The sequence below is a fragment of the Schistocerca nitens genome, chromosome 2 (genome assembly GCF_023898315.1).
Source record: "Schistocerca nitens isolate TAMUIC-IGC-003100 chromosome 2, iqSchNite1.1, whole genome shotgun sequence".
Classification (NCBI taxonomy): Eukaryota; Metazoa; Arthropoda; class Insecta; order Orthoptera; family Acrididae; genus Schistocerca; species Schistocerca nitens.
This window is the reverse complement of record NC_064615.1, coordinates 559,035,185-560,188,617: the sequence shown is the minus strand read 5'-3', so window position 1 is coordinate 560,188,617 and position 1,153,433 is coordinate 559,035,185. Positions and strand designations below refer to the sequence as shown.

Sequence of the window (1,153,433 nt, the reverse complement as noted above, 5' to 3'; positions counted from 1 at the left end):
ATGAAAACATTCTCAGAAGCTTCTTTTTGTGCGATAGTGAGAATTTTCACCACCAGTTTCGCACATACTTTTCTTATGTTACATTGGTTATGTAAAATTTGCCTTCCACATTCTTGATCATTTCCTACTGTTTCATCAACCGTTCTAATTTTCAACCGACGGTCAAATATAAGCAGATTATCTACTTTTCCGGTATTTTCATCCGATATTAATGTTGAAAAGCGTCCCGAGAAGACTACGGCCACACTTATTTGTGCGGAGTTAGCATAATCAGATGCACTGATGTGCCACACAAGGAATATTCCATTCTTTTCACAAATCTGATAATCCGTACAGACTGTCTGGCGATAGTGGTACATCTGCTTATTGCTTAATCTTTGCCTGATGAAAGGCACCGTATAACAAAGAAGCTAATGACACAATATCACTTCTGAACAAATTACCATATCTGTCCTAATCTTTGCCTTTTTTATACTCAATAATCTGAAAGAATTTTATCAGTTGTCTCTTTTCAGGACATATTCCGATCTGTTATCTGCTAGACCGCTACTATGTCCTCTGTATTTGCTTACACGAATTAATTTTAATGTTGAGATTTAGCACCTGTGTAATAGACTGGAGCTTGCACGGTGTGTAGAACAAACACAAAGAACACGAGTCTTTGCGCTGCAGCTCTTTCTTCTGATCTCTATTCTGGTTAGGGCCAGGGTGCGGGGAACATCTCCCAAGGTGTAGGTAGAAACGGTATCGTCAATGCGTTGCTAGGTAACACAACAAACATAAAGTGTTGTAACAGTAGATAAAAAGCCAGCTTCTTGTACGAAGAAATAAATTTCGAATTCTTCTGTATCTCTAAATGAGTAGCCGGGTGCGGATTTGAACCCAAGCCCTCGTGAATACAGATCCACTGTCCTTACACAGTGCCACATCCCATTGAGAGGATCGTGGAAGATGACTATTTTCTGAAACATGCCCTAAAGCCATTCACATCATTTACTCTGAAGCATTGGTGATGGCTACAGCATTACACTACCTGGCTTGCACCCGAAATTCTCTGAACTATATCAATACTAAATCTAGAGCCACTTTTGAAAGTTAATCGCAAAACATTCGCAGATCAGAATTATGCAGATGCCGATTAAGATAACGGTTTCTTACTTCCGCAGCTGCTTTTTCTTATCACCGGACATCGAAGCGCCCATTTTTGTCTGAATACGTTTTGATGAAGTGCTACAGTATACACTGAAGAGCCAAAAAACTGGTACACCTGTCTAATGTCGTCCAGGGCCCCCGCGAGCATGCAGAAGTGCCGCAACACGACGTGGCATGGACTCGACTAATGTCTGAAGTAGAGCCGGAGGGAACTGACATAATGACTCCTGCAGGGCTGTCCATAAATCCGTAATAGTACGAGGCAGTGGAGATCTCTTCTGAACAGCACGTTGCAAACTATCCCAATAACGTTCATGTCTGGGGAGTTTGGTGGCCAGCGGAAGTGTTTAAACTCATAAGAGTGTTCCTGGAGCCACTCTGTAACGATTTTGGACGTGTGGGCTGTCCCATTGTCCTTCTGTAATTGCCCAAGTCCGACGGAATGCAAAATGGTCATGAATGGATGCTAGTGATCAGATAAGATACTTACGTACGTGTCACCTGTCAGAGTCATATCTAGACGTATCACTGGTCCCATGTCACTCCAACCTCACACGCCCCACACCATTACAGATCATCCGCCAGCTTGAATAGTCCCCTTCTGACACGCAGGGTCCATGGATTCAAGAGGTTGTCTCCATTCCCGTACACGTTCACCCGCTCGATACAATTTGAGCCCAGCATTGAAATCCTTAGCAATTTTCGAAAGGGTTGCATTTCTGTCACATTCAACGATTCTTTTCAGTCGTAGTTGGTCCCTTTCTTGCAGGGTCTTTTTCCGGCCGCAGTGATGTCGGAAATTTGATGTTTTGCCGGATTCCTGATATTCACAATACACTCGTGAAATGGTCGTACGGGAAAATCCGCACTTCATCGCTACCTCGGAGATGCTGTGTTCCATCGCTCGTGCGCCGACTATAACACAACGTTCAAACTCACTTAAATCTTGAGAATCTGCCATTGTAGCAGCAGTAACCGATCTAACAACTGCGCCAGATACTTGTGTTATATAGGCGTTATCGACCGCAGCGCCGTATTCTGCCTGTTTAAATATCTCTGTATTTGAATATGACTATCCTGGCGCTTCAGTGTATCACAAGTATATGAATATGGCTTCGGATCTGGCAGAGTCGGCTTAGCTAGTCACTGTCTGATTTTCAACAAGTGTCTCTTTATAAACACTATTCATATTCTTGATTACACGGAGAAAGTTCAGTAGGTTTGCTTCTCCATATATTTCTAATATCATATAGTGAAATTTATGATTAGTTTTTTGCTCTAAACTTTACTGAATGTGTTCCAAAATTATATTTTCTGTTAGTTTAGCGGTTGGAATAGATTATATTCAGGGAGACAGCTATCTTATAATGTAAATTTGCTAAAAATTTTCGGTTTGAGTCCTTTGCTATTTGCTCAACTATTTTCCCTAGCATACCATGGGTTGTATGATAATTGTTTCACTAATAATGGTTTTTCTCCTAAATGACGGTGGAATTTCCTTCGACTTCGCTGAATAGTTTTACTTCGACTAGTTTCCTGACCGCATAAATTTCTCTGAGATTCTAAAATCGTCCATTGCACTTAGTGTTCGCACTACCTCTGACTTTCAATTGCTAAGATTTTCATTTAGATCTATATTTTTCTGGATTTCTTGAAGTTCTGTACTAACTTGTTTTACATTCACGAGAAAAATGATGTGTGCATTTTCTGATTTTCATTCATGTTGTTCCTTCATTTGCTCTCTCAGTTCACGAATTTCTATTGTGTTCTGCAGGAGACAAACTTTTCGTCGGTCAAGAAACATATTTTAAAAAGGTTTTGTAAATTATTGCGTATTTTATCTTTTTGCGTTTCCTCTGGTTTCTTACGCATTCATACAAGGCAGACATAAAAGCATTTCACGTCAGCATCCCGCTGGATATTACGTCTCTACTGTGTTACAATTAGTCTGTTGGAAATTCATATCGCTAATTCTTACGCAAAGAGGGTAATATGAAAAATTTTTGGTTAGAGCCACTCTTTTTTCCAATAATATTCTGTTTCCTTTTAAGCAAGAACAGAAAGATGGTGAACTTTATCGCCATCTTATAGCCCGTTGATCTCTTGCCACACTTGTAGAAAAGCTATGAAGCGTAAAGACGCTGTTTGTAACAAAATAGGATAGTTGTTAGTTATTATAAGTAATGACAGAAAAAGGATTATTGGAAAGACTTGCAAATATCAGAAATTAATTTAGTATGTAGCATTGATTTGTATGCAGGAGAGGAGGGGTCAGCGTACGTAAACCAGGGCCAGTGGACGGTCGAGAGTTGTTGGTGCAGAATGGTGCAACCGACGGGACAATGTCCAGTACTGAACGTATAACCTTAGGCCGGGACATTTTCCTCTTAAAACTTCTGCTTCACAATCGACGTTTCCATCCGTTTGCTGTCTGTTTTTGTGGCTATTTTTTCGTCGCCGGGTAGAAGAATGCTGCGAAGAGGATATTTGAAGAGGAACATGATGTGGTCTGACCACATAGATTTTTACCTTAAAGGAGAACGGCCACGAATGCCTGCAGACATACATAACGTCAGTTACGTTTAGTGACTCGTTTAGTACAGCGATTATTTTGAATTGTGTACATTGTAGATGGGAGCTTTCTTTTTCTTCAATAGTTTCACGGATCTTTTCACGAATACCCATTGTCAGTCACTCACCTACCGCCGACGGCAGGGACGCGAGAGGGTGCTCTATCACAGTGTGTTTGAGGCCGCAATCAGAGGAGTGGAGCGTCCACTCGGCGACAAGCCGAGAGCCTTCGAAGCAAGGCCAGGTCCTTTGTTTAATCCTCGGACACAGACGCGAATCTTATCTAACTCTGGAGAGAAAGGTGGAACAGGAACAAGAACAACGCAAACCAAATATAATATTTATCTCCTTGTAGGCAACAGGTTCTATGCTTACGCACAAGCCACTCGCTAGGTAAGGTATGCCACTCAAGAGTCAAGCGTTTACTATATGTATATTTGGGATCTGTTCTGTTGGATATGTCATCGACAGAAGAGACAATTAGTCACTGAAATAAATTCGTGTGTGACAAGTAAAAATTGTACTCGACCGCGACTCGAACAGGGTTTCTCGCTTTACGCGAGCGGTTGCCCTAACAGCCCCGGCTACCCAGACACTTCCCGCCCAACCCAAATTCTCAACTTCTCACAAGCTTATAGCGTCCAGTGTCCATTAACCCCTTTGTTCGCAGCTTTTGACTGAATCCCCCAAGAGTTCGGACGTAGTGTGCATCCGCACTGAAGCACCATGCTCACATGGGTGTTGTCTGTTTTGTCTGAAATTACAATGTCAAACCACGCTTGGGGCGCTGCGACATCTGCAACAATCCGACGCATTGGGTTCACTGTTATCGATCATCATCCATGCAGTACCGACTTGGCCCAATCCGATTCCCACCTTTTACCAAAACTTGAAGACCACCTTCGGGGAATTCACTTTGATAGTGATGAAGCGGTAAAAGGAGAGGTGAGGTTGTGACTCGGTCAACAAAATCAAACATTCTACAGTGGCTTTATCAATAAACTGGTCTCTTGTTGGGAGAAATGTATTCGTCGCCAATGTGACTATGTTCAAAAATACACTCCTGGAAATTGAAATAAGAACACCGTGAATTCATTGTCCCAGGAAGGGGAAACTTTGTTGACACATTCCTGGGGTCAGATACATCACATGATCACACTGACAGAACCACAGGCACATAGACACAGGCAACAGAGCATGCACAATGTCGGCACTAGTACAGTGTATATCCACCTTTCGCAGCAATGCAGGCTGCTATTCTCCCATGGAGACGATCGTAGAGATGCTGGATGTAGTCCTGTGGAACGGCTTGCCATGCCATTTCTACCTGGCGCCTCAGTTGGACCAGTGTTCGTGCTGGACGTGCAGACCGCGTGAGACGACGCTTCATCCAGTCCCAAACATGCTCAATGGGGGACAGATCCAGAGATCTTGCTGGCCAGGGTAGTTGACTTACACCTTCTAGAGCACGTTGGGTGGCACGGGATACATGCGGACGTGCATTGTCCTGTTGGAACAGCAAGTTCCCTTGCCGGTCTAGGAATGGTAGAACGATGGGTTCGATGACGGTTTGGATGTACCGTGCACTATTCAGTGTCCCCTCGACGATCACCAGTGGTGTACGGCCAGTGTAGGAGATCGCTCCCCACACCATGATGCCGGGTGTTGGCCCTGTGTGCCTCGGTCGTATGCAGTCCTGATTGTGGCGCTCACCTGCACGGCGCCAAACACGCATACGACCATCATTGGCACCAAGGCAGAAACGACTCTCATCGCTGAAGGCGACACGTCTCCATTCGTCCCTCCATTCACGCCTGTCGCGACACCACTGGAGGCGGGCTGCACGATGTTGGGGCGTGAGCGGAAGACGGCCTAACGGTGTGCGGGACCGTAGCCCAGCTTCATGGAGACGGTTGCGAATGGTCCTCGCCGATACCCCAGGAGCAACAGTGTCCCTAATTTGCTGGGAAGTGGCGGTGCGGTTCCCTACGGCACTGCGTAGGATCCTACGGTCTTGGCGTGCATCCGTGCGTCGCTGCGGTCCGGTCCCAGGTCGACGGGCACGTGCACCTTCCGCCGACCACTGGCGACAACATCGATGTACTGTGGAGACCTCACGCCCCACGTGTTGAGCAATTCGGCGGTACGTCCACCCGGCCTCCCGCATGCCCACTATACGCCCTCGCTCAAAGTCCGTCAACTGCACATATGGTTCACGTCCACGCTGTCGCGGCACGCTACCAGTGTTAAAGACTGCGATGGAGCTCCGTATGCCACGGCAAACTGGCTGACACTGACGGCGGCGGTGCACAAATGCTGCGCAGCTAGCGCCATTCGACGGCCAACACCGCGGTTCCTGGTGTGTCCGCTGTGCCGTGCGTGTGATCATTGCTTGTACAGCCCTCTCGCAGTGTCCGGAGCAAGTATGGTGGGTCTGACACACCGGTGTCAATGTGTTCTTTTTTCCATTTCCAGGAGTGTAAATATGTAGACTAGAATAAGTATGTAGAATGTTAATAACATTTGTTTCATTTAAAAAGCTTTAAGACTTTTCACAGAAAAGTATAAGAGACATTACTTCTCAGCGCGCCCTCGTATAAAGTAGTAAAAGGAAATGCAGAATGTTAAGTGTAAAGGCTTAAGGGAGGAGTAAAGGGTGTAATAGTTGGGAAGAAGTTGGATAACATTTTCACCAATCCCAAACGGAAATAGGACTTTGGAAAGCAAGATCGAGCTCTCGCATCTTCAGCTGGCAGCCCCTTGTTCTGATTTAGCGTTCCTCCGCAGTGATTCTGATTTTCCACATGGCAGTGAGTGTAATTTATGTGCTATGTCCAGTTACTCGTGTGGATGTAATTCCGTACGAATAATGGGTTCTAGAACTTTTCAGAGGAACCGGACACACGGCAGGGGTGTCACTGTTTCGGTGGCGGCCGACGCCTCTCCGCACTATCACGCCGCCCTTGGGTCCTCCTGACACTTTCTACGCAGTGCAGTTCGTAATCTGTTAGCTGCGACCCCACAGTAACGGTCTAAAATAAAGAAATACATCAGGAGATGGTATGCTTATAATGGGGCGTGCGAAAACCATGTCCCAATTACGAGTTGGTTCTGGAGAGGTGGGTTACCTCGAACGCCTTCCGCGGGTGAAACTGTGATACAGCGAAGCTCGGCGGGCCGCATGTTTGTAGGCGCGTTGATGGATGTCCACAACGAGTGAATACGCTGCTGGCCGAAAAAACTGCGACACGAGGAAGGATAACAGATAACGAATTAATACTTGCTATACTCATGCAGTACAGTAGGAAAAATACACTATAAAATTCGTAGGTTAAATTTCCTTTTCTATACGTCTACGGTTACAATTTTTTTGTTGTCAGACTACCGATTTCGGTCTATAATGACCATATTCAGATGTGCTGCAAAATGCAGGAAAGCCACAAATACACTAGAGATTTCTGCGGCTTAAAACAATAAAATAGATCATAATGAAAAGTATTACTGACATACATTTGCGCTTGTGCCTTGAAGTTTTATAAAAACATGTCCTAATATACTGGAACCTTAGGGGCATCGTCAAGCCGGCCGGAGTGGCCGAGCGGTTCTAGGCGCTACAGTCTGGAACCGCGCTACCGCTACGGTCGCAGGTTCGAATCCGGCCTCGGGCATGGATGTGTGTGATGTCCTTAGGTTAGTTAGGTTTAAGTAGTTCTAAGTTCTAGGGGACTGATGACCTCATTCGGGAGGACGACGGTTCAATCCCGCGTCCGCCCAACCTGATTTAGGTTTTCCGTGATTTCCCTAAATCGCTCCAGGCAAATGCTGGGATGGTTCCTTTGAAAGAGCACGGCCGACTTCCTTCCCCATCTTTCCCTAATCCGATGAGACCGATGACCTCGCTGTTTGGTCTCTTCCCCAAAAAACAATCCAATCCAAACTGATGACCTCAGGAATTAAGTCCCATAGTGCTCAAAGCCATTTGGCATCGTCAGATTGTAAACATCAGCAATATTGCGCAGTAATTCCGGGCATGCCATATTTTACCCGTTTTGTAAACAGAAGTGGCCTATGCTCTTTTCCAGCTACAAGAGACTGATTCGCTCCACAAGACATTCTCGATAAGTATGACATAGGAAAGGTATTGTTCCGCGGGATCTGCTATGTAAAATCTGGCTGGGCTGATACCTTACTCGCTTGTGTAGCCTTCATCGTTTTTCAATACTGCGGGTACTAATACCAGTATCGATCATATGCAACTGTCAAACGTTGACACGGTAGCACCCTCTTGTGAGAAGTCAAAATTTCTGCTTTCTGTCTGCTTTCTTCACATTCAACAGCAGTCTTTTGCACGAGAGGAGGAATGGAACGTTTTGACCTGTTCTTTGGCTTTATGAATGACGAGAACTTAACTAAGATTATTTGATTTCTCTTCCGGTAGGATATAACTGAAAATTAATGTAGGCGTCACTTATGGTCCGTCTTACGGATGCACAAGTTACTATTAACTTTTCTCTATAGCGTCCCTGCAGTCTCTTTTGTAGCGAGGGTGTATTAGTTTCTGTTCTCGCAACCTCTCCGAATGGCGCAATTGAACCAGGGTGGTTCTTTGTTTTCTTTTATTACCTTTTCTGGAACGTACTTCTCCAGAGAGTGATTTATTAAGTCCTTCAGCTTCAACCACAATTGCTCTTCGTTTGCCAAATCTTAAATAAATCTTGTTCTTTGATCCTTAGAATAAGTTGATAGTGCCAATAAGACCAATCACAAATACTCTCCTAGATTTCTCCCTTTGGTGGCGATTGTTCCTGTATAACAATAAGGATATTAGTCTCTCCCGTGCTGGTGACGCCCTTGCAGATGATGGGTGTGTTTGTAACTAGTAAGTGTAAAATATTTTTAAAAAAATGGTTCAAATGGCTCTGAGCACTATGGGACTTAACATCTGAGGTCATCAGTCCCCTAGAACTTAGAACTACTTAAACCTAACTAACCTAAGGACATCACACACATCCATGCCCGAGGCAGGATTCGAACCTGCGACCGTAGCGATCGTGCGGTTCCAGACTGAAGCGCCTAGAACAGCTAGGCCACACCGGCCGGCTAAAATATTTCTTTCGTGTGTGGGATGTCGGCAGTTTTTTCAGTATTACTTCGCAAAACTGTTTGCCCTCACCGCCAAGCGTAGGTTTCCCAGTTGATACTGAATAGGGAAAGTGACAAAATATCGATGTATCGACATTTTCCAAAATACATCGATATATATATATATATATATATATATATATATATATAGGTGATATTCTTTCCCCCGACACATCGATGTCAATATGGCAATATCGAGTGCCGATATTTTTATTTTATAACATTTTTTTCACAATTTTGGTAATATTTGAAGTCGATGTTTTGAAATTGTAGCAGAACAATATTTTACTTTCACTGTGTTAAAGAGTCTTACTGCTCTTTGAGCTTTCATCACGTCCAATCTTTCTCTTTGAATGTGCCAATCAAGTATAGGTCCTAACTCCGACTGTACTGGGGGAGGAGGGAGGGGGTGTGGCGGTGTGAATGGAATAAGATTTCCGATGTGAAGAAACAGCACACCAGTTGAATTAAAAAAAAAAAAAAAACCAATTTCAACGCTACTAGTGTGCTATTTCTTCATATCGTCATTCTTCACAAACAGTTGCTGAAAATGATGAGCAAAAATGTAAATGACAAGATTTTTCTTCGCGGTGGACGGAGAAGCGAGGGGAAATGCTGACGTAATCGGCGCTAGGTGCTACCAACAGAAACTGCAACTTTTAGCTTCACCATGCAATTTTGACGCTACAACTGACAGGTCGCTGGCGTTGGCAGAAATGAAAAAAAAGGGGAAGTCGACATGAAGTGTTTCGGACAAATCCCATATGTGACGAATCCGAACAACGGACCCATCGCACACTTTTTATTGTGCCATTTATATGTTATTACCGTTATTAGCAAAGTGGCTGTCGCAAAGCGTGAACTTGTATCGTTTTCCTTTCAATTCTTGCTCTAACGGGGATAAGAAGGCTGCTAGCTTGTTGATGTACAGTATATCTAGTAATAAATCAATATTTAAATATTCAGTTCTAAAACCGGCAGTATGTTTACAATGTGCAGCCGATATTTTTATAGGTCGGTGTGTCGATATTCTTTCCGTAGATATTTCCCTAGTTCCTCTTTATATGTCGAAAGCCGATTATAATATTTTTAAATATCGATATATCGGATTCCCGTATTTTTTAAAAAATCAACAGTCCTAGTACTGGGAACGTTAGTCACCATCTACTAATATAATACACCCGGGATATTTCTGTGCTGTCGGTTTTGATACTATCTCTGCATTATTCAACGACTGATGTGGCTAAAGCTAGTGATCGCTGGAAACGACCTTGAATATAGAACACAGCCGCTAACCTAAACTGGTCAGAAATGTGACGGCTGCTGTCCAAGTTACTAGTTATGCGAACCAAAAGTGTACTTAGTGGTACATCACACCAACGCACCAGGTGTTGGATCCGTGTGATAACAATTCACTTTGGAAACGGTGGTTCTCCACGGAGCCTCCACACGCGAATACACCCATCGCAGTGCTGTACGCAGAACCAGCACTTATTTGAAAAGATGACGCGATGCAACTCCTGTGTCCAGGGATGTCGTTGCGCGCTTGACTGATGAGGCACCTTTCACTGCTGCCGCGTCGAGAGAAGCCACAACAGTGGTCGTCATGCTGTAAGTCCGTGGTGCTCCACGTGTCGTCCAACTGTTAGTGTGGACACTTGTCTTCCTGAGAACAAGCGAACTTTCTCACCGACGGTACGTGACTTGGCTTTACGATCTTGATCGGTCGAGCGAACGATGCTTTCAGGCGTTAGTCGCAAGAGGTCGTTGGGATCCTGCAAGGTGTTGAGTGTGGTTCTCCTGACCCCGTGTATTCTATATTCGTGTGCCAGTCACGGGATCCCAGACAATGCGAGCAGCATTAGTGCGAAACGATAAACCGCTGTGTCGATAGGCCACGATCCTGCCTCTGTTCTCCTCCTTACGATAGGCATAACACGATCTTCTCACAAATGATCAACAATGAACTGTGATTTCTGAATAAGAAACCTACTGCTTAGTATGTAGTATATGTAGGGCTCACCCCTGCGTATTTCCGCCACCACACTAACTTGTATTCTTCGAAAGCCAGGTATGGCCCCTGTCTGTGAATAGAGTCATGGTACTGTGTACAGGCAAGCCACCAGCATCCGCCACAGCTTCGTCCTGGGATGCTCCCCTTGCTAGCAGCGTTTTCAGTCCCCGTGTACAGTCAGCTGGACGTTACTTCTCTAGTTTTCTATAAGTGCAATTACAGTTTCATCTATATTAAAACCATATGTCCAGTACGCTGGTCATTTTAGCTATCTCTGGAATTTTTTTTTTTTTTTTAGTGATATTTGGTTCCTGCTGTTGGCTGCACTGAGATGTTCCGTTCACTGCGTCATGGCGGCACAAAGAAGTCGTCTGTAAAAGTCTTCTTCCATCTCATTGACGCTGGTATCCTTCCGCAGGAGACTATTTAGCCCACTGCCAGACCATGCTGGAGCAGTTATGTCCCAACATAACCTTGGTCCCAACCCTTCACGAGGGCCACATCAGCGGCTCACCGTACGGAGTCATCGCCCTCGACGTGATTTATCGCAGACATTACGCACGACCACTGTCTGCTGCTCCCAGGTGCTACGCAATGTTGCAAGTCGTCCGAGCGATCGCTTCCGACATCTACTCACGCCTGAAGTCCAAGTACTGTCGTTCCTTCGGCAGCTATCTACGCTCGAGCCATTGTCTTCGACAACTGCCAATGCCCGGCATTCCGGAAGTACCGTCGCCTCAAGCCTCAGAGTGCCTGGTTGGATCCTAAAGTCGACCATCCTTGGCTCCTCGTGTTCCGCCGTGGGCTTCACGGTGTAGGCGCATCTCAGGCAACGTCTAGTAGAGACAGTTCTGGTTGTACTTTATTTGTGTGGACATTCACCCACAGACATTCTATTAGACTTCAGTTTTCTGTGTCGACAATAAGCAGTTGTTATTACAAAGTGTCCTTCATCACTGACGAGGATACTTTCTTTATACACAGAATGTAACTGATGTTACTCCTACCTAAATTGTACGGAATTGCTGTAATGCTAATTACCTACGATTGTACTGCACTTCATACAACATTACAAAGCTACAGTATGAAGAAGCGAACAGGAACTGGAAATCGCATTTTGCATTACTGACAAGATATGTATATATAGATTACTTTTATTTGTGAGCTTTATAATTTGTATGACATTAACTAGCAATAAATTCCTACGATACTTTGTTAAACATGTGAAATCGATGTTTAATTTCAAACAGGGTATGGGAAACGCAAATCTTCAACAGTTATTATGAAATTATTAGTATATGTTTTTACATATAATTTTTTCAGACTGAGACTATGAGAAAATAAATTATCCATAGCTGATATCAAATTACTGACTTTTTGCGCACGCAGGTAGATACTTGAGCGTTTCCAATTTTTTTTCTGAACAGCCAGGAAGTTTCAGATCCATACCTGCCGAGCGAGGTGGTGCAGTGTTGAGATACTGACTCGAATTCGGGAGAACAGCGATTCCAGTCCTCTCCTAACGACCATGGTGTAGGTTCCGAGCGGCTTCCTAAATTACTTACCTAAATGATTCTAACATTTGTGTTTTTCTATGACATTCATTATTTTAAAAATAGACTTCGCTGTCGTTCAGCGGATTCCTCTACTGTTAAGGACTAAAGCGGATGAACGATTATTAGACAATGCACCAAACCTAGAATTGTTTATTATATATTATAAATTAAGGTAACAGAAATGATATGACAACATTATTTCCTGAGTTACCCTACAAGCAGCTTAGTCATGACACGCTCAGCCACGCAGAGGTGGAAGAATAGGCTCAGGAGAATGGACCTGAGCTAATGACAGGCCTCTGATACAGAATGCCTGCGACGCTATTGGAAATCAAGTAGCTGCTTACAGCTCTACCCAAAAACCCTTACCGTGTTGAGAGCAGTTGTTCAGGCACAATGGCATACACATCCTATGGAGCTCATAGATACCACTAATAAAAGCATACTCATTGCCGTAGATTTCTGTTGCACTTTATTTCGACGTTACTTGTGATGTTCTGTCTGATATTTCCATTTCCTACATGGGCGTCTATGTAGCACTATGCTTTTGTGCTTCTCTATGCGACTTGGTGTACATCATAAACAGAAAATAATTCCAGTTAAACAGTGGTATTAGGGTTCTTCACTCATGGATACCACCAAGTGCAGTGTAGGCCAGTGCTGATGACGTACGTGCGCGGAGTTTCTAGGCAGACCAGAAGAATCTAGAATAGATCTTTCTAAGCAGATACACTACTGGCCATTAAAATTGATACACCACGAAGATGACGTGCTAAAGACGCGAAATTTAACCGACAGGCGCTACGGTCGCAGGTTCGAATCCTGCCTCGGGCATGGATGTGTGTGATGTCCTTAGCTTAGTTAGGTTTAAGTAGTTCTAAGTTCTACGGGACTGATGACCTCAGCAGTTAAGTCCCATAGTGCTCAGAGCCATTTGAACCCATTTAACCGACAGGAAGAAGATGCTGTGATATGCAAATGATTAGCTTTTCAGAACATTCACGCAATGTTGGTGCCGGTAGCGACACCTACAACGTGCTGACATGAGGAAAGTTTCCACAGCAGTTGACCGGTGTTGCCTGGTGAACCGTTGTTGTGATGCCTCGTGTAAGGAGGAGAAATACGTACCATCACGTTTCCGACTTTGATAAAGGTTGGATTGTAGCCTATCGCGATTGCGGTTTATCGTATCGCGACATTTCTGCTCGAGTTGGTCGAGATCCAATGACTGTTAGCAGAATATGGAATCGGTGGGTTCAGGAGGGTAATACGGAACGCCGTGCTGGATCCCAACGGCTTCGTATCACTAGCAGTCGAGATGACAGGCATCTAATCCGCATGGCTGTAACGGATCGTGCAGCCACGTCTCGATCCGTGAGTCAACAGATGGGGACGTTTGCAAGACAGCAGCCATCTGCACGAACAGTTCGACGACGTTTGCAGCAGCATGGACGATCAGGTCGGAGACCATGGCTGCGGTTAGCCTTGACGCTGCATCACAGACAGGGGCTCCTGAGATGGTGTACTCAACGACGAACCTGGGTGCATGAATGGCAAAACGTCATTTTTTCGGATGAATCCAGGTTCTGTTTACAGCATCATGATGGTCGCATCCGTGTTTGGCGACATCGGCGTGAACCCACATTGGAAGCGTGTATTCGTCATCGCCATACTGGCGTATCACCCGGCGTGATGGTATGGGATGCCGTTGGTTACACGTCTCGGTCACCTCTTGTTCGCATTGACGGCACTTTGAACAGTGGACGTTACATTTCAGATGTGTTACGACCCGTGACTCTACCCTTCACTAAATCCCTGCGAAACCCTACATTTCAGCAAGATAATGCACGACCGTATGTTGCAGGTCCTGTACGGGCCTCCTGGATACAGAAAATGTTCGACCGCTGCCCTGGCCAGCACATTCTCCAGATCTCTCACCAATTGAAAACGTCTGGTCAATGGTGGTCGAGCAACTGGCTCATCACAATATGCCAGTCTCTACTGTTGATGAACTGTGGTATCGTGTTGAAGCTGCATGGGCAGCTGTACCTGTACACGCCATCCAAACTCTGTTTGACTCAATGCCCAGAGGTATAAAGGCCGTTATTACGGCCAGAGGTTGTTGTTCTGGGTACTGATTTCTCAGGATCTATGCACCCAAATTGCGTGAAAATGTAATCACATGTCAGTTCTAGTGTAATATATTTGTCCAATGAATACCCGTTTATCATCTTCATTTCTTCTTGGTGTAGCAATTTTAATGGCCAGTAGTGCACTTAATTGTTGGTCTCTATGAATGTGTTCCGGCGCAAAGTCAGCGCCAGCACGCCAGTCGAGAACGACAGAGAAGAGAAGACTGTGAGAAGAGGTCAGCCGAATGCACACTGACCGACCTCATTCCAGGACGACAACGCGTCAGCAGCAGCCCCTAAGTGAAAATGACATAAGCGCTGCGCCCGACCGGTAGCAGTCACTTCGATAGCAACTTCAATTTTAGCTGCTTCATTAGCTGATGCGTCGCAGCCTCTTCATTAGCAATCTCTACGTAGCTCAGTTAGAGATCAGCGGTCACTGCAGTTCAGTTGGCAGACTGTTGTTAGTAGCTGTTGCTAGGACCAGAAGCGTTACTTGTGTTTGTCTATTCTGAGGAAGGCTGGTTATTTTGTATGTCGCCTTTGTTTGCGGCACATCTGTGTTACTGGACTTCTAGTTGATCATGTATACAGGATTACAAGAATTCTCAGATCGAAGTTAAGTATTTATACTTCTCTTGTTGTAATAAAACTCATTAATACGAGTTGTTTGATTGTTTGTCTAGCTAGCCGAGTGTGCCAAGTATGGCAACGAGATGTACGAATAACATCGCGACAACGTGTTAACGATTCGAACCCAGAGCCATCAGCTGCCACAGATTATCTCTGTTTTGTTTCGTAGTGAACTTCTGTGTTTTGCTGGTGTCTCAATTTCACCTTGTCTTTTCTTTGCATGGATGTGTTAACAAGTTTTGACAGTGTCTCTTATAGTGTTTTTTTTTTCTATTCAGTGTTTTCTTTGCTTGTGTGCTTATTTTTATTGCTTGCATTGTCTGTTTATTTCATTTGCCTATTCCAAAATGAACAACCCACCCAGCAGCTTGCAACCCTTCTAAACGTGGTACAGCAATTATTGGCTAACCAAGCAACAAACACAATACGACCACACGACCAACATGCAACAATTGTAACTCCAAGTGCCGTACTGCCTTTTCGCCAGTTTAACGAAAAAGAAGAGGAATGGCTCGAGCGGCTGCAACAGTACAAAGCCGGCATCTCCGCTCACAAATTATCAGGAACTGTGAAACTACGTTACTTTTTGTCAATGGTAGGAAGTGCAGTTTATCGCCTCATTCAGAAATTGTTCCCTAACGCCACTCAAAGTGGTCTTTCCTATGATCAGGTTGTAGGTTTTCTAACCAAGTATTATGACCAACAAGTGAATGTGGTGGCAGCTAGGTACCAATTCTTTCGTTACAAGAAAAGATCAGAACAAACTTATCATTAGTGGATAACAGATTTGCAGGGTATGATGTGGAAATACAAATTCAAGTGTGCTTGTGGTGTTTTATATTCAGATGTTATGTTGCGTGATGTGATCATGTACACTGTAACTGATTTCAACTTTAGAGAACAGATTGTCAAACAGTCAGATCCATCACTTCATCACACAGTGCAAATTCTACATCAATATGATTCAGGTGCCGTAGCGGCTGACAAATTTGAGCAGCCACCAATTTGTCAGGTTGAGTCTTCCCGTACTCACGACCAGCCCAGTAGCCAGCAACAGCAAGCGCACGCCAAGTCACATAAACAGTTCTCTAAACAGCCGGCTACATCAGTGAATAGAATTAAGTCATCCTCTCAGTGGTATTTACTGCACAAACGCCAAGATTGGCCGTTCAGACAAGAACAGTGTTATGCTTGTGGCAAGAAAGGTCACATACAGTCCGTATGTTTGCAACAAAACAAATATAAGAATTCTGTCCACTCATGAAAATCTAGTCCCAAGACCCACGAAATCAATGGAGTGTATTCAAAGCCTGCTGCAGGCATTACCGAAACTAGCAGGCAAACGCATTCTTCAGTGCTACGCTAATCCAACAAACTTTTTGTTCATTTGCATCTTGGTGGAAAACATGTGAAAGTTCAATTGGACACGGATGCCTCTGTTACATTGCTGAATCGTAACACATATGAATTGTTAGGCTCCTATCGCCTGTCTACAGCTAACTCGCACCTGACGGTTTATAATGGAGAAGACATTCCCGTTCTCGCATGCACGAACTGTGAATTTCACTGTGCTACAATCAGGTGAGTGTGAGAATACATTTGGCCTTGATTCGTTTGATTTGTTTTGCTTTCAAATTCAGGACAATGTGCTGTCAGTGACTGCATTCAGTGCCAAAGACAGTGCAGCTAGCTTGCTGAAAGAAATCCCTGAACTTTTTCCGAAGGTGTAGGCAAGGCTAACAATTTTGTTGTACATATTTCTATGAAAGACAATGTTCAGCCCAAATTTCGCGAAACCAGAACTGTTTCCATCGCATTGCGGGACAATTTTGCTGCTGAACTTGAAGAATTGCAAGATAGCGGACTATTGCGCCCATACAAGCTAGTCAATGGGCATGTCCACTAGTTTTGTTCCCCAAACCTTCAGGTCGTATTCGCCTCTCCGTTGACCTTAAGTCTACAGTCAACACATAAACTTTGATTGATACTTATACGTTGCCACGCCCAGAGGATCTCACGGACAGATTAGGTGTTGGTCGTAACTTATCAAAAATTGATTTGCGTGACGCATACCTTCAAATACCACTAGATGAAGAACATAAAACCGTATGTGTTGTGAACACTCATTTGGGCTTGTTTAAATATTTGCGTTTGCCTTTTGGCAGTGCTTCCGCATCCACCATTTGCCAACAGTATTTGGGACAGCTGACTCTCAAGTGCCAAACTGTTCATCTACATCTACATCCATACTCCGCAAGCCACCTGACCGTGTCTGGCGGAGGGTACCTTGAGTACCTCTATCGGTTCTCCCTTCTATTCCAGTCTCGTATTGTTCGTGGAAAGAAGGATTGCCGGTATGCTTCTGTGTGGGCTATAATCTCTCTGATTTTATCCTCATGGTCTCTTCGCGAGATATACGTAGGTGGGAGCAATATACTACTTGACTCCTCGGTGAAGGTATGTTCTCGAAACTTCAACAAAAGCCCGTCCCGAGCTACTGAGCGTCTCTCCTGCAGAGTCTTCCACTGGAGTTTATCTATCATCTCCGTAACGCTTTCGCGACTACTAAATGACCCTGTAACGAAGCGCGCTGCTCTCCGTTGGATCTTCTCTATCTCTTCTATCAACCCTATCTGGTTTGGATCCCACACTGCTGAGCAGTATTCAAGCAGTGGGCGAACAAGCGTACTGTAACCTACTTCCTTTGTTTTCGGATTGCATTTCCTTAGGATTCTTCCAATGAATCTGTCTGGCATCTGCTTTACCGACGATCAACTTTATATGATCATTCCATTTTAAATCACTCCTAATGCGTACTCCCAGATAATTTATGGAATTAACTGCTTCCAGTTGCTGACCTGCTATTTTGTAGCTAAATGATAAGGGATCTATCTTTCTATGTATTCGCAGCACATTACACTTGTCTACATTGAGATAGCCCGCATCTCGTGGTCGTGCGGTAGCGTTCTCGCTTCCCACGCCCGGGTTCCCGGGTTCGATTCCCGGCGGGGTCAGGGATTTTCTCTGCCTCGTGATGGCTGGGTGTTGTGTGATGTCCTTAGGTTAGTTAGGTTTAAGTAGTTCTAAGTTCTAGGGGACTGATGACCATAGTTGTTAAGTCCCATAGTGCTCAGAGCCATTTGCCATACATTGAGATACAATTGCTATTCCCTGCACCATGCGTCAATTCGCTGCAGATCCTCCTGCATTTCAGTACAATTGTCCATTGTTACAACCTCTCGATACACCACAGCATCATCTGCAAACGGCCTCAGTGAACTTCCGATGTCATCCACAAGGTCATTTATGTATATTGTGAATAGCAACGGTCCTATGAAACTCCCCTGCGGCACACCTGCATTGACTCTTACTTCGGAAGACTTCTCTCCATTGAGAATGACATGCTGCGTTCTGTTATCTAGGAACTCTTCAATCCAATCACACAATTGGTCTGATAGTCCATATGCTCTTACTTTGTTCATTAAACGACTGTGGGGAACTGTATCGAACGCCTTGCGGAAGTCAAGAAACACGGCATCTACCTGGGAACCCGTGTCTATGGCCCTCTGAGTCTCGTGGACGAATAGCACGAGCTGGGTTTCACAGGATCGTCTTTTTCGAAACCCATGCTGATTCCTACAGAGTAGATTTATAGTCTCCAGAAAAGACATTATACTCGAACATAATACGTGTTCCAAAATTCTATAACTGATCGACGTTAGAGATATAGGTCTATAGTTCTGCACATCTGTTCGACGTCCCTTCTTGAAAACGGGGATGACCTGTGCCCTTTTCCAATCCTTTGGAACGCTACGCTCTTCTAGAGACCTACGGTACATCGCTGGAAGAAGGATGGCAAGTTCTTTCGCGTACTCTGTGTAAAATCGAACTGGTATCCCATCAGGTCCAGCGGCCTTTCCTCTTTTGAGCGATTTTAATTGTTTCTCTATCCCTCTGTCGTCTATTTCGATATCTACCGTTTTGTCATCTGTGCGACAATCTAGAGAAGGAACTACAATGCAGTCTTCCTCTGCGAAACAGCTTTGGAAAAAGACATTTAGTATTTCGGCCTTTAGTCTGTCATCCTCTGTTTCAGTACCATTTTGGTCACAGAGTGTCTGGACATTTTGTTTTGATCCACCTACCGCTTTGACATAAGACCAGAATTTCTTAGGATTTTCTGCCAAGTCAGTACATAGAACTTTACTTTCGAATTCATTGAACGCCTCTCGCATAGCCCTCCTCACACTACATTTGGCTTCGCGTAATTTTTGTTTGTCTGCAGACTTTGGCTATGTTTATGTTTGCTGTGAAGTTCCCTTTGCTTCCGCAGCAGTATTCTAGCTCGGTTGTTGTACCACGGTGGCTCTTTTCCATCTCTTACGATCTTGCTTGGCACATACTCATCTAACGCATATTGTACGATGGTTTTGAACTTTGTCCACTGATCCTCAACACTATCTGTACTTGAGACGAAACTTTTGTGTTGAGCCGTCAGGTGCTCTGAAATCTGCTTTTTGTCACTTTTGCTAAACAGAAAAATCTTCCTACCTTTTTTAATATTTCTATTTACGGTTGAAATCATCGATGCAGTAACCGCTTTATGATCGCTGATTCCCTGTTCTGCGTTAAGTGTTTCAAATAGTTCGGGTCTGTTTGTCACCAGAAGGTCTAATATGTTATCGCCACGAGTCGGTTCTCTGTTTAACTGCTCAAGGTAGTTTTCAGATAATGCACTTAAAAAAATTTCACTGCATTCTTTGTCCCTGCCACCCGTTATAAACGTTTGCGTCTCCCAGTCTATATCCGGTAAATTAAAATCTCCACCCAGAACTATAACATGGTGGGGAAATCTACTCGAAATATTTTCCAAATTATCCTTCAGGAGCTAAGCCACAACAGCTGCTGAGCCAGGGGGCCTATAGAGACATCCAATTACCATGTCTGATCCTGCTTTAACCGTGACCTTCACCCAAATTATTTCACATTTCGGATCTCCGTCAATTTCCTTCGATACTATTGCACTTCTTATCGCTATGAACACGCCTCCCCCTTCACTGTACAGCCTGTGTCTGCGGTATACATTCCAGTCTGAGTTTAGAATTTCATTACTGTTTACATCTCTTTTCAGCCAACTTTCTGTCCCTAGTACTATGTGGGCATTGTGACCGTTTATTAATGAGAGCAGTTTTGGGACCTTTCTACAGACGCTCCTGCAGTTTACTATTAGCACATTAATATTGTTATTCCCTGTTGCATTTTGCCTGCTCCTACCTTGCCGCGTCTCGGGAGGCGTCTTGTCGGGTCTAGGGAGGGAATTCTCTAACCCATGGCTTCCCAACCTTTTCAGCTGGTGGACCCCTTCTTCAGTCGAAAATCCATAGCGGACCCCTAGTCAGTCAAGAGCGCAGTAACTTTTAATTACAGAGCGAAACCCATGGGAACTGAAAGTTTCTTAATGCAAGTGCCATTTTCCCAATGACCCTCCCCCCCCCCCCCCCGCCCTCAAACCCCCCCCCCCCCGAAGTATCAATAGTTTAGAGATGAATGAAAACAACTTGAAATTAACGATCCAAACTATAGCCTGATTAAAATTACTTGGTAATTGACATTTCACACGTTGGAGCTGCCTGCCTTCCTCCAAGAGCAATCAACGTCATGTCCAAACTGTTTGCTCTTGACAAGCTGCCGCTTTTGGTCTGTTCACTTCCACTGTTTGGCTACTGTTGTGTAAGGAGCATGCATATTTCGTAACACTCGTGTGTGTGTGTGTGTGTGTGTGTGTGTGTGTGTGTTTTTTTTCGTGAAATCCGAAGAAAAATGTTCAAATGTATGTAAAGTCTATGGGACTTAACTGCTGAGGTCATCAGTCCCTAGTCTTACACACTATTAACTAAAGTTTAACTTCCGCTACGGACAACACACACACACACACACACACACACACATGCCCGAGGGAGGACTCGAACCTCCCTCGGGAGCGGCCGCGCAATCCACGACGACATGGCGCCTTAGAATGCGCGGCCATTCAAACACATCACGAAAGAAAAGAGGGCAAGCAATTGCTTTTAAAGGACTATTACGACACCTGTTGTGCAATGTGTGGAAATATATTCACCCAGTTTACATGCGTTTCCAAAACCAGATTTCATAAGCCGATGTCCCAGTTCCGCTTTTGGTTGGTCAGGTAAACACTTCAAAATCGATTATGGAAATCTGCTTTTATAAAGCCGTTTTCCAGTTCCACAACCGATTTTCGTGCCCATGTAAACAGCTCAGAAAGTCTAGTTATGTTTACGTCTTTGCGTATCTACTGAACGGCAGCTGTCAGTCCACAGCCGGCAGCTAGCAGGCGGCGTCGCAACAGTGTACTGTCAGTTGGTAGCTGGCAACTGGCAGGCGGCGTGGCAACAGTTTAGCCACGACTGACAACTTCAACTACTACTTGGACACTGTATCGTGGCAGTCAGCCTCGACTGTAAACAAATCAAGAAAACAAACAAAGAGACTCTCTTATTTCTATATAAGGAGGCAAAGCATTTCACAGAACGTAAGACTTTTTTCTGAAAGGAAACAATTCTGGCAGAGGAGGTTTACCTTTCACAAGGCGGCACGTATAAAGTCCTCATTTTTTTACGCTCCCAGCCAGTTGCGACAATATAGTGTCAGAGTAATAGCAAGTAATTGTAATTGAAGTATAGGCAGGCCATATTTTTAACTGAGAGGACGGAATATATTATAAAGAAAAGAAATTTTTTGTAACAAAAATATCAATGCCAACAGAATTCAATTAATAATTATTTTGTAAATGATAGAAGACAGAAACAGAATTGCTACAGAGATATAGTTCAGGTACGGTCACTGAGCATCTACGAAGAAAAATGCTTTCTTCTTTACTATAGATGAGTCTGTAGGAATAATAATGGAATCCTAATGTGATGGTTGAGGGTGCTTCTGCTGACACAATTTTGAAAAGTTGGGTTCAGTTCTTGACAACTGGAGACGGATGTCTGGTTCCGCATCTAGACAGCTTCGGTACTTAGTTTCGTGGGCAGCATAGATCGAGAATCCAGATTCACACATGTGTGTTGTGGCAAACGGAAGAAGTACACGTTTTGTCTTTTCAATAACGGGGTAATATTTCTTGTTATCCAAAAGGATCCAAAAGTGTGAGTAACCGTCAATGTCAAAACTTGATTTCAAGGTAGGGTCTGTGGCAATTTCTATCAACAACTCATATTCATTTGATGATAGAATGTTCGGCTTTTTGGGTACAGTGAATGGGTTGACCACCCATTCGTATTTCTGCAGCTTCTCATCTTCAGCTGTTGGGAACACTGTTCCAACAATGACATCAAGCTTCAGAGATCTTCCAGGATTTGATGAAAAAAAAAATTCTTGCCAAGCGCCAGTGTTTTCTTTTTCAAAAACTCCTTGAGAAGAGGAAAACACTCGACCTCCCCCTCCTCGACACTCTCTGCCCAAAAATTGATTTTCCTCTTGAATGCTCGAACTTTGTCGATAGCGGTGACCTTTGTTTCACTTTGCCCTTGGAGTGACATATTAATTTCGTACATTTTGGAGAAAATATCTGACAAATAGGCAAGTGTACACTGCCAATTTTCGTCTTTAATAAGGTCTGATAATTTGATGTTATGCTCCAAAAGGAAAGCTAAGACTTCCAATCTTAATTCGTACAACCGAGAGAGTGCATTCCCACGTGAGAGCCACCTCACTTCTGCGTGGAGAAGCAGGGAACGATGAAGGCTTCCCATATCTTCACACAGTATTGTGAAAAGTTTTGGCTTCAACGGCCTTGCTTATATGTAGTTAATGATTTGAATGCATTCGTCTAAAACTTTCTTGAACGGAACAGGCATTTGTTTCGTAGCTAAAGCATATCTGTGGAGAGCACAATGCCTACTGCTGCAAATCGTGGCGTTCTCTTTTATTTTCGTTATTGCTCCGACTGTAAGACCCGTCATAGCTTTTGCACCATCTGTGCACACATCTATGCAATTAGACCATGAAACTTCTTTAGTCCTTAAAAAATCATCCAATAGACGGAATATTTCAGCACCTGTTGTGTTGGCAGGCAGTGGTCTGCACAATAAGAGGTCCTCCTCAAAAAGTCCAGAATATTCATAACTGACAAAATCCAATAAAATCGCTAATCTTGCAATATCAATGGACTCATCTATCTGCAGAGAAAATGAATTGTGTTGCATGCGAGAAACAAGTGTCGTTTACATCATTTGACATGACAACAATGCTTCTCTTGACAGTATTGTTTGATAATGGCACCGAAGATACAAGCTTCACTGCCTTTTCGTCTAGCATGCAACAAAAAATATTATTAACACACGGCTTTGTGAGAAGCCGCATTCTCCGGCGCTAAACTGTGTATGCGTTCTCACTTAGGAACCGCAAAGGCTGCTTGGGAATACGACCTGAAGTAAAAGTACACATGTTTTTCATACGAAAAAAAATAGTGATGAATTTGATTTTCACATTTTATTCAATAATTTTATTCATTATTTTACACGATTTGGTGAAAGATGGCCACGGACCCCCTAGAAAGAGCCGGCGGATCCCTAAGGGGTCCGCGGACCACACGTTGGGAAGCCCTGCTCTAACCCAAAAAACCCACATGTGCACTCTACACGTACTCCGCTACCCTTGTAGCCGCTTCCTGCGTGTAGTGCACGCCTGACCTATTCAGGGGGACCCTACATTTCTCCAACTGATAGCGAAGGTCGAGAAATTTGCACTCCAGATCTCCGCAGAATCGTCTGAGCCTTCCACTCGGCTCCAAACCAGAGAACCGCGATCGGTTCTGGGAACGATACTACAAATAGTTAGCTGAGATTCCACCCCGCTAGCGAGGCTTTCCGCCTTCTCCAACTCCGCCAACCGCCTGTATGAACTGAGGATGACCTCTGAACCCAGACGGCAGGAGTCATTGGTGCCGACATGAGCAACAATTTGCAGTCGGGTGCACCCAGTGCTCTCTATCGCCGCCGAGAGGGCCTCCTCCACATCTCGGATGAGACCCCCCGGCAAGCAGACAGAGTGAACACTGGCCTTCTTCCCCGACCTGTCCGCTATTTCCCTAAGGGGCTCCATCACCCGCCTAACGTTGGAGCTCCCAATCACTAATAAACCCCTCCCCCCGTGTGCCTGCTCGGACCTTGCTGAAGGAGCGCCCACATGTCCACTCACAGGCAGAGCGGGCGATGCCACACGGCCAGCCTCCACATTGACCCTCCGCCTCGTGCGCCGCGAACGCCGCTGAACCCGTCACTCCCCCTGGGGAGAGGGTGGCCCAACCGCGCCCGGTACCCGCGAAGATGTCTCGACAGCAGGGACAGTGGGTGAAGCATGTAACACTTGGGGTGTACCATGCGACGCACCAGACTCCTCCCCACTGCCGCTACACTCCGAGGCAGCAGCCTGAAGACGGCTGACCGCGGCCATCAACACGTTCAGCTGTTCGCGAACAGTGGACAGCTCCTCCTGCGTCCGTACACAGCAGTCACACATCCTGTCCATCCTAAGAAATCAATTTACTGTAGAGAGTTAATCAACTTTTAACTAGACTGTTAATTCACTAAAGGCGGCTGATAGTTGACTAAACTGTGGTTACTAGACACTTCTTGTAGAAAACAATGAAAATAGCACTACCTGTCTCTGGACTGTATTCAAAACAAACACTAGCACTACTGGCACTATGGCTGACTAAAGGGACTCACAAAACACGAAACTCAACACAAACACGAAATCTATGGAACACTATTACTAGTACTCGACAGTTAAAGCTTCCAAAAAGCAAAAACACACGGAAGAAGAAGTGACAAGTAAGAAAAATACAGTTAATACTTAAATTAACGTAGCTCGCTGCACAGCAGACGTGAAGCAGACGGCAGTTACGACGAGACTGTTCAAACTATTTGGACGATAGTGTCGTAGCAGGTCGTACACGTGAAGAACACATTGGAAATTTGTGTGCTTTGTTTCATGTGTTATCTGATGCGGGAGTAAAGTGTAGACGGGACAAGTGTGATTTTTTTAAAACCTGAGCCGGCCGGAGTGGCCGTGCGGTTCTAGGCGCTACAGTCTGGAACCGCGTGACCGCTACGGTCGCAGGTTCGAATCCTGTCTCGGGCATGGATGTGTGTGATGTCCTTAGGTTAGTTAGGTTTAAGTAGTTCTAAGTTCTAGGGGACTGATGACCGCAGCAGTTAAGTCCCATAGTGCTCAGAGCCATTTGGACCATTGTTTAAACCTGAGTTGCAGTAGCTTGGTCATGTCATAAACAGTCAAGGTGTACATCCTCTTCAGTCATATTTGTCGGCCTTACGTGTCCTGCCAGTTCCTCGCAATGTCACAGAATTGCAGTCAGTCTCAGGGAAAATGAACTATTATATTCGGTTCATACCGAATGCTGCACAAATCGCAGCTCCATTGCATCCCTTCCGTCGCTAGAACGTGGACAGATAAGTGCCAAGACGATTTTCAAAAACTTAAAGATGCATTGCTCAGTGATCGATGCTTGGTTCACTTTTATTCCGACAAACCAGTTCAGTTGTAATTTGACGCTTTCTCTATGGAATCGGTGCAGTGCTTTCGCACAGATTTGGTGATAAAGATAGACCTACTGCTTTATCTAAAGTGTTGTCCAAATCTCAATGTAACTATTCACAAATAGAGAAAGAGGCATTCGCTATTGTGTATGGTGTCACCAAATTCCACCACTATTTCTATGCCAGAAAATTCTACTTAGTAACGGATCACAAGTTATTGCAGTCCCTGTTTCATCCGAAGATGCCGGTTCCTGTGGAACTGTCCAAAAATTGCAAAGATGGGCTTTGTTGTTATCTCAATACCAGTACGACATTGTGTATCGTCCGACAGCTCAACATGATAAAGCGGATGCATTTTCGCGTCTTCCAATTGGCCCCGATACAGACTTGGACACTTCTGCTGCATTTTGTTGTCAAATCGACACTCAGGATTCTGAATTGCTTCAATCCTTTCCTCTGAACTACAGATAAACTGCACAGGCCACGAAAGCTGCTTTAGATTTGAACATTTTGCTAAAATACATTCACACATCTTGGCCTCGCTCGCTGCGTAGCGTAAAGAACGCTGTAATGCGCCGATGCTTTGCACGTCGGCATGGCCTCGCTGTACAGCAAGGTGTGATTCTTGCTCAAAATGACAGTGGACAGTCACGTGCGCTTATCCCCAAAGCTCTGCAAAAAGAAGTGTTGCAGTTACTTCGGCAAGGACACTGGGGGATTGTTCGTACGAGACAGGTAGTGCGTCGACACTGTACTTGGCAGGGTATGGACACCCAAATAGAACAGATGACGTCACAGTGTCACGCATGTGCGGGAAATCAGTCCGCCCCGCGAAAAACATTCTCTGTTTGGCCTAAGTCGCAATCACTATGGCAACGTGTGCACATAGGCTTTGCGGGACCTTTTTGGAACATTCGTTGGTTGATTGTGGTAGCCTCTTATAGCAAATTTCCTTTTGCTGTGCGAATGAACTCGACAACGTCACGTAACACAGTTCAGGCTCGAAAGTTTGTCTGAAGTCAGTGTCAGACAACGGCCCTCAGTACACGTCAAATGAATCTGAAACATTCTGTGAACGCAATGGCATACAGTATATAACTGGTGTACCATCCCATTCACAGTCTTACGTCGAAGCGGAACGTTTTGTCAGAACCTTATCATCAATATGAGCTATAAAAAGCAAAGGAAGAGCGTTATTTTCAAATTTTAACAATTCATCGTTGTATGTTATGGCCGTCCATTGGTTATGCAGAGGCTAACTTCGATGCCATCACCGTTCATTAACAACCATGGCGCATATTCCAGCAGTTATGAATCAGACGAGTTGGGAACTCTTTCTTCGCACATAAACTTCTGTAAACTTATAATAAAATTCACATTAATTGGCAGTATATAAAAAATCATAATTCGCATCATTTAGACAACAGAATTTTCATTAGTATTCAATATAACGTGTCTATACTTAAGGTAGTGCGACGTCTGGAGTGTATGACGCATTGTTCTCATTTTGGTCCGTCACAACGTACAGTACAAGGATAAACAGAATATTATAAATAAGTTAAAAACCATGCTCATTACGGTAACGTCAATGAAGAAGTAACAAGTGTTCGACCCCGCGACCAATGGGTTTGTGAGAAGTCGTGTAACTGTGTTGCTGCTAACGTTAATTATTGTTGTGTGTCATCTGCCTCCCTAATAAATAACGTTATACTACATTTTAAATTTTATGCTGTTTGTCCCAGAGTAACTATCCTCCTCCCGATTGCTCGTCTGTTTGTAACATAAACCAACCAACGCAAATATCAGTTCAGTTCATTGCTTTTGAATTTCATTTCCATGAATCATTGTATTGCCACTACATTATATCTACCCAGCTAATATAAAATTGAGTAAGATTTTTTAACGAACGGAGAAACGCGGGAACAACACGTTTCCAGCATTACTATGTTTTACGCAAAATTTTCCTGTTAAAACCTATTTTTGCTATCGAGTATCTGGGAATATGATAAGAGTTTTTCGTGAGGAATGCGAGTAAGGATGTGTTTTATTCCATTTTGTGATTTCTCTTGCTACAAGATCGAGTCAGCATTCTTAAAAGCATTGTCGTAAAACTGTGTTGTTATAACAAAATAAATCTCGGGCGAACAGCCTGGTATGAGTGTGCATAGGATACAATATTTCGGGAATCGACCACGTTGTCATCATCAGGTTCACTGATGTTATATCTACCATATTTAAATATTGGTTACAACGCTACTTTCATTCGTATAAAATGATGTTAAAATTTGTGATGATATATGTGGGAATGTTGTAGTACGTCTAATGTTTTACACATTTTCAGTATGTACAAACGGAGCGTACTGTTAAGCGATTCCTTCGTCTACCGTACCCACACTTATTTCAGATGGGAAACCAGTGTATTATTTTTGTCTCATTATTTCTACAGAAACATGGTCTGATTAAAAAGTGTAAAAGCAAGGAATGCCGACATTTTCCCTTTATCCAAAACTGTACAATGGAGACGCAATGACGGAAGTGAAAGAAATATTCATGGGCTGGAATCAAACTGAAGATGTAAAGATATCAATGGGGAAAACTCGGTAATGACATTGTTATCCTCAGTGATAATCAGGAAAAATTGCAAGATCTGTTAAACGAAATGAACAGTGTAATAAGTAGCAGAAATGAGATTAGCGATTAACTTAACATCAGAATTGGCGTCCACAAAGTGGACGAACTGGAGGAACTCTGCTACCTTGTGAGCAAAGTGATTTAAGAAGATGAAGCCAGCACAAGCAGATGAGACATTCCCGGTCAGAAGTAGTCTACTAACATCAAACATCGGCCTTAATTTGATGAAGAAGTCTCTGTGAATGCATGTTTGGAATACAGCATTCATCTACATCTACATCTACATGTTTACTCTGCAGTTCACAATAAAGTGCCTGGCAAAGGGTTCAATGAACCACCTTCATGTTGTCTCTCCACCGTTCCACTCTCGAACGGCACGCGGGAAAAACGAGCACTTAAATTTTTCTGTGCGAGCCCTCATTTCTCTTATTTTATCGTGATGATCATTTCTCCCTATGTAGGTGGGTGCCAACACTATGTTTTCGCAATCGGAGGAGAAAACTGGTGATTGAAATTTCATGCGAAGATCCCGTCGCAACGAAAAACGCCTTTGTTTTAATGATTACCACTCCAATATACGGATCATGTAGGTGACACTATCTCCCCTATTTCGCGATGATACAAAACGAGGTGCCCTTCTTTGTCCTTCTTCGATGTCATCCGTCAGTCCCACTTAATGCCGAACCCACACCGCACAACAATACTCCAGAATAGGGCGGACAAGCGTAGTGAAAGCGGTCTCTTTGGTAGACCTGTTGCACCTTCTAAGTGTTCTGCTACTGAATCACAGTCTTTGGTTTGCTCCACCCAAAATATTATCTATGTGATCGTTCCAATTTAGGTTGTTTGTAATTGTGTGGAAGAGAATGATGGACTCTGGGAAAACTGCAAACTAAGATAAAGTAAGGGTCTGATATGTTGGGCTACAGGAGCATATTGAAAATTAGGTGGACTGATAAGATGAGGAATGAGGAACTTCTCCGTAGAATCGGCGAGGAATGAAATATGTGGACAGGATTAAACGAAATACGTTTAGACATCGAGGAATAAGTTACGAGGTACTAGAAGGAATTATAGAGGCAAAAGCAGTAGGGGAAGACATAGACTTGAATACATTTAACAAATAATTGAGGACGCTGAGAATACGTGCTACTCTAAGATGAAAAGGTTGGCACAGCAGAGGAAGGTGAATCGGGCCACATGAAAACGGTTAGGTGACTGATGACCCAACAAAAAGGTATTTGTTCTTTCAGAAGCTCAAGTGCGTGCCTACATATAAGGACGCACATAAACGCTAGAGATGAGGACGGCTCCCGACAAACCTCCTTTATTACGAGACGCTCAGTAGCTCGGTACGGGCTTTTGTTGAAGTTTAGAGAACATACCTTCACCGAGGAGTCAAGCAGTATATTGCTCCCTCCTACGTAATCTCGCGAAGAGACCATGAGGATAAAATCAGAGAGATTAGAGCCCACACAGAGGCATACCGACAATCTTTCTCTCCACGAACAATACGAGACTGGAATAGAAGGGAGAACCGACAGAGGTACTCAAGGTACCCACCGCCACACACCGTCAGGTGGCTTGCGGAGTATGGATGTAGATGTAGATGTAGATAACGGTATATGACGCCTCCTTAGTTATTTAATTTTGCATTCGCAACTTATATTTAAGGCTTTAGCAATAATTTTTATGACTCATAACAGAGCCATTGCGTTACAGACGTTCGAGTAGTTTTTGAGACGGCTTCTGTGGTATTCTTCGTGCCGTTACGTGATACTACGAACCGCCTTACTAACTTGCAAAGAAGCTGAAACAAAAACAGCGGCTCGCTAGATATGTTGCCATGAGAAAGACGTTACCGGAGATGACGGCGTCGTATCCGAAGTACTGAAACCGCATAGTGTACACAGTGCGGTTCCCGGGAACTTGCCATTTGTTTACGTCGCGGCCAGTCACGTCAGAAAACCCCTGGAGCGGTTTACGGAGAGCTGCGGCGGGATTTACACAGCGGATAGGTCGCCTGCTGTGCAGAGCGAAGAGGAACTTCCACGTCGCCGTACTCTGCTGGCCCCGTAAACTGATGAAGTACATTCACGTCTTACTGTCTGGACCCTGCATCATCCTATCCAGGATCGTATGATGAATACCTGCTAACTGCTCAAAAGAACTCTACTGATATCAAACACTGGCCTTAATTTGCCACAAACGTGACCGAAAAGCCAGTAGATGCATGCACAGTGCCCTAGTGCTGGTTTACAAGAGATTGTGCACTAACTTGAACTGTACGGAAGGAAGTTCAAAGTTTTACTTCCTAAGATGCCATTATCATTGTAAAATGAATAGTTACTCAAATGGGCGACAACGGGGTAGACTCTCGTCATTCAAAGGAGCTACCCAGCATTCACCTGTGGTGATTTTGGGAATAAAAATTTGGAAATTTATGGTAAGTTCCTGTGGGACCAAAGTGCTGAGGTCATTGGTCCCTAGGCTTACACACTACTTAATCTAACTTAAAATAACTTACGTTAAGGACAACACATACACCCACGCCCTAGGGAGGGCTCGAACCTCTGACGGGGGAAGCCGCCCAAACCGTGGCTACCCCGCGCGGCTTGGGAATAAAATTTAGCTCATGCGTTAAAGTTCTTGCATCACAAATTCTTCTGAAATTTGAATTTCATTGTTGTGTCTTCCGGCTTTGCGATTCATTATCGTAGTATGGACCAAAGATTTTCCAACAAAATTTGCTCTGAAATAATTGTAACTGATGTTCTCTCATTTTAGTTAAACTTCACGTTTCTGCTCCACAGGTTAAGACTGATCTGCTGGTCGTGCTATATAGCTTCATTTTAGCTTTCCTTGTCAGTAGTTTACACCTTAGTAGTTACTGTATGGGGCAGTGGACTCTATTAGCATTCTGTAGTCTCATTTTCACTTCTAGCTGTCTCTGGTTTTGTTCGTGCATCACTGCGCTCAGAAATCTGTTAAACGCATTCGAATTTATTTTTTGCGACTATTAGATGCGACTAGTTATCCTGTTCATCTCTCCATCTTTGAATTGTAATTTATTTTGTTCTCTGATAGTTTACTCTTAGGGAAAGTTTGGATGCTGCTTCTACGAGCTCCTCAAATAACTGTCTAATCTCTGTTTCACTTTTTCCACTGAGAACTGTATCACCTGCGTACTTAAGAACGTAATTTTATTTCTTTGGAGGATCTCAGCGGGTATTAATCTGGGTTTCCTCCCAACTCTCTCCAAGGCTATATTAAAGAGAAGAGGGGCTAAAGTATCTCCCTGTCATAATCTCGTTTTATTTTTAAAATTGTCAAATTTTATTCCGTTTACCAAAACCCTGCTTACGTTATCATCCATGCACATTTTACAAAGATTTATAAGTTTAAATGGAAAGCCTAAGTCCTTTATTACACACCACAGGCATTGCCTGTGAATGGAGTCATAAGCTATCATAAAATCGATGAACAAGTAACGTATTTTTTGTTTACATTTCCGTACTGTTTCGTTTATTTTTCTGATTACAAATATATAGTCTGTAGTGGCTCTATGTCTGCAAAAGCCATTTTGATAATCTACGATTATATTTTCTGTATTTGCTTTCAAGTGGTTTGGAAGTACCCAAGACAAAATCTTATACGTTGCGTTAACTAGTGATGTTCCCCTATAGTTTCTGAAGTCTTCTATATCTAATTTTTTATGTATCGGGACTGTTACTGATTCTTTCTACGCTGTTGGCATGGCCTCAGATATGCAGATTATCTATATCTGGTGATACAAATATTTATTCAGTGCTTCCCCTCTATTTTTTAATATCTCAGCTGCAATTCCTCGTCCCGGCACCTATTCAGATGCCGATTCTGGAACTTGGTCTTTATTACGGTTGCCGCATAAATTTGAAGTTGATGAGTCTGGATTAGAACAGTTAAGTAGATTGTCAAAATAGTCCTTGCTTATTAATAAAATTTTGTACGCTTCAATAAACATATTGCCATCCTTGTCCTTCATCACCTTAGATTTGTAATTAAAACCTCTTTTAATTTTGTTGATTGCGCCATGAATTTTTCGAATATTATTATTTTGATTGTATTCATGAATAGATTCAGTCCGTTGTTTAACGTATTGTTACTCTTTATTGTGATTTATTTTATTAACCTGCTTTTGTGCCTGCCGATAACTAAGTTCTATCTCAGGATAGTATTTGTTTGTAAAAGAAAGGAAATATAAAGATATAATTGGAAAATGGAGTACACATAAATTTACAAACAAAAACGGTCAAAGACTTGTAGAGCACTGCAGAGAACACAATCTTATATCTAAATCAACATACTTTAAGAGGAAGCCAAGTAAACTTAAAACATGGAAACACCCAGACTGGAGGAAGGTCGAGTGGCAGCTAGACCATGTCTGTATGGACAAAAATTTTCATAAGGAGATCCACAATGTTTAAGTACTGAGAGGAGTAGACACAGGCTCAGACCATTATATGGTTAACATTAAAATGAAATTCACTCTGTTAAAGATGGGGACCGGAAAAACTAATAAAATAAAAATGAGGTTTGACCCACATCAGCTAATTAAAAATAATAAGTACCAACAAATAACACAAACCATCAAATTAATAGATGATCTAGAACAACTAGTGCCTAATCTTAAAAAAGAAGCAGAAAATCTAGCTCCCTTGAACCCACGAAGGAAACATGCATGGTGGACATCAGAATGTGACAAATTCCATGAAGATGGACACCAAGCATGGTTAAAGTTTCAAACACATAAAACTGAAGAAAATGCCATCAACCTAAAAAATTAAATAAAAAAATTCACTCAAAATATTAGAAGAATCAAGAGAGGATTTCATAAAGATATTATAAACTCTATAGAAGGTAATTATCATAAAACCAACTCCAGGAACTACTACAAAATCTTTGGGAAACAACTACAACAGTATGACGCCCCTACACTAATACTGAAAGATGAAGATGGAAGAATGACACACAGTAACAAGGAAAATGCAGAAATCATGGCAAAAGCATTTAACAAACTTCTGAAATGCGAGGAACACAAAGAACCCTTACAAATCAACATAAATACCCCAATAAAAACCAAACCTAACAAACTAGACCCTCCAACTTTCCAAGAAGTAGAAAAAGTTCTTAAAGAACCAAAAAATTATAAGGCATGTGGAGAAGATCAGGTTTTTGTTGAAATGTGGAAATATGCAAGTGACACAGTCAAGACCTCCTTACACATGGCTCTAACAAAAATTTGGGTAACAGAACGATTTCCCGAACATTGGACCACAGCTATCATCCACCCACTACACAAAAAGGGAGATAAGAGCAACCCACACAACTACAGAGGAATCTGTCTCCTAGATTACACATACAAAATTCTATCCAAGATCCTATATGAAAGAATCAAGGAGCAATTAGAACAGGAGTTGGGGGAATATCAGGGAGGTTTCAGACTATGGAGAAGCTGTGCAGAGCAGATAATTAGTTTAAAATTGATCATGGCATACTACAAGAAACGGAACAAACCTCTGGCACTAACATTTGTAGATTTTAAGAAGGCATATGACTGTCTCCACAGACCTTCAGTATAAAAATTTAAAAAAAATCTAGGACACCATCCAAAACCAATTAAAATAATACAACTCACTCTAACCAACACCAAATCTAAAGTGAAGTTTAGAGGAGAAATTTCGGAACCATTCCTCATAAAAACAGGCTTAAGACAAGGTGACTGCCTATCACCATTACTGTTCAACTGTGCACTGGAATACATAATGAGAGAATGGTACAAGGACAATCCAAAGAGGATAAGAATTGGAAGTGCAAAAGATGATATTAGCTTAAACTGCTTGGGATTCGCTGATGACCTTCCTCTCCTAGCCAACACCGTTCAAGAAGCCAGGCAACAAGTGAAATCACTGCAAGAAATAGCAGAGAAAGTAGGCCTTAGAATATCATTTAAAAAAACGGAGATTATGCTAACTGATCCACCACTTGCAAACAAAATTACAATAGAACAGGAAATCAAAATTGTTGATAAATTTAAATATTTAGGCGAAATAATAACATACAATCTAAATGAGAAGCTATCATGGCAGAATAGAATAAAAAACTGAACTATGCAAATTACATTACCAAAACTACATACAACAAAATAAGCCTATCTATAGATGCAAAATTGAAACACTATAAAACAGTTACACAACCAGAAATAACATATGCAGCTGAAACTATCTTCAAAACAACTAATACAGCAGAAATTGACAGAATACTAAAAATAGAAAGAAGAATAATTAGGACATGTATAAATAAACAGTATAAAATAAATGGACATTGGAGAATAGCATCAAATGAAACAGTATATAAGAAAATAGAACCAGTCATGAGCACAATCAGGAAGAAACGCATCTCATTCTTTGGACATCTGATGATAACTCCAGAAAACAGTATTAGTAAAAAAATAATACAAAAATCGTGGAATAGCAAGAGCGACATTAAATGGATCACAGAAATTAAGGAAGATATAAAAGAACTTCAAATTACAGTAGATGACCTAAAAAACAAGACAGAGAAAACCAGAATACTGCAAGACCCGCAAACCAGACTACAAATGAAAATCAATAAAAGGAGTACAGGAAGAGTTGTCTCAGATGAAGAAAGAAAGAAAATATCTGAAAGAATGAAGAAATATTGGGCAGACAGAAGAGCAAAACACCTTTCATATAAGAATAGACTCTAATTATTATTTTACCTAAATATCATATTAAGTTATTGTTGAACCAAATTGTGTCCCTATGTAACAACTTGTTTAGAACTTTGTATTTTTGACGAGAGTGGTCCAATGAAGGCCATAAAATAAATAAATAATAATAATAATAATAATGTTTGTACCCATCTGCTGCGTAATTTCATAACATTGTCTTCAGCTTCATCGCATTCTTGATCAAACCACTTCTTTCTGGCTTTCTTTACTCTCTGTAGGCTATTATTTGCAGCTGTGAGGATGATTTGGTATATTCAGCTCTCAAGCTACTTGAAACATATAATCGGTTCGAAACTACAACTTTGTATTTTAGTGTTTGTTCAGTTCCTATTAAATTTTTCAGATCAAAATGGCCACATTTGCAGGTTTGATTTTCATTTTGGATGTTGCCTTCGAACCTGATTCTCGTTGTACGAGTGCTTATTATTGCCTGACCCCATTACCGCTACAAGGAAGATTCATACATCACTAATTGCCTGTCTATGGTTCAAATGGCTCTGAGCACTATGGGACTTAACATCTGTCGTCATCAGTCCCCTAGAACATAGAACTACTGAAACCTAACTAACCTAAGGACATCACACACATCCATGCCCGAGGCATGATTCGAACCTGCGACCGTAGCGGTCGCGCGGGCCAGACTGAGGCGCCTAGAACCGCTCGGCCGCCTGTCTACGTTCGTTATCTATAAGAACATGTTCAGATTAGAATTACTTTTTCTTAACATTTGAAATCCAGGTTTCTTCATTGAAGGAGTTATATCAGGGAAGATTTTGCTACATATATACACAAATGGCCATTAAAATTGCTACACCACGAAGATGACGTGCTACAGACGCGAAATTTAACCGACAGGAAGATGATGCTGTGATATGCAAATCACTAGCTTTTCAGAGCATTCACACAAGGTTGGCGCCGGTGGCGACACCTACAACGTGCTGAGATGAGGAAAGTTTCCAACCTATTTCTCATACACAAACAGCAGTTGACCGGCGTTGCCTGGTGAAACGTTCTTATGATGCCTCGTGTAAGGAGGAGAAAAGCGTACTATCACGTTTCCGACATTGATAAAGGTCGGATTGTAGCCTATCGCGATTGCGGTTTATCGTATCGCGACATTGCTGCTCGCGTTGGTCGAGGTCCAGTGACTGTTGGCAGAATATGGAAACGGTGGGTTTAGGAGGGTAATACGGAACGCCGTGCTGGATCCCAACGGCCTCGTATCACTAGCAGTCGAGATGACAGGCAGCTTATCCGCACGGCTGTAGCGAATCGTGCAGCCACTTCTCGATTCCTTAGTCAACAGATGGGGACGTTTGCAAGACAACAACCATCTGCACGAACAGTTCGACGAGTTTGCAGCAGCATGGACTATCAACTCGGAGACCATGGCTGCGGTTACCGTTGACGCTGCATCACAGACAGGAGCGCCTGCGATGGTGTACTCAACGACGAACCTGGGTGCACGAATGGCAAAACGTCATTTTTTCGGATGAATCCAGGTTCTGTTTACAGCATCATCATGGTCGGATCCATGTTTGGCGACATCGTGGTGAACGCACATTGGAAGCGTCTATTCGTCATCGACATACTGGTGTATCACCCGGCGTGATGGTATGGGGCGCCATTGGTTACACGTTTTAACATTTTAAATGTTCGGATAATAAGTTGCCGTCTCTTTAATCTAAGAATAGATGATGAATGCAGCTATCCGCTATCTCTGTGTAATGTCTTGTCTGTATAGACGTGTATCTGTTGCCTTTAAGATCCCTTCACCTTCACACATAAATCCATACAGTAAAGTAAGGCCCTCCCCATTCTTGGCTGATCCGTGATAAGACAGGCGAAAAATTAGACTAATGGGGGATTATTAGTATGATCTCTATTTTCATTCGCTCTCTCTCTTTCTCTCCTGTATCTACGTATAGTTTTTAATATAAGATTTCATTACGTGATAAAAAGAATCAACCAAATAGAATCTTTGGTGGAGTCCTTCGTCTTGGTAATCGGCGGCTGGCTTGCTGTAAGAGATTTTTACATTTATTATTACTGTTAAACACTGCAGTCAGTCGGGAGAATCAATCGTTTGGACAATTTGTTCCTTTTACGAAAGACTGCGAACTCCAGATGTGTACCAAGCCTTTTTGGACGATTTAACACAGACTCAGTGATTGCAGGCTCTCTTCGACACAGCTGAAACTTCCCCACTAATTACAGGGCCAACGTGATCAACAAATGATTCAGAAAAAAACTCATTCGTTCATTCACTCCAGAACAAAAAAGTCACAAACCTTATTCATGGAGGAAATCGTGTATTAAATCCATCTCCATTACATGTCCAGATCTCCGGTGATTCTACGCCTTAATTATTTTCCTTTTACAACCGCCAACGGCACAAATGTTAATTGGCTCGCCTTAACGAGAAGAAAAGCAGAATATGTATTTCTCAGAAACACGTCCATCCCTCAACAGATACTCCAGAAGCTCTCCTAGTTATCACTCTAACAACCATGGAGAATGCATATCTGCATCTCTGTTATTTCAAAGAATAAACGCACTAGAAAATACTTTGGCCTCGACGAGCTGTCGCCGCATATATTACGAGAAAATCAGATCAGATGACTTTTCCAAAGTAAATGAATGTCGATGGTTTGATTGAAAAAGATTAATTGGCGCGTGGTAGAGGGTATTTGCTATGGGGACATTACAACATCTCGGTCACCTCTTGTTCGCATTGACGGCACTTTGAACAGTGGACGTTACATTTCAGATGCGTTACGACCCGTGCTTCTACACTTCATTCGATCCCTGCGAAACCCTACACTTCAGCAGGATAATGCACGACCGCATATTGCAGGTCTGGTGCGGGCCTTTCTGGATACAGAAAATGTTCGACTGCTGCCCTGGCCAGCACATTCTCCAGGTCTCTCACCAATTGAAAACGTCTGGTCAATGGTGGCCTAGCAACTGGCTCGTCACAATACGCCAGTCACTACTCTTGATGAACTGTGGTATCGTGTTGAAGCTGCATGGGCAGCTGTACCTGTACACGCCATCCAAGCTCTGTTTGACTCAATACCCAGGCGTATCAAGGCCGTTATTACGGCCAGAAGTGGTTGTTCTGGGTACTGATTTCTCAGGATCTATGCACCCAAATCTTGGTGTAGCAATTATAATGGCCAGTAGTGTATATGCCGTTTACGAGATATTTGTCTCAAGTTAAAACAACACGCTCTTTATATATACACTCCTGGAAATTGAAATAAGAACACCGTGAATTCATTGTCCCAGGAAGGGGAAACTTTATTGACACATTCCTGGGGTCAGATACATCACATGATCACACTGACAGAACCACAGGCACATAGACACAGGCAACAGAGCATGCACAATGTCGGCACTAGTACAGTGTATATCCACCTTTCGCAGCAATGCAGGCTGCTATTCTCCCATGGAGACGATCGTAGAGATGCTGGATGTAGTCCTGTGGAACGGCTTGCCATGCCATTTCCACCTGGCGCCTCAGTTGGACCAGCGTTCGTGCTGGACGTGCAGACCGCGTGAGACGACGCTTCATCCAGTCCCAAACATGCTCAATGGGGGACAGATCCGGAGATCTTGCTGGCCAGGGTAGTTGACTCACACCTTCTAGAGCACGTTGGGTGGCACGGGATACATGCGGACGTGCATTGTCCTGTTGGAACAGCAAGTTCCCTTGCCGGTCTAGGAATGGTAGAACGATGGGTTCGATGACGGTTTGGATGTACCGTGCACTATTCAGTGTCCCCTCGACGATCACCAGTGGTGTACGGCCAGTGTAGGAGATCGCTCCCCACACCATGATGCCGGGTGTTGGCCCTGTGTGCCTCGGTCGTATGCAGTCCTGATTGTGGCGCTCACCTGCACGGCGCCAAACACGCATACGACCATCATTGGCACCAAGGCAGAAGCGACTCTCATCGCTGAAGACGACACGTCTCCATTCGTCCCTCCATTCACGCCTGTCGCGACACCACTGGAGGCGGGCTGCACGATGTTGCGGCGTGAGCGGAAGACGGCCTAACGGTGTGCGGGACCGTAGCCCAGCTTCATGGAGACGGTTGCGAATGGTCCTCGCCGATACCCCAGGAGCAACAGTGTCCCTAATTTGCTGGGAAGTGGCGGTGCGGTCCCCTACGGCACTGCGTAGGATCCTACGGTCTTGGCGTGCATCCGTGCGTCGCTGCGGTCCGGTCCCAGGTCGACGGGCACGTGCACCTTCCGCCGACCACTGGCGACAACATCGATGTACTGTGGAGACCTCACGCCCCACGTGTTGAGCAATTCGGCGGTACGTCCACCCGGCCTCCCGCATGCCCACTATACGCCCTCGCTCAAAGTCCGTCAACTGCACATACGGTTCACGTCCGCGCTGTCGCGGCATGCTACCAGTGTTAAAGACTGCGATGGAGCTCCGTATGCCACGGCAAACTGGCTTACACTGACGGCGGCGGTGCACAAATGCTGCGCAGCTAGCGCCATTCGACGGCCAACACCGCGGGTCCTGGTGTGTCCGCTGTGCCGTGCGTGTGATCATTGCTTGTACAGCCCTCTCGCAGTGTCCGGAGCAAGTATGGTGGGTCTGACACACCGGTGTCAATGTGTTCTTTTTTCCATTTCCAGGAGTATATATATATATATATATATATATATATATATATATATATATATATAAGATGTTTATTTTTAATATAAATGTTCTAGGCGCGCAGTCTGGAACCGCGTGACTGCTACGGTCGCAGGTTCGAATCCTGCCTCGGGCATGGATGTGTGTGATGTCCTTAGGTTAGTTAGGTTTAAGTAGTTCTAAGTTCTAGGGGACTGATGACCACAGAAGTTAAGTCCCATAGTGCTCAGAGCCATTTGAACCATTTTTTTAATATAAGTAAATTTCTCGAAAACGACGCATCGCACTAAAAAAATGTTCTAGGTGAAAAGTTAACATCAGTTAAGGAGTGATCTGTCTGTGCCACAATTGGCCACCGTCTCCTAACCACCGGTTCTGCGTGAGAGGGGTCAACTTTGTATTTTGAAAGGGGAACCCCATCAGTTTTACAGCATATTCGGATTCTACGCCAAAAGCTACCTATAGTTTACTCAGACCATTGTTTCCATTCGTAGTATACGGTACTGTAATCGAAACATATCAAGTGTGACTATTTTTGAAATTAAGAACCGACTCATTTGATTCTACATTTCATTTACAATGTGCTGTAAGGTTTAATATTTCTGTTCGAAATTTACTGTAGTGTTGCGTATTTTATTGAACAGTACAATATGGCTAGCCTTTTCAGTGTCTGATTAGAAACTACAACTACATTACGTGGACGTAATAGTTTTCTGTTTCGATCGGGATGCTCGATGTTGGTGAGCACCTTGCCTGGTTTCGGCGGGTCCTCTTGCTTGTCACGGTCAGGGTGCTCGATTCCAGTGAGTATCCATGCCGGGTGCGCCTGTCACTATCACTTCATGGATATTTTTCCTCATTACAAAGGTTGTAGTTTGCATTTCGCCGGTAGCCGCGAAGCGGCCAGCTCTAAAGTTACGGCGGTTGGATAAAAACACGCACCGAAATCAGTCAACCTGATGGCGGAATTCGAGGGCGGCCACCGAAATCAAGCATTCCGATGGTTTGGCGACTCACCACAGTCAACCTCGTAGGTAACAGAAAACTACTTTACCGTACAAGTAGCTTATTTGCCAGAATCGTCCATGTGTGGCCATATAATTTGTACTGTACAATCACATTTGCAACACTCAAGTAATGTTTGAACATCGTTATCAACTGTTAGACCACAAAAGTTTATATTTACGTCGTAAATGAAATGTAGAATCCAATGCATCGGTTCTTAATTGTAAAAATTGGCACACTCGACATTCGTCGATTGCAGCGCCATGTACCATGAATAAAAGACAATGGTTTGAGTAAACCGTACGTATTTTTCGATGTAGAATCCGAATATTGAATATAAATGAGGGGGGGCGGGGGGTTCTATTTGAGAATACAAAGTTGACCCCAATGCGGCAAGTGTTTTTAGGAGGTGGCCAGTTGTACCACAGACAGTGTCCCCTTTACTACTATTAACTTTTCATGTAGAATATTTTTTTCGTACCATGCGTCCTTTTTTAGATATTTAGTTGCCTGAAGATAAAATAAACACCGTGTATATGTATACATACACCATTAGCTCTGGCTTCCGGAGAAAATATCGAAAAATTAAAAACTCGTGGAAAATCCCTTTATACGTCACACAGATGGGGTTTAAATACACATTCGAACTGAGATACTGTAATAATAGCAAGGTGATTCTTAGCTATGTGTGGATCCGTGTTCCACTTTGAGTGATCTGAGTTAAAGATTTTTCATAGGCTGGGCTGTTCACCTGTAAAGACAAAAAGCCCGCGGTATTATACAAAATTGCCGGCCGTAGTGGCCGAGCGGTTCTAGGCGCTACAGTCTGGAACCGCGCGACCGCAACGGTCGCAGGTTCGAATCCTGCCTCGGGCATGGATGTGTGTGATGTCCTTAGGTTAGTTAGGTTTCAGTAGTTCTAAGTTCTAGGGGACTGATGACCACAGATGTTAAGTCCCATAGTGCTCAGAGCCATATTATACAAGATTGAGTCTGGATTTTAATATTGTGCATGCATTTCAGTACCACACTGAATCCAGTAACCGAATGCGTGGCACTTGCCCATAAAAGCGAGGACAAAACTGCCTGGATCAGTAACACAGCTTGTGTTCAAAATCGGTTCCATATTTCGATGTCACGCTGAACGTCAAGTTCACACGTAACCACAATTCTAGCTGTATTCATTTGGGACATAGCGTGGACGTTCTTGACATTTAATTACTGAATACAAGAGTGCTATTCTACACGGACGTCTCTTTCGTGGCCAGTTTTTTACTGCTATTTAAAGGTTTGCCACTAACCGGGTACGTCTCGTTCTCGTGTAGTGCGGTTATAGCCTGCTCAGAAGTTGAAGTTCAGCAGATTGAGAGATTTGGTTACCGAGAATCAGCGTGACGCCTTTGCCCTCCAGCTCGGAGGCATGTCCGGCTTAGTAACGCCGCAACAGACTCCACCGGCAAGAATTTCCGTCGTCGAGAGGTAAGGTCACCTATAAAAGCAAAACTATTCGGAAGACCAAAGGTTACGACGATCTGTGTGATCTACATGCTAATTCAGACGCAAAAATACTTAACGTTTCGACTTTAATTTAAAAGTCAATGGATACATAAGCAGACGAACAAACAAAGCTGAAATTTTAGTATACTGAAACGGAGTACAATTTCACATCTCAGCAGAGTATCTTAAGCGGAACTATTTCATTGCTTCACCTTGCAAAAAATAGTTAACTTACTCCATTTTAGACGTACGAGCAGTTGCTTCTTAATCTAGTATGTTTATCCCTCGTGACTGTTTATATATGGGTATTAGGCCGTGTTCTAAGACATGTTTCTGTGTCTAACGTTCCGTGTACTAATGCTAGAGAAATCGTCACTGGCTGTACTCAGATAGTAGTTTGAAACTCAGGAAAACGAACTGTTAGTACGTATCCACGCAGGAAAGAGTTGGTGCTGTTTACTTCATTTAGAACTAATGCCCACAATTCTTCATCCTTATTGTATTCTTTTAAATTTATTTTTCTGTTTTTTAATTTCTGTGGCCTCTCTGTACATACTAGCATAGAATCGATTGGACCTTGATAAAATTATAGTTTCGGAGAATCGAATTTGGTAATGCGGTTATGGGGAATCCACTCAGTTGTACCGAATTTCTATACGACAAAAATTTGAAGAAACCGTGTTCACAAAGACAAGAAGAAACTCACTAGTTGGTTTCGGCACAACGATGACACTTTCGTTGTTTGGATCCGTAGAGAAAACGAAACCTCACAATTTTTTAATGTTGTGAACGATATTAACTCTAACGAAAAATTCGTAACGGAAAAAGAGAAAGAACATCAAATTTTATTTCTGGATGTATAAGTAATTAAAACCCTGACGCAACTTTCGGGCGCAAAGTCTACAGAAAGTCCACTCATACTGATAGATATCCTGACAAAAATTCCAGTGACAGTCCCAAACGGATAAGAAGAGCGATTAAAACATTACTGAACCGTGTTCAAATAATCTGTGAGCCACAGTACTTGGAAGAAGGGTTTAATCATTTAAGAATTACTTTAAGAAAAAGTTAGGTATCCCTGACACAGAGATGAATAGGAAATACGGCACAACATTCTAAGAGATCTGCAGCTTATAGAGAATACGATCCAGTTAAAAGAAAAATTTTCCTCTTATTCGTAAAATAGCCACAAATCAAAACAGTAGGGTGCTAAGAAGACACGACAGTGACACAGTCTTTAAGCTGACGGGAAGGATGCGCGAATATTTCTACGCTGAAAAGGACCTACACCCACCCATTGCCACAGCAGCAGTATACAAAATTCTTTGCACATCTGGTCGAGTGTACCTTTCTTTTTTTGTTATTTTGTTTCTGAGTAGTTTGATATGGCCCGCCACAAATTCCACCCATCATCTTCCTATCAGAACAGCACTTGCACCCAACGTCCTCAAATTATTTATTACGCGTATTCCAATCTCTGTCTTCCCCTAATGTATTTGTCCACCATAGCTCCATCAAGTACTATGGAAGTTGTTCCTTGACGTCTCAGGGCATGTCCTATTATCCATCCCTTCTTCTAGCCATTATTATCCTCTCCTCGCAAATTCTGTTCAGAACCACCTCTTTTCTTACCTTATCAGTCCACCTAATTTTCAGCATGCTACACAGGGTGAACAGTAATAAAAGTGACAAACAGCAGGTACGGATTCCTGACTGGAAATGAAAGAAAAAAAAGGACCTATGAACATGTTTACGGAAATGTGTGCAAGGACAACAGTTCGTCCCGGAATGCAATACAGAGCTGCTTCGCATCCACGTCACAACACATGTTCCAAGTGGCCTCTATGGGATGCAATACACATGTTAGCATGTCGCATCATGGATTGCCGCACTCTTTCGCACGTTCCAGTGCAAAAACTATTGACAAAATCCCTACCATAGAGGGAAATCCGCTGCTGACAATCCTTGCAGTCGTAGCATGTGACAGGGATAGTAGCGTTTGTCAAGCAGGATATATGTAACCGTACTTTGGCTTACACCATGTTGGCGGGCCACTTGCCTGGAGCTTGTACTAGAGTTAGTCTCAATATCCTGTGGAACTCGGTCCTGGTGTACGCATAATCGCCGGCTCCCTGCACGTTCGTCTGTCTGAAATGACCCATTGTCACACAAACGGCCAAATGGTTCAAATGGCTCTGAGCACTATTGGACTTAACATCTGAGGTCATCAGTCCCCTACAACTTAGAACTACTTAAACCTAACTAACCTAAGGACATCACACACATCAATGCCCGAGGCAGGATTCGAACCTGCGACCGTAGCTGTCGCGCGGTTCCAGACTGAATCGCCTAGAACCGCTCGGCCAGACCGGCCGGCAAAAGGTCAAAAAAGGCTTGAAATGTTGCGTAGTATCGGTAAGGGTACTTGTTTCGGTATAGCCGTTCGTTTCCATCTGCTTGGCTGTGCACAACACCATCTTGGCTTGTTCCCGACATGAATACCGGACCATTCTGCTGCTTATAGTTCGCTGCGCCAATCACACCGCCTGTAACACACAAGGAACACCCGGCACGTGGTGAGAGGAACTTTCGTTCGTCAAAGGTATCTACCGTGCTAACGATGCATTTCCGGACACAAGTTCAAAGAACCTTTTTTCCTCTATATATAGTCAGGAATCCGTCCCTACAGTTTGTCGCTTTTATTAATGTTCACCCTGTGTAGTGTCGGACCTCCTTTTGCCTGGTGATATGCGGCGTCTCGTCGTGGCATCGATTCAACAAGTCGTTGGAAGTCCCCTGGAGAAATATTGAGACATGCTGTCTCTATAGCCGTCCATAATAGCGAAAGTGTTACCGGTGCAGGATTTTGTGCACGAAATGACCTCTCCATTGAAAACTAAACTAAATTCCACCCTAACAGGCCATGAAGGCCCAGCGGAGCCAACCGGCCGCCATGTCATCCTCAGTCCACAGGTGTCACTCGATGCGGGTGCAGAGGTGCATGTGTTCAGCCCACCGCTCTCCCAGCTGTATGTCAGTTTACGAGACCGGAGTCGCTACTTCTCAATCAAGTAGCTCCTCAGTTTGCCTCGCAAGGGCGGAGTGCAACCCAGTTGCTAGCGGAACTCGGCAGACCGGATAGTCACCCATCCAAGTGCTAGCCCAGCCCGAGAGTGCTTATGCCCGATTAATGTTCGCTGGGATTCATGTAGGGGGATCTGTGTGGCCAAATCATCCGCTCGAATTGTCCAGAATGTTCTTCAAATCAATCGCAAAAAATTGTCCTGGTTTATTATTTAATCGTATGGCTTGAGCCCTCCGTCGGGCAGACCGTTCGCCGAGTGCCGGTCTTTCAATTTGACGCCACTTCGGCGACCTGCAGTCGATGAGGATGATAGGATGATGATGAGGACAGCACAACACCCAGTCCCTGGGCGGAGAAAAATCCTCGACTCAGCCTGGAATCGAACCTGGGCCGACAGGATTGACAATCCGACACCCTGACCATTCAGCTACCGGGGGCGCACAATTTTCCTGCTGATATGGCGCATTGTCATCCAAAAAAATCCCATTCTTATTAGGGAACAAGAAGTCCATAAATGGCTGCAAATGGTCTACTCCAGACAATGATAGGTTAAGTAAACCTGAGGTCCCCGTTCGTTCCATGTAAACACAGCCCACACCGTGATGGAGCCACCATCAGCTTGCATAGTGCCTTGTTCGCAAATTGGATACCTGGCTTCGTAGAGTCTGTGTGACACTCGAACCATACCATCAGCTCTTACCAACTGAAATCGGGATTTATCTGACGAAGCCTCGGTTTTCCCGTCGTCAAGGTTCGAATCGATGTGGTCACGAGATCAGGAGAGACGCTATTAGCAGATGCACTGGCGTCAGTCGTCTGTCGCCAGAGCACATTACCGCCAAATTGCGCCGCACTGTTCTGACGGATACGTTCTTCGTACGTTCCACATCGATTTCTGCGGTTACTTCACCTAGTGTTGCTTGTCACTGAACTTGGTCGTTAAGTGAAGGCCGACGGCCACCGCGTTGTCCATGATGAGAGGTAGTGCCTAAAATTTGGTATTCTCGGCTCACTCTTAACATTGTAGATCTCGGAATATCGAATTCCCTAACAACTTCCGAAAGGTCCCATGTGTCCAGCTCCAACTACCGTACCGCTTCAGTATATTAATTCGCGTAGTGCGCCCATAACCAAGTCGGAACTTTTCATATGAATCACCTGAGTACAAATGACAGCTCCGCCAATGCACTGCTCCTTTATACCTTGTGTACTCGATATTACCGCAATCTGTATGTGTTCATATCGCCAGCCCATGACTTTTGTCACCTGAGCGCATAACAACATATCACAAACCCCTCGATTCTCTTCTTCTCCGATTTTCCCAAAGCCGACGATTCATTACCTTACAGTGCAGTGCTCCAAACTTACATTCTCAGAAAGTTCTTCCTCAGATATCGAAGTTTAATACTACTGGACTTCTTTTATTCATGAACCTCCGCTTTTCCCTTGTACGTCTGCTTTTTATGTCCTCCTACCTTTGCTTCAAAGATTTCAGAATGTTTTGAATCGTCTGGTTCGCGACCCCCTTTTAGATCTGAAATTTGTCGATAATTTCATTTCTGCTACTCCTGATTACTGTCGCCTTTCTTCAATCTACTCTAATTTAGACTGCTCTTTCCATTTAATAGGTCCTACAATTCTGCCTCACTTTCACTGAAAATATCAATGTCATCAGCGATTCTTATCATTGATATTCTATCACCTCTAAGTTTGAACCCAATCCTAATCATTGGTTTCATTTCCGTTGTAGCTTCTTCGTTACACTGACTGAATAGTTGGGTCGAGAGATTACATCCCTGTCGTACATCTTTTTAATCCGAGCACTGCGTTCTTTGCCTTTCATTCTTATGGGTTTCCTCTTGATTTTTGTATGTAGCGCATATTACACGTCTTTCTCTATAACTTATATCTATTTTCCTGACAATTTCGGAAATCTTCCTCCATTTTATGTTGTTGAACGGTTTTTCTATGTCGCCACATCCATTGTCCATTAAAGGAGTCTTCATTTTTCTTGAGTCCTGCTTCCATCACCAAGTGCAACGTCAGAACTGTCTCTCTGGTGTCGTTTCCTTTACGAAATCCAAAGGAACCGTCATCTAACAAACCTTAAATTTTCTTTTCTGTTCTTCTGTATATTATTCTTGAACTGAATCCTTGAGCTGTTAAGCTGATTGTGCGACAGTTCTTGCACCATATAATGATCTTATCGCAAGGTCACTGTGAACCCGATACCCTGCCCATGCTTCTGGGACAATTGCATGTGGTAATTTCAGGGTCGGGATGTAAACTGATACTTGTCTCTCCCCCATCTCAAGGTCACCCATCCACTGTGAGAGTTCTAAGACCAAATTCAAGGTCCCCCCCCCCCCCAGCCCCCCTTGCCCTACGCCAATCTTGCGTGAAATTAAACCCATCACATCCCCCCTCCCCTCTCCTCTCTCTAGGCCAATAGGGCAACTTAAGTAAAGCCACCCTTCCCATATAGCCCTTTTATTGTTATTCCAGTTGAGTGAGTTTCGTCATTCGCGGTCTGTGCACTTAGTGAAAGGATCATAACCTCCGGTCAGAATAAAAAGAATAAGAAGTCTGCCACATTCGAAAGTAAGTATCAGTCCATCCATCTCTCTCATTATTAATTTATTAATATCTTCTGTGTGTTTTTAATTACGATTTTTGTCTTCTTTCCAACAATGCAACAGGCCTCTGATGCAGTGCCTTGGGAATCAGCAGCAATAGCAGAAATGTTGGATTAGGACATGAAAGTGTTCGAGATTCTGTTGTCTGCACCAGGACATCAGCAGTAACACGTAGTTGGCCCACACGATTTATCAGATCAACCGTTCGAGTATCCAGCTCCACAGCAGCAGCAACCATCGGAGTTTCCTCAACCCACTGAACCACAGTTTAGTGATTAGTCCTTTGCTAATAGTTATAACGTGACTGCCAGCGGATAGAAAAACCTGTGAATGTAGGCTTAGCAGCCGTTGGTGCTAAAGTGCAATATACATTGTATGAGTGGGACTATCTATTTAGCAGAGTGTAGTACGTTGGGAGGAAGATAACGACCGATTATGACCAATCTCATACTCCTACTGATGCCCATAAATTTGGCAGAAAGGTGCCCTTATTCAGTGTGTATGGAGAAGCAATACTGGAATTAACTCCTGGAGACTTGTGCATTTACATAAAGCATTGAAGTGTTGTCAACTTGCGCGACCTATTCAGTCCATTGGCAAGCACGTTAAGTCACTGGCAGACGTATGTAAGAACCCTATTTGGTATAATGCATGAGCATATTGTACATATGAGTGAGTTATGACAGTGTATACATTCCTGTGTCCATGTACCATCGTAGTCTGCAACTGTTGCTCCCATAAGTATAAAATCCATTAGATTTTTATTAGAGCTGGAATATCTACGTATTTTGTTCATCATATAAGGTTGAGTACAATACAGGGTGAATGTACAGCATACAGAAAACAATTATTTGTGAAAAAGTCCTAAAAACCAGAGTGACTGTAATTTTGTGATGATTGGCTTTTGTAATGAATCTGGACCTATCGAAGTTCTTCTCAAACAATAAATTGTTCAAACCATCTGAGTTTTAACCACACTTGAGATGATTTTCTAACGTAAAGTATATAGTTCTTATTTGTGAATACTCATAGTTTTTTTCTATTTCTCAAATACAATTTTCCAGTAATATATTTTTCCGTTTGTATTACGATATATTACCATGTATCGATCTTACACCATGAAAATTAGTTGGCTAAAAATATGTGACGTGTAAAGAAGTATACAACAGAACATTTCTAATTTTACTGTTATCAAAATTTATAATCTTTGTTACTGACGGTTAGGCCTGTAAACCTTCAGTTAAGTGATTCTTTTTAGAAAGCAATATGCAAAATTAAAACTGATAAACAGTTTCAATAACGGTAACTATCTTAATGTTAATTTGGTTTCCTGGCTGTTCTTGAAGCTTCTTTACCATACGTCCATAATATATTATATACTATTTTTTGGCGCAAAGCGCGTCAGAGCCGTGTTGGAGTTCAATATAATGGGATAAGCATTCGTAAAAATTGTCAAAGATTATGAATGTGTTTAGATTGTGTGGGAAAGATACATTTTCTAAGGTTTGTAATTGAAACAGTGTATGCAGTAATAGCGAAAGTTTGTGTGTTCGAATGAGAAGATAAAAGTAAACGTCTATTGTGAACTGAACTTCTTAATTCTTCAGAAAATGTCTGTGGCAACACCCAAAACCTCTCTGTATAGAGTACGACACAGCAGGAACAGAGATCTAGACGCTGAAGTTATCTTGAAAAGATAAGTACAATTTCTCAAGTTAATGTAACGCATCCCACCTTTAACCTAGGAAATCATCGCTAAAACATCAGCGGCATTACGTAGCGCTGTTATTATGAAGAAATAATATACCATATTTATTGTGGAACGTCTAAGGGGAGAACATTATATGTGAGAGCTGCTGCCAGTATTCGAGACGATATTGCTTGAAGAATTATTAGTTTTTTCTGTGTCAGATAAAAACTAGAAAGAAAAATCGGTTATGTCAATCAATATCCATAAAATTCTGTGAAGAAAAATTATATTTGGACGCTGAAGAAATATTGAATAGTATTTCGATGTGGAAAATAAACCTTACGTACTGCAAAGACCACAATGGAAATTAACAAAAAGAACATTAAAGATAATCACAAGAAATAACGGAAGTTTGGATAAACATTTTTTGGGGACAAGTGCATTTAAATAAAACAAAAATACAGCAAACAGAAAGTGAAGCAGTGGGTTGGGTTGCAGACACAAGCCAAGATATCTCTGAAAATCAGGTGATACATCAGTGGAGAAAAAGCCAGATGAGAGTGGTATTTTATGAAAACTGGGATATTTGCAAACAGAAAACAAAAGTAATATTGAAGTTCCAAACTGGAAAATCAAATTTTAGATTTGAAAAAAAGAGATAGATTATATCCTACAGCGTGTGAATGATAAATCAGATACTGTTGAAAACAGAGTTACTTTAACGAATAATGTTAAAAGTGAACCAAGTTCAGTTGTTAAAGAACATTCGGTTGTGCAGTGCGACCAGGATACCAAATTGTTTTCATTAGACATTACAAACCTATATACTAACGTACCTATTCGAACAACCATTGACATTGTTGAAAAAAAAACTAACATACTTTTAAAAAAGATATTTTTTATGAGCAATTCACTGACCTAATTAGTTTGATAAGGGTAGCAGTAAAACACGACCGTCTTATTTTCAATGGAAATCTACCCGTCAGGCTGGCGGCCTGGCAATGTGTAACCCACTGGCAGCCATCTTGGCCGATATTTTCGTTAATTCGCTGGAAGAGAAATTCTTCAATAATTTTTCAGCTGCTGATCGTGGTATTTTGTCTTACGCTCGGTACACACATGACATTTTGATCATTGGGTCCCTGGAAGGAATTCAGCATTTGTTTGAAATTTTTAACAGTCTACATGAAAAAATTAGCTTCACCTGTCAGTTAGAAAATAGCGAACATCAACTTAATTACTTGAACCAAACAGTTGCTATTGACAGAGCAGACTTCCTTTCACTATTTTTCGAAAAGCCACTAGTATAGATCAAATTGTGCCCGCTAGTTCAATGCAACCTCATTCCCATACGAAAGCATTGTTCCATTCAGCCATTCATCGTGCGGTCTCCGTACCTTTGTCACCCGACAAGCTTAATGAAGAGATGGAAATAATAAAAACTATTGCAGTTATAACGGATATGATCCCACGTTAGTTGACAAGATCTTAAAAGTTAAAAATAACGCTGAAGTGACCACTTTAGGCAGCAGTGCTATTCCTGACAATAATTAGTACAAAAATATTTTCTCGATTCCATTTTTAGGCCCTATTTTGTATAAAATACGTCGTCTTGTGATGAAAAATATGGATTCAAAATTATCTTTTCACAAACAATAACTTACAAAATAATCTCATACACAGTCTAAAGTCCACTGTTGCTCCGATACATAGTTCAGAGTGTATAAAAATCATTTGAGACACTGGTCCAGTTTATTGTATAGGAAAAACTGGAAAGTCTTTTAGTGTCAGGCACAAAGAACATTTATTGGGAAAAAGAGGCACTAATGAACACGATTCCACTTTTGCTGATCATCTGCTAATTTGCGGACACAAACCGAACCGCGTTGAAGAAATTTCCATTTTACATAGAGAAAGGAAAGATCATAGGCTCGATGTACTCGAAGAGCTAGGGTTTTTCAAGCATATTGCTAAATACGATGGCCTCATCCTCAATCAACAGTTACGATTACGTAACAAAAATTATTTCAATGGTGTCAATGCACTGCTCGCGGTTTTTTATTCCTCTATTTTTTAGTATATTTTTCCTGCTTCTGGTTTCGAAACACTGTTTTCTTCTAATCTCATAGAATTACCTTCACGAAAACATTTTCTGGACTGCACAGCTGTTTGTAAAAATTTTTCTGTGTCGTTCTGTCCTTTACGCAATTGTAATTTCTGTAAAGCCTAACAGGTGGTTCTAATACACTTCGTTAATGAATTGTCGTTTCTTTTTCAATTACTTTTGTTATAATGTTTCAAATAGGCGCATGTTACTGTCCGCGCCTGATAGACGGCGCAACTCGTATCGTTTTCGTGGTAGCGATGTAAGCCACTGGGCCAATCAGTCTGATGTTGTTCCCAGCTGGGTGCACGTGGGAAAAGCTACAACGTTTTGTTTTACTTATGACTTGAGCATAGCTGCTCAAAATTCTGGCTATTACTTTTTAGCAATGCAATTTTACGTAAGTAATCTCTCTGCGTCATGAAAATTGTCATCTTGGTTAACGTGCTTTTTATCATACCTGATTTTCTGTGTATTATTTTATAGTATTTAGCAACTGTTAGTTCTGATGAAGACGTCCCTAGTAGGTGTAGAAACCTAGGTCAATGTACCTAACGTTTATGTGCAACTGGTTGGCTGTTTAATCTTATATTGAAGCTAATATACGGTTGCTGAATAACAACCATGTTCAAAACTGTAAAACTATCTGATTACTGGAACTGATAACTCAAGACGGTTAATGATTTTGTAGCTTTCAAATATTTCATATCCTTCTGTTTTATTTCACTATACTGTGTAATTTTCAAATGAATTCGTTTGGTGATATGCACATAAAAGTTGATTATCTTCAAGTAAATTTCAGAAATATTTTCCTTATTGGAAAGACAGGGAATTCATAATTTTGATATATACTGGTATGGTGTGGTGGCAAGAGTAATAAATGAAAGAACTTGTAAGTTATTAAAAGTAATATGAGAAGCAGAAACCTGTATAGAAATGTTTATCATAAGTATTAGCTATTTTCAGTCATTCCACATGTAATGCATAGTTTTTGTCATTCATTGAGCAACTGTTATGTACAAAACGAATAGACTTTGTCCTGATCCATGAGAAGTAAGTTATATTGAGTGTGCTAATGATGTTACTGGAATTGGTATCTCTAACACTGTGACGAAGAAATTAATGTTATGCTACTGTAATGATTTGCCCAATGTATAAGTTGGGCACTTCTTGCGCTCTACAGTTTTGCTTCAATTATTGTACAACGTTGACCTACATACAAATGGTCATAATTGGACATATGTCTAGCAAGTAAATGGTTTTCTTATACCTGAGGATGGTCTATTGTTTCACTGACATTGATAGTTTTAATAAAGTGCTTTACAGCTATTGCACCAAAACAAGACTTCTGAAAAATAGTTAAAAGCGGTAAATCGTCACCTTCTTTACCAAAATTAACTGTTTAGTTGTGCAACAGAGCATCGTCAGGTATAGAAAACCACATTAATTGCAGGGCATGCGTCCAATCGTGTTTTTTTGTATCGAGAACAACGTTATCCATTAAATGTATCAAAGTTATAAAAGGCAACAAAGTACCCGATTTATGTATCATTTGCATCACGGAAAAAGCATAGTAACGATTCGGGGTGTTGTAGGTAGAGAGGGGGCCTTTGTACAACGTTCTTTCTTCCTACGTGAAAAAATTTGCCCTGGTTGTGAAACTATGTCTGTTTCCTTAATCATTCATAATTAAAATGAAGATTAGAGTTTAACGTCCCACCAACGGATAGACATAGACGGAGCCAGAACTCGGGTTAGGGAAGGATTGGGCAGGAAATCGGCCGTGTCCCTTCAAAGGAGCCACCGCACCATTCGCCTTAAGTTATTTAGAGGAATTACAGGGGACGTCAATCAGGATGACTGGAGGGGATTTGAATCGCCATCCTCCGGAATAAGAGTCCAGCGTCTTAGTAGTGCGTCACTTCGCTCTGACATGTTTTCGTAATAAAAAAAATTCCAGTGTGACTTTCCGCTCTGCATCGCAGTGTACCGTTATCTGAAACTTTCTGCCAATTTCAAACTGGTTACCGGAGTGCGGCTCGAACCTGGAACTTTCGTCTATTGCTGGCAGATATCTTACCGGTTGAGCTATCCACCCTCTGTCACAGCCCTACTCCGCAGATACTTCTGTCTTGTCTTCTAAACTTCACAGACTTTATCCAGCACACAGCATATTCTCCGATACAGAGTAAAATTTAAATCTGGAAACAATCCCCTCGGCCATCACTACGCCAGTTCTCCGCAGTACCATTTCTTTCAGGAGTGCTAGAACCGCAAGGCATGCAGGAGAATTTCTGAGAAGGAACTAGATAAGGTAATCGCGGGAGTGATTTCATTTGATTTATTGCTCATTTAGAGCCCTGTTGTCTTACGTTTTATAAAACATTCATTTTACAGCTTTTCATGTAGATTGCAAAACGTATTCCATATAACAAACAGCAATTACTCTTTTCAGCAATTACAATGGAAGTAATAATAAATTAAAAAGACGCCAGAAACTGAAAGAAAAACATAAAAAATATTCATATTTTAAGAAGATATGACGATAGATGATAGGAAAGACTCGGATAGTAAGAGACAGAGAGAGAGAGAGAGAGAGAGAGAGAGAGAGAAATGTTACGCTATCTGAGCCAGCCTGGTGTGAAAGCCTAGGAACAAATGCGAGCCTTACCGAGCGAGGTGGCGAAGTGGTGAGACACTGGACTCGCATTCGGGAGGACGACGGTTCAATCCCGCGTCCGGCCATCCTGATTTAGATTTTCCGTGATTTCCCTAAATCGCTCCACGCAAATGCCGGGATGGTTCCTTTGAAAGGGCGCGGCCGACTTCCTTCCCCATCCTTCCCTAATCCGATGAGACCGATGACCTCTCCGTCTGGTCTCCTTCCCCCAAACAACCCAACCCAAATGCGAGCCTTGTGGCCCCGATTCGCAGCAGTTTAATTTACGAATTAATATTTCTAAACACTATTTACAAAAACACTATAACTCTTATGTACATTGTGGAAAGCGCAGTGGTGTGTGAATGTAAAGATTGTTATTTCTTGAGGATATTAATTAATCTACAGTTCCTATATTGTGTGTCTTGAATTTTACCTGTTATGTTGCGTATATACTAAATGTTCAGTTGCAAATGTTACATCCCAAGAGCGGTATAGTGACCGCGGGATGGATATACCTGCTGTCTATAGGTTTACAGGGTTGATTGCGTTACACTGTTTATCCTGACATAGTTTAATTATGTTAGATGTTGTGTAAGGTTGTCTGTGGTATGTATTGGTGAAAGTTTTTGTTGTATGAGTGAGTGTGTGTGTTTCGGTGCTGCTGTCTGCGTTGGTGCACGAATTAGAACTGCTGTCTTACGTGCTTCGTGAATGTTGCAGTGTTCTGTTATACGGCCGTGTCCTTGAGACATCATCAAGGATTTTATTTACTATATCCCACTCGTATTTGTCTCTTATTGCCCGTAACTGCGTTTTATTGACAGAACACTTAGAAAATGCAACAGATGTACTAAGGAGACTGCCTACACTATGCTTGTCCGTCCTCTTTTAGAATACTGCTGCGCGGTGTGGGATCCTTACTAGATAAGACTGACGGAGTACATCGAAAAAGTTCAAAGAAGGGCTGCACGTTTTGTATTATCGCGAAATATGGGAGAGAGTGTCACTGAAATGATACAGGATTTGGGTTGGAAATCATTAAAAGAAAGGCGTTTATCGCGACGGAATCTTCCCACGAAATTCCGATCACCAGCCTTCTCCTCCAAATGCGAAAATATTTTGTTGACACCGACCTACATAGGGAGAAACGGGCACCACGATAAAAGACGGGAAATCAGAGCTCGTACGGAAAGATAAATGGTGTTCGTTCTTTCCGCGCGCTATACGACATTGGAATAATAGAGAATTGTGTAGGTGGTTCGATGAACCCTCTGCTAGTCACTTAAATGTGATTTGCAGAGGATCGATGTAGATGTATCATGTCATCGTTGTGCTGCTTTGGTGCCTGGTGTGTTGCTTTTTATCGGTGACAGTGAAAAAAGTATGTGTTCTGGGGATCCATGTTCCCCATTTCCCACATGTACAAATAGCACTCAGGCTGCGGTCTACGCAGTGTAAATGCGCAGGGTATGGGCCGTGACCTGTCAGAAAGTCAACCACACCCCGGCTGGGGATGATATGGCTCAGTCTCAGACGTTCCCTCATATCCGGGAAGAAATGATATACCCTACGGACCTTATCGCTCCCATTCCCTTTCCCAAGTATCCACCCACCATTTAACGAGTTGGCACTTCTCGGTAATGTCCTGTCCGGTAATCTCGATGACCCTCTCCTGTGTCGCCCTGCCGGCCGCGGTGGTCTCGCGGTTCTAGGAGCGCAGTCCGGAGCCGTGCGACTGCTACGGTCGCAGGTTCGAATCCTGCCTCGGGCATGGATGTGTGTGATGTCCTTAGGTTAGTTAGGTTTAAGTAGTTCCAAGTTCTAGGGGACTAATGACCACAGCAGTTGAGTCCCATAGTGCTCAGAGCCATTTGAACCATTTTTTGTGTCGCCCTCCTCAGCCAGTACACTGCAGCCCGAAACCGAATGGTTATGTCGATAGGGAAGGTTCCAAGCACCACGCAGAGTGATTCCACTGACGTGGTGTTGAAACCTCCTGATAGCATTACAAGTACACTTCTCTGCCCTCGGCGCACGATGTTCCGATTCGTTGCCAGAAGTACTCGGTGGGCCCATGCGATGGCTGCAAAACGGACCACAGACTCAAAGAGCGCACAATGGTAAATTTTCAGTGTGTGTAATGGTACCCTGAAGTGTGTTATGTTGAGTCTGGCCAACTTGTGCGTGATCCTGGCAGCAATGTCAGTCGTTGTTCTGATGTGTTCTCCAAAGGACAGTCGTTCGTCGAATTGCACACCAAGATATCGCGTTTTCCGTTGTCTGAGTATGCTAAAGTCGTGTTGTTTTATGGTTCTTCCTTTGAGTAGTATATAAACTGTTTTGTGTAGAGTCCTCTGAAGTTTATTATCTTTGCACCACTGACTGATTCTTGTGAGTAGCTGTGTTGAACGGTGTTTGAGTTGCGCTCTTGAGTCCGCGGAGACCACCACCGGAGGTCATCTGCGTATGCTATCGCCCCGTTCGCACGGTTATCCCCACCCAGTCGATGTAGAAGGGGTTCAAAAGCGATATCCCAAAAGACGGGGTCGCAGATTGATCCTTGCGGGAATCTTTTGGTGATCTGTTAATCACTTACTGATTTCCCGCCCACCATTCAACCACCCTCTTTCTACAGTAGACTATCGTAGATGGCCTTAGGTACCTGCATCTCTCTGAGTCTTGCAAACATTGCTGGCCACCAGAGATTATCAAAGGTGCCCGAAATGTCTATAAGAATAGCAACTGAGTATTTGTTTTTTATTTCTATGTTATTAACAGTGGTTAATCTACAGATGACGCGCTAAATAAGATACTACCCTATTTAGTGCGTCATCTACGAGGGTTGGAGCTTAAATACTGGCAACTATTTATTCACAATTGATACAAAAGAGTTACATGTTTGCGCCTTTTACTGCCCGTCAAAGTAGTCACCACCGTTGTGTAGAACCCGTTGCCACCGATGTGGAAGGAGCAGTATGCCGTTAGCAGAGCGTGTCCTGTTGACGGTGCGAATGGAGCGGTCTAAACTTATGGTGATTCTCGTGTACGACTGTGATGGCGTTATCCTAACGCATTACGTTCCTCCACGGCAGACCGTCAATGCACGGTATTACTGTTCGTTTTTGCAGCATCACCAGCGACCAGCTTTGCGAAAGAAGCGGCGCACTTTCTGCGCAACCCACCCATCATTTTGCAGGACAATACGTGGGCGCATACAGCGCAAGCCGCGGCTGCTCTGTTCGGTCGATGGCACTGGGAAGAACTGTACCATCCACCGTACTACCCCGACTTAAGTCCTTGTGACTTTAATTTGATTCCGACAGGCAGTAGACGGCTCCATTCGCACCATCAACAGAACGGGCTATGGTAGCGGTATAATACGCCTTCCACATCGTTGGCAACGGGTTCTACACAATGCTGGTGGGTACTTTGACGGACAGTAACAGGTGCAAACATATAACTCTTTTATATCGGTTGTGAATAAATAGTAGCCACTATTTTAAGTTCCAACCTTCGTATATATTTCCCGCCCTGAAACCGAACTGGTGCGGACTAAGGCCAAGGAGCTCCCTGTGCGTTCCTGGAACTTGGCCAACGTGTCAATTAAGAATATAGGTCTATACGTTTTTTGATCTCAAGTATCCTTGTCCTCCGATTTTTTAAATTATGGCGGCATCTGCTGTTTTCCGGACCACAGGTACTCGTCCCAGCCGTAACGCTTCGTTGAGTAGATCCGTCAGGTATGGGAACAGTGTGTAGAACGACAATTTTCACTGTCTCGGAATGGATACCGTCTGGTCCAAGGGCTTTTTAGTTCTTCTGTTTGGCAAAAACAAGCGCGATCTCCTCACATGCAAAAGGAATAATGACGGTACCATTTTCATAGCAAGAGTTCATTAAGGTTCGTTGTCCAGTATGAACTGTTCATCCGACTGTTGCTCGTCATCGAGGAGGAGTTTGTTTAGCAGGAATTCTGCACGACTTCTCCATCCCTCGGTTACGGTGCCGTCATCTCGTCTCAGCGTTGCTAAGACTAGGGGCGTCTTCAGACGTTCCGTTTGTATTTTGAAGAGTTCCCCCCAAAAGTTGATTTGGAGCTGTTTCTGCATGTGTGTGTTGCAGTGTTCCTCTCGTGTTTTCTGTTACTCTTGTTTGTAGCGTTGTTTTGCTTCCCTGATCTGTATGAGTCTGAAATCTCTGTCCCCTGCCGTTGTTGCTCTTTGATACCATTTCCGTTTCTTTCTTGCTTCTTTGTGCAACCTTGTTAGTCTTCTAGTCCACGGCATGTTTAGTTTTCGTCCTGTGTCAGCGGTCGGAATTGCAGCCCTTTAAGCCTTTTGTAGTAAGACAGTCAAAATATGTGCTTTATAATCCACTGATCCCTCAACTACATGTAGGGGGGAAGGCCTGAATCATCTGTCTTAGTTTTGCCCAGTCCGCATATGAAATAACATTCGCTGATGTTTTACCTGTGTGGGTGTGTACATTTGTGTGTCTATGTTCATAATGATAGCGTTGTGATCGCTGTGGGTAGCGCCATCCATGACCTCCCATACCGTTGTAAGTGTAAGTGCATTTGTATTTGCAGTTGTTATGTCAATCCTGCTGCTGGTTCCTGATGGTCCTATGCTGGTGGATGGCTGATTCGGACTGTTGACGATGTACAGGTTGTGTTCAGTTAGCAGCTCATGGACTTGGTGGCCCCGATCGTCCGTTGTGTCAGAACGCCATGTAGCCGACCTATGTCTGCAGTGATTAGTAAGTTTCTCTTGTTGGCATATTCGACAACGTCTCTGATGTAACTAAGACATGGTTCAACGTCGTGCGAGTACTCCGCGTATAACGACGCAATATCCATTTCTTACCTTCGTGCACTATTTCCCCAGTTGCGAGGTGCTAAAGTTTCGATTTGTGACAACGATCGCAGCATTCGTATTGGATGTGCCTGTTACGATTATTTGTTTGTGATCAAAACCTACTAGTTTGTCGTTGTTGGTGTAGGGTTCCAGCAATCATCCACTAGTTTAGGTGGCTCCACTGTAACTAGTGTCTGGTTGTTTCCATTCAGGTGTAAGAGTTTCATGGAAGTCGCGTATATACAGAACATTTAAATCCCTCTTCATTGTAATCGAAGTATACTCGTCCGTGGACACTCGCAAGGTCTTTGTATACATTGTCTAGAATGAGCTTTTCGTCCCTTCTTGTGCAGGCTTTGCGTAGAAGTGCAGTTAGTTCGTCAATGCCGTCGGTATATTAGTTGATTTCAGCAAAAGTCTATCTGCTCGGTCGTCGGACAGCAGATTGTGGCATATCTGAGTTGCCAATTCTAGTCACATGTCTCAGTGCTGTTTGGAAGGTGTCTCTGTTTTCCAGCCTCTAAAGGCATATATTTGCTTCCAGCTTTAAAATGTCTGTTCCTCAAGTTCTGAGATCTTCGTCTGTATCTGATCGTTTTCTCGCTGTCTTGTTTAAGTTCAAGCTTATATGGTTGAAATTGTGTTGAGTTGTCTGTTTGTATTCTTTTGGAATCCTCAAGTTTTTACTTCTAGTCCATCCATGGAGCTCACCATCATGCGTTGTGATATTATGTGCTGTGTTATTAGTGTTTCTGGCACCCCTGAGATTAACGTCACTGTTTGATGTAGGTTTCGCACTTTTCGGTGTTGTATACCTTGTTGTGTTTCAGTGTATCATGTTTGTGTTGTGTCTCGGTGCTTTCTCCCATGTCTGTGTTTTGGGTGTATCTTTGGGTGTCTGTGCAAGTTTCGTGAGCTGCCTAATTTTCGGTGCACATTTCATCATTAATTTCGTGTTATTCATGTTTATGGTTTCTACGCTTTCCACAATCATAACTAACTAATTCCATTTCTAATTCTTCTGTTCTTAACAATACGCATGTCTGCATGGTAGTCCATTGATACATTTCATGTTTTAGGTGCCTGGCTACCTCATAGTCCATAGCACCTTACATGCGCAGTAGATCGATGTGTTCCGTTGTCTGTAAGTAATGACGCTGAACCGCGTCGCTGGCAGTCAATGACGGGAGGATTTCCGTATCATCGAACGTCTCCGGGAGGAAGCCCAATTGTTGCTGCCATGCAATTGCGCGGCGCCATGACCTTGCCCTGGTAGCTCGAGACGCGTTTCCGAGGGTGAATGTCTTGGTATGCGCTGTCGACATACGTGGAGTGAAGGTCCTCCTGACATGTCGTGGTTTTAGCAGACATAATTTTGATAATTGTAGTCTGTGTTAGCAATCAGGTTTTCAAGTAACTGTTTATATGTGGGACATTCCGGACCGGCTGCTTTGTTGCAAGTACGGTTTCTGTACATGCGTGATGTGCAACCAACCGCCTTTTCAATACAATCGGTCTGGCGCATTTTTAGCAGAGTGCTGCGACTCGCCTACAACGCTTAACTGCGTGTCCTAAGGCATGGCAAGTGTAGCATTTCTGCGCTCTTATGAAGTTTTTTTTATTCTAAGTGCTTCGATATCTATGTATACCCGTTCTCTTTGCATAATGACTTACCACATTATACCACATTAGAGGGCTAAACTCAATAATGTTGTTCACCGTACGCTTGTTTTTCCTTCCTGTCTTAAACTTAAGCTTCACTTCTTCGTCAAACATTTCTCTGGTGACGTCCTCACTGAGGTTAATCTCGTACAGTTTCTCCATGAAATACTTGTCCGAAATGGACTTAGGAACGTTGTATATGGCCATTAGAGGTCTGTTTTTTCTGGCCTCTTTGTATTTGATGTCCTTTAGCTGCGATGTTTTCTCTACGATTTTCACGGTATCCGTCTTCGTCTCGGTTTCCACAATCATTGTGTTTATTGTTGATCTGATCCCCTTTATTTTGATTTTGTTCTGACGTGGATTAATCGTTTTAGTCAATGTATCTCGTACCGCAATTGTGTCCTGATTGTTCGTTAGCTTAAAAAACATATCACTTGTTCAGTTTGTCTTTACTTTCTTAATTTTAATAACCATTTCGTTTTTCGATTTCGTGACACTGGGAGCAGAAGCTACAGCAGCACACGTTGGGACGCTTGGCATTTCCGTTCGGAGTTTGTAATTCTCTTCCTTGAGTGACCTGATTTCCGCTTCTACTTCGGCAACTCCGAATGATGCATCAGGAGCATTGGCGACCGCAGGTTCCTTTTTAGTCTTTCGTTTTCCAATCTTAATTCCTTGTTGTTACCTGCGACCTTGGCCTGACCAAGAGCAAGTGACCAACTTTTCGTCTAACAGGTGTCGTGATTGTTGAGGACACCCTTTTTTGTTTTAATTCAGCTGGAAGTCTGCGAGAATATCAACAGTTTCTGTTAGTTTCGTCGCGGCATATTCTACCCCCTCGACCTAGTTGCTCCGGTCTGTGTGTTGTTTCCGCCATCAGATGTTTGTGCTTTGTTCATATCCGCCATCACTATTTTGCAGCGGTTGCCGCCAGCTTATACCAAGTTTATGGCTCCAGTGTCTGCGTATTAATGCGGACGTGGAGATAAACTTAGTGAAGAGTCTAATGTTTGTGTCCCTAGTACCTCACTGTGTGACCTAAGGACAGCTCACACCAGACAGAAATTGCTGAGCAGCAACCACATCATGACACCTGGTGCCGTAGTGCACAAACACAGTGTTTAAACAGTCACTCGCTGGGTGAGAATAACTGCATGCGGCTTTTCGTAGGCTACGCATCAACGGGAGTACAAAGGACGTTCATTAGGTAATGAAAGAGTTTCTTTCTGAAATCAGGCTGGTTTTATTCGAGTTTCCAATACACCGTATTATTCCCGACTTGCTTGGCTACAAAACCGTTTTTTACAACATGATCTCCGTCCATCGACAGCCCTACGCCACCTTACTGTGAGGGCCTACATGTTCACATGGCACCGCTCTACTGGTCACCAGAGCCAACGCCTTGCTGTATCATTAACCTCTCTATCATTCATGTACTGCTTCCCGCGGAGTGCGTCCACCATTGGGCCGAACAGATGAAAGTCGGAAGTTGTGAGATCCACGCTACAAGGCGGATGAAGAAGAACAGTCAACGAAGTTTTGTGAGCTCCTCTCGGGTGAGCAGACTTGTTAGAGGGCTTGTGTTTTCATGGACCTGGGGACGTTCATTTGTATTTTTGTGGCGACGAACACGCTGAAGTCATTTCTTCAGTTTGCTGAGGGCAGCACATGCTTCAAAATTGATCGTTGCTCCACGAAGGAGAACATCAAACAGAATAACCCCTTAAAAGACCCAGAAGCCCGTCGCCATGACTTTACTGGCTGAGGGTGCAGCTTTGAACTTTTTCTTTGGCAGAGAGATGGTGTGTCGCCACTCATGTATTGCCGTTTTCTTTCCGGTTCGAAGTGATGAACTCGTGTTTCGTCACCTGTGACAATGTTTGACAAAAAATTGTCACAATCAGCCTCGTTGCTCGGAAGCAATCCCTCACAGATGGTCAGGCGTTGATCTTCATGGTCTTCTGTTAGGCGGCGAGGAATCCAGCCGACGCACACATTTGAGTACCCCAACTGGTGGACGAGTGTGACGGCACTACCACCCAACCCGCCGAAAAGCATGCAATCGCAGGGAAACCGCACTGTACACAGAACACAAACCAGCCACACACACACCCTACACTGTGAGCTGATCTATGACCGATCGCCCACTAATGTATGACGACCTTGAACTGTTACAGGGACGCAGCCGCTGCAGCAAGCCCCACAACGAGCTTCCGGAACGACAAAGGTAACGATGCACGATACCTCGCACTAACATAACCACACCTTGCATGCACTGTCGCAGCTAGCAAACCGCTACTGCCCTTATTACCCGTCCTACTGTCGCAGAGGTTTTTTTTCCCTTGGCGTTTGCCATGGCACTTTTTTCCCTCTGCCCTTACAAACCACTACCCTTCAATCGCTTTCGTCCACTTTCTGTCTCCTGATGCACCATGTCAATGAGAAATCCTACCCATACGCATGGACAACATCACAGCCCGCATCCTGTGACTCACGATTTGAAACCTTTTGGATTGTTTTGGGGGAGGAGACCAGACAGCGAGGTCATCGGTCTCATCGGATTAGGGAAGGACGGGGAAGGAAGCCGGCCGTGCCCTTTCAAAGGAACCATCCCGGCATTTGCCTGGAGCGATTTAGGGAAATCACGGAAAACCTAAATCAAGACGGCCAGACGCGGGATTGAACCCCCGTCCTCCCGAATGCGAGTCCAGTGTGCTAGCCACTGCGGATCTGGAAACTAACATGTTATACGGAGGTGACAGTAGAACTTTTGGTTCGGTCACCACGTTGGTGTGGGCGTGGAGGGCCCCCATCCTTTAAATTACCGACAGAGACGTCCAGCTACGCAGCGAGGCGTTCGTTTCTGAGCCACTAATCACTTCGAATGAAAGTATTTGCACGTTTCAACATTGCAGGACTAACAGCTTTTTGCTGTAGGCCAGCATGTTGGAGATGGAACAGGTTTGTGCGACCTTGTTGCGCTGATGACAGACGCGTCAAATCTGTGTAATCATTCTGCTAGTGCCTGACAGTACCTGCGATGCTCTGGTTTTCCGTCAAAAGAAACTCAATGCTGTGCTTGCAACACATCTACATATGGCGCCACCACTTTTGGGAACTTCATGAAACTACAAAAGCTGATGCGGGAGTATTCCACGATGTCCCATTCGGCATTTTTTCAACCGATACTGGCCGAGAAAAAAAGTGTTGCATTACTTACTGAACGCCTCTCGTAACATAGGCAGTCGCGGCTCTTGGCTCGATAACTGAGAGTGTTTATCAGCGAAAGAGGAAGGTTTCAGTTTGCAGTCACGATCCAGTATGCAGTTTTAACTTACCGGGAAGTTACAACACAGCAAAATGTTTCCGCTGGCGTGGAAACAGTCGGGCAGCGTCACGTCAGCGAGGGGATGGGATGACGCGAGCTGCCTCGGAACGCGCACGTTCCAGCGTTCGGCGTCCGACCGCTCCTATCACAGGAGGTCCAGGAAAGCGCCCCCCGGCGCAGCGGAGCCCACAAAGGCGGTAATGAGCGTCGTCCCCGGTCGTCCACCGTGGCGCGGCCGGCCAGAAATTCAATTACCGGCCGCTGACTGTGACTAATGACGCGCCACCTGTTGCACGGACGCTTAGCGCCGAGATTAATAGTCCTCAATGAGCTGCCAATGCATTCAGCGCGCCTTCTGGGAACGCGGCCTTCAGGGAAGCGGCGCGGGGGACGCCGCGGCGGCGTCGTCTTGTTGTGGTCCGCTGCCCTCCCCGTCCAAATTGATAACGAGCGCCAGGAATACCACCGGACTACAAAAAACCTTCCTCTGCTTAGGCGCCTTTAGACTTGGTCAGTACTCCCAAACATTGAAAATGTCATTTCCTGCTGAATTTATTTTAAGTCGGCGTGACATTCTTCTGTGGCCGTCGTGCTACAGCACTAGGCTCCGGCCCTGGAGGTCGTGAGTTCATTCCCCGGTGGCAGCGGGGATTTATCCTCGTTCCATTCCCTTTAGATGATCCCAGGACCCCTCAAGCTGCTGCCAAAATGAGTACCAGGCATCTTTCCCATGGATAAAAGACGGTCAGGGCTAGGAACTAAAGATGGGGAAAATTGTTCTTTTCAGAGATTGGATCAGAGCTGGTCAGTCACTGGAATGAACAAGTTCTTTATCATAACTTATCACTCACTCAAAATAAGTAAAAGGAAGACACATTGCCTTTTTAATTCAGGTCACTAAACCTATATTTTTATCTGGTTTGGTCCTATTTTGAAAGAACAAATAAAGAGAAGTAATAATTCGGTGTTATGTCCCTATTAAATTTGACATTAAAAAGTTTTAAATATCGTCTGCTGTAAAAAATATTACAACAAAATCCTAAATATACGAGGGCTATTCCGAAAGTAAGGTCCGATCGGTCACGAAATGGAAACGACTATGAAAATCCGATAAAGCTTTGCACAGATGTGTTGGGTAGTGTCTCTAGTATAACCCCAGTTAGCATCACGTCGCTCTTCTCATTTCTGAGCTCGCAGTGAGTGCGTAAAGATGTCTAGAAAATAGTGTCTGCCGCCAAGTACGGGGGCCTGGTGAGAAATTTCCCCTGAAGCTATGCAGCTAACATTACATAACTGTCGTGCTGTTTCGTCTTCAAGACAATTCTCAGCCGCATTCTGCAGGGGCAATGAAGATGCTCCTGCATCGTTTTCAAATGGAAATGTGAGATTACCCACAATACAGCCCGTAATTGTCTCCCTCTGAGTTTCAGCTCAGGTCACATGAACCGCTGGTTATGAAGACAACATTTCGGCACAAGACAACGAGCCGTAGGCCAGCGTAGAGAATTGGCGGAGAGCACTGGCGGCTGCCTTCTATAGCGAGGGTATGGGAAAGTTGGTACAACGCTACGATACACGTCTAAGTCGGGTCGGCGACTATGGAGATAAGTAGCTGCAAGGTGTATCTAACTGTTGCAAATAAAACATTTTTGATTTTTACCGTGGTTTCCATTTCGCGACCTATCGGACCTTACTTTCGGAATAGCCCTCGTATTTTATCAAATGGAAAAATTTTAAGAACGAAGGCTGGTTCTTGTTATATTTCGATATTTTTATTGCAAAAATATAGTATAAAAATTATAACAGAACTGTAATTAAAGTGTATCTGCAGTCATCATTTACAGTCTGTATTACCATATACGTACCCCAAAATGAAAACTTAACCAACATTGTCATTTATAAATAAAAATCTGACCCATTTTAGTCGACGTGAGTCTGTTTCTATTCTCAGTGCATATTTGTCCTGCTATTGAAAACATTCGTTCACAGGGCACTGATGTTGTTGTGATATATGACTTCTAGAATCAACTGATACAGCGTTTGTCACAGCAGTTCTCTTGTTTCCCACCAGTTCAAGGTATCGCTGTTTCGAGGCAAATATCCTTCCGCTAAATATTTGCCCAAGTCGACAACTGCCGCACTTTCCGCGTCGTGACTTGCTTGAAACCGACCCAATAGTTTCTCCAAACTCCTCCCAGGTTGAAGTCTCAGGCATTACGGTGGTAAATGGTTGAGAAATGAGCAGTTTTTTTTTTTTTAACATCCAACGCTTTCATTTCTACAATGGCCTTCATATAGTAATCCTGAAATGTTTCGTCTGCTGAAACTCCTTGCCGTTTGAATCGGAGGTCCAGTAATTTTGCCTGACCAATCAATTCGTTACTCGAGATAACCCCAAACCACTGTGACAACCCTTTAAGGAAATTATAAACCAATGACTATTTCTAGAGGACATTCTCTATTTTTGTCTTTAAAAAATTTCAGTTGCTATTCCATTAATCTTGGGCAGATTTTCTTTTTTGAATGTGACTGTTTTCTCTGAGGACACCTTTTTGGTTACCTCACCGAAAACTTTCAAAATCTATAAAGCCCATTGCTTTATCTTTTAAGTTTAAGGTGATCGATGTTCCATCTAAAACAGCGAGGCAACAAATTATGGGATCTTTATTTAAAGTAAATCTTTGCAACATTTCATAAATAGAGTTCCATCTGTTTCGGACACATTGTTTCAGTTTCAATCGGTCATTTTCTAAAATTTTCTTACATTTCAACAAGTTTGGTTAAAGCAAAGGGTCTCTCCTTAAAAACAAAATTCTTTTGACCTCATTGGTTTTCTGTATGGACTTCTGAATTGCGTGTTGCACAGGGAGATTTAAAGTATATGCAAAGCATGGGATATGTGGAAGTTTGAGAAGCTTATTATGTAGATGATTTTAAGATCGATATTGTATTTAGCAATAGCAGACTTTATCCAGTTTGAGATGTTTTCTGTCGTGCGTCTAATTGTGAGCACTGTAAAAGTTATGACTTTAGTTCCCTCTTCTTATGAATGAAATGTGCAGTGAGAACATAGAAACTAATGCTATTTACACTCGTCCACGCATCGACGTAAGTCAGACTGCCTTTGCCGAGGTCAAATCATTTTTTTTTTATTTTATCGAAGTACTTATGATATCAACTAGGAACTAGGGAGTTTGACAACGTTTTTCGACTTGGTAAATTGAAATTTGGGCAAAGTATATATAATTTTTCTTAAATTCTGTGTCTTCAACTAGAGAGAAAGGATAGCATTCTCCACAAAACGGTTCAAATGACTCTGAGCACTATGGGACTTAACATCGGAGGTCATCAGACCCCTATAACTTAGAACTACTTAAACCTAACTAACCTAAGGACATCACACGCATCCATGCCCGAGGCAGGATTCGAATCTGCGACTGAAGCGCCTAGAACTGCTCGGCAAATGTAATGCGTGCGACTTTATAGTATTAAAATATTTACATATTGGTTGTTGTAAATTAAAAGCTGTTGGGGATGAGGGCATCACAAAAGGAAATAAATTAGTACTTATTCCAGAGCCTGACGAGACTGATGGACTGGATCAGGTTAAGGCACAATTTGCCATTCTGCGATGATACCTTCACCCTAGGTGGAAGCAGACGTCATTGAGGACGGTTCACGAGAAATGATGTCTCGATTTTCTGCATCGATTGACGCCGATCTTGACCGGCTTCCTGACTCACATCGTTTCAGAGGTACTGTAGGATGCTTCGATTTTGGATGTCCCTTCAGGTCTGATGAAGAGCCAGAAGCCATGCAAATTATCTGCTGGCAGTAGCGGCATTTTAGCTTTTCTCCCATTTTGGTAATATGGTACCGCACAACTCTCGTAATTCTTTTAGTCGAAGGCAATGTGGTTGACATATTTTTATGCAGCACTGAAAAGTACATTGGAAGAATTGAAATATTTACTGTTAACATAGACATTATAAATTGTAAAAGCTTAAAGTGAAAACAAATATACATGCAGCACATTCTATAATCAGAAGTTATAGAGTAGGATGTAGGACGTTATGATGTGAAGAACCTAGACCCACAGTTGTGAAGTTTGTATCAAATACGAAAAGATCTGAAACAGTCGTACTGATTAATGAACTCGCAAAGACAAGTTTAACAATATGCGAGGACTCACTGCTGAAAATGGTTCAAAATTTGGAATAATGTGATATCCGAACTTGGGTTACATGGCGTGTGAACAAGAGATTTCAGGATAATGGTGCGGATAAAGGCTGAAAAAAAGCAGTGCAAATGAACTATAAAGCCTGTAATTTAAGAGCTGCGAACTTGTCTACCAATGCAGCCACAGGTTCTACCAGTGTGACTGTATTGTTACTGTAGAATATAGCTGGCCATCACTTTCAACTCATTTCTACGAACTCTGTCATATATTTCAGAATATCGACATCCGTGTCTTTCTTTTAACGAACGCGGACACCTGGCTCAAGTCAAGCATGCTCTCCAGTTCCGTAAACATAGACTCCACTGCCCTAAGATACAAAAAAAGTAACAGATAAGAAGCTGAAGTAGCGGCCTAGAAACGCTTTGACTTATTACCGGCCGTGCTACTGACATCAAACCAGTAATGGAGACAAACAAGTTGGATATACCTTCGTAAATATCAAATCCCTTAACAAAATTTGCCTATCTACGTCTTCTACAAACCTCCGAAAGTAGGCGGGATAGCTTGCTTCAAAACTGACCTTCCAAAATTCGATTCGACTTAGTAGCATACAAATAATGTTAGTAACAAGTAGATATTCTGCCCATTCACTTTGAAATTCACGTGTGTAGTTTCTTCTTCAAATGTAACAGAATTTCAGCTTGCACCTAACCTTAATACAGTCTATAGTCACATTCTCATACATAAATTTGCCGCGAAATCCATAAGCAAAGAAATTCGTACCTGGAATCAGCTCAAAACATCATATTCATGAGTTACTATCTAAAATATCCAAGGAATAAACTGTAAATGACAACATACAGAGAATTTAAGTGTATCAATGTACTTGAACTTGCATTGGAGGTGCAAGAGATAATTTGGAGGACGACTTCCATTCCATTCCTGGATTTGAAAGACAAGCTGTATGGACTTACTACCAAACTAACTCGACTACGCAATAAATATGTACCCCCAGACACTGGAAACCTGAAGGGAAAATCTGCACCTCGGTGAACAGAAGAGCTAAAACGGTTCATGAATCTCGGAGACACTGCACATCGGACTTGCAGACGATCTCCTACCAGTGAAAATGAAATTGATTACATGCAAAAAGTAGAGTCACTCAATCTGAGAGAAATAACTAAGGCATGCCAATACATTAATCTAAAACACAAAGACCAGATGCTCTTGGAAAATCTTGTGTGATTTAAAGCATGTAGGCAAAGTAGAAGCTGCAGCTGATCCCTTTGAGCCATCCAAGGAACTAGACCAGTACTTGAATTTAGTGATTACCGTCACTGAACCGCAAACAAAACATAGTCTTACTGATTATTTCACAGAGGTAAATGACGGTAGTCGCGAAAAATTCTGTCTTGAGGTGACAACGCCGTCGAAAAATCCTTCAGATCGGCATTCACTGTACAGGGCGGCGTCATAGTCCAAATAATCAAGCTTACTGTTGACCTTCTACTGCTCACAATAACGACTGCTCCTTAGACCCTGAAGCTCTTGCCTGGACAACACAGCAGAAACACTCGTTCCCATCAGAATAGAAGCACTAGAGATCCGATTGCTAAGAAGAGTAGCTCGGTACTTTCTTGATGATATTGTTACCCAGTCGGCAAAAGACATAATAGAAAGACCGAGGAAAATCAACAGTTTCAACCAAGAGGGCGTAACAACCAAATGCCATATACATGCGGAGAGAAGAATAGGAGATATCATATTAAAAATTCTATGGTTTTCTTAAGTAACTGTGATTTTAATAAGTTTTGTGGTTGCATATAAAACTCTGGTCTGATGTAGGAGGGGTCCTGAAGGCACTAATCTGTCCAGAGAAAACGAATAATTAAAAAATTGAACATAACATACAGATTGTCTCAGGACGAATGATCAATATTCGGAGATGACAGGAACGATAATTTGAAAGATAAAACTTCATGTGGATAAATGCTCTATTCTGAATGGTTTCCTAGACAGAACGTATTTAAGGCACATTGTTATTTATTCTCTTTATTATTCATTACCCATTCATAGTATACAATGTGCCATAATACTGTAGATGAAATCGAGACGAATTATTTGATATAGGACATGTGGGCTATCAATTCGGAAAACTACCTCAAACTGGTTTACAACACATCTCAGTGCATACGCGTCACATAAGATTTTTATTATTTTCTCGCTCTCTTTGCGCAAACTGTAAGTCCTAGAGAAAGAATGAATAATATTTCTTTATACGAAATGTAATGTAGTTTAATTTTGCACTGCAACACGGTTTCGCTACAGGCTGCAAGTTTCGAGTTATTCACAAAAAAACTGTACATAAGTAACTTTAAATGTGTTCCATCTCGGAAACACTGTGGAATAGCGCATATGCTCATATTTAGTTTTTTGCTTCAGATGATCGTTCCTGTCATATACCTAAGTATTGACCATTTTTCCTGAGACAACCTGTGTGCATGGACTATCATAAACAGTACGTTAAAATAATTATGTGTTACACATACCGTTATTTTTATAAAAAAACTGAACTCAGATGGAGAGGTGTTCACTCAGGAAGGCAAGTTGCAGGCTGTATCACTGTACCAAGAGGGCAGGGAAAAAAGTGACGCCTCAAATCGCCATTTGATCTGCTCCGTGTGATCCTATCCATGAGAATCGCGCAGAGCAGCGAGCTACCTTCAGTTCGGTCTGTAGGAGCAGTGGAGACAAGTGAGCTGGTGAGCTACCTTGTGTTCTGATCCTTGAGAATGGTGGGGAGAGAGAGCTAGTGAGGTACCTAATGATGTGATTGCTGAAAGCAGTGGGGAATAGTGGGCTAGCGGACTGCTTATGGTCTGACTGGTGAGTGTGGTGGCAACACCTAGCTATTAGGAGGGGAATGCTGCCTGGGTCGTCTTTCGATACACTCCTATGACGCGATGGCTGAAGACCGGAGCTTATACTGCAGCGGACAACACATTCTGAGTGCAATGCTAAGTCAAAACATAAGAAGTAACAACTCACTCAAAAGTACGTAAACGCTTATTGAGCTTTTGAAATCTGAGGTTTTCTTTTCAAATGTAGTGCACACACATGGTACTGGAAATTTTTTCTTCGTTAATGTACCGCTGTAAAGAACGACTATCTCGTTCACCTTAGTAGCTGTGCGGTCAGCGCAGCAGCTTGGGAAGTGAAGGGACATGGATTCAACTCATGGCTGGTTCGAATTTTTTTTTCCACTGCAAGATTGGGTGTTGGATTGTGCTTACGTTCGTACTGTCATAATGGCATTACTATTGATAGCTGGATGGGTACGGCCTGACAACCAATAAATGAAAAAAACCAGAGCTTTTTTATTTTCTGTTGTTTTTATGGATAAGAAAAACATTACGTACTAACAAGCTATGCAAATCCGCATGTGCACATGGTCTATAACACATTTTTGGTAGCTTGACAAACGTTCTCTTAAGGATGTGAAGGAGGGCGCCGTTGCAGCAGCGTATTGGAGAATTTTCATTCTGTTCATTACAGCCACCAGAGACGCATTTTGAAATCAGATGAGCTACCATTCATTTTTTCTGAATCACCCATCACCCACTCCTTAGAAGGATTTGACTCTTTGAATCAGTTCAGAAGCGGATTGCCTATCTCTGCTAGGAACCCAACATCACTACGCCTCCTAGTGCCATGCCAAACACCAGGTGGTTGTAATTAGTGCAGCTGCTAATGGAGATCCAGTGTGGGCTGTAATTTTCGTAGGGCAGGGAAATTTGGTAGATATGCCAATGCGCTGATATGGAACTGATGTAGCTGGAAAAAAAGTAATTCTACATTTGGCCACTAGGTGCAATTCTGGCGCTGTACAGCATGTTGTCTACATCTCCATTGATCTTATCGAACAAATTGTGTAAATAGTGGTTAATAATAAAGTCTACAGCCTACCTTTCTCACTTGTTTGACCTTTTCTGTCCACGTCCCAATTCTAATCCACTGCATATGGAAACATTTTTATGCATCTTTGTTGCATATTGGAGTACGTCACAGCATATAAACAACTCACTGGAAAAATATTAGTCACACACTTAAAAGAGCACACTCGTATTTTGGAGAGCTGTAGACGGTACAGCACTTATACCAGGTGGTTATATAACCAACCATTGCTGAAGTCAGTCAAGACAGTGAATGAATGTGCACCTGCAAGTCACAGCTCAAGATGATGTGTCGATGTGGAATGTGACATAATGGCAGAAAGGAACGTCATAAAAAGAACCAAACCAACAGGGGCTGCGTACAAATTGCATGCCTTTGTGAGGTTACAGCTGAGAAATCTACATACGCCTGTGGATGTCAGACTAACCTGTGCCGGGTGATCTTATCGATAAACAAGTCGTGTCCTACAGGACCACGAGAAATTAAATACAGGTCTGGCACATGAGATAACTTAATGAACTGAAATTATTAAATGGGATGACTAGCATACATGAAACATGGGTGCTATAACTCAGAGGATGAAAAAATGGGGTGTTAAACAAACTGCTGAATGAAAGAATTTATTACAAGTCTCTGTAGACTTCTGATTAAACACAATTGCCCAACGACAGGAAAATGTTATGTGCGTTAAGTATTACCACAGATTACAAAGGAATTAAAATATCAATATTTTGGCAAAGATCAGATAATGAGCCTGAGATGAATACTTTAAACACAACATTTGGTAAAACAAGTTCATGGAAGTCGCCCAGTGATTCCCAACAGTTAATCAAGAAGGAAGGAAGGAACTACAGATAGAATCATGCATGCACCCATTATCTTGATTGAGCACATGCTGAGCTCGTGATTGCTAATAAACGTAAATGAATTAAAAAGTGAAAGTGTTAATGCCAACCCGAAGTCTTCGTGTTTCTCCTACAACTCCGTCTGTGAACGCTGCCATTGCTCACCGTCCTTAGCGTTACTGGTTCCTGCAAGTGGCTGCCGTGGCGGCTGCAAAATTCTGTCATGTGACTGCAACAAAGGCTGCTCTGCCAAAGAGCCCAGAATCAAAGTCCCATTCTTGCTGAAGCGTCATCTGTCGAGTCTGAGATGGAAGAGCGTTCCCAGAATAAGCAAAATTTTTCCTCTTTCTTTGCGAGAATGAACCATATGCATGATTTTGAACAACAATGACAGTCCTTCTTCTGCGAGCCGACTAATCAGATCCATTCTAATAAGACAGCAGTATCCCTTCCATACTCAGTTGTAATATAATTAACCACTCGGTGGGGTTCCTAGTGCTGGCGTTCAGAAACAGGCAACCTCTCATTCCCACTTTCTCTCCTATTTCGCATTTTAACAAATAATGCCCGAGACAATCGTAGTTGCACTTAAGTTTGTTAGTAGTGTCAACAAAAATTGAATTAATCTAACACAAACCTAACAGCTGTGGGTGCCAAGCTCTCAAGTACAAAAGAGCCTGATGGTCTCAATTCACCTTACAGATTTTATCTCTGAAGCCTCCCATACCCAGCGTTTCCCAGAGTACGATGTTCCTGCTCGGTGCACTGCATTACGATACTGCATGACCTGGCACTGCTATCACGCGACACGCCTGCATGGCACAGAGGATACACTACATTAAAAAAAGTCTTGCATTACACACAGATGGTGGTTGTCAGACAAAGCTCAGCCCACACGCATTAGACCGGCCCCTGTGCTTTTAACTGGCCTACCCTCCTCCCCACGTAGTGAAATGAAATGTCGTGTGGCTAGGGCCTCCCGTCGGGAGACCGTTCGCCGTGTGCAGGTCTTTCGATTTGACGCCACTTCGGCGACCTGCGCGTCGATGAGGATGAAATGATGATGATTAGGACAACACAACACCCAGCCGGAAATCGAACCCGGGCCCTTAGGATTGAGCCGGCCGAAGTGGCCGTGCGGTTAAAGGCGCTGCAGTCTGGAACCGCAAGACCGCTACGGTCGCAGGTTCGAATCCTGCCTCGGGCATGGATGTTTGTGATGTCCTTAGGTTAGTTAGGTTTAACTAGTTCTAAGTTCTAGGGGACTAATGACCTCAGCAGTTGAGTCCCATAGTGCTCAGAGCCATTTGAACCTTAGGATTGACAGTCTGTCACGCTGACCACTCAGCTATCGGGGGCGGACTCCCCTCGTAGTGCCAGCTTGTGTTTATTGAGTAGAGTGTGGTTCCTTAATGGCCCAAAACTGGGTCTCTACCCCGTCCCCCCCCCCCTTTTATGCTGGCACATCTGTTCAACATGCTTTCACTAGGATTACCAACTACTCATATAAGCAATCATTGAGAATAAGAAGTAAATGTGGAATTTTAGTAGTTAGATATGGCATGAAATGCGTCAGTTTAAACTAAACACTAAAAAGGGAGAGAAAGAAGCAGCACACATGGCTGTGGAGTGGAGGGCTGAGTGCGGTAAATGTACAAAGGCAATAGCATCCATAGTCACACACACAGTCCTTCATAGTCTAAATAACACTGAGCCGTGCGCGCTCGTATTCGTGCCGTTTATTACTTGACATCTTGTCTTTGCGGTACTGCTGTCCCATTTCTTATTCGATTTACTGGCGTCGCTAAGTTGCTGGCCTGCCTGCCCTGAGTGGCAGCAGCAGCGCTATCGATAAGAGCAGTGTTGTACTATCTTTGGAGCGACCGCTGGTATTTCTAGGTCATGGTGAGCAGTGAGTTCAGTCGGGCTGGACCTCCAGTGAGGTCTGCACAGCGAGTACTCGCCCTACTGCTGGCGACACACATGCACTGTCCGACAGAAGGAGACTTGAGCAGGGACGACCGTTGGTTGGTCGTTCGGTCGATCGTCTCATTGGGCAATGTATATTTGGTCTGCTGACCACTTCTGGGCCCCTTCATCTTGTGGGACGTGGGCTGGTTCCTTCCTTGTGCAGAGATGTCGGGTGGCCCTCTGCATTGTTCGGTCCGAGCCAGTGCCTCCAGGTTGTCGTGCGTCTGAAGAGGGTCGGGACTGAGCAGCAGTGAGGTCCAGACAGCCATGAATCGCCCAGCCGTTGCCGACACACGTGACTTGAGTGGGGACGATCTTGGTGGGTCGTTCGGTTGGTCGTCTCACTGGACGACGTGTAGTTGATCGCCGACCGCTTCTGGGTTCTCTGTTTGTGTCTACTTGTGATTCGTCCTTGTTGTTCCACAGTCACTGGTTTTAGTATTGTTCGAGTTGTTTGTTGAAGTGTTTTGCGGAACCGTGTGTAGCTTGTGTCATTTGGACTAAGCAGTTATTTTAATGCTGTCTGCATGCTGGATTGAGTCAGTCAGTTGGGACAGAGCAGCAAGAAAGTCTCCGCAGCGTGAGGTCAGGTCAGGGCCGCTGGCTGCGTGCACGTGGGGTCGGACTTGTGAGGCGCTAGCTGCGAGAGCTACAAAGTTCATCGCCCATCGAACCTGGACACTGAAGTTGAGTGATCAGTTAACCTGTTATGAAACCTCAACTGCTATAAAATCTCTTCGTTCATTGCCGGTTGTTGCTTTCCTGGCCATTCCCACAAGCAGCAACGTATGTTGTGTTGGAGTCGGCGAAATTTTTCAGCCGTCTTCCTGTATGGTGTTTAACTATTGAATTGGTTGATACTTCTTAGTGAAGTGCACCAGCGGTATCTTCTGCCTTGTGGCCGTTAACGTTCCAGTTACCTGCCTTGGTCGTTAGCGTAGTTTTCCGGCAGTGTGTTTTTCCCGCCGTGTTGATGCTGTCCGGCACAGCCTGTAGTTCGACAGCCTTTGGTGTCGTTCATATTTTGAGTGGTTATTGGGTCTTGACTGTATTTAGATGCCAATTTTCAAGATGTAGTGCTGCTGGTATCTTCGTCGTCGCTGATTTTTCCGTGGTCGTGCTGGAGGTCGGGCGGAAGGGAATTGATTAGGTTGTTGGGCGGCCCTTCAGCTGTCCCTGGGTCGGGTTGTCATCCGATTACTTAGTATTACGCTTGGCTGCTTGTCTCACTTAAACTTATGTTAGAGTTACCTCCTCAAGCCGACCCTTGGAGCACTTCTGAGCACCACTGCTCTGTTGTTTTAGATTGTGATTTTCTTTTAGTCTCAAGTACTGTGCGAGGCCTTCAGCCGTCTATTAATTTAGTTTGTTTTAATGTTAAGATAAGGCCTTCAGCCATCTTAAATTAAAACTTTGAAGATTATTGCTTAAACTATTTTTTTTTAAAAAAAAAGGGGATTTTTTCCATCGGAAATCCTTATTATTATCCAGGCCTTATGCCTCGAGTTGTTCTATATTCAGTATGTGGCCTTCAGCCCAGAAAGCATCGCAAGTTTTCTTTAATTAGCCCTTCAGCTGTATTGTTTAGTTGTGATCTTTTAAGCCAATGTGTAAATAAGTGGTTATTAGAAAAATAAAGTTGTGTGTTTGATTGTCCAACTTACAGTAACTGTTTACAGTCCCATCCACAACCTTAACCTTATCCTGTGCGCTCTCTGACTACCTACCAAGCAGGTTTCAAACGCGTCTACTATAATTGCGTAGGCTTCCGCGACCAGAGTCAGTCGACATAAAAGTTTTCTGGGTATGGTACCGCCTCATAATGTTTAAAACTACTGCTGCTGGAGAAAAACAAGCGTCTTCTTCTGAGTCTGCTGGTGCGTGTCCCTTATATTTTGTTGTTACTGTACACTGCGTCTGCCATTGCGTCATAATTTTAAAAAGATAGTTCGTTTCATTGGTCAGTTTAGGAAGAAGGAGATAGAACTTTATTTTAATAGGTTATTGCGGTGGAGGGAGAGCGTAACCTCTGTTGTCTATTGACTCTTGTGCTATGCACCATGATTGGTGGTCACCGTCGAATGAGAAGTTTGCTGCTGTTTACCAAATGTTGGACGTCGGCCGCGCGGCGGCAGTTACTCGCCGATAGTGTTCGTGCCTCGTCTTGACATTGCGGTCTGTTGGGCTCTGATTGCTGGCAGCCAAGATGGGGCAGGCCTGAGTCCATCCTCTCCATTCATGTTATTAAGGTGTTTAAGTGTTTCGACGGCCCCTCTGATTTTGCGGTTCGTCATAAGTGGCTGCTTGGTCAACACACAGGCTTCCCTGAATTTTATTTCTTTTCCGCAATCTTGCTGATGTTCTGCCACGGCAGATCTGTTGTGTGGCCCTAGACGAATATAGCACTCGTGTTCCCGAATGCGCGTTGCTATCGGCCTTCCAGTCTCGCCGATGTATGCCTCTTCACATTCGCATTACACCTTGTACTCGCCTCCAGGTGTAATGCATTCACCTTGTCCTTAGTGGAGCCTAGCACGTTCTGGATCCTGCGACCACTACAAAATACAGGCTGCACCCCAACCCGACGAAGGCGTTTGCCTATTTGGTCAGTAACATTTTTCACATAAGGTAAGCGCACTGTTGGCTGCAGTTTGTCTATTTCTTGCTTATCTTGCTTACTTGTATTCGTCGACAACGCTGTATGGATCCACTTATGACTGTAGCCACTGGCTAGAAACGTTTTGCGTAGCCTTTTAAGCTCAGGTGTTATGTTTTCAGCGTCACTTAGCCGCTGTGCACGGATTGCCAAAGAACGGATGACCGAGTTCTTCTGTGCTGGGTGGTGATAGGATTTGGATTGCAGATACCTGCCTGTATGTGTAGGCTTGCGATATACTCTGTGCTCCAGTGCGCCATCTGTTGTCCTGTACACTTCGACGTCTAGAAATGGAATTGCACCATTCTTCTCTACTTGATGAAGGGCCTTGTCAAATGGCCTTGTCAAAGAGGGCGGAGGAGCGGGCAGAGGTTTCTAGGGCCTCTCTTTTCTTTGGGCTGCGAAACTGCCCCTAAAGGAGGAAGAATCAGCAATGATCAACGGCATGAGAATGCAGAGTAAAATGGTACCATTGCGTTAAAGGTACATAATGTGTATCCACAGGATATCTGACCTGTAACTGCAAAATTGTCCTGATGATCTCTCCATTAACAAAAGATTACGGAATAGTCCCCCATTCGTGCTTCCGCGAGGGGACTGCCAAGGGGGAGGTGACCATGAGAAAAGAATGAGTAACCAACGAAAGGATAGCATTCTAAAAGGCAGGACGTGGAATGACAGAGCCTAAACGTGCTAGGGAAGCTAGAAAATCTGAAAAGGAAAATGTTAAGACTCAATTTAGATATAGTGGGGGGTCAGTGAAGTGAAATGACAGGAAAACAAGGGTTTCTGGTCAGTTGTGTAAAGGATAATATCAGCGGCAGCATAAAATGGTATAACGGTAGTAGGATTCGTTATGAATAGGAACGCAGGGCAGAGAGTGTGTTATTGTGAACAGTTCAGTAATAAGGTTGTTCTCATCGGAATCGGCAGCAAACCCAACCAGCAGAAATAAAAAGGAACAACAATAATGGCTCTGAGCATTATGCGACTTAACATCTGAGGTCATCAGTCGCCTAGAACTTAGAACTAATTAAACCTAACTAACCGAAGGACATCACACACATCCATGCCCGAGGCAGGATTCGAACCTGCGACCGTAGCGGTCGCTCGGTTCCAGACTGTAGCGCCTAGAACCGCACGGCCACTCCGGCCGGCCATCAGTACGTAAAGGGAGATGAAAATCTAACAGTCATGGAGGACTGGAACGCGGTTGTAGGGAAAGGAGTAGAATAAAAGATTACGAGAGAATATGGGCTTGGTACTAGGAATGGGAGAGGAGAAATATTAATTGAGTTCTGAAATAAATTTCAGCTAATAATAGCCGCAATGTTCAAGAATCGCAAAATGAGGAGGTACATTTGGAAAAGCCTAGGAGATACGGGAAGGTTTCAGTTAGATTATATCATGGTCAGTTAGAGATTCCGGAATCAGATATTAGATTTAAGATGTACCTAGGAGGAGGTATAAACTCAGGTCACAACGCAGTAGTGATGAAGAGTAGGCTGAAGGGGATACAGAAGTACTAAGGAATGAAGAGATACTCTTAAAGTTCTCTGTGGTTTAGATACTGCAATAAGGAATAACTCGATGGGCAGCACAGTTGGAAAGGAATGGACATCTCTAAAAATGACAGAAGTTGAAAAGAAAGATGTAGGTACTAAGGAGGTTACTGCGAAGAAACCATGGGTAACATAAGAAATACTTCAGTTGATCGATGAAAGAAGGAAGTACAAACATTTGAAGGAAAATTCAGGAAAACAGAAATACAAGTAGAAGAAGAATAAAACAAATAGGAAGTGCAAGGAAGCTAAGGCGAAATGGCTGCATGAAAAATGTGAAGAAATTGAGAAAGACATTATTGTCGGAAGGACTGACTCAGCATATATGAATGTCAAAATACCCTCCGGTGAAATTAAAAGCAAGGGCGGCAACAGTAAGGATGCAGATAGGTGGAAAGAGTACTCTGAATGCCTCTGTGAGGGGGATTACTTGTGCTATGACGCCATAAAAGAAGAAAAAGGAGTTCAAATGGCTCTGAGCACTATGGGACTCAACTGCTGAGGTCATTAGTCCCCTAGAACTTAGAACTAGTTAAACCTAACTAACCTAAGGACATCACAAACATCCATGCCAGAGGCAGGATTCGAACCTGCGACCGTAGCGGTCTCGCGGTTCCAGACTGCAGCGCCTTTAACCGCACGGCCACTTCGGCCGGCAGAAAAAGGAGTCTACAGGGAAGAGATAAGTAATCCAGTATTAGAGTCTGAATTTAAAACAGCCCTGGGTGACTTAAGGTCAAATAAGGCAGAGGGGATAGATAACAATCCACATGAACTTCTAAAAACATTGGGGAAGTGATAACAAAACGATTACTGAATTGGTGTGTAGAGTTTAGCGTTATACCACCTGACTTCCGGAAAAATATTGTCCACACAATCTCGAAGACTGCAAGAGCTGACAAGAGTGAGAATTATGACACGATCAGCTTAACAGCTCACGCATCCGAGGTGCTGAGAAGAGGAATGTACAGAAGAATGTAAAATAAAATTGAGGGTGTTTGAGATGACGATCAGTTTGGCTGTAGGAAAGGTAATGGAACTAGGGAGGCAATTCTGACGTTGCAGTTGATAATGGAAGCAAGATAAAGAAAAATCAAGACACGTTCGTAGGATTCATCGACCTGCAAAAACTGTTTGACGATGTCAAATGGTGCAAGATGTTCGATGTCTTGAGAAAATACGTGTAAGCTCTAGGGAGGGAAGGGTAACATACAACTTGTACAGGAGCCAAGTGGGAATAATAAAAGTGGTAGACTAAGAACGAAGCGCTCGTGTTAAAAAGGGTGTAAGAGAGTGATGTCGTTTTTTTCCCTATTGTTCAACCTATACATCGAAGGAGCAACCATGGAAATAAGAGAAAGATCCAGGAGTGGAATTAAAATTCAAGGTGAAAGGATATGAATGATACGATTCTCTGATGACTTAGCTACCCTCATTGAAAGTGAAGAAGATTTATACTGTCTACTGAATGGAATGAATAGTTTAATGAGTGCAAAATGTGAATTGAGAGTAAATCGAAGAAAGACGAAAGTAATAAGAAGTAGCTGAAATGAGAACAGCGAAAAACTTAACGCCAGGGCTGATGAGCACGAAGTAGATGAAGTTATGGAATTCTACAACCTAGGCAGCAAAATAACCAATGACAGACGGAGTAAGGAGGACATCAAAAACAGACTAGCACTGGCAGAAAGGGCATTCCTGACTAAAAGGAGTCTATTAGTATCAAACATAGGTCTTATTTTTAAGAAGAAATTTCTGAGAATGTACGTTTGGAGCACAGCATTGTATATTAATGAAACATGGACTCTGGGAAAAGTGGAACAGAAGAAAATTGGAAGTTTGTGGTAAGTTCCTATGCGACCAAACTGCTGAGGTCATCGGTCCCTAACCTTTCACACTACTTAATCTAACTTTAACTAACTTACGCTAAGGACAACACACACAAACATACATACACACACACACACACACACACACACACACACACACACACACTCGTCCGAGTGAGGACTCGAACCTCCGCGCGAACCGTCAAAGGAGCCCAAGACCGAGTGGCTACCCCGCGTGGCTGGGATCAGAAAAGTATGGAAGCACTTGAGGTGTGCTGCTACTGAATGTTGAAAATTAGGTGGACTGATAAGATAATGAACGATGAGGCTGTGCGTAGAATTCAAGAGGTAAGGAATATGTGAAATACATTGACAAGAAGAAGAGAGAGAATGACATCAGTTAAGATATCAGGAATAAGTTTCATGGCACTAGAGGGGACTGTAGAGGGGTAAAAAACTGTAGAGAAAGACAGAGATTGGAATACATCCAACAAATGATTGAGGATGTAGGTTGCCAGTGCCACTCTGAATGTAGAGGTTGCCACAGGAGAGGAATTCGCCGCGGCCCTCATGAAACCAGTAAGATGACTGCTGACTAACAAAAAAAAAAAAAGGATACTAGATGGTGCTGCAAATTACTAATTTATTACTGCATATCAATGTTACAATTTTCAGAGTATATTTGATCATGTGAAGCACTAAATTACAGTGATGGGTGAATGAATTTCTTTTATGTAAACGCTAGATAATCCGAAGTTAGGGGGCGACAGGCTTGTCATCTTTTGATAGTACATTAAACTTGCAAGGCAGCAACTCCTTCGAACGGAGGCCTTTTAAAGAATGAGGCAGAACGTGGCATTGCAGTTAGATGTGCTCGGACTTCTTTAGACGGAGCTCGGGGCAGGAGCTGGAGATCTGCAAAACATTCACCACTGCCGCCAGCGGCCTGTGGAAGATGTGTTGGCAGCTAGGAGTTAATCCAGGTCTTGGAAGCATGTCGAAGTGAGCCACGTTGGTCCATTAGCTGGCTGCGTAATATTGTGGAGCCATCTTTATCAGCACAATAAGCTGGGCAACTGCCTAATCCCAATTTGTACAAAGCAAACATAATATAAAATGTGTGGTCTCCGAAATTAATTACAAGTAGGAAAAAAATACAAATATAGATTCCAGAAGCGAATGTAGACTTTTGCTGTGCTAATTACTTTAGTCTGTTGCAGCTTTGAGAAATACTCTAGACCGATGATCGTCAATGTGGCCCGAATCAAGTATTTATGTAGCCCACGGTTCTCAGCCATATCATATATGCATCCTGCAACAACCGCATCCAAAAACAGAAACTGATGTAAAGAGCTTCTTAAGAGTGTAGTTTTCCTGCTCAAAATAATAAATAAAAATTCGTACAGAGGAAGCAATAATTAAAATGTGCTCAATTTTAATTGATGTTGGTGGTAATTCGGCAGTGAGCTGACTAAAACCGGCCTCCTACCTCAGGGGCAGAGGGATAAGTAGGGGAGCCACTGCAAGGTTCCAGGATGTGAGAGGCGACAATGTTGTATTGTTAGTCTCCCAGTGCTGACAACACATGGGCCTATATGTCTCGTGCCCATCAGCTGGTGTTGTATAAATTCCAAACGGCAATAACATAGATTCGTGAATTCGCATTATGGAGATAGTTATCTGATACCGGTTTTACCTAGGCGTATCATAAAACGCCCAAAGGACAAAGTGGAAGCCAGAATGAGATTTTCACTCTGCAGCAGAGCGTGCGCTGATATGAAACTTCCTGGCAGATTAAAACTGTCTGCCGGACCGATACTCGAACTCGGGACCTTTGCCTTTCGCGGACAAGTGCTCCACCAACTGAGCTACCCAAGCACGACTCACGACCCGTCCTCACAGCTTTACTTCTGCCAGTACCTCGTCTCCTACCTTCCAAATTATACAGAAGCTCTCCTGCGAAACTTGCAGATCTAGCACTCCTGAAAGAAAGGATATTGCGAGACATGGGTTAGCCACAGCCTAGGGGATGTTTCCAGAATTACGAAGTGGAAGGTCTGGACCTTAGGGCACGGGAGCATTCACCTTTTATCGTTCACAATATTTATTGAAGTCAATCAACAGAAATAACAACTATCACAAACATCAAGTGAGGGAACATACATGAAGTCCACCAGTTGGCTATAAATACGAAAGAAAGTATAACAGCTTTTCAAAAAAATAGAATACACTGAACGCCTAAAGGGCTACCGTAAGTTCACTTACAGACAATTTTAAAACCTTGCCAAAATATACCTTACACGTGAACTGTGAATAACTATATTTTGTACTAACAGTCACAGAGGGCGGGCCTATTAGTTATAGGGAGCTCCAACGTTAGGCGGGTTATGGAGCCCCTCAGGAAAATAGCGGGTAGGTCGGGGAAGAATGCCAGTGTGCACTCGGTGTGCTTGCCGGGGGGTCTCGTCCGTAATGTGGAGGAGGCCCTTCCGGCAGCTATTGAACGCACTGGGTGTGACCGGCTGCAGATAGTAGCACATGTCGGAACGAATGACGCCTGCCGCTTGGGTTCTGAGGCCATCCTTGGTTCCTTCCGGCGGCTGGCTGATTTGGTGAAGACAACCAGCATCGCACGCGGAGTGCAAGCTGAGCTTAATATCTGCAGCATAGTGCCCAGAGTCGATCGCGGTCCTCTGGTTTGGAGCCGTGTGGAGGGTCTAAACCAGAGGCTCAGACGACTCTGCGACTATAATGGTTGCAAATTCATCGACCTCCGTTATTGGGTGGAGAACTGTAGGGCCCCCCTAGACAGGTCAGGCGTGCACTACTCACCGGAAGCAGCTACTAGGGTAGCAGAGTACGTGTGGCGTGCACACGGGGGTTTTTTAGGTTAGAGGGACCCCCCCTTGGGCGAAACGATAAAATACCTGACGGCTTACCAGAGAGAACATTATCATCGTTGATAAAGAACGTCCGTCCTCAGAGACCAAAAACAGGAAAAGTTAACGTAATATTGGTAAACTGCAGGAGTATCCAGGGCAAGGTTCCTGAATTAGTATCTCTTATTGAAGGAAATAGTGCGCATATAGTATTAGGAACGGAAAGTTGGTTAAAACCGGAAGTGAACAGTAACGAAATCCTAGACACAGAATGGAATATATACCGCAAGGATAGGATAAACGCCAATGGTGGAGGAGTATTTATAGCAGTAAAGAATTCAATAATATCCAGTGAAGTTATTAGCGAATGCGAATGTGAAATAATCTGGGTTAAGTTAAGTATCAAAGGTGGGTCAGATATGATAGTCGGATGCTTCTATAGACCACCTGCATCAGCAACCGTAGTAGTTGAGCGCCTCAGAGAGAACCTGCAGAACGTCGTGAAGAAGTTTCGTGATCATACTATTGTAATAGGGGGAGACTTCAATCTACCAGGTATAGAATGGGATAGTCACACAATCAGAACTGGAGCCAGGGACAGAGACTCTTGTGACATTATCCTGACTGCCTTGTCCGAGAATTACTTCGAGCAGATAGTTAGAGAACCAACTCGTGAAGCTAACGTTTTAGACCTCATAGCAACAAATAGACCGGAACTTTTCGACTCCGTGAATGTAGAAGAGGGTATCAGTGATCATAAGTCAGTGGTTGCATCAATGACTACAAGTGTAATAAGAAATGCCAAGAAAGGAAGGAAAATATATTTGCTTAACAAGAGTGATAGGGCACAAATCGCAGAATATCTGAGTGACCACCATCAAACGTTCATTTCTGAGGAAGAGGATGTGGAACAAAAATGGAAAAAATTCAGAAACATCGTCCAGTACGCCTTAGATAAGTTCGTACCGACTAAGGTCCAAAGCGAGGGGAAAGATCCACCGTGGTATAACAATCATGTACGAAAGGTACTACGGAAACAAAGAAAGCTTCACCATAGGTTTAAGAGTAGTCGAATCATAGCTGATAAGGAAAAGCTGAACGAAGCGAAAAAGAGCGTAAAGAGAGCAATGAGAGAAGCATTCAACGAATTCGAACATAAAACATTGGCAAACAATCTAAACAAGAACCCTAAAAAGTTTTGGTCATATGTGAAATCGGTAAGCGGATCTAAATCCCCTATTCAGTCACTCGTTGACCACGATGGCACCGAAACAGAGGACGACCGAAGAAAGGCAGAAATACTGAATTCAGTGTTCCGAAACTGTTTCACTGCGGAAAATCGTAACACGGTCCCTGACTTCAGCCGTCGCACGGACGCCAAAATGGAAAATATTGAAATAAACGATATCGGAATTGAAAAACAACTGCTATCACTTAGTAGCGGAAAAGCATCCGGACCAGACGAGATACCCTTAAGATTTTACAGTGATTATGCTAAAGAACTTGCCCCCTTTCTATCAGCAATTTATCGTAGATCTCTGGAAGAACGTAAAGTACCTAGCGACTGGAAGAAAGCGCAGGTCGTTCCCATTTTCAAGAAGGGTCATAAATCAGATGCGAATAATTATAGGCCTATTTCACTTACGTCAATCTGTTGTAGAATAATGGAACATGTTTTGTGTTCTCGTATTATGACGTTCTTAGATAATACAAATCTCCTTCATCATAACCAACATGGATTCCGCAAACAGAGATCATGTGAAACTCAGCTCGCCCTATTTGCCCAAGAAATTCACAGTGCCGTAGACACTGGCGAGCAGATTGATGCCGTATTCCTGGACTTCAGGAAGGCATTTGATACGGTTCCGCACTTACGTTTAGTGAAAAAAATACGTGCTTACGGAATATCGGACCAGGTTTGTGATTGGATTCAGGATTTCCTAGAAGAAAGAACACAACATGTCATTCTTAACGGTTCAAAATCTGCAGATGTAGAGGTAATTTCGGGAGTACCGCAAGGAAGCGTGATAGGACCTTTATTGTTTACAATATACATTAATGACTTAGTTGACAACATCGGTAGCTCCGTGAGGCTATTTGCAGATGACACGGTTGTCTACAAGAAAGTAGCAACATCAGAAGACTCGTACGTACTCCAGGAAGACCTGCAGAGGATTAATGAATGGTGCGACAGCTGGCAGCTTTCCCTAAACGTAGATAAATGTAATATAATGCGCATACATAGGGGCAGAAATCCATTCCAGTACGATTATGCCATAGGTGGTAAATCATTGGAAGCGGTGACGACCGTAAAATACTTAGGAGTTACTATCCGGAGCGATCTGAAGTGGAATGATCACATAAAACAAATAGTGGGAAAAGCAGGCGCCAGGTTGAGATTCATAGGAAGAATTCTAAGAAAATGTGACTCATCGACGAAAGAAGTAGCTTACAAAACGCTTGTTCGTCCGATTCTTGAGTATTGCTCATCAGTATGGGACCCTTACCAGGTTGGATTAATAGAAGAGATAGACATGATCCAGCGAAAAGCAGCGCGATTCGTCATGGGGACATTTAGTCAGCGCGAGAGCGTTACGGAGATGCTGAACAAGCTCCAGTGGCGGACACTTCAAGAAAGGCGTTACGCAATACGGAGAGGTTTATTATCGAAATTACGAGAGAGCACATTCCGGGAAGAGATGGGCAACATATTACTACCGCCCACATATATCTCGCGTAATGATCACAACGAAAAGATCCGAGAAATTAGAGCAAATACGGAGACTTACAAGCAGTCGTTCTTCCCACGCACAATTCGTGAATGGAACAGGGAAGGGGGGATCAGATAGTGGTACAATAAGTACCCTCCGCCACACACCGTAAGGTGGCTCGCGGAGTATAGATGTAGATGTAGATGTAGAATAGTGAAGAAATAACATTTATAATAATAGACTCCCAATGAGAGAATGTTTATACATGAAACGTATCAGCTGGCTTTACTTATCAACGAATGAGTAACAACTTTTCAAATGAGAAAGATAATACCTTTTTTTATAGGAAATAGGAAATACTGCACACCCAAAGGGCTATCGTAAATTCACTTACAGACAGTTTTAAAACCTTGCCCAAATATATTCGTTTAAAAGAAACAGTAGCCTTACATACGGACTCCCAACTAAGGCAATAATCTGCATCAGACATTTCTCTTACAAATAGTTCCAAGATCACGGCATCGAACAAGTGCGGACGTGAACGATCTGCGGAGCATCCAACACGGGCCACACCTGCTTGTGCCGCTCGGGCCCGACCGAGGGCGCGAAGTTCAGAAGGTGCTATCCGGCGTTACTTCCCAGGTGCCCCTCCCCCAGAACGGTTAACCCAGAGTACTCTCATTGGGTGCACCTGGGCCTTAACGGAACGTTAAATTCCATCAGATGCAAGAACAAGCGAGAACCCGAAGGTGAATCCCAGACCCACCACCTAAACACAGATGTAGAACATATTGTCAACAATTATAGTCTAAGAAATCGCGTGTGCTGACGCAGCAACAACACGCTACCACCAAATGTCTCATGCTAATTAAACCAAAATCAATCACTTAAAACAGCTTTAAATAAAAAGGCATAGTAGCAATATCGCAAGAGTTAAAACAAATTGTGACTGCTAAATTTAGCCTACAAGTAACAATTAAACAAAACTCAGGGGTGAGATATTTTAAGTAACCGACTGAACTCACTTTGACACGTGATGCCCCCCAAAAAAACACCAAATGATATTTTAACATTACGATAATCGAGCCCTTGGTGGATGCCTACATTCAAACCTCGGCACAAGTGTCTCACAGAGTTAGCGTACTTTGGTACATCATACAGTTTAAGATCCACAATATTGTCTGGACCAAACTAAACACTCAGTTTTAAAAACATTATACACAATAAGCCCCACGGCTTGCATGATAAGGCAGAATGCCGACGCTACTAGACACCAAGCAACAACAGTTCGATCGGAAGGATGCAACAAAATGCATAGCGTCGGACCACAACATGGATTACTAACAGATTTTCATAACTGAGCTCTTGCAAATAGTTTGTCTCAGGTGAGGTATGCTTGCAATACGGAAGGCAGAAAATGCCTGGACAGTGAAAGACATAAATAGAATGATTTCACCTTATCAGATCAGCGAAATAATCGTCCAGTAACATCAGAGAAGTAGGTCACTAGTACAATCTCCCAGTAAAATGTAATCGGTTAACGCCCACCAACTGCTTGGCTGCGCAGACCATGTCAAGACACAGCCGTTACAACTGTCGCCTGTACAATCCTTTTCAAAATACCCTTCACCGACCGGGCTACCTCCCCTCCTCGGGCAATCGCACCGTCTCCTCCCCACCTCCACAAAACCTCTCGCGCTCGCCCGTCGATTCGATCCCCGCCGCGCCACCTCGCGACCGACCCACAGGCGCCGAAAAGTTAGCATCTCTGAAAGAATATCGATAGCTGCAAAGCCGGCATGGCTCATGATCTTCAAATGCGATACGTATTTGTAGTGCCAAATATGAAAATAAATTAAGAATACGACGGAGATTATAGAAGAAAAATGAAATTTAAAACATTTGTGACCGTGTCTCATACTGCATAATGCATTTAAATACACGCGCAATTACTATTATTAATCGAATAATCATCCAATCACAGAGATAACGCAGCAGCACTTAGTCAGGCAATTACAGCGGCAAAAGTTTGGGATCGCTGAGGGTGGCAGCAGTGTTGAACAGAAAACAGTCGACAGGACTTTTAACAATCAGTAGTTGACGGTGGGGGTGGGGGGGAGGCGGTCAACTTATAGCGCCGATACTACTAATCTATTGGAGGTTCATAACAAACTAATTTATGTAGGTTACCAATTAATAGTAAAATGGGTACGTATGCTGTCCGAGGTACCACCTCACAATGTCGGTATTGGCTGTTGGGCAGAAAAGTTTGACCACAACTGCTTTAGAGTAAAACTGCGTCCACATGCTGCGGCGAGGCCATCGATAACGACCAACCGCCGTGGCAGTGGCATCTCTGGATGCGGGGTTGGGGGGGAGGGGGGGGGGGTGCTTGTGGAAAGCACACTGCTCTCCCAGCCGTGATCAGTTTTCCTGACCTGCAGCAGCTACTACTCTGTCAAGTAGCTCCTCAAATGATGTCACGAGGCTGAGTCGAACACCAAGGAAATATCTCTGGCAGTGTACAAGCTTGATACTTTCATTTGTAATCAAGACTTCAATAAATATGGCAAAGGTAGTGTTAATCAGAACACAGGGAGGAGTTGTGATCTAAATAACAATAGCTTTATTCATTCTTAACATCAGAAGACAAAAAAATGGCTATAGAAACTTCACACGATCATTTTCATTTGACAAACGCTTTCACTTATATGGGGTCTATGGTAGACAAAGTGGTCAGCTGGGGATCGACACACGACACTAACCAGAACACTAATCACCTTATCTGACTTCATACACGTGAATCCGGGGTATGGCACAAAAACTGTGCCACCATCAAGCATCTACATTCTACTATTCCAAAAAGAAAAAATGGTTAGAAGGAACAGGGTGCTGAGAAACATATATCGGAGCCCTATACCATAGCAATGAATACTTTACCCTTCTGCTGGTCACGGTGGCACACCACGATGCCTTCGGCGACTGAAGTCATGGATAGCAGCAATCTGTTATTAATGACGCGCGCCCAAAAAATACAAGTACGTGGTCTCGCGTTCGGCTAATTCGGAACGCAGGTACTTCCCTATGAGCCTCTGAAATCCCGGTGGATTCCAGTGTGCAGGTGGACCCATTTGCTGGTCTGCCAAACCAATTTGACTCCGTCCCACGGCTATGCGTGATGAAATATGTCAAATGTTTAGACAGCCGACTCAAGACAAATAAGTACACCCATACATCACTCGTTGTGTGCATGCTGCTAGAAACAGTACCTCTGATGGTTCAGAAGGTGGTTGGCACAGGCTCTAAGTGGTACACCAGCAAAGGACACAAGTCTCACCATTTAGATAGAGACCTGCAGTTCTTTACTAGCGAAGTGCCAGTACAAGAGAGACTCGCCAGCTCGGTAGCAAAGCACATTTACATCTTAGACTACTCCCACTTTATGACAAGCCAATCACGAGCTGGAGCGCCGCATTCGAAGATAGGAGGCTGCCCCTTGCTCTGTATACACAGATTTGACCAGTCAGAGACTTTAAAGTTAATTGGGAGTTAAGAAAAAAAGATTCAGCTTCACAGCCTCTTTCCCACATGTTTACGCTGTGTCGTTTGCTAACAACATGAGCACGATGGAACCATAGCTCTCCATAAAAAGATTGTTATCTCCCCTGTACCGTCCATTTCGAAGTTTACAAAGAATGGGCGTAAAGTCGCTAAAAGCCTCATGCTTTCACAATGTTTTGCAATAGAGTCTGGACGTGTGGACGCCAGTGACCGGTCCCTTGGGAATTCGCAGAAATCTCACAGTCGTCTCATCGACTTTCTGCCTAACAAGGGCCCACCCTCTGCTTTATTTAATGATTATAAAAAAATCTGCCTAGATTGCAAATTGAAACCGGATGTTAACCTAGGTTTCGGCGTGGATAACAACGCCTTCTTCGGAACACACTAACACTACAAACTGCCTAAAGAGGCATGGTCCAACATTAATACACAACGTCCGAAAGGGCAAAAGAATCGCATAAAATGTAAAATAAATGGTACATGTGTACCATGTCAATAGCTGTACTTAGCTCAAACGTCAGAAGCGTGCTTCCTCACCCCAGCCAACGTTCGGTGGGCCGTGGGTCATCAGGTAAACTGTTTACCTTCGTAGTTTTAGTGTGTTCCAAAGAAGGCGTGGTTATCCGCACCAAAACCTAGGCCAACATCTGTTTTCAATTTGCAATCGAGGCGGATTCTTTATAATCATTAAATTATTCACGATTGCTGATGTGCTGCATTGTTAAAAGTTCTCTGCTTTATTGCCGGTCTTCAATGCTTTGCCCATTGCAGTGGCGTCTCCTCGGCGCTAGTGAGCCTACCTGGATGTGGCCCCCGACCAACTGGCGCCATCCGACGTTTCTGCACAGTGAGACAGCAGATCTCGACAGTCCGGAAATGTTTTCACCCAGGTTCTGCAGAAAAAACGCTCTCCTCGGCCCTCAGTCGTTGTACGCTTTTACTGCAGTCGTTTAAATCGGCACATTATTCCTTTGAATGCAGGTAAAGCTTATTGCTATTCCTTCACTAGAAGACACAAGCAAGAGTGTTAAATACTGCCAACCATTTTATCATGATGTATGAAGTCAGATCGCAATAAGGATCATCTTCCCTAAGAACATTAAGCGGCATGACACTGAATCAGAAGTGAGGGTGCCCTACAATCTCTCAAAAAAATGGCTCTGAGTACTATGGGACTTAACATCTGTGGTCATCAGTCCCCTAGAACTTAGAACTACTTAAACCTAACTAACCTAAGGACATCACACACATCCATGCCCGAGGCAGGATTCGAACCTGCGACCGTAGCAGTCCCGCGGTTCCGGACTGAGCGCCTGAACCGCTAGACCACCGCGGCCGGCTACAATCTCTCAAATGTTGCTAATCGAACCTGGGTCCTCCGCATGGCAGCCAGTAGCACTGACCACTCAACTATGGAGACAAACTTCCAGAAAGGGTTACCATTTTTAATCACCCAATCAAGCAGTGACCACACCATACTGAAGTTTTACAAATGGAGTCTCCAATCAAACACAATTAACACAGAGTACATTCCCAAAAAAAAAATACTCAAAGGCTGTTTTTACATGTGTTATTAGACAGGGACAAACTTTTCCATAACTGTGCCCCTAATTTCGAGTCTTTCTATGTGTCACACTCGATCGGACACTGTCATTTAACCAGCACTGCACGAACCTGTCAAACAGGCTTGGCTCAAGAGTAAATCGGCTTTACTGAACAACAAGAAACAGGTAGGGAGCAAATGAAGATGAGCTACACTATACTATAATTTCAGGTACTGCACATTGTGCCCTTGCATGGGAAAACAGCGCACGTACAACTAAGACAGACGTATGTCTAAACGATGCCATTACGTCCATTATTGGCATCGTCACAATTATTCTCATTCAGTGATTGCCTGTTCGATCCTATATTGCTACTCTGGACCTCAGATGAAAATTTCCCAAGGTGCAAATTCTTAATAAGATGAAGACACGTAAGACTTGTGGCTCCGTTATATGGTTTGCCTAAGGCATACAAGCAAGAAGTTCCTCTTCGGACCATTGTTACCAATTTGAGTGCTACTTGCAACTTGACCAAGTATTTAACATCCATCCTCAGTCGCTATGTTGGAAAACGCGTACATCATATTCCCAATTCTCTGGTTTTTATTCAACGTTTGAAGCCTTTGTGTCTCTGTCTCACGGATTTGAACGTTAGTTTTGATACTGTGTGGCTTTTAACAGAGTTAGTCTTGAAGATTCTTCACAGTTAATTGGTAAAAAACAGGACGAAGAAACAACTATGCTTTGTCGCCATGTGCTGACGTCGACGTATTTTTTGTTTAATGACAAATACTTTGAACAAACTGATGGAGTGGCTATGGGGAGCGCATTATTCCCCACAGTCACCAGTTTGTTTATGGAAGATTTTGAGGACACGGCGCTGAAGACGGCGTTCTTAAAAGCAACTCGTTTTTGGATATACGTCGACGATACGTTTGGGGTAAGGCCACATGAAAGGGATGCTCTGGATCTTTTCCCAGATCATTTCAACTGCCTGCTTCCCAGTATTATATTAACGATGGAAGTTGAAAAGGATGGAAAACTTCCGTTTTTAGATGTTTTGGTCTACAGGAGGGATGATGGAACATTTGAACACAGTGTTTATCGTAAGGCCACACATATGGACGGATATCTTCACGCATCAAGTTGTCATCCATCGTACTAATGCAAAGGGGCCTTATGTACAAAGACCTTGTGCCATCTCAGATACAGATAGTTTGACACAAGAACTGGATCATCTAACAGCAGTGTTAAAACAGAAAGGTTACACGGACAATCAGATCCGTCGAGCTCTACAGATTGGACCATCGCGAGGACCAAGAGAAGAAACAAGCAAATCAGCGGCGTTTCAACTTTTCGCTGGAACTATATGTTCACAAATATGAAGAATTTGAAGGAGATTTGATATTGAAAGTGTATTCCGTCCGCCAGCAAAGACTAGAGCGCTGCTGTGCTCACTGAAGGATGATTCGGATTTGAGGAAAATGTTGTACGATGAGGTACAAGTGGTTGCCCCTACGTCGCGTTTAATGGTACTGTGTAGTGAAAGAAAATATTGAAATCCGATTATCTGACAATATTATAAGTAAGAGTTGGAACCCTGTTTTGTTTGACATTAAAAAACAACGGTCTTTGTTTCGCACATCAGAAGGTCTCAACAGAGTTTGATATCAATTTCTCGTTCCACAAATTTTCACCACGGGTGCACCTTGCGCTACAGGGCAGTTACGTTTGCGCAATCGCTGAGGACCTACAGGCTGTCTATAAAGGAGCCGATGTTGCGGTTTGATTTCAATTCTGACAAGTTAGTGCGGCGGCTTGTTCACCTGAAGTTGGCGGCCAGGTGCACAGCCGAAATACTGTGTCAAAACGACACTATGTTCCGGCTGGAAACCCGATATGAATATCACGTAAGACATCAGTTTTAAGTAGTACACTGTATTATTCACCAAATATACATCCGCGCCGGCCGCGGTGGTCTAGCGGTTCTAGGCGCTCAGTCCGGAACCGCGCGACTGCTACGGTCGCAGGTTCGAATCCTGCCTCGGGCATGGATGTGTGTGATGTCCTTAGGTTAGTTAGGTTTAAGTAGTTCTAAGTTCTAGGGGACTGATGACCACAGATGTTAAGTCCCATAGTGCTCAGAGCCATTTTGTACATCCGCAAATATATATCTGCAAATATATGTTGCACCGAGGATCGCCCTTTGGGTCACAGACGTTTTCGATGTCAGGAGAAATGGAAATAACGGTGGTATGAACATCTACTGCAGAACGCCCATCCGATTAAGTTCAACGACGGCGGTTGCAGAATATGATCTTCCCCATCAGAGTGGCCGAGACTTCACAAAATCAGGGGGAGAAGAGCGTGATGTGGCCTCATCCTAAACAAGAGGGACTATTGTGTTACGTGCGAAGGAATAGATAATAGGTCGTACTGTGAAGAACTGCCCGCTCCACGCTTCCAGATGTGGTCAGAAGGATTTCCACGATGTGACACAGAATACAGGGATCTAGTCGTCAAATTTCAACATTAACCTGTACTTTCATTGTGTGTATATATTGTACGTGATTTTTAACGCCATACGACAAGAAAGAAGTCTTATTTACTCAGATTTACAGTCGACACAGCGGTTTCACTATAATTTGATCAGTCAGTATCGTTCCAGCGAAATTAGTCGACATAACTAACTAGTTACGACGAGAACACCGTTTTACAAAGAGGATAGCAATGCCAGCTACGGTTTAAGTCATACAGAATCACTATATTATTTCTTTCAAAAGTTTGTATAATAACGAGTAGATCCAGCTAAATCAAGGTCATATCTATGTAAAATGTAATTTTATGTGCATTAATTCTGTCATTATCTGAATTAAATTACCTCTCTTAATACGAACATTCAGTACATAAAAATACAGGATGTGGCAAAATGTAGTTAGCCGAAAATGCAGTATAGTGTTTTTTACCTTTAATGATTTATACAAGGAAATTTGTCCTACTGAATTCTACATTTAACGGAATCCCGCATTTAACAATCACACGGCATGAGGTCCGGTGATCTACGAGGCCAATGGATTTTACTCTGGCTTTCCGTTTACTCTTGAAGACTGTCATCAAAAAGTGCACGGACTATAATTCGTAGTGTGCTGGAGCACAGTCTTGCTGCCAAATGAGGTCGTTTCTCTTAAGACATCAAGGTACCTTTCCGTAGTCAAGGTCACATCTAAAAAATAAGAGCGCCAATCACTCTTTTGCTGCATATATCAGCCCAAATCGTAACTCTGCCTCATTAACAAATCGATTTACAGAAGACCAATACACACAGTTGTATTTGCTAACTCTTCCACTGAAACTAAAACTTGCTTCATCACCACAGGGTGGTTTTGTGAAAGTTAGGACCAGTTCCTCCACGGATCACGTATCATTCGCAGTATTCACGTCTTCGATTAGGATCATCCTCGTTTACGGAGTGCAGTAATGCAGGTTTAAAAGTTTTAGATGTAATACTTTTGACATTCTCCTTAAACTTCCGTCGGAAAATTATATAGCCCCTTAAAAAACTCTTCTTCCGAATTTCTTGTGTGATTCCACGAACGCCTGTGCAACGAGCTGCAGATTTTCTTCAATAGTTACTAATTTTGGGCGTCCACTGAGTCCTAAGCCAACTATACAACATGTCATCTCGAACCGTCGATTTAATTAGAGATAGCTTGCCTGTAGGGTCGCCGTGTAAGCATAACTTTTCAACGAAAGATCGTCTAAAAGCTTCATACTTTCGATCGAATTTCCACTACATCTGTAAAGCAAACGCGCATTGTTCTGAAGACAATTCTTTGATCATAAGGTACACTTTTCACGCTTACAATGAATGCACAAATGACGCAAAGGCTCAGGTTGTCACCTATTAACAGGAAACAAGTTCTGTCACCACTCTTTAAAATAAATTTCACTGCAGAAAGTTTTGGCGATTTTGCAGTGAGGGTGATACTACTTAATTACTTAGCTAAAATTTGACCAAGAATGGAAACGTGCAGTAGTTAAGTGACTTATACTGCCCGGTACGTACAGGATGTAATTTAAAAAGGCATAAAAGTCCAAAGTCATTTAAATACAATTGTGTTTGGCAGCATAATAACGTTGCTTATGTGTTTTATGTGTAATTCAGTTACGATCCTACAGTTTCTTCATACACTCTAAGACAAAAAGAGACGATGCACCACTAAGGAATTATCCGAATGAATTGTAAATCGGTAGGTTGATGTACATGTACAGACAAACAAATGATTACAGTTTCAGAAAAAATGGATAATTTATTCAAGAGAAATAGCTTCACAAAGTGAGGTGAGGAAGTCAGTAACGCTTTTGCCCTCAGCCTGGCACTGATCGGTAGAGTTCTTGGATGTCCCCCTGAGGAATGTTGTTGTTGTGGTCTTCAGTCCAGAGACTGGTTTGATGCAGCTCTCCATGCTACTCTATCCTGTGCAAGCTTCTTCATCTCCCAGTACCTACTGCAACCTAGATCCTTCTGAATCTGCTTAGTGTATTCATCTCTCGGTCTGCCTCTACGATTTTTACCCTCCACGCTGCCCTCCAATACTAAACTGGTGATACCTTGATGCTTCAGAACATGTCCTACCAACCGATTCCTTCTTCTAGTCAAGTTGTGCCACAAATTTCTGTTCTCCCCAATTCTATTCAATACCTCCTCATTAGTTATGTGATCTACCCAGGTCCAACTGGCGCGTTAGATCGTCAAAATCCCGAGCTGGTTGGAGAGCCCTGCCCACAATGTTAGAAACCCTCTCAATTGATGAGAGTTCCGGCTACCTTGCTTGCCAAGGTAGGGTTTGACAAGCGCTAAGACAACCAGTAGAAACTCTCGCCGCCTGTGGGAGGACATACATTGCTTAAATGTATGTCCAGGATGGCTTTCGATGAAGAGCATCCAAAATTGGCTGTAGAATGTCGTTGACGTATAGCTGTGCTGTAAGGGTGCGGCGGGTGACAACCAAAATGGTTCTGCTGTTATAAAAATGGCACGCCAGGCCATCACTCCTAGTTGTCGGGCCTTGTGACGAACGACAGTTCGGTTGGTATCCCACAGCCGTCCAGGGCGTCTACAGACACCACTACGGCCAGGAACGTCATTGAATGGAGTAGAATTACTTTCAGTGATGAGTCCCACTTCTAACTGAACCCCGATGACCAGCGAAGATGTGTCTGTAGTCACGCCGGATAACAGTTGGATACCACCCTGACTGTCGCCCGCCATATGGTCCAATAACCAAGAGTGGTGGTCTGGACTGCCAGTTATTTTCACAGCACGACCCCTTTGGTTGCCATTTGCGGCATCCTTACACCACAGCGGTACGTCGATGATATTCTACGCCCTGTTTTGTTGTATCGTTTCATTGTATGGCCAATGCTGGAGCTGGAAATCTAACCCCAAATATTCAAAATTGGGATCTCCTCCACCCCACCACACAAGATCTCCTGGTATTTGGCTGCAAATTGGTCACTGTAATGGGTCTGTCATCGAACAGCCCGCTCTGCCCTTCGGAGTAGAGACCCTTTTTTGAGTCATCAGTCTTCGGAGTTGATTGGCGTTACCCACCAAGAACCTCTCTTGTGTGAGCCTCTTCATCTCACAGTAGCACTTGCAACCTGCTGCCTCAATTATTTACTGGATGCATTCCAGTCTCCGTCTTCCCCTACAGTTTTTACCATCTACAATTCCCTCTGTTACCATGGAGGTTATTCACTGATGCCTTAACACATCTCATATCATCCTGTCCCATCTTCATGCCAGTGTTTTCTGAATGTTCCTTTCTTCGCCCATTCTGCGGAGAACCTAGTCATTCCTTATATTTTCATTACAACTAATTTTCAATATCCTTCTATCGCAAAACATCTCAAACCCCTCGATTCTCTTCTTTTTCGGTTTCCAACAATGCATGATTCTTTACTGTAGAAAGCTGTGCTCCAAACATACATTCTCAGAAATTAGTTCCTCAGATTAAGGCCTGTGTTCGCTACAAGTACACTTTCCTTGGGCAGAAATTCCCTCTTTGGATTAAAACAGCAGCCTGTATTGCAATAATACTTTATTAATGACCAGTTTCGACTTCACATAGAAGTTTACGAACGTGATTCTGCATGAGAATACGACGAGCCTCCAGCAGTAGCCAGATGGTGGTCAGTTTCCGGAGATGACTTCTATATGAAGTCGAAACCGGCCTTTAATAAAATATTATTGGGACCTAAACTGTTGTTTCAAAGCAGTTATATTACCAGATCGGTGTTGCTCCTCCGGACCATTCTGTCGAGATTTGTAAATTCCCTCTTTCTCTGTACTAATCTGTTTTTTATGTCCTTCTTGCTCTGTCCACCATGGGTTATTTTGCTTCCAAGGTACCATAAGTCCTTAACTTTGTCTACTTCGTGGCCCCAAATTTTGATAAATTTATAGTTAGTCTAATTTCTTCTACTCTTCATTAGTTCCGTTGCGAGGTGCCGGGGCTAGCAGTGTATTTAATACTAAATACTTCTAGAATCTTCATATATAAATGATGCTCTAAGCCCCCCCCCCCTATTCTGACTCCGACTTTTGCGGTTGCACATGGATTAAAAAGAAACGCGAACTGACTGTAATCGACCCTGCAAGTGGAGTAGAAAAGAGTTTGGCACCTGCAATAATTTAATTTGATAAATAAGTTAAATAAAGGAAAGTTTCATTAACGTAGTGAGAAATGAAAGGATTTCTCTACCGATTAACAGAATGAAAGTTCTATCCAAAATAACAACATGATTTATTATGACTAAAATCAAAATAATAAACAAAAACACATGAAACATTTACAATACATCAAATTGGATACTCAAATAAATGCTGTGAAGGTGAAGTTGTCCCTAAACTAGATTGTGACATTTATGACGAAGTGGTATGTGGAGCCAATTACTTGCAACTCAAATCTTAAGAGAAATACACAGCCAACCGAACATTAATTGCTGCTACAGTAGTGAGAACTCAGACAATGAACACCCAAGACAGAACAAAGTTAGAAAAAGACGAACAGGCGCTCTCTGCTGATCTCTGATTATCACCTAGCAAAATTCCTATCTGCCGGTGCTGCGGACATACATTACCAACCTGTCTTCTTAACTGCAAGAACACGATCTGGCGTACCGGAGGCGGTGGCTGGTTACTTCGATGTCCCATCGTGGTGATGATAATTTCGGGAGTATAGCCCGAAACAAATTATCCTGGCCTGGTTGTTCCAGACTAAAGACTTCCTAGCAATACAAATGTGCCTCTGAGGGAGATGAAGAAGGCTCGCCACACAATCACTGATGGTACAGTGATTGATTTTAAGAAGCGAAGTCACACAGTAACTCCGATACAGTCAACTTTAGCCAAAACTGTTCAAGACAGACAACATAGGCCGCTTGTACGCAGAACGCTCAATTGCCAACTGTACTCGGAAAGTTACGTTGAAGTCGAAACTTCAGCAACTTCGTCAAACAGTTACAATTAAATAAAAGTATATTAGACAGCCAACGGAAGGCAGACTGTCCAGAGTAGCGAGAGCTCAGCCTTGTAACCTACTCTGACCGAAAGGCGAGAGCCGACCCTCTCAAGAGCACCCGTACCAGCCGAACACAGAACATTCCCGCACCCACGACAGTGGCCGTGGTTAAACGTTCCAATCAGCAACTCGAAAACCGGCGGAGAATTCCACTCTATTGCCGAAGCACTACCATTCCACCAATGGAGACTCTTGGCGCCAATTTCTGCGCCGATTTTGCTACGTCACGGAGCTATGCCCTGAGCAAGCCAATCACAGTTACGATTTTGCAGAAAACGCAGGAATTTGCCCGCCAAGACTGCCTGGATACACAAGTCATTCCCACGCCTCGCTGGTAGCCCGCCAGAAAGTGTTTTCGCTAAGTTTCTGCGAAGTAACGGAACCTCTAGCCCAGCCGTTCCTTCAGGCCCCTGCAGGCGTGTCTCCACCGCTATTATGACAATGTCGGCGTCTGGAAAGCATTCACTTGATCCCTCACACCTGTCAGCTTAACCCTTTCAAGATCAGCAGAGCCCGCCTGTTACCGGACCACCCGGGTGACGACAGACGCTGCGTGGGAAGTCCACGTGTGAAGGAATAGCAACTTTTCACCGCATTCAATTAGAGAGGGCTTCTGCCACCTCTCACCGTCTTTCTTTGGTTTACTCTCAATCCATGTTCTGTAGTCAGTAGATCACTTTGTTCTTGGCCCTCCTTATTGTTCCAGCTTTCTTCTTGTACGAATTGTATATTATCCATGATTCCCTATAGCTTGCCCTTATTTTTGTCAGAATTTCGAGCATCTTGCACCATTTTACATTGTCAAATATTTTTTCTCAGGTCACAAATCCGATGAATGTGTTTTGATTTTTCTTCAGTCTAGCTTCCTTTATCAAGCGCAATGTCAGGGCTTCCTCCTCGTGCCTCTGCGTTTCCTAAAGCCAAACTGATTGCCATCTAACAGATACTCAGAGTTCTTTCCCATACATCTCTGTATTATTTTTGTCAGCAACGTAGATGCTTGAGCCATTTAGTTGATTGAGCGGTAGTTCTCACACTAATCTGATGATGCACCTCCAACCTCATAGATTCTAGGCTCCAGTCTCGATGGCCGCTTGGCTGCTACTTCTCCCAGTGATTTCAGAAATTCCGAAGAATGTGTGTTATCTAAGTCTTCGCCTTATTCATAGCAATTCTTTCAAATCCTTATACTGAATCACTTATGTCTTCCAAATCTTCCTCAAGTAAGTTATCAGACAATTCCTTTGCCTCGTAGAAGCTTGCAATGTACTCTTTCCACCTATTCACCTTCCTCTCCGTTCAACAGCATAATTCCCATAGCAATCTTAATGCTGACGCTCATACTTTTAATTGCAACGAATGTTGTACTGACTTTTCTATGTGCTGATGAGTCCTTCAAACGACCATTTCTTTTTCGACTTCACGTTTTCCCCGCAGCTGTTACGCCTTGTCTTTCCCGCACTTGCTGTTCATTACGTTCTAATTTTGTATTCCTGAGTTTTCCTGAACGTTTTTGCATTTTTTTCTTTCCTCAGTAAAGTGAAGTATTCATTCTGTTACTCAAGGTTTCTTCGCAGTTACCTTCCTTGTACCGATGTTTGCCTGTTAAACTTTCGTGATTTCCCTTCGGTCTTCATAGTTACTAGATTGTGATCCAAGTCTATATCTGCTCTAATACGTGATTTCGTAATCTCTGATCATGATATGCCCAGGCATTTCCAAGTGCACCGCCTCCTCTTGTGGCTTTTCAATAGTATATTCAGTATTACCAACTGAAATACACACATCAAAAAAGTTTTGTATCACCCCAGTTCCCAGAATTCCTGAAGATAGAGGTTAACTATGGATACTGTATCACACACACAGTCCCTTTGACTGTTCAGAGATGTCAGTAAACCCACCCAAAGATGTAAAAAAACAAGCATGAGCAGCGCCTATTAGACGGAGTGGGTCCGACAGCCGATCAGTTCCAGTCATTTCACCAGGAAGGAGGTACACAGCTGGTATTGTCTGTAGTTCAACCATGCCTACATGGTCAATACTGCGGTTCGATCGCGTCCGCATTGTTACTTTGTGTCAGGAAGGGCTCTCAACAAAGGAAGTGTCCAGGCCTCTCGGAGTGCTTCACAGCGATGTTGTTCGGACATGCAGTGGATGACCGCTACTTACGGATTACGGCTCGGAGGAACCCTGACAGCAACGACACCATGTTGAGTAATGCTTTTTGTGCAGCCACAGGACGTCGTGTTATGACTCAAACTGTGCGCAATGGGCTGCATGATGCGCAACTTCGCCCCCGACGTCCATGGCGAGGTTCATCTTTGCAACCATGACACCATGCAGCGCGGTACAGATGGGCCCAACAACTTGCCGAATGGACCGCTCAGGATTGGCAACACGTTCTCTTCACCGTTGAGTGTCGCATATGTCTTCAACCAGACAATCGTCGGAGACGTGTTTGGACGCAACCCGATCAGGCTGAACGCCTTAGACCCTCTGTCCAGTGAGTGCAGCAAGGTGGAGGTTCCCTGCTGTTTTGATGCAACATTATGTGGAGCCGACGTACGCAACTGGTAGTCATGGAAGGCGCCGTAACGGCTGTACGATACGTGAATGCCATCCTCCGACCGATAGTGCAACCATATCGGCAGCATATTGGCGAGGCATTCGTCTTCATGGACGATAACTCGCGCCCCCCATCGTGCACATCTTGTGAATGACTTTCTTCAGGATAACGACATCGCTCGACTAGAGTGGCGAGCATGTTCTCTAGACATGAATCTTATCGAACATGCCTGGGATAGACTGAAAAAGGCTATTTATGGACGACGTGACCCACTAACCTATCTGAGGGATCTACGCAGAATCGTCGTTGAGGAGTGGGACAATCTGGACCAACAGTGCCATGATGAACTTGTGGATAGTATGCCACGATGAATACAGGCATGCACCAGTGCAAGAAGACGTACTAGTGGGTATTAAAGGTACCGGTGTGTACAGCAATTTGGACCACCACCTCTGAAGATCTCGCTGTATGTTGATACAACATGCAATGTGAGGTTTTCGTGGACAATAAAAAGGACGGAAATGATGTTTATGTTGAGCTCTATTCTAACTTCCTGTACAGGTTGCGGAACTCTCAGAACCGAGGTGATGCAGAACTTTTTTGATGTATGTATATTGCAGAACTCAATCAGCCTTTCTCCTCTCTCAGTCCTGCTACCAGGCCCATATTCTCCCGTAACACTTTCTTCTATTCTTTCCCCAGCTACCGCGTTCCAATTCCACATAATTATTAGATTATCATTTCCTTTAACATACTGAATCACCCATTCAGTATCCTCATATACTTTCTCCATCTCTTCATCTTCTGCCTGTTATGTCGGCATGTATACCTGAATTATTGTTGGTTTGCGGTCGCTTCTGATGAGAACGATCATATCATTGAACAGTTCTCAGTAAATCACTACTGCGCTACTTTCCTATTTAAAAGTAATCCTACCCCGTTATACCATTTTCTGTTAATGTTAATGTTACGCTATATTCGTCTGACCAGGCTTCTTTATCTTCTTTCTATTTCACTTAATTGACCCCCACAACATCTACACTGAGTCTTTGCACCCCCACTTTACATTCTAACTTCCCTGCCACGTTCAAATTTCTGACATTCCAGGCTCCGACTCGTAGCGTTACCCTTGTGTTGGTTGTTCAGTCTTTTTTGTCATAGTTGCCCCCAATTGGGCCGCCCTCTTCCGGAGAAGTGAATGGGGACCAATCCGCAACGTTTTGCCGGTGGAGATTTCATCATGACACTTCTTCATTTACAGGCCGCACCGCACATCCCATGGATACGCTTTGTGTATCTGCAATGTAGTGGTTTCCGTTGCCTTCGACTCCCTTACCGTTGATCACTGCCGATTCTTCCGCCTTTCAGAAGTAGTTTCCTACTTTGTCATGAAATTTTATCCGCTTCTGCACTCTCTTTGACAATGCCGTAAAAGGTGATTCCTTATACCTGGAGGCATCACCATCATTGCTGTAATTTTAATCCAAATTTTGGGTAGTGGCTGGATTTGAACCCTGTAGCTGGGCGTATCGATTACTAGTCAAAGACGTATGGTGCAGGGAATGCTAATTGAATCTCAATGTAGACAAGTGTAATGTGCTGCTAATACATAGAAAGAAATATCCTTCATCACTCAGCTACAGTATAGCAGATCAGTAACTGGAAGCAGTTAATTCCATAAATTATCTGGGAGTAGGCATCAGGAGTGATCTAAAATGGAATGACCGTATGAAATTAATCGTCGGTAAAGCAGATGCCAGACTTTGATTCATTGGAAGAATCCTATGGAAATGCAGTCCGAAAACAAAGGAAGTAGGTTACAGTACACTTGATCGCCCACTGCTTGAATACTGCTCACCGGTGTGGGATCTGTACCAGATGGGGCTGATAGAAGAGATAAAGAAGATCCAATGGAGAGCAGCGCGCTTCGTTACAGGATCATTTAGTAATCGCGAAAGCGTTACGGAGATGATAGATGGACTCCAGTGGAAGACTGCAAGAGAGACGCTCAGTAGCTCGGTACGGACTTTGTTGAAGTTTCGAGAACATACCTACACGGAAGAGTCAAGCAGTATATTGCTCCCTTCTAAGTATATCTCGCAAAGAGACCATGAAGATAAAATCAGAGAGATTAGAGCCCACACAGAGGCATACGGACAATCTTTCTTTCCACGAACAAGAGACTGGAATAGAAGGGAGAACCGGTAGAGGTACGTAAGGTACCCTCCGCCACACATCGTCAGGTGGCTTGCGGAGTATAGATGTAGATGTAGATGTAGACGGTACGCTTAGAATGCGGGGCTAGTGCGTATGAAGTACGAAGAAACGTCGATAACTATAAAAAGTATCCTTCGAGAACAGTACGTTGCACCGGTAAACAACGAAGCATTTCTTTATAAGTTGTACAAAAGTGAGTTAAAGTTGTTTGCTTATTATCATAGGATAGGACAGTCTACTTACTGTAGCAGCCGTGTATGTGTGTTTCACTATCACAGCGATTACAATTACTGTATTAACAACATACAGGAACAGTTATTTTCAGAACAAGACACGCAGGCAATTTTCCCGTTACCAATGCTGTAATCTATCATTGGAGGCGCAGTTCGGTAACTAAACAGTTAGTGAAATCAGTCCTCAATTCACACTAGCTAAAAGCATCCGAACAGCTGTTGCCATACGAGATAGTAATCATTTATTTAATTACCGTCGTTAGAATTTTATGGGTATGGCTACTCGAAGCAACTGAAAATCAGACCGCAACTTTCATTAATTAACTCCCCACCAAGACAGTAAGTATGAAATGCGTCCCGTTGTGTAAGTATTAATTACTTTAAGAGAATTACAATATTAATGAGCTCAATGTCTTGCTGCGAAGGTTTCCTTCTGACATGAGTATGTAAAGTAAGCCTTCCTCACCTAATATCGGTAAAATGTGCTCGTTAACTGTCGTTACGGAACACATATCTTTATTGATAGATAAAAAATTCTGCACGTAAAAACGATCTTACTAAGGCGCTTGAAAACAACCGCTTCAGAATACTACCTGTCCCTGCGTGCGCTTGAAAAAGATGTACTTTTGTCGTCAACGTTCCATTTAATTCTTTCCGGTAGGTGTACATTAATCACATGAGTTCGTTAATTACAATTATTGGCCATATAACAGCACCTAGCGGCTAATTATGACAGAACACATAGTTACAGAGATATTTGCTTCCATTAATCTAATTTACGCGATGTTTCCGAAGAGTAATTGCTGATTGCCTATTTGGGCATTGCCTCATGGAGATAATCGATACCCGTGGGCAGTGCACGCGCATCTGGAACAGCATTACAATAAATCTTTCTGAATAATGCACTGACTGTTGGTTAATGTTTTGCCATATTAGCGATGGCGCGAGCGCCCTGCATTACTGTGCTACGACGTGATACAGATTTATAATAGTTTGGATTGCGAGATACATAGGTCTATTTGTATCCAGTGATATTTCACACATCTTCTAACAAATTTTATGCTGGTCATTATGGATGAGCTGTAGGACGAGTAATTATTCGATCTTTATGTTCTGGTAGTCTCGCCGTAGTCGAAGCGGAAGCTAACCTAAGTGAAATTTTCACAGGCGTGCAAGTTGCGCGGGCACTGGAAAGCACACAATGCCGTGATCCTTAAGTTGATCGGATAATTTTCTCCAAACACGGGATTATGTGATACTCAGGAGAGCTTTCAATGCACATTTTGGTCGAATTTCAGGGGTAGCCGTTACTCCGACTATTATTCAAAGCGTAACACATCTTTGACTGCGCCATCCCTGATGTCCTGGCGTTGCGTTAAGTTTCGCGCTGAAGCTCACCGATGAAATGTTTCTCATCCCCTTAAAAAAGCAACAAGCCCAGTGGTCGGTTTTGAACTCCGTAGACCAGGCGAGGCCAAGAATTCTGCACGCGTGCAGTGCAGTTGCACGTGTGTGGAGTTCTGTCGCCTGGCTGCACACTTCCACCACCTTCATGACACGCTCTCTGAGACGGAAGAGGGGGAAACTGCGACCGTGCTGCAATTGTGAGGGGTGTTCAAAAGAAAGGGTACGAAACAGCAGTGCGAGTACAACTGAAGTCTTTCTTCAAACGTAGTCACCAGAGGCCTGAACACAGCTGTCCCACCGTTTCACGAGTTCAAGGATTCCCTGTTACCAGAAGTCCAGTGGCTGTGACAGGAGCCAGTCCTGCACTATTCACTTTAGTTCGTCATCTGAGTTGAGGCGCTTCCCTTTGAGATTTTTCTTTGGGGAACCAAACCGGTCCAGGCTGTATAACTGTTTCATGCTGCTAGTATTGATTATCTACTGCTTCTGTTTAATATTAAAGCTACGCTGACTGATGATTTTATTCTTTATATGTGACTGAGGAGGAGACTGATTTTTTTAAAAAGATTTGTCTGGATTCATTCTTGGTTCTTCAAGATACAATTGGCTCAATTCCCTCGAATTGTATTACAAGGCGATTAAAAATTTTTTTGCTTTAGGGCGTTGCTGCGGCATAGGTGCAACGTAGCGTAGCTGTAGTGTGGATGCCGAAGCTGCTCCCACTTGAACTTGGCCATTACACTTTGTGCGACTTTGGACATCTGTGGACGGACGTTGAATCACACCTTCGGTGACAGCCTAGGCTGTTTTCTCCTGATGGACGTGACTAGGCTACAGAGTTTCTCACAGTACACGTCACTGTTGTAGGTTTTTCCGTGCTCGAGGAATTCGATGAGTATCGGAGTTCATACGTCAAAAAAAAAAAAAAAAAATGAGAACGGTGAACATCACCTTGCCTGCTGAGAGCACAGCTTTGAATTTTTTAGGGAGAGGTGACGACACATGCTTCCGTTGCATGCTGTCCCTAGATGTCCCACTACGGTATCCCAAAGCGATATATTCAAATTTCAACCACTTCGGCTGTTAGGACGTTTCGTACCTTTTCATTCATTCCTTAGAGATGGGAGTGCAACTGCACAAGGAAAACTGAACGGTTTGCAAGCGACTTCATTTCATATTTCTTAATAAAGTTCAGTTTAAGAGAAGCCTAAAAGATTTGGTGATGGCCAACTCCTTCTATGTCACTGATGAATTTCTTAGAAGTTCTTTTTTTTCTGACGTGTCCTACATCTACAACATAAACAAAATAAATTCAGTATTACTTATTTTTGGTCCGCTGAAGACATGATGATATTTATATCTGGTACAAACTGTCCGCACAGGGGTGTACTTCGTACCACAACTTGGACCATTCCTTCAGGTGACAAAGAATAAGAACCAGGCCGTTTATTTCAGTATTAGCAGTGACCTTTCTTCTACACCTGCACCAATACTCACGTCGACTGGTCCGATAAATCACCCTGTGTTAATCCCACAGAAAATATCTGTGACTATATGGAACAGTGGGTGACATGTAAAAATGGTTGGTTGGTTGGTTGGTTTTTGGGGGAAGAGACCAAACAGCGAGGTCATCGGTCTCATCGGATTAGGGAAGGAAGTCGGCCGTGCCCTTTCAGAGGAACCATCCCGGCATTTGCCTGGAGCGATTTAGGGAAATCCGGAAAACCTAAATCAGGATGGCCGGACGCGGGATTGAACCGTCGTCCTCCCGAATGACATGTAAAAATCGACAGCCCCACAATCTGGTAGCTCTATGGCATCTAATCATAAGTGGGTGCTTCAGTATAATATGGCATACCTGAACAAACTTTTGCACTCTCTTCCTCGCCGAACTGAGACCATGTGAGCCCCATAGGCTTTGTTACCCGGTAGGATCTGTTGTAAGTGACTAATGCTTTGTCCTGTGTGCGATCTACGCGCTCCTAGAGATATGAAGAGCTAGACAAAAGTTGCATTACATATAAAAGCACTTTTTTAGCAAATAAAACTTTATTGTTGGATCCATACCAATTTTCGGCCTCTGGTACATGCAAAAACCATTCTTACTACAGGAGAGCAGCCTCGCTTTGACCCGTGAGACAAGGCTAGTCATCTCTCCTGTATCAGTATTATGAGTTCAGTCGTAATTCTCTGACGAGAGGGTATCGATAGGAAAGAGACGCGTATCAAGTTGTCAGACATCAGCTAACTGGGAACTAATTACATTTGGTGTCCCACAAGGTTCCTGCTTAGAGCTATTACTTTTTCTTTTGTGTATCAATGACCTTTCATCAGGAACGTTTTATTTTTCCAAATGATACAAAAATTGCAATAAATGGTAAATCAAGTATAATCTTAGATCTGTTAATGAAACTTTCATGAAGGTTAGCAGATGGTTCCTAGCCAATAATTTGTCACTAAACTTTGAAAAAACGTACCATATGAAGTTCAGTACTTGTTGGAGGTTCCCCGCCAGTATATGTGTAAAATATGACGACGTACATATAGAAGATATGTGATTACAGCTAGATAATAAAGTCAACTTGGGGGACCATACCACAGAATGGCTGTAGTACCTAAACAAATTTCTATTTGCAAAGGAATGTTGTCAGACATAGATCATATAGAATTAAAAAAAACTTTCACACTTTGCTTACTTTCATTCTACAATCTCACATGGGGTTACTTATTGGGGTAACTCATCAAACCCAGCTACAGCTTCCTGGGCTCAATAATATGTAGGCCTAATATTAATTATTTGTGGTTTCCACCCAAGAACGTCCTGCAAAGGCCTTTTCAAGGAAACGGGGATACTAACTACTGCTTCCTAATACATTTATTTCTTAACGCAATCTGTCATTAAAATTATATCTCTTTTTCAAAACCGACTGCCAAGTTCATGGAATTAATATTAGAAATAACAATTATTTTCACAAATGTATAGTCACTTACTTTGGTCAAAAAAGTGTCCATTACTCAGGAGCACACATTTTCAATAACTTGCCAGAATTAAAAAAAAGTTAAACCACTAATAAAGTTCAGTTTAATAAGAGAAGCCTAAAAGATTTGGTGATGGCCAACTCCTTCTTCGTCATTGATGAATTTCTTAGCAGTTCTTTTTTCATGATGTGTTCTACATCCTCGACGATCTCCTCACTATTGATCTATTGGAGCATCTAATATAATGTGATCTAATCTAATGATACTCTCAAACATCTCTTGTTGTGACAACACAACTGGAAAACAGACAGGATCGATCTCCGAAAGGATTTTTGAATTACCTGCATAAATCTGCACAAATACGAAACATATTAAAAGTTTAATATTGTGTACGTCTGGAGCCACACCAAAACGCTTTATGCTTTTACTGAAACAAATGTACTTTATAGATTTCAGTTGCGCATATCCAAAGCCCATAATGGATAAACTTTAACCTCCACGATCCAACATACGTCTTTCGCCGAGTAACAACACACACTATGTCATACCATTCACCTACTAAATAGGAAAAAAACTGTTTATAACTGTACATCCATGCATGAAAATACTAATGTGAATGTTTGCACTTGTAGGCTTTGCATAGTGAAAGGACAACTTTTTCTATCACTGTGGATCACCACCATTTGACATTAGAAATAAGTTACACAATGAAACAGCAACTCCATGCCATAAAGCTCACACCCTCCAAACAACTCATGCAGTTATTTAATCACTGAGAACCTTCAGCCAATAAGAGAGAGACTTGTGTACTTGAGTGTAGAATCATTTTTACATATTTTAAAGATGCTAAATACATTGCGACATTCAGTTTTGATGGTTTTCATAAATTTATTCATCCAATGGAAGTGTATGTTGGACTTTGAAAAAGTTTGTGGCCTGAACAGGTGTGGGGGATTATCTACTGCTTCTGTTTAATATTAAGGCTACGCTGACTGATGATTTTATTATTTATATGTGACTGAGGAGGAGACAGATTTTTTTAAACATTTGTCTGGATGCATTCTTGGTTCTTCAAGATACAAATGGCTCCTGAGGAACAATACAGAGTGATGTTTCTTTATGTTATTGCTCTTGTGCTATACAGAAATTTTTGTGGCGGAGAGGAACATTTTCCTTTATTGCCACATGTCTGATTTGCATATATTGCACAGACTATTATGGACGAATACTGGCACAGTGGCGCACTGATGCGCGAGGCTAATGAGAGCATAATTATTGAACTTCAATCAGACAGAGCAGTGAAATTTCGTCGCGTGGTTCTGAGGATATATCGGACGAGACGAATTCAGACTCCTCAGACACAGTTGCTTCGGGCATCAGCAACAGCTCTACCGAGTCAGCAGATCAGGCAGAACTGTATTACATTCTCAGGAAATATTGTTTACTGTCTTAATTCCCTCGAATCATATTACAAGGGCGATTAAATTTTTTTTGCTTTAGGGCGTTGCTGCGGCATAGGTGCAACATTGGCAGTCATCCAATGAATAAGGAAGACTGTGTATGGGGCAGTTTGTGAACGACGTGCCAAGTTCCGTGTTGGCTTCGATTCGATACGAGATGCCAGTCGATCTGGGAGGCCAATTACATCCATTACAGACAACAGACAGCTCAAATGGCAGACATTCGACGACCCACCCTATAGTCCTGATCACTCTAAATGCGATCGTCAGTCCTCCAGACCCCTAACAAAGGCCTTGAAAGGTTAACAATTCCTGTCAGAGGAGGATGTACAGCAGGCAGTTAAAGACTTCTTCCCGCAGCAGGACACAGTGTTTTACCAAACGGGTCTTTTCAAGCTGGTGCATAGTTGGGATGATTTCTTCAATGTTCGAGGCGATTTTGCCTTATTGGCATATCGATACTGGACTGTATGGCCTTTGAACAGAAACTCTTTGATAGTCCCTTACACAAAACGGAGAGAACTATTACAAATCAGAGGGAGACAAGGAGCAATAAATTAGGCAGAAGGATAAGACAAAAGGTGCTAATGTAATCTCACAAGTTATTGTGCAAAAGGAAGTAACTGACTTACAAGTTATGCTCAGTTTATGTGGGACCATTCTGGGAAAAGCGAGTGGTGCATCAAAATTCAGAAGACGTGGAAACGCTTTGAGTTGCGCACCATGTATCGAACGTGAAGATTTTTGACGAGCCAGGCTAGTGAACCAAGTTGCAGAATAGTTTGAACTGGGATTATGTTTCACTAATTCTTAGCATGATTTCGGAAACTTTGTCACTGGAACCCTTCATTAAATGAGTATATGTTGTGAATGCTTGACTGACTGCTGACCTGGAGTGCGTAGAGCTACGTGGTAACACCAGAAGCAGTTCTGTTAATAAACTGATCTATAAATCAATTGGAGGTGAATGTAGACCAAGGAATGATATTAACAGTTATTAAAGGGATTAGGACAAGGTAAGAGCTTGACTACCGCAGAGGTCAGAGATGGAGAGTGGTTGGAAGACTTACTTTACTTTACTTTTTCGTGTCTGGAGATTTGTTTCAAAGCCTTGCAGCCCAATGTCGGGCCAAGTCCAATGTTTCTCTCTTCTCAAGCCATAGTTCGTCAAGGGCACATGGAACACTGTAGAAGGTGTTCCACATCCTGAACTTCACCACAGTCGCATTTGTTGTCTCCTTCGTCCTTGAAGCCCCATTTGACTGGGTTTGCTTTAACTGGTGCTACGCCTGTTCTAATGCGGTTCAGTGTTCTCCAAATCTTCCAGCTTGATGTACTGCCGCTGGGTATTTCTCGTGAGGCAGGGTAGTCCTTCGGAGGCTCGTTCAATTCACTAATGAGAAATCTCTTGCGGGATTTAAGTCTGCTACGTCCACAAGAAGAACCATGCAGCGGGTGGCGAGCTGTTTGATCTGTTCCACGCATATATCGTCTACTCCCGCTGCTTTCCCGTTTTTCATTGAGTTCATCCCATGATTAAGATCTTTAATGGTAAATGGTATTTCGAACATGCTTGACTCTTGACTCTGAATTCTGCTGATTTTTATTTTCTGACATTTCTTGTTGGGTTTTCCATTTAGTAGGAGCTGATGGGCAATTTGATTGGGTGTTACTGAAGAGCTTTGTTTAGCTGTCCCAAAGTTACAATTAAGTTTTTTATTAAGTTCTACGCGACTTTGCTACTGTGGGTCATATCCATTCTTTCCAGAGTTTCGACCCATTTCCTTTGTCTTGATTCACTAATCATTTCCATTAGTGTTTCTCCACATTGGACTACTTCTTCACTAAAGGGGTCCTGTTCGTAAAGCATTTCGTACTCCGTCAGGATGTTCTTTGATTCGTCAGAGAGACCTGGGATGAAATGCTCTCTGCAGCCTCGGGGTATGTGTCTTCGAGAAATCTTTTGGAGGGTCTCTACGAAAGTTTGATAATTTTCTGGAATTGGGTGTAGATTTTTTATTTCTGCATCCAGTTCCACAGCATATTCTGTCCATTTAGCTTTTTTAAAGTTGAAGCGTCTGCGGAATGGTATTTTCGTTGTTCTCAAAGCAGCGTATATTTGGATTCCGATAGGTCGGTGTTGTGTTTTAGGAAGAGGTGCGTATGCAGTTTTTAAGCATCGGTCTTCCACGTTTGCGCTTACAAAACAAATATCAGAGTTGTATTCGCGCTTCCAGATTTTGCTGCTGAACGAGCATGGTAGCTTGGAATCATGGATCAGGGATAAGTTATTTATTTCCGCCCACTGCTCTAGTTTATGTCCGTTGTCGTCTGTATGTTTGTAGGCCCACGATGTGCTGTGGCAGTTGAAGTCTCCTAAGTTGAACTGTGTTTTCTGGTTGTTGAACTTTGGCGGCAAAGTCAAGTTGAACTTCTCTCCGGGCGGCTTATATACTTACGTTACGGTAAAGGTGCTACACTCGACAGTCAGTAATCCTATGTTATTGTATGTAGTTCTGTTAGCTGATATTATGGCCATCTCAGGTTTTGTGAAGACAGCGCTGCCTTATTTAGGATGTGGATTTTCTATGGCTAATTTCATTCCTTCTATTTCTGGTCTTATTGCCCCTTCTTTCTTGTGTGTTTCTTGTATACACAGTATGTCCCATTTGTGCGTGCGGCAAAGTTGTGATATGATTTGTTGTTTGTTTTTGGTGATACCCTCTACGTTTAGGCTTGCAATCGTCAGAGTTGGCTCTGAGAAGGGCCCATTCTTTTTGCTTTTCCGGTTTTGGAAGGATTGGCCGTTGTCTTTTATTGTAACGTTTCCGGGGGACGCCGGCATTATCTGACAGATGATTCTCGGTCTCTTATCTCAGATAGTGCACACATGGAGGCTCCTTTCTTGTCCCCCTGGTTGGAAGAACTATCGTGTGTCTTGTATTTGTGGCTTTATTCAATTGTTTGTTTGTAAGTTTTTCTTTATGGTTGAATTTGGTATATTAATGTGTGTACGTGGTATTTCACACTTGTAATGCTATTATTTTCCTTGTCGAAGCGTCATAAAGGAGCAGTGTTCAGTGGGGATGTTTAAGTAACACAGTTTTACAGTAATGACTTAACCTTCAATTTAGGTGATATGAAGATATATTTTCTGTGACAGAACTTGAGTTGTTGTATGATGCATTCTTACATTTTAGATTTTTCTTCTAATGAAATTGATTAAGTTCTGAACTTATGTTATTGAAAGGTGTATATATTTGTATTTCTCGTCTCATCAGCTGGAAATTCTCAGTTTTTGACATATCAAAATCAATGTATTATGGCACTTCAGTCAGTGTTCAGGAGTGAGTGTATCGCAAATTGAGTTGAAACTAACGTAACAGAGAGCTGCAAATGGTCAAACGTACTACCTGGCATATGATGAGAGACATCACGTAATCTGGTGATGGACAGTTTGTGCGGTAGATGTGATATCAATATCTTGCAACCGCAAGCTTAGACAGTGGCAAGTCATGAGCAAAGGGAGCCATGAAATTTCGAACTAAAAATGTGCGTAATTGGCGAGTAGCATTTCCTTTTGTTTACCATGGATATTAAAAATTTTGTATACATTTATATGATTCACGGTAGTTATGAAATTTTGTTATTTTGTAATCTCTAAATTGTCCTGTTTCATTCTTGAAAATTATGTTCAAGTGATTTTCATTTTGATAGAGATTTTATACAGAATCACTCTCATCATTCGTAGGTGGAACATACCCCATCTATGATGAAATGATTCACTGTTTTCTCTTTGAAGTCATTTTCTCAACTGTATTAACTAAACTAAACTTTTTTGCCTCGTTTGACAAGGCTGTGTTATGTGAACAAGGCCAATAGGAAAACAAAAAGTTCTCCAGTTTCCAGCCATGGCTAGTGGTAAAAGCTGTACAAAAATGACCAAGGAATGCTTGGTCGAAGGAAGGGTCATGTAATTTTAACCACCTGATGTGGCTAGAACCCTGAGAGCGTTCCATTCGATGTTATCGCGGTGAGACTTTGATTATAACAAGGCAAATAACTGTTTCGTCTGGTTAATACAGTATAAATGTTTCATTTAGAAACCGTAATTGAATCATTTGAAATAATTTTATTAGTTTTATATTAAATATCTGTGTGCATAATTTCATGTCGAGACATGAGGTGGTGGCTGTCACGAATAGGTGTTACGAGGATCCATATGAGAACGAGCCATATTCTCAACTGAAAACTTACCCGAGTCAGATGGTGGACTGTCCTTCTGGAGAACATTTAACACTTCCTACAGCCTGGCAGAATAGACTATCTTCAGATTGATGCTGGAGGCACCTCACAGCCAGGATGAGGTGCTAGCTGTCAAAAGGTTGAGCAGACAGACAATGAGGGCTGAATCAAACAGGCCTATCCACTGCAGCCGTAATTACATCGCCATAAAAGACGTCATGTTGGAGCGAGACAACAGCCATGATTCTGTGTATCGCCGATATTATTAAATTTCATCAAGCAAGTGTAACACAGTTATATTGTGCCCTCCATACTGCCATATGACACCATTCATTACAGTGTGAAATCCAAGTCATTCCAAGAATTCCTCCAAAGCCATTTGTATATCAGTGTCTGTACCAATCAGTTAAGTAAATCGTGTGATGAAGCTAGTTAATCTCCTCTCCCTCTAACGGAGATTGCTAAATAACAACTAGTGTATTAAATACCAGTAATTTAAAATATTCTACTTTTGCTAAGTCAGGTTCAATTAAAATATTGTAATGTTGTAGATATCAGAAGTGGGGTCTACCCTTGGTGCTATGATTAAGTCATTTCTTTGATTAGTTTATGATTGTATCTTCATACTGCCAACATCATGGCCTAATTAATTTTGATTTTTACGTTTCTATATACTATGTCTTCTTAGGGACAATCATGTGCCAACATCATGGTCTTGCTAACTTTGAGTATTATATTTTGTGCAAAGAAACGTTTCTTTAAAACTCCCATAGTTTACTCTTGTGCCAGAATTATGACCCACTCGGTCATGAAAATTATGTTTTACGTTGTGTGTTGGGAGGATAATGTGTCCACGTCTCTAGTAGACTGTAGGTTCATATTTGTTTTATCTTTGTTTGTTGAATGTTAAACGATGAATTTGGGAAGTCTTCTTGTAGCATTCCTGCAAAAGATGTTCCAAATCTGATCTGCAATGTAAGGGAAGTGTGATGAATGTTGCCTGTCACTATCACAACTTTCAGTACGGATTTTCTTTAGCGTATTCGAAATCGCAGGCACTCTGCAGAGACATACTCTGTACCGGGCAATCTGAAAGCATGACTGTCAGTGACATATCCAGTAGTAGTCTATGAGGTAACACATTGGCAGGGCAGTTACAGCGACCAATGAGATGCAGAGGGACCAATTGGTTCTCTGTCAATATTTAATTTGAATACACAGAAAATGGTCTAGTTCGACGCTGGCGATCGGCATGCGTTAGTAGGATAAAGTGTTAAGTAAGATTTAAGTAGAATTGAAAACAGAGTTTGATGTTCTTCTCATATCTCTTGCTATAAATGTGTGCCTTGTTGATGGTCCGTATTACAGAACTTGGCGTAGTGGTGTTACAAGCATTTTATAACTTTATAGAGTACTTATCTGTGTTGAGATAATACCTCGTTGTTTGCTCAGATGGTTAACTTTGAAGCTTGGTACAGATCAAACGTCTCACTTGTATCAGAGCTCGAGGTGAGCGGAATTTTAATCAGTGGAACTACATATAACATCATAATAATCTGACAGCGTCAGTTTCAGGAGTCATGCAATTGAATGTTACACAAACACAGCTGTACTGGCCAGAAGCAACTTGAAAGTTTTTGCCAAGGCAGAATCTGACCTTGTTAAATCAAACTCTGGAGTCAGGTCTGTTGAGATCCGTAAACCAGTTCACCGAGCGAGGTGGCGCAGTGGTTAGCACACTGGACTCGCATTCGGGAGGACGACGGTTCAATCCCGTCTCCGGCCATCCTGATTTAGGTTTTCCGTGATTTCCCTAAATCGCTTCAGGCAAATGCCGGGATGGTTCCTTTGAAAGGGCACGGCCGATTTCCTTACCCATCCTTCCCTCACCCGAGCTTGCGCTCCGTCTCCAATGACCTCGTTGTCGACGGGACGTTAAACACTAATCTCCTCCTCCTCCGTAAACCAGTTCATTTCAGAGCAAGAGGGGCGCATATCAGCCAAACAGCTTATGCTCAAAGTAGGAAAAGGCAACGACAAGTAATGATCGTTTAGAGCACCTCTGTGCCAAGTGCCATTGCAGCCTTAACTTCGTTGTGTGTTGTTTTCATTCTGATCAGGCCGAGAGCCAATTCCAAGTGGGAACCGACAGTAGTCCAAATCCCAGTGGATTGGATACCGAGGGCGTAAGACAGGTAGGTAAGGGGTTGATCGAGCATTATGTGGAGTGGCCATCCAGTAAGGAATTTTTGCATTTTGTCTCATGTCATATGTTTCAAGAGGACTAGACCACATCTAAGTTTTTTAAAGTAGTAGTCAATATGTCCTAAGTATGTGTCAACCCAAACAAGTTTAAGAGTAGTTAGAGGTCGACCCACGGACTGGGTCTTTCCGAAGGGGGGAATAATGTAGCGGCACCACAGTTAAGATGGGAAAAGGTTAGCTTCGATGCAATATTTCGGAGGACACAAGTTACAGCCAGGCACGGGTCTGTTGACAGTAAGTTATGCTACCAGCGGTTGTGAAGTAGAATGGAGGCTACAGGGCCATAGACCCACTGAAAAGAGTAAACGCAACGGTTTGCCTGGCGTAAGTTACAGGCAGAAGGGGCCCACTTGCCCAACCCAGGTTCAAAATGGTTCAAATGGCTCTGAGCACTATGGGACTCAACTGCTGAGGTCATTAGTCCCCTAGAACTTAGAACTAGTTAAACCTAACTAACCTAAGGACATCACAAACATCCATGCCTGAGGCAGGATTCGAACCTGCGACCGTAGCGGTCTTGCGGTTCCAGACTGCAGCGCCTTTAACCGCACGGCCACTTCGGCCGGCCCAACCCAGGTGTTATGAGTACATGACTCGGAGCAGTGTGTTAGCAAAACAAGGGCGCACAGCCATGTATAAATAGGTGGCAGTTCACTAACAAGGCATTCAAGTGTGACAGCTCTCCTTAAAGGCAGGGTGTGTTATGCCACCGGCTACATGCAGCAGCAGATGGGGCGCCAGTCTTCCAGTCCACAGCAGGTCGCTGGTTCGACCCTCTGAGGCCAGCGCGAGGTCCAAGCCAGCCAGCGGCGGGCCACGCCACGGCTCGCTACAGCGGGCAGTCTTGTTGACTACCAACACACGCCGGAGGCATCCTGAGACGAGGGTCACAAATTCGGACATCGGATCGTTGGGGCTTGTTGTCCCCGTGATCTTAGCCACGCCAGGGGGGAGCACGCCGTGGGCCTCCCTTGCAGCTCCCAGTGGGCAGCGCTGAGGTGGCAGGGACGGAGACTGCTGAGTCGACTGTCGGCACATCCTGACGTCATCACAAATCCGCAACTGCCCAAGGCTGACACACTGTGGTGCACTGCAAGGGTCACTGAGGCAGCCATTCCGTGCCAAGCCGTATCGCAGACAGTGAAGTAGTGTCCTCAGCATTGCGGGACTCGGTGACGCAGACCGAGAGGAATGGGGGCACTGTAGCTGGAAATCGCTTGGGAAACTCGGACGAGTTTTAATAGGACGCATCCTGACAGTTTCCATCCTCATCCAAGATTCGTCTACAATTACAACAATGTCTTTGATGTTTTATGCATTGCATTTACCCCTGTGTTGAATAAAAGTGAAGAAAAATGTTATATGTAAACCCTTTAATACCATCAAAAGTACCCTGCGGCCTTTTCTTCGTACTTCACTTAGCATGAAGGAAGACTCAATGAATTAGGTTCATTATGGATATGAAATCTGTATGAATGCTATGAGAATTAGCATCTAATATCATTATTAAACTGTATGCATTAGAGGCACAGGAGCTACTACGACGATCATAGATTGTTACCACAGAGTAGAAATAACTACGGAGTGAACATATCACACCACAGTCTGAGGTTGTCGCCAGTATCAAACATAAATAGTCATGTGACTCTGGTATGACACTGTTGCTTATATTTTCCACTAACAATAAGTTCGAAACTAATATTGCAAGTGTTCGTCCCGTTTTCACTCATTTATTTATTACCAACAGAGATGGTGGTGAGCTGCTACGGATCCAAATCGAAATTCTTCAAAATATGAAAAGTTTCTTTTCTTAGTGAGTACCCAAAACGTGCCAAAACGTGTAATTATACTTATCATACTATTAAATGTCGACTTATGTATTAAATAATATTGAAACACAGTGTAATTAAGGCATAAAACTGTAGTGTTGGTTTATGTCACTGTACGGCCACATATTTACTGAACAAGTGCTGCAGAAATTCGGATGTGTGAGAGTGTGCTACTAATTAAATCGTTGAATTTATACACATCTGGAGCAATTTAAACCTACAGATAAGAATTATATATGAGAATCTGAGTCATTACCTCAGGATTATACAGCTCTCCAAACATTGTGATCATTGTATTCACCAAAAGAAACTGCAGTAGATGCTAGTAATATGACATGGCGAATGAGTATGTGGAATAATATTCTAATTTTCCCAAGGATGATCGAAGGTTGAGAATATGGTACCAGATACTAAAATCGCAAACATTTAGTCATTAAAAATGTTTCAAAATGCGATAAACAGCTAATTTTCTTCATGTCATAACCCCAAATTCGGTGTTTTTCGGGACACTTTCACTTTGACGTGTTAGGAAGCCATTTCATATTGCCGCCACAGCGTAACTTACTAACACAGCGACTCTGGAACATGTTTAAGACAAGCACAAAATCTAAAAAACAATAGCGGTTATTTCTTCATCTCCTATCACCAAAAAATAACGACATACAACCTGGTCCCTTGTCGCAAACAACGAAATGACCTCACATATCTCTCTTCAATGTTTTAAGGCAAGGTTCGTTTTTAAATAACTTTTCTGCTACCTGCCACGATTTTCTTTTATTCGTATTTTACACGACGCGTTTCGGGAAATGATTCCCATTTTCAAGTGTGTATTTCATGGGAATTATTTCCCGAAACGCGTCGTGTAAGATATGAATAAAGTAAAATGGTGACTATTAGCAGAAAAGTTATTTATAAACAAACCCAGCATTTTCACAGTCGCAGGATTTTAAAAATAAAGCATTTGTAATGGAAAAAACAGTTTTAAGACAAGTTTGTTGCAGATATGAAAGATTATTAAGATGCCTATGAAAAGCATGTACGAACTTCTCTATATTTTGAGCGGATATCTGTATACAAGAGCTGAAATGATATTCGAAATATGCAGAGTGCTTACAGAGAAATCTTACGCAACACCACAGTCATGTTGCATGACGCTGTCCTGTGCATCTGAATGCTCACTCCACAGATATTTGAGCACTGTGATTGTCACGGGAGTTATAGCAATAGTCATTTATTTTCAGCATTTTTGAGTTGTATGACGTTGTTTCTGTGTAAGTATGAAGAAGCATGAGTGCTCGTAAACCGATCTATAGTGACTACAGGATAGCAGCTCAGTGTCTGGAATCAGTCACGACTGTCAAGTTTTTAGAGGTACAGTATCTGATCACAAGCACTCAGATAACTATTGTTGTTGTTTTTGTTGTGATCTTCAGTCCAAAGATTGGTATGATGCAGCTCTCCAAGCTACTCTGTCTCCGAGTAACTACTGCATCCTACTCGTACATCCCTTGAATCTCCTTACTGTATTCCTCTCCTGGTCTCCCTCTACGATTTTTACCCCGCAAGCTTACCTCCAGTACTAAACTGGTAATCCCTCGATGCCTCAGAATGTGTCCTACCAACCGATCCCTTTCTTTAGTCAGGTTGTACCATACATTTCTCTTCTCCCCAGTTCTATTCAGTACCTCCTCATTAATTACGTTATCTACCCATTTAATCTTCAGCATTCTTCTGTAGCACCACATTTCAAAAGCTTCTATTCTCTTCTTGTCTAAACCGTTTATTGTCCACGTTTCACTTTCATATATGGCTACACACCATAGAAATACTTTCAGAAAGGACTGCCTGGCACTTAAATCTGTTCGATTTTAACTAAACGCTTTTCTTGCCATTGCCAGTCTATACTTTATATCCACCTTACTTCGACCATCATCAGTTACTTTGTTTCCCAAATAACAAAACTCATTCACTACTTTAAATGTCTCGTTTCCTAACCTAATTCCCTCACCATCACATGATTTAATTCGTCGTTTAGTTTTTGTTGATGTTCATCTTATATTCTCCTTTCAAGATACTGTCCATTTCGTACAATTGGTCTTACAAGTCCTTTACTGTCTCTAACAGAATTACAATGTCACGGCAAACCTCAAAGTTTCCATTTCTTCTCTTTGAACTTTAATTCCTACTCCAATTTTTTCTTTTGTTTCCTTTACTGTTTGCTCAATATACAGACTGAATAACATCGGGGATAGGCTACAACCCTGTCTCTCTAACATCCCAACCACTTCTTTCCTTTCATGCCCCTCGCCTTTATAACTGCCATCTGGTTTCTGTACAAATTGTAAATAGACTTTCGCTCCCTGTATTTGACCCCTGAAACCTTCAGAATTTGAAAGAGAGTATTCCAGTCAACATTGTCAAAAGCTTTCTCTAAGTCTACAAATACTATACAATACAATACTCCTTAATCTGTTTTCTAAGATAAGTCGTAGGGTCAGTATTGCTTCACGTGTTCCAGCATTTCTACGGAATCCAAACTGATCTTCCCCGAGGTCGACTTCTACCAGTTTTTCCATTCATCTGTAAAGAATGCGTGTTAGTGTTCTGCAGACGTAACTTATTAATCTGATAGTTCGGCAATTTTCACACCTGTCAACACCTGCTTTCTTTGGGATTAGAATTATTATATTCTTCTTGAAGTCTGAGGGTATTTCGCCTGTCTCATATATATTGCTCACCAAGTGGAAGAGTTTCGCCATGGCCGGCTCTCCGGAGGCTATCAGTAGCTCTAATAGAATGTTGTCTACTCCCGGAGCCTTGTTTCGACTTTAAGTCTTTCAGTGCTTTGTTAAATTCTTCACGCAGCATCATACCTCTATTCTCATCTTTCTCTACGTCCTCTTCCATTTCCATAATACTGCCCTCAAATACATCTCCCTTGTATAGACCCTCCGTATACTCCTTGCAGCTTTCAAAAAATGGTTCAAATGGCTCTGAGCACTATGGGACTTAACATCTTAGGTCATCAGTCCCCTAGAACTTAGAACTACTTAAACCTAACTAACCTAAGGACATCACACAAATGGTTCAAATGGCTCTGAGCACTATGGGACTCAACATCTGTGGTCATAAGTCCCCTAGAACTTAGAACTACTTAAACCTAACTAACCTAAGGACATCACACACATCCATGCCCGAGGCAGGATTCGAACCTGCGACCGTAGCAGTCGCGCGGCTCCTGACTGAGCGCCTAGAACCGCTAGACCACCGCGGCCGGCGACATCACACACATCCATACCCGAGGCAGGATTCGAACCTGCGTCCGCAGCGGTCGCTCGGCTCCAGACTGTAGCGCCTAGAACCGCACGGCCACCGCGGTCGGCTTGCAGCTTTCAGCTTTCCCTTCTTTGCTTAGGGCTGGTTTCCATCTGAGGTCTTGATATTCATACAGATTGTTTTCTTTTCTCGAAAGGTCTGTTTAATTTTCCTGTAGGCAGCATCTATCGTACCCCTAGTGATATATGCTACTATATTCTTACATTCGTCCTTTAGCCATAAATACTTAGCCACTTTTCACTTCCTGTAGATGTAATTTTTTAGACGTTCGTATTCCTTTTCGCCTGCTTTATTTATTGCATTTTTATATTTCCTCCGTTCGTCAATTAAATTCAATATCTCTTGTGTTGCCCCAGTATATCTACTAGCCCTCGTCTTTTTACCTACTTGATCCTTTGCTGCCTTCACTATTTCATCTCTCAATGCTACCCATTCTTCTTCTAATGCATTCCTCTCCCCTGTTCTTGTCAATCGTTTCCCAATGCTGCCTCTGAAACCCTCTACAACCTCTGGTTCTTTTTTTTTTACAGTTTCTTCCGCTTTAATCTAAAGTTCATAACCAATAAATTGTGGTCAGTGTCCACATCTGACCCTGAAAGTGTGTTACAATTTAAAATCTGGTTCCTAAATCACTGTCTAACGATTAAACAGTATAATCCGTCTGAAACCTTCCTGTGTCTCCACGTCTCTTCCACGTATACAGCCTTCTCTCATGAATCTTAAACCAAGTGTTAGCTATAATTAAATGATGCTCTGTGCAAAATACTACCAGGCGGCTTACTCTTTCATTCCTTCCTCCCAGTCCATATTCACCTACTACTTTTCGTTCTCTTCCTTTTCCTACTATCGAATTACAGTCCCCCACGACTATTAAGTTTCCGGTTCCCTTAAATATCTGATTAATTTCTTTTATCTCATCATACATTCCCTCAATCTCCTCCTCATCTGCGGAGCTAGTTGGCATATATAGTTGTACTGCTATGGTGGGTGGGTCTATCTTGGCTAGAATAAGGCGTTCACTATGCCGTTCGCAGTAGCCTATCCCCGTTCTTATTATTTTTTAATTGATTATTAAATCTACCCCGGCGTTACCCTTTAGAGGACATTAATAAGGGGTGTGTCCACGCTTCGCCTTTATAAGTGCTTGAATTTTGCTGGGGACACTTTCATTGAGATGTCTGAATGTCTGTGGAGGAGCAATGTCGGACGCTGGGGTCTAGAGCGTAGTCGACTTTCTAACTCACCCCAAAGACATCCGGCCGGCCGGAGTGTCAGTGCGGTTCTAGGCGCTACAGTCTGGAACCGCGAGACCGCTGCGGTCGCAGGTTCGAATCCTGCCTCGGGAATGGATGTGTGTGATGTCCTTAGGTTAGTTAGGTTTAAGTAGTTCTAAGTTCTAGGGGACTAATGACCTCAGAAGTTGAGTCCCATAGTGCTCAGAGCCATTTGAACCATTTGAACCAAAGACATCCACTTGGGTTTGTGTCAGGACTCTGGGCAGGCCACTCCATCTCAGGAATTTTACTGTCCACAAACTATCTCCTCATAGATGCTGCTTTATGAAAGATAGCAGCCCGCATCTCGTGGTCGTGCGGTAGCGTTCTCGCTTCCCACGCCCGGGTTCCCGGGTTCGATTCCCGGCGGGGTCAGGGATTTTCTCTGCCTCGTGATGGCTGGGTGTTGTGTGCTGTCCTTAGGTTAGTTAGGTTTAAGTAGTTCTAAGTTCTAGGGGACTGATGACCATAGATGTTAAGTCCCATAGTGCTCAGAGCCATTGAAAGATAGCATTGCCATGCTGATACAAACAGTCATCATCTCCGAAATGTTCCTCTCCGTTACGCAGTACACAGTGCCGTGTTCATATCCTTCTGGATCTAGCGTTTTCTTAAGAGGAGTAAGGGGAACACACCATAAGACATGAAAAACACCCGCATACCGTAACACCACCTCCTCCGTACTTCACTGTTGGCACCACATATGATGGCGCGTAACGTTCCAAGGCAGTCGCCAAACATAAACCCTTCCATCTGATTGCCACAGTGTATACTGTGATTCTCACTTCCAATCACGCCCTCACTAATGGCATCACTCTTTGCACCAACTAAAGCGTCGCTTAGCAGTGACTAAACATACACTGAAGCTCCAAAGGAACTGGTATAGACATGCATATTCAAATACAGAGTATGTAAACAGGCATAATACGGCACTGCGGTCACCAGTGTCTATATAAGAGAACAAGTGTCTGGCGCTGTTGTGAGATCGATCACTGCTGCTTCAATGGCAGATTCTCAAGATTTAAGTGAGTTTGAATGTGGTGTTATAGTCGGCGCACGAGCGATTGGACACAGCATCTCCGAGGTAGCGGGGAAGTGGAGATTTTCACGTACGACCATTTCACGAGTGTACCGTGAATATCAGCAACCCGGTAAAACATCAAATGTCCGACATCGCTGCGGCAGGAAAAAAATGCTATAAGAACGGGACCAACGACGACTGAAGAAAATCGTTCAACGTGACATAAGTGCAACCCTTCCGCATATTGCTCCAGATTTCAACGCTGGGTCATTAACAAATGTCAGCGTGCGAACCATTCAACGAAACATCATCGATATGGGCTTTCGGAGCCGAAGGACCACTCCTGTTCCCTTGATAACTGCATGACACAAAGCTTTACGCCTCGCCTGGGCCCGTCAACACATTGGACTGTTGATGACTGGAAACATGTTGCCTGGTCGGACGAGTCTCGTTTCAAATTGTATCGAGCGGATGGACGTGTACGGGTATGAAGACAACCTCATGAATCCATGGGCCCTGTATGTCAACAGGGGATTGTTCAAGCTGATGGAGGCTCTGTAATGGTGTGGGGTGTGTGCAGTTGAAGTGATATGGGACCCCTGATACGTCTAGATACGAGTCTGACAGGTAACACGTACGTAAGCATCCTGTCTGATCACCTGGATCCATTCATGTCCATTGCGCATTCCGACGGACTTGGGCAATTCCAGCATGACAATACGACACCCCACATGTCCAGAATTTCTACAGAGTGGCTCCAGGAACACTCTTCTGAGTTTAAACACTTCCGCTGGTGACCATACTCCCCATACATGAACATTATTGAGAATATCAGGGTTGCTTTGCAACGTGCTGTTCAGAAGAGATCTCCACCCCCTCGTATACTTATGGATTTATGGACAACCCTCCAGGATTCATGGCGTCAATTCCCTCCAGCACTACTTCAGACACTAGTCGAGTCCATGCCACGTAGTGTTGAGGCACTTCTGCAAGCTCGCAGGGGCTCTAAATGATAGTGTACCAGTTTCTTTAGCTCTTCAGTGTATGTGTGGCTTATGAGGAGCTCCTCCACCACAGTACGTCGTTCTTTTTCACTCCAAGCGTGCAATGCGCTAGCTACACTGCTGGAAGAACTTTGGAACTCATGAGTGATTCCTTCCGCTGATTTAATGCCGTTTTTACAACGATCCTGCGCAATGCTCTGCGGTTCCCCTCGGTCAGTTCATGAGGACTGACTGGTGTTCATTTAGCTGTGGTCGTTCCTTCGGCAGCCTTAGAAGGTTTGAAATCTACCTGATGGATTTTCTGTTTAGGTGACATTCACGTTGCAAGTCACTGTGTTCTCTTGACCGACCAATTACATTGTTACCGCTTCTCTACTGAGGACGTAATACAAATCTAGTGGGCAATTTCGGATTACATACGGTGTCCGGATATAGTTGATCAGGTATGTATTTGTCTCCAGCGATTTAAGTAATTTATGGCTTAACGAGTATGTACATAAAATCTTAAGAAAGGCCGAGGAAACCTGAGAGATAAAGTCAGTTGCCATACGGATAGTTATAGTTAGAATTCTGAGAACTTATACAGTGGATGGGCAGAAATATGGAAACACCAAGGACACAACATACTACCATGCCTAATACGGCATAGGAAAACTGTTGGCGTTCAAGACGGTTTCCAGTCGTCTCGGAATGGCAGTATGGTTTTTAAGGGGATCTTGTACCATTATTTCTGTAAGATAGTGGCAAGTGCATGGAACGAGGACGAAGGTGTACAGCGATCACGGACCCTTCTCTCCAAAGTAGACACAAAGACTCAATAATACTCAGGTGACTGTGGGGCAGCGGCGAAGCGACAAACCATCCTTGTGCTCACGGATCTAGTCCTGGAAGATGCAAGTTGTGTGAACAGGGGCACTGCCGTGTTGGAGCACAGCAGGATCTTTGGGGAACAAACAATGTACCACTGGATGGACCTGATCAACCACAATGTTCGCATAATACGATCTTGCAGATAATTATAAAGTAAATGGAATACCACGATATGGCTGCAATCATCACCGAACCCTCGTCATGCTTCGCTCTTGGATCGTAAACTCGGCCAGAAGCTGGAAACAAATGAAGCAACACTCATCCGACCCCATGACTTTCTTCCATTGCTCCATAGTCCATATTTCCTGGCTTCGGCACCACGTTTTTCTGTTACGAGTATTCGCAGCACTAATGAGCGGTTTTGGAAATCCAGCTCGCTCTAGAATTTCCAGTTTACGGAGCTTCCTCCGCGTTCTTTGGTGCTCACAGGATTCGTGAGAACAACCTTCAGTTTTGCAGGTGTCGTCCCCTTAATTTTCGTCACAATCCTCTTCAGTAGCCATCTATTGACGCACACTTTCGTCCACGGTGTTAGCGGATGATGTATTTTCGTTTTCCCTGTATGCAAACACTTCGGCTACCTTGGTTACGGAAACAACCACCATACAAGCACCAACAATTTGCCCAAGTTCGGATTCACTTAGCTCCGGCGTAATGCACTCACAACTATACAGAACACTGTGCAGATGCAATTCGTGGTCAAATAGAACAAAACAACCTGCAGACTTAGCTAACATCTGCGTTTATGTTCAAACATATATTTCTCGCGCTGTTTCCACGTTTCTGTCCAACCCTGGTATATTAGAACTATTAAACCTACACTCCTGGAAATTGAAATAAGAACACCGTGAATTCATTGTCCCAGGAAGGGGAAACTTTATTGACACATTCCTGGGGTCAGATACATCACATGATCACACTGACAGAACCACAGGCACATAGACACAGGCAACAGAGCATGCACAATGTCGGCACTAGTACAGTGTATATCCACCTTTCGCAGCAATGCAGGCTGCTATTCTCCCATGGAGACGATCGTAGAGATGCTGGATGTAGTCTTGTGGAACGGCTTGCCATGCCATTTCCACCTGGCGCCTCAGTTGGACCAGCGTTCGTGCTGGACGTGCAGACCGCGTGAGACGACGCTTCATCCAGTCCCAAACATGCTCAATGGGGGACAGATCCGGAGATCTTGCTGGCCAGGGTAGTTGACTTACACCTTCTAGAGCACGTTGGGTGGCACGGGATACATGCGGACGTGCATTGTCCTGTTGGAACAGCAAGTTCCCTTGCCGGTCTAGGAATGGTAGAACGATGGGTTCGATGACGGTTTGGATGTACCGTGCACTATTCAGTGTCCCCTCGACGATCACCAGTGGTGTACGGCCAGTGTAGGAGATCGCTCCCCACACCATGATGCCGGGTGTTGGCCCTGTGTGCCTCGGTCGTATGCAGTCCTGATTGTGGCGCTCACCTGCACGGCGCGAAACACGCATACGACCATCATTAGCACCAAGGCAGAAGCGACTCTCATCGCTGAAGACGACACGTCTCCATTCGTCCCTCCATTCACGCCTGTCGCGACACCACTGGAGGCGAGCTGCACGATGTTGGGGCGTGAGCGGAAGACGGCCTAACGGTGTGCGGGACCGTAGCCCAGCTTCATGGAGACGGTTGCGAATGGTCCTCGCCGATACCCCAGGAGCAACAGTGTCCCTAATTTGCTGGGAAGTGGCGGTGCGGTCCCCTACGGCACTGCGTAGGATCCTACGGTCTTGGCGTGCATCCGTGCGTCGCTGCGGTCCGGTCCCAGGTCGACGGGCACGTGCACCTTCCGCCGACCACTGGCGACAACATCGATGTACTGTGGAGACCTCACGCCCCACGTGTTGAGCAATTCAGCGGTACGTCCACCCGGCCTCCCGCATGCCCACTATACGCCCTCGCTCAAAGTCCGTCAACTGCACATACGGTTCACGTCCACGCTGTTGCGGCATGCTACCAGTGTTAAAGACTGCGATGGAGCTCCGTATGCCACGGCAAACTGGCTGACACTGACGGCGGCGGTGCACAAATGCTGCGCAGCTAGCGCCATTCGACGGCCAACACCGTGGTTCCTGGTGTGTCCGCTGTGCCGTGCGTGTGATCATTGCTTGTACAGCCCTCTCGCAGTGTGCGGAGCAAGTATCGTGGGTCTGACACACCGGTGTCAATGTGTTCTTTTTTCCATTTCCAGGAGTGTATCTTCATATTTTCGCTGCGCCAAGACTGATTCATAAAATTTCGAGCGTGCAGACGCATACATTCGACTTCTTCTTGTAATATTTCTTCTGAATACCGTCCAGCCATCTTCAGAGTGAGCCGAGTTAAACACCTATACAGGCGGGCTGTCAGCAGCATAGTACGCTGCTCTTCAGCCTTAAGTGGAACAATAAACATGACAGAGAGGTGATATATACAATACAAAAAAACGGCGGGCAAAAAATGGAGATACAAAAAAAAACAATAAACAAGAAGCCGTTCACGTTGGACGAAAAAAACACTAACACTTGGAGACACGGCGCACAAAACACGGAGAACGGCGACGGCACATGTGAACAGTTGAGTTGTAACTGCACGAAACACAAAACGGTGCACACACACTAAACACTGATGGCGATGATCTCCGGCGCGCGAATGTTCACTGAGCGTGTACGAGTCCGGGGACCTGCCAAGAGAGGAGGTGGAGGAGGAGGAAGGGGAAATGGGAGAGGGGAGAGCAGAGATGCCATGGGCAAAGGAGAGAGGGGGAGGGAGGAAGGGAGAGGGGAAGCCCGGGGGAGAGGGTAGGAGGGAGGGGGGAAAGGAAAGAGAAGGGAAGGGAATGGGGGGGAGGGAGGGTGCCTAAAGGAAAGGACACAGGAGGTGGGGGGGGAGGATCAAAGTTGATAGGAGGGGTAGATGCAGGGGAGGAGGACATCATCAGGGAGGGGGAGCTGGCGGAAGCCACCTTGGGAGAGGGTAAGGAGGGTTGAGAGATGGAGACCGGGTGGGACATGGGAATACAGGCGCGGCAGCGGGTGGGGGTGGGTGAGGATCGGGGAGACGAGTGGGTGAGGAGGGTCGAGTTTACGGGAGGTGTACAGGATCCGTATCCTTTCAAGGAAAAGGAGGAGGTGGGGGAAGGGGATGAGATCATACAGGATCCGCGTGGGGGAGGGGAGACGGATGCGATAGGCGAGGCGGAGAGCATGGCGTTCAAGGATTTGGAGGGATTTATAAAAGGGAGGGGGGGCGGAACACTCCAGCACTTGCTCCGTCCTTTTAAACCGCCGGACCGCACCACTGCGCATGCGACCATGGATACACAAGGCGCCAGAGACGTTGATCGGCGGCAGAAAGGTATGACGTGTCCTTGGAACTAGATCTATACGTCGGCAGCTCTTGGTCTAGTGGCTAGCGTTGCTGCCTCTGGATCACGGGCTCCTGGGCCCTATTCCCGGTCGTGTTGGGGATTTTCTCCGCCAGGGGACTGGGTGTTTGTGTTGTCCTCATCATTTCATCATCATCATCATTCGTGACAGCGGCTCGATTGGACTGTGAAAAACATCGGACTGTGAAAAATTGAGACTTTGTACCGCGCAGTTGAGCGCCCCAAAAACCAAACATCATCATCACAACTAGATCTATTGCTGCGCACTCGATCTACATCTACATTTACATCTACATGATTACTGTGCTATTCACAATAAAGTGCCTGACAGAGTGTTCAATGAACTTTCTTCAAGCTGTCTCTCTACCGTTCCACTCTCGAACGGCACGCGGGAAAAACAAGCACTTAATTTTTTCTTTGCAAGCCCTGATTTCTCTTATTTTATCGTGATGATTATTTATCCCTATGTAGGTGGGTGCCAACAGAATGTTTTCGCAATCGGAGGAGAAAACTGGTGATTGAAATTTCATGAGAAGATCCCGTCGCAACGAAAAACGCCTTTGTTTTAATGATTGCCACTCCAATTCACGTATCATGTCTGTGACACTGTCTCCCCTCTTTCGCGATAATACAAAACGAGCTGCCCTTGTTTGTACTTTTTCGATGACATCCGTCAGTCCCACCTGATGCGGATCCCACACCGCACAGCAATATTCCAGAATAGGGAGGACAAGCGTGGTGTAAGCAGTCTCTTTAGTAGACCTGTTGCACCTTCTAAGTGTTCTGCCAATGAATCGCAGTCTTTGGTTTGCTCTACCCACAATATTATCTATGTGATCGTTCCAATTTAGGTTATTTGTAATTGTAATCCCTAAGTATTTAGTTGAATTTACAGCCTTCAGATTTGTGTGACTTATCGCGTAATCGAAATTTAGCTGATTTCTTTTAGTACTCATGTGAACAACTTCACACTTTTCCTTATCCAGGGTCAATTGCCACTTTTCGCACCACACAGATATCTTATCTAAATCATTCTGCAAGTCGTTTTGATCATATGATGACTTTACAAGACGGTAAATGACAGCATCATCTGCAAACAATCTAAGACGACTACTCTGTCTCCTATGTCGTTAATATAGATCAGGAACAATAGAGGGCCTAAAACACTATAACACTTCCTTGGGGAACGCCGGATATTACTTCTGTTTTACTCGATGACTTTCGGTCTATTACCTTTCTGACAGGAATCCACGAATCCAGTCGCACAACTGAGGTGAGATCGATGTATCATTGCGAGCTGCACCATCGCGACGTCTTTGTGACTGTATTACAGAAATTGTCGGATTCCATGATTTAGCCAAGCTGAAGCCGGTATCTCTATTGATTAAATTCGTCGCCAACCGAATTTCAATTGCTTCCTTCACTACTGAATCCCAGAAAGATGAATTCGAGGCTAAAATTTCGACATTATTGTACACCATAGAGTGTCCAGTGGGAATACAGTCCTCTGCCACCTCAGATTTATTAGGTTGTAAGAGCCATACGTGGCAAGCCTATCGTCAGAAATAGGAGGATCCTCAGTAAGCATAAAGAGAAAGTGATTTTTCGCCCTCCACCAAAGACAGCAGAACTCCTGGATTCCGTTAAAGATGATCTGGTGTTTCGGAAGCCTGATGTTTACAAGATTCCCTGTGAATGCCGCCGTTCATACATCGGGCAGACGACACGTACTGTCCAGGAGAGATGCACAGAGCACCGCAGGTACACCCGGCTCTTACAACCTTGACTGCAAGGGAACAGCGACCGTTAGGAATTAAAATTGTAGAGCAGCCACAAATCGCATCTAACTTTTCTTTATTAGATAAAATTTAATTATTAAATAAACAAAAAGTTTCCTGCGACTTTGGGCTGCTCTACAATTTAAAATTCACAACGATATTTCATGTTCAACAAAAAATGATGCTGCGTGTTTCTTTTATGCTGTAGGGTAATCGCTCGTAAATTCCCAAAAGCATAAGAGTGACCTGAAATTCGTTTTAACAACGAACAATCTTTCGCATTAAGAGTGCATTATTTTTCTGCGTCTGTGGTATTATTTTGGAGATTGCAACGAGTTTTTTTACATCTGCATTAGTAGTTATCGTTTTTGTGTACTGTTCAGGTCCGAGCTGCTTGTGTTGTGATGGTCTTTATTCTCTCCGTTTTCGTAAGATAAACATCCTACATTTCAATTTTCTATATTCTGGAATGCACGTTGGTGGCGATGGAACAAATGCCTGCTTCTTAGTTACTGCGCCGCTGTGGGAACATACCTTTATACCAGTGGGTTCCTATGACGAATTCATGTGAATAAAACGCATCTCAATCGTATTTTTACTTGAAAAAAAACCTAATAATATAACTATGAATCAACATGGCGATAGACAAGATATGAAACGCTGTTTGGGAAGTATGCATTTACGTAGAGATGTGGTTCAGTCAGGGTTAATTCATCAATAACACGAGTACACAGTATGAGGAACAGGTCTTTCAAGCTGGAGGTTTAATAGCAAATACCACGAGCCGGACCTTTAATCAGATTACAGCACCTGTATTCGAGTGGATATCAGGAAAAACAGTTATGCGAGATGCATTCTATTTAACTGTTCCCGGGATGTTTCCGCCAGCTACCATTTACCTGTTGTGTTTGTGATGCAGCGTATCCTGTTTCTCTGAAGGCTGCACTTTGTTTCCCCAGAATCCCATCCGTTAGCGGCAATGGAGACTTGGCGAACTCTACTCTGAAATCGCTATTATTAGTACCATCTTCGATACCCAGAACGAATAAAACAGCAATTCACTCAATCCGGGAACTGCGGTAGTGCTTGTTGCACTCCCATTCCTCGGATTGCCTGTGCACTAAATCAGAGACAGTACATTCCAGCGATAACAGTTGTGAGCGTCATGTCATAAAATCTTTTTACATGTGTTGACAACTTACGGCTTTCTAGGTGATAATACAGTCATAACGTGCCAGGAGACGCGATAGGAAGATTTATTTATAACAGAGTAGCGTACAAATACATATGTTATCTGTTCGAAAGATCTCACACTGACTTGGATACTCATACAGAATATGGCAAAAGAACTCTGACATATTACTTTGTTTGCGTAAACAATGGAACTGATGAAAAAACATAGAAGGTGCAAGATGCCCGTAATGATACAGCCAACAGTACACCACAACACATTCGGACTATACATAACAAGACGCTTCCTCGTAAATACAGAATATGTCTTCTTAGCTAGTCCTAATGCGGGGAATGTAGATATGTAAAAACATATGTACATATAATAATAAATTCCGAAGTGTTTCAAATGCTTTGGATGAAAGAGTTAAAAGTAATTATACAGTATTATCATGTACTGCTAAAATAGATTAGATACGACAAGACACACTTTAAGGATAAAATGAAATGGAGAGGACAAAATTAATCTACAAAAATGAACTGTATGGGAGAGCATTTGATCCTCACTCGTTATCACGAATAAAACGTGCAATACAATAGAAAACATTGAGAGCACTGATAAAACTTGTTGCATAGCTTTTACGAAGAGCTGATAAAATACGTCATTTTAGACAAGAGAATCTAAAAATAAATAAAATAAAGATTAAAATAAAAAATTGTTGCATATATGATTCTTCCATGTTACAAAATGAAAACATAGTAAGCACCAAACACGTTATGAAATCATGGTACGCAAAATTCTGTATAAAATATTAGGGCACTAAACCCGCTTCAGATGGGAAAGGTAAAGCGTCCTTACGCCATGTTAGTTTCTGCTGTTTGCACATAAAATAGAGTAGAAATTATCTAAAAGTCTTCTATTTCTTAAATCAGTTTGATCATTAAGTAAGTCATCAGGATGATTTTAATGCGGTTGTGAACTTCTATATCTTCGAGAATGCTCATAATTCTGCTTTTAAGCACTGCAATCTGTCTCCTCCTTCCTAATTCCAGTTATTGTCGACAATTAGCAAAGTGTTTTACGAAAAATTTGAGATGAGCGAAGATAACAATAAACTTTCTAGTTTACTTAGCTTTTCGTGTAGAGTTGACTCCAGTTCTTCTTGCCTAAGGATCTGATTCTTGAAGCTGAAATTCTAAGTCCTTATGGTTGAATTGATCTAAATAAATTTGAAGATTGTTGTTGCAGAATTTTTGTTGTTGTGGTAATATACTTTGTCACATTTTAGTATATCATACAGTCTTTTTAATTTTCACATTAACAAGGCCGAAATCACACCAAAATACAAAAATATGTCCGATAACATCAGAGGCATAATTACTGCTACTTAACTCTGTGGTAATAACCATATTCCAAAGAGTTTACAATTTTTTTTGACAAATGAATTTGTATTAATTTCGATTGTTATTTCAATAATGAGTCCAGAAATAAACATAGTATACAAAACTAGATTGCGGAATTAATAATAGAAATTTTAAGCGTGCCAAATAATTCGTAATTTCAAATGTTTCTAAAAAAATTATTTTATCTGTACACTCAGTGCTAGTACTTATCATTTGTAGCAGCGAAAACAAGTAATTTCTTTTCATAAATTTTAATTGAAATATAACGTACTGTGTATAAAATTATATGAAAGTTACAGAAAAGCAGCTGAGACAATATTGACCGGTCCAAAATTCGATAAATAATATTGGTATCGACAACTGTTGAGGAAAAGTAATGCTAGAGGAGGATATTCCGTTATAGCACTGTATGCAACATTGTAAGGACTGAGTCTATGTTGCTCACCATATGTTTATTCTCACTTAAATGTTTACTGAAGACAAAGGTACTGCTCTCTGTCTGCCTAATATGTTCTTTAAATCTGTCGATGAAGGCCGGCACAGTTTCTCCATTTTGTGCATGTGCCACATTCTATACTGTATACCCATGATCTTGCAATGCGCTATGAGAATTTAACAACTCCGGTGTTCGTTCCATAAACAGTAACGGAATTTTTTAAAATGGATAATGTCGATTCGTTTCTTGTAGTCGGTGTACATTAGTGGATGGGTAGAAGTACAGAAGGTAAGTATGTATTTTAATTCAGTGAACTGCGTTTTTGTAAAACCTGATAGCGTTTTGTAAAACCTAATAACGAGTACCATTTCAGAAGTTTCATTTCAGACTTTCAAAGTGAAATAGATCTGCTGCTCGATAGTAGATAAAGACTTTTATTGCAAGCATTTTCTAAAGCTGCCACCCCAGCGTCCTCAAGAAAGTAAGCAGACGCACATAGATGATACCACTCTAGTCTTAAATGTGGCAGGAGGAAAGGAAAATATCGGTGAAGTTGAAGAAGTAATGTAATTAGCTATACCTGTGAGCAGAAAGAAAGCCAAATTAGAATTGCTTTCACTGTGGTACTAACAGGAAGGAAAGACGAGACTACAAACTGATTCCTTTTTGTTCATACTCAGACGTAGCTACTATGGGAGAGACTAGGTGAGCACAAATGGTAATGAATACAATAATAAGATATCACAGTATGAGCAAATTTATAATAAAGATCTTTGTGTACAGTTGCCCATGTGGCAGAAGCTTTTGGTGAGTGTCCGCAGATCAAATAAATGCTGCGTATACCCTATATTATTTCGTGAATACAAGCTAACAACATTATAACGAAATGACGTGGGGTTTTCGACAGCAGCACCATTCCAAGAATCTTTCAGCACAAGGGAAAATAAAGAGCCGACAACTTCAGTAAACTTAAACAAATGTGCATCTTGACGTGAACAGCCGTCTGAAGATGAACCTGTCTTTTAGAAAGCGGTTAAGGCGCTCTTTGTGCAAATAAATAGCGGTCGGCTGCTGTCTTTTCGTTTGAAAGAATCAACATATAGTGTGTAAACAGCCACGGTATCAAAATGCCAGTTTTCGACAAAATAGGATTTAGTGACAAATGGTTAAACTTTCGGAAGATATTATGCAGAAGACATCTGACTTGTGGTTGCTGGCGGAACTGCATTCGGCGACAAACAGCAATAGAAATACTTACCGTGGAGCTGAAAATATTATGTAAGGTACAACATAGTGTATGGCGGTACAAAGAGTGCGTAAGACTTGTACCAAAAGAACCGTTAAATGGGACAAGAATAAGCAAATACAAGTTGTTTCATGTGCAGACAGAGGGCAATTTTAACGTAATGAATAAACGAATACTGATAATTTTTGCAATAACGAACTAGTATTCAAATATGAATAAATGAATACTTATACTGTTCTAAAGACAATCCAATATTCATATAGGTTGGTAGAGGATATACACCCTTAAATGAGCGACAGCCAACCGTCTCAGATGTTACACAGAATCGAACAAATGTATAATTGTCCAACATGAGTAAAGAAATAACATGATCAACTTAACCTGCTAACTTATAGTAATGATAGATAAAGAGACTGAATTTTACGAGGGCTCACGGATGTGAGAAGTACCTACATCATCACTGAGCACGTTTCAGAACCTAACACAAAGGAATACTGTTTTCCATTACTATGTAAATAAAAACGCGACTTCAGAAATCACTCTAGTGGCGCACTCGTGAAACAAGTTGGCACAGGGAGGCGACGTATTTAATCTTTTTAAACACACAAGAAGTCGCTATGGTTTGATTATTGCTACGAGAGAAGCTTCGTTTCTTAATGGGTCGTTAGAAAACTTCGGTACTTTTCTCGTTAATATGGTTGTATGTATTATTCAGAAATTTTTAACCTCATTTATCTTCAGTCGGAGGCAATGCAAATAGTACGATTTTCCGGAGGCCTTTGATGGTGTTAAATCATTGCCCCCCACCCCCTCCACGCCTATATGTAGGAAGTGCTTGTCAAAGTTTTCTCCCTGTTACAAGGCCTTCTCGCCACAACTCTATAGGATTTGCTTTGCTTCAAAGGGATGACTTCAAACAAGTTATTTGCTGCTTCTACGAACAATGGCATTCTGCGGAAAGGTACGGGGAAATTAAGTAGAGAAAAAGGAACTCTTGTGCAAAGAGAGCGTGCCCCGGGTTTCCGTGAAGGGACTAAGCCTCTTGTGGGGGTGGGGGCGGGGGCGGGGTCTGGCCTCCGTGGAGTGGGGTCTGAGGCGTGACCTCCGCCGCCCTCCTCCCCCGCCCCACTCAGGCTGCGCGGCGAGATGCGACGCACCGACGGCGGCTGCCTTCCCAGAACGGCCTCTGCCGCTATTCGTGCATTGCCTACGTTTCACGTTATTACTGCGGCAGCCTTTTTCACAGTAGTTGGTACTGTGGGGTAAAATGTTATGTCTCCGAAGCGACATCTCGGAATGGAAATTAGCTACGTTTTACGTTCTACAACAGACGGTGGTGTCCAGGTTGTTCGTTGTCATTCTAAAAAATATACATACACGCTGGTTGATGATAATTATCGGGACAACCCTACGCAAAGCGAAATTGACCTTTGGACGTCACGAGAGGCAGACCCACCACCATAAAAGGAGAGGGCGGAGAGGGGGGGGGAGGGGGTTGTGTTGTCAAATGTCCAAATGTGTGTGAAATCTTATGGGACTTAATTCCTAAGGTCATCAGTCCCTAAGCTTACACACTACTTAATTATCCTAAGGCCAAACACACACACCCATGCCCGAGGGAGGACTCGAACCTCCGTTGGAACCTGCCGCACAGTCCATGACTGCAGCGCCTTAGACAGGGTTGTGTTGTCACTAGAGAAGCAGTAAAAGCAGAATGGGTCTGTCAAGAGAGCTCAACGACTTCGAAAATGGGCTAGTCACTGGATGTCGCTTGAGTAACAAATCTGTAACGAATGTTTCAACAGTTCTGAGGCTGCCCAAGTTGACTGTTGGTGATGTGATTGTGAAGTGCAAACATGAAGGAACAGCCACAGGTAAATCAAGACGAGGTGAAGCTCAAGTACTGATGCGCAGGTGCCGTTGAGCATTGGGGAGGGTAGTTAAGAAATCGCTTCAGATCAGCGGAAGAAATAACTCGTCAGTTCCGGAGTGCCACCAGCAGTCCAGCGAGCACAATGTGCGCCAGGAACTACAGAAAATGGTGTGCAGTGGACGAGCGGCACATCAAATGTGTGCGTTTCTGTAGTCAACGCGAAGCGACGCTTAAGATGCTGTAAAGAGCAAAGACAATGGACAGTGGATCACTGGAAATTGGTGAATTATACCGATGAAATAACGCCGGACCCTGCAATCCGATCGAAGGGTTTGGGTTCGGCGAATGCCTGCAGAAAGTTACCTTCGATAGCGTGTAATAACAACTGTGAAGTACGAAGGAGATAGTGTTACATTTAAAGGTGTTTATCGTGGCAAGTTGTTTTTGCCATATTGAGCTTAAGAAAATGCGAAATGCGGAAGGATATGAGCACTTTTACAGGATTATTTACTGTCTACGCTAGAGGAACAGTTGTTGTCGATGTGTCAGCATATCCGTGCTCCCTATTGCAAAGCAGCATCTTCGAGGGAATGGTTTGTGGACATCAAAATCCCTGAAATGGACTGATGGACTGGCATGCTCAGAGTTATAACTGAGCCGAATGGAATACATTTGGGATGACTCAGAACGTCGATTCGCCCGAGATCCCAGCGTCCAGCACCACTATCTTTCCTAGTTTCGATTCTGCAGGAAGAATAGGCTGCATTCTTCCACAGACATTCGGACACCTCATTGAAAATATCTCCAGCCGAGTTCAAAGCGTCATAAAGGCAAATGATTGACTTTCCCTAAATTAACCCGCGGTCGTTCACGTATATTGTTTTCACGCGATAACTCCCGTCTTAGATTTTTTCTAACATTGAGATCTTGCACCTTTTTTTCTCTCTTTATGACAGACAAAGTCACGTTTATACAATAAATGATTTATTTAGTATTACCAAAGCATTATAAATTAGTATAAACATGGTATGGAACATGTAATTTGCTAAACTTAAAAATATTTCAACATGCAAAGATTTCACAAACTTTTTTGATTACAATTACAAGACCTGTGTCAACAGCAGTTCGAAATATTTATACCAAGTGATGAATTAATGTTAATCACTCTCCTTTTTAATCGTCAGATTCATATATGGCTTCTTGTGACATGCACTCCTGGCAAATAAGAACACTCGATGCTGTATGTTCTTTACAGATAGGGCTGGAACAATGATGGCAGCGATGCTCTGTGAATCTGTTTTTCCTTTTAGGGCAGTAGTGACATCTTGATTTTTCTCTTGATTCATTTTCTTCTTTAGCTGTCTGTAGTTGCAAATGTGCGCAACATCTATTATTTTCTCCTTCAAGCGAAGTGACATCATCGGAATCGACATGCGTTTGATCATGTGGGCTTTTGAAAGCTTCATACTCACTTCTGTGATGAATCTTCTCCAAGGAATTAAGTCGTTTGTGTTCACTTACATATTATTTAAGCATTTATTGCTCCGATGTTCAACAAGCTGATAAACAGTGTAAGAGGCCAGCGGTTGCTTATTCTTGAAACAGAATATTCTGATTTCAAACGGTCGACAACATCTGCACCTCCTTTCGGGAGATTGTAAAATGTAATGACCTCAGGTTTGTTCGCTTCGCCACTGTCAGCGTCTATAGCATCGTCGCCGTGCATGGTGGATAACAGTAGAACATTCTTTTCTGTTTCTGTTTTGGGACGTATGAGCAAATCAAGCAGTTGTTGCTTGGTTTTTCTCCAAATGCGATTATGCTGCTGTTTAGTTGCCTACACTTTACGTCCAGAATTTCCGGTGGAATTTCCCTTTTATTCTTCCGTAGAGTACCTCCTACTGTGAGTCGATGATTGGCGTACATTTTGTTAGTCAATGGTATAGATGTAAAACAATTGTCCACCGTCACGTTTCTGCCTGTTTTGTCATTCGGTCGAATCAAGCGTAACAACACATTTTCTGCGTCATTGGGTACTTGACATGGCCCAGTAGGCTTTTTGCCTGCATATACTTCCATATTTAGCGTACAAAACGTTCTGGCAACACAGAGCGCATATACCTTGATGTCAAATTTTGCAGGCTTGTTTGCTATATACTGCCTGAATTTGCAGCGTCCACGGAATGGTTCTAACATCTCGTCTACCGTTGTCAATACACCGGCAATATAGCTCTTCTTGCAAACATCCACAAATTCCCAAATATTTCTCTAATAAGTGCCAGGTTATCTGTTTCCTTCCTCTGGGCTCTCGTAGATTTGTCGTCAGAACGTATAGCTCGGAGAAGTGTGTGGAACCTTCGTTTGCTCATCGATGCAATAAAGGAATCTGGTGCAGTCCCATCAGTGGCCCATAGCTCATCAGTATTGAGATGCTGTGCCTTTTCACTCCTGCGAGATACAATACACCAAAGAAAGCAGATAACTCTTCAAAATCCGTCCGTGGGCAGTCTCGAGCACTGCGTGAATAAGATGCTGCCATTCTGTCAAGTTCTTGGTTTGTGTATACCACAATGCGACAAATCACACTACCTGGAAAAAATAATTTCCCGCATTCCAAAATTGTTTTCGAATTTTTTGCAACACCCTTCACATCTGTTTAACTGTGTTACAATATTCTGACGGGCAGTTTTTGCTGGAGGAGTGTGTTCCTTCAACCATTCTGTTATTCCATCCTTACCATGAAAGGTTTCACAATCTGTATATTGAGAATCAGCTGTAGCACAAGTATCAGACTCTCTGTCTAACTGATCTGTTGCGGTATTGATCTCTTCATGCTCAGAGGGTGCGTCAGTATCTGATGACAGAGCCTCTATGTAAATATCCTCGTCTAGCGGTTCATCTAGCCACATCAGTATCTGTTCCTCTGTCATGACTTCTTTCCTGAAAAGTTTTGTATATTTTCATATCCGACAGAGAATGTCATGTACTCTGTAAAAACAACTGCTTCATTCAATTCGCGAAACCCAATAAGAATCCTTACTCTTCTTATAAAAGACGTAACATACGCTGAACACTTTCAGGAGAAAACAAACGAACACAGCCGCACGTTACAAGTGCAAGAAACAGACTAAAGTGAAGCAAGGCGGTATTCCACGAAAGGAGAAGTAATTGTTACGTAAAGACTCCCGTGTCAACGCCTGTAAGCAGCTAAAGGTCTGGATTTCATTATAATTTCATACTTCAAATAATGGCTCAACTAGCAAGCTATTATTGAAATTTTATTGTCGAGTCACAGATTAATTGAAGCACAGGATATGAAACAGAGCATTTCTAGGTCGTCAGTTCATTAGCTTTAAAATGTGCTGGAGTATTTAACTAAAATCATAAATGTTAGATTTTTCTAACAATGCGAGTGATCGCGGGTTAATGTCCACTAATAAGCGTCCTGCCACTTTTGATTAGGTAATATAATCTTTTATTCAAAGAACTCGAACAGATACGCTGCTGTTTCTGATACCTGCGCATGTACACTTGGCTTTTTGTTACGCACTGTGTGAGCACGTTTCATCGTTTTAGCTTTGTTGAAAGTCACACTGCACAGTTACACTAGGATTCTTATCGTGTCTATGTTCCCGATACTGTGTCTTCGTTCGTTCTCGTTTTCTTTCCCTTGGCTTGGTGTTTGTTTGTTTGTCCATGCAGTGACGGGCAAAGAGAGAGAGAGAGAGAGAGAGGGGGGGGGGGGAGGGGGGAGGAGGGTGAGAGAGAGAGAGAGAGAGAGAGAGAGAGAGAGAGGAGGAGGGGATGGAGAGAGAGAGAGAGAGAAAGAGAGAGAGAGAGAGAGAGAGAGGGAGAGAGAGAGAGAGAGAATTTTTTATTCAATATTACATTAGTCGTATTCCAGGAACGCCGACGAGTGAGCTCTGTTATTTACGCTTTAGTTAAGTGTAATTCTACGTTGATGGAAATGAAAGCGTTACCCCATAAACACCTTGACCGAACGTTACCAAAAAAGATGCATTCAGCTTTATAATGGTGTGAGAACAAAATTAAGATTAAGTGTTTGTTGAGAATGGCAGTTCTAATGAGTAAGAAGACGACAGATGAATCAGCCTAGCTAGGTTTTCAGCTCGTGATGGGTTAGGTGAACCTCATATAATTTTATTCCATTAGAATTAAGAAAAATCCGCTTAATAATTGTGCGGAGTGTATAGGTACATAAGGAAAAGCCCCAACAAGCTAAGACAAAAATTTAAAGCCAATGATAATAATCATCAGCGCGGCCGTTGTAAGCGCCGATAAAGATATATTTTGCTACGCCGGAAGGCGGATAACAAATGAGAAAAAAATTCCATTCAATTTTTTTTGTGAGTGGAGAAGACGTAATTTTGTAAGATATGTGAGGAAGCCAATTGAGTTGTTTGAATAATAATTATTATTTGTGCAAAACCACTAATGTTTTCTTTTCTTCAGTGCATCATCTCAATGTCAGGTCCACAAGCGGCCAGCATTCGAAAGAAGCAGCCCGATTAAGAACTGTTATAGACACGGTCAGCAGATAAATATTTATGGCGGAAGAAGATGATTATAACCAAGGACATCAGAAGTAAGTTCACGTTAAAACGGACATTAAGGAAAGAAAGTATACAAATCAAAAATTTGGGCATTAATTGAAAATAATTGACTTCTATTAATCTCTTTATTTATGTACCCTTCATTATTATTGCTATTTATATTTATGTGTATATGTATATAAATTTGCACAGGAGGGCGCGGTCAGTAAGGGAATGAGTCATTGGTATTTGTTTGACAGTGCTGTGGAGATTAGGGAGGAAGTATAGAAGAATGGGAAATAGATGATTCAGGCACATAATTATAATGTTAAAAGTACTAGAAGTCTGGCAGAGTCAGAGCCACAAAAGGTTTCGGCATGGGGAGTTTCTGAAGAGCGAAATAATCAGATACACATGAGCGCATTGAGTGCGCAAATTACTATAATAAATAATAGTGCCGACGCTGTGAATGAGAATGTTGAATCGAAGGTAGGATCTGTACATTGAGAAATAGTTCCCTTAAATTCTAACTTTGAATCCGTGTATCGCGAAATAAATTGTGTAAAAGCCGATCTGAGCAAAACAGAGGGCAGACTTTCTAGTGAAATGGCCGATTTGAGTGCCAAAATAGCTGAAGTATTTGTTGATCATTCTAACGAAATAAAAAAAGCAGTTGGAGGTAATATTTCAGGAAATAAGTAAGAGATTAATTGGAAAACTAAATACTGTTATAGGTGAATCTTGGCATTTACGCTACTGGCCATTAAAATTGCTACACCAAGAAGAAATGCAGATGATAAACGGGTATTCATTGGACAAATATATCATACTACAACTGACACGTGATTACATTTTCACGCAATTTGGGCGCATAGATCCTGAGAAATCAGTACCCAGAAGAACCACCTCTGGCCATAATAACGGCCTTGATACGCCTGGGCATTGAGTCAAACAGAGCTTGGATGGCGTGTACAGGTACAGCTGCCCATGCAGCTTCAACACGATACCACACTTCAACAACAGTAGTGACTGGCATATCGTGACGAGCCAGTTGCTCGGCCACCATTGACCAAAAGTTTTCAATTGGTGAGACATCTGGAGAATGTGCTGGCCAGGGCAGCAGTCGAACATTTTCTGTATCCAGAAAGGTCCGTACAGGACCTGCAACATGCGGTCGTGCATTATCCTGCTGAAATGTAGGGTATCGCAGGAATCGAATGAAGGGTAGAGCCACGGGTCGTAACACATCTGAAATGTAACGTCCACTGTTCAAAGTGCCGTCAATGCGAACAAGAGGTGACCGAGAGGTGTAACCAATGGCAGCCCATACCATCACTCCGGGTGATACGCCAGTAGGGAGATGACGAATACAAGCTTCCAATGTGCGTTCACCGCGATGTCGCCAAACGCCGATGCGACCATCATGATGCTGTAAACAGAATCTGGATTCATCCGAAAACATGACGTTTTGCCATTCGTGCACCCAGGTTCATGGTTGAGTACACCATCGCAGGCGTTCCTGCCTGTGATGCTGCGTCAAGGGTAACCGCAGCCATGGTCTCCGAGCTGATAGTCCATGCTGCTGCAAACGTCGTCGAACTGTTCGTGTAGATGGTTGTTGTCTTGCAAACGTCCCCATCTGTTGACTCAGGGATCGAGACGTGGCTGCACGATCCGTTGCAGCCATGCCGATAAGATGCCTGTCATCTCGACTGCTAGTGATACGAGGCCGTTGGGATCCAGCACGGCATTCCGTATTACCCTCCTGAACCCACCGATTCCATGTTCTGCTAACAGTCATTGGATCTCGACCAACGCGAGCAGCAATATCGCGATACGATAAACCGCAGTCGCGATAGGCTACGGTTCGACCTTTATCAAAGTCGGAAACGTGATGGTACGCGTTTCTCCTCCTTACACGAGGCATCACAACAACGTTTCACCAGGCAACGTCGGTCAACTGCTGTTTGTGTATGAGAAATCGGTTGGAAACTTTCCTCATGTTAGCACGTTGTACGTGTCGCCACCGGCGCCAACCTTGTGTGAATGCTCTGAAAAGCTAATCATTTGCATATCACAGCATCACCTTCCTATTGGTTAAATTTCGCGTCCGTAGTATGTCATCTTCATGGTGTAGCAATTTTAATGGCCAGTAGTGTAATTACAGATTCGATACCGGAAGCAGAGAAAGATGTGAATATGCATAAACAGAAATGTTCTATGTTTCTATTTTTAAGCAAAAAATTGTGGCCAAGCAGATTGCTCATGAGAAGCCCATAAAAGAAATGTTGGTTATTATGCGCACTGAATTGTTGAAAGTAATTAATGAAGTGCTAAAAGATGCAATGGCTGAAATGAATCTCACGACCAGCGTGAAAAATCAAACTCAGGAAATACTTAAGTGCGTACAAGTGGCTCATAATATAATGGCAGACGAGGAAAGTACAGTTGTTTTAGGTAAAACGAGTAAATCGTCTCCAAAAATTGTGCAAGCATTAGTCTTCTGGGTCAGGATTATTTCGATGCAGAAAGTTTGATTATTTCATTCCTGGCAGAGAAGTTCATCTAGAAGTATTCATTCGAGGTTTTCGCAATGTTTTGCCTAAATCTTGGGACCTAACTGAGCAGATATCATTCATTGGATGTTTGCAAGGTCGTGATGTTATCTGGGCAAACAGTGTTACACACTCATTTAAAAGTGTAGAGGAAATTCAAACTGTTTTGAAAAAAAAAATACTGGTCAAGAGAAATCGAGCAAGATTTGATTGGTCAAAGTACGGTTCACTCACTGCTTTCTATGAACACTGGTGGAATGAAGTGAAACTAATTGAAGCAAGTATGGGTGAGAAATCTTTCAGCTGCAGTCTGGAACGTCTCATGTCTTCCACGGTGCAAGAAGCTGTGTTATCAGTACCACGTGACAGATACTAAAATTATTTACGGTATCTTAGTAGAGTTGAATGCTCACAGATAGAGCACAGCACATTTCGAGAGCGGCAGCTGGGGGAGCCACATAGGCAACTGAACACAATGCGCTCGCACCCGGTGTGCACGCATCGGAGCTGCAGATGTCATTGGCAACAGCCCGTGTGTAATTGCAGTTGTCATCATAGTCCTACACAAGAACAGGAGTTAAAGTAAATACTAACTAGGGAAAGTAACATATATGAAAAACAGGTTTTGGACAATATTTTTGACCTGTCGGAACTATTTAAAGAAGAGAACCAGTAGTAGCTAAAAGGAGATTAATGTACGAGTAAATTCAAGGAAACACACAGTGCGTATACATAATTTCAACCTGGACATATAGAGCATGTGGACCTTGAAACCGAACAGAGTTTGCAAAAAGACAATAATAGGTAAGTAATGGTGACGATGTTGTAATTGGTGCACGTGTAGTTAATAATTCTGCGCCTGTTAGTAATGAAGACGGTATTAGAGAATTCATTTTTGTCTTTCACGCGGATGTTTGGAAGGTAGGAGATGAGGTACAGGAGGAAGTACGGCAGTGAGGACGGGTCGCGAGTCATGCTTGAGTAGCTCATTTGGTAGAGGGCTCGAGCGCGAAAGGAAGTGGCCCAGGTTCCAGTCCGGACACGATTTTAATCTTCCAGGAAGTTTCAGATTAGCGCCCACTAGAGAGAAAATTCACTCTGAATCAATTTATTAGGTTGTAAATTTGAGATTGGCTTATGTAACTGCATTGTGGAAGTGCGTGCAGGGTGTGGCGACTGCTGGCGGCTTGGCTCACAGTCCATTGACACTCGGTAGCTGACATAGCAAATGGGCTCGTATATTAATGCTCCGTGGAAATGTTAGCCTCGGTACTAACAGTCTTCGGACACTACGCTGAGTATTAGAAATATTTTTTGAGCAATACAAGGTTTTAATTTCGCGCATATATACGTATGTAAGTTATGCATCAATCAGACAGTGACTTTTGTTTAGCAAAATTTCGGCTCTCAGTCCTTTGTTAAGTTTACAGTTTGAACGTTAGGTAACCCTTTTTTGAAATTTGTGGTAAGTTCCTATCTAACCAAACTGCTGAGATAATCGGCCCCTAGGCTTACACACTACTTAATCAAACTTAAACTTACGCCAAGGACAACACACACACACACACACACACACACACACACACACACACACACACACACACACACACGCACGCAAACACATGCCCGAGGGAAGACTCGAACCTCCGACGGTTTAGACAAGCGAACCGTGGCAAGGCGCCCCAGACCGCGCCGCTACCCTGCGCGGCAGCCAGCCAGTGATTGTAAGTTTACTTACATGTAATTTCTGTTATTGTCGAACAGCAGACTCACTTGTCATTGCATTTCATTCCATATTATTTATCAGTTTTATCCCCCCCCCCCCCCCCCCTCATGAACCATGGACCTTGCCGTTGGTGCGGAGGCTTGCGTGCCTCAACGATACAGATAGCCGTACCGTAGGTGCAACCACAACGGAGGGGTATCTGACAAACGTGTGGTTCCTGAAGAGGGGCAGCAGCCTTTTCAGTAGTTGCAGTGGCAACAGTCTGGATGATTGACTGATCTGGCCTTGTAACACTAACCAAAACGGCCTTGCTGTGCTGGTACTGCGAACGGCTGAACGCAAAGGGGAAACTACAGCCGTAATTTTTCCCGAGGCCATGCAGCTTTACTGTATGATTACTTCAAGAAGAATATAATAATTCCAATCCCAAAGAAAGCAGGTGTTGACAGATGTGAATATTACCGAACTATTAGTTTAATAACTCACAGCTGCAAAATACTAACGCGAATTCTTTACAGATGAATGGAAAAACTGGTAGAAGCTGACCTCGGGGAAGATCAGTTTGGATTCCGTAGAAATGTTGGAGCACGCGAGGCAATACTGACCCTACGACTTATCTTAGAAGAAAGATTAAGGAAAAGCAAACCTACGTTTCTAGCATTTGTAGACCTAGAGAAAGCTTTTGACAATGTTGACTGGAATACTCTCTTTCAAATTCTGAAGGCGGCAGGGGTAAAATACAGGGAGCGAAAAGCTATTTACAATTTGTACAGAAAGCAGATGGCAGTTACAAGAGTCAAGGGATATGAAAGGGAAGCAATGGTTGCGAAGGGAGTGAGACAGGGTTGTAGCCTCTCCCCGATGTTATTCAATCTGTATATTGAGCAAGCAGTAAAGGAAACAAACGAAAAGTTCGGAGTAGGTATTAAAATCAATGAAGAAGAAATAAAAACTTCAAGGTTCGCCGATGACATTGTAATTCTGTCAGAGACAGCAATGGATTTGGAAGAGCAGTTGAACGGAGTGGACAGTGTCTTGAAAGGAGGGTATAAGATGAACATCAACAAAAGCAAAACAAGCGTAATGGAATGTAGTCGAATTAAATCAGGTGATGCTGAGAGAATTAGATTAGGAAATGAGACACTTAAAGTAGTAAAGGAGTTTTCCTATTTGGGGAGCAAAATAACTGATGATGGTCGAAGTAGAGAGGATATAAAATGTAGATTGGCAATGGCAAGGAAAGCGTTTCTGAAGAAGAGAAATTTGAAGAGAAATTTTTAACATCGAGTATTGATTTAAGTGTCAGGAAGTCGATCTGAAAGTATTTTATGGAGTGTAGCCATGTATGGAAGTTAAACATGGACGATAAATAGTTTAGACAAGAAGAGAATAGAAGCTTTCGAAATGTTGTGCTACAGAAGAATGCTGAAGATTAGATGGGTAGATCACATAACTAATGAGGAGGTACTGAATAGAATTGGGGAGAAGAGGAGTTTGTGACACAACTTGACTAGAGGAAGGGATCGGTTGGTAGGACATGTTCTGAGGCATCATGGGATCACCAATTTGGTGCTGGAGGGCAGCGTGGAGGGTAAAAATCCTAGAGGGAGACCAAGAGGTCAATACACTAAGCAGATTCAGAAGGATTTAGGCTGCAGTAGGTATTGGGAAATGAAGAAGCTTGCACAGGATAGAGTAACATGGAGAGCTGCATCAAACCAGTCTCAGGACTGAAGACCACAACTTTTATAGTTCTAGATATTTTTAAAACACAGAGTCCTGTTGAAGTTCAGTTTAATATTGATTCCAATTAATCTGTTAATAGTTATTACCTTGTGAATATGTGGCTCAAGATTTTCCAAAACTAAGCTTGACTGACAGACATTTCGTAAATTCGTGTAAGTGAAGATGTATACCACGGATCAACGCCTTTCACTTTTTGTTTATATGGAGAATTCAGTCAGTGTTAGTGATAGTAAGGTGTAGCTTGTAACGGAACATATTAAAGGCTTTACTTTCCCGAAGTATGCGATACCCTCCAAATTCAACCAGTTTAATGAGTATTTATGATTATAGAAAAGTTATTGTGTATGTTAACAATGATTGCACAACATGTCTCCATAAACAGTCAACCCATTAAATTATACTGAATAACTGATCCACACAAAAGTTTATATCACTTGATCACTGATACAGCAAATGTCATCATGAAAAACACTAAGTTTATCTTAAATAATTAATATGAAGTACGAAGAATAGTGGCCAACTTAGGTATTTTGGATCTCCTTAAATAAAAATCACCCAGTGAAACCAATTTGTTCACTAGGAGCGTTTTCACTCAGTATTCACGTAATCAATCCTATTTTAGACGAAAACCAATGTAATTCTTCATAATTCATGTTACTTACTTATTTATGCAAATTAGAGAAGTCAATTGACAAACTTCTAAAAAACAGCCTTTTTGTAACAAAGAATTATTCTGTCAAGTCAACAAATCTGTCTGTCATTTTAATAACATGTTAAATTATGTCACTCGATGCAAATTAATAACTTTTCTGCACAAATTATGATAACAGATGTACATGTGACTTATAAACTATATCTCTTTCTAGTAGTTCTTTGACAATGTTATAAATAAAAGCAGTCGGAGGCAGAGGGGCAGTCGGAATGTCACTTTGGTGAAGTGTGTTTCTGTGTTATTGTTTGGCAAAACAATGCAAAGAACATGTAAAGGAAGTGCTACTTTGTGTTGTGTTATGGTCTTTGGTGGACAGTGGAATTAAGATGGCCACCAGAGAAATAAATATTTGATGTTTACATACGTGTTGGTTTCGCTCGTTCTTTATCATCAAAAGTACGTAAAAAACACGGGACCTCATGTGTTTACCCTAGACAACCAGATTTAGAGCCAGCATCAGCATCGAGACACAGCAGCGATCCAGCAAGCAGCAGCGATTACTACAATACAATACATTGTAATGGCGCCAACCTAACATCAAGTGCTAACAAGCTCCGTAAATTGGAGTGAAATAGTGCGTTTACAGCAATTAGCGATATCTACGACTAAGGCGGAACCATTACAAAAGTGGGGGCTCGTCCGGGATCTTTAAGTGCATCGATGATAATAGTGCAGCGATAAATTTCGTAAGTGCTTAGCATTCCAAAAAAATTTTTATTTGTGCATTGTGGCAACAGTGAAAATATGTCAAAAATAAATAAATAAAGTGTGTTTGTGCGACTACGAAAAACTATCATCACACCGCTCGGAAGATTAACGTCTGTATTATGTCAATGGATTTCATCAATCAAGACTTCAGCTTCAATAAAACCGAATATAAGTGAAGAAAGCCAACAAGAACACCGACCACGACATCATAGCATATACATAAAGCAAGGTATTTTGTTGTTGTTGTCATTTACAAAATTAATAGTGAACATGTCTCTACCTAAGAGTGATGAGATCGTAGGAAATGTAAAAATTGAACCAGGGGGTGGTGAACAGTTAAACTTAACAGAGTGGCTAGCAGAGTTTGCAACTCAAATAAGCTCGCAACTCAAACAATCAAGTGAAGAAAGCACAGATAGACTGGATAAGTTACGTTTGGATTTTAAACAATCAAATGAACAAGTAAGTTTGAAACTTAAAGAAAACACAGATAGACTGGATAAGTTAAGTTTGGATTTTGATCTATTAAGTACTCATCTCAATGAGAAGTGTGAGGAAATTAAAACTACCCTCAGTAAGAACACTAGCGAACAGTTGATACACTTCAGAAAAGAATTTCAAGTTAAAGTTGAAAATTTAAATGAAAACATACAAGCGAACACAGACAGCATTGCTGTCATCTACAACAGAGTAGATACTGAAGTTGAAAGATTAGATCAGAGAATAGACAAAACATCAGAAAACCTTAAACAGGAATACAACCTGTACACCACTAATGTAGATACAAAAGTAGCAAATATACACACTAAATATACACAATTGGAAGATGCATTGATGTCAAAACAAATGTTTTACAATCAAAATACAATGTATGGACACATCCAAGTGAAGTGCTTTCCTGGTGAAAATCTGCACCCTATTGACTTTATTCACCAATGTAAAGATATGTTTGTTGTAGGAATGTCAGATAACATAAAAATTAAGTTAGTAAAACGGTTTCTAGAAGGGGAGGCCCTATCCTGGGCAAATGAGAATAATGATTCTTGGAATACTTTTGAAGAGTTTGAAGCTAAATTTATTTGCAAATTTTGGTCACAATCCATACAAGCCAGATTAAAGTCAGAATTTCTAAATGGACCAGTGTATAGAGGGAAAGTAGGGGGAATGCAAAAATTTTGCAGAGATCAATTGAAAAAACTTGCTCATTTAAATAACTCTTTTGATATTATGACACAAATTGATGTTTTAAAAAGAAGGTTACCAGAGAGACTGCAGTGGGAATTGGTCCATGGACCAGACGATTCAATGGAAGAGTTCCTGAAATTTGTAGATAGATTAGATAGGGCCTTGGAAAGAGAAAGTAACCAAAGTTTTGGCTCTGGCAACAACCAGTATGGGGGGTGGAACAGGAATGTAAATAGAGATTATTATTATGGGAGGAGAGACTTTGAAAATTCTGGAAATAATGCTCCAAATAGGGGAGATAGGAGATATGAAAATGATTTCAAAAACAATACACAGGAGGGAGGATGGAGGAGAGATAACAGGAATGATAGAAATAGGTATTGGGGAAGAGAACAAGATAGAAGGGGGTTTGTTGAAACTAGTGAACAAAACGACAGCTACAAACGGACAGACCGAGGAAACCAGCCGGGAAACGGTGGACAGTCCCACTAGATGTCCGTAGTTTTGGGGCTAGACAATATTATGACAGGACAACACATAACCGAAACTGGAAAAGGAGAGGATACAATGTAAAGAGTAATTACCATGAAAATACTGAAGTTGTTAGAATGAATAAATTAGAATTTAATAAAAGGTTTTGGGATACTATGAGTAAAAGTGATACAGTTAATAAAAACTGTGTTCAAGCACAGGTAGTTAGTGAAAGTGCGGAAGTTGAAGGTATTGCAGAGTTCCATAGTTGGGCTGAAAAAGATACTGGTGTTAATAACAAGTCAGACACACCACAAGTAGAATCTATTTTGGGGGGTTTATTTGATAAGAAGGGGGATGACGAAGTGTTTAATGGAGCCAAAGACTCAATTGCTGAGATTCAGATACATAGGGGGGAAACTGCAGATGGGGTTGTTGTTGAGGAGGAGGAAGAAGTAATAGAGGGACATTTAAATAATGATCCTAAATCAAGTGATGTTATTGATGAGAGTGTGGAGGAAGAAATAAAAGTATTTGTAGAATTGAAAAGTGATGATGTGGTAAAGGTAAGTGATGTGACAAACATGGGTAATAATGAGGTTAATTTAAGTGAAATGCAGACTAGGGAAAGTGTATCTGAGGACAAGCTATTGCCTATTGGGAACTATGAAACGCTAATCTATGAGAATGGTAATAATAATAATATTAAAGAAAATATAAACGGATGGAATGTAAATGTGTGTTTTCAAGAAAAAGAGGAAAAGTTTTTAGAAGTTTTGTGGAACATCTATGGAAACTGTATAAACAAAGATGCCTTTTGGAAAGAATTAGCAAAGGTAAGTGCAACCTTGTATCCTACATGGTGGACAAGAATCCGTAGTGGACTTTATAAAAAATGGGGTGAAAACAGTAGTTTGTTAAGTGACAACACAGTGTTAAGAGGAACAGATGAAAACAAAGGTTTATGTTTAAATGTCAATGCTTTGCAAACAGAGAGGGATGTGTCTAAGTGTAGGAAAGAGACATTAGACTTAGGGACTAAAGAAATTGAAAATGATCTATTGTTTGAAAATACTAAAATAGACAAAGATGTTGAGCTAGGTTGTCCATATGTTAAAGTAAACATTGACAAGTGGGAAGGAAGAGTGTTAGTAGACACAGGAAGTCCTGTTTCTGCCATCACTTCTAGACTTAGAGATAAGCTCAGAAATTCTCAACATTTTCCCGAGATGCCACTTGTTGGATTAAAAGTGAAAGGAGCTACAGGCAGAGCCAGCAAGGTAGTTAAGAAACAAGTGTTACTTACTTTTAAAATTGATAACCTAAATTTTGAACATGGATGCTTAGTAGTAGATGACCTGAATGAAAATTTCATTTTAGGTATGGACTGGATATTAAAAGTGAATGCAGAGTTTAATTTTACAGCAAAACAAATGTGTATTATAGAACCTGTTACACAACAAAGCTGTGTATTGAATTTGTTAATTTTAAACTGTGGTGACAGCTGTAACCACATTAAATCAGTGTATCATGAAAATGAGGATGTTTATTACCCAGATGAGAACTTAGAGGAAGATGCAGAGGGTCAAGAGTTTGAGAAGTTAGTAGAGAAAAAACTGGGGGAAGCTGAAAGCCTAAATAGTATACAGAAGGAAAAATTAAAAGAGTTATTATGGGAATAACAGGATGTGTTTGATGATAGACCTGGTAGAGTGAAATATTATCAATGTAAATTACAGTTAAAACCGCATGAGCCTTTCTTTATAAAACCATATGGAATACCATTTGCAAAAAGAGACGCTGTGGAAAAAGAAATACAAAAAATGGAAAATTGGGAAGTTATAGAAAGAAGTTGCAGTGCCTACAACAACCCGTTGGTCATTGTAAAAAAGGGAGACAATAGCGTTAGGATTGTATTAGACTCCAGACATCTGAACAAGTATCTCATCAGAGAGAACGACCACCCAGAAAGTATAGATGAGCTGTTAGGTAAATTTGAGTGTGTCAAACATATGACAAGCCTAGATCTCACCGCTGGTTTTCATCAAGTTGAACTTAGTCCTGATTCGAGAAAATATACAGCCTTTTTATATAATGGTAAATGTTATCAGTATACAGTCGTACCATTTGGTCTCAATGTATCAGTTGCGGAATTCATCAGAGCATTAGATTTTGTACTTAGTCATGAAACTAGTTCAAAATTAACCATTTATGTAGATGACATTTTAATCACTGGGAAAACTTAGGAAGAACACCTTGAACTATTAAGGGAGGTATTTATGAAACTCAGAAAAGGAGGAATGACATTAAAATTAGAAAAATGTAAATTTGGGCTAGAGGAGTTAAAATTTTTGGGACACATAATTACAGAACAAGGGATTTTGCCAGACAAAGACAAAATAAAAGCCATAGAAAATTTTCCAACACCTAGAAACAAGAAACAACTCAAATCATTTTTCGGCTTGACAGGATTTTACAGAAAATTCATCAGTAATCAAGCATTAAATGCAGTTTGTTTGTATAACTTACTTAAGAAAAATGTAGTGTGGGATTGGACATCAGAATGTGAAGATGCTTTTAACAAAATCAAATCGCAACTATGTAACAGCCAACTTCTACATAGACCAGACATGTCAAGTCCTTTCTGGCTAGCTACTGACAGCAGCGATGCAGGGTTAGGAGTACATTTATTTCAAGAAAAGGAAGTAAATGGAAAAATGGAACACCGAACAATTGCATTTGCCAGCAGAATTCTTCAAAAACATGAAAAACACTACACAGTGACAGAAAAGGAATTACTAGCTATACACTGGGGTTTTACAAAATTTAGAAATTACCTCTTGGGACATAAAGTAATAGTACAGACAGACCACAAAGCATTAAGCTATCTCCAAGAGTGCAGGTTATACCATAACAGACTCACCAGATGGGCCATGTTTCTCCAGCAGTTTGATTACGAAGTGAGGTACATTCAGGGAAAACAAAATGTGGTAGCAGACGCTTTATCAAGACTACCTTTGGGAAGTGATTTGGAGGGAAGTAGTGGAGAGGATGAGAGAATTTTCAAAATTATGTATCTAAAGGGCATTAAAGAGGAAAAGGAAATACAAAAAATCTGTAACAACATTAGGAGGTTTCAGAACCACGATGAAAACTGGAAACTAGTCAAAAGTTACATAGGAAAAACTGGGGGAGAAAAGGTAGAAGCATATTATAAAGTACACAAGGGGATACTATTCAGAAGACCTAAACCGGATTTAGACTATTGGAAACTGTGTTGGCCTGAGCAACAAATAGATACGCTCATTACTTATGTACATGAAAGCTTTGGCCACTGTGGCACCACTAAGTGTATTCAGAAAATACAGGAGAATATTTATTTTTACAACATTAGCAGAAGAGTAAAGAAAAAGTTATCAACATGTGACAGATGTCAGAGGGTAAAAGTGACTAACCAAACAACCAGGGGAATAATGCAGAACATATTACCCACTAATAAACTCGATCTCGTTGCAACTGACATCTATGGACCGTTACCCAAGACAAGGGGGGGTTACAGTTATATTTATGTCATGGTAGACATCTTCTCCAAATTTATAAAGCTTTATCCCTTGAGGAAAGCTACCAGCAAACAGATAGTTTCAAAAATTACAAGTAATTATTTCAACACTGTGGGAAAACCTAAGGCAATACTTTCAGACAATGGGTCTCAGTTCACCTCTAAATACTGGAAAACTTTTATTGAAGACACGGGAATTAAACACATTTTAATATCTGCTTACCACCCGTCAAGCAACCCGGCTGAGAGATACATGAGAGAAATTGGAAGACTGTGCAGAACCTACTGTAGCCAGAACCACACTAATTGGTTAGAGTACATAAATAGTTTTGAAGAAATAATGAACAGCTTACAGCACTCTTCCACTGGATTTTCCCCACACGAAATAATGTACAACCAATACCCCGCTAGTTTCTTCACTGAAAACATAGAGTATCCACCTTGCAAAATTATGTCACCCCAAGAAAGAGAAGACTGTGTACGGGAAACCATAAAAAAACAAGGGGAATTGAGAAAAAGGCGACATGCAGCCAAGGGAAAAGCTACACAGTTCAAACCAGGGGACCTTGTACTCATCAAGACACAAGAGAAATCAAAATTATTGTCAGCCGAACTTAAAAAGTTTTTTGATATTTACATTGGTCCATTTGAAATAAAAGAAAGCCCACATCCTAATGCGTATAGACTTATCTTTCCCAGATCAAGAAGGTTATTTGGATTAAGAAACATCACTGAATTGAAACCATATAAACATGATTAAGCACATTTCCCTGTTTGAATACAGTTACTTACCCATTTTCCGTAAAGCATGTAATCAGCAAAGATTTTCACTAGGTGTGTCAAATAGCAACTACCACTACAGACCCTGGAAAAGTTCCAGATATCTGAGACAATGTTTTTATATTTTTATTGTCACTATTGAATATTAAATATTGTGATATCTTCTTTACTTGCAATGGGCAAGAAGGTGACAAACATTTATTACTTTCTTTTTGTATTGTTGGATATGGGACATACTTGCACCAAATATAAAAGACAATGAAAAAATTGTTGTGCAAGACCCATCATTTTGTTACTATTGTTTTCTTAGGCATAAGATTAGTGTACAATTTTCTACAGCTAATCAGATGTTCACCAAGTTCGATGTTCGTGTTATGTTGTGGCCAAATTAAGTGTGCAATTTTGGTATTAATATGTTCTTGTACTATCTTGACTATGTGTCCCAATGGGAGACAAGTTTTTTAAATATTTTTTATGCATATTATATTCATACATGTGACTACTCTAGTGTTTGGGTGTATATATCATGTCCATACTGATAATTATGTTCTTTGTTTCCATTTCCTTTATGTGGCTCAAAACGAGCAGACAGGTGCAATATGTTCCTATGGACATCTGACCTGTCCATCTATGTAATATATTTATGTTCCTTCTATTATCTTGATTAATCTGTGACTCAATGAGAACTGACTTTGAAATAATTTACATATATTTTTTATATATCTTAAAATCAGATGTGATATATTTGTGTCTGTTTTTGATCATTTTCCATGTGGCTCACTGGGAGCAAAGATTAACATTTTTTTTTACTTTCATATATTACTAAATATTTTTATGATGCTGTCATACTGAGAGCCATAACACAAAGTGCATTTGAAACAACACAACTAAAATATTTGCAGGAAAAAGTCATTTTGAAATGGTGTAACGGTTGTTGTATACATACACATTATGCATAGTAATTGACACATTTGTCCTAGTCGGCTAATATCATTAACATTCTGTAAATGATATTACCCGAGGGGGGTATTGTAACGGAACATATTAAAGGCTTTACTTTCCCGAAGTATGCGATACCCTCCAAATTCAACCAGTTTAATGAGTATTTATGATTATAGAAAAGTTATTGTGTATGTTAACAATGATTGCACAACATGTCTCCATAAACAGTCAACCCATTAAATTATACTGAATAACTGACCCACACAAAAGTTTATATCACTTGATCACTGATACAGCAAATGTCATCATGAAAAACACTAAGTTTATCTTAAATAATTAATATGAAGTACGAAGAATAGTGGCCAACTTAGGTATTTTGGATCTCCTTAAATAAAAATCACCCAGTGAAACCAATTTGTTCACTAGGAGCGTTTTCACTCAGTATTCACGTAATCAATCCTATTTTAGACGAAAACCAATGTAATTCTTCATAATTCATGTTACTTACTTATTTATGCAAATTAGAGAAGTCAACTGACAAACTTCTAAAAAACAGCCTTTTTGTAACAAAGAATTATTCTGTCAAGTCAACAAATCTGTCTGTCATTTTAATAACATGTTAAATTATGTCACTCGATGCAAATTAATAACTTTTCTGCACAAATTATGATAACAGATGTACATGTGACTTATAAACTATATCTCTTTTTAGTAGTTCTTTGACAATGTTATAAATAAAAGCAGTCGGAGGCAGAGGGGCAGTCGGAATGTCACTTTGGTGAAGTGTGTTTCTGTGTTATTGTTTGGCAAAACAATGCAAAGAACATGTAAAGGAAGTGCTACTTTGTGTTGTGTTATGGTCTTTGGTGGACAGTGGAATTAAGATGGCCACCAGAGAAATAAATATTTGATGTTTACATACGTATTGGTTTCGCTCGTTCTTTATCATCAAAAGCACGTAAAAAACACGGGACCTCATGTGTTTACCCTAGACAACCAGATTTAGAGCCAGCATCAGCATCGAGACACAGCAGCGATCCAGCAAGCAGCAGCGATTACTACAATACAATACATTGTAATGGCGCCAACCTAACATCAAGTGCTAACAAGCTCCGTAAATTGGAGTGAAATAGTGCGTTTACAGCAATTAGCGATATCTACGACTAAGGCGGAACCATTACAAGCTTCCATTCAACAATCCATAAGTGTGCCAAGTTCCAAACAAGTATAGGATTTTTTGGAAACAGAAGAAGACAGTGATGTCACACATCTTCACAAATTCCTGATAGAAATTATGTGCAAAGAACAGTATGCGTAGCGGCAGTTGTTTGTAAAGTGTGTCTCAGAGTTCGGTAGTGCCATATTGCTGTGGGTGAAAAAATGTGGCTATTATGATCTTTACCTTGGACTGTTGGAAGCCAATCTTTTTGGGACGTGGGGAAGACGATGTAGACCAGGGCCGACGACAGCGTGTGGGGTGTGCAGGCCGCATGCGGACCACGGCTCGGCCTGTTTTGGTTTCGCTTGTTCCTTCCCAGAAGTACCCACTACAGCGCGACACTTTATTTAGTATTCCGCTGGTACGTTTTTCGGTCGGCACAACTCTCTACAGTGCGGCAGAATCGTGATATCAGCGTTGTTTATCCTAAAGCCATTTGTTCAACGTATATAGGACGTTCAAAGGTCCAGTGGATGTCTGCAGAAAAAGAGGCAGTCTAGCGATCTGTCATCACAAGCCTTTGAAAATGGATAGGAATGACAGAAGAGAGAGAGAGATGAGAATTCTCAATATCTATTATGCAGTCACATAAACGACGGGTATTGCAAATTTGCTATGAAACGATATTACAACACCACGCAGAAAGAATTTAAACATTTAGTTGACAATAAAAAAGAAAAAATTACGACGATAGACAGATGGGATTCAGTTTTCTGTACATCAAGAAGCACGTTGTGTGAAATTTACAGCCATGCCGTACGTGAAGAAATTGGCTGTATGAACAGTAACATTTCTGAAGTCACACGCATTGTTCCACTGTGAGTTGCAACAGTTTTCGGTAGAACAGAACGAAAAGCATCGAGATTTTGTATATTACTGCGAAGTACGTTGGTTAAGTCAAGGGACATGAAACGATTCTTCGATTTAAAACTCGCTGTTGTTGAATTTATGAAGGAAAAAGGAGCGCAGAAACGAAAGTTACAACATCCGAAGTGGACTTGACTACACACAGCCCACACTGCACATTGCAATGTGAGAAACTACTCCTTTCTATTTGATGAGGATCCATTTAAAAAGAAAATCGTGGTATAGAAGTGACACATTCTGAGAAAAACAGTCCATTTCCATTAGCTCACTGTCGTTAAAGAAAACGCGAGGTTTGAAGAATTCATTGTGGTCTTGAAAGAATTGCAAGGATAGTTTCCAAAAAGTTTTTGTGACACTGTCAGTCTTACATCTGTTTTCTAGATCGTTTGCCGTTCAGTTGAAAGCGCCACAGTGCACGTGCAGATGTAACTGCGAGGCCTGAAAGGTAACTCCCGTTTTAATGACAATTCCTTTTCAGTTAAAACACTCCAGCACATCTACATCGCTTTCCTCAGATACAGTTTCCACATCTCCACAATGAGGTTGCAAAATTGCTACAATATTTCGGTCGACATATTTATGTGCAAGATCTTTTTTTCTATTATGAAACTAAATAAGTCACAATTATGTGGCAGCCTAAGTGCGAAAATCTGTGAAGACGTCTGTGTCTGTCCGTATGCCGACAGTTCGTACCAGATAAAAATTACATCTTCAGCGCCCAAAAAATAATTTAATAATACTGAAAATTTGTTCTGTTTCTGATCAACATTGTTGAGAAATGTGAAATATAATACAAAATCGCAAGTAATGGACCGCACTGGTGTTTAAATGCGGCGCGTTCTCAGTTTCCCCCTCTGCACATTGCAAACGCTCAGCTCGTAGCAGTGGGGAGAGCGTGCAGCGAGGCAGAGGGCAACTGCATCCGTGCCAAGCAGGGCACGGCCTTCGAGCCGCGGGGGAGGGGAGTGGGATGAGCCTTCAGCGGTACAGTTCAACCCGCTCTTCAGTCAAATGAGAATAAAAACCAAATGAGAAGAAAAACAAGAAACAGAAAGGTTAGGTATTTCGTTAAAAACAGTAATAAGAAAATGTAAAACGAAATACAGTAGATACACTCTACTGGAGAAGGGCGAGAAAATGATGGTACAAGGATGGAGGACTGGTGCGTAGCAGAGTCCGCACAGAATAAGATGACCGATGCGCAGTGACTAATTTTCGTTCAAAGCGCTGGGCGACTTTATTCGTTTTGAAGGGGAGGCCAACACTGCCTGCCACTTTTCGTCCGGTCGGTGATGTCAGAATCGAGGCGCACGCCCTGCAATCTTTCTCAAGCGATTCTACAGAAACTGTTCGATAAAAAAATTCATTTTTACTTTACTTGTAGCTTTGTATGTCAGGTTCATTAATTCGTTAATGGTCATAGTTATTGTGATATTTACATGAAAGTAAGACACTGCCCGAAATTCGAAAAATTTTGCAAATGAAAAATAGGGTTCGCTGTGATTTTGCGTTTGGAGCATATTACATAATATGTTGCTGCGTATAAAATCTAGCTAAAATATTGAATTTTTCTCTAGGCTTCGATAGAGGTCTCTATCTGTCACAAGCCTCGAGAAAATTGGTCTGACGTAGCACGCTCGTTTGCTATCGCGCCACGCCGTCGTTAATGCCAGAGTGAAATACTCACAACACTGCTCATAATTCATAAAGGTCTGAGATATCGAAATGAGATTTTGGCAAATGATAGCATGCATAGAGGAGAGTATCTTACCATATGGTTATTATGTAAAACTTCATTATCTACCGTGTTATTCCAATAACTACAGACTTTTTTGATGGAAGAATCTAACTGGTTAAACGAGAAATCTTATGGGTTTTGGAACAACGTAATTGAAGACATTATACGTTTATTTTGTACCGACGAAATCCTTTTTCATAAGATACTGACCTTACGTTTCCTTAGTTCCTCACTGAATGTTGTTGTTGTGGTCCTCAGTCCTGAGACTGGTTTTAATGCAGTTCTCCATGCTACTCTATCCTGTGCATGCTTATTATTCTCCCAGTACGTACTGCAGCCTACATCCTTCTGAATCTGCTTAGTGTATTCATCTCTTGGTCTCCCTCTAGGATTTTTACCCACCACACTGCCCTCCCTCTCCCTCCCCCTCTCCCTCCCCCTCTCCCTCGCCCTCTCCCTCCCCCTCTCCCTCCCCCTCCCCCTCTCCCTCTTCCTCTCCCTCTTCCTCTCCCCCTCCCTCTCTTCTCCCCTCCCTCAACACCTCCCTCTCCCCCTCCCTCTCCCCCCTCTCCCCCTCCCTCTCCCTCTCCCTCTCCCTCTCCCTCTCCCCCTCCCCCTCCCTCTCCCCTCCCTCTCCTCCTCTCCCCCTCCCTCTCCCCCTCCCCCTCTCTCTCCCCCTCCCCCTCTCTCTCATGATACCCCTCCCTCTCCCCCTCCCCCTCCCTCTCCCCCTCCCCCTCCCTCTCCCCCTCTCCCTTGATGCCTCAGAACGTGTCCTACCAAACGATTGCTGCTTCTAGTCAAGTTGTGCCACAAACTCCTCTTCTCCCCAATCCTATTCAATACCTCCTCATTAGTTATGTGATCTACCCATCTAATCTTCAGCATTCTTCTGTAGCACAACATTTCGAAAGCTTCTATTCTCTTCTTGTCTAAACTATTTATCGTCCATGTTTCACTTCCATACATGGCTACACTCCATACAAATACTTTCAGAAACGACTTCCTGACACTTAAATTTATACTCGATGTTAATAAATTTCTCTTCTTCAGAAACGCTTTCTTTGCCATTGCCAGTGTTCATTTTATATCCTCTCTACTTCGACCATCATCAGTTATTCTGATCCCCAAATAGCAAAACTCCTTTACTGCTTTAAGTGTCTCATTTCCTAATCTAATTCTCTCAGCATCACCCGACTTAATTCGACTACATTCCATTATCCTCGTTTTGCTGTTGTTGATGTTCATCTTATATCCTCCCTTGAAGACACTGTCCATTCCGTTCAACTGCTCTTCCAAGTCCTTTACTGTCTCTGACAGAATTACAATGTCATCGGCGAACCTCAAAGTTTTTATTTCTTCTCCATGGATTTTAATAACTACTCCGAATTTTTCTTTCGTTTCCTTTACTGCTTGCTCAATATACAGATTGAATAACATCGGGGAGAGGCTACAACCCTGTCTTACTCCCTTCCCAACCACTGCTTCCCTGTCATGTCCCTCGACTCTTATAACTGCCATCAGGTTTCTGTACAAATTGTAAGTAGCCTTTCGCTCCCTGTCCTCACTGAATAAACTTAATAAACAACCGTTTCAGAATTCTCTCGCAGTTGGGTGTGCTCGACATGTTATTGAGGTGAGACCGTGTAAACTCCGCTGTGTTTTGGCAAAGGAAGCAAATTTTAACGTGGCAAAAGAGGAATGTGTAGGTTTTACTCAAAATTCGCCACTTATGACAGTTGTCTGGAAGTTACAAATGGTGAACAAGCCAGGCGGGAATAAGTCGCTGCATTTTCGGTAGATTTCTTCTTAGATACTAAACAAAACACACGTGACAGATCTTTTTGAATAGTCATCATGCAAGAGTGGGAGTGGAGGGGCCCTGCTTAATATTTACAAAAAATGTGAGTGTAGGCGTCAGTTTAGAATCGCACTTCCCCCTCCAGCACTCTGCATTTACCTACTGTGCCCGCCCACAGACTCTACTGCTACCGCCCTTACTACGTGTGTCCTGCTGTCTGTGCATCTACCGGCAATGGTATTCTCTGCAGACTCTATCGATGAGATAGGAGTGGCTGTTTTGACAGAAGAGGAGGTTGAGTAGAGGGGGGATATTGGTGAGGCTACTACATGACTAGGAAAGGGGGTGGGAAAGGAAGGCAGATGCGGAGAAAAAGGGCATAAGGATATGTTGGGATGGGAGGGAGAGGTAGCCCTGATGAGGTGGAGTGAGTGGGGTAGACTTTTAGCTGGTAGGGTCAGTAAATGATGGGACAGAGTTCATGTTTTGGGGAGGGGAAATGGTTGAAGTTTCTCTGGGAAAGTATGTGGGAGGGTGGGTAGGCGTGGGGTTGGTGGAATGTGTTAGTAAAGGGGAAACTCAGTGGTTGTTGGAGGCGAGATTGCGTATGGTGTGGATTGTTCAGAAGTGTTCAGAGCGAGTGAAGAGAGGGAGGAATTTGATGAGTTGGTAAAGGATACTTGTGGGGGTATGTAAACGGATGCAGAAAGTTGTAAGTAGGCTGTTTAGTTTTTTCTGTTGCTGACGCCACGTAGCACTCTGTATGAAAATCGCTGACTGCGCTGTGTGCAGTCTGTGGCTGGTTGGACTCATTGTTGATATATTCGCTAGCGTAGCGTTGGACAGATGGATGTCAACAGCGCGTAGCGTTGGGCAGTTACAGGTGAGCCGCCAGCAGTGGTGGATGTGGGGAGAGAGATGCCAGAGTTTTCAGAGGTTACTATGATCGGACGATATGGACGTGTGTCCGTCAGTAAATGGAAATTTGTAGGATTGGATGTCATGAACTGATATATATAATGACTTTTGAACACTATTAAGGTAAATACATTGTTTGTTCTCTATCAAAATCTTTCATTTGCTAACTATGCCTATCAGTACTTAGTGCCTTCAGTGGTTAGAATCTTTTATTTAGCAGGCAGTATTGGCTCTCGCTGTATTCCAGCAGCGGGGCAGTACCATCGACGTCATCGCTATCATCTCAGCTGGATCCGTCAGGCTACCGCCCCTGGCCTAGCGCTAGAAGAGCAGTGCCATTGACTTCTAAGCCACCTCAACCTGGGCCATCAGGTTACCAACTCTGGTCTAGTGGTAGCACGGTGGTGTAGTCACTTTGTCCACTGCCTATCAATAGCAGCCAAAAGCCTGTCTTGTTCACTAACAGTAGGTAAATCACACAGTCTTTTTACACTACTCTTTGGTTGCTCATGTTTTCAGAGATAGGATTTTACAGTTCTGCATTGATAATGTCAACGCTGGATTTCAAGATCCGGATACCTTCTTTTGTACGTGTCAAGCACTATTGGAAAGGGAGCTCCCTGAAATTATCAATCCCAGCGGTATCCCACCATCAAGTGCAAAGCGGTTCTCTACTTTGAGCTGTTGCACTCCCTAAAGAAGACAGCTAGGATACTGCAGAGACAAGTGTTATCTAACTGGGGGAAGGATAGCGTGATATCACAGAACAAGTCAGCTACAGAGTGATACGGAACTTTTACCAAAAGTGTCATACTAAGGCGTTTTCCCAATACGAAGGGAAGAGGGTCTGGTACGGCACAAAGCCACATACCCCACCTTGATGTGTACGTGCATGTTTTAGATTCAGTTAATGGTGGTCCAGTTTCATCCATCTTTCAAATTATATTGCCGCTAAAATAGATGTAATATCTAGAATACAAAGAAGAGGTATAATATTGGATTGTCTAGTCACTTCTGGTTTGCGATGGAAATTACGAAAAAAATGCGATATCTATGGGTACATACAAGACATTATAACTTCGAAGGAATCTGATTGGGCCGGCCGGTGTGGCCGAGCGGTTCTAGGCGCTACAGTCTGGAACTGCGCGACCACTACGGTCGCAGGTTCGAATCCTGCCTCGGGCATGGATGTGTGTGATGTCCTTAGGTTGGTTAGGTTTAAGTAGTTCTAAGTTCTAGGGGACTGATGACCACAGCAGTTAAGTCCCATAGTGCTAAGAGCCATTTGAACCATTTTTGAATCTGATTGTTCTTCACAATCCCACATCCCAGACCTTCCAAAATTAGAGAGTGTGTGTGTTCGTGTGGAACAGTTAGAGGATGCATTTGTCATAGTTTTGTGGATGAGTGTGTGTGTGTGTGTGTGTGTGTGTGTGTGTGTGTGTGTGTAAATGCTATACATAATTTTAAAAAACATGGTAGTATAATGTATCTCTGCTGCTGTAAATATTGTATAGCTGATCAGTTGCTGTTACGTAAATAAAATCATTCTGCATTCATGCAATCCCTTTTTGAAAAAACAATATTATTACCGGTATAATGTATCTCTGCTGATGTAAAATATTGTATAGTTGATGAATAGCTGTAATGTAAAAATAAAACCATTCTGCATTTATGCAGTCTCTTTTTTTGAAGAAAGATTGTTGCTGATAGTAATCCATTAGTTAATTTGCTATATCTGTATTATTGTCATTGTTTGAGCCTTCCACCATGAAAGTTTTTGTAGGGTGGAAGTAAATAAGAACAACTGTAGAAAATACATGTTTTATTTTACACACAGGCATTCAGCTTTACAGAAAGATCCAAATACTTGTGTTTTATATGCTTTGAATTCAGCCTGAATTGTAATCAAGCCTGTAGGTGCAATTACCTGCATGGGCACACCATTAGTAAATTCAGCCTCCACTGATTTTATAATTACAGGCTCAACACTAACGCACTTTGGTACAGGATGAATACAGGCAATGATGCATTGCTGCACTTGGTGAATATTTACGCTGTTATTGTGCAGATATTCAACGAATTCGTTGCATGCTCCTATCACATATCGACGCCAACGACACAATCTATCAGTGGCAATTGCTAAATTCACAATACATGTCTTCCAGTTTAACAACACTTGAATGTTTGAGGTATATATCGGTGACCCGTGATTTTAATTCTAGCATTGCCTCGCCATACATACCTACTACCAAACATGTTAAGGCTTCGGTTACACAACTTGAGGCTGCGTGGATGGGCACCACTGTTGTGGGCTGGCCGTGGGGAGCCAACGGACGTCCAGCACGTTCGAGTCCTCCGATCGGTCCTCACCGGTGATCAGCCAAGTTACTGCTAGCACTGAGGTTGGCCCCTCGCCTGTGGTCGAGTGGGAGGTCGCCCCGGGGCGTAGCAGGCGGCGAAAGACTTCCCAGGCGGTTTGTCTGATAAACAGGTTCCAGGTGCTGTCTGTGGCTGACACTGTCGCTGAGCCAGAAGCCGTCACCTGTCCTGTCCTGTCCTGTTTCACAGGAAACTTCTCAGCCATCAAGACCCAGACAATCACAGAGGATGGGATTATTGATAGTTGGGTGCTCCAATGTTAGGCGCGTTATGGAGCCCCTTAGGGACATGACTGCCAAGAAGGTGGAGTCATTCCAGACGTGGAACGGGTCCTCCCGGATGCCAAAAAGAGCACAGGGTGCTGCCAACTGGAGGTGGTGGCTCACGTCAGTACTAATGATGTGTGTCACTTTGAATCAGAAGAGCGGCTAACAAAAGTCGTAAAGGCTGCTAGTCTTGCTTGCAAGATGGAAGCAGAGCTGACAATTTGCAACACAGTCGACAGGACAGATTGCAGACATCTGGTACAGAGCCGAGTGGAATGTCTGAATCAGAGGCCCAGACGGTTCTGTGGCCGTGTAGGCTGCAGATTCCTCGACTTACGCCAAAGGGTGGTTAGGTTTCGGGTTTCATTGAATAGGTCATGTGTTCACTATACGCAGGAGGCGGCTACACGGGTAGCAGGGGCTGTGTGGCGTGGACTGGGCGGTTTTTTAGGTTATAGGGTCTCGGGAAAACACAAGAAAGGCTTCAGTCACAAAGGGTGCAGACCGAACACAGGAAGAACATAGATGCAGCAATCATCGGTATAACAGTTGTAAATTGTTGTAACTGTGTTGGGAAAGTACCAGAGCTCCAAGCGCTAGTAGAAAGCACTCATGCTCAAATCGTTATAGGCACTGAAAGCTGGCTCAGCCGAAATTTTTGCGAAGAACCTAACGGTGTTCCGAAAGGAAAGGCTAAACACGGTTGGCGGTGGGGTGTTTGTTGCTGTTAGAAGTAGTTTATCTTGTCGCGAAATTGAAGTAGATATAGTTCCTGTGAGCTAGCTTGGGCAGAGGGCCTTGTTGGCAACCGGAATAAAATAACAATTGGATCCTTTTACCGACCTCCCATTTCAGATGATACAGTTGCTGAAAGGTTCAAAGAAAACGTGAGTTTGATTTCAAACACGTACCAGACTCATACGATTATAGCTGGTGGTGACTTTAATTTACCCTCGATATGTTGGCGAAAATACATGTTTAATTCCGGAGGTATGCATGAAACATTATCCGAAATTGTGCTAACCACATTCTCTGAAAATTAGTTCGAGCAGTTAGTTCACGAGCCCACGCGAATAGTAAACGGTTGTGAAAACACACTTGACCTCTTAGCTACAAATAATCCTGAGTTAAAAACTAACATCAAAACTGATGTAGGGATTAGTGAAAACAGGATTGTCGTAGCGAGAATGAATATTGTAACCCCCAGATCCTCCAAATATAAACGAAAAATATACCTATTCAAAAAAAGCAGATAAAAATTCACTTGACGCCTTCCTGAGAGACAATCTCCACTCCTTCCAAATTAATAATATAAATGTAGAACAGATGTGGCTTGAATTGAAATAAATAGTATCGGCAGCAATTGAGAGATTATTACCAAATAAATTAACAAACGACAGAGCTGATCCTCCTTGGTGCACAAAACGGCTCATCACACTGTTGCAGAAAACACGAAACTAACATGCCAAATTTAAACAGACGCAAAATCCCCAAGACTGGCGATCTTTTACAGAAGCTCGAAATTTAGCGCGGACTTCAATGCGAGATGCTTATAATAGTTTTAACAACGAAACTTTGTCTCGAAACCTGGCAGAAAATCCAAATAGGTTCTGGTCGTATGTGACGTATGTTAGCGGCAAGAAACAATCAGTACCTTCTCTGCGCGATAGCAATGGAGATACTATGGAAGACAGAGCTGCCAAAGCAGAGTTACTAAACACAGTCTTCAGAAAAGCCTTCACAAAAGAAGACGAAGTAAATATTCCAGAATTCGAATCGAGAACAGCTGCCAGCGTGAGTAACGTAGAAGTAAATACCCTCGGAGTAGTGAAGCAACTTAAATCACATAATAAAAACAAGTCCTCTGGTCCAGACTGTATACAAATTAGGTTCCTTTCAGAGTATGCAGATGCATTAGCTCCATACTAAACAATCATATACAACCGTTCGCTCGGTGAAAGATCTGTAGCCAAAGACTGAAAAGTTGCACAGGCCACACCAATATTCAAGAAAGGTAGTAGGAGTAATCCACTAAATTACAGGCCCATATCATTAACGTCGATATGCAGCAGGATTTTGGAACATTTATTGTTTTCGAACATTATGAATTACCTCGAAGAAAACGGTTTATTGACGCACAGTCAACATGGATTTAGAAAACATCGTTCTTGTGAAACACAATTAGCTCTTTATTCGCATGAAGTGTTGAGTGCTATTTCTGGATTTCTGGAAAGCTTTTGACATTGTACCACACAAGTGGCTTGTAGCGAAATTGCGTGCTTATGGAATATCGTCTCAGTTAGGTGACTGGGTTTTTTATTTCCTGTCAGAACGATCACAGTTCGTAGTAATTGAAGGAAAGTCATCGAATAAACCGGAAGTGATTTCTGACGTTCGCAAAGGTAGGCCCTTTGCTGTTCCTTGTCTATATAAAGGATTTGGGAGACAATCTGAGCTTTCGTCTTAGGTTGTTTGCACATGACGTTGTCGTTTATCGACTAATAAATTCATCAAAAGATCAAAACAAATTGCAAAACAAGTTAGAAAATATATTTGAATGGTGCGAAGATTGGCAATTGACCCTAAATAGCGAAAAGTATGAGGTCATCCACATGAGTGCTACAAGGAATTTGTTAAACTTCAGTTACACGATAAATCAGTCAAATATAAAGGCCGTCAATTCAACTAAATACATAGGAATTACAATTACGAACAGCTTAAATTGGAAGGAACACACAGAAAATGTTGTGGGGAAGGCTAACCAGAGACTGCGTTTATTGGCAGGACACTTAGAAAATTTAACAGATCTACTAAGAACACTAAGCTTGTCCGTCCTCTTTTAGAATAGTGCTATGCGGTGTGGGATCCTTAGCAGATAGGATTGACGGAGTACATCGAAAAAGTTCATCTACATCTACATCCATACTCCGCAAGCCACCTGACGGTGTGTGGCGGAGGGTACCCTGAGTGCCTCTATCGGTTCTCCCTTCTATTCCAGTCTCGTATTGTTCGTGGAAACAAGGATTGTCGGTATGCCTCTGTGTGGGCTCTAATCTCTCTGATTTTATCCTCATGGCCTCTTCGCGAGATATAACCAGGAGGGAGCAATATACTGCTTGACTCCCCGGTGAAGGTATGTTCTCGAAACTTCAAGAAAAGCCCGTACCGAGCTACTGAGCGTCTCTCCTGCAGCGTCTTTCACTGGAGTTTATCATCTCCGTAACGCTTTCGCGATTACTAAATGATCCTGTAACGAAGCGCGCTGCTCTCCGTTGGATCTTCTCTATCTCTTCTCTCAACCCTATCTGGTACGGATCCCACACTGCTGAGCAGTATTCAAGCAGTGGGCGAACAAGCGTACTGTAAGCTACTTCCTTTGTTTTCGGATTGCAAGTTCAAAGAAGAGCAGCACGTTTTGTATTATCGCGAAATATGGGAGAGAGTGTCACAGAAATTATACAGGATTTGGGCTGGACATGATTAAAACAAAGGCGTTTTTCGACGCGATGGAGTCTTTTCACGAAATTCCAATCACCAACTTTCTCCTCCGAATGCGAAAGTAGTTGGTAGACACCAACCTTTATAGGGAGAAACGATCACCACAATGAAATAAGGGAAATCAGAGCTCGTACGGAAAGATATAGGTGTTCATTCTTTCCGCGCGCTATACGAGATTGGAATAATAGAGAATTGTGAAGGTGGTTCGACGAACTATCTGCCAGCCACTTAAATGTGATTTGCAGAGTATCCATGTAGATGTAGATGTGAATGTCAGTAGGGCTGTGAGTTGCATCATACTCGTCTGTCATCTTCCTATTTACGTATTCCGTCATGCTGCATAAACACACTCGTATCATGAATAATGCATTTTGGCTCTGACATGTGTATTTTTTACCTCTATAACTACTTCAAAGTCAATGTAAGGAGCCAGACCTACACTACACGTTCAGAACCACTGACTGCTACATTGTATGTATTAGCGAATAACGGTACTCTTGTGGGAATTGGCTGCTGTGGTTGCATTTGATCTAGGACGCGGCAGGATGTCATGATTCCCAGAACGACCTTGGTGGTAATGAAGTGCTGATGCTGACGTCAGCGAAATATGATATGCCCAATCGTCTCAGCTGTAATATGACCCCAAAAGTCATTTGAAGGATATCTAGTTCTCCCCTTGCCCTACTAATGCTGTAGATACGTGATCAGCTGCTCTTGCAAAAGGAGTCGATATCACAACGAATAAAAAAAGTGACGCATCATTTCAGTCTACATCGAAGTCAGTTTCACCGTTAAACCTCTGGGAAAAGTTTGTAACTTCGAAGGTTTCATTTCACTTTGCCTATGTGCCGAAGCAACTGACGCTGTTGAAAGATCCAGACCCTCATCAATGGCGTAGCGAAAACTTTTTACTATCTAATTACGTTCTGCACACAATTCCCGACAAATGAAGATGGCACGTTAATAGGTTACAACCCTTACATAACTTGAAACTTTCGTCACCAGAAGAGCTTACATTTTGAAACGTCCCCTTTTTACATTTATATACAACTGTGCTTTAACTGACACACAATATTTTGTTAGCGCAACGCAATCTGACTTTCAATAATCCCTACAAAAGAATGGGCCCTGACTAACATTAAACTATACCTTTCACAAATCACTTACCTCACAAAAATCTTCGCTACTCAAGCTACTGCGATACAGCGAGCGCCACTACTGCCAGCTAAATAAAAGATTCAAACTACTGAAGGCACTAACTACTGATAGGCATAGTTAGCAAATGAAAGATTTTGATAGAGAACAACCAATGTATTTACCTCAATAGTCATAATATATGTAGCAGTTCATGACAAATTTCAAAACTCCGCCATCTCTCTCCCCACATCCACCACTGCTGGCGGCTCACCTCCAACTGTGCAACGCTACGCGCTGTTCACAGCCAGCTGCCTAACACTACAATGGCGAGTATTACAACAATGCAGAGCAGCCACAGACTGCACACAGCACAGCCAGTGATTTTCATACAGAGGTGGCGTTACCAATAAAAAACCTAAACAGCCTACTTACATAGCCCCCATGCTCCCCACAAAAAATTTTACAAATTGTTTTGGGCACTGGGCAATACACATTTGTTAAAATTTTTCAGAATCGTAATTACAATAACAAAGAAATCAAATTCACACACTTATTGATACAATGTTGGTCAAAAGCTAAAATTTTCTCACAGTCCATAAAGATAGTTCTGATCATTCATCATAATAGTAATTATAGTTTTTTTTCACAAAGTCTCATTAGTAAAAGAAATTGCACACAGAAGTAGTGGATTTCCATGCAGTCTTGAAGAAGTAGTGTTGTCCTTCCAACGGAAAGACAGTGCTGACTCTCGACATGCAGACAGGTAATGGGCCACAACAGAGTAAACCCACAGCAGAGTCAGTCGAAGTTTTGAAGAGTATTGGTAGGTAGGTCATCACAGAGTAGACCCACTGTAGTCCTGGTAGAGATTGTGGTATTGGTGGGCCACCAGAGATGCAGACCCACTGCAGTCCTTGTAGAAATAATGGTACTGGTGAGTCAGCAAAGGTGTAGACCCACTGTAGTCCTTGTAGAAAAGACCAGCAGCCATCTGTTGTGACTGTGCAGGTACACAATCATCAATGAAGAGTCTTGCAGATAATATAGCAAGTCCATAATCACCACTTGTGCACTCACAAAGTGTTTGGAATTGTCCTTAGAACCAGCAATGCTGTTATCCAGTCCCTTGCTGAATTATTAACACACGTGCAAACACTAACAATCCCTACTTCTCACATATTGTCCATATACTATGACCAACAGAAACGTGTGCAGTGAAATGTAACTTACAAGTTAATAATATGATGAACTGGTGTCAATTACAATTTTATAACATGAGAATACAATTACAAAGATACAGAAAACATCATCAAAAACATAGCAATACAGATAACATTTGTAGTAATAAAGGCTTTACAAAAGAATAAAATATACCTATACATCAGTGTTACAGGAATTATACCATAAGTTCATACATAAAAGATCAGAATAACTTTTGAAACATCAACTTCACACCTAAGCATTAAAACAGAACAGAATAAATAATGTCTAAACATCTTTACAAAGAAAATAACACATTATCAGAAAAATTCTACAACATAGCTCCTATTAGCTTAACACATTAAGACAGGAAAAACACAAATACACAAGGGTACACAAACATATAGTGGGATAACACAAAAGGAAATGACAGGGTTTGTTTTACTGCAGTATTTTGCGAACAAAACCTTTTTTGTGCTTGGAGATCTCCCTTCATTCATCATTATTTCCAAAAGGTCCTATCTATACCTGCTTTCTGTACTTTTTTCGTATAACTTCTCAATGCATTTCTTCCAATTCATCGCAACTCATTCTCTTATATAGTCTACCCCCTCTTAAGCTAACTTAAATCTACTGAGCTCAGATGCTAAACTAAGGAACGAGGCAATGCAGCAGCACAAAACAATTAACACGAACAGCAATGACAAAAAAAATGGAAAATTGCAAAGCAAGCTACAGTAAATCTAAATTACCAAGCAATGCAACATTACAACTAATATGAGCCAATGTGCAGCAACAAGAAAAATAAATCAGTTGTAAAACTGGCTTAAAAGAATAATACAAAGTGAAATTTAGTAGCACTATGCATGGCAAGCAGAAGCAGAAAATGAAATATCTTATACCTAAACATGACATAGCTCAAGCAGAAAAAATAGTACACTAAAGATAACAATGCAGATAAGGGAAATGTATAATCACATCTTAATGTCTAAGTAATTAAAGTGGTGCACCACAACAGCTTATTGTAAAAAAAATATTACCATGTACTTAAAAAGAAAATTATGTGTGCAGTTACTGTTACTAGTCCCTTCTTATTGTTCTTTCCTTTCCAAGTGCTCCTTTTTTTAAGAATGTGGATTACAAAATTATTATTTAATAGATCTGTTGACAGAAAGTGTTCACATTAGCAAATGCATTTTATTTTATAAAAGCAATGCTGCAACACAGCTGGAAACTAGATATCAAATGAAATAAGCAACTATAAAAAGCAAAGCATAAAAATATCATTCAATAGTCATGTGACATTTCATAAGTTAGTAGAAATTCTCTCAACTCTCGTAGAAAGACGCTTGTCATAATCAGGTGTGCGGATGTAAAAATATTTCTCGTCATTTCATTAGGCATTTCAGTAAATATCATAAATTAAGAGCTCCACAGTGTAATCATATGTTTTCAAGTTCGACCGTGTCGTTTTTGCGATGCTTTCTACAAAGGAACGTCAATAGCGAGAATAATGGCCTCCCTTTTTTTTTTCTCCACCTGCGCCTCTGGCACACACTAATGACTTCTTTCCAGGCGACTGTCGCCCATCTGGGTGCCCACGACGCATTACGTGCAGGTGGTCACTTAACTTTCTTACGGAAATATTTACGACAGCAGTTTGAGCTACAGTGACAGTCTCATATAAAAAAATTTCAGAGGTCGAGAATTTGCGTTACGAATGTGTAGAAACAAAATCCTATAAATATAATAGTGTCCAAAAAGTTTTCGTCGGCATTGTAATACATTCACGCATTTACACACATTTCATAACTCTTAAAGTACGATTCTTGGTTTCCAACAACCTGTTTCACAAACCAGAGTGAGTCCCTAACCACTACTCATTAGTCCTTACCTTATTCGTCGACACTTCTTCAATATTTTATGATAACAGATATGTAGCATACTCAAATAACTCATATAGCATCAGCTTATTGATCATAAACATACCGCAACAGCATAATACATATAGTCATTGTACTAATATCATAACACCTCAGTCAACTCTCAAAATCGTCGCAGCTTCCTCCAATAATTTCAAAACCTAAAAAAAATTCTCTGCTCATGTCAAAAGTGTCATCTGCCTCAAACGTACTTTAAAAATCGTGAGCCCATACCAAATATATCATTCAAAGCTCTCATAATATCACAATGGGTCCGAAAAAATATGAACAGTTCACAAAGTACAGACAAAATACAATTTCGTAAGTGTGAAGTTATCCAACTGTGTAATTACGTGAACATCTGTCACTGATGTAGTAAAAAAAATGTTTCTTTCTCTGTTAAATGATCAGGTAGCTGTGTAATTTATGTGTTAGAGAAATATGGTACCGATGTGTAAAGTTGTATAAGCAAATACCATATTAGCTAGGGCTCCTTGTGCTTGCCAAACACATGGTACACAAAGTAGGCGTGTACCCCCCTGAGGATTAATGTAATTATAACCTCAGGTGTTACAGATTACAGCAATGGAATGAAAATTATCACGGAAAACCCTTGTATCATTGCACTTCAAATATCTTAAAAAAAATAAATGTTTTAAGTGCGAAATTAATCACTCAAATACGTGTACTGTAGCGCTAAACTGTGCGTCATGTTGTAAGATAATCTCTGTGGAAGTCTCGTAGTTATCGTCCTCCGAAAGCTAAGTTCTGCAGAAGTCAATGTACTTACCTCATGATAAACAAAAGTGAAATGCTTTGTGTATAGATATCTTATTTATTATGCTTATTTCCGTGATGAAGAAAGTACTGTGCTGTAACGTATTGTTGTGCTACGGAAAAGGCTGTCTCATTATTGCTATACCACAAAAGTTACTACTAAAACATGTTTTACTTTCCAGAAGAATTCAGAAAAATTGTGCAGATATAAAACAGAAACACCGCAAAAGCAACATTATAAATTGTCACTCATTAGTAGCGTCGTGATAAAACCGCGTAGTTGTCTCATAAACTAATCACTGTGTCGTCTGGTATCTCACAGAAAGTACTTTAAATCCAGAATGTATTTTCAAGTAAACCAAAATGTTGCATTAAAATCTCATTAGCAGTACCAGTATGTGTCCTAAGTATGTAAGCCTGATAGTCGTTACGTAATCGTGCAACTAACAAGCAAGAATGTACAAATACAACACTGTGTCGTCTGTTCACTATAACAATGCATTCGTAATTTCTGTTTAAATAAGTTCTCTTAGTTCTAGACTGGATCTTTAACTTCAAACATTGTTGCATGTTAACAGTTTCTTAAGTCTGACAAAGCATACTAGAAATGTAAAGTGAAAAGTTATATGGCAAAGACAAAGTTAAAAAGCAGATTATCTTTCAATAAACGGTTTTACATGTGAAATGTGGTGTAAACCTTTACACTTCCTAGTACGCAGAGTTTCAACTTCAACGCAATTATCATGTGGTATACGTCGGATTCTGTAAGGTCCATTGTAAACTAGAAAGAATTTGTGACTCAAGTGTTTCTTCTTATGTGACAATGAATGAGCTTTAATGAGAACTTTGTGACCAATACGTAATTTCTTTGCATTTGCTTTACCGTGTAGTTTTCTCCTTTTGTCTGCTGCAGAATTTATATTTTTAATAGCCAAATCAATTATGTCTTTGTGTCGAAGTTTACGTGTATTCGGGAAAGGTACAAGCTCTCTGATTCTGTTCGGTGGTTTTTCATTCTTCAGTACAAGAGTAGGTGGTAAAGCAGTGGAGTCATGAGGCATTTCATTCAGCACGTTTTGAAATAAGTGTAAATATCTGTCCCAATGCTGATGCTTTCTGTGACAATAAAGTCTGCAAAGCTTATTGATTTCTTTCATAATCCGTTCAGATGGGTTACAATGTGGTGAGTACAATGAAATAAAAACAGGTTTGATTTTATGATTGCGAAGAATGCGTGACCAAACAGCAGATCTGAATTGCGGTCCGTTATCTGAAATGACTTTACTAACGTGTCCAACTTCACGTAAGAAATTTTTAACAAAGGCGTTGGATACAGACCGTCCAGTGGCTTTACGTAACGGTGTGAAAGAAACAAATTTTGAAGTAAGTTCAACAGCGACTAGAACGTACGAAAATCCATTCGATGTTCTGACAAGGGGTCCCAATAGGTCAACTGCAGCAAATTCTTTTAATTTAGAAGGAATGATAGGAAACAACGGAGCACGATGTGAGATAGTAGATGGTTTCGCCTTTTGACAAAGTTTACAAATAGACAGGACTCTTCGAATTCTCTTTTCCATATTGTTAAAATAACAAGTCGTTCGAAGAATATGATAACATTTTCGTGGACCAAAATGTGCGTAGCTGAAATGAATGTACCAAATGAGCTTATTAACAAAATCGTCAGGAATGCAAAGTACCCATAGCTTGTCATCAACAGTGCAGCGTTTTAACAGTATGTTGTTTCTAACCAGATAATAATGCCGAATCTGTGTGTGTGTCTTTTCATGCCATTTGCTTTTGATGTCTTTCCAAATCGGATCTTTATCTTGTTTATGAGCAATGTCCTTTATAGATGTGGTGATGAAGTTTTCAAAGGCGAATTTCTGAATGTAAAGAATACTGAAAATTTTCTCGAGGTTACCTTCTGTGTTACTTTTCTCAAGCCCAGCCGGTGCGCGTGACAGTGCGTCCGCAACAATGTTCTCCTTGCCGGGAATGTAGACTATTGTGAAGCGGAATTCTTGCAGAAACAATGCCCAACGTTTTAACCTGTCATGATTTAATTTTGAGGACATAAGAAATTGTAATGCACGATGATCACTGTATACTTTTACGTGCTTACCAGAAAGAAAGAAACGGAATTTGTTAAATGCCCAAACGATAGCTAAAGCTTCTAATTCAGTAACGGAATAATTTTTTTCAGATTTTGTTAGCACTCGGCTAGCAAAAGCAATGGTTTTCTGAACAGTAGTGTCATTTTCTGTGGCTTCTTGAAATAAATGGGCACCAAGACCGACTTTAGACGAATCCGTGATAAGGCAGAAATCTTGTGACAGATCTGGATGAGCTAGTATTGGCGCGTTAAGTAGCGATTCTTTCAAAGAATTGAATTCCAACTGTGCTTGTTCGTCCCAGTTCCAAATAGTGTTTTTTCCAGTGAGAGAACAAAGTTTTGGTGTAACAAGAATTTGCATATTCAGAAAACGACGGTAAAAATTTACGAGACCCAGAAAACTGCGGACTTGTCTTTTTGTGGATGGAACTGGAATGGCTCTGATTGCTTCTAACTTTTCAGGATCCGGCTGAATGCCTTCAGAAGAAATAATATGTCCCAAAAACCTCACCTTTGACCTACCGAATTCAGACTTTTCCAAGTTAACTGTAATTCCAGATTCTGCAAAAATACGTAACAAACTGTTGAGGATGCGATTATGTTGTTCCCATGAAGCTTCTGCTATTAGAATATCGTCCACATATAAGGTGATGTGACGTTTTAAGAACTCAGGTAATATGGAATTTAGCCCGCGAATGAATGCTGCTGAAGAAATGTTCAAACCAAAAGGAAGTTTCCGAAACTGATAACAAACGCCGAAACAAAGGAAAGCTGTGTATTTTCTACATTCTGGATGAAGTTCGATCTGATAAAAGCTGGATCTGAGATCAATGGAAGACAACACTTTTACACCATTAAATTTTTGAAGAAGTTCTTCCAACGTTTGCGGCCTGTCTGTTTCAGGAATGATGATAGTATTGATTTGTCTCGAATCTAAGACAAGCCTGATCGATCCATTTTTCTTCTCAACAACATGTAATGGATTGTTGTATGAGCTTACTGCAGGCTCAATAATGCCCTCGTCAAGCATAGATTGTATTTCTGTTCTAACACAGTCCTTATAATGTGCCGGAATTACGTATGGTCTAACACAAAATTTAGTATGCTCACGAACACGAAATTGGTATTGAAATCCCTTGATTGTTCCTGTTTTGTGAGTAAAAACTGTGGAATGTTCTTGTAAAATCTCAAAAAGGTTCTGCCTATCAGTGTCATTACAATTCTCAATTGTTTGAATTTTATTCTGAATTAACTCATTAATTTCAAATATGCCGTCGATATCATCCCTGTCAGTACTTGCAGAGTGATTGTTAGTGTCTAGTTACGTAGAAAATTCCGAACTGTTGTCCAACAGAAGGTAAAGCCGATTAATTTCTTCGTCATGCTTTGAGAGCCAATCTTCAAATTTCAAAGCTATTGACTTACCTTCCTTCTCTAAACTTATTTCAGCATCGTGAAAGTTTAAGATTGCTTTGTATTCATTCAAAAAGTCTACTCCCAGTATAATTTCCGTCGACAATAATGGAACAATAAGAAAGTTCATAGAGAAACTGTGGCTTTGACAAAAGAATTCTAAGTTGGTTTGTTGGCGTACATCTACACTTTTTCCAAAGATTGCGCCTTGTAATTTAATCTTACGTAACGGAAGTGTGGGGCAATCGTTCGATTTGTTGCATTTGCTAAAGGCTGTTTCACTAATTACTGAAATGGGACTGCCAGAGTCAAGTACTGCCGTAAATTTTACGTCATTTACAGTAATGTGAATCACAGGATATGCAATTTTGTTATGTTTTACGTCGTGTTCCTGGAGTAAGATGTCCCTAATGTCTTCCATTTTTACGTAATTACTAGCTCCGGCAGCTGCGTCGTCAGTTTCATAAGTACGTTTTGTGGCTGCCAGCGGTGTGAGTCATTGCCTATTGTCTCTTTGTTGGCGCGCGTCGTTATTGGGATTTGGAGACCTAACTTCTACAAATTCACCGTGACGAGAGGGCCCTGCCCTGTTTAAATCCCGCCAGTTCTGATGCAGTTCAGGTCTGTCGTTACGATCATACCGTCTGTCGTCATGTCGGTAGATTCCATAGTTTCTTTCTTGTCGGTCACGTGGTGGAGAATTTCTCCCTGAGTCGTAACTGCGCGCTGGACCGTTGCGTCTAAAGTTATTCTGTCTCCCTTGATAATAATTATTTTGGTTCCCATATTGTCTGTTTCTCTGATTGTCTCTGTGATAGTCATTACCGCAGAGAGGTGATCTTTCCCTGTAATTATTACTACTCTGCCAACGGTTGTCGTACGGGTGGTGTCTGTTTCGGTCACGATTTGTGTTTTGAGAATAGCCTTGTCGCGTCCAGTTATTATTTCTTTCATCGCGGAATTGCGACAGATGTGATCTGTAATTGTTGTGTTCCTGCGTTCCGCGATTGTCAGTGTCAATTTCCAGTTCTTGTAACAGTCCCTGAAAAGCTTCAATGTCGTCTTTGCAACGTCCTGCTAAAATAATATGTCGTAAATGTTCAGGTAATTTGATTAAACAAATGCGGATGAGTTCTGAAGGGCTGTATGGGTTTGAAAGATATTGATTCTTGTGCAACATGTCTTCAAAATATTTCACAAGACTGGAGAATTCAGATTCTTCGAAATGTTTCATCATTATGATGCTATGTTTTACTCGGTCTTGTGTAGCTTGAGACCAATATGCTGAGAGGAAGGCATGATAAAAATCTCCTTCACTGTGACAATCGTGAATGACCGATCGCATTCTTACAGCTGGTTCATTCTCCAAGTAGCCACACATAAATTCTAACCTGTGCTCCAATGACCAGTTGGGAGGAAAACAATGAGAGAATTGATGGAGCCACGCTTGTGGATGAATGTCGTTGGCAGAATTCTTAAACGTTTTGAATTTACGTGTAGTAATGAACAGCTTATAGTCAAAATCATCGTGTCGGCGAATAGCATATCGGTCATTGTTACGTCGTTTCGGCGGTTCCATTTCAAAATTCCGGTGCACCTTGCCAATTTCTTTCATAGTTTCCGAAATGCCCTGTGTTATTATTTTGTGGCTTTTCCGTATTTCTATGTCCCTCTTCCCGTATTGGGGCGCGAGTGTCCTCTGAAATACGTAACTCTTGTATTACCTGTGTCAGCTGATCTCGTACTTCCCGGATTTCTCTTTGGTGTTGCGTATTTATTTGATTCTGATTTTGTTTGAATTTCCTAATTTGTTCGCACTCTTCTGTGTCATTAAAGACTACCGGTTTTGTGTCATTCAGATTATCATCTACCTTCGTAGATAAATTATTTAGCTGATCCGAAAGTTCAACTACTCTCTCTGATAATGTACTAATTTCCTCCATGTGTCTTTCTACTGTGTACTTTAGGTTTTCCTGAGTTTTTGCAAGTTGCGTAACCGAATCGGTAGACGCAACTGAGTCAATTTTAGCTTGCAAGGTCTCATGATTTTCATGAACAATAGTTTGCAGTTCTTTTATGGCTGCTTCGTGATTCTGTAATGCATTTTCATACCGCGAAAAAATAGGTTGAAAATGCTCACAAATTTGAGTTTTTACGTCATTACAGACTTTTTGACATTTCGATTCAATGTTATGTAACTCAGTAGTTAAATCTTCACGTGTTTGTTCAAGCGTGGTGTGAAGATTTTGTTCCATTGCATCTAACTGTTGCTGTGTTTGTCTCTGGTGTTGTTCCATTGTGTCTAACTTTTGAAGCTTTTGCTGTGTTTGTCTCTGATTTTGTTCCATTGTGTCTAACTTTTGAAGATTTTGTCCCATTTGTTTCTGATTTTGTTCAAGCGTTGTGTCTAACTTTTGTAGCCTTTGCCCATTTGTTGCATTAATTGTAATAACAATGCACTGGTGTCTGAAACATGTTCCTCAGTGCTTTTAGGCAGTGAAGTTGCACCGGCAACATTCACATTTTGACAAGCAGAAAATGTGTCTTGACTCATTTGAGAAAACGGTGAGAACCCAAAACCTGAGTCTACAGTATTTGCAATATTGTGCTCTGTCATTCCCGATTCCTGAGGCGAGCTGTTGCCGACCGATCGATAGATAATGCTTCCCTGTTCACTACCTGTTTCACTGTCTACACCATTATTTGACGCCCGCTCCATTTCCCTATGCACAGTTACCAAATTACTACTTTGAATGTCTGTTAATTCATTACACAGCGGTGCTGATAAGCTACGCTCGTCGTCACTATTATTTCTCAGTTTACTTTGGAGCCTAGTGTTACGTTTTTCACACGCCATTATTGTCACAATGTTTCACACAACAACACAGAAAAACACAGTTTGAAGAGCAAAAATAAGAGAACACATTAACATAGCACTGAAAATAATATCCAGTTAATTGTAAGCGCAGCTGCGAAATACTTGGTGCAAATTTATATGCGTGCCACACCCGTTTTACTGTACAACAATGAAAGACTGCAACTACAAAGGAGATTCTCTCTACAATTACGCGCTAACAATAAACAAAATCTACACTAATTACACAAACTACAAGAAAAAATCAGAAGATTCCAGTGAGATATCCTAGGCTAAGGGTCGACATATGAAACGTCCCCTTTTTACATTTATACACGACTGTGCTTTAACTAACACACAATATTTTGTTAGCGCAACGCAATCAGACTTTCAATAATCCCTACAAAAGAATGGGCCCTGACTAACATTAAACTATACCTTTCACAAATCACTTACCTCACAAAAATCTTCGCTACTCAAGCTACTGCGATACAGCGAGCGCCACTACTGCCAGCTAAATAAAAGATTCAAACTACTGAAGGCACTAACTACTGATAGGCATAGTTAGCAAATGAAAGATTTTGATAGAGAACAACCAATGTATTTACCTCAATAGTCATAATATATGTAGCAGTTCATGACAAATTTCAAAACTCCGCCATCTCTCTCCCCACATCCACCACTGCTGGCGGCTCACCTCCAACTGTGCAACGCTACGCGCTGTTCACAGCCAGCTGCCTAACACTACAATGGCGAGTATTACAACAATGCAAAGCAGCCACAGACTGCACACAGCACAGCCAGTGATTTTCATACAGAGGTGGCGTTACCAATAAAAAACCTAAACGGCCTACTTACAATTTGAGTACCAGGAAAAGTGGATTCCCAACAAACACTGACAAGGCGAAGGCAGTGACATTAAAATGTCAGAAAACCTACACTGAGCAGCCTAATCATTATTGACCAGTGTTCACTGCGAGAAAATATAGATGTGGATAAGATACGACTGGGGAACCACTCTAGCAACACAAATGAGGAAACCCACTGACACAAGCGTCTTTGACAGGACAGATTGTTAAGGCCGGCGCCTAGAAACGAGCATCTCGGAAACTGCGAAGCTGCTCGACTGTTCGCGCGCCACTGTCACGACCATCTGCAGAAAGCGGTTGGAGGATGGTGAAACAACGAGTAGGTAGCATCATGTTGGAGGTCCACTCTTCGTCACAGAACATGGAGGCCGCAGACTTGCCCACTCTGTAAAGGAGGATAGGCGACAATCTTTGTCAGATCTGACGGTGCTGGCGCAGGGAAAACTGTTTCGGAGCACAACGTTCAGCGCACGTTTCTTAACATGGGGGCTCCGCAGCAGACGATCTCCACGTGTCTCCAGGTTAACCCAACGACGTCGTCTGTTACGATTGCAGTGCACACACGGATTTCGAAACTGGACCGAGGATCAGTGGAGACGTGCCGCCTAGTCGGATGAACAGCGTTTCTTATTACACCAGGTCGATGGTAGTATCCGGATGCGCAGTCGTGCAACTGCAGACAACGTGAATATTATTGCGAGCCATTTGAAACCGTTAAAGCTTGATGTCTTCCCCGATGGCAATGGCATTTTCCAAGAGGATAACTGTCCTTATCACAAGGCCAGACTCGTGTTAGAGTTGTTTGTGAAGTATGTTAGGAAACTCACGCTCATGACATGGGCACGAAAGTCGCCTCACCTGAACCCGATGGAATACGTCTGGGACGGTATCGGGCGACACCTCCGCTTCCACGAACTACTACCCAGCAGCTTACGGGATATGCGTCGCCTGTGCATAGACATTTAGTGCTACGTATCTCCAAATGGCTATCAAGGGCTTTCCGCATCCATACCACGCTTGATCACTGCTGTATTATGTTCCAGGGGTGGAATAAAACGCTGTTAAGCAGATGCTCGTAATGTTTTGTTTCTTCAGTATGTAACAGGATGTCTGAACGGATATTTTAAAGTGCACTCTCTTCGAATCCGCGTCCGGTACCTAAACAACTGCGCCATCTCCATCGTTCACGAAAATGTGTGCAACGTCTTAGTTACAAAGTCTCTTCAATCGTTACTAGACACACAGAGATAATCCCTATTTGTACCCTTCGAATCTATCCTTTCGCCATTACACCTTTGGATAGATCTCAGATAACCCAGTTTAAGGCCGTTAGAGTCACACTAAACGTCCGATTCTTTAAAGAATCCAGCTGCCATGTATAAAATAGCTTCAAACTTTTGAATACTTTGCAAATGAGTTAATGTGTGAAATATTTAACATTATGCTTGCAAGTGAGAGAATGTTTAGAAAAGGTTTGAAATTATGCTGCAAGTTTACTAGAAATCGCTAAATGCTGTCATTATCAAACACTGTACGAGTATATTCTGGGTAACTTGCGCTCCGTTTTAACCAAAAGCTAACATTCACGTATCTCAGTGTTTATGACGTCACATATGCTGAATCGTGTGTCACGCAATGGCACAATTTTGCAGGTACATTCAGTACGGTATGTAGTCATTGACTACAACGTATGCTGCGAATAGAAGTAGTAGTAAAGAAGAAATAAATTAAAACCTCAAACCTGATGCGGCGGTTTCATTACATCAATAGCGAAAATGTAATATGCCGTGAACTATTTTCCTTTCGTCGTTTTGCGGATGGAGTCAGCGAGAAAAAATTTCCTAAACTTTTGAAATTATGTGGAAGGTTTGTTGGAAGTCACTAAGTGCTCTCATTCTCAAATAGAGGACTACCATTAATTTCACGTATTTCTCTACCTTCTTACAGAATGTGAACTGATTCGCATAAGTCTGAAACATAGAAGTGGTGCGAGTAAAATAATAATAATAATAATAATAATAATAACACAGAAAACCTGTTTTATGCATGTAAAAACGGAATGACACTAGCTTTTTAAAAATGAGTTTTCAATTTTATCATAAGAATGAATTTTTTAATTTATTTGATTCACTTTAAACCGTTTCCTTGCATGCAGTTTATGTAAGAACGAATTTTAAATCCCACATTTAGCTCTACTTTAAACCATCGTATCTCGACAACGGATAAAGATTACTGGATAAAAAAATTCGTTTGGACTTTATCCATTTATCTACTTTCACGTAAAGTTTGAATAAATTCCCTCAAGTTTAAAGTATAAAAGAGGCTCGCTTGAGAAACCTCCCACAAAAACGAGTTTTTTGCACGTCAACTTCAAACGAAGCAAGATTTTTTTAATGGTTAGAACCTATCGTAGACCAAGCTCCGACACATCGGTGGCCAAAATTTGAACCAACAGCTTCACTGCTTTCAGAAGTTATATAAGGTTCTTTTTTCCTGTTAGATCCGTACGGTGCATATACAAATGGTCCCGAGAACTGAGCATTAATTTCAGTCCAATTAAAATGTTTTTCAAAAGGAATTAATCGATTCGCACAATCTGCCTGACTGCTAGCTCCGGTCCATCGTTCAAACTTTGCTTAATGAACTGTAGCACAGCTACAGTAAGGCAGATATTCGAATGGATGGTCACTGGTCCGGACTAAAACAAAAACTTTTTACCCCATATCTGTAGGTCAAATACGAACCGAGAATTAAGACCCCTCACCCGCCAAACCGCGATTCTGCGCGTGAGTTTTTCGTACATATTTGTTACAGCGCTTCCGCGATTTGACGATTATCAGAAATATTGCTCAGTGCTGTAATATTTTATTATTTTCCAGCTTCGCCTTAACAAGGAATTAGATTGCCAACTATGCAATAAATTTTTAAAAAGGAACAGTGAAGCGCAATTTTAACCTAACATTACGCAGACCATAGACGATAAATATATTTGATCTGCACTTTCCTTCCTTTGTCTCCCTCTTGCCGCAAAAAGAGCCGTTGAGCAGAGTTCAGTTGTCGTACGCCGTTGAAGTAGATCAGACGCATCCGCTATCTTGCCTGCTATTAATCGTGATCCAAACTGCTGAGGTCATCGGTCCCTAGACTTACACACTACTTAAACTAATTTAGCTAAGGACAAGACACACAGCCATGCCCGAGGAAGGACTTGAACCTCCGGGTCCGCAGCTCGTGGTCGTGCGGTAGCGTTCTCGCTTCCCGCGCCCGGGTTCCCGGGTTCGATTCCCGGCGGGGTCAGGGATTCTCTCTGCCTCGTGATGACTGGGTCTTGTGTGCTGTCCTTAGGTTAGTTAGGTTTAAGTAGTTCTAAGTTCTAGGGGACTGATGACCATAGATGTTAAGTCCCATAGTGCTCAGAGCCATTTGAACCTCCGGCAGGAGGGACCGCGCAAACCGTGACATCCTCGCGGCGATCTTATGTGCAAAAGCTTTAGTCCGCCATTACATGCACGTTTGTAGATGCATCAGCAAATGCAGTAGTAACATAAATATGATGGAGAATTTATTGTCCAGCGTCATATACCAATTAAGTGGTGCGAGAAAGAAGGCATAGAATAAACCCAATGTAAACATCAAACTGTCTTACGTGTTTTGTGAATTATGTTAAACAAAATATGAACTTCTGTTCCCAGAGCGCTGTCCTGGACAAAATTAAGTGTTTCTAACATCTTAATCCCGAAGCTAAGAGAGAGGCTACATGATCAAAGAAATCGTTTACTGGGGATGGACTGAACGAATATTACGAGTAAGGATGTTATAGTGTTCTCCTCTTATTCTCAGTTTCATAGAAAATATAAAAAAGAATTTAATTTGGAAGCTGAAATATTGTACCAAATAAATAGGCTAGATGCGATATCTCTTGGCTTGTGAATTACTGAAGCGAACGTTTCACGTTGTCAGATTTTCTGCTGAAAAGAAATGAGATGCTGTAACTGGAAGCGCTATGTCACGCACACACAGAACATTGTCGGGCGGTGAGTGGGAGTCATTCGAACGCCCAGGCTGCGTAAAAAGGAAATGCAGCAAACACTTCCGCGAACCGAATGCTGTAACCGTTCGAAGAAGTAAAAATGGATCCAGCTGCGTGGTAAAGTACCGGATGTTGCTCTCTGTGGACGACGATTAGAGTTCACTTTTCTGCGTTTGTAAAATGCTATACGTCTGTGACCTGCACCCCAATCACTGTAATTAGGTTCTGCGAAACAAAATTTCAATAGTTGTTAAGTATTTATCAGAATTCCTCTAAGGCAGAAATATCTTAAAACCGAGTACGCGGCAATGTATGGAGGGGAGATGTTGACAGGAGCATTGTCGAAGAAGAACGTTAGAACTTAGAGGTCGAGTAAATGGTAAATACGGACATAGAACGCAATTATGTGAGAAACCTTTAGGGGTAGGTACAAACGGAGATTATAGTTTAATGTCCAGTTTTAAGCAACACTTTAGACAGGGCACCAAATAGTTGGGTAAAGAGGGTGGTAGGAAATGGAATGCGATAGTGCTAAGAAAACATCCCAGCATTCGCCTGAAATTATAGCGGGAAATGATAGGATGGGTGGATTCTATTTTAAACCTGCTCCACGTAGATACAGGTCAATTGTCCTGTCCAGTCTGCTACTTCACTCTGCGCTTGTCAAAAAGGACAGTGCGTTGGGGTTTATTAACATGATTTTCAGACACATTCTAATGGAACATTTTAATACATATGTACGTAGTGTGTCGTCGAGTTCTGACGCGTTTATTTAGTAACTTTTGTAAAAGTTTAATTATAATGGTAAATCTGCGATTAAATTGTTGTTCTGGAATTAAGAACATAAAACAAATCATTTCTGTACAGTGTGGGCACTTCCGTAACTTCGTATTAACTATTATTACGAAAAGTGTAATATTACGTATAAGAAAGGAAGAAGCCTTTAAGCCCAAGGGAGGCCAAGCTTTTGCCTTTGTCGTTTCCGTTAGGTCAACGTCTTTTCTACAAGAGAAAAGGCGACGAAGGCAGATCCGGCAGGCAGTGTTGAGATAGGGGTAACAGATTCCCTCGTCACGTTTCGTTTTGGAGGACACCTTTTATGTAGGAAAAAAAATTCTCTACAGAGACTGAGTGGTGAAAAATGAGCAATCAGCAGTGATAGTGAAACGTCATGTTTTGGTGCGTTCTGTAAGACATTACCGTTGAGTCCTAACAAAGGAACATATTATTGGAAGACAACGTCTACTGATGTTCCTGCTTTATGAAGTCGTCTTTGGTAATTATTGGCTGTAGTTGCAAGACTTACGAGGTTAAATATTAAGGCGTTGCAGAGTCTGTATAACTTGGCTTCAAACAACCTTAATAACGGCAGCCGTTATGACGGCACCTCATGTATTTTTGACCAGAGACGTGAAGAATTTGCAGAAGCGTTTTGGCACCATATCCTCAACTGCACTGCTTCTAACATGTCAAGCTACAAACCATTTAATGTTTTGTGCTTGTAAAAGGAGAGCCAGACTTAACACCTACTGTGAACAAGTCTATTTTTCATCAGTATAGTGACATTTAATTTCTATAGTTTTCGCCTGTTTAATTTCAAGCACTTATTTCAATTCTCTTAAATCCCACATTAAATTTTATCAACGCAGAAATAAAAAAGAACAACAATAATTTTTATGATATAGTCGCTTCACTGGTACAGAGTATTACATATCTTTGATGGGTTGCTTAGTTGCAGTTCTCGAGTAAAATTTGTTTAGCTAAAATCATTTTCTTTAAGTTTCAAGACTATATTAACTTCATTCAAATAGCAAATATTAACATTAAATGTTTTTTGAAAAGACTTAAAGTAACGATACGAAGTTAATAACATCTTGTCAGTTTCCTTATGTTCGCAAAAGAAAGTTTTAGCATAATTAAAACGTAAATTAAATGCCCGTTCCAAGTTGAATGAATAGATTTAACTTTCTAAATTCGTTCCGTCAGAACGTGGTGACCATAAATATGAGTTTGAATTTCAGGGTGAGTTTAGTTACGGTTTCTGTTCCAGTGGTAACATTTAGTAGAAAACATAAATTATCTGAAAGGTAATTCAAGGTAAGCAGTAAAGCGCAACCAATACTTTGGTGTAAAATACAACAACCCAGTAGTTTATTTACGAAACTCTTCAACAGCCAAATTATAATTCCGTGAGGCAAATACGCGGTTAAAATTAGGGAAAGAGTGCATTACATTCTACTATAGCGTGTTCAAAGTGTTAATATTGTTGCTTGGATTCGCGAGTCCGTATAAATGTTGCGGATGACAGAAAAAATTGTAGCAAAGTCACGCTGCTTTACAGACGCAACCAGACTCTCGTAGACGTAAGGAGAAAACTGTGTTATAACTTCACCACTCAAAAATCTTATTTGACTTGCTTAAATTACCTAATACTGCAACATTAACTATATATATAGTATATATATGAGTCACTAACTGTTGCCACCAAGAATAACTCCGAAAGAATGATAGGAGCTGAAAAGTTTGTGGGACAAAAGTTGCATGGGACAACGCGGAGGGGTGGGGGGGGGGGGGAGGAGCCGCTGTGGCCGAGCGATTCTAGGCCCTTCAGTCCGGAACCGCGCTGCTGCTACGGTCGCAGGTTCGAATCCTGCCTCTGGCATGGATGTGTGTGATGTCCTTAGGTTAGTTAGGTTTAAGTAGTTCTAAGTCTAGGGGACTAATGACCTGAGATGTTAAGTCCCATAGTGCTTGGAGCCATTTTTATGACAACGGGGGCCGTAATATGTCGTTGGCTTTTTGTTGCTAGGTGGGGTCGTGTCAGAGATATGAAGGTCAACTTTGTTTTTTAAATGGAATGCTAGAGTTTGCTACTTGTTTTCTGATAGCAGCTATCGAGACGAATCCAGTGATGTGTAACAGTAAGATCTTTGAAGGTCAACGGAGGTCAAAAAGGTGGTATGTACGTCCATTTACAGAAGGTGTTTGAAGTCATGACAATTGGTATCAATGCAGTGCTGCTATCTTCTTATCATGGACTGAGTGGTACTCCTTATCACATCGGCACTTATCGAAGCTCATGATCTGAGAATTCTCTCTCGCATATCTTCAGGTGCAGTTGGAACGTCTTTGTAAACAATGTCTTTTACGAATACCCACAAGAAAAAATCCAGAGGCGTCATGTCTGGCGAACGAGCTGACACCGACACATCTCCTCCGCGTCCAGTCCAACGATTTGGGAACTGTCTCTGCAACTCATTTCTAGCCATCAGCGAAAAATGTGCCAGACACCCATTTTGTTGATACCACATTCTGTTTCTTGTTTCCAAAGGTATTTCTTCCAATAACAAACCTAATGTTTCATGCAGGAATGTGGTGTACTTCCTACCATTAAGATTTCCTTCAATGAAATAGGGGCCCATAATTCTGTCCTCCAGAATTCCACAACATACACTCACCGACCACGGTGTTCGGTGTGCAACTTGCCGTAGCCAACATGGATTTTCAGTTGCGCAATAGTGCATGTTATACAAATTAACATTTTCATGGTTCGTGAATGTGGCCTCGTCAGTAAATAAAATCAAATTAATAAATGCGTCATCCCTCTGAATCTGAAGTTGAGCCCACCGGCAGAATTCAATGCGACGCGTACAACCCGTACCAGTTAATTCTTGGTGGAGACTGATATGGTAAGGATGATATTTATGGCGATGCAGAACACGAACAACATTACTCTGGCTCATGCCAGATTCCCTTGCGATTTGACGCGAACTAATACAAGGACCTCGAACCACAGTGTCAAGAGTACCAATTTCAGTTTCCTCGTTAGTAACTTACCTTTGCCGGATGTGTTTCCGATGCGTTAAAGGTCTAGATGGTCTTAATTTATCATACACTTATTTAAATGTACGACGTGTAGGGTGAATACGTTGAGGATATCTTTCAGCGTTAAGTCTCTAGCTCTCACTGAATTTCGTTGGCATTCTCCGTAAATAAGAAGCATATCTACTTGTTCTTCGAAGGAATACATCATTCACATTCGTTTGATTCGACGATAGTAGTCTTACCGCTCCTATCAGTGTTGTATTGTGAAACCATCGAATGGTGTTTACATGTCAATGGCACGTCAGATGGATACGCCGTATTCGGCGAATATTTACTATCTGCACGATATACGAGAGAGAATTGTCAGAGCCGCGAGGGATTAGCCGAGCGGTCTAAGCGCTGCAGTCATAGACTGTGCGGCCGGTCCCGGCGGAGGTTCGAATCCTCCCTCGGGCAAGGATGTGTGTGTTTGTCCTTAGGATAATTTAGGTTAAGTAGTGTGTAAGCTTAGGGACTGATGACCTTAGCAGTTAAGTCCCATAAGATTTCACACACACTTCATTTCATTTTAGAATTGTCAGAGCATGTGCTTCGATAAGTGCCGATGTGATAAGGAATACCACTCAATCCATGATAAGAAGACTGCAGCATGCCTTGATACCAGTGGTCATCACTTCGAACACCTTCTGCAAATCGACGTTCATGAAACTTTTTTCACCTTCGTTGACTTTCCAAAGACCTTGCTGTTACACATCATTGGATTCGTCTCGATTGCCGGTATCAGATAATAAGTAGCAAACTATACCATCCCATTTAAAAAAACAAAGTTGACCTTCATATCTCTGACGCGACCCCACCTAACAACAAAAAACCAACGTCATATTATGGCCCCCGTTGTGCCATGCAACTTTTGTCCCACATACTTTTCAGTTCCTATAATACTTTCGGAGTTATTCTGGGTGGCAATAGTTAGTAACTCACCCTATATATACATGCTTTGAAACGCGATAGTATTAGTGAGTATTAGTGATTCCGAACAAAAAACTTCATATGGATATATGCCCTATTGCGAATTTAACACATTTAATACCACTTTTGTACGTTTTTGTTTAATAACTCGAAAACCGCATAGTCCAACGAAAACGTGTCTCAGTATACGATTAAACTAAATTAAATTTTCTACATAAGAAGGCCCTATTTATTTTTGTATAGAACTAACAGTTTGCGCGGAGAGATCGCGAGAATATTGAAAATCTCTCGCGACGTCCGTGCGCTGTAGCTTCTGTGCTTTTTGTAGGCCAGTTTGAGATAATATTCCGACTTAATAGACCACAAGCGTCCTGTATCAAAATGGTCGTCTCAACTTCCTCTATACTACTGTGGTACGTTGTAAACAATGACAATGAATAATACAGAAAATAAACAGAAACGACCTTTAAAAGTGTTTTATCGATACAATAACAGACTAAGCATATTTGGATAGTGCGGTAAGCGAATAGTTACTATTCCAGTGTTGCGGCAGTTTCTAAGCATTCTTAAGATACGGTCGTGTTTATTCATCCTTTTGTTCATTAGTTCAACATATTTTACTCATCTTAAATGGTCATCTAACCAACTCCTAGAAATTTAGTGTAAGATTTTTTTATGTACAAATGGGATTTCTAATTGTAGAATTATAATTGAATCAGATTTTGTTCTTATATCTCAAAGCATATTTCTGCTTCTACTAGCGTCACAGAAATCTTCTGCTTCATTAAGTCCTTTAATAAAAATGTGAACGACAGTGGTTCTGCTGCTGACAAGATGGTAAATCATTTATTAAAATCAAGACTAACGGAGGCTCCCACTAACTCTCCTGTGTTCTGAAAAGCAACTTTTATTTTCATGACTTATATCTATCATATGATGCCTTCCGGAAAGAGAAAGCTAAAAACAGATGTTGGTTGCTCCACGAATACCATATTTGTATAATATCCCAAGCAGCACAACATAATTCACCAGATAAAACGCTTTATTTAAAGCTAGAAACAGCCAGCGGTCTAATTCACCTTGGTCTGTATGATTCAGGATTTGCCTGGAGAAATCAGAGACATCTTTTTTAGTCAATTTGTTTTGCTGAATCCGGTCTGAGTATTTCATTTTTCTTCAAAAATTTAGATAACCGGTCACGCATAACTCTTTTTATTACGTATTGTAGGAAAGCTACGTAATAGTGAGATTGGCCTGTAGTCTTTTATATCTTGGCTTTACTGCAGAGTATTTTAGATTTGTTGGGAACTTTCCAGTACCAAATAATACATAAATTATATCAGTTACCTGAAAGTCTATTTTGCTTGAAGGTATTTCATTAGAAACAACAGTATATTTTATTTTTTAGTTTACTTATTGCTGTTCCTACTTCTGTTGTAGTCACTGAGTAGCTTTCTATAGCTTCTTACATATGGTTTCAATATGCATTTTGTTTTACTGCTCTATTAAGCTTCAGTATTAATTGCTAGATCTAGCACACAGCTCTCGTGAGTAGATTCCTTAACTAATTGTTGAAAGTACCACTTAGAAAAGACGTTCGAAACGATCTGACACCAACCTACTTGCCTGGCATTGTTTTAATCGTGTCACTCTCTCATACTTTGGCTGGGGGAGGGGAAGGGCGGGTTCGATTCCCGGCTGGGTTGGTGATTTTCTCCGCTCAGGGACTGGATGTTTGTATCGTTTTCATCATCATCATTTCATCCTCATCGACGCTCAAATCGCCGAAGTGGCGTAATATCAAAAGACTTGCACCAGGTGATCGGGTCTACCCGCCGGGAGGCCCTCTTACTCTGTACATTCTAATACAGATTTAAGATTTTATTGCTATTCATTTCTGGGTCATTTAGTATTATGTGGTATTATTGCCTTTGAAAAATGATTCCCATGGTCGCTCCTGCGGTTAAGTAGTAACGTTTTAAAATTTTATGTTACAGATCTGCGAGGTCGAATATTCCCTGCTCTTAATGTGGGTCGGATTACCACATTAATTAATCGTCAATGACACAAACACATTGGTAAAATGTTGATTTAGTAAACACAAATTCTATAAAAATAATTAAAATATTTATGCCAGTCGGTCATAATTGCTCCAAATTGATTATACAACGATCAACATATGGATCTAAAATAAGATGTAGAATAGGCCACATCGTCCACATAATCACTATGTGGACGATGTGGCCTATTCTACACCTTATTTAGATCCAGGTGACGATGCTGTGCTGATTATATGTTTTGACGATGCCATTATGGGCTTATCACTTTAGGACATGGTATAAAAAGGATCTGAGGATGGTCATTACGGACTGAAACCCGTCACAGTCTAAAGAATTGACATTGTGATCAAAGACTGGAATAAAAAACATTTGAGAATACAGAATTAACTCATTGTCTCAATGATGAGGACGTGCCTTTTATGACAACAAAATAATGTTTTGCACAATATCAGCTGGGGTCACAGCTTCATTGTATATGTCACAAAAAAAGTATCGGCAAGGGCAGGGGCAAGATTCCACCAACAGAATAGTAAGGCAAGGAAGTGTTCTGTACGGCTGCAATGTAATTGCTGACAGGGTTTACAAAATCGGATAGATCATTTCGAATAATAGCCAAACCAAAAATACATGTAGCTCCAGCGGGAGGAGCCTAACAACAAAAGATGCTAGTCGGCAGTGTCAGATGGTTCAGTGACCATCGTACCAACGCAATGACGCCGGTGTGGCACGTCGGCCCAGTGATTCCTGTCCAATCCAGCTTCCGCAGAAGAAAACCTCAGCTCGGAGAAGGTGAGCACACTGCGCCCCGGTTACCTCGCTAGTCAGCGACGCCGGAAAATTCTAGTTGAACCACGGCCATCGTGGCACAGTCTAACATAATAAACAGTCGGGAAAAATTATATGACTGAGTACGCGACATACTGCTGTTTACTGCTAGCAGCTGTATTTTAAGAGTAATATGTTACGTATTTTCATTACTGCAGTTAACTTTTGCTACTGGAGTGCCTGATAGTGAATTTGAAGAATTCGAAATTTGTTTGCAAATAAATAAAGAGAACAACATTTAGTAACTGTCATACTAATAAAAAATGCATGTATGCAATTGTGTCTGAGCGAGTGTCATTCACAGCTCACGTACAATATAAAGAACATATTCAAAATATTGCATTGTCTATGAGAAAGCAAAGGAAAATCAAAATTTTCATAGGCTAAGTATGCAAATTTTTGTATACATGGTTAAATTACTCAGTCCAGTCACATTAATGTGACCAACTGTCAAAAGCTTCAGTAACCACATTTTCCAGTGAGGACCGCTGCGACACGTACAGGAAGAGTCAGTGAGGTTCTGGAAGGTCCGAACATGGATGTGGAGCCGTGCTGACTCCAGTGCAGCTGCCAGCTGGGCCAGGTTTCTCGGTTAAGGATCCATGGAGCGAACAACCCGATCGAGGTGGTCCCACAGATTCTCTATTGTGTTTAACTACGAGGAGTTTGGTGGCGAGAGGAGTACGGTAAACTCATCCTAGTGTTCTTTCAACCACCCTCGTGCACTCTGAGCTGTATGACACGTTGCATTATTCTGCTGGTAGATGCCGTCATGCCAAGGAAAACAAATAGCACATGCGGGTGGACATGGTCCCCTTGCGTTGATCCACTGTGTCTTCCCGGATGACGAGATCACCCACGAAACGTTACGCTCCCTGCTCCGATCTGGACCCCTTTGGTTTTAGACGTTTCACGCTGCACACGCCAACGGCTGTCTGTCTGATGGAACATAAAACGTGATTCGTCTCAAAAGGCCACGTGTCGCCACTCAGTGGATGTACAGTCGTCGCCGATAAGCAGCAGTCAGCGTGGGTGTCTAAACCAGACACCTGCAGCGGGTGGCCATATACAGTAATGTTCGCCGAACAGTCGTAGAGGAGACACTGTTGGTAGTCATAATCCATCTGGGCGGTCAAATTGCTCAACAGCACATGTCTACCCTCCTGCAGCCGTCGTTCACCCGTTCATCTGTGGCCCGAGGTGCACCGCAGCTGCCTCAGCGCCGCCTTTGGGTATTGCCATTATGCCTTGCCCGGCTTACTTTAACTACTGCGGTACGCGAACAGTTTACAGACTTACCGGTTTCGGAAATACTCTCATTCTTATCGTGGAAGGCAATGGTCGTACCCTTTCGGATGTCAAATAAATCGCTTCGTTTCCGCATTACTACAACGATCACGTCGAACGTAGGTAGTGGTACCACTAATGTAACTGGACCGCATATAACTATATGATTACTGTGAAGCCAAAACATACACTACTGGCCATTAAAATTGCTACACCACGAAGACGACGTGCTACAGACGCGAAATTTAACCGACAGGTAGGTGATGCTGTGATATGCAAATTATTAGCATTTCAGAGCATTCACACAATGTTGGCGCCGGTGGCGACACGTACAACGTGCTAACATGAGGAAAGTTCCCAACCGATTTCTCATACACAAACAGCAGTTGACGGACGTTGCCTGGTGAAACGTTGTTGTGATGCCTCGTGTAAAGAGGAGAGATGCGTACCATCACGTTTCCGACTTTGATAAAGGTCGGATTGTAGCCTATCGCATTGCGGTTTATCGTATCGCGACATTGCTGCTCTCGTTGGCCGAAATCCAATGATTGTTAGCAGAATATGGAATCGGTGGGTTCAGGAGGGTAATACGGAACGCCGTGCTGGATCCCAACGGCCTCGTATCACTAGCAGTCGAGATGACAGGCATCTTATCCCCATGACTGAAACTGATCGTGCAGCCACGTCTCGATTCCTGAGTCAACAGATGGGGACGTTTGCAAAATAACAACCATCTGCATCAACAGTTTGACGACATTTGCAGCAGCATGGACTATCAGCTCAGAGACCATGGCTGCGGTTACCCTTGACGCTGCATCACAGACAGGAGCGCCTGCGATGGTGTATTCAACGACGAACCTGGGTGCTCGAATGGCAAAACGTCATTTTTTTTGGATGAATCCAGGTTCCGTTTACAGCATTGTAATGCTCGCATCCGTGTCTGGCGACATCGCCGTGAACGCCCATTGTAAGCGCGTATTCGTCATCGCCATACTGGCGTATCACCCGGCGTGATGGTGTGGGGTGCCATTCGTTACACGTCTCGGTCACCTCTTGTTCGCATTGACGGCACTTTGAACAGTGGACGTTACATTTCAGATGTGTTACGACCCGTGGCTCTACCCTTCAGTCGATCCCTGCGAAACCCTACATTTCAGCAGGATAATGCACGACCGCATGTTGCAGATCCTGTACGCGCCTTTCTGGATACAGAAAATGTTCAACTCCTGCCCTGGCTAGCACATTCTCCAGATCTCTCTCCAATTGAAAACGTCTGGTCAATGGTGGCCGAGCAACTGGCTCGTCACAATACGCCTCTCACTACACTTGATGAGCTGTGGTATCGTGTTGAAGCTGCATGGGCAGCTGTACTTGTACACGCCATCCATGCTCTGTTTGACTCAATGCCCAGGTGTATCAAGGCCGTTATTACGGCCAGAGGTGGTTGTTCTGGGTACTGATTTCTCAGGATCTATGCGCCCAAATTGCGTGAAAATGTAATCACATGTCAGTGCTAGTGTAATATATTTGTCTGATGAATATCCGTTTATCATCTGCATTTCTTCTTGGTGTAGAAATTTTAATGGCCAGTAGTGTACTTATTGAAACAAAGTGATGAGGTAACGCTTCACGAAATTTGAAAATTAGATGAGGACGTACATTTCATGAACAAGATTTCTATGGAGACAAAATAGTATCCGCAGTCCTGTGTTTATGAGAAATCTGACTACTTTGATGAGGACTATCATGTTCATAATGAAACTATAAGGCAAAGGTCCCGAGTTCTAGTCTCGGTCGGGCACACAGTTTTAATCTGCCAGAAAGTTTCGAATCAGCGCACACTCCGCTGCAGAGTGAAAATCTCATCCTGCAATTTAACCACCGAGCGAGGTAGCGCAGTGTCTAGCACACTGGACTCGTATTCGGGAGGACGACGTTTCAGTCCCGCGTCCGGCCATTCTGATTGAGGTTTTCCGTTATTTCCCTAAATCATTCCAGGCAAATGCCGGGATAGTTCCTTTGAAAGGGCACGGCCGACTTCCTTGCCCGTCCTTCCCTAATCCGATGAGACCGATGACCTCTCTCTCTGGTCTCCTCCCCCCAAACAACACCATCCCCCAATTTAACGGAGAATCCGAGCCACGATCCAGCTGATTTTCTTTCCTTTTTCTCAGATACACATAGTAGCCTTGAAGTTCATATTTAGAACCAGAAAAAAAACCGAGAACTAGCCAGATTTCGAACTCTGACACATAAATTTGCAAAGTGACATTTATCTGTGTAACCACCAAGACACAGACGAAAGACGATTGTAGATATAAGATAAAACTATTGTTAAGAACTGTGCATTCTACTATATTGGCCTCTCTGCTGCAGTTCACTATTGCGTCATTCACTTGCAGGTTACCGGAGCTCGTTATGTAGCATACTTACCGACCTATGCAACCGCACACTTGGCCATTACGTACAGTTTCCCTGATTTTGTACTTGTGATATTCAAGTAATCACTGATGGTTGTGTTACTCGTCGTGGCTGTTTCAAATAACTTAAGACATAAGCAGAGTTGTACCCAAAACAAAGAGCGTCATGAGCCACTGGTACCAACAGGTTTTGTTCACCATTAAGCTACGAATACCGCTCACTCAGAAAATGAAAATTAGTACCAGGCACCAAATCTGTTGTGCTATTCTGGGGACATACTTTAGCAGAGGCAGATTGCTTTTGCTATACTCTGACTTTCTATGAGTTGTCAATTGCATTACGCAGTCGTGTGGATCAGTGTGATGAAAATTTGTGTAGTATAGTGTAAAGTTAATGTTATTATGGTTTAGTAAGAAGATGAAATCTGATGCCGTCGTACAGTTTACGCAGTTAGAGTACTTTCAAGGGATCTCGCATGTCCCTATCCGACGGACAGATCAGCATCAACAATGTCAGACACCCTCAATCTTATCACTGCAGAAAATTTTAGGATTTAGTTCCGGTCCGCGACTCTGTTGATCTAGAATTTTACAGAACCACCTCTCCTCCTCTTGTCTTCAAAATTATTTCCACTACCAGGATTTGAAGAGAGTATCTCTGTACCGAGCACAACCCAGAATGTTACTGACTTTGGCTGTGGCTGAAGTTGTTGGTAAGCACGCTCCCACAAATACCCAATTGCACTGTTCAGTTCTTTTGATAACACCTTAGTGCATGGTTTCTCCTATATAATTGTATTCTGAATAGGCCACCGAATGTTAGTTGTAGATGTTACCCACGATACAAGCGATTCATTTTCATCATTTTACACTGAAACTCTCCTGTGTAATATAGTATTACATTATCCGCGCCATTTCCCATTAGTTCAATTTGTAAGGGACGATTAAAAAGTTACTGTTTGAAGGCGTTACTGCAGCTTATATGCAACGTAACGCGACTCACATGCGGGCATATAAACACTGACATGTAGACAAGGGATTGTTAGTGTGGCATTAGTGTCTTTTCGGCGTGCACGCTGTAAATGCGGAAGCGTGTCCTATGGTGACGTTATTACCAAATGCATCCAGACAAGACCAACATGTTGATATTCCTTTCTTCGGCTGCCGAAGGACAAACACCGGTAGACAAAATGGTTCAAAGGGCTCTGAGCACTATGGGACTTAACATCTGAGGTCATCATTCCCCTAGACTTAGAACTACTTAAACCCAACTAACCCAAGGACAGCACACACATCCATGCCCGAGGCAGGATTCGAACCTGCGACCGTAGCAGTAGCGCGGTTCCGGACTGAAGCGCCTAGAACCGTTCGGCCACAACTGACGGCCACCGGTAGACATCCAGTGGAGAATGAAGTATGTGTAAGGGCCAGCACCTCTATCGAAAACCACCGTTGTGGAATGGGGCGTCAAGGGGTGTTGCTGCCTCAGGATAACGCTCGTCCCCACATTGCAAATGTCGTAACATTGAAGTTACGCCAACTCAAGTGGGACACACTGGGAGAGATCATGACTACCTGATCTCTCCCCTTGTGATAACCAAGCCATCGGTTTCTTAAAGAAAGTCTTGAAGGGTCGACGATTCCTGTCGGATGAAGAATCCAGCAGGCAGCTACGGACCTCTCCACGTAGCAGGACACGTTGTTTTAACAAACAGGTATCTTCAAGCTGGTACGTCGGTAGGATAATTGTCTCAATGCTCAGGGCGGTTTTTCCTGATTGGCATACCGATTCTGGACTGTGCGGCCTTCGAACGGAAACTTTTTTATCGATCCTTACATAACATAAAGGTTCGCCCGCAGAATTCATAAGAATGTTTGAATACAAAGGTGCTACTAGACCATTTCTTCGCTCAACTCTACACTAATCTAGCAATCGATACGTCTCGCATCAACTACCGCAAACTTCAATTTCCACCTCCTGTTATACAATTGAACAATGCATGAACAAAAGCAGACAATATGGAGGTACGTTCCGTCTTTGCGACTAAATGAAAGTTAGTTTTATTCATTTATTTATTTTTAATATTTTTTCCTTACGTGGTTTTCTTCTTTTATTTATGAAGCACCTTCAGTTTCCAGAGCTGTTACTCAATGTGTGTCGTTCTGGAGATGTATTTATTCTGTCTCCATGCTCCAGATGGCCAATTTTCGGCTTTTTTCGACCACATTTATTTCAACACTTAACTTTCACTTTTCACAGTTTATTTCACTTGTGTGTGTTTACAGTGTGTACACTGCGCAAGTTAGAAGTTGCTAGTGAAGTAAGCTCACTGACAGAACATTTGTCAGCTCTTAAAGAGCACACTCCAGTTGCGTGGAAAGTATAGACCTGGTTCCATACACTCATGTGTTTCCCCTAGAGCTAACGTAAATCATTCCAGTGAAGTGGTGCGTACGTGCCAGTCGGTTGTTTGGAATCTGAGCATTAACATGGTTCACTTGGAGATGTGACAGAATGACGGAAATGAGTTAGGCATATTTGGAATTGTCCATGACCGCAGGGGGAATGAAATTTCACGACTTGTTAGAGTATGCCTTAGACTTGTGAACGTGTGTACAAGGAATGGTGTACCACTGGCAGTCATGTAACACGGTGTAAGACAAATGGTCATAAAAAGATCCTAACTGACATAGGAGACGAGTGTCACCGCTTGTTAATGACAATTGCTTTCGAACCCGACAAAAATTGCTGGTGTCAGTGAAAGCAAGTCCACCTCAACAAGTTTCCAGCGAACATTGAAGAATGAGCTGATGCACTAGACATGAAGTCGGATACCTCACAAATGGCGCCGCGCGGGCTGGCCGCGAGGTTTGGGCGTCTGGTCACGGTTCGCGCGGCTCCCCACGTCGGAAGTTCGAGTCCTCCCTTGGGCATGGGTGTGTGGATTGACATTAGTGTATGTTAGTTTAAGTTAGATTAAGTAGTGTATTAGCGTATGTTAGTTTAAGTTAGATTAAGTAGTGTATAAGCTTAGGGACCGATGATCTTAGCAGTTTGATCCCATAAGATCTTACCATAAATTTCCAAAATTCACAAATGGCCATTGCTCACAATAGTACGTAAATCTTCACGTCTTCGACTGGCAAAGCAAATCAGAAAAAGGGCAGCAGATGACTTGACAGGAGACTGTATGTAACATTTAATGAAGCTTCACATTTTCTATTTTCTGTTCCACAATGTGCTTTAGACACTGCTGAACGGTTTGTGTATCATACACTAATGGCTCTGAGCACTATGGGACTTAACAGCTATGGTCATCAGTCCCCTAGAACTTAGAACTACTTAAACCTAACTAACCTAAGGACAGCACACAACACCCAGCCATCACGAGGCAGAGAAAATCCCTAACCCCGCCGGGAATCAAACCCGGGAACCCGGGCGTGGGAAGCGAGAACGCTACCGCACGACCACGAGGTGCGGGCTATCATACACTAATAGCAGAGTTTTAAGACCTTCAAATAATATTTTTAAATTTGACATGAGACAAACAATTCTCAGCATCTCGTATACACTGCCAGAGTTGAACAGTTATTTCTCGGGAACCATACAGCCTAGAAGGTTGTGAACTTCCTTGTTTTGATGCCACTGTTACGTCGCAGAAAAGGGCATTACAAATAAATAAATCAGTCCTAGGTTTCTGTCAATAATTTGTATTAAAACAGTTTGCGAATCAGTGGGATCCGTAGTGTACTTGCGTATGTTTATACATATATAAAATGACTAAAGGTAAAAAGCAAATTTGTGGGTAATAGATGTGTCAGATCCGAAGTTGTGTCTGAGTTTGTTGAAAACACACTTGGAAAGAGTGAAGGATGTGTAAATAACCAGAAAAAAGAATTGACCGCGCCCCCTAACTGCTTCATGTAAACATAGGCAAACTGAATTTTCCGACAGTCTTTCGCAGTAATGGTGGCAATCAAAAGTTATTCAAAGATTTGCCAAATACAGCGTTACCAAAGAAATGTTCGCATGGGAAGACCTAGAATGTGAATAAATACTTCAATAATGTGTGATTTCGTGGCCCCGAAAATGTTTTTGCAGGCCTCATGCACCTAAAAGTTCGCAGCGTCCGATGCTGTAATAATTCTTAACAGTGGGAACTATGAAAGACTGAATGTTATGGCGAAGGTAATGGGGAGATTAGAGCAGAACAGAGCTAGAGGTCTGCAAGTACTGTATGTGCTCTGTGTAGGCCAGCAGAGTTTGCTGCTCAGTGAAAGATAAAAGAGGAAATAAAGGAAAGAAGAAGGCAAGCAATGGGCGCTTGTAACACCGACCCTGTGTCCAAAATCCAGACGATTCGCCAGAGATAGTAAACAATATATACTACCATATTGCTGAAGAGCATACATGTAATAGCTAAAAAGGTTTTTCTGGGGAGGGGGACAAAATTACTGAAGGTGGATTAATAGTGTGAATATGTCACGGTGTTCTGAGTTAAGTGTGTTTGAAGTTGCCAGAGAAGTCGAAAAGCTAGATCCCTTCTTTTACATCCCTAACTCTGACCAGGACATACTCGCCTGTTTTAAGCTATGATACAAGAAATTTTCAATGTGACCCACAACATGTGCGCAACACAACCTCGTACCAACTGTGCCATGGTTGTTGCACCATTTTTAATTGATGAATGACGGACGAATCAAGCTTTATTAAGCCGAGTCGAGTGAACGCAGACACCGATAATCATGGCTGAAGTGTCACTGGACAACATTTGTGACAAAGCATTATAAACGAAAAAATATAGAGCATAGATGTAAGTATACTTGATAGCCATAATTAGAGTAAGTAGCATTTGCTTAATTTATTCTGGCCGTCGTACCAAAGTCGTTAGGTCAATTACAAATGATGACCTCGCTACATTGAACTGAATTCGTAGTAATTCATTGGATGTGTAAACAGAGATTGTAGAATAAGTACAGATATCATGATATAGATTTTAAGTGAATTTTGCTTCACTAAGAAGAAATTTATCTAAATTTTGTTTATTGGAGTGTTTTTGCAGCTAGCATTTTCGGCGGTAGATCGGTGGAGATTTTCGGAGTGAGTCTTCTGGAGCAGACATGCTTCACGCTTTGGTGGTCTCTTGTCGTCGGGGAGTTTGTGCTGCTTGAGGGTGATGGAAGTTTCCAGAGCACTATGAATCCCGATTGAGAGTAATGATTCGATGAGGTATATTCAATCAGCTTTACCACTGGCTTGCAGCGCAACTGTAACTGGGTTACGTCTGGCATAAATGCAAGTTTAAACTTAAATACCTCAACGTGGACAATACGATTGAAGATTGTTTCCCAAATCAACTTCCTCATATAGAGACTAGTTTTCAGTGAAGCATCCGAACACAGCAGCTATTGTGCGACTGGTGTACAGTCTCCCACTAGAAAACGGAGAAGGGCCCGAGGAATCATGTGGGACTGTACATTTTTGGTACTATCTGGGGTAGTTGGATACGGTGCCCTGATGAAACTTGTGCATTATCTTCTTCGCGGAATGGAGGCCATTATGAGGCCAGTAGGTTTGTTACCTTTTGTGGTGTCACAGCCAGACACCACACGTGCTAGGTGGTAGCTTAAATCGGCCGCGGTCCTGTAGTACATGTCGGACCCGCGTGTCGCCACTGTGTGATCGCAAACCTAGCGCCACCACAAGGCAGGTCTCGAGAGACTGACTCGAACTCAGCCCAGTTGTACGGACGACAGAGCTAGCGACTAGACGTACGAAGCCTTTCTCTCTCATTAGCCGAGAGACAGAATAGCCTTCAGCTAAGTTAATGGCTACGAACTAGCAAGGCGCCATTAGCCTTACGGTGATTGTAATTAAAGTCTCCGTTGTGCGATGTACCACAATGAGTTATTAAAGATAAGTATTATACCAGCTACGTACTTTTCTTCATAGCATTAATTACGTATCCTGTTCCAGTACTTCACGCCCGTCTGCGTTAGTCTAGCGTGCCTTAAGCCACCTCTAACTACAAGGTGTTGGCCCAGCTGCCGACACATCACCTTTATTAGCGACTTGTCAGGTGGGGGAGGACTAATTTTTGTTCGGTGGTGGTGTTATTATTCTCCCTCAGCTCGGTCAGACAGACTGCGTATGCAACACGCAGTGCACCATTCTTCGGCGCGTCACAGCGGGACAGGTCGGGCGTGAGGCGCCGGTGCCGTAATGCGGCAGCTGGGTTAAACAGAATGGAACAATCAGCCGGCCGGCGCTTTGTGAGCGCTCAGCGGCTGCCGTCAATACCGCCTCCCGGGCAGCCAGCATTCAGCGCCGGGATGCCCGGTTAATACGAGCCGATGCACGTGCAATCAGTTCGGCGAACGCGTTTTCCAGATATCCCCTCCGGACTGAACAAATGCTGTCACAGCAGCCCATACGCTATCGATAACTGCGCAATTACTAGAAATATTACCATGCAAAAGGAACAGACAGCAGTAATGCTGAAACAGCTCTTAATTAAGACCTTTTCGAGCCGTCTGAGACGATCTTCACAGGATAAATCAACAGAAGGCGCCCAACACTGGCAAAGCTATTCTCTTTGGACAGTGGTGAACAGATTAAGACACGAGGACAGTGACGCAAGACAGGAAATTTTTGACTGCGGAAATGATAAAATACGAGGAATTTCTTAATCAGTGGCGTGTGCCAGATATCTTATTTTATGCACGGAACCTTCAGCAGACTAGGCAGCCTAGTACACTACTGGCCATTAAAATTGCTACACCAGGAAGAAATGCAGATGATAAACGGGTATTCATTGGACAAATACATTATACTAGAACTGACATGTGATTACATTTTCACGCAGTTTGGGTGCACAGATCCTGAGAAATCAGTACCCAGAACAACCACCTCTGGCCGTAATAACGGTCTTGATACGCCTGGGCATTGAGTCAAACAGAGCATGGTTGGCATGTACAGGTACAGCAGCCCATGCAGCTTCAACACGATACCACAGTTCATCAAGAGTAGTGACTGGCGTATTGTGACGAGCCAGTTGCTCGGCCACCATTCACCAGACGTTTTCAGTTGGTGAGAGGTCTGGAGAATGTGCTGGCCAGGGCAGCAGTCGAACATTTTCTGTATCCAGAAAACAGGACCTGCAACATGCGGTCATGCATTATCCTCCTGAAATGTAGGGTTTTGCAGGGATCGAATGAAGGGTAGAGCCACGGTTCGTAACACATCTGAAATGTAACGTCCATTGTTGAAAGTACCGTCAATGCGAACAAGAGGTGACCGAGATGTCTAACCAATGGCACCCCATACCATTACGCCGGGTGATACGCCAGTATGGCGATGACGAATACACGCTTCCAACGTGCGTTCACCGCGATGTCGCCAAACACGGATGCCACCATTATGATGCTGTAAACAGAACCTGGATTCATCCGAAAAAATGACGTTTTGCCATTCGTGTGCCCAGGTTCGTCGTTGAGTACACCATCGCAGGCGCTCTTGTCAGGGGTAACCGCAGCTATGGTCTCCGAGCTGATAGTCCATGCTGATGCAAACGTCGTCGAACTGTTCGTGCAGATGTTTGTTGTCTTGTAAACGTCCCCATCTGTTGAATCAGGAATCGAGACGTGGCTGCACAATCCTTGACAGCCATGTGGATAAGGTGCCTGTCATCTCGACTGCTAGTGATACGAGGCCGTTGGGATCTAGCACGGCGTCCCGTATTACCCTCCTGAAACCACCGATTCCATATTCTGGTAACAGTCATTTAATATCGACCAACGCGAGCAGCAATGTCGCGATACGATGAACCGCAATGCGATAGGCTGCAGTCCGACCTTTATCAAAGTTGGAAACCTGATGGTACTCATTTCTCCTCCTTACATGAGACGTCACAACAACGTTTCACCAGGCAACGCCGGTCAGCTGCTGTTTGTGTATGAGAAATCGGTTGGAAACTTTCCTCATGTCAGCACATTGTAGGTGTCGCCACCGGCGCCAACCTTGTGTGAATGCTCTGAAAAGCTAATCATTTGCATATCACAGCATCTTCTTCCTTTCGGTTAAATTTCGCGTCTGTAGTACGTCGTCTTTGTGGTGTAGCACTTTTAATGGCCCAGGTTCGTCGTTGAGTACACCATCGCAGGCGCTCTTGTCAGGGGTAACCGCAGCTATGGTCTCCGAGCTGATAGTCCATGCTGATGCAAACGTCGTCGAACTGTTCGTGCAGATGTTTGTTGTCTTGTAAACGTCCCCATCTGTTGAATCAGGAATCGAGACGTGGCTGCACAATCCTTGACAGCCATGTGGATAAGGTGCCTGTCATCTCGACTGCTAGTGATACGAGGCCGTTGGGATCTAGCACGGCGTCCCGTATTACCCTCCTGAAACCACCGATTCCATATTCTGGTAACAGTCATTTAATATCGACCAACGCGAGCAGCAATGTCGCGATACGATGAACCGCAATGCGATAGGCTGCAGTCCGACCTTTATCAAAGTTGGAAACCTGATGGTACTCATTTCTCCTCCTTACATGAGACGTCACAACAACGTTTCACCAGGCAACGCCGGTCAGCTGCTGTTTGTGTATGAGAAATCGGTTGGAAACTTTCCTCATGTCAGCACATTGTAGGTGTCGCCACCGGCGCCAACCTTGTGTGAATGCTCTGAAAAGCTAATCATTTGCATATCACAGCATCTTCTTCCTTTCGGTTAAATTTCGCGTCTGTAGTACGTCGTCTTTGTGGTGTAGCACTTTTAATGGCCAGTAGTGTATTTTATTAACATTTAGAGCTGTTGCAATTGTTCGTAAGTGCACCCAAGCGAATTGCTTCATACCAAACGGCAGAGAAAAGCGGGACGACATTATTTTAGCTTCCAATAACAGCTATACTGCTCAGCAAAGATTAAGGACGAGGCAGATAAAGTAACTTAAGATATACCATCGGAAATAAATTTAGCAGCCTCAAGGACAGCGTGGTTTTATTGCCAAGCGAGGTGACAGGTAGTTCATCATTGTAGGAGTATATGATAACAGATTTAGACCAAATGAAACACTCTAGTAAATGGTAACCAAGTAGTCGCATCAACGCACTGTTAACCGCCCTCTGCCAGCAATGTAGTCTTGTATTCTCGCAAGCAAACGGCTATAGAGGTGCCAAATGGCATTATGCGACACACTGTCCCAAGCATCATGCATCTTTTGTTGCAATTCGGCAATGACACTGACAGGTCCTGGAGCACGAATAAGTTCCCGCTTCACCTTGTCCTCCCATACGCGCTCCATTTGCGAGAGATCTGGTGATCTTGCTGGTCAGGGCAGTTGTTATACATAACAAACAGCCAGTTGCGTCGCAGCAGCCCTATGAGGATGTACCTTGTCCTGCTGAAAAAGCACATCCCTTTCCTTCTGAAGAAATGACCAGTAGCACGGGGATAACAGACTGTGCAAAGCACTGGTTCCTTTACCTACGCAATGGAAGGAGTTGTCAAGGATAAACTTTTTCAATTTAATTTCAAATTTTACCTTGTTGTCTGTTAGACATTTTATATCAGTGGGTGAGGGGACAAACATTTTTGTTGCAGCTTTGTGCAACCCTTTCTGTGCTAAAGACAACCTTAATCACGAGTAATGAATGCTTTACCCGATTTAAATTCTCATTAGTATGGACACCTAAGAATTTTGAAGTTTCCAACCTATGTATTATTTCATCACCACGTGATACACTTATCATTGGTGCAGTACGCCTAGAGGTGCACAACTGAATATGATGTGTCTTCGTGACATTCAGGGTGAGACCATTCGCAGAAAACCAGTCAATGATACTTTCCATTTCTGTACGTATATTGGGAGTGATTACAATACTGGTGTCATCTGCAAAAAGAACTAATTCCGCTTGTTGTACATTAGACAGTAGACCATTTACATATATGACAAACAGTAGTTGACCTAAGATTGAGCCTTGGGGAACCCCATACGAGATTCCTCCCCAGTCAGAATTGTGTCCCTGGATTCTGTTGGTTGAATTACTACTAAGTACAACTTTCTGCATTCTTATGGTTAGATATGACACGATCCACTGGTTGGCTATACCATCAATCCCATAAAACTTCAATTTATCTAGGAGTATACTATGATTCACACAGTCAAATGCCTTGGATTGGTCGCAGAAAATACCTACCGGTGCTACTTCGTTATTTAATGCTTGTAATATCTAGTTTGTGAACATGTAAATGGCTTTCTCAGAAGAGCAACCCTTCTGAAACCCAAACTGTGATTTGCTGAGGATATTATTCTGGCCAAGGTGAAATATTATTCCTTCTCAAAAATTTTGGAAAATGATGTCAGCAGTGAAACAGGTCGGTAGTTACTGACGTCTCTCTTATCACCTTTCTTAAAGAAGAATTTAACAACAGCATATTTTAATCTCTCTGGAAAAATGCCTTGAGTTAGTGATGCATTACATATTTTGGACAATACCGGACTTATTATATGGGAACATATTTTTAATATTTTATTGGAAACACCATCCAAACCAGAAGACCTTTTATTCTTGAGAGAATGTATGATCCTCTTAATTTCAGAATTAAAAGTTGGTAGTACGTTCATATGATGTAATTCTATGAGAGTTACTTCTTCAACATACTGCTGTGATCTTTCTCTTGAACTGTTTGTCCCTATGCTTTCTACTACGTTTAAGAAATGATTATTAAATACATTTGCTACCTGCGACTTGTCATTTATAACCCATTCAATTCAGTATTAAATTATCCTCTTCTGTGGTTGGTTGTCCTGTCTCTTGCCTCACTATATTCCGTATTACTTTAACTCTGTTGTCAAACGTACTGATTTCCGACATAATGTGCATGTTTCTTGATTTTTTAAAAAATGATAACATTTTGCAGTAATTTTGAGTAGTTTTTGTAGTGTGCTGGGTCTCTACTTGTCCGTGCCAAAAGATACATTTCCGTTTTCCTTTCACAAGATACTTTAATCCCGTTAGTGATACATGCTTTTTTACAACTCTGTTTACTGTCCCTTCTGCTTAGCTTATATGGGAAAGCTATTTTCAAGTACTGATATTGAAAGGGTACAGTACCGCCCGACATTGAAAATAGTTGTAACATTCTTCTTTATTCTTGTCAGTACAACATATTTTTCTAATAATAACTCAATTTCAATTAATACAGCGAAGCCGGATGCCAGTGTGGGGAAGAATGACAATTTATTTATTTAATTGATCACATGTGCACTCCCACAAAATAAATCCCTACATCCAGTTTGGTGAGATCTGTGAAATGAATGAATGTATGGTCGTCTGCTAACCGCAGATAGTGAATGTGAATATATGATCATCTTTGAGACGAACTTTTGGTCACCTTTGGTGGAACCAAACAGATGAAATTTACCGGAGCTTTGAGTGCCTGAAATGTGGCTGACCAATACGGTAGCATGGTCTTACCCCACCTCGACAGAGGTTGCGAGATGACCTGAAGAATGGCCATGTTTCAGCACTCTGCCGCTGGATCTAGTGTTGGTAAGACCTGTCTTAGGTGTGCTCTGTAAAGACAAAAGAGTGGAGACATGGTATGCATGTGAAATACTTAAGAGTAGTTTGGAATAATAATTTCTCTATTTCAGGAACTTTTGTGGGGAGAATTAAATGTCAGGCAGGTAATATTAAGGGGATCGTAGTAATCTTCAGAAGTGACCAACGGTCACAATGAAACCACTTATTGCTATAAGTTAAAATACTTCCGAGTGCCTAAGTTAAGCTGAATTACTAGTGTGTGTACTATAAGTTGGAAATATTTAAGAAATGGCGTGTGCAGGATGAAGAGAAGTACTCGTCCATGGTATCAGTTAAGGACTCGCGTGTGTGATGAATATGTTCTTAATATTACTTTGCATGTTATGTTTCCGTGTGACGCTCGATTCAAACTGTAATACTCTGAGAGAGAAGCAAGGTGAGTCAGCCGTCTATCCAGCAACACTACTTGGCTTGCATTGCACAGGAAGACGTGCATATATCCTCCAGAGTTCATAGTAGGAAAGAAAAATTACGAAGTGGGGCAGTGTCGTGTGAAACTGGGATAAATACTAATTGAAGTGGGAAAGCTGAAAGTGATGTGATTATAACGTTGTGACTATTCTTTGTATTGTATGTTGCCAGTGTGATGTATTTCATGAAATTTAAGTATGTGTGGTTGGCATGGGAGAGTAACAAGATAGTTTCAGAGGCAGTGGGTTATGCATGTTCCTTTTTGTACCGCTCGGTCTGGAGGAAATTTTCGTAATGATGGGTGTGAGAGTCGAAGTGTGAGATATAGAAAAAGATCCACCATCCTATCCAGAAAGCGCACTGTAGCGTTAAATAATTACGAGACCATAAGATAGAGAATCGCCAATGTAAAGCCATGCCCACTGGGCAGAATTTCTCATGTGTTATTGTTGTAGGTTATAGAATTTGTGTGTTTAGGTTACAGAATTTATCGGAATAAATAAGATAGTGAAAAGGAAAAGATTGGTGGCCTTTTCCTTCGAATAGTATGTTGTCACGACACCCAGAATTTATAATGTGTGCGCCATTCATATTCAGTGTGATGGCCACGTGTTGATCAAAGCCGCTAAATAAGAAAGAAAATGTGGTATTGCCAGTGCGTAGTGAACAGTCAGAGTTGTGTAAATTACTAATAGTCAGATGTGCGTTTCCGTACCCATTGCCTAATATTCAAACAGGAGAATAACTTGTAACTTAATTGTGAGTACTAGAGTTCATGTTACTCGATAAATAAGAATGAGTCCACTCGCTTGGCAGACCATTCATCTTGCAGGCCTGACTGCTTGATGCCACAGTATGAGCAAGGCATGTAGGTGCCTCTCATAATTCGACCCTGCCAGGATTTTGCTGTCAGGGTTTGCTGTTAAGATTTTTTTTGTTGGAATATATTGTGATAGCGCTAAGAAGTAAATTTTTTTTTTTTTGCAATTTCTTTCTGGATTGGTGAGGATCTTTTATTTTTTTATGTAATTAATTGCTATATCGTCCTAGGCTGGAACATCGTTGTATAATTATTTTTTTTTTTTTTTTTTTTTTTTGCGTATTGTCCGTAGTAACTAGGTCGCAGTCGAAAAGTGTAGTCACCATGGAGGAGAGTGATTCTGGGGTGAACGTAGCAGTGGAACAGGAAGTGGGTGTCGACCTTGGGTTAATGAGCGAGAACAGGAAACACTCGGAAGGGGCTGAATTGGTCAGCGGACCGCAGCTAGGTGATCCTTTAGGCAGCGGGCTTTGTCCAGAATCGGGGGCTTTTCCGACGACGCGGTCGAGCTGGGGCTAGGTCAGGTATGCAGTGAAAGTGCAGCTACCCTTAGCGAAGCTACGGTTTCTCAGGAAAACGAGGTGAGCGCACCGAAAGTAGCAAAAGACAATGTGCTACTGCAGTTTTTACAGAGGATGGATAGAGATTATAAGTAAAGATTGGAAGCGATGGATAAAGATAATAAGGAAAGATTGGAAGCGAATAAGGAAAGACTGGAAGCGATGGATAAAGGTAGTTATAAAAGATTGGAAGCGATGGATAAAGATAGTAAGGAAAGATTGGAGGCAATGGATAAGGGAAATAAAGAGGCAATGAGGAAGCTACACACAGTTATCGATGAGTGTCTGTCCGCAGTTTATAATCGGTTAGATGATAGGGAGAAGAATCTGAATGCGTTGAAGCAAGTATGTGATGTCGTGAAAGAAAAAAACCAATAATTTGGAGGTACGAATAAGTGCAATAGAGAATGATATTACAGAACATAGGGACGTATTGCCGGATGAGCGAATCAAAGAGATAGTGGAGGACTTACTTGCAGATAAACAAGGGCATTAGACAGCGTGGAAGCTCAAGTCACCCGGCAGGAAGTGGAGCTAAATAAACACAGGAATGAAGTTGCGGAGGTAGTGGTCAGAATGAATACGATTAGCGCAGATGTAGAAAAGATCAGTATAAGAGGTGAAACAGGCTCAGACAGTACACAGCGAGAGGTTTATGCCGACCAGGAGGAGATACAATCACTATTACAGTTTAAAGAGGCACAATTAGAAATAAATAGGAAACATAGGGAAGAATTAGCACAGTTGCAATTAGCGTGCAGTAGCGAAGGTGGAACACCACCAAGTAGATTGCAGAGGGAGAGTGAGATAAATTCAAAAAACGAAAATAGGCAGAAAGAGGAAGACGAACTCAGAGAGTTAGAAGAACGGTTGTGTCGGATAAAACAGGTGGCAAACCCAACTGGGTATAGTCCAAGGTCGGAAAACATAAATGCGGAAGAAGAATGCAGGAGGCACTTCGTGTCGGTACAAACGTGCACTTGTTTTCCGGACCCAGATAACTACCAACATCCATGCCTGTGGCTGTCTCAATTTCAAGATTCATTACCTTCGTAGTGGGGACCGCTCCTGAAAATGAAGTTTGTTAGTAACCATTTGAGCGACGAGGCTAGAGCGAAAATGCAGGAAGTTATTAAAGACTGTAGTAGCTACAAGATATTTTGTGACAAGTTTTTAAATGGATTCCGGTCGAAAAGTAGGCAGGACCAGGTTAAGCAAAGCATATTGATGATGCCAAATTGTAACGAAGGTGGTATAAGAGATCCAGTTGCGTGCTATCAGGAAATGCTGAGACGAAATAGGTATTTGGATGTGCCATACGAACCTGGGGAGCTCATTAGGATCTGTATAACGAAATTGCCAGTGAAATTGCGCAGAGATATAGTGATAGCAGGCAGAGGCTTAGACGATTCTGCGTCATTTCAGCACTTATTACAGGAACTGGGAAATGAGAGCAACATTGTGAACGGAGACACGACTCATAGGTCAGACAGAGTCGAGGATAGGAACGGCAGAAACTATCAGAATGACAGGAGAGCATGGAATCAGAGGAATGACGGAAATGGAAGATGGCGAGGAAATAGGGGGCAGAATTCATGGGGATATCGACCGGCAAACCGGGAAAATAGAAGATGGGACAGAGATGGAAGAAGAATGGAAAATGAAAATGATGGGCGAAGAGAGGATAGGCAGTCATTGGGTTCACGACAGGACAATCACTGTCACAATGACGGAGGGACAAGAAGGTGACTACATGATAGACGGGTACAAGCCAGGACTATTAATGATGTAAATATTAGGTATATCGTTTACGGAAAACTAAGGGAGAATCTGTTAGAGGAGGTAGAAGACTTGGGGAGTGAAGTCCACCCAATAATTAGTGTAGAAATAAATAATATAATCGTACCTTGTGTCATCGACACAGGCAGTGTAATGAGTGTTTTGAGGGAAGATGTGTTTAAGTGTTGTAGTCTTACAAAACCATGGCCAACGTTGCCATTGCAAAGGACAATAGTGAGAGGGGCAGTTACAGGAAAGGGAATTGAGGTGAAGTTACAAGCGCATGTAGACTTTGTGTCCAAGGTGAAGAGGTTTAGTACAGTGTTCATAATTGTGTCGTCTCTAACTGTTGAAGGGATATTAGGCGTTAATTTTTTGAACCAATATAAAGCAGCCGTTAACATGAGAAATGGTTCGATGGAGTTGAAACGAGATTCGGAGGAAATTACATTAAGATTCGACGATTGCTTATGTGCTACAGATAACGCACACTTAGCATTATGTTTGGCGGTAAAGTCCGGTAGACAACCACAGAATACGGGGTTCGAACAAGAGAAGAAGGAAATTCATAAATGTTTGGAGGAGGAGATCGAGGAGAAAATCTGGCATTTACGAGTGACCACGGTCTACGGGGAATTGCAGAAAATTTTATACGAGAATAGAAAGGTATTTAAACATGCTGCGGGTACAATAAGAAATTTTGTGCATAGATTCAAGGTCAAGCCTCATAAACAGTTTAGGGCCCAAGTGTACCCGATACCTGTTGTGTACAAAGAAAGAGTAGAAGCTGAGATCGAAAGCACGCTACAACAAGGGATTATCGAAGCGGCATCCAGTCCGTACAACAGCACTTTGTGTTGAAAAAAAGGATGGGTCAATTAGATCAGTTTTGGACGCAAGAAGGATTAACAAGATAATAGATCGGCCACTGACACTTGACGAATTGCTACTAAAGTTTCACGGGATCAGAGTTCTCAGCTCAGCTGATTTGAGAATGAGTTTCTGGCAGGTGGAGTTAGATAGGGGGTGTAGAAAATACACTGCTTTCTTGTGCTACGGGAAATCGTATCAATTCCGGAAACTACCATTTGGGTTAAATGTATCATCCGCGGCATTTATCAGAGTGCTAAATACTGTCATTCCTAATGAAATAAAAGATAAGGTAACACTGTACGTGGATGATGTCCTGATAGCAGAAAGAAACTGGGAAGACCACTATAGAACGTTAAGCATATTGCTCGGTGCATTGGAGAGACATGGGGTAACCGTGAATTTGGGAAAGTCAGAATTTGGACGAAAAGAAATCGAGTTTCTAGGTCACATTGTGACACCAGAGGGAATAAGACCAAATCCAGACAAACTCGAAGCAATCAGAGATTTTCCGGTGCCACGAACAAAACGTCAGCTACGGGGTTATTTAGGATTAATCAATTTTTACAGGAGATTTATTAAGATTGGGGGTGCAGCGACACCCAGACTATGTCTGCTGACTGGAAAAAAAACGGTACGGAATTGGGACCCTGTCGCGCAGGAAGAGTATGAGGCGTTAAAGAAGGCACTGCTATCGACACCCCTTCTCGGGCATCCAGACCTAGGGAAAGAGTTTTGTATGGCCACGGACAGTTCCCGTAGTGGACTTGGGGTACCATTGTTCCAAGAGAAAGAGCAAGGAGGAGAAGTAATACAACAACCTATTGCATTTGCGAGCCGAGTGCTTAGCAAAGCTGAGAGAAATTACACGGTAACTGAGCTTGAAGCTTTGGCAATAGTATGGGGTTTTAGTAAGTTTAGATACTATTTGTATGGGAGGCATACTAAAATCTATACTGACCACAAGTCACCACAGTTTCTGATGTCGGCCAAACTTAACCACAGACGACTCGCTAGGTGGGCACTCTATTTACAGGAGTTTCAGTTTACGGTCATATATATTCCTGGGCCACAGAATATAGTGGCAGATGCGTTGTCAAGGAACTCAGTAGGTCATGGTCAATGCTTTGATGAGGAGGTAAACGAGAACAGATATGACATATTGTATATGCAGGGCGTGCCGTTTGAGAAATACATAGGGGCGGTACTCACAAATATCGCGAAAGAGCAGGATAAAGACGCGTCATGGAGAATGGTGAAGGACAGAGTTAGAGCGAACTTAGATGCCAATATAGCGCGCTTTTATATAATTCAGAACGGGGTCCTTTTCTACGGTAGAAATCCGAACACACAGGGCTGGGTGTTGTGTATACCAAATGAAATAGTCAACAAGCTGATCTGGTACACGCACCTAAGTTACGGGCATTACGGGGCAAGGAAATGCTGTAAGAAGTTAAGGGAATCAGTTTATTTCATTAGTATGGAGAGGAGGATCAAGAACGTGCTTGGTAATTCAAATTGTGCCAGGAGGCAAAATCGTTAACTATCTCATGCAAAGCACCGCTTTTTCCGATAGTGCCAGGTAGATTGAGGGAATTCGGAGCAACAGATTTGTTTGGCCCGCTACCTAAGTCAGTGCAAGGATATAGATATGTTTTAGTAGCAGTGGAATTCGTGTCAAAGTACGTGACTTTTACCGCATTGAAACGTGCGACGGGAAGGACAGTAGCAGCAGCGATCGTTAAAAACTTTTTGCAAGAAGTAGGAACTGTAGAAAAGTTCATAGCTGACAATGGACCACAATATAGATCCAGACAATGGCTAACCACACTGAAGAGAAGAAGGAAAAAACCGGTGTTCATATCCCGATATCATGCTGCAAATAACCCCAGTGAAAGAGTGGTAAAAGAACTGGGAAAGTTGTGTAAGATCTATTGCCATAGGCAACATAGAAGTTGGAGTATTTTTCTCAAAGATTTTCAGGACATCCTCAATGAGCTATGACATGGAGCAACTGGTTTATCACCAATTACGGTACTAAAGAATGAACCACCACCAGATCGAGTCAGGGAGCTGGTAGATTTTCCGCGATCAGGAAAGCAGAGGCACACATAAATTGTGAAGGTTGCGATAGAGCGTATTAAGAAAGCAGCTAAGGATAGGCAGGAGAAGCAGAAAGGAAAGATCCGTAAGATCGAATTGGCAGTAGGAGACAAGGTTCTAATTAAAACTCATCGATTATCAAAGAAGCACAGATTCCTAACTAGCAATTTCTTTACGGTGTATAGTGGACCATTCAGAGTGAGGCGGATTGTCCATGAAAATGCTGTGCTGATTGAGACGATCAAGGGAAAACAATCTCGTGGGCTTTATCACATTTCTAACATCAAATTATGGAAAAGTTAAGGATATATCAAAAGTAGGCAATTTATGGTAGATAGTCAATGTATTTATTTGTGGTGTGTAACGTTTTTCAGAGTCAAATCGAACATAAGAATTTTCAGGCGGGATGTCAGGAAGTATGACGGAATAGACTGGTCGAATGAGTCATGAACAGGAGTCGACAGAGTGGTGAATGTACGTATTTTTTGTCATATGAATAAGGATCAAGCGGAAACGACGTGATGATTAATGAGTGGATAAAGATGGTAGATAGAGAGAGAAGCGACGTGATAAATAGTAGTGGATAAAGGTGATATTTAAGGAGAGAAGCAACGTGAAGCAGTGTGATTAATAAAGAGAGATTCGACGTGATGAAACAGTGGTAAATGAAGGTGAGTAGAATTAATAATGTGGAAATGTCTTAGATGTATGTTACAGAGAGGCCTGTGTATACTGCAATCGAGATTGATGCCAATGGCGAAGGAAGACCAGGAAATGATGGAGTAATGGATGGACGGAGAGCCGAAATACGAATGAAGAGATGAGGACAACTGCACAACGTGAAAGGACATAAAGGGAGTATGAGATCCAGATGGTGAACGTTGTGGAATACTGACGTAAGATGTAATATACGTGTAAATCTAATTCTTACCATAACATTTGCAATATGAAAAAAATTATTTTTGTTGTTGTTGTTGAAGCCTGGTACCAGTATAACTAATCAAAACGGTACCAAGAATGTGTACAGTTATTTTGCAGGATGAATAATTTGTGAATTTTTTGTTCTTAGATGAAATGTCGCAATTCTAAAGTGATATTTAGCAGGATGAATAATCGGTAAAGTGAATGCAGAGGTAAGCCAATGGAGAGAGGTGCCAGAGTGAAAGGATGTAATCAGAGACTCGAATGCTATCTCGGAAACTACTCCATGTGTTATGTGGTTGAGTATAAGGGAGCAAAGGTATGGTATGTTGACGTGAGTGTGGTGGTGTTAAGGTTAGCTGACTTCTAGACCTATTCTGTTGGTGTATTAATGGATTGAATAAGAAGGAAAATGTGGTGTCGGTTGCGTGAGAGACGTAGAGTAGTGTGATCAATGCGCACACTCCTGTAAAGGGGATGCTACCAATCCATAACTAAAACACTATTGTGCTTTATTGTTTGATTTGGATGAACCTCGATAGCAGGTCAGGATCTGACATCATGTGGATGGTACATACATGTCCTAGAAATGTTGTTATATATAATAAAAGGTAAAATATATAAAGAGATACTAATTTCAGTCTGTCACAAGCACAAAGGTGCATTGTATGTTGTAGATTTAGAGTCATCAGTTTCTAAAATGTTTATTGTGTTAGGATGTTAAAGTAGTTTACTATTTAACATCATGTGGTAGGTAATTGTGAGCTGTGTAGATTATTTCTTATTTTTTTGTTAGAACACTTTCAAGGGGTATTAATTTCAGTCTTTCACAAGCACAAAGGTTCATTGTATATTGTAGTTTTAGATTCAACAGTTTCTAATATTTTCACTGTGATAGGATGTTAGAGTAGTCTACTATCTGATATTGTAATTATCAGCTGTATAGATTGTTTCTTATTCCTTTTTTTTTTTACACTTCCATGTTTTGTATGAGGGACGACAGGTACAATCAATAGCACACGTGTGGGCTGTATATAGAAAAGGGATAAATGTTGATGTTGTATGTGTAGAAAACAAGGGTGTATGATTTTATGTTTTTCTTAGAACAATGGTTCTTTTATTACCAATGTATCTAATAGATCATACATGTAATCAATGCGTATTTAAATACTGTAAGAATATCCTTTTATCTGTAATGTTGCGAGATGCACGTAAGGGTCTGACTGATTGGGTGACGTAGCACTGAGGTGCTACGCAGAACGTGCCCATACCGCTAGCGGGAGGCCAAGCTGACGTCGCCATGGGAGAGGCGACAGAGTCGCTGCGCTCCCCACTCCACTGTCGGTCGGGGTACACTCCACGCGCCCGCTACAACAGGTCAACGGCCTGGGGCGACACGCACCTACCACTGGCTGCCATTCATAAGTTCCGCCACCCCTACGACTGGGGACAGTATCCCGCGGAGGCAACAGCGGGTGGTTTTTTTTCTGCTCGGCGGCTCGCGCGGCGGCGGCGGCAGAATGAACGACAATGAACGACTTGCGGCAGAATCCGGCGGGCATTTTTTTAACAGCAACTATTAACTAATACTGGGCTGTGGAGCCGTGAAACAAGATGACTGCTCGTGTGTCTCAATAAGTTGGAAAGTGAAGGACTGGTGTTTCCACGGTGTGAGTGGTGGAAAAGGTTTTGTCTTTAGCAGACAGGACGAATGTTTTCTTTTGTCTTGACCACTGAACAGTGGAATCCGTAAACTTTTGGCAGTGACTTGTTAAGTGTCCTTTGTAAATTGCATGTGGGACGCTTGTTATACTTAAAGAGGACAGTAGTCGTATGGTGACTAATTATTGTCTGAACGCAAGAAACTAAAGTGGGACATTGGCATTTGCTTTTGTAGTAGGAGACATTTCTTTAATTGGTGCGGGAATAAGTGCTGTTTGTTGGAACTTACGACTTTTAATTACACCATGAACTGAAAGGACAGAACCGTGGGTAATAGTAGTTGTAGGGCCATTTCTGGACGACCAGATTCGAGTGGATGGTAATCTGAGAGTGACTATGACATTTGTGTTTAATGTGTTCAAAATGCCGATTTGAGTGACTTAAAGACTTTCGTCCGGGTAACCATGGGAGAGCTTTGACACCGAGACAGTGTTTCTAGGAAATCTATCAGCAACTTTTTGACCCCAAGAAAATCACAGAATGAAATGATTCCGTGTGACTCGCAAGATAGGGAATAAAATATTTGTACTTGTAATTGTGTAAATTTTTTATATGTTTCATTCCTGAAGGGACAGCAAGTGTAATTGTATTTCATTAACATTTGTGTTTAGAATAGATAGTGTTTTTTTTTGTTTTTTGTTCTGGGTTATCAAATTCACATAGCATGTTTATTAGAATATTTGGTACAATGATGCTTTAATTATTAGCCAGTGGCGTAATACTAACGTAGCGGCTCTTGTTGCATTGGACAGTAAGGTTGTCACAGGGGACAAGAGTTTGCATTGCACAACAAATATCGGAATTAACTGATGCATTTTGATGTCGTGGACAGTAATGATCTTGTTGGTGTGTTGACTAAAGCCACTTATTTGCATTATCACAGTGGTAATATTTCACATTAAAGTGTAATGAAGGCTAGTCGAAATGCAAGTTCTTGTCGTCTAAATGTGTAACAACAGAGAAATGAGCAGTAGAGTAAGATACGAGAGCTACTGGTGGATTCAAGCACTTATTGCTAACTATTTACTAAGTGTATTGATCAAAGTTGATGGACTGACTAGCTCAGCAGCAGGTATTTGTACTGGTGGACAAGGATAAGGTTAAACTCACATCCGAGTAGTGGTGGCAATTGCTTAAGTGATGATAGTTAATGAGGTATGACATGATGTCTTAGATGAACTATATTACATAACCAGTATGTAACTTGTGGTATATTTCATTGTTTTTCTTCTCAGTTTTATTTCTCTGTAGGTTTGATGTATATTTTAGAGTAATGGTATGGAGCCTGACATTCTACATGTAACTAGTGTACGCAATGTTTTTCATTTGTTGATTTTGTTTTGTATTTAGACTTTGCTGTGTAAAGGTTTTTACCCCACAATTTATGAATGTCAGATTACTTGCTCTGTGTTTGGACGGTGAGCTATTTAAAATTTCATGAGTACAATTAGTAATTTTTTTTATTTGTTACAGAATTAGTGAAGTTTGGATTACTCCTAAAAATAATGGAGATCCCAGTAACTAAGCAAATTATTATCTCACCATTATTTTTTATTTGTATGATGTAATGTTTTATTTGTCATTTGGACTGTTGTAAATTTGTATGTGTACGTTACTCTGCATTGTGGAGGATACAATAATGCAACAACTGTGTCAATAATTTGGTAAAGTAACAGCATTTGGTCGTCTATTTGAGGTCACCAGGGGCTAAGGTCTCGTCCTGGTTATTATGATGACTTGCTACGTTTGTTCGAATACAGTTTTCTTAAAAAAATGTTCGGAACTACCCACGCATTGCAAGGATAGTACAGTGCCATTTTTTTCCGCATGGGTAGCCGGTGGTGAAAGGGTACAGTACCGCCCGACATTGAAAATAAGTACAACATTCTTCGTTATTCTTGTCAGTACAACATATTTTTTCTAATAATAACTCAATTTCAATTAATACAGCGAAGCCGGATACCAGTGTGGGAAAGAATGACAATTTATTTATTTAATTGATCACAAGTGCACGCCCGCAAAACAAATCCCTACATCCAGTTTGGTGAGATCTGTGAAATGAATGAATGTATGGTCGTCTGCTAACCGCAGATAGTGAATGTGAATATATGATCATCTTTGAGGCGATCTTTTGGTCACCTTTGGTGGAACCAAACAGATGAAATTTACCGGAGCTTTGAGCGCCTGAAATGTGGCTGACCAATACGGTAACATGGTCTTCCTCCACCTCGACAGAGCTGCGAGATGACCTGAAGAATGGCCATGTTTCAGCACTCTGCCGCTGGATCTAGTGTTGGTAAGACCTGTCTTAGGTGTGCTCCGTAAAGACAAAAGAGTGGAGACATGGTATGCATGTGAAATACTTAAGAGTAGTTTGGAATAATAATTTCTCTATTTCAGGAACTTTTGTGGGGAGAATTAAATGTCAGGCAGGTAATATTAAGGGGATCGTAGTAATCTTCAGAAGTGACCAACGGTCACAATGAAACCACTTATTGCTATAAGTTGAAATACTTCCGAGTACCTAAGTTAAGCTGAATTACTAGCGTGTGTACTATAAGTTGGTAATATTTAAGAAATGGCGTGTGCAGGACTTGAAATCAGAGACGAGTACTTCCACGTGGTGAGTACTGTGTGAGTCTCAATCCGTGTATGAGACAAAGGATAAAGAGAAGTACTCGTCCATGGTATCATTTAAGGACTCGCGTGTGTGATGAATATGTTCTTAATATTACTTTGCGTGTTATGTTTCCGTGTGAGGCTCGATTCAAACTATAATACTCTGAGAGAGAAGCAAGGTGAGTCAGCCGTCTATCCAGCAACACTACTTGGCTTGCATTGCACAGGAAGACGTGCATATATCCTCCAGAGTTCATAGTAGGAAAGAAAAATTACGAAGTGGGGCAGTGTCGTGTGAAACTGGGATAAATACTAATTGAAGTGGGAAAGCTGAAAGTGATGTGATTATAACGTTGTGACTATTCTTTGTATTGTATGTTGCCAGTGTGATGCATTTCATGAAATTTGAGTATGTGTGGTTGGCATGGGAGAGTAACAAGATAGTTTGAGAGGCAGTGGATTATGCATGTTCCTTTTTGTACCACTCGGTCTGGAGGAAATTTTCGTAATGATGGGTGTGAGAGTCGAAGTGTGAGATATAGAAAAAGATCCACCATCCTATCCAGAAAGCGCACTGTAGCGTAAAATAATTACGAGACTATAAGATAGAGAATCACCAATGTAAAGCCATGCCCACTGGGCAGAATTTCTCATGTGTTATTGTTGTAGGTTATAGAATTTGTGTGTTTAGGTTATAGAATTTATCGGAATAAATAAGATAGTGAAAAGGAAAAGATTGGTGGCCTTTTCCTTCGAATAGTATGTTGTCACGACACCCAGAATTTATAATGTGTGCGCCATTCATATTCAGTGCGATGGCCACGTGTTGATCAAAGCCGCTAAATAAGAAAGACAATGTGGTATTGCCAGTGCGTAGTGAACAGTCAGAGTTGTGTAAATTACTAATAGTCAGATGTGCGTTTCCGTACCCGTTGCGCAATATTCAAACAGGAGAATAACTTGTAACTTAATTGTGAGTACTTGAGTTTATGTTACTCGATAAATAAGAATGAGTCCACTCTCTTGGCAGACCACTCATCCTGCAGGCCTGACTGCTTGATGCCACAGTATGAGCAAGGCATGTGGGGGCCTCTCAATATGAATTTATCATGGAATACATTAAATTTTATATTGCCATTTGGTTCTTTATAAATTTCATGCCAGGTTGTTTCTTGCAAATTACTCTTAAAACCATTTGCCCTGTAGTCATTAATGACTCTCACTGACTTCCACTGAGGTGTATCCGCACTGTAAGGCAGTATGTCATTTATCCTCACTAAATGTGCATCATGATCAAAGAGAGCATTTGTCACTGGGTAAACAGTTATTTTCTTGCTTTGTGGCTCATAAAAAAAAATCAGTTATGGAGGTACTCTCTTTATCTACCCCTGTTGGAAAGTTAACTACTGAGAGAAAATTGTAGGATCCAAATAAGGTTTCCAGATCATGTTTCCTATCAGAATCCTTTAGAAAATCAACAATGAAGTCACCACTACTTGCGCATGTCTGACAGACAGCACAGTAAGGAATCCAGATTCATCATAAATAATTCAAAATTTCCCAGTGGGGGTCTATATACTGTTACAATTAAAAGTGAAATTTTTTCATCCTTTATTCGCAAGCACACACTTCTGTGCTGATCACTACAAAATCTACTTCTGTCAATTCTTTTGAACTTGTGTTCTGTCTGAATATATATGCAACAACTCCTCCTTTTCCCATATTAGTTCTGCATGAGTAAACTGCTGGACTGTAATCTTTCGTATGTAACTTATCTAACCCAGTGGTTATGTGGTGCTCACACAGGCACAGGATGTCTAACTTTTCCTCTAAATTTTGCAAGCAGGCAAGAAGCTATTCTACCTTATTACTTAACCCTCTAATATTTTGGTGGAATAAGCTAACCTTACTTTTCTGTGCAGTCTTGTCGGGCTCTTCTGTTACATTGGCTTCTTTCAAAACAGGGTGCCTGAAACTTTATTCTAACCTTAAAAAGGTGCCCCTCTGACACCAGTAATCATTTGGCTTCACAATAATTGTGACCTGGTACCCTGCTCCTAACTTTTCCAGGACTATCTGGCCTACACTCCCTCCCATGGTTACAACCTAGCAGCAAGACCCTTTTCTTCCAACTCTCTTTTGGTACCGAGCTACACTGAGATTCTTGGCTGAAGCCTGCTGCAACCTACTGTAACATACAGCTGTATGAGGCTCTTCCCCTCCTACTTCAGGTAGCAAGTCAAATTTATGCGATACTGATAGCTCAAATGTAGAAGAAGTTGATGAGCTCTTCCCCTTTCGTCCATTGCTTGTTACGTTTACCCAGTTCCCAAGACCTTTCTCCTCCTTCAATCTATCTAGTTCCAGTTTCGCGTGATCTAATTCAAGCTGAAGGTCGCAAATCTTTGCCCTCTGTTCAGCTATTCTCTTGTCTTCTTTACAGAGCCTATAGTTCAATGGTAGAGCCTCATTGAGTTCCCCATTCAGTTCCTCACTACAATCACCCTAGTGAAATTCTGTCCCCCAGTCCACACATACCATTCCCTCTTTGACTATCCCACGGCAACATCCACACTAATCACACATTGCGAGACAGATTACACGCTTAAAAACCGAATTAAATCGCTTAACACGCTTCACACTACACGTATGTTCGTTACTTATCAGCACCAAAAATTGGACCTACCGTTTAGCGCTTCAGGTGTTTTATAGAACGTAAAAAGTTATTTACTTTCGCTTACAACATGAACAGCACTCAGTTAAATTCAATATCTGTTAAATAACGTAATCACAATTGAATGCACTTTACTTTACGCACACGGTATGTAAAGAAAAGACTAGTTCGAAAGTTTCTAAATAAAATAACTTTCCACTGTTTACGTGCCGAGAAAAACGAAAACAAAGAACTGTGTCTACACTATATGAACTTTTCACTTATTTCTGAGCTGCACTAACAACACAAACTGTACTTTTCTCAAACAATCCGGTAACTGACAGTATACGATAATTTAAACAAAACTTGCGCCAAAATTCGCATCTATGAAATGTTTTCTTTTTCCGAAAAATACGCAAATAAAAATGAAACCTTGAATAGATGGTTTACAGTTGGTGCTAATTTACTTATTTATGATAGAATATTGCCTTAATTAATAGTTATTACACTAAAAAACAATTATTTTTACGCGAGCTCTGAATGTGCACAACTCGTCAACCAAAGACCTTAGTCACAAAGATCAAAGGTCCCGAGTTCGAGTCTTGGACCGGCATACAGTTTTAATCTGCCAGGAATTTTTATTTTTTCTTGTTTTGGTCCTTGTAGCACCTCTCAAAATATGGAATACTTTCTTTAACGTCTTGTGTAAAAAGAACATCTATAATAAAACAATGCAGTTGGGTTTTTCAGTTGTTCCAGTAATTAACGGAAGTGACGCAGCCATTGCCGCGATATATAACGCTGAATTGAGGTTCCATCTCCCAAACTCGTTTAACGTAACGTTGAGCTGTGCGATATAGCTGCCACAAAGCGCTTTTCGTTGAAACGTTTTCGTTACCGTATAATCTTTCTGCTGGCTAAATGGTTTGAAACTCCACGCAGCTGATTGTTTAGTTTCCAGATAAATCTAAATCAGCAGTTGCATGAACCATAGCAAAAACCACGAAATCTTCACTAAAGCGAAGCACATTCAATAGGAAACCTTTACACAAAAAATCATTTCTCAGAATCATATTTTCACGTAAGTTATTTCTCTGTACCTCTGTGCAGTTTGTAATACATAGACTCAGGAACTGTTGAACAGCCAGCTACTGAAGTGCATTTTAACATACTGTCCTCACAAGATTTTCAAATTAGTAACCACTTCAGTATTAGGTAAATACAATGATTCATTTTTGTTACTGCAGTATTCTGTATGAGACTAAAGCAGGACAAATATTTTTTTCTTCTTTTGTTTAGTGTCGCGAAAAAATGATGTACACACACAGTACATACCTATCAAACACTGAAGGAGTCATCAGTTTATGAGGAATTTTAGTTTAATGCTGATCGCATCAGTCCAAAAAGTCTCGTGATTCAATTAATACAAAACAGACAAAAACTACTACGATGGTTTTAATGCTTCAAGTGATCTGCACAGTCTCCCCCTACTTGCGTACAATGCATAGAACTGTCACACAGCCATGTAAAAGTCCTTCTTTGGGATGCTGTTCATCTCACGCGTCAAATTCTCACAGTGTTCAGTCTTGGCGAACCATCAAATACCCATTCTGCGCTTTGCTGTTTTGTGGTAGCTTCATAATGATACACCATATTTCGTCACCCCTAATGATTTTTTCCAGAAAGGAAGTGTCCGCAATTTTCATTTCAGTCAAGTCGCAGTAGACGTCCACGCTATATTGTTTTTTGTTCGGGAGTTAAGATATGCGAGACAAACTTTGCACACAGTTCTCCCATCTTCAAAACATTCTGGAGAATGTCTTACACTCTTGATTTACAGATGTTGCACCGCTGCAATTCCTGAAACAGCAACACTGACACACTGCTGCCGCTCGCCCACTACGCAACACTGCCTGCACACAACCGACTGGTCGAATGCACTTCGGTTGTTTACAACTTTCAATTCAAGCTGCCATCGTAGTTACTGCTCTGTCATCGCTTGTATGCCAGAAATAAAATCAGATACCCAACGTTTTGAATGTGTTATACCCTGATTATGTCAGTGCTCCTGTGATGAATGACCTACAGTTGTCTGATGTGTTGCACCTCCGAGGTAACAAAGAAGTACGATCAGCACCCGAATTGTCAAGAACAAAGAAACGCATGCCTGCATCTAGCACACACACACACACACATATACACACACACACACACTCACATACATACGCACAAATTTTCATCCTTTTGTATTTACAGTACAGCAGTTTATTAGGACAGTGTTGTAAAAGCTCCAGAGGAGTAGCTACGGATCCATACAATATTCAGTGTAGAGAACCACAGTCGTTTTGGGTCAAGGAACGTTGCATGCAGAGCCAGTCCGTAGCACGAGTTCTCATACGACTACCTCTAGTAAACAATCGAAGAGTAATCGTGAAGTAACAAATCCGTAGCGAGGATTATGTGAACTGGCGTGGCGAGGACGCACTGACGACGTTCACGGTAAACACAGCACTCGCTATAAGCTGCGCAGCCGACCGCTTTACTCGCAGAACACGGCCTTAAGCCGTCAGCACACGAACCGTGCATCCGAACGTTGAGCTTTGAGTGTGCCGAGTTTCTGACGTCATAGCGTGGAATAGCACGTTCGGGAGTCTTTCCGAACGTGCAGAGCAATATCTGGCATGTCAGATATTCTGAGCGTGCGTCTGAGCGTTGACCAATGAGATGGCACAAGCCACCTACGTCACACGCACGCCGTCTCCCTTCAGTACAGAGTTGTGAGGCGCCATATTGGCATTCATTTCAAACTTATATGTATATATGCCGTTTCTGAGCACCAGCAATTGAGAATCACTGGAAAACCTGTTGTTACATGTGTGATTCGTTCCAATAAAATAATGAGAAACATCATATTCGTGGCAAAAGAATTATTGTAACTTGCGTATTATGAGAGTAGGCTATTTGAAGGCAGCGACACACTGAAGATCCACCCAAAACGCATTGTTCTTGGTGCAATTTGTTATAGTTAAATTTCAATTAGTAACATAATTGTCTACGATTAACGTTTTTCGCAATGGGTAACACAATATGATTAAGCACAGGGAGCTTGTTTTTGGTTTAGCGAAAGGAGTAGCGTCGCTATCCAGTAAAGAGTTTTTGTTGGGGCGGTGGTTTGCGTCGTAACACTTCCAGTTTTTTTCCTAACATTCACGTTTTTATTAGGTTCTGATACTTTATTGTTAGTTTATAAGTAAATGCTTGTAACCTCCCCCTCATTCGTTCGATAGCATAGACCCAGCGTAAAATACAAATAATATTTACAAAACAAACCAATTATACATCGACATAAATGCACATATATATATATATATATATATATATATATATATATATATATATATATATATATATATATATATATATATACAGGGTGTTTCAAAAATGACCGGTATATGTGAAACGGCAATAAAAACTAAACGAGCAACGATAGAAATACACCGTTTGTTTTAATATGCTTGGGACAACAGTACATTTTCAGGCAGACAAACTTTCGAAATTACAGTAGTTACAATTTTCAACAACAGATGGCGCTGCGGTCTGGGAAACTCTATAGAACGATATTTTCCACATATCCACCATGCGTAGCAATAATATGGCGTAGTCTCTGAATGAAATTACCCGAAACCTTTGACAACGTGTCTGGCGGAATGGCTTCACATGCAGATGAGATGTACTGCTTCAGCTGTTCAATTGTTTCGGGGCCCGCATCTCGTGGTCGTGCGGTAGCGTTCTCGCTTCCCACGCCCGGGTTCCCGGGTTCGATTCCCGGCGGGGTCAGGGATTTTCTCTGCCTCGTGATGGCTGGGTGTTGTGTGCTGTCCTTAGGTTAGTTAGGTTTAAGTAGTTCTAAGTTCTAGGGGACTTATGACCACAGCAGTTGAGTCCCATAGTGCTCAGAGCCTTTTGAACCATTTTTTGAATTGTTTCTGGATTCTGGCGGTACACCTGGTCTTTCAAGTGTCCCCACAGAAAGAAGTCACAGGGGTTCATGTCTGGCGAATAGGGAGGCCAATCCACGCCGCCTCCTGCATGTTTCGGATAGCCCAAAGCAATCACACGATCATCGAAATATTCATTCAGGAAATTAAAGACGTCGGCCGTGCGATGTGGCCGGGCACCATCTTGCATAAACCACGAGGTGTTCGCAGTGTCGTCTAAGGCAGTTTTTACCGCCACAAATTCACGAAGAATGGCCAGATAGCGTGATGCAGTAATCGTTTCGGATCTGAAAAATGGGCCAATGATTCCTTTGGAAGAAATGGCGGCCCAGACCAGTACTTTTTGAGGATGCAGGGACGATGGGACTGCAACATGGGGCTTTTCGGTTCCCCATATGTGCCAGTTCTGTTTATTGACAAAGCCGTCCAGGTAAAAATAAGCTTCGTCAGTAAACCAAATGCTGCGCACATGCATATCGCCGTCATCAATCCTGTGCACTATATCGTTAGCGAATGTCTCTCGTGCAGCAATGGTAGCGGCGCTGAGGGGTTGCCGCGTTTGAATTTTGTATGGATAGAGGTGTAAACTCTGGCGCATGAGACGATACGTGGACGTTGGCGTCATTTGGACCGCAGCTGCAACACGGCGAACGGAAACCCGAGGCCGCTGTTGGATCACCTGCTGCACTAGCTGCGCGTTGCCCTCTGTGGTTGCCGTACGCGGTCGCCCTACCTTTCCAGCACGTTCATCTGTCACGTTCCCAGTCCGTTGAAATTTTTCAAACAGATCCTTTATTGTATCGCTTTTCGGTCCTTTGGTTACATTAAACCTCCGTTGAAAACTTCGTCTTGTTGCAACAACACTGTGTTCTAGGCGGTGGAATTCAAACGCCAGAAAAATCCTCTGTTCTAAGGAATAAACCATGTTGTCTACAGCACACTTGCACATTGTGAACAGCACACGCTTACAGCAGAAAGACGACGTACAGAATGGCGCACCCACAGACTGCATTGTCTTCTATATCTTTCACATCACTTGCAGCGCCATCTGTTGTTGAAAATTGTAACTACTGTAATTTCGAAAGTTTGTCTGCCTGAAAATGTACTGTTGTCCCAAGCATATTGCAACAAACGGTGTATTTCTATCGCTGCTCGTTTAGTTTTTATTGCCGTTTCAAATATACCGGTCATTTTTGAAACACCCTGTATATATATATATATATTTATATATATATATATATATATATACTCCTGGAAATTGAAATAAGAACACCGTGAATCCATGGTCCCAGGAAGGGGAAACTTTATTGACACATTCCTGGGGTCAGATACATCACATGATCACACTGACAGAACCACAGGCACATAGACACAGGCAACAGAGCATGCACAATGTCGGCACTAGTACAGTGTATATCCACCTTTCGCAGCAATGCAGGCTCCTATTCTCCCATGGAGACGGTCGTAGAGATGCTGGATGTAGTCCTGTGGAACGGCTTGCCATGCCATTTCCACCTGGCGCCTCAGTTGGACCAGCGTTCGTGCTGGACGTGCAGACCGCGTGAGACGACGCTTCATCCAGTCCCAAACATGCTCAATGGGGGACAGATCCGGAGATATTGCTGGAGAGGGTAGTTGCCTTACACCTTCTAGAGCACGTTGGGTGGCACGGGATACATGCGGACGTGCATTGTCCTGTTGGAACAGCAAGTTCCCTTGCCGGTCTAGGAATGGTAGAACGATGGGTTCGATGACGGTTTGGATGTACCGTGCACTATTCAGTGTCCCCTCGACGATCACCAGTGGTGTACGGCCAGTGTAGGAGATCGCTCCCCACACCATGATGCCGGGTGTTGGCCCTGTGTGTCTCGGTCGTATGCAGTCCTGATTGTGGCGCTCACCTGCACGGCGCCAAACACGCATACGACCATCATTGGCACCAAGGCAGAAGCGACTCTCATCGCTGAAGACGACACGTCTCCATTCGTCCCTCCATTCACGCCTGTCGCGACGCCACTGGAGGCGGGCTGCACGATGTTGGGGCGTGAGCGGAAGACGGCCTAACGGTGTGCGGGACCGTAGCCCAGCTTCATGGAGACGGTTGCGAATGGTCCTCGCCGATACCCCAGGAGCAACAGTGTCCCTAATTTGCTGGGAAGTGGCGGTGCGGTCCCCTACGGCACTGCGTAGGATCCTACGGTCTTGGCGTGCATCCGTGCGTCGCTGCGGTCCGGTCCCAGGTCGACGGGCACGTGCACCTTCCGCCGACCACTGGCGACAACATCGATGTACTGTGGAGACCTCACGCCCCACGTGTTGAGCAATTCGGCGGTACGTCCACCCGGCCTCCCGCATGCCCACTATACGCCCTCGCTCAAAGTCCGTCAACTGCACATACGGTTCACGTCCACGCTGTCGCGGCATGCTACCAGTGTTAAAGACTGCGATGGAGCTCCGTATGCCACGGCAAACTGGCTGACACTGACGGCGGCGGTGCACAAATGCTGCGCAGCTAGCGCCATTCGACGGCCAACACCGCGGTTCCTAGTGTGTCCGCTGTGCCGTGCGTGTGATCATTGCTTGTACAGCCCTCTCGCAGTGTCCGGAGCAAGTATGGTGGGTCTGACACACCGGTGTCAATGTGTTCTTTTTTCCATTTCCAGGAGTGTATATAGTAAAACAATTACAATATATAAAGACACAGAAATGTCATATCTTGAGGTAACAAAACAAGGAAAAAAATTATAGTACAATAGATGGAAATAGGAGGATATGCATTTCCGGCGTTACATGCTATAATATTTGATGTTATGTACATACAAGTCACCTTTTTTTTGAGGGGTGACTGTTCGATTGGCTTAATCTACAGGACAGCTTGCGCTACTTGTATAAAGATATTTTGCTCCTTTTTCTTTTACGTTTCGTAATTCACATGTTGCAAAAATTCTGCTACTGGGTAGGAACAGTGATCAAGTAAGACTGACCTTGGGGTTTTACTAAAATGTGGGAATGATTCAAATGGCTCGGAGCACTATGGGACTTAACATCTGTGGTCATCAGTCCCCTAGAACTTAGAACTACTTAAACCTAACTAACCTAAGGACATCACACACATCCATGCCCAAGGCAGGATTCGATCCTGCGACCGTAGCAGCCGCGCGGCTCCGGACTGAGCGCCTAGAACCGCTAGACCACCGCGGCCGGCGTGGGAATGATGAAATAATGTTTATCTTATGCGGAGAAGTATTTCATATTTTTACCGCACTGTTTGTAATGGAACTTTTATAAGCCAGTGTCCTTATTGATTGGACATGGTACTTTCCTTTTCGTGGACGATGGAGGAAATGTGCGTTTTAATAGAGCTAACGTGGGAATTTTAGCGCGCCCGTTGAGTAAACGGTGTGATTTACGAACTAGAAACATCCCTCAACTGCCGCTGGAGTGCGTTGCGATCGCGTATACAACGTTGGGGCCCACGTATCGTATGCACAAGTCGCATCATTCCTGAGCGTTCAGCAACACGTTGAACTTGGCACGCTCAACGTTAGCGTTACGTGTGCCGACGCTTTAGGTGGCACTAGGGGAGGTGTGTGTAGTCTCACACTAGCAGCAGCCTCGACAGGACAAGAATAGACGCGAGCTTCAAACCGCTACCTGTCAGGGATCCCAAATTCCTCGCCTCTTTAACCGCCCCGTAACGACGGAATTGACTGATATTCCATCTGTAGCAACAACTAGGAGAAGCTACTCAGGTCGCTATCCGAGGATCCTGCATGGGTAGCTCCGCCGACGGTAGTGCTGCCCGTTATTTTTCTGCCTACTTTGTTGCTTCCCAAGATAGATACAAATGTAAGAGGTAGGCCTTTCCCAGGCAATACTCTTCCACTGATCAACGCCCAGTGATAAGAGAGACGGCAACGCCGCGCGCTGTAGTTCTCCGTTGTGCTAAGCAGCTGTCTCTATGATGTTTCTGGGTATATTTATGCACCGATCATAAATAGTTATGCTTTATACATAGGGCACACCTTAAATCCTATTTTGCCAACCTAAAAGCGCTGTATAATAACAAGGCTACAAGTACATCGAAACTGGTCAACTTAGGAGAATATTTCACAGTCTACTTTACTGGCCTGTAATCACACATGTTCACCATTTAAAAGAATTATCATTTCAGCGTGAATGGAATTTTCACAACACTAATGTTTCACACAATAGATTTTAAGAACGTTTATCTTTTCTTAAATGATGTTGTTGTGGTCTTCAGTTCGAAGACTGGTTTGTGCAGTTCACCACGCTAGTCTATCTTTTCAAATCGCTTCATCTCTCAATAAATACTACAACCTGCATCCAGTTGAACCTATTTACTGTTTTCATGCTTAGTTCTGCCTCAGTAGTTTTTAGCCTGCACACTTTCCTTCATTACCAAATTGACAACTCCTTGGTGCCAAGGACGTATCCTATCAACCAATCCCTTCTTTTAGTCAAGTTGTGCCATAACTTTCTTTCTTCTCCTGTTCTTTTCAGTACCTCCTCATTAGTTACAAGGTACACTTATCTAGTCTTCAGCATTCTTCCGTAGCACCGTACTTCAAAACATTCTATTCTCGTCTCAACTGAAATGTTCCTCGTCTTCGTTCTGTTACACTTCAGACAAATGCCTTCAGGAAAGACCTCCGATCGCTTCACTTTATGTTCGATGTTAATAAATTCCTCTTTATAGAGAAACGCCTTAATTTTTATTGCCAGACGATTTATTGCGGACGATCTGGACGTGTGTCCGCCAGAAAAAGGAAATTTGTAAAGATGGATGTCATGAATTGATATATATATATACTTTTGAACACTATTAAGGTAAGTAGGCTGTTTAGGTTTTTATGTTGGTAACGCCACGTAGCGCTCTGTATGAAAATCACTGGCTGTGCTGTGTGCAGTCTGTGGCTGGTTGGCATTGTTGGAATATTCGCTTGTGTAGTGTTGGACAGATGGATGTGAGCAGCGCGTAGCGTTGGGCTGTTGGGGGTGAGCCGCCAGCTGTGGTGGATGTGAGGAGAGAGATGGCGGAGTTTTGAGCGGTTATTATAAGCGGATGATCTGGACGTGTGTCCGCCAGAAAAAGGAAATTTGTAAAGCTGAATGTCATGAATTGATATATATATATATATATATATATATATATATATATATATATATATATATATATATATACTTTTGAACACTATTAAGGTAAATACATTGTTTGTTCTCTATCAAATTTTTTCATTTGCTAACTACGCCTATCAGTAGTTAGTGCCTTCAGTAGTTAGAATCTTTTATTTAGCTGGCAGTATTGGTGCTCGCTGTATTGCAGTAGTTCGAGTAACGAAGATTTTTGTGAGGTAAGTGATTCATGAAAGGTATAGGTTATTGCTACTCAGGGCCATTCTTTTGTAGGGATTATGGAAAGTCAGACTGCGTTGCGCTAAAAATATTGTGTGTCAGTTTAGTGATGATCAGAATAAGTAAAGAGAAATATCTGAGTACGTTCAGTTTTGCTGAGCTGTTTGAAAACCAAATAACGTAAGAGGTTTACCAGCACAGTAATTATAATTTTCCAAAGGGGACATTACACATTTCATGTCCTCTCCAATTCAGTCATCATCAACTACTCTGCTGCTCAAATAGCAAAACCCATCTATCACATTTAATGTCTCATTTCTTAATTTAATTCTCTCAGCATCGACTGATGTAATTAGATTACGTTATATCACAACTTTTTTTGTTGATGTGCATTCTATTTCTTTTCATGAATTCGCCGCTTCTGACAGAATCACATTGTCACTGGTAAATCTGAAACTTTTTATTTTTTCCTACTGAGCTTTAATTCCCTCTCCAAATTTCTCCTTCCTTTCCTTTACTGCCTGCTCAGTGTACAGATTCACTAACATACGCATCTGCATTTGTTTTCGAAACCAAAATTAGTTGGATTCTGAAACGAACTCTACAGTTTTATGTTACGCATTATTGCATAGCTTGTACATGAATGGGAATATTATGTTGTTTCCACTTAAGCAGGTTTGTAAATCGAAGCTTGTGGTAATGGTTCAAAAGCGCAAATGTGGAAAATATTATTTATACGAAATATTTAAAGGCAGGAAAACAGTTGAATGAATAATGCTTACGACGGCACCAATAAAAAATAAAGTAAGTGTTGGGAAAACGCACACTTGGAAATGCAGAAACAGGTCTTCCTATCATTATACTGTTAGCTTGTTTATGTTTATAACACTGACCAAGTACTCAAAGTGCACTGTAGAAACCAATAAAAGATAATGATATAACAGTGTCCTGATGGTGTAAAAACCTGTCGTTGCCCCTAGACAGCAAGTGGGAGGATGAGTTGGAAATGAAGGGGATTCACAGAACACGAGAAACTAGATCTTGCTACGAAGCTACCAGCGTTTGCGGCACAAGTAGCAGTAATTTAAACCCGCTTGCTACGCCTCATGTATAGAGTAACAACAAAGAAACGGAATTTCAAAGCAATGACTGAATGCATACAACAGAGGTAAATGAGACTAATACATTAAAATACGCAGGTTTAACGGTGGCTTGGATAATCTTGATTGTAAAGCTGAAGAAATCATTGTCGCCGTAATTGTGTATCTATTCGCCACAAAGGAATCATTTACAAGTGTAACATGTGAGCAACGCATTTGTCAAATTATTCCTTTTTTTCATGTTAATTAAACTGTAATGAATGATAGGGTTCTTCGTTTTTCCAAGTGAACAACTTCGCCGTCCGAATCATTTGGTGCGCTTAAATTTTGCTTGTAATACAGAAAAAGCTAACACGATGTCGTAATTTGTTGTAAAGGCACCTGATGAAGTCGGTTCCTCGAAACATTTAGTGTCGCTACAAAAAGAGGTGAAACACAAGAGCCAATGAAACAGTAAACAATATTCATTCAGAATATATGGTCAGGAACTTCACGGTCTCGAAACACATGTGAGAAGACGACATAAACATTTAAAACACGAGATAAACAGCAGTCAACAAATTCTAGCTTCCAGCTGAGGAACCAAGGCCGAAATATTTGTTCACGTCAGACCAAAAACGCTATCGCAAGGGGATTGGAACACCTGCGCGGGGAGACACGTATGCGAAGGCCGGGTCTCTCGGTGGCGTGGGATAAGCGGCTTTTCGCAGACAGCATAAAAGCACACTAAGAGTTCGTTCCTCTGCAGCAGCGTAGCACAGCGTTCTGTAGTCTACGACGTGTTACTAGGAATTAGTTTTAATAGACGTTGTAAGCTTGAGAATTCTGCGATCAGAAATATCTTTATGATAATTTTTTCTCTCTAACAGTTTCACGCCTCTTTTACCCATCTCCAGATGTTGTTACATACGTACATATCAAGTTTGCATAAATTGTTGCTTCCAGGATATAGCAACGACGTTCGTAATGGTAACGGCAAAATATCATAAAAAAGTGACTAATCGCAGTTTTCTATCTTTCATAATATCGACACTTACGGTATAAGATATATTTACAATATTTACAAGATTGGCAGCGAATACGTCGTGGCTAAAATGTGTTTTTCAATATTCACGTAATTTCCAATGGTTGTGACTTTTCTTTTTGCCGTGATTTTTGTGCATAAGCAAAAGTTGCCAGATTTCATAAAATAAAAAAAGGAGTGTCGATTCATTTATTTGTTTATAACAGTATTTTCAAAACTAAAATATACATGTATACCACAAAAAATCTACATAGCGCTTCCATATATTTAATGGAAAGGACAAAATATCAATAGTGCGGAAATACGCATCTAACGAAGACAAAAAGTACATATTTGTCATTTTCAGGGGCTAGTCAGTCAGATTCAGACTGTTTCTAATTGTATTTCACTGAACTTTTGGCTCTTTTTAATAACTGACATCATGCGGAGGATTGTTTCATGGATCTTCTTCGCACTTAAACGTTTTTAACTTGAGACTAATTTTCTAAGGATGACTAACGGATTAAGAAACACTCCAAATCACACTTGAATCAGACCGTAGACTCTGAAGAAAGTGATATAAATTAAACAGTATCGTTAGTTGTTGCTTCTGTTTGGAAGCTGAGGCGTTGCCAACATTCACGAAATTCAACATAAGCAAAGAAACTGCGAGTCATTTTTCAAGAATGACGTCAAATTTGAACAGCATCTTATTTACACAGGAGAAACGTCATGGAAGAAAAGAAAAATTAACAAAATTTTACCAATAGATGGCGCTGTAACCGTCTTGACGTAGATGGGTCGGCCACAAATGACAAATGAATCGCAATAAGACGGGTATTGTTTGGGTTGCACATTACACCGTCCTTACCGTTCAATATACATGTCTGCACAAGGTCGGCAGTCAACAGTCGTGGCGCCCTTAGTTAGGTACGCCCATTCACCACGGCGAGGTCGTACCACATCGAATGGGAATAATAGGTTTTTATTTGTCCTGAGGCCAAAAAATCATAACAAGCAAAATGACATCAGTTTTTAATTGTCCTGGGCCCAAAAACCGCATAGAAAGCAAAGTTACATTTTCATGAGACTGGCGCAAGACATGTAGAATATGCTGTCCACCGTTTTCTGCCACAAGTTGAAATTGAGAAGCAGTATGTTCCACAATAGATCGGAGTGTCTCCGGGGTTAACTCAAAATGCATTGCGCAATGTGTGTCTTCAATTACACTACGTTTGTAATTGGTGCACTGAACACAACATCTTTCAGATAAACCCACAGCCAGACGCAACTCGAATTTAGATCAGGTGATCTCGATGGCCAGGCTGTGGGGAAATGACGGCTATAATTGTAACATTACCGCCCAACATTTCAGAAATGCCTCAATAGCAGCCGCTTCACTGCCTGTCCAATGTGCGGATGAATGCCATCATGCTAAAAATGTGTAAGTAGGCTGTTTATGTTTTCTTATTGGCAACGTTACGTAGCTCTCTGTATGAAAATCACTGGCTGTGCTGTGGCAGTCTGTGGCTAGTTTGCATTGTTGTCTGCCATTGTAGTGTTGGGCAGTTGGCTGTTAACAGCGCGTAGCGTTGCGCAGTTGGAGGTGAGCCGCCAGCAGTGGTGTATGTGGGGAGAGAAATGGCGGAGTTTTGAAATTTGTAAGACTGGATGTCATGAACTGCTATGTATATTATGATTTTTCAACAATATTAAGGTAAATACATTGTTTGTTCTCTATCAAAATCTTTTATTTGCTAACTATGCCTATCAGTAGTTAGTGCCTTCAGTAGTTTGAATCTTTTATTTAGCTGGCAGTAGTGGCGCTCGCTGTATTGCAGTAGTTCGAGTAACGAAGATTTTGGTGAGGTAAGTGATTTGTGAAAGGTATAGGTTAATGTTAGTCAGGGCCATTCTTTTGTAGAGATTTTTGAAAGTCAGATTGCGTTGCGCTAAAAATTATTGTGTATCAGTTTAAGCACAGTCAAGTATAATTTTTCAAAGGGGACGTTTCATATGTCGACCCTTAGCCAAGGACACCTCACTGGAATCTTCTGATTTTTTCTTGTAGTTTGTGTAATTAGTGTAGCTTTTGTTTATTGCTAGCGCGTAATTATAGAGAGAATTTCCTTTGTAGTTGTAGTTTTTCATTGTTGTACACAGTTGTGGCATGCATGTAGATTTGCACCAAGTATTTCGCAGCTCCGCTTGCAATTAACTAGTTACTATTTTCAATGCTATGTTAATGTGTTTTGTTATTTTGCTCTTCAAATTGTGCTTTTCTGTGTTGTCGTGTGAAATATTGTGAGAATAATGGCGTATGAAAAACGTAATACTAGGCTCCAAAGAAAACTGAGAAATGACAGTGAAGACGAAAGCAGTGTGTTAGCGCCACCATGTAATGAATTAACTAATGTTCAAACTAGTGATTTGGTGAAACTTCCTGGCAGATTAAAACTGTGTGCCCGACCGAGACTCGAACTCGGGACCTTTGCCTTTCGCGGGCAAGTGCTCTACCAACTGAGCTACCGAAGCACGACTCACGCCCGGTACCCACAGCTGTACTTCTGCCAGTACCTCGTCTCCTACCTTCCAAACTTTACAGAAGCTCTCCTGCGAACCATGCAGAACTAGCACTCCTGAAAGAAAGGATATTGCGGAGACATGGCTTAGCCACAGCCTGGGGGATGTTTCCAGAATGAGATTTTCACTCTGCAGCGGAGTGTGCGCTGATATGAAACTTCCTGGCAGATTAAAACTGTGTGCCCGACCCAGACTCGAACTCGGGACCTTTGCCTTTCGCGGGCAAGTGCTCTACCAACTGAGCACACAGTTTTAATCTGCCAGGAAGTTTCATATCAGCGCACACTCCGCTGCAGAGTGAAAATCTCATTCTGGAAACATCCCCCAGGCTGTGGCTAAGCCATGTCTCCGCAATATCCTTTCTTTCAGGAGTGCTAGTTCTGCATGGTTCGCAGGAGAGCTTCTGTAAAGTTTGGAAGGTAGGAGACGAGGTACTGGCAGAAGTAAAGCTGTGGGTACCGGGCGTGAGTCGTGCTTCGGTAGCTCAGTTGGTAGAGCACTTGCCCGCGAAAGGCAAAGGTCCCGAGTTCGAGTCTCGGTCGGGCACACAGTTTTAATCTGCCAGGAAGTTTCATATCAGCGCACACTCCGCTGCAGAGTGAAAATCTCATTCTAGTGATTTGGTAATTATGCATAGGGAAATGGAGCGGGCGGCAAATAATGGCGTAGACAGTGAAAAAATTAGTGAACAGGGAAGCATTATCGATCGATCTGTCGGCAATAGCTCGCCTCAGGAATCCGAAATGACAGAACAATCTCGCAAATACTGTAGATTCACTTTTTGGGTCCTCACCGTTTTCTCAAATAAGTCAAGACACATTTTCTGCTTTTCAAAATGCGAATGTTGCCGGTGAAAATGCACTGCCAAAAAGCATAGAGAAACACATTCCAGACACTAATACATTATTATTGCAATTAATGCAACAAAAGGAACAAAATCAGAGACAAACACAGCAAAAGCTTCAAAAGTTAGACACAATGGAACAAAATCTTCGAAAGTTAGACACAATGGAACAAAATCTTCGAAAGTTAGACACAGTGGAACAAAATCAGAGACAAACACAGCAAAAGCTTCAAAAATTAGACATCACACTTGAACAAACACGTGAAGATATAACTACTGAGTTACATAACATTGAATCGAAATGTCAAAAAGTCTGTAATGAAGTAAAAACACAAATTTGTGAGCATTTTCAACCTATTTTTTCGCGGCATGAAAATGCATTACAGAATCACGAAGCAGCCATAAAATCACGACACCTTGCAAGCTAAAATTGACTCAGTTGCATCTACCGATTCGGTTACGCAACTTGCAAAAACTCAGGAAAACTTAAAGGACACAGTAGATACTCTGAAACTTGGTTCAGAAAAACATACTGAGGAAATAAGTACACTATCGGAGAAAGTAGCTGAACTTTCGGATAAGTTCACTAACTTATCTACAAAGGTAGATGATGATCTGAATGACACAAGACCTGTAGTCATCACTGACACTAAAGAGTATGAACAAATTAGAAAATTCAAACAAAATCAAAATCAAATCAATACACAGTACAAAAGAGAAATCCGGGAAGTACAAGATCAGCTGACACAGGTAATACAAGAGTTACGTATTTCAGAGGACACTCGCGCTCCAATACGGGAAGAGGGACATAGAAATACGAAACAGCCACAAAATAATAACACAGGGCACTTCGGAAATTATGAAAGAAATTGGCAAGGTACACCGAATTTTGAAATGGAACCGCCGAAACGACGTAACAATGACCGACATGCGACTCGCCGACATGATGATTTTGACTATAAGCTGTTCATAACTACACGTAAATTCAAAACATTTAAGAATTCTGACAACGACATTCATCCACAAGCATGGCTTCATCAATTCTCTCATTGGTTTCCTCCCAACTGGTCACTGGAGCACAGGTTAGAATTTATGTGTGGCTACTTGGAGAATGAACCAGCTGTAAGAATGCGATCGGTCATTCACGATTGTCACAGTGAAGGAGAATGTTATCATGCCTTCCTCTCAGCGTATTGGTCTCAAGCTACACAAGACCGAGTAAAACATAGCATCATAATGATGAAACGTTTCGAACAATCTGAATTTTCCAGTGTTATGAAATATTTTGAAGACATGTTGCATAAGAATCACTATATTTCAAACCCATACAGCCCCTCAGAACTCATCCGCATTTGCTTAATCGAATTGCCTGAACATTTACGACATATTATTTTAGCAGGACGTTGCAAAGACGACATTGAAGCTTTTCAGGGACTGTTACAAGAACTAAAAATTGGCACAGACAATCGCGGGATGCGAAAACAGGAAAACAATCACTACAGGTCACTTCCTTCACAATTCCGTGACGACAGAAACAATAACTGGACACGACAAGTCTATTCTTACAACGCAAATCGTGACCAAAACAGACACCACCCATATAACAACCACTGGCAGAGTAATAATAGTTACAGAGAATGATCGCATTTCCGTAGTAATGAATATGACAGAGATTACCATAGAAACAGACAATATGGGAACAAAAATAATTATTATCAAGGGAGACAGAATAACTTCAGACGCAACAGTTCAGCGCGCAGTTACGATTCCGGGAGAAATTCTCCACCACATGACCGACAAACAAGAAACTATGTAAACTACCGACAAAACAACAGACCTGAATTCCATCAGAACTGGCGAGTTTCAAACAGGGGAGGGCCTTCTCGTCAAGGTGAATTTGTAGAAGTTAGGTCTCCTAATCCCAATAACGAAGCGCGCCAACAAAGAAACAGACAATGACCGGCACCGCAGGCAGTCACGTGCGCCCACTGGCTCAGAGAAAAATAACATAGACGCTAACCTTGAGAAAACTTCCAGTATTCTTTACGGACGTATACCGCATGATAATTGCGTTTAAGTTGAAACTCTGAGTACTATGAAGAGTAAAGTATTGCACCACATTTCACATGTAAAACCGTTTATTGAGAGATAATCTGCCTTTTTAACTTAGTCTTTGCTATAAAATTTTTCACTTCACACTACTAGTACAATTTGTCAGACTTAGAATCTGTTAACATACAACAATGTTTGAAGTTAAATAGCCAGTCAAGAACCAAGATAACTTATTTAAACAGAAATTACGAATGCATTGTTACAGTGAACAAACGACACAGTGTTATTGTGTATGTACATTCTTGCTTGTTAGTTGCACGATTACGTAACGACTATAAGGCTCACGTACTTAGAACATTTACCAGTACTGCTAATGAAATTTTAATGCAACATTTTGGTTTACTTGAAAATACATTCTGGATTTAAAGTACTTTCTGTTAGATACCAGATGACACAGTGGTTAGTTCATGTGACAGCTACACGATTTTATCACGACACTACTAATGAGTTACAATTTACAATGTTGTTTTTGCGGTGTATCTGTTTTATATCTGCACAGTTTTTCTGAATTCTTCTGGAAAGTAAAACATGTTTTAGTAGGAACTTTTGTGGTAAAGCTACAATGAGACAGCCTTTTCCGTAGCACAACAATACGTTACAGTACAGTACTTACTTCGTCACGGCAATAAGCGTAATAACTACGATATCTATACGCAAAGCATTTCACTTTTGTTTATTACGAGGTAAGTACATTGACTTCCACAGAACTGTGCTTACGGACGACGATAATTACGACACTTGGCACATTTTTTACCCTAAAGTATTGACAGAGATTATGTTACAACAAGACGCACAATTTAGCGCTACAGGACACGCATTTGAGTGATCAATTTTGTACTTAAACCATTTATTTTTCAAGATTTTTGAATTACAAAGAAAGTTTTCCGTGATACATTTCATTCCATTGCTGTAATCTGCAACACCTGAGGGTATAATTACATTTATCCTCAGGGGGGTACACGCTTACTTTGTGTACCATGTGTTTGGCAAGCACAAGGAGCCCTAGCTAATATGGTATTTACTTATACAACTTTACACATTGGTACCATATTTCTCTAACACGTAATTACACAGCTATCTGATTATTTAACTGAGAGAGACAAACATTTATTTTACTACATCAGTGACAGATGTTTACGTAATTACACCGTTGGATAACTTCACACTTATGAAATTGTATTTTGTCTGTACTTTGTGAACTGTTCATATTTTTTTCAGAACCCTTGTGATACTATGAGAGCTTTGAATGATGTATTTGGTATGAGATCATGATTTTTAAAGTACGTATGAGGTAGATGACACTATTGAAATGAGCAGAGAATGTCTTTTGGTTTTGAAATTATTGGAGGAAGCTACGACGATTTTGAGATTTGACTGAGGTGTTATGATATTATTACGATGACTATGTGTATTATGCTGTTGCGGTATGTTTATGATCAATAAGCTGATGCTGTATGAGTTATTTGATTATGCTACGTATCTGTTATGATGAAATATTGAAGAAGTGTCGACGAATAAGGTAAGGAATAATGAGTAGTGGTTAGGGACTCTGGTTTGTGAAAAAGGTTGTTGGAAACCAAGAATCGTACTTTAAGAATTATGAAATGTGTGTACATGCGTGAATGTATTACAATGCTGTCGAAAATTTTTTGGACACTGTTATATTTATAGGATTTTATTTTCTACACATTTGTAACGCAAATTCTCAACCTGTGAAAATATTTTTATATGAGACTGTCACTGTAGCGGAAACTGCGGTCATAAATATTTCAGTAAGAAAGGTAAGTGACCTTGACGTAATGCGTTTTGGGCGCCCAGCTGAAAGATAGTCGTCTGATAAAAGAAAGCCAATAGATGGAGAAAAAAAAAAGAGGCCATTATCCTCGCTATTTACATTTCTTTGTCGAAAACATCGCAAATACGACACGCTCAAACTTGAAAACATATGATTACACTGTAGAGCTCTTAATTTATGATATTTACTAAAATGCCTAATGAAATGATAAGAAACGTTTTACATCTATTGTCTTTGCAGTTTAGAGATCGCTCATTTTGTTTAATATCTAATTTCTAGCTGCACTGCAGCATTGGTTAAAATAAAATTTTATAGATGTACTAATATAAATATTTTATGCCTACAGATCCAGTACATAATAACTTTATAATCCACTTAAAAAAAACTAGGGAGCGCAAAAAGTAATTTCCCTTCACAGGAATTGCATACATAATTTTTGCCGATGACTGGGTAACTTACTTAGTAGTGTAAGTTAAGGTGATGCATCACCCTAGTGTTAAGATGTGACATAGGTATTAAACATGGCCATTTTTACTGTAATATTTTTTCTGCTTGAGCTATGTCATGTTTAGGTATAAGTTATTTCATTTGCTGCTGCTGTTTGCCAGGCATAGTGCTACTAAATTTCACTTTGTATTACTCTGTTAAGCTAGTTTTACTACTGATTTATTTTTCTTGTTGCTGCACATTGGCTCATATTAGTTGTAATGTTGCATTGCTTGGTAATTTAGATTTACTGTAGCTTGCTTTCACAATTTCCATTTTTTTATTGCTGTTTGTATTAATTGTTTTATGCTGCTCCGTTGCCTTGTCCCTTAGTTTAGCATATGAGCTCAGTAGATTTAAGTTAGCTTAAGAGGGGGATACTATATAAGAAACTAACTATGAAGAATGGGGAAATAATGCATTGAGAAGTTATATGAAACAGATTTGGCAAAAATGAGTATTGTGCACTGAGAAATAATTATTTTGAAAGAAATATGAATAGAATACAAAAAGCAGGTATAGATAGGACTTTTTGGGAATAATGATGAATGAAGGGATATCTCCAAGAAGTAAAGGAAGTTTTATTTGCAAAATACTGCAGTAAAACAAACCCTGTCCTTTCCTTTTGAATTATTATGCTATGTGTTTGTGTACCCTTGAGTATTTGTGTACTTCCTGTCTTTATGTGTTTATCTGATAAGACCTATGTTGTAGAATTTTTCTAGTACTAAGCTACATTCACTATGATGAGGAATACTGTTATCCTCAAATATAATTTGCATTTATAATATGTTATTTACTTTGTAAAGATGTTTAGACATTATTTATCTGTTCTGTTTTGTTGCTCATGTGTGAAGTTGATGTTTCAAAAGTTATTCTGATCTTTCATGTATGTACTTATGTCATAATTCCTGTAACACTGATGTATCTGTTTATTTCTATTCTTTTGTAAAGCCTGTATTACTACAAATGTTATCTGTATTGTTATGTTCTTTAATGATGTATTTTGTACCTTTCTAATTGTATTCTTATGTTATAAAATTGTAATTGACACCAGTTCATCAAATTAAGTAACTTGTAAGTTACATTTCACTGCACACGTTTCTGTTGGTCATAATATATGGACAATATGTGAGAAGTAGTGACTGATAGTGTTTGCACGTGTGTTAATAATTCAGCAAGGGACTGGACAACAGCATTGGTGGTTCTAAGGACAATTAAAAAAAAAAAAAAAAACTTTGTGAGTGTACAAGTGGTGGTTTATGGACTTGCTATATTCTCCGCAAGACTCTTCCATGGTGATTGTGCTCCTGCACAGTCGCAACAGATGGCTGTTGGCCGTCTCTACAAGATCTACAGTGGGTCTACACCTTTGCTGACTCACCAGTACCATTACTTCTACAAGGACTGCAGTGGGTCTGCACCTCTGGTGGCCCACCAATACCACAATCTCTACCAGGACTACAGTGGGTCTGCACCTCTGGTGGCCCACCAATACCAAAATCTCTACCAGGACTACAGTGGATCTACTCTGTGATGACATACCTACCAATATTCTTCAAAACGTCGAATGACTCTGCTGTGGGTTTCCTCTGTTGTGGCCCATTACCTGTCTGCATGTCAAGAGTCAGCACTGACTTTCCATTGGAAGGACAACACTACTTCAAGTCAGCATGGAAATCCACTACTTCTGTGTGCATTTTCTTTTACTGCTCAGACTTTGAAAAAAAAATACACTGCAGTTTTACTGTGATGAATGGTCAGGACTGTCTTTATAGACTATGAGAAAATTTTAGCTTTTGACCAACATTGTATCAATAAGTGTGTGCATTTGATATCTTCGTTATTGTAACTATGAAAAATTTTTTCAAATCATTATTGGCCACTGCCCAAAACAATTTGTAAAATTTTTTGTGGGGAGCATGGGGGCTATGTAAATAGGCTGTTTATATTTTCTTATTGGCAACGTTACGTAGCGCTCTGTATGAAAATCACTGGCTGTGCTGTGTGCAGTCTGTGGCTAGTTTGCATTGTTGTCTGCCATTGTAGTGTTGGGCAGTTGGCTGTTAACAGCGCGTAGCGTTGCGCAGTTGGAGGTGAGCCGCCAGCAATGGTGGATGTGGGGAGAGAAATGGCGGAGTTTTGAAATTTGTAAGACTGGATGTCATGAACTGCTATATATATTATGATTTTTCAACAATATTAAGGTAAATACATTGTTTGTTCTCTATCAAAATCTTTTATTTGCTAACTATGCCTATCAGTAGTTAGTGCCTTCAGTAGTTTGAATCTTTTATTTAGCTGGCAGTAGTGGCGCTCGCTGTATTGCAGTAGTTCAAATAACGAATATTGTGTGTCAGTTTAAGCACAATCATGTACAATTGTTCAAAGGGGACGTTTCAAATGATACTACCCCCATATCCACGCTGTTGAGGGACTGGAACGATATTGGTTGGAAAAAGACTCTCATTGCGCTTTTCAGTGACGGTACAGATAACAGGACCCGCAGGACTCATTTCCTCGAAAAAATACGGCCCAACGATAAATGATGCCGTCACCCGCACCACACAGTCACCTATGCAGAAAGAAATGGTACCGGCTGATGTGCTCGAGGATTTTCCGTTGCCCATATTTTGCAATTTTGCGCATTGGCATGTGCTTGGAGACGTAAATGGGATTCGTCTATGCACAGAACTTCCCATGACCACTCATATTCCACTTCCACTAGAGCAAGAAATTCCAGAGCGAATGACTATCTTGCTGGCTGGTCAGCAGGAAGCAACTCCTGAACATGGTTGATTTTGAACGGACAGCAATGCAGGATTTCATGTAACGTTCTCGTAGCCATGTCCAACGTTCGGGAAATTCCCCGTGCGCACATGTTTGCACACTGCCGCTCGACCCCTCCCGCTGTGCCGTGGTCACACCTTCCGTGGACGTTGGAGCTATTGCATTCCTTCCTGTGCCACATTATACTTGAAAAGAACCTGTCTTTTCGAGTTTTGTAATAATTTTCTCCAGACCCTTAGCAGACATCGGACTAATGCCTTTTTTCATACCCTTGACTCCGGAATTCTCCAGGGCTACTGGCGCTCAGTCACCGTTCTTGTAAAAGAGTTTTACCAGCAGCGCACATCCCTACATGGAGACAACCATGTTGGGCGTCTCGGACCCAAATTAAGGAACAGACGTGGGCATCGCGTCTACATCTCATCTACATCCACACCTACGTGATTACTCTGCAATTCACAATAAAGTGCCTGATAGAGGGTTCAATGAACCACCTCCAAGCTGTCTCTCTACCGTTCCACTCTCGAATGGCGCGTGGGAAAAACGAGCACTTAAATTTTTCTGTGTGAGCCCTGATTTCTCTTATTTTATCGAATCGGAGGAGAAAAGTGGTGATTGAAATTTCATGAGAAGACCACTTCGCAACGAAAAACGCCTTAGTTTTAATGATTGCCACTGCATTTCACGTATTATGTCTGTGGCGCTATCTCCCCTATTTCGCGATAAAACAAAACGAGTCGCCCTTCTTTGAAATTTTTCGATGTCATCTGTCAGTCCCACTTGATGCAGATCCCACACCGCACAGCGATACTCCAGAACAGGGCAGACTAGCGTGGTGTAAGCAGTGTCTTTGGTAGACCTGTTGCACCTTCTAAGTGTTCTGCCAATGAATCACAGTCTTTGGTTTGTTCTACCCACAACATTATCTATGTGATCGTTCCAATTTAGGTAATTTGTGATTGTAACCCTAAGTATTTAGTTGAATTTACAGCCTTCAGATTTGTGTCACTTATCGCGTAATCGAAATTTAGCGGATTTCTTTTAGTACTCATGTGAATAACTTCACACTTTTCTTTATTCAGGGTCAATTGCCACTTTTTATACCATACAGATATATTATCTAAACCGTTTTTCAATTCGTTTTGGTCATCTGATGAGTTTACAAGACGGTAAATGACAGCATCATCTGCAAACAATCTAAGACGGCTACTCAGATTGTCTCCTATGTCGTTAATATAGATCAGGAACAATAGAGGACCTATAACGCCTATAACGCCGGATATTACTTCTGTTTTACTCAATGACTTTCTGTCTATTACTACGAACTGTGACGTTTCTGACAGGAAATCACGAATCCAGTCGTACAACTGAGGCGATATTCCATAAGCACTCAGTTTTGTTAGAAGACGCTTGTGAGGAACGGTGTCGAAAGCCTTCTGGAAATCTAAAAATATGGAATCAGTTTGACATCCCCTGTCGATAGCACTCGTTACTTCTTGAGTATAAAGAGCTAGTTGTCTTTCGCAAGAATGATATTTTCTGAACCCGTGCTGACTATGTGTCAAATCGTTTTCTTCGAGATACTTCATAATGTTCGAATACAGTATATGTTTCAAACCCCTACTGCAAATCGACGTTAGTGATATAGGCCTGTAATTCAGCGGATTACCCCTACTTCCCTTTTAGGGTAGGGTATTGGTGTGACTTGAAAAATTTTCTAATCTTTAGGTAGGGATCTTTCTGTGAGCGAGAGGTTCATTATAATTAATAAATATGGAGCTATTGCATCAACATACTCTGAGAGGAACCTGACTGGTATACAATCTGGACCGGAGGCCTTGTGATGACTGGGTGTTGTGTGATGTCCTTAGGTTAGTTAGGTTTAAGTAGTTCTAAGATCCAGGGGACTGATGACCATAGATGTTAAGTCCCATAGTGCTCAGAGCCCGGAGGCCTTGCCTTTATTAAGTGATTTAAGCTGCTTTGCTACACCGAGGAAATCTACTTCTATGTTTGGCTGTTGTTCTTGATTAGAATTCAGGAATATTTACTTCATCTTCTTTGGTGAATGAGTTTCGGAAAACCGTGTTTAATAACTCTGCATTATTGGCACTGTCATCAGTGACTTCACCGTTGTTATCGCGCAGTGAAGGTATTGAAGGTATTGATTGACCATAATCTCTTTGAGTTTTCTGTCATATTTCGAAACAGAGTTTTGTTGTAGAAATTATTAAAAGCATCTCGCATTGAAGTACGCTCTATAGTGCAAAGTTCTGCAAAACTTTGCCAGTCTTAGGGATTTTGTGTTCTTTTAAGTTTGGCATGCTTTTTTCGCTGCTTCTGCAGCCGCGATTTGACCCGTTTTGTGTACCATGGTGGATCAGTACCATCACTTATTAATTTATGTGGTATACCTGTATATCTCTCGATTGCTGTCGATACTATCTCTTTGAAATCATTCCACAACTTTTCTACGCATACATGATCAGATCAGAAGGAGTGCAGACTGTCTCTTAAAAAGGCTTTAAGAGCATTTTTATCAGCTTTTTTTAAATAGATATACTTCGCGTTTCTTTTTGATGGTTGTAGGCGTTACAATATTCAGCCTAGCAGCAACTGCCTTGTGGTCGCTAATGCCTGTATTCGTCACGACACTCACTATTTGTCCAGGATTATTTGCTGCTGAGGGGTCAAGTATGCATTCGCAACCATTTACGCTTCGAGTGGGCTGTTGAACTAATTGTTCAAAATTACTTTCTGAGAAAGCATTCAGCACAATTTCGGATGACGTTTTATGCCTGCCACCTGCTTTAAACGAATAATTTTTCCAGCGTATCTTCGGTAGATTGAAGTCACCACCGACTATAATTCTATGAGTTGGGAACCTATTTGAAATGAGAATAAAGGTTTCTTTGAACTGTTGAAAAGCTATATCTTCTGAGTCGGAGGGGGGGGGGGGGGTCTGTAAAACAATCAATTTAATAGTTTAGTCCGATTGTCAAGAATAATCTCTATCCATAATTTTCGCAGGAACTATACTTCAGTTTCATTACAAGGCAAACAATTTCTGACAGCAATACTCCATCACCAACTATATTTAATCTGTCCTTTCTGAACGCTGTTAGTTCGTTTGAAAAAATTTCAACTGAACTTATTTCCAGCTTTAGCCAGCTTTCTGTACCTATAACCATTTGAGCTTCAGTGCTTCCTATTAGGGCTTGAAGCTCTGGTTCTTTCCCAACACAGCTACGACAATTTACAACTAATACCGATGGTTTCTACAACTAACTCACTGTGTTTTACCTGCGCCCTTTTAGACGGACGTCCCTTCTGTGGTTCCCTCAGACCATCTCACCTAAATAATTGCCCAGTCTCTTCCATACAGCCCTTGCTACCCGTGTAGCCACCTCCTGTGTGTAGTGGGCTCCTGGCCTATTAAGCGAAACCCGGAAACCCACCACCCGATGGCACAAGTCAAGGAATGTGCAGCCTACACGGCCACAGAACCGCCTGAGCCTCTGATTCAGACCCTCCACTTGGCTCTGCACCAGAGGACCACAGTCGGTTCTATGGACGCTGCTACAGATGGTGAGTTAGACCTTAATCTCGCAAGCAAGACTGGCAACCATTTCCGCTAGCTGCCCGAAACCAGAGAGAATCTCCTCCGGTCCAAAGTAACATACGTCATTGGTACCTACATGAGCCACCACCTGCAGTTGGCTGCACCCTGTACTCTTCATGGCACCCGGAAGCACCATTTTTACATCCGGAATGACTCCCACAGGAATGCACACGGAGTGCACACTGGCTGGCTTCATTGGCAGCCATGTTCCTAAGGGACCCCATTACGTGCCTAACGTTGGAGCTCCCCCAACTACCAGCAAACCCACCCTCTGTGAATGCCTAGACCTTGCGGGCCGTGAAGCTTCCTGTGGAACAGGGTGGACGACTGCAGCTGGCTTAGAGACATCGTCAGCCACAGATAACCCCCGAAACCTGCTCGTCAAACGAACTGGGGAGGCCTTACGATCGGCCCCTCAGAAATTTTTTCGCTGCCTGCCAGACTTTTGAATGATCTCCCACTCCACCACAGGTGAAGGGTCAACCTCAATGAGGGCAGTAACTGGGGCGGTTACTGCAGTGGGCATAGGGGGGACACATGGGATTTGCCCGACGTCCCTCGCATCCCTATATCCGACCCCCGACAGTGATGGCCCTTGGTAGCTGCCTCAATCTGTGTGACGCAAGCCAACGCAGCCAGGAGCTGTGAGCAAAGGGTCTCCACCTCAGCTCGCATATGATCACAGCAATCACAGATCCTATACGTTGCGTCAGTCGCTCCAGTTCGACGCTCGTAAAAATTGTACCAAACGAACGGTGTTCTCGCCTGATTAGCAGCAGGAACTCGAGGTGCTCTGTCTCTAACAGTATATCCGACAATGAACTATACTAACCAAAACAAACAAAAGCCTGTATGATACGAGGGTCGATATATGGGTCGATAACAACAGCGATACTGTACGTTACACTGTTATTAAAATAAAAGCTCGTTTCACAAGCTGCGACATTGTAGCGAATAAAACAGTGACCTGTATATAGGATAAACTTCCTGTACTTTACGTCTGTTGTCACAAAATTTTTTGTCAACAGACCACTGGTTTCGGCCTATAATGACCATCTTCAGATCTGCAGCAAAATATGTGAAACATAAATACATTAGCAGATTGTCCACAGCTTAAAACAATAAACAGACCGTAATAAAAAGTACTACTGACATACATATGCATCTGTGCGCTTTAAGGATGAAGAGGCTTACCTGATGTACAAAAGCAATGTCCTAATGTACTGCAGCCATACTGGAATCGCCAAATGTTAAATGCAAAATCAGCGCCAGCATCGTCAAATAAATATAAATAACAGCATCTACACGCGTCATGTTGTCAGCAGCACTGCTTTTCAAAACAAACTGCCGTACAGTAGCCACAAGAGGTTTGTGTTGTAAGTTCACAAGATGTCGCTACAGTAGGCATTCACATGTCTTCAATGATTAATTGAACAGCGTAAAATAGAGGGTGATACAATCGGTAAAATCTGTAATGGGCTTATAAGGTATAAGAGGCATTACATTAATAAAAAGAGATGAAATATAACACAACAAAAGTTAGATTGTTAAAAAGAGAAGAGTTAAGAGACAGTAATTGACTTGTGCTCAAGTGCCAATATTCTAGATAATGACATACGTAATAAACAGTTTTCATAGTGCACAGAATAATATAAAAACTGTAAAAGAAATAGATAAAGAAGCCACAATGAAAGAAAACATACTGCTGCGCATAATCAGCGCCCTCTGTTAGCGCTAACGCCAGAATTACGCATAGGTTAGAAGTAGCGACCGCCAGAGGGCCCTTCGTACCCTGTGGCACGCCGTTGCAAGAAAAGCATGATAAAATTCCGTACCGGTGCGTGAACAACATTATCTAGTTAACGCAGTATATTAAATGAACGGAGAAGGAAAAAGAATATATTAGAGTTAAGCGTACAACGTACGACTACTAACTAAATGTGTAAGGCACTCTATACTAGGTGAAATTGTTGTTGTCGTGGTCTTCAGTCCAGAGACTGGTTTGATGCAGCTCTCCATGCTGCTCTATCCTGTGCAAGCTTCTTCATCTCCCAGTACCTACTGCAGCCTACATCCTTCTGAATTTGCTTAGTGTATCCATCTCTTGGTCTCCCTCTGCGACTTTTACCCTCCACGCTGCCCTCCAATACTAAACTGGTGATCCCTTGATGCCTCAGAACATGTTCTACCAACCGGTCCCATCTTCTTGTCAAGTTGTGCCACAAATTTCTCTTCTCCCCAATTCTATTCAATACCTCCTCATTGGTTATGTAATATACCCATCTAATCTTCAGCATTCTTCTGTAGCACCACATTTCGAAATCTTCTGTTCTCTTCTTGTCCAAACTATTTATCGCCCATGTTTCACTTCCATACATGGCTACTCTCCACACAAATACTTTCAGGAACGCCAACCTGACACAAATCTATACTCGATGTTAACAAATGTCTCTTCTTCAGAAACGCTTTCCTTACCATTGCCAGTCTACATTTTATATCCTCTCTACTTCGACCATCATCAGTTATTTTGCTCCCAAAATAGCAAAACTCATCTACTACTTAAAGTGTCTCATTTCCTAATCTAATTCCCGCAGCATCACCCCACATAATTCGACTACGTTCCATTACCCTCGTTTTGCTTTTATTGATGTTGATCTTATATCCTGTTTTCAAGACACTGACCCTTCCGTTCATTTGCTTTTCCAGGTCCTTTGCTGTTCTGGTAGAATTACAATGTCACCGGCAAACCTCACAGTTTTCATTTCTTCTCCATGGATGTTAATTCCTACTCCGAATTTTTCTTTTGCTTCCTTTACTGCTTGCTAAATTTACAGATTGAATAACATTAGGGATAGTCTACAAACCTGTCTCACTCCCTTCCTAACCACTGCTTCCCTTTCATACCCCTCGACTCGTATAACTGCTATCTTTTTTTTGTACAAACTATAAAAAACCTTTCGCTCCCTGCATTTTGCAACTGCCACCTTCAGAATTTCAAAGAGAGTATTCCAGTCAACATTGTCAAAAGCTTTCTCTAAGTCTACAAATGCTAGAAATGTAGGTTTACCTTTCCTTAACCTTTCTTCTAAGATAAGTCGTAGGGTCAGTATTGCCTCACGTGTTCCAACATTTCTACGGAATCGAAACTGATCTTGCCCGAGGTCGGTTTCTACCAGTTTTTTCCATTTGTATACAAAGAATTCGCGTTAGTATTTTGCAGCCGTGACTTATTAAACTGATTGTTCTGTAATTTTCACATCTGTCAACACCTGCTTTATTTATGATTGGAATTATTATATTCTTCTTGAAGTCTGAGGGTATTTCGCCTGTCTCATACATCTTGGTCACCAGATTGTAGAGTTTTGTCAGGGCTGAATCTCCCTAGGCTATCAATAGTTCTAATGGAATGTTGTCCACTCCTGGGGCCTTGTTTCGAGTTAGGTCTTTCAGTGCTCTATCAAATTCTTCACGCAGTATCATATCTCCCATTTCATCTTCATCTACATCCTCTTCCACCAAGTACATCGCCCTTGTATAGTCCCTCTATATACTCCTTCCACCTTTCTGCTTTCCCTTCTTTGCTTAGAACTGGGTTTCCTTCTGAGCTCTTGATATTCATACAAGTGGTTCTCTTTTCTCCAAAGGTCTCTTTAAGTTTCCTGTAGGCATTATCTACTTTGCCCCTAGTGAGATATGCCTCTACATCCTTACATTTGTCCTCTAGCCATCACTGCTTAGCGATTTTGCACTTCCTGTCTATCTCATTTTTGAGACGTTTGTATTCCTTTTTGCCTGCTTCATCTACTGCATTTTTATATTTTCTCCTGTCATCAATTAAATTCAATATATCTTCTGTTGCCCAAGGATTTCTACTAGCCCTCGTCTTTTTACCCACTTGACGCTCTGCTGCCTTCACCATTTCATTCCTCAAAGCTACCCATTCTTCTACTACTGCATTTCTTTCTCCCCTTCCTGTCAATCGGTCCCTAATGTTCTCCCTGAATTTCTCTACAACCTCTGGTTGTATCAGTTTATCCAGGTCACATCTTCTTAATTTATGAACAAATTATATATGACAGAGGCCTTCAATGATAAAATGACCTGAAGTTCCTAGATGCCTGCACCCTCATGCTTGAAATACGAAAATACATCCCCAGTGCATCCATTAACCAACTTATGCCTCCCATAGACTCCGTTCTCATCAAGTCCTCCTCTTCCTCTGTCCATACTGATCTCCTCCAGCACCTACCCCACATCACCTTTGGCCCTGATGCATCTCTCTCCCCTTTCCTTAAATCTCCTCTCCTCATCAGTCCCAACCCCCTCGTTGACCGCCAACCCTCATCGCCGTGATCACAAAACTCAGCTCTGTGATTACCTAGGTGAAGGTGTTGACGGAACTCCCACCCCGCCCTGGAAATCCACTCGGCCCACCATATTTACAGCTCCTCTGGCCCTACCTTCCTCATGTGTATCTTTACTGAGTCTGTCTCCTCCATCAATCACCTCCTCACACAGGAAGCCCTGATTTTTAACTTCCACCACCCCATTGACCCGTCCCATTCCACTCCTCAATCCGACCACTGCCAGTGCTGTCTCCTGTACAATGAGAACCTCACCCAAAACTGGAAGAAACCCCCACCTGCCCCCACTATAAAGCCTCCTACTTCCTTAAACAGTGCCCTAACCTCGCTTCTCCCCCTTCCTGCAACACCTGCAATGAGCCCCAACCCACCTACTCCTCCAAATGCAAAGCAAAACCCCCTCCCACCAACCCTGAACTTACTGTTCCCATACGCCCCATGGACCCACCCATCCCCCCAACAATTCCCTCTGCCCTCCCCTACAGCAGAAGACATCATCCGGTACCAAACCATCGTCGTGCAGAACACCCACCCCTTCCAGCGTCCTCACACCCTCCAGCAGATTTTCCTCTCCGCCCGCTCTGTTTTCCACTTAAATACCTATGCCACCTACTCCAACAACCAGGCCCACTTTACCTTCACCCACCCAGACACCCTCGTTTAAGCCCCTTTCTCCTCACCCCACTTCCTTCCCCTCTCAAACCTCCCAGCGTTCACCAGTATTGTCTATCAACATCCGCTCCCTCCCAGCCAGCAAATACTTCTTCATTCATACCCTATCCCAGCACCAGGTTGACTCCTTCATCTTTAATGAAACCTTCCTCCAACTTCGCTATGTTGTTCACACCTCTCCCTATCCCCTTCACCCCACCAACAATCCTCTTCCCCTTGCCCGAGATGGGGTCATTATTGGCCACCTCAAGCATCTCCCTGTCCGGCCACAACTCCTACTCAATGACTCGACTGAACGCCTTCCCCTCAGCATCTTTTTTCCCTCCCTCACCATCACCTGTGACACTATCTTTATCTGTCCCACAGCTCCTCTCCCCTATGATTTCATTTTCCATGTTGACCATATCTTCTCCACCTAAGTGATTGCTGCCAACCTCAACATCTACAGTCGTGACCCTGCCACCCTTCAGAGGTGGCATCAGTTCCTTCCCACTCTTCATGGTGACCTTGGTCCTCTCCCACAACACACCCATCCTGAAAGTAACTCCATCCCAGATGTTATCCTCGCTTCCCCCAACCTCTTTGGTCGTATCACCGTGGACATCCTTGATCCCATTGGTAGTGACCGTCTCCCCTGCCTGTGGCCCCCTTGCAGCCCCCCGCCCAGCTGCCCCTCCAGTCCATCCATGACTATTGCTCTGCTGACAGGGATGCCTAATGGGAATCCATTGCCTCACAGGTCAAAAGCCACCCCCTTACCATTCACCATCCCACTGGCATCACCCATGCCTCTTCCTTCCTTCAGAAGACCATCACTGACGCTGTGGACGCCCTTGTCCCTACCAAACTCATCCACCCTTAATGCCCTACTCTTCCTTCACAGGTCGTCCTTCTTCTTCGTGAATCGCACAGGCTTTACTGCTCCTTCCTCCACATCCATGACCGGGATACACTCATCCGCCACTGACAATTACAGCGACACATCTGTAACCTTCTTACAGCAAAGAAACACTGGGACTGACGCAAGACATGCACACACCTCAACTCCATCCTCCCTGTCAACTCCTCCAAGTACTTGTCAGCCTTCCACTGCCTTACTGGTAGCCATCCCACCCCGTATTACCCTATTCTCCATGCCAATCACCCCTTCCCTGACAACCTCAGTAAGGCTAACCATTTTGTTTCCCACCTCTCCAAGGTCTTCTCCATTCCTGACAATCCCCATTTTGATTACTCCCTCTTCCCCACCATCCTTGACCACACAGATACCTTAGTCCCACGGCTCACCTCTGGTTTCCAGCACTCAGATCAATTACCCCCCCTCAGACATCAACACTCCCATCTCTGCACATGACATCACACTCCTCCTCCACTCCAAACGCAACACCACCCCTTGTCATGATGGCGTCACCTACCGCTACCTCAAGGAATCCTCCCATCCTCCCTGGCTGTCCTTGCTACCCTGTACAATGTCCTCCTCTCCAGTGGCTTTTACCCTGACCTGAGGAGGACTTCCTGTGTCCTGCTGTTCCCTAAGCCCAACAGACCCCCTCTGATACCTCTTCCTATCGTCCCATCTGCCTCACCTCCGTGTTCAGTAAAGTCTCCGAGACCATCCTCTCCCACCTTATTCACCACCACCTTAACCAGCACCACCTCCTTCCCCTTACCCAGTGTGGCTTCCGGCCTCCCTTCTCAGCCAATGACCAGCTCCTTAACCTTACCAATCTTCTTTCCCTCCAACTTAACTCCAGTCACTCCACTATCTTTGTTTCCCTTGACCTCCAGAACGCATACGACTGTGTCTGAGGATGCTCCTCTTCGAACTCTATACCTATGCTCTCTCTATCAACTTCTTCCATCTCGCTGCTTCCTTCCTCTCCCATTGTCCCTCCTATATCACTATCCACAATTCCAACTCCTGTACACTGTTGATATGTCCAAACCTCCCCCACCTGTTCATCTCCTCAAATTTGCTGATGACAATTTATCCTACCCTTCAGTGGCGTCAGCATACCCTCCACCTTGACCAGTTCCCCACTTGGTGCAACCAGTGGTTTCCTCGTAGGCGATCATCGTAGGCCACACCAGCTGCTTCTTCCATCTCCATGATTGCTATCTAACCATTTATAGCTGTCCTATCTACATCACTCCTACCCTCAGATACCTTGGCCTCACCCTCGACCATCACCCCACGTGGACTCCCCATCTCCATATGATCGAACACAAAGCCCACAACAGAATCTCCCTCCTGAAACTCCTGTCCAGCCATACATGGGGACTGCATCCTTCCACCATCCTTCACACCTACAAATCCTTGATCCGCTCAAACCTTTGTTATGCCAGTGTCACTTGGATTTCCGCCCCTCCCAGGTTCTATAAAGCCCTCTAAATCCTAGAAAGCCATGCACTCCACCTCGCCTTCCTTATCCACCTTTCTCTACGACCTCATCTCCTTCCCCACCTTCTCCTTTTCCTTGGACACATCCACACCCTGTGTATTGTCAACCAACTCGATCCCCCCACCCCCTGATGTCCCCCTTCTTCTCCACCCCAGCCCGTCGCCGCAACTTTACAGTTGTATTCTGCCCTCTCTCTGTCTCCACATCCTCCTTCTCCTTTCCCAATGCAACTTCCAACACCTACCCATCCCGGATGTTGAGCTTCACCCTGATGTCTACCCCTCCAACCAACTCTTACCCCTACCTTCCTCCTGCCTCCTCCTCAGGGCTCCCTCTCCTTCCCTTCCCTTCTCCTGAGTGTCTTTCCCCCTCCTACACCCCCTCCCTCTCCTGTGCTCCCCTTCAGTGTCTCTGCACCCACTACCGCCTTGTCTTCCATCTCCCTCCATGCCCATCTCCTGCCTCTTGGTGCACCACCAGCCCCTTTTTTCCCTCTTCCTCGCACCCCCCAGCACCTCCCCCCCTCGCACCTTCCTCCCCTCTTTTTCCCTCATCTCCAGCCTCCAGTCCCTCAGCAAGTCCCTACCAGCGGTTCCTTATTCGTCATGAGTGATCTGTCGTTTCCAGTGGTTTTTAAGTGTCTTGCTCTGTGTGATTTTCATCCTGTAGCTGACTTAACTTGTGTTTGCCTCCAGTGTTTTTTTTTTCAGTGCACTTTGATTTGCCGGCTGTGTTCTTTTATGTCGACTTTTTAACTGTCTCCCAGTGCATAACCCCATCTTAGCGTATATTGTAACTCCCATCATCTCCATTTACTATTTTTTTTATGTCCCCCTTTTCATCCCCCCTTTTTATGTAATCAACCTTCTGTATTTTTGTATAGCCAATTGGCTGAAGAGCAGTGGACTCTGCCACTGCCAGCGCTATGAAATTACAATAAAGAAAAAAAATCAATGATTAAAGTAAAACATTGTCAAACAACGCACAGTAGGCGTTCGGCACGAAGTCGCTCTGCCAGTTAAGCAGTTTTGTTGGTTCTTTCTTTTTTGCTGTATAAATTTCAAGCCCCTCTAACACATTAAGAGCACAGCCTCTTTCTACTCTGTGGAGAATACGTATACAATTCTTAATGCTCCGTATAGAATGACCAGTTTCAGATAACTGCTGTCCCAAAGCAATTGCATTCCGTGGCTGTGAGTGTTCTTTAAATATTAAGTTGAAAGAGCGGCCCGTTTGACCGATATAATATTTGTCACAGTTGCTGCAGTTAATCCTGTATACTCCAGGGCCATCTAATTTGTCATTACTTCCCTTTCAGTTTATGTTTTATTTCCAATTTTAGGGTGTTGTTAACCTGAAATCCACATCTGAGATCAGAGTTTTTAAAACATTTTTCTATTTGCAGGGACATTTTGCCGTTAAATTTCATAGGAATGGTTTTCATTCTATCTTTACTGGTTCTATTTTGTGTGTGAGTGTGTGTGTACCTGCTGTTTGTTATAAGTTTCTTTAACCTACGGTAGGGACGCTTGACGCCATTTACAGAAAAGCCGTCAGCTACCGCAGTCTGCTCTAAAATGCTGAGTTCTTTATGTATTTCGCTTCCGTCCAAAGGTAGACGAAGGAGCCGGTGAACCATGGAGGTGAAGAAAGCCTTTTTGTATCAGGGAGGATGGCATGAACTGGCATTGATGACACTATCAGTACAAGTATTGCAGGTTTTCTAAAAATCGAAAACTTATGTTTGTTGTTAACGTTCCGAATAGTGAGGTCAAGGTAGTTACTGGAGACCTCTTCTTCAACTTCAGTGGTAAAAGTTATTTTTGCTTGGGTAAATGTGTTGAACTTACTGGTGTCACCTACTACCAGTAATAAAATTTCATCAACATACCTTTTATAATAAATCGTTTTATCTTTTAGCTGTAGGAACTTGGCAAAAAATATAAATTCTAAATCATTGACAAAAATATTTGCTAAAGTACCAGTTAGGCTATTACCCATCTCAAGCCCGTCTTTTTGATAGTAATTTTGTCACTGAAGGTAAAAAAATTGAAAGCTAAGACAAATTCTAGAAATTCAATTAGTTCTGCACACTCCGCAGTACTAATCTTGTTATGGGATGGGATGTCAATAGTCTCTTTTACTGAGATAGTACTGTAGAGGTTTCTTACATCTAAGGATGCTAATGTCGCATTATTTGGTATATGTATATTCTTACTTGTATTTGGTAGCTCAGAACTGTTTTTTGATCCCAAAATAATTATCGAACGTGTAAGCTGATTTAAGTTTATTGTTAAGAAACTTATTTAATTTATAACATGGTGATGACATATTGTTCACAATCGGACGAACCGGATTTCCATCTTTGTGAATCTTAACTTGAGATCTAAGCTGGGGAAGTTTGACATTCATCATTTTAAGCGATTTCTTTTCATATTCATTAAGAAGAAACTGGGAGCTGTCATTCGTTCTCCGCAAACTAGTCCGAAACTTCTCAGTTGGGTCTTTGTGAATTTCTATAACATCGTTTCTGCTAAAAAAAAAAAAAAAAAAAAACAAAAAAAAAAAAACTCTTCCGTTTTCCTAATGTAGTCATCTTCATACATAAGAACTGCCGTGTTCCCCTTGTCAGCACGAATGACCATTGCTTTCTCCTTCTCTAACTTGGTTTATTTTAAATTTAAATTTTAATTTTAAAAATTGGACTCTCGTGATTCACCACTTTACTAGAACCGTTTTGAACAGACAAATCCTTATTGATCTTAACAGCTGTGTCCGCAATTTTTTTTAATTTCGTCATCGCAGCCGCTTCGCAAGTCATTTTAGTTTCAACTATTACTCGCTTAACATTTGCCTGACTAACATGTGGAGTGATGTTACGTTGTAGACCTTTATTCAGCAACATATTTTCATCACTACTCAGTACAATACTTTTTAAGTTAGCTACCCTGTGATTGAACCTATGTTGCCCAATGCCATCCTACTTTTTGCAATATGTACATTCTGAGGTTTAATCAATTTAGCTAACTTTTTGTTATGCCTCTTTTCAATTTCCTCGACATTAATTCTAACTCTGTTAGTAATCTCTTGCCACACAAATGGAAACTGGCTACAAGAAAGTTCGTTACTTAGTTGTAAATGTAGTTCACGTATCTGGGCCCTAATCCAGTTGATCTCACTTTCGGATTTAACTGATAAGGCGAGGGCTGACCGCTGCTTAATTTTCACTTTGGCATCTGTGTGACACCAGCTGCGAGACACTGCTTATTGAACTCAATATTCGTTACCTCGGTACTGATTTGCTGCTTCACTTTACAGAGCCTGTCAGTTTACAGACTCTGTCGTAAGCTGGACATGGCACTACTTTCACAAGCTGATTAGGCGCAGCAGTATGTTTTCTTTCATTGTGGCTTCTTTATCTATTTGTTTTATAGTTTTTATATTATTCTGTGCACTATGAAAGCTGTTTATTACTTATGTCATTATCTAGAATATTGGCACTTTAGCATATGTCAATTACTGTGTCTTAACTCTTCCTCTTTTTAACGATCTAACTTTTGTCGTGTTCTATTTCATCCCTTTTTATTACTGTAACGAATCTTATACCTTATAAGCCCATTACAGATTTTACCGATTGTATCACCCTCTATTTTAAGCTGTTCAATTAATCATTGAAGACATGTGAATGCCTACTGTAGCGACATCTGGTGAACTTACTACACAAACATCTTGTGGCTACTGTACGGCAGTTTGTTTTGAACAGTAGTGCTGCTGAAAACATGACGCGTGTATATGCTGTTATTTATATATATTTGACGATGCTGGCGCTGATTTTGCATTTAACATTTGACGATGCCACTATGGGTGTAGTACTTTAGGACATTGTTTTTATAAAACAGGTATGCCTCTTCATACTTAAAGCGCACAAATGCACATGTATCTCAGCAGTACTTTTCGTTGTGGTCTATTTATTGTTTTAAGCTGTGGACAATCTGCTAATGTATTTATGTTTCCCATATTTTGCTGGACGGGATTTACTGGAACAAAAACTGGCAAAGCTATAAGGAATCCTCTTTTAGATCATGGAATATTAGAAGCCTGTATCGCCCTGGAACTGCCCAAATACTAGCAAACGGATTAAGAAAACATAGAGTGCAACTGGTAGCTGTGCAAGAAGTAAGATGGTAGGGATCAGGTTCACTGAAAATATCAGACGGGACAAGTATGTATGGAGACTGCGGTCAGCGCCATGAATTTGGAACCGGTTTCTACATTCATAAATCAATAGATGACTCAATAAGGGAGTTCAAACATGTTAATAACCGTATATCATACATAACTATTCAGACGCAGTGGTTAGACATTTCATTTCTAAATGCACACGCAGCCACAGAAGATAAGGATGACAACAAGAAGGAAGACTTCAACAGCCAACTGGAACAAACGTACAACTCATTAAGTAGACACAATGTGAAAATATTGTTAGGGGATTTTAATGCCAAAGTAGGAAAGGAAGAAATCTACAAGCCAACCATCGGCAATTTTAGCTTACACGAGGGAAGTGCAGATTATAGGGTTCGACTCATAAACTTTGCAATGACAAATGGTCTCACGAAAAGCAGCACAAAATTTCAACATAAACGTATTCATTTAGGAACACGGATATCACCAGCTGGAAAGGTAGTCAATCAAATAGAGCCTGTAGCTATCCAGAAACGATTCCAAAACAGTATTAAAGATGACAGAACCTTTAGGGGAGCGGATTGTGACACAGACCACATGTTAATCATATCAGAAATGAAAGTGAAACTCAAAAGGAAAGTAAATAGAAATAGAGATGAAATTACAAGATATAACATAGGAAACCTGGCCAAAGTAAACATAAAAGAAAATTGTGCAAAAGAAATTTAAAGCAATCTAACAAAATCGAGACTGACTAGAACAGAACCACAGGATGTCGAAAGCAGATGGAGACTCCTGAAGGGCTGTATTCAAGAAGCAGATTCCAAAATCACAGGTTAAAGAAAACGATCTAATAAAATTTGGTTCAGTACAAAGTGTCATGAAAAAGTGCTGGAAAGAATAAATGCGAGGAATGCATGGATTAAAGAAAGGGACAATATGACATTGAAGGAAAGATACTATAAACTCCGCCAAGAAACTCAAAGAACCCTAAGACAAGAGAAAAGGAAATACTATAATAATATGAAGCAGAGGATGATTTCCATCATCACAGGACAAGGCAGATGTATCAAAATATAAAAAAATCCTTTGGTACATTCGATAAAAGGGAACAGTTTATAAAGGATCAGTATGGGAAAATATTGACCAACAAAAGCGACACACCAAAAAGATGGAATACACACTTTTCACAACTTCTCAGCTGCAATGACCCACACTCTTACTTTAAATTGGAAACACCTGATACAATTGACACAGCTGAACAGTTACTACCCCATCAGTAAATGAAATACAGCAAGCAATAAAGAAATTAAAGAATAACAAGTCTTGTGGCGAAGACCAGATATACGCTGCGTTATTAAAGAATGGAGGTCCACAACTGAATAAGAAATACAGGCCTTAATAGAAACAATTTGGAAGATAGAAACCACTCCTGCAGATTGGAAAACTGCAATTGTGTGCCCCATATTTAAGAAGAATGATCCACTTGTTTGTGATAACTACAGAGGAATTGCCTTACTGGATGTCACCTACAAAATCTTATCGAGCTGCCTATTAAACAGGCTGATTCCAATAACAGAAGAACTGATTGGGGACTACCAATGAGGTTTCCGCAGAAGCAGATCCACATTAGATCACTTATTCACCCTAAGACAAGTAACTGAGAAGACGTGGGAATTCAATGTAAATGTCCACATATTATTCGTAGATTTTAAAACGCTTATGATCGCATACACCGACAGATACTCCTAAATATAATGAAGAAATTTAAAATACCATCATAGAGCTTCTGTAAAGTTTGGAAGGTAGGAGACGAGATACTGGCAGAAGTAATGCTGTGAGTACCGGGCGTGAGTCGTGCTTCGGTAGCTCAGATGGTAGAGCACTTGCCCGCGAAAGGCAAAGGTCCCGAGTTCGAGTCTCGGTCGGGCACACAGTTTTAATCTGCCAGGAAGTTTCATATCAGCGCACACTCCGCTGCAGAGTGAAAATCTCATTCTGGAACCATCAATATTAATCAGATTAGTTAAAACGTGTATAGACGAAACTTTGTGTCGCATAAAGACAAGGAGAAACTGAAGGCTTTAAGGTGACACTGGACTGAGGAAAGGGGATGCCATTTCACCTATTTTATTTACCCTTGTCCTAGAGAAGACTGATAGAGAATTTTGTAAAACCAGTCCACAAGGGATCCAGCTACAGGGTGTGAACATTACAGGACTTGCCTATGCAGATGATGTAGCACTAATAAGTAGTTCCAAAACAGCATCAGTCAGAATGATGCAAAGTTACTACTACAAAATTGCTGAGAAAACAGGATTACATGTTAAGATGCACCTTTGAATTTCAAAACTGTTGACCACTTCAAGTACCTAGTAAGTATTTTTAATAATAACGACAGAACAGATACAGAAATAGATGCCCGTTTAGCAACAGCAAACAAGACACTGTTCAATTTCATCAAAATTCTAAGAAAAAGATCATTTAGCAGTAACTTCAAAATCCGCTTATATCAATCGACCATTATCCCTATGATGTGATATGGATGTGAAACATTAATATTCAGAAAGAAAGATGAATAAAAACTGTTAACATTCGAAAGAAAAGTACTAAGGAAAATTTTTGGACCTATATAGGACGAAAATAACATGGAATGGAGAATAAGAAGAAATGAAGAATTAAGAGGGCCGTATAAATACCGTAATATCGTCGAAGTACTTAAGAGCAGAAGGTTGAATTGGGCAGGCCATATAGCAAGAATGACAGAGAATAGACCACCTAGAATGGCACTCAGCAGAACAATAGATGGAGCGAGAGGAAGAGGAGAACCCAGAATTAGATGGTGGGATAACATTCGGGAGGACACAACTACGATGAACAGCAACAGCAACTGGACAAACAGCGCATTGAACAGACAGAAGCTTAAGAGGCTCATAGAGCAGACATGTGGTCGATAAGTGTAAAGTATATTTTGCTGTAGATCTGAAGATGGTCATTATAGACCGAAACCAGTAATCTGTTGACCAAAAAATTTTGTGACCATAGACGTAAAGTAAAGGAAATTTATAAAAGCTTGTGTCTAGTAAGCACTCGAACACGCAAGAAATTATAAAAATAATCTAATAACTACACAGGTATCTGTAAATAAGTCGCTCCTGTTGGAAACTCGTAAAAATATATAACAGACGAATGGTGTACTCGCCTTATTAGCAGCAGGAACACGAGGTGCTCTGTCTCTACCGGTCTATACGACACTGCGTCTGTTATGGTGTGCATATTCTGATGTTTACAGCGCCATCCATCGGTCAACATGTCTTTCAATGTTTTATTTTTCCTATGACGTTTCCCCAGCGTCAATAATATGCTGTTCAAATTTGACGTCATTCTGAGCTGTGTTTCTTTTTCTACACCGTTTTGAAACTAGGAGTTTACTTATGGACACCCTTTACTTGTTCCATAAAATATAACTCTTAACAGATTGGGAAATTATTCACTATGGGTAAAAAATAAACAGAGAAAGAAAATTTCGGCGAAAAAACGGCCGATTCATTTACCAACTGAGTGTCTGGTAACCCTAGCGTAAGCCACACCAGTTGGAGATGATTTTAAGTAGTCGTCCATCGAGTCTTTTTAAAGCCAGTCTGAGTTGCTGACTTCTTTCGACGTTTCCCACGGAAAAGTCTGATTGCCGTGGTACTTCTTGTCTTCTCGAACATTATTTTGCTAATGAGTAAACATTTAGATAAACTCTTGATATTAATGCGTCTATCCTTGAGAGACACAGTTAGTGCGACGGTGCCTACTTCTGCAATTTCAGAGTGGTACGACTCAGTAGAGGCAGACGGGACGGTGTACCCTACTTCTGGAACAGTTCAGTGCGGGATGTGACGCTGGAGTTCGTACCAGGTGCGTTAAGTGGCAAACCCTGAAGTGTCTTGGGCTCCACACAGATGTCAGCACATTCCGTCTCCGTACAAGTGGCACTCTGCACATCTGTACAAACTCGTCTCACATTCCACACCGAACTTACATTCGCCAACAACCAATAACAAATACCGACCTGTTCAAACTTGGAGAGGAATTCCATCTTATCCAAGAGGCTCTTGAAGTTTTGTTTTCACCCAGATATGTTTCAGCACTTTTTTTACTATCTTCAGAGGGTTTGTTCACACTCCTTCTTCAAAATTGTTACATGTTAACCTTTAAAGAAACTTTTGGTACAATATATTTACATTTGTAAAACGAAAGATTATTCTCAAAGGCTTTTACATTGCTCTGCATACAGTGCAGAGTTGATATATGTATTACTGAGAAACAACAAAATACAAAAACAGGCAGCAATAACAGTGGAACATCACACACAGAGACACAACACAACCCACAACAAATCAGCAGAGAGTAAGCAACGAGTGGCACATAATGACTTACGCCAGTGAAGTCGCACACAAGGTGGGCAACACACTACAGAGACAAGGGCTCTACATAGCATATAGAACTAACAACACAATACAGAATAGACTTGGAAGAAATACCGCCAACACTGACAAATACAGCAAGTCTGGAACATATCGATTAACTCGCAAATGCTGTCAATCTGTACATGTTGATCAAACATGCAGGAATTTTAGAACCAGGTATAAAGAAAATCTCAGAGAACTGAAAAGAAATAGCTCATACTCATCATTTGCAGATCACCTAACAGCACAGAATAATCACCACCAACATCAACTCAAAAACCGACTAAAAAATCCTATAGCAAACATAAACAAGAGAAGAAAAACATCACATCAAAAAATCAGTAACTGCGGGAAAGAAAGTACTAAAAAAATACACATCACTGTGCAATAAAACCATCGTTGACATAATAGATGATCTATATAAATAACACATATCCCAAAACTGCATAGGATCCGCTTCAAAAATTAAATTCCATTCTCCCCACACTGCACGCAATTCATTCAACACATCTGTCCACAACTCCCTCACTCTTCCTGCCCCCCTCCCCCCCCCCCCCCCGCCCTTTCTCTCTCTCTCTCTCTCTCTCTCTCTCTCTCTCTCTCTCTCTCTCTCTCTCACACACACACACACACACACAAACACACACACACACAAAATCAACAACACTTCAAATCCACACGCTACATCTCAAACGAACATGCCACGAAACAAATACCTACTACACAGTTACAACAAAACATTAAGGCAGGGGAAACTTTGTGATTTGCAAGAAATCGCGTAAAATGAATGTGTAGCGAATAAAAAGAAAGGTTTGAGCATGTTTTCTCGACACAAAGAACAACACCACCGCACCAGAAAAAAATGAACGGTAAGTAACACGCCAAACAATATGATGCATAGTGATCTTCGGTGGCTACTAACATAAACATCCAATAGCTCCATGTGAGGTATGCAAACAAATACATACATCCGGTTTATTTCTAAATGTACTATAAAACTAGAAACTTTAGACACATCGTAAATAAACAACATAGATTGCTTCAACTCAGTGATATATTTCTCAACTCTGCGCTGTATACAGACCAATGTAAAAACGTTAGACAATAATCGCTGTTTTCAAATGTAAATATTTTGTACCAAAAGTGTCTTTAAAGGTACATATGTAACAAATTTGCAGAAGGAAAATAACGAAACCCAACGAAAATAGCATAAAAAGTGCTGAAACATATCTGGTCGAAAATAAAACTACAAAATAACTTGCATAAGGCGCAGCTGCTCTCCTATTTTCTTAGTAAGCACGGACGTAAGAAGAACTGCAAAATTCACAAGACATATTAGTCTATTATTTTAGACTAATATTGGAATCGTTTCTTTACTAATCTGTCGATCGATTTTCTCCAACTTTTTTTCAAATCGAGTTTGTGTTTCATGCCTTTCATAACTTATCTGTAGTCTATGAGAAAATACTAGGAACAAAATTTAATATCAGCTGTGAATGGCGTAAAAAGTGACAAAATAACCAGTGTACGCCTGCCACAGTCACTGAGAAAGTAAATTAGGACGGGAAGCGATCACGTGAGCGGGTGGGTGGGTGGCGGCCTTTTTCAGACGGCCGCCCCGCTGCGCCGCCCTCGGCGGAGTTCCGGCGCGGGCGGACGCGGGTCACGTGACAGTGTGGTGGCAGCGCCGCGCCGCGCCGGGCCTGCTTCTAGGAAACGGGCAGGAAAGCGCTTCGCAACGGCGCGTCCTGCGTCCTGCCCCCGACACGCTTTCTGGCTGCTCCCTCGGCTTCCTGGCACGCTCACACGCTACTTCCAAACAACTCATCTAGCCTTGTTGTCCTTTTGCTTTTGTAACTCTGGTTACTGGCTAACATTCCCTTCCTGTTGCATAACCTGCAGAAAAGTCACAAATGTCTAGCGTAGTTAAAATTAATGTAAGGTTTCTCAGCTGACCACTAATCCCACTCTCTAAAAACTTTACGTTTTGATCACACTCATAACAGCATTTATACTGGATGCACTTAAATGAATATTGGATTTGTTAGTACACTACTGTAAAATAATTAATCATATGTCCGACTTTTAAGTGCAGAACATGTAAATTAAGAACAAACCTCTGTACTCAGTACAGGTACTCTACGCGAAAATCCTTAAGAACACAGCGTACTCTGAATTCACCAGTTTCGAGTAAACAGTAGAAAATATTATCCCTGAAACATAGCTTTAAGTGCCACTATTGTTAAAACTTGCAGCCTTTCCTCTTCTGTTGCTACTCCAATTATTTATCATGTAAATAAGAACAAATCCAATTCTTGCAACTAATATTTGTTTTAGTTTGATACAAACACTATTCACCTATTCATATTAGGCATCATCGTTGGTCTATAATACCAAAAATATTTAATTACACAGAATGAGATTTTCACTCTGCAGCGGAGTGTGCGCTGATATGAAACTTCCTGGCAGATTAAAACTGTGTGCCCGACCGAGACTCGAACTCGGGATCTTTGCCTTTCGGGGGCAAGTGCTCTACCAACTGAGCTACCGAAGCACGACCCACGCCCGGTACTCACAGCTTTACTTCTGCCAGTATCTCGTCTCCTACCTTCCAAACTTTACAGAAGCTCTCCTGCGAACCTTGCAGAACTAGCACTCCTGAAAGAAAGAATATTGCGGAGACATGGCTTAGCCACAGCCTGGGGGATGTTTCCAGAATGAGATTTTCACTCTGCAGCGGAGTGTGCGCTGATATGAAACTTCCTGGCAGATTAAAACTTTTTAAATCTTCCAGGAAGTTTCATATCAGCGCATACTCCGCTGCAGAGTGAAAATCTCATTCTGGAAACATCCCCCAGGCTGTGGCTAAGCCATGTCTCCGCTATATCTTTCTTTCAGGAGTGCTAGTTCTGCAAGGTTCGCAGGAGAGCTTCTGTAAAGTTTGGAAGGTAGGAGACGAGATACTGGCAGAAGCAAAGCTGTGAGTACCGGGCGTGGGTCGTGCTTCGGTAGCTCAGTTGGTAGCCGGCACGGTAGCTCAGCGTGTTCGGTCAGAGGGCTTTCAGCCCTCTGTAATAAAAAAACTGAGTTAATCGATCAACAACGAACCTAAACGGCTGTCTTACGACGTCCGCCCCGAGCAGATGCAACGAACAAAAGCGAACAAAATGAGATTAAAAAAAAAAAAAAAAAAAGTTGGTAGAGCACTTGCCCCCGAAAGGCAAAGATCCCGAGTTCGAGTCTCGGTCGGGCACACAGTTTTAATCTGCCAGGAAGTTTCATTTAATTACACATTTTTTGTCAAGAGATCTTTAGTGTTCTCTTTCAGCACACAAAAATTATCTAATTGTTTATAGTTATAGGAATGTTATTTATCATAAACTTTTATTTTACTTTTCATGTGCTATTGGTTCTTCTGTGAAGACTAGATACACAGACTACAGGTTTTTAGTCGATAATGTGAAACACTTATAAATTTCACACTCCATAACCTTTCTCGGTCATGAGCGATCTCGTTACTACATGAAAAAGTAAAAATTAATATAATATGTAGTCCAAAACAATACTTACATTTGACAGCTTATATTCTCTTATACCAAAAAAAACTTTCCACCGCATTAATTTCATAAATCGCTAAAAATTCCCTCTTACTGGTAAAATTTTCAGATTTAGGGAATAAACCACATTCCTGCGTCTTGGGACAAAGGAAACTTGAAGAAAATGTATAAACTGTTCTAATCACAATATTAGGCAGAAAGGAAATTTACTATACGAAGATAAGTTAATATGTCGCTAAATTATTAAAATCAAATTTTTTCTCAAACTAATAATACAAAAATTGCTCTGAGCACTATGCGACTTAACTTCTGAGGTCATCAGTCGCCTAGAACTTAGAACTAATTAACCTAACTAACCTAAGGACATCACACACATCCACGCCCGAGGCAGGATTCGAACCTGCGACCGTAGCGGTCGCTCGGTCCCAGACTGTAGCGCCTAGAACCGCACGCCCACTCCGACCGGCAAAGTTATAATACAGACTAGAACCATTCGAAATATCGAGGTCAAATTCCCTCTTCAATGATTAAATGCAAACCCTTTCATAGGTCCTTGATAAGTGCATTTACACTGTGGGTAAGATGTGAGCCTGAGATTATTTCCACAACTTTGCCATTTCCTAGATGTAGTTTATTGTTCACCTCAGTGATATTAGGAATGCTGTTGTATGCTTCCAGACTGATCAATGCAACACACCATTCCTCCTTGCTTGGATTTATTGGCAGAAAGTAATTTTTGTGCAATATTTCCAATCGTTCTTTTGAAGTTAGAGTTTATGACATATCATCTAAACCTCAGCTGATGCAATGGTATGCCTGCTGGTCTTTTTTTTTTTTTTATTGCTTGGTGGATCATTAGGTAGGGTCGTCCACAGAGATGTGAACGAAATCTTGATGACCTAGAAAATTGTAGAACACACAGTTGTAGGCAAAGTAATGGCACAGTTTTTCGGGCACCACACAAGTCAAAGTAATAGACATTATTCTGTTTTTCTCTTCTTTTAAAATGTACACAACCCAATGGATTCCAGATCCTATGCAACGTCTAAATTTACAATCCCGTATTCTTTGGATTTCCACATTATCTTTGGTAACGTATTCTGAGTTAACACTTCACGGCATCTCGGTATTTGAGTTTTCTGACGAGTTTAAGCAACTCTGTATTTGTAGGCGTTCTGTCCAGTTGCATAACTAGGAGGCTCTCTGATGAATAGCTTTCTGCATCTCTGTGACTTTGCATTGTGTCGACATGCTGCTGCATACCAAACCAACTTCGAGATAGTATATATCTTATATTGTATTATCTGCGGATTTTTCATATGCTTAAAACTCATTTACTCTCATCAACCTTTGCATTTACTAAGTTCATTAACCTCAGAAGGATTTCATTGCTTCTTTATAGCGTCTCCCAACGCCTGCGATTCTGTAGTATGATAAACATTTTTCGTTTCGTTTCATTGATATTTTCAATTTCTGTAGCAGAGCTTTTAAGATATTTATTGCTTAAATTATTCTAACGACGTATAAACATATGTTTCACCTGTGCTTCACTTCATTGAAAGGAGTGTATGAAATTTGCGTGAGTTTCACCATAATGTACAATATACCAACACAACTGCGTATTGGTATTCTAGCTTCTAAGCAAAAACTCCTGGAAGTTTCGTGTATATCGCGCATCATTCAGTTTTCTCATTTAATCAACAACCAGGAAGCCGTACTGTGTGTGATTCCAGCGATCCTTGTGTATGGTAATAAATTTATTGAACGTCGTGTTGCTTCCTATATGCACTTACTAAATATGTTTAAATTCATATTGTCCTGTTTGAAAGCGATAATAACGTTCTCATTATTCCTTGCCAACTGCTTCAGAATCCTGGAATACATCCAGCTCAAAAAAAAGGTGTCAACCATCATTTGGTGTCTGAAAAAAAAAATTCCGTATGTGATCCTGGTTTTCTACTGCAACATCATGAAATATGAATACACATTCAGGCTTTACTTTTCCAGGTGGTGACATACCAATCCTTTCGATGAATGGTTGACAGGTTGGTCTGTCGATGCCTTGCAAAATCTCCTGTAATAGCTGGTATTTGGGCTGAAATAACACGCTCAAATTGGATCCAAACAGAACATTAGGCTTCCCACAATTGTGGGGTCTGACAGTTGCATTCGGAAGTAATGACCCGTTCTTCTTGGCCCGCTCTCTAGTATAATTACAGGATCAGTCAGTTACTACCAGGCCCGTGTGGTGGGAGTACTTTGTCCACAGGGTTATGATGATGACCATGCATTCATATCAGCATACTGGGAATTTTAAAGAGATATGAAAAACATTTACATGTAGCTCTTACATTTTTTTCTGCTATTTTATTTATAAACTCTTACATTTAGCAGAGTGTATGACCATACTTAAATAAGCACGTAGTTCTATGTCTACATCTGGCACAGTTGATTCATACATTTGTACGTACCACTGCGCAACATGAGTCGTACCTTTGAGTGCTGCTTTCTTCTGATGGATGAAGAGTTTGTTGCACTAACTCCAACAGATTGCTCCTCATTCTCTCGTAGAACAAGTACACACATGGTTGTCATCTTTGTCGACACTCTATAGCATGCTGGATTGCATAACTGGCATACAATGGATTTTTAAACAAATGGTCCTGTAGATGAGTGCACTCTCTCTCGTTAAATATTTCATGGGAAGTCCCCTGTAGTGATCATATGATCACCCAGTATCACTGAAGGATAGCGAGTGTTTCTGTGGCACAAAGCAGAGATCTGCATTAAAGTATCATACAGAGAAACCCACTCATCAAGTGTAGTATTACTTAGGCATCACTATATCGAGGCTTTTCCAATACCAGCACTGGATGGAACCCACGATTCGATGTCATGCCCGCCACTTGGTTTGAACTGTAGATAAGATTAAACATCATTTCCACATCAGGCAGCTGCTGTGATGACTTTGCCTCACCTACAAGGGAAAAAAAGGAAAAGAAATATTAATTACACATGTATTTTCGACTACATTTGTATTAATCATCATCATAATCGGTGCTAATACTTAAGTTGCTATACTTCCCGACTTAAAGAGTTCACACATGACTGAATGAATGTTTTATCAACTGCTATATATAAATAAACTTATATGTTTAGTATCAGTGAACTGAGCAAGAAAAGCTATAATTAACTTCCCCAGGTACAGCAGTCACTGTACGCAAAGTTTCAGCTTGAAAGCGTCAACTGTTAATTAATTGATTAATTAATCAAAATTAATTAGATGGCAGCTAATGAAATGCAACCACTGCGCAGAAGGCGGATACTTCGTGAAACGCTTCCAGTACGCACAATGGGTGCCAATTGAATGCCTTTATAACGGGTGTTCCCTCCCTCCCCCTCCCCCTCCACCGATGTCCAGGAGTTGGATACAGTTGCTGGCACCAATGTCACAAGCGTTGGTAACATGCAGACTTCCCTGTTTTTCAGAAATAGAGCTGATCAAATTATAAGTGCACTTCACCTCACTAACTCAGTGACTGTGCTTCATGTGGATGAGATCTTGGTAGACAAAAGTAGTCCTATGTAGCCAGGTAAAGAACTCTATTGTAAGTCTAGTTCTGCACAGATCTCATCTTCGCTGTTCCTGCTTGGTTTTCCAACCGTTTATCAATACTTTGGCCTTGGATGTGTCGCGCAGAATTTGGGTGGAGTGAAGATTGGCCGGAGATTTTGCAAGTGTGAGCTTGTATTTAATGTTTCCCTTACTAAACAATATATTAAAATATCAGAGAGAATACAAATATTAAGCCCGCACTCGTGGTCGTGCGGTAGCGTTCTCGCTTCCCACGCCCGGGTTCCCGGGTTCGATTCCCGGCGGGGTCAGGGATTTTCTCTACCTCGTGATGGCTGGGTGTTGTGTGATGTCCTTAGGTTAGTTAGGTTTAAGTAGTTCTAAGTTCTAGGGGACTGATGACCATAGATGTTAAGTCCCATAGTGCTCAGAGCCATTTGAATACAAATATTAAGCCTTGGCACTCAGCTTCAATTTCGAGAATAATAATTTCTGGAATCTAATGATACCAGAAATGCTGCCCCAACAGAAATACAATAAACTTATCTCACAATGAATAACAATAATATGCAACAGAACTAATGCTCAATACATCCATACATTACATAAATAAAATAAACATAATTATGCCTAGAATTACTATATAAGAGGGCTCCAAAATAAAATGAAAACTTGTATCTGCCCTTGATTAGCTGCACAAGTGGCCTTCAAACAAAACAACAAACTAAATTACAGAGCGAGGTAGCGCATTGGTTAGCACACTGGACTCATATCGGGAAGCATGACAGTTTAAACCTCCGTTCGGTCATCCTGACTTAGGTTTTCCGTGATTTCCTTAAATGGCTTAAGGTAAATGCCGGAATGGTTCCTTCGAAAGGGCACGGCCGATTTCCTACTCTATCCTTTCACAATCCGAACCTGCGCTCTGTCTCTAATGACAGCGTTGTGGATGGGACGTTAAACACTAGTCTCCTCCTCTCCTCCAACAAACTAAATTCTGCCCATTAATAACCATTAATAACTTTACAAGAGTGCACTAAAATAAATCAGGACAAGTAAATGACTCACTATAATTACAGCACATTAAATGCAACACCTGGACCCCGAAGGCAACATAACTACACAGAGCTGCAACTACTATATCGACCACAAGAAATGTAGATAAGCAAAGACACAATAACAAGATATGTATGTAAACAAAAGACACAATACCTTATTGCTAGTACACTGTCATTGAATAATCGCCTCACCGTATTTACACTCATCTTCAGAAAAAAAACAGAAGACCTAGAACGACTAGAGGTAGGACGTTCATATTCACAGGACAAGTACATCAGAATGTTCTGCAGAAATGATTAGCATTTCAGTCAGCCTAGTAGGCACAGGATCCACCACGGCCCTTGACAACTTGTTCCATGCGTGACGGCATCGACGGACATAAGGCGCGAATGGCATCCTGTGATATAGTCATCCATGCTGCATTCACTGGTCCCAAAGTTCACCTGTGGTGGTTGGCATTGGGTCACATTGCTTTACCTCTCGTTTCACCATATCCCCTACATTTTCGATTGGCGACAAGTCTGGTGATTTGGCGAACTAAGGCAAAAGGCTGACATCCTGTGACATCAAGAAGGCACGTTTTTGTGCAGCAACGTGTGGTCGTGCTTTGTCTTGCTGAAAAATGGTGTCTCGGGTGTTGTGCAGGAAGGGCATGGCTGCGAGTCATAGAATGTCACTCATATAGGCCACACTGACGTGGACACGGGCCATAAGGCCTTGAGATGGTTGTGTATGTCTTGCGTGAATGCAATCACTTTGATGCCGTTCCCCCAGTCTGCGGCGAACCAAAATGCGGCCATCATTTTCAAACAAACGGAGCCTCGATTCGTCCGAAACCACTATCTGATACCGTTCTTGTCCCCAGTGACGTCATTCCATACACCATTGCCGTCTAGTATTTTTCTTCACATTCGTCAAAGATAAGCGGAGTAGTGGACCATGTGCACGTAACCTTTACTGTAATAAATGGCGATGGACTGTCACCCTGATTGTGTACCGAAACACTTCGTCCCACACGAGCAACAATTTCCAGGATGGATGCATCACATTCTCTCATGTCAATAATGCGCTCTCATTCAAACTCATTGACTTGGTGAGGTTCGCGCATACGTCTGCGAGACATCCTACACGTCTGCTCAAATCGCACTGAACCATTATCTTCGGTTTTAGCGACAACGGGAGCCGCAGGCACATTTTACCGGTAGATGGTGTTGCGATATCGATGTCGACCCTGAACCTGCGGGCCGACATGGTCCAGTTGCTCATCATTTCTGCAGAACATTCTTATGAACGCTGTGAATATGAGCGTCCTATCTCTAGTCCTTCAAGGTGTTTTTTTTCTGACAACGAGTGTACAATTTCAAAATAAAAATGATTACGCATATGTCACCGCAGCCACTTGTCAATTGTTTGGAAACAATCGAATCCTCCACAAACTCATGGTACTTTTGTTCAACTACAAATTGAGTCAAGCCGACTTCATCTACCTTGGCAGACAACGCTGCATTGTGATCCTGTCAGTCAAATTCTGACGACTACCACTGCTTGCCAATAGCAAGTGTGGCCACAAGAGCAAGCGTCATTCTGTACTCTGCACTGTCTTCCCATTTCGAACTTCTCCAGCGTTCCTCCTCACTGACTAAGAGCTGCCGTCTGCTCCTGCACACTGATAAAAAGACACAGTGCGCTACCTCGACTCGACGATGTCCATATTACAGTTATCCATGCGCCGCACTTACTGTTACAGTACATTGCTGCTGTTTTCCCGCTGATTGCAGCTCCATGGTCTCTCCTCTCCAGTGTCTGGTTCGCTTGGTGGTAGCGATGGGAATAACTGAAAGAAAATGATTGATTCAGATGGTTGCTGGAAAAGAATCGACTCATTCGGTTGGAGTTTTATCTGTCGGTTGAGTTATACATTGTTTTGAGTGAAACCAGTCTATGACAACAATCGAACGAAAACAACTGACTCAGTCAGTACTAGTTTTATGCATTCTCTCTTTCGACTGAAACCAGTTTGTGGGATCAGCCGAATGAAAACAATCGATACCGCTGTAGTTTTGCATACTAACTGAATAATTCACCTTTGCTTTTCAGGAAAACCAGTGTGTAGTCTTGCTGACAGTCCTGTCGCCCAGTCTGAGTGTGGCTTTTAGGCCGTCTCCCCCACATCTGTCCAGACGAATGCTGGGCTGTTTAATCGTCTAAACAATATTAACAAACGATGACAAAATATTTTTCGCTGAAAAATACTTCCGAAAGGTGGCAGTTTATGCTTAAAAGCAAGTGATTAAGTGACCTGACAATCAAACAAATACTACATTGTATGCTTTCTGTTCATATCAGCTTAACATTTACTCTCCGTAATTAGTGTAAACAGCGGGACGAGAGAGACAGAGCTTCAATAAATTAAAATTACAAAACTAATTATTCATTAATCTAAACAAAAATTTAGGATGTAACATCAATTATTAAATTTTTAAAATCAACCAAAAATTAATATGTAGTGCTAGAAGCACGAAACATTCGTTTTTAAGTAACTAAATTCCTATATTCTGAAAACACTTGATTTAAAGGAATATGTTTTTATTTACCTCTGCTTGAAATAAGATACCTCATTTATCTCTAAAAAAAAGTGGGTAATCCTAATAATGGTTGATGTACAGGATGTAACAGGTGTAAGTGTAGATATTTCTACTGAAGACTTGATAAGTGCAGATATTTCTATTGGAGACTGAGGACGGCCTACTGAACAATATGACATCAGTATTTACGTCATCTGTAGACTAATAATTATATCTATTATTAGTCGTATGTTTTTAGATACCGTAGTACCTTCAAGTACATATGGAAAGAGTAAGCCATTAATGTTTATCTTCGCCTGAGCATCTGGTCGTCAAATTTTTGATGTGTCTGTGGAAAGACTTCGACGCGGAGAAAAAAAAACAACCAACATGCTGATGAGTATACGTGTATACCATGTATAAAAATATCCTCACTTGTACCCGTTACGCCCTGTATAAGTGAAAAGGCTGAACAAGTATGCAAGTGAAAATTTCCTACCTGGAGACTGAGTGGAAACATTCACATAACTCACGTAAACGTCAGAGACTTGAGTCAGTCTGTTGTCCCACATTGAGTGCAACCACTGAAACTCATATAGTAGTTGTGGACGTAGTGACTAGTTATATTTGGTTGTTTCTTTTGACTGAGAAAACCGAATGAACGAATACCAGTCCTGGTGAATCGGTTGTCAAAACTAGTCGCTTGTCCCGGCACTACTTGGCGGCCATCCACCGACTGGCAGCCGCTCTGCCACCGACACCGGCCACAGGGGAGCTCGCATCAGACCCCGCACTCTGCAGGCGACGTCTTGCGTACTGCACAAATGTGTTGCAATACACGGCACAGGTGTCCATCTCACAGAGTATAAAACTGTGTTCTTCAAGTCAGTAGCAACGTTTGTTGTGCTCATTACCTTGCTTGCTTTAGAAACAGACCCTATTTTAAATTGTTGATATAAATTTCTGTTACATTCCTGTGAATCATTATGAGCTAGTACCTGTTTTGTACAGTGGCAAGTACTATTGTTTGTCAGTGATTTCCTTTCTATACTACAGGCCATTAAAATTGCTACACCAAGAAGAAATGCAGATGATAAATGGATATTCATTGGACAAATATATTTTACTAGAACTGACATGTGATTACATTTTCACGCAATTTGGGTGCATAGATCCTGAGAAATCAGTACCCAGAACAACCACCTGTGGCCGTAATAACGGCCTTGATACGCCTGGGCATTGAGTCAAACAGAGATTGGATGGCGTGTACAGGTACAGCTGCCCATGCAGCTTCAACACGATACCACAGTTCATCAAGAGTAGTGACTGGCGTATTGTGACGAGCCAGTTGCTCGGCCACAATTGACCAGACGTTTTCAGTTGGTGAGAGATCTGGAGAATTTGCTGGCCAGGGCAGCAGGCGAACATTTTCTGTATCCAGAAAGGCCCGTCCGTACAAGACCTGCAACATGCGGTCGTGCATTATCCTGCTGAAATGTAGGGTTTCGCAGGGATCGAATGAAGGGTAGAGGACGGGTCGTAACACTTCTGAAATGTAACGTCCACTATTCAAAGTGCCGTCAATGCGAACAAGAGGAGACCGAGACGTGTAACCAATGGCACCCCATACCATCACGCCGGGTGATACGCTAGTATAGCGATGACGAATACCCGCTTCCAATCTGCGTTCACCGCGATGTCGCCAAACACGGATGCGCCCATCACGATGCTGTAAACAGAACCTGGATTCATCCGAAAAAATGACGTTTTGCCATTCCTGCACCCAGGTTCGTCGTTGAGTACACCATCGCAGGCGCTCCTGTCTGTGATGCAGCATCAAGAGTAACCGCAGCCATGGTATCCGAGCTGATAGTCCATGCTGCTGCTAACGTCGTCGAACTGTTCGTGCAGATGGTTGTTGTCTTGCAAACGTCCCCATCTGTTAACCCGGGGATCGAGACGTGGCTGCACGATCCGTTACAGCCATGCGGATAAAATGGCTGTTATAACTGCTAGTGATACGAGGCCGTTGGGATCCAACACGGTGTTCCGTATTACCCTCCTGAACCCACCGATTCCATATTCTGCTAACAGTCACTGGATCTCGACCAACGCGAGCAGCAATGTCGCGATACGATAAACCGCAGTCGCGATTGGCTACAATCCGACCTTTATCAAAGTCGGAAACGTGATGGTACGCATTTCTCCTCCTTACACGAGGCATCACAACAACGTTTCACCAGGCAACGCCGGTCAACTGCTGTTTGTGTATGAGAAATCGGTTGGAAGTGTTCTTCATGTCAGCACGTTGTAGGTGTCGCCACCGGCTCCAACCTTGTGTGACTGCTCTGAAAAGCTAATCATCTTCTTCCTGTCGGTTAAATTTCGCGTCTGTAGCACGTCATCTTCGTGGTGTAGCAATTTTAATGGCCAGTAGTGTATATCGATCTCATCTTTCACTGAACAATAAAACCCTACTGCTTTCCACGTACCTAGATTCTTATTATGTTAGTCTGCTGAACTCATTATCTTGGTGCTCTATTATTTCCTGCAGTGCAATTATTCCAGCCAGTGTCATATTCTTGAATGTAACTCCCATGTCTTCAAGCAAGAGAGGGATCCAACTGCCAATTGCCAGAAGTTTTGTCAGAAAAGCAGCTGACGTAGCACGTAGGTGATAATAGAGTATGGCATTCAACCAACTAGTTCAACAGTGACCTCCGTGGTAAACTATATGTTGGAGTGAAGCAAGGTTAAGTGATTGAGGGATTCACCTAAGCCGTCCCGTCCATGAGGCCAAACGTGAACGTGTCATCGATGTAAAAGCATAAACAGGTTGTTTTTTGGCCTTACTCCAAGGTTTTCTCCTCGAAATCTTCCACACTCGAATCGCTACAACCGGCGACAGAGCACAACCCATGGCGGCGCCGTCCGTCTATTCATACTACAGTAACTTCTACCGAACAGGAAGTTAGCTGAGATAAGCAAAAATTCGAAGAGTTTATTTAGATTAGACTCCAGTTTCTTGCTTATCGATTTCAAGGATTCCTTGAAGTGGTACCCTTGCAAAGAGGGACAATATGTCAAAACTCACTAGCAGGTGACCATCACTGAAGCGAAGCACTTGTAAATGTACAAAACGAATGGAATTCGGAAAGTGGTATTGCCACTTCTCCACAGATGGACTCAAAAGGCAGTGAGATAGCTGGACAAGCTGTATGGTGCTGCTGCTATACTGAGAGTATGGGGCCCAGTGGGACACCCTCTTTGTGGATTTCAACAGACGAAATAGTCATGATGGAGCATCAGCTCATGCTCAAAGTTTCTCGACATTTTTCACATCGAGGGTATTGGGAAGAAGTTCCATGATTTATCTCTGGAGGCAACTTTTCGGATGTCATATTTTGCTGTAGGCTACGTCATCGGAAAGTCCATAAAATTTGTGTTTATATTTTGAGCGCAGGAGCCACACTGTACCGTTCCTTCGTCAGTGGTCAGGAAAATAAACTCTGGATTGTCACTTAAAATGCAGGTGGCAGCTCTTCAGGAGTGCTGCACCGGTGAATGCGTGGTTCGTTCCACGCCGTATTTCTTCGGCCTCGTTGTTCGTTAGAGCGGAGATGGCCTGTTTCTGTCCCACAGTGCTTGTGATGTACGCAATCGGTACTGTTGTTGAAGTCGAGACGAAGTTTCGTCCTTTCTCGTCTATCGAGGATGCAGCATTGTCGGTGCATCCGGGAGTTGCGTAACGATCTAACCAGCTGACAAAGCTAATGCTTCGGTGTTGTTGTTGGGCTTAGAATATAAACAGAAAATTTACGGGATTTCTGATAGTGCAGAAGCATTAAAGAATAGTTAATTTGGTAATGAATTTTGTAATGGAGGGAAGTGTGAGCGGTAAACATTGTAAAGGGGAACCAAAGCTTGACTACAGCAAGCAAGTTCAAATGTATGTAGGTTACATTAGCTATTCATTGAGGAAGAGGCTTGCACAGGACAGACTATCGTGAAGAGCTGCATCATACAAGTAGTCTGGTAAAGACCACAACAGCAACATTATCTTCAGATTTATGTTGGTAATAAGGGTAGAAAATGAGCTGTTGCTGTACAAGATCGATTTTACTATGTACACATCAATAAGACCTTCGAAACTATTTTTATGTGTGTGTCTGAGTGTGTACCGATATAAACTGTATATTAGGCTTGAATTCTTTTCGACTTGGCAGTCATAATTTTCGCTCAAGCAATAAAGGCATGAAAAAAATTTCCCGAGACGAGAGATTGTTTGAGAACAGTACGTGACGACAGGTTCCCTCTTTTTGTTTTGAAAACACTTCAGCTGGACTAAATTGAGGCCCGCGCGTTTAACACTCTGTTTCTTGCATTTCAAACCACCAGCGCTGAAGCACCACAGAAGAGCACACCCTCGACTGACGTGTGCTACGGCGTGTGTTTTGTGGCTCAGATCGTTTAACGCGTTTTCGTAGAGCAGGAGCCCTCGTTACGGAGCCCTCGTCTGTGCCCCTTGTTTTACGGCTCGGGAGGTGGAGACAGAGACGGATGATGAAAGCGGCGTGCCTTGACGAGTACGTCTCCATCGCAGCTCCCAGGCCGTGGGCCGCTTCTGGGAAGCGGCAAATTGTCGGCAAGTGTCGGCGCCTCCTCCTGCCGTAATGGAGTCCTGCTGCAGGCGCGTAATTGCAGGCGGGCTGCCGACGTGGTGCCACTCCCGCTGCAGCCGTCAGCTTCTCAGCCGCCACCTAATCTGTCTTAAGGGAACCGCTGATTAATCTCTCTCTATAAAGTAAAGCGCCTTTTGCACATGATACCTTGCAAATCTTTGGTACAGACTCCAGTATCGGTGGCATGTTAGATTACTTCTAATTTTGCATGCAACTGCATATTAAAAAAACATAATCTACACCTGTCTGCTACTAATACAATATGCTTCTATTTCCCTTCGTTGTCGATATTTTGACGCAGACACTGCTCAGATCCTAACAGTCAATATCTTTATCTCCAATAATTGAAGGTGAATTCAGATTCGTGGTTAAATAAGACCATGAATACACCAAGTGTATGAAAATAGACATGCACATATCTGTTAAATCAAAGTCTGTGGCACACTCATTAACCACTGAAAATAAATACATTTCACGAAATATTACACAGCTTTCCGAACCATTAGCATCTTGCTTGTCACACGCTTATACCATGGAAAATTATTTCATCATGAAAAATCTTCAGCTGTAGTTTCACTGGTTCTGTGGCACGAGGATCTAGCTTCCTTCTTACATCACTCAAAGAGAATTTGGTACTGCAGACTCGACTCCATCTACGTAGGACTGTGAGAACGAATCCAGAGTTAAGACAGCTGTGAACAAATTACTAAACATCATAACTGTTACAAAGCTTGGACAAACTGTTCAAGAATACGGTTATCAACGCTACGTCCCGTAGAAAAGAAATAAAAAATGGTTCAAATTGCTCTGAGCACTATGGGACTTAACATCTGAGGTCATCAGCCGCCTAGAATTCAGAACTACTTAAACCTAACTAACCTAAGGACATCACACACATCCATGCCCGAGGCAGGATTCGAACCTACGACCGTAGCGGTCCGGCGGTTCCCGACTGAAGCGCCTAGAACCGCTCGGCCACACCGGCCGGCAGAAAAGAAATACTAGTACGAATATACCAGATTCATATATCGACTGCCGACCGGTGTGGCCGAGCGGTTCTAGGCGCTTCAGTCTGGGACCGCGCAACCGCTACGGTCGCAGGTTCGAATCCTGCCTCTGGCATGGATGTGTGTGATGTCCTTAGGTTAGTTAGGTTTAAGTAGTTCTAAGTCTAGGGGACTGATGACCGCAGATGTTAAGTCCCATAGTGTTCAGAGCCATTTGAACCATTTGAACCATATATCGACTACGTTAGTGGCCAAACCGGAACTTCAATCTCATTGTTCTTGTTGTTGCTGTTGTGGACTCCGTCCGAAGACTGGTATCATGCAGTTCTCCATGCTACGCTATTCTGTGCAAGCCTCTTTATCTTCGAATAACCGCCGCACCCTCATATCCATTTGAACCTGCTTCTGTACGCATCCCTTCCTCTGCAATTTTTAGCCCCCGCACTTCCTTCCAATAATAAAGTGAAGGTTGTCCTATCAACCAATTCCTTGTTTTATTTAGGTGATGAGACAAATTTTTTTTCTCCCCAAGTCTGTTCACTAACTTCTTATTAGTTACGTGATCTACTCATTTAATCTTCAGCGTTCTTCAGCAGCACAATGTTTCGAGATCTGCTTATTATCTAGATTTCACTTCCGTTCAAGGATACACTCGAGACAAATGCCTTCAGAGAAATTTTCCTAACACATTAAAAAAAGTTTTGCTTCACCCCAGTTCCCAGAACTCCTGTGGATGTTGTATCACATACACAGTCCCTTTGACTGTTCAGATATGTCACTAAATCCGCGCAAAGATGTAAACAACCATGCATGGTTGAAATGGCTCTGAGCACTATGGGACTTAACTGCTGTGGTCATCAGTCCCCTAGAACTTAGAACTACTCAAACCTAACTAACCTAAGGACATCACACACATCCATGCCCAAGGCAGGATTCGAACCTGCGACCGTAGCGGTCACGTGATTCCAGACTGTAGCGCCTAGAACCGCACGGCCACTCCGGCCGGCCAACCATGCATGAGCAGCGCCTATTAGACGGAGGGGATTCGACAGCCGATCAGTTCCAGTCATTCCACCAGGAAGGAGGTACACGGCTCGTGTTCGTCTGTAGCTCAACCATGCCTAGACGGTCAATACCGCGGTTCGATCGCGTCCGCATCGTTACTTTGTGCCAGGAAGGGCTCTCATCAACGGAAGTGTCCAGGCGTCTCGGAGTGAACCAAAGCGATTTTGACATGGAGGACATAAAGAGAGACAGGAACTGTCGATGACATGCCTCGCTCAGGCCGCCCAAGGGCTACTACTGCAGTGGATGATCGCTGCCTAAGAATTATGGCTCGGAGGAACCCTGACAGCAACACCATCATGTTGAATAATGTTTTTCGTGCAGCCACAGTACTTCGTGTTACGACTCAAGCTGTGCGCAATACACTGCATGATGCGCAATTTCACTCCCGACGTGCATGGCGAGGTCCATCTTTGCAACCACGACATCATGCATCACGGTACAGATGGGCCCAACAGCATGCCGAATGGACCGTTCAGGATTGGCATCACGTTCTCTTCACCGATGAGTGTCGCTTGTGCTTCAACCAGACAATCGTCGGGGACGTGTCTGGAGGCAACCCGGTCAGGTTGAACACCTTAGACACACTGTCCAGTGAGTGCAGCAAGGTGGAGGTTCCCTGCTGTTTTGGGGTGGCATTATGTGGGGCCGATGTTTGCCGCTGGTGGTCATGGAAGGCCCTGTAACGGCTGTACGATACGTGAATGCCATCCTCCGACCGATAGTGCAACCATATCGGCAGCATATTGGCGAAACATTCGTCTTCATGGGCGTCAATTCGCGCCTCTACCGTCCACATCTTGTGAATGACTTCCTTCAGGATTACGACATTGCTCGACTATAGTGGCCAGCATGTTCTCCAGACATGAACCCTATCGAACATGCCTGGGCTAGACTGAAAAGGGCTATTTATGGACGTGAGACACCAACCACTCAGAGATCTACGCCGAATCGCCGTTGAGGAGTGGGACAATCTGGACCAACACTGCCTTGATTAACTTGTGGATAGTATGCCACGACGAATACAGGCATGCATCAGTGCAAGAGGACGTGCTACTGGATATTAGAGGTAACTGTGTGTATGGGAATCTGGACCATCACCTCTGAAGAACTCGCTCCATGGCGGTACAACATGCAATAAAAAGGGCGGAAATGATGTTTATGTTTATCTCTATTCCAATTTTCTGTACAGGTTCCGGAACTCTCGGAACCGAGGTGAAGGAAAACTTTTTTTGATGTGTGTATATTCGATATTAACTCACTTCTCTCCTTCAGAAACGCTTTTCTTGCCATTGTCCTTCTATATTTTATAACTTCTCTACTTCGGCTATCATAGTCATTTTACAGCTCACATAGCAAAACTCATCTACTACTTTTTGTGTCTCAGTTTCCTAATCAATTCTCTCAGCGTCGCCTGATTTACTTTGACTACATTCCCTTACCTATTACTGAAGTTCATCTTACATGCTCCTCCCAAAACACCACCCATTCCGCCCGCTCAAGTGACCTTCCAAGTCCTTTGCTGTCTCTGAGAGAATATTACAATGTCATCAGCAAACTTCGAAGTTTTTATTTCTTCTCTATAAACTTTAATTCCTTCTCCAAATTTTTCTTTTCCACTTCCTTTACTGCTTGCTCAACGTACAGAGTGAATAACATCGGAGATAGACTGCAAACACCTCTCACTCCCTTCCCTTTTATGACTGCCGTCTGACTTCTGCAAAAGTTGTATATAACCTTTCACTCCCTGTATTTTACCCCTCTCATCCTCAGAATTTCAAAATTTTTATTCCAGTCAACACTGTGACAAGCTTTCTCTGAGTCTACAGAAGCTATAAAGGCAAGTTTACCTTTCTTTATCCTATCTGTGAGGTAAGTCCTAGGGTCAGTATTTCCTCGTGTGTTCCTAAATTTCTCCGGAACCCAAACTGATATTCCCCGAGGTCGGCTTTTCCCGTTTTTCCATTATTCTGTAAATAATTCGCGTCAGTATTTTGCAACCATTACTTATCGAGCTGGTAATTCGGTATTATTGACATCTATCAGCACCCGCTTTCGTTAGTCCTGGAATGAAGACGTTCTTCTTGAAATCTGTGAGGGGGGGGGGGGGGGGTGCGGAGCGTTTCCCCTGTCACAGCTATCGTGCACGCCAGGTGGAATAGTTTCCACCTCAGACGCAATAGTTTTGCCATGTCTGACTCACCCAAAAATATCAGCAGTTCTGAGACAATGTCGTCTATTCCAGGAGCCTTGTATCGGCTTAGGTCTTTCAGTGTTCTGTCAAATTCTTCTCGTAGTATCATTTTCATGTACTTCCTCTTCCATTTCTGTAATATTGTCTTCATTTCCCTTATATACCTCCTCTATATACTCCTGCCTCCTCTCATTTTACCATCTTTGCTTAGTGCTTGTTTCACATCTGAGCTTTTGATACTCATATGGCTGCTTCTGTTTTCTTCAAAGGCCTCTTTAATTGTCCTTCAGGCGTTATCGGCCTTCCCACAATTATACATGGTTTTATAGACTTACATTTGTCCTCTAACCATTCCTGCTTAGCGAGGAATGGGCAACCGGTGATACCGGGTGGTTATAATTGAAATGCGATACTCACAGAGGTGCAGTGTCGTCCGTAATTATCGTGTGGTAGATGTCCTGATGCGTTAATGCGGAAGCGATCTACACTGGAAAAATCTTAGTCATAGTTGTAGCCACCAGGTGCAAATCTGATACTGTGAATGCAGAAAAAGGTATAGAAATGTCTCCGTAGGTAATGGATTAGGAACGCAATATGGGCACAAAAGGTCAAACAACTGAGAAAGGCATAATACTCATTTCATTATTAACAGCCACTCATGCAATCTTTTCATTATGAGCACCGGAAACGTCGAAGAGGTGTTGCATTCGTAAAACGACGCGATGAATGTTTGGTCACAGCAGTTCCGGTAGAATCTGAGCAACATGTTCATGTATACTGGCTTCAGACAAGGTAGAGACTGAACGTGTTCATGTTAAACACGTTCTTTAAATCTGCCCAGACCCAAAAGTCGCTTGGGTTTGTAAGTAGGCTGTTTAGGATTTTATGTTGGTAACGTCACCTAGCGCTCTGTATGAAAATCACTGGCTGTGCTGTGTGCAGTCTGTGGCTGGTTGGCATTGTTGGAATAATATTCGCCATTGTAGTGTTGGGCAGTTGGCTGTTAACAGCGCGCAGCGTTGCGCAGTTGGAGGTGAGCCGCCAGCAGTGGTGGATGTCGGGAGAGAAATGGCGGAGTTTTGAGAGCGGATGATCAGGACGCGTGTCCATCAGAGACACAGTAAATTTGTAAGACTGGATGTCATGAACTGCTATATACACTCCTGGAAATGGAAAAAAGAACACATTGACACCGGTGTGTCTGACCCACCATACTTGCTCCGGACACTGCGAGAGGGCTGTACAAGCAATGATCACACGCACGGCACAGCGGACACACCAGGAACCGCGGTGTTGGCCGTCGAATGGCGCTAGCTGCGCAGCATTTGTGCACCGCCGCCGTCAGTGTCAGCCAGTTTGCCGTGGCATACGGAGCTCCATCGCAGTCTTTAACAGTGGTAGCATGCCGCGACAGCGTGGACGTGAACCGTATGTGCAGTTGACGGACTTTGAGCGAGGGCGTATAGTGGGCATGCGGGAGGCCGGGTGGACGTACCGCCGAATTGCTCAACACGTGGGGCGTGAGGTCTCCACAGTACATCGATGTTGTCGCCAGTGGTCGGCGGAAGGTGCACGTGCCCGTCGACCTGGGACCGGACCGCAGCGACGCACGGATGCACGCCAAGACCGTAGGATCCTACGCAGTGCCGTAGGGGACCGCACCGCCACTTCCCAGCAAATTAGGGACACTGTTGCTCCTGGGGTATCGGCGAGGACCATTCGCAACCGTCTCCATGAAGCTGGGCTACGGTCCCGCACACCGTTAGGCCGTCTTCCGCTCACGCCCCAACATCGTGCAGCCCGCCTCCAGTGGTGTCGCGACAGGCGTGAATGGAGGGACGAATGGAGACGTGTCGTCTTCAGCGATGAGAGTCGCTTCTGCCTTGGTGCCAATGATGGTCGTATGCGTGTTTGGCGCCGTGCAGGTGAGCGCCACAATCAGGACTGCATACGACCGAGGCACACAGGGCCAACACCCGGCATCATGGTGTGGGGAGCGATCTCCTACACTGGCCGTACACCACTGGTGATCGTCGAGGGGACACTGAATAGTGCACGGTACATCCAAACCGTCATCGAACCCATCGTTCTACCATTCCTAGACCGGCAAGGGAACTTGCTGTTCCAACAGGACAATGCACGTCCGCATGTATCCCGTGCCACCCAACGTGCTCTAGAAGGTCTAAGTCAACTACCCTGGCCAGCAAGATCTCCGGATCTGTCCCCCATTGAGCATGTTTGGGACTGGATGAAGCGTCGTCTCACGCGGTCTGCACGTCCAGCACGAACGCTGGTCCAACTGAGGCGCCAGGTGGAAATGGCATGGCAAGCCGTTCCACAGGACTACATCCAGCATCTCTACGAACGTCTCCATGGGAGAATAGCAGCCTGCATTGCTGCGAAAGGTGGATATACACTGTACTAGTGCCGACATTGTGCATGCTGTATTGCCTGTGTCTATGTGCCTGTGGTTCTGTCAGTGTGATCATGTGATTTATCTGATCCCAGGAATGTGTCAATAAAGTTTCCCCTTCCTGGGACAATGAATTCACGGTGTTCTTATTTCAATTTCCAGGAGTGTATAAAATACAGTAAGGAATAAAAATGCTTTCATACATGTGATTTTACATAATAGTTTACACAAGTATCATGTGGGTAAACAATTCAATCAATAGCGTCAGCAATGACGAATATGTACAGGTAAGAGTCTCATAACATTTCATAATCAGTAAATACACAAAAAATCGGTTTATACAAATATTCACATAAAATGCTTTCCATAGTTCAATAAACAAGTAGTTGACAGTTCCAGCAGTAGCACCCAGCAATGGTCAACAGGTGCAGACACCAACAAGTGACATCATTCAGTAGAAGCATTTCCATCAGTTGCACCCAGCAATGTTGAACAGGTGCTACAGCAACAAGTGACACCATTTCAGTAGAAGCAGTTCCATCTGTGGCACCCAGTAATGTTGAGCAGGTGCAGACACCAACAAGTGACATCATTTCAATAGAAGCAGTTCCATCAGTGGCACCCAGCAATGTTGAGCAGGTGCAGACACCAACAAGTGACATTATGTCAGTAGAAGCAGTTCCATCAGTGGCACCCAGCAATCTTGAACAGGTGCAGACACCAACAAGTGACATTATGTCAGTAGAAGAAGTTCCATCAGTGACACCCAGCAATGTTGAGCAGGTGCAGACACCAACAAGTGACATCTTCTCAGTAGAAGCAATTCCATCAGCGGCACCCAGCAATGTTGAACAGGTGCAGACACCAACAAGTGACATCATTTCAATAGAAGCAGTTCCATCAGTGGCACCAAGCAATACTAAGCAGGTGCAGACACCAACAAGTGACATTATGTCAGTAGAAGTAGTCCATCAGTGGCACCCAGTAATGTTGAGCAGGTGCAGACACCAACAAGTGACATTATTTCAATAGATGCAGTCCATCAGTGGCACCCATCATTTTGAACAAGTGCAGGTAACAGTCCATAATATTCACTATCACTAATCAGTTCATCAGAGTTCATCAGCAGTAATTAAACATTTCTAAGTGGCGCCCATTATGTTGTACAAGTGCAGGTAACAGTCCATAATATTCACTATCACTAATCAGACAGTTCATCAGAGTTCATTAGCATAAATTAAACATTTCTAAGTGGCACCCATTAATGTTGAACAGGTGCAGGCATGAACAACAGTTTGAATGCACACACAATTGCTTTTTCAAAATTATTATCAATGCTCTTACACTAAACATACAAATTATAATAAACACACAAATGATATCAAATAATTGTCATATTAACTATTACAAATACACAAATATCAGTAAACCTATAATATTTATGGGTGTCAGTGCAAGCCACAACAAACAAGTAAAATAATATTTAGGAGGTAGGTCGGTACCAATTATTTGGGATTAGGAAAGGAAAACACACAAAACACACTCACTCATCTTTCATCCATATTAAGTACTACTGTGTAACTGAATAGTGTTAACTGTGTAAATGCAATTCTGTCAAAGATTTGATGTTCGACATGTGTATCAAGTAGTAGTGGCAACAGTGTGTAACAGTCAATAATAGTTAGTCAACGTCATAGTCATCATGTCAAGACCAATGTTTGCCAAGCCAAATCAAATGTACGGTTGCTGAACAACTGTCAGTGTGCCAAGATATGCAAATGCTTCCTCTTTCCAAAAAAAAAGTATATACTGTTTATTGATTTAACAAAGTGTGTGTGTAGACAATCTTCCTTCTACTTGAGTGTTCTAGTCTGCCACCTTCATCCTCCTTGTTCCATATAAACCAACAAAAAAATATGCTCCTCACTTACTTTACCTCTTATCCACCAAAACTCCAATAATCATCAGCATCACATAATCTTAATACTGCAATAATACCTCTTACGTCGATACATATAAATCTTATCATCAATATCATTTACCTTACCTCTTGTCCACTAAAACTCCAATAATCATCAACTTTACACAATCTCAATACCTCAATAATACCTCTTCTATACGTCGATACATATAAACCTTATCACCAACATCATTTCACTTCCACAACAACTCTTTCCTCTAGTCAGTCTCCTCGAACAAGTACAGATAAAATCCTAGTGCAAACTTCAGTTCATCATCCCATACAATCCGAAGAAACAATGTCAACACACAACCTCTGTGTAATCCATCTCACCCAAATCTTCTACTCATTATGAATTGTAAAATACATTTTGCTTACCTTGTCCATCATTAAATAAAAGAAATGCATACATGACCTCTAACAGCCTTTAGTTTGAATAACTTTCAGTAAGTAAGTACGAGTACGGAGTGTGAATGATCATAATATTTCACAGTGTGTACACCACTTCAAGAATTATGTCAAAACAGAAGCAAACATGTGGAGTATTTCTTGTGTCAAGTGTCACTTGCTATTTCAATTGCTCACGAAGAATGCAGTGTAATAACTGTCAATGGTCTAAACCTAATGTTGGTATGTCATGTCGTTAGCTTCCTTCCTATTAGCATAAATTTATACTGCTTCCATAAAACCTCCAGCGCATGTGACTTCAATGAAGTTTCTTGTACAAATGTCGTTCGTAGAATTATAGCAGTTCATTTTCTTATCTCAAAAATATAAGGCACTGAGCGTAAGCAAAACATGCAACAGCGAGTAAATATACCAGTAGAGAACGGAATGTCAACAAGTGGATGCAGCACAATCCATACAACGAGGCTCTGCCAAGCAAACAATCTGTAATTAATACCATGGTGTGACCCAAACTCCATGTTTGTACACCGTATATCAGCATTTCTATATACCAAATTAAAGAGTAGTTATGACAACAAAACAGAAATGTGTAAATATGCAATCCATACGCAAAGCAGCAAGTATATATCTTATATAATAAACAGGTCATTAGCATCATAGCAGTATAAGCAAATAAATGTTCATATGTAATCTTAATAAGTAAACATGAAGGCACAAGCAGATAAATCACAAAGTATAACCTACATACATAACTATATCAGCACAATTAAAAATGTGACGTCAGTGAAAAAGCAGTGCAGCCAAGCGATGTATAATATGCACAAGTAACAACCCTGTTCATTAATAAAACATTGTCAAAATCAGCAAATGTACGCAAGCACGTCGCTTCACAAGTTATTTCATAGAACATGAAATTTAGCACAAAGTATGAATCACGTAATCGCGAGCAGCAAATTACGTCTAAAGTACGTACCTAAGTGGAAATATGTTACCTGAAAAATAAACTCAATTAATAGTTACCTTTTTAGTTTATTACTTTCTTCTTCGAAATTACATTCTTCCTGAAAATTTTCTCGATAGCAAGTCCTCTTATCGTCGGACACACACAGAATTTACCTGAAGTTCTTAAATATTTTATACAACCGTATCCTGAAAAATACTGAACGTTAATAACATAATTTATCAAGTCACTATAGCTTTATACTGATTTTAATCAGAGAAATTAGACTTTGTATTTGTTTACGGCTGTCAGTGCATTCGCACTGAGCGCTGGATCAGCTGTAGGTACGCGTGACGTATGAAGTAATTGTTTGCGGTCAACGACTGCCTTGTGCGCCGCGCAGACTTGACTGTTGCTTTGAGTATGTGCCGCCGCCGGAACACGGCACGGTATCCTTGTATTCTCTGCATGTTTACGTATAACTGTTAGTTACTCTAAAGTATGTCATTCCACAAAAATTTTAACGTTCGATATATGATGTATTCCCTTGAAGCGTCGAGATTTAAGAGTTTCTACTTGAACAGTGTTATCATGAATAATTTTGCGAACTCCATATGGACCGTTATAAAGCAGAAAAAATTTGCGACATAACCCTTTTCCTTTGAGAGACAAACGATGAGACTTAATTAACACCTTTTGACCAACTGACAAGGTTTTTAAACGACCAGGACGTTTAGCTGATTTCTCTCTTCTAGCAGCCGCAGATGCAATATTTTGTAGAGCCAGGTTGACAACTTCAGAATGCCGCAGTTTCCGTGAAGGCGGAAAAGGAACGATTTCAGAAATGCGATTTGTCGGTGCTTTGTTTTTTAATATCAATATTGGCGGTAAAGAAGTTGAATCATTAGGGAGTTCATTCAGAATGTTTTGAAAAATATGAAGATACCGATCCCACGTTCTGTGATTCTGATGACAATAAAGTCGACACAATTTATTGATTTCCTTCATCCATCTCTCTGATGCGTTAGATTGAGGGTGAAAAAGTGAAATGAAAATTGGCTTAATCTTACGACGCCGTAGAGTACGAAACCAAATTTTAGAGCGAAACTGTGATCCATTATCTGATATAACCTTATCAACATGACCCACTTCTTTAAGAAAATGTTTGATGAAAGCGTTAGATACTGAACGAGCTGTTGCTTTGCGTAAAGGTGTAAAACACACATATTTTGATGTCAATTCCACTGCTACCAAAATGTACGCAAAACCATTAGTAGAACGAACCACTGGACCGAACAAATCGACTGCAGCCATGTCCTTTAATTTCGCTGGAATGATAGGAAACAACGGTGCTCTGTGAGAAATAGTTGGCGGCTTAGCCTTTTGACATAATTTGCATTTGGCAAGAACAAATCGAATACGTTTTTCCATATTATTGAAGTAGCAATTTTCTCGTAATTTATGAAAGCATTTTCTAGGACCAAAGTGTGCATAACTGAAATGTGTATACCAAATCAATTTATTAACCCACTCATCAGGAATACAAACTAACCAAACAGAGTTGTCGACCGATTTTCGTTTAAAAAGAATATCATTGCGAACTAAATAATACTGTCTAATCGCTACGCTTTCCTTTCTCCTCCACTTCTTAATGTCCTTCCAGATTGGATCCTTATTTTGCTCCTTAGTGATGTCCTGGAGCGAAGACGAAATAAAATTTTCGAACGCAACGCCTTGAATATACATCAAACAATAATTGTTTTCTTTGCAGTCCTCCTCAGCACTTTGTTTCAATCCCATAGGTGCACGTGATAGAGCATCAGCAACAATATTTGAGGAACCCTGTATATAAACAATACTAAAGTCAAATTCCTGTAGATACAGCGCCCATCGTGACAATCTGCCATGAGTTAATTTTGTTGACATAAGAAATTCCAGAGCTCGATGATCGGTGTAAACCTTAGTATGTCTCCCATACAAAAATATGCGAAATTTTGTGAAAGCCCATACAACAGCCAAAGCTTCAAGTTCCGTAATCAAATAATTCTTTTCTGATTTAGAGAGAACACGACTTCCAAATGCAATAGTTTTCTGTACTACAACGCCGTTTTCTTCTATCTCTTGAAATAAATGTGCACCTAGGCCTTTGTATGATGAGTCCATCGCCAAACAAAAATCTTTAGATAAATCCGGATGTGAAAGAAGTGGAGCAGCAACTAAAGCATCACGAAGTTGTTCAAATTCTGACTGAGCTTCCTCATCCCAACACCAATTAGAGTTCTTTCCAGATAGTTCACATAAACGAGGTGTGGCCAAATCGTCTAATCTAACAAAGCGTCTAAGAAAATTACAGACACCAAGGAAACTACGAACATCACGTTTTGTGGTAGGAACAGCATAATTACGAATAGCGTCTAGTTTCTCTGGATCAGGAAGAATACCTTCCGTAGAAATAATGTGACCAAGAAATTTCACCTGAGAACGACCAAATTCAGATTTTTCCAAGTTCACTGTAATGCCAACTCTTACAAAAATACGTAATAATGAATCCAAAATTTTGTTGTGCTCACTCCAAGGACGTTTAGCAATTAGAATATCGTCAACATATGAAGTAATATTGTCACGAAGGTAAACAGGTAAAATTTCGTTTAAACCACGAATGAATGCTGCTGAAGATACAGTAAGTCCAAAAGGTAATTTCCGAAATCACTTTTGGGTAAATTAGTCATATCCGGTTAATCTTTACCGACTCTCTACATAGATTGATAGTAGAAGAGTTGTTTTGATAGATACAAAGAATAGTAGAAGAGTAGGCAGCGGTGCAGAAAACTAAAAGGGAAATAGCACCACTACAGCTCGGGGCCCTGTGCACGCTACGGCACATATTCACTTAGTGTAGTGAATCCCCTGAGGACTCTGATTATTCGCGTCATTTCGCGGAACAATTTCTACGATTTGCACTTGTCTCTCGGAATTTCTGTCACGCGGAGGATGCCAATTAGGTCCCTCCTGTCTGTTAGATGTAAATTCTTGATTGTGTCTGTTATTAAAATTTCTATTTTCGTGTCTATCTGCATGACTACTTCTTGTGTAATTTCGACTGTCACTTCTGAAATTATTATTGTATCTACTACCCTGGTTATTTCTGTAGTAAGAATTTCTATTATTGTATGAATAATTTCTGTCTTGATGATACCGAGTACTGTTTCCGTATGATTGATCATTCCGGTAGGAATTACCGTTATTATAATTGTCTGTGTAATTTCTGTTAGAACGTCTGTTATTGTCATAAGGCTGGTATCTATTGTTCTGTCTGTTTCGTCTGTCATTCTCAAAATTACCCATATAACGTCCGTTCCGATCACTATCCCTTTTCTCTGAAAATCTATTGTAATTAATGTTACTGTAAAAATTACAAGAAGTCCCGTCGTCGTTGTCATACTCAAGTTCTTGTAGCAAAGTCTTAAAAGTCTCAATGTCGTCTTTACATCTTCCGGCTAAAGCAATTTGTCTTATCGATTGTGGCAGCTTAGTTAAACAAATGCGAATTAATTCAGTCGGGCTATAAGGGTTGGAAAGGAATTGATTCTTTCAAATCATGTCTTCAAAGTATTCTGCTGGCGTGCGGAACTCAGACTGTTTAAAATTACGCTGCATAATAAGACTATGATTGACTCTGTCTTGCGTGTTTTCGGACCAATATGCCGACAGAAATGCATGATAAAAATCATTTAAATTATTACAATCTCTAATAAGTGCGCGCATCCGCGTAGCCGGTTCGTTTTCTAAATATCCACACATAAATTCCAGTTTGTGACTTAGTGGCCAATTTGGTGGAAGTGCGTACATAAATTGATCTAACCATGAACATGGATGTATGTCGTTCTTAGAATTGCGAAAGATCTTAAATTTCCGAACAGTTAAGAAGTGTTTATAGTCAAAGTTTTCTCCTCGTGGCGACAAAGACCTACCGCGACTGTTTCAGTCCGAATGTCGATTATTGTCAAGTTCACGCGCCTGGCGCTCTCTTGTTGCATCCCGTAAATGAAATAAATTATTGTCTTCAAAGCCCTCTGCTATCTGTGATTCTAAATTTCTTCTGCTGTCTTTTCCTACGATTTCGCCTTCAATTTGCTTGACTTGCTTTTGTAATGCCTCAAATTCCATTTTAACGCGTTCATTAAATTTTCCCTGTTTTTCAACATGCTTATTTATGTTCTGGTACTCTTCGGTTTCTGCAAATGGTAATGGAGCTGTATCATCCGAATCTCTGTCCCCATTTAAACTAAGACTTGTCAATTTATCTGAAATCTCCTCAACTCTTTCCGATAAGTCACCTAATTGTTCTTTCTGTTTATTTACGTCTTCCGTAAGTGTCGCGACTCGGGTTTCAGTATTGACACATTTAGTAGTTAACTGTTCATACTGTTGTGTTAGGTTATTTATTCTGTCATTTGGTACGGATTCCTCGATTCCTTCAAATATTTCTTCCTTATCGTGTGCACGTTGTAAATTTAACTCTGAAAATTTTTGTACTATCACGCGATCTCTTTCTTCCTGTTCTCTATCCTGTTCCTTTTGTTTGATTTCTATTGAAATTAATCTATTATTGTGAGCATTCAAAATCGGTTGTACTTCTTCTCTAATTTCTTTCTTTAATTCATCTTTCATGTTTTTGAAACATCTCCCTATTCGTGAGTCTAATCGTGTTGCCAGTGTTCCCATCTCTGCTTTTAATTCAGATCTTAACTGTGTTTCCATTGTTCCCATATCAGTTTTAATTGTTCCTATCTCTGTTTTAATTGTTCCTATTTGTGAGTCTAACCGTGTTTCCATTGTTCCCATATCTGTTTTTAATTCAGATCCCAAATTTAATATTGCACTCATCAACTGCTCCATATTAACTTGTTCGAAATTCTTTTCGCCCCTAACATTTCCCGTAAAACTAACTTCCTTCGTCATAGCAGTAAAGCTATCTGTGTTCGATACTATCCCAGAATCTTCTGTCGTTAATCTCGTATTCTGAAAATTTTTTGATTGTGAAAAATTTTGAATTGGTTCCGGACTATTTTCCCGACTTATTAAATTGTTTTCAACTCCATTATTCATCATCCTGTTCTCCTGTGTTGGCGAGTTCGCCATGTTAACAATTTCGTCATTCTCACTATTCATCATTTTTGCCTTTTTCATCGATCGCATAATCATTTACAAAACATACAAAACTCGTCACTATGCGAAAATTACACACAATATGACACTTTATCACCAACAATATTATTCACATGAAATGCTTCCCTCAAACACGATTAACGAACAATTGAAATCTTCATAATTGCACAAAATTGTCAAACCCGTATACAAGACAACAAAAATTAAATTCTGCAAAAAATACCATTACAAGAATGCCAATTATCAAATCTACACATTCAATATAGACTACAATTACTAAACTACAAATTACTACAACAATACTACTGTCTGCTATTTTTACAATCAGAAGAATTCCAAGGGACGATCCGAAGCAGCGGTCGCCACGTGCATGGGGGCTTAATTATATAATGAATGCAAATACTTTTAAATTTTTAGTAGCTGTCTGTCCGATTACGAAGTCTCGTAAACGGTTGGCCCTGACTGGTGTTTGTACGCAATCTGACTGCATAGAACAACAACAAAGAATGAAACGAAATTTCCGTTAACACAATTAATTAATTAAGTCCCCAGCAACTATGAAAGCTACGAAACAACAAGGCATAAGTGTCGCTGTTCTGTGTGTGGAAGTGAGATTCAACGTACACATCTGGCACGGTTCTTCCTCAATACGACAAGATATTTTAAATACCATTTATACTGAAGTAATTAAAAAAATAAACAGAAATACTATAATTGCACATAGAAACCAGAAATACAGTCTAATACAAGAACACGAGCCAGATGCTTTGTTGACTGAACCTGTGACCAAGAGGCATTATTGTTTAAGACATTGAAATAATGAAAAAAAAGGAATTTTTTACCTTCATATATATTGACGAAAAGCACACTCTGATCATTACAGCATCCCCAATCCAACAACATCTGGTGTCTAGCCCATCAAAACAATATGACAACATCTGAACAAGCACTCTCCATGGGAACTTCTCAACAACGACTCACCACTGCTACATCTCAACAAGCACTGCCTACTGCTACTTCTCAATAAGCACTTCCAGTGGAGGCGGCGGAATAATACTCTTTGGCGCAATCTCTGGCGCTGTGGCTCAGTGTAGCCACCTTTCAATGTTCTTCGAGCAGGATTTCTAATAAATCTTCGTAATTTATCATCCGTAGTTGGCCAGGTCCGAGATTACGTGCGAAATTCCGGCGGCCTGTGTTCGCACTAGTCTGGCGTCAATCCCTTGTTAAGCTCCCCCTCCTCTGACGTGCATTAGGATTTGGGGGTCTAGTTTCAATCTCCTGGCTCCACTGTTGTCCTTGGTTTCGCTCTCTCCAATTACGGTCGCTTTGCCGTTCGTTATTCCTCCTATCCCAGATTCCTTGTCTAGATTGACCCTGTTCCCTGACGTTCTGGTTTCCGTGTCTCTGGTTTCCATAACCTTGAATAGCGTAACCTTGACTTCCGTAACCTTGGTTTCCTAACTGACTAGTGCGATTATGCGATCTGTTGTCGTCTTCCCTTCCTGGCCCGTGGTATTTGTTACTTTGCCCCTTCTTCCTGTCCTTTGCGTCTTGTTTATCAAAGACTACTTCGAGTTCGCGCGATAGACTCTTGAATGCTTCTATGTCAGATCTACACTTCCCGACGAGTGTCTGTTGGTACCTAACTGGCAATTTGGAAAAGCAAAATTTAATGATTTCTCCGTTGCTATATGGACTATCTAAAAATTGATTCTTCTTGAGTATATCATCAAGAAATCTGGTTGCGCTCCTATGCCCGGACACTTCCAAAAAAAATGGTTCAAATGGCTGTGAGCACTACGCGACTTAACTTCTGAGGTCATCAGTCGCCTAGAACTTAGAACTAATTAAACCTAACTAACCTAAGGACATCACACACATCCATGCCCGAGGCAGGATTCGAACCTGCGACCGTAGCGGTCGCTCGGCCCCAGACTGTAGCGCCTAGAACCGCACGGCCACTCCGGCCGGCGGACACTTCCAGTTCAGGACAAAATGTTATTTGCTCTTTAATCCTATATTGCGTTTCCTTTGACCAGTAGGTCCGCAGGAATGCACCAACAAATTCCTGATAAGCCCGACACGTCGCTGCCACACCCCGCATCTTTTCCGCGGCTTGGCCTTCGATGTGTCCACACATTAATTCTTATTTTGCTTGGGTTGGCCATGATGCCGCTAATGAATTTGTAAACTGCGTCACCCAGCTCTTCGGATGCATCGACCCTCCATTATCTTTGAACTTCTGGAATTTTAGTATCGACAGGATAGTGATTGTGATCAAAATCCTGTCTGATCCTCGCACTGGTGTGATGTCACTCGTTTCCGATACTTGCACGTCTGCTGAGTGTCTTGTTCTATCTTGCTGATAACTGTGATGTGCTACCTCTGTATCACAGTGGAAGTGGCACTCAGAATTCACTCTCCTAAGTGGGTTACAATTATTGGAGCTATTACTCGCTGTTTCTGCGTGTGCATTGTTAGTTCCGCACTCGGTCATTGTGCTAGAGCACGGCGGGCTTTTCCTCAGAGACACAATTCTGTGTACTCCATCATTGGTATCCGAACGCGCAGTGCTCGTGTGGCCGTTTTGCTCTAGTTTTGCTATCCGACTCTCTACTTCTTCCATTCGTTTCGTGATTTTCGCAACCGCGATATTACCTAGAGTTTTAAGAACGCTATGGATTTTGAGTGGGATTGTGTTGTACGTCGCAAGCGCCCTGCGAGTTTAGAAGTTGCTTCCGCGACTTTCATTGCACCTATTGCTACCGTTTTGGCCAGGCCTGCTACTTTTTGTGCAGCCATTGGCATTTGTTTTACTTCTCCACATTCTTTCTTTATTGTTAGTAATTCCCCTCGAATTTCTCCTATATGCGAAATTATAGCCTGAGTGACCTTCTTACGCTGTTCGTCAGCTTCTTCCTTCTCCTTCTTACGCTGTTCGTCAGCTTCTTCCTTCTCCTTCTTACGCTGTTCGTCAGCTTCTTCCTTCTCCTTCTTACGGTGTTCGTCAGCTTCTTCCTTCTCCTTCTTATGCTGTTCGTCAGCTTCTTCCTTCTCCTTCTTACCGTGTTCGTCAGCTTCTTCCTTCTCCTTCTCACGCTGTTTCTCAGCTTCTTCCTTCTCCTTCTTATGCTGTTCGTCAGCTTCTTCCTTCTCCTTCTTATGCTGTTTCTCAGCTTCTTCCTTCTCCTTCTTACGCTGTTCGTCAGCTTCTTCCTTCTCCTTCTTACGGTGTTCGTCAGCTTCTTCCTTCTCCTTCTCACACTGTTTCTCAGCTTCTTCCTTCTCCTTCTTACGCTGTACGTCAGCTTCTTCCTTCTCCTTCTTACGGTGTTCGTCAGCTTCTTCCTTCTCCTTCTCACGCTGTTTCTCAGCTTCTTCCTTCTCCTTCTCACGCTGTTTCTCAGGTTCTTCCTTCTCCTTCTTACGCTGTTCGTCAGGTTCTTCCTTCTCCTTCTCACGCTGTTTCTCAGCTTCTTCCTTCTCCTTCTTACGCTGTTCGTCAGCTTCTTCCTTCTCCTTCTTACGGTGTTCGTCAGCTTCTTCCTTCTCCTTCTCACGCTGTTTCTCAGCTTCTTCCTTCTCCTTCTTATGCTGTTCGTCAGCTTCTTCCTTCTCCTTCTTATGCTGTTTCTCAGCTTCTTCCTTCTCCTTCTCACGCTGTTTCTCAGCTTCTTCCTTCTCCTTCTTACTGTGTTCGTCAGCTTCTTCCTTCTCCTTCTCACACTGTTTCTCAGCTTCTTCCTTCTCCTTCTTACGCTGTACGTCAGCTTCTTCCTTCTCCTTCTTACGGTGTTCGTCAGCTTCTTCCTTCTCCTTCTCACGCTGTTTCTCAGCTTCTTCCTTCTCCTTCTCACGCTGTTTCTGAGGTTCTTCCTTCTCCTTCTTACGCTGTTCGTCAGGTTCTTCCTTCTCCTTCTCACGCTGTTTCTCAGCTTCTTCCTTCTCCTTCTTACGCTGTTCGTCAGCTTCTTCCTTCTCCTTCTTACGGTGTTCGTCAGCTTCTTCCTTCTCCTTCTCACGCTGTTTCTCAGCTTCTTCCTTCTCCTTCTTATGCTGTTCGTCAGCTTCTTCCTTCTCCTTCTTATGCTGTTTCTCAGCTTCTTCCTTCTCCTTCTCACGCTGTTTCTCAGCTTCTTCCTTCTCCTTCTCACGCTGTGTCTCAGCTTCTTCCTTCTCCTTCTTACGCTGTTCGTCAGGTTCTTCCTTCTCCTTCTCACGCTGTTTCTCAGCTTCTTCCTTCTCCTTCTTACGCTGTTCGTCAGCTTCTTCCTTCTCCTTCTTACGGTGTTCGTCAGCTTCCTTCTCCTTCTCATGCTGTTTCTCAGCTTCTTCCTTCTCCTTCTTATGCTGTTCGACATCTTCTTCCTTCTCCTTCTCACGCTGTTTCTCAGCTTCTTCCTTCTCCTTCTTACACTGTTCGTCAGCTTCTTCCTTCTCCTTCTTATGGTGTTCTTCAGCTTCTTCCTTTTCCTTCTCACACTGTTTCTCAGCTTCTTCCTTCTTCTTCTTATGCTGTTCGTCAGCTTCTTCTTTCATTGATCGTAGGAAGCTCAGTATTGGGTTTATGTCATCTTTTTGATCCTCTTCAAACATGGGCGATGTAACTCTGGACACCTGGGCGCTAGAGATCTGACGTGACCGAGCAGGCTCCTGTTTGCTCCCGTTCGTTTGATTATAAACTTCTGCTACCGTCTCGACCTGTGTGCCTGTCTCTGTTTCATCCTCTACCTTACTATCACAATCACGGCCGCGACGTTGCTCTAAGATCGCGTCCAAATCACCGTCCCTGTCGTCCTGTCCTGCTAAAAATGTGCCCATCTCATCTCCGAACCTACCCCGTCATTAAATTGCCCCTTATCCATTATGCTATACTCTTTTGTTTTAGCTTCGCTGGATAATAGTCGTGCCTTACTTCTCGTGATCATTCATGAAAAACTAATTTATCCACAATGCACAATAAAAATAATCTACTCCATATATTTTTCCACATTGACATAAAATTTTAACAACGCCGTTCCAACGCTGTAATTATATGCACGATTTGTAGTGGTACAGAAACCGCATACAAACCCGACAAAGTGTGATGAGATACGGACACCACATCAAAGAAACACAAAAAACAATGAACAAAAAATATATATACACTGAAAACAAAAACTGTACTCATGCGCCGCTACTTAAAACTAATCACGGAACTTCAAGAAAAAACTTGGGTATTAATCAATAAAAAATTAAGTAAAAAAAATTTTGAGTGTTCATACTGATAATACTGCTTGCTTATCAGCGATTCACAGGAAAGATCCGAGGCTAAGGGTCGCAATTTTATGCGAGGTGCCGGGGCTAGCAGTGTATTTAACACTAAATTCTTCTAGAATCTTCATATGTAAATGATGCTCTAAGCCCCCCCTATTCTAACTCCGACTTTTGCTGTTGCACATGGATTAAAAAGATACGCGAACTGACTGTAATCGACCCTGCAAGTGGAGTAGAAAAGGGTTTGGCACCTGCAATAATTTAATTTGATAAATAAGTTAAATAAAGGAAAGTTTCATTAAAGTAGTGAGAAATGATAGGATTGCTCAACCGATTAACAGAATGAAAGTTCTGTCCAAAATAACAATATGATTTATTATGACTAAACTCAAAATAATAAACAAAACACATGAAACATTTACAATACATCAAATTGGCTCAAATTGGATACTCAAACAAATTCTGTGAAGGTGAAGTTGTCCCTAAACTAGATTGTGACATTTATGACGAAGTGGTGTGTGGAGCCAATTCCTTGCAACTCAGATCTTAAGAGAAACACACAGCCAACCCAACATTAATTGCTGCTACAGTAGTGAGAACTCAGACAATGAACACCCAAGACAGAACAAAGTTAGAAAAGACGAACAGGCGCGCTCTGCTGAGCTCTGATTATCACCTAGCAAAATTGCCTGTTTTGCCGGTGCTGCGGACGTACATTACCAAGCTGTCTTCTTAACTGCAAGGACACGATCTGGTGTACCGGAGGCGATGGCTGGTTGCTTCGATGTCCCGTCGTGGTGATGATAATGTCGCGAGTATAGCCCGAAACAAATTATCCTGGTCTGGTTCTTCCAGACTAAAGACTTCCTAGCAATACAAATGCGCCTCTGAGGGAGACGAAGAAGGCTCGCCACACAATCACTGATGGTACAGTGATTGATTTTAACAAGTGAAGTCACACAGTAACTCCTATACAGTCAACTTTAGCCAAAACTGCTCAAGACAGACAACATAGGCCGCTTGTACACAGAACGCTCAATTGCCAACTGTACTCGGAAAGTTACATTGAAGTCGAAACTTCAGCAACTTCGTCAAACAGTTAGAATTAAATAAAAGTATATTCGACAGCCAACGGAAGGCAGGCTGTCCAGAGCAGCGAGAGCTCAGTCTTGTAACCTACTCCGACCGAAAGGCGAGAGCCGACTATCACAAGAGCACCCGTACAAACCGAACACAGAACATTCCCGCCCCCACGACAGTGGCCGTGGTTAAACGTTCCAATCAGCAACTCGAAAACCGGCGGAAAATTCCACTATATTGCCGAAGCACTACCATTCCACCAATGGAGATTCTTGGCGCCAATTTAGCTACGTCACGGAGCTATGCCCTGATCAAGCCAATCACAGTTACGATTTTGCAGAATACGCGGGAATTTGCCCGCCAAGACTGCCTGGGTACACAAGTCATTACCACGCCTCGCTGGTAGCCCTCCAGAAGGTGTTTTCGCTAAGTTTCTGCGAAGTAACGGAACCTCAGGCCAGCCGCTCCTTCAGGCCACTGCGGGCGTGTCTCCGCCGCTATTATGACAATGTCGGCGTCTGGAAAGCATTCACACGACACCCTCACACCCCTCGGCTTAACCCTTTCAAGATCAGCAGCGCCTGCCTGTTACCGGACCACCCGGGTGACGAGAGAAACTGCGTGTGAAGTCCGCATGTGAAGGAATAGCAACTTTTCACCGCATGCAATTAGAGAGGAAAATCGAATTACTCAGAGTAAGATAGAAATATGAGAGGGGGCTTCTGCCACCTCCCAGCATATATCTCTAGGGGTAAGATAGACACTGCATACAGGAAGATTAAAGAGACCTTTGGAGAAAATAGAACCACCTGTATCAATATTAAGAGCTCAGATCGAAAATTAGTTCTAAGGAAAGAAGGGAAAGCAGAAAGGTGAAAGCAGTATATAGAGGCTCTATACAAAGATGATGTACTTGAGAGCAATATTATGGAAATGGAAGAGGACGTAGATGAAGATGAAATGGGAGATATGATAGTGCACAAAGAATGTGAAAAGAGCACTGAAAGACCTAAATCGAAACATGGCCCCAGGAGTAGACAACATTCCATTAGACCTACTGATATTCTTGGGAGAGCCAACCCTGACAAAACTCTAACATCTGGTGTGCAAGATGTTTGGAAGAGAAGAAATACCCTCAGATTCCAAGAAGAATATAACAGTTCCAATCCCAAAGAAAACAGGTGTGAAAATTACCGAACTATCAGTTTAATATGTCATGGCTGGAAAATACTAACACGAACTCTTTACAGACAAATGGAAAAACTGGTAGAATCCAACTTCGGGGAAGATCATTTTGGATGCCATAGAAATGTTGGAACATACAAGGCAATACTGACCCTACGACTTCTCTTAGAAGATAGGTTAAGGAAAGGCAAACCTACGTTTCTAGCATTTGTAGACTTAGAGAAAGCTTTTGACAATGTTGACTGGAATACTCTCTTTGAAATTCTGAAGGTGGCAGTTGCAAAATGCAGGGAGTGAAAGGTTTTTTATAGTTTTTACAGAAAAAAGATGGCAGTTATGAGTCGAGGGGTATGAAAGGGAAGCAGTGGTTAGGAAGGGAGTGAGACAGGTTTGTAGCCTATCCTCAATGTTATTCAATCTGTATATTGAGCAAGCAGTAAAGGAAACAAAAGAAAAATTTGGAGTAGGAATTAAAACAGATGAAGAAGAAATAAAAACTTCGATGTTCGCCGATGACATTGTAATTCTGTCAGAGACAGCAAAGGACCTGGAAGAGCAGTTGAATTAAGCGGACAGTGCCTTGAAAGGAGGATGTAAGATTAAAATCAACAAAAGCAAAACGAGGATTATGGAATGTAGCCGAATTAGATCAGGTTATGCTGAGGGAATTAGATTAGGAAATGAAACACTTAGTAGATGAGTTTTGCTATGTGGGGAGATAATTAACTGATGATGGTTCAAAGTAGAGAGGATATATAATGTAGACTGGCAATGGCAAGGAAAGCGTTTCTGACGGAGAGATATCTGTTAATATCGAGTATAGATTTAAGTGTCAAGAAGTCATTTCTGGAAGTTTTTGTATGGAGTGTAACCATGAATGAAAGTGAAAAATGGACGATAAATAGTTTGGAAGAAGAGAATAGAAGCTTTCGAAATGCAGTGCTACAGAAGAATGTTGAAGATTAGATGGATAGATCACGTAACTAATGAGGAAGTACTGAATAGAATTTTGGGAGAAGAGGAATGTATGGCACAACTTGACTAGAAGAAGCGATCGGCTGGTAGGACATGTTCTGTGGCATCGAGGTATCACTAATATAGTATTGGAGGGAAGCGTGGAGGGTAAAAATCGTAGAGGGAGAATAAGAGATGAATACACTAAGCAGATTCAGAAGGATGTAGGCTGCAGTAGTTACTCGGAGATGAAGTTTGCACAGGATAGAGTAGCATAAAGAGCTGCATCAAACCAGTGTCTGGACTGAAGACCACAACAAGAACAACAACAACTACTACTCTATCGTATCATGCAGCATGCCCTACCTCTCTGCGAATGTAGTGAAGAGAACCAGTTTGGGAATTCTATAGTGCTTTAAAAACCCAGTTAAATTTCCGATTGATAGCGACTCTGACATCTATACAAGACAACATATTACTACGGATTGTTTCGCGGTTTAAGTGTGTCATGTTTAGTGCTTCACAATACATCGCTAGGACGCTGTCTTGCAATGGTATTTGTTGTTGTTGTTATTATCCCTTTGCGTGGTAGACACTTCCTCCTCCTTTTAAATGTAGTGGAGAGAATCAGTTTAAGAATTCTATGCTGCTTTAAAAACCGAATCACGATGTCAAATTCCCGATTGGCTCTGGCTCTGAGCACTATGGGACTTAACATCTGAGGTCATCAGTCCCCTAGAACCTACAACCGATTAAGCCTAACTAACCTAAGGACATCACACACATCCAAGCCCGAGGCAGGATTCGAACCTGCGACCGTAGCGGTCGTGCGGTTTCAGACTGAAGCGCCTAGAACCGCTCAGCCACAAGGGCCGGCTAAATTCCCGATTGATCAATTTATTGGTTTCGATAGTTATATTGTGAGCATGCATCTGTCCAGCCTCTCCTAAAATTATTTAAGGACGTAGCTTGCAACTGAGCTGAAATTTGAAATTTTCAGCTACCTCCAACGTGATGGACTTCCGGCCAAATGACATAACTGCGTCAGTATTCACCAGTGGTTTGGAAACAGGGTAGTTGCAGGACTGAATCCCCCCAAATATTCCGGTCCTAGTATCCACGAATAGAAAGCAAGGAAACATTGTCCCACATAAAGGTTATCGATTTAATTAATTGTCCAATCAATCTGATACAGTGGGGGAATATTTCCAAGACCTCCACAGTCTAGCTTTTGTAAGTCCATCCTTTTGACTGTAGTTCTTGGGGATCATGGCCATTAACTATTGTAAGAAAATGAAACGCCTACAGCTGTCCTTATGATCTTACTTATTGTGCAGCTACTAGTTTCAGCGCTTCAGTGCCCCATCTTCAGCATATATATGGATGGTGCTAACGCCTGCAGCATCACCTAAGGCCTGAAGATGACGCATTGAAGTGCCCAAACTTGTAGCTACACAATAAATAATATCGAAAGGATTTCTGTAGGTGTTTCATTTTCTTAAAATCCACAGCTGGGGGTTTACCAGGTAAACGCTGCTTTTTTAGAGAGAGAGAGAGCATGTGTTTCGATATAAATTTCTCAGGAACCAAATAACACAGTGTTGCCGCCAGCTGTAGCTTTTGTTTGGGGGATTAGTGCATTTCGCACGAAAAAGGCTTTGTGTGCAGCAGCCGATATAGCAGTGGTCACAGGGTCCCAAGCGGGTGTAGTGTGGCCTCTCAGGATATGGCATGGCCTGGCGGACGGTGGACAGTATATGCTTCATGATCGAAAGGTTTTTAACAGGGTTGTTATGCGATATGAATTATGTCGACGGTATTCCTTGTGTGATCAGGACAAAGGAAAAGCAATCGATTTAGTTATTTCTATTAGATGTGTTTTACAAAACCTGCCACTTTTAATACTGCAGAGAATGATGAGAAAGAGGGATCCCACCACTGCAAATTGAATTTTTTATAAATAAACAAAATACCCTCTGTCATGTAATGAATTTCCTGTTGTGAGATCCCTCCTCTCCAACACAGACCCATCAGTTTCCTGGTTGGAAGGGGTGGTGCATGAAAGGGGAGGGGAGGGGGATTTACCAGAGGGGGAGAGAATTAACTGTTCAATTTAATTAATTGGTCAATCAAATTGATAGAATGAGAAGAGGCTATTCGAACAACTCAGGCCTGAAAATGAACTTGTATCAGTGAGGGGAGGGGGAAGGTTGGAAGTTTGCAGAGGGGTTGGGAGGGGAGAGGAGGCAGGGGGGGGGGGAGGAGGTTTCTCCGAAGGATAGATTATCAACAGGGTGTTATAATCTACTTAGCAGAACAATAGGTTAATGTTTGCCCTTAATTTGTGCGTGCATCTGATGCAGGCAACCCACACTAACAAAATGCATCAGAAGGCAGGTTACCCTATTACTCATGGGAAGCTCTTGTGGAAGAGAGGTCATTCTGTGGCCCTCAGGGGTGGTTAGAAGGAAAATGCGCTAAATTTGAAAATGAGGAAACAAACTTCCTCCCATCTTTGTCTAAAGGCTACGTCTCTCTGTCTCTCTCACCGCCTGGGCGTCACTGTCGCCTCCACAACGGCGCTCGGTGTCAGGAAGAGCCGCCAGAGTCGGTAGATTTGAAACACTTCAGTCATGACTCATTTGGGTCTTATCGTTTTTGTCTCTTTCCTGTCCTGTATCTCCCTCTCGTGTCCGAAAATGATTCTCTCTGTCTAGTGATGGGAAGAAGTTTTCGTTAAAAATATGTCAATGGTTCTCTCTTTAAGGTTTAGCATTTTGCCATTTCGGTTTTGATAGCTACCCTTCCCAACTTCCAAAGTAGCATTCTTTCTCTTGTGGTGGGGAGAAGTTTCCATTAAAACTTAACAGGCCAATTATTCTCTCGTTTTAAGTTCGGTGTTTTGTCACCTCCCTCACACAATTGCACCTCTTTGTCTAGTTCAAAATAACTTTCTCTTTCGGGGAATGGGGAGAAGTTTTTGTCTACATTTGAATACCAAACCAACGTTCACGCACATTCGTGACCTCTTTCTTCCGCCTACACCATGATTTATTAATTTTCAATTAGCCCTTCAGTCAACCAATTTCAGTCACACATGGAATAAGGAACTTCAGTGCAATCAGTGCGGCAAACTTGTCCTTCCTCACTTCCAGGAAGCCTTAGTGCAGTGTCGACAAGGCGGACTCTATACGAGACCACCAGCATGACGCACAAATGACACATTTCGTCACTCCAAATGAAAAGGAACAATGGTCACGTGTCAACCTGATCAGAAATCCTGTCCACCCTCCCGCCCAACTTCGCTGATTCCCACTATATCCAATTTCAGCCTACCCTTTTTAAATTTTCTAACCTACCTATCGGATTAAGAGATCTAACATTCCACGCTCCAATCGACAGAATGTCGGTTTTGTTATTCCTGGTGACGACATCCTCTTGAGTAGTCCCCACCGGAAGATCAGAATGGGGGACTGTTTTATCTCCAGAATGTTTTACGACGAAAGGATGCTGTCATCATCAACCATAAAGCAGTCATACATGTCCTCAAGAAAAGCAACGGCTTTAGTTTCCCCTTGCTTTCAACTGTTTGCATTACCAGCGCAGGAAGGCCATGTTGGCGGATGTTACAAGGACAGATCAATCACTCATCCATACTGTTTCCACTGCAATTACTGAAACGGTTGCTGCCCCACTCCAGGAACCATTTGCTTGTGTGGCCTCTGCACAGATATCCCTCTGTTGTCGTTGCACCTACGATATGGCTCTCTGTATCACTGAGGCACGCAAGGCACCTCATGTTTGTGGTTCAAGGGAGAGTTTCTGAAAGATGTTTGACGTTTCCTCTGTAGACACAGGTACGAAACGTATAGAATACATTCATAAATATGTAAGTCATTTTTTATCGTTCAATCGAAAGAAAATGTTAACCTCGGGAGTGACAGCTACTCATAAGCTAAAATATCGGTAGATTTGATCCATGGAAACGTGATAATGATCGCACTTGTTCGTAGCATATACAAGACAAATTGACAGTGTGAGCAGCATCGTTTGCAAACCTTGTTGTGCACACAGACGAACAATTGTTAAATAACTGTAAGGAAATTCAGGACGACTAGGGCGGAATATCAACATGTGTAGAGGATACGAGTTTGACTTCATAGATTATGAATGCACCAATGGAGATATGGCACGAGACTCATTTATATCTATTCCATATCCAGCTGTTGAAGTGGTACAAATACCTAAAGCAGTTGTAGGAGAGGGACACGTTGACTATCTGAGAAACTGTGAGAGATATGTGATGTGATGAATGTTCGACAGGACACGGAGACAACCAATATTCGTTTTTGTTCTTCTTCTGACTGGTCCTTATTTCCAGAAAATAATCCCACACTGTGCATAAACGCACCTGTCAGAGTTGCTACTGCACATTTTCCCCATCTTTTTGGGTATGTACTACCATCCTGTGAAAACACTTCATCAGTGCCAGACTTCCACTTTCCCATTTGTAGTCTCGAGCAGCACTGCAACAACTTTTCCCCAACCTGATGCGGCGCTACACCCAGAAACCCCTGGACACGAAAGCCTACGCACATCCTGTGATCTAGTTACGGAAATATTCAAGTATGTAGCTACACTACTGGCCATTAAAACTGCTACACCAAGAAGAAATGCAGATGGTAAACGGGTATTCATTGAACAGATATATTGTACTAGAACTGACATGTGATTATGTTTTCATGCAATTTGGGTGCATAGATCCTAACAAATCAGTACCCAGAACAACCACCTCTGGCCGTAATAACGGCCCTGATACGCCTGGGCATTGAGTCAAACAGAGCTTGGATGGTATGTACAGGTACAGCTGCCCATGGAGCTTCAACACGATACCACAGTTCATCAAAATTAGTGACTGGCGTATTGTGACGAGCCACCATTCACCAGACGTTTTCAATTGGTGAGAGATCGGGGGAATGGGCTGGCCAGGGCAGCAGTCGAACATTTTCTGTATCCAGAAAGGCCCGTACAGGACCTGCAACATGCGGTCATGCATTATCCTGCTGAAATGTAGGGTTTTGCAGGGATCCAATGAAGGGTAGAGCCATGGGTCGTAACACTCCTGAAATGTAACGTCCACTGTTCAAAGTACCGTCAATGCGAAAAAGAGGTGACCGAGACGTGTAACTAATGGCACCCCATGCCCTCACGCCGGGTGATACGCCAGTATGGCAATGACGAATACACGCTTCCAATGTGCGTTCACCGCGATGTCGACAAACACGGATGCAACCATCATGATGCTGTAAACAGAACCTGGATGCATCCGAAAAAATGACGTTTTGCCATTCGTGCACGTAGGTTCGTCGTTGAGTACATCATCGCAGGCGCTCCTGTGTGTGATGCAGCGTCAAGGGTAACCGCAGCCATGGTCTCCGATCTGATAGTCTATGCTGCTGCAAACGTCGTCGAACTGTTCGTGCAGATGGTTGTTGTCTTGCAAACGTCCCCATCCGTTAACTCAGGGATCGAGACGTGGCTGCACGATCCGCTATAGCCATGCGGATAAGATGCCTGTCATCTCGACTGCTAGTGATACGAGGCCGTAGGGATCCAGCACGGCGTTCCGTATTACCCTCCTGAACTGACCGATTCCATATTCTGCTAACAGTCACTGGATCTCGACCAACGCGAGCAGCAATGTCGCGATATGAGAAACTGCAATCACGATAGGCTACAATCCGACCTTTATCAAAGTCGGAAACGTGATGGTACGCATTTCTCATCCTTACACGAGGCATCACAACAACGTTTCACCAGGCAACGCCGGTCAACTGCTGTTTGTGTATGAGAAATCGGTTGGAAACTTTCCTCATGTCAGCACGTTGTAGGTGTCGCCACCGGCGCCAGCCTTGTGTGAATGCTCTGAAAAGCTAATCATTTGCATATGACAGCATCTTCTTCCTATCGGTTAAAGTTCGCGTCTGTAGCACGTCTTCTTCCTGGTGCAGCAATTCTAATGGCCAGTAGTATAGATCAGTCGATGCACTGATGCGTACTTTAGATACTGCTACTGTGGGAACGGCCCCCATCCAGACTTCACAACGCATGGCTGTCTAAAATTCTTTGGTCGGAGCTGGAATATTGATGCAACGGCAAGTGCAAGACTCCAGCAATGCCGAGCTAAATTTTCTCATACCGCTCTGCCTACGTCCTCTGTGTGGCCGAAGGTGGCGCCCCCATCACAAGAAAATTGGGCTGAGCCACTGTAAATACCCACTGCACAGACCCTAGCAGACTACTGTTGACGCCAAGACATGCTCCACGTTAGCCGCTGATCTACGTCCAGCCGCAATATCTGCTAGTTGCCGGTCGTCTACAAGTCGGTGCCACTCCTGATGGTTCCGGGGCTGGAGCCGCAGTCACCTACAGGTAACCACCTAGAGGATGACCACGTTCTAAGGCGTCCTGGGTTCGGTTCCTGCCCACCAGCACGCCACGCACCTGACCGACCACCGGAGCGGCCGGCTGTCTCTCGCATGTGCCTGCTGTCAGCAGAACGCTGACGTCATTATCAGGTCTGCAAGATTATGCTGACGTAGCAGCTGCTGCCTTGGGGGTTTTCGCATGCCACTGAATAAAGAATGTTGTTCCTAAATGAGCTCTACTGAGTTCATGATGACCTGGGAACTGGTAGTACACCACCAATTGTCCTGGACATGCCGTCCTGAGGTGACCGTTCTGGCATTAATGGTGTCCGCTGAACCCGTTATACAATCATTAAAGTTTTTCAAGCCAAGGCATTTATCAGTTTCTGACCCGAGAGCGCGTTCACGGATTTTTACGCACTTCTTCCGAGTAAACGAAGCAATACATTGCATTTTGTTTTCTTCTAATGTGAATATTACGAGGGGTATTTTTTAATCAATGTCCGATCGATCACGAAATGGATGTTGTTGTGGTCTTCAGTCCTGAGACTGGTTTGATGCAGCTCTCCATGCTACTCTATCCTGTGCAAGCTTCTTCATCTCCCAGTACCTACTGCAACCTACATCCTTCTGAATCTGCTTAGTGTATTGATCTCTTGGTCTCCCTCTACGATTTTTACCCTCCACGCTGCCCTCCAATGCTAAATTTGTGATCCCTTGATGCCTCAAAACATGTCCTACCAACCGATCCCTTCTTCTAGTCAAGTTGTGCCACAAACTTCTCTTCTCCCCAATCCTATTCAGTACCTCCTCATTAGTTACGTGGTCTACCCACCTTATCTTCAGCATTCTTCTGTAGCACCACATTTCGAAAGCTTCTATTCTCTTCATGTCCAAACTGGTTATCGTCCATGTTTCACTTCCATACATGGCTACACTCCATGCAAATACTTTCAGAAACGACTTCCTGACACTTAAATCTATACTCGATGTTAACAAATTTCTCTTCTTCAGAAACGATTTCCTTGCCATTGCCAGTCTACATTTTATATCCTCTCTACTTCGACCATCATCAGTTATTTTACTCCCTAAATAGCAAAACTCCTTTACTACTTTAAGTGTCTCATTTCCTAATCTAATCCCCTCAGCATCACCCGATTTAATTTGACTACATTCCATTATCCTCGTTCTGCTTTTGTTGATGTTCATCTTATATCCTCCTTTCAAGACACTGTCCAATCCGTTCAACTGCTCTTCCAAGTCCTTTGCTGTCTCTGACAGAATTACAATGTCATCGGCGAACCTCAAAGTTTTTACTTCTTCTCCATGAATTTTAATACCTACTCCGAATTTTTCTTTTGTTTCCTTTACTGCTTGCTTAATATACAGATTGAATAACATCGGGGAGAGGCTACAACCCTGTCTCACTCCCTTCCCAACCACTGCTTCCCTTTCATGCCCCTCGACTCTTATAACTGCCATCTGGTTTCTGTACAAATTGTAAATAGCCTTTCGCTCCCTGTATTTTACCCCCGCCACCTTCAGAATTTGAAAGAGAGTATTCCAGTTAACGTTTTCAAAAGCTTTCTCTAAGTCTACAAATGCTAGAAACGTAGGTTTGCCTTTTCTTAATCTTTCTTCTAAGATAAGTCGTAAGGTTAGTATTGCCTCACGTGTTCCAACATTTCTACGGAATCCAAAATGATCTTCCCCGAGGTCCGCTTCTACCAGTTTTTCCATTCGTCTGTAAAGAATTCGCGTTAGTATTTTGCAGCTGTGACTTATTAAACTGATAGTTCGGTAATTTTCACATCTGTCAACACCTGCTTTCTTTGGTATTGGAATTATTATATTCTTCTTGAAGTCTGTGGGTATTTCGCCTGTCTCATACATCTTGCTCACCAGATGGTAGAGTTTTGTCAGGACTGGCTCTCCCAAGGCCATCAGTAGTTCTAATGGAATGTTGTCCACTCCGGGGCCCTTGTTTCGACTCAGGTCTTTCAGTGCTCTGTCAAACTCTTCACGCAGTATCTTCCATTTCATCTTCATCTACATCCTCTTCCATTTCCATAATACTGTCCTCAAGTACATCGCCCTTGTATAAACCCTCTATATAGTCCTTCCACCTTTCTGCCTTCCCTTCTTTGCTTAGAACTGGGTTGCCATCTGAGCTCTTGATATTCATACAAGTCGTTCTCTTCTCTCCAAAGGTCTCTTTAATTTTCCTGTAGGCAGTATCTATCTTACCCCTAGTGAGACAAGCCTCTACATCCTTACATTTGTCCTCTATCCATCCCTGCTTAGCCATTTTGCACTTTCTGTCGATCTCATTTTTGAGACGTTTGTATTCCCTTTTGCCTGCTTCATTTACTGCATTTTTATATTTTCTCCTTTCATCAATTAAATTCAATATTTCTTCTGTTACCCAAGGATTTCTATTAGCCCTCGTCTTTTTACCTACTTGATCCTCTGCTGCCTTCACTACTTCATCCCTCAGAGCTACCCATTCTTCTTCTACTGTATTTCTTCCCCCCATTCCTGTCAATTGTTCCCTTATGCTCTCCCTGAAACTCTCTACAACCTCTGGTTCTTTCAGTTTATCCAGGTCCCATCTCCTTAAATTCCCACCTTTTTGCAGTTTCTTCAGTTCCAATCTGCAGTTCATAACCAATAGATTGTGGTCAGAATCCACATCTGCCCCTGGAAATGTCTTACAATTTAAAACATGGTTCCTAAATCTCTTTCTTACCATTATATAATCTATCTGATACCTATTAGTATCTCCAGGATTCTTCCTGTCGTTTGGATTTCGTTGTCGGCTGTTGGGACATTCCAGCGAGCTACAACGTGTGTTTTCAAGTTGTCAAATTTTAGCCACCCTCCGGTGAAGTTTAACTGTACTTGGTTATTTTGAATTCAAGTGCAGCAGCGGAATCTTCTGCCTTGTGGCCGTTAACGTTCTGGTTACCTGCCCTGGCCGTTGATGTAAATGCAGGCAGTGTATTTTCCTCATCGTGTTGTCGCTGTCCAGCACGGTGTGTAGTTTGACAGCACAATGTATAATTGGTTGTAGGCGCCAGTACTTTCTACGTTGTTCCATTGATCTCCCTGTTGTGTGCTGATCGGGCGGAGCGGAAGTTATCTTGTCGGTGGGTCCGTTGACTGACTGTCGGTTGGGTTGTCGTCGGATCGAGAATGGTTAGGCCAACTGCCTGTCTCACCTAAGTGAGCTTTAGTGTTTGAATTCCAGGCCGACCCTCGGAAACTTCTGAGCGCCGTTGGGTGTACTGCCTTTCCTTATTTGTTTTTGATTGTATTTGTATGGCTTCTAGCCGATTTTTGAATTAAGGTTGTTTTGCCCTTAAGGAGTAAGATTATTTGGGCCTTCAGCCTAATTAAAGAACTGTTTAAAGCAGACCGCTGTGGCCGAGCGGTTTTAGGCGCTTCAGTCTGGAACCGTGCGACCGCTACGGTCGCAGGTTCGAATCCTGCCTCGGGCATGGATGTGTGTGATGTCCTTACGCTAGTTATGTTAAAGTAGTTCTAAGTTCTAGGGGACTAATTGTGGTGTCACAGCCAGACACCACACTTGCTAGGTGGTAGCTTAAATCGGCCGCGGTCCATTAGTACATGTCGGACCCGCGTGTCGCCACTGGCAGTGATCGCAGACCGAGCGCCACCACACGGCAGGTCTCGAGAGACGTACTAGCACTCGCCCCAGTTGTACGACGACGTTGCTAGCGACTACACTGACGAAGCCTTTCTCTCATTTGCCGAGAGACAGTTAGAATAGCCTTCAGCTAAGTTGATGGCTACGACCTAGCAAGGCGCCATTAAACATTTGTAACGTTGCATGTACCTCAAGATAGTCTCACTTGTATCATCCAGAATGCTGTATACCAAAGGACAATATAAAAGTTAAGTGTTCTAGTAGCTACGTTCTTTTCTTTATCACATTCATTACGAATCCTGTTGCAGAATTAACGCCAGACGGCGTGAGTTGACGCGTGCCCTTTCGGCTACTTCACTGTGGACTGGCTGCCTTAACAGTCCACTACACTAATTACCTCCGATGTTAAGTCCCATAGTGGTCAGAGCCATTTTAACTGTTTTAAGATAAGGCCTTTTGCCTTTTAAAAATTTAATTTTGGTTTGAGTCTTAAGAGATGGAGCTTCAGCCGATTTTTTTAAAATTAAAGTTGTTTCGTTGTTAAGGTGTGAGATCATTTGGGCCTTCAGCCTAATTGAAAGAATTGATTTAAGATAAGGCCTTCTCCCTTTTAAATTCCTGATTTTGGTTTGAGTTTTAAATTATTGGCTTTCAGCCGATTTTAAATTGAACTGGTCTTGCCCCTAAGGCATGAGACTGTATCGCGTATTCAGCCGGTTATTAAATTCCAAAAATTAATGCTGCGGTTTTTTTTTAATTTTCTTGGCTCTTTTGATGTTTGGTCAAATAAATAAAGTATGTTCAAATGTAACTGACAGCCGCTTATTTAGGCCCCTTTCCACAGTTTAAACTACATGTTCCGTCCTGCAGGTTTAGCAGGACGTCTCACCACGAATTATTTTCTGAACGCGACAATTTATCTGCAATGTAACTCAAGAATATTTTATTGAATTTCAGTAAAGTATAATACATTTTGACGTTACGTTTGTTGCCACAGGAGATGTATAAAAATACTATAACTATATTTTTTTTCATTTCTAGTTATTAGTCTTCTGACTGGTTTGATATGGACCACAGCGAACTCCTGTTCTGTGCCAAACTGTTCGGCTCGTCGTCGGCATTGCCAACCTTCGTCCTCAATTATCTGCTGGATGTATTCCAGTCTCTGTCTTCCTCTACAGATTTTACCCTCTGGAGCTCCCTCTAGTACCGTGGAAGTCATTCCCTCATGTATTAACAGATGTCCTATCACTCTTTCCCTTCTTCTTGTCAGTATTTACCACATACTCCTTTCCTCTCCGATTCTGCGCAGAATCTCCTCATTTCTTACCTTATCAGTCCACCTAATGTTCAGCATTCGTCTGTTGCATCACATCTCAAGTGCTTCGATTCTCTTCCGTTCTGGTTTTTCTACAGTCCAATTCATACAATTTCTGTGGCCTTCTATGCCTGTTTTAAGCATAAAATTAATTTTCATAACGATTAAACTAACATATGCTTGAACCTCTTTTAATCACACACCGATCTAAGTTTTAAGTTTTATGGAGCCCCTTACCTGAAATGTAGAAAAAACAGTTCACTAATAGATATTTAAGGCCATATTGAATTTAGATTGCGATGGGTTGCCGTGAAACAAACATCAGGCGACTGACAACGGCCTCGTCATGATTCATGGATGTTGTTGCTATTACTATTTCCTTTTTATGTTTACTGTAGCTCTGTATTGAAGATAGCATGAAAGGTTTACTAAAATTGTCTTTAACTCAATTACTAATATTGTCTATAACTCAACTGGTGAACAATATGGTACAATTTCTACTTCATTCAAAATTGTCTCAGAAAAAATTGAAATATAATGAAAATTGCATAAAATTTAAGTTCTAAGAATACCACACGAACACCATCTCATACGATACAAAAGTATCTTGATTTTGAATTTTATATGAAAATTTTACTTTGAACAGTTTTTGAGCTAGGAGTCTCAGAAGCGAGTGATTATGTTAAATGAAGGTATCTTTGACCCTTAAAAAACCAGAAGCACTTCTTTATCACATTGCGAATCTGCAAAAGATATTGACTTAGGGTCTACTTTAGATGATAAAAAATTGAACCCCCACAAAAGATGCAAGGTTTGCGTTGTTCGAAGTGAAATGGAACAGCCCGCATTCAAAGTTCCAGTACCTTTTCTGTCACGGTTACGTAATGTGGGCTGCATGAAATCAGTCATAACCCCTAAGCCTGATGAAGTCGGCTGACAGCACGCACTTCACACATAGCGGCAGACACTGTTGTTCCAGGCATATTTATCTGCTCACTGTGCGTGCAGAACTTAGAAGTCCGACGTGAGGCAACACGTCTAAGCAACACATCTGCACAAAGCTTCGTGCTATTTTCACTGTTGTTTTAATTTAGCCCTCGTAGATTATTCTTTACTTACAATTAAGATAGCAAAAGTGCACGAGGTAGCTCTCTAAAAAATTACCCGCCTAATATATTCCCGAGATTTGACCTCAAGCAGCATTTAATGTTCCCAAAGTATACAGGGTGGTCCATTGATCATGACTGGGCCAAATATCTCACGAAATAAGCGTCAAATGAAAAAATTACAAACAACGAAACTTGTGTAGCTTAAAGGGGGAAACCAGATGGCGCTATGGGTGGCCCGCTAGATGGCGCTGCCATAGGTCAAACGGATATCAACTGCGTTTTTTTAAAATAGGAACCCCCATTTTTATTACATATTCGTCTAGTACGTAGAGAAATATGAATGTTTTAGTTGGACCACTTTCTTCGCTTTGTGATAGACGGCGCTGTAATAGTCACAAACATATGGCTCACAATTTTAGACGAATAGTTGGTAACAGGTAGGTTTTTAAATTAAAATACAGAACGTAGGTAAGTTTGAACATTTTATTTCGGTTCTTCCAATGTGATAGATGTACCTATGTGAACTTATCATTTCTGAGAACCCCATGCTGTTACAGCGTGATTACCTGTAAATACCACATTAATGCAATAAATGCTCAAAATGACGTTCGTCAACTTCATTGCATTTGGCAATATGTGTAACGACATTCCTCTCAACAGCGAGTAGTTCGCCTTCCGTAATGTTCACACATGCACTGACAATGCGCTGAGGCATGTCGTCAGGCGTTGTCGGTGGATCACGATAGCAAATATCCTTCAACTTTCCCCACAGAAAGAACTCCGGGAACGTCAGATCCGGTGAACGTGCGGGCCATGGTATGGTGCTTCGACGACCAATCCACCTGTCATGAAATATGCTATTCAATACCGCTTCAACCGCACGCGAGCTATGTGCTGGACATCCATCATGTTGGAAGTACATCGCCATTCTGTCATGCAGTGAAACATCTTGTAGTAACATCGATAGAACATTACGTAGGAAATCGCATGCATTGCATTTAGATTGCCATCGATAAAATGGGGGCCAATTATCCTTCCTCCCATAATGCGCCACCATACATTAACCAGCCAAGGTCGCCGATGTTCCACTTGTCGCAGCCATCGTGGATTTTCCGTTGCCCAATAGTGCATATTATGCTGGTCTGTGTTACCGCTGCTGGTGAATGACGTTTCGTCGCTAAATAGAACGTATGAAAAAAATCTGTCTTCGTCCCGTAATTTCTCTTGTGCCCAGTGGCAGAACAGTACTCGACGTTCAAAGTCGTCGCCATGCAATTCCTGGTGCATAGAAATATGGTACGGGTGCAATCGATGTTGATGTAGCATTCTCAACACCGACGTTATTGAGATTCCCGATTCTCGCGCAATTTGTCTACTACTGATGTGCGGATTAGCCGCGACAGCAGCTAAAACACCTACTTGCGCATCATCATTTGTTTCAGGTCGTGGTTGACGTTTCACATGTAGCTGAACACTTCCTGTTTGCCTAAATAACGTAACTATCCGGCGAACGGTCAGGACACTCGGATGTCGTCCAGGATGCCGAGAAGCATACATAGCATACGCCCGTTGGGCATTTTGATCACAATAGCCATACATCAACACGATATCGACCTTTTCCGCAATTGGTAAACGGTCCATTTTAACACGGGTAACGTATCACGAAGCAAATACCGTCCGCACTGGCGGAATGCTACGTGATACCACGTACTTATACGTTTGTGACTATTACAGCGCCATCTATCACAAAGCGAAAAAAGTGGTACAACTAAAACATTCATATTTCTTTACGTACTACACGAATATCTAATAAAAATGGGGGTCCCTACTTAAAAAAACGCAGTTGATATCCGTTTGACCTATGGCAGCGCCATCTAGCGGGCCAACCATAGCGCCATCTGGTTTCCCCCTTCAAGCTAGACGAATTTCGTTCATTGTAGTTTTTTCGTTTGATGCTTATTTCGTGAGATATTTGGCCCGGTCACTATCAATGGACAACCCTGTATAAAAAGAAATCGAAGAAATTATTGTTTGATTCGCTCTTTAAACGGGATTTGGTGGTAAATTGATTTTCTAAAGGTGAACTCTGCCTTTGCTTTTCTGCCGACTTATAAAGCTATGAAGCCACCCACGTGTCATGGTCAGTGAGGGAGTGTCTGTTAATAAGGAGTCAGGTGCAGCACGATGCTAAATCTAAACGTTACCTCCCACTGTCTGGTGGTAAGAGACAGGGCTGGGAGCGCGCTGTATCTCGTCTCGTGGATCTCCCCCGGCCTGCCGTGCGGTGTGGTCCGCTTTTCTGCCGCGTCACGCCGCACGGCTTTACGAGCTGACAGCGCCGGCCGCGTTGAAGCTGAAAGCCTTGTTCTAGGAGCCCACTCTTACACGAGGACCAAATTGCTCACTTATCTGCTACTGGGGGGAACGGAAGGGGCTACGGACGGCTATTTAAGGCGCCCTGCATTAAGGAGCTCGGACCGCGCCGTGCAGGCTGTGACCTCTCCGCTGTAAATGAGCAGTCATGGCAGAGTGGATGATACATTAAGTCGACCAGGTATTAGCCTGCTACTGGGAATAAGGAGTGTGCAGCGAGAGGGGGTGAATCACCATCTTAAACTGACTGTACTAACGCTTCCCCGTTGGCACTTTGTCACAATCAGTACCACACCATTTCTTATTCTAGTTCTCGTGGCTAGGACGAAAACGGCGAACTGCGTCTCTTATCAGTATTTTAGTTCCGTGGTTACCTCCAGCACCAACATTCTTATCGTCTCGACGCACACGAATTACGCGTTATAAACGAGTGAAAACAAACAAACAAACAAAACCTCGGTTTTTCGTTTACGTGAGTGTCATGACCATCGTCAAACTAATCATTAATCGTCAAGTGAGTGTTTTCCATTTATTTTTGATGAGTACTATGCTGTAGTAAGTACTGAGTAGTTTATTCAATCACACGACAAAATACACTTGAGTGTACCTCAGCTTCCCTAGTAACCTTATGTAAACCCCAATTTCTTTCATCTACTCCCTGTCAAATAATACAGGGCGTTTCACAATTTCAGCGATTCTAGTGCTGAGCGAGAAGCAATCATTTAGAACAATGACTCATCTCCGAGAGAGCACTGAACTACAGAGGCTTAGGTGTAAAATAGTGTTCCACTTCTGTGTCCGTTCGATAAATGAACCGTAGTAATTTACCGAAGTTCAGGCTCTAATCACTTTTGTAATCAATTATCTGACATGGTAAGAGTGCCGTAGTAGTACTAAAACAGGGCGCTGACCTTCGGTAGAAGAAAGAGCGCTTGAATTCTCCCCGCTTCTTTTGTCCTTTAGCACTGGACAATGCCGCTTCAGTAATTACTCACTTACAAAGTAACACGGTATATTACCGCCTGTCTCCCATTCGCAAGAAGTGGTGGAGTGACACATATTATTTCACATACTTCTTCATACGGTACGGAAATGGTACATTTTCGGATGAGTCGCTACTCAGAATGATACCTGCTCTGTCTCCACTGAAAGCAACCGCCCTGCATAGTGTAGATATGAGTGGAACTTCAAAACTTGTTACTGTTGTAGAACATTCAAGACCTCTATTTTAATTCTTAACCATGGAATTATTCTAAAAAAATATGGTGAAACAATCCATTAGCTTAAGTCTATCATTCACTCTCATAATCTGCTTGTTGTTGTTGTTGTTGTTGTTGTTGTGGTCTTCAGTACAGAGACTGATTTGATGCAGCTCTCCATGCTACTCTATCCTGTGCAAACTTCATCTCCCAGTACCTACTTCAACCTACATGATTCTGAATCTGCTTAGTGTATTCATCTATTGTTCTCCCCCTACGATTTTTACCCTCCACGCTGCCCTCCAATACTAAATTGGTGACACCTTGATGCCTCATAACAAGTCCTACCAACCGATCCCTTCTTCTAGTGAAGTTGTGCCACAAATTTCTCACCCCCCAATTCTATTCAATACCTCCTCATTAGTATTGTAGTCTACCCATCTAATCTTCAGCGTTCTTCTGTAACACCACATTTCAAAAGCTTCTATTCTCTTCTTGTCCAATCTATTTATCGTCCATGTTTCACTTCCATACATGTCTAAACTTCACATAAATACTTTCAGAAACGACTTCCTGACATTTACATATATACTCGAGATTAACAAACTTCTCTTCTTCTGAAACGCTTTCCTTGCCATTGCCAGTCTACATTTTATATCCTCTCTACTTCGACCATCATCAGTTATTTTGCTCACCAAATAGCAAAGCCCGTTTACTACTTTAAGTGTCTCATTTCCTAATCTAATTCCCTCAGCATCACCTGACTTAATTCGACTACATTCCATTATCCTCGTTTTGCTTTTGTTGATGTTCATCTTATATCCTCCTTTAAAGACATTGTCCATTCTGTTCAACTGCTCTTCCAGGTCCTTTGCTGTCTCTGACAGAATTACAATGTCATCGGCGAACCTCAAAGTTTTTATTTCTTCTCCAAGAATTTTAATTCCTATTCCGAATTTTTCTTTTGTTTCCTTTACTGCTTGCGCTGTATACAGATTGAATAACATCGGGGATAGGCTACAACACTGTCTCACTCCCTTCAAATGGTTCAAATGGCTCGGAGCACTATGGGACTTAACATCTGAGGTCATCAGTCTCCTAGAACTTAGAACTACTTAAACCTAACTAACCTAAGGACATCACACACATCTATGCATGAGGCAGGATTCGAACCTGCGACCGTAGCAGTCGCGCGGTTCCCGACTGAAGCGCCTAGAACCGCTCGGCTACCACGGCCGGCTCTCACTCCCTTCCCAACCAGTGCTTCCCTTTCATGCACCTCGACCCTTATAACTGCTATCTGGTTTCTGCACAAATTGCAAATAGCCTTTCGCTCCCTGTATTTTACCCCTGCCACTTTCAGAATCTGAAAGAGAGTATTTCAGTTAACATTGTCAAAAGCTTTACTAGAAACGTAGGTTTGCCTTTCCTTAATCTATCTTCTAAGATAAGTCGTAGGGTCAGTATTGCCACACAAGTCCCAACATTTCCACGGAATCCAAATTGACCTTCCCCGAGGTCGCCTTCCATTCGTCTGCAAAGAATTCGTGTTAGTATTTTGCAGCCGTTACTTTTTAAACTGGTAGTTCGGTAATTTTCACATCTGTCGACCCCTGCTTTCTTTGGGATTGGAATTATTATATTCTTCCTGAAGTCTGAGAGTATTTCGCCTGTCTCATACATCTTGCTCACCAGATCGTAGAGTTTTGCAGAACTGGCTCCTCCAAGGCTATCAGTAATTCTAACGGAATGTTGTCTACTCACGGGGCCTTGTTTCGTCTTAGATCTTTCAGTGCTGTGTGAAACTCTACGCGCAGTATCATATCTCCCATTTCATCTCCATCTACATACTCTTCCATTTCCGTTATATTGTCCTTAAGTACATCGCAGTTGTATAGGCCCTCTATACACTCTTTCCACCTTTCTGCGTTCCCTTCTTTGCTTAGAACTAGTTTTCCATCTGAGCTCTTAATATTTATACAGGTGGTTCTCTTTTCTCCAAAGGTCTCTTCCTCTAGGCAGTGTCTACTTTACCCCTAGTGATTTATGCCTCTACATCCTTACATTTATCCTCTAGCCATCCCATTTTGCACTTCCCGTCGATCTCATTTTTGAGACGTGTGTATTCCTTTCCGCCAGCTTCATTTACTGCATTTTTATAATTTCTCCTTACATCAATTCAATTCAATATCTCTTCTGTTACCCAAGGATTTCTACTAGCCGTCGTCCTTTTACCTACTTGATCCTCTGCTGCCTTCACCATTTGATCCCTCAAAGCTACCCATTCTTCTTCTACTGTATTTCTTTCCCCCATTCCTGTCAATCGTTCCCTAATGTTCTCCCTGAAACTCTCTACAACATCTAGTTGTGTCAGTTTATCCAGGTCCCATCTCCTTAAATGCCTACCTTTTTGCAGTTTCTTCAGTTTTAATCTACAGCTCATAACCAACAGATGGTGGTCAGATCCCACATCTGCCCCTGGAAGTGTCTTACACTTTAAAATCTGGTTCCTAAATATCCGTCTTACCATTACATAATCTATCTGAAACCTTCCAGTATCTCCAGGCCACTTCCATGTAAACAATCTTCTTTCATGATTCTTGAACAAAGTGTTAGCTATGATGAAGTTATACTCTGTGAAAAATTCTACCAGGCGGCTTCCTCTTTCATTCCTTACCCCCACTCCATATTCACCTACAATGTTTCCTTCTCTCCCTTTTCCTACTCTCGAATTCTAGTCACGCATGATATTAAATTTTCGTCTCCCTTCACTACCTGAATAATTTCTTTTATCTCATCATACATTTCATCAATTTCTTCGTCATCTGCAGAGCTAGTTGGCATATGAACTTGTACTACTGTGTTAGGCGTGGGCTTCGTGTCTATCTTGGCCATAACAATGCGTTCACTATGCTGTTTGTAGTAACCTACCCGCACTCCTATTTTTTTATTCATTATTAAACCTACTCCTGGATTACCCCTATTTGATTTTGTATTTATAACCCTGTAGTCACCTGACCAGAAGTCTTGTTCCTCCTGCCACCGAACTTCATTAATTCCCACTATATCTAACTTTAACCTACTCATTTCCAATTTTCTAACCTGCCTGCCGTATTAAGGGATTTGACATTCCACGCTCAGATTTGTAGAACGCCAGCTTTCTTTCTCCCGATAACGATTTCCTCCTGCATAGTCCCCGCACGGAGATCCGAGTGGGGGACTATTTTACCTCCGGAATATTTTACCCAAGAGGACGCCATCATCATTTAACCATACAGTAAAGTTGCATGCCCTCGGGAATAATTAGGGCTGTAGTTTCCCCTTGCTTTCAACCGTTCGCAGTAGCAGCACAGCAAGGCCGTTTTGGTTAGTGTCAGAAAGCCAGATCAGTCAGTCATCCAGACTGTTGTCCCTGCAACTACTAAAAAGGCTGCTGCCCCTCTTCAGGAACAACACATTTGTCTGACCTCTCAACACATACCCCTCCGTTGTGATTGCACCTACGGTACGGCTATCTGTATCGCTGAGGCACGCATGCCTCCCCACCAACGTCAAGGATCATGGATCATGGATCATGGATCATGGATCATGGATCATGGATCATGGATCATGGATCATGGATCATGGATCATGGTTCATGGTATGTGTGTGTTTGAGGGGGGGGGGGGGGGGGAATTGCTTAGAAACAGTTATTGTTAAAGGAAGAGCATTAGGCTGATGCCTGTAAAATATGCGTACATGTATTGTCCCGTTTTCCTTGTCCATGATTAACTCTTATGCTCAATTATTATTGTAATTATTATTATTATTTGCTTATGGATCCTGTTTGATCAAGCAGCGCTCTTGGATTCGCTTTCCTGATCTTCTATATGGCTCCCATTCTTTGTCCATGTACTGTTTTTCTTTATTCAGCCGATGTAGTTCCTGATGTTTTTGGAACATCATTCTGTGCCTTTACTACGCAACAGCTTACCTTCCGGCTGCACAGATTCCTGTCTACCGATTCGACTGAGGTTTTTCGTGGTCTTTTCTTACTTGTTGGATCCATGCTGTATCCTTCAATTTACGTCCTAACCTTGTGTATAAGGTTCATTGTCGGGAGTCTGAAAATTTCCATAAAATTTTATCTGGTTTCCTAATGTCTGCTGACAGGTTTGGCAATTTCTCTACTGCTTTACCGGACTTCAGTCTGTTTCCGTTCACCGAGTTCTTTGGGCGCAAGAATTTTTCTCATAATCCTTCGATCTTCCTATAGAATCTTTGTCAAAAGGCCTTTTCACCTGAGAATTAAAGTTTCGCTCGCGTACAGAGCTCCATGTTTGATCACCATGTTTTAATGTCTAATATATGTATGAGTGGTCACGCATTTCATGTTGGAGATGTCGTGCACTTATTATTATTATTATTACTATTTTTATTATTATAGTATTTTTATTTTATGGATCAACGTTTTTATATTCCTGATTTTCGAGTGTTTTTTTTAAAGTTATGATAGGTGTAGTTGAAATGGAGATACTTCAGAGGATGCGTAAGAAAGAAGTAGATTATAATCACACCTATTTTGTAAAAATCACGAATCGGAAAAGTCTTACAGAGTGCAATTTACTTTCTTTTTGACTAATGGTCGCCAACTGCTGTAAGTAAAATCAGATTTCTGTGCAAATTATTAGTCACTCGGCCACTTTCCTACAATTTGCCTCCCCGTGAATTATCTATCCACCTCAGACCATGAAATAATCTAGAGAAATCAATATTCAATCCTCACCTTCTATATATCTACACTACGTGATCAGAAGTTTCCGGACACCCCCAAAACCATACGTTTTTCATATTAGGTGCATTGTGCTGTCACCTACTGCCAGGTGCTTTATATCAGCGACCTCAGTGGTCATTAGGCATCAGGAGAGAACAGTATGGGGCGTTCCGCGGGACTCACGGGTGTCACTTGTCATACGTCTGTACGGAAGATTTCCACACTCCTAAACATCCCTAGGTCCACTGTTTCCGATGTGATAGTGAAGTGGAAAAGTGAAGGGACACGAACAGCACAAAAGCGTACAGCCCGACCTCGTCTGTTGACTGACAGAGACTGCCGACAGCCGGCCGCTGTGGCCGTGCGGTTATAGGCGCTAGAGTCTGGAACCGCGTGACCGCTACGGTCGCAGGTTCGAATCCTGCCTCGGGCATGGATGTGTGTGATGTCCTTAGGTTTGTTAGGTTTAAGCAGTTCTAAGTTCCAGGGGACTGATGACCTCAGATGTTAAGTCCCATAGTGCTCAGAGCCATTTGAACCATTTGAAGACTGCCGACAGTTGAAGAGGGTCGTAATGTGTAATAGACAGACATCTATCCAGAACATCACACAGGAATTCCAAACTGCATCAGGATCCACTGCAAATACTGTGACAGTTAGGTGGGAGGTGAGAAAACTTGTATTTTATGCTCGAACGGCTGTTCATAAGCCACACATCGCGCCGGTAAATGCCAAAAGATCCCTTGCTTGGTGTAAGGAGTGTAAACATTGGACGATTGAACAGTGGGAAAACGTTCTATGGAGTGACGAATCACGGCACACAATGTGGCGATCCGATGACAGGATGTGGGTATGGCGAATGCCCGGTGATCTTCATCTGCCAGCGTGTGTAGTCCCAACAGTAAATTCGGAAGCGGTGGTGTTATGGTGTGGTCGTGTTTCTCATGGAGGGGCTTGCACCCCTTCTTGTTTTGGGTGGCACTATCACAGCACAGGCCTACATTGATGTTCTAAGCACCTTCTTGCTTTCAGCTGTTGAAGAGCAATCCGGGGATGGCGATTGCATCTTTCACCACGATCGAGCAGCTGTTGCGGAGTGGTTGCACGACAAAAACGTCCCTGTAATGGGCTGGCCTGCACAGAGTCCTGAAGTGAAGCCTGGGATGTTTTGGAACGCCGACTTCGTGCCTGGCCTCACTGACCGACATCGATATCTCTCCTCAGAGCAGCACTCCGTGAAGAATGGGTCGTCATTCCCCAAAAAACCTTCCAGAACGTCATTGAAGGTATGCCTCCGAGAGTGGAAGCTGTCATGAAGGCTAAGGGTGGGGCAACACTATATTGAATTCCAGCATTAGCGATGGAGGGCGCCACGAACATGTAAGTCATTTTCAGCCAGGTGTCCGGATACTTTTGATCACATATTGTACTTTATTTACTTTGAAATAAATAAATATATATATATATATATATATATATATATATATATATATATAACATTGTTGACGAATATATAAACTATTACAAGCTCTGTATTTCAGGTTAATAGTTTTCCGATAGAAAATTTAAGTATAATCTATTCCTTCTTTTCTCCCCTAACAGCCATAGACTAAGGAATGCAAGCCAGGGAACACCAGATTCTCTGCCGAATAAGTTATTAAGTTTAATTACTATCTTTGTAGCACCGTGCGCACAGTGTGATCCAAAGAGTATAGAACAACGCCCCCACCTGTTTAATATTTGCATTGAAAGTGACTAGGACAAGCTAATGGTTTCTTTTAAAAGTTCTTGGGGATACAAAACGTTGTTAATTCTTTGAATTTTGAGTAAAAATCTTCACAGAGTATTGTATGTTTGAAACTAGTTACATATATGTGAGATTCGGCGAAATGGTTATCAGTGATGACGTGTAATTGAAATTAACAGTTGTGGGCTCTTTCCTGAATAATTGACGCTCAACGCTATAGTTGCAGTCGATTAACACTACACTACTGGTAGCTGAACTTGACTTGTCACCTTGAGAGTACCAAGGGCGAACTGTCGTGGGGTGTGGTTTCTCTGCTTGCTCGCTGACTTGAGCTATACATTCCCCTTCATCAGGGATGCCACCTATGATCTGCTGGCAGACCAACTACTTCCCTCCTTCCCTGTCGTGACTTACCACAAAGAGCAACGCGTTTTCACCTTATTGTGACTTACAGAATACAGTGAATTTCAGGCGCAGGGGCCAGGCAGACCAAGACATCCCCTGCAGTGCACAAAATACCCGTCCCCTCCTAATACGCAGTATTCCAGGGCCCACGTGAAGCAGAGCTCCCAGCGAAAGCAGCAGCACCCGCCTCTCTCTAAACAGCGTTTAGTTTAGTGCTTTCTTTCGTGCTTATGAAGGAAATACTATTTCTTGACTGCTGGTCTTGATGGTTTACAGGTAAAGGGCCTGCATAGAATCCGTACTCTCGCTGTATCGAATCCTAGTCAAACCTTGAAATTTTTTAGTTTTTGTCTCTCAATGACCTAAAGCTATGCCAGGAACAACACGTGGTTTGGATTCCAGGTTAAACTGCAGGTCCCCTTTCCCTAAAAGGATTACTGGGGTATGTAAAGAGGCACGTAAGACATCGAAGTAGGTGCCATTGCACAGGACAATTGAACATCACTCTTGAGTGTTTCCCATCAGTTATGCCATACGACTATGTTTTTATAGTGTCTATTAACTTCTTCCTGTCTGCGTATTTTTAGAGCTCTTCTATTGCGCGATCCGACTTCGCAGTGTATTGACAGGCAGTAGTCGCGTAGCAGCAGTACTTGGGAGAGGCAGGACCCCAGCGGATCAATGGTGGGCCGCCTCTGTGCGTCTCTGTTGAAGGTGTGTATGGCTCGGGTCAGTGGACAATCAGAGCAACCACACCATAACTGTACGTCGTCTAATAGGGACTTCTAACGATCGGTCTCGGCTGCTCTTCTATTCCTTATGGGACTTTCAATACAACTATTTCGCTATTATTCAGCCAAATTCTGTCACTCTTTTCATTTAGATCTAATTCATTATAGGCTATGTGGAGATCTAAATTGCAAATGATAAGAACACTATCGATTCCGTAACCAATTTGGATCCAGAAGTTAACTGATATTATATTTTATGTTTGATCTCATTCTGGATGCCTAAACGCGCTATTTCGGCCGCCACAAGGCTGCCAATGTTTTGCTCATTCGCCATAAACCTGCCAACATCACCTATGTCTCGGCCGGTTGTGGCAGAGTTTTAATAGCCCCTCCCTAGGCCCCATCGCACACTGTAAAACCCCGAGGTCCTGGCATCCACGAAGTGTTTGCTGCGTAATTCGAATCTTCTCGCAGTCGCAGAGAAAGGCTAACAAAATAATTGGTCTGTTGCTTAAAACTAATTACAGATCATAATTTTTGGGACAGTGCAGGCACCACCTACTCCAAACTGCTCGATTCCGATGGACAAATACCTACGTCGATAGTAGCAGCGCAAAAAGACACTCTCTAGGCACGAAAAAGTTTGGAGCCACATCCACGCAAAAAAAGAGAAAAATATACCTACTAAGCTAAAGAAAAAGGATGTACTCCAGTGGTCAGGTTATTTGAAACAGTAACAGTAACGAGTACCGTGTAGGATACCCGAACTTTCCATTAATGCCCAATAAGTAGTTATCATTCCATTTAGTGCACATTTTACTACACGTAGTATATATCTTAGGCAACAGTGGAGTAAATTTTCATGGTTCTAAGTTCAAATTCAAAATATAAAAATAACTAGTTCACAAATTTTAATTTTTATTTATAAAAATATAGTCTACTTTAGGAACCATTTCCTCAAAAATTATAAAAGCTATTTTTATTAAACTTTACACAAGTTTTTTATGATATATTCTTGAAAACGGGGGGAAGAAGTATGTCCCTATCATAAATAGTTCATCTGTTATAATATTTTTTTGTTTGATGCAAAAATTATTTCAAAATTTTGTGCTGCTCTTCTCTCACAAAATGCCACGTAATACCACTTTGCTAAGAGATGTAATTTTTTCTTGTTTACATGCATTAAAGTCGATATAAGGGCAAATATTTTAATCAGACTGGTGCTAATATTAGAGCACAAAATAAAATACATAAAAAATGAATGAATTATCACAATAACAAACTTAAAAAAGTAAAAGTTTGAGAAAATATTCCGTACATTATCTAAAATAACTGTGCCAAATCTCAGTGTTGTATGTCTAATAGTTTTTGAGAAAATATTTCTTAAATAACCTAAAATTTAATTTTTAGCAATTCTAATCTAAAGAAATGTACTTATAGTTTTTGTTATCGGTTCCTCAGAACATTCCAGCTCCATAATTATTTTTATTTCCATCTTCATATTGCTCTTCGCTTCTTGGAAGTCCTTTCTTCACTATTGCCTTATTTGAAGAAACGTCTGCTGCTCCATAGACTCGCTGTTTATCAGTCTGGCGAAGAATTTCGTTAGTTTTCATTCCAGACTTCACTCCAACCTACAAAAAACTTTTGCTCTGCTTATGGTGCCACTATTGAAGCACAAACACCATACACTCCAGTTTGCATAGATTTTACTTCAACAAACAGTTTTTGGCAGACACTTCCATAGTCATCTGTTAAGCTTTCTTTCAAGTTCTGGGCCCGACAGCGAAGACACTTTTTCAGACGCTTCTCATCACTCACTCCTTATATACAGGTTTTATTGTCTGAATTACAGCCTACATAAGTGAGTAATTATGCTTGTACACTTCACCAGCAACAACAGCCCGTTGAAAAACCACACCAGGGTTCACTTCTTTAGGGCACAGCATACGTTGTGATTTTGCGTCTGTTGAAGCTTCGTGCATCAAGGATGCCCATGTGCAACTTGCATAGCTTCTAGATCATTTACATCACTTCTAATGATATTGCCATAATATTTATTTCTTTGTCTGCAAGTCGGCTAACCCCACCAAGTTCCTTCTTGTCACTCAGTTTTTTCCCACTTAGTTGTGACTTCAGTTTTCGTAGTCTTCTTCCCATCCTTTTTCCGACGTGCGGTACACAGTCAATTTCTACAACCTCAGCTATATCAACATGGGGCTTGGATTCATTTGCCGTGGTTTAAGCCTGACGATCACCTTTGCATATTATAATAACGCACACCATGTTCATGTACTGATCTTTCGAAAATTTCTACAGCGCCCTGGACCTCCATGCTTCCACTAGACCCAACACAATTTTTAATACATTATGATTGCGCACTTCATTACTACACCCTCGACAATAGTTTGGTAGCACCTCTGTATCAATAATTTTACCGATATGAAATGATATGGCATCAACAACACCATGATGAAAGGTATGGCCACGTCCTACGACAGCTACGCAAATGTCTTTCACTCTATCATTTGTTGATACGGCTTCTTGTGTAGTAATTCTCATATTCCTTCACTTACATCTTTCAAGTTTCTTAAAATCACATCATATCGATTGGAAAACATGGATGCTGACTATAGCGCGTTCGACATCCTGCGGGATAATTCTGCCCTATGCTGTCCTTTGCCAATGCACCTCATGCCATAAACCATTCTTCAATTAATATCATAGTATTTGTGCCTCGTTGGCACTGAAGTTCTTACCACCGTATTGGAGTTTTGAGTTCAATTCCCGCACTTGCCGTAAAATGATAATCAATTAAGTATGGATCCACCATTTTGCAAGTACACAAATTGTTGTTTTGTTCTTATAACCCAAATGTATTCCACCAAAGTTGTGGCCATCTTGTCTGGTTTTTAATTATTTTTCTGAAGTACATACATACATGTTACTTTTAGGTTAAGGAAGATGATGGATCAGATATTATTGTAATTTAAATTGTATATACACATTACTTTCAAGTTTGTATCCTGTGGCTACCATCTAAATTCAACCACAGATATAAATTAGGAAACCATGCCATCTGCAATCATGAAGAATGTTGGAAAATCACCAATCGAATTTTACCACACTACACTTTTTAAAGATTGGATAATAAACAAACAAAAAATTAAGCTTATCCAATATGGCTATTTTAGAACACGTGACTGTTAATTGCATGTAAATACATAAAACTGTAACCAGTCTTTTTTTAATAATTATTTATTATTCCACGAACCGCTTTTTGAACCTTTTTAGGTTCATCTTCAGGTGGTTTCTGGAAGTTACATCGTTATTTCTAGCCTAATGCTGGGTGTTCGCTCTGTGACAAGATGGAACTCGCTTTAATGTATCACCATGACTATTGTTTATCTGTCGATATGGATGCAAATTTAATATTTTATTTACTGCGACAGTAGGGGCAACTTTTTTCGTTAGTATCCATCTGTCTGCTTTCATTTTGATCGCCAGTTGGTATATCAGTTGACAAACTTTTACAAATCTATATTCATATACACTGTGACAGTGAAACATTGCCAGCATCCAGCATGGACTATATCAACTGTTGCTTGTAAAAAAGGTCTTGACAAAAAGATATGGCATAGACCCACTTTGCTCAGAGATGTAATTTTTCTTGTTTAAATGCATTAAAGTCGATATAAGGGCAAATATTTTAATCAGACTGGTGCTAACATTAGAGCACAAAATAAAATGAATTACCACAAGAACAAACTTAAAGTTATCTGATGCATTATTTCTGTTTGTATATTAAAGTATAATACAGTCAGTTTATGAGCAAATATTTTAATCAAAAGGTAGTAGGTGTAAAAGTTATTGTGCTAGTTATGGATTAAAGCTATTTTTATGACTGTACACTTTATATTTAAAACCAATAACAAAAGTTCAAGTGAACTGTTGACTTATTTCTGTTCTTACATGAACGTGATCTGGAATATTAGTAAAGGCAGATTCTGTTTGTTTCAACTAGAAGTAATATGTATAAAAGTACTGATTTTTGTTAACAGTGGAGGGCTTTATTCTGTGGTAGGGTATTTACATTGACACCAGTGTAGTTAGGATGTAAGGAGAGGAATAGGGAGAGGATGGTTTGGGGAGTGAGGGGGGGGGGGGTCTGGAGGTAGTGTAGTGTCGAGTGGTTACTTTTTTTAAACCAGTAAGCCTTCAAAGTACTGAAGGAAAAGTTTGTTTCTCAGTTCAGTTTGGTCATTGCGTAAGTAGTCAGATGCTTACCTGCACTCCTATTTTTTATCCATTATTAAACCTACTCCTGCATTACCCCTATTTTTGTATTAATGAACCTGTAGACATCTGACCAGAAGTTTGTTCCTCCTGCCACCGAACTTCACTAATTCCCACTATATATAACTTTAACCTATCCATTTCCCTTTTTAAATTTTCTAATCTACCTGCCCGATTAAGGGAGCTGACATTCCATGCTCTGGTCCATAGAACACCAGTTTTCTTTCTCCTGATGACAACATCCTCCTGAGTAGTCCCTACCCAGAGATCCGAATAGGGGACTATTTTATCCCCGGAATATTTTACCCTAGAGGACGCCATCATCATTTAACCATGCAGTAAAGTTGCATGCCCTCGGGAAATATTATGGCTGTAGTTTCCCCTTGCTTTCACCCGTTCGCAGTACCAGCACAGCAAGGCCGTTTTGGTTAATGTAACAAGGCCAGATCAGTCAATCATCCAGACTGTTGCCCCAGCAACTACTGAACACGCTGCTGCCCCTCTTCCAGAACCACACGTTTGTCTGGCCTCTCAACAGATACCCCTCCATTGTGGTTGCACGTACAGTACCACTATCTGTATCGTTGAGGCACGCAAGCCTCACAACCAGCAGCAAAGTCATTGGGGAGGATGTGTCGATATGGATGTAGATTTAGTATTGAATTTACTGTGACAGTATGGGCGGCATTGTTCTTTAGTGTCCATCTGTCTGCTTCCATTTTGATGGCCAATTGGTATATCACTTCACACATTTTTACACAATCCATATTCATATACACTGTGACAACGAAACTTTGCCAGCATCCAGCATGTGCTGTACACCTGTTGCTTGTAACAAAGATCTTGACAAAAAGATATGGCATAGACCTCATTTGCTCAGAGATGTAACAAAAAAAATATTAGTTGCAAATAATTTTCTAACAACCCTCATGTTTGCGGATGGCTTGGTGTCTTAATTTGAACTATGGCTTGTTTTTCTTTGCTAGCCACGGGACACACACAATTGAAAGTAGAAGGTAAAGTGACAGAGTTTAAACGACAACAAAATCTGATGTATCATATTTCTTAACCTAAAAGTAATGTATTTCAGGAAAATATTGAAAACCTCACTGAGGATGTCACTATTGTAGTGAAACATGTTTCGGTGATAAAACAAAAGAATAATGTGTGAACTTGCAAAAATATGTTCTATCCTTAAGTTCTTGTAAAATTAAATTCATTTCAAACTCTACGTGTAATCACCAAAATGCTACATAATCCAAACCTAGCCCTTTTGTGCTTTGCAAAAACATGCAGCTTAACAACATTTACAACTAGTATTATTATTTACAAATGTGGAATGACTATCAGTACTAATAATGACAGTACCACTATTTGCAGATTGTGGTTCCACACTAGGCTATTTACATTTTCATTCCTATTATAAAGCTTCTTTCTTGACGTGCTTGTTGGAGAAGGAAGACCACGTGGAACAGTTTCTTGTAACACACTGGTATTTTTATTTGAATTATCTCGGCTAGTCGTTGCGTAGTTTTCGTTTAGGAAACACTTTTTAAGCCAGTGGCATTACTAAAGACAAAATATATCTACACAGTAAACACAGGACACAGCACGATTTCAAATACAAGAAACTTATGTTTACAAGCTAACAAAGAACACACAGACGATCTATTGAAACAACTGAACATACCGACGTGTAAAACAGGGTAGCCACACATCTAACGCGTAAAACGAAATTTTCGCCACGAATTTATTTTAAATCTGGCAGATATATTCCATTTTAAAGGAAGGGGCATGGCAAGTGGGCGATTTAAAAGGACGCATGCGTATTTCGATGACGCAGCGGCCTCAGCGATAACGACTGCTGCATACTGCGTCCCCACCAACTCCTCACCTTTCGACGTCTGTTTAATCTACGTACTGGATAGGTGCTTTAAAACGAAGGTGGGTTAACGATTGGATAAGCACAAACGGAGAGATAGTACTGTTTGTAATGAGTTCAAAAAGGTAGTCGATGTGCACCCAACAGTCGTATTAAGTAATTTGGAAAGTCCTCCGTGGATACATAAAGCAATACCTATCGAACAAGGCGCTGATGCCAAAAGCGCGTGATTTCCACCGGATTGCTGGACGTATCACAGGCTTCATACCAGTACCACGAGTTAGTTCACAGTTTTTTGCAGCAAGTGCGTAAACACCGTTCTTGCTGCTAACTTCCCATGCTATACTCCTACAAGCAATCGCAATCTATTATTGAAAGTGCGCACAATTATACCTTCACACTCGCGCTCCAATCACGACTCGTACACCGTCTGTAATTGTTAAAAGAATTTGCACTATGTTACCAACGGACTCACATTCGCGACCCGTCACGTCCGCTATGCACCACAACTACCCCACGTCTAACGTCCCGTTGTCCACCATTCTGCCCTGCTAACTATGACAAAGCCGCCTGTTGGCTATTCCATGTACCTTTTCTCGTTGGCTCCCACACATCTTATTTCAGTTGGCGATGTTCTAGTAAACTGTCTGTCTTACACACATATGATTTACATTTCTTTGTTGTCTCTTTATAATTTACTTTAATCGTTACTTGTTTTAGTTCCATTTTAATATTGAAGACTTTTTAATGCTTATATAGGCCTCCTCTCTGTTTGCAGCATTCAGCGAGCTCCCAGAACATTTTCATATTTTGTTACCCTACAAGTAACCCAGCACTGGGCGGCTTATGCGCCATAACATTGCTCCAAATTTGCTACGAAAAATGAATCTACTTTTTTCACTCATTAAAGCGTAATCGTTACAGTCTGTGTCAGCCAAAGGCTTCCAGGAGATATTTAGGCTTTGACTGTTCGATGTCTTTGGCCACTTGATGTCAGGGAAACGTTCCTGGTACTGGATTGCTGTATGTGGCTCACCTGTCCTACAGTACATCTGCATTTGTACTGCGAAAGTGACTGTATGGTGTGTGACAGAGGATACCTGTCTACCAGTGACATCACCACCACCTGTCCTATTCCATCCACGGATGGTACATGGAAATATTGAACGTTTTCCCCTTCCTGGGACGTTCTCCATAACCACGAAACGATTCTACGGATGACATTAGTGTTCTATGCAAATAAGCCTGTCTTGAATTCTCTGCAGGGGATCATAGTCTTTGTTAGCTCCGAAAAGATATTCTTGCCTCAGATCTGTGTTTGTGGAACTTCAGATGAGTTACGTCACGTCCAAGATGTAAACAAAACTATTCTACAATCTTGACGTTTCACTATATAAAAGCTTATGCTTTTCTACACCGTGTAACGAGTACCAGTTGCGGGCTTTCAAATAATATGGTGTGGTGATGGCCCTCAACTACGTACCCTCCGACTCCGAGATGAAATATTAAAAGTTTTGGTTGGTTTCTTTGTCTAGTGGCTGGGATACGTAGTTGCCGCATTACAAGCTAAATACTGCTGAGCCTACAGTATACAATATGAATATGCACATGAATGGTCGAAGGTTCCTATCACTCAGTAACTGCGAATTATGAATGTTGTATAGAAATTTATAAATGAAATATTGCAATTAAGTAAAATCTTTAAATGATGAGTACGATAGCAGAAGTACATTTAAGAATGCCCTTTATCACTGTAAAACACTTATTGGTGCCGATGGTCCAGCAATTAAATAAAATATAAGCTGAATAACCGGGAAACAATAGATTCCTACTTCACGTAATTAGTTATGAACAACAACATAGCTCGCGAGACATTCACTTCTAGACGCATACTAAATCTTCACTGCAGAAGCCACAGAAGGCTCAAGTGCACAAGTCGACTCTACGAAATATTTCTGTTTCCCGCAAACTGCACCACTCTCCAAGTCTTTGCCGCTACCGTGCGTCCGTCGCGCCCTACTGTCCAGGACTCTCTCCTGTCTTCTCGCGTACAGCCCAGAACTCCTCGGTCCTCCGCGACTGTCCCTCGCGCCACACTGTTCAGAAATCCCCCTCCCCCACTTCCATACAGTCTCTCCATGTGTCCTTTCTGGAAACGATCTCTGTGATTGGCTAGAGCGCTCCCGCCCTTTCTCACAAACATAATGAAACACATTCGAAATAATGGATTTACATTTAAATAACTTGAAATGAAATAAATATTCCTACAGCTGGACCATAAACACGCTCTAACACACATTATTAAATACATAAACAAATTAAATAAACATATATCAAAGGAATAGAACCAGTAGCCTAATGTATCTGATTTCTAAAAAACAGTATATAATTGACCAATTTCTTCATGAATATTATATATCGGATACAAACAAAGACATAGATAAATAAATATATTTATAAGCATGCTCCTACTGTTTTTTCGTGTAACTGTGGAGTACTTACGGCCTGACGCGATCGATAGTAATTGGCCACTTTGACCTCCAATAACTCATGTACTATTCAAGTTACATGCCTGTAATTTATACCAATTTAGGTATTTAGGTTTACACTAATAGCTTTCTAAAGACACGTCGATCGACAAAATCGGTTGAACCGTTTACATTTTGGAAATTTGTTGCTAGGTGTTACTTGTATAATTTGTGATAAGATACTAAACTTAAGACTTACTATACAACAGAGTAAAGACTATGACATGGAAACAAAACAGAGCAGGAAGTGCTACTATTGAAATTCTGAGTAAAGACGAAGAGGTAGTGTACAAAGATCGTGACGATGTCCTCCAGAGATGGTAAGAATATATAAAAGAGCTATATGACACAATTAGCAAACCAGAAACTCTGAAACTTGAATCACACAACAGTGTAAGTGATGAAGAGAAAGGACCGACCATCATAATGGAAGAAGTAAAGTCTGCCATTGCTGCAATGAAAAATGGCAAAGCATTAGGTACAGATACAATACTGGGAGAAATACTAAAATGCTTGAACCACAATGGAATAAGAGAAATATTGAGGTTATGTAATAAAATATATGACAGTGGTGAATGGCCTGAGGACTTTTTGACAACAGTAATGATTCCATTACCGAAAAAACAAGGAACCAAGAAATGCAGCGAGCACAGGACAATCAGCCTCATTTCACATGCAGCCAAAGTGATGTTAAGAATAATTAATAAAAGACTTGAAAAAGTAATAGAGGAGAATCTCGGCGAGGAGCAGTTTGGCTTTAGACGGAATACGGGCACCAGAGATGCAATAGGGCTCCTACGAATCTTGGGAGAAAGGTTTATTGAAAAAGGAAGAGACCTATATATGTGCTTCATCGATTTAGAAAAGGAAATGTGGTTTGGGAAAAGCTGGCGAATATTATGAGGGAAAAGAGAGTGGACTGGAAAACCAGAAGACTTACAAACTCATTATACCTTAATCAAAAAGTTTGTTAAAGTGAGAGGAGAAAGTACAAACCGGATCAGACTAGGGAAAGGAGTAAGACAAGGATGCTGTTTATCACCTACTCTTTTCAACCTGTACTTGGAAAATATGATTGACCAATGCTCATTAGATGACAAAGGAGTAGAAATTGGAGAACGAGGGTAGCGTGTTTGAGATTTGCTGATGACATGGTCCTTCTAGCCACAGGGGAAAAAGAATTACAGGATTTGGTGGACACCATTGCAACTAACGGAAAAAAATATGGAATGAAAATTAACACAAATAAAACAAAAGTATTGGCAATAGGAGGAAATAAGGAAATAAAAATTGTGCTGAATGGAGAAACACTAGAACAAGTGCAAAATTTTAAGTATCTTGGAAGCAGGATAGACACCGACTGGAAGTGCACCACAGAAATTAAAACAAGGAAAGCAATGGCAAAAGAGGCGTTTTATAAGAAAAGGAGAATCTTCTGCAGCGGTCTGGACAGAGAACTCAGAAAGAGACTCATAAAATGTCTTGTATGGAGTGTTCTTCTATATGGCGCTGAAACAAGGACTATGAGGAAAAAAGACAGAAAAAGGCTGGAGGCTTTTGAGATCTGGACATGGCGGAAGATGGAAAGAATAAGTTGGATGGACAGAGTAAGAAATGAAGAGGTACTGAGAAGAGTGGGAGAGAAAAGACAGTTACTAGATGTAATAAAGAGAAGAAAAAGAAATTGGATTGGGCATATATTAAGAAAGAATGACGGACTGATAAAAACAGTTTTAGAAGGTTATGTAGAAGGGAAAAGGAAGCGAGGAAGGAAGAGATTCCAGATACTGGATGACATGATGGACGGTACAACATACAGCAGCCTTAAGAAGGAAGCAATGGATCGCAGAAAATGGAGAGGCGAAGGACCTGCTAATATAGCAGATAACTGATGATGATGACTAAACTTTAAACTAAGAAAGGTATTTAAAATTTGATTACAACATCAGAATCGTCGTGCAAATAACGGTAATGTACACGTTTCTTTTTGAGGTGTCATTATTCATCTGGCTACTATTAATTTCTATACGAACTGTAAAATGTCTGCCATTAAGGTTTCCCAAAGTCCGCCATCTTTGACACTCCCGGCATGTCTCCTTCATCGACACAGCTTCACCAAGGAATTCCGCAGCCACACGTCGGCTGGACCACACGCTGGAGCCACCCTCTTGCTCAGCTAACGTTCAGCACCACGTGGCTGCTGCCGGTCCCCGGCTTGCCGAGCAGCCCGTGCGGCCACGCCAACTCCGAACTTAGAATAATTTCAGGGCGCCACAACTCGCCCATTACCTCACACAGTAAAAGAAGGTTTGAATTTATTAATTTCTTATGAAAAAGTGATAAACATTGACATATTAAAATAAAAACTGCGGAAAATTGCCGAAGGTAAAATTTCGTTACTGTGTAACCCAAGTTTTATTAATATTCTTGAATTAGAAGACTATATGTTTCAGATATGCGCATCATGAGATCATATTACATAGATTATTATTAGTGCACACTATTGATATTACAAAGTAATAATGTGTGTAAATAAACAAATGTATTCACCTGTACTTATGAACCGCAATACTGTGACGTGCACCTCAGTAGCAAAGCAATTTAAATCCTTCTCTTTATGGCTCTTCCAACAGAATGCAAGGATTATTTAACAGGACGAGTAAGCTTTTAGATGTCCATGAGATATAAAGCGAAATCAATTGGGAAACTCCTGTTTTCATATTGTGCAGAGTCTGTCTTTCTGACGTATTAAAAAGATATATCTAATCTGATGACATTTCGCGAGTCGCCACACATAATGCAGAACAGTTTGTTTGTTAATATCCAGAAAAGAACTAAAAAAGCAAGTTTCCTTGCAGCAGTTTGCATTTACATGCAACAAGAGCTGTTAACCGTTGACAGTTTTTGATTTCGCGTGATTTACTTGCTACATGTTGAGTTGATTTTGGGACTCATTTAAAATGTATTTCAGGGGAGCTTATAGTATTGATTATTGTGGAGCATAAATTACACTGCAAAACACAATTAAAGGACCATTTTGGAGCCCCATAATTGTTTCACATTCCGACGTAGTTTGAAATTTGGTTCAAAGGTGCCAATAACTTTCCTCTATAATGATGTAAAAGTGTAGCGTCCTGCGACGTCACCCTCGGGCTCAGTGACGCTTCAAACAGGAAGGTGTCGACACATGCGAGGAAAAAGACAAGGACGCAGTAGTACATCTGAGGTGTAAAGTGTCTTTATTGTATCACATTGGTACAAAGTTCTGCCCAACGCCACCGTCAACCCGGCGCACGATGGAAAAATAGCTACACCACCTCTCATCAACCTTTCATTTCTTCTTATGCCGCCTCTAAACTGGAGATGAGGACTGCGACGCCCAGCTTTCAAATCAAGCGATTTTCTAATGGATGGTCGAGGATATCATTTCAGACACACCACCACTCAGAATCGACAAGAAAAGGACTCAGGGATTGGCATCAAGGGCGTCAAGGAAACCACCCCCCTTTCTTTGAGCGTTGATTCCCACACATTTCGCAGCCGAAAACAACAGATCGCCATGTGATGAACATCAGGGCAACTTTCTTGACAACCTTTGACACTGCTGACATCCCCCAGACCATTCAGACGTTCACTAAGGACGTCGTGGGCCTGCGGCCACACAGAACGTAATCACAGCCGTTTGAAAAGTAGCGCGACATGCAATTTTTCCTCTGTGTGGAGGGTGGAACCACTAAGGGTCGTTCAGAGACATTCGACGAAATTTTATCGTGACCTGGAGCAGCCAAAGGTTCTTATGCTTTTTGAGGCCGCCTGTTTTACCTCCTCCAGTGGCATGATCACAGGTGGGTGCAACGTTGACATAAACGTGAGTAAAACGGCAGATGGTTCCCCTAAGGTCATCCAAATCGGGAACACCATCGTTGCAACCCTCCCACACTTGTTGAGCAGTTTAAAACTATACCTGTACATAGACAACACGTGATGGAGTCCTTGGTGTTTGCAGGCAGGCTAGATGCAGCATCAACTCCCATTAGTGGGCATGCGGTAACGGAGGGTTGCAGGGGGTTGCCTGTCTTAGGTGGCTAGGACTTCGTTGTGGGTTGTCTCTATTCATATACATTTTAAAAAGTGTTGAACAATGGTACGTGGATGACACCAAGGGTGTTGCCGAACTGGGGGATCTTAGACGGACCCTTTGCTGTTTCATTAACTCATAAGACAGGGTCGCACTACTTCTGTGATCACACCACAGGAGAAAGCAAAGCAGAGGGCTGAAAAAGCATCAGCATCCTTTGCTGCATGTATAACGTTCAAATTTCGTCGAATGGTTTTGAACGGTCGCTAGTGGTTCCACCCTGTATACCAGAGCAAAAGTTGTGGTCACACTACAGGCCAAATGGATGTGATCACATGGAATGTCGTTGCAGGCCCACAATGTCCTTCAAGAAGGGATGCCAGCAGTATCGAAGGTCGTCAAGAACATCGTCCAGTTGCTCATCGCACTGCGAACTGTCGTTTTCAACCTCGTAACGTGTGGGAATCAACACACGAAGGAAAGCAGTGGTTTCATTGGCGCCATCGCGAGGTCTTCTCTTGTCACTTCTGAGCGGCGGTATATCTGAAATGATTTCGTTGGTAACCCACGAGAAAACCGTCTGATTTCAACCGTGGGAGTTGCAGTCCTCATCTCCATTTCAGGGGCGGCAAAAGAAGGGGTCAAATATAGGTAAGAGGGGACGTTACGATTTTTCCGTCGTCTGATACGTCCACTGTGGCATTGGGCAGAACTGCAATGAAATTTGGTACCAGTGTAACATGATTAGCCCACCTTACACCTTATATGAACTGAGCTCTTGGCCTTTATTTCACATGTGTCGACAGCTTGCTGTTTGAAGGTTCGCGCGAGCCCGAGGGCGATGTCGCAAAGTGGCATGTTTCTGCATCATTACAGGGGAAGGTTGTAGGTAGTCAAATTTCCTTTTGTAAAGGGATACAAGCCAAGGGTTTTCCAAAAGTGATCCTTTAATTCTATTGTGCAGTGTACATATAATATTTGTAACTGAACAGAAGATATATAAGTTGAGAAGGTTTTTTTATCATGTTAATGAGAAATTTTATCTCAGAAAAAGCAGCACAAGTTTTACATCTTAAAAGCGCGGAAGCCGATCACAAGAACTGAGGACGATGCAAATTTATTGGAACTGAATTCTGGAAAGATGCAATCCAGAAGCAAATGGAGCACCTGAAGGCTAGGTTTGATCAGAATACAGACATACATACAATATATGTATTAATTTAAAGTTTTAAAGTAAAATGAGAATCTTTTTAGTGAAAAAGAAGCTACATCCTTATATGGAATCATGTGTGGAATAGATGTACAAGGAGTGAATATTTTTCTTGAATTTCGAACTGATGTAAATAGTTAGGAGAAGGATTTGTTGGTAGGTCAATAGATTTAGGATATTTGTCATTTCGATGTCAAGTATTGCGTGAAAGAAATCGCGGATAAGAAATGTAGTAACATTGATAGGTCGCGAAGGAGGGAGGGGATGGGGGATTTATTTATTCACTTACCTATTTAACGCCACCAGATTAGGACCTTTAGCCACTGTCTTCATAGACACAGTATTGTTCGACAGAACGGTTGCTTAAGGAAAGAAAATAATTTTAATACGATAAATAATAATAAACTGATATTAATAGGATTAAAAATGATTTTAATGTATCTTGTGACAGTGTGGATAACAGTACTGACTAATATGTAATAACGTTAATAACAACGGGAGTATTGCTACTGCCACTGGTGCTAATAATGTCGATAATGGTGAAGAATAATAATGACAGTGATAGCAGCAGATACAGAATGTATTTGTAGGTGCACAAAAGTAGTATTTCTGAGATAGCGTGTTCTGAGGAAGAGAAATTTAGGTAGACTGCACCTGCAGAGAGCTTTGATAAATGCGGTAGATTTGATTGGAAATTAGGTTACTTCGTTAGATAAAGAATGTGTACAGAGACAAAGGAAGATATTGTTGCTTTACTATGTATGTCATTAACTGTCTTTAACAGCTGGACCTGTTGTTCATTTCTCTGATACAATGAGGGGGTCATTCCAGAACCGGATTCTTGCTAAGGATATAGGTGAAAAGCTGTACAACTTTCTAGTAATATGTGGAAATTTATCAGGTAACTTAACTACAAAACTGGAAAACATACAAAAATTAAACAAAAGTACGGCAACACCTTTATTGTATGGAAAAGAAAAGAAAGATGACGGCAAAATACAAACAGCATAAATGAGAGTCTTAAGGATAGTAAATGGTAGCGTAAGACAATATTTAATAAAGAATGAAGATGGTCGAAATGAACTGAATGTACAATGTACGAAATAACTGAAAGCAAAGTGATGTCAGCACAGCAAGGACTTCAACCTTTTACACAACGACACAAGCTCAGCACAATAGGCTGTGGGGTGGTAGGACTGGACCAAGTGACACATCAGGCAATCACCATCGACAGTTGCACTGAACATTTATTTGGTACATTTAAACAAGACAAATAACAAATAAAACCGTCAACACATTTTTAACACTACCATTTAGGTGACTGCAAAAAAATGTTAAAATGTGTGTGAAATCTTATGGGACTTAACTGCTAAGGTCATCAGTCCCTAAGCTTACGCACTACTTAACCTAAATTATCCTAAGGACAAACACACACACCCATGCCCGAGGGAGGACTCGAACCTCCGGCGGGACCAGCCGCACAGTCTATGACTGCAGCGCCTAGACCACTCGGCTAATGCCGCGCGGCTAGGTGACTGCAAGTTACTTCAAAATTTAAACACTCATAAACCACGGCACTTATGGCCTATTACACATTTAGTGAAATGAGTTAAAAAATATTTACTCAAAGACTATGATCGACCAGAAGAACAATTTACTACAATTTAACGAGGAAATGTAGTCTTTCGTTATTGCAGTGATTGGTATTACCAAAGTAATTCAGAGTACAGGCAACAACAAATCAGATACCATGGCACACAACCACGTTACTTAAATGGCAGGCACCCTACAAGGTAGGATATAAAATATAAAATTTCATGTGTCCAAGCAGCCTCGTGGGATTCAACAAACTACGACCAGAAGAGGCCCGCCCACTCAGCTGTTTCCAATAGAGGCTCGGCAAGGACCCCCAAACGGAAGAAGCAACAGTCACGAATAGGCACGAAAAATCCCAGAAATAGTGGGTATCTACAAGAGACTGACATCTGCCTTGAGTAACTAGAAACACAATAATTCATTACAGCACATCATTTGTAATTAATCAACCTATTAATGAACATCAGCTAAGCAGTACAAATCTATTATCTTATGTGCGTAAGGTCAATTATACATTAAGCCACGAGCGAACTAGATACACGGCCAGCTGGCACCCGCGAGCAAAGGGGGCGGAAAATACACAACAGCATAAGCAGGACGCAACCCAGGACCCCGCACCTGCTACCAAGACAAACAGAAGTCCCGATAAAACGAAATCAAAATGCAAATAACCAGCGTGCAGGCTAACGGTATATAGAGACCCCCCCGATGCAAAACACAAGGCGACTTACAGCAAATAGCCACACTTAAATTTGTGATTAAATCAGGATTAATTACCATATCCACATACTGTCATTGAAGGAATTCTTGTACTTTCATTCACAGAATCAGTTTCAAACTATTTAAACATACAATAACAACTAGCTTCTCAGTAACTTGTAAGAATTTATGAAACTACTCATTTAGAATTAGAATCTTGTTTCTCAGACACACTATTACTTCAGATAGACATGTAACAGTAATGTTATTGCAATTTGCAGCAAAATATATCCAGGGAAAATTTTATCCATGAATATCTATAGCAATTGGCCAGCTTAACTCCGTCGTGTGATATAAATACAATAACCAGGCGGCACTTAGACAATGACCAGCCAAATTGTTTTCAGTGACGGTTAACACTGACAGTAGCAATCTACAAACAGAATGTATCAGTACTCCAGGCCCTAGTAAATGTTATCAATCACATCACATACAACTCTCACTAGAACGTTGCGTACTAAGCAAGTTGAAATTAACACATTCGAGGACAGACCCAGTAAGAGTAGCAACGGCCAAGAGAATGAAGTCAACAGCACAGAACCCAGTAATCGATTCCGGCCACAATTTACAGCACAAGCAAGGCCCTTAGGCCGGTATTACACTATCAAATTTCTTTGTCCAATATCTTTGTCCAATATCTTTGTCAAAGATATTTGATAGTGTAATAGGGACTTTGTCAAATGTCGTCCAATATTTGATCAAATCTAGGGCCTCACTGTATATTTGATCAAAGAAACCGCTTGTCTTCTGTTCACTGCAATGTGACATGTTACCACATGGAGCGCTAGCATCGCTGCAGCGTTCTGTCGTCTGTAGTGTTTTTATAACCATTGCCGGTAAATACAATTGGTGTGTGCCGACAACTACAAAATTAATAGAGATGTCTGAAGCTGATGAGGCGCTTTACAACGTGAGGCACCCTGAATACAAAATAGATTAAGAAGATTGGAGACCTGACCCAACCTAACCTAACCTAACATAACATAACCCTCTCCTGTGTCAAGGAATCGGAGTGTTACAATGAGCCTGTCTTCTGAAGATGTAGCAGTTCTTAAGTGAATATTGTGCTTTGTGATATGAGGATACACTTCATTGAGCACATACAGAAATGTATGCTCATCCATTCTTAAGTAATTGATGTACGACTTGACGTCTTCCACTGTAAGCTCACGTAACAAGTTTTGTTGAATCCTTTTATCGTAAAACGCACGGCTTCACCCAGATTACATTAGTTTTTCGTTCCATAGATCCGTGCTGAGGAGATCCTCGTGGATGTGGAACATGTCGATTTTTTTTAAGCTGAAATAACAATACTAATAGTATGAATAAATACAATACATCATTTGTTTCTATTAAAAATTTCGCCAATGGAGTAGAAGGAGTTGGCCAGTAGTAAGTCTTTCAGGCTCCTTTTAAACTGATCTTTATTTGTAACTAAATTTTTTATGTTTCCTGGCAAATTATTGAAGATGAGTGTTCCTGAGTAGTGGACCCCTTTTTCAACTAAAGTGCGTGCTTTTAAGTCCTTGTGCAGATCATTTTTGTTCCTGGTATTGTATGTATGAACTGAGCTGTTTGTTGGAAAAAAAGATATATTATTTAGGACAAATTTCATTAAGGATTAAATATACTGAGAGGCAGTAGTTAGTACACAAAGTTCTTTGAAGAGGTTTCTGCAGGACGTTCGTGAATTTACTCCACAAATAATACGTATTACACGCTTTTGGACTCTGAAAACTTTTGTTTGACTTCAAGATTTACCCCAAAATATTATCCCATATGACATTATGGAATGAAAGTAGGCAAAGTATGCAAGCTTTTTCATTTTTATGTTGCCTATGTCTGCTAACACTCGAATTGCAAATACAGATTTGTTAAGGCCTTTCTGCAGTTCTGTGGTGTGCTCCTCCCAACTGAATTTATTATCAAGTTGTAATCCCAGGACTTTTAAGACTGTCAACCTCGTATGTATGGTTCCATTTTTTCCCCCACTTCTTTTCCGCATGTGCACAGAATGCAATTGGGGTACGTACAACTGCTGCGGTTAATAACAAGTTGTTGTCAGCCATCTTGAACTTTGACGAAAAATTTGATGACGGTGTAATACCCCTTCTAGCGCTACGTCAAAGATCTTTGTCAAATATATTGGACGGAATATTGGATCACATCTTTGATCAAATCTTTGACAAAGAAATTTGATAGTATAATACCGGCCTTACCCCCTTGCTTGTTCGACGAAGCCAGCCGCCGCAGATCCCGTTGCCAGGAGACATGCAGGAAGAGAAATACACCAACGGCTTCCCAGTAACGTGACTGCTCCCACGCCGGCGATATTTCCTACGGCGCAGTTACCCGGGTAAACAGCCCCTTTTAGATGTGCTCTTCCTGCTGCCTCGCACCGGCACCTGTACTGTCCGCCAGACTTTCCAAACGACGTTACTGCTTGGCATTCCAAAGCAAAATCCTCGCTACTTGCTAGAGCTTACCCGTCGCTCCCCCATCGGTCCGGTCTGTGGCGCCACCGAGCGCTCTGCGCACACCACCGGAAAGATGACTCACACCGGCGGCGAGAATATCGCTGATCGAGCCATCCGGCTCACAAAGAAAGACGAAAACAAAGTGGAAGATGATAGATTACCCAAGATAACCTCAAGTTAACCCGAAAGGAAGGGGAGACGTAGGTCGATCGAGGAAACGGCACATACACATTGAGGTGATAAAAAGTCATGGGACAGCGATGTGCACGTATACAGATGGCGGTAGTGTCGCACAATCGGGGTATAAGTGGGCAGTGGATAGGCGGAGTTGTCATTTGCACTCACGTGACTAATGTGAGGAGTTTCCGACGCGATTATACCCGCATATATATTCCGAGCTACACAGTGTCACGAGTGTGTCGTGAATACCAAATCTCAGGCATTGCCTCTCACCATGGAAGCACAGTGGCTGACGGCCTTCATTTGATGACCGAGAGCAGCGGCGTTTGCGTCGGGTTGTTATAAAACAGACAAGCTACTCTGCGTGAAATAACCAAAGAAATCAATATGGGACATACGAAGAGCGTATCCGTTAGGGCAGTGGGGCGAATTTCGGCGTTAATGGGCTATGGCAGGAGACGACCGATGCGAGTGACTTTGATAACATTACATCGCCTGCAGCGCCTGTCCTGGGCTAGTGACCTAAACGTCTGGAAAACCGTGGCCTAGTCAGATGAGTTCCGATTTCATTTGATAAGAGCTATGGTAGGGTTCGAAGCTTTGGACCCAAGTTGTCAACAAGACACTGAGCAAGCAGATGGTTGCTCCATACTGGTGTGGGCTGTGTTTACATGGAATGGACAGGGCTCCCTGGTCCCAATGAATCGATCATTGACTGGAAATGGCTATGTTCGACTACTTGGAGACCATTTACAGCCACTCGTGGACTTCATTTTTATGGAAGACTGTGTGTCATGTCACCAGGTCACAACTGTTCCCGATTGGTTTCAAGAACATTCTGATCAATTCCAGCGAATGATTTGGCCACTCAGATAGCCCGACACGAATCCTATCGATCATTTATGAGACATAATCGAACTGTCAGTTCGTCTACAAAATCTTGCACTGGTAAAACTTTCGCAATTATGGACGGGTACAGAGGCAGCGTGGCTCACTATTTCAGCAGGGGACTTCCAACGACTTGTTGAGTCCATGCCACGTCGAGTTGTTGCACTAAGTCGGGCAAAAGGAGGTCTGCGCGATATTAGGAGGTATCCCATGACTTCTGTCACCTCAGTGTAACCTTTGTGAAGACGGGACAACACCTGTCTTACGACGACGATGACTTTAAAATGAAAAATGAGATTTTTCCATTTGGTATTTAAACAATTCGGTCACGATTACCCTGGTTCTTATGCACTAACTGTGTATTATTTCAGTGCGTTAGAGAGCTGTTGCTTTGGAGCATTGGTAAGTATTTACAATATATGCTTTCTAAAATAGTGCTTTTGCATAACTCTGCATATGCTAGTTTCGATTATGTTCGTGTTTATGGCTGCACATTGTAGACGATGGACACAGGCGTTTAGGAGACCCCTAACTTAAACGAGTGAAGTTAAGTATCTGAATTTCTTTCAGGCGGCGAGTTTCCGGATTCCAGCGAAATAGAATTCGTTGTTGACATTCCGGGAACTGGTTTCAGCAGGAGCGGAGAGGAGCACAGGGTGCCTCAAAAGCCGAGCTTAGCGGCAGCAAAAACCGGACAGACGGTGAGCTTACTACAATATGCAATAGTGAGATGCTGAAATCTTTGGTAACTAATGGTACTGTATCGAAGAAACAACAGGATCGTCACTGTATATTTGAATTACAATCAGGCTTGTCCTGGCCGTTAAGGTTAAAAAATTCAAATGGCTCTAAGCACTATGGGACTTAAGATCTGAGGTCATCAGTCCCCTAGTCTTAGAACTAACTAAACCCAACTAAACTAAAGACATCACACACATCCATGCCCGAGGCAGGATTCGAACCTGCGACCGTAGCAGCACCACGGTTCCGGACTGAAGCGCCTAGAACCACTCGGCCACAGACACCGGCATTAAGGTTACTTTCACTTCTAGCAACGTTTGGAGTGAAATTAGCTAAAGTCACAAATATAGAAACACTCAGGAGAAAGAACGGAAATAAATATCGTTCATAACTATTTTTCAGCAATATTTTACGCAGCCCTGAGCTGGTCGTATGTTGTGTTCCAAAAGTGAACAGCAAAGAGACAGAAGTGATGACACTTTCTGCAGGACCTTACCATCATTTTGCAGGACAATGCTCAAGCACGTACAGTGCAAGCTGTTACTGATTTGTTTGACTGCATGGGGCTGCTAAGTGCTATGCCATCTACTGCACTCCCCAGTCTTAAGCCCTCGTGAGTTCAACTCGATTTCTAAACTGAAGGAAACAATTCACAGCATTCGCTTCTGAACTGCTACAAATTCTTCGGGCAATAGGCCACGCCGCTCGAACTGTCAACGCAACTGGCACTACTAAGAGTATCTTACGACTTCCACGTCGCTTGCAAAGGGTTATACACAACGCTGGACGCTGGTGACTACTTTGAAGGTCAGTAAAACTTTGAGACACGTATCTATTTTGTACGAGCTGTAAATAAATAGTTGCCACTATTAAAGTTCCAATCCTCGTATAAAACTGTATATCGTTTTGTGCTGTTTAATAGTAGAAACTACGTGGCTCTTGAACTGAATAACATACTCTACAGTTGTTTTAATTTCAGAAATGAAGAAACGGTGATAGTAATCATCTATGATTAACTCTTTAATAGATGAACGTTGCACATCCTTTGCTCTGCACATTACTCATCCCGATTCAGTCTCGAGTGCACACGATTCAGCTCAAAAACTGAAAAATTCGGTAACACATTCACTGTTCAACTTGTCTTTCAGTACCCAACCTCTTCTTTATTTACGTGTGGAGTGTTACATCTCTTATTTACAGGAAAACCTGAAGTATCAATCCATATCGCGTGGTAAATATTTCAGCTTTTAATATGGTAAATGAAGCTATCAGTATCTGTGTAACACAGTTCATGCTTTGCTGGAAACTTATTTAGTATGTAAGCACAAAGAAAGTCTAGAAGACTGGTCTCTGAAATATCTGAAGCAGCTATTGCTACTGCTGCTGGCTTCTCAGACACTGTACTAAGCCCGTTTCATTCAATACTTACTAAACTTTCGTTAAAAACATCGCTGCTTTAAAATAAGGTTTTTTCAATCATAGAAGCTGCTCCATATCTACCTTACCAAAATGCCGCTTATTTCATGTCCCTCATCTTTCCTAACTTCTGCATAGTTTTACCTAATACGCTATTAATATAAGTTTGAAAAAAAAACTCTTCTCAAACTCATTGCTTTCTTTCATATGTCTCTGGCCATTAATCTCAATATCTGGCTTCATTCAGGCACTTGTCTAAATGTTAAAACTCAACGAATGTTATTTAACGCCTGCTTATGATGCAAACACTGTTTTCGATTTCTATAGCGAATAACGTAATTTTTCTTATAATACCAAGTTATTTCTGTTGTTTGTTACTATCAGAGGCTGGTACCATAATTTTTAGGGCACAAGGGAAAATTTGAATTAAAATCTTGAACATTCTCAGGATATTAGAGACAGACGTCTAAAAAGTATTCTACGTTAGAATCACATAATACTTTTTGCACATCAAAAGTTTCAACACTGTAGAAAGTCAAAAAAAATAATTGGGCGCTGGAAGATATTACGTCATTGCTCAGCTGTAAAGACTGTTCACATCAAGAGACATAATCAAAGATTCGTCATCTTGTGATCATAACTAACCACAAACCTATTTTTTTGCAGCAACAGCCTTTGAGAGTCGTTCAAGACATTCAGTGACAGGCCAACATGTCTCTGAGTGATTGCTCTCTTTCCAAATGCCCTAACTTCAAAAACTGCAGTTTCTCTTGGATAGGCTTACGTGCTTCAACGACCGTTTCTCGACAAGTTGTTATATATTAAGCAGAGTTTGTAACGTTATACAACATATGTACGCTCCTGTTTGCCTTTTTTTTTAATTACATCAAGCTTTGAAGTTAACTCGTTTGTCTTCTTTTCAGTTACATAAACCCATCCAGTTAACTCGTTGATTATTCTCAGAATGGCTTGAGAATAAGTATTTAATTCCTTGGTATTTTTTTGAATGCTTCAAGGCCGGTAGTATGATGTTTAATACTGTCAGTGAGCGAATTATCATTTCAACGTACACACGAATGCTCTGCCGTCCCGTTTCAGACTAATTGTGGATGTATGACTTTGTGAACTTGTCCGTACCATGAGTATAATGATGTAATTACTCTATTCTTTCATCAGTAACTTCGACCGACTGTGGGATTTTGTCTCCGCTGATGTTGAGTAAGGAGTGCTGGCTGCTGTTAAATTATTACCAAGTTAACACTGAGTTCTGACGTGTCCAGGCGGCTATCAGAACCCAGGATACATATTTCACCGCCGAGAAATTCTCCCACTTTTTGAGGATACTCTGCGAACCGTCATCGAGTTGATGACTGCTACCACTGGCATCAGTCGACTATGCAAATTTCGAACACCTCTTATGTCCTTTCTGAAGAAATACTATCAAGCTTCATTCCATAAACACTGATCGTGTGAAATTCAGCACGCTGTGTTCGTCCACAAGACCCAGAGAGCGGTCGATACCGAGACCCTGACTTCTGGTCAGTGTTCAAAACAGTTCCGAGATGGTACTACATGAGGCTGATGTCTCTGCTAACACTAGCTGAAAGGGTACAGTACCGCCTGACATTAAAATTAGGTACAACATACTTCATTATTTTTGTCAGAACAATGCATTTTTTTTTGTAAAATAACTCAATTTCAATTAATACAGCGAAGCCGGATACCAGTGTGGGAAAGAATGACAATTTATTTATTTAATTGATCACATGTCCACTCCCACAAAGTAAATCCCTACATCCAGTTTGGTGAGATCTGTGAAATGAATGAATGTATGGTCGTCTGCTAACCGCAGATAGTGAATGTGAATATATCATCATCTTTGAGACGATCCTTTGGCCACCTTTGGTGGGACCAAAGAGATGAAATTTACCTGAGCTTTGAGCGCCTGAAATGTGGCTGACCAATACGGTAGCAAGGTCCTCCCCCACTTCGACAGAGGTGTGAGAGGGCCTGGAGAACGGCCATGTTTCAGCACTCTGCCGCTGGATCTTGTGCTGTTAAGACCTTTTTTAGTTGTGCTCCGTAATGACAAGAGTGGAGACATGGTATGCATGTGGAATATTTAAGAGTAGTTTGAAATAATAATTTCTCTATTTCAGGAACTTTTGTGGGGAGAATTAAATGTCAGGCAGGTAATATTAATGGGATTGTAGTAATCTTTGGAAGTGACCAACGGTCACAATGAAACCACGTGTAGCAATAAGTTGAAATACTTCCGTGTGCTTAAGTTAAGCTGAATTACTAGCGTGTGTACAGTAAGTTGAAATATTTAAGAAATAGCGTGTGTACCATAAGTTGAAATATTTAAGAAATGGCGTGTGCAGGACTTGAAATTAGAGACGAGTACTTACACGTGGTGAGTACTGTGTGAGTCTCAATCTGTGTATGAGACAAAGGATAAAGAGAAGTACTCGTCCATGGTATCAGTTGAGGACTCGCGTGTGTGATGAATACGTTCTTAATATTACTTTGCGTGATATGATTCCGTGTGACGCTAGATTCAAACTCTGAGAGAGAAGCAAGGTGAGTCGGCCGTCTATCCAGCAACGCCACTTGGCTTGCATTGCACAGGAAGACGTGCATATATCTCCAGAGTTTATAGTAGGAAAGTAGAATTACGAAGTGGGGCAGTGTCGTGTGAAACTGGGATAAATATTGATTGAAGTGGGAAAGCTGAAAGTGATAATGTTGTGACTATTCTCTGTGTAGTATTTCATATTCCATGTCGTAGTGTGGTGTATGTCATGTAATTTGGGTATGTGTGGTTTGCATGGGAGAGTAGCAAGGTAGTTGCAAAAGATTAGTGGGTTATGCTTGTTCCTTCTGTACTGCTCGGTCTGGAGGATAGTTTCGTGATGATGGTTGTGAGAGTCGAAGTGTGAGAAATAATAAAAGATCCACCATCCTATCCAGAAAGTGCACTGTAGCGTTAAATAATTACGAGACCATAATATAGAGATTCACCAATGTAAAGCCATGCCCACTGGGCGGAATTTCTCATGTGTTATTGTTGTAGGTTATAGAATTTGTGTGTTTAGGTTAGAGAATTTATTGGAATAAATAAGATTGTGAAAAGAAAAAGATTGGTGGACTTTTCCTTCGAATTGTATGTTGTCATAATGTCCCGAATTTATAATGTGTGCGCCATTCATATTCAGTGCGGTGGCCACGTGTTGACAAAAGCCGTTAAATAAAAAAAAGAAAGAAAATGTGGTATTGCCAGTGCGTAGTGTACAGTCAGAGTTCTGTAAATTACTGATAGTCAGATGCGTGTTTCCGTTGCGTATTAATCATATAGGAGGATAACTTGTAACTTAAGTGTGAGTACTAAAGTTCATGTTAATCGATAAATAAGAATGAATCCACTCGCTTGGCAGACCACTCATCTTGCAGGCCTGACTGCTTGATGCCACAGTATGAGCAAGGCATGTGGGTGCCTCTCATAGCATACATAAAAATGTGTGTGGAACTCTTAGTTTTCTACTTGTTATAGATCTGAGTCAAAATGGGAACACCTTACGTGATAATAAAATGGCTAATTCTGCCACATGTTAGAACTACGCATAATAAATTCCATCTGTCTCGTTACCTATATTGCTCTCCAATACGTCCTCACTGATGTCCATTCTCGACCTTTTCGAGGCTATTGTGAATTCCGTCCAAATGACTGAAAAAACTAAAACTACTAAACCGAAATCTGGTGAAAATTCCGTAAACACATGGTGCGATATACACTCAAAGGAAACCTATGAAAGGCTTGTGGCGTAGGGAATCGACGAGTCTTATGACTAACAGCGCAGCTCCTGCCTAGAGAGATTACGTGTACTGTCGTTGCCTTGCAGTATGTACTTGGGAACATGATGTGCATCGTCTAGCTGACGTATCATTATCGAACTGTGATGCGTAATTGACTTAAATGCTGGAAGTTCTCTCTCCAGCTGCTTATAGTGGTGTGAGTGGCAGCATGATACGTATGTGTTGCACATAATAATGATGAGTTAATATCCCATCAGGCATGGTGGGCTTTCATAACAGCGCTCACCCTTCACACACACAAAGTTTTTATGGTGAATATTGCAGACATATTGCTTGAGCATACAGGGTGTTTCACTGAATTTGTTTGCCTCTGTACGTTACGAAGTAACAGGCGACGGAAATATTTATTGCGGTAGATCCCCATAAGAAACGTTACACTGTATGCGGAGCTATGAACATAGTTTATTGTGTTATTATCCGAAGAGTTACAGCAAAAAGATACAATTTTTTAAATGGAACAATAGTTGTTTCTATCATGCACTGGAATCAGTAACACCAGCTGTGTATGCATCAATTTAAATTGCATTCCTTTCACTTTTAGTTTGGGGGCTACAACCCTTCAAAGTTTCAGGAGCTGATACCACACTCTGCACATTATACGTGGCTGTCTGGTGGGTGATGGATGTTCTGGCGGTGGGAAGTTGATTTAAATGAGATGTTCAAACGTGTGTCCATGTTACTGAATGCACAATGCAATGCGCCTTCTAAAGGATCTGCGAACGAGAAGTAACATCGCCAGTGTCACGGAGCAACATGCGTCTCCAATGCGCCGTTTTAGATCATCTGGGGATGTGGGTTCAGTGACATAAACACGATCCTTTAGAATCGGCCGAAGTGGCCGAGCGGTTCTAGGTGCTACAGTCTGGAACCGCGCGACCGCTACGGTCGCAGGTTCGAATCCTGCCTCGGGCATGGATGTGTGTGATGTCCATAGGTTAGTTAGGTTTAAGTAGTTCTAAGTTCTAGGGGACTGATGACCTCAGCAGTCCCATAGTGCTCAGAGCTATTTGAACCAATCGATCCTTTAGATATCCCCACAAAAAGAAATCTAATGGTGTTAAATCGGACGACCTTGCGGACAATGAATGAGGACCATGACGCCCCAATCACCTTCCTGCAAACCTGTTGTTTAGTTCTTCCACAACAGCGCGCACAGAATGGGCTGGGTGACCATCGTGCTGCATCCACATATGGACTCTCGTGCATAGACACACATGTTCAAGGAGACCATCCAAACTGTCGACTATAAACGAGCGATATAAGTCACCTGTCAGTGTACCTGGGAAGTAGTGTGGATCGATGATTTCATCCCCAAGGATTCCACACCATACATTAATAGACCACATACGTTGACGGTCGACAGGTCGTACCCACCGAGGGTTGTCTGAGACCCAGTAGTGCACGTTATGGCTATTCACTGCACCTCAATTTGTGAACGTGGACTCATCAGAGAACATAACGCCTTGTAAAGACTCCAGCGTGAAATTACGCATGGCCCATTCACAGAATGTAACTCTCGCACAGAAATCGTTCCCATGCAGCTCCTGGTTCAGTGGCAGGCGGTACGGGTTGAAACCTGTGACCGTGTACTATACGCTACACAGATGTGAGACTGACACCAGCGACTGCAGCAACGGCTCGTAAGCTGACATGAGGATCGTGGTGTAATGCAGCTAAAAACAAACACCTCCGTCTCCTCACCTCCTTTGTCTGTTACTGCGACGCATTACCAAGCTGCCTGTTTCCCGAAGTCATGTTCGGCACGTAAGAACGTAATGGCTGCCGGAGCTCTTCGCCTAGGATATCTCACGGCGTACGCCGTGGCTGCTTCGGTGCCATCGTGTCGGCACTCGCCGAGCATCAGCAACATGTCAACGTACTCGTTGTTCGTGTATCCCATCTTCATCCGATGTCGGCAACTGTGGTATATTGAGCCCCGTTTGTTTGTGTGGCTCGAACTGTCGGGTATACGGCCGTATGCGGCGACAGTAGGCAGTCTCGCACCACATTTCGAAGAAGCATTGCGTTATGCGCTGCGTGTGTGGTATTTGCCCCTAAAACTTTGAAGGGTTGTATCTCCCAAACTAAAAGTGATAGGAATGTAATTTAAATCGATGTATACACAGCTGGTGTTACTGATTCCAGTGCATGATAGAAACAACTATTGTTCCATTTAAAAAATTGTATCTTTTTGCTGTAACTATTTGTATAATAACACAATAAACTATGTTCATAGCTGCGCAGACAGTGTAACGTTTCTTATGGTGACCTACCGCAATAAATATTTCCGTCGCCTATTACTTCGTAACTTACAGAGGCAAACACATTTAGTGAAACACCCGTATATATCCTTATTTGAGCTTCAGAGCCATTTGCAGCAGTTCTCCGTGATGACAAGTGTGCATTTTGCAGTTTTTTATTTCCTTGCTGAATCTTTGTATGCGTGCGGTCCAGGTCATTTTATATTTCTCTAGCATTTTAACATGAACTGTGAATGTAGTGCTGTCGAAAATAACATACTTATACTGGGAATTAGAACTACTACATAGTATTTTGAACTTCCTGCCAAATTATACTTAACACAAACGAAGTCTTGGGTTCTAAACTTTAGAGTCAGTGTCTGTGGTGGTTATGGTGCGGTGGCCCAGACCTGGTATCAGCTGAGTCCCGAGGTAGGTGCTGGTGATACGCAGCTGCCATATGTCGACACGCAGACTTGGCAGCTAACGTCCTTGCGGCCCTCTCCGACTGCTAGTGGTGGTGTGAGCCCGGCCTGTGCCTTACTGTTAGCGTGTTACCGTGGACAGGGCTGTGGTGCCGAATTCTCAACCAGTCCTGCGATCATGAACTTTGTGACTGCGGTCAATGGGCTCCCTCGAAGTAATGTAGCCGGCCGTATCGAGGTATCCAAGCTGCGCCGAGCAATAGGAGACTGATAAACATCTGCCAGGATTCGTAACCATATGAGATGGCTTTCGCCTGTACCGGGCAAGAGAAAACTGTCACGGGATTTACAGAGCATCCAGCCCAGCGGCTCGCTCCTGCCTGCCAGCCCAGTGTGGTGGTGCGAAGTCTCGTGGACGCTGGTTTTAAGGACATAAACATAGTGCAAGAGGAAAGATCAAACTTAGAGAAGTTGCAGTTCGGAAAAGCAGTATGTGCATAACACCAGTAATTCTACAAGTGACAATACTGCTAACAATAATCATACATCTCTCAGTGAATAATAACTTGAGGAAACACATTACATAGGTCAGCAGACTTGTCACTGTCTGTTGGACGAACAACATATTCGGGCAGCCTTTGTCTAATAGACACACCAGCACCTGCAGGGATAACAAATACCTTTTGTCCTAGAATCAGTACAGTGAGGACAGGAGTGTCCTTGCCCTGTGTCCCAAAACCACAGACCTGTAAGGAAAACAAACATCCTTTGTGTCAGGAGGAAAACCAAGCAAATATGGCAGCAATACAGAGCTCGTATTCAAGTTCAGGCATCTTGGATTCTGACGACATAGAGCTGCACCAGTATTCCAGGTCAGCCATTTTGAATTCTATACTTACCGCAAGTAACCTACTTCTACCAGCATGACCTTCCGCCATCTCGAATTTTTCAGTTTCCCGCATATTTATCCTGAGACAGTAGCCTTACTTCCACAGTGATCTCATGGGAGTAGAGGAAACTCTGTAGGACAATTGGGCTATTTTAAATTACACGCCAGTTTTTTTTATTTCCCCCCAATTTTAAATTTCCCACCATTTTATACATAGGGCAGTTAAACTTTGTCAAAAATTTGGCATCAGTGCATGATGTCGAAGGGGGTAGGGTGAAGGGGATTGGTGGGAATCTGGCAGCAATGCAAAGCCTTCCCAGACTAGTTTAATCTACCTGCTCATGCTTCCTAGTCATGGCACCACCCCAAAAACAGCCGTTTGTGTTGTGGTGTTAGCGGCAGCCTGTGCAAGGTGCAGTAATTCTCCAGGCCAGGGGTCGCTGGTCTCCGACTAATGTTGCAAGATGACACAGAATGTTGCAGGGATTCTGTTACTTCTTCTCGGATGGCAGCTGCAGATATCTAGGGCTTGCAATATTCTTCTAGTACAGCGATACCCTTGTGATATATGTGATCGATCTGAACCTTGATGACCAATATGCCTACCATCATGTTCCCCTGCACTTCAATATTGGGCCAGTGTCACACCCGAATCTCCCAGTAATCTGGATACAACATGATTCGACCAGCCTGCGTAATGGAGACCCACAACCAGGGCCTTCCCAAATTCTGTTAATTGCTAATGCCGTTTCAGACAATAGCTTAGCTTCGCCACGTCCTTCACAGAGGTCACTCAATATCTGATGCTCTTCACACCGCTTACATACCATTCCATGCCCGGTAACACTGTTGGCAACAGTAATAGGCTCTGATGGCTGTTCTGTCTGTCACAGAGAATTTCAAATCGAGCCATTTACGTACTGGCAGATAGGGTGTATGTGTACAAAGTTACGTTGACATCAGATAATATCTTCCTTGTGCTTCTTTTTTTTAGGTAGTGCATGAAAGCAGATCATTATGGGACCCAAGTGACAGAAACGATCACTGTCATGACCTTCAAGGAACTGTTCAGATGGAGGCTCCCACAAAAATGCACCTAACCAATAAGATTTTTCATCGCACTACTCATTAAGGGGGTACATCACAGAATCTGTATACAGCTTAGTGTTATTAGCAACTATTTTCGACGTCCGGAACACGTCAGCAATACAAAGCATTTATCATAACAGTTAAAGTTATATCTGTATTTTGTGTCATGCCACTTTTACAGAACTCCCCAATTTTCGTTCTCAGATATGTGTCACTGCTGATAATCTTAAATTAGATGTTGACTTCTTGATGTTCTCGCACTATTCAGACGTTCATATGGAGATATGGTTTTCTAAAAGTTGCTGGACTTACTAAGCTAACGCTCTTCACTTTGCAGAATGTACTCGAATGCTTCCGGAGCCATTTTGAAGTAACTGCAAAACCTATCTCGATTATCACTTAGTTCTTCTGTTCTTTTGTACATTATATTTGCCCATCCCTTCCTCCTTTTTCGTTGTCTCAGCCTTCACACGAGCATAAGAAAATTGTCATAAAGGTATAAATCAATTGCGTCAACTTGTAATCATATGATAGTCTGACAAATAGCCCTTTAACGTGCGACCTCATGGCAGACAACGCGGGTCGAACAAAGTAGTGTGGCGCTTTAGCCATATATATGGCTTTGCTTCCAGTGTGCTTGCAGCCTTAGAGTGGACCGACGGGCCACCCGAGGATAGGATGCTGGATGGGCATGAAGCAAGGCGATTGCAGTTGTTTCCCCCACCAAAAATGACTGCATTGGCATCTGCCGGACTTCTGCGTAACTACCTGCACCAAGCAATTCGAGTGAACATACGAAAACGCCAGATGCAGATTTACAATCTGTGCATGAGCGTTCAATAAATTGTCATATTTCGCTGAATCGACTCAAATACACATGAGTTCTTTCAGACGTGTCAGGACTTCCACATTCAAGGAATAGGTAACACAGTCTCAAATGTATGTGCCAGTAGTCTTCACCACTTCACCTCTGAGCTGCATAACAGACGGAATTCCGAATATGATGACTTTGACTAGCTTACGCTGTGATGTATACTACTGCTCTGCGTGCGAGCACACCCTGATGTGAGTCACACTCCGATATCAGAGTCATATCGCTCGCTAACCACGACATGCTGTTATTGCGCAACGACGGAGACGTATCAACCTTCAAGACCGCGGTAGACGAGTACTGTCGTGCTTCAGGTGCTATAATCAACGCCGGTAAATGCACCTTTGTCAACATTCGAGGATTCGACGCAGTTATTATACCTTGGGCGAAGCGTGTCGAAAACCACACCACTCTGGGGATGATTATCGACAAATGCCCGCTAAAAATGAATGCAAAAAATTGGAAGCAGGTCACCAATAAAATGCAAGGTGCCATGTATGAAAACAATTGGCGGTCCGTTAACATTCTCCAACGCATACGACTCCTCAGTAGTTATATATTCAGTAAAGCGTACTATATGGCCCAACTATTTCCAGTCCCCAAGATGCAGGCCAAACACGTGATGAAACTCTCTAATAGATTTATCTGGCAAGGGCATCTGTTCAAAGTGAAATATACCACGCTGACGTCTTCCAGACAGGCCGGCGGACTAAACATGCCTGACATAAACCGAAAGTGTACTGCGTTATATATTAAACGAATCACCCATTTGTTGGACAAGGAACCTCTCAGCGTAACCAGTTGGCTCTTCCGAACCTTACAACCCACCGATACGCATCCACCCATTGATGTAGGTAAAATACATTACAAACTACGACATGTCAAGCAGTTTTTTCTTGAAGTAAGCTATATTGATGGACATTATTTCACGCAGAATTTACCGACGACGCACCTGTTATTAAAAAGATGGACATCTCCAATAGTCCGAAATCCCATTGAACTTAAATACCCGGGTGTTCATTGGAAGGCAGTTTGGGACAACATAAGTTTAACCGTCCACACTGCTGAAGTGGCGTCCACATGGTATAAAGTGGTAAACGATGTTATACCCACTAATGAAAGGTTGCATAGAATCGGTTTAAGTGACAGTGATAAATGCGTCCGCTGTGGCCTGGTCGACACCTTACGCCATCGCTTCACTTGTGGCGGTCATCTCATTAACTGGAAATGGGTGCAGCAGAGACTCGGCCTGATTACCCGCAGCAGCCCAGCCAGCCACTGCACCGACATCCTGCTCTGGCCGGACGCGAAACATTTTCCCGCTACCAAGAACAACATCGTGATGTGGATGTTAGGAAAGTTTGTGACATATATCATCATCCACAATAGTGAAGATAATCTCATTAGTTTCGAGGCTTACATGAGAACGGCACGCTGGAAGATGAAACGTTACCCAAATTTCAGGAAGATGTTTGCTAACATGTTAGACATAATTTTTGAAAAACAAGGCGTAGGGTAATTCTCGATGCCGGTAAGGACAGAAATCACATGCAAGACTGTGTAGCGAACAAAATACACAACGAGTAAGGGGTTATACCAGTTTCTAGGACTACTCCCGACTTCTCAATGGTGTTATTAACTTCATTATGACGTTTTCATTAATTTATGTTCCTGTGCATCACTTGTTATCCGTTTGTGTGCTCCAAATGACTTTGAGTTTGGACGGTTATGAATCAAATGACAGAACTGTCATTCCAGTTAAGACAATCAATTATAGATATGTTTGCGTTTCGGATCTATGTCTCTGCCTGGACTGAGGAGGCTATTGTCAGTTTACTATTTATGTTCTATTTTGTAAGCTTACAAATGGCACTATATTGAAATGTGTTCTTCAGTCTCTTGTAGGATACAATTTGTGTTGAATCAGTTCCAGCACTTCAATATTTTGTTTTGTGCTTATGTAGATATATGGTTGTTTTAATAAAGGAAAAAAAAAGATAAAAAAAAAAAAACATGCCGCACCGCCGTCTATCAAGCGGTTATTGCTGTGGACCGGTAACATTACTTGTGCTGTGTATGTAACAACTTCATACTACACTTTTAATAACTTCATGATGGGAGAATCTGAGGAGAAGACGTTTAGCTGTTCTAGACAAATGGACCATCTTGTATATGCTGAAGGCGATAGAATCATGTCAATCCTCGTGTCTGCTTCCTGTTTTTGTATTTCTCGCATGTTCATTTGTTCCAAATACTCGAGGTCTTTCCACTAGCATTTTCCATCACCTTCCCTTACATGCTCAATCAACTTCAATGTTATGTCCCGAAATTTAATCGATGTGACTTTGTCGCCACGAATACTGTATGGACTGGTTTTCCACACTTAAAACTAACGTTATTACATGACTTCATAGATATTAAATGGTCTGTGTTTGTGAACTGTACATAATGCTTGACAGTATCATTATGTGCACTGTGAACGTGTCGTATAACTTAATGCAAGCAATTTGTTGTTCTCTTGTTGTGTTACACAATTTTTTTATGCTGCTTACATCACTCAACGTGCCTAATGGGCCGTACACTCTGTGTGTGTGTGTGTGTGTGTGTGTGTGTGTGTGTGTGTGTGTGTGTGTGTGAGAGAGAGAGTGAGAGAGTGAGAGAGAGAGAGAGAGAGAGAGAGAGAGAGTTTTATATTGTGCTCTTAACAACGTCATGATGGTGCACTGTGAAAGAAAAGGATGTACTGCTATTAAAGGCAAACATGCAACATTCTGATGTACGTTGCAAGCAATAGAATTGTATTCAGTTCTCGCATCTTCTTGTTCTTCCATCCATTCCCGTAATAATCATGACAGCGAGCACAGCTCAGCAGCCTTCTGAATTTAACAGATTCAGTGCATCAGTTTTTCTGTTGGGATTCTGAGCAAGACAGGGTGTTTCTTGTAACTTCTGGTGCCATGCTAATGATTATGCGGTGTCAAGGGAAGGCCTACTTTTGTATGACAAAGTTTTTTATTAAGGATTTTATGCATATATTTTTAATTGTTGAATAAAACCATGTGGGCAGGATAATGGTAGTCACCATGACCGAGGGATAATGGCAGTCAGCCTGTAAACTGACAGTCGCTGCCGTCGACCCAATAATATCTAGAAGAGAGGGGCTAATGGTAGTCACCATGATTGAGGGCGTAATGGCAGTCGATACTTATCTGAACTATGTCAAGATATGGGGTAATTGGTTAGAGTTTCATGTAACAATGGTGATATATGGATGTGGCAGTGTCTTACAATTTTGCTATAACAAACGTATGCAGAGCAGTTTGTTACAATTTTTCTGTAAAATGGTGATGTATGAGGTGAAGTGCCATGTAGCCCCTCATGTGCAATATCATGAGATCGCATGATCAGCACGAGATGTCAAAAGCTTTTCACGGAATGATAAACGTTAATACTGTAGCGTGGAGTTGCTATATTGTTGTTTTGGTGATTTTTAAAAGTAGTTGAAAGTGAATAGTTAAAAGCGTAGTGGCCTTCCGATATCTTTTGAGTCACAATAGTATTTGTAGTTTAATAGCCTCAATATCCAGTAGTATGCTAATAACTCTCGAAATATTCGTAGTGGTCCGGGGTCGACTGCAGTGTTGGACAGTGGCGGTGGATCGTTGTCACGCTGTTGGCAGTGGGTAACACACGAAAGGAGCATCAATAATCAAATATTTGATACAGAGTGAAGCTACAACAGTCGTTGTGCAGCTCTGTGGCCACCGCACCCTCCCCCTTCGCGCATCTTCATGACAACATTCAGAGAACTGCTGAGCCCAGCAGGCAGCCCGAGGCCAGCTGTGATGTCAGCAGAAGGAGAAATGCTGATGCCTAGAGTCCTCACTGCGGCTTGTGCACTCGCCGTGCACGCCGAGGATGCTTGCAGCGACGCATAACACCAGTCCGAAGGTCCACTGTAAATTTTTTTTGTCATCACTCTTTCGACTGGTTTGATGCGGCCCGACACGAATTTCTCTCCTGTGCCAACCTCTTCATCTCGGGGTAGCACTTGCAACCTACGTCCTCAGATATCTGCTGGATGTATTCCAATCTTTGCCTTCCTCTACAGTTTCTGCTCTCTACAGCTCCCTCTAGTACCATGGAAGTCAGTTCCTAATGTCTTAACACATGTCCTATCATCCTGTTCCTTCTCCTTATCAGTGTTTTACATATATTCCTTTCCTCTTCGATTCTGTGCGGAACCTTCTCATTCCTTACCTTAAAAAAAAGCACTCCGTGTTCAGGCCACAAGTAGCCTAGCGGGACCATCCGACCGGCGTGTCATCCTCAGCTGAGTATGCGGTTAGGAGGGGCGTTTGGTCAGCACACCGCACTCCCGGTCGTTATGATGGTTTTCTTTGACCAGAGTCGCTACTATTCTGTAGAGTAGCTCCCCATTTGGCGTCACGAAAAATGGCAACAGCTCATGGCGGCCCGGATGGTCACCCATCCAAGAGCCGGCCACGCCCGACAGCGCTTAACATCGGTGATCTGACGGGAACCGGTGTATCCACTGCGGCAAGGCCGTTCCCTATTCCTTACGTTAGCACTCCACCTAATTTTCGACATTCTTCTGTAGCACCACATCTCAAATGCTTAGATTGTCTTCTGTTCCGGTTCTGCCACAGTTAATCGGTCCATGTTTCACTACCATGCCCTTTTTGCCAGTGATAGTCTGTTTTTGATGTCCTCCTTGCTCCGTCCGTCACTGGTTATTTTGCTGCCTGGGTAGCAGAATTCCTTAACTTCCACTTCGTGACCATCAATCATTTCTGCTATTTCTCATTACTTTTGTCTTTCTTCGATTTATTCTCAATACATATTCTTTACTCATTAGACTGTCCATTCCATTCAGCAGATCATGTAATTCTTCTTCACTTTCACTCAGGGTAGCAATGTCGTCAGTGACTCGTATCACTGATACCCTTTCGCCTTGAATTTCAATTCCACTCCTGAACCTTCCTTTTATTTCCATCATTGCTTCTTCGATGTGCAGCTTGAACAGTAGAGGCGAAAGACTACAACCTTGTCTTACACCCTTTTTAAACCGCGCTTTTCGTTCTTGGTCCTCCACTCTTGTTATTCCCTCTTCGTTTTTGTACGTATTGTAGATTACCCGTCCCTCCCTATAGGTTACCCCTATTTTTCTCAGAATTTCGAACATCTTGCACCATTTTAGATTGTCGAGCGCTTTTTCTAGGTAGATAGATCCTATGAACATGTCTTATTTTTCTTTAGTCTTGCCTTTATTATCAACCACAGCGTCAGAATTGCCTCTCTGGTTCCTTTACCTTTCCTAAAGCCAAACTAATCTTCATCTAACACATCCTCAATTTTCTTTCCCATTCTTCTGTGTATTATTCTTGTCAGCAACTTAACTAATGCAGTGATTAAGCTGATTATGCTATAATTCTTGCACTTGCCAGCTCTTTCAGTCTTCAGAATTGTGTGGATGATATTTTTCCGAATGTCAGGCGTCATTCTACACACTAACGTGAATAGTCGTTTTGTTGCCGCTTCCCCTAATGATTTTAGAATCTCTGATGGAATGTTATCGATCCCTTCTGCCTTGTTTGATCTTAAGTCCTCCAAAGCTCTCTTAAATTCTAATTCTAATACTGGATCCACCATCTCTTCTAAATCGACTCCTGTTTCTTCCTCTATCACATCAGACGATCTTCCTCCTCGTAGAGGCCTTTAGTGTACTCTTCAAAGAGATGTATGCTGTCTAACACTGGGGTAGCCAAGGTCTTCTCAGAAGCTTTCCAGTCTCCAGCTGCTGTCAAGTCTGGAGATGTGACCATAATACGTTTCTCGGAACGGAACGTTTCAGTCAGCTAAGCAACTCAGAACGGAATTACATCTACATAAGATAGCTTTTTAAATGTCTTTGTCATCAGTTCATATTCCCTTTACTGTACATATACGCTCTTCAGTTGCTGCAAGGTGAACTCGCTGTTTTGTGCGTGGGTGATGTATACTTCGGCTCATGCAAGGTGGATTCGTTGTTGGCTGGATGAAGAGGAATGCAGTGAGATAAATAGGAACATGAGCGCCCATCTTCTGTACTTACTTCTGTTAGTCTATATCTGTTAGCGTGAATGACGATCAGACTGAGTGACGAGAGAAGACTGAGTGACGAGATAAGGAAGTATATTGACCGTAAGTTCTTCTTTATTGAAATTTGTAGCAGTTCACAGTTCGTTGTAATTATATTCAAATTAAGTTGGTGACTGTAAGTACATCATGGAATTTTTTCTGTAACAGTTATAGGCCTCACCGAGGAGCAGGATAGTGATGAAGATGATCATGACGATTCTCTTAATGAATAAGTTATGCGTCAGCTATTGAACACTGGAAGAAAGATTTATGAGACTTCATGAGTTTCAGAATGTACCTTTTTTTTATCAAGCATATCTTTGTTAGCTTGTTTGGTTTTCCCCATTCCACTCTCTAACACATTGAATAAAATATTTTGTTCTTGATGTCTTATTCTGACAGGGTCTTGCTCTTGTTGTTGACTTGATTGCAATCAAAATGCAAGCTAAAATAGCTGAAGAACTGTATCGCACAGCACACAAAATTGATCTGATGTGTGCAGAGCAGTTACCACAAAAGGAACTGACGACATTCAACAGACTGATATGATTGCATATTCCTAATACAGTCGTGTCATCGACAATTACTAACAGTAACTAATGTGTTTTCAGAAACATGCATAGTCTAACCAGTACTGAGGTTGCAGATGTACTTAGAAAATGATGAACTGAACCACCGCTGACAGCTAGTAGAAGTTGGTTTTAATTGACCACACTACTGGTTTCTCGACTTACAGCCGCATCCTGAACTGCAGTGTTGAGCTGTTATAGATGATTATTTGAGGACTTAATTCTCACAAAATTTACGTAAATCCATCTAGGTCAGGGTTTCCCAAACTGAGCTCCGCAGAACACCGGTGTTCCACAGAAAGTGAATAAGTGCAAAGTGAAAAAATATTAAAAACGTTGCGTTTATTTCTTGTATCTATGTTTTATCGAGACCAATTATTTTTTTTAATTTTGTTATGATTTCCGTATTTTTAGTTACGATTTAAAAATGGAAGTACCACTGAATAAAACAAGTTTTCTCATTTTTTTAAATTTTACTAACCTTCAAAATAAAGGAGGTATTGCATCAAAGGACCAAGATTCTCAATGTCCCACAAGAAGAAAGGTTTGGGAACACCTGATCTGGGTGAAACCAATGTTCTTAGTCAAGGTAATGTCATTCTGAGAATATTGTCACTATTTAAAACAACTAGACGAACGAAGGATAATTGAGAAGGTGGCCACTTAGTATTTCCTAAGACTATTGCCGGGTAGATCGAACTCATACTCGAATATTGGCCATTCGTTGCATATGCAAGTATCTGCAAGTAAAGGAAACAGCGAATAAGGTTAAAACCAGTTTCGAAAATATAGGTCATAGAACATAATTAATAACGGAAATAGTTCACGATCGTAGGTATAAGGTAGAATAAGTTAAGCGGATAAAAGAGAGTGCGACAAAATGTCTTGTACGGCAAAAAGAGCCTACTAAAATTTGTTGAATCTAAATAAGACATTATTGACTATAAAAGCTAACATAGCGTTTAATAAGAAATGTCTTAGTCGTCGCTGTACAACAAACTATGTAAAGCTATGCTAAATAGTACATTGGTAGTCTCAGACGTGTTATGTGACTTTGCATTACAGGTGAAATCAGATCTTTATACACTAAGAAGGATAAGATTAACAGATATTTGTATCAGGTACTACTTGCTTTTGCCAAACAGTTTAGTGGAAATCAATATGATCTGGCTCATGAACATATGGCCTGTCAGACAGCGCAACTAAGGACTAGACTGTCTTCCACTCATCACAAGAAATTGGAAAGACTGTACAGGAAAAACTGACAAATAAAGAGGTCAATGTCGCCAAAAATTCGTTCTAAAATTGTTCTCATATTACATAACTTAACTGACATTAATTTCTAAAGGAGAGTAGAGGAGTTAACGTGGAAATGTTTGTCCCTTAACTTACAATCAAAAGGTTTACAGAAGCAGACAATCAATATAATAGCACATACGGAGGCAGCTTTGGACGGGAGCGACTGTCAATTTCTGAGCATAATGATGTCGCGGAGAAAGTTAACCTTCTCTTGTCTAGGCATAAACAAGATAAGGGAACTACAAATACGAATTGTCATTCGTTTATTTTCATATCTATTAATGGTTGTCGGAACATTAGGCGCTGATTGTGTAGACGGACGAAAGTAAAAGAGCAGTAGTGATTTCAGAAGCAGATTACATAAATAAAGTTCAAAAAATTTTCGAAATGAATAATATTACTAAAAGCATACACGATTTTTTGGCAAAATATGTAGTGTAATGTTTCTCCTGGGTGGACTTGGGTTTAAAAAAAATGTAAACTAAATATTGCGACAAATTTTATAAATAATCGACAAGTACGCCAAAGAAGAAGAGAGAGAACTACAATGGACATGTTATTCCATGGACTCTTGCGCTTCTATGCATGAGCTAACTTTCCTTTGTCATTTGCTTATCTTATCTGCTTGGATTTGGACCTAAGAGGACGTTCTTGTGTTAAGCTCATCTTGCTGTACCGGCTGATAATGTAAGTTGTACTTAAAACCCGAAAAATATAACGGTTATTTTGTCAAAAGAATTTGTGTATGTGGTCAATCTATCGTAAATCTGATACCTTCATTGTCTTAAGTAGATATGGGCCTTAACAAAGAATTTTCATTGTTAGGCGCCATCTTAGAAAAATCTTTAACATTTTTCTTTTATATCATCTACGAGACGTGCCGTCGGTTAGGACAATTAACTTTATTTCAGATCCCACGAGACCGGAGGCAGTTACTAATAATTTAACAATTTTACTTACAGATTTTCTTTATATCACGAGATAACATCGCAGGCAGAAAAGGTCTGGTCACAGGATTCCAATTCGATTATAGGATTTCAATTCGATTATAGGATTTCATTTGTAGATGGTACTCTTGTTATCTTATACTGGGGAATCGAGACGAAACCAATATGTGTAAGTAGGCTGTTTAGGTTTTTTTATTGGTAACGCCACCTCTGTATGAAAATCACTGGCTGTGCTGTGTGCAGTCTGTGGCTGCTTTGCATTGTTGTAATACTCGCCATTGTAGTGTTAGGCAGCTGGCTGTGAACAGCGCATAGTGTTGCTCAGTTGGAGGTGAGCCGCCAGCAGTGGTGGATGTGGGGAGAGAGATGGCGGAGTTTTGTAATTTGTCATGAACTGCTATATATATTACGACTATCAAGGTAAATACATTGATTGTTCTCCATTAATATCTTTCATTTGCTAACTATCCCTATCAGTAGTTAGTGCCTTCCATAGTTTGAATCTTTTATTTAGCTGGCAGTAGTGGCGCTTGCTGTATTGCAGTAGTGGGAGTAACGAAGATTTTTGTGAGGTATGTGATTTAGTGATTTGTGAAAGGTATAGTTTAATGTTAGTCAGGGCCATTCTTTTGTAGGGAATTCTGAAAGTCAGATTGCGTTGCGCTAAAAATACTGTGTGTCAGTTTAAGGACAGTCGTGTATAATTGTTCAAAGGGGAAGTTCAATATGGCGACCCTGCCAGGATACCTCACTGGAATCTTCTGATTTTTTCTTGTAGTTTGTGTAATTAGTGTAGATTTTGTTTATTGCTAGCGCGTAATTGTAGAGAGAATCTCCTTTGTAGTTGCAGTCTTTCATTGTTGTACAGTAAAACAGGTGTGGCACGCATGTAGATTTGCACCAAGTATTTCGCAGCTGCAATTAACTAGATATTATTTTCAGTGCTATGTTAATGTGTTCCCCTATTTTTGCTCTTAAAATTGTGTTTTTCTGTGTTGTCGTGTGAAATATTGTGACAATAATGGCGTGTGAAAAACGTAACACTAGGCTCCAAAGTAAACTGAGAAATGACAGCGAAGACAAAAGCAGTGTGTTAGCGCCACCGTGTAATGAATTAACTAATATTCAAAGTAGTAATTTGGTAACTGTGCCTAGGGAAATGGAGCGGGCGGCAAACAATGGCGTAGGCAGTGAAACAATTAGTGAGCAGGGAAGCATTATCGATCGATCGATCGGTCGGCAATAGCTCGGCTCAGGAATCCGAAATGACACGACACGATCTCGCAAATACTGTAGATTCAGGTTTTGGATCCTCACCGTTTTCTCAAATAAGTCAAGACACATTTTCTGCTTGTCAAAATGTGAATGTTTCCGGTGCTAATTCACTGCCGAAAAGCACTGAGGAACATGTTTCAGACACCAATGCATTGTTATTACAATTAATGCAACAAATGGGACAAAAGCTTGAAAAGTTAGACACAATGGAACAAAATCAGAGACAAATACAGCAACAGTTAGACAGAATGGAACAAAATCTCCACACCACGCTTGAACAAACACGTGAAGATTTAACTACTGAGTTACATAACATTGAATCGAAATGTCAAAAAGTCTGTAATGACGTAAAAACACAAATTTGTGAGCATTTTCAACCTATTTTTTCGCGGCATGAAAATGCATTACAGAATCACGAAGCAGCCATAAAAGAACTGCAAACCATTGTTCATGAAAATCATGAGACCTTGTCGGCTAAAATTGACTCAGTTGCATCTACCGATTCGGTTACGCAACTTGCAAAAACTCAGGAAAACTTAAAGGACACAGTAGATACTCTGAAACTTGGTTCAGAAAAACACACTGAGGAAATGTTTTAACTATCAGAGAAAGTAGCCGAACTTTCGGATCAGTTCACTAACTTATCTACGAAGGTAGATGATAATCTGAATGACACAAAACCGGTAGTCTTTAATGACACAGAAGAGAGCGAACAAATTAGGAAACTGAAAGAAAATCTGAATCAAATTAATACGCAACACCAAAGAGAAATCCACGAAGTACAAGATCAGCTGACACAGGTAATACAAGAATTACTTATTTCAGAGGACATTCGCGCCCCAATACGGGAAGAGGGACATAGAAATACGGAACAACCACAAAATAATAACACAGGACATTTCGGAAATTATGAAAGAAATTGGCAAGGCGCATTGGATTTTGAGATGGAACCGCCGACACGACGTAACAATGACCGATATGCGACTCGCCGACATGATGACTTTGACTATAAGCTGTTCATTACTACACGTAAATTTAAAACATTTAAGAATTCTGCCAACGGCATTCATCCACAAGCATGGCTCCATCAATTCTCTCATTGTTTTCCTCCCAACTGGTCGTTAGAACACAGATTAGAATTTATGTGTGGCTACTTAGAGAATGAACCAGCTGTAAGAATGCGATCGGTCATTCACGATTGCCACAGTGAAGGAGAATTTTAACATGCCTTCCTCTCAGCATATTGGTCTCAAGCCACACAAGACCGAGTAAAACATGGCATCATAATGATGAAACATTTCGAACAATCTGAATTCTCCAGTCTTGTGAAATATTTTGAAGACATGTTGCACAAAAATCAGTACCTGTCAAACCCATACAGCCGCTCAGAACTCATCCGCATTTGCTTAATCAAATTACCTGAACATTTACGACATATTATTTTAGCAGGACGTTGCAAAGACGACATTGAAGCTTTTCAGGGACTGTTACAAGAACTGGAAATTGACACTGACACGCGAGAACAGGAACACAACAATTACAGGTCACATCTGTCACAATTCCGCGATGACAGAAATAATACACGACAAGGCTATTCTTATAACGTAAATCGTGACCAAAACAGACACCACCCGTATGACAACCGTTGGCAGAGTAGTAATAATTACAGGGAAAGATCACCTCTCCGCGGTATTGACTATCACAGAGACAATCAGAAAAACAGACAATATGGGAACCAAAACAATTGTTATTACGGGAGACAGAATAACTTTAGACGCAACGGTCCAGCGCGCAGTTACGATTCAGGGAGAAATTCTCCACCACTTAACCGACAAGAAAGAAACTACAGCATCTACCGACATGACGACAGACGATATGATCGTAACGACAGACCTGAATTGCATCAGATCTGGCGGGATTTAAACAGGGCAGGGCCCTCTCGTCACGGTGAATTTGTAGAAGTTAGGTCTCCTAATCCCAATAACGATGCGCGCCAACAAAGGGACAGACAATAACTCGCACAGCAGGCAGCCGCGTGCGCCCGCTGGCTCTGAGAAAAATAACATAAGACGCTAGCCTTGAGAAAAATTTTAGCATTCTTTACCGGTGTATAAAACATGACAATTGCTTTTCAGTTGAAAGTCTGAGTACTATGAAGAGTAAAGGTTTACACCACATTTCACATGTAAAACCGTTTATTGAAAGATAATCTGCTTTTTAACTTTGTCATTGCCATATAACTGTTCACTTTACATTGCTAGTAAGCGTTGTCAGACTTAGAATCTGTTAACATGCAACAATGTTTGAAGTTAAATATCCAGTCTAGAACCTAGGGAACATTTTTAAACAGAAATTACGAATGCATTGTTATAGTGAACAGACGACACAGTGTTGTATTTGTACATTCTTGCTTGTTAGTTGCACGATTACGTAATGACTATAAGGCTCACATACTTAGAACATTTACCAGTACTGCTAATGAGATTTTAATGCAACATTTTGGTTTATTTGAAAATACATTCTGAATTTAAAGTGCTTTCTGAGAGATACCAGATGACACAGAGGTTAGTTTATGTGACAGCTACACGATTTTTATCACGACACTACTAATGAGTGACAATTTACAATGTTGCTTTTGCGGTGTATGTTTTATATCTGCACAGTTTTCTGAATTCTTCTGGAAAGAAAAACATGTTTTAGTAGTAACTTTTGTGGTATAGCAACAATGAGACAGCCTTTTTCGTGGCACAACAATACGTTACAGCACAGTACTTTCCTCATCACGGCAATAAGCGTAATAACTAAGATATCTATACGTAAAGCATTTCACTTTTGTGTATCATGAGGTAAGTACATTGACTTCTCCAGAACTTAGCTTTCAGAGGACGATAACTACGACACTTCCACAGAATTATCTTACAGCAAGACGCACATTTAGCGCTACAGGACACGCATTTGAGAGATTAATTTTGTACTTAAGCCATTTATTTTTCAAGATTTTTGAATTGCAAAGAAGGTTTTCCGTGATACATTTCATTCCATTGCAATAATCTATAACACCTGAGGGTATAATTACATTAATCCTCAGGGGGGTACACGCCTACTTCGTGTACCATGTGTTTGGCAAGCACAAGGAGCCCTAGCTATTATGGTATTTGCTTATACAACTTTACACTTCGGTACCATATTTCTCTAACACATAAATTACACAGCTATCTGATTATTTAACAAAGGAACAAACATTTTTTTTTACTACATTAGTGACAGATGTTTACGTAATTACACAGTTGAATAACTTCACACGTATAAAATTGCATTTTGTCAGTACTTTGTGAACTGTTCATATTTTTTTGGAACCATTGTGATACTATGAGAGCTTTGAATGATGTATTTGGTATGGGATCATGATTTTTTTAGTACGTTTGAGGTAGATGACACTATTGAAATGAGCAGAGAATTTTTTTAGGTTTTGAAATTATTGCAGAAAGCTACGACGATTTTGAGAATTGACTGAGATGTTATGATATTATTACGACGACGATGTGTATTATGCTGTTGAGGTATGTTTATGATGAACAATTTGATGCTATATGGGGAATTTGATTATGCTATGTATTTATTACGATGAAATAGTGAAGTGTCGTCACAAGATTGACGTGTCGACGAATATGTATATGTGTAATAAGGTAAGGGGTAATGTAAAGTGATTAGGGATTCTGACTTGTGGAAAAGGTTGTTGGAAACCAAGAATCGTACTTTAAGAGTTATGAAATGTGTGTAAATGCGTGAATGTATCACAATGCCGGCGAAAAATTTTTGGACACTGTTATATTCATACGATTTTGTTTCTACAGATTTGTAACGCAAATTCTTGACCTATGAAATTTTTATATGAGACTGTCGCTGTAGCGAAAATTGCTGTCGTAAATATTTCGTTAAGAAAGGTAAGTGACCGTGAAGTAATTCGTTGTGAGCGGCCAGGTGTGTCAGACGCCTGGAGAAAAAGCCATTATTGCGAGCCCTTTTCAGCGGCACAGGTAGAAAAAAAAAGGGAGGCCATTATCCTCGCTATTGACATTTCTTTGTAGAGAGCATCGCAAAAACGGCACGGTCGAACTTGAAAACATATGTTGACACTGTGCAGCTCTTAATTTATGATATTTACAGGAATGCCTAATGAAATGACGAGAAATGTTTTTACATCTGCACATCTGATTATGATAAGCGTCTTTCTACGAGAGTTGAGAGAATGTCTACTAACTTATGAAATGTCACATGACTATTGAATGATATTTTTATGCTTTGGTTTGTGTAATTGCTTATTTCATTTGATATCTAGTTTCTAGCTGCACTGCAGCATTGGTTAAAATAAAATTTAATAATTGTACTAATGTAGTTATTTTATGCCTACAGATCCAGTCAATAAGAAATTTATGATGTACTTCCAAGAAAACGAGGGCACATAAATAGACATTTCCCTTCACAGGAATTGCATAAATGATTTCTTTACGATTTGGTAACTTATCTGCTAGTGTAAGTTCTCGTGATGCATCACTCTAGTGTTAAGATGTGACATAGGTATTAGACATGGCCATTTTTAGTGTAATACTTTTTCTGCTTGAACTTTGTCATGTTTAGGTATAAGTTATGCTGTTTGCCAGGCATAGTGCTACTGAATTTTAATTTGTGTTACTCTGCTAAGCCAGATTTATTTTTCTTGTTTGCTGCACATTGCCTTATATTAGTCGTAATATTGCAATTGCTTCACTAATTTCTAAAATGCTGCTTCCTTTGCAAATCTGCACATTTTTGTCATTGCTGTTTGCGTTAATTGTGCTGCTGCATTGCCTCGTCCCTTAGTTTAGCATCTGAGCTCAGTAGATTTAAGTTAGCTTAAGAGGGGGTAGACTATATAAGAAACTAGTTGTGATGAATGGAAAGAAATGCATTGAAGGTATATGAAAACGTTTTGGGCCAAAATGAGTATTGTACAATGATCCGTAATTATTTTGAAAGAAATATGAACAGAGTAGAGAAAGTAGGTATTGATAGGACTTTTTGGAAATAATGAGGAACGAAGGGAGATCTCCAAGAAGTAAAGAAAGTTTTGTTTGCAAAATACTGCAGTAAAAGAAACCCTGTCCTTTCCTTGTGTTATCCCACTATGTGCTTGTGTACCCATGTGTATTTGTTTTCTTCCTGTCTCTGTGTACTGTTTCATAGATTTTTTTTTCTCTTCTAATACTAAGCTACATTCACTATGATGAGGAATACTGTTATCCTCAAATATAATTTGCATTAATAATATGTTATTTTCTTTGTAAAGATGTTTAGACATTATTTATTCTGTTTTGTTTTAATGCTCATGTGTGAAGTTGATGTTTCAAAATTTATTCTGATCTTTATGTATGTACTTATGTCATTATTTTTGTAACACTGATGTATATGTTTATTTCTATTCTATTGTAAAACCTGTACTACAAATGTTATCTGTATTGTTATGTTCTTTAATGATGTATTTTGTACCTTTGTAATTGGATTCAAAAAATGGTTCAAATGGCTCTGAGCACTATGCGACTTAACTTCTGAGGTCATTTGTCGCCTAGAACTTAGAACTAATTAAACCTAACTAACCTAAGGACATCACACACATCCATGCCCGAGGCAGGATTCGAACCTGCGACCGTAGCGGTCACGCGGTTCCAGACTGAAGCACCTTTAACCGCACGGCCACACCGGCCGGCTTGTAATTGTATTCTTATGTTATAAAATTGTAATTGACACCAGGTCATCAAATTAAGTAACTTGTAAGTTACATTTCACTGGACACGTTTCTATTGGTCATAGTATATGGACACTATGTGAGAAGTAGGGACTGTTAGTGTTTGCACGTGTGTTAATAATTCAGCAAGGGACTGGTTAACAGCACTGCTGGTTCTCAGGACAATTCAAAAACTTTGTGAGTGCACAAGTGTTGGTTATGGACTTGCTCTATTATCCGCAAGACTCTTCAATGGTGATTGTGCACCTGCATAGTCACAACAGATGGCTGCTGGCCATCTCTACAAGGACTACAGTGGGTCTGCATCTTTGGTGGCCCACCAATACCGTAATCTCTACCAGGACTACAGTGGGTCTGCTCTGTGATGACCTACCCACCAATACTCTTCAAAACTTCGACTGACTCCGCTGTGGGTTTGCTCTGTTGTGGCCCATGACCTGTCTGCATGTCGAGAGTCAGCACTGTCTTTCCGTTGGAAGGACAACGATACTTCTTCAAGACTGCATGGAAATCCACTACTTCCGTGTGCATTTTCTTTTACTGCTCAGACTTTGAGAAAAACACTGCAATGTGATGAATGATCAGGACTGTCTTTATGGACTGTGAGAAAATTTTAGCTTTTGACCAACATTGTATCAATAAGTGTGTGCATTTGATTTCTTTGTTATTGTAATTACGATTATGAAAAATTTTAACAAATATGTATTGGTCAGTGCCCAAAACAATTTGTAAAATTTTTTTGTGGGGAGCATGGGGGCTATGTAAGTAGGCTGTTTAGGTTTTTTTATTGGTAATGCCACCTCTGTATAAAAAAAATCACTGGCTGTGCTGTGTGCAGTCTGTGGCTGATTTGCATTGTTGTAATACTCAACCATTGTAGTGTTAGGCAGCTGGCTGTGAACAGCGCGTAGCGTTGGCAGTTGGAGGTGAGCCGCCAGCAGTGGTTGATGTGGGGAGAGAGATGGCAGAGTTTTGTAATTTGTCATGAACTGATATATATATGATGATATCAAGGTAAATACATTGTTTGTTCTCTATTAATATCTTTCATTTGCTAACTATCCCTATCAGTAGTTAGTGCCTTCCATAGTTTGAATCTTTTATTTAACTGGCAGTAGTGGCGCATGCTGTATTGCAGTAGTGGGAGTAACCAAGATTTTTGTGAGGTAAGTGATTTGTGAAAAGTACAGGTTAATGTTAGTCAGGGCGATTCTCTTGTAGAGATTATTGAAAGTCAGATTGCGTTGCGCTAAAAAATATTGTGCGTCAGTTTAAGCACAATCTTGTATAATTGTTCAAAGGGGACGTTTCATATGTATCGACGATTACGTAACTACCCTGAGAACTGAGCTAGTTTACTGAGTGCTTGTACACGTCGGGCTAATTTAAACAACATATTACACTGTTAATAATATTCCTACATCAGTTATTTCTCTTTTATGCTAAGCCATTGCTTTAATGTGTGTTTCTTTTTTATATAAGTCACGGCTCATATTTTATTTTATTACATTACAGTAGCAAAACTAAAAAAGTTCTTTAGTACATAGAAATGTTTCCTAGCAAATCTCAAAAAAGACCAACTATTACCCATGCATCCAATTGCACCTACATTAGAAAAGGGAAAAGTAAAGTTCCCCATGTTATTCCACAGCGCGAGAGGGGAGGAGGGGGGGGGGAGGGGCAGGGGCCTGACTATGAGACTGAAAGCTTACTTGCCGGCTATATGAATAAGTATTTTCAGCATCCAATGAACTTTTAACATTGAAAGTGGAAGCAACTCATTATAAATGTAAAGGATTTATCAATTCCACCTGGGGCATGTTTAATGACATGTGATGTTAAAGCGTGTACTCCAATATACACTCCTGGAAATTGAAATAAGAACACCGTGAATTCATTGTCCCAGGAAGGGGAAACTTTATTGACACATTCCTGGGGTCAGATACATCACATGATCACACTGACAGAACCACAGGCACATAGACACAGGCAACAGAGCATGCACAATGTCGGCACTAGTACAGTGTATATCCACCTTTCGCAGCAATGCAGGCTGCTATTCTCCCATGGAGACGATCGTAGAGATGCTGGATGTAGTCCTGTGGAACGGCTTGCCATGCCATTTCCACCTGGCGCCTCAGTTGGACCAGCGTTCGTGCCGGACGTGCAGACCGCGTGAGACGACGCTTCATCCAGTCCCAAACATGCTCAATGGGGGACAGATCCGGAGATCTTGCTGGCCAGGGTAGTTGACTTACACCTTCTAGAGCACGTTGGGTGGCACGGGATACATGCGGACGTGCATTGTCCTGTTGGAACAGCAAGTTCACTTGCCGGTCTAGGAATGGTAGAACGATGGGTTCGATGATGGTTTCGATGTACCGTGCACTATTCAGTGTCCCCTCGACGATCACCAGTGGTGTACGGCCAGTGTAGGAGATCGCTCCCCACACCATGATGCCGGGTGTTGGCCCTGTATGCCTCGGTCGTATGCAGTCCTGATTGTGGCGCTCACCTGCACGGCGCCAAACACGCATACGACCATCATTGGCACCAAGGCAGAAGCGACTCTCATCGCTAAAGACGACACGTCTCCATTCGTCCCTCCATTCACGCCTGTCGCGACACCACTGGAGGCGGGCTGCACGATGTTGGGGCGTGAGCGGACGACGGCCTAACGGTGTGCGGGACCGTAGCCCAGCTTCATGGAGACGGTTGCGAATGGTCCTCGCCGATACCCCAGGAGCAACAGTGTCCCTAATTTGCTGGGAAGTGGCGGTGCGGTCCCCTACGGCACTGCGTAGGATCCTACGGTCTTGGCGTGCATCCGTGCGTCGCTGCGGTCCGGTCCCAGGTCGACGGGCACGTGCACCTTCCGCCGACCACTGGCGACAACATCGATGTACTGTGGAGACCTCACGCCCCACGTGTTGAGCAATTCGGCGGTACGTCCACCCGGCTTCCCGCATGCCCACTATACGCCCTCGCTCAAAGTCCGTCAACTGCACATATGGTTCACGTCCACGCTGTCGCGGCATGCTACCAGTGTTAAAGACTGCGATGGAGCTCCGTATGCCACGGCAAACTGGCTGACACTGACGGCGGCGGTGCACAAATACTGCGCAGCTAGCGCCATTCGACGGCCAACACCACGGTTCCTGGTGTGTCCGCTGTGCCGTGCGTGTGATCATTGCTTGTACAGCCCTCTCGCAGTGTCCGGAGCAAGTATGGTGGGTCTGACTCACTGGTGTCAATGTGTTCTTTTTTCCATTTCCAGGAGTGTATTAACGGATCAGATTCAAAACATTAGTGCCGAGAATTTGCACACTTTCTGTGATAGACCATCAATGGAATTAAAGGAAGTGTTGGCCTTATAAAAGATCGTCTTAACTTCCAGTCATTTTAGATTTGGAAATGACTTTTATTTTCAAGATTAAGGTTTTTCGATGGGTTCAGCACTCACCTATTGCTTGGAAAACACTTTCATAGCATATTTTGCATGAAACTTCATGGCAAAATTTCCTCAGTATGCTCGTAGATTACTTCTACAGAATAGATATGTGGATGATGTGTTCATATTATGTGATGGTAGTATCCCAGAAAGCGGTCAATTTCTGTTTGATTTATACAGTTTACATAAAAAAAATGCAGTTTACCTTGCACCGCGCAGATAAGCCACTTTACCATTTTTGGATCTATTACTGATTTTAAACAATTGTTTGCCGGCTGGGGTGGCCAAGCGGTTAAAGACGCTACAGTCTGGAACCGCACGACCGCTACGGTCGCAGGTTCGAATGCTGCCTCGGGCATGGATGTGTGTGATGTCCTTAGGTTAGTTAGGTTTAAGTAGTTCTAAGTTCTAGGGGACTGATGACCTTAGAAGTTAAATCCCATAGTGCTCAGAGCCATTTGAACCATTTTTGAAACAATTGTTTACTGTATTCTACAAATCGTCTTATGTGTTTGCATGTAGATATTTTCTCGAGCAAATAAACATATATGTTCCGAAATGTTTGGATGATACTTCTCCAATCTTTGAGTCATCATTAGTGTGAACAATTTATCGCACGACCTTTGACATGAACTTGCGCTATGAATTCTGCTTCGGTCATTAGTAAACTCTATTTCATCGTTCCTGCACTTTTTTACTACATTTCGAATTTTCCGAAAAAAGGATAGTCCCTCGTAACCTCATTTTCCCCATTCAGAGACCAAACTGCACAGCAGACAGCTCTCACAACACCGGCCATTTTGGCGCTGACGCGTAAAGGAAAGTGGCCACTAAAAACAGACAACAGTCAGTACGGGAATAACACGCCTGGGGCGCTGCGGTAGACACACTTGTCTCGAGTAGTCAATTGAGACTAGAAAGTCGATCGTGTAAAAAGGGTTTTAGAGTCCAGCTACCTGCGGTCCATCGTGGCTGACCTGCGTCCGCCTGTAAACGCCGTACTGGCACAACCCGGTCGCTCGCTCGCACTAATCCTCTCATTGTCCGAGGCTCCTCTCAGCACCTGAAACAATTTCCAACCTTCTAGACGAAAGCTAGTTTCGTCCATATTGACTCGGACTCGAAACCAGGTTAACTATTTCTTATGTTCCACTGCTGCCTCGAAATTCTCCCAACACTCGTTAAGCTACAGTCTCGTATTGTAAGCGTGTCCTGGTCATACTTACCGAACGGAAACTATACCTCGACTGCTCAACAAATATTAACTACTAGTTATGCTCAGTTCCAGCCAAGGGTTTGTCCCTAGGCCTTTTCAATTATCCTTCGCTAGTCTAGTTTTTGAAATAATGAAAATATTATCAGAGTGGCAATACCTTGCCTAAAAACATTCGGTTCTCCTAGATGGATTAAAATAAAATGCAATACAGTTTATATTTTAATTCTTAAATGTGTAGGTTGCATGTGTAGGTGCGGCTACAAGCCGTGAAGCCGGTAGCGTCGTCAAACAAAATCAAAATTTACCAGCTGACAGCGGTGTTTTCATTCGTCATGACCTTCAGGAGCTGCGGATGTCCTGCATATAAAATAGTTTGCACTTGGAAAAATATACAGCGGAAGTAGTAGGATTCAAAAATAATTTACAACGAAATTAGGTACGGAATTTTACAGTTCTCGTTTCAAGAAGCTAGTACAAAAACGCAAGATTAATCACCAAGAAAACGTAAGACTTTTTCGAAAAAGGTTTCTCGCCAACGGATGTACCAAGATATTCAAAATTCGTGCAATTCAGGACTCAAATCCAAGAACATATCTACTGGAAGATTGCATGCCGCAACATGCAGCAGGAGGTTTCTACAGCACAGAACTACAAAAACAAAATAATAATCCATGAATCTAATTGAAAAAATCATACGAAGCAAAGGAAACAGAGCTTTCGTGAAGCGTACGAGTTCTGATAAGACACACAATTCCTGTATTACTTTAAAACCGAGTGCATGTGTAAGTGCGAGGGCTGTTCGGAAAACAAGGAACGCTCGGTCGCAAAACTGAAACCAAAGCGAAAATCAAAACTGTTTTATTAGCGTTAGCCACACCTTCCAGCTACTTCTCTATATAGTTGCCCCTCCGACCCAGTCATCTGTCGTAGCGGTCTACCAACTTTCCAATACCCACATCACAGAAGTTAGCCTCCAGTGGTTTCCGACAATTTTCTACGTTGGACTGCAGGCTGTTGTTCGTGCCAAAATGTTGTCTTAATTGCCAGCGGTTCATCTGAAGAGGGATGACAATCAGAGTGAGCCAAGACTGGACTGTATGGTGGGTAATAAACACTGCTAAAAGGAAACAGAAAGAAGTGGAGAAGAAGAATAGCTGCCAACCTATGTCCAAACTGAGGCTTGACAAGAATAATGTTTGGTGAGAGCGGAAACATGAGAGTTTTAACTTATTATTCTTTAGTTTGTTAACGTTTCTTTTACGTAAAATTTTCATCCTCACGTACTAGTACACTAATATAATGTACAACGTGCGATGAATACGCCATCCACTGCGGTGTATAAATGCTGAATGTTTTCCCCACTGCTATTCCCAAACCGTGACACTCTAACTGGCCAAGGAATCTCGGTACAATCCCACAAATTTGTTCCTTCTGTTAGTAGCAATTTCCAATACACATCTTTATAACCCTTTTAGTTTTTGTACTTTAGATGTTGGCAACCGTGCTAGTTTCCCGGAATTCCCACTCGAAGCTTTGCGTGGGAGCAGAGTATTCATTCCTCCCGCAGATTCCGAGAACAGTGGAGCCGTCCTTTGTGGTGTGGGAACTACGCAGAAAGAGAGTGCGTCTATAACCTTGTTACACTAGCTATGTGGAATCCATACAGAAAGCGACAGGTACAAAAGATGGAGCGAAACGATTGAATCGGATCCTCCCCTGCTCTTCTCATCTGAGATTAATTCCCCAGGGAAATGCAGTTACACTACTGGCCATTAAAATTGCAACACCACAGACGCGAAATTTAACCGACAGGAAGAAGATGCTGTGATATGCAAATGATTAGTTTCTCAGAGCATTCACACAAGGTTGGCGCCGGTGGCGACACCTACAACGTGCTGACATGAGGAAAGTTTCCAACCGATTTCTCATACACAAACAGCAGTTGACCGGCGTTGCCTGGTAAAACGTTGTTGTGATGCCGCGTGTAAGGAAGAGAAATGCGTACCATCACATTTCCAACTTTGATAAAGGTCGGATTGTAGCCTATCGCGATTGCGGTTTATCGTATCACGACATTGCTGCTCGCGTTGGTCGAGATCCAATGACTGTTAGCAGAATATGGAATCGGTGGGTTCAGGAGGGTAATACGGAACCCCGTGCTGGATCCCAACGGCCTCGTATCACTAGCAGTCGAGATGACAGGCATCTTATCTGCATGGCTGTAACGGATCGTGCAGCCACGTCTCGATCCCTGAGTCAAGACAACAACCATCTGTGCGAACAGTTCGACGACGTTTGCAGCAGCATGGACTATCAGGTCGGAGACCATGGCTGCGGTTACCCTTGACGCTGCATCTCAGACAGGAGCGCCTGCGATGGTGTACTCAACGACGAACCTGGGTGCACGAATGGCAAAACGTCATTTTTTCTGATGAATCCAGGTTCTGTGTACAGCATCATGATGGTCGCATCCGTGTTTGGCGATATCGCGGTGAACGCTCATTGGAAGCGTTTATTCGTCATCGCCATACTGGCGTATCATCCGGCGTGATGGTATGGGGTGCCATTGGTTACACATGTCGGTCACCTCTTGTTCGCATTTACGACACTTTGAACAGTGGACGTTACATTTCAGATGTGTTACGACCCGTGGCTCTATCCTTCATTCGATTCCTGCGATACCCTACATTTCAGCAGGATAATGCACGACCGCATGTTGCAGGTCCTGTACGGACCTTTCTGGATACAGAAAATGTTCGACTGCTGCCGTGGCCAGCACATTCTCCAAATCTCTCACCAATTGAAAACGTCTGGTCAATGGTGCCGAGCAACTGGCTCGTCACAATACGCCAGTCACTACTCTTGATGAACTGTGGTATCGTGTTGAAGCTGCATGGGCAGCTGTACCTGTACAATCCATCCAAGCTCTGTTTGACTCAATGCCGAGGCGTATCAAGGCCGTTATTACGGCCAGAGGTGGTTGTTCTGGGTACTGATTTCTCAGGATTTATACACCCAAATTGCGTGAAAATGTAATCGCATGTCAGTTCTAGTATAATATATTTGTCCAATGAATACCCGTTTATCATCTACATTTCTTCTTCGTGTAGCAATCTTAATGACCAGTAGTGTTAATCTGGAGCAAATCTTATGACAATAATTTTGGCTATGGAGTTGAGTCAGGATCTTGGAATAATGAAAATCATTTTGTTTTTAAAGTAATAATAAAATTTTATGTACACATTTCCCGTTGGCTTTTTTTTTTTTTTTCAAGAGTTGTAAAAAAAGTTTGAGAATCTGACGTGCAATATTTTGTATCATTAATTTAGTTAGTCTGAATTAATGTCTGATAGGTCTGCTTAATTCTTCATTTTAATACAATGGCGACTATAAATCGTTTGCCTGCGTGTGTTACTAATGACGGAATCGAACTACTTATCCAAGAATAGCTTACATGTAATCTCCCTCCACGGAAGGAAAGTACAAAAATGTAGACTGAGATGTACATTTCATCCTTATCTGTAACTCACTGGTACACGTTATCTCGGATTCAAGCTACTCGCTGAAATACTGCTTCAACATTTTATTAAAAATTTACAAGATAATTTCTACCCACGATGGAGGGCAAAAGGTATATGAGTTGTTAAAAATGACAGACAGTACTGTACTTCCATATTAGCGATCATTATTTAAAATTTTTGTTAATTGTCTGTGGATCAGCACGAACAAGCATAATTTTTTTACATTATGCTATGTCTTTCCGTTAGCAGCGTAAGTAATGAAGGAAATAGTGCCACCACGGACGAAAGTAGTCGATATTTCATACTTATCCTCAGTCGTAATCTGCGTTTTGTAAATCTATGACAATGTAGTTCATTAAGTCGTGAATGTGAGCTATTTTTAGAGATCCTACTTCCTGGAAACAATTTCGTTTCTTTAATTTTGAAAAAAGGTATCACATAGCTTGGAAGTTCTACTTTCTCTGAAACCACTTGCAAACTATAGTTCATACTTATTGTACACTGCAATAACAATCGACTATTGATATACCTATTATTATTATTATTATTATTATTATTATTATTATTATCATTATTCAGTTCACTTGGCTCCTTTCTTCGTCTTTTTTTATCACATTCTCTGGCTGAACTATCCCAACAGCTTACATTTTGACCGAAAAGATTCCTGTCCCCTACTTGCACTCTTCTAAATGGGCTTCATCGAGTTGGTTTTAAAGAGGCACCATATGAAGAATTTACTACATGTAGGGAAAGCAGAAAAACGTCGCCCCTTACGTCACAAGCGTGTGTTGAGCGATCTGGACAGACGGACATTGAAGAGGAATACGAAGGGAGTTCCATAAGCAGTGATTCAAATGTTCGTAACAGGAAAACGTGAAGCTGCAACCATAAAATCTGGACTGAGAAGCAATGGAAGGAAGTCATTTAGTCGGACGAGTCTTGCTTCACACTGTTTCTAACATCTGGCCGAATTTACGGCCCAAGAGTGAAACGTGGCAGGGATTCGGTGATGATTTTGGCAGCCATATCGTGGTACTCCATGGGACCCGCGCGTACTCTGCAAGGTCGCATTACTGCCAAGGGTTATGTGACCATTGTGGCTGGTCAGGACTGTCTCATCGGACAGTGCTGGCTCCCCACTGGTGGCGCTTTGTTCCAAGACGACAGAGCCCCTGTCCACACAGCTCGCATCGTCCACGCCTGCTTTTCTGAGCACGAGGATGAATTGTCGCATCTCCCGTAGCTACCACCGTCACCAGTTCTTAACATTATTTGAGCCTTTGTGTGCGTGACTGCCATCCACCTCTATCATCGTTACCTGAACTTGCCGCTATTTCGTGGGAAGACCTGTATTTATCCATTCCGAGAGTACTGGAAGCTGGTTTGAATGACAACGATCTTCCTACACCGTGTTAGGAAGGGCATTGTGTTCTGTTTTCCGTCCACCCCCTGTATATGTGTTCTGTTTTTCCGTCCACGCCCTGTATATTCTTTTACTTCCTCATAAATATAATCAGACCAGTCAGCAGACGTTAGAAAAGGAAGATTAAAACTTCATAGACAGTTCAAAAACGCCCAATAATGAACTGCTCATAAAATTTTAATGTGTTCAAATCTTCAAATGTGAAATCTTATGGGACTTAACTGCTAAGGTCATCAGTCCGTAAGCTTACACACTACTTAACCTAAATTATCCTAAGGACAAACACACACACCCATGCCCGAGGGAGCACTCGAACCTCCGCCGGGATCAGCCGCACAGTCCATGACCGCAGCAACTTAGACCGCTCGGCTACTAAAATTTTAATTTTCGTTTTCTAATGTCTACTGACAGATATAGTAAGTTATCTGTAACTTTACAGGATCTACAGGATTTCCGTTTTTGGTGGACCAAGAATTTTCCTCACAGTCCTACGATCTTCCTTCAGGATATTTTCCAGGTCACCTTTACTGCTAAGATTTAAAGATTCGCTCGCTTACAGTTGGTTGGATCACCGTGTTGGAATCTCCAACGTGTGTAGGTGGACGTGCACTTTTTGTTGTAGACGTCATGCGTTTTCCCCACTACTATCTCCTCAACCTGCCTTAGCGTTTTTATGTCACTCTGGATTTTAATAAGAAAAATAACTGTGAAACGTATACTAAACTACCTTTGTGGGGTGTATGTCATACGTAACAACGGCAACTAATCAATAAATAAGAGTTTGCAATCATATTTCTGTCAAATTTTCAAGCTTACGCTCGCCCACCCAATCTAGTGACATCTGGTGGCAATCTCCAAGAGGGGACTGACGCTGTAATTTATTCTCGCTATAGAAATTACTGTCATTTACCACAATATATTTCGTTTGTTAGGCATTTACTTTATCACTTATTTTCTTAACTATTTCATCTGAATCTAGGAACTTGAAGTAAATCATTGAAGTGCTTTTCGAGATTTTCTCCTTTACGTCCGTTAGGGGATCGACAGAAATTTGAAGTAAATCGGCCAAGATCTTTCAGAGATTTTTCAATCCTTCCAAGACCCAGGCAATCATCGTAGGTTATACCATTCGCTCCATCCAGCTCCTAGATTTTTCCCTTACCATCTGCGCTCGTCCTGTCCGCCTCTCCTCCACCCTCACCTACCTTGGACTCACCATTGACCATCACCTCACCTGGATCCCTCATCTCTATTCTATCCAATCCAAAGCCCACAACTGCCTCTGTCTCCTTAAACTCCTCTCTCGCCAGACATGGGGTTTGCACCCTCGAACCACCCTCCTCACCTACAAATCCTTAATCCATCCCCTCGTCTGTTATGCCAGCCCAGCCTGAATGGCTGACCCCCCAAATTCTGTAAGACTCTCCAGATCCTTGAACGCCATGCACTCCACCTCGCCTTCTGTATACGCCTCCCGTCCCCACGCGGATCCTCTATGACCTGATTCCTTTCCCCCATCTGCTCCTTTTCCTTGAACATATCTGCATCCTCTAAACCTCCCGCTGACTTGATCCCCCTCACCCCCTGGTTGCTCCTCTCCTCTCCAACCCTTTCCTGCTGCCACGCCTTCACTGTTGTGTCCCCCCTACCACCCACCTCTACACCATTCACCTCAAGGTAGCTTCCATCACCTCCCTCCATTTATCCCTCCTATCAACACTGATCCTCACCTCATCCTCCCTCCCTCTGTCCTTTCCCACCTTCCATTCTGTTTTTTCCCCACCTACCCTCTCTCTGACTCCCTTCTCTCCTCCGAGTCCTTTTGGTTCCCCCTCCACTGCTTTCCCCACTCCTTCTCACGTCCGTTCTGCCCCCTTTTTCTGTGCCCTCTCCCTCCTTTTTCCTCGCCTCCCCCCTTTTCCCTCCTCATCGGTCCAGGTCCTTCCCCTGCCCCCATCTGCCACCGTGTCGCCTCTATAGTGCTGTTTAAACTGAATGTTTCAGTGTTGTGCATCCCCTGTCAGTGTTGTCAATGTTGTGAACAGTCACTAGTTGTGTTATTTATCTCGTGCGAACAGAAACCAGACTGTCGCCGTGTTTTGTTTTTTTTTTTTAATTTTGCCTGTCTACTTACTGTGTGTCTTCATCCGCATCGTCTACGCCGTGTTTTTGTATCTAAAATTCCACAACTTTCCGCCATTTTACAGTTTTTTACAATGTCACCGTTTGATCACCTGTTTTTATTGTTTGTTTATATTCTCATTATGTTCTTCATCCCCCTGCGGGTTCGGGGGTTAGAATAGGCCCGCGGTATTCCTGCCTGTCGTAAGAGGCGACTAAAAGGAGTCTCAAATGTTTCGGCCTTATGTGATGGTCCCCTCTCGGGTTTGACCTCCATCTTTCTAAATTATTCCGAAGAGCGAGTCAATTGGGGAAGGGCGCCTTACATGGTGCACTGTATCCGTCGTGCAATTAGACCTTTAGCCGGCTTTCTCGTCGTTGCAATGGTGTCCCGCTCGTTTTCGATCTCTTGGGCGATTACCACGCTGCACTCTGCAGTGTTTCTTTTAACTGCGACGACGACCTTGGTCAGTTTTGCACCTAAGATCCAGCACAGTAGCCAGTCCGTTGTGGTGGGGCCGCCATGTACCCTCTTGGTTGTAGCCCCCTGACAACACAGGGATCGCTCTACTGATGCCTGCGCCGTTCATTCCCCACGTATGCCAAGGAGTAGATGCCCATCTCCTTGGGGCATCAGGACTCCCGGCAATGGCCGTCCTGCCAGGTGGCTATTGCTGCGGCTGGGTGGCGCCCGTGGGGAGGGCCCTTGGTCGGAGTAGGTGGCATCAGGGCGGATGACCCGCAATGAAGCGTGGTACATCATCTCTCGCTGGCGGCCAGCCGTCAGCAGTCTCTAAGCGTTCGAGGGCTCATTTTAAGGGTAATGTTTATGACCCCAAATCGTTCCCATCCCTGGCCATACCATGGGAGGAACGAAAGGCGTTGAATGAAAGTGAAACGTATTCGCCCAGATATCTTGTCTGTACCAGAGCTGATGGGGAATCTTTTATATCCGTGAAGCCTCAGTTCTTTGTCGAGCATTTAGAGGACAAGTTTGGGGAGGTGGAGGGCTTGTCAAAGATGCGGTCCGGATCGGTGTTGATAAAAACGGCATCCTCCGCCCAGTCGCGGGCCTTGCTCGCTTGTACTAAGCTGGGGGATGTCTCCGTCACTATCACGCCCCATAAAAGTCTGAACATGGTCCAGGGCATTATCTTCCACAGGGATCTCCTTTTACAGTCCGATGACGAGCTGCGCGCCAACTTAGAGCGACGAGGTGTACATTTCGTCCGGCGTGTTCATCGGGGTCCAAGGGACAATCAGGTAGCTACCGGTGCCTTCATCTTGGCCTTCGAAGGTGATATCTTACCAGAGAAGGTCAAGGTGATGGTCTACCGGTGTGACGTCAGACCCTATATCCCTCCCCCGATGCGGTGCTTTAAGTGCTGGAAGTTCGGTCACATGTCCTCTCGCTGTACTTCTAGCCTCACATGTCGAGATTGTGGACGCCCATCTCATCCCGATACTCCATGTGCTCCGCCTCCCGTCTGTGTCAACTGTGGAGAGCCTCATTCCCCTTGCTCGCCGGACTGTAGTGTCTTACAGAAGGAACGCAAAATCATGGAATATAAGACCCTGGACCGACTGACTTACACTGAGGCTAAGCGGAAATTTGAACGGCTACATCCCGTGCGCATGATGTCATCTTATGCCTCCACTGTCACTCCTGCTCCAGCTCTTTCAGCTGCAAGATATACAGTCAGCTCTCAGAATCAGAGGACCTCACCTGCCCCCTTGACAATGGGGGCCCCTTCTCTTGCTGTTGCTCCCACACCATCTACCTCGGGAGCAGCACCCACTAAACCGTCGGGGACACCAGTCCCCCCTTCTCAGCCGGAGAAGCGTAAGTCTTCTTCGGCTTCTCTCGCTCGGAAGGGATCCCTTGGGTCACTCCCTTCCCAGGTTCCTACCAGCGGCACAGCAGACACCAGCCAGTGGCTGAAGCAGCCACAGGTCGCTGGTCGATGGGCTTCGCGTTCAACTTCGGTCCCAGAGACTGACTCCAATAAGCCCTCTCACCAACGGCAACCAAAGGAACAGCGAGAGAAAACGATTTTGAAGCCCCGTAAGTCCAAGACACCTGCCGTGGCACCTGCTCCACCGCTACATAAAAGCTCTGCATCTGAGGGTGAGGTGGAGATCCTTGCGTCTGCTGAGGACCTCGATCTCGCCGATCCCTCAGACGCAATGGATAGCACTTGCACGGGTGTTCCATCGGATGCGGCAGGTGACCCAGCGGCGTAATCTGCCTTACCAGTCCCGTCACGCCTTTCCCAGCCATGGACAACACCATCCTCCAGTGGAACTGCAGCGGTTTCTTCCACCATCTCGCTGAGCTCCGCCAACTTATCAGCCTTCACCCTTTCTTCTGCATTGCTCTCCAGGAAACTTGGTTTCCAGCAATGCGAACCCCCGCCCTCCGTGGCTATCGGGGTTATTATAAGAACCGAGCAGCTTATGAAAGGGTGCGTCTGCATATATGTCCTTCACACTCTGCACAGCGAGTCTGTCCCTCTCCAGACGCCTTTAGAGGCTGTCGCTGTACGCGTGTGGACGCCACAGGCTGTTACCGTCTGCAGTCTTTACATTCCACCGGATGGTGATGTCTCGCAGCATGTCCTGACTGCACTGGTCGCCCAATTGCCGCCACCTTTCTTGCTATTGGGCGACTTCAACGCCTATAACCCTCTGTGGGGTGGGTCAGTGGCAACAGGTCGAGGCGCCATCGTTGAGCGTTTATTATCGCAGCTCGATCTCTCGCTGTTAAATGATGGTGCCTTCACACACTTCAGTGTGGCGCATGGCACCTACTCCGCCATTGACCTTTCACTCTGTAGCCATAGCCTCTTACCGTCTGTCCAATGGAGTGTGCATGACGACCTGTGTGGTAGTGACCACTTTCCGATCTTTTTGTCACTACCACAGCGCCACTCTTCTGGGCGCCCTAGCAGATGGGCTATGAATAAGGCTGACTGGTACTTGTTCTCCTCCACTGCCGCTTTTGAGCCTCTCTCTGCGGTGGTTCAATCGGTCACCACCGGCATCGTTACTGCCGCCGAATCTGCCATTCCCCGTTCTTCTGGGTCCCCTCGGCGGAAGGCTGTGCCTTGGTGGTCGCCTGAGATCGCTGAAGCGATTAAAGATCGCCGGCGGGCGCTCCAGCGTCACAAGCGACATCCCTCCATAGACCACCTTATCGCCTTCAAACGGCTGCGTGCGCGGGCCCGCCTCCTTATCCGCCAAGGCAAGAAGGAGTGCTGGGAGCGGTATGTGTCCTCCATTGGCCTCCATGTCACTCCATCGCAGGTCTGGGCCAAGATTCGACGCGTCTACGGGTATCGGCCACCTGCCAGCGTCCCTGCGCTCTCACTGAATGGGGCAGTTTGTACTGACTCCGACGTCATTGCAAATCGCCTAGCAGAGCATTTTGCTATGAGTTCCGCTTCTGCGAATTACCCCCAGGCCTTCCGCTCCATTAAAGAGCGGCTGGAACGTCGGAGCCTTTCGTTTCGCACCAGCCACCTAGAATCTTACAATGCTCCATTTAGTGAGTGGGAATTTCGCAGTGCCCTAGCTGCTTGCCCTGATACCGCTCCTGGGCCAGATGGCCTCCACTGTCAGATGCTGAAACACCTTTCAGTGGACTGCCAGCGGCGCCTTCTCGATCTTTACAACCGTCTTTGGGTCGAGGGGGAGTTTCCGTCGCAATGGCGGGAAGGCATTGTCATCCCCGTTTTGAAACCTGGAAAGAACCCTCTGGAGGTGGACAGCTACCGTCCCATTAGCCTCACCAACGTTCTTTGCAAGTTGCTTGAACGGATGGTGAGCCGGCGCTTGAATTGGGTACTGGAGTCTCGGGGCCTTCTGGCCCCGTCTCAGGGTGGGTTCCGTCAAGGCCGCTCCGCCACCGACAATCTGGTGAGCCTGGAGTCGGCCATCCGTTCAGCCTTTGCCCGCCGTCAGCACCTGGTCGCTGTCTTTTTCGACATGCGGAAGGCGTACGATACGACATGGCGTCATCACATCCTTTCTACGCTTCATGGATGGGGTCTTCGGGGTCCTCTGCCGATTTTTATCCGCAATTTTCTGTCGTGTCGTACCTTCCGCGTGCAAGTCGCGGCCTCGTATAGTTCCTCCCACGTCCAGGAGAACGGTGTGCCACAGGGTTCTGTTTTAAGTGTCTGTCTGTTTTTAATAGCCATTAACGGGCTTGCTGCGGCCGTGGGAAATTCTGTCTCCGCTTCCCTGTATGCTGACGACTTTTGCCTTTACTACAGCTCTACAGGCATTGCAGCTGTTGAACGTCAGCTACAGGGCGCTATCCGTAAGGCGCAGTCTTGGGCTGTAGCGCATGGGTTTCAGTTTTCGGCAGCCAAGACCTGCGTTATGCATTTCTGCCGGCGCCGAACAGTCCATCCTGAGCCGCAGCTTTACCTTGCCGACGAACTCCTTGCAGTGGTTGAGACCCACAGGTTTTTGGGGGTCGTTTTTGATGCTCGGTTGACTTGGCTGCCTCATATTCGGCAGCTCAAACAGGCGTGTTGGCGGCATCTCAATGCACTGCGATGTTTGAGCCACACCCGCTGGGGCGCCGACCGCTCTACCCTGTTACGGCTCTACCAGGCGTTAATCCAGTCCCGCCTGGATTATGGGTGCCTGGCTTATGGCTCAGCATCCCCGTCTGCGTTGCGGGTGCTGGACCCAATTCTCCACAGCGGGATACGCCTTGCCGCTGGTGCTTTCCGCACCAGCCCTGTGGACAGCGTACTAGTGGAGGCAGGTGTACCTCCACTGCGGTTCCGCCGCCAACGTTTGCTGGCCGCTTATACTGCCCATGTTCTAAGCTCGCCCGGGCATCCTAACTATCGTCTCCTGTTCCCGCGATCGGTCGTCCGTCTGCCAGAACGTCGGCCCCGCTCTGGTTGTACAATAGCGGTCCGCGTCAAAGAGCTTCTCTCTGGGCTTCAGGTTTTCTCTGTTCCACCTCCTTTCCGGGCTACTTTGCATACACCCCCATGGTGTGTTCGTCGCCCTTGCCTTCGGCTCGACTTGGCACAGTGCCCGAAGGACTCAGTCCCTCCAGAGGCCTTCCGCCGCCGCTTTCATTCCATCCTGGCCACGTATCAGGGCTCTGGCATTGTTTACACCGACGGCTCGATGGTTGCTGGTCGAGTCGGTTATGCGCTCACTCTAGGGGACCATTCCGAACAACGTTCCTTGCCGGCTGGCTGCAGCGTTTACACTGCGGAGCTGGTCGCCATCTTTCGAGCCCTAGAGTATATCCGCTCCTGCTCAGGTGAGTCCTTCGTTATCTGTAGCGATTCCCTGAGCAGTTTACGAGCTCTCGACCAGTGTTTTCCTCGTTCCCGTCTGGTGATGGCTATCCATGAGTCCCTGCATACTCTTGCGCGTTGCGGCCGCTCTGCGGTCTTCGTGTGGACCCCAGGCCATGTTGGGATCCCCGGGAATGAGAATGTTGACCGTCTGGCGAAAGAGGCCACGAGGACGTCATCTCTTGATGTTGGCCTCCCAGAGACTGATTTGCGGGCAGTCTTCCGCCGCAAAATTTTGGCGCTATGGGCCGATGAATGGCGCGAACTGACGACGCGCAATAAACTCCGTGCTGTGAAGGAGACGACGGCTCTATGGCGGTCATCCCTGCGAGCCACTCGCAGGGACTCAGTAGTTCTTTGCCGGCTCCGCATTGGCCACTCCCGGCTGACACACGGTTACTTACTGCGCCGGGAAGACCCTCCTCTATGTCGCTGTGGGGCGGCTTTGACGGTGGCCCACATTTTGATGGCCTGCCCCCTTTTAGCTGCGGTCAGGCAGACATTTAGGCTGCCTGATACGCTCCCTGCCCTTTTAACAGACGACTCCGCACTGGCTGCCTTAGTTTTACGTTTTATTCGGGCAGGGGGCTTTTATCATTTAATCTGAGTGTTTCTATTTTCTGTTATTGTTTTGTGTTGATTCTGGCCTTTGGCCTATGCTTTTAACCTGATTTTTTAACGTGTTTCTAAGTGGTTGGCTTTTCCTTTTTTTATTTCTATGGTCGGTCAACCACCGTCACACTCTGTGTGGTTTTAGTTCGTTTTGTCTTGTCTTTGTCTCAGTTTCTCTTGTTTTGTATCGTCTGTGTTCTCTTCTGTTTCTCGTTTTTATTCTCTGTGGGTGTTCTTTGTCTCCGAAACAAGGGACCGACGACCGTAGCAGTCTGGTCCCTTTGATCCCCCAAACCAACCAACCTATGTTCTTCAACTTTTCTGTAGGATGTAGAGCGGCCTATTACGCTGCTGCCAGCCTGTCCCCCCCCCCCCCCTCTCCCCCCGGAATCGAAATGCAGGAAAGAAAAACAAAATTCAGAGATTTTTGGTAGGAACCTTCCCGCCTTATACATTATACGCATTTATATTTCAAATTAGATTACGAAATCTTATGTAAACTGTGATCTACTTTGTCTTGGAGGTTGTTGTTGTTGTGGTCTTCAGTCCTGAGACTGGTTTGATGCAGCTCTCCATGCTACTCTATCCTGTGCAATCTTCATCTCCCAGTACCTACTGCAACCTACATCCTTCTGAATCTGCTTAGTGTATTCATCTCTTGGTCTACCTCTACGATTTTTACCCTCCACACTGCCCTCCAATGCTAAATTTGTGATCCCTTGATGCCTCAAAACATGTCCTACCAACCGATCCCTTCTTCTAGTCAAGTTGTGCCACAAACTTCTCTTCTCCCCAGTCCTATTCAATACCTCATTAGTTACGTGATCTACCCACCTTACCTTCAGCATTCTTCTGTAGCACCACATTTCGAAAGCTTCTATTCTCTTCTTGTCCAAACTATTTATCGTCCATGTTTCACTTCCATACATGGCTACACTCCATACAAATACTTTCAGAAACGACTTCCTGACACTTAAATCTATACCCGATGTTAACAAATTTCTCTTCTTCAGAAACGATTTCCTTGCCATTGCCAGTCTACATTTTATATCCTCTCTACTTCGACCATCATCAGTTATTTTACTCCCTAAATAGCAAAACTCCTTTATTACTTTAAGTGTCTCATTTCCTAATCTAATTCCCTCAGCATCACCCGATTTAATTTGACTACATTCCATTATCCTCGTTTTGCTTTTGTTGATGTTCATCTTATATCCTCCTTTCAAGACACTGTCCATTCCGTTCAACTGCTCTTCCAAGTCCTTTACTGTCTCTGACAGAATTACAATGTCATCGGCAAACCTCAAAGTTTTTACTTCTTCTCCATGAATTTTAATACCTACTCCGAATTTTTCTTTTGTTTCCTTTACTGCTTGCTCAATATACAGATTGAATAACATCGGGGAGAGGCTACAACCCTGTCTCACTCCTTTCCCAACCACTGCTTCCCTTTCATGCCCCTCGACTCTTATAACTGCCATCTGGTTTCTGTACAAATTGTAAATAGCCTTTCGCTCCCTGTATTTTACCCCTGCCACCTTCAGAATTTGAAAGAGAGTATTCCAGTTAACATTGTCAAAAGCTTTCTCTAAGTCTACAAATGCTAGAAACGGAGGTTTGCCTTTTCTTAATCTTTCTTCTAAGATAAGTCGTAAGGTTAGTATTGCCTCACGTGTTCCAACATTTCTACGGAATCCAAACTGATCTTCCCCGAGGTCCGCTTCTACCAGTTTTTCCATTCGTCTGTAAAGAATTCTCGTTAGTATTTTGCAGCTGTGACTTATTAAACTGATAGTTCGGTAATTTTCACATCTGTCAACACCTGCTTTCTTTGGGATTGGAATTATTATATTCTTCTTGAAGTCTGTGGGTATTTCGCCTGTCTCATACATCTTGCTCACCAGATGGTAGAGTTTTGTCATGACTGGCTCTTCCAAGGCCATCAGTAGTTCTAATGGAATGTTGTCTACTCCCGGGACCTTGTTTCGACTCAGGTCTTTCAGTGCTCTGTCAAACTCTTCACGCAGTATCTTATCTCCCATTTCGTCTCCGTCTACATCCTCTTCCATTTCCATAATATTGTCCTCAAGTACATCGCCCTTGTATAAACCCTCTATATACTCCTTCCACCTTTCTGCCTTCCCTTCTTTGCTTAGAACTGGGTTGCCATCTGAGCTCTTGATATTCATACAAGTGGTTCTCTTCTCTCCAAAGGTCTCTTTAATTTTCCTGTAGGCAGTATCTATCTTACCCCTAGTGAGAAAAGCCTCTATATCCTTACATTTGTCCTCTAGCCATCCCTGCTTAGCCATTTTGCACTTCCTGTCGATCTCATTTTTGAGACGTTTGTATTCCTTTTTGCCTGCTTCATTCACTGCATTTTTATATTTTCTTCTTTCATCAATTAAATTCAATATTTCTTCTGTTACCCAAGGATTTCTATTAGCTCTCGCCTTTTTACCTACTTGATCCTCTGCTGCCTTCACTACTTCATCCCTCAGAGCTACCCATTCTTCTTCTACTGTATTTCTTTCCCCCATTCCTGTCAATTGTTCCCTTATGCTCGCCCTGAAACTCTCTACAACCTTTTTGCAGATTCTTCAGTTTCAATCTGCAGTTCATAACCAATAGATTGTGGTCAGAATCCACATCTGCCCCTGGAAATGTCTTACAATTTAAAACTTGGTTCCTAAATCTCTGTCTTACCATTATATAAATCTATCTGATACCTTTTAGTATCTCCAGGATTCTTCCAGGTATACAACCTTCTTTCATGATTCTTGAACCAAGTGTTAGGTATGATTAAGTTATGCTCCGTGCAAAATTCTACAAGGCGGCTTCCTCTTTCATTTCTTCCCCCCAATCCATATTCACCTACTATGTTTCCTTCTCTCCCTTTTCCTACTGACGAATTCCAGTCACCCATGACTATTAAATTTTCGTCTCCCTTCACTACCTGAATAATTTCTTTTATCTCGTCATACATTTCTTCAATTTCTTCATCATCTGCAGAGCTAGTTGGCATATAAACTTGTACTACTGTAGTAGGCATGGGCTTTGTGTCTATCTTGGCCACAATAATGCGTTCACTATGCTGCTTGTAGTAGGTAACCCGCACTCCTATTTTTTATTCATTATGAAACCTACTCCTGCATTACCCCTATTTGATTTTGTATTTATAACCCTGTATTCACCTGACCAAAAGTCTTGTTCCTCCTGCCAGCGAACTTCACTAATTCCCACTATATCTAACTTTAACCTATCCATTTCCCTTTTTAAATTTTCTAACCTACCTGCCCGATTAAGGGATCTGACATTCCACGCTCCGATCCGTAGAACGCCAGTTTTCTTTCTCCTGATAATGACGTCCCCCTGAGTAGTCCCCGCCCGGAGATCCGAATGGGGGACTATTTTACCTCCGGAATATTTTACCCAAGAGGACACCATCATCATTTAATCATACAGTAAAGCTGCATAAAGTGTGCTAAATGTCATAAAGATCGGAATCAAACTGTAGAACTGCATGAAATACAAACAAACAAACGGATACTCCTCTTTATATATATATAGATTAGTCTCAAACTTTTTGAGCCAGTTTGTGTAGCCCAGTTGGACTGACCGTCTTTCGTCTCATAGTGAGTTCTATCCATTCAGTACTTCACTCAGTGTTTCCTAGACATGTTTCTCCTTTTTTTCGGATTCCAGAATTACGTCTAAGACGTCTTTCTTGTAGTGCAAGATCCAACGCTCATTGCAGAGGATGTTCTAGCTCGCTGCTGGTCTTGAAGGACTTCCTTCATACCCTTGTTACTCCCAGATGTACAGTATTACTGCACCATCAGTACAATGGACGAGCAGAAACGTAATTCCTACTTAGAGTCTTAAAAGGATATATTTAACGATGGTGGGCAGCGTTCGTGTCCTGGAGTCCGGCGGACTGTATGAACCCAGAAAAAATTATTTTACTTCAAGCGTCTCAGACTCAGCACAACGTACAAAAAGAATGCCCTCCTCCTTTCGCTGTATCTGCCGTTATTCAGTAATGAGGAAATTTATTTTCTGCGAAATGTCTCGCTGAATCGCGTGAGGCATAATTTCCAACACACTTTTCTGTATTGCTGGCGCCAACCGAGCTGCGCGGCACATCTAATTCTTATGGACAAGTATCGTGAGACTTCCAGTAATCGTTTCATGATCTCTCAAAGCGTTTTCTTTTCCACCCAGGAAGCTGAATGAACTGATAATCACTAGTAAAGCGCTTCTAGCTTTCTCCTGACCAGCCAGAAGATGGTCTTGTACTGTTCTCTCTGTGGTTAGACTTAGTGCAGTCACAGCAGAAACTTAGGACAGCACAGAATGTATTTGGAGTTATAAGACGTTTAACAGTGTGTGACAGATGGTAACTTTAAGGATGCAACAGTTTAATTCAGCTAAAAGTAAAAAGGGCTACAAACCAAAATACCAGTCGCAGATTGGCAGATGTAAAGCAAAATTTTTACCGCTAGGTCTGCCTACAGATCATGTATACCTCTAAGTGAATTTGAGGCGACAGGAACTGTATCTCACCGCCTGCCATTCACAGTTAGAGCATGAAGTATGCGGAGTACAGAGAGAGAAGATAGACCTTGTTGAAAAGGGGTCTTCCTTCTCTGTTGTTCAGATGGATCAAGAGTTGAAGACAAGAGGGAGTGCAATGATAGAGAAGACAATAGAGAAAACACATTGTATTATAGTCTCCACAAATATTGACAGGTAGCCACGGTTATCGTTCGTAGCCAATGGTGATGTGGTCGAAACCGCGACCGTCGTAGAAGCAGCGCATTCGAGCATTTGTAGCCAGCTCCAGACGAGGTGAGTTCTCACAGTCGTTACACCAACCGTAAACTGTAGGGATGCTGGGCTGTGGTCTCTAAAAATTCTAGGAGCAATGTTCCCAGCGATGCACAGCGCCTGCCCTGTAGCGCCTCCCACTGCAAAGCTGTTCAGATGAAAAGGCGGCAGCGCGGTGCATCCCGTGCAGAGCGAGACGGAGACTACTTCGCTGCGTCGCAGCACACCAGACTCAAGCTGCTCTTTCCCCCGAGATCTGCAGCTCTCACGTATCCTCCGCACGACGAAATTGCTTCTGCGTCTGTATCTGTCTCGAATGACGTATATGCTAGGAAAACTGTCGCTATCGTTTCTTAACGTAATACTTGTATTTGCTTAATGTCATCCATAATGAGGACTAAATTGGCTTAATATCCTAACTGTACTGTGGCACAGGCAATCGGTGGGGGTACAGTTTAGCTGGAGATGTGATGATGTGCAAATCATGTAAGTGCTGCATATATTTTGGAATATTTGAAAAATGCAATCCTGCAACTTCGCAACAAAATCGCGCGGAATGTTCGATGTAAGTACCATAAGTACTTAATCTCACATATTTCTTTACTCCTTATTTCATCGTTTGGAGGTTATTTATGTTCACATAAGGCGCTTGTAACACTGTCTTCTACCGTAGGGCACCAACACACCAAGAATATTCCGCCACAGTGGAAGAATAAAAATCGAAAATTGACGATTATGTAAAGTGTATCTTGGAAATCTTCTGAACAGCCGTCTGATGATGAACTTGTCAGTTCGAAACCGGTTACGGCGCTGTTTACTTAAATAAATAGCAGTATTAATAGTGGCTGGTTGCTGTCTTCTTTTTTTTAAGAATCAACATACATTAGTCATTTACAAGATGTACACGATGGGGGCGCGAATTGTCGTCCATGAAGACGAATGCCTCGCCAATATGCTATGGTTGCACTGTCGGTCGGAGGATGGCATTCACGAATGGTACAGCCGTTACGGCGCCTTCCATGACCACGAGCGGCCCCACATAAAGCCATCCCAAAACATCAGGGAACCTCCACCTTCCTGCACTCACTGGACAGTGTGTCTAAAGCGTTCAGCCTGACCAGCTTGCCTCTAAACACGTCTCCGACGATTGTCTGGTTTCACTCATCGGTGAAGAGAACGTGATGCCAATACTGAATGGTCCATTCGGCATGTTGTTGGGCCCATCTGTACCCCGCTGCTTGGTGTAGTGGTTGCAAAGATGGACCGCGCCATGGACGTCTGGAGTGATGTTGCGCATCATGTAGCCTACCGCGCACGGTTTGAGTCATAACACAACCTCCTGTGGCTGCACGAAAAGTATTATTCAAGCGTTATTCAACATGGTGGCGTTGCTGTCAGGATTCCTCCGAGCCATAGTCCGTAGGTAGCGGTCATCCACTGCAGTAGCAGCCCTTGGGCGACCTGAGTGAGGCATGTCATCGACAGTTTCTGTCTCTCTGTATCTCCTCCATGTCCGAACAACATCGCTTTGGTTCACTCCGAGATGCCCGGACACTTACCTTGTTGAGAGCCCTTCCTGGCCCAAGTAACAATGCAGACGCGATCGAACCGCGATAATGACCATCTAGTAGGCATGGTTGAACTACAGACAACACAAGCCGTGTACCTCCTGCCTGGTGGAATGACTGGAACTGACCGGCTGTCCGTCTACCCCCCCCCCCCCCCCGTCTAAAAGGCGCTGCTCATGTATGGTTGTTTACATCTTTGGGCGGGTTTAGTGACACCTCTGAACAAAGGGGCTGTGTCTGTGATACAATATTCACAGTCAACGTCTATCTTCAGCAGCTCTGGGAACCGGTGTGATGCAAAACATTTTTTGATGTGTGAATTTTCAACGGTTGTAACACAGAAATAGTACGTTTATGGACACAGGGTCCTATTCAAAATACTATGTACACACTCCCTTCGACAAGTCATTGACGTTTGTAACGAAAATATCCGAACTCTATATATATACATCGTCTATACCACCAATAAAACTGTGAAATTGTTATCACTGTCTATTTGTCTATTTGAACACGCTAATCTCCAAAACAATTAGATGAATTTTCATGGGATCCTTGAGAGGTGGCATGAGCCCCCTCTCATATTTCTGTCTTACTCTGAGTAATTTGATTTTCCTCTCTAATTGCATGCGGTGAAAAGTTGCTATTCCTTCACACGCGCACTTCCCACGCAGCGTCTCTCGTCATCCGGGTGGTCCAGTGACAGGCGGGTTCTGCTGAGCTTGAACACCTCGTTTTCTGCAAAATCATAACTGTAATTGGCTTGCTCAGGGGATAGCTCCGTGACATAGTAAAATCGGCGCAGAAATTAACGCCAAGTATCTCCATTGGTGGAATAGTAGTGCGTCAGCAATAGAGTGGAATTTTCCGCCGGTTTTCGAGTTGCTGATTGGCACGTTTTAACCACGGTCACTGTCGTGGGGACGGGAATGTTCTGTGTTCAGCTTGTACGGGTGCTCTTGGAGGACTCGGCTCTCGCCTTTCGGTTGGAGTAGGTTTCAAGACTGAGCTCTCGCTACTCTGGACAGCCTACCTTCCGTTGGCTGTCTAATATACTTTCATTTAATTGTAGCTGCTTGACGGAGTTGCTGAAGTTTCGATGTCAACGTAACTTTCCGAGTACAGTTGGCAATTGAGAGTTCTGCGTACAAGCGGCCTATGTTGTCTCTCTTGAGCAGTTTTGGCTAAAGTCGACTGTATCAGAGTTACTGTGTGACTTCGCTTGTTAAAATCAATCACTGTACCGTCAGTGATTGTGTGGCGGGCCTTCTTCGTCTCCCTCAGCGGCGCATTTGTATTGCTAGGAGTTCTTTAGTCTGGAACAACCAGACCAGGATAATTTGTTTCAGGCTATACTCGCGACATTATCATCACCATGACGGGACGTCGAAGCAACCAGCCATCACCTCCGGTACGCCAGATCATGTCCTTGCAGTTAAGAAGACAGCTTGGTAATGTATGCCCGCATTACGAGCAGATTAGGGAATTTTGCTATGTGATAATCAGAGCTCAGCAGAGCGCGCCTGTTCGTCTTTTCTAACTTTATTCTGTCTTGGGTGTTCATTGTCTGAGTTCTCACTACTGTAGTAGCAATTAATGTTGGGTTGGCTGGGTATTTCTCTTAAGATTTGAGTTGCATTTATTGTAAATGTTTCATGTGTTTTGTTTATTTTGAGTTTAGCCATAATAAATCAAATTTTTATTTTGGACAGAACTTTCATTCTGTTAATCGGTAGAACTACCCTTTCATTTCTCACTACGTTAATGAAACTTTCCTTTATCTAATTAATTTCTATCAAATTAAATTATTGCAGGTGCCAAACTCTCTTCTACTTCACTTGCAGGATCGATTACAGTCAGTTCGCGTTTCTTCTTACTTCATGTGCAACAGCAAAAGTCGAAGTTAGAAAGGGGGGCCTAGAGCATAATTTCCATATGAAGATTCTAGAAGAATTTAGTGTTAAATACACTGCTAGCCCCGGCACCTCGCATCCTCACAGGTAACGTGATCGTAGCTTGGGGTAACATACAGGCTTTATTTAATCAAAATCAGATCACGGAAAAACGGGTATCGTGATTGAAATTTTATCTAAAACCATCAGATCTGTCTGCCTGTCTCTTTCAACATGCTAATCTCCAAAACTAATGGACGAATTCTCATGGGATTGGCACATGTAACTTGATCCTAGCTTGCAGCAACGTATAGGCTTTATTTCATCAAAATCGAAACACGAGAAAAAGATATCTTAATGTAAGTTTTAACAAAAAGCGTCTGCTCAGTTAAGTACTTCAGATGTTTAATCATCACGGCGCTGTTATTTTTTAACTCAGTGACAGACGTATTTTCGGAAGTTTGCGTGAGTCGCAGAATTAAGCGCCGCAAATCTTATCTTTACAAATACAAATTAACAGGTAATTTATATGGCTAGTATATACGGATTTACTGATCACGCTTTCTGGATTAAAAGCTTAACGTAATTGCTTTGCTTCTTTCGACAGCTTTTATTTATTTTGTTCCCTAGGAAAAACGAATTCATTAAATTTGCTTTGTGATTGGGGTGCCTGCCCGTTGCATTTGATTTCCTTTTGTTTACGAATAAATGTGTATAGAAAACAGTCGAGTCTTTCTGAATACACCAGAATGGTAACAAGATGGAGGAGTATGCTGTCTCAAGAATCCAATGAAGATCGTGATGTGAGAACGTTAGGCTTTAATTCGCCCTCTGGAAACTCGTTCCGCAAGCGATGTGCGACGTAACTCTGGTTGAGAGCGTCATGCGGTATTTCGCTCCTGGGAATCCTTCACTTATCGGAGCTTAATGTTACTTCCCTCCAATTTTAGCGGAAGGCTTCTAAGAAACTGTAACTCACCTACGAATGAGATCGCTTATAAAACGTAGACACTACATTCGAGAGGTCTAAGGGAGAGGCAGGCTTTCAGGACTGTTCTGGAACATCTACTTCACATCCTTTAGTAAAATGAAATATCGTGTATTATGATATTATCTATAGTTTGATAGAGACTGTGAAAAATGTACGTTCCTTAACACCATAAAGTGGGTACGAAAAATTTATGTGAGCTCTGACAAAGTGGGTAGTTGAACTGACTTTAATATTTAGCTCTAAGTTTTTTATTCAGTGTGAAAGTGAACTCTTCTGAACAAACACACTTGCTGTGTATATGGCAAGAAGTACAGAGTAATACCACGAGAGGCAGCTACCACACATCCATAGTCACTTTCCTAATGCCTTTTCAGCTCAGACCAGCCATCTGCGTATCGCTTTCGTCTGTCGACAGGGTTTCCAGCCACCAGAGAGAGTGCTGTCTTCACTGGACTACTTTGCTTCCGCCTAGTTCTGACAGGGATGGAGATCCGTCCGCCAAGAAGCATAAAATACTCTGCACTGTGGACACTCTTTATGTTCCAGCATTTCAACCATTCCTACAGTACCAGCATTTCCTGCAATTACGCTTCAGAGCACGGTTCTGCGGATGCTGTTCAGGAGACGACAGTTCCGACTTACGAGGAGAACACGGCAAGTGCCATAACCGATTTCCCAGAAATGTCGCTCAGTGGCAAAGTGGTCAAATTAAGTGAGCACCCGTCTCGCCTTGTCTGTAATTTTCCGACCGTTTCTGGGATCCACTATCAAAGCTTTTGAGATAACTTATGTCCTTTTGACCAAGTAAATAGGTCAACTGAAGCTTCAGCGGTTAGCATCGCAGCTTGACACTTTTGCGCCCCATGTTAGAAACTCGATTATTACTTTTATTTCTGTTTTTCATTTATGTACCTATGTCTGTAGAAGATTACTGGACGAATGTTTCCCAATGTATACTGAAATAATGTTATCCTTACGCGTCTATTAATTGTATGTCCGGTGAATGAATTTTAAAAAAAGTTAATGCAAAAATTACTTTAAACTGTTTTCGGTGAAATTTCTAAATTTCATAGTCAACATCAAGAGCCAGTTTTCGGAAAAGTGGTCCATTCTACGTGATTTGCCGCGGAATTATTGTCAACGCGTGAAATTTTCAGCAATGTTAACACGTATCTTTCCAGTGTAAGATTCATATGAAGAAATGTCGCAGTGGCCACGCCTTAGCGCGATGCTTGTGGTGATCAATTGGTATCTCCCATAGGAATACACCAAGTCTTCCTGAAGAATAAACATAAGAATAAAATACAAGAATTAATAGTCGATGTAAGAATGATGTATAAGAATACCAGAATTTAAAAAGATTGTAACGCCATTGTGAAACCCAGTTGTAAATTTACAATTAATATAACGCCTTTGCATCCTCTAACTTGACAAGAAACATTCATATGTTAACTTGCTACGAACGTGGATAGATGGATGAAAAACAGTAAAATGAAAGCAATAATTTGGTTTCGAACATGGAATGCAAAAATAAGAGGCCCAAATGCTATCCACCTTTTTTTACTGTACGATAAAGTAGAAAAAAAGCTACACACGCGATTTTTTTAAATCGGGTTACGGCACTTGCCGTGTTCTTGTAGTTAGCAGTTGCTATTTACGCTGCAATAGATTTATTCAGCTACGAATGTCACCATGGTACATTCATTGTCACTAAACCATAGACTGCCGAGAGACAGCGAAGTTATTTAGAATTTAATTGTGTTAGATATAGGGTATCAAGTGCCACACATCAAACTGTCACAATAATTAAGTAAAGTTTTTGTATCATTAATATTGCTGAATGTTATTGATTGCTTTTGACTGTGTTGCTACATTTAATCTAGTGACGTCCTGTCAAGCAAGTGAAAAATTTGATATTACTGGCGAGCATGATACCGCCTTTTATAGAACCGTAGTATGAAATTTCTGCTATCGTGGATGTTTGGGCTGAACTGATGGTAACATTCAGTTGCAACATCCTCAACAATACTACAACCGCTGTGAATCATTATTTAGGAAATCTTATTAAGAACGTCGTGGCGTCAGTGTAAGTTACGAGGGTAGAAATCTGTCGCGCCTTAAAGTAGACTGCACACTGCGCAATCGCTGACTGATGGAGCGATCGTCTGAACGTATGAAAGGTACAGCAGCAGGCCGTATGTTAACCTGCAGAAAGACACAATCCACTACCCATTATAGCTGACACCTCTTTTCATTTGTACAGTCGCATTCATCTTTTGGAAATTAGCGAGACTAGGTTGTTTGTAACGCTGGGAAGGAAATAATTCTACGTGAAACAAACGTGAAGAGAAATGGAGAAGAAGTTGTCATTACCTTATTTTCAAAACAGAAGGAAAATACATGTTCCTCGTGAGATTTTACTCTGATGGAGAGAAAAGTATGGTCATCAAATCAATAAATGTAGGGAAGACACCTACAGTACCAGCCACCTTAACCTTTTCGTTTGTGAAATGTGAAATATTTAAAAATTTGGGTATTTAATACAGTAATCTGGTACTTAAACTAATGCCTTATGGATGTACTTTATTTGAAATTTTGCAACAGTGACATTTCGTGTTCAAGCAAAAATAGGTGGATTTTCAGTCAGTACAGAAATTGTCTTCCAGTACCGGCCATTGCCTCTACAGGAAGATTGTCAAGCTTTGTTCATAAATAACATTAAACAAGTAAAGAAAACCATGGAACACATCATTATATGAACAAAACTCACTAATTTAAAAAATCATTGTTCACTTATTGCAATGACCACAAATAAAATACAAGATACTTTCTTGATCTACACAACCAAAATGTGCCCACTCTTTACATTTAGTGCATTATACCCATCGTTCTTCAAACGATTCATGCTATACATACTGTGCTCTAGTCCGTTGTTACAGTGCCCCACCAATTTCCAGCTTCTTTTGACGCTTCCTATTTGTTGCATCAGTATTCTGGCAATTTACTTGTTTGCTTCTGTCAGATGGATCTGACGTTTCTTTATTGAGCGCTTTACTTGACTTCAGCCGGCCGCTGTAGTCGAGCGGTTCTAGGCGCTTCAGTCCGGAACTGCGCTGCTGCTACGGTCGCAGGTTCGAATCCTGCCTCGGGCCTGGATGTGTGTGCTATCCTTAGGTTAGTTAGGTTTAAGTAGTTCTAAGTCTAGGGGACTAAGATGTTAAGTCCCGTAGTGCTTCGAGTCATTTGAACTTCAGGTCTTTTTCTGACTTCATTTTCTCTGCTCTTTTTATTTTATACGATCACCTAAAGTACTTCTTGGGACATGAAAAGACTCGGTTGCCTGGGTGATATTACTTCATTTATTACCATTCTCGTATTGTCTTCAGCCCGTTTTCCTTTTAGTTTCCCCTTACTCGCAGCTATTTTACTCTGAAAAGTGAAGAGAAAGAGTTATTTTTCTTTTTCCTCTAACGTTCTGACTGGTCGGTACTGGAAGACAACTGGCCAACCGGTACTGTGCTACGATCACACAATAAAAGCGATTCCGATTGTGTATTGTTTAATACACGATGTCTTGAAAGTTTCACGGCTACAGCATCCTTAAACAACACAGCTAAAATAAATGTGAAAATAAATTCAATTACTCGCCTCGTAAACGTGTACCACAGTCTTGAAACTAGCACTCTGCGCGTTCCTCTCATGCAAACAATATTAAACGTTGACAGCTCAAAAACAACTGAGCACAAAACAAATTGCCCGACGTATCATCAGTGGGATGAGGGTGTCTTTCAGCTCGCCCCTTACATGTACTGCCACCTAGTACTACAAACGAGAACTAGCGCTGGCCAGTACTGTAAGACGGTCGATACTGTAGGATTCTCCCCTGTGTGTTTCGGACACCAACATTTTTCTTGGTTCCTAACACGATAATTTGTACAGTGACGCTGTCATTTGCAATAGCACTGAAGAGAATTAGTATATTATATACGAGAGGCGTCCAACAGGTAATACAACACATTTCATTTCTGTGAGCAGGTTGGTTTGTTCTGAATTCCAACACAGCGTATTATTCCCAATTGTTTTAGTTACAACACCCTGTTTTTCAACATAATCTCCGTTCAATGCGACGACCTTACGCCTCCTTGCAAAAAAAAAAAAAAAATGGTCAAATGGCTCTGAGCACTATGTGACTGAACTTATGAGGTCATCAGTCCCCTAGAACCATGAACTACTTAAACCTAACTAACCTAAGGACATCACACACATCCATGCCCGAGGCAGGATTCGAACCTGCGACCGTAGCGGTCGCGCGGTTCCAGACTGTAGTGCCTAGAACCGCTCGGCCACTCCGCCCGGCATGCCACCTTACAGGTAGGGCCTGTATGCCCGAATGGTACCACTCCACTGGTCGACGGCGGAGACAACGACTTGCTGCATCAATCAACTTCACCATCCATGTGCTGCTTCCCGGGGAGTGCATCCTTCATTGGGCCAAACAGATTCCAGTAAGGTTTTGTGAGCCCCTGTCGGGTGCGCAGACTTATGTGAGCCCTTGCGTTGTCATGGAGACGGAGAAATTCGTTTGCATTTTTGTGGCTTCACCTTAGGTTTGATCGTTGAATAACCGCTTCAGAGTCCCAGAAGCCCGTCGCCGTTATTTACCGATTGAGGAAGCGGCTTTGAACTTTTTCTTCGGAGGAGAGGTGGTGTTGCGCCACTCCATGGATTTCCGTTTTTGTTTCCGGTTCGAAGTGATGAACCAACGTTTCACTGGCCGTGATAATGTTCGACAAAAAATTGTCAGTATCGCATCGTGACGGTCAATCGATTCCACACGGGTGTTCCTCCGTTGCTCTTTATGGTCTTCTGTTAGACGGCGTGGAAGCCAGCGGGCACACACCTTCGAGCACCCCAACTGGTGGACAAGTGGATCAGCACTACCGACAAATACGGCCAGTTCGGGAGCGAGGTGTTTGATTGTGATCCGTTGATCTCGTCGGATGAGAGTGTCCGCACGTTCCAACATTGCAGGAGTCACAGCTGCGTGCGGCAGGCCGGCACGCGGGAGACCGGACAGGTTTGCGCGGCCTTGTTGCGATGATGGCAAACGCATCGCCCATCGACTCACCGTGCTTCTGTTGAGTTCCAGGTCTCCGTAGGCATTCTGGAAGCGCCTACAAATGTCTGCGATATCTTGATTTTCCGGAAGAAGAAACTCAATGACAGCTCTCTGCTTGGAACGTACATCCGTTACAGAGGCCATTTTGAAGGCTACGTGTAGCGCCTCCACCTACCTGAACTTCATAAAACTATTGCGGCTGAAGTGGGAATATTCCACGATGTCCCACAAGAAACTCAGAATTTTTTCGATTGAAACTGACCAGAAAAAAATTGTGTTGGATTACTTACTGAGCGCCCCTTGTAATTAGGCATACAATCAGCAAGTGCAGTGAACAGTAAGCGACCCTCTAACGTTCAATGGAGGAAAAAAGGAATTCCGTCGACGATGAAGTCATTATGGAAATGAGCAGAAGGTCGAAAGCGACGAAGTGTGGAATGTAATCGGCCTCGGCTTCTCATTCCAGTCACATCAATGGGAGAAAGCGATTCTAGCCGGGATAAAAACGTTCTCCACTGATGCATCCTCTGGACGGATAACACACCAACATGTGAAGCCTATTAATACTACTTTCGGTGCAACGCATTTTAACTAGGGGGTGAGTAGTGTCGAGTTTACTGGTAAAGTAGGATATTCGGAGGTGTTCAAGATGGAAGAGGAAGTTTTATAAGTTGGTAGAGGATGTGTGTGGGGGAGGGTAAGCGGATTCGAAAAGCTAGACGAACTGCATGACGTTCGAGGATCTGTAAGCCGTGGCAAAAGGAGGCAGGAGCAGAAGTCCATGCCACATTTGCATGCATAGTAGTCTTGTGCTTCGCCTTCACAGTTGCAGCATATTCTTCAAAATATAAAATTTTTCTTTATCTAAACCTACAGCATAAGTGTTCTCCATTTGTATCTCCACGAAAAGAACATAGCCCGCATAGCAGTTTGACAACAGATGCACAACGAAACAATGGTCTTTCATACATTTCGCATGCTTAAGTGAAACAACTACGTTCCTGAGGTTCACAACGTTCAACTGGTGTAATAATGGATCAAAAACGTGGGTCACCGTCGATGGTCTCGTGTTTTACACTACATAGTGGAAGCACAATACACCCTCATGTAATTAGTTCATTTTCGCATACGACCGTATATGCTCAAAACTGTACACAAGGGTCCATTAAACACACTTATTAACCGAGCTTATTAAGTTTAAAGTGTAAAACTTAGCTTCACTAATTAAGTGACCTGAGAATCAGACGTATTCTTCATTAAAACAGCACTCACAGTCAACGTTATTGTCATTTGTATCATGTGAAATCTCATCTACAGAATGGTCCGCCTTCTTGTCACCAAACTTAGTTCACTTCCGCACCAGCAGTTACTGTAGATCTGAGATACGCCACGAGTGACAACTGAAAAATATTCCTCACTGTCAAACCATAGCTTTAACTCGTTACGCCACATGAGCATATATGATATTCTACGTCATTCGCCATACCAAACTCAAAATGTCCAAATCATTAGTTGGTTCAATTTGGCACAGGAACGTTCACTTTTTCCAGTGGTTTATTTGTTTTGTGATAGAATATGACTCGTGAAGAGGTCGTAACATGAAGTAACACAAATATCTAGAAAAAATGGTTTTGCCACCAAAGTCCGATCCAAGTTGCACAAATTGCACATCAGCCATTGAGTGGAGCCGGCCAGAGTGGCCGTGCGGTTCTGGGCGCTACAGTCTGGAGCCGAACGACCGCTACGGTCGCAGGTTCGAATCCTGCCTCGGGCATGGATGTGTGTGATTTCCTTAGGTTAGTTAGGTTTAATTATTTCTAAGTTCTAGGCGACTGATGACCTCAGAAGTTAAGTCGCATAGTGCTCAGAGCCATTTGAGCCAACCATTGAGTGGACCTCTCAGAAACATACCAAGAACGCCATAATACGACGCAAATAGTGCCACTAGAGGAAATGAGGAACAATCGATGGAATAATTTCATCGTCTGCTTTGCTTTCCTTAATGCCTTAGAGACCATTCAGTAAGTGAAGTGTACACCGCAGCTAAATTGGTACAGAACATAAAAGACACCTTTCACAATACAACAACGAGGGAAGGAAGTATTCTGCTGGATGACAGAGCGATCGGGGAATTCATGGGAATGAGTAATCTGACACAGCGGCATGTGATGCTTACAATGAAAGTAATCTTTACTGCTCGGACAAGTAGATTGAACTACCAAAGGAGTTATATGTTGTGCACAATGCTTTCTTAAATTCAGCAACATTCTCAAAAAATGACTGTAGAATGTTTATTCATACTGCTTATAGGTCACTGGTTACACCTCTCTCTCTCTCTCTCTCTCTCTCTCTCTCACACACACACACACACACACACACACACACACACACGTTCGACCTATATCAAGACCAGGTAAACACTTCTAGCCTTTGTTATATTTTCATGTTTTCCCATCTGTCTCCCTCAAAACTGCCTCAGTAGCCTTCCATAAGTGGACAAGGTACTGAGCTCAGCAAAATGGAAGGCAATTAGTGTATAGCCATTAAAGATATTGGGCGTAAGATCTATATTACTAAATCGATATCCCGGAATCCACTCCCAAACTACCCGTTGCAGGTTGCCTATCTAACAGCTTCTAGGGGCAATAAAATTTTTATTTTCAATGTTTCGCGTAGTTATTGAACGAACTTTAAAACATTTAATTGCCATCATAATCTGTTGATTAAGAGATATTACCTTAAGTTAAAAGTTTAATGTAATAAGTATTACAATTAGAAACTATGCGTTTGTCTTGAGGTAACAGACGTAACAGCTTGCGAATACTCTGAGTTCATCGGCCCAGTATTTGAGAATGAGAGCACTTAGTGACTTCCAACAAACTTGACACACAATTCTAAACCCTTATGAATCTTTTTCTCGGTCACATAGCTCACAAAGTGGTGAAAGGAAAAAACAGTTTATTGCTTACTAAATTTTCGCTGTTTGTACAGTAAAACTTCAACATCAAGCACGACGATTTAATTTCTTACTGTTTGCTACTAACTCTATTACAACGCATTAGTTCAGGAGACATGACGTCATAAACATTAAGATACTCGAGAAACCAGCTGTTCTAAGAATGGTGAGCGAGTTACGCAGACTACAATCATTCAGTGTTTCATAATGAGAGCACTTAGCGACACCCAGTAAAATTTAAACGGAAATTTATACCCTTTCGAAAACTTTTTCCCGCTTACATACTTAAAGTCAAATATTTAACTCTTTTGTAAAGTAATTCTAAGTTTGAAGCTGCTTTACACATGAAAGTTAGATACTTTAAAAAATCGGGGGTAACCAATTTTACACTAACATGCGTCAAAAGGTTGTTCATAGATGTGGAACGACCACTCTCAAAATGAAAAAAAAAAATAAAAAAAAAGCGAGAGAGAAATTTAAAGTTACATCGAATGAGATGGATGAATGGATGAGCTGGGAGGGAGGGATTGGGGGAGGGAACTTGCAACGTTATGTCCACTTTGGAAGCCGCCTTCTTGGATGCGACTTTGAACATAAATAAGATAGAAGATTTCACGAGAAAAAGAATTATGCCTTTTGTTTACGTAGAGCTTTTGTCATTCTTGAGTTGCGACTGTTCTTTCATACTTACAAGTGACGTGTAATCTGGTGGTGTTAACTTACGCCTAAATACTTGAAATCGTCGTTAGAGCGGGAGTGAGGATCACTCATGTTACCGCAGATGATTTTAACCAAAGCCACCTAGACATATCACCTATCAGCCACAGTGTGTTGGCGAAACGCCTCGCGAAATTCCATGGAATTATGTCACAAGCAAACCAAAACCAGAACTGTCGAAAATAGCTATGGGTGAAGCAACATTGGTCACTGTTCTGGCGTTGTTCTGTAAGAGTCAGAGCATCTCACAGGAAACAGCAGTCAGCCGTATTACTGATGTTCAGCTGACATCAGTTTCCTGCGAGATGTGCCTCTTACTGTAACTCTCGATTAAGAACATTAAGAACAAGCTAGAAAATCCTCACTCCAGTCGCGTATTTGTTCAGATATTTCGTAAGTATTTTGTTTACTTAGTGAAGGCGCGGAAACAAGCTGACCTCCGCTACGCACTGCCTTCTAGATACCTTGAATGAACAGAGAAAGCTGGGTTTCACACGATCAATGCCGATGGTTACAATGACGACTTGTACAAAGCAGTATTTCGGTCTCCAGAGTAGGCACCGAGCGGGGTGGCGCAGTGGCTAGCACACTGGACTCGCATTCGGGAGGAGGACGGTCCAATCCCGCGTCCGGCCATCCTGATTTAGGTTTTCCGTGATTTCCCTAAATCGCTCCAGGCAAATGCCGGGTTGGTTCCTTTGAAAGGGCACGGCCGACTTCCTTCCCTAATACGATGAGACCGATGACCACGCAGTTTGGTCTCTTCCTCCAAACAACCGAACCCAACCCAGAGGAGTCATTACATGCCAGCAACATATACAGGATGGTCCATTGATAGTGACCGGGCCAAATATCTCGCTAAATAAGCATCAAACGAAAAAACTACAAAGAACGAAACTCGTCTAGCTTGAGGGGGGAAACCAGATGGCGCTATGGTTGGCCCACAAGATGGCGCTGCCATTGGTCAAAGGGATATCAACTGCATTTTTTAAAATAGGAACCCCCATTTATATTTCATATTCGTGTAGTACGTAAAGAAATATGAATGTTTTAGTTGGACCACTTGTTGCGCTTTGTGATAGATGGCGCTGTAATAGTCACAAACGTATAAGTAAGTGATATTACGTAACATTCCGCCAGTGCGGACGGTATTTGCTTCGTGATACATTACCCGTGTTAAAATGGACCGTTTACCAATTGTGGAAAAGGTCGATATAGTGTTGATGTATGGCTATTGTGATCAAAATGCCCAACGAGCGTGTGCTATGTATGCTGCTCGGTACCCTGGACGACATCATCCAAGGGTCCGGACCGTTCGCCGGATAGTTACGTTATTTAAGCAAACAGAAAGTGTTCAGCCACATGAGAAACGTCAACCACGACCTGAAACAAATGATGATGCCCAAGTAGGTGTTTTAGCTGCTGTCGCGGCTAATCCGCACATCAGTAGCAGACAAATTGCCCGAGAATCGGGAATCTCAAAAACGTCGGTGTTGAAAATTTTACGTCAATATCGATTGCACCCGTACCATATTTCTGTGCACCAGTAATTGCATGGCGACGACTTTGAACGTCGTGTACAGTTCTGCGACTGGGCACAAGAGAAATTACGGGACGATGACAGATTTTTTGCACGCGTTCTATTTACCGACGAAGCGTCATTCACCACTATTTGGCAACGGAAAATCCACGATGCCTGCGACAAGTGGAACATCAGCGACCTTGGCGGGTTAATGTATGGTGCAGCATTATGGGAGGAACGATAATTGGCCCCCAGTTTATCGATGGCAATCTAAATGGTGCAATGTATGCTGATTTCCTACGTAATGCTCTACCGGTGTTACTACAAGATGTTTCACTGCATGAACAATGGCGATGTACTTCCAACATAATGGATGTCCGGCACATAGCTCGCGTGCGGTTGAAGCGGTATTGAATAGCATATTTCATAACAGGTGGATTGGTCGTCGAAGCACCATACCATGGCCCGCACGTTCACCGGATCTGACGTCCCCGGATTTCTTTCTGTGGGGAAAGTTGAAGGACATTTGCTCGCTTCCCACGCCCGGGTTCCCGGGTTCGATTCCCGGCGGGGTCAGGGATTTTCTCTGCCTCGTGATGGCTGGGTGTTGTGTGATGTCCTTAAATTAGTTAGGTTTAAGTAGTTCTAAGTTCTAGGGGACTGATGACCATAGATGTTAAGTCCCATAGTGCTCAGAGCCACATTTGCTATCGTGATCCACCGACAACGCCTGACAACATGCGTCATGACATTGTCAATGCATGTGGGAACATTACGGAAGGCGAACTACTCGTTGTTGAGAGGAATGTCGTTACACATATTGCAAAGGCATTGAGGTTGATGGACATCATTTTGAGCATTTATTGCATTAATGTGGTATTTACAGGTAATCACGGTGTAACAGCATGCGTTCTCAGAAATGATAAGTTCACAAAGGTACTTGTATCACATTGGAACAACCGAAATAAAATGTTCAAACTTACCTACGTACTGTATTTTAATTTGAAAAACCTACCTGTTACTATCTGTTCGTTTAAAATTGTGAGCCATATGTTTGTGACTATTACATCGCCATCTAGCACAAAGCGAAAAAAGTGGTCCAACTAAAACATTCATATTTCTTTACGCACTACACGAATATGTAATAAAAAATGGGGGTTCCTATTTTTAAAAAAACAGTTGATATCCGTTTGACCTATGGCAGCGCCATCTAGCTGGCCAACCATAGCGCCATCTGGTTTCCCCCTTCAAGCAAGACAAGTTTCGTTCTTTGTAGTTTTTTGATTTGACGCTTATTTCGCGAAATATTTGGCCCGGTCACGCTCAATGGGCCACCCTGTATATTCCACAATTCCGAAAGAATATATTTCTGCTCGACGTGAGCCTTCTTATATGGAGCTGTTCCTTTTTTCCAGTCACATAATACCCTGTGTTGTTCTAGCGACATATAATGGTGAACTTGTAACCTCCCCCTCACTTATCGACCTTAATGACAGTGAAAAATTAAACCGCGTGTACCTAATGGGTATTTGGGAAAAGCAATCGTCACCGAAGTTAATCTGTCGGTAAAGAGCGAGGAAAGGGTAACATCTAAATGAAAAAAAATGCAAATGAAATTGGCGGAAATTAATTTTGAGCAAAGGTAAAATTAATAAAGAAAGTAAATGTGCGGTCGTTACGTTAACAATTAATTGGCGCTAATTAGATATTTGAGATTTGGGGAAAATTACGGTCGCCAGTCCTATGGACAAGTACTATAATAACTGAAAATGAAAGATTAATGCACATATAATTAGCACTAAAAGCGTGGCAACTCAAGGATGACACGTGTAGTGTGAAAACTGAATGTTTGTCAGAAGTAATAAATTTCGCTACACTCTGACTTAATATAGCAAAAGAATTAATAAAACCGGAAAATTGAAAGTTAATTTTGTGACTGAAATTAATAGTGAACTTTGTTTCTGAAGCACTACGAAATTCAATAAAATAAGATTAGTCTTGGGCTACCTCAACAATCATTTCAAAAGCTACTTGAATCTACACAATTTAGAAATAAGAGATTTAACTTTGAACTTGAATTAAATGATTCTGAACAATGAACAATAGTAAAATTTAGTACGTATTAAGCTGAGCTGCAGTCACAGGTAAGTTAAAATATGGTAACAAAACTAGCACTCTTAATTTGTGCTTGTGTAATCTAAATATTGTAGCCAACTATGACTACTTTAACTGAACTTTGAAATTAAAGCAGTGAAATCGAATTATATTACTTTAATGCTGGCGTTTGAATTTCTACAACACTCGGGTTCATTCCGGAAAAGAAAGGGACCCTGCTTGGTAATGCAATTAGGACAATGAGCAACAAAGGTTCATGCTACGTTGCTGTAATTTTGTGAGACAAATTGAACAGTTTGAAAAGCTGAGGTCTGCCATACAGTTCTAAAACTTTACGTGCTTCCAGTCTTCCTTGTTGGTTGATTGAAGGTTTGAAGTCGTCGATCGGAGAGGTGGCGACAGTCACTCATTGTCGGCCGTCGCTGTTGCAGAAGCTGCATGTTGGCGCGCCTTCTTCTCGACACGGTCACCAGGCGAAACGGGCTCTTGATGTGCGCCAGCTAATGTTTCGCGTCCACGACACCGTGTCAGAAATTATCATAGCAAGTCGAGCGCAATTACATGCTGCCAAACTCCGAAAGCGCAGCAACTCGCGGGAGCGTCACACAACACACCTGCTCCACCGCCTTACTCCAGCCAGACTCCCTCTGCCCGGGGTCCATGCGGCAGAGTTAACACTACCAAAAATCCTAAACACTTTGGTTCTCCATAATCGGTTCTCCATGTAATCGTTCGATAGCATAGTTTTCCTTAGGCCAGACCTAGCGTAAAAATACAAATAATATTTACAAAACAAACCAATTATACATCGACATAAATGCATATATATATATATATATATATATATATATATATATATATATATATATATATATATATATAAACTGATGCCAGATGCGTGGGAATTTCCACCGTATATTCAACATATAACATAACGGGCATCCCATCAGGTCCTCTGGTTTGCTCTATCGAACGATTTGGCTGTTTTTTTTAGGTTTTGTGTTCACCTCTTTCTATGTCTATTATTTTCACATCTGTACTATTTAGCCGACCGCGGTGGTCTCGCGGTTCTAGGCGCGCAGTCCGGAACCGTGCGACTGCTACGGTCGCAGGTTCGAATCCTGCCTGGGGCATGGATGTGTGTGATGTCCTTAGGTTAGTTAGGTTTAAGTAGTTCTAAGTTCTAGGGGACTGATGACCACAGCAGTTGAGTCCCATAGTGCTCAGAGCCATTTGAACCATTTTGTACTATTTACCAGCAGAATTTCTTCTTCTCGTTAAGTCGCACAGTAAGTCCGCCGTTCCAGCTCACTCGATAAAGGCGAGGGTCGACGGACACGACTTTATGAGTGCGAAGTGTGTGTTCTTTTCGGCATGGCCTAAAGAACAGACACCACGCATTCATGTAACTGATTCGCCTCGATGGGCAACGAATCCACAATCTTCAGACCGGATGCACATTTACATTCGACGTCCAGCGGTAATCTAAAATTAGCGAGCATGGAGGATATGGATGGGGACTGCAGATATGTGGCGCTAGGTAGGAGTGTAAGTCGGGCGGTAAGCGTGCCCAGACAGACAGCGCAGTTGCGATAAAAACTGTGTCCTGGTGGTGCAGCTGCCTAGTAAGTAGGAAATGCTGAGTTCAAGTCTCAGTCTGCCACACTCTTTCACTCGTCTCCACTGAACCCGAGCAAAGTCCCGATGCAGTTAATATCATTAGTTCCTTCCACTCCCTTTCCTTTCTCCCCTCTCCCCCTTTAATTTCCATAACACGCAGTTTTCCTACTGGGCATATGTTACGCCGCGGGCATAAAGTAAATATTTATCGGAGGACGCTGAAGCAACCTCCTACAGTGCTGTACTCTGAAATAGATCTAAGATAGGCGTCGGCTTCGCTTCGACCCGCGGTACAGTCTCGACTCGACGAGGCACAAATCCCGCGCCACTGATTTCAGCGTGGTAGCTCTTCTCGCGTATACAAAAGTTTCCAGATCTGACCACCGGACCGAAAACAAAGCTCCGCGAACAGTCTTCAGTGAACTTCCAATTGTTTTTTCGCAATGTGCTCGGAGTCTCTCAGACGTAACGTTTCCGCCAATCCTCCTGTCTTTTTGTTCGGAATATCAGAAGAAGAAAAAGTCTAGGGATAACGGTTGAAAAGTACAATTCAGCCAGCCGCACAAAATCAAGTACTTTGATGTCTAAGGAAACAATAGCTAAATTTCAACATTAATAAACATCGCCAAAACCACTTCGTTGATCAACGCTTTCTCCTGACACGAGGATTAGAACGTAATATACCGCATACGTGCTGAAACATAATCATGTCGTTTCAGCTAACCACTCCATAGTAGTCATCCACAGAAATAAACACAAAACTGGCTTCCTGCTGACACTACCTTTAAAGCGTAACACTTGCAATCGCCTTGGTCCACTGGTTACATCTTAAGAAAAGCATGAAACATGGCAAGTAATACAAATAAATCCACGTCCCAAGAAACGACAATGCTGTTGGGGGGAGAAGACAAGAGTAGCACATTTCTAATATCAAATTAATTTACTAATTAATTAAATTGATCAACTAATTGCCCCTCCTGTGTGGCTGGTCCCGGCGGAGGTTCGAGTCTTCCCTCGGGCATGGGTGTGTGTGTTTGTCCTTAGGATAATTTAGGTTAAGTTAAGTAAGTAAGCTTAGGGACTGATGACCTTAGCAGTTAAGTCCCATAAGATTTCATACACATTTGAACATATTTTTTAATTGCCCCTCCTCCCTGGGAAGCCTCCAGCACATCAGGAGTCCCTGCCCCATCCGCATCTGGGAAATATCCAGCTCTCCCGCACTTCCACCCTCCGCATCCCTCCACACCTCCCCCTCCCGGAAAAAAAAATTGGCGGCAGAATCGCTCAGTCTGTGCTGAACTGTTGGACTGGAAGGATCTCACGACACGAAACTGAAATTAATGTCAATTACATCGCAGACGATGTATGGTTTATTTACAAAATTCAATTTGCATATTTCTTATTTTGTTTACGGGATTCTGGGCTCCACCCTCCCCTCCCCCACAAGGAAAACGGTGAGAAATTCAAAAATGGTCGGGAAATACAAAATCAGCAGGAAAATAAAATTTTCGTGGTTCATTCGAATTTTGGTGGTCAATTCAAATGCTAATTACATTTCATTGTGGAGAAAATAATAATAATAGTAATAATACATTATTTATTTATAAATATTAAATTTGCAAACCGCTGAGGTGAAAGAAGGTAGTGTACTCTACTTCATCTTTGGAATCCTGGCACAGTCTAACTATTATGTCACAATCCGAGGTGGCTGACCCACTATAATGGTGCAGGCTAATTCCCCTCTTCCAACTGTCAGGAAATTCGAAAATTAGAGGGAAATTCAAAAATCAGCGGTAAAATTCAAATTTTTTCCTCTTTATGTGAAGCATGGGAGTTGGGGAGCGATAGCTGCCATTGATCGAGCAGTAGAGAGTGGCTCTACCTAGTCTCGTCAGTAACTGCTTGATGCACTGTTAGTCTAGCACTTGAAGAGTTGCTCCAGCCAACAGCCCTATGCGGGAAGGATGAATAATAATAATATACTGAAGCGCCAAAGAAACTGTTATAGGCATGCGTATTCAAATACAGAGATATGTAAACAGGCAGAATACGGCGCTGCGGTCGGCAACGCATTAATAAGACAACAAGTGTCCGGCGCAGTTGTTGGATCGCTTACTGCTGCTACAATGGCAGGTTATCAAGATTTAAGTCAGTTTGAACGTGGTGTTATGGACTGCACACGAGCGATGGGACACAGCAACTCCGAAACAAGGATGAAGTGAGGATTTTCAAGTACGACCATTTCAAGAGTGTACCGTGAATATCAGGAATCCGGTAAAACATCAAATCTCCGACATCGCTGCGACCGGAAAAATATCCTGCATGAACGGGACAGACAAGGGGAAGATTGTGTCAATAAATAAATCACTAAAGGCTAAGGACTCATTGATATGATGGAGTGCCAAGCAGAATATTAAAGTACTATGCTGTACATGTTAGCCTGTGGTTAGCCACATTTGCAATTTTTCCTTTAGGAATGGTCAGTTTCCTGAACGATTAAAGTACTAAGTAGTAAAGCTGCTGTATAAAAATGGAGAAAGGGATAATGTAGACAATTTTAGACCTGCTTCTATGCCATCAGTGTTTGCTAAAGTCATTGAAAAGGGTTTGTATGGAAGGATAATTGATCATTTTATATCACACGATTTGCTATCAAATGTACAGTTCGGCTTTAGAAGTCGTTTAACAACTGAAAATGCTATATTCTCTTTTCTCTGTGAGGTACTGGGTGGGCTAAACAAAAGGTTTCGAACGCTAGGCATATTTTTTGATTGAACTAAGGCGTTTGATTGTGTTGATCACTAAATACAGGGTGTACATAAAGTCTGGGAACACCTTAAATTATTTATTGCACATTGCACAGATGTCATACATATTGCATTTCGAAGAGAAACTCTGAAAGTTTTTTATACAAACATTCGATATGCGAATCATGAGTAACCCGGCAGACATCAATACGGTAATCGAATTTTTGCCATGCCCGCCCGTCCCAGCATGGCATCGTCGACTGTGACAGTCGCTTCCCGCTTTCTCTCCCGGAGCTCTGCTACATCACGTGGTAGAGCCGGCACATACACCAGATCTTTAATGTGACCCCACAGAAAAAAGTCACACGGAGTGAGATCTGGTGCAGAGATGGGCAAACTCGTTCATCCTTGGGAACTAGTTCACTGCTGATCGTTCTTTTTTGGGAACCGTTCATTTTTACTCGTTCACCGATCATTTGTGCTTGGTATATCGTTCTTATGAAAAATTGAAAACTAGTACGATGGAGGGCACCACTTGCACCACTTGCCTCCCCGCTGGAGTATAGAGTTTGTATTCATTACAGAATTCTTACACATCTTCAGAAGTAATTTCTGTGATTCTGCAGAACCTGTCGTTTAGCCAACCGTAGCCTTGTGTGGCTGATCGCAGGGAAATAATACAGGGTGGCGCACGGAAAACCGGCCCCGAGTACAGCCTGCTCGCCAGTTACGGACGATGTGTTGCCCGTTACGAGCAGATACAACAAATAGACAAACATGCAATAATTAGGCAGTGAAGAAATAACAAGCTAATGCAAGCAACAATTGCGAAACAATCGATGACGATGTGTAGAGAACTGGAGAAGAGAAGATGGAAATCACACGCGACGCGCATGGGCTATAGCTCATGTAGTCTTGTAAACCTGTTGGTGGCTGTTTCCCAACTTAATAGACCATAAGTGTCTTGTATAAAATTCTTCGTTTCGACTTCCACTACATACCTATGCTACGTTGTAAACAATAATCGTTTACACCAGAGGTTCCCAAACTTTTGTTTGTCACGCCACCCTTCTGCCGAAAAGCAAACTTCCGTGCCCCCCTCCCCCCCCCCCACCCCAAAAAAAATATAGAGATTTTTATTAATTATCAAGAAACTATTGAAAAATTTGTGATGGTGACGTCTTGTAACATGGTGGGCTGTTAATGTATCGAGTCGCAGTTATTACGTCATCAGTCTAGTCTTGTGGTTATAAGCCACTCCGAAAGTTGAGAGGCACCCACATGCCTTGCTCATACTGTGGCATCAAGCAGTCAGGCCGGCAAGATGAGTAGTCTGCCAAGCGAGTGGATTCATTCTTATTTATCGAGTAACATGAACTCTAGTACTCACACTTAAGTTACAAGTTATCCTCCTATATGATTAATACGCAACGGAAACACGCATCTATCAGTAATTTACAGAACTCTGACTGTACACTAAGCACTGGCAATACCACATTTTCTTTCTTTTTTTTATTTAACGGCTTTTGTCAACACGTGGCCACCGCACTGAATATGAATGGCGCACACATTATAAATTTGGGACATTATGACAACATACAATTCGAAGGAAAAGTCCACCAATCTTTTTCTTTTCACTATCTTATTTATTCCGATAAATTCTCTAACCTAAACACACAAATTCTATAACCTACAACAATAACACATGAGAAATTCCGCCCAGTGGGCATGGCTTTGCATTGGTGAATCTCTATATTATGGTCTCGTAATTATTTAACGCTACAGTGCACTTTCTGGATAGGATGGTGGATCTTTTATTATTTCTCACACTTCGACTCTCACAATCATCATCACGAAACTATCCTCCAGACCGAGCGGTACCGAAGGAACAAGCATAACCCACTAATCTTTTGAAACTACCTTGCTACTCTCCCATGCAAACCACACATACCCAAATTACATGACATACACCACACTACGACATGGAATATGAAATACTACACAGAGAATAGTCACAACATTATCACTTTCAGCTTTCCCACTTCAATCAATATTTATCCCAGTTTCACACGACACTGCCCCACTTCGTAATTCTACTTTCCTACTATGAACTCTGGAGATATATGCACGTCTTCCTGTGCAATGCAAGCCAAGTGGCGTTGCTGGATAGACGGCCGACTCACCTTGCTTCTCTCTCAGAGTTTGAATCTAGCATCACACGGGATCATATCACGCAAAGTAATATTAAGAACGTATTCATCACACACGCGAATCCTCAACTGATACCATGGACGAGTACTTCTCTTTATCTTTTGTCTCATACGCAGTTTGAGACTCACACAGTACTCACCATGGGGAAGTACTCGTCTCTAATTTCAAGTCCTGCACACGCCATTTCTTAAATATTTCAACTTATGGTACACACGCTATTTCTTAAATATTTCAACTTATTGTACACACGCTAGTAATTCAGCTTAACTTAAGCACACGGAAGTATTTCAACTTATTGCTACACGTGGTTTCATTGTGACCGTTGGTCACTTCCGAAGATTACTACAATCCCATTAATATTACCTGCCTGACATTTAATTCTCCCCACAAAAGTTCCTGAAATAGAGAAATTATTATTTCAAACTCCACATGCATGCCATGTCTCCACACTTTTGTCATTACGGAGCACAACTAAAACAGGTCTTAACAGCACAAGATCCAGCGGCAGAGTGCCGAAACATGGCCGTTCTCCAGGTCATCTCCCATCTCTGTCGAGGTGGGGGAGCACCTTGCTACCGTATTGGTCAGCCACATTTCAGGCGCTCAAAGCTCTGGTAAATTTCATCTCTTTGGTCCCACCAAAGGTGGCCAAAGGATCGACTCAAAGATGATCATATACTCACATTCACCATCTGCGGTTAGCAGACGACCATACATTCATTCATTTCACAGATCTCACCAAACTGGATGTAGGGATTTATTTTGTGGGAGTGCACATGTGATCAATTAAATAAATAAATTGTCATTCTTTCCCACACTGGTATCCGGCTTCGCTGTATTAATTGAAATTGAGTTATTTTACAAAAAAAATGTGTTGTTCTTACAAAAATAATGAAGTATGTTGTACCTATTTTCAATGTCGGGCGGTACTGTACCCTTTCAAAGTAAAGAAAGTCCTTGGTAAACAAGGAAAAATATTTGCGACCATTGCAGATTAGTGGATGCGGGCCATTATTTTAAGTTGAGTGTAGCTTATTACTTTCACTCATTATCAAAAATAGTCACTCAGTCACGGTGTTAACGAACATCACTGATTTGTACGCCTATAGCGCTCCCCATTGTCATTGCGCATAGGTTGGCATTTATGTCAACGACGACAGCTACCGAACGGCGACAAAGGCCCAATTCCCAGAACCAGACAAAAAATAAAAAATTAGTTTTACGCAATAATCGTGCACACAGAACTTTAAAAAATATGAATAAAACAACTTCCGTACCTTGATTACATTCCCTTGCTGCACACCATTTCTTCACCCGTATACGATTTTAGGACTACTCTTCGCTTGCCATATCTAGGATAAACTTTCGCTGTGTCTTCATCCAGAAGAAATACTATTATTAGTTGAAATAACATACCACACGTAACATCAGAATCCATAAGGATCACACGCAGTATTTATATTTAAATCAGATTCACTATGTTTATTTTATATTGTTTCTTCGAAATAGCTTTTTATAATTTTACAGTATTACCTACATGTAAGGATAGTTAGGAGGAAAATAATGGTTCAAATGGTTCTGAGCACTATGGGACTTAACATCTGTGGTCATCAGTCCCCTAGAACTTAGAACTACTTAAACCTAACTAACCTAAGGACATCACACACATTCATGCCCGAGGCAGGATTCGAACCTGCAACCGTAGCAGTCGCGCGGTTCCGGACTGCGCGCCTAGAACCGCTAGACCACCGCGGCCGGCAGGAGGAAAATAACAAGTTCTCTTATAATGTGACGTATTTATTATAAAAATATTATTACCACACACATATGGCAAGAAACAAACAAATAAATCAATGTGAAGGATGAGCTTGCATATTTTTTACAAGATTTTGAATTCTTGGCTGAATAGTAGAAACTACGCAACGTAAATCATTGGCAATACTGAGTTTGCTTATAAGCTTATTTTTTATCGTCACTACCGCTGAAAATGCTCTTTCGCACAAATAAGTGCTTGCAAATGGTAAATACAGTTTCAGTGCTTGTTCTGCTGTACTGGGATACACCGTGAGATATTTCACCCAAAATAAAGGCTTATCCATCTTCTCAAAGTCATACTTCGCTGCAGAATCATTTTTAATTTCTAAGACTTCCTCTTGTAGTCTGTCTGGAAACACATCCACGTCGACGTGAAATGGATCCGTCGCTAACCTATAATAAATTTTATCATCACAACTGTTAGGGAAGTATCGTTCGAATTCATCAGTGAGGTGCTGCAAATGGTTTGATATTTTACTCTTAGTATCAGTATCCTTAAAATCGTTTTGAAATCGGGCTTCTTCCAGGATTCCAAACAATCTGGAAAAGCAGGAATAATTGCAGGCTAAAATTTTACGTTTCCATAGTTGCAACTTATCAGTAAACGCTTTGATGGCATCCCGATGAAAAATTATGTTTGACTCTACACCTTGTAATTTCAAATTAAATGTGTTTAAAGATTCGAAAATATCTGACAGATAAGCCAATGCAACATGAACACCGGGCTTTCTAAATTCCACATTCAATTCAGTTTGTTTGTTATTTTCCAAAAACTGCATCACTTCGTCTCGAAGTTCAAATAATCTTCCTGGCATATTTCCTTTTGAGACCTGTATGAAGTACTCTGCTCAGAACGAACACTTGTTCTAGTTTCGCATTCACGTCGTGCACATTTTTCTGCTGACAAAGGGCATAACCCTGGCGTCCAAATTATGAACCCGCCAATTCATTTGAAGCGTATACAGTCTATTAAAGTCACTGTAATCGCACCACATGGGGATCCGCGGGTTGACAGGGTAATAAAACGGCAGGTTTGCAGTTACGCAGTATAAGTGATTATTACTCTGATGAACATAGCCTACTATGGCTAACAGTTATAACATGATTATGTTCAGTTCATGTGTACAAATGTATGGAATAGTTAATACCTGACTTTTCTGTTTTCCAGTTATCAGAAGTAAGTTGTTTACAAATCTGATATATTAGAATTAACGCATATCGCCTTCGTAATTTCGGGAGTTTCTGTGTGTGACATTCTAAACGTGATCTTCAAAAGCTGTATGTTCTAGGATAGGTTACTGAGATAGAATTGCGGGAAGTGGGACGCCAAACGATTGCATTTTGCACCATAATCTATCATTAATACCTGCACATTCATTTTTATTAAAATATCGATATTAAAAAGAGATATTAGATTTATGCCACTAACTCCACCCGCGCCCCCCTTGAAACATCATCACGCCCCCCCAGGGGGGGGGGGGCGCCCCCAAGTTTGGGAACCTCTGGTTTACACCCTATCTATACTTCACGTAGTCTCTGAGTTCGTAGGCGAAGTAGAGATTCCATGGAAGCATAAATAAAATGTGATTTTCTCATACTTGCGTCACACGCTTAGTAAAAATTAGGCTTTTTTGTTGCATTATTAACCTTAATGCAGCAATAATAATAATAATTAAGTCCGCAGTAATAAAGTTTTTGGTTTGAAAGCTCCTTCTGAAGAAATGTTCGCAGTAATAAAGTTTTTGGTTTGAAAGCTCCTTCTGAACAAATGTTTTTGAGATAATAAGTAAATATGATTTTATGGCAATCTATGTGTTTTCAAATGGAGAGGTACCGCTTTTGCTACTGAGCCAAAATGAACCACAACCCACTTTTTGTTTTTTGTTTTTTTTTTTTTTCGAAGAAACCAAACTAGCAGGTAATGCAAATTGGAAACAACCAAACTTAAAAATAATTAGAGCCTTCCTAAATGTAATGTTTTTTTATATGAAAGATAAACGAAAATCGTTTTATATGAATTTTCTTACAGTAAAAATTAAGCAAATTATTGAAAGTTAGCTGCTAAATCAAGTCGATGAAACCAAAAAATATGTTGTTGTTGTTGTTGTGGTCTTCAGTCCTGAGACTGGTTTGATGCAGCTTTCCATGCTACTCTATCCTGTGCAAGCATCTTCACTGCAACCTACATCCTTCTGAATCTGCTTAGTGTATTCATCTCTTGGTCCCCCTCTACGATTTTTACCCTCCACGCTGCCCTCCAATGCTAAATTTGTGATCCCTTGATGCCTCAAAACATGTCCTACCAACCGATCCCTTCTTCTAGTCAAGTTGTGCCACAAACTTCTCTTCTCCCCAATCCTATTCAATACCTCCTCATTAGTTACGTGATCTACCCACCTTATCTTCAGCATTCTTCTGTAGCACCACATTTCAAAAGCTTCTATTCTCTTCTTGTCCAAACTGGTTATTGTCCATGTTTCACTTCCATACATGGCTACACTCCATACAAATACTTTCAGAAACGACTTCCTGACACTTAAATCTATACTCGATGTTAACAAATTTCTCTTCTTCAGAAACGATTTCCTTGCCATTGCCAGTCTACATTTTATATCCTCTCTACTTCGACCATCATCAGTTATTTTGCTCCCTAAATAGCAAAGCTCGCTTACTACTTTAAGTGTCTCATTTCCTAATCTAATCCCCTCAGCATCACCCGATTTAATTTGACTACATTCCATTATCCTCGTTTTGCTTTTGTTGATGTTCATCTTATATCCTCCTTTCAAGACACTGTCCATTCCGTTCAACTGCTCTTCCAAGTCCTTTACTGTCTCTGACAGAATTACAATGTCATCGGCAAACCTCAAAGTTTTTACTTCTTCTCCATGAATTTTAATACCTACTCCGAATTTTTCATTTGTTTCCTTTACTGCTTGCTCAATATACAGATTGAATAACATCGGGGAGAGGCTACAACCCTGTCTCACTCCTTTCCCAACCACTGCTTCCCTGTCATGCCCCTCGACTCTTATAACTGCCATCTGGTTTCTGTACAAATTGTAAATAGCCTTTCGCTCCCTGTATTTTACCCCTGCCACCTTCAGAACTTGAAAGAGAGTATTCCAGTTAACGTTGTCAAAAGCTTTCTCTAAGTCTACAAATACTAGAAACGTAGGTTTGTCTTTTCTTAATCTTTCTTCTAAGATAAGTCGTAAGGTTAGTATTGCCTCACGTGTTCCAACATTTCTACGGAATCCAAACTGATCCTCCCCGAGGTCCGCTTCTACCAGTTTTTCCATTCGTCTGTAAAGAATTCGCGTTAGTATTTTGCAGCTGTGACTTATTAAACTGATAGTTCGGTAATTTTCACATCTGTCAACACCTGCTTTCTTTGGGATTGGAATTATTATATTCTTCTTGAAGTCTGTGGGTATTTCACCTGTCTCATACATCTTGCTCACCAGATGGTAGAGTTTTGTCATGACTGGCTCTCCCAAGGCCATCAGTAGTTCTAATGGAATGTTGTCTACTCCCGGGGCCTTGTTTCGACTCAGGTCTTTCAGTGCTCTGTCGAACTCTTCACGCAGTATCTTATTTCCCATTTCATCTTTATCTACATCCTCTTCCATTTCCATAATATTGTCCTCAAGTACATCGCCCTTGTATAAACCCTCTATATACTCCTTCCACCTTTCTGCCTTCCCTTCTTTGCTTAGAACTGGGTTGCCATCTGAGCTCTTGATATTCATACAAGTGGTTCTCTTCTCTCCAAAGGTCTCTTTAATTTTCCTGTAGGCAGTATCTATCTTACCCCTAGTGAGACAAGCCTCTACATCCTAACATTTGTTCTCTATCCATCCCTGCTTAGCCATTTTGCACTTCCTGTCGATCTCATTTTTGAGACGTTTGCATTCCTTTTTGCCTGCTTCATTTACTGCATTTTTATATTTTCTTCTTTCATCAATTAAATTCAATATTTCTTCTGTTACCCAATGATTTCTATTAGCCCTCGTCTTTTTACCTACTTGATCTTCTGCTGCCTTCACTACTTCATCCCTCAGAGCTACCCATTCTTCTTCTACTGTATTTCTTTCCCCCATTCCTGTCAATTGTTCCCTTATGCTCTCCCTGAAACTCTCTACAACCTCTGGTTCTTTCAGTTGATCCAGGTCCCATCTCTTTAAATTCCCACCTTTTTGCAGTTTCTTCAGTTTCAATCTGCAGTTCATAACCAAGAGATTGTGGTCAGAATCCACATCTGCCCCTGGAAATGTCTTACAATTTAAAACTTGGTTCCTAAATCTCTGTCTTACCATTATATAATCTATCTGATACCTTTTAGTATCTCCAGGATTCTTCCAGGTATACAACCTTCTTTTATGATTCTTGAACCAAGTGTTAGCTATGATTAAGTTATGCTCTGTGCAAAATTCTACAAGGCGGCTTCCTCTTTCATTTCTTCCCCCCAATCCATATTCACCTACTATGTTTCCTTCTCTCCCTTTTCCTACTGACGAATTCCAGTCACCCATGACTATTAAATTTTCATCTCCCTTCACTACCTGAATAATTTCTTTTATCTCGTCATACATTTCATCAATTTCTTCATCATCTGCAGAGCTAGTTGGCATATAAACTTGTACTACTGTAGTAGGCATGGGCTTTGTGTCTATCTTGGCCACAATAATGCGTTCACTATGCTGTTTGTAGTAGCTAACCCGCACTCCTATTTTTTTATTCATTATTAAACCTACTCCTGCATTACCCCTATTTGATTTTGTATTTATAACCCTGTAATCACCTGACCAAAAGTCTTGTTCCTCCTGCCACCGAACTTCACTAATTCCCACTATATCTAACTTTAACCTATCTATTTCCCTTTTTAAATTTTCTAACCTACCTGCCCGATTAAGGGATCTGACATTCCACGCTCCGATCCGTAGAACGCCAGTTTTCTTTCTCCTGATAACGACGTCCTCTTGAGTAGTCCCCTCCCGGAGATCCGAATGGGGGACTATTTTACCTCCGGAATATTTTACCCAAGAGGACGCCATCATCATTTAATCATACAGTAAAGCTGCATGCCCTCGGGAAAAATTACGGCTGTAGTTTCCCCTTGCTTTCAGCCGTTCGCAGTACCAGCACAGCAAGGCCGTTTTGGTTAATGTTACAAGGCCAGATCAGTCAATCATCCAGACTGTTGCCCCTGCAACTACTGAAAAGGCTGCTGACCCTCTTCAGGGAACCACATGAAAAAATATATGAATAACAAAAAAAAAAACTTGCCTTGTTATGTCTTCTGCTGTTCATCGATATAATGAAGTGAGCTGATATGCCCTCTTGTAACCTGAAAAGACGTACCTATTACATACAACGTACTGTTTATGTAATTTACGTTACTATACATTACTTTTTGAGTACCGGTCGTGGACGCTGAATAGCCAGAACCAAGTGCAAGAACAGTTTGGAACACATGTAAAGTAGGCGAGCGTAGTGAACGAAACGAACAAATGGATACTGAATTAACTAGGAGCAGTAGGCAGTGGAACTGAGACAGGTGGACATGCGAAGAATGACGAGTGCGGCCGAGGCAGGCCGAGACTGAGACGAGCACGCGACCGAGGCTGGAACGAGACCTGCCAAAGTGATCGCCGCGACCGAAGTGAACTAGTGAACTATGAACAGATAGTTCCTCGTTCCCGGGAACTATAAGTAGATCGCCGCGACCGAAGTGAACTATGAACCGATCGTTCCTCGTTCCCAGGAACTATAAGTAGACCGTCGCGACCGAAGTGAACTATGAACCGATCGTTCCTTGGAATTAGTTCCTCGGTCCTTTCGTTCATCTTGGCGAACCGTTCCTTTGCACCCGTTCGTTCGTGAACCACCCATCTCCAACCTGGTGATCGGGGAGGCCATTTCATGAAACAGCTGTCCCCTTCTGTAGCACGGCCGATCCATCGATGCGACAGCTCCGTGTTCAGATAGCAACGAATTTCACGATGAAAATGGGGTGGAGCCCCATCCTGCTGAAAGATGAACGGAGAATCCGATTGCACTTGAGGCATCAGCCATTGAAGCAACATGTCCAAGTAGGAATATCTAGTGACAGTGCTCTCAGCGAAGAGGGAATGGCTCGTGCGGTTTTCGACGTGACAAGGCACAAAAAACGTTTACCCTTAGGGAATCACGCTCAAATTGAATGCATTCGTCTGGATGCTTTGTACCCCAAATTCGGCAACTACGCCTGTTCACTATCCCATTAGCGTGAAAAGTGGCGTCGTCGCTAAAAATTAAGCGATCAACAATGCCATCCCCATCCTCCCAGATCGAATCCGCCCAGCGGACTATCGACGGCGGCCTGGACGTGGTTTTTAGGTGGTTTTCCACATCCCGCTAGGTGAATACCGGGCTGGTCCCCACGTTCTGCCTCAGTTACGCGGTACGCCGACATTTGAAACACGTTCGCACTATTTCACGATTTACACTAGAGGCAGACAGTTGGGGTACACTGATTCCATCCCAGGGCGCACGGGTTGCCGACAGGAAGGGCATCCAGCCATCCCTTAAAATTAACACGCCAAATCCGGTTAACCATAACATCAGACCCCACACAGTCGGGATTAATGCTTGGAAAGAGAGAATGCCATCCCCATCCTCATTCAGTTTGTTGCAACTGCGAACAAAACTCAAAACGCTTGTCTTTGTCGTCGTCATTGAGCTTCTTCACTAGCTCTAATTTGAATGGTTTCATAGACAGCTTCTGTCGCAGGACTTTCCACATTATCATTGGAGCCATTTCGACTTCACTGGATGCACGACGCACCGATTTCTTCGGACTCCTTACGAATGTCTCTCGTACGCGCTCCACATTCACTTCACTCACACTGCGACGTCCGCCGGGCACAAGCAACTCGTCGTAACGAATTTCTTGTGCCAGGGGTAAATGGCCTTCCTTGTTGGTGGCTTCTTACCGTATTTGGTTCTAAACATCCGTTGAATAGCTGTAGCACACTTGCTTTTGTCAAACTTCATCATACAGAAATCTCGCTTCGCACATGAAGTCGCCATGTTTGCGACTAGCGCTCACTATTACCAAACTACGCTGTGGCGGTATACATGAAAAAAAAAACTTTCATGGTTTCTCTTCAAAATGAAATATGTATGATATCTGTACAATGTCTGGTGCTTGTGCAATAAATAATTCAAAGTGTTTCTGGACTTTATGTACACCCTGTATTACTGCTGAAGTTGGACCATTACGGAATACGAGGAGTAGCTCACAACTGGTTCACCTCTTACTTTAACAACAGACAGCAAAAGATCGTTATTCACAGCGTTGAGAATGGCTGTGATGAGTCTGAGTGGGGTACAGTCAACTGGGGATTGCCCCAGGGATTAGTGTAGGGGCCACTCCTGTTCCTTATTTATATAAATAATATCCCCTCTAGTATTACGGGTAACTCTAAAATATTTCTGTTTGCTGATGATACGAATTGGTAGTGAAAGATGTTGTGCTCAACATTGGCTTGGTTTCAAATAGTGCAGTTCATGACATAATTTCATGGCTTGTAGAAAATAAACAAACGCTAAATCACAGTAAGACTCAGTTTTTACAGTTTCTAACACACAATTCAACAAAACCCGACGTTTTAATTTCACAGAATGGGTGTATGATTAATGATGTACAGTTCAAATATCTACGTGTTCAGATAGATAGTAAACTGTCGTAGAAAGCCCACATTCAGGATCTTGTTCAGAGACTTAATGCTGCCATTTTTACTATTCGAACGGTATCAGAAGTAAGTGATCGTTCGTCACGAAAATTAGTCTACTTTGCTTATTTTCATTCGCCTGCCTCTTATGGCATTATATTTTGGGGGAACTCCTCCCATTCTAAAAGGATATTTTTGGTTCAGAAACGGGCGGTTCGGGCAATAAGTGGTATGAGTTTGCGAACCTCTTGTCGACCCCTGTTCACTAGTCTGGGTATTTTGACATTGGCCTCTCAACATATATATATATATTTACTGTCGTTTCTTGTTAACAATATTTGCTTATTCTCAAGAATAATCAGCTTTCACTCAGTTAACACTCGGCAGAAATCCAACCTGCATTTGGATCAGACTTCCTTAACCCCTGTGGAAAAAGGTGTGCAGTATACTGTTGCATCCATTTTCAATAAGCTACTACTCGAATTAAAAAATCTTAGCAGTAATCCACGCGCTTTCAAATCGAAACTGAAGAATTTCCTCGTGCGTCACTCCTATTGTGTTGAGGAGTTCCTTGAAAATTAAGTTTATTCATATGTTATATTGTTGACTGCGTTTACTTAAACTTGTGGTTTGATTTTTTTGGGGTCATAAACATTTTATTTTTGTGTTTTAATACTTTTATGTTGTAGTTTCATGTTCTGACACGTTCCATGACCTTTGAGATTTGCTCCTCAATTTGACCCAAAGGAACTTGACGTGTAAATAAATAAATAAATAAATAAAAGACGACTGGAGAGAATCGTCCAACGTTACAGAAGTGCCACCCTTCCGCAAATTGTTTCAGATTTCAATGCTGGGCAATCAACAAGTGTCAACGTGCGAACCATCCAACGAAACATCATGGATACGGGCTTTCGGAGCCGAAGGCCCACTTGTGTACCCTTAATGACTTCAGGACATAAAACTTTACGCCTCACGTGGGCCCGTCAACACCGACATTGGACTGTTGATGACTGGAAACATGTTGCCTGGTCGGACGAGTTTCGTTTCAAATTGTATGAACGTGTACAGCGGGGAACTGTTCAAGTTGGTAAAGGCTCTGTAATGGTGTAGGGCTCGTGCAATTGGAGTGATATGGAACCCCGGATACGTCTAGATATGACTGACGGGTGACATGTATGTAAGCATTTTGAGTCATCACCTGCATCCATTCATGTCCATTGTGCATTCCGACGGTCTTGGGAAATTCCAGTAAGACAATGCGATACCTCACACGCCTAGAAATCCTTCTGAGTTTAAACACTTCCGCTGGTTATCAAACTCCCCAGGTACGAACATTATTGAGCATATCTGGGATGCCTTGCGACGTACTGTTCAGAAGAGATCTCCTCCCCCTCGTACGCTTACGTATTTGTGGACAGCCCTGCGGGATTCATGCTGTCAATTCCCTCCAGCAGACATTAGTCGCGTCCGTGCCACGTCGTGTTGCGGGCCTTCTCGTGCTAACAGAGGCCCTACACGATGTTAGGCAGGTGCGTCAGTTTCTTTGGTTCTTCAGTGTAATGCACTGAAGTGCAGTGGAGTAGCTTCCTGTTAATCTACAAGTTAATAACTGCTGGGAGGGGCATAAGGATGTGTAATAAAATTAGGGTAGCGACCTGTAATCCCCGTGCAGCTATATCTTGTTTTCCTAATTGTTAATTCATCCCCTCGGCCCGAGGGGCGAGTGAAGTTCTGTCAGCAAGACGTAACACTAATTTAAATGCTGAAAAGAAAGACAATGAAACACGTAGCACTTTTCCTTTATTAGTGCCGTTATAGATCTTTGCCTCTAGATAAAGATGTCCTGGAGAATGAAACACACTTATTCTTACTTACAGGTCACAAGTTGCATCCTAGTGAACATAAACGTGGGAAATACATCGTACGATATTTTTGTATGTGTACTGCTAGTTATCTTATTTGAACATGGCATCTAAAGACGAAAAAACTGACTAATTATCTCCAGTCTCGTCCAGCGGCAACTATCGACTGTGTTGTAGACCTGAAGAGACGGAGCCGTCCTTTGTAACGGCCGGTCGCGAGAGGCTAAGCCATGGATCCCGGTCGGCCGATCCGTCGTGGTCACGCTTGCCGTTGGCCGCAGACAGACCTGATTTTTAATTTAAATTAGAAAACTCCATTTTTTATATTACCCATTGCAAGTTTTTTATTCGCTTCGCTGAAGGGTGGAGAATTGTATTGATGAAAGCCCACCCCCGCCCATATGAAGCGAAGGGATCAAATAACGAGAAATGAAAAATATAGTAGCACTGTCTTATCATTGTTACCTATCTTTATGCCCCTCTCAGCAGCTTTCGCTTGTAGATCGGCAGGAAGCTACTCCTTTGCACTTCAGTCCCAGCTTGCTGTACTATTATTATTACCCATCCTTCCCACATAGGACTACCGGCTAGACCAACTCTCTAGTGCTGGACTAATAGCGAAAATATACTCCCTACGTCTAGCAGTTATTGATGAGACTGGCTACAGCCACTCTAGCGCTCGATCAATGGCACTTATCCGTCCTTAACTCCCATGTTCAAATGTTCAAATGTGTGTGAAATCTTATGGGACTTAACTGCTAAGTCATCAGTCCCTAACCTTACACACTACTTAACCTAAATTATCCTAAGGACAAACACACACACTTATGCCCGAGGGAGGACTCGAACCTCCGCCCGGACCAACTCCCATGCTTCATAGCCTGAGGGAAAAATTTGGATTTTCGCGCTGATTTTTTAATTTTTCTCCAATTTCTGAATTTCGCGCCAAGAGTCTAACTAGACTGTAACGGTCTTCTGGGTCGGCCATCTTGGATTATGATTTCATAGACTATTGCAGTATTCCAAAGATGAAATAAAGTGATATGCAAACAGAATATTTATAAATAAACTAGTTGAAACACCCGGCATTGGCTGGGTATTTAATTATAGCTGAGCCCGTGACTTCGTATGCGTGGAACTTAATTTTGACTTGTAAAGCTTCTTTGTATACTTTAAAAATGGATTACAAACAGTCTCTACAGCAATAAAACATCTATTTCAGTTGTTACCGGTTTCGGTCAGCATGTGACAATCCTCAAACCCTTATGCAAAGAGTTTATTTTCTCCAGAGGGAGCCACGCAGAGATGGCCGTGCGAAACGTAACTTATACTAAGGTCCACAACCGCAACGCGCAGCGTGAGGCCTTGCGCTTTGTTTATGATCATGGTATGACGTAAACTCAGCGGGAATTGTGTACATTTAAAACAAAATGGTAAACTGTTAGAAATAAGCGGGATAAGGGGTATAAAAGCTCGCTCGCCAATTTCCGTTATAATTTCCGCTTCTATGAGAGAGAAGTAACTTCAAGCCTGTATGAGTAAAAGATTTTGAGAAACCAGATAATGCATGACACACTCGATCAGATTTACGTCACGTCACGCTTCCGAAAGGAGGTTCCAAAGAGTGGCTTAAAGCCTGATCTCTAGCTACAGCAAACCTCGCCTCGCGATCTGTATTGGATTCTTGAGACCACATTGTATTGTATTGTATGTTAACCGGGGACCTAGAAACGATAGAGAGGCTCCGTGCCCGCAGCAGCCGCAGTGGTCCACAACCCCACGACGACTACTGCAGTCGCCGGCCGGTGTGGCCGTGCGGTTAAAGGCGCTTCAGTCTGGAACCGCGTGACCGCTACGGTCGCAGGTTCGAATCCTGCCTCGGGCATGGATGTGTGTGATGGTCTTAGGTTAGTTAGGTTTAATTAGTTCTAGGGGACTGATGACCTCAGAAGTTAAGTCGCATAGTGCTCAGAGCCATTTGACTACTACAGTCCACTTCACCCCTCCGCCGCCCCACACCGAAGCTAGGGTTATTGTGCGGTTCGGCCCCCAGTGGACACGCCAGGGAACGAGTGTAACCCCTATGTTTGTGTGGTAGAGTAATGGTGGTGTACGCGTACGTGGTGTACTTGTTTGCGCAGCAATCACCGACATAGTGTAACTGAGGCGGAATAAGGGGAACCAGCCCGCATTCGCTGAGGCAGATGGAAAACCGCCTAAAAACCATTCACATGCTGGCCGATTCAGCGGACCTCGACAAAAATCCGCCGGGCGGATTCGTGCCGGGGATCAGGCGCTCCTTCCCGCACGGCCAACCGGGCGGGCTTGAGACCACATAGTCTACATACTGTCCAATTTTTTGTTGTATACAATAACCCAACTGTGTTTTTTACAAAACGCTCTCTTTTACTCAAACGTCCAACAGTATGGCCACTGTTTATTATCTTCTTTGATGTTCTCTATACAAGATAACGTGACGCTGGATGAAGCAGGTAGTAGGGACTCGGTTATTATCTGGCTCCATTGGCGGATCGGGAATTTCTCCGGTTCTTCGTCTGGTTTTTGTTTTTTAGGTTTTTAGGTTTTTTACTGAAATAACGAGCTATTTTATCAAATGTACGCGGCGACCGAAACTACTTTGATTTTAGAACGTTACTCGGGAGAAATGAGCAAGCACAGCTGAACAGCGACAGGTAGAGCGGGCACTTGACACACTAAACCAAGCAAAATGGAATAAACTGACTGAATTGATTAATGGAAGTTGGCAGTATTGGGGCTCGTACAGAGCACTGGACCAGGCAGGGCAGGGGAAGATGAGTCAGCTATCCACCACCATCTCGCACTGCCTACTACTGTTACGTCTAGATAAAAGTATAGTCTAGATTCGCACCAAGTAGACAAAAGTTCTGCCCTGCCACATTCAGAATCTGTGGTTCTGATTTTTTTTTCGACAGAGGTACCGATACTGGGTGCCGTTGCGTACGGTTGCAAATCAACACATCCAGCTGGTTGTGAACGACTGGCGTAAATCAGCAGTGGGGGGGAGGCTCTGGTCGGAAATACAGCCAAACTGGCTGGTCGGAAGAGCTACGGTAAAACAGTGGCACCAGCAATAGAGACAGAAACCCACGGTCGGAATGACCACGAGAGCTGCTGTAGCAGGCCCTGAAAACAAAAGCAGCAGGCAATGTGCGCAGCGGCACGCGGCGGGCGGCGGGCGGCCGAGTGCGCAGGCGCCGTAATTGCCGGCGATGGCTTCCAGGAAGGCGGCGGTCATTACCTGCTGGTTGCTGGCGTCTGGCCGGAAGCCGCGGCGCTCACAAAAACCCAGCCTCTGGCCGTCTTTCCCACCGCCGCCTCTGGCTGCGCCTGCGGTCGCGAGCCGGCTTTGAGAAATGACCGCACACCGAGCTACGTGGGCCGCAACTGCCTGCGGAAGAAATGCTTCACAGACAGGACTGTGTCAGCAGCGCTTATGGGAGAGATGTGATGTAAGATACAGCTGACAGTACTTGCTACCAGCACTTATGCTAATCAACTTGTCGTTAGTTGTCTAGGCAGAACTGTACAGAGTGTTCTCTCTTTGTTACTCAGACCTGTTGATACATCTACTGCAGGGTACATGTTACCTGATCCCCTTCATATGTTGCAGTTATTTCACATGTTGTACATGTTTATGAGCTAAGTAGCTCCGCAGATGATGTAGACATTGAAGAACTGTATGACGAATAAAAGGAATTAGTTATTCAGATACTTAATCATCATCACCATCATCATCATCAGTGTTCTGCCTAAAGGCAGGTTTTCACATGGTAGTTCCCCAGGCTGTCCGGTCTTCTGCCATCCTCTTCAGGTCTGCATAATTTCCTCTTCCCTTTATGTCGTCATCACCCTGTATCTCCTTCTTCCTCTCAGTCTTCTCCCACAAACCAATCCTTCCAAATCATCTACTAGCAAGCACTCCCTTCTCAGTGAATGTCCCAACCAGTTCTTTTTCCTTTCTCTTACAACCTTCAGCAGACATCTTCTCTCACAAACCCTTTCCAATACTCTTTCATTACTCACTCTTTCCAGATACTTAAGGGAGACGAAAATTTAGTTGTTCTTGGGAACTAAAATTCGATAGTAGGAAAAGGAAGAAAAAGAAAAACGGTTTGTGAATATGGACTGGGGGGAAGAAATGAAAGGAGGAGCCACCTGGAAGAATTTTGCACAGAGTATAAATTAACCATCGCAAACACTTCGTTTAAGAATCATGAAAGAAGTCTGTATACATGAAAGAGACCTGGAGACACTGGAAGGTTTCAGATTGAGTATATAATGTAAGTAAGCTGTTTAGGTTTTTATGTTGGTAACGCCACGTAGCGCTCTGTATGAAAATCACTGACTGTGCTGTGTGCAGTCTGTGGCTGGTTTGCATTGTTGGAATATTTGCTACTGTAGTGTTGGGCAGTTGGATGTGAACAGCGCGTAGCGTTGCGCAGTTGGAGGTGAGCCGCCAGCAGTGGTGGATGTGGAGAGAGAGACGCCAAAGTTTTGAGAGGTTGCTATGAGCGGACGATCTGGATGTATGTCCGCCAGAAAAAGGAAATTTGTAAAGATGGACGTCATGAATTGATATATTCATTTGCTAACTATGCCTATCAGTAGTTATATGGCTTCAGTAGTTAGAATCTTTTATTTAGCTGGCGTTATTGGCGCTCGCTGTATTGCAGTAGTGCGAGTAACGATGATTTTTGTGAGATTTGTGATTCATGAAAGGTATAGGTTATTGTTAGTCAGGGCCATTCTTTTGTAGGGATTATTGAAATTCATATTGCGTTGCGCTAAAAAATATTGTGTGTCAGTTTTGTGATGATCAGAATAAGTAAAAAAACTGTTTGAGTACGTTGAGTTTTTCTCAGCTGTTTGAAAATCAAATAACGTAGAGGTTTACCAGCACAGACATTCATAAATTTTTCTAACGGGACGTTACAATAATGGTAAGACAGAGATTCTGGAACCAGGTTTTAAATTATAAGACATTTCCAGTGGCAGGTGTGGATTCTGACCACAAGTTATTGGTTATGATCTATAGATTACAAGTGAAGAAATTGCAGAAAGATAGGAAAATAAAGAGAGGGACCTGGATAAGTTGGAAAAAGGAGAGGTTGTTGCGAGTTTCAGGGGGAGCATTAGGCAACGATTAACTAGAACAGGGGAAAGCGATACAGTAGAAGACGAATGGGTAGCGCTGAGAGATGAAGTAATGAAGGTGGCAGAGGATCAAATAGGTAAAAAGACATGGCATAGTAAAAATCCTTGCGTGACGTAGGAGATATTGGATTTAATTGATGAAAGGAGAAAATATAAAAAGGCAACAAATGAAGCAGGTGAAAGGGACACAAACGTTTAAAAAATGAGATTGACAAGAAGTGTAGAATTGCTAAGCTAGCGAAAGGCTGCAGGACAAAGTAAGGATTTAGAAACATATTTCACAAGGGGAAAGATACATACCGTCTACAGGAAAAGTAAAGAAGTCTTTGGGGAAAGGAGAAGCAGCTGTATGATTATCAAGAGCTCAGATGGAAAACCAGTACAACACATAGAAGGTAAAGTTGAAAGGAGGAACGAGTATATAGGGAGGTCTATACAAAGCAGACGAAGGCAATACAATGGAAAGCGAAGACGTAGATGAAGATGAGGTGGGAGACACGATACTAAGAGAAGAATTTGAGAGAGCGCTGAAAGGCCTAAGTCGAAACAAGACATCTGGAGTGGACGACATTGCGTCAGAATTACTGATATCCTCGGTATAGCCATCCACAACAAAATTATTGCAACTGGTGTGCAAGGTGTATGAGACAGAAGAAATATTGCTAGACTTCAATAAGAACATAATAATTCCAATTCCAAAGAAAGTACGTGCTGCAAGTGTGAATATTACCGAGCTGTCAGTCTAATAATGCACAATAATAACATGTTTTCTTTTCAGTAGAATGGAAAAACTGGTAGAAGCCGATGTGGAGGAAGATCAGTTTGGAGTCTAGAGAAATACAGGTAGACGGCAGGTAATATTGACCCTACGATTTCACTCAGAAGATAGGCTAATGAAAAGAAAGCCGGCCGGGGTGGCCGAGCGGCTCTAGGCGCTACAATCTGGAACCGCGAGACCGCTACAGTCGCAGGTTCGAATCCTGCCTTGGGCATGGATGTGTGTGATGTCCTTAGGTTAGTTAGGTTTAAGTAGTTCTAAGTTCTAGGGGACTGATGACCTTCGAAGTTAAGTCCCATAGTGCTCAAAAAGAAAAAAAAATGAAAGGGAAACATACGTTATGGCCTTTATAGCCTGCGAGACAGCTGTTGACAAGTTGACTGGAATACTTTCTTTGAATTCTGAGGTGGTATGGGTAAATTACAGGTAGCGAAAGTCTTTTTAAAACTGCAGCAGAAGCCAAATGGCGGTTATGAGAGTCGAGGGGCATGAAATGGAAGCAGTTGTAGGAAGGGAGTGAGACAGGATTGTAGCCTACTGCCGATGGTATTCAATCTGTACATGTTGTGTCCTGCCCACTCGGCTAATACAGAGTGCGTAGGAAAGCTGCTTCCTGAGATTGCTAGACAACAATTCAAGCAAATCGTATTAATGAATTTTTATAACTGTAAGGTAAAGGATGATACTTAACTTTGGGAATTTACAATGGTGTATCGCAAGTAACGGACGACAGACAAAATATGAAAATCTCTTCAGTATATACAATTCGTAATACAGGGTAAACGATACAGTTCCTAAGCTCGTAGAACAGTTAGTCTTCAACTGGGCTGCAGCCATTTTTTTTAACCTATTCATTTCCGCTCCTGAAGGGATGCGAATGGGCCGCTGGAGAGCTTATTGCTCTAATGGGGCCACAGAAGATGGTATTTTTTGTTTTTCTTTATTTTCTTTATTTAGGCTGAGCTTATAAACTAATTACAATTTTCCTTAACTAACTTTTTGTTGTTTTAATAATACATGATCTTTTCCTTGTACACTACCAGTGATGCATGGTTTTGTTTTTGCTGGACTTAATGCTAACTTATAAACAAGTAACATTTTTTTGTGTTTTGATGGTACATAATTAAATTATTCGGTATCAATGGCATGAGTGGGAATAGGGATGGGGTGGGTTAACAATTTTTATGGGTGCAGGATGGTCTGTTATGGCTTTACAATAACTTAATTTAGAGTTGAGCTCATGCCACTGGACATGGTGTATAATGGGTTGGGTTGGGTTGTTGCTAGGATGACAGTGGTAGTGGAGTTGTCTTGTTGTCTTATTTGCACTTTATTGAGGCAGGTTTATGGTGGGGGCGGTCGGGGTTCAGTGCCTGGAGGTGGGGAGGGGTGGGAATGTCATTGTTCGATATGTGGAGTTGTCTTGAGTGTTCGTGTTGATGTACTGTGTCAGGGAAGGTGTGGAATAACTGTTCTGTGTGGGTAGGTGTATTTGTGTTTGGGTTTGTTTCTGTGTTGGGTTCTGTGGGTGTATATTGTGTGTAGGTCAGGTCGGGAGGCGAGTGTGGTTTTTCCATATAGGGCTCTAACGTTAGTTAGTCTGGATTGTATGGGTATTAGGTTGGCTTCCTGAAATACCTCTTTTCTGGAGGTGGAGGGGGGGAGTCGGAGGATGGTGCGTATGATCAATCTCTCGGTACGGTAGAGTCTTTCGGCTTGTGTTTTGGAGATGCAGGCAAGGGGCGCTGCTGCATATTCGAAGAGTGGGCAGACGAACGTTTTATATGTGTTTATGGCAGTCTTGTCATTACAGCCTGTATATGTGCCTTGTATTCGCCTTATGAGGGAATGGCGTTGTCGAACTGTATTCAGGGTCTCCTTTACGTGGCTGCTAAGTTTTAGGTATTTATCCAGATGAACGCCTAGGTATTTGGCATGGGAGGAAATGGTGAGTTGGATGCCCCACAGCGTGAGGGAGATGTGGTCAGGATTTTGATTGGTTTTGTTGGGGATGTTATGGTGCTTGAAGAGGATAAGTTGGGTTTAGGAGGGGTTGGGTTTAATGTGCCACTGTCGCACCCAGTCTTCTAGTTAGGTAAGGAAAATCGCTGTCTGGTTGTTGAATGTGTTTGTCGAGGGTGCAGAGTTCCAGTAAGCTGTGTCGTCTGCGTATAGTTGAAGTTGTTCTGTTGGTCTTGTCAGGTGGGGATGTCGATGGTGTAAAGGGAGTAGAGCAGATGTGAGATGATCCCACCCTGAGCTACACCTGCTTCAGGGGAGAAGGAAGAGGAGGTGGTGTGGTTGATGTGGATTTGGCAACGTCTGTCTTGTAGGAGGGTTTTGATTATGCGTACTGTCTGGGGTGGGAAGCCTGTCTTTAGCAGTTTGTATAAAAGTCCGCCATGCCAAATTTTGCCGAATGCCTGCTCGATGTCCAAGAAGACAGCGAGCGTGCACTGTTCAAGGTTTTGGTGTCACCTGATGTCTAAAGTAAGTTAGAGAAGGGGATCATTGGTGGACTGGAATTTGCGGAAGCCAGACTGGAGGTGATGGATGAGTTGGAGTTTGTCAGTATAGTGAGTGAGTCTGTCTGTAATCATTCTCTCAAAGGTCTTGCGGAGTACATCAAGGAGGGATATGGGACGGTAGGATTTGGGATCTGTTTTGGGTTTGCCTGGTTTGGCGGATTTCCACGCTGTGGGGATGGTGTTATGAGAAAGAGTAGAGTGTTGAGGGAGCAGTTGCGGAGGTGAATATGCCGTATTCCATTCTCGCCAGGGGCTTAATTCCTACCTGAGAAGATGGCGTTTTCTACTTCTTTCTCGGTGATTACACTCTGAAGTTTTGTATCTTCTTCTGAAGGGGCCGTGGGGGAGACGAGTAGAAGGGGGAGTTCTGTAGCGACTGTGTGGTGGAAGGGTTTGTTGAAGAGGGGGTCCTGTGGAAATCTGTGGGCGTCTTCTAAGACAATTTTGAAGGCTTCTGCTATTTGGGTTGGGTCAGTTGTAGGGGAGTTGTCTATGTTTAGTCTGAAGGTCCTGCCGGTGTTTTGTCCTGTGAGTGTCTTGAACTTCTTCCAAAATTTACGCCGATGACATTGTTATTCTGTCAGAGACAGCGAAGACTTGGAAGAGCAGCTGTACGGAACAAAGATAATGGAATGTAGCGGAATTAAATCAGGTGGTGCTGAGAGAATTAGATTAGGAAACGAGACACTTAAAGCAGTAGATGGGTTTTGTTATCTGGGTAGCAGAATAACTGATGATGGTTGAAGTCGGGAGGATATAAAATGTAGACTGGCAATCGCGAGAAAAGCGTTTCCTTAACTAAAAGAATGAATCGGTTGATAGAATACGTTCTTAGACTTCAAGGGATCACCAGTTTAGTAATGGAGGGAAGTGTGTGAGGAGTTGGTTGGGGGGGGATAATCGTAGAAGGAGCCAAGGAGTTGAATAAACGAAATTGATTCAGGTGGATGTAGGTTGCAGTAGTTATTCTGAGATGAAGAGGCTTGCGCAGGATAGAGCAGCTTGGAGAGCTGCATCACACCAGTCTTTAGATTAAAGACAACAACAACAACATGGAGAAGTAAGATCTACAATAGCCTTGATGGGGTTCGAAGCTCCTGTTGACGTTTTTTCTGTGTCTGTGTATTAAATTTGTGTTTTCTAAACTCCTCCCTCTGAAAAGGCAATGTATTTTCTTTTTTCATTTTATCCAAACTCATATCCACACCTATTGTCATCTTTTGTGGAATCTCGATTTATTTCTGAAGCTACAATAATTGAGAAAATAGCTTTTTTATAGTTCGACGGCACTTCTTTTTTTCCGTCCTGTTGTGTATGTTTGGTGTCTGCAATTACAACCAAAAAAGCAAATACCAGAAATGCATAACGGGCCGGAAAACATGACGTGCTGTCAAACCATAAAAAGTTCCAAATGCAAGCTTACCTGTACAGAGCCACATTTACAATTAATGTGGATCCAGCGTTAAATCGAGACCCACAGAAGATGATACACAGATGTCGAAACATATTTTGATGAACAGAAAAAAGAAAATACAGTGTCTCCTACAGAAGACGGACTTCAAAAACCCAAATTTAAGAGCTGCAAGTATCAGATTACAAATACGAAAGAAAACTAAGTGACACATCACAAATTTTATGTAAGAAATAGAAACCATAGATTCAAGAACAAAATAAATACCAGTTCTGCAACAACAACAAAACAGTTTTTACACAGCATTTCACATCCACTGATCTATCTCAATATTTGACATCCAGTTAACAGTTGCTCAGGCAGTGTTCTGTTGGAGCCCTGCTGGACAATGCCTGCTCTGCTGCTTCGTATTCATTTTCAGGGGAAACGGCGAGGCCCCATCAGTTTGGTAGCCTTAGCTACGGCGTGGCCTGTTCGGATCCTGAAATGGAAATTAAAAACACCCACAGCCGTCTCCTTTGCATATAATTTATTTACGTAGCTATTTCGGTGTTCCAGTACACCGTCTTCAAGGTCCTTGACCAACGTAAATTGGGAGGAATCCAGTCTCCTGTGCAGTCATAATACATCAAATATTAAACAGTCCATTTCTGTAGATCTCTGATTTACACGACACTACACCTTCGTTCTTCAGCCAACGTCTGTCAGGACGCACAGGGACACTTTAACTGCTCTGATTGTGTACAAACTCTTTGTGAAATGTTTACAGCACGTTTTGATTACAAAAATAAGCAGTGTAAGTGATTATTTGCGTGTGTGTGACGTTCTGCGTAGTGGAGGAGCCACAATACCTGTAAGCAGACAAACAAAAATATTCATTTAAAAAAACTCACTTGACAACGAGAATAAATTCTCGAAACACGTTATGCTAAGCACGAAAAAATAAGTAACTAGTGCAGTTTTTCATTATTTAAATCACGAATATAGAGGTAGCTTGACTGGGTAATCTAGCCTCCAGTCCTGTATGTAATAGGAGATAAATAATTTATCAATTGATGCTAATCAGCAAATAATAAAATGATGCTCGGTATGTCACAAACAAGTGTTCGACTAAAATTTTGAAGAAAGTACATAGTATTGAATAGCACAAAATAATTGGACTATATTTCCAAGAATTTTTGTTAATGTGTATACACCTATTTGTAGATAGTAACTAATCTCACACCAGACAAGTTAATAGTATATTATCTGATATTTGAGTAAGTGAGAAAACAAAGTTATGCCTTTAAAATGCCACCTGGGAAAACTACAGTTCAAAACGTGTGTGAAATCTTATGGGACTTAACTGCTAAGGTCATCAGTCCCTAAGCTTACATACTACTTAACCTAAATTATCTCAAGGACAAACATACACACCCATGCCCGAGGGAGGACTCGAACCTCCGTCGGGACCAGCCGCACAGTCCATGACTGCAGCGCCTAGACCGCTCGGCTAATCCCTCACGGCCAACTAGAGCGAAAATGTAGATTTATACTAATATGTGAAACTCGTTTTCACGGACCAGTATTAGAGATACCACAGACTTCTAAGTAAAAGTCTATTTTATCTTTCCGTTAGCTCCGGAGTTAGAATTTTCATTTTTTGTCTCCTTTGGTAAGACTGATTTCTGCACGCATTGGTGCTTGTCACGAACTATTTCGCGGATTACCAGTCTGTTGTATTTACCTTTCGATAAATGAATGAATGGCATTGCCTTAATAAGCGTGGTTGACGAAACACTAAATATATTGTGTTCCCGTCTGAGCGGAAACCAGACGTAGAATATTACTACTCCGATCAATCACATGATCTCCCCGCATATAAAAAGGAAGATATAGTTAAATATAAATATGTAACGTAATGTAAAAGCATCAGATGAATTCTTAGTTGAATAGTAATTACATTGCTCGTAAGTGAGACCTAAGCGCATATATGTAAGACAAGGAGGAAAGAATAAACTTATTTGATCCAGTCCAATCAATTACTTGTGTTGTGTGCATCTAGAGCTATTTATGATGAATAAGAAGTAAACAGTAATAGGTGGTGACGCGAAGTAATTGTGCCGCCCACTGACTAAACTTATCAGTGCTGAGATGTTGTGGGGACGAAAGGCAATTCCAGTCGCAAAAGGAGTCGTCGCTTCATTCAGTGAATAACGTAAAGTGCTGTGAAATTTTTGATGACGCACGCGCCTAGAGCGTTTTCTAAATCAATGCTAAATGTCTAAGCACCAGTCAATACGGCAGCATGGCGCGAATCAAACTGTAGGTCGCCCAGGGTGATCACCTTAAACTCAGTTGTCGATGCGCTACTTCCGACGCCTGCATTCTTAACGTTCAACGGCCAAATAACAGGTGTTTTAAAGCTGACACGATGATTCCCAGAGACACTGTATACTGTGCCTGTGTTTTGTTACTTCTAGACTGGTCAGTGACTAGTAAAGACGACCTAAAAAACTAAGGTATTCAGTAAATATATTACGAAGAGAAAATAAGTTAATTGTACACCATCGCGTCTGCAGTCCCACACACCTGGTCCATCGCCTGCCATATCCACGTCACTGGTCCTGTCCAGCTGAAGCTCCCATTTAAAGCTGTAATGAAATACACTCCTGGAAATGGAAAAAAGAACACATTGACACCGGTGTGTCAGACCCACCATACTTGCTCCGGACACTGCGAGAGGGCTGTACAAGCAATGATCACACGCACGGCACAGCGGACACACCAGGAACCGCGGTGTTGGCCGTCGAATGGCGCTAGCTGCGCAGCATTTGTGCACCGCCGCCGTCAGTGTCAGCCAGTTTGCCGTGGCATACGGAGCTCCATCGCAGTTTTTAACACTGGTAGCATGCCGCGACAGCGTGGACGTGAACCGTATGTGCAGTTGACGGACTTTGGGCGAGGGCGTATAGTGGGCATGCGGGAGGCCGGGTGGACGTACCGCCGAATTGCTCAACACGTGGGGCGTGAGGTCTCCACAGTACATCGATGTTGTCGCCAGTGGTCGGCGGAAGGTGCACGTGCCCGTCGACCTGGGACCGGACCGCAGCGACGCATGGATGCACGCCAAGACCGTAGGATCCTACGCAGTGCCGTAGGGGACCGCACCGCCACTTCCCAGCAAATTAGGGACACTGTTGCTCCTGGGGTATCGGCGAGGACCATTCGAAACCATCTCCATGTAGCTGGGCTACGGTCCCGCACACCGTTAGGCCGTCTTCCGCTCACGCCCCAACATCGTGCAGCCCGCCTCCAGTGGTGTCGCGACAGGCGTGAATGGAGGGACGAATGGAGACGTGTCGTCTTCAGCGATGAGAGTCGCTTCTGCCTTGGTGCCAATGATGGTCGTATGCGTGTTTGGCGCCGTGCAGGTGAGCGCCACAATCAGGACTGCATACGACCGAGGCACACAGGGCCAACACCCGGCATCATGGTGTGGGGAGCGATCTCCTACACTGGCCGTACACCACTGGTGATCGTCGAGGGGACACTGAATAGTGCACGGTACATCCAAACCGTCATCGAACCCATCGTTCTACCATTCCTAGACCGGCAAGGGAACTTGCTGTTCCAACAGGACAATGCACGTCCGCATGTATCCCGTGCCACCCAACGTGCTCTAGAAGGTGTAAGTCAACTACCCTGGCCAGCAAGATCTCCGGATCTGTCCCCCATTGAGCATGTTTGGGACTGGATGAAGCGTCGTCTCACGCGGTCTGCACGTCCAGCACGAACGCTGGTCCAACTGAGGCGCCAGGTGGAAATGGCATGGCAAGCCGTTCCACAGGACTACATCCAGCATCTCTACGATCGTCTCCAAGGGAGAATAGCAGCCTGCATTGCTGCGAAAGGTGGATATACACTGTACTAGTGCCGACATTGTGCATGCTCTGTTGCCTGTGTCTATGTGCCTGTGGTTCTGTCAGTGTGATCATGTGATGTATCTGACCCCAGGAATGTGTCAATAAAGTTTCCCCTTCCTGGGACAATGAATTCACGGTGTTCTTATTTCAATTTCCAGGAGTGTATATAACTCACCAAATTTTATCCAGATTTTTTAAAGAAATGATTGTAAACGTAATCAAACCATTTTTGTTTTGGTGTTACGCTTTGAATAATCAGAAGAGCTAAGTGTAGTCTACAACTATTATTTGTGAGAATTACCTAACTGTTGTGTCTCAATGAAACGTAAAACTACTGAACCAATTGACGAGTCACCGTAATGAATAACAGTAATACGTTTATCGGTATATATCTGAGCAATGCGTGGGCATGGTAAAGAAAATAGTGGAAAATTTAATTTCTGCCCACAGATGAATACTTATTTGAACTCTTAATTCATTTGCGATACTATATATTTATCATTCGTGGACAGTTTAGTGTTAATGAAAGACATTTGATTTTGGCTTCGTCAAGTAAATATGATTATTCCCTTGCCTCAATGAAGAATACAGGATATCGATGAAATAGTACTTCTTAGTAAAATTGCTTATTTCTAAGAAAAAATATAATGGACTAACTGTAACTGTGTCGTTGGTGATCAAGAGCTATAGCAATCGCTGTAAACGATTTGTTTGATGGTTTGTAGTTCTGTTTGAAAGGTTGATTCTATATCCAGGTCTACATCTACATGGATACTCTGCAAATCACATTTAAGTGCCTGGCAGAGGGTTCATCGAACCACCTTTACACTAATTCTCTGTTATTCCAGTCCCGTTCAGAGCGCGGAAAAAAAACGTGCGAGCTCTGCTTTCCCTTATTTTAGTTGATGATCGTTTCTCCCTATGTAGGTCGGTATCAACAAAAGTTTTCGCCTTCGGAGGAGAAAGTTAATATTGTCCACACCAAATCTTGAATCATTTCAATGCCACTCTCTCCCCTATTTCGCGATAATGAGTAATGTGCTGTCCTTCTTTGAACTTTCTCTGTGCTCCGTCAGTCCTACCTGGTAAGGATCCCACACCGCGCAGCAGTTTTCTAAAAGGAGGAGGACAAGCGTAGTGTAGGCAGTCTCTTTAGTAGGTCTGTTACATTTTATAAGTGTCCTGCCAAGGAAACACAGTCTTTGGTTAGTCTTACCCACAACGTTTCCTGTGTCTTCCTTCCAATTTAAGTTGTTCGTAATTGTAATTCCTAGATATTTAGTTCAGTTTATGGCCTTTAGATTTGATTGATTTATACGGTATCCGAAGTTTAACTGATTCCTTTTAGCACTCACGTGGATGACCTCACACTTTTCGTTATTTAAGGTCAATTATCAATTTTTTATCATGCAGATATCTTTTCTAAATCGCTGTGCAATTTGTTTTGATCTTCTGATGACTTTACTAGTCGATAAACGACAACGTCAGCTGCAAAAAACTTAAGACGGCTGCTCAGATTCTCTCCTAAATTGTTTATATAGATAAGGAACAGCAAAGGACCTATAACACTACCTTGGGGAACGCCAGAAATCACTTATGTTTTACTCGATGACTTTCCGTCAATTACTACGAACTGTGACCTCTCCGACAGAAAATCACGAATTCAGTCACATAACTGAGACGATATTCCATAATCACTCAATTTCACTATAAGCCACTTGTGTGGTACAGTGTCAAAAGCCTTCTGGAGATCTAGAAATACGGTATCAATATGGAATTCCTTGTCAGTAGCACTCATCACTTCGTGTGAGTAAAGAGCTAGTTTTCTAAATCCGTGTTGACTGTGTGTCAATAGATCATTCTTTTCGAGGTAATACATTACGTTCGAATACAATATATGTTCCAAAATCCTGCTGCATATCGATATTAATGATATGGACCTGTAATTTAGTGTATTACACCCACTACCTTTCTTGAATATTGGTGTGACCTGTGCAACTTTCCAGTCTTTGGGTACGGGTCTTTCGTCATGCGAACGGTTATATATGATTGTTAAGTATGGACCTATTGTATCAACGTACTCTGAAAGGAATCTAACTGGTATACAATCTGTATCGGAAGACTTGCTTTTGTTAAGTGATTTAAGTTGCTTCACTACTCCGAGGATATCTATTTCTACTTTAGTCACGTTTGCAACTGTTCTTGATTCGAATTATGGAATATTTACTTCGTTTTCTTTGGTGAAGGAATGTAGGAAGGTTGTGTTCAGTAACTCTGTTTTGGCAGCACAGTACACGACAAGGATCTCTTTGGATTTTCTGCCGGGTTTCGAGACAAAATTTTGTTGTGGAAATTATTGTAAGCATCTCGTATTGAAGTGCGCGGTAAATTTAGTGTTTCTGTAAAAGATCGCCTATCTTGGGGTTTTTGCATCAGTTTAAATTTGGCATGCTTTTTCGTTGTTTTTGCAACAGTGTTCTGATCCGTTTTATGTACCAAGGAGGATCAGCTCCGTCGTTTGTTAATTTATTTGGTATAAATCTCTCAACGGCTGCCGAAACTATTTCTTGGAATTCGAGCCACATTGTTACTGTGGAAGGAGCGGAGACTCTCTCTCTCTCTCTCTCTCTCTCTGGAAGGCGTCAAGTGATTTTTTATCTGCTGTTTTGAATAAGTATACTTTTAATTCTCTCTCTCTCTCTCTCTCTCTCTCTCTCTCTCTCTCTTTCTGGAAGGCGTCAAGTGATTTTTATCTGCTTTTTTGAATAGGTATACTTTTCACTCTCTCTCTCTCTCTCTCTCTCTCTGGAAGGCGTCAAGTGAATTTTTATCTGCTTATCTGCTTTCTTTGAATAGGTATACTTTTCATTTATTTTTGGAGGATTTGGGGGTTACCATATTCACTCTCGCTACGACCACCCTATGTTCCCTAATCCCTGTATCCGTTTGATGCTTGTTATTACCTCAGGATTATTTGTTGCTAAGAGGTCAAGTGGGTTTACACAACCGTTTATTATTCGCGTGTTCATGAAGTAACAGCTCGAAATAATCTTCAGAGAATGCATTTAGCACAATTTCGGGCGATGTTTTATGCGTACCTCCGGATTCAAACACATATTTTCACCAACGCATCGAGGGTAAGTTAAAGTCTCCACCAATTATAAATATATGAGTCGGGTACGTGTTTGAAATTAAACTCAAGTTTTCTTTTAACCTTTCAGCAACTGTACCACCTGAATTGGGAAGTCGGTAAAAGGATCCTATTATTATTTTATTCCAGTTGCCAGGAATGACCTCTGCCCATACTAACCCATAGGAACTATCTACTTCAGTTTCGCAACAAGATAAACTGCTTCTGACAGTAGCAAACACGCCACCGCCAATTGTGTTTAGCCTATCCTTTCAGAACACCGTTAGTTTCTACACAAAAATTTCTGCCAAAAAAGAAAAATGAATAAAATTACACCACTTCTGAACGCAGTCCAACAGCAATCACTCGATAGTTTCGAAACCTGGTGCAAAATTCCGTATCTTGGCATCATTTCGGACAATTTTGCATAACAGTTAGTCTTGCAACTACAGACCTGCATTTTATAATACCAATAACATATCAAAATTGTTATTCAATATTAAAGACAAAATGCAACCTTTGGTACAGAATGGTGTATCTCAAATCACTTGCAAGAGTGTGAGAAAGTGTCTATTGGTCATTCAGGCAGAGCTGTGACAATTACGCTAAGTGAACGTGAGAGAAGCTGGCCGTTAAAGAAGAAAGATTCGATCTTTGCTGATCGCTTTTTAGTAGGAAATTATCCATATGATATAGAATGTAAACTTCTACATTCTGTAAAAAAAAAAAAAGGCAGAAATATGACCCTTCTGGAAATAATGGAGATCAACAAACACATAACAGAGAATGCCAGCGTAGTATTATATGATCAGATTCAGTTTCCATATTCCCCTCGTTAAATTAAGTTTTCGTTATAAATACTAGAATCAAATTGTAAGTTCATTATATTTCTCATCATTTGTTGTATGTATCTGCACATAAAAACTTTGTTTACGCCCCCTTTTTATTTAATGTAATTACTGTAATAATTTCCTATGTAAACACTTTGTCACTTTCGTATTTTCTGTACAAAGAATATCTATGTAAGTCGCACATCATTTTTATCTGTGTTTGCAACATTCAGTTATCATCTGAAGATGGCCTGAGAAGCCAAAAGCCGGTTCATGACCAAATAAATATAATTTTGCAGAACATTAGGAAGTGTTTATCCTCTTCGATATTATTATCATGTTCTGCCAAGCACCGGCGAAAAATTCAGTTGAAGTGTTTTAAATTAGGAGGAATAAGCTTCGTTACTTTATTAGCTTTGTAAAGCAGTCTCCATCTCTATCTGGCAGACTTCTTTTGTCACTTTCTTCGTTACCTTTTCTCCTCCTAGCCACGATCTGTGAAGATGTATGTGTCAATGTAAATTCCTCCAAGTGAGAATAATTACTCCTTTTCGTTCAAGCATTGTCTCACGTTCTTTTATTTGATACAACTTACCTCATTAATACGTTATTGACAGATCAGCAAGTGGAACTGCGATGCTGTATGAACGGAAATAGCCGACTTTGGCGACATCTGCTCAGCCGCCATTGTGGCCATCTCACCGAGATAAATAGGAATTGTAGTAATCGCTCAGAAACTTCATATAATTTAACTAACGAAGACCTTTTGCCCAGTACGAATAAAATTGGTAGACTTGAGATGTACCAAACTTTCACGGTTGCGAAAATATGAAGGCAAACAAGTTATTCCGAGAGAGGAATACTTTGGGTCTCGTAAAACTTCCGTCTCTACACTTTTCGTCAATTGAACTCATCTGCAGCAAAAAAGGAAGAGTTAAACCCTGTGAAGTAATTTGTTCGTGACAGTCGGCTGTATGAAATTACCGCAGTAAATGGGCTGACATGGAAACGTGACAGAAGGGAGCTATCGGTTTTGGTCATGCCCATGACCACACCGTGAATGCAGCTGCCCGATTTGCAGGTGTATTAACGGGGACTGTCCTACATGTTCAAAAGGAATCGTGTACGAGTCGCAATCATACAACGCGGTGTCAGAACAATTGTTACAACAAACATCCAAATCGACCGTGAACGGAAACGGGTCTCACGCGTCGTCAATAATAACTGATTTTAAACCCAACGGGAATTGCTGCTGTCAGTAAAAGTAAGCTCATCTCAATCAGTTTCTGAGTAATTACGAAGACTTCCACGCTCAGTGGACATTTGGAATCGGGTGTCTTGCAAAAGGCAGTTCCTCAGAGCGGGACCTAAACCTGTCCGTCGTCCTTGGGCCACACAATGCAGAGGCTGTACAGTAACTCGCTAAAGGCGTGTAGTGTGACCGAAGAGTCGCGATTTTGCCTCTTTTGAAATAATGAGAAGCGTAGAGGGCCCTGTCAGCCCAGTGGGGAAGGCGTTTAACCCGCGTTGTGTTGTGTGTGTAGCTGAGGCCAGGGGTAGTTTTGTGAAGTTTTGGTGATGATTTCCGTAATACGATTTGGTCACACTCATACTGTTACTTTGGCCAGGATCCAGGACGTTTATTTCTCTCCCAGATCTTTGTGGAGACTCCCGTCTTTCAAAATCAAAACAGCCAAATTCACAGGGCTGCACGCCTACAGGCCTGGTTTGACAAACACTCACGCACAGTACGTCACCTCAAGTGGTCCTCTAAATCACCCAATTTCAACTCCTTAGAAATACTGGGGACTGTTTTACACTAAGGGTAAAACGTACCAGTCAGCATACCCGCTATTTGGTCGTCCTGCTAGATGTATCTGATCAATAAGTGGCTTCAGCAGAATACCGCACAACTGTAGAAACTCGCGGAGTTTTTTTTGCCGAATAGTGACCATTATCAAGACAAGAGGCTGTGTTACACAGCGTTAACGTGATACCTGTTGGGAGTGACTAAGTGGTTCGAGCAGATCTCTTCTCAACCACATCATATGAACGGCCTACTGACGACTGAAGTTGAAACAAGTCTCTATCCGTTTGGATTCTATAACTCGTGGCACTTTGTCTTTAAGTGTCTGTATGTAACTGCAACTTGGGCGTGAAATACAGCGTGTAACGGATATGACTGAAGATATTTTTATTGGTGACTCAGGATGGTGTACTGAATAACATACATCACTATGTACGTCATTCACAGACTAATAATTATAGCTATTAGGGATAGCATGTTTTGAAATTGGTTAGTACCTCCAAGTACGTGCGGCAAGAGGAACCCAATCAATGCTTATTTTCCCCTGGTCAGCGGTTCAAGTGTTGCAATCTCGTTGCATGGACGCCTATAGTGACAGGCATAGTCCACTTAGTGGTGCAGTTGCAGCTGTGCAGGAAACATAGGGTAGTAAATTATTTGAAGTGTATGTGGGAAGACTGTCGACTGAATACAGAGAAAAAACAACAAACACACTAATGTGTTCGTATGTTAAGGTACCACATATAAAAATATCTGCACTTATAACCGTTACGTCCTGTATCCGTTTGCCAGCTGAAAATTGAAATAAATCTTAATTTAACGTGTTCAGTGAGCTAATTTTGTTGTCACAGTTTCTTTCCATTATTTTTTCATTTTCAATAGAACAAATTAACGTGCACACCATCAAAAGTATAAATGAGCATTGTAATAGGTTACGGTTGTATAAAATAAAATTCGTCCAGAGTATGTGACAGGTTATTGATAACAAAAAAGAATACTTTTTAATCAGCCACAGAAATTCGTCGCTCATCAGCGATAATTCGCGGGGGGGAGAACTCGATATATCGTTAGCCTGCACCCTAGTTACTTGCATTTTGATTTCGCTTTATCGGGACTTCTGCTGTTTGTCTTGGTAGCGGGTGCGTGGTCCTGGGTTGTGTCCTGCTTGTGCTGTTGTGTATTTTCCGCCCCCTTTGCCCGCGCGTGCCGGCTGGCCGTGTACCTAGTTCGCTCGCGGCTTAATGTATAATTGGCCTTACGCACATAACAGATTTGTACTGCTTAGCTGATGTTCATTAATAGATTGATTAAATCTACAGTTAATGTTCTGTGCTGTAATGAATTGTTTTTCTAGTTACTTAAGGCAGATGTCAGTCTGTTGTAGATACTCACTAGTTCTGGGATTTTTCGTGCCTATTCGTGACCGTTGCTGCTCCCGTTTGGGGGTCCATGCGGAGCCTCTATCAGAAACAGCTGAGTGGGCGGGCCTCTTCTGGTCGTAGTTTGTTGAATCCCACGAGTTTGTTTAGTCACATGAAATTTTATATCCTACATTGTAAGGTGCCTGCCATTTAAGTAACGTGATTGTGTGCCATGGTATCTGACTTGTTGTTGCCTGTACTCGGAATTACTTTGGTAATACCAATCACTGCATTTCTCGTTAAATTTTAGTAAACTGTTCTTCAGATCGATCATAGTTTTTGAGTAAATAATTATTAACTCATTTCACTAAATGTAATAGGCCATAAGTGCCGTGGTTTACGAATGTTTAAATTCTGAAGTAACTTGCTGTCATCTAAATTATAATTTTAAAGATATGTGGTAATTTTAAAAATGTGTTGGTTTTATTTATTTATTTGTCTTGTTTAAATGTGCCAAATAAATGTTCAGTGCAACTGTCGATGGTGATTGCCTGGTCCAGTCCTACCACTCCATAGCCTATTGTGCTGAGCTTGTGTCGTTGTGTAAAAGGTTGAATTCCTTGCTGTGCTGACACATCACACAGTTATCTGTTAATTTTAATCTCTAAAAAAATCTTAATCTATAAGGAGCAGCTTCTTTCTTCTTTCATTTAGAATCTGGTTGACAAAATGTGAATAGTACGTATAAACTTATTGTGAACTCTTTTCGTATTCCCACTCGATGAAATATAGTGGTAATTTCTGCAACAGTTTTAATCCGTGTGTTAGTCACAGGTTTGATCCCAATCAGGACTCTGAATTCGACTGCAAATTAACTTCAGAAGATTATTTATTAAATTATCTCAGGATACAACACAATGTAATGGCGGTCTGCCTCTATTAGACACTGATCAGCGTCAGTACCAGTCCAACTAAAAGACAATAGAGACAATAACTGCAATAATTTCTTCTAAACTTTCTCTAAGAAAAGCAGACCCGGTGAACAAAGATTTTAAAACCCATGCGGATTAATCTTCGGAAACTATGGATATCAGCGATTCCTATTTAGCAAGTTCTCAATTCATTATCCAGCAATGTAGCTGTTCGCTTTGATGTTCAGTTAATTGTACTTTTAACCCTAATTAAATTAAAAAGTATTGGAAGTAGAAGCAAGAAAATTTCTCAATACCGTCTCTGTGCGAAAATTTTGCAGGGAGAAACCAAACTGGGTTGAAGTTCACTTTGTTGACGTATTAGCGCCTCACATTGGTTTGATCTGATTAGGATTTTAGCTGCCTATGTCACGATAGGCACTCAATTAGTTGTGCGTGATTGCGTTGCATGAAGCCGTTGTAACTGAATAGTCGCTTCTCTGTGGTAGCTCGACTCAGTTGTGTAAGTTTATCACTCTGTGCGATGGCATCACGTTCATGACAGTAAATTATCATTCACAAGGAGTGGCGCACAAATGTTGTTTAGGTCATGCAATTTGTTTTTCATAGTTTTCTTTATTTCTGGACATTGCGGTGTGGGTATTTCAAGAAGGCTGCAGCCAATGTTCTAATTATCCCCAAGTCTACCAATACAATGCAGCCGCATTTGTGAGAAGTGGAGATCAAATCTGTTCATTCGTCCAAATTTACTTTCTCTAAAATCGATTAAGGCGACTACCCCGATTGCTTCTTTGAAAAGAAGGCAGAATATTTCTTCCGCCATATCTGGCCTCTTACATGTTTGTCGATGAGCCATAAATCGTAGTTTTCTTTCCTTCCTTCCTTTTGCCGTTTGTGCCTCTTCCAGTGGCCTCCACGTCGACAAGGAAGCAAAGTTCTAGTCTTCCTTCCTTCAGTTTTCTGTCAGATCTCTGTCCAAGGCTAACTCGTGCTACCAATAGTTGTCTTGAATCGGCAAGTGTGTAAAATTCTTAAACTATAAACATCGCCCTCTTAAGTAATGTAAATGTCTCAATTTTTAGATGTATTCCTAGAAACTGTCAACATGACATTTTTAGCATTTGTAAGCTAGAGAGTATTCCGTACGCAAGATATCCATAAGAAATATGACACCATCTGACACTCGTCAAGGCAGATAGGATTACAGGCGGAATGTTTTTGGTCGATCGTCTGTTTAGCGATGGCGATGAAATTTCTTCTCTGGGAGAAAAGGTATCCTCGGTGAAAAAGAATCCGGTTTTGCGTTATACCGGATGAATTACTGCACTCAGTTGATGAATTCATGGAGAATGTGATGCACATATCTGAGAAGCGTTTTGGCATGTTTAGGGCGGTATTGGCTATTAAACTGTTAGATGTCATTGAAAGTACAGATAAATGATGCGAAACGATTTCCTCACATTTCTGCAGAGAGCAACAGAAGAAAAGTGTGAATGCAGTCTTGAAGTTTTATGACACAGGTATTACAGTACCGACTAGACGTACTCTGATAAAAAATTAAGTGAACAGGTTAAGTACTGCCTTAGAAGGTATTAGAACGAATGATTGATGAAATAAATTTACGGATAAATCACGCCAGGGGATAAAACGTAAGAGAGAATACTCGTTACATTGAGACTAGTTTCACTTGGGAGGAACGGTTATAGTCGAAAAACTGTTGAGGCATAAAAGGTGGTAGTAGAAATGACAGTAACTGTAGAAGGTAGGATAAGACGGAAAATCTCATCGATCACATTCCTGGGATTAATTAAGTAAATGTATTAGGACTCGCCCTTTAGTGGTTCTGTACAACTTATTTATATACGTAGTTCATCTATAGGTTTTGATGAGTGAATTTGCGAGTACCAAAATACGTGAGATAAATGGCCGTACCTTCTTAATGCATTGAAACAGAACCATAAACATTTTCCACTACCAAGGGTCCATAGACCTTAGCATTTGAGATAAATTTCAAGTTGATATCCACTCGATCCCAAGAAAAAGGGGTGGTAACAGGACAGAAGGGCAAAAAAAAAAGACCAAAACAGAATTTTCTTGTGATATAATCACAAATTGACAATTTTCGGATTTTTTTTCCTTTATTTGTACTGTGACCCTTCCTTCTTGCCAAATTTCATAATTCTAGGTCACGGGGAAGTAACCTTCAGATCTTGATGACTGAGTTTACGAGAATCAAAATATGTAACATAAATGTTTCTTTCCATTCCATTGACTTAAAAGCTTACTTTTTACATCCCCTTGGCCCGAAATCTCGGCACTTGACACAAAATTCAACTTGATATCTCCACACGTTCCTCAAAAAGACAGGTCTTAACAGATGGACAGACAGAGACAACAAAGTGAGCTTGTAAGGGTACCGTTTTTACCGATGCAGGAGCAGAACCCTAAAAGCAACTAACGTCCTTTATCACCGGATATTTCTTCTGCCACGCCTCAGGGCAAGCGTCAGACAATGCAGTGCCTCCGCACTCGACCATCAGCCAAACCAAAATTGTGGATGACGAAAGAAACAAGTAAAAAAAAAAAAAGCAACAGTCTTCCAGGAAATAAATGGTCTTTAGGTATTGGTCTCTGACTACAGGAAACGTCATTAATTATTATGTAGTTTTGTAAAACGTATAGAGAAATTGCCTCAATTACTATGAAGTTTGTGGTGTCACAACTGCCGTGAAACACGCCTGCATTTTGTAGTTGAGTTGTGAGTAGGGATTTGTGTGCCTTTTCTTTGTTTAATTGGGCATTCAGACCAGTAAGGACTGGAATGCGGGCAGGTGCTGACAGGCTGACCACTGGCCTTGCGAGGAATGTGGGCTAAGCGCGCTGCGTCAGCCAGGGGCCCAGGGAAGGTTCGCGAGTTCTTCGGATGGAGCACGTCTGCTATCTCTGGGAACGACAGTGAAAGCGGGTGACCAGTACAGTCTCGCCAGTTGCGATTGTTGCACAATCGCGACATGGTATGACGAAACACCACGCTCTCGTACTGATAACTCAAGAGATTGGTAGGAGAAGATAACGCGGACTTCATTTTGTCATCGTGCCAGGTATACATCAGCAAAAGGAAATCTACAGTTGAGATCTGTTTATACGTTGGTTGACCATGAACTGGTCACGTCGAGTGCATTCGGTGTCTCTCATCAGCTCTCTCATGGTGCATGCCGCTTGACATGGAGAATTGATTCGACGGCTTGTATAAAAAACACAGCTACTTTCATAAATCTCTAGGAAATGTTACTATTTAACTGCTTAACACCCACTATGTCCTTGTTTCATCACATCATATGATGTAAGCCGCATCCGCATATGCTTCATTCGTTTTGACACGCTTCCCGAGAGCCAAGAAGAAATCGCTACCGAAGTCAACGATCGAGTGTGGCAGCAACATCGCAGAAGAGGCCATCAGATTCCCTGCAGCATAGTAAACACGTGGATTCCGCTACGGGATCTCCGCTAGCATGGAGCAATACATTTGCCTGCAATGATAGGGTCCTCCGTAGATAGAAACCCTTCTTAGCCTTCTGAAATTGACAAAGGTTTTCGAAGTAAAGCCTTTGCAGTGCTGAAAAATACGAAGTTATGAAACAAAAATTCGTCACGTCATGTGACAGAAAATTCAATTAAATGGTTGTGTTATCTGTTTAGTCGTGAAATAAGCTAATTCTTTACAAAATCTTTGCTGATTTAGTTTTTTTTTTAAATCGCACCATTTTCTGGATGCCACTCCTACTTTCCCACCGACCATTATATTCAGTACTCCTTGAAGTAACTCATCCTTACACTAGACACACCTTATAGCCACTTATACAACAAAAATAACAAGGTAGACTGTTGCGAAAGATCGCAACAAATACTTTTGAGGCGCTTTATTTTATCGCCGTGATAGGTTTCGGGTATTATGCTCATTTTCGGATGGCTGTACTTGTACTACATTTTTACTACAGAAGACATAAAATAACAACGAAAAATCTTTTATTTACATTGTGCTATTGCAATGGTTCACTGAAAAACCGAAATTAAGAGTAAAACCCATTTTAATTTCTGAACTAGCTGAACAATGATAAAATAAATTTTCGGTATATAGCTTCATCACTTACAACAAACGTACAGGGACAATGAATTCTGGTAGGATGCAGGATGTCATTTCGTTACAATTTATTTTATAATTAGGTACGTAAAACTCACGAGATATGTACACAAGTAAGAAAAAAAAATTGTTTTCCTGTTATATCATCTCCATTCTGTGTACTGTATATGGCTTTCTCGGGACTTCGTCTGAAGCGGTAGGAAGATGGCTGTGTAGTAGGAAATAAAGTATACTTGAACCGTAATTAATTAACAGAAAAAACTAAAACTTTTACAAAGAGAAAATACGCAGTTAAATAGTCTTCGAAATGCATGGGAGTAATATAATTTAAAAAAAAAAATCGCCCCCAGGCTGGTGGGATAAAATTAAATTGTCAAAATAATTAAAGTGCTAATCAGTTGCAACCAAGTTACCAACTGTTCTATGGCTTTGCTCATTAACAGGCGTTTCAAGAACATTAATTGATCATGCATACGGCTTGTCTTCCATGGCGAAGACAAACTAATTTAGAACATGCAGTAACAGCAAAAGTTGTTAAAAGAGAATCACAGTTCAAAAACACCTGTCGATCGTGCAAATAATTATACACTACTGGCCATTAAAACTTTTACACCAAGAAAAAATGCAGATGATAAACGGGTATTCACTGGACAAATATATTAGACTAGAACTGACATGTGATTACATTTTCACGCAATTTAGGTGCATAGATCCTGAGAAATCAGTACCCAGAACAACCACCTCTGGCCGTCATAACGGCCTTAATACGCCTCGCCATTGAGTCAAACGGAGCTTGGATGGTGTGTACAGGCACAGCTGCCCATGCAGCTTCAACACGATACCACAGTTCATCAAGAGTAGTGACTGGCGTATTGTGACGAGCCAGTTGCTCGACCACCATTGACCAGACGTTTTCAATTGGTGAGAGATCTGGATAATGCGCTGGCCACGGCAGCAGTCGAACATTTTCTGTATCCAGAAAGGCCCGTACAGTACCTGCAACATGCGGTCGTGCATTATCCTGCTGGAATGTAGGGTTTCACAGGGATCGAATGAAGGGTAGAGCCACGGGTCGTAACACATCTGAAATGTAACGTCCACTATTCGAAGTGCCGTCAATGCGAACAAGAGGTGACAGACGTGTAACCAATGACATCCCATACCATCACGCCGGGTGATACGCCAGTATGGCGATGACGAATATACGCTTCCAATGTGCGTTCACCGCAATGTCGCCAAACACGGATGCGACCATTGTGATGCTGTAAACAGATCCCGGATTCATCCGAAAAAATGACGTTTTGCCATTCGTGCACCCAGGTTCGTCGTTAAGTACACCATCGCAGGTGCTCCTGTCTGTGATGCAGCGTCAAGGGTAACCGCAGCCATGGTCTACAAGCTGATAGTCCATGCTGCTGCAAACGTCGTCGAATTGTTCGTGCAGATGGTTGTTGTTTTGCAAACGTCCCCATCTGTTGACTCAGGGATCGAGACGTGGCTGCACGATCCGTTACAGCCATTCGGATAGGATGCCTGTCATATCGACTGCTAGTGATACGAGGCCGTTGGGATCCAGTACGGCGTTCCGTATTACTCTACAGAACCCACAGACTCCATATTCTGCTAACAGTCATTGGATCTCGACTAACGCGAGCAACAATGTCGCGATACGATAAACCGCAACCGCGATAGGCTACAATCCGACCTTTATCAAAGTCGGAAACGTGATGGTACGCATTTCTCCTCCTTACACGAGGCATCACAACAACGTTTCACCAGGCAACGCCGGTCAACTGCAGTTCGTGTATGAGAAATCGGTTGGAAACTTTCCTCATGTCAGCACGTTGTAGGTGTCGTCACCGGCGCCAAACTTGTGTGAATGGTCTGAAAAGCTAATCATTTGTATATCACAGCATCTTCTTCCTGTCGGTTAAATTTCGCGTCTGTAACACATCTTCGTGGTGTAGCAATTTTAATGGCCAGTAGTGTACTTAGCAACTACACAAAGGGCTAAATGTCTAATGATAAATATCAAGTAATACAATTTTACATACTATTTTCGTTAAGGAACACGATGCTTCGGCCATAAAGACCTGTTAACGGCAACGTGAGTATAATTTCATTTCAATAACCTTTAAGAACAATTACAACAGATACAGGGTAACTCAATTAACGACCGGTGACCATGCAACAAACTGTACAACTGGCGAAGGTACTTCAGGATGTACATGAATTACGTGAAACTAGTAACTATTTTGAAGAGCTCCACTAGGCAATGGCCAACCAAACCACGAGATTAAAGTCAAGCCAAAGCTCGCCTCTAGACGGTGTTACTTAGTTTTCCTTAAGAGTGATTTAGAAGAAATCAATAACATTAAATGATATACAATTGAAATACAAAACAGCAGAGCAAAGCAATCGTTAATTACATGGCTTACAGGAAAGCATACAGCGGCAGTAGTCGACGAAATATGCAGACGGAATCAACTAAGCCCGGTGGGCAGAAACGGCAAATAAACAAATCACAAGATAATTATTACACAGGCGGCTAGCTCGGAAAATAGCAAATGACAAGTAATGTGGTCTCTCTATAATCAGCTGGCGAGCTACCTTACAAAAATAGATACCTTTTCCACAAGTGTATGATGCATTTACAAAATGATTTGCTAAATACCAGCAGACCGACCGAAGCATACAACAAAGCCCTTTCTGGCTTTTCCCCTGTTAAATAAGGCATTAAATAACGGCCAATATGTCCTGTATAACACACGTTCAAACAGGATTAAACACTATTGTAATAAAATATAAAACACCAGTGCCTAAAACAAGTTTGACAAGCACTGAAAGCGTTAAACACTGTTCTGTTCCAAAAAGCACTAATGAATGAAAGAAGGCTGGCGAGCGTTTAATAGATAAATTGCCAGTTACCCTTAACAGTAACTACTTTCAACTATAGTCAAATAAAATAGAAGACTCTAGAGAATTAAAGAACACTGGCGAGCATTGAATAAGTATAAGGGGCGATTAAAGTTTCCGTTAGAAGGCTGTACCGTCCAGAATCGGTATGTCTATGAAGCAATGTCGCCGCGACCATGAGGTAACCGTCCCACCGATGCACCAGGCTGAATTTACCAATTCGGCAAAACACCGTGTCCTGATGCAGGAAGAAATTCGTAATTGCCTGTCGCACGTCCTCTCCCGAGTAGGAATCGCCGACCTAAGTCCTTTTTAAGGGACCGATTTCGCGATAAGCGGAGGTGCGTTGTCATGAAGCAGCACATTTTTCGGGCCACAATTTTTCGCGATTGGTTTGAAGAACATTCTGGATAATCAGAGTGAATGATTTGGCCAACCAAAACGCCCGACATGAATCCCATCGAATATTTGCGACGTAATCGAGAGGTAAGTTCGTGCACAAAATCCTGCGCCTGCAACACTTTCGCAGTTATGGACGGCTGAAGAGGCAGCATGGCTCAATATTTCTGCAAAGGACTTCCAACGACTTGTTGAATCCATGGCACGTCGAGATGCTGCTCTAAGTCGAGCAAAAGGAAGTCCGACACGATATTAGAATGTATCTCATAACTTTTGCCACCTCAGTGTATAATGTTTATTAAGTGTGTTATCAAACTATATGCGGTCCTGAACACTGTGAAAACCAGAAAGTCATTCCAGTCTGAGACTTTTCATTTATTTATATGCAAATAACATCTGACACCCATTAAAGTCATGGGTAGGCCGATCAACTCATTAATTTTTATTCTAATGACAACAGTGACTGTGTATAGCAACTATCTCTATTAATTTCCTTTCCATCTGGTAAACGGCAGTTGGTGCTTGTGTGTAGAATATTCGCATGCACACTGAAGCTGTGAACAGCCAGCGGTAACAGAGCAAAGGGCAATGACCGGCACACCCTGCCCTGTCGCTTGGGACCCTAGGGGCAACTTAAAAGCGGGACGCTGACTGAGGTCGGATGTACTTCTGGCCGCTCAAAAGGCAATTACGCAGAAATGTACTGCTCTATTTTTGTGAAGGAATATGCATCGCAACAGTCACTTGATATTAATATTTTATTAGCACGACGAGTTTCGGTAGCATGCTGCCATCATCAGATGCATTTACAGTTACTTTTACATTGTAATTAATATGAAGTTCATTTAGTTTTCTTTGCTGTGTGTGCCAGTGAGGTTACGTGTCGAAAAAGACACCTGTTCAGGAAGATAAATGTTAGTGTGTGCTTTATGTGATAAACATGTTTAGTCATTTTGTTAGCGCATTTACTTACATTTTTGTTGGTTATTTCGTTGTCTGGCACACAGAGCACAGTAACAAGTATATCAAACCTTAATACTTTCACAATCATTTGTTTGCGTCAATTCGGAGAGTCTTTAAACTTAAGATAAATTAGTTTTTATTGCTAAAACAATAGTAGGCCAATACAGTGAAAATGAAACATTTATATCTAGATGTATTTATGCCATGGCAAATATTAGATAAGTAGTTGGTAAAGACTGTTTTCACCTCATGATGACGGCAGTATTCTACCGAAATGCGTCGTGCAAACAAAATATTAGTATCAAATGGCGTTGCAGTACATATTATTTCACAAAAATCTTACAATGTCTTCGCAGCCCTCAAATAATATCCATATAACACGGATAAATCTAAGTTTAAACGTACCGTTCTGTTGGCGCCGCGTTGGCGAACATAGCAGTTGACTACCAAGAAATTTGAAAATCGAAGAGCTGTACCTGCTCCCACCGAATACGCTAAAAAAAAAACCATGTGGCTACTTGCCTTCGTCATAATGAATGTTCTACAGCGTATCCCTTCTGACAGCGTGCTTTCTGCACAGGTCATAGGTCATAGGACACTGGCCGACAATTCGAAGAAGGTAGGTGGAGCGACAGAAAAGTTTTCTATTCCACGGTCGTGAAAGTTACGACTTGGGTGTTCTGAAAACTTAAGAAACGGAGATTCCTGACCATTTTCCAAAAATTTTTGAGGAGACTGCGGACTGATAGTTAAAGACACGAGACTTTGGCGCAGGCCCGCCTTACTGTGATTTTCAGAATGGCGCGAGCGGAACAACGGACGATTGGTGGACGATTTTTAGGCAGTCGATAGTGGGAGAATTTAACAACATAAAAATTGTGCGAATGGCTAGCACCAAGCTAACTTTCTCATTGGTGGGCAATGTTTTTTCGAGGGCGACTCTGAGCAAAGCAAGCAGAGGAGAGGTGTGCTATGATGATTCGAGTAGCATCCTGCCAAAATGGTTCAAATGGCTCTGAGCACTATGCGACTTAACTTCTGAGGTCATCAGTCGCCTAGAACTTAGAACTACCTAAACCTAACTAACCTAAGGACATCACACACATCCATGCGCGAGGCAGGATTCGAACCTGCGACCGTAGCTGTCGCTCGGTTCCAGACTTTCTCATAGCATTCACTCTGAGTACCAGTTTTTTTTTTTTTTTTTTCTCTGGCGTCGGATTTCAGTTCTGACAGCAGAATCCTCTTGGACGACCGAATCAGGGAGTTGGAGTTCACTTGCAGAGAAAATTGGTGCAAGACATCCAACTGAACACTCAGTCTGCACGTCCAAAAGCACATAATAGTGAGAATATCTAGTGGCATCGAGTGGTTAGAGCTGGTACCCGAATAGCAAGGAAATCTGTACATGTGATGTACATGTACAGCCAAACAGATGATTCGAATTTCAGAAAAAACGGATAACTTAAAGAGAAAAAAACTTCACAATTTGAGTAACAATAACGGCCCACCAACCGCCATTATGCAAGCAGGTACTTGGCTGGTCATTGATGGGTATAATTGTTGGATGTCCACTTGAGGGATATCGTGCCAAATTCTGACCAACTGCCGCGTAAGATCGCGAAATCCCGCGATGGGTGGAAGGCCCTGCCCATGATACTCCAAACGTTCTCAATTGGAGAGAGGTCCGGCGACCTTGTTGGCCAATGTAGGATTTGACAACCAAGAAGGCAAGTAGCAGAAACTCTCGCCGTGTGCGGACGGACATCATCTTGCTGAACTGTAAACCCGTGATGGCTTATCATGAAGGTCAACAAAAGGGCGCGTAGAACATCGTCGGCATCTGCTGTGCCGTAGGGGTGTCGCGGATGACAACCAGAGAGATCATGCAATGAAAAGAAATAGCAGCCCTGACCATTACTCCTCGTTGTCAGATCTTATAGCTGTCTGGGGCTTCTCCATACATGTCTTCGACCTGCAGTCTCATTGATTGGAGTATAATTGTCTTCAGCGATGAGTCCCGCATCAAACTGAGCCTCGATAACTAACCTCAATTCCGCGTCCGAAGTGGGTTTATTTCCGTCGTCCGCCTACAATCGTGAGGGAAATCTTTTCATGTGAATCAGGCAAGTACAAATGGCAGCCCCGCAACGTACTTCGCTTTTATACTTTGTCTACGCAGAACTACAGCCATCTCTATATGTGTATACGGCTATCCCATGACTTTTGTCACCTCAATGTATCTTTGGCAACGATACCATTTCTTATCACAACTTAGTATCCTATCTCATTTCTGATGTTTTGCTCTGTGGTCCTTAACAAATCTTACAATGTCCTTTGTAAAACTGTGCACACTAAGAACTGTAATAACACGGGAATTTAACTGGGCTAAGCTTTTCATCCCCCCACCCCCATGAACCATGGACTTTGCCATTGGTGGGAAGGCTTGCGTGCCTCCGCGATACAGATAGCCGTACCGTAGGTGCAGCCACAACGAAGCAGTATCTGTTGAGAGGCCAGACAAACTTGTGGTTCCTAAAGAGTGGCAGCAGCCTTTTCAGTAGTTGCAGGGGCAACAGTCAGGATGATGGACTCATCTGGCCTTGTAACACTAACCGAAACAGCCTTGCTGTGCTGGTACTGTGAACAGCTGAAAGCAAGGGGAAACTACAGCCGTAATTCTTCCCGAGGGCATGCAGCTTTACTGTATGGTTAAATGATGACGGCGTCCTTCTGGGTACAATATTGCGGAGGTAAATAGTCGTCCATTCGGATCTCCGGGCGGGGACTACCCTAGAGGACGTCGTTATCAGGAGCTAGAAAACTGACGTTCAACGGATCGGAGCGTTAAATGTTGGATCCATTAATCGGGCAGGCAGTTTAGAAAATTTAAAAACGGAAATGGATTGGTTAAAGTTAGATATAGTGGGAATTGAAGTTCGGTGGCAGGAGGAACAAGACTTCTTGTCAGGTGAATACAGTGTTATAAAAACAAAATCAAATAGGGGTAATGCAGGAGTAGGTTTAATAATGAATAAAAAGATAGGAGTGCGGGTAAGCTCCTACGAACAGCGTAGTGAACGCATTATTGTAGCCAAGATAGACACGAAGCCGACACCTACCACGGTAGTATACGTTTATATGCCAACTAGCTCCGCAGATGACGAAGAGATTGATGAAAAGTATGATGAGATAAAAGAAGTTATTCAGATAGTAACGGAAGATCAAAATTTAATAGCCATGGGGGACTGCGATACTACGAAAATGAAGAGAAGGAAAAGTAGTAGGTGAATATCGAATGGGGTTAAGGAATGAAAGAGCAAGCTGACTGATAGAATTTTGCACGCAGCATAACTTAATCGTAGCTAACACTTGATTCAAGAATCGAAGAAGGTTGTATACATGGAAGAGACCAAGAGAGACTCGAAGGTTTCAGATAGATTATGTAATGATAAGGCAGAGATTTAGGAACCAGGTTTTAAATTGTAAGACATTTCCAGGGGCAGATGTCGACTCTGACCACAATCTGTTGGTTATGAACTGTAGATTAAAACTGAAGAAACTGCAAAAAGGTGGGAATTTAAGGAAATGGGACCTGGATAAACTGAAAGAACCAGAGGTTGAAGCCGGCCGCTGTGGCCGAGCGGTTCTAGGCGCTTCAGTCCGTAACCACGCTGCTGCTACGGTCGCAGGCTAGAATCCTGCCTCGGGCATGGATGTGTGTGATGTCCTTAGGTGAGTTAGGTTTAAGTAGTTCTAGAGGACTGATGACCTCTGATGTTAAGTCCCATAGTGCTTAGAGCCATTTGATCCAGAGGTTGTAGAGAGTTCCAGAGAGAGCGTTAGGGAACGATTGACAAGAACGGGGGAAAAAATACAGTAGAAGAATGGGTAGCTTTGAGAGACGAAATAGTGAAGTCAGCAGAGGATCAATTAGGTAAAAAGACGAGGGCTAGAAGAAATCCTTGGGTAACAGAAGAGATATTGAATTTAATTGATGAAAGGAGAAAATATAAAACTGCAGTAAATGGAGTGAGCAAAAAGGAATACAAACATCAAAAATGGTTCAAATGGCTCTGAGCACTATGGGACTCAACTGCTGAGGTCATTAGTCCCCTAGAACTTAGAACTAGTTAAACCTAACTAACCTAAGGACATCGCAAACATCCATGCCCGAGGCAGGATTCGAACCTGCGACCGTAGCGGTCTTGCGGTTCCAGACTGCAGCGCCTTTAACCGCACGGCCACTTCGGCCGGCAATACAAACATCTCAAAAATGAGAACAGGAAGTGCATAATGACTAAGCAGGATATGGCTAGAGGACAAATGTAAGGATATAGAGGCATATATCACTAAGGGTTAGATAGATACTGCCTACAGGAAAATTAAAGAGACCTTCGAAGAAAAGAGAACCACTTTTATGAATATCAAGAGCTCAGATGGAAACCCAGTTCTAAGCAAAGAAGGGAAAGCAGAAAGGTGGAAGGAGTATATAGAGGGTCTATACAAGGGCGATGTACTTGGGGACAATATTATGGAAATGGAAGAGGACGTAGATGAAAATGAAATGAGATAGGATACTGCGTGAAGAGTTTGACAGAGCACTGAAAGACCCGAGTCTAAATAAGGCCCCGGGAGTAGACAAGATTCCACTGGAACTACTGACGGCCTTGGGAGAGCCAGTCATGACAAAACTCTACCATCTGGTGAACAAGATGTATGAGACAGGCGAAATAGCCTCAGACTTCAAGAAGAATATAATAACTTCAGTCATAAAGAAAGCAGGTGTTGACAGATGTGAAAATTACCGAACAATCAGTTTAATAAGCCACAGCTGCAAAATACTAACATGAATTCTTACAGACGAGTGGAAAAATTGATAGAAGCCGACCTCGGGGTAGTTCAGTTTGGATTCCGTAGAAATGTTGGAACTCGTGAGGCAATACTGACCCTACGACTTATCTTAGAAGATAGACTAAGGAAAGGAAAACCTACGTTTCTAGCATTTGTAAATTTAGAGAAAGCTTTTGACAATGTTGACCTAAATATTTCAAATTATGAAGGTGGCAGGGGTCAAATACAGGGAGCGAAAGTCTATTTACGATTTGTACAGAAAAAATGTTCAAATGTGTGTGAAAACTTATGGAACTCAACTGCTAAGGTCATCAGTCCCTAAGCTTGCACACTACTTAACCTAAATTATCCTAAGGACAAACATACACACCCATGCCCGAGGGAGGAGTTGAACCTCCGCCGGGACTGCAGCGCCTGAGACCGCTCGGCTAATCCCGCGCGGCAATTTGTACAGAAACCAGATGGCAGCTATAACAGTCGAGGAGCATGAAAGGGAAGCAGTGGTTGGGAAGGGAGTGAGACAGGGCTGTAGCCTATCCCCGATGTTATTCAGTCTGTATATTGAGCAAGCAGTAAAGGAAATAAAAGAAAAATTCGGAGTAGGAATTAAAATCCATGGAGATGAAATAAAAACTTTGCAGTTCACCTATAACATTGTAATTCTGTCAGACAGAAAAGTACCTGGAAGAGCAGTTGAACGGAATGGACAGTGTCTTGAAAGGAGGATATAAGATGAACATCGACAAAAGCAAAACGAGGATAATGGAATGTAGTCGAATTAAGTCGGGTGATGCTGAGGGAATTAGATTAGGAAATGAAACACTTAAAGTACTAAAGGAGTTTTCCTATGTGGGGAGCAAAATAACTGATTATGGTCGAAATACAGAGGATATAAAATGTTGACTGAGTATGGCATGGAAAGCGTTTCTGAAGAAGAGAAATTTAACATCGAGAATAGATTTAACTGTCAGGAAGTCGTTTCTGAAAGTATTTGTGTGCAGTGTAGCCATGTATGGAAGTGAAACGTGGAAGATATATAGTTTAGACAAGAAGAGAATAGAAGCTTTCGAAATGTGGTGCTACAGAAGAATGCTGAAGATTAGATGGGTAGATCACATAGCTAATGACGAGGTACTGAATGGGATTGGGGAGAAGAGGAGTTTGTGGCACAACTGGACCAGAAGAAGGGATCGGTTGGTAGGACATGTTCTGAAGCATCGAGGGCAGCGTGGAGGGTAAAAATCGTAGAGGAAGACCAAGAGATGAATATACTAAGCAGATTCAGAAGGATGTAGGTTGCAGGAGGTACTGGGAAATTAAGAAGCTTGCACAGGATAGAGTAGCACGGAGAGCTGCATCAAACCAGTCTCTGGACTGAAGACGACAACAACAACAACAACAATAAGCTTTTCATTTGTTATTAATAAATCCTTTTCTTAAACTTAGTCCAGTTAATTATGAGAATACCGGTACCTAGAATTCAATGCTAGGTTTACTTTCTCAATTAAATGCGGTACTGAGATCCGTTGCGTAACTTTTATTAAGCGTTGCGTTTCGGGAATCGATCTGCCGCTTAGCAGACCCAGACTGATGCAGATCAACTGAAGGCTCACACCGGTATTACGCAACTTCTTCCTTCACGTTTATCGTTAATTATTGTATTTTACTTTATTTCATCTTCATTATTATTACTAACTTTAAAGATTGATTTCATTTGGTTACTTTCGTGTTGAGTGGTTTTGCAGATGTTGGAGTAAAGAATCACCAAAGCAAATATTTGTGCACAACCATCCACCAAGAATAAATGTGGGAACCCAAGGAATAGGTGGTGAAAGAGATACAGGCTCTTCCAGCACAAACAGAAAGAAAAAAACACAGAATTACGAATATTATTTCTTATTACTTTGGCACATAAGAATCGCTTTCAGTGTTAAATCATCGTCTCATATTGAGAAGTTTTATACCGTTATTGACTCAAAGTTAAAATGATGGCTCCTTTTGAAGGTTAAAAGCGCATCTGTTTCTGTGGTGTCAAGTTTGCCTCGAAAGTGCTTTCGAAATACTGTATTGACGCTATACGGCCTTTGAATAACGTTCCATTTGCGTTTGATTCTATGGTACAAAACGGTGATTTAAAAAAATTAATGCTGAAATTTTTTGGAGATCCATTCTATGAATGGAAAAAGTGAAGTATAGTGCCCCTTCTTCAGCCCCGTGTGTTAACTGGATATTTCTGTTGTTTGGTTGATTGTGATGTGTCCTTGCACGGGATAATGTTGTTTCTTTTCTTATGGGTGCTTATTAGGTGGAAAGGAAGGAGATTAACTTTGTTCTATGATCATCGAACACATTCAGTCTAGTAGAAACCAGGAACTTAATTGTGATGTAACCCCAGGACGGATTCATGGTGTGGCTACAATGACCGTGCCCTGCAGCTTTTACTGCCCTCGGCCAATATTCCAGCATTCTACAGAAACATATTTACACTTAAGCCTTGGATACTGAAGAACAGTGTACACACGGAATAAATAAAAGTTGTGGGACAGGAACCTAGTACCGCTGAGAATCCGTTGTGGCTCAGCAAACCTGTGTGGGGCAAGTCGAGTGTGTCCGCAGTGAGCGCGTGCCAGGCCAGTGGAGAAACCCTGAGTCATACAGTCTGAATGGCTGCCCACGGCTCCCGGCATCTGTGGGCGTGCAGCGAGTCGTAATCCGTAGTCCCTATGCATAACAAAGCTCTCCGTCGCGAGGCACTCCATTCCGTTCTTCCGTAGTCTACGTGTAGGACACGTTGCTATGGTTTTCCGTTATTCAACGAAACATCACAAAAATGATTTATGTAAGTAATTAAGTCACTAAACAAACAATTATTAGAAACTTCTTTCAAGTGTTACGAGTTTTTAGTTGAATTTTTAATATTTTGTATTTGATTAGAGAGAAATAATTACGAAAATCATCTCATTCATGAGCCGTATACCTGTAAAATGTGAATAGCGATGGTAGTGCGGGCAAACTACATATCACTGCATTTATAAAGTACCAAGATGTATTCACACCTGAAGAATTAGAATGGTGATGCTAGTGTGGACAACTAGTCTCATAATATTTATTGCGGCCCTGTAGGATATTAACATGAAGTAAGCACTTCAGAAAGTGATCATTATCACAAATTCGTCCATAAATTATGTTCAGCCATACGCATGTGTCGCTTCTGTATTCTTTCTGTTGACATTTCTCACCTCCCATTACGGACATCCATTACGTTTTATAAAGCAAAGAACTTCCACGGACCATTTACTATCCATTCGCTTCGCTACATACCCTGGTCACCTGAGGTTCATTTTCATCACAGTTCTAATTACGTGTTCAACTTTACATCTAAATCTGTTCAAAGTAGTAATGACCAGATATGAAACTCCCTGGCAGATTAAAACTGTATACTGGACCGAGACTCTAACTCGGGACCTTTGCCTCTCGTAGGCAAGGCAAAAGTCCCGAGTTAGAGTCCCGCTCCGACACACAGTTTAGTGTGCCAGGAAGTTCCATATCAGTCTACACTTCATTGCAGAGTGAAAATTCATTCTGGAATGACCAGATAGTTTAAAATCGAAAATTAGTTTAAACCGGGAGTGAATAGCAGCGGAATGCCAAATTCATATTGGAACATATATCGCAAGGATAAGTTAGACGCCAATGGTGGCGGCATATTTGTCGCACTAAGGAATTCAATAGTATGTAGTGAGGTTATAACATATTCCGAATGTGAAGCTGTCTACATAAAAGTAAGCATAGAAGATCGGTCAAACATGCCACACGGATGCTTTTTATACAACACCTGCGTCAGAAGCTATAGTGGCATAGCGCTTCAGAGACAATGTGGAAAATACGACGAGCGCTTCAACTTGCCATCTACAGAATGGGAGTGTCACGTAAAAAAATAAAACTGGTGCCACAGACAGCATTCCGTGCGAGATTGTTCTGAATGTATTGTCTGAAAAGCACTTTGACCAGATAGTTAGAGAGGGAATGTGTGAGAGCAATGTACTAGTAACTAACAGACCCGAACTTTCGAATCAGATAACGTCGACGAGAAAATCGGTGACCAGAACGGGCTAGTAACGTCAATGTAACCCGTGGTCTAAGGGCGGGAGTAGTGTGAAGTGGAAGAGAATTGTTACATTTATGTTATTTGCAGTATCAGGCAAAGAAAAAAAAAAAGATGGTAGAGCACTTGCCTGCGAAAGGCAAAGGTATAAAAAAAGAAGCGTAGTGACTTTAATAATCCAAACGTCCTCTGTTCTGGGTTCGAAATCCAACGCCACTTAAATTTTGATTAATAATCAACATTGGCGGCCAAGGACTTCCGGCATAAGAAATCATCCTCATTCTGCCAACGGCCTTGTCAAAGAGGGCGGAGGAGTAAACAGAGGTTCAGTGCACTATCTTCTCCCTGGGTGGCAAACTGCCCCTAAAAGCGGCAAAATCAGCAATGATCGTAGACGTGAGGCTGCACTAGGCAATGGAAAACACTGATTTAAAGACATATAAAGTTGTCCACAGGACATGTGGCCTGTAATTGAAAAGGTGTCATCATGATCTCACCATTGGCAAACGTTTCCGGAATATTCCCCATTCGGATCTCCAGGAGGAGCTGCCAAGGGGGAAGTAACCATGAGAAAAAGATTGAATAACCAACGAAAGGATAACGTTCTATGAGTCGGGGCGTGGAATGTCAAAAGCCTGAAGGTGGTAGGGAAGCTAGAAAATCTGAAAAAGGAAATGCAATGGCTCAATCTAGATTTATTAGGGGTCAATGAAGTTAAACAGAAAGAAGACAATGATTTCCGATCAGATGAGCATAGGGTAAAATCATAAGCAGCAGAAAATGGTATAACGTTAGTAGGATTCGTTATGGATAGGAAGGTAGGACAGAGAGAGTCTTACTGTGAACAGTTGAGTGATAGGGTTGTTCTGATAAGAATCGACAGCAAACCAACACCGACAACGATAGTTCATGTATACATGCCGACGTCGAAAGCTGAAGATGAAGAAATAGAGAAAGTATATGAGGGTATTGAAAGTCTAATACACTGCGTAAAGGGAGATGAAAATCTAATAGTCATAGAGGACTGCAATGCGGTTGTAGAGGAAGGAGTACAAGAGAAAGATAACAGGGAAATATGGGCTTGGGACAAGCAATGGCTGGTTCAAATGGCTCTGAGCACTATGGGACTTACCATCTGAGGTCATCAGTCCTCTAGAACTTAGAACTACTTAAACCTAACTAACCTAAGGACATCACACACATCCATGCCCGAGGCAGGATTCGAACCTGCGACCGTAGCAGCAGCGCAGTTCCAGACTGAAGCGTCAAGTGGACGCGCTCTGGAAATAGGTCCTTGCTCCCATCCGGTCGCGTCAGCAGCGGTGCCTAGGTGAACACGTATTTTCGAGAGGAATAACTCAGATGCCAAGTACGTCGTCGCCTCATGCTTGAGGGTACCTGTGCATGGTTTGACGCTGATGGCCACGTCACTTTGCGGAGGCTGCGAGTAACCTCCTGTGAGGTCTACCGGACAGGGGGTGGCAGGCAGTGCTTCTGGACATTGGTTGTGTGAACTAGCAGGTCCGTAGGCTGTGCTATGCATTATTTGGAGAGTTTAAGAGTTGATTTCGTGTCTCCACATCAGTGTACTGCATTATTTAGGAGGAGTTGTGCATGTCTGTGTGCTGTGTAATAAAATTATTTCGGTAAATTAGTAGTTGTTTGTAGTGCATTATTTAAAAGTAGTTTACAGGTATGTGGGCTATGTGGTGTCGTGGGGCGGCGGGTGGAATAATAGTTAATGTTCCTATTATTTAATTAATGCTGTTGTTTGCCGTTCTCAACACTGGCTCTTTAACTACAATATTGGCAACCAGAAAGTGATTAGCAAAACGTGAAGCCTGTAATTAGAATTCCTAGTGCCCACTTCATCTGAGAAATACATTTATAGCTACAGCATATAGCTCTGAGGAATTAGGAGATCGTCTGGGATTCATAATCAAAAACCATTCTCTCTAAAATGTTCACTATATTCTGAAAGTCACACACCAAAAATGATCCACACAATCCAACTACCAGAGCAGTTTAGAGTCTAATGCGCTGATGCAACTATAACTGTTCAAATTAAATGTTTAAGTGAATGCTCGCCATAATTTGATGATAATGTTCATCACCCGCCACGCTAATAATGGTAGAATGTCTGTCCCGCTGCGGCACGTGAAAATACGACATACGCAAACTAAAGATAGATCATTAACGTCATCCCAAAATTAACACTTCACTCGAAAACGATTTCATGGTTACGCGTATCCCGAGTAACTTATTACTGCATCCGAGGCTGTTTATATCAACGTTACTGACGCGACTCCCAGCACAGGTGGTGCGCTAATCAGCGTCTGGAGACAACTGGGGCCTTTGTCTTCTCGCGCAGCGTTCTTACATATAAAGCCGAGGTGCGGACGGCTAAGGGAACACCTGATCAGGAGGAGGAGGAGATTAGTGTTTAACGTCCCGTCGACAACGAGGTCATTAGAGACGGAGCACAAGCTCGGGTGAGGGAAGGATGGGGAAGGAAATCGGCCGTGCCCTTTCAAAGGAACCATCCCGGCATTTGCCTGAAGCGATTTAGGGAAATCACGGAAAACCTAAATCAGGATGGCCGGAGACGGGATTGAACCGTCGTCCTCCCGAATGCGAGTCCAGTGTGCTAACCACTGCGCCACCTCGCTCGGTGAACACCTGATCAAATCTGCTCTCCCGACTAGCCGCTGGGCTAGTAATGTACCACTTTAAGTTACCGAATAAATCATTGCTTCCTTTGCTGATGGCCGATGAAGCTTTCAATTTAATTGTGCAATCAGCACACAAGTAAGTAATCATAGTAAAAGTCTGACGTGGCTAAGTCATATTTTGGGCGAGAGAATTAATTTAATTACACTACACGCAGTAGACGAGGTCTGAACTTGCTCTTTGGAGATACGCTATAGCTATAGTTTTATAGTTATTCTGTTCAAACTTCTCACATTTTTGTGATTATAGCGGATCTCCCTTCAACTTAAATTTAAACATCCTAGTTTTATTTATTCGCCTACATAATCTATCTTGCTTCCTTAATTTCTAAGACAAAAACCAGAAAATCATGAATTTCAACTAAAATTTTAATTTGTGAGATCCAGAATACTGTTTCTACTAAATTATTATGCAAAGGGAATCTAAGTATAAATTTTTAAGTTTCTAACTCTTTTCTGTTGCGCCAATGATTTTTACAGAAAAACATCCAAATTTCGAAAATGGTTAAAGTTTCCAGAATGAGATTTTCACTCTGCAGCGGAGTGTGCGCTGATATGAAACTTCCTGGCAGATTAAAACTGTGTGCCCGACCGAGACTCGAACTTGGGACCCTTGCCTTTTGCGGGCAAGTGCTCTACCAGGAGAGCTTCTGTAAAGTTTGGAAGGTAGGAGACGAGGTACTGGCAGAAGTAAAGCTGTGAGTACCGGGCGTGAGTCGTGCTTCGGTAGCTCAGTTGGTAGAGCACTTGCCCACGAAAGGCAAGGGTCCCGAGTTCGAGTCTCGGTCGGGCACACAGTTTTAATCTGCCAGGAAGTTTCATGGTTAAAGTTATTGAACTGATATCCAACACATATTGATTTTGTATTACTCCTGACATGCTAGAAACGTTTCAGGTTATTTACTTCATTTTAAAGTATTGCGTAATCTTTATGACGTCAGAGCTAGTTACAGCGGACTAGGCTGGCACTCAATGGAAAGACTGATGTGAATTTTATAAGGCGTGAGTATGCTGCTTCCCTACAGGGTTAGCCCAAGCTCATCAGGGCGAGTGTTTGTATCAGTGTGATAAATACACTATCTCTCAAAATCCCTACCTAAATCAATTGTTCCAAAATAAGTAAAGTACACTCCTTCCTTACTTTCTCCAGCAGCCCAGCACAGGCTAAGTCATTTTCCGCTCCAGACAACCATCTTGGGTGACATCATGGAGTGGATGTTGGCACCACTCTGGTAGTACTGTGTACAAGGTCAGTTGGACTCTAGATCTCATGGTCAACACACTGCCTGCAAAATAGACTTACATCCAGCACAGGCAGAGCCCTCTTCCCGCCACCCCCCCCCCCCCAGACTGCTATCTTGGGTTACATCACATAATGGACAACAGAGCCCTGTGGTGGCAGTACTGTGTACTAGGTCAGTTGGACTCCATATCTCTTGGTGGGGACACTGTCTGCCACCATTTTCCCCCACCATCTTGGATTACGTCACAGAATGGACATCAGTGCCCTCTAGTGGTGTTACTGTGTACTAGGTCCAGACCTCGTGGTGAACACAGTTTCCCGCCATCTTAGTTAATGGTAGTCACGTCATCAGCTGACGTCACAGTGGCCATCTTGGATTACGTCATGGATGAGAGTGCCCTCTGGTGGCAGTACTATGTACTAGATCAGTTGGAGTCTGGACCTCGTGGTGAACTCACTGGATGAGTGTACTGCATCAAATTGCTTAAATAAAGACTGGCACAGGTCAAGTCCTATGCCCGCCAATCCATAGGAGGAGGTGGCGGTCGGGTGACTTAGGTCAATGGAATCGCCCTTTCTTTCCGCCATTTTCTTAGGTTAGTAGAGATACCCCCAATTGACCTATCTTCAAACTTCCTGCCAGTTCATAGGAAGAGATGGCGATCGGATGACTTAGGTTAGTGGAGGTAGCCCAACTGCCCTTTGTTTCCCGCCATTTTCTAATGTTAGTAGATGCTGCATTGTCCTGATGCAATTTAAACTTCCCACCATTTTCTGGAGGAGGGGATGGGAAGGGGGAGTTAGGTTAGTGGAGGTAGCCCAATTGACCTATCTTCCCACCAAAATTCGAACTTCCTGCCAAAATTCAAACTTCCCACCAAAATCTGCCATCTTGGATGAGATCATCAGATGACATCATGGACACCATCTTGGATGACGTCATCGCCGCCATCTTGGATAATGGTACTTTGAGGTAGAAACAGCCTTGCCCCAATACTGGCATGCTATCCTGGCAGCTGGTGGCAGTCCATAGCGAAGTGCTGCCTAAATCTTCTTGTCAGTTGCTCGTTGCGATGGAATTGCCTTGCTAAGCTCACATGCTGACCTAAAAAGGTGCCTCACAGCAGGATACATGCCAATATTGCAGAGGCATTGCTGTGGCACGTTAATACAGGTAAACGTAGCAAGCCAACGCCCAGCGAGACACCCAGGGCTATGCGTCCGCACTCCTCGACGTTCGCAGAGCGAATGACGCTCCTTGCTGCGGCGCAGCTGCAGGCGGTGGCCCTTATCGTGACGTCAACGTCAGGTCCCTGCGCGCCACTTCGGCGCCAGCGCGCCTTATCAGCGTCTTGCGCAAGCTACAGGAAGTGAATTTTTGAGCAACACGCTCCTAGTAATACTAGGGAGCGTGTTGCCGAGGCGGTTTGAATCGCGCGCCAGAGGCTACCCAGCCAATCACGGGATAGATAAGGATGGTTCTCGGGTAGGACAAACTTTATTGTCTGTAACATAACATACAGTCACCATTTATCTCTATTTTACAATTTCCATTACCAACTTTAGCCCATATAAACAGATACTCATCGGCATTTAGTTTCTTCTTCCTTCTAGTACTCAACACAAATGGCATACTGGGAACAAGTGTACCATATGGAACTTTTGCTAAGAGTCCTGTTGTCTCTGCTATACTCCATGTCTTCCATGTAAGAATATTTGAATTTGGGAAAGCTTCAAGGCCACCATAATCACAATGATTGCCCCATACTACAGCAAGTGTAAGCCATGTACTACCTCCAAACACGGCTTGTACATCACATGTAAAGTTCAAACGGAGTCCACGAAATACGTTTGGACCTCCAATTAATTGTTGTTTATTGAACTGTCCAGAAATATCAATGTCTATCGCCTTCAAAGCACGATACACAGGAACGCTGCGCCGCCAGCGACGACGGTAACCACGTCGCAGAGGCATTGCTGTGGCACGTTAACACAAGACCTTATCGTGACGTCAACGTCCGGTTCCTGCGCGCCACTTCGGCTGGGTAGCCTCTGGCGCGCGATTCAAACCGCCTCGGCAACACGCTCCCTAGTATTACTAGGAGCGTGTTGCTCAAAAATTCACTTCCTGTAGCTTGCGCAAGACGCTGATAAGGCGCGCTGGCGCCGAAGTGGCGCGCAGGGACCTGACGTTGACGTCACGATAAGGGCCACCGCCTGCAGCTGCGCCGCAGCACGGAGCGTCATTCGCTCTGCGAACGTCGAGGAGTGCGGACGCATAGCCCTGGGTGTCTCGCTGGGCGTTGGCTTGCTACGTTTACCTGTATTAATGTGCCACAGCAATGCCTCTGCGACGTGCAGCAAGTCACACTGTACAGGAAGTGATGCAGAACGTCATCGATCCCTACCATCACTGTGCATACTGCCTGCTGGCCTGGCCAGAGCATTGTTATCACCTGCTCGTCTGGCCACAGCGTTCTGTAGATCAGATTTCCTGCGGCGTCTGTTCCATATGTGCGAAGCTTGCAGCAGCCTAAACCACTGCATATGGTGCCACCAATGCCTGATGTCTGCAGGAGGCTTCAGACGCTTTGGGAACCTCATTTACATGCTTCCTGCAGTAGGGGCCATCGTGTAATTCAAATGCAAGCATGGCTTGGCCAAGGAGCTCTGTGACAGTTTAACATGTGTGTGACTTTCTGATTTATCTTCCTGAGACAGTTGCACAAGGACGCTCTGTGAGTGTTTTAGGAATTTATGTTGAACCTACAGCCTGTAAGGTAGGAAGACACCAGCTCACCATGCAGCGTTCAGAAGAGTGCAGCAGTACAGACAGTGATGTAATCAGACAATGATCTCAGTGTCGGTTCCTCTACGCTTCCTGTAAAGGAAGTGTTATCGCTAACAGAAATTAGTGTACAGGTTCAGGTGTAACTATATGTTACCAAAAAATGAAATTCTTAGATTTTACTCTACGTATGACTTTATGACATAGCAATCATAATGGTAATATGTATAGGATGGCAAAATATTGATACTGGGTGTTCACAACTGTGAAGCGAAATTCCTAGCTATTCTAAGGTTCTTTAATACTAAGATGGTTGATGACCATATCTGGGGGTAGATAAATATAAACAAATTAAATACAATTGGGGCCAAAGATATCAATTAAGTTAAAAACGCACAATAAAATTCCTAAATTTGTATGGGGCTGTATCTGGTACGTAAATATGGTAAGTAAATATGACTGCAAAGATGACAGCACAAAACAGTTCAGTAACTTCAGTGTACGAAGCACTCTGCAGTGGGTGATCAATCCTTTTCGTTAGATCGGATATCTCGCGTTTCTGCGTCAATTAAGCCCCACAGTCGTGAATATATTTAAATATAGGTCATGGTTGAATGTACGAAAAAAATAGGAGAGACAGAGATGACTGCAGTTCTGAATGTTAATAGAATATCACGCATGTTTACCTCTCGTCGTCGGCAGCAGCGGCTCTGGGAACTGGGAACCTGAGAATCTATTCTAAATATCTCTAGACAAACATCAATCGGATACATTTCTTACGGCTTTGGTGAAGCCGAGACTACTAGTTATTTTACAGCTAACTGGCTAACTGCCATGGTACATACTGTTTGGCTGGAATAGTGCGTTCACCATTGCCCTCAAATCGCTCGCAATCATTAACTGTCAGTGTTCGGCGCAAATCTCTGTACTAGGAGACTTAACTCGTTAAGAGTTAAGACGAGCCTGTGAACAAGTGTTCACATAATTACTCTCGCGATCGTCTCAGCACGGCGCGAGTCGTCTTGCTCAAACACTAAACGATTTTTTGCAAAATAAGAGCGAATTTCTCTGTCTGCAATTTGCTGAAATCAAAGCTGATGGCCACATGTTTTCTTTCTGGTCAATCAGAGCGTTCGTACTTATTATAACTCCACCCACTAGAGTTTCTCTAGCCTATCACAGGCGTCGTTTCTTTCGTAGGGCAGAGTTTAAGTTCTGCTCCGTAATACTGAGATAAACAGCTTTTTTCCATGTGGGTTTCTACACAGGTGGCCAAAGTGAGTCACCAACGTTTTGAGTTATATTTCTACAGAAGTTTATCTGGCATCTCTAGCTGTGTTCCTGTAGAAAGGCTTTCCGAAAAGTCGTCATTAAAAGCAGGGACAAGGGCAGCTTTTGCTGACGGCCTGCGCAGTGGCTCTGGCGTCTCATTGTGTCTGCTGGATATCCCACTGTGAAGATTTCAGCCTAACATGTGACGTGCATCGCCATTGTAGAATTCTCCTTTCCTCAGAACGGCATCTCGTAGCTCCGGTTTGGGAAATTACTTGTGTGCAATTACTTGTGTGCAATTACTTGTGTGCAATTACTTGTGTGCAATTACTTGTGTGCAATTACTTGTGTGCAATTACTTGTGTGCAATTACTTGTGTGCAATTACTTGTGTGCAATTACTTGTGTGCAATTACTAGTGTCAGTGGTTTATATTCACGAAATGCCGGCTTGCTTATTTGATTTCCTATCAATAAAATTCCTACATTTTCACATAACTGTCATGTGGCATATCGATTTAACCGGAATTGTTTCAGGAATTCAAGTAAGGTGTATTATTTGTTTGACAACTTACAACGGCAGCTCGGAGACCTGGGGCCCACGCCGGGATGAGAAGGGTGGCCAGACAAGATCTCACAAGGAAAAACGATGTCAGCGAGTCTTCCGCAAGGGTGGGGAGGCCACCTGACAGTGCATAATGGAGAACTACGAATGGGCAGGATACTGATGAAGTTTTTCTATGGGTGAGGAGCAATCTTGCAGCATGGTTCAGTAAGAAGATACAAAAAGGGTAAGAGCATCATCCATTGAATGGTGGTGGCAGAGCTTAGCCATTTGTGTCTTAAAAGTCTTTGACAAATCTCTTGGCTAGGCCATTAAGAAGTGCAATTGGTGTACCACTGGCAGCGCAAAAGAAAGTGAACTTTGTGGGTGTAGACTGGGGTTCATTGTACCTGACATTAGACTCAGGCAGGCCCTCTAAGGTGGAAATGCTTACAAGAACTTGTACAGTATGGGCAGAGGATGTGGAAGTCATCTTGGTGACAAAGGGGAAGCCACATCCAGCTTCAGCTACCACAAGTCATGAAGCTCCTAAAAAGTGACCGGCAAAATCTAAGTGCACTCTGCACCATGGAGAAGAGGTGGATGGGCAGGGAAAGTAATGCCTAGCTGAGGTAGCCTGCTTGCTCTGAAACTTAAAGCAGAATGTGAGTAGTTGGGCAATGGCAGCATAGCCACACTCTGCATTGTTGCCAAATATATACAAGATGACTGATCCAAGATGCATATAGTTCACAGCACTGCCACAGAGAGTGCTTTTGGCCCTCCCCCTCTCCCCTCCCATCACATAATCCAAGATGGCGGCCTGGGGAAAATGCCAGGAAAAGGATTCTGTGTCTACCTGCTGGAGTGCGAGGATGGATGTAATTGTTTACTGTCTTGAATGGATGAGATGTCTGTGCTGGAGAAGTAGGAGTTTAAGGTGCATATTAGCCGAAACCATACAGCTGAGGGCTGTGTTGATAGCCATGATATTTGGTGAAGACACAAACTCTTCATCAAATAATGAAGAAGCAGTAGGATGGGACTAAGTTACACTTCACAACTCATGCTGATAAATGCAAATGTGTACCTGTAGATCATTCGAAAAAGTCCAGTCAGTCTTCCAAAGCAGGAGAGGCAAGACATACACCCAGTCCGGCGTATGGCCTCTTCCAATGGGCGTGGAGACTCGAGCAGGGAGCGCGTCAGGTTCACGGTACGCCTCTTGGTACCTGCCGGACTGCGTGATAGGCATTCCCTGTTGCATTAAAAATACCTGTAGCCTTCTTCCTTCTCATCCCCGGCGCACAGATACCCTTTGTCGTTGAACACGAACTGCTTCAGGCGTTATGACGTCTGTTGTTGCGGAATATTGTCATACTTCTAACTTGAAGATGTCACAGGACCTAAATGTACCACTGCACAAAGAGAGAGAGAGAGAGAGAGAGAGAGAGAGAGAGAGAGAGCTTTGCAGATGACGCTAGAATATTTAGACAATTACGCGTTTTATTCCGAGGAATACCACCACCGCCACACTTGGACACAGACTCTAAAGAAATCGCGGCACACTTGTAAAATCATCCCACAAACACTTCATGTGTTTTTATGAGAAATACCACTGACTTGAGCACGCACTGCCTCAGGAGTTACTAAATCTAACTGAATATATCCCTAAATACACTTTCAAAACAGATCTCTGCACAGTAGTTTGCTCCAATTTTACGGTGTATACCGCCACACTTGGACACTGACTTTAAAATAAGTTCGCTGCACACTTGTCAAACCACCCAAAGACATCTCAGACGCTTTTGTGGGAAACTGAGCCCGAAACAAATATCAGCCGCAATACCTGATTTTAGACGTCAAGGCGACGATGTTTGGAAGTCGAAATGAATATCTCTGTAACTTACCAGCTTTCAAGTTTCAGATGCTTGTTTGAAGGCACTGCCAGATAGAGAAAAATTTGAGGCCTAAATGGTGAGTGGGCCCAGTTTTATATTTGCTGCTGCTGGAGTCAGGAATGTTATTTTTCTCACTTCTCGAAGTGTCTAGGCACAGACTGGAAAATCAGAACAATTACACAAACAGAATTCGAAGCACTGTCCTACAGACGAGAAAAATGGCTGGAATTTTCAGTTAATGTCCGGTGTCCTATAGCTGCTGGTCTGCCACGATGGCAAATGAGGGACAGCACCCTGCCAGAGGTTGATGGTATGCGTGGACGTGTCTTAGAACACTCTACAAAAAAGACATTTCGTTACTCTCAGACGTCACAGAACGTTCGGTAGATACCTTCCCCATCTTGTTTGAACCAGTCTATGGAGGCCCCTACACCCCACACAAAGAATGTGTTGTGAATGGAGCATTCTGATTGGGTCTTACTGAATCTACCAGCCAAATCGCTGCTGCTGGCTGTGTGTGAGGGAGCACTATCCGCCATTTTCTGCAGATGGAAAAATTACGAGACTTTCAGTGGCAAAACTATTTTGTAAAGATTGAAAAAACATATAGCAGTAATATTGCACTGACAGTTAAAACCCTGCAAACGTTGTCTACAGATCATGAAATACAGAAATTATCGCCAAAGACACCTCCTCAATTACACTGCTCCGCTACTGTCGAGGAAATCTTGAATTTTTCGGTGTGAAACCCGCCGAACTGCTCTTGCTGCCGATGTGGGAGCACTGTCCACAATTTTTTTTTTCTGCAGATGGACAAATTATGAGAGTTTCACCGACAAAATTAAGTTCTACAGATCGAAGAAAAGCATACAGCAGCCGTATTGCACTGACCGTTAAACCCTGCAAAAATGTTCTACAGATCATGAAATACAGAAACACTGCCAAAGGCACTTCCTCACTTACACTGCTCCAATACTGTCTAGGAGAGCTTGAATTTTTTAGCGTGATACCGATCTCCAACTAGGCTACATCACCACATTCCATATTGATGTAGTAAACACTGTTTGTATCCTGCACCATACAAAATCATCACTTCTGCTTTTCCATATAGCTATCGACCACCAGACACTCTTACATATTACCAGCTCTGGGGCTGCAATATACAATTACAGAAAGGTTAGCGTGTTTGACTGTGTGCAGGACTGATTATGTGTTTTAAATAATGACAAACAGTATCTACAATGTGCTTCCTTGTACTCTCCGCTAATCACAACCTTGCGGTGTCACCTAACAAACAGTTTTTGTATGGCAACTTTTGTAAGTAGGCTGTTCAGGTTTTTATATTGGTAACGCCACGTAGCGCTCTGTATGAAAATCACTGGCTGTGCTGTGTGCAGTCTGAGGCTAATTTGCATTGTTGTCTGCCATTGTTGTGTTGGGCAGCTGGATGTTAACAGCGCGTAGCGTTGCGCAGTTGGAGGTGAGCCGCCAGCAGTGGTGGATGTGGGGAAGTGAGATGGCGGATTTTTTAGAATGGATAATCTGGAGGTGTATCCATCAGAAACAGTACATTTGTAAGAATGGATGTCATGAACTGCTATATACGAGGGGCGTTCGGAAAGTAAGCTCCGATCGGTCGCGAAATGGAAAAGACTATGAAAATCCGATGAAGCTTTGCACAGATGTGTTGGGTAGTGTCTCTAGTATAACCCCAGTTAGCATCACGTCGTTCTTCTCATTTCTGAGCTCGCAGTGAGTGCGTAAAGATGTCTAGAAAACAGTGTCTGCCGCCAAGTACGAGGGCCTGGTGAGAAATTTCGCCTGAAGCTATGCAGCTAACATTACATAACTGACGTGCTGTTTCTTCTTCAAGACAATTCTCAGCCGAATTCTGCAGGGCAATGAAGATGCTCCTGCATCGTTTTCAAATGGAAATGTGCGATTACCCACAATACAGTCCGCAATTGTCTCCCCCTGAGTTTCATCTCTGGTCACATGAACCGCTGTCTTTGAAGACAACATTTTGGCACAGACAACGAGGTGTAGGCCAGCGTGGAGAATTGGCGGAAAGCACTGGCGGCTGCCTTCTACGATGAGGCTATTGAAAAGTTGGTACAACGCTATGACAAAAGTCTAAGTCAGAACGGCGACTACGTAGAGAAGTAGCTGAAAGGCGTAGCTAATTGTTACAAGTAAAACATTTCTGATGTACACTGTGGTTTCAATTTGGCAATCAATCGGAGCTTACTTTCTGAACAGGCCTCGTATATTATGACTATTAAGATAATTACATTGTTTGTTCTCTATTAAAATCTTTCATTTGCTAACTATGCCTATCAGTAGTTTGAATCTTTTATTTAGCTGGCAGTAGTGGCGCTCGCTGTATTGCAGTAGTTCGAGTAACGAAGATTTTTGTGAGGTAAGTGATTTGTGAAAGGTATAGGTTAATGTTAGTCAGGGCCATTATTTGTAGGGATTATTGAAAGTCAGATTGGGTTGCGCTAAAAATATTGTGTGTCAGTATAAGCACAGTCATTTATAATTTTTCTAAGGGGACGTTTCACTTTCTACTGTGTGCCTATTGAGGAAATAATGACACACGTGAGTTGACTGCTGTCTTTGATGCTTTCCTGGAAAAAAGAGAACAATCTGCCTCTAACTTGCTTGAATTTGCGTTAAAGGCTGACAGGAAGTGGATGCAGTGATCGGTTGAGATGCAGTAGTAACGAGGAATAATTTAATGGTAGACTGATGATGCATTCTAGAGAGTGGAAGATGTTGCTGCAGGTCATTTAACCATCTTTTTCCGTTGTTCTCTTGGGGTACATCAGTTGTGTGGCATAGCCTGCGTTCGACTCGTATACGGCTGCATGTTCTGTGTGTGCCTTTGAACACTGTCTACTCGCGATCGATAACGCCAACCTTTCAATCCTCAGAGGATTTCCACCTCATGCGTGATGATGATGAAACATGTCCATCCTGTCTCGGCACTTTCCTCTAGACGCATGTTGAGCATAAAATAGAGTTTTCAGTTCCATAACTACGGTGATTCTAAGTTAGCGACAGGTGTTTACGATGTACTTCAATCCCTGTGTGTACATCTGTTTGACATAAAGTCCTGTTTATGGAGTTAGTGGCGGCATGACGTGTAATTTCACATGTCAAACAGCGTTACTATGCACATCTCTCTTTCCTTTTAAGAGACATTCTCAGTTACTAAAGATTATTTTATAAGACTGATGCGAGTATAGTATAATTTCTGAAGCTTGATCAGATATGTACACTGGGCACTATTAACATGTGGAAAGCTCTATAGTGTGTGTATCACAAAGGTTCTATGTTTTAAGGAAGTAGCTTATTCATTTTACAGTTTTGCAACATAGTTTATCGTAGAGAAACGTGCAAGGAGAATATGTATCATACACTGGAAATATACACTGAAGAGCCAAAAGGAACTGGTACACCTGCCTAACATCGTGTACGGCCCCCGCGAGCACGCAGAAGTGCCGCAACACAACGTGGCATGGACTGGAATAATGGCTGAAGCAGTGCTGGAATCCTGCAGGGCTATCCATAAATCCGTAAGAGTAAGAGCGAGTGGGTAAGGCATCCCAGAGATGCTCAATAATGTTCATGTATGGGGAGTTTGGTGGCCAGCATACGTGTCTAACCTCGGAAGAGTGTTCCTGGAGCCATTTCGCATTGTTCTGCTGGAATTGTCCAAGTGTGTCGGAATGCACAATGGACATGAATGGATGCAGGTGATCAGACGGCATGCTTAGGTGTGTGTCATCTGTCAGAGACGTATCAGGTCATGTCAGGGGTCCCGTATCACTCCAACTGCACATGCCCCACACCATTACAGAGCCTCCACCAGCTTAAACAATCCCCTGCTAACATTCAGGGTCCATGGAATCATGAGGTTGTCTCCATACCCGTTCACGTCCATCTGCTCTATACAATTTGAAACGAGACTCGTCCGACCATGTAACATGTGTCCAGTCATTAACAGTCCAATGTCGGTGTTGACGCCGGCCGGGGTGGCAGAGCGGTTCTAGGCACTACAGTCTGGAACCGCGCGACAGCTACGGTCCCAGGTTCGAATCCTGCCTCGGGCATGGATGTGTGTGATGTCCTTAGGTTAGTTAGGTTTAATTAGTTCTAAGGTCTAGGGGACTGATGACCTCAGAAGTTAAGTCCCATAGTGCTCAGAGCCATTTGAACAATTTTTTTTTTTTTCCGGTGTTGACGGGCGCAGGCGAGGCATAACGCTTTGTGTCGTGCACTCATAAAGGGTACATGAGTGGACCTTGAGCTCCCAATCCCCATATCGATGATGTTTCGTTGAATGGTTCGCACGCCGACACTTGATGGCAGAGCATTGAAATCTGCAGCAATTTGCGGAAGGGTTGCGCTTCTGTCACGCTCAACGATTCTCTTCAGTCATCGTTGGTCCCATTCTTGTAGGATCTTTTCCCAGTCGTAGAGATGTCGGAGATTTGATGTTTTATCCGATTCTTGATATACAAGGTACACTAATGACACTGTCGTACGGGAAAATGTCCACTTAATCGCTACCTCGAAGGTGCTGTTTCCCATCGCTCGTGTGCCGACTATAACTCACTTAAATCTTGATGACCTGCCATTGTAGTAGCAATAACCGATCTAACAACTGCGCCAGACACTTGTTGTTTTATATGGGCGTCGCTGACCGCAGCGCCGTATTCTGCCTGTTTACATATCTCTGTATTTGAATACGCATGCTTATACCAGTTTCTTTGGCGCTTCAGTGTATTTCTTGCATTTGAATATTAACGGCGTTGCATTCCACTCGACTAACAGGTCGGAAACCATGCCGCTCTAACATTATAGGGTGTTTAAAGTGCAGAGCTGTGTAGTCTTAAGAGTGCATGTGTTTGGCCGGCCGCTGTGGCCGAGCGGTTCTAGGCGCTTCAGTCCGGAACCACGCTGCTGCTACGGTCGAATCCTGCCTCGGGAATGGATGTGTGTGATATCCTTAGGTTAGTCAGGTTTAAGTAGTTCTAAGTGTAGGCGACTGATGACCTCAGAAGTTAAGTCGCGCAGTGCTCAGAGCCATTTTGAGCCACCATACAGGCGGTATTTGTTTTCGATATATATACTGGAAGACTGGAACATGGTAAAATCGTATTGAGTTGTCTGTTGGATGAAGTTATCAGGGTTTTTATAGTTCGTAGTGTTGTATTCTCTGTTGGATGGTACATGATAGAGAGAATGTTTGGGTGACAGACGTGAATGCACCCTGAGAGACGCAGATCTCTTTTGGACTGCAGTACCTGTATGTAGTTTGGAGACATACCATAATGCAGAAGCAAAATTCTCATCCTTCTCCCAGTTCCCGTTACTACTTGTACTGTCTTTTCCTACTACTACCTCGTGTTGCAGGAGAAAGCTTCGTTTGGCCTTGACCTTACTCATCGTACACAGTTGGCGGAGCTACGACAACATATTCCCAGTTCCACAGAGTGGTCAAAACACAGTTCTGTTGCTTTAACTCAGCTTACCCTCTTTCTACACAGATTGCAGAAGGTGGTGGATATAGCGCTCTCCGACTTCTGCCCACATGCACAAAGCTGCAGATATGGCGGGGCAGAGAGTGAGAAACAGTTACAAGATGCATAGCGACTGTCTAAAAACCACGCTGAAGTTTTACTAAAGCAGCCAGGTTCGAAAAAGGTGACTCCTTTAGAGGTATGAGAGTGCCACGAATGTGATTCACTAGTGGCTGTAATCATTGAAAGACATCTTCATAGGCTCCAACGCAGGTATGTGAATGAATGAAGAGACTTGATTCCAAATCGCAGACAGCACTTCTACCAGAAGGCGTAACACTAGAGATCTGAAAAGCCAGTGAACATTTCTTAGGAACCTCAACCTAGCACTGCATTTTTTCAAATGATTTGTCCCATAGCACACCATCTACTGTACATGATCATTTTCAATCAACCATCGCCTATAACCCAGTGGACATATCGCAGAACCTCTGACATGGCATCAGGGTAGAATGCATTACAAATACTAGAGAAATATCTAGCGGCGGCGTGAGGAAGTTGCAAATACCGGGTTAATACCATGTTCCTTAGCCGAATCATTTTCTAAATTCAGGAATTTTATTACGAGCCTTCACTGCACTTTTGGTGTGTTAATACACGCCCCATGATCACTGTTTGCATTCATTGTCATGGGATTTGTGTGGAAGACCACTTCATTCGGAAACAAAACCATACCTCGATTTATAAAGCTTGTATAGTTTTTAACATGAATATCGTTGGCAATACTTGTGTATGCCTGTAGAATCAAGACTGCTCTTTAGGCAGGACTACAGTAACATAGCCGTTGCACTCGCGTTTTATTAATAGCTGGTTGTTTATAAGACGATTACGGTTCTGTTAATCAGACACACTGGTACCACTCGCCAGAAAAATCAAGTGAGGCATGTCCATCCATCGTGGATTTTCACTCAATATTGTTTGGTATCACCAGCATTCAGTTATCTGCGAAGTGTTATACTTAGTAGGGGATATGTGATAGATTCACTGTGATTCGCAGGCTTATAAAGGATGTGTGTGTTCCTACATGTGCAAAGAAAACGAGTATATCCTGTCGTAAGGAAGGTATGGATTTGACTTGGAAAACTGCAATAGCCGCAAGGGGATGAAAGATATTTTTACGTGGAAAATTATGTCCAGTATTAATAAGGATATGGATATTTATAATTCCAGAGCCACAGTCATCAGGAGGAAGTATTTCCGAAACTTCACTCATTGTTGAATGTTGTCAGATTGAGACTGCAGTCGTAATATGTAAGTAGAGTGATAAAATGTATGTGGCTGGTTTCCTAGGACGATTCTGTCTGGGATGTGAGAGCGCGCGTTGTGGCTGTAGCCTGTGGCCGGAACGATTGACATTTCCGGCTTACGGCGGGAGCCGTTCGAACTGGACAGCCCGGCCAGGGTGCAGGAATGCAGCTGACCTAATCATGTCGCCCTCGAGGCGGGCGAATAGCGAACTAATACACAGTAGGTGTTGGACATCTTCGTGATCGCGTGTTTTCTCCCTGGAAATTTGAGAAGGAATATGACCGTGTATTTGCGCTGGACAGTTATTCCCTCCCATGTAAGTTGTCCAGTTGACTGCTTCTACACATTTTCCGTTTTTATTTGGTTGAGTGAATATCGATTGTCATGTGTCTTGTGCGCATCTAGATGGTGAAAGACACGTGGAAGAGATGTTTTCTGGTTCTCTAGACACGAGATACACTTTAGTTGACTTTGTAAAGTAGGATGATTTGCAATCTATTATAGCATTGACAATGGTATTCGTTAAAAAAATACGAGGGAAACTAAGTTTCCTCTACTTTTTCGAGTTTTCGCGTAAATATCTTCGCAGATGAGATGAGTTTCCAGTTACTCAGTGGTTTGCAGCATGTTCCACCTTGCTGCACCTCCCTAAAGTATTGGGATTCTAGAGAATAATTTCCACTCTTTATCTTCGGAATTATACTAAACAAGCAATTGGTAGCATATTGCTATGTGCTTGATATTGAGAATTATCGCTTAAATGGTATGATATTCTGGCAAACCATATGAAAATACATATTATCTTGTAATCCCAGGGTATGGACATGGGTGCAGAAAGCATGACAGCAAGCAAGCAGGTCAGGGCCGTAAAGAGTAAAGTCCATGTGCCTGGGGAACCAACCCAGCCTTCGTACGACAGTTCAGGGAGTGACCGCTGTAGGTGGAGGACACGCGGGTCGCGCGTCGGGCCTGCGTGTGTGCCGGGGCAGTTGACTCGTGACCGTTGGCCACAGAGGCTGAGTGACAGACCTCATGGGAAATATCTAGTGCTGTGAGGACTGCATATGGTGCATACGCTTGTGTTTTTTTGGGATCTGTCTTCGCGGTATACGCAGGCTGCAGAAGTGATGATTGTATGGTGCAGGATACAAATTGTGTTTACATCAATATGGTATGTGGTGATATAGCCTGGTCGGAGATCGGTTTCATGCTGAAAAATTCTAGCTTTCCGTGACAGTTGCAGAGAAGTGTAATTGAGGAAATGTCTTTAGTGGTAGTTTACGTATTTCATGATCTGTAGACCACTTTTGCATGGTTTAACTGTCAGTGCAATATGGCCTTTGTATGTTTTTTTTTCCGATCTGTACAAAATAGTTTCGCCGCTGAAAGTCTCGTAATTTGTCTGTCTGGAGAAAATGGACAGTGCTCCACACTGTCAGCAGCTGCAGTTTGTCGAGGAAATTCAGTTAGAAACAATCAAATTGCTCCATTCACAAGAAGTCCCATGATGTCAGTGGGTCACAATACATCCTTTGTGCTGGGCGTAGAAGCCTCTACATATTGATTGAAACATGATGGGAGCAATGTATCTACGGAAAGTTCAGTGACGTCTGAGGGTAACATGATGTCTTCTTTGTTCAAGTGATCAGAGACACGTCCAAGCAGACCATCTTCCTTCGGTTCAGACAGGAGGGATGCTGTCTCTCACCCGCCATTGTGGCTTTAGAGCATCGACGGACCAGCAGTTGTAGAACATCGAAAATTCACCGAAAAAATGTGTACTTGTTCTGATTTTCCCGTCTGTGCTTGGAAACGAGTGTATGCTTCGATAAGAGAGGAGTCCTTGAGTGAGGAGTCACTGACTCCAGCAACAGCAAATACACTCCTGGAAATGGAAAAAAGAACACATTGACACCGGTGTGTCAGACCCACCATACTTGCTCCGGACACTGCGAGAGGGCTGTACAAGCAATGATCACACGCACGGCACAGCGGACACACCAGGAACCGCGGTGTTGGCCGTCGAATGGCGCTAGCTGCGCAGCATTTGTGCACCGCCGCCGTCAGTGTCAGCCAGTTTGCCGTGGCATACGGAGCTCCATCGCAGTCTTTAACACTGGTAGCATGCCGCGACAGCGTGGACGTGAACCGTATGTGCAGTTGACGGACTTTGAGCGAGGGCGTATAGTGGGCATGCGGGAGGCCGGGTGGACGTACCGCCGAATTGCTCAACACGTGGGGCGTGAGGTCTCCACAGTACATCGATGCTGTCGCCAATGGTCGGCGGAAGGTGCACGTGCCCGTCGACCTGGGACCGGACCGCAGCGACGCACGGATGCACGCCAAGACCGTAGGATTCTACGCAGTGCCGTAGGGGACCGCACCGCCACTTCCCAGCAAATTAGGGACACTGTTGCTCCTGGGGTATCGGCGAGGACCATTCGAAACCGTCTCCATGAAGCTGGGCTACGGTCCCGCACACCGTTAGGCCGTCTTCCGCTCACGCCCCAACATCGTGCAGCCCGCCTCCAGTGGTGTCGCGACAGGCGTGAATGGAGGGACGAATGGAGACGTGTCGTCTTCAGCGATGAGAGTCGCTTCTGCCTTGGTGCCAATGATGGTCGTATGCGTGTTTGGCGCCGTGCAGGTGAGCGCCACAATCAGGACTGCATACGACCGAGGCACACAGGGCCAACACCCGGCATCATGGTGTGGGGAGCGATCTCCTACACTGGCCGTACACGACTGGTGATCGTCGAGGGGACACTGAATAGTGCACGGTACATCCAAACCGTCATCGAACCCATCGTTCTACCATTCCTAGACCGGCAAGGGAACTTGCTGTTCCAACAGGACAATGCACGTCCGCATGTATCCCGTGCCACCCAACGTGCTCTAGAAGGTGTAAGTCAACTACCCTGGCCAGCAAGATCTCCGGATCTGTCCCCCATTGAGCATGTTTGAGACTGGATGAAGCGTCGTCTCACTCGGTCTGCACGTCCAGCACGAACGCTGGTCCAACTGAGGCGCCAGGTGGAAATGGCATGGCAAGCCGTTCCACAGGACTACATCCAGCATCTCTACGATCGTCTCCATGGGAGAATAGCAGCCTGCATTGCTGCGAAAGGTGGATATACACTGTACTAGTGCCGACATTGTGCATGCTCTGTTGCCTGTGTGTATGTGCCTGTGGTTCTGTCAGTGTGATCATGTGATGTATCTGACCCCAGGAATGTGTCAATAAAGTTTCCCCTTCCTGGGACAATGAATTCACGGTGTTCTTATTTCAATTTCCAGGAGTGTATAAACTAAGCCCACTCACTGTTTCAGAAAAGTGACGAACACCACAGCAGCTGTAGGACTCAGAAATTTTCCTCTCTGTAAGTGCCTTCAAATAAGCAGCTAAAACTCGAAAATTGATGTGCTTCCTGTTTAGAGTTACAGAGATATGTATTTAGACTTTTATCGTCGTTTTGGCATGTAAAATCAGGTATTGCAGCTGATATCGGTTTTGGGATCTGTTCCCAAAAAAGCGCTTTGAAGTGTCTCAGGGGTGGTTTCACTAGTGTGTTGTGATCTTCTTTTTTAGAGTCCAAGTGTGGTGGTGATGGTATTCCTTGGAATAAAATGTGTAATTGTTTAAATGTTCTCGCATCATGTGCAAAGCACATGCACTTTGTGCAATGTTGCAAATAGTTTCTGCGACATCTTCAAGTTACGGATGTGACAGAATTCCACAACACCAGATGTAATAACTCCCCAAGGCTGTGTGTAGTATGAGCAGCTGCCCTACAGCTACTGCATGTACTCTTCTATGCAGAGACTTTTGGGGCTTGGAGCCCAGCACACTCCCTACCTGAGTCTCTGCTCGAGACAATGTCTTGCCTCTTGTGTTTCGGAAAACTGGCTGGCTCTGACCACTATGGGAATTAACTTCTGAGGTCATCAGTCCCCTAGAACTTAGAACTACTTAAACCTAACTAACCTAAGGACAACACACACATCTATGCCCGAGGCAGGATTCGAACCTGCGACCGTAACACTCTAGACATGAGATACATCTTAGTTGGCTTTGTAAAGTAGGACGGTTTGGAATCTGTCATATCATTGACATTGCTATTTGTTGCCTAGAACTGCTCGGCCACTCCGGCCGGCTTCGGAAAACTGACTGGGCTTTTATCGAATGATCTATAGTGACAGCACACGCATTTATCAGCATGAGGCGAAGTGTAACTTAGCCCCATCCTGCTGCTTCTTCATTATTTGATGAAGTGTATTCGTCTTCACCAAATATCACTGCCTCAGCTGCTTAGTTACGGTTAATATGTCCATTAAACACCTACTTCTCCAGCACAGACATCTCGTCCATTGAAATCAGTAAACAATTACATCCGTCCTCAGAGGCCAGCAGCTAGATACAGTCCTTTTCCCACCATTTTTCCCCAGGCCGCCATCTTGGATTACGTGTTGGGAGGGGAGAGGTAAAGGCCAACAGCGCCATCTCGTGACAGTGCTGTGAACTAGGTCAGTTGGACTCTGGAGCTCATGGCAAGCGCACCAGATAGAGCTACCATCCATGACAACTCAAAGTATTTCAATAAACAATGCATACTTACATGTATCCTATCCAGCAGCCTAGCACAGACTAAGTCTTTTCCCACCAATTTCCAGATGGATGAGGGGAGCAATGCATACAATATAAAGACCTAACATCCATCCTATTGAGCAGCCCAGTGGAGACTGAGTGCTTTTACAGGGCAGGGGAGGAAGCGGGGGGGGGGGGGGGGAGAGGGAAGCAGTGTTAGGTTAATGGAGGTAGCCAAATTGACCATATTTCCCGCCAAAATTTGAGCTCCCCGCCATGACGTTACTGCGACAATGCCACATGTATGGCCGCCATCTTTGATCTGCCATCTTGAATAAATTTGGTAGCAATCCAGAGTGGTGTGCCCTGCCCATGCCCTCGTACTAATGTGACCATGTTTGTCATGTCTGAGTCCATACCGCGCCAGTAGACAAGTTGGTGTGCTAGCATCTTTCTATGCACCATGCCACAATAGCTCTCTTGAAGCAGGTTGAGGACCCAGTGTTGTAGCTTGTGGGGGACGACAACATTTGTCCTTCGATTATCTCCTTGTAGTATGATGACCCCTTATAGAGTGCAGAGCTCCTGTCATTGGGGCCAGAAAGAGTGGACATCCAGTTAAGTCAAAACCTTTTGATTGGAGGGCCAGCTTCGACAGATACAGCGCAGCACCTTCCTGCAGCAGTTTACTGATGGAAACGCGGAACAGAGTTTGCAGGTATGTACACTCTGACCTAAGGCTCTGACTGCAGCTTCAGCATCATAAATTTCCAACCCTAAGATGTTGAAGAGGTCAACGCCAAGCATATTCGAAGCTTTGGGGTGGTCACTACAAGGATCACTAAATTTATGTCTCTGTCTTTTTCTACCTTCGAGCACTGAATACAGTTTTAACGAAAGTTGTGTCGAGAATTTATATGAGTTCAGTCGTAGAGTTCGCCTAAATCAGTCAGTTGTTTGTTACTGAGACCCAAAGCAACAAGTTGTAAATAAAATCGAATAAATAAATGTTTCTCATAAAAACAAAAAGTTAATCCTCTGAGTAACCAGAACCACCAACACTACATGCAGTGCACAAAAACGGAGATGAATTCAGTACTATAACAGAACTCCTACAATGAACTTTCGTCGAGATCAACTACACAAATTATGAGCAAAAATATGTTGTACGTCTTGTTGTTTTCTATTAACACATTGCCATATAATGGTATTTTGCTATAATGTGCAATCAGAATCGAAGACTGAATATACTTAGTAGTCTACAGAAGTAGCAGCAACAGGGGCGATAAGCTGTAGCTCTTTCTCACGTCCTCGTTAGTAAAACGCTGTCTTTCTTAATTTTCCACCAGCATCGTGAGCATTCTGTTGTGTGCTTTAGTCCTTAGCCCGAATAAATTACTCTCAACACGCTAAGACTACGAAGGAAGATGCTCAGTAAAGAAAAAGTCTGATATTCTTCGGGGAACGTAAAGCACAGCTGGTCTCTTGTTGCTAGAGGAATGAGCAGGGAGGCGACTGTTGGGGTCACATACGTGACCTCTGTCCCCGGGCTAACAGCGATGGTGGCCCCCCAGGGCACAGTGCTTGGTCCGCCGTGGCGGGCGCAGTCTGGCGTGTATTAATTGCGCCGAAAGAATACCCGGCGTGATAATGAAATATAGCTGCGCCCCCGGCAAACATGGGGCCACGTTCATTATTCACTGCGAGCACCGAAAACAGCGCCCGAAAACAGTTCCTGGAACACGACTCTCTGAATTACAGGCTTCACAAAAGAACTGTTTTAACTGTCTAATGATGATTAATTATTCGATGAGAATTATTTCAACGTAAATCCGTTGTATTCCAGTTAATTTATGACCCTGTGATATATAATGGCTACTTAGACTGCATTGTGCGTATTGTTTAACTCCCACGTGAAAGTAAAAAAAGATGTCGTGGGGACCCTATAAATCTTCATTCGACGCAAGAGCAACTACGTTCACCTAATTCGAACAAAGGCGCAACAGAAAGCGAGTCGAAAGAGCGTTAGCTTATTTGAAGGACGAAAATGTAGTGTGTGGCAACTGGTCTACGCACACAATGTCCGTTTTTAAATGATGAAAATTCGAAATGAAAAGGCATGTAACTACAATTGACAAGATAAGTATACCCGAATAAATATATAACTGTCATATTGAAATGCTGCCATTATTCATGACATTTTCGATAACGTATCGGTTACCCTGTATCAGACGACGCTTGTAAATACAGTATATCTCTGTTCTGTTGTGTCTATCTGTGCCACCCGTACAGCCTCAGACACGGTGAAAGGTCTCTGTTGGATTCCTTTCATGTTTAATTTCTCAAATTTGTTGTCTTTTAAGGAATAAATTCCTCTTCTAAATTTACTGTGGCGTTTCTGACTATCTGGGAGGAGACTGAGTAGTGGAACGTGTTACTTTTACACGTAAACAAGAACGATCTCTCACACTACTACACTTTAAAGCACAGTTTATATGTAATTCTTATATGTAATTCATGTCACACAGTCTCATACGGAACCTACATCCGCTTTCTTTTATATACTGTGTATGATAAGATACTGTCATCCCCCTTCCCTTCTGTGTGAGAGGATGAATGATCAAATGTGTTTGTAGCTGCATGCTTGAGGGTAGCAGACAAGGCTGTCTGCTAGAGAACAGTAGGACCAACGTTGAAACAGGTAGCTACGCTTCCTAAAAGCAGAGAGGTTTCCATTCTTAGTATGGTCCGGTCCGTCCCCTGTCATGTTGGTATAGGAAGCTGCCCCTCTGGCGCCTTCCGTTGGTCTTTGTGAGCGACTCTCGGGAGCACGCTGGGTAGTTCAGTGGGAGTCTGGAAGTTGGAGAGTTGCAGCCGAGTAAGAGTAAGAAGTTGGAGTCCAGTAGTAGCGCAGGGGAGTCCAGCAGTAGCAGTCTGGCGGTGCGAGCGTCTGAAGTGGTAAGATCTCCTGCCAAGCGCGTGTCTGTTAAGTCCATAGGACAATGGATTTGTTAAGTTCAGGTTAACTGAGAATTTAATCATTTTATTTCGGGTTAGCTTTAAAATAGCTAAGGTTATCTTTAATTGCAGCGGAGTGTAATTCTCGTGTCCAGTTCAGATTATTTGGCGGTAGTTGCTTTGTTACTACTTTGTGAGTAAAGTGGAACCACGTGTTGGTCAGTAACTCTAAGTAAGATCAATCTTAAAGGCAAATGCTTGTGTGATTATAACGTATCGTCTTGAAAAGATTTTGAATATACCAACTTTTCTTTATGTTCAACCCACGTGGCGTGTACTTTGTGAGACCAGTACCACGTGCTTATATAACTGTTTGACCCATCAGGTTAGTAGTAAGACGTTAGTAACCAGTTCGAGGTTTTTCTTTTGTAATTTGCTTTTCGATCGAATGTATTTTTATTATCTAAATTATTGTGGAGTTATACGCTTTCTGTAAACCGAGTTGACCACGTGGAGCATGTGGTGTAATCCCCAAAGTAGCCATCAGCTATTCTTCTTGGGAAGATTTCACAAAGGTTTAATGTGAATTTAGTATACCAGTGTGTGGTAATTACATGACGGACAGGATTGTGCTTCGAACGGAAATTCTTTGGGTAAAAATTTGAATCTGTTTGTAGTGATTAACTTTCTCTTGCATGCGTTTCAATGTTCTTTGTGTGTTGTTTTATGAATGCAGTGTTGTACCCAGTCTCCCAATCTTGGCTCCATATTTTATGTGTTCCGTAATATTCCAATCTCACAGTTTCACAATCGTAAATAAGGCACCAGCTCAGTTATAACTCACGTATAATATGCTGAAATTTCAATGAACAATCTTTAAAATAAATTTGCAAATATAAACTGATTTCTTTCTTTTTATTTAAATTCTCCTTTTATATAGATATATTACCGGTTGTTGTATGACTGTAAAAGATTATAATCAATGATAGTCTGATTGGTAATGTGGTAAACCTAGACTAGTTACCCAGTCGTGAAACAGTGGCCCAGTAAACGCACGGTTAACCTTCCAAGACAGCTCACAGTTTTAAACCGCTTTCATGGTCTAATTAGCACCCGATTTCAGCATACCAAATTCAAGTCACAATCTTACGCTATTCAGCAAAGCAAATTAGAGTTACAATCTTTCACATGGCGACCCTGTTCTGTGATTCCGCTAGACTCTGGAATCTCTGAGACGTTAGATTGCAAGCGTTATATAATCTTAATTTTTTTTCCCTACAGCGCTCAAACAACTTTTGCGTTGTTTCTGAGCAGACGTTCAAAAGATTCACGGCGTTGTTGAGCGGCGTTGTGTTGTTTGTCTTGTTTTGTTTTCTATATTTGTTTGTTCTATATATGTGTGTTTTTTTTTCTTCGCTTGTAAATTCCACTGTTTCGAACAAAGATAAAAATTTGTTTTGCGTATGAAAAAGTGCGTACTAGGTTGGGTATCTTTCGTGTGACTGTCGTAATTTTTGGGGGACACATTTATTGTGATTAGTGTGTTGCGTACTGGGTGTGAATTGCACTAATGCTGACACGTAACCAAGCTAAAAGTAAGCGGTCCGACAACTTAAGCAACATGGACCAAGGGGATAATTTGATTTCCAATATTAACGCGTCGGGCGGTTCCGAAAATGCAATGGGGAATACTTCAGACGAAATGCAAAACAGCACGAACGGCCTCACATCAGAGCCACAAATTAATGTGCCTCCAACTAACCAAATTGATTTGGTAGAACTCGTGAAAGCCTTATTACAACAAAATAAAGAATCGTTCCGAGAACAAAAAGAATTATCAGAAAAATTGTTCCGAGAACAAAAAGAATCTGAAAAATCGATCCGCGAGCTAGGCGAACAAATAGACGAAAAATTAATCCAGCAGACAAATAAAGTTGACAAGTCGATGCAGAGAGTGTCCGATGATATCTCACAAAGAATAAACAATCTGGCAAGTGAAATAAAAAGCGATATTATGAAAGAATTAGGCCGAACATTTGAACAGATCGATGACCGTCTGCAAGCGTTAGAACAGAGCAAGCGCAGTGGCGAGGCCGAATCTAAAGAAAGCGAAGAACGGCTACTTAGGAATTTCCAAGAGCTGAGAGAACAATGCCAAAGAGATCGCCAGCAGGTACTGTCGAGGGTCCAGAAGGCTGAAACGCATTGTCCCACGGCCGTTAGCAACACAATAGCGGACAACAGTTTAGCGATCCACGCGTTGGAACTGCAGGTCGAACAATTGAAGCAGACTGGGGCGGAGGACAAGAGACAAATAGATGAGAAGATCGCGGCATTAGCGGACATTGTAGGCACGATGAAGCTGACGGAAAGCGAGAACAATATCACACAGGTAGCGGCCGCAGAGACCGAAGAAGTGCGTTCGCTTCTTAAATTCCAGAAGGGACAGTTTGAAGTAAACAGACAGCACAAAGCTGTAACAGGCGATTTACAAGAACGCGTGGCGCATCTGGAAAACCGCATGGCGTGTGATTCCGAACTCGCCAATAGCAATAAAAATAGCCGTACGAACAGTGCAGAGAGGGACTCCGGCCACGAGGGAGATTGTGACGACAGGGAAGAATGTAATTTAAGGGGCAGACATGAGACAAATAGAAACATTCAAGGGCCTCGCCAGGAGGAAATGCGGGGATTTGATTTCAAACATTTCCTTACGGTAAGAAAATTTGAGATATTCCGTAATTCTCAAAAAGGCATACATCCACGAGCATGGCTCGAGCAATTTGAGTTCTGTCTTCCTCCCGACTGGGCAAGTTCACATAAAATAGAGTATATGTGTGGCTATTTGGAAGGCGAACCGGCGAGTCGTATGAGGTCGGCAGCGCGTCACTGCAACTCCACTCGGGAGTTTCGACAAGCCTTTCTGTCCGCCTATTGGTCGGAAGCGGCACAAGATAGGGTCAAACATGGCATAATTATGCTGCCAAATTTGAACCAGTCTGGTTTCGGCAGCCCTGCACGCCTATTCGACCACATGCTGCAGGCAAATCAATTTTTATACGACCCATACGGACCTGCGGAACTAATTAGGATATGCATCACCAAATTGCCGATGCACTTGCGGCACGTCATTCTTGCGGGACGATGCAAAGAGGACGTGGAAACGTTTAAAACGCTTCTCCAAGAGTTGGAATACAATACACCAGAATGCCCGCCTAATCAGGCACAAAGTTATTACGGGGCTCAGCAGCGCGATCGCAGTCGTGGCCGTATTACTAATCAACGGCGTGACTGGTCGTCGCGACGCGAACGAAACAATAATCGAGACAGGCCGTATAGAAACTGGGGTAACAGTCGCGAACACAGGTGGAACAACAGAAATGATCGAGGACGTAGACAAGATCGTGAACGCTACAGGTACGGCAACCAGAATCGTTACTACGATGAACACGGTGGGAGTAGGACTATAGGCGGAGCACCTCATGATGTCGAAATTCGGCCGGCCAACCCCAGACATAATCCAACAAATGGAAATGAACGAAACCGGCAATGACAAATGATCAGCCCAGAAGGCGCCAAATCGGAACAAATGAGCGACATGGCAAATGAGTAGAGAGGATGGTGAAGAGAATGAATTGATTAGTTTAAATTTGTGACGGATGCATTTTGAATAATATGATGGTAAATATAGTGATAAAGATATTTTTATGTGATTGATTGAAGTGATGTTGTTAATTTGTTTTCTTTCCTTGTGCAATTAGGATTTAGTTTGATTCAAACGTAAAGATAAAAGGTTTCCCTGTGAACAAGTGAAATGCTTTTTTTTGTGTCAATTGAAAAGAGTTGCTCCTGAGAGAAGCAAGATCGTTGCTGAAATTGCAAAAACTCAGGGGAATATCCGATCTGTGGATATTATGGGTCTGGCAAACCCAGGTCCCCAGCTGTTAGTAGCCTTGTTTCCGATTTTCTGCTTTCAGTGCTACTATCTACCTATTACTATTCTATATCTGTCAGTATAAATGAGGATCTCTTACTATAGTATGCGTGCTGTATGAATATTTTAAGATAGGAGAACTCTGAGAAAGGAATGAGTAAATCTGGAATCTTGAAAACAGGATGCGATAATACGATTGTTTAACCATTGGCTTCCCAATATGCGATGATATGTTAATATTGATGATATATGTCTTTTTTGTTCTTTATAGCTGAGTACGTAAAGTGCTGTCTGTGGATTTCGTAAGTATATTGATTCCCTTCAAGGTGAAAGAAGAATTGTGGTTTGTGTAATTTACGTGGTCCTGAAATATTATTGTGGTAGTCAAATACGAGCAGTTTTTCAGCAAATGGAGAATGGAACGGAAATATGGATCCTTTTTGTAGTCTTGATTGATGTTGAGCCAAAGCCCGAAAAATTATTCTGCGTGAATACTTGTCCCAGAAAAGCGACGTTTATGTGTTTTGTGTTTTGCTGATGCTGTGAGCATTACAGCCTACTGTTTTCGCTGGTGCGGGATGCACTGCAGCTTATATGGTTTGTACTGAGGAAGTTTCCCTCTTGAAGGTAGAGGATGATTAAATAATTTTGATTATGGGAACGAAGGAAAGCTTGGTTTAAGGTAATAAGGATGAAGCAAAACATTGCCATTTATACTTCAGGAGGATTCGGATCTTTTGTGTCTGTTGTAAGTTCAATATGTTAAGATGATACTGTTTTACAGAATAAAGGTGACCACAATTTTGCCATTCATGAGAAATGAATCCAGAATAACCACCACAGGAGAAATAACTGATTTGAAGGCGAAAGGTAACGTAAAGAAGGAACGAAATCGAAGCAAAATGGGTAAGAAAATGTAATATAACCTGTATAATTAAAATATTTTACCTTCTCAGAGCCATCTGTGTGATTAAGTCTTGTAATAACGTAATTTTAGATGAAATTTTCTTACTGTTTTATGTGTGAATCTATGAGTATGACAAATGTATAATTGCGAGTCTCTTTTCAGGTGTGAGAACTGGTATAAATGTTTTTGCGTGTAAATAACCATTGTTTTTTTTTTTACTGTGTATGTTTAAGGAAAGTTTCTCCATATTTATCATGTGACAAGACGTAGGCAGCGAGCGTCAAGAAGAGTACGAAGTAAAAAAAAAAATGTTGTAGTGGTATATACACGGTGTTGAAATAGCATTGAAGTAGCTTGTTGGATAATTAGTAGTGGATAGAAGTAGAATATTGAGTAATGCATGTTTAGGGGTAGTTAGTTTGTAGAATAGACAACAGGTGTGCATGTGTGTGTGTGTGTGTGTAAATAACATGCGAACCCTATGCTGTCCTGACCTATACTTGCGCAAGGCATAACCCTATTCATTGTAGTGAATTAATAAGTGGCATCTGATTTATTAAAACACAAGTGAACCACATTAGTGATGTGGATTTAAATATTATATTGTCAGTTCATTTAATTTTTATTTTTACATTGTAAAGTCATTTCACTTTTATTTTTTATATTGTCAAGTCATTTAACTTTTAATTTTATATTGTCGATTCATCTAACTTTGTTCTTAAAAATTGTGTTAAAAATTGTGAAAGACAATACTAAGTGATATTATGTATGACATTGTGTAATCACATAAGGATGATAAAAAAAATTTCTGTGAATGCAGTTGAGAACGTGAAAGCGAACCGGCAAAACTCTTAAGAGACAGCGGGAGCAGCCAGCTAGTTGTAAACTGGCGGGTTTCCCAGCGGGACACGCTGTCAGCCAGGCCACTTCGGGAGCGCGGCCGACAACAAAAGACCCTACGCCGCAAACACTTTCCCGTATACCTGCAGCTAATGGGCGGCCGCCCGCGCGACCCTAGCTGAAGGGAATGACCTGAGATGGGCGAGCGGTCCACCGCGCGGAAATCCATCTCCTGGCAACGCACCTCACGCACGCGACCGTGACGAGACGGCTGCGGTGTAACAACACAAAGGGCGTGGAGCCTTTTGACAGGTACTGTCCAAAGAAACTTGCAGACGTCAACGACGCCTATCGACATTTCCTGACGGATGCCTACTGTCAAGCGACAGTAATTCATGGTTAGATGTTCTCTGGTCGCTAAGGGTGACACGAAGAAGAGCCATTGAAGTGTCATCCTTGCCCAGGAATATCAACCTGGCATGTCAATAGAGGATACCACACGAATTTGACAATACAAACATGGAACAAAATCGAGATGTACGTGACACAAGAGAAACTTCATGAGAGGGCAGAGACGGCGGGATCGCACGCAACAGATGGACAAAAATCCCTACTGACAGCTGCGGCGACCAACCCCCTCCCCCACCCCTTATATTGTGCCACGGAACAGTGGAACTAGTGAGTGTATCAGTGAACAGTGATTATACGGTTCTTAGTTCAATGCATATACGTGTGTTTCTGTCACAGAAACTTTGACTCGTGTGTTTTGCAGGGACTCGATTTATTGGTCTTTATTAAACTTTGACGCTTGTATTTTGCAGGTGTTCTATATTTTTTTTAAAAACTTTGACTATTGTATTTTGCAGGTGTTTTATTTATTGGTGTTTTGTTTTAGATGTTGACTATTGTACTGTTTTATTGATCAATGTTTGTTCTTGTGTTAGGTATTGGATCTGTGATATTTTGTTTCGAAAATTCATTGCTGTGGCACTGCTTCCTTTATGAGTCAGATAGCTATTCATTCTCATTGGACTGTGATCGATTAGCCTTTGCATGGGGCATATTTATTGTGAGGAACCCCTTAAGGGTAACAATCACACAATTATTGTACTTTCAGTATAATGACACAGTGCTCATTGTTTGCTGACTAACTGAAATATTGTAGAGTGATTAAATTAGTGCCACATAGTTAGGTTAATTCTACAGATTATTAGTTTTGTAAGATATAGAATTTTTTTTGCGATAACCGCTTTGTAAAACATGTTTTTTCTCTTATATTTTTTTTGCTTTTGCGGATTGTGCATTCTAATGTTCTGCTTTATGATACTGATGTTATTTGATGTTCTTTTTTTTAATTGCTGTGGCACCTTTGCTATTTTCATAAATTTTGCTTGTTAATAAACAGTCATAAATTTGCCTGTGATCAGTTGGCTCTTGCAAGGAGCAAATACTGGTGAACTCCATAAGGGTAACAACCAGAAATTGTTTTCATATCAATGACACAGGAACCATTGTTTTACTTGCTGACCGATTTAGGTCTACATGATCTTTTAAATAGGTGTCACAGATTGTGTGTTTTTATTTTTTTTCTTTAAAATTGGTAGATTGTAAAGATGTTTGAAATTATTGTGTTTTAGCAAGTAGCTGGTGACCTTTTGCCTTTTTCTTTACACTTTTGGTTTAAGTAGGGTGTGAGAAGCCTGCTTGGGAATGTCCTAGCATGGCCAGAAAATTCCCTGCACAGTCTTTTCCCGGAGCGTTGGGGTTATGAAAGGTCTCTGTTGGATTCCTTTCATGTTTAATTTCTCAAATTTGTTGTCTTTTAAGGAATAAATTCCTCTTCTAAATTTACTGTGGCGTTTCTGACTATCTGGGAGGAGACTGAGTAGTGGAACGTGTTACTTTTACACGTAAACAAGAACGATCTCTCACACTACTACACTTTAAAGCACAGTTTATATGTAATTCTTATATGTAATTCATGTCACACAGTCTCATACGGAACCTACATCCGCTTTCTTTTATATACTGTGTATGATAAGATACTGTCATCCCCCTTCCCTTCTGTGTGAGAGGATGAATGATCAAATGTGTTTGTAGCTGCATGCTTGAGGGTAGCAGACAAGGCTGTCTGCTAGAGAACAGTAGGACCAACGTTGAAACAGGTAGCTACGCTTCCTAAAAGCAGAGAGGTTTCCATTCTTAGTATGGTCCGGTCCGTCCCCTGTCATGTTGGTATAGGAAGCTGCCCCTCTGGCGCCTTCCGTTGGTCTTTGTGAGCGACTCTCGGGAGCACGCTGGGTAGTTCAGTGGGAGTCTGGAAGTTGGAGAGTTGCAGCCGAGTAAGAGTAAGAAGTTGGAGTCCAGTAGTAGCGCAGGGGAGTCCAGCAGTAGCAGTCTGGCGGTGCGAGCGTCTGAAGTGGTAAGATCTCCGGCCAAGCGCGTGTCTGTTAAGTCCATAGGACAATGGATTTGTTAAGTTCAGGTTAACTGAGAATTTAATCATTTTATTTCGGGTTAGCTTTAAAATAGCTAAGGTTATCTTTAATTGCAGCGGAGTGTAATTCTCGTGTCCAGTTCAGATTATTTGGCGGTAGTTGCTTTGTTACTACTTTGTGAGTAAAGTGGAACCACGTGTTGGTCAGTAACTCTAAGTAAGATCAATCTTAAAGGCAAATGCTTGTGTGATTATAACGTATCGTCTTGAAAAGATTTTGAATATACCAACTTTTCTTTATGTTCAACCCACGTGGCGTGTACTTTGTGAGACCAGTACCACGTGCTTATATAACTGTTTGACCCATCAGGTTAGTAGTAAGACGTTAGTAACCAGTTCGAGGTTTTTCTTTTGTAATTTGCTTTTCGATCGAATGTATTTTTATTATCTAAATTATTGTGGAGTTATACGCTTTCTGTAAACCGAGTTGACCACGTGGAGCATGTGGTGTAATCCCCAAAGTAGCCATCAGCTATTCTTCTTGGGAAGATTTCACAAAGGTTTAATGTGAATTTAGTATACCAGTGTGTGGTAATTACATGACGGACAGGATTGTGCTTCGAACGGAAATTCTTTGGGTAAAAATTTGAATCTGTTTGTAGTGATTAACTTTCTCTTGCATGCGTTTCAATGTTCTTTGTGTGTTGTTTTATGAATGCAGTGTTGTACCCAGTCTCCCAATCTTGGCTCCATATTTTATGTGTTCCGTAATATTCCAATCTCACAGTTTCACAATCGTAAATAAGGCACCAGCTCAGTTATAACTCACGTATAATATGCTGAAATTTCAATGAACAATCTTTAAAATAAATTTGCAAATATAAACTGATTTCTTTCTTTTTATTTAAATTCTCCTTTTATATAGATATATTACCGGTTGTTGTATGACTGTAAAAGATTATAATCAATGATAGTCTGATTGGTAATGTGGTAAACCTAGACTAGTTACCCAGTCGTGAAACAGTGGCCCAGTAAACGCACGGTTAACCTTCCAAGACAGCTCACAGTTTTAAACCGCTTTCATGGTCTAATTAGCACCCGATTTCAGCATACCAAATTCAAGTCACAATCTTACGCTATTCAGCAAAGCAAATTAGAGTTACAATCTTTCAACGGTGTGCTACAATTGTGATTCTTTTGACGAAATCAGGAAATACGATGAATAACTTACTGCCATATTTTAGCGTTGCAATGCTACGTATACATATGGAGCTTCGCAAAAGAAACTGGGACAGTTTCAGAGTGAGTGAAATACATTTATCGTGGTGTTATCCCCCGGCAATAGCACTTCAGTAACATTTTCAGCCTTTATCACTTAAATTAGATTTCATTGGAAGGCATTAATGCTCCAAATTACATACAATAATCAGTGATTCCCACCAATGAACTGCAATCATTCTACGATATACTGTTTCTTTCTGAATTTACAATGCCAGTTAACAGCATATTATTGAAATATTTCATCAACTTAGCAGTTCGTTGTTACCTCACAAATACTCTATTCTCCCTTCAGCCAGAGTTACCTTTAACGTGTGACGCATTTATAAAATAGTTTTTTTGGCTCCAGTTTTCTACTACCATAGAGAAGACCGCAGTGTATCGTTACTGAAGCGTCAGGGACGATGGTGGTAAACAATGTTCTGTATAATGGCGGTCAGTCCGCCCCGGTAGCTGAGTGGTCAGCGTGACTGACTGTCAATCCTAAGGGCCCGGGTTAGATTCCCGGCTGGGTCGGAAATTTTCTCCGCTCAGGGACTGGTGTTGTCCTAATCATCATCGCCACGCAGGTCGCCGAAGTGGCGTCAAATCGAAAGACCTGCACCAGGCGAACGGTCTACCCGACGGGAGGCCCTAGCCACACGACATTTCCATTTATAATGGCGGTCGAAGACCTCCAGGATAAAGACACCCTCGTTCTGCCCATGGCCTTGTCAAAGAGGGCGGACGAGCGGACAGAGATTCAGGGATGAGAACTGCCCTTAGGGGCAGGCAGAGATTCCGACATCAGATACTGCATTGTAAGGCGTAGCCATGAGCAGATGTAGACTCACATCAGAAATTAGTAATGATGACATCAGATACTGCATTGTAAGGCGTAGCCATGAGCAGATGTAGACTCACATCAGAAATTAGTAATGATGAACAGAAGGCTGAAATTTAAGAGACGAGTCAGGAAAAATCAGTGTACAAAAAAGTGGAGTACGAAATTACTAACGAACGAAGAGATATGCTTGAAGTTCCCTAAGGTGATAGATACCACGATAGCGAATAGCTCAGTAGGCAGTTCAGTTGAAGAGAATTGACGTCTTTAAAAAGAGAAATCACGTAAGTTGGAAAGAATAAAATATGCAAGAGGAACGTAACTGCGACGAAAACACATAACAGAAGAAATACTTCAGCTGATCGGCGAAAGAAGGAAGCATAAAACTTTTCAGGGCAATACAGGAATATAGAAATGCAAGTCACTTAAGAATGAAAGAAGTGGGAAGTGCGGCGAAGCTAGGGAGTAATGACTGCATAAAAAATGTGAAGAAGTCGAAAAAGAAATGACGGTCGGAAGGACTGACTCAGTATACAGAAAAGTCAAAATAACCTTCGGTCAAGTTAAAAGCAAAGGCGGTAACATTAACAGTATAATGGGAATTCCATTGTTGAGTAAGGTCTCTATGAGGGAAGACTTGTCCGATGACGTGATAGAAGAAGAAACAAGAGTCGAGGCAGAACAGATAGGGGATCCAGTGTTAGAATCAAAATTTAAAAGGGCTTTGGGTGACTGAAGATAAAATAAGGCAGAAGGGATAAAATTCCATCGGAATTTCTGTGATCATTAGGGAAAGTAGCAACGAAGCAACTATTCAAGTTGATATGTAGAATGTGTAGGACTGGCAATATACTATCTTTCGGGGAAATCTCATTCACACAATTCCGAAGACAGCGAAAGCCGACAAGTGCGAGAATTATCACACAATCAGCTTAACAGCTCATGCATCCATGTTACTGACAAGAATAACATGCAAGTGAATAGAAAAGAAAATTAACAATCTATTACATGGCTTTAGGAAAGCAAAGGCACCAGCGAGGCTGTTCTCACGTTGTGGCTGATAGTGGAAGTTTTTAAAATTTTTATGGGACCAAACTGCTGACGCCATCGGTCCCTAGGCTTACTCACAACTTAATCTAACTTAAACTAACTTACGCTAAGGGCAACACACACACACCCATGTGCGAAAGGGGCTCGAACCTCCGAAGGGGGTGAGGGGGCGGTGCATGAACCTTGGCAAGGCACCTTAGACCGCAGGTGTGTTGTTGCTGGATACGGAAACTATCGAAATTGACATTGGTCTCACCCCTAAATATCGCTTAGGGGTGAGACCAATGTCAAATTTGATAGCTTCCGTACCCAACAAGAGATGGCAACACTTACGTCTAACCTTTTACATTTGAGGTTTAGCCCGTTTTTCTGCGCATGTCTTCAAATTTAAAAAGAAATCAAGAGTGGGATTAAAATTCATGGAAAGGATATCAATGATAAGGTTCGCTGATGACATCGCTATCCTCAGTGACAGTGAGGAAGAATTGCAGGATCTGTTGAAAGGAACGAACAGTCTGAGTCCAGAGTACGGAATAAGAGTAAACCGAAGTAAGACAAAAGTAATGAGAAGTAGCAGAAATGAGAACAGCGTTAAACTTAACATTGGAATTAGGAATCACGAAGTAGACGAATTTAAGGAATTCTACGTAGGCTGCAGGTTACCCATGATGGAAGAATCAAGAACAACATAAAAAGCAGATAAGCACTGGCAAAAAGGGCGTTGCAAGACAAGTCTGCTTGTGTCAGACATATGACTTATTTGAGGAATAAATCGCCTAGCACGTAAGTTTGGAGCACAGCGTTTTATGGCAGTGAAACACGGACAAAAGAAAACCGAAGCATTTGAGATGTGGTACTACAAACGAATGTTGAAAATGACGGGGACTGAAAAAGTAAGGAATGAGAAAGTTATCCACAGAATCGGCAAGTAAAGGAATATATGGAAAACACTGACAAGAAGGAGGGAGAGGATGATAGGACATATGTTAAGACATCAGGGAATAATTTCCATGGGACTACAGGGAGCAGTAAAGGGTGAACACTGTAGAGGTGGACACCCTGCAAATAATGGAGGACGTAGGTTGCAACTGCTAGTCTGAGGTGAATAGGTTGGCACAGGAGAGGAATTTACGGCGGGTTGCACCAAACCAATCAGAAGTCCGATGACTCAAAAAACAGCATGGGCTCTAAAATGCATACCTTAAGAGCTATGAAATGTCCACAGTACCGAAGGTGAACACGTGCACACAGCACTTAAGGTATGCTCGTTAAAGCCTGTGTTTATTGGACTGTTTTTCTTATTTTCCTCCTTACTACCACCTCTGAAAATAACGAAAGCAATGAGCTTGCAGTAGAAGAGACGTGTTTCACAGTATCGAAGATGAAGAACTGGTCATACGTCTTAAGGTATGCACATGATACCCCATATTCATTACACTTAACTGACCGTTCTTCCCGCGACACCCTATATACGAATGTTACAACATCAGAAGGCTGTAGCGAAATGCGTGATAGCATGCTGGGAATCGACGACTAGTGCAGGAACTGACAGTCAGCCTGAGCGTAAATTAATGTAAGGTGCAGCGCATAAACAGGTGAAGTGATCCACTGCTATTCGATTACAATTCTGGCGATAAATCAGTGGAAACAGGAATTACAGTAAAATACCTAGGAGTAACCAACCCGACCCAAAGCAGAATGGTTCAAATGGCTCTGAGCACTATGGGCTTAACATCTGAGGTCATCAGTCCCCTAGAACTTAGAACTACTTAAACCGAACTAACCTAAGGAATCACACACATCCATGCCCGAGGCATGATTCGAACCTGCGACCCTAGCGGTCGCGCGGTTCCAGTGAAGCGCCTAGAATCGCTCGGCCACAGCGGCCGGCGTGGTGGATTACAACAGCTGTATGTGGGCGAGCGTTATCCTGTTGGAAAACACGGACTGGACTGCTGTTCATGAATGGCAGCGCGACAGGTCGAATCACCAGACAGACGTAAAAGTTTTCTGCCAGGGCGTACGGGAGTGCTTTTGCTGTAATACGATATCGCACCCCAGACCATAACTCCACGTGTAGGTTCAGCGTGTCTAGCACGCAGACAGGTTAGTTGCAAGCCCTCAGTTGGCCTCCAACTAACCAATATACGGCCACCACTGGCATCGAGGCCAATCAGCTTTCATCAGAAAACACAATAGACTTCCGCCCTGTCCTCTAATGAGCTCTCGCTGGACCCCAAAAATGGCGGGGGTTTGGGGTCAATGGAATGCACGCTATGGGACGTCTGGCTCGGAGCTATCCTTGAAGTAACTGATTGATAACAGTTCGTTGTGTCACTGTGGTACCAACCGCTGCTGAAACTCCTGCTGCAGATGCAGTACGATGCTCCAGAGCCACACGCCAAACACAATGGTCTTTCCTCTCGGTAGTGCCACGTGGCCGTCCGGAGACTGGTCGTCTTGTGACCGTACGTTCTTGTGATCACCGCTGCCAGCTATCATGTACAGTGGCTACATTCCTCCCTAGTCTTTCTCCAGTATCGCAGAAGGAACATCCAGCTTCTTGTAGACCTGTTACACGAGCTCGTTCAAACTCGGTGAGGTGCTGATAACGGCGTCTTCGTCGTCTTAAAGGCATTCTTAAGTAATATCAACTCACCACGTCCGATCTCAAAGGTAACTAATGCCCACGACAGTTACGCGTGTATTTAAAGCAAACCTGATTTGCATCCATATAGCGGCGCTGGTATAATATTAAGAAAATGTAACTCCTCCACGAAATAATTGTTACATGGCGCTTGTTCGACGGATCTTTGAATATTGCTCGTCGACATGGGACCCCTACCAGGTATGAGTGATAGAAGAGATGGAGAAGATCCAACGAAGAGCGGCACGTTTCGTCACGGGATCGTTTACTTGACGCGAGGGCTTTGCAGAGATGCTCATTAAACACCAGTGGCAGCCGCTGCAAGAGAGGGACGGTGCATCACAGGTTCATTGTTGAAATTTCACTAGCCTGAATTACAAAAAGGCAATGGACAACGTATAGTTTCCTCTCTCATACGTCTGGCGAAATTATCACGGCAAGAAAATTAGAGAATTAGTCATGTAAAAGTTTATAGACAGTTATTCTTCCACGCGCGGTTTGTGAATGGACCAGGAGAGGGCGGAAATGATTATTGTACCTGAAGTTCCCTCCAACACACACCGCAGGCTGGCTTGTAAAGTGGAACTCCGGATGTAGATATAAAATAGCGTACGTAGTATCTTAAAAGTATACACAAATGACCACCCAAGAATAATGTTAAAGTGCACGCAGTGCCGGTTGCCCGAAACGGCGATATTCCGACAAGAAGCGAGCTGTCTCTGGAGTTGTAATGGAACAGACAGTTTAGTTTTGAGTAAAAAGATCTGCGATACGTCTTTTCTATTTGCCACGTAGTATCGTGAGTGGCACATCTCTGTAGTTTCCTTATCCGCCAAGATAACCGAACGCGTTAAATCGCAGCTTCCGGGATACGGAGGAGAGCCTGTTCCGAATCGAATCCTCCTCTTGGTGAGCTGTCCAGCCTTAATGTGGTTTTTAGGCGGTTTCCCACATCCAACTAGGTGAAGACCGGGCTGGTACTCACGCCACTCCTCTATACGTGCTACGCAGACATTTCGAAAACGTTCTGACACGTGAAGATTTACTCTAGACGCAGAAATGTCAGTAACATTGCCAAAACCCCAATAATAAGGCCGTCCCCGTAGACGAAACGGGAAGACGCAAAAGAATAAGAGATGTCTTTTGTTTCATTACGACACAATCACAATTGTTTCACAAGTATTTCACAACGCAGTAACCGATATCAGCCAACCAGCGATCACCATCAGACCGAAAGCACCTGCTGCAACCGGTGGCGTGACGATCCCGATGCGTTATCACCATACATACCGGTGACAGTTACGCAGTAGCCACGCCGATGTTAACACAAAGGAAGCCTCCAGTTCGCATGCGAGTCATATAATCGCTTTCTGGGTAGAAATTTCTGATACATGTCTAAGTCTCTGCTGTTTGTGGGACAGGCGACATTTAACAGTAGTGTTCGTTCAGTGAAGTTGAGACAGGAGGCATAATGTATTGCGAGAAGAATTTGGCAGACCTCTACAAGGCCTACGTCGAATCAAGTACGCTGCAATAGATGACACTTCATTATAATTATTAAGCTCTCTGGGTGATCCATGTGTTACACCGAGCGAGGTAGGGCAGTGGTTAGCCCACTGGACTCGCATTCGGGAGGACGACGGTTCAAACCAGCGTGCGGCCACCCCGATTTAGGTTTACCGTCATTTCCTTAAATCGTTTCAGGCAAATGCTGGGATGGTTCCTTTGAAAGGGGTCGGCCGATTTCCTTCCCCAGCCTTCCCTAATCCTATGGGATCGATAACCTCGCTGCTTGGTCCCCTCCCCCAAACCAACCAGCCAACCAACCAGGTATGACATAACTATTCCACCAAGTAAGTTCTCACGCCCGTAATTTTAAGACTTAATTCATGCACGATCGTATAGAAAACTAGACTGTAGCCCAACAGTACTAAACGTTACTGAAATTCTTTACCACAAAATTAACCAAGTTGGTTAATAGTGTTATAACTGGTAATAAAATTTCAAACGAATGGAGAACTAGTACTGCAAGACTCATATACAAAAAAAGGCCCATTCAACTACAGAGAGATAAATCTACCGAGTTCAGTTCTTAAACTCACAACAAAAATAATAGGAAATAAAATAAAAAGCATTACAACCACTGCAGAGAAACAGTATCGTTTTAGGTCATCCACAAATGCAATATTCGCTTTAAGACAGGTTGTAGAGAAGTTCATTGAATACAGAAGACCAGCTTATCTTGTTTTTATTGATTTACAGAAGGCTTTCGATAGGATTCAGTCAAAATGTGCAGTAAACCAGCTCTACAACCTGGGGAATCCTTCCGACTCAATGAAAACAATTGAAGACATTTATTCCATCTTTTTTTTTCAATTCAGTTCAATTTTTTGCTACGAATTTTAGACCTGTTATCTGGAAACTTTAAACATACATATTCGTTGATCATGGCGCACTACAACGTTTCATATTATGTATGAAGTAGTAAATCGTATTAACAATTATTATTCCAACGACTACATCCATGTGAAAACTGATTCCAGGTTAACTATCTGCATAGCAGTTAATAGTGATGTTGACAAGGTGACTCTGTGAGCCGGCTATTTTTTAATATAGTCATGGAGAAAGTGGAAAAGCAGGTATTGGCTGGCAGCGGTTATAGAATAGAGGACGAAGAAATAAAAATCATTTTTTATGCTGACCATGTACGTCTTCTGGCAAACAGTGAAGGTAACCTGCATAAACTTTTATATATATTTAACGTGGCCGTCCAAAACCTAAATATCGTCATATCCACTCAAAAAACCAAATGTATGACCACATCTGAGGAACCAGTTAAATAGAAACTGGAACTGAAAGGAAAAATATCTTGGTACTGAACCGCGCAACAGTGGAAATGTCGACAAGGAAGTTGGAGACCAAGTAGCAAAAGCAAACAAAGTGGCAGGATGTTTGAATGATACTAATTGGAAAAATAAGCTTTTAGGAAAAAATGCAAAGGCAAGACTATAGAAAACAATTAAGACATAGTCGAGACACGAGCAGAAACATCAAAGACAAAATGAGTTGTGGAAACCACGGAAATAAAAATTCTGTGAATGATTACAGGGAGGACACTGCGAGATAGAGAAATGAAAGCATTAGAAGAAGATGTAAAGTGGACGCCATTAATGAGTGGGTACATAAGAGAAAGCATAAATGGAACGAATATGTAGACGGGATGGATGAACGGAAGATTGTGAAAAATAGTAAAAAATTATCAGGTGGTAAAAGAAATACTGGCTATCCAAGAAAAAGATGGAACGACAACCTCAGCGTAAGATGAGGGTACTGAACAAGGAAGAAAGAAGAAGAAGAAGAAAAAGAAGAAGATGAAACCACAAAAGCTGATAAGATTCATCTGAAATAAAAGATTATGCCATTTAACTTAACTAATTCATTTTCAAACAATGTTAAAAGCACCTCATTCACTTTGGAAACTGACAAATTCTGAAGCAGTGTGGCGTTCGCTGGGTTATTCAGTGGTTTGGTATTTAACTAATTTGTAAATGGAAATGATAATCTTATTTTATTACATTGAGTAATTACTAAATAAATTTTTTCTCCCGGCTAAAGATTTGATCAAGTCGCTAAAGAATTCAAAGTTAACGTCGTGTTAAAGTGTTGTCTGTAAGTTGTGTAAGGTCACTAAATCACAGTTCATACAACAGATTCCTTACAACTATTGATTAAATTGGAAGCAGTTATCTTCAGCAAAATGATCGTTAAAACCACCGAATATCAGCCGCGCACAACACTGACGTATGTTACCTGAAACAATATTCTTCGCAACTCGTGCGTAATTAATTTCGGCTCCATACATCAGCTAGAAAAGTTTGTTATAACGTTCGTGCTATGAGCAGTGTTTTTTTTTTTTAAGAACCAGTCTGATTCGAATCATTTTCATTCAAATGAGTTCGGGACCACCGGTGCACATTTATTTTTACACATTTGTATTACGTTCAGCATTTATGTCTGCAGAGTTGCGTAATTTGAATTTGCCGCTGAGACAGTTGTTAAGATGGCGGCAGGCAATTGATAGAGACTTTCTATTGTTAGACCAAATAAGTATTTTAACTGCTTATTAAACTTTACAAAAACTCTACTTTCGTATTGTGCACCATTTAGACTTCATCAAGCAAACATTTGATTTGTTTCTAAGGAAAACACAGACAAAAACGCGATACAAATCGCTATCATCAATGGCTGCGCTCCTTCCAGCGGAAAGAAACAATTAACACAGATAATGCTTACTGAGAGAGGAATTACAGTTACAAATAATTATTCACTCATGTTTATGATAATAATGAATTCTATTTTCAAGTAATAATTAACAAATAATGGCAATTTCTTAACAGACCTCAGTTTGATATGCGTCTTGCGTGCTGAACCTACAAAAGCCATCCAACCAAAGGTAAAAACAAAGGAAGACAATCGCAGATGATAAAAGGAATTTACAATTATCATTGTCTTTGTATGATACACATCGATATGTCCAATTACATCATAGAATATTATATAAATAATTAATATTTATCATCGTATTCACTGTTTTTCCATACGTCGAATATATAATGTTTATAACTGTTATAGGCATTATTTCCTCTCGTCGCACTGAAGCCAAAAATTTATCTCGTGGATGTTACAGTAGCCACAGACGGTTGGACGTTCCTATTCCAAAGAAATAGTTTTTAATGCTCCATTGAAGTCTTTATAATTAGACTTCACGACTGCCGTGTTCACTCGACCAAGTCTGCGCCACTACTGCTTCGTGCGCTCGCTACAAACTCGCATTTTAGTCGCATCACGACAGTGCCCTGTCTGCCGGAAAGGGCGGAGTCTGTAGAAAGTTCTAGAAGCTAAGGCTCCCCAGCTAGCGCCTGCTGCTAAGTAGTTCACTGGCAAAGCTATCGATCACGATATCCTTATAACACTGAAAACAAGATATACGAGGTGTGGCTAGAAAAAAACCGGACTAGTACTGGTGAAACAATGAAACGAATGCAATAAGGCTGAAAGTCGCGTGGCCTGTCACGTGACTCTCGCTCCGCCTACTGCTCGAGTTTCATCTGCCTCCTGCACTCAGTCTGCCCGTGGCGTCTGTTTTAAGTAGTTGACGTTTTGTCTGTGCGTCGGAAAATGTTGAGTGTACAGAAAGAACAGTGCGTTAACATCAAATTTTGTTTCAAACTAGGAAAATCTGCAAGTGAAACGTTTGTAATGTTACAACAAGTGTACGGCGATGATTGTTTATCGCGAACACAAGTGTTTGAGTGGTTTAAACGATTTAAAGATGGCCGCGAAGACACCAGTGATGACACTCGCACTGGCAGACCATTGTCAGCAAAAACTGATGCAAACATTGAAAAAATCGGTAAACTTGTTCGACACTTTCCTTGTCAACTCCTGTTAACTAAGACACTGCTCTGATTGTTAAACGGCGATCTTGTCGAACAAGTTTACCGATTTTTTCAATGTTTGCATCAGTTTTTGCTGACAATGGTCTGCCAGTGCGAGTGTCATCACTGGTGTCTTCGCGGCCATCTTTAAATCGTTTAAACCACTCAAACACTTGTGTTCGCGATAAACAATCATCGCCGTACACTTGTTGTAACATTACAAACGTTTCACTTGCAGATTTTCCTAGTTTGAAACAAAATTTGATGTTAACACGCTGTTCTTTCTGTACACTCAACATTTTCCGACGCACAGACAAAACGTCAACTACTTAAAACAGACGCCACGGGCAGACTGAGTGCAGGAGGCAGATGAAACTCGAGCAGTAGGCGGAGCGAGAGTCACGTGACAGGCCACGCGACTTTCAGCCTTATTGCATTCGTTTTATTGTTTCACCAGTACTAGTCCGGTTTTTTTCTAGCCACACCTCGTATCAGACAGGAGAAATGACTTCAGACCTAATGAAGAATGCAATAATTCCTGTTCCAAAGAAGGCAAAAGCTGACGTGTGAATATTATCGAATCATTTTAATAAAGCAATGGTTGCAAAAATTATTTAGAGACGAATGGGAAAACGGAAACGAGGTGACCTCGGGGAGGATCAGTTAGCGTACTGGAGAAATGTAATAACACAAAAGGTCATACCGGACCAATGACTTATCTTAGGTGTCATACTTACGTTTATAGCATTGGCAGATTTGGAGGAAGCTTATGACAATGTGATGGACAGCACTTTTTGGTATTTTGAAGGTTGTGGAAACTTGCCCACTTGTTTCGTATTGTTGTTGTTGTGGTCTTCAGTCCTGAGACTGGTTTGATGCAGCTCTCCATGCTACTCCATCCTGTGCAAGCTTCTTCATCTCCCAGTACCTACTACAACCTACATCCTTCTGAATCTGCTTAGTGTATTGATCTCTTGGTCTCCATCTACGATTTTTACCCTCCACGCTGCCCTCCAATGCTAAATTTTTGATCCCTTGATGCCTCAAAACATGTCCTACCAACCGATCCCTTCTTCTAGTCAAGTTGTGCCACAAACTCCTCTTCTCCCCAATCCTATTCAGTACCTCCACATTAGTTATGTGATCTACCCATCTAATCTTCAGCATTCTTCTGTAGCACCACATTTCGAAAGCTTCTATTCTCCTCTTGTCCAAACTGGTTATCGTCCACGTTTCACTTCCATACATGGCTACACTCCATACAAATACTTTCAGAAACGACTTCCTGACACTTAAATCTATACTAGATGTTAACAAATTTCTCTTCTTCAGAAACGATTTCCTTGCCATTGCCAGTCTACATTTTATATCCTCTCTACTTCGACCATCATCAGTTATTTTACTCCCTAAATAGCAAAACTCCTTTACTACTTTAAGTGTCTCATTTCCTAATCTAATCCCCTCAGCATCACCCGATTTAATTTGACTACATTCCATTATCCTCGTTTTGCTTTTGTTGATGTTCAGCTTATATCCTCCTTTCAAGACACTGTCCATTCCGTTCAACTGCTCTTCCAAGTCCTTTGCTGTCTCTGACAGAATTACAATGTCATCGGCGAACCTCAAAGTTTTTACATCTTCTACATGAATTTTAATACCTACTCCGAATTTTTCTTTTGTTTCCTTTACTGCTTGCTCAATATACAGATTGAATAACATCGGGGAGAGGCTACAACCCTGTCTCACTCCTTTCCCAACCACTGCTTCCCTTTCATGCCCCTCGACTCTTATAACTGCCATCTGGTTTCTGTACAAATTGTAAATAGCCTTTCGCTCCTTGTATTTTACCCCTGCCACCTTCAGAATTTGAAAGAGAGTATTCCACTGAACGTTGTCAAAAGCTTTCTCTAAGTCTACAAATGCTAGAAACGTAGGTTTGCCTTTTCTTAATCTTTCTTCTAAGATAAGTCGTAAGGTTAGTATTGCCTCACGTGTTCCAACATTTCTACGGAATCCAAACTGATCTTCCCTGAGGTCCGCTTCTACCAGTTTTTCCATTCGTCTGTAAAGAATTCGCGTTAGTATTTTGCAGCGGTGACTCATTAAACTGATAGTTCGGTAATTTTCACATCTGTCAACACCTGCTTTCTTTATGACTGGAATTATTATATTCTTCTTGAAGCCTGAGGCTATTTCGCCTGTCTCATACAGCTTGCTCACCAGAAGGTAGAGTTTTGTCAGGACTGGCTCTCCCAAGGCCATCAGTAGTTCTAATGGAATGTTGTCTACTCCCGGGGCCTTGTTTCGACTCAGGTCTTTCAGTGCTCTGTCAAACTCTTCACGCAGTGTCGTATCTCCCATTTCATCTTCATCTACATCTTCTTCCATTTCCATAATATTGTCCTCAAGTACATCGCCCTTGTATAAACCCTCTATATACTCCTTCCACCTTTCTGCCTTCCCTTCTTTGCTTAGAACTGGGTTGCCATCTGAGCTCTTGATATTCATACAAGTGGTTCTCTTCTGTCCAAATGTCTCTTTAATTTTCCTGTAGGCAGTATCTATCTTACCCCTAGTGAGACAAGCCTCTACATCCTAACATTTGTCCTCTAGCCATCCCTGCTTAGCCATTTTGCACTTCCTGTCGATCTCATTTTTGAGACGTTTGTATTCCTTTTTGCCTGCTTCATTTACTGCATTTTTATATTTTCTGCTTTCATCAATTAAATTCAATATTTCTTCTGTTACCCAGGGATTTCTATCAGCCCTCGTCTTTTTACCTACTTGATCCTCTGCTGCTTTCACTACTTCATCCCTCAGAGCTACCCATTCTTCTTCTACTGTATTTCTTTCCCCCATTCCTGCCAATTGTTCCCTTATGCTCTCCCTGAAACTCTCTACAACCTCTGGTTCTTTCAGTTTATCCAGGTCCCATCTCCTTAAATTCCCACCTTTTTGCAGTTTCTTCAGTTTCAATCTGCAGTTCATAACCAATAGATTGTGGTCAGAATCTACATGTGCCCCTGGAAATGTCTTACAATTTAAAACCTGATTCCTAAATCTCTGTCTTACCATTACATAATCTATCTGAAACCTGTCAGTATCTCCAGGATTCTTCCAGGTATACAACCTTCTTTTATGATTCTTGAACCAAGTGTTAGCTATGATTAAGTTATGCTCTGTGCAAAATTCTACAAGGCGGCTTACTCTTTCATTTCTTCCCCCCAGTCCATATTCACCTACTATGTTTCCTTCTCTCCCTTTTCCTACTGACGAATTCGTCACCCATGACTATTAAATTTTCGTCTCCCTTCACTACCTGAATAATTTCTTTTATCTCGTCATACATTTCATCAATTTCTTCATCATCTGCAGAGCTAGTTGGCATATAAACTTGTACTACTGTAGCAGACATGGGCTTTGTGTCTATCTTGGCCACAATAATGCGTTCATTATGCTGTTTGTAGTAGCTAACCCGCACTCCTATTTTTTTATTCATTATTAAACCTACTGCTGCATTACCTCTATTTGATTTCGTATTTATAACCCTGTAATCACCTGACCAAAAGTCTTGTTCCTCCTACCACCGAACTTCACTAATTCCCACTATATCTAACTTGAACCTATCCATTTCCCTTTTTAAATTTTCTAACCTACCTGCCCGATTAAGGGATCTGACATTCCACGCTCCGATCCGTAGAATGCCAGTTTTCTTTCTCCTGATAACGACGTCCTCTTGAGTAGTCCCCGCCCGGAGATCCGAATGGGGGACTATTTTACCTCCGGAATATTTGACCCAGGAGGATGCCATCATCATTTAATCATACAGTAAAGCTGCATGTCCTCGGGAAAAATTACGGCTGTAGTTTCCCCTTGCTTTCAGCCGTTCGCAGTACCAGCACAGCAAGGCCGTTTGGTTAATGTTACAAGGCCAGATCAGTCAATCATCCAGACTGTTGCCCCTGCAACTACTGAAAAGGCTGCTGCCCCCTCTTCAGGGCCGGCCGAAGTGGCCGTGCGGTTAAAGGCGCTGCAGTCTGGAACTGCAAGACCGCTACGGTCGCAGGTTCGAATCCTGCCTTGGGCATGGATGTTTGTGATGTCCTTAGGTTAGTTAGGTTTAACTAGTTCTAAGTTCTAGGGGACTAATGACCTCAGCAGTTGAGTCCCATAGTGCTCAGAGCCATTTTTGAACCCCCTCTTCAGGAACCACATGTTTGTCTGGCCTCTAAACAGATATCCCTCCATTGTGGTTGCACCTACGGTACGGCCATCTGTATCGCTGAGGCACGCAAGCCTCCCCACCAACGGCAAGGTCGATGGTTCATGGGGAAGTTGTTTCGTATAGGGTGCCTAAAGTATGCTGCATTCTCCGAGTGAAATACAACAATTCAAGCAAAATAACATTAATAGTTTTTATTATAAAAAAGAAGATTCACAATACTTAACTTTAAATTTACAACGACGTCGCAAGCGACGGGTGACATGCAAACAATCAAAGTCCTTTGCCAAGGGCGTACCCAGGATCTCAACTAGGGAGGGGGGGAAGTCATACTAGTCTCAGGAAACAAGGACTCGAGACAACATACAGCAATTCTTATTAAATAAAACAGTAAACCAGTGAAAAACTGCTTTTAATAAACATTTTAAATACAAGAATGCACTTGTACAATCCGAGGAAATATGGGGCATTTCTTACTAAATAAACCAGTAAATTAGTGAAGAACTGCGAATATCTTCTAGGGGGGGGGGGTGCAGCTGCCCCCCCCCCTGCCCCTCGCTGGGTACGCCCATGTCCTTTGCTGTATACAAGGTTCATGTAAGCATTTTGAAGCCATTTTGACGATTTATCGACTGTGACTGTCTCAAGAAATATGTAAAAGTTCTTTTAAATTACCGCTACCAGTCACAAACTTTGTCAACTATTGTATTACTTATTTATTTAGCGACATGTTCCGAGGGAATACCTCATCTTCAGGCTAAATAGCATTACAAAAACAACTTTACAATAAGGTCATACTGATGTTACATAGACTTTTCGTAAATGCTGTGGTCATCTTTGTTTTTCTGGCGTGGTAGTCTCGCTGTGATGCGTTGATGTGTTTCCATTTCCGTGGCTCTCTTGGTCACTGTTCACAAATTGTCACTAACATAGCAGTAACTTGAAAACACGATCATAAACAGTTCTGTAGTGCAGTGGACAAGATGGCGGTCGAAATACAGCTGGTTTCGATTTGACTATCGATTTGTCGATCAATGTGGTGTCAGATGTTTACTTGTCTTCTACACGTCTTGTTAATGTATTACAGATGTAGGTTAACGAAATACATTACAAATTGAGCACCTGTTACAATATTATTGAACACAGCATGATATAAACTATTTATTTTACATATTTCTGCTCAATTTGTAATGTATTTCGTCAACCTACCTCTCTTATACGATAACAAGACGTGCAGAAGACAAGTAAACATCTGACACCACATGGATCGACAAATCGATAGTCAAACAGAAACCAGTTGTATTTCAACCGCCATCTTGTCCACTGCACTACAGAACTGTTTGTAATCGTGTTTTCAAGTTACGGCCATGTTAGTGACATTTTGTGAACAGTGACCAAGAGAGCCAGGGAAATGGAAACACATCAGCCCCTCACAACGAGACTGACACACCAGAAGAACAAAGATGACCACAGCATTTACGAAAAGATTATGTAACATCAGTATGACTTTATTGTAAAGTTGTTTTTGCAATGCCATTTAGCCTGAAGATGAGGTATTCCCGCGAAACATGTCGCTAAATAAATAATGCAATAGTTTACAAAGTTGGTGACTGGTAACGGTAATTTAAAAAAAAACAGCTTTACATAAAAAACCTTTACATATCCAAGTAAGCAATTGATACGGATCACACATCACTGCTCTCGTAGTGCTCTCTGCTAGTACCGTGCTAATACTGTCTGGCCGAGGCTGGCAGGAGCGACGCTTATATTCACTTATAGATGCCGCTCCTATCGTGGTGACGTCCTGGTCAGCGCGCTATTGGCTGACGTCGTCGCACCGCCTTCTCTGGCCTAGTGCTCTTGTCTTCGTGCCGGCTCTTGTCGATATGCCGGAATAAAAGCAAGCATGAGTAAAATACAGGGAGAGAAATACTATCTACGAGGGGCGTACAATAAGTAATGGAACACATTTTTTTTCTCGCCCAATTTCGGTTGAAAAATTGCAGAATTTGTTACTGGACACCGTGGGGTATTCCCGTTTCGGCTCATTAGTTTAATGAAGTTCTAATACGTGGCGGCGCTATACGTAGCTCTCCGCATGGCGTATGTGACGGGTGTGCGTTCCAAGCAGAGAGCTGTCATTGTGTTTCTTTTGACGAAAATCCAGAGCTTCGCAACTATTCACAGGTGCTCGTACAATGTCTACGGAGCGCTGGCAGTGAACAAAAGCACGGTGAGTCGTGAGGCTAGACGTCTGTTATCACAGCAACAAGGTCGCGCAAATCTGTCGGATCTCCCGTGTGCAAGCCGGCGCACACGGCTATGATTCCTGCAATGTTGGAATGTGCGTACACTTTCATTCGACGTGATGCACGGATCACAGACAACTCGCTGCGCAACTGGACGTCTATGTTGGTAGTGCTGACACACTCGTTCACCTGTTGGGACAGTCAAAAGTGTATGCTCGCTGGGTTGCTCACCGAAGAGCAACGTAGGAACATCCACACGGAACTGATTGTGCATTACAAGGCTGATTGCGAAAATTTTTTGTTGAACATCGTCACAGGCGATGAAGCAGGACTTCTTCACTTCTAACCAGATGCAAAACGGCAGTCCGTTAAGTGGTGCCACACCACCTCTACTCCAAAGAAAAGGTTCAAAGCTGCACCCTCTGCCGGTAAAGTCATTGTGACGGTCTTCTGGAACTTTGAAGGGGTTATTGTGTTTGATGTTCTTCCTCATGAAGCCACGATGAACTCTGTGGCGTACTGTGCTACCCTCAGGAAATTGAAGAAACGACTTCAGCATATTTGTCGCCACAAAAATGCAGATGAACTGTGAGCGTCAGGGGTGCTATTCTGTCATTCTGTACAACGGATTAATCTGAGATGTACCCTTTACCCTGTGGCTCCTGCAAGATGTAATTTCCACCCCCATACTACTACATAAGTCAGACAGACGCTCCTAACGTTCTAAAGAGAAATGCCTGAAAAACTTTCAGCAATAAATATCTTCTGGAGTCGTCCGCTGTAAGGAAATGACACAAAAATTCACAAAAATTTGTTACGTAACTAGTGGGATACTTGGGTACTGGAGTAGTGTTGGTTAGTGTAAGAAAAACATGAAACTAATAAAAATTATTGTTTATTTTTGCGAAAATTCTGAGAAATCACACTGGCACTTTTAGTTATGAACTGAATACGTTATTTCCAGGTTCTTTTCGGAACGTGAAGTTACCTCTTCAGGATAGGATTCGCTAATGAAATTTCTATACAAAGTTTAAGATTGTTATTGACTTGGCAGAATGGCTGAGAGCCGCGTCTACTCAACTTGAACAATTATCCATTAGAATGTTGCTAGGTATGATCGAGGCTGTCGCGTGTGAAATGCAGTGAAGTGTACTGTTGTGGAGGAAATACGGGGCTCGCAAAAGCTGAGCGCCCAATACTGTAAGCTGCGATGACTGCTGTCTGCGCCGCTCGCTGCTGACAAATAAGATCACTCTCGTTCTATCTGGATTGACCTTCGCCAATCAAACTCTCCCTATGCCTTGATGAAGTCAGGGCCTCCTATTCACCCCTAGTCTAACTATTGGCGTGGTACACCGGTCAGATAACCAGTCCACCACGATGCCACTCAAAAATTCGCTCTTAGGCATTTAACTATAACTCTGTCCGTTCACACCGCACAATAAGTGTGTTGGCCAACACAGTGAACAACGCTTAAACGCAAGGACTCAATATAAAGTCACACTCCAATTCGCTCTCGACAGAGGTGCTCTCCCAGTGAAGTACTGAGGAGAGACTTGTTCCTCGCTCTTTGAGTACACGTACGAGCGTGCACGCTCTCGTTACGTGTTCTCGCTCCAAGAACAACGGAACGGCCCCTCCCCACGCCATACGTGAAAGGGTATATCTTTCGGTCTCTCCCATTACTCCTTCAGCTCAAGGCGTCAGGAATATCGTCTGCCAATCAAAACTGCTCTTCTAAAACAGGAGAATGACGTTTCATTTAAGGCGACCAATCCAGAAATCTGTAGCATTGGCGTTTGGCGTTTGCTGTCTCCCTGTGAAAATCTCTGAAACTGCGTGCTATATTTGTAAATAATGCGTAGGTTGGGCGCTCCCACACAATGTAGCGGAATTTGCTTTTAAGCCAAACATGGGGTCGTTCCCCCTTTCACTCGGGCACACACTGTCTGCTCCACAGGCGGCCACCGGCCGATGTAGATAGCTCCCTGTGAAAACCTCTGAAGGGACCGGCATCCTGGCGTGCGGTGTTTGCCTCTCCTGAACTAAAAGCTTTTGTGACCGTCGTGTCTTGAACGTGTGTGTGTACGCCAGCCTCGAGTATTTCAACCACGGTGCGCACTTGCGATTTATTATTTATTAGCATATCGTTTACATGAATTCATACAACATTGACTTTATCTTATCGAGTTTGGGTTCGAATGAAACGTCTTGATGTGCGGAATATCATTGTGAGGGCGGAATATTTAAGCAATGGAGGTCAGGAGACCATGACATCTTACAGAACTTCTGCTTTTCGGTGACAACACGGGCGTCACACAAGTCTGTGCACCCGAGAGGAGCTCATACAACTTCATTGTACTGATCTTCCTCATCCATCCTGCTGCTCCTGCACTCTGAGGGAAGCAGTATGTGGATATGGGGAGATTACTGATGCAGCAAGACGTTCAGTCCAATGTCGAGCAGTAGTGTGTGACATGTGGGCATACAGGCCCCCCAGTAAGGTGGCGTAAGGCCGTCGCATTGAACAGATATTGTGTTGAAAAATAGGATTTTATAGCTAAAAGAGTGGAGAATATCGTGCCAAAGCCGCCAGATTTCCTATGATTAGCCAATTTAAATCGTCCATTAGGCACGCCAGCAGTTTCTGTCTGTGAACATAGTGGAGCGCACGCCACAAGAAAGGGATTGTGGATTAATCCAAAACATACTGCCCTTTTATCGGCATCGACAAAATATTTTTCACGGCAGTGTGATCACTTTTTGAGATGAGTTTATAACATACAATATGCTATCCTCTTGCAACGAAGGTCTGGAGGAATAATTATCCGAGTAGGATACTAATTGGGTTAGGGATTTAATAGCTTTTGAGTCTGATCCAACATGCACCTGCTCCGAGGAGACGTCCTCTAGGCTGATTAGGGACGCTAGACGCGGCTTCCGAAACCTACGGAATTTGTCTTGATAGGCGGATGTCAGATACGCCTTCTTCAGCCTCTCTAGTGACATGTATCATTTTCTCTGCTGTCTGAATCGTCTGGCCATAGTAGTAGCGTCGACTCTGGACATTGACGCCTGCTTACTTTGGATAAAAGGGCATGACAGCATTCTCCGTAACCTATTGGCTGCCTCGCTAACAGGAGCATTACGGAAGAACAATTCTGCTCAAAACCGATCTCTTATGCGGATTTCAACTCGACTGTCAGGAAAGCTGCTTACCACGACTGGAATTGTGAATGGCACGTATCCCAGCACCTTAAGGGCGGCCACCTGGCGATCGTACAACCGAACGTCTCTTCTCGGCCACGGTTCACTCGGTGAAGCTTAGCAGACGTCATGTGACCTCTCTCATCCACATGACACTGGGACACGGGTGTTACCCGCCCACCTACATAGGTTGAAAATCATCTCTTCTGGACTGTGATCAGGACAAAACAGCGGTGGCGAATCTGAACCACATCGTACTGGCGTGCACCATATATACTAGGTCGCACAGACGGTCTTGCACATGAAATGGGTTGCAAGGATCTACCCATTCCCTAAAAGTTTAACTGCTTTACTTGGTCGGTTCAACATAAATAAGTATTATTTGCTCGCTAACTATTTAAAAGACGCAGGCATACAGCTTTGGCCTATAAGGTGTGTGGATCATGTCCTCTCAGCGCGGTCGTAAATCGGTATGTCTGTGTTTTTCCTTTGCATTAGGAACTTGTCTTTGTAAACGTCTCCGTTGTCCAGCTTTCGATCATAAGTTGTTGTGGCTGTCATTTTCCTATGGAATCGGCCCCTGCGAAACCTGGGGCATAACTTTGTATTTTTTATTTATATTACAAACTTATCTTCATGCCTCACAGTCTTATCACTGTTCTGTTGTGACAATTGCACTGATGTTGAGCTGGTCCCGGCGGAGGTTCGAGTCCTCCCTGGGGGATGGGTGTGTGTGTTTGTCCTTAGGTTAATTTAGGTTAAGTAGTGTGTAAGCTTAGGGACTGATGACCTTAACAGTTAAGTCCCATAAGATTTCACACACATTTTGAACTGATGTTGAGTTGGCATTGTTGTAACTAATGCTGGCTCGATAGCGTGGGTCTTCTAGTATTTGTATTTTATATTAAGAACTCGTGTTTTCACGCCGAATTCTTTATTGTTCTGCTGTGGGGATTGCAATTATGTTAACATGAAACTTTCGTAACTGCTATCGGTTGTATGGTCTTCGCTGCCCAAAGCCAAACATAAATACATAAATAATTGGCTTTGTAGAGCTTGGGGCTGGTGTTTTGCTTTTTCCCTATTCGTTATAAGATGTGCTGTGGGGAAGAAACGCAGTACAGGCTAAGTATTTTGAATCAAGCCTGCTAACATGGCTTAGTAAGGGTTCCAGAATTTTCCGTGACGTCAGATTTTTTCCAACACCTCAACAATAAAAAAAAAAGTTGCGTTATGTCTTGCAAGAAGTGCTGACAGGAGCAGGGGATGTCTAGTGAGAGGAATTGGGCGGCTACACTTTCTAGGTACAAGAGACTATTGAAAGAGCCTCTGGAGTGGAGATAATTTTAAAAAGTGTTGCATCTTTCTGATGTCGCAAATTAGTGATACAGTGTTCGACAGAGTATAGTAGTGTTTTCAGGAAGAGGCAGACTTGGCGAGTGTTATTTGAAGTTAAAAAAAAAGACGCTTGTTTCCACGGATGCTTGAAGCGTTGCTTTTTTGCGTGATTCATTGGTTTTGAAGTGATATCCTTTTATTTCTGCAATTTGTGGAGATTGTTTACGGAAGTAGACCAGTCGGAGGCTGTATACTGTCTCTCGGCCGTGTACGGTTTCCAGTGCAGTACAGTATTTCCTCGGAATATTTCTGAATGCATTTATATTGCTATACATCATGCTCTCGTTGGTACTAGAATAGTGAAAATTTTATCATTCTCATGCGGCTCAGAGAAGCTGGTGAGCCGGCCGGGTGGCCGAGCGGTTCTAGGCGCTTCAGTCTGGAACCGCGCGACCGCTACGGTCGCAGGTTCGAATCCTGCCTCGGGCATGGTCGTGTGTGATGTCCTTAGGTTAGTTAGGTTTTAAGTAGTTCTAAGTTCTAGGGGACTGTTGATCTCAACTGTTAACTCCCATAGTGCTCAGAGCCATTTTTGAGAGAAGCTGGTGACCCTTGTTAAAACTATTTAGTAAGTGTAAAAGTACAAAATAATTAGTCGGGTAAGCCAACAAACAATTCCTAGTTAATCAAAGGATTGATATGTCGTATGAATTGCCTAGCTTGCTGCAGATCCCTAAGAGTGTCGAGTCCGGTTGTCGATGCATCTCTGAGGCGACGTCACGGAATTTTCGTGGAAGAGACGAAGGAGCACTCCAAATTCATGTCCAGGCTTAGTCTCCTGCATACGGAAGGATCAACAACTACAATTCCATCCGTCTACAACCTGCCAGTGCTTATGCATCGTGCATCAAAGGGTTAATAGCACTTCGGCGCTATTCGACCAGGGTAGCTACTCCAGTTGTATTTCTCCTTTATCCAGTGCAACAAGTTCTACTCAACTCGCTAACAAGCAGAAGTAAAGGAAGAACACCGCTCCTTGCTACATGTTTTAGTTTTGTGCAACACTTCTGTGGTGACAATTCTTCTTGTAATTGCTTTGTTTTTCCGACTTGTTGCTCCTTTCGTCATTTGTTCTTGACTAGCTGATTGGTCAGTATCAGTCACCTACTTATCCCCAGTTTTCAGAGACAAAAAAACACTCGAGAATTATTGTAGAATATTTATTTCTATCTAAATCGTTATCCAGCAATCTAACCGCTTTCCTCGACTACACTCAAGCACCATTGCGACTGCCAACAATCAGCCAGTCGCACCAAGTATTGCTATGGGCACTATAGGTTCTAAAACCCCACAGTGGTTTTTTTTTCCTGTTAGTAAATCACACTCGTTGTAAGAAGCATAGATTGGTGATGGGGCTCACAGTCACATTTCTCCGGATAGTGTGTGATATGCGCAAACTGAACAAAAAATGGGTGCTCTCAGGCGACACCATGCAAATACCGTGGAACGCCGCACCTAACCTTGATAATGGCCTCACTTTGGCGAGAAAGAAAGTTCATAAGTCTCTTCGGATATGCTGTGTCCAGCTGAAGCCACTCAATGTTACATTGAGTACAGCTACCATATCGCCGTTACGGTGATTGCTACGTTTTTCCGGCTCCTCGAAACAGGCCATTTATTTTCTATGGGTGAAGGTCAGATGATTTAAGCGGGCACGTAGAGATGCGTTAGGATGCCTGGGTGTTCGTCAGACCAAGAATGTACGCTTCCAACAGTCTGAACACAGTTTGGAAGACGGAGTGTCCGCATCATTCTCCTCATAAAGGTGCAGAAGGAATGGGCAGTATTTTGTGACATCGCTGACCGAAATCTGTTTGTTTCTCTACTCATTTCTCGGCTATTTATGAGGACAATACAAAGCTCGATAACGCCAGAGTAATCCTTAAAATTTTTGTTGAATAATATACATTGCAACAGTCACTTCTTACTTACGTTTTATTAGCACGACGCGTTTCGGCAGCATGCTGCCATTATCACGTGTTATAGTGTGTACATTATGTGATAAGCATGATTAGTCATTTTGTTAGAGCAATTAACTACTTTTTGTTGGTAATTTCGTTGTCTGGCACACAGAGCACAGTAACAAATACACCGAAACATAAAATTTTCATAATTATTTGTTTACATAAATCCAAAGAGTCTTGAAAGCTAAGATAAACTAGTTTCTATTGATAAAACAGTAGTATGCAGTGAAGATGACAAATTTGTGTCTGGGTGTGTTATATTTTTATATTACATAAAAGGTAGACAAAGGGCACCAAATGGGCTTATGTGAAGAATTGGAAATATTCATTCATGGCACAGTACTATAGACACTATAGACATGTTACTAAACGATAAATTTGAAGGTAATAATATTAACTTATTTAAAAACTTCTCCAATGCTGAATATCTATTTCATTGAAAAAAATCGTCTTTACCATCTACTCAATCAATCTTTGCATGATTTAAATACATGCAGAAATAAATGTTTTTATCTTTACTATATACCACTGTTTTAGCTATAGAAACTCTCTTATATTAGCTTTTAAGACTCTTTGGATTGATGTAAGCAAACGATTATGAAAGTGTTAGGCTGTGATGTAGTTGTTACTATGCTCTGTGTGCCAGACAACGTAATTACCAACAAAAAGTAAGTAAATGCACTAACAAAATGACATAATCATGCTTATCATGTAATGTACACACTATATCTATCCTCCTGAACAGATGTCTTTTTCGACACACAACCTCACTGACACGCACAGAAAAGAAACTAAACTCACTGCTTATTAATTACAGAGAAAAACTAACTATAAATGCGTCTGATGATGGCCGCATGCTGCCGAAACTCGTCGTGCTAATAAACTATTAGTACAAGTGACTGTTGTAACATGCATTATTTCATAAAAATCTTACAATGCGGTAGCAGCACTCAAATAACATCCATTTAACGTGGACAAATTTAAGGCTGCAAATTATCTTGTTAAAAAACGAGCGTGCGCAGGTGTTCGCCCTGTGGTGTGCCTTGACAACAGGATATCAGAGACTGGAGGAGGCAAGCAGGTCCCCAGGGCGCCACAACTCGTGGAAGGGATTGCAGTAAGCCCCAGTCCCTCGCTTTGGCGGCAAATACTGTTTTCTCCTTGGAAGGCGCTGTGCCACTGCATTCCCTAGACCCATGACTTTCAACCTTTTTGAGTTTTGACACCCCTGACCAACTATGCTGTTTCTGTGGCTCCCCTGTAGGATACTTTGTAAAAACTGAAATAATTAAGATAAAGTTACGAATAAAATATTACTCACCTCAATGCAATATTTGAACTTGTTTCTTGTTACACAACTTGTCAAATATTAGCACCAAGTGAGATACATCTAGCCTCATTTCCTTTTACAAGTTTTGATCTCTACTTTGTTTTAATAACAGCCACTGCCGAAAACCCACTGTCGCAAATATAGGAGATTGCAAAAGGAAATAATATTTTAGTGCTTTCTTGCTCAAGCTCGCAAACTCTTTTCTTACTGGATACAAAAATTTTGACAATGTCATTGATGACAACTTCACTTTTAATGAAGAATCTGATCAAAGTTCCTTCAACTCTTACTCTTTTGCAGTGTTGAACTCTGAAGGAAAATCTTTACTAAAGGGATTTTCGACCCACTGAAACCTAGCACAGTTCTCAGGAAAGTACTTTTCAAAAGGAACATGAAGTTCAGATAAACGTCCTTCAATTATAGAAAAACCATCGTCAGTGAGGCCTATCTCATTATCGTTTATAAAATGCTTCAAACATGGAAAGTAGTCCATTTCTTCTCTGTCGTTCATTTTTATCTTCCAAAGATGAAGCTTCTTTTTGAAGGCCGAAACTTTGTCAGTCAGTTTAACTTCTCAAATACACTCCTGGAAATTGAAATAAGAACACCGTGAATTCATTGTCCCAGGAAGGGGAAACTTTATTGACACATTCCTGGGGTCAGATACATCACATGATCACACTGACAGAACCACAGGCACATAGACACAGGCAACAGAGCATGCACAATGTCGGCACTAGTACAGTGTATATCCACCTTTCGCAGCAATGCAGGCTGCTATTCTCCCATGGAGACGATCGTAGAGATGCTGGATGTAGTCCTGTGGAACGGCTTGCCATGCCATTTCCACCTGGCGCCTCAGTTGGACCAGCGTTCGTGCTGGACGTGCAGACCGCGTGAGACGACGCTTCATCCAGTCCCAAACATGCTCAATGGGGGACAGATCCGGAGATCTTGCTGGCCAGGGTAGTTGACTTACACCTTCTAGAGCACGTTGGGTGGCACGGGATACATGCGGACGTGCATTGTCCTGTTGGAACAGCAAGTTCCCTTGCCGGTCTAGGAATGGTAGAACGATGGGTTCGATGACGGTTTGGATGTACCGTGCACTATTCAGTGTCCCCTCGACAATCACCAGTGGTGTACGGCCAGTGTAGGAGATCGCTCCCCACACCATGATGCCGGGTGTTGGCCCTGTGTGCCTCGGTCGTATGCAGTCCTGATTGTGGCGCTCACCTGCACGGCGCCAAACACGCATACGACCATCATTGGCACCAAGGCAGAAGCGACTCTCATCGCTGAAGACGACACGTCTCCATTCGTCCGTCCATTCACGCCTGTCGCGACACCACTGGAGGCGGGCTGCACGATGTTGGGGCGTGAGCGGAAGACGGCCTAACGGTGTGCGGGACCGTAGCCCAGCTTCATGGAGACGGTTGCGAATGGTCCTCGCCGATACCCCAGGAGCAACAGTGTCCCTAATTTGCTGGGAAGTGGCGGTGCGGTCCCCTACGGCACTGCGTAGGATCCTACGGTCTTGGCGTGCATCCGTGCGTCGCTGCGGTCCGGTCCCAGGTCGACGGGCACGTGCACCTTCCGCCGACCACTGGCGACAACATCGATGTACTGTGGAGACCTCACGCCCCACGTGTTGAGCAATTCGGCGGTACGTCCACCCGGCCTCCCGCATGCCCACTATACGCCCTCGCTCAAAGTCCGTCAACTGCACATACGGTTCACGTCCACGCTGTCGCGGCATGCTACCAGTGTTAAAGACTGCGATGGAGCTCCGTATGCCACGGCAAACTGGCTGACACTGACGGCGGCGGTGCACAAATGCTGCGCAGCTAGCGCCATTCGACGGCCAACACCGTGGTTCCTGGTGTGTCCGCTGTGCCGTGCGTGTGATCATTGCTTGTACAGCCCTCTCGCAGTGTCCGGAGCAAGTATGGTGGGTCTGACACACCGGTGTCAATGTGTTCTTTTTTCCATTTCCAGGAGTGTACATCATATAAGCATGCTATCTTTAACAGGAAGTCAGTGTCAAGAATGCATTTCTAATAGGTAAGAACAGACTTCTCGCCTAAGTTCAAAAGTGCACGTAATACATTTTCCACGGAAAACGAACGAGTGCTGCTATCACATAAGAGGTACGTATGTTCAGCCTCCATATCGTGACACATTTGTTTAAAAAAAAGTCTAGCTTTCTGAGGACTGGATTTAATAAAGTTCACTACATTTATGACAGTTTGCAGTTCTTGATTCACACCAACACTCAAATGTTGCAAAGCGCGTGTTCTGTATGGAAAATGCAGTGCGAGCACATAATATCAGTAGATTTGCCGCGGATAAGTGCTTGTAGACTACTGTACAGCCCGTGCATGGATCGCACGCATCAGTACACACACCAACACTGTTAGCCCAGTTAATTTAATTTTTTGCCATGAACTTGTCCACTATTTCAAACAAATCTTTGCCTGTCGTATCTGCATTTACTTCACTACAAAAAAGATCTTCCATTACTTCATTACTTTTTTCGCTAATAAATCGCACATAGCAAATGAAATGGACGTCTCTGTTGCTATCAGGCCTAAACAAGCAGCAATACGAAATCCCTGCTTCTAATTTCTTCTATAATTTGTTCATGAAGGCCCACTCCTAACTCTTGAATTCGATGACTTATTGTAGTCTCAGACAAAGGAATGGGCGAAAGCTGTTTTGCCAAGTGGACTCTCCAAGCATAATGGATACCATGTCAACAGCACACGGTATAATTAGTTCTCCTGGAACGACGTGGGCTTTCTAACATTTTGCTACTCGTAAGACACATTGTAGGACATTAGAAGTGCTTTATTTTAGATTTTCGCCTTTTCAGAAAATGATGATTTTTCTTCTTTCAATTGACTCAGTTTCCTAGAAGAATGTTCTCTTGGTCTGACCACGTCGTTCTTATGAACACTTTCTAAATGACGCTTTAATTTGGTAGGTAGCGTATATTCAACAGAAAATACCTTTAAACACAAAATACATTGTGAACTTTCTTCATTGTTCACAACAATGCACATGAAACCAAAATCTAAGCAGCTATCGTCGTATTTTCTGTACTTGCCTGTCCTGTCTTCATTACCAGTTTCCTTGTCGTGCTCAGCAAGATGGGCCACCATGGCGCTGCTCCTAAATTCGTTGCCTTTGCCTCCAAATCTTGTTATCCAGTCAACTGAGTTTAGGTGCGAAGGTCTCAACCAGTTAGTGGAACATGGTTAGCAGCCAGTATCAATCTGCTGCATGCTAAGGTGCATTCTGTAAGGCGAAAATGGGAAAGTTCTCCAAGGTTCCCCTGTATTCATACAAATTAAGCAATATTCTCGCTGATCACTGTGGCAGTAGCTGGGAGCTTTCCATTCCACGTACAGTTTTTAAAAAAGTCGGGAGTTGGGTTTAGAGAAGCAGAATTTTTGGCTCTTATCGTGGGGAAGCTGTCTGGGGCATTCGTGGTTCAGAGGTCGACAGGGGCAGTCTTTTTCTGCCGCCAGCTTGACTGTCTTTATTCGGTGCTGACTGGCACGTTCTGGAAGACGGCTGCTGTTTGGAATGAGTGTTGTGTTTCGCTTTAGTGCAATCCACTTTCTGAGCAGCATATAATTTGATTTGCTTTGCAGTTGCGAGCTGCACACATTAAGAAAGCTAGTAGCGTTTCCCAAGCAGTCTTCCATGTAGATAGCTACATCTCCACAGTGCTAGCGGGACGTTCACGATTAAGTTGAGGTCCTAGAGAGCTTTGTGGTTCAATATTTGACGACTTCATGCCTGTTGTGTTGCACCATTTTTCCAGTCACAATTACGAGACTTGATGTTCATTTAATTGTAAAGTTATTTTCTGTCATTTTAATGTGGTATGCGTCGACATTTTGAGTACATAAACGACTTACTAGCTCAGACTTGATCTGAATCTCAGAACCAAACCATTGTCCTGCAACTGATCCTTGTTAGGTGACCCTATAAAAACAAAGTGAAACCTTGCATTCCTTGTTTATTCGCCTCACTGCAACTGTATTCCATTCCAAACCAGGTGCCAACCTTCTCGTTTGAATAATAAATATAAGGGTATTTTGATCTGTGATTATGATTTATGATTCACACTAAGCTCGTCTCACAAGGGGAGGCCACGTCCTTCAGATTAAGGATTTACTTCACACTTTGTACATTTGTAGTAGTCAGTTAGGACAAAATAAAATGCAAGTATTAAGGCTTACTGTGTAGGCGATTTCGAGAAAATCGCAAGAGAAGTCTTACGTGTCAGTGACGTACGGGTGAAGTGCGACGCTGAGCACGATATAGCTGCGGCCACGTGGATAGCGTCAAAACTCCGTAATCGGTGGATCGCCGGATCAAATTCCATTCGTGTTTTTTTTATTTATATTTTTCTCAATACTCGTCACTTTACTTCATACATATTACATCTGAACGGTAATACGATGAAAAGACTCATATGCGCGACTCCGATGTGGGTGTATAAGCACAGACGAGAAGGCAAGGGATTAATGGACCATTCGTGTCTTTCAGACGTGTTTGCAGTAAATGCAGAAACATGTCATTACCAAATGCACGCATGAACTTACATTGAATTTCCAATGTTATTTGGTTGCTTACCAATTTTTATTACCGCAACAGATATTATATTTATGTAACCTGTAGTCTTTTTGTGTAAAGTGCTGGTGGGTAAAGCTATTTTGTGATCGTGCGTAAGTGGATAACGTTTCTTACTGTCTTCTCAAGCCCAGGGTGGTAAAGAGACATTCTACATAGCTATTAATTTTGGCCCTGTAATACCGCTAATGTTAGGTGCGGATCGTCTCAAATTAATTATAAATTCTGCTGTGACATAACAAGAATGCACAAATTGACACAAATGAAAGTTTGGGATTGTTTTCTAAAATGACAACACAACCTCTCCCTTTTTCATTCTACATTTAATTTATCACTACTTTCAGGGTTCAAGTGATACATAACAAGCAAGTTCAATTACTTTCAACTCTCAAAAAAATAATTAACATTTAGACATTGAATCTGTGATTATTAAGTCTTTATCTCTATATATGAGAATGTTATAACTAGCAAAACAATTAAATCTTCATCAGTGAAATTTAAATCTACATTGTCGTAGTTGTTCAATGGACTAAGTTGGTGGAGAATGAAATTTTAACCTTTAAACTAATCAAACTCTCATGTACTCAGTGGAGGGTAGGTTAGTATTAAACACTTGAAATTCTATATTCAAAGCCTACGCAGGTTGAAGTAGGCAAACTCTCGACTCAACATTTAATGTTGCCTAATGCGCGTTGGTAATTACCAATCGGGAACTGCGGCGGCGTTGTCTCCATGCTGGATCTGAAATGCTAATTCCCTACTCTGGCCTTGACTGAATCACTCAGTCTCAACTTTCATGCATTCGGTAGAACGTTAAATTTTCCCTAGTCGAAATAATGGCTATTGCACACTCGCTAAGGGATGGAGCGACGTGCACAATCCTCTGCCTGAAAATATTTCCACAGGAATGTGAACTACCGCTTCACATCTGTCGCCACGATACGTGAAGCATGCCACCCTCACTTCGCAGACGTAAAGCTCTCAACGTCTTCGCTATTTTTTCACACATAGGTGTGGCCCGCTGTGAGATGACAGAGCTCTGTTAACTTAGCTCTCAAAAATGCTTTTATATGACGTGAATCTCCTCACCATCTCTCTTCTACGTCACACTGTATGGCTTCAGCCAACCGCTTCCCCTTCCTCCTTATAGGTGAAATTTTATTTCTCTTGCCGGGTTGCAGCTAGCCTTGTTAATGCTGCCTAACCACTTACCAACGGTCTCGGCGGTGTTTATTTAAAAGGTATTCTATTGTTCTCGCCTTATGTCTTTCTGCGCTGCACCTGTGCCTTCTTTTGTCAATGTTAATTGTGGTTTCCTAATGACATTAGCCACGCGCACAGACCGTCTCCAAACTGCATTCACTTTATCTCATTTACGCATGCCCCTGTCGTTATAAGGGTAGATATTGTTTTGTTATTCGGTACATGAGATTATTACAATTGCTTCCTGTTAACAATATAGTTATTTTCTGGGGATTTTATTCTGTATCATAATTATGAAGCTTATGTAAGGTCCGAAAAATGCAGACACCTTACATTTATAACAATCGACAAGTAAACGACCAAGACAAATGCCAGTCGCAATTTCTCATCCCTTAAACCTGCATCGGATAAGGTACTGAGAACCGCTTTGCACCTAGACTCTGCAGACACAGGTTTCAAGGACGAGGGACAGGCTCGGAAAGCCTAAGTCAAACGTCATTAAATAAAGGTGAAAATAACTTTATTCAGTAACACAATATGTCAGAACATGAGGGTAATGTACGATTGATCGTCGGATGTGCATTCGACTTAAAGTTGCAGGACGATATTTTTCGTACAGACACGGAAAATATAAATTAAAACAGCATCCACTACAATGAAAGAATGCAGTTTCTTCGCATACACAGGGATTCTTCAGAGTTTCTGCGGAAAAAACAAAGCCTTTTGACTTTTTGAAAAATTTCGCTCTCTTCATACAATTTGGATGTGAACAACGCGTAACGCAACATTTTCGTAAACATCGGTGCCGAAAATTGGCGATGTACTATTGAATGTATTTTAATAGCATCTTCACGACAAGCAGTTTCTCGTTGTCATGAACTAATTTGAAAGCGCTTGATAAAGTTTTTAAATTGCCTATAGAAATAAAAGTTGCATAATATTTGTTGTAATAATAAAAATTAACAAACTACTAAATAACAGTGTAAATTCAATAAAAGTTCATGCAAATACACTTGTTTTTTTTCGTCGTATTACCTTTCAGATGTAGTATGTACGAAATAATGTGACTAGTGTTGAAAAAAATGTAAATTAAAGATCCAGAGACCCACCAACTGTGGAGCTTGAACGCTGAGCACATGACCACAGTGGCGCAACGGGCGGTACATTACTGAAGCGTAAAACTTCTCTTGCAGTTTTCTCGAAATGGCCTAAGCAGTACTACTGCCGCTACTCCTGTGGACTGCTAAAAGTGCACAAAGTTTGAAGTAAATTCGAGGTCCGAGCGTCGCGGCTCCCCCTTGTTAGATGTGATAAATGCAGGTTAAAGAGAGAAGAAGGTAAATATAGGGAACACACGACTAATTCAACGTGGTCACCGAGAATATTGCAATACGCAGCCTACTAGATGCTCACAGTAACCCGAATCAAAGGCATCTTGCTCAATCCATAGTGCGAAATAATCAAACCCTCTCCCTCCCAGAAAAGCAAGCTCTGCAACCAACAATACACCTCTGGTCTCCGAAACACACTCCACTCGCTGCATGTTAAACGCTGTATTGGACGGTCGCTGCACTCGACGTCTTATGTCATTTGAGAAGAGACAAACTTACAAGGCATCGGACTACACTTCACGCCTGATGTTAAGTTTTCTTGCGCTGATTGGCCGTTTGTAGCCATACACCTTTATGTGCGGACGTGAGCAATAGCTTTTTGGGAGGTACTCGATTCCAAACGTGTATTTTTTTCAGTTACCTTTGCAATGTTCGTATGGAAACTGGTTGAGACAGACCTGCTTTCACTAACAACAGCAATTGCATTTGAGTTCGCACCCGATTGTCAGTGATGTGGCGTGACAGTTGTTTCCGATCTCTAACGGCTATTATGTTTTACGTCCACTGCTTTCACGCCATGATACGTGGGTTAAGCGTTACATCACTCCTTGCAGACATGCTGGACAGTCCGCACTGATACACCAACAAATCGGGCAACTTCTTTCGCGATGTGGTCGTGGGCACGTCCATACACGATAGCGCCTTACTGCCGATCTGTCAGGTTACCACATCAATTCATCTGTCTGGCGATGATTCCATGTAGTTGACAACAACATACACTTCACTTCCGGTACTTCAGACAGCAGTGGAAAGTCACGTGACCACCTGGTACCAGTTCTACCCATCCACCATTCCAAAGCGATCATTGTGCTTGTTTTAGACACTGAACAAAATATAAGACGCAATCAGAAAGTTTCCGTTTGAAAGCCATACAACCCAGATTGGGCATGCCTGTCCGGTAAAAGCGCCGTGAGCATTGAGGCAATCATCCCACCAACGCACCAGGTTGAAAACACTACTTTGGTAAAACACTGTGTCCTGCTGCGTTAAAAACTCCGTAACTGTCTGCTGCACACCATCATCCTACGGGAATCGTCGACCTTTCAAGGACTTTTTTGAGGGATGGAAGGAGTGATAACTGCATGGAGAGAGATTAGGATCATAGGACGGATGCTCGAGTGTGTCCCTCTCCAGTTGCCGTTACTTCTACTTGTGGCGAATCGTGATCAGCACGGAATTTGGCGCACCATTCCACAATCGTGGACACGCTGCCCCATACAAATTCTTCATTCTCTTACGGACATCTAGCGGTGTTTGTCCCTAGGCAGCCAAGAAAAGAATAACAGCACATTGTTCCTGTTTGGACGCATTCGATAATATCGCCATTGTTCACGTTTCCACATTTACAGCATGCACATCTGGAACACACGAATTCAACTCTAATCCGTTGCCTACATGTCGATGCTTATACACCCGCATCGGAGTCGCGTTACTTTACATATACGCTGCAGCAACGCCCTAATATAGGAACTGTTTGATCACCTCTTATACAGCGTGATCAGCAACAGTCTGGAAAGCTTGTTAGGGCGTTGCAGGGTACGTGCTGCTGAGAGATAGTAGTTCAGGAACAAATTCGATACGTTGTTCCATTCTGTGTTAATCAGCACTGAAGTTACCGAATCAGACCATTGCACACGCAAATTCGAGTGGCTCACTAAATACAATTACTGTCAGTTGTTCTACTATCATAGGTGATAGCACACGAGACAGCTCAGTCCTTAGTTTGTGAGTAGTGGGGCAATGTTTGTGCCATACCACGCTGCACTGTTGCCAAATCTATGCAATATGGTGTACCCAAGATGGCGGCCATAGATGTGGTAATGTCGCAGTGGCGTCATGGCAGGAAGTTCAAATTTTGGCAGGAAAATAGGTCAATTGGACTACCTCCACTTACCTAACCCCCTCCCCTCTCCTCCTCCATCTGAAAGTCGGTGGGAAAAGGATTCAGTCTGTGCTGGGCTACTGGTTAGGACAGATGTAAGTCTTTATTTTCTGTGTGTTGCTCCCCTTCCCTCCCTCATCTGGAAATTGGTGGGAAAGGACTCAGTCTGTGCACGGCTGCTGGGTAGAACAGACTTTAGTATCCATTGCTTATTTAAACAATTTCAGTTATGAGAGACAGTTGCTCCATCTGGTGTGTTCACCATGAGGTCCGTAGTCCAACTGACCTAGTTCACAACACCAGCACTGTCGGCTCTCCCCCTCTCCCCTCCCATCACATAATCCAAGAAGGCGGTTTGTGCAAGAAATGAGGGGAAAGGACTCAGTCTGTCTTTAGGTGCTGGACTGGGAGGGTGGACCTAATTGTTTACGGTGTTCAATGAATGAAATGTCTGTGCTGGAGAAGGAGTTTAATAGGTATTTAGTTGTAATCAACTGTGTCAATAGCAACGATATTTGCTGAAGATGAATGCGCTTCATGAAATAATGAAGATGCAGCAGGATTCAGCTAACTTACACTTTGCAACCCATATTGATAAATGTGTGTGCTGTAACTGCAGATCATTCGACAAAAATCCAATCAGTCTTCCGAAGTGCAAGGGGCAAGACGTTCACCCAATACGGCACAAGCATCCATGTGTACAATTGAGAAAATGCTGGTGATGAGCAGGGATGAATTTAATATGTGTAGTACATGCTAACACACAGTTAAGGACTGTATCCATAGCCTCCTACACAATAAGTGAAAAGAAAAGATGATGGACAAGCATGTGGTGAATACTTTTCGACAAATAATGGCATTGCATGTGATGGTGTGAACATGCATTTCATTACTCACACAGATGGATGGTTGTCGCTGGGACTGCCGATTTTTTTGAAATTGTCTAACACCCCACATTAACTTCATCCTATTCCATAATGAACTGTAGGCTTCAGCCTTGAAGTTTCGAGACCAAATGGCCTAGTTCAAAACAGTGCCACCAGAGTGCACTGTCAGCCCTCGACCATTCCCCTCCCTTGACGTAATTCAGGATGGCGGTCCAGAAAACAAGAGTGGGAACCAATAGGAATCCTGGATCCGATTGTATGATAGGCTTCAGCCAGCAGCAGCATATTGTGATGTCATTGGAGGAGATATAGGGCAGGTTCAGCAGCTCTGTAGCCTCAGTCTCTGTCAGCAAGCGGCAGCAGCAGCAGTAGAAGAAGAACAACAACCATGAAGCATTATCAGTAGTCACAATCCAGCACAACCCTGCATAACAGGAAGAAACAGACAAGTATCCCCACATCACATCATCACATCTTTGTCTGTAGTCAGCATTGTTATTATTATTACTGGTTGTTTTCGTAGCTTGGTCCATATGTCACGCTTTCAGCAGTAGCCTTTGACATGTCCAAGCCTGCAGGGGCAAGCGCCAACATATCGACCTCTGCCATGTCTGGACTTGCTAGGCCACCATCTTGTCGTGACCTGCACCAACCTCTGGACCTGCAGCAGCAACAACCTCCAGCATGTCTAACCTGTAGTGACCACATGGGATCCTGTAGAGCACACAGTTCACTTGCTAGATAAGGACACAGAGCTGTTATGGTCTGTCCCACTCGTCGATTTGTGTGATGAAGACACAGTGGTCCTAAACAACAGCTAGATTAAGGACAGTACTGGTCACCGACATACGACCCATCCCAGCAGAACATTCCTATGCTAGTGCAGGCACAGAGTGTAGATGCTGTGGATAAGATAGTATCCAATGTACCCATGCTTTTCAGGTCTACATGCAATTTAACGTATAAATGTGGATATAGAAGCACATCATGACTGGGGCTTGCATGTGAGAATAGAAATTGAAAATGCATTGAAGGGTGTTAAAGTGCCTATTTCTGAGGTCGACTGGGGCAAAATATGTCGTGCAGGGCACTACATTAATTGTACACCTTACTGTTGTGACACTGTCTATTACAACAGTGTATGATGACTCTGCACTATATGTGAAATATGGTGACAAGAGTGCTTACCTATGGCACGCCTCAGTTATGAACTTATATGATGTGGATGCTGTGCTGCCGGCCGCGGTGGCCGTGTGGTTCTAGGCGCTGCAGTCCGGAACCGCGGGACTGCTACGGTCGCAGGTTAGAATCCTGCCTCGGGCATGGATGTGTGTGATGTCCTTAGGTTAGTTAGGTTTAAGTAGTTCTAAGTTCTAGGGGACTGATGACCTAAGATGTTAAGTTCCATAGTGCTCAGAGCCATTTGAACCATTTTTTGATGCTGTGCTACACCTTGTGTTGGAGCGACTGAGTTGTTGGTTGACGAGCATACACATACAATGACGTTGTTAACTTTCTATGTGTGCATAGTGTACATGTTAATGGTTTGGAGCAGTACCTTTGTTTGCATATGAACTCACAGCCAAAAGAGAAACAGGTGAAATGTGTGTGTGAAAAGCCCGAGTATTGTGAGGCATCCATCAGTTTGAAGGAGGTACATGCGGAATTTACTGCACATCTAAAAGCTTTGTTTGGGAAATACTGTACAGGTGTGAAGAAAATAATGAAAGGGCCTGACGATTTTTTTAAGTACTGCATCCGATGTATGATAATTAAAAAAATAATGTGTGTGTATATGTAATCTCAAACTGTGTGTGTGTTTTACTTCATATCTCTCTCACTGTAGTCCAAGTATTACACGTATTAATATCATTATTTTCAATAATAATCATGCACCAGCAGACAACTGCCTCAAACACCACCTCACCAGTCACTGACAAAATGAATGATGAAGTTACTCTTCATATGTAAAATATATACACTATGTGATCAAAAGTATCCAGACACCCCCAGAAACATACATTTCCCATATTAGATGCATTGTGCTGCCACCTACTGCCAGGTACTCCGTGCCAGCGACCTCAGTAGTCATTAGACATCGTGAGAGAGCAGAGTGGGGCGCTCCGCAGAACTCAAGGACTTCGAACGTGGTCAGGTGATTGGGTGTCACTTGTCATACGTCGGTATGCGTGATTTCCACACTCCTAAACATCCCTGGGTCCACTGTCTCCGATGTGATAGTGAAGTGGAAACGTGAAGGGACACGTACAGCATAAAAGCGTACAGGCCGACCTCGTCTGTTGACTGACAGAGGTCGCCGACAGTCGAAGAGGGTCGTAATGCGTAATAGGCAGACATGTATCCAGACCATCACACAGGAACTCCAAACTGCATTAGGCTCCACTGAAAGTACAATGATAGTTAGGCGAGAGGCGAGAAAACTTGAATTTCATTGTCGAGTGGCTGATCATAAGCCACACATCACGCTGGTAAATACCAAACGACGCCTCGCTTGGTATAAGGAGCGTAAACATTGGATGATGGAACAGTGGAAAAACGTCGTGTGCAGTGACGAATCACGGTACACAATGTGGCGATCTGATGGTAGGGTGTGGGTATGGCGAATGTCCGGTGAACATCATCTGCCAGAGTGTGTAGTGCCAACAGTAAAATTCGGAGGCAGTGGTGTTACGGTGTGGTCGTGTTTTTCATGGAGGGGGCTTGCACCTCTTGTTTTTCTCGGCACTGTCACAGCACAGGCCTACACTGATGTTTTAAGCACCTCCTTGCTTCCCACTGTTCAAGAGCTATTCGGGGATGGCGATTAAATCTTTCAACAACCATTGAGAACCTATTCATGATGCACGGCCGGTGGTGGAGTGGTTGTTACACGACAATAACATCCCTGTAGTGGACTGGCCTGCACAGAATCCTGACCTGAATCCTATAGAACACTTTTGGGACGTTTTGGAACGATGACTTCATGCCAGGCCTCACCGACAGGCATCGATACCTCTCCTCAGTGCAACACTCCGTGAAAAACGGGCTGCCATTCCCCAAGAAACCTTCCAACACCTGATTGAACGTATGCCCTCGAGAGTGGAAGCTGTCATAAAGACTAAGGGTGGGCTAACCATACTGAATTCCAGCACTACCGATGGAGGGCGCCAGCAATTTTTAAGTCATTTTCAGCCAGGTGTCCGGATACATTTGATCACATAGTGTAGCTGAATTCTCTGTGCAGCCAATATAGCTCAGTTGGCCAAGTGATGGAGCTATAGTGGCTACACATACTACTACCATCCTTACTAGTGTATCTTTCTATATATACCAGCTTCTTGTCAGTACCTGCTGTAGTCAGTACCTGATGTAGTCGATATCATGGCAGGATGGGCGAAACATCCTCATCACAAGGACTTTGTTGTCGGTGACTGGACCTGGGAAGATGTGAAAGAAGACCTGAAGAAAAAGAAGAAGAACGGAATACTCCTTCCTTATAATATATGAACAATTATTGTAGGTCCGTCCAATTGTGGCAACACTAACGTCCTCATGATGCTACGGTCGCAGGTTCGAATCCTGTCTCGGGCATGGGTGTGTGTGATGTCCTTAGCTTAGTTAGGTTTAAGTAGTTCTAAGTCTAGGGGACTAATGACCTCGGATGTTAAGTCCCATAGTGCTCAGAGCCTCATGATGCTGCTGACACATGTAGATGAAATCAAATATGAACATGTTTGTTTATTCTCAAAAACACTATTTCAGCCTAAGGATCAGATATTACAGAGATACTGCACCGTGTAAAAGGCGTTACATACACGACATTCTGTGAAAGTGGTGATATCCCCCCCCCCCCCAACCTGAAAAAATTAAGCCAAACACTGTCCTCATATTTGACGATGTTGCTGTGGAAAACCAAGAGCAAATCAGCAAATATTTCTGTTTCGGTCGTCATATGGATGCTGATGTATTTTATCTAAACCAAACATATTCCAGAATCCCGAAACAGTTTGTTAGGGATATGCAAACCTCGTTGTAGCCTTTAAACAAGACAATCTGAATTTAAAACACGTTTATCACGCACATGCAGGAACTGACATGTCATTCAATGATTTTGCAAAGATATGTGCCGATTGCTGGAATCATTCACAGTATGAGTTTCTCGTTATTGATAAAACAAGAAAATTGAATAATGGTAGGTACAAGCGAAACTTACAAGAGTGTCTGTATATATAGCCCAGTAAGAGAAGTGAGTACATCAGTATGTGCTGCACCAAGGACAAATTCACGTGCATGTGTAGCTCTCAACCACAGACAACGGGTGTACATAGACAGAACATTCTCTTGTACGTGGGTGCGAAAATTCAGATTATCGCGCATAAAGTTGGAGGTACGTGCAGGGAGTTAGAGACGTATTACCAGACTCTTCTGAGAATGATCAGCGCATTAAATGAGTTAGTTACTGAAATCGATAAGAAAGTAACTGACTTAACTGAAAAGATCGAAGCTATTGAGAGGAAAAGAGGGGTATAGGCTCTCGTTGTTGAGAAGGGAAGCAGGCACATAATAAGAGGAAGGAGAGCGAGTATACAAAGCCTCACGCTGTAGAGACGTCTCATTAGTAAACACCGAGATGTCAACAAAGCAGAAAGTCATTCAGGTGCAGAAAGCCATTCGAGAGAAACCATAGTTGTTAAGCAAACACTAAGAGAGACCTTTAAACCCGTTACTGAAACCAAACCACACGATACCGATGGCGTTGCCATTGACAAATTCATTATCCATCAAGCGCCTAGCCAAATAGGTAGTACATTCGGCGTTAGCAGGGGAAGGTCGTATATGTTGGGCATGCACCCTATAAAGTAACTGATGAAACATTGTAAATTAGTGATAGGCCGTTTGAGAGAACACCTAGCTTAATGAATCTTATTTTCCTAAGACCCACGAAAGCACCTATAAATTACTCAGTTACTGATAGGGGAAATGTACCATGAAATACTGCATTTGACTGATGTACATAAGATCGCAAAAAGCCTGAGCAACAAGAAGTATAAAACCATTACAAAACCAATACTTGATGGTGAATGCCAGCCGGTGTGGCCGAGCGGTTCTAGGCGCTTCAGTCTGGAACCGCACGACCGCTACGGTCGCAGGTTCGAATCCTGCCTCAGGCATGAATGTGTGTGATTTCCTTAGTTAGGTTTAAGTAGTTCTCGGGGACTGATAACCTCAGATGTTAAGGCCCACAGTGCTCAGAGCCATTTGAACCAGAGCTATTTGATGGTGAAAACAAACATCAACAACAGCAGCAACTGTGATGGTACTGACATTGAGCATAAAGCAGTGAACAATCGAATCCCGCAGCATATACATTATGACGACCCCAACGAGCTAATTTATCGACTAGGCTGCGCATGGCATCATCTACTGCAGGTAATAAAGCCCATTTGAATGAGGCCATGCAAAGTAAATACTTACATCCTTCCTATCCGGCTCCATAGCACAGTCTGTGTCCTTCTCCCGCCAATTTCCAGATGAGGGAGTGGCAGCAACAGGAGGGGAGGGGAGAGGAAGGGGGGTGAGAGATGAGAGGATGGGGGAGGATAGGGGGTTAGGTTAGTGGAGGTAGCCCAATTACCTATTTTCCACCAAAATTTTAACTTCCTGCCATGTTGACATACCTATGGCCGCCATCTTGGATCCGCCATCTTGAATAAATTTGGAAACAATGCAGTTTGAGGTGACACGAAGGTTGTACCACTACTCTTGTGTTTGATCCTTTTTTACCATCCCACATCCAATTTCTGTATCACTCTCTTGTGTTTGGCAACACCGTCTCTGGAGGGCCACTTTGTGCACACAATGGCCAGATTGGCTAACCTCCAATGCTAGTGGACTCAGAAACGGCGGAATGTATCGAATTTTTTCATAACAATTATTTCTCAGCACAGCCAATCCCATAACACTCTTACAAGCTATTGGGACTGTTGCGGACCACTCTATATGTTGTCCAGTGAGCTTATGTGCCAAGTTTGGCTGAAAGTCCTCCAGGAGGTCTGCAGCTATATTTATTTTTACATGTGGCCTCCTGATCATCACGATGTCTACTCCTGCTGCTTCACACCCATAGTTCTTTTTTTAGTTGGTTTGCCACGTGTGTACCATTCTGATACAGTTCACACCCAAAGTGCCCGATAACATTTGTAGTTCTTGTTTTTCAGCTAATCACTGTACTTATTAAACCTTTACTGCAGCGTAATTTGGTACACGTTGTGGCGGTTGGCTACTGTTACATTCAATAACATTTTATAAAAAAGAAACCTGCTCATGAGACTGATCTGTCCTTAGTCACTTGCATTTGCTAAAACTATGTTTGTTGAAATATTTTCCTGTATTTTTTTTCTTCACAACGTTGAGTGCTTGTGACGTAGGGAAATAATAGAAGAAATTAAATGAAATAATTAAGTAATCCAGCTAGCAGCCGCTCTTAAGTAGCAGATTAACGATGTTTCTGTCAAAGTCGAGCATAATTGCATTTACAAGCTGTGCTGAGTAAGTTAGTCACACTGCACACATTTAGTTGTTGTTGTCGTCTGTAGTCTGAAGACTGTTTCGAGGCAGCTCTCCACGTTGATCTATCCTGTGAAAGTCTCTTCACCTCGGCTTAGGCACTGCAACCTACATCCTTCTGAACCTGCTTATTTTTGTCCTGTCATGGACTTCCTCTACTATTTTTATTCCACCCCAATTACCCCCCCCCCCCCCGCCCAATCACACACACACACACACACACACACACACACTTCCCACCATTACCAAACACAATTCCTTGACGTATCTGGAGGTTTCCTATCAACAGGATGCTTCTTTTAGTCACATTGTGTCATGCATTTCTTTACTCCGCAACTCGACTCTGTACCTCTTCATTATTTATTCTGTCTACCTGTCTAATCTTCTGTAGCACCACATTTCAAAAACTTCTGTTCTTTACTTGTCTGAACTGTTCATCGTCCACGTTTCACTTTCGTACAAGGCTATATTCCATAAAAAAATAATTTCAGAAAAGATTTCCCAACATTTAAATTTACGTTCGATGGTAGCAAACCTCTCGTTTCCAAAAAACGCATTTTTTTGCTATTGCTATCTGCATTTTGTATCATCGTCAGTTATTTTGTTGCCAAGCAGCAAAATTCGCCTCTTAGTTTTAGTGTCTCATTTCATAATCTAATTTCCTCAGAATCTCCTGATTTAATTCGATTACATCCCATTAGCCTTGTTTTACTTTTGTATATAACCTCTTTTCAGGAATCTGTCCATTCTGTTCAGCTGCTCGTTAAAGTCCTTCCCCGTCTCTTATAGAATTCCAAAGTCATCAACAAGCCTTTTTTTTTTATATATATATATAAATCGGAACGTGCTCCAACCCCATCTCACTCCCTTCTCTACTGCCACTTCTCTTTCATATCCTCCTTCTGTTACAACCATTTTTCGGTTTGTGTACAAGCTGTAGATAACGCTTCGCTTCCTGTATTTTATGCCTGCTATCGTCAGAATTTTAAAGAGTGTATTCCAGTCAACAAAATCTACAAATACTATAAATGTAGGTTTGTCCTTCTGCAAGCCATCTTCTAAGCTAAGTCTAACGGTCAGCATTTCCTCCTGTGCTCCCACACTTTTCTTGGATCCAAAGTTATCTTCCTCGACTTTGGCTCCTACCAGTATTTCCATTCTTCTGTAAATAATTCGTGTCCGTGTTTGCGATGATGAATTATTAAACTGGTGGTTCGGGAATATTCACACCTGTCAGCAACTGCCCTTTTTTTTTAATTAAAATTATTACATTCTGCTTAAAGTCCGACAGTATTTAGCCTGTCCCGTATGTCTTGTATAACGTGAAGAACAACTTTGTCATGGTATGTTCTCTTCAAGTCGTCAATAATTCTGAGGGACCTTCTGGAGGTACCTCGTTTACTCTTAGGTGCTCTTTGAAATTCTTGCTCGCAGTGTCATACTTCCCATTTCATCTTCATTTACTTCATCTTCAGTTTTTGTAATATTGCCTTCAGATTCCTTTCCCAAGTATATTCCTTCTATACAGGATGTAACAGGTATAAGTGTAGATATTTCTGTTGGTGTCTGAGGACAGTGTACTGAATAACATTACATCAGTATTTATGTCATTTGCAGACTAATGATTATAGCTATTAGGAGTAGCATGTTTTTAGGTTGGTCAGTAACTCCAAATACATGTAGCAAGAGCAAACCCTTAATGTGTAATTTCCCCTCAGCAGCAGGCCGTGTGTTAAAGTGTGACACATGGACGCAAAACGAGAAGTCTGCACCGACAGGCGTAGTCCGCCTAGTGGTGTGGTTACGACTGCATAGAAAACACCAGGTAGTAAATTATGTGATGTGTCTGTGGGAAGGCTGTCCGATACAGAGAAAAACAACCAACACGCTGATATATATACATATTAAGGTACCATATATAAAAATATCTGCACTTATGCTGTTACATCCTGTATATTACTTTAACCTTTCGGCTTTCTCTTCTTTGCTTAGTACTGGCTTGCCATACGATCTCCTGATATTCATACAACTGCTTCTCTTTTCTCCAAAGGCCTCTTTAATTTTCCTATAGATGGCATCAATGTTTCTCCTAGTCATACATGTTTCTACACCCTTGCCTTTATCCTCTAACCAAACCTGTTTAGCCATGTGCACTTTTTGTAAATCTCATCTTTAGACTATGTATTCTCTTTAGTTTGCTGCTTTTGCTGCAATTATAGTCTGAGTTCATATCCCTGGAAATGATTTGCAGCTTAAAATCTGGTTTCTAAATCTCTGTATCAGTATTATGCACTGTATCTGAAATCATCAGGCCTGTTCTGTACAAAATTCCACTAGGAAGGATTCCCTTTAATTCCTTTTCCACAGTCTATGTTCTACTTTTTCTTCTCTTCTTACTATCAGATTAGAGTCCCCCATCACGAAATTTAGTTTCTCTTCCACAAGAATAATTTCTTCTCTTTCATCATACATTGTCTCATTCTCTTCATCTGCGGAGCTTGTTGGCTTATAAACTTCTACTACTGTGATGGATGTTGGCTTTGTGCCTATCTTGACTGCGATAATTCGTACACCATGCTGTTCATAGAAGCTTATTTGCATTTCTACTTTTTATTCATTATTAGACCTACTCTGCATCACTCTTATTTTATGTTGCATTTATAACCCTGTATTCGCCTGACCAGGAGTCCTGTTCTTCCCGCTACTTCATTAATTTCCACTATATATAACTTCAAGTTACGCATTTACATTTCTAAATTTTATAAACTACCAACCCATGTAAGGAATCTAATATTTTACACTCTGATCCGTCGAACGTCAGTTTTTTTTCCCATACTACGTGACAACATCCTCCTGAATAGTTCCCCCCTGGAGATTTGAATGAGTGGTATCTTATCTCCGGAATATTCTGTCTGAGAGAATGCCATCATCACTAAGACATACAACATAGCCAGGCTGTTGGCTGACATTACAAGACAGGACTAATCAGTCATCCGCACTGTTGCCTCTGCAACTAAAGAAAAACCTGTTCCGTCTCGTCTGCAACGAAAAGTTCATCTTGTGTCTCCACGGATACCCCTCTGTTCTGGTTTTTCCTACTGTACGTCGATGTGCATCGTTGAAACACGGCCCACCCCACACCGACTGTATCCCTGTTCATAGGTCAGGGGAGAGGTGTGCAAACAGCCAACATATTTTAAATTCAGAGTGTTCAAAGAGACAAAAACACCGATCACGCCATATGTTCTCAATACGAAGTCCTTCAAGAAGGGATGTTCTGAATGTAATGAATGAATCAGTTAACAAACGCGATTTCTAGGTCCCTACAAATGAATGAAATCCGAAGATGTCACTTCCTTGGATACTTAATATCCATTATCGAGTATCGCATTAGCTCGCTGTACGACGCCTGTGTAGAGACGGCGCTGAGAAGCAAGTGCTGCGTCGCTCTGAAGCACGATTCGACGAAACGACGGGCTGCGTTTACGCGTATTTTGCCTGAATGTGGCCCACACAGGGCCTGAATATTCATCCACAATCAATTTTAGGCTTAAAGGCTACAGAGAATGCACACTGGCGCCAGTGGATCGGCGTGGATAACGTAAGGCGTGGCATCTTATTGAAGAAACGAGAGCCGGCCGCGGTGGCCGTGCGGTTCTAGGCGCTTCAGTCCGGAACCGCAAGACTGCTACGGTCGCAGGTTCGAATCCTGCCTCGGGAATGGATGTGTGTCATGTCCTTAGGTTAGTTAGGTTTAAGTAGTTCTAAGTTCTAGGGAACTGATGACCTTAGATGTTAAGTCCCATAGTGCTCAGAGCCATTTGACCCATTTGTGCCGCTGACAATGCAGTCTGCCCGAATGCGTTCACCACGGTAGCAGCTAACACGTACGAAATCGTCACTGCAGTACAAGCTGAAGAAGGACTGATCTGGAAACACCACATTTTGTCATTCAGCACACCTGTGATTTCATCAACGTGACCATTGCAATTTGAGGCGTTGGCGGTGTCTGGTCAATGGAAGTCGACGCAACGGCACGCGTCATCGGAAGACGTCAAACCATTGATGTAAACGTCTACACACCCATTGCAAGTGCTCCAATTTCGAGCTAACACTGTGGACGAAGCTGTTCTTTCGATTATGGTCGTGCGGACAAGATGACTGTCATTCCACGCTGTGGGTACTTGTGTGGTCCAGTACATGCTCGTCGCTGTGTACGACCCTCTTTTAACCAGTAGTTTCACAAATGCATCACTGTCGCAGCAGCGTTCCCCTGCATGAGCCGCTATGCCATGCTACGACTAACCGGTTTCCAGGACGACCCGTTCCAACTCAATCGAATTGTGATACTGCGCTCTTTGGCGTCGATGAGGAATACCGGCATTTGTCTGCCCATTTATTTACACCTTTTGACGTCTCTGAGCGTGGCACAACACTGACTTGTTCTGTCACACAAAAGAGGGCGTTGCTGGGCCTACATGCACGCCATCTCTCTGAAATCGTTATCACATATTATAGCTTCGCTGTTCTAAAAATTCTCCGATTTTAGAGTGATTCAGACCATTCCTTCGGGGTGCTGCAATTTTCACAAATGTAGCGTATGTGTGTATTCGGTTCGTGTCTTCTGGCCGCGACTCATTCAGTAAGATTTGAGTGCAATTTATTTGCCTACACTGGTTGGTGAATCAGCTGAACTCCGAGAAAATAGTGTCTCCATCTGTCCTAAATAATTCATCAGTTTCAACAAATCTGTTTTGAGCAGCACTTCAGACTCATAATTATTATCTTCTTTTGGCATATGTTTTTCATTCTCGATATAAAAATTTCTTTGCGTTGTTTTAATCTTTTTGAAAGAAAAGAGTAATGAAAGAGATAAAATATGTTTCTACAGGCAACTGTTTTTTTAAGTCGTGTTGCAATGTGTGTGTGTGTGTGTGTGTGTGTGTGTGTGTGTGTGTGTGTGTGTGTGTGTGTGTGTGTGTGGCCATGTTACTAAATCAAGCCGAACATACATATCCAGGCCATTACATAGTTGTTACTTTCATTGAATGTTGAGTTAGACAGTGGATCCGTGTTATCGTACCAGAAAAATTGTGTAGGTACAGACCACGCTTGGTAATTTACTCCGATTGTGACTGCGTTATAAGAAGCAGGAAATACGGTGCATTGGAAGTATGATACGGTCGTTACTATTCATGCTACACATTGAGTGGGAAAATACACTCTAAGAAAAAAAACTACATCACGAGGGAATTATCCGAATGGTACAGAAATCGTTAGATGTGACGTACATGTACGGAAAAATGCACTCAGACTTCAGGCCACATCGGGACCATCCGACCGCCGTGTCATACTCAGCTGAGGATGCGGATAGGAGGGGCGTGTGGTCAGCACACCGCTCTCCCGGTCGTTATGATGGTTGTCTTTTATCCGGAGCCGCTACTATTCGGTCGAGTAGCTCCTCAATTTACATCACGAGGCTCCCGAGTGCACCCCATAAAATGGCAACAGCACATGGCGGCCCGGATGGTCACCCCTCCAAGTGCCGGCCACACCCGACAGCGCTTAACTTCGGTGATCTGACGGGAACCGGAGTATCCACTGCTGCAAGGCCGTTGCCCTTGTACGGATAAATAAATGATTATAATTTCAGAAAGATGGGGTGATTTAATCAAGGGGAAGAGCAAGTCAATAACGTGTTGGTCCACCTCTGCCCCTTATGCTAGCAGTTATTCGGCTGGACATTGATTGGATAGCTTCCTGAGGGATATCGTGCCAAATTATATCCAACGAGCGCATCAGAATTCCGTACTGGTTGGAGGGCCCTGCGCATAATGCTCCATACGTTCTCAATTGGGGAGGCATCCGGAAATCTTGCTGGCCAAGGTAGGATTAGGCAAGCACGAAGACAAGCAGTAGAAACTCTCGCCGTGTGCGAGTGGCCATTAACTTGCTGAAATGTAGGCCCAAGATGGCTTGCCATGAAGAGCAACAAAGCGGGCGCGTAGAATATCGTCGGCGTACGGCTGTGCTATAAGGGAGCCGCGGATGCCAACCAAAGGGATCCTGCTATGTAATGAAATTGCACCCCACACCGTGACTGCTGACTGTCAGGCCCTAGGAAGTTCTGGTCTTACGTTAAATCAGTAAGTGGCTCGAAACAGCATATCCAGACACTCCGGGATGATGATGGCATTGGAACAGAGGACGACACGCGTAAAGCTGAAATACTAAACACCTTTTTCCAAAGCTGTTTCACAGAGGAAGACCGCACTGCAGTTCCTTCTCTAAATCCTCGCACAAACGAAAAAATGGCTGACATCGAAATAAGTGTCCAAGGAATAGAAAAGCAACTGGAATCAACACAGGAAAGTCCACTGGACCTGACGGGATACCAATTCGATTCTACACAGAGTACGTGAAAGAACTTGCCCCCCTTCTAACAGCCGTGTACCGTAAGTCTCTAGAGGAACGGAGGGTTCCAAATGATTGGAAAAGAGCACAGGTAGTCCCAGTCTTCAAGAAGGGTCGTCGAGCAGATGCGCAAAACTATAGACCTATATCTCTGACATCGATCTGGTGTAGATTTTTAGAACATGTTTTTTGCTCGAGTATCATGTCGTTTTTGGAAACCCAGAATCTACTCTGTAGGAATCAATATGGATTCCGGAAACAGCGATCGTGTGAGACCCAACTCGCTTTATTTGTTCATGAGACCCAGAAAATATTAGATACAGGTTCCCAGGTAGATGCTATTTTTCTTGACTTCCGGAAGGCGTTCGATACAGTTCCGCACTGTCGCCTGATAAACAAAGTAAGAGCCTACGGAATATCAGACCAGCTGTGTGGCTGGATTGAAGAATTTTTAGCAAACAGAGCACAGCATGTTGTTATCAATGGAGAGACGTCTACAGACGTTAAAGTAACCTCTGGCGTGCCACAGGGAAGTGTTATGGGACCATTACTTTTCACAATATATATAAATGACCTAGTAGATAGTGTCGGAAGTTCCATGCGGCTTTTCGCGGATGATGCTGTAGTATACAGAGAAGTTGCAGCATTAGAAAATTGTAGCGAAATGCAGGAAGATCTGCAGCGGAATGGCACTTGGTGCAGGGAGTGGCAACTGACCCTTAACATACACAAATGTAATGTGTTGCGAATACATAGAAAGAAAGATCCTTTATTGTATGATTACATGACAGCGGAACAAACGCTGGTAGCAGTTACTTCCGTAAAATAGCTGGGAGTATGCGTGCGGAACGATTTGAAGTGCAATGATCATATAAAATTAGTTGTTGGTAAGGCGGGTACCAGGTTGATTGGTTGGTTGGTTTGGGGAAGGAGACCAGACAGCGAGGTCATCGGTCTCATCGGATTAGGGAAGGATGGGGAAGGAAGTCGGCCGTGCCCTTTGAAAGGAACCATTCCGGCATTTGCCTGGAGCCATTTAGGGAAATCACGGAAAACCTAAATCAGGATGGCCGGACGCGGGATTGAACCGTCGTCCTCCCGAATGCGAGTCCAGTGTCTAACCACTGCGCCACCTCGCTCGGTGTACCTGGTTGAGATTCATTGGGAGAGTCCTTAGAAAATGTAGTCCATCAAAAAAGGAGGTGGCTTACAAAACACTCATTCGACCTATACTTGAGTATTGCTCATCAGTGTGGGATCCGTACCAGGTCAGGTTGACGGAAGAGATAGAGAAGATCCAAAGAAGAGCGGCGCGTTTCGTCACAGGGTTATTTGGTAACCGTGATAGCGTTACGGAGATGTTTAGCAAACTCAAGTGGCAGACTCTGCAAGAGAGGCGCTCTGCATCGCGGTGTAGCTTGCTCGCCAGGTTTCGAGAGGGTGCGTTTCTGGATGAGGTATCGAATATATTGCTTCCCCCTACTTATACCTCCCGAGGAGATCACGAATGTAAAATTAGAGAGATTAGAGCGCGCACGGAGGCTTTCAGACAGTCGTTCTTCCCGCGAACCATACGCGACTGGAACAGGAAAGGGAGGTAATGACAGTGGCACGTAAAGTGCCCTCCGCCACACACCGTTGGGTGGCTTGCGGAGTATAAATGTAGATGTAGATATGGCGGCTGACACTCCGGTAGATATCCCACCGCTGTCCGGTGCGTCTCCAGACACGTCTTCGATCAGGTGTCTCATTGACTGGAGTACAACTGTCACCCCCCATAGAGCCTGGAACCAGGAGTGGTAGTCTGAGGTGCTATTCCATTTCATTGCAGGACCCGTTTGGTTCATCCGCGCGGGGCCAACGAGATATATGGGCACTGAAAGAACTTGTGACGTCACACTAATCAGCTTTTCCACCACGCTTAGCGAAATCTCAGCTCCGTGCAGGGCTCACGGGAAACAATACCTAATTAAAAAGCTACCCACCAAAAGCCTTAACTTTGTCGTGTGCTTTCAAGAACTTGCATTTGTTTAAAACCGCAGTCATGAATTACTAAACTCTTCTGGAATAATTACTTGCTCCCCGCAGCAGACGGCTGCCGGCACTCGTCAGACCTGCAGTGTCACGCGCTGTGACGTAAGCGCTACGGCCTGTCTTCTTGTGGGCCCCGCACCCGCGGCAGCCTTACAGAACAGCGGTGATATTCCACGCCCCGTTTTGTTGTCCTTCGTGGCAAGCCATCGTGGGCTTACATTTCAGCAAGATAATGCCCGCCTGCACACGGCGAAAGCTTCTACTGCGTGTCTTCGTGCTTGCCAAACCGTACCTTGGCAAGCAAGGTCCCCGGATCTCTCCCCAACCGAGGGCCCTCCAACAAGCTCGGGATTTTGACGATCTAACGAACCAATTGGAAGGTATATCACAGGAGGACAACCGACAACTGTGTCAATCAATGTCAAGCGGAATAACGTCTTGCACAAGAGCCGAGGTGGACCAACGCGTTATTGACTTGTTCAGTTTGTGAAGCTTTTTCTCTTGAATAAGTCATTCAATTTTCATGAAACTGTGTAAGTAGGCTGTTTACGTTTTTATGTTGGTGACGCCACGTAGCGCTCTGTGTTAAAATCGCTGACTGCGCTGTATGCAGTCTGTGGCTATGGACTCATTGTTGGAATATTCGCTAGTGTAGTGTTGGACCGTTGGATGTGAACAGCGTGTGGCGTTGGGCAGGTGGAGTTCAGTAGTTAGTGCCTTCAGTAGTTAGAATCTTTTATTTAGCCGGCAGTATTGGCGCTCGCTATATTGCAGTAGTTCAAGTAACGACGATTTTTGTGTGGTAAGTGATTCATGAAAGGCATAAGTTATTGTTAGTCAGGCCCATTCTTTTGTAGGGATTATTGAAAGCCAGATTGGGTTGCGCGAAAAATATTGTGCGTAAGTTTAGTGATGATCAGAATAAGTAAAGAGAGAACTGTCTGAGTACGTTCAGTTTTGCTCAGCTATTTGAAAATCAAATAACGTAAGAGTTTTTCCAGCACTGTCATTCTTTACATACAAAGGGGAAGTTTCAGCTGCAATCATTTGTTTGTCTGTACACGTACGCCACATTTACCAATTTCCATCAATTCGGGTAACTCCTTCGTGCAGCGTCGATTTATTTATTTACTGATTTATTTTGTCTACAAGTGTATGTGAGTAATGTGTGAGTTTTGAGAGTTAAGTTTTGTGTCCCAATGACACTTTTTATAACAAGCCAATTACTGCATTTAGCCAGACTGAAGATTGGAATTAATTCTTTGCTGACAGACATAACGCAACACGTCGTATGAACACACAGTCATCAGCACACACTACATTAACTTTGTATAGGCCCCAGTAAAACTAAGTGAACCATTATAGGTCAAGCTATATATTTTAATGACTTTATGGATTATATAAGCTGGGATTTCAGAGTTTGTAAAAACGGTATCATTTGTATAATGAAGTGTTATTCGAAAAATGTGTATCAGTAGTCAGTCAAATCTTGAAACGTCTTCAACTTGGTACAAAAATGAGCAACTGGCTCTAAAAGTATAGAATCGCAAAAATGAAGGGACTTGCAGTACAGAATTACTAAGAGACAAATGAAGTAAGTGAGATTTTCTCTGAAAAAATAATACCTTAGACGGATAAAGCAAGTGACAGAATGCTGTTGGTAGGTAATGCTGTATTTATAGGAGACTCAGTAGAAGCAATTCTTTATGATTTATTCTTCTAAAATATAGTAAGATCTCTGGTGGAATGGCCCGCATCTCGTGGTCGTGCGGTAGCGTTCTCGCTTCCCACGCCCGGGTTCGATTCCCGGCGGGGTCAGGGATTTTCTCTGCCTCGTGATGGCTGGGTGTTGTGTGCTGTCCTTAGGTTAGTTAGGTTTAAGTAGTTCTAAGTTCTAGGGGACTTATGACCACAGCAGTTGAGTCCCATAGTGCTCAGAGCCATCTGGTGGAATATCTCTCCAGGTTGAGAGACCTCTGTCATATTTGACTAACTGTAAGAACCAAATCTTGTGAGTACAAAAAAAATGGTTCAAATGGCTCTGAGCACTATGGGACTCAACTTCTGAGGTCATTAGTCCCCTAGAACTTAGAACTAGTTAAACCTAACTAACCTAAGGACATCACAAACATCCATGCCCGAGGCAGGATTCGAACCTGCGACCGTAGCGGTCTTGCGGTTCCAGACTGCAGCGCCTTAAACCGCACGGCCACTTCGGCCGGCTTGTGAGTACACCGAAAATATCCACAATTTGTGAGACTATGGGAAAATGTTATATAAATGTTAAGAAATGTGAACTGCTTAACGTTCCAAGAAAAACTGTATTTACGTGGTTAGAATTCAGATGTAGTATTTCCAAGAATGATTCTAACGGTGGATGAAAGAAATATTGTGCGGGCTCCTAATAACCGCTTTTTTCCGGACTGCGAAGACACGTTTCAGTTCAGAAACACATTCCTGCTAATTGGTGCTCTAACCGTGAACTGAATTCGAAAACTGTAAATTTGAGGGACAAGAAGTGCTCCCTCGGAAACGTAACGTATCTACAAGAACACAGATGATCAAAAAGCAGTATATTGCTTATATTTTACAAGATGTTACGGCTTATACGTACAGGTACATATGTGTAGTCCTATAAGTCTTCAAGTGGTAGACAGTGTGCTGGGAAAAGTTGTACTGTGTTCGATTTCTGCAACTCACTTTCTGCGTAAGGCGCAGTCGTATATAACGATGAAACCTACCTATAGTGGGAAGTCGGAGCTGTTGTGAATGTGTAAGGAAATAAAGTAAAGGCAGAACTTGAAATCCACCACCAACGCCGCCAAGTCTAGGCCCCACAAATCAGGAAGCAGAGTGCAAAATCGCGAGTGCCGTTTCTATATCACTCGCTCTACAAGCACACTTTGAACAAGAGAAGGGAAGATTAGCTTTTAATACCCCGTAGGCAACGAGGTTATTACCAATGGAACACAAACTCGGATTGGGGAAGGCTGGGACAGAATCACAGTCGTGACCTTGTCAAAGGAAACATCACAGCATTCCTTAACCGAGTTAGGGAAAGTACGGAAAATTTAAATTTGGAGGCCCACATGGGGATTTGAATTACCAAATAAGAGTCCATTGTTGTAGACTCAGAGGTACTTTGGCTCTGTTACAGGCTATCGTATCACAACACGATGACGAGGAACATCAAGCAGCCACAACGCTTACCTTCCTGACCAATTAAAAGCGATGAAAATTCTTTTTAACGAAGCTGTTATTAAAGAGACGCAATTCCGGGTCGAGGTGATCGTGTGGTTGGCCTTGCCAACGGCAACAATTCTACTGGCTGAGTCACTTACTCACAAGGGAACCTCCCCATCGCACCCCCCCCCCCTCAGATTTAGTTACAAGTTGGCACAGTGGATAGGCCTTGAAAAACTGAACACTGATCAATCGAGAAAACAGGAAGAAGTTGTGTGGAACTATGAAAAAAATAAGCAAAATATACAGACTGAGTAGTCCATGTGCAAGATAGGCAACATCAAGGATAGTATGATGTCAGGAGCGCTGTGGTCCCGTGGTTAGCGTGAGCAGCTACCGAACGAGAGGTCCTTGGTTTTATATATATATATATATATATATATATATATATATATATATATATATATATATATATATATATAATAGAGGGAAACATTCCACGTGGGAAAAATACACTCCTGGAAATTGAAATAAGAACGTGAATTCATTGTCCCAGGAAGGGGAAACTTTATTGACACATCCCTGGGGTCAGATACATCACATGATCACACTGACAGAACCACAGGCATATAGACACAGGCAACAGAGCATGCACAATGTCGGCACTAGTACAGTGTATATCCACCTTTCGCAGCAATGCAGGCTGCTATTCTCCCATGGAGACGATCGTAGAGATGCTGGATGTAGTCCTGTGGAACGGCTTGCCCTGCCATTTCCACCTGGCGCCTCAGTTGGACCAGCGTTCGTGCTGGACGTGCAGACCGCGTGAGACGACGCTTCGTCCAGTCCCAAACATGCTCAATGGGGGACAGATCCGGAGATATTGCTGGCCAGGGTAGTTGACTTACACCTTCTAGAGCACGTTGGGTGGCACGGGATACATGCGGACGTGCATTGTCCTGTTGGAACAGCAAGTTCCCTTGCCGGTCTAGGAATGGTAGAACGATGGGTTCGATGACGGTTTGGATGTACCGTGCACTATTCAGTGTCCCCTCGACGATCACCAGTGGTGTACGGCCAGTGTAGGAGATCGCTCCCCGCACCATGATGCCGGGTGTTGGCCCTGTGTGCCTCGGTCGTATGCAGTCCTGATTGTGGCGCTCACCTGCACGGCGCCAAACACGCATACGACCATCATTGGCACCAAGGCAGAAGCGACTCTCATCGCTGAAGACGACACGTCTCCATTCGTCCCTCCATTCACGCCTGTCGCGACACCACTGGAGGCGGGCTGCACGATGTTGGGGCGTGAGCGGAAGACGGCCTAACGGTGTGCGGGACCGTAGCCCAGCTCCATGGAGACGGTTGCGAATGGTCCTCGCCGATACCCCAGGAGCAACAGTGTCCCTAATTTGCTGGGAAGTGGCGGTGCGGTCCCCTACGGCACTGCGAAGGATCCTACGGTCTTGGCGTGCATCCGTGCGTCGCTGCGGTCCGGTCCCAGGTCGACGGGCACGTGCACCTTCCGCCGACCACTGGCGACAACATCGATGTACTGTGGAGACCTCACGCCCCACGTGTTGAGCAATTCGGCGGTACGTCCACCCGGCCTCCCGCATGCCCACTATACGCCCTCGCTCAAAGTCCGTCAACTGCGCATACGGTTCACGTCCACGCTGTCGCGGCATGCTACCAGTGTTAAAGACTGCGATGGAGCTCCGTATGCCACGGAACACTGGCTGACACTGACGGCGGCGGTGCAAAAATGCTGCGCAGCTAGCGCCATTCGACGGCCAACACCGCGGGTCCTGGTGTGTCCGCTGTGCCGTGCGTGTGATCATTGCTTGTACAGCCCTCTCGCAGTGTCCGGAGCAAGTATGGTGGGTCTGACACACCGGTGTCAATGTGTTCTTTTTTCCATTTCCAGGAGTGTATATCTAAAAACACAGATGATGTGACTTACCGAACGAAAGTGCTGGCAGGTCGATAGACACACAAACATACACACAAAATTCAAGCTTTCGCAACAAACTGTTGCCTCATCAAGAAAGAGGGAAGGAGAGGGAAAGACGAAAGGATGTGGGTTTTAAGGGAGAGGGTAAGGAGTCATTCCAATCCCAGGAGCGGAAAGACTTACCTTAGGGGGAAAAAAGGAAAAAGACAGGTATACGCGCGAGCACACACACACACACACACACACACACACATATATATATATATATATATATATATATATATATATATGAAGTGGCGCAAGCAACGTTCTCGCTGCCAACGAAAGAAGGGGGACTAGGTCTAGTTGATATAGTTGATATAAAGATCAAACGTGCAGCCCTTCTACTAAAACGAACGCTCGCCATCCAGGACAAAAACCCTGACAGCGTCACAGCCAAGATCATTGCAGGATACAAGCCCGCATCACAAGAAGCGCTTCCCTTCAGAATGCGACACGTCAGGCTGCACTACGCCAACAAAAGTTACGTTTCTGGACACCGTGGCGAACCCCAGCCACAGAACAGCCAAGAGAATATATTGGGCCCTCAGGGGGAAGCCGGCAAAAAACAAAATTGAACACAAACTCCCGCAATACAATTGGAAACAATAATGGGGAAACGTCTCGGAAAACGTGTTGCCTAAACATGCGAAGAAGACATGGTACAAAATAGTTAACAGAACGGTACCAACCAGCCAAAGACTGGCGGAGATAAAACACGTCACAAGTGACAAGTGCGACGTATGTGGCATGACCGACACCCTCGAGCACCGATTCACCTGCGGGAATGCCATCAACATCTGGGAAGCGTGCCAGCAGTTGGTGGCCCACATCAACAGAACGGCGCCGGGAAGCATCACCGTGGAAGCAATCACCGCCCCAGACTGCAACCCATTTCCACGACCCAAGCGACTGGCGACTCCCTGGTTCCTCGCCATGACGGCACACGCCATCGTAGCGCAGAGGCAGACCGACCAGCTGGCCTTCCTGATGGACCTCTGGTAGGAGAACAAGACGGCCCAGCAGCACAGGCGCTACCGCGAGAACTTCAAATACTTCCTGCAGATTCCACTGCAGACAGCAATCGCCAGAGTCCTCCCCAGCCTGTGACCCTCAGCACCGCCACTAGCCACCTCACCACAAGAATAACGTGTGCAGTGATAGTGAATAAGTGCAACAGAAAAGATAAAGTGCTTTCTCCTCTCGCATCAAATAGTGAAGTATAGTAGTATAAAGTGTTTCTTCTTAGTGAAATCAGTGATACAAAGTGCAAGTTTCTTCATCTCCCAGTACCTACTACAACCTACATCCTTCTGAATCTGCTTAGTGTATTGATCTCTTGGTCTCCCTCTACGATTTTTACCCTCCACACTGCCCTCCAATGCTAAATTTGTGATCCCTTGATGCCTCAAAACATGTCCTACCAACCGAACCCTTCTTCTAGTCAAGTTGTGCCACAAACTTCTCTTCTCCCCAATCCTATTCAATACCTCCTCATTAGTTACGTGATCTACCCACCTTATTCTTCTGTAGCACCACATTTCGAAACCTCCTATTCTCTTCTTGTCCATACTACGAGGGCGGTTCAGAAAGTAACCTCCGATTGGTCACAGTGCGGGTTGTGGGGGGAGTAGCGACGCCATCTGTGCGTTCACGCACTCAACAGGTCAGTCGGTATCAAGCCGTGGTCGAGTGAACGTCGTACCTGCGCTAGTTTAGTTTTTGTGGCAGTTTGAAATGTGTGCTGCAATAGAAAACCCCGCCAAATGTGAAGTGCGTGCTGTCATAAGGTTTTTTACAGCCAAAGGATATTCTGCAGCAGCTATTCATCGTGAGCTTTGTGCCGTGTACGGACCAAGAGTTATGAGTGAAGGAGTTGTCCGTGAATGGGTACGTTTATTTAAAAGTGGACGAGAAAACGTTCATGATGAAGAGAGGAGTGGTAGACCATCATTGGTGACTGACGAACTCGTTCAGACAGTTGATGCAAAAGTTCGTGAAAATCGACGTTTCTCAATGTCGGAGTTGTCTACTGGTTTTCCACAGATTTCTAAGACTCTCTTGTACGAGATAGTGACAGCAAGATTGGGTTACCGTAAGTTCTGTGCACGATGGGTGCCCAAAATTCTTACCGACCACCACAAAACTCAAAGAATGGCCTCTGCATTAGACTTTCTGTCACGTTATGAGGACGAAGGAGAACCATTGTTAAACAGAATCGCGACCGGTGACGAAACCTGGATTAAGTACGTGAACCCTGAGACAAAAGAACAATCAAAGATGTGGGCACATTCAAATTCGCCTACCAAACCAAGAAAAGCCTCGCAAGATTTTTCTGCCAGAAAACTGATGGCAACGGTGTCTTGGGATGCCAAAGGGGTGTTGTTGGTTGAATTCATGGAACGTGGTACGACTATTAATCAAGACGTGTACTGTGAAACAATAAAAAAGTTACGACGGGTTATACAGAACAAACGCCGTGGTATGCTGACTTCCGGTATCGTTTTTTTGCACGATAACACCCGTCCTCACTCTGCCCGCAGAACAACGGCCCTTCTTGAGTCCTTCAAGTGGGACGTTATCAACCATCCACCTTACAGCCCAGACCTGGCGCCAAGTGATTATCACCTCTTCATGCATTTGAAGAAATGGCTTGGGTCACAGCGGTTTGATGACGACGAAGAGCTCAAAGATGCGATCACAGGCTGGCTCCAGGCACAAGCGGGTGATTTTATGCAGAAGGAATTTCAAAGCTTGTGAAGAGATACGATAAGTGCCTCAATCGCTATGGAGACTATGTAGAAAAATAGTGCAAAGATGTAGTTGTAAGATGTATATATTAAAATATTTTTATTTAACTTGGTGTATTTTTTTAAATCAACCGGAGGTTACTTTCTGAACGGCCCTCGTAGTTATCGTCCATGTTTCACTTCCATACATGGCTACACTCCATACAAATACTTTCAGAAACAACTTCCTGACACTTAAATCAATACTCGATGTTAACAAATTTCTCTTCTTCAGAAACGATTTCCTTGCCATTGCCAGTCTACATTTTATATCCTCTCTACTTCGACCATCATCAGTTATTTTACTCCATAAATAGCAAAACTCCTTTACTACTTTAAGTGTCTCATCTCCTAATCTAATCCCCTCAGCATCACCCGATTTAATTTGACTACATTCCATTATCCTCGTTTTGCTTTTGTTGATGTTCATCTTATATCCTCCTTTCAAGACACTGTCCATTCCGTTCAACTGCTCTTCCAAGTCCTTTACTGTCTCTGACAGAATTACAATCTCATCGGCAAACCTCAAAGTTTTTATTTCTTCTCCATGGACTTTAATACCTACTCCGAATTTTTCTTTTGTTTCCTTTACTGCTTGCTCAATATACAGATTGAATAACATCGGGGAGAGGTTACAACCCTGTCTCACTCCCTTCCCAACCACTGCTTCCCTTTCACGCCAATCGACTTTTTATAACTGCCATCTGGTTTCTGTACAAATTGTAAATAGCCTTTCGCTCCCTGTATTTTACCCCTGCCACCTTCAGAATTTGGAAGAGAGTATTCCAGTCAACATTGTCAAAAGCTTTCTCTAAGTCTACAAATGCTAGAAACGTAGGTTTGCCTTTTCTTAATCTTTCTTCTAAGATAAGTCGTAAGGTTAGTATTGCCTCACGTGTTCCAACATTTCTACGGAATCCAAACTGATCTTCCCCGAGGCCCCCTTCTACCAGTTTTTCCATTCGTCTGTAAAGAATTCGCGTTAGTATTTTGCAGCTGTGACTTGTTAAACTGATAGTTCGGTAATTTTCACATCTGTCAACACCTGCTTTCTTTGGTATTGGAATTATTATATTCTTCTTGAAGTCTGTGGGTATTTCGCCTGTCTCATACATCTTGCTCACCAGATGGTAGAGTTTTGTCATGACTGGCTCTCCCAAGGCCATCAGTAGTTCTAATGGAATGTTGTCTACTCCAGGAGCCTTGTTTCGACTCAGGTCTTTCAGTGCTCTGTCAAACTCTTCACGCAGTATCTTATCTCCCATTTCATCTTCATCTACATCCTCTTCCATTTCCATAATATTGTCCTCAAGTACATCGCCCTTGTATAAACCCTCTATATACTCCTTCCACCTTTCTGCCTTCCCTTCTTTGCTTAGAACTGGGTTTCCATCTGAGCTCTTGATATTCATACAAGTGATTCTCTTCTCTCCAAAGGTCTCTTTAATTTTCCTGTAGGCAGTATCTATCGTACCCCTAGTGAGACAAGCCTCTACATCCTTAAATTTGTCCTCTGGCCATCCCTGCTTAGCCATTTTGCACTTTCTGTCGATCTCATTTTTGAGACGTTTGTATTCCTTTTTGCCTGCTTCATTTACTGCATTTTTATATTTTCTCCTTTCATCAATTAAATTCAATATTTCTTCTGTTACCCAATGATTTCTATTAGCCCTCGTCTTTTTACCTACTTGATCCTCTGCTGCCTTCACTACTTCATCCCTCAGAGCTACCCATTCTTCTTCTACTGTATTTCTTTCCCCCATTCCTGTCAATTGTTCCTTTATGCTCTCCCTGATACTCTCTACAACCTCTAGTTCTTTCAGTTTATCCAGGTCCCATCTCCTTAAATTCCCACCTTTTTGCAGTTTCTTCAGTTTTAATCTACAGTTCATAACCAATAGATTGTGGTCAGAGTCCACATCTGCCCCTGGAAATGTCTTACAATTTAAAACCTGGTTCCTAAATCTCTGTCTTACCATTATATAATCTATCTGAAACCTTTTAGTATCTCAAGGGTTCTTCCATGTACACAACCTTCTTTCATGATTCTTGAACCAAGTGTTAGCTATGATTAAGTTATGCTCTGTGCAAAATTCTACAAGGCGGCTTCCTCTTTCATTTCTTCCCCCCAATCCATATTCACCTACAATGTTTCCTTCTATCTCTTTTTCCTACTGACGAATTCCAGTCACCCATGACTATTAAATTTTCGTCTCCCTTCACTACCTGAATAATTTCTTTTATCTCGTCATACATTTCATCAATTTCATCATCATCTGCAGAGCTAGTTGGGATATAAACTTGTACTACTGTAGTAGGCATGGGCTTTGTGTCTATCTTGGCCACAATAATGCGTTCACTATGCTGTTTGTAGTAGCTAACCCGCACTCCTATTTTTTTATTCATTATTAAACCTACTCCTGCATTACCCCTATTTGATTTTGTATTTATAACCCTGTAATCACCTGACCAAAAGTCTTGTTCCTCCTGCCACCGAACTTCACTAATTCCCATTATATCTAACTTTAACCTATCCATTTCCCTTTTTAAATTTTCTAACCTACCTGCCCGATTAAGGGATCTGACATTCCACGCTCCGATCCGTAGAATGCCATGGTTAGATGTACCCAAATAGACAACCCCAATAAAGTTCGACAGGTATTATGGTACAATTCTTGGAGCAACATTTGTTTCGCTACATCGACAATCACAATATGATTCAACATGGCGTCGGTGCAACCACATTATTGAATTTAGCTCTTTGCGGACACATTACTGGCATTACGAGGTGCGGCTAGAAAAAAACCGGACTGATGCTGGAAAAAACATTTATTTACAATTATTTACAATTTCATGTTATCTCCTTCAATGTACTCTCCTCCTCGGTCTCTACACCGCTCCATACGAATTTTCCACTGTTCATAGCAATGCTGCAGATCATTTTCGGTAAGTCCATACATTACTTCCCTCGCTTTTTCTTTTATTGCTTCAACAGTCTCAAATCTAGTTCCTTTCAAAGCTGACTTGACTTTAGGGAAAAGAAAAAAAGTCACAGGGGGCCAAATCAGGTGAGTAGGGTGGATGACCTAAGATGGGAATGTTGTGTTTTGCCAAAAACGTCTTCACTGACAACGCACTGTGAGCTGGGGCATTGTCTTGGTGAAGGATCCATGACTTTTTTCTCCACAAATCGTTCCGTTTTCTCCGTACTCGCTCACGTAGGGTAGCCAGGACGCTAATGTATTAATGCTGATTCACTGTTTGTCCCTCTGGTACCCAATCAATGTGCACAATCCCTTTGATGTCAAAAAAAAACTATCATCTTTGCCTTGAATTTCGATTTTGATATTCGTGCTTTTTTTTGTCGTGGAGAACCAGGAGTTTTCCAATGCATCGATTGGCGTTTAGTTTCGGGATCGTAAGTAAAAAACCACGATTCATCGCAAGTAATAACATTTTGTAAGAAGGTGGGATCACTTTCAATGTTTTCCAGGATGTCAGAACAAATCATTCTTCGGCGTTCCTTCTGTTCAATTGTGAGACACTTTGGAACCATTTTTGAACACACTTTGTTCATGTTGAAACTTTCATGAAGAATCTGCCTAACACTTTCCTTGTCAACTCCTGTTAACTCAGACACTGCTCTGATTGTTAAACGGCGATCTTGTCGAACAAGTTTACCGATTTTTTCAATGTTTGCATCAGTTTTTGCTGACAATGGTCTGCCAGTGCGAGTGTCATCACTGGTGTCTTCGCGGCCATCTTTAAATCGTTTAAACCACTCAAAGACTTGTGTTCGCGATTAACAATCATCGCCGTACACTTGTTGTAACATTACAAACGTTTCACTTGCAGATTTTCCTAGTTTGAAACAGAATTTGATGTTAACACGCTGTTCTTTCTGTACACTCAACATTTTCCGACGCACAGACAAAACGTCAACTACTTAAAACAGACGCCACGGGCAGACTGAGTGCAGGAGGGAGATGAAACTCGAGTAGTAGGCGGAGCGAGAGTCACGTGACAGGCCACGCGACTTTCAGCCTTATTGCATTCGTTTTATTGTTTCACCAGTACTAGTCCGGTTTTTTTCTAGCCACACCTCGTATGTATGGCCTTTTGGTATGACAGTCAGAAAAGTTAAATACTATAGCAAGCAACGGCTTCATCTGTAACTTGTATGAAGAAGGAATGTGCCTTTTGAATCAGAGGAGGGAGTTCCTTAACGATTAAAATTAAAGGGAAATTATGGATGCCCGGGAGAGAATGTTTCATAATTCGCCGATTTTATACAACACCTTATATGTTACCAACTCGAGCTTTAACTACCCATTTTGCGTTATCTAGCAGAAGTCCCTGACCAATCCATCGTGCACGAAACTTTGAGGTGACGTACTGCGGCACGATCCGTCGAAAATAGGTTTGTGCCGCGACGTAAATAAACCACAGTCGTTGTTGTCTTTACCACAGTCTTTGTCTTTCCGCAAGGGTAACGTTCTCCAGTACCTCTGGTAATTCATCGTGCAGAAATCTGTAATACATAGCAGCCGTTAATCTGTCTGGTAAAGTTTATGGCCCTATGAAACTATCACCGACAATTCCTGCCCACACAGTGATACTGAAGCGATCCTTATGACTCACCTCCTTGATTGCTCAGGGATTTGCATTTATTCGCATGTGCTTATTGTCATAATTTACTGTGCCATCTCTTGTGAATCCTGTCCCATATAGCTCTTTAGAACATACACTATTGTATGTGGTCTGCCCCAACCATTTCCCGACCTGTCAGCTGACTTACCCAGTCAGTTAATGTAGACTCAGAAACAAGAAGTAACTTATTTTTGTACATGTACAGGGTGTTTAAAACCTTTTGGGCCAAATTGAGACAGGTGATAGTGGGTCCAAACCCGATTATATTGAGATCGAGAATCAATGGTCGGAAATGCATGCTTATTGTGTTATGGACATACACAGCATACGGCGCATAACTACGTCGATCATAGTAACTGTTCAAAGCGATGACCTCCAGTCTCAATGTAACGGAGCATGCAGTTGTGCCGCATTCTTGCAAACATACCCGTTGTCTATTGCACACCGGAACACGCAGCGGATGATAAACAGCGTTCGCCCCTGACTACCAGACAGACATACTGTCGGTGTGGCCGTGCGGTTCTAGGCGCTTCAGCCTGGAACCACGTGACCGCTACGGTCGCAGGTTCGAATCCTGCCTCGGGCATGGATGTGTGTGATGTTCTTAGGTTAGTTAGCTTTAAGTAGTTCTAAGTTCTAGGGGACTGATGACCACAGATGTTAAGTCCCATAGTGCTCAGAGCAATTTGAACCATTTTGAGACATATTGTACGCAACGTAGCTCACAGCACGCGTGTCGTGTAACGACCGTATGCATCGCACCGGCACATTAACCTGTGCCACACACACAGCACTGCCCCTGGGGCCGTAAGAATAAAGTGCAGCAAATGCTTTTCCTTTGAATTTTGAAGCTAAAACTTCGGAATTTATGAATAAAATGTGAAGCAAGAGCTTTTGCTTCTGGGAACAAAAAGAACAATGAAAGCTTTTGCTTTCCCCTTGAGTTCTTGCTTCGGTATTAGATGAACTGTAAGAATAAAGGGAAGCTCTGACTTCATTCTGGAAGCAATTGCTTGTAAAACTTGAAGGCTGGTTAGTAGCAGGCTCACGTTTGCAGAATGTAGATTTGGCTCAAATAGCAGCACGTTTACGCCGCGAAAAATACTACAGACCACGTCGATGTCCACCTGGTGAGCATTATAAAACTCTGTATCGTTTCAACGAAGAAAATGTTAAGTGGAACTCACATCGGAACAGAATATGAACATTTCTTTCGGTATGTAGCTGATCCAGGATTCCAGTCTGGAATAGCAGAATAAATGAAAATTCATCAAACTACAGTGAATAAAACAGTGAGTAGTGTTTCTAAAAAGATAATGGAAAAAGCTGATTTGTGGGTCAAGTTTCCGTCATCAACACATGATATTACTGTGGCTAAAAATGAGTGGCTACAAAAATGTAAATTTCCAAGTGCTATTGGTGTAATTGACTGTACACATTTGCGAATTCCAAAACCTGTGCAATTTGGCGACGAATATATCAACTGAAAGGGTTTTGCTAGTATAAATGTGCAGGCTACATGCAATGTGAAGGAACAGTTTGAGAGGTGGCATGAGCACCCTCTCATATTTCTATCTTATGATTTTCCTCTCTAATTGCATGCGGTGAAAAGTTGCTATTCCTTCACACGCGGAATTCCCGCGCAGCGTCTCTCGTCACCCAGGTGGTCCGGTGACAGGCGGGCTCTGCTGATCTCGGGAGGGTTAAGCCGACGGGTGTGAGGCAGTCGAGTGAATGCTTTCCAGACGCAGACATTGTCAAGAGACACGCCCGCAGGGGCCTGAAGTAGTGGCTGGGCTAGAGGTTCCGTTACTTCACAGAAACTTAGCGAAAACACTTTCTGGCGGGCTACCAGCGAGGCGTGGGTATGACTTGTGTACCCAGGCAGTTGTGGCGGCAAAATTCCCGCGCTTTCTGCAAAATAGTAACTGTGATTGGCTTGCTCAGGGCATAGCTCCGTGACGTAGCATAATCAGCGCAGAAATTGGCGCCAAGAATCTCCATTGGTGGAATGGTAGTGCTCCGGCAATAGAGTGGAATTTTCCGCCGGTTTTCGAGTTGCTGATTGGAACGTTTAACCACGGCCACTGTCGTGGGGGCGGGAATGTTCTGTGTTCGGCCTGTACGGGTGCTCAGGAGTAGTCGTCTCTCGCCTTTCGGTCGGAGTAGGTTAAAAGACTGAGCTCTCGCTCCTCTGGACAGCCTGCTTTCCGTTGGCTGTCTAACATACTTTTATTTAACTGTAACTGTTTGACGAAGTTGCTGAAGTTTCCGACTTCAACGTAACTTTCCGAGTACAGTTGGCAATTAAGCGTTCTGCGTACAAGCGGCCTATGTTGTCTGTCTTGAGCAGTTTTGGCTAAAGTTGACTGTATCGGAGTTACAGTGTGACTTCGCTTGTTAGAATCAATCACTGTACCGTCAGTGATTGCGTGGCGAGCCTTCTTCGTCTCCCTCAGAGGCGCATTTATATTGCTAGGAAATCTTTAGTCTGGAACAACCAGACCAGGATGATTAGTTTCGGGCTATACTCGCGACATTATCATCACCACGACGGGACGTCGAAGCAACCAGCCATCGCCTCCGGTATGCCAGATCGTGTTCTTGCAGTTAAGAATACAGTTTCGTAATGTATGTCCGCAGCACCGGCAGATAGGGATTTTCCTAGGTGATAATCAGAGCTAAGCAGAGCGCGCCTGTTCGTCTTTCTCTAACTTTGTTCTGTCTTGGATGTTCATTGTCTGAGTTCTCACTAATGTAGCAGCAATTAATGTTGGGTTAGCTGCGTGTCTCTCTTAAGATTTGAGTGGCAAGGAATTGGCTCCACATACCACTTCGTCATAATCATCACAATCTAGTTTAGGGACAACTTCACCTTCACAGCGTTTGTTTGAGTATCCAATTTGAGCCAAGTTGATGTATTGTAAATGTTTCATGTGTTTTTGTTTATTTTGTGTTTAGTCTTAATAAATCATATTGTTATTTTGAACAGAACTTTCATTCTGGTAATTGGTAGAGCAACCCTATCATTTCTCACTACGTTAATGAAACCTTCGTTTATTTAACTTATTTATCAAATTAAATTATTGCAGGTGCCAAACTCTTTTCTACTCCACTGGCAGGGTTGATTACAGTCAGTTAGCGAATCCATGTGCAACAGCAAAAGTCGGAGTTAGAATAGGGGGGGCTTAGAGCATCATTTACATATGTAGATTCTGGAAGAATTTAGTGTGAAATACACTGCTAGCCCCGGCACCTCTCATAAAATGGCGACCCTGCCAGGATTTTTCCTGTGAATCGCTGATAGCAAGCAGTATTATCAGTAGGAACACTCAAAATCTTTTTTACCTAATTTTTTATTAATACCTAAGTTTTTCTGTTAGTTCCGCGTTTAGTTTTTAAGTAGCGGCGCATGATTACAGTTTTTGTTTTCAGTGTATATATTTTTTTGTTCATTGTTTTTTGTGTTTCATTGATGTGGTGTCCGTACCACATCGAACTTTGTCGGATTTGTGTGCGGTTTCTGTACCACATCAAATTGTGCTTGTAATTACAGCGTTGGAAAAGCGTTGTTGAAATTTTATGTCTATATGTAAAAATACAGGCAACGGCCTTGCCACAGTGGATACACCGGTTCCCGTGCGATCACCGAAGTTAAGCGCTGTCGGGCGTGGCCGGCGCTTGGATGGGTCACCATCCCGCCGCCACGTGCTGTTGCCATTTTTCGGGGTGCACTCAGCCTCGTGATGCCAATTGAGGAGCTACTCGACCGAATAGTAGCGGCTCCGGTCAAAGAAAACCGTCTTAACGACCGGGAGAGCGGTGTGCTGACCCCATGCCCCTCCTATCCGCATCCTCACCTGAGGATGATACGGCGGTCGGATGGTCCCGATGGGTCGCTTGCGGCCTGTAGACGGAGTTAGTTAGTATATGTAAAAATACAGGGAGTAGATTATTTTTACTGTGTATTTTAGATAAATTTTGTTTCTCATGAATGATCACGAGAAGTAAGGCACGACTATTAGTGAGCGAAGCTAAAACAAAAGTGGATACTGTAATGGATAAGGGGCACGTTACTGACGGGGATAGGTTCGGAGATGAGATGGGCACATTTTTAGCAGGACAGGACGACAGGGTCATTGATGAGGACGGTGATTTGGACGCGATCTTAGAGCAACGTCGCGACCGTGATTATGATAGTGAGGTAGAGGATGAAACAGAGACAGGCACACAGGTCGAGACGGCAGCAGAAGTTTATAATCAAACGAACGAGAGCAGACAGGGGCCAGCTCGGTCACGTCAGAGCTCTAGTGCCCAGGTATCCAGAGTTACATCGCCCATGTGTGACGAGGATCAACAAGATGACATTAACCCAATACTGAGCTTCCTACGATCAATGAAAGAAGAAGATGAGAAACAGCGTAAGGAGGACACTCAGACTATAATTTCGCATATAGGAGAAATTCGTGGGGAATTACTAACAATAAAGAAAGAATGTGGAGAAGTAAAACAAATGTCAATGGCTGCACAAAAAGTAGCAGGCCTGGCCAAAACGGCGGCAATAGGGGCAATGAAAGTCGCGGAAGCAACTTCTAAACTCGCAGGGCGCTTGCGACGTACAACGCAATCCCACTCAAAATCCCTAGCGTTCTTAAAAACTCGGGGTAATATCGCGGTTGCGAACAACACGAAACGAATGGAAGAAGTAGAGTGTCGGATAGCAAAACTAGAGCAAAACGGGCACACGAGCACTGCGCGTTCGGATATCAATGATGGAGTACACAGAATTGTGTCTCCGAGGAAATCCCGCCGTGCTCTAGCCCAATGACCGAGTGCGGAACTAACAATGCACACGCGGAAACAGCGAGTAATAGCTCTAATAATTGTATCCCACTTACGAGAGTGAATTCTGCGTGCCACTTCCACTGTGATACAGAGGTAGCACATCACAGTTATCAGCAAGATAGATCAGGACACTCAGCAGACGTGCAAGTATCGGAAACGAGTGACAACACCAGTGCGAGGATCAGACAGGATTTTGATCACAATCACTTCCTGTCGATACTAAAATTCCAGAAGTTCAAATAAAATGAAGGGTCGATGCATCCGAAGAGCTGGGTGATGCAGTTTACAAATTCATTACCGACATCATGGCCAACCCAGGCAAAATTAGAATTCATGTGTGGACACATCGAAGGCCAAGCCGCGGAAAAGATGCGAGGTGTGGCAGCGACGTGTCGGACTTATCAGGAATTTGTTGGTGCATTCCTGCGGACCTACTGGTCAAAGGAAACGCAAGACAGGATTAAAGAGGAAATAATATTTTGTCCTGAACTGGAAGCGTCCGGGCATAGGAGCGCAACCAAATTTCTTGATGATTTACTCAAGAAGAACCAATTTTTAGATAGTCCATATAGCAACGGAGAAATCATTAAATTTTGCTTTTCCAAATTGCCAGTTAGGTACCAACAGACACTTGTCGGGAAGTGTGGATCTGACATAGAAGCATTCAAGAGTCTATTGCGCGAACTCGAAGTTGTCTTTGATAAACAAGACGCAAAGGACAGGAAGAAGAGGCAAAGTAACAAATACCACGGGCCAGGAAGGGAAGACAACAGATCGCATAATCGCACTGGTCAGTTAGGAAACCAGGGTTACGGAAGTCAAGGTTACGCTATTCAAGGTTATCGAAACCAAAGACACGGAAACCAGAACGTCAGGGAGCAGGGTCAATCTAGACAAGGAATCTGGGATAGGAGGAATAACGAACGGCAAAGCGACCGTAATTGGAGAGAGCGAAACCAAGGACAACAGTGGAGCCAGGAGATTGAAACTAGACCCGCAAATCCTAATGCACGTCAGAGGAGGGGGAGCTTAACAAGGGATTGACGCCAGACTAGTGCGAACACAGGCCGCCGGAATTTCGCACGTAATCTCGGACCTGGCCAACTAATGATGATAAATTACGAAGATTTATCAGAAATCCTGCTCGAAGAACATAAAACAACTCCTCGACAGGATCGGCAGCCTCTTATCACAGTATCAATAGCTGAAAAGAGTATGAATGCGATAATAGATAGTGGAAGCTTCATAACAGCAATATCTGAGGCAGCATACAAGAGGTGCTCTCAGGAGGTGGACTGGCCTGTCCTATCGGTTAAGAAAACCAAAATAAAAGGGGCATTAGCGGGTAGATGTACGGAGGTCACCCAACAAACAAGACTGGAATTCTCCTGCCAAGGACACAAAATAGAGTCTAACTTCTGGATCGTGCCAAATCTGGCGATCGACATGATAATAGGAACGGACTTCCTAAATGAGCATGAAGCGATAGTTGATCTAGGACGAGGTGAAGTGGTTCTGAGGAAAGGGAATCCCGTCCACATTAAGTTCGACGACCAGCTGATCCCAGCTCAACTACCGTCTAACTGTATTCGGATAAACTATGCGTGTCAGAAAGACAGAAAGGAAGAACAGGTCGACGTTGCGGGTAGGGGAGAGGACACGGATGAGAATGAAGTCGTAGTAATGGGAGAAATAAAGGAGAAAATAGGAGAAAAGTGGGAACAATAAAGAATATAAGGTGCGACCACCGCAAAGAACTTCATAAATTACTAGTTGAACATGCGGAGGTCTTCCTTCCCAAGACAGGATCAATAAAGAACTTCCAATATGAATTTCGTGTACGTCCGCACAACCAGTTTCGTGTGCCACCCTATCCAATCCCCTTGGCATATCGACAGAAAGTAGCAGCTGAAATTACGCGAATGCTGAGTGAAGGAATAATAGAACCTACGGCTTCAGCCTATAATAACCCGTTAAGAGTAGTCGAGAAGGCAGATGGTAGTATTCGTTTAGTCTTGGACTCGCGACAGATTAATACCATAATAGAACCCGAAACAGACAGACCGGAACGATTAGAGGAGCTCTTACAAAACTTCCATGGAATATCAATCTTCTCATCAGTTGATCTAAAATCGAGTCTCTGGCAGATCGAGCTCCATCCAAATTGCAGACAGTATACAGCCTTTTTAGCATTTGGAAGAGGTTACCGGTTTCGTCGTCTGCCATTTGATTTAAACATTTCGTCTGCCGCATTCATTCGGGGGCTGGACAGCATACTAAGCGATAATTTGAAACGTCATGTCACCAGCTATGTGGACGATTTGCTGATCGCGGAGAAATCTTGGGGAGAGCACAATGCGGTCCTCGGTGAACTCCTTGCGACATTCAAGGAATACGGAGTGACTATCAATATCGAAAAATCGAATTTTGGGACGTCCTCTGTCAAATTTCTAGGACATATCATCACGGGTGAGGGCATTGCCCCAAATCCCGAAAAGATCGAAGCGATTGAAAAGTAATCACAGGCGGCTCATTAGGTGGGCATCGCATCTGCAGCAATACAATTTTTCGATAGATTATATCCCCGGCAGTCAGAACATTATTGCAGACGCCTTATCACGGTCACCGATCGGATTTGAGCACAACATGGAAGAAGATCTGGAGGAAAATCACTATGCCTTTTCTATAAGCAGAAAGTAGCCTTTGAAAATTTTATTACCTGTAGTATGCAGGACATCAAGAAGGAGCAAGACAAGGACCCTGCCCTAGTGTTATTGAAACAGAAATGGATAGACAGAAGACACGCCACCGTCAGGCAGTTCTACCTCTTGCGGAAAGGCATAATTTTCCACCGAAATTATGCCAACGACACTGAATGGGGGGTATGCATCCCTGAACACCTAATAAACAAGATTATATGGCATACTCACCTCAGCTATGGACACTTCGGACCACGCAAGTGCAATCTCAAGCTAAGGACCATGTGTTACTTTCGAAACATGGAGCGTCGAATTCGGAGGGTCCTGTCGGTGTGTAAAGACTGCCAAAAGGCTAAGCACACCACCGTGAGCATGCAGGCACCATTATACCCAATCGTACCCACCAAATTAAGACAATTAGCAGCAACAGATTTGATGGGACCTTTGCCAAGAACAAGAAGAGGATATACTTACGTATTAGTGTTTGTTGAACTAACGTCCAAATACGTTACCTTTACGGCACTGAAGAGGGCGACAGGACGAACTGTATCACGAGCCCTAATCCGGGATTTCCTACCACAGGTTGGTCATGTGAGTAGAATTATTTCTGATAACGGGCCACAGTTTAAGTCAAAAACATGGAAGGAGACGTTGCGTCGATGTAAAATTGATCCCATTTTTATATCTTCACACCATCCGAGCTCGAATGCTGCAGAACGGGTTATTAAGGAACTCGGAAACTTGTGCCGGTTGTACTGTAACAAACAGCACACGACATGGGACGTTTTCCTTAAAGACTTCCAGGAGGTGATCAATGAGGCATCCCATGGGATAACAAAATTGGCACCCATTACAGTACTGAAAAACCGGATTCCTAAGGACTTGATAACCGAAGTCGTAAACTTCCCACCAAGGGCGCGAACGCAGCACCGAGCCATAGTGGATTTGGCTCTCAAGAGGATACGGGCTGCAGCAGAGGTCAGGAAGAGACATGCCGACAGGGGAGCTCGTCTACGACACTTCCAAATTGGACAAAGGGTGCTCGTGAAGTCTTTCCGACACTCTAACAAACAAAAAATGAAATGCCAAAAATTCTATTCTGTTTACAACGGCCGTACCGTATAAGGAGAGCAGCTCACCACAATGCTTATGAATTGGAGACGCTGAAAGGAAAGAAGTCCATAGGACTCCACCACTTCTCTCACATAAAGAAATTCGTGGAATAGTAGTAGCGTAAGTGGTGTACATAGTAGAATGGGCAAATACATGAACCTTGGTATAGTAGTAGTGTAAGTGGTGTGCATAGTAGAATAGGCAAATTTATGAACCTTTCTTCGGGAAACAATAATCGTTGCATTAATGGATTAAGATTGCTAAAGTATTAACACACTGCGTTGTCTTGCATAAGAATTTACTGCTGCTATCCTCTTTTTGTTTATGTTCGCGACTTCCAATGTCGATGGAGTAGGAGACACTACCTTTTCATGAGCAATGTTTTTGTCCTTTCCTGTCTGGTGTCCATGTTGAGGGATAATGATGAGTGAGGAGAAGTCGCACAAAAGGGCGCATACAAGAACGTGCTTTTAGAAGCGTTCTGAGAAGTCGTGATACGCTCTATAGCGGCCACAACCAGTTCGTGAGAATTTAGTGTTAAATACACTGCTAGCCCCGGCACCTCGCAAGTTCACTAGTGTTGAGGCTAACTGGCCCGGGTCAGTACATGACAATCGAATATGGCGAAATTCAAGTGTCTGGAAAATGCTGAGTGAATGTAAGAGCACTGTTCTTTTGGGTCATGAAGGGTATGGCATAGAGTCCTGGCTGATGAACCCCTTTCGTAATCCAACTGAAGAGTCACAAGTCATTGAATAACCTTTTAAAAAAAGAGAGTTGTGATAGAGCGTTGCTTTGGTCAGCGGAAGAGGCGGTTTCCTGTTTTGCAGTATATGTGTAGAGTTGCCTTACCAAATGTTCCAACAATAATAGCTTTCTGCTTTATACCGCATAATGTCGCGAAACATCAACAAGATGAAGATTTTGAAGACACGGCACAGGATTTACATGAAGATGGTGATAATGAGGAGGAGGAGCCTTTAACTGAAACGGATATTCTTGAGGACGTCAAAGAAGACAAGAAATTGCAGTTCTAATACGAAATGCAGGATTTTGAATTTTTTATTTATGAAAATATACAAAACTACTGATCGTCTACAACAAAAGGAATAACACAGTCTACAAAACGGTATAAACATTAAAACTATTTTGACTGTCCTCCTGTTGCAAATTGTTTGCATCATTCATGTTTATATTAAGAAAGTTCATTAACATAGCTTCTTTTTCCATTTGCCGTCGAGTGAGCTTCAGTTGCTCCAGCAGCACCAGCCTATGTAATTCTGTGGTACTGAGCATCTTCGTCTCGTCTGTTTCTGGCAATGCTCCTTTCTTCAAGTGTGGTGGCCTGGCATATGGACTTGCTATAGACGAAGAGGATGGTGGGCCAGCACGAGGTGTAAAATCTGTTCCTAGAAGCACATATGTATGCCAGATATGTATACAACGGTAGAACTTAACGCGTGTTTGCATTTTATGAAGATTTACTTTACAAAGATAACAGCGGAAACTTTCCTTCGCAAAGGGTTACGAAATGTTCGTGGCCCAAGTTAACTCTAGCCATGGCACTTACTGAAACTGAATAGCAAACATGGCTCTTACACATCATATTACTCCTACCACCACTAATAGTAGTAGTAGTAGTAGTAGTAGTATTTACGATACAGTAATAAGAACATTTCGCTACTCTCACGAAAAACAAATTTCCGCTAGTATCTTTATAAGTAGCAATAATTAATTTTGTTTGACTAACAAAACTAGAACTGAATCTTTACCAGATGACTTCGAGTGCTCTGCTGGCTCTACTGGCGATAGTGTAGATATGGCCGGTGCAACCCCTAATGTCACTGCCCCTGAAAGTTAACGATTTGAAGAAAAAACCTCATTTTAACGTTTACAGACTGTGTGTAATTTTTCTAACCGAATGAAAAAAAATAAATATTAACATCACACGAGCTTATAATTTATCTTACCTGGTATCTGGTTCATTGTAGGATTCCCACCTCCTTACAGCAAGCTGTAAAACTTTTTCTCCCAAACATTTAAAACAATCGGTTTATTTCCCGTTCTGTTCTTATCCGTTTTCCTTTTTAGTCTCGTTTTCATGTTACTAACTTTCTTTAGCAATTGTTTCCTGTCAATTTTAATACTGATATTACTGTAGTTTCAAATGAATGTATAACATTTAGGATTGCTTCTTCTTTCTTTCTTTTTGCTTCTGGAAGTTGTGACTTCTCTAATAACTCAGGATGATTTTCTAAAGCCGTGACTACAAACAACATCGTACTTTCTGCAAATACTGAGCTTTCGTCTGAATCGGACGAGGACATCTTCACTCGATAAGTGACAGTACTCACTGAAAATAGATGAAGCGAAACGCAGTCGCACGGCAAAGGAAACAGTGATGAAAAGCAGGCGGCTAGGAGCTTTTGCTACTGTGTTAGAAGTAAAAGGTGGAGAGGAAAAGCAAAAGGTTATTCTTACAATCAGAAGCTAACGCTTCTGCTTTTGCCTTTTGCTTCCAAGTGAATGCTCTTACTTCTACCTTTTGCTCCAAGCTTGTGCTTCAGTTTTATTCATATGGCCTCTGGTGTCAGTTGTCCATTGCATCAGACAGCTTGTGATGTGTCCACGGTCAGGTGTGTACCGTGTACAGTACATAACACGTAGTCAAAGGGGGAACGTTTCTCGTCACGAGAGATGGCAGACATGCAATTAGACCAGGGCTTCCCAACCTTTTCAGCTGGCGGACCCCTTCTAAAGTCGAAAATCCATCGCGGACCCCTAGTCAGTCAAGAGCACAGTAACTTTAAATTTCAGAGCGAAACCCATGGGAACTGAAATCTTCTTAATGCAAGTGCCATGTTCCGAATGACTCCACCTCCTCCCCCCCCCCCCCAAAGTATCAATAGTCTTTGGAGCTTCTTGTGATTGTTCTTCCTTTGGTCGTCCTCCCTCCTCATTCATTTCAACTGGAAACTTCCCTTGTTGTGAAGGCGGTGGAGAAACCGCACCCTTCTTCAATGATCCTGACTTCAGCCACGGATCCATGTTAGAAGTAATAAACAATAAACTGGTCAGAAATCGACTTATGAAATAGGTAGTGCACTGACAAAGCAAGTTTAAGATTTAACGGTGTCTGGAGCCGCATACGTGCCAGCGAGCGCTGTGATTGTTCGACAAAGCTCACTCCGCGCATGCGTAAAAGGTTTCAGCGCCTCTAGCGCCGTGAACAGGCGCACAAGCGACCCCCGTATTGTTGCGAAACAGTCGATCAGAGAAGTCGCGTTCTCCGGCACTAAACTGTGTATGCGTTCTCACTTAGGAGCCGCAAAGGCTGCTTGGGATACGACCTGAAGTAAAAGTACACGTTTTTCACACGGAAAAAAGTGATGAATTTGATTTTCACATTTTATTCAATAATTTTACTCATTATTTTACACGATTTGGTGAAAGGTGGCTGCGGACCCCCTAGAAATAGCCGGCGGACCCGTAAGGGGTCCGCGGACCACACGTTGGGAAGCCCTGATTTAGACCGTGTTCAGACACGGCGATAATCGCGCGGTTACAAAATCGTGCGGTTCACATGTAACCGCGCAGCTAGTATCGCGCGGAAGCCGCATTAAAATCTCCGGAAAGTAGAATCGCGCACCGCCCGCGCGGTTCTACACTCCTGGAAATGGAAAAAAGAACACATTGACACCGGTGTGTCAGACCCACCATACTTGCTCCGGACACTGCGAGAGGGCTGTACAAGCAAAGATCACACGCACGGCACAGCGGACACACCAGGAACCGCGGTGTTCGCCGTCGAATGGCGCTAGCTGCGCAGCATTTGTGCACCGCCGCCGTCAGTGTCAGCCAGTTTGCCGTGGCATACGGAGCTCCATCGCAGTCTTTAACACTGGTAGCATGCCGCGACAGCGTGGACGTGAACCGTATGTGCAGTTGACGGACTTTGAGCGAGGGCGTATAGTGGGCATGCGGGAGGCCGGGTGGACGTACCGCCGAATTGCTCAGCACGTGGGGCGTGAGGTCTCCACAGTACATCGATGTTGTCGCCAGTGGTCGGCGGAAGGTGCACGTGCCCGTCGACCTGGGACCGGACCGCAGCGACGCACGGATGCACGCCAAGACCGTAGGATCCTACGCAGTGCCGTAGGGGACCGCACCGCCACTTCCCAGCAAATTAGGGACACTGTTGCTCCTGGGGTATCGGCGAGGACCATTCGCAACCGTCTCCATGAAGCTGGGCTACGGTCCCGCACACCGTTACCCGTCTTCCGCTCACGCCCCAACATCGTGCAGCCCGCCTCCAGTGGTGTCGCGACAGGCGTGAATGGAGGGACGAATGGAGACGTGTCGTCTTCAGCGATGAGAGTCGCTTCTGCCTTGGTGCCAATGATGGTCGTATGCGTGTTTGGCGCCGTGCAGGTGAGCGCCACAATCAGGACTGCATACGACCGAGGCACACAGGGCCAACACCCGGCATCATGGTGTGGGGAGCGATCTCCTACACTGGCCGTACACCACTGGTGATCGTCGAGGGGACACTGAATAGTGCACGGTACATCCAAACCGTCATCGAACCCATCGTTCTACCATTCCTAGACCGGCAAGGGAACTTGCTGTTCCAACAGGACAATGCACGTCCGCATCTATCCCGTGCCACCCAACGTGCTCTAGAAGGTGTAAGTCAACTACCCTGGCCAGCAAGATCTCCGGATCTGTCCCCCATTGAGCATGTTTGGGACTGGATGAAGCGTCGTCTCACGCGGTCTGCACGTCCGGCACGAACGCTGGTCCAACTGAGGCGCCAGGTGGAAATGGCATGGCAAGCCGTTCCACAGGACTACATCCAGCATCTCTACGATCGTCTCCATGGGAGAATAGCAGCCTGCATTGCTGCGAAAGGTGGATATACACTGTACTAGTGCCGACATTGTGCATGCTCTGTTGCCTGTGTCTATGTGCCTGTGGTTCAAATGGTTCAAATGGCTCTGAGCACTATGGGACTCAACTGCTGAGGTCATTAGTCCCCTAGAACTTAGAACTAGTTAAACCTAACTAACCTAAGGACATCACAAACATCCATGCCCGAGGCAGGATTCGAACCTGCGACCGTAGCGGCCTGTGGTTCTGTCAGTGTGATCATGTGATGTATCTGACCCCAGGAATGTGTCAATAAAGTTTCCCCTTCCTGGGACAATGAATTCACGGTGTTCTTATTTCAATTTCCAGGAGTGTATTTCTTTGGAATCCTATGAGAGCGTTTAGTTTCGTTGCGGGCACCACGCGGTTCGGACGCCTCAGTGCCACAGTCTTGCAATGGATCGCTTCGACACTGAAATATTTATTGATGAAGTGGAGTAACGACCTGCATTATGGGATCTTCAAAGCGATGAATATTCTAATAGAACTGCCAAAAACCAAGATTGGCAAGAGTTGGTGGATATATTTGGAAATTATAAAGATACGTCGGAAAAAAGAAAATTTTTGGTAAGCAGGTGTTTATTGAACACAAATGAACTTACATAGAACGTACATAGAATCATATTTTTTATGTTGCCACCCAACACGCCCGTCACTCACAAAGAAATCAGAGAATTTATCTCCAACATTCAAAGCTTAAAGTGTCCCTCTTCCTGCATGCAACGTATTTAGAGTATCCATTGGTGCAGTATATAAAATTTCTAGATGCTTTACTCTATCTCTAGTCCTCACAAAGTTGTGCAGTACACAACAGGATTTTATTACGTTATCAGCAAAATCTGTGTTTACGTTTATAGGGCTATGAAAAATTCGCCACTTGTTTGACAATATACCGAAAGGACACTCTATGTACCGTCTGGCTCTCGATGACCTATACTTAAAAATCCGTTTTTATATGGTAAACATTTGCCTGCATAGGGTCGCATTAAATTTTCCGCTAACCCAAAAGCTCCGATGTCAACATAAGTAAAACAATAATTTGAGTCACAGTGTGCTAAAAGCACTAAAGAAAAGAAATGTTTGTGGCTCGACACAACGACCCAGAATCCATAGGCTTTAGCCCCACTAACACGGATATGTTTGCCGTCTATGACGCCAATGCAATTTGGAAAACTTGCATATCTTCCAAAGTCTTACGCTATTTCCTTCCACATGTCTGTAGTCGGTTCAGGCATCACTTTATGCACCAACTTTTCCCACAATGTCTTACATAATTCGCGGACAATTACTATTACCGTAGATTTTTCCAAGGCGACAGTGGTAGCTAATGTCTCCAAATGAACAACCCGTCCCAAGATATCTGAAACTGAAATTAATAATGTCGTATTTTTTTCAGGTGTATCGCTACAAAAAAACTGTAGAAACATGAGTGATTGCTATAATAAGGAGCTAAAGAAAATCAAAACAGCTCCTTCAGGTTCAGGTGCTCGTAAAGGATCACAGTATATGTATTTTTCAAGACTTTCTTTTCTTCAGAAAAATATGGACACCAAAGAAAATACTGCTAGTACGAAAAAGCACCAAGGCGAATGTCACGAGTCAATAATGAGGCAGGTGAAGTCAATAATGAGGCAGGTGAAGTCAATAATGAGGCAGGTGAAGACAATAATGAGGCAGGTGAAGTCAATAGTGCGACAAGTACAGTTAACACTATTAAACCCACTAAAATGTGTTTAACCAAATATAAGAAAACCAAGATAAACACAGAAGACTGAATCAGTGAATTAATACAAAAAAGTATCCACTCAAGAAAAAATTTGAAGAAACTACTACAAGAAAATAGTATTTCGAAACAAGATGATGACAGACTTTTTTGCTTGTCATTATGCGAACTCAAAAAGGTACCAGAAAACAGGTGTTTAGCAACGAAAACTGAATTGCTTCATGTGATACAAAAAGGGTAAGTTTCACCACCCTCTCTTCTCAACAATTCTCAGCAGATTATACCTACCACAGCATACTGGCATAATCAACAATATTCAAATGGACAGGGATATTTTACTGCACCTGAAACAGCCTGTACAGTCATAGTGCCAGCATCACCGTCTCCTGCATCCCAGTTTAGCTCTAGCTCGCATTCTTCTACTTTTGTTAACAATGTATATGCTGATATTGATGAACAGCAGTAAATAAACATCTTACCTCAAAGTTATTACGAGTTTTTCTTCCGGTGACACGCTTCGTCCCATGTGTGTTTCAAAACGTGAAATATCTTCCCTGACTAATTGAAGTAACTCGTCAAAAGAATTTATAGACATTCTCGAATAGTCAAAGAATTTTTCTCCATACATTCTTATTGCAGGATACAACGTTACGGATTGGCGATGTACGAGAGGATTACTTAGTATACTTCTTCTTACTCTCGCGCTCTCTCTCTCTCTCTCTCTCTCTCTCTCTCTCTCTCTCTCTCTCTCTTTTATTTATTTATTTATTTATTTATTTTTTGCAACTAGAGTAAACACAATATTTCTTCTTCGACTCCCTTTTTGACACTGTCAATTCCCGCTACACACTGCCAACGCCAATCGCTTACTAACCGCAGTCGGGCAGCGCCTGTCTGAACACACAGGCGTTATTTTGCGATTCAAACCGCGCGGTTTAAACTGCGCGATTCCCGCATGTCTGAACGCAGCCTTAATGTGCGGTGTGGCAGGATGTAGAGCAATACATGCATTGAGAGAGGCGCTCGTCGCCTTGAATAATTACTATGAGCTACGTGGTTGTTATGTGGTGTACGCTGTGTATGTCCATAACGCAATAAACATGCATTTCCGACCACTGGGTCCCTATCTCAGTACAACAGGATGTGGACCCACTATCACCTGTTTCAATTTGATCCAAAAGGTTTGCTACACCCTGTACAAGTCACCAACAGAGGTAAAGAAAAAGAAAAGTTACAGGAAAAACTTTCTAAGTCCAACTGGGGGTCGAACACCGAAAATTTGAACTTACCCATTCTGCATTCAAACCACACTTACTCACTTAGATTAATTAAAATAACGGACGGATTACCCCTCGAGTCAAATTCCGTATTCGACCTATACAGTACCTCTGGTCAAAATATGTGCTGAAACAGCACATCATGAGAACAAGAGATTGTGCGTCAGTGCAGTGCGTGCTATGTGGAAACAACTAGAGCGATTTATGCCCCTCTTGTAAACTTCACGAGTTGAAGCTTATTGTCTAATGAATTCAGCTTCAGATTATTTCACTGCACACCAGCCTTTCACTAATCAGGTTGAAGCAAATGAGTAGTCATAGTATACTCATTCCCTTCTTTTCCGTTGTCTTAGTGTGCGTGAATTCTAATTTTCACTCTTTCTCCCCTCCCCCGAAACATAATACCCCAAGGTTTACCATGCCACCAACGTCTAAGATTTTAACAATAATAAAAATAAAATATTTAAAACGTTTTATTTTTAGTATAGTCGTAATATTTTGTTTACGTCACTGGTTAGTATAGTAGTTTGCTGTCTGGGTGGGTGTCATGACCACATAACATGTCCGGCTTGGAATGGCGCCTTCCCATGAAGCTTGAAATAACTAACCAGTTAAAAAAAGCTGCTAAGTAGGGATAAAATCTTAATCTAAAATAGTTTCATAAAAAATAAGGACAAAAAGTCGTTAGCAAATTCTGTATTATTTTCCTAACTGCTGTTAATGTTGTGTTAACCTAGTAGCGGTTTGCCAGTGACGGCATGGACCAGCACGAGCTCGCCGACGCAGATGGGGCAACAGGCTGCACTTCCGTCGCCTCAGAAGCGCACACACATACGCGCGCGCTCACGTAGCCAGCGGTCTTTGTGGTGGCAGATGCAACAGGAATAGGGCAGAACGGAGCTGCTGTCATGCTTCTCAGAAGTTTTCGCAGTTCGCGACGGGTGCGCGCCGAACTTTACCGACGGCAGCCGAAGTCTGCGGGCCGGCCGCCCGCCGCGCCGCGCCGCTCAGTCGCGCTCTGACAGCGAAGGAGTGAGGATCGTGCCGCTGCTGCTCCCGCTGACGCCCGCTTCGCGTGGTCCGCGCCTCGCTGCGTGCGCTCGTGTTCCACAGTCTTGCGGATCGAACTCTCTTTTCCATTCTTGAGATAATTCTTCATGGACGCGCTGTTGGATATCAACTAATAGCAACTACACTGAACTCACATCTTCGACAGCGTGGGAAATGGCACTCGCAATTTTCGTGGCGGCGATATGCCTGGTTTTGTCGACAACAGCAGAGTCCAAAGTCGACTACTGCCGTATGGACACTTTCAACCGGACTGGACCCTGGATGCAGTTCACTAAAGAGATCAGCGATCGCGAGTATGCCATCGAGACAAAGTTCAAGAGTCTTCACTGCTGCGCCAAAAGCTACAACAGTATAGAATGGTGAGTACATGCCAGGGCAAAAGTACGACAAAAGCGCTGCGTTCTTCACAGGACATCATTTTTTTAATTCTCTCCCTAACAGCATTAGAGTTTTAAATTTACTTTGCCGGGTTAAGACAGAATCCAAAGTGAGTAACCAATGGAAAATTCATTGGTGATGTTACACACATCAGTAAGAACGATAAACTGATAATTTCAAAGGAAAAGTCGTTCCTGCCGTCATTCCGCCCACTCAGTGCGTGTTTTCTGAATTACAGTAGAAACTGAAAGTATTATCTACACAATGTGATCAAAAACCTGCTCTCAAATAAATTTAATACACGAATAACGTTACAATAATTGTAACTATTGCAATTACACTACAAATATATTATGTAACACCATTACTGTCGCCAAAGCGAACTGGGAAATGCCTACAAAAGCTGCAATGCCAGCTGTACTACCAGCGTTTAGCAAATAAATATGCTGCCGTCCTTTGCGCAACGGAGTATAGAATATTTATGTTTCTCCATTACTTTGCTTTAATGTGAACTCCTGTCTCTAGGTAACAGCGAATGACGCAATTGCACAGTCCGAATTTTGCATTTCATTATACATCGTAGCTCATGCAAATGGCAACGAAGGCACGTAAATTGTAAAATTCCCTTTTCATTTCGAGCTGTGACCGAAGAGTCTGATTTAATTTATTTCCTTGTAATAAAAATTGTACTGCGGGTGTACTTTGAGACTAATCGCCTGTACAAAATGAAAATTATTCCTCTCTCTAGGAATGATTGTCTCATTATATTAATGCGAGATTGGAAGAAGGAGAAGCCTTGCCTAAGCATTGTTGATGCTCCGTCCATACGATGCATCTGGCATGAGAAGTGATCATGTCGCTAACATTTACTATTGCACACTAGTTTTCAAGTAAAAAGTGTAGCCACGATTAAGCGTAGGTAATTTTCGTTGCGACCGAGCGTAAAACAATTCCTGAATATACTCTCTCCTCTGCACCTTAGACTTCGGGAGCTTGGTGATTGTGAGTGCTCCTTGTATTACGCAAAGCATTATGACGGTCCACTGTGAAAGATTTTGCAGAGTTTACCGTCTTTCCGTATAACCATTGCGAAGCAAAACCCATTCTCTCGCCAGATAACAAAGAGATAATAATGTTCACATAATCTTATCGAAATACCGGCACGGATAGGAGCGCGCGTTGTGTAGCTGCTTTCGGAACGGCGTGCCGGTCCCGGATCGTATCCAGGCGGATTAGCGACGAGGGTCGACCAGCCTGGATGCTGTTTTTATGCGGTTTCTCCGTTTCGACTAGGTGAATACGACGCTGTTATCCAGGTCCCCACTCAGTTACAAGATTCGCAAGCATTTAGAAAATGTTCGTGCATCTCCTCATCTGAAAATACTGCACGTAGCCAGTTGGAATACACACATTCCGTCCTAGGGAGAAAAAGGGTGAGCAAAAAATGGTATCTGGCCACCCTCAAGCTCTAACATGGAATGCAAACAATTTCCTAACACGCACGCCCCAAAGGACCTGTTCCGGCTACAGGCCTTACTCGCATTTTGTCGTTTCTCCTCAGTGATGATCCACATAAAATCTCACACTACTTCACGGGCGATTTCGAAGATTCAAAGAACTTGAGTGTGGCTCATATAGGCAAGAGATTATTATGGTTCAATATATAAAATTATTATAAAAGCAGACTGCGTAAAAATCATCAAAAGATCCGTCACTATTTTTTCCGCAAGTCGCAGTAGTTACGTTGCAGTGATGTGCAAATAAACACGCTGAAATCAACGTAAGCCTGATCATGTAAGAAATGCACATTATAGTATATGTAGATCTTTACTGTGAAAACGAACTTTTGACGCGTTAATGTCGGCACCCTCGACTTTGTTTGTCAGTCGCGGAATAGTGTTCAAGTAGGAAAGATGCTGACACCTCTCCATATAGGGTAGGTCTACGGCGCGTTGGAAACACGAACACTTCACTCTTTCCGTTCGAGCTGTAATTTGACCCTGTGTCAACAAAATATTTTCGCATTCGGGGGAGAACGTTGGAGATCGAAATTTCGTGAAAAGAACTCACCGCCGCAAAGAAAATTGCCTTTGTTTCAATGATCGCCACCCCAACTCACGTATCATACCCGTGACACTCTCTCCTCTATTTCGTAATAACAGAAAACGAGCTGCTCTTCTTTGGACTTTTTCGAAGTCCTCTGTCAGTCTTATCTGGAATGTATCCCATACTGCACGCAGTACTCCAGCTGACGACAGCCTAGCGTAGTCTCTTTAGTAGATAGGTTTCATCTTCTAAGTGTTTTGCTAATAAAACGCAGTCTTTGGTTTGCCTTCCCCTAGGACTGAGTATTAACAAACAGCTATCGCTAACGGTCTTACATGTACAAGGAACTTTATTTTGAGAAGAGGGAAGAAACCTTATGAACGACATCTTAGATATAGTATCAGTCGAAAAAATGACAGTAATAACATAGGCTAATGATAGTAAGAACCAATGCACATATAAAAATTTCAGTCTTATTTCTTTGTAAAAAAATCAGTATGAAAATCCAACGCCATGCGAATCAAAGTCGCAAAATTTTCGCTGCGTAATAACGTCCACTGAAAAATGATTCTAAAATGTTATTAGAATGTTTAAGGAGAGGAATAATTGTTTCACTATAAAAATTCAAGTGGAAAATTATATCTGCTACACGCCGTTACTACATCCATTTGGTGCCCGAACACGTTTACTTTGCAATGCGCCGCAGGGCGAAAGTTTGGCTTTTGATGTTGACTAAGATTTTTTGATCATTGGCTAGGTACTATGTATCCACACAGTATGTGACAACTATGCGTCACTTAAGTTATTCTGAACATTGTTTATATAAAAGTTTGTTCCATCCTTTTAATGTTAGTTGTCTGCACCACAGACTTGATCTGAAGGTTCTGTAACGTTATTAGGAGCAACAATATTAAAAAATATATAGCGACCAAGACAAGAGTGTATTATGAAATTGAGAATTCTCAAGGAAACAGAAGTAACTGGAAAACTCACGGTATATTGAAAGACAGAGGGAACTGTGAAAGATTGTAGAGAGAGTTGAACTGTTCGTTAAGGAAAAAAAGTTCTGAGTCATTTTGTGGCAAAGCGCTCTGAGATCCTGCTTACTTAAAACCGATTGTGCTATCGCGTAAGGAAAGGTGAATAACTGCATTGCATTGTTGCAGTGTTTGTTGCTCGATTGTGACTCCGACGGGCTCGCCGACTTGGAAAATCCTCGGATTCTCGGTCCCACTGGTTGGTTTCCCATCATACTATTGTGAGTGCGACGGAGTGCACTGTGTGTCTGAGAATTCGTCACGTAATTGTTCCCACAATAGCAGAGGTGGAATTATTTAGTTTTATAAAAATTGAGGATAATGACCAATATTAGAGCATCGTGTTTTGTAGATTCCACACAGAAATCCCGATTGTTTGGATTAAAGAGAATCCGATACGGCACGGATAATCGAATATATATACACTCCTGGAAATTGAAATAAGAACACCGTGAATTCATTGTCCCAGGAAGGGGAAACTTTATTGACACATTCCTGGGGTCAGATACATCACATGATCACACTGACAGAACCACAGGCACATAGACACAGGCAACAGAGCATGCACAATGTCGGCACTAGTACAGTGTATATCCACCTTTCGCAGCAATGCAGGCTGCTATTCTCCCATGGAGACGATCGTAGAGATGCTGGATGTAGTCCTGTGGAACGGCTTGCCATGCCATTTCCACCTGGCGCCTCAGTTGGACCAGCGTTCGTGCTGGACGTGCAGACCGCGTGAGACGACGCTTCATCCAGTCCCAAACATGTCAATGGGGGACAGATCCGGAGATCTTGCTGGCCAGGGTAGTTGACTTACGCCTTCTAGAGCACGTTGGGTGGCACGGGATAGATGCGGACGTGCATTGTCCTGTTGGAACAGCAAGTTCCCTTGCCGGTCTAGGAATGGTAGAACGATGGGTTCGATGACGGTTTGGATGTACCGTGCACTATTCAGTGTCCCCTCGACGATCACCAGTGGTGTACGGCCAGTGTAGGAGATCGCTCCCCACACCATGATGCCGGGTGTTGGCCCTGTGTGCCTCGGTCGTATGCAGTCCTGATTGTGGCGCTCACCTGCACGGCGCCAAACATGCATACGACCATCATTGGCACCAAGGCAGAAGCGACTCTCATCGCTGAAGACGACACGTCTCCATTCGTCCCTCCATTCACGCCTGTCGCGACACCACTGGAGGCGGGCTGCACGATGTTGGGGCGTGAGCGGAAGACGGCCTAACGGTGTGCGGGACCGTAGCCCAGCTTCATGGAGACGGTTGCGAATGGTCCTCGCCGATACCCCAGGAGCAACAGTGTCCCTAATTTGCTGAGAAGTGGCGGTGCGGTCCCCTACGGCACTGCGTAGGATCCTACGGTCTTGGCGTGCATCCGTGCGTCGCTGCGGTCCGGTCCCAGGTCGACGGGCACGTGCACCTTCCGGCGACCACTGGCGACAACATCGATGTACTGTGGAGACCTCAGGCCCCACGTGTTGAGCAATTCGGCGGTACGTCCACCCGGCCTCCCGCATGCCCACTATACGCCCTCGCTCAAAGTCCGTCAACTGCACATACGGTTCACGTCCACGCTGTCGCGGCATGCTACCAGTGTTAAAGACTGCGATGGAGCTCCGTATGCCACGGCAAACTGGCTGACACTGACGGCGGCGGTGCACAAATGCTGCGCAGCTAGCGCCATTCGACGGCGAACACCGCGGTTCCTGGTGTGTCCGCTGTGCCGTGCGTGTGATCATTTCTTGTACAGCCCTCTCGCAGTGTCCGGAGCAAGTATGGTGGGTCTGACACACCGGTGTCAATGTGTTCTTTTTTCCATTTCCAGGAGTGTATTTTTTAATTTTATTTTACCCGATAGCCCTTTTACCGTATGTGGAATACATGCAACATATCGCATTTGAAAATCACCTGCATTACTTACGCGTTGCTCCCTTGGCAACTAAAATGTATTTAGAAAATTACACTTAAAACACACTGTAGTTTGTATCCCTTACTTTCGCTTCAGATCCGTGTAAAAGTCGAACCAATTCTTCGTTTCTGTTTGTCATTCACTTTATTCCGGCGACGATTCTTACTTTCTGGAGAATCAAAACATCAGTATAGTCAAACTAATTTGCGTATTATAATAACGGATCAACACATTCCATTGACTCGGTGTGCGTAATAAGTGGTTCATCAATCGCTTTGTCTGCTCTGTATACTGTATCCGCATCACTTTTCTGTTCAAATCCGTTCATAGATATTTCTAATTGTAACAGAATTTATCGGCTTCGCTTTTCCTTTTTTCAAAATTTGTCGAACTCCTCACGAATAACCTGCAAGCCACATAATCTGCTCTAGTATAACTGAGAGATAGATTATCGCACAGTGGCACAGTAAAAAGTGGAATGGTGTCGGATGGCGGTAACGAAGGAATTTCTTGGGCTAACGTGAACTTAGGTACTGAATTCTAGACAGAAGTGTGAATCCTAACTGAACTCGGAGCAAACAGTAAAAAGTGATGTGGCAACTCAAAAAATTTGCTACCATGAGAACCAGTAAGGAAATTTTTTGGAAAATTGGCATTTCAACCTGGAAAAATCTTAGAAATCTCCGTGTAGGCCTTTTGATGAATCTTCGTTGATCCATTATGGATCGTGGGACGACAGCTGACACGAACTTCTTGATGCAATGATTTACCAACAGCGTATGGATTGTAGAAACTTATTTTATTTTATGAACTTCTATGTGCTACCAGTTTCGGCATACATTGATGCCATCTTCAGGCCCCAGTCGTCGTAGTCGTAAAATCGCTATAACTGGATCCGTGAATCAAATCGTCCTGCAACAGCTCTTGATGGCCAGTCTGACAGTGTGTGTCAGTCTGTGTCGCCTGACCACCAAGAGCTGTTGCAGGACGACTTGATTCACGGTTCTAGTTACAGCGATTTTACGACTACGACGAGTGGGGCCTGAAGATGGCGTCAATGTATGCCGAAACTGGTAGCACATAGTTCATAAAATAAACTTAAGTTTCTAAAATACATACGGCTGTTGGTAAATTACTGCATAAAGAAATTTTGATGAATCAGTCGCCAACCTGTATTGTTATCAACGACGATATTAGCATTAACTGCAAAAGACTGTACATTACGGCATAAAATAATTGCTGCAGAAATTCCTTCCAGCAGTGCTTGCTCTGGTTTTTGGATATCGCGGGTTTTCTAGTATGTTTTGAGCTTTTCGCTGTGAAGGAGAGTCCCTTGTGGACGAGGAAGTGCCGTGGCTGCTGGGACGCAGGTGTCTTCTGGAGAGACTGCGGTACATTCAGGCCCCGTCCGCAGGTCTCGTTAGCATTCCCCAGGCGGTGGCACCACAGAACAGGTGTCGCCGAGCCGCCCCACCCTTTGTCATTCGCAGCACGCGCCCATTTGTACTTAAAGCGACACCTCGACGGTGTTTCTTATTAAAGCAATAAGCACTACCTTTGCACCGTCCATTCATCTTTCTTCCCTTTTTTCATTTAGAAACGGTTGGTGACAGACACAGTAGAAACAGTGATACTGTTTGTTATACTGTAGCATTTGTTGCTGAAAGTCACAATGTTCCTTTATTTCTTGCAAGACGTGTTTCGCCAAGTAATTCACATTTTAATTGCGTTTTTCATGTATTATGACATTTATGCCTTTCGAGATATGAGCTGCTACATAGATGTGTTGCCCCAAAATGTGCTGTTCCCGTCTCAGGCAGAAATTCACGCATATTATACATCACACGCAGAATTGTCAGTCCACGGTATAACAGGTTCCCGTCAGATACGAAATTCAGCACCATCGAGCGTAGTGGCGGTTCTAGTTTTCACGAAACGTGGAAACGGCCGGGAGAGCTGTGTGCTGATCCATGCCCCCCTCCCCCTCATCCGCATCGGAGGACGCTAATCCGCTGAGGATGACACGGCGTTCGGTCGAGAACCTTCGGCCTTGTGGAGCTGTACGGGCGGAGTTTAGTACACTTAAAAACAGAAGCGTTTTTTTCATCGTATGTTTGTGTTTTTAACGTGAACAGTGGACTGTCAATTCTGTGTTGCTGTATAATGTGCGCGAGTTTATGCATAAAAGACTGCAGGGAATTCTAAAGGCATCAGAATAGTGCAGCAGCTGACAGATCGCAAACGTCACGCATATATGTTGTATGTAATGCGGCAAGAAACATTGCATCTTGCTGAACAACACAGCCACTGCATATCGTATTTATCCGCCGATGCCGGGCAGCGACTTTTCAATAAAAGGGGCCTCTCCTGGACGGGAATTATATGATGTGTGTACAAGAACAGGATGTGACGCAGGAAGACGACTTAACGGGAGTCTGGATGAGTCGTGCACGCATAGCCAAAGCTATTAAGTGGGACCCAGTCGGTCACAGATTTTCATTGTCGTCATTCCCTGATACAGTTGATTATTGTTCGCATTTGCAAGTACGAATACATTTCATATAAGTAAGTATATTCTTGGCGAGTGCGCAAGAGTTAGCCGAAAATTTGATACCATAGGAGATAATAAAGTGAAAGTCAACCAACTAAACAAGTGTTCGAGTTACAGTCCAGAATTAATGTAGATTATTCTAATAGTGATGATAGTAGCATTCAGTTTTTACACAAGACGTTGAATGTGACGCTTCTGTGAAAGCATTGATCTACCCTGAGCTCTAAGAATTTAAAATGTCCGACATCACAGACGGTTCACCTCCTTGGGACAGTGAGATTTTGCTTTTACAGCAACACCATGTCAGAAAGTGTATGTATTATGTTTTGTTGCAGTTAACATATCAATGTGTTCTCGAAAACCAATTGCTGATGTCACCAGCTATCCTGTTAGCTTGGTCGTTTGCATTACCTTCCACGACTTTCACAATAACACAGAAAAATGTATATTACAGTAATCAATTCAGACAACTAACCCTTCAGTTGTGTGGACACGGTATCCATAACTGCTGTATAAATAATTTTAGTAATTCTTGAACCGACAACGCAATTAATCAAATCCATTTTATTTACAGTATATATTTTGGTTTATACCATTAAAAGAGTATTAATTTATGGAAATTACATGTAAAACCGCAAATTGTACGCTGTAGCGAGTCAGTGTTCAGTGCAATAATGTAATAGAATGCACTTCGTGGCTAAATGCGGTCGTCTTCTGGAAAATATAAGGGCCGATGCAAAAGTTTCCGTTTGCGGGCGTTGCTGCAGCGTATATGCAACGAAGCGCGACCACGTCGCGGGTATATAAGCACCGACATGTAGTCAAGGTATTAGTGTGGAATTCCATTCTTTCCGACATGTGTGGTAAATACGGAAACGTGAACTATGGCGACTTTGTTACCAAATGCGTCCAAACAGGACCGACGTGCTTTATCCTTTTCTTGGCTATCGAAGGAATGGTACGCCAAGTTCCGTGCAGGGTGCTGGTGCTTCACGATAATGCACGTCCCCATGTAGCAAATGTCGTAATCCAGAATTTAAGTCAGATTACGTGGGAGACACTCGATCTCTCTCCCTGCGATTATCACTCCTTCAGTGATTTTGCCTAATTGTCCTGTACGGCCTTCGAACGGAAACTTTTTGATCATCCATTGCACATCACACCAAATGTGTGGAATATCTTTGTACTGAATAGGGATCACTGTTAAGTATTTTTAATGCTCTCTGTGAAACCGCCATAGTGACAGTGTCCAGACCAACACTGAGTACCTAAAGATGAGGTATTAAACCTCCACAAATATGTTGAGACAGCCAGTAAGGAAGAGTATCAACATGTTTAATATGTTGTGCTACAGAAGGATTTTCAAAATTACGGGGGACTGGTAAGATAAGGAATGAGTAGGTTCTTAGCAGAATAGGGGAAAAAAGGAACATATACATGGTCAAGAGGAAAATTTGCATCACGTTAAGACATCAGGGAATAATTTCCATAGTATTAGAGGAAGCTGTAGAGTGTAAAAACTGGGAGGAAGGCAGAGACTGGAATCTATGCAGCAAGTAATTGAGGACGTAGGGTGCAGCTGCTACTCCGACATGAAGTGGTTGACACAAGAGGGGAATTCGTGGCGGACCGCTTTGAGACAATCACAAGACATGATTCAGTAGCTACAGTGAACAGTTGGTTGTATTTATGCTATTACCTTCCACAGTCATGGTATACCGAACCTAAAAGTTTATTCTTTCAGTAAAAGGAGAGTTAAGAAGTTCTGCATTATTTCCTTTTATATTGAAAAATGAGCTACTGTAAACATGATCGAAAAATGATCACTGCAGATAATACAACAGTGCCGAAGCATATTTGAATATTAAAAAATCAAAGAAAAAATAGTTACTCGCAAGAAAGCGGATTTTCACTGGCTATAAAAAGAACTGAGACGTCTCTTATGTACTTTTCCGTGTAAATCACACACGCGGTAGAAAGTCCTAGAAAGATAACATTTTTCCTTCATATATTATACCATAATCACCGAGCTTTTTTTTCGTAGGATTGCGAATATTGTCTATGTCGGACAATTTCAAATATCCATCTTGGTGGTAGACCAAAGAAATGAATGTAAAGCAAGATCAGCACGTTGAAACTTTGCTTCATCTCCTGCTGCCATTTGTCAACTTCGCCGTCTCATTTGGTCTCTGTTGAGGACTGTGGTTGTATCGTGGATCACATTTACAGTGATCACCTGCCACCGAGACTTAGTGGACCACATCACAAATGTGGCTGCATGGTAGTGTGTTACTTCACTGTTGCGTCCAGAAATAAGACTGGCACAGTTCAAGTTTTTCTGTCTTCTGTGTAAATAAAGGCTGTAACAAAGAAAAAGAGCCCGATTACAAGATTGGTAGTGAACATCTTGAGCGCCTCACATTGTGTAAGTATTTAGGGATAATATTAAGAAGTTACATGAAATCACGTAACATCAGTATTAAAACGGCGAATGGAGGAGTTTTGGTGGAAGGATTCTGGGGCTATGCAATTCAGAGATGGGCCGCTATGTTCGTATTAGATTGGTACAGCGTGCCGGCACTATGAAGGTGTTACAGAAATGCTCGGAGAACTAATTTAGAGAACCTGTAATCGATGAACTAACTGTGCGACCATTATGCTGCCACTGCAGGGGTCATGAGAGCAAGATAAGAGAAATTAGGACACAACAAAGACATATAGACAGTTGTTTTTCCTTCACTCAAAAAAAAGTTCAAATGTGTGTTAATTCCTAAGGGACCAAACTGCTTAGGTCATCGGTCCCTAGACTTACACACTACTTAAACAAACTTATGCTAAGAACAACACAAACACCCTTGCGTGAGAGAGGACTCGAACCTCCGGCGGGAGCGGCTGCGCAGTCCGTGACAGGCCGCCTCAAACCCTGTGGCAACTACGCGCGGTTCCCTCCCTCACTGTAAGCGAATAGGACAGAAAACCGATAATACTGGTCCGATGTACCCTCCACCATGCACTGTGTATCTGGGGTATGACAGGAACAATGTACATTGTTACGATGTCAAGTCACACTAATGTGACCAACTGTCAAAAGCCTAATAACCAACTTTTGCAGTGCGGACCTCTGCGAGACGTGCTGGAAGAGTGTCAGTTATGTTCTGGAAGGGACCGACAGAGATGTGAAGACATGTCGACTCTAGTGCCGTGGTCAGCTGCGCTCTGTTTCACAGTCGAGGATCCATGGCGCAAACAGTCCGATCGAGGTGGTCCCACAGATTCTCGATTGAGTTTTAATCCTGGCAGTTTGGTGGCCGGTGGAGTACGGCAAACTCATCTCGGTGCTCTACGAACCAGTCATGTACATTTCGCCCTGTGTGACACGTGAATTGACGTGCTCTTAGATGCCATCGTGCGGGGGAAAAACAAATTGCATGTAAAGGTGGACCTGAACCTCGAGGATAGATGCATCCATTGCCCCTTCCACAGTGACAAGATCACCCAGTGAATGCCACGAAAATATTCCCCAGTCCATAACGCCGCATCCTCCGTCCCGGATCAGTCAGATGGTTGTTGCAAAAGGCAACGGCCATTTTTCCGATGGCACATAAAACGTGATTCATTTGAAGAGGCCACCTGTCGCCATTCAGTGGACGTCCTGTTGGCGTGCAGATTCAAGCCTTCATCTCTGATGAACAGCAGTCAGAGTGGTTGCACGAACCAGGCGCCTGCTGCGGAGCCCCATACGCAGCGACGTTCAATGAAAAGGTCGTTGAGGAGACGCTGTTGGTAACCCCTTGGTTCATTTGAGGAGTCAGTTGCAGGTCTTTTCGCCTGTACACATCGTTGACCCTGTGATGCATCACACTTGCCTCGGCGCCGGTTTTGGATAGCACCATCTTGTCAAGGGAGGCACTGCAGCAGTTTACAGACCTAGCCACTTCGAAAATGCTTCCACCCTTGGCTCGAAAGCCAATGATCGTACCGTCCGCAGCTCGTGGTCTAGTGGCTAGCGTTGCTGCCTCTGGATCACGGGATCCCGGGTTCGATTTCCGGCCACGTTGGGATTTTTTCTGCTCGGGGACTGGGTGTTTGTGTTGTTCAAATGGCTCTGAGCACTATGGGACTTAACATCTGAAGTCATCAGTCCCCTAGAATTTCGAACTACTTAAACCTAACTAACCTAAGGACATCACACACATCCACGCCCGAGGCAGAATTCGAACCTGCGACCGTAGCGGTCACGCGGTTCCAGACTGAAGCGCCTAGAACCGCACGGCCACACCGGCCGGCCGTTTGTGTTGTCCTCATCATTTTATCATAATCATCATCATTGGTGACAGTGGCAAGATTGGACTATGTAAGAATTGGGACTTTGTAAGGGCGCTGATGACCGCGCAGTTGAGCGCCCCACAAACCAAACATCATCGTCAGTGACCATGCCCTTTTGGACGTCAGATAAATCTCTCCGTTCCCGCATTACGATAACGACTGAACTGTTTCCGATCCCCCCGCCCCGAACGCAAATTATATCCCCTCCACTGCTAGTGCTTCCACCTGCCGTCTGTAAGTGGTTATTGCGCGTTGTCATTGAACAGAGCCGGTGGTCCATAAATTTAACTGAACCGGGTGGTTATGGTACTGATGGCTTTACACATAACTGGTTTGAATCATAATTAACAAACAGAACGCAAGAAGTTGTGCTGTGTTATTCGAATAGTGCTCGAAAAGCAGAAAATTTTAGCGACTGTGGAGAAATCACAAAGGGTACCCAACGGGGTTCAGTTTCGGGTCCCGTCTTACTTCAGTGGCAGGAAAACATTTCGGGCAAAGAGATCGAAAGTAACGAAGCTTTTTGCTTCGGATGAAGGTTTCTGCCATATCCCTGAATACTGACGATTCGTCCGGGGACTCCCTGTACACAGAAGTACATCTACTGAAATTTTCGCATTAATAAATGTTTTTATGGAGTCCATATATTTCTACCACTTTACAGTATATTAAAACGTAAAAATCTGCGCACACGCAGTAAACCTTTCGTTCTTCGCCCCCCTCCGCCTTTCCCCTCAGTCAGAAACATTAGCGCTCGGTAATGGTATCCTGCGGCGTGCAACGCTCACCTGCTCGTTTTCCGCCCGCTGTACTGCGTAACCCGACAACAACGCGGCGAGACACGCAAGAACACGGCGCTCGAGTGGTGAGACCGCAATTAGCGTTGGTAATTGCTTCCTCGGAAGGACTCCTTAAATGCCACTGTTCTCGCAGCTCTTGAAGCTCCAGCACCTGCAGCGGATGGTCCAACAGCGCGTCCTCGGCATTCCTCGGGCTCTGCCAACCTCTTGTCTTATACGGTGAGAATTAAGGACTGCATCGCCCCCAATTTCTGTCCTGTCGACGTCCCAGGCCCCTCCTTCTATCTACACTTACACGAGTTCCTCCCAACGAAATTGTATGTGCAAAGCTGGCTCCAAATTAGGCTTTTGTCGACAAAAGCAGCGCTTCATTAACAGAGAATCGTGTGCTCGGATTTAGAACTTGAACACGAATCAGTGTCATCGATGAGGAGTCCTTTCCTTAGTAACCTGAAATCCCAGAATCACAACTAATCTAAAAGCAACACTTCAAATTTCTATACCAGGGTTTCTGGGCGATCCTTCATAGAGATCCCAATGTTTATTGGAGTTCCAGAAAATGTTATAACTCGTGTAACTGCTCCTCTTTCGCTACGAAACAACATATGAAATTCCTACATATCGCTATAATCGCTATACATTATTAGCCATGCGTGGCTCTTGTCCCACTCACAGTATGAATAATGCAGACACTTTATTTAGTGATACGGGGTCGCTGTCAGCATAAACCAGGAGTTCCCAAACTTTTCCTCTGGCGGAACGCCTTGAGAATGCTTGTACATCTACATCTACATACATACTCCGCAATCCACCAAACGGTGCGTGGTGGAGGGTACCTCGTACCACAACTAGCATCTTCTCTCCCTGTTCCACTCCCAAACAGAACGAGGGAAAAATGACTGCCTATATGCCTCTGTACGAGCCCTAATCTCTCTTATCTTTGTAGTCTTTCCGCGAAATATAAGTTGGCGGCAGTAAAATTGTACTGCAGTCAACCTCAAATGCTGGTTCTCTAAATTTCCTCAGTAGCGATTCACGAAAAGAACGCCTCCTTTCCTCCAGAGACTCCCACCCGAGTTCTTGAAGCATTTCCGTAACACTCGCGTGATGATCAAACCTACCAGTAACAAATCTAGCAGCCCGCCTCTGAATTGCTTCTATGTCCTCCCTCAATCCGACCTGATAGGGATCCCAAACGCTCGAGCAGTACTCAAGAACAGGTCGTATAAGTGTTTTATAAGCGGTCTCCTCTACAGATGAACCACATCTTCCCAAAATTCTACCAATGAACCGAAAATGACTATTCGCATTCCCCACAACTGCCATTACATGCTTGTCCCACTTCATATCGCTCAGCAATGTTACGCCCAAATATTTAATCGACGTGGCTGTGTCAAGCGCTACACTACTAATGGAGTATTCAAACATTACGGGATTCTTTTTCCTATTCATCTGCATTAATCTACATTTATCTATATTTAGAGTTAGCTGCCATTCTTTACACCAATCACAAATCCTGTCCAAGTCATCTTGTATCCTCCTACAGTCACTCAACGATGACATCTTCCCGTACACCACAGCATCATCAGCAAACAGCCGCACATTGCTATCCACCCTATCCAAAAGATCATTTATGTAGATAGAAAACAACAGCGGACCTACCACACTTCCATGGGGCACTCCAGATTATACCCTCACCTCCGATGAACACACACCATCGAGGACAACGTACTGGGATCTATTACTTAAGAAGTCTTCGAGCCATTCACATATTTGGGAACGAATCCCATATGCTCGTACCTTAGTTAGGAGTCTGCAGTGGGTCACCGAGTCAAACGCTTTCCAGAAGTCAAGGAATACGGCATCTGTCTGATACCCTTCATCCGTGGTTCGCAAGATATCATGTGAAAAAAGAGCGAGTTGCCTTTCGCAGGAGCGGTGCTTTCTAAAGCCGTGCTGATGCATGGACAGCAACTTCTCTGTCTCAAGGAAATTCATTATATTCGAACTGAGAATATGTTCGAGAATCCTGCAACAAACCGATGTTAAGGATATTGGTCTGTAATTTTGAGGATCCGTCCTTCTACCCTTCTTATATACAGGCGTCACCTGCGCTTTTTACCAGTCGCTCAGAACTTTACGCTGAGCAAGAAATTCGCGATAAATGCAAGCTAAGTAAGGAGCCAATGTATAATCTGTAAAACCGAATTTGAGTCCCATCAGGACCTGGCGATTTATTTATTTTCAACCCATTCAGCTGCTTCACAACCCCAGGGATGTCTATCACTATGTCCTCCATACGGGAATCTGTACGAGACGGCGGTATGTTTGTACGATCCTCCTGCGTGAAAGATTTCTCAAATGCTAAATTTAAAATTTCAGCTTTCGTTTCGCTGTCTTCCGTTGCCAGGCCAGACTGATCAGTGAGTGACTGGATGGAAGCCTCCGACCTGCTTACCGATTTTACGTAAGACCAGAATTTCCTTGGGTTTTCAGCAAGATCTTTTGCTAAGGTGGTAGTAGTTGTATGCTTCGCGCATCGGTCTTTTTACAGTAGCACGAATCTCTACCAACTTTTGCCTGTCCTCATTCTCCTGACCTTTGTTGTACCGCGAGTGCAACTGTCTTTGCTTCCTGAGCATTCTCCGAACACAGGAACATTTAAAGATTAGCATAATTTTTAAAAGAAATGAGAAAAATTGTTTTAGTCAGCGATTACTTCAATTTCAAATTATAACTAATAACAGATATGTGATAATTAAAAAATAATTAGCATCGCCAAAATGTCGCAACGACTAAGTTTGTAAACTGTTCGCGTGTTGCCGTGGTTAAAGTATTCCGTGCAAGGCAAAATGGAGTCATCCAAAACTGGCGCCGAGGTAGCTGTGACGCACCACGGGGTGAACGAGGACTGCGGAGATGTGTACGGGCGAATAGACGTGCAACTGTTGACCAGCTGACCCTCCAGGTGAATCAAGGAGCTAGCGAGAGACCACTAACAGTGTCTCCTCAACGATCATTCAGCGAATGTTGCTTATGGGCCTCCGCAGTAGGAGTCTGGTTCATGCACCCAAAGTGACGAAGGCTATAATTTGGATATTCCACTGAGTGGCAACAGGAGGCTTTTCCAGATGAATTACGCTTTATGCTCCATCGGGCAGCCCGTCATTGGCGTCTGAAAGCAAACACCCTGCAATAGTCATGGCAGGATCCAGGACGGAGGGGATTTCCTGGTGTGTCGTCATTCTGGAACGCACAGTGGATTAACCCAAGTATGCATCTATCCTTGGGGACCTTGTCCACTTCTACATGCAGTCTTCTTTTTCTCGGCTCGGTGGCGTCCGCCAGCAGCACAATACAACGTGTCACGCAGCTCGCTTGTTTTAATAGCACCAGGATTAGTTTGCCACACTCCTCTGGCCACCAAACTCTTCGGATTTAAACCCAATCTACGATCTGTGGGACCAGCTCGATTGGCCAGTTGGTGCCGTGGATCCTCAACCGAGAAACCTGGTGCAGTTTGCCACGGTACTGGAGTTGGCACGGCTCAACATCGCTGTCGGTACCTTCCAGAACCTCACTGACTCTCTTCCTGCACATCTAGAGGCGGTCCAGGCTTTTGAGTGCAGGTCATGTTAATGTGCCTAGACAGTGCATTAATGGAACGTATAGTAACACGACACACGCTTGTTCAGTCTCTACCGTTGTCTAAAGGGATCCCGAAATTACCAATTTGCCATTTATATTATTAGCCCTTGAAAAAGATCGCAAAATAAAAAAAAAAAAACACGTAAAGCGTATGGATGACGAAAAGGTGTCTCGACCTATCGTTCCACGAGAGCATAAAAATATCAGCAGATTTTCACTGATTTCATTTTCATATTATCTTCTCATTTTTATATCAGTTTGTTGTAAGCCACTCGTTATGGGCATTCTTTAAACGGCATTGTGACGATTTTCCTCTGAGACATAACATGCAGCCAAAAGCGATTAGTGATGTAGTTGTTGTGGTCTATCCTGTGCAAGCTTCATCTCCCAGTACCTACTGCAGCCTACATCCTTCTGAATCTGCTTAGTGTATTCATCTCTTGGTCTCCCTCTTCGATTTTTACCCTCCACGCTGCCCTCCAGTACTAATTTGGTGATCCCTTGATGCCTCAGAACATGTCCTACCAACCGATCCCTTCTTCTAGTCAAGTTGTGCCACAAACTCCTCTTCTCCCCAATTCTATTCAATACCTCATCATTAGTTATGTGATCTATCCATGTAATCTTCAGCATTCTTCTATAACACCACATTCCGAAAGCTTCTATTCTTTTCTTGTTCAAACTATTTATCGTCCACGTTTCACTTCCATACATGCCTACACTCCATACAAATACTTTCAGAAACGACTTCCGGACACTTAAATCAATACTCGATGTTAACAAATTTCTCTTCTTCAGAAACGCTTTCCTTGCCATTGCCAGTCTACATTTTATATCCTCTCTACTTCGACCATCATCAGTTATTCTGCTCCCCAAATAGCAAAACTCCTTTACTCATTTCCTAATCTAATTCCTACCCTAACTCCCTCATCATCACCCGACTTAATTGACTACATTCCATTATCCTCGTTTTGCTTTTGTTGATGTTCATCTTATACCCTCGTTTCAACAGCTCTTCCAAGTTCCGTTCAACTGCTCTTCCAAGTCCTTTGCTGTCTCTGACAGAATTACAATGTCATCGGCGAACCTCAAAGTTTTATTTCTTCTCCATGGATTTTAATACCTACTCCGAACTTTTCTTTTGTTTCCTTTACTGCTTGCTCAATATACAGATTGAATAGCATCGGGGAGAGGCTACAACCCTGTCTCACTCCCTTCCCAACCACTGCTCCCCTTCCATGTCCCTCGACTCTTATAACTGCCATCTGGTTTCTGTACAGATTTTAAATAGCCTTTCGCTCCCTGTATTTGACCCCTGCCACCTTCAGAATTTGAAAGAGCGTATTCCAGTCAACATTGTCAAAAGCTTTCTCTAAGTCTGCAAATGCTAGAAACGTAGGTTTGCCTTTCCTTAATCTTTCTTCTAAGATAAGTCGTAGGGTCAGAATGTTCCAACATTTCTACGGAATCCAAACTGATCTTCCCCGAGGTCGGCTTCTACCAGTTTTTCCATTCGTCTGTAAAGAATTCGCATTAGTATTTTGCAGCTGTGACTTATTAAACTGATAGTTCGGTAATTTTCACATCTGTCAACACCTGCTTTCTTTGGAATTGATACCACAGGTAATCAACTATTTTCAATATTGCTTGCAGTGTGTAATTGGTTCAAGCTGCTGACCGACAATAAATTAACGCAGGTGGCCCTCGTTAAAAAATCTGACATATACGCTCTTACTCAGAACCGATGTCATAGATAATAGTAGTTTGAATCATCCGTAACACTTCAGCACACATAACATTCGCTGTAAAATCCATTAGTGGAAGCAGAAATGCTGAGGCCGAAGTAAAACTTGTGCTTTTGAGAGTGGTTAAAATGCAATAATTGTGTAGAAGTCCCTGGAAATTCTCAAAAGGGTGAATGTAATAGAATAATTTAATCTGAATAATACAAGGAACTTTTCTGTTGGGTAAACTTTTCGCACCAGATTGGTTCATATGGCTCTGAGCACTTTGGGACTTAACATCTGATGTCATCAGCCCCCTAGAACTTAGAACTATTTAAACCTAGCTAACCTAAGGACATCACACACATCCATGCCCGAGGCAGGATTCGAACCTGCGACCGTAGCGGTCGCGCGGTTCCAGACTGAAGCCTAGAACCGCACGGCCACAGCGGAATCAGACGTGGCCTGTACCCCGGGACATCATTTCGGGAGCAGTTGTTGAGAACATTCACTGTCCACAGAGGTTGGCGTTTGCATCTTTACCAATCTCGGTATTTACTGAGCTAATTTTGTTAAATTGATTGAAAGATAATAACTAGTGAGTCATCGACACAGCTTCGGAATAACCGCCAACGTCTACCAAGGGTATCATGTTGTCCTTGGACAATTCATTAATTTCTAATACGTTTGCGTTGTAAGGCAGTGCATCGTCGAGCAACGTTATACGCTCTCCCTTCTTTACTATGTAAAAACGTTTGTGTGACTGCTTTTCGCTTCCCGTGTGTTCTTCCCAATGATATACAGTCTCTCTGCTCTTACGTAACTTCCATGTACTTTCGGAGTGCCAAAATTAACAGGTTTTTAGAACGAGCACTGCGCTACGTGTTTCGCCTTTATTGCCTCCGCTAATTCTGTCGCACCGCACTGCACCGCAACTCTTAACAGCAACATGTTCGTCGCAGCGCGCTGGAGCTCGTGTCGCGCCACTGAACCACACAATACTGCTCTCGTCTCGGGGAAACTGTACCACCCACCGACTTCCAATAAACAGCAAAAATAAATTCAAACGTTTCTGAAATTTTTTCTCGCTTTGACCCTCCACAAAAAGTGTACAGGAAAAGGGGTGCTGGTTTTCTAAAAATTCAGCGTCATACGTGACGTTTTACTTTATTACTTCACTGTTACTGAGTGCATTGGCCATAAAGTTTGCACACGTTATCGATATGTACTATTGAAGCCAGCTATAAATTAAGTTGTTGTACGTCACACAGTTTAGGAAACGGCGTGATAAATATCGAGTTGCCCGAAAAACCAACTTCTCTTAAAAGCTTAAATATTTCTCTAGTTCAGTAGCACAAAATTTTCATTGAATTAAAAAGATAGTGTCAGAAGGTAGTTCTCGTACCACTCTGTCATTTACAGTTGTCAAATTATATTTAAAAACACAATTTTCATTTTTTACTTTCTGACGCCCACCTCCCCGCGCTTGGGAAAACGTTTCATGCAGCGTCCTGCTGCCTGCTTGCGTCAACGAAAGACGCAAGCGTATTCCGCAGCACGCTGCGATTAAATTCCACATCTAGGGAAACGTAGTTTTCACGTACGTTTACATTGATCATAAAATTTGTAAATCATCTGTAAAATGCTCCATGGAGCTTCTGACTTTATCCACTAAATCGTTTATGTATATTGTAAACAGTAACGACCGTGTCACACTTCCATGGGGTACTCCGGAAATTACCTCTATATCTCTAAGTTTTCTTCCGTTAAGAGCGACCTGTTGAATTAAAAACAGATTTTCTGCCCCAGCCTTGACCATTCCGAGCGTGTGTCCTGTTTACACTTACACTATACTATCGCGGACGCAGGCGCGACGGGGTAAACCTCATACTTCCTTGACTACGGTTATGTGCTCCTTTCTAAGGCAGATTCAAATGGCTCTGAGCACTATGGGACTTAACATCTGTGGTCATCAGTCCCCTAGAACTTAGAACTACCTAAACCTAACTAACCTAAGGACATCACAAACATCCATGCCCGAGGCAGGATTTGAACGTGCGACCGTAGCGGTCACGCGGTTCCAGACTGAAGCGCCTAGAACCGCACTGCCACACCGGCCGGCCAAGGCAGTTTGTTTTCACACTTTTGTCAAGTGCGTCATCGTGGCAAGCTGTCTTATTTGTCGCCTTCACTGTGTAGGTCTTCACAAGAAAAACTACGGACAGTCCCTCAGTTTGTGCACGGCGTCAAATGGAGAGTGCATTCTTTTGCACGTACGATGTTGCATATACGTAAATTGTCATTATTCATATTACATACGACTGTAAATACGAGAGCGCCTGTAGCGGATAAGCAATCGTGTTTTCTATGTTCTCGATACTAGGCTGAGACCGAAAGCCATGCTAAGTTGCGAGGCAGGTCACAACATGCCCGAAGAAAAATAATCGTTAGTTGATTATTGGTCCAATCGAACACTGACACCAGAAAGAAAAATATTATATTAGTGGCAAGTTCTTGAAGGGTAGGAAAGATCAATTACTGATTTACAGCAGCGTACATTCTTAATTTACTTACTAAAGTTAATTGAAACCTGGAAACAATACTAATTTTTACAACGGAGAAGCGAGGCACGTTTCTCGGAAAGAAACTGTGTTTACGAACCCGTGTTGTTGTTTTGGGTAAAGTGCCGCCGTTCTGTAAAGTGAAGCTCGTTTGTCATTTAACTGCTGGGATGTCCCTGATGAGAGGATATACCCGGCAGCTGGGAATTTTTCTTATCTTGGAGTGGTAAGCACTTTAGTACGAGTTAACATAACGATGTTAGCCCTGCTGTTACGAGACGAAGGGTACAGTGCTCTATCCATGACACGGCTTGTTTCTACTACACTCGCAAAATGCATCGTAAGTGACGAACGAAGAAATTGGTCGAAGGATCTACAAGGTTATGACTTCAAGGAAAAATCTGTACTTTTTAACCCTTTCCTGTCCAATATATGTAAAACTGTGCCAAGGGATTTGGGGAGAATATTACTAAAGTAACTAAGAACACAGTAGTGGACTGGAATAAATATATTTAATTTATATACAAAAAACAGGTAAGACTTGAGTCCCATCTGGATAAATTCATTATACCTGACCGGGCAATTTGCTTACTGCATTCATAACATCAGTTTAAATTAACTAAAACAATGCGAAATCAGATTATAAGAATGACAACACTCATCATAATGTCCATTCATGTCCGCAGGGCCCGCAAACTATTGCGACGAAATGAACAACACAGCGGTACGACTGTCTGTCGTATTTTTCTGTCGTCTGTGGGCTGAGATACTGAACTGTCACAGCCAAAGACACTCCTGTCCCGACAGAACGTCAGTGCATAAATCTCTCTCTGTTTTATGACCAGGAAGTGGACGGCACTTTTAAGTTCCGTCGGTTAGGAAAGGGTTAGTTATATTTAGCTAAGAGTTGGTAAGACTTGGATTATAATATTTAATTATTAGTCACTATTTAACTCTTACATAAGCCTTTCAGTTCAAACCGGACGATCAATAATTTGGACGGATTGCTGAGAAATTGCAACCAGTCACAGAGTTTATGGTTACGTAAGCAGGTTAAAATTAGTAGCCCATCTTCGTATACTATGTCCCATTGTGGTAGTGATGTTTCTAGGCTAATTTTCGGGGCGGTGTGTGGAGCTGGTGGTGGATTTCCCTAGATAGGCTACTGACAAACTGATAGAAACCTGACAGATACGTTTTTTGTTTACATGTTGTTTAGTTCTTACGAACTAGGGAGAAGAGAAAATAAAAAATAATTAATCGTCCATCTTCGATGATGCTGACACCACAAGTGAATGCAGCTACCGAGACAGTTTTAAAATATGCAGGCTCGTACATACTGTTGGATTTCATGGCACAGCCGAGGTCAGATATCGGTCCTGCCGGGGACTGGTTCCTCTCTGCCCGTCTTGTTGCGGCCTAGTACGGACATTTCTTGTCTCAGAACCGTCGCCAACGCCTTGAAATGCCCAGTTGTACATTCGACGCTGCCGAGACCGCAGTCTGGTACTGTCTCAAAATATGGCCCAAATGGCGTCCTGTGGCAGTTGCAAACGTCAACAAGAGACTGCAGCGTGCCAAGAACGACAGTACAGTCACGTCTGAGGCCCTGATCATCAGATGCGTTGATTTTCGTTATTTTTGACTCTCATGCCCACTTGAAGCAGAGATTTACCCTTTTCTATACTGATGTCACAATTCCGGTTTGTGAGAAAATCTTGACGACCATTTACTTCCCTAGTCTTTTATGCGTGTTTTGTTCTACTGAATATAGTATGAACAAAGGGAGCTCAATCATTATCCTCTGGAGTAAATTCTAAATTATTTCTCTCTCTCTCTCTCTCTCTCTCTCTCTCTCTGTGTGTGTGTGTGTGTGTGTGTGTGTGTGTGTGTGTGTGTGTGAGAGAGAGAGAGAGAGAGAGAGAGGGGGGGGGGGGGAGAAGGAGAATGAGTGATTGGATTATGTGCTGTATTCTGCCGGTCCTCAGTCCACTCAGATGGTTCCCATTCATACTTACAAGGGAACCTCCCCATCGCACCCCCCTCAGATTTAGATATAAGTTGGCACACTGGATAGGCCTTGAAAAACTGAACACAGATCAATCGAGAAAACAGGAAGAAGTTGTGTGGAACTATGAAAAAATAAGCAAAATATACAAACAGAGTAGTCCATACGTAAGATATGCAACTTCAAGGTGAACGCGAAATCTGGAGCGCTGTGGTCCCGTGGTTAGCGTGAGCAGATGCGGAACGAGAGATCCTCGGTTCAATTCTTACCTCCATTGAAAATTTTAATTTCTTTATTTTCGCAAAGTTATGATCTGTCCGTTCGTTCATTAACGTCTCTGTTCACTGTAATAAGTTTAGTGTCTGTGTTTTGCGACCGCACCGGTAAACCGTGCGATTAGTAGACGAAAGGACGTGCCTCTCCAATGGGAACCGAAAACATTTGATCGCGAGGTCATAGGTCAACCGATTCCTCCACACGAAAACGAGTCCAATATATTCTATACGACACTGGTGACGGCATGTGCGTCACATGACAGGAATATGTTGTCGACCCACCTAACTTGTACACTTGGCGAATGGGTAAAATTGATTCTTCTACCTTACCCGATTTCGGTTTTCTTGTGGATGTGATAATCACTCCCAAAAAAGTGATGAAAACATAAGAGTTTGTCACATAAACTGAAAAAAAATTAAAGTTTTCACTGGAGGGAACACTCGAACCAAGGACCTCTCGCTCGGCAGTTGCTCATGCTAACCACGGGACCACGGCGCTCCTGAGCTTACATCAGCCGTGATGTTGCCTATCTTGCACATGGACTACTTAGTTCGTATATTTTGCTTATTTTTTCGTAGTTCCACACAACTTCTTCCTGTTTTCTCGATTGATCTGTGTTCAGTTTTTCAAGGCCTATCCACTGTGCCAACGTATAACTAAATCTGAGGGGGGTTCGATGGGGAGGTTCCCTTGTTAGTAACTGTGAGTATGGTGTCACTAGGAAGCTGTTAGAAAATCTAGAAACGCGGAACCAGCGTCTGTTGACGACTCTTCGTATATCGCCTATGAATGGCGCTATTAGGGTTTGGCGTAATCAGTGTTTTGGTATGTGCCTGATTGCTGGAAAAAGTCAATTTTACTCACGTAGATAATTACGAATTCAGAATATGTTCTAGAATTCTGGTACAAATGGAAGTGAGTCGTACTGGATAGTAGATCTGTGCATAAGTTCTGCCCTTTATTGCAATTTGTGTGCATTTGCTTACTGCCTCCCAACAATTCCTTTGTACCACGGATCTCCGAGCAGTTGTTAATATAGCTGATTTCTTACAGCTTCTGAAATGCACTCTCACAGATTTTAAAAGTTTTTGAGTTTTAACCATTTCATTTGCTCTGGGATATCCATGATACCGCATTATCATTCGCTTTTGCAGTAATACTGTTGCTGAGTGCTTTTCTTCTTTGAAATCAGATTTCCGAATCTCTGCTTTCGCTTTACCGTTCACGGTTTCAGTCTCGGTGACATCAACAAATGTCTGTAAACTACCATTTCTTTACATAGACCAACATTTCTAGGTTTTTGGAGTAAGTATTTCTTATTTCTTTCAAAATGCGTTTCATGTAACATTTACCAATCCGCGATTTGTTCAACGTCCGCTCGCTTGACTATGTCAGTACGTCACAAGCCCAGTCAAGATGGACAGATTATGTCATGTCACGCGCTATGTCTACTTCGGGACGTTTGATAGTGGACGTGTGTGTTTAATGTTCACATCGCGCTTTAGATCGTAATCGCGTCACGAAATCTGATTGGGTAGTATCTTGGGTGCGCCTGTTCGGAAAACAAAGATATTTTGAAGTTACTTCTCCATTTCTGCTGCCGACCCACTTACAAGCTAATCTGCAATCTTGCCAAATAAATAAACCTAGGCATTTCTTTTTTTCCTTAAAAACTCTCTCCCCCCCCCTGCATGAACATGCCAGCCTTTCCTCCTTGTCTAACAACGAAGAAAATCAAAAAGAAAGCTTCCACTCATTGCAGAATATGTACTGCTTTCATTCTTTGTGACTAGTTGTGATGTATATTGTTAAAATGGAAAACTCTTTTTACGTAGATCGCGTAAATATACAAAATTTGATCTGACATATGTGGCTGAGGGGCCCCCAAATCGCCTACAGTCGCAAATAATAAAGCAGTGGTTCCTATCTTAAACCCTTACTCCTGAGCCCTGTCAGATATTAGTACGTCCTCCTTCCTACCCATCATCACCAGCGTTAATGTCTAATTAAACGTTAGAATGAAAAAGAATTTTCTTTAAATACATCTATTTTTACTATGACGAAAGATAAATGATGCTTGGTTTTTGAAGATATTAAACCACGAATTAATGCGTCAGTGGACTATTGGTACTGCTTGTTTCTAACAACCTTTTTCATAGATCGATGAAGCAATTCTCGGCGCATCGTGAGTGCTACCTACTAATTGTTTTTACTAAATAATGCTAGTTATCGACGCTGAGGATAGGCGTTGTTACAATGTACGTTTATTCTCCACCAATCCTCTTCCTAACGATACTTGCTTTACTCACACCCTAGATTCCCATTTAAAATCAATCAAGTTAAAGTGTGCCCACTATTCCTACTGTTGCAAGTCACTTGATCACTGGACTTCTTACAGCTGAACTGACAGAAATTGGAAGACTTCATGTTGCTAATGATTCGTACTTGAACACTGCCAGTAATAAAAATAACAATGCAGCGGTGTAGTAGTCATTACGCAGTTACCGTTGGATTGTACTGTCAAGTAGTTAGTTTATTATTGTGAAGTGAATAAACGATTTCTAGGATATTGCGAAAACTATGCAAATTCAGAAGGCATTTTCACGGGATATTTAAGCATATGTGTCTTAATTCTTTGAAAAAAAAATGTAATTATTGGGAACTTACGTTACCTGTATTACAGTTTTACGAAATAGTAATAATAGTAATGATCTTTTAGATGTAATTTAGTTGCACGACCGAAACACTGTTCCTGTCCCTCAGAAAATTTCAATTTACCCCTCAGGGTGTAATTACCCCTATGTTAGAAAAGACGGCAGTAGAGGGAGACACGTCGCTACTCATCAAAGCTACAGGCGCGTTCCGGAGGATCATGCTACGCTTTTGGCAACACTATGGAGGCGGCGTGCGGCAAACGTCGTTTGGCATAAAGTGTACTACATGGTTTTGTATACTAATGATTAGCATTGTTTACGACATTCACAACAAAGCGTTCAGAACGTTGCTGAAATTTCCTTGAATATTCGAGAATGCGTGACGTGAGAGCTCGTAACAAACCTGAACTCGTCCGTCTTCGTCCGTGAGTCCAAGTTCAAATGGTTCAAATGGCTCTGAGCACTATGGGACTCAACTGCTGAGGTCATTAGTCCCCTAGAACTTAGAACTAGTTAAACCTAACTAACCTAAGGACATCACAAACATCCATGCCCGAGGCAGGATTCGAACCTGCGACCGTAGCGGTCTTGCGGTTCCAGACTGCAGCGCCTTTAACCGTGAGTCCAAGTATTGCACCCTAGAAGACATACCGATCGCTCGGCCATACAGACATGTGGGCCAGCGTTCTGGAGTGCCACGGACTGTCTGCACGGCAACCATTGTTGCGCTTTCCCTTGACGCAGCAGCAGAAAGGCACATCGGTAGAGGTGCGTCTAACTACAACATTAACGCGACATTTCTGGAGACCAAAATTCTCCTCTATAGCAATCAAGATGGATTCGGAAACAAACTATCGTCAGAAAACAAAGTCGCTCTGTTCGTCCACGAGACCCAGAAGGCGTCAGGCAGTGACATCCAGAAAGATACCGTGTTCCTTGACTTCCGCAAGGCATTCGATACAGTTCCGCTCTGCCGCCTAACGAACAAAATACAAGCGTACGGAATATCGGCCCGAAATGCGATTGGATTGAAGAGTTTGTGCCAAACAGAATAGAGCATGTCAATCTTAATGAAGAGAAGTCTTCAGACTGACTTCAGGCGTACCCCAAGAGAGTGTTATCGGGCCATTACTTTCATAATATATGTACACGACCTAGTGAATAACGTCTGTCGTTCCATGAGGCTTTTCGCAGTTGCATACGAAGTCACGACGCTGGAAAATTGTAGCGAAATGCAGGAAGACCCGCAAAGGACAGACGCTTGGTGCACGGATTGGCAACTGACACTCAAACAAGTATAACATATTATGTATACAAAGAAAGACCCATTATCATATGATTACACGATTGCAGAACAATCACTGGAAGCAGTTAGTTCCGTAGAATATCTAGGAGTGTGCGGACGGAGCGATGTAATGTTGAACGAGCACATAAAACAAAAGGTAGGAAAGGCAGATACCAACATGATTCTCTGGAACTATCCTCAGAAAATGTAATCCATCAAGAAAGACGGTAGCTTACAAAAACTCCCTCGACCAATATTTGAATACAGCTCGTCATTATGATGCAATCCGTACCAGACAGGATTGACAGAAAAAGTAGAGAAGCTCCGAAGAAGGGCGGCGCATTTCGTCACAGCTTTATACAGAAAGCGCGAAAGCATCAGGGAGATGCTCAGCCAACCCCAATAGTAGGCGCTGCAAGAGATTCGTTATTCTTGACGGTGGCGTTTACTGTTATCAAGTTTCAAGAGCGTACGTTCCTAGAAGAGTCAGCAAATATATTGCTTCCTCCTACGTATATCTCCCGAAAAGATCAGGAAGATAAAGTTCCGAGCGCACACTGAGGCTTGCTGGCTGTCGTTCTTCAGTGAGCTATCCGCGACTGGAACAGGAAAGGGGGGAAGTGACAATGGTACATAAAGTTCCCTCCGCCACACACTGGAAGTCGCTAAATGATCTCATTGTCAAACACTAGATGAGTAATGTGCGTTAGTTTTTCACGCATCTCAGTGTTTATGAGTTATTGCCTCATGATCTACGCACCGTACAATATAATTTTGGAGGTCCATCAGTGGTGTATGTGAACATTTTCTGCAACGAATGTTGCGAATAGAGTTAGTAGCAAAGAAGTACTGAATTAAAACGTTATGCTTGATGCTGGAGTTCTGCTGCGTGAATAGGTAAAATGTGTAAGCAATTTAATTTTTCCTTTCGTCAATTTGCGGCGGGCGTGTCAGCGAGTAATAGTATGAAATTCTGTGTAAGTTTGTTGGAAATCGCTAAGTGATCTCATTCTCAAACACTGGATGAATATAGTCTAGGTAATTTGCGCGCTGTGACGTACGCTGCCGCACGACATATACGCAGGTTATAACTGTGATACTTTTCTTCTGGCGTTAAACAAGTGACATAATATTAAATCTCTCAACAAGTAGATTTCGAGAGCATTTGAAAATTTTTAAACTCGGGCATTGATGGTCCGAAATATTGAAACTCAGATTAGTGTTGCCCCTGGAAGCCATTATATATGCAGCCTGCAACTGGCATCGGGTAACATGAACCATGAACCGTATTAGCCGTTAAGTAATATTGACAGAATTGTCGCATGTTGAGAAATTACACAGAGTGATCTGTGTTTTACTTGGTAAAATATTTCAACTTCAGAAGTGTTTATTACAAAACGTTGTTTGTGAGTTGGAACCTCATGCCATGTTGTCATTCTGCTGAATAAAATACATCTTATTATACAAAGTTTTGTTAGAAGTGAAACATTACAGTTAAGAAACGCTTTGTGCACATGACAGTATCCGTATAAGTAGCGCTAACAGATGACTGTTAATTCTTAAAATCGCAATATACAGTAAAATGCACATTTGCACAGCTGTTTACGTTTGCGTGACAGTTTAGACGAGGTATACGATGCAACGGTCTAAGGTGGATCCTCAATGTATGCAACATGTCATGCAAACGTAAACAGTTGTGCAGATGTACATTTTATTGTATACTGTGATTTTTAAGAATTAAGTCATTTGTTAGCGCTACTTATACGGACAGGGTGTTTCTTAAATGTAATGTTTCATTTCTAACTAACCTGTGTATAATGTGCTACATTTTATCGACCAGAATGAAAACATGACATGAGATTCTGACTAACAATGAACACGTTTTGTAACAAATGTTTTTGAAGACCAGAAGCTGTCGAAACCGGTTGTCAGGCGTGACGATTCTTTTTTTACCTGATAGATACTGTCATCTCCAAACACAGCCCACGATTATTATTTTTTTTTTTTTTATGTAACAGCGCGCGCGTGCTTTGTGTGTGTGCGCGCGCGCGATGCACACTTAAGTTACAGCAGAGAGCCCGCCCCGCAGGTAGAAACACTCGGTGCGTGAGTTCGCGGCCTGCGGACAGTAAAATTAGACACGCGAGCCTTGCTGGCCGCTTCTCGGAACGGCCGCAGTCGTCGCCACGTTTCGCAACGTAGCGCGTTTCCGCCTCCCTCCCTCTTGCTTGCTTCCCCCTTACCGCTGCCATTACAGCGCTAGTATACCCCGCGCCACGGCTTTATTTTTGTCCGCCTAACTGTTACACTAAGCTGTCCGCTCCCTTATCAACATTCTTCGCTGATGCGAGGAAGGCGGACGGCGACCATAGTTACATTCCATTGCAATTGTGCCTTACTTTTCACTTGCCTAGTCATACAGAATAATTATAAAGTCTGGACCTTCGTCATACGACATACATCAAATCGAAACTCCAATTCTGCCCATTCCGCACCCAGCGTATCAGGCGTGATGGTAAGCACAGCTGCAGATGTTGTCAACAAGTCAATATAATGACCGTCTGAGGAGGAGTTTCGACGTATTGTGAGTACTAGAAATATCGACGAGCAGCGTTACTAATACCTACTGAGCATGTGAGGACGAGTATTACCGGTCTGACTGTTGATAACATTTTTCCAATTTGGCTTCTATATAATACAGTCGATGTATGCTAAGCTTATGCTATTTAGACTTTCAAACTTTTTAAATTGAACAATGAAATAGTGGTTTAAATTATTTGATGCCCATAAGTTCAGTCATCAAAAGTATATATGTACAAATATTTTTAAAACGCTTGCTAATAGTGTTTATGCATATTAACACATTACATTTGAAACACTCGAATGGCCTGCCTGTGGCCAAAATGGTGCCGAGTTTGATGTTGGCACTAACATACTGGGTGATTTGCTTGGAGAAGCTGATAAAAACGTAAACAATGGAGAATTCAATGAAGACTACAGTTACGTCAATGGAGAAAAATATGCTGATTTTGTCCTTCGATCAAACGAAGAATGAGGACTTTAACCACTGCTAAGGAGCAGTTTTTGCGGAACACCGAGCTAGATCTTGCTTAGAATGTAATAACAGTGTCTAAAGCAGAAGAATGCTGATTTTGCGTGCAAAATAGCCCTGGAGTTAGTGCATAGCATAAATTACGACTTCTTTCTCAGGAACAATTTGAGCAGCAAACTTGTCATTGTATGATATAAAAGAGGACATTGTGTATTTATTTGGTAAGTAACATTCCATTGGAGAGCTAGTAATAGTAATTAACTAGAGAATAACCTATAAATTAATACTTTCTTTTAATAAAATTTACGACGGCTTAGTAGCAACATTTACCGCCATTTAGTGCTCAGGGGATAACAGGAGACTTTCTTCGTGGTCGTGATACTGTAGAGTGTGCATTCGTTATATTGAGTTCTAGATTTCGTGTGTGTCAACGGAACTTTGAGTGTAAACTGGAGACTGTGGAGTAGACAGAACCATGGCATGGCAGAGTTCAGCAGTGGCGTAGCGCTTGCGAAGCACGGAGCGCCCTGCAGTGGCCACTGCGAATGCGTCTGTGAAGTTGTAAGTTCTGACATACGGAACTCAGGAGCCGTAGACGTTTCCGTAGGTGATGAAGCATTCTCGTTATTAAAGAATTTTGTGGACCCCACTCTAAAGCTAGAGCTACTGCTAATGACAAAACTAAAGTTTTTAACTAGAGATTTTTGTGCTACTATTTTCGCAGACGCATATTGTGCTGCTGGGAGGCCGAGGGCGGCCAGGTGCGAACTGCAGACAGAGATGGGATTAGAGATTACGGGTGGCGAGGGGACGACGCTGGCGGTCGCAGGTAGGCGAGCATTGTGCGGCCCGGACAACGGGACAGGCGCAGCGCAGGACTTCAGCTCGGGCAGCCGTGTCTGTCCCGTTGTCCGGGCCGCACAATGCACGTATACCTGCGACCGCCTGCCAGGGATGGGAAAAATCAATACTGGTATTTTACTTACGAATGACTGGTATTTTTCGGTAGTTGTCTGGTCTCGCTTTTAGCAGGTATTTCGATTTCTAAATAAAACTTCTTTAAATAAATGAGTTTTGTAGCAAGTTCCGTTGCTTCTGAAAGATAGGTTTCGTCTTTGCATGACATTGATCAAAGGACACAACTTAAAGATCAACACAGTATGAACGAGTATTTATGAATAGATTGGATCATAAATATTGACCAATGGATTAAGTCATGATTAAAATTTTAACTACCATCATGTAATTGTTTCTGGTAAATGCTGTACTTTGTCTTCTACCGAAACTGTTCACCTGATTTTTTTAAAGAGCAATTTTCGTTTTGTCAATAAGAAATCAATTTATTCAAATTCCCCATAAAAACTAAAGGCGTATACTTGACAAAAATCCGGTCTTTCATTCGAAACAATTAAAGAAAAAGAACACAATAAATTTCCCTATGAAATAATAAAAGAAAAAGGAAGCTATGCCGACATTAATATATTAAAAATACATAATTCATCCGTAGTATATATATATATATATATATATATATATATATATATATATATATATATATATAAGAAATTCGTGTTAGTTACACTGTTTATAACTCAAGAACGGCTGGACCGACTTGGCTGAAAATTGGTGGAGAGGTAGCTTAGAACCAGGGGACGGACACAGAATACTTCTTATCTCGTTCGAGCGCTATAAAACGTGGTATAACAAAACCGCATCTCACATGCAATAACAAAACGCAAATGACAGCTAAACGTCTATGGTGAAGTATCCGTATATATCATAATTTCTGTAACTTTGTCTCATCGAAAGACGAACTTATTAACAAAGTATTCCCAGGCATCATTACTAACTACAAAAGTAATGAATGGTTGAGTGAGCGGGCAATTTTAGCGGCTAAGAATAAAGATGTAGATGACCTAAACCACATAATTCAGAATGAGATCATTGGTAAAATGCATTCATTCAAATCTATTGACTGTGTAACAAATGAAGATAAAGCCACCAACTATCCAATTGAATTTTTAAACTCCTTGGATGTGCGTGGCTTACCACCGCACAATTTACGCTTAAGAGTTGGCTCCGTAGTAATCATGCTTCGAAACATAAACCAACCAAAACTGTACAACGGTACGCGTTTGGTGGTAAGTAAATTGATGAACAATGTTATTTACGCAACGATACTCAAAGGAAAATTTGAAGGTGAGGAAGTTCTCATTGCGAGGATCCCGATGATCCCAACAGATATGCCGTTTGTGTTAAAAAAAAAAAAAAAAGATTCTGAGCACTATGGGACTTAACTGCTGAGGTCATCAGTCCCCCAGAACTTAGAACTACTGAAACCTAACTAACCTAAGGACATCACACACATCCATGCCCGAGGCAGGATTCGAACCTACGACCATAGTGGTCGCGCGGTTCCAGACTGTAGCGCCTAGAACCGCTCCGCCAACCCGGCCGGCTGTGTTTAAAAAGACTTCAATTTCCGATCCGTCTTGCATTCACCATGACCATTAACAAATCACAAGGTCAGTCCTTGAAAGTTTGTTGTTTAAATCTGGAATATCCATGGGTTTCACATGATCAATTATATGTGGCATGTTCATAGGTCGGAAGACCATCTGCGTTGTTTGTTCTTGCGCCTGATAATAAAACAAAAAAATGTCGTGTGTCACAAGGAACTTAATTGAAGAGTGGAAGCTATGCACCGAAAAACATAAACCATCATTAAAATACTTAATTTTTTATTTGTATTTCCTAATAAAAAATTGAACTTAACATCCTAAATCTGATTATTTATTGGCTTTAAGGCGGAACAGAGTTCGCCGGGTCAGCTAGTTTCCAATAAAAATTGGAAGTAGCTGCTCTGCTGCCTGTATTGACATAATATACCTTTATCTGCTTGTAACCCTTGGAAACAGCAAACTTAACGCAAACGATAGTCATCCAACCTCTGTTTTCACTCTTTAGCACTGTCCATCCGTAAAGTCCAAAAGGTGGTATGACCCTCGATAACAACAAGCTTTTTGAGCAGCGATTTAAAAAATATTGGAATCAGTGGGATAATACTGGGGAATTTTTTGTAGTATGCAACCACGAACTACTTTTACAGGAAACGAGCGAATGGTGGATGAACTGTTTTTCGTGTATTTACCTATAAAATGGGAGACACTCTTAGATGTTTTCAATCTTTGATCGATGTCCTATGTTCGTTTTTGTAAATAATGGTAATAAGAAACCGAAAACCGATTTTAACAGTCAGGTTAAACTAGGGATGGGAAAAGAGGTATAACCTAAAACCAGTTCTTTCAGTGAAAATTGCCAGCCTTACCGCTTGTTTCATCTCCTCGGGACCCGTTGATTCGTCGCGGTAGGTAATAGCCTCGCTTGACTGCGTGAACGGCGTACCCCGCGTGCCGGTCGATCTGAAATATTTTGAAACGATTGTAAAGAAACTGTTCGGTAATTAATCATTCTTGCACATCTCATAGCTTCATTCATCAGCTTACCGAGCGAGGTGGCGCAGTGGTTAGCACACTGGACTCGCATTCGGGAGGACGACGGTTCAATCCCGTCTCCAGTCATCCTGATTTAGGTTTTCCGTGATTTCCCTAAATCGTTTCAGGCAAATGCCGGGATGATTCCTTTGAAAGGGCACGGCCGATATCCTTCCCCATCCTTCCCTAACCCGAGCTTACGCTCCGTCTATAATGACCTCGTTGTCGACTGGACGTTAAAACAACACTTACCTAACCATTCATCAGCTTAATGATCAACTGCCCATAATTTCGCCGGCCGGGGTGGCCGAGGTGGCCGAGCGGTTCTAGGCGCTACAGTCTGGAACCGCGCGACCGCTACGGTCGCAATTTCAGTTTCGAATCCTGCCTCGGGCATGGATGTGGGTGATGTCCTTAGGTTAGTTAGGTTTAAGTAGTTCTAAGTTCTAGGGGACTTACGACCTAAGATGTTGAGTCCCATAGTGCTCAGAGCCATTTGAATCATTTTGCAATAACAGATAAAAATAAATGTTCATCAACCTTAAAAAAGTCAGTCCATAAGTTTAAGTAAACGCTATCAGCAATACAATAAAAATCAGCTTAATTTTTCATGGAACTCCTCGACAGAATAGGAGTGACCCATGAGAAAACTCTTCAGTTTCGATTTGAAAGCGCGTGGATTACTGATAAGAATTCGAGTGGCAGCTTATTGAAATGGATGCAGCAGTATACTGCACACCTTTTTGCACAAGAGTTATGGAAGTCTGATCCAAATGAAGGTTTGATTTCTGCCGAGTATTAACCGAGTGAAAACTGCTTATTCTTGGGAATAAACTAATATTGGTAACAAGAAACGACAATAAGGAGTATACGCATTGAGAGACCAATGTCAAAATACCCAGACTCGTGAACAGAGGTCGACAAGAGGTTCGTGAAGTAACACCACTTATTGCCCGAACCGCCCGTTTCTGAGCCAAAAATATCGTTCTAGAATGATAAGAGTTGCCGCAAAATATAATACCATACGACAATAGCGAATGAAAATAAGCAAAGTAGACTAATTTTCATGTAGAACGATCACTCACTTCTGATACCGTTCGAATAGTGAAAATGGCAGTATTAAGTCTTTGAACAAGATCCTGAACATGGGTTTTCCACGACAGCTTACTATCTACCTGAACACCTAGAAATTTGAATTATTCGGTTTCATTAATCATATGTCCATTCTGTGAAATTAAAACGTCAGGTTTTGTTGAATTGTGTGTTAGAAACTGTAAAAATTGAGTCTTACTGTGATTTAGCGTTAGTTTATTTTCTACAAGCCATGAACTGAGGTCATGTACTGCACTATTTGAAACCGAGCCAGTGTTGCACACAACATCCTTTACTACCAAGTTAGTGTCATCAGCAAACGGAAATATCTTAGAATTACCCTTATTACTAGAGGGCATATCACTTATATAAATATAAACACATGATCTGGTCCTTCCCACACCCGGATGTCCCGAAGAGGTAATTCCCCTTCTCTTAACTTCATCGACGACGAATGTGAATTATTTTACCTCCCTTTGTTCTCTCTCTCTCTCTCTCTCTCTCTCTCTGTCTGTGTGTGTGTGTGTGTGTGTGTGTGTTTCTTTATCCCTTTCTGTTCACTGCTCCTTCGATGCCATACCCATCACTAATCCACACAACCAAAATAGGGAGGTGTGGGAGGAGACAGTCCCAGGGGACGTGGGGCTTCCGACAAAGCAGAAACAAAGGCAGCGGCATGTGCGTGACCGTCCCGCCTGGTGGGGAAGCGAGCCTGTATGTTGGTCGCGTAGTGGCCCGCCATTTCCAATTACTTCCAAGAAGCGGCTGCTGGGCGTAGCGCAGCGCACGACCCTCCGGAGAGCGGCCGCTTCCGGCACGCCCCCGTTCCGCCCCCGCCGCCCCACCACCTACTCGGTCCGTGGTCACCGCTGCCGGAAGGCACGGAAGCTCTCAACCTGGAGGACACGGGCGCAGGTGCGCGCCTCACGACACTCCACGCTACGTGGTACTCCCTCACCTCTCCGTGCCCGACAGACGCCCACACAACTCTGGTAGGCATTGCATTATCGTTTCTGGCGTGGACCACCATTACCGAACTCTCACCATCTAGCCGTGCAAGAAAACGTTCATATCTTCATAATACACTCTCAGAGAAAAAATCAGCGCACCACGAAAGAATTACCCGAATGGAACGGAAATCGGCAGCTGTGATGTACATGTCTAGACAAAGAAATGAGTAATAGTTCAGAAGCATTTGATAATTTATTCAAGAGAAGGAGCTTCACACAAAATTCCATGCCGGCTGAAGGGCCCGGCCCTCCTGCTATGAAATGAAATGGCGCACCAGACCATCTCACCTGGTTGTCGGGCCATATGGCGGTCGATGGTCAGAAACTCCGCTGTCCAGGGCGTCTTCAGACACATCTGCGGCCTGGAATCTCATTGACTGGAGTAGGACTATCTTCAGTGATGAGTCCAGCTTCGAACTGAGCCCCAGATGATCAGTGAAGATGTGTCTGGAGACGCCCCATACAGCGTGGCTGTCGCCCGCCGTGTAGCCTGATAGCCAGCTGTATAGTCGGAGGTGCCATTTCGTTTCCCTGCTGGACCCCTTCGGTTGTAATCAGCGCAACCTTTACAGCACAGCGGTACGTGGACGATAGTCTACGCCCCTTTCTGGTAGGGTTTGGTGGCAAGCCATACTGTGCTTACATTTCAGCAAGATAATGCCCGCCCACGTGGGAGTTTCTACTGATTGTCTTCGTGCTTGCCAAACCCTACCTTGGCCAGCAGTGTCGCCGATTTCTCCCCATTTGAGAACGTACGGGCCATTGTGGGCAGGATCCCCCAAGCAGCTCGTGATTTTGACGGTCTGACGCGCCAGCAGCTCGTGAGTTTGACGATCTGACGCCAGTTGGACAGGACAGAGTTTGGGACGGTACCCCTCGGGGGACATCCAACAACTCTGTCAGTCAATGCCAAGCCGGATAACTGCTTGCATACGGGCAGAGGTGGAACAACGCGTTATTGACTTGCTTAATTTGTGAAGCTCTTTTTCTTGAATGAAACATCAATTTTTTTCTTAAATGTTAATCATTCGTTTGCCTGTACATGTACATCACATCTGCTGATTTCCGTCGCACCTTTGTGGCGCGCGTTTATTTATTTAATTTGTTAAGTGTGCAAGAGGGATAAAAAAATTTCTGTTTGCAGACTTGCTGTACCGTTTATGCGACTCCGATACAGGTATATCAACATCGACTTGTGCGCAAGGGGTTAGTTTGGTCTTCGAACGGAAACGTTTTGTTTGCCCCTAACAGTGAATTTAAGACACATAGTAGCCACGAGGTCTCCGCACGTGTGGAGATTTGCTATTACTTGAAACACAATAGTTGCTATAAATTATATCACAATGTCTCGTGTTCCCTTTGTTTTATCAAGATAATTGAAGTCCATCGGCAGGTCAGATGAACTGAGGTCGCGGCCATAGTTTGGTGACGCGTGATTCTAGGCGTATCAGGATTTCTTCCGAAGCTAATAGGCAGAATCGCTATTAATGGCAGCTTTTCGTCGTTCCTTGTATAAGAACCTCGGCATCTGATAGTTCATTCTCCCTGCAGCGCTAAGGTTTCTTCAATCAAAAGCCACATTTTCTGTGTTGGAGCTTATAACTGCTTGTAAATGTTAATGGGACACACAAAAATATTACTACGAGGGTAATCCCAAAACTAAGGTCACCTATTTCTTTTATAAGTACACAGATCTGTTTATTTCTACAAAGGTTTGCATCAGTTTACAGCTTGAACATTTAGCTATTTTTCGACATAATCACCATATCTGTCGATGCAATTTTTTTAGAGGCTGTGGCAGTTTTTCTATGCCCATGTTATACCAGCTCGCCGCCATGCTATTCAGAAAGTTATGAACCTCTTCTTTCATCTCGTCGCCGGAGCTGAATAGCTTTCGGCCAAATGTTCTTTTAACCTAAGGAACAGGTGATAGTCACTGGGTGCCAAGTCAGGACTATAGGGTGGGTGGGTGGGTGATTATGTTCCACTGAAACTGTGGCAGGAGAGCAACGGTTTGCCGAGCGATGTGTGGGCGAGCGTTGTCATGAAGAATGTGTACGTCCTTGCTCAACATTCCTCTTCTCCGGATTTGAATTGCCCGTTTGAGTATTTTCAGAGTCTCCCAGTACCTGTCAGTGTTAATTGTGGTCCCAGTGGGCATAAAGTCGACCAACAATACCCCTTTCCGATCCCAAAAAACGGTTGTCATGATTTTACCGGCACACTGTGTTTGTTTGAATTTCCGCGGCTTTGGTGAAGAAGGATGCCGCCACTGACGTGATTGTTGCTTAGTCTCAGGTGTAAAGTGGTACGCCCAGGTTTCGTCACCCGTAATAATTGAGTCCAGAAAGTTGTCCTTGTTCGGCTGCAAGGCGGTGAAGAAATGCGCGGAAAGCATCAACTCGTTGCAGCATGTGGTCCTGTCAGCATGTGTGGCACCCATCTTGCACATACCTTCCAGTAGTTCAATGTTTCCTTTAAAATTCTGTGAGCGGTGCTTCGGGAAACCTCAGGAACCTGCAAAGATCATCCAGGGTGATCCGCCGATCTTCACGCATGCTTTGCTCAACCTTCAATACTGTCTCCTCAGAAATTGACGGTCACCCACTCCTTTGTTCGTCGTGAATTTCGGTCCGACCAGCTGCAATCTCTCTACACCACTTACGAATATTTTTGACATCCATACACTTCCGTCAGTTGGCGATGGATTTCAATCGACGCAGTGCCCTTTGCGTTCAAAAACCGAATAACTGCGCGCAATTCGCACTTGGCGGTAACATCCAACGGGAGCTCCGTTCTCAGCGGCTGACAAGCCAACACTGAGCGCCTCAGCGCGGCGTGCGCATATTTACACACTGCGCGTGAAGCACTCTTCATAACAGTGTGACCAACTGCCACACAAACAAAGTTCTGTACTTATAAAAAAAAGTAGGAGACCTTACTTTTGGGATTACCCTCGTAGGAGCACACAGCCCAGAAATTTTGCCCTGTTCTTATTAAGCTAACGATGCTCATTTGCTGTCTGACTTTTTCATCTAGAACAGGTTTCTATCCGAATACCTGGCGGTGTTTCAGATTGGAATATCATGTTCCCATAGTCTGACATGAAGTTTGGCCGATTGTTGCAGTCCATTGCAATAAACGTTTCATTCGTAGAACAACACTAAGTATTTCCCTGCCTGTATTTGATGCGCCATTTTTTCGACGAAGTTGAGTGTAATGGCAGTAGCGATGACCACTTCTGTCTGAATCGTGAATGAGCGTAATAGCAGTAGCGTTGATGACCTCTTCTCTCTGAATCCTAAACGGGGTCATTTGCGTATATAGCGAGTTTATTCTCTCGTGTTGCTTTAGTTGTTTACTGTATGAGTATAACGAAATGTAGAACAGAACGATGAAGACAGTATACTCAAGTAGTGTGCTGGATGGTAGCTCTCCATAAATGTCAACAGATGTGAGGTAATATGCTTAAATAAGAGAAACACAGTTTTCTGGGTGGTACCGTTCTTATTGTAAAAACCTACACTGCTTGACAGTTGCAAAGAAACAACCATTTGCTAAGAAACAACTGCCAATTGCTACGGTACTATCCACAACTGCTACGGAACACCCGACCAGTCATAGAAAAAGGAAATGTAGAGGGTAGGACGAGTTAATTGCAGTGAAGCCTGTCCACGAACGCTCTGTTCGTGTTAGATTCATGCAGAAGTTGTAGCAGTGATTAATGCCACGTTCCGTCTGCAAGACATCACATGAGTACTTGCGGTCGTGGACGAGCAGTTGGATGGCTCGAAGGCGGTCAAAGTGTCACCACTGTGGCCACAGGAATGGGTGTGTCCAAAAGTGTCATCTCGCGATCAAGAAAGGCCGCTGAAGGTGGAAATGCTAAGCGAAAGCATGCCGGAGATCGTAGACGGACTGTTACACCGCAATAGGATCGATACGCAGCACCAGTGGCGAAAAGAAACGGACATCTCACTCCTAAGCGGATCGCTGCAGGCCTTGCAAGCGCTACCGGTACACGTACTCTGCCAGAACCATTTCGCGGCAATTAAATAAGGCTGGATGGTGTGCTCGGAAGCATGTTAAATGCATCCCACTTCAATCTCTTTCGTCGAGAAAGAGTTCGTTGGTGCAGGGAGCATGTTGGTTGGGGTCAGCCGCAGTGCTCCAGAGTGATGTTCTCTGACGAATCCCGCTTCACTGTAGCGAGTGATTGTGGCACTAGTTAATGTTGAGAAGTAATGGGGAACACGTTAAACACCACAGAATGTTCATTAATGTCACCGATATGGCCTAGGCGTTATGGTGTGTGCAGGCATTATGCACAATGGTGTAACACAGCTGCATATCTTTGCGGGAGGTGCCGTTATAGCACAGCGGAGGAGGAGATTATTCTGAATCCTATCCGTCTGTTTAGGTGTTCGGTAGATGAAGACTTTCTGTTTATAGACGACAATGCTCGACCACACAGAACCGCCGAGGCGACGGACACACTGAAAAACGAAGATACTGAATACATCGAAGGCCTGAGGACTCACCGGACCTAAATCGTAGAGTGCATGCCTGGGCTGCGCTTGCCACTCATGTTTTTCAACGAACATTCCCTCCCCGAATCGTGCAAGAAGTGAAAACCGCCTAGGGAGAGTAGTGGGACAATATTCCTCAAGGACTCCCCAACAGTTGAGTATCCAGTATGAATAGCAGATGTAAAATGCGCATTCGTGCCCGAGGAGGCCATATTCCTTACTGAGAGTCGGATATTATGTTGGGACTTCGACCTGTGTAAAACATGAACGTTATTTACGTCTGTTACACCGCTTTCTCATGTGGTGAAATCTGTACCTTTTTTCGTTATAAATGTACCACTCCCTCACTCTTACGAACGTGCTTTGTTTCATGTAGTTCGTCATTGCCTGTGATTATTCCTGTCCAACGATGTGTCTGTGCCTTAGGAATTGCCAGTTAGTGTATTACTGGCGAAAACAACTGTAACCGTGGTCTTCTTCTGGGTCTACTGGTGTGTTTTTGCTGCCCAGACTCACTTATATGTTGTCATGACTGCCGTTGTTTGATACGCAAGACGCGCAGTGGTACCTCGGAGCCTGGGTGAACGCGAGCCAGAGAGACGGGATGTTTCCCCGAGGTGAGGCGAGGCGAGGCGACGCTTGGCGGCGGTCAAACAAAGCGGCCGGCTGTTTGCTGTGCAGTAAAAGCCTTCCGCGACGTCGTGACGGACGCGTCCGCCCCGTTCTGCAAACAGTGCGTCGCTGGCTGGCGGCTCGGGACAGAAGCGGCCGCCCCATCCGCCCGTCCCAACTTGCTGTCTCCAGGAACACACCCGCGTTTCACAGAGGCTCCTCCCGTCTCCGACCCTGCACTTTCTTCCTCTCCGCCACTCGTGCCTTACTCCCCAAAAAATGTATCTCGGCACGTGCAGTGCAGCAAGTGTTTGCTGTAGCCTGCGCGTGCTCAGTCTGTACGCTGCAGGAGGAAAAACGGTCTCACCAGCATAAAAGAAAATGGTTCAAATGGCTCATACTTATTTGATATCTCATACACATTGATCTTGCCAAAAGCCGAGAAGCGATTCTTCTTCGTGTTTTAGCTCACTGGGGCACTCTGGGATGCTCTCTGGGGCACTCTGGGATGCAATCTGTGTCATTGTTTATTTTATTGTTCAGTTTAAAGTTGCGAACCATCCTTATCTATCTCGTGAGATTTTTTTTAAAAAAGTATAGGTCTACTTTCATTTAAAAGTAAGATGTAACTAATCAAAAATCGAAGTCCACCACTTGCCAATACAGTTCAGACCACGCAACTACGCTAAGTCTCTTCTCGGAACAACTCTCCAGAAATAGAGTCCGAAGCTTGTCGTAAAATGTTCAAAGTAATTTTTACAACACGTTGCAGTGTTATCTTCTGCGGATCAAAAAATCGAGCGTAGCTTCACTGCCGGTTAACTGATGTGCTGTAACTTCTGCGCCTAAAACTTTGAACTGTTGTGGCCCTGAACTAAAACAGTCAGAAATTTCGTTGGAATTCAGTTGTAAGCAGTTAGCTTAAATACATCAGCTACAAGATTTTTTTGTTTAAAAAATTATAGCTCGTTGTTATAACCCTCTGCTAAATAACCTATCAGTAAATTTTGAGAACATTTCTCGTGGAGAAACAACGGTCTGCCTCATAGTACTTCAAAATGGATTAAAAACAGCCTTGACTGCAAAAAAATATTTATTTACATCGGTTACCGGTTTCAGCCAGATGGTGAGTATCTTCAGGCAATTTGTACCATGATGGCAGGCGGTAGCGGTGAAAGGACTAAAACAGATGACGTTCGTACAATGATAACACCTGCTCCGTTCACCGCTACCACCTACTATCATGGTATAAATCGTCTGAGGATGGTCACATTCTGACGGAAACCGGCAACCACTGCAAATAAGTACTTCGTTGTAGTCAAGAATGTTTTTAATCCATTTTAAATGAAGTGTATTAGTAATTCCGCATTAGGAGTAATTTTCTTTATGTTTACTTATCTAAATAATTATTAGTTTCACTTATTATTTTGTAAGTCAAGAAGAAAAGCACATCTGAAGCACCCTATATGTAGATAACAATAATGCCGTGTGGCTCGGTGTCCTGGCGGGAGTCTTTCAGCAGGACGCCACTTCAGCAACTTGCGTGTCCCAATCATGGAAAGGGTATCTAGAGCTCAAAGCGGAATCCGAACCACGTATCGTTTCTAGCGACTCCTCACATCGTTGAGAGGTGAAGGTAAGGTTAGAACAAAAACTCAAAAATTTGTTATCCGACCATGATTGGATCCCGCGATGTAAGGTACAGTTGCGCATTTTATTCCAAATGACTGTGTCGAAGACAATGTAATAAATACAGTTTGTTGTTGTGATCTTCAGTCCAGAGACTGGTTTGATGCAGCTCTCCCATGCTACTCTATCCTGTGCAAGCTTCTTCATCTCCGAGTAACTACTGCAGTCTACATCCTTCTGAATCTGTTTAGCATATTCATGCCTTGGTCTCCCTCTACGATTTTTACCCTCCGCGCTTCCCTCCAGTACTAAATTGATGATTTGAATATCCCTTGATGCCTCAGATCGTGTGCTACAAACGATCCCTTCTTGTAGTGAAGTTGTGCCACAAATTCCTCTCCTCCCCAATTCTATTCAGTACGTCCTCATTAATTACGTGATCTACCCATCTAATCTTCAGCATTCTTCTGTAGCACCACATTTCGATAGCTTCAATTCTGTTATTGTCCAGACTACGAGGGCAGTTCAATAAGTAATGCAACACATTTTTTTTCTCGGCCAATTTTGGTTGAAAAAACCGGAAATTTCTTGTGGAATATTTTCAAACATTCCCGCTTCGTCTCGTATAGTTTCATTGACTTCCGACAGGTGGCAGCGCTGTACGGAGCTGTTAAAATGGCGTCTGTAACGGATGTACGTTGCAAACAACGGGCAGTGATCGAGTTTCTTTTGGCGGAAAACCAGGGCATCTCAGATATTCATAGGCGCTTGCAGAATGTCTACGGTGATCTGGCAGTGGACAAAACCACGGTGAGTCGTTGGGCAAAGCGTGTGTCATCGTCGCCGCAAGGTCAAGCAAGACTGTCTATCTCCCGCGTGCGGGCCGGCCGTGCACAGCTGTGACTCCTGCAATGGTGGAGCGTGCGAACACACTCGTTCGAGATGATCGACGGATCACCATCAAACAACTCAGTGCTCAACTTGACATCTCTGTTGGTAGTGCTGTCACAATTGTTCACCAGTTGGGATATTCAAAGGTTTGTTCCCGCTGGGTCCCTCGTTGTCTAACCGAACACCATAAAGAGCAAAGGAGAACCATCTGTGCGGAATTGCTTGCTCGTCATGTGGCTGAGGGTGACAATTTCTTGTCAAAGATTGTTACAGGCGATGAAACATGGGTTCATCACTTCGAACCTGAAACAAAACAGCAATCAATGGAGTGGCGCCACACCCACTCCCCTACCAAGAAAAAGTTTAAAGCCATACCCTCAGCCGTTAAAGTCATGGTTACAGTCTTCTGGGACGCTGAAGGGGTTATTCTGTTCGATGTCCTTCCCCATGGTCAAACGATCAACTCTGAAGTGTATTGTGCTACTCTTCAGAAATTGAAGAAACGACTTCAGCGTGTTCGTAGGCACAAAAATCTGAACGAACTTCTCCTTCTTCATGACAACGCAAGACCTCACACAAGTCTTCGCACCCGAGAGGAGCTCACAAAACTTCAGTGGACTGTTCTTCCTCATGCACCCTACAGCCCCGATCTCGCACCGTCGGATTTCCATATGTTTGGCCCAATGAAGGATGCAATCCGTGGGAGGCACTACGCGAATGATGATGAAGTTATTGATGCAGAACGACGTTGGCTCCGACATCGACCAGTGGAATGGTACCGTGCAGGCATATAGGCCCTCATTTCAAGGTGGCGTAAGGCCGTAGCATTGAATGGAGATTACGTTGAAAAATAGTGTTGTGTAGCTAAAAGATTGGGGAATAACCTGGTGTATTTCAATGCTGAATAAAACAACCCCTGTTTCAGAAAAAAAAGTGTTGCATTACTTATTGAACTGCCCTCGTATTTATCGTCCATGTTTCACTTCCATACATGGCTACACTGCATACAAATACTTTCAGAAACGACTTCCGCACACTTAAATCTATACTCGATGTTAACAAATTTCTCTTCTTCAGAAACGCTTTCCTTGCCATTGCCAGTCTACATTTTATATCCTCTCTGCTTCGACCATCATCAGTTCTTTTGCTCCCCAAATAGCAAAACTCATTTACTACTTTAAGCGTCTCATTTACTAATCTGACTCCCTCAGCATCACCTGATTTAATTCGACTGCATTTCATTATCCTCGTTTTGCTTTTGTTGATGTTCATCTTACATCCTCCTTTCAAGACACTGTCCATTCCGTTCAACTGCTCTTCCAAGTCCATTGCTGTTTCTGGCAGAATTACACTGTCATCGGCGAATCTCAAAGTTTTTATTTCTTCTCCGTGGATTTTAATACCTACTCCAAAATTTTCAACCATTGCTTCCCTTTCGTGCCCCTCGACTCCTATAACTGCCATCTGGTTTCTGTACAACCTTCTGTCATGAGTCTTAAGCCAAGTGTTAGCCATGATTAAGTTATGCTCTGTGCAAAATTTGACCAGGCGGCTTCACCTACTACTTTTCCTTCTCTTTTCCTACTATCGAATTCCAGTCCCCCATGACTATTAAATTTTCGTCTCCTTTCACTATCTCAATAATTTCTTTTATGTCATCATACATTTCTTCACTCACTTCTTCATCTGCGGAGCTAGTTGGTATATATACTTGTACTACTGTGGTAGGCGTGGGCTTCGTGTCCATCTTAGCTACAATAATGCGTTCACTATGCTGTTCGTACAGTATTATAATACACTCCTGGAAATTGAAATAAGAACACCGTGAATTCATTGTCCCAGAAAGGGGAAACTTTATTGACACATTCCTGGGGTCAGATACATCACATGATCACACTGACAGAACCACAGGCACATAGACACAGGCAACAGAGCATGCACAATGTCGGCACTAGTACAGTGTATATCCACCTTTCGCAGCAATGCAGGCTGCTATTCTCCCATGGAGACGATCGTAGAGATGCTGGATGTAGTCCTGTGGAACGGCTTGCCATGCCATTTCCACCTGGCGCCTCAGTTGGACCAGCGTTCGTGCTGGACGTGCAGACCACGTGAGACGACGCTTCATCCAGTCCCAAACATGCTCAATGGGGGACAGATCCGGAGATCTTGCTGGCCAGGGTAGTTGACTTACACCTTCTAGAGCACGTTGGGTGGCACGGGATACATGCGGACGTGCATTGTCCTGTTGGAACAGCAAGTTCCCTTGCCGGTCTAGGAATGGTAGAACGATGGGTTCGATGACGGTTTGGATGTACCGTGCACTATTCAGTGTCCCCTCGACGATCACCAGTGGTGTACGGCCAGTGTAGGAGATCGCTCCCCACTCCATGATGCCGGGTGTTGGCCCTGTGTGCCTCGGTCGTATGCAGTCCTGATTGTGGCGCTCACCTGCACGGCGCCAAACACGCATACGACCATCATTGGCACCAAGGCAGAAGCGACTCTCATCGCTGAAGACGACACGTCTCCATTCGTCCCTCCATTCACACCTGTCGCGACACCACTGGAGGCGGGCTGCACGATGTTGGGGCGTGAGCGGAAGACGGCCTAACGGTGTGCGGGACCGTAGCCCAGCTTCATGGAGACGGTTGCGAATGGTCCTCGCCGATACCCCAGGAGCAACAGTGTCCCTAATTTGCTGGGAAGTGGCGGTGCGGTCCCCTACGGCACTGCGTAGGATCCTACGGTCTTGGCGTGCATCCATGCGTCGCTGCGGTCCGGTCCCAGGTCGACGGGCACGTGCACCTTCCGCCGACCACTGGCGACAACATCGATGTACTGTGGAGACCTCACGCCCCACGTGTTGAGCAATTCGGCGGTACGTCCACCCGGCCTCCCGCATGCCCACTATACGCCCTCGCTCAAAGTCCGTCAACTGCACATACGGTTCACGTCCACGCTGTCGCGGCATGCTACCAGTGTTAAAGACTGCGATGGAGCTCCGTATGCCACGGCAAACTGGCTGACACTGACGGCGGCGGTGCACAAATGCTGCGCAGCTAGCGCCATTCGACGGCCAACACCGCGGTTCCTGGTGTGTCCGCTGTGCCGTGCGTGTGATCATTGCTTGTACAGCCCTCTCGCAGTGTCCGGTGCAAGTATGGTGGGTCTGACACACCGGTGTCAATGTGTTCTTTTTTCCATTTCCAGGAGTGTAATTATGGAAATGGATTGTTTACGAAGGCGCGCCAGGATATCAAGGACCGAGAATAAATCTAAAGGTGAAGTAGGAGCTAGAATGAAGGCAAATGAAATAGTGAGAGATAAAACTGAAAGGCAATCGTTGAAGTGGTATGGACATGTGTTAAGGCAGAACGTCGGTGGCGAAAGAAGATTTTTGAGTGGAAACCGCCTGGCAGATGTAAACGCGACAGATAATGACGCTCTTGCAGACACATATCAACGAAACAATGGAGCATCGCGGAGCATGTATGTGGCATGCCCTCAATAGAGAGGCTTGGCAGAAGATAACAACAGTACAGCAGAATGTTTTAAATTGGCCTCTGTATTAATTGTGTATCTCTGCGGTAGCAACCAGAGAGGACAGCAGCCAGAATGATAGCGGCAGTGTAGCCCGCTGGGACTGCGATAAGCGCGGGTTTGGCGTTGGCGGCAGCGACCAGCTAGCAGCGGGCAGCCACCGGCCAGCTTTTAGGCTAACGAGTCGGCCGGCAGCGCCGGCTGACGTAACATACCGGCGATTTCGCTGCCACCATTCGGGGCAGGCCGACTTCCGCGAAGATTCTGCCGACTCAAAAAGTTTCCCTGAAAAAAAGCGCAACACCACGCCTCATCAGAAGAAAAAGCACTGCGTCGCCATAGCAGAGCACACGCTCTCGACGAGTGGGCCATGGAGTCACTCGCTGTCTGTCTCCTTATTCAGTGACGGCCTAGTAACAGTTTCGAGCATTTTTATTGGACTTTAGCTTACACCATACAGGGACCTTATTCATACATAAAATATACAAGTATTAACAGATCATTACTGTTAGAATATTCGTCATTTCTGCACGGACACAAAAACATGCAAAACACACACACATTAAAATTGCTACACCAAGAAGAAATGCAGATGATAAACGGGTATTCATTGGACAAATGTATTATACTACAACTGACATGTGGTTACATTTTCACGCAATTTGGGTGCATAGATCCTGAGAAATCAGTACCCAGAACAACCACCTCTGGCCGTAATAACGACCTTCATATGCGTGGGCATTGAGTCAAACGGAGCTTGGATGGCGTGTAAAGGTACAGCTGCACATGCAGCTTCAATACGATACCACAGTTCATCAAGAGTAGTGACTGGCGTATTGTGACGGGCCAGTTACTCGGCCACCATTGACCAGGCGTTTTCAGTTGGTGAGAGATCCGGAGGATGTGCTGGCCAGGGCAGCAGTCGAACATTTTCTGTAGCCAGAAAGGCCCGTACAGGATCTGCAACATGCGGTCGCGCATTATCCTGCTGAAATGTAGGGTTTTGCAGGGATCGAATGAAGGGTAGAGCCACGGGTCGTAACACATCTGAAATGTAACATCCACTGTTCAAAGTGCCGTCAATGCGAACAGGAGGTGACCGAGACGAGTAACCAATGGCACCCCATACCATCAGGCCGGGTGGCCAAACACGGATGCGACCATCATGGTGCTGTAAACAGACCCTTGATTGATCCGAAAAAAATGACGTTTTGCCATTCGTGCACCAGGTTCGTCGTTGAGTACACTTTCTCAGGCGCTCCTGTCTGTCATGCAGCGTCAAGGGTAACCGCAGCCACGGTCTCCGAGCTGATAGTCCATGCTGCTGCAAACGTCGTCGAACTTGCAGATGGTTGTTGTCTTGCAAACGTCGCCATCTGTTGACTCAGGAATCGAGACGTGGCTGCACGATCCGTTACAACCATGCGGATAAGATGTCTGTCATCTGGACTGCTAGTGATACGAGGCCGTTGTGGTCCTGCACGGCGTTCCGTTTTACCCTCCTGAACCCACCGATTCCATATTCTGCTAACAGTCATTGGATCTCGACCAACGCGAGCAGCAATGTCGCGATACGATAAACCGCAATCGCGATAGGCTACAATCCGACCTTTATCAAAGTCGGAAACGTGATGGTACGCATTTCTCCTCCTTACGCGAGGCATCACAACAACGTTTCACCAGGCAACGCCGGTCAACTGCTGTTTGTGTATGAGAAATCGGTTGGAAACTTTCCTCATGTCAGCAAGTTGTAGGTGTCGCCACCGGCGCCAACCTTGTGTGAATGCTCTGAAAAGCTAATCATTTGCATATCACAGCATCTTCTTCCTGTCGGTTAAATTTCGCTTCTGTAGCACGTTACCTTCGCGGTGTAGCAATTTTAATGGCCAGGCGCGCGCATACTCGTGTTGAAGACAGGAGGTGCTTTAAGATGATTTCGGAGACGGATAACCAGTTTGGATAGTCGGGAGCAAACAGGTAATCAATAAATAGAAAATGCTGTTGATGTCCAGTCAACAACAGTATAAACTCATCGGGACAGTCCACACCCCTTGGGCACATAAAACAAAAACCTGTTCAAAGACGTGTTGAAACCAACTGCGCCTATCCCTCACAGAGTTCCTTAGCGTATTACAAGCTTCATACTCTTGCCGCGATGCGTGGCATGCATCTAAACACTTCCTGCTGCAGACGATCCATATGGAAAGGGGCTCGGAAACTGTCGTCGAAAATGCCCACAACTGAACCTTCGTACACACGCTCAAATCACTACACCTACACCGTGTGTAAGTGCAAGAAATGTCGGTACTAGGAGACCAGTGCACCTGCGCTCCAGACGCAACGCGTGCCGCCATCCTGACAGCTGTCCCGCCTACGACGGAAGCCGAGTGTTTCATTTATCTACCCAGACTGGCTTTTCAATTGCCATTAGTCTAGTAACTTGTATCGTTTCATGATACAAATGATTTATATATCTTTCCAGCACGTGAAGAGCATCCGGCCGCCCTCTACCTATAACGATGCGAAACTCACATCGACATTCCGACATTCGGGATAAGACCACGAAAAAGACCAAGATCTCTTACTGTATCTTACTAATTTATTCTTTCGTCTCCTTATTTTCGTTCTATTTTAATATCTAAGGCAATCTACTTTAAACATTCAAATCAGTTTCCTCGCTTTCTCCGGCAATCAGCGGACTCCGTGAAACATTTCCTTCATTACAGAAAGTTGTAACGGTCACTTGACTATAAGATATGCTGTTGTGAACTGACAAGACAGCCAGTCCACAGTGACGGGTAACCGAAAGGCACGCGCTTAAACTCACGCAGGCTAGAGAGGTCTGAAACAGGATACGTAATGAACGCTATAAAGAAAAGTACGTAGCTTCTGGAATACTTAATTTTAATCCATCCTTGTTGTACATCGCTCTTGACAATACAAGTGAGACTCTGTAGATACATGCTAATTGCGCCTTGCTAGGTCGTAGCCATGGACTTAGCTGAAGGCTATACTAACTATCTGCTCTGCAAATGAGCGAGGCTTCGACAGTGTGCATCGCTAGCTACGTCGTCCGTACAACTGGGGCGAGTGCTAGTAAGTCTCTCGAGACCTGCCGTGTGGTGGCGCTCGGTCTGCGATCACTGACAGTGGCGACACGCGGGTCCGACATGTACTAATGGACCGCGGCCGATTTAAAGTTACCACCTAGCAAGTGTGGTGTCTGGCGGTGACACCACATATGCTATATTACACGATCTAGATTTCAGCCTTAGCCACTTTCAAAAGTGCTACAACGGGGATAAATGAACACACAATAAAAGCACAAATAGCAGAAAGCTGGGGCAAAAATATAACTAATATAAAGATAACATGATTTGTTTTCTTATCAAAAATCGTCTGACTTGTGTGGAACACAAGTGATCGTGTTATATATATATATATCTTATTAACAGGATAAGGCTGTGAAAAAAAATGATAAAACCACAAATTTACGCTTTGTTTCACTGTGTACAGACAGCAGCCAACAGAAACGTAAGTGAAATGATCGTCAAATATATGTTGGCTGCTCCTCGGACACAGTGAAACGAAGTGTAAACCTTTGATTTGGTCATTCGTTTTATTTTACAGCCTTATCCTGTCAATAAAACATATATTTTAACGATGTCAAATGATTTTTTACATGTAAGTAAGAAAACAAGATACATATATACTTCGCCGACTACAAAAAGCTTTTCATAAACTCAGCAGAAACAAAATATCACAGATTCTACAGATGATTATCCTCCCCCAGCAATATATATATATATATATATATATATATATATATATATATATATATATATATATATATAATATAGAAGAGTTACGGAACAAATGTAGTCTGTGTCAGGAAAGAGGACAAATTACCAGAGTAGGGCAGAATCCATGCCCAAGTACGACAATACGTTAATTATGTTTTTGCCCTTCTTTTCTGCTATTTGCACATTTGTTGTGTATTCATTTACTTTAGCTGTAATTCTTGAAAATGGCTAAAGGGAGAAATCTAGATCGTGTAATAAAGTATATCATACCGTCAAAGGGCGGTTATATCTTTTCGTAAGTTTTATACAACTGTGGCTCCACATTGCTGGATGCAGAGATCTGTCAATGTTTACATTACTCCTTCGTACAGAATAAACAGGCAAGGTTTCTGGCTACAGTCCCAGGCCGCCACACAGATTTAATCTGCCAGGAAGTTGCGTACTGTTTCGCGCTTACATATTTATGTGCTTAATGTTATCGCACTTGTGGTGTGAAATGTCTGGAAGTATTCTGGTTTGCACATAAATTAATTCTCTTTCTCCTCTATAACGCCGTATCTGATCATTACTGTCTTTTAAAAGAAGAATAGTATAATTCGTTCTATCCTTATCACAAGTGAAATCGTTGAAGATATTTTAAGAGAGCTTGCAACTTCGAGGGCGTGCTAGAAAGTAATGTCTCCTAATTTTTAATTCTGTTCTCAATATCTGCCACCAGCGGGCTCCGAATTGTACCGTATAACGTGGCGGTTTGTAACGTAACTGTTTCGGTGCGTGAGAAAGAGCGTGCTATAATTGGGTTTCTGACTTCAGAAAATGTGCCTCCAATTGAAATCCATGGAATAATGAAAGCTGCGTACGGCGATGATTATAGCGGCCTCAGTAAACTCGAAATGGACGACCGCTTATGGCAGCCGACGAGACCCATTGAGACAGGGTTGACGAACGCATTAAATAAAATCGTCGGATAGCACCGACACAGCTCTCAGGTAAACATGGAATACCACGAAAGCGTGTACAGACCATCACTGCAGAACTGCGATACAGAAAACTAACTGCACGCTGGGTACCTCGAATGCTCTTTCAAGACGTGAATCAGAGGAGATTGGACTTAATCAGTAATTTCTTTTGCGTTTTGAGTATGAGGGAGGTGGGTTCCTTAACATTGTAAGAGCTGTGTTCTCCATTTCGACCCCGGAAACAAGAGAGCGTCAGTGGAGTTCCGCCTCACAGTACCAACGGCGAAAAAAAGTTCAAGACCATGCCATCAGCTCACAGGTTTCTGAAATGTTCAGGATGCAGTGCATCTGGAATTCATGCCAAAAGGCACTACCGTAAACTAGACAAGATACTGCGAGACTCTCAGAAAGCTGAAAGCACGAATTCGAAGAGTTCGCTCACACATGGAGCACCATCTCCTTCGGCATCACAATGCCAGACCACGCACGACCGCTGCGACATCTGCAACAACCAGACGCCTTGGGTACACTGTCATCGAGCATCCTCCATACACTCTCCAATTAGCCCCATCCGATTTTCGTCCGTTTCCAAAGCTTAAACAACACTTTCGAGGACTACAGTTTTATAGTAGCGAAGCGGTGCAAGCAGAGGTAAGGTTGTGGCTCCGTCAACAGTATCGAACTTTCTACAGTGACTGTATCAATAAACTGGTCTATCGTTGGGGGGGGGGGGGGGGGGTCAGGGTGACTATGTTGATACAAAGAATAAAGATGTAAAATGTTAATTAAGTTTGTCTTCTTTAAAAAGCTTTCAGAGTTTCCACTAAAAATGTCATCTGTCCCAAGTTTCATAAACATATTATTTGACACGAGGGTTTTGAATAAAATGTACAATTGTATTTTGTGGCACACGTAGACTTTTTTTTATCAGATCAAAACGTAACTAAAGCCGTCCTTCATCCCAAAAATTTTAACACCATAGTGCTTTACTAGCTATGATCCTACTTCGTCTTCCTCTAGTATTTAAACTCCCTCAGGCAGCCAGCGAATCATGGGCTGTAGGAAAACTGGAACAGGAGAGAATCGAAGTTTTTGAGGTGTGATGCTGTACAAAGACATTGAAAACATAATAGATGGACTGATAAGGAAAGATGGGTACTCGACAGGATTTGGTTCAAATGGCTCTGAGCACTATGGGACTTAACTTCTGTGTTCATCAGTCCCCTAGAACTTAGAACTACTTAAACCTAACTAACCTAAGGACATCACACACATCCATGCCCGAGGCAGGATTCGAACCTGCGACCGTAGCGGTCGCACGGTTTCAGACCGTAGCGCCTAGAACCTCTCGGCCACCCTGGCCGGCCTCGACAGGATTGGTCAAGGAAGGAACCTTTGGAAAACACTGGCACGAAGAAGGGAGAGGATGATAGGACATCTGTTAGGACATCAGGGAACAATCTCCATGGTGCTAGAGAGAGCTCTAGAGGGTAAAAACTGAAGGGGAAGACAGAGATTGGAATAGAAATATTGGGGACGTAGGGTGCAAGTGTTCTCTAAAATGAAGGGGTTGGGGCAGGAGATGAACTCGTGATGGGCCGCATCGAACATGTCAAAAAACTGATGACCCACATGGTATAGGCTGAAGTTTTAGGTGGCCTACAATGCAAGTTGGCGTTTTTCACATTAACAAATCATAATCATAGAATCGACAGGGCATCTCGTCTCGAACCTGAGGAGTTCTAGTCGAGTACTTCCTCGCTGAGCCTAGCGGTTCCTGAGTAGCAATGAACAAGCAGGTTCCTGAGTAGCAATGAACAAGCAGGTTCCTGAGTAGCAATGAACAAGCAGAGCGGTGCAGTGTGTGTCGGACTTCCCGACTCGGCGTGGGCCTTGGATGCTGGGGAGCCCCTGCCGTTGTTCTGTATAATACGTACTGAACATTCCGTGCCCCTGGTAGGTCGCTACCCGCAGAGCGGGTACGTGACGTAACTGGGAACCCCGGAACAGCGGCAGCGCCAGCGGCCTGGCGTATCTGTCAGTGCTGGCGCAACGACGGGCTACCGCTCTCGTGCTTTCGGGAAGTCCTACGACTTTCTTGGTTAGTTAATGTCGCTAGCTATCTCAAGCCGGATACCGCCTAGGTCAGACTGCTGCCAGCGGATGCCAAGCAACAGGCACCTTAAGATTCTTCTTGGTTGTGTTAGTAACAGTTTTGTACTCGAGAATTAGAGATACCAACCAACTATTAGTACTATTCGGTAACCGGAAGGTGTTTTAAGAACTAAACCAGTCGTTGCATAATAAATGTGTAATTATACAACTCAGGTGATTTTCATTTGTCATTATTTGCCGCGCGGGATTAGCCGAGTGGTCTGTGGCGCTGCAGTCATAGACTGTGCGGCTGGTCCCGGCGGAGGTTAGAGTCCTCCCTCTGGCATGGGTGTGTGTGTGTGTGTGTTTGTCCGTAGGATAATTTAGGTTAAGTAGTGTGTAAGCTTAGGGACTGATGACCTTAGCAGTTGAGTCCCGTAAGATTTCACACACATTTGAACATTACAGTTTGTAAACAAGACTATTTAATTAAAGCGTTTAGCAGCCTCGATGACGGCGAGGACGTACCGTGGTAACGAACCCAAAAGACACCGAATTTGTTGGGAAAATATCGACGATCTCTCAGTTTGCCTAGATTGGTCGCAGCAGAATCGAAGATCCATACTGAGCCAACAGGAATATCTGTCAGAAGGTACATCTGCTACACATATTATTTGCCCCCTTTCGTGTTTCATTCGCCAGCGGTGAGTGAGAAGACACAGGCACGTCAATTAAATATGTATGCGTAAAGTTGCGAAGCGATAAAAAGTGGAATGAGCAGGTAAGGTCGGTTGTAGGTAAGGCGAATGATCGATATCGGTCTGTTGGGAGAATTCTCGGAAAGTGTAGCTCTATAAAGGAGATAGTATACAGAATACTTGTGCGACCCATTCTTGAGTACTGCTCGAGTGTTTGGGACCCCCACTAGGTAGGATTAAAGGAAAACATCGAAGCAAGTCAGAGAAGTGTTGGTAGTTTATTACCGATAGGTTAGATCAACATTTATCACGAATTGCTCCTTAGAGAACGCAATCCCCAGACGGAAGTTCTTTTCGCAAAATAGAAAGTTTAGAAAACCGGCATTCGCGACGCAGTGGAGAACAAGTCTATTGCCACTGATGTACATCTCGCATAAGGACTGCGAAGACAAGATAGATCAGGGATCGTACAGAAGTATGTAGATAGTCTTCTCCATTTACATGTGGAACATGAAAAGCAGTGACTAGTAAGAGTGCTAGTTACCTTCAGTTGTGCGCCGTGTGGTCACTTGCGGAGTATCTACTGTAGATGTAGAAAGTAGAAATACTGTCAGAATTTGCATAAGCCCTAGTTTCCCTGAGTTTTCCGTCATGGTCTTTGCGAGACCCGTATGTGGGACGAAGTAATATGTTGCCTAACTCTGCTTAAAACGCACGCTCTCAGAGGCGTACAACACCTCTCTTGTAGCATCTTCCACCGGAAAAGTACAATATAATAAATACCGACGAAAATGTCTTTCGGGAACGTATTCCACAGCACCAAACAGTTAGCAACTCCGGAGAGTAGCCTCAACATGAAAAATTGTAAGAGCCATATGATGATTGATTTTTAATAAATTCGAAACCGGTAATGATTAAATGTAACGTACTTGTGGCTGGTTGCTTTGTTCATGCATAACCTGATCTGATTAGGGCCATTAGGCCCTCTCTTACGCCGTACAGCATTCCACACATGCAGTGCCCTTTTTTGCGTCGTAGTTACCTAAGAAATCACAATTTTATCATGACAAATAGTGTTAAAATGATCTGAGTGTCTGAAGTGGCAGTGTGAGTAAATAATACTATGAACTAATAAAGTTAATACAGGCAGCGCTTGTACTACAGCAGGTGCTGCCACTGATAGTGATAATAGTAATAATAAATATAATGGCGGTAATAAAGACAATGATGACAATAATGAGAGTGGCAAATATAAGAAGAATTTATAGTTGTTTTCTGATGTGAGTTCTTGGGAAAAGGATATTTAAGGAAACTGAATCGGTATAGAATACTGGGAAGTTAGGGACATTAGGTTGGAAAGAGGGATGTACAAGGGTAAGAGTGCGTTGTCATTAAATGTCTACTAAAGCTAGATGGTTCAAATGGCTCTGAGCACTATGCGACTTAACTTCTGAGGTAATCAGTCTCCTATAACTTAGAACTAATGAAACCTAACTAACCTAAGGACATCACAAACATCCATGCCCGAGGCAGGATTCGAACCTGCGACCGTAGCGGTCGCTCGGTTCCAGACTGTAGCGCCTAGAACCGCACGGCCACTCCGACCGGCTGTAAAGCTAGATATGTTATTCAGTTAGGTCATTCCAGAGTCCTGTTCATGCCGCATAGAAGGACCGATGTACAGACAGGATTTTGCTGTGATGGGAAGGTTTTTTCTGCCATGTTGTTCACACAAGAGCGTCAATTCTGACCTGCTTAGTGGCGTGTTGGTCCACGCTTGCGACACAGTACAGCTACAGTTCTGTATGGCGTGGATTCGATAAATCCTTCATAGGTTTACTGATGAGGTATGTGGCACCATACGTTTAAAAATAGGCGCGCAGTTCCCGTGAATTATGTGTCAATGATTGATAGGTGTGCACCTGGCGCGTGATAGCGTCCCAGATGTCTCCCGTCAGTTTGAGATCCGGCGAATTTAGTTCCCAAGTCGTCAAGGTGAGTCCACTGTAATATTTCTCAAACCACTCTTGGATTCTTTCCTTGGGAGGCGGACTGTTATTCACTGCAGGAGGCCACGCCGTCGGGTAAGGCATCAAGCATGAAGGGATGCAGCTGGTCCACAATAATGTTCACGCAGCCCACAGTTATCACCGTGCCTTCGATTGGTACCACAGGTCCCATAGAAGCCCAGGTGAACATCCGCCATGGTATAATACTGTCTCCACTGGCTTGCATTCGTGGCCCTCGCCTGGACGTGGTGTTACAAGAAACGTCATTCATCCGACCAGGCGAAATATTTCCGTTGACACTCTGTCCAGTCTCGACAATCCTGTGTCCACTTTGATAGAAATTGACGTTGTCGTTGGGTCAACATGGGAGCACATAGGGTCGTCTGTTCAATCACATGCGTTGAACCACTGTCTTCTAGGAAGAGAGAATCGTCGTGTCTTCAGATTAGGATCCTCCACAAGGTGTGCGTTCGTGACATTTGTCTTGCCAAAATAGTGTCCAGTGAAAAATTGACATTGTTGTGACTAGACCGTGTAATATAGGGTCTACTCTTGTCAGCCTTTGACGCAGAATTCTATTTTGCATCTTACTGGTTTTGTACTAACCTGCCGAAAACCGACAGCCATAATGCGTTAGTACCGCGCGTGAATTCTTCTCAAAGTGAAATTCCGCATAGTGAAGTCGGAAAAGTGTTACCGTTTCACACCGACGTTAGCTTACAAGTCCCGTGTGCGAACAGCTTAAGCGACCTCGAACACCAAGGCGGATAAGGGTGCAATTGCAGCCATCAGTTACACATGAATTACCATAGGCATGTTCAGAAACAAACTGTTCCGAGATTTCTTGCGGCACTTCTGCCGTGACATGTACAGCGTTGGGGCCTCAAGCTGAGAACGAATAATGGCGTTACAGTATTAAAACGCGGGCACATGTTGTAGTGGAGTTGTGAGGCCGTAAGGCTTCGGTATAATTGCTTTTTAAAGTGAACTTAACACAACTACATGAACATGTTTTCCGTTCTTTTTGTTGCCATCCAGAGGGTAAAGTAGTGGTACTGAGTTATTCATAGTTGCACGAATGTGTTCTTGTATACCTGGGTATTACTGTAGAAGTGTCTCGTAAAGAGCAGCCTAATTGTCATCCGTAATAGCAGTACAAATAGTGTAGTTAGCCTTGGCTTTTTACTTGGAAATGCAGCAAGAAGTGTTCAGCACAAAACTCCTTGACTAATTTAAGTGTCTCATTTCCTAATCTAATTCCCTCACTTCTTGCTGCATTTCAAGTTAAGTTAACCATTCGACTGTGGACTACTGGACCTACTTGCCTCGTTTGCGTAGTTTATACAGTGTTATGTGAAACACAACACAGCTCGTTTCCTCGAAAGAGCGAAGCGAACTGTTGGACTTATTGGTAAGCCGATCGGAGAAAATCGAATCCACTCCCTTTACGACTGAAAAGACGTTTCGCTGACACCGAGCCTGATCAGCAGCTCCGGTTTGACCAGGGTGGAGCAGGGAGTCGGCCTGACCCCTTCACAAGCAACGACACCGGCACTGATATTTCATGTTTCCTCGGCGTGGTTCATTAATGGGTGCGAATTTTTTGGATGTTCAGTGGAACTGTGTTACCAGACTGCTTGGAGTCCAGACAGTGAGTACGGACAGAGCTGAAAAAGACGGTCGAAATCCATGCATGTTATAAAAGTGGATGTACGTATGTGTGTTTGTTTGTGCATATGTGCCTGTGTATTCTATAACAATGGAGCGATTTCAACCAAATGTGCTACACACGTCCCTTACTGTCAGGCAACAATCACTGTCGGGGTAAGAACCACTCACCTATCATTGTTCCGGAGATATATCGTCATAAACAGTGAGAAGAAATAAAAACTTTGAGGTTCGCCGATGACATTAATTCTGTCAGCGACAGCAAAGGACTTGGAACAGCAGTTGAACGGAATGGACAGAGTCTTGAAAGGAGGATATAAGATGAACATCAACAAAAGCAAAACGAGGATAATGGAATGTAGGCAAATTAAGTCGGGTGATGCTGAGGGAATTAGATTAGGAAATGAGACACTTAAATTAGTCAAGGAGTTTTGCTATTTGGGGAGCAAAATAACTGATGATGGTCGAATTAGAGAGGATATAAAATTTAGACTGGCAATGGCAAGGAAAGCGTTTCTGAAGAAGAGAAATTTGTTAACATCGAGTATAGATTTAAGTGTCAGGAAGTCGTTTCTGACAGTATTTGTATGGAGTGTAGCCATGCATGGAAGTGAAACATGGACGATAAATAGTTTAGACAAGAAGAGAATAGAAGCTTTTGAAATGTGGTGCTACAGAAGAATGTTGGAGATTAGATGCGTAGATCAGATAACTAATGAGGAGGTATTGAATAGGATTGGGGAGAAGAGGAGCTTGTGGCACAACTTGACTAGAAGAAGGGATCGATTGGTAGGACATGTTCTGAGGCATCAAGGGATCACCAATTTAGTATTGGAGGGCAGTGTGGAGGGTAAAAATCGTAGAGGGAGACCAAGAGATAATACACCAAGCGGATTCAGAATGATGTACGTTGCAGTAGGTACTGGGAGATGAAGCTTGCACAGGATAGAGTAGCATGGAGAGCTGCATCAAACCAGTCTCAAGACTGAAGACCACAACAACAACAACAACAACAACAATGTGAAAAACAGCCGTCTCATGCATGACGTTAAAATCTTTACTTTTTCTAACTCTATTAAATTTCGTAAACGGTATCCATATATGCCGCTGAATGCACTTCCAAAATTATTTCACTGTACCACACATAGTTCAGGAGATGTAATATCATAAACAGTGAGATGCGTGAAAAAGTGCGCATCATACATGACATTAAAATTTTTTGCTTCTGTGCTACTAACTCTATCCCCAACATATTTCGCAAACAGTATCCACACATTCCGCAGAATTACCTACACAAATACTTCAGCCACAGTTGACATGAAGGTTTCCTGAGTATCGTACCGCGTCATAATGTAAACCCAGAAGAAGGGCAATGTAAAGGTGGCCGAAACGTTGCTTTCTCGATTATAGTTCTTTTTAGCTATGACGCGGTATGATGCTAAAAAAACTTTCATGTCATCTGACTCTGGTCTCTGAAGCTTACGCAATCATATAACTACAGTATTGGATGACACACAATTCAAGAGATATGACGTCATAAACACTGAGCTACATGAAAAAATGCCGCTTCATGCACGATGTTTTAATGCGTTTATTCTTTACTGCTAAGTCATTCCTACAGTCGAGTAAATTTAAGGAAATCCCTAACACCTAGCAGCGCTTTCGACAGCCTTGAACTGCGAAACGCAAATGGCTGTAGGCGAATACAATAGCCGTCTATAAAGCTATTAAGAAGCGTTGCCATAGAAACGCTTACAAAATCGTGTTGTAGACACGCAAATCAGTTATACTTACGCATTTGTCCTTTATACTTATTTCTTTGTACGACTGTTTCATAATTTCAAACTTGTTTACACAAAGACATACTCGGGCGATCGCGGGTTTATCAGCTGGTATTGTGAATAAAAATGGAACCAACAACTTGGCTGAACAACCGAAAACAGCTTTGATACTCGAATTCGGGTGCAGTACCCACAGAGAACCTGGACGAATGACCTCGCAGTTTCTCACGGAGGACCCGATGGGTAAAGTACTGTCAGCAATGAAGCTGCGTCATTCAGTTGATAATCTCAAGATTCCACTGACATCGCTCGCGATCGTTGTTAAATGTTAAAACTAGCTGCCAGTACGTCATGGCGTAAGAGGCTGCTGTGACACCTGTACCACCCGTTTCATATCCGTTTAACTCGTAGCATTAGTTTTGAACGCCACAAAAATGAGAGTGCTTACGAGTACGTTATAGACATTGGTTGTATTTGTTGCAATACTTTGTAATCGGACTTTATCTGTAAGCATGGTAATGCTCCCGTTCAGAAACCAAGTAGTATGGCACGTGAACCTAAAATCATCGTACGTATTTGTTGGACTCTGTTTCTCAAAGCCGTTCCGGAAATGTGGCGTGTGAAATGGAGCATCTGTTACGTATCAGATAAATATACTCAAAAACCTGTTAACAAAATGGTTCAAATGGCTCTGAGCACTATGGGACTCAACTTCTGAGGTCATTAGGCCCCTAGAACTTAGAACTAGTTAAACCTAACTAACCTAAAGACATCACACACATCCATGCCCGAAGCAGGATTCGAACCTGCGACCGTAGCGGTCTCGCGGTTCCAGACTGCAGCGCCTAGAACCGCACGGTCACTTCGGCCGGCACCTGTTAACAGGTGCAAGCAAATGCAGTGTATCAAAATTGGGAAAACATTTCCAGAAGTTAAACGTTCTAATAGTTCGCTTGCGGTGTTAACTGGATAGCTGGTCTCCTTGGAACAGCAATGTCTGTCAACAGTATTTCTGGCTCCATAAGACATGGATACTTACTACCGTAACATTATACAGGGTTGGGCTTTATGCAACCTGCAATGCCTTCAAATACCGAGTGCAAGATTTCAATATTCTCTCGCTCACTACGTGCAAACTATTAGTCCTACAGAAAACGTGAACAGGACCTCTTTGTAGCAAATTTATTGTAGTTAAATTTTGTAGTGGGTTTCGTTTTCGCTAGAGGCCACAGTTCTCGAGTTACTCAAGAAAAGCGCGTTTGAAGGTCGCTTTTGAAAAGTTCGGGAAAATTACGTTTTAAACTTATAGTAAACATTTGCCTAATGCATGTAAGTATAGGTGTAATTGATGTTGTTAACCAGTCATTCAAACACACAGACAACACACAAGTTTGTCAGACAATTTCAGTGCCACAAGTTGTGATCGCTGAGAGGGGCAGCAATCTGAAAGAGAAAACAGTCGACGTGAAGTGTGCCGAACTGCGCCGACATTTATCCATCAGTACTTCGGGACCTGCAGCCATTTCATCGCTCCTTTACTGTGGCTAGTTAGTTGGGAGCTCAGAACACATTAATTTAAGTAGGTTACCAGTTAATAAAAACATCAGTCTATTTTTGGCCTGACGTGGCGCCCCAGAATGTATTGGCTCTCGAGAAAAAAAGATTGACGGTCTCTGCCGTAGACGTTCAGTATTTCACGGATGCGCAGAAATACTGACCGTCTAAGAGCGAGACTGAAAGGTTGCGGAATAATTTTGAAAGAATCAAAAACTTTGAAAATAAATATCGCTGCCTGAAAACATTGTCATCTGTGACAAGTACTGGTAATCTCCTTGTCAGTCTCTAGCGTGTCACACGGACCAAGGTGGATAGTGTAAGTTACGTTTGTTGTTGTGTGGAAAATGAGTTAAAGAAAACGAAAGAACATTATTATTAGACTACATCGAAATGTATAAATCATTGCCACTGTTATCGGAAACTACGGCCTCTAAGGAACACGTATCCCAGTACAAAATTAACTACAATAAATTTGGTACAATAAGGTCTTGCTCATTTTTTCTGTAGGACTAATAGTTTGGACGTAGCGAGCGCGAATATAAGAAAATCTAACGTGTAGTATTTGAAGACATAGCGGCTGTTGCATAAAACGCAGTGGTAGGGGCAGCTGAATCGACCTGTACGCGGGGTCTTCCGAAGTTTTTGTCTGAAACATCTTGGCGTGATATATCATATCATGGGAAACAACTTCCGTTAGGGACAAAATATTCGCTGACGATTCCCAGCGACGATAGGAGCCCTTTTTTTGAATTCGCCAGCCCGGGGACGACGAGGTTTTACCTAATTTTATCTAACACTACTAACCAATTGTGCTGCATATTACGTACCCCAGCAAATTGATAGAGTGATTTTCAACAGGAAAACCTTGAGAATGAGTTTCTCTAAGATCGTGCTCGGCATGCTCCTTTTCACGCGGAGCAGATGACTGGCAAGACACATTGTACATGCACGCCTCAGAGTGCCACCTCTCAGTGGCATTACCAATAATAAAACACGCCTAGCGTCGTCTCTAACAAAAGTTGTTTCCCGTGGCGTGATACGTCACCCTTAGACATTTGACGCAAAGACTTTTAAGACACGCTGTATATAAAGGAGGAAGCCTGGTTGAGCGTAGTGGCTATGATGATGGCGGAGCAGTAGTCAGAATATCCTTGCTGCTATGTTACAAAAGGATCAGAGTCCTTCGCACTGTCCTGTTCGTTTTTTGCTTCAGTAAAGAATTCTTCCTCAACCAATGGAAAAAGATCGATCAGTTGTGCCGGCTCGAGCGGCACGCGCTGGCGAGATGCGTGCGCGCCCCCGCTCACCAGTGCTCCCCAATGGATCGTCCTCAACGCACGGCCGTGCGTCACCCGCTGGAGCACGCGTAATTAATTGCACTGCTGCGGTTGTCAGCTGCACCCCACCTCTGCCCCCCGTTTCGTTGACACGCGACCCCCAACCTACACGCACACATACATACCACTTGGAATGGGAACGCGCTCCCTTGATCCCTAAGCTCCAAACCTAAGAATGTAGAGCTCCCTGCATTTGGCGTGAGCAGGCCGCAGTACGTTTTTTAATAATTACCACGCTTACCTGAACAAAAGGCAATCTACTCCCAAAATTTGACAAGATATACTTTTTACGCGAATAGAATTTTAGATAAAGCACTCATCTGGCGAATGTTGTTTGTATTGATCTTACTAAATATGTGTTTATTGGAAGCTATAGATCGTGGCTTCGACCCGGTAAATTTTATGAGGCTTATCGTCTCTAGTAATGTCGTTGGAAGTTAAATGTTGTGCACCAACAGTACGTCCTTACGTGCTGTCGTTTTGCCAAGGGTTCTCGTGCAACTCATACGGTACTAGAATAGCGACGGATACGAAGCTTACGTTGCGTACCGCACAGTAATGCGTTTCGATCGACGCTGTCTAAGGAAGCGGCTAGTCCGTTGGTTTCTGGCGTTGTTGCCCCCTGTGGAGTTGTACTATTAGTAGACACTGTCTATGATTTGCAAGCTGCTTCGTTAAACTTCAGCTCCTTATTCTCGAGGAAAACACGTCATTTATCTATTTTATCACGCGTGGAAAATGGAAATGCGTTTGGCGTCATTGGCCGGGAGGCCCCTCGCGGGGCAGGTCCGGCCGCCATAGCGCAGGTCTTATTACATTCGGCGCCACATTGGGCGACCTGCACGCCGGATGGGGATGAAATGATGATGAACACGGCACAACACCCAGTCCCTGAGCGGAGAAAATCTCCGACCCAGCCGGGAATCGAACCCGGGCCCAGAGGACGGCAATCCGTCACGCTGACCACTCAGCTACTGGGGCGGACTTATCACGCGTAAGAGGGGTTATTTTAAAGCGCAGCTGACGAAGGTCCCTACAAAGTCTTACGAGTGTGTCACTCCACCACACAGCCACGCACTAAAAACGTTTTTACGAATCTGAAAAAGGCCCACAGAGACATACGAAGGTGTGGTACTTCCTATGCATTTTTTCTGCCCATCACTAAATAAGAACTCGCAAATTGTCAAGTGTTTTTTGGGGTACTAGATAAGAAAGCAAATTGCTTATTCGGACAAGGTATTGCTGCTCATTTCATCCTAGCTCTGTATACTGGGCCAGTACATCTATTATAACAGGGACAAACGTCTCGTGACACAAACGGCTGTCAGAATATCCCGCGCACCGAGAGAGATGTTTAAAATACCAACTCCACTTCTGAAGCGCAGTGTTCAAATCCCCGTGCTGTCAATTGAATTTTCGGGACTTTCCTGTAACCCCTAAGCCGAAGGCCGAGAGGGTCCTTTTTAAAGAGCAAGGGCAGTTTCTTCCTCATTCTTCGGCAACTGAGCTCATTTTTCATTCGTGCCTAATGAGAGCGAAGAACAATTGAAGGTGAAGTAAAGTCTGTGTCGCGCTTCCGGCCACGCCGCAGGCCGTGAGCGCAGTCAGATCTTCAACATATCCCGCTGCGCGTTTCCTCTATTAATCTTTTCCGCAAGAAATCTTTACTCGGCGAAAAGCACAAACGGCGGATCACTATTCGACTAAAACGGAACGCGAAACGAAATTGTTATCTTCCATCTCGATATACAAAGAAAGCCAGCAGCGATTGTGGCAGGTTGGTTTGACCGATGAGAGACCGTTACGATTATGCTGGAAACGCTGTACTGTCAGACGTTTGAAGATAGACGGAAACTGTCCCCTACTCTCTACTTTCAGGAACAACTTTAAGTGAGGAATCTAGGAATACAGCACAGGGTGGACGAGATTTAACTTCCTGTTCAAAATTATTTATTAGTTTTTAATGCTCAACCAGTTTTCATGAAACAAAAACATTTTGTTCCTTACAATCGTAGAATTGTTATGCATTGGTCAAATTCAGCGGACGTACCACCATAACCTACCAATTTCCGTAAACGGATGTGGATGTTTGCGACAGAGTTCAGCAGATAATACAGCGGTACGTTTCGATGAACTTCGCGAATTCGCTCCTCCAGTTCAATTCGCTCCTCCAGTTCGTCAAGAGTTTTTGGTTCTGTGCGGTAACCTTCGTCTTTAGCTCACCCCAAGAGGAATAAATAGCTAGGCGTTAAGTCAGGGCTCCCTGCTGGCCATTCAAAGGGGTCACGACGTCCTAGCCAGTGTCCTTTGAAATCGGTGTCAAATGGCTCTGAGCACTATGGGACTTAACATGACCTCAATCAGTCCCCTAGAACTTAGAACTACTTAAACCTAACTAACCTAACGACATCACACCCATCCATGCCCGAGGCAGGATGCGAACCTGCGACCGTAGCGGTCGCGCGGTTCCAGACTGAAGCGCCTAGAACCGCTCGGCCACACCGGCCGGCTAATGGGTGTCGAGCCACGTGTGGTCAGGATATGCGAAGGGAGGTTGGGTCCCATTTTGCATAAAGATTGGGTCACAGTAACTGTACCATGTGAATACAATACCGTGAACATAATTTTCAAGCATATCAAGGTACCGTTGTGCATTCATTATGTCCCGAAGAGAATACGGAAGCACAACTTTCGTGGATGTCATGCCGCACCACACGGTGACCATTGGGCGATGCTGGCGTTGTTAAGCAATCATCTATCTTCTGTTGCCCAATAATAAAAGACGTGACGGTTAAGAAGCCCGGTACATGAAACACGGCTTCATCCGACCACAGGATGTTAACAAAAGTATCAGGACCAGCCTTCATACCAAGCAATCATCATCTCACCATTCTCCAACCGTTGACACCAGTCTGCAGGCGATATTTCTTGGCAGTGATGTGGTTTCCATGGACGAAAATCCCACTCTTTCTTCAGAACAGTTCGGATTGTATGTCTGGTTAAACCAATTTCCCGAGATGCCTGTCTTTTTGTTTTCTGACGACATCGAGTGAACTTTTCCTGAATCACTTGCACATTTCCCCCCTGTCCTGGGTGTTGAGGACAGACAGCATCTCCCAGCATCTGACACAGAACCTGTGCACGAGCTTCGAGTGGCAATTCCTTATGTCTTTGCATCTTCGGAGGCACGAGATCATTTCACACTTCGCCATCATTTGCGTGCTTGTACTGATATCTGCAGTGACATAAATGAGATTTAATGAAATAAATTCTATCATTGTAAGGAACAGAATGTCTATTCTTTCACGAAAATTAGTTAAGTATGCCGGCCGGTGTGGCCGAGCGGTTCTAGGAACCGCGCGACCGCTACGGTCGCAGGTTCGAACCCTGCCTCTGGCATGGATGTGTGTGATGTCTTTAGATTAGTTAGGTTTAAGTAGTTCTAAGTTCTAGGGGACTGATGACCTCAGAGGTTAAGTCCCATAGTGCTCAGAGCCATTTGAACCAATTTTTAGTTAAGTATAAAAATAATTATAAACAGTTTTCAATAAGGAGTCAATTCTAGTCCATCGTATGCGTATTGTTCCCGCGGGGATAGCGAAGACAAGACTAGACTAGCTAAGGTTCGCACGCAGCGTTTAAGCAGTCATTCTACCCGTACTCCATACCTTAGTGGAACGAGAAGAAGCCCCAGTGATTGGTACACGGGCAATCACCCTCTGCCATGCGCATCACAGTGGTTTGAGGAATATGGATGTAGATGCACATGTATCGATGGGGGAGAAACTTCGATAATTGATACAGCGGGAAGTACCCTCTGCCTCGTACTTCAGTGGTTTGCAGTGTACGCGGCACAGATGTATACGTAGAATGGGTAGAAAAGGGAGTGACTGACATTGGTACGGGGTAATATCCGCCCATGGCTTGCGGAATATACTACGTATCAGTAGATAAGTTGTGTATTCTCCCTGCGGTCCCGAAAGTAATTACAGCGAAGAGCAAAAATTATGGAATTCACCATGTAAGAAGGAGACACTGTGGCCTCCGACACTCAGCAGTCGGGTCACAACGCGAGCCGTGGCTTCTTGAACGGTCTGCGGAGGAACGCTGCAGTAACAGAAGGCGGTAGCGGCGGCCGGGGAGCTGCTGGAACAAAGGCGGTCTGCCGCGCTCCAGGAGGCTGTCCAGTCCAGTCCAGGCGAGTCCAGGTTTTGTGGCGGCTGCCGCCGCTCCACGCAGCTGGTCCGCACCTGCCCCGACGCCGCAGCTGCTCGCAACCGAAATCCCGCTGTGGCCGAGGGACGGACCACATCGCCGAGTATTAGAAGTGCTCGACCTATAGTATCGATGCATCGAAATGTACGCTTTTACTTGGCCTCTGAGCGGACGGTGCGGTCGGTTCGTTGCACATTAGCTGTTGAAACAAGCCCCGCCTCATCCTCCAGCTCACAGCTTACAGCTTTTAAAAGAAGCGAACACGGTATTAATACGTCGCAGAAGTGACACGACAGTTGATGGCGAATCGCTAGAAATACCGTGTACATCCTCATCGCTCATTTTTGTACATAATACGAGGGTCACACCAAAAGAAATGCACACTATTTTTGTAAAAATGCAGTTTTCATTCTGGATGTGTGAAAGTTTTACAGTGAGTAGATACATCCTTCCCGCTTGTTTTCAAACTTAGTTCAACCTGTTCCCGTGAGTGGCGCCGTCACAGCATGTCTTCGAGATGGCTGCTAACCTTGACGTTCGTCATCAGCAACGTGCTGTCATAGAATTCCTGTGCTGTGAAAACGAGACAGTGGGAAACATCCACAAGAGGTTGAAAAAGGTGTATGGAGATGCTGCTGTCGATCGTAGCACAGTTAGTCGTTGGGCAAGCAGGTTATGTGACGAAAGCGGGCACGGCAATATTGAGGATTGTCCTCGCAGCGGCAGGCCTCGTACTGCACACACTCCAGACAATGTGCAGAGAGTTAACGAATCGGTGACTGCTGAAAGACGCATCACAGTGAACGAATTGTCACGCTACGCTAGGAGAGGGGAAGGAAGTGTTTGCAGAATACTGAAAGTGTTGGCGTTAAAAAAGGTTTGTGCCAGGTGGGTTCCCAGGATGTTGACAGTGGCTCACAAAGAAACAAGAAAAACGGTATGCAGCGAACTTTTGGAGCAGTACGAGAATGGTGGAGATGAATTTCTTGGAAGAATTGTGATAGGTGATGAAACATGGCTCCACCATTTTTCACCAGAGACGAAGAGGCTATCAATGGAGTGGCATCGTGCAAATTCACCCAAGAAAGAATTCAAAACCACACCTTCTGCTGGAAAAGTTATGGCTACGGTGTTTTTCGATTCCAAAGGACTCTTGCTTTTGGACATCATGCCAAGTGGAACCACCATAAAATGCATATGGGACGACACTGAAGAAACTTCAATCTCGACTGAGTCGTGTTCGACCACATCGGCAAAAGCAGGATGTTTTGCTGTTGCACGGCAATGCACGCCCACATGCCAGTCAAAAAACCATGGAACCGATCACAAAACTCGGATGGACAACACTGAAACACCCGCCTTACAGTCCTGACCTGGCTCCATGTGACTATCATCTCTTTGGGAAACTGAAAGGCTCTCTTCGTGGAACAAGGTTTGAAGATGATGACTCCCTTGTGCACGCTGCCGAACAGTGGCTCCAACAGGTTGGTCCAGAATTTTACCGAGCGGGTACACAGGCGCTAGTTCCAAGATGGCGTAAGACTGTTGAGAGGGATGGAAATTATGTGGAGAAATGAAAATATTGTTCCTAAAGGATGCATCTACACACTGTAAAACCTTCAAACATGTAGACTGAAAGATGGATTTTAAAAAAAAAAGTGCATTTCTTTTGGAGTGACCCTCGTGGTATAAGGCATGATCAAAAAGTTTTCGTTTGAGGGCACTGCTCCAGCGTATATGCAACGTAGCGCGACTCCGATGCGGGTGTATGAGCGCCATGTTGGTAACAGATTAGTGTGTGGCGTCTGTGTCGACGTGAATGCGGTAAATGCGGAAACGTGAACTACGGCGTCGTTATTACCAGATCTCTCCCAACATGACGAATGTGTTATTATTCTTTCCTTAGACACCGGTAGATATCCATCGCAGAATGAAGAATCTGTATGGGGCAGAATGTCTGTCGGAAACCACCGTTGTGGAAGCTGAGCCAAGTTCCGTCCGTACATCGCAAATGTCGTAACGCAGGAGGTACGTCAAGTGGGAGGCACTCGATTACCCGACTTGTAGTCATGATCTCTCTCCATGCGATTGTTGCATTTTAGTATCTTAAAAAAGCCCCTGAAGGGCCGACGATGCCTGTTGTTGGACGAGGATGTGCAACAGACAATTATAATATCCACGCAGGAAGACACCGTTTTTTACCAAACGGCTATCGTCAATCTGGTGCGTCAGTGGGATGATTGCCTCAGTCCATGGCTTTTTGCCTAATTGACATGCTGATGCTGGACTCTACAGGTTTCGAACATATTTGATCGCCCCTCACATGTATGGAGAGAGAAGAAAGCAAGACAAGAGTGTCCCTCGAGAAAGTAAATCGAAACAAACTATGGGCAGTTTTAAGAAAGAGAGGAATCCAGCTCATCTCGCACGGTCCAGTCACATTAACGTGACCTCCACGTATGTTCGACGGCAGATGGCAGCTGTGCAGTCGTTGTGTAATGCGGAAACGGAGCGATTTATCTGACATCCAAAAGGGCAAGGATGGAAGCATTTTCGAAACGGCTTTGTAAACTATTCGTATTTTGCCTGTTTAAAGTATACCGTCCATTCCAAAATGGCACTATCCAAAACCGGCAACGAGGCAGTTGTTGTGCACATACAAGACATGGGTGAACTTCTCCGGAGATGTGTACGAGCGAATAGATTGTACACATTAAGGGCGTAAGGTTGCCTGATAGTGGAAGGACCGGGCCAAATCACGATTGAACGAAAAAATGCTTTACCTGTTAGGCCAACAGGACCTAGACATAAGACAAAACTGTTCAGTTAGATCAAATTATTTAACAATAATTACTGTGACAGTCGATAAATAACGTTATCAAATATTTCAGTGAAATCAAACATGAAAGGTTAAAGTTTAATTTAAATACTTACTCCCAATTCACCAAAAGTCATTCTTGGGAACATGAAGTATGAAAATTTAAATTTATAACGAAACATTATTCTCTTTCCAAAAATATACAAATCTGGTGTGACACTAATTACTATTGTTGACACAATTTACAGCAAATTTTAATAAGAGAAGCAAGATAATATTCCACAAATTGAAATTACATAACAATCTCTTCAAATTTTCTAACAAATAGATAGGCCTCAAACGACTTCAGGATGTGTTTGACTAAAATACAGCAAATAATTCTGGTGGAGGTCATTAAAAGAAAACAAAAACAATGAAAGTTGCTTGATATGAAACCACCACGCATCGAGCAATGTGGTCCGGACGAACGAACCCGAAGTTACTTACAGCAGGCCCGATACGCTGTTCACCACACTCCTTTTCTAAGCAACCTGTGGGGACACGGGCTGAGGTCCTAACATACAGTGATAGTCTGAGAAACATAAAAGTAATTTTCAAGTAAAACGAATAAAACTTAAGTCATTATATTACTCGCTGTCAGTGTAAACAAAAAAAAAAAAAAATATGTTCAAATGTGTGTGAAATCTTATGGGACTTAACTGCTAAGGTTATCAGCCCCTAAACTTACACACTACTTAACCTAAATTATTCTAAGGACAAACACACACAACCATGCCCGAGGGAGGACTCGAACCTCCGCCGAGACCAGCCGCACAGTCCATGACTGCAGTGCCTCAGACCGCTCGGCTAATCCCGCCCGGCCGTAAACAAACATTTGTGAAAAGTCGCTAAAAGATAATACGGTAACTGGCCAATGCAATAATCCCCACTTACACCTGATAGTAAAGATCAGCGCCCAATCGAGATTCAGCTCCAAATCACGCCACGAGGTGGAAACGGTAAATACTTAATAGCCACTTGGCACGGAAAACATAGGTGGAAGACACGAACGGTTGGCTGACGAACCTCACCTACGAAAACACAACCTTGGCTTTGAAGTATAACCAACCAAAATACAAACAACAAGATTTCCCCTGTGAGGCGCATTACCTTGTGGGCTCCAAATGACTGAAAAAAGCGACTTCGAGCTACGAGTCAAAAATATCCAGTAATTGAAAACAAACAATGAAATCATGACTCTATGACAATTACCGAATGGAAACAATCATGTTTTGATACGAACGACACGCTCCTTAAATCGCCTTGCCAAATACAGAAACAGGGAATAACAACAGGAAGCTGAGCCGAGTCCAATTTAGAAGCAGCAGGTCACAACCCGTGCAGGAAGCGAACTAGTCACAATTGCCGCGCTCACAGCAGGGAGGAAGATCAGTCTTGACGAATGCCGCGTGGTCTCTGCACCGAAGCAACATCGGTGTGTGTGTTTGTCCTTAGGATAATTTAGGTTAAGTAGCGTGTAAGCTTAGGGACTGATGACCTTGGCAGTTCAGTCCCATAAGATTTCACACACATTTGATCATTTGATTTGAACAACCGTGGGAAGGATCCAGGGCGGAGGGCATTCCATGGGTGATGTTGTCATTCTGAATGCTCGATGGACCATCTGTCCTTGGGGACCATGTCCAAGCGTAGTTGCAGTTTATTTTGTTGTCGTCACCATGTCCTCTACCAAAAGTATAATGCAAAATGTCACACAGCTCGTGCGTGGTTCGAAGATCACTAGGATGAGTTTAGCATACTCAAATGGTTCAAATGGCTCTGAGCGGTATGGGACTTAACTTCTGAGGTCATCAGTCCCCTAGAACTGAGAACCACTTAAACCTAACTAACCTAAGGACACCACACACATCCATGCCCGAGGCAGGATTCGAACCTGCGACCGTATCAGTCGTGCAGTTCCAGACTAGCTCCTAGAACCGCTCGGCCACCCCGGCCGGCTTGCATACTCCACTGGCTAACAACTCTGCAGTTGTAAACCCAGTGGATAATCTGTAGGACCACTTCGACGGGAACGTTTGCGCCTTGGATCCTCAGCCGAGAAACAGTTGGCACGACGTTGGAGTCGGTATGGCTCTGTTTTACTGTCAGGACCCCCTTCCTGTACGTCTTGCACCGGTCGGTGCCCCAAAAGTACAAGGTGTACAAATTTGCTTCCGTCGTTTTTTCCCCAACATTTGACGCTTTAATGAAACAAATTGGTTACACATGTATCATTAAAAGTATTTTCCATCGCCGGCCACTACTTTCTCCCATCTTTCGGGCAATGTACGAATCCCGCGTCGAAAAAATTGTTCATGGTTTGAAGCGATCCACGAATCGATCCAATTTGTGACTTCTTCATGAGATCGGTAGTGTTGGTCAGCCAGGCCACGCACTATTGATCAGGTGATAGTCAGAGGGAGCAATGTCTGGAGAATACGGCGGGTTGGGTAGGACTTCTCATTGCAACGTTTCCAAGTACGTTTTCACCTCTTTTCCGGCTTGGGGTCGAGCGTTATCGTGCTGCAAAATCATTTTATCGTGTCTCTCGCTGTATTGCGGCCGTTTGTCTTTTAATGCTCTGCTCAAACGCATTAATTGCGTTCGATAACGAACACCTGTGATTCTTTCACTTGGTTTTAACACCTCGTAGTACACGACACAGAGCTGGTCCCACCAAATGCAGAGCATGATCTTGGAACCGTGAATATTCTGTTTCGCCGTCGACGTGCAAGCATGGCTGGCATATCCCCATGACTTTATGCGTTTAGGGTTATCGTAATGAATCCATTTTTCGTCCCCGCTCACAATGCGATGCAGAAATCCCTGCCATTTTTGCCTCTGAAGCAACTGTTCACAAACACACAAACGCCGCTGAACGTCTCTTGGTTTCAGCTCACATGGGACACAAGTTCCTTCTTTCTGAATCATGCCCATAACCTTGAGACAGGTTGAAATGGCTTGCTGTGTCACTCCCATTAATCGTGCCAATTCTTCTTGAGTTCGAGTCTTCACTCAGCAATGTCTCCAATTGTGCGTCTTCGAAAACATTCTTTCTTCCACCACTCCCGGTCTAGACATTCAATTCACCGTTCTTGAAGCGTTGAAACCACTCACGACACGTTCTTTCACTAATAGCGTTCTTACCAAACGTACTTGAGAGCATTCGATGAGACTCTGCCGCTGTTTTCTTCAGACTGAAACACGGCAGTAACACCTCCCGCAAATGACGAGAATTAGGCACGCAAACTGACATTTTCAATCAAGAACAACTTTATGATGCACACACAAATCGACTAATGTTTGAATGAGGTTATGTTGACCGAGGCCCAAGCTGCCTGACGTCTGCGATCTGTTTCTTTCGACGTCTACTTACCGTTGTCGCCACCTATCGGCAAACGGCGGAAGCAAAGTTGTACACCTTGTATATATTCAGGCTTTTGGCAGGTGGTAATATTAATATTAATGTGGTAGCATGATATGGCTGTAAATTCTAAATCAATCACAGATGTTGTCTGATACTTGGCAAGCTCGTATTATATCCACTAAACGACAATTTGGGACTGTATCGAATGTCTTCTTGAAGTCGTGGAACACGGCACCATCATCGGGACGCAATATCTACGGCACTCTCATGAACGATGAACGAACAGAGCGAGCTGCATCGGTCGAGAAGAGGGGGGTACGACGTCAAACGGGCTGACTTGAGCAGGAGAGGCACCACAGGACATTTTAATTTCCACAGTCTATACTTTTACAAATAAATTCATTAAACTTTGTCAGCATGACCAGGAAGGATTCAAAAGTCACACTCCTAACAGTGGGAGTTCTAAAACATAACGAAGTAATTTTTTTTACATGTGAAATTTCATCATTTTATTCACTTACTAATGGCAGCATTTGTTGCTATAGGTACACATTTCTTCATAAGTTAGAGAGAGTCTTCCATGAATTTTGCACAGCATACAAACCATACTTAAAGGTGTATGAAATTACAGAATTTTCCAAATCTATTAAAAACTGTGGTAAAAATTGAGGTAATTAACTATAAAATTTGCCGGGCGGTGTGGCCGTGCGGTTCTAGGCGCTACAGTCTGGAACCGCGTGACCGCTACGGTCGCAGGTTCGAATCCTGCATCGGGCATGGATGTGTGTGATGTCCTTAGGTTAGTTAGTTTTAAGTAGTTCTAGGTGACTGATGACCACAGATGTTAAGTCCCATAGTGCTCAGAGCCATTTGAACCATTTTTTTAACTATAAAATTTGTGTTTTTTCTAAACATGAAGTTTAAAATATAGCAGTTCATTCGTTTTTTCATAAATTAAATAAATTCTAGAGTTTCATACACCTGTGGTATGTATGCTGTGCAAAATTCATCAAAGAATCTCTCTAACTTATGAAGAAAAGTGTACCTATAGCAACAAATGCAGCCATTAGTAAGTGAAAAAAAAACGATGAAATTTCGCACGTTAAAACAATTTATTTTGTTATATTTTCGAACTTCCACTGCAATGAGCGTGAATCCTGAATCCTTCCTGGTGATGCTCACATAGTTTTATGCATTTATTTGTAAAAGACACTGGCAATTAAAATGTCCTGAGATGCCTCTCCTGCTCCAAGTCGGCCCGTTTGACGTCCTACCCCCCCTTCAGCGACTCGCTGTGCCCTCGGTAAACAGTAAGTGGAAGCCCCCTGGCCGCTGGTGCACAGTGCCCGCGACGCGCAGCTGACCGCGGCGCCTGCACGCTGCGCGAGGTCAGGGGGCGGCCGCTCGCATCCTGCAGGCGGCACTGAGATCGCATCTCTGGCGCGCCGCGCCGCTCCTTTGTTCCGGCAGCCCTCCGTCCAGCGTGGGCGGTCGGCAGCCGCACATCACCTCCTCCCAGCCCTACTCTCTACCCCGCACTCCTTCATTTGTGCGCGTTTGCCCGGGCCGCCGCCTACTATGTATTTGCATCCTTATCGGATCGCCGGATGGCTGCGAGGCACGGATGCTCCGCGAACGCCTGACGTAAGCCGTGCTCGCCGCTGGCGGGTCGATGACTAGCGGCGCCGTGCGACACACGAGGCCTGCCTGATTCTCCTGCTGCTGCAGCTGCACCTGTTCCTCAGCTTGTAGATACTCTACTGGCCAGTAAAATTGCTACACCACGAAGATGTGCTACAGACGCGAAATTTAACCGACAGGTGGGAGATGCTGTGATATGCAAATGATTAGCTTTTCAGAGCATTCACACAAGGTTGGCTCCGGTGGCGACACCTACAACGTGCTGACACGAGGAAAGTTTCCAACCGATTTCTCATAAACAAAACAGCAGTTGACCGGCGTTGCTTGGTGAAACGTTGTTGTGATACCTCGTGTAAGGAGGAGAAATGCGTACCATCACGTTTCCGACTTTGATAAAGGTCGGATTGTAGCCTATCGCGATTGTGATTTATCGTATCGCGGCATTGCTGCTCGCGTTGGTCGATATCCAATGACAGTTAGCAGAATATGGAATCGGTGGGTTCAGGAGGGTAATACGGAACGCCGTGCTGGATCCCAACGGCCTCGTATCACTAGCAGTCGAGATGACAGGCATATGCCGGCCGAAGTGGCCGTGCGGTTAAAGGCGCTGCAGTCTGGAGCCGCAAGACCGCTACGGTCGCAGGTTCGAATCCTGCCTCGGGCATGGCTGTGTGTGATGTCCTTAGTTTAGTTAGGTTTAACTAGTTCTAAGTTCTAGGGGACTAATGACCTCAGCAGTTGAATCCCATAGTGCTCAGAGCCATTTTTTTGACAGGCATATTATCCGCTTGGCAGTAACGGATCGTGCAGCCACGTCTCGATTCCTAAGTCAACAGGTGGGGACGTTTGCAAGACAACAACCATCTGCACGAACAGTTCGACGCCGTTTGCAGCAGCATCAACTATCAGCTCGGAGGCCGTGACTGCGGTTACCCTTGACGCTGCATCACAGACAGGAGCGCCTGCGATGGTGTACTCGACGACGAACCTGGGTGCACGAATGGCAAAAAGGCATTTTTTCCGATGAATCCAGGTTCTGTTTACAGCATCATGATGGTCGCATCCTGGCGACATCTCCGGTGAACGCACATTGGAAGCGTGTATTCGTCATGGCCATACTGGCGTATCACCCGGCGTGATGGTATGGGGTGCCATTGGTTACACGTCTCGGTCACCTCTTGTTCGCATTAATGGCACTTCGAATAGTGGACGTTACATTTCAGATGTGTTACGACCCGTGGCTCTACCCTTAATTCGATCCCTGCGAAACCCTACATTTCAGCAGGATAATGCACGACCGCATGTTGCAGGTCCTGTACGGGCCTTTCTGGATACAGAAAATGTTCGACTGCTGCCCTGGCCAGCACATTCTCCAGATCTGTCACCAATTGAAAACGTCTGGTCAATAGTGGCCGAGCAACTGGCTCGTCACAATACGCCAGTCACTACTGTTGATGAACTTTGGTATCGTGTTGAAACTGCATGGGCAGCTGCACCCATACACGCCATCCAAGCTCTGTTTGACTCAATGTCCAGGCGTATCAGGGCCGTTATTACGGCCAGAGCAGGATGTTCTGGGTACTGATTTCTCAGGACCTATGCACCCAAACTGCGTGCAAATGTAATCATATGTCAGTGCTAGTATAATGTACTTCTCCAATGCTGGTCCCTTTAATCCCACAAACCAACCAACTTCTCCAATGAATACCCGTTTATCATCTGCATTTCTTTTTGTTGTAGCAATTTTAATGGCCAGTAGTGTATGTAAGTCTGCAGGCTTTCGTGTCCGTGTCACTGAAGTTAAAATCTTCGCCTTTGTTAGGCCGCATCATGGTTCTTCAAACAATCGGGATCTTCTGGTGTCCACTGCAGATTGGTCACATTGTCAGAGACCTACAGGTTAAACTTTCTCCTGTTGCTGTTGATGGGCCCACATCATTGGCTAGAAGCGAAACGAGCAGAGCGTAAGAGGAGGAACGTTTATCCAACATTGATTGCCCGCAGATGTAGCTTCCAGGGCGTTGTTTGTGCTGCCAGCACGCCACGGCCGCTAATTCACTTCCTTGATGGCGGGAGCCACTATGTCTGAAACCTATAGCCGTCCTCTCTATAGAAGTTACACGCCGTCCTAGAAATTTCAATCGCTTCTCGGACATTTCCTCTAAAATGTTGGTTTCCTTAGCCAACACACGTTTGAAATCGATATCAAGGCTACAGGTCTCGCGATGTTCCGCTATCGCCGCTTTCTGCTGCATGTTGCGTTCGTGTTCCTTGACACGTTCCTTAACAGTATTTCCTGTTTCGCCTAGATACAATTTGCCGCAGACACCCGTCATTTCATAGGCGCGTGTGAAGGCAATCAGGTACATCCCTTCTCCGTCGTAGAAAAGTCTTTTACTTTTTATTTTGATTGAAGAAAGTGGTCTCAATGCAATTTTTCCTTAGAATTCTGCTTTTGCTGCCACGGATCCCAGAAACAAACGGTAACTTAACAGTGTGGGAAGGCGGTTCATCGTTCTTCCAACTAAAACAATTCATATTTAGCTTACTGTATATTTGTCGTAACTATTGGCCTTCATGGTCTTCTTTAAAAAGTCCATCACTGATTCCAAGCTGTTGCTAACCCAAGAAACCCACTCCTCCAGCAAAAACGTGGGAAAACTCCCTCCTTCATAAGAGAATGCGACACTGGTATCCGACAGTGCTCAATCTACAGTAGACACATGAAGAACCCACAGCAGGGATCAAAACGTCGATCGTCTGAAGAAATATGACTTCAGAGCTTGTAAATGTTGGTCTTTTGTTTGAACTGGGTGATTGGTGCGGTATGTTGTTCTTATGCCTATCGCCTTTCCCTCTCAGGCAGGAACTTAAACACTCACCTGCTGACGTGCGCTCCCTGGACCGTAGAGACGTTGGACTTCTCTTCTGGTGTTTCCCCGCCGAGCAGAATATCTCATTTAATGACAAAGGGACAGCACATAAAATAAGCATATATATCACAAATCTGAGTGACTTCCAGGGCCGTTTCCACCACTATGTAAGAATAGACGGCCGTCTAGCGTCCAAAATTTCAAGGGCGGCAAATGGTGGAAAAATTTGATTTCAAATCAAACAGTGAAAAAATTGAGCAGATGCGGCGAAAAATTGAAAAAGAGGAAAAATTAGAGGAAAAATTATACAACTAATTTTTTTCGAAAGTTTATGTAACATGTACTTAATAAATCGTTACTTAATGTGCCTCTATCTACCTCAAATCTAAAGGAACCGCCACCGAGTACGAAAAGGAAACAAACATGACCTTGATTCATCTCTGTCGAGCACTGAGCAGTAGGCAATCGCTTAGACCGCTGCGCCACCAGAGGGCCTAATAAAAGCTGTAGAGCCCGCATCTTGTGGTCGTGCGGTAGCGTTCTCGCTTCCCACGCCTCGGGTTCCCGGGTTCGATTCCCGGCGGGGTCAGGGATTTTCTCTGCCTCGTGATGGCTGGGTGTTGTGTGCTGTCCTTAGGTTAGTTAGGTTTAAGTAGTTCTAAGTTCTAGGGGACTTATGACCACAGCAGTTGAGTCCCATAGTGCTCAGAGCCATTTTTTTGAAAAGCTGTAGAGCTCTCAATAGAAAATACAAACAAGGCATAATTTATTTATTTAAAGACAAGAAAGTCTGTGCTAAAGAAGATTGGATTTATTCCTCATTCTAAAAATATTTCAATTGAAACAGAAAGGAAATAATACCACGAGTATCCAGATGACCTAGTCTCATGCTTCGGCATGTGTACCATCTCTAAAGAGTACTTTCTAAATTCAAGGAAAAATTCATTGTCACCTGAAAATACTTCCACAACTTTATTAGTCCACAACTTTATTTTGTAGCAGTAAATAAAATAAGTAATTGATGCCAAATTTGGATGCACTGGTATATTCAATCGAGATCTAGTTGAAAATGCCCACGTGCTCTTCTATTTCAATTACTTTAAGAAATTCCAGAAATTGAGGACTGTCCCCAGAACAATGATTAAAAGTATAATAGGAGATTTGCATTTTTGTGCAGTTGGATGGTAGGGATGGGACGGATATTGGGGAGACCGATGATAGTAAAAAAGAGGGGGCGTAATTTTTCAGCTCTCGCCTAGGGCGGCAAAACACCTTGCATCGGCCGTGGTGACTTGGCACGAAACCACCTTGCTGTAGCACAAGAATTTAAAACAAGAAAACACATCAAAACACATTGAAGTTGAACGAAATTACGTCCAGTCCCCCGAGAGTTGGTTGAACGAGAGAATGATAAATGTAGAGGTGAGATCCGCATAGCAAAAGCAGGAGCAGGGGCCGAACGTCAAAGCTTACCTCGTTACGACTTGTGAGGTCGTGATGCTCGGTGGCCGGTGTCATTGCTCGGTAGCAACTAACATGACTGCAGCAAGCTTCCGAACGCGAATCATACTGATCCACACGGACAGCGCTAACATCTAGCCACTCCCAAGGCGAGGAGGCACACACTACAGTAACGACATGGCGGTACCTTCCGAATGGACTGGGGCGTAGCATTCGGTGTTATTTGTAAACTCGGGCGCCGCGCCGTAGTGTGCGTTCGCAGTTCACAGGTAGTTCCCAGCAGCCAACATGAGAACGGGAGAGAACGAACTGTTGGTGCAGCCTCGTCACAGAGGGCTGCTTGGCCTCTTTGCCTCTTAGGGTGGGACATCTGTTTGGACGTGAAGTCCACGAACGAGAGAAAACTGGTATTCCGACGCCACCGCGTATCTGAACCTTACATTCAAATGTAACGGCCTGGAACTGTAACGGAAATTCGCCATATTGAGATTTTTATACATTAACCAAATGGAGAATTTGAAAATTACTCCGCTCCTCCGTTTGATCGTCTTCCGTGTAACCAATCCTTCGGTGATACTTATATGGATATGGTGTCTGTTCTTTCGGACATGTTCGAAAGAACAGACACCATTGATGACCTGCAGCTATCTAGAACGAAATTAGAATTACATTAATACCTTCAGCTGCTAACGGGCGTTGATATATATCAACGGGGACAGGTGAAAATGTGTGCCCCGACCAGGACTCGAACCCGGGATCTCATGCTTACATGGCAGGCGCTCTATCCATCTGAGCCACCGAGGGCATAGAGGACAGCGCGATTACAGGGACTATCTCGCGCACGCCTCCCGCGAGACCCACATTCTCACCTTGTATGTCCACACACTACATTCGTAGTGTCCCACCTCGTCATTACTCGTGGAAGACATTCTTACCAAGTCACGTAAGAGTTCGGGGAATATGTATGCATCCGCACTGAAGAAGAAGGTCATGGCCGGTGTTGCCAGAACTATATACTTTTATGGATATGGTGTCTGTTCTTTCGGACATGTCCGAACTCTTACGGGACTTGGGACCAGGCGCTCCTTCCCGCTCAGGAAAGCCGTGAGTTAGACCGCTCTGATAACCGGGTGGGTTCTCACCATATAGTCTGACATGGCCCCATCCGATTTTCATCTGTTTCCACACCTTCGAGGACTTCACTTTGATAGTGGTAAAGCGGTGCAAACAGAGGTGAGATTGTGGCTTTGTCAACAAAGTAAAAAATTCTGCAGTGTCGGTACCAGTAAACTGGTCTCTAGTTCGTAGAGATGTGTTCATCGCCAGTGTGGGTACGGTGGGAAATGTATTGCAGGTATGAAGAAGAGAGGTGTACAATGTTAATTTTTATTCTTTATTTAAAAAGCTTTAAGAGTTTTCACATAAAAAATGCGGGGGCACTACTTTTTTGGACCCTCTCGTGGTTCCCTTGAAACTATTCCGTACTTTTGTGATAGAAGACAAGACAGTTACGTTACCAGTGACGATAACAAGTGAACTGTTAGACTCATTAAAACGTTCCTGCAGTCAGTAACAGAGTACTTCTATGTAATATAACGGGAGCTAAAGACATTGTGCCTATCAATAAAGAAAAATGTCCTTGCTTCAGCACAGTAGCCTAGGCTCGTTACCGCTAATCTCTTAAAATCTAATTTCGAGAGTGTCTTGAGCTGTTATAAAACAGGTAGTATTTACAGTTGTAAATGATCTAATGTAGAACGTACGAAGCTCCACGAGACTTCACAGACGAAACAGTTGTTGATAGAAAGGTTGCAACGCTATATATTGTAGCTGTATGTAAGAACGCCTTCGGAGGCTCAACAATCACTGCGGGTAGTGGCAGTCAACCCTGGACACAGATAAATGCAACGCGTTGTGCATAAAGAGGCGATCACATTCACCACCTTTCTTTTAAACTGTTGGCGACAAATCGGTGGAAACGGTAACTAGCATAAAATGCGTAAGACAGAACTAAAGTGGAAAAACAACAAGAAACAGTTTCTAGGAAAAGCAGATGCCAAGCTGATATTCTTTGGAAGAATCCTAAGGGGATGTCATTTCTTCACGAACTGAATTGTTTATTGAACGCTAATTCTTGAGCATGGCTCGTCTTTGTGGTACCTTACCACGCTGGATTAATGGAAGAAACAGAAAACATTCAACGAAGTGCGACACATTTCGTCACGGCATTACTTACGTATAGCGACAGCATCATGGAGATGCTCAACCAAATACAGTGGCAAACCCTACAAGAGAGGGCTGGTCTATCACTAAGAGATTTACTATTGGAATTCCGAGAGTGTGTTCCGCCAAGGGGCGGACAATACAATCCCCCTCCCCACCCACGTACGTCTAATGAAATGATCACGATGTGAAAGTCAGATAAGCTGCATCTCATGTGATGCCTTACCGACATTCTTCGCGCGCACCCTGCGAGCAGAAGTTGAAAGGGGACGGGGAGAGATAGTGATACCAAAACAACCCTCGATGACACACCGTGAGTTGGCTTACGGAGTGTACTCGTAGACGTAGTAATCCTTTCATTTGTGGACATAAATTTATTCGCTAGAGAGGCGGTCTTCGGCTGTGCCGGTTTTGGCTTGGCGCGTTTGCGTTTCCTCCCGATTACGCCAACAGCTGCTCAAAGAGTGCAGCGCTCAGTGGCTGACGTCGCCCACATTCGCCTGGCTCGCACACTCACCGCAGAGGCATTCCTCGAGAAAGTGTGTGACGTCCTGGGACCGCTTTCCTCCCACCCCTTGCCCCCGGTACGTCACGCGGTAGACGCAGTGGACCACGGCCGACGGGGAGCCGAGGAACTGCGCACAGTACTGCGTGCTGTAACCTTATTGTTATAAAAACAGGGGTTTACGCTGTTTGAACTTGATAACTCAAACAAAAATAATAAAAAAAAAATGAATTTTTAAGTCTCACAGATGCTCACGACATTACTGACGATGTTTTCTGTTGAACATATTCAATCACAGAAAGAAGTCTAACCGCGTCGGGTCGTGAGATCTGAGTGGAAACTCAACACTTCCTCGTCATCCTATCCACCTCTCGACAGTTGCCGTACTTCCGATGGTTAACTGTTCCATGAGAAAAGAATGGCCCTACAAGACCTCTGACAAACATACCACACGACAGATAACCCAGGAAGAAGCTCGATCTTTCGTAACATTTGGATTATCTCTTGCGCAGTACTTGCAGCTGAGGCGATTGCTGGTTCCTTTCATTTTAAACGTCGTCTTATCAGACCGAATGCTGACACCAGTTAAGTGTTCATTATCGCAAATCAATTCATTAAATTCGAGATGCCTCTCCGTATCGTCGATATTCGTCGCCTGAAACAACTTGGGAATGTAGGGATTCCACTTTTCTTGCTTGTCAAGTAAACACTTGATCTGCTTACAGCTAATCCACGCGCAGCTCGCTGTATGGGTACAAATATAGGGAGAGAGCGGTATACGCACACACGCGCGCGCACACACACACACACACACACACACACACAAAATCGTAAACATAAACATGACGAAAGATGAAAGATGACCAACGTCAGAGGTAACCGTTAGTGAATATTAATTATGAACGGGCGAGGTAACAGCTCTTGTCTCTCTGTTGTTCTAACATGAGGACATGGAGATGGCAGGATTCTAACAAGGGAACCTCCCCATCGCACCCCCCTCAGATTTAGTTATAAGTTGGCACAGTGGATAGGCCTTGAAAAACTGAACACAGATCAATCGAGAAACAGGAACATGTTGTGTGGAACTATGAAAAATATAAGCGAAATATACAAACTGAGTAGTCCATGCGCAAGATAGGCAACATCAAGGATAGTGTGAGCTCAGGAGCGCCGTGGTCCCGTGGTGAGCGTGAGCAGCTACGGAACGAGAGGTCCTTGGTTCATGTCTTCCCTCGAGTGAAAAGTTTAATTTTTTATTTTCAGGCAATTATTATCTGTCCGTCCGTCCGTCCGATGCGAGGTAAAAACATATGTTTTGACAGAGCACAGAGAAAACCGTTCGACTGTGAAACTGTTGCATTCATTTATTGCAGTTTATGTGACAAACTCTTGTTTTCATCACTTTTTGGGAGTGATTATCACATCCACAAGAAAACCTAAATCGGGCAAGGTAGAAGAATCTTTTTAATCATTCGCCAAGTGTACAAGTTAGGTGGGTCGACAACATATTCCTGTCATGTGACGCACATGGCGTCACCAGTGTCGTATAGAATATATCAGACGTGTTTTCCTGTGGAGGAATCGGTTGACCTTGCGATCAAATGTTTTCGGTTCCCATTGGAGAGGCACGTCCTTTCGTCTGCTAATCGCACGGTTCTGCGGTGCGGTCGCAAAACACAGACACGAAACTTATTACAGTGAACAGAGACGTCAATGAAGGAACGGACAGATCATAACTTTACGAAAATAAAGAAACTAAACTTTTCACTCGAGGGAAGACTTGGACTAAGGACCTCTAGTTCCGCAGCTGCTCACGCTAACCACGGGACCACGGCACTCCTGAGCTAACATTATCCTTGATGTTGCCTATCTTGCTCATGGACTACTCAGTTTGTATATTTTGCTTATTTTTTTCGTAGTTCCACACAACTTGTTCCTGTTTTCTCGATTGATCTGTGTTCAATTTTTCAAGGCCTATCCACTGTCCCAACTTATAACTAAATCTGAGTAGGGTGCGATGGGGAGGTTCCCTTGTAAGCAGCATCTGTTTATGATATTTATGTTCGGAACATCACCCTCCACGGACATGATCGTCTGACCGTAGTATCACGAGGCACACGTGTCAGTCACACGTACAACAGCCGAGAAAATATGCCTTTCCGTAAGTTGTTTGAACATTTTATACCCTGCGAAAAAGTCAAGTTTCACACATCACGTGGAGCTACGCAATTGCGGAGGTGTCAATTACGGCATTTCAGCCGCTGTTAAAAATACTGTCAGAAATTTTCTATTGGATTTGTACCTTGAAAACGGCAGCGTGCACAACTGTCAAAATAGCGGCAAATGTCGAAGAAGTCACTAGGCTACATTCTCGTAAGTTGTGTACAGTATATAAAAATAAATGAGTAGCTTCAGCTAGATGTGGCATACCTGAGGAAACTTGCGGATTCTTTTTCAAAAATGGTTCAAATGGCTCTGAGCACTATGGGACTCAACTGCTGTGGTTATAAGTCCCCTAGAACTTAGAACTACTTAAACCTAACTAACCTAAGGACAGCACACAACACCCAGCCATCACGAGGCAGAGAAAATCCCTGACCCCGCCGGGAATCGAACCCGGGAACCCGGGCGTGGGAAGCGAGAACGCTACCGCACGACCACGAGATGCGGGCATTCTTTTTCCTTTGCCAAGTTTGGGCTAGAGACGGGGGTATTCTAGCGTGATGTCTCATGGGGATGAGAAGTTTGTTTCCTGGCGAGTTGTTTATGTGAAAAAAGTGGTCGGTAAACTGCGGCCTCAACCAAGTGTTCGTGCGGCCGCGGTTTTCAACCGTTTTTATAATGATATTCATCTAGTAATTAACAGCCGAATCCAAAAACTTCAACTAACGTTAAGAGCTTCATAATAGTCTGGTTTTCCTGCTCAATGACAAACAAAAGATGTGTCTAATTTAAAAAAAAAAATGTTCAAATGTGTGTGAAATCTTATGGGACTTAACTGCTAAGGTCATCAGTCCCTAAGCTTACACACTACTTAACCTAAATTATCCTAAGGACAAACACACACACACACACACACACACACACACACACACACACACACACATGCCCGAGGGAGGACTCGAACCTCCGCCGGGGTCAGCCGCACAGTCCATGACTGGAGCGCCTTAGACCGCTGTCTAATTTTAGTTGGTGAATTCGGCAACGAATTATGTGAAGTTAACCGCTTACATGAGCGGCGGATTGTGTAAGTCGTGCGTTCACCTTGGTGTTAGAGCATGTCTGAGTGGAAATGTTCTGTTGTTTGCCTTCCAGTACTGACAACTCACGTGCGTGCGCGGCTCGTACCGAACAACTGCTATGGTATAAATTCTGATACGGAAGGAACATGCATTCGTGAATGCGCATTTCAGAGACGGTCATCTTCAAATGTAGTACATATTTAGAGCAAGGAGTATGAAATTCCATTGGGGCGGTTGTAATGCAACGCAATAAGTTTTAGAAAAGTGATATTCAAAACATTTAGTAAACATTTGTGATCGTTTCCAGAATCCTTTCTTCGAGGAGTGCTAGTTCTGCAAGGGTCGCAGGAGAGCTTCTGTGAAGCTTGGAAAGTAGGAGACGAGGTACTGGCGGAAGTAAAGCTGTGAGGACGGGGCGTGAGTCGTGCTTGGGTAGCTCAGATGGTAGAGCACTTGCCCGCAAAAGGCAAAGGTCCCGACTTCGAGTCTCGGTCCGGCACACAGTTTTAATCTGCCAGGAAGTTTCATTTGTGTGTCTCATAATGCATTTAAACATAAGTTCAATTAGTGAAAGTAATCAGTTAATGATCCGGTTACACAGACAGTACAACAGCACTTCGTCAGGCAATTACAGCGTAACAGCTCTGGGGTCACGGAGGGCAGCAGCAATCTGAAACAGAGAACAGGCGACGCGGAGTGTGCCAACTTTCAATGATCACTATTTGGGCGCCGGCAGTCAGCTCATCTCGCCTTTACTGTAGCTATTTTATTGGGTGCTCGTACCGTACCAGTTTATGTACGTTATCAATTAATAATAAGTTGGTACGTATGCGGCCGCAAGTGCCGGCCTGCAAGGTCTGTATTGGCTGTTGAGCTAAACAGTTTTGACGCCCACTGCATTATTCCGTTCTGTGCGTTTGACTGATTCGAGACTCAGCAATTTTTTTTGCGCTTTGGACGAACGCCGTTCGGTAAGACACTTCAGAGAAGCTGGAGATAATCACAAAGAGGGAGTTGCGTGACGATCGTCAAGATGAAGTTAGTGTGGTTTCGGGACGAACAGAGGTCCGTTTCGGAGGAAACCGTCAACAAAGACGTGGGTAGCGCTTTGAGGAGAGGTTCTGTGTTTCACTGCCTCTCTCTCTCTCTCTCTCTGTCTCTGTGTGTGTATGTGTATGTGTGTGTGTGTGTGTGTGGACGCGTTTCCTGGAGGCGGCGCGTTGTGGGCGGCGGACGGCGGTGTCGGGGCTTCGAGAAGCCTGGCTGTCGCGGGGCGTGGTGAGGGGTGGGGTGCGTGACGCGGGGTTAACGCAGGCTTCCCAGAACAGTGCGGCGGACTGACTAATGGACCGGCGTGCCCTGCCCTGGCCTGCCCCGGCGTGGCCCTCCGCGCCGGCTGGTCGATGCCCCGCCATCGATCTGGCGCCACCCTTTGAGGGCGCGCCCCGCCACTGGCCGCCGATTGACAGACGGGCAGGAGTGGCCCACCACTGACTGGCCTGACTAAGCCGCCTCACAAAAACAGTGGAGCAGCCGTGATGGCATGAGGACACAAAATGAGACTTCACCAGTTGGGAGACTATGTACACTACTGGCCATTGAAAGTGCTACACCAATAAGAAATGCACATCATAAACGGGTAGTCATTGGACAAATATATTATACTAGAACTGACACGTGATTACATTTTCACGCAATTTGGGTGCATAGATCCTGAGAAATCAGTACCCAGAACAACCACCTCAGGCCGTAGTAACGATCTTGATACTCCTATGCATTGACCCAAACAGAGGTTGGATGGCCGGCCGGTGTGGCCATGCGGTTCTAGGCGCTTCAGTCCGGAACCGCGCGACCGCTACGGTTCCAGGTTCGAATCCTGCCTCGGGCATGGGTGTGTGTGATGTCCTTAGGTTAGTTAGGTTTAAGTAGTTCTAAGTGCTAGGGGACTGATGACCTCAGATGTTAAGTCCCATAGTGCTCAGAGCCATTTGAACCATTTGAAGAGCTTGGATGGCGTGTACAGGTACAGCTGCCCATGCAGCTTCAACACGATACCACAGTTCATCAAGAGTAGTGACTGGCGTTTTGTGACGAGCCAGTTGCTCGGCCACCATTGACCAGACGTTTTCAGTTGCTGAGAGATCTGGAGAATGTGCTGGCCAGGGCAGCAGTCGAACATGTTCTGTATCCAGAAGGGCCCGTACAGGACCCACAACATGCGGTCGTGCATTATCCTGCTGAAATGTAGGGTTTCGCAGGGATCGAATTAAGGGTAGTGTCACGGGTCGTAACATATCTGAAATGTAACGTCCACTGTTCAAAGTGCCAACAATGCGAACAAGAGGTGACCGAGACGTGTAACCAATGGCACCCCATACCATCACGTCCAGTGATAACGCCAGTATGGCGATGACGAATACACGCTTCCAATATGCGTTCATCGCGATGTCGCCAAACACGGATGAGACCATCATGGTGCTGTAAACAGAACCTGGATTCATCCGAAAAAAATGACGTTTTGCCATGCATGCACCCAGGTTCGTCGTTGAGTACACCATCGCAGGCGCTCCTCTCTGTGATGCAGCGTCAATGGTAACCGCAGCCATGGTCTCCGAGATGATAGTCCATGCTGCTGCAAACGTCGTCGAGCTGTTCGTGCAGATGGTTATTGTCTTGCAAACGTCCCCACCTGTAGACTCAGTGATCGAGACGTGGCTGCACGATCCGTTACCGCCAAGCGGATAAGATGTCTGTCGTCTCGACTGCTAGTGATACGAGGCCGTTGGGATCCAGCACGGCGTTCCGTATTACCCTCCTGAACCCACCGATTCCATATTTTGCTAATAATCATTGGATCTCGACCAACGCGAGCCGCAATGTCGCGATATGATAAACTGCAATCGTGATAGGCTACAATCCGACCTTTATCAAAGTCGGAAACGTGATGGTACGCATTTCTCCTCCTTAGACGAGGCATCACAACAACGTTTCACCAGGCAACGCCGGTCAACTGCTGTTTGTGTATGAGAAATCGGTTGGAAACTTTCCTCATGTCAGCACGTTGTAGGTGTGCCCACCGGCGCCAACCTTGTGTGAATGCTCTGAAAAGCTAATCATTTGAATATCACAGCATCTTCTTCCTGTCGGTTAAATACTGTGTCTGTAGCACGGCATGTTCGTGGTGTAGCAATTTTAATGGCCAGTAGTGTATGTTACGTCGGTGATAACAAAATCGAGTCAAATTTACAAAGAACTTGGCAGTATAAGCTCTCTTTTAGTACGACGTTGCACACTCAGAGGCCTGGATGCATGCAGTTCGGCTAGGAAGGATGTCATAAAGCCGTTGTACCCTCCCCTGATGTAAGCTGGGCCCACAACTGATAGAACTGGTCCTTGATATCATGCATACTAACAATTAGACAGAGTTGACGTGCGATCTAGTTCCACGTCTGTCCTATCGGAGACAGATCTGGCAATCTTGCTGACCACAGGAATACCTCAACATCACGCAAAGGCTCGTAGAGACGAGCATTGTCCTGATGAAAAATGGCACCATATACTGTCGCATGACAGGTGAAAGATGAGGACGCGTGCTATTGTTCCGTCAGACTTCCCTTAACACTACCAGTCGTCACCTAAAGTCATACCCGATGGCTGCACACACGATGACAGTAGGAGTCCTCTGCAAAACCTAGGAAGAATGGGACCTATCCCAAGGTAGCCGCCATACTCGCCGACAATGGTCATGCAGATCAGCAGGTTATCGTTGAACAGAATGCGACGCCATTCGTCAGCATTCCGCGCCATCCGGTTACAACTCTGATTGGACACATTCTGATATATGAAAGACTCTTCAGCTTACAGACAACCTTGTGTAGATAGGGCAACCTCAGCTATGGGTATTCATGCTGTTGTGGTCGTCAGTCCAGAGACTGGTTTGATGCAGCTCTCCATGCTACTCTATCCTGTGCAAGCATCTTCATCTCCGAATAACTACTGCAACCTACATCCTTCTGAATTTGCTTAGTGGTTCAAATGGCTCTGAGCACTATCAGAATTAAAAACTTCTGAGGTCATCAGTCCCCTAGAACTTGGAACTACTGAAACCTAACTAAGGACATCACACACGTCCATCCCCTAGGCAAGATTCGAACCTGTGACCGTAGCGGTCGCGCGGTTCCAGACTGAAGCGCCTAGAACCGATCGGCCACCGCGGCCGGCTCTGCTTAGAGTATTCATCTCTTGGCCTCCCTATGAGTATTCATATTGGCTATTACTAAATCGCACCTCCTATACTTAGTCCTTTATTTGTAGATCACTACCGGTTTCTCGGCAATAAAAGCCACATACTCAGGTGACCATCACTTTTCCGGTCTATACGCTGTCGCGAAAAGGGAGCGGAGGGAAGTGTCGAGGGTATAAATTTTAGAAGGAGACCAAGAGACGAATAAGGTAATCGGGTTCAAATGGAGTTATCAGCTATTCGGGAATTAGGAGTCGTACACTGAATAGAGTAGCGTGAAGAGGTCCATCAAAACAACGATCGGGCTTAAGAGCTTAACAAAGACAACAATATTTATAATAAAATATTTTTATAAAAATAAGATTTCATAAAACGAAGCAAAATATCTTATTGTTAAATAAAAAACTGATACATTGTACATCAATAATACTGTTCGATCCCTAGAAATAAAAACGTATTGTTCTTTGTATTTGATAATTCGGTTATTTGTATCATAATTAATTTTTCTTGAGAATCTTGCATTTTGTTGCGATTAGTAATTAAAAACTAAGAGGTGCTCTTTTCTTAGAAAGAGTGATTCAGTATTTTGTTAATCGACATTTTCATTTGTTAATGAAAATATGATTTAAATTAAAGTATGAGGGGCGTTCAAATATTTCCATTTGCGGCCTTAGCGCGACTATGCAGATACATAAGCACCGACATGTAGACAAGGTATTAGTGTGGCATCTGTGTCTTTTCTACGTGCGTGCGGAAAATGCAGAAACCTGAATTATGGCAACGTTATCGCCAAATGCGTCCAAACAGGAGCAACGTGCTGCTACTATTTTCTTGGTTGCCGAAGAACAGACACGAGTTGACACATCCGTCGGAGAATGAAGAATGTGCATGGGGACAAGCGGTGCTGGTCTTTCGCGGAAACTCAGGCCCCCACATCTCCAACGTCGTAATGCAGAAGTTACGCCAGCTCTAGCGGCGTACACTTGTGCAACCGCCCCATAGTCCTAATCTCCCCCCATGCGATTATCGCGCCGTCAGTCCCTTTAAAAAGGCCTTGAAGGATCGACGATTGCTGTCCAACAAGTATGTGTAACAGGCCTTTACGGACTTCTGTACGCAGCAGGACACGGAGTTTTACCAGACGGGTAGCGTTAACAGATAAATACAGTTGTCAGCTGCGCAATTACTGAAAAACTTAATACACTACTGGCCATTAAAATTGCTACACCACGAACATGCCGTGCTACAGACGCGAAATTTAACCGACAGGAAGAAGATGCTGTGATATTCAAATGATTAGCTTTTCAGAGCATTCACACAAGGTTGGCGCCGGTGGCGACAGCTACGTGCTGACATGAGGAAAGTTTCCAGCCGATTTCTCACACACAAACAGCAGTTGACCGGCGTTGTCTGGTCAAACGTTGTTGTGATTCCTCGTGTAAGGAGGAGAAATCCGTACCATCACGTTTCCGACTTTGATAAAGGTCGGATTGTAGCCTATCGCGATTGCGGTTTATCGTATCGCGACATTGCTGCTCGCTTTGGTCGAGATCCAATGATTGTTAGCAAAATATGGAATCTGTGGGTTCAGGAGGGTAATACGGAACGCTGTGCTGGATCCCAACGGCCTCGTATCACTAGCAGTCCAGATGACAGACATCTTATCCGCATGGCTGTAACGGATCGTGCAGCCACGTCTCGATCCCTGAGTCAACAGATGGGGACGTTTACAAGACAACAACCATCTGCACAAACAATGCGACGACGTTTGCAGCAGCAGGGACTATCAGCTCGGAGACAGTGGCTGCGGTTACCCTTGACGCTGCATCACAGACAGGAGCGCCTGCGATGGTGAACTCAACGACGAACCTGGGTGCACGAATGGCAAAAGTCATTTTTTCGGATAAATCTAGGTTCTGTTTACAGCCATCCGTGAATGGCGACATCGCGGTGAACGCACATTGGAAGCGTGTATTAGTCATCCCCATACTGGCGTATCACCCGGCGTGATGGTATGGGGTGCCATTGGTTACACATCTCGGTCACCTCTTGTTCGCATTGATGGCACTTTGAACAGTGCACGTTACATTTCATATGTGTTACGACCCATAGCCCTACCTTTCATTCGATCCCTGCGAAACCCTACATTTCAGCAGGATAATGCACGACCGCATGTTGCAGGTCCCGTACGGGCCCTTCTGGATACAGAAAATGTCCGACTGCTGCCCTGGCCAGCACATTCTCCAGATCTCTCAGCAACTGAAAACGTCTGGTCAATGGTGGCCGAGCAACTGGCTCGTCACAAAACGCCAGTCACTACTTTTGATGAACAGTGGTATCGTGTTGAAGCTGAATGGGCAGCTGTACCTGTACACGCCATCCAAGCTCTGTTTGACTCAATGCCCAGGCGTATCAAGGCCGTTATTACGGCCAGAGATGGTTGTCCTGGGTACTGATTTCTTAGGATCTATGCACCCAAATTGCGTGAAAATGTAATCACATGTCAGTTCTAGTATAACATATTTGTCCGATGAATACCCGTTTATCGTCTGCATTTCTTCTTGGTGTGGAAATTTTAATGGCCAGTAGTGTAGCTATGAATACTAAGTGTCGCTTAATCACCATAACCATTTCGTTTTCCTGAATAACAACGCCGCCAGCAATCTATAAATAACAACTTTGATTGCAATATAAATTCCTGAAGATCAAAAAATACTTTACTTATCAGTCTGTTGAAAGAATGCATCTTTATTTGCTGTAATTTCTGCGGTTTTTCCGCGTGTGTCAGGGTGTGTGCGCTCTCTCTCTCTCTCTCTCTCTCTCTCTCTCTGTATATGTGTGTGTGGTGTGTGTGTGTGTGTGTGAGAGAGAGAGAGAGAGAGAGAGAGAGAGAGAGAGAGAGAGAGAAGCTCAACTGCCCGCATGTATCAACAGGTGTTCGATGTCTGGGTGGTTCATTTTGTAATTACCTGCACCGTACTGCGTTCACGTTCGCGTTGCATTGATTTCAGGTGGGTTGCGTTGATTCTTGTTGATCTCTTCTTGTTGCTCGTCTATTCAATACCTCAACGAAACAAAAAGAGCCCAAAACGATTCATACGATGCAAATTGCCGTGCAGAAATGGCTCATAAGTCCACTGTCGGAAAGAAGTTTCCCGATCCGCTGCTCCATGGCATCACGTTGGCAGGGCTTATCTCTGAGCAGGCCTCATTCGCTTTATCTGTTCTCGGAAGTCCTCTTGTGGCTTTTATCGCCGTTGGTCTTCTGGCAACCCGCTTTTATGATAAGCTTATCGCCTTCGCCATTCAGTCAGAGCGCAAGGTAAATCACTATGATGGACTTCCTCGGCGTCTTGAAGCAGCAGTCATGCATATCTACGGAAATTGTTTTCGATGAAACCATGACCAATTACGTATATTTATTGAGGTGCGCTTTTAAGAGCTTCCACCCACTTCTAGTCTCAAAAACTTAAATCATTCCATTCACGGAGCTAGTGTCAAAAACTTAAATCATTCCATTCACGGAGATAGTTATTAGAGGGTCTGAGGACGATTTCTTATGAGTTTAATGGGATTCAGCGGCATTAAAATATGTTTCACGGGAATAAGTTCCAGAAATGGCAATAACGCTGTAACGGTAGCAACTAGAGGGTCTACTTTATATACTGTAACATCGAGCAAGGCGGTCCAGTGATAAAGGACGATCCTGGACACTGTAGATCACGGGCTCGAATCTCGGTCAATCACCGGAATTTTACAGTCTTCCTTACGTAGCGTTCATTTCTTCATGATGTGGAGATACGCCACGGACGACAAGTGCTTCAGATTCCACGTTAAACTGTATGTCCCCTTTTACTAGTAAGATTACCGGAGTAGGATAAGGGAGCTCAACTCATTGAAGTAGGAAACAGGCCGACTGAACAGCCCTCCTGAGGGATTCCCGGCCAAACATGCTATACGAATATATTTATATGCTGTGACAACCTCCATCCATTTTCATTGTGATGTACACATCTCATTTAGTCCGCAGCTCGTGGTCTAGTGGTTAGCGGTGCTACCTCTGGATCACGTGGTCCCAGGTTCGATTCCCGGCCGCGTTGGAGGATTTTCTCTGCCCAGGTACTGGGTGTTTGTGTTGCCCTCATCATTTCATTCTCATCACCATCATCATTCGTGACAGTGGCTCGATTGGACTGTGTAAAAAAATATTGGACTGTGTAAAGCTTGGAACTTCGTACGGGCGCTGATGACCGCGCAGTTGAGCGCCCCACAAACCAATCATCTCATCGATGTTGTATCGCTGTGGAATAAGTTGGGTGCTTCTCCGTTCAAAAGCGAATTGAACATTGGCAGCGGTTTCAGCTTCAGCATTCTTTCCAGTCAGTCCTGAAATCCAGAAATGTGTTTGTGCAAGAGTGATAGCCTAATAAACTGTGAGATAAGTTATCTCTCGGAATGTGGTAACTGTATGTTAATATTTGAAAAAAAAAAATAGATTACAGCAAGCTGGTGACACATACTGCGTTGTGGCTCCTGCAATTGTGTACTGTACCTCGACTATTAGCATGCTGATATTTATTACCTTTCTGTCATTTGTGGAATTAGATATTGCTTTGATCTTCTAAGGTGGAACAAGATGTTCGAAATTTTGAACGGAATAGGAATACGGCACGAAGACAGATAAAAAATCTTCAGTATCTGCAGTAAGTAAACGTCTGACGGAGACAATGCATGTGCTATCTGCACTTCTCTTTTAAAGGGCGTCAGGTTTAATAAGGAGTCAACTCCTTAGGCCCTGAGTCAATTATAACACAGCTTTGGTTTTTTATTGGAGCATGAGTTTTTATGCTGTCGACGTTGAGCATGAGTTTTTATGCTGTCGACGTTGAGCATGAGTTTTTATGCTGTCGACGTTGGACATCCGATGATCACCCCTTTAAGAGATTCCGCATTTCGCCTTAGCTTCCCTACACTTCCTATTTATTTCATTCCTAGGTGACTTGTATTTCTGTATTCCTGAAGTTCACTGAACATTTTTGTATTTCCTTCTTTCATCTATCAACTGCAGTGTTTCTTGTGTTACCCATCATTTCTTCGCAGTTACCTTCTTTGTACGTACGTTTATCTTTCCAGCTTCTGTGATTGCCCTTTCTAGAGATGCCCATTCCGCTTCAACTGAACTGCCCACTGAACTATTTTCTATCGCAGTGTTATAGGTTCAGTGAGCTTCGAGCGTATTTTCCCGCTCCTTAGTACGTCTATATCTTACTTCTTTGGCACTGATTTTTCCTGGCTAGTCTCTTAACCTTCAGCGTATTGTTCATCATTACGAATTTGCGATCTGAATCTGAATTACCAGTTAAATATGTTCATATACTTTCTCCATTTCTTCATTTCGACTTGCCATGTCGGCGTTGGTTTGCTGTCGATTCTGATGAGAACAACACTATCACTGAACTGTTCACAGTAACTCACTCTCTGTCCTACCTTCCTATTCATAACGAATACTACTCCTGTTATACGATTTTCTGCTGCTGTTGGTATTATCGTGTAGTCACCTGACCAGAAATCATTGTCTTCTTTCCCTTTCACGTCACCGACCCCAACTGTATCTAGATGTCCTATGAGCAGTAAACCTGACAGAAGAAGTGATGGTTTGTTGTTGTGGTCCTCAGTCTGAATACTGCTGTTAAGCAGCTCTCCATACTAGTCTGTCCTGTACATGCCTCTCCATCTCAGCGTAACTACTGCATCTTGCATCACTGTAGTTAAGCCTTGGTCTCCCTTCAGGATTGTTACTCTCCAAATTTCCCTCCATTACCAAACCGTCTCCTATAATGCGTGCTCTCAGCTGACACGTTCTTTTAGTCAATATTGCATTACATTTATCTTTTTCCATGTATGATTCAGTATGCCCACATTACTTTTCCGATCAACCCGTCTCATCGTCAGCAGTCTTCCTTAGCAACATATTTCAAGTTTCTGCTCTCGTGTGACTGAATTGTTATCATCTGAATTTTATTACTGTACAAGGCTACTCTCTGGACAAACAGGTGTAGAAAAGACTTCATAAAACGGTAGAGAAGAAAAATTGTAGTAACAGGCGAACATTAAAATCTGTAAAGCCGCTCATTCCCAGCTTGACTGGCTCGCATACCCGTCCGACGGTGTGTGGACGCCTGCGATTGCTTGGAGGACCCTACCTGCCTGCACTGATGGTGTGTGGGGTGGCAGGTAGCGGTGGGCGCTAAAGTGGGGAGCAGCTACGAAGGCGGGTGAGGGTCGGATGCGCGGAAGCATGCGGAAGTGTACCACGTGACTCACCGCCAATCGCGCGCCAGTGACATTCTTGTCTTAGTTCTGTGCGGGTCGTGCTGCGTTCGGAAGTTCTACCTGTCTATTTCAGCCATTGTGTTCCGTGCTGAGTGCTGACTGCCTTCATAGTGTTCATTATGAGTGATGATAAGCAATCACGCCAAGTGCTACATAGACAGGCAAGAGGAGTAGTGTTCCGCGTGCACCAATAGCAGCTAGCAGGTACAGGCTTGCTGGTGGGACCCACACGCTGAGCGAGGTGGCACAGTGATTAGCACATTGGACTCGCATTCTGGAGGACGACAGTTAAAATCCGCGTCCAGTCATCCTGATTTTCCGAAATAGATTCAAGCAAATGCCGGGATGGTTCTTTTGGAAGGGAACAGCCGACTCCCTTGGCCATCCTTCCCTAATCCTAGCTTGTGCTCGTTCTCTAATGACCTCATTGTCGATGGGACGTTAAAATATTAATCCCCTTCTTCTCCTCCTCGAACGGGCACACCCAGACGACGGACCCGACCGCTAATCCATCGCCCACACACAGGCGGGCGGATCAGCCGGCTACTCCATGCAGGTATGGGGGTCTTAAGCCACGCCGGCCGGAGTGGCCGAGCGGTTCTAGGTGCTACAGTCGCAGGTCGCAGGTTCCAATCCTGCCTCGGGCATGAATGTGTGTGATGTCCTTAGCTAAGTTAGGTTGAAGTAGTTCTAAGTTCTAGGGGACTGATGACCACAGAAATTAAGTCCCATAGTGCTCAGAGCCATTTTTGAACCTTAAGCCACATTGTCGTTCATGCTGGAGGAGGCAGGTGTGTAGCGATGAAAAGATTTCCCCAATAAAGCGGGAGCCGGAGAACAACATGAAACTATTAGAGAGACGATTAGCTGGACAAAAAAAAACGAGACTTTTCAGTCTGACATTCGGTACATAGTTATCTTTTTCGGTGGACGGGAGTGAAGAATGACTAGCAATAGGTTAGTGAGGTCGTAAGTCCTCATTCCGACCCCAGAGAGAGAGAGAGAGAGAGAGAGAGGACGACTGAGGCTGTTTCCTCCGAACGAGCGGTGTTCCTGGAACTGCGACGCCTCCCTGGACAAAATATTTGTGCTGCATGCGCGACAGGTCCCGGGGCAGGAAACACCCCGCCGTGCTCGCCCCGGCCTGCCCGGCAGCAGGCGCTCACCTGCTCCTCACTTCCTCGCTGCACGAAGCAGCCTAGGCCTGCGCTCAGTAATTTGCTCTGTGGTCAGCGTAGGACGTCTCCCATTACAGCTTTGCAACCGTAAAACTGTACGTTAAGACTGCTATTACAATTTTAACCTGTATCAAGTAATGCATTTCTCTCTGCTTACGTTCTATACTTATAGTGTGGACCAAAAGTATCCGGACACATGTATGTAATGCAGAATTGACCGCAAAATGTCACGATAGACGGGTCCGTCAGTATAGGAGGAGGCGGGGATTATAGTGTTGTCAGTAAACAAGCAGTAACAGCAGAGCGTGTCGCTCAGGAGAGCTTAGTGACGTCGAATGTGGTCTAGTCATTGGATGCCTTCTGAGTAACAAATCCGTCAAGGACATTTCAGCTGCCCAAGTGGTGGCGTGGTAGTGATCAGGAAACGTTGAAGGGACACCCGCAGCTAAACCGAGACCAGCCACGCTTCTTGTACTGACTGACAGGGACCGCCAAGCGTAGTAGAGGGTGGTTTAAAAAAATCGCATGAAACCAGCAGTCCAGCTAGCACAATCACTATGGGTAGGCAGTTAAGAAGATGGGGTACAATGATCGAGCAGCTCCTCTTAAGCCACAAATTTCAGTAGTCAGTCCCAAGCTATATTTGAGGTGGAGTAAAGAGCGACGCCACTGGGCAGCAGATGAATGGAAATGAGTCATTTGGACTGATGGTTGACGCTGTTCCTTATCGTAATACGAAGGAAGAGTTTGAGTGTGTGAAATACTTTCAGATCGTTACCTGCCATCATGGGTAGTGGCAACAGTGAAGTAGTGAGGAGGGATGTTTTTCGTGGTTAGCGTGAGATACCCTTATTGCGCTTAAAAAAAAAAAAAAACTAATTGTGGTAGGTTATGTGCAGCATTTTCCACTGCGTGCAGTAGATGAAAAGTTTAGAGACGACAATTGTTTGTATGAGCATGACAGTGCACCTTGTCACAAACCAGCATCAGTGAGACAATGGTTCGTCGAAATGGACTGCCCCGCCCAAAGTCCCGACCTGAAGCCGGTGGAGTCATTGGGATGAGTTACAAACTCGACTTCGCTCCGGGCACCGACATCCAACCTTCTGTGGTTTTGGCGCCTCCACAAGGAATTATGGGCTGCCATTCCTCCACAGGCATTCAGACACATCGACGAAAGTGTCCAAGCAGGGTTCAACTCGTCATACATGCGAAGAGTAGACACAACCGATATTCATGTCCAGTAGTCCACTAGTTGATCAGATTGTGTGTATCTGGATGATCAGACCGTGTTTGAGCCCTAACGATTAGCGGTTCGTTCTCGCCTGTCTTAGTCGCCGCTGTCTTTTCGACAGTCACCATTATTAATAGCTGCGTTGTTTGCGTACCTCTTTGATTGCTTGCTTATGCATATGTTGGAATTAACAATGAACCATCGCAGCGTCGGTTTAAACATACGGAATCATTGTGAAAATGACTCCCTTGTAAAACCTATCGGTCACGTGGTAGATAACACACAACATGGATTTGATACGTATAATCGGCAGGATTCAACCGTTATTGTTGTGCTAAACAATGCTCAACATCGCGTTTCGAGAGACAGTGCTTTCATCATCAACATGTAGGACCGAGCGAGATGGCGCAGTGGTTAGCACATTGGACTCGCATTCGGGAGGATGACGGTTCAATCCCGCGTCCGGCCATCCTGATTTAAGTTTTCCGTGATTTCCCTAAATCGCTCCAAGCAAATGCCGGGATGGTTCCTCTGAAAGGGCACGGCCGTATTCCTTCCCCGTCCTTCCCTAATACGATGAGACCGATGACCTCGCTGTTTGGTCCCTTCCCCCTAACAACCCAACCTCAACATGTAGAACTTAGCTCGTGAGGTTAAAACGCTAAAAGTTCTACCATCACAACTGCGGCGTTTACAAAATAAACTGGAATCTACATCTACATTTATAATCCGCAAGCCACCCAACGATGTGTGGCGGAGGGCACTTTACGTGCCACTGTCATTACCTCCCTTTCCTGTTCCAGTCGCGTATGGTTCGCGGGAAGAACGACTGTCTGAAAGCCTCCGTGCGCGCTCTAATCTCTCTAATTTTACATTCGTGATCTCCTCGGGAGGTATAAGTAGGGGGAAGCAATATATTCGATACCTCATCCAGAAACGCACCCTCTCGAAACCTGGCGAGCAAGCTACACCGCGATGCAGAGCGCCTCTCTTGCAGAGTCTGCCACTTGAGTTTGTTAAACATCTCCGTAACGCTATCACGGTTACCAAATAACTCTGTGACGAAACGCGCCGCTCTTCTTTGGATCTTCTCTATCTCCTCCGTCAACCCGATCTGGTACGGATCCCACACTGATGAGCAATACTCAAGTATAGGTCGAACGAGTGTTTTGTAAGCCACCTCCTTTGTTGATGGACTACATTTTCTAAGGACTCTTCCAGTGAATCTCAACCTGGTACCCGGCTTACCAACAATTAATTTTATATGATCATTCGACTTCAAATTGTTCCGCACGCATACTCCCAGATATTTTACAGAAGTAACTGCTACCAGTGTTTGTTCCGCTATCATATAATCATACAATAAAGGATCCTTCTTTCTATCTATTTGTCCTCGTCGTACATTAAAACAGACTTACATCGGGGGGCGCCAAGAGTGTCGAGTTAACGCTTATGCAGAGCACCGCGGTTGTCCGTTAACATTGGTAAAAAGATGTGCATCCTGTGATGCAACATATGTTGGATAGACATGAAGAACATTTTCGGTCAGATACAAGGAACATAAAGATCCATTCAAATGAATAATTACGACAAATCAGCTATTGCGAATCATATATACGAAACAGGGCAACCCCATAAGGGAATAGAAGAAGAGTTAGGAAACTTCCACATAGTAAACAAAGGGGGGAAACTCGACTTCTTTTGAAGGCAGATACTTAATCATAAATTTGCAGTGCCCCTTCGACGAACCATTTATAATCTAATGACCGTACGTTTAAGAAATGAAGAAAAAGTAAGCTACCTATAGGACAGCATTACGGTTGATCCGATAGCTGTGCACACGCAGTAACACGCGGACATGTCACTTCACAACAACCCTCGGAGCCCTGCATAAGCGTCGGCTTGACATTACTGGCGCGCACAGCAGGTCATGAGGACGCGGCTCGGTTCGTGTGCCGTGTCAGATGGGACGGCCACACACACAAGGCTTCCATTTGAATATAGGACCAGGAGACACAGTCCAATGTGTTTTTATTCCATTTTATACTGTGAATGCCGCAGTTGTCTTAATATACAATTTGGGTTTCTAACCTCAAATGGTTCAGATGGCTCTAAGCACTAAGGGACTTAACATCTGAGGCCATCAGTCCCCTAGACTTAGAACTACTTAAACCTAACTAACCTAAGGACATCACACACATCCATGCCCGAGGCAGGATTCGAACCTGCGACCGTAGCAGCAGCGCGCTTCTGGATTGAAGCGCCTAGAACCGCTCAGCCACAGCGGCCGGCTGTTCTAACCTTAAGACCTAAAGTCTTAGAACCTGATATGAGAACTTTGGTTCTCTGTAGGACAAAAATAAGGGTCGAATGCTACTAATTATTACTGTAAAAACATAACAACAGTTATCTTACATCCGTAATGGATAATATTAAATAGATTTAATGCGAGTTTCTATTACATTTCTATTTTCCCTATGTCTTTGGTTTCTTTCCATTTGCTATTGATTTTATTTTAATCGGAACAGGCTTCTTCCACTTCTCTCAAAAAAAAAAATGGTTCAAATGGCTCTGAGCACTATGGGACTCAACTGCCGTGGTCATAAGTCCCCTAGAACTTAGAACTACTTAAACCTAACTAACCTAAGGACAGCACACAACACCCAGCCATCACGAGGCAGAGAAAATCCCTGACCCCGCCGGGAATCGAACCCGGGAACCCGGGCGTGGGAAGCGAGAACGCTACCGCACGACCACGAGATGCGGGCTCCACTTCTCTCATCTGAATAACATAAAAGACATCGACGTGTATATCGGCTCTCACTAACTAACACCGGAAAAGCAAACATGTCTAAGTTCTTAGAAGCGAAGGTAAAAATTGACATAAAACTGAGGCATTACACGATTTAGTGACGATTATAACCAAATGGTAATGTTTTGAGGTAGAAATTACGTATTAGCTAGAGGTGTAAACTGTTTCCTTGCGAAAAAGTAAGAGAAAATAAAAAACTTAAGACCACAATAAAGTTAAAGTAACACGTACGCTGGAGCTGGGACACTTTTTTCGTTTCGCCACTATTTGGTCAAACCTTCCGTGCGTCACGAAATGTTCGGCAGGAGCTAAATATTCCTCATTGACAGACCTGGCGACATGAAGGTTCTACTCGTAAGTTTTGTTTCCGAGAATAGCGCCGCCTTTTTGTTTGACTGGCTCTGCGGCAGGTTCCGGTAATTGGAGAACTGTCTCCTCGTGTTATTTCGCCGGCCGAACTACGGCTATGTTTCCGAGAACGGCGGCGCTCTGTCATTATTTACGTCTTTGGACCATTAACGGCGCCGAGAGCACGGCCGCGGCCGGCGCTGGCCACGCCCCCGCGCTCTCTGGCGAGGCCGGCGAGCGGGCGGCTGCGCCAGAGCTGCCCTGAGCGCAGAGCTCCAGGCGTCACTGGTGAGGTGACGGCGACGGAAGCTGTAGTGCAGCTACACTAGTGACAAGAGATCCGAAGCTATGGTCCCACCCGAATCACTCTGTTGTAGATCGTTCAAATGGCTCTGAGCACTATGGGACGTAACATCACAGGTCATCAGTCCCCTAGAACTTAGAACTACTTAAACCTAACTAACCTAAGGACATCACACACATCCATGCCCGAGGCAGGAATTCGAACCTGCGACCGTAGCAGTCGCGCGGTTCCGGACTGAAGCGCCTAGAACCGCTCGGCCACACCTGCCGGCTCTGTTGTAGACTTTTGGAACATGTTTTACACTCGAGCTTTATGAGCTTTCTGAAGACCTAAAATCTCCTCTGAAGCAATCGACATCGGTTTCTGGAACGACGAAAGTGTGAAACCCAACTCGATCTGTTCGTCCACGAGACTAGAAAGCAGTAGATGCGGGCGTCGAGACTTTTGTCGTAGTTCCTTGACTTCCGGAAGGGTTTCGACACAGTTCCGCAATGCCGCCTAATGAAGAAAACACGAGCGTACGGAATATCAGACCAGCCATGGAGAGAAGCCTTCAGACCTAAAAGTAACTTCTGGCGTACACCACTGGAGTCTTGTACGAACATTAATTTTCACAGTGTACACATTACTGTGAGCACCGTCTACTTTGACGTCAACATGCAGAAACCTCTCACAGACAGCAGGTGGCAGCACTAGCAGTGGACAGTACATACAGGGTGTCGGGGGACGCCAAAACAGTGCAGTCGCTGTCATAGTTCGCAAATGGAGTGATTTATCTGACGTCCTAAAGTAAAAAAAGGAATATTGTAGCGAAATGCAGGAAGATCTGCAGCGGATAGGCACTTGGTGCAGGGAGTGACAACTGACCCTTAACATAGACAAATGTAATGTATTGCGAATACATAGAAAGAAGGATCCTTTATTGTATGATTATATGATAGCGGAACAAACACTGGTAGCAGTTACTTCTGTAAAATATCTGGGAGTAAGCGTGCGGAACGATTTGAAGTGGAATGATCGTATAAAATTAATTGTTGGTAAGCCGGGTACCAGGTTGAGATTCATTGGAAGAGTCCTTAGAAAATGTAGTCCATCAACAAAGGAGGTAGCTTACAAAACACTCGTTCGGCCTATACTTGAGTATTGCTCATCAGTGTGGGATCCGTACCAGGTCGGGTTGACGGAGGAGATAGAGAGGATCCAAAGAAGAGCGGCGCGTTTCGTCACAGGGTTATTTGGTAAGCGTGATAGCGTTACGGAGATGTTTAGCAAACTCAAGTGGCAGACTCTGCAAGAGAGGCGCTCTGCATCGCGGTGTAGCTTGCTCGCCAGGTTTCGAGAGGATGCGTTTCTGGATGAGGTATCGAATATGTTGCTTCCCCCTACTTATACCTCCCGAGAAGATCACGGATGTAAAATTAGAGAGATTTGAGCGCGCACGGAGGCTTTCCGGCAGTCGTTCTTCCCGCGAACCAAACGCGACTGGAACAGAAAAGGGAGGCAATGACAGTGTCACGTAAAGTGCCCTCCGCCACACACCATTGGGTGGCTTGCGGAGTATGAATGTAGATGTAGATATTAAATGTTCAAATGTGTGTGAAATCTTATGGGACTTAACTGCTAAGGTGATCAGTCCCTAAGCGTACACACTACTTAACCTAAATCATCCTAAGGACAAAGACACACTCATGCCCGAGGGAGGACTCGAACGTCCACCGGGACCAGCCGCATAGTCCATGACTGCAACGCTTAGACCACTCGGCTAATCCCGCGCGGCAAAGGATATCATCATCGGCTTTCGGGCCAAGGGTGGAATCACAGCTGGTTCTGTAAACCGTTCATGTGCCGCCGCGGGTAAGTGGCGCTATCCAAAACCGGCGTCCAGGCAATTGTGCTGTACCACGCTCCATGTATGATAGGGATGAACGACGGCTGCGGAGATGTGTACGGGCGAACGGACGTGCATCTGTGGAGCAACTGCCGCCCAGATGAACCAAGGGGCTACCAACTGCACGTCCTCAACGACCGTTCGGCGAAAAATGCTGCATATGGCCCTCCAGAGCAGTGCATGGTTCCTGCACGCACTGTGACTGCCGTTCATCGGCGACAAAAGCTGGAATTCGTACGCCAATACCGCAACTTTAAGCACACTGAGTGGCGACAGATGGCCTTTTCGGATGAATCACGTTTTATGCTCCATCCGACAGATCGCTGTAGGCGTGTACAACCCTGCAACAATCTTCGTAAGGGTCCAGATCGGTGGAGAGAGCGTTATGGGCAGGGGAATATTTTCGTATCATTTCCCGTGTGGTCTAGTCAATCTGGAAGGCGTAATGGATCAACAGAAGTAAGCATGGATCCATGGAGACCATTTCCACCCCTACGTGCAGTTTGTTTTTTCCTCGGCTCGATGGCACCTAGCAATATCACAATGTAACGTGTCACACAGCTCGCATTGTTGAAGAGCACCAGACCGGGTTTACCGTACACTCCCCTGATTCAAACCCAATCGAGATTCTCTGGGACTACGTATATCGGGCTGTTCAGGCATGGATGCTCAGCCGAGAATACTAGCGCAGCTGGTTACCTCACTGGAGTGGGCATGGTTCCATATCCCTGTTGGTACTTCCAGAACCTCATTGACTTTCTTACTGGACGCCCGCGCTGCAAAAGTTGGTTATTCAGACCTCTGAAAGGTATCATACCAATGTTACTGCGCCACGTATTACATGACTTCGTGGATAACGTCGGAAGTTCCTTGAGACTTTCCGGGAATGATGCTGTTGTATACATAGAAGCCGCAACGCCAGAAAATTATAGTGAAGTGCAGGAAGATCTGCAGAGGATCGAAACTTGGCGCACAGATTGGCAGTTGGCCGTCAACATAAAGAAATGTAACACATTGCGAATACACAGACAGGAAGAATACACGAGTGGAAGCAGTCAGTTCTATAAAATATCTATGAGAATGCAGGAGCGATTTGAAGTGGAATTCCAGACCGCGTAATATACGGTGGAACGGCCACATAAAAGTAGTCGCAGGTAAGGCATATGCCAGACTGATATTCATTCATTAGAGGAATCCTCAAGAAATGTAATCCACCGAAGGAGACGGTAGCTTACAAAACCCTCGTTCGATCAGTACTTGAAAATTTCTCGTCAGTGTGGGATCCATACTATAATCCGTTCATCATAAGAATAAACCTGATGTAAACATTGCACTATGTATTCTTCCGAGTTTGCTGGAACCTCATAGGATTTCCGTTTCATGTGGGACTGCAGCCAAGCTGTCTCGAGTACTGTCAGGTACGATAGTAAGGGTACGTTTGTGCTCTACGTTGCAGAGACGAGGAGAGGAGCAACACAGCTTCGAATGTCATTTAATTTTTAAGCAGAATGAAATGATACACTGCAGATATCCCACAATACCCTCCTTAGACGACTAGACGAAAACCGCAACACGTTATCGTTTTTAGGTTACGTACTATTGTAATTAAAATCACGAATTATGAAAATTCCTGACTTAATCACAGGGTAATTTTTCTGCATAAACTGTCTGTAACGCAAGAGAGTACTGAAGGATTTCACCGTATAGTTAAATACTGAAGCCACAGAGGGTATTACTTACAGTCAGTCGTCTGGTAATCTCTTACCTCCTTCGTTATCCGAATCCGAGAAATACATTTCAGTTCTAAAAGTGTCACCTGGAACGTTGATAACGACCATATCAACAACAGAATCCACGAAGCCAACCAGGCGCAGCATTTTTTCCTCTTCTTATATGACGAGCCGTTCTATATTCCGCCAGCGTTCGGCAGTGAAGTGTGAAAAAGCTGCGTGCGTTAGTTCCAGTACGTCTGGCAGCGTAACAGGCTTGTTACTTCTCTAGCCAAATCCCTACAACTTGGCTCCAGATCAGTTCTGTTGGGTTCATATTGTAATGGTACAGCAGCAAATGTAAAAACGCAGCATTTGTACGATGTGCTCGATGCTGTGAAAATGATTGTTTTTCATGTTTTTACGATACTTATCTATCTCTGTGGTATAAAACGTGGGACATAGTTCAAATAAAGAGGATTTGGTTTTTCATTTTTGCCTTAAAAATTAAATTGTTTTCTTAATTTAAACAGCTTTTATGAGCAGTCTTCCATAACATATCGATAGTTAAGAATTTGTATTTGAAATTGAAACAGGAATTTCGCGTCCAGTACGTAATTAGAAACAAGAAGACTTGCATCATTCATAAAAAATTATGATGAGATTTATAATTACGAAATTTAGGCAATTCAAATTCAACGAGGGGAAAAAAAAGGAAAAAGATACTGGTGAGAATTGAACCGTCGCACGAATAACCGCATCTGGGTGACACTCCATTATGCTACCGACTGCGCTACCCGTTCTATGTAAAATAATGAGCTCCAGTGTATACAGCGCACGGAAAACTTCAAAGCCGATTATCTCCGTAAATTTATGAAAAACATTAAGAACAGACCATTTCTCTGCACTTTATACCCGTGTTCCTCGCGCATGTTTCACTACGGAACAGAAAGCAGCCCAACCATTTTTATACTGAGCGTTAACAGCGCGTCAATCCGAGCACAACGCTGCAGATGCCGTGACTGTACACGATTTTTGAAATAAAAACTACGTAGCTCAAGCGTGATTGAAAAAAATATTGATGCCTGTTAATATATTTGAATATCTTAAAGTTTCATTTAACGTAACTTAGTAATAAGATATAATACATAAATAGGACTTACTTCCAAGAGCGTAACACCAGCAGTGTACGTGTGTACGGCTTCTGACCAATCATCGCGTTTGTGTTTGTTTACATAGGTTTATTCTTATGGTGAACGGATTATAGGTAGGATTGATATAGAAAATAGAGAAGATCCAAAGAAGAGCAGTCCATTTCTTTACAGATTAATTTAGAAAGCGCGAAATCGTCACGAAGATGCGCAGCCAACTCAAGTGTCCAGAGAGGCATTCTGCTTCACGGTGCGGTTTAATGTTAAATTTCCGAGAGCGTACCCTCATAGAAAAGTCAAAACCAATATAGTGCTTCCTCCTACGTATATTTCGCGAAAAGACCACGAAGATAAAATCAGATATTTCGAGCCCACACGAAGGCTTACCCGCAATCGTTCTTCCCGTGAACGAACGCGTCTAGAACAGGAAAAGGGGAAAGTACACAAAGTACCCTCGACAACCCATCCTAAGGTGGTTTTGCGGGGTGATGTAGAAGTGATATTTTTCATGTACAGTTTATGATCATAACAGCAGAGTCATGTGCATACACTGCAGTCGTGTCATCACGCACGGGTACCTGGAGGTGTCAAGATGTCATGCTGGGAGAGCGTGTTATCACAGTACTTCCATCTGATGGCTCACTTAATCAAAATATGCTGTTTGTGACAGATTGGACCAGTTGAACAGTTTGGAGAGAGCATTGGTCATCGCGAAAAGTGTTAGCAATTGCATTACCCTGCTGGACCTGCACATTTCCTGACTTAACGGGAGCGACAGCAGAAAAGATGTCCATGTGACCCACATTGAGCAGAGAGTACCAATGCACGCACTTATTAGCTAGGTAGTTCTTCACAGTAAAAACTTCCGTGCATAAGCTCACAAGGAAAGATAATAGTCACTGTCGTAATGGAGTAAACTGTTCGCTTTTGAGCGCTGTGGATGGCGTGGAATCTGTGTCAGGAGGTCATTGGACCCTCCATCGTTGATGTAAGCCATGGCAGTGAAGTGGTGTGTGTGTGTGTGTGTGTGTGTGTGTGTGTGTGTGTGTCACTCGGTTTCATGGAATCGGCGCAGTAAGATGGGTCGACCTGGAGACGCGATTGGATGGCAGAAAAGAGTAACTATGAACCCGATTGGAATTGCTGCTGCCAGAGGACACAGGGCCATCTCATCCTGTTTACGAGCGAATATTGCGAAACGAAGTGCATGCAGCGAACTTCTGGAGGCGGGCACCTCGTCAAATACCACTGCTATTCGCATTACAAATGGTTCAAGTGGCTCTAACCACTACGGGATTTAACATCGGAGGTCATCAGTCCCCTAGACTTAGAATTAGTTAAACCTAACTAACCTAAGGACACCACACACATCCATGCCCGAGGCAGTATTCGAACCTGCGACCGTAGCAGGCGCGCGGTTCCGGACTGAAGCGCCTAGAACAGCTCGTCCACAGCAGCCGGCTATTCGCGTTACATTTCAGTGCCCTGGTGATTAATGTATGTAGCTCTATGACTCTACAAGGGGGTGACGATCATTAGAAACTTTATGCGGAATTCAGAGAGACTTGCAGATACTTAGCGCCTGGTTCAAAGATTGACAGCTGATTGCATAAGTGAGTGTGAAGTAATTCTTGTAAGCAGACGAATTATTCGATGTCGTTTGATTGCGAGATCGGTGATTAGTCAACCGAATCAGTCGCATCCTTCAAGTATCCAGGACTTCCTGTACGAAGCGGTTTAATGTGGAACGGCCACTTCAATTCTAGTTGTGAGAGGGCAGACAACTGTCTCTCAACAAATTCTCTTGCCTCGTTTAAGTCAGCCGTGAGACGATACTTTCGTATGGTTTCGACGTAGGCACCACAAACGGGAGGTTCCTCCGACCGACAGTGATTTGTAAGGAGACTGGCGGGTGAGACTTCATCTACTGTCTCTCACCAGGAGGAACGCCATGGCGTGGCTGTTACTGTCCGTAGCTGTGCTACACCTCCAGCCATTATTCCTTCTGTTGATGGACGTTCCGCCTCAGTAGCAAGACTGTAGCCACGAGGTAATGGTACATGGTTTAGTTCCTTAGTTGCTATGACAGGTTGCTCCTTCCCCTTGTCTCCTCACAACAGCAGGGCCAGGTAGCGCTTTAAATTTTCCCATAGGTGTTACTTCCGCTCTTGATCTATGCTTCCAGAGGAGGAGTGTGTGCCTTTGAAGACAAATATACGTTTTGCAGCTGCTTGAAGTCCAGTATTCCCATCTCTGTTTGATCAGTTTCCTTTTCCAGAATGAGATACTGGCAGAAGTAAAGCTGTGAGTACCGGACGTGAGTCGTGCTTCGGTAGCTCAGATGGTAGAGCACTTTCACGCGAAAGGCAAAGGTCCCGATTTCGAGTCTCGGTCGGGCACACAGTTTTAATCTGCCAGGAAGTTTCAGTTTCCTTTTGTTTTACGGCTCGGAAGAAACTAAATATGTGTACAATATTATGGAACACACAGCGCTAAATGCTTCATACGTTCTGTTGCGAGTAGATCACGCCATCTCTCACAGTCGGCAAAAAGGGCGCACTGCTGCATTCTTCGCTGAGCCCACACCTAATTTGGCCTATGAATGTAGCGATACCTTTGCCGCACCTAGGGTTAGTCCCTCCGTCGAGATACGTCTGTCGCTGAATAACTCTGCTTGTTTGCGTTGAGGGCATCTCGAGCTGTTATGGTGAACATAAAAGTCTCTTAGGCGTCGGCAGTTAAGGCCTTCCGTTGGCAGTAAACCAGTGACGCGCTTCGCGGGCAGGCCTCCCCCCCCCCCCCCCCCCGCCCCCCTCCATCAGTCATAAACAAAGCCAGCTGCGCCAGTTACCCAGAGTTCAGCGAACTAAGTTGTCCGGCCGCAGTGGTAACTCAGCTACCGGCTGTTGGTCACGTAACAGCCAGTTCCCTCTCACTGATGCGAGAAAGATTGCGGCTATACGTGTACAGTAGTTGTACCCTCGCCCTACACGTAGGAGAAACTTCTATTCATTCGGGTGAGAAGTGGTACAGCTATAACACTTCACTGAGGTCGCTGCATAAGGTCTGCACATTTATATTTAGGTTGTCATGTAAAACTCGAACCCCTTTTAGCTCGTCAATGGTTCGAGATACCAAAACGAGGTTTTTGGCAAAGCATAAAAGCAGAGGAGGAAGTAATTTTGTTTTATCGTCAACACTATTAACTCCGGTATCAACTGGAAGCATTTAAGCAAATGTATTTTTAATGGAACAACATTTTTAACGGCAAGACGGGTACAGTGCTCCTTAGTGTTGACGTTCAACCGTTTGTCTCAAATTTCCGAGAAATGTGCTGAAATTGAAAGGGCTGGGGATCAAAATTGGCTATTGCGACGTAAACATCGTCACGAATTACAAGGAGTGGAAGTTTGAAGTGTCTGGTCGTGACTTTGTATAAGACAAATTACAAGCAACATGCAAAAAGTTTACGGTCTGAAAAGAAAACACCAGGAAGTGGTGTCAGATTTCAGCTTTGAATGCTCCTGCCTGCGTTGTATCAGAAATCTAATACATTATCGAAACGCGAAGGAAAACTTCAAACGCGGGTACGATTGTACTGCTACTTCTTGTTTCTGCGAAAATAACGTTTCCATTTATTGTGTCCATGTGATGAAACATTTTATTTATTCAGACATTGTTCATCTTGAAACAAACACACTTTATTCTCTTCGTTTAGTAGCAATTTCGAATTGGCGATCTTCATAGGGCAGTCAATATACAACATATTTATAGTAAAGATTTGTTTTGAATGTGTAAAACAAACCGTCTCCCTGCTAAGAAGCACACATTACAACGCCTCATTTTTCCTGTTTTCTCTTCAGTTGTATGTATTACATATTACAGATGTACGCATTCATGTAGGCAAGTAAAAATAAGACATTGGTGGTATTTTTTTTTTAAGAATGTATATCAAAAATTTCTGTGGATGTGGATTACTTGGCATAACTGTCATGGAAAGCAGAACTGTCTAGAACAGGCCCTATCATAGCGTAGTACGGAAGTATTTAACCGTGTTTAGTGCCGGAGACTGTGGCAATCCAAAGCCCTCCCCCTTTTTCCTTTCACAGCTCATGCCATAGGGATGAACCTGAGGTGCTTACCGATGCCTGCTGCCATTCAGATCCGTGATCTGTGACAATGTAGTACGAAAGGTTAAATTAGTGCCCCCAAGTGTAAGAATATGTCTGAGGTACGTGGAGCACCCAGTACGTAATGCAACACCTTTTTTTCTGAAAGCAGTTTTGTTTTATTCAGTATTCCAATACACCACATTATTCGCCACTCCTTTGACTACAAAACCCTATTTTTCAACATAGTCTGCGTTCAATGCGATGGCCGTACTGGGAGGGGCTGTACGCGCCTTTGAGTACCCCAGCTGGTGGACGACGAGTGGGTCAGCACTACCAACAGACATCCAGTTGTGCAGCGAGCTGTTTGACTGTGATCCGCCGATCACCCCGAATGAGAGTGTCCGCACGTTCCAACACTGCAGGAGCCACAGCCGTGTCCGGTCAGCCGCCACGATGGAAATCGAGCAAGTTTGCGCGGCCTTGTGATGATGACAAACGCCTCGCCCAACAACTCACTGTGCTTTTGTTCACTGCCACCGTACCGATTCCGCAAGTGCCTGTGAATGTATGTGATACTCTTGTTTTCCGCCAAAAGAAATTCAGTGACGGCTCTCCTGCTTGGAGCACACCTCCATTACAGATGCCATTTTGAATGCTACGTACAGTCCCACCACCTATAGGAGCTTCATGGAAGTTATAGGGACTGAAGCGGGAATATGCCATGATGTTCCACACCAAATTCAGCTTTTTAACAACCGAAACTGGCAGAGAAAAAAAGTTTTGCATTACTTATTGAACTCCCCTCGTATTATGAATAAGAATAAAAATGACTTAATGGTGGCGATACTGGATGCAGATATTTAGTCTTGTCCTCCTAAGTAGCAGCAAGTGAGGCCTGAAAGTCCCCATTCAGTGAAAGACGTATCAGGGCTACATGCATGTTCACTAATCACTACCCTTTCTGATCTTGCTACCTGTACCGCAGGAGAAGTAAGCTTGAAAGATTAGTAGATTAGTTGCTCCGTCGACGATGGTGTCATTAGAGACACAGGACGAACTCTTGACAGGGCAAATATGGGGAAGGAAATCGGACATGTCTTTTAAAAGGAAATGTGGTTGTATGGAAATCAGAGAAGTTGTAATACGGGCCGCGCGATCTGAGGCACCTTGTCACGGTCCATGCGGCTCCCCCCGTGGGAGGTTCCAGTCCTCCCTCGAGCATAGGTGTGTGTGTGTGTGTGTGTGTGTGTGTTGTCCAGAGCGTAAGTTAGTTTAAATTAGATTAACTAGTGTGTAGGCTTAGAGACCGATGACCTCTCCAGTTTGGTCGCAGAAGATCTTACCACAAATTTCCTCTAATACGGATAATCGTACAGAGATCTGAACTCCGCTACGCCTGAACCCGAGTCTGGAACTAGGACTATGCAGTGTGGCTGGCAGCTGTTGGAATAGGAGTGTAGAATCAATACCTTAGTGTTAATACAGTGGTTCTTATGTAGCGATCTTACACTGCAGTGGTCGCGAACCGTGGACATCCCTCTTCCCATCGAGCCCTTAGAGCAGGAATTTTGACTGACTTTACGCCTAGACATGAACTGCTTCCTTCCAAATTGCACAGCACAGACATATTTCCATGATGTGGGAGTAGTATCTCCTGTAAAATAAACGCAGTGGAGAATGTGGCCGGCCGCGGTGGCCGAGCGGTTCTAGGCGCTACAGTCTGGAACCGCGCGACCGCTACGGTCGCAGGTTCGAATCCGAAGTTCTAGGGGACTGATGACCTCAGAAGTTAAGTCCCATAGTGGTCAGAGCCATTTGAACCATTTTTGGAGAATGTGGCTTCGCTACAGACTCAGCACTTAAACTGATGAAAACTTTTCACTCTCGGCATTTTTTTAAATAGCTGTGGCCATCAAAACAAACGGTCCTGCAAGGCTATACAAGCAAACATGTTGTGTTTTATGTAGCGATTTTGCTATTGCTGTAGGCCTTCTTTCATTTTGATTTGATTTTTACTTTCAGAGAGGATAATTAATATTTTTTAAACGTCACTAAAAGTGTAAGCGGCGAGAAGAAAAAGTGAGTTAGTGCATCATTGCATGTATGTAAACTAGCAGAACCTCGCAGCCGCGGAGTGTGTCTGAAATAGTTGATACACGTACATCAACAAAGAGGCAGAGATTCTATGAAACCTCTGCATCAGCATGGAAGATAGGATCAGTGCAGTCAACTGGGTAACGACCACCAGCCGACAACATCGACCAATTTGTGTTTGTCTTTTTCCCAGAAGATTAAACACGCAGTCTGTTCTGTGTTACGTCGCCGTTTGAGAAGCTGCGGTGACGTCAGGAGTTAAATAAAGAACTATGGCGCACAGTCTGGAGATTAGAAACTGCATGGGACTACCTCCTTTTCCCATGCCGTGATACTCCAGTGATTAAATGTCATTTCATATGTGGAATTCCATCCTTCCATATCCGGGTCGATCACCACTGCGATATGAGGGCCTCAGCTGCGGAAGAGAGTTCCACGTCCAAATAAGATCGTTCCCTGTGAGCCAAGTGTTTGAAGTACATTTGAATGAACCTACGTTCGAAGTGCTTTTTATTGAACTAGTGGGATAGTATTGCAACTGACGTCGTTGTTTCGAAATGACGACGGAAAGCGCCGATTTTTATTAAAATAATGAGATGAAGACGATGAGGATTATGATAATGCAGAAATCTGGTCATTCATGAGAGTGCCATGAGCTGCAGCTTAGCAAGTGCAGATCATTTGTGTTGTTTCTTCGAAGTAAGCCGCAGTTCTCGTCAATTAAAAGGAAGACACAACTGAAATTAGAATATTATGAATTGAAACATTTCGTCAGAACACCCGTTCTACAAAATTGGGGACGCCTATAGTTTTAGTGAGACCTTCAACCGTCATTCGAATGAAACGGAGGATCTGGAAACAGAAAGTTTAACAGATTACCTAAAAAAAATTTTCGATACTACCTCAGTTAAATACCACGAGGGGGCGCAATGATTAAAGAATTGGACTCGTATAGCGGATTGTGCGATTCGAATCCTCATCCTGAAATACATTTTGCTTAGTTTTCAAAAATAATTTCGGGCGATTGTTGGAGTGTTCTTTTACCCTTTCTTTCTTCAGTGGTCGATTCTACAGCCTTATGTTTCCGGACTAACTAGTTGTCCGCTCTAGCGATTTCGCCGGCCATGGTGGCCGAGCGGTTCTAGGCGCTTCAGTCCGGAACCGAGCTGCTGCTACAGTCGCAGGTTCGAATCCTGCCTCGGGCATGGATGTGTGTGATGTCCTTAGGTTAGTTAGGTTTAAGTAGTTCTAAGTCTAGGGGACTGATGACCTCAGATGTTAAGTCCCATAGTGCTTAGAGCCATTTGAACAATCTAGCGATTTCGATACCCTCAACATAATACCTGACCTTCTTTCCAATCAAGACCCAAATCTTCTCTTTTGAACAACTCAAAAATAGAATTTTCCACCAAATTTACTGGTTTTCTGGATCGTAAAAATCACTTTTATGGCCTGTTTCGAGTACTATTAACAACCGTATCATACTACACTGGTGTCCAAAATTAAAGCAGCAAACTGCTATTTCCCCTTCATGTGTCTAATCCACTATATAAACATACTAACTGTCAACAGATGTCGTTACGATCGTGTTCTGCTCGGAAGATGGCGTTCCAATCAGCGGACAATCACGCCAGCAATGACGTCAGGGCACCTACCAAGCGGGGTAGTGTTTGCAGAGTAGTCCCACATCCACCATCGCTATGTACAGTCACAGACGGTGCATTATGCCACAGAGAAGACACCTACATACTCTCTGCTTAGAGACAGAAACTGTACCCCGGAGACCAGGACAGAGCCGACCACGTGTGACATCAGAAAGGGTGGACCGTTATTTGGCTGTAAGGGTACGGCGGTAGCGTCTTAGTACTGCACTCCAACTGGCATCTGACCTCGCAGCATCCCCTGGACGTGTTGTATCGAGGCAAACGGTGTACAGAAGGCTTCAGCAGAGTGGCCTTTATTGTTGGAGACCTGCTGCCTGTTTACCTCTGGCGTGTCTTCACAGAAGGGATAGTCTAGAGTGGAGCCGTCAATATGCCACCTGGACACTCGAACTGTGGGCCAATGTTCTTTTCACATATGAGTCCCGACTTGGTCTGGAGAGTGATTCTCGACGGTTTCGCATCTGGAAGGCACATGAAACACGATTTCGGGACCCGAACATTGTGGAAAGAGACCGATATCGAGGAGAATGCCTAATGGTGTGGGTAGGGATTATGTTGACCACTGATTCCAGTACGGGTGAATCAGCAAGATTTAATTGCTCTCAGGTACCGTAAGGAGATCATGGGATCTTATGAGCGGTTTTTGTGAGGTGCTGTGGGCCCAGACTTCGTGTTGATGGACGATAACGCTCGACCTCAAAGCGCACGGGTGGTTACTGCTTTTTTGGAAACGGAAGATATTGCACGCATGGCGTGGCATGCTCGCTCTCCCGATTTGAATCCCATAGAGCATGTCTGGGATACATTAGGGAGCCGGGTTGCATGACGCCAGCATTCACGAATCACTGTCCAGGATTGTGAACAGTTCTGCCTCAACATGAGATTGATGACATCCATCATTCACAGCATGTTCCGTCGTTTTCACGCCTGTATTGGTGCCAGAGACGGTCACACCCCATACTGAGCACATTAACGAGTTGTCAGAATGTTTGTGCAAATCCGTTAAGTTGAAAAAAAAAGAACATTTTTGTCTACCGTTATGCATGTCGCAGTTGATTAGGTTGTGTATTCTTTACATTGTTTCTATATTACTTTGATTAGGTTGTGTATTCTTTACATTGTTTCTATATTACTAACACCTTTTTATGCTTTTTTTGTGGCAAAATAAACGCAACTTTACAAAATTTCTGTTGGTTACTTTAACTGTGGGCACCAGTGTAGTTGACCCCTGTAACCTGTCAGTCCGTATCTAGAATTGGCGGCCTCATGTGTGGGAGTATGAAGACGGCAGATAGGTATTGGCTGAGGACATGAAGGAGTCCACTAATGATGAAATGGGTCTGAAGATAGCTATCTGTCTGTAGAGAGCGGTCATATTGATTACTGTCACTAAGATCCAATATATTTGATATGCATTGCAGAACGCGATAACTCTTTCTCACTAGAGATTAGACGAAACGTTGACCTTTGAGAAATACACAATTCTTGTTATGAAAGTTATACTACCCATAACGAAGGTATCGCCTAGCTTCTCTTTGAAGCAGCTGTTGAAAACATGTAGAAAATTATTATTGTTGCAGTTTCTTATGCTGATAAGTACCTATCAAGACGTCCGCAGAAACAGTCCTTCGATATCAGCATTTTCGACTGGATGAAGTGTGAGTAGAGAGTTGGTAAGGGGAAAGTGGTAGAAGAACAATGATTTCTTACTGGAACAGACTCTTTTACGTCTCTGAGTACTCACTCTATCCAGCCTTTTCCCCTCAGTATTTCATTTTCGTTGCTGTTCTCTCCAAATAAGGTGAGCTAAACTAGTTCCTTCTCGTTATCTTGCCTTTCTTAATTCATCGCGATGCATAAAAGTGACATTCGTCTCCAGTTGTGAGATAACCTCTTTTTTACTCCTGGATTCATATTAATAGAAACTGACACAAATATCTGCAGTACAAACCGTGCTTCCTGCGCGTACTTTAATCGCTACACCGGCCCCGACCTCTCGGCATCACGTGGTCCTTGGAAGCCCTTGTAACCCGCCTACATACCATGCGCTAGAGAGGAACTCTAGTATGTCACCCTGCCTCAAATTCTGGGAACCAATTTCCGACGCCACCAGGAAAGAATCCTTCCTCCACTCCTCTGCCGCCTCTTAGCACAGCGCTATAAATAGACGAGGACCACGGTGAGCCAGCAGGTAAAACCATCCGTAGTGTTCGGCGCCTCATCACTGCACCACTTCAGTTCCCACTGCTTTCTCCAGTTTTATGCTGGTATCCGTACTTCGGCTTTGTTACACGGTCTCCGTCAACCTGGGCGATGTTGAAATACACGTGAAGTCATGAGACAATTATGGTAAGCATCGCTTATGAGTCTGCGAAATTTCTACATCCCTGTAAGACACCGTCATAATCGTGTACCTGTTACAGTTAGCATCCCAGGAAGTAGCGCAAGCGGATAATAGTTGCTGTCATGAGTAAACTAATACCTACATCTCACCACTGCCAATATTTTTGTCAGCTTCTTTTCGTAGGAAGTAGAAGTAAAAAAGATTATCCGAGGACTAGATAGGAATGTCACATCCATGAAAAGACATGGGTACCCACTGCCAACTCTTGTGCGTTTAAAACAATGAAGTAGTTATCAATTCCTGCGTAACGGTGGTTGCATGAGACGACTACTTGTCGTTATCCCACATTATACAAGTGTTCATGTTGTTGTACGGATGGAATTACTGCAGTGCAACTTTCTGGTAGACTGAGACTGTATATCTAACAAGGTTTCAAACCCGGAACGCCGGACGCTGTGGCCGAGCGGTTCTAGGCGCTACAGTCTGGAACTGCGCGACCGCTACGGTCGCAGGTTCGAATCCTGCCTCGGGCATGGGTGTGTATGATGTCCTTAGGTTAATTAGGTTTAAGTAGTTCTAAGTTCTAGGGGACTGATGACCTCAGAAGTTAAGTCCCGTGGTACTCAGAGCCATTTGAATCATTTGAACTACTTAACCTAAATTATCCTAAGGACAAACACACACACCCATGCCCGAGGGAGGACTCGAACCTCCGCCGGGAAGAGTGAGCGTGTGCCTGGATAGCTCAGTCGGCAAGAGCCTGGCTTGCGAAAAGCACGGTTTGCGGGTTCCAGTCCCAGTGCAGTACACTGTCTCAATCTACCAGGAAGTTTCAAAACAGTGGACATCCCGAACAGACTGGAAGCAGATGCATTGTAGAGGATGACTGTGAGCTCTATTGGGCCGTATGCTAATATAATAACAGTAAGAGAACAAGTGTATAGAGTGCGAGGCAGAAGCTGCCAACGCATTCCACTGATGACTACCGGACGGACAGACAGCCTGGAAGTGAAAGGTGGGGAATGGGAGTGCCGAAAGCCGGGCGCTGCACAGGGCCCGCGGCGAGGACGCAGGCTCCGGAGCCGAGCCGCGTGCTTTGAGGCCGCGCCGACGCCGGCTCATTACGCGCCTAATGCGCTGTTTGACCAGCGCTGCACGCGACGCCGCGGCTTTTGCGTCTGACTCGCTGCCGGATGTCGCCGATGGGTTGGGCGGCCCTGGAGCACTGCTGCTCCAAAAGAAAACGCCACGGCACGTCCCTGGCTACAGACACGAGTCAAAAAGGCGACCGACGGAGAATCACAGCGATTTCCTGTGCAGGTAGCCCTTCCGACCTGCGCGACCACGGGCAATCGTCGCTACCTCAAAATGTGGAGGAGTGCGGTTCGAATCTCGCCATCGGCATGGGTATGGGTTAAATTTACCGTTCATGTTCAACCATACAGAGCAAGTTTTCCAGGGCGCGTCTGTGTGCTCGTCCTGGCAGATATTTTGGGTGGTAGAGCCGGTTATTCGGCCTGGGTGTAATTGCAGAACGTCTCCCCAACGCATCCCACGTGCGCTCGACGCGCTTCAAGTGGAGGGAAAGGGCAGGCTAGTCCGTCCGCCGAAAATCGTCTCGTTCCTTTTTTCAACCGATATTCGGCGACAGGAGAAATGTGTTGCATTACTTACTGAACGCTCCTCGTATATGAACAGGTCACCAATTTCAATAAGTAGAACAGAATAAATATTATTACAGCGTTCTATATTGAATTGCCAATGCACATGATGACTGCAAAACCTTGCACCCTTTCGTAAGGTTGTAGGGGGTGTTCAAAAAAGTCAATCCGCAGTGCCGTATGATTGTTAGCCGCGCGTGCCGTATGCCGCAGTGAATATACCGAAATGAAACTCAGTGAAATACAAGTTATTAATTTATTGAATATTCATTTTTACTTACAAATTTTCACATTAAATGTTGGATGTGTCCCCCCTGTTGTTGAATACACAATTCAATTCGTCTAATCATGTTTCCAAACACAAGCTGTAACATTTCCTCTGTAACAGAAGCAGTGAAAGTGGATATTGCAGTTTTCAATTCATCGATGGATTTTGGACGGTTTTTATAGACAGTTGCTTTCGCTGTACCCCAGAAGAAAAGGTCAGGTGGTGGTAGGTCAGGCGATCGTGGAGGCCAGTCCTGTGAAATTATGCGATCACCAAAAACATTGAAACGCGAGCTGTATGCGCGGTTGCACCTTCTTGTTGAAAATAACCGTTCAGTATTTCAATTAACACAAGTTCTCCTATGAATGGGTACAGAATATCACTGCAGTATCGTTGTGCGTTTATTGTTTCGTTGAAAAACCCAGGCAAGCGAACAGTCATACGGCACTGCGGAAAGACTTTTTGAACACCTCGTATTTTGACGAAAACAGAGGATTCATAGTACTATCTTAACTGTGGAATTGTGAAGTATCAAAGTTAGTATTTACATATGTCATGGTGCGCACTCTCAAAGTCGAATAATATAACAGTATTATCAGCGGACCGGAGGTTGTGCAAGCTTAAATGCGCGCCAAGAAACAATGCCTATGCGGGTCGACGACCATTTTGACAATTTGAATGCCTTAAAACAGCGGCGGTGTCAATCAGAAGTTTCCACTAACAACACCGCACAGGACGCATCCGTCATCAAATATAAGTATGCGCAGGTCAAGTGCGAGTGCAGACCAATTGGATGAAGTCTGCGGAAGTGCCCCACGGTACGCTACGAACCAGCAGTTTCCGGCATAAACAATAAAGAAGCATCAGGGGAAGCATGTGCAGTGGATTCCGTGCGCAAAATTGGTATGTTTTACAGAAATTACGGGTCACACATCTCTTGAGCGTACAGGGCGGCGTGTTAAGACACTACGCTCGTATACTTGTTTAAATATCGTCCGGTCATTCAGATACACACTTAGAGATCAAAAGTATCAGGACAATTATTTGTTGACATTACTATGAGTTGCATCTTCCCTTCGCCTTTATGAAAGCGAAACCTTGCTGGGTACACTTTCAATGAATGAATGTCTGTGGAGGAATGTCGGCCCATTCTTCCTCGTAGAGCCGAAGCCAGGCGAGGTAATGATATTGGACGCCCGGGTCTGGACGTTCTAACTTATCTCAAATGTCGGAGAGGCCAGTCCTTTTCAGGAATGTTATTATCCACAAACCAGTGCCTCATAGATGACTCTTTACGACAGGGTGCATTTTGGTGCTAATACAAACAAGCAACGTCCTCTACTGTACACAGTGCGCAATGATGTAAACTGTGTTCGTAATCTCCCGCACTGTCTTAAGTGCAATGAAGAGACTACACTCTAACCAGGAAAAACACACCCATACAGTAACATCATCTCTCTCTGCTTCACTGTTGGCACTACACATGACGGCAGGTAACGTTCTCCCTAAAGTTACCAGACGTACGGAAATTCCCGGACATGCCCTACATTTTAACCGTTTGTCCGGCGTCCGCGTGGAATTTTTGAAAAGTCTCTAATCCCCTACATTTTCGGAAACAGTGATCGTTAGAAATGAACTGGCAGCTGTGAAAATAGAAACGAATAATTGGTTATTAGCCGCAACTGCAAGTCGGTATGGCAACACAGCTACAGTGATACAGCATATACATTCCATAGTAGCAAAGTACTATGGATTTAACTCCACTAAGACGATTTGCTTGAATTGTTGTCTAGCGATCTGAGAAAACAGCTTTCTAGGCTCCCTATATTAGACGAGAGTGCTAGAACACAAAAAATTCCTTTGTGTCTTAATCCACTGACTTGTTCACTTTCGAAGTACTGAGCTCTCTTGACCCTCTCCTGCTTTTCCAGTGGCAGCACAGTACCGCCGCCGCCTTTTATACTGTCGGATCTGCCTCTGTGACACCTAGTGGTCAGTTATGCGTTGCACAGGGTTATTCGGATAGTTTTGATCAGATAGTGTAAATTTTCGTGGCTTCCATAACCCACTTCTTGCGAATGACAGTATGGTTCTTTCAAGGATACCTCTGCCGATTTCGTCCGTCGCCTTACTCTAACTTAGCTAATGATCTGTTTGTAATGACCACTATATCGACGGGACAGTTTGTAATCTTACGGAACACATCAAATAGGGAGCCAAGATTGGGAGACTACATACAACACTGCATTCATAAAATAACACACGAAGAACGTTGAAACATATGCAAGAGGAAATTAACCACAACCAACCGATTCAATTTTCACCCAAAGAAGTTACGTTCGTAGCGCAATCCTGTGCGTCATGAAATTACCACACACTGGTATACTAAATTCATACTAACTCTCTGTGAAATCTTCCCGAAAAGAATAGCTGAGGGCTACTTTGATGCTTACACCACATGCTTCACGTGGTCAACTTCGTTTACACAAAGAGTGTAACTCCACAATAATTTTGATAATTAAAATAAATTACATCGAAACGCAGTTTAGAAAAGAGAAACTTCGAACTGGTTACTATCGTCTTACTATTAACCTGATGGGTCAAACAATTGTATAAGCACGTGGTACTGGTCTCACAAAGTACACCCCACGTGGGTTGAACATAAAGAAAAGTTGCTATATTGAAAAATATTGTCAAGATGAGACGTTATAATCTCACGCACATTCGCATTTAAGATTGATGATCTTAGTTAGAGTTACTGATCAACACGTGGTTCCACTTTACTTACAAAGTAGTGACAAAGCAATTACCGGAAGATATTCTTAACTTCACACTCGAATTACACTGCGTTGCAATTTAAGATAACATTAGATATTTTAGAGCTAAACCTGAAATAAAGGTGATTAAATTTTCAGTTAGGCTGAACTTAAGAAATCCATTGTCCTACGGACTTAGCAGACACGCGCTTAGCCGGAGATCTTACCACTTCAGACGCTCGCCGCGGACAGACTGCTCGTAGGTAGTTTATATACTGAATAAGAGGTGGTTTCGTCAAGGTTTCACAGTATTCCACGATATTATAATTGAGGAGATGCCTTATTATAGCCACAGAGAAAGTATTAGGAGTCTGAAATCTCTTGTATCTCCCTCACGTTACACATGGAGATCAGACAGAATGTAGCTGCGGTAGGCGTTTCCTCTTTGAGATGGTAAAGCTAGCATTAATTTAATGATGTCACCCATCAAATGATTTTTTACGTGGGAGCGTTGATGCCTATGAAAAGAAAAGTGACTCAACAAGAAACATCTTTCTCTTAAAAAGAAAGTCAGTAATTGTTTGGTGTTGGCTAGGAAGAGCACAGTTGCTGAAAGCCAGTAGAGTGTAAGTAGTTTAGTCATAAAGCGAGAAAGTATTCTTTAGTAGAACGTTCACAATCATTGCGCTGGAAACGAGAGTAAAAATAATCATATGCGTAAAAAACTATAACAGAAAAATTTTCATTTCTTGATGATATAGGCGGACAGAACGATGTTCCGACATAATGACTTATTCCTGTGGAAACAGAATCAAAGTTTCGGAGAGAAGCTTTTTAATAAATTTCCCGGAACGATTTATTGGCTCTACGCAGAATAAGCGATACGAGAGAATAAAGTTATAAGCCTTCCACTGAAAAGCGGGGAGAAGTTTGCTCGATCAAACTAAACTCTCTTGCGATAAGCAACAGATATCACTGCAAAAATACAAGTGCTCCAGCAGTGTTCGAACTTTACGCTCCAAATCTCCACTTGACTGAAGAAGATTAAGTTGCTACTTGCCTGAACCGCAAGTGTGGCAAATCCTCGTTAATGAGTTTCGGGAAATTTGTGATTAGCGGGGATCGCCAATCTCTAATAGCAGTGTATTTTCTAAGTAATTTCAATACTGACGCGATGTTTCTGTACAGATTTTTTTTTTTTAATTTAATCGTGTCTCATATCCTTACCGAGGACATTGCCAGTTAATTCCAGTTTCGCATTCGTGATTTTTAACGACGCACACAAAACCTAAACAAAGGCCTTACCACCATACTTGGTAACTCAACTTTGCAGAAGTGGAGCGGTAACATGACAGTGCAGGAGCTGAGTTCATTAGCTCCAGCCAGCCGAAGTGGCAACGCATGCTCCTACGGTGGCGGTCGACTCGGAAATAGCCGTTTCCAATTCCGGTGGGGGAAAAAAGTCACTAACAGTATTCCATTGGGAAGGATAGGCGATGTGGAGGCGTACAGTCGTTGATCACCAGGGTTATCCTCCGAACCTTTCCGCGTTGTGTCGTGAAGCCACGTCTGACCCACATCTTCCTCATGAATACTAAAGAACTTCCGTAAATTCGTTCGTCATAATCGATGTTTTTGGAGAGCCTCTGCAGTCGTGCTTTTCATCGTTCAAATAATCAGAAACTCCATCAGTTACATTTTCTGTATAGTAGTCGAATTTAAGTTGTTCGTTATTGTAATCCCAAGGTGTATTTAGCTCCATCGGCAACGTTTGTAATTGTGTGATTCTTCGTGTAACCTAAATTTAACGGATTTTTTTATCATTTAAACAATAAAAAACTGTACCAGTACTTATTTTTTCATGCTTAGCACAACGCATTTCGAAAATTTATTCTCATTTTGAAGTGCATTTACTTACATAAAAAAATTTGTGATTTATATTTTCTCTGTAACATATTTTGACTACAGAAACAAAGTGTCGGTGATGATTTGCGTGTGTGAGGTCGTCTGTGTAATGGAGGAGGCATGATAGTGTATAGCCGGCCGCTTCAGTCTGGAACCACGCGGCTGCTGCGGTCGCAGGTTCGAATCCTGCCTCGGGCATGGATGTGTGTGATGTCCTTAAGTTAGTTAGGTTTAAGTAGTTCTAAGTCTAGGCGACTGATGACCTCAGATGTTAAGTCCCGTAGTGCTTAGAGCCATTTGAACCATTCTCATACTTTATAACCTCCAAAAGACAACTACACTGCAAAAGAGGCAGAAAATCACACACGTAAGCGTTACACAAAATATTTATGTAAAAAATGCACTTGAAAATGAGAGTAAATTTTCGAAACGCAAAGCATGAAAAAATAGGTACTGGTGCAGTTTTTCATTGTTTAAATGATAAAAAAACTTTTGGTTACGAAGAAGAATCATAATTATAAACGTTGTCGATTCAGCTAAATACCTAGGGATTACAATAACGAGCGACTTAAATTCGACTGCCATATAGAAAATGTTGTGAGGTAGGCGTACCAAAGACTTAAGTTTTATGGAACAAATCTGCTAAAGAGACTGTCGTGCATTATGCTTGTCCGTCCTCGTCTAGAGTATTATTGCGCAGTGTGGGATCCTTAACAGTTACAACTCACTGGGGACATCGAAATGTTTCGTAGAAGGAGTGTTCGTTTTCATGTTATCATACAGGGGAGAGAGTGCCACGGAAATAACAAGGTGCGGGTGGCAGTCATTTAAAACAAAGGCGTTTTTCGTTCCGGCAGGATGGTAGAATCTTTTCACGAGATATCAATCACAACTTTCTCCTCCGAATGCCAAAATATTTTGTTGTCTCCCGCCTAGTTAGTCAGAAATGATCATTGCAATAAAATAGAGAAATCAGAATTTACACGGAAAAATTTAGGTTTCATTTTTACCGCCGTTCCGTTCGGGAAAATTGTCTGTAAGTGCTCTATGAGCTCTCTGCCAGACAAATGTTAATCGCAGAGTAATCGTGTAGTAATATCACCATTTGATGACGTTAAGCTCAGCGACGCCCCTGCTGATGGTACTAAAGTGGAGCAGACCACGTGTTGGACGGGGTTTAACCCTCTCCCTGGTCTCTGTTGTCATCAGTAGCACATACGTGAGACTGAACGGGACAGAACGTACCTAAGACCCATTACGCAAACGAAAGGTGTCATCGTGCGCGAGGAAAGAAATCTTTTCCAGTTATGTGTCAGAGAAATCCTTCGGCGTGTCCCAGACAACGATGCCAAATAATTAACGTTTTTAGCGCCAACTACTTTTAAGTGGGGAGTTTCAATGTTTAAACTAATTCAATATACATAATTTGTAAACAAAATGGTTCCACATTATTTCGATAAAAACTTGTCAACTTCTTCAGAAGATGTTGAGTAGAAGTCACTCAAACACAGTGAAAGTGATTACGGGAAAACTGTTCGTCACGCCTATAATCTCTTTCAATTTGGGAGTTTTGATGTCGAGTAACTGGAATTTTTAAAATCGTTTAAAAATAATCAAATTAAGTTAATCGTTTTGTCAATGTCCAGTCTGAAGGGATCATCTGCAGTCTCTCCAGTGCTGTCGCTGTCTTACACAGAAAACATTTGTTATTAATGAACTACACAAAGCGACCTCCCACATAAAACATAAAAATCAGACATTCACAAACATCTGTTTCCTCAGTTCCCTCCGCCCTCTTTGCAGCTCTCCCTCTCTCTCTCTCTCTCTCTCTCTCTCTCTCTCTCTCTCTCACACACACACACACACACACACACACACACACACACATCACGTGACATATGACACACCACATTAATCCTCACGAAACGTTCAAAATTAGCGCCACATTAACCATAAGACAAAAGATGAGCAAGTGAACAGTGCCTCTCAGTGAACATGAAGGTAGAAGTGTCAGCTCAAATCACATTTTATGGAAAATCCGTGTGAGGTAAAGTTGTGATATCCACCGGAGGTTCGCAACAGGATGGAAAAAGTAAATACAGTAACATACTCAATCACTACTCACTAAAAAATCGTTCAGAAGAATTTTCTTCATGACTACTTTGCTCATGACATACTGTCAGAAACTACAAAAAGGACACAAAAACCCATGATTATTAACGTAGTGTCAATAGGAATGTAATTTTCATGGGAGCAATCGAAAGTCAGACAAAATGCTTATCTCATAATTCTAGGCCTACAGTAGATACATGGTTGTAAACTTTATATATTATACATTACACAAATAAAATTTGATCCACAGAAAGTGACTTGTAGATGTCGAAACATGTCTGAGTAAATAAAAAGAAACAGATAGTATTTGCATACTGCGAATTTTCAAAACAACACAGTCTGTTTAACAAGTAAAAAAGACCCGGCGGGGTCAGGGTTTTCTCTGTCTCGTGATGACTGGGTGTTGTGTGATGTCCTTAGGTTAGTTTCGGGTTTGGAGAAAGCCTGAAGAACGTTACCTGCCGTCAGGTAGCTGCGGAGGAGCTGGTGTTACGATAGGCGGGTGTTTTTCTTGGGTAGCGTATGGTTGCATTATTGTACTTAAGAAAACGCTAAAGAACACGAACTCATTTTGCAGCTTTGTGAACCGCGTGCAGCGCAGGTACAGTTCGGAGACGATGGTCGTTTGTAGCGGCGAGGTAATGCATCCTGCCATAAAGCCGCATCTTTGAGCAATAGTTTGTGGACAAAACATTCCTGAAATGGACTGGCTGTCCCAGAGTCTGAAGGCTTTTACGACCGGGTCACATAGCTGCTGTTAAATTTTTCGGGAGGCGCTCCTCCGCTGTCTTGCCTACGCAGGATGTCCAGCGCAGTCCTGGACGAAACGTGAGGAACAAAAGAGTTTCTTGGACCGTGGCCTCACATCCCGAAAGATTTACCAGCAGCTATCCCAGAGTCTCCACCTGAACCCAGTACAACACCTTTGGAATGAGTTAGAACGTCAACTTCGTTCCAGACCTCATCGGTCCTTGGGAAAGAAAGGGATGCGATTCCTCTATAGACTTTCAGACATCTCACTAAAAGTGTTGGCAGCACAGTTCAAAGCGTTATAAAGTCGAAGGGTGGACACACCCGTGTTCTGCATGATTCCGAACCTTCGTTGTAACTAGTTATATCTCTCCATAGACTGTACTTAAGGCAAAGATGTTTTATGCAATGTAGCTAAACCAGCTTAAAATCATGCTAAGAAACTGTAAGAATTAAGTACTTAAGATTTAAAACTGTGCGTAGATGGCTGTACTGGTAGAGACCTAGAAGGCAATAAATTCATGGGAACGGGCTTCAGCCGTGGTACCGCGATTTTGCAGCCTTCGGCATTGGGAGGGGCTGAGGGGAACGGGCAGTCGTGTTTTAATCTTTGAGGACAATGTTGCGCGGTGATACCCCTGCTCCACTCGTCCCAACGCTGCGTATAAGGAGCAGGCGCTTTACAATGAGCTACCTGCAGAGCCGGTGTCGAGAAGTGTTCCCAACGCCGGGGCTCCGCCTAACGCCTGTTTTATTAGGGAAAATGGCCCCCCGCGGATTGTCCGTTTAATGCGATAACACGGGCCGTAAATAAACAGCGCGCGTCGCATGCCTCCGCGTGCCCAGTTAACTCGACAATGGCGCTCATCACGCGCCTCGGCCTATCATCCATCTCGCCCCGTTTGGCCGACTCATCAGCGGGTCGGGCCGCGTATGCATTACAAGGGGCGCCCCACCGCGCCGCGCCGACCACAAAAAACTCCCCCTGCAGGTCGACGCTCGCCTGTAATCTCCCCATATGAACTCTCCTCCAGACGGATGGCCGTCACCGCTCGCGGGACCTTACCGTCGCTGCCTCACCGGCTGCCTGCGAGCGACGCCTTGGGGAAGAGCAGCAGAAGTGCATGGCGGGGCGGCGGAGACAGTAGCTCTGCTCGGCTGAGCTGTCGTCACTCCAGTTCACCCAGTGTGAAATACAAGAATTTCATTAAACCAGTATTACTGGGCGAACATAACACCGATGAAGAGCCTGACATGACAGCAGAAAAGAATAAGCAATCTACCTCTGGAGTGTATACACGGTGGTCCATCTGAAGTTTCGGATGAGATTATCTCTAAAACTATACATCAGGTAAAAATAGTGGGTAAGACAAGTTCGTAAGCCCAAAGGGGGGACATCAAATGATACTACACGTGACCCCCAGCCCCCGCCCCCTTGGGTGGGGCGGGGGCAACTTTTAAGTCTTACATGGAAACCCCCATTTTTATTGCAGATTCTGATTCTCCATCAAAAGTAATCAAGTTTTGTCTGAAACATGTTTTAAGCCATTGAAAGATGGCACTGAAATCGAGAAAAATTAAAATTGGGGAAGAACTCCGATTTATTTAGAATGATCCGAGAAGGACGCATCAAATCTATACAAAATGTGCACCAATTCTTTCATTACGCCAAATTAAGCAATCGCTTCACTTTCAGATTGTGAACCGTAAACATCAACTGACGAAAGTAAATTATTCTTTAGCGAAACACTATCCTCCTACAGAGATTGTTGATATTATGTTAATCTTATGTGAATACCATAACAATTACGCTGCAGATGCGCAATTGTATGCGGATCGTTTCCCAAACGGTGATTGGAATTTCGTGAGAAGATTCCGTCGCAACGAAAAACGCCTTTCTTTTAATGATGTCCAGCCCAAATCCTGTATCATTTCTGTGACACTCTCTCCCTTATTTCGCGATAATTGACTCCCGATCAAAAACAAGACGCGTGGAAGCCTGCTGCGATTTGATTGAAGTGCAAAACTCGGACAATTCTTTTCTGGAAAAAATCATCACAGGTGGTGTTATAAATGCGTACCTACGACAAATTGCAGAAATTCGCATGAAGGATCAACTCTTTGTGGACATAACCGACTTTTAAGATAATGTGACACGCTAATTGAATAACATCTTAAAAAACACCTTCGTTTTACTCTAGTGCGACAGACTGTGCAGAACACCTGAAGCACTGCAAACACCATCTTAATATTTATCCATTTTTTATTACACTAGTGTAGATCCTTTTTGCTACCGCCAAAGATTTTCCATGTACCGCCTTGCTTCAGTCTTTAAGCGGCTTTCTCCTTTCGGTGTTCAGAAGCTAGTTCCTGCTTGACATCCCAAGCTTGATCGTCAGATATTATTACAAGACTTTACATGGTCAAGAATGTGGGAAAGCGATCCGAATTTTCAATCTAAACTTTATTTGTTTAGATCGCTAGTTTATGATAAGATATGACCGGCTTCGATTGTGCTAGCAATAATCTTCATATCGTAAGATATGGTTACGGGGCTGAAACGTCACTTGTTGCACAATCAAGTACTGAGTCATTGAAACTGCGTCAGTACTTCACTGTACAAAATGTGACGTGTTATACTGTGTAACGATATTTTATGATCTGAAGATGATTGCTAGGACAATCATATCTTTCTATAAACTAAAGTAGACAAATAACGTTTATATTTATATTACAAATATTGCATTTCTGTTCGGCAGTAATCAGAAAATGATGGCAATTGCTCCGTCGTTCACGGAGAACAGCTTTTGTCAGATTGCCGCTCCTCCTCCTTCTCCATAAATTGCACTTTTCATCGCCTTGGTAGCAAAATTATGAGATGGAATTTCATGGTGACTGCAGTCGGCTGTACTCATTTTGATATGCTGCAACCCGAGAAACGTTATTTTTTTAAATCACGCATCGACTCCAATCGCCGCCTGCCAATGGCATCATCCCACGCAGAAATATTCGACCATACCTTGTGCAGCTCCAAACCCTCCCACTACCATTCGTGCTATGGATTACATATCATGATTTTTCTGTTTATTTATCTTGGATAGATCATTCATAAAATTTCTATCGAAATGCTGTGAAACGAGTCATCAATTCGAATATGATTTTGTGTCATTCCGGCCATTTACGCGCTATGAAATAGCATAGTGACTCCAATACAACAAAAATGAGGGATTATTCTTATTACTCATGTCACTAATGAAACGAACTTAAGTCTGATTGGTGTCAATGGAAGAAGCAATATTACGAATAGTATCCTTGACAACAAGCTGAGAATTGGATCCACTTGGAAGTTTTCGTCCTACAACGGAATGCTTGCTGAAATAAACATAGAGAAATGTTTTTAGTGAGAGCCAACGCATTGAACATGAACATACTTTCTGCTTCGGTAGGTAGGCTATACGAATGTCATCCACGAACACATTCAGATTTAAAACTTGCTATTGTAGATGTGCTATTTAGCAACATGAGCACCCCCCAGTCATCACCAGATGTTAAATTTCCACGTAAAACTGCGGTTTATTCCTCATTTGTATCAACTCCTTTCAATTCTTCTCTGTTACTTTAGACATACCCACGCTTTTTAAATTTATCCATTTTTTTCTTTGTGTCAAATTTTTCTGTGATTATTCCCAATTTTAAACTATCATACCGTCAGGAACTTGAATTTTTACCTGTTCTTGCAGTTTCTAACTAGCACTTACATTCAACAACAAACCTTCCAGAAATAGGTCCTAACTAGGTGACTGAGAGAGAGAAATAAACAGGTTACTAGACTTTCGTATGTAGCAGTAATGCTTCACTGCAGTCCACAACAGCGAGGACGCATTCAGCACCGAGGAATGCGCGATGCGTGATTACCAGCGTCATATGAACCATTTTGCGTCGCTGCGGTGATATTTTCTGCTTTAATTTCCACGCATTACATCGCGATCAATCACTCAAATTCTCGAGCTGCATCCAACCCGTCAACCACTGCAGGTTGCACATATTTCACTGTCCCAGTCGTGCGCACTAAATGTACTCTGAGAGTCCATTACCGACATTCAGTGACTGTTCTGTTTAAAAGGGACGCCGGTATCAGCGTTCCAAAGTATTACGGCGTATTCTTTTCACCATAGCTTCTTTCATCACTTATTATGTACACACAACTGAATACATCACTACGCTTCCATAATAAACAACTTCTGCTTATCTACAAGCACAAGCTGGAAAAAAATTGCAGAAGACACATGACGTTGTACAAATGACGAACATTATTTCCCAAAGAAATAATTTGACGTGTATCATAACACTGAAGATGAGTAATGTGGAACTATATAAAACACCTACATCTACATGGATACTTTGCAAATCGCATTTAAGTGACTGGCAGAGCGTTCATCGAACCATCTTCACAATAATTCTCTATTATTCCAATCTCGTGCTCGCGGAAAAAAACGAACACCTATATCTTTCGGTGCTAGGTCTGATTTCCCTTATTTTATTATGATGATGGTTTCTCTCAATGTAGGTCAACGACGACAAAATATTTTCGCATTCGGAAGAGAAAGTTGGTGATTGAAATTTCCTGAGAAGATTCCGCGCAAAGAAAAACGCCTTTGTTTTAATGATGTCCACCCCAAATCCTGTATCATGTCAGTGATACTCTCTCCCTTTTTCACAATAATACAAAACATGCTGCCGTTCTTTGAACTTTCTCGATGAACTCCATCAGTCCTATCTGCTGAGGATTGCACATCGCGCAGCAGTATTCTAAACGAGGACGGACAAGCTTTCTTTTGTGTCAAGATAGCGACACTTTCGTTGTGCAAAGCGAATAGATTCAATTGCACTTCGCGGTCTTATTCAGGCCTGCTGATAACAGACACAGAGAAATAATAAGGAAAGGTCAACGGGTTAAAATATTATACACAATAAAATATGCTCCGTATACTACAGGGTGTTTCAAAAATGACCGGTATATTTGAAACGGCAATAAAAACTAAACGAGCAGCGATAGAAATACACCGTTTGTTGCAATATGCTTGGGACAACAGTACATTTTCAGGCAGACAAACTTTCGAAATTACAGTAGTTACAATTTTCAACAACAGATGGCGCTGCGGTCTGGGAAACTCTATAGTACGATATTTTCCACATATCCACCATGCGTAGCAATAATATGGCGCCCGCATCTCGTGGTCGTGCGGTAGCGTTCTCGCTTCCCACGCCCGGGTTCCCGGGTTCGATTCCCGGCGGGGTCAGGGATTTTCTCTGCCTCGTGATGGCTGGGTGTTGTGTGCTGTCCTTAGGTTAGTTAGGTTTAAGTAGTTCTAAGTTCTAGGGGACTTATGACCACAGCAGTTGAGTCCCATAGTGCTCAGAGCCATTTGAACCATTTTTGAACCAATAATATGGCGTAGTCTCTGAATGAAATTACCCGAAACCTTTGACAACGTGTCTGGCGGAATGGCTTCACATGCAGATGAGATGTACTGCTTCAGCTGTTTAATTGTTTCTGGATTCTGGCGGTACACCTGGTCTTTCAAGTGTCCCCACAGAAAGAAGTCACAGGGGTTCATGTCTGGCGAATAGGGAGGCCAATCCACGCCGCCTCCTGTATGTTTCGGATAGCCCAAAGCAATCACACGATCATCGAAATATTCATTCAGGAAATTAAAGACGTCGGCCGTGCGATGTGGCCGGGCACCATCTTGCATAAACCACGAGGTGTTCGCAGTGTCGTCTAAGGCGGTTTGTACCGCCACAAATTCACGAAGAATGTCCAGATAGCGTGATGCAGTAATCGTTTCGGATCTGAAAAATGGGCCAATGATTCCTTTGGAAGAAATGGCGGCCCAGACCAGTACTTTTTGAGGATGCAGGGACGATGGGACTGCAACATGGGGCTTTTCGGTTCCCCATATGCGCCAGTTCTGTTTATTGACGAAGCCGTCCAGGTAAAAATAAGCTTCGTCAGTAAACCAAATGCTGCCCACATGCATATCGCCGTCATCAATCCTGTGCACTATATCGTTAGCGAATGTCTCTCGTGCAGCAATGGTAGCGGCGCTGAGGGGTTGCCGCGTTTGAATTTTGTATGGATAGAGGTGTAAACTCTGGCGCATGAGACGATACGTGGACGTTGGCGTCATTTGGACCGCAGCTGCAACACGGCGAACGGAAACCCGACGCCGCTGTTGGATCACCTGCTGCACTAGCTGCGCGTTGCCCTCTGTGGTTGCCGTACGCGGTCGCCCTACCTTTCCAGCACGTTCATCCGTCACGTTCCCAGTCCGTTGAAATTTTTCAAACAGATCCTTTATTGTATCGCTTTTCGGTCCTTTGGTTACATTAAACCTCCGTTGAAAACTTCGTCGTGTTGCAACAACACTGTGTTCCAGGCGGTGGAATTCCAACACCAGAAAAATCCTCTGTTCTAAGGAATAAACCATGTTGTCTACAGCACACTTGCACGTTGTGAACAGCACACGCTTACAGCAGAAACACGACGTACAGAATGGCGCACCCACAGACTGCTTTGTCTTCTATATCTTTCACATCACTTGCAGCGCCATCTGTTGTTGAAAATTGTAACTACTGTAATTTCGAAAGTTTGTCCGCCTGAAAATGTACTGTTGTCCCAAGCATATTGCAACAAACGGTGTATTTCTATCGCTGCTCGTTTAGTTTTTATTGCCGTTTCAAATATACCGGTCATTTTTGAAACACCCTGTATATACACTGATAAAAACGTTTAAGCGTCCAGGTCAGGAGGAAAAGAAATGGAACTTCATAGGTTGAGAGGATATGTGATGTTGTTCCAATGGTTACAGTATCGAGTCAAATTAACAAAGGACTTGGCAATATGAGCCCACTTATCAGTTTAAAGTTGCATCCCCTCTAGCCTGGATTAATGCACTGATATGGTTGGAAAGAGTGTCAGAAAGCCGTTCTATCCTCTCCCGAGGCACGCTGGCCTACAACTGTGTTTGTAACTGGTCACTGATTTCCTGGGTAGTGGCACTGGGACGGATTTGATGCCTGAGATGGTTCCACACATGTTGTGTCAGGAACTGATATGGAAGTCTTGCTGTATGGATCGGGACCGTTGCTGTCCATCGAAGTTTCCCACTATCTGGCAGACAGTTAGTAGAGACACGTGCCATGTGTAGACACACGTTGTCCAGTTGAGAAATGACACCGCGGTAGCCTTGTTTAGACGAGCATTCGAGCATTGTCTTGTTGAAAAAATGACACCACAGTAGCCATGTTTAGACGAACATTCGAGCATTGTCCTGTTGAAAAATGGCATCAGTGTACGATCGCATGAGAGGTAACCCATGAGGACGCAGAGTGCCTGAGATACACCGTTTATGTCTTCAGACTTCACTCACTCACTACCAGCTGTCACCTGACCTACGCGATGGCTCTTCCAAACCACGACGGCAGGATTAACGCCACGAGCCTCTCCAAAAAATAGGAAGAATGAGACATCCCACCAGTCATCGCCATACTTGCCGACTTTGCTCTTCAAGGGTAGTGCAGAACCGTGATTCATCGCTTAGGCCGGTATTACACTATCAAATTTCTTTGTCAAAGATTTGATCAAAGATGTGATTGTATTCGTCAAATATATTTGACAAAGATCTTTGACGTGGCGCTAAAAAGGGGTATTACATTGTTATCATATTTTTGTCAAAGTTCAAGATGGCTAACAACAACTTGTTGTTAACCGCAGCAGTTGCATGTACCACAATTGCACTGTGTGCACATGCGGAAGAGAAAGGGGGGGGGGGAGGAAACGTACCTGGTTGAAGCCGTGGATTTTACGAGGACACGATAAAAGCATTCAACAAAACTTGTTACGTGAGCTTATAGTGGAGGACGTCAAGTCGTACATTAATTACTTAAGAATGGATGAGCATACATTTCTGTATGTGCTCAGTGAAGTGTGTCCTCATATCACAAAGCACAATACTCACTCAAGAACTGATATATCTGCAGAAGACAGGCTCACTGTAACACTCCGATTCCATGCTACAGGAGAGGGTTAGGTTAGGTTAGGTCTCCAACTCTTTAATCTATTTTTTATTCAGGATGCCTCACGTTGTAAAGCGCCTCATCAGCTTAATACATGTCTATTAATTTTGTAGTTGTCGGTACACACCAATTGTATTTACCAGCAACGTTTATGAAAACACTACAGATGACAGAACGCTGCAGCGATGCTAGCGCTCCACGTGGGAACATGTCACATTGCAGTGAACAGAAGACAAGCCACTTCTTCGATCAAATCTACAGCGAGGCCCTAGATTTGATCAAATATTTGACATTTGACAAAGCTCCCTATTACACCATCAAATTTCTTTGACAAAGATATCTGACAAAGATAATGGACAAAGAAATTTGATAGTGTAATACCGGCATTAGCCCAATGCGACGCCATTCATCAGCGGTTCACTCATCACGGCACCACTCCAAACACAGCCTGGTGTTGACAGCATTCTACGCCTGGTACGGTAATTCCCTAGTTTGGCTGCTAGTAGCAGCAAAGCTCCCTATTACACCGACCAATGAGACAGAATGTTACGTTGCAGGGAGTCCATTACTTGTTCTCGAACGTCAGGCGCAGATGTGAACAGGTTACGACGTGCTCGGTGTACAATACGACGATCCTCCCTTGTGATGTTCAGATGTGACCCACCGGAACTTTGACGACTTACATGCCTGACCTCACTTTCCCATACAGTCCAACACAGGGCCACTGTCACATCCAAGTCGGCCAGCCGGACCTTTTCATATTTTGTCAGATGCTGATAAAGCTGACAGTAGTACACAGTAGCTCTGTGTCCTTCACAGTCAACGCCCGACATCTGACGTTGTTCACGCCGCTTATACACCCTACAAAGCCTGTTAACAACAAGAAACATGAACGACACTAATGCTCTCTGATGGCCGTTCTACCTGTCATAGAAAACCGCGAATCTTAATCCTTTACCTATTCACCGGTGGTGTGTACATGTAGGAAGTTACATTGACATCCGACCGCGTCTTCAGCGTGCCTTACTGTTTGTGTCAGGCAGTGTAATTGTTCCCACAGTAACTCGTCAGTTCACTAAATCACAACTTGCCACATTGGATACCGCGCAAACTTTGTTCATTAACATAGGACCGTGCGTCCTAATGGTGGCGCGTAGGTTTTAGCTTCTTATATCGACAGTATTAGATATATCCGACAAATTCTGAAAGTTAAAAGCAAAAACAAAAATTACATTACAAATTAGATTACTCTATGAAGTGTTAAAATATATTTACAGTTCCATGAAATCAACAGCAAAAGAATTAATTCATAAAACAACATATGCTTCATAAAAATTGCTACTGAAATAGTAAAATTCATGGAAATGTTCTGAAGGCATATTAATGTGCGAGGATTTGCACCATTCAGTATGTCAATTTGTGATTTAATAAACAGGCTAGTTACTGCAGTAACGACTAGTATAGTGTAGTTTGGTGTTGGACGGATCCACAGCCGTCGGAAAATTATTAAAAGTGGTTGGGTCTAGTTACGGCTTCATTTTTTATTTATTGCGATTGTATTTTCGAGTGTTCCTGATGGTTGGTAATACTCGAAATTACAATCGGAATAAATGAAAAATAAACTATTTGACTGCTGTTAAGAGGAAACAGCAATGTTTAACTATATTGTATGTTCTTTGTATTAAATTCCAAATAATATTTTAACCCACTGACATTTTCTAATAATTTCACTCTGTGTGAAAGCATATAAATAACGAATATGAAGGACTGCATGTCTTATTCTCACTACACAAGAGCTAAAAGATTGATGTTCATAATTAATCTGAACCATTAATTTTTATCTAGTCATTAGTCTAGTTCTACTGTAAGGGGAAATAATATTTTATATGTTTGTAGACGTTTATTTTCTTTGTACTCATGAGATTTTGTTTGTTTCAGGTAAGTCTACTTTCCGGAGATGGATGTCAAATTTCTGGAAACGCGGAAATTTTGCACTGCTTGTCTGCTCTGAAATACACTTTTCCGCAAGGCAAGTACAACCACTGAACAAATCTAGAATAAAAGCGCACATATATATCGCAGCGTGACTGGAGCTCAGTAATAAGGCGTGAATGCAATGACGTAGCTATTCCTACCAGTGGCATCGTTTGAGAGTGTCTCGCCATAGCGATAGTCAATCTACGTTTGAGGATAGTTTCGCTGAACAATTAGAGCAGCTATCTTTATTCGATAATAACGAGGGCTGGAACTATGCAAGGAATTGGAGGCTTGGTTACACTTATCTACACAATAAATGTAATTATTTCGTATGTTTTGCGTAGCGTCATACTGTTTCAGAGAGGGGGAACCGTTTCATAGCAGCTGTTACGGCAATATGTTGTCAGAGGAATGTTCCAGGCAGAGGTCTAACAGCGGTGTAGAAGAGTTAACTTATGGACCCTTTTTTTCTTTGTTCTCTTTTTTTTTCATCCGTCACCTGCCGGGTTGGTGCCGTCTTTCATCTCTTACTATCTCAAGGTAATCTTTTTGTCTCAGTATATCTAATACACCGCACATTCTTGGTACAGCTCCTTCCAGATCCAAGTAAACTATTTATGAATGCACATATCGCTATCCTATCTGTTTTGATAAATTTATCCGTAACTTTCTTTCTGTAACTGTGTTTTATAATCCCTCTTCATTACTTTGTCTGTCGCTGCAACCCTTAAACATTCTTCGTAGCACCATATTTGCTGAACATTTTGTGGCCCTGTCCAAGTTTCACTTCCACGTAATACTGTGCTCCGGGCTTACCGCTGTCCTCAATCTCCATGGCAACATTTTAATCTAAGGAAGCTCATTTATTAAACAACAAGTTTTCTTCGCTGAAGATAATCTGCTTCATATGTCAGTACTACAAGGACCTTATTCCTAATGAAACATTCTGGCTCTCTTAAAAATCTGTAGACCGTTCCTGTACGATTTCTTCTGCAGAGACCTTGCACACAGACGGTACAGAATATCCTCTATTACATCGAAGATTCACGAGATATTATTTAATTTAGTCGAACCCACGGAGACAGTTTTGGTATACATCATGGTTTAGCCCGCGCAGTCTTGGCTTGCAGAGGGTAGCAAAAGATTCTCTGGCTCTGGTTTTGTGGACTGTTCATTTGTCCGCAGACGTTAGGCCCAGACGAAATATTTGGACTGTTCAGCACAAGCTTTGATAATTACCTAGACGAGTGTTGTTTGTGAACATGGGAAGGAGGCCTGGAAAAAAGTGTTGTTTGGATGGCAGCATTACGTGCGTATGTGTATGTGTGTCAACGCTGTGGGTTAGCATTTCTACCTGGACGAATCGCCCATTCTCTTGGGGAACTGGAAAAAGAAAAAATCTTCTCGGGCTGGTAATTCTGAGTTGGACCGGGCTGGAACCGGATCTTTTCCTTCGGCGGCAACGGAAATGCCGGGGTGAAGCGTGAGTCCGTCTGTCAGGCTCACTGCAACAACAGAGCCATGGCTCTGGTTTCGAACCCAGGCTGGAATACTTTTCTAATCTGCGGCGTTTTTAACACCTCTGCTAAAGTCCTGGTAGTGGCTGGTTATGCAGCTGAAACAAATGATTGGTACGACTGCATTCGTTCTCATTTACTCAGTCGTCAGCCTTTCGTCACTCTCCGTCACATAAGAATGTTTACCCAGTCATTGGCGTGCTTCTTTGTTCACCGTTGCTCTTCTTTACACGATGTATACGTATGTGACTGTCTTATTTTGGGACATGAGGTTCTTAATTACGGACGGAAGAACCGAAATCGTCGCTCTCGTGATTCTAGGTGGCCGCAGATGTTTGTAATAACAACACTGAAACATGCATGGAAACGGAGCCATACAGTTTTCTGTACACAATTGCGATCTTTATACAGCCGTATAACGTAACCATATATATATATATATATATATATATATATATATATATATATATATATATATATATATAATGCAGTGCTATGATTGTTGAATGCCTGACACAAATTGTCATGAAAATACGACTCACTGATGGAAGGAGTCGAGAGTCCCTACTGATTATATTTTGAAGTAAAATGTAACAGGTTTGGTCGAAGTAAAGTATGCAGTAGTGTCCTAGAGAAACTCAATGTAAGACTTCTTGCTGGTACTTGGTTCCATCGTAGCTAACTAAAAGGATGCAGAGTCCTGCATTAACAAACTCAGGGAGAGCACACAATAAAGCAGAATCTTCAGAATGGGGAATAACCACTACAAATGTACCATAGGGGTCGATATTGTGTCCGCTCTTGTTACATACGCTGACGGAAAAAATATCGCAGCGCCAAGTAGGAGTTGCGACATAAACGAAAGTTGGTGGGCGTGTTTCAACATCCGAAAGCTGATATCGATTCAGATTTCGCGCCAGTCACATAAGAGTGGCGCTAGTAACGCCACTATGAGGATGGAAATCAGGATTGCTTTAAATACGCGCTGTAACAGTCGTGACAGGTCGTTACCTTTGGGATTAGACGTGTTGAGTCGATGTTAGTCAAGAATGCCATTAGGGCGGCAAAGACGTCGTTATCCACAACTCACTGAATTTAAACGAGGTCTTGTAACAGGGCTACGAGAAGCTGGATGTCCCTTCTGCGATATTGCAGAAAGATTTGGCAGAAATGTAGCCGCTGTACATAACTGATGGCAACGGTGTAGACGAGAATGTACGGTCGCAAGAAGACCGGGCTCCTAACGGTCACATGGCGTTAACGAGAGGGAAGACCATCGTGTTCGGCGTGTGGCTCAGGCGCGTCATAGTACATCTGCAGCAGCAATCTGAGCAGCAGTTGGTACCACAGTGACACAAGGAACTGTTACAAATCGTTTACTTGAAGGACAGCTCCGAGCCAAACGCCCTGCAGCGTGCGTTTCGTTGACCCGAAACCACCGTCATTTGCGACGTTAGTGGTTTCAAGCTACAGCTCATTTGAGGGCAGGGTAGAGGTCTGTTGTGTTTCCTGATGAAAGCTGGTTCTGCCTCGGTGACACTGATGGCCGTGTGTTGGTAGAAGCAGGCCAGTTGAGGACTAGCAACCAACCTGTCTGCCTACTAGACACACCTGCACTTATGGGTTGCGATTTCGCACGCACCCTAACTGCAAATTTCCAGAGACCATGTTTGTAAAACAACAGACTATCGAAAAATCTATACCTGGTCGGTGTAGCACAACAGCGGAAAGCTGTTTACGAAATTCTGTTGCTGTCTTCCAGAATTTTCTGTTTCATGTAAACGTAGCGTGCAGGGAGATCCAGGAAGTCAACCACAGATTCTTTTGCTACCCTGGATACAAAAAACAATCAAAGTGGCTACTTACTAAAATGTTCCACCTGATTAGCGGCCTCGAAAGTGTTAACACTCGTGACAACAATGAATATTGATATTTATAAATAATGTTCGTCGATTTCAAGAAAAGCGTACAACTCAACTGGCAGACAAACTTTATTTAGCGTTTTAGAGGAATTCGAAATGGATAAAAAATGATGCAAGTCGCAAAGACTGTGTGATCTGGCTTCCACCTCCGCTCACGAAGTACGTACCGAAACAATGAAGTACTGCACGTCGTAATAATCTCAGGGTGGTGTTGGGAGCAGCGCAGCCAAATAGGTGGACAGATGGAAGTACCGAAAATGCAAATTGCATATCACGTTCTGATAACCGCTCTGTGCTGTTCAGTTAGTTAGGATTCTCGGACTTCTTGTTCGAATGACTGCAGGTACAAGTTGTATGATAAGAGAAAAAAATATATTGAAAATTAGTAACAAAGTAACGCAAATGGTGGATCGGCGCCACGTCGAAATTTTCCGTCTCTCCCACAAAAAGCTGAAAAATGGAATTAGCAATACAGTGATTATTAACATAAATATGTAATAAAGTATTTGAAGAAATTTTGAATAAAAGTTAGTTTACTATATTGTACATTACTCAGAGCTGCAGAGAACGATGCTTCCATGACAAAGTCAGGGTGGTAAAAGACAAAATCGAAGAGCCAGCCATCTCCTAGCTGCCTTTAAAGAAAAAAGAAAAAAGAAAAAAAGTTCCTTCTTTTATTTGTGCAGGTAGTATAAATATTGGCATATGGGCTCTTTGCTCGTGAATCAAAATAGCAATTACATTTCCTTTCGCGCAAGCATACACAGAACTTTACACACACAAAAAGTTTCAGTAGAAGGGGTCTTACATCTGAGTAAAGAGGCAGTCGAAGGAAGATCCAGAAAGTAAGACACTGTTTACAAACTTAGTACACAGGTACAACAAATGAGCAATGTCCTGCAAAGCTAAAATCAGGCACTATAATTCAGTCATAAAACCAGAAGGACTCTATGCTTCCTAGCGTCGAAATAAAATAGGGTCACTTGGAAGAATTTGAAAAGAAAGGGTGATTTTCAGGAAAATTCTGGAGCGTCAGAAGAGTATTGAAGGGACTCGGGAGAAGAGGAAAAACGATGAGCTCTACAGGTACACCATAAAGTTAACGCAAATAATGTGGAACTCATGACTGAAATTTTATGAAACATAGAGGAAGAATGGACGAACACCGACGGAGCAAGAAGTTCTTCAGTTACATCACATAATTTAGCTCCACCTCTAAGTGGGTAGAAGAGGTCAAGGTGGTACACAAGAAACGGGTCTTACAATAGAGATGATCGAAAACAGAGAAGAATTCAGAAGCAAAGTCACAGCATAAAATCATTGTAAGATAAACAAGGAAATCCTTAAGTCACATTTCCGATGAGGAGCGATAAAAAAGAAGTGAAAGAACGAAAGAGGTTCAGGGAAGAGAGGGAAAGAAAGGCGAAGAAGCCGTAAGTTCTGCGCGGTCAGGGCTTGACGTAATTCGGAAGAAAGAAAGTAGTTCGTAAACCTGTACTACTACACGAGTATGAAGACAAGTCGTCGTTTAACGTTGTTACCAAAAAATCTCGAAAAATTCTTGGCCGATTTACTCTTAATTTTTACAAGATGAACTAATAAATGTTCGGGCGGACATATATTAACAGTAAAGAGCATTGTTGTATTCATGACATGGAATGTGAATCATCTGAAACTTTGTAATCCTACCCTTTCGCAGATCAAAGCTATGAGAAATTCTGTCATTGAAGCTACTACCTCACACGTCCAGCGGTAGGGATCTCATACCCCTTATACCTACCAATGATCCCAACCGATTTAAGCATGCATTTTAAGAGGCTTCAATTCCCAATCAAGGTTTCGTCGGCTGTTAACTATAACAATAAACAAGGCTCAAGGTCAGCGAGAGGGGGAAAGAAGAAATGGTTAGAGAGAGAAGGGGGTGCACAAAGAAAGGAGGAAAGTGGAGACTGAGAGGAGTGTGGAGGAGTTGGGGAGAATCAGGGAGAGGAGGTGATGGATAGACAGGAGGGAGATAAACAAATGGGAGAGGAGAAGTTGGACAGAGCTGGGGAGAGGGGGTGGGAGAGGGAAGAAGGGGATCAGCACGTCTATCCAATTACTATGCATATTTTAGCAGTTACAAAGAATTGCCGGGTTCGCTAGTCCGTCACACAGACAACTTTGCGAGATTATGCTGAAGGACGCACAGACTGCAGTAGGGAGAGCGGGCTGCCGCCTTGTGAGATACGGCTCGCTCGTGGAAGGTGCGGTGGAGTAGACTCTCTGTGGTTGACATTCTGAGAAGATGGCAGCGCGCGGCATTCAGCAGCGCCGCGTCGGCGACATGAAACGCAGTGCGCGCGCACCGCGGCTGCAGATGCGAGGTAGCGGCGGGGCTGACTTTGTCTGGCGCCAGTATGATTGGGAGCAGAGCAGGGCAGACGCGCTGAGTCAGCACCCGCGATGGGCCATTGTCTGCACTCTCCTGCGTAACGACCTCTCCGCGGCCTTCGACAGCCCGGCGTGCACCGGAAGCGTGGGAGTAGCGGAGGCCCTCCACCTCTGCCTCTCACTGCAATCATCTCCGATAGCCACTGACAATGGCGCTTGCTAATACATGACTGGTGGTGTTCGTATCCTCGTGTACATCTGTGCTCCGCAAACCACCTGATGGCGTGTGGTCGAGGGTACTTTATGTACCATAGCCACATCGCTCCATTTCCTCTTACATTTAAACATAAGGAATAAGATATGTGACATATTACGGTTCCGTGGGTAAAAACTGAACCCTTTACTGTCCATGTGTCTGTGTCTGTCTGCCCAATTGTTGAAGACCCTTTTTTTTTTCAGGAATGTGTAGACGTATCACTTTGAAATTTGTCACATACTGTGGTGTACGATCCTTTGGCGGTGTAAAAATTGTAAAGCTTCTGACTCAGTTTAATCAAAAGATACGGCCATTTAGTCACATATTTTGATACTCATTCGTCTAAACTTGCGGGTTACTTCCAGTTGATTAGAATCATGAAATTTGGGAAGAAGCAAGGTCTTACAGTACAGGTAAAGGGAAAATATCAGAAAAAATTCTTTTTCTAATTATACCAAACGAAAAATATTACTTTTGTCATTTGTTATCCGACGTCAGACTTGAAATTAAAACATTCTCGAAAGGCTTGGAACCGATGTCTCGCCAGTATCAATGTCGACAACAAGCAAAAATCGTGGAGATTCCCGGAATTGTTGAACTGTCTGTATACATGGTAAAGTTTGTACGGAATCCTCAAGCGCTACTCTTACTAGCACCGGGCCAATTTTTTGTTTATCTATAATAAAATGCTCTCCTCCAAGTGTAAGATAAAAAAGAAAATAGGCGCTTCAACAAGAGTACAAAACAAACAATATTTATTTAATTAAATAAATTCACATAAACGTATCGTTACGTAAAAACTATCTGTCAGTTGTTAAAACAGTAGAAGTTTGTTGAGGGAAGAAGGACCTGCGTGTTAACATTGTCGCTCGTTCTTCTTGCTTTATAGATGTAAGGCGCGTGCAACTGGCAAATCTTGTATTTTGTATTGTTATGAATAATAACTTGACTTATTCATCAAAAGTGTATCATTAATGTAACTACCTGGAGATCCCTAACATACGTTTTTATGCTGCGTATTTTCTGTTTTAGAGACGTTTTTTCAGAAAGGGTAACTTACATTGTTTGAAAGCAATCAGACCGATCGTGGATCGCGTCTTGCTGTTTGAACATTGCATTACAGATATAACCTGCGTCTTTTAATACGAAGTCTTGTTCAGTTATTCTACCATTATTTAAAGGTGGAAAATACGGTAGCAATTTTGACAGTTGGTCTCCTAATTGAACACTGGCACATACCCCCATGGCCTGATACACTCACCGGTCAGTAAGCGATAGCCATTTCATTTTCGGTACAGTAATAGAGTTAATACTCAGTGGTATAGTTAAAAATTTCAGCTTTGAATGTAAATCCAATACGTCATGCTGTCGCTTCCATGATGTGTGCTTCCGACGGCTAACCTTTGATGCTTTATCCATTGCGTACTACTCAGCAGATTCAATTAACTTTACCTTTTCTACACTTGCTCATTTCTGCCGGACGAAGGATATATTACACAGTCGCGAATGGTCCACGGGAGGCACGATTGCTGCCAAGACTCTGCGTGAGTTCAAATCTGTCTAATTTTACCTTCATGGTCTTTCCATGAGATATACGTAGGAGGATGCAATATTTCGTTTCTACTAGGAACGTACGCTTTCGGAACTTTAACAGTAAATCAAAGCGCGATGCACAACGCCTCTCTTGTACCGTCTGCCACTCGACTTGGCTGAACATCTCCGTGACGTAGCACGGCAGATATATCAGTGAATTCGAAAAGTTCAACGTCCGTGCTGGGGAAGTCAGTTCAGCGATAGAAGGAAGGCACGAACGTACCAGCACTGGGCTAGAGAAAGATTTTTGTTCTCAAACGAACCCTTGGGTTGTGGACACCTATAAGTTTTGTATGAGGCTTTTAGCACCAATACATGAAGCAATAAAGCAATACAATAAATGAAGCAGCTTGCACAGGATAGAGTAGCATGGAGAGCTGTATTAAACCAGTCTCAGGACTGAAGACCACAACACAACACAACACCCATCACGGACACTCTTGAAAACTTTCTCAATATCTTCCTCTGTTTCCGAAAGTTACCCCACTTGTACACGTAAAATCCGGCGTGAGGTGAAAACGTAGTTTATGTAAACTGACGTAGCACCGAGAAAGGTACTGTAAAAGTGTCTCCTCTTATCATCAGAAGGGCTCTGGGAATCCCTTGTTGTAGTACTGAAACACATAAATTTTTTTTGTGCAAGTAAAATCCGGTCTGAGGTGTAAAACTAGTCTCGCGTTATTTCTGATTCACATAAGTAAACTATCAAAATTTTACTGACCGACAAAGTCCTTTACATATGCTCTGCTGTAGCAGGGAAAAGAACCAGCGGATAAATGCTCCAATCGGGGCAGAGAAGGGCGAATATGCTCCTGTTCAAAATGCTCTGGCTCAAAAGTGCGATACCAGCTGATTCATTCTACCCCACATCACCTTTAACTATTTTGGTTGGCTCTGAGCACTATGGGACTTAACATCGGAGGTCATCAGGCCCCTAGAACTTAGAACTACTTGTGTTGTTGTTGTGGTCTTCAGTCCTGAGACTGGTTTGATGCAGCTCTCCATGCTACTCTATCCTGTGCAAGCTTCTTCATCTCCCAGTACCTACTGCAACCTACATCCTTCTGAATCTGCTTAGTGTATTGATCTCTTGGTCTCCCTCTACGAGTTTTACCCTCCACGCTGCCCTCCAATGCTAAATTTGTGATCCCTTGATGCCTCAAAACATGTCCTACCAACCGATCCCTTCTTCTAGTCAAGTTGTGCCACAAACTTCTCTTCTCTCCAATCCTATTCAATACCTCCTCATTAGTTACGTGATCTACCCACCTTATCTTCAGCATTCTTCTGTAGCACCACATTTCGAAAGCTTCTATTCTCTTCTTGTCCAAACTAGTTATCGTCCATGTCTCACTTCCATACATGGCTACACTCCATACAAATACTTTCAGAAACGACTTCCTGACACCTAAATCTATACTCGATGTTAACAAATTTCTCTTCTTGAGAAACGATTTCCTTGCCATTGCCAGTCTACATTTTATATCCTCTCTACTTCGACCATCATCGGTTATTTTACTCCCTAAATAGCAAAACTCCTTTAGTACTTTAAGTGTCTCATTTCCTAATCTAATCCCCTCAGCATCACCCAATTTAATTTGACTACATTCCATTATCCTCGTTTTGCTTTTGTTGATGTTCATCTTATATCCTCCTTTCAAGACACTGTCCATTCCGTTCAACTGCTCTTCCAAGTCCTTTGCTGTCTCTGACAGAATGACAATGTCATCGGCGAACCTCCAAGTTTTTACTTCTTCTCCATGAATTTTAATACCTACTCCGAATTTTTCTTTTGTTTCCTTTACTGCTTGCTCAATATACAGATTGAATAACATCGGGGAGAGGCTACAACCCTGTCTCACTCCTTTCCCAACCACTGCTTCCCTTTCATGCCCCTCGACTCTTATAACTGCCATCTGGTTTCTGTACAAATTGTAAATAGCCTTTCGCTCCCTGTATTTTACCCCTGCCACCTTCAGAACAACAACAACAACCCATTTAGTCCCAGTTGTCCATTCTCACCCATTCATTCAGCCCAACTTATTGTCATTATTTCTTTGTGTATCTGTAAGTGTGTCTCCTGTATCACAGCCACAATTTCTTTCCTTCTGTCCTGCTACTGCTACTACTGTGTCCTCTCACTGTTACTGACTCCCTCTTGCTCACTCTTATCATAACATCTCATTCATTCATTCCCACTACTGCTGTCTTATTTCACTGTCACCATGTCTTGCTTCACCGTTGTCATTGTCATAAACTGTCTCTCGTTATCACTGGCTCCCACCCGCTCCCATTTTCATCTTCTCTTTATTCCTCTCCATCTGGCTTTCATCTTCTCTTTATTCCTCTCCATCTGGCATGTCTCTCGTTATCACTGGCTCTCACCCGCTCCCATTTTCATCTTCTCTTTATTCCTCTCCATCTGGCATTATCTCCTTCACTCCTTTCGTAGTACTGTTCCACTGCCATTGCGCCCCTCTCTTTCGTTCAGAGTCTTTTAAACAGGAACATATTCGCATTTTTTGTGCTCGAATAGGAGCATTTATTTCGTCTGGGAATAATATACGATGAGTGTGGCTGGCGTCCAGCGAGCGCGCCGCTGCGGCTCTGGAGCCGCGAGTTGGCGGCTTATCTGGCGAGGCGCTGCGCTCAGCCACGCCCACCCTGACTCATTCCACAGCGCACAGATAAGTCTGGTCGGCCAGCACTTCTCGTACGAACGCAGCCGTTATCCGTTCTTTCTGCACCATCGCGCCGGCGAATGTGCACTGTTTCAGATGACGTCATCCCTGTGGGGCGTTTACCGATGCTCTACTGTTTTTATCATTTTTTGTAACAGTATGTATGACAGAGTGTGATATGTGTAATAGTGGAAGAAGAATGTATTGGTTGCGGTAATAAAGACAGCTGAAGACCACAAGCGTTCGTGGCGAAATGAAGTTAGTGCTGCCTGCTACGATTGTGCTGCTGATACCAAGTTATGAAGACGTAGAACAAAGTGGTGCAATGTTTACAGCAGTAGGCTCCTATTCAAAAGGTGTAGTGTCCACCTTAATTTCACTTCTGCCTCGTTATTTTTAAAGAATGCAAGTGGTCATTTTCATGTCCAGTGTTGGTGCCACTGAACAGGGTCTCTGAAATTAACAACCTCCACATGTACAGAACATTAATCATTAACATTCATCACTGGGCGCTTCTCTCTCTCTCTCTCTCTCTGCAGTCTCGTAACATAGATCTCAACTGTGACTAATAGTCGTGTCGAAGGAATGGTGGCTGTATGGCGGGAAGCGTAAAGGGTGATCGAAATTTGGGTCTCCTACATGATTTAAAAAAAGGAACTAGAAATGACCATACGGTTGCTCTGAAGCTAAGGGAAGTCATCGAACTCCGTTGCAACTTAACGTCTCCGTGATAAACTGAGCAGTTATACTTTAGCGCCGGCCGAAGTGGCCGTGCGGTTAAAGGCGCTGCAGTCTGGAACCGCAAGACCGCTACGGTCGCAGGTTCGAATCCTGCCTCGGGCATGGATGTTTGTGATGTCCTTAGGTTAGTTAGGTTTAACTAGTTCTAAGTTCTAGGGGACTAATGACCTCAGCAGTTGAGTCCCATAGTGCTCAGAGCCATTTGAACCAAGTTATACTTCAGGATTAGGAACCAGTTCGTTGCCCTTTCCCAATTCAACTGACTACCTGATTATTTTTTTGGTTTTAGAAAGTCACTTGAGCACATTTCATCATACAACCATCAACGGAGTATGATCCTCGAATAAAAGTAAAGCAGTAAAACCACGATCCTAGAATTTCAGTTTTAATTTTACAATCACTTCCTGTAGGCATAATCTTATTGAAGGTGGGGCGAAGCATACGCCTCTTTATGTACTGTTTCGTAATCAAACTGCTATGAGTGATTGTTATCATGATTTGATGTAATGACATGTTTCTTCACATTGCTTAGTAGTTACGCTTGTTCAATACCATTTGTGATGACTTATCGTGCACATCGCAAAATATTGAAAGGTGCCAAGGACAGATTGGTGACTCGATAGGAACAGTATCTTTTGCGAAATTCAGGTGTCCAAGCCTGTACCCCAGACTGGAGCTAAGCTTCTACTTGTCACAGGTACTGAATGCAGCGTATACTGCACCAAGAATACAATAGTTACACCTGAGCCGGCCGTGGTGGCCGTGCGGTTCTGGCGCTGCAGTCCGGAACCGCGGGACTGCTACGGTCGCAGGTTCGAATCCTGCCTCGGGCATGGGTGTGTGTGATGTCCTTAGGTTAGTTAGGTTTAAGTAGTTCTAAGTTCTAGGGGACGTATGACCTAAGATGTTGAGTCCCATAGTGCTCTGAGCCATTTTTAGTTACACCTCAATACGTTTTCACCACGCAGTTCTGAAAATCTCCATTTCAGACCAAATTGTAATTTCCACTGAGTACAAGAAATAGGGGATAGTGGTTACAGTCGAATAATCTATTGGCCTCAAAGCTGTCAAGACAATTACCTCGAATTGCGCAAGAATGAGGGAAGGAGACGGGCTCGATTTTGATGAAGAAATCATCCCGGCGTTCGCCTGAGACGGTTTCGGGAAACTGTGTGCAACACAATTCCATATAACCGCACGGTGATTTGAACCGTGTTTTTCCCGAGTGGAGAAAGGAAAGAATTCGCGGATGCAAATTTCCACAAATATCGGCAGTAATAGTTAACTTTGCTATAAAGGCTTACGCAGATGCCGATTGCGTGGGTATCGTCAGTAATAGTTACTCTGCAGATAATACGTTGCGTAGATGAGAGTATCCGTCGATATCGGCAGTAGTACTTACTTTCCGGATAAAAGCTTGTGCACATGAGGATATTCGTGGATATTGGTAGTAACAATTATTTTACTGATAAAAACTTGCAAAGATGTGGACATCTGCGGGTATATCTGTGGATATCCGTTAAAATTTATGGAGAATAAACTTGCGACTACTTGGACTACGACCTTAATTCCTTTTCCCAATGTCACGGAAATGTTCCACAGAAATTTCATAACGTCCGTTTCAACAATTGCGATATAAAGTCATAATTTGTCGAACGTATCGAGAATAGGACAGTCTATATTGCATTAAATCGTGATCATGATCGAAGTCTGCCTCCATATTCTACTTAATGTAAAATAGGAAGTGCGAACATAAAATGTTAAAAAGCGGATGCGAAATTTCTTCTCACAAAAAGGCCTTAAGCATAAATAAGGAACAAAATAATATTCTGTGACTCTTAGATACAGAAAGGAATAAGTTTAAATTTGGCGTGAGTGATATTGAAATACTTTATGTCCAGTTAATTCACAGCAAAGCTTAAAACCTGAGTGCGAACTTCAGCAGACGAAAATTATTCATTCCAAGCGCAACCCTATCGTCAGCGTACCGAACCGCTTAAAGTGGATATATATATATATATATATATATATATATATATATATATATATATATATAATTTTTTTCATCAGTCTTCTGACAGGTTTGATGCAGCTCGCCACGAATTCCTCTCCTGCATCAACCCCTTCATCTCAGAGTACCGTGCAGCCAGCGTCCTTAATTACGAGGGCGTGCTGAAAAGTAACTCCTCCGAATTATTTATGTGAAAACTTTTACAGCCTTTTAAATAAAACTACGTTATTAACATTCTGCATCTTTGTTCCTCATGTCTACATATTTGCAGCTCTTCGCCGCTAGAGGGCTCAAAATTGTAGTGTGTAACGTGGCAGTGTATAAGGTGACTAAATGGGTGCATGAGCAATAACCTGCTGTAATCGAATTTCGAATTCGATGAGTTCGTCCACACTTGAAGTTCTCTCTCCTTCAGCATAACAATGCCAGACCACACAAGAGCACTAAGACATCTGCAAAAATTCAACATCTTGGTCATCGACCATCTTCCTATATGGTCCCGAGTTGGCCCCAAACGATGCTTGAAGAACACCTTCGAGGACTTAAACTTTGATAGTGATAAAGCCAAGGTGATTATGTTGAGAAGTATGTAGAAATGAAATATAAAGATGTAGAATTGTTTAAAAAATTTTAAGGGTTTTCACATAAAAATTCGGAGGCATTGCTTTTCAGCATGTCCGCATATACTCGTATTCCCTGATGTTTCGTTACATGTACTGTCGTCGTGTCCCTTCATGTAAATATTTTCCGGATGTTCCTCTATTCGCCGAATCTGCACAAAACTTCATTTCACATCAGGCCAGCTTATTTTTAACAATCTTCTGTAGCACCACATCTCAAACGCTTCGATCCTCTTTTTTTCCGGTTTTCCCGCGGTCCATGGTTGACTTGCACACGGTGCTGCATTCCAAACGCACGTTTTCAGTTTTGTCTCCCTCAAATTACGGCCTATCTTTGATGTACTGATGTGCTTTTTATGTCCGCCTTGCTTCGTGCGTCACGTGTTATTTTGCTTGCAAGATAGCTCAGAGTGATCTCACTTTGGCTACTTCGTGGTTCCCAATTTTGACCTTATAGTTTGCCTCTAATCTCATTTATGCTACTCCTCATACGTTCCACCTTTCTTCGGTTTACTATGTCAGTAGTGTGCGGATAGTGCGATCAACATTCGATCATTGTTTTAAGAGATATGACGAATTTCTGATCATGATTTCAAGGGTGATTTGGTTGCACAACTACGTTGCATTCTCTTGGAATGGTTGACAACGAAGATATAAATATAAAAAAATCTGGGATATTTTGGTTACTTTTACTGTATTACCTGATACGGTATCATATTTTGCGGTAACTTCACAACCGGAGAGAAAGCTGTTAGAGTGAAGGAGTGTCTAACAAGACTCATCTGTGGTGCAAATTCAGAAACGAGTATTACAGTCAAGCTTTCTAAATATGTTTCGAATGTTTTCTGACATGTTCCACACCTACGAGAATACTCTCAATTTTGGCCGGCCGGAGTGGCCGAGCGGTCCTAGGCGCTACAGTCTGGAATCGCGCGACCGTTGCGGACGCACGTTCGAATCCTGCCTTGGGCATGGATGTGTGTGATGCCCTTAGGTTGGTTAGGTTTAAGTAGTTGTAAGTTTCAGGACTGATGACCTCACAAGTTAAGTCCCATAGTGCTCAGAGCCATTTGAACCTCTCATTTTTGGGTCTATGGAATTAAATGTAAATCTAATCTAATGGAAAAAATATTTGTTTATCGCATATAATATACAAATCTAATCAGAGTAAAATTTAATAAATTTGGACCCTTATATTATCTGCACCCTACTAGTACTTATTTATAGAAGCTGCAGATCTCTGCAATTTTCTATCTTCCTGCGCAAATTTAAAAATAATTCTTCGCAGTTATAATAAATTTATTTCAATCATAAGCTTTAACTTAATCAGTTATGAGCTGCTGTTGTTTCTCTGATCACTCCACTTTTTGTTCTTAAGAGATAAAGGTCTTTCAAAGCATTGCGAAATGATGTGTTGTGCGAGTCAATTGAGGAATAAATAACGAAATGAGCGTGTTTAAACATGAACGTCTCTATAATCCGCTCTCGCGTGTCCCTATTACTTCCTTGTAGTACCGCAGCTGCTAGTTGGTACGTTGCGAGCGCATCCGTGGGTTGCCAGTACTGATCAAAAAGCAAGTAAACATTCCCCCTCTAGACGCGTTGGCTACGCCATTCTTTCCATGTTCCTCGCATTCCCTTGAGCCAATCCGTCATGTATCCGTATAAGCACGAACAGGAAACAGACTACATGTCGACAATAGTATTGATTATTGTACAAAAATTTTTCGAGATATTTCGGTTATGAAACGAGCAATCGATAGTACTTCGCGGTATTAGTATTTACAACAGTGATGCGTCACGAAATATATGGCAGAAACAGACGGTCAATAAGCGAGCCAGGAGCATTACAAAAGTATTGCTATAATACGGGAGATCGCGGGAAAAACGGAAGAGTTCGTCACCCTATGTGCTGATGACATTTGTCTTCTCCGCGCAGACGTCTAGTCTTCGCGAAGCCGGGCGTAGGAGCAGCTACGCACCACTTCGCTGCCCTCTCATCGGCGGCCCAGTCCGATCGGCACGACTCCTGCGCCCGCTCGGTGCCAGTCTCGCAGCGCTGTCGGTGGTGAAACCCGAGCGCCGCTGCAGGCCGCGGCTCGGCAACACGAACTGCGCCGGCGAGGCTGGCTTCCTGGAAGTGGGCTCGGCGCATTCTTCCCCGGACAAACAGCCACTTGCGACAGCATCGGCTGCCACCGCCGCTTCTCGGCGACGTCAGCGCCGCCCGCGCCTCGCTGTCTGCTGCCTCCCCTCCACCCACCCCCCACCCGCACTCTCGTTAAATTTTTTCTCAAAGTCGCGTACTCCGACAAAAGAGGACTAAAGGTTTTGCAGCGAAGCACAAGAAGGTCGCCTGGCAAAATGTTAGTCGCCCCGTTAAAAGTGCACAATGGTCGATTTGCCGCTCTGGAGATATTGTAAAACTGGTACCAAGTAGAGATGGGCAAACTCGTTCATACTTGGGAACTAGTTCACTGCTGATCGTTCTTTTTTGGGAACCGTTCATTTTTACTCGTTCACCGTTCATTTGTGCTTGGTATATGGTTCTTATGAAAAACTGAAAACTAGTAGTGCAGGTGACTGAAGGATGGAGGGCACCAAAGGGGGCACTTGCCTCCTCCCCCCTGGAGTATAGAGTTTTTATTCATGACAGAATTCTTACACACTTTTAGAAGTAATTTCTGTGATTCTGCACAACCTCTCGTTTAGCCCACTGTAGCGTTCTGTGGCTGATCGCAGGGAAATAATATAGGGTGGCACACGGAAAACCGGCCCCAAGTACAGACTGCTCGCCAATTACGGACGATGTGTTGCCCGTTATGAGCAGATACAACAAACAAACATGTAATAATTAGGCAGTGAAGAAATAACAAGCTAATGCAAGCAACAATTGCGAAACAATCGATGACGATTGGAGAAGAGAACATGAAAATCTCACGCGACGCGCGTGGACCGTAGTAGTCTTGTAAACCTGTTGGTGGCTGTTTCCCAACTTAATAGACCACAAGTGTCTTGTATAAAATTCTTCGTTTCGACTTCCACTACATAGCTATGCTACGTTGTAAACAATAATCGCTTACACCCTATATATGCTTCACGTTGTCTCTGAGTTCGTAGGCGAAGTAGAGACTTTATGGAAGCATAAAATAAAATGTTGTTTTGTCATCATACTTGCGTCACATGCTTAGTAAAAATTAGGTTTCTATGTTGCATTATTAATAATAATTAAGTTCGCAGTAATAAAGTTTTTGGTTTGAAAGCTCCTTCTGAACAAATGTTTTTGAGATAATAAGTAAATACGATTTTATGGCAATCTTCGTCTTCTCAAATGGAGGCACCGCTTTTTCTACTGAGCCAAAACCCACTTTTTCCAAAGAAACCAAACTAGCAGGTAATGCAAATCGGAAACAACCGAACATAAAAATAAGAGCCTTCCTAAATGTAATGTTTTGTATATGAAAGATACACGAAAATCGTTTTATATGAATTTTCTTACACTAAAAATTAAGCAAATTATTGAAAGTTGGTTGCTAAATCAAGTCGATGAAACCAAAAAATATATGAATAACAAAAAAACTTGCCTTATTATGAGTATGTCTTCTGCTGTTCATCGATATAATGAAATGAGCTGATATGCCATTTTGTTACCTGAAAAGACGTACCTATTACATACAATGTTTATTTTTATGTAATTTACGTAACTATAAAATACTTTTTGATAACCGGTCGTGGACGCTGAATAGCCAGAGCCAAGTGCAAGAACAGTTTGGAACACATGTAAAATGGGCGAGCGCAGTGAACCAAATGAACAACTGGATAATGAACTAACTAGGAGCAGTCGGAAGTGGAACTGAGACAGGTTGTCATGCGAAGAACGACGAGTGCGGCCGAGGGAGACCGAGACTGAGACGAGCACGCGACCGAGGCTGGAACGAGAACTGCCGAAGTGACCGCCGCGACCGAAGTGAACTATGAACCGATCGTTCCTCGTTCCCGGGAACTATAAGTAGACGGCGCGACGAAGTGAACTATGAACCGATCGTTCCTTGGAATTCGTTCCTAGGTCCTTTCGTTCATCTTGGTGAACCGTTCCTTTGCACCCGTTCGTTCGCGAACTACCCATCTCTAGTACCAAGCGATTATGTCACTCTCCACCGCTGACGTGTGTCGTGGCACTGATGCGGTGGCTACTACGATGTGCCCGTCAGTTTTGGTCCAGTCACATTAATGTGAACTCCCGCTTATGTTAGATGTCAACGTATAATAACCACTAACAAACCCCAGGTGGCAGCACTAGCAATGGAGAATGAGGCGGTTAACCTGAAAGTGCAGTTCAGGCCAGAGGTGCTTCTATGATGATTAGGGAGATTTTCTCACACCATCAATTGCGCCCACTCATTCATGTTACCTTGTACGTGAATCAGGACATTTATTCAAGCATTCTCGGTGAGTAGGTGTAGCCCATTCTTCTACATCTGCATTATGAGTATGCTGTCGGCACTCCCATCTTCATAGATGATGATGTTTGGTTTGCAGGGCGCTCAACTGCGCGGTCATCAGCGCCCGTACAAAGTTCCGATTTTTACACAGTCTAATTTTTACACAATCCAGTCTAGCCACCGTCACGAATGATGATGACGATGATGAAATGATGAGATGATGATGACGATGATGATGAAATGATGAGGACACACACATACACACAGTCTCTGGACAGAGAAAATCCCTGCTGTGTCTAGACAAGACAGTCTAGACACAAGGGAGGTAGCCGAAAGGGCACGCGTCAACTCAAGCCGTCTTGCGTTAAGTCTGAAACAGGATACGTGATGAAAGCTATAAAGAAAAGAACGGAGCTTCTCGTATACTTAACTTTAATTCTTTGTGGTACATTTCTCTTGATAATACAAGTGAGACTCTCTCCAGATATGGTTAATGCCGCCTTGCTAGGTCGTAGCCATGGACTTAGCTGAAGGCTATTCTAACTGTCTCTCGGCAAATGAGGGAAAGGCTTCGTACGTGTAGTCGCTAGCAATGTCGTCCGTACAACTGGGGCGAGTGCTAGTCCGTCTCTCGAGACCTGCCGTGTGGTGGCGCTCGGTCTGCGATCACTGCCAGTGGCGACACGCGGGTCCGACATGTACTAATGGACCGCGGCCGATTTAAGCTACCACCTAGCAAGTGTGGTGTCTGGCGGTGACACCACAATCCCCAATCCGGCTGGGAATCGAACCCGGGAGCCCGTGATCCAGAGGCTGCAACGCTAGCCACTAGACCACGAGCTGCGGATCCGATCTTCCTAGAGAACAACAGCAGTGCTCATAGGGTTGCACGCATGTTCCTGGTTTGTCCAACATTCACGTACCCAATCGCAGCTGGACTCCATAGAAAATATCCTGAGCTGTTTGAAACCAAATGTGAAACATAGCAATCAACATCCCAGGAATTTGGTAGCTCTACCAGATCTGGTCAACAGTCTGTGGCTACAGCTAGACATGGCACTACTGAAGAAACTTGTAGGCCGTTACCAACGCTATAGGCAGTGCTACACATTATTAGCGTTACGTGGCCGTGAGTAATTGTTTGTTCTTGTGTTGTCTCGTGTATGCAACTCCTGCGGTATCTTATAGTCTTCACTGCCGTACTTTTCGAAGTTGGTCGCTTTCTCTGAAAGATAGTCACTGCGCGTGGTCGTGAAACGCCGAGTAACAGAATCGTTGATATCATTGTCCCGGACGGCTGCACCCGAAGCCTTTACTGGAGTTCCAGGAAAAAGTTCTTTGTGTTAACAGAAGTGAAATGAACGTATTTTGTTTAAACTTTTCTTAAACGTCACCTTCACCAAATGTTTCAGAGGCATTTCTATCATAAGATACAAAGAAAACCAGCATTTCGAACCATGCTATCGCTCCCAACGGATTTTTCGCTGTGGTTTCTTCCTTTGTTACTACACAGAGCTACCTCTTTTCCTTTGGGAGCAAGTGCTTCCTTCCTAGGTGGTACTCTGTGGCCGGACTACTAGGAAATGTTACTGGCGCTGCATAAGAATCCTGTGTGAGGCAAGTGATCAGCTTGATGTGTAGTCCTGACGACATGGCCAGATGTGGCCACTCTGGAAAGCGTCAGGGAAGACAAAGACGGAAATGAACAGTCCTTGATAAGTAACACAGCTAACGTAATCACTTCCGTTTAAAGCACTAGTCTACTCTGTCGTCCGGAAAAATGGCTGATGCCAGTCTCTTTCGCTTTTAATTGAATTTTTCAGTTTCGTATTGGTTTCGTCTTCCTCGCTGGCATGGCTCACATACATCGTAGCATAGTACCTTGCACGATCAGGATAACATACAACATGTTATATATGCAGCATTACTTCATACTACAGGTTGAAACTCTGATTGAGGATTATAAGAGAAGTTGATGTACTTGGAAGCACAACGCGACATAGTAGATTATCAAGAATAAGTAGAGAAAATTGACTGCAAGAAATACAGATATAGAGCAGGAGTGGTACTTATTATTCTGGTATAGGCGGCAGAATTCAAAAGAAAGAAGAAAAAGACGCATCTTAAAAAGAAGGGTGACACGTGGTTTATAAAGAAAGGCAGCAAGAATGGTGTCGGATTTGTTTAACCCAATGGAGATAGTGAAGGAAATGCTGAGAAACTTAAACGGGAACACCTTCGAAGATGGACGCTATCTCTCTCGTAAAAGCCTACTTACAAAGGTTCAAGAAGCACCTCCAGGTGATGAATCTAGGAATATAAAAACCTTCTACGTATCGCTCCTGTAGATATCCGATTAAAATGGTTCAAATGGCTCTGAGCACTATGAGACTTAACATCTATGGTCATCAGTCCCCTAGAACTTAGAACTACTTAAACCTAACTAACCTAAGGACATCACACACATCCATGCCCGAGGCAGGATTCGAACCTGCGACCGTAGTGGTCGCGCGTTTCCAGGCTGTAGGGCATAGAACCGCTCGGCGACCCCGGCCGGCAACAGTTCTTTCACTTCAGCGATGTTTGCTAATGTGAGAAATTCGGACTTTTAGCGTGGTCCTCGTTAATTTGTAGCTCTTCCTGTAACTGACTGGTATAGTTTTTTCGTTCGATTTTACCCGCAGTTTAGCATATGTCATAATTAACATTGGGAAAAGGAAAGGTCCAGAGCCGGCCGAAGTGGCCGTGCGGTTAAAGGCGCTGCAGTCTGGAACCGCAAGACCGCTACGGTCGCAGGTTCGAATCCTGCCTCGGGCATGGATGTTTGTGATGTCCTTAGGTTAGTTAGGTTTAACTAGTTCTAAGTTCTAGGGGACTAATGACCTCAGCAGTTGAGTCCCATAGTGCTCAGAGCCATTTTGAAAGGTCCAGACCAGATGCGATGTTCAGTGTTCTTTAGGACAGCTGCTTCGGGTTTTATTGTCATTCTCAAATAAACTCTAGTTTGATTTGACGTCCATATTGCATCTGTAGTAAACAGTCATTGTCTAATTCGTAGTGATTACGTGACGTGTATTAATTATAAACATATGAAATACGTTTTGACGCTTATTTCACTAAAGATGCTCCCTCAACGAACTATCAGATAAGTGTCAAAACGTATTCCATACGTTTAAAATTGCTACATTTCACGTAATCACTACAAATTAGACAATAGCAGTTTACTATAGATGCAATATGGACGTCAAATCAACCTAGACGTTACTTGAGAATGGCAATAAAGCCGAAACTGCTGTCGTAAAGAATATTACGCTTCTTGCAGCTAGTCTAGACCTTTCCTTTTCAAAATGGCTGTTATAACGTTACAGTGACGTCGGTAACTGCTAACAGACAGTACCCTAGAAGCTCTATATATAAAATATATTTTCGTCTGCAGTGGAAATCTGTGATCTTGGGTTCTGTTTCATGCGTCATTGTAAACCTGAGCTCTTGGGCATTGTATTCACACGCCACATATAGTGGAAAAATTTTTTTCCTTTCAGTAGAATGGAATCATTGTATTTCATTAAGGAGAACTAAATTTAGCATTTAAGGATGTCTTAGACTGTCAGTATGTGTTAAACTTACAAAAATTACTGTTTTTTGGAGGGGAACAATTTTATATGTTGGGACTGTGGCGCAAGCAGATGGTGAGACGCCCAGACAGATGTTGTTCTGAGTCTTTCCCTTTGGGGCAGTGCTGCAGCGTTGTCTCAAATGGAGTAATCTGAAATACATGTGGAACGTTCCATTACAAAAATTATGACTGTGCTGATAAACCTCTTAACGTTATTTGATTTTCAAACAGCTGAGCAAAACTGAACGTACTCAGACATTTCTCTCTTTACTTATTCTGATCATCACCAAACTGACACAGTATTTTTAGCGCAACGCAATCTGACTTTCAATAATCCCTACAAAAGAATGGCCGTGACTTAACAATAACCTATACCTTTCATGAATCACTTACCTCACAAAAATCTTCGTTACTCGAAATACTGCAATACAGCGAGCGCCAATATTGCCAGCTAAATAAATGATTCTAACTACTAAAGGCACTAACTACTTGTAGGCATAGTTAGCAAATGAAAGATTTTGATAGAGAACAAACAATGTATTTACCTTAATAGTGTTCAAACGTCGTTATATATATATATATATATATATATATATATATATATATATATATATAAAATCACTTCACGACATCCAGTCTTACAAACTTACTCTCTCTGATGGACACACGTCCAGATCATCCGGTCTCAAAACTCTCTCCCCACAACCACCACTGCTGGCGGCTCACCTCCAATTGCGCAACGCTACACGCTGTTCACACGCAACTGCCCAACACTACAATAGCGAATATTCCAACAATGCCAACCAGCCACAGACTGCACACAGGCCGGCCGCGGTGGTCTCGGGGTTCTAGGTGTGCAGTCCGGAACCGTGGGACTTCTACGGTCGCAGGTTCGAATCCTGCCTCGGGCATGGATGTGTGTGATGTCCTTAGGTTAGTTAGGTTTAAGTAGTTCTAAGTTCTAGGGGACTGATAACCACAGCAGTTGAGTCCCATAGTGCTCAGAGCCATTTGAACCATTTGAACTGCACACAGCACAGCCAGTGATTTTCATACAGAGCGCTACGTGACGTTACCAACATGAAAACCTAAACAGCCTACTTACATATGTTTCTGCGGCGGTTTGTATTGGCACAAACAATTGCATACATTCAAGAAGTCGTAATTTAACGCCAAGACTGGCAGAGAACTGAACGATTACATCGGCCCCTACAATATCGAAAGTAAACAGTACCTATTACTACACGAGTTTCAAGGCATTATTAACGGTTAGCGTTATACTGAGTAAGTCGATTCGAAGGTGGGAGGAAGGCGACCTCTAGCAACATCTTGTCTGTGTAGCAAGGTAGTGTGGTGTTCAAAATAACCTCTGGGTTGACGGCAGCTTTACCTTAACCGAACTACAATTACACACAGATAGCGTGTGCAGCGAGAAGCAAAGACGGTGAGGAATGCGACTTACAGGGCAACTACAGCGACGCCCGAAGTGAAATAAGATGAATACAAATGCAGATCTAAGAGTTTTCTTCTCGCGACACGCGACGGCACACCCTCCAGCGGTTACTGCTGACCTCACATCTTTCGCAGTGATCCATCCCCAGGCACAGAGCAGGGTTATTACCGATTACGTCAGCTCTCCTTGACAATGCAGGTGCGTGGGCTAGGGTGGACTTGAAGCGTTTGTCGGGATGTGAAACGCACCGCTGCTCGCCGGCTCTCGGCGACCATTCAGCGCGGACGCGCGCAGTTTATTTAATCAATGCCTGCCGAGACGGCTGCCGTGCGGCCGCATTAACGCTCTCCTCTCCCCGCCGGCGACGTCCGCGTCATTAGCGCCGGACCCTCAAGGCGGCGCGTGCTTCCCTATTCACGCGCACGCTCACCAGACGCCAGCCTCCAGCGCCACAAAGGAGAGCAAGGCTGCTCTTCCTATGACTTGCCTACTGGCTCGCATCAAAGGCAATCTCTCTCTCTCTCTCGGTGTCCCTTTGCCTCTATCCCCTACTGCCGTCTCTTTGTCTGGTTAGGCTTAAGCTGTAACAGCAAAGCCCCATCAGGCTTCTGCAGAGTACTTCAGGGATGAGCAATCCCAAAAGAAACGTCGCAGCCCCGAGGGGCAGGAGTGGCGCTTCTGGGGATTCTGCAGAATGTTCGCGCTTGCAGGAAATCACAGCTCACCCTTCAGTGAGAGTTCTTTTGCAGCCGCTCTCTGCTCGGGTATCATATAGTGGGGATCCTTGATGCAAAGAGCAGTGAAGCGTGAGCAGTTAGTTGACAAATAACGGAAACTAATAGTGTGTGCAGCTGATGCACACTATCTATTCTTCACGGTTGCTACTTCTTGTTCATCTCTAAAACGTTTGGAACTCAGTGTCTTTGGTTGGTCAAATGGTTCCAGGAGGGCAGAATGTCTCCTAAAGGTGATAAAGTAAAACAGCCACAACCATCATCTTTGTTTCAATACTACAGCGCTTCCACTAATACGAGGGTGAGTCAAATGAAAACCTTAAATATTTTTTTAAATATTTATTGTGCAGAAGTGGTACGAAGCTGTATCACTTTCCCCCAACGCTCAATGCAAGTCCTCCAACGCTTACAAAGTGCATAAATTCCTTTATAAAAAAATTCTTTTGGTAGTCCGCGCAACCATTCATGCACCACGTGGCGCACCTCTTCATCAGAACGGAACTTCTTTCCTCCCATTGCGTCTTTGAGTGGTCCAAACATATGGAAATCACATGGGGGCTAGGTCTGATGAGTATGGTGGATGAGGAAGACACCCAAAATGCAGGTCTGTGATTGTTACAACTGTTGTACGGGATGTGTACGGCCTTGCATTGCCATTTTGCAAAAGGACACCTGCTGACAGCAATCTACGTCGCTTTGATTTGATTGCAGGCCGCAGATGATTTTTTAGGAGATCTGTGTATCATGCACTGGCGACAGCGGTCTCCCTAGGCATGTAATGCTTCAAAATGACGCCTTTTTCGTCCCAAAAGAGAGTCAGCATAACCTTCCCTGCTGATGGTTCTGTTCGAAAGTACGTTGGTTTTGGTGATGAGGAATGGCGCAATTCCTTGCTCACTCTCTTCGTTTCCGGTTGGTGGAAGTGAAACCAGTTTTCGTCCCCAGTAACGATTCTTGCAAGGAACCCATCACCTTCTCGTTCAAAGCGCCGAAGAAGTTCTTCAGAAGCATCAACACGTCGTTCTCTCATTTCAGGAGTCAGCTGCCGTGGCACACATCTTGCAGACATTTTGTGAAACTGGAGCAAATCATCCACAATGTGGTGTGCTGACCCATGACTAATCTGTAAACATGCTGCAGTGTGATTCAGTGTCACTCGGCGGTTTTCCTTCACTATGGCTTCAACTGCTGCAATGTTCTGTGGAGTCACAACTCGTTGTGCCTGACCAGGACGAGGAGCATCTTCCACTGAAGTCACACAATTTGCGAACTTCCTACTCCATTCGTAGACTTCCTGCTGTGACAAACAGGCATCATCGTATTAAACCTTCATGCGTCCATGAATTTCAGTAGGTTTCACACCTTCACTACGCAAAAAACGAATAACAGAAAGCCGGCCGGGGTGGCCGAGCGGTTCCAGGCGCTACAGTCTGGAACCGTGCGACCGCTGCGGTCGCAGGTTCTAATCCTGCCTCGGGCATTGATGTGTGTGATGTCCTTAGGTTAGTTAGGTTTAAGTAGTTCTAAGTTCTAGGGGACTGATGACCTAAGCAGTTAAGTCCCATAGTGCTCAGAGCTATTTGAACCATTTTTGAATAACAGAACGCTGTTCTTCCCTGGTGCAAGTCGCAAGTGGGGCGGCCATCTTTATACTGATACTGCGACGGTACGTGTGCATCTGCACTATGCTGCCACCTGCCATTCTGCACGCTGTTTGTAGCACGCTTGCCAACTTCTAGGATAACGGCGCGAAATTTCGATTTGGTATTACAAATTTAAGGTTTTCATTTGACTCACCCTTAGTGCCTGAGATAGAACCACTGTATAGGACAGCCCTTGTCATTAAAAACGTCGGCAATATTACGAGATTTATGTGGTATCGCCCAAAGACTGGCGCGCCACCCCAAAATCGGCAACGCACACCGATACCACAGACATTAGCGAAGTCTGGCTGCAATCCGCAGCGACGAATGGGAGAGGCTGAAGAAGACACATCCTTTCTCTCTCTCACCACAACGGAGGTCAATATAGAGCCGAGCATGGAAGTGGTCAGCCCTAGTTTGTGGCCTCAGTTGAAGCAGACAACATCATCGAGTAGGACTACAGAGTTATTCAGTACTCAGATGGAAATGTACTTCTGCAATTATTTTGTTAACTAGTGCATCAAATGATGCTTTAAAAGTCAGTGACAGCTATAGCTTTTTAAGAACCCCTGTGAAAAGGATGGTATCGAGTTAAGTAAATTCTTTTATCATTCACATAACAAATTGAACTAATATTTCATTTGTTGTCGCTCTGATGAGCCATCTGCCCAAGCAGTCAAACAACACATGGATATTGCGGGACGACTGTGGTTTCGACGGATCATAACAAGTTACACTCATCGTCCCACATTAAGACCATTGCGCAGCAAGAGTGGCGCATTGTCGGAAGAGAGTACGTGTTCCCCGTCTCCTGCAGACAGAGTTCTGCGCTACAGATAACTGGTGCATCACAGTGCGGCCACTGGAAACGTAAAATAGTTCAAATGGCTCTGAGCACTATGGGACTTAACTGCTTAGGTCATTAGTCCCCTAGACTTAGAACTGCTTAAACCTAACTAACCTAAGGACATCACACATCAATGCCCGAGGCAGGATTCTAAACTGCGACCGTAGCAGCCGCGTGGTTCCGGAATGAAGCGCCTAGAACCGCTCGGCCACCGCGGCCGGCACTGGAAACGTACAACTAAGTTGAAGTACGCGGGACAGTACAAGTCTTATCGGAAAAAATGGCTAAACTGCAGATAGCTTCAATATGACATTCTGGCTGTATTGAACTAAATGAAATGTCACGTGCAGCCGTAAGGAAGTGGTAGTAAAGATTTGACCAGGCCGCACACAGACGTGAGTGATGCTGAGGGGGAAGGCAGGCACTGGACATCGAGCACAGACGACAATGCCCCGGAATCGAGCAGCTGATTCGCAGCAGTTGCAAATTTTCCGATTATGGCTAGGTCTGCACACAGTGGTTTTCCAATGGCTCCATGACGAAGAGTGAAGTTCTACCGTCAAGGAACTGAACTATTATTAGAACGTTATGACCCTTGTTTACAAATACTTGGCGAGTGAATGTGTAACTTCCTTTTTGATGTCCCCTCGCATCGTAGAAGCAGTGTACGCTAGGCACTGTCCTGCATGAGGTAACAGCACGTCTTTTCGTTATTTTCCTCAAAAAAGTTGTTTATTGTTCCCCACAGTTGTAAGATGATTTCTTGGAACGGTTCTGGAAAAATGCACTGCAACTATGACGGAAATCGCGTACAAGACACTAGTATGAACAATTCCACTATTCCAGGGTTAGGAGTCCTAATATGTAGGCAAGATAACGTCGAACGAATTCAGAGACGCACTGCTAGGACCATAACAGGTCGTTAGAGCCCGTAAAGAAACTACAACAGAAAAACGTGGGAATTCTTCACAGAAATACGCCGTAGTTCGCGGGTAATTTTGTTAGGTAAATTTAGACACACTGTATTCAACAAAAACTGTGCGACCAGTGTGCTGTCACCACTGTATGCTGGCGTATGGATCATCAGAAGAAAGTAGCGGAGATCAGGACGTGCAGGCAGTCGTTGTTTCCTTCGGTGAGCACTTGAATGGAATAGGAACAAAAGTCGATGATATTGATAAAGTGTACTCTTCGCCATTCGTTGTACATTGACTTATGGAGTTTACATGTAGTCGTAGAAGATGTTGTTTGCTGGAAAAAGATGGGTCCAGTAATGGACTATCTGTGGGACGACGACGGTTCAAAGCCCCTTGCGGCTATCCTCATTTAGATTCTCCCTAAATTTCTCCAGGCAAATTCCAAGATGGTTCCTTTGAAAGGTCACGGTCGTCTTTAAAGGGAACAGAAAAACGATCCGAGCCTGTGCTCCGCCTCTAATGACCTCGTTGTCGACGGGACGTTTCTTCTTTTTTTTTTTTCCACGCCACACAGAGGCGCACGATACAACTGATAACGGTTCTGAGAACCTCAACGTAGTGGGTTCTGCCATTTGACGTAACCCGATAAATGCGGCCCATCTTCATCAGAAAAGTAAGCGTTTCAGGAATAATCTCTTCACCATGCACAGACTGCATTTGCAGTACTGACTTCGAATAACGTCTCAGTTTAAGCCTGTGCGCACCTCTGTGGGAGGATGGTATGGCAAGCACACACCGGTCACAATTGCTGAAAGATTTTCTTCTCGGCTGAAACCGATACGCCAGCTGCCGCATTGTCCCAGGAAATGGCTGGATCTCAACGTATCTACGAGATTACTGGCTGTTTCGGTTACCGCATAAGGCCGCAATCATCGCTAGTATCGTGCGTGGAGATCCCTGTATATTGTTACGCATTATTTGGCACTACAGGCCGAATTAAAAATTACTTGATAGCAAATTAGGCAAGAAGACAGTGGAAGCTATTGAAATGTGGCGCTACAGAAGAACGCTGAATATTACGTGGGTAGATTACGTAACTAATGAGGAGGTACTGAAGTGAATAGGGAGAAAAGAAATTTGTGGCACAACCTGACGGGAAGAAGGGATCGATTGATAGGACACATTCCGAGACATCAAGGGATCACCAACTTAGTATTGAGGGAAATGTGAGGGGTAAAAATCGTAGATGGACACCAAGAGATGAATACAATAAGCAGATTCAGAAGGATGTAAGTTCAGTAGTTATTCGGAATGAAGAGGTCTGCACAGGATAGAGTAGCATGCATAGCTGCAACGAACTAGTCTTTGGACGAAGGCCTCAACATATTCACCTACCGTTATCAGAAGATGCGTAATCATAAAATTTACGTGTATTGTCTTAAAATGTGTTCCCGTAAATAAAACTACGGTAGAAACACAATACAGCTATTTCAGAAAACGCTGACTGGCCTCCTTCACTTGGTGTAATTCCGAACAGAGTGTCGCTGGATGGGTGTCTGGCAACTTGAGAGCAGAGCTGTGTATACTGTGAGCCGGGCTGCGTGACCGGCGCCTCATGCCGTTAAGTGGGCCGCGCGCGTCCATTACGCCGCCTCTGCGTTTAATAGCGAGCGTCCCAGGCCGGCCGAGATGTTAATCTTTCAATTAAATCCCATCCCACAGGCGCGCCTGCACGAAACACCTCGCTTTATCCACATCGCAGCGTTGAAAGACACGTCGATTGGCACTGCTTCTACGTGTCTTGCAAATGGCGCTAGATGCAATTTAGTAAACGAATCAATTTTAAAGCTGTCTGGTTTTTAGCCACTTCTGAGCTGTTACTCCCTCATTTCACAATTTTGTCGATAATTGAGATATTGAGATCGTGGCTGTGTAAAAATTCGTGTTAAAAGAGTAGCAACCAGCCACTGTTACTGATTATGTAAATTCAGTGGAGAGGGGGAAGAAAGGGAAGTAAAGTGAAGGAACTAATAATATCACCAGCATCGGGACTTTGTGCGGGACAGCGACGCCGAAAGAAAATGCGTGCCCAACTGGTACTCGAACCCGAGACCTCCTGCTTACTAGGCAGCTGCGCCACCCGGACACAGCGTTTGTCGTAAATGCATGGACATCTCGACATTCTCCCCTGCCGCAGGGCCGTATTGGAGGGGGAACGCGGGTGGACGCAGACCCTTCACTCTTTTCCGAGGGCTGCTACGGTCGCAGGTTCGAATCCTGCCTCGGGCATGGATGTGTGTGATGTCCTTAGGTTAGTTAGGTTTAAGTAGTTCTAAATTCTAGGGGACTGATGACCACAGCAGTTGAGTCCCATAGTGCTCAGAGCCATTTGAACCATCTTTTCCGAGGGGTACACCGTCCCCTTACTATTTTACGTGGAAAATATTTTCTTATACTACAGTGAATCTCTTTAATCGTCGCTCTGAATTATACTGTCGTCAATTCAGAGTTATAACTCATAGAAGGTATTAGCGTTGAAGTCAGCTGAGCTTTGATAAATGGCGCAGACAAACAACGCAATAAAAAAGAACAATGATCGTTAGGCGCGTGTGGTCGGGCATCCGCGCATCGCGTAGGCCGTAGGAGGTGCGGCGCAGCGCGCCAGGTATGGGCGTCAGACGGCGCCGCTCTGTGCCACAACAATGAAAAGTTCCGTGCAGTGTCGGAATACCAAAGGAAATGCGCGCTCTGTTCGGACGGCATTTGTCGTTTGCCATTATTATACACACATACGCGCGCGCGCACATACACTGGAGCATTGCTGTGCACCTACAAAGACTCTGCTCAGTTCTTGGCAGTTCTGCGCTGCACCGTGCAGGTCTGAGCGGCGCTGCGCGACGTTGTACACCCGATGTCGACTCGCCTTTAAATGCTCACGTCGCTTGATATGATAATAATACAGGGTGGCGCAGATGGATCGGGTGGTTTTAAAATACTTGTCAAACTGTCAATTGTAAAGGTATTGGATTGAAATAAAGTGCAAAACGTGTAGTTACAATGGAAGTTTATTAACAAAAAAATAGTAATGTTAGTTTTTAAAAATTACGTCCATCAAATGCCCTCCTTCTCGAGCGACGCATTCTTGGAGTCGGTCCTTAACGTTCCGCATTGCCCGCTCAAGCACATCACCAGGAATTGATGTGATTTCGGTGTGAATTGCTGCCTTCAACTCCTGAATGGTCCGGGGTTTGTTCATGTAGACCCTTGCTTTTAAATAGCCCCATAAGAAAAAGTCACATACCGTGAGGTCCGGCGAGCGAGGGGGCCAATGGACATCTCCATTACGGGAAATCAAACGGCCAGGGAACAGAGCGCGTACAGCTTGCATTGATATCCTAGCGGTATGTGCAGTTGCCCCGTCTTGTTGGAACCACATATTGCCCATGTCGTAATTGTTCTCTTCAAGTTGTGGGAGAAGAAAATCTTCAATAATGTTCACATAACGCTGCGAATTAACAGTAACCGCCTGCTCCCTTTCATTTTCAAAAAAGTAAGGACCAATTATCCCTACCTTAGAAACCCCACACCAAACCGTCACTTTGTCACTATGGAGAGGCCGTTGGTGTAGATCTCTTGGGTTAGTGTCGGCCCAGTAACGGCAATTTTGCTTGTTTACGTATCCGTTAATGTGAAAGTGAGCCTCGTCAGACATCATGATAATCAGGTTTACATCTTCCAATAACTCCAACATCTGTTGGCTAAACTGAAGCCTTTGAAGATGGTCTGTTGGGAGAATCTTCTGTACCAACAGGATTTTATAGGGGTGGAATTTCAGTTCTTCGTTAAGAATCCTTTGAAGGCTCCGACGTGACATTCCAAGAGCTTGAGCACGACGTCTCGTTGATCGACGTGGGCTCGCAGTGACATCGCGTCTCACACGCTCCACGTTCTCAGGCGTTGTTATTGTTGGCGGTCTAGGCGTCCATTTTGGAGCACATGAACCAGTAGTGCGGAAATTATGCACCCAACTCAATATCGTATCTCGCTTAGGAACACTACCGCGAGGTGGGATGTTGAAACGCCGGCGAAAGGCACGCGTCACAGCAACAATTGACTCGTTATTGCGTATGAACTCTTCCACTGCGAAAACACGATGCTCAACGGACCACGTAGCCATCGCGACTGACTGCCAGCCTGCAACTGAAACTTCCCGTCCCCCCCCACCACAGGACGAAGTCGCCGAACACCTGGCTCCCCCCCTCCAGACGTACAGTCCACTTCAAAACCACCCGATCCATCTGCGCCACCCTGTATCTAAGAACACTTAAATTCCTTCTTCGGCACGCTAATGTAGTATTCTTTAACCTTCGAGTGCTCTCTTCGGCGGCATTTCCACCGCCTCTTGAACATGTAACTATTTACGCGCTTGATTGTCAGGTGATGATGATGATGATGATGAGGTCCCATACTCCGAGGAGCGTAGGGGACGATGCAGGAGAATCGCACCGCTGTACTAGGCAAGGTCCTAGTGGAGGTGGTTAGCCATTGCCTTCCTCTGACCGTAATGGAGAGAAATGATGATGATGAAGAGGACACAACAATACCCAGTCACCTTGAGGCAGGAAAAATCCCTTACCCCGCCGGGAATCGAGCCCGGGACCGCGTACGCGGGAAACGAGAACGCTACCGCAAGACCACGAGCTGCCGTTGGTTATCTATCGACTCGCCGTATGAGGCGTGATCTTGACACTGATACATTTTTGTGTATATAGTCCGATATAATGACGTATTGGCATCCGAAAACTAAAACCGATTCGTGGCGGTGTAAATGCCGCCGCGCAAGCCCCTAACGTTGCTTCACATTGAACGAGCGCCTGAAGGTTAGAACAAAACCTGACGCCTATCTGAAACGTAATCTATAGATTGATTGGTTACTTCGGGGGAAGAAACCTACAGCGAGGTCATGAGTCCCATCGGATTAGGGAAGGATGGGGAAGGAAGTCGGTGGTGCCCTTTCGAAGGAACCATCCTGGCATTTGCCTGAAGCGATTTAGGGAAATCACGGAGCACTTAAATCAGGATGGCCGGACGCGGTAGTCCTCCAAATGCGAGCCCAGTAGGTTAACCACCGCGCCACCTCGCTCAGTAAACCTGATCTGTTGGATAAGATTTGTTGATGTTGTGATCTTAAGTCCAAAGACGTTCGACGCAGCTCTCCATGCTACTCTAACTTGTGCAAGCCTCTCCATCTCCGAGTAACTACTGCAACCTAAATCCCTCTAAATCTGAAGATATTTCCCGCTTCCTTATGCTGATATTTTAATCTTCAGTGATTCAACGACAATATCCAATGTCGGCGCGTGACTTGCCCACTGCTATGATAATATCAAATGGCTATGAGCACTGTGCGACTTAACTTCTGAGGTCATCAGACGCCTAGAACTTAGAACGAATTAAACTTAACCAGCCGAAGGACATCACACACATCCATGCCCGAGGCAGGATTCGAACCTGCGACCGTAGCGGTCGCTCGGTTACAGACTCGAGCGCCTAGAACCGCACGGCCACTCCGGCCGGCCAATATGATATTATCACAGTAGACGTATTTATTATTTCGTGTCAATGTCATGCCTTTCGTTTGTGCGTTTACAGTCCGACTTTTAACAGCATTAATCGTTACCCACTGCACGGCCGCCGCGGATATTGTTGTTCAATCTTATTTTCAGAGAAGTTACATGCCGTTTTAAAGCCTGGCATATTACACTTTACGTGAAACGTGTATAAACTATGCTAGTAATTGAAAGGTATAATTTTCAGTATGAAACGCAGTATAGTAGATTATTTCAGTAAATCTAGTTCCGGGGTTTCAACTACAGAAGATGGTCCGTGTGGTTCGAAAACACGTGAAACTGATTATGGCCTATCTACTTCTTGTACGAATAGCAGCACCGGAACAGATATTGTTGAAGGTAAAAGCCAATTCCTCGTTATTTGGATTCCCAAAACGTGTTTAATTAACCTGTTTGTTGGAACGGCAGTACATGGAGAGAATATGAGTGGTTAATGTGTATCAACTGCATGCAGACAACGAAAAGAAAGAGCAGACAATGTTCTGGAAAACTTGTGGTTGAACAGCAGAAAGAGGGTTTTGAAGTACAGGGAAAGTGTTTCGCACAGCATATTTTGTAGCAAACAATAACAAACCATATTTAGACTTTTCACAACCTTGTGGATTTCCAAATTCAAAATGGTCTCCACAAGGGCAAAACACTGCAAAGTAAATTCAGTTCTGCCATCATTATAGACTGCATTGCGGAACTATGAGGAAGACGCTCTGTTCGCCCATAATACCCAGGAATTCCTAGGTCTCTGTACTCATTGATGAGTCTTCATCTGTTCCTTCACAGTCAGTTTTAACTGTGTATTTTAGGTTGAAATCAGTGATGTGTTCAACATATGCAGAAACGATAGAACTTCTAAAATGTCTCACGAAGCATGGTTTTTCCTCAAGGTATTTGACTGACAATTTGATTGGAGCATGCAGGTAGTAATTCAGGTGTTTTAGAACGACTTAAGAACAAGTACAACAAACTTAAAATGTTTGTGGCACCGAATAGAATTAGGGCTTGCTGATGCAATCGAAGGGGTTTGTGGTGTAAGTAACATTATCACTTTTTTAAACAAGTTGTTTGCTTTGTATTATCAATCTCCAAAGACTGAACTGTCAGCTGTTGCGCAAGAGTTAGGTGCAGAACTTAAGAAGATAATAAAGTATTCTCAGTGCTTCGGGTGGCCTCAAGCTTTAGAGCAGTGCAAATAGTATGGAATTCCTATCAGACTCTGAATGCTCATTTCAATAGATGTTCGAATGACATGGTTAGAAACTCAGTTGTAAGGGAAGAGTTCAAGGGATTGCAGAAAACACCATCAAGCTCTGCGTTCGTGAGCAGCATTGCACTGTTTTCCCATGTTCTTGAAGAGATTAGTATCCTCTCACAGTACCTCCAAAAGGGCGGTGTTAGTATTCCCTCATCATATAGGAAAGTTACGAAGCCAATAAGAGCCACTGAACAACTGAAGGAAATGCCAGGTGCTTGCATGAAGGATGCAGGAAAACCTATTTCTGAAGGGTACTTCAAAGAAATTTCTCGTTCCCAGAATCAAAGAAATTTCTCGTTCCCAGAAGAGAATGAAGCAGAATGACTATCCAAATTAATAGAAGCAGTTCTGTCATAGTCTTAGCGACAATTTAAGGCAAATGCTAATCTCAAATGACAGTGAAAAATTCAAAGCCTTTATGGAAGAGATCGATATTTTGTACAGTAAAAAATGGCACTATGGCATTGTGAGCCCATGGCTGGAAAGGGAAGAAAATCTAAGAAAAGTTTGTAACCGTTTTCTTCTTTCTTATCCAAATGTTACAGAAGGTTTCAGATATTGTATAGACACCAGTGGAGAGAATATTCCTGAAAATCTGATACTAGTTTTTGTTTGTGTTGATACTCACTCATCGAACTGTGAATGAGGATTCACCACAATAAACTTAGTTATGACAACAATACAGAATTGGCTTTGTGTTTGCCATCTCTCATCCTTAACGTTTATTTCAATTGTGGAGGCTCCGCTACATCTCTGGAACCCCGAGGATTACGTCAGAATATGGATCAAAGCCCACCGGCATGCCGAGGAAACAACCAGTGCAAGAAGGCATATTTACACGTGCAGCAACCTGACTGGTAGTCCAACATACGGGATCTTCTTTAGGTGAGCCCACCCATTATTTTAGTTAGGAGTTCAGCACTGCCCGGCCGACTCGCACTCCCACCTAGCCCCACCCGTCTGCAGTCCTCGCTGATTTTAGCTTCTCACAGGAGCTCGAACATAAATGTACATTTGCACTGAATGTTGTCGATTCATTGCCTGTCGATACGAATCAATTGTATGACTGCGTGGTGTCTACTCTTTCGGATATGTCCGAAAAAACAGACACCACCCATTCATTTAACTGTTAATAATGCTGCTTATTAAATATAGACCCGTTACTGGTTTCAAACCGACAGGTTCGTCATTAGCAATGGTTCATATTTATCTTGTCACTTAAATCATAAAAAGGAAGGAAGATTACGATTTAACATCCCATCGACATCGATGTCATTAGAGACAGATTGCTGCAGGGATGGGGAAGGAAATCGGCCTGCCCTTTAGATGGAACCACACGGCATATGCCTGGAGCGATTTACGGAAATCACGAAAAACCAAAATCTGCATGGGTAGACGCGGATCTAAACCTACGTTCTCTCGAATGCGAGTCCACGTTTAAATCATGCTACACATAAAACGTCGGCTATTTGTGGTTCTAGCGAAACATTTTTGGGTGGTGGTGCCTTCAGCAAGAACTCATGTTGAATTTTTTCTTACGTTACTCAGATGTTATGAGGACCTAAATCAAGATAAACAATTTTCTAACATACCAACCGTTTTGTGCTGCTTGAGAAACGTTCGGCTGTTATAGTGCTGTTGACTGTTGTTGAAGGGTCGCATATAATACGGATTAACGCAAAAGACTGAATTTTTTTCCGAACTCACAAACGGCATATAGTGACTTCGAAGACAAAAAGTATGTATCTGGCTAATATGGTACAATATGTCCACAACTGTTAGGACAGGAAGCTGTCTTGGTCGTGCGGTTCTAGCGCTGCAGTCCGGAACCGCGGGCCTGCTACGGTCGCAGGTTCGAATGCTGCCTCGGGCATGGATGTGTGCGATGTCCTTAGGTTAGTTAGGTTTAAGTAGTTGTAAGTTCTAGGGGACTGATGGCCTCAGCAGTTAAGTCCCATAGTGCTCAGAGACATTTGAACCATTTTTGAAGCTGTCTAGCCCTACATTTTTCAGTAAACGAAATTTATATTGGATGAACAGTAATTATAATTAAGATAAGCGTATGATGGAAAACAGCACATCATAATAAATATTGTGGGAATAGATATGTTAAATATTGTGAATTACAAATTTTTATTTAAAAATATGTGTGTGAAGAAATGTCTGTTGATAAACTCACATGTTTTAAACCGGAATGAGAAAATCGGAGAAATCAGACGTCACACGGAGCTTTACTGACAGATCATTCTTTTTCACGTGCCATTCGGGAATGGAACAAGGAAGGGAAGAAACATTATTGCTACAAGAAGTACCCTCAGCCACGCTGTAAGATGACTTGCGGAGCAGAGATGTAGATATGGAACAAAGAAAATACAAGCCACTAAGAAAATATGAGTATTCGCTTTCAGAGTATTCACCACTTTACACCAGATGTTTATAAAGATATTTTGGTGAGTTCACTATCGCCATCGTCAAGCTACTGTACGTGTTTGAAAGGATGCACGTCGTCTGCAACATTGTTCACGCAGTATACTAGACTTGAATACTAGATGTTCGATGGAAGTCCAGGAGAACGCCCTTCATACAAAGTACTGTCGCCGCCAGCCTGAGTCGGGGCGCAGTGGATGTTTGGTGCCGCCGTCCGCTTGGATGACGGCGTATCCAGACATAGCCATTGACTTGGTGTAACATGAAACGTAATTCATCTGACATGGCGCCCGGTTTCCATTGTCAACAGTCGAAACTCGATGATGGTTCAAAATGGTCGAAATGGCTCTGAGCACTATGGGACTTAACATCTGAGGTCATCAGTCCCCTAGAACTTAGAACTACTTAAAGCTAACTAACCTAAGGACAGCACACACATCCATGCCCGAGGCAGGATTCGAACCTGCAACCGCAGCAGTCGCGTGGTTCCGGACTGAAGCGCCTAGAACCGCTCGGCCACCCCGGCCGGCAATCTCGATGATACTGTGTCAGTTAGAAACACCATGTTCAACAGTATGCACCGAAAAGTGTGCTCCGAAACAGTTGTGCCTGCCACCAACACTATATTCTGTCAGAGCTGCCATAGATCGCCGCCTATGCAGCTTTATAGAGCAGACAAGCCCCGACCTCTTCGTTCTGTGATGAGGGATGCCCGTCCAACGCCGTGTCGCCTAATCGAACACTTTTAATAGTGCGGTATCATAGATCGATGCCATACGCAACGGTGTCTCGCAGTCGGCAAACGAAAACACACGTTTCCGACAGACTCCGATAGCGGTCGCGCGGTACTCGGCGGACCCAGTGATGCGCGGCCGATGAGCCACGCCTTCAGCGGCTCCGTCTATTAGCGTCCTCTGCCGGCGCGATGTAGGCTGTCCCGCTGCAGCTACACGGCCCAATGTCAGTCCAGTCTTCGACAGTCTGAGTCGCAGTCTTCAATCCTAGTCAACCTTCGACAGCTCGCTTGTGCATTAGCAGTGAGAGCCCCAAACTGCACGATGCTGTTTAGTTATAGCTGGACTCCACTGCTGTTTGTTCTTTTGTAAAGTTTCTATGTAACATTTAGAGAAAGCTACAATTTAAGTAAAACTGCTGTTCATTCATGTGTTCGGTAATCATTTCTCCTCCTGTCCAGCTCCGCTACAATAATAGCCGCTGCAGCACTCGGTATTCCGTCTGCCCCCACTGTTACGTACGAATTAGTGCACAACACGTAGAAGTACATGAAAACCTCTTACGAACAACCGACCAGTTTCGCAATTTCCGCGATGCTCGTTTCCAGATGCCAGGCCGTAACAATCTGACCTTGGACAAAGTCGATTATGTCAGTGAATTATCTCATTTCCGCCTCATGTCGTCGCTATAGTGCTGATGCATACATCTCTGCCGCGTTACATGCTCGCGGCTTTGAGTCTCGTGGTACGCAGTTTTGGAACATCAATCTATAGTGTATGCTTTGGAGTTCTCCCGAAATAACCTGTGCATGTGTCGATCTTGCTTCGTTAAGTCAGACGGTGTTTAGTCTATCGTCAGGAAACACCTGAATCCAGTGACCAAGCTGGTCCGGTACTAGGTGAGCTCGACAGTGTTTTTGAACAAATTCTGAAACGGCGTCCCTCGCCGTTCCCCTTGTGTAGCTGCCGCAGACAAGCGGCTGTTTCTGCAGCTACAGTGTCCCCGCTGCAGGCGACAAGCGACAGCGTTCACAGTGGCTGGGCCGCGACAGCTGTTGTGCCAGCGTGTGACGTGCACAAAGGGCAGATAGGGCGGCCGCCCGGCTTCCTGGAAGCTGTTCCCGATAACGCCACCTGCCGCGCTGCTGGCTCGCTGTCACTTCCGACAGTCGCACCTGCAAACCAAGCTGTCTTTACGCCAACCCCTTCCTCCTTTTTCGTACAGAAGTGAAACAGTCTTTTCATAAATGCCTCCGTGTTGGAATTAAGATATATCTCAATTATTTTAACATATGGAATTAGAGCTCTTTATTGACGTGGATATGCCAATATCCGCAATAATAATCATCCTACTTTCACAGATTAGGCTTACTGCCTAAAGGAAATGTAATGATGCTATTGTTGTTGTGGTCTTCAGTCCAGACTAGTGTGATGTACTAGCTCTCTATGCTGTTCTGTCCTGTGCAAGCCTCTTCATCTCCGAATAATTACTTCAACCTATATCCTTCTGAAGCTGTTTACTGTATTCATCTCTTGGTCTCCCTCTACGATTCTTAACCCCTCCCCACACATACACACACACTTCTCTCCAATCTCTTAACCCCCCCCCACACACACACACACACTTCTCTCCAATCAAAAACTGGTGATCCCTTGATGTCTCAGAATGTGTCGTATTAACCTCTCTCTTCTTTTGGTCAAGTTGTCTCCCAAATTCTGTTCAGAAACTCCTCATTTGTTACGTGATCTATCCATCTAATCTTCAGCATTCTTCTAGAGTACATTGTAAAAGCGTCAATTCTCTTCTTGTCTAAACTTATTTATCTTAAATGTTTTACTTCCTTGGATGGATACACTTCAGATAAATTCTTTCAGGACAGACTTCCAGACACTTAATCTATATTCGATGTTAACAAATTTCTCTTCTTCAGGACAACTTTTGTTTCCATTGTCAGTCTACATTTATATACTATCTACTTAGGCCATCATCAATTATTTTATTGCCCAAATAGCAGAACTGTGCTACTACTTTAAGTGTCTCGTTTTCCAATTTAATTCCCTGAGCATCGTCTCATTAATTTGACTACCTTCCATAATCTGTGTTTTGCTTTTTTTCATGTTCATCGTATATCCTCCTTCCGACACTCTGTCCTTTCTGTGAGAGTTATGATGTCATCGGCAAACGTGAACAGTTTGTAGCACGAAGAATATAGAGTCTGTATTCAGTTTCATGCCATGTTTTTCGTAACATGTCCCCTATCACTGTTGAAGTCGCATCAGTGATGCGACACCTTAACGTAGGAATATCGTCCACGGTTCATACACGCGGTCCTTCAGTATCCCCCCCCCCCCCCCAAGAAGAAATACAGTCGGAGTATGTCGGGGGAACGTGGTGGCCTGGCAATTGGATCCTCCGCAATCGATCCAGCGAGTGGGAAACTTTTTATCCAGGAATCCAGGAATTTGCCAACAGTCTTTGACCTATGCGGCGGAGCTCCATTGATGTAGGAAGATGTTAGGTTTCAAGTCTTGTATCTGAGGGTATACAGACTGCTCCAACATATCCAGATACACTGACCCATTCATTGTGTTTTCTGCGCAGAAGAACGGTCCACCAATCATGTCGTGCATTAGCCCACACCAGATGTCAGTTTCGGGCTAATCACGAACGTGTTCAGTGATAGCGTGCAGATGTTGCGAGCCCCAAATCCGACTATTATGCCGATTAACCGTTACTGATGCATGAAATGCTGTCTCATTTGAGAATAAAGATATTTCCTGGAAGGTGGCGTTCTGACGAACGCTGCAGCATATCTGTAGCATTTAGTCATTTTTGGTCGTTCGCAGAATTTGCGCTTTGTAAGCATACAAACGAAGACGCCAGTGTACCACACGATGCAATGTTGGTCGGGGTACATTAAGTTGCTTAGATGCCTGCCAGACTGACTTTCGTGGGCTGCTGAGAAATGCGTGTCTGACGTTCTCCACTGTCTTTTCCGAAACGCAACGACGCGCATCCGCAAGAATGCTTCAGAACACCATATTTAACGCACTTCGGTATATCAGAAACTCTGCTGCTTCACGGTAACAGAATAATCTCTATTTGTTTACAACTTGCAGCAGAAGAGATACGTTTAACAGTGGCGATGATGATCAAGTGCTCATATCTCGTAAGTACTGGATTTGCCTCAGCCTCTAAAAATGGAACCGTTGGTGGTGGTCGTTCAATTCAGTTCGAACTGTGGGAAAAGAAAGTTCTCAAGCATACCGAGATATATGCTTCCTGTAACAGTGTTCTCGGCAAAGAAAAATGGACCATGCACCTTATCCTGTGAAACCACGAAGCACATTGAATTTTGTAAAGCCCCTCTCATGTTGGACAGCGGTTGGTCCGTACCTTCTATTCTCACATTACGACGGTTCACCATTTCCATTTAAATGGGATGTTGCTCGTCACTAAACACTAAGCGAGGAAGAAAACTGTCATCCTTCATCTTGCCGAGAATGAAATTAAAGAACTCTGCCTGTTTGTTGCTTGTCACCTTCACGAAGAGCTTGCAGTAGGTGAATTTTGTACGGTTTCATGTGTAAACGTCGATACAACACACGCCAGACGGACATCGGGGACATGTTGAGCTGTCGAGCTTCACGGCGAACGGATTTCTGCGGACTCCTTGTGAAACTATGGCGGATGCGTTCGACGTTCTGTGTCAGACACTCGGGGACGGCCCGGCAATTTGCCTTTACACAAACAACCTGTTTCTCGGAATTGTTCGTGCCATCGTCTAATGGTGTAGGAGGATCCACACTATATCTAATATGAAAGTCACGCTGAACACTTATTGCTGACCTTCACTGCGCGAAACGTGGAACACAAAGCGCTTTCTGTTGTCCCGACACCATTTTGACTAGAACTGAAGTGGGCGCACACTGCTGCTACCCGTCGGGAACCATGTAAAACTCGAGAGTTTGTTCTTTCCAACAGTACGTTGCTCACGCACGTATCTCAAAATAACATAATAGTTACGATTTTTTAAAATCGGATGATTATTTTTGATACGTTCTGTATAATAAAATACATTTCATAAATGAATTACGCTACGAACAGTTGGCATGTAATATGTTACAGCTTGTAACGACTTCATGTCACTTCCCAATGTCGTCTAAAAGTTCCACAGAAAAATTCACAAAATAGTTTTCAAAAATTATGACAGAGAACCGAAACTTACGGTATTTTATGAAGAACATGCTAGGCTATGGTGTATTAAGAAGTGATCATGATCGACCTCCACTTTTTAGTCAATGGGAAGTAAATTACGAGTGTCTGCTTCAGCAGAAGACACTTCAGGCCAAGCACAAGACCACCGTCAGAGGTCTGGCGTACCGAAAGGGTTACAGTGGTTCACACTATTTTAGTATCCGCGCATTCGGATAAGAGACCAGCGCGTGCGGATAGCGTTTCTTTCATCTGTACATATGTGTTTACATTGACCTTAGTGTTATGTATATACTTATTTTTCGTTGTTCGCACCAGATGTGAGAACTATAGAGGAATGAATTGCGGATAAGTTTTATGTTGCTCCAGTTAACACCAGATTTTGACCAACAGTTTAAGTAACTATGGTACAGGGTCAAATGGGTTTCAGAGGAGGTTGGTCTTGCTTTTCTGGATTATGAGAAGAAGACTTTTGTCTGAGTAAATAGTAATACAAAAAATACAGAATATCTTTCATCTAGTCTCTGACATCCAAGTTCTTTAAGATGCACAAAAATAAAGCTATTAGCAGATTAAAACAAGTATAAAAGAACGTAAGTATTTACAGAGGCTTACTACAAAGGATTTAGCTTGTCCTCTCTTCTGTTAGTGTAACTGCTGATAACATAATACGCCCGAGGGAATGTTCCAGTATTCGAACATCTTGAGCCGCTCTCAACACTTTTCTTCGCCGACGACTAAATCGGAATGCAAAGCAAACAAAATTGTCTTCAGAAAGTAACTGATCAGCTGTACAAGCTCTATCATAAATAAGTTTTGAAAATATTGTCTAGCTCGCGAGATTCAGAGGACTGTGGCTCGCCTGAAGCCATATGGATGGCAAGTTTCTCGATCTCCAAAAAGCTTTCGATGCAGTTTCGCGCTGCCATCAGGGAAACCAAATACTCTGAGAAACGCGACCGGCTGCAGCCGGCATGGCGTTTCATTCTTTTTAAGCACACATACCAGTTTGGTAACGTGGTATGCAGATTTTCCTTTTAATGCTGTAATGATGATTACTGAGGTTACCCGTTCCTGTTTTGGTAATGCATCTTTCGGTAAGGAATCTGCGCATAGTTAGCAGACAGAACAGCCGAGTCAAAGCCAAGGCTCCCGTTAGGACTACTCGAGGAGAGGGCAGGTCAGGGCTCTGGAAACCTGCCGGGCCCCGGGATTTTGTGTGGCCGTTTCGTCCCGCTCATTCAGTGGAGGGCAGGCGGCTAGCGGCGTTTGAGAGGATTAACGTTTCCGCGAACTGGGGATACCTGGTCGGTGTGGGCCCGCTCGCAGCGTGTAGCAAATCCGCGAGGCAGCGACAGTTTTCTATAGGGTGCTTAGAAACAGTCTGAAAACCTTGTAACGGTGTTGCAAGGTCGGTCGTGCTGAGAAATAATTGCTAAGGAAAACATTCGATACCTTACACCTTTTTCAAGTTCATTTGTGTTGAAGTTAGCCAACAAGGCCATTGTGCGCGCCAATTCAAGCGGCCCGCCAGAGACGGTGTCGCTAAACGTGTTCTTCGTTTGGTTTCCTAAAGCCGAACAAGAGAGCGATACAAAAATTAGACGTAGGACAGTAGTGAATCCGCCGGCAGGCGGGAGGAGTTTGGCAACGTTGACATGGCGCTCTACAAGTTTTGTGACGTCACTTGTTGCTATTTCGCGTTGAGGAGCCCTTTCTTTTCGCCAAACACAAAATAAGTTCTGTCACATTTCGGCAAAGTGCCACGTAAGAAATAACGCTCCCTACGTCTCAAGCAGAAATCAAGATGTCATACTGTATTTAATAATTTTTTCATAATGTGGGGCCACAGTCATAATATATTTCTTTAAAGTCAGTACCGCCATTAAACTGTTTTTTATTTGCAGTGTTACATTTAGACGATCATGATTTCGGTTTCAAAGTGCCATTATCAAGTGTTTTAATGTTATACAGTGCCTAAGTTGGCACACAGTCGTATTTAAAATACACTATTAGATACATTGTCTAACGGTCATTATTTCTGGTAAAAGCCTACTGCTTTGTTTTATCACTGAGTATACCATCTTGACTGTCAATCTTTACCTTATTACACCTTCACGGATATTGAAGTTTTTGTTTCTGTACACCACAGACAAAACAACGTGACTAGCATATGGATAAGGAAGGAAATGCGTGTTTCGATAGATCTAACGTAGGAAGTCTACGTGCGTTCATTTTCTTGAACGAACTGTACGATTTGTGAACCAAATAAAGCCGACTGCTGCCGTTCGAGAGCACCGAGAGCCCAATATCACGTAAACAATCTCGTACCGTGTGCCAGCGGCGCTGTGTCTCGTGACGTGGGATATCTTGTCAACTTTAGCTGCAGCGTCCCGTGTGCCGACGGCGAGAAAAAGCCTGGAGTTGATCTGAGAAAAGGACCGAACAACTGACACTTGTTGTGAAACTCTGAGACACTTTTAGATGATCAGCACCTAATGCAAGGACTGCTTGGTGATGCTCGATATAAATAAATGTAATGCAATGCACGTAAATAGACGAAAAGAGCCGATATCTTGTCACTAAGTGTAATCGGTCGGTTTGGTTTTGACGTGTAGTGTAACGAAGATCTGGGACTCTAGGTCAAGTTGAAAGCCAACGAATGGTAATGCCAAATAAAGTTTGCGGAAACAGAATGACTTGTTTAAGCTTGTCCATTATGGATGTCAAAGAACCCGTGACTGTTTATTCAATGTACATACAGAAAACTGCAAAAAGTCACTTTTTTGATATAGTTATTTAATCCACAAACAGGTTTTCGAACCTTTTCAGGTTCATCTTCAGAGGGTGCAGAGGTTTCAAGGCGTAATGCTGGATGGAGGCTCTGTGATAAATAGACTGAACACTCTTTAATACATCACCATGCATCACCATGAGTATTGTTTATATAACGATGTGGATCGACAAATAGTTTCTGTCCATGCTGCGACAGTTGGTAACACATCACTCACTTTTCACAGGATATGTATGTATGTTGACCGTAGTTACAAAACATGCCAGCATTCTTAATGTGCTGTACAACAGTTGCATGTTACAAAGATCTTCATACGAAGATATAAATAGGGCTACTTTACTCAGAGCTATTATTTGTTTTTGTCGCATGTAATAATAGCGATGTATGGGCAAATACTTTAATCGGACCCGCCACTGACATAAATACCCGAAAATAAAACAAAAAAAATGGTTCAAATGGCTCTGAGCACTATGGGACTTAACATCTATGGTCATCAGTCCCCTAGAACTTAGAACTACTTAAACCTAACTAACCTAAGGACAGCACACAACACCCAGCCATCACGAGGCAGAGAAAATCCCTGACCCCGCCGGGAATCGAACCCGGGAACCCGGGCGTGGGAAGCGAGAACGCTACCACACGACCACGAGATGCGGGCAAAATAAAACAAAATTACTACAAGAACAGAGTTAAAATAATTTTGTGTCTCATTTCTATTATACACACATAAAAAAAAGTTTTGCATCATTTCGGTTCCGAGAGTTCCAGAACCTGTACAGAAAATTGGAATAGAGACCAAGATAAACGTCATTTCCTCCCATTTTATTGCTCATGAAAACCACACATTGCATGTTGTACAACCATACAGCGAGACCTCCAGAGATGGTGGTCCAGATTGCTGCACACACCGGTACATCTGATACCCAGTAGCACGTCATCTTGCATTGATGCATGCCTGTATTCGTGGTGGCATACTAAGCACAAGTTCATCAAGGCACCGTCCATAAACAGCCCTTTTCAGTCTATCCCAGGCATGTTTGATAGGGTTCATGTCTGGAGAACATGCTGTCCACTCTAGTCGAGTGATGTCGTAATCTTGAAGGAAGTCATTCTGAAGATGTGCACGATGGGGCGCGAATTGTCGTCCATGAAGACGAATGCCTAGCCAATATGCTACCGATATGGTTGCACTATCGGTCGGAGGATGACATTCACGTATCGTACAGCCGTTACAGCGCCTTCCATGACCACCAGCGGCGTACGTTGGTCCCACATAATGCCACCCCAAAACAGCTGCACTCGCTGGACAGTGTGTCTAAGGCGTTCATCCTGACCGGGTTACCTCCAAACACGTCTCCGACGATTGTCTGGTTGAAGGCATATGCGACACTCATCGGTGAAGCGAATGTGATGCCAATCCTGAGCGATCCCTTCGACATCTGTACTGCGCTGCGTGGTGTCTTGGTTGGAAATATGGACTTCGCAGTGGACGTCGGGAGGAAGTTGCGCATCATGCAGCCTATTGCGCACAATTTGAGTCGTAACACGACGTCCTGTGGCTGCACGAAAAGCATTATTCAACATGGTGGAGCCATAATTCGTAGGTAGCGGTCATCCACTCCAGTAGTAGCCCTTGGGCGGCCTGAGTGATGCATGTCACCGACAGTTCCTGTCTCTCTGTATCTCCTCCAAGTCCGAACAACATCATTTTGGTTCACTCCGAGACGCCTGGACACTTCCCTTGTTGAAAGCCCTTCCTGGCACAAAGTAACAATGCGGACGCGATCGAACCACGGTATTGACCGTCTAGGCATGGTTATGCTACAGACAACACGAGCCGTGTACCTCCTTCCTAGTGGAATGACTGGAACTGATCGGCTGTCGGACCCCCTCCGTCTAATAGGCGCTGCTCATGCATGGCTGTTTACATCTTTGGGTTTAGTGACATCCCTGAACAGTTAAAGGGACTGTGTCTGTGATACAATATCCACAGTCAACTTCTATCTTCAGGAGTTCTGGCAACCTGTGTCATGCAAAACGTTTTTTGATGTGTGTCTGTTAATGTAAGAACGGAAGCTGATAGCTGAATATTAACAATAAAGCCACCCACACTGTCGCAGTAAGTACAGACTTCATTTTTGAAGCCACATCGCCATATGGAGAATTCTCATGCCGAAGTAACAAAGGGTGTTACATTTCTGGTCACAAAACTAGCACTCAGCATTACGCTTTGAAACAGTCATGTAACCCCAAGTGCACCGTCTGAAGGTGAGCCTGAAAAGGTTCGAAAACCGGTTTATGGAGCAAATAACTATTTTAAAAAAGTGAGTGGCTGCAGTTTTATGTATTATTATTTGAACTGACCTGTAACGTAGCCTTAAGCTTACCTTTAATCGGTAGATTTCAGCCGACCGTCAGTGCATCGTGCGTGTTTTAGTTGCTCGTTATTTTCCGTTGCGGATAAAATGGTAGGTCCCTACACATTAAGCCAGGTCGCTGCGGCTTCCGGTTCCAGAGGCGGAGAACGTGAAGGCCAGACGTAAAAGTCCAGCGGGGCCCGGGAAGTATGACTGGTTAGTGGCAGGTGGGAGACGGCCCACGCGGTCTCGGCCTGGCGGTGGAAAGACCGGATTTTTCTTTTCTTTTTTGCTCTAATAGGACCGGCGCTGAGCGGCGTGAATTAGCGCGTTAGCAGTCGGGCGAGGCTGTGCGCACGCTCGCTAAACGCGTTCTCCGCGCCCAGTTCAGCGCCGAGCAGCCGTACTACATTGACGGGAAATAATTAATGTAGAGTAATGGAATTTTAGGAATACATTTAATCAATTATTCAAAATGACAGTCAGAATCGCATTATTTATTTTGCCGCCAACCGGTTTCAACCCGCAATGGGGTCATCTTCAGGGCAATTTACATCATTTGGTCGCTCGCTGGAGTCGTCACCCTGCCTGTGCACGGTTGGTAACTATGTCGGCAAAATAAATAATGCGATTGTGACTCTCATTTTGAATAATTGATTATAAGTAAATCAATCGCTGTTATCTCCACACAACTATGTTGTCTAAAAATTTAGACAGGTAACATATGTAAATGATTAACATTGCAGATCACAGGTTGACGTAAGCGTGAGAATTGCCACTGCAAATTTGAAATGCTGGTACATTAATAACCGGTGAACCGCCAGAAAGTTCAATGCACGCATGCATTTGTTGTACAAGTGCCGGATGTCAGTATCTGGGATGGGCCGTTTCATGCTTGTTGCGCTTGGTTAGTCGATCAGCCACTGTTAATGCCGTTTGCGGATGACGCAGGAGTTGTCGCGTGATGAAGTGCCGTATGTGCTGCACTGGAGACAGAACTGGTGATAGAGCAGGCCAAACCAAGATGTCGGCTCTCTATAGAGCATGTTGGGTTACAACAGCGGTATGTAGGCGAGGTATCCTGTTGCAAAACACTTGAAGCAAATATACCGATATCAGAAACGCACAAGTGTCCTCGATTTTCTCATAAAGATTTAATTCTCATCAGTCTTACGTTAGAAGTACGGAAATAAATGAAAATCACGAAATAATATCTGTCATACATGTTGTGATGTTGGTTAAATGGTCAACGCTGTTTGTGATCGCGTATTTTACAACACCTTTATGCGTAACATCGTTTAATAAATAGTTCCGCGTTTCAGAATTTATTCAGCGTCGTCATGTGCTACAATACTGAATTAAGGATGGGTCCGCCCTTTCGCAAGTACACAAATATTTATTTTGTTTTAACACCCAAACATGTTTCACGACCGTGGGATCCTAGTGGGTTTTTCTTTTATTTTTCTGAGATACGTACATACAGATTGTGTTTAGGTTAGGAAATACCTTGCATCGGATTTTGTTGTTATTTAATTTATACATGCAACTTACCTTTCATTTCACACTGTGTCTGTCCTGCGATTGACAGTCGAAATCGGCCACAGGCCTAAATTAGTACACCATGTAATTTCAAAACATGATCTAGCCGGCCGGGGTGGCCGGGCGGTTCTAGGCGCTACAGTCTGGAACTGCGCGTCCGCTACGGTCGCAGGTTCGAATCCTGATTCGGCCATGGATATGTGTGATGTCCTTAGCTTAGTTAGGTTTAAGTAGTTCTAAGTTCTAGGGGACTGATGACTTCAGAAGTTAAGTCCCATAGTGCTCAGAGCCATTTGAACCATTTTTGAACAGGTTGACGCACCTGACTGACGTACAAAATTTGCAGTCTGGGTGCGTGGGATAGCCAAGAGACTGTTCCTGCTGTCATCTGAAATCGGACTCCAGGCCTTAACTCCCAAGTGCAGGTGCAGTGTGTCTAGTACGCAGACAGGTTGGCTGCAGGCCCTTAACTGGCCTCCTAATCTACACACGACCGTCACTGGCACCGAGGCACAACCGGCTTTCGTCAAAAAATGCAACACACCTGCATTCTGCCCTCAAATGAGCTCTCGCTTGACAACACTGGCGGTGGTTTTGGTGTACATGGAATGCGCGCTACAGTGCGCCTGGCTCGGAGTTGTCCGTGAAGTAACCGATAAGCAACAGTTCATTGGGTCAGGTCGCACCAACTGCTGCTCAAATTGCTGTTGCAGGTGCAGTACGATGCGCCAGAGCCATCCGCTGAACACGATGGTCTTCCCTGTCGGTAGAGCCACGTGGCCGTCCAGATCCCGGTCTTCTGGCGACCGTACTTTCTCCTGACCACCGCTGCCAGCAGTCATGTACAGTAGCTACATTTCTGCGAAATCTTTCTGCAGTATCGCAGAAGGAACATCAAGCTTCTCGTAGCAACATTCCACGATCTAGTTCAAACTCAGTTTGGCGTTTGGCGTCGTAGAGCCATCCTTGACTGTTACCAACTCACCACGTCCATAATCAAAGGTAACTAACGTTAACGGCCGCTACAGCTTATCCTAGTAGGGTCGCTGGTAGCCCCGCTCTTAACGGACTGGCGAGAAATCTTAATAGACGTCAAAATCTTAACAGACATGTTTCAGATGGAGAAACATCCTGCCTACTTTAGTTTATGTCGCAGAACTCCTTGATCGTGCTGCGATTTTGTTCCGTTAGTGTATGTAGTCTCTATCCCAGTGGCCTACAGCCTGACGGTAAAATGTAATTTTCTGATGGGTAAAAACAAAGGCGTTCGATTGTGTTCCGGTCGCGAAACTAAATTATTTTTAAAAGACCATTGCTACTATTGTCACTGTTTCGTAAAACTGTAATACTGATTACATAAGTTACTAATAAGGGGAGCTTGTGCATGTTTAAAAAAGCGCGAATATATTACGTACCAAAATTTTTGGGAAAATTTTTAAAGGTGCTGAGGAAGGTTGAAATGAGGCAGTTGATACTAATCACTTTTTCGTTGCCTCTGACATACAATAAGAATTTGATTTGATTTGTAGAACATTCATGCCTTTAGATTGTTATGTGGAACAATGTGATTGTATAGGTAGCAGGCATGAACAACAATCCCCTTATGTAGGGAAAAAATCTTCGTAAAGGTCTCGGTTGTTGTCAAAGGTATTCCCTCTATACGTATCTTCTTCAAGAGAAAACTGAAAGAATAAAAGATGTCTTGCGCCATTTATCAATGGCGATCCAATTTGTCAATCACAGTGTTCGTAAAACAAATGAATATATTCATGCTACACGTGTGGATGTTGCTCCATTGTTTCTCTTTTTTGTCCATCATTTGAACAGCTCTCTCTCTGTCTCTTTCTTACTTTCATTCTCCGTCTTCGTTCGAGGGTGTATATTCGTACACGCATTACTTTCATAGCATCCAGACACCATAAGCAAGTAAGAAAATTATCGCAGCATGCTTTCAGTTTTTAGAATGATGATAATTTATAGCCAAATTCGTAAACAACCTAGCTAGCAATAAGAAGTCATTAGAGACAGAGCACAAGCTCAGTTTACTTCAAGGATGGGGAAGAAATTTGGCTGTACCCTTTCAAAGGGTTCATCTCGGGATTTGCTTGAAGAGAGTTAGGAAAACCACACAAAACCTAAATCTGGACGACCGGACGTGGATGTCAACCGTCGTCCTCACTATGCGCATCCAACAGTAGAAAACACTGTTATACAAACCAAATGGCAAAGGACAAAAATCTTATTCAACAACTGCAACCGAAATTAACGTTGTAATCGCCAGAACGACGTGAAAATCCAAGGCCGGCCGTCGTGGCCGAGCGGTTCTAGGCGCTTCAGTCTGGAACCGCACGACCGCTACGGTCGCAGGTTCGAATCCTGCCTCGGGCATGGGTGTGAGTGATGTCCTTAGGTTAGTTAGGTTTAAGTAGTTCTAAGTCTAGGGGACTGATGACCTCAGATGTTAAGTTCCATAGTGCTCAGAGCCATTTTTTTGAAAATTCAAGAGGAAATACGAGAGGTGTTCAATAAATAATGCAACAAGTTTTTTTTTTTATGAAAGCAGGTTGGTTTTACTCAGGATTCCAACACACCATCTTATTCCGTCTCTTTTGGCTCCAAACCACATTTTTGAACATAATATCCGTTCAGTGCGACGGCGTTAGGCCACGTTACTGAGAGGGCCTAAATGGCCGCATGGTACGACTGTACTCCGTCGGGCTTGGAGTCAACGTCTTGCTGCATCAATAACGTCTCCATCATCCTCGTACTGCTTCCCGCGGAATGCGTGCTTCAGTGGATCACACAGATGGAAGTCGGGAGTTGCGAGGTCCGGACTGTAGGGTGTATGAGAGAGAACGTCCAAAGTCCCAGAAAACATTCGCCGTGACTTGATCGGCTGAGGGTGCGGCTCTGAACTTTCCCTTCGGAGGTAAGGTGGTGTGGCGCCACTACATGGACTGCGCTTTTTTTCCGGTTCGAAGTGATGAATCCATGTTCATCGCCAGTGACGAGGTTCGACAAAAATTGTCACTATCTGCCTCGTAACGCGCAAGCACGTCCGCACACGTGGCCCTTCGTTGCCCTTTATGGTCGTCTGTTAGGCGGCGGGTAACACACCTTTCAGTACGCCAACGGGTGGACGAGTGTTAACACTACCAACAGTGAGGTACAGTTGTGCAGCGAGGTGTTTGACTGTGATACGTCGATCACCTCGAATGAGTGTGTCCGTAAGTTCCAACATTTCAGGAGTCACAGATGTGTGCAACTGGTTGATACGTGGGAGATAGGACACGTTTGTACGACGTTGCCATGATGACAAACCCCAAACCTATCGACAAACCGTGCTTTAGTTCATTGCGATGTCTCCGTGACATTCTGCAAGCGAATATGAATAACTGCGATGCCCTGGTTTTCCGCCAAAAGAAACTCAGCTCTCTGCTTGAAGGCTACGTATAGCGCCGCTACCTATCGGAATTTCATGAAACTATAGGGGCTGTGGCGGGAATATTCCACGACGTCCTACAAAAAATTCCGCATTTTTTTCTACCAAAATTGGCCGAGAAAAAAAATGGGTTGCATCACGGATTGAAATTCCCTCGTAAATAAAGATGATATAACGATACACACCTCCAGCGAGTGACGGATCGTAACTTACCGACGCTATGAAGGACGTAAAGTTTGAAGGTAAGAATGAGCGATGACGGAGTGGAAAGACTTGGGAAAACGGAACTGAAGAGGGTTTGCAGGAGTACCGGTTGTCGAGAGAACTGAACTTGCGGCTGCAGCCTACAGGTAATGAGATGCCACGAGGGATATACCTTGTGCGGCCTCATCGTAGGTAGAAGAGAACTGGACTGAGTAAGTCCATAGCTGGCAATTTATGTGATCGATAGTACGCTATTCATCTAGTTGTAAGCATACGACATCACACAAGTAACCTTCACCATGTTGTTGTTGTGGTCTTCAGTCCTGAGACTGGTTTGATGCAGCTCTCCATGCTACTCTATCCTGCTACTTCATCTCCCAGTACCTACTGCAACCTATATCCTTCTGAATCTGCTTAGTGTATTCATCTCTTGGTCTCCCTCTACGATTTTTACCCTCCACGCTGCCCTCCAATACTAAATTCGTAATCCCTCGATGTCTCAGAACATGTCCTACCAACCGATCCCTTCTTCTAGTCAAGTTGCGCCACAAACTTCTCTTCTCCCCAATCCTATTCAATACCTCCTCATTAGTTATGTGCTCTACTCATCTAATCGTTAGCATTCTTCTGTAGCACCACATTTCGAAAGCTTCTATTCTCTTCTTGTCTAAACTATTTATCGTCCACGTTTCACTTCCATACATGGCTACACTCCATACAAATACTTTCAGAAACGACTTCCTGACATTTAAATCTATACTCGATGTTAACAAATTTTTCTTCTTCAGAAACGCTTTCCTTGCCATTGCCAGTCTACATTTTATATCCTCTCTACTTCGACCATCATCAGTTATTTTGCTTCCCAAATAGCAAAACTCATTTACTACTTTAAGTGTCTCATTTCCTAATCTAATTCCCTCAGCATCACCCGACTTAATTCGACTACACTCCATTATCCTCGTTTTGCTTTTGTCGATGTTCATCTTATATCCTCCTTTTAAGACACTGTCGATTCCTTTCAACTGCTGTTCCAAGTCGTTTGCTGTCTCTGACAGAATTACATTGTCATCGACGAACCTCAAAGTTTTTATTTCTTCTCACCATGGCTAATAAAAATTCTTTTATTGGTGCGAGTCTTTAAGCGTTATATCCGTCAAATTAGATTTACAACTTCGTCTTTCCTTATAGGTTAAAGGTTAGACAGGGCTGCACGTATGGGAACGTGACACTGAGTGGTGGTGTTTCCAAAGAGTGCGCGTCACGGTGCGGAGTACTCCAACTTCTTGGATTCTGCTGCCTCAGCGCTCTTCCGAGACTCACGTGACGTAAACTAACGGACCAAATGCCAGCAACACTGACCTTCTCGTTCTCGCATTTAGCGTTGTCGCTCGTCTTGCAGTTCGCCCAAAACTGCTAACGGTCGCACCGTACTAAGTAACTTGCCTTTATCTAGAACTATGGAGACGACGAAGAAAATGGTGGTAGATACTTTCACCGCCGAACGAGGTATTTGGCACGTCCGTGAAAGGCTCCTCTCCAAGTCTGGAGACCGCGGCTCGATCATTGGTCACGCCATTCCGTTCACTTGCCGTTCTTACTAACAGTTGTTCTGAAAAACGCCACGTAGTCTTCGATTCAGCAGAGACAGCTCAAGCTGTTTTTATGTCACCTCGTTTCCTGCTTGTTTACTCAGAGTATTGAAAGAAATCCTACACCCATTTCACCTCTTTGCGTTAAGGAGTGCTAATCTATTCGCCGAAACAATGCCCGAGCCTGTTTCTGTGAAGAATATCAAAGTGTGTAAACGTTGCATAAAATATCCCCCACATTTGTTGCTGCATTATTGTGCCTTTGTGACTCAGTACTTCCGTCAGATTAGCTTTGCGCGAAAATATATTAGTGAATGCCTTCGAAAAATATACAAACCAATTTTCTGTGCGTACTTTGACTTGTGGAATATGCACCGAATTTATTGGCGTTGTGTGACGTGTGAATTACCCCGTACATATATATAGTTGTCAAATGGCCTTAAGTTCAGTTGTTGTAACATTTAAATGCAACGCCCGCCCAGAAACTTCCGAGAATGATTTTATTCCTGGCGTATAACCGACGTTAGCGCGGTAACTGTGGTGGCTAGAGCTCCTACACCGAAGCGTCAAAGAAACTGGTGGAGGCATGCATATTCAAATACACATATATGTAAACAGGCAAAATACGGCGCTGCGGTCGGCAACGCCTGTATAAGACAACAAGTGTCTGGCGCAGTTGTTAGTTCGGTTACTGCTGCAACAATGGCACGTTAACAAGATTTAAGTGAGTTGAACATAGTGTTATAGTCGGCGCACGAACTGTGGGAGACAGCATCTCCTAGGTATCGATGAAGTGGGGATTTTCCCGTACGACCATTTCACGAATGTACCGTGAATAGCAGGAATCTGGTAAAAAATCGTATCTCCGACATCGCTGCGGCCGGAAAAAGATCCTGCAAGAACGGGACCATCGACGACTGAAGAGAATCGTTCAATGTGACAGAAGTGCACCCAAATGTACGACGAATTCTTCGATATATTTAATTAGAAATCGGCACTCGCATCGTGTTTCATATATAAACAAGTATGACTGTGCTATACTTTGGCGAAAACATGGCAGATAAAGTTTCTTGTGGCGGAAAACCAGGGCATCGCAGATATTCATATGCGCTAGCACAATGTCTGCGGGGATCTGGTAGTCCACAAATGCACGAGCGGGTCGTGGTGACCGAGCGGTTCTAGGCGCTTCAGTCCGGAACTGCGCGACTGCTACGCTCGCAGGTTCGAACCCTGCCTCGGGCATGGATGTGTGTGATGTCCTTAGGTTAGTTAGGTTTAAGTAGTTCTAAGTTCTAGGGGACTGATGACCTCGGATGTTAAGTCCCAGCCGGCCGCGGTGGTCTCGCGGTTCTAGGCGCGCAGTCCGGAACCGTGCGACTGCTACGGTCGCAGGTTCGAATCCTGCCTCGGGCATGGATGTGTGTGATGTCCTTAGGTTAGTTAGGTTTGAGTAGTTCTAAGTTCTAGGGGACTGATAACCACAGCAGTTGAGTCCCATAGTGCTCAGAGCCATTTGAACCATTTTTTTGTTAAGTCCCATAGTGCTCAGAGCCATTTGAACCATTTGAGCCACAAATGCACGGTGGGTCGTTTGGTGTGGCTTTTTTCACCATCGCAACGTCACACAAACTTGTCCGCTCTCCCGCGTACCGACCAGCCGCACACAGCTGTGACTGCTGCTGCGTTGGAACTTGCGGACACACTCTCATTCTATGTGATCGATGTATCACAATCAAACACCTCGCTGCACTGTTAGGACGTCACTGTTGATAGGGCTGACACACTCGTCCACCAGGTGGAGTAAAGGTGTGTACCCTAAGGCCGAAATCTAGAACATCGAATAAAACCTGTTGAACAGTCAAATGGTGGTTATATCTTTCAGAAAGTTTTATACTAACGTGACTCCATAGAAAAGTAAAAACATGAATGTATATCCGTTGTTCAAAGTTAGTTCAAGCTGCTACCACTAAGACACCTATAACCTGAGCTAAACCTGGTCCACAGCGTAATATTCTTGTAACATTCCCCTGTAGTCATCAGGCTGCAGTGGCTCGAAAATATTTTCATGGTAGAATAAATCGCTTCAAAAAACTAAAGCGACTGATTGCATATTTATTACCAGATAAATCGCGAAATACAAAAAAATGGTTCAAATGGCTCTGAGGACTATGGGACTCAACTTCTGAGGTCATTAGTCCCCTAGAACTTGGAATTAGTTAAACCTAACTAACCTAAAGACATCACACACATCCATGTCCGAGGCAGGATTCGAACCTGCGACCGTAGCGGTCTTGCGGTTGCAGACTGCAGCGCCTAGAACCGCACGGCCACTTCGGCCGGCCGCGAAATACATTTTAGCTTATTCCTCTAACCTCGTATCACAGTATCAACGTTGGTATACTGAAACAATAATTTATTTTTTGTGATTTTGTAGGGGTAGAGTGCCAAAAACGGGAAAGTATTGAAAAGACAGTTTGTTATTTGAAGAGGAAAAAGATTGAAACCGATGACTCTCTTCTCTTTGAGCAGTTTGCGATACTGACAAATTTCGTTGACGAACATATTCACAAGTGCAATTATGAAAACGTAGCACCATTGCAGGGTCATGAAAGGTGAGTGATTTATTTTTTTAAAGCTGCGGTCATCTTCAGTAGTACTCCGAGATGGTAATAATTCCAAAGTATTTGTTTCCAATACCAGCTCATAATGCCAAAATAGAAAGATGTTTCTCGTTCGTGAACATCCAGTGGACTGATGAAGGGGAATAGATTGGAGATGAATTTTGTTAAAGCAGTCCTGCAGATCCTGTTCAACTACAAAATCAGCCCTATCTAAAATGTGCTCAGTCATCTTGAAAAATCATAAAAAATTTGTTTTTTAACATGTACAAGTGTTATCATTCGTTAAACATATATTGTAGAAGTAAACCAGGGTAAATTAGTTTTTAGCCATTTTGCTAATGGTAAATTGGCTAACATCGGGTAAATAAAATGTATTAACCAAACGTTAATATTAAAAATTTTCAAAAAAAATTAAAAAAACGTCTAGATTTGCGCCGGGGGGAGGGGCCATTTTAGCCCGGCTGGTTGTGTCTCAATTTTCTCCGAAAATTATTTGGCCTTGTTCGATTTTGGCGATAGACTGGATCTGCTCGAGTTTCGACTTGTCGGTTCCTTCCTGTGCAGGTGGGAAAGTTCGTTGTCGTCCTTCAGGCAGCTACCTGCGCCCGCTGAGAGCGAGCAGGGGCGGAAGTGTGCTATCAGTGCCCGCTGTTTGGCCCACAATAAGCCCAGGGGGCCAAAGCGCCCGCCCGCACCCCAGGCGCCCCCGCTGTGTCTGGGCTGTGGGCTGAACAGGGCGGGCGCGTCTCCGACCACCCACTACGGCCACCACCCCTCGCGCTGGCAGCACCCACACAGTCTGGATTTCGCCAATAGGAAACCCGCCACGGCATCTCGTGAACGTGCGGTTCTAGGCGCTTCAGTCTGGAACCGCGTGACCGCTACGGTCGCAGGTTCGAATCCTGCCTCGGGCATGGATGTGTGATGTCCTTAGGTTAGTTAGGTTTAAGTAGTTCTAAGTTCTAGGGGACTGATGACCACAGATGTTAAGTCCCATAGTGCTCAGAGCCATCTCGTGAACGTGAGCTTAAAGCGTGCGCGGCTCGGGAGACCCGAAAGTGACATCAGAGTGACGGATACGTGTCCAGCAGCCCATTTCGAGTCACCTGAGCGTCAAGCAGGCACCACTTTGACTCCTGAGGCGAGCGGTCCCTCGGAAATCGCAGAAACAACAGCTAAATATTTCACTCGCAGCAATTTGGTCCAATCGGGGACGTCAGAAAGACGATGAATTTCCTGATGGGTGCTTGCACCAGGCAGAAACGGAATAAATAAACACAAGCTTTTATTAAAAATAAAAGCACAATAAATTTCCGTGAAATGTGTTTACCCAGGATAATGCTGTCTGGCCTTTAACAAACTGTATAGCAGATTTTTATCAAGTAACCTATGTGACAGGTCGTATGTCTATTTCACATTTCATTAATCTTATTTGAATGACATTATTTTCCAGATAAATAAGTTACTTTAATAAAATCCTTGAACTACTTCGCATATGACACAGCAGACGTCTGAAACTACCTCATATATAGCAGCTACTGAAATGCGTAACAGTCACTAATGTAAGTGTCTCCGGTTACTAATAATGCTAGTCCTTCTTCGGGTTACGTTGGTCGTCAGCAATTGGTGTTCTCCTTTTAAATTTCCTCCTCAATTTTAATGAGAAGCCTAAATATGTTCAGTGCTAAGTTCCAGCTTGAGCTCAGTACTAAAAGTTACGCATTTTGGTCTCAGAGCCTGTTACAAAAGGCAAAGATTAAAATAATAATAATAATAATACACCACTGGGCAGGAATCCGCCTTTTTCTTCGACACCGTGACTCGTCCTCATCCTTACGGTCACAATGAGGACATGCCATAGTCAACATTATTGTTGACGTTAACATATCCTGAAGCCTTTTACTGACATTTGATTACAATAATTGGTACCAAGGCTGACGTGTTTGTGATAAATCTTGAATGTGCCATTCCCTCGAAACGGCATACTGCAAGTTACAATATAAGAAGAAAAACGCCACAAAACCAAAGTGGTGAATGTCGCATCGGTTTGACATTACTCCCTAAAGCGGAGTGGGGGCAACCGCGCAGGCTTTAACGTTTGTTTCTCACGACGATTACTTTTCCAGTCTCTCCCAGTTTTTCAGGATCTCTTTTACATTCCCTCCTCGATGAAACAAACCTGTGACCATTCGCACAGCCCTTTTGTATACATTCCAAGTCTCCTGGACCAAAACATCTGTCCTGTAAACAAGGACTATGAAGGAGAAGAGATGTGTTTTACTGTAGCAAAGATGAGGTCACGCTCTCGAGAACTATTGCGATGTAAATGACGCCAGTTTTCCATACATGAATTTTTAAAGACCATTTGTAAAGAAGTTGGAGTCTCTCATGCCCCTACCTATAAATCGAAGTACGAGTGTAACATTTGCTTTGTCCACAACTGAACCTGTGTAACGGTTCCACTTTGCATGCTTACATATCGTTATCCACAGGTACGTGTCTGAAAGGCCGACCCCATTTCCGATATCGAACGAAAAGTTCAGGATGATTCCGTGATGATGTTTCTGGGATGATGGATGAGCGTAAACTATCAATTTGAGGAAAGGGACCACGCCACGGAGGAAAGTTACAAGCGAAAATCGTTCCGATATCTCTGACGGTAGTGGAATACATGTACCGGTCCTGTTATTGCTAAGACTGTAAGGTAGCTAACTTTCACTGGTAGTAAAAAGGACATAACAAGAAAAAAGTCTGATAGGCATGCACTGAAAATGCTTACCTTAAGAGCTTTGAGCACTTGTTCATCTTTGCTGCTGTGTGAGACACATTTCTTCTCCTGAATAAGTGCTCTTAACTCCTTTACAGTGCATATTTACCAGACAGTTTTTCTTGTTTTGGTTCATGCTACCATCTGCGGAAGTTATCTACCATTCAACCTTAGCAATAACCTACCGGCACATGTATTCCATTATCGGAGACACCAGAACGATTTTCGCTGTTAGGGGCCTAAAATGAAAACCTGCTGGAAATGTTAATCAACCAGCATGAAAATCATGACTGGTGCCCTAGAATATGCATCTGATTATGTGAATAATGTTCCACTGCTCGAGGCGTGGCTAAACATCGAATAACATTGACTGATGAATCATGGAATAAATGATTATCTCAGTCCCACGTAGCAATTAAAAAAGAATTGCATACACTGCAATTGATTGAAAATAAAATAATTTGATTTCACTTTAGTTCAACTCGTAAAAGCAACTACCTACTGAGAACAAACAAAATGATATATTCTTTCAAGAAAAATGCAGGCACTCCGCCTCGTAATATTTGATTGCTAACAGTCTTTAAAATGAAATCAATTGATATAAACTACAATAGTCGTTGCTTGGCGCAACCATAAATACCTCGGTCCGAAATAGATACAAATCTCCCACTACTGACGAACAGAATTTGTAAAATTTTTCTCGCTTTCGGCACAGCAACAAGAAGTGCGTGCTGTTTGGCATACTGTTGCGCGCCTACACTGCACGTTCAAATAAATGTCCGTCAGTCTGCTCGGCGCTGCATTCCCCGGAAGTCGAGGCTGGTATGGCTCGCAAGTTCTTAGTTGTTGACATGTTACATATTTTCGCACAAATCATTAATAAAGATATTTCCCCTTTTAGCAAAAATCTGAAATTAATATTCTTCCTCAGTTATATTTAAAATTAATACGTTGCCTGGCAATTTAAAAAACCGCATGTAAGTTAACTGGACCGTTACACAGTAAATTCAGCAATCCTCCACAGATAGCCACCTGCGGAGAAAGAAGTTTGGTGTTTCATAAATTCAGATTTAAGTTTTATGTCGTTTCCCTAAATCAATCAAAGATTTTTGGGAGGCTAGAAACACGGAGTGGTGACATAGTCACAAACTTACGAGATGTAGAGGGGTGATTAACGCTTTCTGCAAAGATTACCAGTAGACAGTAAATAAAAATAAAAGTAATGCACTGTTCCTGAATAAGCGAAAAGTTCAGATATCGTTTGACTACGCGATCGGCCATCAGTCAGTGGAATAAATCACGACCTTCAAGTATCCAGCATGGAGAATTAACGTGTGGCCACGTACATATAGCCGTGACGATGTTAGATTTTCTGGAAGAATCCAAAAGTCTTGTAATTCATCCAAGTAACAGCCCGTTTAACCATACCCTTACTCGATCGATTCTTCAGTGTTGTTCGTCGTTATGGCGCCCTTACCGACTTGGATTAACGGAAGATGGGGAAAAGATTCAAAACAAGAGATTCGCTGCGGGTTTGCTTTGTCGTCCTGTAACAGAAACACTCAGCGTACTGCAGTCAGAGAAGTTACAATAGAGGCGTGTGGTTTACTGTAAAAATTTCGAGAGCTTACCTTTCCAGGTCAGCAAACCAATATATTGCCTCCTCCTGCGCCTGCTCTCGCGAAAGTACCATGGAGAAAAAAATTAGAGAGATCAGAGATCACATAGACGCTTACCAACGTTCGTCCTTCCCCCGAACCGTTCGTGTAGTACCAGTGTACCAACTTTGTTCACAGCCTGGCCGAGAGGTTCTAGGCGCTTCAGTCTGGAACCGCGCGACCGGCTACGGTCATGGGCATGGGCATGGATGTGTGTGATGTCCTTAGGTTAGTTAGGTTTAAGTAGTTCTAAGTTCTAGGGAACTGATGACCTGAACGTGACCACCACTTATGTTCGACGTCAAGTTGGCAGTAAGCTCTCACACACGACAGGTAACAGGACTAGTAGTGGTGGGTATATAAAGCGTTTCGGAAGGGGCGCAGACTGAAGGGGGGAGGGGGGGGGGAGACACGAAAAACAACGCCGTCATTGCCGCAATCCGGAATCGGAGCGTTTTACCTAACGTCCAAAAGGGCGTGATTATTGGCCTTCGGGCCACGGTGGAAGCATTTCCGAAACGGCTAAGTTTGTAAACTCTTCGCGAGGCGCCGTAGTTAAAATATACCGGCAAGAAGGCGCTCTCCAACACCGACGCAGAGGCAACTGTGGTGCATCACGGGCCATAAATGACAGCCGGACAGACGGCCGTTGGCGTGTACGGCGTGAAACGTCTGAAAGCAAAGGGTCCAGGCTGGAGGAGAGGCATTATGGTCTGAGGAATGTTTTCGTGACATTCCCTCGGTGATCTCGTCATTCTGGAAGGCACAATACATCAACAAAAATATGAATCTGCCCTTGAGGACTATACCCATCCCTAAATGCCCATCCCACAGCAGGACATTTCAACATGTCACACAGCTCGCAGTGTACGTGCGTGGTTTGAAGAGCACAGGGACGAGTTTACTGTACTCCTCTGGCCATCAAATACACTAGATTAAAACCCAGTCCAGAATTTGTGGGACCCCCTCAGTCTGGCTGTACGCGCCAAGGATCCTCAACTGAGAAATCTAGCGCAGCTGGCCACTACATTGGAGTCGGCATGCCTCCACGTCTCTGTCGGTACCTTTCAGAACTTCATTGACTTTCTTCCTGCACCTCTGCGCTACAAAAGATGGTTATTCAGGCTTTTGATAGGTGGTCACATTAATGTGACTGCACCGTGTGTAAGAAAGTCCTTATCAAGTGATACAATATTTGCATCACCTTGTCTTTCTTCTTTTGTCACCAGTCGCTATGCCCCGACTTCCTGCAAACTGGGTCTGGCTCACTAGATAGACCACTGAGCGTAAATAGCGCGCCAGTTGAGTAACTGCACAACTTCCGTGGAAAACGTCAATCAAGTGGAGGGAGAAACCCGACTCAAGAGGTACAAGAACGGCATCACGCAGACTCAGTCGATCGGCGGGAGTTTCACCGCCGGAGTAACAGGACGGTTCGCGGAAGCTACAAATGTGTCTCCGTGGCAGCTACAGATACGCATCCAGCTAAAGCGATTCCGCCTGATGTGAAGACACCTGCCAGTTGGAATTAGACTGATTCCCTGCCGCTGACAGTATAGGCTACCACAGGCAACTCGACGAAGTGCTGAGCTGCGACCGCTTCGGGGAAAAGCTTTCGACACGACACCGTATCCCGGAGGCTGGCTCTCCTCTCCTCTGCCCTGCTGAGCGGAGCTGTCGCCGCCGTTTACGAAACTCGACTGGACGTAGCGTCGGTGGCGGCCGCCTCTCGGGCAGCTGTGTCACGCTGCGCCACCTCGGCAATTTTTTTCTTTGTGGCCTCTTTACAATCGTTCACCGCTTTCGGAAACTTCACCTCAGGCAAAGTCTGTTGCGATCTTTCTTGGGGATACAGGTTTTCTCGGCAAATTTCATTGATGAAATCTCCTAGGGTTATCAGCCGAGCCCTGTCGTCATGTTGTCGGAACATTTCGACGAGTTTCCTATCCGTCATCGTCAGATAAGTGTCGGGTTCGTGTCTGGTTCGTTCTTTTGTAGCCGCTGGACAGCAGAGCCCTCTGCCGAGCGGTTGGGTGCCCCGGAGGAGATGGTGCGGCTGGCAGTGGTTAGACGCTGCCCACTCCTCCAGGCGTGATTGGGGGGGGGGTCTAGTCCTGATGCAGTTTGTTTGTTCTGCTCTTTGCCTCCCCTGCTCTCACATCAAAGCCTTCCTGACGTGTTTTTACCAATGCCATGCCCCATGCGGGGCTCAGTTAGAAACCGCTGTCCCGGTGACACGGTGGTACGCAGTAGAAATAAAAAGTCCACGGCGATCTTGTAAACTGGGACAGTGGTTTCCAGTTGAGTTTCGCATGGGATATGGCGTTAGTAAAAACACGTCAGGAATGCTTTGATGTGAAAGCGGTGGAGGGAGCGGGCAGAAGAGACATGGAACACTAATAATCGACCTTTGTCCGTCGACCCCCCCCCCCCCTCCCCCGCGACACCGGTGCCATTACCAGCGATGAGCATCTCAAGAGCTAGAGCTAGAGGATTCCAACCGCAAGGACGCATATTATCGCCGAAAGCAAGACAACTACAACAGCAGGAGTCTGCAGTGCCATAATACTTAACGTGGCAACGTTAGCCGGGGTTTGTATGCTTTCCTTGTCCGTTAATCCGTTAAAGTAAATACCGGAGCTGTCCACCCAAATCTCCTGGAAATAAATTTCCAGTTGGGAGGTATAAACCCCCACTCCCAGCAAATAAGGCCAGAGAACCAAAGAAAATTGCAAGGACCCATTTCCCACAAACTGCAGCAAGAAAACTGAATAAATAAATGTTTCCTTGTACATCCCCATATGGCTGAAAGGTGCACGTAAAGCATTCTTCCCTCAGACGAAGGAATGAAACGACGAAAAAAAAAGTGTGAATCGGACTCTTTGTCTGAAGATGACGACTAGGAAACTCGTCGAAACTTTGCGACATCTTGACGCTGTGACTCCGCTGATAATCCGAAAATATTTCATCACGATCTTTCTTAACAGAAGTAACGTCTTGTGTGTCGCGGGAGCTGTAGTAGGGCCGTTGTTGATGTGGCTCATGTTAATGACTTCTTGACACAGTTGTATTGAACTCGCTGCCTTTTTCACAAAAACGAGATCGATTACAAGAACACCAGCCATTTCAAAATTGATTGCTTCAGACGAAAACTCCTTCGTAAACGTTAATCTAAAAGGTATCCAAAGAAACAGGAAGAAGCCACAATTAGTGGTACAGTGCGAAGTACGCTGTGCAGTGAAGTTCACAGCGGTTTGCAGAGTATAGATGTACATGTAAATGCTTGTTTGACAAGAGAAAGTGTAACAGAAACGTTGAAAAATCTTAAAGGAAGACGCCCAACGTCTCGCAAGGAACTCCTGACGAAAGTTCAAGGGGAGAAAGTTTTAATGTTCATCAGCCAAGTGCTGTCTATTTGGCAGGAACGGTGCAGGTACAGTCGGACAAATAACAGCTCGCACAGAGGCGTACAACAGCCACCGGTCCCATGCCCCTACCTGAACGGAACGGGATGGGACGTTAATATGCGGCAAAGTGCGAAGTACCGCCTGCCACGCATTTCGTAGTGATCGTCAGAGTACAGCTGTCCTTAGAAGTCTGGAAATTCGAAATTACGCACTAGGCTAGAAACAATTTTCATGCTCTCGATTTACTAAGTTTGCAGAAGTAACCGTTGGAATGGTTTTCGAATATTTGTACTAAACAACAAATTCTTCTTGATTCCCTTACTCAAACATTTTTCGACACTTCGCGCGATGGATAGTACATCCTTATTTATAAATTACTTACATATGATGCGAGTAACGGTGTGTCTGAAAATGAATGAGCTGTATACATTTTTCTATTGCTGCTGCGATTTTAAATTTTCCATTTTAGCTTAGTTACTATTTCATATTGACAATAGAATTTTAGCTTGTGTATCTGCCGCTCTGCGAGAATAATATTGTTTAGGAAGGTCGGAGGGGTGAGACACGTGCCTCTAGCTTATAGTTTGCCCGGCGCCCGTCAGAACACAGACAGGCAAACTGACACGCCCACAATACCAACCTGTGCAACCGCACGTTTGTGTCTTAACGGAGCTCCGTGGGCAACATTAAAATACAACACCAGGCAAGCCAGACCATAGAATTTACATTCAATATGACAAGGAGTCGTTCCTTACGTGAAGCAAAAGTCTTTTAAATCGAGCTGCTCGCATACGATCTTCAGAATAACAAATGGTTCAAATGGCTCTAAGCACTATGGAACTTAACAGCTGAAGTCGTCAGTCCCCTAGACCTACAACTACTTAAACCTGACTAACCTAAGAACATCACACACATCCATGCCCGAGGCAGGATTCGAACTTGCGACACCGTACCAGCAGCGCGGTTCCGGACTGAAGCGCCTAGAACCGCTCTACCACAGCGGCCGGCTGAAGTAATTACACATCAGACATATATTTATAAACACACCGGGGCTCAAACCCCTCACAATAATTCAGAGGTCACTTTCTTTCTCACACAGCGTTTAATGCTCCGTCTAATGGTTTGTGTGCACATTTACCGTATGAATTGTGGAGGAGAGTCATTGCCATATTAAAAGCAACTCTGAGACGTTGTTAGTAATACAGAATAATTGCATTTCAGTTGTTCGTTAACTGTGCCAATAACTTCTAACAGGAAATCTGGTATCTTGGAGGTTAAAGGCCAGGGAATGAGCGACAGGCCAGCGGCCAGGCGTTTCTTTTCGTGTTTTTGTTTTAGTTTAAAGAAATGACGCATTTTTGTGACAGATTTCGTAAGCTATTCATAAGAAGAGCAGAGTGATGTAAATTTCATGTACTTTTACAAAGATTTTGTAAAAAAGCTGGAGAATTGTAATAACTTCGACGGCAAATGCATAGTTTCGAACCCATTAAGCAATATTTCTACAACAGAGGGGGAAGTTGCACAGTAATGTGCCATGATAACATACATTTAGAAAACAAAAAAACGTTTTTCGTTAATTTTCTCGGTAGATAGGAAAGACAGAAGTATCACCTTTTTTGCGGCATAATTTCTTGAACATCTAGTTTCAAATTCTTGAATAAGGATTACAACGTTGTGTCCGACACCCTGTGTAATCGTGATACGCCGCAAGAGTAATGTTTTGAGACTGTCGCACTGCCCAATTCTGAGTGTACACTTCGCTGTAGAATATAATTTTCATTTCAGAAGAGCGCATGTCATTTTACCTCCCCATGATACAGCTGAGGGAAGCTTCAGGACTTGATGCATGGATTTAACCTGGCGAAGACGAATTGCGTTACGCGAGTTCTCTCTCACACGCTGGCCATATATCGGTGATGGACACGTGCCACGCGGGCTCGAACCTGTTGACTCCGGCTCGAGCGCCACCTCACATCTGCGATTTGCCGCTCTCCGCACAGGCGAGGCCCAGGGCTGGCGGCGGGACCACGGCGCGATAATCTCGGCCTCCAACAAGGCAGCTCGCGGGCAGAGCAACAGGCAATCAACAGGTGGGCCCGTCAGTGGCGTGACGTCACCAGCGTGCTGGGCTGTGACTCAACGCGGCAGGCCCCGGCAGGCCGGCGTGACAACTCGCTGGCGCTTGCGTGTGTCTGTCTGTAGCTGTGGCTCCCCAGGCTGCCAAAGCCACCCAGCCACTCCTCTCTCTCTCTCTCTCTCTTTATATATATATATATCTCTCTTTATCTCTCTCTCTCTCTCCTTCCCCCCTCCCTCCGGTTTTGTGTGTTTGTGTTTTTGTTTTCAGTAATGTATATCCACTTACAGCAGTTCACAGAACGTGCTGTAAAACTTGTCGCACCATACTAGACATTTCTTTGTAACACTTTCGCTGCTACGGAAGCGCACTCACCATTCCGTGCCCATTGGATAGAGTGATTCAGATTAGTCTAATGCAATATTTGTTGTACCAATGTGTATTAACAAGAGCAAAACACTGAGGTGACGAAACACATGGGATACCTCCTAATATCTGGTGGGACCTCCCTTTGCCCGGAGTAGCGCAGTAGCTCAGCATGCCGTAGGAACTCCCTTGCAGAAATATTGAGCCATGGTGCCTCTGTAGCCGTCCATAACTGCGAAAGTGTTGCCGGTGTCCCATAAATGTTGGATGAGGTTCATGTCGAGCAATCTAGGTGGCCAATTCAGTCGCTTGAACTACCCAGAATGTTCTACAAACCAGTCGCGAAACAACTGTGGCCTGGTGACATGGTGGATTGGGATCCACAAAAATTTGGCAACATGAAGTCCATGGATGGCTGGAAATAGTCAATACTGGACCAGAAGACTAGCCCGTTTCGTGTAAACACAGCCCACACCATTATAGACGCACTACCACCTTGCACAGTGCCTTTGTTTACAACTGCGGTCTGCGCAACACCCGAAACATACCATCAGCTCTTACTAACTAAAATTGGGACTCATCTGACGAGGCCACAGTTTTACAGTCTGTGTAGGGCCCAGGAGAGGCGCTGCAGACGATGTCGGCTGTCAGCAAAGGCACTCGCGTCGCTCGTCTGCTGCCACAGCCCATTAAAGCCAAATTTCGCCGCACTGCCCTAACGGGTACGTTCGGTATGCCCCCCACATTGATTTCTGCGGTTATTATATGCAGTGTTGCTTGTCTGCTAGCTCTGACAACTCTACGCAAAAGCCGCTGCTGTCGGTCGTTAAAGTGAGAGTCTTCGGCCACTGCGTAGTCCATCGTGGGAGGTAACCCGTGAAATTTGGGATCCTCGGCAAACTCCTGACACTGAGGATCGCGGAATATTGAATTCCCTATCGATTTCCGAAATGGAATATCCTAATCCTGTGGCTCCAACTGCCGTTCCGCGTTCAAACTCTGTTAATTTCCGTCGTGCGGCCACAATCACTTCGGAAACCGTTTCACGTGAATCACCAGAGTACAAGCGACAGCCACGCCAATGCACTGCCCTTTTATACGTTACGTACGCGTTACTACCGCCATCTCTATATGCGTATACTGCTACCTCTGTGTATAACACTGCCAAGCGGTAGCAGTCAGCGCCGGCCACGACTATGCTGAAATACTGGTTAGTCTCCGTGTTTTACTCTTCCTTTAATACGTATCGCCAAAACAAATATCGCTCTAATTTGGGACCGCGCTATCGAACGGGAACGTAAAAGTCCACTTTAAAAATAATTTTGTTCGTAATGAGATACAAAGCAACGCTTTAGGTCGACACTAGAGGTAGCAAGAAAGACGTGATGGCAGTGTTTGTTCGGGCTGAGTAGCAAAAAATGTTCATATGTGTGTGAAATCCTATGGGACTTAACTGCTAAGGTAATCAGTCCCTAAGCTTACAACACTACTTAACCTAAATTATTCTAAGGACAAACACACACCCATGCCCGAGGGAGGACTCGAACCTCCGCCGGGACCAGCCGCACAGTCCATGACTGAAGCGCCCTAGACCGCTCGGCTAATCCCACACGGCGGTTGAGTAGCAAATATCTGCCGAAACATCAAAGAAAATGCGCTTGGCGACTCTTAGGAGCGGATCGCATACGTAATGCTTGTTGATTTTTACTATTGCACTGCCTTCCTACTGGTCAAGCGTTCCCTTGAGGAAGTATTCAATCACTTCCCGCTACACAGTTGCCGGCCGGTGTGACCGAGCGGTTCTAGGCGCTTCAGTCTGGAACCGCACGACCGCTACGGTCGCAGGTTCGAATCCTGCCTCGGGCATGGATGTGTGTTATATCCTTACGTTAGTGAGGTTTAAGTAGTTCTAGAGGACTGATGACCTCTGATGTTAAGTCACATAGTGCTCAGAGCCATTTGACCATTTGAGCTATCCAGTTCGGGGTAACTACCTGAATTTTTTCTAGAAAGGAGATTAGTTACTTTCTCTTTAGTGCAAAGGGGATCGCCTATCCGTAAAACAGTGCCCATAGGAATATTCTAACCGGCAAAATTTTATATTTACGGTTTACAAGAGATCCTTCAAAAATTCCTACGTCCGGCATATCGGCCTCAAACTAGACAGTGACTCCTCATTTGAATTGCCTTACACAGTGCCATTAGTAATTTTAACCCCAGGCAAACGCTGATACTGGATGATCTACAGTGATACGGTCAAAATAGGAAACAAACACGAATAAATAAAAAAAACTACTATTCCGATTACAAAACGGATCCAACCTAAAGAATATAATGTGTAACTAGAACCTCACACCATATTTGATCTTCTTAGCTTTTAATACAAAGCCGATCTAAATTTCAATCAAATATCGATAAAATATTAATAACAATATTAACAACAGAACTGAGACTTGCCTTGCTGGGATGTTTAGGCGTAGTGAATACGGCACTGCAGTCAGAATGATTGCTCATCCTGGAAAGCTGTTTCAATAATCAGAAAATATGTAACTCTTCAGGCTTTCTAATGACATCTTGGGTTGTCGGGTGTTCTGCCGGATATCAGCGTCGTACTTGCACGATATTTCGGTAACGTAGCTCGTAACCTTCATCAGGTGCGACCTGAGACTCCTCCTCGAGTGTTTTTTTTTATTTTTTTTTATTTTTTTTAGCACTTTCCATTCCTTCTCCTAAGGGGAGAAGGCGGGCTGTTGTAGGGCTTGTCTGTTTGCCCTTTATCAGCCATAGGGTACGAGTGGACCAGTATTTATGCCTATGGCCTTCCCCCTCCACCAACAGCTGCAGGCGCTTCCTCTGTGGTCCGCGCCCATTCCCTGCGACCTGCTGAGCGTTGCTGCTCCGTTTTCCGTCCGCTGCGGTTCTAGGTGTTCCCTCTGCGGTCCGCGCCCACCAAACCGGGCCTGGGTGTTATATCTACGGTCTGGGGTACCAAGCGTTCCCCCTGCGGTCCGCGCCCGCTCACCACGACCTGTTGGAGCGTTGCCGCTCCGTTTTTCGTCCACTGCGGCTCTGGATGTTCCCTCTGCGGTCCGCGCCCACCAGTTCCACTTCTGGGTGTTCCATCTTCGGTCTGGTGCGCCTGGCAGTCCGTCAGGGGCTCGTTTTCCATCTCCATGTCTCTGGTTCTTCTGTTTGTGTAGTGTTGCAGCTGGCCCCGTTGCTCCTTTAACAATTCCAGAGCCGGATCCCAGGCTCTGCTTAGCTGGTACCCTGTGTCACGGTTCATAAGATCGTCAGCCATTTTATTTTCTATCGATTCTCTTATAACGCTGTCCCAAAATCTGGGTGTTTGTGCTAGAATCTTGGTATCCTCATACTTCATGGCATGATCCAGCAGGTCGCAGGGAATGGGCGCGGACCACAGAGGAAGCGCCTGCAGCCGTTGGTGGAGGGGGAAGGCCATAGGCATAAATACTGGACCAGGTCCACTCGAGGAGCGCCACAACCAGCGCGAAACACAAACACACACAAGGAAGTAGGAAAGTACACCGCACCCACCCGCCCATCTTACCCCCTCCCTTAACATGGACGAAGCCAGTGAAGTAAATCACCTGAACCTCCTTTTCGCAAACACGAAAGGAATTAAACCCAAACGCCCCATACTAATGCACATGCTCCACCAAGAAAACATACACGTCGCTGCTTTCGCCGAAACATGGCTCAAAGACGGGACCAAATGCGATGTCCCAAAATATAATACATTCAGGAAAGACAGGCAGGACGGCAGAGGAGGGGTGGCTATCTACGTCAGCAACACTATTGCGGCGAAAGAGGTCACCCTCCCTGCTGCTTTTGACAACACGGAAGCCATCGCGGTTGAGATAAAAGACAACAACAGGCGAACACTCAAAATAGCGTGCATGTATAACCCCCCAGGGACTGCGCTACAGGTCCAATTCATCCAGTACTTTACTTCACTTCCTCGTTCTATCTTAGTAGGAGACTTTAATGCCAGACACCACAGACTAGGCGACAGAGTAGACAGTGGAAACGGACGCAGACTATTTGACCTCCTGACCACAGACCCGACCCTTCGACTTCCACTAAATGAACCTACTTTCATAGGACACCAAGGTATCTCAGCCCCAGACCACATCCTACACAGCCCCGACTTACACAACTCACTCCACCTACCCCGAATCGGAGACTCCATTACCAGCGACCACCTACCCATCCTCTTTTCCACATCCGCCAACCTCCCCCCTCCACCCCATCCCCACAGAAGAACAATAAGCCAGTACAATAGAGCAGACTGGGAAAAATACCAGGACACTATCAACCGTGAGCTATCCATTCCCATAACAATCACTGACGAAGACGACTTACATCTGGTCACCAACAAACTTGAAACGGCTATCACCAAAGCGGTCCAGGAAGCAATCCCCACCAAAGTAGTAGAAAACTGGAAACCCACCATCCCAGAAGCAGCACTACAACTAATACGACAGAAAAAACGACTACAGAGACAGATGAGACGAGACGACAATCCAGACCTAAAAAGACAATGGAACAGAATAAACGCCAGAATTAAAAGACTAATATCTCAACACAGACAACGACAATGGGACGACACATGCAGCAAACTGGACTACAGGAGTGGGGGCAAGTTCTGGAAGAGTTTCAAAACACTCACAGGGCAACGCCAGACACACGCCAACACCCTGACAGTAAACAATGAACCTTCAACAGACCCCCTCGAGCAAGCAACAGCCTTTAAACAAACACTATAAGACGTATACTCATTCCCGAACGACAACAGATTTGATGACATATTCAGACGACATGTAGACATACAACTAGGAACCCTGATAAACGCCCCAACAACTGAAACCGAAGAACAGCAGGCCCTCACCAAAGACATCACAGACATAGAAATAGAAAACGCAATCTTCTCAGGACGCAACTCCGCCCCCGGACAGAATGAAATTAGACGTATTCACCTACAAAAAGCCCCCCTCCAAGTCATAATTCCCATCCTATCCCTTATCTTTAATTACTGCCTACACAATGAGACAATACCAACAAACTGGAAGACAAGCAAGACTATCATAATACCTAAACCTGACAAACCTAGGACAGACCCAAAATCATACAGACCGATATCCCTACTGGACGTGATAGGGAAAACATACGAACGAATAATAACGGACCGCATAAGGACTTATGTCGAGACGAAAAACCTACTCCCCCTCACACAAGCAGGATTCAGACACAACCACTCGACCAATGACCCCCTCCTTAAACTGACAGACAGCATCACCAAAGGGTTCAACCAGGGACACTGCACACTCGCAGTGTTCCTGGACACAGAACGAGCCTTCGACAAACTATGGCACCAGGGCCTGCTGTTCAAACTAATCAGCATCGGCATCCCAACCAAAGTAGTCAGGATTATCCAATCCTATATCACCAACCGGACCTGCAGGGTTCACGTCGCAAATCAGGTATCAGAAGCCTTTACCCCACAAGCTGGCGTCCCCCAAGGTGACATCTTGTCCCCACTACTGTACACACTTTACACTGCTGACATACCTACCGTAACGACTCCACACGAAGAAATGGGACTATATGCAGACGACACGGCCTACTGGTGTACGGAACTACGCACAACAACACTGCAACGAAAAACGACCACATACCTCCACCGCCTAGAAACCTGGATGGCAAAATGGAGGATACGACCTAACCCAACCAAGACACAGACAGCCGGCCGCTGGTGGCCGAGCGGTTCTGGCGCTACAGTCTGGAACCGCGCCGCGACCGCTACGGTCGCAGGTTCGAATCCTGCCTCGGGCATGGATGTGTGTGATGTCCTTAGGTTAGTTAGGTTTAAGTAGTTCTAAGTTCTAGGGGACTTATGACCTCAGCAGTTGAGTCCCATAGTGCTCAGAGCCATTTGAACCATTTGAACCAAGACACAGACAGTCCTCTTCAGACACAGTCACTTAACAAAAAAGAAACAACAGAACGAACATGACATCCGACTAACCCTCTGGAACAGCCCCCTACAACTAAACGACACAGCTAGATACCTCGGAGTATACCTAGACAAACATCTCAACTGGAAAACCCACCTGACGTACCTCCTTAACAAAACCCGACTCAGACAAAACCTAATACGACAAGTGCAAGGACGCTTCCATGGCTGCAACACTCAAACGGCACTACATACCTACAAAACCTTCATTCGTCCAGTTCTAGAGTATGCGGCAGCCCCCCTGGGAGGCATACATGCACCGATTGCAAAAAGACTGTACAGCACAGAATGCAGACTAATACGAAGTATCGCAAGGCTGCCGTATCTGACACCAAGCAACGAAGTATATGAGACAACCAGAATGGAACCACTACAAACCAGATTAGCCAAAATGAGAGTCAGATACGGAAATCATATCCTAAACAAAAGACCGGACGTGGAGGACCTAATCACAGTCAACCAAAGAACAAAAAGGAAACCCAAATACAAATACACGACACCCACCCACACAATCGCCCACAATACAGCTAAGGTGTACCCCGATCTCGCCCCAATCCTAGTACCACTAACAGCAAACACCACCATCCCCCCACACCTAGACGAAAGGATTCAAGCATAAAACACAAACACCACCAAACACACACGAACATGGCCCACAAAGAACCACCAAAATACACCTAACCCAACTCCCTCTACTCCCCCTCCCTCGCTCTGTACACTAAATAAGAAATACAAAACAAATGCATATGTATAGTAGAATAAGCAGTTGCCCATATTATAAGATATCTGTAATTATAAACTATTAACGACTACGAATAAATGAATTGTAAAATAAACTGATGAAAAACGAAACTGTAATGTAATATTAACCAAATTGTTAAAATACCACTGAAATTGCTAAAATATTATTGTAATTGTCCAAATCTCATTGTATTCGTTAAAATATCACTAAAACTGCTAAAATATCATTGAAATTGTTAAAATCCCACAGTAAATGTTAAAATATCTTAATATCATTGTAATTGTTAAAGACCAAAAGGAAACTTGCACTATGTAGCAAGACAAATGTAAAAATTGTTTAAAAATAAAATGTACAAACCCATGGCTGAAAAGGGCAAATAGCAAGTCCTAAAACAGCCCGCTCTGCCCCCTCTGGGCAGAGAATGAAAAGTGAAAAAAAAAAAAAAACCACTCGACGAGCAGTCTCAGGTCGCACCTGATGAAGGTTACGAGCTACGTTACCGAAATATCGTGCAAGTACGACGCTGATATCCGGCAGAACACCCGACAACCCAAGATGTAATCAGAAAATATTTTAAACAGTTGTCTGGCGTGTCATTACTTGCTCCTCGGCTGTGGTCTGCCGGACGAGTCGAAATAGACGTCGTGTTCCTGTTCTGTGATTATCACCCATCATCTCTCCATAGTGTACCGGAAGATGGTCCAAAGTTATTCCGCATCGTTCCTCCCCATACCACCAGGGATTTTAGCCCTGGCATCTGGCTAGTGTTGTCAGCGCCGCAGGTACAGAACACACGGACGGGAGGTCTCGTCTGTTTGCTGACCAAACCAGCGGACCACAGAGGAAGCCGCCGTGTTGTCAGAACAGTTGTAGCGCGCCGCGGCCGCTGGCCGAGTTTACTCACGCCCTCTCTAAATGGACATTCTGCAGAAACAGTGCATCTGCCTCCTGCGCCTAGTGAATCCCTTCATGCGAAACCAAAAAGTACGTCTCTGTTACGACAGACACGCAGCGCGCCGTTCTGTTTGTCTTATGTTCCACTGCGCAGCGTTAATCTGATGAGCAGGTCCACAGATTACCTGGAAGGGGGACGTGCAGCTTGACTCTGCTCGTCTGAGAATGCTGTGTACAAACTGCCTAGTTTGCGAACCACGGCTGCCCTCAGGGACCTGCGTCCACACGCAGCAAAGTCAGACGCGCATATTTGCCGACACACACACTCGTGCACACCTCATCAAACATTTGCGTTTCAGCGGAGCTGGTACAATCCTCTAACAAAATGCACCGTAGTTACTTCCGTCCTTTCCTCATTTTCATTTGGAAATTGCTTGCTGTTGAGCAAAGATAGTACTGAATCGAGAATGTTCGAATGCTTTATTTGAGTAAGTTCCGGGCGATTTCGCCTGTCAATCTTATAAAATCCGAACTTGTGCTCAGTCACTATTGATCTCGTCATGGACAGTACCTTAAACTCTAACATCATTCCTGCTACCACCATTTTCATCGTCTTGGTATAATGTCTCGATAAAAGTCATTACTTCATATTTGCACAACGTCCTCCTTTGCTATGGCATCAGTTTCTTATAGCAGCGCCAAAAAAGTCGGACTGCTGCTGATTGTTTGAGACCAAACAACGGAGGTCATCATCAGTGTGCTGTTCAACTCCCCCCCCCCCCCTACCCCCTTCCACCCGCCAAGGACAGAAGCAGCCCAGCTAGTAACATATAGTGTAGATGCTGTGTACAGGTGTTAGAAAGTGTACTAAATGTTTGTGTATAGTGTATTTGAGGCGGAACCTGGTAATGAGCCCTACAAACCCCATCCAGGCTGGCTGCGCACCCTCCCCTCGTCAGTAATCCGCTGGGCGGATTCGATCCACGGCCGACATATCTTCCTGTCCCGGAAGCGACGGAGTTAACACGCGCGGTTACCCAGGCGGGTAAGTCTCGTTTCGTTTCCTTTTTTGTGCTTTCCCTGTTTTGCTGGTAACGTGCTTTCATCCTATGTATCAAGCCCACAGCACGTCGTGTTAAGAAGGCAGTGAGTGCACACAAGGAAACAACATGTTCAGAGTGGAGAATAATCACTACAGGTGCACCACAGGGATCAGTATTGGGTCCACTCTTTGTTATATATAAATCTGTCGTCATATATATCCAAGAAGCAGAAGCAGTTATGTGTTTTTGTCCTACTAATATTTGTTTATTTCGAGTCGGTTTTCTGTTTATTGGGCCATCGTTTGGAGCCAGCTGACTAGCATCCAAAAGAGTTGACTGGAATGTCGTTAATGTAGTCAAAGCGTCGATTCGTCATGTGAATTTCTGCTCTTTGTCTTTCTATAGTAGGTTCGTATTATTATCACCATTCAATGATGATTTTTTTCAGAAAATAATTGTGCATGTTTTGAATTTCAATGAAGTAGCAGCAGGCGCGACGCGTCTTTATTTTTCCGGGAATCAAGGTATGGGGGAACAAACTTTGCATTCCACAGAAAGTCTTCAACACGTGATTTAGAGGTGCTGCGCCATCGCGATTTGTGACCCAACACAATGTTGTCACACTACAGTAGCACATCCACTACTTGACGCTGCCTGCTCTCAACTAACTGATCGAATGCTGTTGATCGAATGCTGTTGTTCACAGTCGTTAGTTAGATCTACCGTCGTAGTCACTGCTCTGACGTCGCTTACTCGCCAGAATAAAAACAGTTCCCGAAATTTTTGGACGAACAGTATAGTTTTTTTCTTTTACATCAACTTTCACGTGACTGATTTTTATAGATTCTACATTGTCCAGTCAAATTAATGTGATCACCGCCTATGTTCTATGTCAACGTGCAATGAACACTCACAGACGGCTGATAGCAGCACTAGCATAGGCGGGGGGGGGGGGGCAGTGCCGTCGTAATTAGGAAACGGAGCGATTTATATGACGTCGAAAAGGACATAATCTTTGGTCTTCGGGCGAAGGGTAGAAACATTTGCGAAATTGCTAAGTTTGTAAACTGTTCACGTGCCCTCGTGGTTAAGTTATACCGTGTATGACAAATGGCGCTATACAAATCAGGCGCCGCGGCGATCGTGGTGCATCATGGGCCGTAGATGACAGGGGTGAACGGCGGCTGCGGTGTGTACAGACGAATAGACGCGCAACTCTTAATCAACTGACCGTCGAGATGAACCAACAGTCTCTCCTTAACGATCGTCAAGTAAACGTTGCTGCGTATGGACCTCCGCAGCAGGCACTTGTTTCATGCATCGTTGACGAAGGCTGGAATCCGCTTGCCAGTACGGCGACTGCACGCCCACTGTGTGGCGGCAGGTGAATAAATAATGAATCAATTTTTATGCTCCATTGGACAGATGGCATGAAACTACCTTGCAGCAATAGTTGGAAGGTCCCTGGCCGGAAGGCATTCCCTGGGCAATCCTGCCATTCTGGAAGGCACCGTGATCAACACAAGTATGGCTCTTCCTTTGGGGACTATGTCCAACTCTACATGCAGTTTGTTTTTATTCAGCACGATGGCATCTACCAGGAGGACAACGCAACATGTCACTCAACTCACTGTGTACTGTGTGGTTCGAAGAGCACCAGAATGAATTAACTGTAATCCCCGGCCACGAAACTCCCCGGTTTTAAGCCCAGTCGAGACTGTGGGACCACCTCTATCGAGTCGTTCGCGCCACGGATCCTCAAATGAGAAATCGAGCGCTGCTGGCGACTGCACTGGAGTCGGCATGGCTGCACATTCCATATCGGTACTGTAATATCCACGACACTATGTTCTAGCCACAAGATGTTAAAATGAACTAAGTGAACAAACTTCAACAAATATTATCGATACTACGTATAAAAGGACTGTATCGTGTAAAAATGACGATAATTATTTCATTATTTCTGTAATAATTTAATTTCTATGTGAATTAAAATTATCAGAGAACTACACTCATGTTATCTGTGATAATTGTGGTTCAGTTGTTCTTCCTGTGCTAACCCATAAACTGTTCGGACGTGAGACGTGTGAGGTCTGTAAAGAGAAAACCTGTAATTATATATTGTTAATTATTATTTGAAGAAAAGAGTCGCTATTGTCTAGACGTGGATTTGTATTTATTTCAATTGTAATCCAATCTAATCAATGTTTTTAAGTGTTAATTTTTAGCTCCGCAATTAGGAGCGCAGCCGTTGGCGCTAGTAACCCCAGCGGAGTTTAGTAGCAGCTGGTATAAAAAATATGTCGGTATTTATCATTGAAAATGATTTTAAATGCTAAAGAATAGAGATAAAAGGCTTAAAGAGTTTATCTAAACATATAATCTTGATAAAATAAATCGAGAATAACAATAGACAAATTGACCATCGTCTGTCTGCCGCCATCTTAGCAAAAATATCTCCACGGCAGTTTTGAATCGAGAATTTTAACAAACGTAAATGTTGTCAGACATAAATGAATGGAATTAAATGTACACTGGTGGTCCCGAATCTGCTTTAAAACACAGAATTCAACTCAGATTGATTCCTTAAATACAGTGCTCACAGCACGTTACGTAATATCAATTTCTTATTTGCTGATGTAGGAAGCCTGATTCTTTCGGACGATTTACATGAAATACTTTAATAGGAGACATACGTCAGTGTTGTGCGCGGGTAGTATTTTGTGACTAAATTTTCCCTATGCTAGAGAAAAGTGCTTCCATCTTAAGTAACAGTTGTGTAAAATCTGATAAATGATATGCAATTTTGTGCCACTCACACGACTTTACAGACAACATTTCTACACAACGTCATGTGGAGATTTCTTTAGCAGAGTGACAAATATTAGCCGGGATAATCATGTTTGAGATCAAACGAATTGTTACGCTGACAATAGGTTCAAAAATGGTTCAAATGGCTCTGAGCACTATGGGACTTAACATCTATTGTCATCATTCCCCTAGAAACTTCCTGGCAGATTAAAACTGTGTGCCCGACAGAGACTCGAACTCTGCCAGGAAGTTTCATATCAGCGCACACTCCGCTGCAGAGTGAAAATCTCATTCTGGAAACCTCCCCCAGGCTGTGGCTAAGCCATGTCTCCGCAATATCCTTTCTTTCAGGAGTGCTAGTTCTGCAAGGTTCGCAGGAGAGCTTCTGTAAAGTTTGGAAGGTAGGAGACGAGATACTGGCAGAAGTAAAGCTGTGAGTACCGGGCGTGAGTCGTGCTTCGGTAGCTCAGATGGTAGAGCGCTTGCCCGCGAAAGGCAAAGGTCCCGAGTTCGAGTCGGGCACACAGTTTTAATCTGCCTGGAAGTTTCAAATCAGCGCACACTCCGCTGCAGAGTGAAAATCTCATTCTGATTCCCCTAGAACTTAGAACTACTTAAACCTAACTAACCTAAGAACATCACACACATCCATGCCCGAGGCAGGATTCGAACCTGCGACCGTAGCGGTCACGCGGTTCCAGACTGAAGCGCCTAGAACCGTACGGGCACAACGGCCGGCGCTGACAATAGGTAACTGGTTTTATATAGATATGTTGCTGTCGTTGTTGTGGTCTTCAGTCCTGAGACTGGTTTGATGCAGCTCTCTATGCTACTATATCCTGTGCAAGCTTCATCTCCCAGTACTTACTGCAACCTACATCCTTCTGAATCTGCTTAGTGTATTCATCTCTTGGTCTCCCTCTACGATTTTTACCTTCCACTCTGCCATCCAATACTAAATTTGTGATCCCTTGATGCCTCAGAACATGTCCTACCAACCGGTCCCTTCTTTTTGTCAAGTTGTGACACAAACTCCCTCTTCTCTCCAATTCTATTCAATACCTCCTCATTAGTTATGTGATCTACCCATCTAATCTTCAACGTTCTTCTGTAGCACCACATTTCGAAAACTTCTATTCTCTTCTTGTCCAAACTATTTATCGTCCATGGATTCCATACACGGCTACACTCCATACAAATACTTTCAGAAATGACTTCCTGACACTTATATCTATACTCGATGTTAACAAATTTCTCTTCTTCACAAACGCTTTCCTTGCCATTGCCAGTCTACATTTTATATCTTCTCTACTTCGACCATCATCAGTTATTGTGATCCGCAAATAGGAAAACTCCTTTACTACTTTAAGTGTCTCATTTCCTAATCTAATTCCCTCAGCATCACCCGACTTAATTCGACTACATTCCATTATCCTCGTTTTGCTTTTGTTGATGTTCATCTTATATCCTCCTTTCAAGAGACTGTGCATTCCGTTCAACTGCTCTTCCAACTCCTTTGCTGTCTCTGACAGAATTACAATGTCATCGGCGAACCTCAAAGTTTTTATTTCTTCTCCATGGATTTTAATTCCAACTCCGAATTTTTCTTTTGTTTCCTTTACTGCTTGCTCAATATACAGATTGAATAACATGGGGGAGAGGCTACAGCCCTGTCGCACTCCCTTCCCAACCACTGCTTCCCTTTCGTGCCCCTCAACTCTTATAACTGCCATCTGGTTTCTGTACAAATTGTAAATAGCCTTTCGCTCCCTGTATTTTACCCCTGCCACCTTCAGAATATATATTGATGTACCTGAAATATGATTTATAAGTAATTAAAGTCACGAAATAGTATAAACCGGTTCCACCACAGTACAACCGGTTCCACCACAGTACCTTCCAGAACCTCACTGTCACTCTTCCTGCACATCTCACACACCGGTCCATGCTGCAAAACGTGGTTATCCAGGCTTTTGATAGGTTGTCACGATAATTATTATTCTTTGCCTCCTCACTTTATGTATTTACAGTCACACATTGGCTTGCTGGAAGTTGTTCGTGCACTTTGAAATGCTCACGTCATTGTGTAGTTCTGTGATCGAATATTGGCCGTTCCATAAGACGCGCTGTCAGTGCTCCTTGCGCCGGAACGGCTGGCGGCTGTGACGGGAGCGACGCGGCGTGCGTGTGTGCGCGCGTGCTTACGGCAGGCGGCGACCCCAAACGCCGCAAAACACTCCGGCCGGTACTGCTCGCTCGCCGCGCTGGTGACGTCACAAACAGGAGGCCGCGGCGGCTGGCCAGCCTCCCAGCGCTTCCAAGTCGGTCACGGCGGCGGCGCGGGACGGCGCGCACTCTGTCTGGCAGTGCCGACACGTCAGAGCGAGCGGCAGTACGTCCGAGCTCTGTACCCTCACACTGTGACTTGTGTGGAGCAACTGTACTAGCCTCGGCCTTTAACTTTGGTAAAAATATAATTTTTAAATGTGTTATTTATTTATTGGCTTGATCTACCAGATGCTTAAAATTAAAGTGCAGCTGCTGACGAAGATTCAGTTTATAGTTATTGCATGGCAGTGAAACTTAGTAGGTACGTTAATGTGCTAAACAGAACCGATTTACGCTGGAAAAAAATTAATTCCAACTTTTACCACTAGGTGCAAATCTGTACTTGTACAGCATCTCGTCGACGTCTCCGAAGCTCAGATCAAACAAACTGCGTAAGCAGCGATTGATGATAAAATCAGTATGCTTTTCTCACTTGTTTGACCATTCCTCCTCACGTCCCATTCCTAATCCATCATATATGGAAACATCTCTATACGTCTTCCATGCATTCGCAGCGCGAGATTTTCTCGCGGTGACCAAGATTTTATTTGTTTTTTCCCAGCGTAAATCGGTTCCACATTAACGCATTACAGTATCTACCAAGTCTCGCTACCTTACGATAATTACCGCAAACACCTCTGAGAGTAATCCATGCGAACAGGCCTTGGAAGGGCCAGTGGTACCAATCGATCTGTTGTGTCATCCCCGGCCGGTGTTAGTTTAGATGACCGGAACCGCTAGTCCTACAGTGCTAAACCAGAGATCTGGCGGGAACCAGTGTTACCAAGGCGGCAAGGTCGTTGGCTACCTTTGTGAGCAGCTACTCTTGTACCGTGGATAGTGGAGCCTACCTTCTGAGCCCAGTTACGGCTATCAAAATCGCCAATGTTGTCAGGTAGCCCCATTGCCCTGTGTAAGAGCAACTTTTGCGCTCTAAAACCCCTTTTACACGAGCGACTTCTATGTCTCAATCTACCAATCGTGACAAGCCAGTTTACTGTAGCGCTCCTGACATGTTGTTCTTCTACAATTCGCTTTTAATGAGTAATAGTCATTTTCCGCCGGTGACAAAATTACGTCTGTCGTTAGCGTGTTTCCCTTTCAATTCGCCCATTGGAAATAAGGTAATGAGAGATTGTCCTTCTTACAAAACGTCGGAATATAGTAACAGCTTTAAGGAACTAACAGTGATAAGAGCGTATTAATGAAGAACTTCATTGTCATGTTATTGATCTTGTTTGGCAAATTTTTCACACTGCTGACGAGCAAAAGAATGGGGAAAAAATTTACGGAGGCGGTTTCACTTTCGAATTTAATTGCATTTTTTAAATAAGCTTTATTATTATCGTAGTAAGCAACGAAGACAAGAAGAACTTTGCAAAAAGTAATCAATAAATTGTTTTAAACTTGTTCTTTCACTTTAGTACCACTAGGACGTACAGTTTCCAACGACCCATCATAAATTTATGCCCGACCGGGATTCGAACCTAGGTCTCCTCCTTACTAGGCAGATGCTCAGAATACTTAAATTTTTTTATATTTATTTAAGCACAACGATTGTCAGGGTATAGCGGGGTGAAGTGGGCAGGGGTCGCACCCGAGGCCTGGTCATGCTGTCCCATCACCCGTGAAGCCCGCTGTGTCAAATTAGGAAATGTATAGAATTTTTTATTTTATGTTTCTTTTAATGTTTATTAATAAGAGTATACGTCCCTAATGGCTCAAGGCTCGAAAACATTGGGGATATGACAGGAAACAGAAACGAAAGAAGAGGCATAAAGGAGAAGACCTGACAGAGAAGTTGAGAGACGCCGTGCGCACTTCTTCGAGCACGTCACCTGCTCACTGGCTGTGACTAGTTTGTGACGCCGTGCCTATCCGAAAAGTGTTACGTGAGGCGTCAGGCACGTCGAATGTAACGTGGAGGTCGTAAATTACACTCTGTAAGTAACCAGCAAATTGTTGGCGGTACTACGGCGTGACCTAAGAGGCGGCGTGAGCATCTAAAACATGGCACCAAACCTCGAGCTTGGACTTCGCCCCGTCGCTGAAGATGCATTATATACTGTTGTCAGGCTCTTGAACCACGCTATAGAGTGGTGCTCGGTAAGTGGAAAATGTGTGTTCTCCGGAAGGAGAAGGATTTGCAGACTGACAGTCGCCCGCATCCCGTGGTCGTGCGGTAGCGTTCTCGCTTCCCACGCCCGGGTTCCCGGGTTCGATTCCCGGCGGGGTCAGGGATTTTCTCTGCCTCGTGATGGCTGGGTGTTGTGTGATGTCCTTAGGTTAGTTAGGTTTAAGTAGTTCTAAGTTCTAGGGGACTGATGACCATAGCTGTTAAGTCCCATAGTGCTCAGAGCCAAGACTGACAGTCGGTAGCGGGACACGGAGGTAACATACCACTATCCGCTGCACGAACTGCCATACGACGTGCGTCGACTGTCTTGCGAGACGATGCTCATCAGGATCATCGCTGTGGCAGCGAGTACACAACGCTGATTCGGCCAGTCGCTGGTACTACCGGTATTTACCATTATTGACTCGGTAACAGGGCTAGTGCATCGGTTGTAAGGAAGGGAATGTGGACGCTCCTCTACACTATTGTCCAATGAGTAACTGGGAGGAGATTCTCCAACACATTGCGGGGGGTGCGTTGCGAGAACAACATGTAAAAGTGTTTCGCTTTTAGTGCGAGCGCGTGCTCGAAAGGGCATCACGTACGTAGTTGGGTTCAAAAAAGTAGATCGTAGTGTGGGAAATACCACTGAGCCATCCGGGCACAGTGGTCATTGCATCTGCAGGTGCCACCCAAGCATTACGAAGCGCGAGGGGTAGCCACCCTGTCTGAGGTGCCTTGCCACGGCTCGCGTGGCTCAACCCGGTCGGAGGTTCGAGTCCTCCCTCTGGCATGGGTGTGTGTGTTGTCCTTAGCGTAAGTTAGTTTAAGTTAGATTAAGTAGTGTGTAAGCATAGGGACCGACGACCACAGCAGTTTGGTCCCATAGGAAGTTACCACAAATTTCCAAAAATTACCCAAGCATTACGTCATTTGTGCACTATGCGCTGGACAGCCTTAGATGTCTGCGACATGGAAAAAAGGATTCTTTGAGCGGATTAGTATTAGAGGAAAGATACTGAAGAGGATGGATGCCTGGTGTTTCTGATATTCCTTCCTGATACGCAAGCGCTCCGGCATTTGCAGCTGACTGCATAATGATTGTACTACCACCGACGTACACTCCGTATAAAGACCGCGAATACAACGTAAGAGCAATTAGGGCTCGTACGGATACATGCAGATAGTCGTTTTTCCCTACTTCCAATTGAGAGTACAACAGAAAAGGAATGTAACACGAGATGGTTTGCGAAGTATGCATGTAGATGGAGTTGCAGAAAGGACCGAGAAGCTAGAATCTATATAATTGTCCGACACTTCTACGCAATGCAGTTAATATCTGGGGCCGGCCGCTGTGGCCGAGTGGCTCTATGCGCTTCAGTCTGGAACCGCGTAGCGGCCGAGTGGCTCTTTGCGCTTCAGTCTGGAACCGCGTGACCGCTACGGCGCTGGGTTCGAATCCTGCCTCAGGCATTGATGTGTGTGATGTCCTTAGGTTTAAGTAGTTCTAAGTTCTAGGGGACTGATGACCTCAGATGTTAAGTTCCATAGTACTGAGAGCCATTTGAACCATTAATATCTGGGACGACTTCCCGGAAGGAAGATTCGCATTTCACTAGTGGTCCGACCCACCCTTGACAGCGGAGGAGCTTCACTGTCGCCGCGTACAATGCGGCAACGGGATTGCGGATAGACCGAGCAGCGCGCTTACAACAGGATGCAGCACAATACGCCGGCGCGCATGCGCACGCGGGATACAAAGCCCTTCTCGCTACTCACGCCGCGCCGCTTTTTGTTGCAGATCTTTTTCCAAGAAAAAACTGCGTCAGGCACTCAGGGACACGTGAAGCGCTACACTGTTTCAGCTGGGTGTTACGTGTGTACGTCTGCACTCCTGCAGGTGCGGCAGACACCGCTGGTGGGCCGCTGTTTGCAGACTGTAATAGCTGCGTTTGGCGAAAGGGAACCCATTCTCTTCTTGTAACATTTCATTTAAATTGTTTCAGGGTGTATACGACCCGGGACAACCGGGAGATCCGGGGAAAACCCGGGAATTTTCCCATCCGGGAGAAAACCCGGGAATTGTTTGGAATTCCGGTAAATTTTCATTGTTTTAGTTTTCAGTTAAATTTTTGTGATTTTAACCGGTAAGAACCAATACTCTTACAAAGGATATTATTGAATCCCGCTACTGCAGAATAATACTGCAGCAACAAAACATGAACGAGAGAAAAAAAAAAAAGAATTAAAACTTGAGTTGCAAACGAAATGCGCCGTATACAACAACAAAACAGTGCTTATACAAGCGTCTGCCAACAGCAAAGTGTGTCAAAGGCTTTAGGAAGACTATGCAATGTGTTGTAACAACAAATTGCCTCCGATGAGCGTGGCGTGACAACTGTTCAAATTAGATTAGTTTGAGCAGTTGCGGGCGGGCTTTTGCGCATGCGCAGTTGAGTTGCGTGGACGCCACTACTTAATATTGCCCCGGTTCGGAAATTAGTAAATCTGGGGCTGATGCACAGAGCAGTCTGAGTTGTGGTGGGGAGGTGGGTCATCTCCACGTGACCTGTGTTTACGTTCAGTGATTTTGTTGTTTCCTCTCATGTTAAATGATAACAAAACGTATTTTTGTGGCCTGAAGCTATCAAATGCATTAAAATACGTACGCGTAATTACGGAAGGCTAAAATATGTTTTTAGTTTTAGATTTTATTTCCACCTTTCTGACAGCCAAACATTAATCGCCTAACAGAACAATGAAGTTATTTTTGCCGGTTTGCTAAAGAGATTTGGCTTTTATTAATCATTTCTGTTGAGGAAGTCCATTTATTTGAAACGAAATGTTTAATTTCACACTATTGGCTAGTTTCAACTGTTCGCTGCATTTCAAGTGCACGTATGGCATTATGCCATAATAAAGAATCAAACATTAGATAATACAGTACTGGTACTCCAAGAAAATTTACATATGAATGTGCATTTTAAGCCGAATAATGCGTTTTAGTATGGTTCACGAAATTCTGACGCTCTTGAAGTATCCTCTGATGTCTTGTTTCTTTTATGACATAATGTAAAATCTTTTAATGTTTTACACGTACGAACATATGGGTTTCCTGCGTCATCGAAGCTGCGCAAGCGCGGTCACGTTTGTTATCTGGCGCTCTCTTGTAACTGCTGAAACGAACCTATTTCTAACAGGTCGCGCGAAAATATTGCGAATGGTGGTTTGAAAAGCGCTACATTCAAAGCAGATTTCCTTTTCCGTAAGATGAGCTATGTGCGAGAATGTACGATGAATTTCTTAAATCACAAGCGTTTGACTCTCATTTCAAAATCAACTCTTTGAGGACGACCGTTTAGAACAATTTCGAGCCCAGAAGATCAGACATTAACGTCATTATTAAAAAATTTACTGGCATTTGTGTGATGTATCGTAACGTGTGACAAGCGCAAAAAAGATCAACATTATCTGTGGAAGCTTAGCTTCTCTTCCAGCTTATTAATCTTCGAGACCAATATTATATGTGAATGCTATGTATACTAATTTAAACCACTAACTTCTCTTATTTGTGTGTTCGCGCTGCTTAAGAGTGATCTTGCAATTGGCTGACTACATCGCGTGTCCTATGCTGTCATCAGCTGGAGAGACCACGTGACATGAGCTATGACTCGCTTACAAAAGCACATCGCAATCTCGATTTCAATGCTTCGGAAAGTGACATGCAATGTTTGGTGGAATTCGAATTTATACCTTCGTAATACGGAAATATGCAGCGTACATGTTGCTGCACATCAAAGGTCTTTCAAAACGTATTTTCCCCCCCTGAGTTTCGTTTTCTAAAAAGGATTGATGAGTTTTACAGTGCCGAAAAAGTGTATACTGTCACTTAACACAGAAAAAGTGTATTTTTAACCGGGAAATCCGGGAATTTTTTTTCCTTGTCCACGTATACACCCTGTGTTTCTTTGAAGCTGCCCCATGAGACCGGCTTCCATTATCCGTGCTTGCTTCAGAACAGTCAATGTCGTTGGGGAGCTGCAGGTAATGGCGAATATGCAGTAGGCCTATAGGGAAACATGGAACAACCCTCCAGCAAGAAAATGGAAGTCATAATTCGAGTTTAAAGGTGCATAATGGGCTTAGGAACAATGAAATATGTAAACTATTACGAAAAGCGTTGTTACCTTGTCGTCATTATAGACAATACTTAAACCTACGATCAAACTGAACGTACATATAATGCAGTACATTTCCCACACTTAACAATTTTACAAAGCCTTCACGCGTAACATGTCCTAAAAACACACAAAAACATTTTTCTAAAGCAGTTACTGTAACTTAGTAAACGGTAAACATAATTAACATAGCTGTCTTCCCGGCCTGGGTGGCCGAGCGGTTCTAGGCGCTACAGTCTGGAACCGCGCGACCGCTACGGTCGCATGTTCGAATCCTGCCTCGGGCATGGATGTGTGTGATGTCCTTAGGTTAGTTAGGTTTAAGTAGTTCTAAGTTCTAGGGGACTGATGACCTCGTATGTTAAGTCCCATAGTGCTCAGAGCCATTTGAACCATTTTGCTAGGTTGCCCTGTCACAAGTTTAATAACATGCACTCACAAATCTGAGTGACTTCCAGGGTGGTTTCCACCACTAGGCAAGAATAGGCGGCTGTCTAGCGTCCAAAATTTTAAGGGTAGCAAATGGCGGAAAAGTTTGATTTCAAATCAAACCGCGAAAAAATTGAGCAGATGTGGAGAAAAATTGAAAAAGAGGAAAAATCATACAGCTCATTTTTTTCAAAAGTTTACGTAACTTGTACTTCATAAATTGTTACTTACTATGCCTCTATCTACCTCAAAACTAAAGCAGCCGCTACCGAGTACGAAACTGAAACAAACAAAAAGCTTTAGAACTCTCAACAGAAAATACAAATGAGGCATCATTTATTTATTTAATCACAAGAAAGTCGATGCTAAAGAAGATGGGATTTATTCCTCATTCTAAAAATATCTCAGTTGAAACAGAAATAACACCACAATTATCCAGATGACCAAGTCTCATGCTTCGGCATGTGTACCATCTCTAAAGAGTACTTTCTAAATTCAAGGAAAAATTCATTGTCACCAGAAAATACTTCCACACCTTTAAATGTCCATTTTCTAGCAGTAATTAAAATAAGTAATTGATGCCAAATTTGGATGCACTGGTATATTCAATCGAGATCTAGTTGAAAATGGTCAACATGCTCTTCCTATTTCAATTACTTTGGAAAATTCCAAAAGTATAATAGGAGATTTGCATTTTTGTGCAGTTGTATGATGGGGGTAGGACGGATATTGGGGAGACCAATGATAGTACTGTACTTCAGATATCGTGTTGAATTGCTGAGCAACGCGTGTAGCGCATGGGAACGGTGAAGCAATACTTTAAACTTAAACGAAATGCAGAATTTGAAATAATAAAGTGAATCTTATTAACTGCCAAAAGAAACTAATACATAACTGAAATAATCTGTTGCTGCATGACGGGTTTGGGTTAGGTTGAGTTGTTTGGGGCAGGAGACCAAACAGCGAGATCATCGGTCTCATCGGATTAGGGAAGAACACGAAGGAAATCCGCCGTGCACTTTCAAAGGAACCATCGCGGCATTTGCCTGTAGCGATTTAGGGAAATCACGGAATACCTAAATGAGGATAGCCGGACGCGGGATTGAACCGTCGTCCTCCCGAATGCGAGTCCAGTGTGCTAAACACTGCGCCACCTCGCTCGGTGCTGCACGAGGCGTAAGGTGCAATGCACACGCGGCAAAATATTCTTAACTTTACTAAGAATGGTGAAGATGGGTTTTACTTCAAAGAAAATCGATCTGGAAAAATGAAACTGTGATTATGGACAAAAAGGACTGTACAGCGTAAGAGGACTCTGACAATTACAAAATGGTCTCATTACTAAAATGATACACATCCCAACCAGTTGCGCAGTTTGTCATAATGAAAACAAAGAAATCGACAGTGATCCTAAATGTTATTAGTTAGCTGAGGGACAAAGATTTCCTTCAGTTAGTAGTTCTGAGAAACAAACATCTGATTCTTCTGCATGCATTGGTTACCTTTAAAAGTTCCTCTAAAAATGTTCTCCATAAATACAAAGAACGAAATAGCTTTATAAACCAGTTTTCATCTCCGTAATAAAGTATTCCAGACAGTTTTTCCCAGATTCAAAAATAACAGATGTCATCTATGAAAACCTCAACTGCTCGCTACTATGCCTCAAATGAGAATGCCCCAGACTGACTAGCAAGTGAACCACAGATAAAACTAAACACTATGTCAAGGATCTTACTCACTACTCGTGGAGTGCGCCCAGACATCTTTGTCCCAGTACAGGAAAGGTTAATTGTTTACAATGGCAGAAAACATTTAAAAATCTTACACAATAAGTCTTCAAAGAACACGGTATGTCTTCAAAGAAACACCCGCCATAGTGTACGATATATACACATTTGAGAAGCAGCCATCAACTTTGTATTAACCTAAATTTGTGATGTTTCTGCCCTTCACGTCCAGCTTTAAAACTCCCTGGGCACGTGTTGTATCCAACAGAAAAGCGGGCTCGCTTACACAGCTCTTGTCGCGTATTCCCGTGAGGCCGGTGGGTATCGATAAAATCTCGCTAACGCCGAGTGGGTTTGGGTAGAACACGTTCGGGGCAGTGGTTTTGTCGCTATTAAGGCGTCGTTACGAAGCGGATGTTGCGCACCGGTCCAATATTTCAGCTGACACCTGTTCCCGCCGCTGTCGGCAGTTCGGGAGCGCCACAGATGGCCGTTGGATACCTTAATGGGCCCTCGGCGCCTCCACTCGCACCGATACGGATCGGCGCGCAGAGCACAGCAGGAAAGGCCGCACCTCTAGGCACAGAGGCGAAGCCAGCAGGTTCCAGGAAACCCGCCCCGTGGCTGCGTCTTCATGTGCAGGCACTCTGCTTTCATACGACTCTAAAAAGTGTACAGCACTCCGTCTTCAGGCCACAAGTGGCCCATCGGGATCATCCGACCGCCGTGTCATCCTCGGTTGAGGATGCGGATAGGTGGGGCGTGTGGTCAGCACACCGCTCTCCCGCTACTATTCGGTCGAGTAGCTCCTTAATTGGCATCACGAGGCTGAGTGCACCCCGAAAAATGGCAACAGCGCATGGTGGCTGGATGGTCACCCATCCAAGTGCCGGCCATGCCCGACAGTGCTTAACTGCGGTGATCTCACGGGAACCGGTGTATCCATTGCGGCAAGGCCGTTGCCAAAAAGTGTACAGGGCCATCACAAATTACTGGAACGCTTCATAAAGTGGTGCCTAGACTATCAATAATATTGTGCGTTGATACTGGACGCAAGACTGAAGAGAAATCAAGATACGTTCATTGGGTAATATCAGAAATTGAGTCCGCCTTGCTGAAAAACACCTTGTTAATCGTTTATTTCTTTATTATCCCAATCTAGTTTCGGCGACAAGTATCACCATCATCCGCGGGGTTTTTTACTCTAAAACATGCAGAAAATGGCATGGTTGTACAAACACAGTAAAACATTATTACATTTTTACAGTTCGTCTTTTGAAATATAGTTTTCTTTTGATACTTTCATACTACCTTATTCATTGTATGTTACAGCATGTTTTAGGCAATTATTGGCGCTGTTTGCGACATATTTTCTATGCTCTTTTTTTCCTGTTTCCGTCTTTTTACTTAGCGAACATCGTGTCATCTGCAAGCATGTGAGCGGCCTTTAGTATTTGTTTACTGCATGTTTTAGAGTAAAAAAACCCACTGGTGATGGTGACATTTGTCGCCGGAACTAGTTTGGGATAATAAAGAAATAACGAATAACAAGGTGTTTTGCATCAAGGCGGACTCAATTTCTGATATTACTGTTGTTCTATGCAAACACGGACCAAATGGAAGAGTTGCAGGATAATATTGTTGTACGTTCCTTGGATTTGTCGACGTGGAAAAAGAGTTCGACAATGTCAAATGGTGTAAAATGTTCGAAGTCCTGACAAGAATAGGGATAAGCTGTAGGGAAAGAAGTAGTATACAAATGTACAAGAAGCAAGAGGGGAAAATAAGAGTGGAAGACCGAGAACGAAGTGCTCGGGTTAAAAAGGGTGTAAGACAGGGATGTAGTCTTTCGCCCCTTACTATTCACTCTCTACATCGAAGAAGCAATGAGGGAAATGAAAGACAGGTTCAAGGGTGGGATTAAAATCCTGCGTGAAAGGATATCTGTGATGAGATTCGCTGATGACATCGCTATCCTCAGTGAAAGTGAAGAATTGCAGGATGTGTTGAATGGAATGAACAGCATAATGAGAACAGAATATGGACTGAGAGTAAGTAGAAGAAAGAGGGAAGTAAGGAGAAGTAGGAGAATAAGGTGGGAAGCGACAGTTAATTTCTCGCGCCCTTAGGGACACACTATATTACAAATTAATAATGGCATCGTTACATATGCTACCGGGCGCTGTCCTACAACGTCAGTATTGGCTCTTGGGCAAAGAAGTTTTACGACCACTACTCTACAGCATCATGTGAAATCCCGAAATGTTTTTGCGTCAATTTCTCGTAAACAAAGGCCTATTTTGACGACTGCCTCCAGGGTGTTATACTGGGGCTCTAGCCCGCATTACTGTACAGATGGGCCAAACCGGGCCTTTATACTCCATGGAATAAAGATCGCGGCCAACACGACATTTTCCAGTTAATCGTCTAGTTGATTTGGTGCACTGCCAGTGAAATGTTCTCACATCAACCGCTTTTGAACTGAGCGAGCAAAATAAACAAAGAAAGTTTTCAAAAAATGAAACTGAGCGGGCAGTCACATCACAAAGCAGATTTTGCCGGCAGGTACCAGTAAGCTCACTGTACTCCGTTTCGCTGACTGGTACATCGTTTCACACATTTTACCCTAATTTCGATACATCATACCCACGACAGTTCTCGAATATACACCATCGTTTGGCAAGTTGAGGTATCTGCCTACAGGCCTACGGGACATATCCTTCTCAAACACCACAAAATCCAGTTAGTCTTCCACCTTCGCTCGTACGACCAATATTTGTTTGCATCCGCAAACACACTTTACTTGATGGAATAGTGACCAGCCTTGGCCCTCGCATAGTGACACAGCCGCGTCTCTAGGCTGGCTAGGTTGTCATAGTATATGTAGCGTATATGTATTTAGGGACGCGTTGAACGAACGAGGAACCCATCATCATACTTGTTAATGGTGACGGAAAGCCCCATCGCCGATTTATTCATTAATTCACCGTTTATTGCAATTTCTTACCTTTCATTCTAAAATCACACTTTTGCAATTATCTATTTATTGCATAGCGAAGCTATACTTTACCGGAAGCATTTCATTTCAAATTTGCTTTTCTGTGTTACCCTTGCGAATTTTTATGTTGTGTTCAAGAAGACCAGTCGTATGTTGCAAAGATCATGTACGAGGACGTGCTCAAAAGTAATGCCTGCGAATTTGTTGTGTGACAAATGTTATTAACTTTCTACGTCCTTATTCCTCGTTTCTACCTGTTTATTTCTCAACATAGTCACCCGTAGCAGAGGCTGTTTGTGAGTAGGAAACATCCTAATCATTGAAAGGAAGATGATGAAGATAGTGAGATAGTCACCCTCTCTGCTAATGCATTTCTCCCCACGACATACCAATTTGTTGATGCCATCACTGTAGAATTTTTGACCTTTTTGACGGATCCACAAGCCTCACCTTCGTTTGCACCGCTTTTCATCACTATCGAAGTGAAGTCCTCGAAGGTGTTCTTTAAGTTTTGGAAACAGATGAAAATCGAATGGGGCCAAATCGGGACTATGCGGCAGATGATCGATGATAGTGAAGCCAAGTGGTCGGATTGTTGCAGATGTCGCAGCTCTTGTGTGTAATCTGGCATTGTCAATTGGAAACTCGATTACAGCAGTGTTTCTCATGCACCGTCACTGTTACGTTACTCAACGCCGTGTTAATCGCTGCAAATCGGAGCCGCCTTGCGACAGAGTGCTGCAAAAATGTAGAAGTGAAGAATAAAGATGTAGAATGCTAATAGCTTTTGTTTTATTTAAAAAGCTTTAAGAGTTATCACATAAAAATTCGGAGGCATTACTTTTCAGGATACCCTGGTACCTTATTATTATAGCATAATTCACTTGTAGCTTACGTCCTGAACGAGGATTTTTCCTGGCAGTTGCAGCCATTATTGTACATTCCCCTTACAGCGTCAGTAACGTAATGCATGCGTGCAGTTGTGTGAATCTCTGTGTGTGTGTGTGTGTGTGTGTGTGTGTGTGTGTGTTTATCGGAAGCAAAATAGCAGATGCGTGGAAACAGGCTCTTGTCTGGCATGGATAGGGCAACTCATCCACTACTCCATTTTCACAAGAACGTTGTTACGTTGAACTTCGTGCTGGGAAGAACTCATGCTGTGGGGGGGGGGGGGGGGGGGAGAGAGAGAGAAAGAGAAAGAGAGACAGTTCCACGAAAAGGTTCCCGCAGCCGCTACGCTTTACGCTTTGTGCGTTTTCTCAAACATGAGCGGTGGTTAAATATTAGCCTTCAAACTACACGGTGGATTCCACGTAGTGGAGTAAGTGCGCCAAATACGTTTTCTTCGTCGGCTGTTGCCTCGTGCGTCTACCCAGGCGTCCTGTTGAGTCGCGGGCGCTGACAGCAGGTTTCCACCGATAGTTCGTTGTTACTTTTAGCAAATCACCTGCTTGGTCTGACTTGGTGCCAAAAATGACTCACTAGGTTTGGCTGCTCGTCAGTTTACTAGCGTAAAACCTCCCGCAATATGATCTTTTCATAGCTAGTCGACGATTTACTGTTTCCGTTTGGCCGGCCGAACGGTTCTTGGCGCTTCAGTTTGGAACCGCGCGACCGCTACGGTCGGAAGTTCGAATCCTGCCTCGGGCATGGATGTATGTGATGTCTTTAAGTTAGTTAGGTTTAAGTAGTTATAAGTTTTAGGGGACTGATGACCTCAGATGTTAAGTCCCATAGTGCTCAGAGCCATTTGAACCATTTGTTTCCGTTTTGGAAAACTCAGCGCGTACATCGTTGATTGCTGAGGGCACTTTATTATAAATATTATCTACTCAAGCTATTAACTATCTCTTCCTCTCGAGATAGCCAACTCGTTTCGTTGTATCCTTAAAAATGAAGGAAATTGATAAAAACCCTTTCTTAGGTTTTTCCATTTTTACTGTTCCTTTAAATTATTTTCCGATCAGGATTGAACGTCATATATGGAATAACCTCTCAGGTCCCGTGCGAAGCCTCATGTCTGTGAGAAATATGGAGAACCCAGCACAAATAGCAAATAACAAATTTTGGGAAACAGGTAACCCGTATTAAAATTTTGATTAGTTAATAACTCACAAAAATTCACAGGCTGATGTCGAGACAATTGAAAGAATTAGAATTCTGCTAGTCAATTAATTATGAACGTATGTAAGCTTCCCAGTTTCTGAAGAGCTATAATCATACACTGCATTATTGAATGAATTAACTAAGATGGCGTATACTTTGATGTCAAAAACGTCCTTCATGGACACTCCTGCATAAGCAGTTGCACGGAGGAGTCTCCTGGATGTTTCTTTTAATAGATGGGCGTGAATTCCTCTTAACAGATACGCCTCTGCTGCGATACGTTCTGTGTTTTTGATCTAACAATCTCAGAAAACAGATACAGCGCCGCTGTCCATGTAGAAAGAAAGAACGGTGCTATTTCTCATGACTCGGTAGTTCTATGGGCTTCATGACACTCTGAATGGGATGACTCCTGACGTCACTCCTCCACGACCGAGGTAATGATTTGAATGTGTCTCATTTGTCTTGCAACGTCTCAGTTTCATTTTAACGCCTCCATCGTAGATAAAAGACATTTTCCTGTAAGTACAATGCCCTATTTGATTTTTAGCGAGGCAACGATATGCATTTTTACTCTCTGAATTTTCAACCATCTTCTTCTGTGCGGAGACCCAGACATTAATCAGTGGTTATTTCTTAGTTCTGGTTCATTAGTTGAACAAGCTAGAAGCTTTTTCGGAAAGCTACCATTTGCGCATTTAGCCGCCGTTTTATGAAAGCATAGTTAATGAAATATTACTGCGCCGTATGAAGTATTAGCAAAGATCGTATTAGAATGTGCTGAGTGCATGTTGTAAATTAAATTGTGCTGTGCAGAAAAATAAAGAACAACCGACGAAATTCTCACTTTCGGCATTGAAGCATAGCTACTAATGCTTTAGAAACTTACTGCCGAATAGTGACGGAAGAAGGGAAGTAAAATAATTGTTCTTATATCTCGTACGTGGTGCCCAAAAAGACGAACTTGTAATTAATAAAAATTTACGAATTTTGGTCTTTATAAAAAAATCAATTTTTTTATCGAGATATGAAAGATTGATTTTTACGTTTTTTTTTGCGCAGTGCCTGCCGTCCGGTTCTAGGCGCTTCAGTCGGGAACCGCGCGACCGCTACGGTCGCAGGTTCGAATCCTGCCTGGGGCATGAATGTGTGTGATGTCCTTAGGTTAGTTAGGTTTAAGTAGTTGTAAGTTCTAGGGGACTGATGTCCTCAGATGTTAAGTCCCATAGTGCTCAGAGCCATTTGAACCATTTTTTTGCGCAGTGCCGATAGAGTACGTTCTGCGAACGTGATTTCACGTTAACACAGTAACGGACATCAGCTCGTGGTGTTGCCAAATAATAGAAATAGCTAGACGAGATCGCTGGAATGATGTCGGAATAGTTTCCAGTTTTTCAGGTTATTGTGCTGCTCCAGGGAGTGCGCTAGACTTGCCACCACACACGGAGCTGTAACCCGCCTCTGTGGCCGAGGTCGCTAACGCACGATTGTGTGGTAACACTCGACCCCCAAGGGTAAGCCGGCCAGCAAGGGGAGGAAAGGTGGTGGCGTAAAATTCCTTATCACCTGGCTTAGCGCCAACGTCCTGGTTGAAATACCACACCTCTCTGCGCAGTATCTCATGAACTGAGAGCATGTGATGCTGTTGAAGCTGATCTGTCCGTCAGATGGGGTATGTTAAGTTTGGCGACCCTCTTGTTGCTATTCGCATGGAGTAGGCTATGTCGCGTCCCGGATTGCACACTGTCTTTTCTCTCATAATAATAATAATCATCATCATATAAATAATACACGCACACACACACACGCATACAAAATACATACATGTGGTATTACAAATGGTGTGTAAATAAACAAAAATCCGGAGCGCTATCGGCGAATCCTTCACTAGGTAGCCATCCAGCCGGTTACCAGCTTTCCTTTCCCTCGCAGTTGCGTCTGCCCAGTCCCCTTGTTGCTAGTGGTTTTAATCAACAAGTTTCGATTGCTCAGCCTCGAGTGCTTATTCTATTGTACCAAGTATGACACCAGTTATAGGCAGTAATGATGCCTACTGCACTGTGTATACTTAGTGTATATTCCTATTAATTCGTAACTACCCCGTGGTAGCTGACCTGTGTTTTTTCTGATGCTTGCAACCTAGGCGGTAATTTAACATGCATATCTGCAGTCAAAGATATAGGTGTTGTTATTCGATGGTCGCCGGCCGGAGTGGCCGTGCGGTTCTGGGCGCTGCAGTCTGGAGCCGAGCGACCGCTACGGTCGCAGGTTCGAATCCTGCCTCGGGCATGCATGTGTGTGATGTCCTTAGGTTAGTTAGGTTTAATTAGTTCTAAGTTCTAGGCGCCTGATGACCTCAGAAGTTAAGTCGCATAGTGCTCAGAACCATTTATTCGATGGTTGAGATGCCATTTACTCACTTGGTCTTCATTGTAGCCACATGTATTATTATTATTATTATGTTGTCAGTTTAGCGGAACCAAATAATTTTTTAGGTGCCAAAGGCACGAGGACCCTTTGGTTCGGATATTAATTCTGGAATCCAGAGTCTAGAGTGTTCTTGCATTAACTTCCGTATTGGTGGACAAGAACAGTCCGATAACCCCATATTTTCTAGCAATAGAATCGATCTGAAGAGGATCAAGCTATCTCCCCCCCCCCTCTCTCCCACTCTCTCTCTCTCTCTGTCGTCTGTCTCGCTCTCTCTCACGCGATCTCACGAAAACGTCACGTCACAGTCGGAGCACTGTGTGAGTCTGATGACAATTATATTCGACGAGATGCAACTTGGTTTTACACAGAAAAAAAGACTTGCCTTGTCTGTTTTAGATATAACAAGGCAAAAAAAAGACGACAGAAAGCTGTGGCTAATGCAAAGAAACAAATTCACCCATGCACTGTTACTTTAGAAGCGATCAGATCCGTAATTGTTTAAGAATGTATAACACTTTCTTTTCGGAGCTGCTGAACATTAAAGCATTCTTAACGAAAAAGAATACAGTCACGAGAGATGTTATAAGCTGCGAGGAGAGACTGTTAGCTACAGAACAAGTTTCTAGCCACAGGCAGAAGTTACGAGGTCCTCAAATTCAGTGCCGTTTTATGCCCACAGTATTATCTAAAATGGTTTCTGAAACCCGCAACGCGTTTTATAGTTGTCTGAGAAAATACATCACGGTAAACCAAAGTAAATAATACAAAAGATGTTCATGTAAACGTTGTTAATTTATTTAGTACGTAGTATGAAAGATGTCCCCTGTAAGTTTAAGAAACTGATTTGAGATTAGGAGAAGAAAGACTGTAAATGGTGGTGGTGCACATCATCTAATGAATGCAACAACAGGTACATGGAAATGAAACATTTAGCAACTATTAGAACTGGAAGAAAAGTTCTAAACTTTGCTCTTCATAGCAGAGGTCTTGGATATAGGCTACGTACAATCTAGTTTAGTGTGTACCGATTTGCCTGTCACGAAAGCTCATAAATTCCTCGCATAGGTGTAGCAATGACCATTTGTTGGTTGCTCATTAGCCCCTGGGACTAACGTTCGTTTCTCGGAAACGATATTTCGTCACTGCCACTGGCCCCTCGTTCGTTGTCTATCAGTGCCGTGCGCACAGCTGCCTGATGGATACATTGCGTGCGTGATGAGCCTCCAGACCTGAGCTATTACTGACTGGTCGACTTTGTGGTGTTAGACCCCCCGTTATCGTTTTGCCCGCATTTTATCAATTCTTCCGTCCGCTGCAAGCGGAAGAAGCGTTTCTGTGGTGTAAAATGTACCCCAGCGAAACTCTTTATTTGGTGCGCTGTAAACCCCACATATCAATTGTAGTGTAAGCATCTACTAGAAACAGTGCAAAATTGTATGTTGATATTGGTGATTAAACGCTCTCTCCGTATCGAAGTCACATACGCAACGAACAACTACAAATCTTCTTTTATTGAACATAATAAACGGTTTCAATCGTTTACTGTTTTTGCTCACGCTTGTTCAGTAGTTGCAACATCGAATTATTTGCGCTACGGTAATGTGAAGTGTAGAAGAATAGTGAACAGTGCTGTAAACCTTAGACAGTTCTTAGATCTTTCCTAGATACGTGGTGAGGCCATAGTGACCGTTTCGTACAGCCCACACAGATAAAGAACAATTGATACAGGAAGACATTTCACTTAAACTATTAGTTATCTGATGACCTCAGATGTTAAGTCCCATCCGTTTCGTACAGCCCACACAGATAAAGAACAATTGATACAGGAAGACATTTCACTTAAACTATTAGTTATCTGATGACCTCAGATGTTAAGTCCCATAGAGCTCAGAGCCATTTGAACCATTTTTGAAAATTCTCGCAAGTTCTCAGAGACCACACCTCCTGAGTTAAGATTCTCTCTACCTCTCTTCCTGGCACCCTACTGCATTCGACTCTTGTTTCCTGCCCTGTGAGTCCTTGTAAAAGCACTCGCGCTCATCTCGAAAAATCTCGCGCTGTTGACACGGAGCGATTTGAAGTGGAACGACCACATAAAATTAATCGCGTGGAAGGCATACGCCACACTGAAATTCATTGGCAGAATCCTCAGGAAATGTAGTCTATCAACAAAGAAAGCAGCTTACAAGACACTCGCTCTACCAATACTTGAATGTTGGTAGTAAGTCTGAGATCCGTACCAGACAGGACTGATGGAGGAAATAGAGAAGATCCAAAGGAGAGCAGCACGTTTCGGGTTACAACTTCATTTAGTAAGCACGAGAGCGTCACGGAGATGCTCCAGTGGCAGACGCTGGAAGAGAGGCGTTTTGTATCACAGTGTGACCTACTGTTAAAGTTGCGAAAGCGTACGTTCCTAGAAGATTCAACCAATATATTGCTTCATACTACACATGTCTCGCGAAAAAACCATGAAGATAAAATTACAGAGATTTGGGCCCACACAGCAACCATTCGCGGTTGGAAAAGGGGGAAGCGACACATTTACAGAAAAGTACCCTCCGCTATAAACAGTAAGGTAGCTTGCGGAATATACACTACTGGACATTAAAATTGTTACACCAAGAAGAAATGCAGATGATAAACGGGTATTCATTGGACAAATATATTATACTAGAACTGACACGTGATTACATTTTCACGCAATTTGGGTGCATAGATCCTGAGAAATCAGTACCCAGAACAACCAGCTGTGGCCGTAATAACGGCTTTGGTACGCCTAGGCATTGAGTCAGAGCTTGGATGGCGTATACAGGTACAGCTGCCCCTGCAGTTTCAACACGATACCACAGTTCATCAAGAGTAGTGACTGGCGTATTGTGACGAGACAGTTGCTCGGCCACCATTGACCAGACGTTTTCAGTTGGTGAGAGATCTGGAGAATGTGCTGGCCAGGGCAGCAGTCGAACATTTTCTGTATCCAGAAAGGCTCGTACAGGACCTGCAACATGCGGTCGTGCATTATCCTGCTGAAATGTAGGGTTTCGCAGGGATCGAAAGAAGGGTAGTGCCACGGGTCGTAACACATCTGAAATGTAACGTCCACTGTTCAAAGTGCCGTCAATGCGAACAAGAGGTGACCGAGACGTGTAACCAATGGCACCCCATACCATCACGCCGGGTGATACGCCAGTATGGCGATGACGAATACGCGATTCCAATGTGCGTTCACTGCGATGTCGCCAAACACGGATGCGACCAGCGTGATGCTGTAAACAGAAGCTGGGTTCATCTGAAAAAAAGACGATTTGCCATTCGTGCATTCAGGTTCGTCGTTGAGTACACCATCGCAGGCGCTCCTGTCTGTGATGCAGCGTCAAGGGTAACCGCAGCCACGGTCTCCGAGCTGATAGTCCATGCTGCAAACGTCGTCGAACTGTTCGTGCAGATGGTTGTCGTCTTGCAAACGTCCCCATCTGTTGACTCAGGGATCGAGACGTGGCTGCACGATCCGTTACAGCCATGCGGATAAGATGCCTGTCATCTCGACTGCTAGTGATACGAGGCCGTTGGGATCCAGTACGGCATTCCGTATTACCCTCCTGAAGCCACCGATTCCATATTCTCCTAACAGTCATTGGATCTCGACCAACGCGAGCAGCAGTATCGCGATACGATAAACCGCAATCGCGATAGCCTACAATCCGACCTTTATCAAAGTCGGAAACGTGATGGTACGCATTTCTTCTCCTTACACGAGGCATCACAACAACGTTTCACCAGGCAACGCCGGTCACCTGCTGTTTGTGTATGAGAAATCGGTTGGAAACTTTCCTCATGTCAGCACGTTGTAGGTGTCGCCACCGGCGCCAACCTTGTGTGAATGCTCTGAAAAGCTAATCATTTGCATATCACAGCATCTTCTTCCTATCGGTTAAATTTCGCGTCTGTAGCACATCTTCATGGTGTAGCAGTTTTAATGGCCAGTAGTTAGATATACAGCGTCCAACGAATGTCCATCTCCAAAATAACTTTGCCCCCTACTGGATGTCGTAATCTTGCAGTCAAAGTGGCACATTTAACTTCGAAAGTAGTCTCATGACCTTGACCGAAAATCAATAGAAAAGTTACGACCTACAAATTCAAAACGAGAAATCAGCGCAAACGCGATTAGATGCCAAGCCGACGTGAGAATGAACAACAAAGGGATCACGGGAAAATAGAACTGTCGTAAGTTCTTTTAGTATTATAATCATAGCCAAATTAAGTGAATCTCTATAGATATAGAAGAATGTGGCGTCCGTAAAAAGATAACAATAGCAATAATAATAATGAAACCTGTTATGTTGGAAAGTATTCTGTTGTTACCTTCAGAACACTATTTACGGCACTTGTACCCAGCGTGCGGTGGGCCCCGATCGGGCGTCCGGCTGCAGGCCGGGGCGGCACAATCGCCGTTTCGTCGCAGGCGGCGTCGGAGTAATTTGGATTCGTCTCGACCGGCTTTCGGCGCGCAATTGCGGCGTATTTACCGGTAACTCGCCGTGACGCAGTGGTCCCGCGCCGCTCAGCATAACAATAAAACGAGAACAGCGCCGGCCGAGCCGAAAACAAGAGCACCGTGCTTCCCGCCGCGCCGACCTGAAAAACCTCGGGAAACGGGTGCAGGGCTGCCAACCGCCAGCGCAGCGCTGCTCAGTTTGCTGTACGCTCCATTTCACGGGAAGAACTTCGGCGGACGACAAGGCGAGGTCCGCAGCTTTGCCACAGTGGGAACTGCATAGTAAAAAAGTTGTTTTTAGATATGAACCCAGAGATTTTTTCGTGTCTGAAGTTTGAGGCCCTGCTTCCTTCCGCGAGCATGTCTCGAGTTTTAAACTCAAGGATTTGGTACACAATACCTTATATGCAGCGTAGACATTAGAAATTACATTGATTCCAGGTAAACTTGATGGTACACTTTGGACACTCATACACTCAACACAGTTCATATAACACAACTACTTACAGTGTGTTAACTGTAAGACGACAGAGTTGTGAGGGGAGTGCGGGAAGAGGAGAAAGCAAGCATTGGCTGGCGAGGGGGGGAGGAGCCGTTGGGAGGGGGGGACAAGGTACGCCTACCAGTTGCAGTGCTGGCACTACAAATTGCGCGTCATGCTTACACGAAAGCAGACGAAAAGCTTGGAAGTAAAACTCGCTTTAAATGTTGTTCGTAAACGAAACTGAAATCTTCATGTACATTAATATATATATATATATATATATATATATATATATATATATATATATATATATATATATATGTGTGTGTGTGTGTGTGTGTTTGTCTACTACTACTATGCGCTCACAAACCATTCATCCGATTGCAATGAAACTTTGGTGAGTTAACGCCCGAAAAGAGTAATGGACAATGTTTCAATGACACGCTGGTTGAAATCATCGATCATTACTTCGATTTCTCCACTTATTTTCCTAAGTTAAAAGAGAGAGAAAGATTTATAAGAAAATGCCTTCTGCACTGCATGTATTTTTTTTTTTTTTTAATTTGGAAATGTACTGTAATATGAATGTGTTTCGAAATAATACAGTAACCAGTGGTGTTTCCATACAAAGCAATACGGTAGCAAGGAAGACTGAAATATAAGGTAATTCGGACGAAATAGGGCGCTCCTTCAAAGTGATCGCGAACAAAATATCTGAAATGGAAACTCACCTTTTCTTTCCAGGCGTTTGTGGTGATACGCCAGGATGATTCTTGGAAAACTGTTTGAATCTTCCAATGCTACGCATCCTTTGTCCTGTGTATGTAGCAGCTCTCACTGAAGGTTTGTGAATGGGGTGAAGCAATTTTTTCTGCTCTCTTTCCCTTTCGCAGCATTCAATCACAAGCAATATAATTTTGCGAACATCGCTACGTAATACTGGTTTCCTTCTAACCGTAGGCCTACCGTTAGGGGTTGTTGGCGTCTCCCGAGATAGGCCAGCAACCGCCTCTTCACTCATTTTGATAATGTTTAGCACAACTGCACAATAAAAACACGCAGAACAATACAGCGCAAAACAATAACGTAGCAGACGACAATGGCTACCTTGTACAACACAGTCAGCTACGTAATGTTGGCAGCAGTCGAAACTGCGTGCCTACCGAAGCCTCCTGACGTTTACCGACTTCTACCGATTCAGGACTAGGGAGAGATCTGCCATCTAAAAGTTTACACACTGTACACTGGGTCCTTTGTGTCGGACTTAAAACTGGATATGCGCTTCTTGCAGAAACGGGCAATACTGACATAGTCTGTCTCGGACAGCCGTCGAAACAGGTCCGCCACAGACGTAAGTTGGGGAATTCCTTGCTCTGATCAAGGTCTTAAGTAACGCACAGCGTTGTCTGTCATACCGAGAACGGCCTAGTATCACCTGGTTGAGACCTGCACTCTCAGTTGGTTGGACTTCGCATTACGGGGATGGTTGAGCTTTCATCCTATAAAGATGTGAAGGATAGCAGCCGTGGTCCAGCCTCATACGCGTCACAGTAGTAGTACGACGTCTAAATAGCTTCATTTCGGAGAACCAGGTTTTTCGCAGATTGCTTGGCTGCAATGCGGCATAATGTCTTCGATTTTATTGTTGTGAAATCTTCAGAGAGAGATGGAATTTGTTGAGAGGGATTGCGGAAATATACCGATATCAGAAATACATAAGTGTCCCCGATTTTCTCATAAAGATTTCGGTCTCATCAGTCTTACGTTGGAAGTACGGAAATAAATGAAAATCACGAATTAATATCTGTCATTCATTTTGTGATGTTGGTTAAATGGTCAACGCTGTTTGTGATCGCGTATTGTACAACACCTTTATGAGTAACATCGTTTAGTAAACAGTTTCGCGTTTCAGAATTTATTCAGCATCCTCATGTACTACAATACTGAATTAAAGATGGGTCCGCCTTTTGGCAAGTACACAAATTATTATTTTGTTTTAATACCCAAACATGTTTCACGACTGTGGCATCCTAGTGGGTTTTTTTCTTTTATTTTTCTGAGATACGTACATGCAGATTGTGTTTAGGTTAGGAAATATCTTGCATCGGATTTTGTGGTTATTTCATTTATACATGCACCTTACCTTTCATTTCAGACTTTGTGTGTCCTGCGATTGACAGCCGAAATCGGCCACAGGCCTAAATTAGTACTCCATGTCATTTGAAAACATGATCTCCAAACACCCCTCATATTTGCAGACGATGTGGTGTACTAGTTTAGACCTGTGACTAATTTCGGTTAGCAGCCACAGCACACACACAGTTCGCAATGAAAGGTGAAATGCATATATAATATAAATAACAACACAATCCGATGCAGTATATTTATTAACCTAAACATAATCTGTATTATGTATTCCAAAAACAAATAAAAGAAAAAACTGACTGAGGATGCCACAACTGTTGTAAAATATGTTTGAGTGTTAAAGCAAAGCAATAATTTGTGCACTTGCAGAAAGGCGAGCCCATCCGTGATTTATTATTTTCTGCAAGCGCCGGAACTGAGGTCGGAATCTTAATATGATAGTCTTGTGCTACACTTAGCCACAGCTGTCGCCAACAATATCAAGCTTTGCATTTCAGCTTTGTAGTCTATGTGAAATCTCTTCCAGAACTGCAGCTAATCACCGACGGAAGCGTTAACAACGAACGAACCACTGACGTACTGTGAATGTTGACTATCACAAGTAGGCCGGCCGCGGTGGCCGCCTAGGTTAGTTAGCTTTAAGTAGTTCTAAGTTCTGGGGGACTGGTGATCTCAGATGTTGAGTCCCATAGTGCTCAGAGCCATTTGAACCATCACAAGTAGCCTATATTACCGAAACGTCTTTCTCCTTTGTAAGTTCGTAGCGGTATTACTCTTATTCATAATATCTGTAATACACACTAAATATGGTATGCTAGCACAAACTGGTGCAGGAAAACTGCAAATGATTCGAATATAATGTGGTAATGGAGCACTTATTTAAAAAACGCAGTGGACAAGAGAAAAAACATTGACTGCCTATGCTTTGACTATCTCACCCAGTATAAATTACAACGCAAATCACGAAATGTTATGTTCGAGAACGACCTGTGCAACAACAGAAGCACATTGCGTGATGTGTGGTGCGTGGTGGTTGCCCTCCAACAAAATACCTAACACGAACAAAACGGCTCTGTATAAAATGTCAGTCCGGCACGTCCTAGACGTAAATAACTGTCCTTTGCCGACCGTCACGGTGACACAAGTTTTTAAGGCCTAGTCACTGCAGCGAGTCGTATTGCGTGGCGCGGGCCCCGTCGTCCATTGAGAGATGCCGGTTTGAGTGCTGCGCAGGCAGACATGTGGGACGAGGCCACGCATGCTGGTCGCTGCTGGCCTAGGCCTGTTGTTTACTTTCACGGCACGCGCACTACGTCTGCTGCAAGCCGCACCAGCAGCTGTTCGGTCCTGGCGAAACGTCAACACCCCGACGGGATACCTCTAGTCTCCGCACGAGGATGAATGTCCAGTACATTGACAGGTCGCAAACGCTACGCTCGTTAGTGAGTAGAAAAGAATGTTGCCGCCCGCGCCGCCACACCAGGAGGATATAAGGTACAACCGCAGAGATTTCTCTTATTGTATCATCAGTCTTCTGACTGATTTGATGCGGCCCGCCATGAACTTCTCTCCTGTGCCAGCCTCTTCGTCTCAGAATAGCACTTGCAACCTACGTCCTCAATTATTTGCTGGATGTATTCCAATCTTTATCTTCCTCTACAGTTTCTGCCCACTACAGCCCCTTTTAGTACCATGGAAGATATTCCGTGATGTCGTAACAGGTGTCCTATCATCCTGTCTTTTCTTGTCAATGTTTATCACATTTTCCTTTCTTCACCGTTTCTTTGGACAACCTCTTTATTCCTTACATTCACCTAATTTTCAACCTTCTTCTGTAGCACCACATCTCAAATGCTTCGGTTCTATTCTGTTCCGGTTTTCCCAGAGTCTCTTTTCAATACACTACAACTTCGTGTTCCAAACTTACATTTTCAGAAATTTCTTCACAAAAATGTGTGAGACCAGTAGATTTCTCTCCGCCAAGAATGCCATTTCGCAAGCGCTAGTCTGCTGTTGATGTCCTCGTTTGCAGCCTAGCCAGCACAGTTCCTTAACTTCATGTATATATAGGGTGCCAAAAAAAACTCCTTAGAGGATACTTAGAGGGTGTCCCAAATAAACGCCGGCAAGCTCCGTACAGGGGAACTTTACTACAAATTTTTCTTGTTTTGGTCCATGCTACCACCTTCCAAAATATGGGAAGCAAACTGAAGTAGAAGACACGTATTTCGTAGCGTCGAAGGTGAACAAGTCTTCGAAGATGAACAAGTCTTAAGGTACGCATTTTAGAGCCCATATTCACATATTTTAAATTGTAAGACATTTCCAGGGGCAGATGTGGACTCTGGCCACAATCTATTTGTTATGAACTGTAGATTAAAACTGAAGAAACTGCAAAAAGGGGTAAATTTAAGGAGATAGGACCTGGATAAACTGACTAAACCACAGGTTGTAAAGAGTTTCAGGGAGAGCATAAGGGAACAATTGACAGGAATGGGGGAAATAAATACAGTAGAAGACGAATGGGTAGCTGTGAGGGATGAAGTAGTGAAGACAGCAGAGGATCAAGTAGGTAAAAAGACGAGGGCTAATAGAAATCCTTGGGTAACAGAAGAAATATTGAATTTAATTGATGAAAGGAGAAAATGCAGTAAATGAAGCAGGCAAAAAGGAATACAAACGTCTCAAAAATGAGATCGACAGGAAGTGCAAAATGGCTAAGCAGGGATGGCTAGAGGACAAATGTAAGGATGTAGAGGCTTGTCTCACTAGGGGTAAGATGGATACTGCCTACAGGAAAATTAAAGAGACCTTTGGAGAGAAGAGAACCACTTGTATGAATATCAAGAGCTCAGATGGAAACCCAGTACTAAGCAATGAAGGGAAAGCAGAAAGGTGGAAGGAGTATATAGGGGGTCTATACAAGGGCGATGTACTTGAGGGCAATATTATGGAAATGGAAGAGGGTGTTGATGAAGATGAAATGGGGGATATGATACTGCGTGAAGAGTTTGACAGAACACTGAAATACCTGAGTCAAGGCCCCGGGAGTAGACAACATTTCATTAGAACTACTGACGGCCTTGGGAGAGCCAGTCCTGACAAAACTCTACCATCTGGTGAGCAAGATGTATGAGACAGGCGAAATACCCTCAGACTTCAAGAAGAATATAATAATTCCAATCCCAAAGAAAGCAGGTGTTGACAGGTGTGAAAATTACCGAACTATCAGTTTAATAAGTCACAGCTGCAAAATACTAACACGAATTCTTTACAGACGAATGGAAAAACTAGTAGAAGCCGACCTCGGGGAAGATCAGTTTGGATTCCGTAGAAATATTGGAACACGTGAGGCAATACTGACCCTACGACTTACCTTAGAAGAAAGATTAAGAAAGGCAAACCTACGTTTCTAGCATTTGTAGACTTAGAGAAAGCTTTTGACAGTGTTGACTGGAATAGTCTCTTTCAAATTCTAAAGGTGGCGGGGTTAAAATACAGGGAGCGAAAGGCTATTTACAATTTGTACAGAAACCAGATGGCAGTTATAAGAGTCGAGGAACATGAAAGTGAAGCAGTGGTCGGGAAGGGAGTGAGGCAGGGTTGTAGCCTATCCCCGATGTTATCAATCTGTATATTGAGCAAGCAGTAAAGGAAACAAAAGGAAAATTCGGAGTAGGTATTAAAATCCATGGAGAAGAAATAGAAACTTTGAGGTTTGCCGATGACATTGTAATTCTGTCAGAGACTGCAAAGGACTTAGAAGAGCAGTTGAATGGAATGGATAGTGTCTTGAAAGGAGGATATAAGATAAACATCAACAAAAGCAAAACGAGAATAATGGAATGTAGTCAATTATGTCGGGTGATGAGAGGGAATTAGAGTAGGAAATGAGACACTTAAAGTAGTAAAGGAGTTTTGCTATTTGGGGAGCAGAATAACTGATGATGGTCGAAGTAGAGAGGATATAAAATGTAGACTGGCAATGGCAAGGAAAGCGTTTCTGAAGAAGAGAAATTTGTTAACATCGGGTATAGATTTAAATGTCAGGAATTCTGAAAGTATTTCTATGGAGTGTAGCCATGTATGAAAGTGAAACATGGACGATAAATAGTTTGGCCAAGAAGAGAATAGAAGCTTTTCGAAATGTGGTGCTACAGAAGAATGCTGAAGATTAGATGGTAGATCACATAACTAATGAGGAAGTATTGAATAAAATTGGGGAGGAGTTTGTGGCAGAACGTGACTAGAAGAAGGGATCGGTTGGTGGGACATGGTCTGAGGCATCAAGGGATCACCAATTTAGTATTGGAGGGCAGCGTGGAGGGTAAAAATCGTAGAGGGAGACCAAGAGATGAATACACTAAGCAGATTCAGAAGGATGTAGGTTGCAGTAGGTACTGGGAGATGAAGTAGCAGGATAGAGTAGCATAGAGAGCTGCATAAAACTAGTCTCAGGACTAAAGATCACAACAACAACAATCCTGTTCGTTTCATTTAATACAATTTCTTTGTATTTGGCTATTGGTGAAAATTAGTGGATGTCAAATTTGGTTAATGTAGTGAATGTTATAGATTTAAAATCCACAATATTTCATATTGTCAAAACACGTTTGTGTGTAGGTGTATTTTGGTTAACATGTATTTTATTACAATCTGAGTCTCCCATCCGCATACACTATGTCATCAAAAGTATCCGGACACCTGGCTGAAAATGACTTACAAGTTCGTTTTGCCTCCCATCGGTAATGCTGGAATTCAGTATGGTGTTATCCCATCCTTAGCCTTGATGACAGCTTCCACTCTCACAGGCATACGTTCAATCAGGTGCTGGAAGGTTTCTTGGAGAATGGCAGCCCATTCTTCTCGGAGTGCTGCACTGACGAGAGGTATCGACGTCGGTCGTTCAGGCGTTCCAAAACATCCCGAAGGTGTTCTATAGGATCCAGGTCGGGACTGTGTGCAGGCCAGTCCACTACAGGGATGTTATTGTCGTGTAACCACGCCACAGGCCGTGCGTTATGAACAGGTGCTCGATCGTGTTGAAAGATGCAATCGTTGTCCCCGAGCCGGCTTTTGTGACCGTGCGGTTCTAGGCGCTCGCTTCAGTCTGGAACCGCGCTGCTGCTCCGGTCGCATGTTCGAATCCTGCCACGGGCATGAATATGTGTGATGTCCTTAGGTTAGTTAGGTTTAAGTAGTTCTAAGTCTAGGGGACTGATGAACTCAGATGTTAAGTCCCATAGTGCTCAGAGCCATTTGAACCATTTTGAGCTGTCCCCGAATTTCTCTTCAATGGTGGGAAGCAAGAAAGTGCTTAAAACATCTGTGCAGGCCAGTGCTGTGATAGAGGCACACAAAATATCAAGGAGTGCAAGCTCCCTCTATGAAAAACACGACCACACCATAAAACCACCGCCTCAGAATTTTACTGTTGGCACTACACACGCTGTCAGATGACGTTCACCGGGCGTTCGCCGTACCCACATCCTGCCATCGGATCGCCACATTGTGTACCGTGATTCGTAACTCCACACAACCTTTTTCCACTGTTCAATCGTCCAATGTTTACGGACTTAACACCAAGCGAGGCGTCGTTTGGCATTTATCGGCGTGGTGTGTGGCTTATGAGCAGCCGCTCGGCCATGAAATACAAGTTTTCCCACCTCCCGCCTAACAGGATAGTCAAGAAGGCAAGCCCCACGTTTTTTCTTCAACAGTTATTATTCTACACAGTCAAAATTACACATATGAAAGAATTATGTTTTACTACAAACCCAATTGGGCGTGTACGCTCTGTCGTTGGTACTGGTTGTGGTCGTGAAGGCTTTTCTTCACTGCGTGAATCACCTCCTCGTCATCCTCAAAATGTCTTCCCGGATGGCGCCCTTCAAAGGCCCACACAAGTGCGAATCCGAGTCCAATCGTGTTTCGTGATGTGTTCGTAAGTCCCGTCCTCAAAGAAGCCTGAGGTCGAGTGTTATCGTGTCAAATGAAAAAATACCGAAGTCCCTGGAAACGTTTCTTGAATGTGGTTAATGTGTTCGCTTATGACTCCGAATTAACCCTTTTAGACCCTCCGGCTACAATTGTGTGCAGTAAAATTTTACTATCTTTTATTTGGAGTAGAAATATTCTTCCACGTTGGAAATCTCATGTACACATTAAGTGAATGTGCCTTATTTTTATCATCCACAAGTGCTGCCAACTGTTGGGCTTCACTATAAAAATATTAAAAAGTAAATGTAGCAGTGCCCAGCAATTTGTGACCGCCAGAATACATGGAAGAGGGTGCTTAGTTAAAATTCCGCTGTATAAATAAACATTATTATTGTTAATTTTGCGTTGTAATTATTGTATGATTATTTTATTTATTACAACTGTGAATATTTCAAAACTAATTTTCTAATCCAGAAGGAGAAGCCAAGTGTGCAAAGTATATTTTGAAGATGGGTTCATGTTTTTGTATAAATCTCGCATCTAAAAGCATCATCTAAGAGCATTACAGAATAAAGAAGTATGTTCCTTCCCCCAGAAAAAATTCACGTGTGGAAGGGATAATGGCACTGCGTCTTGTCACCAAATCGATGGTGATCAGACTGTCACAGTTATCACGATTTTATTGGCGGAGGCAGTTGCTTTGAATTTTTCCTTCTGTGGAAAGTGAAAATGGCTCCATCGATTGCCTTTTTGTTTCTGATTCAAAATGGTGTATCCAGCTGTTATCACCTGTCACAACCTAGTACAACTCAGAACAACTCTTTTTCTGTGTGAGATTTGTGTTCCACCGTGAGACAGCACGGAACCTATATTGCACTCACTTTTGAGTATCGAAGAGCGCGGTTATCCGCATCCACACTTCGTTTACTGACTGACAAAAGTAGCGCCAGCTGCCGAGTAGTAATGCGTCACTTCTCACGCTGCGACCAGAGATGTGACAGCCGTGCATGACACCGTCCCAGCTCGCTGCCAGTCATGGAGCTCCGCCGAACCGCCTTCTGATGGTCCACACACCTCTGTGCCCAGCTGTAAGCACTACTCCCTGTGGACTGCAAATGCTCCCATAGGCACCTCTAAACATTTGGTTTCTTTCTCCACAGTGAGAAATTCAATGATGACAATCTGCCTGTAACACTAATCACTTACAGCCTTCCATTTTGAAACGATGCTACAGCTACGCTATCTGTTAGAGGAGAGGGAAATTTTGTGCGCGCACTCAGGAAGAATTGATGCACTTAGAACCATAAGCCCCTAAAGAACACCATCGTTGATTTTCAGAATGGAAAATTTATGCATCCTCCTGAAATCTGCTTATCGTATGGTGAACCAACGTTATCTGTGCTGTAGGGCCACATTATATACAGGGAGACTCAAGAGTCATTTCTCTGTACAGGGTGATTACACCGACAAACTTTCAAAGATGCAGCAAAATTAAAAAAAAAAAAATGCAGGAAGCATGGGTTCTAAAATGCATGCATTAAGAGCTGTGAGCACTTATTCATCTTCGCTAGTGTAAAACATATCTGATGTACTGAAAAAGTGCTCATCGCTAATACGGTACGCACTTTATGGTTTTAGTTTCCTGGACGTATGTTTCTCTTTTTTTAGCCCATGCTATTACCTCTGAAAGCTTGGCGATGGAGTTCTGGTAACCCCCCCCCCCCCCCCCCCCCTCCTGTTTGTCCTGTGGGACCTGTCTTTTGAATCAACCTGTATATGAACATTCATGGAAAGCTGCCTCGCCGATCTTTCTAATTTTCACTTTCATATGGACAGTGTTATCAACAAAAGCAAAACGAGGATAACGGAATGGAGTGGAATTAAGTCGGGTGATGCCGAGGGAATTATATTAGGAAATGAGACACTTAAAGTAGTAAAGGAGTTTTGCTATTTGGGGAGCACAATAACTGATGATGGTCGAAGTAGAGAGGATATAAAATGTAGACTGGCAATGGCAAGGAAAGCGTTTGTGAAGAAGAGAAATTTGTTAACATCGACTATAGATTTACGTGTCAGGAAGTCGTTTCTCAAAGTATTTGTATGGAGTGTAGCCATGTATGGAAGTGAACATGGACGATAAATAGTTTGGGCAAGAAGAGAATAGAAGCTTTCGAAGTGTGGTGCTACAGAAGAATGCTGAAGATTAGATAGGTAGATCACATAACTAATGAGGAGGTACTGAACAGAATTGGGGAGAAGAGGAGTTTGTGACACAACTTGACAAGAAGAAGGGACCGGTTGGTACGACATATTCTGAGGCATCAGGGGATCACAAATTTAGCATTGGAGGGCAGCGTGGAGGGTAAAAATCGTAGAGGGAGACCAAGAGATGAATACACTAAGCAGATTCAGAAGGATGTAGGCTGGGATGCTGGGAGATGAAGAAGCTTGCACAGGATAAAGTAGCATGGTGAGCTGCATCAAACCAGTCTCAGGACTGAAGACCAAAACAAGAACAACAACAATGGACAGTGTGTGTCTGCGCTTTGGGCTGTTCTGGTTGTCAGTGCCTCAAATTCATACCAAACTTTTGCATTTGTAACGTCGTTGTCGATTGAGGAAAAAAAAAGTGGGGCAGTATTTTCTGAGCGACCATTCCCTGTAAAAAATTATTATTACTGTCAAAAAGTAACATGTAGAAGTATAACATAGAAATTTTGCTTTACACTAGTGAACTGTTGCCTTCCATCTGCCTGCGACTATCCCAAAAGAAGCTATATAAACCAAAATATGCTTCAGACCTACTTGGAAATTGACGTACGTTATTACGTAACGTCTGCCATCGGAAAAAAACAAGATATCACCGGTATATTAGCGCCTTACGTATGCCGAGCCACGAACTTTTTCACTGCAGGAAAGGCGTCGCGCCGGCGTATCGATGACAGCAGCTGCGGGCGAGAGCCGCCGATGACTGAGCGGCGAAGCGCCGGCCCGGCGGGCATTTAAAGCAGTGTTCGCCTGCGGCGGCAGCCCGGTCACGTCGCGCACGCGTGCCGGGCCGCCGGCGCCGCGAATGCTCAACGCGGCACGCCGTGTCTGCCGGCCTTTGGCGGCCCATTGACTCCAGCGACGCAACAGCTGTACTCCTCTACATCCACGTAAACAGGATGAATCACCTAAAACTTCCACCCCAACTGTTTGCGGAAATCGAAACTGCTATTATGTGCGGTTTTCACAGAATGGACTGGTAGTCAGGGGCTAGTATTGGTAGTCAATAAACAGATTGCAGTAATACTTACAAGGGAACCTCCCCATCGCAGCCCCCTCAGATTTAGTTATAAGTTGGCGCAGTGGATAGGCCTTGATAAACTGAACACAGATCAATTGAGAAAACAGGAAGAAGTTCTGTGGAACTGTGAAAAAATAAGCAAAATATACAAACTGAGTAGTCCATGGAACACGTAGGCAACATCATAGACAACATGAGCTGAGGAGCGCCGTGGTCCCGTGGTAGCGTGAGCAGCTGTAGAACGAGAGGTCCTTGGTTCAAGTCTTCCCTCGAGTGAAAGTTTTACTTTCTTTATTTTTGCATAGTTATTATCTGTCCGTTCGTTCATTGACGTCTCTGTTCACTGTAATAAGTTTAGTGTCTGTGTTTTGCGACCGCACCGCAAAACCGTGCGATTAGTAGACGAAAGGACGTGCCTCTCCAATGGGAACCGAAAACATTTGATCGCAAGGTCATAGGCCAACCGATTCCTCCACAGGAAAACGCGTCTGATATATACGACACTGGTGACGGCATGTGCGTCACATGACAGGAATATGTTGTCGACCCACCTAACTTGTACACTTGGCGAATGGGTAAAAAGATTCTTCTACCTTGCCCGATTTAGGTTTTCTTGTGGATGTGATAATCACTCCCAAAAAAGGGATGAAAACATAAGAGTTTGTCACATAAACTGAAAATAAAAAATTAAACTTTTCACTCGATGGAAGATTTGAACCAAGGACCTTTCTTTCCGCAGCTGCTCACGTTACCACGAGACCACGGCGCTCCTGCGTTCCCAGTGTCCTTGATATTGCATATCTTCCCATGAACTACTCAGTTTGTATATTTTGCTTATTTTTTCACAGTTCCACACAACTTCTTCCTGTTTTCTCAATTGATCTGTGTTCAGTTTCTCAAGGCCTATCCACTGTGCCAACTTATAACTAAATGTGAGGGGGGTGCGATGGGAAGGTTCCCTTGTTAGACAATGTATTTTCTGTGCAAACACACACTTTCTAAAATGGAAAAATACCTATTGAAGTTAACTGACTAAAATTAATTAGAATATCATTATTGTTTATTTGCAGGATTCTAGTGCGAGTCGTTTACGAGATAAATTTTGAAAAGTTTTCCGCGCCGACACTTCTTTATGTCAATCAACTAGGGTGGTTGCTAGGTACGATGTTGTTATGTTTGCTTACAGTGCACGTGTATGTTCCTCGAGTGCATCGCAAATTGTTAGTCAGTTTGTGTGTGAAAGGCCAAGCAGTAAGTCGTGAGTGGACGATGGGATTCACCAATGCAGGAAAAGCCGACATGGTCATTGTGTATGCAGAGCGTACGAGGAATGCACTTTGTTCCTGTACGGTGTATGCGGCAAAATATCCCAACAGACGTCACCCGTCTCGGCAGTTATTTAGCAACATCTTCAACCAGTTACGTGAAAATGGTAGTATAACACATAGGCAACGTAAAAGAAGGAAACAAGCGACGACACAAAAGGGGGAAATTAGTGTTCTTGCTGCCGGTGCAGTTGATCCGCACGTTAGTTCCCGCGTAATCGCACGAGGAAGTGGCATGAGTCAGGCAAGTGTCCTACTCATTCTCCATCGACATAGTTTCTACCCCTGTCACGTGTCTCTCCATCAAGAACAGTTGGAAACGATTTTGAGAAACGTATTAAGGCCGGCCGGAGTGGCCGAGCGTTACTAGGCGCTTCAGTCTGGAACCGCGCGACCGCTACGGTCGCAGGTTTGAATCCTGCCTCGGGCATGGATATGTGTGATGACCTTAGGTTAGTTTGGTTTAAGTAGTTATAAGTCTGTGGGGCTGATGACCACAGATTCTAAGTCCCATAGTGCTTAAAGCCATTTTGGAGTGCACGAAGCCTTTGATAACGGTTACCCCTCATTTGCTTTCTGAGGTGGTGTCTTACACTATCACAGTACAAACTCCTACCCCCCCCCTCCCCCCATAAAGCTGCCACTTCAAACTCTGCATGACACATATTGCATCTAACACGGTTCTACATCAATACTCCGCAAGCCACCTGACGGTGTATGGCGGAGGGTACTTTGTGTAAAAGTGTCACTACCCCCTTCTTCCTGCTCCAGTCCCGTGTGGTTCGCGTAAAGAGCGTTTACTGGTAAGACTCCGTGTGGGCTCGAATCTTTCTAATTTCATCTTCGTGGTCTTTTCGCGAGATACATGTAGGAGGAAGCGACATATTGGTTGACTCTTCTGGGAACGGAAGCTCTCGGTAAATTAACGGTAGACCGTACCGTGATACAGAACATCCTTTTTGCAGCATCTGCTGCTGGAGTTGCCCGAGCAACCGATGCGAGAAATTGCCTACTAGAGCGCATTTACGCAGTGAAGAAACCAGAGTACCTGAATAGGGATCAGCAGCGTCCCAGCTGCACGCCTTAAGTAAAGCTTGTGCTGATCACGTAGATAAGAAAAGTACCGTCTTTTGCAAATGAATATTTATTTTGTTTCTAACCAAAGATGTTTCGTCTATTCATGCTAAGCATCTTGAGTATAAAGAATATTATTTAATTATACATATTTTTCAGGAGATCCCTAGTGAATCTTGGCAGCACATTTGAATTATCTGTTTACAAATGCATTGCTGCGATTTCTGACTTGCTTGCCCTTTTCATGTATGTAAGGATTCCTCTGTATGCACAGTACAGGTTTCCAACTCATAAGTCACATTTATACAATTCACTACATACAACCTTTTCTGTTAGACACTGCACGTGCTGTTGCTCACTTGCTGTTGGTGTGAGTGAGGAATCGTGGGGGCTGTAGAAGAAGGTAAGAGTAGTGTGTGGTTGACTGAAGAGGGGTGAGTGGCGGCGTACCATGTGAGAATGTGGGGGGGAGGGAGTGTGTGAACGTTCTTTATATTTATTACTGTTGTATTAATCGGTTAAGTTTGGCGCCAGGCATAAAAGGTAGCAAGATGCGAACGCCACACACAAATCAGTTGCTCGAGTGAGGTGCGTGTTTGCACGCTGCAGCTGTCTAGTGACAGGACAGTTTAGTATGATGAAAAGACGTAACAGTGAACTAAAAGTTCTGAACACTGGTCTAACCTCTCAGTGAATGATGACTAGTTCATCTGATAGTTGTTCCGCTTAAACTGCTATCGGTGATAGTATCTTAGTTCTGGATATTAATAGATATACACTGCGGCACTGGGTGATGACTATGGCAAGTAACGACGATAGTGTTTGGTAACTGCGTGTGACTCCTTAATAACTGCAACTGCAACTGGAACTGTGACAATTGGCCGAGTGAAAGTGTGCGGCCGCTTGTATATGCGGTTGGTTGGAGAATGTTATCTGTCTACTGTTTGGCGGATGAAGGAAGTAGTTTCTAATATCAGTGCCCTCTATGACGTCAGACCAAACTATTTGGCGGACGTACCGGACGATTTGTGTGTGTGTCGCACGCTGGAGACTTGTCTAGTGTGTGGTGCCCACTGTGGGTGGCGCTACGTGCCGTAGCAGCGGTGGACACAACAGTTACTGTTTTTGTTTATCCATTTTCATTAAAGTTATGTTTTGAATGGCAAGTTGTGAATTAGCGAGAAAATTGTCCATTTGTTATTGGTTTATCATTTAGAATATGTATACATTTTTAAAGTTCGATACCTCGATCGGTAAAAATGGAACCCTTATAGAATCACTTTGTTATCCGACTGTTCAAAACCCTTTTTCTCAGGAATGGGTAGACGTATTAAGTTGAAATTAATGTCACATAGTAAGGTCTCTGGCCCTTCGGCGGTGTAAAACACTGAAGCTTCTAAGTCAATGCAATCGAAAGTTACGGCCATTTATGTGAATTATTCTGATACCGGCAAACTCACTCATCAAAACCTATAGAGTACTTCCCGTTCACCGGGGATAGTTAGATTTGGCAGGAAGCAATGTTCCACGATACAACGAAAGAAAAAAATGAGAAAAATTTTAATTTTTAATTATATCACACGAAAAAAAATTTGGTCACTTGTTTTGTGACTGCCTGTCTGTCCGTTCGTCTGTTAAGACCCTTGTTTTCTCAGTGACGGGTAAACATATCAAGTTGACATTTATGTCAGCTGAAATTTATGTCACATACTAGGGAGTAAGCTCTCTTGCGAGCGCAAAAAATGTCTGCTTCTGAGTCAGTGCAGCCAAAAGATACGTTTGTGTATGTCACACGTAGATTGATACTCGCAGACTCACTCATCAAGACCTTTAGGGCAATTTCGTTTGGCCTAGAATCATTAAAATTGCCAAGTACTAACATTTCAGAGTACAAGTGAAGGAAAAAATCCGAAAATTGTTAATTTGTAATTGTATCACACAAAAAATATTTATTTTTTAATTAATTATCCGACAAAATTTAAATATTCTAGAAAGTCTTGGAACCCCGGAACTGATATCTCGGCGGTACCATTGTAGATAACAGGCAAAAGTCGTCGAGAGTCTCGACACCCACGGTCGATTAACAGTCTGTGTACATAATTAAGTTCGTGCGGAACCCTCAGAGTCCTTGCCACACCTGGCCATTTTTATTTATATATGGTTTTCTGTATGAAATGCTCTTCCTGGAGACTGAGCGCTCCATTTCTTATTATGGCAAAAGCTTGCCATGTCTGTTTTTAGCCTACATTTATGATGATTTTCTTTTGTTAGTTGAATTTAGTGAATAGTTGTTGTACTACTCCAAACCGAATAGCTACTTTTGTAATTTGCACACTTTGGGCGTTTGGCGGGAAGTCCCCTCCGGCTGCAGCGGTCGCCTGGACACGGTATGACGCGTGCGGACAGCGCTGTGTTCGCGTATTGCAAAAGCCGGCCTGTGTGTCGTGGTGGGGCGGGTCGACCCCGCGGCCGCTTTCGCTGGAAAGCCGGCTTTGTGGGGGACCGCCTTCTGGGAAGCCGCTGCCCCCTGCCCCCGCCACTGCCACGGCGGACTTCCGCTGGCTCTCCGCTGCGCCGCGTCCTGCCGAACCGCCTTCACCAACAATGCGGATTCCAGCGGGGCGATCAGACTGTACTTTGCGCTCGATTTCAGATTACACACCAGTGCAAGCGAGTCGCCACTAGAAGTGGTGTGAGGGACGAAATGAAGTGTGTGGGCCTCTGCGTGTTTCCGTGACACGCCTTTGCCATTTGTGATAGCAGACTGCGACCGGGTCTCTCTCTCTCTCTCTCTCTCTCTCTCTCTCTCTCTCTGTCACACACACCAACAACAACACTGATATTTCAAGATCGAGATTAGTTTCTTAATTTCATTCGAATAAAGAGGAGATTTTTTCCAAGCTGCTCATCATAACAAAAATGAGCCATACCATACACCCAGAGAGAGGTACATACATTTTACAGAAAGTCTACCAATAGTGTATAACTTAACGCTCTGACACAGAACGGCAAGATTTCCGGCCACCGTGGAAAAATATCAGTCGTTGGTCTTTCTAACAAGAATTGTAGCATATACACTATTTATAATGAATAACATCGACTACTGCATGTAATACCTCTATTAAGTTTCTAAGAAAGATCCGGAATCGTTTACAAAACAAAAGATATTGGAATCAGCTGGTCGCGAACCACCTACGTACAGGAAGTCTTTACCTACCGATATGCAGTTTCCTGTCATTTTATTGTAACGAATTGTAGCTAAAACGACACGCCTTTTTCGAGCGATCTTCAATGTGATGACGCTTTGAAACGAACTGATTCATATGACGTAATTTATAATAAAAAAACGGTACCAAAAACAAGTTTTAATTCCATGCAATATGGCAGCTCCTAAGTTCTGCTCGATGGTGTCGTTCCTCTGCATGATATAGTAATCTGGCGTGCCAGATTCTCCATTTCACGCTCCCCAGTGTAGTGGAACGTGGAATTGCACGCTGTGACGTCACCGGCTCCTTGTCCACGCGCTTGTTCACGTCCCGTGGGAGGACGGCTTAAGTATGATTTTTTTCCGGACTGGGTTGACGCAGCTGCAGGAAATGAACTACCACATGATATTCCACTTTATGAATGGGCTGCAGCACACTGATTTCGCTCCCCTAGCGGCGTTCTGCTTAATAGTGGCGCGGGGATTTCAAAGTGTACCGAGACTGCAGACCCGTTCCTGCAAACGAACAAGAAATTCAGAAAAACAGAAAATCAGTTGGTAGAGCACTTGCCCGCGAAAGGAAAAGATCCCGAGTTCGAGTCTCGGTCCGGCACACAGTTTTAATCTTCCAGGATGTTTCATATCAGCACGGCATCCGCTGTGGAGTGAAAATTTCATTCTAGAAACAACCCCCAGGCTGTGGCTAAGCCATGTCTCCGCAATATCCTTTCTTCCAGGAGTGCTAGTTCTGCAAGGTTCGCAGGAGAGCTTCTGTGAAGTTTGGAAGGTAGGAGACGAGGTACTGGCGGAATTGAAGCTGTGAGGACGGGGCGTGAGTCGTGCTTGGGTAGCTCAGTTGGTAGAGCACTTGCCCGCGAAAGGCATAGGTCCCGAGTTCGAGTCTCGGTCCGACACAGTTTTAATCTGCCAGGATGTTTCATATCAGCGCACACACTGCCGTAGAGTGAAAATTTCATTCTAGAAGAAATTAATTACTCAACTTTACTTTTTCGAGGTGATAATTACAACTTTATCACCAGCAGTACTCTACTCGACAGTCCTAAACCTAGATACAGGTCATTAAGAGACGTGCCTTCCGTAGATTCTAACAATTGTAATAGCACATATTTTCGAAAATCGATCAACTAAACATGCATCGGCTATTCAGTAATACTGGATGGCCCACAGGTAAAAATATTTTTTCCGTCGGCCGCCCTACAAAGATGTAGATGCTTTCGTGCCCTCTACTGCATCTGATAGGACCGACATACGAGGGTGGTTTGAAAAGTTCTCGGAACGCAATAGAAAGGAAGTGCTTACGTCACTCAAACTTTTTTTATTTTTCAACATAGTCTCTCTGTAGATTAATGCACTTGGTAAAGCGATGTTCTAGTGACTTGATCCCATCTCGAAAATAAGTTTCCTCCAGGCCTACAAAATAGTTGTCAACTCCGGCTGTCAGTTCTTCGTTTGAAGTGAATATTCGTCCACCAAGAAAAACTTGCAGTTTTTGGGAAGAGATTGAAGTCGGTGGTGCCAAGTCAGGTGAATAAGGCGTCTGTGGCAATAATTCTTACCTTAGTTTGTGTAATTATGCCATGGCGACGCACATGTGTGCGGACGCGCGTCAAGAGTCGCGGCATCCATCTTGCAGATTAATTTTCATTTCTAATTCTTCAGGTAAAATGTGATATACCCTTTCAGATGACTTCTGGCAAGCATGAGCAATTTCACGCCCTTTCAATCGCCGATTCTTCATGACGATGAGTTTGTGCATCTCTTCGACGAAACGTGCACTGAAGAGCCAAAGAAACTTTTATACCTTCCTAATATCGTGTATGGCTCCTGCGAGCACGCAGAAGTGCCGCAAGACGACGTGGCGTGTCTGAAGTAGTGGTGGAGGGAACTGACACCATGGGTGTCCATAAATCCGTAAGAGTACGAGGGGATGGAGATCTCTTCTGAACAGCACGTTGCAAGGCACCCCAAATGTACTCAATAATGTTCTTGTCTTGCGAGTTTGGTGGCCAGCGGAAGCCAATGGTTCGAGAGGTTCCTACACGTATTAAACTTATCCTGCGGAAGTCCCTCGGTCTTCCAGCTCTGGCGCGGTAACTCGGTGAATGGCGAGGCGCACTGACCATTTGAATGGTGACCGTCACAGAAAGTTCTGATGTCACCTTTGCTATCGTGTATACACAGGATGCAGGTCTGCGATGTTGTCTATGCGTCTGGGTGCGAGCACCAATGAAAATGATCTCATCTGAGAGGTAGCCGTCACAAAAATTTGAAGGGTTAGGGCAGAGAGAAAAAAGTGCCACGGTGAGCTGTGGGAAGGAACCTCTGCGGCAGCTGATAAGTGGGTGAGTTACCTTTGTCGCTGGCCACCGGCGTTGTGTCCTGCGCCAGCCACAGCTGGAGCGAGCCTCTGACATACCAAACTCATCACCAGCGAGGCAAGTTCGATGATGACATCGTCCAGCCAGTTTAAATTATAGTGTGGGTTTTGTTGGCGATTTACGTGACTCTCTGCGGCAGCTTGACGTTAAGTTCTGTATGGGTGGCGGTACCTATCGGATTGGCTGCAAGTCGGCGGTTCGCCGATATATCGTTTCCGCTACTGAGCGTGGTCCTTCAGTCGCTCTCTCACAGCGAAACAGGTCTCAGTTCTCCAAGGTTCTCAGAGACGAAAATAAGTCTCTTCTCTACAGGATGCTATTTATGTATTAGCTTTTACTTCATTACATTTCAGACAGAAGCAATGAAACAGAAACATGGGTGACACCAGCGATGCTTTTGTAACTGCTTTCTGTTTTCTTAAGTCGCATTGGAAAGTAGAGAAAATAATAGCTGATCAGCTGGAATTGCAAATTGTTTCGAAGTTCACAAGAATCTAAAGGTGATGCTACCGATAAAGAATTCAGCTGAAATTAAGGAAACGTACGGGCAGAAAGAGATTGTCTGACAGTCCACGTAAACTAAAGAAAAAGCTCTTCTTCCTAATCAAATATAAACGTCGTCTGCAGTAATTACGCTATTTTGAGCATGGTCATTTTGTGAAACAAGTTTATAGTCGTAGAAATTTTAAGGTACGGTTTGTTGACACTTTGACACGTATTAATAAAAGTACTAACGTAAACTAACTTTGTCGATGTGGATTTAGGTCAATTCTGAAACATAAATGGAGAAAACGAAAGTCAAATTTCATTTTTTTGTACCAGCGGTATATTTTGTTAGCGTGTTTCCATTGCTGCCACGCCGTACAGGTTCTACAATAATCGGCAGATTCATGTGACTAGGTACAGCCATGTTAGAGTTCAAAATACCGCGCGTTGTTATCTCGCAAAGCAACCATGGAAAATGACCGTGAAAAACGTCCTCGCTGGTAGCTGCGGTGGTTTGCTGTGTACTTTTTTGTCTTGCTCTACGTGGGTAGAACACAATTTATGATCACTTACAATGGCGGTAAGGCAGAGACCGGTGGAACAAACAGGCGCTTCCTGAGGCTGACAGCAGAGTTCACGAAGTGAACGGCTAACCAAATACTATCGAAGCGCGAGTAGGAGTCGCGCTTTGTGGCTTCACTACGAACTCAATTATGTGTATATATATGTAGTTCATCCATCCCGGGAATCGCGAATCTGGACGATATAGATACTGGCAGGATATCGGCCCCGGGAATTCCAAGACCGAATCTCTATAGCAGTTCCTGAGACTAGCGCGGATATACAAAAACAAGCAAGCAAGGGACTTCAGTTTATATATGTAAAGAGACAACGTTTAATCAAATATTTTTATTTACTTGCTAAAACATTACTACACGTTATCATTTTATGCTAGCATGCAGTAATATTTTTCTGTTATAAGTTTGACGAATATGAATGTAGCGTAACTACTAACAAGGGAACCTCCCCATCGCACCCCCCTCAGATTTAGTTATAAGTTGGCCTTGAAAAACTGAACACAGATCAATCGAGAAAACAGGAAGAAGTTGTGTGGAACTACGACACTGGTGACGGCATGTGCGTCACATGACAGGAATATGTTGTCGACCCACCTAACTTGTATACTTGGTGAATGGGTAAAAAGATTCTTCTACCTTACCCTATTTAGGTTTTCTTGTGGATGTGATAATCACTCCCAAAAAAGTGATGAAAACATAAGAGTTTGTCACATAAACTGCAACAAATGAATGCAACAGTTTCACAGCCGCTCAGTTTTGTCTGTGCTCTGTCAAAACATATATTTTTAACGTTTTAAAATTTTTCCGTGTGTAGACCGTCAAATCTTGCATATGTCCAAGCAAATCTGAACATGTCCTGGAATTTTGGAGAGCGAAGTTGATTATATGTGAGTGCTTGAACTTTGATAATTGTCTGAAAATAAAAAATTAAAATTTTCTCCTGAGGGAAGACTTGAACCAAGGACCTATCGTTCCACAGTTGCACACGCTAACCACGGGACCACGGCGCTCATGGGTTTACACCCACCTGGATGTTGCTTATCTTACACATGGACTACTCAGTTTGTATATTTTGCTTATTTTTTCATAGTTCCACACAACTTCTTCCTGTTTTCTCGATTGATCTGTGTTCAGTTTTTCAAGGCCTATCCACTGTACCAACGTATAACTAATTCTGAGGGGGGTGCGATGGGGAGGTTCCCTTGTAAGAGCAAACAGATTTTTTTATGCGATACAATTACAGTTTTCGGATTTTTCTCCTTATTTGTATTGCGGAACCTTGCTTCTTGACAAATTTCACTATTCTAGGACACGGGACGTATTCCACAATTTTTTATGAGTATCAAAAGTGTGACGTAATTTGCTGTATCTTTTAATTTTATTTACTTAGAAGCAGATTTTTTTACACCGCCATGGGACCTTAGTATGTGGCACAAATGTCAACTCGATACGTTTATACGTTCCTGAGAAAAAGGGTTTTAACATTCGGACAAACAGACAGACAACAAAGCGATCCTAGAAGGGTTTCATTTTTATGGATTGATGTATGGGAGCCTGAACCCAAGTACAGAGTACAGCAAAGTCGTCTATAGAATCAAAACTGCAACATAGAGCAGGCCAACACGCTGCTGATCAATAGCTCGTACTGAATGCTTCAATGTCAAGCATGAGACTGGCTGGCAACCGCAGGTCGCTGTGTTAACAGGCTGTCTCGCGTCAACGGACGGCTTCACGTGACACGCTTGCGGCTGCGGCCGAAATACACTGAAGCGCCGAAGAAACTGGTATAGGCATGCATACTCAAATACAGAGATACGTAAACTGGCAGAATACAGCGCTGCGGTCGGCAATGCCTATGTAAGACAACAAGTGTCAGGCGCAGTTGTTAGATCGGTTACTACTGCTACAATAGCAGGTTATCAAGATTTAAATGAGTTTGAACGTGGTGTCATAGTCGGCGATGAGACACAGCATCTCCAAGGTAGGTAGCAATTAAATGGGAATTTTCTCCTACGATCATTTCACGAGTGTACAGCGAATATCAGGAATCCGGTAAAACATCAAATTTCCGACATCGCTGCGGCTTGAAAAGTTCCTGCAAGAACGGGACCAACGACGACTGAAGAGAATCGATCAACGTGACACAAGTGCAACCCTTCGGCAGACTGCTGCAGACTTAAATGCTGGGCCACCAACAAGTGTCAGCGTGCGAACCATTCAACGAAACATCGATATGGGCTCCCGGAGCCGAAGGCCCACGTGTGTACCCTTGATGACTGCACGACATAAAGCTCTACGCGTCGCCTGGGCCCCTCAACACCGACATTGGACTGTTGGTGACTGGAAACATGTTGAACATGTTGCCTGGTCTGACGAGTCTCGTTTCAAATTGTATCGAGCAGACGGACGCGTACGGAGATGGAGACAACCTCATGAATCCATGGACCCTGTATGTCAGCAGGGCACTCTTCAAGCTGGTGGAGGCGCTGGAATGGTGTGAGGCGTGTGCAGTTGGAGTGATACGGGACCCCTGATACGTCTAGATACGACTCTGACAGGTGACACGTACGTAAGCATCCTGTCTGATCACCTGCATCCATGTTCATGTGCATTCCGACGGACTCGGTAAATTCCAGCAGGCAATGCGACACCCCGCACGTCCACAACTGCCACAAAGTGGCTCCAGGAACACTCTTCTGAGTTGAAACACTTTCGCTGGCCACCAAATTCCTCAGACATGAGCATTATTCAGCATATCTGGGATGCCTTGCAACGTGCTGTTCAGAAGAGAGCTCCACCCTCTCGTACTCTTACGGATTTATGGACAGCCTTGCAGGATTCATAGTGTCAGTTCTCTCCAGCACTACTTCAGACATTAGTCGAGTTCATGCCACGTCGTGTTGCGGCACTTTTGCGAGCTCGCGGGGGTCCTACATGATATTAGGCAGGTGTAATATTTCTTTGGCTCTTCAGCGTATAATGCCCAGGTATCTCTAACCTGTATTCCATCTCGATTCTCTGGCTGGACGAGGAATCCCGATCACTGCCGGATACTAAATGGACGTCATTAAATTTGTTGTTGATGAGAAGACTAAACGAGTTACAGCGCTCACTGAAAGCATGCATGCTGAATGTCGAAGCTGGGTGAAGTCACTGGTGTGGGTTCACGACAGAACGAAACGACGGTGAGTGGAGTGGGATTCAGCTGTCTGCCTCAAAGAAGAAGCAAAGTGCACACAGTAAGTATTCCACTGACGGGGTTGAGTGTTGATAGTGAGCAGTACACAGATAAACCAATTGTGCCGAAACCACACAGACTTTGGCGCATAGTACTGGACTTCAGAGCCAGCCAGGAAACACAACATTGTTCTGAAACTTCCTGGCAGATTAAAACTGTGTTCCCGACCGAGACTCGAACTCGGGACCTTTGCCTTTCGCGGGCAAGTGCTCTACCAACTGAGCTACCGAAGCACGATCCACGCCCGGCCCTCAGAACTTTACTTCTGCCAGTATCTCGTCTCCTACCTTCCAAACTGATACTGGCAGAAGTAAAGTTGTGAGGACCGGGCGTGAGTCGTGCTTCGGTAGCTCAGTTGGTAGAGCACTTGCCCGCGAAAGGCAAAGGTCCCGAGTTCGAGTCTCGGTCGGGCACACAGTTTTAATCTGCCAGGAAGTTTCATATCAGCGCACACTCCGCTGCAGAGTGAAAATCTCATTCTGACAAGATTGTTCTGTTTTGGCATTTGGCATGGTGCCTGAATAAACGATAATAAGTAAAAAAAAAAAAAAGCATACTGCAGGGTGGTTATAATAAACTTTCGCTACTTGAGCCATTGTAGACAAAAAAAAAAACTTTATGGGCACCCAATTTTTTAGGAGTATGTTCAGACTGTGCACTGCAAGATACGCGTTGTTAGTAATGTTAGTGTCCTGACGCCCCGTTATATAGTGTCCTTGGGCGCCGTTAGGCCCCGCTACTGGTACAGCAACGTAGGGTTGTGAAACACAAGCATGGGTGTGCACTGCAGTTGCAGACAGTCAACATGGATCTGGACAAGGTGACGCATTGAAGGAATACAGGGATGTCCTTTTTTCGCGCCAGGGTTTAAGAACATGATTCGGAAGTTCGAATTAACTTGCGATTTGGGAATTGTTCCTGGGAAAGGCCAACAGCCAATTACGCCTCAAGTTGTTAAGAAGTTACCGTTGCCACGTCTGAGACGCAATGCGCGATTCGTGACCCCCTCATGTGGAAACTAAATTGTGTTTCTGTGAATGGTTTATTCATTGTTTCTGTTCCGCATGTCCTTACAAATGTTTCCACAAAGTTTCATTGTCCGACGATCATTCGTGTTTGATGGGGGCTCTTTCAAATACAAAGAGTATAATTATAGCCACCCTCTACTTTAGAGTGCTATGAAACAGTGAAGCATTAGAATTTAAGGGGTCACTGGTTTATTCAGGCGAAACTTGGGCTAGTACAGATTACATTTTGAGTAAACGTGGTCGCAGGAATGGTATGTGAGTATAATCAACAAAAGTGCTAGGCCGTTCATTTGCTGCTCTGTGCGGTGCATTGACGTACAAGATGTATAGCGTGTCACAGTGCTTCGCCTGTAAGAATACGGCAGTGTACGCTGCCGGCCGCGGTGGTCTCGCGGTTCTAGGCGCGCAGTCCGGAACCGTGCGACTGCTACGGTCGCAGGTTCGAATCCTGCCTCGGGCGTGGATGTGTGTGATGTCCTTAGGTTAGTTAGGTTTAAGTAGTTCTAAGTTCTAGGGGACTAATGACCACAGCAGTTGAGTCCCATAGTGCTCAGAGCCATTTGAACCATTTGAACCAGTGTACGCTACCTCTGCTTCAGGTTTCTCGAGCGAAAACACGACGATGCTGCCACCTTGCCGAGGTCTTCTGTTGGCTTTGCTGGGTAATAAAAAGTGCAGCTGCATATAAGCCTATAAACAACAGAATATTTTATCCGTGAATTGTATTCTATCAGCTTTTCTGTTTACTCGCGTCCCTCGTAAAGAGAAAATTTAAATCAGAATAACAAGAACGATATCTGAACACGACTTTATACTTCAGCGCTGCGATACCGCGTTTCGCCGAAAAGGTTTTTGGGGTCGGTGCTAATAAGAGCAGCTACGTACGCGGAATACGCTGTACGCGGAACAGAGCAGTTTGTGTGAGAGCGGTGTGAACGGCACGTTTATAGAGCGGAGCAGATACCCGAGGAGGAAAACAAACAGCCGGTCGGCTCTGGCGCTTGGCGGGCGAGCCGCACTGTCCAAATAACCCGGGATTCCCCGCCCGCAGTGTCGCCAACTGCGCGCACTTTTCCCGGCGAACTCTTTGCACAGGGCGACGGTCAGCGATTTTCCCCACAGCTGTTCCGCCAATCCGCCTCGCGCGTTTTATTTCACGAGGGCTGGCCTCGGGTCCTTTGAACTGCACACCGTTCAAGATAGCTTCGGAGGAGCGCAAGTTGCAGTAAAGTTCCGCGTGTATCATCTCCAGTTTCGTTTGGTCTGAGGTTTCGTGGCGCTCGCCAGGAAAGAGGCTACGTGCACACTTAAAGATTTACGTAAACAGTAAAGAACATTTTTCTGTCTACCACAAAACAGCTTCACTTTAGCGAAAATTTAGTTTTGTTACTTGTTGCACAATAGCGGAAGTGTCACTTGATCCGCGTAAGCCATCTTAAGATGTATGGTGGAGAGTATATATTATATGTGTAGTTTTTCTTTTTTTTTCAGTGCTGTGCTTCAGCGCGACTCGAAATGTTCGGGTAGATGTCAAAGCTCAAGAAATCTAGGGGTTTGCTCGAGCTTTGTTTGCCGCACACTCTAGTGACTTCTGCCAGTGCTACATCCACGTGTCTTAGCGTTATTAATATATATGGATTTTTATCATAAAAGCAATTGTGAAACTCATACTGCAGTAAATTATAGAGTGTAGGCGTAAGTGAACACAGCCTCTAATAAATAAATGCATAAATGATGACAACCCTGGTTCAGTCTCGGGCTTTATATCCTTATGAGATCTACATTAATACTGTATGAGAATTCTTGTTGTAAAGTAATTCAAATACAACAGGAGTTTGTACGATGGTACCAATTTTACATGTGTTTCATGGAAAAACCAGATTTCAAGCAGAGCTATAGCTTGTTCTTCTGGTAATTTTGACTCTTCTTGAAATTTTCGTTCCTGGATATTCAACAGTAAACCATACTGTGATATACAATGACGCCCTTGCAGCGCCTACGACAGGAACAGGATAAGGATCTCGGTGGCGCTTTCGCGCTTACTGAACGAATCCTAGGCGAAATGCGTGCCCTTCTTTTGGTCTTCTCTATTCCATCTATCAGTCCTATATGGTACGTTTCCCAGAGTTACGAACAACATTTAGGTATTGATCGAACGAGTGATTTGTAATCTCCATCGTTTGTGGGTGGACAACACTTCCTGACGATTCTTCCAGCGAATCTGCGATCTTGTCTTTTCTACGACCAATTTTATGAGGTCGTTCCACATTTAATCGCTCTGCACGCTTGCTGCCCTATTTTTAACGTATGTAACTGTTTCCACTGATTTTCCGGCTATCGTATAGTGCAACACAATTCAGTGACCACGGATATGTGTATTATAGCAATTATTGCAAAAAAAAAAATGGTTCAAATGACAAGTGTGAAACTTATCACGCTGCACTGACAAACCGATGAGACACGGCTAGAGCTGCGCTCTTCCAAAACCACGATTCGTTGGTTTTGGTACCTCATAAGTGACGTAGTAAATGGCAGGATTACCGGCAGCGTGGTAGGGCAAAAAATGAATGTGTGAACGAGAAACCGGGAGCCGACGACTGCTCTGTGTATTTTGTTTGTTTGTTTTGCTCATAATTAAAACCGCACATCGTTCAATGTTAGTCCGTTGTGTATTTTATATTCTTACAAAATATAAATTGCATTTTATAAGTAATAAAAATTAGTTACTCACGTAACTTCTGCGCTTTTATGCAAGCAAAACAGTTACTTTTAATGCAAGGACAGTTTACACGAACAAAACATAAAGAATTTGTATAATTATTGTTGTCATTTTGTGCTCAGTAGAACGTTCTTCATCATGATCAAATACGAGTTCTCTGTTATCATTGATAAGTGCGAAAGTTGTTTTTGAATATCAGAAACAGGTTTTATAAAAGCTCGACGACATATTGAAAGGATATTTGATATGCTTAAAAAAAATAAAAATAAAAAAGTGATTTATTGTTTGAGGAAATCGAATAGTGTTTTTATTTTATTTTTAACAATTTTCGAATAAAATCTGAATTGCACATTGATAGTTTCAATTTCACTAAAAGTACTGTTTATTTTTAAGTAACAGACAGGAGGATAACTATGCATAACAAAAATGTTCCATAGTTTACTCTGTCATTTGTATATTTTCACTCAGTTTCTAGACGGCTCACCACTTCCGGTTTCTAGGGGAATCTAATAAGACAATGATCACAAACGCAAACAAAGCGATCGCTATGAGATAACGCCCGATAGGTCTGCAATGCACCTAACGTACAGGTAACACTGCTACGACCTTAACTGACCAAGGCTACTAGGAAGACTACCGTAGTCTACGCTTACTTATGGTAGTCCACGGTATCCTACCGTGGTTTTTCAACTCTAGCCAAAACATAATGACCAAATGTTTTATCGCGTGTTGGTGCTTCTTTGGAAAACAATATAGCAGCGGAGGAGGAGATTACTGTTTAACGTCCCGTCGACAACGAGGTCATTAGAGACGGAGCGCAAGCTCGGGTGAGGGAAGGACGGGGAAGGAAATCGGCCGTGCCCTTTCAAAGGAACCATCCCGGCATTTGCCTGGAGCGATTTAGGGAAATCACGGAAAACCTAAATCAGGATGGCCGGAGACGGGATTGAACCGTCGTCCTCCCGAATGCGAGTCCAGTGTCCTAACCACTGCGCCACCTCGCTCGGTTAATACAGCAGCGATTCTGTGTAGCTTGGATTCGAAAAGTCCCTGATATGTTTCGGGAAGTATTTGACACCACATGCCAACGCACAGGTCACGCAATTCCCGGTGGTATATGGGCGCGGAGCTCGCAGGTGATAGCGGCACATAATGTGTTACATAAGATTCAGAGCAGACAAATTTGGTAGCCACGGTATAACGCGAATTCACTATCGTGCTTCGCAAACCACTGTTGCACGATTCTAACCTTGTGAGGTAGACAGTTAACCTGCTGGAAGACACCAAACACGAAGGTATGTAATTCGTCCGCAACAGTGTGCACGTGGTTCACAGCTGTCATGGCACCTCCTATTACTATCACAGGTCCGATGGAAACGCAGATCAATCTCCATCACAGCATAATACCTCCCGCATCGGTCTGATCCCGTGGCGCGGTGTACGTTTCGAGCAGCCATTTGGCTGGATGTGGATGATGGCCTGTTTGGAAACGTCATTGAGACAACATCTTTCCATTGATCTGCTGTCCAATCTACATAATGCCGTGCCCATCGTTATCAAAACTGAAGATGTCGTTCTGTCAACAAGGCAGTACTAGCACCGCATATAAATAGGCATGAAATCCACTACTGTTCGGAGAACACAATTGGCAACAAATCACTATCAACAGTCACAACGGGAGTGACCGTCCGAAAATAAACCTTTCAGTGTAACGATTGGAAGTAGGACTATTGATATTTTTAAAAATATCGGTTGTCCGATATATCGATATTAAAAAATATCTCGGTATCGGGCGTCGACATATCAAAAAATTATCCATGTATCAACGGAAAAAATATCGACGCAACCACCAAAACAAATATCGGATGGACATAGTAAATTTACTGCCAGTTTTAGAGCTGTATATCTTAAACTGACAAAACTCTACCATCTGGTGAGCAAGATGTATGAAACAGGCGAAATACCCTCAGACTTCAAGAAGAATATAATAATTCCAATCCCAAAGAAAGCAGGTGTTGACAGATGTGAAAATTACCGAACAATCAGTTTAATAAGCCACAGCTGCAAAATACTAACACGAATTCTTTACAGACGAATGGAAAAACTAGTAGAAGCCGACCTCGGGGAAGATCAGTTTGGATTCCGTAGAAATACTGGAACACGTGAGGCAATGCTGACCCTACGACTTATCTTAGAAGCTAGATTAAGGAAAGGCAAACCTACGTTTCTAGCAGTTGTAGACTTAGAGAAAGCTTTTGACAATGTTGACTGGAATACTCTCTTTCAAATTCTAAAGGTGGCGGGGTTAAAATACAGGGAGGGAAAGGCTATTTACAATTTGTACAGAAAGCAGATGGCAGTTGTCGAGGGACATGAAAGGGAAGCAGTGGTTGGGAAGGGAGTAAGACAGGGTTGTAGCCTCTCCCCGATGTTATTCAATCTGTATATTGAGCAAGCAGTAAAGGAAACAAAAGAAAAGTTTGGAGTAGGTATTAAAATCCATGGAGAAGAAATAAAAACTTTGAGGTTTGCCGATGACATTGTAATTCTGTCAGAGACAGCAAAGGACTTGGAAGAGCAGTTGAACGGAATGGATGGTGTCTTGAAGGGAGGATATAAGATGAACATCAACAAAAGCAAAACGAGGATAATGGAATGTAGTCGAATTAAGTCGGGTGATGTTGAGGGTATTAGATTAGGAAATGAGACACTTAAAGTAGTAAGGGAGTTTTGCTATTTAGGGAGTAAAATAACTGATGATGGTCGAAGTAGAGAGGATATAAAATGTAGACTGGCAATGGCAAGGAAATCGTTTCTGAAGAAGAGAAATTTATTAACATCGAGTATAGATTTAAGTGTCAGGAAGTCATTTCTGAAAGTATTTGTATGGAGTGTAGCCATATATGGATGTGAGACATGGACGGTAAATAGTTTGGACAAGAAGAGAATAGAAGCTTTCGAAATGTGGTGCTACAGAAGAATGCTGAAGATTAGATGGGTAGATCACATAACTAATGAGGAAGTATTGAATAGGATTGGGGAGAAGAGAAGTTTGTGGCACAACTTGACCAGAAGAAGGGATCGGTTGGTAGGACATGTTCTGAGGCATCAAGGGATTACCAATTTAGTATTGGAGGGCAGTGTGGAGGGTAAAAATCGTAGGGGGAGACCAAGAGATGAATACACTAAGCAGATTCAGAAGGATGTAGGCTGCAGTAGGTACTGGGAGATGAAGAAGCTTGCACAGGATAGAGTAGCATGGAGAGCTGCATCAAACCAGTCTCAGGACTGAAGACCACAACAACAACAACAACAACATCTTAAGTATTGATTTATTATTACATATTCTGTACGTCAACAAGCTAGCAGCCTGCGTATCCCCCTTAGAGCAAGAGTTGGAAAGAAAACGATACACGTTTGGCGATAACCACTGTGCTAACAATGGAAACTGCAGGTAAGTGGCACAATAAAAGGTCTTCGAAGGATCCATCGTTCGGTATCGTCACACATCGGATGTGTCTGGAAGACTTCGTGTCGACTTCCCTGTTTATTCATTCGTGCTAACGCCAGCGACCTGGCAGTTGTAGTGTCAGAATTGCAGCGGTGAAGTTAAACGTTGCGATTAAGTCAGCATTTTCCCTCACACGTCTCCGCCCACCGCAAAGACCAATCCCGTCATTTAGATTTTTGTTCATCAGTTTCAGCAACTGTTTCTGAGCAATGCCGATGTGCAGAAATAACACGCTAGTTGCATTAGAAAACTGTTTATAACGCAAGTGATGTGCTGTTTCTTCACATCGCGTGTCTTGTTATTCCATTCATACTGCACCCCTCCCCCTGTGCAATCTGACTTCTTCTTTGTGCCATCTATACCTGCTCTATTTTTTGAGAACTATTGATACATCGATGTTTTATCAACAGACCTAATTGGAAGTAGGGAGCAGTGGACGAACGAACTGCGACACTGTGTAGGAGACATAGTCTTTTTTTTTATCATAGTCCAATGTTGCCTTCTGAACTAGCTAAGTAGTTTTGACTGAATGATGGACTGATTGGTGTTTAGGAGAAGTTCCGGTCCAGTACATCGAGTCGTCGCACCTGTCCTTACCAGCTTACGAGCTTGTTGATTGCCACCGATTCCTGAGTGACCAGAGACCCACAGCACGTTTGCCCTGTTGCTTTTCCCTAGTCTGATAAGGGCTCTGTGGCATTCTTCGATGATCTCGGATCTCATTGCAAGGGCTGATAAAGATTTCAGCGCTGCGTGGCTGTCTAAAAAAATTCAGAAGCTACGAGTTTTGTATCAAATGGTTCAAATGGCTCTGAGCACTATGGGACTCAACTGCTGAGGTCATTAGTCCCCTAGAACTTAGAACTAGTTAAACCTAACTAACGTAAGGACATCACAAACATCCATGCCCGAGGCAGGATTCGAACCTGCGACCGTAGCGGTCTTGCGGTTCCAGACTGCAGCGCCTTTAACCGCACGGCCACTTCGGCCGGCAATTTTTTGTATCAACTACGCAAATACTCCTCCGCACACACCCTGACAGGGGATATTTCTGCCTGGAATACCTCGGCAAGCTTCCCTAGGAGAGTGCGCTCACCAGTCTAGGCTGTACCCCGTACACCCCGCCCCCAGCGCCTTCGTCTGTTTTCGACCTGTCTACTGACGGGTTGAAAGTACAGAGCGTGTGTAGAATGAAGAAGGCTCGCGATCTATCTGAATTTGACCGAGGGCAGATTGTGATGACCCGAAGGCTCAGCACGAACATTTCGAAAACTGCACGACTTGTCGGCTGTTCGAGGAGTGCTGTAGCTGGTGTCTTCAACACGTGGCGAAACCATGGTGAAACCACATTCAGACGTCGTGGGGTAGGGCTGCCACTCCTCATTACAGATGGCGGACCCCGTAGGCTGGACAGATTGGTTCGTAGGGTGGGCAGACTGGAAAAACAGGACATGTGTCGAATTGTGGCGCAACTAACAACAGACTTTAATGCTGGACAGAGTACAAATGTGTATGAACACACAGTGCAACAAATACTCCAAATGATGGGCCTCTGCCGGCCGGGGTGGCCGAGCGGTTCTAGGCGCTACAGTTAGGAACCGCGCGACCGCTACGGTCGCAGGTTCGAATCCTGCCTCGAACATGGATGTGTGTGATGTCTTTAGGTTAGTTAGGTTTAAGTAGTTCTAAGTTCTAGGGGACTGATGACCTCAGAAATTAAGTCCCATAGTGCTCAGAGCCATTTGATGGGCCTCCGCAGGCGACGATCCATACATGTGCCAATGTTAACACCACGAGACATCGGTAACTACGACTGAAATGGGCGCGTGACCATCGGCAGTGGACGCTGGCGCCGTGGCGGAGTGTTGCATGGTCTGGTTAATCGTGATACCTTCTTCAGCATACCGGTGGGAGGACGGGAATCCGTCGTCTTCCAGGTGAACAGCTGCTTGACACATGTACTGCGGCATGGAGACAAGCTGGCGGCGGCCCCTTTATGCACTGGGGAAGATTCACGTGGACATCCATGGGTCCAAGGAATATCGTACACTGGTTGTAGACCACGTAACCCCTTCCTGACGATCATGTTTCTTGACGGCAGTGGCATTTTTCAACAAGATAATGCTCCATATCACAAAGCCAGGAGTGTGATGGAGTGGTTCGAAGAACACAGTGGCGAGCTCCAATTGGTGTGCTGTCCTCGCAACTCCCCAGATCTGAACCCGGTCGAACACATGTGGGATGTGATTGAACGTGACGTCAGAACACTTCGCCCCCTCTCCCCGGAATTTAGCAGAATAAGGTGACTTATGTCTCCAGAGGTGGCGCCAACTCCCTCCAGCAACCTACCAAGGCCTCACTGCTTCCATTCCACGACGCTTCGCCGCTGTTATCGTGCCAAAGGTAGACATACCGGCTGTTAGGTAGTAGGTGGTCATAATGGTCTGTCTGATCAGTGTACGGTCCAGAGCAGAAAAAAAAGAGCAACATACATGGTCAGTTCGATTTCACAGCAGGAAGGGAACTAGAGAAGCTCTCCTCGAAATCAGAACTATTCCAGAAACAATTCTGGTAAGAGGAAGTCAAGCACAGCATTGGTACAGATAGAACAGGGTTTCCGAAACTGTGTTCATTGGAACAGTGGTGTTCCGCAGGAAGTGAGTAAGTGCTCTGAAAAAGACTAATAATAACATGGCGTTTTTTTCGACATGTTTCATATCTTTGTAAAAATTTTATTAAGAATTTTAGCCGGCCGCTGTGACCGAGCGGTTCTAGGCGCTTCAGTCCGGAACCGCGCTACTGCTACGGTCGCAGGTTCGAATCCTGTCTCGGGCAGGGATATGTGTGATGTCGTTAGGTGTAAGTAGTTTTAAGTCTAGGGGACTGATGACCTCAGATATTAAGTCCCATAGTGCTTAGAGCCATTTTTTTATTAATTTTATATTATTAGCAATGATCTGAAACTGAGGTAATTACTGAATAAGAACCTTTTTCTCATTTTAAAAAAAAATTATTAATTTTATGAATTGAAATGATAATTAAATGAACACCCTAGCTGCAAGCAGGCGTTGATACACTTCGTTGGGGACATGTTGAAAATGTGTGCCCCGACCGGGACTCGAACCCGGGACCTCCTGCTTACATGGCAGACGCTCTATCCATCTGAGCCACCGCGGGCACAGAGGATAGCGCGTCTGCAGGGACTTATCCCTTGCACGCTCCCCGTGAGATCCACATTCCCAACATGTCCACAACACTACTTTCGTAGTGCGCCTATTAGATGTTTGCCCATCATATAGGCGCACTACGAAAGTAGTGTTGTGGACATGTTGGGAATGTGGATCTCACGGGGAGCGTGCAAGGGATAAGTCCCTGCAGACGCGCTATCCTCTGTGCCCGCGGTGGCTCAGATGGATAGAGCGTCTGCCATGTAAGCAGGAGGTCCCGGGTTCGAGTCCCGGTCGGGGCACACATTTTCAACATGTCCCCAACGAAGTGTATCAACGCCTGCTTGCAGCTAGGGTGTTCATTTAATTATCATTTCAATTCTAGTAAAGCTGCATGGTCATATATAGTTAAAATAAATATGGGTTCCCAGCCTTTGACCTTCTTGTGTGCGAACGCACACGCTATGCCCGAACTCGTACGGGACTTGGTAGATTACTCTGCCACGAGTAATGAGTATGATGGGCAAACATCTAATAGGCGCACTACGAAAGTAGTGTTGTGGACATGTTGGGAATGTGGATCTCACGGGGAGCGTGCAAGGGATAAGTCCCTGCAGACGCGCTATCCTCTGTGCCCGCGGTGGCTCAGATGGATAGAGCGTCTGCCATGTAAGCAGGAGGTCCCGGGTTCGAGTCCCGGTCGGGGCACACATTTTCAACATGTCCCCAACGAAGTGTATCAACGCCTGCTTGCAGCTAGGGTGTTCATTTAATTATCATTTCAATTCTAGTAAAGCTGCATGGTCATATATAGTTAAAATAATTTTATGAACCTTCCAAATAGACATGGTGTTGCTTCAAAGTACCAGGATTCTTAAAGCGTTCTGTTACCTTCGATAAGGTGAACTGGAAGCACTCATTTAAGACCACGAAGAACATGAGACCTGTCTGAGGCGACGGAAGACTCTTTGTACTCATGTACAAAAACCAAAACACACAACTGACGTGAATAGAAACGTAAAGACTGCATCCGTTACAAGGGGAATGAAACAAGATTGCGCACTATTCCCGTAATTGTTCAAAATGTTGGTTGCGGAAGCCATATCCAAGTTTACGCAAAAGACGAAAGGCATTGCATTAACAGCAGTTTCGGAGAAGAAACTGAGTAAAGTGCTGCGACGTTTATCATCAGCACTTTAGGAAGCAAAATTAAAAATAAACATTTCAAAAACAAAGTAACACTTGTCGAAAAATCCAGCGAAGAGAAGCTGGCAAACATCAAGAAAGAAAATGAAACCGTAAGACAATCGGTGCATCACGGAAATCAGGAGACCTGCCCTCGCTAAACAGGCCTTCAGTAACAAGACACACAAGTATTAAAGTATTAAAACTACGAAATAAGTCATCAAAACATTTGTCTGGAGTGTTTTCTTATATGACTATGAAATATGCGTCCTAATGCAACATTATATGCAGCAGCTAGAAGATGGAGAGAGGAAAAGTCGAACGAGTGGGTCCTTGGGTAAATAGATGAAACAAGGAAATTGATCGCTAACATAGGAAGAAAAGAACAAGATAATTAATTCCTGTGACATACGTCTCAACAATTTCTTGATCGCTATATTGGAAGGAAAGTTGTAAGGAAGAAAGGAGGAGAAAGACTGCGTAAATGTCTCTATTCTGTGATGGGTAGACCTAAATTCAGACAGTACGTTGAACTTGAAACGCACAGCAGGGGAGAGGCTAAATGTGGTTGCAGCGGAAAGACACAGCCTTCAGAATATGTTGTGAAACGTATCGCTTCTTCCCATATACGTCCCGCGAAATGACCTCGACGATAAAATTAGAGCCGGCCGAAGTGGCCGTGCGGTTCTGGGCGCTGCAGTCTGGAACCGCGAGACCGCTACGGTCGCAGGTTCGAATCCTGCCTCGGGCATGGATGTGTGTGATGTCCTTAGGTTAGTTAGGTTTAACTAGTTCTAAGTTCTAGGGGACTAATGACCTCAGAAGTTGAGTCCCATAGTGCTCAGAGCCATTTTTTTGATAAAATTAGATAGATGAGAGCTGATACCGACATGACTGTCGTTTGTCCCACATACAATGAATGCTGTAGGGAAGGCGGAAACAATGGTATCCTGCACCACAGGCTATAATAATGTTTCTGAGTTCGACACGTAGATGTAGACGCACGTATACAAGCGCCACGCGGGAGACGGATATAGACTGAGAGATTGTGTGTGTGTGTGTGTTTGTGTGTGATAGAGAGAGAGAGAGAGAGAGAGAGAGAGAGAGAGAGAGACGGATATAGACTGAGAGATAGTGTGTGTGTGTGTGTGTGTGTGTGTGTGTGTGTGTGCATGCGTGCGTGAGTGTGTGTGATGGATAGAGGCAGAGAGAGAGAGAGAGAGAGAGAGAGAGAGAGAGTACTGCAGTAACCCATTTGTTGTCGTCTTTCCACGCATCTAATTTTCTCAGGAACTCTTCGCATATAAGTCACAGTCAATTAAACTCGGGACGCCTTCCAGGAATAAAATCCGCCACACCCCAGTGACGGTCATAAATCTTGACGTTGCAGGCAGCGTGTCGCCGGTCCCGTGCTGCTCGCGGTGACACGAACAAGATGGACGTACCAGCCAGCACCACCCGGTACAGCCCCCCCCCCCCCCGCTTTTCTTTCTATTTGTGGCCTTCCCCATTGTAACGGCTGGTATTTCTTACGGGAAGTGATGCAACGAGCTTCACGGAGGTTCCGTCAAAAAGAACGTATTCTATTCTAAGCTGAATAACATTGCATATTCGCCATTGACCGTTCAGCTAGTATTCCTCTCTACACTGCAGTTACGCACGAGAATTCCCTGAAGCTGTTAAGATCGCTCAAATGGCTCTGAGCACTATGGGACTTAACTTCTGAGGTCATCAGTTCCCTAGAACTTAGAACTACTTAAACCTAACTAACCTAAGGACATCACACACACCCATGCCCGAGGCAGGATTCGAACCTGCGACTGTAGCGGTCGCGCGGTTCCAGACTGTAGCGCCTAGAGCCGCTCGGCCGGCAAGCTGTTAAGATGCATTGCCTAAAACGTGTACATTGTGCAGTTTGTCGGAGAGAAACTGACTCTGACAGTTGTCTTATTTCCGAAGTGGTTGGCTCATTATGGCTCTGTTCTCCGTTCTTCGCTAACGTTTATTATGCGTTTTAAATGTTAACTTGTCAGAAATGTTTTACGACTTATAAAGTATTACAAAAATTCTGGCTTATGCGAGTCACTATGACAGTTCATTATTTCGACAACGATACGTGTTGTATAACCGTGTACATCTACGCCCAGAAAACCAAGTGTGGCGGAGTGTACGTACGTAAAGGAGCAAGGAAACATGTTTGTTTCGTAAATAACTCACCATACTTGTAGACATAATCTCCTTCCTTTGAGAGGGAATATACACTTATTCCAGTGATCCTCCGGTTTTTTCATCCCTTTGGAATAATAGAGTCTGTCAAACTCTGCAAAATACACGCTGACTGCAACCGCCGCTTCCTCCATCTGATGAAAATATCTTACCAGCAAGCTAAAGTTTCAAGTTAGGAAATAGGAAGAAGTCACTTGCGGTGAGTATGGTGAAGAGGGTAGATGAGGAACCAGTTCAACGCACAATTAATGCACTTTCGCTAATGTTATCGCGGATGTGTGGTCTGGCTTCCCGCCTCCTGTTCTGAGCGTGGCTCCCGAGAACCACTCCGGGTACAGTTACTCGTAGCGCTCTTTCTCAGAAATACGATATCGAAACCAGTGGTGGAAACTGAGGCGCATCGACTCGAGAGAAGTGGCACTGTAAAAAAAGGATGGAAGATTAGGATTTATGACGCCTCTCGTAATCCTGATATTTCTTTTCTAGTTGGTAGTGGTTAGTCGTTGTTAATATTTGTTTCTTTCTGATCTCAGAGCGTGCTAGTTATTAATTTTCTTTGCGAAAACACGCCACAATTTATTGTCTTTAAAATTCGTCGTAAAACGGGGTTGGTGATGGAACTGAATATTTCGTGGTATCTTTCTGTCTTCATACTGTCCAAAATAATTTACCACTCTAGCAAATAAGTTAACCCTTAAAAGTAAGTATGTGCCTGAGGGACAAGCATGCATTTTTATTTTAGGTAGATTGACGATGCTGTTTGCACTATTGGCGGGAATGTCTCTGTAGCGTCATAAAAGTTGTTTGACAGTCTTTTGATGCGAGTGATTGTTGATCGTGACGCTTAAAAATGAAGTAACAGACGTTTTCTCAAATATCACTTTGTCTGTGAAACACACATTTCCAGTAAGTTTTGTTTTTTGTCTCTTAGGTATTTCCAAAAGTGATACTTTTTTTCTGGTGATTATAACAAGATGCAGCTGATTGCATTTTCCTTTAGACATTCTATTAAGGTACAAAGCCTATAATTTTTGCAGTACATTTTACAAGTGGGAAAAAATGGGGTAGGTTTCATCCACGTCACGAAAAAGAAGCCGATCAGGGGTATCGAGCGGCGATGATGCAAATTCAAATGGCTCTGAGCAGTATGGGACTTAACATCTGAGGTCCCCTAGACTTAGAACTACTCAAACCTAACTAACCTAAGGACACCACACACATCTATGCCCGAGGCAGGATTCGAATCTGCGACCGTAGCAGCAGCGCGGTTCCGGACTTGAAGCGCCCAGAACCGCTCGGCCACAGCGGCCGGCGAGGATGATCCAAATTTTGAAGAATTATTTGCCAGGCTGCAGAAAGAAGTACATGGAGAGAAAATGGATGTAATGCATTTATTTGTCGCGGTTCCGATTTTGACCCCTTGTTTTCTTCTGAAAAATCGTCATCTAGCTTTTCCTCTGATAAACAAGACTGTTTCAGGCGGCGACTTTTCGTGCACAGGTGACCAAGCAAATAAGGAGTTTTTAGTTCCTTTTGTTTACAAACGAAAAAAAGGATTTTGTTTGGAATCAAAAGAAGGAATTAAAGCTAGACAGGTATCTCGTGATAGCATAATTCAGGTAATACTGGGAATAACAAGGACTATTAAAAATTCAGGTGATAATCATAAGATAGAAGATATTTGCTCATTGATTTTTGATGTTGATCTCATAGAACTAATTGTGAACTTTATGAACATTAAACTGCAACAGTACAGATCAGGATTGAAGTACACCTGCAAAGTAACTACAGTAGGCTTTGTCCTTACCAGAACAACAGGAATACTAAATATAAAGTGTATGAATTGTGATAGATCTGTATGGCTGGAATGTTCCAGAAAAATGTTTGTTACGTGGTTAATGGAGTAATTAACTAAAATATTTGTGAATTTGAAGTTTATCCCTCATATTTCTTCACACAGTCTATAAATTTTTGTAGAATTACGTTATATGAGTATTTATGAAAGTAGTACTCGTACATATTGGAATTCTTATTGATGGGGATGTTCAGTGAATTATTTTCAGTCTGTTCATCGTACTAATATATTAATATACGACTTGCTAGAAAACAACTTTTTTTTGTTATCATGTCTGTCAGACAAATATTTGCAGTTAAACATAATTCTTTCTATTAAGGATTAAATTCACTTCAAAAGTTATTTTAGGAATTATTGTAAAGTCAGTGTTCATTAATGCTGACAGTCAGAGATCCTATTCCAGTGTTAACTTTCGTTCGATTTGATGAAAAAATGACCGCTGCACTGCGCTGTGCTGTGTGATATAGCAATCGAAAATAGTTAAATTTCTCACAGTTTCCTTCCTTGAATTTCCTTTAAAATTAATTGTCAGTTATTTTTAATAATAAAAGTTTTCCCTTTCACAAAGATAATTACTTTCAGATAAGATAAAGGTACTTCTGAAATTAAAATTATGAATACTTTCGCACTATACATTTTAACAGTTAAAAAGTCATAAGCGCTCACACAAGCTAACAACGTGAGACAAGATGACCTGAGACAAAACCAGACCGAGAGACTATTGTCTCGACTATTTATAGACTTACAAAACAAAAATTGGCGAAACCATAGCATCTTACGTCTTAAGTTCTTAGTACACTACTCATTCTTTTGAAATTGTTATTCTCAAATAATTCACAATTATACAAAAATATTAACGAAATTATTTAAAATCATGGCTTATGGTCATAAAGAGTGGCTTCAGGTTTAACGATTTGGTCATTAGAAACCACAAGACTTAGAGAAAGGAAGATAAAGAAGACTGCCGTGAGAATATGAAACAAACAATTCGAGCATTCGTCTCCAGTGATTTTGGAAAAAAACACGGGAATCATACATCTCGGTCGACTAACGGGATTTGCTCTACCTTCCTGCAGTTGATAGTCTCACCTCTGCACCGCCTCGCCCGGCGTTTCTGTGGAATTACCTTTAGTATCTGAGGGCGTATGTTAGAAACGGCGAGCGCAACGAATCTTAGTCGTAGCCGCGGGTCCCCTTCCCATTCGTTCATCGAAGTGGCGCAGAGGTCAAGGCTGTGGCTGGATCCACCTTCTTCATGCTGGGCCTCCGATCCCCCTTCAGTCCTTCTTTTTCGCTCCCCAGAATCTGCGTTCCCAGTCTGATTTCTATACCGTTTATTGTTTCTCTGTTGAGAATCATACAGAAATTAACTTCTTCTTATATCAACGATATATGATAATCCTTTCCAAAATAAAAATCATTCCTCTTTTAACATATAATAATCATAAAAGAGATTTGTAATATTTTCTTCCCATCTTTCCGACTTTAGATGCTAAAAGTAAAATGCGGATCCACCTTTTCGGAAATGTAACTGGACACTTTTTAACTAATGTTTTTTCTCTTGGTTTCTTTTTATTATTTGATAGAAACAATTAAAGAGCTTTTTCCTCTAAACCAATTCGCTTCCAGTTATAAACATTCTGGAGGCTTTCGGCCTGCGATGACTGTTAAAAAGTAAAAGTACTAAAATGTCATAAGTTAAAAATAAATATTATTAAAATAATGTCATATTAAGAGGTTAGAGTAGTTTCCACGAGGCCCTCATTTGGTTACAGTGGGATCCAGATCCCTTCTGGCAGTGCAGATTTAAATTTACCGTGGTTACTTTGAATTGTCGAACGCAAAAGCCGGGATTGTTAATTCGAAAAAGGGCACTGCACGTTTCCTATCCTGTCGTTCACGGCACGCTAAGCCGTATCATCTGCTGCCCATTTACAAAAAAGCTCACCTTCAGTAGTGTCTCAGCGAACAGAACGTTTCTCATTCCTCGGAGTAAAGTGCTGTTGCATGTTTAAACGGCTTACAGCGTCACCATTTAAAAATTTGCTCATAGGTAAGGTAGTTTTCGAGCAAGTCGTGGCTGCACAGCTATCAGATGATGAGGTTGAACCCCGAATTGACGACAGTTCTAAGCATCCAGAAAGTTTCATGACCAATATTGCCGCGCGGAGTGGCCGTGCGGTTAGAGGCGCCATATCACTGATTCCGCGACCCCTCCCGACGGAGGTTCGAGTCCTCCCTCGGGCAAGAGTGTGTGCGTTCTTCTTAGCTTACGTTGGTTTAACTAGAGTGTAAGTCTAGGAACCGATGACCTCTGCAGCTTGGTCCCTTAAGAACTCACACACATTTGACCAATATCGAATCAAGATATAAAAATACTCCAAAAAAATGTATGTTTGTTTCTTTCGTCGCCGATTCTGCCGAGAACCCCCTCATTGCATACCTTATTAGTCCACTTAATGTTCAACATTCGTCTGCAGCACCACAACTCAATTGCTTCGATTCTCTCCTGCTTAACTTTTCCCACAGTACACGGGTCACTATACAATGCCGTGTTCCAAACGCACATTCTCAGAAATTTCTTACTCTAATTAAGACCTATGTTTGATACTAGTAGACTTCCCTTCCCTTGGCCAAGAATGCCCTGTTTGTCATTGGTAGTCTCCTTTTTATGTCCTCCTTGTTCCATCCGTCATGGATTATTTTGCTACTTAGGTAGCAAAATTCTTCATCCACCTTGTGATCACCAATCCTGATGTTAAGTTTCTCGCTGTTCTTATTTCTAATGCTTCTCATTGCCTTCGTTTTCTTCGATTTACTGTGAATCAGTATTCTTTACTCATTACACTGTTCATTTCATTCGGCAGATACTGTAATTATTCTTCGCTTTCATTGAGAAAAGCAATGTCATCAGCGAAGCTTATCATTAATATCCTTTAACCTTGAATTTTTATTCCACTCTTCAATCTTTCATTTATTTCCGTCAGTGCTTCTTCGATGTATAGATTGGACAGTAGGGATGAAAGACTATATCGCTATCTTAAACCCTTTTTTTATCCGAGCACTTCGTTCTTTGTCTTCCACTCTCATTGTTCTTAGTTGTTGTACATATTGTATATTACCCGTCTTTCCCTTTAGTTTACCCTTATTTTCGACAGAATTTCGAACATCTTGCACCATTTTACATGATCGAAGGCTTTTTCTAATTCGACAGATCCTATGAACGTGTCTTGAGTTTTCTTCAGTCTTGCTTCCATTATCAACCTCAACGTCAGAACTTCCTCTCTCGTGCTTTTACCTTTAGTAAAGCCAATCTAATCGTTATCTGACAGAATCAAAGTTGTATTTTCCATTCTTCAGTATATTATTATTGTCAGTAACTTGGATGCGTGAGATGTTAAGCTGATTGTGCGATAATTCTCTCAATTGTCGGCTCTTGCTATCTTCAAAGTCGTGTGGATGTTGTTTTTCCGAAAAAAAAAAAAAATGGTTCAAATGGCTCTGAGCACTATGGGACTTAACATCTGAGGTCATCGGTCCCGTAGAACTGAGAACTACTTAGACCTAACTAACCTAAGGACATCACACACATCCATGCCCGAGGCAGGATTCGAACTTGCGACCGTAGCGGTCGCGTGGTTCCAGACTGAAGCGTCTACAACCGCTCGGCCACACTGGCCGGCGTTTTTCCGAAAATCTGATGGTATATCGACAGTCTCATATATTCTGTATACAAATGTGTTGCCACTTCCGATGGCATGTTATCTATCCTTTGCGCCTTATTTGGTCTTAAGTCTTCCAAAGTTCCTTTAAATTCTGATCCTAATACTGGATCCCTTATCTGTTCCCTATCGACTCTTGTTTATTCTTGTATCATGTCATCAGGCAAGCACTTCAATGTATTCTTTCCACCTACCTGCTATCTCCTCTTCATTTAACAGTGGAATTCTCTCTGCGCTCTTGATGTTTCCGCCCTTGCTTTTAATGTCATCGAAGGTTTTTTCAACTTTTGTATATGCTGAGTCAGTCCCTCCGACATAACATTCACAAACATGATTCTGTGCCAAATTAAAATATATATATATTAGAAAAGTAGTTGGTCTTCTGTGGCCAAGCTCTGTAGAGCAACTGAAATGCGTGTCATCGTATGTGCCACACACTGACCGAGTGTCCAAGCGGAGTGGTGAGGCTACTTGCGGGGACGCAGTTAAGTATTTTACTGTTGCAAAAATGGTTTAATATTGCTTCTATTTAGTTAATTCTTTGGTACCTCATAAGCGAGCAATGCAAAACACTAAGCTTAGCCAGGACATCCACGCTCGCACTAAATTTTGTCGATCCGATTCGAACAGTGACTTAAGGTTGTAAATTGAAACGTTGCTAAGTATGCAGTTATAGCATCAGCATACTCCGAAAGACTTGTAACTGATATACAGTCTGGACCGGAATACTTGCCGAAATTTTACTTCGCGTTCTTTGGGAATTATTCCCGAATTTCGTCGTATCATTGTGGATTACTCCATTCGGGAACAATTTCCAAAGAACGCGAAGTAAAATTTCGGCAAGTATTCCGGTCCAGACTGTATATCAGTTACAAGTCTTGGTATCAATTTAGCTCGGGAGTTGAAATTATTGACGGGATTGAGTAAGTCAGTCATAATGAGAAATTTTAGGTCCTTCAACCAATAACTTCACCAGTAACTTAGTAGGAAATTCTGAATACCTTTTATAAGTAATAAAAACAAAATTTAGTCAGTCAGAAAAATTCCTATGGGCACAGTTTCATAGATATGTTGGTACGTTTTCAGTGAGGAGAAGGCAAAGGATATAATTTTTAGGAAAAGCTCAGGGAGTTGTTAGCTACTCGGATGGAGTACCGGGAAGCGATTTAATGTTTCAGTATGGCTCAAATGGCTCTGAACACTATGGGACTTAACTTCTGAGGTCATCAGTCCCCTAGAACTTAGAACCACTAAAACCTAACTAACCTAAGGACATCACACACATCCATGTGCGAGACAGGATTCGAACCTGCGACCGTAGCGGTCGCGCGGTTCCAGACCTTAGTGCCTAGAACCGCTCTGCCACCCCGGCCGGCAATGTTTCAGTATGCGTACGCTTGATCTTTAAAGGGCAAATATTAGAAATTCGATTACACGATATTGTTCCTCATTCGCCATCATAGTTACGTTAGACACCGCCATTTTACACGCAACAATTCGGAACCCTCTAGTGGCAGAGGACTGCAAATTGCGTCAGCGAAACGGGAAGTTGATTGAGTAATATGCATGACACGTAATACTTCAACTCATGTTGGGAGCAGAATAAAAAATTCGGAGGCATTACATTTCAGCATGGCCTGAAACTTCTAACAATGGGGTCGCGAGTGATGTAGCCGTACAACCGTACTAATGACCAGATAGATGTCGTATCCCAGCACATTGGCCTCGCATTCGGAAGATATGGGATTCTTAGCCCCGCTATCCAAATTTAGGTTTCTGTCGTTCCATTAAGTTACGTATGATTCCTTCGAAAAGAACACTGCCGGTTTCATGCTGTATACTTATCGCGACCGATTTGGTTCTCTGTATCTAATTGCGTCGTCTACGACAAGAAGCTAGACTGCAACCTTTCTTTTCTGAAAGATACCAGAAAAATATGAAAATTTGTCTTTCCGTTCTGCAATGGACAGGTCGAAGAATCGTTATGAAAGTCTGTACTTCCTACAAATGAACAGCAGTACTGTACTTTGACCGAAGTTATGTGAAGTTTGGGTAGTCCTCATACAGTGACTTCGGAACCGATGATTGCTAACACAGTACACAAGCAAATTGATCTCACCCGGATGCACAACTCGCTAAGTTTCAGCGTAGCCGTGTGAACTGAGGTGCTGTTAAACTGTAGTTGAGTGCTGTTGATTTCTCAACGGCACGTTGCCAGCGTACAAATGATGGACACATGGCATGGATCATTGTTTGCGTTAGTCCTTTTGCCAGATGTCAGCAGCAGGCAACCACGATTTTATCGCAGGTGGCTGTTTCGTCAGATGTTGGTTACGTGACGTCCGTCCGAGTGACGTCGTTCTGAGCTGTTACGGGGGAAGCTTCCAGTTGCGTCGCTCACGGCATTTCTTCTTCGATCTCCCGCGCGGTAACGTTCTCAGCAGGGTATTTTTACATGCCATTTTGTTGTGGTGTGAGGATTGTCAAAGATGAAGCACTGCAGCACGTGCGAGAGAGTAGAAAAATGTAGTATATTTATACTTTCAGAAACCAAGACAGTCCTTGCAGTATGACACAGTCGTGTCGAATGTGCTTCTGTCACAATATCATCATTATCTTCGTACAATCCTACGCATTATCTATAACAGTTTTTAACGTCACCAGTTATCAAACTCTTATTAATTCTAAAGGAGTGCTGATTTTCAGATGAACACCTGAACATTAGAGAATGTCGGGATAGGAATGAAAATCCGTGTATGACGCTTTTTAAGCTTTGGCAAATGAACAATATTATAGAGGGAATGCGTTAATACGAACACTACGTCTCTTGCTCCATTTTTACGAGAAATCGGAAAAATGGTGCTTTTAAAATTTCGAGAGAACTTTCTTGTAGGAGAGTAACATAAAAGCTGAAGAGAAGTTGTAACACATCTTGACGAACGATCGACGACACAGGTACTCTGCATTATACGTTAAGTAGAAAGTTACCTACTTCACACTGTTAAACACATTTACAGCTGCACATATACACACTAGCCCTTCCTATATTATCTTGGCGCGTGTAGTCTCTAAATAAAATTAAAATAGTCCCCGTCACTCGCTTCTGATCGTAGTTTCCTGGACGTTTCGTTTCCAAAATCTTTGACTAGAATTGCCCGAATCAGAAACAGCGCGTTAGAGTATGGATGTAAATGAGAAACAGGAAGAAACTGCATACTGATAGAAACGGTAATAACCATAATTTATTAATTCGTTAACAGCCGTACAGTGTGGTCTAAGGTGGTACAGAACCGACTGCGGCAGCGAGTCCGGTCTACTTGGACATAGTGTGTCAGCGAACGGACGCACGACGCGAGACTGTCACAGACGCGACGAAATAAAGTAGGGGGAACTACAGAGTGTTAAAAAGTTGGCTAATGCCAGCGGAGGTTGGCGGGAGCTGGAGGAAGCGGAACAACCAGTTGTACACAAAAACACAGAATGTTAAGTACATGTCTTAGCTTGAAACTGATATGAAGAGTATGATGAAGTGTTTGTGTGCTACAGTGATTTATTTAGAATATGTATGCTGATCGCACTGCAACAGCTTATAAGTTGGCCTGAAAAACCGTAAGGATCAGCCAGAACATATGACCATCGATATAAAACCTCCCAGGCAATAGCAGCGTCACCTGGCCAGGAATGACTGCGTCAGACACACGCAAGTTGCAGCTAGTATCAGTGAGCGTGCTGTCCGTGTGTAGAACGGGGAAGGCGCGCGATCTATCTTGAGTTTGAATGAGGGCAGATTCTGATGGCCCGGAGGCTAGGTATGAGCACTTCGCAAACAGCACGACTTGTCGGGTGTTCCAGGAGTGCTGCGGTTAGTGTCTTCAACATGTGGCGAAACCAAGGTGAAACCACGTCCAGACACCGTGGAATTGGGCGGCCACGTTGGCACTGTGGCAGAGCGTTGCATGGACTGATGAATCCGTCACCTTCCAGGGGACGCTCCTTGACACTTGCACTGCGTGACGGAGACAAGCGAGCGGCGGCCCCTTCATGCTCTGGATAACATCCACCTCGGCATCCGCAGGTCCAGTGGAGATCGTGCAAGGCATCCGAGTATCGTACACTGGTTGCAGTCCGTGTACACCCCTTCATGACGATCATGTTTCTTGTTTTCTAGAAGATAATTCGCCATATAAAAAAGCCGGTAGTGTGAGGAGTGGTTCGAAGAACACAGTGGCGAGTTCCAATTGATGTGTTGTGTGCTCCCCCCTCCCCCCCCCTCCCGCGCAAACACAACTCGCCAGGTCTGAACCCGATCGAACACATCTGGGATGTTATTGAAGCTGGCGGCAGAGCTCATGCCTCCCCTCCCCCTCCCATTCCCTGGTGTTTACGGGAATTAGGTCACTTGTGTGTGCAGATGTCGTGCCACCTCGCTTCACACCTCTTATCCGTGCCAAATGTGGACATACCGGCTATTAGGTAGGTGGTTACAATGTTCTGGCTGATCATTGTAGCAAGAGAAAGCATTGGCACATATTGCAGGAGCGGATGATTTGCTGCTGGCCGAAGCGTCAGTGTAATCAGAAACGTTAGCCATCTGAAGATGGGCATGACAGCCTGAAACCGATTATGGCACTGCAATGAAAAATTTTTAAAAGTAATTGTGTCTCGTTGCGTTATTCACCAACAATCCTTAACGAAGTTCACAACATTCATGATGGATGTAATAAAATATAGAGTTAATTTTGTGCAAGAAACGCGAGTATTTATTGGGTCCAACATCTCCGTACTGGAAAGTAAGATCCAGCTAAGCTGAACAATAAAAGAAAAATACTTTTCCTTTACATGTGATAGTTGATTTAGTCGCTGTTTTCTTCCAGGCTATAACTACCACTGTGTTCAAAAATGGTTCAAATGGCTCTGAGCACTATGGGACTCAACTGCTGAGGTCATTAGTCCCCTAGAACTTAGAACTAGTTAAACCTAACTAACCTAAGGACATCACACACATCCATGCCCGAAGCAGGATTCGAACCTGCGACCGTAGCGGTCTCGCGGTTCCAGACTGCTACCACTGTGTTTCAACGTATAAATATACAGGCTGTCCGAGGAGGAATCGTCAGGATTCAGGGCTATGACAGGAAAAACTTCATATGGCCATATGCCCTATTTTGAATGGTTTCCGAGAAACAACACATTTCATGTCAGTACGGTATGTTTTTCTTTAATAAGTCGGAAACCGCGGCCTCTAGCGAAAACATGTCGGAACACGGCATTAAAGTGCGTTAAATTTCCTACAAAAAGGCCGTATTCGCTTTTTCCCTAGGACTAGTATTTTACGCGAAGAGAGCGAGAGAATGTTAGAAAATTCGTGGACGCGCATGCGTTGTAGCGTTGGTAGTTTTTTGATATAGGACCCAGCGATAGAGGCCTATATAAAATTTTTCGTCTCGGCTTCTGCTACGCTACTGTGGTACATTGTAAACAATGGCAATATATTCAGCGATACAGAAATTAAATAACAACGCACATTGAATGTGTTCTATCTCGGAAACCATTCGGAACGGGGCGCGGAATAGGGCGTATGTCCATTTGACGTTCTTATTTCAAATGATCGTCCCTGTATTTCCCTGAATACTGACCGTTTCATCTGAGATACCCTCTTATGCGTGACTACGGTCTAATTTAGCTGTAAGTTTGTTATTTCTTTGGATTGTCAATGGACAGTCTAGAAACAAAAAAATTGCGTATGTACTATCATCTGAATATACTATACATGTGCTTGTATTACATCTTTCAAAAAGAAATATATTATAACCCTACATTGATAATATTGAATATTATTAGGCTGTGGTCATTCTTTTGGTGAAGCTTAAGTTTCATAAGGTAAAGTACTATTTTTTTCTACTTGCTACTTGTGGTCTTATTAGCGAGTGTGTGTCGCTCAGCATGTCCGATTTTCCGAGTTTTACGAACATATTTCGACTTGGCTCGTCACATCTGCTGCTCACTGAGTTTTGGTTTGGTTTGTTTACTGTATGTAGTGTTGATAAAAGCCACTGTGTTTTTCGTTCGTCTTTTGTTTGTGTTGTGGTACATGTATGTAGTTTAATATTGCTTTATATGATATGCAATATCCTGTTCCATGGTAGATGGTTCATGCCCATGCTGTATTAGATGCTCAGGAAAGGTAGAGGGACTATTTTCATATTTCATATATAAGAGTATAGAAGCAACTAAGGAACGACGGAAAAGAAAAAAAAATGTCGATCATACTGAATAGCTTAACATTTTTATTTTGTCTCGTAGTGAGGACACGCTTTCATTTTGTCCATCATTTCATGGCCCTCGGCCTTAAAGGGTCAAAGAGGAGATGCCTAGTTTACGTGCGAAACTGTGTACAACTGTGTTTGGCCGGACACGTCACCGCTGTCTCCCAAATGGATACGGTTCTGTGCATGCGGTACCGAAGCTCGGTTAATCTACGGCGCCGGCGGGTTAAAGGCGTGGACAGGTGAGCCGTGGCGCTGGCAAATATTTGCCGGTGTTCCGGGAAGAGCGCAGAGCGATGGTGGCGGGGACGGCGTGGCGGGGGGAACAGGCGCCTGCACTGTTCGTTGCTTCGTTCCGAGCTCGTGCTCCCGTCCTGTCTGCCGGCACACGTCGCGATGGTTACGGCCTCTGCAGAGAGAGAGAGAGAGAGAGAGAGAGAGAGAGACTATCGTAGAAGCTCTCCACAATTCTGAGAAAATACCGCTGACCTGTGGGTAATCAACAGTCCGATACAATTAGCATCCAACCACTAGTGTTCGGAACATGATCCTCAGCAACGCATATGTATTGCGTTCGAATATTATGAATTACCTCGAAGAGAACGGTCTATTGACACACAGTCGACACGGATTTAGAAAACATCGTTCTTGTGAAACACAGCTGGCTCTTAACTCACACGAAGTGTTGAGTGCTATTGACAAGGGATTTCATATTGATTCCGTATTTCTAGATTTCCAGAAGGCTATTGGCACAGTACTTCAAAAGCAGCTTGTAATCAAATTGTGTGCTTATGGAATATAGTCTCAGTTACGTGACTGGATTCGTGATTTCGTGTCAGAGAGGTCGCAGTTCGTAGTAATTGACGGAAAGTCATCAAGTAAAACAAGTGATTTCTGACGTTCCCCGAGGTAGTGTTACAGGCTCTCTGCTGTTCCTTATCTATATAAACGATTTAGGAGGCAACCTGAGCAACCGTCTTAGGTTGCCTCCACATGGTGCTCTCGTTTATCGACTAGTCGTCATTATAAGAACAAAAAAAAAAAAAAAAAAAATGCAAAACGATTTAGAAAAGATATCTGTATGGTGCAAAAATTGGCAATTGACCCTAAATGCCGGTCGGAGTGGCTGAGCGGTTCTAGGCGCTACAGTCTGGAGCCGCGCGACCGCTACGGTCGCAGGTTCGAATCCTGCCTCGGGCATGGATGTGTGTGTTGTCCTTGGGTTAGTTAGCGTTAAGTAGTTCTAAGTTCTAGCGGACTGAGGACCACAGCAGTAGAGTCCCATAGTGCTCAGAGCCATTTGATTTGACCCTAAATAACGAAAAGTGTGTTAAATGGGAAGGAACGCATAGAAAATGTGGGGAACGCTAGCCAAAGACTGCATTTTGTTGGCAGGACACTTAGAAAATGTAACAGATCTACTAAAGACACTGCGAACACTACGCCCGCATCTCGTGGTCGTGCGGTAGCGTTCTCGCTTCCCACGCCCGCGTTCCCGGGTTCGATTCCCGGCGGGGTCAGGGATTTTCTCTGCCTCGTGATGGCTGGGTGTTGTGTGCTGTCCTTAGGTTAGTTAGGTTTAAGTAGTTCTAAGTTCTAGGGGACTTATAACCACAGCAGTTGAGTCCCATAGTGCTCAGAGCCATTTGAACCATTTTTGAACACTACGCTTGCCGGTTCTCTTTTAGAATACTGCTGCGCGGTGTGGGATCCTTACCAGATAGGATTGACGGAGCACATCGAGAAAGTACAAAGAAAGGCAGCACGTTTTGTATTATCGCGAAATAGGGGAGAGAGTTTCACTGAAGTGATACAGGATTTGGTGTGGACACCATTTTAAAGAAAGGCGTTTTTCGTTGCGGCGTAATCTTCTCACGAAATTTCAGTCACCAACCTTCTCCTCTGGATGCGAAAATATTTTGTTGACGCCGACCTAAATCATAACAAAGTAAGGGAAATCAGAACTCGCAAAAAATGGTTCAAATGGCTCTGAGCACTATGGGACTCAACTGCTGTGGTCATAAGTCCCCTAGAACTTAGAACTACTTAAACCTAACTAACCTAAGGACATCACACACATCCATGCCCGAGGCAGGATTCGAACCTGCGACCGTAGCAGTCGCACGGTTCCGGACTGCGCGCCTAGAACCGCGAGACCACCGCGTCCGGCTCAGAACTCGCACGGAAAGATGTAGGTGTTAGATTTTTCCGCGAGCTATTCGAGAGTGGAATAATAGAGAAGTACTCTGAAGATGGTTCGGTGTCTGCTAGGCACTTATGTGTGAATTGCAGATTATCCATGTAGATGTAAAACGCGCTTCGGTGTCAAACTTCCATCTTCCGGTTATGTTAACCGTACATAAACAAGCACTTAAAAAGCACATAAAGTAAAAAGAAAACGAAAACGTATGAAGTCGTTCCAGCTGCAAGTCCCGTCAGCTGGCTTCCCGTGCATCGGCTAGTTCAGTAAACATGTACACAGCTCCTACAGACTTCACTGAGCCATCATCCGTTCCGTAGAATTCCAAAGATATGAAAAGAATCATGAACAGACAACACGAAAAACTGCTGACATATGCCATATTATCGCTAACGTTAAAGAAGAGCCCAAAAACCAGTAAAAGCATTACCACTCTCGCTCGTTTGTGCATTAAGAACATTACCAAATCTAACTCGGTGGATTGCTGTTTCAAGTACTTCGAGTAGGTCAAGTTTCCTTCCTTTCTTCTCTACGTACATTACCTGTAAATCCTCTTTTTATACTTTTGAGGCCAGGCCAGGGTCAATAAGCGAGCCAGGGCCGGCCGGTGTGGCCAAGCGGTTAAAGGCGCTACAGTGTGGAACCGCGCGACCGCTACGATCGCAGGTTCGAATCCTGCCTCGGGCATGGATGTGTGTGATGTCCTTAGGTTAGTTAGGTTTAAGTAGTTCTAAGTTCTAGGGGACTAATGACCAAAGAACTTAAGTCCCATAGTGCTCAGAGCCATTTGAAGCATTTTTTTTTGTGCAAGTCTCATATATGTGTTTGCAAAATGTTTGCCAATTCCTAAGAAATTTTCCCAAAATAGGGTACAGTAACGATCTTTTTATCCCTAGCAATTTCCTCTTTCTGTTTCTTCTCGCCCCAATGGATCAGACGATTCCTCATCCGCGTATCTCACCCATTATTTATTGCTATCCCTTTAATAATGTTTAAATCAAATGGATCAAATAGCTCTGAGCGCTATGTGACTTAACTTCTGAGGTCATCAGTCCCCTACAACTACGTAAACTTAACTAACCCAAGGACATCACACACATCCATGCTCGAGGCAGGATTCGAACCTGCGACCATAGCGGTCGCGCGGTTCCAGACTGTAGCGCCTGGAACCACTCGGCCACCCCGGCCGGCAACGTTTAATTCCTTCAACGTATCTACTGCGTTCATTGGTACGTTAATGGCTCTGTTGGTTCAAATGGCTCTGAGCACTATGGGACTGCTTAACATCTATGGTCATCAGTCCCCTAGAACTTAGAACTACTTAAACCTAACTAACCTAAGGACATCACACACATCCATGCCCGAGGCAGGATTCGAACCTGCGACCGTAGCAGTCGCGCGGTTCGGGACTGAAGCGCCTTGAACCGCTCGGCCACCACGGCCGGCAATGGCTCTGTTCTTTAAGCTTCTATACGTTGATTCTTTATAAATTTGCGAGTGTCTAAGACTGGTTGCAAATCACATCTTTGGCTTTTGGCTTTCTGAAGATCTTGGAGGCATTCGATCTGTCTTCTCTCAAAATCTCGAGGTGTAAATACAATTTGAAAGCACCACGCGTAATAACCGACGCAGCGGAAGAGAAATCGAGCACACAACATAGGACTAATAACTGACAGAGTAACGGCTAATTGGTCACAAAGATACAAAGAAGCTACATCTCTGTAGACTACCGTACCAGGCTGTACTGCAGAAGTAATATCACCAGATGTAAAACGTTTGTCAACTAGGTCATAGACGCAGAGTTAACATCCGTTGCAAGCAATGCCTTCAATAGGCAGGTAGAAACAAAATACGCTAACCACGCATATAGCACAATGAAAGGACTTCGATTACATTAGAACAGAACATCAGAGTATAAAGATACAAAGCAGTGACTGCAGGTTAATTGCTTCCCTTCCCTGTCATGGACAGTCGGAGAAGCTTGGCTCCAGTGCTCCGACGAGTAGGTAAAGAATCCGGGTGCTGTACATGCTAATCAAACTCGCTGGCCATTCACCTACGGAGGCTGACTATCTGGTCAGACTAGACATCTCATAGAGTCCTGCAATCCTTATCGTATGCTGATCCATAAAATTGCTGGAATTCAGCCATAACCACGCTTCTTCTTCTAATATTGCTGGCGTCTTCCGAGCGAGACGGCTGGATTGACGGTTAAGCGCTCCAGTCCGCCATATACACTGGTTAGGTGAGCCACGTGCGTGTACGTACACGGCGGCACGGGTAATACGGGGTGAACCAGAACTCCGCCGACAAAATTCCAGAGACTGCTCAGCGATATTTTCTGAGTATTTAGATATAATGCATGGGTGTCGTTCGATGGCTCGTTGGAGAGTGATAATGTAGTTACGAGTTCCTCTGGTTTGTTCCGGAATTATCTTCCTTTCTGTGAAAATACATGCACAATAGTGAAAATGCCTGTAATACGCTGTCATCAAAATAATCTTGATCATATTGAGCACTGCAGCTAACATAAATTTTAATGATTAATGAAAACCACCTCAGCTTTATTACTACACATTTATTGTGTTACGACCGGTTTAGTTCGTTGAACGTCTTCAGGTTGCCTGCATGTTGGGCTGCCGAGATGCACGGCGATCGGCTTTCTGCGAACTCCTTGTGAAACTATGGCGGATGCGCTCGACGTCTGTCAGACGGCCCGGCGGTTTGCCTTTTCACAAACAACGTGTATCACGGAACTGTTCATGCCATTGTCTAGTGCTCTGTGCTGCAGGAGGATCCAGACCATACCTAGTACGAAAGACACGCTGAACTGTTATTACTGACCCATACTGCGCAAAACGTAGACCACAAAACGCTTTCTGTTGTCCTAACAAAAAAAAAAAGTTCAAATGTGTGTGAAATCTTATGGGACTTAACTGCTAAGGTCATCAGTCCGTAAGGTTACACACTGCTTAACCTAAATCATCATAAGGACAAACACACACCCATGCCCGAGGGAGGCCTCGAACCTCCGCCGGGACCATTGTCCTAACACCATTTACTAGAGCTGTAGTGGGCGCACGGTGCTGCTACCTAGCGGCGACCATGTAAAACTCGAGAATTTGCTCTTTCCAACAGTTCGTTGTTCACGCACGTATCCCAAATAACACAACACAGTAGTAACGATTTTTTAAAAATCGGATGATACTTTTTGATACACGCTGTGTTTTTAAAGGTTTCCGGTGAAGAGCGGAATGTTGTACCGCCGACAGCCCACATCACGTGCGTATGGGGGGGGGGGGGGAATTAAATAACAATGAAACGGAAAGAAATAAGTACGGTGGAGGCCAGTTATGCAACATCAACAACGGTGTTTCGTTCCATATGGCGCTTTGTAAGCCCAATAGCAGTTATTCCACTGGAAGCTCGTGGCCAGACCGATCTCCACATCGAATCCCGCCTTTGAGACACAGTGTGTGAGAGCGTCGCGCTGAGGCGGGGACCGCGGCGATATGAGAGCCGTCCGTAGCAGCGCGGCGTGCCAGCCGGCCCGCGGCCGCGTCCGTGCCGGCACGCCGAGTTCGCGTCGCGTCTCGCGTGTCGCAGGCGCAGCTTCTGCGAAGCCGCGTCTCACGTTCCTGGGAGCGCGGACACGGAGGCAGGGCAGGGCAGGCAGGACAGGGGCAGCGCGTCCACCTGCGCTCTGCTCACCACTCTCTGGTCCTCTTCTCACATGACGCGTCGCTTCTTACTTGCCGCACACGGTACAACCACAGTGCCATACGTAACGCTACTGCATCAGTAGTAAATGCACGGTGATAACTGCGACCGTCAGATTTCGTCCGTGAAGTGAACCAAGTACTGTTTTAAATAAACTGTATTAAAATTCGGCCACCAATGGCCAGTAGACGTGTATTCTAATATCGTGTACGACCCCCGCGAGCACGCAGAAGTGCCGCTGCACGGCATGGCACGGACTCGACTAATGTCTGCAGTAGTGCTGGAGGAAATTTACGCCATGAATCCTGCCGGGCTGTCCGTAAATCCGTTAGAGTACGAGGGGGTGGAGAGCTGTTGCGAACAGCACATTGCAAGGCATCCCAGATATGCTCAATAATGTTCATGTCTGGGGAGTCTGAAAGCCAGCGGAAGTATTTAAACTCAGATGAGTGTTCCTGGAGCCACTGTGTGCCAGTTGTGGACGTGTGGGGTGTCGCAATGCCTGCTGGAATTTCCCAAGTCCGTCGGAATGCACAATGGACATGAATGTATGCAGGTGATCAGACAGAGTCGTATGTGGACGTATCAGGGGTCCCATATCACTCAAACTGCACATGCCCCACACCGTTACAGAGCCTCCACCAGCTAGAATAGTCCCTTTGTCGTGCAGTCGTCAAGGGTACACAAGTGGACCTTCGGCTCCGGGAGCTCATATCGATGTTTCGTTGAATGGTTCGCACGCTGACACTTGTTGGTGGCCCAGCATTTAAGTCTGCAGCAGTCTGCGGAAGGGTTGCACTTCTGTCACGTTGAACAATTCTGTTCAGTCGTCGTTGGTCCTGTTCTTACAGGAACTTTTCAAGCCGCAGCGATGTCGGAAATTTGATGTTTTACCGGATTCCTGATATTCGCTGTACACTCGTGAAATGGTCGTAGGAGAAAATCCCCACTTCATTGCTACCTACCTTGGAAATACTGTGACTCATTGCTCGTGTGCCGACTATAACATGTCTAGGGAGTTTGGTGGTGAACGGAAGTGTTTAAACTCAGAAGAGTGTTCCTGGAGCGACACCGCAGCCATTCTGGACGTGTGCAGCTGGAATGCCGGCCGGTGTGGCCGTGCGGTTAAAGGCGCTTCAGTCTGGAACCGCGTGACCGCTCCGGTCGCAGGTTCGAATCCTGCCTCGGGCTTGGATGTGTGTGATGTCCTTAGGTTAGTTAGGTTTAAGTAGTTCTAAGTTCTAGGGGACTGATGACCACAGATGTTAAGTCCCATAGTGCTCAGAGCCATTTGAACAATTTTTTTGCAGCTGGAATTGCCCATGTCCGTCGGAATGCACAATGGACACCAATGGATGCAAGTGATCAGACAGGATGCTTAAGTACATGTCACCTTGCAGACGTATCAGGGGTCCCATATCACTCCAACTGCACACGCCCCACACCATTACAGAGCCTCCACCAGCTTGAAGAGTCCCCTGCTGACATGCAGGGTCCATGGATTCATCAGGTTGTCTCCATACCCGTACACGTCCATCCGCTCGATACAATTTGAAACGAGACTCATCCGACCAGGCAACATGTTTCCAGTCATCAACGGTCCAGTGTCGGTGTTGACGGGCCCATGCGAGGCGTAGAATTTCGTGTCATGCAGTCATCAAGAGTACACGAGTGCGCCTTCAGCTCCGAAAGCCCATACAGATTATGTTTCGTTGAATCGTTCGCACAGTTACACTTGTTGACGCCCCAGCATTGAAATCTGCTGCAATTTTCCGAAGGGTTGCACTTGTCACAGTGAACGATTCACTTCAGTCGTCGTTGGTTCCTGCCGGCCGCGGTGGTCTAGCGGTTCTAGGCGCTCAGTCCGAAGCCGCGCGACCGCTACGGTCGCAGGTTCGAATCCTGCCGCGGGCATGGATGTGTGTGATGTCCTTAGGTTAGTTAGGTTTAAGTAGTTCTAAGTTCTAGGGGACTAATGGCTACAGATGTTAAGTCCCATAGTGCTCAGAGCCATTTTTTCGTCGTTGGTTCCGTTCTTGCGGATCTTTTTCTGGCCGCTACGATGTCTGAGAGTTGATATTTTACCGGATTACTGAAATTCACGGTACTCCCGTGAAACCTAACTCGGAGATTCTGTGTCTCATCGCTCGTGCGCTGACTATAACGCCACGTACAAACTAACTTAAATCTTGATAACCTGCGATTGTAGCAGCAGTAACAGATCTAACAACTGTGCCAGACACTTGTCTCATATAGGCATTGCCGACCGCAGTGCCGTATTCTGCCTGTATACATATCTCTGTATTTGAATACGCATACCTATACCAGTTTCTTTGGCGCTTCAGTATAAAACGTTTCCGGTAGAAAGTACAGATTCCAACGGGGAATGATCAGTGATACTGGTACCTTTAATGATGTGTGTTCCACGAGAAATGCCCTCTTTTTTTTATATATGGTATCTGTGCGGTAGCTTGACTTTAGAAACAATCTGCTCTCCGCAGATTGGAAAAATGTATTCGAGTTTAAAATTAACTACACCTCCAGTCTCACACACTAATGCAAATTACAGGAAAGCGAGCCCACCGTACAAAAAATTAGTCACTCCAGTGCTCACGCAAGGATGAGTCGTCGAGCTTTTACAGATTGCGCTGCGGTCGAGTCACGTTCTTAATCGCGCACGCTATGTCTCTAAACGAGCATAAAGTAGGAGTGATCAGTGATGAAGCGGACATCGTAACCCAACACGGGTAAATGTAAGGTCGTGACAGGTTGGCAAAAATGGGCAAGCGCGTTTGGCCGTGCCCATACGGTTTTCGAAGTTGCTGGATTTGGTGGTGTTTCGCGGCGGACTGTGCAAAGTGCTTGCAAGTGGTGGTGGTGTAACAAACGTGGCCACGAAACACGAAGTCGCGATTGTGGTCGGCAAAAAATGCTGACCGAGAGGAACCGGAGACGCGTTTCACGGCTTGTGACTAAAAATCACCTCCAAACCCGACAGGCCCATCCCCACCTGTTGGCGAGAGAACATTGCGAAGGGAACTGTAAGCAGTGAACATTTGGTGTCGGTCACTCGCAAGAAGCCTTGCTCACACAGGTATATGAAGACCACAATAGCAAAGCTATTGCATGTCGATTGACCTGCAAAAGGACTTGACTTGAACCCCATGAAAAATCTGTGGAACACGTTTAAACAGCGGGTAAAACGCCGACATCAGCGTTCCCTCTATTTGATGGAAATGAGCGTTCAGATACGCAGCAAGTGGCTTTACCTGCATGCGACGTTGTTGCACAACCTTGTGCACTCACATTCTAACCGAATATAGACGTTTATCAAGTCCAGGGGCTGAAATACATGGTATTAAGTGATCCCTGTAGTGATTTCTCAAGTATATCCACTTTGTTAGGGAACCCAAAATCCTGTATTCATTTCTCTGTAACTGAATATTTTCAAAATAGCATGTTGCAATCTGGCACAATAATAGATGTGGCTCTTTCAGTAACATACACTACATTGCAGTCTACAACAAAACAGAATGTCCCTCTCTTTTTACAACCTGGAACAATATTTCATCGCGCAGCTCGCTTTTTACAACCATCGGGGTTCTATAACTTACATTCCCTTAATTCCTACCTAGCTTACAAAATAAAATCGTTAAATTCAAATTTATGTTTTGTGCTGACAAGATACCTGTATCTTTTATGGAAAAATTACACCGAGATTACTATTGAAAGCCGTTAATGATGACCAGAGAAAAAAAGCTCACACATAAAAGTGTTACCTTACAAGTTGGCTAACAAGGGAAGCGCTGCAGCTGGTGCAGTGGATAGAGTTTTGGGTTAGCCTGCAGGAGGTCAAGGGTTCGATATGGGTCGAGACTTATTCGTTTTTGTTTGTTAAAAGTAGTGTGCGTGCTACTGTATCTAGCGTCTTAATTGTCATACAGCGACTACAGCGGGTCTTCTCCAAAACATTTGCAGTTATGTACTACGAACACGGAAACGGGAGTACAATCGTTTTCAAATGATTCAAATGGCTCTGAGCACTATGGGACTTAACATCTGAGGTCGTCATTCTCCTAGAACTTAGAACTACTTAAAGCTAACTAACCTAAGGACGTCACACACATTCATGCCCGAGGCAGGGTTCGAACCTGCGACCGTAGCAGTCGCGCGGTTCCGGACTGAACCGCCTAGAACCGCTCGATCACCGCGGCCGGCACAATCGTTTTCATTGGTCAGCTTTTAAAGAAGTCATTTGCACGTCATGGACGCGAATTGTTTCGCGCCACTGCATCTACTAGATTCCAAACCTGTTTTCTGTGCACCATCACTCAATGGACCCATCGAAATTATTTGCAAATCATGCTGCTAGCAGTACTGGTGACGTAATGCCCTAACGAAATGTAGTGGATCTGAACGTGGCAAGTGCAATAGTTGGTACTGATCGATGGGACCATTAGTGGAGGGTACACACGAAATAAGTTTGAAATCTATTAGATACAGTGGTGCAAAACAATTCCATGACTTGCAAAATATTTCTCTAAAAGCTGACCAATGAAAATGATTCTTTCCATTTCTGCGTTCATAATACGTAACTGAAAATGTTTTGTAGAAGACCCACTGTAATCGCTGTATGACGATTAAGAAGCCAGATACCGTACCACGCAGACTACTTTTAGCAAATAAAAAGACAAAAGCCTCGACCAGAATCGAACCGTCGATCTTCTGCACACTAACCCAAAACTGTATCCACTGCACCAAACGCACATCACTACTGCAGTATCCTGACAGAGGTAGTTACCGTACACGTGATTACAGTGTTGCCAGATTGCCAATCTTTAACGTACATTTAAAGGCCGAAATATGAGCAGGACGAAATTTTGTGAGACGTTTTTGTATCGCTAGTATGTGAGGAACAGCGCTGCGAGTGCGCGAATTTTTCTTCACTCTGCATATAAAATATTCACATTTCCGTTCCGGCAAGTAGTTGCCATTTTTAGATGTTCAGACTCCACTAAACATTGTGTACGACATCGTGCACAGCAGTAAAGATAGGTGGCCTACAGAGTGGTGCGGCAACTGCTGTCGTAGAAAAGCTGGACAGGAGTAGAAATGATTAGCGAACAAATTAACACAGTAAACATAAGATTTAGGAGCATGTATTTCTCCAAGCGAACATAGACTCATTACAAATAATGCAACAAGCAATAGAGTCCACCTTGCGGTGTCTACGTCTCTTAGCGAGAACACTCCAAAGTGCGAGTGGGCTGTCGGGCTGCCGTTGTCTATCCTATATTACAGCGGCAGGGGGCATTCTTAGTCCAGAGTCACTAGCGGCCAGGCCACGAGGGTGTGCTCCATTGGGTCCTCCAGATCCTGCGCGACTGCTATCGGCGTCTGACGGAAATCTGCAATTCCATTGCCAACTGTGACGCAAATGGGGTGGTATCGATATGTGGTACTACACTAAAAATCCTTGTACAGATATATAACAGATATAGTTAAGCACTTTTTACAAGTGACACTTGGCATCTGTGGTCGGAGGGAAGCGTCTTTCATTAGCAATCAAAACGTCCTCGGTCCCGTGTTCGAATCCCACCACCGCTTAAATTTCGATTTATAATCTGCATTGGCGGCCGAAGACTTCCGGCATAAGAAGTCGTCCTCATTCTGCCAACGGCCGCCGGCCGCTGTGGTCTAGCGGTTCTGGCGCTGCAGTCCGGAACCGCGGGACTGCTACGGTCGCAGGTTCGAATCCTGCCTCGGGCATGGGTGTGTGTGATGTCCTTAGGTTAGTTAGGTTTAAGTAGTTCTAAGTTCTAGGGGACTTATGACCTAAGATGTTGAGTCCCATAGTGCTCAGAGCCATTTTTTTTTGCCAACGGCCTTGTCACAAAGGGTGGAGGAGCGGACAGAGGTTCAGGGCACTCTCTTGTCCCTGGTGTGAGAAACTGCAACTAAATGCGGAAAAGTCAGTAATTATCAGCAGTATGAGGAAGCAGAAGGCAACGGAAACCACTGCTTCAAAGACACATTGTATGTATCCACAGGACATGTGACTTGTAATTGAAAATTGTAGTGGCAAAAAAATTCCGGAATAGTCCCCCGTTCGGATCTCTAGGAGAGGACTGCCAAGGCGGAGGTGACCATGAGAAAAAGATTGAATAATCAACGAAGGGATAACATTCTACTAGTCGGGTCCTGGAATGTCGGAAGTTTGAATGTCGTAGGGATTCTAGAAAATCTGAAAAGGGAAATGCCGAGGCTCAGTCTAGAGATAATGGGAGTCAGTGAAATGAAATGGAAATAAGACAAGGATTTCTGGTCCGGGTATAGTGTAATATATTAAGAGCAGCAGAAAGTGATATAAGGAAGTGGGTTTTGTTATGAATAAGAAATTATGGCAGACAGTGAGTTAATGTGAACATTTCACTCATGGGTTTTCTCATCAGAATCTAAATCAAACCAGCATCGACATCAGGTATACATGCCGACGTCGCAAGCGAAAGACGAGGAGACAGAGGAAGTATATGAGGATACTGAGCGAGTAATTCACTACGTAGAGAGAGATGAAAATCTAGTAGACAAGGGGGACTGGAATGCGGTTGTAGCGGAAGGAGTAGAAGGAAGAATTACGGCAGTATATGGGCTTGGTACTAGGAATGAGAGAGGAGAAAAATTAATTAAGTTCTGCAATAAATTCCAGCTAGTAATAGCGAATACTCTGTTCAAGAATCTCAAGAGGAGGAGGTATACTGAGAAAAGGTCGGGTGATACGGCAAGATTTCAGTGAAATTACATCTTGGTCAGGCAGAGATTTCGAAATCAGAAACTGGATTGCAAGGCGTACCCAGGAGCAGATAAAGTTTCAGATCACAATTTAGTAGTGATGAAGAGTAGGCTGCGGTTCAAGAGACTAGTCAGGAAGAATCAATACGCACAGAAATGGGATACAGATGTACTAAGGAATGACGAGATACGCTAGAAGTTCTCTGAGGCTATAGCTACTGCGATAATTAATAGCTCAGTAGGCATTTGGGTTGAAGAGGAATATCTCTGAAAATAGTTACAAATAATGTAACTGCGAAGAAACAATTGGTAACAGAACAAATACTTTAGTTGATCGACGAAAGAAGGAAGTACTAAAATGTTTAGGGAAATTCAGGAAAACAGAAATACAAGTCGCTGAGGAATGAAATAATTCGGAAGTGCAGGGAAACTAAGATGAAAACCTGCGTGAAAAATGTGAAGAAATCGAAAAGGAAATGATTGTCGGAAGGACAGACCCAGCATACAAAATAGCCAAAACAGCGTTCGGTTAAATTAGAGGCAAGGATGGTAACATTAAAATGCAATGGAAATTCCACTGTTGGAGAAGAGAGCGGATAGGTGCAAAAGAGTACATTGAAGGCGCCAGTGACGATGAAGATTTGTCTGATGATATGATAGAAGAGTAAACATGAGTCGAGATAGAAGAGATAAGGGATCCAGTAATAGAATCACAATTTAGAAGAGCTTCAGAAGACTGAAGATCGAATAAGGCAGTAGGTGTTGACAACATTCCATCAGAATTTCTAAAATCACTGGGGAAGTGGCAACAAAGCGACTATTCACTTTGCTGTGTAGAATCTATGAGTCTACCGATATACCATCTGACTTTCGGAGGAACATCATCCACACAATACCGAAGATTGCAAGAACCGACAAGTTCGAGAGTTACCGCAAATCAGCTTAACAGCTCATGCATCCAAGTTGCTGACAAGGATAACATACAGAAGAACGGAAAGAAAACTGAGGTTGTGTTAGATGCCGATCAGTTGGGCTTCAGGAAAGATAAAGGCACCAGAGAGGCAAATCTGAAGTTGCGGTTGATAATGGGAGCAAGACTAAAGTAAAATAAAGACATGTTCATAACATTTGTCGAGGTGGAAAAAGCGTTCGACAGTGTTAAATGGTACAAGATGTTCGAAATTCCGAGAAAAATAGGGGTAAGCTGTAGGGAAAGTTCGAAATTCCGAGAAAAATAGGGGTAAGCTATAGGGAAAGGCGGGTAATATAAATACGTACAAGAACAAAGTGGGAACAGTAAGAGTGGGAGACGATTAAAAAGGGTGTAAGAAAGGGATGTAGTCTTTTGCCCTACAGTTCAGTCTGTACATCGAAGAAGAATGACGGAAATAAAGGAAATGAAAGGATATCATTGATAACATTAACTGATGACGTTGCTATCCTGACTGAAAGTGAAGAAGAATTACAGGATCTGGCTCTGAGCACTATGGGACTTAACATCTGAGGTCATCAGTCCCTTAGGACTTAGAACTACTTAAACCTAACCAACCTAAGGACATCACACAACGCCCAGTCATCACGAGGCAGAGAAAATCCCTGACCCCGCCGGGAATCGAACCCGGGAACCCGGAATTACAGGATCTGCTGAATGGAATGATCAGTCTAATGAGTACAGAATATGGATTGAGAGTGAATCGAAGAAAGATGAAAGTAACGAGAATTAGCACAAATGGAAACAGTGAGAAACTTAACATCAGTATAGGTAAACACAAAGTGGATGAAGTTAAGAAATTCTGCTACCTAGGCTGTAAAATAAGTTGTGATGGATGGAGCAAATAGGACACCAAAAGCAGGCTAGCACTGGCAAAAAGGGCATTCCTGGCCAAGAGAGGTCCATTAGTGTCAAACATTGGCCTTACTTTGAGAAAGAACTTTCTGAGAACGTATGTTTGGAGCACAATATTGTATGGTAGTGAAGCATGGACTGTGGGGAAACCGGAACAGAAGAGAATCGAAGCATTTGAGATGTGGTCCTACGGAGGAATGTTGACTGATAAGTAAGGAATGAGGAGATCCTCTGGAGAATCGGCGAGGAAAGAAACATGTGGAACACACTGAAAAGAAGAAGGGAGAGGATGGTAGGACATGTTTTAAGAGGTCAGGGAATAACTTCCATGGTACTAGAGGGAGCTGTGGACGGTGAAAACAGTAGAGGAAGCAGAGATTGGGATACCTCCAGCAAATAACTGAGGGCGTAGGTTGCAAGTGTTACTCTGAGATTAAGATTGGCACAGGAGGGAAATTCAAACCATTTAAGAAACCGATGACTCAAAAAAAGAAAAGTGACAATATGATGTACATTCATTGAAATATTTTAGCAGATTAAGAATGTCTGAAGATGGCAACTACTTGCCGAAATCTATACATAATACAAATATTTACAATGGTCGCTAACTTCCAGTTGGCAAGTGTCAGTTTTTTTTAAACTGGAAAGCATGCGCTTCATTTTTGATATGTTATGGCCGTTTTGTGCTCTACCTTCAAGTTCTCAGGAGGTGTTCGACTGTTACCATCACCAGATCTCTTACATGATGGAAATGTATGATCGTGGATTGACGAGGGATTGGCTCGCCATCACTGGCCAGCCACCTCGGTTTATGAACTTTGGCGCAGGGTGAAGTAGCGTGAATGACTTTCCTGTCTCAGTCATATAAGCTCCATTGGACATGATGGCCAGCTGGGTCGGAGCCCTTGAACATTAAATTTCAAATGCAGATTTAATAATGTGTTCTTCCTGTTGTATTGTATACGGACAATAAGCGAAATTGTATTATTTGGTAGCCTTTCTGGTGTTGCTATATTTAAGGGCAACAGTGTTTTAGACGTATTGAGTCACTCAGAGTGAGGAGCGTAAAATGTGTTAAATTGAGAAGAGAGGTGGTCACTACGCATATTACAGAGCACAATCGTTGTCCACATAATGGGCAGGCTGCTGTGAGATGTGTACAGATCGCAGGTCGTGTGTGTGTGTGTGTGTGTGTGTGTGTGTGTGTGTGTGCGGCTCTTGTGTTGTGAAGCTTCTGCGAACGCACCAATACGACTGCCCACTACAAAAAGCGAGGCGCTGTACATCCGTAGTGCGGTACGGTACTTCAGATGTGGAACCGGTTCGCGGAAACGCTCTATTGTCACAGACACGAAATAAAAGCTGCTGAAAAAGGAGCGGACGACATGGAATTGCAGCAATTGTAACCACTAACCAATCCTACAGCGCCACCAACCGCTTTATACGTTGCGTTGCACAGTCAGCACGTGTCTGATTGTTAACAATTTCTGGGAACCTTCTTTTTTGCGTTTTCAACTCTACCTGTCGTTCCGAAGAATAACTCTTTAGTCTCTTAATAGTAGGTGTGGCCTTGCGGTTAAAGGCGCTTCAGTCTGGAACCGCGTGACGCTACGGTCGCAGGTTCGAATCCTGCCTCGGGCATGGATGTGTGTGATGTCCTTAGGTTAGTTAGGTTTAATTAGTTCTAGGTTCTAGGCGACTGATGACCTCAGCAGTTAAGTCGCATAGTGCTCAGAGCCATTTGAATTTTCTCTTAATAGTAGGCGATACTAAAATTAGAACAATGAGCGCTATCAAAGTATCTTATTGTGTCATGGTCTTGAGTCTGGGGACTGGTCGAGGCAATTTTTCACGCTAGTTTGTCATGTGCAGTATCTGCACAACTATTACAATCTACATCGTCTACACTTTTTACCTCCCGCACTTCAGTCACCAACTGGACGAATCCTTGATGCGTCAGGATGTGTGTCCTATCAACCGATCCCCTCCTTTAGTACAGATGTGCCATAAATTTCTCTTCTACTCAGTTGCAGTCAGCATCTTGTTATCAGTTATCCGATCTACCCATTAATTTTCTGCATCTTATGTAGCAGAATATTTCAAAAGCTTCTGTTCTCCTCTTGTCTGACCCATTTATCGTCGATGTTTCACTTCTGTAGAAGGCTGCATTCCAAACAAATACTTCCAGAAAGACCTCCTAAACTCAAATACACTTCCGATGTCAATAGTTTTTTTTTTCAGGAATGCTTTTCTTACTACTTTATACTTTATATCCTTTCTGCTTCCACCATCGTGAGATATTTTTCTCCCCGTAATACATAACTAATACTTTCAGTAGCGATTTCCTACCTTAATTCCTTCATCAGTGCCTGATTTAATACAACTGCAGTCCATTATCTTTGATTTAGTTTATTGATATTTATCTTACAACCTCTGTTTCAACACACTATCGATTTCGTTTCTCTTCTAAGTCCTTCGCCTTTTCTGACAGAATTACAATGACATCTCTTCTCCCTAAACTTTAATTCCATTTCCAAATTTCTCTTTGGTTTCCTTTACTGCTTGCTCAGTATATTGATTAACGTCGGAGATAGGCTGTAGTCGGCTCTCACTCCTGCTTTCATTTCGTTTTCTTCGACCCTTATAATTGCTGTCAGGTGTCTCTTCAAGTTGTATATTCCCTTTCACTTATTATTCAACAAATGGTGACGTGACTGTATGACACAAGAACTTTATTTTTGTTATTCATATTGTCCTTTTTCTCGACCACTGAGACAAGAGCTGTCCACGTGCAGTAAGTTGAGACTGCGTGACATGTAACTGCTGAACCTCTGGGGTGGGGCTTTTAAAGCAATTTACACGATTTTGATTTTATTCCGACGAGTAATTTTGCGTACATAAAGCACGACACGAAAGACGACCAGGGTTTGGAGATCTTTTCAGCTCTTCAGACGACGTAGATGCTTCCCAGAACGCGGCCTGCCCAACATGCCCTTGGGAGCCGCTTTTAGTGATAGGTTACTCCTTTGTTCGTCCTGCGTTAGCGTTATGTACGTTTCCCTGTAACGCAGTCTTCGGCTCGGGGGGAAACTTCTGCGTCATAATATGAGGCAAAGGCCAATGGACATGTGATCAAAAAGCTAACAGGCTGAAAAGCCATATGTTTAAGATGTTTTTCATTTTACGGTCGATAATACTGGTCAGATTTAAATATCCTATGCGGAGAACTAACATTAAATGACATCTACTTTGGGCCGGCCGCAGTGGCCGAGCGGTTCTAGGCGCTTCAGTCTGGAACCGCGCCACCGCTACGGTCGCAGGTTCGAATCCTGCCTCGGGTATGGATGTGTGTGATGTCCTTAGATTAGTTAGATTTAAGTACTTCTAAGTTTTAGGGGACTGATGACCTCAGATGTTAAGTCCCATTGTGCTCAGAGCCACTTGAACCATTTTTTTGACATCTACGTTTTTCTTTCCTTGGCGTGAAGGTTTGATAGCAGTTTGGATATTTAAAAGTGAAACACAGCTCGCTCTGTTGCTGTATGAGATCCATTTCACTGTAGACAACGGTGCTCGGGTTGATGCCGTGTTCCTTGTCTTTAGGAAGGCCGTTTAGAGAGAGAGAGAGAGAGAGAGAGAGAGAGAGAGAGAGAGAGAGAACGATCTTACCGAGTTTCGGACCAGATTTTCGACCAGGTTCAAGACATCCTTGCAGATAACGCAACGCGTCGCTCTGAACGGAACAAAATCTACAGACGAAAAGGCAACTTCCCGAGCACCCCAATGAAGTGTGATAGGACCGTTACTGCTTACAACGTATATAAATGATGCAGCAGAAAACTTCGTAGACTGTCTGCAGATGATACGATTGTCTAGAAGAAAGTAGCAGCGCCAGAAGATACTATCGGTTTGCGAAATGACCTACAGAGGAGAAATGAATGGTACAGGCTATGGCAGTTGACCCTGAACGTAAATAACAGTACCATAGAAGTCCACTACTGTACAACTACACTGTTGATGACAAATTGATGGAAACAGCATCTACCGTAAAATATATAGGAGTAACTATACAGAGAATCGCCACATAAAACAAGTAGTAGGAAAAGCAGCTGCCAGACAAATCCATAGGAAGAATATTAAGGAAATGTAACTCATCCACGTAAGAAGTTTGTTACAAAGCGATTCTTCGAACGATTCTTGAGTGTTGTTTATCAGTCTGTGAACCTGACCAGGTAGGACTGATAGAAAAGATAGAAGAGATACAACGAAGAGAGACGTTCTTCGTCGCGGGATTGTTTGGTCGGCGCGACAGCGTTGCCGAAAGCCTCAACAAACTCCGGTGGCAGACGCAGAGAGGCGTTGTGCATCACGGAGGGGTTTACTGTTGAAATTTCGAGAGCGCTTTCCGGGAAGAGTCGGACAACATAAAGGGTGTCCCAAAAAGAATGAGCCGATTTTAACTTGGAATAATATTGAGACAAATGTCACTAGGTAACTGAAACAGCGCTAGATGTAATCGGCATGGTCTAGAGTTTCAGAAAAAATCCGCTAGAGGTCGCTACGAACGCTGACCTGGAGCGTGCAGCCAGTGTCGCGCAACAGAAGGCGTATTGTGTTATTGAATTTAGTTGTACTCAATCAGTGATCGCAGTTCAGCGGGCGTTTCATATTCGATTTCGTACTAAACTACCGTCATCAAAGAACATTCGACAGTGGTATAAACAGTTTGAAGAAACAGGGCGCCTCTGTAAAGGCAAAAGACACCGTACCCTCAGTTTGATGGATTTTTATAAACTTCTGTCTTTTCTGAGTAATTTAGTATGCAATTTGGTGTTAAGACATTCTTCGTAATAAATAATTTTATTTAAAATCGAGTAATTCATTTTGGGACACCCTGTATTGCTTCCGAGAAAACTCGAGACATTACAACCTATACATGGATTAACGAGTCATTCTTCTCACGCACCGTTCGCAAGTGAAGGGGGAATCAGTTAATGGTGCCACAAGTACCCTCCGCCACTCATCGTCAGATGGCTTCTGAATTATTTGTGTGTTTTAATATGACCTAGGCAAGCTTAACTTTCAGGTTGCAGCCTAGTTTCACTTGAAAAAAGACGAAGCTGTTACTGACTCGGAGGTTGGTTTGGTGATGTGCCGTTATAGGGGGACTTCCAAGTTAATGTGGATTCCAATACACGGTAAAATTCCTCAGCGAGCACTATTCAAAACATTGTCAGACGTGAAAGAATTCAAAATTGACAGATAAGAATCGAACCCGAGACTCTTGATCCGTGGTTGTGATGATGGTGTAAATGTTGTTGGGCACACGAAATCTGGGCCTTTAGTATCCTTTCGAAAAATCTTTAAAAGACGAGTGTGGTTTAAAAAAATCATAAAATGTTAACTTGAATTAAAACGTTTCAGGTCCAAAAAACAAAGATCGTAGTTACACACACACACACACACACACACATGCACTAAAATCAGTAAAGTCGTCAGTTATACAACTGAGAAGGGACGCAATGACAAATGTAAAACAGTAGAGTAGAAATCGTGGCTGGCTGATCACTGGACTTACAAAGTTAGAGCCAGTCACTATGCAACGTACTAAAAGCAGAAGAGTTTAGGGTGGAATCTGGACTATTGACAAAATTTTAAAACTGGGGCTTCACTCACTTCGTCATCAGCTAAAACTGAGGGCAGATCCTCCCTGAAGTCTGCTGCTACCGTCTCGACGAAGTATAAAAACTCACTCAGTTAAGATACGACGTACCGAGACATATAGGCCTCAAGCGTCACGAACTGCTGACGCTTACCACCGGAGCAAAAAGCCATGCGTAAGAGTGCTCTATCGTATGCAGAGTTGAATGAGTGGAAATAACACGTATTTTTTCTGTGGAAACTACATTTCTGATTTGGCATCAGTATTTGGCTCTCATGCTATATTCATGCTACAGCAGCGTAAAGGAGAAACTGCAAGAATCCTGCAAAGGAGAGTGCTTGCAAATACTGTGGCGCAACTTACCTCAGAATACCGCTAGTCCGGAGTTTCTGAACCAGGTTGAACGAGAGAGGGACTCGCATTCCGAAGATACGCGGCGTTCAAATTACCGACGTGCCATTCGTCCTGATTATACTCTGTACGAAAGTGTCATGAATATCGATTTATTATTTTTCAGTGCAGTAATTGCGCGTCAAGTCGTCAGATAGAAGGAAAAAGAAAGTTATAAGAAAGAAATCATTAAACGGAAATAACTATACCCACAGTCTATCTCCCACACTTCTTTCCTAGTCTGTTCCAAGCAACGGATTCAAACTCAGTGTATCCAAACTCTTGTTACCCAAAAACATCAGCGCTTACTAGAGCTTCCAGTTACGATTAGAATGAGGTTTCAATCGCTTCATTTACATGATTGAAAGAAAATGTTAAGAATAGTCACCGCTGTCGGTTCATACTACAGACATTGCCTAATGCGCCGTAAACATTCTACATCGCCTTTAACGAGACATTACCAGCCAAACCTACCATTTATTAAAACTCGCGTGGGTATGTTTTCTAAGAGTTTATGCACAAAACGCAGTGAGGTAGAAAAAAAGCAAAGATACGCCGAAGGATCTTTTCTAACTGCTAGGCTTCCCTGGAGGCTGCATTCTCCAGTGCACGTCAGCTTCAAAAATAGCAGCTTCCTTTGGCTCTTCTGCTCAATGCGCATCCTTTCCCGTCCGTCGTGGTTAAAGGGCGTTGCTCATTCTTTCAATCTTCGTCTGAACGTTCCCTGCAGCGCTGACTGCCTGGCGTCTTGTGTTTTAATTACTTCCAGCCTCACTTAAAGGGAAATGTGACGAGGCGAAAAAAAGCTAAAGACCTCTACTCGGCGTATGTACGAGACCCTGCGTTTCAGTGAAGCGCAGAATTACTTAAAGGAAGTTAAACAGGACTGTGATGAGATATTACACTCAACTGAAATGAACAATGGCCTCAGAAATTTCAATGCCTCCTGTAGAAAGGGACTTCCACGACGCTCGCTGTAAAAGCTATGTCCTCGCCTTCCTGGAACTTCAGTTACATGTTGCTTGACATGAAGTCCTACTACTGCTAGATATCAGATACAGCTGATGATGGGGCTAAGACCCCAAAATCGCGGTAGTGTATAGCGACATCAGTCGTGCAAGACTTCGGACGATAAAGTATTTTACAACTGTGAATGTTTTCCATGAATATGCCGCAGAACAGTAGCGGATGTCATACAAATAAAAAAAATTCCTTATAATTATTGCAAAACTGTTTATCTCAGAAAGTGAACGGAGTCATTCTGATAAAGCTCTATTAGGGATTAAACATTAATCAGATAATTGGAAAAGGTTACTGAAGTGACTAATTGTTGGTAAAGAATCGGCGCTCTATACAGGGAAAACTTGTACCGTATTTGAATCATTGTTCTGTTTCGCTCGCCTTCGTTCCCTCCCTCTCTCCTTCCATATATCCTACAAAGCGTCACATCTGCTTTTAACAAGCCCTGTTCACCTGCAAACTGTTTCAGCTTTGGACGTGATGTGATTTTAAGCGATGGAACTATCTAGCGATAATGTCAACGAAAAGTATTGTATCTAAAATATCCAGATTGAAAAAAATCGCTTGAAAACTGCGTAGACGCAAATTACATTTCCTAGTTAAGAACATCAACAAAAGCAAAACAAGGGTAATGGAATGTAGTCGAATTAAGTCAGGTGATGCTGAGGGAATTGGATTAGGAAATGAGACACTTAAAGTAGTAAAGGAGTTTTGCTATTTGGGGAGCAAAATAACTGATGATGGTCGAAGTAGAGAGGATATAAAATGTAGACTGGCAATGGCAAGGAAAGCGTTTCTGAAGAAGAGAAATTTGTTAACATCGAGTATAGATTTAAGTGTCAGGAAGTCGTTTCTGAAAGTATTTGCATGGAGTGTAGCAATGTATGGAAGTGAAACATGGGCGATAAATAGTTTGGACAAGAAGAGAATAGAAGCTTTCGAAATGTGGTGCTACAGAAGAATGCTGAAGATTAGATGGGTAGATCACATAACTAATGGGGAGGTATTGAATAGAATTGGGGAGAAGAGGTGGCACAACTTGACCAGAAGAAGGGATCGTTTGGTAGGACATGTTCTGAGGCATCAAGGGATCACCAATTTAGTACTGGAGGGTAGCGTGGAGGGTAAAATCGTAGAGGGAGACCAAGAGATGAATACACTAAGCAGATTCAGAAGGATGTATGCTGCAGTAGGTACTGGGAGATGAAGAAGCTTGCACAGGATAGAGTAGCATGGAGAGCTGCATCAAACCAGTCTCAGGACTGAAGACGACGACAACAACAGTTAAGATGTACATGGAGTTTTATTACGTTCGTGATGGTGACTTTCTAAGCCAATGGGAAAGTATGGTGAGGGTATGAAATTACTCCAAATTTGCATCCTGCGTTACTAGCTAGGATGGCCTTGCCTTCCACCAAATTTGTTTTATATGGAGTCATATGCGGGTGATAATGTAATATATGGTTTAAATGGCTCTGAGCACTATGGGACTTAACATCTGAGGTCATCAGTCCCCTAGAACTTAGAACTACTTAAACCTAACTAACCTAAGGACAGCACACACATCCATGCCCGAGGCAGGATTCGAACCTGCGACCGTAGCGGTTACGCGGAATGTAGTATATGGTTGATAGTAGTAAGTATCTTCAAAGTGTATTGCATTTTTTAACTTGTGAAAAAGGGCAGAAATGAAAAGAAGAATTTAGCTAAACCATGTGCTTTACATCGCCTACTACTCCCGAAAAGTGCGTCGAGCCCACCATACCCTGAAAGTGTCCATCGGTATCGTTTTATGTTCTCACATCAACAGACAGCTAGGAGACCAATGGAGCTGGGCCCAGGAGATAGACGCATACTGTGCTGGGCAAAAACTACGACCGTATGCACCCTACCCTCACCAGCCAAGTCTCAGTCATATGCACATTCTCTTTTTACGCTGTCGTAATCCGAGCTCGTTACCTCTGAGTCGAGTGCAACCACGCTACGAAGATTAGTCTTTGCTACCAAGATTAGTCTTCTCAACAACGCAGAATAGAGAAAATTTTACATGTTTCCCTCATTCTGAACTAGTTGAGGCAAACTTCTGTGATCAAATAGTTGCATATTAGTGAGTTCATCAGCTATAGCGTCACATCAATTGACGCTCTTTGAAGTGGGTTACTGATAAAAAGAAAAAAAAAACGAAAAGAAAAGTTCATGACCGTCTACCACTGTGGTTGTTTGGCTTTCAGTGCGTTCGGGCGGCTACATGTTCATCCTTTTATCGAAGTTATATGTTTCACGTGAAACTAAATGAAATCCTCTTTTTAAAATCTTTATTGTTGCTGTCTTCAACTGCAAACAGTTACACTTGATAACGGGTTTCGATCACATTTAATGATCATCTGCATATCTGATTAACCACGAATTATCAAGTGCGGCTGTTAGCAGTTGAGACTGTTATAATAAATGTATTTAAAAAAATTAAACAGCTGAGGGATCTCTCGGGACAATATGTCATCGATTATTAACTGAAAGCCATCCGAAAAAAGGGAAATTTTACGTTGAAAATATTTTCATTCGAGTAACCTTTTTCGTAAACGTTTACTGTAATAACACCTTCCGTGAACACTTACTGTCTTTGAGACAGGGTTAAGTTACGTGTTCCTCTATATGTCCCGCTCAGCTAAAGATGATTGTCTAATCGAAATTCGTCCATAAAGAGTCCAGCTGCTTTTTTGTGATTATTGATAACGTTCTATGATCCCTGTTATTTTATTTGTACTCAGAGAATATCCCTAAGGAAGAAAAATGCCCAAAGATTAACGGAGTCTTCATCACCAATATTCGCTAGGCTGACAATGTAGATTGTCTTCAACAGCTCGTCAACGCAGTCGGAGATGACTGCAGTAATCTAGGTCTGAATATCGGCAACAAAAACAGTTATTTTATGAGTGTCACACAACAGCCCGTCTCCTTTTTAAATGCAGGCTTAAGATTCAGTGACTGCTTAATGCAAACAGTAGAAAAATTTAAATAATTCGGAATGTGACTATGTAAAGATTGAAGATCAGACATATTGGTAAATGTCGCATAGCGAACGGCCGTAACACTTTCATAAAATTCGAGAAAATTCTCAAAAGTGCAGAACTAGACCAAAGCCGGGCGATTTATAAGATACTGGATGTGGTCTATACTTCGGTTTGATTCTGAAGAGTGGACACTAAATATACCAACAGCACGGAAGATCGAGGCCTTTGAAATGTGGATTTACCGCACAATCCTTAAAATACCATGGACAGCAAGAGTAACTGACAGCGAAGTATCGCAAACAATACACAAACGACGGGAAATGTCAACAAAGTTTAAAAGAAGAAAAACTGCGTAACTAGGACATGTTTGTTATTTCAAAAGTAATCGTCGTAATTGTTAATACATTTATCTCACTGTGAGACAGGAGTGTCAACAGAAAAAAAAAAATGTTTGTGGTTGCTTACGACACAATGTTTTTCGCCAACGTGTTTGCCAGTGTTGTTTCGGGCACGCTGCCCAAGTTTCACTTGAAAGCCCTTACACAGTCCCGACTTCTCCGTCTGCGATTTTCATATTAATGGAGCCCATGAAGGCAGTTACCGTCTTATCTCACAGTGGGGTAGATGTATAAACGGTTATGGCTATTACTTTTGAAATAACAAATAGTTTACTTAATTTTTACACATGTCTCGTTTTCATTTGACTGCCCCTTATACGGCTTCATATGATAATAGAACATCGAGCGTAAAAGTAGAAAAGGGTAATAAGAATATCATGTTTAGTGGACAGGATTACAAGGTGCAGAGCAACTGCTACGTAATACGGTTTCGTGGAATAAAGACGCAGCGTGTGGTTTGCCAACATTCATTGATGGATAGGCAGCGGAAGAAGAAGAAGAAAAATGACGTTTTTCAAAGGCTACGTTGCGTAACTCCAGTTTTATTCAACTTTCAACATCACGCCTAAATAAGACACGTGTACTAAATAAGTAATATTGATACCATCGCGTAATGCTATAAGGACAAGATGATAACAGTGAGTGGTGTAGCAGATCGTTGCCACTGTAACTGCTGTTCCGGATACTTCCGTATTCAGCAGAAGTGGTTGTAAGGCGGGGGAGCGTGCCTGCCGGTCTGCATCGTAGTCCGCCTGCAAGTCGTAATGGACGCTGCCTGCGCATTTGCTGGAGCGGCTTTTCCAGCCCTAAACAGTTCAAGCGAAAGCTTCCTGGGAAGATTCGCTGCCTGCTCTTCGTAGTTCTCGACAGTGTCTAGGTATATTACAAACATGACTGCAGGAAAAAAACACGTAATTCTAGTACGCTTTCATATATGTTGGCCTCTTTTAGCCTTTGGAAGACATTGATGCTGTAGATTACAGTGTTCATATTTGATACTCGTTTCAGCTCTGGCGTGGCACTCAGTTTCGTTGCAGCAAAGATTTATCCTTGGCCTTAACTTAACCTCTTAAATTAATACTGTTATCAAGCCGAAGACTGGTTTCAACACCACACTGCTGAATTAGCTCGGATAGTTTAACGCTCGACCGGTTAAAACAAAAAAATCAATTAAAATAAAGGATATTTCTTTCAAAGACTGATATGAATATTACAGTTTCAAGCATTTGGATCACTCTGTCTTCATGCTGACGGTGTCACATTTTGTCTGATGATAAATTCTAGCAATGTCCACTAAATATGACATGAGTTCCCACCTGCTAACAAAGTACTACCACCAAAGGTTGTGCAAAATAGGATTTCTTTTCAATGATGCGGAGTAGGGTCCACTGACTATTTCACAAAAAAGTTGAAAGTCGACAAATGTTGAATTATAAGCTTTCTTCTACTGTTGCCCGTACTGTCCTTTAGTATTTGCGAAGAAATAACGCGTGGATAATACGTATGGTTCGCTAGACTAGTTACAAAGTTTGAGCATCGTAGTTCAGTTACACACTATTAATACAGATGTCATCATTATCTTCAAGCAAATACACAAAAATGAAAACAAACCCCTCATTCTACCAGTTGCTTAGGCTAAATCTGCGGTAAGGAAGGAAGGAAGGAAGATAAGTACTAATGTAAAGTCGACGACGTTATCTTAAGAGACGGGAAACTTAAAATGAATAGACTTACAAGATATTTATCTCAGCATGATGTTTTTCGGCAGTCTTCGAAATTAATGTAGATTATGACATAACTCTACGTACTCTAGATATGTTTTTAAGTAACCGTAAAATCACCGTAATGTTTGTCCTTTGCCACACAATTTCCTGCTTACGATCACATCTCTGTGCGCTAAAGTCTCTACTATAACGAAAACCCCACTACCTGTCTTTAGACAGGTTTGATTGGTGATATTGTCAGTGGTGACCAGGGTACTGTTTCAACTTCTAACTGTTCGCTGTATGTGCTTCTTGATGAACTGCTGATAACGTTGTAGTACCAATGGTAAGATATTGGCGCTGAAGTATTGTTTTAACTGGAATATCGACATGAACATTTGGCGGCATTCGCGAGCAGTCTTTTCCTTTTAATAAACTGGTTTATATTGAAAAGATACCTACTGGAATTCTTTTAATTCTCTAGACACCTGCAATCTTTACAAAAAAACTGAGATACAGCTGTCAGAGTGTCAGTCAGGAATGTGTACGCTATTAACGTCGACTGAGTCGTCATCTGTTTGTGGATGCGGCACTTCGCCACGTCACCAACTCACAACATTCCGAGATTCAAGGATAACAACTCAGGAGTAAGCAGTACAGGCATTCTTACATTCCTGTGCTCTCTCCATCAACCCGGCGCGTTTTATTTAATTGGCTACGACGTGTACAACAACACCAATGTGTAACGGCATTCTGTGTGAATCTTCAGTAGCTGAGGCGTGCTCACTCGTTACAGAAACCTGTTCTCCTCCTCTGTCTTTGTGAAAATTAGGAGAACGAACAATAACTCTACGAAATTACCAATATCAATCTGTCTAGACTTTCGCAGTGACAGAAAGATGCAGACGTCTGTACAGCTGAAAATTCCAGATCTGCGGCACAGTAACACAAACTTTTATGCCACAATACTGTAAGTAAGTGAATCCTGCCGATGAACGTGATTAAGTAACCGAACGATTGTTGTATCTGTCGCAATAAGTGTTTCCAGACAAGTATGTATTCTGTTTCATACCTAGGCACACGTACTTCATGTATAACCCTAATATAAAGGAATGCACGCTAAAAGAGTTACATTTGTCACTAAAGACAAGAAATCCAGTAGGAACGGTAGCGTCCTGCCCTGCATCTCTGTTTAAAGAATGCCGTTACCACGTTTGAAAAGATTTAAATATCCAGACTTCACAATATCTAACGGAGTACTCTGGGAGACGTTACGAGGAGCAGGAAGCTATTGAGATTGGCCTTGTTACTGGAAAACAACACATACTCGGCACTTAACAACCGCAGCCATATATCTGTGTTTGTTCTTAACCCAAGATTACGAAACCCTCGTAAATTTACGATTGCAGCAGGGAATGAAACAAGACATTTTGTACTTAACTGGTATGTAACATACCACTTGAGATCTCAAAATAGTAATTAACTGACGCATAACCTATAAGTTATGACTTTGTGTGGATAAAATGTGAAGTAGTGAACTTTACGATGGTTTAGTAGCAATAGTAGTAATATGGCCGTTTAACGGGAAGCCTGGCAGTAATCTACATGGGATGGTTCTGACTTGAGGGGTGCACTTTTCAGTTGGTAAACAGCTAGTTTAGGTGGCAAAGTGAATATAAAATATTTTAAGCAATGAACAGCAGAAGGGTAATCTGCATCATGGCACGCAAAATGCGAGCACGAAGAGGAATTCGAAATTTATGCAAGAAATGAATATAGTGAAAGACACTCGCATCATAACTGTTCGCTAATAAAATCAGGAACAATACATAGTAGCACGCAGACAGTACTTTATATTTTTTGTCGTCGCACTAACCTCACCTATTCAAGAAATAAATTCCAATTGTACTTGAGTACTGGCGAGAGAACAGTTTGCAGTTCAACGATGAAGCCTAATCGCAGTTGTAATGTGTAGCAAAGAGGCAGTTAATCTCTTTACTGCTAAATCTATCTGAGAAATAAAGGCAGATGGAACTAATACTAGTAATTATTTCTGAACCCTAAGCTCCCCAAACAGTGCTGAAACCATTTTCTGATTTCCTATAATACCTGTGACGCAGAAGTCTTCGATTAATTGGGCAGCATTCGTCGTACCGTCTCGTTACAGTAATTAGTGTTCGCCTGTGCGCACATAGGCGATGCGCGAAAATAGGTAGCCAATAAACTTCGCCGAAGAGCTCAATGATTTCTGTCAGTCTATCTTCGCGGAAGCGAAGAGAACCAATCAGCGCCAGGGAGAGACTGAATCCGGAGAATTTCGTAGGCCGCCCACTGCTTCCCGTAACGCGTGGTATCACGCAGACTGACATCGTAGCGTCTGCCCGGAGATGGCTGGGGAGCTAACCTGTCGCAACGGGAGGGGATTAGAGGAGGGGCAGGGCCGGGTGATCTAGAGAAAGGACAACACGGCGTTGTGGGGCTGCATGCAGCTTTTGTCTCTTTACTTTATAGCCAGTAAGCTTTGAAGCACGAGTATACAACGTTTCCGATACCTATTTTGTCCCTTTAATGGACGCCCTGACAACTGTATCCCCACAACACACGTCATATCTAAGTTCCTCTTACCTTACACGCTGCCACAATTATTACTTCGCTCAATGTCCATAATTTGTGTGTCCTTCACCGACTGATAATAGGAACTATCGAGGAGCCTTCACAACTAAAACTCCGTCCGAACAGGCCTCGAAAGACGCTAACGGTACCGACCGACCGACGTGTCATCCTACATCTATCTACATCTACATGATTACTCTGCATTCACATTTAAGTGCTTGGCAGAGGGTTCATCGAAGCACAATCATACTATCTCCCTACCATTCCACTCCCGAACAGCGCGCGGGAAAAACGAACACCTAAACCTTTCTGTTCAAGCTCTGGTTTCTCTTATTTTATTTTAATGATCATTCCTACCTATGTAGGTTGGGCTCAAAAAAATATTTTCGCATTCGGAAGAGAAAGTTGGTGACTGAAATTTCGTAAATAGATCTCGCCGCGACGAAAAACGTCTTTGCTTTAATGACGTCCATCCCAACTCGCTTATCATATCTGCCACACTCTCTCCCCTATTACGTGATAATACAAAACGAGCTGCCCTTTTTTGCACCCTTTCGATGTCCTCCGTCAATCCCACCTGGTGAGGATCCCACACCGCGCAGCAATATTCTAACAGAAGACGAACGAGTGTAGTGTAAGCTGTTTCTTTAGTGGATTTGTTGCATCTTCTAAGTGTCCTGCCAATGAAACGCAACCTTTGGCTCTCCTTCCCCACAATATTGTCTATGTGGTCTTTCCAACTGAAGTTGTTCGTAATTTTTACACCCAGGTACTTAGTTGAATTGACAGCCTTGAGAATTGTACTATTTATCGAGTAATCGAATTCCAATGGATTTCTTTTGGAACTCATGTGAATCACCTTACACTTTTCGTTATTTAGCGTCAACTGCCACCTGCCACACCATACAGCAATCTTTTCTAAATCCCTTTGCAACTGTTACTGGTCTTCGGATGACCTTACTAGACGGTAAATTACAGCATCATCTGCGAACAACCTAAGAGAACTGCTCAGATTGTCACCCAGGTCATTTATATAGATCAGGAACAGCAGAGGTCCCAGGACGCTTCCCTGGGGAACACCTGATATCACTTCAGTTTTACTCGATGATTTATCGTCTATAACTACGAATTGCGACCTTCCTGACAGGAAATCACGAATCCAGTCGCACAACTGAGACGATACCCCATAGGCCCGCAACTTGATTAGAAGTCGCTTGTGAGGAAAGGTGTCAAAAGCTTTCCGGAAATCCAGAAAGACGGAATCAACTTGGGATCCCCTGTCGATAGCGGCCATTACTTCGTGCGAATAAAGAGCTAGCTGCGTTGCACAAGAACGATGTTTTCTGAAACAATGCTGATTACGTATCAATAGATCGTTCCCTTCGAGGTGATTCATAATCTTTGAATACAGTATATGCTCCAAAACCCTAGTGCAAACCGACGTCAATGATATAGGTCTGTAGTTCGATGGATTACTCCTACTATCCTTCTTAAATACTGGTGCGACCTGCGCAATTTTCCAATCTGCAGGTACAGATCTATCGGTGAGCGAGCGGTAGTATGTGATTGCTAAGTAGGGAGTTATTGTATCAGCGTAATCTGAAAGGAACCTAATCGGTATACAATCTGGACCTGAAGACTTGCACGTATCAAGCGATTTGAGTTGCTTCGCAACCCCTAAGGTATATACTTCTAAGAAACTCATGCTAGCAACTGTTCGTGTTTCAAATTCTGGAATATTCCATTCGTCTTCCCTGGTGAAGGAATTTCGGAAAACAACGCCTGAGCCTATAGGCGTCACTGGATGCGGATATGGAGGAGCGTGTGGTCAGCACACCGCTCACCCGGCCGTTGTCAGTTTTCGTGACCGGAGCCGCTACTTGTTAATCAAGTGGCTCCTCAATTTGCCTCACAAGGGCTGAGTGCACCCCGCTTGCCAACAGCGCTTGGCAGACCGAACGGTCACAAATCCAGGTGCTAGCCAAGCCCGACAGCGCTTAACTTCGGTGATCTGACGGGAACCGTTGTTACCACTGCGGCAAGGCCATTGGCATCGAGCAGCCTTCATTATAAAGTAATTTACATACCTTTGGATGCACTATGCATCCACTATGCCAAGTTGTACTGCTGTTCACATTTGCCCTGCAGCCTGTAACGCACTACAGTTCTCAAATGATTTGTGATGGCAGGCCGCTGTGGCCGAGAGGTTCTAGGCGCTTCACTCCAGAACTGCGCTGCTGCTACGGTCGCAGGTTTGATTCCTACCTCGGCATGGATGTGTGTGATGTCCTTGGGTTAGTTAGGTTTAAGTAGTTCTAAGACTAGGGGACTGATGACCTCAGATGTTAAGTCCCATAGTGCTTAGAGCCATTTCATTTGATCTGTGATGCGACCGCTATTATTTTCTATATACATAAATGATCTGGCAGACAGGGTGGTCAGCAGTCTGCGATTGTTTGGTGATAATGCTCTGGTGTACGGAAAGGCTTCCAAGTTGAGTGACTGTAGCAGGGTACAAGATGACTTTGACAAAATTTCTAGTTGCGATGATGAATGCTAGCTCTAAATATAGAAAAATGTAAGTTAATGCATATGAGTGGGAAAAACAATTCGGTAATGTTTGGACACAGCATTAGTAATGTCTTGCTTGACACACTCACGTCGTTTAAATATCTGGGCGTGAAGTTGCTGAGTGGTATGACATGGAAGGGGCATGTGGGGATTGTAGTAGGGAAGGTGAATGGCCGATTTCGGTTTACTGGAAGAATTTTGGGAAAGTGTGGTTCATTTGTAAATGAGACCGCATATACGACGCTAGTGCAATCTATTCTTGAGTACTGCTCGAGGGTTTGGGACCCGCACCCGGTCGGGATTTGTTATCGGTAGATTCGAACATCACGCAAGTATTATGGAGATGCTTTCGGAACTCAAATGGGAAACCTTGGAAGGAAGGCGACGTTCTTTTCTAGGAACATTATTGAGAAAATTTAGAGGGCCGACATTTGAAGCTGACTGCAGAACGAGTCTACTGCCGCCAACATACATTTCGCGTAACAACCACGAAGATAAGGTACGAGAAATTAGTGCTCATACGGAGGCATATAGACTCGTTTCTCACCGCTTTATTTGCAAGTGGAGCAGAAAAGTAAATGACTACTACTAGTAGTAGAGGGTACACTTCGCCCAAGCGGAGTATGTAGACGTACACAAGTCGCAAAATACGCAGAATAACATACAAGATTCTCCATCTGCCTCAACTTGCACGTATATCTAAAGTTGAACATTTCGATTACACTGAATCTGACTGTGAGATAGGCTATCCGTCGACTTAATTGCGCCCAATGTATGGAGGCCCCAGTTCGACGGACTTTAAGATCAGTACCGTTATGACTTTGAGCTTGTCCCCGTAACTCTTTGTAAGCTTTCGTGTATGTGTATGTGTGTGTGTGTGTGTGTGTCTGATTGGATAACAACACGATCCCCAACGATTACTGCAAAACTATATTTGTTATAGACTAGCTGACCCGATGGTCTCTGTCCTGCCCAAATTTCAATGAATTTGGTCGTAATCGTATTGTGAATTTGGGGGAAGCTATTCGAAAGTGAATAAAGTTAAAATGAAGAAAACCGTATTTTTGATCGATGATTGTATCGATTAACGATTGTCGCGATGGATATTCGGTTTCAGGAGATGACGGTTCAGAAATACGACAATGGGAAACTACACATGCGAAATGAATGAAATGACGTGTTTTAGAAAATGTGTGGAATCTGTTCGTGTTCCAGAAACCAATGGGCGCAATGACCCCGATGGTGGTACCAGTGGCACCAATTAGACTTTGCCATTTGCAGTACAATCTAGGGGTTTTATTTCTGTGTTTCAATGCCATACAGTGTGGGCACAAAATCATCATCTATAGCAACGGATTGGTCTGCGCATTAATCAATTACCACGTTGTGACGGAATGCAGCTCGATGAGTATTCAACGCAACATTTACACTGAAGAGCCAAAGAAACTGGTACAACTGCCTAATATTGTGTAGGGCCCCCGCGAGCACGCAGAAGTGGCGCACCACGACGTGGCTTGGGCACGACTCATGTCTAAAGTAGTGATGGAGGGAATTTACACCATGAATCCTCCAGGTCTGTCCATAAGTCCGTAAGAGTACGAAGGGGTGGAGATCTCTTCCGAACAGCACGTCGCAAGGCATCCCAGATATACTTCATAATATTTATGTCTGGGGAGTCTAGTGACCAGGGGGAGTGTTTAAACTCTGAATAGTGTTCTTGGGGCCACTCTGTAGCGATTCTGGACGTGTGGGGCGTCGCATTGTCCTGCTGGCATTGCCCAAGTCCGTCGGAATGCACAATGGACATGAATGGCTGAAGGTGATCAGACAGGATGCGTACCTATGTGTCACCTGCCAGAATCATATCTAGATGTATCAGTGGTCCCATATCACTCCAACTGCACATGCCTCATACCATTCCAGCGCCTCCACCATCTTGAACAGTCCCCTGCTGATATGCAGGGTCCATGCTTTCATGAGGTTGTCTCCATACCCGTACACGTCCGTCCGCTCGATACAATTTGAAACAAGACTCGTCCTACCAGGCAACATGTTTCCAGTCATCAACAGTCCAATGTCGGTGTCGACGCGTAGAGCTGTGTGTCGTGCAGTGATCAAGGGTACACAACTGGGCCGTCATCTCCGCAAGCCCATATCGATGATGTTTCGTTGAATGCCTTGCACGCCGACGCTTGTTGATGACCCAGCACTGAAATCTGTAGGAATTTGCGGAAGGGTTGCAGTTGCGTCACGTTGAACGATTTGTCTTCAGTCGTTGTTGGTCCCGTTCGTGCAGGATCTTTTTCAGGCCCCAGTGATGTCGGAGATGTGATGTTTTATCGGATTCCTGATATTCACGATACACTCGTGAAATGGTCGTAAGGGAAAATCCCCACTTCATCGCTACCTCGGAGATACTGTGTCCCATTGCTCGTGCGCCGACTATAACACCACGTTCAAACTCACATAAATATTGATAACCTGCCATTGTAGCAGCAGTAACTGATGTAGCAGCTGCGCCAAACTGTTCTTATACAGGCGTTGCCGATCGCAGCGCCTTATTCTGCCTGTTTACGTATGTCTGTATTTGAATACACATCCTATACCAGTTTGTTTGGCGCTTCAGTGTATTTGTCTTCTTGCACGATTATTCAGATTCATTATCGCGCGATTGGTTTCTACTGACCGGCGATGTCTCTTTCTATGCATATAATCTTTGTTTGCATTTTCTTTTTTTTTCTTGTGTACATGCTGGACATATTTGTGATAATCGATTCCGTTCATTACATTTTGTTCTTTGTGTGCTCTGCAGTTCGACTACGTCAGAAAATCCTTTGGTTTGTAGCACTGCTAGTTCTGCAGCCTAAAGTGCCCGCCTTATTGGCTATTAAATTATGCCATTTCAGTTCAGTTGTGTCGACTGGTCAAGGTTCCGGTTGACAACGTGTGGCCAGTGCCAGGGAGAATCGCCTTATTGTAATCGCTTCACATCTGCGCCTGCCAGGTAATGGAGTCCCTGCAGTGTTCTGTGTCATCCCGCGCCAGTAGTCAGAGACGAGCGGCAGCCGGACCAGGGAATTACTGTCCAGCGCTTAGACTGCCGTTTAGGCGACGACACAAGCGGCTGCGTTTGTAGCGGTGCCGTGGGCAGGAAGCAGGGACTTCCGATGGATGGCGGCGCCCTGTGTTCAGCGATGAACCGCGGCTCTGCGCTGTCCCAGACGACCATTGTCGGCGCGTATGGTGGCGACCTGGGGAGACGCCGCACTGTTCCACTGCTTCGGAGGGGCACAGCTGTGTTGCTCCTGGCGTCACGGTATGGGAAGTCAGGTCACGGCTGTTAGTGACTGAGGCAGCCGTGACGGCACAACGATATGTCACGTACATCCCGCTCCCCGTGTGTTACCTCTCATGCGACAGTGTCGCAGTGCCATTTTTCAGCAGGACAATGCTCGTCGACACATGGCACGAGTCTCTAAAAGCCGAAGTACTCCGGTGCCCAGCAACATCCCCACATCTGTCCCCTCTGGAACATGTGTGGGACCAGCTCGGCATCAACTCCATCCCAGAGCCAGTACTCGGCGTATCAAAGACCAGTTCTAGGCCAGCTTGGATCGGGAGAGGATACAACGGCTTTATGAGGCCCTTCCCAACCGAATTAGTGCATGCATCCAGGCCATATGAGGCGGAAAGTCATACTGATAAGTGGGCGTATAGTACCAAGTTCTTTGTGAATCTGACTTGGCCTTGTGATGGCTGAAATAACATCACACACCTTCTCAGTCCGTGAAGCTTCGTTTTGTGTCCTCCTCGCCTTCTGGGTGCTTCCCCTTTTTTTGGTCCGCCAGTTTAACGGACGTTGACTCAGTTTACATGTGCGTTTACTTGTGCTGTGACTCTAAAATGGTTCAAATGGCCCTGAGCACTATGGGACTTAACATCTGAGGTCATCAGTCCCCTAGAACTTAGAACTACTCAAACCTAACTAACCTAAGGACATCACACACATCCATGCCCGAGGCAGGATTCTAACCTGCGGCCGTAGGGGTCACTGGTTACTGAATGAAGCGCCTAAAACTGCCCGGCCACCTCGGCCGGCGCTGTGACTCATCTTACTATGTTGAGCTGAGCATTTGTGAAGGTGACTGTAGACTAAAACTATATGCAGCGCCATGTGGCTCTTCATGGGAGATTGAACCCCCGCCTGTGTAGCGTACGGCGGCGGCAGCAGCCCAGCCCAGCCCAGACTGCCAATGTCCAGTTAGCCGCGCTGGCCGCCGTCTGGTGGTTTTTGCGCGCCCCTGTGTCGCAGCCGCTGTCCCTGTCTGTGCCTTGTCCCTTGTCTCTGTCCCGCTTCGCGCGATGCGGAACCCGGCGGAGGCTGTCGCTCTGCCCACAATACAGAGTGGAACTTAAGAGCGGCGGACTCGCTTGCACACGGCGCTTCCCATGCTTCCATTAAAAATGTGTCACGTAACGCATGTACCGGTCAGCGGTAGCCCAGACTGCAGCTACATCGTGCCTGCGGTCTAATGTGCTACATCTGCCAAGATACTGCTTGCCTATTGGGCAGTTCAGTTGCCAGATACACATCACGCAGTTAAGGCCTAGATCATTATTCACTCGTTCGCTTATCTTGCTGTACTCAACTTCGATGAAGAATATGTCGGCGTGGAGTGCTGCAGTAGTTAAAACACTACCTTAGGCAGTGCGAGTATGTATCCGCTACGTCAAAAGACATATCATGAATAGGTAAGTCAGTGATTTCGAACGTGGCAGGATGATCGGTCGCCTCTAAAATGGCTTGTCATACGCTGACATGACATAGTACAGAGCACCATGCTCTCTAAGTCTACATGCGTTGATACGGGGACGATGCCAATTTATGAGAAGGTGGTGAAACGATGAAAGTCGTCTTCTTACTTCATTTACGATATTTTGTCTTCTACCATTCTTTGCTGATTCATGCTTATTGTTAAACAGAAAAGCTATTTTACCTTTGGGAGGCCACAATGTAACTTCTGCTACGGAATCTGATGGGCACCCCAGTGCAGGTCCAAATAGCCATTGTCGTTTTGCGGCAGACGCAGTGCAGTCGCGACGCGAGAAAATTCTCGCCCTGTCGTTCTGAAGATTCTAGACCCGCAAGGTTAGCTGATGCAATACCAGCACAATCACTGTGATGTTATACATCACTCCGCAGGAACGAAGTGTAATCATTCAGACGAATGATACTCGCGAAAAATAAAGTGATTTAATAGACTAATATATATGAGAGCGCTCTTAGTATCCGATTTAGTCGTTTGTTTTTGCATGTGGCGAGTGGTACCGTGGGACGACGCGTGTTTTCAAGGCGGGGCGAGGATCGCAGTAACTTCGCAAGACGGAGCGCCTACGGGAGCGTTTGTGCAGGCGCCGCCATGCATCGTTGACCAAGGTTGGAGTGGCGCGTCAAACCCATCATAACAATTCTGGGATCGATTTTGAGAATAAACAAGAGAAGATTGTAATTTCTTCGTATATGAGATGTGTAGAAATAAATCGTTGTAATGCTCCTATGGAAAGCCCACTTATCTGAAGAAAGTCGTAGTATTGTTTAGATATGGCGCTATCTTACGTAGCTCCCAGGACAGAAGCAGTATTCGAAGAAGTCCGTAAATCTATACTACCACGCTCACAAAAGCCAAACTTTGAGAAAATTATTTATCAACGTAAGGGGACACTACACCACATACCATCGAAACTACGAGAATTACCTTTCCCTTATACAGTACAGACCCCGAAGAACAGTCAAATGAATCATAAATAAGGAAAAATATATCCACGCTTGGTTACAATTCATTCATTTTCTTCCATACTTTTGCAAGAATAATCTTATAGTCTTTCCCCACAAACAAACTATAACCCAGGCAAACGAACAGTGACCTGCTCATGCGCATGCATACACGCCCACGGTTACATTGCAATAACTTCTCTCATAAACCGTACCCCCTCCCCCGCGTCTCTCTCTCTCTCTCTCTCTCTCTCTCTCTCTCTCCCGCACACACACACACACACACACACACACACTCTCTCTCTCCAGCACACACACACACACACACACACACACACACACACACACACACACACACACGCGCGCGCGATTACAGATAATCTTTTATTTCGCATCAGAATACCATCTCTACGAAATACAGGTATTAACATTATCGAAACATATCTTTATCCTAATATCCACGCCACTAGCTTGCTGAGTGGCAAATTGTAATGGCAAATTGTAATGTTTCTTCGCCTGGAGTGATGGCTGCATACATGTTGGTGACCGCAGTTTGGCACGTTATGTTGTTGACTAGCATAGTAGACAGACGCAAGTGTGATGGTTTGGGCCCCATTCGATTCAAACGTGTGAACTCTTGTTAAACTAACAGCAACAGCTATATCCTGAGAATATTTTAATCGTTCATCATGCACGTGGCATTCGATAAGAGCATAGGACATTGCTTTTTACGCAACACATTCACACAGATTTAATACACGAATGCAGTGAAGAGCAGAATGTATGCCTGCGTGAATTGTATGCCTACATTTCTCATTTTTGTGTCTCATGCTGGAGGTGTGATGGTTGAAGAATCTCCTCTCGACATAGGTTCTAGAAATGTTTCCAAAACTTCTTTTCTCATTCATAGATTAAATATTAGCAGACTTTAGTAATCCTCGTAAGTCGCATGCACAGTTTCCTAGGACAAACTCAGGACTTCTTCCAACCTTTTACTCGACAGGGAAAAATCTCACTGTTACTACGCATTAGGTGGCACAGATGTTTTGTGAAGCGCGTAACTTAACGCAAGAGAAGGTATCGCTTTATTTCTGAACTCGGTACTTTCATCTGCGCCGCATATTTAACATTCAGGGAATGAATCTGCCGAAGTGACTAGGTAAATTCCCCTCTATTGTGTCGAATCCTCAGTGCGATTGCTTTCTTTTCCTCTTCCCGAATAAAAAACAGGAGATATTTTCAGCAGATTGGCCACACAGCTCACTGTCCCGCACAGCTGAACGTTCGTCCAGGTCGTTTCCGAACCCTGCATTGAATGTAAGGGAAACTTCATTCTCGCTACGTCAGCGATGAGCTCACAACGGAGTCCGCCACTGGCGCGGAACTCGGGCGGTGAGTTAGAGAGGCAGAAAGCCGCGCGGGCAGCCGGCAGCGGCACAGCGGTTTGTATCGATCCGCCGGCCCTCTGCCAAACCCAGCGCCCGCGCCTCTGGAGCCCGCCTGCACGGCGCGCACTCCCGCCCCGCGGAAGGCCAACTGCTCGCCTATCTCTCGTTTACAGTCTCTGGCCGCTTGGCTATCACGACATCCGAAGTGTAGTGGACCCGTGCCATGTGGTCTACATGTTCCCAAAACCATTTACATAGGAGCTGCTAAACGACACTATCGGCCATTAAAATTGTTACGCCACGAAGATGACGTGCTACAGACGCGAAATTTAACCGACAGGAAGAAGATGCTGTGATATGCTAATGATTAGCTTTTCAGAGCATTCACACAAGGTTGGCGCCGGTGGCGACACCTACAACGTGCTGACGTGAGGAAAGTTCCCTACCGATTTCTCATACACAAACAGCAGTTGACCGGCGCTGCCTGGTGAAACGCTGTTGTGATGCCTCGTGTAAGGAGGAGTAATGTGTACCGTCACGTTTCCGACTTTGATAAAAGTCGGATTGTAGCCTATCGCGATTGCGGTTTATCGTATTGCGACACTGCTGCTCGCGTTGCTCGAGATTCAATGACTGATAGCAGAATATGGAATCGGTGAGTTCAGGAGGGTAATACGGAACGCCGTGCTGGATCCCAACGGCCTCGTATCACTAGCAGTCGAGATGACAGACATCTTATCCGCATGGCTGTAACGGATCGGGCAGCCACGTCTCGATCCCTGAGTCAACAGATGGGGACGTTTGCAAGACAACAACCATCTGCACGAACAGTTTGACGACGTTTGCAGCAGCATGGACTATCATCTCGGAGACCATGGCTGCGGTTACCCTTGACGCTACATCACAGATAGGAGCGCGTGCGATGGTGTACTCAACGACTAACCTGGGTGCACGAATGGCAAAACCTCATTTTTTCGTATGAATCCAAGTTCTGTTTACAGCATCATGATGGTCGCATCCGTGTTTGCCGACATCGCAGTGAACGCACATTGGAAGCGTGTATTCGTCATCGCCATACTGGCATATTCCGCGCCGTGATGGTATGGGGTTCGCATTGACGTCACTTTGAACAGTGGACGTTACATTTCAGATGTGTTACGACCCGTGGCTCTACCCTGCATTCGATCCCTGCGAAACCCTACATTTCAGCAGGATAATGCACGACCGCATGTTGCAGGTCCTGTACGGGCCTTTCTGGATACAGGAAATGTTCGACTGCTGCCCTGGCCAGCACATTCTCCAGATCTCTCACCGATTAAAACATCTGGTCAATGGTGGCCGAGCAACTGGCTCGTCACAATACGCCAGTCACTACTCTAGATGGACTGTGGTATCGTGTTGAAGCTGCATGCGCAGCTGTACCTGTACACGCCATCCAAGCTCTGTTTGACTCAATGCGCATTCGTATCAAGGCCGTTATTACGGCCATAGGTGGTTGTTCTGGGTACTGATTTCTCAGGATCTATGCACCCAAATTGCGTGAAAATGTAATCACATGTGAGTTCTAGTATAATATATTTGTCCAATGAAGATCCGTTTATCGTCTTCATTTCTTCTTGGTGTAGCAATTTTAATGGCGAGTAGTGTATAATTAAACATCTTGACTATAGCAATGGCTTAGTTAATTAAACACAGGAAACTCCAACCAGTCAGTTTTGAATTATTTGTTTATTATCACAAAATAGTTTTTGAATAGTTTCAGGCTACTCTTCGGACGGGGCACACACAAATAACGTCTTTATTTTCGTAGCCGAATGTCCAGTGACGGATTGCGTTTGTATCGGCGCTTGTACTGCACGTGCTGTTGGTTGGTGGATTTATCTACACCTACTGACCCGCAAAATTACGGACCAATATCCTTAACATCGGTTTACTGCAGAACTCCTGAACATATTCTCGTTTCGAGTATAATGAAGTTCCTTGGAGAAGCTTCTGTCCACAAATCAGTACGGTTTTAGAAAGCATCACTAGTACGAAACTCAGCTAACCCTTTCCTCACATATTCTGCAAACTATGGATGAAGGGTAACTGGCAGATTCTATATCCCTGGAGTTCCGACAAGCTTTTGACACAGTGCCCCAATGCAGATTGTTAACCAAGCTGCGAGCATACAGAATAGACTCCCAGATATGTGAATGGCTCGAAGACTTCTTAAGTAATAGACTTCAGTATATTGTCCTCGATGGCTAGTGTTCATCAAAGACAAGGGCGTAGTCAGTGGTGCACCAAAGACGCGTGATAGGACCGTTTTTTTTTTTCTGTGTTCGTAACTGATCTGACGAACAGGGTGAGCAGCAATGTGCGGCTGTTTGGTGATGATTCTGTAGCGTGCAAGAAGGTGTCGTCGCTTTTGACTGTATGAGGATATAAAATCTGTAGTTGGTATGATGAATGGCAACTAGCTTTAAATATACTCATATATTAAGGATGCTGATACATGGTGAAACAACGCTCTGTTGGGCGGTTTGCGGGTTTAAATCACCTCGGGGTATGTCCATGCGGTACATTTGACCTGCGGTCGTCGCACGGTGGCGCTGGCAACAGTCCACATACGCAGAGGTGTGTTGGTGCATGTCAGAGAACGGTGTAGCGAATAAGTGTGCAGACGTTTTCAGACGTGCTAATGGCGACTGTCTATCGAAAATGACTAAATCAAGACATATTGATGACGTTATGAGGGGTAGAATACTAGGGCAACTGGAGGCTGGTCAAACACAGCAAGTCGTAGCCGGGGCCCTCCGTGTGCCACGAAGTGTGATCTCAAGATTATGGCAACGATTCCAGCAGACAGGAAATGCGTCCAGGCGCTACAGTACGGGACGTCCACGGTATACAACACCACAAGAAGACCGATATCTCACCATCAGTCCCCACAGACGGCCACGGAGTACTGCAGGTAGCCTTGCCCGGGACCTTACCGCAGCCACTGGAACAGTTGTCTCCAGACACACAGTCTACAGACGACTGAACAGACATGGTTTATTCACCCGGAGACCTGCAAGGTGCAGTTCACTGACCTCTGGTCACAGGAGAGCCCGTAAAGCCTGGTGTCAAGAACACAGTACATGGTCATTGAAACAGTGGTCCTAGGACGAGTCCAGGTATAGTCTGAACAGTGATTCTCCCCGGGTTTTCATCTGGCGTGAACCAGGAACCGGATATCAACCCCTTAATGTCCTTGAATGGGACATGTATGGAGGTCGTTGTTTGGTGATGTGGGTTGGGATTATGATTGGTGCACGTACACCCCTACATGTCTTTGAGAGAGGAACTGTAACAGGTCAAGTGTATCGGGACGTCATTTTGCACCAGTATGCACCTTTTCAGGGGTACAGTGGGTCCCACCTTCCTCCTGATGTATGACAACGCACGGCCCCACCGAGCTGCCATCGTGGAGGAGTACCTTGAAACAGAAGATATCAGGCGAATGGAGTGGCCTACCTATTTTCCCCATCGAGCACGTCTGGGCTGTTCTCGGTCGCCGTATCGCTGCACGTCTTCAAACCCCTAGGACACTTCAAGAGCTCCGACAGGCACCGGTGCAAGAATGGGAGGCTATACCCCAGCAGCTGCTCGGCCACCTGATCCAGAGTAGGCCAACCCGTTGTGTGGCCTGTGTACGTGTGCATGGTGATTATATCCCATATTGATGTCGGAGTACATGCGCAGGAAACAGTGGCGTTTTGTAGCACATGTGTTTTGGGATGGTTTTCTCAAGTTATCACCAATACCGTGGACTTACAGATCTGTGTCGTGTGTGTTCCCTATGTACCTGTGCTATTAGCGCCAGATTTTTGTAGTGCCACGTTGTGTGGCACCACATTCTGCAGTTATCCTTAATTTATGAGCATGAGCGTAGATGAATGTAAGTCAGTGTATATGAGTAGGGAAAACAGTCTCGTTATGTTCGAATACAGCATTAGCAGTGTGCTGCTTGACACAGTCAGGTCGATCAAACATCTGGGCGCAACATTGCAAAGCGATATGAAATGGAACGACCACGTAACGATTGTAGCGGGCAACGCCAAGAGTCAACTTCGGTTTGTTGGGAGCGTTAGGAAAAGGATACCGCATCCAGAACTTTAGTGCAAGCCATTCTTGATACTGCTCGGGTATCTGGATTCCCCACCAGGTTGGCTTAAAGGCAGACTTTGAAGCAGTTCAGAGGAGTGTAACTTAGATATGTTAGCGACAGGTTCGATCAACACGCAAGTATTACGGAGATGCTTCGGTAACTCAGATTTGGATCCCTGCACGGAAGGCGACCTTCTTCTCGAGGAATGCTACTGAGAAAATTTGGAGAACAGGCATTTAAAGCTGACTGCTGAATGATCCTACTGCCGGGAATGTACATGTCGCGCAAGGACCACGAACATAAAATAAGATTTTTGGTGACGATCATTATTTATATTTAAAGTGAAAAGTGGTTAATCTGTGGGCAATAGGCGATTAAAATGGAAGATGCCAGGTGGATACTAGCTATAATGCTCTCCATACTGCCGCAAGCCAGTATCCGGCATCACGCTGTGAAAACAGAGATGTCACATTTATAGGAATAGACAAATACTGATCGCAGTCATCTGTATTTATATGCAATACGCACTTACGTGTTCTAGAATATCTGTAATGTACTTTATTGATTTCATGGGGTAGTTGACAATTAGAGTTACCATATCGAGAAAGGATTTGTTGATCCTTCAGATAACTTCTTGTTGTACTGAAACTGAAATATCAGTTAGCCACTGTTTTTGACTCTATCTATTTGAGACATAGTCGAAAGCGATTTCGAACTTCGGGTCTTCTTTATAAGACAGGAGACGTTGTATTTTACATCCTATGCACACACTTTCGCCTTCCTACTGCTATGGTCTGCATTTCTGGAATGTTTGTGTACGGCAATAATAAGGAGTTTCCCTGCTGAAAGACAGTGTAATACTTATTGATGTTAATTTCAGCAGGAAGTTAGTTACCTAGATTGTTAATGCGTCGAGTTACTGTACAAACTCATCTTTCTTCCTTGAGTTTAACAAAGACTAGCCCAAGACAGACAGGATGTCTGACCTTGCGAATCATAAGGTATAGCCAAATGTCGAAAGTGGATTATTGGATTTCTGAGAAATAGAAGAGCTTAGAAACGTCCCCTTAATTTCATTAAACAATACTATCTTCTGCAGTTCCAGCTTTTAAATGAGGAAAAAAGTGTTCTGGTAGTCGTTGTTGCATTGATAACCACGAGGTACTGGAAACCACATTACATACGAGGAAGATAATGCTGACTGATTTTCGTATGATATACGATACTGAAATCGTCTGAGGCGTCGTGTACAGACTATACAGTATCTTGCTGGTATAAATGCATAAAACTACTTACTGGCGACCAAGATGGGTCAAGTACCCTAAGTTTAATGCTTCAAGATAATGTGAAAGGTCTGGTTAAAGCTCACAGACGCTGCACTTCTTCTGTCGTATTCTCATGATCATCCCGCAGTTGAACAACATCAGGACTCAGGCTGTCTGATAGCTGTCGTGCAGTTTTTCGTTTTGTCATACTTTATCTACGATTGCTCAACTTGTTCCACAGTATTGTACCCTTCGCCATCATGTGATTTCAGTTAAATATCGTATATTGTAAGTTTGTGTTGGGCGAAATGTGTTCCGTGTGCACAGTTATGAAAAGCAGAATGTGAACACAAGAAGGCAGCGCCATAGTGGACACGAAAACTCGTACTCATAAAATCAACATTCATACATTAATTTTAGCTTAACTCACCTGTGAAAAGCATGTAGAATCACAAATAAAGTTACTGGTTGTAAACATCTATGTATTGTAAGTGGCACTCGCAAATGACGTTGCTGGCCTATTTAAAATATTCATGATCAAGGTTTATATGTATACAAGAGTTTCAGTTACATTCACCACAGAGTGTCTTACTTAAGGGTAGTTTTACCGCCACTTATCCATTTTCAGAAAGTTTCGTATGAGAGTTCACAGAAATCTAGACTGGCTTTATTCAATTATAGTTTACTGTAGACGTGTATATTTTTGCGTGACTCAGTTTTAGTCGAAACAATTTTTCTGCTAATAATAGCTAAACAAGCTAATAAACTGAAATGAACCATCCCGCTTTTTGTTAAAGAACGTCGTTATATTTCCGGCCGATATACGTCGCAGTATACCTGTGCTGTGAAATAATACCTGTAAATTACTTCTGTGTAATAAGTTATTGTCCGGCACGTCTATGACAGGCATAACGATTTTCTATATACATTCTTTAAAATCTTATGCCCTGTTGGTCGTAAGGAAATCAACCTGTCTTCGCACAGTAAATTGTAGACTAAATGTTGATTCACACTTGACAGAATGGAGCGGGACATCAAAAACATTCCAAATTGCAAAAAAAAAAAAATAAAATAAAATAAAATAAAATAAAATAAAAATGGTTCAAATGACTCTGAGCACTATTGGACTTAACTTCTGAGATCATCAGTCCCCTAGAACTTCGAACTACTTAAACCTAACTAACCTAAGGACATCACACACAGCCATGCCCGAGGCAGGATTCGAACCTGCGACCGTAGCGTTCGCGCAGCTCCAGACTGTAGCGCCTAGAACCGCTTGGTCACTCCAGCCGGCTCCACATTGCATTTCAAATTGACATACGCTGTTTAAGTAACGGAACGGGACATCGACATTAAGTTTCTCGGGTAAGAAAGTTTTGATTCTGATGTTAGTGTCGGACCAGTGTCGCCATCTGCTAACAACGGAACTCAACCTATTCTCGACGCACCCATTCGTGTGCTAGTAACGGATCTCGTGCTTTTGTGTTTTCTTAGTCTTCAGTTGATTGTGTACTTTGTTTCACGACGCATTGCAAATGTTCCCGTGACGACTTACGTATTTTTTCCAAGGGTGTTCTTCCAGGAAAGAAGCCAGATATGAAAAATGATTTAGGATTTACAATGCCCGAAAACTTATATATTGTTTATAAACAAGATCACAATTTGATAAAACAATTTTCATTAAACAGACCTTTTTTTAATGGCGAAGGAGAAATATGTAGTTGTTTTTGACATTATTTGATATTTAGAAAGGATGGAAAAGATTAAAAGGATCTGTGTACGTGGTAATTCATAAGTAACTCCAGGGATTTTAGAAGATGACTGCATGAAAACTACAAACCAGACATATACCATTGGGTAGAGCCTCTCTGCAAGTTCACGTTCTTTGTCTTCTTTTCTCAATGCATGGAAAATGTTCCCGTGACAAATTGGATATTTTTTTCATGAGTGTTCTTCTACGGAAGAGGCTAGATAACTGAAACCGAAAAATAGGGTTTACAATGCCCGAAAAAACGTCTGCACAGTACATAAATAAGATCATTCGTGGAACAGTTTACAGCAAACGGAGGTTTTTTGAATAGTGGAGGAGAGAAATGCAGACTTTGGCATTATTTGGTACTTAGAAACAATGGAAAAGGTTGAAAGGATCTATGTACATGATAATTCGTAAGTACCTCCAGGATTTCAGAAGACGACTGCCTGAAAACTACAAGACATACAGAAATTAGACACACATCAGTCGACAGAGATCCTCTTCACATTTTAAAGTCACGTCACATCGTATCGAAGTAGTCAATGTGGGCATGTTTTGTGATGCGGAAAATGTCAGTACGTGCGTCAGTTCATTCAGCTTGCTGATGCCCTTGGAAGGCGACACAGCAGCCAGCTTTGGAAACGTGTTTATTTGGTTGCCTACCAGCAGGGCGAAATAGTTCGACGCAACCACACGGAGTGGATGATTTGTCTAGGTGTTGTGAAAGGCCGGGCCCCTAGGGTGCGCTCTGCTAATATGCGACGACGCGTAATACGAATAGAAACTTGAAGACGCGCACTGTCCACTGTACAGCTCACTTTTTAATATGTCTTGTATATACTATCCAGTCAGATTAATGTGACCACATGTCAAAAGTCCGAATATGATCTGCATGGATAGATAGATCTTTGTGCTGATCCGGCCTGGACCCTTCCGACGATCGTTGTTCTTTCACACTTTCGTGCCGTACATGCGCGTGGCCAGCCGTCTGACGGAGCATAAAAAGCGACTCGTCTGAGAAGGCCGCCATTCGCCACTCAGTGGACGTCCAGTTGCCTTCGACGCCTATGAACAGCAGTCAGCATTGGTGCATGAACCGGGCGACTGCTGCGTAAATCCATACGCAGCAGCGTTCGCTGAACTGTCGTTAAGGAGATACCCTTAGTAGCCCATTGGTTCATCTGGAGGGTCAGTTGCTCGACAGTTGCACGACTGTTCATCCACCCGTCGCTCACCCGTGTGATCGATGGCCCTTCGTGGACCACAGTTGCCTTAGCACAATTTTGCCATGCACGGTATGCTTTAATCACTGCAGCACGTGAACAGTTTTAAATGTTGGCCGTTTCGAAAATGTTTCCACCCTTGACCCGAAAGCCAATGATCATGCCCTTTTGGACGACAGTTAAACCTCTCCGTTTCCGCATTACGATTACGACTGCAGTGTTTTCCACGTTCTTCCGACATGTTCTATATGCCGTCCACAGATAGTATAGCCAACTGCCGTCTGTGCGTCGTTATTTCAGGTAGACATCGAACATAGACTGTGTAATTTTCGTGCAGTCGTTCTCCAGAATTCTGAGATTCTGAGGATACTTATGAATAATCCTGTATTGTCTTCAAAATAGTTTTTGATGTATTTACATGTAGTATTTTGTCTAGCAAATAAATGTTGGTGTTCTGAAATTTTAGAGACAATTTCCCTGTTGTTTCACTTCTCAGCAATTTACCGTACAATCTTTGCCAAGAACATTCGTTATGCATTTTATTTTGAGCGTTAATACACTTTATCATTGGTAGTTCCTTAGCTTTGATAGTATATTCAGCCTTTTATATTACAGATGGTACTTTATAACTTCACTTCCGGTTCTCCGTACTGGCCTAAGCAAGTTACATCATGTTAATGTCCCGTCTGATGAGGACGCACCAACGGTTCACAGTGACGTCGACTGACGTTCCGTTCCGTTGACGTGTTGTATGAATCGGGCTGGAAGCGGCAAACTACAAATCTCGTCACATGTATGCTACTAAGCGGCTATCCCGGAACCCAGTAACAGTTGCAAATTGCCTATCTAACGGATTGCAGGGGCAACAAAAATTCGATTTTCAACGTTTCACTTAATTATCGACCAAATTTAAAAATTGAAGAAGCTGTCATAATACGTTTAACATAATAAGACAAGTATCACAGTTAAAGAATATGTGTTTGTCTTGAGGGCACATAAGTGACGGTGCGAAAATACTCGGAGTTTATTCACTCAATATGTGAGGATGAGAGCACTTAGCGACTTGCAACCAACTGTAAGCGTAATTACAAATCTTTACGAAACTTCCTGCAGCTTATATGCTTAATGTCATGTATTTAACACATTAACTGAGTTGTCAGACGACTGAAGTTTTTTTATGCATGGGAATTAGATTCTATAAAGAATCGGGGGTTTAATGTTTCTTTTCTGATATTCACCAACGAATCGTATGGTAATTTTTCAAACGCCGTTGTAGATCCTACTAACAGCCCCCCATCAAAAACACAGTAAACGTGTCTTTTCAGTGTACAGAATCGAACGAGCGTGTCGAGCGGTTATGGACTGTTGACTAACAACTCGATCGGTTTTAGTATCGAAATGAAACGCTCTGAAACGCAGCAGGCGCGAGAGCAGACAATCCGCTGCCTCTTCCACGATTAGGTGACGCACCTGCTTTCTGTTGATTCTCCAGAACTAGATATAGAACCGTTATGACGTCACTGCAATACGCGCATGAATGTTTCTATGAATAAATGTTCATTTCATCACAATTCCATGTTGAGGCCAAGAATGTATAGCTACGACTATAATTATTATTCCTTTTTGAAGACACGTGATTAGTTGTAACAATACAACTGTTGGGTGGAAGGTTAGGGGGAAAATCAGAGGAGACTCGAATGCGTTACGAACTGACTTCTAGTCTGCCATGTTAGTCGGCTGCGCTCTCTCTCTCATATAACGTTCGTAAAACTTTCGAGCTTCGATTTGTAGAAAATGCTTGAAAAACGCATTTTACTAAAGCAGCACGTGTTACATCTACGTGTTCACTACATTCGAGCAAAAGACACGCAAAACCAGGGGACTGGTGGATGTATGCTTCCCTTGTTAAGCCCGTTACTTCTAACAGCCTGTTTGCGTGAGAAACAGTAAGCTATATTGCGGCACGTATTTTCTTTTCTTTCAACGTGAATTTGCCGTAATGCTGTGAGACTGCTTTCTGTTCAGTAGAATTGAATATTCTGAGAACTAATGAAAAAACTGCGCGGGGCAGGCGTTCTTTGCTCTTCAGTGATTTCTGGCAACGTCAGGATGAGATTAAATCAAGGATACAATGTCCTCCGTTACTTATTGTTCACGTACAACGAGGAAAAATTACTACGTGGTACTTGCTGTTTCACAGTATAAACAACGTTTACATTATTTTATTTGCAGCTCAATAGTACTTATCTTGCCAAGTCGGTCTCAGTGTCTGGGCTGGCTCTTTTAACCCTGTATAACAAGTTGAGAGATTTTGCCAAGGATTGTTTCAATGACAAGTTACTGAAACATTATACAGCTTTTAAGTGTTTTCTTCTTTTATTTGCGTGTTCATGACAAACATTTTACAACAACACTTCTAAAATATACATTTTGCGACTTTCTTGAGCAGGACGAAGAACATAATCGAACAGACAGCCAAATGTACCAAACTCAACAACTACAAAACCCACCCTGATGCGCTTGGCGCCAAAAATCGCTGTGTCTATTACGGACTCAGCTTCCAGTATCTTCTAGGACAGGATGAGTCCAAATTAGTAATAATATGATTGTCTTCTTCGGAGTTGTTTTTTTAGCTTGCATGTACATATTGTTTTCTGAGAGTAATTATTTATATGAAGTTTTATAGCCTTAATTAATTTTGGCAATATGAAAAATACCAACTTTCTGTTATTTTGACATTATTATCCTTACTATACATTTATTTTTAAATCACTCACGTTGCCAATTGTGATTACTAATTTTCATGGCACAAGATTGATATTACGAAATGGCTAGATATAAATAATAAAAAATATGTTATCAGGAAATTAGTTTTTTGCTAGTCGAACATATTCAGAAATAACTGCAGATGAGAAATATATAATGTAAGTAAGAAAATTAACCCAATTCTGGTCAGCGTTTATAGGGAATCGAAAATTTCAGTTAACATGCGGAAGTTGTGGCAAGGTTCATTACAAGGAGCAGAGATATTGGCATTTGTTGCGAGGCACCCGAAAGTTCTGAACACGGTTACCATGTCTGCAGTGGCAACCGTCTTACTTTTTAAGATTCGCTGTATCTCCGCACCATGAGAACCCTGTTATTTTATTTACAGAAAAGTGACTGCGCCGTAATTATAGAACGCTCCTGTTACAATTTTCTGTAACAGTCTCTTTTCGACTGAAAAAAATACACCGAAGCATTGAAAACTGTCATTAAGAAAAGTAGGACACCGCCTTTGAGAGTATTCAGCGAAGAATATAAAACATATATAAAAGAAGTGTGGCGCCTCGCCGGCGCGCTCTCGTCCCGCTGTGGCGCTCTCGTTCCGGGCGCAGCATTGTCTCGCAAAGCGCTGCGCTGCCTGCTGCAAGTGGGGCCTTTCTTTTCTAAATGCGCCTCCACTCAAAATGAGAAGAAAGAGACGAGGAGGGCGAGTATTCGCAGCTGAATACGGGACCGTGGGAAGAGGCGGAAAGTGGCGCGAGAAAGCCGCGCGCCTGCAGACGTCACTACAGGTGCGGCCGCTCAGCGCCGAGGCGAGTGCCAACACGGTGGAAAACCAGAGCCAGCGTCCAGCCAAAAATCCAGTACTCCTAGCGACGCCCTGCATTCCCGCAGCTCGCTTCACTGCCTCTGAGTAAGTGCCAGGTGTACTCCATCATCTGCAGTCAAGCTCATATAGCCTACACTACTGGCCATTAAAATTGCTACACCACGAAGATGACGTGCTACAGACGCGAAATTTAACCGACAGGAAGACGATGCTGTGATATGCAAATGATCAGCTTTTCAGAGCATTCACACAAGGTTGGCACCGGTGGCGACACCTACAACGTGCAGACATGAGGAACGTTTCCAACCGATTTCTCATACGCAAACAGCAGTTGACCGGCGTTGCCTGGTGAAACGTTTTTGTGATGCCTCGTCTAAGGAAGAGAAATGCGTACCATCACGTTTCCGACTTCGTTGTAGGTCGGATTGTAGCCTATCGCGATTGCGGTTTATCGTATCGCGACATTGCTGCTCGCGTTGGTCGAGATCCAATGACTCTTAGCAGGATATGGAATCAGTGGGTTCAGGAGGGTAATACGGAACGCCGTCCTGGATCCCAACGGCCTCGTATCACTAGCAGTCGAGACGACAGACATCTTATCCGCATAGCTGTAACGAATCGGGCAGCCACGTCTCGATCCCTGAGTCAACAGATGGGGACGTTTGCAAGACAACAACCATCTGCACGAACAGTTTGACGACGTTTGCAGCAGCATGGACTATAACCTCGGAGACCATGGCTGCGGTTACCCTTGACGCTGCATCACAGACAGGAGCGCCTGAGATGGTGTACTCAACGACGAACCAGGGTGCACGAATGTCAAAACGTCATTTTTTCGGACGAATCTAGGTTCTGTTTACAGCATCAGGATGGTCGCATCCGTATTGCCGACATCGCGGTGAACGCACATTGGAAGCGTGTATTCGTCATCGCCATACTGGCGTATCACACGGCGTGATGGTATGGGGTGCCATAGGTTACACGTCTCGGTCACCCATGCACGACCGTATGTTGCAGGTCCTGTACGGGCCTTTCTGGATACAGAAAATGTTCGACTGCTGCCCTGGCCAGCACATTCTCCAGATCTCTCACCAATTGAAAACGTCTGGGAAATGGTGGCCGAGCAACTGGTGGCCGAGCAACTGGCTTGTCACAATACGCCAGTCTCTACTCTTGATGAACTTGGTATTGTGTTGAAGCTGCATGGGCAGCTGCACCTGTACACGACATCCAAGCTCTGTTTCACTCAATGCCCAAGGGAATCAAGGCCGTTATTACAGCCAGAGGTGGTTTTCTGGGTACTGATTTCTCAGGATCTATGCACCCAAATCGCGTGAAAATGTAATCACATGTGAGTTCTAGTATAATATATTTGTCCATTGAATACCCGTTTATCATCCGCATTTCTTTTTGGTGTAGCAATTTTAATGGCCAGTAGTGTACTTGATATATACTGAGGTGACAGAAGTCGTAAGATGCTGCCTAATATCGTACCGACCTCATTTCACCCAGTGTGCTGCAGCAACTCGACGTGGCATGGACTGAACAAGTCGTTGAAAGTCCCCTGCTGGAAATATTGAGCCTTGCTGCGTCTATAGCCGCCCAGAATTGTGAAAGTGTTGCTGGTGCAGGATTTTGTGCACGAACTGACGTCCCGATTATGTCCCAGAATACATAAATTTTCGGCGGAATTCATGCCGGGCGATCTGCCTGGCCAAATCATTCGCTCGAATTGTCCAGAATGTTCTTCAAACCAATCGCGAACAATTGTGGCCCGATGACATTGCGCATTGTTTCTGAACGTGAAGTCCATGAATGGCCGCAGATGTGTCCAAGTAGCCGAACGTAACAGTTTCCAGTCAATAATCGGATCAGGTGCACCAGAGGATCCAGTCCATTTCAAGGAAACGTGGCCGACACCACTATGGAGCCAACACCAAATTGCACAGTGCCTTGTTGGAATCTGGGCAACGGCCTTGCCCCAGTGGATACACCGGTTCCCGTGAGATCACCGAAGTTCAGCGCTGTCGGGCGTGGCCGGCACTTGGATGGGTGACCATCCAGCTGCCATGCGCTGTTGCCATTTTTCGGGGTGCATTCAGACTCGTGCTGCCAATTGAGGAGCTACTCGACCGAATAGTAGCGACTCCGGTCAAAGAAAACCATCATAACGACCGGGAGAACGGTGTGCTGACCACACGCCCCTCCTATCGGCATCCTCAAATGAGGATGACACGGCGGTCGGATGGTCCCGATGGGCCACTTGTGGCCTGAAGACGGAGTGCTATTGTTGGAACCTGGGTGCATGGTTTCGTGAGGTCTGCGCTACACTCGAATCCTACCACCAGCCCTTACCAACTGAAATCGGGACTCCATATGATCAGGCCACTGTTTTCCAGTTGTCCATGGCTAACCGACTTGGTCACGAGACCAGGTGAGGGGCTGCAGGCGACTTCGTGCTGTTAGCAAAGGCAATCGCGTCGGTCGTCGGCTGCCATAGCTAATCAACGCCAAATTTCGCCGTACTGTCCTTACGGATATGTTCGTCGTACGTCCCATATTGATTTCTGCGGTTGTTTCACTCAGTGTTGCTCGTCTGTTAGCACTGACAACTCTACGCAAACCCCGTTGCTGTCGGTCGTTAAGTGAAGGCCGTCTGCCACTGCGTTGTCCGTGGTGATAGGCAATGCCTGAAGCGTGGCATTCTCAGTACATTCTTGACACCGTGTCTGTCGGAATATTGAATTCGCTAGCTATTTCCGAAATGGAATGTCCCATGCGTCTAGCTCCAACTACCATTCCGCGTCCAAAGTCTGTTAACTCCCGCCATGCGGCCGTGATGACGTAGGAAACCATTCCACATGAATCACCGAAGAACAAGTGTTAGGTCCGCCAATGCACTGCTCTTTTATACCTGGTTAAAATGGAAATGCCGTGTGGCTAGCGCCTCCCGCCGGGTAGACCGTTCGCCTGGTGCAAGTCTTTCGAGTTGACGCCACTTCGGCGACTTGCGTGTCGATGGGGATGAAATGATGATGAGAGACACACACAACACACAGTCATCACGAGGCAGAGAAAATCCCTGGCCCCGCCGGGAATCGAACCCGGGACTCAGTGCGCGGGAAGCGAGAACGCTACCGCAAGACCACGAGCTGCGGACTTTATACCTGGTGTAAGAGATACTACCGCCACCTGTATATGTTCATATCGCTTTCCCATGACTTTTGTCACCTCAGTGTAGTGACCAAGACGAGTTCTTAATGAATATTGCAGACGAGTGAAGAAAAAAACCAGGGCACGTGAGTTCGGTAAATGCATCTATATCTACATCTACATGGATACTCTGCAAATCACATTTAAGTGCCTGGCAGAGGGTTCATCAAACCACCTTCACATTTCTCTATTATTCCAATCTCGTATAGCGCGCGGAAAGAATGGACACCTATACCTTTCCTTATTTTATCGTGGTGATCGTTCCTCCCTATGTAGGTCGGTGTCAACAAAATACCTTCGCATTCGGAGGAGAAAGTTGGTGATTGTAATTTCTTGAGGAGATTCCGTCGCAAAGAAAAAACGCCTTTCTTTTAACGGTTTCCAGCCCAAATCCTGTATCGTATCTGTGACTCTCTCTCTCATATTTCGCGATAATACAAAACGTGCTGCCTTTCTTCGAACTTTTCGATGTACTCCGTCAGCCCTATCTGGTAAGGATCCCACACCGCACAGCAGGATTCTACAACAGGACGGACAAGCGTAGTGTAGACAGTCTCCTTAGTAGGTCTATTACATTTTCTAAGTGTCCTGCCAATAAAACGCAATCTTTGGTTAGCCTTCCCCACAACATTTTTATGTGTTCCTTCCAATGTAACTTGTTCGTATTTGTAATACCTAGGTATTTAGTTGAATTTACGGCTTTTAGGTTAGACTGAATTATCGAGTAACCGAATTTTAACGAGTTCCTTTTGGCACTCATGTGGATGGCCTCACATTTTTCGTTATATAAGGTCAACTGCCACTTTTCGCATCATTCATATAGTTTTTCTAAATCGTTTTGCAGTTTGTTTTGATCTTCTGATGACTTTAGTAGTCGATAAACGACAGCGTCATCTGCAAACAACCGAAGACGGCTGCTCAGATTGTCTCCCAAATCGTTTATATAGATAAGGAACGGAAAGGGCCTATAACACTACCTTGGGGAACGCGAGAAATCACTTCTGTTTTATCGATGATTTCCGTCAATTACTACGAACTGTGACCTCTCTGACAGGAAATCACAAATACAGTCACATAACTGAAACGATATTCCACAAGCACGCTGAGCGGACGATTTGACTGGGATTCAGTTAATGAAAAGGGGACATACAATTCAAGGTTTATTTCCCCAAAACAATTAATTAATTGTAATAAATTACACTGTGGCTTACAAATTACAGTGACACAAAGAAATCAAACTGCTTACAATATGAGGTAATAAAAATGTTATATGCCACAGGTGTGTCGTTTGAATCACTGCCAAACCAATTGTTTACAATTTGATACATTAAGATATAATCATTGCGCATTTAACTACATACTTTCACCTAATACAGTTAAATTTTATAATGTGGAGCACAAATGTATAATTTACAATTAAATTTTCAGTCGAAGGTACTCCTTCCTATGCCTTCTTTAAAAGAGTGATAAAATTTCCGAAAGGTATCTCAATTTAAAATGCACTAAAACCCGTAACACAACAACACGTACATGACTAGCTCAAATAATAAAGTCTGCTGATTTCAACAGCGCAGACCACATTCAAACTCTAGCCAACATGGGCCGCTTGCCGGTCAAAACATGTTACGACTGCGGCAGCGGGCAAACTTACATAGGTAATAAAAGAACACAGGCCATCTAGCAATCTTACCAAAATCAGTTTACACGAAGGAGGAAGAGGGGGGGGGGGACATAATAAATACCATACGCAAGTGCACTTGCGAAACCTACTACGAAAAATACAGTATAAAAGGATCTCAATTAATGACAAAATCCGGGATAGGCCCGGCAATATTGCATCTGAGCGCTAGTAGCCAAAATAAGGTTGACAGATACCAAGGTCTGACATCATCTTAGGGCTGACTGGCACAACAAATAAATAAGAGTAAAAGAACAAGCAAATGGCAATGCCCAAGAATTTAAATAGGATGAAGTACACACGAGGCTAAAATCAGTTGCTAGCACCTTGGACATCGTCTTAGGCTTAATTGACTCTACAAATAAATAAGGTAAAAGAACAGGCAAATGACAATGCCCAGCAATTTAAATAAAAATAAGTAAGCACAAAGCTAAAAGCAATTGCTAGCAACTTAACAAGCACACATAAAAATACCAGACTGCTGCCACGTCACAAAACGGAACGGCCAGACGGAAACAGAAATACAAGTCGCTATCGATAGTGTCGGATACGCAACGCGCCAGAGAAATGGCACACATGCAGTTTCACTACGAGCCGCTTGTGTGGCAGAGGACGCAATGTGAGCCGTGGACGCTAGTCGCCACGCATGTTGCCACCACTATCAAGCAGCAGGTACCGTGCGGGGAGAGGCCTATGCTGGACATGGCTGCGAGACTCAGAAGTGAGCCTCCGTCGGAGGAAGGCGGGGGCAAGCGCCGCTTCCTCGAAGAGAGGGGGCGGTGGCCGCAGGCCTAATGAGCGACGTGTGGCCTGGCCCCTGCCCCTCCTCCTCCTGCCCGCGCCCTCTAATTAAGCGCCATCACCTCGCCTGCTGCCGGAGAGATGAGAGCGCCTCTGGCCACTAGAACAGAGCAGCTCGTCGCTCACTGTCCTCGGTGCCCAACGAAAGCGCGAGTAAACCATTAGCCGGGGCAGCCAGGGGCGTAAATTCAAACTCCCAGAATGCTCCGTCACGTTACAGCACTGGAAACAAACCAACTACGCTGCGCTGCCAGATAGCGGGAACAACGTCTTTGGTGTATTTCCAAAAACTGATACCATGAGACCGCGGCCGTCCATGTACGGAAACCCGGTGATCAGGTCGTGAAGATCACGCTACAGTCGACCAACCGCCATATCATGTTCAGCAGCCATTCATCATCGGAGGAGCATGGGGTTAGCACATCGCATTATTTGGCGGTGTCCACGTTCACACCTTGGAGGCGCTACTTTTCAATCAGGTAGCTCTTCACTTGGCATCTACATCTACATCTAGATTTATACTCCGCAAGCCACCCAACGGTGTGTGGCGGAGGGCACTTTACGTGCCACTGCATTATCTCCCTTTCCTGTTCCAGTCGCGTATGGTTCGCGGGAAGAACGACTGCCAGAAAGCCTCCGTGCGCGCTCGAATCTATCTAATTTTACATTCGAGATCTCCTCGGGAGGTATAAGTAGGGGGAAGCAATATATTCGATACCTCATCCAGAAACGCACCCTCTCGAAACCTGGACAGCAAGCTACACTGCGATGCAGAGCGCCTCTCTTGCAGAGTCTGCCACTTGAGTTTGCTAAACATCTCCGTAACGCTATCACGCTTACCAAATAACCCTGTGACGAAACGCGCCGCTGTTCTCTGGATCTTCTCTATCTCCTCGTCAACCTGACCTGGTACGGATCCCACACTGATGAGCAATACTCAAGTATAGGTCGAACGAGTGTTTTGTAAGCCACCTCCTTTGTTGATGGACTACATTTTCTAGGGACTCTCCCAATGAATCTCAACCTGGCAGCCCCCTGGCCTCACGAGGTTGGGTTTACCACTGTTCTGTCCTCCCTCCAAGTTTTCCTTGGCAGTGTTGGGAACCGCACCCGGGTGCCCCGCAGTAGTACCTGTCGAGTTAACCACTCGGCTACGGAAGCGGACGGCCGTACTGATGTACAAATGATGTATTACTGCAGTTAACGTTGCCACGGTCTACATGGAGATCGGTTAATCGTCTTCGCTTGGGAACTGGCGGAAATAAAACTGACATGTTAAAATGGGGGCTCTGCGATAACCAAGATATGCCCTGTGCGTGTGGCGCTGAGCGGCGATGAGGCGTTTTCTTCAGTGTCACGTTTACGCCGCATGCTCAGTCACCGTGACGCAAGAGGACCTGGCATCCGTTGTGCCCATCAGCCGTGCGCCTTGCTCAGGTGTTACACTTCATTTAAGTCGTTTTCATCGACACACCATGAAGAATAAGACTGCAGTTAAGACACGAAAGAGGCAGTATAATTTTTCTCTGTTTAAGAAAATAGGCCTAAGTCGGAAAGACCATCATAGATGGTAGAATCATCTTTTAAATGAGGAATCATCTTTTAGATGATGCAGCTTCTCTTATTTTCCGCTCTTTCGAAGAAAAACTGGTAAGAAATTTCATCTTACACAACACACAATATGATTAGCTTTCTTTTGCCCAAACAAGTCGCAGTACTGTCTGTGCTACTTACAGTACGTTTTATAAAAGACAGTCGAAATATTTCCCCTTCGTGGGCCACACTAAGCCCTTACCTACATATCGGTGCTTACATACACGCATCAGGGTCGCACTGGCATACATATACGTTGGAGCAACGCTCTCAAAGTGAAACTTTTTGATCGCCTCTTATATGTACCATCTTTCTCACATGACTCTTTATCAGTTCCATATATTGGTACTTTTTATACACTACTGCCCATTAAAATTGCTAGACCACGAAGATAACGTGCTACAGACGCGAAATTTAACCGACAGGAAGAAGATGCTGTGATATACAAATGATTAGCTTTTCAGAGCATTCACAGAAGGTTGGCGCCGGTGGCGACACCTACAACGTGCTGACATCAGGAACGTTTCCAACCGATTTCTCATACACAAACAGCAGCTGACCGGCGTTGCCTGGTAAAACGTTGTTGTGATGCCTCGCGTAAGGAGGAGAAATGCGTACCATCACGTTTCCGACTTTGATAAAGGTCGGATGGTAGCCTATCGCGATTGCGGTTTATCGTATCGCGACATTGCTGCTCGCGTTGGTCGACATCCAATGACTCTTAGCCGAATATGGAATCGATGGGTTCAGGAGGGTAATACGGAACGCCGTGCTGGATCCCAACGGCCTCGTATCACTAGCAGTCGAGATGACAGGCATCTTATTCGCATGGCTGTAACGGATCGTGCAGGCACGTCTCAAACCCTGAGTCAACAGATGGGGACGTTAGCAAGACAACAACCATCTGCACGAACAGTTCGACGACGTTTGCAGCAGCATGGACTATCAGATCGGAGACCGTGGCTGCGGTTACCCTTGACGCTGCGTCACAGACAGGAGCACCTGCGATGGTGTACTCAACGACTAACCTGGGTGCACGAATGGCAAAACGTCATTTTTTCGGATGAATCCAAGTTCTGTTTACAGCATCATGATGGTCGCATCCGTGTTTGGCGACATCGCGGTGAACACACATTGGAAGCGTGTATTCGTCATCGCCACACTGGCGTATCACCCGGCGTGATGATATGGGGTGCCATTGGTTACACGTCTCGGTCACCTCTTGTTCTTATTGACGGCACTTTGAACAGTGGACGTTACATTTCAGATGTGTTAGGAGCCGTGGCTCTACCCTTCATTCGATCCCTTCGAAACCCTACATTTCAGCAGGATAATGCACGACCGCATGTTGCAGGTCCTGTACGGGCCTTTCTGGATACAGGAAATGTTCGACTGCTGCCCCGGACAGCACATTCTCCAGATCTCTCACCAATTGAAAAAGTCTGGTCAATGGTGGCCGAGCAACTGGCTCGTCACAATACGCCAGTCACTACTGTTGATGAACTGTGGTATCGTGTTGAAGGTGCATGGGCAGCTGTACCTGTACACGCCATCCAAGCTCTGTTTGAGTCAATGCCCAGGCGTATCAAGGCCGTTATTACGGCCATAGGTGATTGTTCTGGATACTGATTTCTCAGGATCTATGCACCCAAATTGCTTGAAAATGTAATCACATGTCAGTTGTAGTATAATATATTTGTCCAATGAATACCCGTTTGTCATCTGCATTCCTTCTTGGCGTAGCAATTTTAATGGCCAGTAGTGTAGTTGAGAGCATTTGTTGCACGTCTTAGATAATTATAGTAGACAGATAAGTAAGGAACAGATGATTATTTTCAGAAGAGATGAAAAGAAAATTCAGTATGATGCCTCCCGACACATCACAAGCTGTATTCCATGTTAAAAAAAAGAAACAAATTCAGTGATTGTTTACTATCTGGACGTCGAACGTCAGCTGTCTGAACGTGCCAGCCAAGGTTTCTCGTATTCGTTTCTTGCCTAATTACAACGTGGTTGCCATGAAATGCCACGAGAAGGCAAAAAGAAAATATTTTTCGATTCTGCTCCCACATCAGCCTATTACATCGCGTATTGACATAAGGGTCAAAGTCAGAAATAAGTAAAGAATTCTTTATGACGTACACACCGGTGGATGTTTTTTTTGCCTCACTACATCATGGCAGACTATACAGATGATAAGAATCAGCAGGTACACCAAAGTCCCATGCTCTTGAGATCAGAATTCTACATCCTAATGGTATAGTAGGGATCAGTGAATAAACTCTAGTGACATTTCATTTGACGATGATGAACTTGGTTACGAAAGTAACGTTAATCACAGTATTTTCGCTGAGCTCCCTGTACCTGTAGCTAAATGCAGGGCGTCCCTCGCTGTTGCAGGTACAAGGACGGGAAGCCGTACCCGTGGCCGGCGAGCACGTCCAGCCTGATCCTGTACCCGGAGTCGGGCAACCAGACCATCTACACGCAGGCGTCGCAGGACACGGACGCCGGCGGCTACTCGTGTCGCGTGCGCAACGAGTCCACCACGCTGGAGCACCACGTCGAGCTCAAGGTGGTTGGTGAGTACACCTCAAATTACTCTCAACACTAAGGACCCAGAAATTAATACGATTCGGTCCACCTTTCGTAGAGGTTGACTCAATCAAGTCAGCAATAAAGCAATACAGTTGTAAACGCCTGGGAGTACGAATGGGAGTGGGGGACCTTTTATACTGGTTGTCGTTTCGCTTTTCTTGACCGTGCGCCCTGTCCACACCACGTACCTGGTAATCCCGCGGCGGTCGTAGTGTTCTGCTCCACACTGCTGCTGGCTTGCCTGAAATTATCTATCGAAATATGCAAGCGGGTTTAGGGGAGCCACTCAACGTTAAAACACAACACTGTTCGACGGCTGGTATGAACATCTACACTCCTGGAAATGGAAAAAAGAACACATTGACACCGGTGTGTCAGACCCACCATACTTGCTCCGGACACTGCGAGAGGGCTGTACAAGCAATGATCACACGCACGGCACAGCGGACACACCAGGAACCGCGGTGTTGGCCGTCGAATGGCGCTAGCTGCGCAGCATTTGTGCACCGCCGCCGTCAGTGTCAGCCAGTTTGCCGTGGCATACGGAGCTCCATCGCAGTCTTTAACACTGGTAGCATGCCGCGACAGCGTGGACGTGAACCGTATGTGCAGTTGACGGACTTTGAGCGAGGGCGTATAGTGGGCATGCGGGAGGCCGGGTGGACGTACCGCCGAATTGCTCAACACGTGGGGCGTGAGGTCTCCACAGTACATCGATGTTGTCGCCAGTGGTCGGCGGAAGGTGCACGTGCCCGTCGACCTGGGACCGGACCGCAGCGACGCACGGATGCACGCCAAGACCGTAGGATCCTACGCAGTGCCGTAGGGGACCGCACCGCCACTTCCCAGCAAATTAGGGACACTGTTGCTCCTGGGGTATCGGCGAGGACCATTCGCAACCGTCTCCATGAAGCTGGGCTACGGTCCCGCAGACCGTTAGGCCGTCTTCCGCTCACGCCCCAACATCGTGCAGCCCGCCTCCAGTGGTGTCGCGACAGGCGTGAATGGAGGGACGAATGGAGACGTGTCGTCTTCAGCGATGAGAGTCGCTTCTGCCTTGGTGCCAATGATGGTCGTATGCGTGTTTGGCGCCGTGCAGGTGAGCGCCACAATCAGGACTGCATACGACCGAGGCACACAGGGCCAACACCCGGCATCATGGTGTGGGGAGCGATCTCCTACACTGGCCGTACACCACTGGTGATCGTCGAGGGGACACTGAATAGTGCACGGTACATCCAAACCGTCATCGAACCCATCGTTCTACCATTCCTAGACCGGCAAGGGAACTTGCTGTTCCAACAGGACAATGCACGTCCGCATGTATCCCGTGCCACCCAACGTGCTCTAGAAGGTGTAAGTCAACTACCCTGGCCAGCAAGATCTCCGGATCTGTCCCCCATTGAGCATGTTTGGGACTGGATGAAGCGTCGTCTCACGCGGTCTGCACGTCCGGCACGAACGCTGGTCCAACTGAGGCGCCAGGTGGAAATGGCATGGCAAGCCGTTCCACAGGACTACATCCAGCATCTCTACGATCGTCTCCATGGGAGAATAGCAGCCTGCATTGCTGCGAAAGGTGGATATACACTGTACTAGTGCCGACATTGTGCATGCTCTGTTGCCTGTGTCTATGTGCCTGTGGTTCTGTCAGTGTGATCATGTGATATATCTGACCCCAGGAATGTGTCAATAAAGTTTCCCCTTCCTGGGACAATGAATTCACGGTGTTCTTATTTCAATTTCCAGGAGTGTATATTCTGAGACGATTAAAGGGAAATCGAAGGTTGCACTGTTTAAATTCTAATTCAGAAGTGTTATCCCAATTAATGGATGATTAACAGTCCACAAAATGTCATTTAGACGAGCGTACGCGTAACCGACACGACGCGGGTGATTGTTGATGATGTGGAAGCCGAATGATCGAACGAAAGTTCTTACGCTCGTCACACATACAGATGTCTGGTAATTGTCCTCCTTGTCACTAGTAATGATATAACACTTTTCGTAAAGTTAATTTTTCAGTTTTCATCTCTCACTTGTACGAGCGTGCGGGTAACCGTCGCGGCGCGGCTGATTGTTGATAATGCGGAAACGCCATGATGGAACGCACGTCCTCACGCTCGCTACAAGACACTGGCACTTGACCGCACTCTTTGATGGTGACTAATTTCTACTGATTCACATCAGTTCATTCTGGGAGACCGAACACGGCGCGGATGATTGATACATTACGGTACGACACGCAACGAGAGGATACAAAAATACGTTAACAGCAGCACTGCCCATTTTTAAATTACTTCTTGACGCACTTTCATCTGAATCATTTACTTATTTTATCACTTTACTGTAATAACACTTGTAGCAACACTTCAACTTCCATGCTGACAATGCCTCTCACTTGCAGAGCTACACACTACACAACATAACAGTACCGTGTCCCGCGCTCGACTCTCTACAGGCACGGCTGCCCGCAAAGATACTCCACAACTAAACCAGCGATATGACAATACGCTTACACAGTGTTATTCGTAGGTACCTCCGAGGTTTCAAAAGACGACTATGGAAGAATCACTAGCCTTTCAGGAAAATGACACATGTCAGTGGACAGAACATCTCTCCACGTTTCGATTAGTAGCATGCGTCATGGCGAAGATCCGTTACGGGGCGAACGTGGCAGAACATGTATGAGGGGCAGTCAAACGAAAACCGAACACTCTTCACACCAGGACTGTGGAATGGTTTCATTCAGAAGTAAGCACCACACGCCTTAAGAAATTTATCCCACAGCGAGACGAGACTATTAATACCTGTTTCGTAGAAAGCGGTTGGCCACTGATAGGCCGGCCGGAGTGGCCGAGCGGTTCTAGGCGTTACAGTCTGGACCGTTCGACCGCTACGGTCGCAGTTTCGAATCCTGCCTCGGGCATGGATGTGTGTGATGTCCTTAGGTTAGTTAGGTTTAAGTAGTTCAAAGTTGTAGGGGACTGATGACCTCAAATGTTGAGTCCCATAGTGCTCAGAGCTATTTTTTGAGCTACTGATAGCTCCACAACGCACCCCGTCTTTCATTTCCTCGTGTGACTGAGACCGTTATCCAAGCGTGTCTTTCTCCAGATCATCAAGATCTGGGATGTGTGGAGGATGTTGCAAGGTTTCTCAACCAAATCCCTGAAGCGTAGCCTTCGTCCGATTGGCAATGTGGGGGCGTGATCGTGTTAAAGGACGATTCCGTCCGAGAGCATTCCGACAGCCAGAGGCCAAACGGGAAAGCCAACAGTGGAAAAATTTCACATCTCTCCCCCGCCAAATATATCCAAAGCCGTCCTTTCAAGTTCGGGTAATGTCACGATGCCCTTCAACTGCAGGAGCTCTCTCTGGTCCTCAAGCGTGGAACCACAATCGGTGCAAAGCGCTGTGAAGACACTTTGCCGAAACTGTGACGCGGCCTAAGTCAAAACGCCCAGGAGTGATGTCGAACGGAATCATCCTGTTTTGCCGGCCGGTGTGGCCGAGCGGTTCTAGGCCTTCAGTCTGGAACCGCGCGACCGCTACGGTTGCAGGTCCGAATCTTGCCTCGGGCATGGATGTGTGTGATGTAATTAGGTTAGTTAGGTTTAAGTAGTTCAAAGTTGTAGGGGACTGATGACCTCAAATGTTGAGTCCCATAGTGCTCAGAGCCATTTTTTTTTCATCCTGTTGCACGGTAATGCCCGTCCCCACACTGCATATCGGACGAATTTTACTCTCAAGTGATTTGGTTGGGAAACATTACAGTAGCCTGCTTGCAGCCCAGACCTTTCACCGTGTGATTTTCACATCTTTGACGACCTAAAGAAAGACGGGGGTGAACGTCGGTTTCAGTAGGAAGAGTAAATGCAAGAGTGCGTACGGTTGTGGATACGACAGAGGCCCACCCCGTTCTTTGAAACAGGAATTGATCGTTTCGTCTCCTAGTGGTATACATGTCTTGACGCGTGTGGTGATTACTTTTGAATAGAACTATGCCATGGTCCCGTTGTGGCGAGTTTTCAGTTTTCAGTTGACTGCTCCTTATACACAAATCATCCACTTTGTGCTGTCACAATGAATTAGTGGCCACCTACAGCTAGGCCACCCACTGAATCAATTTCCAAAGCAGACTGCTGCTGTTCCAACGTCTCAGAGAGCAATAGCATCGACTTCAAAAAAATGTATGTGAAATCTTATGGGACCTAACTGCTAAGGTCATCAGTCCCTAAGCTTACACACTACTTAAGCTAAATTATCCTAAGGACAAACACTCACACCCATGCCCGATGGAGGACTCGAACCTCCGCCGGGACCAGCCGCACAGTCCATGAGCATCGACTTCAATGCACTGAACGCAGGTATTGATTTTGCCTTCTCACAAACATTGCCCATATTGTGATGTGAGTTAAAAGCTTGGAGTGGTGCTCTGTTCACTGATATGTGTCTATTTTCTGATTGTCTTGCATTTTTCGCATAGTCATCTTCCGAAAACGCGGAGATACTTTTTAATAACTCAGTGTATCGTGACTAGAATCAGACCGTTGTGATCAACAACCGTAGTAAGAGCTTCGACGCATTGTATCCAGCACGTTTCGGAGCTGCAACTCCAAAGACTACATTGACCGATTTTTTGGTGGGGTTACATCTGTTTCATTTTACCACTTAGCAGTCGTCGTGCCTGGTGGTTTAGTGATGAAGCACGTGCATGATATGGAAGATTGCGAGATCGAATCCTAGTCCGACTGCAGAATATTGCAGACTACCTTTAACTTAGCCGTCACTTCCCAGTGACGTGAATATTCGCTCGGAACGACACGCTGTTCGGATTTCACCTTAATCTGTGGGACTTCTTTCCAGGCAGAGTTACTGAGTATATTAAGGAGCACACTAGTAGACGAAGTGGCATCCAATTGAAAGACTTGCATCATGCTGTTGAGACACACGGGGGCATTATTACAATCTAGCAATAAAATGAACAACACAGTTGTTTGTTTTACGTCAAGAACATCTGAGACGAGATAAACAAAATAAATAAAGTATCATTAAGGGTCATCTTCATCTGGCCACGAAATGTTCATCTTCTACATCAGTCCAAGCAGAAGAGGCTTAAATGGTTTTATAGGCCCTACGTAGTAGGACCTGTCAACAGGAGTGTGTCTGGTGGTTCAATTCGAAAGGCTAGCGATCACAGCCTTTTATTGCGATTTTTTTTTTTTATTTCCGCTACTCACCAAGATTGACACTTGTGCGTCCTCGCCGGCCGGAGTGGCCGTGCGGTTCTAGGCGCTACAGTCTGGAACCGCGTGACCGCTACGGTCGCAGATTCGAATCCTGCCTCGGGCATGGACGTGTGTGATGTCCTTAGGTTAGTTAGGTTTAAGTAGTTCTAAGTTCTAGAGGACTGACGACCACAGAAGTTAAGTCCCATAGTGCTCAGAGCCATTTGAACCATTTTTTGTGCGTCCTCTCGCTTCTCTCCCAAGACAATAAAAGTGTACGTACGTGACAGTACGACATATTCCAGGACATTGTATGATAAAAGAACTAGTGTCAATTTTACCTTCTGGTGTGTGTTAAAAATAGAATTGGCACCACGAAAAATATTTAAGGAGAAATTTTGTTATACGACTAAGTAGCGTATGACTACGTTTTCAACCATTAAGATGAAAAAAATCAATGCTTATATGAACTCACTGTGTCGGTAAAAGACATGTTTCTACAAATGACACCGAACAGTCTGAACAATACAGGTATTAGATATGCAAATTACCACGACCAGCGGCATTTTGTTCTGTTTTCTCCACCTGTTGAGCTGGCTGTTCGTATGCAGATGGCTCGCATCCGAGAAGCTAGTGAAGCTGGTAAATGCTTTCTGCCACAGACAAAACTCTGAACGCAAGTGCCTTTCTTATCTTACACGATAGATGTCTGACTAGATCTACTTAACAATGTAAACACCAAAATGTAATTTCAGGAATTGTTCTAATTTAGACTTTCGATGTTTTCAAGAAGGTGTGTTTTAAGATGTCTTGCTATATTGACAGGTTTTTGTGCACTAAAATACCGTCTTAGTCTCTTCACACTATCAGCGCAGCGCGGCGTTGCAGCTAGCATTTGAGACACTGACTGTTTTTCATGTGTTACTGTGACCATTGAATAATATCCTTAGATGCAATATCGCATTAGGTTGCTCTATCGACTGGACGTATAAAACTGTGATTTAAAAGTTTTATTTGTATTGAAAATATAAACGGCACCGCACATAGTCACAGCGTCGTTTGTATCAGCCAATAAACAGTTTTTGGTGGAACTAATTTCACCTAGTTATTACAAAACACCGGAGAGCAGGAACGCGTGAGGAAAGGAAAGTGACAACTGTCGCTATGGTCACTCTGGATATAGATCTCATTTAACCGCGTTACAGATCTGTAGAATTCAGCAGTATTAAAAAAAAAAAAAAAAGAATTCTGCAACGTCGTGTTATAACAGTGGAAATTAATTCTTTCTGAATAATTTCTTCCAGATGGCCATACAGTTTGATGTAGGAGGTGCGTTCAGTAAGTAATGCAACATTTTTTTCTGAAAGAAGGTTGGTTTGATTCAGGATTGCAATTCACCTTCTTATTCCCCACTCTCTTTGCTACAGAATCCTATTTTTCAACATAATGCCCGTTCAATGCGACGGCCTTACGCCACCTTACGTGGAGGGCTTATATGCCCGCATGAAACCACTCTACTGGTCAGCGTCGGAGCGAAGGGTCTCCCCACCATCCACGTTCAGCTCCCCGCAGAGTGCATCCTTCTTTGGGCTAAACAGATGGATGTCGGAAGGTGTGAGATCCAGGCTGTAGGATGGATGAGGAAGAAGAGTCCGATGAAGTTTTGTGAGTTTCCCTCGTATGCGAGACTTGTGCGAGATCTTGAGTTGTCATGGAGAAGGAGAAGTTCGTTTCCATTTTTGTGGCGACGAACTCGCTGAAGTCGTTTTTCCAAATTCCTGAGGGTAGCACAATACACTCTTGAGGTGATCGTTGCACCATGAGGGAGGACCTCAAACAGAATAATTCCTTCAGAGTCCTAGAAGACCAGCTGAGAGGTGGTGTCGTGCCACTCCGTGGATTGCCGTTTTGTTTCGGTTCGAAGTGATGTTTCATCGCCTGTGACAATGTTTGACAAAAAATTGGCACGATCGGCCTCTCAACGCGCAATTACTTCCGCACAGATGGTCCTTAGTTGCTCTTTATGTGTTCCTATGTTGCGGCGAGAAGCCCAGTGGGCATACGGCTTTCAGTATCCCAACTGATACGCGGGACCCCCAACAGACACGCCCACTTGTGCAGCGAGGTGTTTGATTGTGATCCGTCGATACCTCGAATGAGAGCGTCCGCACGTTCCAACATTGCAGGAGTCACAGTTGTGTGCAGCCGGCCAGCATGCTATAGAACGGACAGGTTTGGTTCAAATGGTACAAATGGCTTTGAGCACTAGGGGACTTAACTTCTGAGGTCATCAGTCCCCCAGAACTGAGAACTGCACTACTGGCCATTAAAATTGCTACACCAAGAAGAAATGCAGATGATAAACGGTTATTCATTGGACAAATATATTATACCACAACTGACATGTGATTACATTTTCACTCAATTTGGGTGCATAGATCCTGAGAAATCAGTACCCAGAACAACCACCTCTGGCCGTAATAACGGCCTTGATACGCCTCGGCATTGAGTCAAACAGAGGTTGGATGGCGTGTACAGGTACAGCCGCCGTTGCAGCTTCAACACGATACCTCAGTTCATCAAGAGTAGTTACTGGCGTATTGTGACGAGCGAGTTGCTCGGCCACCATTGACCAGACGTTTTAATTGGTGAGAGATCTTTTGAATGTGCTGGCCAGGGCAGCAGTCGAACATTTTCTGTATCCAGAAAGGCCCGTACAGGACCTGCAACATGCGGTCGTGCATTATCCTGCTGGAATGTAGGGTTTCGAAGGGATCGAATGAAGGGTAGAGCCACGGCTCCTAACACATCCGAAATGTAACGTCCACTGTTCAAAGTGCCGTCAATAAGAACAAGAGGTGACCGAGACGTGTAACCAATGGCACCCCATATCATCACGCCGGGTGATACGCCAGTGTGGCGATGACGAATACACGCTTCCAATGTATGTTCACCGCGATGTCGCCAAACACGGATGCGACCATCACGATGCTGTAAACAGAACTTGGATTCATCCGAAAAAATGACGTTTTGCCATTCGTGCACCCAGGTTCTTCGTTGAGTACACCATCGCTGGCGCTCCTGTCTGTGATGCAGCGTCAGAGGTAACCGCAGCCATGGTCTCCGAGGTTATAGTCCATGCTGCTGCAAACGTCGTCGAACTGTTCGTGCAGATGGTTGTTGTCTTGCAAACGTCCCCATCTGTTGACTCAGGGATCGAGACGTGGCTGCACGATCCGTTACAGCCATGCGGGTAAGATGCCTGTCATCTCGACTGCTAGTGATATGAGGGCATTGGGATCCAGCACGGCGTTCCGTATTACCCTCGTGAACCCACCGATTCCACATTCTGCTAAGAGTCATTGGATCTCGACCAACGCGAGCGAGCATCAATGTCGCGATATCATAAACCGCAATCGCGATAGGCTACAATCCCACCTTTATCAAGGTCGGAAACGTGATGGTACGCATTTCTCCTCCTTACGCGAGGCATCACAACAAAGTTTCACCAGGCAACGCCGGTCAACTGCTGTTTGTGTATGAGAAATCGGCTGGAAACTTTCCTGATGTCAGCACGTTGTAGGTGTCACCACCGGCGCCAACCTTGTGTGAATGCTCTGAAAAGCTAATCATTTGCATATCACAGCATCTTCTTCCTGTCGGTTAAATTTCGCGTCTGTAGCACGTCATCTTCGTGGTGTAGCAATTGTAATGGCCAGTAGTGTAAGTTAAATATAATAAATATTATAAAGCGTTGCAACCCCGATATTCATTTATAAACACACTGTATATTGTGTAAGACACCAAAGATGCTCCAAAAAGTTGTTTTAAGTCCCAATTTTTTACACTGTTTTCAAGGAAACGTCCTGTTCAGAACCCCCTGTGACCTATACCCCATTTACTGAAGCGCCATCCCCGCCCCTTCCACCGCTCCTCAATAATTTAGTGCTGGTGGAGCTTGTGGGCAACCCCATCACAGTACAGAGGGCTGTTACATTGTCTTGTGTTTTGTGTTGTTCGTTTCGGTTGTAGCGTGTTACTGGCTTTCATAGTAAAACAGGTAATTGCGGTAACATACGGAATAAATCGTATTTACGTTATTGCTCTACAACGATCCAACGGAGACCCCGGATGTAGTGTACCGAAATATTGTCAGTGGAGTTCATACCATGCCCTTAACGCACATGATCTCCCCCCCCCCCCCCCCATCCTCATCAGTTTCTGCTCGCACGATGTCACCGCACGACTGCCACCTGCATAATGATGCAATACCCAGACTAGTGTGTACATTGGCTGTTGTTGATGTTGCAGACAGCTCCGGGTACTCCGGCCGCCCGCTGGCTACCTTCCGGCCGACAGACCAGTACGTGCCGCTGGGGGATGACGCCAGGCTCTTCTGCGAAGCCTTCGTCGGTGAGTACCAAATGTCTTTCGCAGTATTCTTCCTGCATCCGTGTCGTTAATGTTGCGATTTTGAAATTATTACCCATAAAGATAAGGATTTCTAAGATGAAACAGTAGTCAAATAAAGGAAAGTAAATGTACGTTTACCAGGCTCTGTCGCACACGACTTGCTCGTTCGAGCGGAAGACCATCGGCACACGGGACGAGGCACCTAACGTTGACGTGCACGTAGACGGTATATCCAACATCATGAGACAAAGCGCCGTCCACACACGGGAAGAGCCGGTTAACATGATTTTGCTCTTTCCAGCGCAGTTAACGGTTGTATCTGTTCATGAAAATGGACGCGCGAAAAGTTCGTACGTTAGCTCTATTTAAACGCACACACCCTTCTTGTCCATATGCTAGTCGTGTTGTTCTTCTGTATACGTACATAAAAACTTCAGTATCCGTGAACATGTAATAAGACAAAAAAGAAAAGTACATGTCCGAATCAGTAAGGACATCGCTCCAGACAGAGAACGAACTCACATTTACATAACGTTAAGTATTACAGAAATTATTTCTATTAATTTCGTTACAAAGCCTCGCAGCCTTTCAGAAAACATGAAAATGAAGAAAAAAATTAGATGCAATGGGACTCGAACCCTATACCGCCGTAATCCCCGCACTTTAACGTGATGCCTCTGCATACAACGCTTTTTTTAAAATCTTTATTGTTCTCTCCATTTGGCCTGGGCGGACGTCACATGACACCTGTTCAAACTGATGGGATGATTGTTGAATACTTCAGTCAGAACACGCTGAGCTACCGTGCCGGAATCCTAGGCTGTCACTTCGTTGTAAGAGACTTCCGATTTATCACTAATATGTTATTAATTTACATTTAAGTATAATAAATCTTAACAAGAACGGTACGTTTTTCACGAGTCTTCAACATGGCTTTGCGTTAAAATGGCTTACTCTGATAACATGCGAGTTACAACACGATAATAATTAAATACAAAACTTCTTTGACGTTTCCCGTTGTTTTATTGCAACAAATGTACCAATAACGTTTGAGACATTCAGTATCCTGGTGCTTAGAAGCAGATGATGTTAATATGGTGTAAAGTATAACTACTGTACAAAACAAGTACAATATGTTGTCTTGCTTTCTGGGTCGCAAGCTTTCTGCGAGGCCCATGGGAAAGACAGGCCGCGACGCGTACGTCACGAAGGTAGGTCTGAGCCCGCTCGCTCGCTCAACTCAGCAGACATACTACGTTTCTACACCTGTTAACTCGTAATTTAGTGTGTACGCACAAACGAGAACTGCATCTTCTATTGGAATCCGCTATTATGAAGTCTTACACAGTTATTGCTACCACTAAGATAGGAAGTCTATACGCCTACTTATAATTTGTTACGGCTGTACTGCGGTGCAATAAAATTAAAAACATGCCGAAATAATTATCAGTTGCGTAAGGCACCACTTCTTGTACGAAATGAGGACTGTTATGCAGAAGAGAGTAAATGCTATAAACAAGCCGGTATACCGTTTATATCGAGTATTGATGTTAACTTAAATTTTGTTGTAGTACTGTTAATCAGCAAGACTTTACAATAGCAGTATTACCTACATGCCCAGCTACGAGTTAACAGATCTAGCAACGCACTTTGTCTGCCCGGCTGAGCGAGCGTGCGACTTCAGGCCTACCTTTCTCGTGGGCATCGAGCTTTCTGCATGTGACGGAGGTAGTGTTCTTGTTTCCTATTGGTTCTACTACGTGAACGTCACCGAAATATCGCGGAACTTATTTTGTGTTTCACATGACGAAAGACTCCTTAACCGGAAGTGACGTCACAAAACTCGTAGAGCGCCACGTCAACGTTAGCTAAATCGTTCTGTGTAACAAGTCTTTAACAATCTTGGTACTGAACACACAACGTGCTAGCTTGCGGAACAGGAATGTGAGCCAGCTCAGGATCGAATCCACACGGCGGGGCAGCGTCTGTGGTTGGTGCACCGGCTTTTAAGGGTTTCCCACGCTCGTTTAGGCAAATGCTGTGCTGGTCCCATTTTCCGTCTGGGGGAAGAAAACACGATAAAGAAACAATTATAATACGGCCAAGTGCAGAGCGAAGTTTACACAATTTTGCCAAAACTTGAGTTCAGCAGAGCCCATACAAAATGGGGTAAACGCTCATAGAAAGAAAATAAGGCTCCCCTTATTTTTTTCTTTTTCTTTTCTTTAAATACAAACGAACGAAAGCGATACAAACACTAATTTTTCTAACAAAGATTCCTTCATCCAATAAACCAATGAATGACATGTCACAGTTGCAAGAAATGTGACTGCTCAAGGATTAATGAGAAATTACTAACCTATGGTCAAGCATGAGGCAACAGTGAAGGACGAGAGAAAAATCAACAATAAAATGTCGGAAGCTGTGAACAATATCAGTTCTGCATCATGATTCTGTACCACACCTATGCTCATTGTCAAAAGTACGATCATATGGGGTATCAACTGAAATTTTTGACTGGATTTGACTGGATTGAGGACTTCTTGGTAGGCAGGATGCAATATGTTATCTTGGATGGAGAGTCATCATTAGATGTCAAAGTAACTTCAGCTGTGCCCCAGGAAGTGTGTTGGGATCCTTGCTGTTCATATTGTATATTAATGACCTTGCAGACAATGTTAATAGTAACCTCAGACACTTTGCAGATGATGCAGTTGTCTATAATAAAGAACTGTCTGAACGAAGCTGCATAAATATTCCATCGTATCTTGATAAGATTTCAAAGTTGAGGGAAGATTCAGAAATATAAAACTGTGCATTCACAAAACGGAAAAAAATGTAGTATCCTATGACTATAATATCAGTGAGTCACTGTCAGAATTGGCCAACTCGCCGGCCGAAGTGGCCGTGCGGTTAAATGCGCTGCAGTCTGGAACCGCAAGACCGCTACGGTCGCAGGTTCGAATCCTGCCTCGGGCATGGATGTTTGTGATGTCCTTAGGTTAGTTAGGTTTAACTAGTTCTAAGTTCTAGGGGACTAATGACCTCAGCAGTTGAGTCCCATAGTGCTCAGAGCCATTTGAACCATTTGGCCAACTCATACAAATACCTGGGTGTAGCACTTTGTGTGGATATGAAATGGAATGCTCTCATAGGCCCAGTCATGGGTAAAGCAGGAGGTAGGCTTCGGTTTATTGCTAGAATACTGGGGAAGTGAAATCAGTCTGCAAAAGAGATTGCTTACAAAACACATGTGCAACCAGTTGTGCAATATTGCTAAAATGTTTGGGACCCATACCAAATAGGGCTAGCAGGAAATATTAAATGTCTACAGAGAAGGGCAGCACGAATGCTTTGATATGTGAGAGAGTGTCACAGAGATACTGAAAAAACTGAACTGTCACAGAGATACTGAAAAAACTGAACTGGTGCACTCTTGAAGATATAGGTAAACTATTCCGAGAAAGTCTTATTAACAAATTTTCAAGAACTGGCTTTAAATGATGGTTCTACGAGTGTACTGCAACCCCCTACATATCACTCACATAGAGATTCTGAGGATAAGATTAGCATAATTAGTGCACACACAGAGGCATTCAAACAATCATTCTTCCTGTGCTCCATACATGAATGGAATGGGAAGAAACCGTAATAACTGGTACAATGGGACATACCCTCTGTCATGCACCTCACAGTGGTTTGCAGGGTGTAGATGTGGATGAGGTAGATGCAGAAGTCCAGAGTATCCAAATTGTAATGCTTCTTGTCTTTTTTAAAATAATAGCACATATATGGGTAGTGGGTAGTGGCATATATCTGGGTGCCTTTAATATCTCTTGAGCTTTACATGCCACAAAGAACAGTGGCAGTAGTAACAATAAGTAACAGAGTGCTGAGAGTAGAGAATCTAAGCGATGATTTGTAACAATAGGAGCATTTACAACAGGTTGAGGCTATTGGGCAGAAAAGAGAGCCGCTAAAAATAGTTGCCATCAGTAGGAATGACTAGCACAGAGAGACAGGTGAGCATAAGATACCAAATATAGCTGTGAAGGAATTTCTCATGTGGGAGGGGTATTGATTTTGAGAGGAAGAATACAAACTGGCCGTTTGATGAAAAAGGCAACATTGTGTTGCAGATCATGCTCTGGGATAAGCTGTTGTGTGCAATGACAGTCGGTCTTTATGCTTTTTCATGGTCAGGTTGAGACTGTTTATGCTGATTTAAAAAGCTGAACACTGATTCCACATCAGCTGGTATGTGATGTGTATCATCTCACAGTTGGCTCACCGTTTCATGGAATAAGTCTTGACGATGATATCTTGAATAGGTAGTGGTAGAAAGGTGCAGAGGACAAATCTTGGATAATCACAAGAACAGTAATCACAGACCAAGAAAATGACTCAAGGAGGAACATATTGACAAGGATGTTCCTGGAGTTGGGAGAGCAATGGAAAACTGTTCTGGGAAATACAGGGAAGACAACAAGTTGGGCCACAATTTTGTTATTTGCCTGTATGGTGAATTATATGTGTGACAGCTTATATGATGTAAGAACATGACATTAGGTTTACAAGTATTATACATTTTCTCAATGAAAAATAAAATATAGCTACATTCTGACCATTTACAAGATTTGATTTTTCACTAAGCTTGATCTATGTAAGATATGTAAGCCAACCACAGACAGATATTGTCAATTGAGAAATTTATGTATGAAATGGAAGAGCAATCAAACAAAACTGATATGTTTGTTTTTAAAACTGTTTTCATTGTCAGCCAACATCTAATAATTCACAAAGAAGGTATGCAAGTGATGAAACAATAGCATTGTATTCACAAGTCTGCATCCAGCAGATTTAATTATTACTACTGCATATTTGTTGGGTGAGTAATGCTCACATTATTTTATTTCTGTGGTGTAGGTCGCATTGATCTTCCTGATGCTCACAATGAAGTTGTATGGCTACGCAATGGTACACCTCTTCCTTCCCAGTATTGGCACACAGTTGCAAGGTAAGAAAAAATATTACTATTGTAAATAAACGAATCTGATGATAATAGTCTGTACAAAAGACATTATACTGTCACAGTTCTCCTACTAGTTATGTGACTTTCATTTAAGATACGTTACATAAAAAACTGATGACAACATGGCATGTAATCTCATATTTGGTTGATACCTAGTACACACTCCAAGTATTTGAAAATGCCAATAAATGCTGAAACTGACAGTGTGGAATAAAGATTTTGCTGAGGGTCTAGCAGCCGCAAACTTAACTGTGGTTTATGTTTTCAGATCATTTTCCTCAACTTTCTCTTGTAATTTTACTATGTTTTACTTGCTAATAGACTTTGTCATCTGAGCACATGAAAGAAGTTTAATATTATCTGAAGTTGTTCCATTTTACATTGTGGTGCTATTGTTGGCATGACTACTGCCTTCATAAAATCCATAGTAGTATTATCACACAGATGTTTGAGATGTTAAGCAAGGAGGCATGTACTTGGATGTGATAACAATTGATGATATTTTGATAACTGAATAAAAGTATTTAAAATGTAATTACTTCTCATTTTGTGTAGTTACAAATGTACTGTAGATATTGTTGGTAATTTTTACATATTATACCGATAGAATGAATATTCATGTGTTGCATTTGATAAAATGTGAAATGTTCCCTTAATGTAAGACATAATTTGAAATATGCTGTTTACCTTTTGATTTGTTTCACAGGGAAGATAGCCTGATTTTAGGCTCATATCTGTTCATCCACAATATTCGTCATGATGATCTTGGGCAATATGTATGTCGTATCTCTAACACAGGCTTCCAGATAATAGAAATGCCTGTCCAGCTACATGAACTAGGTAAATATGCCACTAATTATGTTAAGTACAAAACATAGCATAATAACTACCAAGTATTTACTTCAGTAATTCTTCTTTGTTATTGCTGGTTTAATTTATTCTTCTATATTTATGCGACATTCCAAGTGTGCTAATATTACAACATATCAAAGGAAATCTTTGAGATATGTCTTTACAATTTATTGGTTCATTATGTAAAATATTGTACAATGCTCTTGAAAGTCTTTGTAAAGCAGCCAGGTTATTTTCCAAGTGTGGTTAGTTGTAAATATTCTCTACTTCGTATAGTGTGTTGGACAAGTGCTATAAGGAAATTATGGTGGATGACATTTTTGGATGGAACTTAACTTGCTTATTCCTCATCTGTAAACATCAGACATACTCTGTGTTGATACATAAGAAGAACAGAACACTATTTGTGAGTAAATAAAAAAAATAAGAGTTTGAGTGGAGACACGTGCTCTAGAGTTCTATAACCATGTTGTAAATGAGCTGGTTTCTATTGCAGATTTATCAGTTCGGATCTACAAAACAATTTGTATTATTCTGTTGTAACTATTTCTTCATTTACATTAAATGAACAAGTGGCATGTATCTTTGAAAGACTTGTAATACTGATTGAAAGTATTAAGTAATATGAAAGTGTTACAAACTATTTTATGTGCTATTGTCATTCGTTACAGGGGAAACACAAACTGCAGACACCCATCGAATTCCGTACAGTCAGATGTTTCTTGTGATTGGTCTTGTGGTACTCTCAATAATCACAGTTGTCACACTGTATCTGCGGTTTGCAGTGCCAGTTAGACTCTTCTATAAGGACAAATTTGGACCTAGAGAGGACAATGGTGAGGAAAAAAATACATTTTCTCAACAAATTCAGCTGAAACAATGGCTATTTGTTTTAAGAATGTTGTACAGTCACTTAATTTAGTTCAAAAATTGACCTACAAGACATCTGTATTTGATCATGGTACAGTCCTTTGCTCTTGATATAAATTTGTGGATATGGTACCAAGGTTCCTTTTTAACAAAGCATGAATTTGCTTGTATTTTCTTTTTATATGTAGTAAAAATCTCTTGACATGTCGATGCTGTCATTTTGATATAGCTAGTGCATTAAAAATTACTAGAAAAGGAAATACCAGTAAAACAGCAAACTGCAAAAATCGTGTATACTTACTTACTTCAAGACAGATAACACCTGGAAAATAAGGAAAAAATTTACATATGCTTTCATTTTTGCAAAGTTGAGAAACAATTAGTTGTTGTTCTTGTTTTCAGATGGAAAGGACTTTGACGTTTTAGTTTGTTATGATGAGAAAGACACTGAATTTGCACTGGGGGTACTAATTCCCATGCTGGAAAATAAACTTGGCTATCGATGTTGTTCTCAACTGCTCAAGGCATCAGCAGTGAACAGTAAATGTGAGTTTCATATGATCCTGTAATATCCAGTGAATTTTATAGGAAGTTATGCATTGTTTTTAATATTATGTGTATGTTGATTATTCTTAAGGTAATGCTGGTTGTGATGCTTTAGCTGGTTGTGTGAGAAGTAATCCTTGTTGTTAGAAGTCTTGTTGTATATTTTAGACTAGTACTTTCAGGAAGTAATTCCTTTAAGGAAAATTTTAAGTTTCTTAAGCCTATAGGAGAAAATCAGAAGGTAGCATTTCCAGCTAGCTGTGAAAGAGCTTCAACTGAATCACTGCAAATGAAGCGGTGTCTTTATAACAATTTTTAAAGGATTAAAATGTGGCATCACTGCTTTGCTTCTTATTTTATTACTTTCTGTAACACAATTGAAATTTTAGATTGTTATAGCACCCAAATTCGTACCTTTCCCATAAAACTGATCCATGAAGTGCACACTACATTTGCATTTGATAGCTCTGAACGTGTTATTTACCTAGCAACGAGGTTTCTATTCTGATATGGAGGAATGACAAACACAACTGAGTCCTTGGCTCACATACCATGCCCCATCAACTGAGCCATTTAAGCACATCTCACAGCTAATGTTGCAAGATCTTATTGCTGATACTTACAACCCCCTACAGTTGAATGGTTGTGGTATGCCATATTATTACCACACTGCCATAATCTAATGTGTTAAATGTGTGTCAGACAACTTGTAGTGAGTTTTCATGTCCAGTATTCATGCAGCAGAAAATGCACTTTACAATTTAAATGGAATTTAGTTTCATAAATGAAAGTCACTTCCTTGAATTCAAGTCCACCACCATAGTTGAGCAATCAGTGTGTCTAAACACAACTGAGCAATTCAAGTGTCTTAACTGCCATCCTGAGGACTTAGGTTTCATTCCCAGAATTATTTGGCTGTTGTCTTTGGTGGACGGAGCAGAATGGGGCACAATCAGCCACATGAGGCTAAAAAACTTGACAACAGTTGAGCAAGTGCTGTACTGAGAACATGTCGTACCATATCGCACTTAATGATGCTGTGCAGGAGATGATACCGTGGCCAGTCAGTCGTGTATGGTCATTATGGCCTGATTGCAAAATGAATTTTGAATTCATTATATCGTACAATAGCAGACTTTTGCGTATGATAGGCAACTGAGGAAATTTACTGCTCCCCACAAGGGTTACTTTCTCATGGGAGAACTTAGAAAACTGAAAATTCAGAAGCAGTATGAGAAAAGAAAAATCAGGCAAATAAGGCATTCTTATATCTAATATGGTACATCCTAGAATAAATTTTGCATTTCATTTCAGTTCATAACATTACTGAATATTTCTGCTCACAGGCTGTGATGAGATATACAATACTGCGGAACGGAGTCGTCGGCTGATGGTTGTTTTGTCACCACCTGTTGTCAACAATAACTGGACATGTGCAGCCCTCATGAAAGTGCTGCGCATATTTTTACAAATACATCCAAATACCATCTGTATATCCTTGCAGGTACGGAAAACATATGGAAATTGAAAAACAAATCTCTTCACCATGTGAAGGTCAGATTAAACAATGCGCAACAGGATTTGCCACTATTTGTACTACATCATCCCCATCTTTTCTATCCTTGTTTCCTTGATATGACAGTTTTTGTTTCTCTGCCGCCTCCCCCTTTTCATTTAAGTTACCACCAACTTGGAAAAATTGTCTTTCAGGATCAGCATTCTTTCAGCTTTTCCTGTTCACTTGTGATATTTCATTTAGTTGTTAAACATCCTCAATACCATAATGTTTCCTTCCCAATGTCTTTGCCACCTATGCTGTAAGTAATGAATCATTTTGATTTATACAAACTGAATGCGGGGTGCACTCAGCCCTTGTGAGACAAACTTCAGGAGCTACTTGATTGAGAAGTAGCGGCTCTGGTCTCGGAAACTGACATACGACCGGGAGAGCAGTGTGCTGACCACATGCCCCTCCATATCTGCATCCAGTGACGCTTATGGGCTGAGGATGACACGGCGGCCAGTCGGTACCATTGGGCCTTCATAGCTTGTTCGGGAGGCGTAAAAATAAATAAATAAATAAAAAAACATTATATATATATATATATATATATATATATATATATATATATATATATATATATATATATATATATATTGTTATAACGGTTGCTTCGTCAGGAAAGAGGGAAGAAGAGGGAAAGATGAAAGGATGTGGGTTTTAAGGGAGAGGGTTAGCATATTTGAATATGTGTGGGTCTGGTGAGATATTAACCAGGTTTCTTTTAATTAGCAAATTTCATAGAATGTATTGTTGGTTAAGGCTGCTGTACGAAGTTGTATTTTACCATGCAGAAGCATAATGCCACAAAAAAAGTGGTGTCTACTTTTGTTCTTATTATTAAGATACTGCCGTACTATCATGAAGAGAATCAGTGATGGAAATGAGCGTATGGCATTGTTGGCCAGGAGGCCCCATTTGGGGAAATTCGGCTGCCATATCGCAAGTCCTTTTTAGTTGATGCCACATCGGCGACTTGCAAGTCAATGATGATGATGGACACACAACACCCAGTCCCCTGCTGGGAATCGAACCCGGGCCCCTTTCGTGGTAAGCGGTAACGCTACTGCTACGCTACAGAAGTGGACAGAACGAGTGATAAATTCATATTATGACTCTCAAACAATAGCTATGCAAACTTTCTGCACTCAGAAGCTCTGAACATTACTTGTGCCTTCTCTTGTATTCTTTCTTAGTCTATACTCATCATCTTGTTGTTCAGCATATAGCAATGTGACTACTTCCTATTGTATGTGGCACCCATACTGAGAAACCTCCATGTTCTCCAGAATGATGCAAAAATCATTGACTGATTACTTTCGGGATCTTTCTCTGTACCTTAGCTATGAGGTGTGGTTATACTTTGTTGATTGCCTATGCTATGGAAAGGTGTTATTTGGAAACTATGTGAACATTCCTCTAATTCGTTTGCACATTCCAGTAAGTTGTTAAGGACACTTTAAGTTGTGGTCGCCTAATACCAGCTTCTGAACTCGCATATGACAGTGCTGTAATTAGTGATACTTTATGTTGAACAGTGTTAGCAAAGTTTGTTACTTGCTAGTAAAGTTTATTACTTGCCTGATATTTCTGATAATGATTATGAAAGAGTGATTGTGATTGCTCCCTTGCTTCCATAACTTCCCCACCCCATTTTCTTCCATTTAACTACTGATTGTGTAATATGTTCATTCAGTCAAGGAGGCAATTGAAAGTTAAGTGATGTGGTGGCACATAAAATCTGATATGGCACTTACACATATAGAATATTTGTTTTTAAACTATTGGCATTTTTGTTAATAAACTCTTGCTTTTATTCTCTGAAAATACAATAGGCACCTTTGGTGAAAATTTGTCGGAAACAACACTTGCAGACATGCTCTCCTATGTGTTATTGTGGTGTACAATTTTTTGATGTACTTATTCGTTTTGGTGATTAATGCTAACCCCACATATCACGTGGCACAGCTTTATTGTGTAATGTCTGTTGCTTTTTTAGAGTATTATAACAATTCTTTTATTCGTCAACCACCTTCAGTTACCCAGTTAAGGAACATAATGCCTCTTCTCTCACGCACCTGTGCAAACACATTGTACAAAAGCAAATGTTTCAGCGGAATATGTGCAATGAATGTCTATGTATTAAAATATCCACACATTGCCTCCAAGTCTGTGCAATCAAATGTCACTGCAAGACTTTGGTATTCTGCTAGAAAACTGTGCATAAAGCAATGCCAGTGGAGATTAAGGCTAGCAATAATGCTTCTTTATCTCAACACAAATTATTTCCATCCAAGTTTGAGTAACCTACCCATTTCATATATGAATACAAAACATTTCTGTGATGGTTCCAGAAACTACAACATTTTTAACTGGGCTTCCATTAAGCATGTGTGCAAAGTTGAGTAGTAAATGGCATCATCCAGTTGAACCTCTAGGCGTACTTGAGAACACTTTGTTATAGTGTGGACATACTTTGTGCATAATTCGAAACAAAATATTTTAATTTATCATAGTTTCCTGATCTTAATATAAGTAGTCAGTACTTGTAGTCTGACAGTTTTACAATGATCATATAACCATTAACTTCTTCAAGGTGACAGTAATTCTTTAATCGATGGATTCAAACCCTTGCCTTTAACAGGAAATGCACTTACCAACTGACCAATCCAGACACGCCTCTTCAACCCAACTTGAAGTTTTCAGTCTACCAGTATTTCTTATCTGCTCGTAGAACCTTGCAAGTCCTGGTGCAAAGCAGTAGATTAAACTTTTAAGTTGCGTATAGGCATACTTTGATAGTTCAGTTAGTTTGGTTCAAATGGCTCTGAGCACTATGGGTCATCAGTCCCCTAGAACTTAAAACTAATTAAACCTAACCAACCTAAGGACATCACACACATCCATGTCCGAGGCGGGATTCGAACCTGCGACTGTAGCGGTCACGTGGTTCCAGACTGAAGCACCTAGAACAGCTCGGCCACTCCAGCCAGCCAGTTAGTCTGGATCTGGCCTTAATTCAGCAGACTGTTTCAACAATCTGTTGGGAAGTTTTCTTACAGCACATACGTCATTGCAGAGTGAATGAAAAAGAGAAATGCTTTTCTATCACACATCATCTATTTTCTACTGCATTTAGAGTTCACTTTATCTTGATATATGTTGCCCTCTGTGTCTGTTTCTAGTTTTCCCTTCAAGTTAATTAGAAATGTTGATGTACTGATATACAACAAAGTGAGAATTAAGATTAGCGGTGGAATGTAGAAGTTAAGATTCTAGAGCTAGAATAACCTAATAATGATCCCACAAGACGATGAAGAAATGCTCAGGGTGGCTGCTAAGAAATGTTATCAACTTGCATTGGAGTAGTACTTCATAAATGTTCATTTATTACTAACATTTCATGAACTTCAGTGTCATTTTTTTACATCAATATCATTTATCTGTTAATTCAAGTGAGAAATATGTACTGCTACAATGTATTTTTTCTGCAGGCACTACCTAAGGAAGGTGCAACAGTGAAGAATGAGTATGGCGAGACTCTACAGCAGTTATGCCGTAAGGCAAAAGTCATCATGTGGCAAGGAATTAGTGAGCGTGCTCGGCGTAATTTCTGGAAAGCAGTTCGGCTTGAGCTCCCTGCACACCATAATACACCTGCTACTGGATCTGTGATTCTTCCTGCATCCTCAAATCGTCAGCAGAGTTCTCACATAACTGTTATACCACCTGCAAAGCGAGCGATTCGAACAAACTCGCATGAGAGCCTTGAAGTTCTAGTCTAGATCTAGAGACACTGGTTCTAAAGCATTACGTCTATAAGGTCAGCTATTGTTACCTTTTTAATTCATGCTTATAATTGTTAATACAGTTCATATCAACCTAAACTGATCTCAGCTCTCTTAGCTTGCATGTAAAACGAGACCATCTTCTGTACCTTATAGTTACAAATAATAAATATTATTATGTAAGTTACAGAATGTTTCATTGCTTTCACATGTGTCAACATAGAGAACATATTCTCTTGTGGAGACATTTAGCAGTATTCGAAGAAAATCTTCAGAGTAAAAACAAAAACAAAGGTCCTTCACAAATAAAGAATGTAACAGATGATATAAAATATTAGCCAACAAATATGTAAGTGCTGAATAATACTGTATCTTTGAAATGAAGAATCATTTACCTAAAAATGTATTGCTTTGTTTTTCTGGTCTTCTGTAGGAGATCTGATTGACTTAGAAGTCCAATAATCTAATCTTATCATATGGAATAATGCTTTGTTAATTTTATCATTTGTTTTATGTCAGGATTCAGTTACCTGCTTTTGCTACTATTTAATGTAGTGTGTGTGTCAGGTATTACTTGTATGTTTGTTTTTGACTACAGTTTTGGACATGATCATTTTGAATATACTGAGACTATTGTACTAACGTGACTGTGTCAGATATATTTTTGTTACTGTAACCTACAATCTTCAGATATTGTTCATGAGTCATTAATTTATTATAACTAAAATGTTTCCTTTTCTCTTACTGTAATTAGTTACAATAAATTGGATGAATCATTACTAAAACAAGTGCTTGGCAGTGTTCTGATTACATTTTACAGTTGCAAGATGCAGCTGTTTTTGTCTTAAGAGAGAGCACAATTATTACACTGTAACAAAAATGTATGGAGAAATTTTAAATCCTGTTCAATGGTTGGCATAAGAAAATTGTGTATTATTTTCAACATGAATGTGCTAGTCTTGCCAATACATAACACTTAACAGTTATTCTCGTTTTGTGATTCGTGTATGTCTTCAATAGTAAATTGATAGTTTAATGTCAGACGGCTAACAAGGGAAAAACCTGATTGAATTCACAAAATAAAAGCAGCTTTCAGTACTTAAACTAATGAACAAATATCAGCATTGATGCATACAAGATGAATAAAGAAATGAGTTTCCAAGAATTATGCTTCTTATTGAGCAGCCAAATTTCTTACTATATGTGTGCCAGAATAAAGCAATGTGAGCTAGAAAAGGTGAAGGTAGCTAATTATTATTGTATATTGCTAAAAGAAAAGGAGTACACACACACACACACACACACACACCACACACACACACACACACACACACACACACACACACACACACACACACACACACACACACACACCCGTGTGTGTGTGTGTGTGTGTGTGTGTGTGTGTGTGTGTGTGTGTGTGTGTGTGTGCGCTACAATACTTTCTTCAATGAAGGGTTACATGTGAAATTTAAATCCATAAACATAGAGCTTTATTTGGTAAGGTAATGAAAACTGTACAGTGATAAAGTATTTTCCAAACTTGATGCACCAAAATAGTATGTTTGGATAAATGAATACCTGATAAGTAAACATTGATATTATATATACTGGTAAACATGAAGAACAATTAGTACATTAATTTGACAGATAATTCACAATTAAAAAGATATTTTGAAATATCTGCAGTTCTGTTTCAGAACGGAGTTGCTTAGTGAAATGAACGTTTTATATCAAAACGTGTTTGAAATGATAAAACTTCATGTTTGTAGTTTATTCATGTTGATGATTTCCAGTATTGTTTTCTGGCAATGAAATACTTACATCTCAATCCATACAAAAGAACAAATGTGCTTCATATTGTGAAGTGCCAAGCACTTGCTTAACACACAGTTTGCCTTCTGTCTGAGACTATATATTCCATCACTGCAGAAGCATACTACTTGCTGCGCAAAGTTCTAGTAGAGCTGGATCTTTCCGAACCAGATTCAAAAGGACCTGCCAAATTGTCTTGAGTGTTAATTATGACATGGTTGGCGTACTTAATTGTTTGATACCAAATTGTATTTCATAACTGTATGAAAGAAGTCATACTTTGTTTCATTAAGCCTGTATTTAACACACATCTCTTTTGTGGCATTTATTGTTCACTGCAGTGGCATAAAATACCTGAGAGAGATAAAACAAGACTGAATTTTCTTGTAAGCTGTAAGTAATTATGAAGCTTAAAAGTATTCTTTAAATTTTATTTTGATGTGTTAAGAGTCTTTTTAGCTTATGGACTCCATTGTAGAACTATAGTATTTGCATGTTTCATTTCTGCTACTAAAACATTTAAAATGGCATTATAGAAAATTTTCAAAGATACATTAATATGTGGGGTCAGGTTGGTTGCTCTGGTAAAATTATGCATGTAAATATCTTGATTTAAAGAGAAAAACCCCCAAATATGTTGTTTGATAAAATTATATGTAATATTTTGTGATAGATGTTTGTAATTCTGTATCATTGTTATTTTGTTCAGTATTTTTTTAGTATACTTATAGGATTAAAGGAAAACCTCATTCTTCCATAAAATGTATTTATTCATTCATGTAAATAAACTTGACAGAAAAGCCATTTTCCTTGAATACATGAGATTGTGCTACATGTGTTGTACAGTATGAAGACAAAGGGCTTTGTAGCCTCCTACTGCACTGAAATATCACATAATTTGTGTTTCATTAATGTAATGTGAAGTCCTGTAAAAAGAAGGGGGCACATACACTGAAGAATTTTCGATGGACAATGGAAAATACAATGAAAACAAAAAGTTTCTGTGCAGTATGTGTTTATACTTTCGTGTTACTGACAATTGAATTAATACAATCCACTTAAGGTTTTGATAGATGGCAGCACTAATAAATACATTGCCATTTTTCAAGAACTGTGATTTATTAATGTGAGTGTTGATGCTTGAGGTGAAAAGTTTGGTTGTAAAATTTCATGATTCACTGCATTATGAAGCATTCTTCTTGGTGGCAGATGTAATCTTAGCCTTTTCCAGAATTCTTGTGAACCTTTTCCATACAGTTCCATACCATGCAAACTTACATCATCAGGAGATACACCCAGTGGTGTGCATCCTGGCTTCCAGCGTATTTTCTTTATTACATTGAGGACATGCCTCAGTGTAGTGTCATTTACGTTAGTGTTGCTGAGTGTCACATCCCAGCAAATATTCTAAGGCAGAAACAAAACACTGTTAGTATAATACATAAAATTGTTATTAAATATTGAAACTGATGCAAATAAGATACTATTGTTTTTATCAGAGACAGAATAAAAAAGTAATGTTCATTATATTCAAAGAATACTGTGGAAAATCATGTACTGTACTATGAACTCCATGAGAACAGTTCACAACATACTTCTGTATATGAGAAGGTCTTTTTATACAAGGATGCTAGCTGTTTGTATCTGCTTTGTCATAGCTGTTGGTCCATCAGGAGCAATACATGCCACCACAAAAGAAAAAAAAGAGTGCTGAATAGTTTCAAACTACAGTTTTTAATGACAGCTAATAGTTGGTTGATGTCTAAGGAATTATTTTCATTTCTTATATTGTATAGCAAAAATAGGAAGACATGTAGAGGAATGTTGACTGATATAGAGACTGGCAGTTGTCCGTGAGTGTAAATAAATGCAACATATTGTGTGTAAATAGGAAAAGAGATCCATTACTGTTAGATTGCACTTTTGGTGAAAGCTTACTGGAAACAGTAACAACCATAAAAGACCTAGGTGTAATCATCTGTAGCTACCTGAAGTGGTGTGATTGCATAATACTAATTGTAGGAAAATGAGATGCCAGGCTGAGTCATTGTAAGAATCTAAAGGGAATTTTAACTTGTCCATGAAAAAAGTGGCTTACAAAACACTTTCTCAACTGATTCTGGGGTATTTTTCATCACTCTGGGATCCTTGCCAAATAGGATTACTAGTAGATCCAATGAGGAGCAGCACATTTAATCATGTGACCATTTATGAAACATGAAAGTGTCACAGAGCTGCTCAACAAACTCCAGTGGCGGTCACTACAACAGAGCTGCATTGTATCATTGGGAGGGTTACTGAAGTGAATGGGAAGAGGAAAGTGTGTCTTGCACCAGGAAAAGACATCCTTGGACCCGCTGGAATACACATCTACTATTAGAAAGGCCATCTGAATACATACCTCAGCTGTTAAAAAGACCACATTAAAGTAAATAAGTTTTCTTCTTTACCAATCCACACTCCTTAACAGAGAAGCAGATGGCACACCTCATCTGGACTTAGGCTGAAAGAACCGCTCAGAAATTTTGAAAGTACTCCAGCTCTTTGTGTGAATAACATGGATGGTAAAACTTATCTTTCTTACTGTGATGTTCCAAAGAAATGGTAAAACAGGTGGTCTGAAAATCCTGTTCTGTCTAAGATGAGAATGGTAGGTGTTTACATTCTCTAAATTGTCATTGAAGTCCTGAGTCTCGAGACTGGATTGATGTCACCCTTTATACCAGTCTGTTCTGAGCACGCGGCTTTATCTCTGTTCATAACTTCTGCAAAATACATCAATTTTAACCTGCTTATGCCAGTGAAGTGAAATGGAAAAAAATAAAGATACATGGTCAGTTGAATATAGGATGATATCAACAGCACCAGAAAATGGTGTAACAAGAGTAGGATTCGTTGTAAGGAGGAGGGTAGGGCAAAGAGTGAGGTAATGTGAACAGTTCTGCAGCAGGACTATACTCATCATAAACAAAACCAAACCAACACCAACAACTACAGCTTGTATCAATATTCCAACGTCACAAGCAGAAGACAGAATATATGAGGGAAATAAATAGGTAATTCAGCATGTAAGCAGAGATGAAAGTCTAACAATCATGCTGAACTGATTGCTGTAATATAGAGAGAAATAAACAGATCTGAGGGAGAAAGAATCATTGAGTTCTGCAATAAATTTCAGTTAGTTTTGACAATACACAGTTAAAATATTGCAAGAGGAAAAAATATACTTTGAAAAGGCCAGGGACACAGAAAGATAACAGGCAGATTACGTCATGGTGAGCCAGAGGTCCCAAAGTCAGATTCTGGATTGTAAGACTTACTAGGAACAAGAGTAGACTCAGATCAAAATTTAGTAATCATGGTAATAGACTGAAATTTGAGAGAATCATGAGGAAGTGCAATGAAGTGGGATACTGAAGTACTGAGCAGTGATCGAAGTGTGTTTAAAATTCTCGGAGGCTGTGGATGCTGGATAACGAATACCACAGTATGCGCTCTACAACCTTGCCTCACTCCATTCTCGACTACTGCCATCCTTCAATATCCATCAACTCTTGTAATTGCAGTCTAGTTTCTGCATAATTTGTAGGTAACTTTTCACTCCCTATATTTTATCCCAGATAATTTCAGAATATCAGACAGTGTCTTCCAGTCAACATTGCTAAAATCTTTTTCTAAATCTACAAATGTTATAAATGTGAGTTTGTCTTTCTTCATCCTATTTTCTAAATAAACTGAAGGATCTATATTGCATCACATATTGACACATTTCCACAAAACCGAACTTATTTTCTGCCAGATTAGCTTCTATCAGTCATTCTATTCTTCTGTAGATTATTCATGTTATAATTTGGCAACCACGTCGTATTAATGTGATGTTTGGTAACTCACCTGGCTTCTTAGATATGGAGATTAATATATTCTTGAAGTCTGAGGGTATATCACCTGTCTTATATATCCTGTGCATGAGGTGAAACAGTTAAGTCTTCCCAAAGATTTTAATATTTCTGATGAAATGTTTTCAACTTCAGGTGTCTGGTTTCTAGTTAGGTTTGTCAGTACTGTGCCAAATTCTTCTCACAGTAGTGCATCACTCGTACCTATAGTATTATTAAACAGACCTTCTTCCTGACTGATCATTCATAACCCTTCCATTTAAATTAGTAGTGATATTATCCAAGGTCTGTGGCCTGTTGCTATGTCTCTCATTTCACTACATTCCAAATGGAGTTAAGTATGGTGACAGAATGGCCGCATTCTGACAATGTACATATTCTTGCAACATATAAATTTCCCTTTTCCTTTCACAAAATAGTTGAATTCCTCTAGTGATCTATGTTTTTTACATAACTGTTTAATGTCCTTGTTGATTAGTTTATAAGGAAAGCTATTTCCAAATAACAATGTAAGTTTATCATGGAGTAGATTAAACTTTTTGTCAGCATTTGGTTCATTAAAAATTTCATCCCAATTTGTCTCTTATCAATTATTGTTAAAAATGTTTGTCCTGGAGTCATTAATTACTTTAACTGAATTTGGAGTGACTGAAGATGAAATTAGACTACTGTAATTACAGCATGCACAGAGACATTTAAAGAATCAGTCTTCCCATGCACCATATGTGATAAAGATGGGTAGAAACCCTAGCATGTGGTATCGTGTTAACTACTCTCTGTCACACACTTCACAGTATTTTGCTTAGTATGTAGGTAGATGTAGATATCTTTCCTACAGTCATTCTGTGTTTACCAGTTTGTACTTTTTTACAATATCATTTTTTAGATATCTGTATTCCCTTTTTACATGATATATTTGTTGCATTTTTATAGATCCTCATTTGTATCAGCTGAATTTAATATGTCTTGTGTCTACCATACAGAACAATAAAATATGTAGCAGTTAGCTCTCAGGAACTCATTATTCGGAAGTGGTACTCAGAACAGTGTCTCTCAAGTTGCAGAAGTGCTTGAACCCATCCATCCAAGATCAAAACCAAACTTTTTGTTCTTTGATCACATCAACACTTGAGCACTCTTAACTCCACAGGGCAAAACTCTTAAGTACTGCCATTAGTATGGCCAATTCAAGAACATTTTTCCACCCCCTTTTCCCACTACTAATTGTGAAGCACACTGTACAGCTTTACATCCCAAGTGGCTGATACTAACTGTATGTCTTTTATAGAAATCTTACCGTTGTGGTACTTCTGGTGCTCCTCTGAGCTTGGCACCCCATGTGGTGGCTTGTGTCACTCAGACTTTAAACTAACCCTGGCCATTAGAAACATATAAAAGTAGAAAGAACTGGTATTTCCTTTCTCACTTCGGGAAACTAGGATACAATAAGTACCATTACTTTTATGGTGTGTCTATTGGCAGTACTTGGCATTTTTGCTATTGAAGGTAAGTACTGGCAAGCAATTCTGTCTTTCTGCAATTTTATAGTTTTCTCAAGCGAATTTTCCTTTCGACACAAAGTGTATGATGGCCAACAACAGTATGTTTGTGTCTTATCTCTCTGGAATAACTGAGAAAGAAAAATTTTAATTTGTCAAGATAAAAGATATTGCTTTCAGTCAGCTATAATCAAGCTGCTACTGTTAATAGATATGAACAAGTCTGAAATGAAGAGCCAAAATTTGAAGACAAATATCAGTGGCTAATATGACACTAAAATTACACCACTAGGCCTTATAACTCTCAGAGACTTAAACGCAATAACTATACAACATCCAGAGTACTTGCTTTTAGGAGTGAGGATTAATGACTTAATATTTTTTTTCTGTTAAGGGAAGGGAGATTTTTTGCTTGACATTGTAGTACATCAAGAGTGCTTGTGTGGTAACAATGACAGATGTTGTGTTGTGACAACCAAACAGCCAAATCCTATGGTATGTCAGGGTTTGTGTAGAATATGTGTGTGTATATATTTTAGATGAAACTCTTGAGACCCAATTGGAACACCAGCATCAGTTAAATTATTTCACCTGATTGTATAGAAAATGTGGAGAGTGACAATATTAGTTGTTAACTGCCAGAGTATTCACAGAGGAGTTGCAGACCTCGGCTGTGTCATACACAGCTGTCGCCCCCACATCCTAGTAGGGACTGGAAGTTCGTGAATTCCAGAGTAGAGATTAGGGAAATATGTGACAACACATGGAACATATATCAGAAATATAGAGTAGACTGTCCATGAGGAGGAGTGTTTATGGCAACAAGGAGAAACATTATGTCTAGTGAGGTCTAAAGTGCACTGGTGTCTGCGAACTAATACGGATTAGAGTAACTGAGGTAGGCAGACTTAGATTAATAATTAGATGTTTCTACCGACTACCACATTAGAAACAGTGGTCATACAGTTGTTAGAAAATTGCCTAAATTTGAAAGCACAGAAATACACCAAGCATAGGGTTGCAGTAGGTGGTGATTTTAACATGCCCAGTATTGACTGGAAAAACTACACATACCTTATTGGTGGAAAGGATAGATAGTCTCAAAGTAATACTGAATATACTGTTTGATAACTGCTTCGAACAATTAGTCTAACAATCCACACATTAAAGATATATTTTAGGCCTCCTGTCTGCAGACTGACTCAGTCTTTAAGAGAACATAACTTAGGGCACAGATGTTGGAGATCATGATGCCCTTAGATTAGATCAGATTAAATTAGGAGCAATATTCAACAAAAGTAAAAAGAAAAGTCATCAAGAAAGCTAGAAGAATGCTTATATTGGCTGAAGAGAAAAACAGTCACTGTCAGGTTACTTAAATGATGAACTGGTAACTTTTACTGCATTGGCTTGCATATAAAGCACACCTGAGTGTAAGCTGCACCTTTAATATTGAGGGGGAAACAGAGGAAAACTCCAAGGAGAAACATTATGTCACATGAGACTTTTACAAAAACTGTTCACAATATCGTCACATTTGATCACATTTTTATGTTGTAATGTAGATAAATTACATACAAATACCAGCCTTATAATCATAGTCTTCACAGATGTCACTGTTAACTTCACTACCAGTATCAAACCTTTTGATGATGAGAATCCAATCACATGTAAGGTTCAGTGATTGCAGTTATGTTTTTATGGACAGTCTTTAAATAGCTTGTTCATAACAGCATCAAGCCCTCACAATTTTGATGTCATACTGTAGGTATCAAAAATTAGATCTGCATTCACTGTTTCATTCAATACTTAGGTGTGAGGTGACCTTTAAAGGCATCCAGCACTGACATAGCTCTCTTATTGAATAGTGCAACAAGGCTACGATTTGAAACAGTAGCTAGGCAGTCCATCATTAATTCTGTTGCCGTCCAGTCTTTTTTTATTGGCATTTGATCACTAACCCCTTGGGGAAAGTTTCCTTGGGCAAAGTTTTACATCTGCAGTAAAATCTAACATAACGGGAATTTTTTGTTTCTCATCTCCAGTTGTTCCTAATAATTAATTGTGGAATCTTTTTGTTGTGCCTATATGGTGAGTAGCAACTTTCCTTTCTGGTATTGTTGTTCCATTTATAACTCACTATTGTATTGCTCAGCTACAAAAGATGGGCATCTCACTGGTGTTGTCAGTCTGGTGCAGAGGGCACAATGCTACTGCCATATTTTGATTACATGCCTCTAGAAGTTGGTGAGCTTTTCTGCAAAATCTCATATCAGTCTCTGTGCTAATGAAGTATTTTGTTGGGTACAGGGGCCACATCTAAGTGTTAATCTGCGAGCCAACTATACTCCTCCAGAACTCTACCTGTGTTATGATTCATCACTATCGGTATTGTCATTATTCATCTCCCAAAGTGTTTAGCTACCATCCAAGCCACAGCCTTGAACTTAGTTCAGGATATTTCCTGGCATTTAACCCTCTGTAAGACGACCTTGCAGTGTGCAGCTCATTTCAAATGCAATCAATACCATGCATTAGATTTGGGCAAACCATAATTTTTGCCATTTTATTTATGAGATGCACTTTTCATGTAACAAGTAACCTTGAGTTTGAAGTTTGCATCATAACTGCACCAAATTCTGAAGCCTGTTGACGTTTGCCTTGCAAGGTTAACACTCACCGGTGAAAACTAAATTTCCCCCTTGTGTTAGGGAAAAATTGAGTCTACCCTTTCACACGAAATATGGGAACTGTGAGTATAATAACATTCAACAATCAAAGAGGGTTACATTGTTACTTCAGAAACAATGGTTAATTTCCAAACATCAGCAGTATCATTACTCCATTTTGAGCTAAGAAATGAATACTATAGCTGAAGTTTCTTTGATGTGAATATGTACTGTTATTTGCATGGCCACACAAATAAAGCTGCTTGTTAATTTTTTGTGGCCAAATATTGGGGAAAAAGTGCATTTGTACATGGTCGAGTCACATTGATGTGACCACTGCCTATGTTTGTCGTCAGTGAACAATAACCACTCACAGACAGCAGCTGGCAACATTAACAGTGAAAAGTATGTAAAACATGTATTGGGGGGATGTGGGAATGGAGTGATTGATCATACGTCCAAAAGGACGTGGTTATTGACTTTCGGGCCAAGGGTGGAAGCATTTCCAAAATGGCTATGCTTGAAAATTTTTAGCATGCCACAGTGGTTAAAGTACGCTGTGCATGGCAAAATTGTGTTATCGTGGCACCAAGGCAACTTTGTTGTACCATGGGCTATAAATGACAAGGGTGAATGACGTCGGTGGTGTTGTGAAACTGTTGAGCAACTGACCGTACAGATCAATCAAGAGGTCACCAGCATTGATGTTTATGCATCACCACAGCAGGAGCATGGTACATGCATCCATGCTGACTGCTGCTCATTGGCAATGAAGGCTGGAATTTGCACATCAGTACCACAACTGGACATCCACTGAGTGACAACAGGTGGACTTTTCAGATGACAGAATGAATGGGGCCAAAACTTCCACTCAGTCTCTCATGGATCCATCTTGTGTTGAAACAGACAGCAGACAGGAAACAGAAATGTTGAATGCTGCATTTAAATGACAATTATCGATATTAGCACCCCAGTAACGGAAAAAAATACACTGCTTAAAGTGAACAAGACAACAGATCCTAACTGAATTCCAATTAGATTTTACATTGAATACACCAAGCAGTTAGCTTCTTTCCTACCTCATATTCACTGAGAATATATTGTGTAGTGAACTGTCTTCTGTAAACAGAAATGTGTGTAGGTCAATTGTGTTCACAAAAAGTATAAAAGATCAAATGCATTGAATTAGAGACAAATATCACTGATGTCCATCTGTAGAAAGATCCTGCAGCTTATTCTATGCACACACATTACAATATTCCTGTAGGACAACAAGCCTCTCTCAAAGAATAAGCACAGATTCAGGAAAACACAGCTTGCTTGATTCACACACATCCTGCAAGCCTGTATTCTTAGATTTCTGAAATATGTTCAACATCCAAGTGCATTCTCAGCTACTAACAATGATATGATCATACATAGTATCTTCGCAAATATGTGACTGGCTCAATGAATATTTGACTAATAGAACCTAGTATGCTGCACTGGACGGTGAATGTTCAATGAAAATGAATATTTTACAGATAATTGGATGATTGTAGGATATGCAGAAAGACTTGGACAAAATTTCCACTTGGTGCAATGAGTGCCATCTCTTTTTAGTAGTGGATAAATATAAGATAATGTTTATCTCAAAGAGAAAGAAACCAAATGTACCCAGTTATGATCACATAATCAGCAGCGAATGTATCGAGCATTTTGCATTGTACAGGATGGTGCAGTTAAAAGTAGCTCGCCTCCCCTTAATGCGAATGCAATATTTTGACTTTTGAAATAACCAGCTACTACAATTTACAGTTTTGTGCAATAATCAATTCTTAGCATTCTTCTGTAAACATTTCAGTTTATTTCATCAGTGAAGTTAGACATTTCTCTCTGCGGTCTGAAAAATGACTTTCTCAATAGAAGAAAGAATTGAAATTGTGGAAGCAAATGTGATAACAGGTTCAGTTAAGGAAACATGAAATGTTTGGGGTCAGTTATCCAGATAGTGGACTACCAGCAAAGAGAGCAATACAGAGTCTGTATAAAAACTGGGGCACCTATGGTTCTGTGCAAAAATTGAAAACAGAATTCCTTTAGTTCACACACCAGAAGTTATTGCAGACATTCACCACAGAATTATTCAGAACCCAAAGAGTCTACAGGTAAATTGGCCCAAAAGGAGCATATAAGTAGGAGGAGTTACCAGTAGTTATTGAAAGGTCTTAATTTGAAGTGATATCGTGTGATAGTTGTGCAGCAGTTACAGAAGGGTGACAGTCAGAAAAGTGTAGATTACTACTCTTGGCTTTTGAATAACATAAATGATGGTTTGTTAGACCCTTTTCATTACATCATGAGTGATGAAGCATGTTTCATCTTTCTGGTCATGAGAGTTCATACCTGTAGAACAAAGATACTGGGCAACAGAGAACCCTAGCATAGCATGTCAGCAACCACTCCATGATGAAAAAATGTTGCATTTGGTGTGGTGGAACAGGAACATGCATCATTAGACCGATATTTTTGACACTACCCTCAACACGGTTGCATATATGGAAAATTTTGATACATTTTCTTCTCATCTCACTGAATATGAATGGCGATACTGCTTCCTCCAGCAAGATGGACAACATGCCACACATCTGAGGTATCCCTGAAGTGAGTTCCTGATGTCTTCCTCATTGAGGGACGAACTGTCAGCAAACATTTATGGGTACCAGATTCGTTGGATCTAATAACATGTTATTTTTTTCCTGTGGGGCCACTTGAAGAGCATAGTCTATGAAAGAAATCCACATGCAATACAAAAACTGAAAGACAACATCAGCCATAAAGTTGCTGCCATCGATATGTGAACCTTACACTGAGTGTATCTGAATATGCTTATATGTGTGCAGCTGTGTATTGATGTTCCAGCGGTTCACTTTCAGCATCTTCTATAAACATATTTTTTACTGTATTTTTCATTGTAAATAAATGGTAAGTTCTTTTTTTCTCTTCATTTTTGTAATTTCACTGCATTTCTTTTGTGCTGACACAGGCTACTTTTATCACCCTGTATAAGTATTTAGAGGTAATACCATGAAGCAATATGGAATGAGATGTTCACATTAAATTAGTATTAGGGAAGGTTCGGATTGTTGTGGAAAAGAGCAACGCATCTGTAAAGATATTACACACAAAACACTAGTACAACTACTTCTACAGTATTGTTATAGAATTTGGAGTCATTATCAACTAGGCATGACAACAGACATTGAACAAATTCAAAAATAAGCTGCTTGGATGATAGCAAGTCAGTACAGGCCATACTTAAGTGTAACAGAAATGCTCAGAAATGAGAATTTTTGGAAGAAAGATGATGTAGTTGCCACATCATTATGTTAAGCAAATTTATAGAACTTGTATTCAAAGAAAACTGTGTAACCGTTGTGCTGCCACCACTATATTTCTCACATATAGATCATGAGACAAAGACAAGGAAGATTAGGTTGTGTATAGATGCATTTTCACTTTCTGGAGCACGCAAATGGAACAGGAGAGAAAATTTATTATATTGGTATGAAGTAACCTCTGCCATGCACTGTACAGTGGCTCGCAGAGTATAGATGTAAATGTAATCCTAACCCTAATACTCCATTTTATGCTCACACTTTAGTACCTTTTTGGAGATTGAGAATCTTATCTGTGTGAATCAATATGGATTCAGCGAACACTATTGTGAAACTCAATTCATTATGTTCATCTATGAGATCCAAAAAATAGTAAACAGTGGTACCCAGGTTGATGCCATATTCCTTGACTTTCAGAATGTGTTCAATAGAGTTCCACACTGTTGACTAGTGAACAAAATACTGAATATAAGAGCAGGTATCTGATTGGACTGAGGATTTCCAGCACCTAAAACTTAGCACATCACAATCAATGGAGAGAAACAAGCAGATATGAAAGTGACCTTGGCCATACTACAAGAGAGTGTTGCAGAGCAGAAATGCTCATAATATATATAAATAGTCCACTGAATAATGGCAGAAGTTCTGAGAATGTTCACTTATAATGATGATGTGTATAGTGAAGTTGTAATTCCTGAAATATGGAATAAAATATAGAAATACCTGGATAAACAAATTTAACACATTATGCTCAAATAGGTGGAAAGGTCCATTATTAATGAATATCTACTGGATGAATCTTCAGGAACTGAGAGTCAATCATAACACACACATCCGTCATTTGACCGATTCTTGAGTATTGCTTATTAATATAGGGATGTTACCATGTAGGGTTAATAGAGGATACAGAGATGGTCCAGAGAGGAACAACATGTTTTGTCATGGGCTGATTTAGTAGGAGCATGAGCACCACAGAGATGTGTCATGGAGAAATTATGAGAACACACACTTTTCAAGAAAAGTGAAGCCACATGCTACTTCCTCCCACATAAATCTTTTAAAATAGTCATGTTGGTAAAATCAGAGAAATTTGTACTCTCTGAACCCTTACTGACACTCATTCTACACATGAACTATTCATACAAGGAACACTGTTGGCAACACTGCGCCGACGCGGACTCTTCGAGTATTTGATGCACTAAATAATTACAAAAAGCGTTGTTATTAAGCTATTTTTAAACGTCTACACGTGTTATAAATATAATATAAGTGTTGTTAAAGTAGTGGAAGTGTTAGTGAAGTATAAAATAAGATTAAATGGTGTAAGAAGCGTATTTTTCTTCTCGCACCTGTAGCACTAATCCTAGGCCTAATTTCACGTGCGCGAATCGTAAGTAAGCAGTGAATTAAACTTATAGGTAAACGTTTCCAGGTGGTAGAAATGTATTATAAGTGTTGTTACATTAGTGGAAGTGTTAGTGAAGTGTTAAATAAGATTAAACAGGGTAAGAAGTTTATTTTCCTTCTCGCTCCTATAGCACAGATTTTAGGCTTAATTTCATGCGCGCGTATCGTAAGTAAACAGTGACTTAACTTATATGTAACCGCCAGTTTTTTTATTCATTACTCTTTCAATTTATTTATATCTGCCTGAATAGTTTCTAGGGTCCTTTGTTTACATATTAGTCAGTACTTAAATCAGTTTATACGATTTCTGTTTTTGCCATGAGTGAGAAGTGTGTGACATGCCGTAGGATCGTTAGTTCCGGGGTATGGTGTGATGCGTGTTGTTTCTTTCATTGGGGCAAATGTAGTGGCGTGGGAAATGGGGACATAATGAGGCTCACCAGTGGTATTGTAGGATCTGCAGTAGAGATAGGAAAATACTGGAACAGGAAGGGAAAATTGCAGCTCTTCAAGCTGACCTAGACAAGGCAAGGGAGGATCTGGACAGGTTAAAGAGGGAGAAGGGTGAACAGAGGTGGGAAGTGGCAACAGGTAATAGGGGGAACAGGCAAAGGAGAGCATCAGACAGCTTTGTGATAAATCTTGAAAATAGATTTGACCTGTTGCCTCAGTCAGAATCGGATGAGCCTCATGTAGCTGAAGCTGTAGAAAGGGCACAACAAGCTTTCAAGGACTTGAAAAAGGTAGGGAAATTTGTAAAGAGAAAGAAAGTTCTGTTAGGTAGTTCCCATGCTAGAGGTGTTGGCCAACTACTGCAGGAAAATCTAGGTCCAGAGTACCAGGTCACAAACTTTTTCAAGCCTAGTGCAGATCTGGGTCAGGTAACAGAGGATATAGGTTCTTTATGCAAGGATTTCATGAAGGAGGATGCCGTGGTTATAGTGGGTGGTCCAGGAAATAGCATTGACAGAGACTCTGAATATTCCATAGAGAGTGACCCGGTGAAGATAGCATCAGCAACGAAGCATACGAGTGTGGGATTTGTGTCTGTGTTGAGATGCCATGATCGGCCTCATTTGAACTCTTCTGTAGGGAGGGTGAACTTTGAGTTGGAGTGGCTGCTTAGGACGGATATAGGATCCCATATTTGTTTGATTCCTGTGGAAGCTATTGATAGGTGGGACTACACTAGGCATGGCATTCACCTCAATAGGAAAAGGAAGGGAAAACTGTCTAGGTTGATTGCAGAAAACTTAAGGGGGGACACTGTCACAAGTGGTAAAATACCAGTGGTCACAGGTGTCAGAGGGATGCATTTTTTAGGATAGGGAAGGGGGATAGAAAATGAGTTTTAAGAGAGACTGGCAGACACACTCAGTGTGAGAAAACAGATGAACAGGAGTCAGATTTTAGCATACAGCCTCCATTTAAACAATGTTTAACAGAAAGTAATCAGAAACTGCCAGATCATCTTCACCAAAGCAGTTATAATCCCATTAATATACAGTATCAGTTATCTTTATTACACCAGAACATTCCGGGACTCAAAAATAAAGTTGATGAACTACTCATTTGTATCAATGAAATGAATTCATCTAATCAAATTGACATAATCTGCCTCTCTGAACATCAAGTGACCACTGGTATAGATATGTTAGACATTTCAGGATTTAAGCTAGCTTCCTACTTCTGCAGAGTAGATATGGATGGAGGAGGAGTTGCCACATTTATTAAAAACTGCCATAAATTCAAGAACATTGACATTAATAAATTCTGTTTAGAGCAGCATCTAGAAGCTTGTGCAACAGAAGTAGAGTTCCATAACAGATCCTATATAATAGTAACTATTTACCGAGCACCTGCAGGAAATTATAATCTATTCGTAAATCATCTAGAAGCTCTTTTGGGTTATTTAACAGGAAGAAACAAAGAAATTTTGATTGCTGGTAACTTTAATACAGATTTTCTAATGCAATCTTCCAGTAAACATTTACTGCAGTTAGTGAAAAATGAAATGAAATGTCGTGTGACGAGGGCCTCCCGTCGGGTAGACCGTTCGCCTGGTGCAAGTCTTTCGATTTGACGCCACTTCGGCAACTTGCGCGTCGATGGGGATGAAATGATGATGATTAGGACGACAGCACCCAGTCCCTGAGTGGAGAAAATCTCCGACCCAGCCGGGAGTCGAACCCGGGCCCTTTGCATTGACAGTTTGTCGTGCTGACCACTCAGCTACCGGGGGCGGACACTGCAGTTAGTAATGTTGTCTTTCAATCTAACTCACACTGTAAACTTTCCAACTAGGATCACTAAATCCTCAAGGACAGCCATTGATAACATTTTTATGGACAAATCAAAGGAACAAAATCATATCATAAAACCTGTAGTAAATGGACTATCAGATCATGACATGCAGCTCCTTGTTTTAGATGTAAATTCTAAGCAGATTATCAAGACTGCTAAATATGAGTACAGGAGAGTATTCAATCAACCAAAAATTGAGTGTTTTAGAAAACTGCTCAAAGATATGAACTGGAAAGATGTTTATAGTGCTCATGACATGAATGAAAAATATAACACATTCATGAATAATGTCAGTACCGTTTGAAAACTGTTTCCCTCTAAAAGTTACTCAAATTAAACAGAAGTCTATAATAAAACCATGGATCACACAAGGAATAAAGATTTCCTGTAGGACAAAAAGGAAAATGTACCTGTCGACCAAGAATAGCTCCAATGCTGATGATTTAGCTGAATACAAGGAATACTGTAAAATATTAAAAAAAGTAATTCAGACATCTAAACAAATGCACTACGAGAAGATAGCAATGTCAGGGAACAAAATAAAAACAATATGGGATATAGTGAAAGAGGAGACTGGTAGAACCAGAAAGGAACAGGAGCAAATAGTACTAAGGGTAGATGACATTAGTAACCGATGGGCATAGTGTGGCAAATCTACGTATTTAACAAGTACTTTATATCTGTTACTGATTGAATGGGATTGTCAGGATCAGTAAATAATGCCCTTGAATATCTGAAACTAGCCTTTAAAAATAGCTTCAGGTACATGAATATGTCACTCACTTCACCAAAAGAAATAACTCCCTTAGTAAAATCTTTAAAAACAAAGCATTCTAGTGGTTACGATGACATATCAACAAAGTTAATTAAGGCATGTTCTTGTGAGTTTAGTACAATTCTAAGTTACTTGTGTAACCAGTCAATTATAACTGGGACATTTCCTGACTGGCTGAAATATGCAGATGTTAAGCCTCTATTCAAGAAAGGGGAGAAAGAGATGCCATCAAACTACAGACCGATTTCACTTTTGCCAGCATTCTCAAAATTTTTGGAAAAAGTAATGTACAGGCAGCTTCTCAACCATCTGACCACAAATAACATTATCAAGAACACAGTTTGGATTTCTGAAGGGTGCTGATATCGAAAAGGCTATTTACACCTACAGTGAAAATGTACTTAATTCATTAAATAACAAGTTACAAGCAGCAGGTATTTTCTGTGATTTGTCAAAGGCATTCGATTGTGTAAACCACAACATCCTTTTAAATAAATTAGAATTCTATGGTGTCACGGGCAGTGCTGCAAAATGGTTCAAGTCATACCTCGCTGACAGGAAACAAAGGGTGTCAGTGCAAGGGACTAGTGAATTAAGTCATCAGTCATCATCAGAATGGGAAGAAATTACATGTGGTGTCCCACAAGGATCCATCTTAGGGCCATTGCTTTTTCTTGTGTAGATTAATGATATCTCAACAGTTACACTGCCAGAAGCAGAGTTCGTTTTGTTTGCAGATGACACAAGTATTGCAATAAATAGTTTGTCGAGTGTAGTTCTAGAAAGATCTGCTAATGATATTTTCATGGATATTAATAAATGGTTTAAAGCCAACTCACTGACATTAAACTTCGAAAAGACTCACTATATACAATTTAGAACCTGTAAGTGGTTTCCACCCAGCATATGCATAAAGTACGAAGAAGAGCAGATAGAAGAGGTTGACAGTCTTAAATACCTGGGATTACAACTTGATGATAAATTCAGTTGGGAGGAGCACACCACAGAACTGCAGAAACACCTTAACAAATCTGTATTTGCAATTTGAGTGTTAGCAGACATAGGCGACATGTAAGTGAAAAAACTTGCGTACTTTGCCTACTTTCATTCCATAATGTCATATGGTATAATATTTTGGGGTAACTCTTCAAGTCAAACAAAAGTTTTCAGAGTCCAAAAGCGTGTAATACGTATTATTTGTGGAGTAAATTCATGGACGTCTTGTAGAAACCTCTTCAAAGAACTGGGTATACTAACTACTGCCTCTCAGTATATTTACTCCTTAATGAAATTTGTCCTAAATAATATATCTCTTTTTCCAACAAACAGCTCAGTTCATACATACAACACCAGGAACAAAAACCATCTGCACAAGGACTTAAAAGCACTTACTTTAGTTCAAAAAGGGGTCCACTACTCAGGAACACTCATCTTCAATAATTTGCCAGCAAACATAAAAAATTTAGTTACAAATAAAGATCCGTTTAAAAGGAGCCTGAAAGACTTACTAGTGGCCAACTCCTACTCCATTGACGAATTTTTTAATAGAAACAAATGATGTATTGTATATATTCATACTCTTAGTATTGTTATTCAAGCCCTTTTTTTTAAGTGACAAGTTCCACATCCACGAGGATCTCCTCAACATGGATCTATGGAACGAAAAACTAATCTAATCTAACAGGAAGGCAGGAAATACTCTCCACCACACACTGAATGTTGTCATGGATGTAACCTTTTGTACAATGATATATGTTCAAGTCAGGAAACTGATCATTAAAATAACTGGCAGGCATAAGACAAGCCTCATCTGTGAATAATACGTCTGGTTGGTTGGTTGGTTTGGGGAAGGAGACCAGACAGCGAGGTCATCGCTCTCATCGGATTACGGAAGGACGGGGAAGGAAGTCGGCCGTGCCCTTTGAAAGGAACCATCCCGGCATTTGCCTCGAGCGATTTAGGGAAATCACAATAATACGTCTGTATGTGAATGGCATTTTGATGAAGACACCAGTGAAAAAATTCTATATGGGATGCAAAATTGGATAGTTCTTGTATTTGCATTTTCTGAAGGTAGTATATGTGTAGACTGTATTCCTGCAATACCCTCCAGATGATTACATGCACTGTGGCTGACACATGTGCTAGCCGAACATATCCTCAAAATCTGGTCTCCTCAAATCATGCCTTCCACTGCCAACATATTCATGATGGCAACTTCTTTTCTCATAAGTACTGTTAATCTGCATCAAGGGTACTGTGTATGGACATCATCTATTCTTCCCCTGACATCATAGAATATAACTAGACCTGAAGTTAAAACAGTTTTAATCCTAAATGGATCCTGAATGAACCATTTACAGACAAATAACAAGGATCACTCCAGGTTTAGGAACAGAACAACAACTCTCTGTGTCCCTCACTGATGACCACTGTTCAGAAACACAGACAAAAAGATGTATTTTCAATATAAAATTGAAAAAAATCCTGTGTGCAACATACTGTCACTTGAAGTTTGTTGATGGGACCTTGAAACACCCTGTATTTCAGGAAATTTGATAAAGATGAAGTGAACTTACGTTCAGCTGTCAACAATCAGTAGCAGGTAACAACTTCACCCAAATAGCACAATGTCAAGTTACATTTGCAATTCCATACATATGGCAGAAAATATCTGAGGCATGGCAGCATTGTACCACACTTTACTAATCTAAGTCAAGAACAGGGCTCACAATAAGAAATCACTTTTTAAAGAGGAATTTTTGGTGAGTATTCCATGAACAAGATTTGTTACATGATAGTTATGATATGGAGACTCATACAAATGAAAGATTAAGTGTGAATATTGACTTTTAACCTATTACTTCTTCAATAAATGGTAGTAAAGTTTGTGCCTTCAACCTAGGTCTATTGTCATGCAGAAAATCTAAATTCTGTGGGAATATGGTAGGCTATCTCATCACTTACCTACTTACCTGCAGTTCTACGCAAATTATTTTAGAATGGAGATTAAGTAATGCTTCTATTGCAATATAAAGGGCATAAATGCACCAGTTGTTTGCTGCAAGTGCTGGCGATAGTACCATAAGAAATCTGCGACTCTTTTTGACAGCATTTGCATATGTCTCAGGGATCCCTGTAACAAATAAAAATAATGCAAATTTTCTTATGGTAATGGAAAGGCCTTGGTAAAATATACAGGGTTATTACAAATGATTGAAGCGATTTCACAGCTCTACAATAACTTTATTATTTGAGATATTTTCACAATGCTTTGCACACACATACAAAAACTCAAAAAGTTTTTTTAGGCATTCACAAATGTTCGATATGTGCTCCTTTAGTGATTCGGCAGACATCAAGCCGATAATAAAGTTCCTCCCACACTCGGCGCAGCATGTCCCTATCAATGAGTTCGAAATCATCGTTGATGTGAGTTCGCAGTTCTGGCACGTTTCTTGGTAGAGGAGGTTTAAACACTTCACCATTAAGAAAAAATGTTACTTCATCACTGAAAACAAGTTCCCATGAGCTGTTGCAACCGCGCCGAAAATTCAAAGCGTTTGACTTTGTCATCGGGTGTCAGGGCTTGTAGCAATTGTAAACGGTAAGGCTTCTGCTTTAGCCTTTTCCATAAGATTTTCCAAACCGTCAGCTGTGGTACGTTTAGCTCCCTGCTTGCTTTATTTGTTGACTTCCGCAGGCTACGCGTGAAACTTGCCCGCACGCGTTCAACCGTTTCTTCGCTCACTGCAGGCCGACCCATTGATTTCCCCTTACAGAGGCATCCGGAAGCTTTAAACTGCGCATACCATCGCCGAATGGAGTTAGCAGTTGGTGGATCTTTGTTGAACTTCGTCCTGAAGTGTCGTTGCACTGTTATGACTGACTGATGTGAGTGCATTTCAAGCACGACATACGCTTTATCGGCTCCTGTTGCCATTTTGTCTCACTGCACTCTCGAGCGCTCTGGCGGCAGAAACCTGAAGTGCGGCTTCAGCCGAACAAAACTTTATGAGTTTTTCTACGTATCTGTAGTGTGTCGTGACCATATGTCAATGAATGGAGCTACAGTGAATTTATGAAATCGCTTCAATCATTTGTAATAGCCCTGTAGATACTTTAACAAGTAAATGTAAGAAATCATCAAATAAGTTGAGGTGCTAAGTCACCGATCGTCACATGAACAAGATGAGAACTTTGCTAGCTTTCAGGTAAATGCTTCTTCAGAGTTAGAATTTACACCCCCCCTCAACCCCCCCCCCCCATGCCCCCTCCTCCCACAAAAATTCACACATATACACACACACACACGCCCCAACACACCTGTACAGCTACATTGTCCTCGCTCACAACATTGTACCATTACTGCAACACAACTAAGGTGAAGGGTTGTATTGGGTTGAGTGCACATAGGAAGGCAGGAAAGCTGAGAGTGGGAGGGAGGAAGGGTTGGGGAAATGTGATGGATGGCTGGGAGGGAGAGGTAGCAGGTGCTTGGGATAGGAATGTTGCACTTTGGAGTAAACTCGTTCTAGCTGCAGGCAGGAGGAGTTTTGCACAAGATATGATGACATGGAGGAGTGGTTTTTGGGGGATGGGTGTTGGAAGAAGATGGAATGAAGCAAGAGGGAGACTATAGAGAAGAGGGTGTAGGGAGCAGGATGAGAAGTTACAGGCATGGAGTGCGGGTTAGCAGAGAACGAGATCAAGAAGATTATGCAATCTAAGGATGTGTTTCTAGGGCAACTCCTACATATGTAATTCAGAATCTGGTGCTTGATTTCAAAGGCTGCTTCACAGCATGTTCCATCTGGATCCTACCCAACAAACCCAGCTTTGTATCGCATAGATTGACGTGTGTGTGTGTGTGTGTGTGTGTGTGTGTGTGTGTGTGTGTGTGTGTTTGTGCGCGCTCTAGCTCTGATTAATCTGAAAGGTAGCAAAATTCTCAGTTTTTTATCGACAATTCAGCATTTTTTTTTTTTACTTGTAGACCTTGTACCTCCTTAAATTATTTGTTAATGTAAATCTTCTTAATAGCTTACTTCGAAATATTTCCTTGCATTAAATCCTAACTGGACTAAAACAGCAGGAAGAATATGGGACGGCATATTGTATTCACTATTTAAAATATTAAAGTATTGTCATTAAAATGTATTTATATAAATGAGAATGAACCATCATTGGTTGGTGAGTAATGTACAATATGAAGGCAGACAAACAATAATGCAACTGGAACTGCTATTTAATCTAAAAAATAACAATTTAGGGATTTTAGAAACATTTACTGTTGGATTAATTCCAAATGAAATGTCTTGAAAAACATTTTGAATAATAAAATGAAAGAGAAACATCAAAATTTATATGTCACAAAACTATGAAGTGGCAGTATCTGTTAAAAAGTAATTGAATAGTTAGACAAGTACCAACTTTTTCAAAGTACTGGTTTTCTTACTAATTACATTATTTACTTACAATAATTTTAGCATGCCATTGGCATCTAATAATAAAATAATGAGACAATTATTAATGGCAGCTTGTAGTTAAAATGACATACTGAGACAGTTTATACTAATAGCTCCTTTACTGTCCTTCACAAGTAACTGCACCACCATGAACATTCTTCTTCATAGTGAGGTCAGTAGCACACACGTGGCAATGAAAGTGAAATTACATTAGAGCGAATGTTGCTTTTCAGTTAATAAAATATTTCTAAGTTGTTATACAGGAGAAACATACCTAACAATTTCGCTCTAAACATCACACTAACTCTGATAACAAATGAATCAACTCATGAACCTTAAAAAAAAAATGCAGTCAGGCTGAATTAAGTAACCTGAAGGAAGAATAGTGCGTAATATAAGCAGTAAATGGTAGGCAGGTTGCACAGGGCTGGAAATGCTACAAAATGCTAGCATATTTTTCAGTGTTGGGGTTCTGTGACTAGAGTCAGCAATAGTAATAGCAAACTGTGTATTTGAAATTAAGAATTGTTACTACATATATTTGCTCTTTGCTCATTCATCACTCCTCAAACACAAAAACAGCAATAGGGCTTGTTTCTGAAGAAGTTGTATTTGAAATATGTGGTTTCTACCTCAAGAACTGACCAGGAGATCAATCAACAGGCTGTTATAAAGCAGCATGTTTTTAATTTGAATTTCACTCTGTCCTGTGTTTTGTGCATCCCCCAAAATACTTCATGACATTTCCCTTCAAAATGTTTCTCTCTCTCTCTTTTTCTTCTTCATTCCTGCTGAAGCAATGGTCTTTCATCGACACACATTAACATCACCTGTGTGTTACTGTAGTTATTGTTTGTTGTTGTTGTTGTTGTTGTTGTTGTTGTTGTGGTCTCCAGTCCTGAGACTGGTCTGATGCAGCTCTCCATGCTACTCTATCCTGTGCAAGCTTCATCTCCCAGTACGTACTGCAGCCTACATCCTTCTGAATCTGCTTGGCGTATTCATCTCTCTGTCTCCCTCTACAATTTTTACCCTCCACACTGCCCTCCAATACTAAATTGGTGATCCCTTGATGCCTCAGAACATGTCCTACCAACCGATCCCTTCTTCTAGTGAAGTTCTGCCACAAACTCCTCTTCTCCCCAACCTTATTCAGTACCTCCTCATTAGTTATGTGATCTACCCACCTAATCTTCAGCATTCTTCTGTAGCACCACATTTCGAAAACTTCTATTCTCTTCTTGTCTAAACTATTTACTGTCCATGTTTCACTTCCATTCATAGCTACACTTCATACAAATACTTTCAGAAACGACTTCTTGACACTTAAATCTATACTCGATCTTAACAAATTTCTCTTCTTCAGAAACGCTTTCCTTGCCATTGCCAGTCTACATTTTATATCCTCTCTACTTCGACCATCATCAGTTATTTTGCTCCCCAAATAGCAAAATTCCTTTACTACTTTAAGTGTCTCATTTCCTAATCTAATTCCCTCAGCATCACCCATCTTAATTCGACTACATTCCCTTATCATCATTTTGCTTTTGTTGATGTTCATCTTATATTCTCCTTTCAAAAAACTGTCCATTCCATTCAACTGATCTTCCAGGTCCTTTGCTGTCTCTGACAGAATTACAATGTCATCGGCGAACCTTAAAGTTTTTATTTCTTCTCCATGAATTTTAATACCGACTCTGAATGTTTCTTTTGTTTCCTTTACTGCTTGCTCAATATACAGATTGAACAACATTGGGGAGAGGCTATAACCCTGTCTCACTCCCTTCCCAACCACTGCTTCCCTTTCATGTCCCTCGACTTTTATAACTGCCACCTGGTTTCTGTACAAATTGTAAATAGCCTTTCGCTCCCTGTATTTTACCCCACCTTCAGAATTTGAAAGAGAGTATTCCAGTCAAAATTGTCATAAGCTTTCTCTAAGTCTACATATGCTAGAAATGTAGGTTTGCCTTTTCTTAATCTAGCTTCTAAAATAAGTCTTAGGGTAAGTATTGCTTCACGTGTTCCCATATTTCTACGGAGTCCAAATTGATCTTCCCCGAGGTCGGCTTTGACCAGTTTTTCCATTCGTCTGTAAAGAATTCATGTTAGTATTTTGCAGCTGTGACTTATTAAACTGATAGTTCGGTAATTTTCACATCTGTCTACACCTGCTTTCTTTGGGATTGGAATTATTATATTCTTCTTGAAGTCTGAGGCTATTTCGCCTGTCTCATACATTTTGCTTACCAGATGGTAGAGTTTTGTCAGGACTAGTTCTCCCAAGGCTGTCAGTAGTTCTAATGGAATGTTGTCTACTCCCGGGGCCTTATATTGACAAAAAACTTATTTATATATTACATCAAAGAGTGAAATAACTCATAGTTGAGCATTCATTCTAGAATAAATGACTCTACATTTCATATTTCTCTCTCTTCCAGCACCTGTTTTTTCTGTCGACAAAACCACTTGTATCCAATGGTGTACAATTTTGAAGCCTCTTTCATTACAGGGAAAGAATGGCCCATTTTTAATGTATACAATTTTGTCTTTTTTTCAGTAAGGTTTTTGACAAGTTTTTCTCTGGTCATTTGGTCTGACCTTTTGTCTTGGTCCACATCTGAATGAATGAATAAATTTTATCAACTACCAAAAAGATGGTTATCGTTTATTATGGACAACAAAGAATAAATTTTTGCCACTTAGCGAGTCTTATGCGTATATTTATGTCGTGTGACATTTAGCATTCGGTGATTATGAACCATATGTGATTACAATTATTGTGTTCATATTTTAAAATATAGGCCTGCTAATATCTATAAATACACTTGCTACTTACAGTCACCAGCTAGACTGTCACGCTGAAAAGCAAAGCATTTGTAACCATATGAAGTCTCCAGTGTAGCAACTAAAACATTTAGTGCAAAATCAGAATCTTTTTCATCATAGCAGATGAATACATCATATTCCTTGTCATCTGAAATATACAACCATTATCAGTGATGATAAAAGTGCAATCGGAAAAAACTGACTAATACCCATTTTGCCATTCCAACATAGATATGTAAATACACTCCTGGAAATGGAAAAAAGAACACATTGACACCGGTGTGTCAGACCCACCATACTTGCTCCGGACACTGCGAGAGGGCTGTACAAGCAATGATCACACGCACGGCACAGCGGACACACCAGGAACCGCGGTGTTGGCCGTCGAATGGCGCTAGCTGCGCAGCATTTGTGCACCGCCGCCGTCAGTGTCAGCCAGTTTGCCGTGGCATACGGAGCTCCATCGCAGTCTTTAACACTGGTAGCATGCCGCGACAGCGTGGACGTGAACCGTATGTGCAGTTGACGGACTTTGAGCGAGGGCGTATAGTGGGCATGCGGGAGGCCGGGTGGACGTACCGCCGAATTGCTCAACACGTGGGGCGTGAGTTCTCCACAGTACATCGATGTTGTCGCCAGTGGTCAGCGGAAGGTGCACGTGCCCGTCGACCTGGGACCGGACCGCAGCGACGCACGGATGCACGCCAAGACCGTAGGATCCTACGCAGTGCCGTAGGGGACCGCACCGCCACTTCCCAGCAAATTAGGGACACTGTTGCTCCTGGGGTATCGGCGAGGACCATTTGCAACCGTCTCCATGAAGCTGGGCTACGGTCCCGCAGACCGTTAGGCTGTCTTCCGCTCACGCCCCAACATTGTGCAGCCCGCCTCCAGTGGTGTCGCGACAGGCGTGAATGGAGGGACGAATGGAGACGTGTCGTCTTCAGCGATGAGAGTCGCTTCTGCCTTGGTGCCAATGATGGTCGTATGCATGTTTGGCGCCGTGCAGGTGAGCGCCACAATCAGGACTGCATACGACCGAGGCACACAGGGCCAACACCCGGCATCATGGTGTGGGGAGCGATCTCCTACACTGGCCGTACACCACTGGTGATCGTCGAGGGGACACTGAATAGTGCACGGTACATCCAAACCGTCATCGAACCCATCGTTCTACCATTCCTAGACCGGCAAGGGAACCTGCTGTTCCAACAGGACAATGCACGTCCGCATGTATCCCGTGCCACCCAACGTGCTCTAGAAGGTGTAAGTCAACTACCCTGGCCAGCAAGATCTCCGGATCTGTCCCCCATTGAGCATGTTTGGGACTGGATGAAGCGTGGTCTCACGCGGTCTGCACGTCCAGCACGAACGCTGGTCCAACTGAGGCGCCAAGTGGAAATGGCATGGCAAGCCGTTCCACAGGACTACATCCAGCATCTCTACGATCGTCTCCATGGGAGAATAGCAGCCTGCATTGCTGCGAAAGGTGGATATACACTGTACTAGTGCTGACATTGTGCATGCTCTGTTGCCTGTGTCTATGTGCCTGTGGTTCTGTCAGTGTGATCATGTGATGTATCTGACCCCAGGAATGTGTCAATAAAGTTTCCCCTTCCTGGGACAATGAATTCACGGTGTTCTTATTTCAATTTCCAGGAGTGTAGTTTTAACAAAAAAGAGCTATTCATGCTGTACATTACTCTTTAGGGAAAAGAACACATAATTAACATTACTGCATATCAAAAAAAAGTTCTTATTAACTCAAACACTACATTAGATTGTCATCCACTAAGTGGTACTAGCTACAGAAAAATTAAAATTCTAAATCGCCTTATTTTCAGTATTAACCTTTATCACTTTTGTCAGTATTAGATATAGTAACACAAAAGAAAATGTTCATGCATTTGTGTGTGTGTGTGTGTGTGTGAGAGAGAGAGAGTGAGAGGGGGGGGGGAGAGGGGGGGGGAGGAAATAGGGAGGGAGAGGGAGAAGGATGGGAAGGGAGGGAGAAAGAAAGAGGGAGGAATACACAGATTCAAATCCATGATGTGGGAGATTATACTGGCAACATGACTGACAACATAGTAATAATGATCAGTCTGTCTGAATGACACAGAATTTAAGTTAAGAAGTGTTAAAGAGATTCACATAAAACTGAAATCTTCCTGATGAACAAAAGCTGAATGTAGCCAGAAAGAAATGTAAGGACAGCTATATGAGAGTGCTTAATGAATTTGAATGTAATATCTAATCTGGGGAATGTAAAAACAGTCATACATTTAAAGAATTTTGTTCATTTAATCAACCAGTGGCTCAAAATCATCAATTTACTTGCTCATATGATCATATTAGCACTAAAATTGAAGATTATAATGGTAGGCCAAGGTACTAAATTTGATATGTAACTGAAGAAGTTCTTCCATTATTTATCACTCACTCCCATTTAGTGCACTGAAAATTAAGTAGATTGCACCATTAGGCCTCATGTTGTTAACACATGAATTTCATAATAAACCCACACAGGAGCACATTAATGCAAACATTCCTTCATGGTTGCCAGAAGATGTCATGACTCAGTTTCTGCTGCTCATTACACCAATACACCAAATTGGCAATACTACAGGGTAACCCAGATAACTTCAAAACTGGAAGATCCAAAGTCACCACAAATTTAAACTGCCTGAAATTTATTTGTGATCTTGGTCTTCTTCCAATAACAATAAGGAAACTGAACATGTTAAATAGTGCAGAAAATTGGTCCCAGAATATGCTTTGGAAAAACAGAAGTTATGTTAACTAATTCACCACTTGTAAATACAGTAGGAGAATAGTACATCAAAATCATAGCAAATTTAAATATTTAGGAAAAACTGTGGTGTATAAAGAAGAAAAAACTATGTGCTATAACAGAATAAGCAAACTGTGAAAAGCACAATATATCATGAAGAATACACACAACAAAAAACAGAACTCCTGAAGATAGACGTTGACTGTGGATATTGTATCACCGAGATAGTCCCTTTGACTGTGCAGAGATGTCACTAAACCTGCCATCCCTTTGACTGTTCAGAGATGTCACTAAACCTGTCCAAAGATGTAAACAACTATGTATGAGCAGTGTCCATTAGACATACTGCGGTTCAATCACATCCACATTGTTACTTTGTGGCAAGAAGGGCTCTCAACAAGGGAAATGTCCAGCTGTCTCTGAGTGAACCAAAGCGATGTTTGCACATGGAGGAGATACAGAGAGACAGGAACTGTTGATGACATGCCTCACTCAGGCCGCGCAAGGTCAACTACTGCAGTGGATGAACGCTATCTATGGATTATGACTCAGAGAAACCCTGACAAGAATGCCACCGTGTTGAATAATGCTTTTCGTGCAGCCACAGGACGTCGTGTTATGACAAACTGTGTGCAAAAGGCTGCATGATGCACAACTTCACTCCTGATATCCATGGTGAGGTCCATCTTTGCAACCAAAACACCACGCAGCACGGTACAGATGGATCCAACAACATGCCGAATGGACCACTCAGGACTGGCATCACGTTCTCTTCACCAATGAGTGTTGCATATGCCTTCAACCAGACAATCGTTGGAGACATGTTTGGAGGCAATCCGGTCAGGCTGAATGCTTAGACACACCATCCAGCAAGTGCAGCATGGTAGAGATTCCCTACTGTTTTGGGGTGGCATAATGTGGGATCGATGTACACCACTTGTGGTCATGGAAGGCGCTGTAATGGCTGTACAATACGTGAATGCCATCCTCTGACCGATAGTGCAATCATATTGGCAGCATATTGGCGAGGCATTCATCTTCACGGATGACAGTTCGCACCACCATCATGCGCATCTTGTGAATGACTTCCTTCAGAATAACGACATTGCTCGACTAGTGTGGCCAGCATGTTCTCCAGACATGAACCCTATCAAAAATACCTGGGATGGATTGAAAAGGGTTTGTTTATGGATGATGTGACCCACCAACCACTCTGAGGGATCTATCTCGAATAGCTGTTGAGGAGTGGGACAATCTGAGCTGACAGTGCCTTGGTGAACTTGTGGATAGTATGCCACAATGAATACAGGCGTGCATCACTGCAAGAGGACATGGTACTGGGTATTAGAGGTACCTGTGTGTACAGGAATCTGTACCACCACCTCTGAAGGTCTCACTGTATGGTGGTACAACATGCAACGTGTGGTTTTCATGAGCAATAAAAAGGGCGGAAATGATGTTTATGTTGATCTCTATTCCAATTTTCTCTACAGGTTCTGGAGCTCTCGGAACTGATGTGATGCAAAACTTTTTTTGATGTGTGTACATTATAATCACTAGGAATATGTGCTGTAGCTAACAAGTGGTGCCAGTCATGCCTAGCAGATTTTAGTGAAAAACTTGTGGGGACACAAGCTCTATGGACTTCCATCCCCAAGAATATCGTTGCAAAAGCAGTATCTCTGGACCTTGGGTAGTGTGTTCTGAGACACCAAGTTTTTAAGTTGTATCTGTCCATATAATGTATGTAAATAAATATTGTGCATGTGAATCAGTAATGTTGACAGTCATTACACATCACGAACATCATGTTCGTTACCCAGTTCCTACATTGTTGACCCCGTGCTGCGACATTTTCGTGTGACAAGTTGCTCCACCTCCACCCAACACCTTGCCAATGTGGATCCTACAAACACCAATGGTCAGCCAGCAAGTGTTGTGAGTGTTTATCTATCGACTTTTCACCGCTACAAGATGGAAATTGCAATACTTCTGTGTTTAATATGTGCACAACAATGCAACCATTCTCACATCAATGCACACATAATGACTACGATATTGAACTTCTATCAACCACAGTATCTTTACTGAATACTGAAAGTAGTGCTACGAGTGTTTATGTGGACACTAACCTCATCAGACTACAGAAAGAAGGGACAACGATGATCGATGGTAATGAACAATGGTGCTACCCTGCCTCCCCTGCCATTCTTGAGTGCAATATTCCAATTGCTATACATTCAGCTAATAAAAGTGCTACTCACAAGTCTCCCTATCAACCTAGTGTCTCTACCATTATTGAGATGTCAGGCATTGACAGGCTAATTACAGACACCAACCACAGTTACATAACAAACCTTGAACAGTCAGTGACAACATGAAGGTCAGTGTATTTGGTGGTCTCAGGGACAGAGAGGCTGGTTAACAGTGATTTTGAACAGAATGTCATATTTCTGCACATCCCTTTTGCTCTCACACATCACGCGGGTAAAGTCACACACCTTGGGCATGACGTCACGGACCCACCGGCCGCACCAATCCCCACAGTCCAGCTTGCACCAGGATACGCTGACGCTCATTATGTGCTGGTATGGATGCATGACATGACTGTTTTACCATGACCACATGTCAACAGCTATCAGGATACCACAACAGACACATCAACAGCACTACGACCACAAGATGGATATCAGAATTACAACCTGACTGCTACACCACCCACACTGACGTCAAAGTGCATCAAGTTCAAGCCAGACATCAACGCCATGCCTACAGTGAACCCCATACCACATGGACTGACAATCTACCATGAATTTATCCAGCTGACGATGATTACACGGCATGCTGCTGATCTTATGGGCACAATGCAAGGACCTCCCACTTTGTGATGGCCTCTGAATGACCGTGACTTCACTCCACCTACCACGACACGCGTTATGACCAAGGAGTGCAACGCTGTTAACATGGAGTTACTTGCTTCACCACCTGCACCACACGCTATGTTTCATTACACCGACACCACCACCTTAACGGCGACAGCCACAATGCGACTAACGGAACACTGAGCATGTGGGAACATGGACGAACACTGCCAGAAAACTGTGATATCCAATGGAATTATATTTTTCTGCATTCTGCTGATGCCTCTATATGTCACACGGGTGACAGTACAGAGGTATCAGGTGCACTGCAACACTCGCCACTTCACAGATGTGACATCACTGCCCAGCACGTTGCACCACACCTCTAAACGGAATATCACACCATACCATGCCGACAAGTACAACGGACAATGGCCACACCTCATCAGGCCACCACAGTCGGTCCGAGCAAGCCCATGCAACTACTGCACAGGGGCAACTCAGTGGGAACAACAGAAAACGACTACAACGGAAACCACCCACCATCTATCAAACTCCACCTGCCGCCCATTCACACAAATTCACCAGAAGTGTGCTTTGCTTTATGCAGAGCAAACTGTTAATACTTCTCAACCATCTCAGTGAACAAGCGGATCTCGTCAGCAATCTACTGCTAAATAACCCGACTGCACACAAGTATGAGACTATGAAGTCACTAATATTGAAACAATTGTCACGCATGCCAGAGCAATAACTGCACCTTGCCATAAATGAGATGATGACACACCATCAACATTATGGCACAAACTGCACCTGAAAATTGGTAACAACCTACTACCAGACCAGGCCCTGTGGTCATTATGGTTACTCAAGCTCCCAGAGCATATACAGATAGCACTTCTAGTACATGAGGACACACCATTGGAAATGTGTCTACAAGTGACTGATAGGATGCTGGCGCTCACACACCACCGGACACTGATCAGCGCCTGGACAGCCATCTACAACTGCCACACCAGCAATGGATACGATACACAACAGACGAGGGCAGCAGTGGCAGACACAGCACAAAACACTGTGCACAGACCCGAGGCAACCTCCTCCTCCCCCCGCATGTGGACCCCACTCACCTTACAGGCTGCAACCCCTGCAGTGCCACAACAATCATGGTGCATGGACCCAGCTCCTGCAGGAAATAAACAAACAAGGGAGACGGCCAACATCTGGGCCGCTACAACACAGCCCAGCCAAAACAAAACGACGAGTGGCTACTGCTGGTTTCATGTGTGATTCGTCACCGATGCACGCCACTGCTGACAGCCATGTGGCTACCCAAACTACACTTGCACACCAGCCTGCCTCCCTACAACAAGCCAACTTTCTACTGGAGATACCAAAGCACATAACACACGCCACACACACAGGCAGATGGTGCACAACCGTTCGTTATACGTGCCGGCTACACTAGTACCTTGCATTACAACATGCAACACTGTGCAATGAACTCCATGGAAAGATCATCTGCAAAGAGAACAACAAAACATGTACAGAGAACGAGCACCTATGCAGCCGTCATCATGAACTGGACAACCAACTGCAATGAATCCGGCAGCAACTACAGATGGCCCAGTGCACCAGAGAGCCACGGGATAACTGCACAACCACTAGCATGGATACACAAGTTAGTACAGTGCCTTGGTGATGCAGCTCTTACGAGCAGGTCAAATAGCAACAGTTTTTCTGCTCTTGCGAGCAGGTTACCCACCAACAAGGCTACCACCCTTGTGGACAGATAAGACAACAGGATTCCGCCCCCTGGGCCACCGCTACCAAACAAAACAGTTAGCATAGTTGTGGACGGCCCTGTCCATAGAATTAATATGACTCCAGGATCGACCTTACGCTACCACCCCCACTGCCTATCCCCCCACAAACTCAAGGTGGCCAAGGCAGCCATAGAAGAATTTCTCCAGGATGGTATAATCAGACCTTTGGACAGTGAATGGGCATAACCAATCACTATGTGGCCAAAGAAAGAGAGTACACGCCGCCGCTGCGGTGACTACCGGTACTTCAATGCCAAAACAATTATAGGTAGCTACCCGGTCTCTCGAATATTCAAGATTTTGCACATGAGATGGCAGGGGCAACCACCTTTAGCGTATGGGACTATAAAACAGCATACTACCGAATAGCTATGGCCCTGGAGGACATTCACAAAAAGGCCATTATCAATCCATTCGGGTTACATGAAGTTCTATTCATGCCATTTGGGTTGAAAAATGCCATACAGACATGGCAAAGATTCATTGATGGGTTGTTTTTCAATGTGCCACTCTGTTACTGCTATTTAAACAATTTAATTATATTCTTAAAGTACACAGAGAAACATGAACAACACCTTCATGGAGTATACAACAACCTGCCACAACACAGGGTAGAAATTAATACTGACAAATGCCAACTGCGACAGCCTTGCATTACGTTCGTCGGCCACCTAGTCGACGCAACAGGCATACAGCCCACACAGGACAAAATTGAGCAAATCACTAACTGGCCCCCTCCCACAAATTACCAAAAACTATGTAAATTTCTTGACATTGTCAATTTTGTGCCAACAACACCTGCCCCATGCAGCTGAAACACTACTTCCCATCACAGAAGCTCTACAGTGAAAAATAAATTGGGAAAGATAAAGCTAACAATGGACAGCCGAGATGCAAACTACATTCAGCAACATTAAAGCTCAACCAGCCGACACCATCACCCTCACACTACCTTCACCAGATGCTCATTTCATCATTACATTAGATGTAAGCGATCAAGCTATAGGCACTGTATTACAGCGAGAAGTGCCAGGGATGATTCAACCTCTCCATTTTTTTCTCAAGGAAACTGACAATCTCAAAGGAACTGGTCAACCTTTGACCAAGAACTACTGGCCATGTATGAAGCAGTGCACTACTTCTGTGATGATACTGAAGGGAGATAACTTAATATCCATACAGACCATCGACCATTAGCTGCTGCAGTAAAGAACCTGTCTGCCAATGCCACACAGCACAAGTTTAGGCACTTGGACCACATCTCACAGTTCACAACAGATGTTCACCAAGTGCACAGAGTGGACAATATGGTTGCAGACTACCTGTCCACCTAGCAGCCGTGACCATTCAACTGGATTTCGCTAACCTTGGGGATGCACAGGCAACAGATTCGGACCTGGGACAATTCTTGTCAAGTGGAAACATGGGATTACAACTACAACAATGCTCAGTGTCTGGAACCAACAAACTAGTTTGGTGTGATGTGTTAACAGGGAGGCAATGACCTTCCGTCCCTGTCAACTATTGCCAAAAAATATTCAATTTTCTCCATTACTTAGCTCATCCTGGAGTGTGCCCCACGACAGAACTAATTTCAGTGTGTTATGTGTGGCTGAATATGAAGAGAGATTGAGCCACTTCGACATGAGCGTGCATTCCTTGCCAGAGGACAACACAACCAGCCACCATTAGGGAGCTTCCCTGTCCCAAAGGGCTGTTTTTGCCATGCACATATAGATATAGTGGGGCCACTACTTAAATATAATGGATTTTGTTATATCCTATCGGTCATTGACCGAACAACTCAGTGGGTGGAGGCCACTTCGCTCAGGGACTTATCAGTGGAGACAGTTGGGAGATCTTTGATCGATCTATGGGTAGTGAGATTTGGCTGCCCTGAGTCACTAACAACCGATCAGGGCAGACAATTTGAATTGACTCTTTGTGGAACTGTGCCACCTCTGCAGCTACCACTGATTCCATACCACAGCCTACAATCCACAGTCAAACAGCCTCGTGGAACGATGGCACCGCACACTGAAAAAAGCACTGGTGTGCCACAATAGCGAATGGTCAGAGGCCCTGCCCTGGGTGCTGCTGGGTATCAGAACAGCTCACAAAGAGGACCTCGACACCTCGCTAGCAAAGAGCCTCTATGGTGAAGCGATTAGCCTTCTGGCGGAATTCGTCACATGGACAATGGATGAAGGCAACAAGGATCGCTCTGACCTCCTACAACAGGTCAGAGAATGGATACTCAACAGAGTCCCACTGCCCTCGCATCACACAACACCCTCTGTATTTGTGCACAAAAACCTACAGACTTTCACTCATGTAATGCTATGCACAGACACTATCAAGCCAGCACTGCACCCAGTGTACAGTGGACTGTATAAAGTACTAGGATGGGGACCCAAACATTCAAATCAAGCTAGCCGGCAAACACATTACTGTGTCTGACTGAAGCCAGCATGGACTTTGGTGGATATGCTGGGGAACAATACTGCCCCTTTGACCCCATGCCATGACCCAACCCCTTTTGCCATCACAGTCAATGTCAAGCACTATCTTCCTGAAGATATCACAATGGCTCTACATGACAACAATCATGGTATCTGCCACGTACAAAAACTGACAGGTCGGCAACATCGTGGTGCTGCGATCATTGTACCACTCCACACCGACACCACAGTCATTCAGTACAGCTGAACTGTTATCTACCTTATCCAGGGATGGCATCCTACATGTGTAAGCCCAAGATCACAACACGGAAAACCGGACACAGGATTAACCTACACCCCCATCATAGGATCATGTACAACCACCGGCAGATGACCTAACGATGGAACCTCTAGTACCACCTACTCAGCCAGTACCGGTGTCCCGAACTGGCAGACTGCTGTGCCGACTAAGACATGTAGATGAGTGTGAGCTAGACAGCATCTCCAGAGATGACCTGCACCATACCACAACACATTTCAGCAGTCCATGCCTTTGGGGGAGGGGCAAATAACAGTATCTCTGGACCTTGGGTAGTGTGTTCTGAGACACCAAGTGGTTAAGTTGTATCTGTCCATATAATGTGTATAAATAAATATTGTGTACATGAATTGGTAACATTGACAGTCATTACACGTCATGAACATCTTGTTTGTTACCAAATTCCTACATACTTATGAGAAACAAAATACACACATCCAAAAAACTGTTGCATCACCCTGGCTCCCAGAACTCCTGAAGATAGATGTCGGCTGTGATACTGTATCACAGGCACAGTCCCTTTGACTGTCCAGAGATGTCACTAAACCTGCCCAAGGATGTAAACAACCATGCATGAGCAGCACCTATTAGATGGAGGGGGTCCAATAGCCGATCACTTCCAGTCATTCCACCAGGAATAAGGTACACAGCTCTTGTCTGTAGTTCAACCATGCCTAGACGGTCAATACCACGGTTCGATCATGTCTGCATTGTTACTTTGTGCCAGGAAGGGCTCTCAACAAGGGAAGTGTCCAGGTGTCTCAGAGAGAACCAAAGCAAAGTTGTTTGGACATGGAGGAGATACAGAGAGACAGGAACTGTCAATGACATACCTTGCTCAAGCTGCCCAAGGGATACTACTGCAGTGGATGACCACTACCTATGGATTATGGCTCAGAGGAACCCTGACAGCAACACTACCATATAGAATATTGCTTTTGTGCAGCCACAGGAAGTTGTGTTATGACTCAAACTGTGTACAATTGGCAGCATTTTGTGCAACTTCACTCCCGACGTCCATAGTGAGGTCCATCTTTGTAACCACAACACCATGCAGCTTGGTACAGATGGGCCCAACAACATGCCGATTGGACTGCTCAGAACCAGCATCACATTCTCTTCACTGATGAATGTCGCATATGCCTTGAACTGGAGATGTGTTTGGAGGCAACCTAGTCAGGATGAACACATTAGACACACTGTCTAGCGAGTGCAGCAAGGCGGAGGTTCCCTGCTGTTTTGGGGTGGCATCATGTGGGGCTGACTTACACCACTGGCAGTCATGGAAGGCACTGTAACAGCTGTATGATATGTGAATGCCATCATCTGACCGATAGCGCAACCATAGCTGCAGCATATTGGCGAGGCATTCGTCTTCATGGATGACAATTTGTGCCCCCATCATGCACACCTTGTGAATGACTTCCTTCAGGATAATGACATCACTCAACTAGAGTGGCCAGCATGTTCTCCAGACATGAACCCTATTGAACATGCCTGAGATAGATTGAAAAGGGCTGTTTATGGACAACGTGACCCATCAACTACTCTGAGGGATCTACGCCAAATCGCCATTGAGGAGTGGGATAATGTGGACCAACAGTGCCTTGATAAACTCGTCAATAGTATGCCATGATGAATATAGGCATGCAGCAATGCAAGAGGATGTGCTACTGGGTATTAGAGGTACCGGTGTGTACAGCAATCTGGACCACCACCTCTGAAGGTCTCACTGTATGGTGGTACAACACGCAACATGTGGTTTTCATCAGAAATAAAAAAGGGCAGAAATGATGTTTATGTTGATCTCTATTCCATTTCTCTGTACAGGTTCCAGAATCCTCAGAAACGAGGTAATGAAAAACTATTTTTGATGTGTGTATATTAATAAAGAAGTTCCTCGGGGGTAGCACATTAGAACCAATACTCTTCCTGACATACATCAATCATTTTTCCAATAATAATGATAATAATAATAATAATAATAATAATAATAATTATTATTATTATTAGCTTTACTGGCCACATTGGACAACATGAGTAGTAATAGGTTCAACTTTTCTATGAAAGCTGTACTGTTTGATTCTTGCAATCCACCCTGTACTGTTTCATTCTTTCCAACTGTAATCTGCTCAGTGCATCTGAAATCTCACGGGGAAAAAATTATCTTTGCTGATAAAAGCTATATTACAGTCACTGAAAAATCTAGGGAACTACATGCATGGGAAGCAAATGATACCCTTCAAGGATGTTGACAACTGTTCAACAACCGATGTAGTTACATTGACCATAAAGGGCAGAAATGCCACAAATTTCAATCTGATGAGAAAAAAATGACAGTTAAGTTAAATAGGTTGCATAACAAACACAAAATTTGTGGGACTGAATATTGACCAAAGTGGACATGAGCAAGAGCCTGCAGGTGGTGATAATGTGTGCATGAGGTGTGCTAACTTGTGGGAATGTGTGTGTATTTTCTTTTCTGAAAAAGGCTTTGGCTGAAAAATGTGTAACAGTCCTTTTTTTGTGCTTGTCAGAAACTTGACGTGCTATCTTTACTGTGAGTAGCAATCTGTTCTTTTCCTAATACTGTTGATATTCCAACCTGGAGTCTCCATTGTTTTAATAAATGTTAAGGTCAGGAAAACTCAGTAGCTGCAAAGCACTGACTATGGACAAGCACAGACTTAATTTGATGAAACATAAATCTTGCCCCTTGTATTGATCTACTGAGCTTGTCATCAAGAAAGGTGTTAATATCAGTCTACCCAATCACATCATCAGCTGTCAATGCCAAAGTGCTAACTCTACTATGAGATTTGTGTTTCGACAAGCATGTCTCTACTGCATATGTCAACATTATGCCTGGAAGTATATTTAAATTTCTGGGCCTTTGATCATGACATAATCTGGCAGACTGCTATATTTAAAACTAACACGGCACCAGTTATATAAGGCAGCTCCTGATCATAATGATAAAAAAATGCCAAAAGCTTGAGATAATACTTAAACCTAATATCACAAGGGAAGTGAGATAATTTTTTCCACTATTAAAATTGGTTTATAAATCAGAAATGACAGATAGAAAGGAAACTGTGCTAACGGAAAATAGTCTTTTGCAAAGTTGGTTGAATTTTGATTAAGAGATTACAAAATTTTACTAATCTTGTATTTCATTTACTTACCATTTTCTTCACTTTTCCCAAACTGATCTTTCCAAAACAGCCGCAGTTCAAGATGCCACTGAATGACAAACATTATAGTCAGTGTAGTGACACCAATAAATACACAGACAATGATGACAGTAGTTTTATATGTGTGTATGACTTTGGCATCTGGATCCACTTCAACATAAAAATAAATTAAGTCACAGGAATGTTTAAAATGAGAACTATTGATTTTACAAAGTATGATAAGTGACAGAAAAAACATCACAATCAAATATGAATAAGACCTTTGTACCAAATTATTGCTCTTAATTGGATACTTTACTTTTGCACCCATGTGACAAGAGAGCAAAGTGAAATTTTCTAGATGAGTGAAAATAAAAAAAAATATTCTGGGAACCCATGATATAAGCACAGATATTTACAAACATGGTTCATTATGTAATTAATTATAGCTTTACTGTTTCCTCTGGCCAGTGATAGAATAAATTTGGTCACAGCTGTAAACTGTTTTGTATAAAAAAGGTTCCTTTCCAAGTGGATAGGAAGTTCTTGTTCTAATAACTGAATTTGATTCTGTTGTTAAATAAATAGTGAGGGTTAATTATGGCTCTGTACTGAAATATATCTATTCTGTAGCCACAGTGTAGACCAGAAAACCTTTGAGACTAAGTTATCAATCTAAAATAATTTTAAATTGTGAAATGATCAGTTTTTTGAGGAAGAGAAAACAGCATACTGTTTGATCAAAACAATCTATATAAATAAAATGTCAGTTTTCATCAAAATCATGTCTCTCCCAAAGTACTTGAGCAATTGCTTTGAAATTTTGACATGATGTTTCATTCTAATATGGAATAACATTTGAGATTTCTTTGTAACAGTATTTCCCTGTTATTAAATTTCTAAAAAAAATTATTTGCTACATATTTTAAAAAATAGGTATATAAAAACACATGCATATTCAGTGCAATGTTGTGTCAAAATTTCAAAGCACTCAGTCAAAAACTGAAAGAGATTTGTGATTAGGAACATTTACAGTGCTGTGTCGTCTGAACGAGACAAAAGCACCACAGGCGAAAAGATGCGAGCTGGTGCCAGTGCCATAGAGACTCACCCCTTTACAAGTTCCACCAGCACCACAGGCGGCGCTGAGGATGAGGATATCTACTTCTCCTCAGCCAATTACTGGCCGAGTAAAATCCACCAATGACCGGACAACAATGGACAGAAGTCTACTCAGAAGATGGAAGAGCAGCTCTCACCCACTTGGTTGTATATCATTATACAGGGCTGACTTAGACAGGCAACATCATTTAGTGAATTCTTAGAAGTGAACAGATAGTTATGGTAAATTGCATTTGCTATGTACTGTGAAGTTTACCTATGATTATTTGTGCTTAGCCATTGAGGGTCTTTTTTGTGTTATATTACAAGCAGTGTTGCAGACTCCATTTTTCAACAAATCACAAAGATAAATAAATCTTTTTAACTCATTTGTGTGACTTTGTTACTAATTTGTTGGAGTGTTGTAGAACCTTTGTTCTCTTATACTGTTATTTGAGCCCGGGGCACAATTACAATTTGTTACATATTTTTAAAACATTCAAATCAGTTGATGCTAACCCCCACGATAATGTGATAGCTTCTGCATACAAAGTACATACAGATGATATATCGTATTGTGAAATATGTATGTCTTTAGCCAGTTACATAGTCATTCACTGATGTGTTCTCACATGAGTGTTAACAAAACCGTAAAAGTACCATTACATGAATTAAAAAGCTCAGAGGCTTTAAGAACTGATCAGCCTGGAAATTTCATATCTGTGCCATGGTGGGTTGGGATACTGTCAAAGGCTAATCAACTGAACCAGCATGTAATGGCACACGAACACTACACCAGTACAGGTACATAAAAGAGAAGTTACAACACAGAAAAGGCTGGATACTGCAGCTCAGAAAATTATCAGAAGCCAACACTACACATAACTAATTGTGAAATTTCAGCTGTAATGATGATTAAACTTCTTTCAATTTATAAACAGAAAAGTAGCCCTGCACATAAATGCACAGCATAGAACAGCACAGAATGGTGCAGACCACAGTAGAACTGTGTAGAATGGAGCAGAGTGTTTGTAGATGCATGAAAAAGTTCCAGTGTGCATGTGCACACATCAATAAAAATGGAAAATGAGAATTGCCATCCAACCAGTGCATGCCCAAATGAACCATTTCTTCCATGTACGAACACTAGACAGAACTTTTTTTATTATTGCACAGAGTGGCACAGCTTGACATCCACCCTAGGCATGCTGTGGTACACAAACATCTTTTCTTGGTTTTGTGTGTTACACTTTATGTGGCTGGTGTATATGATGCTTAAGAAAGAACGTTTCATGTGATAAAGCCACATATATTCCACAATTAAAAGACTTTGCTCACCATCTAAAGAATGAAGGTGAAAATATTTTTACCTCTGCAGGTGTCAAAAAACTATTAATTTTGTAATCAGTGAGCTACAATCAATTTTTGAGCACATGAGAATCAACCCAGTCCAATCATCATACTTCAATCTCCTTCACATCAAGACTTAATGGAAGAAAAAATTCTGAGTCTAAAGGAAAAATACGAAGGAGAAGGCACTTTTGACCAGTAAACAACACAGAAGCAGGCACTTTAAGAATAATCCTCACCATCAAAATAAAAATTTAAGCAAACCAGGTAAGTTTCAAACATAATAAAAACATCATTGCAACAGAAGTTAAGGACTGCATATGAGGACGGTATTAGGGGCAAAATTCATAAGTTTCCTTTCCACAAAAATTATTCCAAGCAAGAAAAGTATGTATTCAGATCCTCAGTGATTTGTATAGCTCCACACAAAGCACAAAACAAATTCAAAGGAGAACACCTAGACCATTTTATAAACGAACAGTGATAAGCAAACTGAGCACTATAATAATTTGCTAATGTTCTGAGGCACATGACACTTATGTTCTATGCTTCATAAGTAAATTATAAGTCTAAAAGGTACAGAAGAGTATATTTGTGAACTTTGACAATGACAGTGACGAAAAATGAAAGTTGATGGGTACATCAACAGTCCAACATAGTGCCAAAACATATGAGTCAGTAGGTAGCCACCCCACTAATAAAAGTTGTTGCACAAGAACATACAGGAGACAGTCAGTTAACAGGACAAATATAGTGCAGAGTCAGGTGAGAGGGGGTGGATTTTTATGCTGCACCATTGTAAGTTTTACTGTTTTCTTTTCTTTAACAGAGGAATTATGCATTGAATCAAGCGAATTTTTTTATAACAGAAATGATGTAGGAAGCACTCATCAAGAGTATAGTACTAATAATGTAAATGTCATGGTAACTGGTCACATATGAAGTTCATTCACATTCTTAATATTTTCAATACCTATTATGACTACCATTTTCAGGAAGAATATAATGAATGTAATGAATACTTATTTAATGTATGTTTCATGTGAAACTATACATTAGAAAAGAAAAGATGGGATGCTGCAAATGAGGCACTGACTCAATAAGTGGAGTAATGACAGATTCTGTGTATCAAAATAGAGAAGGCACACTTCGATGTTGTCTCATTAACAAATGAAGTGGCTGTACTGTGGGTAGTGAGAAAAGTAACAAGAATTGAAAAACAAGCAAGAACTCTAACAATATACTCTGTAGAAAACTTGAAGTGATTAAAATAATTAATATCTAATGCATATACACTAACCAGAATTATTAATATCGTCTTTGAATATTCTTTGATTATAATGTAGTGCTATATTTGTTCGACTATTTTCACGTCCTATGCTAAAAAGCCAACAGGCAACCCAGAAAGTTAATGTTTATGGTATCTATGTTTATAATCATTGTAATATTTTACAGACAATAGGGGTGAGCATCTTGGGACACAACACAGTAATTACAGTTTAAAAATTTCTTCAGTCAAAAATAATAATGTGCTTTCATTGTAAATACTGCCAAGCAATTTGGTTAGGGTAGGGTATGCACAGCATTTATGTCACCTAGTGGGTCATGATTTGATGAACATACAGAATTCATTCACTGCTTGAGTGGACATGCCAATAGAGAGACACTCAGTTATTGACAGATGGTCAAGACACTTCGATCCAGACTGTGGGAAAGCTTATTTATTAAAAATAAATTTGCAAAAGATGAAAAATGAATTAGATTACTATAACAAATATTGACAGAGATGCCCAAAATATAAAGAAAATGGGCCCTCCATGGGCAAGCTAGAAACAAGTAGAAGTATTTATCAATTGGTCTCCATTATGTGAACATGTACCACCCAGTGCAGCCCAGTGATTGATAGCATGATCATATAATTGGTTATCAAACAGACTAGTTATATTACTGTAAGTGAAAATGAAATAGATGGTAAGCTTAACTTGGGCGATGTTGATTTGATAACAACATATTTGTAAGTAAAGACAATGAAGTTATGTTTAAAATTTGTGGTGCTAGAGATAATATGATTAGACTTCACTATCATTGCACTGACTAATGGATTTTCACTGACTCTCGGACAGCACTGATTTTCTTATAATGACATATGTAAATGAACCTTATTTCAAGTTGGATAAATAGAGAAAGTGACATTACTTTTTCTTATAGTACAGATTTGGAACATAGTTGTAGTGACAGTAGAAGCAATACCAAAATACAGACTGAATTTCACTGTTAAAAATAGCAGTGCTGAAAGCTGTGTGACCTATGGAGATGCATAGCAATCTGGACAATGAGATGCATGAGAAAATATGAGCCAAACAGGCCTTTTCTCAAACAACCAGCGAACCCCTGAGTGCACACTGATTCGATTTACCCCTGCAGTTTACCCAATGCAGTCCTCCAAATGCAACTTTACATCAGGGACAGTATGTTGTTAGCATATGTAGATGTAGTAATGTATGGTATTTGATCTTTTTCAGTAGAAGAGAAGGAGGGAACTGCTACACTCTCTCCAGACACATACTTCCTATGTGCTTCTCAAGATTTGTACACCCAACTAACCAGGATGCACTATTGTGTCTGGTTACTGTGCTTCTACTGAAATAATTGTTCTTGTAAACCAATACCTTCAGTTTGTTGCCTTGGGTATACACTTCTATATCAGACATTGGCTACTTTCTTTACCAACCCTCTATCATATGGTGCCCTAATGCTCTATATTATGTCACCTTCACATACACCAACATCTCCAATGATCCAGGTCTTGTCGCTGCTGGCATCTTTAAGTTCTGGACCTAGTGTGAGGACACCCTGTTCTCACTGTATCCGGCTTCCTGCTCGATGTTAGCCTCCTTGCTGCTGATAATCACCATTACCTCCCAATCTTTTCCAGAAAGAGATTTTGCCACCCACAACAAATGCAAGGGGTAGTCAAATGAAAACAAGAGAAATGGAAAAAAGTAAGTAAATTGTTTATTATTTCAAAAGTAATCATCATAACTGTTAATACATTTATCCCACAGTGAGACAAGATGGTCAATTCGTTACAGAAAAATATTTGCAGTTGCCTGCAGAACCATTATTGTACCCTGGCATGCACCTCTTTGTCTGAAGTAAATTGACAGCCATTAATGTCTCCCTTGAGGGCACCAAAAATATGGAAATCACAGTGGGAGGGATTGGAACTCCATGGACGATGTGTAAGGGCTTCCCAGCAAAACTTTTGCGGTGCAGTTGAAGCAACCTTGGCAACAAGTGTACTAACAGTTATGGTCATTATTTCTGGAATCAGTGATGTATCTAAGGGGAGCTTCTGGGCTTAAGGCCCCCCCCCCCCCCCCCCCCCAAAAAAAAGAAGTGAATTATAGACATGTTCTTGTTCCATACCAGAACATAATGTCATACTATGAGACTATGGGCAGTAAACAAGTGTTAACAACACCTGTGTTTCAGTATGTGAAGAACTGGGTTGTATGCTGCATCAATATGCCAACTACAGACTATTTATGAACCAATCTTCACACAAAAGAGAATTGGTGATAAATGGCATGGTTATACATCGTGACTGATTAGTAGTAAGTAGAGGGTTTTTTAAGCATTAAAGCTTATTTATTAAAAAAAAAAAAAACATGGTTCATTACGTAGTAAAATCACATGTTTTCATTTTTAGTAATACATTTCAGTTTAACATCAATGGTGAATTAAATACAATATTCAAAAGCTCAGTCTCAGCATATTACAGCATCCATAAATGAATGTTAATGAATACAGAAATGATGTACATTATAGAGGTGGTGGACACATTGTTGTAGCATGTGATGATCAGGAAATATTGTGGTATGTTTCGTAGGGAATTCTCTGCATTACCAGTTGTCAAATTTTTTATAGGGCACTGTTTTGAATACCAGTATTACTGAAGCTAGTATATTGAGGTATTGATTTTGAGAACTAAGACAATACATCGCAAAACAAAAATTGGAAACATTCTGAACTACTTCTCCAAGGCACCATGGCTGGAAGAAGCTCTGTCCTCTCAAGCTGGGAAAATGGGTGATCCACCACAGTAACTGACACTGCTGTTTACAAACAATACAAGCATTACTGCTAATTCAAAATCACGTTTTTCAGGTTCTGACAGTTCACCATCTGACTAAGTATGATGTACATGATTGTTTGCTATCAAATAGTGAAACAGTTTATGACCACTTGAAGCTACAATATTTCCAAAGCCCTTTTGTGTCCAATGCAACCTACAAATTTCCCCTCGCTTTGAAAAGTATCACAAGTTCAACCTAAGCTAGATAGAGAAAAATTTTTTTTTACTTTACTCTCCTAAAGAGGATAGTGCCTCTGTAAGAACTGTGTGGTTTTTGTTGAGACAAGTTTGGATAAAGGTAGTCATCAAAATGTTGGAGCCCTGGTAACCTCCAAGTTTTTGAAGTGTCAGCATGCCCCTGAATATTTCAATGTCCATGTGAGCAATGCTTACCATAAGGCTGATGTAATTGATGTGACAATTTTGTTCCCATGATGATGAACAAAAGCTTGCTGGAATGGATGAAAATAAATAGAAAACACTTAGTTCCTATCAATGTGATCATGATTCCGTGTGGGAATCAGGAGATTGCATTAAAGGGACTGTGTGCCTATTGGAGTTAACGAACAAAATGACAAGAATGTGGGTAACTTTTCAACCATTGTAAAATATTGTGTGAGGTGATGAAAACCTAAAAGCAAGTTTGGAAGGAACTGGTAAATGCAACAACTACATTAATGCCCCAGTCCCAGATCAGTTCATCAGTTACATCAATAACCAACTCTAGGGGAGGACTGTTCAGCACATTAATGATGCCAAAGATTTTGTTATTCTTGCAGATGAAACTGCTGACATTGCTGGAATACAACAAATCTCTCTTTGTGCCCATTATATTTCTCCAAATCTCAAGATTCATGAAGATTTCTTTTCTCAAATAACATACTGAAAGCTTTGGATCAAGGCCATCAGGTAGATGCTGTACTTCCTGATTTCCGAAAAGTATTTGTCTCAGTACTACACCTACTCTTATTGTAAAAAGTATAATCATATGAGGTATCAAGTGAAATTTGTGATTGGATTGAGGACTTTTTGGTAGGGAGGATGCAACATGTTACTTGGATGAAGAGTCATTATCCAATGTAGAAGTAAATTCGTGTGTGTCCCAGGGAAATGTGCTGAACCCTTGCTGTTCATGTTGTATATTAATGACCTTGCAGACAATATCAGTAGAAAAATTATGCTTTTTGCAGATGATGCAGTTATCTATGAGGGTAATCCCAAAAGTAAGGTCTCCTATTTTTTTATAAGTACATAGACCTGTTTATTTCTACAATGGTTTACATCAGTTTACAGCTTGAACATTTAGCTTTTTTTGACATAATCACCATTTCTGTCAATTCATTTTTGTAGATGCTGTGGCAGTTTTTGTATGTCCATGTCATACCAGCTCAGTGCCATACTGTTCAGAAAGTTATGAACCTCTTCTTTCACCTTGTCATCGGAGCTGAATTGCTGGGACCACAATTAATGCTGACAGGTAGTGTGAGACTCTGAAAAAAAACTCTAGACGGGTAATTCAGAAGCGGAGAAGAGGAATGTTGAGCAAGGGCGTACACATTCTAAATGACAACGCTCGCCCACACATCGCTCGGCAAACCATTGCTCTCCTGCAAGAGTTTCAGTGGAACATAATCATCCACCCACCCAATAGTCCTAACCTGGCGCCGAGGGACTATCACCTGTTCCCTAGGTTAAAAGAAAATTTGGCCGGAAAGTGATTCAGCTCTGATGGCGAGGTGAAAGAAGAGGTTCATGACTTTCTGAACAGCATGGCGGCGAGCTGGTATGACATAGGTATACAAAAACTGCCACAGCGTCTACAAAAATGCATCGACAGGATTGGTGATTATGTCGAAAAATAGTTAAATGTTCAAGCTGTAAACTGATGTAAACCACTGTAGAAATAAACAGGTCCATGTACTTATAAAAAAATAGGAGACCTTACTTTTGGGATTACCCTCATATAATGAAGTACTAACTGAAATAAGCTGCATAAATATCCAGTGAGCTCTTATATGATTTCAAAGAGGTGCAGAGATTGGCAACTTGCTTTAAATGTTCATACATGTAAAATTTTGTGCTTCACAAAATTTAAAAACTTAGTATCCTATGATTATAGTATCAATGAGTTATTGTTGGAATCAGCCAACTCATACAAATACCTGAGTGTAATGCTTTGTATGGATATGAAGTGGCATGACTACAGTTTATTGGTAGAATACTGGGGAAGTGCGATCAATCTACAAAGGAAATTGCTTACAAATCACTCATGTGAATAGTTCTAAAATATTGCTCTAGTGTGTGGGACCCATACCTGATCGGCATAACATGGGATACTGAATATATACAAAGAAGGTTGATAGGTTTGTTTAATCTGTGGGAGAGTGTCATGGAGATACTGAAGGAACTGAACTGGCAGACTCTTTAAGAGAGACAGACTATCAGTAGAAACTATGAACAAAGTTTCAAGAACTAGCTTTGAATTATTACTCTAGGAACATACTACAATCCCTATGTATCACTCAATAGGGACAGTGAAGATAAGATGAGAATAATTAGTGCATGCACAGAGGCATTCAAAAAATCATTCTTCCCATGCTCCGTACTTGAATGGAACAGGAAGAAACAGTAATAATGCTAGAATGGGACATACCCTCTGCCATGCACCTCACAGTGGTTTGCAAAGTATAGATATAGATGTAGAAGAATTTCCTGCAATTTGCTCTAGTGTTTGACATGACTGGCAAAGGATTAGCTGGATTTATAATCGAAAACTTGGTGAAATTTGGTTTCGATGTGTTATTTTCACAAGGACAGGTCTATGACAGTGCTGCTTCCTTGTCAGGTAAAGCCCATGGAGCTCATGCATTTATACAATAGAACTATCCTCTAGCTGTATATTCTTTTGTGCAATTCAAAATTTTAATTTGGTAGTCACTGACATATACATTTATTAAGAATTTACTAGGAACACTGAAAATGGTATGTAAGTACTTTGGGCTACCAAAGCATAGGCCAACTCTAATGATACCCTCAAATAATTAAGTGTTGTTTGAGTCAGGAGTTTGAAATGTACCACACTCACTAGATGGACTAAGCATCCTTGCAGTGTACAAGACTCCAAGGAAATATATGGTTGTGTCATTTCCGGGGAAGATTCAAGATAAACCTATAAGAACTGAGGAACCAGTGAAGAGCTACTTCCAGCAACACACCTAAAATGTATTTTTTCATCTGAGTCTTAAATGTTCGTACTAGTCATCCTGCTTCCTCATTTGACTGAATGTGGAAAGTAGATGCTGTGACATGGTGAACACCACATTTTTTACAAAAATCTTCTAATTTCTGAGATATGAATGGGGGGCTGTTGTCAGTAACTAACACATACAGAAGTCTTCCCATTCCGAAAATATTTGACAAAGCACAAATTGTTGCCACCTCAGAAATAGGCAGACAACATACCACATATAGAAACTCAGAATAAGCATCACTTACAACAGGCCAGTAGAAATTCAAATAAGGTACCACGAAATCTACATGATTTAATTCCCAAGGCTGCTGTGGATCTGGTCATGGTGACAAAGAAGCACTGGGATCTGCCTGGTGGGTGGCACAGTGTAGACAGGCTGCAACAACTTGCACTATTTCCCAATCAATGCCTGGCAAAAAACATGTTTGTGTGCTAATGTTTTTGTATGTGACATTCCCCAGTGGTCCACATGTAATAAATGCATAACCTGATGCTGAAGGGGGGACGGGGCTACAATCCGAGGAGCTGTGTCCTTTGTAGCTAACAGCAGCACTCAGTCCCAAACAGAATGACATATCTCAAGGGTTCAGAAGCACGACGAGAAGGTTTGTCCAGCCAGCCCTGTCGCACAAAAGAAAGAACTTTACTTGAAACAGGACCCGCAGCTACTGTTGCTGCAATTTTAGTGCTAGTAAAATTAAAACAACCAAAACGTTTTGAGCTTCCACATCTAAATGAAAACAAAGTAATTCCTCTCTATCAAACCCTGGATCCCAACCAATCGCCAAATATGATAAGGCATAAGCATCTGTATGCTGCATCGTAGTTCAAAAATGTATCTCATAATTGTATCATGACAGGAAAAGACTCTACCACTGCAAGCAATGTGTGGATTTTTTTGGCAAGGATGCTGAAGGGTTAAAAAGAGACACCAGTGGTTTGTGGTCTGTGATAAGGTAAAACTTAGACCCACATAGAAAAACATGAAATTTTTAAGTGCATACACAATCGCCAAATCGTCTTTCTCTACATGAGAATGATACTGTTGCACTAAATTTAAGGATTTAGAGGCATATGCAATAGGGTGTTCAGAACTGTTCACATACTTATGAGAAAGCATGGCACCAAGGCCAAACTGACACATGCTTGTTGCTAAGACAAGGTGCTGGCCCAGTGAAAAGGGGGCCGACTGCAGCTTAGATTTCAACAACCTGAATTTCTAGTCACAAACTGAGAAACAGTGGAATGGAATACTGTTACATAATAATGCATAGTGTGATTGAGCCACAGTAAAAGTGTCTGGTATGAATATGTGGTAGTATGTAATTTTGCCTAAAAATGCCTGTAATTCCTTGATAGATGTGTGGTGTGGCAACATGGCAACAGCATCAGTATATTGGTGCTATAGCTTCATGGCAGCACACAACACTTCAAAACTCAAATAAGTACTAGACAGTTGAAAAATCTGTGCCTTATCCAAATTGCACTCTAACACTACAGACTGTAAAACAAAAAACAAAGGCACCAGTCACTACTACATCATATAAGTAGCTGATGCAGGCTCGAACTGATACAATAAGTTGCTCTAAAAAGTATTGAAAAATAGCTTGTGCTTTTGCCACACCAAAAGGCAAATACCGGTATTGATGAAGCCAGAGTGGGGTATTGATAAATAGAAGGTGTTTAGATTTCTTATTGAGCAGCAGCTATAAATATGCCTCTGCAATGTCAGTCTTTGAAAAATAATGGCCCCTGATAGATGTGCATCGCAAAGGATAGGTATCAATGATTGACCGTGCATTAACAGTTTTTTTTAAATCACTGCAGAGGCTTAATTTACTGGTAGGTCTTTTGACTGTCACCAGCGGTGCTGACTATTCACTAGAAGAAAGGGATCGAATAACATCAAGGGATTGAAGATCTAATTATGAATTTATTTGATCCCTTAAAGTTACCAGTACTGAGCAGAACTGGAAAAAATGGGGGAGGGCAGACTGTTTCATCATAATATGAGCCTGAAATTCTGTTGCACAACCTAGTCCTGGAGAAAATAGAGAGGAAAATTCAGGGCACAGAGCACTTAACTATTGAAATGGAACTTGATCAGAAACCAAATGCACTTCATCATTGATGGCGAATTCCAACTGTTTAAAAGTATCCAAACCAAACAGATTTTCAGTGTAAGCATTGTCCACAACAAGGAATGTTAATGAACAAACTACAGACTTGTAAGTCACAGGTGCAGAGAACTGTGGAAGAATGGGAATCTGTTGTTATAACTCACCAGCTAAGACATTGGAGTCAGAGGGAGAGAACCAAAGTCTACATAAGCCTGAGAACTCACCAACATTGCTGCTGCACCTATGTCCATCTGCAATCTCAATGACTTGGAAAACACATGCACTTCAGTGTATACCTTGCTTTGAGACACTGTCACTGCTGACACACTGTTCACATCCATGTTCATTTCATCCTCATTCATGTTTGGAAAGGAGTTACATACAGAAGCAATGTGTCATTTCTTATAGCACCTATTAAACATTGCCCAGTGCTTGTACATGCAGTCCATTCTTATGAAAGAAGCAGTATGGGCATGAAGACAGCAGAGCATGATGCTGTTGCTGACGTGACTCAGATTGTCACAAATGCCGATTGCCTTTACAACACTGAGATGTCTGATGGACTGCTGCAATAGTGTTTACATTCCCTCGCAAAAGAACCGAAGGCTGGGAGGGGTGAGAGGAACTGATTTCTGGAACTTTGAACCAATCGTCTATCTACCTGCAACCCATGGAACTTCAAATGACTGATCATAGCATGTAAGCTTTCACGGCCGGTGTCTTCATTAATTAAAACTTCCAGGCTGAATTTCCATGGTCCATATGTAAAACTACTTCTCCTGAGGTGAGTCGGAGACTCAGAAGATGTTGCCCGCAGCCGGCAATGAAACGTCAGGAAGGAGAAGAAGTTTTATATATGAACCACGGCAATTCAGCCCGGAAGTTTTAATTAATGGATTCAAATGACTGAGTTATGTTCAATACTTCCATAAGCATAGGATTTTCACACTGTAGAGCTTGCTCTGAAACTTACCCATCAGGAGCAAAATGTATGATTGCATCACAAACCATTTGATTGGCGTAGGATTCCTGATGAATATTTGTCACAAAATTACAATGATAGCTGAGTCCAAGAAGTTCTGCTGCCCATGCCCTGTACAACTGGTTTGGCCACTTTTGGCAGCGGCAAACCTCCACAGAAACAGCAATAATGTGAGAAGGTTTGCAGTGATAAGTAGAAATTACCTCACGCATCTGACCAAATAAAGACTAGAAGCTTCTTACAATGGGTTGAGCTGCCACAACAGTTGATATCTGTGAGGTGAACTCCATGACAAAAAAAGGGCCTTGCACAAGTCTATGTCTGTTACCCCAAATGCCTGGAAATGTTGCCACAGACTTTTTTGTAAGTGTCCCAGTCTTCTGCTGCATTGTTGTATGCTGGGATTGGTGGCAGTTATTTTGTTGGTGGGGCTGCAGGTTGTGCCAATGTATACATTAAACATGAAAAAGTAACTGTCAGTGTCTGCTGTTGTTCAAGTAGAGATTTAAGCAGTGCCTCTATGGAATAAACTCAAAGGACTAACAGCTGAAGTGATACATGTAGAGTTGAAAAACAAAGCCAAGAATGCTGCAATTTATTGCTCAAACACTACAAAAATTAGATAATATACTTTACTCACTTTAATGTTGCAAATGGGAGTGTTTCACTGAACTGTAGTCAATTATCTTCAGTTGCACCTGAACTATAACTTAAACCATAGGCTATTTCTTTGAAAAGGAACATACCTCCGTATATGAGAGATACATTGAAGTTGCATGGTTCAGGAATGTTATTATCAATGTGGCATGTGTAGTGGCCATAATCCTCTACAGTTACTTTTTTGAAAATCAGGAAACTTCCCTTCATAGAGTAATTATCCCTGAAACAAAAACAAAATACAGTCAGGTAATGTGTTTTAAAAATAATAAGTTACCAAATATATGACAGTTACCCCTGATATAGTGTTTCAGGAAACAAACCTTCCACACACAAAAGAAATTGGAAAAGAATAACTCGAGAATCATTTTTGCAAAACTGAGTTTCTGCTAAAAGTAAAATTGTCAGGAAACACCTTAACGCACATTAGACATTTTTCTCATTACTCGATTAGAGAGAGAGAGAGAGAGAGAGAGAGAGAGAGAGAGAAAACATTCAAATATTTCTACAAGCACTACAAGAAATGTAGGGAGGATTTTTTTTCCCACTGAACAACTACAGTATCACTATTCTTCAAAATGACTAACAGTTTGTTATTTGTGAATAACTTCAATTTAATTTATATAATCATTCTAGTAAATTGGTTTATTACCTTATTATGGTTTCATTGTTGTCATTGCCATTGTTACTGCACCCTTGAAGAGCTTCTGTATCATCCGAAGAGTTATCAAATCATTTGAGTAGTTTCTTAACATCATCAACCTTCTTATCACTTACTCTATTTTTTAATCTTGGCAATGGAGCATTGTCGATATCTATGAAGTTCAACCAAGATTGGAGATCCGTAATAGATGTTTTTTGCTTTGCACACAACAATTTTTTCCAGGCTTCTGGTACATGAGAACATTTGCTTTGCTTATTTTGAATAGTAACATTTCTAATGACTGTTACTTATGGATTTCATGTTTTGAACTCGCCAGTCTCTCTCAAGTAGACCTACCACGCAAGTGCCACATTTAGTACCTCATGGGACTGTGAAGGCATTGTGATAATCTCTAGTTAATTGCTTCTCAGCTGCACTGAATACCGCATCAGGAAGCCTATAACTATGCCCCTGATTGGAAAGTAATGTGGGATTTTCATGAAAACTTCTGAGGCTTCATAAAGTCAAAGGAACATAGCCATCATCACTGAACTTTTTATTTTGTGAACCGCTTGAGTCTGACAAAATTCTTCTGATTTTTCACTTTTTTATGTCTCTTTTCCAAATTTATTAAAAAGTCATAAAATAGAAGCAGTTAGATTGGCTTCATGTGACATTTGTATTTTGAGCTGTGTATAATGACAAGTGTATTGCTTTTCTCCATTTACTTCCATTATGGTACAATTATATAACCAGGTATATCATGAATAAAATGTTTCCCAAATAGACAGTTTGGAAGGGATTGGTTCTGCTGGCAATGAAAACATCCACTGAAGGTATCTGTTTCTTTTAGTTTAAGAATTTCATGGAATTGTGAGGCCTGTATTGTGTTCTTATGTAATTATTTTATCTAGATCTTGGCAGCTTTAATTTTTAACATGAATTCTGCACAAACAGAGCACATGATTGCAAAAAGATATGTTAAAACATTTGTAAAAGATATTTATGTAATTGGAAAGGGAGCACTTTAGGTAACCTGCTTTGATAAACCTTCCTAAATATGGCAGCAAAAACTTGAATCTCCTCCCCAATTATTTTTGCTATTAAATAGCTTAAAGTAATAAACCTTTTGTGTTTTGCCTTATCTGGAACAGTTCATCTTTAAGGTTCAGCAATCTTAATACATTTCAGAAGAAATATATCTTGCTTTATTTTATCATTAAAGTAGTTCTTGTGCTGAGATTCTGACATGACATTTTGCATAAGCATTGCTGTCAGACAACAACATTGTTTGGAGCTTTTTTTATGCCTATCAGACCATGAGTACAGGCTACATCAGGTTGATGAGTGTATCAAATACTTCTCTTTCATCTGCTTGGTTTGTCATCAACTCCTCATCTTACACCCAAGAGATACTTTTTGAATAAGAGATGAACAATCTGCTTCACTTGTAGATTCTGAATCCACATAAAATAATTACTAGACAAAAGTAATCTATCAATCTCTCTGCTTTACACCACACTGAAATGCACAGACCCGCATTGAGGTTTATACATTTTTTAATGAAGGAAGTAACTTAATTTTTCTGTATGAACAAATGAAACTTATACTTGTGTTTGGTGTTTAGTCTTTGAAGAACAAGCAAATTCTAAACTTGTGCCTTTGTTAAGCAAGAAAATCACCCAGTAGCAATATTTTGCCATTGTTGAACAATCACACACATTGTTGTCAATAGAAGAATCAAAGTTCGACTTTATAAATATGGAAAAGCATGATAAATTTTGCTTTAGAATGGATGCAAAACAGAAAGTTGTGTAGGCATTAAGTTTTGTAAAATTTCTCTTTCAATAGATGTCAAATATTGTACAAATTTGCAATATTACATATGTGTTTAATGCAGTACATGTTAGGTTTCATTAAATTTCACAAGTGCAATCAATTCCTCTTGTTTTAAAAATATGTTAATTCATATATAACTCAAAAGCAAAATTTTGTAGATGTTCAATTTTGAAAAAAATGGTCCTCAATTTAAAAGGAACCATAAAAAGTATTCTGATTAATTTTCCATGTATTTGTCAATGGCTCTTAAAATAAGTACCTTGTAACTTACAGAGACAATATGGCTAGCTAGTACTTATCTTCATGGGGTAAAATTCTATTGATATACACATTAACAGTAGAAAACGCATTTCCCTAGATTTTGAATTGGGAGTGAACTGGGAGACCCAGAGCTCACAAATGTAAAGTATTCTCAAGGTATTGAAATACCTACATCTATAATACATACATACTCCAGAAGCCACTGTACAGTGTATGACAGAGGGAACCATGTACCATTACTGCTCATTTCCTTTCCTGCTCCACTCACAGGGTAAAACAACTGTCTACATGCCTCCATATGAGCCCTAATTTCTCTCATCTTAACTTTGTGCTCCTTCTTAGAAATGTATCTTGGTGGCAATATAATTGTTCTGCAGTCAGCTTCAAATGCTGGTTATCTAAAGCAAATCTCACTAACTTTTTTCTTTTCTTGTACTTTTCTCCTTTTTCCTGCATTTAAGAAAAACCGTAGTATAGTGTAATTAATGACTGCATAGCATGTTATCATTCATCTTTAAGGGAAAGGGAAGAGTGATATATTTGCACAAAAAGGAAAAGATAACAGCTGGGCTTTTAAACACTCTTTCATCTTTGAGCTGAGTATGGTGGCAAAGCAAGGAGGATGAAGTAATGTGAGAAGGCTCAAAGACTTCATGCAATATGGAGAATGAGGAGAGAAATGCAGGATGTAGAAATGCAAGAAAAGTTCCCAATAAGTAAATAGAGGCAGTAAAAGAGATGAGGAGGAAATAAATACCAGCTAAAGAAAAGAACAGAGAGGCTGAATTGTAATGAGAGTGATTTATCTTTGGGCTCATAAAATTGCCTTTAAATTGTAAACAGTGATAATATTTCTAGAGATTTCTCATTGTACCCACTGCAATTTGTAAATTTCAAATTATTTACAAGTTTAGAGATACAAAATTTCACATGCAAATTTGATTGGTGCACATTTTTATTTAAGAAAAATATGTAAATTTTTAAAATTTTAACATATCAAAGATAAATGATGGTAGACCAGTAATAATGTCCCTAAAGAAAGTCATTCACTTAAGAATCCACAGGTACAAATAGTATCAAATTCATTTACAAATTCTGCAAAACATGTTCAGTTTAAAGTTAAAGCCATGTTTTCAAAACGTATGCAGTCAGAATTGTGAAATTTTTACAAGTACAATGAGAGACTGTTCAAGCCTCATCACATCAGTCTAAGAGAATTCCCAATGATAAAACTCATTCTGCTGTTGGAATATTGTCCATGTTGAACTCAACAATCTGGCATTAAACTGAGAATTTTTCATCCAAACAGAAAGGATCTTATAAAGAAGGGAAGTTGTCTCTACAAAATCAGCTGATGGAACTACCAGAAGATACAGTGCCTCAAATTGGAAATAACAGGTCCTTTCAGTATTAAAGAAAATACCTAACAGGCCATATCTTCTGCACTGTTGCCACCAGTAGAGTGATGTTATGATGAGTAATCTCTCCTGGGTTCACACTGGCAGTGATTGAGGTGCTGCTTACTATCTCAAAGACAGAAACAAACAAAATTGCATTTTATCATTCCTTTGAGGCACTATGATAACCACAAGGGCATGTACAGTCCATCACCAATTTTGAGCAGAGTTATAACACAATCTTTCATGAATTTGGGAACAGAGCAAAGAGGTTTGTTTTTTCTGCTCCCATGAAGTGGCATAGCACGGTGTAATGCATTTTACTGTGACAGGGTACTGTGTCACCTTTGGTAGACAATGGAGATGGGACAGTTGTATGGTTCCTCACTGTTGCAACTATAGCTCCAACTGTTGATAGTTCTGTGCAGGGTTGTCTAACCTGTAGGAGGCCCTGGGCACCTTAGGATAATGGGGCCCCTATGACCTTGACAGAGCACTATTTTTTTTATCAGAATAGACATAGAAAGTAGATAAGCAAGGTTCTAGATATATTTTTATTTCTTTACAGTCACATTAAATATATATACAATATAACCCACAAAAGTAACTCTTTTAGCATGCAGATGACGCAGTAATTTACCGTCTAGTAAAATCATCAGACGATCAATTTCAATTACAAAATTATCTAGAGAGAATTTCTGTATGGTGCACAAAGTGGCAATTAGCACTAAACAAAGAAAAGTGCGAGGTCATCCACTTGGGTACTAAAAGAAATCCGATAAATTTTCGGTATACGATAAATCGCACACACTTAAGGGCTGCCAATTTGACTAAATACCTAGGAATTACAATTACGGACAACTTCAATTGGGAAGAGCACATAGATAATATTGTGGGGAAGGCAAAACAAAGACTGCACTTTGTTGGCAGAACACTTAGAAGATGCAATAAACCCACTAAAGAGACAGCCTACATTACACTTGTCCATCCTCTGCTGGAATATTGCTGCACGGTATGGGATCCTTACCAGGTAGGATTAACGGAAGACATAGAAAAAGGGTAAAGAAGTGCAACTCATTTCGTTTTATCATGCAATAGGGGTGAGAGTGTCAATCATATGATATGCAAGTTGAGGTGGCAGTCACTGAAACAAAGGCAGTTTTCTTTGTGGCGGGATCTATTTACGAAATTTCAATCACCAACTTTCTCTTCCAAATGTGTAAATATTTTGTTGACACCCACCTATGCAGGGAGGAATGATCATCATAATAGATTGAGAGAAACCAGAACTCGAACGGAAATATTTAGGTGTCCTTTTTTCCCACGCGCCATTCGGTAGTGGAATGGTAGAGAAGTAGTACGAAAATTGTTCGATGAACCCTCTGCCAGGCACTTAAGTGTGAATTGCAGAGTAACCATGTAGATGTAGATGAATAATGAAGTACACAATACTGTATGTATAATTTTCTTTGAATAAATGGCATGAATAAGATAAAATTTGTAGTACTTTTTCTGCATGGAATACATTAGAGAAGATTCTGGAGAAAATTGTGCTTGCTATGTTAGGTTCCACTGTACATTTATTCTTGTGGACAGGCTGCACACAATTATCACTTTTGTGATTTCCGGGAGCAGGCATAACACAAATGTTTGCTTGTTTACTCACTTGACTGGGACCCTCAGAGGTGTCAGTACATTCACAGTCAAGTGCTGACTTTCACATAAATTTTACACAGTTACTTGCTGGATGCAGACTGACTATTTTGAGTGAGGTCTGACTAAAGACTGGTGTAGGCACAAACTGTTATTTTGGTAACTATGTCATCATTCCAGGAACTGCTAGGTAGGCTTTTGCTACTCAAGATGGTCTATAAGTATTGATAAAAACTTGGTTTGTGGTATAGGAATTTCGGAAGTTTGTGGAAGAATGTTATGCATTGGTACTGGGAGTAACCTATTTACAAGTACAAGAGCCATGTTGAAAATTATGGTAAATTATGCAAAGTTCTTAATTAGTGGCTTCATCAATTAATAAAGTATGTCACCTTGTGCACAAAAATTAGGTCAACAAAAATATAACAGAAAAACTCAGACTCTAACAAGCACAGAGGAAAAATTTGCAATGGAAAATCTAACTACTTCTGCACATGACCATTCATTATTTCATAAGTGAATTAGTTTCACAAATTTGAACTATTACTGGTATCAGTATCTCAGAATGCTAATCTTTATAATGAGTGGTGTCACCAAGTCCATAAATATGTAGTAGCTAACGTGATATTTGCTAACTCATACTGATGTTAGAAAGTTCAATTATCCTTACCTTTCGATTAGCATCACTTTAAGAAAATTCAACCTAGATAACATTTTGAAACTTTCACACATATGCCACATATAAATTACGTAACTGTTTCCAGGTAGGACAGAGACCAGAGAGAAAAAATAGTTATCAGGATTTAAAATCATAACAGATGGAGTAATACCAACTTAATTTGTCTCAAGGTCTCAGAAGTCATTTACATGAGGTTAGTACTGAAAACATACATAGCATTCTTACCTAACTGCTTTGTACTCCATCCACTATCACTACATGATCCATGTTTGTGAAGTCTTCAAACAATTGGTCTACATGCTCTAATATCTGACTGAGCCTTGTACTACATTTGTGTCACCCTATAAACAAAATGGAGACATACCTCTGAACATCTGAAATCACTACATCTCTCACACTCTTAACAAAGTGAAGTGGCTGATCAGCTAGTGCCCAGTACACATGAGCTGTTTTTGCTACTTCTCCACACCCTAGAAATAAAAAAGGGAAACGAAAATAGTATACCGTCATAGCAATTAAATGTGATAAAAGAAAATATAATTTATCCAACAAAAAGCAAATATTGTTCTCACAGTGTTAAGTAAACAAACAAAAGTTTTACACAGAAAGAGGCAGATGAATTTCGTGGTAATAGTAAATATATATAGATAATTTACTCACCAACCATGGCTTCACAGTAAAACTGAGCAGACTCTCCTGGCAGGGCATATTGATTGGTTGGATAGTGCGTTATCACGGGGTGCCTTGAGGTACAGTTCATATCTAAGCCACAAGAAAGTTAAAGTGCAATTTAGTGCTACACAGCAAGATTTAAAATGGTAATATTAATAGTAACAATGCAGGCAGTAACTAACATTCAAATATACTGCCTAAACAGTCAAAGCTGAACTACTGTAGGCTCTGAACACCACCACCACCAACAACATTAACAACTACTGTACAAGCTCTGTTTGCTTGCAGATGCCTCATGAGGCACTCCACCTAGCCTCCAATAATATGCATATACAAACTGTATGATCATATGAAGTACAAGATTGGGTGACAGCTACTAATTTTACATGATATGTTTCTATTTCATTTAGTAGAAATTAATTTCCCAAGTAAAAATTGTTGTCCATAAATTCAGTTTGTTTTTGAACAGGGTATCAGTTTTTCCCAGTTTAATTTTTAGTACATTGTTGTATATTTGTACTCCACTGTATAAAACACAAATATGATAATCTGTCCTTCAGATTTGGGAGATAATATATTTAAACTTGTCTCATTTGCAAGAACTGGTAATTATACTCCTTTTGACGGGTTATATGAAAGCTGATGGATACTGTCTTTTTAATGAAGAGTATTTGTTTTTGTTTTAAAGAAAGAACTAGTGTACTACCTACAATAGTGATGTGTATGCTGATAAGAAACAGCCAGTCTGCCTAGCATCTGTAATAATAATACCAGTGTCATCAGCAATTTCAGTTATCTGTTTGATATGGCTAGTAAAACTCAAATCATCTGCGTACAAAAAAGATGTTTCGGAAATGCTTTCCTCACTAACCTTGCACACATAACCCTAAGGTGGACTAGTACATACGGGCATTAGTGGGAACAAGAAGTGAACAGGACACAGAAAGTGCTATTGATTTTTCAGTTCCTTAATTAGAATGAGATACAGTCACACAAAAATTGGCAGGTGAACATTACTGAAATATAATTACATATCAGTAAAAATGGACACAATGGAAATAATTCTTATAGCATGCTGTAGCCTCACAGAACTGAAAATTTCAGTGAATGGCAAGTAAGAAATCGTAGATGTTGAAAATTATACAAAGCAATTCCATACCCAGAAAATACAAGAAAAGTAATCTTGTGGGCACCCATGTGGTAGACTACAGCAATGAGGCAACAAGTGGCACACTATCCATTATAACGAAATCATTACTTAGAATTCTGTAATGAGGAAGTAGACTACCAATCCTTTGAAACTGCCATAGCCTACTGATCATTTGAAACTGCTGGGGGTGGTGTGAAAACATCAATCTCAAATTGGTCAGTATGAAAAAAATTCTAATGTTCTGGCACTAATGCTCAGCAAGGTTTGCAGGTGATCGCAATCATTGTTCAGCCTAAGCATGCAGTACAGGCTCACCAGCATCATGTGCAGAATACCATCACTGCACTTAATGGTAAGTCTCTTTCTCAAGTTAGCACAAAAGGCTTTCACTATAAAACAATTATCTCGCTCGGGCAAGCATGTCAGTTGTTCACCATTGGCATGGGAAGTGCTGGTAAGGCAGCTCTTTTGTAAGCAAAGTAGCCTAGGCCGAGTGATGTACTGAGGCAGTGATTGATATGTTTGTGTTGGAATAATAGCTGTTACTTTATTAACCATTAACTAAACTCAGTTCAGCTTCTAGGGATGAGGTATTTGAACACAACAGAAAGTCTGTCTATGGTGATGAATAATGAGTGCCTCCTATGAGGAAGTCTACGATTGTTGGTAGTGGGGATGAGCAGGTAGGTGCCATGGGTGTGCAGGGACACAGTCCTATGAGACTGTGAGCTCATGGGAAGTCAGGAGGCAGGTCTAGTGAAGCAGGGCCTTCCAGAGCAGCCGATGGGCATCCAGTGGTTGTGGTGCTGGTGAAGGCATGAGGCAGCACTGTCTGATGGGTAGCAGCAGCTGGTATTGAGATACAAACTACAGGCTCGAGGCCATCTGGAGATTGGAGTCCAGAGCTGAACTGGCCATTGAGGGGCTGAGCAATGCCCCAAGTATCTACCAGCAGGAAAATACAGGCATGGTGTCAGGTGAGAACATGGCCATGTGACTGCAGCACGACATGACCTCCATGACACATATTGGCACAGCTTGTGTCCCCAGACGCTGTGGCAGCTGCAGGAGGCTTGGCAGTATACATCTCAGCAACTTTTCTGTTGAAAAACACCTCCCAAAGTAAGGCAGGGGCTGTACCTGTCCTGCAAAGCATATATGTGAATGTGGTGGTCAAATAAACTGGGGCACAGCACTGCACATACTGCAATAAGGAAGTAGACATGTTGTGATTTGTTAATTATATCAGAGTGTTTAGTGAATATGCAAAACAATTACAAGTGAAGCTAGCACAGGTGGAACCTGCCCTAAGATCTTCCTATAACATGAAAAATTAATAAAGCTAAAACAAAAATATTAGTGGTGAGTAGACAAATCACTGTTGCTCAATGCTCAGTTAACAATGAGTCACTGGAGACTGTTGAATCCTTTGCCTATCCAGGGAGTAAAATTACATCAGGTGGAAAATCAAAGAAGGGTATTATAAACTGAATCTACAAGACAAAGGTTGCTTTTATTAAGAAATGAAACTTTTTCACATTCAGATGTGCAGACAAATATCTCAGCACAGATCTTGTAAAGATGTTTGTCTGGAGTGTGCTGTTGCATGGAAGTAAAACAAGGTCACTCAGAGAAGCAGAAAAACACCAAATAAAAGCCTATGAGATATGGTGCTACAGCAAAATGGTAAAGATCACGTGGGTATATGAGGTATCAAATGAAGAGGCACTCCACAGAGTGGAGGAAGAGAAGCCATATCTTTGGACATATTGAATACGGAATGTACACATGCATTGGGCATCTGCTGAGCAACAAAAGTACAGTACAAGGGAAGAACAAAAGAGGTGGATCAAGACTGGAATACAGCAACCAGATCATGGTGGATACCAGTTACAGCCCCTATATACTGCTCTGAAGAGGAAGAATGAGGATAAAAAGCATTGCAAGCTGCTGCCAACCAACCAACTTGATAGCTGAAGACATAAGAAGACAAGAAGATTGTTATAACCTTTAATCACCAATAATTGTGTGGATATTCAAACACAATCACTTAGAAACAATAGCTGGTTACATGATAACTCAGTATCTCTTATTCGACTGTTGTGCCGTGACATGCGGCCGGCGCCGTTCGTAGCTAGGTGGTGCTCCCGCGCTCAGCCGAGTTGCAGAGCACCTCTATCGCCGTTTGCGTGTACTGTCGTGGCGGCACTGTTAAATGTCGTTGCACTGTCACAACCCTTTTCCCCCTTGAAAAAAAAAAAAACTCACTTCCTTGGAGACATGGACATTGCGGAGACATCCATGGCCTCTTGTGAGGCCCCGAGAAGATCCCGCGGAGAGACACGAGAGTATGGTCGAAAATGTCCAGGACAGAAGCTCGTGCGTGGAACGTGCCTCCTGGACGAGATGATGAGTGAAAATCCGGAGCAGCATCCATAGATGTCGTGGACCTGGGGGTGTGCTCCAGCGAGATGGGTCCCGGAGAAGGCGGCGTCGCGACTGGAGCTGGTTCCGGCGTACTCTGAAGCAGTAGCGACGTCGGCTGCATCAACACGTACAGTAGATCGGCAGCAGCGACAGGACTGGCTTCTCGGGCTGGTGGAGGCGAAGGAAGGGGCGGTGGCACCGGCGTGGCCACCACTCGTGGGCGCATCTGGTCGTAATGGCGAACAACCATGCCGTCGTCCGTACGTATTTCACAAAGCTGGCGGCCGCGAAGAGCCTTTACCACCCCTGGAATCCATTTAGGGCGAGATCCATACCCTCGTGCCCACACGTCGGTGCCCACCGAGTACTTTCCCGCACTAGGGGACACAACACAAGGCCTGACAGGGTGAAGCAGGTGCAGTAGAGAGCGTGGTTGGTGGCCATGCAAGAGTTCAGCAGGGCTGCGATCACCCAGAGGCGTGACGCGATAAGAACTCAGAAATTGCAGCAGAGCGTCATCTGTGGAAAAATCACTAAGGAATTTTTTCACCTGGCTTTTGAAAGTGCGGACAAGGCGCTCGACCGCCCCATTCGATTGTGGATGGAAGGAAGGTGCTGTAACATGATGAATCCCTTGTCCAGTACAAAAATCATGGAAGGCCTGTGAAGAGAACTGAGGGCCATTGTCCGCGACGATCGTGGATGGAAGACCTTCTAGCGCAAAGATTTTGGACAAAGCCAGTGTTGTCGCCGCAGTGGTGGGCGACGGACATCGAACAACAAACAGAAACTTCGAGAAGGCGTCAATCAACAGTAGCCAATAAGTACCGAGGAAGGGGCCGGCAAAGTCAGCGTGCACTCGTTCCCATGGCTGCGCCGGATCAGGCCACGGAGAGGGCATTGTACGAGGTGCAGCCAGTTGTTGAGCACACTGACCACACGCAGCAACCATGTGGGTGATGTCCGAATCAATACCGGGCCAATAAACGTGCCTGCAGGCCAGGGACTTAGTCCAAGAAATCCCCCAATGGCCTTCATGCAACAGTTTGAGAACATTTTTGCGAAGAGAGGCTGGCACCACGACCCGTGGAGATGCGCCATCCATGGCCAGAAGAACAACACCATCACGAACAGACAGACGAAGGCGCAAGGCATGGTAGTTGTGAAGGGGATCCGATGCCCGGCCCTTGGTCCTGTCCGGCCAACCCCGTTGAATAAAACCGATCACCTGACGCAGGACCGGGTCCCGCGCAGTAGCCGACGCGACCTGCGAACCTGTAAGTGGAAAACCCTCGACCGCACGATGTTCTTCCTCATCAATGTGGAAACAGAGTAGTTCATCATGATCGAAAACCAGGTTGGGGCCCATCGGCAATTGCGACAATGCGTCAGCGTTGGCGTGCTGGGCCGTTGGGTGATAGTGAATCTCATAGTGAAAATGAGACAAGTATAAGGCCCAACATTGCAGGCGGTGAGCTGCCTTATCCGGAAGCGACGCCGATGGGCTGAACAGAGAGACCAGTGGCTTGTGGTCGGTGATGAGGTGAAACTTAGAACCATACAAAAAAACGCTGAACTTTTTTAGAGCATAAATGATAGCGAGCGCCTCCTTTTCGATTTGAGAGTAACGCCGTTGCGCATCGTTGAGGGTCTTGGAAGCATAGGCGATGGGTCGCTCCGACCCATCCTCATACCGATGGGCGAGAACAGCCCCGAGGCCATACTGTGACGCGTCAGTCGCCAGAACCAAGTGCTGACCCGGGCGGAATGTGGCAAGACAAAGCGCTGACTGCAAATGAGCCTTCAGGCGGACAAAAGCCTGCTCACACTCGTTGGACCAACAGAAAGGGACATTTTTGCGCAACAGCTGATGCAGAGGATGAGCTACCGCCGCGGCGGATGGAATGAATTTGTGATAATAAGCAATCTTGCCTAGAAACGCCTGAAGTTCTTTGACCGTAGACAGCCAGGGTAGAGCGTTAATGGCCGCAACGTGCTGACGTAGAGGACGTATACCCTCACGGGACAAGTGGAAACCAAGATACACAATGGAGGGTTGGAAGAACTGTGACTTGTCCAGATTGCACTTCAACCCAGCCGAATGCAAAACCCGAAACAGTGAACGCAAATTGCGAAGGTGCTCCTCAGTGGAGGCCCCCGTGACAACAATGTCATCCAGATAGTTGATGCAGCCGGGAACGGAAGCCGTGAGCCATTCCAAAAACCGCTGAAAAATGGCCGGCACGCTAGCGACGCCAAATGGTAACCGCTGGTACTGATACAACCCACAAGGAGTGTTGATGATGAGAAATTCCTTGGAAGAAGCATCCAACGGCAACTGATGGTACGCCTCCGATAAGTCAAGTTTGGAAAAGAACTGGCCCCAGCGAGCTTGGTAAATAACTTCTCAGGACGGGGAAGAGGATAAGTGTCAATGAGGCTCTGAGCATTGACAGTGGCTTTAAAATCACCACACAATCGCAGACTCCCGTTTGGTTTAGAAACCACCACGATTGGCGATGCCCATTCGCTGGAGGTAACAGGAAGGAGAATCCCTGAAGCTGTTAGCCTGTCTATCTCAGCCTTGACAGGCGCACGCAACGCCACCGGAATAGGGCGTGCCCGGAAAAACTTAGGGCGAGCTGTAGGTTTAAGAGTAATGTGGGCTTCAAAATCCTTGGCACGACCCAGACCAGCAGAGAACACGGACGAAAATTCAGAACACAATCCATCCAGCTGCTGATACGGAATATCCTCAGATATGAGGTGCACATCATCATCAATGGAGAACCCAAACAACTGGAAAGCATCATAACGGAACAGGTTTTCAGTGCCCGCATGATCCACCACATAAAACGTGAGGGGCCTCAAGAAGTGTTGCCGCAAATGCTTCTCATAATCCTCCCAGTGTTCAGCGGCCTCGTCGTAAGGAGGGAATGGAGGCGGAGAAGAAGAAGACAGACGATGAGTAAGCGACGTCAACAACGCCCGAATAGCAGCCGTCAGCTGTGTTTGTTGTTCAATGAGCGCTTGCATAAGCTGTTCCATGTCTGCCCCGTCACGAACACACAAACCCACAACGCAGTGAAAATATCCGACCTCGTCGCCAAAAAGTGTTATAACCTTTAATCACCAATAATTGCGTGGATATTCAAACACACTCACTTAGAAACAATAGCCGGTTACATGATAACAACTCAGTATGTCTTATTCGACTGCCGTGCCGTGACATGCGGCTGGCGCTGTTTGCGCATACTGTCGTGGCGGCACTGTTAAATGTCGTGGCACTGTCACAACAAAGATGTAAGAATTGAGGGCAAGATGTAGAAGAAAGAGTTTTTAATGACTGCGACAATAGATTCCCACAGGACTCCAACCCAAGGAAGACAAGTCATAGAAGGATGAACTAACTATTTGATTGTTATGTTTTTCTTACTTTGTCCTGTTGTTTCTTCTGAGCAGACTACTCAGTAACTTTCCCATCTGAGTCTACCTCTTCGAAAATTTGTATCTCATTTACGATAGTAATCATAATATTTCCAGGAGAAGGAATACTGAATTCCAAAAAAAATTTGAGTCCTTTACTTTTATGCTTGCTTGGCTATTAATTAGCCAGAAATATTCACACTGGCTGTTAAATTGAGAGCCTGAGTATTGTCACTGTTCTTTTCCCATCTTTTCTTGTGAGGGATCTGAGAAAACACCCTCTGTGTTCCATATGTTACTTTTTTACATCTATTTCCATTGCCCAATCTTCTGCTTCTGTTTCATTATAATTCTACCTCTTTTATTTGTCTTCTAGTCTCATATGCTGAATCCTGGTTCCATATTCAGTGGTTAATGATTCAATTGATTTGAATCCCGTATTGAGAAATTGTTTTATTATGTATTAATCTATTTTGTTATATATAGTATACATGCAAATGCTTGTCAGTCAGAGTGTGTGTGTGTGTGTGTGTGTGTGTGTGTGTGTTAGAATGTTTGTAACTCTTTCACGCTGACACTGAAATGGCTGAATGTATTTGTATGAAATTGGAATGGAGATAGCTTATCTTAGAAGAAAGATCAAGGAAAGGCAAACCTACGTTTGTAGCATTTGTAGACTTAGAGAAAGCTTTTGACAATGTTGACTGGAATACTCTCTTTCAAATTCTAAAGGTGGCAGGGGTAAAATACAGGGAGCGAAAGGCTATTTACAATTTGTACAGAAACCAGATGGCAGTTATTAGAGTCGAGGGACATGAAAGGGAAGCAGTGGTTGGGAAGGGAGTAAGACAGGGTTGTAGCCTCTCCCCGATGTTATTCAATCTGTATATTGAGCAAGCAGTAAAGGAAACAAAAGAAAAATTCGGAGTAGGTATTAAAATCCATGGAGAAGAAATAAAAACTTTGAGGTTCGCTGATGACATTGTAATTCTGTCAGAGACAGCAAAGGACTTGGAAGAGCAGTTGAACGGAATGGATGATGTCTTGAAGGGAGGATATAAGATGAACATCAACAAAAGCAAAACGAGGATAATGGAATGCAGTCGAATTAAGTCGGGTGATGTTGAGGGTATTAGATTAGGAAATGAGACACTTAAAGTAGTAAAGGAGTTTTGCTATTTGGGGAGCAAAATAACTGATGATGGTCGAAGTAGAGAGGATATAAAATGTAGACTGGCAATGGCAAGGGAAGCGTTTCTGAAGAAGAGAAATTTGTTAACATCGAGTATAGATTTAAGTGTCAGGAAGTCATTTCTGAAAGTATTTGTATGGAGTGTAGCCATGTATGGAAGTGAAACATGGACAATATATAGTTTGGACAAGAAGAGAATAGAAGCTTTCGAAATGTGGTGCTACAGAATAATGCTGAAGATTAGATGGGTAGATCACATAACTAATGAGGAGGTACTGAATAGGATTGGGGAGAAGAGGAGTTTGTGGCACAACTTGACCAGAAGAAGGGATCGGTTGGTAGGACATGTTCTGAGGCATCAAGGGATCACCAATTTAGTATTGGAGGGCAGCGTGGAGGGTAAAAATCGTAGGGGGAGACCAAGAGATGAATACACTAAGCAGATTCAGAAGGATGTAGGTTGCAGTAGGTACTGGGAGATGAAGAAGCTTGCACAGGATAGAGTTGCATGGAGAGCTGCATCAAACCAGTCTCAGGACTGAAGACCACAACAACATAGCTTATACCCAGAATCACACATAGTCTATGTTATCTACACATACCTATCAAAGGGGTAGGGGTGGGGGTGAAAAATAAGTGTAGCCAACAATGTGCCAATCACCATACTTTATACTTGCTGACAACCCCCACAAAATGATGAAAGGAAAAAAGTTTATCGCTTACTACATTTTCACTGCTCATGTTCTGAAACTGATGCAAGAGACAAGATATTTTAATTTATTATCTCATTACTACTAACTGTATTCATGACACATTTTGCAGACAGTATTCACATATACTATTGAATGTACCACCAAAATTATATCATTGTAGGATGCATATTTCAGGAGATATGATGTCAAACACCAAGATGTGTGAAAAACTGCATCATGTATGATGTTTGACTTTATTACTGTTTTACTGCTAACTCTATTTAGAACACATTTCACAGACAGTACCTATGTATATCGTAGAATGTTCCTAGAAAAATATCATTGTATGACAGTAAGATCAGGAGATATGATGTCAAATACTGAGATGCATGAAAAACTGCCACATCATACATCACATTTTAATTTATTATTTTTACACTTTTAACTCTACTCATAACACAGTTCATAGATAGTAGCCATATATACCACTGGATTTACCTGCAGAATTATATCATTGTACAACAGATAATTCTGGAGATAACAGTATCATAAACATTGAGCTGCATAAAAATGGTAATGATGGAGAAATTTGTCAGAGAAGCAGTTTAAATATGTATACAAATATGTGTGAAATACATCGAATACAAGTGGAATATATTTGACATGTGAGATGTATGTGCACAAACCACAGGTAAAAGGCTCATCCTAAACCCCTAGGATGACATCAACCAAATTTAGTAGAATGTTTGTTACTGTCTGGAAAGAAATACTGTGGGTGTGAGAACCAATAGCTTCCTATTCGGGTGAGGGTGACATCATGGAAAGTGAAGGGTGAGGAGGACATGAACAGACAGAGACGGGAAGCATGAGATGGACACAGATAGGGGGTCAGGAGGAGATGGACAGAGATAGGGAGAGTAGGAGATGTACAGAGAGAAGGTGATGTGGAAATGGACAGTGAAAGGGAAGAGGAGGAGCTGGATGGGAGAGGAGGGAGGAGGAGATGAACAACAAAGGGGGGGGGGGGGAGAAGTAGAACAGAGAGAGGAGGGAGGAGGTGATAGACAGAGCGAAGGGGAGGAAGAGACCGACAGAGAATGGGGGAAGAGGGGGACGGTGGAGGAGGTTGACAAAGAGAGGAGTCAAGGAAAGGGACAGACAGGGGGAACAGGAGAAGATGGATAGAGGGAGGGGGAAGGAGGAGATGGACTAATAGAAGATTGGAATAAATACAGACCTAGCCATTTTTTTATGAATAAATGTGCAGCTTGTACACGAGGTCTATTGAAAACATTCTGGAACCTTGCCCACAAAAATTTTTCTACACTTACCTTTTACTTATTGTGCATGGTCTCCTTTGAAATACTCTCCTCCACAACTGATACACTGCTTCCAATGCTGTTTCCACTACTGGAAGCCAGTCTTGGTACAGCTCTTACCAGATCATAAAAAACACCGTCTGCAAATTTTCTATTGTCTCGTCTATCATTGAAAATCTTTGTCCTTTGAATGGGCTTTTCAACACTGGAAATAAAAAAGAGTCCACAGGGGCCAGGTCTGGAGAGTACAGTGGATGAGGCAGCACAATGACATCGTCACACACCAACAGGGTTGAATGTTTGCCTTAACATCACAACCATAGAGCAACATCTCATCACCCGTGATGATTCTCTTAAGGAACATCTTGTTCTCATTTGCACAATCCAAAAACTTTTCATAGGTTACAAGGCGAAGGTGTTTCTGGTCTGGAATAATGAGCTGTGGGATGAACTTGGCGGCAACATGATGCATTCCAAGATGCTGTGTCAGGATTTGATGACATGATCGAACTGAAATGTTTCATTCTTTTGCAACCTGTCTGACAGTCAATTTTTGATTGACATGCACAATTTCATTGACATTCCTGACATGAACATCATCAGTGGACATCGAAGGGCGCCCAGAGTGAGGGTCATCTCTAACTTCCATCCAGCCATTTTTAAACTGTGTGAACCATTTGTAACACCAAGTATGACTTAAGCACTCATCACTGTAGGCTTCCTGCATTATTTGGTGTGCCTGTAAAGGTTTTCTTAAGTTTCACGCAAAATTTAATGCAGATGTCTTGCTCCTCTAACTCTGCCATCTCAAAATTCGCAAACTCTGCAACACAACGTTCTACTCAGTACTGCACTGAACAATAACTAACAGACATACAACAATGAAACTTCTGGCAGTTACATATTCAACACAGCCATGTGCAGGGATGCCAAATGAATTTTGCTTCAACACACCATTAGCAGAAAATTATGAATGTTTCAGAATTTTTTGAACAGACTTCGTAATATAACGTCCCCTATGATATTCTGTACTCTCTTTTAAATCAGATTGCTATAATTTATTGCAGCTATAGGTTTATTTATTGGCTATGGACAGTGTTCACACAGTGTTTTAAGCTAAAACTCTTTTACTGTTTTTTCAAACAATGGAAAATCCAGGATGGAACGTAACAATATTGTGAAAAGGAAAGTTGCTACTCATCATATAGAGGAGATGCTGAGTCACAGATAGGCACAAAAAAAGAATGTCACAAATAAAGCTTTTGGCCATTAAGACCTTTGTCAACAATAGATGTAGACACACACACATACACACACACTCACGCAAACCCAACTCACACACAACTGCATTTTCAGGCAACAGAAACCACACTGCGAGTAGCAGCACCAGTGCATGATGGGAATGGCGACTGGTTCAGGGTAAGGAGGAGGCTGGGGTGGTGAGGGGAAGGGATAGTATGGAGGGGGTGGCAGACAATGAAGTGCTGCAGGTTAGATAGAGGGCAGAGGAGAGGTGAGGAGGGGGGGGGGGGTGGAAGTAGTGGAAAAGAAGAGAAGTAGAAAGACTGAGTGTAATGGTGGAGGCTGTGTAATGCTGGAATGGGAACAGGGAAGGGGCTGGATGGGTGAGGACAGTGAGTAACGAATGTTGAGGCCAAGAGGGTTACAGGAACGTATAACGTATTGCAGGGTAAGTTCCCACCTGTGCATTTAGAAAAGCTGGGGTTGGTGGGAAACATCCATATGGCACAGGCTGTGAAGTAGTCATTGAAATGAAAGATGTCATGTTTGGTAGTGTGTTCAGCAACAGGGTGGTCCACTTGTTTCTTGGCCACAGTTTGTCAGTGGCCATTAATGCGAACAAAGAACTTGTTGGTTGTCATGTCCACATAGAATGCAGCACAGTGGTTGCAGCTTAGCTTGTAGATCACATGACTGGTTTCACAGGTACCTTTGGTGGGATAGGTGATGTTCGTGACCAGACTGGAGCAGGTGGTGGTGGGGGGATGTATGGGACAGGCCTTGCATCTAGGTCTATTACAGGGGTATGAGCCATGAGGTAAGGGGTTGGGAGCAGGGGATGCGTAAGGATGGATGAGCATATTGTGTAGGTTTGATGGATGGCAGAACACCACTGTAGGAGAGGTGGTAAGGAAAGTAGGCAGGACATTTCTCATGAGAAATACCACCATCACACTCAGTCTTTTCACTTCTCTCCTTTTCCACTACTGCCCCCCCCCCTTCCCCCACTCACCACCTCTCCCCTGCCCTCTGTCAATAACCTGCAGCACTTCACTGTCCATCACTGCCTCCATACTATCCCTCTCCCTCTCTGCCCCAGCCTCCTCCTTACCCCCACCCAGTCATCACTCCCATCATGCACTGGTGCTGCTGCTCGTAGTGTGGTTTCAGTTGCCTGAGACTGCAGTTGTGTGTGTGAGATGTGTTTATGTGTGGGTGTGGTGTGTGTGTCTACATCTATTGTTGACGGAGGCCTTAATGGCTGACAATCTTTTTGTTGTGCCTATCTGTGACTCAGCATCTCCGCTATAGCGTGAGTAGCAACTATCCTTTTCATAATATTGTTACTGTTATTTCACATTTATTTCTTATGTGATCACTGTTTCTGAATCATCTGTAGTGTTCTGACAGCTTTTCATTTATGTTTTCCTTCATTATTATCCACGCACATAGATGAAAATTAATACATAAGAACTTACAGTAACTAAGTGATTACCATGTCCACTAGCCCATTCAAAACTCATTGTAAAGTACAAAATTATGAATAAAACAAACAATATTTACTTACATTTGGTTACTAAACTGATGGTGAATGTTTTTGGTTCAGGTTGTGTGCTGTTTGTGACAACACATGTGTAGTTTCCCTTATCAGCATCCTGAACATATGTTGATTCAATTGTCTGATTTTGATCAACTGCAGAAATACTAAATGTTGAATGCTTGGGTGAAAGAGGTTCACCATCCTTATACCTGGTCAAAGAAACAGTTTATATAAGTCTACAACAAAAATATTACTAAACAGCACTTTTTAAGTCTGTGTGGTCATAGAGGTCCCTAATGAAAGCAAAGTCTGTTGGAATACCTAAAACTGAACTTCCTGGAGCCTGAAAGCTCTGTCTTTGTCTGCTTCATTTCAGATTTATAAATGATACATATGCTACCCGTACTCGTGACTAACATGAATAATTTAGCAGTACTCTTCTCTGCCACAAAATGTACATTTTTTTGTCATTTATTGGGTCTATCAAATAGCCTGCGCACTTGTTACCTACAGTGGGGTATATATCTATTTTAATATTGTGGCAAATGCTTTACTACAGTGACTCTACAACACTTTTCTGTTCAGTATCAAATAAGAACATAAAAGGAAAGAATAAAAAAATAAAATATCTATAAAATTATGTTCAAACACAGGACACATATATTTTTTTACCTATTCTGTTGTGTGTATGATGTCCATTGATTTTGAGGGATTCAGCTGAATGCAAATTAGTCTTTTGGATTTCCAACTTTTCACTTTGTTAGAAAATGGATTTTCATCAGCACAATTCTCTTCTATTACATAAACAAATCATATTAAGAAAACCATAAAACTAATAATTTACCATAAAATGAATGCACATTATTAGCTATGTATTACTCGAGACTGCTTACAACAACAACTGAGGCAACAATACCATGCTAATGGACAAAGTTAATTATATTTCTCTACCAACTGAATTTTCTTTTATGATAATAAATAGAGCAACAGTAGCAATCATAGAACAGAATACTTATTATCCATCAGGATCATAAGTAATTTTTTTACCAAATACCAGTGTCAGTTAATTTAGCTAGCCATCTTCAGATCAATGTAGGACAAAATGAAAGTAAAATACTGTTATCATCTTTGATAGAATACACAGTGGTATATAACATTACATGTCTTACATCCCACCACTTCAGCAAGACGAACTGGAGCCAGAGAGTGGTGGTGGTATTATTTGTATAGCTCTTAGTTCTCCCTCCAGGAGCCACAAGACTATGGGTACAACAGACACATCACATTGACTTTCTAATGGAAATAAATATCCAGCACAGTGAGGAAACTGAGCACTTAGAATTTTTTTATTGATGCCAAAGTTATACCAACTCTCAAGTAAAGCTATTATTTCACTTTCTGGAGATGGACTTTTGCTTTTGAAGCTCTGCTGGAGTGCATGATGTTCTATAAGATGATTCTGGTTTTCATTCATTGGTACTGGTTTGGGCTCATGTTATTTGTAATCATGGCAATTATTCTCTACTCCATTTCCTGCTACTGAAATAGTGTTGATCTTTCTTTCTATATTTGTTACAAGATACACACCAGTGGTCTGCCTAGTTTAGTATCAGACTACAATGTTATCAGTGCCTTCAATACTGCAGACTTTATTGAATTGTGGCAGCAGTAGCTGATAATGCGACAGCAACAACATCAAATTTAGTGAAAGGTAAATGTGCTACACAAACAGCAGAGCAGATTCCTGCACTGCATAGCAAAGTGGGACAATGCTCTACCAACAGTGTTGGTATCTATGCCATCATTATAAGCAACAGTGTGTCAAGCATTTGACAATTCAAATGAAACTTGAAACACATATCTTGTATGGTTACTGCTGTTTTGCAATGTCAGCACCATATCTAACACTCATGTTCAGCCTGCTTTTCTGTTATCTTCTAGGAGATAATTGGCTCACTATGGAGCTTAGTAGGTTGTCACTTGATACCTTGTGACCCAGTTGTGCAAATCTTAGTTGTGGATAAAGGAGCTTCTGTATCCAAATTAATGCTGAAACATCCTGGTGTGCCAACTCACCATTTTTGGTTACAACTAAATGGTAATGATATTTACAAACATGGATGTAGACAAATACGTTTTTTTTTTTTTTTTTTTTTTTTTTTTTTTTTTTTTTTTTTATTACAGTGCCTTCATCTACATCAATTAACAGTTTCATTGTGAACTGTAGGCTCTGGGTTTCAAATATAAGATTTAGTTAACACAATCTGTAGTTAGTAGTTCACCCAGTGATTTGGTTGTTTTATGCAAGGAAAACACTGATTTACATGCACAAAACTTTGAAGCACTCATATCATTAAAACCCAATGACACTCCCATTCTTTTTCTGGGTTATATCTGTGGCTTTACTATGAAGGAAATAGTTAAAGCAGAACCATATTATTTATATGTGTCAGATGCTGTGGCACTGATCATATCTAGTCATTGAGTGACACTCAAGTCACAATTAAAAAGAATTCAGAAGTTTGGCTATTTTAAATGAACTATCAATGCTCAATATAATGTATAGTTTATCTGAAACTCTGTCCAGAAGAACTACTGGTAAACCTTTTGGCATTGTGAGTTCTTTTGCAATATTTCAAAAATATTTAGAGTAGCTTAGGTATGGTGATTTGGAATTCTAATGCTTCTTGGGAAAGATATAAATTATGACAGAAAATTATATTGAATTATGTGCCGATAACATATCATTTCAATCAGCTTCAGGAAAAGGGAGTCGAATAGCACTGGTTTGTCACTTGTTAATTAGCATTATCGAAGCTTAAAAGGTGTTTGACCTCTTCTCTCTGCCTGGTCTCATTTATTGCAGACAGACATTTAGTCCTGGTAACACATGCTTCACAATTTTGAATAGGCACCATGCTGTCACCCATGGTCCTGATAGAATGGAATAAATAACTGCCTAAGCATCAAATACAATAACAACAGTGTAAGTGAACTATATCTAAATAGAAAGGGAGGCACTCGCTATTATTTATAGTATCAATTAATTCCTGTTAATTATAGTATCAATTAATTCCTGTTACACAGAATAAAATTCGACTGGTCATGGAACACTAGCTGTTAATTTTGATCTTTGGACCCCAAGCAAACATATCAGGTAAGACATCAGAAAAATTAAAGCAGCAGATGTCAATTCTGTGCAATTACTGACACCACAGTGGCTGACGCTCTTCACTTAACGACTGAGAGCAGTGTTGCTTGTGTAGAGTTATCAGTGCTAATGGACGAGGAACAATGCATGAAATAACTGTAGAAATCAATGTGGGACATACAACGAACATATCCATTAGGACAGTGTGACGAAATTTGGTATTAACTGGCTATGACAGCAGGTGACTGAGCAAGTGCCTTTGCTAATGGCACGACATTGCCTGCATACTTCTCCTGGTCTTGTGACCATATCAGTTGGGCCTTAGATGACTGGAAAACTGTTGCTTGGTCAGATGTGTCTCAATTTCAGCTGTTAAGAGCTGATGGTAGGTCTCAAGTGGGGCACAGATGCCATGAAGTCTTGGATCCAAGTTGTCAACAAGGCACTATGCAAGCTGGTGGTAGCTCCATAATGGTGGGGGCTGTGTGTACATGAAATGGACTGGGTCCTCTGGGATATCTGAACCAGTAGTTTGCTGTGATTGGTTATGTTCAGCTACTTGGAGACTATTTACAGACATTCATGGACTTCATGTTCCCAAATATTAATGGAATGATTTGGCCACCCAGACCACATGACATGAATCCCATTGAATATTTATGGGACATATTTGAGAGGTCAGCTCGTGCACAAAATCCTGCACCAGGGACACTTTCACAGTGATGGACATATATAGAGACAGCATAGCTCAATATTTCTGCAGGGGACTTCCAATGATTTGTTGATTTCATGCCATGTTTAGATGCTGCACTATGCCAGGCAAAAGGAGGTCCAGCACAATATTAGAAGATATTTCATGACTTTCATCGCCTCAGTGTAAGATATGCTATCGATCCACCATCCAACATGCCAATACCTTTTTACATCCATTGACTGGTCCTGATAATCTTCATCACATACAGACTGCAAGTGTCAGCTGCAATACTGACCTTGAGCAAGTATTTGAATCGGTCAGCTGATGCACTACTGTTACTTTTTACAGGCTCAGTTTCTATTTGTGGGCAGCTCTGGGAGGAGATGCTACTCACACATCACTCCTAACGAGCCTAGTTCAGTTAAAGCTGATACTCAAGCTGCCAGATTCCAAGGAATGGTCAGCACCTTTACTGGTGGTCAATGTCTGTCTGTCCAGTACTGGTTCCGAGTATAACATTTTAGACTACGTTCAGGTACTTCGATACTGAATCAGGTCAAGTATCAGAGTACAACATCTTTTGCAGTGGATTGAGTTCTACACTGAAAGTTTACATGCTCAGTCGTTGGCACTAAAACTTGTAAATTAAATAATGAACACTGGGATACTATCTTTGAAGTCTACACTTGAATAATTTTATAATGTTCAGTTTACATTCTTACAGTTAATAAAGAAAATAAAGGTTTCTTTTTTAACGTGCTCTAATTGCAACCACATTGTGACATGCAAATATCTAAAACTAGTAGACTGAGAAGAGGTTCAAATATAGATAAACTTAGTTTGCTTTGATAATGACCACAACTTGTGTAAGAAACCGAGAAGCAATGCAAACTTTTACCGAATACAAATTAGAGCACAATCCAATGAACCATTAATGTAACTTTATTTACACCTCATTTAAAAAGCTTAGAGGATGGAAAGTGCTAATTCCAATCAGGAAAGAGGTTTACCGTCACATCATGCAACACCAGACACACAGATTGTGCTATAACCAAAACACACTGTATTGGCGACATTAAGATTCTCTCAACAGCTCTGGCCTTGAGGTAGATAGATGCTGAGCCCCACAGCAGATGAAAGCCCCCTACATTCGAGGAATGGTTGCAGAAACTGTGTAATCAAATTAGTGAAAGCCTCTTTGGTCTATAAATTCATGGGAAGGGGCGCTTTGTATGCCTACAGTAGGAGAAACTAAGCTACTTGTTTTCTAATTCACTTAAAAAATCAGAAAGCTGTGTGGTTTTAAATCTTAATATTTAATTACATTACGTTTCTGCTTCTTTATATCACCATATTTTCCATGTTTATTATACAAAAAAAGCTGTAAGCTTTGGCAGCCTATGAACAAATGTGTGATGCTGGGCAATTTCACTGAGCAGCTGGAAAGGGTAGTAAACAGTGAACATGTTGATACCAGTGCGTAAAGTCCTTGTGACTTTCATTCTGTGTACTGGCTGGACAGTAGCTATGCCTTGCACTGAGGTGTGTGAACCGTATACCAGATGTCAGCAGTTGAGAGATGGTGTGTAGCTGTGCTCAAGGAAGCCATTTGGAGTAATCAGCGAATCGCTTGAAATTTGAATGGGAGTGATGCCACTATTTGATGATGCTGGAAGGAATGGGTGAACCAGGGCCAAACACAGCATCAAGAAGGAAGCATTGACCGACAGGGATGACTGAACAAGAGGACCGAGCACCCATCAGCGAGGCACTCGGAGACTCGGATTCATTATTATCATCGATCCAACATTTAAATGGCGTTTCAGCGACCACAAGGACCATTAATAGGTGATTACAGGAAGAGTGCTGAGCTCACGATATGCCTTGTGCTGACTATCTTTGACCTCTGTACACCAACAAGTCCGTTCGCAGTGGTGTTAGGCACATTCAGCCTGGAATCTCACTGACTGGCTGGTGTAGAACCGCCTTCAGAGATAAATCCCACTTCAAATTAAGCCCCGATGACCAGCAAAGACGTGTCTGACAGCAGTGGTTATCAACCTGACTGCCACCCACCATACAGCCTGACAATCAGGGGTGATGGTCTGGGGTACCATTTCATTTCATAGCACGACCCCTTCGGTTGTAATCTGCGGGACACTTACAGTGCAGTGTTAAGCCGACGATATTCTATGCCCTGTTTTGTTGCCCTCCATGCCAAGCCAACCTGGGCTTACATTTCAGCAAGGTGATGGCCACTTGCACATGGCGAGAGTTTCTACTGCTTGACTTTGTGCTTGCCAAACCCTGCCTCTGCCAGCAAGATCGGCGGATCTCTCCCAGTTGTGAACGTTTAGAGAATTGTGGATAAGGCCCTCCAACCAGCTCGGGATTTTGAAGATCGAACGCCCCAGTTTGGTAGAATTTGGCACGATATTCCTGAGGAGGACATCCAACAACTCTATCAATCAATGCCAAGGCGAATAGCTACTTACATAAAGGCCCGAGGTGATGCAACACATTATTGACTTGCTCAATTTATGAAGCTCTTTCTCTTGAGTAAATCACCCAATTTTTCTGAAATTATAATCATTTGTTTGTCTATACAAGTAAATTACATTTACCGATTTATGTCTCATTTTGATAATTCCTTCGAGGTGTGTCTTTTTTTGTCCTAGAGTGTACTTTGGTGCACAGTACTTTCTGGCGTATAATGTAGTGTAAGTGATAAATCTTGGATGCCCAAGAAATTTTGTTTTGTTTCTGTTGCTGTACTGACATATGGTTAAATAATCCTTCTTATGATAAAAGGATCTCCAACTGCACAATTTAATTTTGAGGAGGCAGGTTGCATTTTTGCTGAAGTTCTCAAACACTGATAAATAAATCTGATACTGTATTACTGTAATACGCTGCTGACACCTCGAAAAATTAGTTAGACGTTCCTCATTGAAATCAGTGCTTAACTATTAGCTCCGACAACACAAAGCTTGTATGTAAGGTTGGTTACCCTGTTTTGACAATTAAATAAACAAGAACTGTTGCTTTTTGAGCACCAATTTGAGCTCTCTCAAATTTTATTGTCTCATTAATCCCTCACAAGTAACGTTGTTCATAGTTACCGTTAATGTCGTGTAACTATGGTACCGTGCCTATTGTCATCTTAGTTTCCGTGAATAATAAACTATAATAATTAATAACATTACTACACATTAGTCAGATTATTTTATTTCATATTACACAGCAAAAACATAAGGCGATTATCAACGTTTTGTATAATTTTAACTGTCACTTGCTATCAGATGCCAGTGTGGCACGGCAGCACCGAGGTCCAAGCAAAAGTAATTTTCACTTTTCTTGGAAATTCATATTTTCGTCAACAGTTTGTCGTAACTCCTACCGGTTGGTTTCAATATCATGCTGCGTATATAATAGTCGGTTTTTAACATGAAATCATAGAACCTTTTGATACGCTAAGTAACTCTCAAATACAATAAGGGTAACATAAATAAACTTATTTTTCCTGTTCAGCGAAAGTGAAAAGTTTCCCGTTAACGCATAATAGACAAATTCAAACATTATTTTGTCGCCAGCTGGTTTTAGTATTGCTAGCGGCACCAGAAAATAAACTTCAGGGAGGAAATCTTACTATGCACTCTAGGTGTGCGGAAGCAGTGAGAAAGTGTGGGATTCGTCCACTCATTAACCAATGGATAATGAAGTGCCATTTCTACACGATATTTGAAGATCTATCCGTATACAGCGCACATATAAGACCACATGACTGGGCCGCACATCTTTTTTTCGCGGGCTGTAGGCACAGCACAAAATCAGTAAAACATTACGTTAATAAGTGCTGTTATCAATCCAGCAACATTTCAATTCTTTTCTGAACTTAATCAGTTTTGAAACTGTCACTTAATTGTTAGAATTCTTTATTTTAAATATTCGCTTTTTCGTTCAGTATTGTACTATGACGAATGAATGTTCTCACACGAATGAGGAGTGGATGTGTCTCATACTACTCTGTGTCCCATCTGAAATGAAGAACTAAAGACTTGTACTCTTACTTAAACACTTTGCTAAATTGTTTGGCGCTAAAATGAACAGCAATCTCTTTGACATAATTTAGTGGGTGAAATATTTATAGCCAAGTGATCTACTGTTTGTATGCGTCTATGGTGGCGAAATAACAACTGGAGTATTTAGAGTCCTAATTGGACAATTTGATCTGTCGACTTACCTGTTGACGAAAGAGCAGTTATTATCGAACTGAATATTCAGGATGTCCATAAAACTACTTGTGCCAAAATGAGCGGAAAACTCCGATTACTTCGCATTTAATAACTTATCACTAAACTATACATTATCAGGTTTCCTTACGACTGACTGACTCATTTTGTTAGTATTTCAATGTGTCGAAACTGCAGTAAGTAGGAACGTGTAAACTCTACCACGCCCCTTTTCATGGTATACACGAAGTCTCGGATTAATAAGGCAAGAAAGGGTTGGAATTCCTTAGCGACTATTAAGCTGCGTTTTGGCGGTTGAAAGCAAAATAATTGTCGTCTTTCTCAGCCCGACATAGAGAGAGGCGAGGTACTCTGTAGCAGCCAGACTAGGGCTGGACAGCGTAGGGGACGCTGAAGGGCCAGTGTCTCACCTGCGGGTGGCAAGCCCGCGTCCTTCTAGGGCCAGATCAGTTTCCAGGGCCAGAACAGACACCACCCAACAAACTAGTCTCACATTCGAAGATGCTCGAGATTACTGCTTCAAGGTAACTGAACAGAAAATACAATAACTGAAGAGAGGCAGGCGGAGCAGAATTCAAAAGCATCCCACAAAGCGACGATCGTGTAAATCGCATCTCTCTGCATCTAGCAGTTCAAACTCTGAGCTACACAACAAACCGAGTACGATGAAGACAACCCCATTACCATTGTGACGGCAAAAAGAAATCACAAGCGGGAAAAAAATCTCTGAAAGACAGAAGTGACATTCGAAACACCTACTTTCGAAACGTTAAACCGTTACGAATCTTTAAACAGCACAATTGAAGTGATGGAAACCGCTCCATCACAACAACACGACAAAACATCGAAGTAACCAGAAACGACCAATCAGAATGCAACCTCAGCAAACCACGAGTCAGCAGCGGCCAGTCAAGGAACAACTTCACCAAATCAGAGAACGCTGACCGCCAAACCACCAAAAGTGCCTCTTATCACTATCTCATTTAACGGACACCATCTTCAATTACATTCTGAACTCAAGAAACATTTAGAGGAGCCAGTCAAGGGAATATATAGAGACGATACTATTAAATACCATTTTGACTCGTTGGCAGACAATAGGATAGTGCTGGATTTCTTCAAACCACATAATATCCTCCATTTCACTCACCAAAGAGCGAGTTGTAATTAAACGTCTCCCTGCACAGATTATGGTAGCAGAAGTCAAAGAAGAACTTCACCATTTCGGATTAACAGAAGCTGATGTGTGACCTCCAAACCAAAAACCGTAAAGCACTTTGTCGTCACTCTTCCTCGTGGTAATTCAAACGAGGCAATGTATGATGTCCAATACATGCTGTACACAGGTGTCATCATCGAGGATTTTGAGAATAACGAGGGCCCTGCACAATGCAAGCGCTGCCATAAGTCCAGCCACGCTGCTAAAATACTGCACTATGCCTGCGCGCTGCGTCCGCTGCGCAGACCACCACGAATCTCGTACCTGCCAGCGTGACACAGCCTTACCGCCGATTTGTACCAACTGCTGGGCTGAAAGGCACACTGCGTCCTGGAGATGCTGTCCTAAATTTCAGGTGGCCATAAAAGCCAACCGTGCCCAATACCAGAAAGCACAGCAACAAAAGAAAGCTGAGGAAAAAACGACTCCCATCTCGTCTTTGCTTCAACTTCAAAAACTACGTCGCAGGACAGATTGCTACGACAACGTTCGTCACGAACCTGCAGAAGAAGAATCCAAACGTTCAGTGAAGCAGTTTGGCAGGAGAGAGCTACAACCAGAGATCCATTCCCTACAAACCTAGATGACTTCGCTGAAATCACGAAGGCAATTGGTCAACTTGGAAACCTCATCTCCATCATAAAACAACAAAATATCATAGCAGTTATCGTTGTTGTTGTTGTTGTGGTCTTCAGTCCTGAGACTGGTTAGATGCAGCTCACCATGCAAGTCTATCCTGTGCAAGCTTCTTCATCTCCCATTACTTACTGCAACCTACATCTTTCTGAATCTGCTTAGTGTATTCATCTCTTGGTCTCCCTCTACGATTTTTACCCTCCACGCTGCCCTCCAATGCTAAATTTGTGATCCCTTGATGCCTCAGAACATGTCTTACCAACTGGTCCCTTCTTCTTGTTAAGTTGTGCCACAAACTCCTCTTCTCCCCGATTCTATTCAATACCTCCTCATTAGTTATGTGATCTATCCATCTAATCTTCAGGATTCTTCTGTAGCACCACATATCGAAAGCTTCTATTCTCTTCTTGTCCAAACTATTTATCGTCCATGTTTCACTTCCATACATGGCTACACTCCATACAAATACTTTCAGAAACGACTTCCTGACACTTAAATCTATACTCGATGTTAACAAATTTCTCTTCTTCAGAAACGCTTTCCTTTCCATTGCCAGTCTACATTTTATATCCTCTCTACTTCGACCATCATCAGTTATTTTGCTCCCCAAATAGCAAAACTCCTTTACTACTTTAAGTGTCTCATTTCCTAATCTAATTCCCTCAGCATCACCCGACTTAATTCGACTACATTCCATTATCCTCGTTTTGCTTTTGTTGATGTTCATCTTATATCCTCCTTTCAAGACACTGTCTATTCAGTTCAACTGCTCTTCCAAGTCCTTTGCTGTCTCTGACAGAATCACAATGTCATCGGCGAACCTCAAAGTTTTTATTTCTTCTCAATGGATTTCAATACCTACTCCGAATTTTTCTTTTGTTTCCTTGACTGCTTGCTCAATATACAGATTGAATAACATCGGGGAGAGGCTACAACCCTGTCTCACTTCCTTCGCAACCACTGCTTCCCTTTAATGCCCCTCGACTCTTATAACTCTTGGTTTCTGTACAAATTGTAAATAGCCTTTCACTCCCTGTATTTTACCCCTGCCACCTTCAGAATTTGAAAGAGAGTATTCCAGTCAACATTGTCAAAAGCTTTCTCTCCAAGTCTACAAATGCTAGAAATGTAGGTTTGCCTTTCCTTAATCTTTCTTCTAAGATAAGTCGTAAGGTCAGTATTGCCTCACGTGTTCCAACAATTCTACTGAATCCAAACTGATCTTCCCCGAGGTCGGCTTCTATCAGTTTTTCCATTCGTCTGTAAAGAATTTGCGATAGTATTTTGCAGCTGTGACTTATTAAACTGATAGTTCGGTAATTTTCACATCTGTCAACACCTGCTTTCTTTGGGATTGGAATTAGTATATTCTTCTTGAAGTCTGAGGTTATTTCGCCTCTCTCATACATCTTCCTCACCAGATGGTAGAGTTTTGTCAGAACTGGCAGTTATCAAAGAAACGGAAAATAACTTTAACAACTCACCAGACATCTTCACCAAGCTTTCAGCCCTACTGGGAGGGGCCATGGAACTCTTTAAAGCCTTTTACGACAAATAGACATCGTCTGTCAACCAACCTTAAATTTTGCTTTTTTAACGCCAGTGGCGTTATGAACAGAAAACCAGAGCTAAAGAAGTTTATAGAAAAACGTAAAATTGACACCTTATTTGCTACGGAATATCATCTTCCATCTACACAGAACTTCAAGCTAAGAAACATGATTGGTTACCGTGACGATCGCCGGCTAGGAAGAGGAGGTGAAATGGCAATTTTTGTAAAATCCACCATTTCGCACAGCAGAGAAAATGCGCCTTCACTTTCAACACTAGAAACTACGATTGTCAATACTGATACTCTCGATGGAAAGACTGATCTCATAGCTGCTTATCTAAGCCGTCACAGAGTTTTGGACGAAGAAGATCTTTTCCAACTATTTTACACGCTTGACAAAGTCCTCCTCTGTGGAGACCTAAATGCGGAACATCAAATATGGAATATTCAGCAACCAAATCAAAGAGACGAGCAGCTTCTTGCGCTTGAAGACAGACTCCAAGCCGTCAACAGTGCATCAGACGAGCCTATCTACAATCCATACATCGCCCACCACCGACCAAATGTACTGGACATAGCAAAGGTAAAATATTTGGACAACAGGAAAAATTAGAGACACATAAAACGGCAACAACATTGCAGTTTACCGCCTTCCCAGCCATGCTCCAAGAAGTAAAGCATCTTTAAGACCTTACCTGAAAAAGGTGGCAGATTCATCGCAATTCCGCTGACAGAGAAGAGATGCGGCGGTGTCCGAGAGAACTGCGAAGAGGAGCCCAAGAATGGCACACAAGGATATGGGAAGATAAAATGGCCCCATTCCTATTCCGCAGTCGCAACGACTGGGAACTATTCCGCAACTTACGGAACGCCAATCCAGGGAAGACAGCGATAGCAGATGGTAACACATTAATCTCCGACGCTTTGGGGAAAGCTGAGCTATTTGCACAGACTTAAGAGGGCCAAAATACCCTTAACCAAGATGACTCTCCACAGAACAATGAAGACACAGACAAACGTATCCGAAATGAAGCACTTGGGATAAGAAGAACACCTCATCAGGACAACCCGGAGCTGACGACACCCAGGAAATTTTGCAAAATCATAAGGCACCTCGGACAAAACTGCACCAGGACCAGATTTTGTACCAATGAGGACTAGATTTTATTAGCAATGAACAGATTAAAAAACTACCGAGGAAACCTGTTGTGTTAATCACTAGAAAATTTAACAGCTGCATGCAAAACGCAGCTGGCCTGGAAAACGTCCAGGACTGTCCCTTTACCAAAACAGGGCAAGAACCATAAGACATGTCCAAAAGAACAGATATCATCTTCATATATATACATAGTAAGGGCTCACCGGCCATTTGAACATCTTCTGTGCAGATGCACAAACAGTGCCCGAAATCTTACGGGAATCGGCAAAAAGCCGCGAGTAATGAGTATAATGGGCAGGGGCACTATGAATATAGTGCGGGACAATACGTTGGGAATGTGGGTCTCACAGGAGGGGTGCCAGATATAAGTCCCTGCAGTCGCACTATCCGCTGTGTCCTCGGTGGTTCAGATGGATAGAGCATCTGCCATGTGAGCAGGAGATCCTAGGTTCGAGTCCCAGTCGGGGCACACATTTTCAACTGTCCCCGTTGACTTATATCAAAGCCTATATGCAGCTAGGGGTATTCATTTCATTGTTAATTTCTCCTTGTCTGCTGAGTTCTTCATGCATTTTCAGTTAATAGTCTGTCTGTCTTATCGAGGTCCCTTACTTCCGGTAGCGAGCAAGTGATAAACGACATGTGAGTGCTGCTGGCAACCCTGGTCGTTCGTTATTATGTTTTAATGACCAGAGAGTGAGCAAGGGTCGGAGAGGACGTCCTGCATTGTTGCTAACAAGTAAGCGAGTTATAGTTCGCTGGTAGGGGAGAGAGAATGATTATTCTTCGCCTCACTCACTCTCTCTCCAGCAGCGTTACCTCTCTCTCTCAGGCATGTGGGATGTTTATAACAGTCGCTGGTCGATATGGCCATGGTGAGTTCAGACCAGCAGGATGTTATTGGAGCTGGAGCTTCCAGTATCTGGCGGACAGTGTGTGATGGCGGCGGCTGTCGACCCTTTGCCTGCTATCTGGAGAGAATCGTGTGTGACCCACGGATACAATTACGCGCAGGATTATTTCTCACATTTTTAGTTTGTTTCTAATAAAGCGCATGCCTCTGGCTTTCCTGTCCCATGGTGGTGGTGGGGAATTTGTTTACAGTGTAGATTTAGCGATGTTTTGTGTGTGTACATTCTCGGATTTTTCTGCCATTACTATATTATTTTTATGTCTGTCTCCTATAAGGCGCAATGTTTTGATGTCATCGGTTTTTAACTCATTATGACGTCATTTTTATGCGCCTGTGGGAGTAGTTATTTACTCTGTAAATTTAGCAATGTTGTGTGTCTGTACATATTAGAAGTTCCATTGTTATTTACAAATCTGTAATGGGCAGTCTTATAGTGTTGTCATTGTTTTTTACACACTATGACGAAACACGCTAATAAAGCAGGGACTACGCAGACTTAGCACTTAACAAGAGCCTATTTGTTGTAAAATAAGTGAATGCACACAGTGATTGCCTGAATTCATCAGAAGCACGAAAAACTACATATGCAACTAACATTGCTGATTGAGTCATGAGTTGCTAATTCTTACAATGTGCCGACAATCGCATAGTAACTGTCGTACCCTGCTTGTGCAAGCTGTAATTTCTTACCATATACAGCACTCATGTGTGAGGAACGTAGCAAGCACCGTGAACTGCCGCAGACGGTCGCACATCAGCCTTCTATTGGATCTCCAGACATTATCTTTAGGCCAACTGTTCTCTTCATGGTCCCCAGACAAGTCTCTGTATGTCTGTCTTTTCAGAGACGGATGCGGGACTCGGCTGTTCAGTACAGGATATCAAATCAAACACCTTTCATGCGTCTAATTTCCGAACTGTTATTTTATCAGGCCCCTGCCCGATGTATAGAAAGATTCCAACCTCGGTTCCGGTCAAAGTAGGGGCCAACATTCAAATGCTGGTATCTGTAGATTTACACTTGATACAGCTATTACTCCAGTCGGCAGATGATGGCTGAAGGATCACTGTATCAAAGAGAAATCTACAGATACCAGTATTTGAATTCTGGCCCCTATTTTGACCAGAAGCGAGGTTGGAATCTTCCTACACGTCGGTCAGGGGGCCTGAAGATGGCGTAGTAAACCGCCGAAACTGATAGCCTAATAAAATAACAGTTCAGAAATTAGACGGCTGAAAGGTGTTTCATTTGACATAATGTCCCAAGACAAAGTCTTCACGATGTCCCAAGCCAAAATGACCTCTTCTCTGACACAGAGTTCTTTCTCTCCTGTACAATTTCACACAATTTCCATGTGCCAGTGAAAAAGCTCTGCAAAATGCTGGGCAATGGTATTTTTATACATGTCCAAAATAACAGACGCCATTTTGTTCCTGCTGTCATTATGAATCAAGACACAAAGTAATTAAAGATAGTATCTTCCAGTGGGCATTGATTTATATCAATGGGCATGTTCAAAATTTCTGCCAGACCAGGATTCGCACCCAGATCTTCTGCTACTAGGAAGATGCGCTGACCACTACACCACCCAGACGCAGTCACACAGACTACCGTAACACACCTCCTGTTAGACCCAAATTCTGAACTTATCCCACAAGCTACTGATATATTGCCCCTGCTCATTAGCCTCATTACTCATGGCATCTGGCCGATTCCTGTAAGGTACATCTGCACTAAAGGGATCATTGGCCATCATCGTATTAATTATATATGTGATATCTGTTGTTCCGCACATCACATACATAATTATGGTGATGACAGCCAATGATCCCTTCAGTGCAGATGCACGCCAGGCTCGAACTATTGTGCGACTAGGCGAGATGCCATGAGCATTCAGGCCAATGAGCAGGGGCAATATATCAGCAGCATGTGGTATAAGTTCAGAATTTGGGTCTAACAGGAGGCGTGCTACGGTAGTCTGTGTGACTGTGCTGACCACTGTGTCCGGATGGCATAGTGGTCAGTGCACGTACCTAGAAAGCAGGAGAACTGGGTTCGAATCCTTTCCCGGCACAAATTTTCAACTTGCCCCACTGATAATAAATATCCGCTGGTAGCTAATGTCTGTAACGATATTTTTGCTAAAAAGACAACTATCTTCACTTCTCGCAAAAGTTTTACATCATTAACTAATCGTTGCAGACACGTGCACACAGCTGACAAACAATTCCGAGTTAGTCCACCACTCCTCAGCTTAATTTTTCACTTCTGCCAATATGCTCATCTCCACGTCTGCATTTTTCCTATTCTTCTTTTAGATTAGCTGTCTTACAGAGGCTATTCACCTCATGAAAAACGGCGCCGAGAAGTCGGCTCATACCCGTTCAAAGAGAAAAGGATCCACGGCAACAATGCAGGTGTGTTGCTTCTAGCTGAACGTCGAGACCTGTACTTGTCATAGTCATCCCCTTGGGAGAACATAACCAGAGCAGCTATGCATGATGATGTCTTCCCTCACCCACTGTTTTCGGAAGGCAACTCGATGATACAAAACAAACTTTCTTTGAAGTGTGTTTTGGCCAAACGGCATTGTTTATAAAAATCGAGACTTTCCACGGGTGTAGGTGTTCATAATGCTACGTTATAGGATATCTGTGAATGTAGCCTTGGCCTACATATTGCTTAGGGAGGATTATGCGAAAAACTTGAGGAATGCGACTTGCACGCAATGGTCCGGTCGCTGGCCGCTACCAGTCCTGAGGAATAAGCTCATCTCCCTGTGAAAGGCGGGCCGTCGGTCAGACCACCAAGTCACTGGCCTGGTCAACTGCACCCAGCCTGGCTCATCACGTACTCAACTAAACTACAGAGAAAGTTACACGCAAAGCAGCCCCCAGGAAAGAGAAGGAATTAATATGGGAGTAGACGGTTTAGACCTGGCAATCAATGACGTTATTGATTACAAGTGTTAACTATTTTATTAATTGTTGGAATGCAGTTCAGACAGTAATCATTTTAAATCAGTTGTGAATAACACCTGAGACATACCAGTCCGGCAATGGACTGAGGCGTATCAGTACCCTACCAATGAACCGATGTCTGACGCCTGCCTTACCTACGACTGAGTCTATGTGTCCAGTAGTTTCGTTACACTCTATTGTCGCATTTGCCTCAATAATGATTACCGACTGACTTCGCCCAAAATTCGAACATTTTCAGACCTGTTAAAATAACTAATCTGAAATACAAAAATGATAAGTGTAAAAGTGCCACGAAAAACACCATGGTGTCGAATACTAGCAGCAGACTTACCTACGACTGAGTCCATGTGTCCAGTAGTTTCGTTACACTCTACTGTCGCATTTGCCTTAATAATGATTACCGACTGACTTCGTCCAAAATTCGAACATTTTCAGACCTGTTAAAATAACTAATCTGAAATACAAAAATGTTAATTGTAAAAGTGCCACGAAAAACAACACCATGGTGTTGAATACTAGTAGCAGAATCATTTAATAAGCATAATCGAAGAAAATGTATTTAAGATGTCAATTGTTGAGGTTTTCTTCCATTCTACCTTTAGTTTTATACACTGACCGTCATTTTATATTATTTTATCACTGCTCTGCAAAACGTAAGACCGAACTAAATAAAGTAACATAACATATTAATTACTTGGTGGAAATGAATGAAACTACGGAAGCATATTTCCAGAGTTCTTCCAGTCGTGCACAGAAAGCTTGAGCCACATGGCATGAGGTCAATGTGACGACAGCGCCAAATGGGACTAACCGCACAAAAAGAGGCAGTTCAAGGAACGGGAGTCAGACGACGGGTCTCCATCAGGTAGCAGTTACCGTGCACTCTGATGGTGTTCTTTATTATAACATAGCCCAGAGACAACATTTTGGTGCTCTCACACGACGAAGAATCGTCGGGAAACTGGAAGAAGGACAAAATGTGACGAGTGTAGCCCAGCTGTTTGGTACAGCTCATAGCATTGTTCCATACCCATTACCGACCACAGAGACTGCTGCCCAAAGGAGAGGAGGTGGTCGACCACGGTCAACTACAACAACAGATGTCTACTACATTGTGCAACAGATAAGAAGACACCCACGTCAGTCAGCGGATGCAATTGCAACAACAATTAATATGAATGCAAGACAGACTGACTCTTCCATCCAGTGGGTGATTTCTTTGTCCGATGACGTACATTGTGTTCTGTTAACATCCGCATATCGGCGGCACCGGTTACAATGGTGCAAAGAGCATAGGAACTGGACCAATGAACAGTGGGGCTGCGTGCTCTTCTCAGATGAGAGCAGATTCAGTCTCACTAGTGATTCTGGATGTACCCTCATATGGCAAAAGGTGGGCTCATGTAACACACCCAGGAACATTGACGAAAATGATCGTTTTAGTGGTCCAAGTGTTATGGTGTGGAGAGGCACAAAGTTGCTTGGGTTACTGATGTACAAATCTTTGAACGCGGTATACTCACCGGTCAAAGTTATTATGACACGGTATTCCATCGCCACGTATGTCTTTTCAGAGGTGCCTTCGGCCTTGACTTGATTTTTGTGGATGCAATGTGCGACCGCATCTAACAGTGCAAGTGGAGGAGTTCGAGGGTGAGAGGATATTCGGCGAATGGGCTGGTCTTCCCACTCCCCCCGAAGTAAGCTCCATTGAGCACGAATGGGATGAGTTGGGGAGATGTATTTCAGCATGTTCACAAACACAGATGACCATCCAACAGTTATCAACCGCTCTTGAGAAGAAATGGAACTCGCTACTACAAGAGTTCTTTACCAATCTTATGATCAGCATGGAAGCTCGTTGCAGAGCAAGCACTGCCGTGCATAATGCCCACACGCGCTATTAAGAACCATGTTCCATCTTCTGTTATGTCCAGAGAATCATCGTAAGTAGTGGTGACTTCTGTGTAATTATCGTCTTTGGATTAAAATGTCATTTCTGTTCGTCTCTTTACGTATTTGTTTCATTTATCTTCCGTACTACCCTGCAGCAGTTCTTTCTGTGTATGGAACAAGTTTCGTCAAGATATGTAACTGAGCAATGGTACATCAAACGGAAGTTACTTTCATCATCACGTTTTTCACACCAGTATAGTAAGAGGCACGCGAAATCACATTATTGAGACAAACGTTCCTATTTAATGTACCTGCCGGCCAGTGCGGCCGAGTGGTTCTTGGTACTTCAGTCTGGAACCGCGCGACCGCTATGGTCGGAGGTTCGAATCCTGCCTCGGGCGTGGATGTGTGTGATGTCCTTAGGTTAGTTACGTTTAAGTAGTTCTAAGTTCTAGGGGACTGATGACACCAGATGTTAAGTCCCATAGTGCTCAGAGCCATTTGAACCATTTGATAATGTACCAGTTGGCGTGTAGCACATTTAATGTGATTATAAATCCACATCTCAACCCCAATTCTGACTTAAGCTATTCGCCATAGCTCCAAGCAGATCTTCCATGTTTCGTTAGAGACACGAGTGTTTGTTATAAAGGCAAATTCCTGATAAATCCTCGTTTATCAAACATCTCAAGTTTACTAAAAAAGGAATAAAGATTAATATTGCAGACGTTAGCAGAGCGGTTAATGCTTTCAGATTAAGAAAGCAGACATTCACATTAACAAATGATGCCTTATGAATAAAAATAAATATGATGTTCTTGGTATACATAAACAATTTGCCATAGATATTGGCGAATGTTTCATGACATGTCTGCTGTTGACACAGGTTTTGATAAACCATCCGAACATATCCATACCAGACACAGCCAGAGTACTCTACACCACTGGCTCCTTACCCGGCTTGCATTTATCGCGAATTTCTCGCCCAGTGCAAAGTCTAAGCGACTGGAAAATCTCCTATGTATAAGAAGGTAAAAGAACGGACCCGCAAAATTACAGACCAATTTATCCAACAACAGTTTGCTGCAGAGTCCTTAAACATATTCTCCGATCGAATATAAAGAATTTTCTTGAGACCGAGAAGCTTCACGAATCAGCGTGGTTTTAGAAAGCTTCGCTCTTTCGAAACTCAGCTGACCCTTCTCTCACATTATATACTGCGAACTATGGATGAAGTACGACAGGCAGATTCCATATTTCTCGATTTCCAGAAAGAATTTGTCACAGTGCATCATTGCACACTGTTAACGAATGTATGAGCATACGGAAGAGATTCGCAGATATGTGAGTGGCTCGAAGACTTCTTAAAGTAATAGAACATAGTATCTTGCCCTCGACGGCGAGTATTCATCAGAGTCAAGGGTATCGTAAGGAGTGCCCCAGGGAAGTGTGATAGGACCACTATTATTTTCTGTATACATAAATGATCTGTCTGGCAGGATGGGCAGCGATCTGCGTTGTTTGTTGATGACGCAGTTGAGTATGGGAAAGTGTCGTAGTTGAGTGACTGTAGCAGGATACCAGAGAAATTAGACAAAATTTCTAGTTGGTGTAATGAATGGCAGCTAGCTTTAAATGTAGGAAAATGTAAGTCAGTGGGGATGAGTAGGAAAAACAAACCCGGAATGTTCGTATACAGCATTAGTAGCGTACTGATGACATAGTCACGTGCTTTAAATATTTGGCCGTAACGTTGCAAAGCGTTATGAAATGGAACGAGGGTCCGAGGTTTATGGTAGGGAAGGCGAATGGTCAACTTCGGTTTATTGGGAGAATTTCAGGAAAGTGTGGTTCATCTGTAAACGATATCGCATATAAGACACTAGTGCAACCTGTTCTTGAATACGGTACTGCTTGGGTATTTGGGATCCGCAACAGGGCACATACGGAGACATATAGATAGCCGTTTTCCCTCGCTCTGTTTGCGAGTGGAATAGCAACGGAAATGACTTGCAGTGGTACAGTATACCCTCCCTCCCCGCCACGCACCGTACAGCGGCTTGCGGAGTATGTATGTAGGTGTAGATGTAGAATAATTGAAGCAATTTAGAGGCGGGCTGCGACGTTTGTTACCAGTAGGTTCGAACAACATGCGAGTGTTACGGAGATGCTTCAGAGATTCAAACGGGAATTCCTGGAGGGAAGCTGTCGTTTTCTTTCGAGGAACACTACTGAGAAAATTTAGAGAACCGGCATTTGAAGCTGTCTGCAAAACGATTCTACAGCTGCCAACATACATTTTGCATATACATCACGAATATAAGAGACGTGAAATTAGGGCTCATATGGAGACGTATAGATAGCCGTTTTTCCCTCGCTCTGTTTGAGATTGGAATAGCAAGGGAAAGGACTTGTAGTGGTACAGTAGATGTAGAATAATCGAATAGTGGTTCACAGTAAACAGCGTAACCTTTCGTCTTACAAAGAAACTCATGCAATTCCAAGCAAATAGAAGTTACTTACAGGTAGAGGTAAATTGGCAACACTAAATGAAACTCTTCGGGTGAAATTCTAGCATTCAAATGGTTTGAGATGGCACCAACACATGGATACGAGGTGCGACAATAAAATAATGAGACTGATTTTCTTTGCAAGACGTGGCAACCCTGCAGGCTTGCGTAGGCACAATATCTTTGACCTTGGTCTATAAGCTGCTTCTAGTCCAAGTGGCACATCGATGCAACTGCTCAGTCGTGAGTTATGCTGTAATAAGTTAACACATGTTTGTGTCTCTCGTCACGGAAATTTAACCGCATTATATTGCGCCGTGGTATGCCATTTCTTTTTGTGTTAAATTGGGTGAAAACGCTATGACAACTTACGGTAAGCTTCATAAGGCCTTTGGAGAGAGGTTATTTCAAGAGCTCAAGTTTTTCATTCGCGCAAAATGTTTAGTGAAGGCAGAGCGAATGTTGATGATGAAGGAAGACCGCAATGGACGACCATCAACCTCACGGACGGATGTCAACTTGTCCAGGGTGCGTGAACTCGAACGATCTGATTGAAGATTATCCGTGAAAATGATTGCAGAAGAACTCAACATCAATTGAGAAACGGTTCGTCTAATAATAACTGAAGATCTTGGTATGAGAAAGATTTGTGCAAAAATGGTCCCCAAAAATCTCACACCACAACAGTGAGAAACACTGAAAAATGTGGCAGCTGATCTGTTAGAGCAAACGGAAATCAATCTAGAATTGTTGAACAGTGTTATCACTGGTGATGAAAGTTGGTGTTTTCAGTACGATCCAGAGACAAAACGCTAAAGTTCGCAATGGTGCTCAAAGGGATCACCCAGACCAAAAAAAGCTCACATGTCAAAGGCAAAAGTGAAATGCATGCTTGTGTGCTTCTTTGATTCCAAGGGTATTGTTCATAAAGAGTGGGTGCCTCCTGGAGAAGCAGTTAACCAATATTACTACAAAGAAATTTCAGAAAGAGTTTTTAAAAGAGTTCTTCGTATCCATGCCAACATTGAAGATAATTGGATTCTGCATCACGATAATGCGCCAACCCATACTGCTCTGTCAGTACAGCAATTTTTAACCTGAAAACAAATTTCAGTACTAACACAGCCACCTTATTCACCAGATATCGCTCCGTGCAATTTTTTTCTATTTCCAAGAGTCAAAATTGCGGTCAAGGGACACCAGTTTCAAACAACACAAGATGTCCAAAAAGCTGTGACGAGGGTCTTGGAGGATATTACAGAAGATGAGTTCCAGAAATGTTACCATCAATGGCAGAAACGCTGGAAAAAGTGTGTGCAATCAGAAGGGAACTACTTTCGAGGAGACAACACTAAACTAGACTAAAACAGTAAGCAACACTTTTTTCACATCAGTCTCATTACTTTATTGTCGCACCTCGTAAGTTCACGACAATGGACATTTCTGCCTGCTTTGCTCTTAGCTATCTTTCCCATTATCTTGATCTGCATATTACGTACACTTCCACTTAGCGCTGACCAGTAGCACAATCTTCTGGAGCAATGCAGCTAAGGTCCTGTAAGTTCACAGCTAGTAATTAAAATCACCACACCATGTAGGCGACATGCGGCAAACATTTAACTGACATGAAGTGTACTAGATACTTGGATGTGTATACAATCTCTATACAAGGAAATATTACGCACAGGGTTTCTCATTCAGAAGTCGTATTTGAATGTTGGTTGTTTGTGAAAAGATGGTATTATGCCTACTGTAAGAAAGAAGAAATGTCTAACAGCACGTATTGAAATTCGACAGCGGCAGGTTTGTGGCCTATCGGTACTGAGGGTCATCGTTCCACAATATTTCTGCTCGCTTTGGTCGGGATCCCACGAAGTGTGAATGTGGAAGCCATGGGATCAGGAGGGCCATACTCAACGCCATGCAGGATCTCAGTGGTGTCACTCGACTAGCGCCTGAGAGGAATGACATACTGTTCGTCTGGCTGTGCAGGACCGCATGGCCACGCCACGTACCTTTAGTCAGGAAACAAGACAAATGCTCATATGGACAGTATGAAAATCTCTGCAGCGCCGTGGACTGTCAGTAAGGCGACAATTGTGGCAGCTTTCCTTGACACAGCGACGGAAACAGATGCGCACACACAACACCGTGCATGGGAATGGCACCACATCGCTTTTTCAGATGAGACTCAGTTCTGTGTACAACATCACAATACACATATAAATTTCTGCAAGCTCCGAGGAGAATGAACGTTGCCAGATTGCATTCGTCTTTATCATCATCATCATCATTATCATATTGGCCCAGAACTTGACATGAGGGTATGTGGTACCATTCGACACAAATAGGTTGAAATTTAAGAGATTAGGCAGGAAGAATCAGTTCACCAAAAGGTGGGATGCGGAAGTACTAAGGAACGAAGAGGCGCGCTTGAAGTTCCATGAGGCATAATGAATAGATCAGTAAGCAGTTCAGTTGCAGAGAAATGGGCATATTTAAAAACGGCGGTCACAGAAGTTGGAACGAAAAACGTAGGTACAAGGACGGTAAATGTGAAGAAACCATAGGTAACACGAGAAATGCTTCAGCTGATCGACGAAAGAAGGAAGTACAAAAATGTGCAGGGAAATTCAGGTCTATAGAAAAACAAATGACTTACGAATGAAATAAAAAGGAAGTGCACGGAAGCTAGGGTGGAATGACTACATGAAAAATGTGAATAAATCGGAAAAGAAATAATTGCCGGAAGAACTGATTTGGCATCAGAAAAGTCAGAACAACCTTCGGTGCAATTAAAAGCAAGGGGGATAACATTAAGAATGCAACAGGAATTCCTCTGTTAAATGCAAAAGTGAAAGCGGATAGATGGAAAAAGTACGCTGAAGGCCTCCATGTAGGGTAGAACTTATCTGATGATGTGACAGAAGAAGAAATAGGAGTCGACAGGGAAGAGATACAGAATGCAGTATTAGAGTCGGAATTTAAAAGAGCTTTGGACGACTTTAGATCAGATAAGGCAGAAGCGATAGACAACATTCCAACAGACTTTGTAACGTCAAAGAGGAAGTGGCAACAAACTATTTGCGTTGGTGTGTACAGTAAGATCTTGGCGATATACCATCAGACTTTCGGCAAAAACATAATCCACGCAATTCCGGATGTAGAAAGAACTGACAAGGACGAGAATTATCACACAATCAGCTTAACAGTTGATGCATCCAAATTGCTGACAAGAATAATATAAAGGATAATGGAAAAGAGGCTCGAGGATGTGTTAGATGACGATCATTTTGGCTTTAGGAAAGGTAAAGGCAGACAAGAGACAATTCTGACATTGCGGTTGATACTGGAAGCGAGATTGGAGAACAATCGAGACAAGTACATAGGATTTGTGACCTGGACAAGCGTTCAACAATTTAAAATGGTGCAAGATGTCCGGAATTCTGAGAAAAATAGGAGTAAGCTATAGGGAAGACGGGTAATATACTCGTACAATATGAAAGACCACCAAGAGGGAAAAATTAGACTAGAAGACCAGGAACTAATTGCTCGGATTCAAAACGGTGTAAGGCAGGAATGCAGTCTTTCGCCCCTGCTGTTCAGTCTGTACAACGAGGAAGCAATGATGGAAATAAAAGAAAGATTCAGGCGTGGGATTAAAAATCAAGGTGAAAGGACATTAATGATAAGATTCGCTGATGACATTGCTATCCTGAGTGAAAGTGAAGAACAATTACAGGATCTGTTGAATGGGATGAACAGTCTAATGACTACAGAATATGGGTTGAGAGTGAATCGAAGGGCGAAAGTGATGAGAAGTAACAGAAATGAGAACGGTGAGGAACTTAACATCAAATTCGTGATCACGAAGTAGACGAAGTTAATGAATTCTGCTAGCTAGGCAGAAAAATAACCAACGACAGAAAGCAAGGAGTTAAAAAGCAGACTAGCACTGGGAAGGGGAGTGGGGGGGGGGGGGGGGCATTCCTGGCCAAGAGAAGTCTGCTAGTATCAAACATCGGCCTTAACTTGAGGAAGACATTTCTGAGACTGTATGTTTGGAGCACATTATGCCAACTCTGGTCCATTGAACACCAGTTGCAATGTTGTGGCGGACTCATTTCAGCGGAAATGGTAGTCAAACCTTCCCATCGACAGGTTTGTTGTTACCACATTCATATAACGTGTAAGGGGCAAATGGGGACGTGCTTACTCTACAATGAAATTGGCCACTTCAGATCTGATTGCCCGCGGCGGGTATTTGTACTGAAGTCCTCATTTGAACAATATTCAAAATTGCCGTTAGCTGGTCTCGTCTCTATTGCTCATGAAGTTGGTGCCCCGGGTGCATCAGAGCAAGGGGGTTTGCTGCTTGCAGCTCCCGACTTCCCGCTTTTACCCTAGTAGCACGGTCGTGGAATTGTTGTTGCCAAGCCGGCAGTGCAACGTCGTACGCAGAATGATGAGGAGTCGGGTACGTCTACTCCTCACCCAATCCTCCCCGAAGTAAGTTTGTCGGTTGCTGTGTCTTGTAGTGCTGCATCCTGCATTCTTGCTGGAGTTTCTAGTATTTATCCTAGTATGCCTCCCTTGGTTGAGGTGCGGAAGTCGTTGAGCCATCTGTTGTTCCAATGATTCAATAGTAGCAAATTGAGGGGCCCCTAAATTTGTCTGTTCCTTTGATATCACCCATTCAGGTGACTGAAGGCCAGGAAGTTCTACGTGTCGACCCAGCTGTTGCGACGCCTGACCACTCTCTTGTGCAGAGATCTGAATTGCAAAGATCTCATCCTGCGCAATTGGTCTCGCTACCAACAGGGCGTCAAACCTGAGCGCACGGTGGCTCGTAAAAAGAAGAAACATACAGAGGCGGTGAGTGCACAGTATTGTATGGCAGTGAAACATGGACTGTGGAAAAACTGGAACAGAAGAGAATCGAAGGATTTGAGATATGATGCTACAGAAAAATGTTGAAAATTAGGTGGACTGATAAGGTGAGAAACGAAGAGGTTTCCGCAGAATCGGCTAGGAAATGATTATATGGAAAACACTGACCAGAATGGCTCTGAGCACTATGGGACTCAACTGCTGAGGTCATTAGTCCCCTAGAACTTAGAACTAGTTAAACCTAACTAACCTAAGGACATCACAAACATCCATGCCCGAGGCAGGATTCGAACCTGCGACCGTAGCGGTCTTGCGGTTCCAGACTGCAGCGCCTTTAACCGCACGGCCACTTCGGCCGGCCACTGACCAGAAGAATGGACAGAATGGTAGGACATGTTATAAGACATCAGGGCATTACCTCCACCATACTAGAGGGAGGCGTGAAGTAATACAGAGACTGGAATACATCCAGCAAATAATCGAGGATGAAGAGTAACAGTAAGTCTCGCGAAATCGCTGATAGCATGCACACGCATCCGGAATGACAAGCAGATCACCACTGAATATGTAGCCGATGCGGCAGTGTGGAGCAATCTGGACTGTGAGCCGCCCTTTGCGGTAGTTTAAATTCAATGTTGTCAGCGTTCGGTTGCAGAGGTCTGCATTTTTAACGTTCAACGAACAAGTGAAAGGAGTTTAAAAAATGACAAAATCAACCACAGAGGCACTGTATGTAGTGCCTGTGATTGGTTATCTCCAGACTGGTCATTAATTAATAAAGGCGATTTGAAACTGTCTACAGGTGTCCCATAAATAAAATGTGCCAAAGTTACATCCGTCATAGTAATGGAATGATATCCCTCCCTCTAGCTAAACTTACCAGAATTCTCAACGAATTTTGATAACAAATGACGTTGACCTGGGTCAGTAAGAGAAAACAGATTAACCTGTACCCTAAAACGAACTTTTCTTTCCACACATGCATGTAATTTGTGTCTACATATCCTTTCATGTCGTGCGCTAAATGTTGACGTCGTCATGGCCTCCTGGAATTCTAACCTGAGCTGCCCCGAAGTGTCCTGTCCACTGACTCCGAAAACGTTTCTTGAAGGGTCGTGGCTTCCGATCAGGGATCCTGGTTCGTCATGCAACGGAGCCTGCAACCCTCCATGCCGCGTCCATCGTCGGCAACGGAATCATTACCAGTTCCTTCCAGTTGAAACTTCCAGTAAAACTGACATAAATAAAAGAACTTACCATCTTACCTAAAACTCTGTTAAAGAAAGAAACTGTAATAAACTCAAATAATAATTTGTACGGTTGTGACATGTAATAAGTGATCATAGAAACTGAATGGATAAGAAATTTTTTGCCGTAGTTATGTGATTGAGGTTAGTTTCGAAAATAATCAAAACGTTTGGTGAAGCTGAAAAACTAAGTGTAACGAAAACTTTAGTTTTGATTTACGTATATATTTGTACAGTGTATGGGTTAACAAGGGACACCGTAAAAGACTTGGCTTTAGCCCACAATTGAACAATCATATGAAATAATTTAGCCTATAACTGAACAACTGTATGAACTGATTTAGTCCAAAATCGAACATTTGTATGAACTGAGTAAGGTCTGGAGGTCCCGCCGCAGTTTTTATTCTCAGGGTTTAATCAGTTAAGCCCCTGAGTGGAATATATTGACCCACACCTTTAAGTAGAACTCTGACATCTGCAAGTAACATGTTTTTGTGAACCATTTATCTTACTATTTGTGTTCCCTAGACACTTTTATAGAGAAAAGCATCTGTAGTTTATTTCGCCATGAAACCTTTTGTCATTTTCGTATCTCAGTCAAATGGGCAGAGTACAGACACAATTTTCTTTTGTAACTTATTTAATCCACACAACTAATATTTTATTTTCTGATAAAAAGAAACTTAAATAGTGCGTAAGCATAAAATATTGGTAACTCTGTAACTATCACCTTTTCTTATGTCGCTACATTCTCTTATCACTTCGTTCGTCTTCTGTTCTTGTCCTAGCCTCTATCTGTAAGGATATGTGTAATTCTGTAAGTCGTTTCCGATAATGATAACTTCGATCAAACAGACGTACTGTACTTATTTATTTTTCTGACACCAATGTGACACGTTACTACCCTGAAATAGATTCAAAAACAATAATTTCAATGATTTCATATAAGTTAAAGAAAAGGGTATGTGTCACCGAACGGTGATTGCGCGTACGACTCATCGTGGTTATACAGCCAATTATTCGTACCGAGATCGGCGTGAAGCTGAGAATGCAACATACATGGGAAATTAACCACCATCGAAATCTTTTAAATGTAAATAAGTTATACACAACTGCAACCAGTCACTTTTTTTCAATAATAATGCTTTATTACATGAACCGGTTTTCGAACCCTTTCAGGTTCATCTTCAGATGATTTCGGGAGGATCCGGGAAGTTACATCATTACTGGTAGCAAACCAGCACCCAGCATTATGCTACTACCAGTAATGATGTAACTTCCCGGATCCTCCCGAAATCATCTGAAGATGAACCTGAAAGGGTTCGAAAACCGGTTCATGTAATAAAGCATTATTATTGAAAACAAGTGACTGGTTGCAGTTGTGTATAACTTATTTACATTTAATATACAGTCACGGTTCTAAAATATCCGTAATGGATAAGCATAATCTTTTAAATGTTCCTGCGGCCTGTGTCCGACTGGTGTAGGCCGTACAACGACGTCATTATTAGTACGCAAATGACCGAATCATTATTTGCATAGCTTGGTTGAAAATCTTGCAAGATACAAATAAAATGACCAGTCCAAAGCATCTCAGGGACTCCTAACGTAAGACGCAATGAAAAGTAATGACTGAGCTCGAAAAGTATATTTTTTTACAGTGCATCTTTTGGAAGTAGCAGTGAGTTTGTTTCATGACTACTGTTAGCCGGCCTGGAGGTAATAATCTGTTTAGCAGCCATTACGAGTAATGACTGAACTCGAAAAGTATATTTTTTTACAGTGCATCTTTTGGAAGTAGCAGTGAGTTTGTTTCATGACTACTGTTAGCCGGCCTGGAGGTAATAATCTGTTTAGCAGCCATTACGACTATCGCATTGAGATAGCAAACTACTAATTGCACTAATTATACTATAGAACCTGCTTGTTTTTGTATTCACAAAGTCCGATGCACCAGTCCGAACAAAACTGGTGTATATAAATGCACAGTTGCAGAATAATTAACCAAGAAAGTTACTTCTAAACCACAGTGTTTCGTGTTTTTCATTTAAAGCTTGAGCTGAGCCGCCAACGTAACAATTACTTTACAGTATCCATCGACGATAGTATATTGTTTCAAAGTACATCATCAGAACTGTGAGTTCAACACATAACGATAAGAAGGCAGATTTAACACAGGGCTTTAAAGGAGAAACAGACTTCTAGGACTCACCAGAATGTGGGACAGACTTCTACTGAAGTCTGTGCCCATCATAGGAAACGCCATCTCCCCATTATTCTAACCTCCTAGGTCCTAACCAAATACGTTAATGTGCAGCGCTCATTACTAATATGATTTCACCATGTTTGCTTGAGGACCCCCTTGAAGACATACACTACGTTTGTATGCGACACATCTTCCGAAAGACGAAACCCGAATTTCGGAAACCGTTTTTCCCTGTCTTGTGTACATATTAGGGTCCCAAGCGGATTTGCTACCCCAGTTGAATATAGCGCCTGGGAAAGAACTGTTACAATTCTGCTACAGTTACAATGGTCATAGTGTTCCAACAGCTGGCAGCTGCTCCCTCTCCCATCATAGTATTGATGGGCATCAGGTTGGTAATATTGTCTTAGCTAAATTATTTCGTGATTGTGGATGCTTCTGATGAACATATCTCATTCTCCAGAACTGAGAACCTAGCAAGGGGGTATAAAGATCGAATAGGGTTACTAAATTCTTTCTTTCACCTGCTGGAGAGGGAGCTCACTCAACTCGTTAATTATCATCACTGCCCCTCATTTAAGTGCAGTGCAGTGCTTTGCTGTGGTCTCATGGATCCCTCAAAACACAGTGGTGCTCTAGAGGAGAGCAGCATTGTCTGAATTTGAGGGAGAACTAATGGAATGGTAGCACAGAGCGCCTCAATCGCTGCATGGTTTGAAGATGTTCCCTTGAGTGCTATACGAGACAAGATGAAGTTAGAGGCTCTGGTAAGGCATTCAGCTAAGTAATGCACCTCAACATCAATACCAATGTCCATGATACAATCCATGGCGGGTCCAGCTACATCTACATCTACACCTACATCATTGACTACTCTGCAATTCACATTTAAGTGCTTGGCAGAGGGTTCGTCGAACCACAATCGTACTATCTCTCTACCATTCCACTCTCGAACAGCGCGCGGGAAAAACGAACACCTAAACCTTTCTGTTCGAGCTCTGATTTCTACAACTCATCAAACTCTCTGATGATATTGGTAATAAGAAGACATGTATTAATATCAGCATAAGGTGATCAGTATTGCTTTGTGTGGTCACTCCTGGCTTGCGAGAGAAATTATAAGCTGCATCCAGAATGCTTATCTCAATATCGTCATAATCTTGATGTTTGCGGTTTTTATAATTTTGATGGTACCGACTTCCAAATAGAATTCCAAGACATTCATAAATTTGAGACATTGTATCGTGATATATCAGTTCACATTTATACTCTGGATGAGCGCAAGTCAGAAGATGTGTAACTGTAACTGTACACTATGACAGTTACATGTTACATGATTTAGTGAGCACAATCGCTACTTCTCTTCAATTAGACGAATCGTAAATATCTTCAGTCTAGTATTTCTACTTAACCTTCACTGCACAAAGAGCCATTTCGTCCATATTAACTGAAAATGTTTAAAAACAAGATGAAATTGGAAAACCGGCAACCAGAAGCGGACTTCCAGAATAGATTTTGAAGTGTTTACATGACCGCCAGAAGCGATATTGGGAAACTGGTTTACGAAATCCGGTGTTGGGAGCCCCGTGTAAACGACGTAATTGGCGAGAGTCCTTATTCGGTGATAATAGATAGCAGATAGCAATACGTCCATTAACACTGCCGGCCGCTGTGGCCGAGCGGTTCTAGGAGCTTCAGTCCGGAACCGCGCTGCTGCTACGGTCGCAGGTTCGAATCCTGCCTCGGGCGTAGATGTGTGTGATGTCCTTAGGTTAGTTAGGTTTAAGTAGTTCTAAGTCTAGGGGACTGATGACCTCAGATGTTAAGTCCCATAGTGCTTAGAGCCATTTGAACCATTTTAAACCATTGACACTAAGAAAAAGTTGTACATTATAGTGCGTTATTTTAGCCAAAACAGGAAAAATATCATAACAATTTTCTGTAGAATACTGGCAATAGAAGGTGGTGATGCTGACTCTTTCACTAATGCATTTAAAAAGCAGCTAGCAGTAGATGACCTTGATTTAAACGAGTTGATAGATATAGGCGGGGAGAGCGCCAGGAGAGCATCATTCACTCTCTTCCATTCTGAAAGAATCTCTGCCTCATTTTACTGTTGTCAAAAGTGTGTCACAGTCATTGCGGCTTGCTGCAGAAAACGCTTGCAAACTGTTATCTTCGCATTTCGAATACATAGAGAAGTTCGTAACTTGTTTTCATGCAGTACCAAGCGGCAAATTCCCTGTAGCATGAAACAGTGGCCAGTAAGAAAAAAAAAAAAAACTAAAACTAAACTCCTCCCGAACAGGCCCTGAAGGCCCAACGGTACCGACTGGTCGCCGAGTCAGCCTCAGCCCATAGGCGTCACTGGATGCGGATATGGAGGGGCATGTGGGCAGCACACGGTTCTCCCGGTCGTATGTCAGTTTCCGAGACCGGAGCCGCTAATTCTCAATCAAGTAGCTCGTCAGTTTGCCAACAGCGCTCGGCAGACCGGATGGTCACCCATCCGAGTGCTAGCCCAGCCCGACAGCTCTTAACATTGGTGATCTGACGGGAACCGGTGTTACCATTGCGACAAGGCCGTTGGCGGGCAGGATGAAACTGCTCAAAATAGGCAAGTTGTTAGGAACGTGCTGGCTGGCTAACACAGCAGCCATTACCAAAATTTTAGACCAATACGATGGTTTACAGCAGTGGTAGTCAACCTTGTTCTTACTGCCCACGAGAGGGCGTTCTGACTTTTATGGTTGGCGTTGGGCGGCCGGCGTTTTTGAAAAGATTTTCATTAGGTTTTCATAAAAAGCTGGCGTAAAGTAGCTATTTGGTAAGTAGCTATTATTATATGCTTTAACTCGCTGTAGCTCTGCTTTGTAATTTTTATAAAGTTATTTTCCTGCTTTATAGATCACTATTACTGTGGAGACAGTGGCTATTTAGAAAATTGCAGAACTAACAGAGATGCAGAAGTGGGCAGTAGGTAAAAGTGGCTTACTGCAGTTGCTTTAGAGCTTCACTTTAAAATGGCTAATGAAAAAGAAAGATGGCATACTGCTGGATAATACGTCTTACACTTTTATCAAAATCCAATGAATTATATCTTCTAATTTTGAAACACTCACTAAAAACAATCACTGACTCTAATCGCATGTTCTAGGCTAATGACGTTGAACCTCCTAAGCTGTTATCAGAACTACATAGTTTGGTGCTGAACTCTCTGCCATTTTCAGTTTCCTCAGAACGATTAAATAATATAAAGAGACAGGAACTGACAGGGTTCAATTTCAGGGATTATGTGATGAGTATTAAATGTAACAACGTAGGAATTAGTTTAAATGAAGCAACAGTTGGTACTGAACAAAACGATTTAAAAGTTGCCAAGATTGGTGTGTATGAACTCTTAGAAAAAAATGTTCTGTTTCTCAGCCGAATCACCCACTAACCAAGTTCGATCTAATGTGAGGAGATACAATAGCCAATTTTAAAGAAATGCTTGGAGCCGACAATGTTGACAGCACTTTGGATAAATGGTGAATTCTCCCATTCCAACAATGGAACAAAGTTAATTCAACAGCAGAGGCATTTTGGTGCGAAGCAGCAGCCTTTGACGATGCTGCTGCAGAGCAGAAATTCTCGACTATCAGCGACCTGGTGATGGGAGTTTTGAGGCTGCCGTTCTCGAGTGTTACATAGTGTGGAGAGAGTATTATCTATATCGAACGTCGTAAAAAAGAAGTCGAGAAACAGAATGCACACAAGCACAGCAGATTACATAATTAGAGTGCTGTACAATTTGATGAATGAAGAATGTAATCAATTCGAGCCAAACACTAAAATACTTTCCAAATTTAAGTCAGAGGATGTATATAATAATCATAATGATGTCGATGTCATTTCGCTCCTGATATAATGTATATGATAACGTCGATTTTATTGTTGTTTTTTTTTCAATTTAGAAGACAGTAAACATTATATGCATTAGTGCAATAGTTATAGTATATATAGTATAAATAAATTCAATCATTGTACTATGTAACATAATATCGTTACGATAGTAGATCAATCTACTATAATTTTTATGGTAGATAAAATTTATATTTTGTTTTGATGTATACTTAAGAAATCCAAAAAATATTAATTTATGCTGTTGTAATTGTACTTTTGTCACTCATTAAGCCACATAGTAGCTCTCTTATTTATTTCTAAAGTTACCAAACAATCAAATGGTAAATATGGTGCGCCTAGAGTAGATTTTTTATTTTTCACCCCGTGTAGTGACCGCGTGGCTTGAGGCCTCATGTCACGGATTGTGCGGCTCCTGCTGCCGGAGGTTCGAGTCCTTCCTCGGGCATGTGTGTGTGTGTGTGTGTGTGTTGTTCTTAGCATAAGTTAATTTAAGTTAGTTTACGTAATGCGTAATTATAGGGACCGATGACCTAAGCAGTTTGGTTCCTTAGAAATTCATACACATTTACATTTTTTTTAATTTTTCTGGTTCATACTAAGATACTAGGATATAAATTCATATGCATCAAATAATAAAATCCATGAATTCCTGAAATTTATTGTTTGGTGCCTTTGACTTTATGGCCTAACATCATGACATAAACGTTTTCAAAAACCTGATGATTGTCCGTGAATAAATACAACTGGTCGTTCTATAAAGAAATTTTTTCAGCAGTGCTTGGTGGTAAAACATGACATTCTTCAAATACGTTACTACCATCTCTTTGTACAATTTATCAGAATATTTATACTTAGGGATCTAAATATGTTGTTGTTGTGGTCTTCAGTCCTGAGACTGGTTTGATGCAGCTCTCCATGCTACTCTATCCTGTGCAAGCTTCTTCATCTCCCAGTACCTGCTGCAACCTACATCCTTCTGAATCTGTTTGGTGTATTCATCTCTTGGTCTCCCTCTACGATTTTTACCCTCCACGCTGCCCTCCAATACTAAATTGGTGATCCCTCGATGTCTCAGAACATGTCCTACCAACCGATCCCTTCTTCTAGTCAAATTGTGCCACAAGCTCCTCTTCTCCCCAATTCTATTCAATACCTCCTCATTAGTTATTTGATCAACCCTTCTAATCTTCAGCATTCTTCTGTAGCACCACATTTCGAAAGCTTGTATTCTCTTATTGTCTAAGCTATTTATCGTCCACGTTTCACTTCCATACATGTCTACACTCCATACAAATACTTTCAGAAACGACTTCCTGACGCTTAAATCAATACTCGATGTTAACAAATTTCTCTTCTTCAGAAACGCTTTCCTTGCCATTGCCAGTCTACATTTTATATCCTACTTGACCGCCATCAGTTATTTTGCTCCCCAAATAGCAAAAATCCTTTACTACTTTAAGTGTCTCATTTCCTAATCTAATTCCCTCAGCATCACCCGACTTGAATCGACAACATTCCATTATCCTCGTTTTGCTTTTGTTGCTGTTCATCTTATACCCTCCTTTCAAGACACTGTCCATTCCGTTCAACTGCTCTTCCAAGTCCTTTGCTGTCTCTGACAGAATCACAATGTCATCGGCGAACCTCAAAGTTTTTATTTCTTCTCCATGGATTTGAATACCTACTCCGAATTTTTCTTTTGTTTCCTTTATTACTTGCTCAATATACAGATTGAATAACATCGGGGAGAGGCTACAACCCTGTCTCACTCCCTTCCCAACCACTGCTTCCCTTTCATACCCCTCGACTCTTATAACTGCCATCTGGTTTCTGTACAAATTGTAAATAGCCTTTCGCTCTCTGTATTTTATCCCTGCCATCTTTAGAATTTGAAAGAGAGTATTCCAGTCAACATTGTCAAAAGCTTTCTCTAAGTCTACAAATGGTAGAAACGTAGGTTTGCCTTTACTTAATCTTTCTTCTAAGATAAGTCGTAGGGTCAGTATTGCCTCACGTGTTCCAACATTTCTACGGAATCCAAACTGATCTTCCCCGAGGTCCGCTTCTATCAGTTTCTCCATTCGTCTGTAAATAATTCGCGTTAGTATTTTGCAGCTGTGACTTATTAAACTGATAGTTCGGTAATTTTCACTTCTGTCAACACCTGCTTTCTTTGGGATTGGGATTATTATATTCTTCTTGAAGTCTGAGGGTATTTCGCCTGTCTTGTACATCTTGCTCACCAGATGGTAGAGTTTTGTCAGGAATGGCTCTCCCAAGGTTGTCAGTAGTTCTAATGGAATGTTGTCTACTCCGGGGGCCTTGTTTCGACTCAGGTCTTTCAGTGCTCTGTCAAACTCTTCACGCAGTATCTTATCTCCCATTTCATCTTCATCTACATCCTCTTCCATTTCCATAATATTGTCCTCAAGTACATCGCCCTTGTATAGGCCCTCTATATACTCCTTCCACCTTTCTGCTTTCCCTTGTTTGCTTAGAACTGGGTTTCCAGCAGAGCCCTTGATATTCATACAAGTGGTTCTCCTTTCTCCAAAGGTCTCTTTAATTTTCCTGTAGGCAGTATCTATCTTACCCCTAGTGAGATAAGCCTCTACATCCTTACATTTGTCCTCTAGCCATCCCTGCTTAGCCATTTTGTACTTCCTGTCAATATCATTTTTGAGGCGTTTGTATTCCTTTTTGCCTGCTTCATTTACTGCATTTTTATATTTTCTCCTTTCATCAATTAAATTCAATATTTCTTCTGTTACCCAAGGGTTTCTACTAGCCCTCGTCTTTTTACCTATTTGATCCTCTGCTGCCTTCACTATTTCATCCCTCAAAGCTACCCATTCTTCTTCTACTGTATTTCTTTCCCCCATTCCTGTCAACTGTTCCCTGATACTCTCCCTGAAACTCTGTACAATCTCTGGTTCTTTCAGTTTATCCAGGTCCCATCTCCTTAAATTCCCACCTTTTTGCAGTTTCTTCAGTTTTAATCTACGGTTCATAACCAATAGATTGTGGTCAGAGTCCACATCTGCCCCTGGAAATGTCTTACAATTTAAAACCTGGTTCCTAAATCTATGTCTTACCATTATATAATCTATCTGATACCTTTTAGTATCTCCAGGGTTCTTCCATGTGTACAGCCTTCTTTTATGATTCTTAAACCAAGTGTTAGCTATGATTAAGTTATGCTCTGCGCAAAATTCTACCAGGCGGCTTCCTCTTTCATTTCATAGCCCCAATCCATATTCACCTACTGTGTTTCCTTCTCTCCCTTTTCCTACTGATGAATTCCAGTCACCCATGACTATTAAATTTTCGTCTCCCTTCACTACCTGAATAATTTCTTTTATCTCATCATACATTTCATCAATTTCTTCGCCATCTGCAGAGATAGTTGGCATATAAACTTGTACTACTGTAGTAGGTGTGGGCTTCGTATCTATCTTGGCCACAATAATGCGTTCACTATGCTGTTTGTAGTAGCTTACCCGTACACCTATTTTTTTATTCATTATTAAACCTACTCCTGCATTACCCCTATTTGATTTTGTATTTATAACCCTGTACTCACCTGACCAGAAGTCCTGTTCCTCCTGCCACCGAACTTCACTAATTCCCACTATATCTAACTTTAACATATGCATTTCCCTTTTTAAATTTTCTAACCTGCCTGCGCGATTAAGGGATCTGACATTCCATGCTCCGATCCGTAGAACGCCAGTTTTCTTTCTCCTGATAACAACGTCCTCTTGAGTAGTCCCCGCCCAGAGATACGAATGGGGGACTGTTTTACCTCCGGAATATTTTACCCAAGAGGACACCATCATCATTTAATCATACATTAAAGCTGCATGCCCTCGGGAAAAATTACGGCTGTAGTTTCCCCTTGCTTTCAGCTGTTCGCGGTACCAGAACAGCAAGGCCATTTTGGTTAATGTTACAAGGCCAGATCAGTCAATCATCCAGACTGTTGCCCATGCAACTACTGAAAAGGCTGCTGCCCCTCTTCAGGAACCACACGTTTGTCTGGCCTCTCAACAGATACCCCTCCGTTGTGGTTGCACCTACAGTACGGCTATCTGTATCGTTAAGGCACGCAAGCCTCCCCACCAACGGCAAGGTCCATGGTTCATGGGGCGGGGGAATCTAAATATATTAACAATAATGGGAATATTGTACTTTTATATCTTTTCAATTAGATGGACAGCAGATGGTGTTATGTGTGAAATCAGTAAGTTATATAAATGCTTGGCATAAGATAGTTGATAAAAACAGCAGAAGAGTAGTGGAAGACAAAAAACTGCTGCTTCTTTTTTAACTAGCTGTACAAATAAACTATCTGATCAAAAGTGTCTGAACTCCCTTAAGTACTGTGGAATTGGCCACTAGGTGTCACAAGAAGCGGGCCTGCCAGTATGAAAAGAGGTGGGGAGTATTGTGTAGTCAGCAGAGAAGCAATTACAGCAATATAGGTAGGTCAGGACTAATCATTTGATGTCACTTTATAAATAAATCCATCAGGGACATTTCAACATCTCAGGCAAAATAGACTGTTGGTGATGTGGTTGTGAAGTGGAAATGCGAAGGACTAACCACAATTAAATCAAAACCAGGCAGATCTCACGAGTAGTGGGGCACTGGGGGTACAAGAACAAATAATTTATTCAAAATGGTGGCTGGGTTTTCAGCACCCCTATGACATTATACCACCTCGACCCACTGGAAATGGCAGGAAATTTTGGCTTGAAATACGACAGTTAGGCTACCTTCAGTAACCTCCATCCCTCTCCCCACCTCAATGATTTCACCCACCCCCCACCCCTCCTATGATGTCACCCCTGGAAACGGTGGGAAACGATCAGTCGATGTCCAGCTGCCAGAGAGGACAGTTAGGGTACAGCACTTTATTTATTTTGGTGAAAAATGGCAATTCTACGCTGGGGAGGAATGTAGGGTATTTAAATTAGACTAATGCAGAGACATGTGTTCGTCTCGAAGTGGACTGACTCATCTAGTTCACACTACATCCACCAGAAGGCGCTATTGGCTTCTCCTCTTTTCCCCAACCCCTCCCCCCACTCCTATGATGTCACCCACCCCGACACTGCGACCCCTCCGCTGGAAATGGCGGGAAACGGTCAGTCAGTGCTGTGCTGCAGGAGAGGACAGTTAGGTTAGTGTCCTTTATTTACTTTTGGTGGGAATTTGAAGTAAAGATTGTTCTTAATTACATATCTATATGCACAGTGCCTTACTTCGCAATATGGCTCAAAACTGATAAGTCACAGAAATAATATATAGTTTTTGACATTGACTATAGATCTGACCTCTATGACATAGAGGTTAGAGAGCTGTATCACAGGAAGGATTTTGTCAATGAAAATGATCGAAGAGTCTGTTATTTACGAACGCAGAGGACCACTGGCTACATGCCACACACACACACACACACACACACACACACACACACACACACATGCACACACATAAACACAGGTGTTGTGAAAGAATACTATTGTTCTAGACCAATGACCGTTTCTGTTTGATCTCATCCATCTATGTACATGAGGCTGAGTGCACCTATATGTGTTTGGATCCTGCAGAATGGACCATGTCACTCTTGTGAATTCGTAACAGGACTCCACGTGGTATCCCACAAGGCAGTTGAGGCTACCCTCACCGGCCGCTGCCGATCTGTAGGAGCACTTAGGAATGATTTTTGAGTGAACTCCGTCGTCAAATTCATGTGGACTATTTTATACAACAATACAGCATTCCCGCCAATTTTTTCGAAAGTGGTATTGTGAACATCAGTCACATGATACTAAATCCAACAAACGATGGATAATAAAAGTTTCTGGCGGAAACAGGTATGAATGTATCAGCAGTGAAAAGCGACAGAGAATAACTTTGACCAGTCTAACACACTACCTGAAGCGATGCAGAGAAATTGTTCTGGAAAACCTTAAGCTGAAACAACACTCATTTATCGTGTAACACTAAATCTGGCGAACGGGCAAACACACAGGAGAGCATGTTTCAGTGCTAAAGGTTTCCAGCAGGTATAGGTAAGAGGGAGGAATAGATGCATCAGCAGTGAGAAGCATCAGAGTAGCTGTGACAACATAGTATTTATCGTACATGAGCCTGATCTTGCTTAGCTGAGGACCACCTTCAGACAGCGCCAGAACATCCAGAACATATGAAAGCACATTGCTGTTGTTTCAGGGAGGTCAGCCTTTCCAAGAAATACGTTTAATCGTTTTTAGGAAGCGTCCTATTCTTGAGTCTTTTGTCCAAGTGTGACTGATTTCTGTAGACCAAAAACAGAAGATTCTTTTTCAACTGACGGGGCTGTAGTGAGATAAGTTGTTACAAGTCTCTCTCTCTCTCTCTCTCTCTCCGTCTGGAAGGGAGAGCTCCTGAAGCCTCTTGATCGACTGTGAGGCAATTTCCCGTCTTTATTTGGCTGAGAGAACATCGACTGTCATGTGTTGTTTGCATCGAGATGGTGAAACACCGATGAAGAGATATTTTCTGGTTCTCTACACATTAGAAACACACACGATGATAGGTACTAAAACCATAGTTTACTTTGTAACGTACTAGCATTATCCAGACTCTGTTATACCATTGATATCGGTACTCGTAAACAAAATACGAATGGAACTGCCAGTTTCCTCTAATTTAGAGTTTTCACGTAAAAATATTTGCAGACACGGTAAGTTTCTAGTTACTCGATGGTTTGCAGCACGTCGCACGCTATAGTTTCGGCTCCCTAAATATATGACCTCCACTCTCCAGCTTTAGAATTATACTGTGCAGGTGATCAGTAGCATACTCCTCTGCGGTTGACATCGAGAGAACCCGCATAAATAGTGTGATATTACAGCAAACCATATGAAAGAACACGAAATTATGGAAATTTTTATATGGTACTCGATGATTTCAGTACAAAAGTCTCTCAATACCATCGTGTTTTGGCATGTAAATTAGGATATTGCAGTTGATATCGGTTTCAAGATCAGTAAATTAATGACGAAGCATTTCTCGTCAACAGAGCTTAGAAAGTAAATGTTTTTGTAATCCCAGAGTCTGGAGATGGTCGCAACTCGTTGCAAAAACCATGGCAGCTAACGGGCCAGACTGGAAGCAGTAATGTTAGCAGATACGTTTGTGTCGGACGAACCAGACCAGCCTTCGTACACAAGTTCGGAGAGTGGTTACTGTCCGCAGAGGGTGCCCCAGTCACAGAGTTTAACTGTCAGTGCAATATGACTGCTGTATTTTTTTTTTCGATCTGTACAAAAATAGTTTTCCGCTGATATTCTCGTAATTTGTCCATCTGTAGAAAGTGGTGGACAGCGCTCCCACACCATCAGCAGCATTTTGGCCGCTAAATTCAGTAAGAACCAATCAGGCTACTCCATTTAAAGAGCGTTCCATGATGTCGGTGAATCTCAAGGCATCGTTTGTGAGGGGTATAGGAGTGTCTACAGATTGGTTAGAACAAAATAGGGGCAGAAAAAGGCATCTGTGGAAAGTTCCATGACGTTAGAGAGTCACAAGACATCTTTTGTGGGGGAGGAGGGGGGGAGATATGTGTCTCTACAGACTGGTTCGAACAAGACAGGAGCAGAACAAGAGATATACAGAAAGTTCCGTTACATCAGAGAGTCACATAACATCTTCTTTGTATGACCGATCAGAGGCATGTCAAAGGAGATCAGCCTCCTTTAGTTTAGATGGGTGGCATGCTGTCCCTCACCCATCATTGTGGATTTAGAGCATCTCCAAACCACCAGTTGTAGTGAATCGAAAATTCACCGAAAATTCCAGCCATTATTCTTGTCTGTAGGACAGTGCTTCGAATTCTATGAGAATATTTTAGACATCCAATCTCTTGTGTGTCTTCTTTTTTTTTTTCACGATCTGTTGTGCGTTTCGAAATATGTCATGAAACTTCAGATATGTGTTTATTCTGATTTTCCCGTCTATGCTTAGACACCAGTGTGGTTTTCCAATTGTAGAGCTGTGCTTCGAAATGTGAGGAAAATAAAAAATAAATGCCTTAACATCTCTGACGCAGCAGCAAATATAAACTAAGCGTACCCAGCATTTCAGGAAAGTGATGAACATAACAGTAGCACATTTAACCGACCTTACAAGAACTTTATCCGTAACGACAGTATGATACAGCATGAGATCCTCAGAAAATAATAATTGCATTATATCAACAAAAGGCAATTGCAGTTAATCTCGTGTACCCGAAAACTAACGAAACAATCTGTACCAATATATGGACAGTGGCATGAAACAAACAAGTTAAAGAGACACGCATTTTGGAGACGAAGCGAGCAGGTGACTAATCATAAAACTCCCATTAGCAATAGAACGGCGAGCTTCATCATAGAAGGGGATAAGGCCAGAACAAAACATTATTCCTTTTAGTGTAAATAAGGCCAGGACCGAGGGTAAGTGGTTGCACGTCATTAACAGGGCTATGCCGCTACCCAGAAAAAAATGAAAATGTTTATTCACCTCTAGCGAGATGGTGATTGGCTGAAGCCATGCTTGGCGATGAGGACGCGACACGATGGGGAGATCCCATTTTATAGAAGAATTTCGAGACCTAAAAATTACGGCTCTCTCTCTCTCTCTATCTCACTTGCCTTGCGGCAGACCACACAAGTGTGTGAAAATAAGTGTAGGCATTGAGAATTTGCTTTCTGTGGAGAGAGGATGATACGCTTCATGTATCATGGCGACATATAGCAAAGTGGTAGTTAAATATTCCTGTGGGAAGTTTTGCGGGCAAAGGAATTGTGCACATCGCTCCAACCCATAGCAAATGAGCAATAGCCACTATTTCGACTAGGGAAAGATTAGTGTTCTACAGAAAGCAGAAAAGTTGCGATTGAGTGAATTCAATCAAGGCCAGAGTAGGGAACTAGCATTTCAGATCCAACATGGAGAGTATGCTGTAGCAGATGCCGCTTGGTAAAGCACCACCACGCATTAGGCCACAGTAAATGTTGAGTCTAGACTTTGCTCACTCCAACTTGCATATACTTTGACTATTGAATATAAAAAAAAAAAAATGGTTCAAATGGCTCTGAGCACTATGGGACTCAACTTCTGTGGTCATAAGTCCCCTAGAACTTAGAACTACTTAAACCTAACTAACCTAAGGACAGCACACAACACCCAGCCATCACGAGGCAGAGAAAATCCCTGACCCCGCCGGGAATCGAACCCGGGAACCCGGGCGTGGGAAGCGAGAACGCTACCGCACGACCACGAGATGCGGGCGAATATCAAAAGCTAGGTTACTAACCTACCTTCCCATTGAGTACATGAGAACGTTTTCATTGGTTCAAAAATTAAATTTTTTCTCCAACTTGGTGCATTGAGCAGCTACGACGACGTAGATTTAAATGAGCTGATGCGATTTTCAACATCTATTCTTTCCTGTGATAAAAAATTTTCATGTGTAGAAATAACGATTTCAATAATTGTCATTTCAATATGTCCAGCAATTAAATATTTTGTTATTGACTATCAAAAGTAATTGAACATGATTGTTGTTCATCACTTGACCCCTGAAAGCAACAGTTGATGAATTATATGTAGAATAAAAAAGAGAATAGCTGTATTGTCTGTTTAGAATAGACGCCAAGCTTTCACTTTTATTATTTCATGCATTCTAGGTACTTGACAGGAGCATTTCTAACGATTTTTGTTGTGACTGGAACCTAATATTAGCTGCCTTATAGGGTCAGGGTCATATTTATGTAGAAAGCCTGTTTGACACCCTGGGCTTGAGAAGACAGTTCAGAGGTCTTGTCTATTTGCGCGCTGAGTGGTAAGCTAAGTTTGCACACATTAATACACTCACTGTGCAGATACAAAGGTCGGACGTATGATAAATTGGCGACCCTGCTAGGATGCGAAATTACAGCATTCTGATAGATTGAGGGTTTGTTTTTGATAGTTAGAAAACACATAATCCTCCCAAAGAATTAGCTGACGCAAATTGGAGCAAAAAAAATGTAAATGTAAATCTGACTCAACTGTGTAGTAAGTGTAGATAGAATTGTATTCATTTATTTCTTATTTGCTGGTGCTCAAGAAGAACGTCACATCTTTTAATTGAGTTGTGTTGTGTTCTGACGCAACTCCAGCAACCAAAAGGCTATATAAAAAACGAGGAAACGGATTCAAAAATTGATTATAGGACCGTGGATGATACTTTGGGGTAGAATCAAGTCTTATGATCAGATGTTAACGCATAGTCAGGTTTGGAAAATTCGCGAACAGCAACTCATAGTGGAACGCTCAAAAATCACAGAAAATAATCGATTAAGACAAAGAGAAGCCATGGAAGATCTTGATAGGATCGAGTTTGGACACGCAACAGGTAGATCAGCGAGAACAACACGAGACAGAACACGTGGAAATTTCAAATGAGACCGAAAATACAACACATGATGTTCACCGTAGTCCAAAGAATGGACATGAGAACGGCGTTGCTAATGAATCAGACGCTGAGTCTATAGATAATGATTTACAGTATATTGAACCAAACGTAATCATATTGAATCAGTCAGGCTTGCAATTGCATGAAAGAACTAGTGTTAGTGCTCCTACGCCGTGTTTGGAAGTGAATGAAACAGTCCACGAAAAACAAGATAGGGAACGGTTGCGTCAGATGGCAACTGGCGCAGATAGTGTAGATGAAAACGCCAACATATCTGGAATGTTGCAGCGTTTATTACAAAACTCTCAAGAATCAGAAGAGCGTATAGAGGGGCGCATAACACATCAAAAACCACAGTTTCAAGAATGAGAAAATCGTATAGAAGGGCGCATAGCACTAGGGCAAAATGAATTAGAAGGGCACATAACATTGGGGTGAAAGAAACTAACAAGGAAATACAAAAAACGCGCGATAACATTGAGGGCTAATTAGATCAAATACGAACTGAAGCTAAGGAAGCGCAAATCACGCTTCAAACGCTCGTTTCAGGGCACAAACAATTGAGAACAGACATTGACACTGTCCAAAGAGACATAGTTACGTTGCTTGAAGATACGCAACGAAGTGTCAAAAGGGTTAAACAACAGGTCGAAGCTTTTTCCATCAAAGCGATGACGAAGGCGAAACATGTTATTGCTGAGACGACGTCTCACAAAAGAAATGCAGTACTAAAGAATTTCGATGCTCGTATTTTTAAAAATACAAGAGAAAAACGAATACCAATTTCAACGGCTGAGAGCGGAAGTTTTACGTTCGATCGAAAGTCGTGGTGACGTTGAAAGCGTTAGGGAGGAGTCGCAGACGACGACAGAATCCACTTTAGTGTCGGTAGATACTACTGTGAATACTGCAAAATCTACAGTTGCCGATAATACGACAGAAAGGGTACGCGAAATTACGTGTGACGTAAGACGGAAAGGCACATGTGAATGCCAGTCCGAAACCGCAAACCGCGAACGGGAAATTACTCCAAACCAGCGGGTGCCACAACATCATGGTAGCCGTAGGGAACAGTTTGGATTGCGACCACTTGTTTAAGAAAGAATAACAGGTAAATCTGAAATACAAGAGCGTGCAGCAAGGTTCAGTACGTCAAGCACAAAAGTGTGACATACGCTGATCAAAACATAGTGACGCGTTACGCAACGCCACAACCTGTAGGACGAATACCGACGGATTACAGTACGGAGTCCAACGAGCCAGAATTGCTTACACGCCAAGATACAGAGCCGGCAGAGGGCGCTATGCACGCATATTGCGCAATGAGACCTGCAAGTGATTCTACTGCACAAATGTCACAGAACGAACCAAGTTATACACTTTTGCGTAGATTTGACGCAAGCCAAGGACAGAATTCGACTTCAAAACCCAGTAGGTACATCACAGAGAGAAATGAGAGGTTTTGATGATAACCACTTTCTTAGAGTGCAGAAATACCAGCTTTGTAAGGAAGATGCAAATATTCTCCATCCTCGCACATTTATTGACCAATTTAAAGTACGAATACCGACACTTTGGCCATTGAAACATAAGTTAGATTTTTTTTTTGCGCACATATGGAGGGAGGTGTTGCTGAAACTATGCAGAAGATAGCAGAAACTTGCGATTCGTATGATTCGTTTAGAGCTGCCTTTATAGCAAGATATTGCTCTCGAAAATTCGCGTGAGAAAACAGCAGTCAAATTCTTTGAGAATATGGCTAAAAGGAACCAATACTTAGATAACCCATATAGCGACGGAGAATTGATTCAAATATGCAAAACGATACTACCAATGAAGTACCAACAAGCCTTGATAGGACGTGGGGGTGATAATGTAGAAACTTTCAAAAGGTGTTTTGAGAGAAGTAGAATTCATGTGTGAAAACGACGCTCAAAGACGTCGCGATTCAGGACAGAGAATTCTGAAAGAACATGTAATAGTAAAGAGAATTACAATAATGGTAGCGATGGTAGGCCAGTATTGGGATTGAATTTTGGACGAAATGGGAATAATTACGGAAACGGGAGTAGTGGAAACACTAGAGCACAGCTTAATGGATATGGTTGTAATAGTGGTTGGAACAGGAGGAATATAGACGAAAACAGGAATGGAAACTGGAGAACTCGGGATAACCGACAGACTGACTTTAATCAGCGATCTACAAGTCCATGGAGAGAAAGCAGATGAGGAGGTGGTGCGAGAACGCAGACATAGGCAAATACTTTGGGTAAATACCGGAGAAACGAACCACAGATGGAGGTTGAATTACGACCACCAAATCCTGGGAAGCGTGCGGATTGACTGACGTTAGGTACTGCAGGAGTTCAAGCAGATAACACACTTTCTGCAGAAAGGGATGACAAGGCGTCCTCTGCAATAAATACGTTAAGGTGTGGCGTACAAGAGTCGGAACTGGGAACGGGAACGACAGAAAGATCATAAAAGGTATCCGCACAGATACTACAAATAGGGAGGAAGTCACAACTGAAGTGTTGGGACGAGATAGGCTGGGTTGACACTGACGATGTGGATGAACTCCCAGCATTACCTAGTAATGAATATGACGAAGCATTAATGTATATAGTGCAGATGTTTTATTCTGCACAGACGAAAAATGATTTTCAGCAGGGTAATACATATCCTACTGTAACCTGTGACTCTACAATTGATCAAGGCGATAGTATTAACCGACGAAATACGGCTAATACAGGTCATAAAAAAAGGAGGAAGTACAGATAAGTACACCTGATCAAAAGTTCGACATGCTGCAGGATCTACTAAAATCCTTCCACAAAACTTTCGAAGAAAAGCAGAATGAGTCTGAGGCATTGTTGATTGCGGGATTCGAACAAAATCAGGAAGAACAAGTCGATAATGGAGAGGAAAATGACAGGGAAAATATCCAGTCTGGATCGAAAAACGAACCAGATAATAAAGTATGTGAACAGTCTGATAAATCAGATTCAGATGTATACAATTTTGCCACATAGAGGATATGGTACGGCAGTATTACCGAGACTATGTAATCATCACACCAGACACAGAAAACAGCATCGTAATAAATGACGACACAGCTGAAAATTTGAATCTGCAACTCTCAGTGGCACATAACAAATATGATAACGAGTTGAATCAGGGTCCAAGTACAGACAGATACACTTAACGTAGAATCTGACTCCCCAGAATCTAAGAGTGAAGTACATTCACACTTACAGTATACTTGCCAGGCTCTAAAATCCAAATTAAACCCGATTACACAAATGTGTGACGAGGAAACAAATTTAAAGGAAGTAGCAAGGTGTGAAAATGAGGCTTTAAAATCTAGATTGGTTACTTTAGAAGCTGACCTAGAAGCAGCGAGACTAAATAAAGTTGGACAATTTAAAAAAGGGAAGTACTTCTCCCCAAACTCTCGATAAAGAGCATCAAATGTTAATGGAAAATGATGCAGCTATGGATGTCCATAAACATCCAGTTGTGACAGAACAAAAACACATACATTGGTTAAATTATGAAGTAACTGAGGACATATCAATGAAGGAAGTCGAAGGTGAGAGTACTTTAGAGATAAGCCCGATACTTCGTGTAGCAGTCGTTAACGCAAAAGTTGATAGTGGGAGTGTGTTAACGGTGATATCAGAGCCGTTGTTCAATCGTTGCAATTGCGATAATGACTTATTAGTGTTAAAAACACGAAGGTGAAAGTACATGGACTAATTATGGGATGTTCGTCGAACGTCACAAGAAAGAGGAAAGTTGCATTTGACTGCCAGGGTCATGCAATAGAAACGCATTTTGTCATAGTACCAAAGATATCAGTCGATATGATTATCAGAGCTGACTCCCTCAATCAATATAAAACTGTATTGGATATGGGGCAGAGGAAGTGTCACCTTAGGAGAAACCACCTTGAAATTCGAGGAAAACCTGAGACATGAAGAAATGTGTGGAAATTATACACAGTTACAAATGCAAGTAGATGGAGATGTTGCTTGTGAATAATCCGCGATATCTATTGACGAACGAACCAGTGCCTATGGATTTGGGAATAGCTGAAGACGTTTATACAGAGATAAAAAAAAATACGAAGTCTAGAGGGGTTAACAGGTCAGCAAAGTTTGGAATTAGATACAATACTACACAAGCATGCGTTTTTATTGAACTGAAACCTGGATCAATTAAAGATCTACGATACAGATTAGAGGTTAACAATAAGCCTTTCAGAGTAGCTCCGTATAACATCCCATTGAGTTACCGATGTGCTGTATTCTTGTAGTTAAATAAGAGGAAACCAGATAGTGTCATTGACAGGTGCCATCAGCTTATAACAGCCCGTTATGTGTTGTGGAAGAAAAGGATGGAATGATACGTTTGGTGTTAGATTGCAGACAAATTAACACAATCATTGTTCCAGAAACAGATCATCCTGAGAGACTAGAAGACCTTCTCCAAAAAATTTCATAATGTAAAATTATTCTCAACTAGTTTTACGATGTAGCTTTTGGCAGATTGAATTAGCTCCTGAATGCAGGAAATATATTGCATTTACTGCTTTTGGAAGGTGTTATAGATTTAAAAGACTCCCCTTCGAACTGAACATTCATCTGGAACTTTTATTCGAGGTCTAGGAAGTATTCTACCTAAGGAGTTACAGGAGCGACTGACATGTTATGTGAATGTCATCCTCATAGCACAGCCATCGTGGGAAAAACATAATGAAATTCTGGATACCTTACTGAAAACACTTAAAGAACATGGGGTAGCGGTAAACTTGGAAAAATCGAAATTTGGAACACAATACATAGACTTCCTAGGACATGTCACATCTGCACAGGGAATGAAGCTGAACCCAGAAAAACTAGAGGCAATAAGAAATTTTGTAGCACCATATAACAGGAAGACACTCAGAGGCTTTCTGGGCCTCGTAACGCCTTTAAAAGGGTCATGTGTATAGACACTCTAGCTATACCTCGATTATGCATTTTAACCGGTAAAAACACTCCATGTATAAGGGATGATACTGCAGAACAAGAATTTCAGAAGTTGAAAAAGGCGTTAGCGGAAGCACCGATACTGTCACACCCAGATCTTACGGAAGATTTTTGTATGGCAATGGACAGCGCCAAGACTGGGTTAGGCGTAGTATTATTATAATGCTATGAACAAGATGGACAGATAACGCGTAAGACAATTGAATTTGCCAGTCGTGTGTTATCCAAAAGTGAGAGGAATTATTCCATTACAGAGCTGGAAGCTTTAGCGGTAGTCTGGAGTTTCCAAACGTTTAGGTAGTTTTTGTTTGGAAGGAAAACTATTGTATACACCGATCATAAAGCTCTCGAGATTTTACTCACACCAAAGCTGACACATGATAAGCTAGCAAGGTGGATTTTTATCTTGCAAGAGTATGATTTCTATGTGAAACATATCCCAGGACCGGCAAATACCTTAGCAGATTTTCTTTCCCGGTGTCCACAAGGTGCAACCCCAAGTAACACAAAGTTCGCTGCAGATGAAGACCAAATTTTTTTATATAGTACATTCCTTTTGAAAACTACATAACAACAGATTTCTCAAACATTTCAAACGAACAGAACAGAGACCCAGAGGTGTTAAGGATCAAACATAAATGGAAAGACAAAAACTCGGTTGACATTCGTCAGCATTATTTGCTAAAGAATGATGTACTGTTCTACAGATGAGACTCACGTACAAGTTTATGGACAGTATTGTTCCTGATGAACTCGTGAACAAATATATATGATACACTCACTTAAGTAATGGGCACTTTGGGGCGAGGAAATGTTTTATGAAACTTAAAGAGGCCGCACATTTCCCGAACATGGAAAGACGTATTTGGCAAGTATTCAAAGAAAAAAAAAATTAAGGATTGCCAACGTGCCAAACACGTTACTTTTCAGACTAGACCGCCATTGTCACCCATAATACCGAAAAAGCTAAAACATCTAGCAGCAACAGATTTGATGAGACCATTACCAAGGACAAGGAATGGGAATTTGTTTATCTTTGTAGTTTTAGAGTTAACATCAAAGTATGTCACTCCGACACCTTTCAAATGTACAACTGGTGTTACGATCAGTAAGGCACTACAATGTGATTCCCTCAAAATGTTTAGAAAGATTAATTTCAGATAATAGGCCCCAAATTCTTCTAAATCTTGGTTGGCGACTTTAAAAAGACATAAAATTAAACCCATCTTCATATCCAGGTACAAACCAAGCGCCAATTGTGCAGAACGAACGATGAAGGATATTGGGACATGGTGTCGTGTGTGCTGTAGTTCACAACATACCACATGGGATGCCAATTTACATCATTTACAGCATATTAATAACGAAATGTTGCACAGTACTACACGATTACCACCAGTCACAGTGCTCAAAAATAAAAGACCATTGGATAGGGTAAGAGACGTTGTACAGTTTCTGCCATCCAGAAGACTATCACACCAGCAGATAATAAAATTAGCACTCGAGGACATTGAATGAGCAGCTGCAAAAAGGAAGCCCAGGGCAGACAAAGTTGCGTCCACACGGGTATTCATTGTGGGACAGTTGGTTCTTGTTAGAACTCACTTATTGTCGAATAAAGGAAAACAGGTTTGCCATAAATTCCATCCAGTTTATAAGGGACCCATGTTAATTAGTAAAGTGGTTCACACAAATGCGGTAGAATTGGTGAACCCAAGAACGGAAAATAATATAGGTCTACATCATGTAAGGCACCTACAGGTTTATAATGAACGATAATTCTTGCAGTGGTCATACGGCAATTAGTCATGAAAACTGAAATATAAATGGATAACAGATGATACAGAAAAAGAATGTAGATATGTTTCAGGTGGCAGCAGATCTTAAGAGGCAGACAGAACGAGCTAAAAACATGTAAATATTCTAATATAGATACATTAGTACGAATCATTTAAATTATCATAGTAGGTTAGGATATAAAAATAAAGGAAAACTAATTGCATGATGTACTAATTAACTAACCTAAACATCATCAATCCATGCTCATTCAAGAAGTAAAGGAACTGTTATAAAATGAAGTAACTTAATGTGTCAGAGATATAGTTTAATTTCTTATGTAAAGTACTGAAAAAAAGTATTTAAACGTTCATTTTGTATTATTCATGTAAATGTTCAAATGTAAAAGTTATAGTAAATTTAGATAAAGAAACTTGTAAGTGTAGTATTAAACAAAAGTCATTGTAAAACAAATGAAACAAAGAAGGTACGCAACACAACGTCACTATAATCGTCTGGAGAAGGGAGCCAAGCTGACGACAGAAGCAGATAGTCGATGGGTAGCTACGGGCTGGGTGTGAGAGTTTATACAATTGCACAATATGGCATTGCCTTTGGACGAGCACTTTGTCGTCAGAACAATGGAATCGACCATGCAATGGCATTCGTGCTCAGACACTCAGTACTGTAAATGTCGATAATTTTCATCAACATCGCGCAGAGTCTACAACCAACTAGCAGCATCAACCACCACTGATCGACAGCAGCATTGGGAAGCAAACCCAGACCAAATTTCAAAGTGTAAAGTGCGTTAAGAAAGAAAGTGATGTGTATGACAAATTTATAGTAATATTTTAAAGTGTGCAAAAGCGAATTACTTCAACAAGGAGTTGAGATGCCTGTAAATATTCAGTCGTACCTGTAACACCGAGAATTTGTAATTTATGTGTTTCATCTGTACTTTGTAATTCGATTTGTAAATTGTTAAAGTCTGTTCTTAAATGTACCATGTTTTATATTTTGTATGTAATGTGTAATTTGTATATGTTCATCCAATCTAAATATATGTTAATAAGAATTTGTTTATTGTAGATATTTTGGAAACGTGTTTTTAATGATTAAAAATGTCAATGAATATGAAGTTTGCGTTAATGTGCTTAGAAATTTGCAAAAATATTAACTATTTTACATGTATGATGTTCACTTAAGTACATACATGTCTGTTTATGATGATAATTTTCAATACTGATGTAGCATTTAAGTGTTAGCTGTAGGTATAAGAGAAACGAACGTTTTCTTAACTTCACTCATCTTTCATAATCATCAATATCATGAATGTTTGAAAATTGTGGAATGACTGAAGTTATTGTAAAGAGAGAATTTAAAGGGGGATTAACCATTTTAATAGTATGTAACTACAAGTACCAGAGAAACATGTTGTGAGATTAGTCAAATAACTATCTATAAAGGACTGTAAAGCTACATAATAATCATCCAAGTAGAAAAAGCCTTGTAAAGCATTACATTACAAATCATCTAGTTAAAAAAATATAATGTTAAAACGACATCATCTAGCATAAGGTAGACAAGTAGCTGGAAAATGATTAAATTATTTGAAATTACAATTTTGAACTGCAATGAGCAATGCCTCAACCATTGATCACAAAAGCACAAAATTAATTCAGAAGAGACGGCAGTTGTAAGGTATCTGGATTTAATGGACCTTACATAAACTTTATACATAACGACAGTACGATACAGTATGAGATCCTCAGAAAATAATAATTACATCAACGAAAGGCAATTTCAGCTAATCTCATGTACCCGAAAACTAATGAAACAATCTCTACCAATATATGGACATTGGCATGAAACAAACAAGTTAAAGGGACACGCATTTTGGAGACGAACCGAGCAGGTGGCTAATGATACCATAAAACGCCCATTAGCAATAGAACAGCGAGCTTCATCATAGAAGGGTATAAGGCCAGAACAATACATTATTCCTTTTAATGTAAATAAGGCCAGGACCAAGGGTAAGTGGTTGCACATCATTAACAGGGCTATGCCGCGACCCAGAAATTAAAATAAAAATGTTTATTCACCTCTAGCGAGATGGTGATTGGCTGAAGCCATGCTTGGCGATGAAGACCTAAAATTAAGGCTCTCTCTCTCTCTCTCTATCTCTCTTGCCTTGCGGCAGATCACACAAGTGTGTGGAAACAAGTGTAGGTGTTGATAATTTGCTTTCTGTTAAGTGAGGACGATATGATTCACATATTGTGGCGACATATAGCAAAGCAGCAGTTAAATATTCCTGCAGGAATTTTTGTGGGCAAAGAAATTGTGCACATCGCTCCAACCCATAGCGAGTGTGCAATAGCCATTATTTCAACTAGGGTAATATCAACGTTCTACAGAGCGCAGGAAAGTTGCGACTGAGTGAATTCAGTCAAGGCCAGAGTATGGAATTAGAGAATGCTGTTGCAGATGCCGTTTGCTGAAGTTCCATCGTGCATTTGGCCACAGTAAATCTTGAGTCTAGATTTTGCTCACTCCAACACAATTTGACCATTGAATATCAAAAGCTAGGATACTAGCCTACCCTTACATTGAGTACATGAGAGTGTTTTCATTGGTTCAAAAAGTAAATTTATGGTGGATTACGAAGCATGTAATTTGGCGTGATGAATTATCCTACATCTTCTGGCAACCTAATGGAAGTGTCTATGTTTAAGAAATGCCTGGAAACCTTCCCTGCCATCATGTGTCATCATTCAAGTATGGAGGAGGTAGTGTTATAGTATGGAGGCATCTTCACGGTCCCTTGTTAAGCTGAAAAAAAGCTAAATGTGGAAGGATATGTGGGCATTTTACAGTTTTGTGTCCTGTGTACAGTAGAGGTACAGTTTGGAGACGAACGATTGTTTGCATGAGCATGACAGTGCATCCTGTCACAAAGCAGCATGTATGAGGCAATGTTTTGTGGACAAAACGTTTCCTGAAATCGACTGGCCCACCCTGAGTCCCAACTGGAATCCAAAAGTACTCCTTCGGAATGAGTTAGAACGTCGACTTCGCTCCAGACCTCAGTGTCCATCATCACTATCTTCTACGGTTTCGGAATTTGAGGAATAATGGTCTACCATTCCCTTACAGCCATTCAGACACCTCTCTGAAACTGGCCCCACTAGAGCTCAAGCTGTCATAAAAGCGAAGCATGGAAACAATCAATATTAATGTCTTCTAGTAGGTGTCTGGATATTTTTGTTCGGATACTGTATATACACGACTGACCATTAAATTTGCTACACCACGAAGATGACGTGCTACAGACGCGAAGTTTAACCGACAGGAAGAAGATGCTGTGATATGCTAATGATTAGCTTTTCAGAGCATTCACACAAGGTTGGCGCCGGTGGCGACACCTACAACGTGCTGACATGAGGAAAGTTTCCAACCGATTTCTCATACACAAACAGCAGTTGACCGGCGTTGCCTGGTGAAACGTTGTTGTCATGCCTCGTGTAACGAGGGGAAATGCGTATCACGACGTTTCCGACTTTGATAAAGGTCGGATTGTACCCAATGGCGACTGCGGTTTATCGTATCGCGAGAATGCTGCTCGCGTTGGTCTAGATCCAATAACTGTTAGCAGAATATGGAATCGGTGGGTTCAGAAGGGTAATACGGAACGCCGTGCTGGATCCCAATGGCCTCATAACACTAGCAGTCGAGATGACAGGCATCTTACCCGCATGGCTGTAACGGATCGTGCAGCCACGTCTCGATCCCTGAGTCAACAGATGGGGACGTTTACAAGACAACAACCGTCTGCACGAACAGTTCGACGACGTTTGCAGCAGCATGGACTATCAGCTCGGAAACCATGGCTGCGGTTACCCTTGACGCTGCATCACAGACAGTAGCGCCTGCGATGGTGTACTCAAGGACGAACCTGGGTGCACGAATGTCAAAACGTCATTTTTTAGGATGAATCCAGGTTCTGTTTACTGCATAATGATTGTCGCATCCGTGTTTGGCGACATCGCGGTGAACACACATTGGAAGCGTGTATTCGTCATCGCCATAGTGGCGTATCACCCGGCGTGATGGTATGGGGTACCATTGGTTACACGTCTCGGTCACCTCTCGTTCCCATTGACGGCACTTTGAACAGTGAACGTTACATTTCAGATGTGTTACGACCCATGGCTCTACCCTTCATTCGATCCCTGCGAAACCCTACATTTCAGCAGGATAGTGCATGACCGCATGTTGCATGTCCTGTACAGGTCTTTCTGGATACAGAAAATGTTCGAGTGCTGCCCTGGCCAGCACATTTCTCAGATCTCTCACCAATTGAAAACGTCTGGTCAATGGTGGCCGAGCAACTGGCTCGTCACAATACGCCAGTCACTACTGTTGATGAACTGTGGTATCGTGTTGAAGCTGCATGGGCAGCTGTACCTGTACACGCAATCCAAACTCTGTTTGACTCAATGCCCAGGCGTATCAAGGCCGTTATTACGGCCAGAGGTGGTTGTTCTGGGTACTGATTTCTCGGGATCTATGCACCCAAATAGCGTGAAAATGTAATCACATGTGAGTTCTAGTATAATATATTTGTCCAATGAATACCCGGTTATCATCTGCATTTATTGTTGGTGTAGCAATTTTAGTGGCCAGTAGTGTAAAACTCACTGTTTGCTATGATGCAGTATTTTATTGCATGGGAAAGCGAAAAATCTGTGAGTGGCAGATATTCACACTCAATGATAGATGTAAGGTTACTCTCTCTCTCTCTCTCTCGCTATTCTCAAGACCTAAAAATCCTAAATAACTATCCGAGACCTGCAACACAGGTAAATAATGCAACATAACAGTGATAACTTCAAAGCCTGTCAAGCCTTAGCGCAGGGCCGGCCAAACTCTGCACAGTGTGCAGACGTGCGGAAGTGCTACACATGTGCGCACGTGTGCGACAGCGAGCGACAGCGACATCTGTTATTAGACATGTGTCCTAAATGAACGGCGGCGGCTCCACTTCCCTGTTTATGTGGTACAAGCAAGAGCGCAACATACCCAGTCTCGTTTACCCGTGGTGACCGTAACTTCAACAGAGAAGTCCTGAGAAATGGCAGGTACTGTGGAAAAGCAAAGGATGGGAGATTTATGTTCTCAGTCGTTTAAAAATGACTGGGAACTGCAATTCTTTTTTGTAGCCGTTGGTGAAAATTCGGTGTTTGCTGTGCCGCCGAATAATAGGCGGACAGCGTAAGTTTTTAATTGAAAGACACTACAATACACATCACAAAGACGAGTGTAGTGTACTCAACACTGAAGCACGGCAAGCAAAATTAAACGTCCTTAAGAAAATGGATGAGACACATCAACTCGATTTTACTGTACGTCAAAGTAACTGATACTTCTTGAACTCTTAGTTTCTTGTGTTACATTTATGTCTATTTTACTATACGCTATACAATGTACCGTTTTCAATTTTCCAGAATGACAACCACACTAAATCTTCACTGCGAGCAAATTTTAAAATCGCGTTAAGAATGGTACAATCTGGGAAACCCTTTTCCGAAGGGGAGTTTGTTAAAGGGTGTCTGATTGATGCTGCAGAACTTGGGTGTCTCACGAACGTTAGCGGGTTTCAAGAAATCAATCTGTCCAAACAAACAGTGACAAGACGTATCAGTGCTATGGCCGGCGATGCGCACAGGCAGCTAATAAATAAAGCTAAAGACTTTGTTGCTCTTTCTGTTGCGCTCGACGAAGCAACAGATCTTACAGATAAAGCCCAGGTTGTGATATACATACGACGTGTCGATAACGCACTTTGTGTAACAGGGGACGTTTTGGACTTAGTACCTTTGAAAGGGACTACTACAGGTGCGGACTTACTCCAAGCTTTGGAGCAAGCGGTTGATGGTGTCGGTATGGACTGGAATCGGTTAGTCTCAGTGACCACAGATGGAGCACCATCAATGCAAGGCCATCAGAGAGGACTCATAGCACGGATGCGCAAAAAGCTAGGGCGCACAGACGTATGGAATTCACTGCATTCTGCATCGAGAGGCGCTTTGTGCAAAATCAGTAACGTTAGCAAACGTCATGCAAATTGTTGTGCGTACTGTAAACTATCTGAAGACACATGGGCTTACGCATCGCCAGTTTCGGCGGCTCTTGGAAGAATTACGAGCGGATTACGGCCACATACCTTACTATACCGAAGTACGCTGGCTCAGTCGAGGTAAAATGCTGAAAATATTTTTTGATTTACGTTTGGTCATAGTAACATTCTTACATGAGAAGTGAACCTATGTTGGAAGACCCTTGTTGGATATCAGACCTTGCATTTCTCGTGGACATTACGTCTCACATGAACAGCCTGAACGTCAGTTTGCAAGGTGAAAATAATTTAATTTCTGACATGTTGGAAAAAGTAGATGTCTTTGAAAGGAAGCTTGCGCTTTGGGAGAGCCAGCTATTGACAGAAAACACTGCACATTTCCCGACTTTGGACTGGTCCATGAAAGTGCTCGATTTCAAGAATACGTGTCAATCTCCTGTCATTCGCCTCTTTGCGCGACCGTTCTCGTCGTTGGTTGAAGATGCTCCGAATGATCTACAGATGGAACTGGTCGACCTACAGTGCAATACAAGACTGAAGGACAAGTTCTTTGCAGTGCGAAGTACAAAAGAATTCTACGAAAATTTTTCACAACAAGAATTTCCAAGCCTGCACCGAGAAGCCGCGAGAGTTATGTCCATGTTCGGGTCGACATATGTTTGTGAAAGATTTTTCTCGGTGATGAAAATGAATAAATCAAGGTTTCGATCAAGCATAAGTGATGAAAATCTTCGCAACTGCTTGCGTTTGTCAATGAGCCGTTCTTTTGTGCCCGATATTAACTATATCATTTCTCATGACCAGTGATAAACGTATTTGGATTTATTTCTTTCATAATTAAAAATTAATGTTTACTATCTGTGCATTATTGCCTCATTCTGCTCCATGTTACATTATTATCAGCAAAATTGGTCATTAAAGCGATTGTTCCAATGTATACTTACTTACATTTAGGTTTTTTTTTTAATGTGTGAAGGGCTACGCTCAACTGAAGTCGATAAAACATAACATTCATCTAATTTTCGGTTATTATGCAGATTTCAGACGGAACAGATGAAAGATATAGCAATAATGATATTGAAATAACAAATGATCATCGAGAGGTCTGCGGTTATCATTCTGTTCAGAAGTCAGTGAGACAGAAATTATGTGGGTGTAACTGAGGGCACCGAGAATTAGTTATAGGAAACCTTGCATTAGTTTACTGTTATTTGAAATTATGAATAAGGTTCGTTGGAAGTCACTAAGTGCTCTCTTTCTTAAATTCTAGATCAAAAACATTACGCGTATTTACGTCAAGCTGCCTTAATAAAAATCCATGGTTGTTAACTGTATTACTTGTCTTACTGGGTTAAACTGTTAACATAAAAGTAAATGTCTCAATGAGTAGACTGTGACAGTATTTTAAATGTTTAATACGCGAAATACCTTCCCATGTTTGGCTTGCAAGCTGTGGAAAGAGCACTAGAATGCGCCGGTACAGAGTATCCCAGCAAGAGGATAAAGCGACATCTGTGGGTAGAGACATGCACTACATGAACGCTGACGGCTGCGGCGTGCACGCTGTGACCCGGAAGTTGCACATGTGCAGGAGCACCGCACGCGTGCAGAATTTCTGGCCGGCCCTGCCTTAGCGCCTGTTGAACAGTGTGCAATGTTGGGGCACTGCAGTCCGCCATTTCCTGGTCTCTTATCGCGGTTTCGCCTCCCCTTCCTGTGTCTACTGAGGTGCAGGCTGAAATATCGGAAGGGTATATAGAGGCACTGTTGATGGCAGTATCATAGAAAGAGAAAAGGAAGTAGATGAGGATGAGATAGGAGACAAGATACTGCGAGAAGAATTTCACAGAGCACTGAAAGGCGCAATTAGAAACAAGGCCCCGGCAGTAGACAACATACCCTCATAACTATTGAGACGCTTGTGAGAACTAGCCGTGACAGAATTATTCCACTTGGCGTGCAAGGTGTATGAGACGAGTGGAATGCCCTCGCTCGTAAGAAGAATGTAATAATTCCAGTTCTAAGGAAGGCAGGTGCTGACAAAGTGTGAATAGCACCGAATCATCAGTTTAACACATCATGGTTGCAAAATATTGAAACAAATTATTTATCGAGGTATGGAAAAACTGGTAGAAGATAATTTTGGGTACCAGAGAAATTCAGGAACACACGAAGCAATACTGACCGTACGACTTATCTTGAAAGGTAGGATAAAGAAAATCATACCTACGTTTACAGCATTTGTAGATTTGGTGACAGCTTTCGACAATGTTGCTTGAATACACTCTTTGAAATTCCGAAGGTAACAGGTAAAAATGTAGGGAGTGAAAGATCGTTTATAACTTTTACAGGAATCAGACTGCAGTAGTTATTAACAACCAATATAAATTTAAGTGCTAGGAAATCTTTTCTGAAGGTATTTTTCTGGAGCGTGGATGGTAAGCAGTTCAGACAAGAAGAGAATAGAAGCTTTTGAAATGTGGTGCTACAGAAGAACGACGATAAATACCTACATTAGCTGCTGCCGTGAGGTGGGAACGGAGTGTGTAAGCCTTGTATTTGTTTTTCTTAAAAAGGAACAGCACAATAAATTTCCTTGAAAGTAAATACGTCTTCCAATAAGAAAACATATTTTCTTAAAAAAAAATCAAATGTGTGCGAAATCTTATGGGACTGCTAAGGTCATCAGTCCCTAAGCTTACACACTACTTAACTTAAATTATCCTAAGGACAAACACGCACACCCATGCCCGAGGGAGGACTTGAACCTCCGCCGGGACATATTTTCTTAAGAGCTGGAATTTGGTGACAATAGTAGTCAACATCTCTTTTACATTTACTCTTTTCCTGCATTGTCTCCGTCATGTTCTATGGCCTTACGCCAGTATTGTGCAAGAACATATTTTCTCTGTAGGTAAAAGCTCTTGTCCTCTGCTCGCAGCCTTGTTTTCGTTGCATGCATTATCTCTCGTCATCTTCAAAGTGTGACCCCAGTGTTGGCTGCGAGAGATGCTGACGTCATGAACGAGACCGAGCACATCTCAGTTTTTGCACTTCTGACGCTTTAACTCTTTCAGACCATCGCCCAACAGTACTTTTTTCAACCGCATCAGTACTATATACTCTTGAGTTAACATTTATGGATGTATACCACGGTTTCTTTTTCTACAATCAAAAATTCAATTACAGCACGTTGTCGTAACGAGTGTCTTGCGTCGTCGCCATTTTGTTGGTTCACTACAGTTCTGCCATCACCCATACTTGTTTGAAACTTCGCACATGTGCAGAAGAAACATTTTTGTATCGTAAGAGAGACCTACTACTTCTTGTTGTCTATGGTCCGGTAGCTGTAAGTACATGGCTGATGTATCACTGTTATTTTAGATGTTCATACAATGTAGGCTTTCACGGCGGGTACTGCTTTCACTTAAAAACGTCCGGGCATAAAAACTTCCCTCGACATTTCAACTCCAACTACGGACCGAGTAAGGTTGGTTCAAATGGCTCTGAGCACTATGGAACTCAACTGCTGTGGTTATCAGTCCCCTAGAACTTAGAACTACTTAAACCTAACTAACCTAACGACATCACACACATCCATGCCCGAGGCAGGATTCGAACCTGCGACCGTAGCGGCCACGCGGTTCCAGACTGTAGCGCCTTTAACCGCTTGGCCACACCGGTCGGCCCGAGTAAGGTGGCGCGGTGGTTAGCACACGGCATTCGTATTCGGGAGGACGACGGTTCAAATCCGCGTCCAGTCATTCTGATTTTGGTTTTCCGTGATTTCCCCAAATCTCTTCAGGCGAATGCCGGGGTGGTTCCTTTGAAAGGGCACGGCCGATTTCCCTCCCCTCCTTCTCTAATCCGATGGAACCGATGACCTCGCTGTTTGGTCTCCTCCCACAAATCAACCAACCATCATGTGCGCATGTACAGGGAAGCTACTGAGATTTGTAAACATCACAATAATCGTAACAGTAAAGAGGAAGGTGTTAAATTGGATAAAATTTGTTTGTCAACGTTACACCGAATGTGTTGGCATTAAGGTCGTAGCCGACATCAAGTGATGGACTGTAGTGCCCTCTGCACCGCCTATATATTCGGCGATACCTCGAATTCTGGTCGCAGTTTGCCGCTTTATCTCTGAAGATGTCACCCGCAGCTGGAGATGAAACGTTAAGAAAAATTTTATGTATCGACCAGGGCTTAACAGCTGGAATTTTTAATTGAAAGTTTAGATGTTGTTGATGTGCGTCGGCAATGTCTGTGCAACGTGGATATCGTCGCCGTTTGCGGCGCGGTGTTCCGGTATACAAGTCAATGAGAGCAATAGAGATTGACTTGGCTGGTCAATTCAATAAGCAGCAGCTTATGGGTGGTCCAAATGTTTTTCGTGGACTACGAATGCAGTTCACGTGTGATGTCGAAGCTCGTTTTTGGAGGCATTACATGGCTGACTTTGCTGTTGTATGGGGTAACCATGCTGATTACGGAGACTTAGAAGCTTTCCCTGGTGCAAACATTTTGGCTTGGAAGACATGGAGTGTAGCTGAGAGTACTTGTCTACTCGCAAGGGTTCCCTGTGCTACTTCGCTGCCAGACACGCAGTTTATTTTGTCTACAAACAGAAAGAAGAAGCTCAATGAAGACGAGTATCTGTTTATATGTAGTGTGACCAGACGTCCGGATTAATCCGGACATGTCCTCCTTTTTAGCTCTTTGTCCGGAGTCCGGGCGGATTTTTAAAGTGTCCGGCTTTTTCGCAAAGTTGAGGGTAATACAGTTAAATTTACAATTCGTCCCGTTCTATTGCTCTTTTCTGAAATACTTTAACTATTGGCACAGCCTTCATGATAAACACGCACGAAGGCGGTGTTAGTAGGTGGCACCAGGATCGTCGATGTTATCGTTGATCGACCTATAAGTGAATGCAAATATCGATTATTTAAAATTTTCGTTTAGTATCTTCACTTTGTATTGGCTTGGCTTTCTGTAGTGCACGTGTGATTTGTGAGTGTAATTTTTAACCTAGTGAGTTACGTAAAATATTTGGCTATGCCTAAACGAAAGTGTACATTTTCTGATGTCCTTCCCTGCAAATATCCGGCTTTCAAGAAAGGGAGAAATGAATTTGAAGCGAAATGAAAGATAGGCTATGTGGAGCTGGAACGTACGTCTCAGTGGCCAATAAAGGTAAGAAATAACTCGACAGATTAACTGTCATGGTTTTATTTTATTGTTTCATAGTCATTCAGTTTATTTGTATTCGGAAGGGTAAAGTGCAGTTTACATGTCGTCAGCTGCTGCTTGAGTTGTAGATGTTGGTAGCAGTGCGTCGAATGAAGGGAGGTGAATGGTCTTACGTTTTTCGCTTTGTAAACAATTCCGTGTTGTTGACATAACAAAACAATTGACGCCACACTGTCACCACAATCAATGTTTTTAATTTTTTTATATTGCTCAGTTAACCACCATCTGACCATCAGTAACAATTGACAACTAGTTTTAATTCCCGGCAGAAACACGCAATCTTATTGGCTGCCTGAACGCTATAAAACGAAATGCATGTTGCTTTGTCACTGAAATGTTAAATTTCTTGCACAGGTGGCCAAGATCTTGAGCATCACATTGATGTGTCCTCTTTTTTTTCTTTCTTTGTCCTCCTTTTTGAAGCTGTTTGTCCTCCTTTTTAAACAATTGCATCTGGTCACCCTATTTATATGGGCGAATGTAGTGAACAATAATTGTAAAATAAAGATTATTGGTGACTGTATGTTCTATTATAGACAATAAAAATTCCTTACCTCCTTTCCTTATCTCTCCTATGTTTAAAAAAAAAAATCACTTATGCACTCTGGCACTAACAGCAGTGTGACCTTGAAGTGGACTTAGCCAGTCGAGGCGCCCAGCAGTGCGTGCCGAGCTGGCGTTGCTACTAGTGACTTGAGGCGTTTGAGCGGAAGGTAGGGGAAATGCCGCGCAGGCGGCCGTTTCGGGGCCGGGGCTTTGAAACTTCCCCTTCAATTATAATAAGAAGCCAGGTTTCAAATGCGAAACAGTTGCCAAACTAAACATTTCCAGTTGCTGCTAACCAGAGCATAAATTCTTGTCTTTCTTCAGGTTATGTTACTCGTCAGTAGTCGGTGTTCTACTTTCTCATTTCCTCCTCTACTGTAGTGAGAAACCAACAAAAAGCATCAACCGATACGTGTACCAGGTTTTGGAACAATCCTAACGAAGACATCTTTGAAGTGCACCACGTTTCAAGCTACATTCTTCTTTTCCTACTCCAATTTGGTTTTTCCGTCAAAAACAGCGTGCTCGTCATGTAGAACAACGCCATCTGACTCACGAAGTTCCGCATTGTTTTGTTTCCGAGTGACGACAATTAGCGCCAGAAGAGCAACAACGCAGCTTTCGTAGGGTTGTTACGGCATACTCGTTCTCTCGTATTTCCTCCAGTGACGACGCCTGTTCGCGGGTACAAGCGTATGATAGTGAACACTATCAAATTTTCGACGAATGCTCGTTCGCTCGCATTTGCTTCCATTCGGTCCGGTCTAAATGAGGCTTGACAGTCGATGCTTACCACTCGATGGTGTCATAGTTCCTGGCGCAGCAGTGCAGCGACTTGTACTTGGTCAGGTACGCTGTGTCTACGCTGTTGAGCTCGGTGCTGATGGTTGGCGGACTGGGGCCTGGGGCGATGAGGTGCTCGCAGAAGCTGCCGAGGCGAGACGCCCGCGCCCGCGCCCCGAAGCCAAGCAGCAGCAGCAGCGGCAGGGCGGGCTCTGTGAACCGCATGGGAGGCCTCGGAGCAACTGACCGAGTCGCCACGCGCACTTCCTGCTAGCCTTCCTGTCCCGTCCCTGCCCACTGCGTAACTACCGGCTGCCGCGGCCTATGTCTCATAATCTTCAGGCAGATATGAGTGGAGTGCAACACACGGCGTCACTTGTCAAGTCACGAATTGGTCAACGGCTGTGTCTCTTTAAAGCCCTCGTAAACAGACAGTTTGTCAAATTCCGCGTCTCTCTCAAACTACACTGAAGCGCTAAGGAAACGGGTATAGGCATGTGTATTCAAATAAAGGGATATGTAAACAGGCAGAATACGGCGCCGCGGCCGGCAACGCCTATAAAATACAAGTGTCTGGTGCAGTTGTTAGATCGGTTACTGCTGCTACAATGGCAGGTTATCAATATCAAGATTTAATTGAGTTTGAACGTGGTGTTAGTCGGCGCACGAGCGATGGGACACAGCATCTCCAAGATAGCGACGAAGTGGGAATTTACCGTACAACCATTTCAGGAGTGTACCGTGAATATCAGGAATCCGGTAAAATATCATATCTCCGACATCGCTGCGGCCGGAAAAAGATCCTGCAAAACGGGACTAACGACAACTGAAGAGAAACATTCAACATGACACAAAGCTTTACACCTCGCCTGAACCCGTCAACACCGACATTGGACTGTTGATGACTGGAAACATGTTGCCTGGTCGGACGAGTCTCATTTCAGATTGTATCGAGCGGATGGACGTGTACGGGTATGGAGACAACCTCATGAATCCATGGACCCTGCATGTCAGCAGGGGATTGTTCAACCTGGCTCTGTAATGCTGTGGAGCGTGTGCAGTTGGAATGAAATGTGACCCCTAATACGTCTAGATACGATTCTGACAGGTGACACCTACGTACGTACGCATCCTGTCTGATCCCCTGCATCCATTCGTGTCCATTCTGCATTCCAACGGACTTGGGCATTCCAGCAGGACAATGCGATACCCCACAGGTCCATAACTGCTACAGAGTGGCTCCAGGAACACTCTTCTGAGTTTAAACACTTCTGCTAGCCACCAAATACCTCAGACATGAACATTAATGAGGGTATGTGGGACGCTTTGCAACGTGCTGTTCAGAAGAGATCTCCACCCCCTGGTACTCTTACGGATTTATGGACAGCCCTGCAGGATTCATGGAGTCAGTTCAGCACTACAGACATTAGTCGAGTCCAAGCCAAGTCGTGTTGCGGCACTTCTGCATGCTCGCGGGGTCCGTACACGATATTAGGTAGGTGTACCAGTCTCTTTGGCTCTTCATCCTTTGGAGTTTAGACGTACGGATCAGCAAGGAAACACCATACTATTAGTTTAGTTCTACATGAGCAACTGTCTATGAATACTTTTTTCCGTGACTATACGTTATTTGTAGCAAAGAGAATCTTATGTCATCGTGTATCCCTGTCTGACATTAGTAGTTGTATCGACGGCGGGCTCATTTTGCGTGGCCACATACGAGCAATGAGTTGCTGGCAATGTCAATGTTGTGATCAATTAGGCTACTAGCGATTTGTACCAATATTTCAGACGCCTCTATGTCAGGAAGTTCTGTTGTGGAAAAATATCTTCTATGTTTAGCAAAACTTCGTGTGTCGTCTAATACTCGTAATAAAACAAGAGTTAAAACTATATTAAACTTATTTTCTAACGTATTTAGCTGGAAACTGTAACCTTATACACTAAGAAAGTGTTCAGAATTAAATCATTCGCTACTTACATAAGGAGGACTTATTGATAGTTCCCACAATAGTGACTATGATCAGTTCATAATTACCTTTAGAAATTTATCATTTTCCTGATTCCACTTTCCCACCTCTGTTTCTAGTGTGTAATAATTTATGTGTTGTTGCAGGAATAATTTACTTTTTTGTTGAAAATACATGTAGTGATAAAGCACTGTACTTGTATTCTGGAAAATGGCGATTCATATTCCGATCACCCAGATTTGGATTTTCTGTGGTTTCTCTAAATCGTTTAAGACGGTGGATAAGTTCCCCTGGAAGAACACAGATGATTTCCTTCCACAGCCTTACCCAATTTGAACTTGCATTCGACCTCTAATCGACTCGTCGTGAACGAGAAAATACCTACATTTTAATTTTATTATGATTTCGCTTAGAATTTCACAGTTAAAATTGTAATGTGATTTAACGCAGCATACCTTCAGGTCCATTGATGCTTTTTCTGCGTGATATGTTGATCGTATTTATAGCATGGGATTTAGGAGCATTTAATATGCTTACACACGTTATTTTTTTAGGACAACTCTTTTCAAAGTAGCTAGTCAATATTTTCTTTGTAGGATGTGCAGTATTATACAAGGTGTCCCAGGAGGAATGGTCACTGTTCATGGATATGACAAGAACCATCATTCGGAACAAAAAGGTGTAGGCCCAGTAAACATACACTCCTGGAAATGGAAAAAAGAACACATTGACACCGGTGTGTCAGACCCACCATACTTGCTCCGGAGAGAGGGCTGTACAAGCAATGATCACACGCACGGCACAGCGGACACACCAGGAACCGCGGTGTTGGCCGTCGAATGGTGCTAGCTGCGCAGCATTTGTGCACCGCCGCCGTCAGTTTCAGCCAGTTTGCCGTGGCATACGGAGCTCCATCGCAGTCTTTAACACTGGTAGCATGCCGCGACAGCGTGGACGTGAACCGTATGTGCAGTTGACGGACTTTGAGCGAGGGCGTATAGTGGGCATGCGGGAGGCCGGGTCGACGTACCGCCGAATTGCTCAACACGTGGGGCGTGAGGTCTCCACAGTACATCGATGTTGTCGCCAGTGGTCGGCGGAAGGTGCACGTGCCCGTCGACCTGGGACCGGACCGCAGCGACGCACGGATGCACGCCAAGACCGTAGGATCCTACGCAGTGCCGTAGGGGACCGCACCGCCACTTCCCAGCAAATTAGGGACACTGTTGCTCCTGGGGTATCGGCGAGGACCATTCGCAACCATCTCCATGAAGCTGGGCTACGGTCCCGCACACCGTTAGGCCGTCTTCCGCTCACGCCCCAACATCGTGCAGGCCGCCTCCAGTGGTGTCGCGACAGGCGTGAATGGAGGGACGAATGGAGACGTGTCGTCTTCAGCGATGAGAGTCGCTTCTGCCTTGGTGCCAATGATGGTCGTATGTGTGTTTGGCGCCGTGCAGGTGAGCGCCACAATCAGGACTGCATACGACCGAGGCACACAGGGCCAACACCCGGCATCATGGTGTGGGGAGCGATCTCCTACACTGGCCGTACACCACTGGTGATCGTCGAGGGGACACTGAATAGTGCACGGTACATCCAAACCGTCATCGAACCCATCGTTCTACCATTCCTAGACCGGCAAGGGAACTTGCTGTTCCAACAGGACAATGCACGTCCGCATGTATCCCGTGCCACCCAACGTGCTCTAGAAGGTGTAAGTCAACTACCCTGGCCAGCAAGATCTCCGGATCTGTCCCCCATTGAGCATGTTTGGGACTGGATGAAGCGTCGTCTCACGCGGTCTGCACGTCCAGCACGAACGCTGGTCCAACTGAGGCGCCAGGTGGAAATGGCATGGCAAGCCGTTCCACAGGACTACATCCAGCATCTCTACGATCGTCTCCATGGGAGAATAGCAGCCTGCATTGCTGCGAAAGGTGGATATACACTGTACTAGTGCCGACATTGTGCATGCTCTGTTGCCTGTGTCTATGTGCCTGTGGTTCTGTCAGTGTGATCATGTGATGTATCTGACCCCAGGAATGTGTCAATAAAGTTTCCCCTTCCTGGGACAATGAATTCACGGTGTTCTTATTTCAATTTCCAGGGGTGTAGATTCTAAAATGCATATCGGTACTTTAAGAGCTAAGAGCACTTCTACATCTTCGATACAGAGGAACGAATCCCTTCTACTGTAAGCTCTTTGCTTTCCATGTTTTCGGAGGAGGTAGTAAGGACCAAAACAAGAAAAAAATTATCCCATAAAAATGTGCTCTAAACGCTGGCCACAATTGTGCTCATGTCAAGTCCCCTCTATTTTATAGACCTAATGTTCAAGTCTTAATGGAAATTTATCCTTGAGCTGTATAAAGGAGGTAAATGATTCGCATACCCCTTAAGTACTTCCAGAACCAAATTTGATGATTTCAACATAGAAAAATAGACTTCACTAACCCATATTACTTATTTTATGATTTTAAATATACATTGGTGTTTCCATATCATTCTTTCGGGCATCAGGTGGCTCTTATTCTCGGGGACCTCAGGGCAATGCCCCAGTCCATCTACGCCCCTGTAAACATATCAATGAGCGAAACAAGGTTCTCTGTAAGGCTTTTGGAGACGAGTCTGATGATCGATACAAGGACCTAATAAAACGTTTTTGTTCACTCTTGCTCCTAAATTTCCCTTGCAGCTTCAGTGTCTATCACGGTAGATTTGAGTTTCTTATCGTTCTGCAGTTCAGTTACTTTATTAATGGCTCTTGTGTCCAGGGTAATTGTTACAGCCACTCCATATTAATTCACTATTACTATGGAGTTGTTAAAAGGATTATCTGCAGTGGCAGCAACTGCCACTGTTGTTGTTGTGGTCATCAGTCCAAACACTGGTTTGATGCAGCTCTCCATGCTACTCTATCCTGTACAAGCTTCTTCATCTCCAAGTACCTACTGCAACCTACATCCTTCTGAATCTGCTTATTGTATTCATCCCTTGGTCTCCCTTTAGGATTTTTACCCTCCATGCTGCCCTCCAATACTAAATTAGTGATCCCTTGATGCCTCAGAATATGTCCTACCAACCGATCGCTTCTTCTAGTCAAGTTGTGCCACAAACCCCTCTTCTCCCCAATTCTATATAATACCTCTTCATTAGTTACATGATCTACCCATCTAATCTTCAGCATGTTTCTGTAGCACCGCATTTCGAAAGCTTCTATTTTCTTCTTGTCCAAATTATTTATCGTCCATGTTTCACTTCCATACATGGCTATACTCCATACAAATACTTTCAGAAACGACTTCCTGACAGTTAAATCTACACTCGACGTTAACAAATTTCTCTTCTTCAGCAAAGCTTTCCTTGCCATTGCCAGTCTACATTTTACATCCTCTCTACTTCGACCATAATCAGTTATTCTGCTTCCCAAATAGCAAAACTCCCTTACTACTTTAAGTGTCTCATTTCCTAATCCAATACCCTCAACATCACCCGACTTAATTCGACTACATTCCATTATCCTCGTTTTGCTTTTGTTGATGTTCATCTTATATCCTCCCTTCAAGACACCATCCATTCCGTTCAACTGCTCTTGCAAGTCCTTTGCTGTCTCTGACAGAATTACAATGTCATCAGCAAACCTCACAGTTTTTATTTCTTCTCTATGGATTTTAATTCCTACTCCAAATGTTTATTTTGTTTCCTTTACTGCTTGCTCAATATATGGATTGAATAACTTCGGGGATAGCCTACAACCCTGTCTCACTCTCTTCCCTACCACTGCTTCCCTTTCATGCCCCTCGACTCTTATAACTGCCATTTGGTTTCTGTACTAATTGTAAATAGCCTTTCGCTCCCTGTATTTTACTCGTGCCACCTTACGAATTTGAAAGAGAGTATTCCAGTCAGCATTGTCAAAAGCTCTCAGTAAGTCTACAAATGTCAGAAATGTAGGTTTGCCTTTCCTTAATATATCTTCTAAGATAAGTGTAAGGTCGGTATTGCCTCAAGTGTTCCAACGTTTCTACGGAATCCAAACTGATCTTCACTGAGGTCGGCTTCTGACAGTTTTTCCATTCGTCTGCAAAGAATTTGTGTTAGTATTTTGCAGCTGTGACTTATTAAACTGATAGTTCGATAATTTTCATACCTGTCAACACCTGCTTTCTTTGGGATTGGAATTATTATATTCTTCCTGAAGTCTGAGGGTATTTCGCCTGCCTCATACATCTTGCTCACCAACCGATCGCTTCTTCTAGTCACGTTGTGCCACAAACTTTTTAGATTTTGTCATGGCTGGCTCTCCCACTGCTATCAGTAGTTCCAATGGAGTGTTGTCTGCTCCCGGGGCCTTGTTTCGACTTTGGTGTTTCAGTTCTCTGTCAAACTCTTTACGGAGTATCATATCTCCCATTTCATCTTCATCTAAGTCCTCTTCCATTTCCAAAATATTACCCTCAATTACATTGCCCTGGTATCGATCCTCTATAGGCCTATACTCCTTCCACCTTTCTGCTTTCCCTTCATTGCTTAGGACTGGTTTTCCATCTGAGCTCTTGATATTCCAACAGATGGTTCTCTTTTCTCCAAAGGTCTTTTAATTTTCTGTAGGCAGTATCTATCGTACCCTGTAACCTCCCCACAAAATTTATTAATGTAATTGAACCATATGTAACCTCCCAACAAAATTATTATAATTAAATGAAAATGAACCAAGCGTAAACTCCCCACAAAAATAATAATTAAATGAATTTTTTAATATTGTAACCTCTGAACAAAATTGGCTCCCATTTATAATATGTGTGCAGAAATGCATTCACATTTAATGTTCCCACAAAATTCTTTTCTCATTTTAATGTTAAGTTCGAAACAGAAAAATTCCTAAACACCAAAATAATAAAAAAAATTTAGTAACCTGGTAAATTTTATGACAACAGCCACTCTGCGCCTCGGCCCTGTATTCTGAATAAAAAAAGGCAAAAATTCTTACCTCAATAGAAACTGCAAATATATCTGCTCTTACATAAAAATTTTCGGCACAGCTCCGTGCAATGCTGGCCTATGCTTTGTGATTCGTGAAAGAAATAATTATTCATTAAAAAAATCTTTAAATTGAAATGAATGCTTTTTTTAAAAAAATTACTTTATATTATAAAAATTATTATTGGGGCATTTTTTTTTTAAACAAATTAAATGACAATTAATATACATTACTAGATATGTGCAAGGCTGCTTCTTTACCTTCTACAACAATACTCATCCTCCAGAGTCCTGACCAGAGTCCCGAGCAGAGCAGACACCCGACACGCGCTGACTACCGCCGACTCACGCAGACTACTCGAGACTACTGTCGACACGCGCAGACTAGCGACAAGCAACAACTAACGACATACTGCTCTCTGGTCAGAGACTCCCCTAAGTCTTGCCTATTGCAGGCAGCGCATATAGCGCATACCTCACCTCTTACATAACCCTCCACTGGAGGGGAAAAAATTTGGCAGCGATGGTGAGTCAATTGGACTTGCCATGAGCAACAAATTTTTCCTAATTAACTAAGTTTACAACCACAGAATATATACATATATATAAGTGCAGAACATAAAATATAGTGCACATGCACTGAGTACAGAACATATCAAGCAAAGACAAAATGTGTACACAATGAGTACAAAACATATTAACAAATGACAAAAAGTGCACACGCACTGTAGTACAGAACATATCAGGAAATCACAAAATGTATACGCAATGAATACAAATCATATTAACAAATGACATAAAGTGCACACGCACTGTAAAACTCTTTAGCATTTTTACAACAAATAAACATATCAAGGAGTGAAATAAAGTGCACACGCACTGTAGAAGTCGTTAGCATTTTTACATAACATATCATGGAGTGAAATAAAGTGCACACGCACTGTGTAAGTCTTTAGCATATTTACATAACATATCATGGAGTGAAATAAAGTGCACACGCACTGTATAAGTCTTTAGCATATTTAGGACAACTGATCATATTAACAAATGAAAATGAAGTGCACACGCACTGTATATGTCATTATCATTTTACAAGAACTAGGAAAGGAATGGGAAGGATTGCATCATGGTTGTAGCACATTAGGTTGCACGCAGCTGCACTGAAAGTCCATATCTTTCTACAGAAGTACAACACCAAGGAGACAATCTGAAGTTCTTTTCCCTGAAGTATTAATCAGTGAAGCCAAGACACTGAAATGTCGTATTAATATTCCATGTTATCATTTTGGTAGTACATTAGGTACACCAAACAGTGGGACCATAATAATATCTCCACCGCTCAAGGTGTTGGACAGCATGTCGTGTCAACACCACGTTCTTGTAAGGTACACCAACGTAGAATTAGTGCAAAAACCAAATATAGTGCTCCATGAGCATGAGGATAGACAGGACAAACGGATATTACAGTAATTTCTTGTAATTAGGTTAGAAGGTGAAGGACATTAAATCTTATGCCAGTCATCATTGATAATTACACTAGTCTATTAACTGATTTTAAGTAATTCGTGGCACTCATCGCCCAGTTACTGAACATTTCTGTACCATGTATGAAGTATTACAGAACAATGTTCATAAGTTATCTGTTTACAGAGGACATTGGCACTCATTGGCCAGTTACAAATCATCGGAAGTCATCATTCAAACAGGAGCTAATTCATATATATATGGCATGAAAGTGACATAATATAAATTTAAAGTATAAGAAACAGTGGCATTCGTTGGTCAGCAAGTATTGAATATTACAAAACATTTTTCATCATTCAAGTGACATACGACATATTTAAAAATAATTATTGGCACTCATTGGCCAGTTACTAAACATGTAGCAAGTATTGAATATTACAAAACACTATTCATAACTCATCTGATTGCAGTAATTATTGGCACTCATTGGCCAGTTACAAAGTATTCATATAGGTTTACAAAACACTATTCAGTATTATTCAGAAGTCATCATTCAAAACAAGAGTTAATTATTGGAATAGCATTAATGCATAAGTCATCATTCAGTATTACTCAGAACTCATCATTCAAGTGACATAGGACATATTTAAAATGTAACACATTGTAACTATTACTCAAGGTCTGTAGTCGACTAATACATAGACATAATGCATTCAATACAACAGAGAAATTTGCATTATATTTAGAACTAGAAATATATCTTAAACTGGTAGCATTATTTGGTTGTATACTGGTAATAGTTGGGACTGGTAATAATTTTTTGCTAGCAATGCATTGTGTTGGGATCGATAATTAATTGCTGGGCATGAAAATATTTGCTTTTGACTTATTGCTGGAAATAAGGATTAATAACGTCATTCGTCATGAGTCAGCTCTAGCAAGGTTATGAAACAAAGGCAGTATATGTAATCACATTTATAAATATAGACACAACTGGGTAAAAAAATGCAAGTACTAGAACAGGTTTAATAAGTAACAGGTTTAGTAAGTATCATGAAAAGCTTCTCCTGGAAAAAATACAAAGTGGATTATTGAGCTGAAAGAAGAAATGCATGTTATGCTGAAAAGTAGTGAACTTCGAATTAACAGGTAATGAAATGTGTGTATATATATATATATATATATATATATGTTCTCTAGCTGTCCTTTCCAAAACCTTCAGTCATCATACCATGCGACATAAGACATACTGTCAAAACAAACTGCAACAAATACCTAAATAACTACATAGCTTTTCTTAACTAACAGTAAATATATAAACTTCATCATTACTTTCATTTGCAAAGAAAAACTTCATTATCATTACTATCATCACCTGCAAAGAAAAACTTCATTATCTATATCACCATAATTCCATTATTATCATCACCTGTAAAGAAAACTTCATTATCCACATTACCATATTCTAGCATATTTCATCACTAAAACTAAGATGTGTAGTTCTGTCTGACAGTCTGCATCAATCGCCTCGTATTCTGAAAGAAAAAAAATTAGTTAAGACTGCTATCATACGATGTGTATAGTATACTCTTGTTAATACTCGTTAATTCTGATCCATTTACTCTTCGTCACGAGGTATTGCATCTTCTTTCGGCCATTCCGAAGGTGAAATTCCGATTTCTGTTTAATGTATTTCTTTCACACGTTATTTCTTTCTGAAAATAATGAACAATGATTAATGTCTTGCATTTAAATCATATACCCATTAAATAAAAGCTGGTTTCCATTGAAATAATTGAGCATACAGCGTAGCATGACAGACAACGTAATATGTCAAAAAACATAGACAGTGTTCAGATACACAGAGTATCACAATGTAGCAGCAGAAAAAAAAAAAAAAAAAAATACAAAAAAGAATGTAAAAATAGTCACGATGTTGAGATATCATAAGGCAAAAGTCAAAGTCAACTAGTGTTTCTTACATCTTACATATTTCATATCGCATACAAACAAACAGGAAAACAATCATACATACATGAAAAATGTGCACGGTCTGATGTGTAACGACAAGAAAAGCGACCTGCTAACCTTACCTTGCCGGTCACTTGCCAAGAAAAAATACGATAATCAGTAGTAAGTAATCACATAGATATAATTGCATAAGTGGTCATAAAATATGTAAGTTTATTTGGAAAAATGTGCACGGTCTAATGTGTAACGACAAGAAAAGCGACCTGCTAACCTTACCTTGCCGGGCACTTGCCAAGAAAAAATACGATAATCATCAGTAAGTGTTCATGTGAATATAATTGCATAAGTGGTGACAAAAAAAATCGGGAAATGGCATTACAGTGTGATAAATCATAAAGTATGTTCATTCAATAAAAGGTTTGACGTTGGACACGTGGTGGTTCCCTTTGGTTTTTCTGGTTCTCAAAGTTTCGACGTGTACTACATTGGGGTGAAGAATGCTGCGAATTCGATATGGACCTGCATATAGAAGCTCAAATTTACTACATCTAGCTTTTCCTCTATTAGATAAATAATGTGTGCGTACTAATATCTCCTGTCCAATACGAAAGTCACGGCGTGTACAGACCTGTTTTTGCTGTCTTCTCCAGCGCTCTGCGGCACGTTTGATGTTGTTCAGCGCAATGTCAATTATTTCATGGTGTAGTCGACGAGATGTAGGAAAGGTTACTAATTCTTTAATTTTGTTAGGTGGTTCAACATTTTTCAGTATAACAGACGGAGATAGCATAGTAGATTCATTTGGTATGGAATTAATTACATCCTGGAATGAGAGTATGTGTGTGTCCCAATCAATATGTTTTTTATGGCAGTATATTGTACACAGTTTACCAATTTCTTTCATTAATCGTTCACAAGGTTTCGAAGAAGCATGGTACCTGGATATATAGATAGGAGAAATGTTTCTAGCTCATAACATACGTGTCCATATAGCAGATCGAAACTGTGATCCATTGTCGGAAATTACTTTCAATACATGCCCTACATGAAATAGAAAATGTTTTACAAATGCTTTCGAAACAGTTTTAGCAGTAGCTTTGCGTAACGGAGTGAAGGTAACAAATTTTGAGGTGAGTTCAACAGCGACAAAGATGTAGCAAAAACCTCTATTAGTTCTGGGAATCGGACCAAAAATGTCTACAGCGGCCATGTGCCTCAATTTAACAGGTACAATGGGATGTAAAGGAGGAATATGTGAAGTCGTATCTGACTTAGCTTTCTGGCAGATTTTACATGATGCTAAAACTCGTCGAATACGTTTCTCCATGTTGGTAAAATAACAGTTCTGTCTCAGTATAAGAAAACATTTTCTGGCTCCGTAATGTGCGTAACTTAAATGAGTATACCAGATTGATTTGTTAACAAGTTCGTCAGGAATGCATAATAACCAATTGTTGCTGTCAGGGTGAGAGCGGCGGAACAGAATGTTATTGCGTACAGTGTAATGGTTTCTAATGGTAGTATTATTCCTATCTTGCCAAAGGTGTTTAATTTCTTTCCATACATTGTCTTTACTCTGCTCTTGTGCTATGTCTTGTAATGACGACGAAATGAAATTCTCAAATGCAGCTTGTTGAATGTACATGACGCTGAAATTTGCTTTGCAGAATTTGGTTGCGATGTCTTGTTGATTGTTGCTGAGAGAACGGGATAGTGCGTCTGCTATAATATTTTGTGTACCGGGAATGTGAACAATTGTAAAATTAAATTCCTGTAAATAAAGTTTCCATCTGCTTAATCTGTCGTGTGTAAATTTAGCCGAAAGTAAAAACTGTATCGCTCTATGATCTGTGTAAACGGTGGTGTGTCTTCCATAAAGAAAATGCCGAAATCTCGTAAATGCCCAAACAACACATAATGTTTCAAGTTCTGTAACAGAATAATTGCGTTCAGCGGGTGACAGAATGCGACTCGCAAAGGCTATGTTTTTAATTACTGTAGTGCCATCTTCTTCAATCTCCTGAAAAATGTGTACGCCTAAAGCGGTGTTAGAACTGTTGATGGCAATGGAAAAATTTCTAGTAATATCTGGGTGCGATAAAAATGGTGCATTCAACAAGGCATGTTTCAAATAACATTTTCGTGAACAAGATTCTGTGTATCTGAAGTACTGCTTACGTTGCTGGAAGATGCAACCTGTACTTATCTGATGTGCTATTATTTTCGGGAGGATGCTGTAGCATTTCAACTATTTGTACTGTTCTGTTATTTCTTCCTGACGTATTACGTTCGGGATGATATCTACTGTCTGGTTCATTCATGATAATATGTTGTTGTGGATGATTCTGCTGCTGATAAGACCGACTGTTATTAAACGTACGCTGAAAATTGTGCTCATTATTTTTACATCTGTCATGACAGTCATTTCCATACGGTGCATTGCGATAGGAATTGAAATAGTGTGTTTTCTGTACGTACTGATTCCCTTGTTGCTGTGCGTTACTATTTGTTGGAGCTGATGCTATACATGCACGCAGCGAAACATTAAGCTTGGTTGACCTTGTACATTACATTGTTGGTTAGGTATGCTAACCGGCTGGCTTTCATTGCTGTTGCGGAGAAAAACCTCTATTGTTACCAAAATGTGGTTCCTGTTGCTGATAATTTTGACGATACTGATGATTAAATTTTTGTTTGTTATTAAAATTACGGCGATGGTTGTCATTTCTGGAGTATCTAAAGAGTACTGTCACTTTCGGTAAAATTGGTCATATCAGGTTTTCTTTACTCTTTTAATCCTATATAGAGCGATAGTTAAAGAGCTGTTTTAATAGATATAAAGGATAGTAGAAGAGAAGGTAGCAGTGCAGAAAACTAAAGATGAAATAGCACTACTACGGCTCGGGGCCCTGTGCACGCTACGGCACATATTCATTAAAGCGTAATGAATCCCCTGAGGTCTATTACGCGCTACAAATAAATTTTAGCTTTTGCGTTACAGGCAATGGCGGTGAAAATTCAAAAACAAATTGTTGTATCCAAGCCAATGCTAGTTTCTGCATTACACGAAATGCCGGTGAAAATTCAAAAGCAAATTGTCGTATCCAGTCGAAAGCGTGTACCTGTGCTCTGTCATTTTTAAATACCTTAGATTTTTTTACAGATACAAATTGCTTATAATCAACGTTATCATCACTGAATGTGTGAACAGGTTCATGATTGCATAAGAATCTGTTTGTCTGTGATTGTTCGGAATCTAAGTCACATACTCTCTGTAAATTACCCTAATTATACTGGCTGTGTGAGTGTGAGAAATGTTCGGAATGTGCCGTATGCTGTGCCGTGTTATTGACTGAAATATTTTTTATCTCTGTCACTTCTTGCTGTAAAGTTGACAATTTTCTACGTAATGTATTATTGGACGAATCTATCTCACTGATCGTCTGCTGTAAATTTTGGAATTCAGGTGTTTGATTAAACGAAATCGGTGAAGTATCGTCTGATTTGCCGTCATTATTACTTTCGATAACATCAATACGACTGGCCAATTCATCATATTTTTCAGTCAGTATTTTTACCTGTTCATCGTTTCTAGTGTCACAAGCATTAATTTGTTTTTGTATTTTACGTGTGGTTTCGTTCAATTTTTTAACGTCAGCTTTGATGACATCGGGATCCTGAATTAGTTCTAATTGTTCAAGTCTGTCGGTCACTGTCTGAAAGTCTACTGTGTGTGTGTGTCTGTTTTTGTTTTAAGATCGGAAATTTCACCACGCAATTCGGTGTTCAACTGTTTGATAGCATTAATTTCGTCCGCTACTGTAGCAATATTGTTGTAAACGTATGTTTTTGCTTTCGTAAACAATTTACGTTTATCTTCCTGTCTCTGTGCGGTAATTGTTTCCGTGACTTGTCGCTTTACTTTATTCTGTTTCTGTATGAATTTACGGAAACGCGTTTCACTGTTTTGTAGGTGATGATTAAAACGTTCGTCAATTTGACTGTTCTGTTGTTCGAATTTCGCGTCTACTTTTGCATCCAGTGTGCGCGAAAGTTCTGCTGTCATTAATTTAAACTCGTCGCGTAACTGTGTGTCGCTTTCAGAGCATTGTTTACCGACTGCACTAATTTCGTCTCTAAGTGATTCAGTTGTATCTGCATGTCCATTATTTAATTCTTGTGCCAAAGATCTATTTTCTTCACTACTATTCCTAGCACAAGCCTTAATTTTCTCACGTAATTGTTCTTTAGTATCATGACACTGCGCGGCAACGGCTGTAATCTGTTCACTAAGCTGTCTGGAATTGTTGTCTAATTTTTCATTAAGGTTGTCTTGTTTTTCATTCAACTGTTTGTAATTGTTGTCTAGTTTTTCATTAATTTCGTTAATAATTTGTTTGTGATTGTAGTCTTGTCTTTCATTCTGTTGTAGCAATACTGCCATAATTTGATCCAAGCCAATATTACCTACTCTATTCTCTGTGCTGTTTGATGACGTACCTGCAATTGTCACGTTATGTGTAACCATTTGGTCATTCTGTGATTCTCGAAAATGTTTCCCAATCGGATGTGCACTGTTAGTCACTACCTCGGAATCAAATAAATCTGCCGTACTTTGAGTACACTGTTCATTTTCGTTAGATAAATTTATCTGTTCACAATTCAAATTTTGCAAACCGGGTGTGTTAAACTGGGTAACGTTCATTGTAACAGAACGTCCCGAGTCTTCAATTGTCGTTAAATTAACAGAGGACACAACTGAATTTGTTCGCTCATCATTAGCATTAAAATCATTACTAGTGGTCGGTAGGCACTGATTATCTGTAAATGGAGGATTGTCATCATTATACTGAGTGTCGCAAGTACTATCGGTCAAATTATTCGAGTCGGCTATTTCACTCATTACACATCGCGATGCACTGTTAACTGTTTTTCGCGGCATTTTCACAAATCAAAATTAAGCACAAATGAAACAAGGACAATGCAAAGTGCAACAAACACAATTACAACAAAGGGCAACAAATTGCCGATGATCTGTGAAAGAAAGAGTGACAAATTAGTAAATGCGTTGCGCCAGATGCAAACTACATTTAAGTAAATAAGAGCAGATATATGACTACTTCTCAGAAGATTCACAAAGAAATACGATCCTGGCCGGATGTCGCCAAGTGTAACCTCCCCACAAAATTTATTAATGTAATTGAACCATATGTAACCTCCCAACAAAATTATTATAATTAAATGAAAATGAACCAAGCGTAAACTCCCCACAAAAATAATAATTAAATGAATTTTTTAATATTGTAACCTCTGAACAAAATTGGCTCCCATTTATAATATGTGTGCAGAAATGCATTCACATTTAATGTTCCCACAAAATTCTTTTCTCATTTTAATGTTACAGGGTGTTTCAAAAATGACCGGTATATTTGAAACGGCAATAAAAACTAAACGAGCAGCGATAGAAATACACCGTTTGTTGCAATATGCTTGGGACAACAGTACATTTTCAGGCAGACAAACTTTCGAAATTACAGTAGTTACAATTTTCAACAACAGATGGCGCTGCGGTCTGGGAAACTCTATAGTACGATATTTTCCACATATCCACCATGCGTAGCAATAATATGGCGTAGTCTCTGAATGAAATTACCCGAAACCTTTGACAATGTGTCTGGCGGAATGGCTTCACATGCTGATGAGATGTACTGCTTCAGCTGTTCAATTGTTTCTGGATTCTGGCGGTACACCTGGTCTTTCAAGTGTCCCCACAGAAAGACGTCACAGGGGTTCATGTCTGGCGAATAGGGAGGCCAATCCACGCCGCCTCCTGTATGTTTCGGATAGCCCAAAGCAATCACACGATCATCGAAATATTCATTCAGGAAATTAAAGACGTCGGCCGTGCGATGTGGCCGGCCACCATCTTGCATAAACCACGAGGTGTTCGCAGTGTCGTCTAAGGCAGTTTGTACCGCCACAAATTCACGAAGAATGTCCAGATAGCGTGATGCAGTAATCGTTTCGGATCTGAAAAATGGGCCAATGATTCCTTTGGAAGAAATGGCGGCCCAGACCAGTACTTTTTGAGGATGCAGGGACGATGGAACTGCAACATGGGGCTTTTCGGTTCCCCATATGCGCCAGTTCCGTTTATTGACGAAGCCGTCCAGGTAAAAATAAGCTTCGTCAGTAAACCAAATGCTGCCCACATGCATATCGCCGTCATCAATCCTGTGCACTATATCGTTAGCGAATGTCTCTCGCGCAGCAATGGTAGCGGCGCTGAGGGGTTGCCGCGTTTGAATTTTGTATGGATAGAGGTGTAAACTCTGGCGCATGAGACGATACGTGGACGTTGGCGTCATTGGGACCGCAGCTGCAACACGGCGAACGGAAACCCGAGGCCGCTGTTGGATCACCTGCTGCACTAGCTGCGCTTTGCCCTCTGTGGTTGCCGTACGCGGTCGCCCTACCTTTCCAGCACGTTCATCCGTCACGTTCCCAGTCCGTTGAAATTTTTCAAACAGATCCTTTATTGTATCGCTTTTCGGTCCTTTGGTTACATTAAACCTCCGTTGAAAACTTCGTCTTGTTGCAACAACACTGTGTTCTAGGCGGTGGAATTCCAACACCAGAAAAATCCTCTGTTCTAAGGAATAAACCATGTTGTCTACAGCACACTTGCACGTTGTGAACAGCACACGCTTACAGCAGAAAGACGACGTACAGAATGGCGCACCCACAGACTGCGTTGTCTTCTATATCTTTCACATCACTTGCAGCGCCATCTGTTGTTGAAAATTGTAACTACTGTAATTTCGAAAGTTTGTCCGCCTGAAAATGTACTGTTGTCCCAAGCATATTGCAACAAACTGTGTATTTCTATCGCTGCTCATTTAGTTTTTATTGCCGTTTCAAATATACCGGTCATTTTTGAAACACCCTGTAAGTTCGAAACAGAAAAATTCCTAAACACCAAAATAATAAAAAAAATTTAGTAACCTGGTAAATTTTATGACAACAGCCACTCTGCGCCTCGGCCCTGTATTCTGAATGAAAAAAGGCAAAAATTCTTACCTCAATAGAAACTGCAAATATATCTGCTCTTACATAAAAATTTTCGGCACAGCTCCGTGCAACGCTGGCCTATGCTTTGTGATTCGTGAAAGGAATAATTATTCATTAAAAAAATCTTTAAATTGAAATGAATGCTTTTTTTAAAAAAAATTACTTTATATTACAAAAATTATTATTGGGGCATTTTTTTTAAACAAATTAAATGACAACTAATATACATTACTAGATATGCGCAAGGCTGCTTCTTTACCTTCTACAACAATACTCATCCTCCAGAGTCCTGACCAGAGTCCCGAGCAGAGCAGACACCCGACACGCGCCGACTACCGCCGACTCACGCAGACTACTCGAGACTACTGTCGACACGCGCAGACAAGCGCAGACTAGCGACAAGCAACAACTAACGACATACTGCTCTCTGGTCAGAGACTCTCCTAAGTCTTGCCTATTGCAGGCAGCGCATATAGCGCATACCTCACCTCTTAACCCCTAGTGATGTATGCCTCTACTTCCTTATATTTATCCTCTAGCCATCCCTGCTTAGCCATTTTGGACTTCCTGTCGATCTCATTTTTGAGACGTTTGTATTCCGTTTCGCCTGCTTCATTTACCGCATTTTTATATTTTCTCTTTTCGTCACATAAATTCAATATCTGTTCGGTTACCCAAGGATTTCTACTAGCCCTCGTCTTTTTACTCTACTGGCCATTAAAATTGCTACACCACGAAGGTGACGTGCTACAGACGCGAAATTTAACCGACAGGATGAAGATGCTGCGATATGCAAATGATAAACTTTTCAGAACATTCACATAATTTTGGCCGCGCTGGATCCCAACGACAGCAGTCGAGATGACAGGCATCTTATCCGCATGGCTGTAACGGATCGTGCAGCCACGTCTGAGTCAACAGATGGGGATGTTTGCAAGACAACAACTATCTGCACGAACAGTTCGACGACGTTTGCAGCAGCATGGACTATCAGCTCGGAGACCATGGCTGCGGTTATCCTTGACGCTGCATCACAGACAGGAGCGCCTGCGATGGTGAACTCAACGACGAACCTGGGTGCACGAATGGCAAAACGTTAGTTTTTCGGATGAATCCATGTTCTGTTTACAGTGTCGTGATGGTCGCATCAGTGTTTGGCGACATCGTGGTGAACGCACATTGGAAGCTTGTATTTGTCATCGCCATACTGGCGTATCACGCGGCGTGATGGTATGGGGTACCATTGGTTACACATCTAGGTCACCTCTTGTTCGCATTGACGGCACTTTGAACAGTGGACGTTACATTTCAGATGTGTTACAACCCGTGGCTCTACCCTTCATTCGATCCCTGCGAAATCCTACATTTCAGCAGGATTATTGCACGGCCGCATGTTGCAGGTCCTGTACGGGCCTTTCTGGATACAGAAAATGTTCGACTGCTGCCCTGGCCAGCACATTCTCCAGATCTCTCACCAATTGAAAACGTCTGGGAAATGGTGGCCGAGCAACTGGCTCGTCACAATACGCCAGTCACTACTCTTGATGAACTGTGGTATCGTGCTGAAGCTGCATGCGCAACTGTACATGTACACGCCATCCAAGCTCTGTTTGACTCAATGCCCACGCGTATCAAGGTCGTTATTACGGCCAGAGGTGGTTGTTCTGGGTACTGACTTCTCAGGATCTATGCACCAAAATTGCGTGAAAATGTAATCACATGTGAGTTCTAGTATAATATATTTGTCCAATGAATACCCATTTATCATCTGCATTTCTTGTTGGTGTAGCAAATTTAATGGCCAGTAGTGCACCTACTTGATCCTCTGCTGCCTTCACTATTTCATCTCTCAAAGCTACCCATTCTTCTTCTTCTTCTACTGTATTTCTTTCCCCCGTTCTCGTCAATCGTTCCGTAATTGCTCTGTCTGAAACTCTCTACAACCTCCGGTTCTTGCAGTTTATCCAGGTCCCATCTCCTTATATTCCTACCTTTTTGCAATTTCTTCAATTTCAGCCTATAGTTCATAAGCAATAAATTGTGGTCTGAGTCCACATCTGGTCCTGGAAATGTCTTACAATTTAAAATCTGCTCCCTAAATCTCTGTCTTACCATTATATAATATGTCTGAAACCTTCCAGTGTCTCCAGGCTTCCTCCACGCATACAACCTTCTTTCTTGATTCTTAAACCAAGTGTTAGCTATGATTAAGTTATGCTCTGTGCAAAATTCTAAATCTGCTTGTTCTTACATTCCTTACACCCAGTCCATCTTCACCTACTACATTTCCTTCTGCCATATTACTATATAAACATACATACCTTATAACGTGGATGAACTTCACACAGCGATGCTTGCTCTTATCAGACTTGACAACCACTTTTTCCATAAATGCTTTTTCTACTGTTGCGATAGTAACAGCATTTCACTGCCCTTCTTCCATTGTTTTTCTTAGAAATGTTTTTATCCTTTTCACTATAGAAACGGAAGAGCAGCCCATGTCGTCATGGGCTCTTCTAGTAAAGGCAGGAGTTATGCTCAACAAACTCTAGTGATAGACTAAACAAGAGAGGCATTGAGCATCACGGAGAGATCTACTGCCGAAATTCCGATAGCGTAAGTTTGAAGAAAGAGTCAGCCACCATATTACTTCCTCGCACATCCTTCTCATGAAATAGTCTTGATGAGAAAAACAGCGAAATTAGAAATCGTGCGGAGATTTGTCGGCGGTCGTTCTTCTCGTTTCTCATGCAACATTTGTGGATGGAACGAGGTGGGGGTGGGGAGAATAGCCACACCATGAATGCCTTGCGCCACGCACCATAAGTGGCTTGTGGAATATAAGGCAGATGTAAACGATGACACATTTGAAAATGGCATGATAGTTTTGCTAATCTTCAAATGGCAGCTACTTGAAGATTATGCAGATTGTTCACATTATTCGCAGTCTTCACTTACCGGTGGGTAGCGAGTGGAGACAAACTGAAAGCATTGTTATTAAAATTTTTCAGGTTCAAATTTAGGACAAATACCTTAATTTGCTCAGGGTAGGCGCAGCAGTCCGCCTCTACAGTTTATCTGACCTTCCGGTAACTACCTTTTTCAACATCCCGCGAATCTCTTGTTGCTCTAGTTTCCTCTTCCCTAATGCTCCCAGTTATGATTTCATGTTGAAAAGCTCTCATGCTTTTGCTTTAAACTTGTGTGTTTTTGCCTTCATTACCATGACTGTCAAGCGGAAAGAGACACAAAGTTCGTCAATCAGCTAAATTTCTCTCGGATCATTTATAGCTATGACACCTTTATCGAATATCAACGTCGTTTTTCATTCTGCTATGACTTGTGTGGTACTTCCTTTCCTTAAATCTTACTGAAACTCCTCCAACCGAGAATTCCAATAGCACTTGGATCTTGGTTACTTCACTTTCTTTCAACTGTGAAGTGCAGGTGGCTGCAAGCGAAAGAAATAATAATAATAACAAAATTTTATTGTCATTCGGCTGATTACAGCAATAGACAACGTCAAGAGCATATATTTCTACATAAACTACTATATTGATGTAAATTGGTTTACATAAAATAGGTACACATTAGAATACAGTATTTTCATCTTCAAAAAATTCACCAATGGTGTAAAACGGGTTGTTCACTAGTAGCTTGTACAATTTAGCTTTAAAATATTTACAGGCAGTTCTTTAAAGTCAGCACTTAGTCTATTAAATATCCTTAGTCCAAGAACTAGGTAGGAGTTCTGGGATTTTGATAATCTATGATATGGCACGTCTACAGATGTTCTTTTGCTATTATTATGGCTATGAATATCACTTCTCATCACAAAATTAGAGACATTGTTTCTCATGTACAATAAAACATTGTAGATGAATAAGTTTTCTACTGTAAGACACTGTAATTTAATAAACAGAGGTTTACAATGTTCTGTTTTATCAGAATCTGTTATTATTCTTATTACTTTCTCTGTAAAAGTAAAATGTTTTTTACATGACAGCTCCTACCCCACAGTAAGATTCCATAAGAGATGATGCTATGGAAGAAGGCAAAATATGCTGATCTCATGTAGTCATTGGGAACTTGTCTTTTTAAATTTCTAATTAGATAAATAACTCTTAAAAGCCTAGTAAAATATATTTTTTAATGTGTGGTTCCTATGTCAATTTATTGTCAATAGTAACACCTAAAAATTTTACAGTTTCCAGTTCTTGGTAGTTAGGAATCTCTTTGAGGCTAAAGTAAAGTGTATGGGATCTGTTTTCATTTAGTAAGAAGCCATTAGCTTTGAACCATAATGAGGACTGAGCAAGGGTATTTTCGGTCAGTGTTTTCAGTGTAGCTAGATCAGAGTTTTTATGTATAAAAGTTGTGTCATCAGCATACAATATTGTGTGAGAATTTATGAATAAGGGCAGGTCATTAATCATTAGTATAAACAGTAAAGGTCCAAGCACCGACTCTTGAGGCACTCCATACCTAACATTAACCAAATTTGCTTCTCCCTACCAATGCACACAAGTTGTTGACGGTTCTCTAGAAAAGACCTGAACATATTTATACTGTTGTCATCAAAACCATAGTAAACTAGCTAATTCAGCACAGTGTCATGCTCTACACAGACAAAGGCTCTGCTCAGGTCACAAAATGTAGCCTTGGCATGGTCCCTAGCATCACATCAAGTACTAATTTTACAAGGGAGTCCATTGCATCCACTGTGGATTTACCTTTCAAAAATCCAGACTGTTTATCACTAATTATATTTAGTTTACCCAAGTAGACACCAACTTGCTCCTACATAATTGTTTCAAAAAATTTTGAAAAAAACTGGGGTTATGGATATAGGTGTGTCTGTAACTAGTGGGACAGTTCTTTTCCCCTTTTTTATATATAGGCACAACTCTAGAAATTTCTAGTATGCCAGGGAACTTACTTTCAAGTAGACAGTTGTTAATACAAACAGTTAAGGGATAAATCACACAATCAATAACATCTTTCAACAAATTACATGACATATAGTAATCAACACTAACTGAAGATTTGAAATTTTTCACTATTTTTAGGATATTATTTGTGCTCACTTCTGTGAAAGTGAAGATTCTTGGGGAAGCTTTTCAAAGCAGCTGTCCGTAATACTAAGTGCATTTTCAGGGGGTTTGTTTATTGATATACTAATTTCTTCAATGGACTGAATGCAATATTTATTAAATTCTTCTGGGGTTATGGCGATTGCCTCTTTGTGTTTAGTGTGAGCAATGGAGTTTATTACACTCCAGGCCTTTTTACATTCATTTTTAGATTTTTCAATGTTTACTGTGTTATGCAGTTTATTTGCTTCATTTATTGCCTTCCTATACTTGTATTTAGCTTTAGCATACAGTTCTGATTTACTGGTTTTGTACAGACTAGAATACAGCATAACAGTATTTTTCAGTTGCCCTATCTGTGGAGTATACCGTTCCTTCGTTTTCCTTTTCTTGTAATTACTACTAATATTCACTGTACATTTTTTCAGAGGGATATTATTTTCAAATATATTTAAAAATATGGAGAAAAACTTGGTGAAAATGTGTGTCCCAACTGAAATAAGTGAGGGCATGTCTAAACCTATCCATCCTCTCTCTGCTCACTGGTCTAAAATCACAATTTTAGATTCTGGCTTGGCGCAGTCCGAAGTTACATTATTAAGACTAAGATATACTGCATCATGGTAAGAGTAAGGGAAACTAATTACATCAGTGGACATACAAGTTATCTTAATATTTGTAAATATATTGTCTAGACAGGATGAGCCTCTTGTAGTTTTGCAATTAACATAGTACAGGTTAAATTGTCGAAGCACATTTTTGAGCTCTGTCGCAGTTTTTCTGTCCTTCAGGACATCAAAACTTGAACTGATATCCCCTACAATGACAATATTGTATTTTTTCCATTTCGGTATACATATGTACATTGAGAGTTCCTCAAGATACTCCAGAAAGATATGGGGGTCACCACTAGGTGCCCTGTACACTACTACTACCATTAGCTTAAGGTTCTCATTTACTAGACCTGATATTTCAATATGCATTTCATCACAAAGGATATTGAGATCCATCCTGCCACACTTTGGAGCAAGAGGTGTTTTTGTATATATTGCTACCCCACCACGTAAGTGTTGTTTTCTGCAATAGCAACTAAGTAGTGTGTTATCATCCAATACTTTGTACCCAAGCTCATCCTCTTTACACCAATTTTCACTTAAACATAGAATATCTACCCCGTTTTCATTTGAAAATTCGTTGACTATTAAGTTTTTATCTGCCATACCCTGAATATTGAGGTAGCATATTTTAAACTCTATTTTAGGCATTTCTTTTTTTGAATATTCTCTTAGTTGACATGACCTAATGTTACCACATGAAAGTTGACCAGGTTGTGTCCTTATATTACTAGAACATCCAGCTTGGTCTATGCATACAAGTTTTTTGTCATCTCAGTTGAAACATAATCCAAACACATTAGTGGTCTTTTTTCCTTCTCTAGCTTATCCAGTGCTATTCCGAGAATTGTATCACTTAAAACACGTTTACCTAGATTATTGAAATGTTGACCATGCTTGGTATGCCATTCTCTGCTACAACTACTGGTGTTAATTAAGGAAACATTCTTAAAGTGTTTACAGATAGCTTTGTACTCCTTGTTGGTCTGCTCCACTTCCTTATTCACATATGACCACTAGAGCAAATCATGTCGATGAGTCACATTAACGACAATCACGTTGGTGTGGGTTAACACTCCGAGAGTCTTCTTCAGTGTCGAAGTAGCAATCTTCCTTTCGTTTCTGCTGACGTCGTTTGCTCCGGCCATTACCACTACAAAGTCTCTGTCCCCGAGGGCTGTACTTTCTTTCTTGATTGATGTTGAAACGTCTCGTAAACCAGCTCCTGATTTAACGGTACCTTCTATTTCAAACTCGTTAATCACATAGTCAATAGTTGTCAATAGAGCCGTGACAACACTGAGGCACTGTAATGGAGACGTCTACAAAATCGCATTACATGATTAACTGAGGTGGACGCACAAACCAATTGCACCTAGCCCACTGCAACTGTCAGCTTCCTTCTTTTGCTAACTCTACTATAGTGGGATCGGCAGTTATGGTTAACAGTTGATTAATTGGCCTTTACGATTATTTAAGTGAATCGATTATCCATATCGATTAATTTATCATAATAATCGATTGCTGTGCTGATCTTATAATGAACTCCGATAACACAAATTTTATGCTGTACAAAAAGAATAAAAAGATGCTATGACACCTACATTCCTATTTTCATAACCGTTGCTGTGTCCCCTGTTTTAGAGCACAGTTTCAGGAGGAACATGGGATGTCGCTATTACCAGATATTTAAGAGGCAAACTATGCAGAACAGGATACACTGGCCCTTTTGTCCTTCCTGAATTAAGGAGGCGATGATTTTCTATTGATTACAGGTTATTGCACAGAGAATTGAATTTCAGAGATTAAAACCTGGCTGTTTGCTTTTAATGTCGTTCAAGCTCTGTTCCTGTTGTGTTGAAACAGATATCTCACAAAACTCACCGTTAAACCCTGGGCTTTCTGCGGTCCCGTCTCGTGACGTCACGCCACCAGGCAGCTTGCACTGTCATTAGATGTCACTCTGAATGAGGTGTCTTTAAACTTGGCGGCACGTACGAACGTACGAAAACCGAGTGCAAACTTCCCTGTTATACTGCTGGCATTGAGGCACAAACGTAGATCAAATTGCGGAAAATATGCTAGTAAAATTATTTACGCTACTGTATTATTACTGGTCCAATAATACATCTCCCTAGAGTTATTTATACTAACAGTATAAGGAGTTCAATACTGAGAATGTAAAAGGTGTTTATACATGTAGGTCTACATATTTCTGGTCTGAAGCTTGTTCAGGGGACAAATCACTGGAATAACGACAACACAGACTACATTTTTAGATTTTTAAGATTTGTTTTACAAATCAAGTGCAAGAAGTTAAACGTGAAACACACATTACGCCAGATTAGATGAAACTGCACAACAAATATTAACGTCTTAATTTTGACAGTAAATCTGCATTTATGCTATATCATGACTCTATAAACTTTATAGTCTAAAGTATTGTCGACGCGATTTGTTCAGCAAAATTTCTTCAAGCAGACGCTTATTTACAGTAAATGGCGCAACAGCAACCAATTACATATGCGAGAAAAAAAGAATATGTGCTCACAGTTTATCAGCGCTACAGTCAGCGGTAATAGTGAAACCGATGCAAAGCTTGATAGTCTGGATCGTGATAAAACTGTGATTGAAAGTTTTTGTCACCAGCGATGACTGGAAGATACAGCCTTCATGAAGTCTTGTAGTCGTAGGCGCAAAATTTTAAAGATCTGTCGTCCATCAAAAAATCAGTACGTTTCCATACTTGGCGGAACAAATGACGTTTACACAAACTAATAGAGTCACCTAAAATGCTGAGAGAGGAAACGAAAAAGCAAACATATATCATGTCAGGAATCCCTCACGCAAGTAATCTAGTATAATCTAGTATCGTACGTAAAAAATTCAAAGGTTGGACTGTATCCGCAGAAAGATCTTCTGGTCAACTGCAAAAGTATTTTTTTTCTGATTATTATATATGTTCTCTCTTTACTGCTAATGCCCAGTAATTTCTTCGTTGCGTGGGGAAACGAGGGTACGAAATGCACCAGTATTATTGATTAAACGTCCTGGCAGATTAATATGGTTTTAATCTGCGAGGAAGTTTCGTTTCAATGCACACCTGCTGCAGAGTAGATATTCATTCTGGATTGTTACTGATGTATATAAATCATTTTACACTTGTGCATCAAATTTTAATTTGTTTCACACGATCCATAATTGAAAATAAAATAATATTTTCATAAGAAAATCATAACTCACTATTTCTTTATTACAATTTCTACGTGACAGAAAAGAAAGAATTTAAATAGTACTAAAAAAAAGTGCGGTGTAAAGGGAGTTTTGAACCGGAGACCATCATAATATCAAGCCTCTAAGCTATTCATTGAGCTAAGAGTAGTCTGCAAGTATTGTTTTGTACTTAACATCATCACAATCAGTCTGGGACTAAATGTGGACAAGAACATAAGCTGGAATACACATACTGACTTCCTATCGAACAAACAAAGCAGTTTTGCATTTGCAACGCAATTACTAGCAAATTCCACTGATTTGAGTACACAAAAAACTGCTTATCGTGGTTATTTTGAATCTGTCATTAGATATGGGATAATTTTCTGGGGGAGATCAAGTAGTACATCTCGAATACTGGAACTGTGAAAGAGAATTATCCGGTATATTTGTACTGCACAATCAAGCAGAGTCTTGTCGCCAATTATTTCGGAAACTACAAAGCCTAACTGTACCCTCCATATACATTTATGAAATTATAACCTTCCTACACAGCAGACAAAAATTATTTGTGGAGAATCATTTTAACCATACATATATAGCACAATAAATAAAAATAATTTTGTGCCATCCACACACCAGTTAAAATTATATGCATGGGCTCCACAGCACATGGGGATGACAATATATAACAAGTTAATGGGCAAAAACATATTTAATATGAAGCCAGAAATTTTAAAAACGGGGCTACAGCAGATTCTGTGGGAGAAATGCTACTATTCAACAGTAGAATTCATAGAGCAAGGGGTAATTAAGTGTTATATTTTATTGTATGCATATACAACAAAAATTGTATTATTATTATTATTATGCTGTTTGTTAACATCATCTGTTCTTTGTTTATGGTGAAATTTCATCACAATTTGACATGTCTCCCATACCTGAATCAAATCATTTACAATATGTATGTTATGAGACAGATAAACCACAATCGACATTTCACTCCAAAGGGATCGAAAATTATCTCAGTTTTAGAGGCAATTTCGAAGCTACTCCTTGAGCCAAAGGTATCTTTGTAAGTATTGTTTTGCCTTTAGCTGAGATTGAAAATTATCTCATTTTTAGAGGCAACTTTGGCGAGATTTTTCTTTTTTCAAAACTGTGCTGCACAGTTTCAATAATTTGATTTTTTTCTTTATTGTACTTCAAGTCCCTATCCGGGAAGGGCTGGCAGCAGCATATGCACTACTCTTCAGCCAAACGATATTAATTATACAATAGAAGACATTTAAAATTACAAAGGAGAAAAGGTGTACATAAATATAAAAAGGGGGAACATAATGGAAGAGAACAGCCAAAAAGGGGGCGACTGTGAAATGGAAATAAAAATGTTAAAAAAGTATTGTGCATAAAAAACCTCACTCTGGGAAAATTAAAAGAACACAAGGCGAAGTATGGCTGGAACATAAAAGTATTGATGGACGGCATAGCACATAATGATCACTGACAGTAACACTATGTACAAGTCCAGCATACAATTAAAATCACAGCTCTTGACGCACAGGAGAACAGCACCAAACACAACACTGACGTAGCACACTGATGACGATGACCAAACACAGGATTTGCCGGGGGCATGGAAATGAGGGAGAAGGGGAGAAGGGAGGGAGGGGTGGAGAGGGGGGGAGATGGGATGGGGCATGTTGAAGAGGGCTGGGGAGGGAAGGATGTGGGAGGGACACAGTTGAGGAGGGGGTGCAGGGACTTGGGGGGAAAGGAGGAAAATCCGCTCTGGGAGGTGGCTTCCATCAACTGCCCCTCCCAGATGGTGCCCTCTCTCCGTCCATTTATCCCTCCTATCAGTTATGATCCACACCTGCCCCTCCCTCCATCTGTTCTTTTCCCGGGCTCCCTCTCCCCCCCTTCCATCCTATTTTTTCTCCACCTACCTACTCCTTGACCCCATTCTCTCCCTCGCACTCTTTTATTTCCCCTCCACTGTCTTACCCACTCCTTATCTCGCATCTGCCCTGTTCGCTCCCTTTTTCTGTGCCCTCTCCCTCCTTTGGCTCCCCCCCCCCCATTTCTTTTGCTTTTCCTCTCCTCCACCCTTTTCTCCCCCTCTTCTGTCCAAGTCCTCCCCCCCCCCCCCTCCCTCGCCCACACTCATATGCCTTCGTACTCTATAGTGCAGTGTTTTCCGTGAATGTTCAGTGTTGTGTGTCCCCTTTTTAAAGTGTTGCAAACAGAAACCTGACTGCTGCTGTGTTTTTTAATTGTGCCTTCGTACTCTATAGTGCAGTGTTTTCCGTGAATGTTCAGTGTTGTGTGTCCCCTTTGTAAAGTGTTGCGAACAGAAACCTGACTGCCGCTGTGTTTTTTAATTGTGCCTGTCTATTTCTTAAGTGTTTTTAATCAGCATCAGTGACCCCTATGATTTTATATTTTCTTCAAAACTATTTTGCCAAGTACCAGTTTTAAACAGTCACCGTTTTATCACCTCTTTTTATTGTTAGATCTTCTCATTATGCTTTTTAACTTAATCTGTAGGCTGCAGAGTGGCGTATTAGGCTGCTGCCAGGCACCCACCCCCCTCCCTCTGGAAGGGAATCGAAATAGAATAAAGAAAAAAAAACTTATAATACTAATCGTGGCCCAACTGGAGGAGCCATAGGTGAGGGAAGGATGGACAATCATCCGCTACAGTCAGAGCTTGGTTTCTAAGTTAATCCTGTTTTATCAGCTTCTGTCCTTTTTGGGTGACGTATTTTTCATGTCAATGGAAGAGCAGTTTTTTACCCATCCGCGCACATTGATAATTCGTATCCGAGGACCACGAGACCCCGAATGCCTGCAATAGTGATGTGGTGGAGGACGGCGCCGTTTGGTGAAGTAGACTGCCGTAGTTTTCTTGTCAAAGTGCTGGAAGCGTCTTGGTATTGTTCTTGCAGATTCTTTTTCTGGCGTTCTGGTGTAAAAATATTTGTCCATGAACTTTCATGACAATAAATGGCATTGCGGTGCTTCCTGTTAAGCCCGATTTGCACTAGACGTCTCAACGGACCGTTACATCAAGTCACATTAGGGTGTATCCACGATGGATATTGCGTCACGTCAGTTCCCTTAAGCCAATTACCGTATGGTGAAATTGAGGTTATGAGATAACATCCATGATATAAAAGCTCGGAGTATAGTTACGGAAGTGAGGAAGTAAAAACAATAAATTTTACCAATGGCCAAAGCAAAGTGTATGATGGATGTTCTTGATCAAATTTGTGTTGTAAAGTGCTGAGGAGTAAAGCAACGTTTCAAAACATTGACATTTAACTGCTAGCGAAAGTATATGCACACAATTACATCCAACAATAATTCTAAAGGAATAAGTAGAGCCTGTTTACCTTATCCATTACTTTTTTACGTAGTAAATAACTACATAAACAACTGTATTTTCTGCCTTAATGGAGCTAACTTTTTCACACAGAAATGTTACTTAATAAAAATTGGTTCATCAACTTATGTTGATGTTTATACACAGTGTAGGTGTCAGCTGTGTTCTCTTAGTGTGAAACCAAAATCATTTTTTGTTTTCTGATACCTGGCGTCACTTAGGGGAGAATACTTAATGGAGAAAACATCCACATTATCGTGGAACATTTGTCATTTGCCACGAAAATAAAGCAAAATAATAAAAGAAAGATTAAGAAGATAAAAAAAGGAAACAATCCACTACTATAACATGAGCGATCTCGGCGAAAATGGTTAATTTCCGATGTTAGCAGACGAACGACTAGTTCGCCATACCTACGTCACCGTCAAAACTTCGTTGATTTCTTTGTTTGCTTCTTATCAGGGCTTCAAAACAAAAAAGGAAAATTTGCAAAACATAATTAATCGTAAAAATTATGTATAATTAATGTGAAAGAAATATCAATATTTCCATAATCGACTATCAGAATAATTGCGATTAATTGCTCAGCCCTTCTCTACTATAGTAATTCTGAAATCTTTCTTCTACTCTTCAGCCTCTTAATTTAAGTGGAACAATGCTAAATTCATTATCAGACTATTGTATCTGGCACTTCTACCCTCTGACATTAGGTGTATCACTTCCCATTCTCATGAATATTTTCAAACATAAACTCTGTGTTCCTGTGTTCTACCCTTCAATACTCTCACAAATGAACTTGTGGCCCACTAAAATTACTAGTTCTAGATCAGGTTCTACTTAAACATGTTACAGGCATCTCTATCTTATGAGTGCTATGAAGTTTTGTATCGTACTACATTTTATTGGTAGGGGAAGAGTGGAAGCAGTGAGAATAATGAGACAATTATCTCCGAAATTTTGGTCAAGGCTATTGGTATCTGCTGTGGTAACTATCATTTGCACCCTGTATTTCTATATTTCACCCTCAGTATTGTTCTTGCGATTCCATCGACAGCTTAAGTTGCTGGTTTCTGTGTAGACCTGCAATTATTTACAAAACTTTTAGTTGATGATTCAAAAGCAGTCTCTTCACTACACACAAACTGCCAGTCATGGAATGTTGGAGCAGGCTGTGATTGTTTGGAGTCTTTTTTTTTTTTTTAAAAAAAATGGGCTGTAAGTAGAAACAGTGAGACATGAATAATGAGTGTACAGTGAGACATGTTTGTTCTTTATTTACTTTATAAAACAATGAATTTAGTAGTTTTAGTTTGCAAAATTTACTTTTAGGTATACAGAGCTCAGGAGAAAGAATAATAATATGAAAATAGGAAGATTTTCAGAATCCTCAATAATGGAAGCCATCATGCTGGTGATCGAAAGTAAATTGAGCACTAGGAGTACATCTAATAAGAGCAGGTTATCCTTTCAAACTGTCAGTCGATATGTCAAGATATCGTGAGGATAATACCGAAAATATGTGCCCCAACAATTCAGTGAATCAAATTTTCCCACCAGAATTGGAACTTCGTCTGTGTGAATTGTGTGAGTATTGAATTGTGTACTCAAAAATGTTTTATGGACTTACTATGAGAGTCTACCATAGCTTAGCTTACGAATTAAGTATTAAAAATAACACTCTTGTGCCCAAAACATGGCCTGATAATGAGAAAGCAACCATTGAGTGGATGACAGTTTAGGACAGAGATTTCTTCAGCTACCTGTTTGAACACCAGAAGGACGGTACCTGTCTAGAGCTACCGTTTTCAAGTACAACCCTCGTAATGCGTCACCTTAGGGACTAAAGTATAGGTCGGAACGCAAAAAAGATCGGATTACCAGGAAGTACAGAAAAATACCAGCTTACAATAAAATAAATAAACTCTGAACTCAAAATCACTATTGCACGGGATGTATATTGCTCTCTACATTAAAAACATTGCAATAAATAACAAAATCCTGTTATTATTAAGTGCCGAAAAAGAGCAACGCTGTAGAGTACGTATTTACTGTAGGGTTCTGTACATATGTACACTACTGTAAAAACTGAAGGTAGCCTATACACAAGTTAGAAATTATTTAGGGAAAAGTCAGTTATAGATTCTTGTCTAGCGCATGAAATTCTAAACTTAGCTGCAGTGTTCCTCCATTTCTTGATCGACAAAATATCCATAGGCGTTGTGGTTGAAATCTGCTCGTCGTACTGAAGGACAATATCAAAAGCGTTCTTGGCGTCGGGCAGGGGCTCGTCACCATCACTGTGAAAGTCTTCGTTCGCAGTTTCTCCGCCATTTTTTCCAAAACATCGGTAACAGTCTGGTTGTTATTGAGCTCTCCACTGGTTTCACGGTTTTTATCCACTGTGCAATCCGCTTCTCACTTTCATTGGCAGGTGCATTCAGTAGTGCAGTTTGTAGGTCTTTAACGATTCCTGCATGACGTTGTTTTGCTTGCGTACGATCTGGTCACTTTCGGTCATAAGTTTAGGCCAAAGCTTAAGCCAATATTTTCGTAGCGTGTCAGGTGTTACTTCCTCCCGTGACTCGGCAATCGTATAAATAGCATCTTTGACGGATTTTATAGCATCAGGTACGTTACAACGTTCTTGGGACTTCTCTGAAACTATACTGATGTGCAATGAGAGGCAAAAATATTGCCCGGCCCGAATAATTTAGTCTGAACAGAGCATTGCGCATGTCCAAGTTCAGCAGTGTCAATTTTCACAACTATAGCGTTCTTTGCAGCTTCAGCTTGATGTTTACATCGTGAAATAGAACCAACATAATAGTTAGGATACAGTATACGTCGAGATTCGTTGCGATTTAACTCATGATATCATTTCTTTTGAAAATCATTATTCGAGCACGTAGAAACAGTTGAAATATAAGAAGTACAGGTCGGCACTACAACGAAGGTATTATTACAACGACGAGCGCTTCACATGTGTTTCAATGGCTGAGTGAATGCGGCATCTGGCGCATGGCGCCGATTTAAGGCCTGGCCAGACAGAATCCGGCCTGCCGCTGAGACGGAGCGCGCAGCGGGAGGCCGGGCCAGTCAGCGGCCAGGGACGCCACACAGGCAACGGCCGGCCGCAGCGACTCTTGATGCGTCAGCTGTTAACACTATAGAAAGGGCCGAACCCCATTACCAAGCTTGCGTGCGTAGCGCAGTTGTCTTGGCGTTAGACGCGCTTCACGCGGGACACGTTATCTTTGTGCGAGTTATTATTATTATTATTTTTTTAAGTGCAGAAATGAGTAGCTCGCACTAGCCATACGAAATTGCACCAAGAAGAGGAGGTGTTGGGTGCACGACATTAACAGCAAGAGAGAAAGCTTAGGAGAAAACTATCATCTGTGTATTGATCTAGAGTCTGACGAAGATAGGTTCTTCAAATATTTTCGTATGTCGCGAGAATGTTTCGAGGAACTGCATCGCCTGATAAAAAAGGTAGCACCGAGAAGTGCACAACGAACTGGAGAAAGCCAGTTGATACAGGGCACAGACTAGCCATTTGTTTGCGGTAAGTTTTACCATTTTTTGCCTTTTTGTGCTTCAAACAGAAGTCTTATAATTTATTCCCTTTCAGTTTTGCTGTATCATATGAAAGATTCGGCGGAAGAAAATGCTATCCCACAACGTAGTTACGAGTGGAGTGATAAATTTATCTGCAGTGTTTACGAATACAGCAAACGATAGTTACATCTAGTTCCGTATGTCCCGCTAGAGAGAACTTTCTACTTAATAGATTATTTTGTTTCATTGTATTCATAACATTGTCATTGAATTTAAACAAACATATCTTTGAAACTTCCTGGCAGATTAAAACTGTGTGCCCCACCGAGACTCGAACTCGGGACCGAGTTCGAGTCTCGGTCGGGCACACAGTTTTAATCTGCCAGGATGTTTCATGTCAGCGCACACTCCGCTGCAGAGTGAAAATCTCATTCTGGAAATATATCTTTGATCGTTAACTCATCTATTCGTTCTATCGGCATAAGATACTTGACTACAGGCAACAGTCACCAGACCATAGCTTTTTCTTTTCGGTTAGGACGTTCAACAGTCTCAGAAATTGTGAAACAAGTGTGCCAGGCAATATGGACTGTTCTACAACCCAAGTATTTACCCACTCCTACAACAGAGATGTGGAAGAAATCTGAAAAGGATTTCTAGAACTTAGGGGGTTTCTGAACTGCCTTGGAAGCATAGACGGAAAGCATATCAGGTTAAAATGCCCGAAGGATAGTGGATCCCAGTTCTTCTGTTACAAACAATTCTTTTCGCTGGTTCTCCTGGCGATCGTTGATCCATACTACGAGTTTACAGTAGTTGATATTGGAAATTATGGACGTCACAGTGACAACACTATTTCTGAGAATTCAGCTTTCTACCAAGAGTATATCGAGGGCAAAATTATTCTACCTCCAAATCAGGATCGCGTGTATCGTTCAAAAAGTTGTATTGTCTCACCTCCTCTATAAGTCTTTCTGTGTCCATGATGCACGCCCAACGAGCTGCAAGACAAAAACCGCCTCACGCCGCTGCTTCCAGTGTGACCACAGTGCGGTTGAGTGCGCCAACGGAGGCAAGCAGCCGCTCCGGCTTGCGGCGAATCTGTAATCTGTGACAACCCGGCGGCGGCTGGTGCGGCAGGCCGCGTGCCGGTGCGTCAGAGCCGCACTCTGTGTGACAGCCACCATACAATAACGAGCGATTCAGTACGGCCTGCCCGCTGCGGTTCAAGGTCACAGGCCGGACGGCCAGGCCGCATTCTGTCTGGCCAGGCCTTAAGGCCTAAATACATCCATTTTCAATATTTTTGCTATTACCATTTGCCTGTTAGTTTAAAGATTAGACTATTATAAAATGGAACCTTTTGAAAAAATGTGGAAACTAGAGAAGCCTACAATTGCACAGTTTGTAGCGAATTCAGGTTTAAAATATTACCTGCACAGGTCTAAATAAAAAAAATGCCAATTTACTGCAGCTACATTCGAACACTCGTCCCTTACGTTCTTAAATCGTAACCTGTCAACTTTTTTATTTTATTTATTTTTTGTTCGGTATTGTTCGTTGCATTTGGTCGTGGCGGTCGCCACATGACACCCGTTCACGTTCATTGTTGATCCATTTACTCAGTGTTTTATTACAGAGAGCAACAATTTTTCCCTGGTGAGTATAAAAGGGATTCAAAAAAAGGAATGAAAATTACCACCGCTACCTTTGTCGTAAAAAAAAGCACTTCAGGTGTTGGCCCCTATCCCACACCCAGTACGCCTAACCTAGAATTATGAGGGAGCGAGGAAGGATAAAGCGATGGAAAACCTATGGGAGCCATGTAAATTAAACATAGTTTTATTTATTTTATTTTTATTTATTTATTTTTGTTTTGTTTTGTTTTATATACAGGTATGAGCGCCTTGAGTATTGCATCCTGCGTCGGCCAGCACATCCAAAAGTGTCTTTTCCTTGAGTGGGCGTAGATTCAGTTATCTGTTCTGTTCGGATCGGATAGGTTGGCTTGGACGTTCCAGCCACGAGGCGGATCGTTGTAGGTGCTCGCTAAGAAATGGAGAAGTAATGCTGATAGCGTGGGTTGCGTGTTAGGACGCAGTGTCGATCGTTACTTCAAATATCCTAGCACTGGCTTATGACCAGGATTAAAAAGATAATGGATCCTGTGACCACAGATCCAATTCACAGAGTGAGTTTTGGTGGTGGGGTAAAAAGTCCCCTCCGGGAATAAAAATTTTTAGATGTCGGGTGTTTGGCGTGTGAGAAATGCCAAAATACGCCGCGCACATGTCTAGACATCGGACGCTGGACCACAGTGGAACCAGAGGTCGTCTGTGTCGTCCACACCACAGTGGGTGCAGAGGGGCGAGCCAGTTAGGTGAATGCGATGTAGTCAATGTCGGTTTACTTGTTTACCGTTCACTGTATATACCACGCTGATTGGACGTCGGATTCGAAAAACCAGGCGTGGATCGCTTTCCATATGTGCCGCCACACGCACTGGTGGTACGTAATTTCGATGCGGTTGGGTGGGCGGCACGTTGTAACACTTTGCAAACTGTTTTCGTCTGAAACAAACGTGTAAGTGGTAAAGACTGGTAGACGTAACTGAAGCCAAGGAAAAATTGCCGGATACGATAAAAGCAGGTTGGGATTGTCGATATCAAACCGAGGGTGGACAAACAGATCAGTGCAAAGTATTGGATAGGAGTCTAGTGAGACTCTGTGGACAACAATGCTAGAGTTTTGAGTTGGGAGCTGATGTACAGCGTCGTGACTCTGGTCGGCACATGTACTAGTCCCAGTCCACCACGGTTTGATGGAAGTGCAAGGGAGTCATACTGGCCTTTGAATAACATTCCTGAGCTAACGAAGGAGCCCAATGCCTTCAACAGACGCCAGGCCAGGAGAGTAGGGACTGGTAGTACCTGAGCCACATGTGGTCTATGGGAGGTATGATAGATGTTCACATATTGGGCGCTGGATAATGTCGAGGGCTTGTAGCCGGCGATCTGCAAGGCTAGCTCTAACGATCTGTAGCAGGCGCCTATCGTTAACAACCACTGAACGACGGACATCGGCCGTGAATTCAATGCCAAGATATAGAACGATGGCGGCTACGCTAAGGAGGGGGGTGGGGGGGGGGGACACACACTTTTCTCCGGTAGGCCCTAACCAATGGGCTAGACCTTGGATTCGGACACGTTGAGGGAGCTGCCGATGCTTCGCCGTATGTCACCACCCATCTCATGACGGCCCGAACTTCATCCTCAAAGCTCAGATAAAGAATGAGGTGGTCTGCATAGACCATGCTACAGCAACAGTGCCCATGCAACTTCGTAACTTCCAAACGTTGGTGCAGTCTCTGGAGCAGGGTTCCAAAGCGAAAGCATAAAAAATCGTGGAAGGGGGACAGGCTTTTCGGACAGATCGTGTTATGACCAGCGGCGGCGTGAGGCGGCCGTTGTACATGATTCTGGAGGTCGCGCCACTCAAAAGACGCAAAATCACCATGACAAAACCGCCGGGGAAATCCAAATGTTGAAGAAAAAAATGGTTCAAATGGCTCTGAGCACTATGGGACTCAACATCTTAGGTCATAAGTCCCCTAGAACTTAGAACTACTTAAACCTAACTAACCTAAGGACATCACACACACCCATGCCCGAGGCAGGATTCGAACCTGCGACCGTAGCAGTCTCGCGGTTCCGGACTGCAGCGCCAGAACCGCACGGCCACCGCGGCCGGCCAAATGTCGATGAACTGTCCGCAAATAGGAGTGGTCTGAACGGTCGAAGGCCTGACTTTTTTTAAGGCTAAGCGCAAATTGAGACGAGTGTAGCACGTGTGATGTGACACGACACTACAGCGCGACGCGCACGCTCCGCACATATGCTGGTCCTGCGCATACTGCGACACGTACACTTACTTCGCACGCGCCCGATTTGCGACGTTCTGTGCTGATAGAAGCGAGGCGCGCGCACCCTGTAGTCTTTCTCAAACGATTTTACAGAAACTATTCAGTGAAAATATTTGATTTTTGCCTTACTTGTAGTGTTATACGTCAGCTTCGTGGCGAAGTGACCATCATCTCGCTAATGGTCATACTTACTGTGAAATACACATTTTAGTAAGTCACTAAGCAAAATTCAAAAAGTTTGCAATGAAAAATAGGGACCGTATGATACTGTGTTTGGTGTGTATTAAACTATATGTTGCTGCGTATGAAATTTAGCTAACATACTGATTTTTGTTTAGACTTGCGAGGAGGTATCTATCTGTCTCCGATCTCGAGAAAATGGATCGTATGTAGCGCATTCACTCCCGATCTCACGCCCGCGGGAACGAACTATTCACGTCTCTTATATCTCCTAAACCGCTCGACATCGAAACGAGATTTTGGCGTATAATAGCACGCAAGCAGGAGAGTATTTTGCCATTTCGTTAACACACTGGAATTATCCATAGCGATATATCAGAAGTTGTACTTTCTATTTAATTTTTTTCATTCCAGTGACTGTAGTTCTTCAAGAGTTATCGACAGCTAGTGAAACAAGAGTTGCCCAGTATGAAACTCAACATGAAATTTTTGCTCCGATGTTACCGCAAACCGAGACAATGAGGGTTTTGAGCTCTCTGGTCGCCAGTTACTTGTTTAATGAGACACTGTTTCAGAACTCTGTCACAAAAGCTGCTGCAAAAATGAGTTTGTGCAAAATATACTGTGTTTTGGCAAAAGAAGTACAATTAAATCTGTCAACAAGACAAATATGGCCGTTACTCGTAAATGGTAACGCTTCTTCGAATGAGAAAAGGTTAACAGTTCACACAAAAATAAATCGCCAATTCTTAGGGAATTTTGGTTGAATCCCGTAACCCATCGTATTTTTAACTCTGAGCGACTGAAATGGAAACTTTCCAAAGGATTTTACTCTTTTTCTTCAGCTTAGCAGTATTAAAATAACGACGAACGTACCCTTCAGGCGGAATGACATGCACATTGCCACACTGACAATGTGTGATTCGCGGATGAAATAGTTGTTATTGAGAAAAGTAAGCTAGCCTAGTGTGCTTTGTGAGAGGACAAGCTCACGTCATTCGAAAAACATTGTCATGAAACTAGAGCTGTCTTTGTCAGCAATCATTTCAACAAATTAAATATATCTAATCACCGCACTCTTTCAGGAGACTCATACTTTTGGAATAATGCCGACCATAGCTTCATTAATGTAGCCTCTTGTATAATTAGTTTATTAATGCTGATAGTGTGTATGCAACCACTGAAATGATTTTTTTCTCGTCACGACGAGCCGATTAAAATATCGCTATTCGTGAGGGCTTCTCGACTGTTTCTAGCTTGCAGTGGAAATATGATGTCCACATGTATATAGTATAATGTCTCTTATTCCATCCATATCCAAATAATGACAGTGAAACTTATGTACTTCACATTTCGGAGGCTTTTTACCAGGAGCACAAAACGGTCATACCTGTGTATCGTAGAGATACATCAGCACAACAGACAGCAAGTACACAACCCTGTTGCCCGCATCTCGTGGTCGTGCGGTAGCGTTCTCGCTTCCCACGCCCGGGTTCCCGGGTTCGATTCCCGGCGGGGTCAGGGATTTTCTCTGCCTCGTGATGGCTGGGTGTTGTGTTATGTCCTTAGGTTAGTTAGGTTTAAGTAGTTCTAAGTTCTAGGGGACTGATGACCATAGATGCCGGCCGCGGTGGTCTAGCGGTTCTGGCGCTGCAGTCCGGAACCGCGGGACTGCTACGGTCGCAGGTTCGAATCCTGCCTCGGGCATGGGTGTGTGTGATGTCCTTAGGTTAGTTAGGTTTAAGTAGTTCTAAGTTCTAGGGGACTTATGACCTAAGATGTTGAGTCCCATAGTGCTCAGAGCCATTTGAACCATTTTTTTTTGACCATAGATGTTAAGTCCCATAGTGCTCAGAGCCATTTGAACCATTTGAACACAACCTTGTTATGCTTTCCTGCCTTGCTTCTAGATCACATAACTTCATAATATTCCTTACTTCCTTATTCACTTCTCTCACGATGAATCGTCTGCCCCTTCTTACGATCTGAAAACTTTGTGGAGGCAGAAGATATAATTTCAGTGGCTAATGCCTCACAAGTTATTGAACTGTGCATTGTTCTCGACAAAGGAATAAACAAAACGAAAAAGCATACAGATATACGTAACTGAAAACTATTATGTACTAACAGAAAGAGATGGGGCGCTTTAATGGCGAAAAACGAAACACTACTCAGTGACAATAAAATTCAGTATATGGTAAGGCTGATTTTCCGGGCGGACAACACTTCCGTTGCCCTTATGCGCCATGCCGAAGTGAGCATATAGCAGGACTGCCTTCCCATTCCCCGCCTCACCCCTCCCGAAGTGCTCCCGTGACGCGAGAAACTGTGCCACAACTACAACGCCACGCGACCTGGCGCAGGCGTGTGTCGCGTTCCAGTCACGTCGCGTCGCAATTTGCGCGGTCCCATTTGAATCTGTAATACTACAAAAAAGCGCGTTGCGCTGTGCCATGCAACATGCGCTATACGCATCTCAATTTGCGCCTAGCCTAACATGCGAAATCTTGAGTCGCGATGCCAGCAACAATGTTAATAAACTGCCTATTGGCTTCTGTATAGGGGTTCTTCGGCCAATGTTCATCTGATGATTTTACAACTGGCCACGAAAGTCTTAACAATTTTGTAGCAATGTTAGTACTTTCATATTGCTGTTGAGCAACGTGATTGATCGACAATCATGGACGCACTATAGCCTGTCTGGTTTGTGAATGGTTATAATGATGCCATCAAGAGAGGTGTTAGCAACCACTGTCATTGGGAACATCAGCTCTTGTACGATGGTCGTCCATGTAGAAGCCAACAAGGAGTTGAAACTTTTGTAAAATTCGATGGGAATACCATCAGGCTGTGGAGATCTGTTATCAGATCCCGCCTTTATAACACCGAGTACTTCGTCTTACTACCTCCACCAGGCGATCATTCGTAGTTAGTCATCTCTGTGATCAGTTCCATGGAATGCGGTGCAGCTGCATACAATCCGGTGAAATTAGTGTGGAGACCATGACCAGTGATTTGTTGGGCCTCATGCCAGTGACCTTCTGCTTCAGTGCTGACGTGGATCCGAGCCCTACATCATCGTTGTATTTCCTGTAGGAGATAGTACATCGACGAATGTTCCTGCAGTGTACAATTAGACGTCTGAGATCAATCTACATTGCCTTCCAGGTGACAGTACATGATCAAGGAGATCTGCACCTTTGTTTGGTGTACCACCATCTGCCTGCCTGGCGAAAGAGTCATCAAAGTGCAGTCACAAAGAATGGAATAACAAAAGTATAAGATGTTAGTACGCCATGCCTTGGCTTCCTTAGCATAGCTCATCAATGTTTTACAGAGGGTTGGCTTTGCACAGGAAAACCACCAGGATAAGGTGGAGTCATAGGCGTCATGATGATGCCAACATCGTGCCCATGCATCTTAACTATATGGCCACAGTTTGGGGAGGTTAGGTGGGCGACACTGAATTTCCACATACTATGACTATGCTACATGTGCTGTTGGGCAAGAGTGACGCTGCAGATATATGCTTCATCGTCTGGAAAGGCCATAGGCCAGACTTATGCATGCCGGGTGCCATCAGCAAGTGAGCAGGTGAGGTAGATGTGATCTATGCAGCTTGATGAGTTAGTAGTGTAAAATGTGCAACCCAGTTGGGTTCCATGGAGCTTCGTCCAGGTGTCAATGAGTCGCAGGTGATCACAGACCACAGAGAGAGCCTCACAAGGTGAATGCTGTGGGAGTTTGTCAGTGGATCCTTGTGTCAAATTGAAGTCTCACCAAGCACCAAATCATCTTGCGGGTCTGAGAAGAGTACTGTGACCTTCTCAGCATAGACTGTATGTCAGTCATGATGGCAGCTAGATCCAGACAGTGCGTATATGTTAATGAAACGCACGCCAAATTGGGTGAGGGCCATACACCGTGCAGTGGGGAGATATGCGACATCCTCTGCAGGGAGCCCATCGCATAGAAGGATGGCGACGCCACTACCAGTATCCGAGGCATGAGAAACATGGGCAGTGTACCCCAGTGGGGACTTGGAAGTCAGTAACGAACACCTCCTATAGGAGTGCAATATCGACATCCGCAGAATAGATGGTGTCTCAGAACATGGCAAGCCTGTGTAGGGCTTGGATGGTAGCAAGATTCATTGTGGCGACATGATGCTGTGTATGGTCCCTTGCAGTCGATGCAGAATGTGTAATGGAAGCATCTTGCAGGTGTATACCTGCCCGGTCTGCTGAAGTGGTCATGATTATTGGCAAGGCACCAGCTCAGGTGCCTCTGTAGGATGCTCTCGCTCTGGCCACGCTGGTGGTCTCATCCGCTTCTTATTCAACATCAGCAGCACAGGATGCTGACGTCGAAGACATCTGGTAGTTGTTTATATTTGGATCAGGGAAGCAGGTCCTGTGACAAAAGCTGTGAGGGACCTGTCATCCTCATGTACTGACACATTGGGTACGTGTTCTGTATAGAGAGAGGATCCATTACAGAAGGGACATCAAGAGTGGTCGCACCTTGCGACTGGATGCAATATGGAAGGTCACCATCAGACATCTGGTCGTCATCTTGTGATGCCATCTGAAGGAGAGTGTTGTCGTAGTGTGTGCAATGATGTTTCTTGTGCTTCCTGGGCGACTGCTGTTTTCTATTGTGTTGTTCCAAATCAGAATGTGGTTGCCCATACCCATCTGGATAAAGGCAGAAGTCGGCAGGACATCCATTTCGACGTCCATGGTTCGAGCAGGGTCGTCTGTCAAGGTCCTGAGATTGGATGGTTCTGGTGTGAGCATCGGGGCTTATGCCATGCTAATCTCATCGGAGTGTTGTGGTGAGGGAGGTAGCATTGACGAGGTTTCAGGTGTATCCTGAAGTTGTGTGGCAGGTTTCTGTGCTACCCTCGCATAGGTGATGGGTAGGGATGAGAACGTCGATGCTATGGTCACTTCACTCAGTGGTGTCTGTATCAAACATCGCAGTAAACTTTCGGATTGGACATGTCCTTCCTGGCCACATCCTAAGTTCGTTCGTGGCTGGCCACTGTACATGACGATGGCCCGCACACCACCAATCATTAAGTACGATGGAACGTGTTCCGTCAGCTCGTTTTGGTCTGCCGGACGCCTTTTAGCACTGGAAAGGTCGAAAACGTTTGCCACTTCTCCGCGAGGTGAACCAAGATGTCGCCACATGGTTGGAAAGCGGCAACGACTACTTCTTGAGGCACCTGGAACGGGAGCTCAAACACCCGCAATGTTCGGACACCGAATCCCGCGTGGTCCACTGTCACTGCACCTACATATCCGTCAGAGTTGGTTCAAATGGCTCTGAGCACTATGGGACTTAATATCTGTGGTCATCAGTCCCCTAGAACTTAGAACTACTTAAACCTAACTAACCTAAGGACATCACACACATCCATGCCCGAGGCAGGATTCGAACCTGCGACCGTCGCAGTCTATCCGTCAGAGTGTTTAAATTTTAGTACTGTGGAATCTCATTGGACAACTTCATCAGATAGTGCCTCCAATGACATCTTGATGTATTCAACACTTCCTGTGATAGAAAAATGTATTCCGATCACGTCCAGGGAGTTCAAACGCAAATCCTCTTATGAACTGTTCAGCTTCAAAAGCTCTTGGTCGTGGATGTTCAGCGTGAAACGTTACTTCGATCGACGTACGGCAGTAAGAGTGCGCCATGACGTATGTTAGTAGTGGACTCCCTCTCCGTCTTCAGGCCAGCCGGCCGAAGTGGCCGTGCGGTTAAAGGCGCTGCAGTCTGGAACCGCAAGACCGCTCCGGTCGCAGGTTCGAATCCTGCCTCGGGCATGGATGTTTGTGATGTCCTTAGGTTAGTTAGGTTTAACTAGTTCTAAGTTCTAGGGGACTAATGACCTCAGCAGTTGAGTCCCATAGTGCTCAGAGCCATTTTTTTTCGTCTTCAGGCCACGAGTGGCCTACCGGGACCATCCGACCGCCGTGTCATCCTCAGTGGAGGATGTGGATAGGAGGGGCGTGGGGTCAGCACAGCGCTCTCCCGGTCGTTATGATGATATTCTTGACCGAAGCCGCTACTGTTCGGTCGAGTAGCTCCTAAATTGGTATCACGAGGCTGAGTGCACCCTGAAAAATGGCAACAGCGCATGGCAGCCTGGATAGTCACCCATCCAAGTGCCGACCACGCCCGACAGCGCTTAACTTCGGCGATCTCACGGGAACTGATGTATCCACTGCGGCAAGGCCGTTGCCAGTAGTGGACTCCCAAAAACACAAATACTGTGATGCAGAAGTAAACAACTCCGAGAGCGAAACTCTGACCGAACAAGCTGAGCTCCCGTGGCCGCGCATCCACTCATCTATTGTAACTCATGTAAAACGCTCGTCGTCGTAGTAATTCTACCAACGTGGAGTTCTTATATTCCAACCGTAATTTTCAATGGAAATGATACGATGACTTAAATTGCAGTGAATCTCGGCATATACTGTACCCTAACTATCTCATTGCTTCTATCTGATTATGTAAACACCGAGCTGAAGCTGCACAGACCGCTAGGGTTGTGAACACTGGCACTTCTAAACTAGGAAATGCGCAATGCTCTGTTCTTGGACTAAATTATTCCGGCTGGGCAATCCTTTTGCCTCGCACTGTACTTTCTGCAATACCTTGTCCTTAGCCATTCTATCACTCCATGATCCACTGGTTGGATAATTGATGTGACATTTGGTGGAAAGAAGATAGCTTTTATGCCTCCTTTCACTAAAACCTCCTCAGATGAATGTAATGGAGCGTTAACCAACAGCAATAGAGCACGAACAGGGAACTTTTTTTGTTTCGTCTTTTTAAACGTATGGAACGAAATCGCCGAAAAACCAAGATTTGAAAAGATTGCAGTCCATCTACATCTACATGAATACTCTGCAATTAAGTGCCTGGCAGAGGGTTCACAGAAGCTATTACTCTACCATTCCACTCTCGAACAGGGCGTGGGAAAACGAACGCTTAAATCTTTCTGTGCAAGCTCTGATTTCTCTTATTTTATTTTGACGATTGTTCCTTCCTATGTAGGGGGCGCCAACAAAATATTTTCACACTCCAAGGAGAAAGTTGGTGATTGAAATTTCATGAGAAGATCCTGCGACAACCGAAAACATCTTTCTTTTTAATGATTACAACCAGTACTAGCACAAACTGGCAGCCTGGGTGGCTGACTAGAGGCATAAGAATATCCTGTAGAACAAAGCGGCAATTATATCAAAACGTTAGAAACAGTCAAAATCTAAATGCAGCAGCCCATTACAAACAGTATAGTAAGGTGCTTAAAAAAGTTATTAGGAAGGCAAAAAGCATGGGGTATGCAGATAGAATAGTTAAGTCTCAGGATAAAATTAAAACCATATGGTCAGTCGTAAAGGAAGTGGCTAGTCTGCAGAGACAGGTCGAGGATATAGAATCAGTGCGTAGTGGGAATGTCCGTGTTACTGATAAGTCGCATATACACTCCTGGAAATTGAAATAAGAACAGCGTGAATTCATTGTCCCAGGAAGGGGAAACTTTATGACACATTCCTGGGGTCAGATACATCACATGATCACACTGACAGAACCACAGGCACATAGACACAGGCAACAGAGCATGCACAATGTCGGCACTAGTACAGTGTATATCCACCTTTCGCAGCAATGCAGGCTGCTATTCTCCCATGGAGACGATCGTAGAGATGCTGGATGTGGTCCTGTGGAACGGCTTGCCATGCCATTTCCACCTGGCGCCTCAGTTGGACCAGCGTTCGTGCTGGACGTGCAGACCGCGTGAGACGACGCTTCATCCAGTCCCAAACATGCTCAATGGGGGACAGATCCGGAGATCTTGCTGGCCAGGGTAGTTGACTTACACCTTCTAGAGCACGTTGGGTGGCACGGGATACATGCGGACGTGCATTGTCCTGTTGGAACAGCAAGTTCCCTTGCCGGTCTAGGAATGGTAGAACGATGGGTTCGATGACGGTTTGGATGTACCGTGCACTATTCAGTGTCCCCTCGACGATCACCAGTGGTGTACGGCCAGTGTAGGAGATCGCTCCCCACACCATGATGCCGGGTGTTGGCCCTGTGTGCCTCGGTCGTATGCAGTCCTGATTGTGGCGCTCACCTGCACGGCGCCAAACACGCATACGACCATCATTGGCACCAAGGCAGAAGCGACTCTCATCGCTGAAGACGACACGTCTCCATTCGTCCCTCCATTCACGCCTGTCGAGACACCACTGGAGGCGGGCTGCACGATGTTGGGGCGTGAGCGGAAGACGGCCTAACGGTGTGCGGGGCCGTAGCCCAGCTTCATGGAGACGGTTGCGAATGGTCCTCGCCGATACCCCAGGAGCAACAGTGTCCCTAATTTGCTGGGAAGTGGCGGTGCGGTCCCCTACGGCACTGCGTAGGATCCTACGGTCTTGGCGTGCATCCGTGCGTCGCTGCGGTCCGGTCGCAGGTCGACGGGCACGTGCACCTTCCGCCGACCACTGGCGACAACATCGATGTACTGTGGAGACCTCACGCCCCACGTGTTGAGCAATTCGGCGGTACGTCCACCCGGCCTCCCGCATGCCCACTATACGCCCTCGCCCAAAGTCCGTCAACTGCACATGCGGTTCACGTCCACGCTGTCGCGGCATGCTACCAGTGTTAAAGACTGCGATGGAGCTCCGTATGCCACGGCAAACTGGCTGACACTGACGGCGGCGGTGCACAAATGCTGCGCAGCTAGCGCCATTCGACGGCCAACACCGCGGTTCCTGGTGTGTCCGCTGTGCCGTGCGTGTGATCATTGCTTGTACAGCCCTCTCGCAGTGTCCGGAGCAAGTATGGTGGGTCTGACACACCGGTGTCAATGTGTTCTTTTTTCCATTTCCAGGAGTGTATGTACAGTATTTAATAATCACTTTCTGAATATAGCTGGTGAACTAAACAGAAACCTAGTCCCAACAGGGAATCATATAGCGCTCGTAGAAAAAAGTGTTCCGAGACTGTTACCTGAAATGCTCCTCCATGATATTGACAAGAGGGAGATTGAGTTAATAATTAAATCACTAAAGACCAAGAACTCTCATGGATATGACGGGGTATCTAGCAGAATACTGAAGTATTGTTCTATGTATGTTAGCCCAGTACTTAGCCATATCTGTAACTTTTCCTTTAGGAGTGGTTGGTTTCCTGACCGATTAAAGTACTCGGTAGTGAAGCCACTTTATAAAAAGGGAGACATGGATAATGTTGACAATTATAGACCTATTTCTATGCCATCGGTGTTTGCTAAAGTTATCGAGAAGGTTGTATATACAAGGTTACTGGAGCATTTAAATTCACATAATTTGCTGTCAAATGTACAGTTTATGTTTTAGAAATGGTTTAACAACTGCAAATGCTATATTCTCTTTTCTCTGTGAGGTTTTTGACGGATTAAATAAAAGGTTGCGGACGCTAGGTGTTTTCTTTGATTTAACGAAGGCTTTTGACTGTGTTGACCACAAAATATTACTGCAGAAGTGGGACCATTATGGAGTAAGGGGAGTAGCTTACAATTGGTTCGCCTCTTCCTTTAAAAACAGAAAGCAGAAGGTAATTCTCCGCAATATTGAGAGTGGTAGTGATGTTCAGTCCCAATGGGGCACTGTTAAGTGGGGCCTTCCCCAAGGGTCGGTGCTGGGGCCACTGCTGTTTCTTATTTATGTAAATGATATGCCTTCTAGTATTACAGGTGATTCAAAAATATTTCTGTTTGCTGATGACACCAGCTTGGTAGTGAAGGATCTTGTGTGTAATATTGAAACAGTATCAAATAATGTAGTTCATGAAATAAGTTCGTGGCTTGTGGAAAATAATTTGATGCTAAATCACAGTAAGACTCAGTTTTTACAGTTTCTAACTCAAGATTCAACAAGAACCGATATTTTGATCAGACAGAATGGGCATATTACAAGCGACACGGAACAGTTAAAGTTCCTAGGCGTTCGGATAGATAGTAAGCTGTTGTGGAAAGCCCATGCTTAGGATCTTGTTCAGAAACTAAATGCTGCTTTATTTACCATTAGAACAGTATCTGAAATAAGTGACATTTCAACACGAAAAGTAGTCTACTTCGCATATTTTCATACACTTATGTCGTATGGTATTATTTTTTGGAGTAATTCTTCTGATTCAAAAAGGGTATTTTTGGCTCAAAAGCGCGCTGCTTGAGTTATATGTGGTGTAAGTTCGAGAACCTTTTGTCGACCCCTATTCAATAGTCTGGGAATTCTGACATTGCCCTCACAGTATATATTTTCTTTAATGTCGTTTGTTGTTAGCAATATTAGCTTATTCCGAAGAGTTAGCAGCTTTCACTCAGTTAATACTAGGCAGAAATCAAATCTGCATGTGGAATGCACTTCCTTGGCTCTTGTGCAGAAAGGAGTGCAGTATTCTGCTGCATCCATTTTCAATAAACTACCAAAAGAACTCAAAAATCTTGGCAGTAGCCCAAACGCTTTTAAGTCTAAACTGAAGAGTTTCCTCTTGGCTCACTCCTATTCTGTGGAGGAGCTCCTGGGAGAGCTGAAAAATTAAGCAAATTCCAGTGTTACATTGTTGATTTTCTTTATTTAAACTTACGAATTGTCGCCTGAATACGTTTCTTGTATTTCATTTTATCTGTTTCTACTATCGTGTTATAATTTCATGTATTGACTCGTTGTATGACCATGGAGACTTCTCCTTAATTTGGTTCCACGGAACAATAAATAAATAAATAAAACTCATGCACCATGCCCGTGGTGCTCTCCTCTATTTCACTACAGTACAAAACGAGCTGCCTTCTTTGAACTTTGTCAATGTACACCGTTGACGTATCTGATGCAGAACCCACATCACACAGCAATACACCAGAAGACTATGTCCAACCACAGTGTATGCAGTCTCTTTAGGAGACCTGTTTCATTTTCTCAGTGCTCTGCCAATAAATCATACTCTTATTTACGTGATCGTTCCAATTTAAGTTATCCATAATTGCAATCCTTACATGTTTAGTTGAATTTACAGCCCTCCGATTTGTGACATTTGTCGTGTAACCGAAATTTAGCGAATTCCTTTTGGTACTCATGTGAATGACTTCATACTTTGCATTACTTACAACAATTGCCACATTTCGCACCATACAGATTTCTATACAGGAAATATATTCGAATTTGCGAATATGGACAACCATCAGCACTAGAATGGAATGACGACAGTGAAAATTTGTGCCGGACCGGGACTCGAACCTGAATTTCCCGCTTATCGTGAGCGGTCGCCTTACCATCTAGCAATCCGAACGCGACTCACTGCCAGACCTAAACTTCCATATGTCATCAACAATGCGTCTACAAGCTGTACTCATACATACATTCCCGTACAAGTGAGACATTTTACTTGTAAGTCGCTTGCCCAGTGTCGTCGGATGAGTGCGATATTGCAATGCTTGTGTTTTTCCGAATTACGATGCAAAGTTCCTGCGGACATGCAGGCCTGCCCAAAGCAACTGCAATAACACAGGTACTGCAATATCATATATACAGATTTATTGTCTAAATCGTTTAGTAATTTGTTTTGATCATCTGATGACTTTATAAGACGGCAAATTACATCATTATCTACAAACAAACAAAGTGTGCTACTCATATTGTCCCCTAAATCGCTTAAGTGGATCAGCAGAGGTATATAACACTTCTTTGCGGAAAGGCACATACTACTTCCATTTTATTGGCCGACTTTTCATCAGTTACTGCACTACTGGCCATTAAAATTGCTACACCAAGAAGAAATGCAGATGGTAAACGGGTATTCATTGGACAAATATATTATACTAGAACTGACATGTGATTATATTTGCACGCAATTTGCCGGCCGGGGTGGCCGAGCGGTTCTAGGCGCTACAGTTTGGAACCACGCGACCGCTGCGGTCGCAGGTTCGAATCCTGCCTCGGGCATGGATGTGTGTGATGTCCTTAGGTTAGTGAGGTTTAAGTAGTTCTACGTTATAGGCGACTGATGACCTCAGAAGTTAAGTCCCATAATAATTAGAGCCATTTGAACCATTTTTCACGCAATTTGGGTGCATAGATCCTGAGAAATCAGTATCCAGAACAACCACCTTGATACGCCTGCGCATTGAGTCAAACAGAGTTTGGATGGCGTGTGCAGGTACAGTTGCCCATGCAGCTTCAACATGATACCTCAGTTCATCAAGAGTAGTGACTGGCGTATTGGGACGAGCCAGTTGCTCGGCCACCATTGACCAGACGTTTTCAATTGGTGAAAGATTTGGAGAATGTGCTGGCCAGGGCAGCAGTCGAACATTTTCTGTATCCAGAAAGGCCCGTACAGGACCTGCAACATGCGGTCATGCATTATCCTGCTGACATGTAGGGTTTCGCAGGGATCGAATGAAGGGTAGAGCCACGGGGCGTAACACATCTGAAATGTAACGTCCACTGTTCAAAGTGCCGTCAATGCGAACAAGAGGTGACCGAGACGTGTAACCAATGGCACCCCATACCATCACGCCGGGTGATACGCCAGTATGGCGATGACGAATACACGCTTCCAATGTGCGTTCACTGCGATGACGCCAGACACGGATGCGACCATCATGATGCTGTAAACAGAACCTAGATTCATCCGAAAAAATGACGTTTTGCCATTCCTGCACCGAGGTTCGTCGTTGAGTACACCATCGCAGGTGCTCCTGTCTGTGATGCAGCGTCAAGGGTAACCGCAGCCATGGTCTCCGAGCTGATAGTCCATGCTGCAAACGTCGTCGAACTGTTCGTGCAAGTGGTTGTTGTCTTGCAAACGTCCCCATCTGTTGTTGACTCAAGGATCGAGACGTGGCTGCACGATCCGTTACAGCCATGCGGATAAGACGCCTGTCATCTCGACTGCTAGTGATATGAGGCCGTTGGGATCCAGGACGGCGTTCCGTATTACCCTCCTGAACCCACCGATTCCATATTCTGCTAACAATCATTGGATCTCGACGAACGCGAGCAGCAATGTCGCGATACGATAAACCGCAATCGCGATAGGCTACAATCCGACCGTTATCAAAGTCGGAAAAGTGATGGTACGCATTTCTCCTCCATACACGAGGCATCACAGCAATGTTTCACCAGGCAATGTCGGTCAACTGCTGTTTGTGTATGAGGAATCGGTTGGAAACTTTCCTCATGTCAGCACGTTGTAGATGTCGCCACCGGCGCCAACCTTGTGTGAATGAGTTGAAAAGCTAATCATTTGCATATCACAGCATCTTCTCCCTGTCGGTTAAATTTCGCGTCTATAGCACGTCATCTTCGTGGTGTAGCAATTTTAATGGCCAGTAGTGTACAAACTCTGACCTTCCTGACAGGAAATCACAAATCCAGTCGCACAAATGAGATGATAGTCCATGGCCACGCAGTTTGATTATAAGTCGCTTGTGAGTTACAGTGTCAAAAGTCTTCTCTGCATCTAATAATTATTATCAATTTGACATCCCGCTGCCAATAACACTCATTACATCGTGGGAATAGAAAGCCTGTTGTGTTGCACAGGAACGATTTTTTTTGAACCCTTGTTAACTGTTTGTCAATAAATCGATTTATTGGAGATAGCTCATAATTTTCGAACACAGTCAATGTTCCAGAATCTTACTGCAAATTGACATTAGCAATATACGGTTATTCCTGTTTCGTTTCTTGGGTATTGGCGTGACTTGTGCAACTTTCCATTCTTTACGGATCTTTCAACGAGCGATCGGTTATACACTCCTGGAAATTGAAATAAGAACACCGTGAATTCATTGTCCCAGGAAGGGAAAACTTTATTGACACATTCCTGGGGTCAGATACATCACATGATCACACTGACAGAACCACAGGCACATAGACACAGGCAACAGAGCATGCACAATGTCGGCACTAGTACAGTGTATATCCACCTTTCGCAGCAATGCAGGCTGCTATTCTCCCATGGAGACGATCGTAGAGATGCTGGATGTAGTCCTGTGGAACAGCTTGCCATGCCATTTCCACCTGGCGCCTCAGTTGGACCAGCGTTCGTGCTGGACGTGCAGACCGCGTGAGACGACGCTTCATCCAGTCCCAAACATGCTCAATGGGGGACAGATCCGGAGATCTTGCTGGCCAGGGTAGTTGACTTACACCTTCTAGAGCACGTTGGGTGGCACGGGATACATGCGGACGTGCATTGTCCTGTTGGAACAGCAAGTTCCCTTGCCGGTCTAGGAATGGTAGAACGATGGGTTCGATGACGGTTTGGATGTACCGTGCACTATTCAGTGTCCCCTCGACGATCACCAGTGGTGTACGGCCAGTGTAGGAGATCGCTCCCCACACCATGATGCCGGGTGTTGGCCCTGTGTGCCTCGGTCGTATGCAGTCCTGATTGTGGCGCTCACCTGCACGGCGCCAAACACGCATACGACCATCATTGGCACCAAGGCAGAAGCGACTCTCATCGCTGAAGACGACACGTCTCCATTCGTCCCTCCATTCACGCCTGTCGAGACACCACTGGAGGCGGGCTGCACGATGTTGGGGCGTGAGCGGAAGACGGCCTAACGGTGTGCGGGACCGTAGCCCAGCTTCATGGAGACGGTTGCGAATGGTCCTCGCCGATACCCCAGGAGCAACAGTGTCCCTAATTTGCTGGGAAGTGGCGGTGCGGTCCCCTACGGCACTGCGTAGGATCCTACGGTCTTGGCGTGCATCCGTGCGTCGCTGCGGTCCGGTCGCAGGTCGACGGGCACGTGCACCTTCCGCCGACCACTGGCGACAACATCGATGTACTGTGGAGACCTCACGCCCCACGTGTTGAGCAATTCGGCGGTACGTCCACCCGGCCTCCCGCATGCCCACTATACGCCCTCGCTCAAAGTCCGTCAACTGCACATGCGGTTCACGTCCACGCTGTCGCGGCATGCTACCAGTGTTAAAGACTGCGATGGAGCTCCGTATGCCACGGCAAACTGGCTGACACTGACGGCGGCGGTGCACAAATGCTGCGCAGCTAGCGCCATTCGACGGCCAACACCGCGGTTCCTGGTGTGTCCGCTGTGCCGTGCGTGTGATCATTGCTTGTACAGCCCTCTCGCAGTGTCCGGAGCAAGTATGGCGGGTCTGACACACCGGTGTCAATGTGTTCTTTTTTCCATTTCCAGGAGTGTATATGACTGCTAAATAAGGAGCTATTGTATGAGCATACACCGAAAGAAACCTAACACATACAATCAGGGCAGTAGCCTTGCCTTTAAGCTGCTTTGTTACATCGAGGATATCGCGTTCTAAGATACTCATTGTTGGCAGTTATTCTTGGTTCAAATTCTGACACATTTACTTCATCTTCTTTGGTAAAGGAATTTCGGAAAACTATATTTAGTAACTTTGCTTTAGTGGCACTGTCATCAGTAATATCACCATTGTTATCACGCAGTGAAAGCATTGATTGTGTCTTTCTGCTGGTGTACTTTACATACGGCCAGAATCTCTTTGGATTTTCTGTCGGATTTCGCGACAGAATTTCGTTGTGGAAAGTATTAAAAGCATCTCACACTGAAGTTCCTGCTACATTTAAAGCTTCTGTAAAACTTCACCAATCTTGAGGGTTTTGCATTCTTTTAAATTTGGCATGCTTTTTTCGGTGCTTCTGCGACAGAGTTCTCGCCCGTCTAGTGTACATTGGGGGATCAATACTGTCTCTTACTAATTTATTTGGTATACGTCTCTCAATAGGTGGCGATACTATTTCTTTGAATTTATACCATATCTGGTCTACACACTGGAAGGTGTGGAGACTGCCTCTTAGGAAAATCTCAAGCGAATTTTTATCTGCTTTTTTAAATAGATGTATTTTGAGTTTATTTTTGGTGAGTTCGGATGCCACAGTATTTAGTCTCGCTACAATAGGCTTATGGTCACTGGCTTCTGTATCTGTCATGATGCTCCCTATTTGATCAAGATTATTTGTTGCTAAGAGGTCAAGTATATTTTAGCAACCATTTGCACTTCCAGTTGGCTTCTGAGCTAATTATGCAAAATAATTACCTGAGAAGGCATTCAGAACGTTTTCGGACGACGTTTTATGACTACCTGCGACTTTGAACACGTATTTTTACCAACTAACCGCCGGTAGACTGAAGTCAGTACCAACTATTACTGTATGAGTGGGTTATCTAATTGAAATGAGACTCAAGATTTCTTTGAACTGTTCAGCATCTCTATCAACTGAGTCGGTGATCGATAAAAAGGAGTCAATTATTAATCACTGAAGTTGTCAATTATAACCTCTAACCATAGTAATGCACTGGAACTATCCACTTCAATTTCGCTACAAGGTAAACTACTTCTCACAGCAATAAACAATTCACCACCAAACGATTAGGTCCTTTGTAAAAATTTCTGTTGAACTTATTTCCAACTTTAGCCAGTTTTCCGTATCTGTAATAATTTGAGCTTCAGAGCTTTCTATTAGCAAATGGAGCTCTGGTTTTATTCCAACACAGCTATAACAGTTTAGCCCGCATCTCGTGGTCGTGCGGTAGCGTTCTCGCTTCCCACGCCCGGGTTCCCGGGTTCGATTCCCGGCGGGGTCAGGGATTTTCTCTGCCTCGTGATGGCTGGGTGTTGTGTGATGTCCTTAGGTTAGTTAGGTTTAAGTAGTTCTAAGTTCTAGGGGACTGATGACCATAGATGTTAAGTCCCATAGTGCTCAGAGCCATTTGAACCATTTATAACTGTTTACAACTACAGTACCAATTGTTTCTAAGTCTACTTTCCTGTGTTTGCCTTGCACCCTTTTAGACTGATACCTTTTCTGTAGTTTCCTGAGACCCTCTAAACTAAAAAACCGCCCAGTCCTCTACAGACAGTCCTCGCTACTAATGTAAGAGCTTCCAATGTGTGGGGGACCCCTGACCTATTAAGCAGAACCCAGAAACCCACCATCCTGTGGCGCAAGCCAAGTGGCTCTGTACCAAAGGACTACAGTGTTGTCTTCGATGCTACAGATGCCGAGCTCCACCTTCATTTTGCAAGCAAGACTGGCAGTCTTTACTACTTCAGCTATTGGTACAAACCTAGGGAGAATTTCTTTCGATCCAAAGCAAGACACGCATTAGTTCTGACACGAACCACCACCTATACTTATGCTATTCATGGCACCCAGAAGCACGCTTTCCACATTTGGAGTGACTCCTCCCAGTATGCACACAGAGTGCACGCTATAGTCCTTCCCCTCCTTGGCAGCTATATCCATAAGGGGCCCTATCATGCGCCTAACGTTTGAGCTACCAATTGCCAGTAAAATCACCCTCTGACTCCGTGAATTCCCAGATATTTTGGACTGAATGGCTTCCTCTGGAACACAGCGAGCGACTTTATCTCGCTCAGGGACTTCGTCAGCCGCAGATAGCGCCCGAAATCAGATTTTTGATTACATTAATAAACCACCACGGAAGAAGAGTTAGTAATGTTTTTGAATGCCCTAGGCTTCTTACCTTTCCCAATAACGAACAGGGAAAACTTAGGCGTATCATCAGTGTTGTTTTCATAAAGTTTCGTTCCTGCCACTGTTTCATTTGATTCTGAGAGGGTTTTGTTTGCCAGCATTTTATAGTTTACGCCTATCTCGTTTATGTTATAGATTTGACAAGGTAACAGTTAATTTTCTTTGACAGTTTCTTGAAAACTTCACAGACAACTCCTTAGCCGCTTCGGCATCACCGGATTGTTTTTCACAAGAAATGGAAATAAACCGAATGCCATGAGGGGTTCCTCAGCGAGGAATCCAGACTTACCTAGCTGTGAACGCATTTCCGACTTCTAGTTTTTTGTGCGCAGCTATCATCTTTTATTTTACGATGGAACCAGATATCGAGGTTCCTATCCTTCTTTCTTGATGGAATCACATTCACAACTCGTTCATTACATATGTTTTTGGAGCACAATTTCGTTTTTTGTCCCAGATATGTTTCACTGCAGTTGCAGTATCATCAGTGGTTTTTTAATTTTATTGCTGTTAAACATAGGGAATGTTCTTTTCTGTTTACATACATGTCAATATTAATTTTTAAATCGTAATTACAGATTTTTGAAGAGCACATAAAAACATGTAATCATACCTTCGTACCACATGGTGTGGTTTTCAAGCTGTATTACTTTTTACAGTGTCTCTTTTTCTTTACAGTTTGTCATCTGCAACCATATATAACTTAATGCAGACAAAATATTTACGCAAAAAATACGATTTCTAAACTGTTATGGCTATGTCTGAAATTAATTAATTTTGTGTGTAAGGTTTTGTGTGTGTGTGTGTGTGTGCCTGTTTACTTTATGTTTCGCTTACGTTTTCGTTTTTCCTCATCTTCTTCACTGCCAAGTTTTGTGTACTAAGTTGTCACTGTCACTATTTACCAGCTGTATGTGCTCGTCAAAATCTGTAATTACGATTTATAAACTAATATTAACATATATATAAACAGTAAAGAACATTCCTTATGTTTAACAGCAATAAAATAAAAAAAAACCACTGATGCTACAGCAACTGCAGTGGAACATGTTTAGGACAAAAAACAAAATTGTGTTTTGGTTAAGGCAGACCCCACCCAAAAACGTAAGTATTATTAAAGCACACATAGACAAAAGAGCTTCAACCTCAAGATGATTAATGTATTCATTGTCCAGCAGTTAAAATTTAGGCTTTTTCAATATTTCACGATTCTTAAGAGCGTTTTCACATTCTGTCGGCACTGAACATGATTCAACGTCTTTTCTGTCCCCCCCCCCCCCCCCCCACACACACACACTTTACAGTCGTAATTCCTACATTGAGTTCCTTGGCAATTTTTTGAAGTGATTCCCCTTCATCCTGTCTTCGTAGCACAACAGATCTTTCATTTAACAGGAGTAACGTGTTTACGTTTCTCTTCTGACATTTGAAAAAACACACACAAACTGTACAGTACCCACAATGTAAAACAAATAGAAGTGGAACAATGTATCAGCCGAAGGTGGACAAGAGGGGTTCAGCCGTAAATTCAGTGTGTCAACTTTCTTTGATAACCGAGAAGAAGTTATAAAACGTCATCCAAATTTTGCTGCTGGATCAAGTTTTTTCTATCTACAAAAACAGGAACAACTGTCCTGAAGTCACAGAAATTTTGGTGTCAATAAGTATGAAACATGTTATCAAAGTTACCAGTGCAGTGCATGGAAAACTCCCTACGACATGTACCGTAAATGCTCTCAGTAACAACCAACCCCCTCCCCCCCCAAATGATATATCCATGTGTGAATTCCAAAGACTATATGGCATTATGATTCTTGTGAGTAGTGGGACTAGGCCAGTGCAGCCCCACTCTCCATTGTCGCCAGATGTATCCAAGATAGCGGCGATGACATAATCCAAGATGGCGGACTGTAGATGTGGCAAAAGCACATGACATCATCTGAGATGGCGGCCGTGACGTCATCCAAGATGGCGGATTTTGGTGGGCAGATAGGTCAACCCCCCTAACCCCCCTCCCTTCACCTCTCCCACAAAATGGCAGGAAGTTCAAATTCCATCAGGACAGTGCAAGACACACCACTAACTTAAGAAAATGGTCTGAAGATAGATCACTTGGGCTACCTATTCTAACCTAAATCACCCGACCACCACCTCTTCTGAGGAACTGGTGAGAAGTTTGAATTTTGAAGGGAAGATAGGTCAATTGGGCTATCTCTACTAACCTAAGATATTGGCAGGAAAGAAAGGGCAGTTGGGTTACCTCCACTAACTTAAGTTATCCGACTGCCACCTCATCCTAGGAAATAGCAGGAAGAGGACTCGGCCTGTGCTGGACATAAGTCTATATTTTGCATGTACTATTTATTTAAACAATTAGAGACAGTACCACCATCAAGTGTAGTCGCCATGGGGTCCGGAGTCCAACTGATGTAGTGCACACAGTACTGCCACCAGAGGGTGCTGTCGTCCATTCTGTGATGTAATCCAAGATGGCGGGAGGAAATAGAGGGAAACAGTTTGGTCGCCATGGGGTCCGGAGTCCAACTGTCCTAGTACACAGTACTACCACCAGAAGGCGCTGTCGCCCATTCCGTGATGTAACCCAAGATGGCTGTTTGGAGGGGAAAATGACTCAACCTGCGCTGGGCTGCTGGATAGAGGAAGGAGTGTACTTTATTTATTAAGTGATGGATTTTAGATGCATAGGAGGCTACCGCACATGCTCCCAGAAGTTGGGATGCAGTGGCAGCTGCCTAGCCACACACAGGTGCCCACTCGGTTCCCTCAAGCATGTGGCGGCAGCATCCCTTACATACTTGACACCTGAGAAATTCATCTCGAAATACGTAATCACCTAGGCACCGTTGCCGATGCGATCGGACGGGAGATATCGCCTGTTTGAGTTGGAGAAAGAGTTTTGGTGGAGGGACAACACCTTCTTGCGACTGACAGCACCAAAACAGTGATCACCTACATGACTGTAATATGAGGAATCAGTCAAAATGGAATGCAGAATAATCAGCTATTCTATCACTGTGACAGATGAATTTAAATGTAGAGGTCGTCAATCACTTTCGGACAGCCATTTGAAAATTCTCCACAATGCTGTCGAACTCTTCCAGTTTCCTTATGTTTAAGTGTCTTTTATTTAAAATCATCCAGTGTGTTTGGTGTGTTACGGTACCCGGAGTAACAAGATGATTTATACACCGTGCGACGTCTAGTTTTCTGCGAGAGGCAATGGATCAGAATGTGTTAATGTCGGTTTAGAACCTGACACAGATCTCAAAGTCGTGACGGAAAACAAATTGTATGGTAGTGTACAAAGCATGTTACAGCAGAAAAAACAATGACGCAGGGTCACAGGGATCGTCTCTTGCGTCTTACAGTACGGTCTGCGGGATATGGTCATCCCCTTATAGTACAGGTGATGAAATTTTAAACTGGTCTGTGCAGTGTGTAACCGGACTGCTGGTCTGATAATATACACTCCAGTGATCACCGTCTCGGTATTTGTCTGCAAAAACCACACGATTTGTATGTAATGCCATACGTGGATTTATAAAGCCGATATAGCTTTTAACATGGATACTTGCATGCACATGTAGAACCAAGATCGCTTGTGACAGTAACAAACAGTAGTTGCTGGGATCGTAATTTTTTTAACATCTGGTGGTTTGTAAGACGATTAAACCTCTCTTTCTAAGACACGGTGGTAGCACTCGCAGTAAAAACTTATGAGACATGTCCACCCACCGTTGATTTTCGGTCAGTATTATTTTGTATCGCCAGCGATCAGTTATTGATAAGTTTTATACTTACAAGGGAACCTCCCCATCGCACCCCCCTCAGATTTAGTTATAAGTTGGCACAGGGATAGGCCTTGAAAAACTGAACACAGATCAATCGAGAAAACAGGAAGAAGTTGTGTGGAACTATGAAAAAAATAAGCAAAATATACAAAGTGAGTAGTCCATGCGCAAGATAGGCCTATCCACTGTGTCAATATATAACTAAATCTGAGGGGGGTGCGATGGGGAGGTTCCCTTGTTAGTAGTAGGGGGTGCGTGATAGGTTCGCCTTGAGCATCAGGCTTATAAAGAATGTGTTTCTGTTTCGATATCTGCAAAGGAAATGACTATGTCCATTTGTAAGGAAGGTATGGATTTGATGTCGAGTACTGTGATAGCAAAGGGAAGAGTATGTCTAGTCACATGAATGGTACAGATATTTCTATTTCCAGAGCAACAGCTGTCTACTGGGTGTATTTCTGATACTTTGCTAATTGTTGAATGTCGTTCAACTGAGACCGCGATCGTAGCATTTATTTGTAAGTACAGGGATAAAATATGTATGTGACCAGTTTCTTAGGACGATGATTCTACCTGTGCATGCTTGGCGTGCAGCGCCGGTGACCTGTGCGGGGATGATTCACGTTTCCCGTTAACGGCAGGAAGGAGCATCCGAATGGTAAAGGCTGTTGGAGTGTAGGAAAGTAGCTGCCCTGGCCGTGTTGTCCACTAGACGGCCGAATAGCGAACTAATATTTAGTATGTGTTGGATAGCTTTCGTGATCACGTGGAAATTTGAGAAGATTCAATATGGACGTGTCTGCGCTGGATCGTTATTCCCTCCCATGTAAATTGTTTGGTTGACTGCTTCTGCACATTTTGCGCCTTTCTTTAGTTGAGAGAAGATCGATTGTGGTGTGTGAATCTAGCATGTGGAACACACATTTGCCGGTTCTCTAGACATGAGAAACACCTTATAGCAGGGCTCCCCAACCTTTTCAGCTGGCGGACCCCTTCTTCAGTCGAAAGGAGCATCCGAATGGTAAAGGCTGTTGGAGTGTAGGAAAGTAGCTGCCCTGGCCGTGTTGTCCACTAGACGGCCGAATAGCGAACTAATATTTAGTATGTGTTGGATAGCTTTCGTGATCACGTGGAAATTTGAGAAGATTCAATATGGACGTGTCTGCGCTGGATCGTTATTCCCTCCCATGTAAATTGTTTGGTTGACTGCTTCTGCACATTTTGCGCCTTTCTTTAGTTGAGAGAAGATCGATTGTGGTGTGTGAATCTAGCATGTGGAACACACATTTGCCGGTTCTCTAGACATGAGAAACACCTTATAGCAGGGCTCCCCAACCTTTTCAGCTGGCGGACCCCTTCTTCAGTCGAAAATCCATGGCGGACCCTTAGTCAGTCAAGAGCACAGTAACTTTAAATTTCAGAGCGAAACCCATGGGAACTGAAAGCTTCTTAATGCAAGTGCCATGTTCCCAATGACCCCCTCCCTCAAAAGTATCAATAGTCTTTGGTTAAGAGATAAATGAAAACAACCTGAAATTAACGATCCAGTTTGAATTACCACACTGTATCCAGACACTTAGTAGTGGATTTACTCCCTTTGTTCAACACACTATAGCCTGATTAAAGTACTTGGTAACTGACACTTGACACGTTGGAGCTACCTTCCTCCAAGAGTAATCAACGTCATGTCCAAACTGTTCACTATTGACAGGTTCCCTCTTGTGGTCTGTTCACTTCCACTGTTGTGTAAGGAGCAAGCATATTTCGTAACAGTCATGTGTGTGTGTGCGCGCGCACGTGTGTGTGTTTTCGTGAAATCCGAAGAAAAATGGTTGGTCAGGTAAACACTTCAAAATCGATTGTGGAAATTGCGTTTATAAATCCGTTTTCCAGTTCCACAATCGATTTTCGTCCCCATGTAAACAGCTTGGAAAGTCTAGTTAATTTTACGTCTTTGCATATCTACTGAACGGCAGCTGTCAGTCCATAGCTGGCAGCTAGCAGGCGGCGTTGCAACAGTGTACTGTCAGTTGGCAACAAACAGACTCTCTTATTTCTATACAGGGTGTTACAGAAAGGTACGGCCAAACTTTCAGGAAACATTCCTCACACACAAAGAAAGAAAATATGTTATGTGGACATGTGACCGGAAACGCTTACTTTCCATGTTAGAGCTCATTTTATTACTTCTCTTCAAATCACATTAATCATGGAATGGAAACACACAGCAACAGAACGTACCAGTGTGACTTCAAACACTTTGTTACAGGAAATGTTCAAAATGTCCTCCGTTAGCGAGGATACATGCATCCACCCTCCGTCGCATGGAATCCCTGCTGCGCTGATGCAGCCCTGGAGAATGGCGTATTGTATCACAGCCGTCCACAATACGAGCACAAAGAGT

The 1,153,433-nt window shown here is 42.9% G+C and overlaps 2 protein-coding genes and 4 non-coding genes across 6 annotated transcripts; 3 read left to right on the top strand and 3 right to left on the bottom strand.

Annotated features, from left to right (window-relative positions):
* The first annotated feature begins 585,595 nt into the window (after positions 1-585,595).
* On the top strand, positions 585,596-958,404 carry LOC126236594 (single Ig IL-1-related receptor-like). Its single transcript, XM_049946019.1, has 9 exons — positions 585,596-586,001; positions 933,295-933,476; positions 943,035-943,136; positions 948,063-948,153; positions 948,875-949,008; positions 949,692-949,856; positions 950,293-950,436; positions 951,783-951,940; positions 955,492-958,404. The coding sequence occupies exons 1-9, from the start codon at positions 585,796-585,798 to the stop codon at positions 955,780-955,782; spliced, it is 1,473 nt and encodes a 490-aa protein (XP_049801976.1). The 5' UTR covers positions 585,596-585,795; the 3' UTR covers positions 955,783-958,404.
* Positions 847,034-847,108, bottom strand: Trnas-cga (transfer RNA serine (anticodon CGA)). Its single transcript has one exon. It is a non-coding gene; the product is annotated as a tRNA-Ser (tRNA).
* On the bottom strand, positions 857,237-857,311 carry Trnat-ugu (transfer RNA threonine (anticodon UGU)). Its single transcript has one exon. It is a non-coding gene; the product is annotated as a tRNA-Thr (tRNA).
* Trnat-ugu (transfer RNA threonine (anticodon UGU)) lies at positions 857,528-857,602 on the top strand. Its single transcript has one exon. It is a non-coding gene; the product is annotated as a tRNA-Thr (tRNA).
* On the top strand, positions 857,934-858,008 carry Trnat-ugu (transfer RNA threonine (anticodon UGU)). The gene has a single exon. It is a non-coding gene; the product is annotated as a tRNA-Thr (tRNA).
* Positions 958,405-958,595: 191 nt separating the features above from the next.
* On the bottom strand, positions 958,596-1,092,429 carry LOC126236593 (X-linked interleukin-1 receptor accessory protein-like 2). The gene is made up of 9 exons (XM_049946018.1): positions 1,092,215-1,092,429; positions 1,028,993-1,029,174; positions 1,015,966-1,016,067; positions 1,015,670-1,015,775; positions 1,008,923-1,009,056; positions 995,248-995,406; positions 981,835-981,972; positions 976,503-976,663; positions 958,596-959,007 (listed from the first exon to the last, which is right to left on the bottom strand). The coding sequence occupies exons 1-9, from the start codon at positions 1,092,427-1,092,429 to the stop codon at positions 958,705-958,707; spliced, it is 1,500 nt and encodes a 499-aa protein (XP_049801975.1). The 3' UTR covers positions 958,596-958,704.
* Between the last annotated feature and the right edge of the window lie 61,004 nt (positions 1,092,430-1,153,433).

What these genes read in the sequence shown, in the direction of transcription:
- LOC126236594 (XM_049946019.1), top strand. Translation starts at nt 585,796, where the DNA reads ATGGCACTCGCAATTTTCGTGGCGGCGATATGCCTGGTTTTGTCGACA. An exon ending in AGCTACAACAGTATAGAATG is followed by an intron (nt 586,002 to 933,294) that starts GTGAGTACATGC and finishes TCGCTGTTGCAG; the next exon opens with GTACAAGGACGGGAAGCCGT. An exon ending in CCATCTGTATATCCTTGCAG is followed by an intron (nt 951,941 to 955,491) that starts GTACGGAAAACA and finishes TTTTTTCTGCAG; the next exon opens with GCACTACCTAAGGAAGGTGC.
- LOC126236593 (XM_049946018.1), bottom strand. Translation starts at nt 1,092,429, where the DNA reads ATGCGGTTCACAGAGCCCGCCCTGCCGCTGCTGCTGCTGCTTGGCTTC. An exon ending in TTACTGTGAAGCCATGGTTG is followed by an intron (nt 1,015,776 to 1,015,965) that starts GTGAGTAAATTA and finishes TTTTATTTCTAG; the next exon opens with GGTGTGGAGAAGTAGCAAAA. An exon ending in TGACAGTCTAGCTGGTGACT is followed by an intron (nt 976,664 to 981,834) that starts GTAAGTAGCAAG and finishes TATTTGTTACAG; the next exon opens with GGATCCCTGAGACATATGCA.